Genomic DNA, 1,153,433 nt, shown 5'->3' with positions numbered 1-1,153,433 from the left:
TACTCAGGAGAAGTAGTATAATGTGTTTTGGGGTGTATTTTTACACATACCCATGCTGGGTGGGAGAAATATCTCTGTAAATGACAATTTTTAAATTTTTTTTACACACAATTGTCAATTTACAGAGATCTTTCTCCCACTCAGCATGGGTATGTGTAAAAATACACCCCAAAACACATTATACTACTTCTCCTGAGTACGGCGATACCACATGTGTGGCACTTTTTTGCACCCTAACTGCACTAAAGGGCCCAAAGTCCAATGAGTACCTTTAGGATTTCACAGGTCATTTTGAGAAATTTCGTTTCAAGACTACTCCTCACGGTTTAGGCAGTGCTGATCGTAATGGAAAAATCTACGCTTACGGGTCATTACGCGTAATTCTACGCAATTACGCATTACGCAATTACGGTTACGACGTACTACATTATCTACGGGTCATCTCTGTAATTACGCGTAAACTTACGCGGTTACGCGTAAGGCTACCGTAATGTATGCGCTTACGATATATTGTTACGTGTACTACGGTAATTACCACCTATGCGTACGTTTTGACGCATGCGGGCGAGCGTGTACGCAATAGCCGCCTATCACTATGGTAGCTATTGCGTAAATGCGTCAGTACGTACGCGTACGTATGCGCTCCGGGCACGCTCAGCTTCATAGGCTGTGATTGGCTAATGCGTAAAAATCAACAGGAAGCTGTAAAAAAAAGACAGAGACTCGTGGGAAAGACCTGGACACCACACAGACTTTGATTGCAGCCTGCAGGGAGTCCAGGGCACATCCAGAATGCCTCCAAAAAACCCACCCGAGTTGAAAAGGATGGTGATTGAGGTAAGCAATGTATTTTGAACAAAATGCATTTATTTGGTATTGTTTCTATGCATTTATTTATATTTTACTTTAAAAAGTGTATCATAGGTGTTGCAGAGGGTTTTTTATTTTATTTGTCACTGTAACTTTGCTTGTACCACTACTGTTAAAGGGACTGCGAGCTACGCGTCATGACGTGACAGTCCTGCGCATACGTGGGTTTACTGCGCATGCGCAGGACTGTCATGCCGGCCGCCGTCATGACGCGTATCGGCTGACGTAATGACGTGCCTCTTCCTATACCAGCAAGTGTGGGGGCGACGCTTGGCTGAGTGTCGCGGCTGAGTCCCTTTAATAGTAGAGACACATTCACACTGTATTTTGCTAAATGTTAGTGATATTATATTGTAATAGTACAGTAAACTTACGTTACACTCATTGCACGCCTGAACATTAAGTCTAGGAACCCACTAAAAATCGCAAAACGCTCCCGCAGACGCTAGCGTCTTGTTTTTTTTGGAGCATTTTGCAAGCGGTTGTTTAGCGGTTTACGTTAGCGTTTTTTGCACGGTTTGCGTTTTTTGTATGGGAGTTCCTAGTGTCTACATTGTTTTGTGATTATTGATTAGTGTTCTGAATTTTTTTTTTTTTTTTTTTTTCTGGACAAAAAATGCATTGTGGGAATCATAAATGCATTTTTTGTTCAGCGCTTTAAAAACGGTAAACGGTTTCAGCAGCACTCCAATATTTTCATCTGCTCATGAACGGACATTTTGTTAAAGTGAACCTTAAGTGAGGAAAAAAAATTGAGTTTTACTCACCTGGGGCTTACCTCAGCCCCCTGCAGCTGATCGGTGCCCACGACGAGTCGCTCTGATGCTCCGGGTCCCGCCGGCGGCCACTTCCGGTTTCGCCGTCAGGACCCGTCAGGCTGGGGAACGCGGCTCATGCTACGCGTTCCCAGCCAAAATAGCACCCCTATGCGGCCATATGTCCGCATAGGCACCCGTATGCGGACATATGGCCGCATAGGGGTGCTATTTTGGCTGGGAACGCGTAGCATGAGCCGCGTTCCCCAGCCTGACGGGTCCTGACGGCGAAACCGGAAGTGGCCGCCGGCGGGACCCGGAGCATCAGAGCGACTCGTCGTGGGCACCGATCAGCTGCAGGGGGCTGAGGTAAGCCCCAGGTGAGTAAAACTCAATTTTTTTTCCTCACTTAAGGTTCACTTTAAAGGACTTCCGAGGCCAAAAAGAAAAAAATGACACTATACCTTTTTATTATCTGAATCCATGGAGGATGTCCAGCGCGTCCTCCGCACCGTACCGCCGTCATTGCAGCCCTTTTCGTTCCCCCATGGCTCGGCCCGACCCCACTGAACGGGTGGCATGTATTCCACAAGTAAGATGGCCGCCTTGAGCCGCGGCTGCACAGTACGCTTTGCCGCGAGTGCGACTGCACAGCCTTTAGCCCGCCTCCCGTACCCAGTATGCGGTGGGAGGCGGGCTAAAGGCTGCGCAATCGCACTCGCGGCAAAGCGTACTGCGCAGCCGCGGCTCAAGGTGGTGGCCATCTTACTTGTGGAATACATGCGACCCGTTCAGTGGGGTCGGGCCGAGCCATGGGGGAACGAAAAGGGCTGCAATGACGGCGGTACGGTGCGGAGGACGCGCTGGACGTCCTCCGTGGATTCAGATATTAAAAAGGTATAGTGTAATTTTCTTCTTTTTGGCCTCGGAAGTCCTTTAACATGTTCATGAACACAAATTCACAATATTTACCAATCACATTGGCTATCATTCATAAGGCTGGTTTCACAGTGGGACGTTACAGGCGCACGTTAGAGCAGCCTGTAACGCAGCCCACTGCACAGTAATGAAAAATCAATGGGGCTGTTCACAGTGCGGACGTTGCGTTACATTGTAACGCTGCGTCACAAGACAACGTACTGCATGCAGTACTTTAGACGCGGCTAAGCCGCGTTAGACTGCTTGCACATGCTCAGTAATGTTGGGGAGGAGCGGAGAGCGTCCAGGCACATGGCTAATTAATATGCACTGCGCGTTGTGACGTGCAGTGTTTACTTCCTGGAGCATCCGCTCTGTGCGGCGATTGGCCGGCGGGACCACGTGATGCCGCATGCGCACAAGAGTGCGCATCACGGCATCACTGACGCCAGAGTGAGCTGCACAACGCGGCTCACTCTGACGTCCAGATCCAGCACCAGCACCACCAGGCGTTGAGTTAGGGGAACGTTATGCGACCTTAACGCCCCCTCTAACGCAACGTCCTGGTGTGAAATTAGCCTCAAGCATTCCTGCATGCGCAAATTCTGAAAACAGCTGACTTTACCGAGCACTTAGCAAAATGTGCATTCATATAAAGGCTGTTTCCGCATCAAAAGCTGTCATTCCCGAGCACAGCGATAAATTACCGCCTTGTGTGGTGATTATCTAAAAAAAGGTAACAAAATGTCAATTCATAAAGATTAGACCAAGCGTTATGCGGACGGGGATTATCGCTCCCTAGGAAGTAGCGATAAGCATGTGGAATACATGTAACTGAATGGGACACAGACCTCCCAAGCAGCAGCAGAGAGAGCAGCGCACGGAGGGACTCGGGCAGCTTCTCTGTTTCCGCAAGCCTACCACCAGGCTTTTTCGGGGAATCACCGCACTTACAGTATATCGCAACTGGCAACATTTGTATGAATGACCACCAGAAGTCTAAAATACCGAAAGCGGTACTTTCCCGCACGGATTTTGTTACCGACCACACTTTAATGAATGATAGCCTATGGGTGGAAATTACATTTGGCCAAAGGATGGGGGACCAGATAAAGTAGGGTGATACTTATATCATTTTTATAATGTTGAAACATTATGATTTAAGTAAAGTTAATCCTAATTAAAAAATGTATAATCCATACAGTGCTCATGAATACTGTCAATTTTTTTTCAGGAATTTACAAGAGGTCGATATGACCTGGTGGTGGGGAAGTACAAAAAGCGGGTGGTGAGGAAGGTCCAGTTACTGCTGAGGACCCAATTCAGCAGGAACTTGAGGGTGAAGCAGGTCCAGATGATGTGGAGCGACCTGAAAAGGAGGGACAAAGAGCTCGTCAAGAGCATTGAGGAAGCCCTGTCATGTAAGTCAGCAAACTACTAGTTTATGTATGTGTATCTTGGGTTTTTTATACGGTATCTAATTATACTATAAAAATACCTTGTGCAGTGAATATTATAATAGAGTTGTGTAGTACTATATACGGAAAAATTATCCGTTTAATATTCACAGATGAGCTCATCACTTTTTCCACATTTTGTTTTCGTTATGGAATAATTCTAAAATGGGTTACCTAAATTATTTTTTGTGCTCCTGCCTCCTGTGTGGGCATAGTGATGATATTTGTGCAGTATTTGCTGAGTGTTTTGTTTTTTTGGAGCATTTTGCAAGCGGTTGTTTAGCGGTTTGCGTTAGCGGTTTTTGCACGGTTTGCGGTTTTTGTATGGGAGTTCCTAGCGTCTACAGCGTTTTGCGATTATCGATTAGTGTTCTGTTTGGGTGTTTTTTTTTTTTTTTTAAATTATTTTCTGGACAAAAAAAGCATTGTGGGAATCATAAATGCATTTTTTGTCCAGCGCTTTAAAAAAGATAAACGGTTCCAGCAGCACTCCAACATTTTCTATTGGAAGCGGTAACGCACCCGAAATCGAACATAGAAAACTGCGACCGCTGTAGTGGAATTTGGGCCACCCATTAACATTACCAGAGCATTTTGCGGGATCGCAGGGCGGTGCACAAAACACTCAAAACGCGCATAAAAGCGCTCTAGTGGGTTTGAGCCCTAAGAGTATGGGCCCTTTCCACTGCAAAACACAAACGTAAACACGTTATTTGTGCAATGCATCTAGATATTTTGATGTAAATGCTTTAGTGAGTTTTTTATGTGTTTGCTTTGCTTTTTTACTGTGGCTGAAAAGTGTTGTATTGATTGAAAAAGAAAAAACACAAAACGCATCGTAATTGCGCAGACATGCACCTGCACTATTGAATTTGGAAAAACGCATGCGTTTTGCATTTTTACCAAAAACGCAGCTAGTGTAAAAAAGGGCCTTATATCATACTTTGTGGAATGCAACTTGATAACCACTGTTGATCACCTGGTATTTTTTACAAGGATTTGATAGGTGCTATCGTCCATCAGGCTCTTTGGTCCTCTCCATGACCTTGGCAACTGCCAAGGTTTGCCTTGTGGATGATCCGGCTGTGGTGCATAGCCATTTTAAGATCTCTTCAGAGTTATTAAATTTTATTGATGCCTATGCTCTTGCTTGGCCTCTCAACTCAAGGGCATACATACACAGAGTTGTCTCAAAGCCACTCCTTTGATATATTTGCTGTGTGCGCAGGGGCTTATTCCTACTAAAGATGAACCATTGCCCCAGTCTACGTTCAGGAGCGCTCTTTATATCCTATCCTATTTATATTTTACTGTATTTAAAGCGAATGGGTACCAGTTTTACAATAAAAAAGTCAGATACTCACCTAAGGAGAGGGAAGGCTCGGTCCTAATGAGCCTTCCCTCTCCTCTCCCGGTGCCCTCGGTGCTGTGCTGGCTCCCCCGTTCGCATCTGCCAACGCAGGGAATTCGGAGGTTTTCAGGAGTACTCCATACTCCATACTACGCATGCGCGAATGCGTCAGAGTGCGCATGCGTAGTATGGATTGGCCCATCTTCGGGAGCCCGATTGCTCCCGAAGGCTTCCGAAACCTCCCTTCGGCGGTGGAAGTGGCAGTATTTGACAGAACTGGTTCGAATACTGCTACGGGGGATCCTGCGCGGGACCGGGCACTGGGAGAGGAGAGGGAAGGCTCATTAGGACCGAGCCTTCCCTCTCCTTAGGTGAGTATCTGACTTTTTTATTTTTAAAGTGGTACCCATTCACTTTAAGAGTCATATTCTTTCATGTCCAATAAAGAAATAAACGGTATTAGAATTTTTCTTTTTTCTGTGTTTAAACACTTCACATCCAGACCTTGTTTCCCCCTTATGGACCAGTGCAATTATAGCCAGATGTGCCCTCTGGATTAGTGTGTGCACTCAGGATTAGTTCCCCCCCCCCCCATTATAGCCAGATCTGCACCCAGAATATTTTTTTTTTAAATCCAAAATGGGTATATGTATCCACATTATTTTATTAGTCACCCCAGCTGCACATTTTAACACCTCACCCCACCCCTCACCAGGGGTCCTTAATCCCCCAGTATGGATAGTCAGATATCCCACTCCCATTCAGGCAGCCCCCTTTGTGGGTAGATCGCAAGCCGTCTCTCTCACCTCACCTCGTTCCTGCGATCAGGCTGCAGCCTGAGCCTCCGTTCCCCGCTCTACACGCAGCCCGGTGATGCCCTTAACTGGGTCTGGGCTTGATGACATCATCAAGCCGAGATTCGGATATTCTGCATCACGGGGCTGGCTGCAGAGCGGGGAACGGAGGCTCGGGCTGCAGTCTGATCGCAGGGACGAGGTGATGTGAGAGAGACTGCCAGCAGTTGGATACACCAGCAATTAAAAAAAATAATGAGTTTGAGTAAAAACTTAATACTTTTTACCTATTTCATGACATATTTCGTTCTCATTATATTATTTATTATTCTTTATTACAGCTGGATCTGCTTCTCATCCCCCACCTGCACAGCAAGGCCCAGGACGTGCCCCCAGACAGGGCAGGACCCCACCGTCTGCTGCGCAGCCCCAGGACCTGCAGGAAGGAGATGCCCCTGGACCTAGCACCTCCCGGTCTTCCTCCCCAGGCCCCTCATATCGTGGCCAGGCGATTTGCTGGAAGCCTCCAAACTGGTAAAAATATTGCATTGTATAATTAATAGGTTTTGGATCAGGATGATACCATTTATTGGCTAACTTCAAAAAAATTAAAAGAGCATGCAAGCTTTCGACTGTAGACTAGAGCCTTCTTCGGGCTTAAATCCTGAATGCTTACAAACAGATGGAATGGACAGCTATATACATGCAACATCCCAAGGGGATACATAATTTTTTTTTACACACACATACATGTCATTAAGATGCCTTAGTTAGGACACGTGTCAAACTCCAGTCCTGGAGGGCCCGATCCATGCCAATGTTTAGGATGGACTGAGAAAGAGAGGAATGTGTTGTACCTGATGGAACACACCTATCCCGATGTAGACCCATCAATTTATTTGAGCTGTGCCAAAAATTTGTGAGGATCTCGGCCCTCGTAGGACCGGTTTGACATCCCTGCCCTAGGGGAAACAGAGCAGAGTTAGTTAGCTGAGAGTACTGTGTAAACAAATGTGTTATCTCAGCTAACTAACTCTGCTCTGTTTATCTCAGCTAACTAACTCTGCTCTGTTTAAAAAAATGTATCCCCTTGGGATGTTGCATGTATATAGCTGTCCATTCCATCTGTTTGTAAACATTCAGGATTTAAGCCCGAAGAAGGCTCTACAGTTGAAAGCTTGCATGCTCTTAGTCTTTTAAAGGCAACCTACACTGAGAGGGATATGGGTATTTACTTTTAAACCATACCAGTTGCCTGGCAGTCCTGCTGCAGCCAAAGAGATCAGTAGTGGCTGAATCACATACCTGAAACAAGCAGCTAATCCAGTCTGACTTCAGTCAGAGCACCTGATCTGCATGCTTGGTGAGGGGATGTGGCTGAAAGTATTAGAGACACAGGAGCAGCTGGAGAGCCAGGCAACTGGTATTATTTTAAAAGGAAACCTCCGTATCCTTCTCAGTTTAGGTTCCCTTTAAGTTAGCCAATAAATGGTATCATCCTGATCAAAAATGTCTTGCTTTTTTCTGATGGCTAACACGGTACAAAACTCTACTGCTTTCACTGTATAAGTAATATCTCATATTAGGTTAACTACAGTCAGGTCCATTTCCATTACATGTGGTACGATATGGCACACCGCGGGTGTCCTGAGACCATTGCACGGTAATGGTATAGTTTCTATTGCGTTCAGGTTCTGCGGAGCGGTGTAGACTGATCCAAGAATCTTCAGCATGCTGCAGATTCTCGCAGGGCTGCATCTGCGTCCCATCTCCTCTAATCACTTCTGCATTGGGAGATGCGGAAGTGATGCAGCGAGGTGGCCACCTTCGCATTACTTCTATGGTGGAACAGGGCCCTAAATGTTATTGTATAAGCTTTACATTACAGGTTTCTTTTCTTTTTTTTTTGTTTACATGTAAAATGTATAATCATTGTATCAATCAGGTTAACCTATTTTCCCTATTCTTTCCACAGTTCCACTTTCCACTCACTTACTAGTGAGACGGGAACTAAGGAGGCTGAAGGCAAGGGTGAGGAGGCATGAGACAGGAGTGCCGGTCCGGGAGTTCAATCTCCTACAGCAGCAGGTCCTGGAGCTGCGGGAAAAATCGGCCCGGCAGGACGAGATAAATGCCCAATTAATGGGCACCGGGGGCAGGCGTGATGCCTAATATTTTATACATAATTATTGTAAAAATGAAGCGCTTTTTTTATTACATTATTTTCACTGGAGTTCCTCTTTAATGACAGTATGTTTGTTTATGCTGAAGTTCCCCTTTAAAGTTTTTTGTTTTTTTTTCCATTATTTTTTTACTAAAAAAAAAAAAAAAAATTGCCAGTTGCAAAACAAAAAAAAAAATATATATATATATATATATATACACGTGACATGGCAAACCCAAAAAAATAAATGTTTTTCATAAACAAGTATACGTTTCTTCTCTTTTGTTGTACGATCTCTGACACTGACACATTGTGTTGGACTAAATAATCGCAAAAGAAATGCAATGACATTGTTAGTACAATGCATTTCTGAAACATATTTTTATGCAGAATGCTTAGTTGTATGTGTCACATTGCTTGTGATGCAATCCCTTCATTTTTTAGATCTTCAATGTCCAACACAGAGCACCAGTGTGAAAAATTTACAGTGTGAAGAGTATATGTAGCAATTATTCATTGCTTTTTAGTTCTCTTTTACAGCGCATGCGCCGGCTCAGTCTCCTCTAATTTCTTCCTCCCTTCTGCGTGGCCCGTGTCATAGTGCACGGAACTATGATGCGCTGCAGAGAGTCGTAAATAATTAGAGGAGACAAAGCCTGCGCATGCGCTGTAAGGACACGCAGACATCATTTTTCAGGTTGCAGCTCTACTTTCTGTAGGAGCTATGATTTCAATAGCATTGAGAGCGGGCATACCGGGATGGACAGGGATTAAGAGAGGGAGTGTATACTCTTCATATACACCTGGGTATACATTTTTTTTTGGGGGGGGGGGGGGGGTTGGACTGGTTTGCAGGCTTTAAAATACTTACCATGCCTCCAGCAACGTTTTGTAGCCTTTCTGAAGCTCCTAGCATGCTCCTAGTGGTTTTCCGACGTCCTCTGTGCACGGCAGCAGGCGTATCACTTGACTCTAGGCAGGTCAGGTAACGCGCCGGCTTCCATGCAAGGAGGATGGCAGAAAGCCACTAGGAGTTTCAGGAGGGCTGCAAGATGTTGATGGAGGTTCAGTGAGAATTTTGGAGTAGGTGTGTGTTCTTTCTGCTGGCGGTTCAAGCAACCGGTTCAAGCAACCGGTTCAAGCTGGCGGTTCAAGCAAAGGACATGAATACGGCATCAGGTGATCCCAGCTGGTGGGGGATATTGGGGATATATATATATATATATATATATATATATATATATATATATATATATATATATCTGATAATATATCTGTATGCATGTACAGTATATCTCATATGCATAGAAATACAGGGAGCCAGACCTCTCCCTCCAGTTAAATATACATAGCCAGACCTGCCCCCCTCTCTCCCAGTAATTCATAGGTAGCCAGACCTCTCCCCTTCCCCCAAGAAATTCATAGGTAACCATACCTGAAACCCTTCCACCCACCCCCCTGTAAATCATAGGTAACCATACCTGAACCCCTTCCCCCCCCCCCACTAATTCATAGGTAACCAGACCTGAACCCCTTCCACCCCCCCCCCCTGTAAATCATAGGTAACCATACCTGAACCCCTTCCACCCCCCCCCCCCCACTAATTCATAGGTAACCAGACCTGAACCCCTTCCACCCTCCCCCCAGAAATTCATAGATAACCAGACCTGAACCCCTTCCACCCTCCCCCCTGTAAATCATAGGTAACCATACCTGAACCCCTTCCACCCCCCCCCACTAATTCATAGGTAACCAGACCTGAACCCCTTCCACCCTCCCCCCAGAAATTCATAGGTAACCAGACCTGAACCCCTTCCACCCTCCCCCCAGTAAATCATAGGTAACCAGACCTGAACCCCTTCCACCCCCCCCCCCCCACTAATTCATAGGTAACCAGACCTGAACCCCTTCCACCCTCCCCCCAGAAATTCATAGGTAACCAGACCTGAACCCCTTCCACCCTCCCCCCAGTAAATCATAGGTAACCAGACCTGAACCGTTCCACCCTCCCCCCAGAAATTCATAGGTAACCAGACCTGAACCCCTTCCACCCTCCCCCCTGTAAATCATAGGTAACCATACCTGAACCCCTTCCACCCCCCCTCCCCCCCACTAATTCATAGGTAACCAGACCTGAACCCCTTCCACCCTCCCCCCAGTAAATAATAGGTAACCAGACCTGAACCCCTTCCACCCTCCCCCCAGAAATTCAGTTTCAGTTTATTTATTTTTTTTTGGGAGTGCTCCATGACAGTGGGAACACTGCTATCTATAATCAAAAGAAGGTGGTACATTATAATAAAAAGTGTGGAGCACCCTAACGGTGGGGACACCCAAGAAATTGAACAGGAACAGGTGATTTTTTTTTTTTTTTTTTTTGTGGAGTGCTCCCTGACAGTGGGAACACTGCTATCTATAATCAAAAGAAGGTGGTACATTATAATAAAAAGTGTGGAGTACCCTAACGGTGGGGACACCCAAGTAATTGAACTGGAACAGGTGATTTTTTTTTTTTTTTTTTTTTTGTGGAGTGCTCCCTGACAGTGGGAACACTGCTATCTATAATCAAAAGAAGGTGGTACATTATAATAAAAAGTGTGGAGTACCCTAACGGTGGGGACACCCAAGTAATTGAACTGGAACAGGTGATTTTTTTTTTTTTTTTTTTTTTTTTTTTTGTGGAGTGCTCCCTGACAGTGGGAACACTGCTATCTATAATCAAAAGAAGGTGGTACATTATAATAAAAAGTGTGGAGTACCCTAACGGTGGGGACACCCAAGTAATTGAACTGGAACAGGTGATTTTTTTTTTTTTTTTTTTTTTTTTTTTTTTTTGTGAAGTGCTCCCTGACAGTGGGAACACTGCTATCTATAATCAAAAGAAGGTGGTACATTATAATAAAAAGTGTGGAGTACCCTAACGGTGGGGACACCCAAGAAATTGAACAGGAACAGGTGATTTTTTTTTTTTTTTTTGTGGAGTGCTCCCTGACAGTGGGAACACTGCTATCTATAATCAAAAGAAGGTGGTACATTATAATAAAAAGTGTGGAGTACCCTAACGGTGGGGACACCCAAGAAATTGAACAGGAACAGGTGATTTTTTTTTTATTTTTTTTTTTGTGGAGTGCTCCCTGACAGTGGGAACACTGTTATCTATAATCAAAAGAAGGTGGTACATTATAATAAAAAGTGTGGAGTACCCTAACGGTGGGGACACCCAAAAAACTCAACAGGAACAGGTGAGTAGTAATGTATTTTTTTTCCGGTGTGCTCCCTGACAGTGGGAACACTACTATCTATAATCAAAAGAAGGTGGTAAATTAACGGTGTGGACATCAAGAAACTGAACAAGAAAAAGGTGAGTTTTTTTTTTTTAAGTCAGCAGAAGCCTTTTTGGTGGCAGGTAGTATGCAAAGTCCTAGCTTGTGGCCCTGAGAGGAGCAGCGGCTCAGTCATATAGTAAGTTGACCATCACCCTCAGTAAGCCCAAGCCATTTTGGTGGCAGGTAGTAGGCAAAGTCCTAGCTTGTGGCCCTGAGAGGAGCAGCGGCTCAGTCATATAGTAAGTTGACCATCACCCTCAGTAAGCCCAAGCCATTTTCATGGCAGGTAGTAGGCAAAGTCCTAGCTTGTGGCCCTGAGAGGAGCAGCGACTCAGTCATATAGTAAGTTGACCATCACCCTCAGTAAGACCAAGCCATTTTGGTGGCAGGTAGTAGGCAAAGTCCTAGCTTGTGGCCCTGAGAGGAGCAGCGGCTCAGTCATATAGTAAGTTGACCATCACCCTCAGTAAGCCCAAGCCATTTTGGTGGCAGGTAGTAGGCAAAGTCCTAGCTTGTGGCCCTGAGAGGAGCAGCGGCTCAGTCATATAGTAAGTTGACCATCACCCTCAGTAAGCCCAAGCCATTTTCATGGCAGGTAGTAGGCAAAGTCCTAGCTTGTGGCCCTGAGAGGAGCAGCGACTCAGTCATATAGTAAGTTGACCATCACCCTCAGTAAGACCAAGCCATTTTGGTGGCAGGTAGTAGGCAAAGTCCTAGCTTGTGGCCCTGAGAGGAGCAGCGGCTCAGTCATATAGTAAGTTGACCATCACCCTCAGTAAGCCCAAGCCATTTTGGTGGCAGGTAGTAGGCAAAGTCCTAGCTTGTGGCCCTGAGAGGAGCAGCGGCTCAGTCATATAGTAAGTTGACCATCACCCTCAGTAAGCCCAAGCCATTTTGGTGGCAGGTAGTAGCAGTGGCGGCTCCAGGAAATTTTTTTAGGGGGTGCTATGCAGGTGCTGGACCAATTTCCGGGGGAGCTGACGGCCGCGCCAAAAATGGGTGTGGCCACAACCTGCGGCGCGCGAAGCGCGCCGCGGCGAAAAAATGGGCGTGGTCATGACCGGATGAGGGCGGGGCTAACTGTAATTTAAAGTGAACCCAGGGTGAGAGTGATATGGTGGCTGCCATATTTATTTCCTTTTAAACAATACTAGTTGCCTGGCAGCCCTGCTGATCTATTTGGCTGTAGTAGTGAACTGAATTACACCAGAAACAAGCCATGCAGCTAATCTTGTCAGTTCTGACAATATTGTCAGAAACCCCTGACCTGCTGCATGCTTGTTCAGGGTCTATGGTTGAAAGAATAAGAGGCAGAGGACCAGCACGGCAGCCAGGCAACTGGTATTGCTTAAAGGGAGATAAATATGGCAGCCTCAATATTATTCTCACCTCGGGTTCCCTTTAAAAGTGCAACGCAAAGACAGAGGGCCCAAGTTTTGGTGACCCTTTTCCCAGAAAATTCACATAATTGTGCAGGTTTTCTCAAGAAAATACACGTAATGTGAGCAGATTTTAACAAAAAACACGTCCAATGACCCCAATATGCACAATCGTTATCAGATATGGCCCCAATATGCACAATCGTTATCAGATATGGCCCCAATATGCACAATCGTTATCAGATATGGCCCCAATATGCACAATCGTTATCAGATATAGCCCCAATATGCACAATCGTTATCAGATATAGCCCCAATATGCACAATCGGTAGCAGATATGACCCCAATATGCACAATCGTTAGCAGATATGACCCCAATATGCACAATCGTTATCAGATATGGCCCCAATATGCACAATCGTTATCAGATATGGCCCCAATATGCACAATCGGTAGCAGATATGGTCCCAATATGCACAATCGGTAGCAGATATGGTCCCAATATGCACAATCGGTAGCAGATATGGTCCCAATATGCACAATCGGTGGCAGATATGGTCCCAATATGCACAATCGGTGGCAGATATGGTCCCAATATGCACAATCGGTGGCAGATATGGTCCCAATATGCACAATCGGTGGCAGATATGGTCCCAATATGCACAATCGGTGGCAGATATGGTCCCAATATGCACAATCGGTGGCAGATATGGTCCCAATATGCACAATCGGTGGCAGATATGGTCCCAATATGCACAATCGGTGGCAGATATGGTCCCAATATGCACAATCGGTGGCAGATATGGTCCCAATATGCACAATCGGTGGCAGATATGGTCCCAATATGCACAATCGGTGGCAGATATGGTCCCAATATGCACAATCGGTGGCAGATATGGTCCCAATATGCACAATCGGTGGCAGATATGGTCCCAATATGCACAATCGGTGGCAGATATGGTCCCAATATGCACAATCGGTGGCAGATATGGTCCCAATATGCACAATCGGTGGCAGATATGGTCCCAATATGCACAATCGGTAGCAGATATGGCCCCAATATGCACAATCGGTAGCAGATATGACCCCAATATGCACAATCGGTAGCAGATATGACCCCAATATGCACAATCGGTAGCAGATATGACCCCAATATGCACAATCGGTAGCAGATATGACCCCAATATGCACAATCGGTAGCAGATATGACCCCAATATGCACAATCGGTAGCAGATATGACCCCAATATGCACAATCGGTAGCAGATATGACCCCAATATGCACAATCGGTAGCAGATATGACCCCAATATGCACAATCGGTAGCAGAAATGACCCCAATATGCACAATCGGTAGCAGAAATGACCCCAATATGCACAATCGGTAGCAGAAATGACCCCAATATGCACAATCGGTAGCAGAAATGACCCCAACATGCACAATCGGTAGCAGATATCGCCCCAATATGCACAATCCGTAGCAGATATGACCCCAATATGCACAATCCGTAGCAGATATGACCCCAATATGCACAATCCGTGGCAGATATGACCCCAATATGCACAATCCGTGGCAGATATGACCCCAATATGCACAATCCGTGGCAGATATGACCCCAATATGCACAATCCGTGGCAGATATGACCCCAATATGCACAATCGGATCCGTAGCAGATATGACCCCAATATGCACAATCCGCATCACCTGAAAAAGAAAAGAAAAACCCATTTACTCACCTACAGCCAGAAGACCTTCTTTCCCGACCTCCCGTCCCGAGTCCCGACCTCATTGTGGCGCGCAGCGCCCGCGCGCCCACGATCCTCTTCCTTCCCGACGTCACGACGAGACTTCCTGCCTGCATGCAGAGAGCAGGGCTACGGGAAAATGGCCGCCCGAAGTCTGCAGAACAGGGCTCCGGGCGGCCATCTTACCGTAGCCCTGCCTGCTGCTCCGTGCTGCCGGTGTGTGAACTGACTTGGCGTCTTTTAGACGCCTGAAGTCAGTTCACTCCAGGGGGTGCTTTGGGGGTGCTTGGACAATTCTAGGGGGTGCTCGAGCACCCCCAAGCACCCCCCTGGCGCCGCCACTGGGTAGTAGGCAAAGTCCTAGCTTGTGGCCCTGAGAGGAGCAGTGGCTCAGTCACACAGAAAGTTGACCATCACCCTCAGTCAGCCCAAGACATTTTGGTGGCAGGTAGTAGGCAAAGTCACCGGAAAGGTGGAAGACCAATAAACAAAACAGCAGCAACATCAGGGACACCAGTAAACATAGCAGGACATAGCAGTGCTCCATGAGGGTAGGAACACTGAAATACTTTTGCAGCAGGAGCAGAAAAAAATGAAATTGTGCAGTGCACTGTAACGGTGTGAGCAACGATATCAATAAAAGGTTTTTTTTTTTTTTTTTTTGGGGGGGGGGTTTAACCATAGAGCTCCATAAAAGTGGGAAGACTGCTGTACCTTTGAATCAAATTGTGCAGTGCACAATAATGTTGGGAACACAACTGAACATTAAATATTTAATGTTATCTTATAGACACATAGGTATATCAGAGGGATTTGAAAGCGATCTCATTCAGTTTCTGTCTCTGAGGGCAGGGGCTGAGTATTCACCATCAATCCAGGACTGATTCATTTTTAAGAAGGTCAGTCTGTTCACTGAATCTGTAGACAAACAGGATCGCTTTTCAGTAACCACCCCACCTGCCGCACTGAATGCACGCTCAGAAATGACGCTGGAAGCCGGGCATGCCAGAAGTTGAAGCGCATACTGCGCCAGCTCGGGACAGGTTTCCAGTCTGGCGGACCAAAATTCCATAGGGTCCTCTGTGCGCATACTGTCAGATGCACCAAGTGACCTCATGTAATCACTGACCATGCGGCTCACCCGCTGGTGAAAACTTCCTTCTACTGTTCTTGTTGTTATTGTTGGACGCTCAGAGAAGTAAAAGTTTCTCATTGCTCCAAAAAGGTCTCCAGGAAGAATGGGTCTGCTAGGCTTAGCTACTTGCTGGGTGCGATGAGTGGGGATAGCTGTGATCTCAGACTGTGGAAAGGCCTCCTGCACATGACGTATTAGGGCCTGCTGCAGCTCACGCATCCTCTCCTCCTGCCGGCTTGCTGGAATGAACTGACCCAGTTTCCCCTTGCATCGAGGGTCTAAAAGGGCGGCCAACCAGTAGTCATCCCTCTCCTTAATGTTTTGGATCCGGGGATCTCTGCGTAAGCATTTCAACATATGAACAGCCATGGGGAAGAGATGAGCCTGCGCCTCCAAATCATCCGGTCTGCTCAACACATCAAAATCCTCTGACTGCTGCTGCTGCTCGTCCTGCCTTCCAATGTCTACCCACCCATGAACCACAGATGCCGCACTGGCCTGCTCTCCCTCCTCACAATGGTCAGGCACCTCAAGTAAGTCCCGCGTGAAAGTAAGCTCCTCCTCCTCCTCCTCCTCATGTGCCTGAGTCTGGGTGGCTTGGAGCAAGCTTTGTTGTTCAAGCTCATCAAGCGCATCCTCCCCAGCTGCCATCAGGCTACTCAGACTCTCGTCCAGCATGTACACGAGAGGGATCACTTCGCTGATACAGACTTGTGCCCCACTTACGAATGTTGTAGCCTGATCGAATGGGGACAAGACACGGCAGACTTGATACATCAGTCGCCACTCTTCCTGGGTGAATCGGGCAGGTGCGCCCTGGGTGCCATGTCCTCCTCGGAGGTACTCTGCAACCGCCTTTTTCTGCTCGCACAACCTATTCAGCATGCGAAGTGTGGAGTTCCACCGTGTTGCACTGTCTGCAATGAGCCTATGGGGGGGCAGGCCATGTTTCTCCTGCAATTTAGACAGCGAATCTTTGGCATTTGAAGAATAACGTAACTTTGATACAACTCTTCTTGCATGCTGCACCACATCACTCAAACCTGGGTAGGTGCGTAAAAAGCGCTGCACCACCAGGTTGAGTATGTGGGCAAAACATGGCACATGGGGGATGTTGCCCTGATTCAGGGCGGCAATCAGATTTGCTGCGTTGTCACATACAACATGACCAGCCTGGAGTCTTCTTGGGGTCAGCCACTTCTGCACCTGTCCGTTGATAATGGCCAGGACATTTGGTGCAGTAAGTCTCTGCTGCTCAACGCTGACTAAACCCAGAACCGCCTGACAGCGTTGATGTACCACTCTGCTGTGGCCAGTCCCACGGGCACGCTTACTGGGGGCCTCAGCTGTAGCGGTTGCGACATGACTAGAGGCAAGTGTGGAACTGTTCCCCTTGACACCACGGGGCGGCGCAACCAGCTCATTGGCCGCCCCAGGACTGGAACCCTCCTGTTGACATTGGAGGGTGACCCAATGTGCCGTAAAGGACATATAACGTCCCTGGCCATGACTGCTGGTCCAGCAATCCGTCGTGAGATGTACCCTGTTGCCTACAGAATAGTCAAGGGACAGGGTCACATTATCCACAGTGTGGCGATACAGATCAGGTATTGCTGTCCTAGCAAAAAAATGGCGGCTGGGGATCCGCCATTCTGGTATGCCAAACCTCAGCAGCTCGCGAATGGCTGTACCCTCCTCTACAAGACTGTAGGGCAATAACTGCTGGACCATAGCCTGTGACAGCAGCCCATTCAACCTCCGGATCCTGCTGTGATGGGAAGGCAGTGGCTTTGTCGACCTTATCGACTCAGTAATTAAGGGCTGGGTGCTGTGAGCCACTGACGAGAAACGTGCAATTGAGGTAGCTGACATGTGGCCTCTACTGCCAGACTGTGTTGCGGAGTGAAGGCAGGGGGAAGGGGTGCCGATGTCAGAACCTGAATGGGAAGAAGGATGGGGCACTGTGCGGGGTATTTTACCCATTGCTTCCTGAACAAGCTGATTTTCTCTCTTATGCTTTTTTATGTGGGAGAGTGGTCCACCTGTGCCCGCTCTTGACAAGTCCTTCCCTAAACGCACTTTATGACCACAAATGTTGCATATGACAATGTGGGGATCAGATTCATCAACGGTAAAGTACTTCCAAACTGGGGCTTTCTTAGATGATTTTTTAACTGTTTTTTCAGTCTCAGGCACAACAATTTGGGAGAGGGTGCTTTCAGATGCAGGCTCAGGTTGTGGCTGCTGCCTCGTTTGAAAAAGCCTACCAGAGGAGCCACTGCTTCCACTAGGTCTCACGGTATGCTGATGCAGCCTCTGCGGCTCTGAATCATCTGAGCTGGCATCATCATGATGTTCAGGCGGGTCATAGTCCCTATCCAGATCATCGTCACTACATCCCTTATAAGAACCCAGCTCATCATCATCAGGATAATTGGGAGAAAGAAGGTTGGGAGAGCCCTCATCCTGGATGTTATGTTCTCCCATTGAGGACTGAGACTGATCGCGGGCATGGTACAAGTTGTCATCATGATCATCACCCGCCAATCCCTCATCGATAACATTCTGAGGTTCATTAAAAAAATTCTGGGCATCAGACTCTAGGTTTATGTCGGACTGCGAAAGAGCTTTGTCCACAAGGTCTGCAATATGTGCAGTATATGGAAGTGAAGGCTCATTTTGGATGTTGGTGGCAGATCTTTGAGCAGGCATGGGTGTGCTGCTGGTACTGCTGCTACTCTCCAGGGCCTGAAGATTGGGGGACTGAGAACCGCTATCTCTCGTCACAAACTCCACAATATCAGCAGCCTGGCTCTCCCTAATGGGGCGTCGTGGGCCCTTCATCATCATAGAATCGCGCGTAAGGTTGTAGACTTTTTTTGGAGTTACATCTTCACTCCTCACTGTGCCTGTTGAGGATTGGCCACTACCTCGCACTGATTGTCCACTACCAACTGACTGTCCCCTGCCAGTTTTGGACTGACCCCTGCCGGGTACAGTGCATCCCCTGCTTGGTGCAGAGCGTCCCCTTCCTGCTGTGAAATAGGGATGTACTTTTTGGGCTGCTGGTTCTTGATCACTGCCTGTCAAGGTGTCAAACAAACATCTTTTTGCAGTGGGTTCAATTCCTCGGCCACGGGCACGGCCTGCTCCACCTCTGCCAGACATTGTAGGGAATATGTTCAGCAAGTGCCAAACGTTATTGTTTTATTGAAATGTAGGGGAAAGTGACAAATGATAAACGTATAAAATAAAATAAAAATAAATCAAATTAAAATTTCAATGTAATGAGGGAGGAGAGGACTGGAGAGCTAGTCCAAATTATATATCAATTGCTTTTGGACAACGCACTTGAAATAAATCCCCCCACAAAAAAAATGAAAATAAAATTCAATCAAATCAAATAATCAAAATGATAAAAAAAAAAAACAATTCACTCTCAGCACACGATCCCTGAATCTAACTGATTTCACTCTATTACATATCACAGGCCCTCTCTTGTCTCTACAATCTACGCTTTCACTGTAAAATCACAAGCCCTATAATCAGTTTTCCCTGCCTCTAACACTAAACAACAGAATTCTAACCCTAAACAAAGCCCTAACTACAATAATCAACTTCCTAACACAGGCTTACAATCACACAGATCAAAGATCTAAGAAAATACAATAGAATTGCACTTAATATGGATGTGTAAAACTGTATCACTCTCTGTCTCACTCCTTCTCCTCAGAAAGTGAAAGCAACCCACAAAGAACACAGATCATGGCTGACAGCTTATATACTAAAGGGCGGGAGAAGATACTATTGGTTGCTTAGGATGTAGCTCCCAAACAAATTTGATAACTGATTGGCTACTCTTGGAGAAGGGGAGTTGTGCCTACGAAATTACGCGTAAAATTACGCGTAATTCACCGTAAAATTACGCATGCTACGCAATTACGGTAGGCGGCGTAATTACAATACCGCTTTACGGCTTACGCGTACATACTTACGCGTAAGCCGTAAATTACGCGTAGCTCTTACGCGTAAAAAAACGGTAAATTACGGTGCGTAATTACGCGCATGCGTAATTTCGGCCCAGCACTGGGTTTAGGGCCCCTAAAATGCCAGGGCAGTATAGGAACCCCACAAATGACCCCATTTTAGAAAGAAGACACCCCAAGGTATTCCGTTAGGAGTATGGTGAGTTCATAGAAGATTTTATTTTTTGTCACAAGTTAGCGGAAAATGACACTTTGTGAAAAAACACAATTAAAATCAATTTCCGCTAACTTGTGACAAAAAATAAAATCTTCTATGAACTCACTATACTACTAACGGAATACCTTGGGGTGTCTTCTTTCTAAAATGGGGTCATTTGTGGGGTTCCTATACTGCCCTGGCATTTTAGGGGCCCTAAACCGTGAGGAGTAGTCTTGAAACGAAATTTCTCAAAATGACCTGTGAAATCCTAAAGGTACTCATTGGACTTTGGACCCTTTAGTGCAGTTAGGGTGCAAAAAAGTGCCACACATGTGGTATCGCCCTACTCGGGAGAAGTAGTACAATGTGTTTTGGGGTGTATTTTTACACATACCAATGCTGGGTGGGAGAAATACCTCTGTAAATGGACAATTGTGTATAAAAAAATCAAAAGATTGTCATTTACAGAGGTATTTCTCCCACCCAGCATGGGTATGTGTAAAAATACACCCCAAAACACATTATACTACTTCTCCCGAGTACGGCGATACCACATGTGTGGCACTTTTTTGCACCCTAACTGCACTAAGGGGCCCAAAGTCCAATGAGTACCTTTAGGATTTCACAGGTCATTTTTGTTTCAAGACTACTCCTCACGGCTTAGGGCCCCTAAAATGCCAGGGCAGTATAGGAACCCCACAAATGACCCCATTTTAGAAAGAAGACACCCCAAGGTATTCCGTTAGGAGTATGGTGAGTTCATAGACGTTTTTATTTTTTTGTCACAAGTTAGCGGAAATTGATTTTAATTGTTTTTTTCCACAAAGTGTCATTTTCCGCTAACTTGTGACAAAAAATAAAATCTTCTATGAACTCACCATACTCCGTACGGAATACCTTTGGGTGTCTTCTTTCTAGAATGGGGTCATTTGTGGGGTTCCTATACTGCCCTGGCATTTTAGGGGCCCTAAACCGTGAGGAGTAGTCTTGAAACCAAATGTCGCAAAATGACCTGTGAAATCCTAAAGGTACTCATTGGACTTTGGGCCCCTTAGCGTACTTAGGGTGTAAAAAAGTGCCACACATGTGGTACCGCCGTACTCAGGAGAAGTAGTATAATGAGTTTTGGGGTGTATTTTTACACATACCCATGCTAAGTGGGAGAAATATCTCTGTAAATGACAATTGTTTGATTTTTTTTACACACAATTGTCCATTTACATAGAAATTTCTCCCACCCAGCATGGGTATGTGTAAAAATACACCCCAAAACACATTATACTACTTTTCCTGAGTACGGCGGTACCACATGTGTGACACTTTTTTGCAGCCCAGGTGCGCTAAGGGGCCCAACGTCCTATTCACAGGTCATTTTGAGGCATTTGTTTTCTAGACTACTCCTCGCGGTTTTAGGGCCCCTAAAATGCCAGGGCGGTATAGGAACCCCACAAGTGACCCCATTTTAGAAAGAAGACACCCCAAGGTATTCCATTAGGTGTATGGCGAGCTCATAGAAGATTTTATTTTTTGTCACAAGTTAGTGAAAAATGACACTTTGTGAAAAAAAACCAATAAAAATTAATTTCCGCTAACTTTTGACAAAAAATAAAATCTTCTATGAACTCGTCATACACCTAACGGAATACCTTGGGGTGTCTTTTTTTCTAAAATGGGGTCACTTGTGGGGTTCCTATACCGCCCTGGCATTTTACGGGCCCAAAACCGTGAGTAGTCTGGAAACCAAATGTCTCAAAATGACTGTTCAGGGCTATAAGCATCTGCAAATTTTGATGACAGGTGGTCTATGAGGGGGCGAATTTTGTGGAACCGGTCATAAGCAGGGTGGCCTTTTAGATGACAGGTTGTATTGGGCCTGATCTGATGGATAGGAGTGCTAGGGGGGTGACAGGAGGTGATTGATGGGTGTCTCAGGGGGTGGTTAGAGGGGAAAATAGATGCAATCAATGCACTGGGGAGGTGATCGGAAGGGGGTCTGAGGGGGATCTGAGGGTTTGGCCGAGTGATCAGGAGCCCACACGGGGCAAACTGGCGAGGTGATCAGGGCTGGGGTCTGAGGGCATCCTGAGGGTGTGGGCGGGAGATTGAGTGCCCTAGGGGCAGATAGGGGTCTAATCTCATAGGTAGCAGTGACAGGGGGTGATTGATGGGAAATTAGTGGGTGTTTAGGGTAGAGAACAGATGTAAACACTGCACTTGGGAGGTGATCGGACGTCGGATTTGCGGGCGATCTATTGGTGTGGGTGGGTGATCAGATTGCCCGCAAGGGGCAGGTTAGGGGCTGATTGATGGGTGGCAGTGACAGCGGGTGATTGATGGGTGGCAGTGACAGGGGGTGATTGATGGGTGGCAGTGACAGTGGGTGATTGATGGGTAATCAGTGGGTTATTACAGGGGAGAACAGATGTAAATATTGCACTGGCGAATTGATAAGGGGGGGTCTGAGGGCAATCTGAGCGTGTAGGCGGGTGATTGGGTGCCCGCAAGGGGCAGATTAGGGTCTGATCTGATGGGTAACAGTGACAGGTGGTGATAGGGGGTGATTGATGGGTAATTAGTGGGTGTTTAGGGTAGAGAATAGATGTAAACACTGCGCTTGGGAGGTGATCTGATGTCGGATCTGCGGGCGATCTATTGGTGTGGGTGGGTGATCAGTTTGCCCGCAAGGGGCAGGTTAGGGGCTGATTGATGGGTGGCAGTGACAGGGGGTGATTGATGGGTGGCAGTGACAGGGGGTGATTGATAGGTGATTGACAGGTGATCAGTGGGTTATTACAGGGAAGGACAGATGTAAATAATGCCCTGGCGAATTGATAAGGGGGGGTCTGAGGGCAATCTGAGCGTGTAGGCGGGTGATTGGGTGCCCGCAAGGGGCAGATTAGGGTCTGATCTGATGGGTAACAGTGACAGGTGGTGATAGGGGGTGATTGATGGGTGATTGATGGGTAATTAGTGGGTGTTTAGAGGAGAGAATAGATGTAAACACTGCGCTTGGGTGGTGATCTGATGTCGGATCTGCGGGCGATCTATTGGTGTGGGTGGGTGATCAGATTGCCCGCAAGATGCAGGTTAGGGGCTGATTGATGGGTGGCAGTGACAGGGGGTGATTGATGGGTGATTGATGGGTGATTGACAGGTGATTGGCAGGTGATCAGGGGGGATAGCTGCATACAGTACATGGGGGGGTCTGAGGAGAATCTGAGGGGTGGGGGGGTGATCAGCAGGGAGCAGGGGGGGGATAAAAAAAAATAGCGTTGACAGATAGTGACAGGGAGTGATTGATGGGTGATTAGGGGGGTGATTGGGTGCAAACAGGGGTCTGGGGGGTGGGCAGGGGGGGTCTGATGGGTGCTGTGGGCGATCTGGGGCAGGGGGGGGGAAATCAGTGTGCTTGGTGCAGACTAGGGTGGCTGCAGCCTGCCCTGGTGGTCCCTCGGACACTGGGACCACCAGGGCAGGAGGCAGCCTGTATAATACACTTTGTAAACATTACAAATTGTATTATACACTTTGTATGCGGCGATCGTCGGGTTAACATCCCGCCGGCGCTTCCGTATGGCCGGCGGGATGTTGCGGCGGGTGAGCGGCGCCAGGCGGAGGCGGAGGATCACGTCACTGATGACGCGATCGCTCCGCCCATGCCCCTACAAGGACCGCTGCCATTTGTCTATACGGCGGTCCTTGCGGGGTGCACTTCCCGGCCGCCATTTGTCAATACGGTGGTCGGGAATGGCAGTCAAGTGAGACAGAGGAGAAATCAAATTACAGTGGTGATTATTCATAGATGAGGGGGAATTAGACAGGCTAAACTTTCTAAATGCCTGCAGGGTCCATTTCGCTATGATTTCCTTCTGTTCTATGCAAGAGTTCAGGCACACTTTAATGAGGCAGCCAGGAGTGGGAGCAGCCAAAGTAGTGATAAGTCATTTATGAGAGGTTTTGTCTATTGACCCCCATGTGTCACCGGAAGGTTGTTCTCTATATGCAGCCCTGGTCCTGGAAAAAAAGAGGAGAAAGCAGCCGGCAGCATTTAGGCAGCCCAGGGTCCTTGCAGAAGAGCAGCGATGAAAGGCAGCCTCGGGTCCTTTCAAGCCTATCATGGGACCTGGCTGCTGGAACGGCGGTGGGGACAGTGTGATTTTCGGCAGCGGGACTTGCGACAGTGGGGAGAGCGTGTGACATTTGGCAGCGGGAAGAGCGGCAATGGGGAGAGTGCGTGACATTTGGCATCAGGGAGAGCTCAGCGGGGCTTTCGGCGGCGGATAAATCTACACAGGACTTGCGACAGTGTGGAGAGCCACAGCAGGGAAAGGTGAGCGACACTTCGGGATTTGGCCGGCCGCATATAGCCACAACGCGTTCTGGCCTGCCAAAGTCCGCAATTACAGTATATTTCTAACATTGGCCGCATCAGCCGGCCACTTCTTGTTTTGACTGGCCAGAACCCGAAGTGGCCAGACTTCTGGTTCTGGCCGTAACATATATATTTTCTGTATATATTTAGATAGTTAGTTAGTCAGGGTATTATATATATTTACCACTGCTTTCCCCGGGCTTTTGTATATATTGTGTGCTGTGCATGGGTTTGCATGATATTGCATTTACGTTTGCATGTATGCCTGCATTTGCAATAAAACATTATATTTGCACCATATTCCTTGGTTCAGTGTCTGTATACTGCAAACTGTGGTCAAAACGTTGTTCCTCCGTTCAGGCTTGTGACAGAACCTCAAGGTATGTAAATGTCTGTTCAGTCTGCAGGAAGCATCTACTAGCATCATGACTGACTTATCTCTGTTTATGCATAGCCTGGAGTAAGCTTGACTCATCAATTGTTTCTAGAGCTATATGCAGGGATCCCGCTGCATCTGCCAGATACAAGACAGTGTCGTCTTCATATAGACTGATTTTGTCCTCCGTATTTAATGTCTTGAAGCTTACAATGTCACTGCAAGCACAAATATGGCAGGTCAATGGCAATTCTGCCAACGCGTTTAAAAAGTGAAAAAGAGGTCAGCCCTGTTTGGTACCCCAGGCCAACTGAAACTGTTCAGATATCCACCCATTTGTACAGATATGGGCTATGGCAGAGCTACCTAATCCACTTACAAAAGTTGTCCCCAAGGTCAAGCCTGGCAAGAACCGCCATTAATTAGGGTCATTCCACAGAGTCAAATGCCTTGGCCATAAAAAGCAAGACATCCACACTCTTGCCTTCGTTCTGATGCTCACATTGCAGGGGCTACCTTGTTTAGGGTTTTTTTTGGTTTGAAGTTATGTATTTTTTTTTACATTTTAGCAAACATTTAAAAATGGGGAAAACTGACAAAAAAACCTCCCAAAACTTATTGATTTTAAAGTTAGCTCAAAGCAGAAAGAAATGCAACAGACAGCACATTTTTAACCACTTCCCGACCGCCGCATGTACAAATGGCGGCCGGGAAGTGGACCCCGCAAGGACCGCCGCAAGTACAAATGGCGGTGGTCTTTGTATGGGCATGGGCGGAGCGATCGCGTCATCCATGACCCCATTTTAGAAAGAAGACATACCAAGGTATTCCGTTAGGAGTATGGTGAGTTCATAGAAGATTTTATTTTTTTTCACAAGTTAGCGGAAATTGATTTGTATTGTTTTTTTCACAAAGTGTCACTTTCCGCTAACTTGTGACAAAAAATAAAATCTTCTATGAACTCACCATAGTCCTAACAGAATACCTTGGGGTGTCTTCTTTCTAAAATGGGGTCATTTGTGGGGTTCCTATACTGCCCTGGCATTTTAGGGGCCCTAAACCGTGAGGAGTAGTCTGGAAACCAAATGCCGCAAAATGACCTGTGAAATCCTAAAGGTACTCATTGGACTTTGGGCCCCTTAGCGCAGTTAGGCTGCAAAAAAGTGCCACACATGTGGTATTGCCGTACTCAGGAGAAGTAGTACAATGTGTTTTGGGGTGTATTTTTACACATACCCATGCTGGGTGGGAGAAATACCTCTGTAAATGACAATCTTTTGATTTTTTTACACACAATTGTCCATTTACAGAGATATTTCTCCCACCCAGCATGGGTATGTTGTAAAAATACACCCCAAAACACATTGTACTACTTCTCCCGAGTACGGCGATACCACATGTGTGGCACTTTTTTGCACCCTAACTGCGCTAAGGGGCCCAAAGTCCAATGAGTACCTTTAGGATTTCAAGGGTCATTTTGCGGCATTTGGTTTCCAGACTACTCCTCACGGTTTAGGGCCCCTAAAATGCCAGGGCAGTATAGGAACCCCACAAATGACCCCATTTTAGAAAGAAGACACCCCAAGGTATTCTGTTAGGACTATGGTGAGTTCATAGAAGATTTTATTTTTTGTCACAAGTTAGCGGAAAGTGACACTTTGTGAAAAAAAAACAATACAAATCAATTTCCGCTAACTTGTGACGAAAAATAAAATCTTCTATGAACTCACCATACTCCTAACGGAATACCTTGGTATGTCTTCTTTCTAAAATGGGGTCATTTGTGGGGATATTTCTCCCACCCAGCATGGGTATGTGTAAAAATACACCCCAAAACACATTATACTACTTCTCCTGAGTACGGCAATACCACATGTGTGGCACTTTTTTGCAGCCTAACTGCGCTAAGGGGTCCAAAGTCCAATGAGCACCTTTAGGCTTTACAGGGGTGCTTACAATTTAGCACCCCCCAAAATGTCAGGACAGTAAACACACCCCACAAATGACCCCATTTTGGAAAGTAGACACTTCAAGGTATTCAGAGAGGGGCATGGTGAGTCCGTGGAAGATTTCATTTTTTTTTGTCGCAAGTTAGAAGAAATGGAAACTTTTTTTTTTTTGTCACAAAGTGTCATTTTCCGCTTACTTGGGACAAAAAATAATATCTTCTATGAACTCACTATGCCTCTCAGTGAATACTTTGGGATGACTTCTTTCCAAAATGGGGTCATTTGGGTTTTTTTTATACTATCCTGAAATTCTAGCCCCTCATGAAACATGTCAAGTGGTCAGAAAAGTCAGAGATGCTGGAAACTGGGAAAATTCACTTTTTGCACCATAGTTTGTAAATGCTGCACCTTTTACCCAAACCTATAAATATAGGCTGAATGGGTTTTTTTTTATCAAAAACATGTTTGTCCACATTTTTCGTGCTGCATGTATACAGAAATTTTACTTTATTTGAAAAATGTCAGCACATAAAGTTAAAAAAATAATTTTTTTTGACAAAATTCATGTCTTTTTTGATGAATATAATAAAAAGTAAAAATCGCAGCAGCAATCCAATAGCACCAAAAGAAAGCTTTATTAGTGACAAGAAAAGGAGCCAAAATTCATTTAGATGGTAGGTTGTATGAGCGAGCAATAAACCGTGAAAGCTGCAGTGGTCTGAATGGGAAAAAAGTGCCTGGTCCTTAAGGGGGGTAAAGCCCACGGTCCTCAAGTGGTTAAATTGGATTGAATAGCAAAGAGGAAGCAACAAACAGAAGTTTCTTTAGGAAATCATGTCAATGTGTGATATAAAATGTATGCATCCTGAAAATTATGCTCACATGGGAATCTGCCAGGAGATAATCTAACTGCCTCGTCATTACTTACCAGCTGCTGCCATGTCAGAGGAGCACGGAATAGGAAGCAGGTGTGTGCACTGTTGGCTGCATGCGAGACAAATAATTGCCCATTTCTTGACCCCCAGTCAACATCCACCTACATGTGCCTTTGTGGATTTCCACTCCTGTTTAGACCGGGAGGCTCGGAGGCTGCAGAGGATTAGCAGCCTTATTGTCTCATCTCCCCTCCCTTATGCTTTTTGGGGGTTCTCCTTTCAGCCCTTCTTCATGTCTCGCTACATCAGAGGTGCCCACACTTTTTTGGCTTGTGAGCTACTTTGAAAAATTGGCATGTCAAAATGATTTTCCTACATACAATTTAGGAGCACAATTGTATATACATAATGGAAAATATAGTGCGGTCAGGATCTACCATGAAGCCCTTTGCAATATGCTGATGGATTGCGATCTACACAATGGGCACCCCTGCGCTACATCTATGACATCTTTGTGAAATAAGTATGGGGATGGCCCAGGTCATGCTTTTGGGGAACTCCTAATTAGGATTCCCATACTTCAAATCAAAGGACCAATGGAAAGCTCTGCTAAAAGATCCAAAAATATATTTTTCAAACTTGTTTCTTTTCAGTTTTAGCTTTTTTTTTTTCAAAATCGTAGTTAAAAAAATCTGGATTCTGCACAGAAATGAAAAATACCTGGGTATCTTCAAGTAAGAAAATGCGAGCACAGTTTTGACATTGTTATGTTGAAGTTGTGATATTATGAATGCTGTTTTGCCCCCACCCACCCCGATCCTGTGTTAGGGACAAGTGACATAGCACACTATTATCTATTACACCCTGAACGAAGGGAACAGCATTGCTCACTTTGTCAGGCTGATCCTGCAGCTAAATCCTAAATATTAAAATATGGTATTTTGCTAGCATTTTTTAAATAGTTGGGGTTGTTTATCCTAACCTTCATTTTTTTCCCTTCCTTGTTTTTAGCTTTAGGTAGGAGGAATGTGTATAGCAAGTCAAGCAATGTAGTTTATTATTGCACAAACAGAATCCTTCCCTTTGGGACATACCTGTTTGGCTAAGGTAGTAACAGCTTCCCAGTTGTATGTTGTAAGACTGCGTTCCTACTTGAAAAATAACCAACTCCTGGCAAACATGCTGATTGTTACAGGGGTGGAAATCAAGCCAAAAAGAAATACCGATCATTCAAACAGCTGAAAGGTATGATATAAATGTTGTGAATTTGTAGCAGCTCTGCAGTCTTTCCCTTCCTGAAAATGAAATGGAATTGTGGTCTATTTTGTGTGCTGTGAAGCATATTATAGGCTTATTTGTTTATGATGTGCTAGAATAATTTGCAGTTACGGTATTTCTCTTCCAGGCACACACAAACTAGTATTAGTCAGTACTAAGTGGGAATCTGTGCTTACATGGGAAGAATATACAAATGATGTGTCCTTAGGGCTTGTTCATGCTGTACGTAGTGCCAAACAATGTGTGTGCTTGACTCAGCTATCAAACCACCTGTGGCTGTGATGCTATGTAATGTACCAGTCAATATAACAAAAGCCTGCTGTTCAGTCTTTTATTTTTTATTACACCACATCATTCTGTTGGAACGGACACTGTAGACCTGAATCGGAAAGTCCAGCTAGGAAAAGATTGGAGGTGATGTCAACTACCATCCTTACGTTATAATATCAAAGGGCACATCTGTACTTTGTACATGTGTACAAGAGGTTTAGCACAGTAAATAAGAGTGCTAGTAACTAAAGACCCATACCCACCTTCATTTAGAATCGCGTGGCGATAATGACCGTCACGGCGGATCGGATCTGTAAGATCCCTTACGACTCCCACGCAAAGTACCGCGATCACTTGAAGTTTCGCCGCGCCCGTCGTGTAAGGCGTACCCACCGGCCGGAAGATGAAGCAAGATGGATTGAGGGAGCACTTGTTGTCAGGGAGATGTCACTGGATCCATCTCCCTGCATCGCTAGGTGAGTACATAGCTTAAAGAGAAACTCCGACCAAGAATTTAACTTTATCCCAATCAGTAGCTGATACCCCCTTTTACATGAGAAATATATTCCTTTTCACAACTAGACCATCAGGGGGCGCTGTATGACTGATATTATTATTATTATTATTTAGTATTTATATAGCGCCAACATATTCCGCAGCGCTGTACAGAGTATATATAGTCTTGTCACTAACTGTCCCTTGGAGGAGCTCACAATCTAGTCCCTACCATTATCATATGTCTATATTGTGTAGTGTATGTTTTGTAGTCTAGGCCCAATTTAGGGGGAAAGTCAATTAACTTATCTGTATGTTTTTGGGATGTGGGAGGAAACCGGGGTGCCCGGAGGAAACCCATGCAGACACGGGGAAAACATTCAAACTCCTTGCATATGTTGACCTGGCTGGGATTTGAACCCTGGACCCAGCAATGCAAGGCGAGAGCGATAACCACTACGCCACCGTGCTGCCTTTGTTGTGGTGAAACCCCTCCCACAAGAAGCTCTGAGTACCATGGTACTTCTGGCAGTTTCCTGTTTATGAACCTTTTTGCGTTGTGGGAAATAGCTGTTTACAGCTGTTTCCAACTGCCAAAAAGCATGCAGCAGCTACATCACCTGCCAACAGTAAAAATGTCACCATGTAATAAATGTCAGAATGTGAATCAGGGATTTAAAAGATTTTACAATGGGCAAACACTGACTAAATCATTTATACATAATTATTGTAAAAATGAAGCACTTTTTTTATTACATTATTTTCACTGGAGTTCCTCTTTAAGGCACCACTGCTGCCAATTAGCAGGTCTTGGGTCTTTACTCTCCCAGCAAGTGCTCAGGACCTGTTGAAAGCATACTGTATTACATACTTACTATAAGCATGAATCTGAGTTTATATAATGAGTTTATATAATTTCTGAGTTTATATTATATAATTCTGCTGAGTTTATATAATTTCATCAATCCATTTTGTCTTTTTAATTTCCATCGTCTATTTAAAGAGAAATTCCACCATTTTCCTTGAGCGAAAATTCAATTCAGTTCTAAATATTACAACGATTGATGATAATCCTTATTTCAACTTGGTTCTTTGTTTTGAAATGCAGGTGGGAATTTACCAGCACTCTGTACTACATATAGGGCCATATGCAATTCACTTTTTCACCTGAGTTTTCACCTAGGAGATCATTTTTCATCTTTAATATAAAATAACTTTCCAGCACCTTTCCACTAAAAAAGTACCAAAAAGTAAATGAAAAACTACCATCAAAATTATTTTGCGTATTTTCTTGCTTTCTGGTGGCTTAAAATGCATTTTATCGACACCTTTAAAAATATCACCTAGCAGATAACTCTAAAATTAATTGTATACGGGCCAAAGAATCATCATGTTGTAGTTACAGTGAAGTATCATTTGAGCATACTGTCTGTTCTGAAACGACAACTCAAAATAAATATGGGATTTTTTATAGTTTTATATAAAAAAGGAATTTCTCTTTAAAGTTTTGCCAGTATATGATTTTATATGACGTTTCACCACTTTTTGAACTTAAATTGAACAGACGTATGCAGTCTGTACTATTTTCCGCATCATAAATATTTAACCACTTGAGGACCTAGCCTTTACCCCCCCTTAAGGACTAGCGCTGTTTTTTCAGATCTGTGCTGGGTGGGCTCTACAGCCCCCAGCACAGATCAAGTGACAGGCAGAGTGACCAGATCGCCCCCCTTTTTTCCCCACTAGGGGGATGATGTGCTGGGGGGGGTCTGATCGCTCCTGCATGCTGTGGGTGGCGGGGGGGCACCTCAAAGCCCCCTCCACCGCAAGATTCCCCCTCTCCCTCTCCTCCCTCCCTGCCCGAGAGATCGGAGGCTGCACAGGAATGGATCTGTCCTGTGCAGCCTCTATCAGGCTCCCTGCTGTCATGTGACAGCGATCCCCGGCCGCTGATTGGCCGGGGATCGCTGATCTACTACAACGCTGCTACTGTAGCAGCGTTGTAAAAATGTAAACAAAGCTGATTATTTCCGCTTGTGTTTACATTTAGCCTGTGAGCCGCGATCGGCTGCCCGCAGGCTTTTCACGGAGCCCCCCGCCGTGAAATGACAGGAAACAGCCGCTCGTGCGAGCGGCTGTTTCCTGATTAATTAGCCTGCAGCCGGCAGCTGATGTAATGCTGGGCAAACACAGATCAATTTTTGCCCCTCAATTGTTCCGCCACTCGATTCTGCAGTCGATTCTCTTATCCTCCACTCGTTTTTCTTATCTTTTTCCATTCACTGCTATCACAAATCGAGCAGCTGCCACTTTGCCGACGCGCGTTATGAGTGTGCGGTCGGCAAGTGGTTAAATTCATTTTTTTTACGTTTTTAAATATCAAATGACTACACCTACAGTTATAATATTTGCCTGGGATGCACATCTTCCAGATGCCACTGCTTGAGTCCAGGGTCCATAAGAGTGAATGGGGCCATATGCAATTCACTTTTTCACCTGAGTTTTCTCCTAGGTGATAATTTTAAACTTGTCAATAAAATGCTTTTTAAGCCACCAGAAAGCAAGAACATACTCAAAATAAATTTGGCATTACTTTTTCACCTACTTTTTGGTACATTTTTAGTTGAAAATTACTGAAAAGTTATTTTAAATCGAAGATGAAAAATTATCTCCTAGGAGAAAAAACAGGTGAAAAAGTGAATTGCATATGGCCCAATGAGGGCAAGGTCACAATATCATTGTATAGTAACCCTAACCCCACAATTATTATTTTTCTTATTAAAAAAGTGTTTTTATTTTAAATATAATCTTTTATTGTTTTGGAAAGTAGTGAAGGGTTAGATCCTCTGTCATGTTACTGCTGTCTGTGCCCTCAGTTCCTCTTTTCTTTGACCCTGTAAGTGGGATAAGAAGTAAGGAGAACTTAACTCACTGATGGTTTCCACACTGCTAACAATGGTGTTTTCATTTTGGTTTGTCCTTATTAATGTTATTTCACATATTTTCCTGTTCTCTGTGATCCTGGTAGTTAGATTGACTTTCCACTAGGTTCCTGCAGGTGGTGGAAGCACCTTTTCATGTGCCTTTTTTTTGGACACCCCCATGTTCATAAGTGAGATGTTGCTCTCTATAGCCATGCATTACAATGTGTCCAGAAAAAAGCAAATTATCTCAGTTTTTACCCCATGCATTTGATGGAAACAGCTAGAGGCATATGGATCATCATAGCAGCCATGGGGCTTGAGCCATGGGATGGGGATCCAGTGCAATATTGGGGACTGCAGCTAGCCTCGTGGAATGCACGAATGCATGGAGGTAGCATACTTGGGGCACTACTTCTGGCTACTTATACTGGTGAGAGGGCCCCTTTGCTACCTAAAACTGGTGTGTGTGTGGGGCACAAAGGGCCCCGATAACATTTTTTTTTGGGGGGGGGGGGGGGCGCTGGGGTCCAACCAAAACTTTGCTATGAGGCCCCATGATCTCTAGCTATGCCCTTAGAAACAGCCATTGATTTTATATGGGTAGTCAGTTCTAATGGGTTGCTGAGCAATCATCTGCAATCAACTGTTGCTGAGCAATCATTGCCCGTGCATTGTATACTCTTTGACTGTAACCTCTACCGTTTATGTTTTTTTACTTATACTGTATTCATATGCATGTTGCACTACAAATTTCAATAAAAGTCTCTTAAAAAAAAGAGGAACCAAGATGAAGGCTTATTATTAGCCGAAAGCTTACTGTTTATTCATCTCTAAATTAGCCAATAAATGGTAGCATCCTGATTCAAACCTCCTTGCTTAAAAAGATGGAAAAACATTTTTTAGCTAGATAACCACTTTTTACCTTTTTATTGTTGTGTAGACAGTGTACTACAACATGAATGTATTTGTCCAGAGATCCACTTACGTATATAACTCGAAGCCTGGAGATAGTTGTTTTCTTTCTTCTATATGATCTTACATTGTTGTGGCAATCTCCATAAGATTTCTTTAAATCTGCATGATCCAATTAAGGGTTGATTGTGGTGTAAGACAAACAAACTCAACAATTTAATGATATATAATAGCATTCATATAACACCAACATAATCTGTCATATTCAAGCCTAAAGTGAAAAATACCATCGTTATTTCTTATGCGGTAATATAGAATTTTCCCAATCTGACAATTTATTGTTGAATCGTGTGACACCCAGATGTCTGTGTGCCAGAACTTCCCCTGATCTCCTGACCCAACTATCCTGAGGGGAAATTGTATTTGGCTTTGTTGGGTTTTCCTAGCCAGTTTTTTGTTACTTCCACCAAGATCAGGTTGTGAGGTGTTTGTCTATCTTATATATTTTCTTTACTTCCAAGAACACAACTTCTGAATAGGTGCTACTATTTTCAGAGATGATACGCATCCCTTGCATCCCTAATGCAATCCTTGCTGTCCTACTGACCAGCACCGGTGGGCATGTGTGTAATGCTGGGAATACACAGTTAGTTTCTGCCGTGCGTTTCTCCTCTCGATCGTTTTTGCCGCTCGATTCTGCAGTCGATTCTTTATCTTCTGCTCGTTTTTCTTATCTTTTTCCATTCACTTTTATCAGAAATCGAGCGTCGACAGAATCGAAAGGGAGATCAGACATGTTGGAAATGATCTATCAAACCATCTTATCACCTAAAAACGAATTGTGTATTCCCAGCATTACAGCAAAATCAATTCTGCTGCAAGGTTAACAATGCACACTGGAGCCAATAAATTAACAGAAAATTGGATTAGCTGAAAGGCAAATTAGGTAATGCCACTGAAATTGTACGCGATTATTCCACAGACACATTCCTGGTTTTGTTGTTGCATTTCACAGTTTTAGCAGCCTCTTAGAAAAGCAAAACCAGATGCCACCTATTAATAAATGCATGAGCTACTGAGTAGCTAAAGCTTCCTTACTATTCAACACAAAAAGATTATGTACAAGTTTAGCCTGTTCAGCCAGAGACAACAAAATAGTCATCAATTATTCAGTGGTCATTCGGGCTGATGTGAAAAAAAAAATAGAAAAGAAAAATCCCTGGCAAGGCAACCTGTTCACAGATACAAAAGCTTCAGGTCTAATATTCTTTCAGGGGATTTTAAGCAAAGATCAATCAAGGGTGTATGAAGGATGACAAGAAAAAAGACACCCACGCAGGATCAGAAACAACCTGATGGCTCTTTGTTTCTATTTTCGGGTAAAGTATTTAATTTTCCCAATCACTTTGTGTATCTGTGTGTGTGTGTGTGTGTGTGTGCTGGTGACTTTGATTACAACTTCCGATGGCATGACTACAGAAATCACAGAGGAACAGATTTTGATTTGATGACTGGCTAGAATTTGATGGCACAAACTGGCACAGTCCCAGTTGCAAAGAATTTCACAGCACCTTAATTGACTGACATTCTAATAGAGTACAGTGTTTTTCATCTTCAGCCCTCAAACACCCTCAAAAGGTCATGTTTTCAGGATTGTCTTTAGTTTCTGTGGGTGATTACACCAGTATTGTATCTCATTTCATGGAAGATCTCTAAGCATGAACCTTTAAAGGAACCAAAGGGTCATAGTTGAAAAACTGGAATATGTTTATAATGTATGGCTGTTATACCTAATGGTATCTGTGTGAAAATGTAGCCATGTTTGCGTATCAGTAAAAAGAAAAATGTGAGGAAAGCTAGTTTCATGGTTCTATTTAAGCAGTAGTTGAATTTGGGGTTTTACAACCAGTATTACTCCAAAAACTACTTTTTTTTAGCTTGGGCTGTTACTGCTGCTTTTTATTTAGAACATCTGATTGTAATGGTTCCCCTATATGGAACCAGCAACATAAACATTAATTCTAAACAATCTATTAATAGATTCAATCTGCAAAAATTGTATAAATAGCACCAGTCAATTCCACTATATTATATATACGGTATATCATCTTCTAATAATTATGATGATTAAAAAAAGGTTGGCTGGTGAATTAAAAGAAATGTTAATATCGTGTTAAATCACGAAATACGTTTTATTGTGTTTCTGCCAATTTGATCAATAAATGAATTGTTAATATTGATCATGTATTAGATTGTGTGTATGGCCACTATTAGAGTGAACTCAGAATCCGAACAGATAACATCTCACTTTAAAAGGGGTTATATGCTGTAAACAGCAATAAAAACAAATGTAATCTATATTAGCTGTAAATTCTTAAACAAAACTTATCTAGGCTTCACTAGAATGATTTCTATCGCCTACAACGGGGGAGTAGGTAGGATTCATTTATTAAATGTTATCTTATTTAGTCATAGAAGAGGAAGCAGTGGTATTATCATTAAATATTAATCTTCTAAAGATATGATTTTATATTAATCTGGCTTTTCAAGACATACCATTACAGCAAAAGTTCCAAGAAATACTCATTTTTCATAAACACCACTAACTATAGTGACTTCTATTTTCTTATAAAATAAAAATGTTTTAACTTGTTGAACGATCAGTTAAATACATTTCAGCATGCTTGCTTGTTTACAAGTGATACTACAGTATTTATTCCCCTACTAATCATATTTTCATTGTGCCATGTCCTATTCATTGCAAGTATTATTTTAACTTAGATACAACTCGAAGGAGCTATGTACAAATGGCTGTAACCCACACTAACCAGTCTATATTTTCTTTAGGATATATTGCATTAGTACATTAAAACATTATCTTTTGATATTATCCTTGTATATCTTTACTGTATTTGTCTCATAGTTTGTCACCAGCATGTCTGGTATTTGACTGAAAATGTACAGTCACATCAAATGACTAGCAGAAGTGTTACTATTACTCTTAGAAGGTAATTACATGCTACAACAATGACTTACTAAATGTAGCCGTGCATCTGTTAAATTTGATACTCACGTGTGAACAGAGGGTTATGTATATATGCATCTAATTATAAAGTTGTTTTATTAAGCAAGGGATATTTCCTTATTTCTATTTCCAATAAATACTATGAGTGTTGGACAACTTTACTCCTTAAAGTGGACATGAACTCTTTCACAGTACAGAAGGAAAACATATAGAAATGTACCTCATCTGTGACTAAGCACAAGTTGTAATTTGAGCCATCAGCTGTGTCATGACTGGCATGACAGAGAACTAATTTGTAAACACAGGATGTTAACAATATGTCTGCTTCCATGAAAGCAGAAAGCAGACAAACTGCAGATAGACAAACTGCACATACATTTTATAGATATTTAGTGAATATACCCCCATGTCTGATGTTCCTAGTAGTGTGGTGTTTATTACTGCATTTAATATAATGAAGAAGGTCAGTACATAGGACCACACACATCTGATTACAGTTAACTAATAATTAGATTCAGTTCATTGAAAACTGCCAGTGTTATAAAATCCTGTGGGCTTGGACTTGTATATTTACATCAAGTGTGTGCTGTGAGTGAGCCACAGCCTCTACTGACATATCTACTTCCAATAATCTTGTTCCTGGACTTGCTGGATCTAAAGTGCCCTCATTAACCCCTTCCGCCCCACTGGTATGTGTATCTACGCCCCTATAGACTTCACTTACCAACCAGGGTCATAGATACACATACACAGATACACACATGCGCACGACCCCCCAGGCAGAGTACTGATGGGTGAATGGGAACATGTGCTTCCAAAGGTGATCAAAGTGCCTATAATGAACCAAATATCATTCACAACATGAAAGTAAACACACTGTAATGCATTACTTCCTGTGTACTGTTCAGTATATAGGATAGTGTGGGGACATATAGTGGCCATAAAGTAAAATACATTAAAAAAAAAAATCCCCCATAAGTTTTTAACCCCTTCTTCCCCGCTCACCATAGTTATCAAAATAAAACACTTTACAAAAACATAGTTACTTTAGGGACTCAGCTTTTAATGTATATGTTATGAGGGCATAATACTGTTATTTTTGCAAATAAGGGCTTGTTATTATTGATATAGTATGAAGAAACATACACCTTTATTTCCAAATTTGCCATACAATGTACTAGAGACACAATTTAACCACTTGCCGACCGCGCACTCATACCGCGCGTCGGCAAAGTGGCAGCTGCAGGACCAGCGACGCAGTTCTGCGTCGCCGGCTGCAAGCTAATTAATCAGGAAGCAGCCGCTCGCGCGAGCGGCTGCTTCCTGTCAATTCACGGCGGGGGGCTCCGTGAATAGCCTGCGGGCCGCCGATCGCGGCTCGCAGGCTAAATGTAAACACAAGCGGAAATACTCCGCTTTGTTTACATCCGTACAACGCTGCTAACAGTAGCAGCGTTGTACCAGATCAGCGATCCCCGGCCAATCAGCGGCCGGAGATCGCTGTCACATGACAGGCAGGAGCCTGTTAGAGGCTGCACTCGACAGATCCGTTCCTGTGCAGCCTCGGATCTCCGAGGAAGGGAGGGAGGGGGGGAATTTTGCCGCGGAGGGGGGCTTTGAGGTGCCCCCCCCCGCAACACCCAGGCAGGCGCGATCAGACCCCCCCAGCACATCATCCCCCTAGTGGGGAAAAAAGGGGGGCGATCTGGTCGCTCTGCCTGCACCCTGATCTGTGCTGGGGGCTGTAGAGCCCACCCAGCACAGATCAGCTAAAACAGCGCTGGTCCTTAAGTGTAAAGGGTAAAGGGTGGGTCCTCAAGTTAAGAGTGTAATAAATGGGATAAATGGACAAATACAATGTGTGGGTTGTATTTATAGTACCACATTTTATTTTAAAACCATAATAGCTAAAAACTTAGTAAAAATTATTTTCCATTTTTTTCTTATTATTTGCTTTAAAATGCATATAAAAAATAAATAATTCTTAACATAAGTACCACTCAAAGAAAGCCTAATCTGTGGTGAAAAAATACAATGTATAGATCATTTAGCTGTAATGAGTAGCAATACAGTTTTTGGTGAATGAATGGTGAGAGTGAAATGTGAAATTTGCTCTGGTTTTTAAATGCCAAAAACCTGTGGTGGTGAACCCAAGCATGGTTGCTCCCTGTTAAGTCAGTCTCTCATCCTGTTTAAACCCCTCTCTGCTTGCTGGCAGTTGCTTGCTTATTGTGGACTTGTTTCTGATTACTCTGGTTCCCTATACCTGGATACATTGCTCTGTCTGTTCCTCTTTTTGGGTTCCTGATTTACATTAGCGGACTCTGCTTGTTTGATCTTGGGAAGCCAGTGGAGGGATTCACAGAGGGAAGCCGCCATAGTGTAACGATGGGAGGAGTGGATAATTATGGCTGCCGTATTCATGATAGACTGCAGTGGGGCAATTCTGGTCATAGGGAGACCAGACAGAAGGGCATTGCAGTAGTCAAGGTGGGAAATTACGACGGCATGGATGAGGAGTTTGATGGTGACAGAGGTCAGGAAAGGGCAGATCTTTCAGGTGTTACGGAGGTAGAAGTTGCAGGACTTTGTGAGGTTTTGGATGGGGGGGGGGGTGAAGCACCTCATCCCCCCAGAAGATCTGCCAACCTTAGTCCACGCCTTCATCACATCCCGACTGGACTACTGCAATGCTCTCTACACTGGTCTTCCAAAAAAGGCCTTGTACCGTCTACAGCTGATACAGAATACTGCTGCCAGACTGCTAACCAACCAACCCCATCACTGCCACATAACGCCAGTCCTGCACTCCCTTCACTGGCTACCTATAGAATGGAGGGTCCTATTCAAGATCGGCCTACTGACATTTAAATCCCTGAATAATCTGGGCCCTGGATACATGAAAGATATGTTGCAGCTACGTAGCAATCCCCGCGTTCTCAGATCAACAGGTTCTAATAATCTAGTCATACCCAGAGTCCACCTGGAAACGTTTGGTCCCAGAGCCTTCTGTCATGCTGCCCCTACGTTTTGGAACTCCTTACCTCAACAGATCAGGACAGCTCCATCCCTGGACGTGTTTAAATCCAGACTGAAAACCCACCTGTTCAATTTGGCATTTGCAGAAATATAACTTTTGTTGTGTGAATACTTCATCCTACTAATTACTGAATCTGAGAGAGCCTAAGCGCTTTGAGTCCTATGTGAGAAAAGTGCTATAGAAATGTTATTGTATTGTATTATTGTATTGTAAGTAGAGTGCGGAGTCCAGGGTGACACCCAGACAGCGGGCCTGAGAGGTAGGGCGAATGGTAGGGTGAATGGTAGTGTGGTTAACAGTGACATTCACATCTGCGAGGGTCAGGGATGGCTAGGGTGAGAAGATCATAAATTCTGTGTTGTCCAGGTTTAGTTTCAGGAACCTAATGGACATCCAGGAGGAGATGGCTGATAGGCAGGAGACCTTGTCCATGGTATTGGTGTATAGGTCGAGGGTGTGGAGGTAAATCTGGGTGTTATCTGCATACAGATGATAGTTAAAACCCATGGAGGAGATAACCTTGCCAATGGAGGAAGTGTATAGGGGGGACCATAGGGAGCCAAGGACTGAGCTGAGCAAGGACAAGAGGTGGTTGGGCATGGATGAGGACTCATTGAAGGAGGTTGTGAAGGAGCGGTTGGAGAGATAGCCACTACACAAAGAATTGAATGTGTGCATTAAACACCAAGTGAACACCTGGCTAAGCAAATTTGGCCTAATTGGCTATTCATGAGGCAATGCTCATGCAAATATGCATTCGCTTTCGCATGCCAACTTATGCAGGGTCAAAAACCAAAGCCGCAACGCGGTCGCCCTGCGGGAATTAGTTCATGCTGCAATAGCACTATCTAGGAGAGCCACGTGGAGGCTTCCCAATGCCCCCATACACCCGGGGGACCGCGGGGTACCAGGCGTTCTCAGTGCCTGGGAACCACAGCAGCACCCCGGAGGGGGAGGCTGGGTGGCACAGGTGCCCCCCCCCCAAGCGTGGCCAGCGCCGGGGAGAGCCGCCCGCACCCACCTCCCAATATTTAAAAACAGGCACTTACCTTAACGTCCATTGTGTTCTGATACTGAGCATAGCTTGGGTGCAACACATTTGAAAAGGAAAGGAATGAAGCATGGGTCGCACCGAGCTTTGGAGCTCAGGGCTGGCTCACACACATCACTCCAAGGGGGGGTGGGGGGGAGGACAGGCGCAGACAGCCCACTCCAGGGCTCACACCACCTGGAATGAGCCATCCACCACCCGCCTCCAAAGGGGGGATACAAAATGAACCACTACACAAAGAATTGAATGTGTGCATTAAACACCAAGTGAACACCTTACATATCTGGCTAAGCAAATTTGGCCTAATTGGCTATTCATGAGGCAATGCTCATGCAAATATGCATTCGCTTTCGCATGCCAACTTATGCAGGGTCAAAAACCAATGCCGCAACACGGTCGCCCCGCGGGAATTAGTTCATGCTGCAATAGCACTATCCAGGAGCGCCACAAGCGTGGCCAGCGCCGTTGGAGAGATAGGATGAGAGCCAGGCCAGGGTGAGGTCATGAATGCCCACGGACTGGAGGAGTAGGGGATGATCCACTGTGCCAAAAGCTGCTGAAAGGTCAAGGAGGAGGAGGATGGTGTATTTGCCTTCAGATTTTTTACTGGAGCCCTTATATTATATTGGAGTCTTACTGCCAACCACAGTATTTCTCAATTTTCTAAAACATCCTGCAGTAATGTCTCCCAATTTGTGTAGGGGCCCCTGTAATTTCTTCCCCACTTTCTTCTGTTCTACTGGGGAGTCTGGAGCCATGCTGCTGACAGAGGCTGGGAGACTGCACAGACTGAGTGTAACTGACTAGTGACTGCAGGAAGGGCTGATCTGTAGCTGACAGAGATAGGAGGTCACCTGTGGTTGCTGCAGATACAGTATTTTGTACAATTTCCTGCATACCACAGACACGCCAGTGATAATCAAATTCTAATGACATACAAATATTACTCCAGCCAATTGTCTCTTCTTCTTATTTCTTCTTCTTCTTCTTATTTTTTTTATTTTAGATAGAGTGAGAGAGGAGTGACATCCTATCTGTATTCTGAGTTAATTAGGGAAATTTCCATTGCACTTTACTCTCTCTGCAGAAGCAATGAGAACAGGAAGTAAGATGAAGTCTCTCCAGAGGGGATACAGACAGTACTGACAACTACATTTTCTTTTTCCACTCTATCCAAAAATGTAAATAGAGCTAATTTAGTTGAATGTTGTCATGTGCTTGGGACTCTTGTGCTGCTTTTAACGTGTTATTATTTCAACACCTAAACTGAACATGAGCTTGTATTATAAAAAGGCTTCCAACTATCACATGCAGCTTCATCAGGCCCAACTGTGACGGATAACAATATTAAAGGACAACTGACCTGAGATTGATATGGAGGCTGCCATATGTATTTCCTTACAGTATAAACAATGCAGAGTGCATGGCTGTTCTGCTGATCCCCTGCCTTTTATACTTTTAGCCATAGACCCTGAACAAGCATGCAGATCAGGTGTTTGACTTACGTTTGGCTGCATTTGCAGCATGCTTGTTTCAGGTGAGTCAGTCTGACACTGGAAGATCAGAAGGAAACTAGGTATCTGTATTGTTTAAAAAGAAATAAATATGTCAGCCTCCATATCCCTCTCAGGTCAGCTGTCCTTTAACCACTTTGTCCTTTGCTACAGTATATCTACGTCAGCTGTGGCTCTCTCCAAGCTACAGCGACGTAGATATACTGACCTGCTTGCAGCCCTGTTGTGCAGGAACAGGTGCGCTTCAGAGCGCACCTCCCGGCACTAACAGCTGCAATACTAATTGGTGAAAGGGAAAATGATTGATCACTGCTGTAGCAAACAGCGTGATCATTCATCTCTCCCCCTCCGTGGTCGGATCTGCTAAAAAAAAAATGATAAGAAAGCAGTCTGACTCACCTTTTCCTGTTCCAGCGATCCGCCTGCAGCCCGAGCCTCCGATCCCCGCTCTGCACACAGCCCTGTGATGCTGAATAGCCGGGTCCCGGCTTGATGACGTCATCAAGCCGGGACCCGGTAACCGGCATTACAGGGCTGCGTGCAGAGCGGCGATCGGAGGCTTGGGCTGCAGGCTGATCGCTGGAACGAGATAAGGTGAGTCAGGCTGCTTTCTTATAATTTTTTATAGCGATCTGGCCACCGAGGGGGGCTGCCTGGGGGGGGGGGGGGGGGCATCTGGCTGGGTCTTTTGGGGATGTGTGGACCCCTGGTGGGGGGTGGGGGGTAAAATGTGCAGCTGGGGGGGGGATAAAGTATGAGGGGCCACATATTTTTATTTCAAATGTATAATTTTATACTGGGTCAGATCTGGCTATAATGGGGAACCACTATTCCTGGGGACACATATGGACACATGAGGGGCAGCAATCCTGGGGATACATCTATCTATCTATGCTGGGAGGTGCCAAACACAGAGGACACATTGGGCTATACTGGGGGGACTGATATTGGGGACACATCCGGCTATAAGGAGGGGTCTGATACTTGGGACACATTTTGCTTTCAATACTGGGAGACATAATACTAGTGACATGTTTTTATCTCCTGTGGTACTTTTTATTTTTAAACTGGAATTGATAAAAACGGAGAAAAAATTCATTTTTTTGATTTCCCCCTCTTTTTCCCATTAAAATGCATAGAAAACTTTTTTGGTCTAGGGATAAAATACCCGCCAATGAAAGTCTAGTTTGTCCTGAAAAAAACGATACCTAGATCAGTTAGGTGTCATGAGTAAGGATAAAGTTATGGTTGATTAAAAAGGGACACCGCTAAAGTGTCAAAACTGCTCTGGTCAATAAGGGGAAAACAAGGTCTGGATGCGAAGTTGTTAAGTGTGTATAGGGAAATGCACACCCTTACCTTGAAGGGCTTGGGGAATGTAAAACTAGAGCTTTCTCACTCGATGTCTTAAATATGCAAACGTATATAATATCACAGTATTTGCGAACACATAATAAATAATGAAGTACAGAACTTAGGTTCATGCTTCCTACATTAACCACTTCAGGATGAGAGCAATTTTCACATATCAGTGTTCCTCCCATTCATTTGCCAATAACTTAATTACTACTTATCACAACTAAATGATCTATGTATTGTTTTTTTCAGGATAAATTAGGCTTTTAGTGAGTGATATTTTTGTTTAGTAATTACTATTTTCTATGCATTTTAAAGGGAAATTAAGGGAAAAATGGAAAAAACACACTATTTTTCCATTTAAATCCATTATAGCTTTACTAGAGATGGTCCGAACGGTTCGTCGGCGAATGGTTCCCGGCGAACTTCCAGGGGTTCGCGATCGCGGAGAACCGCAAACTTTTGCGGAAGTTCAGTTGACCCCCATAATGCACCATTAGGGTCAACTTTGACCCTCTACATCACAGTCAGCATGCACATTGTAGCCAATCAGGCTACACTCCCTCCTGGAGCCACTCCCCCCTTATAAAAGGCAGGCATCGCTGGCCATTTTACTCACTCGTGTGCCTGCAGTAAATAGACAAGGGACAGCTGCTGCTGCTGCAGACTCTCATAGGGAAAGATTAGTTAAGCTCTTGTAGGCTTGTTAGCTTGCTCCTTGCTGATTCTTATTGCTAAAATAGCACCCCACAACAGCTCTTTTGAGAGCTAATCTTGTTCTTGTGATCTATTTTTTTTTCTGTGTGTCCCACTGACACTTGTGTTGCATAGACAGCCTTGATAATTCATACTGTGTGTGTGCCACTGCCAGGCCCAGCACTTTCAGTGACTACCTGTGTGTGTGACAGGTGCACATTGTAATACCCAGTACTGCATATACCTACCTACCTGTTGTTCACAGTGCACCCATCTACCTACATGAGCTGAGCGCACGCAGTGTCACTGTGCCTGTTCGCTACCTGTCTGTGTGTGACAGGTGCACATTGTAATACCCATTACTGCATATACCTACCTACCTGTTGTACACAGTGCACCCATTTACCTACGTGAGCTGAGCGCATGCAGTGTCACTGTGCCTGTCCGCTACCTGTCTGTGTGTGACAGGTGCACATTGTAATACCCATTACTGCATATACCTACCTGATGTGTTCAGTGCACCCACCTCATCACTGCATATACCTACCTGTTGTGTTCAGTGCACCCACCTACCTACGTGAGTGCATGCAGTGTGATATACCACTCCGTGGTATGGACAAAACAAAAGGCAGAGGCAGGCTACCTGGCAGGTCTGTTCGAGGTCGCGCTGTCGTGGTGTCGTGCGGCCCTCGACCAAAGTACAGTGTTCAGAAGAAGACACGTGCCATCAACCCTCAATATTGTCAGGACGTAGTTGACTATTTAACACAGAACACCTCATCTTTCTCAGCTTCCGCACGGAATCGTGACATATCTTCCTCCTCCTGCTCTGATTCTGGCACACCACATTCAGTCAGCCGCCACCACCAAAGTGCCATCACCCCAGGGCTCAGCGTCAGTGGTGTGGAAATTTGTTTGTGTGTCTGCCTCAGATGAGAGCAATGTCATCTGTACTCTCTGCCACCGAAAATTGAGCCGTGGAAAGACCAAGACCCGCGTAGGGACAACTACCTTACGAAGGCACGTGATTACAAAGCACAAACTGCAATGGGATGACCACCTGAGGAAAAGCAGCACACAAAAGCAAAGCCACACACCGCTGTGGAAGATACCAGGTCACAATATTTTCTGAAAAAAGGCGATACCTAAACTGTACCGTGATGTTGAAAGGCAAGTGGTGACATCTCTGGCACACAGCTTTGGGTCAAGGGTCCATCTGACCACGGATGCCTTTTCTGCAAAGTATGCTCAGGCCTGCCCGAAGACTAAGTCAGTCCCCACACACAGCATCTCTGCCTGCCCCAAGAATAAATCGCTCCCCACACAGCATATCTGCCCGCAGGCCAATTGACTGCCTTCTCCGCCACCACCAACATGGTCCAGGACTCCAGGCGGATTCCTGAATGTTTAAGGCCGCTGCTAGCAGCGGCCACTATAATACATTTTCTGGTGCGTGTACATGCCTGCCTAATTTTTCTGGCTGCAGTGCAGCTGCAAGAACATAACAAAAGGCATGTATATGTGCCTATTCCCCTTCGTGATCATTACCTTTTCCGCGGTGAAGGGGCTTGCGTATCACAATGAAGCAATGACCGCCGGCTATATGAGTGTCTCGGGGGGTGGCACACCAAAGATAATAAGGTCGTTGCTTCATTGTGGACAGACCAAATTTCATCAACTGGATAGTCACTGTTGTTCTATCATTGAGCTACCACAGCCCGGCGACCACATGGGCTTGAAAACCACCAAAGCCTGCACTCTGGCTATGGTGCACACCAGTCCAGAATGGCCGTCACTACGCAAACAGTTGTTTGCGGTGCGTTACACAGTGAGTTTGGTGTGTCAGTGTGAAGCAGTACTCTATACATCAAAGGTCAGCGCAGGTTTAGAAAGTCATTGTATGTAGGGAATGGTAAATTCTTCACCACAATATATCAAATGCTCAGAGGTAGGTATCCGCCAAACATCAAAACTAGAAAAGGCTTACCAGCTCCCAACAACCCACATTATAAGGTTGTGAAATGGCTCAGGTCACAGATAACGTCCAGAGAACATCAGACGTCGTGAAGATCCAGTGGACATCCGTATGGAGGTAAAGTTTCAGGAATTTATATAGGAAAACAAAAACGGCATAGCAGTACTCTAATTACACTCCCTGAGTGATGTATACACATGCAAGATGTTTTAAAGCACTTTAGGCCTGCAATTTAGCATTCAATGTGATTTTTGCCATTAAAACGCCACTTTGCGCCTCAATTCGGATTTTTCCCGGGACTTTTGGCATGTATCCCACTCCGCCATGCTCCCCTCCAGGTGTTAGACCCCTTGAAACATCTTTTCCATCACTTTTGTGGCCAGCATAAATGTTTCTAGTTTTCAAAGTTCACCTCTCCATTGAAGTCTATTGTGGTTCGCAAAAGTTCGCGAACCGAACTTTTGCGGTAGGTTCGCGAACCGAAAATCGGAGGTTCGGGCCATCTCTAAGCTTTACAATAAACAGTGCTAACTATAAGTTAAACCCAATCATTGTATTTGCTTATTCACCCTGGTTAATACAGCATTGAGATTATGTTATTTTGCGTTCTCATTGTACGCTATCAATGATTACAAAACCTTATTTGCAAAAGTAACAGTAATATACCCTCATGGCATACATATTTATAAAGCCAAATTCATAAGGTGAAAATATAGTTATTTTCTTTTATATTCTGTCACTTTGTTTTCATTTTACAAGTCTTGGTTTTGGTACAAAATATACAAAATTTTTATTGCTTTTGATTCAGTTTGTTACTAAAAAAAATACACAAGACATAGCCCTTAACCCTAAAATCTATTCCACTAAGTATCATGGTTAAAATGTTATCCCATATGTCTTGTGTAGTTTTACTACTAATTTCCCAAATTTGATTATAATTTTGAAAATGAATTTTTAAGTTAGATTGAGTTTGTCCATACCGATTTCCTATGTGATGTGGGCCCAAGCTTTAAAACACACCAATATGTATTGTATTGAGTGATTACCATTCAACTGTGTTGGAATTTGCATGCCTGCTTTTATTAGGTGATGTTCATAGAAAAGCCTCATCCTTCTCTGATACCGTGCCCTGTCATAGCGTTCAGCTCTCTGCAGCTGTCGGCTGGGTCCCATGTTTTAATCGTGTATTACCTTGCCTTGCCTTGTATTGCTTTGTCTTGCTCCCTTGTGGACAGTTTCTGTACCTGCGTGGGCAAACTGCAAAGTCCTTCCAGACCTGTTAGTCCGGATGTAGCTTTCACTGTGTAGTGATTAGCTAGTGATTCTACTAGTTATGATCCTGTGGACGTGACTATAGCTGCGCTTGCTATTAGTTACGCTCCTTCCTGTTCTGTCTTGTTTGTGCTTGTGTGGAAGTTTGCTATCGCTGGGGCAGCGATTGGATTGGCAAACATTCCTTCCTGTCTGTCTGTTCTTGTCTATTCAGTGTGGTGGACATCAGATGCTCAGTACTGCGGTCGCACTGAGCAACTATTGTGTCTCGTTTATTATGGCGGTTATCGGAAGCTCAGAGCTGCGGTCGCACTGAGCAACCAATGTGTCTTGTTAGCTGGCAAGCATTCCGTCTGTCTGTCTGTTGTCTGTCTTTGTTACTCAGTGCGGTGGACATCAGATGCTCAGTGCTGCGGTGTCATTGAGCAAGCATTGTGTCTTGTTAGCTGGCAAGCATTCCGTCTGTCTGTCTGTTGTCTGTCTTTGTTACTCAGTGTTGTGGATATCAGATGCTCAGGGCTGCGGTCTCACTGAGCAACTATTGTTTCTCGTTTATTGTGGCGGTTATCGGAAGCTCAGAGCTGCGGTGCTCTGAACAATCTTGCTCTCTAGTCTGTAGCTCCTGTAGAGCTGACAGCTGCCTGCTCACTACCTTGCTGTATCATCATAGCTGTGATCTGTGTAGTCTCCTCCACTAGCGCATCCTGCACTACTACAGCCTCCTTGTTTTGCCTCGTGAGCTCTGGTAGTACTCATCTTCCCAGCATCAGTCTCTATACCTTGCACACTGAAGTCCTGTGGGGTAACCGTAGTCGGGTAGGTATACTGGCCTCCTGTTCACCCAGGGGCTTGGCGTATAGGTGAAGGGCTTGGTATTAGATTGGGGTATAGAGACTAGTGCTGATCGAACATCCAGATATTCGGGCTCGGGTCGGCTCGGCCGAACATGGTCCGGATGTTCGGGATATTCGGCCGAACACCGAGCCTAATAGAAGTCAATGGGGACCTGAGCATGCCTGCTTTGCAGGCCTGAAAAAACTTGCAAAATGAGGGAAACTTCTGCAAAATGGGTTGGAAAAAGTGTGTGTGTGTGTGTGTGTGGGGGGGGGAGGGGCATTTACACATAGATCTTAGGCTCTGAATAAAAGCAGGGACTCATGTTTGTAGAGCAGTGCTTGCACTGAAAGTACTGTTTTTTTCAACAATAAGCAACAGTAAAATTCAATAAACTGTGTTTTTTTATGGGCACAACTGTTCCCAGCTGGCATTGAAACTGGGACCAAATATGATGGTACAGTGGCTGCTGGCAGTGGTGAGGCAGGTGAACTGTGGCTGGCAACAAAAAAGATGGGCACGGTGGCTGCTGGGAGTGCCTGCCGGCAGTGGTGAGGCAGGTGCACTGTGGCTGGCCTGGCAACAAAAACAATGGGCACAGTGGCTGCTGGCAGTGGACTGGCAGTGCCTGCTGGCAGTGGTGAGGCAGGGGCACTGTGGCTGCTGCCAATGCCTGGCAGTGGTGAGGCAGGGGCTCTGTGGCTGCTGCTGGCAGTGGTGAGGCTGGGGCACTGTGGCTGCTGCTGGCAGTGGTGGTGAGGCTGGGGCACTGTGGCTGGCCTGGCTGGCAGTGCTGGCACATAACCGCTAGCTCTGTCTCCTACCTACCCCAAGCTAAACCCCCATGTGAATGGCAGAGCCAGCGCGCGTGCAGGTATTTATATACCCGAACCACGTGACCCACTCGGCCAATCACAACTATGGTCACAGCCAGCTAGGCTGTGTGACCATAGCTGTGGAAAAAGCATCGTCGCAGCTTATTGGCTGCCTGCAAAGGCGCCAATAAGCGAGGGGAGGAGACCGAACAGTGCGGCCGAGCACCAAGCGGTGCTCGGCTGTGCTCGACCTGAACCCGCCAATGTTCGGGGAATAACAAACAGTGCCGAGCACTGTTTGATCAACACTAATAGAGACTGAAGGAAGACAAGAGATCTGCCAGGCCCAACTTCGTAGCAACTCCTCTCAGTGTATTCTGGGAGACCAGGTATATTTTCTACTGTCTTCTGAGTTATCAGTAAACAAACATTCTGCAGAAATCACATGACAGGACTAAAGATGATGCCAGCTGTGATAACATTCATAATGTAAATCGGAGTGAGGAAAGATTTTACATTATTTGGATAAGCTCTGAGTAAATAATTAAAAAATAACTTTATTCATTATTCCATTTTCACTGTAGTTCCTCTTTAAACCTTAAAGTGAGAAAAAAATTGAACACAGCCAAGTTCTAAGTAGGACTGGGACTCTACATACACATGTGGAGTCCCAGTCATACATGTATCGCATGATGTCACATATCACTTCAGGTACCATGTCTGAATGCGGTCAAATAAATCAAATAATACTGCTTTCAGTTTAGGATGAAATCCACTAGCCAATAAATGTTATTAGAGTTTGTTCTTTTATTAGAACCTACAACTGTTCACAAACCACTGCCAAGCAACAACCAGTGGACAGAATAAGACTGTAATCACTGGAGAGACCTGAGAACTCTTCTAATCAAAAGCTCTGTTGAACTCTGCTGAAGACATGTAAATGCAATTGTGGGCTGCAACTGTTGTTACTGAGGCTGTGTTTTTTTCTCAGTTGTGCTATAGTATAGTGTATTTGATTTATGAATGAGGTGAGGCAGCATATGTGGAAAACTTCTGGAAATGATGTACATTGTAGATATACATCCAGACTGTAAAACAAGCTAGTTGACAGAGAGAGGCATTCTAACAGGTGACACATCTGGTAGCTTTAAGTATGGTCAATGAGAAGGTGGCTCTGAAGAGCCGAGTACCACTTTGATAACAATGTTTACCGCAATAGCATCACATGGTGGCATCCTATTGTGCCCACATCCCAGGCATGCCACTAATTTGCTAATATTGTATCAGCTTCATGATAAATGAGGTTTATTCACTACCTGTAAAATAGAGATCAGCTGACAAGGCCAGTTTACCAAACATGTCCAGGAACCATTTACAAAGGTATCTGATATACAAGCGTGCATCCATAGTATCAGTCCAATTAAAATTGCCTGAGTCCAGATTTTTAACTTCTCTTTCTATAACAGAGACTATAATTGAATCATGAATGCTGTTATGGGGACTATCATTATCTGAATATTTTGCCAGTCATATACCAGTCATCATCAATATAATGAGCATTATTCATTCTGCTGTCAGCTGTGCTGTGGTTTGTGCACTGAGCTGGGAAAGGCTGAGAGACTCTGGTGTAGCAGCACAACGGAAGCATAGAGGTAATGTGACATGATTCCTCTGACACAGCATGTAAGCCAGCTGTACAAGGAGCCACAGTCATCTCTTCCAGTCCATACTGTGCTCTTGAGACACTACGGCGTCCCAGTGGGATAGGGGTTTCTATAGAAACATGTCAGTGCCTGATGCAGAAGCACCCAGGTGATAGAATATGCTTTTCTCTACACAAGCATTAATTAGAGGCCTGTTACCTTCACAAGAGGCAAACTCTTTCGTGGAGCTAAAGCAGCTGATCTACTTTCCTCACTTACCTTCCTTTCAAGCATATTAATCTAGGCAGTTTAATGACATATAACACTTGGATAAATCCTTGGTGGTTGACATTTGGAGCTGATGACCAGGATTTGGACTTAGCAATCTGTCTGTGTTATATTCTCTGAGCTGATGGTAGTATTCCGAGAAGCAATGTGGATGTCGCCAGTAGCACACAGGCAGTCATTTAGCCTTCCTATCCAGACTAACCTACAGAGCAGCCACAGACGGTACATAAGGTGAGAGGTGCTTCTTCATACTGATTAACTTTTAATTTGCTTATAGCGGTCGACAATAAGTTTGGCAATAGATGGAAAACTATGTATAATACAGATGTCATGGAAATTTGCACTGACTACAGGAGGGACAGCCACTTGGCCTATCAAAGCTTGCAACTGTTGTTTAATTAACCAGCTACTGATTAATTGATCAGGAACCTCGGGATTTGATACTCTCAGTTTCTTTCACTTCTTTCTAATTTTTCATCTTCAGTTTAAAATACATTTTCAGCGGTCCGGAATTGAAAAAGTACAAAAAAAAAAGTCACTGCGAAAGTACTTTTCAAAATTTTGCTTAGCTGGTGGCTTAAAATGCATATTAATAAGATGTGAAATATCACTTAGGAGACAACATAGGAGAAAAAGTTAATTTGACCGGACCCTATGGCCTTTTTTTCGATTCACATTGGGCCCAATCCAATTCACTTTTTCTCCTAGAAGATAATTTTTCAATCTTCTGTTTAAAATAACTTTTTTTTTTAAAGCGGAATATAACCCTGCATTTCAACTTTGCTCTAAAACATTATTTACAGCATATTATATGCAAAAAGCATTTTTTTTTTACTAGACCAGCATTGGAAGGGTTAAACACAGAGGTTTTAAGTTCCGTGCAGACATTCAGATGGTTACATTCTATTTAGTTAGTGTGTAACTGTTTATCAATAGATACATCTCTTTGGCTGTCCTCCAAGCTCCTTCTCAGTCTGCATGGGGGACAAGGGGTTAAAAAGTTTCAGGAGGGGGGACCCAGAATAATTTAAAAAAAAAAAATTCCCACACTACTTTTTTCGTTCGAAATTTTCTCAAAAACTATAAGGTCTTTTTGAAAACTGTTTTTCCTCTTGTAGCCAGTGCCACTGGGGGCCCCTACAGGCTCTGGGGCCCTGGAGCAATTGCCTCCTTTGCCTCTATGGTAGCGCAGGCCCTGTAGTTAATATTAAATATACAGTATTAGGATTTGTGTTGTTTCACAGAATCATATTTTGTGGGCTATAGTTGATGTTTCATGAGTTGTTTATAGCCAAGCCATAAGGAAAGCTTGATGAAGCCATTGACCTGCCCCTTCATGTCTCCTCAATGACTCAGAGGCACAAGAACATGTTAGCAAATCTCAAGAAGGCCTCATTAGCACCACTCAGCAGTCTATAGACTATCAGCCCAGTCCTAAGCAAAGCTGGTATTGTTAAAGCTTTGAGCAGGGCCGGTTCTAGACTTTTTGCTGCCTGAGGCAAACTTGTGAGGATGCCTCCCCACCTCCTGATTTGGAATGATTGCACAATACCCGAATATTTACTCTGCTTCATTTAATTGTTCTCACGTGACATGCTGCCACTCAACACAATAGCACATTGGCTGGCTGTGAAAAAAAGAGCCCTTAAAAGAGCTTGGTCCTTAGATAGAGAACATTTACTTTATAGTAGAACGAGGGGGGACTGTAATTCCGAGGCACCCAGAAAGGGAGCTGTCCTTAGGATTCCCACACCCTACGGTAGCCACTGGGAATCTCTTAAAGAAATTTTGACAAGACACTGGCCAGTCTTGACGGCCTCAGAGGACATAAAAGCCCTAGTTGGCGAATACCCTCATTTGGCCGCTAAGAGAGCTGTGTCACTTAAGAACCAGTTGGTTCAAAGTGAGTTTAAACGGAGCACAACCATTACATGGCTTGGAAAAGCTACTCCCCACGGTATGTATCGATGTGGGCACTGCCAGGTGTGCCCCTTCGTAGACCGAACTGGAACCTTTCGTGATTCCCTTGGCCAGAGAACCTACAGGATTGATTCCTTCATAAACTGTGCCACTGAGGGGGTTGTTTATATGCTCACCTGTGCTTGCGGTATGCATTACATAGGGAAGACGACGCGCCCCTTGCGAGCTAGGATAGGTGAGCATATGCGCAATGCGAAGGATGAGGAATATACAACCCCCCTGGCGCAACATTATAAAGATTACATGGAGGCGATCTTGTGGGTTCAAAGGTCAAGGGAATCTATAAACTCAATATTTCCTCTCGCAGGGGAGACTTTGACAGGGTTCTTAAGCGGAAGGAGTGTGGCTGGATTTTTAGGCTTCGCACTTTGGCCCCGGTTGGGCACAATGCGGACTTTGGGCTTCAGTGTTTTTTGTAGAGGTCTGTGTTTTGCCTGTAAGCCACACTCCCCCTTTTACGCTGGGATGTGTCTTGTCTCCACTGCGTAAGAGAGGAACGTTTATGCAGGGGAACTTTGGTTCCCTGTACTACTTCTAAATGGGAGGGGAGTTTGTCTGCCGTGGGGTAAATTCAGTGTTTGGCTTGTGCGCCCGTTTATTCTTTGAGGCATGGAAATTATTGATGTGCGCTGGCCTGCTGACCCTCTTTTAGATTATTAAATTAAGAGCCTAGCCTTCCAATAACCTTTCTGCTACTCTTTGAAACTCCGTGACATTTGCTAACTTCTTGACAGGTCTAAACCGCCCCTAAGGCGGAGCTATAAGGTTGTGGGGATAAATACAACTGTTTGACATGGGTTGGCCACACCCTGAGGAAGCACGCATGCGCGAAACCGGTCCGTGGGCGGAGCTTGAGGATCTGATACGCTACCTATGGGAATCCGCTTGGCCACAGGTGTGGATGGTGATGTGCCCGCGAGATGAGATCTTGTATCCTCGCTGAGAGCTCAATCCCCTCCTAACGGACCAGCGTCCTTTTAGCTGGAACAGCAGTTGCCATCTGCCACAGAATACTTACATGCAAGCGAGGAAGATACGGAAAGGCTTGGAGTGGTCCGGACTTTGGCACGCAGCTTGGCTGGACTGAAAAATCCATGAGGCAGGTAATCAAACATACATGCGGACTTGCCCCTGCCTGTGGTGACATAACGCAGCTTCAGCTTATTACGCTTCATGCTATATGCTTCTGCCGACCCTCCTCTTTGCTTTGCTGTTGCACCCTGAATGACATCTCAGCGTGAGTCTGCGAGTGGGACTCACACCACATATTACACTGCAAGAATCCTTTTTGAATGAACTTGCTCGTTAAAGTTTTATGTCATGTGCCATTTATCTTCCCTGTGATACAATTGCTTGTGCCCGGACTTTTCCAGCTGGATTATTAAATTGGCCTTTTTCCCATTGTGTAGTTCTTTATTATAAGTGATCCTCGCTCCATGGACATTTGGGTTTTATTTGTGGGTGGGTGGGTTTTGTACTGAGCTTTCTGACATCCAATTTTGTATTTGTATTTTTATTCTTTTTTGCGATAATAAAGTGACGATTTTTCATGCCATTTACATCCTTGATTAACAACACACCTGATTTGGGAAGAATACACAATTATTACCCTCTCGGAGGAAAAATAGCAGTAAAATATAACTTTTAATTCATGTTTCTAAAAGGATCAAATACAAATACTACTAATAGTGAATACGTGTAACAATTGGGTTGGTAGGTACGGGTAGTTAGTCATATCGACAAGCCTGCTAATGCTGGGGAGGGGAAGTCAGTATGGGTCCTAGGTGGAGGGAGAGGTCCCTGTGGGTGCTAGGTTGAGAAAGAGGTCACTGAGAATGCTGGGGGGGGGGGGGAGAGGTCACTGCTGTCAGAGAGACACTATCTTACCTGCCCCCACACAGCTGTGGGGATGGTTACACTAGGATTCCTGTATGGTACCTCTTTACTCCAAAGTGCCCCAGATGGGGAGGAGCTTCCTGAGGGTGTGGGAAGGGGCAGAGCTCATCGTGGCCGGAGGCGGAGCTTAGTTTGTACAGCCAAAGGGGCCTTTTTATAGTAATTTAGAGGGGGGGTTGCTTGGGCACCCTGAGCCCCCCCCCCCCCCGCACGTGCCTGGGATTTGGACTGGTTAGGTAGGCCCAATAATACAAGAACGAGGCGGTCATTTGAAAGGAGCACATGATCATGTAGAATACACTAGGGAAGGGAGGACGCTGTCAAAGGCTTACAATTTAAGGGTGTACAGTAGCAATATGTATTAAGTACAACAGCTACCAATAAATACCAATTTGTAATTGCTGGATCCAGTCATTTTTAATTGAAGAATAAATAATCGCTTGCATTCGGCTGTGTTTTAAACACTGCCAGGTGATTGCTTTTGGAGAAAATTTAAAAGACATATTTTGACGACAAACGGCGATCTCAACCAAGGGATGCAGAGACTTGGAGGACAGGAAGGAGAATGGCTGCCGGCATCTGGATCCCTCAGGAGGTGAGTGAAAATGCCTGCTACACGCTATGCTCTGCACAGTCCTGACAGTGGTTTTTACGAGTCATGCTCGGGGTTACTACTCCTGGCTTGTTTTTCCACCCCGAGCCTGACTCATGACAACTGCCAAGGAGGTAAAACACGGTAAAAAGTTACAACAGTGTAAAAACAACCACCTGTGATGACAGCTGTTTCATGTGTTACCACAACTCCTCAGGACAATCAGGCTAACCCTTCCTATCCACATTCACCTATATACCTGGGAGGGGGGGAAAACCCTCCAAGGGTAGTGCTTTACACATCAACCTTTTAGGTCAGGGAAATACATACAAATACAATAAGGTAAAATCCACAAACATTATCATCTACAAAAAGTTGAAATTTAATTTCTATCATTAAACCCCTAATTGCCCAAAGCGTTAATCAAAGATTACGGCTGCCTCTTTCTGTAACAGCAATGCATCTTGTGAACCCCCTCTCTGTACCCCTATCATTTTCAGGAGGCCTGCTACTTGCAAACAATTAGCTTCTCCCCATGGCCCTCATTAACATGTTCAATCATGTGATGTCCACCCACGCCATTTATCCACCCTTTATGTTGTAGGAATCTGTCCTTAAGTGGCTGGGTGGTCTTCTTCCATGTAGAATCTCCCTTGTGAGATATGAGTAAACACATCCTCCCAGTATTTACTAAGGGATGGACATTGCCAGATCATGTGCCACTACTCTGCTGCATATAAATGACTCCTGGGGCAGGAGTCCATTGGGGTTTTGGGTTACATTATGGTGGTTATCCTTTGTATAATTGTATGTATTCATTGTCCAGCACTGCATAAGATGTTGGCGCTTTATAAATACAATCAATAATAATCAGACACCATCTTCACTATCCTGATAGCTAACATATGTCACTGTAAAGTGCAGACTAAGTCTGTATTTAATAAGAGTCTTATGTTTTATGTGATGAAATTACTCCATGATAAATTCAACTGTAAAGTTTCAGACCAGCTTCCACTTTCCTATACTCAAAGCCAGGGCTGGTTCTCTCGTGAAGCAAGGTGAAACATTTGCATCAGGCGCAGAGATTACAGGGGCAGCATATTTATACTGTATTTACATTTACAGCATGCAGTCAGAGTAGGAGGAGAAGCGAGAGGAGAGCGAGTGAGGTGAAGAGGTCATCATGCGGGAGAAGCAGCTTGTTGTGCTGTGTGAAGAGTCTGATAGTGAGTGAGGAGGGGGGAGGCAGGCGAGCAGCAGTGTTTCATTTGGTTTGCACAGCAGAAGGGAGAAGGTGGCACTGCTGTCCTGACTGAGGAGGAATGGAGGACGGCCGACTGGCTGAGGGTGAGCAGTTTGTTTGTCACAGACTCACAGCCAGCCAATGTGCTATTGTGTTGAGTGGCAGCATGTCACGTGAGAACATTAAATGAAGCAGAGTAAATATTCGGGTGCTGTGCAATCATTCCAAATCAGGAGGTGTGTGTGTGTGTGTGTGTGTGGGGGGGGGCATCCTCACAAGTTTGCCTCAGCCAGCAAAAAGTCTAGAACCGGCCCTGCTCAAAGCTTTAACCACTTGAGGACCCGCCCTTTACCCCCCCTTAAGGACCAGCGTTATTTTTTGTGATCTGTGCTGGGTGGGCTCTGCAGCCCCCAGCACAGATCAGCCGGCACACAGAGCGATCAGATCGCCCCCCCCCTTTTTTTCCCCCTATGGGGATGATGTGCAGGGGGGGTCTGATCGCTCCTCCTGTCTGGCATGTTGCGGGGGGGGCACCTCAAAGCCCCCCTCCGCGGCGAAATTCCCCCCTCCCTCTCCTATCTGCTCATTCCCGGTGATCGGGGCTGCACAGGACGCTATCCGTCCTGTGCAGCCAGTGACAGGCTGTCCCCTGTCACATGGCGGCGATCCCCGGCCGCTGATTGGCCGGGGATCGCCGATCTGCCTTACGGCGCTGCTGCGCAGCAGCGCCGTACAATGTAAACAAAGCGGATTATTTCCGCTTGTGTTTACATTTAGCCTGCGAGCCGCGATCGGCGGCCCGCAGGCTATTCACGGAGCCCCCCGCCGTGAATTGACAGGAAGCAGCCGCTCACGCGAGCGGCTGCTTCCTGATTAATCAGTCTGCTGATTAATCAGCCTGCTGCTGGCGACGCAATACTGCGTCGCTGGTCCTGCAGCTACCACTTTGCCGACGCGCGGTATGAGTGCGCGGTCGGCAAGTGGTTAACAATACCAGCTTTGCTTATGACTGGGTTGATAGTCTATAGACTGCTGAGTGGTGCTAATGAGGCCTTCTTGAGATTTGCTAACATGTTCTTGTTCATTGAGGAGACATGAAGGGGCAGGTCAATGGCTTCATCAAGGTTAAGCTTTCCTTATGGCCTGGCTATAAACAACTCATGAAACATCCACTAAAGCCCACAAAACATGATTCTGTGAAACAACACAAATCCTAATACTGTATATTTAATATTAACTATTACATTGACAATACATGAGCTGATCTGAGCTGATGCCTTTTAAGCCACCACCAAGCATGAAAAAATTTGGAATAATTTTGACAGTAGTTTTTCACCTACTTTTTCAATTGCAGAGTGCTGAACAGTTATTTTAAACAAAAGATGAAAGATTATGTCCTAGGGGAAAACTTAGGAGAAAAAGTGAATTGGATTGGACCCAGTGTCAGTATCCCGATTCAGGCCCTTACGCAATTCACTTTTTCTCCTAAGTTTTCTCCTAGGAAATAATTTTCATCTTTTTTTTTACAAGGAGATAATTTTTTATCTTATGTTTAAATTAACTTTTCAGCAGCCTGAATTAAAAAAAAAGTACCAAAAGTAGTACTGTTATTTTCTTGCTGGCTGATGGCTTAAAAGGCGTTTTATTGATAAGGGCGTCAATTCACCAGAGGTTACCAACCTATTTATCTCTTGGGAGGTAATTTACCTCCTGTGATATCTCCAAATAGCAATTCTCCAGAAGTATAGGGGAAAATATCGACAGAGAGAAATGCAAGAGATAAATGTGAGATAAGTATGAGATAAATAAGTGATAGTTAGTAGTTAGTTTTTCTCCAAATCACAATTCACCAGGGAAGAAAGGGGGTGTGGCCATTCGTTAATTTTTCATCTCTTTATCCCCTGAATGAACCTGGAGATATCATGGTTTTCACACAGCAGCTGCTGCTGTGGAAGATGGAGCCTTTTGAGCTTACTCTGTTAGGCCTGGTGCACACCAAAAACCGCTAGCAGATCCGCAAAATGCTAGCAGATTTTGAAACGCTTTTTCTTATTTTTCTGTAGCGTTTTAGCTAGCATTTTGCGGTTTTGTGAAGCGTTTTTGGTGTAGTAGATTTCCTGTATTGTTACAGTAAAGCTGTTACTGAACAGCTACTGTAACAAAAAACGCCTGGCAAACCGCTCTGAAGTGCCGTTTTTCAGAGCGGTTTGCGTTTTTCCTATACTTAACATTGAGGCAGAAACGCCTCCGCAATCCAAAATCTGCAGCAGCCCAGGAGTATGCGTTTCTGCAAAACGCCTCCCGCTCTGGTGTGCACCAGCCCATTGAAATACATTACCCAAGCGTATCCGCAGCCGCAAGCGGATCGCAAAACGCAGCCGAAATGCTCTGGTGTGCACTAGGCCTTAGAGCTTGCTTCTATTATGAGGAGACGAAGGCGCAGGAGGAGGGTCTGTTTAATCGCCCCTCGTATTTTTCGTGAGAGAACAGTTCTTGATAATTTTACTGAGACAGAGGTGGTGAAGAAGTTCAGACTCACTCGTGATATGATTTATGATATGATCCGGCAGTAAAAGGCAGGAATACTCTGGTCAGGTAGTGGTAAAACTCCGCCTCCTACCCACAATGCTTCACTTTCAAGCTTACAGAGAGGAAAAGTATCCCATGTAAATCATTAATACCGATTACCTAACTCTCTGCTTTCTCACACTTTCCTCATGCATATCTCTCCATTATCCCCTGCTATCGAACACTTTTCTCTCTGTCCTCTCACACTGGTGAATTGACTCCAGAGTGTTAAAATACCTCATGAGATAAACTACCTACCTTTTTTCTCTTAGTAAATCCTCTCTGGTGAATTGACGCCAAGGTGTGAAAATATAACTTGGTAATAAGGCCTGGTCCAATTCACTTTTTCCCTAAGTTTTCTCCTAGGTGATATTTTCACATCTTACCTATAAAATGCCTTTTAAGCACCGGGAAGCAAGGAAATACTAAGGAGAATTTTGACTTTACGTTTTCTCCTACATTTTGGTACTTTTTTGATTTAAAAAAAAAGTTATTTTAAACAGAAGATGAAAAATTATCTCCTAGGAGAAAAAGTGAATTGGATTGGGCCCAATGTAAATCGAATAAGGGCCATCGGGTCCGGTCAAATTAACTTTTTCTCCTATGTTGTCTCCTAAGTGATATTTCACATCTTATTAATATGCATTTTAAGCCACCAGCTATACAAAATTTTGAAAAGTACTTTTGCAGTGACCTTTTTTTTGTACTTTTTCAATTCCGGACTGCTAAAAATGTATTTTAAACTGAAGATGAAAAATTAGAAAGAAGTGAAAGAAACAGAGTATCAAATCCCGAGGTTCCTGATCAATTAATCAGTAGCTGGTTGATTAAACAACAGAATTACCCCATTATAGCCAGATGTACCCCCAGGATTAGCGCTGGCACCCCCCATTATAGCCAAATGTGCCCCAAGTATTTGGTTATTGCTCCCCCAGGTGCCCAGATGTGCCAAATTATTAAATTCCCCCTCCCCTTAGTTAAACAGATGTCCCCCAGTAAATATGTACCCCCCCCTTTTACATATCCTCCCCCTGCCCATAACTGATAGTCAGATCCCCCCCCCCCCCCCCCCATCAGGCAGCCCCCTCCTTGCACAAATCATAAAAAAAAAATCCTCCAGTAAGCAGCCTCAGTCACCTTACGTTGTTCCTGCAACTATCCTGAAGTCCGAGCCTCCAATCCCCGCTCTGCTCTCAGCCGCGTAATGCCAGTTACCCGGGTCCCAGCTTGATGACGTCATCAAGCCGGGACCCGGGTAGTCGGCAATACGCGGCTGAATGCAGAGCGGGGAACGGAGGCTCGAGCTTCAGGATAGTCGCAGGAACAAGGTAAGGTGAGTGAGGCTGCTTGCTGGAGGATTTTCTTTAATGATTTCTGCACGGAGAGGGACAGATGAATGATCGCTGCAGTTGACTACTGCAGCGATCGTTCATAGGAGGGGGGTGGACTACTTGGCTACAAAGGAACATGTTCCCTTTCACCAATTAGTAATGCAGCTGAAAGTGCTGGGGGGTGCACTCTGAAGCGCACCTGATCGTGCACAGCAGGGCTGCAAGCAAGTCAGTATATCTACGTCATGGTGGCTTGGAGGGTGCCACAGATGACATAGATATACTGTAGCAGTGGAAAAAGTGATTAATAAGGGGCTCAGTCCACACTAAGAAACACAACCCCAAACCGTTATTCCCTGACCTTTACATATGACATCCACCAAATATTTCTTCACCAAATCAGACTCCCAGATGGTGATGGCTGGTCATCATGATGATGATGATGGTGATGGCAGATCAGACTCCCAGATGGTGATGCCTGATTCTTTTGTCTACTCTTCCTGAGATCATTGGTAGCATATGTGACAACTCCCTAGATGACACTTGGCATTGCATAGTGTACGCAGCTTCAATAGCTCATGAAGAACAGGTCTTGTGCAAGTGTTATTTTCAATGACAGTTTACCACTCAGGATTGATGACATTTATTAGTAATGCGCATCAACATTTGGAAGTCCTGGTGTGTGAGCTTGGGTGGCCGCTTCATGATTGCTCTTAGACCTTTCCACTTTACAAAATAGATTTAACAGAAGACTTTGGTAAATCTAGCAGAGAGGACATTTGATGAACTGACCTCTTTTTGGAAAGGAAGGAATTTACAATAGAGCCAGGCTGAAAGTCACTAGGCTCTTCTGTATCACTCTTTCTAGTGCAAACATTTGTTTAGTGAAATTGTGAGTTTGTATGATTTTATGCTGTTACCGGATGGTTGCTGATAGCAACATCCACTGAGTATAAGAACTGGCCATTACTTTTTTCGGCATCTGTATGTCAATGTGGATTTCTAATTTGACATGCAGATGCTGGCTGAAACAAGAGGATGCCAGAGATCATGCATAAACCCGTTTACAACGGAAGGCCTATTCTTCATTATTGAATGTGTTAATGGTAGTAGTCATTGCGAGGAGGTGTGAATTTCCTTTAAAGAATTTATGATGATGTGGTAAATAAACACCCTGATCTCTGCTTAAGAAAATTACAGTATCTATATCCATAAAAGATTAACCAGTAAGATGACACATTTCATAGGAACCTCACAGCATGCAAACAGTGCTTGATACATGATAGCCAATGGGTAAACATAACACAAAGAATTATTTGCAAATTGTGACATAATAAGATAAACATGTGTATGTACAGTGCAAAATATTAATAACCAGGCTGTTTTACTTATTTTATTTTGCTGCCTGAAAGAGCTAATTTTTAGGCATGCAAGTGACAGCTTCTGTCTTGTTGGTACCTGTTCGGGAATATAGTAATCATCACTGATAAACAAATTACAGCCATAAAAGTTTTCCTGGCAGAATACAACTTCTGAGAACAGAGGGAGATAGAAAAAGGTCAATAGTTCATGTATTTTCATTTAGAGACACTTAATAGGATGCCACTGAGCAGAGACAACAACACAATCATTCTACTTTGTAAATATTTAAATATAAAATAAAACCATGGGCTATCTAAAAAAGTAATGTTTAGGATGTAGAAGGTTAAATACAATTGTTTATCTAATTAGTTTATTTTCATCTCAGGTTCACTTTCACAAATGCTATAAAGAGAAGGTCAACATTTGCCATTAAAACATTAATAAAGATGTTCAATTCAATACTAATTATTATTTTAACTGAATGCGACAGGTACACTGCAACAATTCTGTTACTATCCAAATCTTATCCACTGTAGATTCATCTATATGCATTTGTGTATATGTTTATAGGTTACCTCGGTATATGGAGCATTCTGCTACGTTAGTTTGCGTAGTCAGGATGCTTCAAGATGCTAAAGACTCTTGATCGAGTTATGCAACGTCTTTTACTCCTTTTTTAGTCTAGATCTGCTAAGGTCATAATTATATATTGGAGGGCCCATTCAGGGTCTACTGGATCTAATAGACTATCTATGTATAACCACTGTTCCACTTCCTTGTATGCCCATGGTCATGATAATGGGTATACATGGTCCCTTTTGTAGGTGATAAGTATCGTGGTTGTAACTCAACTCTTGTACTGCCTGACATACATTGTTCATTGCATGAGTTATAGGATTGTTATTTTCAGTGATCCACTGTGTTTATGTCTAACTAAACATACTCTTCCACCTTTTGTATACGGTGTACAGTTTTTTGTTTTATTTTATTTGTGATGGTGAAATTTATTTAAACAATTATTTAAAAATAAATAAATAATATTAATAAAATATAAAGTGTCCACTAGACATGTCACCCTCTTATTTTGGAAGCTACAATTATTTTTTCCTGACTAGAAACACCTTTTATGTTTTGCAGTTACATTTACTGTATTTACCACTCTTTTGGGTAATAAACTCCCGAAACAGAACAAATAGGCGACAGGAAATTTGAGTGCACCATGCGCCGCCATAGGCTGTAATGTGAATTGTGGCTATATCGGCGCTCAGAAGGTAATATGGATTGAATGGCAGAGTTTGTAACCACGTGTGTCAGTAGTTGCCACATGGTGCAGTTTCTGGGTAAAAGGAAGCCACCTCATGTAACGTCTAGTGCAGGGGTAGGGAACCTATGGCTTGGGAGCCAGATATGGCTCTTTTGATGGCTACATCTGGCTCACAGACAAATCAGTAGTGGTTGATTAACTAAGCTACACTGCTCAAGCAGCGCAGCTTAGTGTGGCAGCGCAAATACAATTTTCAAAGTAGGCATGCTACTGCTGTAGCATGCATTGCTAACTTTTTTGAAAGACTATCATGCACTACTAACTTACTCACTCTCCCCCCAAAACTAACAGCCGCTCCAATTGTCCCACTCTGGATCCTGTCAGGTACAGTAACTTTGTAGGACGAGATCACCGCACTCAATCTCGTCCTACAAAGTGAATCAACCCCCAAATCAGCTAGCTAATTGTACAAGCCGTTAGTCGGTATTTCTCCTGTCTGGGAAATTGCTCACGTTGCTAAAACTCAAGAGAAGCTGAAGACGTGGCTGACATTTCTGCTGCCCCGCGGATCCACTTATATACACAGCACCATGGCAAAAGGGATGTGAGCCCTCTGCTGTACATGTGCACTGTCCCAGTTTGAAACATATTGTATGGCTCTCACAGAATTACATTTGAAAATATGTGGCGTTTATGACTCTCTCAGCCAAAAAGGTTCCTGACCCCTGGCCTAGTGAGTGGTTGCTGCTTGCTCAGATGCTTATAAAGATAACGGCCCCCAATGCCATACTGAATGCTTGCAGCTGATTACAAGTGCTCCGTAGTTCTATGGGAGCAATAGTTAGGAAGTGTTATGCTCTACTGTCAACTGCTCATGTGAATTGGGCACAAGACCTCTCAGCAACCAGAGACAATGGCCACATGCAATTCACTTTTTCTCCTGACTTTTCACCTAGGTGGTATTTTTAAGCTTGTCAATAAAATGCCTTTTAATTTACCAGAAAGCAAGAAAATACTCAAAATAATTTTGATATTAGTTTACTTTTTGGTACTATTTTAGTTGAAAAGTGCTGGAAAGTTATTTTAAATCGAAGATGAAAAATAATCTCCCAGGAGAAAACTCAGGCGAAAAAGTGAATTGCATATGGTCCAATGTGCCTATTGCCAAATAAACTACAGCAGGACATCCTGGCTCAGTGTGCCACAGAATCACTACCCATAAAAGATGAAGGTCACATATCCCTGCACAGTATAGGGTGATGTTTCTTTTCTTACTGTACACTCTGCAGGTGCCTGCAAACTATTGCAAGACTAGTATTCCATATCAATGCATATCAAAAGAAAGAATAAAGCAACCGGCACTGCGGTCCCCAGCATCATTTTCTCAGAACACGTCAAGACATGATGGCGCTGAACCAGCAGCCTCGGCACATAGGTCCACTCTTTTGTCTCTGTTTTTGTCTTTATTTCTTTCTTTTTTTTTTGGTGTATCAAAGGTCTCTCATGCCTGTGATGCACACTAGACACGAGCACACAGCCTCCGCTTACATCTGACCACAGCGAGCCTGCACTGCCTGATACAGCTGCCTGCCACCGCCATCAACCTCTGGCCACCCACGTGGAGGACTGACTCCCGGGGCTCACATTCCTGGATCTCGGGACCAACACTGGGGATTACGTTCTCTCCCTGGAGCCTTGCTCTCACTGCTGCTTGCCTTGATCTCTGCGGTGACGACTGTCAAGGACCTCCGACACCACTGAGGAGACACATGCGGGAACACTGCCAGGGACACCCGAACCCCACAAGATGAGCCCTGCTGCTGTATCAGACCGCCGCCGCGAACAAAAAGGAGCCAACCTCTGCTACCAATAGTGGGCAGCCAGACCTACCCCTCCTGATGTGCCGACTACCTACAGCAGGCAGACAGCCTCCTGCAAGCCCCGCTCTGGCACGATAGGCCCCCCACTTGGCCTGGGGGAAACGGAGTTCACGCAAACCCCAGCTGTTTCACGGGGCTACCTCCTCTGCCCAACTCCACCGACACTGAAGTTCCTTCAGGGCTTAGGTCACTGCAGCTGCAGCTGAAGGCTGCAATAGGTCCAGATGCAGCCTGCCCCACACGGCAGCTGCCAGCACTCCACGGATCTCACTTGTTTTTTCACATCTGGCCTCACCATCCCAAAAGGGCCCCTGACTGAAGCTCACCTGGACCATCAGACTGCTGACCATCAAGGGTAAGGGCCTCACCTTCTCTTCCCCAACAGTGGGTCTACCTCCCTGCCACCCCCACCTGAACTTACGGTACATATGCAGGCCTCTGGGCCAATCCTGCTGCTCAAAATCTGTGTCATGCCATTTCTGCTGATGTGCCTAGCTTGCATGCACACCCCCTGCATCTTTGCTGCTCCTGTTTTGCCAACACTGCCACCAGCTGAATCTGAACCTTCTGTACTTTTGCACTACTCTGCTGACGGGTTTACCTGCCTGCTTGTGCCAAAACTGCCTGCTGCTCTTGCTTCACCAACTCCGTTTTCGGCTGAACTTTATTGTGTACTCTGCTGTACTCTTTCCTTTGCACTACTGTCCGACGACCGGTCTTGCCTGTCTGTTCTCTGCTGATCTTTGTGGGCTGAAATTTTTGATGCGACTCCAGTACGTGAATGGTACCGGTATGCCGTGCCCCTTGCCCTCACGCCTGGGGCCATGGTCTGTCCACGCCACTTCCTCCTGCGCGCACTACTAACACCAGAGCACAGCTTCTACGGTGGGAACTGCGCGGTCCCCCACCTCCTGAAGCCAAGTCCCTAACCAAAATGGTCTGGAATCACATCTGGCAAATCTTGGACCCAGCCCTGGGACGATGCGCAGGTCAGTGGCGGAGAGGATGTCGTGCAGGAGCCCGGGCAAGACTAAAAGGCTTATGTTCAGCCATCCCTTCGGTCCTCTTAGCTAATGTCCAATCCCTCCCTAACAAACTGGACAAACTGGGCCTCCTCTATAAAAGGAGAGACCTCGACAGATACACCCCAACCCTCTGCTTCACAGAAACATGGCTGCATGAGGACATCCCAGAGAATGCCCTCCTTCTCCAAGGCTTCAAACTCATCAGAGCAGACCGGGACCCTATCCTCTCGGGGGGAAAAAGAGGAGGTGGCATTTGTTTCTACATTAGCTCCTCATGGTGCCCAACCTCATCAGTACTCGCTAGGAAGTGCTCCCCAGACCTTGAACTCCTACTCATTAACTGCAGGCCATCATACTCACCACAGGAGTTTTCCTCCTACGTCCTTGTTGGAGTGTACATCCCTACTGATGCTGACATCAAATCTGCCCTACTGGACCTCAGCGAGACCATCTCACTGTGGGGGACATCTCTCTCGGACTCACTGTTCATTGTCGTGGGTGACTTCAATAAGGCCAACCTTCACCAGGAGATGCCATGCTACCACCAGCATGTTGCCTGTCCCAACCAGGGGCCCAAACACCCTCGACCACTGCTACACATCACTGAAGGATAAAGCAGTCCCCTGGCCAGCTCTTGGCTCTTTGGATCACTGTCTTATCCCCACCTACTGGAGGCGCCTGTAATTAGCAAAACCGATCCTCAAGTCCAAAGTGTGGTCAGACAAGGCCAAGCTGCAACTCCAAGCCTGCTTTGGCTGCACTGACTAGAAGTCTCTGGAAGCACCAAACCTGGACGATTGGGCAGATAACGTTGCCTCATACATCAGCTTCTCTGAGGTCTCTTGTGTTCCAACTAAATCTTTCAAGGTGTGTCCGAACAACAAACATTGGTTCATCAACAAGCTACGGCAACTGAGGAAACACAAGGAAGTCACACACAAGTCTGGTAACCAGGATAACTACAGAAAGGCAAGAAACAACCTTAAACGCGGACTGAGAGCTGCCAAAAACGAGAACGCTGAGAGGATGAAACACAATCTACGCTTACACGACCCACGTGCAGTATGGAAGGGGTAGAGATGACCCGAACCTCCGATTTTCGGTGCGCGAACTTTCGTGAACCGCAATAGACTTCAATGGGGAGGCGAACTCTGAAAACTAGAAACACTTATGCTGGCCACAAAAGTGATGGAAAAGATGTTTCATGGGGGTCTAACATCTGAGTTTTTGCATGGATGAGTGGGATAGATGCCAAAAGTCCCGGGGAAAAAAATCTGGATTTGACGCAAAGCAGCGTTTTAAGGGCAGAAATCACATTGAATGCTAAATTGCAGGCCTAAAGTGCTTTAAAACATCTTGCATGTGTATACATCATTTAGGGAGTGTAATTAGAGTACTGTTTCACACTGTCACACCAAACTCACTGTGTAACGCACCGCAAACAGCTGTTTGTGTTGTGACGGCCGTGCTGGACTGGTGCGCACCATGGCGAGATTGCTCTTCCTCAGTGATATCAGGTAATGTCTGACTGCCTTATCAACTTTCGATGGTTCTCTACCATCGTTAAAGCTTACATCTATTTTTTTTTTAAATTACATTTTCCGCTGGCTGTTCAGTACCTGTAACGAGAATCTGTTATGGAGGGCAAGTCTGCCATTGTGACCATGGGTAATGGCCCGGGAATCAGGGTTCGATTCCGGTCCGGAGTGGGAGCCTGAGAACCAGCTACCACCACCACACATCCAAGTAAGGACCCATTTGCTGTATAAGTAATGTACCTGCCCTGACTGTGCTTTGCAGACCAGGTATCTGTGGTCAGATGGACCCTTGACTCAGTGCAAGACGAACCAAATCGAAAGCATTTGCCAAGAATGTGTTATGAAGGGCAAGTCTGCCATTCATTAAGCTGTGTGAAACTTTCAATGGTACTTTCTCAGTACCATGGTGACCACGGGTAATGGCCGAGGTATCCTGGTTCGATTCCGGTACGAAGTGGGAGCCTAAGAAATGGCTACCACCACCACACATCCAAGGAAGGCAGCAGGCACGCTGTGGGCAAAGGAGCAGGAATGGCTACCACACATCCAAGGAAGGCAGCAGGCATGGTATGCACGCCCCGAGGTAGTGACCAAAAATAACAATACAGGAGGACTTTTGAGGCCCTGCTGTATATGAGCTGAATCAACTTTAAGGGCTCGTTTCCACTGTTGCGGTGCGGAATCGCCTGGATTCCACCGCGGACGAAATCGCATGCGGATGCGTTTCTGCATGCGGTTTTCCCCGCGATTTCGCATGGCTAAGAAGCAGGCGAATTTAACCATGTCACTGCCTGTGTACATTTTCCATACCATTACATGCGAAATCGCGGGGAAAACCACATGACAAAGCCTCATGCGATTTCCCTATTGAAAGCATTGTGGGCGATTCGTCCGCATTCCAGACGCATGCGAAATCTGATGGCTCTGCCGTGCAGATTTCCCCCGCACACCAAAACGCACCCGCACGACGCACAAGTGGAAACAATCCCATCCACTTGTATTGCCTATGCGAATCCGCATGCGGTGCCAGCATGTGGATTCGCTATAGTGGAAACGAGCCCTCAATCCTTTAATGAGAATCTGTTATGGAGGGCAAGTCTGCCATCCATTCAAGTGAAAAGTATGCACTGGCTGCCAGGTATAATACAATGTGCAGTCAAAGATGCAGTGAAAGGGATTCAGTGCCTGCAAACAGCTGTTTGTGTAGTGACAGCAGTGCTGGACTGGTGCGCACCATGACGAGAGTGCAGGTGATGGCGGCTTTCCAGCCCATATGGTCGCCGGGCTGAGGTAGCTGAATGACAGAACAGTGACTGTCTACAATGAAGCAACGACCTTATTATCTTGGGTGTGTTCCCCCCCCCCCCCCCCCGAGACACTCATATAGCCGTCGGTCATTGCTTCATTGTGATACGCAAGCCCCTTCACAGCAGCAAAGCAAATGATCACGAAGGGAATTGGCACATGTACATGCCTTTTGTTTTGTTACTGCATGCTGCAGTGCAGCCAGAAAAATTAGGCAGGCATGTACACGCACCAGAAAAATTATTATAACGGCCGCTGCTAGCAGCGCCCTTAAAAATTCAGGAATCCAGCTGGAGTCCTGGACCCTGTTGGCGGTGGCGAAGAAGGCAGTCAACCGGTCTGCGGGCAGAGATGCTGTATGGGGAGCGATTTAGTCTTGGGGCAGGCAGTCACACGGCGTGCAGGCAGAGATGCTGTGTGTGGGGACTGACTTAGTCTTCGGGCAGGCCTGAGCATGCTTTGCAGACCAGGCATCCGTGGTCAGATGGACCCTTGACCCAACGCTGTGTGATGTCACCACTTGCCTTTCAACATCATGGTACAGTTTAGGTATCGCCTTTTTTGAGAAAAAATTGCGGCCTGGTATCTTTCACTGCGGTGTGTGGCTTTGCTTTTGTGTGCTGCTTTTCCTCAGGTGGTCATCCCATTGCAGTTTGTGTTTAGTAATCATGTGCCTTCGTAAGGTAGTTGTCCCTACGCGGCTCTTGGTCTTTCCACGGCTCAATTTTCAGTGGCAGAGAATGTACAGATGGCATTGCTCTCATCTGAGGCAGACACACAAAAAAATGTCCACACCGCTGAGCCCTGGGGTGATGGTACTTTGGTGGTGGCGGCCGACTGAGTGTTAAGTGAAGTGCCAGAATCAGAGCAGGAGGAGGAAGATATGTCACGCTTCCATGCGGAAGCTGAGAAAGATGAGGTGTTCTGTGTTAAACAGTCAACTACGTCCTGATTGATGGCACTTCTTATGAACACTGTACTTTGGTCGAGGGCCGCACAAAATCATGACAGCGCGACCTCGAACAGACCTGCCAGGTGGCCTGCCTCTGCCTTTTGTTGTTTTGTCCATATTGGGGGAGGATGAAGTGAAAGGTATGCACTGACTTAACTAATATAATGTGCAGTCACACAGGTGCAGTTAACAGGTATGCACGGAGTGGTATATCACACTGCGTGCACTCAAGTAGGTAGCTGGGTGCACGGAACACAACAGGTAGGTATATGCAGTGATGGGTATTACAAATGTTCACCTGTCACACACACACATACCGTGAACAGGTACTGTGACTGGTGGTATTAAATATCACACTGTGTGCGCTCACGTAGGTAGGTGGGTGCACTGTACACAACAGGTAGGTATATGCAGTGATGGGTATTACAAATGTGCACCTGTCACACACACACACAGGTACCGCCATGAACAGGTGCAAGACTGGTGGTATTAACAATGCGTGCGCTCACGTAGGTAGGTAGGTAGGTGGGTGCATTGAACAGTGAACAGGCGCAGTGATTGGGATGGGGTTACAAATCTGAAGCTGTCTATCACACACACAGGTAGTCACTGAATGTGCTGGGCCTGGCAGGGGCACAGTAAGAATTACACCAAAGGCCAGCTGCGACTGACTGACAGGACTGTATATAATGCAAGTGGGCCACACACACACACAAAAAAAATAGATCACAAGAACAAGATTAGCTCTCAAAAGAGGTGCTTTTTTAGCAATAAGAATCAGCAAGGAGCAAGCTAACAAGCCTACAAGAGCCTAACTAAGCTTTCCCTATGAGAGTCTGCAGCAGCTCTCCCTTCTCTAATTACTGCAGGCACACGAGTAAGTCCAATGCCTGACGCTGCCTGACTTTTATAAGGGGGGGGGGGGATAGCTCCAGGAGAGAGTGTAGCCTGATTGCCTACAATGTGCCTGCTGACTGTGATGTAGAGGGTCAAAGTTGACCCTAATGATGCACTATGGGGCAAATCGAACGTCCGTCAAAGTTTGCGGTTCTCCGTGAATGCGAACCTCGGAAGTTCGCCGGGAACCGTTCGGGCCATCTCTAAGAAGGGGCTGAAGGCTGCCACTAATTACAAGCCCCCTCCTCAACATGCAGCACCAAGCCTGGAACTTGCTGAAGAACTTAGCAGATTCTACTGCAGGTTCGAGCGTCAGGAAGCACCAGGGCGGCACTTTGTATCGCCCACCTCCTCTCCATGCCATGTAAATATCACACCGAGCCCACTAACTCCTTCGGTGGTGAGCGAGGCAGAAGTCCTGCGCCTCCTACCAACACTAAATGCCGAGAAAGCTTCTGGTCCTGACGGCGTATCTCCAGCCTGCCTGAAAACCTCTCGGCAACTCGCTCTCATCCTCTCCGCCACCTTAACCAAATCACTGGAGGAAGGCAAGGTTCTCGATTGCTTCAAGTAGTCTATCATACCTGTCCCTAAAAAGCAGGGGGCCTCCAACCTTAACAACTTTAGCCCCGTAGCCCTGACGTCCGTTACGAAAACCCTGGAGTGGGTGGTCCTTTCCTTCCTTAAGCTCTCCACATAGTCTCTCCTGGACCCCTATGAGTTCGCCTACAGGGCAAACAGGGCAAACAGGTCCACTGACGATGCAATAAACATCTGCCTGGAACTCATGAACACCTCAACAGGCCGGAGGTGTACGCTAGGATGCTACTCCTAGACTTCAGCTCTGCCTTTAACACCATTTGTCCACGCATTCTCCAGGATGATCTAGCTGCACTTCACAGTCCATCCAGGCCTATGCCGCTGGATCACAGACTTTCTCACCAACAGGTCCCAAGTCGTTAGGCTGGGCGACATCCACTCAGAAGCTATGACCACAAACACAGGTGCTTCTCAAGGTTGTGTCCTGTCCCCACTGCTGTTCTCCCTCTATACAAATAACTGCAGATCCGGGGCAGACTCGGTCAAGGTCATCCTGTTTGTTGCTGCTATCTATACATGTCTTTTTCTTGAGCTATATGTACTGTGCCAAAACCAATTCCGGGCATAAATCAGCCATGCTTGGCAAAATAAAGGATTCTGATCAGAGGGAGGCACCTTTAAGTATAGGTTAATAGGATATTGCCTCTAGCGTGCTCAGAATGAATAAGCAAACATATCAAATATTTCAATACCAGAAGAAAAGAAACATCCAGCACTACTCCAAGGGCTTCTTCTCTATAAGTTTAATGTCAAAACGTTTGGTCACACAAATCCATACATTCCATATTTTCATACAGTATGTAATAAACTGACATACCCTAAATTGGTCCTTGCTGTGGGGCAATGTGGGAGCAGCGATCTGCCTGACGACCGTTTCGCGTTTCCTCGGAGCCTCAGAGGAAGCTCATGTGAGCGAAACGGTTGTCAGGCAGACAGACCGCTTCTCCCACATTGCCCCACAGCAAGGACCAATTTAGTGTATTTCAGTTTATTAAATATGAAAATATGGAATGTATGGATTTATGTGACCAAACGTTTTGACATTAAACTGATAGAGAAGAAGCCCTTGGAGTAGTGCCAGATGTTTCTTTTTGTTGCAAAGGTTAGTGAAAAAGGAAAGGTTTGCATATATAGCAGAATGCATTTGTGTTCAGGTGTATACACCTATAAATGTACATATGATAACGGGATTCTCTGCTATTTTAAGGGAAGCCTTTGCTCCAGTACCCAGCAGGGAGAAGAGAAAAGAGAGCGGCAGTGATGGGATGAAGACATCTGATAAGATGAAGAAGCAGGTATTCAACGCCGGGGAAGATAGGGCCATGCTGCTTGGCTTCACTATGATGGGCCTCTCTGTCATCATGTTCTTTTTACTTGGGATCACAATACTGAAGCCATTCATGCTCAAGTAAGTCATGCAAGAATAAAAGAAACTAAGGCCATGCTCATGATGGATACGTATGTTTGAAAACATGTTGTTGCAGCTTTATGAAGATATAATGGAGCAAAGCTAATTGGTGTATAGGGGTTTATAAAGCTGGCCTACAGGCTAAATTGTATGTATTGTCAGTGGTGCATACATTTGCATAATTCTGCAATAACTTGGAATTATTCACATCTTATTGAACAAAGATTGAGGAAGATTTTACCAAAGTTCTTTTTACAGTAAGACAGGGATCACACTTGGTAAAAACGCTCTCATTATTGTGCAATTTGATAACGTCCACTAACAGACCGATATGGGGCACCTACATTTTCAAAAGTCAACTGTGATTTTCATTTCATTATGTATTCTTCAGAACTTACAAAGAGTATTCAGTGGCAATCAATGTATGTCAATAGGATGAATTTATTTTGTGTTTTGTTCCTGCATTTTATTAGTTTTATGCAGATGAGGCCTGATGTTTTTCCTGCCTCCAGCTTCCTGTTATTTAACTTCTGTGCAAGGTGCAACAGAAAAACGCACATGAAAAATGCAGACAATCACAGAGAAAAAATGCACCCAATTAATACAAAATCATAAACATGCATTTCAAAACGGGCAAACACATTTTGCTGTTACAAGTGTGATCCATGACAGGAAGCTTCCAGTTTCCTCCCTCTAGTTTTTCTGTTTTAGTTCAGGCTGACTAGCAATTGTTTCCCGCCAAAAAGCATTATGCATCATTATGGAACCAACTGCAGTCTCTGTGGTGTGCAATGAAGAGGACTAGTCATTACAACTGGTCTTAAGCTCAGATTTTCACAATTAAAATGTACGTGAGCAGGTGGAGTCGTGGTGGCAGTGGAGACAGCAGGCAGGTGAGATATTTTAATGCACAGGCACCGGAGGACATGTGTAACATTTGGGGGCACAGTGAAAGAGGTGGCGTCACGAGGATAATTCCCAAAAGATTTCATGGACAGTAATGAACGGAGCTGAAATGGCTTTGTGGATAGTAGCTGTCTGGTCAGACATTGGGTCATGTGACCATGAATTTGAGGACCCTTATTGGTGATTTTGTAGAAGAGTAGAGGTACAGCAGTACTGTAGGTTAGCTTGAGACAAAGTTAAGATGGGGAAAATGTGGAAAGGGGATTTAAAATATGTTTCTACTATAAATGTCTTAAGATGGGCTCCTAACCAATCATGCAGTGCACATGTACAGTATTATTGACAGCCTTATTCTAAGATACTGGGATGCCTCCATCTCTGTATGGGCAGTAAAAGGAGGTGCTCTGTGCTGATTAGTAAATTAGCTTCAATGTAGGCTGATCCTTGCTTGAAAAGTATGTTTCTAAACTACAGTGCTTGTAAAGTGTTCCCTCACTCCTCCCCTGCTTGCAAATTGTCCTTCTGCATGAGGTGTGAGTGGCGTACATCAGAGTAATTGCTCACTTTTATTACGGACGATTACATGCTTGTAATAGGATTAAAATAATGTCTGCAAGTTTATTGCATCACTGTTCAAAACACAGGTGTTGATGTATTTTCACTAAACTTAAAGGGAACCTGAAGCGAGGAAAATTATTTAAAATAAACACATGAAGTAGCTGCAAAGGAATATTACATACTAACCTCATCGTCAGTTCCTCTCAGAGGCTCATCATTTTCTTCTTACAGTGATCCCTTCCAGTTCTGACAATATTTTTTCAGAACTGAAATATACCAGTTGCTGTCAGTTATATATCAGCAGCTGTCAGTTACAACTGAATGTGCAAGGTAATGTACACGTTTCCATATGGCTCAAGTGGGTGATATTACAGTTTAACAGTGCGCTGACGAGTACGCTGTTAAGGGGTAATGGCCATTTTTAAAATGGAGGACAGAGAAATCCATTGATCACAGTGGACAAATGAAACACAGGAGAGGTGAAAGAGATTGATGAGTAGACTACACAGGAGGTAAGTATGACCTGTGTATGGTTATTTTGACTTTTTATTTTCAGTTCAGGTTCTCTTTAAGGCCAAAGTTTAGCTTAGAATTCTCTTAACCCTATGCCTTTCCAACTGTCTATTAATTCTTCTACCTTCCATCTCTAACATCACCGTTTTTTCTTTTAAATATATTGTTGTTTATCAGTGTATGGAATGAAGAGTCCAACTGCACAATTATCCAGGCTGATATAATGGACGATTGGGTGGACTGTTCATTTACATGTGGCGTAGACTGCCATGGCCAATCCAAGTACCCTTGCCTTCAGATATTGGTGAATGTGTCTGCCTCTGGCCATGTTGCGGCCCTACACTATAATGAAGAAGCTGTCCAGGTAAACCCCAAGGTGAGTGCCATGATATTTATTGATTGGCTCACCGGTGCTACGGTCTGTGTGTATGCTTGTTTTGGCTGCAATGTGAGAAACAATACAACCTTGCCAGAAACATACTGACATGCTGACAAGTCTAGCTCCATTATATTCACTTTCTGATGCTGACTTCTAATCTCCATTACCAGTTTGTATGCAGAGCCATAATCCTTGTGTACTACCTGTGCCCACATTTCTAGCTTGTACCACTTCTTGTAAATTAAAAGTATAATTTTACCACTCAGGCAAATCAAATACACTGAATGAGTACAAATAAGTTATATTCATAGAAACACACCCTTAATTTGTGTTTGAAAATGTCAAAATTGTACACCAGTTATTTTCTGAAGTACTGGTACATCATTTAACCTGTCCCAGCAGTTGTTTGCCTTGGAGTAAAACTTGATTTAGATGCCTACTTCATTCCTCATATCCAATACATCTCCAAATCCTGCCACTCCCACCAAAGCAACATCTCTGAAAAAACATAAAATTCTATTTCTGGAGACCTCAAATGTCATGAGGTATTTCATATGTCTTGCCTAGACTACGTCAATGTCCATCTCTTAGGTCTTTGCCCTTACTAGACTTTTCTCTATCTGCCCTATTCAGTAGAATTCCTTTTCTTGTCCTATAAATTGAAAATGTACAAAACCTATGCCCAACCTGCCCTTAGCATCCAACAAATAGCATATAATGTCCCCCAACTCTTGGATAGTAAGTTTGATGGGGCAGGGTGTTCTATTCTGATGCCATACTTTTTTTCATGGTGGTTGATCTCATGTTTATAATCTACACCCTTACTAAATAATAATTGTTGAACGTTGTGTAGTATGTTGGTGCCTATTCAATAAAGCACCATAAAAATCAAGATCAATAAGTTCCAATGTTCTTAATATTTCTTTTTATTTCATCCAGTGCTTTTATGTTCCAAAGTGCCAACGAGACAAGAACGATTTGCTGGATGGTGTTCTAGATGTCAAGCAATACTTTGAACGGAAGAATGACACCCCATTTGCATGCTTTCATCAACCTGACAGCAAACCAGAAGATGTCATACTGATAAAGAAGTATGACCGATCTGTAGTGTTTCATTGCTTGTTTTGGCCAATTCTCATGCTTATTGGTGGAGCCTCTATAGTGGGCATGGTAAAACTCACCCAGCGCTTATCCATGATGTGTATGGTCTACTGCAGTCCAACAAGAGAGGAAGCTGGCAATGTGACACCACGACCAGACTCTCAGCAAAGCAGGACTAGAAAAGGTGAGAAGACTTTGAGATGGAGATTAAACTCCCAAAGTATGCCTGATACTTCATTCAGTTAGTTTAGAGCTGGAGAGTTACAAGATAACCATGGTTTAACTTGTCAGGTAGAAGTGTAGCACTGAGGTAAGGAAATCAATGAGTTGGTTGGGGCTAAAAACAGCGTTTCCAAATTTAATTTGGCGGTTCCTTGGAATATCAGAGAAAACTGACATTTTGGTAAGCTTGCCACCTGCTGTTCCTTATTGAAAATTCTCCAGAAGTAGGATCTCATATTGTAGATGCTAAAAAACGGGTATAGAGAATAGCAGTCAACTGCTAAAAATAAAGAAATAGTATTTAAATATTTTGTAGCTGTAAATTTATTTTTGTAGAGAAATGTAAAAAGTTTTGTGATGATGCTTTCATTAATAATTTTAACTGTTTACAATAAACTCAAAATGCCACATTGTTTAATGTAAATTTGTTGTTTGTGAATGTTCTCATTCATCCAGGTGATAGTATTACCAATAAGAGATTTTGTACTGCGTACCTATGTGTGTTCTAGGACAGTGTTTCAATGCTACTACAAGTCACTCCTTGATTAGAGAAAGAAATACCCAGACACTGATAAGTACACAATCATTTTTCTTCAGCCAGGAAAAAAAGCCAAACAAAATGCATTATGCAGATTTTAAACTTGAAGTGAGGTGAATATGGAGACTACCATCTTCTTTCCCTTGTACACAATTCCAGTTGCCTGGCTATCATGTTGAGCTTCTGGCTTTAGAATTGCCACAATCGTGCAGCCAGTGGAGTCAGACCAAAATCAAAGTATCTGATCTGCATTCTCTTTCTGAACCAGCGACTTAAAGTGGACCTGTACTCTTGCACAGGCCAGAAGGACGTCATAGAGAAATGCACCCTGACTGTATTTAGAGTTTAGCCTGTTTCCTCTCATTTGTGTCTAATCACAAGTTGTAATTTGATCCTCCCCTGTCACATGACTGCCTATGTCAGATAAGCCCATTTGAAAGCACAGGCTGTAAACAACATGTCTGCTTCCATAAATCAGGAAGTAGAAACTGTGCAAATGTATTTTAGAATTTGTATCAGCTGTAACAAATACATGTTTATTGTTTTACAGTTATTATGCTGTTGTGTATCTTTTAGAGCAGAAGAGTTCTGACTTCAGGTGCACTTTAAAGTATGTGAATCAGAGTATCTGCACATAAATCAGGCAACTGGCCCAGAAGACAGGGAAAAAAAGGCCCAATCTCTTATCTATTTATTAGGTAGTTTCCTTAACCACTTAGGCCCCGTTTACACTTATTTAGTTGGTATGCTTTTTTTTCCCTTCTCCATAGTAATGCATTGTGAAAAGATTTCAGTTAAAACACGTTAAAGAGGAACTCCAGTAAAAATATTGTAATAAAAAAGTGCTTAATTTTTACAATAATTAGGTACAAATGATTTAGTTAGTGTTTACCCTTTGTAAAATCTTTTAAATCCCTGATTTACATTCTGACATTTATCACATGACATTTTTACTGCTGGCAGGTGATGTAGCTGCTGCTTGCTTTTTTGGCAAAGTTATTCTTTCTGTAAACAGTTATTTCCCACAATGCAACAAGGTTCACAGACAGGAAACTGCCAGGACCATGGTCCTCACAGTTTCCTGGGGGAGGGGTTTCACCACAATATTAGTCATACAGAATCCCCTGATGATCCGTTTGTGAAAAGGAATAGATTTTTCATGTAAAAGGGGGTATCAGCTACTGATTGGGATGAAGTTCAATTCTTGGTCACGGTTTGATAGGTGCCATAGGATAACATGGGTATTACTTTGAAAATCCGTTGTCCTTTCAGTTATAACCGAGAGCAACTGATTAAGTGTAAACAGGGCCTTAAAAGGGAACCTGAACTGAGTATAATTATTTAAAATAAACACAAGGTAACTTCAAATGAACATTACATAGTTACCTTGCCATCAGTTCCTCTCAGAAGCTTACCATTTTCTTCTGACATTGATCCCTTCCAGTTCTGACAACATTGTGTCAGAACTGAAATATATCAGTTGCTATCAGTTATAGGACAACTGATGTGCCAGGTAATGTCCATGTTTCCCTATGGCTCAAGTGGGCGATGTTACAGTTTAACAGTGTGCTGACCAGGAAGCTGTTATGGGGTATTGGCCATTTCAAAATGGAGGACGGAGAATTTCCTTGATCGCAGTGGACAAACAGAACTCGGGACAGGTGAAAGATTGCGGAGTAGACTACACAGGAGGTAAGTATGACTTGTGTATGTTTATTTTGACTTTTAATTTTCAGTTCAGGTTTTCTTTAAAGAGGAACTGTAACGACAAAACGGCCCCTGGGGGGTACTCACCTCGGGTGGGGGAAGCCTCAGGATCCTAATGAGGCTTCCCACGCCGTCCTGCGTCCCTCGGGGGTCTCGCTGTAGCCCTCCGTACAGCCGTGACGCAATATTTACCTTCCTGGCTCCTGCGCAGGCGCTCTGATGGCTGTCGGCGCCAAAGTAGGCGGAAATACCCGATCGCTGTCGGGTCTGCTCTACTGCGCAGGCGCAAGTTTCCGGCGCCTGCGCAGTAGAGCGAACCCGACGGAGATCGGGTATTTCCATCTATTTCCGTGCCGAAAGTCGCCACAGCGCCCCCGCTGGAGCCAGCAAAGGTAAATATTGAACTGACAGTCGGCACAGTCGCCGGCTGTTCGGAGGGCTGCGGCGAGACCCCCGTGGGACAGAGGACGGCGGGGGAAGCCTCATTAGGATCCGGAGGCTTCCCCCACCCGAGGTGAGTACCCCCCAGGGGATCTTTTTGTTGTTACAGAGTCTCTTTAAGATCTTAGGACACAAGTCTCACATCCTAATTAGTTCTGTTGATTCCAGGACGTGAAATTCATTTCCAGCACTAAAAACTGTGCGTCTGCACCCATTCAATAGTGAATGATTGCTGGCATAGCAAATAGCAGCAATCATTCATTAATGTAAAAAAAAAATAATAATAATAATAATTTACAAAGTGTTTATTGAAAAGTGACAGTGTCACACTACATTTTTTCCCCCTGTAGCGTTAACAACTACCTAACTAATTAACCCTTTGTGTCACCTATACTTGACCTCAAGATTCATGGACAACTGTAATGGCTGCCGCCTGTAGTGATCAGATGCGACCACTTGGGTGACAGCTCAGGGACCTAGTAGTTCTCCCCCCCCCCCCCCCAAGGAAAAAAAACCATAAATCTATCACTTTGATGGCATAAGTAATACTAAAAAAAAGAAGCTATTGCTGTACCAATAACAACACAGCTGTAAATGCCAAAATTTTCAGAAATCTTTAGGGTGCATATACATCCAATTTTGATTGGCAAATCATTGACCAATTTTACCACTTCCCTGTGGTATGAGAGCTTACCTACACAATATGTACAGTCTGGTAAATCTGTTGGCCCTCAAGCTACAAGCAGGTGATAAAATTGGTCAGTGATTGGCAAGTCAAAATTGTATGTTTGTGTATATCCTATGGGTAAGAATGTATGTGACGTGGTTGAAGCTGAACAATTAAATAAAAAAACAAGGGGAGCAGGTATGTCTTAGATGCCGTCCTCATGCCAACCCCTCCCCCGTCCTCCTTTTTACCATAAATCCACTGCCGCAGCTCAGTCCAGGTCGCCAGAGTCGGTGGTAGTGTACAGGTGTTTGCGGCTAGAAGCACTCTGCGCGTATGCACAACGGCACAAATAAAATGTAAAACAAAAAGAAAAAAAAGTGCCTTTTTTATATCGTATGCATGCTTTGGACAGCTTGCAAGACTGCAACTTGCAAGGTGTCCATAAATATGCTTACAATAGAAAGAAATGCTTTAAAAAAAAAATGCACCACTTTTGGTACAAAAATTGCAGGGAAATTAAACGCCAGGGAGGTTGAAGAAACTTGTGTTTTTGGCATGGTCATCTCAGGAAGAAGAAGAACAAGACAAATGAGAGGCTTGCCAGAAGGCTGTAAAATGCATTATCCTTTATTCAGGAGGTTGAACCTGGAAAACCAGTATAGACACAATATACACATTATGAATGTAGATGTATTGTCATGTTAGCTAATGTAACAGAAAAATGCAGGCAGTTTCTTCATTATTTCAGTAACCAGCTTATTTCAAGTCAATTACATTTCCAACAACATTAAATAACAGAACAGATCAAAGAAACAAGATCATTAACCAAAATTAACAGATACAAAAGGTTCGTAATGTGAAAGTATGAGGTGGATTGTGATGCTAAAACGAAGGTTGTCAGAGTAGTAGAGTTTCAGATGCCCTGCCAAATGACAGAACTGCCAACAGTGTTTTGGCAACAGGAACTGGAGATACACAGCAGCAGGCCGCAAAAATATGCCTAAATGGTCTGGACTTCATGCCATTACCAACATTGCTGAAAAGAGTACAAAAAGGTCAGGCGTGTATTTTGAGCAAACACCACAAGTTTAGTGTTCACCACATTGGACCGCTGATATTAGGTATGCAACAGGCCTTATAAGTGTTTTCCTACACTTTAGTGGCAATGAACTCCAGACAAGCATGAACCTGCCCCTATTCTATTGTCTCTAAAGCTAACAATTGAGAATTAGAGGAAATCTGAAAACTCCCGAGAGGCTACACAAAAAGTGACTGCAAAGGTGTTTAGCATTCCCCAAACTGTTCAACTGGTAACTTTTAAAGCATAAAAAGAGGTATACATTACAAATTCATATTGAATTATTGAATTAAAACTTCATGGAGTTGTTTTTTTCAAAGAGAGTGATTTACAAAATGAGTTGTCATGGGAAGTTAATTGTGAACACTGCAAACATACTTGAGTGCAGAGTAATTAAAAGAAGTCGTTTGTTTGGAAGTACCCGTGTAAATTCCCCTTACTACCTTTTACAAGGGCAATACCAGGGTTCTGCTATAGGAAGATTGAAGGACAAAGCAATAGGTGGACAACACAAGCATATACATACTAAAACCAAACTTACAGAAAATTGATTGGGAACCATTCTGCCTCCACCTCAAAAAATCTTCTTGCATCAGTTCTCTTTACCTTGGACCAGCAGCCTCTTAGAAAAACCCAGCAGTGAATAAGTGGTCACAAAACAACAGAGCATCCATGAATACAATGCACAGCAGAGTGTTGTGAATGCTGTTCTCTTACCATTTACATTGAGATGAATGGACCCTTTACAATTAGCATGAGACATGGTAATCTGCTTTTTGATCATGTGACTACTTCTGCACTCGCTATCTCTCAATCACTACTGGATTTCTGCAGGAAGCTGGGATTTATCTAGTAATAACGGCCACTTTTTGGATGCCTGGACAGAAGGCAGGACACTGCAGCTTTAAGGTAGTAGGAGTAAGCTTCAAAGAGAGCAAATACAGGCTCAGCACCCAAGTTGGCCAGTTTAACAAACAGCAAATACACAGCCATTCATTTCTAGTCATTTGAAGTAATTCTCACATGCTGAGCCAATCAAGAGATATGCTTCTCTGTTTTCCATGTCGTCTATATACTCACAGCATAAAAAAAAGGAGTACAAAATTATTTTTTTACACAAAGAGGATACAAAAGACACAGAAAGCAAAAAAACAAACAAACTGCAAAAACATATAAAGGTGTCAACTGTCTGTTACTGCAAACTGGCAGAGACGTGAGAATTACAAGAATAGCTGAACAAAAATATTATTCTGCTGGCAATTGTATAAGATCTCTTAAAGAGAATCTGTATTGTTAAAATCGCACAAAAGTAAACATACCAGTGCGTTAGGGGACATCTCCTATTACCCTCTGACACAATTTCGCCGCTCCCCGCCGCATTAAAAGTGGTTAAAAACAGTTTTTAAAAGTTTGTTTATAAACAAACAAAATGGCCACCAAAACAGGAAGTAGGTTGATGTACAGTATGTCCACACATAGAAAATACATCCATACACAAGCAGGCTGTATACAGCCTTCCTTTTGAATCTCAAGAGATCATTTGTGTGTTTCTTTCCCCCTGTTCTCATGCACTGAAGTTTCAGGCTGCTCGTTTGTTCCTGCAAACAGCTTTGCCCTTGTCTGTAATTCTTCAGTATGTAAAAGCCCAGCCAGCTCAGAGGACGATTTATCCAGCTTGTAAGAGAGAAGAGAGAAGAGAGAAGCTGCTCTAATCCTACATAACACACAGGCAGTGTGCATAGAGGGGCCTGGAAGGGGGAGTTCATAGCAGAACCACAACACTGAAAAACTTGGCAGCCTTCCAGACACAGGCGACAAGTCTGACAGGGGAAAGATACATTGATTTATTACAGAGACAGTGATAGTATAAAGCGCTGCAGTAAGCCAGAACACATTAGAATAGCTTTTTGAACTTGTAGGATGATAAAAAACAGGATGCAATTTTTGTTACGGAGTCTCTTTAATGTATTTTACCCACGTACTGTGTAAAGCAGCCAAACCCATTCATAAGAACATATGTGTGATTTACCATGTGACAAAATAGTAAGTGCAAGCATTTATAGATACAAGAAAGGTCATACAATAGTAATGGCCACATAATTTGGGGCACAGTGCCAACTAATCTAGAATAGCCAGTGCAAATATTTATACTAGGGGTCTTAGTAAGACTTAGAAATACACATTTATAGACATAAGTGAAATATCCCATTCTTGAAGTACCAAGAAGTGCTTTTTCTTATGTGCTGCATTTCGTTTTTAGTTCTGAAAGTGCTTGACTGGTAGACATTTCTTACATAGCCAGGACCAGCCCTTTCATGAAGTCAGGCGTCAGTAGTTTTCAACATTTATTGATCGCAACATGATTGATGTGAAATAATTATATTAACTTATGAGAATGTCAATCGCCTAGCACTAAAGTTTGTGCCCTCCTGCACTTTTAGAACACTTGTTGCGATAAAAAAACCCCACTCGTTTTAGATCAATGTTGGACCAATAAAATGACTGAAACTGGATATTGCATAGTGTATGCTTACCTTAAAGGGGCACTACAACAAAAAACTGTAAAATTTAAAATATGTGCAAACATATACTGTACAAATAAGAAGTAAATTTTTTCCAGAGTAAAATGAGCCATAAATTACTTTTTTCCTATGTTGCTGTCACTTACAGTAGGTTGTAGAAATCTGACAGAAGTGACAGGTTTTGGACTAGTTTATCTCTTTATAGGGGATTCTCAGGGATATTTTTATTTTCAAAAGCACTTAGTGAATGGCAGTTGCTCTGTCCAACTGCCAAAAAAATTTGTAGGAAGCAGGAAAGCTGGAAGCAGGAGATTTGGGCGCATGAGACAAGTGGACAAAAAGGGCGCCCCATTGACTCCCATTATAAATATCGTTTAATGGGCGCCGAACAGGGAAAAAAGGGCGCCGGAGACTATTAACGTTTTACAAACGGCGCCTGGAGATTTTTAATGTTTTATAACTGTGCTTGTGATGATTTAACTTTACAAAATGAGCCCGTGACAAATAACGTTTATAAAAATACTAAACATATTTATCCTGTTTAATTAAAACATTATTTATAATTTTAACCCTTACTGTTTGTAGAACATTATTATTCACAAAATAAAGCGATCAGTACGTAACGTAAATTGCAATATATTTTTTACAATCACTATTTGTAAAACATTTCTAAAACATTATTATCCACCCAAATTTTTTTACATTTTTTTTATTTATAAATGTTTGTAAAACATTATTATCCATAGGGGGTCTTAGGTTTAGGCACCACCGGGGGGGGGGGTCTTAGGTTTAGGCACCCCCAGGGGTGGTCTTAGGTTTAGGCACCACCAGGGGGAGTCTTAGGTTTAGGCACCACCAGGGGGTCTAGGGGTTAGGGATAGGTACAGGGAGGGCTTTGGGGTGGTTAGTTTTAGGCACCACCAGTGGGTCTTAGGTTTAGGCACCGCCAGGGGGGTCTTAGGTTTAGGCACCACCAGGGGGGTCTTAGGTTTAGGCACCACCAGGGGGGTCTTAGGTTTAGGCACATCCAGGGGGTGTCTTAGGTTTAGGCACCGCCAGGGGGTCTAGGGGTTAGGGATAGGTACAGGGAGGGCTTTGGGGTGGTTAGTTTTAGGCACCACCAGTGGGTCTTAGGTTTAGGCACCACCAGGGGGGGTCTTAGGTTTAGGCACCACCAGGGAGGGGGGTCTTAGGTTTAGGCACCACCAGGGGGGGGTCTTAGGTTTAGGCACCACCGGGGGGGGGGGGGGTCTTAGGTTTAGGCACCACCAGGGGGTGGTTAGGTTTAGGCACCACCAGGGGGTCTAGGGGTTAGGGAAAGGTACAGGGAGGGTTCTGTGTGAGAGAAGGGTTAGGTATAGTTTTAGTACAATTTTAATACTACTAATCAACAGTTATTATGAATGTACTTATATTAATATCATTGTTATAAACAATATTTTCACATTTTATTATAATAATAAACGATAAATCAAGATTATTCATAACAATATATAATTATAATGTTTAAACAAATATTACTGTTTTTTTAACAAACGTAATTATAAGTTTCAGTTTACAAACAGGGAAGATTAACGTTTTAAGAATTGCCGATTTCATACACATTATTTAATGATTTATAAATTGTTAAAACACTATTTGTAAACGAAATTTTACACAATATTTTTATAAACGATAATACTGCTTATCGTTTACACCATGCGCCCTTTTTTCCCCCGACGCCCCTTTTTTGATGTACGCGGAAAGCTGGCCAGCATCATTGTTTAAATCCTTTTTAGGGAATATCTTTATAAAGAATAAAAGCCTTGCTGAGAATCCCCCATGAAGAGGTGGACTAGTCCAAAACCTGTCACTTCTGTCAGATTTCTACTGCCTACTGTAAGTGACAGCATTATAGGAGAAAAGTAATTTATGGCTTGTTTTACTCTGAAAGAAACAAACTTCTTATTTGTATGTTTGCACATATTTTAAAATGTTAGTTATTCGCTGTAGTGCCCCTTTAAGGGGCTGGATGCTGCTGTAAAAGGCATCTTCATCTAGACAACTAAGGGACAAATAATGACCAATAAACCTATTTGCTCTAAAATAGAACATGGTCTTATTTATAGGAGATGATTGCAATATTGGCATATACAGTAGGTCAGTCACTATATACGTATTGCATCCCCTTTCTATTGTGTAGATTTTGTTACCAGAACAATTTTTGTTGTAGGGAACTTTATAGTATTATTGCCAATGGAAAAACTGAAATTAGCATTTTGTACACATTTTCGTTCAGTATAGTTGTCTGAAGATGCAACAGTTCCGGCATACATCACATTCAGTTCCATGAACCAAGCTTTAAGTTGGCTCTGGAGTCCGCTAAATGTTTGCATGGGTTTTTCTCCACGCAGGGTGTGGTAATGGTTCCCCACCAAAATGACCCTTGGACTATGGTTGGAACAATAGATTGTGGTTATTTTAAGAACATCAGATTGGGAACCCCATTGAAGGAAAGCTAGTGACATGAGCAGTTTAATGTGGAGCACTGAGGAAAAGGATTCTGTGCAACTTTACAGCATAGTATACTCAAGCTTTCTAGTATTGGTGCTGTGCAGCCAGCTGTAGCATGTTAGTTATTTTAAGACATTTTCTAGATGGACCATAAATAAAGTTTATCAACGAGATGTCATTTTTTCCCAAAGTTAAAGTACTGGTACCGTAAAAATAGTTTAACTTACCACAGGACGTCTATGGGGGAGCGGTAGAAGCCCCGGGTAAGTTATTTTTTTATTTTATTTTTAGGATTACAGTACTCCTTTAATGCAATTAACAAAGGTTCTGTACACTTAGCTGCATCGTCAAGGATTTGAAACTCACCTTGATTGCCGATTCCTGAATCGCATCTCCCAGGCAACAGGGTGTCACATGACAGGACGTCGGAACGTGCCACCGTATTACATGGTGGTTGCCAGTGTGTAATAGGCTGGCACGCCCCGATGTCCATCATGTGACACCCTGTTGCCTTGGAGACGCGATGCAGGAATCAGCGATCAAAGTCAGTTTAAAATCCCCCGTCGCCCGCTCGTAACTTTGCAGGGAGGGAGGGGGTTAGAATTTTAGGAATGCGGCCCGCGCCGTTTAGATCATTAATTATGCCATCAGAATTTTAAACAGGCACTGTAGAGACATATAGTAGAATGCGGTATACTATTCAGGATGCCCCCTTTTATGGCAATTTTTCTGGTTTCAGTATCAGAAACTATTACTATACTACTTACTACTACGCCACTACTTACTAGTACTAATTATATATTGCATGAGGCCTCTCCCTCCCAGTGATGTTTAGGCTAGGCTCATTAGTTATGGCGAATCCTCCCTCCAGAGCATTCTGTGAGACCAGTATATTTTGTATTGTTTTAGAACTCTCAGCAAACAAACATTCCGCAGAGCTGCGCCTGACAGGACTTAAGATGTCACCACCTTTAATAAAAGTCAGAATATAAATCCGGGAGAGAAAAGATTTTATAATGGGTAACCACTGAATAAATTAGAAATTAACATTGTAAAAAAATAAGCAGTTTTATCCATTTTATTATTTTCACTACAGTTCCTCAGTTATATGAAAACTGTATTTTTCCTTCATTTTAAAAGGAAACAATCAGCTAGGAGTCAGGACTATGTTCAGGATATCTGGTGTGGCCTTTAACTCACAACATGGCTTGTATACCATTGATGAACTGTTGCTGCACTCTTGGTAAAGTGAAATGAAATATGTAGCAGCAACAGAGAGGAGTAAATGTAAAGGTCAAACCACTGCAAGCTCCAAAAGATTAGTGGGCAGGATCTACTGGTTTCAGCCCTCTCTATATATAAAAAAGCAAAACAATATGGGGGGGGGGGGGGGTTGTATTTTGGTGAGCTACTGAGAGGCCACTTGAATAATCTTTACATTAAAAATGACATTAAAAGAATCCTTTACATAGCATGCAAAGCAGTCATGTAAATGTAAAGTAAGCACTGCCAACAATTTTTTTTTCTTCAATTGACTTAGCATAAAAATATCAGTGAGAGACAGAGGACTGACTGGTTGCTATGGCAAAACAACAACATGGGGATACCGCTAGTTTTTTTTTAATGTACTGAGTCAACTTGTTTCTCTTGTCAGCTCAATTATTTGATCAATATTTTAAAGATCTGTGATTAAAAAACACAAAAAAGCACAATACAAAGATGTCCATGTCATTTTCAAGCAATTACAAAATTGTGATAGAAACACTACAGTTTAAACAGACAGGTGCATGTACATAACAATTAAAATAAGTCATCATATGCTATCCATTTTGTTCCAAGAAATCACATTAAAAAAGGACCCCCCCCCCCCCTCTCAGCACACTAGTTGGGCAAGTCCCTGATACACATCACTATACTACTTCTAACCACATAAGTGCCTACTGAATCCTGCATTTCAACATGCTGCCATTCAATAGCGGTTGTCAAGGTCACGGGGGAGGTCATATTTTATACATTATATTTGTAAAAAAAAAAAAAAAAAAAAAAAAAGAATTAGTTTATATGTTTGTCCCCCTTTCCAATTCCCTATTTATGTAGACCTCTGTTGGTGCTGGTACCAAACAGTTACTCTGAAAATATAGAGGCATTGTTAATTTTAACAGACCCACCCACAGTAATTGTAGACACAAAGAACAATCCTTCAGGATTAAACCGGACTTTATCTCATCCGAATCTCCTATGCAGTTTCAGAATCAGGAATGATGGGAACGGTGCGCTACACAAAACAACTGCCAATATGTTAGAGTTCAGCCCAGTTTGGGTGCAAGGAATTCTAGATCCAGTCTCTGCAAGGAAGCGCTCGAATGCAGCTGTCTCAATATCAGGCTGTCACATTGAGGTGATTAAAGGAGTACTGTAGGGGGGGAGGGAGAGAGAGAGAAAGAAAGAATAAAAAGAGGTGAACGTACCTGTGGCTTCTAATGGTCCCCCGCAGACATCCTGTGCCCGTGCAGCCACTCACCGATGCTCTGCCCCCCCCCCCCCCCCCCCCCCCCCCCGGTTCACTTCTGGAATTTCCGACTTTAAAGTCGGAAAACCTCTGCGCCTGCGGGGCCGTGCCCTCACTCCAGCTGACGTCACCAGGAGCGGACTGCACAGACACAGACCGTACTGGGCCTGACCAATACACTCCTGGTGACGTCAGCGGGAGGACAGGTGCAGTGGTTTTCCGTCCTTAAAGTTGCAAATTCCGGAAGTGAACCGGTGGCAGAGACTGGAGCATTGGTGAGTGGCTGCACGGGTACAGGACATCTGCAGGGTAGCATTAGAAGCCCCAGGTAAGTTCAACTCCCCCCCCCCCCCCCCCACACAGTACTTCTTTAAGTAAAGGAAGACAGTATTCAGTTTCTTTGAAGAGCCAATCACATTCAAGTATTAAAAAAGAAACAGCAGAACTGGATATTTTAAGAACATTAATTCACAATTTACTGTGTATCTCTCTTAGTAATTGCTCACATTTTGGAAGCATAGAAGTGTGCAGACTAGGTTTTAACAGTGGTGGATGAGCAGACTATAAATAATATTACTAACACAACACATTGGTCTCACCCATTTCTGTAAGTAAAAATTACAAGTGTTTTTGATGGAGTGATCGTGCATTACCTTGTCACCTAATATTTATATATTCTTACAATAAAAAACCATGAAAATATTGAGACAGAATGTACAAAAGTAACTTACTTTTGTTTTCAAAAGTAATGGGGTGAGAAAGGATGGGGCCTAATAAGTTGCTGCAATAAACCACAATAACCATCATAGCGAGCTACTAAACACTCAGAGTTTTTCATTGTATGCAGAGTTTATACTCAGACCCCTGATGTAAGTAATGGGGTTGTTACGTAGATTCACTTCAGACCTGCATTTTGTCACTCAGCAAGTGACCAATTACACCATTGCTGAAAAGGCAGTATAATTCACTAATCTACCATACCTCTGGTTATTTTGCAAAGAGTAAGCGCTTTTCTCTAAAAAAAAACAAACAAGAAAAAGTTTGTACACACAGTTCAACATTTAAAATGTCTCATTTTATTGGCAAGAATATTTACCGGTAACATGTATTGAGTGGGGTATTTTGTGTGCACTTTACACATGTACAAGATGCATTTATTGGTTCATTTACAGTGCTAGTTCATTCACTTTTCCTGTTAACCACTTGACTAAAGTAATGCAATGATAGAATGCTAAAAGTGCTCTGCCCTTCAAGAGGTTAAACAGGAAAACACAAGAGTAAGGCTACATTTTCACCGCAGCCAATGTGCAACGTTTCCCTGCGTGTGAATATGGATGCGGAATTGCGTCCTATTGAAATAAACAGACTGCTTCTAAATCACATGCTGGTGGGAAAATAAATTGTTTTTGCGGCAGTTTTCAACAGTGCATCTAAATTCCCATAGCTGTGCATGGGCACAGCTAGAGAGAATCGGATGCGAATTTGCATCAGCACGGGAGCCGTGTCCGATGGCACCCTAGTGGAATTGGGCCCTAATTATTTCAGCTTCTTTAGGTAGGTACTAACGCACTGCATACCCAAAACATCCATCATTTTGTAAATTATCCAACTAAATCACTCAAATCCTTACATTTCTCCTGCTTCTAAAACATCTTCAAGAACTGACGGATCACTTGCTGCCCAATAGCTTTCTTGCTAATGAGATGTATTAGTAATGAAATTACCAATTTAATTTGTAATGAGATAATCAATGTTCTTTAAGTGACTTTAAAGTACTCCTAAATCAGATGGGGGGGGGGGGGGGGGGTGGGGGGGGGGGGGGGGGGGGATTGACTGAAGCCCATAGTGGGCTAGATTACCTCAGCCTGAGTGTGCAAATGCTGCTTGTTGATTTTGGGGTCCCTCCTGTTCCCCACCCTCTAAGTATAAGATTGAATCCCTCAGTCAAACACTTTTCCGATAGTTCCCCACAAGCAGCACCATGCGATTCAGAGCTGCACAGGTGCGATTTGCTAACCACGTGTGTACAGGATAAGTAAGCACTCATCCACAAGTGCTTTCTTTTACTGATTATGTGCAGTTTGAAAGTCACTCATGCACAGTTCTGTACCGCTTGGATAAACGTCTGGGAGGCTGGGAAGAGAAGAGAGCCAGGCACGGGAATGGAGGAAACCAAGGACAACAAGCAACATCTAGAGCAGGCATGGGCAAACTTGGCCCTCCAGCTGTTAAGGAACTACAAGTCCCACAATGCATTGCAGGAGTCTGACAGCCACAGTCATGACACATAAAGGCAAATGCATTGTGGGACTTGTAGTTCCGAAAAAGCTGGAGGGGAGTTTGCCCATGCCTGATCTAGAGACTCAGGAGGAGATAATCTAGCCCACCATGGGCTTCACTCACTAATTTTTTCCTGATTGAGGGGTACCTTAACACAGTGGCTGACCAGTGTATTGGGGTATGCAGCCCAATCCATTCTCCTCTATGTGCCTCATTTGTGACAAGGTTCATGTTCTTTGATCAGCTCAGGAGTCTGATTCTTTAGTTTGTTGGAAAATTCTAGTGCAAGCCGGCACTAATCTTAAAAGCAAAGGAAATGCTAGCCATGCATGTGCTGCTACTACAGGTCTGCCAAACTGTACAAACATTGAGGGTTGCTGGAAGCAAACTAAAGGTGCCCATAGATCAGGAGATTATGGGCATATTCAACAAAGACAAATTTATCTCTAACTTTTTGCTTTTGAAAATATATTTAGGCTGCCAATAAAAAAATGTTGCCTAAATCAACAGTTAATTTTCTTCTTTTCTGCTAGCTATGGCTAATACAGTACTGAAAAGGTCTTCTAAAAAGGTCAAATACATTTTGGAGGGAAGCACAGCAAATACCAGAATCTGACGATGTACAAAATATACAAAGATATACTGTACAATAAAAAAAGAGCAATATCAAAAACATTTTTGATTAAGTTTAAATCCAGATCTGCAGTGCTAAAATGTTGTCATTTCCACTGAAGACTTCTAAATAGTAAGAAGAGTAGTACTAGTGTAAAAAGATACAAAGAATGACTGCAGGATTGATCAACTGAGAAAGTTTGAGGCTAGGAACATACCAGGCAGAAACACTAGCATTGTGGAAAATACTAGCATTTTTGCTGCTAATTAAAGTCTTTGGGCCACATGTAAAAATGTGTACAGTATATGTTCGCATTACATTGTGCGTTTTTGAAAACGCACAACTTTCTGCATACTTTTTAAAATGCATGTAAAACGCACATAATGTATCTCAATGGAGATGCAGAGGAATTTTACTGTATTTTACTCCATTGATTAGTAAATTAATGAAAAACTTTAAAAATGGCAAATGCGCAAAAAATGCATTAAAAACGCAACACAAGACACAATCGCAAACAAAAAAGCAGCAAAAAATAAAAACTCACAGTGCAGAAAACACTGGGTTTTCTGCACTGCCTAGTCTGCTCCCAGCCTGAAAGTAGCTATGGTAAATGAAATATTTTTTTCCTTTCATATCCACTTCAAAAATTGACCAGCTTACAGGAGTTCCAACAATTGGGAATGGTTTTCTTTTGAGCTTTATAATGCTTTATAATGTTACTTTGGGCTTTGGGCTTATAAACTTTGGGCTAAGAAATTGTTGCGTTCTGGCCGTGTTTGTCACAGTATATAAAAAATACAAAAGCAAACAAAAAAACCCCGGAGATTTAATTTCTGAACACAAGCAGGGAAATGCACAGGGACTGATTTAATTAAAAGCTCTAATTTATGCAGAGAATCAATTTGAATAATTTTCCTTGTATTTGTTTTTTTGTTTTTGGTTAAAGCTTAGGTAAATGATGCGACTGAATCTCTTTTACAAATATCCTTGTGATTTGAGATTTTCTAAATATGGTTTTGTGCATAATGAGCGGAACTGCCAAAGTTATGACAACTAGAGACTGCAAATTAAATTGTACTGCTTACTTCTGCAGTGGAGCAGAATTCTGAACAAATGTTGCTTAAAATGCATTTTGCCCATCTACTATACAGATATTCTGCAAAGTTTGTTAATAAATACAATTTTTAAGTTGCCACATTTTAAGCAGAACGTAGTATTAAGAGTCCACTGTATGTCATCAGTGGTTTATAATTTACATAGAAAAATTGGTGTGTCTAGAGCCTGTTCATTTCTGAAAGCCAGCTTGATTGTCAACTATGACTGGAGACACCCTCAAGCTCACTGACAGCAAGAGAATAAATCTGATTGGTAGCTGTAGTTTGCTTACATCATGTGACTGAGTTGCCAATCAAGATAAAACCATGCAGCTGACAAATAATTCAATCTTGAGATTGCTTGTCACTGAACACGAATGCTGGCCATACACTTATATATTGCAGCCAATATGGCTAAATGGCTAACTCCTCTCTGATTGGATTAATCCCTACCACACGCAGAACACTGATTTTTTTTTAATAGATTCCAGCAGGAAATATACTAAAAAGCAATTGAACTGCAGCATTGCACTGTTGGATGCAATGCAGTGCTATAGGCCGCCGATAAGACTACCACACTCCTCGCCTACCTCCAATTGACAATTTACTGAATGGCCAATATCACCTCAAAGCAACATGTATTCTGATAACCCTTCAAAAAAAAATAAAAAAATCAACTCCTGAGTAGTGTTACCATAATAGATTTTTCACATTAGCTCATCTAATATCTAATAGAATTTCAGAAAAATCATACTAAAACTGTTCAAAATGTATTGGTACTACTGCATTGCATTAAGTACCTGAAAAGCCTGGGACCCACTAGTAGAGCTTTTCTAAGCGCTTGTGATTTGAAAAGCTATTGCTAATGTAATGCTATAGATGTGATCCCACTTGAGGGGGAAAACAAATAACCCAAAAAATGCTGCATGTGGGTTCCAGGCCAAAAGCAGATTAAAATAAGTGCCACCACAGAAAGCCAGAAAGTTACCATGAACTAAAAATCTTTACATCTTTGTAGGGGGATATTCTACACCTTAATTTTCTCAAAAGGCAGGTTCATTCATTACCATATGTGAGAAAAATGGTCAAAGGGAGCATAATTATCCCATACTTATTTTCTTGAGTAACTTTGTGAAGTAGCTGGTATGCTCTGATGCCTTGCATCCCCTATGGAGACTGCAAGTATGGCTGTTGGAAGTAAATCAGGGTAAACAGTGGCAGTCTCCATAGGTTTATATTGCATAATGTAATAGAAGTCAACCAGTCCAAGGGCTAGATTCAGCCTTCCATCATCTGGTAACAGCAAATCTGTAAAAGCTTCCATACTTCAATAGCTATCCAGCTGCTACACAGCCTGCTGCAAAAATTAGATTGTGACAGTGCCTCTGGTCTGTACTGCATAATGAGAGAGATTTTAGTGGTCTCGAATCCTCACAGAAACCTTTTGAATGGACTCAGCGGGATTAAGCTGCGAAGTTAATAAAATGCAGGCTTAAAATTAAATGAAGCCAAGGTTTTTGAGGGGGAAAAAAAAAGTGCGAATTGAACCACATAAAAAAGGGCACCTGCGCTTTCAGCATCACGCCATGAAAATGAAGCTGGATCTCACATAAAGGTACAGAAAAAAAAGTAATCTGTCGATTTATTAAAGCATCAATGAATGAACAAATGAATGCATTTGTGTGCAAAAAAATGCATACATATATAAAGTCATGTACACACATACTTGCAAACATCAAATGACGTAAAATGCTAGATATTTAAACTCCGGTAATATAAAAAAAATAAAAATATATCATGCAGACACAATAAAGTGAATGCAAATTACACATAAAATATCTTAAACAAAAACTAAGATAGGAGTTAGATGCAAAGTACATTTTGCAAAATAAAACAAAAATCCTCATCATAGCCCAGGAAGACTATAAAAATAAGATTCTTTCAATAAGAGCAACATTCTTCAGTGCAATAAGCAGTTAACTTAAAACAATCCTAGTTCCATCTGGTCTCCTATACTGTAGTATTACAGGATAAAAAAAATACATACATATAATGCAGCAGTTAAGTAATGAAGGGTGTTATGATCAACACAAATATACTTAATGCACACTTACTGTGTGAATTTCTGGGACTTCTTTTAAAACTTCAGGAAAGTTTGAAATTGTGTTCTTACCAATGGTGCAACTTTCGCAAACTATAAACAAAGATATATTTATGTAGTTATATATATTTATATATTTATATGTGTAAAAAATTCAAAAAATGCTAGAGAAAGACAGCAATGAGACCCTCCTTCTCGTGAGACAATTTGCATCACATTAAAAGGAAAAAAAGAAAAACACAAAAAGGAAAAGAAAAAAATGGACAAAATGTTAGGCGCATCTAAAGTTGCATTGCAATTGAACAATACTGTGAGGCATTTATAAAGGGATTTTTTTGCCCTTCAGTCTGGTTTCTAATATATTACTGCACCAAGATTCAAAAGTCAGCATTCCAAAACACACATGGGAATCACAAAAATATTTATCTATGCCAAACTTCTATTTGTATCAAATAGACCATGACCATATACATTAGGTACTAAAATGCGGATAAGAGGATAGCCGCCTGTTTGACCTTAAGGCATAACTTTTGAAATCCAGACTGTAGCTCTTGAAATGTTTTCCTTAGTGTTGTAGTAGACCCTGTTAGTGTTAATGGTTCCGGTGCATTCATGTAGCTGCAGTTGTCATAGTAATGCTCTCTGTGGTTTGTGCAATTCCCATGCAGCCGGTCTTCTGCTGCCTGTCCCTATTAACAGTGCAGGGGCCCCACAATGTGGGTGGCAAGTCTGAAGTCTGCTCCAGGCTTTTTTAATCAGTTCAAAGCTCGCTGCTTTATTGTGTGGAAGATCCAGTCCACTTTTGTTGTCCATCCACCATGATGAGCATCATTCATTTGTTTCATGAAATATTCCAAAGCTTCCTGTTCTGATTTTTCCAAGGCCAGGGTCTTTCGGATGTACGCTATGTCGTCAAAAGACTGCAGTTCAGGCATTCCAGATCCAAGCATCATGGAAAACAAGTTGATGAAAAGACTGGCATGTTGTCGTATTGCCAAATAAGCTTTGTAACACATCTCTTGAAATCTAAGAAATGGCAATAGGAGGAGAAAAAAAAAGTATTAACAATGAAGTCATCTATTTGAACCAGTAAACTCATTTATAAAGGTTCTCCTGGGTGGGAGATACCAGAGGTCTTTGGAGGACATATGTGAACCAACAATCATGGTCTGAGTTGCTATAATGTTACTAGATCAGCGATTGTGTAACTGAACTTGTGTGTACACACACCTGTAGAGAGCTTTCATTTTGAAATAAATCCAGGGTGGGCGAGATTTATTTTACAACAAAAAGAAACACAGCCACTCATTGCAGGTGCACATCACTACAGTTACACAACCATTAATAAACATGTTTCAGAAAACCTTGTTATGGTCTAATATAACTCAAGCGAGGGTTAGAAACTTTCCACCTAACTGATTATAGTCAGATCAGATTTTCAGCGTCATCTATGTATCCAATAATATCCTACAGAACCTAGAAGCCTAATTTAAGGAACATTTTCTATTTTTATTGTGGAATGGGTTAGATATTTATTGCCATCCATCTTTTTCTTCTTATAGGATTTCCATGACGATTTGTAGATTTAATATGGGAACAGACAGTCCCAGGGATGGTAAAGAAAAAAAAACAACAACAATAATAACTAGCGGGTAATTCAAACCCTTCCCACTACCATTTTTTTGCTGTTTTTCCCCCTTTGAGAATATTTAATGGTAAAATGTCATGGATCGAAAACAGCAATAACAAAAAACATTTTCGTTCTATAGCCTCTCCACACCATCTAAAACTAATTTTGTTTTCCTGGAATTGGGCTTCAACATATTAAGACTACTTTGTGGCATTTTTTTATTGTTTATTTTACAAGTATGTAATACTGGTCATTAATACACCTGAGAGGCTGACTTGTTAATCATTAATGCAAGATATATACAGGTTACATGCTTGTTCCTTCCAGAAGCATACCCACACTCTAGTTTAAAAACTGCACACACGTATATACATTTTTACTAAAATGACTCCTGTTATAAAATAGAACTATGGGGGAAGCCATTGCCTACCTTCAGAAAAGATAGTTATCTGGTTGCAATGCTGATCCAGTAACTAAAACGCCTTTTGAAAAACATACTATAACCTTGTTCAAAGTGAGAGATACAGAAAAGATCTCCATCACTGCTATAAGACTAGCATTCTGTGGAATGTTACTTCTCTCCAGACAGCTGCAACTTAGATCCCAACTTTAATCCAAGCCTTGTATTCATTATTTTAATACAACAAATAAAAGCAGAGAAGACCATTTTCGTGTAATCCCCCATACAATCTCAGAGAACCAGCACTATGAGCCAACAAGGCTCAGTTCATTACACTGCACTGTCAACAACAATACTGATCAGAAGGAAAGCACATTTTCTTAACTAATTTTTTTTACTGTTTAGTTGCTGGCTTATTTCCATTCTGCTGAACAAACAGTATTTCTTAATAATGATGGAAAGAAATGAAGTCACTTGCATGTCTGAATGGTGGTATAGGTCACAGAAATGGTTACAGGATTACAAGACTTGAGCCAAGTAAAAACATTGGCTTAAACTTGACCAAGGCGGCTGTTAAGGACTGCCATGGCTGGGAATCTATAAAGTTTACAGGAGATAACCCCCCCCCCACCCCCCCATAGCACAGGAAGATTTGGAATCTTGGATCTTATGTGATGTCTGAAACCTTGCCAACTCTCAAGCACATTGATGCTCTATTCACCTTACTTGCTATAAACATCTCCATTGTGGGCTGTGTACTGTCCATCCTGTCCCCTCCATAGTAAAAGGTATTGATAGCCACTAGGCTTGTGATGCATTTGTACAGCACTCAGTCCCTAACCGTTCCCAGATAGTGTGTATGAGTCCTTACAGTAAACCATTTCACAGGTGTCTGGATTATGTGCAAAGATTCCTGTTAGGAGTCTGGACTGTACTTTTCATTTATTACTCAAGATTACAGTAGCAGACAATTCTCCTCTAGAAATATGGAGCAGCGCTAGGATCATGTGAACTCAGTCACGTAAGTAAATAGGAACGCAACTTGTGCTTTTTAAGATCATCTCTGAAATTCATAATTTACACTGGTAAGTATTTATAGGAAGCTGAGGGGAAACCATTGCTTTAATAGTGAGCATTCATCATTTTACAAATGCCACATAAACAAAGATTGCTTTTAAATAGCTTTACTCAGAGCTCAGCTACAAAGGACTTTTTCATTCAGCATCAATAAGTATGATTCATAATTCAAGAAATTTAAAATCAAAATGCTCTGTGCATTAGCTGCAATACTTTTTTTTTTTTAAACAACATACACATGCAGTGTTTTCTTTAAAGGACATCCGAGATGACATGTGACATAATGAGATAGACGTGTATGTACTGTGCCAAGCACACAAATAACTATGCTGCGTTCCTTTTTTCCTTTCTTTGCCTAAAAGAGTTAAACATTAGGTATGAAAGTGACAGTTTCTGTCCGGGTCGGGACAGGGTTGGACTATAGCATAACGCTCACTGATGAGGAATTACAGTCATAAAACTTTTTCCTGGCAGTAAATGGCTTCTGAGAGCAGGAAAGAGATAAAGGGTCAATAGTTCATAGATTTTAGCTCTGGCATACTAAAATGAATGTGTCATTGAGCAGAGACAATTAAACCGTAATAACTTAAAATAAAACTATGGGATGACTTAAAAATCATTTTTAGGAGGAGTAGGATAGATACAAGTGTTTATCTAGTAAGTTTATTTTCACTTTGGATGTCCTTGAAGAGATTGTTCCCCACTTATGGTGGCAACCCACGTAGTAATCTTTTGAATTAACTTTTGTGCTATTTAACTAATTCTATATGATAAGAGAACTTTTAATAAATCTATTACAGCATTCCATTTGTTACAAATTTGTGCGTATGAAGTGTATGAAAATGACTGAACACGCTACACATTATGTAGTATGAGCTCTTACAAGTGGGTAATGCAAAGCATATAGTTGAAAAACTAATTCTAATCCGAGCCAGATCATCCACATGGCAGTTCTAGGCAGCTGCCTAGGACCTGTAGAGAGTCTAGGGTCTCCCACTAAATCGAACTGAAAAAGGCAGGTGACCATCAGCGCTGGGCAAAAAGTGTCATCTTGCCAAGGGCCCCATTTCATCGTAATCATTTTATGATTCTAATAGATCACTTATTAGTGATCTTGGTCAACATTTTCAGAAATTGCCCAGATTGCCATGAGTATTTGGCCAGTGTAGCAGACAGAATTTTTTTCTTGGGCTTACCTTTCAAAGTCCCTGGTTTTAGTGCATTCTTGTATTCCTTTGCTGATGACAATTAAAAAGTCTTGCGTTAACACAAATGGTACTCGCTCCCGCTTGTACCCAAACTTTTTCTTTTTGTGATCCAGAAAGTGCCCAAAATCTATGTGGAACAGCTGACAGAAGAGCTAGCGTTAACATCTGAAAGTTGTAAGCTGAAATCTATGAATACATTAGATGCAAACTTACTTGCCCATTGTCTTTCACCATGATATTACTGTTGTGCCGATCACCAATTCCAAGAATGAAAGTGGCAACACAATAACCAGCACATGATCGTGTGAATAAATCAATAGCAGCATCGTACCTAAAGAAAGAAAAGGAAGTCGTTTTTAGAGCGACACACCTTTCTGTAGTAGTGGTGTTGCTTGGCATCTGAGTGCCATGCAACACCAAGAGACCACAAAAGTCCACAATTAGGTTAGCACACCAAAGTGGTTTCAATGCTGAAGTGTTTTAATTCTTCGCAACATTCATCAACACAAGGTTATGACAAGTGTTTTTGAGCCACATCGGTCCCTTTCATCAGATGATTGCAGACAAACGTCATAACCGTGTGCAGAAAAGAAATAAAGAAAGAAGGAAAGAAAGAAAAGGGGAAGGGGTGGGGGGACAAGGAAAAAAATGCATATTCTCTATATTATAAGCTAAACATAAAAACGTTTTTCTTTCTCAATATCTCTCAAGGAGGTTGATGCATGAAGCTGTGGTAATATGTTACTAGCAGATAGGTAACGCAGCAGGTTAATGTGAGTTACTCTATTAGCTCAACTCGCAGTACTAGAGTACCACAAGTGTGGCTACGGTAATGTGCTTTAGTAACACTGTTACAGTAGCAACACTTGCAGTACTAGAGTACTGCAGGTTGCGCTAATGGTGTAGCTCACGGTAACCTGTTGGTAGGCACAGTAAGGGCCCTTTTCCACTGAGAACGATTTGCTACTTGAACATAGGAAGCATAAAATGTATTTTTCACTACCGCGATTTGATTTTCTGTAAATTGAAATCGCTTTTTGAAGCGATTTTACCTGCGATTGTGCTTCATGTTAAAAGATAAACTCACAATCGCATAACAACACTGTGGAGTCGGTACAAAAAAAAAACTCCTCAGTTTATGAAACCACTGACTCCAACTCCAGGTACCCAAAATGGTTCCAACTCCCACTCCTCGACTCTTTAGTCTAATATTTACCAGGGCTGTGCATTTTGTACAAAAATCATCCAACTCTGGACTCCTCCGATTACGAAATCACCAACTCCAAGTACCCAAAATTGCATCGACAGACTCCACAGCCCTGGAAAAAGATAGCAATCGCTTGCGTCTGTGGTTTCCTTTTGCAATCGCTAGTGGAAAAGGCCCTTATATTGCCGTGCGCGGTTTGCACACAGCAATATTACCGCAGCTTTGTGCATCAACCCCATGGTCTCATAGGCAAACTAAGTAATTGTAGACATCAATAAGAAACACTAACAGCTACTGGTCACTAAATTGCAGGAATATCTTTTTAGCGTCAGGAAATTATTGCCCCTAGTTAGACACAAACCAAACCCAAACCACGTGCAAATACAAACGTGGACCTCTAGCATTCCCCATCCCTGCATAGAGAGATATATCCATTGAACTAAGTAACCAGGGATGAGCTCCGGATGAGTTCCAAATGGGTTTAATTTGGAATTCAACCGCATAATTAGTGCATCTGAGTGGGTGGGTGAGGGAGAGTTAAACGTACCCAGCTGCCGTCTGCTTTAATCCGTCCCACGCTGCGTTCCAAGCCGCGTCACGTGACTTACTATGCTTACTCCTTAACCCGGAAGGAGGAAGCGCGGTAGTCATGGGAACATGGCTTGGAACGTGGCGTGGGGTGGGTTAAAGAAGACTGCGTCAGGGAAAGTTTAACCACCCACCCCCACCCCCACCCCCTGGCCAGCCACATCAACTGCACTAATTATCTGGATGAAATCCAAATGAAACTCATTTGCATTTCATCCGGAGGTCATCACTGTAAATAACTACATATTTCCTACAAAGGAAATGTGATCTGAGCGCGCCCAGCCGGGCTGCAGCTCTCTTAAGCTGCTCCAGACCTTGTCTCAGATTTCTACACCTTTAAACCTATTTGTGCTGAAACTGGACTCAAAATACAGAGGAATTCCACCCACCACGACCAAGGCTACAACTACAACCAACCAGAACAATCGGATTACTTTGGATGGCAGAGATTTAAACTGGATTGAAATCCTCCATGAAGCTCACCTCTGCTGAACACACCAAGCCTTCTAACAGCTGACCTGAAACAAGACCTTCAACCTCTCTGGAAACTTGATTGCCTGTGATTGCCCTCACTCCACCCTGTGAGTAATCCTTTATACATTATCCAAGGCATATGCACCAAGTGACTATTTTCCACATTTATGTTATCATTTATCTTCTAAAACAAGGAACTTTACTTAAAATAAATCTATGATCCAACTCTGTGTAGGAATGAAAGGATTTTGCATAGACCCCCTTTGATCCCAGCAGGACTCCAGAAGTACAAGCTATCTGAACAAGTCTATTGTCTCTAATGTCAACATACAAATACTCATCAAAGGACCTTTTCTCTGCATGCCCTCCCAAGAATCAATTACAAATTAACACCTCTCTGGCTCTACTCTTAAAATCCTTTGGGATACTCAGGAAATGCAGAAGGGGGCGGAGAGGTAGTGGATCCAAGTATAAAAAACATATTTGCCCTCAGAAAAGCTTAATCACAGCTACACTCTGCAATGCCAGATCGATAAATAATAAGACTGCAACTATACATGACCTAATAGAGCTCTCTGATTTGACCTTTTTGACAGAGACCTGGCTTGGGAAGCATGCAGGCCCAACTCTTGAAGCAACCGTGCCGGCCAATTATTCAATCTTGCACTGTGAGAGACAAGTCGGCAAGGGTGGGGGGGTTGCCATATGCTTCAGATCCTCCTTGAACATAAGGCCCCTGCCCATAGGCCCCACTGAAACCTTTGAATGTATTGCAGCTCAACTGTCAGCAGAAGTAAACATCAACATATTGCTCATATACCGCCCCCCAAAAAATGGTCCAGCCTTTCTTAAGGAAATATCTGAACTCTTATCCTGCGTAACAGTGGAACACCCTAGATGGATCATCCTGGGAGACTTCAATGCATGGGTGGATGATCACGACTCCCAGCTAGGAAGTGAACTACTTCTCATAATGAATGAACTGGGTTTCTCTCAGGCTATCAACCTCCCCACCCATACGAAAGGGCACACCCTGGATCTTATATTTCATTCCGGACTTTTAATATCACACATGGATATAAACCCAGTGGTATGGTCAGACCACCACACCATCCACTTCTCTCTGACAGCACCAGCGATAAAACACAGAGGGAAAGAACTCATAAAATACCGTTCACTGAAAGATGTCTCACCCCAGCACGTTCAGAATATCCTCAACTTCGATGCATTAACCAATCATTGCGCAGACCCAGACTCCATGGTCCTGAATTACAACCATGCAGTGTCATCTGCCTATGACGCCCTCGCTCCAGTTCGCATCAAACGATCTACACCACTTCACCATGCGCGGTGGTTTGACAGCTCACTAAAGGACCTAAAGAAAGAAGTGCGCAGACTAGAAAGGAAGTGGCGAAAATCTCAGAATTCAAAAGATAAAACACACCCTTGTCTCTCACCGGGAAAGCTACCAAAATGCGATCACCAAGAAAAAATCCTCCTACCTATCACAGGAGATCGCAAAGGCCGCCAACAGACCAGCCCAACTATTCCGCACAGTTGATAGACTATGTAATCCATCCTGTCTAAAACCCACTATAACTCCCTCAAAGGAGCTATGTGAGAAATTTGCCTGCTACTTTGCTGACAAAGTATCTTCTATTCGGTCTCTCATTCAGTCCACAGCACCCAAGACTCATGCAACTAATGGAAATAGCTGCAAAAACAACCTAACACCCTGGACTGATTTCAAAAGTATTAGTGAGGAAGAGATCTCAGACACCCTCTGTCGTCTCCACCAGACAACCTGCGACCTGGACCCTGGACCAACTAAACATATGCTGAAATGCCCTGACCTGCTTGGTCCAGCATTTCACAAAATAGTAAATTGCTCTCTGCAAGCAGGGAGGTTTCCTACCTCTCTAAAAGAAGGAATCATCAAGCCCCTTCTCAAAAAACCTTCCATGGATCCAGATGCTATGAGCAGCTACAGACCTGTCTCCAACCTCCCCTTCTTAGGTAAAGTTATTGAAAAGGCTGTCTATCTGCAACTTGAAACCAGGCTGTCAGTAAACAACATCCTGGACCCTCTACAATCTGGCTTTAAGAAACACCACAGCTGTGAAACAGCCCTCATCCAAGTCTGCAACGATCTGCTCATGGCAAGGGACAGAGGGGAATGCTCCATCCTAATCCTGTTGGATCTCTCAGCTGCTTTTGATACAGTTGACCATGAAATCCTGCTTAACAGACTGCAGGAGTACTGTGGCATCAGTGGATCAGTCCTCCAGTGGTTCAGATCATTCCTGACTGACAGAACACAGAGAGTATCCCTAGGACCTATAATGTCCAAACCTGCACCTCTACAATTCGGAGTGCCACAAGGATCAATCCTATCCCCTCTGCTGTTTGCAATCTACATGTTGCCACTCGGTACACTTATCCAACGACATGGCCTGACGTACCACTGCTACGCCGATGACACACAGCTATACCTGTCCTTCAAACCTGGTGGAACAGACCCTACCCCAAAAATAAACTCTTGCTTAGCTGAGCTTCAGGCATGGATGAATGATAACTGGTTGAAACTGAATGCTGACAAAACTGAGGTCCTGTTTGTCCAAAGCCAGTGCTCGCCATCAAAACAGCTCTATCCTAAAGCAACACCAATCAGGATTGGGAATTCAGACATAAACAGCTCCAACCTTGTGCGCAGCCTTGGCGTACTAATCGATGGGGAATTGAGTTTCAGAAACCAAATTTCATCTGTAGTTAAATCTTCCTTCTTTCATCTGAAGAACATTGCAAAGATTAAACATCTGATTCCCCCAGAGGATCTTCAAACCCTAGTCCACGCCTTCATCACATCACGGCTGGACTACTGCAATGCCCTTTATGCTGGCCTCCCCAAAAAAGACTTGCGTCGCCTGCAATTAGTGCAGAATGCTGCTGCCAGATTGCTAACAAACCAGCCTCGCCACTGTCACATTACACCGATCCTTCGCTCACTGCACTGGCTACCAGTAGAATGGAGAATACTCTTCAAGATTGGACTGCTGACATTCAAATCCCTGCACAATCTGGGCCCTGGATACATGAAGGACTTGCTGAAGCTGCACCACACCTCTCACAACCTCAGATCAGCAAGTTCTATAAACTTGGTCACTCCCAGAGTGCACCTCAAAAAATCTGGAGACAGAGCCTTCTGTCATGCTGCCCCTACTCTTTGGAACTCCCTACCACACCCAGTAAAGACAGCACCATCCCTGGAGCTATTCAAATCCAGACTGAAAAGCCACCTGTTTAGCCTGGCATTTCCAGATTTATAAAATTCTTCCCCTGTACCACGATGGTCGGAGCCATGCTTATGCGCTTTGAGTCCCACGGGAGAAAAGCGCTTTACAAATGTTATTTGTTGTTGTTGTTGTTGTTATTCTAGAGCGTTGACCACTTAAATCAGTACACATGGCATTCCAAGAATTAGAGGATTTTACAGTGCAGTGGAAAGTTAATAATAAAAATAATGGGAAAAAAAAGCATTAAATGTTTAATGAATACAATTACTCACGTTTCTCCCTTGTTTTTGTCCTTTAGCCATTGGTGTAATGCATGGCTGTTGAACTGCAGGGCACCCTTCAGACCTCCCTTACACTGGATCTGCATAATAGTATGTGAGCATCTTACCACCTCAATCAGTCCCACACAATCTCCAATAGATAGGCATCCATATGGCAGCATTCTAAAACATTAGGACACACTGTTAGACACAAAAGTGTACCTAATCATCTTTCTATATTCAGATGTACTCAAGACCAAGTTTTTTTTAATTTTGGCAAAAATTGCATAGTAGAAAAAAAGAGAGTGTTAATGTGTAAATGCAAGATGCAGTTATCGATCAGAAACACAGGTCCATGTTTCTTATAACCAAAAGTCTTATATGCTGAATACAGGGAAACCCGACTTACGAACACCTACCGATACGAACTGCTGCGACTGTCCCCCAGTGTATTTTCCTCTGCCCCAGTTTATAACTATGAGAAGTGGTAGCTTGGCTCACCTAATCAATGGCTTCAGCTGCGATCACAGACCTTCAGTGTGCCTCTATTGCCGACTCCTACTGATGATGCGATCAGCCGAAGACGACACTAGAGTCGCAGTGAAGAAGAGGAGAGGTCTGTGATCGCAGCTGGAGCCGTTGATTAGGTGAGCCAAGCTGCCACTTCTCACAGTTATACATGGGGGCAGAGGAGGATACACTGGGAACAGAAGGGGACACATGGGAAACACAATAAATTGGGGAAGAACATCTACAAGATGCTCCTGGACCATGGACACACCAGGTTTAGTATATATATTTATCCCCCCTTTTTTCCCTCTCTAAACGTAGGTGCGTCTTATATTCTGGAGCATTTTATATGCCGAAAATGTAAGCATCACAAATTAGCTACATTATTATTGCACTTTTTTTTTTAAACGTATATAGCACCAACATCTTCTACAGTGCTGTACAAAGTTCAAAACATACGACAATGGGGAGTACAGATACATGAACAGTTCAACACACAGATACATATGATTGATGTGTAATTCGAAAAACATCACCAATACGGATTTTCATTTTATAAAATGCACAGAAACAGGACACAAAAGAGAGCAGTCCCTGCCCTTGTGAGCTTACAATCTACAGGGTAGTAGGGTGGAGAGACTGGGGGAGTAGATAGATGAGGTAGTGAGCTTTAAAAGGACAACTGTAATGAGAGGGAATATGGAGGCTGCCATATTTATTTCAGTTGCCTGGCAGTCCTGCTGATCCTCTGCCTCTAAAACTTTTAGTCATAGCCCCTAAACAAGCATGAAGCAGATCAGGTGTTTTTGACATTATTGTCAGATCTGACAAGATTAGCTGCATGCTTGTTTCTGGGGTTATTCAGACAATACTGCAGCCAAATAGATCAGCAAGGCTGTCAGGCAACTGGTATTGTTTAAAAGAAAATAAATATGTCAGCCTCCATATACCTCTCGCTTCAGTTGTCCTTGAAATTCTAGCTATTGCAAATATTAAGCTTGTCTGAATAGGCATCTTGAGGGCTTGGAACGGAAAGGCTGTGAGGAGAGAGTTCCAAAGAAGAGGGGACACTCTTGAAAAATCCTGGATGCAAGAGTTATGTGATATCTGGGGATTAATAACGGCTCTTTCATATTAGACAACGCGTGCTGGAGCCGTTCTCCTGCACGCGTTGTCTGCCTGCGGCGTCGTTGGGTATCTGCGGTGCGACGCAATCAGCGGCTGTAGCTGGTAATTAAACCAGACGGAAAACGCCGGCTCGCGGGTGCGTTGGATAAAAACTGCGCCCGGGTGCGTCGGAACCGCAATGCATGGAAACGCAGCGTCGGGTGTTAAAGGTAAAATGAAAGTCTATGGACTTTCATCTCACCTTGGTTAACGCAAACGTTAGCCGTTTGCGTTAACGCACAAAATCTGCCCTAATGTGAAAGAGCCCTAAAGAATGACACAGAGCCCGGTTGACACCAAGAGTCTGGCACTTGGCCCAGACTGAGACCTGCATTTGCCATATACTCCTACCCCATTGCCTGATAAAGCAGGGTCATACCTGTGAAATGCGTTAAAAAGAACCTTAAAAAATAAAATGTAAAAATGAAAATAAAATTAAAATGTTTTAAACGTTAATATGTTTTTGTGTCTATTTGGAGGAGGTAAGTCCGACACTGCCTTCCCCATGTTTTAAAGGTTTTATCTATTTTTACTCTTTTGGCGCCTCTGTTCACCTTGCACTAATATCTGGGGATTAATAAGGAAATGTATGGAGAGGATAGCCTATGTAGAGCTTTGAGAAATAGTGTTAGGAGTTTGAACTGGATCCTTTGGGTGTTGGGCAGGCAGTGGAGGGATTGGCAGAAAGGGGCAGCATCAGATGAGCAGGAGGAGAGGTGGATGAGACACGTTCGTGTAAGTCCAGACCTGTCAACTACTGAAATCATCTTGCACATTATGAAATAGAAATTACAAAAAGGAAACTGTTGAGCAGTTGTCTGTTTACAAGTGACACGTCAGCCATTGCCAAGACAACAAGGAGTGGGCCGGGGAGGAGTGTGCGGATGCTGTGCATAGAGCTTTCGCCTGCCCAGCAACATCATCTTGCCTGGCACTAAGAGGAGGGCCAACCAGGTAAGAGTATAAAAATGTCTGCAGGGTTTAAGAATCAAAAAATATGGGCGGCCAAAATATTTTCCTTACCGTAAGTCAAGCCCCTGATTTTGCCAAATGTTTTCCATTATTCTCAAAATTTGAAGAGTCAGCATATCTTGTCGCAAATCTGGGGTGAAGGGGGGGATAGTTTTAAAACAAATATAACTAGGAGGCAACAGGCAAAGTAATACATGAAACCAAGTTGAAAAAAAAAAATCTCAGAGAGATACACTTAAAACATTCCTAAATTTTGCGTATGGTCTGGTATTAGTCATGGAGAGAATCCAAAAACATAACAACAAAAGTTGTTTAGGAGTTATCTTTAATGACTAACTGTACAAGATTTAGAAAGTTTCTTCTTCAGGCATGTTTCTTCAGGTATCAACTGGATATGGTTCAGGGTATGGTTCTGATCCAGTTATGTAACATGCCTGAAGAAGAAAGCTTGCTGAGAAATCTTGTACAGTTAGTCATAAAAGGTATCACCTAAACAACTTTTTTATGTCTTTGGATACCAGATTTTGAAATTGTTAAAATGATACCAAACTTAAAAAACCAAACCATACGACCATATTGCACCCACAACCTTATAAATAGAAAATACAATAATACTACCTAGTTAAAAAAAAATTTGATAAATGGGCAGCTGCATAAAATTGAGGCCATCACCATCTGTAATGCATAATGCAATTTTTGTTTGTTTGCATTTGCGAATTCTGGAAGCCTGTGTGGTCATTGTCCCAGCATGAAACGTGATCTGGCATCGGCAGGGTGCCCTGTGGAAAGTGCTTCAACCATGAATTCGTTAAATTAAGGTTTATACCATTAAAATAAAAAAATAAAAAAATCACAATCTTACATTAAAATTGAATGTTAATTATTGGGCAAGCATAATCAGTTTTTAGTTTGGGTCCACTTTAACTTTAAACCATTAAGCATGACAGCAAAGCATATTGATGCAATCATTTTCTGTAATACACTATTCCATATTTTAGGTGAGCAAACAGAATAAACCAGTAGAAAAAAAAAAAGGAACAGGCGTTGGAGAACATCTCCAGGGAAAGACCTAAAAATGCAATGTAAAAGCTAAGTAATCAAGAGTGTTAAAATGTTAAGCATGAAATGAAGATTTTGCAGCTAAAAATCAGGTCTTAAAAACCTTCAAAAAAGTTCAAGCAGCCAATGTAATAGTGCCCATTAACAGAACAATTTTCTCATCAGATGCAATCTTTTCAATAATGCCCCAGAAGGCAAAAAAACTGCGCTCCACAGCACTCTTGATAGGACCTGTATAAATATACAACACAAATGTCACCAATTGTATAGGGGATCCGCAGACTTTACTTGAGTACACACTCTTCCGTTACAATCCAAATATAGTGCAATATTGTTTCCAATGAACCACCCCGTGATTCACTTCACACAGCTGTGCAAGAGATAACCTCCACCACAGAACAGAAGAAACAGGGGGGTATTATTTCACCCCCTTAGTGAGTCTCACTCACCGGAAAGTTTCTTGAGTTTCAGCGTATAAGCCCTCCAACCTGGGCAACAACTGTATGGAACCTTTTAAATATAAAAGAGCGGGACTCGCATAGTGTAAAAAATCTTCCACATTTATTGCTAAAATCCTTATAAAATATGCGTACCAGATTGAAGTTTTTCACAAGCGTTTTGTCTATGGTGCCAGCACCGCCGCGGTCGGATCTCCGCTGCGCGCCACGGTCCCGCCTGGATCACTCCGTCCCAGACTAGCGTGACTCCATGCCCCTGATGAGTCAAATGACGAAACGCGTAGGGCGGAGCTAAGGAGTCACGAGGGACGGAAGGAGGAAGTGATCCAGGCGGGACTGTGGCGTGCAGCGGAGATCCGACTGCGGCGGTGCTGGCACCATAGACAAAACGCTTGTGAAAAACTTCAATCTGGTACGCATATTTTATAAGGATTTTAGCAATAAATGTGGAAGATTTTTTACACTATGCGAGTCCCGCTCTTTTATATTTAAAAGGTTCCATACAGTTGTTGCCCAGGTTGGAGGGCTTATACGCTGAAACTCAAGAAACTTTCCGGTGAGTGAGACTCACTAAGGCCTCTTGCACACTGCATGCATTTCAGATTCCGATTCCGCTTTTTAATCTGTTTTTACATCCGATTCCGATTTTTAATCTTAACTGCATGCTGCGTTTTTTGATCCGTTTTTCTGTTGAATGTATTCAAGGAAAATCGGAAACGGAATCGGAATCGGAAACGGAATCGGAAAACGGATTTGCAGTGTGCAGGGAGCCTAAGGGGGTGAAATAATACCCCCGTTTCTTCTGTTCTGTGGTGGAGGTTATCTCTTGCACAGCTGTGTGAAGTGAATCACGGGGTGGTTCATTGGAAACAATATTGCACTATATTTGGATTCTTTGCAGGGAAATCCTATACTCATGCTGAGATCAGGATTGTGATCGCAACTTCTTTCTCTGGTTAGATGCAATCTTTTAATGCGATTTTTATGATTAAAATGTACAGAAAACTGTGCAGTGTGTGGCAAAAATCGTAAAACGATTCTATGGTCGACTTGAAGAAAAAATTTAATGGATCCGAATGTTGGATTGAATCGGAGGAGAGAAAATGCTCTAATCAACCAGTTTATAGAAACAATCGATAATTTCCTTCCGATTACTTTCAATCGTAAAAAATGCATCAAAAGATTGCATCGGATGAAAAAATTGTACCTTTAATTAGGGGCCTTTGGGCCCTTCGGGTGGGGCTGCCTCATTCTGAGTGGCATCATCTTGCTATTCAGACTGCAGAGGGGCATAGACTGAATCTGTTTGAGAATACTGTATAGTAATGTGAGTCTGTGGTACAGAAAGTGTTCAATGTCTGTGCTCCTGATCAATTCACAAGTAATTTGACATCAGCTAATCAAGGAGCTACACAAAAAAACAAGTTCTGTAACTGAATGCAACACAAGGAGTGGGGTTTTAACCCATTTTCCCTCCCAGCACTACGGCTGAGTTTCCACTATTGCGGTTTCGGTCTGTTTCCCGGCACGCAAATAGGCTGCATCCAAATGTGCATGCAGGAGGAAAAAAATGCATGCTGGCAGCTCCAGCTTGCGTGCTGCAGCTCTCCCCATTGTGCATCTGCCAGGGTAATTATGCAGCATGGTGCTGGATGGGAATCAAAGTGTCGGACTTTGTCTGGTGCTTTGATCCAAATAGGCTGACACTGTGTCGGACTGGAACCAGCAACTTGCCGATACTTTCATCTAAAGGAGCTGACGCCATGCCAGACTAGATCCAGCAACGGCTACCCTAGAGGCAGCCATGTTTTCCTATTTTGGACTCTGTTCAACATTGGTGCTGAACTGGAAAGTGCCATAGTCCGACGTAGGATTGGAAAGGGTTAAATACTATGCAGTATTAAAAGTCATTTAGAGCTTTATATAAATACATTAATGACAGCCATCACATGTGAATGTAGCATTCAGAAAAGTTAAAGGGTACTAAATAACATTTTATGCATATTAGTGCATTTTGGAACTCACCATCTCCATTTTTAAAGATGATCTCATTGTTCAGAAACAGCATCTCGGACATAATGTCTGGGTTTTCCCAGTTTAGCCACAACGGCCTTTTTGCAGAAGACATTATTCTGCACTCTTCAAGCCTAGGGTAGAGAGGAGATGCTATGACGATACTTTGTCATAATTAGCAGTATACTTACAAAACGTACGTGCGTAAGAAAGCCAAAATCAATATTTTGAGCAACTACAGACCTGTTTCCAACCTCCCCTTTCTGGGATAAGTTATTGAGAACAGGGGTGCTGCCAGGGTACAAGCAAGGTAAGCCCCTGCTTGGGGCCTCACTTTAGAGGCGGCCTTGCTGTCCCTGGCGGCTGCCTTGTGCTCCATGACCCCCGGCCCTTTCTGCCGTAACTCGCGTGCCCTGATCCAGCGCTAAATCCCACTGCTCTCCTCCCGCTTGGGGCCACAAAAACCTTAGCAGTACCCCTGATAGAGAAGGCTGCATACCTCCAACTTAAAGCTAAGCTCTCAACAAACAACATCTTTTACGCCCTACAATCTGACTTCAAGAAGCACCAAAGCTGTGAAACAGCACTTGTTGAGATCTGCAATGACCTGCTCATGGCCAGAGACAGAGGCGGGTGTCCCATCCTGATACTGCTTAATTTCTCAGCGGCTTTTGATACAGTTGACCATGAAATCTTGCTTAAAGTGAACCTCCAGACTAAAAATATACTCAGCACCACTGAAAAGGCTTGGTGTTTAACAGTTTCACAGCATCAGAACTTTGTTTTTCTTACCAAAACTTGATTTTTAGCTGCAAAGAAGCTAAGCTCCGTCCCACCAAAGAAAACTGCCCGGGCATTTTCCCCCTGATGCTGTGCAAAGCATGATTGGATTTCTAATGTTCTCGTTGCTTAGCAACTGGGAGGGGTGATCAGGACACAAGACAGTTGGAACTTTGTCTCACGCTCCCTGTCACCTCCTTTCAACCAAAAAGGCTGACCTCATGAAATCACAAACATTTGTCTGTTCTTTCAAAACAGGGTGGGTAAGAGATTATATTACCTATCTATTTTAATTAACATAACTAATATAACTTAATGACAGTATGTTTAGGCTTAAGTTCTTCTTTAACAGGCTGCAAAAGTATTGTGGCATTGATGGTTTAATCCTTCAATGGTTCTCCTCCTACCTGGTGCAGAAAACAAAGGGTAGCCTTGGGGTCTTTCCAGTCCAACCCTGTACTACGAAAATATGGTGTGTCCCAGGGTTCAATACTATCCCCTTTGTTTACCAAATACATTCTGCCACTGGGGAAAATCATCCAAAAACACAGTCTGACATACCACTGATATGCCATTGACACCAGCTATGCATGTCATTCAAACTCAACATGACAGACTCCATCCCAAAAATAAACACATGCTTAGCTGAGCTTTAGGAGTGGATGAATGAAAACTGGCTTAAAGAGAACCCGAGGTGGGGTTCTTCCATGCCAATCCTCATACAGAGGCTGGGTCTGCCTATAGAGCCCAGCCTCTGTTGCTATATAGCTTCCCCCAAAGACCCCCCTGCGCGCTGTCAGACTCCATAAAACACCACCGCGCAGGCGACACGCAGCGTGTCACAGCCGGCTGTGTTTATCTCACTAATGCCAGTCTTGCCGCTCCACCGCCTCCTGAATCGCTCCGGTCCCCGCCCACGTCCCTTCCCTCCCCACTGATTGAAGGAAAGGGACGCGGGCGGGGACCGGAGCGATTCAGGAGGCGGGGGAGCAGCCGAGACTGACGTTAGTGAGGTAAACACAGCCGCATAGCGCGGTGGTGTTTTATGGGGTCTCGCAGCGCGCAGGGGAGGCTTTGGGGGAAGCTATATAGCAACAGAGGCTGGGCTCTATAGGCAGACCCAGCCTCTGTATGGGGATTGCCATGGAAGAACCCCACCTCGGGCTCTCTAAGTTAAATGCTGACAAGGATGAGATTCTTGTCATCCGAGGCCAACGCCTAACAGCAATGCAGCTCCCCACACAGTCAACTCCACTGAGGTTAGGGAACTCAGACCGTACTAGCTCCAACACTGTGCGCAGCTTGGGTTTAAAAGACCTACACCGCCTGCAAGCTAGTACAGAATACTGCCGCAAGACTTAACAAGCCAATCCCGCCATTGCCACATAGCACCAATTCTTTGCTCACTACATTGGTTACCCATAAAATCGAGAATCCTTTTCAAAACTGGCATGCTAACATTTAAATCCCTACACAACCTAGGCCCAGGATACCTGAAGGATGAGTTGCAACTGCACAACACCTCTCACAACCTCAGATGAAAGGATCCAATAACTTAACCATCCCCAGAGTTTAACTAAAAACTTTTGGAACCAGAACTTTCTGTCATGCTGCTCCTACCCTGTGAAATGCCTTGCCAAACATAATCAAGACAACCCGACACATTTAAAGGGGCACTATGGAGAAAAATTGTAAAATTTAAAATGTGTAAACAAATAAGAACTATGTTTTTTTCAGAGTAAAATGAGCCATAAATTACTTTTCTCCTATGTTGCTGTCACTTACAGTAGGTAGTAGAAATCTGACAGAAGTGACAGGTTTTGGACTAGTCTATCTCTTTATGGGGGAATTCTCAGGGATTTACTTATTTTCAAAAGCACTTAGTGAATGGCAGTTGCTCTGTCCAACTGCCCAAACTGTGTAGTAAGCAGGGAAGCTGGCCAGCATCATTGTTTAAATCCTTTTTAGGGAATATCTTTATAAAGAATAAAAGCCTTGCTGAGAATCCCCTATGAAGAGATGGATTAGTCCAAAATCTGTCACTTCTATCAAATTTCTACTACGTACTGTAAGTGACAGCAACATAGGAGAAAAGTCATTTATGGCTCATTTTACTCTGGAAGAAACATGCTTCTTATTTGTCTATTTTTACACATATTTAAAATTTTACAATTTTTCGCCATAGTGCCCCTTTAAATCAAACCATAAAAGCCACCTGTTTAGCCTGGCATTTATGGTCACATAACATTTCCCTCTGTAAGCACCACTATGTACTGATCTGAGACAAGCTTATGCACTTTGGGTCCTAAGGGAAAAAAGCGCTTTACAAATGTGTCTGTTTTTGTTGATTATACCTTAGATTTCCTAGCTGGTGAGCTGGGTTGAGTGGTGAGGTAAACCCTTGTAATGCGTCCATGAAATCTGGCCTCTTCATCTGCTCAACTAGAAACTTCATCTGGACCTAAACAAATAAATGCTCTTATTGATACACAGAACAGCATTCTGATAATATATATTACAATGTCCAGTCATAGAAACTAATACTTTAAAAAGATTGATAATCTGCAAGACCTGAACTGACCTTGTGAGGTTCATCCTTCTTCTCCTGCTTGAGTATATCTGTGAGGTTGATGAGTTTTTCCATGGCCTCCACTTGTCTACTCAGGTGCTTCAGGTACATGCCACAGGCTCTGCAGTAGGATTCCAGCAAAAGACCAAACCTCTGGCTGACTGTTTTACTGTGCATTTCTGACCTAAAAAATATTTCACAGCCATTACAGATGTTAAGGTGGAATGTACTGCAACAATATAAGCAGGATAGGAAAAGCATGCTAATGCATTCAAAAGTGTACTACCAGTACCTAAATTACAGTAATTGTAGCAACTGATGAGAACTGCACCCTGTATGTATTCAGAGAGTTTAGCCTGTCTCATCCGTGACTAATCTCAAGTTGTAATTTCATCTCTTGGCCGTGTCAGCTGCCTGCGACGGCAGAGAAGCCAATTTGTAAACACAGGATGTTAATAATAGGTCTGCTTCCGTGAACGCAGGAAGTAGACACTACAGATTTATTGCTGGATTTGTATCAGCTGTAACACAGAAATGTTTTTCTTTAAAGGTTATTGTGCTGTTGCGTATCTTTTGGAGCAGAGAGGAAGTTCTGAGTTCAGGTCCACTTTACTTTTTTTTTAACTGCTGTTTATCTGTGATTTATAAAGCAAACCTGAAGGCATCTATCCATCCATATTTATTTATTTATAATAGATACTAACAACTTTAAAAGGGAAGCATCTGGATGTTGCACAGGCTTCCCCAATCCTCCACGACCCTTCCACACTGCCGGCTGGGACCCTTTTCTTTGCAACCGCGCTCCCCTCGGTGCACTAATGCGGCCGTACTGCACAGGCGTCAGTAGGGCTCGCGTCTGCGCAGTAGCACAAAGCCACTCGTGCATGTTTGTAAAAGATGGGCATGAGCAGCTCTGTACTTCTGCACAAGCCATACTATGCACCTGTGCAGTGCGGCCGCGCTCATACACAGATATGCCACAATACTGAACAGCAATGTCAAAAAAAAAAGTAATAATAATAAATATATCTATATCTATCTATCTTTCTATCTTTCTATCTATCTTTTTTTGGTCTTCCCAGATGAATAGAGAAGCAGATATCAGAAGCCCCTGGACTATCCAGAGGCTTCCCTCTAAGGCAAGTACTTTTTTTGCAGGGGAAGGGGGGGGGGGGGGGGGGGGTGGGGGTGTGTCTCTCTTTAGGTGCCCTTTAAGCACAAAACTCTAGGGAGTACTTAGGATAATGAGAAATGAAAAGCATTCAGTGAGTGGCAGTTCAGGGAATGGAAGTTGTACGTTGATGAGAAAAGTTAGAGCTAACAGAGAAGCTAATTTACCCTTCTACTACATAGATTTGGCAATATTGTAGAATCATTAATGGGCACCTTAAAGTGTACCAGAGACTAACTTATTTAAAAGGTTTATACATACCTGGGGCTTCCTCCAGCCCAATCCGCATGGATTGCTCCCATCCTGCCATCCTCAGTCTTCTCCCTCTTCTGCACCAGGTCCCATTAGTGTGGCCAGTCACAGCCAGTATGAGCCGTGCGCTTCCTCCCTCTCCCTCCGGCGGAGAACAGTACTGTGCCTGCGCAGTACTATTCTAGCACACTGCGCTTGTGTCAGACTGGCCACACTAATGGGACCTGGTGCAGGAGAGGGAGAAGACTGAGGAAGGCGGCGTGGGAGCAATCCGTGGGGATGGAGTTGAAGGAAGCCCCAGGTATGTATAAATCTTAAGTTAGTCTCTGGTTTCTGTTAAAGATGTGTTCACACATCCTATCTTGATTAGCCAAGTTTACCACTTCTATGTAGAATTAGAGATTACTTACAGAATCTGTTGAAAGTATTCAAACTCTGTTGGCCCTTATACTACATGGAAGTGGTAAAATTGGCCAAGCAAGACTGGATGTGCATACTGTACGCACCTTTAGTCTGGGGGTGGCTTTAATTACCAAAGCTTTGCACACCAGCTACATAGCCCTGAGGTAAGGCCACCTCTGCCAAGAATCTAACGTGTCTACAGCAGCCCTAATGCCCCTCTATGCATCGGCAAGCAATCCACTAGGTGGATTGACTCAGTTGAGCACTGTTTTCCTGCTTGCCCCACCCTCCTCCATCGTGCGCTGTACTGTCATTTCTCTCCACTGCATAGTAACAGAACATGTGGCTAGCCTAGAGGGGGCCACTGTACACACATCTAGCAGCTAGCAACATGTCTGTTTAGACACCGCTATAAACAGCCTTCTGGGTGACAGTCCTCATGTGTGTCTACGAGGCTGAAGATATATGTTAATTGTTATGTTTAGACTGATCCTCTTCTGCAATAAATTACATTTCAGGACAATGATTTGAGGACAATATAGGAATATATTAGCAAAGGAAAATTCATTCCTTTGAGTTCGACATGGGACAGCCAAATGTAAAATCCAGATAACCAAAGTCCTCATCTGGTTCACACTTGATTTAAGACATTCCAAAAGGAAAGAATCACTGATGAGTTTATAAATGCAGAGCAAATAAAATGATGCCTAATGAGAAATATACAGTGGAGAGGATGAAGAAATCTGTGTACTTACTTTAGATGCCAGAAAAAGAAGTGTCCTATTCTTTGATTAGTTAGTGCTTTTTTCAGTAGAAATCTCACTAGCAAATTGTCCAAGTATTGCTCATACTTTAGAACCTGCATAAAAAACAGACAAAAATAAAGTAATGCCTTTGTAGCTGCATTTTCATGAGAGATTGTCAATGGGATGCAAGTTGAAGGATTATGCAAATTTTGTATGCAAATTTCTGAAAATGGACCAATCAAATCCCTTAGACCATACCTAATTTTCATATTCAGGACAGCCATTGTGCCCCTCCAATGAAGAACACTCATAGCGGGTATATGTAGTATGTGCATTTCTTAAGGTACATACACATGTCGGATTTTTGCAAACGACCGGTCGTTTGGACGTCAAATCGGGCATGTGTACGGTTGGTCGTTCAGCTGATAAGACTGGATTTCAATGATCCGCTTGGCTCTTAAAGCTCTGCTCATAGACTCTGTCATTGCATACTGTGTGTACCCATTACACTTAATTCGGAATGTTCAGTTTTAATGACTTTGTAGATGAAAGATATTACCATTGTTACTTTTCTATAGGTAGATGAATAGGGAGATGAATGTAGATCAGATCCTACCAGCAGAAGAGAAAAAGTTACCTGTACAAGCTGAATTAAATACTGTGAGAGCTTGTCATCAGTCAAATACTTTTCAAGACAAGTAACTGCAAATGACCGCACTACCCTGTCTGGGTAATTGAAATCCAGCAGCTCCATTGCTTGTTCAGGTCTGATTGCAGGCCAGTCCTTCAGAAGACAATACATCTGCACAGAAAAAGAAAAATGGCCACTGCTAAATCTTATGGACGCAGACAATTTAATCAGAAAAGAATAATAGATCTGACAATAGCCACACACAGTGAATGTGAACATAGATACCAACATTAATCCTTCCAAAAGCAATTTATATACAAAGAGTGTGTGCGTGTATGTAGTGTGGGTGGTGTGTGCGTGGTGTGTGTGGGGTGTGTAACATAATGTAATTTACATAATTGTATAGCGCCAACATCTTCCATAGCAATGTATATAGCAGAAAAATAGTGTGTAGCATGGATATAGGGTATGTTCAACTCTCTGTACAATCAGGACATCCGGCAATACAAATACAGTACACTACACACATAGATGATATGTGGTTTGAGGCATCATCAATACTGGTACATGTTCTTATGATATATTACAGCAGAATAGGAAACATTAGGTAGAGGTCCACCCTTTGTAAGCTTTCATAAAGGGATATACGCTTGACAATGCTGTAAAAGATGCACGCTATCAAGTGTTAAGCCTAGTACACATTCAATTTTGATCGGGCAATTTTACCACCTCCATGTAGTATGAGGAAGAACAGATTTTGAATACTATGAAGAGATTGTGCAGGTAAGCCCTCAAACCATGGTGATGGTAAATTTGGTCAATCAAAATTGGATGTGTGTACCAGGCTTCACAAGTGAAAGTCTCCCAAGATCATTTTCTTCCTATAAATTAAGTTATAAGCCACATACATAGGAGGGAATGGGCCATTGTAAGCCAGCTAGGCCCATTCTTTACACCAGATACATATATTCACTTAGCTGCATATGCCAGTACAAGCGAAAGGCACAAACCTATAAACATATCATTCAAATAAGGCCCATTTACTTCGGGTCACTGGGTTAAATGTTTGAGTTTTGGGAGGGTTAATCTGTACTTTCCAATTCAAGGCAGTTGAACTACTACTTCAAAACATGGCATTTAAAACTGGTGACATGCAGAGGTTGCTTATCAAGTGCAAATGGCGTGACAAAAACTCAGACAAGAGAAAGTCTTCACAACATGCCTAAAATGCAACATATGCCAGGAGGCATTTCCATTCAAATGAAAATATACGGAGAGAAAAAAATATGCGAAATATCTGGTGCAGCAAGATTATTCTGCCGTACTATACCTGTGCAACGTCATCTCTGCAATTCCATTTCACAGCTAGAAGCAGCTTAGGGAGGATATCGGGGGTATTCAAACAATAATGCCTACAAAATTAAACATCTAAGATCAGTACATGGGAAAGAAACAATAAAATGTATATAAATATAAGCTGAAACTAAAGCCAGAAGAAATTAATACTTAGGGCCTGATTCACAAAGCGGTGCTAACCTAGTTAGCATGCCTAAAGAATTTGTTAGCACGCACCAAGCTAAGTTTCACGTTCGCACACTAAGTTTAGCGCTGCCCGGTTCTCGCGAAACGCCACACAGGGTGCGCCGAAAGCGTCGCATGGGGGCGCACCGGTTTCACTGCACCTAGTGCGACGTTTCGCGCGCACCGGGCAGCGCTAAACTTAGCACACGTGCGCAAAGTATGTTTAGGCGTGCTAAGGGACTTTTCACAAGCGTGCTAACAGTTAGCACCTCTTTGTGAATCAAGCCCCTAGTCTGGCAAATGCAAGAAACTATTGTGCTTGCCAGACTTTTTTAGGGATGTTCAAGACAAATGAGGCCTAATATGTTAGGGCTCTTCCACAATGTGTCCACTGCATTGAGTTAAGATGCAGCAGACAACTAATGCGCAGCAGGCACGCAGAACTTGACCAAGTTCTCTTGTGGGCACTTTCACACATGTAATGTAGGAGACAGCAATGCAATTGCCCACATGGCAGTGCACATTTCTCAGAAAGTGGAATGTGTTGCCATTCACTGAATGAACAGAACACCTCCAAACTGGACCTGCAACGCATACCTGCATCAACCCCCTCTACAGTTTCCCATCATTAACCCAGACCTGTTGCCTAACCATTCTCCCATTCTAACATTAACCCCTTTGAAACACCTAATGGTGTCCATACATGGTACAATTTTTTTCATCCAATCTTACAATTTAAATGTAGTATAAGGGTAAATTAAGTGGATATACTCAAAGGATAGTTTAGGCAATTCCCTTATATAACATAGAAATAGTAAGATTAGTTAAAAAATAAAATAAAAACTGTACCATGTATGGGCACCATCACTCTAGCCAATAAATCTAACCTCTGCCTACCCCAACACCAACTCCCCTAAACTGACTCTTAACCTCAATTCTAAGAAATCTCCCTCCCCCCTTCCCAGTACCAAATCCAAGAGCACTGAGGGATGAGCCAAAACCTTGATTATGTGTTTATATTGTGTAGCAAGGTCTATTAATGGCAGCAAAGATGGGCACACCCATTAAACATTGGTGGCCAAATGAACAGTGCCTTTTCTAGTGTATTCGAGCACTGGAGCCTCATTATGGAGAAAAGCCTGCGATACTCCGCTGGTAAGGCTGTAATGCTACTTTCTTTTACAGCAAACCACCCTGTGTTAGCTCCATAAAGTGAGGATGCAATTATGGGTCTCTTTGCACAGTACTTTCACCTGCTTTATGGGATTAGAAAAAAATACTTTGAAAAAAATCCTATTTATCTATGTTAAAAATAAAAGATTAAACTCAAATCTAGGGTTTCACATAAAAAATGTATTCTCTCAAAGTAAAAATGGCTAATTTTGAACACCCAAAGGCCCTGGAGGTAAAACCTATGACAAGTGCAACATCGGTGCTCAGAGGTGCTGTACTCTGCAATCCTTTGAACAGGACACAATATAAAGCTGACCATTTTGCAGGAAAAAGTCTTGGCACAATACAATACAAATCATCCCATCTCACTGCAGCAGGAGAATGTGAGGAGTGTCTCCTTTTGAGCCTCATGTACAAAATCTATATCAGTCAGGCCAAAAGGAAAAAAAAAAAAAAAAAAAAAAAAAAAAAGAAGAAGAAAAGGATACCTGTGGATCCAAAGGAATTCTTTTTCTTGCTCAGTGATTTCAGAAAGAGGGTCCCGAGCAGAAATGGCTTTCAGTTGCTCTTTATCATTTTCTCGGACTTCATTGTCTCTTGCTATTCTACTACCCTGCAATACAGAACACAAAAGCTGCACTCAGAAAGGACAGTGAGGAGATTTAGAACTCTCTTTACGACTGCAATCTGTCTTTGGCCAATCCGTTCTGCGTTTCCATTTCAGTTAACTACATACCAACTCAGTGCACAGTGGCATGAAAAAGTATTTACTTCCTTTCCTGCCCCATCAATGAATATTTGTCAAGCATAATGTCTGGTCTTGAAATGTACAATCTGATAAAACAAATCTGAACACACACACACCAAAGCTTTTAAACTATTTAAGGACCAAGTAATCCAATAGCTTTTCTCCCATGTGGAATTGTAGTCTCTCAGACTAAAAATATGGTTTTAGTGTAGTATAGAGATGCTTTGCTGCCTCAAGGCATGGAACACATATTGGAAGGAATCATAAATTATGCACTATCCTAGAGACTTTCGAGGAACATCAGGAACAGAAACTCTGAGTAAAGTTTGGACTGTGTTTTGACTATTGTCTTGTGGTACATGTAACCACAATGTGGCCACTAATGATACAATTCTCTGAAAGATCATTTGTTTCCGATCATCCAAATGATCAATCGAAAACGATCTTTCAGGTCCACTAACTGACAAAAATCCCCTAACCAATCCGACCAGATCGATGAGATCTATTCCATTAATCCGATCAGATTGGTAAGGAGATTTTGGTCCATTCATGGTCCTGAAAGATTGTTAGCGTCAATCATGCAAATTATCAGAAACAAACAAACAATCGTTCAAAGAATTGTATCATTAGTGGCCAACCTTAGGACTGATTGCGGTGAAAGCAATAGTCTTAGATCAGCCTAGGCAAAACCCCGACCCAGTAGGGATATAACCAGAAACGAGCATTTAATGCACAATAACATACTAATGAATGTCTCTGAAAAAAGCAATGCTGCAAAAGTAAAGTGGTAATGTATCAAAAATATTGTGAAAAAACGCTATTAAATTAAATTAGTTGAACTGGTTACTGGTTAAAGCAGGTGCAGGTAATACTTATTAAAGTAAACCAGATCTGAACGAAATTCAAAAATAGATACTTACCCGGGTTTCCTCCAGTAGCATAAGCCTGTCTGAGTACCTCGCTGTCCTCCCGCGGTCTGCCGTGATCAGCCCCAGTAATAGGCTCAGTTGGGTTTAGTCTTTGTCTTCTGTGCATGCGCAGACCTCCCGCGCCTGCGCAGTAGACCCGAACTGGCGCCACTGAGCCTATTACCGGGGCTGCTCGCGGCTGAACGGCAGACCGCGGGAGGACAGCGAGGTACTCAGACAGGCTTATGCTACTGGAAACCTCGGGTAAGTAACGATTTTTGAATTTTATTCAGCCCTGGTTTACTTAAATAGACGAGTAACTTTTTTTTTTTTACATGAGCTATATTATGGGAGCTAGACAACCTAGTGCCTTTTTTTTTCAGTCCAGCAACATATACTGTACTGCCAAAATGAATGCAAAACTTTTTTTTTCTTAAATGGTAAACTGGTCCCTGGATTTAGTCTCTATCCACTCCATTACTCCTTTATCAAGTTTCTAATGCTAGGTACACACCATACCACTTTGTTAGATTTTCTGTTAGATTTACCTGCCAACATGTTGGAAAAAAAAAAATCTATCTGGCAGTTAAGTTTAACAGAAAATTGGATGGTGTGTACCTAGCATGGGGCATCAAAGGCTGGTAGGTACACACCATAAAATGTTCTGTTAGATTTATCTGCCAGATAGATTTTTTCGAAACATGTAACAGAAAATTGTATGGTGTGTACCTAGAACACAATCTGCCAACTTGGGAGTGTTCATGCTGCTCCCAGTCACTAAATTATAGTAGGTGTGTAAACTTATTAACAAGATGTTCTGCTTTGTGCAGCTGATAACTAAGGCAGGGAAAAGAGATTTTATGATGAACTTATGAGTAAAAATAAGTGTAGTTTATGCTTAATGTCAGTTCTGCAAGTAGCTGGCGGAATATCAAAATAGAAATGTCATTTTAATAACATTAAAATTGTAAAAAAACAAAAACCGGGTAAGATGGAGTAGCAGGATCGGCACAAGTTGCTCAGATTGGGTACCTTCTGGGTAGGGTTGCTTGCCTGTGCCTTCGGATAGGAGTATAATCTGTAATAGCAAAAAGGAAGAAAGATCCGGCACCACGAAAGTTGCAATCAAGCTTCCACCTCTTCATTACATCCCACAGCAAACAAACACAAGGGGTGTGTTGGTGGTCTCTTTTAGATCTTGCCCGGATCTTTCTTCCTTTTTGCTATTAAAAAACAAAACAGTACAGCATTGATACATGTTTACAGCTAACTTTAAACAGGTGGAATGTCACCTTAAAAACTATATATTTACTTTAATATTACAATTTGTTTAAAGAGCTGACACCATCAAGGGACAAATACACAGTAATAGGAAATTGCATTTGGGAAGATCTAAAGAGTCCCAGATTTTTGTACAAAGCAGACTTGTGCAACAATACGCCTGCTCAAGTGTTCGTAGGTGATGTCACAGGAAACAGTTGCTTGCATGGGTTCCAATTACAATTTTAGCAGAGACAAAGCCTAACTGGAGCTGGCAGTGCAGCTGGTCTAAGAAACGAGTCACTGAATTATTGAGTCCCCCAGTCAATGTTCCAGCATACAAGCTGAAGCCACAGACAGGTCAGTCTCTCGAAAAGAACTGCAAATAAAAAGAAATGTGAAGAGAAGTAGAAAGAATGTGGTGTGAGGTTTGAGCCTATCTAAAATGCTTCAAAGTGAAATGTTTGTTCATATAAACAGCTACGCAATCTGAAAGAACGCAATCACAATTACCAGTCCAGCGTGGCTGTAGTTGTAACCCATTTCTCTTTCCAAAACCTTATTTGCATGATCTTCCATTGCTGCCATGTCAGGGAACTTTACAGGGCTGCTGAAGCAGTCAAATTCAAGTTCTAAGCATGGGGTTTCCTGAAATCCAACACAGGAAAAAAATGACTTTTCCATCTAATTAGTACATGGGAATTAAGAATTTTACAAATTTAAATATACCTTGTTCGGGTTGGATCCAGTCACACCAATAGGGTTAAGTAAATCTTCCAGTCCATGAGGCACAGGCCACAGGTTCAATGCCATTTTTCCAGAAACCAGAGTGTCTGTGTAATCGAACAAGTTTATATTGCCCCAAGCCAATGGACAGTGCTCCTACAATAACAAACATACAATGTGGTGTCATTTTTCGCAAAGATACAAAGTGTCACTTATGCATTACAGCAGCTTTTCAGTCACTTCATGTCTCTAGGAAGATTTCATTACCTGACCTAGATTCATGGAAATGAAACTACCATTTCGGTTCCTGATATTTACAAAGGAACAGCATAACTAATAACATTTTTTTTAACAATACCCATTTATAAATATAGTCAGTGTTTGCCCATTGTCATCATGACTCACTAAATCACTCACCTGTAATTCATTAGACAGATGAAGCTAGGCTGCCTAAAATTGGCAAGACAGCCATTGCCCTTTTCCGAAGCTCTGCCACCCCCACCTGCATTGCTGCGATTCACCCCCAGCTGGGCAGACACCAATTAGGCCATGGCTGACAAGCTAGGGGTGAGCTCCAGGTGTGGGTGACCAAAGCTTCAGAAGACTTTAGGGGAAAAAAAACTAAATCTAAATAACCACTTGAGGACTGCAGTCTTTTCACCCCTTAACCTATTTTGGTTCCTGGACGAACCATGCGCGCTACCGCGCACTCCCGGCCGCAGATTCGGTAGCCACGGAATCAATGTATCGGGCTATGGTGCCCGATCACTGATCCCTTTCCCCCGCTGAAAAAGCGACAGCTTCTCTCGGAAGCTGTGCTTTTTCTGGCCGTTGCCTCCCCCCTGCGTCACTCTAAGCGTGTGTTACGCTTAGAGTGCCGTCATGTAAACAAACTCACAAAAAGTAAAACTACAACTAAAAGTAAAAAAAAATTAAAAACACCACACAATTACATTATAAAACTATAGTTTACATCCCACCCTCCCAAAAATACCCAAATAAAATGTTTAATATAAAAAAACAAAACAAAAAACATTACAATAAAAAATAAAAAAAAAAAAACATGTAACTATTTACCTAAGGGTCTAAACTTTTTAAATATCAATGTAAAGATGAAATATTTCTATTTTTTTTTATTTTAAACTTGTAAATAGTGATAGATGCAGAATGGAAAAAATGCACCTTTATTTCCAAATAACATATTGTCGCCATACATTGTGATAGGGACATAATTTTAACGGTGTAATAGCCGGGACATATGGGCAAATACAATACGTGAGTTTTAAATTATGGAGGCATGTATTATTTTAAAACTATAATGGCTGAAAACTGAGAAATAATGATTTTTTCCGTTTTTTTCTTATTCTTCCTGTTAAAATGCATTTACAGTAAAGTGGCTCTTAGCAAAATGTACCCCCCAAAGAAAGCCTAATTGGTGGCGGAAAAAACAAGATATAGATCAGTTCATTGTGATAAGTAGTGATAAAGTTATAGGCTAATGAATGGGAGGTGAACATTTCTCAAGTGAAAACGACGGAACGCGAATGGGTTAAAGGAGTGTGGGGGGATGCCTACGGATAAAAACGGACACTTACCTGAGGCTTCTATCAGCCCCCTGCAGCGGTATTGTCCCACGCCGTCCTCCTCCGATCCGCCTTTCCCCGCTGCCAGCCCCGGTCTAGCGCAGCATGAAATCCAACTGCGGCTGCGGTGAAGTGACCGCGCACCCGCTCGCTTCCGCCCGCATCATCGGAAGCTTACTGCGCAGTACAAGAAAACTTTGTACTGCGCCTGCGCAGTAAGCTTCAGATTACGCAAGAAGGAACACGGCAGCGCGCATTATTCGTCTGTATAATAGACGAATAATAGCCCGGTGTCGGTGAACGGCGGATCAGAGGAGGACGGCGTGGGACATTACCGTTGCAGGGGGCTGATAGAAGCCCCAGGTAAGTGTCCATTTTTATCCGTAGGAAACCCCCACAGAACCCCTTTAAGGACCAGAGCCTTTTTTTCCATTCAGACCACAAGATGGCGCTGACCAGCTCCACACTTTTTCTTTCCTTTTGCTTTTATTCAGTTATTTTTTTTTCAGTTTTTTTCTGGTTCTTAGTTATTTAGATACCCAGTCTACCTTAGTTTACTGTAGTTGATCAGTTAGTCTAGCGAGTCCCCACGTACCCGCTCACCTCTGACCCAGCCTGTACCTGCATGGACTGAACGTATTCTGCTGTCGGCCGCATGACCCATCTCCCCGGATTCCACTGCCTGCTGCCCGACACTTCTCCGGCCACCCACGTGGATAGCCGAACCCACGGAACACAGACAAGTTCTGTCGGACTGCGGGGGGGCATCTTCTCCACCGCAGCCTCCAACCTCCTGCTCACGGAACGCCACTCATGCTGAGGCCGACTGAAACGCCTGGGGACGCGCCTGCCGACTTTCACCAGGACCGCCACCTCTAAGGCAGCTTCAGGCAGCACCACCAGGGACCATCCTGCAGACACGTCGGGCACCTGCTGCGGAAGCCAATCCGTGCTCTCCGTGCTCACCGCTAAGCTGGATCGCTCGGGCATGCTAGGCCCCCCCATGGAAAGGCTCACGCACGCTGCAGCTGACCTCCTGGGCTGCCTCTCCTGCAAGCCGACAGGGACCAAAACGCCACCAACTCCTGGAGCCACATCAGAGCTCTGACTCTGCAGCTGCGGCAGGACAAGAAGACCCCAGAACCACGTGGCACCCGCCCATCAGACCGCCACTGGTCAGGGATACATTAAAGGGAACCTGAAGTGAGGCCCCCGGTTGCGGAAGCGGACCCACAGAGCTGCCCATCTCGCAGCCAGACAATGCGACACTGCAGTTGAGGCTGGATAAGGAAGCACCCAGACCCACATGGCACCCGACCATCCAGGGGTAAGAACTTTTGCCTTTTCCACTCTGCCTGTCTGCTGCCTGACCCTCAGCTCTCCTGCCCCTCAACCTGCCTACCTGTCTGACGACCCGCTGCGGCCCTGCTCCTCTGCCCTACAACCAACCTTCCTTCCCGACTCGCAGCTTTCTCTGCCCTCCAGTCTGCCTGTCTGCTGACCCGCAGCAGTCCTGCTGTTGCACCACAACCCTCCTGCCTGTCTTCCCCACTCTACAACCACCTGCCGTCTGCTTGCTGACCTACAGCGCCCCTGCTATCGGTCTTCCATGCCTGCGTGCACTCCTGCTGACCCGCAGCGTTCCTGCTCCTTTGCCCCCCAAACCTGACAGGGACTATCTGGCGACTGCGTACATGCACTCCTGCTGAGCAAGCTGGAGCACCAATATGCCAAGCCCCACCACCCCACGCTTGCGTACCACCACCCCTAGCGCCAACTTCCATGGCCTGCCTAAAATGCCCCGAGCCACACGCACCACCTATACCAGGGAACAGCTTCTAGGGTGGGAGCCACGGGCCCCCCTCTTCCTGAAGCCAAGCTCCTGACCACCCTGGTCTGGGACCACATACAGCAGGTCCTAGACCCAGTCCTGAGACTCCGGCCAGGCAAGCGGCAGAGAGGATGCCGAGCTGGGGCCCGTGTGAGGCTATGGAAGAAGGGCCTACGCTCAGCCATCCCCTCAGTCCTCCTGGCGAATGTACAATCCCTCCCTAACAAAATGGACGAACTACGCCTCCTCTGCGACAGGAGAGACCTTGGCTGTTACACTCCGGCCCTCTGCTTCACGGAAACATGGCTACATGAGGTCATCCCCGATAACGCCCTCCTACTCCTGGGTTTCAGCATCATCCGAGCAGATCGGGACCCTGTCCTCTCGGGGGAAAAAAAAAGAGGAGGCGGCATCTGCTTCTACATCAGCTCCTCATGGTGCCCCACCTTGACGATACTCGACAGGAAGTGTTCTCCAGACCTGGAACTACTACTAATTAACTGCAGACCGCCATATTCACCACGGGAGTTCTCCTCTTATGTCTTTGCTGGCGTGTACATCCCCCCTGATGCCAACGTCAAATCTGCCCTACTGATCCTAAGTGAGACCATCTCGCAGTGGGAGACGTCCCTTCTGGACTCACTGTTCATCGTGGCGGGCGATTTCAACAGGGCCAACCTGCGCCAGGAGATGCCACGCTATCACCAGCATGTAGCTTGCCCCACCAGGGGCTCGAACACCCTAGACCACTGCTACACGCCACTGAAGGATGCATACAAAGCGGCTCCATGGGCAGCCCTGGGTTCCTCTGATCACTGTCTCATCCATCTTATCCCTACCTACAGGAGGTGCCTAGAATCAGCTAAACCGATTGTTAAAGGGAACCTTAACTGAACGGGGGGTAAAGAGTTTTACTTACCTGGGGCTATTACCAGCCCCCTGCAGCAGTCCTGTGCCCTCGGCGCCACTCTGGAATCCTCTGGTCCCCCTGTCACTTAGTTTCGTTTTTGACGACTCACCAGTCGCCGGCCGCCATGCGTATTATTGGACGCATTCACCAATGCAAGTAGCGCTATTGCGGACCGCAACGCGTACAAAAATACGTGTTGCCGCATTCCGCACGCGTAGATATGCGGCAACGCATATTTTTGTACGCGTTGCGGTCCGCAATAGCGCTAATTGCATTGGTGAATGCGTCCAATAATACGCATGGCGGCCGGCGACTGGTGAGGCGTCAAAAACGAAACTAAGTGACAGAGGGGGACCAGAGGATTCCAGAGCGGCGCCGAGGGCACAGGACTGCTGCAGGGGGTTGGTAATAGCCCCAGGTAAGTAAAACTCTTTACCCCCCATTCAGTTAAGGTTCCCTTTAAGTCTACTAAGGTGTGGTCAAATGAGGCCAAACTGGAACTTCAAGCCTGCTTTGAATGCACCGACTGGAGGTCCCTGGAAGTGGCAGACCTGGATGAATGGGCAGATAACGTCGCCTCATACATCAGTTTCTGCGAGGACTCGTGTGTACCAATGAAATCCTTCAAGGTGTACCCGAACAACAAGCCGTGGTTCACCAACAAGCTACGGCAACTGCGGAGGCAAAAGGAGGCTGCACACAAGTCCGGCAACCAGGAGGACTATAGGAAGGCAAGAAACGACCTTAAGCGAGAGCTTGGAGCGGGCAAGAACGAGTATGCTGAGAAAATCAAACTTAACCTGCGCTCAAACGACTCTCGCGCAGTATTTAAGGGGCTGAAGGCCGCCACAAACTACAAGCCCCAACCCCAGCATGCAACACCCAGCCCGATATTAGCAGAGGAACTCAGCAGATTCTACTGCAGGTTCGAGAATCAGGAAGTACCGGAGGAGAACCAGGTACTGGCTACCCAACCTCCACGCCCTGCTGACAACACCCTGAGACTGCCCTCTCCCACGGTGGTGAGTGAAGCCGAAGTCCTGCGCCTCCTATCAACCCTAAATGCCAGGAAAGCCCCCAGCCCCGACAGAGTGTCTCCAGCTTGCCTGAAAACCTGCTGTAGGCAACTTGCTCCCATCCTCTTTGCTATCTTCACCAAGTCCCTGGGGGAAGGCAAGGTCCCTGCATGCTTTAAGAGGTCCACCATCATACCTGTGCCGAAGAAACAAGGGGTCACCGAACTCAACAACTTTAGGCCCGTGGCCCTGACATCAGTCATCATGAAAACCATGGAGCGCGCGGTCCTGGCCTACCTCAAGCTCTCTACTTCGCCCCTCCTAGACCCCTTCCAGTTTGCATACAGAGCAAACAGGTCCACTGATGATGCAATCAATATCTGCCTAGAGCTCATCAACGATCACCTTGATAGGCCGGACACGTACGCTAGAATACTACTCCTGGACTTCAGCTCGGCCTTTAACACCATCTGCCCATGCATTCTCCAATGGGACCTAGCTGCACTTGGAGTCCACCCAAGCCTTCAACTCCGGATCACAGACTTTCTTTCCAATAGGTCCCAAGTCGTCAGACTGGGCGATATCCACTCAAGCTGCAGTCACGAACACAGGAGCACCACAAGGCTGCGTACTGTCACCACTGCTGTTCTCCCTCTACACAAACAATTGCAGGTCTGAGGCAGACTCTCTCAAGGTTATCAAATTCGCTGATGACACCACCGTCGTTGGCCTTGTCACCAAGGATAATGTTCAGGAGTACCGTCAGCAGGTGGAGAGAATTGGCATAGGGAGCAAGGAGAACAGGCTGGTGCTAAACACCGCAAAGACTGTTGAGTTAATCATGGACTTCAGGAAGTCTGCTCCCACCCCACCTCCAATCTACATTGGCGGCAATGAGGTAACCAGAGTGCCTGCGCCCGGCTTCTGGGTACTACCATCTCCGGTGACCTCAGCTGGAAGCCCAACATCACTGCCACCCAACGTAAAGCCCAACAGAGACTCTTCTTCCTCCGACAGCTGAGAAAGTTCTGCATGACTCAAGAAATTCTAACCAGTTTTTACTCCGCCACCATTGAGTCGATCCTTTGCTCTTCCATCTTGGTGTGGTATGCTGGCGCCACTGTCAACGACAGGGACAAACTACAGAGGGTCATCAGGTCAGCTGAGAGGATCATTGGGTGCCCCCTCCCCTCACAACAAAAGACTAAAAACCAGGGCATTGAGGATTGCAAATGATCCCCCACACCCAGGCCACCGCTACTTCAGCATTCTGCCCTTGGGACGGAGGCTACGAGCCATATCCACTAAAATCACAAGACAAAGGAACTCGTTCTTCCCCTCGGCAGTCAGCCTCCTAAACTCCCTCCACATTCTACCATCAAAGCAAGCTCCAACGAGCGACGAGGCCGGCGGCGCTACGGCCGACAAGCCCACAAGACTAACTATTAGATATCTCGGTGACACACTGGGAATGTGATGTGTTTTACAATGTAATGTTAATCTGATACCTGTTGTGTCTCTTTCTATGTACTCTTCCTCAGCTATTTCTATTGTGCCAAAAACAATTCCGGGCATGACCCCTCATGCTTGGCGAAATAAATGATTCTGATTCTGCAGCTTTAACGGTTTATTGCTCGGTCATACAACCTACTATATAAATTAATTTTACCTCCTTTTCTTGTCACTAATACAGCTTTCTTTTGGTGCTATTTGATTGCTGCTGCGATTTTTAGTTTTTATTATAGTCATCAAAAAAGACATGAATTGTCAAAAAAATTATTGTTTACTTACTTTTTACTTTCTGTGCTGACATTTTTCAAATAAAGTAAAATTTCTATATACATTTTTGTCAAAATTTATTGTGCTACATGTCTTTGATAAAAAACAAAACAAAACAAAACACAAAACATTCAGTGTATATTTATTGGTTTGGGTAAAAGTTATAGCGTTTACAAACTATGGTGCAAAAAGTGAATTTTCCCATTTTGAAGCATCTCTGACTTTTCTGAGCACCTGTCATGTTTCATTAAGTGCTAAAATTCCAGGATAGTATAAATACCCAGCAAATGACCCCATTTTGGAAAGAAGACATCCCAAAGTATTCACTAAGAGGCATGGTAAGTTCATAGATTTTATTTTTTGTCACAAGTTAGCGGAAAATGACACTTTGTGACCCCCCCCCCCCCAAAAAAAAAAAACATTTCTGCTAACTTGTGACCAAGTTAGCAGAAATTGTGTCTCTGAATACTTTGGGGTGTCTACTTTCCAAAATAGGGTCATGTGTGGGGTGTGTTTACTGTCCTGGCATTTTGGGGGGTGCTAAATTGTAAGCGCCCCTGTAAAGCCTAAAGGTGCTCATAGGACTTTGGGCCCCTTAGCGCACCTAGGCTGCAAAAAGGGGTCACACATGTGGTATCGCCGTACTCTACAAATAGTATAATGTGTTTTGGGGTGTATATTTACACATACCCATGCTGGGTGGGAGAAATATCTCTGTAAATGAGATTTTTTCACACACAATTGCCCATTTACAGAGAGATTTCTCCCACCCAGCATGGGTATGTGTAAAAATCAGGGCTGTGGAGTCGGAGCAATTTTGGGTGCCTGGGGTCAGGAAAAAATGCACCGACTCTGACTCCTAATGAATTTAAACTGTAATTAAAATAGAAAATATGATCAAATGTTTTATTTCTCAGATAACAGTCAAATAATTTATATATACAGTAATAGCTGTGCTTAGTCCACAAAAATGAAATAAACCAATCAAAATTAGTTACTTGTGCTGCTTCAATAAAGCATCCCCCGTATTTTTAAAGTCAGATATACATATCTGATTGTGACTGTACAGTATATACAGTATATATGTGTATACAGGAATCTCTTATATATACTAAATAACATCTATGCTGTAAGAATAAAGCCTGATGTGTAGCTGTGTCACTAATAGAGATGGTCAATGAGATGGAAATAATTGTGCGTTGATGCTGAATTATGCAAATGTATGTACTCTCTTTGCTTGTGAAATCAAATAATTTGATATGTTAAAATTTGGTTTGGGGACTTCAAGGGTACCTGTGACGGATGAAAAGAAAAAAAGTGTTATACATACCTGGGGCTTCCTCCAGCCCCCTTCAGCCAATCAGTCCCTCCCTGTCCTCCTCCGCCACCTGGATCTTCTGCTATGAGTCCCGGTAATTCAGCCAGTCAGCGCTGTCCGGCTATGTGCCGCTACTACAGCCAGGAGCATTCTGCACCTGCGCAATAGTGCTGCGCAGGTGTAGTACGCTCCCGGCGGCGGAGTGAGTGCATGCAAACTAAGCAAGACTGGCTCAAGTACCTGGACTCATAGCAGAAGATTCAGGTGACGGAGGAGGACAGCGAGGGACTGATTAGCCTGAAGGGGGCTGGAGGAAGCCCCAGGTATGTATAAAACTTTAATTTCATCTGTCTCGGGTTTACTTTGTTACACAGTAGTACTATACTCAACATATGCGCTCCTCACAGAGCTGCAGACAATCCACTGAGAATGTTGTGCACATTGAACACATAGGTGGTGCCTATCGCCCATAAACCTGGTTCAGAGTGTGCATGAAGAATGAGTAATAGAGGAAGAATCGCCTCATTCTCCTGCAGAGTACCTGCACATCACTCTTACATGTACCCACAGTTACATTGCCTAGGGCCTGATAGATGTTCTTTGTTCCGGTCTGTACCTTTTACAAGTACTCTTACGAAGCACTAGTTTTAGTCTATGACTAAAGGACATACATATGGCAGTCTACAGATCCTTCTCACTTCAGTTGTCTTCTAAAATTCCTAAGCATTGGCAGTTAAGAGATGAATTTTATGTTACATACTTTCAATCAACAAGATTGTAATATGCAAATTAGAGGAGTCGGAGTCGAGGAGTCGGTGGAATCCTAAACTGAGGAGTCGGAGTCGGTGGATTTTTGTACCGACTCCACAGCCCTGGTAAAAATACACCCCAAAACACATTATACTTCTTCTGAGTACGGCGATACCACATGTGTGACACTTTTTTTGCAGCCTAGGTGCGCTAAGGAGCCCAACATCCTAGGAGTACCTTTAGGATTTCACAGGTCATTTGGTTTCTAGACTACTCCTCACACTTTAGGGGCCCTAAAATGCCAGGGCAGTATAGGAACCCCACAAGTGACCCCATTTTATAAAGAAGACATCCCAAGGCATTCCGTTAGGAGTATGGTGAGTTCATAGAAGATTTTATTTTTTGTCACAAGTTAGCGGAAATTGATTTTTATTTTATTTTTTTTCACAAAGTGTCATTTTCCACTAACTTGTGACAAAAAATAAAATATTCTATGAACTCATCATACACCTAACGGAATACCTTGGGGTGTTTTCTTTGTAAAATGGGGTCACTTGGTGGGGTTCCTATACCTCCCTGGCATTTTAGGGGCCCAAAACTGTGAGGAGTAGTCTGGAAACCAAATGCCTCAAAATGCCTGTTCAGGGGTATAAGCATCTGCAAATTTTGATGACAGGTGGTCTATGAGGGGTCGAATTTTGTGGAATCTGTCATAAGCAGGGTGGCCTCTTAGATGACAGGTTGTATTGGCACTAATGTGCAGGAAGAGCAGCATGTTCTCAAATCGTGACCTGGACATGGCAGCAGAGAACATGGGCATGTGATGTATTGGGTGCGTAGACCAATAAGACCGCAATACATTCTTTTTGACTAGACCCATGTTAAGGAGAAGGCCCCAAAAAATGTTACGTTCGGAAACTTGGAGTGGTGTCCACCGAAAAGGCTGGGCATGGTAGCTTCTTGGATTGGCGGTTGCGTATTGTGTGGCATAACGGTTGGTCTCAGCCACAATTACGTCGTAGAGACCAGCAGTGATCAGAAAAAATTCTGTCACTGCGGTGGGGTGGGTGAGGGTTTGGCCGGGTGATCAGAAGCCAGCAGGGGCCAGATTAGGGCGTGATCTGATGGATAGGAGTGCTAGGGGGTGACAGGAGGTGATTGATAGTTGTCTAGAGGGGAGAATAGATGCAATCAATGCACTGGGGAGGTGAACGGAAGGGGGTTTGAGGGGGATCTGAGGGTTTGGCCGAGTGATCAGGAGCCCACATGGGGCAAATTAAGGCCTGTAGGTGTGCTAGAGGGTGACAGGTGGTGACAGGAGGTGATTGATGGGTGTCTCAAGGAGTGATTAGAGGGGGAAATAGATGCAAGCAATGCACTGAGGAGGTGATCGGGGGGGGGGGGGTTGGGGGGGGCGATTGGGTGCCCGCAAAGGGGCAGATGAGGGTCTGATCTGATGGGTATGATGGGTAGCAGTGACAGGGGGTGATTGATGGGTGATCAGTGGGTGATTAGAGGGGAGAACAGATGTAAATAATGCACTGGAGAGGTGTTCAGGCGGGGTCTGAGGGTGATCTGAGGGTGTGGGCGGGTGTTTGGGTGCCCGCAGGGGGCAGTTTAGGGTCTGATCTGATGGGTAGCAGTGACAGGTGGTGACGGGGTGATTGATAGGTGATCAGTAGGCGATTACAGGGGAGAATATATGCAAGCAATGCACTGGCGAGTTTATCAGAGGGGGTCTGGGGGGCTATTTGAGGGTGTGGGCGGGTGTGATTGGGTGCCCAAGGGGCAGATTAGGGTCTGATCTGATGGGTAGCAGTGACAGGTGGTGACAGGGGGTGATTGATGGGTGATTAGAGGGGAGAACAGATGTAAACAATGCACTTGAGAGGTGATCTGAGGGCGGGTCTGCGGGCGATCTGAGGGTGTGGGCGGGTGATCAGGTGCCCGCAAGGGGCAGGTTAGGGTCGGATCTGATGGGTGGCAGTGACAGGGGGTTATTGATGGGTGACTGACAGGTGATCAGTGGGTGATTACAGGGGAGGATAGATGTATACAGTACACAGGGGGGGGGGGGGGGGGGTCTGGGGAGGATCTGAGGGTGTGTGTGTGTGGGGGTGATCAGGAGCCCCCAGGGGGCAGTTTAGGACCTAAGCTAAAAAATAGCATTGACAGATAGTGACAGGGGGTGATTGATGGGTGATTAGGGGGTGATTGGGTACAAACAGGGGTCTGGGGGGGGTCTGAGGGGTGCTGTGGGCGATCAGAGGGCAGGGGGGAGGGGGGGAAGATCAGCGTGGTGTTGTGCTTACCAGGGGGGCTGCCTCCTGCCTTGGTAGTCCCTCGATCACTGGGACCACCAGGGCAGGAGGCAGCCTGTATAATACACTTTGTATACATTACAAAGCGTATTACACGCTTTCTATGCGGGAGATCGGGGGTTAACAACCCACCGGCGCTGCTAATTGGCCGGCGGGTTGACGTCGTGGCTGGGCAGAGCCTATTGCTGGCGGATGCGCGAGCATGTAGCGCGCGATTCCTGGCCAGATAGCGCAGAACGAGCCAACGCCAATGGGCGTTAGGTGTTCGTTCTGCACACCACTTTCCCGCCGCCGCCCATCGGCTATGGGTGGTCGGCAAGTGGTTAATTACAGACTAGCAGGTGAGTGAACAACTGAGGGACCTGCCAATCCTGGCAGCATTAAGGTCCTCTCATTGGAGGTATGCTTTAAAAATATGATTACTCTTATCCTTGTATGACTAGATACTTCCTACCCTAAGCAACAAACCATTAATATAAAGTTATGTAATTAAAAGCAATTTGAAACTGCAGACAACGATACAAATGAATTCCCATGGCCAAAGGAGCGTGCTGATAAAGCCACTTTAAATGGATCTGGGACAACTGAATAAGACTGATGTCCGAAAAATAAAATCTGTAATTGTTACTTATCGTTTTTCGTAGAAATAGTGGCATTATGCAGCTCAAAAAAAAAAAAAAAAGTTAAAAAGACATCTGTGGCAAATCGGGTGTTTGACCCAAACACCACTGTTTTCCAGTATGGTTATAGTGTTTATCCCCATTAACTTGGCAAATGCCATCTGGCAATATATAAAAATTGTTCATAAGGATAATCACCATTTCCTAAATATGTCGCTCATCACTGAAGAACCATGACTACACTGGAGCCACCCCCATCCTGTGGAACTCTCTCCCACTGCCCATCAGGCTTGTCTTTCCTTCAGCACCTTCAAACAGGCCCTCAAAACTAACCTCTTTAAGAAGGCCTACCCCACCTCATCTATTCCCTCAGGGCTTGTTTCCACGGTTGCGACGCGATTTCGGCCGCATTCCGACGCTTGTAAAAACGCATGCGGATGCGTTTCCACATGCGTTTTTACCCGCGATTTCGCATGCGATTTCGCATGGCAGGGTGCCATGCAAAATTAACCATGACACTGCCAGGGCTAAATAAAATTGAAAAAGGTGCGAAATCGCACGCGAAATCGCGGGTAAAAACGCATGTAACAAACGCATGCGTTTTTACTATTAAATACATTAGCGCCGATTCGCACGGATTCCCGACGCAGGCGAAATCGTTGGCTCTTTTGTGCGTTTTTTTCACGCTGAAAAAAACGCACCTCAACAACGCTACAGTGGAAACAGGCCCATCCACTTGTATTACATGTGCGGATCTGCATGCGTTGGACGCATGCAGATTCGCGATAGTGGAAACGAGCCCTCACTCTCTCTGCATAGAGCCTCTCGATGCCGCCCCCTTCTATTGTGTCACCCTTTAGATTAAAAGCCCTTAGCAGGGCCCTTCCTTCTTGTGTAGCCTACCTGATCGTGTATCTCGCTCATGGTACAAGGTGAACTTGTATTATTGGGACTACTATTCCAGTGTATGATCTGGCATTGGGCAAGATTCACAAAGCTTCTTCACCTGTTTTTCTCTGTTTTCACCTTATCTATGTTACATATTTAAGCTCCCAAAAAGTAAAAATATAATATAAGTAAGGTAAGAAAAGTTAAATTGAAATGAAGTTAATCAGGAACAACTTACTTTCAGTGATTATTTTGCTTGTAAATGTGCTGAAATTTAATATAAATAATTTAACTACTTTGGCCTCCTGGACGTACTAGCTACGCCCAGGAGGCCATCGCGCGCGTGCACGCTCGCTCCCGGACGCGGTTCGTTAGCCTGGCAATCAGTGAATCGGGCTATGGTGCCCGATCACTGATTCCTCTCCCCCGCAGAAAAAGCGACAGCTTCTCTCAGAAGCTTCGATTTTTCTGGCTGTTGCGTCCCCCATGCGTCTCTCTAAACGTATGTTACGCTTAGAGTGACGTTATGTCAACAAACTCATGGCCGCCATCTTGTGGCCAAAAAGTAAAACTACAACTAAAAGTAAAAAAAAAATAAAATAAAACTCAACACACATTTACACTCTAAGACTACTGTTTACATCCCACCCTCCCAAAAAATACCCAAATAAAATGTTTAATATAAAAAAAACAAAAAACCATGTAAATATTTACCTAAGGGTCTAAACTTTTTAAATATCAATGTAAAGATGAAATATTTTTATAATTTTTTTTATTTTAAACTTGTAAATAGTGATAGATGCAAAACTGAAAAAATGCACCTTTATTTCCAAATAAAATATTGTCGCCATACATTGTGATAGGGACATAATTTTAACGGTGTAATAACCGGGACATATGGGCAAATACAATACGCGAGTTTTAATTATGGAGGCATGTATTATTTTAAAACTATAATGGCTGAAAACTGAGAAATAATGAAGGTTTTCAGTTTTTTTCTTATTTTTCCTGTTACAATGCATTTACAGTAAAGTGGCTCTTAGCAAAATGTACCCCCCAAAGAAAGCCTAATTGGTGGCGGAAAAAACAAGATATAGATCAGTTCATTGTGATAAGTAGTGATAAAGTTATAGGCTAATGAATGGGAGGTGAAAATTGCTCGGATGCATAAAGTGAAAACGACTGAAGGCTGAAGTGGTTAAGCTAAATTACATTTTTAGTTCCAGCAGTTTGAAAAGAGACCTTCTTCAAACTGCAACAAAATTTACATCATCTCTTAAAATTAGCATTTCTTTGATCATCTCTATTAACCAGTCACTGTAAATCCCTAAACCTCCTTACCTTTCTCCAATATGTAATTTCTGAAGCACTCTGTGCTTATGTTTATGCATTAGATTCCATGTCACACTTTTATGTTTTGCATAAAACATTCGAATCAAGCAAATCCTGTTGTCCAGATATTTTCTACTTACTTGCCAAGAAAAGCAAATAAACAGGATGAGTAAAGGTGCACTTTAATGTCTCGGCTGTGCATTTATTCTCTGGTAAAGTTTTACGCTATACATGTCCGTACAAAAGTATGATTTTTACTAGTTCATTAAAATAAACAGTAATGGACAAATTACCTCTTTGGCGCCTTTCCTGCCCTTCACAGAACAGATAGACAAACAGAGTCGAGCTGCCCTGGGCAGGTCGGGAATGAACATATCGTATGGAAGCCATTCATTCCACCTAAAATGAAAGAGGTGTATATAAGTGTTAGTATAACATTTTAGTCCCTGGTCAGTACACTAGAAATATCTAAAAACATACATATACACTCAAACATATGTTCATGTGTTTTGTGCACCACAATTCCAACCCTTTCCTCAAGGCCCACCAACAGTACATGTTTTGCAGAAAAGCCCAAACATGCACAAATGAGGTAATTAGAGCCTCAACAGAGCTGATTAACTACCTCTGTGGATTTCCACAAAACATGCACTGTTAAGGTGCGTACACACATGCGACTATAGTAGTTTGTAACGATCGTTCCCCGATCTTTACCAACGACGATCGCTACAAAAAACGAACCACCGACTATTAAGGCAAACGACGAACGAGCCAAATCGCTACAAAAGAAAGTTCTGTCTCGGCGGATTTTAACCAACGACGATCGTTTGCAAAAGTAGTTCATCGTTGGAAACGGTCGTTCCTACTAGGCTTGACATGCGCATTTCACTATTTCTCCCTGAAACTTCTCATTTTTATGCGCAGGCGCAATAGTTGCTTTACCTGATGTAACGTTTGTTCTAACGATCAGATCGTTACACACATTTAAAAACTTACTTTACTCAGGTCGTTCTTTCATCAATTAAAAGCTCGTTCGTCGTTCTCAACGAACGATCGTTGTCGCATGTGTGTACGTAGCATTAGTGGGCCTTGAGGACAGGGTTGGAGAACACGGTTTACAGCATTTGATCTTTTGTATAGTATCAGACATTTCTCCCTCTGAATGCCATAATGCTCCTCGTACGTGCCACAATTGTCATGTCTTAACTACTGCAACTACCTTCTATGTTGCCTGCCCGCTAACAGTCTGGCTCTGTCCCAGTCTATTATGAACTCTGAGGCATGATGAATCCACCTCTCCTCTCGCTCCTCTAATGCTATCCAGCTTTGTCAGTCCTTCCACTGGATACCTATCACAAAAAGGATACAATTCAAGGTCCTAATGCTGGGGATACACGGTACGTTTCTGTACCGTGTATCGAGCCACTGATGCTCCCAGCTGATAATTTCCGACAGGTCCGATGACGCACCGGATCGATTCCCCGCTCGATCCCCGCGGGCGGAGAACAGCAGGAAGTCGAGTGGAAGATAAGGAAGCACCCGCGGGGACGAGCGGGAATCGATCCGGACGGCGGCGGGAGTCGATCTGGCGGCTAATCGAGCCGCCGGATCGCTCCGTATATGCCCAGCATAACCCTCAACTACAATGCTCTACAGTCTCACTGATCCCTACTTAAATACACTTTACTCCAGATAGCCCCCTACATGTAATCTACACTCTACTAACAATATTCTCTTCTCCTCCTCTCTAGTCACCACTTCTCAATCTCGCATAAAAGATTTCTCTTGTATCCCCCTACTCCTCTGGAACTCCCTTCCTTAATGTGTTCACCAATCACCCCTACTATCTTTAGACGGGACCTGAAAACTCACCTCTTCAGGCAAACATATACTCTTACCTATCCACCAACCACCTCCTTGTACACATCTCCTCCTACCTGTTGTTCTACCCTTTAGACTGTAAGAGCTCAGCCACACTATAAACTCTTTTCTGAGTACTTTCTGATCGATTAGCGCTTTGAGTGCTTTTAAAAAATAGCTCCCATTCACTGTCATTAGCATTGTGGTAAAAATCGCCGCGATTGCACGAATGCGGAAAAAAAATGCAGCAATTTGTACAGCGATTTTAATGAAAGTGAATGGGAGGGATTTTAAAAAAAGTGCTCACTAATCAACCACAAGCGCTCAGAAAAGTGCTTATAGTGTGGCTGAGCCCTCACCCTACTTTGTTCTTTCCCCTTATGTGTTGTTATTGCCATCTAACCGGTTACATATTTCCACGCTGTATGATGCATTGCTGACCCTTCCAATTGTCATTTATCTGTAGCCCATTGCCTTGTAACTGTATGCACTATGTAGTCTCTAATATAAAAGCACCACAGAGGATTGCTGGCCCTATATGAATCCAAAATCGTATATAATAATATCCCCGTGTCTCTGCGTCCCATGTCCCTGTGTCCGTGCTGAAAACCATCACACGTGCGCAGTTTAGCCGGCTCTAACAGCTCTGCGAACATCCCTGTGGTTGCTAGGGCAACAGGGAAGCAGTGCGCAGAGCTGGGAACATGATGAGGCTCTCTTGTGAAAAAAAAAAAAAAAAAAAAGACAGGGCCATCGAGGGCGGGCATGTGTGGGCTTTTGAGAGGAGAGCTAGTGCGGGGGGTCATGGCCAAAGCCTAGAGCCCATTTTTCAATAGCCCTTAGGCCTAGTAGTAATAATAAATGAATTTATTAGGGATACCATTTGAGGTAATGCCTCTGGAACCAAGTTAACTGCTCTTTAGAGAAACATTCTGTGCAGTGATGCGTACATTTGTGGAAAAGTAATTCAGTGGGTGGAGACTATTTTGTATTTAAAGGGGTTCTTTCGCGAAAAAAGTAGGCAGTTAAAAAAATGTGACAGATGACAGGTTTTGGGCCAGTCCATCTTTTTCAGGGGGATTCTCAGGGCTTTGTTTTCAACAGCATTTCCTGAACAAAAGTTGCAAAATCTAACTGACATAATAGTGTGCAAGTGATTAGGGAGGCCGGCTGGTATCTTGCTATTTTGGCAGTTAAACTGTTGTTCAGGAAATGCTGTTGAAAACAAAGAAAGCCCTGAGAATCCCCCTTAAAAAGATGGACTGGCCCAAAACCTGTCATCTGTCACATTTTTTAATTGCCTACTTTTTTCGCGAAAGAACCCCTTTAACATGGACCACAGTAGTCTTCTGATTTTGACATTTCTACTTACAGAAGTTGGTAACTTGTAAGCCAAATAAATTAAAAAGGAAGCAACAGTTCAATTCCAATAAAAATAATATTGTAATTCACTCTGAGGCGCTTCGGATCCCATTAATTTTTAATGAATGGGATTGCTGCGCAATTGCGGCAAAACGGGTGCAACCATGCTCTGCGATTCAGTAGTAAACCACAGCGCATGTATGGAAACATCAGACAGTGCAGTCTACGCGCTCTCTGATGCCCCTGTGATCATGTTTCCAAAAGCGCGACTAAATTCGTGCATATGGAAACGAGCACTTAAACTACTGCAATCCAAAATTTAGCTTTACAAAAAAAAAAAAAAAAAATCAGGTTAAAGAAGGTTTATTTTTAAGGATGTTTCATTGTAAAAGCAGGAACAATGAAGTGTTGCAGAGTTTAATGTAATTCCTAAAAATCTAGTACTGTAATTATAATGAAGGTAAACAATGCAGGGTAAAACAACGGAGTAACGTTCTTAGAAAACAAGAGCTCTAAAATGAACTCTTCTGATTCATACAAATTATAGAGTACTATAAAAACAAAGGCTGATCTACAAAACAAAAATGAAAACAAAAATGAAAACAAAAAACCTCAAGCTGGTCTACAAACTGCTTAGGTTTGTAGCCGTCACAATGTATTTGAAATTTATCTTCGCCAAAACGTATGTGAAACGGATCTTCCTCAATCTCGTTTTCCTAAAGTTAACCCGCAGCAAAAAACAAACAGATACTTGATCATCCGGGGACTTTTCATGTCCTCCTGGAGGCCACCACCATTGCCCAGGACTCTTGTAAGTGTGACCGTTCATGCACAAGCGCAGCAGTGCTGCACCCGCACAGGTACAGAAACACCTGCACAGTAGCACTGAGCTGCTCATAGATGAGTGCCTCTGGCTTACTGTGCAGGTGCGGCCATACTCATGCAGGTGCAGTGTGGGCTGCACTCATGCATGAAGAGAAGCGTGGCCATGTAACATATTCAACAAGCTCTTATTTGATAGGATCTACAGGTCCACGTGCAGAAACAGTGGGAGCCAGGAGAACGTGGGAGGCCTTTGCAGGATTCAGAACCTTCCCTCTTAAAGGGATACTGTAGGGGGGCGGGGGAAAATGAGTTGAACTTACTCAGGGCTTCTAATGGTCCCCCGCAGACATCCTGTGCCCGCGCAGGCACTCACTGATGCTCAGGCCCCGCCTCTGGTTCACTTCTGGAATTTCAGACTTTAAAGAGAACCCGAGGTGGGTTTGAAGAATATTATCTGCATACAGAGGCTGGATCTGCCTATACAGCCCAGCCTCTGTTGCTATCCCAAACCCCCCTAAGGTCCCCCTGCACTCTGCAATCCCTCATAAATCACAGCCACGCTGCTGACAAACAGCTTGTCAGAGCTGGCTGTGTTTATCTCTATAGTGTCAGTCTGCTGCTCTCCCCACCTCCTGCAGAACTCCAGTCCCCGCCTGCATCCTTTCCCTCCCTGCTGATTGGAGGGAAGGGACGGGGGCAGGGACCGGAGCTATGCAGGAGGCAGAGGAGCAGCTGAGACTGACACTACAGATGTAAACACAGCCTCACAGCACGGCTGTGATTTATGAGGGATTGCAGAGTGCAGGGGGACCTTAGTGGGGTTTGGGATAGCAACAGAGGCTGGGCTGTATAGGCAGATCCAGCCTCTGTATGCAGATAACATTCTTTAAACACACCTCGGGTTCTCTTTAAAGTCTGAAAACCACTGCGCCTGCGTTGCCATGTCCTCGATCCCGCTGATGTCACCAGGAGGATACTGAGCAGGCACAGACCTTACTGGGCTTGCACAGTATGCTCCTGGTGACATAAGCGGGATCTAGGACATGGCCACGCAGGAGCAGTGGTTTTCAGACTGTAAAGTCTGAAATTCCAGAAGTGAACCAGAGGCGGGGCTTGAGCATCGGTGAGTGGCTGCGCGGGCACAGGATGTCTGCGGGGGACCATTAGAAACCCCAAGTACGTTCAACTCATTTTCCCCCGACCCCCCCCTACAGTGTCCCTTTAAGCATCTGTGTTTTAGTTTTTTTTTCCCGCCTTCGGTACTCTTTGAAATTCATACCAAGAAAAAGCACTACAACAACAGGATTACAAACTTGAAAAACTTCTACGCAGAGTAAAATAGAGGAACATAAGATAAAATAAATTACCTTGGATTTGAACAGGGAACTCTCTGAGTGTTGACATTGTCACACAATGGCTCAACTCCATGATAAATGCCAGTTCGCACATAAATCTAGAATAGAAACAGTTGAGGTTTGCAGACATACTTTAATGATGACAGTTGGCAGAAACATACTATAAAAACAGAAGTGTACCTTGTCAATATCTCGGATGTTTACATTGACGTATGTTGCACAGAGAATTTTTATTCTGAGGTTACTGTTGATGGCCCACAAAGATTTAGCTGAGGCTTCACCATTCATGTAGGGTGTTGCTGTTGAAATGCGCCTCGAGTAAGAGGGCATTGTGAAGGTGTCAACTGGAATCTGGTTGTACAAGCTGTCTTTTGCCATTAACATTAAATTGGGCATCCGGCCAAGCATTATGCAGCTTCTGATATACTGTAACATAGTAGACATTTAAACAGATTATTTCTCAGCAAACTTGTAACATATGCTAAACAGAAATGAGAAGCAAAGTTCCAAATGATTAACAGATGCAGGCATGGGGGTGGTCAACCAACCCCCTGGAGGGAAAACAAACAGAAACAACGGGAGCCCCGATGGTGCACTAAGTCAGGACAAGAAAGAGAAGGCAAAAAAAAAACAAAATGTGTACTCACAAAGGAAGGTTGCAGAAGGGCAATCAACCGCTATAGGCAGGTAGAGATCTATAAACCCAACTCCACTCGGGTGTCCAGGCAAGCTGGGTATGGTCGCACTCTTCATGTAAAAACAGCTGGATGGGTTTAGAGGTGGCTAAGCCACAGAAGACCCAGGCAGTATACCCCTCAAAAGAAGGGTAAACGGCACAAGGGGAGTGAGGCACTCAGGGTATGGTAAACCCGAAGTTAAACCCAGCTAAAGAGAAAAGGATGAGGTGACTTACCTAAAATAAAGACATAATCATACAAATAAGGACTTTAAATGTGTACATTAAAAGTCATTTATCGTAGGACTGTGTCTTCATTAGAGGTAAGCCACCTCATCCTTTTCTTTTTACCTCCGCTTTAACATACCTTGGGTGCCTCTTTCCCCCTGTGAAATTATTAAAAGGTTTAAAGTGGATCCGAGATAAACTTTTAATCGTTGCATAATTGTGTTCCTTTCATATAGTTTATAGGGCATTCCTCAAGCCAAATACTTTTGTTTTGTTTTAATACTCTAATTCCCTATAAACTAAACAAGACTCACCCACAGCTCCTTTTGGCACTGTAGCAAGGGCTTATGGGTGCTCAGTCTGGGCAGGAGGAGGTGTTACTAGCCATTGATTTCAGAGGCGGAGGGGAGGAGGGAGGAAGAGAGGGGTCTGAATTTACACACAGGCAAGCTGATAGCATCTCCAGCCCTCAGCCTGTGACAATATGACAAACCAAACATGGCTGCCCTCATTGTATCACAGGAATAAATAATCAAACTTTTGAAGCTGTTTGCAGCTAGATTTGCTGTGTAAACTTTAGATAAGATATATAGACAAGTTACTTGTTATAGTTAGTTTTTCATCTCGGATCTGCTTTAACGTGCCAGCTTTATTGAAACAAACGTTGACATGGCGAATGATAATCACAGGACATCAAGCAAACAAATAAATACTGCACAGATGACACTTGCAGCAGCCAATATGCCAGACAGATACAGAATCAGAGAGAATACTGTATATACTCACATAGAAGCCTAATTTTTCAGCATCAAAAAATGTGCTAAAAAGTTACCCCCTCGGCTTATATGCTGGTCAGTGGAGCAGAATGGATAGTGGAGCAGGTTTTGTTACTGGCAGAGGAGTTTAAGGATTATGCACTAGTGATCCTACTCTTGCCAGCTAGCTCCCTGATGTGTCCGTGCCCCAGTCTCCTGCAACATGGTGTGCAGAGTGCACTGCCCAAGAGTATCTGTGTCCCCTGACGTGGAGCGGAGCGTGCAAGCAACATGTCAGCAGTGCAATGATCGGGTGTTCTTCCTTTGTGGCAATCACGGTCTCTCATATCTATGACGCCATCTAGTGGCATCTTAAGACACAGCTGTATCATCCTTGGGGCACATCTGGCTATAGGGAGAGGGGCTGACTTGCACTGGGGCACATCAGGCTACTGGGGAGGGGGCTATACTGGGTAGGGGGCTTATACGCAAACCACTTTTTCTGGTTTCTGGAGGGAAAAGTGGGTACCTCTGCTTATATGCGAGTATATACGGTATGCTACAACAAGCATTATTACAGTAAAATAAGAACCTCAGTAATATTTAGCCAAAAGGTAAGAAAGATCATAAAGCGGCATGCTAACAGTATCATATACAGCAGGATATTGCTTGTTTCCTTAACAATTATTATAAGAGAAACATATGGGGTGTAAACTGAACCCCTGGCCAGGCCAAAACGTCATAGGTTTATAGTTTGGATTACCGCTAGAGACTGCTTGCAGGGTTTGTAACTAGGGGCTACATAAAGCGCAATACAGTTAGTGTTAGGTATGAAGCGAGCGATCCTCCTGTCCCAGACTAACGTATGCTTATTTACTGCACTTCCACGTTGATAAATACCTTGAAATTATTAAAAGGTTTTTAGATACAGAGATGATTCCGGGTATGCTAATTTTCCAAAATTATGCTAATTTTGTTGGGACTTGTATGCAGCTTGGAATTAAACCAATAAGAAAGCAGTTGCTGCCAATCTGGATTGAATTCAACAAAATTTGCACCAACTAAAACAAACGAAACAAAAATTGTTTCATTGATGAGCTCTATTTAGATATTGCATGGTTTATAATTCACTATATTATAAGGGGTAAAGCAATAGTCTGTGCCCTAAATGGAAATTACTGTATTACTTGAAGTATTGTTATAATGCATTTATAATACTGACATCTTCCATAGCTCTGTAGAGTGTAGTCACATCACAACTGAATCCCTACCATATTGCCCTACATCCATGTCAAAATCTGAAGCCAATTTTAAGGAGAGACGGTAAGGCTTGAGCCTCACGGCAAAATCTTTCGCTGATAGAGATAAAGAAAATAGAATGGGGTTTTTCTTCAGGGGTGGGGCTATGTGCCAGAAGCCTGCGGATATGGGGCTTAAGGAGCAGATTCAAGGGAGAAGACACGGTAGGTAATGATAACTTACCATTACAAGAGGACCCATGAAATGCACAATTTTTACTGGATATCCACTTTAAGCTTACGGTAAGTTGTCTGTAAATGGTTCTGACCACTAGCAAATGAACAAAACACTCAAACCACTTGATACAGCAAACATGCACATTTAAGACTGTAAATGAAGGTTAAAAGACTACTGTAGGGGGGGGGAAAAAAAAAAAAAAAAAGTTGAACTTACATTGGGCTTCTAATGGTCCCCCACAGACGTCCTGTGCCCGTGCAGCCACTCACCGATGCTCCGGCCCCGCCTCCAGTTCACTTCTGGAATTTCCGAATTTAAAGTCGGAAAACCACTACTCCTGCACGGACGCTTCCTTGTTCCCGCTGACGTCACCGGGAGTGTACGGTGCAGGCCCAGTACGGTCTGCACCTACACAGTACACTCCTGGTGCCGTCAGCGTGAGCGAGGATACCGCCATGCAAGCGCAGTGGTTTTCCAACTTTGAAGTCGGAAATTCCAGAAGTGAACCGGAGCCGGGGCCAGAGCATCAGTGAGTGGCTGTACGGGCACAGGATGTCTGTGGGGGACCATTAGAAGCCCCAGGTAAGTTCAACTCTTTTTTTTTTCTTTTTCCCCCTACAGTACTCCTTTAATTATTGCTCACCGGGCAATACACCGTGAAAATAAAAAGGAGCTTACTTGCTTTAATATTAATTTATACACATACAAGGTGTTTCTCACCTTATACTGGCTGAGTGGATACTTTTCCAGCAAGTATTCATCACAACCACAAACTTTTAATATATATTTTCCCTGGTATTCAAGAACACAAAGCTTCAGCTGTTCAGTGGACAGTAACATACTTCTTGTTTTTTTCCTGATTGCTTCTGCTATTACATGTTCTGGTACGCAATCATGGTTTATCTTCAAAGAGTATTTCTGTTTCTCATTGTTAGGAGACACAATGACCCAAATAACCACAATTATTTGCCCTGTGGAAAAGAACAGTCAATAAAGATCATTCCAATTACAGAACAGAAATCGACCCTAAAATTTTACAGAGTAAAAATGAGACAAAGCATGAGGAAGTCCGAAGCTTAAAAATAAGCGTGTTTGTGTGTGCATACGGCACATTAGAGAACAAAACTGCTTCCCTTCATGTTTTCATATGTTCCTGCCTTATGACAAACTTGTTAAATTGTATCCCAGCCTTAAAGGACAACTGAAGTGAGAAGAATATGGATGATGCCATATTTATTTATTTTTAAACAACTGCCTGGTAGCCCTGCAGGTCTATTTGGCTAAGGTAGTATTTGAATAACACCAGAAACAAGCATACAGCTAATAGTCAGATCTGACAATGTCAGAAACCCCGGATCTGCTGTATGCTTGTCTACGGAGGTCTACAGATAAACATATTGGAGGCCAAAGATCAGCAGGATAGCCAGGCAACCAGTATTACTTAAAATATATACATGGCATACTCCATATCCTTCTCACTTCAGTTGTCCTTTAACACTGAATACTCCAATATGACAACTGTTAAAGTGGACCCAAATTAACTTCTTGCCGACCGCGTCACGCCGAAGGGCGTGGCCGCGGCGGCAGCCCCAGGGCCGCCTAACGCCAATTGGCGTAAAGTCCTGGGGCTCTGTTTTGCAGGAGATCACGCACAGGCTGCGCGCGCATCTCCTGCTTGGGGGGGCGGAGCTCCGCCCCGCCTTCAGTCTCTGAGCGGCTTTTGCCGCTCGGGAGACTAATAGACGGCGTGATCACCGTCTATTTGCATGTACAGCGCTGCGATCGGCTGCAGCGCTGTACTGGGGACAGCCGTGTCTCACGGCTGTCCCCCTGGGGGACAAGAGAGCGATCGGCTCTCATAGGCAGAAGCCTATGACAGCCGATCGCCATAATTGGCTGGCTGTGGGGAGGGAGGGAACATTTTTAAAGAAAAGGCTTTTTTTTTTATTTTTTAAGCTAATAATATTTATTTTTAAAAAAATAAACATGGGGGGAGCAATCAGACCCCACCAACAGAGAGCTCTGTTGGTGGGGAGAAAAGGGGGGGGGGGGAAATCACTTGTGTGATGTGTTGTGCGGCCCTGCAGCTTAGCCTTAAAGCTGCAGTGGGCTATTTTACTAAAAATGGCCTGGTCACTAGGGGAGTTTAGCACTGCGGTCCTCAAGAGGTTAAAAATACAAGATTTCAGAAATAAAATCTATTTTCTAAAATTACAATAATAAATAGCAGCCTTTTTTTTCAGCTGCATGATGACAAATATAAAATATTTTACATTTATTGGAGGAACCCCTCCCTTCCTTTCATATTGCCAGGACAGAATCCGGCAAACTGGTGGAGTAGGTGGTGTCTGGCAAAGGAGGAATTGCTAATGGCTGCCACCTGTGTAACCCTAGTTATGAAAACAGAAGGGTAAAAAGCATGCACTGAAATGCTCATAGGCTTGAAGGAGTGTCTATTTATCTTTGTATGTGTCAGAGTGCTGCAACTAAATATTTTGAAATAAAAAAATAAATAAATAAAAAAAGTTTGGTTTGGGTCCGCTTTAAGTTTGGATGGTCAGTCAGTTCTGGAGAGTTGAGTTTGTCACAACATTGTTCAATACCATTTTAAAATTTCAGTCATATTTATTATTATTTAAAGTACACATATGAGATTTGAAAAGAAAAAAAACAAACCTTTAGCATACTCCAAAGGCTCCCCCTGTCCTCATCTGCCAGGCTGTTCCAGAGCTGAGATCCCCGAAGCCCAGGGTCATGTGGCACCACTGCACCTGCGCAGTAGCTTGAATCCGCTCAGACTTTGGCAGTGAAAGCAGAGACCGATCAGGTCCATGCTACTGCGCTGCACAGATAGGTTGCACATGCCCAGAAGCACAAGCCGATAGGACTCAGCTTCTTTCACCCAAACACCATGCAGGTCTGTGTGAGCCATCAACAAGCCCTTGTCCATGTTTTTTTTTTTTTAGAAAAGTCAGCACTGAACGGGCTGGTGGGGGAGGACCCCGCTCTAAGGCGAATACCCCTTTGGGCTGCATTAAACGTCATCTCTTCTCCCTTGCCGTCCTCCGTTCTGGCTCTATGACTGCCGGTAATCCGGTCAGTCCCTGCCAGTTGAGGTCCTCTACGCATGCGCGGCTAAGCTGCGTGCACCTGCCACGTTCACATCCCCTAGAGCAGGGGTCTTAAACTCAATTTACCTGGGGGCCGGAGGAGGCAAAGTCAGGATGAGGCTGGGCTGCATAAGGAATTTCACAATCGCGGCGCATCGCCGCCTCTGCCCGTCCCTCTCACTCTTCCTTCACAAAGAGGGGCGGGGAGAGGCGGCGATCCGTGCGGCGATTGACGTAAGGAGGGCCAGAGCTGAAGCTGAAAGCTCTGGCCCTTCCAAGAAATGCCGCCGGATTGCCCCCCGGGCGATTTGGGGGCTCTGCAGCCCTCGTTTAGCGGCGGGGATGCGGCGGATTACTTGGGAGCACTGAAGCGAACTATAAGGAAGCTTTTGTCTGCGAGGGCCACAAAATATTGTATCGAGGGCCGCAAATGGCCCGCGAGTTTGAGATCCCTGCCCTAAAGCCTTCTGCAACTGAGCAGTTCTACTGTGCAGGCGCAGAATGCTCCAGTGGATAGGAGCGCGACTAAGGGTTTGCACACAGCCGTGCCGCTCAGAAGGCCGTGACTGCCAGGATTACCAGGGAGTCATAGCGGCTTAACGGAGGGGCCAAGGAAAACGGCAAGAGACTCAGCGCTGCTCATGAGGCTGGAGGAAGCCCAGAGTAAGTATAAATCAGCGCTAATGAACCATTCTCTGGGTTACTTTAACCATAGGATTTTGTTCAGGCTTGTGTCGACATGTTCCTTCCATCCATTGTATAGATGGAGCACAAACCCACTGCATGCTCTATATTTTGGACACTGGACACAAATTGGACATATAACAATGCTATTATGATAGGTCGTATGCAATAGACATAGTTAAATAGGTGTTCCAATCCATGGACAGTGGCAGCATATGCACAGTCACCACTCACAGCACTTGCTCTGTGTAGCAAGCATGGACCAAGCCATAAACATAATATCTTACAAGCTTCAATAAATAAAACTATTTCACATTGGTTTTATTTTTAACCATTCAAGCTGGTGGTAAAAAGCAACATCTGCCCCCTAAACTGGGAGAAATATCCTTGGAGTTGAGATAATCATAAGCATTTTATCCAAATTTCTTCAGTTTAAAGGACAACTGTAGTGAGCAAGATTTGGAGGCTGCCATATTCATTTCCTTTTAAGCAATACCAATTGCCTGGTTGTCCTGCTGATCCTCTGCCTCGAATACTTTTAGCCACAAACCCTGAAAAAGCATGAAGCAGATCAGGTGTTTCTGACATTATTGCTGCATGCTTGTTTCTGGTATTATTCAGACACTACTGCAGTCAAATAGATAAGCAGGGCTGCCAGGCAACTGGTATTGCTTAAAAGGAAATAAACATGGCAGCCTCCATAGTCTTCTTGCTACAGTTGTCCTTTAAGAATCATGGCTGCCATGCTGCTCTTGGGATCCTGCAATGCTTAAATGACAAGTGAAAAGAATATTGAGGCTGCCATATTTATTTCCTTTTTAAACGATAACCATTGCCTGGCAGCCCTGCTGATCTATTTGGCTTGAGTAGTGAGCGAATCACACCGGAAACAAGCATGCAGCTAATCTTGTCAGATCTGACAATGTCAGAAACACCTGATCTGCTACATACTTGTTCAGGGTCTATGGCTAAAAGTATTAGAGGCAGAGGATCAGCGATACTGCCAGGCAACTGGTAATGCTTATAGCAGTATCGTCACCATAAACATCAAATTTCAACAGCAACTGGTCTGAGTGTATTAAGTGATAAAGATGCTAATCCTGCATCCAAAACTTTTAAAAAGGTTTTCTGCTGTTATGATTTGGAGTTATCATATACCTGAAAAGCACTGGCTCTTTTGTAGTCGGTGCCAAAGAATTGCATGCTGGGGGTTCTTTTTATCTATAATATTATTCCTCTTCCCTTTATTTACCTGCCTGCTGCTTATCTGAAACCTGATCCCCTATGTGTTATGTAAGTAGATCAAGTATTTATCTACTTATGTGTTTTTTTCCCTGGCATAGTATGGCTGATCCTACTGCTTTAAACATAAATAAATATGGCAGCCTTCATATCACTCTCGTTACAGTCGTCCTTTAGGACTTTTTAGTAGACCTCCCCCAACCCATCTCTGTCTCAGCTCACTATTTTCTCCAAGTTGAATGGGCAAATTCTTCAACAAGACTCCTTTTCTACAGAAGCACATCAAAGTGGGTAATAGAATGGGAAACACCACTGTTACATTTCAACTGGCATAGCGCTAAATACTTCAATGCAATATTTAAAGAGGAACTCCAGTGAAAATAATGTAGTAAAAAAAGTGCTTCATTTTTTACCATAATTATGTATAAATTATTTAGTCAGTGTTTGCTCATTGTAAAATCTTTCCTCTCCCAGATTCACATTCTGACATGTATTACATGGTGACATTGTTACTGTGGGCAGGTTATGTAGCTGCTCCTAGCTGTTTTGGCTGTTAGAGACAGCTGTAAACAGCTAATTCCTGTCTGTGAACATTGTTACATTGTGGCAGTTTGCCCAGAGTACCGCGGTACTCAGAGCTTCTTGTGGGAGGGGTTTCAGCACAAAATCAGTCATACAGCGCCCCCTGATGGTCTGTTTGTGAAAATCATATTTCTCATGTAAAAGGGGGTATCAGCTACTGATTGGGATAAAGTTCAATTCTAGGTTGGAGTTTCTCTTTAAGTTTTTGGTCTTTTTAACCACTTAAGGACCACAGTCTTTTCGCCCCTTAAAGAGAAACTCCGACCAAGAATTGAACTTTATCCCAATCAGTAGCTGATACCCACTTTTACATGAGAAAAATAATGATTTTCACAAACAGACCATCAGGGGGCGCTGTATGACTGATTTTGTGCTGAAACCCCTCCCACAAGAGGCTCTGGTACCGTACGGTACTCTGGGCAAACTGCCACAATGTAACAATGTTCAGACAGGAAATAGCTGCTTACAGCTATCTGTTAAAGCCAGACTAGCTAGAAACAGCTACATAATTTGCCCACAGTAACAATGTCACCATGTAATACATGTCAGAATGTGAATCTGTGAGAGGAAAGATTTTACAATGAGCAAACACTGACTAAATCATGTATACATAATTATTGTAAAAATGAAGCACTTTTTTTATTACATTATTTTCACTGGAGTTCCTCTTTAAGGACCAGAGCCTTTTTTTCCATTCAGACCACTGTAGCTTTCACGGTTTATTGCTCGTTCATACAACCTAAAATCTAAATGAATTTTACCTCCTTTTCTCGTCACTAATACAGCTTTCTTTTGGTGCTATTTGATTGCTGCTGCGAGTTTTAGTTTTTATTATATTCATCAAAAAAGACATGAATTTTGTAAAAAAAATGATTTTTTTAACTTTCTGTGATAAAATTTGTCAAATAAAGTAAAATTTCTGTATACATTTTTGTCCAAATTTATTGTGCTACATTTCTTTGATAAAAAAAACAAAACAAAAAACAAAACATTCAGTGTATATTTATTGGTTTGGGTAAAAGTTATAGCGTTTACAAACTATGGTGCCAAAAGTGAATTTTCCCATTTTGAAGCATCACGGACTTTTCTGAGCACCGGTCAGGTTTCATGAGGTGCTAAAATTCCAGGATAGTATAAAGACCCCCCCAAATGACCCAATTTTGGAAAGAAGACATCCCAAAGTATTCACTGAGAGGCATGGTGAGTTCATAGAAGATTTTATTTTTTGTCACAAGTTAGCGGAAAATGACACTTTGTGAAAAAAACAAAAATCTATTTCTGCTAACTTGTGACAAAAAATAAAATCTTCTATGACGGGTGATTGACAGGTGATTACAGGGGAGAATATAGAATATATGTATGCAGTACACGGGGGGGGGGGGGGGGAGGGGGGGTCTGAGGTCGTTCTAAGGGTGTGGGCGGGTGATTGGGTGCCCTAGGGGCAGATAGGGCTCTGATCTGATGGGTAGCGGTGACAGGTGGTGACAGGAGGTGATTGATGTGTGATCGGTGGGTGATTAGATGGCAGAACAGATGTAAAGAATGCACTTTGGAGGTGATCTGAGCGTGGGTCTGCGGGCGATCTGATGGTGTGGGTGGGTGATCAGATGCCCGTAAGAGGCAGGTTAGGGTCTGATCTGATAGGTGACAGTGACAGGTGGTGATTGACGGGTAATTACAGGGGAGGATAGATGTATACAGTACAGGGGGGGGGGGGGGTCTGGGGAGGATCTGAGAATGTGGGGGGGGGGGTGATCAGGAGCCCCCAGGGGGCAGTTTAGGGCCAAATAAAAAAAATAGTGCTGACAGATAGTGACAGGGAGGGATTGATGGGTGATTAGGGGGGTGAATGGGTGTAAACAGGGGTCTGAGGGGTGGGCAGGGGGGGTCTGAGGGGTGCTGTGGGCGATCAGAGGGTATGGAGGGGGGGGGGGCAGATCAGTGTGCTTGGGTGCTTACCTGCATGGCTGCAGCCTGCCCTGGTGGTCCCTCGATCACTGGGACCACCAGGGCAGGAGGCAGCCTGTATAATATGCTTTGTATACATTACAAAGCGTATTATACACTTTGTAGCGGCGATCCGGTAGCTAGCAACCCGCCGGTGCTTCCGAACGGCCAGCAGTTTACTGCGCAAGGGGGCGGAGCCTGTCGCCATCACGAACGACACAATCGCCGCATAACCACCAATGGCCGTATTGCGGTCGTTTGGGCCCAGCCCTTGCCGCCGCCCATCGGCTGTGGGGGCGGTCGGCAGATGGTTAATCTGCAAAACTGCTTAAATATTGCTCTAACTTTGTCATTAAGGATATCAAATGTTGCCAAATGAGAAAAAAAAAAATGAATATAAAAGTGAACACACACACACACACACCTAAATTGAGGACAAAGTAGCAGAATTGTTAATATATACTTTACCTTTGTCAAGTTTGTTTTCTATGTGCTTGGGAAGCTCTGAGGAGGATTCTACATTAGGTGGGTAAACATAAAGTGCTCTGCTAATGGGGCCATTGGCATCACGAAGTTCAACAGCGTCTTTACATACGTTGAGGATATTTTTCCTGAAGTCTTGAACCTCTGGATCTTTCACCATGTCAAACTCGCAAACAGGCATTCCTATGGCAAAACCTAAAAAAGACAAAGTACGATTTAGTATTTTTCTTCAAAACAGATTTCTGTTAGAGCTAGATTTAGGATACAGAATGCCCTGTGCAAATTCTTAGTATGGTACTCCATGACCAACAGAGGTCATACAATGCAGCCTAAACATTTTATAAAATGCAGGATGCCAGCAGGAGTGCTGCGAGGGTACAAGCGAACCATGCAATTGCTTGGGACCCCAGAATCTGCAGGGGCCTTAGGCTGGGCTGCCCTGTTGCTCCCTTTTGCCATAACTCACATGGCCCCAATACAGCACAGAATCTCACCGCGCTCCTGCCGCTTAGTGTCCGGTCACCATGGTTACTTCTGGCTGACCAAAAGGGGACACAGGGAATGGAGGGGGACAAAAAAACGCAAGGGGAACAGAGGAGAAAAGAGGCGCAGGGTGAACAGAGGAGACACAAGAGGACAAAAAAAAAAAAGGCACAGGGGGAACTGAAGTGACACAGAGGAGGACAAAAAAGGCTCAGGAGTAAGGCTGCATTTCCACTAGTGCGGTGCGAATCGCCGCGGTAAAAATTCGCATGCGGGTGCGAAATTCGCATGCGGGTCCATGCGAATTTTCATGCGAATTCGCATGGATGACGATGTATCCAAATTTAACCATGGCAGTGCTGGTGTGCTTTTCCATTCTTTCTATGCAAATTCGCATGAAAATTCGCATACCTAAACCTCATGCGAATTTCCGATTAAATACATTGTATGCGATTCGCGTATGCGAATTCTGATGGCTCTGCCATGCGAATTTTTTCTGCACAGAAAAACGCAAAGGAATCCTGACAAGTGGAAACAGTCCCATTCACTTGTATTGCTATGCGAATTTGCATGCGAAAAACGAATTCGCGATAGTGGAAATGAGCTCTAATAGAGGTGACACAGATGGGGACAAAAGAGGCACAGGGAACAGAGAGACAAAAGAAGAACAGGGAACAGAGGTGACAGAAGCAGACAAAAGAGGCATGGGGGAACTGAAGAGACACAGATGGGTACAAAAGAGGCAGAGTGGAACAGAGGGGGACAAAAGAGGCACAGGGGGAAAATACAGTAGGTGACACAGTGGGACAAACAAGGCACAGGGGGAAAGGTGAACGGGGACAAAAGAGGCAAAGGGGGGAGCACAGGGGGCACACATGGTTTTTATGATTAGTTATCAGTGATAGCTAGGATTTCCCACACTGCTGAGAAACTGGGAGTTCACACAGTGTAGAGAAGCTGGGATTCATAGCCTTGCATTATTATCGATTTCCATTAATCACTGCCATTTTCCCTGGTAGCATGTGCGTTGATGTACCCTGCAAACTTCATGTGATTTAACTATGTGTGGGGAATTTGAGACTAAATTATGGTCACTCACTGAACTAATACACTTAGCCTCTGAAGAAGCAACTCTGCAATAGTCATGAAATGTGCTTCAGGTGGCAAATGAACATTCTTGAACTGTGACCGCTTTGTTTTGTTTTTTTAATTGATGGAATCCCTGTACATTGTTTATCTCGAATTTGTATTAAAAGTGAGTTTATAATGTCCTCTATGTACCTACACTGAAATCTCTAGTCTTTCATTGGTTTTATACAAGTCTGCTATAATGACTTGCCTGGGACCAATGCTGGAAAATGTAAAAAAAACAAAACGAAACTTATTCTTGGTCTAGCTCTTATTTATGAGACAATTAAAGGGGATGAATGGATGTCTAGGATTGACTTCCTGATCTGTGCAGCAAATCAGCCATAAAGGAAACTGAGAAAGAGAAAAGAGCATACTGTCGATATGGTCACAAGTGATATATGAACACCCTGGCAATTTTAAAGAGACTCCGTAACAAAAATTGCATCCTGTTTTTTATCATCCTACAAGTTCCAAAAGCTATTCTAATGTGTTCTGGCTAACTGCAGCACTTTATACTATCACTGTCTCTGTAATAAATCAATGTATCTTTCCCCTGTCAGACTTGTCGGCCTGTGTCTGGAAGGCTGCCAAGTTCTTCAGTGTTGTGGTTCTGCTATGAACTCCGCCTTCCAGGCCCCTCTCTGCACACTGCCTGTGTGTTATTTAGATTAGAGCAGCTTCTCTCTTATCTTTTACAAGCTGGATAAATCGTCCTCTGAGCTGGCTGGGCTTTCACATACTGAGGAATTACAACAAGGGCAAAGCTGTTTGCTGGAAGAAAAGAGCAGCCTGAAACTTCAGTGCATGGGGGAAAGAAACACACAAATGATCTCTTGAGATTCAAAAGGAATGCTGTATACAGCCTGCTTGTGTATGGATGTATTTTTCTATGTGTGGACATACTGTACATCAACCTACTTCCTGTTTTGGTGGCCATTTTGTTTACAAACAAACTTTTTAAAACTGTTTTTAACCACTTTTAATGCGGCGAGGAGCGGCAAAATTGTGACAGAGGGTAATAGGAGATGTCCCCTAACGCACTAGTATGTTTACTTTTGAGCGATTTTAACCATACAGATTCTCTTTAAAACCACACAGCCGATTTCTTTAGCTTTGTTGTGGCTATTGATCTTTTGGATGTGCAGTATGTTATACTACTATAAATAAAGCTTAATTGTGAGAAAAAAACCCAAAACAAAACAAAAAACACACAGCTGGCTCCATGTTGAAAACTGAAGGGTTTGTTTTAAAGATATTAAAATGTACAGATTAGCTTATGTAGGACATTAAATAGCATAAAGTTTAAAGTGATCTAGTATAATGACCAAACCAACAGTATCCCTGGAAAGAGTGGATGCAGTTTTTATTAGGGCATAAAGGGATACTTAAGTCTGGCCAAAAAGAGTTTAACTCACCTGGGGCTTCCCTCAGCCCCCTGCAGCTGATCAGTGCCCTCGCAGCTCCGCTCTGATGCTCCTGGACCCGCGGGCGACGACTTCCGTTTTTGCCGTCACCGACCGACAGGCATGGGAACGCGAGTGATTGTTCGCATTCCCAGCCACAATAGCACCCCCTAGGCTACTATTGCAGCAAGAAGGCCGCAATAGTAGTATAGGGGGTGCTATTGTGGCTGGGAATGCGAACAATCACTCGCGTTCCCATGCCTGTTGGCCGGTGACGGCGAAACCGGAAGTCGTCGCCGGCGGGTCCAGGAGCATTGGAGCGGAGCTGCGAGAGCACCGATCAGCTGCAGGGGGCTGAGGAAAGCCCCAGGTGAGTTAAACTCATTTTTTTGGCCAGACTTACGTATCCCTTTATGCTGGGTACACACGGTGCGTTCCCGCACTCGATTCCAGGCGATGCGCCACTCGATTTCCGTCGATTCCTTTATTTCCGACATGTCCGATTCGCGGGTCGATGGATCGTTAGGTCGATTTGCCATACTTTACATGGCATTCTGTGAGAAAACGCGGAAAAGCCGCCGCGTCTGCTGAAAGCAAGGCGGCTGATTCCGCGTCCAACGCGGCGGTTTGCACGCGTAGGCACACGTCTAATAGTGTGGTAGAACGCGGAAAAGCCGCCGCATGTTCTAATAGCAAAGCGGCTGTTTCCGCGTCCAAGGTGGCAGTTTGTACGCAGCAGCGTGCCTTTGGGGTGGCTGGGTCTGTTAGTCCACATAGATGGATGAAGAGCTACGCGCGCGCGGGCCAGAAGTCAGGACCTTTATACCAGCAGGGGGAAGTGCCAGCTGATCAGGACGATCAGCTGATTTCTGCTGGACTCATGATTGGCTGAGTGGCTCGGGCGGGGCAGCAGAGTTCAGCTACTATATGTTCTGCTTGCTTGTCAGTTGCTGGTTGTCTGCCATTGCAAACACTTTGTGGAAGCATTCAGACCATAGTCAGATCCTTACAGTGTGTTTGAACCAGGAGGACTTGGGAATTCACACTGAGCCAGATTACCTTGTACTGTTTATTTGTTAGACCAGTTCCAGGGTGTTGAGATCAAGGCCCTCACACCCCAGACTAGGAATACTGTGTATCTTCTGTGTATTTTCTAGCATAGTTCCAGGGTGTTGAGATCAAGGCCCTCACACCCAAGACTAGGGAACTGTATTGTCTTTGTGTTATATTCCAGACTAGTTCCAGGGTGTTGACGATCACGGACCTCACACCCAAGACTAGGGAATTGTATTATCATTTATGTTATGCTCCAGACTAGTTCCAGGGTGTTGTGACTACGGACCTCACACCCAGACTAGGATTGTCCTATTACTGTATTACATTAGCCCAGTCCAGGGCAATACCTTTCATATTAGCTGCAGGGCTTCCTGCAACCCAGCCTCGGTCCCTCGCCCAGGGGTCCACAGGCTACAGGAATATTACCCACAGTCAGGGGTGAATTCCTCAGGAGTCTTAGGCCGCCAGCTCCTCTGGTGGTCTCTACTCAGAGTTGTTACTGTTGCACCAAACACTCTCACTATTCTGGTGTCCAGAGGTTAGCAATACATCTGTATTATCGCTGATTCTGCAGATCATCGATAATCAGGCGTATATCTGTATTCTTGGTGGTACTGCAGATCGCCAAGAATCAGATTCTCTCTGCGTGCTGACATCGATCGTTACACATTCGACCTAAAAATCATCGAAAAGCGCTCGGAAACAATCGAATCGTCGAAAATCGAGCGGCGCATTCGATGCGGGAACGCACTGTGTGTACCCAGTATTCCTAATGAATTTAAACTGTAATTAAAATAGAAAATATGATAAAATGTTCTCTCAGATAATAGTCATCATAAACAATTTATATATACAGTAATAGCTGTGCTTAGTCCACAAAAATGAAATAAAACAATCAAAATTAGTTACTTGTGCTGCTTCAATAAAGCAGTCCTCATATTTTTAAAGTCAGATATACATGTCTGATTGTGACTGTATAGTATATATTATGTGTACAAAGGAATTTCTTATATATGATACAGCCAGAACCCGAAGTTTGGCCACTTCTAGTTCTGGCCGGCCACTTCTAGTTCTGGCCGGCCACTTTGGGTTCTGGCCGGCCAATGTGCGAAGTGGCTGCTGCGCTGCGGCCAATGTGAGAAATGCAATGATTCCTGTAACAATAATGTATCTTCTGGCCGCAGCGCAGCGGCCAAATGTATCGCAACGGAGTTAATTTCACAAAATGAAGCCGGCGGCAATGTAACAGATGAAGCCGCCGCCTTTTTCTCTGCCTCACTCTCCTCCCCCACGCCTCACTCTCCTTCTCTTAAGGGCAGCCGGCAGGGACACGTGTGTCCCCACAGAGTCGTTCGTCGCGGCAGGGAATCCTGTCGTTCTTGCAAAGCGGGTGCTGGCAGAAGCAATGTCTGCAACCTCCCCGCTCTGCTTTCCTGGCGCAAGGAACGACTCTGGAGGGGACATGTGTGTCCCCGCCGGCTGCCCATAAGAGAAGGAGAGAGAGGCGGGGGGAGGAGAGAAAGGCAGAGAAAAAGTCGGCAGCTTCATCTGTTACATTGCCATCGGCTTAATTTCATTAACATTAACTAAGTTGCGATACATTTGGCCACTGCGCTGGGGGCAGAAGATACATTAATGTTACAGGAATCATTCCATTTCTCACATTGGCTGCAGCGCAGCAGCCACTTCGCACATTGGCCGGCCAGAACTAGAAGTGGTCAAACTTCGGGTTCTGGCCGTAACATATATACTAAAGAACATCTATGCTGTAAGAATAAAGCCTGATGTGTAGCCGTGTCACTGTTATGGCCAAAACCAGAAATCGGCCAAAGTGGGAAGTGGCCGGCCATTTCTAGAGCTGGCCGATTTGACGTCGGCCAAAGTCCCAAAATGCTGGGAATTTCTGACATTGGCCGGCCAGTTTGCAAAATGGCCAAAGTCAATTGGCCAAAGTCCAAAATATACAAATTCCAGAACATCCCAAGTCCTGTCCATCAGCATGAAAGGCACTCAGAACTACCTCTCTCCTCTGAAAGATAGGAAACAGCATAATAACCTATAAAGAAAACCACTTCTTTACAGCTGATACAAATCCTGCATTAAATCTGCAGTTTGTATATCTTCTGCTTTCATGGAAGCAAACATGTTGTTAACATTCCTTGTTTACCATTTAGCTTCTCTGCCATGGCAGAGGAGATTCCCGAGCTGATCCAGCTTAGAAATCAAATTACATTGGTATTTAGTCACAGATTAGTGGGAAATAGATGGGCTACAATCTCTAAATACATATTGGGTGCATTCTCTGTATTGGCCTAGTATAATGCACGCAGGGCTATGTCTGGTGGGTGGAGGTCCAGCTGGTGAGCTCAGCAGCGAGATGGGAGCAAACCGGGAGGCAGCAGGCATGTAGCAACGGAAGCCTGCTGCATGTGGATGGCTAACCTTCGTTGGAGAAGGTCTCAGCACAGTGGCAGTCTGGCAGCAGCGGCGGCGTTGAATGGGTCCGGGGGCATGTTCTTCCACGGCTGAAAAGTTGGTGCAGCATGTGGGAGGCCAAATCTCGCATCATCAGCGGCGGTGGTCTCAGCCACGTGGTTTGACCGCATCGATGCAAAGCTCAGCGGTTGGTGGTGTGCCTGTTCCCCGACAGCAGAGGATGTGACCCAGTATTATCCAGCGGTGGGGGAACAGCGGGGTAGAAAAGGCAAGGAGCAGTAAGAGAGAAGGCAGCAGGGATTTCGGGAATTGGCCAGCCACATCTAGCCAGAATGCGTTCTGGCCGGCCAAAGTCCACAAAAAGTCCCCGTGTCGCACACTGGCCATGTCAGCCGGCCATTTCTAGCTTTGACCGGCCAGAACCCGAAGTGGCCAGACTTCGAGTTCTGGCCGTAACATCACTAATAGAGATGGTCAATGAGATGGAAATAATTCTGCGTTGATGCTGATTTATGCAAATGTATGCACTCTTTGCTCATTAAATCAAATAATTTGATATGTTAAAATTTGGTTTGGTGACTACGAATTAAAGGGTACCTGAGACGGATGAAAATAAAAGTTTTATACATACCTGGGGCTTCCTCCAGGCCAATCAGTCCCTCGCTGTCCTCCTCCGCCACCTGGATCTTCTGCTAGGAGTCCCGGTAATTCAGCCAGTCAGCGCAGTCGGGCCACATGCCGCTTCCACAGCCAGGAGCATTCTCCACCTGTACAACAGTGCTGCGCAGGTGTAGTACGCTCCCGGCGGCGGATTGCGTGCATGCGCACTACGCCCGCCTGGATCAAGTACCTGGACTCATAGCAGAAGAATCCAGGTGGCGGAGGAGGACAGCGAGGGACTGATTAGCCTGAAGGGGCTAGAGGAAGCCCCAGGTATGTATAAAACTTTAATTTTATCTGTCTCAGGTTTACTTTGTTACACAGTAGTACTATACTCTACATATGCACTCCCCACAGAGCTGCAGGGAATCCACTGAGAATGTTGTGCACATTAAACACAGAGGTGTTGTCCATCACCCATAAACCTGGTTCAGATTGTACATGAAGAATGTGTAATGGAGGTAAAATCTCCTCATTCCCCTGCAGAGTACCTGACATCACTCTTACATGTACCCACAGTTACATTGCCTAGGGCCTGATAGATGTTCTTTGTTACCATCTGTACCTTTTACAAGTACTCTTACCAAGGATTAATTTTAGTCTAAAGAGCATAAATATGGCAGTCTACATATCCTTCTCACTTCAGTTGTCATTTAAAATTCCTAAGTGTTAGCAGTTAAGAGATGAATTTCATGCTACATACTTTCAATCAACAAGATTGTAATATGCAAATTCGAGACGTCGGAGTTGAGGAGTTGGTGGAATCCTAAACCGAGGAGTCAGTGGATTTTTGTACAGACTCCACAGTCCTGGTTTTCATACTGCTGACCAGTATCATCATGGTCATCCAGATTTGTGATTGCAATGCTTATGTTAAAGAAAAAAAGTGTTAAAGCCAAACATTTGACAAGGGTTTAGGGCCGGTTTCCACTAAACAGCAGCCAAATTGCCAAGCCATGCACGGCTATAGTGATTTGGCTGTCTGTCTAGATTTGCACCGCAATCTGGACAGCACTCCATTATAGAGAGATAGGCAGCATTTCCCTGCACCTCTTGTAGGAGGGGAAATACTGCAGATTCTCCCGGATTCGGACTCAGTGTATATAGGCCCTAACACATACATGGGGTTTCCTCCAACCCCCTGAAGTCCCTCAGCTCCTCAGTGTCCACACGGTCCCCTTCGTTCTCCAGCAGTCTGCCCCAGTGAAGTCCCGTGGTTAGGAGCATTCCAAGCATGCACAGTCAGCCTGGGTTGTGCGTGGCCAGAACCACACATGGGCAGTGCTTCACGACCCGCTTGGATTGTGGACTCCACTACAGGAGAAGGGAGGAGACCGGTTCAGCACGGAGGGAGACAACAAGCTATAGGGGGCTGGAGGAAGCCCCAGGTAAGTATAAATCTTTTTCATAGGTTTGTTTCAGGTTTACTTTAACCACTATTTTACCCTTACCACCAAGAGCCATGTCCACCTGTCAGTGCTCCTCCCATTCATTTTACCATAACTTTATCACTGCTTAGTACACCAAAATGATCCATGCCTTTGGGGGAGGGGGGGTTGCCACAAATTAAGGCTTTTTGTGGGTCATACTTGTTCTCAGTAATTACTTTATTTGCTAAGCATTTTATTAGGGAAAAACGAAGAAAAAAAACACACCATTTCTCAAATTCCATCCTCTATAGATTTAAAATAAATCATTGCTTCTCTATATAAAACCCTCACAAATAAATAAAAATGTACCCATTTGTCCCAGCTATAGCATTTTAATTATTTTCCTAGTACAATGCATGGCGATATTATTTGAAAATAAAGGTGTATTTTCTCTTTTTTTTTTTTGCACCCCATCAATAATTACAAGTCCTTATCGCTAACATGATATACATATAGTACGTTTTTAAAGAGGAGCTGTTAGGTATTGGGTCTCAGAGAAAATAAACACATATATCAGTAGCTAAAGATTGGCTGTACTTACATTACATATGCATTTCACTGTCCACGTTTGGATTTCACAGAATTTGTATATAGTATATGCAGAGATAGATGCTCCTGACAGCTCATGGCAGGCTCCATGTTTGTGAAGCCAAATGTGTGGTCATGTCCTGCCTGCTTCTGATCACAGATAAGCTAGTTCTTGAACAACACGGTGTGCAGTGAATATTAATGAGCCATGTGGCTAGGAACAATAGCTGACTCCTGCAGTGTAGTCTGCCCGAGATTTATCAGTGTTATCACACTGGACTGATTAGAAGCTCCTGTACCGTCTCATTAGCAGCCGAGGGGAGGGCCCCAGAATGCTTTGCAGTTTAGCTGCGGCTTGCGTCTTTATGGGTCTATAACAGACTTAAGATAAGCACACATCAAAGGTAACTGAAATGTTTATCTTCACTAATGGCTTTTGAGCTTCCTTCTAAACTGTTTAACACAGGAGAATAGAGGTTTAAATTAGCTTCTGCAGCCTGACAGTTACTCTTTAATGTATTTTATTGTAATTTTACTGTTTGACCACAAGATGACGCTACACGAAAAAAAGGAAGTAACTGGGTCTCAACCTGGATTTTGCAGTTATAGCTTTGGCTTTATTAGCACCATAGTAGCAAACAGCACGACGTTTCGGCCCAACGGCCTTTATCAAGTGTTACCAAATACAAAAATCACTCATATATAAACATTAAAACACACCCATCAAGGGCGGGCACACACTTAGTAAGTTCAGAGAGACATTAGCAATTAAAGAGACAGTATCACAGAAAGCATTTGAGGCTAAAGTCCTCATTAAGTCCATTTGGTGTAAGCGTACTTAACTTATCCATCCACCTGCTTTCCAGGTTGAGACCCAGTTACTTCCTTTTTTTCGTGTATTGACTTCCCCCACCCTTGATGGATCAGGGTGCTACTGGTCGACTCCCTGGTACTTAAAGTTTGTGGTCGAGCCCGGAGACATTGCTTTTTCTTCAGGCACAAGATGACGCTACACACACTATCCTGGGCTACCACGAGGAAGTGTTCAAATTTTTTAACGTTCATTATTATTATTGAACATTGCTTCTGATTGAAGTCATGTTCATTCATATACAAGCACTTAGATTGGCTCAGGGAACAAATGTTCCTGTTCACCAACTTCCGAAGTGGAGCCTACAACAGCCAATCAAATATCAGCCATTCATTTTAAATGGGAACATTTAAACTCCCGCCACTTTTAGACTGTTGATGGCAGGATCCTCAAACCTGGGACAGTCGGTCATTGGGTGACAGGTTCAAACTCAAAAATGTGGCCAAAGCCACAAACAGATCAGATTTCTTTAATTGATTTAAGTGGCAAATTTTAAAATGCTGCCAGTCTCATATTTTTTATGTAAAAAACCGACATAAATTTAGTCATTGGGTGCTTGAACTTTAAAGCACCACCAACCAAATTTCAAACTCCCCCTCTTGCTGTCTATCAGATTGTCACACAGAGTCTGTGTAGCTGTTGTGTGCTTTCTCCTGTTGGTGGGCATGTCTGGTTCCACTGTGAATGAGCAGCGGAAGTGTGTGTGGATTCACCCCGCTGTTGATTAACAGGACATGCGGGTAAGTCCTTGTAACATTAGCGGTGCTCAGACTGGAGGTTTTTATGCATCCAGTTTGAGATAACAGGTTAAAGAGAACCCGAGGTGGGTTTGAAGATTATCTGCATACAGAGGATGGATCTGCCTATACAGCCCAGCCTCTGTTGCTATCCCAAACCCCCCTAAGGTCTGCCTGCACTCTGCAATCCCTCATAAATCACAGCCACGCTGCTGACCAACAGCTTGTCAGAGCTAGCTGTGTTTATCTCTATAGTGTCAGTCTGCTGCTCTCCCCGCCTCCTGTAGAACTCCGGTCCCCACCTGCATCCCTTCCCTCCCTGCTGATTGGAGGGAAGGGACAGGGGCAGGGACCGGAGCTATGCAGGAGGCGGGGGAGCAGCAGAGACTGACATTACAGATGTAAACACAGCCTCACAGCACGGCTGTGATTTATGAGGGATTGCAGAGTGCAGGGGGACCTTAGTGGGGTTTAGGATAGCAACAGAGGCTGGGCTGTATAGGCAGATCCAGCCTCTGTATGCAGATAACATTCTTAAACACACCTCGGGTTCTCTTTAAGGTGCATGCAGAAAGCTCAGGCCTTCCTCACACACAGCTGTAAACAATGCCAGTCGGTAAAAGACACGCGCTTTACCATTTTACTTATTTAACCTCTTGACGACCAGCTAACGCCGATTGGCGTACGTAAACTGGTTGTCTGTGGGTTTCCATGGAAAAGTTCCATGTCAGTTCACGGAGGGTGTTTCCGTGAACTGCCTGCGAGCCTCCGATCGCGGCTCGCAGGCGAAATGTAAACATGCGGGGAAGAAATCCCCAGTGTTTACACTGCACGGAGCTGCAGCTGCGCCGTAAAGGAGATCGGCGATCCCCGGACTCTGATAGGCCGGGGATCGCCACCGTCTGATAGGCTGAAGCCTATAGGAGGCGGTACAAGACGTATCGCCGTCCTGTACCGCCTACAGAGCCAAGGAGAGGGAGGGGGAATAGTGCTGCAGAGGGGGGCTTTGAGGAGCCCCCCCCCGCAAGGCACAGCAGAGCGGCGGCGATCAGACCCCCCCAGCAGGACATCCCCCTAGTGGGGAAAAAAAGGGGGGGGGGGGAGGGGGTTCAAGTCTGATCGCCCTGCCTGCAATACGTAAAGGTCAAGGGAAAGGGGGGGTTGGGAGGCATGTGTAATAAGTTCACTATAAACACAAGAATTATAAAAATACAAAACCTTTATTAATTATTGTCAAAAAACCCAGAGAGTTACCCCTAAAAACAGACCACACGTCAGCCGCTCGCCAGAACACACCGCACCACAACTCTCTTACATCACCACACACCACCACTCCTAGTTTGAACCACCTAATGTGGTTAGGGATCCCAAAAAAAGTTCAAAAATAACCGTATCAATCTAGCAAATGATTGGTGTCCTGCTCAGAGAAGGTTAGCATAAGCAAGGTTGTAAGTAGTGCCGTGGAGGCACCAAATGCAGAGTGTTAATTTGCCAGCCAGAAGATTCAGCAGATGACCAGATGCAGTTCAGGTCCAGGAATAGGTAAGGCTTAAGCAAGCAGGGTAGACTGTAGCGGCAGGTCCGCATATAGGTCAAACATAGAGTTAGTTCACAGGTGTATGGATTGCAAGAAAAGCCATATACTGTACCCACTCCGGGCGACGGCACTCTAGGATGGCTGCTTGTGCTCAAGGTTCCTCAACCCACCGCCAGGGCCCAAGGCTAGGGGAGGAACCAGGAAGGAGTCTCACCAAGATCAGATGTTGCTGATGCAGACACGGATTCCCAGGCGTGATTTCCCGCCACTGCTTGTAGTGGCTAGCACTGGACACAGCAGGATCGTGAGGTGGCTGTAGCGGACTGGCAGAGAGTAGCGGGGGGCAGGCCCGGCAGGGCGGCGGTGCGGTAGCCAAAGTCACGCCAGGTGCCCTGACATGTTTCGCCGGCCACTTCCGGCTTTCTCAAAGGGAGGCGTGACTCATCTCGTCATCATGCGCTGTCTAAATACGCACGACGCCGCCGTCAAAACGGCAGGCGTGCGCGTCATCCCCCTCCCGGACGGGCCAAGAACCAATCGAACACCAGGAGGAGTGGATACAAAGGTAAACAACTCCTGCGTGTAAAACATCACACGCTGATGGTTGGTGGTGAGGGATGGTAAAGGGCCACGGCTGGGGGGGGCCCAGACAGACATCACTCAAACACATAACACACACGATCTGCTCAGGTAATGATTATCACCCACATCACAGCGATACATGTAAATAGCAAAGAAAAAATTATTTTCTTAATTAAATGGAGCCGACGCATGGTCACACGAAGTTAATTGATAAATAATTATGGGACAAAAATGACCCAAACATTGAGTCAACAAGTCCCAAATCAAATAGTATTCACTGAACAAGGAAAAAATGTTGGTTATCCAAAAATTCAATTGCGTCATATGTAGCCATGCCGCAGAGGGAGAACCCAAACTAAAGCACGACAAGAGCAATACGCCCGCAGACACAGGGCGCACAGAACTAACCGGTAGGAACAGCACCGAGGGAGGGACCGGGATACAGGGAAGGGAGATGAATGTGGATAACCCACAATCAATATAAACCCAGGTTAAGTGGGTAAGAATGCTGAGAATCCGATTGAATCATTCAAACCTGGGGGGTCGGTGGCTCTTAATTCAAAAATCCATCGGGATTCTTTTTGAAGAAGCAACCGATCATAGTTGCCTCCCCTAATCGTTGTATGTATACGGTCAAGACCAATGACTCGTAAGCCACGGTAATCGCCCCCATGCATCGTTTTGAAGTGCCTGGCCACAGGTGTAGTGGATGTGATACTCCTAATGTTGGTAAGATGTTCACCAATCCTACTTTTCAAATCACGTCCCGTTTTGCCAATGTAGAAAGCCCCACACTGGCAAGAAAGGAGGTACACCACAAACAGGGTATTGCAATTGACAAAATGTTGCAATCGCCAACGATGTCCATTGGGGAGTACAACTTCCCTCCCAACAGATAGAAATCGACATATACCACATCCACCACAGCTGTATGTGCCAGTCACTCTGCAATGGGGACGTGTGGATTCAATCCCACGGAAATGACTCCTGACTGTAAGGTCCCGGAGGGATGGTGCCCTCTTAAAGGCAATTTTGGGTTCCGATGGCACCAGAGGATTGATTTTAGGATCGTTGATCAGAATGTACCAATGGCGTTCAAAAATACGCGCCATTTCTTTATGTTGAGCAGAATATTTGGTACAAAATCGTATATCCTCACTACCATCTCTCCGAGACCCGCCCCTCATAATCAAAGCCGTGCGATCAGCCGCAGTCGCCCGTTGATATGCCCTTCTCAGGAGATTGTCCGGATACCCTCGCTCCCTAAAACGGGAGCGTAGGTTTGCTGCCTCCATTTCAAAGGTAGAGGCTTCCGAACAATTTCTTTTCACACGGAGGTACTGGCCCACAGGGATACCCCGAATTGTATGTTCGGGGTGGAAGCTATCAGCTCGAAGAAGGGCGTTTGTAGCCGTGTCCTTCCTATAGAGACCCGTCGACAGGCGGCCCTGATCATCAATCAATATCCAGGTGTCCAAAAATGGAATTCTACTGAAATCATAAGTTAGCGTAAAATGTAAGTTCCTCGTGTTACGGTTAATAGCACCCACGAAAGAACGCAAATCACTCAAGGATCCCGTCCAAACGATAAAGATGTCATCGATGTACCTATGCCACATCAAAACGTGGCACAGGTACATCGAGAGACCATCGTCGGCAAAAATCGTGCGCTCCCACTCCCCCAGGTACAGGTTTGCGTAAGACGGGGCACAAGTAGTGCCCATCACCGCGCCCTGCACCTGGAGGTAGTGTGCCCCGTCAAAAACGAATATATTATTCAGCAACAAGAATCTTAACAGATCAAGTAAAAAAATATTATGTGCCGTCTGTCGCACGTCGAGCTCACCAAGGAAGGTACCCACAGCCGCCACCCCCAAATCATGGGGGATACTAGAGTATAGTGCCTCCACGTCCAAGGCCACCAGAATAGCGTCTGAGGGGACCTGAGTGCCCTCCAATACTTTAAGTAGGTGCATGGTATCCCTGACATAAGAGGGGAGGGCCTGCACATGAGGCTGAAGATGCCGATCAATGTACACACTCACCCTCTCCGTCAGGGACCCACGGCCTGAAACAATTGGTCGCCCAGGAGGGCGCTCCTTCTGCTTATGAATCTTGGGTAGGGCATAAAACGTAGGTGTTATGGGATATAACACTTTCAAAAATTGACTCACATCTTCCCCAATGATACTGCGCCGCAGCGCGTCATCGATAATGGTAAATAGCTGCTTTTGACATCTGGTGACCCTGGACACGGAGACACGAACATAACAATCCTGATTCTCAAGAATCTGCAAACACATGTCCCTGTAGGCCAGCACCCCCATCACAACCACATTCCCCCCTTTATCAGAGGGTTTAATCTCCCATCTCGTCTGCGACCCGAGCTCCTCAAGTGCGTCCAATTCCTCCGTCGTCAGATTCTGCCTGCAATACGATCTGTGCTGGGGGCTGAAGAGCCCACCCAGCACAGATCAATGGGAAATCACTTGGTCGGCGAGTGGTTAAAGGGGCACTATGGTGAAAAATAGTAAAATATAAAATATGTGCAAATATATACAAAGAAGAAGCATGTTTTTTCCAGCCATAAAATTACTTTTCTCCTATGTTGCAGTCACTTACAGCAGGTAGTAGAAATCTGACAGAAGCAACAGGTTTTGGACTAGTCCATCTCTTCAAAGGGGATTCTCAGGTATTTACTTTTAAAAAGCACTTAGTGAATGGCAGTTGCTCTGTCCAACTGCCAAAAAACTGTGTAGGGAGCAGGGAAGCTGACCAGCATCATTGTTTAAATCATTTTTAGGGAATATCTATATAAAGAATAAAAGGATTGCTGAGAATCCCCTATGAAGAGATGGACTAGTCCAAAACCTTTCGCTTCTGTCAGATTTCTACTACCTACTGTAAGTGACTTCTTATTTATCTATGTTTGCACATATTGTACATTTTAACATTTTTCGCCATAGTGCCCCTTTAAGCTATCCTCAGGGCTGCAAGTAAGCTTGCAACAAAAGTATTCCAACACCGGCTTAGAATTTGTTTTCCCATAACAAGAATGCAGAGAACATATTACTTTTCAAACACAAGGATCGCAAGGATGTGTTTTTGATTGTGTGTTGGTTGACAAATATACCATAAAAACAAAACTAACATTTTACAGTGATAGTATTATTTAGCAGCTTAGAAAAAAAATACACTGACTACCCAAAGCAGTAGGAAACATTTACTCAAAATTAACGTCCAGGTAACATTTACTTAAAACAGCATTGAATTATGCTTACCAATTTCTCGGTTGAGAATTTTCTCCTCCCTATTTCCTACTGGCTCAATAACTTTAAGAAAAGGTTGGAACAGCCGAAGATCACAAAGCCGACGAGTTTCATCAAAGAATTCCTCTCTTTCTGCCTCTTGTGTAACGCTGACAAAAATGTAAGAAGATTCATCCTGGAGTAAATGATGGAGAGGATGCTTCCGTGCTTCTTTAAATAATTCATGCTTAATGTTCACAAGAGTAGCCTCTCGAATGCATTCTAATGTCACCATCATTCCATTTGGTAATAAACAGTCCACCAGTATCCTGGGGGGCATCAAATGGATCCCCCATAATTCTCCAGACGAAGGCCTTGGTGGCATGGCTGCTGAACTTGTTTGTTATCTTCTTTCGAGACACCAGTGAATTAAGAATTTCCCCTGCATAAGGAACCTAACATGAAAGAAATACAAGTTAAATATTTCCCTGTTAAGAGCCCTAAAGCTAAACAACACTCAGCAATCTGTTCACACATCAGTGAACTTAGAATCTGAAGATTTCTCTGATTAATGACATCTTAATATTGGAGCTCTGTATTTAAGACAAACCTTTTTTTTTCTAAGTTTGCTATAGCAGGTTTACACAGTTTAGTAACACATCAGCCTAAATGCAGTCTTTTAATTCCTTAAAGAGGAGCTGTTAGGTATACGATCTCAGAGAAAAAAAAACAACATATCAGTAGCTAAATATTGGCTGTACTTACATTACATATGCATTTCACTGTTCACGTTTGGATTTCACAGAATTTTTATATAGTATTTGCAGAGAATGATGAATTACCTTGCTTCCTGATGATTCGACTCACAAAAGATCAGGATCAAAGAGCCTAATGGTTCATGATCCGGACAACACTACTGTGCAGTGAATATTAATTAGCCATGTGGCTAGGAACAACTCATGCAGTATACTCTAACGGAACAGGTGCCCTGTGAACAGCACATTGATTTTAGCTGGGCTGCAAGTTACAAGCTGCTGTAACATGAGCCTGTAACTTCTCACTGTGAAAGCAGCCTTAGGGCGGGATAGGGAAATGAAGGGTAGGACCAAGGTAGTGCAGTGGGGAGAAGAAGCAGCCCCAGAATGCTTTGCAGTATCTGTTATGCGTCCTGCCGGCCTCCTTAGGAGCTTGGGAATATAGAGCCTTGCTGTTCAGCAAAAATCAAAGTAAGAGAGATTTTTAACTTCAGTATTGCCTTTTTGGCTTCCTTCTAAACAGTTTAACACATGGGAATAGAGGTTTAAATTAGATTTTGCAGCCTGACAGTTACTCTTTAAGGCTGCTTTCACAGTGGGACGTTACAGGCGCACGTTAGAGCAGCCTGTAACGCAGCCCAACTCACAGCAATGAAAAATCAATGAGCTGTTCACAGTGCCCACATTGCATTACAGTGTAACGCTGCACGTTATTTCAAAGTGCAGCATGCTATGCGTTCTATGCGGCTTTAGCCGCGTTAGACTGTTTGCACATGCTCAGTATTGTGTGTTTTTTTTATTTTGAGCAGGAGAGGAGGAGGGGAGAGTCCGCTATTGTTAGCCATATGGCTAATTAATATTCACTGCACTGCACTGCAGTGTAGTGATGGGAAGTTCGGCTCGAATCATTGAAAAGAGCCGGACTTCCCATCACTAGGTTCAGTCCTGCTGCTCTGCCTCTGAATCGATTCTGAACAGTAGAGATAGGAAGTCCAGCTCTTTTCAATGAATCGGCCGCTGATTGGCTGGCGGGACCACGTGATGCGGAATGTTCCAATCACGTGGTCCCCGCAGAGTATCAGACAAAAAAGGCGCACCAACAGCCGCACAACGCGGCTCCCTCTGGCGTCCTCCTCCAACACCACCAGGTGTTGCGTTAGGGGTACGTTATGAGACCTTAACGACCCCTAAAACGCAACGTCTTGGTGTGAAAGAGGCCTAAAGTGACCCAATGGTGAGAAGGATATGGAGGCCGCCATACTTATTTCCTTTTTACAGTGGTCCTGAACTCTTGCACACGACAGAAGGAAAACAGAGAAATGCCTGTTTAATTCCCCTGTTTTGTGTTTAAACCAGGGCTGTGGACTCGGAGCAATTTTGGTTACCTGGAGTCTGAGGGTTCAATAAACTGAGGTGTTGAAGTCAGACGATTTTTTTTAACCAAATCCATAGCCTTTGTAAAAATTAGATTAAGAAGTGGGAGTCAGGGAGTCGGAACAATTTTGGGTACTTGGAGTCGGAGTAGGTGGTTTCATAAAATGAGGAGTCAGAGTCGGGTTGTACAGACTCCGCAGCCCTGGTCTAAACACAAGCTGTAATTTGATCTCTCCCTGTGTCACTTGACAGCCATGGCAGAGAAGGCAGATAAGTTCATGTGAAAGACAAGGCTGTTAACAGTATGTCTGCTTCCATGAATCAGGAAGTAGAAATAGTGCAGATTTTTTGTAGGATTTGTATTAAAAGTAAATGTTTGTTTAAACTTATTATGATTATTAAAAGTTATTATGCTGTTGTGTACCTTTTAGAGCAGATAGGATGTTCTGAGTTCAGGTCCGCTTTAAAAAAAGCCAGCTCTCTGGCCTCTCTGCTGATCATTTTAGCTTCAGCTGTGTCTGAATCACACTCTTAGTGTAGGCAAACTTCAGTCTAGAGTTGATCAATGGGATGGGATGCTTGCATACAAATTTAAAGTGAATCTGAGGTGGCATTAAACAAAAACAAAAAAAAATACCCTACCTAAGAAGAGAGAGGCCTCTGGGACCTACACAGGGATTCCCGTGTCCTCCTCCAGAGCACTGTTGTTGCCTGATGATCGTGTTCACGCTCCTCTTCATGCACGAGCATGGCCATCCTGCAGCTGCGCCTGTGAATAAGCACAGAGCAGCTAATAGACAAGCAGCTCCGGCTTACTGCGCAGGTGCAGTGCCGACACACTCATACATGAAGAGGAGTGTGGTCACATAACTCCAACAGGCACTTGTCGGATAGGTTCTGGGGCCCCGATTGCAGCAACAGATGGGGCCAGGAAGGAAGCCACTGCAGGATCCAGGGGCTGACCTCTTCTAAAGTATCCCTTTTTTTGTCAATACCGCCTCGGGTAAACTTTAATGCAAACTGGATGTTCAAACAAATGCATTTCCTGCCAATGCTGACTGCTCCAATTCTAAGCTATATCCCATTTGTGTTACATTTGCATGCAAGCTGGAAATATTAGCATCTCATTAACCAGCTCTACTTTGATCAGAGGACCTGAGCTATATAGTCATTATGGGTCAGTGACGTAAAGGGAGTCTGAAGTGGAAATTAAAAAGGATACTCTCCTAAAGACAGTGAAGGCTCTCAGTCCTAGAGAGCCTTCCTGTTCCTCCTATGGTCCCTGCATTCCATCGCTGGCACAGAGCGACTCCGTACTGTGTGAGTGCACGAGAATGCAGTGTCACTCAGGCTTCCGAAGCCTCCGGCAGCAGAAGAGAGAGCAGTCTCCGACCCATGGGCCGGAGACTGCTAATGGGGGAGCCAGTGGTGGCACAATGGTCATGTGATTGTAACCACACACCCTTTTAAAGATTGTGCCTCCTGCAAAATTATTCCCCAGTACCCCTGCTAATGTATAACTTTTATGCAGGGGTTCCTTGAGATCCGTACATTTGGAAGGGTTTATCCAGGTTGAAAAGTTGAGAGGCAGAAGTATAAAAGAACTCTGGGGGTTTATTTAAAAAAAAAAAAAAAAAAAGTTACCGTATTTATGTACACCAAGAAACAATTAGCTACTTTTATTTACTTGTAATCCATTGATATTTCAATTCCAATTTATTTCATCCCATCCAGTGAGAGATACAAAACATCAGGCAATAGGTCTAACAGCCATTTCGCAACCTCAATATAGATGTAAAAGCTGATACATCATACAGCAGTGTGTGATCAGTTCTTTGTCTTCTTGCCAGGAAAGTCTGGTGATATCTCCCTTCTGCTGACTCTGCTAAGGGATTGATTGACAATCTGCAAAATTGAACAGGAGGAAGGGAGGAGCAGATTTAGAGCCACACATACTGCTGTCACCAAACAACAAATTGAGCAGCAGGAAGTGGGAATATCTAATGGTCATCAAAAAAGAAGGAAAAAAAAAAAAGAAAAAAAAAAAAAAAAAAAAAAAAAAAAAAATCGGCACCAAATGCTGGAATGGTCAGACTCTTTGGAGGGTCCTTGGTATCGCCTCACTGTGCCTTCGGTTAAAAGGTATCCAATGTACATCAAAGAGAGAAGGAACCGGGCGCCGGCTGGGTTGCAAATACCAATTTATTTCATCCCATCCAGTGACAGATACAAAACATCAGGCAATAGGTCTAACAAACGTTTCCCAAGCTTAGATGCTTGCGTCCTCAGAGACCACTAAAGCCTAGTGACAAGCGGACATATATACACATAGACCATGACGTAAATCAAAGTTAGAAGGGGAGGGACTCACCAATGCTGTTTCCGGCTTGTTCCCAAGCGGCTGTCATGCTAGCGAAACCGCTCCGAGCCCCCGGCGCTCACAGCAAGAAGTATCCATCCCTTTCGGGGTTGGGACAATCAGGAGTTTCCTCCAATCGGCGCCACAGCTCCAAATCTCTGTGACGTCACAGAGTCTCGCGTGTCCCAGAAAGTGCACAAATCCCTGGACAACTCCCCTGGCCGCCCCATTGTGTCGGCACGGGGGTCTGTGACCGAACCTTTGTCAAAATATCTTGACCACCTGTTGAGATCACATTTAATTAAGATTCCCTCTTATTTGGCAGATATTCTGGCTGTCCTGAGATGGCTACCGGGGGTCGAATGGAGGAAGACGTGGTCTATGGGCTGAGACACACCAGAAAAGCTCCCCAAACGCTAGAGGTTTCAAAAGCTCTTCTCAATATAATGCTATGGAGTTTTTTTACAAAACCTCATCGCTCCAGTGTGCACAGGCACAAAGGATAACATTAGCAGGAGGTTTCAAAAACTCAAAACGCTCAGAAAAACTCCTCTGGTGTGCACCAGGCCAAAGTGTATATATGTCCGCTTGTCACTAGGCTTTAGTGGTCTCTGAGGACGCGAGCATCTAAGCTTGAGAAACGGCTGTTAGACCTATTGCCTGATGTTTTGTATCTGTCACTGGATGGGATGAAATATATTGGTATTTGCAACTCAGCCGATGCCCGGTTCCTTCTCTCTTTGATGTACATTGGATACCTTTAACCGAAGGCACAGAAAGGAGATACCAAGGACCCCCAAAGAGTCTGACCATTCCAGCATTTGGTGCCGATTTTTCTATTTTGATGACCATTAGATATTCCCACTTGCTGCTGCTCAATTTGTTGTTTGGTGACAGCAGTATGTGTGGCTCTAAAGCTGCTCCTCCCTTCCTCCTGTTCAATTTTGCAGATTGTCAATCAATCCCTTATCAGAGTCAGCAGAAGGGAGATATCACCAGACTTTCCTGGCAAGAAGACAAAGAACTGATCACACACTGCTGTAGGATGTGTCAGCTTTTACATCTATATTGAGGTTTCCTTTTGTAACTTTCCCATCATGTACGATTAAGCTTTAAAACCAGATTATTACACATTGGTCTTGGAAAGTTATGTACTAACACAACTGTCATCTTTGAAATGTGAGTCTTATCATGTGCATGTTGTGGAATGGTTCCTGCTGGACAAACAATATGCAAAAGAAAGTCAGGCAAATCAACAGTCATTCTCAAATTCATCAGGGAAGCCAAATGCAGATACAAATCCACTTAGTTACTAGGTAGAGAAACCAAAAATTTCAAAACAACTCAAATCTTTCAAGACTAGGTTTTGGGTTCAGCCTCCCCAAGTTCTAATTCATGTCAAAATTGGAATTTTAAAATTATTTTTTTATTACAATGACTTATTTGTAAATGCTCTGCTTCAGCAACCGACTATTCCTGACAGCATAAAATACCCTTACCCAATACATGCTCCCAAAACAGCATACAGATTTATTACTATTATGTGAAACATAATATCGAGATCAACAAGAAATTCATCTCAATCTGCAGCAGATACCCCTTTTCCATGAAAAATCTTTACCTTTACTCGAATAGATCATCAGGGGTGTCTGTATGGCTGATAGTGGAGAAACCCCTCCCACCATGTGATGTCAGGGCTTAAAGAGCAACCGTGACCAAGAATTGAACTTCATCCCAATCAGTAGCTGAGGCCCCTTTTTACATGAGAAATCTGTTCCTATTAACAGACCATCAGGGGGCGCTGTATTACTGATATTGTGGTGAAACCCCTCCCACAAGAAACTGAGGACCATGGTACTCCTGGCAGTTTCCTGTCTGTGAGCCTTGTTGCATTGTGGAAAGTAGCCGTTTACAGCTGTTTTCAACTGCCAAAAAAGCAAGCAGCAGCTACATCACCTCCCAGCAGTAGAAATGGCACCATGTGATAAATGTCAGAATGTAAATCGGGGAGAGGAAAGATTTTACAATGGGCAAACACTGATTAAATCATTTATACATAATTATTGTAAAAATGAAGCACTTTTTTTTTACATAATTTTCACTGGAGTTCTACTTTAAGTCCTGACATCACACTGTAGGAGCCTTGTTGCATTGTGAGAAATAATGGCTATTTGCAACTGCAAAGCAACTAGTATCTCCCTTTGTGCATATGTAGATCTAGAATTAAACACAACCTTTTAGGCTACCGCATTGTTAGGGGGTGTGGTTATAGATAATGGCAGTTGGTGCTTTCTGGCTTTTTGTCCCCCCCAAGTCTGGCTGGGGGTCACTTGGTCATCAAGATATCGAATGCAGTTACCACTGAGCACCCAATCAAGCTCTTGCAGACAAGATTTTCCGCCATTCCCGATCGATCTACACGGCCATGTTGTGGCACAGAACATGGAAGGAACCAGCAACAATATTGAGTATTTTACATGAAAATGAACTCTTCCCCCCGTTAATTGTCCATATACACTGAAAGAAGAACATACTTTTGGCAAAAAAAAAAATGTATGCGAGAGCAGAACACTGCAATTCTAACAAATTTTCAACAAGAGCAGAACACTGCAATTCTAACAAATTTTCAACAACAATAGTGTGAAGTGAGAAGCCAATTCAAAACATGACAATAGCTTTGCAAAAGGGTGGAGAAAAAGGACTAAAAATGTAAATGCAGAAAAGTTATTAGAAGAGACATTTGCACGAATCTTCCAGACTACTGATTGGCAAAGCCAGTGCAAAGCAGTCCACGCAGTGCAAAGATTTTCACTGCTGTAGAAGAATGTAGCTTGTTAATAAAAATGTGATAATACAAGTCTTTGCAGTTTTTGCCTGAATTTTTATAAATGACTCCTTACTGCCAACAGTTCTCATGATCACTCATGACACTTATGAGACAGGCCGCAAATATGCAAGAATTAACTGAGAGAAACCTAAAGCAAAATCAGGCAGCAAAAACAAGTACAGTAGAATCCCCTTATTGTAAACTGCAAGGGAACAAGAGAAGTAGTTTACTGCTGTGTTTCCCCGAAAATAAGACAGTGTCTTTTATTACCTTTTGCCCCACAAGATGTGCTAGGGCTTATTTTCAGGGGATGTCATATTACTGTGCTGTTCCTGCGCTATGTCCTCCTGCCTTCCCCACTGTGCCTCCTCTTCCTCGGCTAGATATGAAGGTATGCTATTGTTCTGTGATCAGGCACCTGCCCTGGCATTCTTGCACACAGCTGATAACCTTTATTGAGTGCTGGGTTGATAGTACCGTTGCCCGACCAGCACTGCACCACTGTGACCTCGCTTGCTGGTCTCTTACGCCTCTGTACGATAACTGCTACTAGGGCTTATTTTTGGGGGCGGGGCAGGGCTTATATATTGAACATGCTCTAAATTACAGCTAGAGCATATCTTAGGGGAAACTGGGTATATCAGATTTGGTCATACATTGTTTATCAATACAGACACATTTGCTGGGACCTGAGGACTGAGTTTACTATATCCAGAGGTTTACTATATTCGAATTTACTAGAACGAGATTCTACTGCATAACACAAAAACAGACATTGAGAAATTAACTTCAGTGAAAGTCAAAATAATCATTTGTCTGAGCATCTTTATTGTTGGTCAGTGAAGCTGAGTGACGGGAACTTTTCAACACACTGTAGACATGCTAGATTCTCGACTGCAACGGCCACCTCAGCCAAGCGTGCTCTGGTGTTTGTATAAAGGCTTTACAGTAAGTGCAAGGGGAGACAGTTTAGTACCAAAGTGGAACTGGAATTTCACTAACAAATGTTTATCATTAAATTACATGTCACTTCCGGTACCCTTTAGGGCTGGGACCCACTACAAGCACAGATCTGGAAAATGCCCATTCCAATACAAATGTCTGACTTGGGCCACTAAACTGGCCAAGGAGAATCTCTCTCTAGGACTGCAACTCGCTCGGGCAACCTTATTTCCAAAGCGAGCTTTTCGGGCAATCTTCTCTCCAAGCAGGCTTTTTCCCACCTAGTTGTATGCGTCTCCTTGTTTTCCTGTTAAGCAATGGATTCCACCTTGCAAACCTCCCATAGATATCATTTCTGACCAGTGTCTAATCATGACAATTGATATTGCGCAAGTGGGTGCCCATGCCCTCAAAAGCGTACTGTGCCTGAGCAGTACACTCCCAAGGACGTGGGTGCATTCACCCGCGCATGTGCAGAAGTGCCATACAGGTGGCCAGCGGGACACAGAGGAGGACCGGAGCTGTGGTGAGGGACCCAAATTACTTCTGGGGGCTGGAAGAAGCTCAGGTAAGTAAAGAAAGGTATAGCCTATTGCTTCAGGAGACCTTTAGGCCGTGTTCACAGTGGGACGTTGTGGTTTAATGTGACGTTAAAGTCGCAACGTGTCTGCGTTAAGAGGTAATGCACTGCAATCAGTGAGTTACCACACCGCAACATTTTTAATGGGACTTTAAATGGGACCTATGCTGCTATTGCGGCCAGGAGGAGGGCGCAATAGCAGCATGGGGGGGCGATATACAGGCTGGGAACGCGAACAATCACTCGCGTTCCCATGCCTGTCGGCCGGTGACGGCGAAACCGGAAGTCGTCGCCGGCGGGTCCAGAAGCATCGGACTAGAGCTGCGAGGGCACCGATCGTCTGCAGGGGGCTGAGGGAAGCCCCAGGTGAGTTAATCTCTTTTTTTTGTTGCCTTTAGGTTCACTTTAAGCGATATCAATATAGCAAAAACAGAAGCTGGTAATACCCTACAGTGAAATGGTAAACTTAACATAACTGATACCAAAACAGAGCGATAATCCTTGACAAAGTACAAACACATTTGCAGATGCAAACACTGACTCATTCTTGGGTACACTCACAAGAAAGGTGAATGAATTCCTATAAACAAGTATCTCCAGTGTGCAAACAACATAAGAGATTTTCTCCAGGCTCCCGTTTGCACTATTAGTAAACTGAACATGTGAAGCACACTTTATTCTAAAGTCTAGTTATCTTTAGCATGGGATTTGTAATAATCAGTTAATGCAGGATTGTCACCATAAAAATCAAATTTCAACACCAACTGGTCTGAGTGTTTTAAGTGATAAAGATGCTAATCCTGCATTCAAAACTTTTTCTACGGTTATGAATTGGAGTTATCACATACTTAAAGAGAACCCGAGGTGGGATTTAATGATGTTAGTGGGGCAGAGAGGCTGGTTGTGCACACTAACACCAGCTTCTGTTGCCCCATGGTGTGCCTCCAGGACCCCCCTGCACGCCGCTATACCCCCCGCAGTGCTAGCGACACACAGCGTGTCGCCAGCACAATGTTTACCTATGCCTGTCTGTTAGCGCCGCTCCCCCGCCTCCTCTGTATCAGCGCTACCCGCCCGCGTCCCTTCCCTCCCGCTGTTTGGCCCGATGGAGAGCAGCTATTTTTGCCTATCTCCGTGGGAAGAGCAGATACTGCGCCTGCGCTGGAGCCAAATGGTAATTATTTACATCGCCGTTGCTCCGGGAAGATTTTCTCCGCCACCATGGGACAGAGGAGGACGGGGGAAGCCTCAATAAGATCCGGAGGCTTTCCCCACCCGCGGTGAGTACCCCCCAGGGGAGTTTTTTCATTACAGATTTTCTTTAAGGGAAGATATGACATCAGGATTAAGCCTAAATTGTGGGCAAAAGGCATGGTTCCCACCAGGAACAGAATTATCTTCATTTCACTATATAACATTCACTGAAATCAAAACGTGGACAGTACAATATATGTGTGTTATGTAAGTAGATCAAGTATTTATCTACTTACAGTGGGTTGCAAAATTATTCTGCCCCCTTGACGTTTTCCACATTTTGTCATATTACTGCCACAAACATGAATCAATTTTATTGGAATTCCACATGAAATACCAACACAAAGTGGTGTACACATGAGAAGTGGAACGAAAAAATAATACATGATTCCAAACTTTTTTTTACAAATAAATAACTGCAAAGTGGTGTGTACATAATTATGTGTCCCCCTTTGATCTGAGTGCAGTCAGTTGCCTATAGACATTGCCTGATGAGTGCTAATGACTAAATAGAGTGCACCTGTGTGTAATCTAACGTCAGTACAAATACAGCTGCTCTGTGAGGGCCTCAGAGGTTGTCTAAGAGAATATTGGGAGCAACAACACCGTGAAGTCCAAAGAACACACAAGACAGGTCAGGGATCAAGTTATTGAGAAATTTAAAGCAGGCTTAGGCTACAAAAAGATTTCCAAAGCCTTGAACACCCCACGGAGCACTGTTCAAGCGATCATTCAGAAATGGAAAGAGTATGGCACAACTGTAAACCTACCAAGACAAGGCCATCCAACTAAACTCACAGGCCGAACAAGGAGAGCGCTGATCAGAAGTGCAGTCAAGAGGCCCATGGTGACTCTGGACGAGCTGCAGAGATCTACAGCTCAGGTGGGAGACTCTGTCCATAGGAAACTATTAGTCATGTACTGCACAAAATTGGCCTTTATGGAAGAGTGGCAAGAAGAAAGCCATTGTTAACGGAAAAGCATAAAAAGTCCCGTTTGCAGTTTGCCACAAGCCATGTGGGGGACACAGCAACTATGTGGAAGAAGGTGCTCTGGTCATATGAGACCAAAATGGAACTTTTTGGCCAAAATGCAAAACGTTATGTGTGGCGGAAAACTAACACTGCACATCACTCTGAACACACCATCCCCACTGTAAAATATGGTGGTGGCAGCATCATGCTCTGGGGGTGCTTCTCTTCAGCAGGGACAAGGAAGCTGTCCAGAGTTGATGGGAAGATGGATGGAGCCAAATACAGGGCAATCTTGGAAGAAAACCTCTTGGAGTCTGTAAAAGACGTGAGACTGGGGCAGAGGTTCACCTTCCAGCAGGACAATGACCCTAAACATAAAGCCAGGGCAACAATGGAATGGTTTAACCTCCTTGCCGGTCTAAAAAATCCGGCAAGGAGGCAGCGCCGCACATTTTTTTTAATTTTTTTTTTTTTTAAATCATGTAGCGAGCCAAGGGCTCGCTACATGATAGCCGCTAAGCGGCGGCATCCCCCCACCCACTCGATCGCCTTCGGCGATCAGAGTATGCAGGGAATCCCGTTGAGAACGGGATTTCCTGCAGGGCTTCCCCGGTCGCCATGGCGACGGGGCGGGATGACGTCACCGACGTCATGGACGTCGGGACGTCATAGGGAATCCCGATCCGCCCCTCAACGCTGCCTGGCACTGATTGGCCAGGCAGCGCAGGGCTCTGGGGCGGGGGGGAGCGACTCGGCGCGGCGGATTGCGGCGGATCGGCGGCGGCGATCGGAAGTTACAAGCAGCTAGCAAAGTGCTAGCTGCTTGTAACAAAAAAAAAAATTATGCAAATCGGCCCAGCGGGGCCTGAGATATCCTCCTGCGCAGGTTACCCCGAGCTGAGCTCGGGATAACCGGCAAGGAGGTTAAAACAAAACATATCCATGTGTTAGAATGGCCCAGTCAAAGTCCAGATCTAAATCCAATTGAGAATCTGTGGCAAGATCTGAAAACTGCTGTTCACAAATGCTGTCCATCTAATCTGACTGAGCTGGAGCTGTTTTGCAAAGAAGAATGGGCAAGGATTTCAGTCTCTAGATGTGCAAAGCTGGTAGAGACATACCCTAAAAGACTGGCAGCTGTAATTGCAGCAAAAAGGTGGTTCTACAAAGTATTGACTCAGGGGTCCGAATAATTACGCACACCCCACTTTGCAGTTATTTGTAAAAAATGTTTGGAATGATGTATGATTTTCGATCCACTTCTCACATGTACACCACTTTGTATTGGTCTTTCACGTGGAATTCCAATAAAATTGATGCATGTTTGTGACAGTAATGTGACAAAATGTGGAAAACTTCAAGGAGGCCAAATACTTTTGCAACCCACTGTATATAAGTGTTTTTCCCCCTGGCATAGTATGGTTAATCCTACTGCTTTAAAGTGAACCTTAAAGAGACACTGAAGTGAAAAAAAAAATGATGATATTATGATTTGTATGTGTAGTACAGCTAAGAAAAAAACCATTAAGATCATATACATCAGTGTAATTGTTTCCAGTACAGGAAGAGTTGAGAAACTCCAGTTGTTATCTCTATGCAAAAAAGCTATTAAGCTCTCCGACTAACTTAGTCGTGGAGAGGGCTGTTATCTGACTTTTATTATCTCAACTGTAATTGAACTGTTTACTTTTCCTCTGCTAGAGGAGAGTACATTACTTCACAGACTGCTCTGAAAGACTCATTTTGAATGCTGAGTGTTGTGTAATCTGCACATATTATAGAGTGATGCAATGTTAGAAAAAACACTATATACCTGAAAATAAAAATATGAGAATATTTTCTTTGCTGCTAATCTTCTAGTAATTATTCATAGTACACAGCCAATTCATTATATCATATATTTTTTTCGCTTCAGTGTCTCTTTAAGTCTATAAAAAAAAAAAAAGAAAAAGATTTACTCACCTGGGGCTTCCCTCGCCGGCGAACACTTCCGGTTTCGACATCACCGGCCGACAGCCAAACCGGAAGTGTTCGCCGGCGTCTCCTGGAGCATCGAAGCGGGGCTGCGAGGGCACCGATCAGTTGCAGGGGGCTGAGGGAAGCCCCAGGTCAGTAAATCTCATTTTTTTTAATTGACTTAAGAATCACTTTAAGGCTGCTTACACACTAAGACGTTACAGGCAATGTAATACAAGTGGGCTGTTCACACAGCCCACGTTGCGTTACATGTAACGCTGCACGTTCTGCCGAAAGTGCAGCATGCTACGGCGTTAGAGCGGCTATAGACTGTTTGCACATGCTCAGTGGGGGGGCGGAGAGGAGGCGGGGAGATGCAGCTACAGTAGCCGCGCACATGGCTACTTAATATTCACTGCACTGGCGGCCGCTGATTGGCCGGCGGGACCAGGTGATGCGGAGTGTCTCGCTCCGCATCACGTGGTCCCGCCGGCCAATCAGCGCCACTCTGGGAGACCTTATACGGATAGAGCCGCCTAACGCGGCTCACTCTACCGTCCTCTCCCGCACCACCATACATTGCATTAGGTGCACGTTATGCGACCTTAACGTATCACCTAACGCAACGTCTTGGTGTGCAAGTAGCCTAAGAGGTGAAGTAAATACCTGCAATACAGAGTTAAAAGACTAGTCAGTATGGTATTGTTTAAAGTTGAACTGCAAGGTTATTTGCAATTGTGTCTAATGCTGGGCATACACGGTGCGATAATGCGCCGGTATCGATGCCGGCTCGTTTGTGCGGATCAATTGCCGCGGATCGAGGCGGGGATCGATCCACACGGTTATCGGACACGTCGGAAATTATCAATCGAGCCATCAGCGGCTCGATTGATAAGGAGCAGTCGAGCCATGTATGCCCAGCATAATGCTGGGCATACACGGCACGTTTATGCGCCGGTATCAAGCCAGCGGCTCGATGCCGGCGCGTCACCGCTCGTCCACGCATATCGATTCCCGCTCGTCCCCGCAGGCACTTCCTTCTTAGCACTTATCAGCTCTTCGCTTTTGACTATTGTCCGCCCGCGAGGATCGAGCCGGGAATCACTCCCCCGCGTGATCAATTAAGGTATCCTTTATGAACAGTTCCATAGATAAGGAACTACCAAGAACAGTTTGCAAATTAACACACTGGGATGCATCAAACACATTCCAAAAGTTCATACAAAATCAAAAACCATATGGTCTACAGGTGCTGAAACTTAGCTTTTAAAAAAAAAAAAAATTTTTGTTAGAACTATGGGGGGACAAAAAGGATTTCAAAAAGAACAAAATACAAATTGTAGTAATTGATATAAATTATTTATTCTTGTCCTTAAAAAATAATTTTAAGCAAAAGGAAAAACATGGTTTTCTTTTTTTTTTTTGTCTAAAGCCGCAATATAACAATCTCCTTTAGGGACCTAAGTCAGTTGCGGAATGAGAGATAAAGGTTTAGAACTTTAGTTAGGCTTTTACTGCGGTGTGTCCCATTGTAGAAACTTTTCCTCTTTTATAAAAAGGAAGTGAGGTAAGCAATAACAATAAATAAAAAAATAAAAAAAAAATAAAAAAAAAAGGGAAAAAGAAAAATTGGCAATGAGAAATTTTCTGTGAGAGGTAAATAATTCTGAGCTGATGCAATATTTTTATTGTAATCTAATACAGCTTGAAAATTGACTAGTGAAATGCTACTGCTGCATCATTTTCATTTACATCCATTTTCACAAGAACAATCATAAAATGTGCATCAACTCAGCAACCACCAATTTATTTAAGAATTTATATAGCGCCGACATATTACGCAGCGCTGTACAGAGTATATTGTCTTGTTACTGTCCTTCAGAGGGGCTCACAATCTAGTCCCTACCATAGTCATATGTCTATGTATGTATTGTGTAGTGCATGTATCATAGTCTAGAGCCAATTTTAGGGGGAAGCCAATTAACTGTATGTTTTTGGGATGTGGGAGAAAACTCGATTGCCCAGAGAAAACACACGCAGACACGGGGCGAACAAACAATCTCCTTGCAGATGTTGACCTGGCTGGGATTTGAATTGGGGACCCAGCGCTGCAAGGCAAGACAGCTAACCACTACGCCACCGTGCTGCCCAATAATGGATATATTTTTTTTTCTTCATTGAGAACAAATTTTATACACAGTTTAGTACAGCGCTGCGGCATTCATGACACTCACGAGAATAAGGAAGGACACAGCCTGCGCAAGACATGCCTTACGAAGCTATTTTGAGAACATACCGTGATGCAGTCTGCTCCCACATATCCCATACCCCACAGCATCAAGGACAGGTAGGGCTAAGAAACACTAAAGACAGACAGTGAGGACCCACTGGCCACAAAAAAAATACAACATGGCTGAAGCAGCTTTCAATACCAATATATCTCACAGATTATCTGCATACCAGGTCGGCCAAGGATCCTATACATCAAAGAACCAGTCAGGGTGGTGTGAAAGGGAGTGGGTTATAATGACAATATATTTTTTATTAGAATGGGCAATACAAAGAACATTTATATTGCGCTTTTCTAGAGGCGCACTCAAAGCACTTCAGGGCTGCAGCCACTTAGGAAGCACCCCACTGGCGACCAGGATCAATAAGGAGCCTTGCCCAAAGATTCCCTACTATTTTATATCATGGCTCTGCCCAGTGCCACTTATGTGAATGGGATTGGAGTGGTAAGTAGCTCTGTCCCCCAACCAATTGCAAACTGAGGAGATGAGTGGGTGTGTACCATGACAATGGCAAAGCAGGCCTTCTCCAGGAATCAGATGTCTGCTAGAAGTTTATTCCTGATGTAGACTGCTGATAAATATCCTGTCTGTAGATCATATATTGGCTTATTTTGGTGCAGAAACTGGTAAAAGGGCTTATTTCAAGTACCAAACACTTAGAAACAGTATAGTACTGTAACCACAAATGACAAACAACTTTATAAAGACAACTGTGTTGGTTACCTGGACAAAAGTCCTTGAAGTGTACTTGCTCCTGTAAATTTTGTACCAAATGTTCTTGCTCTTATTACGGAAAAGACAGACCACTACTAGAGATCCCTTGAAACATACTAGATATTTTACTGTGCAAGTATGAATACATCTGTAGACAATACTGCCATCTAAGCTCCATAAATATCAGTGGAATATCCTCAGTTCCCTCTGTTTCCTCTCTTGCAGGAAATATGGGGGAAAAAAAGGATTCTACCTAAAGCAGGAGAAGACAAAAGCACATAAAAACAAACTCATCAAGCTAGGTAGCCATTTAAAAGAATAAGACTCAAAATGAAAGTTGATATGCACACAGAACAAGATGAATTTTCAGGGGCTCCATGGGTAATCATAAAAATAAAAAGTAATAGCAGCCACCTACTTTTATTGCCAACTACAGTATTTTTACTCTCCAATTGCACTGAAGGTTCACTGAACTTCAAAATGAAATGAACAAAAGTGAGCCTTTTTCACAAACGCAATCACTGCAGACCTTGCTTCTGTCGATAGAACATAAGCTGCAGCACTTTCATGCTGGCAGCTGAATACATAGCTATATGACTGTCCCACCGAGCCTTTGGGCTCCGAGCACTGTTGCCTTGTACTGCAACATTAAAAGAAAATATTTAAAGGATCCCCTTCACTCTTCCACACAATAAAAAGTTCTCAGATGTATTTGAAATGTTATAGGAAACAACAACAACATGCACAAAGCAAACAAGCTATGATACAGAGAATCTCAAATAAGGAGATTAGAAGTAAGTGAAGTAGTAGGCTGCACTGGATTGAAGGGCAGTAAGGCTACAGAGATGTAGAGTTCCTTACAGGCCACAACTATTTTCTGCCATGCCCATTGCTTTCATGTCTACGGTCCTTGTTAGTTGCATTTAAAGCCTGAACTCAGAACTCGTCTCTGCTCTAAAAGATACACAACTGCATAATAACCTTTAAAGGGAAGGTCCAAGCAAAAAAAAAAAATGAGTTTCACTTACCTGGGGCTTCTACCAGCCCCATGTAGCCATCATGTGCCCTCGTAGTCACTCACTGCTGCTCCAGTCCCCCGCTGGCAGCTTTCTGACCTCGGAGGTCAGGGCCGCATTGCATAAATTTTTACGCATTCCAGCTAATGCAGGAACAAAAATGTATGCGTTGCACCACTAACGCGTAAAAATGTATATGTTAATGTTCCTGCACTAGCGGGAATGCGTAAAAATGTACGCAATGCGGACCTGACCTCCGAGGTCAGAAAGCTGCCAGCGGGGGACCGGAGCAGCAGTGAGTGACTATGAGGGCACAGGATGGCTACATGGGGCTGGTAGAAGCCCCAGGTAAGTTAAACTCATTTTTTTTTTTTGCTTGGACCTTCCCTTTAAACAAACAAACATTTGTTACAGATTATACAAATCCTAAAATAAATGTGCACAGTTTCTACTTCCTCATTCATGGAAGCAGACATGGTTTACAGCCTGTACTTTCAAATGGGTTTATCTGCCATAGACAGTCATGTGACACAGGGGGGAATCCAATTACAACTAGTGATTAGACACACGAGGGGGAATTACACAGGCTAAGCTCTTAAAGGGATACTGTAGGATGGGGGTGTCGGGGGAAAATGAGTTGAACTTACCCGGGACTTCTAAAGGTCCCCCGCAGACGCCCTGTGCCCGCGCAATCACTCACCGATGCTCTGGCCCCGCCTCCGGTTCACTTCTGGAATTTCAGACTTTAAAGTCTGAAAACCACTGCGCCTGCGTTGCCATGTCCTCAATCCCGCTGATGTCACCAGGAGCGTACTGCGCAGACACAGACCATACTGGGCCTGCGCAGTATGCTCCTGGTGACATCAGCGGGCTCGAGGACACGGCAGCGCAGGCGCAGAGGTTTTCAGACTTTAAAATCTGAAATTCTAGAAGTGAACCGGATGCGGGGCCGGAGCATCGGTGAGTGATTGCGCGGGCACAGGATGCCTGCGGGGGACCATTAGAAGCCCCAGGTAACTTCAACTCATTTTCCCCTGACCCCCCTACAGTATCCCTTTAAAACATACAGGGTGCATTTCTGTTATGTTTTTCTTATGTCATGTGCAAGAGTTCAGGTCCACTTTAAGCTAGAAGTTACATTAAAAAAACCGAACCTCGCTTTATATTCACAGTATGCAGCGTATTCACAATACCCATGCTGCTGCGTTCTTTTGGAGCTCCCACAGAAAGGCCCCCTCTGATAATCACTAGGAGAATGCCACTGGAGTTACACCACCTCTCCCAACACCAGTTGATCTTCATGGGACAGGGTTTGAATAGCAGTTTAGTCACATCCATCTTCCATATTCTGATTGGGAGGGGTTGGGCTGCAGCTCTGCCATGCCCCTGCATCCCTAAATGCAAACTACAAAACAAAAACTTTTTTCACAAATCTGAGTTCATATTATATATGGGAAAAAGTGTCAGTGTAATATTAAATAGTTCTAGCTCTGTTTAGAAAGAGTTCTCATGTTTCAGCTGTTAACGTCTATCTCTATGCTGAAAGATGGGCGCTGCATCCTGGCCTCATGACAGAGCTCCACAAGCCGTGTGCACAGCCATGTCAAAGCAGGATAAATTCCTGACTAAAAAGGATGCTGCCCCATTTCCGGGAGTCCCAGGGCTGTCAAACGGAGATTGGTAGCCAAGTGATAACACGATCATAAAAGAAATCTGTGTTTAAAAGCTTTTCCTGTAAACCAGCAATGATGCTGGACTTTAAATGTAAGATTATTCATCAAAAATTTTCACAGCAATCTTCTATTTGCCAAATGCCCCAACAGTGAAAAATCTCTTAATGACAAAACGGGGGTTTCCACGGCACGCCTTCCAATTCCAACACTGTATTCTTAGAACACCAGTAAAATTCTTGAAGTGGTTCAACACGGTTTAAATATTTAAAGGCCATTAAAACAATAAAGTGTTCATGTAAAAACTTTCAATAAAGGCAAACTATTTTCAGGAGGTAAAAAAAAAAAAAAAAAAAGTTTTGAAACCAAAAATCTTATCCACACGATAGGGTGAACTCAAAGCCGATGTAGGCTTTTAGGACAGTCTCGACAGAGAACCTATAGCATGTATACAAGTGTCCCACAAGGTTGCTTAAAGTGAACAGACAGGCCGGAGATGAGTACTTCCAAAGGCTGCCAGAGGAGTAACAAACACAGGCAGCTGCAGAACTTCAATGGAGGGCAGCAATGGAACAAAAGGACAGACAATAGATAGGGAAGGCTCAATAGCATCCAGAGTCTTCCCTCTATATTGGTATCCATCAGGTTTGCTATATAAATCCAGCATGGCAAAAATCTAAAGCAAACCTGTGAGGAGAAAAACATTTTAATTAGATAGATACTTACCTCAGTAGAGTCCAAAAGCTTCCCGGATCCCCTCGGTGCCCATCACGAGACCCTCTTCCTGACTGCACCCTCATCCATGTACGAATGCGGGCACATAGCGCGAGTATGGTCCACACATGGTCAGTAGCATGAAGCCTCTCATGAACAGAGGAAAAAGGCAAGCCTGAGTGGCTTTGTGCTACTGGGCATTAGTGGACCGTTTTACCGCTCCTACACAGACTAGGGCTTGGCCATGAAGAGGAAGAAGGCCCAGAAAGCATCTGGACTATCCAGAGTCTTCTCTATACTGAGAAAAGTATCTAAAAATGTTCCTCACAAATTTTCTTTAAAAGCAGGAGGGACAGCCATTGTATCCCAGGAAAAAAAACACATATATAAGTAGATAACTACTTACATAACAGATGTCATGCAATGTCAACGTTTTAATTTCAGTGAATTTTATATAGTAAATAGAGAGGCTTCTGTTCCTGGCATTTTCCATCTTGATTCCCTGACTGAAGCCAATCCTGATGTAATTTTCTCCCTTCTTTTTTTTCCCCCTCATAGAAACTGCACTGTAATAGCTAGCTTGTTATGAAAAACACATGTGAGCACAGCATAGATCAGATTTCAGCAGCTCAGACTGCCCTCAGCCAATCTGTGAGAAGCAGGAATGTGGCAGGTGTGATAAGCACCCTTCTAGTTGGCAATGGCAAATTAGAGCCAGGATCACCAAGATAAGATTTATTACAGCAGAAACATTTCTGAATAGGATTGGAGCGTTTGCAATGCAGGGTAAGGTTGCAGGTGGAATATTAAACACAGAAAACAGTAAATAGAATTTGATTTTGTGGCTCTATGGCTGCATTTAACAGGTACACATGTTCAAAAATGCAAAAACAAGACCTATGCAAGGATGCACTTCCACAACATGACATAGTTGTGCAGCACACAATGTGCCCCTAGGAGTCAATAGAACCTTTTATCCCAATTTCCAACTATCTGCTCTAATGATATAGTAGTGTCAGTCAAACATACCCCCCTCCCTCCTTCTGATTTGATTTTAGAGAAGGGTGTGGAAACATAAGTGTCTAATTAAGCTGCTCAGCCATTCGTCATATTAGCAGCAACCCTTCAATCTAGAAACTGGCATGGAGCTTAAGAAATTTGGAAGGCCTTACATGCATACTTATACAGAGTAAAAGAAATGCTACAAGGACAGCATGAGAATACAGAAACTAGCAACTTCTACAGAGTTTCACTGAGTTATTTGCTGGTCTTTCCTCATACAATGTGAAGATTACATAGAACTCTGTGGTATGCCTTGCATCCGACTGAGAATCACAAGTCACATGACAGCGGGGAAAATCCATCTGTCAGGCTTTTATTGTTGTGTTTTTCTTAGGGAGATATGCACTCACTTCCTTGTTTTCTACAACACCTGTCAGCAGAACATCAACAGCAATAAAACCCGACAAATCCTTATTGGTGTGAAAAATGAAGGGAACATTTGGCATTCTGTTGAACAGTATATAGCTATTGTAGCACTAGTTATATGTAAGAGGTTGAAATCAAATTCTGCTGGAAATATTTATAAAAGTTGTTAACAATGAGTGTCACCCAGTCATCAGTTACATTAGCTGCTTTAGAATAGTTTTACCTTAATAATACAGGACTGGGTTAGGTTCATGCTGGAGATTACAATAGACCTTTTTCTGCAATGGAGACCAGCAGACATGTCATGGATCTATGTTATCTATGCCGCAGAGTTCCCTAATGCTGGGAATACACGATGCGTTTTTGCGTTCGTTTTCGCTTTCGATAGATTCTACTCTTGATTCACTGCTCGATTCCCCTCTCGATTCCTTATCAATTACATTCACTTGAATGAGGAGAATCGAAACGAAAGTAGAATCGACCAGATCCGACAGGTTGGAATTTATCTATCGAACCCATCTATCTAAAGTAAAAACTTAACGTGTATTCCCAGCATTACCCTTTCCTCAATGCCCACCACCAGTACGTGTTTTGCAGAAAACCACAAACATGCACAGTTGAGGTAATTAGTGTCTTAGCAGAGCTGATTAAATACCTCTGTGGATTTCCCAAAAAAATGCACTGTTGGTGAGCCTTGAGGGCAGGGGTGGGGAACACTGATATATAGGACCCGCTCAGACATCTCCATTTTGAACGTGTCCATTGTCTTAGCTGTGGTAGCGGAATGCAAACTCCTGTCTTGCATGACTCTTCTGGATGGGTCATCCATACCATCTATGTTGTGTACGTTACAATGGACACCACAATTAGAAGTACACAGTGAATTATACATCTGATGCATTGTTACCGTCCACTTATTGGATCCAGAGGTTGAACCTAGCCTTAGTAGTTCTTTCACGGCTTGCTGTTAATTTCATCTCCATAATGAGCACTGTACTCATAAAAGCGACGCAGTCCACTGAAAATACAGCAGGGTCATGCCAAGAACCGTCAAAATACAGTTATGTTATCACTGACAGATATACTAATGCTGGCTGGATAGTGTAATGGTTAAGGGCTCTGCCTCTGACACAGGAGACCTGGGTTCAAATCTCGGCTCTGCCTGTTCAGTAAGCCAGCACCTATTCAGTAGGAGACCTTGGGCAAGACTCCTTAACTCTGCTACTGCCTATAGAGCGCGTCCTAGTGGTTGCAGCTCTGGCGCTTTGAGTCCGCCAGGAGAAAAGCGCGATATAAATGTTCAGTGTTTGTTTGTTTGTTGTTTTGTAATGGACTTTCCTATCAGTCACATGACTGCTCCTCTGCTTCTGTATACAGAAATGATTTCTTTTAGAACCGAAATTTACAACTGTTTTCATACTCATACTCTCCCCTCCCCCCCCCCCCAAAAAAAAAACACTTAAATCTGCACATTACACTGCTGAAATCTCTCCCCAATGCCCTTCCCTTTTGTAGTCATGTGACACTACCATCTCCAAAGTAAATGGAGTCAAAGCCTCCCATAAGCAACTTTAACTCTGTTCACCTCCCCAAAACCTCAGTCAGTCATTCTCACATTGCCATGTCACATAGTCCCATACACTGTATGCACACCAGAGCAGTTTTTCTGAGCATTTTGAGTTTTTAAATCTGCTGCTAATGTTATCCCATGTGTCTGTGCATACTGGAGCAATGAGGTTTTGTAAAAAAAAAACCATAGCATTACATTGGGAAGAGCTTTTAGAGGTTTCAAAAGCTCTTCCCAATGTAATGCTATGGTTTTGTTTTTTTTACAAAACCTCATTGCTCCAGTGTGCACAGACACATAGGATAACATTAGCAGCAGATTTAAAAACTCAAAACACTCAGAAAATCTCCTCTGGTGTGCACCAGGCCTAAGAAAGATTCACAACGTTCACTCACGTTCATTCAGTGGCGAACGGATAGGGTGAGAGGCAAAAGTACCAGTCCTGTCCAGCTCCAGGACCCACATTGGACCTGGACAAAAGCCACAGCCTGGTGTAATTGCCAGAATTTCATTTTTGGAGTCCAGGTGCATATGCAGATTTAATGCAAAGTTAAACACATTGTTACTAGAACAATCAGGTGCAGGGGCTTAAAGTACAGCTGTAACGAGTGGGATGTGGAGGCTGCCATATTTATTTCCTTTGAAACAATACCAGTTACCTGGCTGTCCTACTGATCCTGTGTCTCAAGTACTTTTAGCCCTAGACTCTGAAAAAGCATATACGGAGCAGGCATTTCTGACATTGTCTGATGACAAGATTAGCAACATACTTGTTTCTGGTGTTATACAAACACTACTACAGCCAAATAGATCAGCAGGGCTGCCAGGCAACTGGTACTGTTTAAAACAGGGCTGTGGAGTCGGTCCAAAAATCCACCGACTCCGACTCCTCAGTTTAGGATTCCACCGACTCCGACTCCTCGACTCCGACTCCTCTAATTTGCATATTACAATTTTGTTGATCAAAAGTATGTAACATGAAATTCGTCTCTTAACTGCCAACGCTTAGGAATTTTACAAGACAACTGAAGTGAGAAGGATATGTAGACTACTATATTTATTCCCTTTAGACTAAAACTAGTCCTTGGTAAGAGTACTTGTAAAAGGTACAAACCGGAACAAAGAACATCTATCAGGCCCTAGGCAATGTAAGTGTGGGTACATGTAAGAATGATGTGCAGGTACTCTGCAGGGGAATGAGGAGATTATTCCTCTATTACACATTCTTCAAGGTTTATGGGTGACAGACAACACCTCTGTGTTCAATGTGCACAGCATTCTCAGTGGATTCCCTGCAGCTCTGTGGGGAGTGCATATGTAGAGTATAGTACTACTATGTAACAAAGTAAACCTGAGACAGATGAAATTAAAGTTTTATACATACCTGGGGCTTCCTCCAGCCGCCTTCAGGATAAACAGTCCCTCGTTGTCCTCCACCACCACCTGGATCTTCTGCTATGAGTCCAGGTACTTGAGCCAGTCGGGCGTACCGCGCATGCACACACATTTCGCCGCCAGGAGCATACTACACCTGTGCAGCGATATTGCGCAGGTGCAGAATGTTCCTGGCTGTGGGAGCGGCATGCGGCCGGACAGCGCTGACTGGCTGAATTACCAGGACTCATATCAGAAGATCCAGGTGGTGGAGGACAGCGAGGGACTGATTAGCCTGAAGGGGGCTGGAGGAAGCCCCAGGTATGTATAAAACTTTACTTTTCATCCGTCTCAGGTACTGTTTAATTTGTAGTCACCAAACCAAATTTTAACAACATATCAAATTATTTGATTTCATCAGCAAAGGGAGTGCATACATTTGCATAAATCAGCATCAATGCAGAATTATTTCCATCTCATTGACCATCTCTGTTAGTGACACAGCTACACATCAGGCTTTATTCTTACAGCATAGATGTTATTTAGTATATATAAGAGATTCCTGTGTACACATCATATATACAGTCACAATCAGATGTGTATATCTGACCTTAAAAATACGGGGACTGCTTTATTGAAGCAGCACAAGTAACTAATTTTGATTGGTTTATTTCATTTTTGTGGACTAAGCACAGCTATTGCTGTATATATACTGTATATATACATTATTTTAATGACTATTATCTGAGAAATAGAACATTTTATCATATTTTCTATTTTAATTACAGTTACAAATTCATTAGGAGTCGGAGTCGGAGCATTTTTCCCGACTCCGACTCCAGGCACCCAAAATTGCCCGACTCCACGACTCCGACTCTACAGCCCTGGTTTAAAAGTAAATACTTCCGTTGTCCTTTAAGATTTTAATTAGTTCTAATTCAAGCTGCCTGAATTTTAATAAAATTAACAAAATATGCATTAACTCAAAATTAGAAATGATTTATCCTGCTCAATTAAATTGTGCATGACACCAGTTGAATGGGCAAACAGTTGACTGATAATGTTACAAAAGCAGAAACCCCAACAGAACTTGCTGAGATCAAAAGATCAGATGACAAAGCCATAGTACACATTCCATGCAATTACATAAAAGAAAAATCAATAAACGCCATATAGTAAAGTATTACTTGCATTTTCGCATTGTGGCAAAACATCCGTGACTTCAAAAAGTGTAACCACAGTCTCAAAGAACCATCATAGCAAAAATGTTTAACTGTCTGCAACCTCTAGTTATTTATGCACTAGAAATGTTCACAGCACTTTGCAGAGTATATAGTCACTAGAGGCTGGTTTACACTAAACATGCTGTGTCAGTGTATACGTTGCTGTCTAGAGTCTGCACAGCAACAGATATGGTGACGCAGCGCAATCAGTAAAAAAAACCAAAAACAGTACTAACTGTCGCTCACAATCTGAAGCCCCTGCCAGAGTTTTAGAACATAACAGGTATGCAACAAAACGAAAAAGCCGCACCAAGCGTTATACAACCTTTAATTGGCATAGAAGTGAACACTACAGCCAATGAAAAGTATGCTGTAGCTTTGGTGGCTATGGAGTCATACACATCTGTGATAGTTTGGGGTGGGGATGCATTGTCACAGTGTGTAATACTGTCCTGATGTTTGTTTACTGGTCATTAGTGATCAGACATACTAAAAAAATGCAAGATTACTCTTTATTCTTCAGCACAGTTCTCTCCTTGTCCACCCAGGGAAAGGCAGCCTGAAATAACCAAAATGACTGTTTCAAGCACCCAATATTGCAGGCCAATACTGGACCTTAGGGAAAAAAAGGGGAGTCTCCATCACAAACCCTGGAAAAAACAAGGATCCCCCTGAGAATTTGCATTTTACATTTCTGAGCATGTTTTAATAGAAAGCACACTGAGGCTATCATTCTGCTGCTGTCTGGGGGCAGAATTCTTGTTGTAGCAGTCCATTTACAAAGAGCTCTATGTGTCTGACCATCAGGGATTATGCCTGTGATGGAGGGTACAGAAGGAAAGTGATACAATCTATTCCCGACTCGCTGCACACCGGCTTCGATATGGGTGCCTAGGCTGAGCAGACAAGCTTGTCACCAAGGGCTTGCTTACCTCTTTGCGTTCCAGACGCTCCTCTGTGCGGCGCCGGCTCCCTCCTCTCCGCTCCCCGGAGCCGTCACCGGGCACTGCCCATCCTCCCCGCGGCGGGGGAAGAGGCGGCTCCAGCCCAAGCGTCCAGCCACTTCTCGCCCGGTTCCGGCTCCCTAACCACCGCTAGTTTTCCTCTGTTTACCTCCCCCTCAGCGGCTCAGTTTCCGCTCCCGCTTCCGGCATCCGGAGACAGATCCGGTGACGTCAGCCGCGGTCTCACGCTCGCCTTTTTTCCTTTTCGTTGCTTTATTTAAAACACACAGACACAGTGTTGCTGCTGCAGAACAGGAGACCCGTGGCTGGAGTCTGCTTATCTAGCCGCCCCAGGCACAGGATTCCTTCAGGGAAGTTCAAACTCAATGCTTTCAAAATTCAGGCTGGTTGTACATATTCTGCATCTAGCGAGGATTATGGACAGGCATTACTGTTTCATCTTGGAAGAATCAACACAAAATCAAGGAGAAAAAATAAAATACCTATTATTGTTCTATCCATACCAAGTGGACCAAACTTCTGCTGGAATACACTGTACCGTAGATGAGAGTTTATTATTATTTACACTCGCCTAAGTAGGAACACCATACTAATACGGTGTTTGACCCCCTTTCGCCTTCAGAACTGCCTTAATTCTATGTGGCATTGATTCAACAAGGTGCTGAAAGCATTCTTTAGAAATGTTGGCCCATATTGATAGGATAGCATCTTGCAGTTAATGGACATTTGTGGGATGCACATCCTGGGCAAGAAGCTCCTGTTCCATCACATCCTAAAGATGCTTTATTGGGTTGAGATCTGGTGACTGTGGGGGCCAGTTTAGTACAGTGAACTCCTTGTCATGTTCAAGAAACCAATTTGAAATGATTTGAGTTTTGTGACATGGTGCATTATCCTGCTGGAAGTAGCCATCAGAGGATGGGTACATGGTGGTCATAAAGGGATGAACATGGTCAGAAACAATGCTCAGGTAGCCTGTGGCATTTAAATGATGCCCAATTGGCACTAAGGGGCCTAAAGTGTGCCAAGAAAACATTCTCCACACCATTACACCACCAACAAGTCATGATGGATCCATGTGTTCATTCTGTTTACGCCAAATTCTGACTCTTATCGAGACTCATCAGACCAGGAAACATTTTTCCAGTCTTCAACTGTCCAATTTTGGCGAGCTCCTGCAAATTGTAGCCTCTTTTTCCTATGTGTAGTGGAAATGAGTGGTACCCGGTGGGGTCTTCTGCTGTTGTAGCCCATTTGCCTCAAGGTTGTGCATGTTGTGGCTTCACAAATGCTTTGCTGCATACCTCGGTTGTAACGAGTGGTTACTTCAGTCAACGTTGCTCATCTATCAGCTTGAATCAGTCGACCCATTCTCCTCTGACCTCTAGCATCAACAAGGCATTTTTTCGCCCACAGGACTGCCGCATACTGGATGTTTTTCCTTTTTCACACCATTCTTTGTAAACCCTAGAAATGGTTGTGCGCGAAAATCACAGCAACTGAGCAGATTGTGAAATACTCAGACCGGCTCGCCTGGCACCAACAACCATGCCAAGCTCAAAATTGCTTAAATCGCCTTTCTTTACCATTCTGACATTTAGTTTGGAGTTCAGGAGATTGTCTTGACCAGGACCACACCCCTAAAAGCATTGAAGCAACTGCCATGTGATTGGTTGATTAGATAATTGTATTAATGAGAAATTGAACAGGTGTTCCTCATAATCCTGTCAGTGTATATAGCACCAACATCTTCCTCAGCACTTTACAGAGTATATATTATCTAGTCACTTAAAGTGAACCTGAGATTGGGCCACAGCATAAAAACAAAAATACCTGGGGCTTCCTCCAGCCCTCTCTGGCCTGATCACTCCCATGCCATCCTCTTCTGACTCCCCGTTCACCCGTAATTGGCCCCGGAAAGTCCTTCAGTCCATGGTTAACTGCGCATGCGTGCTCCCACCACATTTACATCGCCAGGGGCGCAGAACGCTCCCAGAAACGGGGAAGCCGGACTGCGCCTGTACCAACTGGCCCCAACTGATCATGGGGGCAATCATTCCAGAGGGGGCTGGAGGAAGCCCCAGGTATGTATGTTTGCATGCTGTGGTCACATCTCAGGTACACTTTAACTGTCCCTCAGAAGGGCTCACAATCTAATCCCTGCCATGTCTATATTGTCCAGTGTATGTATCATAGTCTAGGGCCGATTTAGGGGGAAGCCAATTAACTTACAGTGGGATGCGAAAGTTTGGGCAACCTTGTTAATCATCATGATTTTTCTTTATAAATCATTGGTTGTTACAATAAAAAAATGTCAGTTAAATATATCATATAGGAGACAGACACGGTGATATTTCAGAAGTTTATTGGATTTACAGAAAGTGTGCAATAATTGTTTAACCACTTCACCACTGAGGGGTTTTACCCCCTGACCACCAGAGCAATTTTCACCTTTCAGCGCTCCTTCCATTCATTCGTCTATAACTTTATCATTACTTATCGCAATGAAATGAACTATATCTTGTTTTTTCCGCCACCAATTAGGCTTTCTTTAGGTGGGACATTATGCCAAGAATTATTTTTTTCTAAATGTGTTTTAATGGGAAAATAGGAAAAATGTGGGGAAAAAAATAATTATTTTTCAGTTTTCGGCCATTATAGTTTTTAAATAATGCATGCTACTGTAATTAAAACCCATGAAACGTATTTGCCCTTTTGTCCCGGTTATAAAACCATTTAAATTATGTCCCTATCACAATGTTTGCCGCCAATATTTTAGTTGGAAATAAAGGTGCATTTTTTTCAGTTTTGCGTCCATCCCTAATTACAAGCCCATAGTTTATAAAGTAACAGTGTTATACCCTCTTGACATAAATATTTAAAAAGTTCAGTCCCTAAGGTAACTATTTATGTATTTTTTTTTTTTTTATCATAAAACTTTTTATTTAAGCAAAGGTCATATCATAGTACATACAATTAGCAATTAGCTGAAATGTTAAATCTTATATACAAACTTGAGGTACACAAAGGTTGCACTATGATAGATGGCTTCTAGCCTGTCAAATATGCTGGTAGAACAGTATAATATAACGAATGAGAATGCAATACACTCCAACTCAAGTTGTCTTTTATCAGTTGTTTTACATAACCTGGATCCGGTAACAACTGATTTTATCGACATTATCATAGGTATTAAAAGTGAGGGCTAGAAGAGCCCTTGATACCTGTGGTTTGAGTGTCTTACAGGAGGAGTGGAGCTTGTATATGTGCTTGATACACTTTGAAACTAGTGTATAAAAGAGGGGAAGGGGAAAAAGAACAAGTACTGACAGAACATATCTTCCAACCCTTCCAATGGGTTGGCGGGGCATGGGTATTCCCTCTCAGAGAGGTGAGTTGGTTTCTGGGATGGAAGTGGGGAAGAGTGACCCCCAGGCAGGGGAAGAGCGATTTAAGTGAGGAGTCTTGACCAAGATCCAGGTAGGTTATAATCCCTGTAATCATTAGTGTTCCTGGCCCTGATTTTACATTCCATTGACAAGTTTCTACTCACTATGGATATCAAATGGGATATACTGATCTGATTCGCTGATCTCCAGTTGGAGGTGATTAGATAGAGTGCGGAGAGTAGGACATGGCAGACCCGAGGTTGTGTGGGTTTTGGGAGGTTTTCCAAACCAATTAATAATAATGCTATTTTGGGAGATAATCGAAATTCTCTGAGTATGGAGCTTTTTATTAATTGTTCAATTTGGAGCCAGAAGTTATAAATTGCTGGGCATTCCCAGAACATATGTAGGAGAGTTCCCACAGAAGTGGAGCAATGCCAGCACATCTGGGTGGTGTCCGGTGAAAATGCTGCTAATCTTCTTGGGGTATAGTACCATCTGTATACTATTTTTCTAGATAGTTCCCAGTGTGAGTTATTCTTAGAGAATTTCATCACCTTTGAGGTTGCTTGTAGTAAGTGGAGTTCTGTTATATTGGTTTGGAGGTCGTTTGACCAAGCAAGAGCATATCTTTGGAGGGGGGATGGGTAATGGGAGATAGTGGCTTCATACCACGTCGAGATTCCTCCTGTTTGTAATTCTCTGTTATTTAAGGTCGTGAGCAGTTGACTGGGCAAGTTTGGGAGCTTAATTTTTTTTGATTGTATTAGGTCAAAAATTCTGTGGTAAGTAAAGAGTTGAGATTGGGGAAGGTTAAATTCTTTTTGGAGATCAGCGAATGTTTTCAGCTTGCCGGCATGGAAGAGTGAGTTCAAAGAGGTGATGTTCACTTTATTCCAGGGGAGGAGGTTAAGTTGTGAGGTGAAAGGGCTTAAAGCTGATAGTGGGATGATAGGGGTATGGGAGTCTCTAGAGTCTGGTGGATGTTTTATTAGCTGTTCCCAAGCTAAGAGTACTGCTTGGATAGTTGGGTACTCAGTTTTGGGAGCTTTTGCGCCCAAGAGTATACTCGACAGCGTTGATCTGAGATTTTTTTTTAGTTGGAAGTGTTCCATTCTGGTCCAGGGTTTGGCCATGGAGTCATTCCACCAGTGTTTTACTAGATCTAATAGTGAGGCAGAGTAATAGGCTTCCATGGAAGGAAGACCCATTCCTCCTAGTTTTCTGGGGAGAATCATGACTTTATATGGGACCCTTATTTTTTTTCCCTTCCAGACAAAGTAGTTGATACTTTTCCTTAGATCTTCCAGGTAGGATTTACGGAGGGGTATATTGACCGTTCTAAATACATACAAGATTTTTGGCAGGGTAAACATTTTGAAAGCTGCAATGCGTCCGGACCATGATAACCAAGATTTAGCCATTTCAGTGCATTCTTTTCTGACCTGGTTCAATAGTGGGACGTAATTGCTAATAAATAGATTTTCTGCTCTGGATGTGAGTTTAATGCCTAAGTATGTTACTTCAGAGCTGACCCATGGGAAATGGAAGTTATCTGAGATTTGTTTCTTAATTGGTGGGGAGATATTGAGGCCTAGAAGTACTGATTTATGTTGGTTAAGTTTATAAAATGAGACTTCAGAGAAGAGAGTTAGTTCTTTCATCACTTGTTCTAATGAGTGGAGTGGGTCGGTCAGGATCAATGCGACATCATCAGCAAAGAGGCTTATCACGTGGTGGGTATCACCAATATCTATTCCTTTTATTAGGCGGTTAGTTCTTATTTTTTGGGCAATAGTTTCCATTATTAGGACAAATATAATGGGAGACAGCGGGCAACCCTGTCTTGTCCCGTTGGAAATGTTGAAGGGCTCTGAGATGAACCCTGCCGCATTGACTCTGGCCGACGGGGAGGAGTACAGGGCCATAATTGCAGTAAGTATGGGTCCTTGAAAGCCGAACTTACATAGCGTGGATTTTAGGAACTGCCAGTGTACTCTGTCGAACGCCTTCTCCGCATCCAAAGTGAGGAGCAGAGAAGGCGTCCGACAGAGCTCAACCTGACGTAGTAAGTTCAACATCCTTCTCGTGCCATCATTTGCCTGCCTCCCCATTGTGAAGCCTACTTGGTCATAGTCCAATAGACTGGGTGTGATTTGCATAAGGCGATTTGCCAATAGTTTTGCGTATAGCTTTATGTCCGCATTCAGGAGGGAGATGGGTCTGTAATTGGCTGGGTTTGTCTGATCTTTACTTGACTTAGGAATGACAGAAATTGTTGCCTCTAAAAATTCTTTCGGAATTGGGGAGCCCTCTGCGAGGGAATTACATAGATCTGTTATGTAGGGGGCTACCGATTCTGCTAATATTTTAAGATACTCGTTTGCAAAGCCGTCTGGGCCTGGGGCTTTGTTGTTTTTTAGTTGTTTGATAGTGTTTTTGACCTCAGTAACAGTGAATGGGCTATTGAGCACCGATAGTTGAGAGGGGGAGATCTTGGGAAGTTTTATTGAGTCTAAAAAGGCGTTTATTGTGGATTCTGTGGGTTGGATAGTATGAGGGTCTTTTTCAATGTTGTAAAGTGTGGCATAATAGTCACTGAAAAGGTCAGCTATGTCTTTCGGATTTGAGACTGATCTTTTAGTGGTAGGATGTGTCAAAGAGTGGATCGTAGATTTGACTCTCCTGTGTGTGAGGAATCTAGCTAGGGGTTTGCCCGGTTTGTTACCTTGGTAGTAAAAGTTTAAGTTAGCTTTTTGCAATAAGTAGTCATAGTTGTGATTTAGGTGGATTTTTAATTGGTCGCGTAGGTGAAACAGTTCTTTTTCAAGGCTTGGAGCTCTATTTTGTTTAAAAAGTTGTTCTTTTAGTTGGATTTGGGCTAGTAGATCTTCATAAATTTTACTTCTTTTCTTTTTGATTAGGGCTCCCTGTCTGATAAGAATGCCTCTGGCAAAGGCTTTATGAGTTGCCCATAGAGTGGCCGGGCCAATTTCAGGTGTGGAGTTTATGTGAAAAAACTCTTGAATCTCCCTCCCGAATGCGGACAAAAAACTGTCATCTAATAATAATGAGGTATTTAGCCTCCAGAAGGGTGGCTTAGAAGTTTTAGGTCCATTTTTGATACAGATATGAACTGGGGCATGGTCGGATAGAGTTCTGTTCCCAATCGAGGTGGACAAGACCTCCTGCAGGAGCAGTTTATCTACTAAAAAGAAGTCGATCCGAGAGTGGGTCTTATGTACATTCGAGAAATGGGTAAAATCTCTTTCAGAACCGTGGGATATCCTCCATGGGTCATAGAGGGTATTCCATCTTGTTTGTTTGTCGATCATTATGGGCGCTTTAGCATTGACTGCGGAAGAGTCCATACGTGCATTTATTGCATTAAAGTCGCCGCCATAAAGGACAAGGCCTTGTTTAATTTTGTTTACTTTATCGCAAAGCTTCTGCAGGAAAGTCTTTTGTCCCTGATTCGGACTGTAGAGAGTAACCAGGGTTAACAACTGATTATTTATTTGGCCCACAAAGATGATGAACCTGCCTTTGTCATCTGAGATGACTTGATGGGGAGACACCTTTAGATCTTTGTGGAAGGCCAATAACACCCCTCTTTTTTTTTTGTGGAAGGTACTATGGTAGATAGTGGGAAATTTACTATTTTTGCATAGGTGTGTATCTTTTTCGATAAGGTGGGTCTCCTGGGCCATTATAATCTGTGATGAGAAAATTTGCATTTCTTTCCAGAACCAGTGCCTCTTAAATGCCGAATTTAGCCCTCTCACATTGAGGGAAGAGATTTTTAAAGACATAAGTGTATCCAAAGTGCTATAACCTGAAAGCTGGATAAGACATGTATCTTATTGTGGCCTGGTCTATTATCTACGTAGTGAGCCTGGAGGGGGTCATTCTTAAGCATTAACAACTTACAGTAACATAACTCTATAAGATTAAACCATAACAAAAAACACATAGCATCAACATCATCTCCGCATTGAAGCGGGCTTACGTGTGAACAAGGTATGTGGCATAGTTCTAGGTTCCACATACAGTGATGCAGGGGGTGAGGGTAGCAAACTAATGCTAGTAAAAGGCAAGAGTAGCTGAGGAATGACTCGGCCATTCAGAGAGGAGCCGGAGGGACTGGTTCGGTGTAGGAAACAAAGGTAAGAGCTCTCCAGCGTTCGGGCCTGCCTTTAACTTTACTTTTTGGTGCGCCAGTCCGGGGTGATCTTGTTAGATGCAGGGTGGCGGGGAGGTCTCTTTAATTCCTCCGGGACAGTGATTTGTAGCTGTTTAAAAAGCTTAAATCCTGAGTCAGAGGATGTGACAAAGTATTGCTTATTGTGGTAGGAGAAGATCAGCTTCGTGGGGAAGCCCCACTTATATTGGATCCCTATTGATTGCAGCGCCTTGGTGAATGGTTGTAACTCCCTTCTTTGTTGCAGAGTGAACGGGGAGAGGTCGTTGTAGACATGGATGTGGGAGAAAGGATCAGGGAGCGATCCGGCTTTTCTGATTGCAAAGGTTAAGTCCTCCTTTACTTGGTAAAATAGGAACCTAGCGATTACATCTCTGGTGGTGGAGTCGGGGAGATGTGCTGGTTTGGGGAGGCGGTGTGCCCGATCGATAGTCAGTTCAATATCAGAAGTTCCAGGTAGCGTAGCTTTAACTAGAGACTTTAGGAAAGGTTTTAGCTCTTTGGCAGGGACCTGCTCAGGTATGCCCCTGAATTTCAAATTGTTCCGCCTGTTCCTATCCTCCATGTTTGCTGCTTTAAATTTGAGCCAGTCTATATCCGAGGAATGTGCTTCAGAAAGATCAACCATTTTGTTGTGTTCATTAGTGAGATTGGCAATTTGTAATTCTGATCTGTGCACTCTTTCCCCTAGGGATGACATCTCTAGTTGTAGATTTGTGGTTAAGGTAGATATATCTGCCATCAGGGAGGATTTAAATGTGATCAGGATGTCCCTGATGTATGTCTGCGAGGCAGGCTGGTCTGAAGCAGGGTAGGCCTCTATGGGGAGTTGGGCCTGCGAGGGTAGAGTATTTATAGCAGCAGAGGTGCCTACCGTGTTGCTGTCTGCCTGTTCGGTCTCTCTCCGAGGTCGGGACTTCGCCGGGCTCTGGAATGGCGATGCTGTGTCCGGGGACGAGAGAAGAGCCTCTACCGCTGGTTGCGAGGCGGAATCCGCCGAAGCTGCGCTGCGGGCTGTGTCTGGTATTGAGATGCCGGCGCCATCTTGGCTGTGCCGCTCCGCCCGTGGGGCAAAGAAATCCGTAACTTTCTGCGGCTTCGGTGGGTGCTTTTTCCTCTTCTTTGAGGTGTCCAGTTCGAGGACCATCTCCTCTGGCTCTGGGGGGTTTGGTATACCCGGTTGGAGCATGCTGGGTGTCGCTTTAGGCAGGCTTCGGCAGGAGCTCAGCTAGAAGCCGTCCGTCTCTCTCTGCGTGCAGGCCACGCCCCCTATGTATTTTTTTTAATTGTAAATTTTTTATTTTTTTTTTAATTACAAAAAAAAAAAAAAATGGGGAGTGTGGGAGGTAATGAGTTAATTTTATGTGTAAAAGTCATTTATTTGTATGTGAAAAATGTGTAGGGTGTAGTTTACTATTTGGCCACAAGATGGCCACAGTAACTTTTTGTTTTAATGCGACCTCCAAGCTTCCTTCCGGAAGCTTGGAGGAAGTATAAGGAGGCTGGACACGTGAGTTTTTTCTCACAATGATCGCGCTGCCCATAGGAGAGCAGCTGATCATTGCGGGGCTTAGATCAACGAACGGGAATGGATTTTCCCGTTCATTGATCTCTGGGCGAGCGGGCGGCGGCGTGTTTACTAGCGGCGGGCGGCGTGTTTACGAGCGGGAGCGCGGGCAGCGTCGGGAACGCGGAAAGTACGTGTTTCTCCGTCCCTGGTTTTTAAAGGATGGAAAAAGGGGCGGAGAAATATGTACGCGCGGGGGTAAAGTGGTTAAACAAAATTAGGCAAGTGCATAAATTTGGGCACCACAAAAAAGAAATGAAATCAATATTTAGTAGATCCTCCTTTTGCATAAATTACAGCCTCTAAACGCTTTCTGTAGGTTCCAAACAGAGTCTGGATTCTGGTTGAAGGTATTTCGGACCATTCGTCTTTACAAAACATCTCTAGTTTATTCAGGTTTGATGGCTTCTGAGCATGGACAGCTCTCTTTAACTCACACCACAGATGTTCAATTATATTCAGGCGCTCTACCTGGTTCATGACCTGATTTTGCACCCTCCAAATAATCGTTTGCCTGAAGAAGCGGGACTGTTACCCGTGAAACGCGTTGCACTTTTGGAGTTACTAATAAATGTTACTTTAGACTGTAAGTAACCTGTCCATTGTCCGGCCCTTTTTTTCAGAAGGGAGGTGAGTCCACCCACTTCCCCCTTTTTAACAATTTTAACTAATTTTATTCTGCTTGGCGCCTCTGTTATAGTATTTCAATAAAGGCTTCCTCTGCACCACTCTCACATACAGCATCTCCTTGTGTAAAGTGTGCCGTATGGTTGAACGTTGCACATTGACTCCATCTGCAGCAAGATGATGTTGTAGGTCTTTGGTGCTGGTCTGTGGGTTGACTGACTGTTCTCACCATTCATCGCTTCTGTTTATCCGAGATTTTTCTTGGTCTGCCACTTTGAGCCTTAACTTGAACTGAGCCTGTGGTCTTCCATTTCCACAAAATGTTCCTAACTGTGGAAACAGACAGCTGAAATCTCTGAGACAGCTTTCTGTATGCTTCCCCTAAACCATGATGGTGAACCATCTTTGTCTTCAGGTCATTTGAGAGTTGTTTTGAGACCCCGATGTTGCTACTCTTTAGAGACATTTAAAAGAGGAGGGAAACTTACAATTGACCCCCTTAAATACTCTTTGTTATAATTGGATTTACCTGTGTATGTAGGTCAGGGGTCACTGAGCTTACCAAGCCAATTTGAGTTCCAATAATTAGTTCTAAAGGTTTTGGAATCAATAAAATGACAACAGTGCCCACATTTATGCACCTGCTTAATTTTATTTAAACAATTATTGCACACTTCATGTAAATCCAATAAACTTCATTTCACTTCTCAAATATCACTTTGTGTGTCTCCTATATGATATATTTAACTGACATTTTTTATCATAACAACCAACGATTTATACAGGAAAATCACAACGATTAACAAGGTTGCCCAAACGTTCTCATCCCACAGTATCTATGTTTTTGGGATGTGGGAGGAAACCCATGCAGACACGGGCAGAACATACAAACTCTGCAAATAGTTCCCTGGCTGGGATTCAAAACAGAGACCCATCACTTCAAGTCAAAAGGGCTATCCACTATGCCACAGTGCTGTTTTTTTTATTTTCCAGTAATTAAGCATTTTTGGGTACCTGGAGTCAAGAAAAAATGCTCAGATTCCTAATAAATTTCAAGTAAACCTGAGATGAATTAAAACTAAAAATTCATACATAACTGCGGCTTCCTCCAGCCCCCTTTGGCCAGATCAGTCCTTGCCACCATCCTACACTTCCTGTATCCTCCGCTTACTGTGCAAGTGCGGCCTGGCCAGGCTTCCATGATGCAGTCCTACTGCACAGGCGCAGAACACTTTCGGATGCAGGAGCGTGACAGGGGGCACACACAGTCTTGCTTCAGCTATACTGACTGGCCGAAGTTACTAGCAGAATTACGGAGGATCCAGGAGGCGGAGAAGGATGGCTAAGGAGCGATCAGGCAAAAAGGGGCTGCAGGAAGCCTCAGCTATGTATTAATTTTTACTTTTAATTTATCTCAGGTACACTTTAGGCTGGCTTCATACTGCAAATTGACAGTGCAGTGCAGCATCAAGCCGCACTGCCAAAAACAGGCCTTCAGGGATTACCGCGTTAGTACACGGTAATCCCCGACTGGCAGTCGGCCAAGCAGAAAGTGATGCTCACTTCCTGTGGCTGATGCGTGCGCGGAAGCATGTTGCAAAAAATATGCGCGATGTGTAAAACCTGCAGCGGGCTTTCACACTGACACGTGTCACCATAGACTTACATGAAATCCGGTCCGCCGCATGTCGAACGAGCGTCCGGTATGCGGCAAAAACATCTTTTCTGTTGCATCACGCCGTACCAAGTCAGTGTGAAAGTCTCTATAGACTTTCATTGCCCTGCGGTGAGGTGCGGTAAAATTATTGCAACGCACCAGTGTGAAAGGGCCCTCAAACTGTAATTAAAAGAGAAAATATTATAAAACGTTCTGTTTCTCAGATAATAGCTATCATAAATAGCTTGTATATACAGTAATAGTAGTGCCTGGTACACAAAAATTGTGTTTTTAATAATCCACCTATTCAGGGAAGGATCAAACTTGTGTAAGATTAAAACCAAGTGGTTTATTTTTCACAGTAGCCAATGATTTCCAATGAGGAATTCCATGCCTTGTAAGAAAAAGTAGTGCAGGTTTTTCATTTTTTTAAACACTATATACAATTGCTGAGACTTTCTGAAAATGCAGCAGGCCCATAAGAAAGCATAGCTTGTGTTTTCTCATGCGATTCCACATTGCGGCAAAATGTCTATGTTAACAAGTGTGATTCCTTCCTCAACAAAAGAAGGAATACATTATCAGATCTATTTTCCTTCACCTTTGAGTGGCCCACCACTTAGGCTGGATTTACACTGTGCACGTTGCATAACGCATGCTTTATAATGTCTGTGTGCTGCACTTGGCACTGTGCGATATTGTGGTAGTATTTCATTTTGCTCCACAATGCAAATAACCCCGGAGCACTTGCTAGCAACTAGCACAAAGAAACACATTAGCCATGTTCTTTTTGAAAGCGCTCAGAAGCATTCTAGGTGTGAACCAGCCCTAATTCTGCTTACAAAGGAGCAGGAAAGCCATCAAAAGTCAAATTTCCAACTAATTCACAGTACCCATATACGGTATGTTTAAATTCAAATACAAATATTGTTGTACCCTTTTTTTATCTGTCATTTAAAATTTTTGTTAATGTATTTAAAATTTCCCTGACAGAAGCTGTTGAGAAAATAAATATGGGACAGTTCCTGTTTTGGTATAACAATGGTAACAGGTTATTGTGCTTCCTTTGTCATGAGACAGTCCTAAGAACTACAAACCTGCACCAGCCAGCTATCAACATCTACGGTATATAGCAGCTACCAGAACCCATTCTAAGGAGGTAGTATGGGCTGATTTTTTGGAGGCTTCTCTTTGAAGTGGAAATTAACTGCCTATTTTTTGTCTCAACAGTAAGGGCTGGGATCCACTACAGGCGCTTTGTGGAAGAGCAAAGCTCCCGCATGTTGCATGATTGCGGAAGTGCCAAAGTGATTTGGCTACTGTAGCCTCTATTGCAATTGCAAATTGGCTACTGTAGCCACTGATGCAATTGCTCTGGGATCACTACCAAACTGCTGTATGCAGCATTTTGTGATCGCTCCGCAATCGCAACCCTGCTAGTGGGACCACCCTCATCAGGATCCACTGGCAAAGAGCTTTGCTTTTTGCCAGCAATTGGCAAGTGCTGCCAAAGCATGCTTAGTGGGTCCCAGCCTTCAAGTTGTACTGTAGCAACCTTACTGAGGTCCCCAAGCTACTCCCCTACCACTCACCTTCTCCCATGCTGTTCTATGGTCCTCTCAGTCCCTGGTGCATCTCTCATAATCATAGAATACACCAGGGGATCAGCTGGGTCTCCAAGCTGTTGTGGCAGTTCCCCTACAGACAGTGAGGTGGCACACGTGGGCTAGAATGAATAAAATATGATTACTGGCCATGGCTGAATGGCAGACCAGATATTTTTGCAGCAGTGTGGAAAATAGGGGCAGAGCAAAGCAGAAAATATGATTTGTACTAAGTAGGGATGTACAGTGGCTTGCAAAAGTATTTGGCCCCCTTGAAGTTTTCCACATTTTGTCACATTACTGCCACAAACATGAATCAATTTTATTGGAATTCCATGTGAAAGACCAATACAAAGTGGTGTACATGTGAGGAGTGGAACGAAAATCATACATGATTCCAAACATTTTTTACAAATAAATAACTGCAAAGTGGGGTGTGCGTAATTTTGTTCCACTTCTCACGTGTACACCACTATGTATTGGTCTTTCACGTGGAATTCCAATAAAATTGATTCATGTTTGAGGCAGTAATATGACAAAATGTGGAAAACTTCAAGGGGGCCGAATACTTTTGCAACCCACTGTATTTTTCACCTCAAACCTCTCCTCCCAGCACCACTGCCCAATTCTGGTACTGAGGATGCATTGTAAACAATGCCTACTTAATTCCACTTAAAAAAATAAATCCACAATTCATTTAAGTTATTTCTACAATTCAGTTTTAACCTTTATGGTGCCACACACAAGTTATCTCATAGACGATAACACAGTGCCGGGTCACTGCCACCAAGTATACTCGGAATGGCATGCGGTCATGTGATCGCGTAACTTTGGGCTATACAGCAATTGATAGCAGAAATAATATCAAATACTGATCAACAAGAAAAGATCCTTATTGCTGTCTCAGGAGAAAGGACAATTGAGTTTTATGGGAGAAAAGTACTTTACAAATCTTATTGTATGTATGTATGTATGCTCTGCTTCCTCTCCTGCCTTGCTACACTGCCATCTGGTGGATGATATACACTCCTATACCGCATACTACTCTATTACCACTGCCTCTGTATTTTAGCTTGATCCTAACAGTTGTACTATAATCACTGTACTATAATACCAGACATGACTGTGCACTATTGTGTTAGCTTTTCATTTTGTACCACAATGCAATGGTGTTTTTGTTCATATTTTACACTTTGATCTTTCATTTTCTTCATGTGATTTTGTAATCACTGCAAAATAGAAAAAAATTATCAATGTGGTATGTGAAAAAAAAAAGTAGAATGTTTTGTAATTTTCTTAACAGAAACACAAAGGAATGGAAACTAATTGCGACCCATCAACTTTTATTATACATGCGGCAGTGCAATTGTAACTATCTACCTGGTAGCAAGGAGATATAGCAAATAAGAAAATAAATCACCCCCGAGCACTTGTAAGCAACTAAATTGGTGGTTAAAAGGTTAAATACATTACGCCCTGCTTCTAATTTGCTTTGAAAGATCATTTATAACTGCTTCCTGTGCCCGTGAAAAGTTTCTGTGTCTTAGTATGAGTTTAAAATGCACTTCCAGAAGGAATGTATTCTGCTTTACAGAGATAAGCGAGTTCTCCCAGGCAGAGTCATGTTCTTAGGGCCAGTGCACACCAAAAACCTCTAGCAGACCTGCACAACGCTACAGGTTTTTGAAGCAGATTTCAGAGCGATTCTAGGCATGTTTAGAGACGTTTTCTAAACATGCATAGAGTTTTTTGGAGCGTTTTTGTGTAGCAGATTTCAAATATTGTTACAGTAAAGCTGTTACTGCTTCTGTAACAAAAATGCCTGGAAAACCGCACTGATCTAGCGTTTCTCAGAGCGGTTTTCCACTTTCCTATACTTTAACTCCTTTAAAGTGACCCTGCAGCAAAGAAAAATTATGATATAATGAATTGTATGTGTAGTACATATATTTAATAGAACATTAGTAGCAAAGAAAAGTCTCATATTTTTATTTTCCATTATAGAGCTTTTTTTTATTATAACACTGCATCATTCTGTCTGAAACATGAAACAGTGCAGAGCTAATCACCCTTTGAACTCTCAAAACCTTATCTGAAGCTGTAACTCACTGTTTCTTTGATGCATAAGTGCTTCAGAAAATAGCACTCTAGCTGACCCAAGTTGAGTTGTAGAGCTCAGAGAAGCTCTTTTGCATAAATAACTAGTGAAGTTTATTAACTCTTCCTGTACTGTAAACAACATGATACTTTTTTATTTGCTACTAATGTTCTATTTCTTAGCTGTACTACACATACAATTCATTATCTCACAAGTATATTTTCAGTTTAGATTCCCTTTAGGCTGCTTACACACCAAGACGTTACAGGCGCACGTTAGTGCGCCTGTAACGCTCCCCCAACGCACAGCAATGTAACACAAGTGGGCTGTTCACACAGCCCACGTTGCGTTACATGTAACGCTGCACGTTCTGTGCAAAGTGCAGCATGCTACGGCGTTGGAGCGGCTATAGCCGCGTTAGACTGTTTGCACATGCGCAGTGGGGGGCGGAGAGGAGGCGGGGAGAGCCAGCTACAGTAGCCGCACACATGGCTACTTAATATTCACTGCACTGGCGGGCGCTGATTGGCCGGCGGGACCACGTGATGCGGAGTGTCTCGCTCCGCATCACGTGGTCCCGCTGGCCAATCAGCGCCACTCTGGGAGACATTATAGGACTCGAGCCGCCTAACGCGGCTCACTCTACCGTCGGCTCTTGCAGCACCATACGTTGTGTTAGGTGCACGTTATGCGACCTTAACGTGCCACCTAATGCAACGTCTTGGTGTGCAAGAAGCCTTAAAGTGTGACTAAAGCAAAAAAACAAAAAAAAAACCTTATGATTTAAAGAGAGTCTGAAGCGAGAATAAATCTCGCTTCAGACCTCATAGTTAGCAGGGGCATGTGTGCCCCTGCTAAAACGCCGCTATCCCGCGGCTAAACGGGGGTCCCTGATCCCCCAAATCCCCTCGGTGCAGCGGGGGAGCGCTTCCTGGTTGGGGCAGGGCTAACCGCCGCACGCGTGTCTGTCAGACGCGTATCTCCGCCTCTCCCCCGCCCCTCTCAGTCTTCCTTCACTGAGAGGGACGGGGGAGAGGAGGCGATGCGCGTCTGATAGACGTGACTGGAGGCAGGGCTGCAGCCGTTAGCCCTGCCTCCAGGAAGAAGAAATTTCACGACCAACTTGCGACCAACTATTGCGGGGGTGGGTTTGGGGGTGAAGGGACCCCCGTTAGGCCGCGGGATAGCGGCGTTTTAGCAGGGGCACACATGTCCCTGCTAAGTATGAGCTCTGAAGTGAGATTTATTCTCACTTCAGAGTCTCTTTAATGAATTGTATGTGTAGTATGTATAATTAATGGAACATAGGTAGCAAAGAAAAGAAAGAGTCTCATATATTCTTTTCATTTATATAGCTTTTTTTCTATAACATTGCAGTATTCTCTAATATTTGCAGTTCACAAATTACACTGTATTTTAAATTATAAAACAGAGTAGAGCTAATGACACTTTGAACTTCCTGACAGTAAAACCTTAACAAACAAGAATCAGTGAGAGACAAGTTGAGATAAGTGCTTCAGAAAACAGCACTGTAGTGACCCAAGTTGAGTTGGAGAGCTCAGAGAAGCTCTTTTGCATAGATAACAACTGAAGTTTCTTAACTCTTCCTGTGCTGGAAACAATATGAGACTCAAATCTTTGCTAGTAATGTTCTATTTCTTAGCTGTACTACACATACAAATTATTATATCATAAGTTTATTTTCACTTCAGATTCCCTTTAAGTCAGAGTCTGAGGAATATACAGATGTTTGGCTGCTGATGTCATCTGAAAGACAAACTATTTTAATACGTATGAACTAATTCAGTGCACAATCCAGCAACACAATTCTCACTGAATTTAACAGATCCATGTGTGACCACATATAAAGCAATTGTTCTATTGAATGATCCTAGTTTTCCTACTTTTTCCTGGAGAGACATAATTAATTAAAATGTATTACCATCGATTAACAGAAATATTGCATTACATGGTTTGGCTAGTTGAATTGTTTTAGCAAAATACTGTAATACTTTATTAGCAAATAATCAGATAGCACTGTGAATAAAGAGATCTGGAAGTAAAGCTGAGAAACATAAAATGAGAACATGATGATAATGTGCATCATGATCAGAGGTTGCCTTCAACAGGGCAGTTTCTAGGCTAAATTGCACCCACTTCCCTCCCACCCCAGGTGGACTTGCAAACCCTTACTCTTTAGAGACAGTCACACAGCCACAGGCCTCAAGTAGATCTGCCTATTCACTGTGACCAGTCACTTATCCAGGAGGAAGCAGGGACCAGGAAAACACACAGGCTAAGAGAGCCCAGAAAGCCGACTCCTTCATGGGTGCCTCGCACTGACAGCCTGCAGTACCACTACAGGACATCAGGTGTCATCACACGGTGGTGGTGTGGTGATGACTTGATGTTAGACACAGGTAGCCCAGGAGGAGCCAGGAGGAGTCAAGGAAGGTGATCGCCCTGTTAATCTTCTTACTTCTTCCATTTGGCTGCACCGCACGTCACCAGCTCCCTAGCGGTTATGTCCTTCTGTCTGTGCCCCCTTCTTCAATTTGCCAGTCTGCGCCCAGGGCGGTTGCCCTGCCCCCGCACTGCCCAAGAAGCGGCCCTGGCCGTCAACAGATATGGTCTGGAGAATAATATACAAATAAGTTGCTAAGAGGAAGTGAAGTCCCACCCCTTTGACCTATTGATCAAGCCTGCCTGTGTAATGTGATTGATGGTTTCACCAATAAGATGCTAAAAGATTCATCTCCCAACTGGCTTTATTGCCTCAAATCTCTGGAATTAGTAAAAAAAAAAAAAAAAAAAAAAAAATAGATGTGTAGCTTTCACTGTGAGTATCCTTTGATTAAAGGGATACTGTAGGGGGGTCGGGGGAAAATGAGTTGAACTTACCCGGGGCTTCTAACGGTCCCCCGCAGACATCCTGTGGTGGCACAGCCACTCACCGATGCTCCGGCCCCGCCTCCGGTTCACTTCTGGAATTTCAGACTTTAAAGTCTGAAAACCACTGCACCTGCGTTGCCGTGTCCTCGATCCCGCTGATGTCATCAAGAGCGCACAGCGCAGGCCCAGTATGGTCTGTGTCTGCGCAGTACACTCCTGGTGACATCAACGGGAGCGAGGACACGGGCGTGCAGGCGCAGTGGTTTTCTGACTTTAAAGTCTGAAATTCCAGAAGTGAACTGGAGGCGGGGCCGGAGCATTGGGGAGTGGCTGCGCCAACACAGGATGTCTGCGGGGGACCATTAGAAGCCCCGGGTAAGTTCAGTTCATTTTCCCCCGACCCCCCCTACAGTATCCTTTTAAGTAGCTTCTCATCACAGACTCTGTTTCTGATATCTGGGGTTGCTTCAGGGTCTTATATACAAATCTAGATGAATAAATGATCTACTGTTGCTAAAGTGTACAGTGCCAAGAAGCCCCATAAACGTGAATAGCTCTCTCCACCTTGGTTCTCTGTCACAACCTGTCCAATGGTAATTCCCCATTTGCAGCAGCAATGTCCTCCATCATAGCATGTACAGCAGTAACATTCCACATCACAGTAAGTGCTGCAGTAATGTCCCCCATGCCAACACATGCAGAAGTGATCTCCTCCATCACAACAAGCACAACAATAATGGCCTCCATCACAGCATGTACTGCAGTAACATTCCACATCACAGTAAGTGCTGCAGTAATGTCCCCCATGCCAACACATGCAGCAGTGATCTCCTCCATCACAACAAGCACAACAATAATGGCCTCCATCACAGCATGTACAGCTGTAACATTCCCTATCACAGCCAGTGCTGCAGTAATGTCCCCCATGCCAACACATGCAGCAGTGATCTCCTCCATCACACCAATAATGGCCTCTTTTACAACACGTACAGCGGTAATGTTAATGTCTCCCATCACAACTGTGGTTTATACTTACATTATTATTTATACTTTTTCTGCTCCTAAGCCAACTTTTTTAGTGCCCTCCCTTCCATATGCAGCACGTGTCTCCCATTCCATGTGTAGCCTCCTCTTCCATGTGTAACATCCATGTACCTGCATTTCATGTACAGCTTCCATAGGCAGCAGCTCCAGTCTTTTATGTGTGGCTCCCCATCTGCTTCCATGTCCAGCCACCCCCTTGGGCTCCAGTCACCCTATGCCCAGGTATTTGCAGTCTTTCTAGAATTCCAGCCCTTATCCATACAAGCACAGCAATAATGTCCCTGTCCACCACAACGAGCGCCACAATAATGTTTCCCACTACAACATGTGCATCAGTAATGTCCACAATCATAACAAAGCATTAGTATCCCCTATTGCAACAAGTACAACAATAATGTCCCCCATCACAAGAAGCTTACTAATAATGTTCCCCATTACAAGTTCAGTATAAATGTTCCAAATCACAAGCTCAGCTGCAACGACCCCTATTATTATTATTATTTGGTATTTATATAGCAGTAATGTACAGAGTTTATGTTGTCTTGTCAACTGTCCCTCAGAGGGGCTCACAATCTAATCCCTACTATAGTCATATGTTTATGTATTAATTCTGTAGTGTATGTATCATAGTCTAGGGCCAATTTAGGGGGTAGTCAATGAACTTATATGTATGTTTTTGAGATGTGGGAGGAAACTGGAGTGCATGGAGGAAAACCACATAGACACGGAGAGAACATACAAATCCCCTATGAAACCAGGTACAGCATAAATCTTGCCCATCACAGCAATCAATAGTAGTGATAATGTCCTAAATAACAAGTGCAACAATAATGTCACCATCACAGCAAGGGCATTAGCTGCCTCTTACCACTCCTTCCTATCAAGATATGGAAGGGGGCTGTGCTGCCACTCCACCACTTTCCCCTAGAGGTCAGTAGCAAGGGTGATACGGCCAAAGGTAAAAGATGGGGGGGAGGGGGGGGTGCATGGTTTGGCTTTGGATGATGCAGCTCTCTGGGTTCTGAAATGAAGAGCTGTTCTGTTATTTCCTTACAGGAATGAGCACCACTGATGCCACAGCTTTCAAATCATTTTCAACATTTTATTCATGTCTTTAACCACTGGTAGAAGAAGGAGAGAGGCTACACGCCTAAAAAGGTTTCGCCTGGACAGAGGCTTTAATGCCAGTGTATTTGCAGCTTGAGCTCCTCATTTGTCATCAGCAAGGAATTTGATGTGACCTCATGCCTAAATGAGTTTCTCCAAAAGAGATATCTTGTGGCCAAGTGAGTAATGTAATGACTGAGCGGGAAATTGAAGGAACCAGAAGGGAATGTTTACAATGCAGAAACTATGCGGCGTGTTGTTCCCAGTGGACTCAGTACATCTGCTCAGAAACTCACAGACTGACTGGCTAACCCTTTTTCCTCATTAAAATTTTAGTTTTAAGTAGCCAAACAGTATAAAAATCACAAATTCTGTGAAATGTATTTTTTTTAGCTTCTTGTTGGGGATAACATCTTCAAAACTGGCACATAATAGTCTATCTACATTCAACATTTCATTTAACTGATATTGTTCTCTGTAGCTTTTGGGTTCATAGCAGATAAAGTGGTCTACTCTAATGTACCTTGAAAATGAAATGGAAGATTAAGAAGCCACTAATTGTGGTGTTATTGGATTTAGGCCACTTGCACGGTTGCCAGCCTCGTTGCACCGCATTACTTTTCCCTACTGCAAGGGCCATGCAAGTCTATGGATAATTGCACAGTTCCTGCGGCGAAGCGGTGCACCGGAAGTATCAAATTTGCCATCATTCCGACACAAAGTCTGCAGCGTGTTACCGTATGATCTGTGCCTACCACACGGATTACCGTATTTTTCGGAATATAAGATGCTACGGCATATAAGGCATAGAGATGGGCCGAACCTCCGATTTTAGGTTCGCGAACTTTCGCGTAACGTTCGGTTCGCGTTAAAGTTCGCGAACCGTAATAGACTTCAATGGGGATGCGAACTTTGAAAAAAAAATAATTATGCTGGCCACAAAACTGATGGAAAAGATGTTTCAAGGGGTCTAACACCTGGAGGGGGGCATGGCGGAGTGGGATACATGCCAAAAGTCCCGGGGAAAAATCTGGATTTGACGCAAAGCAGCGTTTTAAGAGCAGAAATCACATTGAATGCTAAATGACAGGCCTAAAGTGCTTTAAAACATCTTGCATGTGTATACATCAATCAGGTAGTGTAATTAAGGTACTGCTTCACACTGACACACCAAACTCACCGTGTAACGCACCGCAAACAGCTGTTTGTGTAGTGATGGCCGTGCTGGACTGGTGCGCACCATGGCGAGAGTGCAGGTTTTGGTGGCTTTACAGCCCATATGGTCGCCTGGCTGATGTAGCTGAATGACAGAACAGTGACTGTCCAGCTGATCAAAATTGGTCTGACCACAATGAAGCAACGACCTTATTATCTTTTGTGTGCCCCCCGAGACACTCATCTAGGCGCCGGTCATTGCTTCATTGTGATACGCAAGCCCCTTCACCACGGCAAGGTAATGATCACGAAGGGGAATGGGCGCATGTACATGCCTTTTCTTTTGTTGTTGCAGCTGCCCGCAGTGCAGCCAGAAAAATTAGGCAGTCATGTACACGCACCAGAAAAATTATTACAGCGGCCGCTGCTAGCAGCGGCCTAAAAAATTCAGCAATCCACCTGGAGTCCCGGACCCTGTTGGTGGTGGCGGAGAAGGTAGTCAAGCGGCCTGCAGGCAGACATGCTGTGTGGAGGGACTGGGAGCGACTTAGTCTTCTTGGGGCAGCCCAGGCAGCCAGTCACACGGCGTGCAGGCAGAGATGCTGTGTGTGCGGGGACTGACTTAGTCTTGGGGCGGGCAGCAGCCCTCCGGGATCCATGCCTCATTCATTTTGATAAAGGTGAGGTACTTAACACTTTTGTGATTTAGGCGACTTCTCTTCTCTGTGACAATGCCTCCAGCTGCGCTGAAGGTCCTTTCTGACAGGACGCTTGCGGCAGGGCAGGAGAGAAGTTGGATGGCAAATTGGGACAGCTCTGGCCACAGGTCAAGCCTGCGCACCCAGTAGTTCAAGGGTTCCTCATCGCTGTTCACAGCAGTGTCTACATCCACACTTAAGGCCAGGTAGTCGGCTACCTGCCGTTCCAGGCGTTGGTGGAGGGTGGATCCGGAAGGGCTACGGCGAGGCGTTGGACTAAAGAACGTCCGCATGTCCGACATCACCATGAGATCGCTGGAGCGTCCTGTCTTTGACTGCGTGGACACGGGAGGAGGATTAGTGGCAGTGGTACCTTGCTGGCGTTGTGCTGTCACATCACCCTTAAAGGCATTGTAAAGCATAGTTGACAGCTGGTTCTGCATGTGCTGCATCCTTTCCACCTTCCGGTGAGTTGGTAACAGGTCCGCCACTTTGTGCCTGTACCGAGGGTCTAGTAGTGTGGCCACCCAGTACAGCTCATTCCCCTTGAGGTTTTTTATACGGGGGTCCCTCAACAGGCAGGACAGCATAAAAGACGATATCTGCACAAAGTCGGATCCAGTACCCTCCATCTCCTCTTGCTCTTCCTCAGTGACGTCACGTAAGTCAACCTCCTCCCCCCAGCCGCGAACAATACCACGGGAAGGTTGAGCAGCACAAGCCCCCTGCGACGCCTGCTGCGGGTGTTCTCCTGCCGCCGTCCCCTCCTCCTCCTCCTCCCCCAAAGAAACACCTTGCTCATCATCCTCTGAGTCTGACTCGTCTTCTGCACACGACTTCTCTTCTTCCTCCTCCTCCCCCCTCTGTGCTGCCGCAGGTGTTGAGGAAACAGCTGGGTCTGATGAAAATTGGTCCCATGCCTGTTCCTGCCGTAATGGTTCCTGGTCACGCTCATTCACAGCTTCATCCGCCACTCTATGCACAGCACGCTCCAAGAAGTAAGCGTAGGGAATTAAGTCGCTGATGGTGCCCTCACTGCGGCTCACCAGGTTGGTCACCTCCTCAAACGGCCGCATGAGCCTGCATGCATTTTTCATCAGTGTCCAGTTGTCGGGCCAGAACATCCCCATCTTCCCAGACTGTTTCATTCTACTGTAGTTGTAGAGGTAGTGGGTGACGGCTTTCTTCTGTTCTAGCAGGCGGGAGAACATGAGCAGGGTCGAATTCCAGCGAGTCGGGCTATCGCAAATGAGGCGTCTCACCGGCATGTTGTTTTTCCGCTGAATTTCTGCAAATCATGCCATGGCTGTGTAAGACCGCCTCAAATGCCCACAGAACTTCCTGGCCTGCTTCAGGACATCCGCTAAGCCAGGGTACTTTGCCACAAATCTTTGAACAACTAGATTCATGACATGTGCCATGCAGGGTATGTGTGTCAGCTTCCCCATATGCAAAGCGGCAAGCAGATTGCTGCCGTTGTCGCACACCACGTTGCCTATCTCCAGGTGGTGCGGGGTCAGCCACTCATCCACCTGTTTCTTAAGAGCAGCCAGGAGAGCTGCTCCAGTGTGACTCTCCGCTTTGAGACAAGACATGTCTAAGATGGCGTGACAGCGTCGTACCTGGCATGCAGCATAGGCCCTGCGGAGCTGGGGCTGTGTAGCTGGAGAGGAGAACTGCCACTCAGCCAAGGAGGAGGAGGACAGCGAAGAGCATGTAGCAGGAGGAGAGGAGGTGGCAGGAGGCCTGCCTGCAAGCCGTGGAGGTGTCACAATTTGGTCCGCTGCGCCCTGCTTGCCATCGTTCACCACCAGGTTCACCCAATGGGCTGTGTACGTAATGTAGCGGCCCTGCCCGTGCTTGGCAGACCAGGCATCCGTGGTCAGGCGTACCCTTGACCCAACGCTCTTCGCAAGAGATGACACCACTTGCCTCTCAACTTCACGGTGCAGTTGGGGTATGGCCTTTCTCGAAAAATAAGTGCGGCCTGGCATCTTCCACTGCGGTGTTCCGATGGCCACAAATTTACGGAAGGCCTCAGAGTCCACCAGCTGGTATGGTAACAGCTGCCGAGCTAACAGTTCCGCCACGCCAGCTGTCAGACGCCGGGCAAGGGGGTGACTGGCCGAAATTGGGTTCTTCCGCTCAAACATTTCCTTCACGGACACCTGACTGCTGCTGTGGGCAGAGGAGCAGGAACCGCTCAAGGGCAGAGGCGGAGTGGAGGAGGGTGCCTGTGAAGGTGCAAGGGAGAAAGCGGCAGAAGCAGATGATGCACCTGAAGGAGGAAGAGGAGAAGGAGGGTGACTTTTCTTTTGTGTGCTGCTGCTGCTTTTGCTCAGGTGGCCATCCCATTGCTGTTTGTGCCTTTTCTCCAGGTGCCTTCGTAAGGCACTTGTCCCTACGTGAGTGTTGGCCTTTCCACGGCTCAATTTTTGTTGGCAGAGCGAACAGATGGCTTTGGTCCGATCTGAGGCACACACATTAAAAAATTTCCACACCGCTGAGCCACCCTGGGATGTGGGCACTATGGGGACCTCAGCAGCTGATGCTGAAGGGCAAGTTGGCTGGCTGTACATAGGTGGCGATACATGGTGCCGGACTCTGCCACCAGCTGTTTCTGACGAAGAGCTGCCCCAGCTTCTTTCAGCAACTTCTCTCCTCCTACTACTCTCTGACTCCCCCTCTGAACTGTCCCCCTCTTCATCTCCTCTATTGGGAACATACAGAGGATCCCTATCATCGTCAGCATCGTAATCATCCTGCCCAGCTTCGCTTGCCTCAGAAAAATCCAAACATGCACCATCAGTAGGTCCTTCATCCTCCTTACACGTTACATCCATAGTGTTGCCGCGTAACGCAGACATATGAGCTGGCGAAAAATCATCTGGCTGTAACAACAATGGCTGTGCATCAGTGATTTCACCACTAAATAATTCTTGTGAAGTGTCAAATGCAGCGGAAGTGGTGCTAGTAGTAGCGCTGGTGGCTGAGCAAGATGAGGTGTTCTGTGTCGCTAAATACTCAACCATGTCCTGACAATCTTGGGAGGTGATGGGACGTGCCTTCTTCCGAGCACTGTACTGTGGGCCAGGTCCACACGAAATTACATTTACACGACCTCGCCCAGACCTGCCGGGTGGCCTTCCTCTGGCTCTGGCACTACCTCTTCCTCTACCTGTTTTGTCCATATCGGGTATGCACGGAGTGGTATATCACACTGCGTGCACTCACGTAGGTAGGTGGGTTCACTGAACACAACAGGTATGCAGTGGCGGGTTCACTGAACACAACAGGTATGCAGTGGCGGGTTCACTGAACAGGTATGCAGTGGCGGGTTCACTGAACAGTACAGGTATACAGTGGCGGGTTCACTGAACACAACAGGTATGCAGTGGCGGGTTCACTGAACAAGTATACAGTGGCGGGTTCACTGAACAGAACAGGTATACAGTGGCGGGTTCACAGAACAGGTATGCAGTGGCAGGTTCACTGAACACAACAGGTATGCAGTGGTGGGTTCACTGAACAGGTATACAGTGGCGGGTCCACTGAACAGAACAGGTATGCAGTGGCGGGTTCACTGAACACAACAGGTATGCAGTGGTGGGTTCACTGAACAGGTATGCAGTGGTGGGTTCACTGAACACAACAGGTATGCAGTGGCGGGTTCACTGAACAGTACAGGTATACAGTGGCAGGTTCACTGAACAGAACAGGTATGCAGTGGCGGGTTCACTGAACAGTACAGGTATACAGTGGCAGGTTCACTGAACACAACAGGTATGCAGTGGCGGGTTCACTGAACACAACAGGTATGCAGTGGCGGGTTCACTGAACACAACAGGTATGCAGTGGCGGGTTCACTGAACAGGTATGCAGTGGCGGGTTCACTGAACAGTACAGGTATACAGTGACGGGTTCACTGAACACAACAGGTATGCAGTGGCGGGTTCACTGAACAGGTATACAGTGGCGGGTTCACTGAACAGAACAGGTATACAGTGGCGGGTTCACAGAACAGGTATGCAGTGGCAGGTTCACTGAACACAACAGGTATGCAGTGGCGGGTTCACTGAACAGAACAGGTATGCAGTGGCGGGTTCACTGAACACAACAGGTATGCAGTGGTGGGTTCACTGAACAGGTATGCAGTGGTGGGTTCACAGAACCGGTATGCAGTGGTGGGTTCACAGAACAGGTATGCAGTGGTGGGTTCACAGCACAGGTATGCAGTGGTGGGTTCACAGAACAGGTATGCAGTGGTGGGTTCACAGCACAGGTATGCAGTGGCAGGTTCACTGAACAGGTATGCAGTGATGGGTTCACAGCACAGGTATGCAGTGGCAGGTTCACTGAACAGGTATGCAGTGATGGGTTCACAACACAGGTATGCAGTGGTGGGTTCACAGAACAGGTATGCAGTGGTGGGTTCACAGCACAGGTATGCAGTGGCAGGTTCACTGAACAGGTATGCAGTGATGGGTTCACAGAACAGGTATGCAGTGGCAGGTTCACTGAACAGGTATGCAGTGGTGGGTTCACAGTACAGGTATGCAGTGGTGGGTTCACAGAACAGGTATGCAGCCAGCCAGGAACAAGTTAAGCCTAACTAATCTTTCCCTGAGAGACAGTCTGCAGCAGCTCGCCCTACTCTCACTAACGCAGGCAGCACACGAGTGACCGTAATGGCCGCCGCTGCCTGCCTTATATAAGGGGGGGTGGGGCTCCAGGGGCTAGTGTAGCCTAATTGGCTACACTGGGCCTGCTGACTGTGATGTAGAGGGTCAAAGTTGACCCTCAAGGTGCATTATGGGGCGAACCGAACTTCCGCAAAGGTTCGCCAGCGGGACGCAAACGCGAACCACCGAAGTTCTCGTGGAACTGTTCGCCGGCGAACCGTTCGGCCCATCTCTAATAAGGCATATAGTATTAGAGGTCAAAAATCAGGGAAAAAACAATAAACCAAACCTGGTTTGGTGGATCTATGGTGCAGGGGCGTCTTATGGACCTTTCTCCTCTAAACTGTATCTATCTAAGCTACACTGCCCATCTACATTAACCCCTGCTACACTACACTTTTAATACACCTGCTGGCCCCACCAACTATACTACACTAACCCCTGCTGCCACCACCAACTACACTACACTTCACTAACTAACCACTGCTGCCACCACCAACTACACTACACTTCACTAACTAACCCCTGCTGCTTTTGCCAAAACCAACTACACTACACTTCACTAACTAACCCCTACTGCCACTACCTACTTCACTGCACTTCACTAACTAACCCCTACAGCCAACCCAAACTACACTACACTTCACTGACTAAATCATTGCTGCATTTCACCTGATCCTGCCGCCACGCTCCTCTCCTACTCCATCTTGCGGTTACCCGAGGGCACCCCGTCATCCACTATCAAGCTCTTCTGGGTCCCAGCGGCTGGCTCCTCTTCGCTGCAGTCTCCGTATGCAGACTACAGCCTTGCGGTGTACATGTGCTGCTGCCACCGCCATCCTCCTTGGTTACAGCATCTACTTCCTGGTTACAGTGCCCCCTACTGTGTGACTTGCGTTGCACGTGTACCTGACGTCATGCGTGACCTCGGCCCACGTGCGCTGCAGGGTTACGCAAACAAGAGGCTTTAGTCAAGCTAGCATGGATAAAAATGGAAGGACCTGGAACTGGAAAAATAATACAAAGACTTTGAATAACATACAGAAGCATTCAACTTTGAGAGTTTGTTTACACTAAGGGCGTTTTGGACATTTTTTCAAGCGCAGGTGATTTTCAAAATCGCCTTTAAAACACTTGTGCAATGATTACCTATGAGAGAGTTCCCAGCTGGGTGGTTCGTTTGCAATCCGCTCAGCAAAGAGGTGCCTGTACCATTTTTGAGGCGATTTTGCCTCAATGGAAGGTATAGGAAAAAACGCAAAACGCTCACAAAATCGCTTTGTGCAGCGATTGCGTGAGTGTTTTTAAGAATAAATACATTTTATTTATTATTTCCCGGTCAAAGAGTTCACTTCCTGACTTGCGTTAGTGAGTGAATTACCAAACCGCTCTGGAAACCCCATTTTTTTTTCCTCTCTATCTCGAAATGTTTTATGTCTCAATATATGTTTTAATACTCATTGCAATTGTGAAAGTACTATGTTCTGCCTTTCCCCCGGCAGTGTTTGTACTCTATCCTTATTATCCAATAAACGTGATCTTGGGTTAAAAAAAACAAAACCGCTCTGGAAAAGTGCATAGAAAAGTGCTTTTACCAGAAACACAGCGTGCAGTGGAGCGCCGGGTGGGGAAACGCACCAAAACGCTTGCGTTTGCATTTTCGATTTTAGGTGTGAATGAGGCTTGCAGTATTTGATATTGTGTGGCATTTACTTTTTCATAATGGGTAAGGGGTCTTAGACAGGCCTTCCTGGCCAGTGAAGGCTGTTTGATCACTTCCACTGCCAAAACAATAATGACCTTAAGGGGGAGGGGCAGAGGGCTATTGTGGGCTGCTCCTAATCCCTCCCAACTTGCAGAGTAGCGCAGGTAGCAGTGTAATATTTACCTGTTTCAGCACTGCTTCGGGTCTCCACCAGGGGCGGACTGACCATTCGGGCACGGACCAAGGGCCCGTGGTCGGGGGGGGGAGGGGGGGCCCGCCGCCCGACAGAGAACCCTGAGCAGGAGGGGAGGCAGCCAGTAAAAGAGGGCGATGGGCATAGCAGCGGTAAAGTGGTGAAGTCTCCCCCCCTCCCTCACCTTGGGGCCCCCCTTCCTGGCTCTCCCCTCCGGAATGTTTAAGTGTTGCACAGCGGCTGACAGCGGGTGGAGACTTACCGCTGTTACAGCCACTGGAGGAGGCGCTGATCTGTGCGCCGCTAGTCTGGTCTTGAGTAGACCAGACTAGTGGCACACAAATCAGCGCTCCCTCCGGTGGCTGTAACAGCGGTAAGTCCCCACCCGCTGTCAACCGCTGTGCAACACTTGCACATTCCAGAGGGGAGAGCCAGGAAGGGGGGCCCCAAGGTGAGGGAAGGGGGGGAGACTTCCCCCCTTCTCCGCTGCTATGCCCATCGCCCTCTTTCACTGGCTGCCTCCCCTCCTGGGGACACCGATAGACCTAGCTACATATACTGGGGGCACTTATAGACCTAGCTACATATACTGAGGACACCTATAGACCTGGTTATACTGGGGACACCTATACACCTGGCTGCATGTACTGGGGACACCTATAGACCTGGCTATACTGGGGACACCTATACACCTGGCTCCATATACTGGGAACACCTATACAGCTGTATACATATACTGAGGACACCTATAGACCTAGCTACATATATTGGGGACACCTATCCACCTGGCTACATATACTGGGGACACCTATAGACCTGGCTATACTGGGAACACCTATACACCTGGCTACATATACTGGGGACACCTAAAGACCTGGCTATCTATACAGGAGACACCTATAGACCTGGATATCTGTACTGGAGACACCTATAGGCCTGGCTACCTATTCTGGAGACACTTGTAGACCTGGCTATCTATACTGGGGACACCCATAGACCTGGCTACCTATTCTGGGGACACCTAGAGTCCTGGCTACCTATTCTGGGGACACCTATAGACCTGGTTATCTATTCTTGGGACCCCTATAGACCTGGCTACTTATACTGGGGACACCTATAGACCTGGATACCTGCACTGGGAAAACCTATAGACCTGGTTACTTCCACTGGGGATACCTTTTGATCTGGTTACCTATACTGGGGGCACCTATTTTGGGGGAACTGCTGCCAGATTAACTATTTGTGGGGAACTGCTGCTGCCAGATTAAGTGTATTTTGGGAAACAGCTGCCAGATTATGTGTATTTTTGGGGAACCCCTGCCAGATTGTGTATAATGGGGTAACCGCTGCTTCCAGATTGTGTATTTTGGGGGAACCACTGCTGCTACATGTATTTTTGGTTATCCGCTGCCAGATTACGCATATTTTGGGGAGCCGCTGCCATATTATGTGTATTTAGGGGAACCGCTGCTGCCAGATAACGTCTATTTTGGGGGAACGACTACCATATTATCTGTATTTTGAAGCATCCTCTACCAAATTGCATGGATTTTTGGTGAAATGTTGTCAGATTACATGTATTTTGGGGGGAAACACTATGGCAGAGTTCAAACTCCCCCGGCAGACCTTTTACACCACTGCTAAGGTCATGTATATTTTGCCCCACCCATGACCACGCCCACATTCTGTTGCGTGACCACACCCATTTTTCGGCTTTTCTGAGCGTTTTGCGATTGATTAGCATTTTTAAAAATCAATCCCATTTGCTTTCATTAAAATCGCGGTAGAAATCGTGGAAAAATCGACGCGATTTTCATGTACGTGATTGCGAAATTGTGGAGATTTTTACAGCGATTTTAATGAAAGTGAATGGGAGTGATTTTAAAAAACGCTAATGAATCGCAAAACGCTCAGAAAAGCACTTCTATTGTTAATGGGCCCTCAGGGATCAGATTATAGCAGCAGCACCTCCAATTTGGTCAGCTGCAGTGTGGGAAAGAAGTGTGTGCCGCCGTAATTGGTGAGGGCACACTGCATAGCTCTGTAACTACATAACTACAGCATTGCAAGTGTTCTGTAGAAGTAGCTTTCTAGGAAGGCCTTATGAGCAGGAACACCTGCTCATAAGATAAAAAAAAAAGCTCCTAAATAGAGATGTCCCGAACGGTTCGCACGTGAACTTATTCGCGCGAACAACGCGGGTTCGCGTTTGCATCAGATTGCGAACTTTATGCGAGTTCAACCCGCCCCCTATACTACATCATTGCGCTAAACTTTGACCCTCTATATCACAGTCAGCAGACACATGGCAGCCAATCAGGCTGCACTCCCTCCTGGAGCCCCCCCCCCCCTTATATAAGGCAGCAGCATCGTCCATTTTCTCGCTCTGTGTGCTGCTGAAGTGCTGTTTTAGTGAGAGAAGGGAGAGAGGTTGTTGCAGAGATATGGATAGCTTAGTTAGGCTCTTGTTAGCTTGCTCCTTGCTGATATTTGTTGCTGAAAGGCACCACAAAAAACAGCTATTTTGAGAGCTAATGTTCCTGTGATGTGTTTTTTTTGTGTGTGGCCCACTGACACTGCATATACAGCCCTGTCTGTCGCAGCTGGCCCTTGCTAATTGCTATACTGTGCCAGGCCCAGCAGATTCAGTGCCTAGTGTGACTGCTGCACATTGTATTCTAATACCAGTCACTGCATACCTTTCACTGAACCTGTGTGACCGCACGCTGTTTTATATACCAGTCCATGCATACCTTTTCACTGCACCTGTGTGACCGCACGCTGTTTTATATACCAGTCCGTGCATACCTTTCACTGCACCTGTTTGACCGCATGCTGTTTTATATACCAGTCCGTGCATACCTTTTCACTGCACCTGTGCCACCATACGCTGTTTTACATACCAGTCCATGTATACCTTTCACTGCACCTGTGTGACCGGCCACACACTGTTTTATATACCACTGCGCGCATACCTTTCACTGCACCTGTGTGACCGCACGCTGTTTTATATACCAGTCCGTGCATACCTTTCACTGCACCTGTGTGACCGCACGCTGTTTTATATACCAGTCCATGCATACCTTTTCACTGCACCCGTGCGACCGTACGCTGTTTTACATACCAGTCCATGTATACCTTTCACTGCACCTGTGTGACCGGCCGCACGCTGTTTTATATACCACTCCGTGCATACCTTTCACTGCACCTGTGTGACTGCATATTGTATTATAGCAGCAGTCAGAGCATACCTTTCACTGCACCTGTGTGACTGCATATTGTATTATACCAGCAGTCAGTGTATACCTTTCACTGCATCTGTGTGACTGCACATTGTATTAGTCAAGTCAGTGCATACTTTTCACTTCATCCCCCCCAATATGGACAAAACAAAAGGCAGAGCCAGAGGCAGGCCATCCATCAGGTCTGTTCGAGGTCATGCTGATGTGATTTTGTGCGGCCCTGGACCAAAGTATAGTGTTCAGAAGGCACGTGCCATCAACCCCCAATATTGACAGGACGTAGTTGACCATTTAACACAGAACACCTCATCTTCCTCAGCTTCCACGCGGAAGCATGACATATCTTCCTCCTCCTGCTCTGATTCTGGCACCCCACTTAACACTCCATCGGCAGCCATCACCAAAGTGCCATCATCCCATCCTGGGGCTCAACGGTGTGGAATTTTTTTTAGTGTGTCTGCCTCAAATGAGAGCAATGCCATCTGTACTCTCTGCCACCGAAAATTGAGCCGTGGAAAGACCAAGACCGGCGTAGGGATAACTACCTTACGAAAGCATATGATGAAAAAGCACAAACTGCAATGGAATGACCACCTGAGAAAAAGCAGCACACAAAAGCAAAGCCACACACCGCAGTGGAAGATACCAGGCTGCAATTATTTCTCAAAAATGGTGATACCCAAACTGTACCGTGATGTTGAAAGGCAAGTGGTGTCATCTCTGGCAACAGCGTTGGGTCAAGGTTTGATCTGACCATGGATGCCTGGTCTGCAAAGCACAGTCAGGCCTGCCCGAAGACTAAGTCAGTCCCCACACACAGCATCTCTGCCTGCACGCCGTTTGCCTGCCTGCCCCAAGACTAAGTTGGTCCTCACACAGCATCTCTTCCTGCAGGCTGCTTGACTGCCTTCTCCGCCACCACCAACAGGGTCCAGGACTCCAGACGGATTCCTGAATTTTTAAGGCCACTGCTAGCAGCGGCCGCTATAATAATTTTTCTGGTGCGTGTACATGCCTGCCGAATTTTTCTGGTTGCACTACGGCTGCAACAACAAAACAAAAGGCATGTACATGTGTCAATTCCCCTTCGTGATCATTACCTTGCCGTGGTCAAGGGGCTTGCGTATCACAATGAAGCAATGACCGGCTATAGGAGTGTGTTGGGTGGCACACCTGACCCAAGAAGATAATAAGGTCATTGCTTCATTGTGGACAGACCAAATTCAATCAGCTGGACACTCAGTCACTGTTGTTCTGTCATTGAGCTACCTCTGCCCGACCATATGGGCTTGAAAACCACCACCGCCTGCACTCTCGCCATGGTGCGCACCAGTCCAGCACGGCCATCACTACATAAACAGCTGTTTGCGGTGCGTTACACAGTCAGTTTGGTCTGTCAGTGTGAAGCAGTACACTAATTACACTTCCTGATCCATGTATACACAGGCTACAAGATGTTTTCAAGCACTTTAGGCCTCCAATTTAGGAATGCAATGTGATTTCTGCCCTTTAGGGATTATAACCCTGCTGTGCGTCAAATCCGTAATTTTCCCCGGGACTTTTGGTGTGTATCCCACTCCGCCATGCCCCCCTCCAGGTGTTGGACCTCTTGAAACAACTTTTCCATCACTTTTGTGGCCAGAATTACTGTTTGTTGTTTTGAAAGTTCGCCTGCCCATTGATGTCTATTGCAGTTCGCAATGTTCGCCGGTTTGCGGAAGTTCGCGGTTCACGACCCAAAATCCGTGGGTTCACGACATCTCTACTGTACAGGATTTTAGGTTTAGTTTCTAGGGAAAAGTAGCTGTTCATTTATTGGGGGCGGATCTTGCAGACTGATAGGGTGAATGTTCTATGTGGGCGTCCAGTTAAAAATGGCGCAGGGTGAAAAATGGTGCACCATTCTGCCAATAAATGTATCATAAATTCTATTTACCATTTTAATGTGAATACATTAAAACGGTAAATAGTGTTTTATGATACATGTATCGGCGGAATGGTGCGCCATGAAAAAATGCAGGGGGCTAGTTTTAGGCAGCGGGGGTCCACGGGAGAGAGAGGCAGCGGGACACTGGAGGGAGTAGGATTAGCTGGAGGGAGGATGTGTGCATATGTATATATTACTTTGTGCTGGCCGGGACAAGGTAATGTATGCATATGCACACATCCTCCCTCCAGCTAATCCTACTCCCTCCAGTGTCCCGCTGCCTCTCTCCCCCATCGACCCCCGCTGCCTAAAACTAGCCCCTGCATTTTTTAAGACTTACTGTATTTGAAAAACAGGAACATTTCTGATGTGTGAACTTCATCACCAGAAATTATTTGAGTGTAGAACAGAGGCGCCAGCAGGATACAAATTCATAAAACCTTTAAAAATGCTTGGAGGAAGTGGTGGACTAGCCTCCCAAAAGCAAACAAGAAATCCTGTTTATGCAAGTTTAACACGTTTATTATACGGTACCCCAAAACAGAAATTCAATGCGTTTCGCAGGTCAAGCCCGCTTCATCAGGCAACATTGGGGACAACAGAAGATCAGTAGTAACAGGAATAGCGCCTCACTGAGGCGCTATTCCTGTTACTACTGATCTTCTGTTGTCCCCAATTTTGCCTGATGAAGCGGGCTTGACCTGCGAAACACGTTGCATTTCTGTTTTGGGGTACCGTATAATAAACGTGTTAGACGTGCATAAACAGGATTTCTTGTTTGCTTTTGGGAGGCTAGTCCACCACTTCCTCCAAGCATTTTTAAAGGTTTTATGAATTTTTATCTTGCTGGCGCCTCTGTTCTACACTCAAATACTTTGTGTCCACTCCTGGTGGAGGGGAGTGCTACCCCCTTTTCTCATTACTACAGAGAGCGACTTCTTAGTCCTGAGTGAGGACAGGCCTAATCTCCTCACCTGCCTATATAGTAGTTGCCTGATTGGTAACCCATGTTTGTGAGTATAATTTCTCGCACTTAATCATTTGATCAAATCACCATAACATACTACACCATATTGGGCTCTCGGTTCTCTCTTTTACTTATCACCAGAAATTAGACGGGCCCGAAAGGATATCGCTGTGACTCTTCTAGAACACAAAGGTAACATATTTTCCGCCATACAAGACACACCTAGGTTTAGAGGGGAAAAAAAACAGGGTAAAATATCTATCCTGGTGTGTCCATGTTCCTGGAGCGTCTTGTGGATGTTCTACCCAATTAGGCTGCTTTCACAGTGGGGCGTTACAGGCGCACGTTAGTGCAGCCTGTAACGCACCCTACCGCACAGCAATGAAAAATCAATGGGCTGTTCACAGTGCCACATCAATTGATGTGATTTTTATTTTTTTTCCTCATATGTTATGTTCACTTAGGCCCATAAATATTTAGACAGTGCTTTCTAAGTTAACAAAACTTTAAACCACTTCAGTGATCTCCCCAGAAATTTTTTCCAGCCGGGTGGCATGAAAAAGTAGGCGGGTGGAGATGAAGAATGCAGGGCAGGTGTTTCTCTGCCCAATTCTGCTTACAGCAGAGGTGGAGTTGAGCTGATGACAGCCGGGTGCTCACCATAACTTGCCGGGTGGAGCACCCGGCTAAAAGACCCTGGGGAGAACACTGCACTTGGATGCATTTGAACTTCTGACTTTCATCTTTAAAGTAGTGGGGGTGAACAAAATGTTTGCTTAAAAAGTGTCGGTCATCTAAATCCTTTTTTTAAACACAAACTCAACATTTGTAGGGCTCAAAAATAATTGGACAATAAAAAAAAAAATACAATAGGCTTGATTAACAAAGCGGCGCTAACTGTTAGCGCCGCTGTGATAAGCCTTTAGTGCCCCTTTAGTGCCCCTTAAGTAGCTCTGTGCGCACCAACGGCCATGCAGAGCTACTTCGCGCACAGCCCCGCTCAGTGCACGCACACTGCTGTGTGTCTGTATTAGTGCGCGGTGCAACGATAACGTCGCACCCGCTGTAACGGCGCATTGTGTGTGTGTGTGTGTGTGTGTGTGTGTGTGTGTGTGTGTGTGTGTGTGTGTGTGTAAATGTGAGAGGGTAAAAATGACCAATTTTTTTATTTTCCTTTTTTTTTTATTTGAAGGTGCCTTACAGTTTGAGACTTTTATTCATATTTTTGTTTACCTGTCTCTACAATAGGCAACAGCGAAGACTACTGTGTGTGGTGTAACAGTTTGGAAGTTGGTCCTGAAATAATAGAAATTGTAGGTGATCAGGAAGTTTCACACAAATTATAGGACAATACAATGTTCCACAGTATTAGATGGTTCTAGGAGTTGCCTGAAGATAGTTTTATTTATATGAGGCACAGTGCTAATGTGATGGAATTGTGGTAGTTTTATTAGTAGGTGTTGAGCTATTCAAATACAGTAGTACAGTGGAAATGCACATTACTCATGTGATAGAGAGATAATGGGCTTGATTCACAGATAGCATGGTCATGCTATGCATTGCGTGTGTTTTACCACGTGTAAATGGTTGCTTGCGCACGCTAACGCGAATTTTAGTGTGCAATCACCTTTACGCAAGCATAGAGCGACTGTGCTATCAGTTAGCACGGTTTTGTGAAGAGAGAGAGAGAGAAGCATACAGTAGATGACAAATATTTAACCCATTCATTTTACTTAAATACTGGACATGCATTGGATGGTGCATGCAGTTATTCCTCAAATTAAAAAGGGTTGCATACAGATAATTTTAAATTTAAAGGACAACTGTAGTGAGGGGGATATGGAGGCTTCCATATTTATTTCCTTTTTTAAACAATACTAGTTGTCTGGCAGTCCTGTGGATCTATTTGGCTGCAGTAGTGTCTGAATAACACCAGAAACAAGCATGCAGCTAATCTTGTCAGATTCCATGAGCTTGACACATCTCAATGTCTAACATCTGATCTGCTGCATGCTTGTTCAGGGTCTATGGCTAAAAGTATTAAAGGCAGAGGATCAGCAGTCTGCCAGGCAACTGGTATAGTTTAAAAGGAAATATGGCAGCCTCCATATTTCTATCGCTTCAGTTGTCTTTTAACAGAGTTAATGCAGAACAATCTAAAGTCACATAAGGCATTTTTACTTACTATGCTGTAAAAACATGATTTTTATAAACTGGATCAAGATTATTTAATCTACAATGGTAGAATAGGACATTAATAAAAATGTGTTTAATGCAATTAACTCTATAAATCATTTAGGTGCCCATACATCTATCAATGATGGGCAAATCTAACCAAGAGACAGCACTGTGATTAAGTTATCATAGAGCTTTTTGCCCAAACACTGCATGCTAATGCATAATTTTTTCGGGGAAATGCCATGTGACACCCCCTCCCCCATGCCCTACAACAGTTTTGTGCCCATGCATATATACTTGATGTTTCTCCGTCCCTCTGCGATTATACTTAATGTCCCTGTCCCACAAGTATCCGTTGTATGGCTGCATTGGTGCCCTATGTTGCTGCCAGTGTTATAGACTGTGGGACACATGACATATGCACTCCACATGCTATATGCATGGAGTGCCAATGCAGAAGTGCGGCTTACACAACAGAACCTCAGCTGGTGTGACAGGTAAAGTACTTAATACACAGGCGTCAGGGGGCACATAAAACATTTTGAGGACATTAGCCTGGAGTTTACATCATGCGCATCCATGTTTTTCACACTGTAACCTCCAAACACATGACTGAGCACTTCTGCCTGATTTCACAACCTGTCCAGTTGATACATTTGATCAATTTATGTTTCAAATGTTGAAGTTGTTCATGCATACTTTTTGCAGCATTTTTAATTTTATCTGATTGCATAATTATCAAATGGATGGTTGATCAGTCATCAAGTTGATATATGGACACCTTTTAGAGGGTAGAAGATATATGTTAACAAGAGTTGTGCATGAAATTCCCCATATAACAATATCAATTTGTATCTTTCAGGTGCAGTGTGACCGATGTGACAGATGGACACACAAGGAATGTGCTGAACCATTGAGGAGCCTTACAGACCCCTTTTTCTGCAAAAAAATTATTTTAAACAGTCGTAAAGATTAATGCAGAATATTCTCTCCTTCTGTATGTTGTAAATACTTCTATATGTTACTGCCATAGCAAAGTGTTCAGTTTTGGTCCTACCCACCAACTTCCTCTTCCTGCGCATTACAGTGCACCTGTACTCAGAACTTCCTCTCTGCTTTACACAGGGGAGAGATCAAATTAGAATTTGAGATTAGACACAGATGAGGGAGAATTAGACAGTCTAAACACTATAAATGCACACAGAGTGCATTTTTATGTTTTCCTTCTGTCCTGTGCAAGAGTTCTGGTCCACTTTAAAGTGTTGATCTGACAGGAAATTTATTCTTCACTTAGCATTAGTCAATCGTAAAAGGAGGGTGTGTTTAGTAAAGTTCTATCCATTTATAAATGCAAAAAAAAAGTTAATGTTAAAAGTTTGAGTCATGGCATATCTGTCAAAATGTGTGGCCAAGCACCTTTGTACATTTAAAAATAAGCTTATTATAAGTTCATAAAAATGGTTTACCCATGGCAATTTTTTTTTTTTTTTTTTTTTAGAAATTCCTCCCCCAAACTCCATAGTACTTCTCTAAGCAGTTACAAAGGTGTAAGGATTGACCACTAGACTTGGCAGTTAGTGACATTAAGATGGTATGCTTGTTTAAGGGCCCATTTCCACTATCACGAATTCGCATGCATTTGCCGCATGCGAATTCGCATAGCCAATACAAGCGGATGGGACTGTTTCCACTTGTCAGGATTTCTGAGCGTTTTCGTCCGCGTCAAAAATTTGCATGGAATCAATTGATAAGCACACAGGCACTGCCATGGTTAAATTCGCATGCAGCGTCATTCATGCGAATTCGCATGAAAATTCGCATACAAATGCATGCGAAATTTGCATCCGCATCCGCATAGGGGATTCTCAGCAAGGCTTTTATTCTTTATATAGATATTCCCGAAAAAAGGATTTAAACAATGATGCTGGCCAGCTTCCCTGCTCCCTACACAGCTTTTTGGCAGTTGGACAGAGCAACTGCCATTCACTAAGTGCTTTTGAAAATAAATATATCCCTGAGAATCCCCTATGAAGAGATTGGCTAGTCCAAAACCTGTCACTTCTGTCAGATTTCTACTACCTACTGTAAGTGACAGCAACATAGGAGAAAAGTAATTTATGGCTCATTTTACTCTGGAAAAAATGTACTTCTTATTTGTTTATGTTTGCACATATTTTAAATTTTTCAGTTTTTTGCTGTAGTGCCCCTTTAAGGCAGGTTGTAACTTGCCTGAAATAAAACAAAACAAAACAATGCTGTCACACATTAGTTGCGCTGAGGCAGAAATTATACAGCAATGGATTGTAAAGAATTTGTTGTGCAGTAGACCCTCTAACTGATATTATATTACCATACATACTCAAGCATAAGCTGAGTTTTGGGGGCTACAAAAGTGGCTCAAAAGTGGTGGTTAAGATTGAGTCACTAGCTGTGCCCTCTGCTAGAGCGGTATACAGTTATTACTTTTGGGTCCCCTTTGGCATGTTATGAAGCCTGAATCCCCCAGGAGTGTGTTCTGACAGATCTGTATGTGCAATCTTTTTGTTGTGGTAGTATGTGTACTCTCCATCCAGTGCAATATGCCCATGTTTGCGCCTAGTGTTCGCCAGCATTTGCAGAGTCTTGCGAAGCATTTACTCACCCGAATCAGCTACCAGGATTCATATTTAGCTTGTCTGTCGGTCTTAATTCTATGATGCCCTCAATTGGGGCCTTGGCCTCACTTTAAAGGGCAACTGAAGCAAGAGGGATATGGAGGCTGCCATATTTATTTCCTTTTAAACAATACCAGTTGCCTGGCTATCCTGCTGATCCTCTGCATCTAATTCTTTTAGCCATAGACCCTGAACAAGCATGCAGCAGATCGGATGTTTCTGACGTTATTGTCAGATTTGAAAGATTATCTGCATGCTTGTTTCTGGCATTATTCAGACACTATTGCATCCTATTAGACCAGCAGGGCTGCCAGGCAACTGGTATTTTATAAAAGGAAATAAATATGGCAGCTTCCATATATTTTTCACTTCAGTTGTCCTTTAAGTGCGCCTCCACCGGGGATAGTAGAGGCAAGAGTGTGGCGGGCAAGCTACAGATGAATCTTTGCGGTGGGAACTGGTGAGAAAAACTCAGCTCAAAAAGACTCTGCTTATGCCAGGGGATACTGCGCTGGAGGAAGACCGTACACATACCGCATGCTACTGGTCAGTGAACTCTCCACAACTCTGCATATGCCACGCACTCTTTGGGCAAACCTGCTCATACCACGGGAGAAACGGTGCACATACCATACTTGGTTAATACTGCATACTCCACCATGAAATAGAAAAAGGTTGCTCATACCAATATGTTGGAGGACACACCTGAGCAACTCAGATGTCACATGCCAGAGGTAACCCAGATGTTACGGTATAACACCCTGCCAAGTACACATTTGTACAAAAGTGAATCCTTAGGACTCATTGGGGTTGATTCATTAATCAGTATAACGAGCAGCAGCGCTTCTTAACCACTTAAGGACCACAGTCTTTTCGCCCCTTAAGGACCAGAGTCTTTTTTTACATTCAGACCACTGTAGCTTTAACAGTTTATTGCTCGGTCATACAACCTACCACCTAAATGAATTTTACCTCCTTTTCTTGTCACTAATACAGCTTTCTTTTGGTGCTATTTGATTGCTGCTGCAATTTTTAGTTTTTATTATATTCACCAAAAAATACATTAATTTTGTCAAAAAATATATATTTTTTTACTTTCTGTGATAAAATTTGTCAAATAAAGTAAAATTTCTGTATACATTTTTGTCCAAATTTATTGTGCTACATGTCTTTGATAAAAAAAAAAACATTCAGTGTATATTTATTGGTTTGGGTAAAAGTTATAGCGTTTACAAACTATGGTGCAAAAAGTGAATTTTCCCATTTTGAAGCATTTCTGACTTTTCTGACCACCTGTCATGTTTCATGAGGTGCTAGAATTCCAGGATAGTATAAATGACCCCATTTTAGAAAGAAGACATCCCAAAGTATTCACTAAGAGGCATGGTGAGTTCATAGATTTTATTTTTTGGCACAAGTTAGCGGAAAATGACCCGTTGTGGAAAAAACAAAAAAAAGTTTCCATTTCTGCTAACTTGTGACAAAAAAAAATGAAATCTGCCACAGACTCACCATGCCCCTCTCTGAATACCTTGGTGTCTACTTTCCAAAATGGGGTCATTTGTGGGGTGTGTTTACTGTCCTGGCATTTTGGGGGGTGCAAAATTGTAAGCACCCCTGTAAAGCCTAAAGGTGCTCATTGGACTTTGGGCCCCTTAGCGCAGTTAGGTTGCAAAAAAGTGTCACACATGTGGTATTGCCGTACTCAGGATAAGTAGTATAATGTGTTTTGGGGTGTATTTTTACACATATCCATGCTGGGTGGGAGAAATATCTCTGTAAATGACAATTTTTTGATTTTTTTTTGCACACAATTGTCCATTTACAGAGAGATTTCTCCCACCCAGCATGGGTATGTGTAAAAATACACCCCAAAACACATTATACTACTTTTCCTGAGTACGGCGATACCACATGTGTGACACTTTTTTGCAGCCTAACTGCGCTAAGGGGCCCAACGTCCTATGAGTACCTTTAGGATTTCACTGGTCATTTTGAGACATTTGGTTTAAAGACTACTCCTCTCGGTTTAGGGCCCGTAAAATGCCAGGGCAGCATAGGAACCCCACAAGTGACCCCATTTTAGAAAGAAGACACACCAAGGTATTCTGTTAGGAGTATGGTGAGTTCATAGAAGATTTTATTTTTTGTCACAAGTTAGCTGAAATTGATTTTTATTGTTTTTTTTCACAGTGTCATTTTCCGCTAACTTGTGACAAAAAAATAAAATCTTCTATTAACTCACCATACTCCTAACAGAATACCTTGGGGTGTCTTCTTTCTAAAACGGGGTCATTTGTGGGGTTCCTATATTGCTCTTGCATTTTAGGGGCCCTAAATCGTGAGGAGTAGTCTTGAAACCAAATGTCTCAAAATGACCTGTGCAATTCTAAAGGTACTCATTGGACTTTGGGCCCCTTAGTGCAGTTAGGGTGCAAAAAAGTGCCACACATGTGGTACCCCCGTACTCAGGAGAAGTATTATAATGTGTTTTGTGGTGTATTTTTACATATACCCATGCTGGGTGGGAGAAATATCTCTGTAAATTACAATTTATTTATTTTTTTACACACAATTGTCCATTTACTGAGATATTTCTCCCACCCAGCATGGGTATGTGTAAAAATACACCCCAAAACACATTATACTACTTCTCCTGAGTACGGCGATTTTTTGCACCCTAATTGCGCTAAGGGGCCCAACGTCCTATGAGTACCTTTAGGATTTCACTGGTCATTTTGAGGCATTTGGTTTCTAGACTACTCCTCACGCTTTAGGACCCCTAAAATGCCAGGGCAGTATAGAAACCCCACAAGTGACCCCATTTTAGAAAGAAGACAACCCAAGGTATTCCGATAGTAGTATGCTGAGTTCATAGAAGATTTTATTTTTTGTCACAAGTTAGCGGAAATTGATTTTTATTGTTTTTTTCACAAAGTGTCATTTTCTACTAACTTGTGACAAAAAAATAAAATCTTCTATGTACTCACCATACTACTAACGGAATACCTTGGGGTGTCTTCTTTCTAAAATGGGGTCACTTGTGGGGTTCCTATACTGCCCTGGCATTTTAGGGGCCCTAAACCGTGAGGAGTAGTCTAGAAACCAAATGCCTCAAAATGACCTGTGAATAGGACGTTTGGCCCCTTAGCGCACCTAGGCTGAAAAAAGTGTCACACATGTGGTATCGCCATACTCAGGAGAAGTAGTATAATGTGTTTTGGGGTGTATTTTTACACATACCCATGCTGGGTGGGAGAAATATCTCTGTAAATGGACAATTTTGAGTACAAAAAATTGTCATTTACAGAGATATTTCTCCCACCCAGGATGGGTATATGTAAAAATACACTCCAAAACACATTATACTACTTCTCCTGAGTACAGCGATACCACATGTGTGACACTTTTTTGCAGCCTAGATGCGCTAAGGGGCCCAACGTCCTATTCTCTGGTCATTTTGAGGCATTTGGTTTCTAGACTACTCACCGTTTAGGGCCCCTAAAATGCCAGGGCAGTATAGGAACCCCACAAGTGACCCCATTTTAGAAAGAAGACACACCAAGGTATTCTGTTAGGAGTATGGTGAGTTCATAGAAGATTTTATTTTTTGTCACAAGTTAGCTGAAATTGATTTTTATTGTTTTTTTTCACAGTGTCATTTTCCGCTAACTTGTGACAAAAAAATAAAATCTTCTATTAACTCACCATACTCCTAACAGAATACCTTGGGGTGTCTTCTTTCTAAAACGGGGTCATTTGTGGGGTTCCTATATTGCTCTTGCATTTTAGGGGCCCTAAATCGTGAGGAGTAGTCTTGAAACCAAATGTCTCAAAATGACCTGTGCAATTCTAAAGGTACTCATTGGACTTTGGGCCCCTTAGTGCAGTTAGGGTGCAAAAAAGTGCCACACATGTGGTACCCCCGTACTCAGGAGAAGTATTATAATGTGTTTTGTGGTGTATTTTTACATATACCCATGCTGGGTGGGAGAAATATCTCTGTAAATTACAATTTTTTTTTTTTTTTACACACAATTGTCCATTTACTGAGATATTTCTCCCACCCAGCATGGGTATGTGTAAAAATACACCCCAAAACACATTATACTACTTCTCCTGAGTACGGCGATTTTTTGCACCCTAATTGCGCTAAGGGGCCCAACGTCCTATGAGTACCTTTAGGATTTTACTGGTCATTTTGAGGCATTTGGTTTCTAGACTACTCCTCACGCTTTAGGACCCCTAAAATGCCAGGGCAGTATAGAAACCCCACAAGTGACCCCATTTTAGAAAGAAGACAACCCAAGGTATTCCGATAGTAGTATGCTGAGTTCATAGAAGATTTTATTTTTTGTCACAAGTTAGCGGAAATTGATTTTTATTGTTTTTTTCACAAAGTGTCATTTTCTACTAACTTGTGACAAAAAAATAAAATCTTCTATGTACTCACCATACTACTAACGGAATACCTTGGGGTGTCTTATTTCTAAAATGGGGTCACTTGTGGGGTTCCTATACTGCCCTGGCATTTTAGGGGCCCTAAACCGTGAGGAGTAGTCTAGAAACCAAATGCCTCAAAATGACCTGTGAATAGGACGTTTGGCCCCTTAGCGCACCTAGGCTGAAAAAAGTGTCACACATGTGGTATCGCCATACTCAGGAGAAGTAGTATAATGTGTTTTGGGGTGTATTTTTACACATACCCATGCTGGGTGGGAGAAATATCTCTGTAAATGGACAATTTTGAGTACAAAAAATTGTCATTTACAGAGATATTTCTCCCACCCAGGATGGGTATATGTAAAAATACACTCCAAAACACATTATACTACTTCTCCTGAGTACAGCGATACCACATGTGTGACACTTTTTTGCAGCCTAGATGCGCTAAGGGGCCCAACGTCCTATTCTCTGGTCATTTTGAGGCATTTGGTTTCTAGACTACTCACCGTTTAGGGCCCCTAAAATGCCAGGGCAGTATAGGAACCCCACAAGTGACCCCATTTTAGAAAGAAGACACCCCAAGGTATTCCGTTAGTAGTATGGTGAGTACATAGAAGATTTTATTTTTTTGTCACAAGTTAGTGGAAAATGACACTTTGTGAAAAAAACAATACAAATCAATTTCCGCTAACTTTTGACAAATAATAAAATCTTTATATCACTCAAAAAGGGCGGAGGGCGCTTGTTAGGGGTACCTTACTATATTTAGTTGACCCGCAGCTAACCTGTCATAGGAATATATTAATTGATATTAATTGATTTTATGTTAAGAATTCTGCCAATTATTGAATTATTGAAACGTTGATGCTTGTGTGGAATAAACTTCGTTTGTTTTTAAGCACATCCAATATTGATTATAATACTGTTTCGTATATACATCTTTACCCAGCGCAACCTAGTTTTGTTTTACAAATAATAAAATCTTCTATGAATTCATCATACACCTAACAGAATACCTTCGGGTGTCTTCTTTCTAAAATGGGGTCACTTGTGGGGTTCCTATACTGCCCTGGCATTTTAGGGGCCCTAAACCGTGAGGAGTAGTCTGGAAACCAAATGCCTCAAAATGACTGTTCAGGGCTATAAGCATCTGCAAATTTTGATGACAGGTGGTCTATGAGGGGGCAAATTTTGTGGAACTGGTCATAAGCAGGGTGGCCTCTTAGATGACAGGTTGTATTGGCACTGAAGTGCAGGAAGCGCAGGATGTTCTCAAATCGTGACCTGGACATGGCAGCAGATAACATGGGCATGTGATGTATTGGGTGCGTAGACCAATAAGACCGCAATACATTATTTTTGACTAGACCCATGTTAAGGAGAAGGCCCCAAAAAATGTTACGTTTGGAAACTTGGAGTGGTTTCCACTGAAAAGGCTGGGCATAGTAGCTTCTTGGATTGGCGGTTGCGTATTGTGTGGCATAACGGTTGGTCTCAGCCACAATTAGAAAAAAAAAATTAAATCAGAAAAAAAAAATTCTGTCACTGCGGTGGGGCAGGTGTGGGTTTGGCCGGGTGATCAGAAGCCCGCAGGGGGCAGATTAGGATCTGATCTTATGGGTAGCAGTGACAGGGGTGACGGGGTGATTGATGGGTGATCAGTAGGTGATTACAGGGGAGAATATATGCAAGCAATGCACTGGCGAGTTGATCAGAGGGGGTCTGGGGGGCTATCTGAGGGTGTGGATGGGTGTTTGGGTGCCCGCAGGGGGCAGTTTAGGGTCTGATCTGATGGGTAGCAGTGACAGGTGGTGACATGGGGTGACAGGGTGATTGATAGGTGATCAGGGTGTGATTAGAGGGGAGAATAGATGCAAGCAATGCACTGGCGAGGTGATCAGGGCTGGGGTCTGAGGGCGTTCTGAGGGTGTGGGCGGGTGATTGGGTGCCCAAGGGGCAGATTAGGGTGTGATCTGATGGGTAGCAGTGACAGGTGGTGACGGGGAGTGATTGATGGGTGATCAGTGAGTGATTAGACGGGAGAACAGATGTAAATATTGCACTGGGGAGGTGATAAGGGGTGGTCTGAGGGCAATCTCAGGGTGTGAGCGGGTGTTTGGGTTCCCGCAGGGGGCAGTTTAGGGTCTGATCTGATGGGTAGCAGTGACAGGTGGTGACAGGGGGTGACAGAGTGATTGATAGGTGATCAGGGTGTGATTAGTGGGGAGAATAGATGCAAGCAATGCACTGGCGAGATGATCAGGGCTGGGATCTGAGGGCATTCTGAGGGTGTGGGCGGGTGATTGGGTACCCAAGGGGCAGATTAGGGTGTGATCTGATGGGTAGCAGTGACTGGTGGTGACAGGGGGTGATTGATGGGTGATCAGTGAGTGATTAGAGGGGAGAACAGATGTAAATATTTGTTATGCTTGGTGGTGTATTCTCCACAGTCAGCATACAACACATAGGCTGACGTGAAGGAGGTACACACACCAGCACAAGGAATCAGGATATCCCCAGTTTAGTGGAGGAGAGGACTGACTCCAAAAGGAGATTGTGGCGCACAGAGCTGAACAGCCACAAACAATACTTTCGTGATAACGTCTCAGCGCAAAGTAGCGCTGAGCGCAAAAACCAGGACTGAGGAGATCAGGACAGGTAGACAGAATGAACGCTTGCTTAACCAGCCATTACTTAGTGACAGCAAGCGTCCACAACAAGACAGACTGGAATGAGGCAACCAATGCGTTGCAGCGATGGCATGCCACACAAGACAGGACAGGATAGTCAGGAAATAGGAGGATCAAGATAGATGAAAGTAACACAGACAAATATACAATAAGTATGTTTTCCTAGCATATTACAATTACAGCTATCAATGAAACTATTTGTAACGTCTGACTAACATATGTATATATCGGCAATGAATCGATATATGACATAAGCAGGAACACTGACTAGGACTGGAGCAATACAGGGAACAGGACTCAGAAGGATTCGCTATCTCTTCGCAGAGATGAACGCAATCCACAAACAGAACCAGGAGCAGGATAACTAACTCAGCACGGGTGATCACGATACGCGCAAACTACCAAAACGTGCTGGAAGCTGACTAACTGAACACAGGATATAAACAGTTTGTGTACGTATACATCAGCGACACTGATGTATCAACGTAACACGAATACAAGGAAAATAACAAAACGTGCAAGTATGCGTATATATTGGCGATGAACCAATATATGACACAAGACAAGCAAAGTAACAACTTCTAGAAACAAGAGCAGAACTAGGAGGACTTGCTGACCCCTTCGCAGGAGTCAGCGCAGTCCACACGGACAAGGAACGAGGTGGGAGCCGCACAGAGTAACAGACAGAATCTGAGACTATGGTAGCCCATGGAGCATTGCAGGAAGCAGTTCTTTATACTGAGGTCATCCAATGGGAGCAGACATGCAGATTCCCACACAAGTGAATGGTAATTAATCACAGGCTGACAGCAGCAAAAGGCAGACAATGATATGCAGCCTGCAGGAAAGGGATTGCCACTCCATTGCAGTAGACAATGTTTGTTTTCACAAAAGCATATTAAACTGTCATTAACTTCAGAGCGACTGCAGATGGAATCAGCAACTAGTTTAAGTGCAAACCAAACTATGCAAGCAAATGCATGTAATGACATCAGAACTGCTTGGGTTGCAATACCACTGCAGCCAGCAGTAAACGCTGCAGAAGCGATCGTGACAATATTGCACTGATAAGGAGTGGTCTGAGGGCAATCTGAGGGTGTGGGCGGATGGTTGGGTGCCCACAGGGGGCAGTTTAGGGTCTGATCTGATGGGTAGCAGTGACAGGTGGTGACAGGGGGTGACGGGGTGATTGATAGGTGATCAGGGTGTGGTTAGAGGGGAGAATAGATGCAAGCAATGCACTGGCGAGGTGATTAGGGCTGAGGTAAGCCGATCGGCTGACAGCGGTCGTTTAGGCCCAGTCATTGCGTCCGCCCATCGGCTGTGGGCGGGCGTTATGTGGTTAAACAATAAGCCACCGTGATAGATGCTACGCTCGCTCCTTGCAGCGTAGCGTCCCTTGTGTTATTAGCGTTACTTCCTTAGCAACATAAGCTCCTTGTAATAGCGGCCGCTGTTGTGAAGTATAGCGACAACGATACTTCACTAGCATGGATGCTACTTTGTTCATTTGCGTAGAAGCGGCCCTGCTAGGGAAGTATCATGGTCAGGATACTTCGCCGAGGCGGCCGCTACTAGGAGTGTGCGTTGCTAAGGAAGCAACGCACATAACACAAGGCACGCTATGCTGCAAGGAGCGAGCGTAGCATCTATCACGGCGGCTTAATATTTTTTAGACTGGTTAATGAATCAACCCCATTGTCACATACTGGGGGTGGTGAATGGCTGGTGGGTGCAGGACACTGCAGAAATGCTGGGAGCAGAATCCAATATTAGGGGTAAGAGACCCTCAGTAGGTGCTTTATTTCCTACCCTAGGCTTATACTATACAATCCTTTTTTTGTTTATTTGTTTGTTTTTGTTTACCTGCACAGTCAAATGGTAAGGTGTGCCCCAGCTTGTAGTGACTAAGGCTTGTTAGAGTGATGTAAGCAGATATACTGTCATGTGCTAGTGTTTTGCTACTGTAATTGCAGAAAAGTAAAAATCTGAGCATAAATCAAGCAATGACACTGGGGACCTGTGTGTAAATCAGTATTAATACAGTATCATTGTAACTTTATTGCAATAGACATGACCACGACAACTAACTTAACTACTGGTACTTGAACTGCAAAGAACTTTCGCATTTATTTTTATTTTTTGATTTTAATTTTCTTGTTTTGGAATATCTGAGTATGAACTACCTGTAACATAAAAAGTTTTGTTGTATAATGTGTACATTGAGAGGTTATTATTTAAAGCACTTTAACTAGAGTGTTATAAACTATTTGTATTGATAATATTTTCTATGCTGTTCAATATTTTCAATATTTTTTCTAAATTTTTCAATATTAAAATTGAAAATTACAAGCATCTACTCCTTTTTTTATTTAAAAGCTATACTTTTTACGTATTCTGATGGTTTGAAATAATACATGCAAATTTTGCCAAGCACTCTGTCTCTGCGTAATGCATGGCAATGTTCTTATTACCATATTTCCCTTTGGGGTATTGAAGCCATGGACCATAATGCAGAATCAAAAGATCTATGCGAGTTCTTCATGAGCTATTACCAAATTTTGCCAAGTTGCCCAGTCAGCAGGGTTTCCCAATTCCGGGAAAGTTCTTGGTGCCAGTCCACCTCATCAGAATTAGAGTTGGGCGAACTGTTAGCGCAACTGCAGCCGAACTGTTCGGCTGCCCAACATGTCATGTGGCTGTGGCTCTTACTACTTCCGGGTCGCAATGAACCGGAGTAGTACGTCTGCGCTGGCCCGGCGGAGCGCGTCCTAGATCGCGCTCCCGTTGCCGGGCACTCTCTGCGCATGTGTGTGACGTCATGAGTGACGTCACACACATGCGCAGAGAGTGCCCGGCAACGGGAGCGCGATCTAGGACGCGCTCCGCCGGGCCAGCGCAGACATACTACTCCGGGTCATTGCGACCCAGAAGTAGTAAGAGCCACAGCCACATGACAGGTTGGGCAGCCGAACAGTTCGGCTGCAGTTGCGCTAACAGTTCGCCCAACTCTAATCAGAATTTGCAACCTTGCCCAGAAGGTGCCCAGTCAGCAGGGTTGCACAATCCAGGACGGTTCTTGGTGCCAGTCAACCTCATCAGAATTTGCAACCATGCCCAGAAGGTGGCCTGTAAGCAGGGTTGCACAATCCGGGAAGGTTCTTGGTGCCAGTCCACCTCATCAGAATTTGCAACCTTGCCTAGAAGGTGCCCAGTCAGCAGAGTTGCACAATCTGGGAAGGTTCTTGGTGCCAGTCCACCTCATCAGAATTTGCAATCATGCCCAGAAGGTGCCTAAAGAGCAGGGTTACACAATCCGGGAAGGTTCTTGGTGCCAGTCCACCTCATCAGAATTTGCAACCATGCCCAGAAGGTGCCCAGGCAGCAGGGTTGCACAATCTGGGAAGGTTTTTGGTGCCAGTCCACCTCATCAGAATTTGCAACCATGCCCAGAAGGTGCCCAGTCAGCAGGGTTGCACAATCCGGGAAGGTTCTTGGTGCCAGTCCATCTCATCAGAATTTGCAACCATGCCCAGAAGGTGCACAGTCAGCAGGGTTGCACAATCCGGGAAGGTTCTTGGTGCCAGTCCACCTCATCAGAATTTGCAACCATGCCCTGAAGGTGCCCAGGCAGAAGGGTTGCAAAATCTGTAACTGTTTTAATACCTATAAGATTTTGCAACCATGGTTGCATATTCTGACAAGGATGCATTTATTTATACTGAAAGATATAAAACTTTGCAACTGTTGCAAAATCTTTCACTACACCGCCTGTGGTGAGATTAGCCTTTCAGCTTTGGCTATAATGCATTTATTAAACTACTTAATGAATTTGAAAGGACGAGTTATTTCTATAAACGACATCCTATGGAACTTATATATAGTGGTATTTGTCTATAGACACAGTTCACTACGTAAAGCCTATCTGACTGCGATCTTAGATGCTTTGCATACATTTTACTAGATGAGAGCATCTCTCCGTGAACCTGATAGCAAGCGGCAGCAGCAACAGATCACCTGTCTGATCTCTGCACTGCATGACAGGATGCTACAGGCACAGTGAAGTCAGTTGCAGCCGAGCAAGACTTATGTGGCAGGCAGCCAATGGGAGGGCTGGAAGCCCCGGAAGTTTACACACAGCCAGGGAGGAGGAAGGGACTCTGCGGCTTCTGCCTGGATCTACACTAGAGCAGCTGCAGAAGAGGAAAGCAGCCGGATAAATTCTAGGCCTGTGACAGCCTGATCCAAAGGATGATCCCGCATCTGTGTCTGTTCTGCCTTCAGTCAGAAGGGAAGCCTCTCTGAGAGGGAATAGTCCAGGCTGATCCTTGCAGCAGTGTGTGAGTATCCACATCCCCTTCATGCCCATCACTGGCCTGCCATAGCTTGCATTAGTCCTGATCTTAGCTAGATTCCAGTTGCACATCATTTGTCTGATCCCAGCAGCCAGCCATCGTCTGTCACGACTGGATCCTGAATGCAGCTGCTGATCTCACACTGCCAATAGTATCACCTACAGTGTATAGAACATGGAGTAGTGCTTACAGAATGGGTAGCTTCTTTTCAGTATAAACAGCATATATTTGAATGTTTACACTTTTGCAGATGCATTCTAGGAAGTTGTCTTAAACACTCCCAGAAGTGATGCTGCTTTTTTCCCATTCATTTTATATTCATGTAATAAACAGTATGCTTATAACCCATAAATTTGCAGTTGTAACATAACTACCTAGAATAATAGAATATTTGTGTCAAGAAATCCTTGCATCATCAATGTCTGACATGAGAATATGTGACATGGAATGATCAGATTGTGTGCTGACCTATGTTACTGCACTGAGTTTTTGATGGCTACAGCTACAAGCTGTTGAGCTTGGTATTCCAGACCTTTGATGGAATGTACGCTTCCTCTACATCCCCCACATACAGAACATGCAGTTTGTTTGTTTTTTTAACTACATTGTAGTGTATGGCAAAAGGATTGTGTCATCTGCTGCTTTATTTGTTGTTTAGCACAATGCTATATAAAGTCACTGGATAAACCAATCGGTTTTCATATTGATGTTAAAGGGTTATTTACCATGGCAAGAATTACTGATATGTGTCTGAGTTCCCAGGACTTCACGTCTGCCATGGCCATTAAGAGGAATCCCAATCATCCGATTTAATTTTTAATACATTTTTTTTCTTTTATGTTATGGAGAGTGTAGCTGAAAATAGGTGTAGCTCTGTAGATAAAATTAACTTTGGGACAAAAAAATGTATACTGTATATAACATTAGAGATGTAAATAGAAATTGAGCTGCTCTACTAATTTTTATGCTCTGGAATTATTGTGCACTGAACCATATCTTTGCAAAAAGATAATCTGATTTGGAAGGCATAAGGTACGTACACACACCTGCTGAAACTGCTGATAATGACTGCTTCAGCTGACGATCGTTCATTCGCCTAGGCCCTAGTGTGTGTACAACAGACAACCTACGTTGCTGAAGCAAGAGGTATTTGAAGGCTGCCATATTTATTTCCTGTTAAGCAATACTAGTTGCCTGGCTGTTGTGCTGATCCTCTGCCTCTAATACTTTAAGCCATAGACCCTGAAAAAGCATGCAGCAGATCAGGGGTTTCTGACATTATTGTCAGATCTGACAAGATTAACTGCATGCTTGTTTCTGGTGGGATTCAGACACCATTGCAGCCAAAAAGATCAGCAGGGCTGCCAGGCAACTGGTATTGCTTAAAAGGAGATAAATATGACAGCCTCTATATCCCTCTCATTACAGTTGTTCTTTAAAGGGAACCTAAACTGAACGTAAAAAAAATAGTTTAACTTTCCTGGGGCTTCTACGGCCCCCTGCAGCCGCCCTGTGCCCGCACTGTCACAGAACGATCCTCTGATCCCCTGCAGCAACTCCGTTTCATTTTCGGCAACTCAGCCAAGTGGATGGCCACTGCGCCTGCGCAGTCATGGCTTAACTCGTACTCCATCACACTTCCGCCGCCGGAAGCATCCTGCGCATGCCCAGTACGTGATAATCTCGCACTGGGCATCCGCAGGATGCTCCTAGTGATGGGAGCGTGATAGAGGACGCGCCAGCCAGGTAGGTGCAGTGGGCAAATTGGCTGAGTCACTGAAAACAAAGCTGCGCGGGACCAGGGGATCGTTAGATGATGGCTGCAGGGGGACAGTAGAAGCCCTGGATAAATTACACTTTTATTTTCGTTCAGTTTAGGTTCACTTTAAGGATCCGACATGTTGTCTCCTTAAAGGAGTTATCAGGCAAAAAAAAAAAAAAAGTTTCACTTACCTGGGGCTTCTACCAGCCCCATGCAGCCATCCTGTGCCCTCGTAGTCACTCACTGCTGCTCCAGTCCCCCGCCACCAGCTAGTTTTCTTTTTGCCGACCTCGGGGTCGGCAGGCCGCATTGCGTACATTTTTAAGCATTCCCGCTGGTGCAGGATCATTAACACATACTTTTTTACGCGTTAGTGTTTTTTTACGCATTGAACTACCGACGCATAAAAATGTATGTGTTAATGTTACTGCACCAGCGGGAATGCGTAAAAATGTACGCAATGCAGCCCACCGACCCCGAGGTTGGCAAAAACACAAAACTAGCTGGCGGTGGGGGACTGGAGCAGCAGCGAGTGACTACGAGGGCACAGGATGGCTGCATGGGGCTGGTAGAAGCCCCAAGTAAGTGAAACTTTTTTTTTTTTTTTTTTGCCTGATAATTCCTTTAAAAACCTCCCTAGTGGTATTGACAGATTATCCGTCCATACAAAACATGCTGTGAGCAGTATAAACGTACATACACATCAATACTCTCCTGCACAGTATACTAAACCCTTGCTTGACACATTTTGGCAAGTTACAGGAAAAAAAAGTTAGACAAATTAATTTTATCACTTTTTGCACAGAAATCCTGGGGAAATTGAACGCCAGGGAGGTTAATGACGCCCAAGCGTTCTCCTGAGCCCGTGGGAAGCCTTTCTGCTATGCATCACTCGTCGTCCCTTCATAGCAACAGGACGCATCACTAACCTGAAGGCTAGCAATGCCTTTGTACAGCATCAGTCTCCAAAATGATGCCTAAGGAATCGTTTCCTGGTTTCTGCCAGGCAACAATTATCACATGTGTGTACTTAGGGTTAAGGGTGCATACACACGTAAAATTTTGATTGGCCAATTTAACCAATCCAAGTAGCATGAGGGTCAATAAATGTTTAGAACATATTGTGTGGGTAAGCTCTCATACTACATAGAGGTGATAATATTGGCCAGTGATTGACTAATTGAAAATTGGATGTGTGTACCACACTTTAGATTCTTACAAATGTGCAATGGTTGTCCCTCGGGTTTCAATTTGGGCCCAAGTGCAAAACAGAAGCTTTGCTAGCCAAAAGGCTAGTGATGCATCCTATTGCTCTATGGAAAGGGGAGTAAGGAGGGTGATGTGACATAAGACGGAATGGGAGGCGTAAGGATGATAACAATGTCCTCAGCCTGCACTCTGACAAGATGATCTGGCATTACAGATATCTCACCAGTGCACGGGGCGCCCTAGATACTTGGCAGATTTGGCCCGATTGGCCAACTTGACTCAAAACATCCAGCATGTATACAAAGTCTTATTGTTGATGACCTAACAGCTTGATTAATTCAGGGCTGTGGAGTCGGAGTTGGAGTCGAGGAGTCGGAGCAATTTTGGCTAGCTGGAGTCGGTGGTTTCATACACTGAGGAGTCGGGAGTCAGGTAATTTTTGTACCAAATCCACATGCCTGGTAAGTATTAGACTAAGGAGTCGGAGTCGAGGAATCGGAGCCATTTTGGCTACCTGGAGTCGGAGTCAGAGTCGTGGTTTCATAAACTGAGGAGTCGGAGCTGGAGTCAGATGATTTGTGTACCGACTCCACAGCCCTGGATTAATTCGTCATCTGTCAAGTAAGTAGTTGTAGTTTTCTGAATCAGATTAGCCCTTTGCAATGATTTGATTCATTTCCCCTTAAAGGGAACCTAAAGCGAGGGGAATATAGACGCTGCCATATTTATTTCCTTTTGAACCATGCATATTGCCTGACTGCCCTGCTTTTCCTCTGCCTTTGAAGTGTACCCGAGCCAAAGCTTGGGTACAAAATGAGATACTTACCTTAAGAGAGGGAAGCCTTAGGATCGTATTGAGGCTTCCCTCACTGCTTTGATGTCCCTTGTCGCTGAGTGTGCCCTCCCCTCTCCCCCCAAAAATTAGTGACAAGGCATTGTTGCTAATCATATCGGGGCCAGCCATGCAGTAGCCGCGTGAGCATGCGCAGTGAGCCAGAGACTATGTGCTACTGCGCATGCACAGAAGGACTCGCGTGGCTACTGCATGGCCACGATGCAGCAAAAGGAGCTGTGCGGCCCTGATGTGGAGGCGGGCTTGGCTCAGCAACGGGGGGCTTCGGACCGGATCCCGAGATTTCCCTCTCTTCAGGGTAATGTCTTATTTTGAACCTGAGCTTCGGCTCGGAATTACTTTAATACTTTTAGCCATAGACCCTGAACAAGCATGCAGATCAGGTGCTCGGACTGGATTAGCCACATGCTTGTTTCAGGTGTGTGATTCAGACACTATTACAGCAAAAGAGATCAGCAGGGTGGCCAGGCAACTGGTATTGTTTAACTACTTCACCCCAAAGCGGTTTTTACCTTAACGGACAAGAGCGATTTTCACCTTTCAGTGCTCATCCCTTCCAGCACAGAAATCTGAACTGGACAGCCCTGTCTCCTGAGGAAGGTAAGTGGGCTAGTGAACTGCTACAGGGGTCTTAAAAGTCCCCAGAATTATCAGAATTGCTAACATCACAGTAAGAGGTATTTGTCCCTATTTTCAAAGACCAAAAATGAATGGACAAAGAAAAGTCTTCTTTAAAATGCTTATTGTCTGGATTGTGCCAATAAGGTAAGTAAAACTCAAAGTGCCTTCATGGTACCCTGGCTTCCATAGGGCTGTGCTTCATAAAGTCACCTTTTTAATATTTCAAGCATTTGATCACATATCACATGCAAAAATTATTTAAATAAATAGGATCAACCCTTCTCATGACTAGATGGTTGAAATAAACACATTTTCTTACTCTTCACTGATGATATTTTACTATACACACACCAAAACACGGGGCATCAGCAAAAAGACAGGAGAATTACAAGTGTGCAAGTTTAGGTAAATTTTGGTCATTTTCGAATTAAAGTGAATCTGAAGCAGGTTAGAAAAAAGGTTAGGTACTTAAAGGGATACTGTAGGGGGGTCAGGGGAAAATGTGTTGAACTTACCCGGGGCTTCTAACGGTCCCCCGCAGACATCCTGTGTTGGCGCAGCCACTCACCGATGCTCCGGCCCCGCCTCCGGTTCACTTCTGGAATTTCAGACTTTAAAGTCTGAAAACCACTGCGCCTGCGTTGCCGTGTCCTCGATCCCGCTGATGTCATCAAGAGCGCACAGCGCAGGCCCAGTATGGTCTGTGTCTGCGCAGTACACTCCTGGTGACATCAGCGGGAGCGAGGACACGGGCGTGCAGGCGCAGTGGTTTTCTGACTTTAAAGTCAGAAATTCCAGAAGTGAACTGGAGGCGGGGCCGGAGCATCGGTGAGTGGCTGCGCCAACACAGGATGTCTGCGGGGGACCATTAGAAGCCCCGGGTAAGTTCAGCTCATTTTCCCCCGACCCCCCCTACAGTATCCCTTTAAAGAACTTCCGAGGTGAAAGATGTAATCTATTTTTTACTCACCTGGGGCTTCTTCCAGCCCCTTACTGCCATCTCAGTCCCTCGCTGCAGCCCCGGGTCCTCGGTGTCCGCTGGCCGGCCATAATGATCGCTACCCACCCACGGGGTTGGCTCTTCTGTGTCTGTGCGGGCACTCGTGCCGTTGCGGCCACGTCATATGTCGCTTACTGCATCTGCGCAGTAGTTGCACCAGCAGGTCACGATCATTGCGGGCCTCCAGCGGGGACATGGAGAAGGACCGGGGCTGCAGCGAGGGACTGAGACGGCTGGAAGAAGGCCCAGGTGCGTAAAAATAGATTAGCTATTTCGCATCGGAATCGTCCTTTAACTATGTAGAGGGAAGGCTCGGAATACCATAGAGCCTTCCTGGTCTTCGCTCCGTCCTGTTGTTCCACTGCTGTATTGCGTTGAAGTTATCCAGCTTGCAGGTGCAACACCTCTTCAGCACTCCACGTGCAGGCTCACGCATGCGCGGTACAGATTCACCCGTCTTCTAAAGCACCCAGGGATGCAAGTACTTCTGAAGCCTGCTGAGGAATAACGAAGGAGTGTAAATTCAACAGGGGACAGTGCTGGAACAAGGGGACGGAGCTAATTGTTAGGACCTTTTCCCCTGGGCATGTGCAGTTGCCTTCTTGCAGACTCATACATACCGCAGACTGTTCTAAGCCAAAGAAACCGGTCAGGGATGTCCAGGATGAGAATCTAGAATGTGTACGGGTGTCCCTTGAGGTCTGCCAAGGTCGCTTAATGATCCAGTGTGCTGGATTTTTAGGCACACTCCTTACCCCGCCATCATGCACTGCGCATCATCCCGCTTCCCCATAGCAACAGATGCATCACTCACCTATAGCTAAGTGAGACATCTGTACATCGCCCTGCATTTCCATAGCAACAGATGCATGACTCGCCTACAGGCCCGGGACAAGGTTCTCTAGACGCACCACCACCACCCTAACCCACTTTAAAGATTCCATGCTGGATGAGAACCAACTCTGTTTGCTGACAGTTGCATATATACAGTATTTACTATGCATAAAGGAAGGAAAAACAATTTACCATCACCCCAGTATAATTAGTATGTCAAGCACCTGATTCTGGTGCATCTCGACCTGGTATACTCTGAAGGAGTGCAACAGGCAAAGTTTACAACAGCACCCCCGAGGGGGCCCAACTTTATCCCTCACTGTTCTCAGCCACACTGTGCCCCTGAGTGTATACCGCTGCAAGTATAGTGCATAGTGGGCAAAGTTTCCAGCACTTATTAAACTTCAAAGCCCCCCCCCCCTGACCTTCTCCTTTCCCCGTCGCAACCACACTGTGCCCGGTGTTTGTGACCCGCCTCCTGTCGCTGTTGTAAGTATAAAGCGCAGCAACGAAGATTACAGCCTCCACCTAGAGCCTGTACACACTGCTGTGCTTTTAAAATCGTATGCGGTTTTTAATCGCAAGGTCTTTTGAAATATCATGAAAATCGTGAAGACCTTTAAACACTAGTGCAATGCGATTTTTCTATTTTCATGAAGGTTTTGCTATAAAAAAATTTGCATACGTTTTTAAAATGCAGCGCAATTGCAGCAGTGTTTACAGGGCCCTACTTTGCTCCTCGGGGGATCCAAGCGCTAGAGCTCCAGTTGCTTGTCTCCTCTGTAATGTCACCGCTCGCTCTACTTCCGGAAGTAGGGGGCTGTAATCTTTGCCTGATGTGCTCTATACTTACAGCGGCGGCAGAGGGCAGGGCACAAACACCAGGGCACAGTGTGGTTGAGAAGAAGAAAGGAGAAAGTCAGGCACTCTACCTCTGCCCTGGCAGCCATGCGCCAAGAGGCATGGAGCCTATCCAGCCTCTGCCTCGGCTCGGCCCTGTTTGTCTATAGCTAATTGAGACATCTGTGCATCGCTCGGCCCCAATCTGTTGGCTGGGTCCCGATCTTTGCATGTGAAAAGCATTCTGTTTGTGTACACACTTGTGGCTTCTTGTGCAGAGTCTGTGTTTTTTCTGGGATTCTCTCGCCTTTCTTTTGCCTTGAATGGCTTTACCCATCTGGGAACAGTTATTATCAGGGCTGTAGAGTCGGTACAAAAATCTTCCGACTCCGACTCCTCTGATTCTGAATCCACGACTCCGACTCCAACTCTGACTCCGGGTACCAAAAATTGCTCAGACTCCGACTCCTCGACTCCGACTCCTTAGTCTAATACTGAACAGGGCTGTGGATTTTGTACAAAAATCATGTGACTCCCACTCCCGACTCCGACTCCTCAGTTTCTGAAACCACGACTCCGACTCCGGGTGCCCAAAATTGCTCCGACTCCTCGACTGCAACTCCGACTCCACAGCCCTGGTTATTATTGATGGTTCCACTTTTGCATTTTTTTTTGTATTTGATAAAGCGTTGGTAGAAGCCCAAAACAGACTACTGAATTGTCAAAATATATTGGAACATATATTGTTGTTTTTTTCTTACTTCTGGAGTATACCTCTTTATGAAGAGTTAAATTACAGACTTTTTTTTACCAAAAGCATTGGAGTTTTTGTTTACTGATTGGATAACCTGGTTGACTTTTGTATTTCCCATACATTTTTTGGCAGGTGTCTGACTTCAAACTGGAAAAATTTGCAAAACAAAACTGTGTTATCTTTCCCCTTGACAACCAATTAACATTAATTAGAAGCCGTCTAGCTTTTTGTTGCCCTTGGTCACAAAACAAAGAGGAAACAGGGTTGTTTATAATAAGGAGGAGAGGGCAGGGCTGCCTGAGGCCTGGGAAGACGACCGCTGTTCTTCAGGAAATTAACACTCAGGTGACCAGCTCAAACAAAAATCTAAAACAGGGATGAGCAGAAAACTGTTAAATACAAATTCTTAAAATGCCTGTAGGATCAGGCAAACCCCCTGTTATCAGTCACTCATCTAGTCCTTTGTCACACGTTCAAATGCCCAACTATCATCCAACAGACCAAGTTTGGATGATAGTTGGGCGGGGAAGTTGCACTTATGTACCAGCCTTTAGAGGCAGTTTAACATATGCAAATACATCCATTGGCACACCTATCCTTTGCCAGGTTTGCCCATTCCTCTTTGCAGCACCTCTCAAGCTCCATCAGGTTGGATGGGAAGCATCGGTGCACAGTCATTTAACCTCCCTGGCAGTATTGACGGTTATGCACGTCAATACAAAACACGCTGCAAACGGTATTGACATGCATACACGTTAATACTCTCCTGCACTGTATACTAGACCCTTGCTTGACACATTTTGGCAAGTTATAGGAAAAGAAAGGTTATGAAAATTAATAGGATCACTTTTTGCGCAGAAATATGGGGAAATTGAACGCTAGGGGAGGTTAAAGATCTCTCCAGAGATGTTCAATCAGATTCAAGTCTGGACACTCACAGAGTTGTCCTGAAGCCACTTCTTTGATATCTTGGCTGTGTGCTTATAGTCATTGTCCTGCTGAAAGATTAACCGTCGCCCCAGTCTGAGTTCAAGAGTGCTCTGGATTGGGTTTTCCAGCATGTACATTACTGCAGTCATCTTTCCCTTTATGCTTTCTAGTCTCCCTGTTCCTGCTGCTGAAAAACATCCACACAGCATGATGCTGCCCCCACTATGCTTCATTGTAGAGATGGTATTGGCCTGGTGATGAGCAGTGCCTGGTTTCCTCCAAACGTGAAGCCTGGCATTCATAGCAAAGAGTTCAATCTTTGTCTCATCAGACCAGAGAATTTTGTTTCTCATGGTCTGAGAGTCCTTCAGGTGCCTTTTGGCAAACCCCAGGCAGGCTGCCATGTGCCTTTTACTAAGGAGTGGCTTCTCTCTGGCCACTCTACCATACAGGCCTGATAGGTGGATTTCTGCAGAGATGGTTGTCCTTCTGTAAGGTCTCCTCTCTCCACAGAAGACCACTGGAGCTCTGACAGAGTGACCATGGGGTTTTTGGTTACCTCCCTGACTAAGGCCCTTCTCCCCATTTGCTCAGTTTAGGTGGCTGACGAGCACTAGAAGGCGTCCTGGGGGTTCTGAACTTCTTCCACTTGCGGATGATAGAGACCACTAAGTTAATTTGGACCTTTAAAGCAGCAGACGTTTTTCTGTAGCCTTCCCCAAATTTGTGCCTAGAGACAATCCTGTCTCAAAGGTCTACAGACAATTCCTTTGACTTTTTGTGCTCTGACATGAACTGTCAACTGTGGGAGTCGGGACCTTAATATAGACAGGCTTGTACCTTTCCAAATCATGCCCAATCAACTGAATTTTCCACAGGTGGACTCCAATTAAGCTGCAGAAACATCTCAAGGATGATCAGGGGAAACAGGATGCACCTGAGCTCAATTTTGAGCTTTATGGAAAAGGCTGTGAATACTTATGCACTTGTGCTTTCTTGTACTGGTTAGAGGCACCACCTTTGACATTGGAGACCAGGGTTGGAGCCTGGCTAGGATTAGTACCTATTCAGTAAGGAGTTCAAGGCAAGACTCCCTAACACTGCAGGGACGCCTCTTGAGCGCGTTCCAGTGGCTGCAGCTCTTGAGAGCTTTTAGTCCGAGAAGCGAAGGAGAAAATCGCTATACAAATGTTCAGATTATTATTATTATGTGGTGATGGTCACCGGTATGTTTGAGCACTGGGTAACTACAGTACACTCAGATTGTCTAATAACCCAATCTGCCGTACTACTGCAAGCGATGAGGTGTTTCTTTCTACTGTACCTTCCGGACTTCCGGAAGACAACCAGAAGACACCCACAGCTGTTGGCGATGCGAAAACCCAGATGCAGAAAGCATCCTGCTAGTGGAAACGGGCCCTAAACTCAGTGTTCTATTTTATGCAAGGCAGTCATTTGTCTCTAGCAATAATATATAACCTATATTTCATTTCAGGATAAACTGGTACTTGTGGTCTCACAGTAAAGCTTGAGGCAGTTGTGATATATTGGTATCTGTAGTTCCACAATAAAGCATAGGGATTCAGCTGCTTGGTTGGTCTCACACATGAGTATCCACATAGTGCTGCACATGTGTTGTAAAGAGGCCCACAGCGGGCTGGAATCCAACCTGCAATACCTGAAGAAACCCTTTGCATTCACAGATTCATGTGGCAGGTGGCCTTGCACCTCAAAGAGAAACTCCGACCAAGAATTGAACTTTATCCCAATCAGTAGCTAATACCCCCTTTTACATGAGAAATCTATTCCTTTTCACAAACAGACCATCAGGGGGCGCTGTATGGCTGATATTGTGGTGAAACCCCTCCCACAAGAAACAAGAAAAGTATGTACTTTGGCATTGTGGGAAATAGCTGTTTATAGCTGTTTCCAACTGCCAAAAAAACATGCAGCAGCTACATCACCTGCCAACAGTAAAAATGTCACCATGTAATAAATGTCAGAATGTAAATCAGGGATTTAAAAGATTTTACAATGGGCAAACACTGACTAAATCATTTATACATAATTATTGTAAAAGTGAAGCACTTTTTTTTTATTACATTATTTTCACTGGAGTTCCTCTTTAACTCTGTTACTATGGTGATGATGGACTTTGCAAATGCTGTCACATATCTAGGACGGCGTAATTATGTATAGAGAGATTCTGACAGGAGAAAAACCACGGATACACCGAATTGTTATTCCAAAATCTCTGTGTAACCCAGATAAGAGTGTCTAATGTGACATCAGTGTGCTCATTTCACTTCCTGATACTCATCTGATACTTATCTGATACCTTGTATCACTTCTGTGTGAGGATGGATGTTATGGGGGGATGGTGGATATCTTTACCTCACCTCCTCTATACTATGATAGCGGTGATATTTAACCTTATACCTCTTCACACAAAAAGTTTTAGTTTACCTTCACAAAAGGTTTTAGTTTATGAGTACAATAAAGTTAACGTTCTATTGCTAGGGGCAATAACTGTTTTTCCAGCTGTGTTGTTGTTTGTATAATTCTTTAAATAATTCCCAAGAGGTTTTTTTTTAATCTAATTCTAGCTTAGGCTTTGTGAAGGAGCAGGAGAGGGGGAGGAGCTGAGAGCAGGTGCAGCGGTTCCTGGTGTTGCTTATCTGAGGAGATACATCATTGGATTTTATAACCTGTCCAAATGAGTTTGCCTCCTGAGAGGAATTAGCTGCTAGTCAGTGTTTGCACTTTCACCAGTATTTCTGGAATATTTGATCACTTTATGAATCTGCCTGTTGACAGGTTTTTCACTGAAACTGTGATTGAGCACACCTGAAATTTTAATCAATGGGGCCCTCTGCCCCATTGAGGTGCAGTAGGGAATCAATGGCCGCATAGCTTTGCACAGCATCTGTCAGTAAAAGGTTAGTAAGTGTGGTGGTCTTCATCAAATTTCTGTTGTATATTGATGTGAGGTGGTAAAATTCTACCCCCCCAAACAAATAATTAAATATTTGTCAGATCATGCTGCTATCAGTTAGTGGATGGCCAACTATGGCCCTTAATCCTTTCCAAACCATTTTATCGATCACCCACGTCCCCCAGCACTTATTTTATTTTTCCCGCAGTGCGGGGAGGACGTGGATGATGGATGTATGCTGCCGCCGTGGGTGGCGCCAGGTGACATGCTGTAGCTCTGCCCCTATTACATGCGCGCCAGTGTACTTGCATAATAGCGAGGGGCTGATGCCATGCTGGTCTAGATCCAGCAACAGTACCCCTAGTTTCTATCCCAGATGCGCCCACGCAATATTTGAATGACGTGCAGTGGTGAAGGATGAGGCCTTGCAACAATGCACCAATAGTAAGGAAAAGGTGCACAAGACCACTTCACTCGGTCTCTCCGGAGTGCTCAAAGCCCAAAAAGCAGTTCCACCAAGCCAGACACTGTGTAGATAGAAGCTGCTGGGCACATCCAGTTAAAAGGACCTTTATTGTAAACAGGAGGAAGCACTCATTTGCAGAGTGCGAAACAGCTGTCGACTATCTTTTCATGCTAGTCCCTCTCTCTCCTGGCACACTTTTGCTGTTGATGTTATGCACTTTTTTAAAACTGTTTACAATAAAGGTCCTTTTAACTGGATGTGCCCAGCCGCTTCTATCTACACAGTGTCTGCCTTGCAACAATGCATGCCAATACCGGACATAGTCCAACATAGGATTGGAAAGGGTTAAGTCACGCATAAAAAACACTCAACTGGCAGCAAAATCATTTGGTAGTACCAAATAAAAAAAAATCTGCTCAAAAATTGTACTGACTTTTGGTTATGACCGTTAAAACAAACCTGTGAGGTTACCATAAAATCAGTTTACATACTTACCTCGGGAGGGTTTCTTCAGAGGCTTCCCCCGTCCTTTTCCACCTGGCCAATCCAGCACTGGGACCCCTGCAACGTGGCCACACTACGCCTTGCTCAGTAGCACAGACTCGTTCGGGCTTAAGCGGAAAAAGCTGAGCTTATTCTGGTTACGATACACTTGGTCCAGAACGGACAAACCCTATAGGTATAGAACTAGAGTACGGTTACTCATACATAAAAACCCACATGGGTGACAAAGAGTTCCATTTCAGTCACTCTTTAGCATTAGAAGCGGTATACTGTGCTGTAAGTGGAGGTCTTTGCTGATCCCCCACAAAGGCTATTTATCCAAAGTGGTGTAGCTATTCCACATAAAGAACCGCTTCTATAGCTTCAGAGACAGTTGCTGTGATCATGCAGAGTCAGATATTGTGGTATCTGTGACCTGCAATGATCCCAAGTCGGTATGCATCTGTCACTGACAACACTGGGGTGGTATAGAGACGTGCTTGAGTGCTATTTACAACGTGATTGTATATGGTAATCTGACATGTTTCACCCTAACGGCTTTCTCAAAGATTGCTGTACATATATACAATGAAAAAATATACAAGTGCACCCCCCACCAACAAAATTCCCCCCAGCAGCAATAGCCCCAGTCAGAGCTGAGGCACCCAGTTCGGTGCTAGTTTATATACTGATGAGGATGTGCTAACCGCCCTGTTGGGCGTGTCTGCCATGTCTAAGTCATACCTGTTCAGTGGTGGCACAGTGGGGAGCGGTACGCTCTATGGGTGGCGTGTATGTGCCCCCAAACCAGCGCTGTATCGGCCAGACGGCGAGATTAGTGACGTCGTCGCACTTCCGGTTGGCGGCGACGTCCCTTCCGGTAGCGGCGTTCCCATAGTAACTGGGAACGCCGGTCTTGTAAACAGAGTGTCCTACTCATAGGACAACAGGCGGGGAGATCGATCGCTCCCCTATTGTTGGGGGTTGTACCCATTGCTCTCGCCCACATGTGCCAGACAAAACGGGGCCCTAAGTGGGATGGCCTGTGAGGGGTTGATGGCACACTACGTGGGGCAAGAAGAAATCCCCCGCATGTCAGATTGCATATGTGCCCCACATAAGTCCATATACGCAGGGGGGGGGGATAGAAAAGATGCATTAGTATTGCTTCACTCTGCATCCATTCTCCTATTACATGAATTCTATGTGGATACAAGAACGGATGTTAATACTGTATTCAGTAATGAGCACGTGTAGGTGCATATATATGGGTGTATATGTTATGATCACTCTAACAGGACAATCTCCCCATATGCACCGCAAGCTGCTAACCCCAGCTGGAACCCCTGTTTCACTTATCATTCTGTATTGTAGAGTTACAAGCCACCATCCCACTATGCCCAAACTGTGTGTTCAGTACGTACAGGCATATAGACAAATAGTCATGTCAGCACATAGTATATAGTGTAGATAAACAGATATTTAAAGAAAACACGCCAGATTGAAGTCTTCGTTTAAACCGCCTGGAGCGATCGTATCCAAACGGTATATCCACTGGGACTCGATCTGCGTCAATTTTTTTTCCAGATTCCCACCCCTTGTACTTTTCTGCCAATGTTGTATCCCCCAGAAGACAATATCAAATCGCGATTGGGGGTGAACCTGATTCATATGTCTGGCCACAGCTGTATCATTTTTATGTTTAATATCCCCTATATGCTCCAGCACTCTCTCCTTTAATGCTCGGGTGGTCTTACCTACATACAGGAGGTCACATTTGCATCTGGCTGCGTAAACCACCGCCTTTGTATTGCAAGTGATAAATGACTTTATTTCAAAAGATCTGCCAACTCGCGGGGCTACAAATCTCTTCACTGTGGGCATGTACTTACACGCTTTGCACTTTCCACAGTGAAAGGACCCATTGGGTCTAGTAGGTAACCAGGTTTGAGCTGGTTTTGGAGTCTTAGAGAACGTGCTGTGGACCAGTATATCTCTCAGGTTAGGTGCCCTTCTATATGTAATGGACGGATTGGGGGTAAGAAATCTGGCCAGATCTTTGTCTTTTGTAAGGATTGGCCAATAATGCTTTACTATCTCGAACACTGTATGTGAGTGTTCGGTAAACGTACCCACAAGCCGTGGCGGTGTACGTTGTGATGCAACATCAATCTCAATGGAGCGTTTCGTAACTGAAGTGTTGATCAAGGTTTCTTGTCTTGGGGTGCGTTTGGCACGGTCGTAGGCATTTTTGATAACTGGCTTTGGAAAGCCCCTTTGCAAAAATCTCTCAGTTAGTAATGAACTTTCTTTCTCAAACGCTTGTTCGTTGGAACAGTTTCTGCGAGCCCGCAGGAACTGACCAATCGGGATACTTTTTCTGAGGGACCTTGGATGGGAGCTGTCCCATTTCAGTAGGGAGTTTGTTGCAGTGGGCTTGCGGAAGATACATGTCTCTATCTTCCCCTGTGAGTCTTTCTTAATAGTCAGATCCAAGAAATTGATCTGAATATCGCTCACTTCATATGTAAACCTCATCCCTATCTGATTGGTATTAAGTATGGTGACAAAATCAATGAACAGGTCGAGGGGGCCCTCCCAAAGGATCAAGATGTCGTCAATAAAACGCCCCCAATAGGTGACATGACTCGTATAAAATTCAAGGTCCTCAGTAAAGACGATGGTATCCTCCCACCAGCCCAGGAACAGATTCGCAAATGAGGGGGCACAGGCCGTCCCCATAGCACTGCCCCTGAGCTGATGGTATGTCTTCCCTCCAAACCAGAATATGTTGTGGGTTAGAATAAATGACAATAAACTGGTGATAGTAATATTGTGTTGTTCGAGATGGGTGCCTCTGGTGGACAAAAAATGTTGTACTGCCCTTAGCCCCAGGTCATGCTGAATACTGCTGTATAATGCCTCAACATCAATGCTGGCTAATAATGTATGTGGGGCCACCACTAGGTCTTGTAAATTAGTCAGGACATCCTTCGTGTCTCTGAGATAGGAGGGCAAGGACTCTACAAACGGACGGAGGAATTTATCTACATACTGACTGACTGCATCAGTCAGGCTGTCACGTCCTGAGACTATAGGCCTCCCTGGTGGTGGAGACCTATTTTTGTGTATCTTGGGGAGGGCATAAAATACAGCCATCACCGGATGCTCAATAGATTTTTTTAAACGTTCATAATCATCAATATCCAACCCTCCATTATCATATCTGTTTTTTAACAACTCCCTTAGCTCCTTCTGGTGGTCAAATAACGGGTTTTTAGATAATTTGTTATATTGTAATTGGTCACCAAGCAATTCCATGCACATATTTTCATATGATGTGACATCCATCACCACAATATTACCCCCTTTATCAGCAGGTTTAATCACTATTTGATCATTTTTTCTAAGATCATCTAGGGCCTGTCTTTCTTTCTTATCCAAATTGTCACGCATGGGGTGTCGGTACGTGTCAACCTCCAACTGTCTGAGTGCTCGCGTTACCATCTCAGTAAAAGTACTGATCTGAGGATATTGTGTTAAAGATGGACAAAATGTACTCTTTTTCTTGTCTCCACTTGGTGGTACAAGTTCAGTTGTCCCTTCATCATTTTCTTTGAGTAGCTGCTCTAAGGCCTCAAGGGCCTCCCTCTCACATTTTTTGCTCCTCTTATCTTTAGTTTCTTTTGATTCAAACACCTTAATGAGCTTATTCTGGTTACGGCTACTGTGCAGTTGCAGAAGACTTAGCATGGACCTGACTGGGCTTGGCTGTGTTCGCTGAAGCCCAAGGGGGTTGGTGTAACTGCTAATGTACAAGCCGTCAACAAGCCCTTGGTTTTCAGCCGGACCCAGTGGCGGATGGGCGAGGAGGAGCGGGGCGGGGGAAGTCTCTGGATTAACCAGAGGCTTCCATCTGCCTAGGTAAGTACCCAAATTGGGCACTTTTTTACCTAGAGGTTTCCTTTAAGTTTGAGTAAATCAGGTGACAAGCATACATTAAAAGTTTGAGTTAAAAGTTCCTTAACATACCAACAACTTTTAACGAGCAAGGCCAGAATTGTACTTTTTACAGCCCAAGGCCCCTATCACCAGCGGCCCCCTGACAAACAGCAATGCCCCGACCATACACATGCACTTTTATTGATCCCAGTAATCAATTTGTTTAACCACCCTGGCGTTCTGATTAAATCGCCAGGGTGGCTGCGGGAGGGTTTTTTTTAAATTAAAAAAAAACTATTTCATGCAGCCAACTGAAAGTTGGCTGCATGAAAGCCCACTAGAGGGCGCTCCGGAGGCGTTCTTCCGATCGCCTCCGGCGCCCAGAATAAACAAGGAAGGCCGCAATGAGCGGCCTTCCTTGTTTTGCTTACATCGTCGCCATAGCGACGAGCGGAGTGACGTCATCGACGTCAGCCGACGTCCTGACATCAGCCGCCTCCGATCCAGCCCTTAGCGCTGGCCGGAACTTTTTGTTCCGGCTACGCTGGGCTCAGGCGGCTGGGGGGACCCTCTTTCGCCGCTGCTCGCTGCGGATCGCCGCAGAGCGGCGGCGATCAGGTAGCACACGCGGCTGGCAAAGTGCCGGCTGCGTGTGCTGCTTTTTATTTGATGAAAATCGGCCCAGCAGGGCCTGAGCGGCAGCCTCCGGCGGTGTTGGACGAGCTGAGCTCGTCCAGACCGCTCAGGTGGTTAAAGATGCTTATTAACAATGACATTTTCCTGTATGATCAACCTTCTGATTAATTGGATTAGACAGTGTTGATGGTGCTAATTGACTACAAACGACGATTTGTCAATCGTTTTATCAATCTGTCTTGTGGATCGATTACATATGAAATGATCAGAATGGTTATCATTTTTATTCCATTTACGGGCCAAATGGATGCTTTCTGCTCTCAGAGCTGGGTGGAGGGCGGAGTTGGACTCCCAAGAGCGGCCGACGGTGATGATAAGTGACATCACAGGTCACAGACAATAAGCTGGCCAAATTAGCTGCCCTTTCATCCTAAATCCCAGACACTTGTCCAACTGCTGTAGTTCACGTGTTTTGGCAGCTTGACTGCATGAGTGTGCCAGCCCGCAGTCTGCCCCTTTCTTTCTGGTGCCCTAGGCCATGGCCTTTGTGGTCTTTCCTGAAATCCAGCCATGTTAATAAGTCAACACCAAAGTCATTTAAAGTTCATACACACTGTTCAGTAAACTCACACGATGCAACCTAGAGCAAGAGTCTAGTGTGTACGGTGGCCCCAATACATCCAGGCTTAAGGTGGGTACACACATCAGATAAAAGTCTTTGGAAAATGAAAGATCACTGACCAATTTTACCCCCTTTCATGTAGTATATGAGCCATACCTACACAGTCTATGCTATTGAGCTGAACTCCCCATCAGATAAAAATCTTTGCAAGATGCTAAAAACAAGGATGCTGTACTCATTCAACAGATCAGTATCTGCAAAAGATCAGTTCCTGCAAAATGCATTCATAGTCTATGATATCTGCAGATCTCATACACACCTTGTTTAAAGAGGAGCTGTTAGGTATAGGGTCTCAGAGAAAATAAACACATATATCAGTAGCTAAAGATTGGCTGTACTTACATTACATATGCATTTCACTGTCCACGTTTGGATTTCACAGAATTTGTATATAGTATATGCAGAGAATGATGCTCCTGACAGCTCATGGCAGGTTCCATGTTTGTGAAGCCAAATGTGTCGTCATGTCCTGCCTGCTTCTGATCACAGAACAGCTCATACTGAATAACACTAGTTTGCAGTGAATATTAATGAGCCATGTGGCTAGGAACAATAGCGGACTCCTGCAGTGTACGCTGCCCCGAGATTTATCTGTGCTGTGGCTGGACTGAGTTTTAGAAGCTGCTGAAACTTGATCCCGTCTTCTCCTTAGCAGCCGAGGGGAGGGCCCCAGAATGCTTTGCAGTATGTTATGCGGCTTGCGTCCTGCTTAGCTCTAAGCTTTGCTGATAAGCATACATCAAAGGTAAGAGAGATCTTTATCTTCAGTAATGTCTTTTTGGCTTCCTTCTAAACTGTTTAACACAGGAGACTAGAGGTTTAAATTAGCTTCTGCAGCCTGACAGTTACTCTTTAACGGACATTCATCTGCAGATCAGATCCACCAGGATGGATCTTCAGATCTGCAGATAATTGTCTGATCTGCAGGTGAATGTCAGTTAAACAAGGTGTGTATGAGGATCTGCAGATATCAGACTATGAATGCATTTTGCAGGAACTGATATTTTGCAGGAACTGACCTTTTGCAGATAATGATCTGTTGCATGTGTACAGCATCTGTGTGTGCAGCATCCTTGTTTTCAGCATCTTGCAAAGACTTTTATCTGATGGTGAGTTCAGCTCAATAGAATAGACTGTGTAGAGTATGCTCATATACTACATGGAAGGTGGTAAAATTGGTCAGTGATCTTTCATTTTCCAAAGACTTTTATCTGATGTGTGTACCCACCTTTAGACATCCTGAATGGTTGCCTAAGCTAAGTGTCAGCGTGTGTACCCAGCTTAGGGATTAAGCATCCCCTCACCAAGTACATGCTGTAAAATGCTGTGTAACAGAGAAAAACACATCTGAGTGCAGGAAACCGATACAAAGATCAAAATGTAAAGATTTACGGTATAATGGTATTCAGCTCCTACATAGACAAAGCCACCTTCATGTACCTGAGATAGTGAAAACTTTAAAGGGGAAACGGGCAATTTGGGTGTCCGTAAGTACCAGAAATGTTGGCGCCGCCGTAGGCATCTATATAAATAGCAGCTATGGGGAAAAATGTGGTTTGTATGGTTGTGGTTCAGGTTAGGTGGGGGGACGGTTAAGGTTGGCCATGCAGGGGGGTGGTTAAGGTTAGGTATTGCTAGAGGGAGGGTCCAGTGTGAGAATAGAGTTAGGTTCAGCTGTCTATAACCAATATTTTACTATCTTCATTAGCACTGCAAGAGTCAGATATTGGTAATTTATTTTCCCCCTTAAGATACAAAATATGACTGTGGGTTTCAAGTAAAGTCCTGTTTAGGATTAGGACTATAGATACAGATTGTTTATCTGAACTCTTGCAAAGGACAGAAGGAAAACAGAGAAATTAACCCTGTATGTATGTAGAGAGTTTAGCTTGTCTAATTCCATCTCATCTGTGACTAATCACCACTGTAATTTGTTCTCAGCTGTGTCAGTTGGGTGCCTCAGCTGAGCAGCTAGTTTGTAAACACAGGATGTTAACCCTATGTCTACTTCCAAGAAAGCAGGATGTAGGCACACTGCAGATTTATGTATCAGCGGTAACAAAGAAATGTTTTTCTTTAAAGCAGGGCTGTGGAGTCGAGGAGTTGGAGTCGGAGTCAGTGATTTCATGAACTGAGGAGTCGGATGATTTGTGTACAAAATCCACAGCCCTGGTAAGTATTAGACTAAGGAGTCGGAGTCGAGGAGTCAGAGCCATTTTGGGTACCCGGAGTCGGAATCGGTGGTTTTATAAACGTCGGAGTTGGAGTCGGAAGGTTTTTGTACTGACTCCACAGCCCTGCTTTAACCTCTTGAGGACTGCAGGGCTAAACCCCCCTAGTGACCAGGCAATTTTTAGTTTAAAAGGCCACTGCAGCTTTAAGGCCAAGCTGCAGGGCCGCACAACACAGCACACGAGTGATTCCCCGCCCCTTTTCTCCCCACCAACAGAGCTCTCTGTTGGTGGGGTCTGATCGCTCCCCCCATGTTTATTTTTTTTTTAATAAATATTTGTGTTGCCTTTTTAAAAAAAAAAAACCCTCTTCCTTTAACCCCCTTCCCTCCCTCGCTCCCTCCCTCCCCACAGCCGGCCAATTACGGCGATCGGCTGTCATAGGCTTCTGCCTATGAGAGCCGATCGCTCTCTTGTCCCCCAGGGGGACAGCCGTGTGACACTGATCGCAGCGCTGCACAGAGTAAATAGACGGCGATCACGCCGTCTAACAGTCTCCCGAGCGGCAATAGCCGCTCGGAGACTGAAGGCGGGGCGGAGCTCCGCCCCCCAAGCAGGAGATGCGCGCGCAGCCTGCGCGCGATCTCCTGCAAAACAGAGCCCCAGGACTTTACGCCAATTGGCGTTAGGCGGTCCTGGGGCTGCCGCCGCGGCCACGCCTACTGGCGTGACGCGGTCGGCAAGAGGTTAAAGGTTATTATGCTGTTGCTTATCTTTTAGAGCAGAGAGGAGGTTCTGAGTTCAGGTCTGGTTTAAAGTGTACCAGAGACGAATCATATTCAAAGTTTTATACATACCTGGGGCTTCCTCCAGCCCCATCCGCACGGATTGCTCCCACATCGCCGTCCTAAGCCTTCTCCAGCTCCGGGAACGGATCCCATAACTTTGGACAGTTGCGGTCAGTCTGAGCAAGTGTAGTGCGCTCTCTCCTGCAGAGAATAATACTGCGCAGGCGCAGTACTATTCTTCGCCAGAGTGAAACGGAGGGAGCGCACTGCGCATGTATCAAACTGGCCATGAAACCCGGTACTGGAGCTGGAGAAGGCCGAGGATGGCGGCGTGGGGGCAATCCGTGTGCATGGGGAACTGTCGCGAAAACCTTAACATTTAAAATGCATACAAATAAGAAGTATGTTTCTTTCTGAGTAAAATGAGCCATACATTAATTTTCTCCTATGTTGCCGTCACTTACAGTAGGTAGTAGAAATCTGACATTACCGACAGGTTTTGGGTTAGTACATCTCTTCATGGGGGATTCTCAGCATGGCCTTTATTCTTTATAAAGAAATTCCCTGAAAAAGAGTTATACAATGATGCTGGCCAGCCTCCCTGCTCACCGGACACTTTTTTGGCAGTTCACTAAGTGCTTTTAAAAATAATGAAAACCCTGAGAACCCCCTATGAGAAGATGGGCTAGTCCAAAATCTGTCGGTAATGTTAGATTTCTACTACTTACTGTAAGTGACAGCAACATAGGAGAAAAGTAATTTATGGCTCATTTTACTCTGGAAGAAACATACTTCTTCTTTGTATGTGTTTACATGTATTTTAAATTTTAAGATTTTTGCGACAGTGGTCCTTTTAAGGAACCATCTGCTAGGGCTACATTCTATTTGACTCATCTTCATTCAGATCAGTATTTTCCCACTGTAAGGCTTTTCAACACATGCCAACATTCCATCTGAGCTGTTCTCAGTTTTATAGAAATATCTTGTAGATGCAGTATATTTATGGTAGGGCAGCTGGCTGGTCAGAAGTGCCTGAGACGTCACCTGGCTTCACAAGCCCATTCTGGTGATGAGCTGATGTGCTCAGGGGGATGCTCACTTATGTCATGTGTTAAAATGAAGTTGACCTTAAGAATGGAAATAAAAATATGTGGTTTCTCTGCATCAGACACTCGCCATTGTAACCATGGCAACTGCTGAGCTCTTTGGAGACCTTGATACTGTATGTGAAAGCTGAGAGTGTAACTTTTCCGGATGAATAGAAAATCTAAATATGATTGCAATATTGCAACATTGCTAGTGGTCACAATGGTGTGGAGAAGTTTATTTCCTCTATTATTGCAGATGTTTCTGATATTCAAACAAAATGTAACCTAAAGTAAATGCATGCAATTCATGACTTAAGTCATTAAGCTCCCTACACACGTGTGACCACGGTCATCGGAAACGGACAATGGGTTGAGCGATAGCCAGCGTCTGTGTGGACCATCAGTCCTAGCACATTTGTTTGGACAATAATTGCTGCTAATAGTTCGTACGCACAATGACATAGATCGATCTATCCAGAATACTCGCATGTTGCAATGTTCGCACTACTAGATCCTCGTTTTCGTTTTCGTGCTTCGGGTAATGATTGGGAGACTGTTTTTGTGCCGCTAATTCAAATGCGACAACGTTGTTTGCTTGTGGGTATGGAACATTAAAGGATGTTTAGTTCTCAACACCAATATCACCTATGTGTATGTGCTCCCCAAACTCATCCCCCTTCTGATTGTTTAGGACATTTGGAAAATTGATTTTTTTTTCAGAGACGAAAAAGGAGAATGCTACCATCAGTACTGTGTTGTGCCAACAGTGAAGCACACGCAGACTATTAATGTGTGTGGTTGCTTCTCATTCAGGGGACTTTCTCATAATTCTGTCTGAGAACAACACTATGCAAACATCCTCCAAGAGCAACAATCCAAGCACAATTTGATGCTGACCTATGTATATTCCAGCATGAAGGATCCTCGTGTCATAAGGAAAACTGACTTAGAAAAAGTGGCAAAAAATAATTACATTTACAAGAAATTCCTCAGATCTGAATCCCTTCAAAAATCTGTGGTCTATTCTCAAAAATATCTAAAAATGCTTAAGTAGGAAAGTTTGCTAAACACAACTTTTTATTACTGTCAAAATCTTTGTCTATGACTGTACAAGTCGCTGTGACTTAGTCATCCATGTGACTCAGTCCTGACATCCCTAACCTACCTTCTGATCTTCTGCTAAGTCTAACATGGCAAACCGCACGACTTGATGTACGTACACACGCGCTAACCAACTAAACCAATTTATTTAAATACTGCATGCAACAACCTGTCTGCATTCAAAAACAACAAGTCGTTCAAACCACTTGTACACACGTGGCCAACCTGCATGATAGTTGGTCAGTTTATCCACCGGTTGGATTGGGCAAACCACCTCTTATCTTTTGCTGGTCTAGTCATGTTCGAGGTGTACACACACCCAACTAATCATCCAATGGACAAGTTTGGACGATAGCTGTGGCGAAAAAGTTGCACGTGTGTACGAACCTTTAGGGCGAGTATCTATCTTTGTTAGAATAACTGTGGAGTGATTGGGTCTTGTTTGCATATAAAAACTAGGTGTAATGTTTGATTGAAGATATCGCTTAGTGGCGTTTACACTTTCAGCGTCACACAAGTACAATCACTGAATTAAACTACAGCGTGGTGCATAAAAGACCAGCCCAGCTGCCTATTACCTGCGCAAGTATACAGGCAGATGCCAGACAGTTAGTTCCCGTGTGTGTGTGTGACTCCAGCTTAATGAAGCCTGTGCCGGTAATGCTCTCATATGAAAGCAATTGCAGGCAAAACAGAGACCACACGCACGCAGAGCAGGGATAGAATAGCAGGTGGACGGGGCAGTCGTTTGTGCGCCATCATGTATTCCATTTATGTAAAGAGTACAGTCTTTGGGCTCTTTTAGACTACAATTGATTCTAAACCAATTTTGATGCGATTTCGATTTTGGTGCGATTTTAAAAAGTCCTGCATGCCGTTTTGTTTTTCTCTTTGCAGTGAAAATTGCATTGGAATCACATTGCAATTTGCAGTGTAAAAAAAAAAAGCTTTATATTGATAAGCACCTTTTGGTCCTGATTTACTAAGGATCCTTAATGCTGGGATACATGATTCAGTAAACCTGGTCTTGATTCAATGAACTGTCTGTTAAACCTAGAACACACCACACAATTTCCATAGCTCCCAACTGTCCCCTCTTTGAGAACCAAATTCCACTGTCCCTCTTTCTATTTCATTTGTCCCTCTTTCTGGACTGATGGACAGATCTATGTAAATCTATGTATTTTATCTACTGAAAAATGTGTTTAATAGACTCTTAGGGGTTGATTCATTAACAGGAACATGCTGCAGCAGCGAGAGTTAAATGGCCTTACGTGCGCTAATTATACTAGCGCGACCTAATGCTCCCGTGGGCACACTGCTGACAGCATACATTCCTTAGCAACACCGGATACTTTAAAAGGCCGCGCAATAGTGCACTAATGTTAATGAAAGTAGTAGCGGTGGCAATAATCACTATAGCGCGGCCTTTCAAAGTATCTGGTGTTGCTAAGGAACGCATGCTACTCTGCCAGTAGCGTGTGCAGCGTGCCCGCGGGAGCATTAAGTCGTGCTAGGGTGATTAACACGCGTAAGGCCATTTACCTCACGCTGCTGCAGGGTGTTCTTGTTGATGAATCAACTCTATAATGTTATTTCTATTATTTAAATTGATATATTTCATATTTTCATCTGTTAAAATGTCCCTCTTTATTATCTCAAAATGTTGGGAGGTTTGAATTTCCTGCCAGATCGGCACAATCGATTTTCCATTCACTACTACAGAAAATCGATTGCGTTACCAATCGGGAGTTGATCCGACCAGTAAATTATCGACTCATCGATGTGATGTTAAATTGCATGGTGTGTACTGGGCTTTACTAACAAAAGTCTGCAATCTTTTTCCAGGGTCATTGCACATTACAGGAAGAATTGTACAGTAGGGAAGCAGCCATTCATGTCACTGCAGGTATATGGCTGCTATTTCACTAAACGTTTATCAATCCCACTATAGTTTACTTTAACACAGGTGAGGTTTTCATTTTTTTGACCCCCAATGCCAGACACCTAAAATAAGGCCTACCATATTGTAAAACTTATTTTTATACAATATTTGCCTATACACTGAGCATCTAGAAATCAGACTTTATGAATCACAGGTAGTGTTGCTTGTGTGTGGCAGAAATAAAGGAAAAGCATGTGATCAGTGTGATCAGGTGACGGGTAGATTTGTAAAGCTCTGTTTTTCTGTCATCACGTCCTGCTTTAGCCTACACAGGAAAAAGAAACAACACATAACCCTGATGAGCCAATCAAAACCTTGCAACTGTCTCACCTGATTAAACGGATCACATGCCTCTCCTTGAGTACTGCTACACAACAACACTAACCGTAAGTACTTACTGATGACGTGTTTCTTTTGTGTCTTAAAGGACTCTTCAGCACTTCGGAGTTGTCGGAGCTGTGTGAGCTGCTCTTTGCCTGCCCCTTCTGCCTTCGCACAGAACTGGGCAAATGATTGTTTTGCAACATGCCAGGCCATCACCTCACCCCGAACAGTCTGCTTTTCCTTCCGCCATTGGAATGGGTAAAAGACCTGTAGTACTTGCTGCACAGCCACCTTCTCCAAACAGAGCTGCCCTACTTTCCCCTGAGGTCACAAAGGATGAGGCTGTGGAGCAAGACCCTTCTTTGGAAGAACTGTGTAAGCCTCTCTCTTGTAAGCTATGTAATGTCACCCTGAATTCAGCCCAGCAAGCTCAGGCACACTATCAGGTGAGCAGTGCTGGCACCAACTCTTCCTTCTTGTTGATGTTGGGCGTGATAAATATGTTAAGAGGAGTCTGCGGAATGATTGCACTGACAGGAAATAGACTTGACTTAAAGAGACACTGAAGCGAAAAAAAAATGATGATATTATGATTTGTATGTGTAGCACAGCTAAGAAATAAAACATTAGGATCAGATACATCAGTGTAATTGTTTCCAGTACAGGAAGAGTTGAGAAACTCCAGTTGTTATCTCTATGCAAACAAGCCATTAAGCTCTCCGACTAAGTTAGTCGTGGAGAGGGCTGTTATCTGACTTTTATTATCTCAACTGTTCCTGGACTATTTACTTTTCCTCTGCTAGAGGAGAGGTCATTACTTCACAGACTGCTCTGAAAGACTCACTTTGAATGCTGAGTGTTGTGTAATCTGCACATATTATAGAATGATGCAATGTTAGAAAAAACACTATATACCTGAAAATAAAAGTATGAGAATATTTTCTTTGCTGCTAATCTTCTAGTAATTATTCATAGTACACAACCAATTCATTATATCATATATTTTTTTTCGCTTCAGTGTCTCTTTAACAGTGCATTGTCTCACTGGTATTTTAAAACTGATGACCTCATCAGAACCAATCATCACATGACATGAGGCGAATAGACTCTGAGTTGTGTTCTGGCAAATTTAGGATGTATAAAGGGGGAAAAAGGAATTACAAAATAAGTCTACTAAATCATACATGCCAAAAACTGGAAGCCAAGCTGTTAGATAATGTTTTGTTTTGTTGGGAAAGCTGTACAACAGTCCTGCATTTTTGCTGTGATTGCTTTGACATCTTATTTTATTTTTACAAAGGCAGAGCAACATATATCCAGCCAAAGTAGCTTTGATTTCTGCAGTAACATGCATTAAAGCAAACCTGTCACCACAAAAACGATAGGCAAGATTATATCTACATTCCACTCTCACTCAGTGTTGAGCAGTGCCCTTTGCGAGCCGCACAGTATATCCTGAGTGAAAGATGAAGCCTGAGGAAGAGAAATGCTGCGGGGGAGCAGCCATTTTTGGTTTATGGCAGTGATAGCTAACCTTGGCACTCCAGTTGTGACAAAACTACAAATCCCATCATGCCTCTGCCTCCCCGATTTATTCTTAGAGCTGAGGCATTGAGTATTGCAATGCCTCATGGGACTTGTAGTTCCACCACAACTGGACTGCCAAGGTTAGCCATCACTGTTATATGGGGTGGGCTCCATCTGTCTATCCAGGCCCGGATTTATCTCACAGGAGTCTATAGGCACAGTTTTCCTGGCACCTTAGACTTCTCCCTCCATAAACCGACAAACCCCCACCAATCTGCACCGCAAGTGTGCTGGCTGTCCCAGCTGTTACTTCTCCCTTACTTCCCTTGCCCATTATAGGTAGCTACAGGTGGCCCTTAGTATTAGGTAGCCAGAGGTACCCTCAATATTAAGTAGCTAGAGGTGCCCCAAGTATTAGGTAGCTAGACTAACCTCAGTATTAAATAGCTAGAGGTGACCCCGACTGAAGGGAGATCCCGTCAGTGGAATGACGAGAGCAGGGTGAGGAACCCCTCATTTACACTTTGATCAGGACTCTGCATAGGGAAGCAAGGGAGAGAGGTACTTGGGTAGGGTAGTGAACCGCCTTTCCATCATCAGGCGCTTGTAGACACATGCCTAGGGTGCTTTATGGTAAATCTGGTCCTGTGTCCATCTTGTAAGTGGGGGACTAAAACCTTGCACAGACACAGTAAGTGGGCACAGTGCCATCGGTTATTACAGCATCTTTAAAACATACTAACGGCAGTTAACAAAATGATTAGCCACAGTAACTGGATGTGATTGGCTAAAATCTTGCTGACAAGCAACATCTGTAATGCTGTGTGCACTGTAGAGATGTTGCGAACCTCCGATTTTCGGTTCGCGAACCCTGTTTGCGAACCTCCGCGAAAGGTTTGGTTCGCGAACCCTGTTCGCGAACCGCAATAGACTTCAATGGGGAGGCGAACTGTAAAAATTTGAAAAAATTCTATTGGCTGGAAAAATGATAGAAAACATGTTTCAAGGGCTCTAATACCTGGAGGCCCTCCCTCCTCCTCCCTCCTCCCTTTCTACCCTTCTACCTATTCCCTCCTACCGGAGGGAGGAGGGTCTCATCTGCCAGGGAATTATACTATTTCAAAAACCAGATTACATACCATAGCTGGGAATCGAACCCAGGTCTAACTGTGTGGTGGGCAAGCACCCTAACCGCTGTACCACAACAGTACTAACTGAAGCTGGCCTAGCATTTACTAATTATGCTCAATGCAATAGAAACATTAGGTTGCTTAAAGGGAACCTTAACTGAGAGTGATACGGATGTTTCCTGTAAACAATACCAGTTGCCTGGCAGTCCAGCTGATCTCTGTGACTGCAATAGTGGCTGAATCACACCCTGAAACAAGCATGCAGCTAATCCAGTCTGACTTCAGTCAGAGCACCTGATCTGCATGCTTGTTCAGGGGCTGTGGCTAAAAGTATTAGAGACACAGGATCAGCAGGCGATTCAGGCAACTGGTATTATTTTAAAAGAAAAAAATCCATAACCTTCTCCGTTTAGGTTCCCTTTAAGGATTTGTAGCATAAAAACCAACTCACATTGGCTGGGATTTGAACCCGGGTCTCACTGTGTGGTGGGCAAGCACCCTAACCGCTGTACCACAACAGTACTAACTGAAGCTGGCCTAGCATTTACCATTTATGCTCAATACAAGAGAAAAAGTAGACAGTAAGGCAGCACCTATTCAGTAGGAGACCTTAGGCAAGTCTTCCTAACACTGCTACTGCCTATAGAGCATGCCCTAGTGGCTGCAGCTCTGGTGCTTTGAGTCCGCCAGGAGAAAAGCGTGATATAAATGTTATTTGTCTTGTCTTGTGGGAGGAGGGAGGTGGAGGGAAGCAGCTGTCCCTTAACTAATTAGTGTAGGCAGACAAGTGAGTGAAATGGCATAAGGACCTTGCTTGGAGGAGGGAGAGGGGCGGGCCTCCAGCAGTGAGAGCAGTGTGTTTGGCAATAATCTGACTGTGATGGAGATAGAGGGTCAAAGTTTTGCTCAATAGAGTATTATGGGGCGAATCGAACTTCCGCAAAAGTTCGCCTGCTGCAGGCGAACGCGATCCCCCAAAGTTCGCCTGGAACCGTTCGCCGGCGAACAGTTCGCTACATCTCTAGTGCACAGCAGTTCCATAATAAATTAGCCAGGCTAACTAGGGCTTAGAAGGTTGCATGTGCATATAGACATCGGGTGGTTGGATGACCAAGTCTGATGTGTGGAATGTGATGATATGTACATCTACCTGAAGGGATATATACCATAGCAACAATCTGTCAGCTTTCCCAACCTTTAGGGCCCTTTTCCACTACACAGCTGAATCGCAAATCGATAGTGATTTTTAAATCACTAGGGTTGCTACTTTATCACAGAAATCATGAGAAGTATTTTTCACTATAGTGATTTGATTTGCAAATCGTAATTGCTTTCTGGAGAGATTTTAAGAGGGATAATGCAATGCAAATGAAAATTGCAATCGCATAACAAACTTAATGAAAAATCGCAGTCGCTGGGGTTTGTGATTGCGATTGCTAGTGGAAAAGGGCCCTATACCCTTTTGCACTGTATACAAAACTATAGCTCCAGTTCAATGTTTACCTTTGGTGCTCATTTCTATCTTTTGCCATGTGAATTAAGTTTATTTTAACAGTATCTGGCTATAGATTAATTTTAACAGTGCTTCAAGTATATCTTCAGGTATTACAGAACTCCTATGTTACTGAATTGGGAAGTGTCCATACCGGCAAAACAAATTTAATGAATTTTAATGTCCTCCTAAACCCAAATGGAAACAATGCAAATTCTAATGACAGTCAGGATAAGTGTATATAAACACTGTATAGAAGGAAGGTTCCTTTTTCACAGACGAAATGTGATTGACACACTGTGCTAAAGCTTACTTCCTCTTTTCTCTGGATTTTAGCCCTTGGGTGGGTCATTTGGGTGTGATCATGTGACAGCCGGAAGTAGGAAGAAGAATGGATGGGAGTCTTCTTTTTCCAGCATCTCAGCCTTACAATAGGAACTATATGACCTCTATGTAAAGAGGCAGACTTGTAGTTTACTGGGAAGTAGGTGGTGAGCAACTGTATGACTTCAGCCTGCTTACCTAGTACCTAGGTTCAAGAGGTCTTAAGTCTGTATTAATAGTAAGTTGCAGATAAGCACAGCTACGCAAAACGTTGTTTTTTAATTTTGACAGGTTCAGTTTCAAATCTAATACTTTTAGAGTTGGACTTTAAGGTAAGTACTGTTTTGTGTAATGCACAGATACATGCCTAAATATGTTTTGCATAATATTTTCTAGGGTAAAAACCACAGCAAGAAATTACGCAATTACTGTGCATCTAGTAGTTGCCCTGCTTCATCGAGACTGAGTCAGACAGTAGAGTCAACATCGCCAGGATCATCTTCACCAAATGTAAGAGCTTGACCATGAATATTCTTACACAAATTACGGTAACTGTTTTGAATGAAGATAGTATTTTCAATAACTCAAGAATGTTTTGAGAGTGGGGATGGAAGGGGGGGAGGGGCTGGAGTTTGAGGATGGGAGGGAGGAAGTAGCAGGTTTTAATGCATCTTTGCCAAAGTACTACCCACACGTTTTCTGCTGTATCTGACCTGAAAAAATTTGTAGCATGGCTGTCTCCGACTACATTATTTTGGGTAACTGACCTTGGACAAACATGTAGGCGGTAACACCATAAAATCAACATTGCATCAATCAAACAGACTAAAATGCTAATAGTTACAGTGTAGTTGAAATTGGAGCAATTCTTGGAATACTTAAAGTGCTGCAACAGTTGAACCCTATGAGAGTGGTCCACTGCATGCAGCATTTTTGGAGCAATCCCGGAGCAATCGCATTGAAGGAATGGCGAGTCAAATCACATACCTTCACGATTGCTCTGGGAACCGCGCACAAAATCTCTGTATTTTGCAATTCTGAAACTGTAAGCGATTTCCAAACGTGATAAACCGGGCATAGTGGGCCTTGGATCTAAAGGTTCAAACACATACACAGTGGGGCCTGGGTCTGCACAGATGCATTGCTAGGCTACACTGATCGTCTGGGCTGAAGCCTTTAGTTGATTTTTCTTTAATTTGATGGTTTTATCAACTACAATGCCCAGTCTATTGAAAACATTGCATAGTCTATCACTAGCTTAAGGCTATGGTAGGGACATCAGATTGTGAGCTTTTCTGAAAGACAGTTAATTACATGAATTGTTCAATGTACCTTGTGAAGCGCAGTGAAAATGTCAGCGTTAATAATTATAAAGTAATAACAATTTTAAGAAAGGGAAATTCTATTTTTTGTGTGTGTTCTTTACAGATGCATGGATTTAAGTACCCACAAGGGGGCACTAGTATGTTTTTTGTAATATAAGAATTGTTTTGTTTACTGCGAATGAAATATTCGCTGTTAACCAATTGCTTAGCAGCAGGGTATCAATGTTGACAAGAAATAAAATGTCAGACTTGTGTTTTATGTTGAATAAAATATCTGTGGGATGCTTTTTGAACTCCATCCTTACTAATGCTGATTATTATTTGTAAATGTACAACTTATTAAATTGTGCTGGGAAATGAATAATTTATAATAAGGGTGAAATTACCAATTTACATACCTAACACATATGACACTGGCACAAGCTTGAGTTGGGGACATAGGAGATTCATGGAGTAAAGATAGATGGGACTGCGGTTATTTAGTAATTAATTCCAACTTGCAGGCAGATGTAAAGCAAACTGTATGCCACTTGGAATTGTGCCAGTTAAAATTGTCATAAAGTACATTTAGTTGGCCCAGTTCCAAGATGCATTCAGTTTGCATTTATTTGCAGATTGCAAGCCTTAGAATTAAAATAAACGTTTTGACCTTCTTACCCATGTCCAGCATTTTATGAGCAGTCTACTATATATAAACATTACTATTAGTTGATATTAAATATGTATATAGATTTAGTCCATCTTAACCATACAGTATGTTGTTATACTTGGCCATTGCTCCTTTGTGCTGGTATGTGGCCTTATGAACTGGTAGCATGAAAGGAAGAAGTTCCGCACAAAATCCGCATGGACTAAACACCAGATGGGATTTAAATGTCATTACTTAAATGCTTCCGTTTGTTTTTTTCAGTTTTTTTGCCTGACTGCTCACTTTGTGTTCCTTTCCTCTCCTCTGGCTGTATTACTATTTATACATATACTCTTCTAATCAATTTTTGCATTTTGCTGTATCATGTGTTGTTTGTATCTTTTTCATATGCGTTTTATTGAGGGGAATACTACTGATTCCTCCTCTATTTTTTAGCCATACCTCCCTCCACTCTTGGGTGTGAGCCAAAGAGGGTGTGATTTGATTCACCTGTGTTGGGGGTGGGTTTTAGACCTTATATTCACTGTGTCTTTTTAACATGAACTTGTGCTATGATTAAGGACTTGTGAGTCCGAAACATGTCAGCTCCTTGGCTGTATGGCTTTTACCTGTATTAATAAAGTTGGGACTCGATTGAACGTAGGATTTTGTGCGGAACTTCTTACTTTCTTGCTGCATATTTGGGTCAAGTCGCCTGGTTCCAGCACTATCCTGGTGTCCGAGGTGTAGCGGAATTCACCTATTCGTTACCCCTTATGAACTGGTGTTACAGGATCCATCATTCTTATGCAGTTGTTACATGAAGTGGGTTTAATCCTGCTTTAGGTGAGAAATTAACATCCTAAGTGCATAATTGTAACGACCAATAACTTCATGTGTTTTCTTGACACTGTATCTGGAAGTATGCTGATAAGATGGTCACTTGGGACAGGATAACTTATGTCCTCATGGAGAAATCTATTAACCTGCAACCAATACTCATTATCCGTGGGGCAACACCTAATTCTGTGAAATAAGTTACTTTTTCTATAGCACCTTAGGGCAAGTGTCAGTAGTTCCTGGTGGAGTTTTAGCAAGCACCAGTGGGGTTAGATATGTTCTATGAACAACATAAAAACAGATTACCGTATATACTCGCAAGCAAGCCGACCCGCATATAAGCCGACCCAACGTCTACCAGAAAAAAACAGGAAAAAATGATTGACCCCCATATAAGGCGGGGATAGGAAATGCTGGCCGTGTGATCCCCCCAGTGTGTCCCAGTATAGCTAGTATAGTGCCCAGTATAGCTAGTATAGTGCCCAGTATAGCTAGTAAAGTGCCCAGTATGGGTAGGTAGTGCCCCAGTATAGCTAGTATAGTGCCCAGTATAGCTAGTATAGTGCCCAGTATAGGTAGTAAAGTGCCCAGTATGGGTAGGTAGTGCCCCAGTACAGTAGAGCTAGTATAGTGCCCAGTATAGCTAGTGAAGTGCCCAGTATGGATAGGTAGTGCCCCAGTATAGCTAGTATAGTGCCCAGTATAGCTAGTATAGTGCCCAGCATAGCTAGTAAAGTGCCCAGTATGGGTAGGTAGTGCCCCAGTATAGCTAGTATAGTGCCCAGAATAGCTAGGTAGTGCCCAGTATAGCGCCCCAGTATGGGTAAGTAGTGCCCCCCCCCCCCCCACGGCGCCGCTGCTATTACCTTAGCCGGCGCCACTTCCTCTATTCCCCTCTCCTGCTCATAACTAATTCACAGCAGCACTCTCCACGGCTGCTGTGATGATGAGGCAGGAAGCAGGAGAGAGCGCGGCTTCCTGTAGCGGCGATGTGTATCGCCGTTACTATGGGAACCGCTCTCTCTCCTGCTTCTGCCTCATCATCACAGCAGCCGTGGAGAGCACTGCTGTGTGAATTGATTACAAGCAGGAGAGGGGAATAGAGGAAGCGGCGCCAGCTAAGGTAATAGCGGCAGGGGGGCGCGGACCACATGACTCGCAAGCAAGCCGACCCCCCAACTTTTGGGCCACTTTTTGGGGGTCGAAAATTCGGCTTGCTTGCGAGTATATACGGTAGTCTAACTGCCAAGTTGGTAGGTTTGGTGAGACATCCTATGCTCAATCGGTTAAGCAGGCTAACGACTGTCTTAAACTAGAAACATGAGTACATTTACAAAGGGGCCATGCACATAGATTCGAAAAAAAATTGGAGTAAGTGGCTTGACTCTCAGGAGGTTGTGGATATGGAACTTGTGAGAGATAGACTTTTTTGGGGGAGTGGGGATTTGTAATGTATGGAAGTCACATACTATCAGTGTCCGCAGGACTAATATCTTATTCCACACTCTCTTGGATTGAAGGGGAGATTCCTTTTCCGTGTTTCATTTTTACATGTTATGTGAGTAACTGATGTAGTTTACCCATTTCTCCTTTATACCTTGTTCTTATTGTATACGCTTAAATTGTTCTTTTTGAACGTGTTACTGTAAATTTCTAAACGTCTGTTTGTAACCCATTTTATAGCATTACTTTTGTTGTATGTACTAACGTTTTTGTTCAATAAACCTTGTTTGAGAAAAAAAAGAAAGTATTTTTTAAATACAGGAGGAATGGCTGCAAGTTTAAAGGAGGGTGCAATAACTCAGTGCAAGTGGCAGGGTGGAAGCGTGGCCATAGTGTAAGTCAGAGGGGATTGGGTCAAATGCTCATGTGATGGAGGTAGATGATGATAGAAGAGATATGACTTTGCCTACTTTATAATGACAGGGTTGAAGAAGGTCAGGAAAGAATTAAATATACACTGGGGTATGGTGTGGGGTTAGCCTGGTGTAAGGCGATATTTTATTGAAATGTGTTGATTTCTTCCTTTACATTGGCTGGCTATATCTTGACTGGAGAAAGTACTAGTCGGGGAAGGGAGGGTTGGATTGAGGAATAAATCAAATGCATCGAAGAGGTGACCTGAAATGAGTGGGATAATAATTAAATTGATCATTTATTTTTGTTTTTCAGCAATAGATCCACACAGTACTTAATTAACAAAACAATAAATATCTGTTGTGGTTTCAGGTTACAGCTGGAAAGAGCGGGGGACGTGTGATTCTTGCTACAGAAAATGACTATTGCAAACTGTGTGATGCTTCATTCAGTTCCCCAGTGGTGGCCCAAGCACATTACCAAGGAAAGAACCATGCCAAGAGACTACGACTGGCAGAGGCCCCCGCCAGCTCCTCCATGTATGTTTGTATTATCCTCTGTGCAGAATTCCATTAGAGGACTACTGAAGCGAGAGGGATATGGAGGCTGCCATATTTATTTCCTTTTAAAGGATACCCGAAGTGATGTGTGACATGATGAGATAGACATGGGTATGTACAGTGCCTAACACACAAATAACTATGCCGTGTTCCTTTTTTTCTTCCTCTGCCTGAAAGATTTAAATATCAGGTATGTAAGTGGCTGACTCAGTCCTGACTCAGACAGGAAGTGACTACAATGTGACCCTCATTGATTAGAAATTCCAACTATAAAACACTTTCCTTGCAAAAAATGGCCCCTGAGAGCAAGAAAGAGATAAAAAGGGGAATTTCTTATCCTTGAGGGTCAAACTGTAGTCACTTTTTGTCTGAGTCAGGACTGAGTCAGCCACTTACATACCTGATATTTAACTCTTTCAGGCAGAGAAAGAAAAAAAGGAACACGGCATAGTTATTTGTGTGCTAGGTACTGTACATACCCATGTCTATCTCATCATGTCACATGTTACTTCGGGTATCCTTTAAGCAATGCCAGTTGCCTGGCTGTCCTGCTGATTCTCTGATTCTAATACTTTTAGTCATAGACCCTGATCGGGCATGCAGCAGATTAGGTGTTTTTTACGTTATTGTCAGATCTGACAAAAGCATGCTTGTTTCTGGTGTTATTCAGCCACTACTGAAGCCAAATAGACCAGCAGGACTGCCAGGCAACTGGCATTGTTTAAAAGTAAATAAATATGACAGCCTCCATATACTTCTCACGTCAGTTGTCCTTTAAGCATTATTATTATCCTGCTACCATTTCATCTTGTTCAGTTCTTCAAATTAGTCCTTTGCATGGCCATTACTTACCATCCTATCACAGATGATTAGATATTAGGCAGGATGGAGAATATCTTCGCCTTCACGTTGCTATATGAAAATGCCTTGTTTTGTTTTATTTTCTGTATGGCATTGTGGATATTGTTAAGGGAATTTTTTTTTTTTTGTAATGAGATCCCGTTACTGAGCTAAAATTGACTCTAACTGTTGCATGGAAAGTCCAGTTGTAAAATGTTAATTGGTTGTGCATGATTTCCCCATTAGTTATTAACTTGGTACTGAGAACTGTGATGGTGGGAGCTGCATATAAATTTCAGCATACAGCAGATAGTCACATTAATGGACAGAGATATTACTGTTTGGTTTCTTGGTACACTGAACTCTAATTTCTGCTCATTTTTTAAGCTCATACATCGATCAGCAAAAACATTATGACCACTGACAGGTGAAATTAATACAAATAATTATTATTATTATTATTATTACAATGGTACCTGTCAAGGGGTTGAATGTATACGGCAGCAAGGGAGCAGTCCGTTCTCAAAGGTAATGTGTTGGAAGCAGGAGAACAGGTAAGCATAAGACTCTGAGCAACTTAGAGCAGAGCCATAATGTGATGAATAGACAACTGGATACAGGGCTGTGGAGTCAGTATAAAAATCATCCGACTCCTCAGTTTATGAAACCACCAACTCTGACTCCAACTACGACTCCAGGTACCAAAAATGGTTCGGACTCCTTAGTATAATACTTACCAGGACTGTGGATTTGGTACAAAAATCAACCAACTCCCGAATCTGACTCCTCAGTTTATGAAACCTCCAACTCAGACTCCAGGTACCCAGAATTGCTCTGACTCCGACTCCACAGCCCTGACTGGATCAGAGAATCTGCAAAAATGTCAGGTTTTGTGGTGATTTATACCTATCAAACTTGTCCAAGGAAGGACAACTAGTTAACCACTGACAGGGTCATAAGTACCTTAGGCTCACTGATGCAGTCAGGGGAGTAAAGGTTAGCCTGTCTGGTCTGATCTCACAGAAGAGCCACTGTAGAACAAATAGTTGAAAAACACAATGCTGCCCATGAGAGGTGTCAAAGTACACAGTGTATTTCATCTTGCTAAATGTGAGGCTGCCTAGCACCAACCTAATTAAAATACCCCTCCTGAGCTTAGTCCACTGCCAAAAGTGCCCACAATGGGCACATGAGTGCCAGAACTGTACCATGGAGCAATCAAAGAAGGCAGCTCAGTTTGATGAATAATGTGTCCAAATTTCCCAGATGTCAATGCAATACAGGATCAGTGGGATGTGCTTGAAAAACAAGTCTGATCCATGGTCTCACTTCTTGACTTACATGGTTTGCTTTTAATTTCTTGGTGCTAGATACCACTGAACACCTTCACAGGTCTTGTGGAGTCTTATGTGTCAGAACTGGATTTGGGGCACAGGGAGCCTATGGCCAGAGGCAGCGACAAGGATAAGTTTAGTGCAGATTCTGTTCAGAAGAATTCAGAGCGAGGTTCCGAATTCAGAGAAGCCTAACACGACAACACTAGCTGATCAAATGCTGCTGGGTTCCATTGGCAATGTATGTAGTACTGGCATGGCTCATTAAGCACTGATGGTTGTCTTTCCTCCCGTCCTCACCAGCACTTCCAGGTGTGGCGTTCCTTGTCTGGTACGCTGAACTCACTGTAAGCCTGGTAGGTAGAAAAGACGCTTCTCTTCATGTGATACTTTTATTAAAGGGACAAATACTTGCTAAAAATGCAACGCAATGGCAGGCCACATAATATACAAAGCAAGATCTTCCAAATGCCACAAGTTGCCCTTTTGTAAGTACGTTTTTAACAGACCTTTATTCCTTTAAAGGAATACTTAAGTAAAAAAAAAAAGATTTTTACTCACCGTGGGCATCTCTCAGCCCCCTGAAGCTGTATGGTACCCTAGCAGCCTCGCTCCGATCCTCCTGTCCCCGCCGGCGGCTACTTCCGGGTTCGGCGACAGCCGCCGACAGGCTGGGAACACAAGTGATTCTCCGCGTTCCCAGCCACTATATCACCCTCTATGCTACTATAGCATATAACATATACGCTACAGCAGCATATAGGGTGATATAGCGGCTGGGAACGCGGAAAATCACTCGCGTTCCCAGCCTGTCAGCGGCTGTCGCCGAACCCGGAAGTAGCCGCCGCCAGGGACAGGAGGATCGGAGCGAGGCTGCGAGGGCACCATACAGCTTCTGGAGGCTGAGGGATGCCCCAGGTGAGTAAAAATCATTTTTTTTTTACTTAAGTATTCCTTTAAAGTATTACACAAAGCGTATCACACCAGACAAGGAATGCTGCTCCAGGAAGTGCTTGATCAGCCATGCCAGGGCTACATTCATGGCCAATGGATACTGACAGCTTGTACCCACAATGGCACGTTAAGTACCTGTGGAGGGTAAATATGCATACCAGGCGGATTTTGGCATTTAATATTGACATCCTGTCCTGGAAAGCTGCCGGTAGAAGAAATGTATGTTCAAAGTTCTCGATGTGTAAATCAGATTGTGGTCTCTCGCCCACCCCCCAATAATTCTAAGTTGCAATGTGATGAATCGGCACTGTATATTTTGTATAAAATATTACTTTTTTTAACAATAGTTTTATTGAAAAATTGAAACCACAGGAGAATAAATCGAATTATATATCGCATAAACATTGTGGTTCTAGGAGTGACCTATACAAACAGGTAAAAGTGTTGTAGGGATACAGTGCCTTCATCAGAAAGCTACTACTACAAAATTAAAGAGGAGTTGAAGGACATTGTTACTTAAAATAAAACTGCTATGAAAGTATCTTACGACCGTACATAAACTAAAGAAATAAAGGGAACACTTAAACAACACAATGTAACTAGGGCTGTGGAGTCGATACAAAAATCCACCGACTTCGACTCCTCAGGCTAGGCTTCAACTCCTTGACTCCGACTCTAATTTGCATATTACAACCTTGTTGATTGAAAGTATGTAACATGAAATGCAACTCTTAGCTGCCAACACAATTTTAAAAGACAACAGAAGTGAGAGGGATATGAAGGCAGCCATATTTATTCCCTTTTAAACAATACCAGTTACCTGGATATCCGGCGGATCTTCTACCTCTAATACTTTTAGTCATAGACTAAAACTAGTCCTTGGTAAGAGTACTTGTAGAAGGTATAGACAGGAACAAAGAACATCTATCAGGCACTAGGCAATGTTACTGTGGGTACATGTAAGAGTGATGTGCAGGTACACCTCTGTGTTCCATGTGCACAACATTTTCAGTGGATTCCCTGCAGCTTTGTGGGGAGTGCATATGTAGAGTATAGTACTACTGTGTAACAAAGTAAACCTGAGACAGATTAAATTAAAGTTTTATACATACCTGGGGCTTCCTCCAGCCCCCTTCAGACTAATCAGTCCCTCGCTGGCTGCGGGAGTGGCACGCAGCTGGACTGCGCTGACTGGCTGAATTACCGGGACTCATAGCAGAAGATCCAAGTGGCAGTGAAGGACAGCGAGGGACTGATTAGCCTGAAGGGGGCTGAAGGAAGCCCCAGGTATGTATAAAACTTTACTTTTCATCCATCTCAGGTACCCTTTAGTCATCAAACCAAATTTTAACAACATATCAAATTATTTGATTTCATGAGCAAAGGGAGTACATACATTTGCATAAACCAGCATCAACGCAGAATTATTTACATCTCATTGACCATCTCTATAAGTGACACAGCTACACATCAGGCTTTATTCTTATAGCATATATGTAATTTGGTATATATAAGAGATTCCTGTGTACACATCATATATGCAGTCACAATCAGATATGTATATCTGACTTTTTAAAATACGGAGACTGCTTTATTGAAGCAGCACAAGTAACGTTTTTGACTAAGCAGAGCTATTACTGTATATATAAATTATTTATGATGACTATTATCTGAGAAATAGAACATTTTATCATATTTTCTATTTTAATCACAGTTTAAATTAATTAGTAGTTGGAGTTGAAGCATTTTTTCCCGACTCCGGCTCCAGCTACCCAAAAATTGCTCCGACTCCACAGCCCTGAATGCAACTCCCAAGTCAATCACACTTTTGTGAAATCAAACTGTCCACTTAAGTAGCAACACTGATTGACAATCAATTTCACATACTGCTGTGCAAGTGGAATAGGCAATTAGCAAGGCATCCCCAATCAAGAAGTGGTTCTGCAGGTAGTGGCCACAGACCACTTCTCAGTTCCTGTGCTTTCTTGCTGATGTTTTGGTCACTTGAATGCCGACAGTGCTTTCACTCTAGTGGTAGCGTGAGACAGAGTATACAACCCACACAAATAGCTCAGGTAGTGCAGCTCATCCAGGATGGCACATCAATGCGAGCTGTGGCAAGAAGGTTTGCTGTATCTGTCAGCGTAGAGTCCAGAGCATGGAGGCGCTACCAGGAGACAGACCAGTACATCAGGAGATGTGGAGGAGGCCGTAGGAGGGCAACAACCCAGCAGCAGGACCGCTACGTCCGCATTTGTGCAAGGAGGGATAAAAGTAGCACTGCCAGAGCCCTGCAAAATAACCTCCAGTAGGCCACAAATGTGCATGTCTCTGCTCGAAACGGTCAGAAACAGACTCCATGAGGGTGGTATCAGGGCCACAGGTGGGGCTTGTGCTTACAGCCCAAAACCATGCAGGACGTTTGGCATTTGCCATAGAACACCAAGATTGGCAAAGCCCTGTGCTTTTCACAGATAAAAGCAGGTTCACACTCAACACGTGATTAATGTGACAGTCTGGAGATTTCGTGGAGAAGCTTCTGCTGCCTGCAACATCCTCCAGCATGACCGGTTTAGTAGTGGGTCAGGAATGGTGTGGGTGGCATTTCTTTGGGGGGCACACAGCCCTCCATGTGCTCACCAGAGGTAGCCTGACTGCCATTAGGTACCGAGATGAGATCCTCAGACCCCTTGTGAGACCATATGCTGGTAGGGTTGGCCCTGGGTTTCTCCTAATACAAGACCATGCTAGACCTCATGTGGCTGGAGTGTGTCAGCAGTTCCTGCAAGACAAAGCCATTGCTGCTATGGATTGGCCCTCCCGTTCCCCAGACCTGAATCTAATTGAGCACATCTGGGACATCATGTCTCGCTCCATCCACCAATACTACGTTGCACCACAGACTGTCCAGGAGTTGGTGGATGCTTTAGCCAAGGTATGGCAGAAAATCCCTCAGGAGACTATCTGCAAACTCATCATGAGCATGCCCAGGCATTGTAGGGAGGTCATACAGGCATCTGGAGGCCATAAACACTACTAATGCTTCATACACACTTGAGATAAAAGTCTTTGGAAAATGAAAGATCACAGACCAATCTTACCACCCTTCATGTAGTATGAGAGCCATACTCTACACAGTCTTTTCTATGGAGCTGCACTCCCCATCAGATAAAATCTTTGCAAGATGCTGCACACAAAGATGCCTGTACACACTCAAAAGATCATTATCTGCAAAAGATCTGTTCCTGCAAAAGATCCATTCCTGCAAAATGCATTCATAGTCTATGAGATCTGCAGATCCTCATACACACTTGGTTTAACAGACAATCATCTGCAGATCATCTGCAGATCAAATCCACCAGGATGGATCTTCAGATCTGCAGATGATTGCCAGATATGCAGATGAAGTCTGTTAAACCAAGTGTGTATGAGGATCTGCAGATCTCATAGACTATGAATGCATTTTGCAGGAATGGATTTTTTGCAGGAACAGATCTTTTGCAGATAATGATCTTTTGAGTGTGTACGGGCATCTTTGTGTGCAGCATCTTGCAAAGATTTTATCTGATGGGGAGTGCAGCTCCATAGAATAGACTGTGTAGAGTATGGCTCTCATACTACATGGAAGGGGGTAAAATTGGTCTGTGATCTTGCATTTTCCAAAGACTTTTATCTCAAGTGTGTATGAAGCATAAGCCTAATTTTGTTCTGTTTTAACCACTTGAGGACCACAGTCTTTTCGCCCCTTAAGGACCAGAGCCTTTTTTTCCATTCAGACCACTGCAGCTTTCACGGTTTATTGCTCGGTCATACAACCTACCACCTAAATGAATTTTACCTCCTTTTCTTGTCACTAATACAGCTTTCTTTTGGTGCTATTTGATTGCTGCTGCGAGTTTTAGTTTTTATTATATTCATCAAAAAAGACATGCATTTTGTCAAAAAAATGACTTTTTTAACTTTGTGCTGACATTTTTCAAATAAAGTAAAATTTCCTATACATTTGAGCGCGAAAGTTATTCTGCTACATGTCTTTGATGAAAAAAAACATTCGGTGTATATTTATTGGATTGGGTAAAAGTTATAGCGTTTACAATCTATGGTGCCAAAAGTGAATTTTCCCATTTGGAAGCATCTCTGACTTTTCTGACCACCTGTTATGTTTCTTGAGGTGCTAAAATTCCAGGATAGTATAAATACCCCCCAAATGACCCCATTTTGGAAAGAAGACATCCCAAAGTATTCAGGGAGAGGCATGGTGAGTTCATAGAAGATTTTATTTTTTGTCAGAAGTTAGCGGAAAATGACACTGTGACAAAAAAAAAAAAAAAAAGTTTCCATTTCTTCTAACTTGCGACAAAAAAAAAAAATGAAATCTGCCACGGACTCACTATGCTCCTCTCTGAATACCTTGAAGTGTCTACTTTCCAAAATGGGGTCATTTGTGGGGTGTGTTCACTGTCCTGGCATTTTGGGGGGTGCCTAATTGTAAGCACCCCTGTAAAGCCTAAAGATGCTCATTGGACTTTTGGCCCCTTAGCGCAGTTAGGCTGCAAAAAAGTGCCACACATGTGGTATTGCCATACTCAGGAGAAGTAGTATAATGTGTTTTGGGGTGTATTTTTACACATACCCATGCTGGGTGGGAGAAATATCTCCGTAAATGACAATTTTTGATTTTTTTTTACACACAATTGTCTATTTACAGAGATATTTCTCCCACTCAGCGTGGGTATGTGTAAAAATACACGCCAAAACACATTATACTACTTCTCCTGAGTATGGCGATACCACATGTGTGGCACTTTTTTGCACCCTAACTGCGCTAAGGGGCCCAAAGTCCAATGAGTACCTTTAGGATTTCACAGGTCATTTTGCGACATTTGGTTTCAAGACTACTCCTCACGGTTTAGGGCCCCTAAAATGCCAGGGCAGTATAGGAACCCCACAAATGACCCCATTTTAGAAAGAAGACACCCCAAGGTATTCCGTTAGGAGTATGGTGAGTTCATAGAAGATTCTTTTTGTCGCAAGTTAGCGGAAATTGATTTTAATTGTTTTTTTTTTCACAAAATGTCATTTTCTGCTAACTTGTGACAAAAAATAAAATCTTCTATGAACTCACCATACTCCTAACGGAATACCTTGGGGTATCTTCTTTCTAAAATGGGGTCATTTGTGGGGTTCCTATACTGCCCTGGCATTTTAGGGGCCCTAAACCGTGAGGAGTAGTCTTGAAACCAAATGTCGCAAAATGACCTGTGAAATCCTAAAGGTACTCATTGGACTTTGGGCCCCTTAGCGCACTTAAGGTGCAAAAAAATGCCACACATGTGGTACCACCGTACTCAGGAGAAGTAGTATAATGTGTTTTGTGGTGTATTTTTACACATACAGATGCTGGGTGGGAGAAATTATTTGATTTTTTTTACACACAATTGTCCATTTACAGAGATATTTCTCCTACCCAGCATGGGTATGTATAAAAATACACCCCAAAACACATTATACTACTTCTTCTGAGTACGGCGATACCACATGTGTGGCACTTTTTTGCACCCTAACTGCGCTAAGGGGCCTAACGTCCTATTCACAGGTCATTTTGAGGCATTTGGCTTCTAGACTACTCATCACGGTTTAGGGCCCCTAAAATGCCAGGGCAGTATAGGAACCCCACAAGTGACCCCATTTTAGAAAGAAGACACCCCAAGGTATCCTGTTAGGAGTATGGTGAGTTCATAGAAGATTTTTTTTTTGTCACAAGTTAGTGAAAAATGACACTTTGTGAAAAAAATAAATAATACAAATCAATTTCCGCTAACGTGACAAAAAATAAAATCTTCTATGAACTCATCATACACCTAACAGAATACCTTGGGGTGTCTTCTTTCTAAAATGGGGTCACTTGTGGGGTTCCTATACTGCCCTGGCATTTTAGGGGCCCTAAACCGTGAGGAGTAGTCTTGAACCCAAATGTCTCAAAATGACCTGTGAAATCCTAAAGGTACTCATTGGACTTTGGGCCCCTTAGCACAGTTAGGCTGCAAAAAAGTGTCACACTTGGTATCGCCGTACTCAAGAGAAGTAGTATAATGTGTTTTGTGGTGTATTTTTACATATAACCATGCTGGGTGGGAGAAATATCTCTGTAAATGACACATTTTTTATTTTTTTTTACACACAATTGTCCATTTACAGAGAGATTTCTCCCACCCAGCATGGGTATGTGTAAAAATACACCACAAAACACATTATACTACTTCTCCTGAGTACGGTGGTACCACATGTGTGACACTTTTTTGCAGCCTAGGTGCGCTAAGGGGCCCAACGTCCTATTCACAGGTCATTTTGAGGCATTTGTTTTCTAGACTACTCCTCACGGTTTAGGGCCCCTAAAATTCCAGGGCAGTATAGGAACCCCACAAGTGACTCCATTTTAGAAAGAAGACACCCCAAGGTATTCTGTTAGGTGTATGGTGAGTTCATAGAAGATTTTATTTTTTGTCACAAGTTAGTGAAAAATGACACTTTGTGAAAAAAACAATAAAAATCAATTTCCGCTAACTTTTGACAAAAAATAAAATCGTCTATGAACTCGTCATACACCTAACAGAATACCTTGGAGTGTCTTTTTTTCTATAATGGGGTCACTTGTGAGGTTCCTATACTGCCCTGGCATTTTACGGGCCCAAAACCATGAGTAGTCTGGAAACCAAATTTCTCAAAATGACTGTTCAGGGGTATAAGCATCTGCAAATTTTGATGACAGGTGGTCTATGAGGGGGCAAATTTTGTGGAACCATAAGCAGGGTGGCCTCTTAGATGACAGGTTGTATTGGGCCTGATCTGATAGATAGGAGTGCTAGGGGGGTGACAGGAGGTGATTGATGGGTGTCTCAGGGGGTGGTTAGAGGGGAAAATAGATGCAATCAATGCACTGGGGAGGTAATTGGAAGGGGGTCTGAGGGGGATCTGAGGGTTTGGCCGAGTGATTAGGAGCCCACACGGGGCAAATTAGGGCCTGATCTGATGGGTAGGTGTGCTAGGGGACAGGTGGTGACAGGAGGTGATTGATGGGTGTCTCAAGGTGTGATTAGAGGGGGGAAATAGATGCAAGCAATGCACTGGCGAGGTGATCAGGCCTGGGGTCTGAGGGCGTTCTGAGGGTGTGGGCGGGTGATTGGGTGCCCTAGGGGCAGATTAGGGTCTAATCTGATGGGTAACCGTGACAGGTGGTGATAGGGGGTGATTGATGGGTAATTAGTGGGTGTTTAGGGTAGAGAACAGATGTAAACACTGCACTTGGGAAGTGATCTGACGTCGGATCTGCGGGCGATCTATTGGTGTGGGTGGGTGATCAGATTGCCCGCAAGGGGCAGGTTAGGGGCTGATTGATGGGTGGCAGTGACAGGGGGTGATTGATGGGTGGCAGTGACAGGGGGTGATTGATGGGTGATTGACAAGTGATCAGTGGGTTATTACAGGGAAGAACAGATGTAAATAATGCACTGGCGAATTGATAAGGGGGGGTCTGAGGGCAATCTGAGCGTGTGGGCGGGTGATTAGGTGCCCGCACGGGGCAGATTAGGGTCTAATCTGATGGGTTACAGTGACAGGTGGTGATAGGGGGTGATTGATGGGTGATTGATGGGTAATTAGTGAGTGTTTAGAGGAGAGAACAGATGTAAACACTGCACTTGGGAGGTGATCTGATGTCGGATCTGCAGGCGATCTATTGGTGTGGGTGGGTGATCAGATTGCCCGCAAGGGGCAGGTTAGGGGCTGATTGATGGGTGGCAGTGACAGGGGGTGATTGATGGGTGATTGACAGGTGATCAGTGGGTTATTACAGGGGGGATAGAGGCATACAGTACACAGGGGGGGGGGGGGTCTGGGGAGAATCTGAGGGGTGGGGGGTGATCAGGAGGGAGCAGGGGGCAGTTTAGGGTTAAAAAAAAATAGCGTTGACAGATAGTGACAGGGAGTGATTGATGGGTGATTAGGGGGTGACTGGGTGCAAACAGTGGTCTGGGCGGTGGGCAGGGAAGGGGTCTGAGGGGTGCTGTGGGCGATCAGGGGGCAGGGGGGGAGAAATCAGTGTGCTTGGGTGCAGACTAGGGTGGCTGCAGCCTGCCCTGGTGGTCCCTCGGACACTGGGACCACCAGGGCAGGAGGCAGCCTGTATAATAGGCTTTGTATACATTACAAAGCCTATTATACATAGGGGCAGCGACGATCCGGGTGCTAGTAACTCGCCGGCGCTTCCGTACGGCCGGCGGGTTACAGCGCGAGGGGGGCGGAGCCAGTCGCCGGCGGCTGATCGCGTCACGAATGACACGATCGCCGCATAACCACGCCCGCAGCCGCCCCTGCCGATGGGCGTATTGCGGTCGTTTAGGCCCAGTCTTTGCCGCCGCCCATCGGCTGGGGGCGGTCCTCAAGTGGTTAAGGACATTACATCAAAGTTGAATCAGCCTGTAGTATTTATTTTCACTTTAATTTTGAGTGTGACTCCAAATCCAGACCTCCTTGGGTTGATAAATTTGATTTCCATTGATAATGTTTGTGTGATTTTCTTGTCACCACTTTCAACTATGTAAACAGTGAAGTATTTAATATAAATATTTCATTCATTCAGATCCAGGATATCTTATTTCTGTGTTCCCACAGTTAAAGTTCTGCCTTACTCTCTACCTGCTACCAAACAGCTACAGTATACAGTATGTGTGCAGGTAACATCAGAAAGAAATGTATAGGTTAGGCCAATAGACATCCATAGGTGTTGTAGGGTTCGGTTGATAGTCTACTAAAATATTTACATTTTATTTACTCTTCCTCACATAGTTAAATATTTGAGGCTACTGATAAACTAAGCACTGCTCAGTACAGATAATGTAATAATAATGTTTTGAAGTTTACATTGACTGTGGTACTGTATTAAATGGTGTGATTTGATGACAGGGACTCGGCAGAATGCAAGAAGAGAGCTCGGAAAGAAGGCAATGAGCATAAGATGATGCAAAATAGAAGAAATGTCTGCTCTCCTCAGAATAATACAGGTACTCTATTAAGATCCTTGCCTAGTTCAGTGCCAGGGGATACATCTCTGAGTAATGGCTTTGTGACACATACAACTGGGTACCTATACTCTTCAGTTCAGTGTTTGAATTTTGAATTGAATCTTATGAAGCACAGTTTATCCAGCTTTTAGTTATCAAACTTCTTAAAGCAGTTGTTAAGCAATCTATGCTGCCCCATGATATCCTTACCCGGGGCTTCCTCCAGCCCCTTGCAGCTGACCTGTCCCATGCAGCGTCTCCGTTCGCAGCCGCCAGCTCGGGGTCCCCGCCAGTGCAGAGGCCTTCCTCAAGGTCATCCTCTACTGCGCCTGCACGAGTGCTGCTGTCAATCAAGTCCGCAGCGTAGTGTGGACAACGTGGACTTGATTGACAGCGGCGCAGGCGCAGTAGAGGCGGTTGGCTTCTGCACTGGCGAGGATCCCGGGCCGGCGGCTGCAAGTGGAGATGCGACGTGGGACATGTCGGCTGCAGGGGGCTGGAGGAAGCCCCGCGTAAGTATATCATGGAGCTGCATAGATTGCTTGACAACTCTTTTAATGTGAATAGATTGTGCATGGAAGACATCATAATTATGCCATACATTCATTTTAATGTGTAAGAAATAGCCCATAAATTAATTAAAATGTGTCACAAACATGTCGTAAAAACATTGTAAAGCTTCATAACTTGAAAAGAATTTATTTTTTTCATGATAAATCTGTTCTGATTGCATAATTATCACTGAACCAAAGGAAGGTTTATTTTTCAGTGCCATATTTTTATGATTAATCATTGTTTGAATATAATGGGTTAATAGATTTTTTTTCCAATTAACATAACTGAAATAAACAGGAACTGAAAAGATTATCTCTCTTAATTAAACGTGTCTATAATGCTTGTGTAGAATGCCAGATTTTGTCAGTAATAGTTCTTAATCACAGTTATTTTAATGATATGGCAGACAAACCATATGGTAGACTCCTATTTCTTAATTGTTTGGAATGAAAAACAATTTATTTTATGCCTTTGTTTTAGTGTATTCTAAACTTGCTGAAGTGTAATCTTGTAATCCTGAGTCTGAAGTGTACTTTTCCAATTGGAATAAGAATACTTAGGAGAGCGTCAACATCTTTTACTGGAGTATTGTCTGTGATTACCATACACATAAACTGTTATTGCTAGGCCTGGAATCTGCTACGGAACCCTTGGTATGTGTAGAAAGGCCACCATTGTGTAGAAAGGGCACCTGAACTGACACTTAATCTTTAAAATACACATACCAGTGTATGTAGTATGGGTTGCTTATGTTTACTTGTCCTCCGGTTTGGATGGTCTTACCTCTGTTGTGCCACTCTCTGCCCCCTTTTCAAGGCTCTGATTGAAGCCATTTGCATGTAGGACTGGTTCACACTAGAGGGGATGGAAAACGGACATAGTTCACACATAAACCTGTACATTTATGGTCCAGTCTTGACAGTTTTGTATATGTTTGTATGGGTGTGTTCACACACAAAAGGTGTACATTTCCGGTCCAGTCAAGTAAAACTGATAGAAAACTGATGCAAAACTGACAGGACAGTACTGGACAAGACCGGAAATGTACAGATTTATGTGTGAACCAAACCTAAAGGCTTATCTTGCAGTGTATCTGTCTTCACATGTTGCTCCTTATGTTGTACTTCGAGACAGTGAGTAAAATGAAAATACCATATTAAGCAATTTTAATTACAGAGGCCCTGCTAGAAACTTGCCTGCATTTTTTAAAATTTAATTTAGTATTGCTCTAAAGCAGAAAAAAAAATAAGATTTGCAGCATTGAGCTGGGGTTACACAAGCAAGGTTAATCATTTGACAGCAAGGAATTTAAATTCCTTGTTAGCTGCCTCATTTAAAGTCCATGTATTGCAAATGGAGCTCACGCTGTAATGCGTACAGTTAAGTTGCTTAAAAGTTCAGTTTCAAATCTGATCTTTGCATTTTGAGCAGAAGCTGTAGGGCATCCAGCTAGTAGTGGCATGTCTGTACAACAATTGTTCCTAAACTTTCACCCTAAAATCAGGATCATTTTTCAGAATCAGAAGTGTTTATTTCGCCAAGTACAGCGTGAGTTATACCTGGAATTGATTTTGGCACAACAGGGTTGGTGGGTGTAGAATATACATTAGGTACAGTAGATCTATTCTACTGTATATACACACAGTACATACAAATACATACATTACATACATATAGTTGGTACAATGCATATACAAGACATAGAGCATTAAGCAGAGTAAAGGCATAGGTAGAACGATCCGTGAAGGTAGACCTAGGAAAAAGGACTCAGAAGTACTAGGAGGACATCCGCTGCCGTCTATGGCACCCAAACGCTTGTGCAGTGATCATTTGAATCAGATGCCCCCCAGTCTATCCTGGGGAAGAGAGAAGAAAGAAGGATAGTGAGAGAGAAGGTGTACAAGAGCAGTGGAAAGTGTTTCCCCCTAGGATTGCAGTGTAACCTGGCCAGTTTAGTGTCCTATACACAAACCTGATTTTTAATTTATTACACACAATTGATCCTATCAGAAGTTATTAAAATATAACCTTTATTAATTAATTATTTAAAAAAAATTTCTATTTGTTTTCATTTTATAATGCATTTACCAAGCCCAGATCAGGTCCCTAGTACTGTGTTGAGCATCTACACCAATTTCCAATTTTTAGTGATCCTGCTCAGAGACCAAATACTGGGTAAATTGCTTTTACTTGCTACATAAAAGTTAATAAACCCCCCACCAATCCGACATGTTTCGACCCCTTAATTGGGGTCGTCGTCAGGGAAAAAGTGCTTAGTGCAAAGAGTTGCTAGTGCATATAGAAAGAGAAAGCATTATATATACATTACAGTAAAGAAAACAAAGAAGAAGAGCGTGTGCTCTCCAGCTCTATCAGCATTGAAATGAATGTCTGCCTGTGCTGCCTTTATACTGGCCTGGGGGGTGGTTTCAATCATAGTCTATTCCACCCTTTTTTTTGTTTCTCCCATTGGTCAGGCTTCCTATCAATCATCATTCCTCCGTTTCCATTGGCCAATATATTCATTCCCATAGATCTTACTACAGCCACACATATGTATCTATAAACTCCAGACTACCTGGAGCATCTACTTACATATCCAACAAGAAATCCTCCAAATTTCAGGTTTCTATCGATGTCCTAAGTGTAAAAACGCCACACCGCGCAGTGTCTCCCATACAATAACACTGGAGAGTGCTGATTGGTAGGTTCACCCCCACATGATCATCACATGTTTTACTCATCCAATCACAGTTCTCCCTAGTGTTGCCATGGGTACAGAGGCTTTTCATTACGTTAAACTCCGACATAATGCGGAGTTTACGGTCACTCCCACTATCCTGCGTCATCACCCCACTCCTACGCTGCGCTTCGCAGCGTTGCCATAGATACCAGGGTACATCCCCAGTGTTTACTTGCGGCGGTTGAGCGTACAGATCCGCTCCGCCCCTCCGCTTCGCACTGGAGCGCATATTCCTCCTTCCTTCATCCTGTTTGCGTGTCACTGTCTTAAGGAAGTATCCTGACGCGCGAGCTGTCATCTTTTATTCCTCCTACCCACTGGCATTCTAGATTACAGTACAAATCCCATTTTTCATGTATTCCAACTCACTTCTATAGTTTCTTCACCTACTTAATCCATATACTTGATTTATATTATGTTATCACCTATAGTTTACCATATATATATTCCTGGCATAAAGGAGATTTATCATTATGGCTCACAGTTGTCCAGTCAAATATATTCATTACAAGGGATAAAAAATCAAGTTTTTATTTCTATAAATATCATTAAAAATAGAAGTAACATTGACATTGATGGGTTTACTGTTTTTTTATATATTAATAAATTCATTGCATGTGTGATCATTCAATCCACTGTCATTATATTGATGGGGTAACATGGTAATTCTCTTTATTAAAATTAGTAAGTTTTAGAGATCTAGATACATTGCATAGCCGTTTATATATTACTTTTTTTTACTTTTTAAATGAATGGGGTGTATGTAAAGCCTTCATTCAGACCACCTGGGTTCAAGGTACCCAGGCGGTAAATCCATTTTGCCTCCAGTTGACGCAATTTAAGGTCCAGGTTTCCCCCTCTAGGTCCCATTTTCCACTGTTGGATGACACAAAACTTGAGGCATGAGGTGTCCCCTCCATGAATTTCCCTGAAATGCCTCGATACCGGTGTATCTTTTGGATTCCGTATGTTACCAATGTGTTCCAAAATTCTTTGTTTTACTTGTCTAGTTGTCTCTCCTATGTATGTCAAATGGCATGGGCATTCTATTGCGTATATGACCCCTTCGGTTTCACAGTTAAAAAAATCAAGGATTTCATATACCTTCTTATTTTTAGGGGCCACAAACTCTTTACATACATTTACATTGGGACATGCCTTACAGTGGCCACATTTAAACATCCCCTTTAAAGGTCTATCAAGCCAGGTTTTTTTTATGTTCTTTTTTGAGACTGGTAGAAATGAGTGTACCAATTCATCTCCAATGTTTTTTCCTCTCCTGTATGTGAAATTAGGTGACCTCGGAAGTATCCCCTTTAACTGTGGATCCAACTGAAGAATCGACCAATGTCGACTCACAATTTTCTTAATTTCCTCTGATTGTGATGAGAACGTACTTTCGATTCGCATTTTATCTCTATTAGTATCAGTTTCCCTCTGTCTGGGGACCAATAGTTCCTCTCTTTCAGTTTCCTGTGCTCTTCTCTGTGCTTCCCTTATCACATAATCAGGATATCCTCTATCTTTAAATCTCTTCTGTAATGTGATACATTCTTCATTAAAACTCTGGTCACTTGAGCAATTTCTCCGTGCTCTAAAATACTGTCCTTTGGGAATTCCCCTTTTTAGGGGGACTGGATGGTGGCTATTCCAATCTAACAGAGAGTTTGTGGATGTTGATTTCCTAAATATCTTAGTTTCCAGTTTTCCACATACTGTTCTAGTAATCTCTACATCAAGGAAATTCAGGGAGTCTCTCTCAATCTCATATGTGAAAAACATCCCGATTTGGTTTCGATTCAAAAGCTGAACAAAGTCCACAAAAAGATCTCTGGGGCCGTTCCACAGAATGAACACATCATCTATGAAACGGCCCCAGAACAAGACATGAGATGTATAAAATGCCAAGTCCTCCGAAAACACGATGGTATCCTCCCACCAGCCCAGAAAAATATTTGCATAGGATGGGGCACATGATGTCCCCATCGCACATCCCTTCTTCTGTATATAGAACTTATTTTGAAACAGAAAGTAGTTATGAGTTAAGACAAAGTACAGAAGGTCTACAATTAATTGGGAATGTTCTTTAAGATGGATACTTCTAGTTCTTAGAAAGTATTCAACAGCTTCAACACCTATGTCATGTTTGATATTATTATAGAGGGACTCAACGTCTAGACTCGCCAGCCACACTTCATCCTGTATCGATATTCCCTGAAGTCTGTTGAGTAAATCCATCGTATCGCGAATATAAGAGGGGAGGGCCGTTACAAAGGGTCGTAAGAATTGATCCACATACTGACTCGTCCTTTCCGTTAAACATCCATTGCCAGAAACTATCGGTCGTCCTGGCGGCCTTTCCATTTTTTTATGTATCTTAGGCAATGAATAAAAGGTGGCTATTGTCGGATACTTTGTCAACATGTACATCTTATCCTTTTTACTCAGAATATTTTTCTCAACAGCCATATTGAGAAGTGTTTCCAGTTCTTTATAAAAAATTGTAGTTGGATTGCTGTCCAATCTTTCATAATTCTCTTTATTATTTAATATTTCCATACACATCTCAATGTATTGTTCTTTTCTCATCAAAACAACATTTCCACCCTTATCTGATTTTTTAAAAATCAAATCCTCATTTTTACTTAAATCTGCTAAGACCTTCTGTTCCTCCTCACTCAAAGTTTAGTGTCCTGTTTGGTTTGGTGCTGTAGTGGATCCGCGGCTGCTAGTCCGGAGGCTGTGAAGGATCCACGGCTGCTTGTCCGGCACTGTCTAGTAGGTGCCAGACCGAGGGGCTTCACAAGATCTGTGGCCGGCCCTGTGGGGACCAGACGGAGGGTGGCTGACTGGCGCAATGTAGCAGGTGGCTGCAAGAAGCTGTTTGTCTTGTCTTGGACAGATTGGTGAAGCAGGATCTGGCAGTTGAGAGGCCAGGAGGGTCTTAACAAGTTCTTCTGTGGAGGGCCTGGCTTTGGATGGTGGTCTGGCATCCTTGGGGACACCCCAGAGACATCAGGCTCATCTGAGTAGCAGAAGCAGTGCATGTCTGCTGGTGGCTGAAGTACCCGCGTCAGGGGTGAAAGCAGCTCCTGGGCCCGCAGCCCCAACCAAGTGGGTGGCAGCCGCTCAGCTGACCAGGCCCTGCTATGGTGGATGATCCTGCTCTGGATGGGAGTGAGCAATGCAGTGGAAGGCGGGCAAGCAACTGTAGACCAGAGGGACTGCAGCACTAACCTCTATGGTCCAGGCGTTGGAGCGGCCCTCCATGTCCAGAAATATGCAGAGAGGGAGTGGTGGTGGAGCAGCTGTGTCCTCACTCCATGCAGAGACCCGGTCTCTGGCGGCGGCCCTGGCTATCTCCGAGCGGCGGCAGCATCCGTAGAGGCGGTGGAGAGAGTACTGTTTAGGCGGTGCGGTGGATGTCCTGATGCCCCCTCCCCGCAGCAGAGCACGTGGGCGTGACTCGCAGCAGGGTAAAGCCACATGTCCTCAGCAGCATCTGGTTGCCCCCCTCTGTAGTGGCCGATCCTCCTCAGATAGTGGCAGTGAGACTTCCCGCTGACTATCATGGGCTGCAAAAGGCTTTGGGCAGGCAGTGGTTGAGAGAGGAGAGCATCCCCTTGCAGTGGTAAATGACCTGTTCCGGTCCAGCAGTCCGGGCTTGTGTGAGCACGTGGGCCTGATCAGCTAACCACACAGTCAGCTAGCAGTCTGAAGACCAGTAGCTGAAAATCATGCTCCCTTAAAGGACTTGCGAGGCCAAAATCCGGCCCCCAAATGTAAAAAAAGTTATCTACCTGTATGACTTTCTAAGGCACGGAGGACGCCGTCCGCGCCCTCCGTGCCGTTCCGCCGGGTCCCCGCCTCTCAATACGACCCCGAATGGCTCCCGACCCCACGGCCAGGGTCGGGCTCTGCTGCCTGTATAAAGATGGCCGCCGACCCTGGCCGCGGCTGCGCACTCCGCATGGCCGCTACTGCGGCTGCGCAGCACTAGGGCCAACCCCCCGATCCACGCAACAGGCTGTTTCCTGTAGCGTGGATCGGGGGGTTGGCCCTAGTGCTGCGCAGCCGCAGTAGCGGCCATGCGGAGTGCGCAGCCGCGGCCAGGGTCGGCGGCCATCTTTATACAGGCAGCAGAGCCCGACCCTGGCCGTGGGGTCGGGAGCCATTCGGGGTCGTATTGAGAGGCGGGGACCCGGCGGAACGGCACGGAGGGCGCGGACGGCGTCCTCCGTGCCTTAGAAAGTCATACAGGTAGATAACTTTTTTTTACATTTGGGGGCCGGATTTTGGCCTCGGAAGTCCTTTAATCAGCACATGTCTCTGCATCCTTCCCTGTAGATTAACAGGGATTAGGGGGTGAAAAAAGCAAAAAAAAAAGAAAGAAAAGAGAAAAAGAGGCCGGCGCCCTGTGGCCGTGGCTACCGGGGTGGCACCATCTTGCTGTCTGGATAAAAGATCATAAGCAAATGTTTTGGCTGACTGAAATTAAAAGTGTGTACGTAGCTTAATCAGGGATTTTACTGGTGACATGAATGAATGTTTGCCCCCTTGTCTGCCCATCTGCAGCAACCATTTACACGTGGCTATTACAGTTGGATTGTCCTTATACAGTGCATCCGTAAAGTATTCGCAGGGTATCATGTTTTCCACACTATTATGGTACAGCCTTATTCCAAAACAGATTACCATATTTTTCAGACTATAACATGGTCCTGACCATGAGAGGCACCTAAGTTTAGAGGACAAAAACCAGGGGAAAAAATATATACTAAACCTGGTGCATTGGCAGGAGTTCAGGAGTTCACAAGTCAGGAACTGCATGCATTTGGACTATAAGATGCAGTGACTTTTTTCCCCAGTTTTGGGGAGAAACAGTGAGTCTTATAGTTCAAAAAATACAGTAAATTCATTTTTATCTTTAGAATTCTACACACAACACCCCATTATCACTATGTAAAAAAGTTTACTTGAGATTTTGGCAAATTTATTAAAAATAAAAATGAGAAATCACATGTACGTAAGTATTCACATTGCTCAATACTTTGTTGATGCCCTTTTTAGGCAGCAATTACAGCCTCAAGTCTTTTTTTTTAAAGTAAACCAGAGATCTTGAAAAGTAAAGATTTGATACTTACCCAGGGCTTCCTCCAGCCCCATAAGCACGGGTGAGTCCCACCCCATCCTGCGGTCTGCCATTCAGCCGCGAACAGCCCCGGTAACTGGCTCAGTCGCGTCATTCCGGTTCTACTGCGCATGTGTGGGAGGTCGGAGGACGGCGTGGGACTCAAACATGTTTATGGGGCGGGATTGAACGCTTTGGTGTGAATGCCAAGTGTGACGCTTAGAGGAAACTAGGCACCGCTCATCACCATCCCAATACCTCCCTACAGTGAAGCATGGTGGTGGTAGGATCATGCTGTGGGGATGTTTTTCAGTGGCAGGAATTAGGATACTAGTCTGGATAAATGGAAAGATGACTGCAGCAATGTACAGAGACCTACTGGATGAAAACCTGATCTAGAACTCAGACTGGGGCGATGGTTCATCTTTTAGCAGGAAAACAACTCTAAGCACACAACCAAGATATCAAAGGAGTAGCTTCAGGACTACTCTGTGAATGTCCTTAAGTGGCCCAGCCAGAGCCCAGACTTGAATCCAATTGAACATCTCTGGAGAGATCTTAAAATGGCTGTGCACCAATACTTGATGGAGCTTGAGAGGTGCTGCAAAGAGGTATGGGAGAAACTGCCAAGGAGGTGTGCCAAGCTTGTGGCATCATATTTAAAGTGTACCAGAGATTTTAAATAGCAAGTTTCCGGGGCTGAACGGAGGAAGCCCCGGGTAAGGATCGATTCTTAACACTGAAACTTAAATTTCATCTATGTCTAATGGTGGCCATACATGGTACAATTTTTTCATTTTTTTCCATTAGATAAATTAGTTTGATTATCCCGTTAGATCGAAAAGCTCACATAGTTGTTTTCGAGGTACCATACACGAACATTTGATTAGGCCGAAAATCTGAGGTAAATGATTGAATATGCCGAAAATTCAAATTGACGAAAAAGATTGAGATAAAAAAATAAGTATTCGATCTAATCGTGACGTTTTTTTCAGCTCGAGCTGTATCTGACCTCAGATAGTTAATCCAGATTTCAGTTTTAGCTTGTAATAGATAGCGGAGATACCGCCATAGAGGCAAGCGGCATGGCGGCTATCTCCGCGTATAAGCCGGCGGCCTCTGCCGCGCAGTTACATGCTGCTGCTCTGCCTAGTCCTTCTATTGCACATAGATTGAGGGCTACGCGCACGCGCGCCAGGCGACAGGACCTTTATGCGAATAGAAAGGGAGTCAGCTGAACTGCCAAGTCAGCTGACTCCAACGGCACTTTGGATTGGCTGAGTGATGGGGGCGGCGCTGCGGGGCATCTGTATATATAGTACTAGTCTGTCAGTTGCCCCGTGTCTGCTGTTGCGAATGCTAATGTGTTATCGCTCAGACCCCAGTCAGATCCCAAAGTGTGCTAGAACCAGCTGGAGCTGGGGATCCACACTTAGCCAGATTCTGTTGATAGCTTAAAGTACTAATTGCATTGTATTATCTGTTATGACCTTCTGCTTCCTTTGACTATTCTCCTGCTTGTTGATTCTGTACCTCTGCCCATCTGATTCCAGTTGCCGACTCTGCCTGAACGTGACACTGAATCAGCCTTCTGTCTTTGTACTTTATCTGTCCGTACGTTGCCTACTCTGCTTGTCTGACCTACTGTCCTCACCGGTGGGCCTAGCCACTGGTGAGGGATCTCTAGTAGCTTTCACCTACTCCTCAGGGGAAGCTCAGGTGAGCACTGTATGTAACACCTGCTCCTCAGTTGTCCGCTAGCTGCAGTATAGTCTTAATCACCTGCTCCTCAGGTGATCAGCCTTTTCAGCACTGTCTGTAACACCTGCTCCTCAGGTGTCCACCAGCTGCAGTATAGTCTTAATCACCTGCTCCTCAGGTGATCAGCCTTAGCAGCACTGTCTGTAACACCTGCTCCTCAGGTGTCCACTAGTTGCAGTATAGTCTTAATCGCCTGCTCCTCAGGTGATCATCCTTTGCAGCACAGTCAGTGTTTCCTGTTTCTCAGGTATTCACTGGCTGCAGTATAGTCTGAATCACCTGCTCCTCAGGGGATCATTGGCTGCAGTACTTTCTGAGTCACCCGCTCCTCGGGAGATCTCCTCTTACTCATTACTGTTGCACCAAACACTATCTCACATTGGTTGTCCTGTGTCTGGCTATACTAGCATTATTGGTGATTCTGCAGATCACCACATAATCAGGTATAGCATCTGTATTATTGGTGATACTGCAGATCACCAATAATCAGAAAATCTGTTTTGCTGACACCAATCGTTACATAGCTGCAAGCGTCCATTGAGCTGTATTCTTCATGTTAACCACCCTGGCGTTCTGATTAAATCGCCAGGGTGGCTGCGGGAGGGTTTTTTTTAAATAAAAAAAAAACTATTTCATGCAGCCAACTGAAAGTTGGCTGCATGAAAGCCCACTAGAGGGCGCTCCGGAGGCGATCTTCCGATCGCCTCCGGCGCCCAGAATAAACAAGGAAGGCCGCAATGAGCGGCCTTCCTTGTTTTGCTTATATCGTCGCCATAGCGACGAGCGGAGTGACGTCATCGACGTCAGCCGACGTCCTGACGTCAGCCGCCTCCGATCCAGCCCTTAGCGCTGGCCGGAACTTTTTGTTCCGGCTACGCTGGGCTCAGGCGGCTGGGGGGACCCTCTTTCGCCGCTGCTCGCGGCGGATCGCCGCAGAGCGGCGGCGATCAGGCAGCACACGCGGCTGGCAAAGTGCCGGCTGCGTGTGCTGCTTTTTATTTGATGAAAATCGGCCCAGCAGGGCCTGAGCGGCGACCTCCGGCGGTGTTGGACGAGCTGAGCTCGTCCAGACCGCTCAGGTGGTTAATTGTTCGAATGTATTGATTCTGAAGGTATTTTACCTCAGAACCATTCTATAGCTGTGTTTTACCTCAAAAAAAAAATTTGGGGTAGTGTTGAGGGAATTTTTTTCCATAGAGCAATTACAAATGTCTCTATTAAGTAAAAGAAAAAAGACCAGAATTGCTTTTGCATTGTATCTATGGGCTCTCCTTGATGAGGAAAAGCCAAAAAGGATAGGTGCAAAAATTGGCTACTAGAGAAAGAGAAATATTCTAATGTGTCACTGCTAAGAGAATGATAGGAGAATAATCCAGAGGATTTTTATAATTATTTGCAAATGGATAATGGAACTTTTCAGTTGTTGTTGCAGAAGATTAAACCGATAATTGATCAAATAAAAACAAAAACACATAGTGGGAGCCATGCATCATGGCTAAAGTTTTGAGTCCTAGCCCATGGGCAATACTGGTCAGTGTATGCCACTACACAGAATGGTCCATTGTTGTAACCCTTTGCTCTGCAAACTTGTCACTCCAGCTGTTAAAGAGGAGCTGTTAGGTATAAGGTCTCAGAGAAAATAAACACATATATCAGTAGCTAAAGATTGGCTGTACTTACATTACATATGCATTTCACTGTCCACGTTTGGATTTCACAGAATTTGTATATAGTATATGCAGAGATAGATGCTCCTGACAGCTCATGGCAGGCTCCATGTTTTTCTGTCAAATGTGTCGTCATGTCCTGCCTGCTTCCTGATCACAGATAAGCTCCTACTTGAACAACGCAGTGTGCAGTGAATATTAATGAGCCATGTGGCTAGGAACAATAGCTGACTCCTGCAGAGTACTCTGCCCCGAGATTTATCAGTGCTACGCGCCGGACTGATTAGAAGCTTCTGTAACGTCTCATTAGCAGCCGAGGGGAGGGCCCCAGAATGCTTTGCAGTTTAGTATGCGGCTTGCGTCTTTATGGGTCTATAACAGACTTGCTGATAAGCACACATCAAAGGTAACTGAGATTTTTATCTTCACTAATGGCTTTTGAGCTTCCTTCTAAACTGTTTAACACAGGAGAATAGAGGTTTAAATTAGCTTCTGCAGCCTGACAGTTACTCTTTAAGGAACTACAAGTCCCACAATGCATTTGCCTTTATGAATCATGACTGTGGCAGTCAGACTCCTGCAATGCATTGTGGGACTAATAGATCATTAACAGCTGGAGAGTCAAGTTTGCAGTTCACTGTTGTAACCAAATTTGAACTACAACCAGGTTTACAAGTCCCTACATGTCAACTCTGACCTAGGGTGCTGACTGAGTAGAACTCCAACTGTTGCCCCTTTGAGCACAAGGACAGGAAAAGTATTGATTCAGAGCCACAGGCCAGAAAAAAAAATTGTAAGACACGGTAGCAAGGAAAAGGTTTCAGTCATAACCCAGACATTTTTTTATCGTAACAACCAACAATTTATACAGGAAAATCATGACAATTAACAACGTTGCCCAAACTTTCACATCCCACTTTGTATAATACATCACCACTTAGCTAAAACCATCCATCATAACATTCAACTACTTTAAAAAAAAGAAAAAATACACCTATAAAACAAAAAATTAATAATAAACACACTTTACATACAAAAAAATAAAAACAATTATATTAAACTACTTATTTTTACTATACTTCACAAAACATTCAATAGAAAAAAATAACAATACACATACTTCAATCGTTCATCTTTAATCTTGTTATGATCACAATACAAATAAAGATTATATTCTTTGAAACACTTGTTACAATCTGGATCTAAAAGATCTTTTCATACAATCCAACATACATGATACAACTACAACACATAATCATCAACATTTTTCCAGCATGTCCGATCAGATTTTTCTTGAAAAAATGGGATAATCGTTCGAATTTCTTGATAGAAAAAAAATCGACTTTCATTCGACTGATCGTTTAGATCGAAAAAAATGGGAAAATCCAACGTTTTTATTGTATCGTGTATGGCCACCATTGGTCATTAAACACAACGTAAAGCTTAGAGCTGACATGCCATCAGTTTCTGAGACACTGAAAGGGTTAATATTCAGAATTTTCACTTCACTTAGAAACAAATTAATATGATTGTCATTGTTTTACCAGAATTACCAGATTAACTTGATCTGTACTAAATTGTGTAAACAATGCAGAAAAATGTCTGCTGTACCAAGGCAGGAAACGGTGACCTTTCTCTCCTTTGTTTGCTTATTTCAAGTCAGTCTGATAATTTGTCATGAAACCAGCTATGTTATCAATTAGCTTCAGTGAAGTGTAAATATGCCTTCAATAGTCATTAGACCAGTCTTATACAGTTTCTTTTTTCACGGTGTATAGTATTTGACTACAAAAATGTAATTTGGAGATTCATTCTAACAAGAATGCATCCATATGTAGCAAGACTACACTGAAGGTTGAGGTTAGTCTGATAGAGCATCAAACACCTGTGGGAAAATAGATTCCCTTCTCACAAATATGTGATGTTCTTGCGTGCACAAATCCGCTCCTAACCGCCCTGTGAATGTATTATGCAAATTGGCTTGTTTTACGGTTAATATTACAGAACACCTGGGCATTAAATGTGGAAGAGGAGAAAACATTCCAGGATGAAACCTAATGGAGGCACGCCACCTGCCATAAATATTAATGTAACAGACGTACCTGGAAAGCCAAGAGGAAGCTATAATCTTGCCATATTTACTCCAACAAACACAAACAGTTTATCATTTCATAATAATCAGGAAAATGAAAGATTCTTAAATGGCACTGTCAGTGGAATATGAAAATGGCATGTCCACTATGTAACAGTTTAGCTACGGCAGGGGCAAACCCCAATGACAATACTGATAGGTTCTCATAGTTGGATGTAATGGGACTGCTAGGATGCTGTAGCTATGACATTTTTTTTTATTTTTTTTAACAAGGTGTTTACTTAAAGTGTTACTTTTTATTTTACCAACAATCAAGAATCAAAAGATTTTTGGTATGCACTTAATAAAAGTGTTAATAAATAAACACAATGTAATTAAAAGTTAAGATAAAATTACATAAATGGAATTACAACATATCTGACTCCAGGCAAAGCTACTTAAGGTAAGCACAGACCCCCATAATCACAGAAAGAAGCAAAAAGTAACAGAGCATCTATATTTTTTTCTAAAAAAAAAACTAAAATAAATTTTAAAATATGTTTTGGAAGGATTTCCTCTGGGTCTAATGAGCTAAAACCCTCTTGTCTCCAAAACAATCCCTACTGTACTAAATAACTGCTCTCATAACCAAGCAGATGGAATTGCAATAGATTTGAATTTGTTCATAAGATTATTAAACCTAAGTGAATGAAGATGAGTCTCACTGCCAAGAAAAGATGTCTGTCTGAGTTAATAGACCAGGCCATTCTCTTTGGCTTTGTAGCATGTCATGAAAATGAAAATACATTAGACTGCTGTTTCTTTCTAGAAGGTCACCCCACACATTCTGGCAAGGTTTATGTTGGTGTTACTAAAAATTGAAAAGCTCTCTATTTTTCTTTCCTCTTAGGTCCATATTTCAATCCCCGTTCTCGTCAGAGAATCCCTAGAGACCTTGCTATGTGCGTAACCCCAAGTGGACAGTTCTACTGTTCAATGTGCAATGTTGGAGCCATCGAGGAGCTTGAGTTCAGGCAACACCTGGAGACGAAACAACATAAGAGCAAAGTTTCAGAGCAACGCTACCGTAGTGAAATGGAGAACTTGGGTTATATGTAGGAAAACTACTATTACGTTTTTGTTCTGTGTCCGACTTATTTGTTTTTTGTTATTACTACAATACCTTGTAAACATTTCACAAGTTGGAAGCTTCTCAAGAACTTACCAACATGGTCTTTCCAGTACTGGAAACTAGATTTAGGCCTAACATGGTTTTAAGATGGAGATTACGATATCCATTATAATGGATGTCTGAATAGAAGAAGCTCTATCCTAACACATGGTCCTGACCAGTGATCTGTAACATCTGGTTGCAGAAAATGTCAGTGATTGAAAATTTTGTTTTTATTCCCTCCTGTTATTCTTATTTCTATATGCAGATAGCACTGCATTTCTAAAATAGATGGTAACCGACCAGTGGCTTGAGAACCATATCTCAGTTACCTTTGATATTGTCCATGGCAGCGTTTCAGCAGTTATTCCATATCCATTTCATTGAACACATAAAGCAATAGCCACTTCTCACACATGAAACCAATGATAGGTTTTTTTCATTTATTTCAAGGGATAGTTATACTTACACCACATCATTATTTATCTTTGTTCATTAAAATAAGCCATGCAGAGAAATACTGTGCATTACACACCAAGAACCCATTGCATTGCAGTCTGCAGCCTTTTATCTGTCCCTGTCTTCCTCAGTGTGGCACCTTTACATTTTATGTACTCTGTTTAGCAGCTTGAAATGTTTTTATTCTATTTTTAATGTATGAAAGGAGATCCCATAACAGTTAAAGGTTTCTCTGTTTATAAGCCTAATTAATAGAAAGTGTTCTAAAGAATTGTGTTCTTATGCCCATAGCAGTCGCTAATCTACACTTTACAGCTCAGGGTTGTAAATGAAAGAAAGTATTTGGTAGCTATGTGCAACATTTGGCTTTTTGAACACTCCATACTTGAGGCTCCAGGTTCAGGTTGATTATTGTTGCCTAACCTGACAGCATATGTGACATGTAGGCAACTAGATGTTCCTATGTGCTTGTTCAATTATGGTGAGGTCCAAAGTCTGAGATCACATCTAAAATCTGATTTAAAAAAAAAAAATTTAGAAAATATTTTAATATATTATAAAAATTATGATTTTCTAGGAAGATGTAATCCTCTAGAGGGTTCACATGCCCTCTTGGAGACCAGTGCTTTTGCCTGCGACCCTCTTTAAGATCAGAAAACATGCTCCCCATGCACGAGTGTGGCCATACTGTGCCTGCACAAGTATTGTCCGCTCCTGCGCAGCAGTTGAGTGCTGCCCGTAGACTAGTGGCTTCCGGCACTCACACAGGTGCAGTTTAGACATGCTCATACATGCCAGGAAGTGCGGCCATATGAACCTATTTGAAAATCTCTTGTCCAGTATTCTCTGGGTGTTAGCATGGGGCAATGCTGGGGGCCAATAGGACATAGGAAGCCTCTGGATCTCCTTTTCTTAGGTAACTATAGATTTTTTTTTTACTATTTCTAGGTCAAACTCAGCATAAGACACTGTGCATATTAATTCCTTTGTAGAAAAGATTAGAATACCTTGAGTCTTCTACCTTCCGTGGAAGCACATGTTCAGATGACGCTCCAACGGATTTAAACTATCCATCAGACGCTTGTTTAAGTTAATCAGCTTGCAGTCATTATTCACCCTGTACAAATATGTACAGGGTTACAGCAGAACATTATTTCTGACTAGCAATTTGACAGTAGGAAATAAAACACTCTTAATCAATTAAGGGCTTCCTCCGCATGAAAACATTTCTAGACCGAAAGTTTCTAAGAGCGAGCATGACGTTCTGAAACTGTTTGCAGTAACTGGATTGGTTGTGTCTAAATCACAATCAGGCAGACCAGAAATAACCACACAATCAGAAGACCAGTATGTAAAGCTTTGTTCACTCAGAGCAACTTTATGACATAATGTGCCTTATGTAAGAAGATAAAAAGGAATACTGACTCCACGGTGTATCAAAACTACAGAGAAAAACAAAGAACGGAAAACTGAGGTTAATTGTACTTACTCTGTTGTTGGATACCTGTACCTGAAACAGTTTCAAGGAAACGTACCACTGCATTCTCCACAAACGTGCTGAACCTTCTGCTTCGTATTTCTGTTTGAAAACGTTCACACTGCAGCAACCAAATGGCCCAAAATAAGTAACTTCTGCAGGAAGAACTTAAAGACCAAAGATGAGCAAGGAGGCCTGTCTGTCATTAACTTTCCTCTAAAATGACTCAAATTCAACACCATTAAATACCTATGGGGGCATAGTAGTAGAAGTAGACAAACACGGTAATATAATGAGATGCTCTTTTTAACATTTGAAAATCATACGTTGGCAACAAGTTTTATAAAGTTTTGCATAAAATTGTGAAGCCAGTGCCAGCCGAAGCTTTGCCTTGGTCATATGATTTCTAATTAAAAGAGATTGGAAGAAGGAAAACAAAGCCAAATTCAGTAATTTATGTTGTGCTCTCAGACTTGTGAACCTCACTGTAGTCGTCACTGTGTTTCTCACTGAAAACTCAACTTGCTCAAATTGTTAGTTAAGCCATGTTCTTTCTATGATTATCCTTGCCCCTTCTCATCCGTCCAGTTAGTATGTCTGCCCAGGTTAGACTAGCAAGTTGGAAGGCTTGAGAGGTGGAATAGGCCATTACTAATTGTGGAGTCGTGTGGTTTAACTAAACTTTTGAATTAATGGTTATTTCACGCCCCTGATTTGGGGCTTTCATGGGCACTGTACCAGTTATGGAAACATGCAGGTATGCCTATGCCAGGGCAGCGTATGTGATACGATGCTTAAGGTCTCCTCCAATCACTGTCCAAAGAAGGGGGGGAGCGATACCAACGTCTTATATTTGCCTTTTTCACGACGTGGCACTTTATCTTTTTGTAACATGCAGGGAAATTGTTGATTTAGAGGGAAGTAGTCTGGATTACATTATTTATTTATTTTTTGCTGAAATTTCATTGGTGCTGGAGTTTTTGGCTGTAGCATCAGAATCTGGATGTATGCAGGGCCCTTGGCATGAGAGAAGTAAAAACACTACATGCCTGGATTTGCACCAGCCTTGTACTGGAAGACTGGGCACTGTTCCTGGATAAATCCAAATTCTATAGAGATTACACCTTATCAAGAATATTTCTGCACACCTTCGTCTGTTTTTTTTATTTTTAATTATTATTTTTTCTAAAGCTAATGGGAACTTTTACCTAACGAGAGGGAAGGCTCTGGGTCCTATTGATCCTCCCCACTCCTCTCCCGGTCCCCTTGTATAAGAGCTGGCCCTTCATTTGAATCACCTGCCGGAGAAGACTTCAGAAGTCTTCGCGAACCCGAGAACTCCCGAAAATGTGCGACTCCATACTGCGCATGTGTGAGTGCGCAGGTGCAGTACGGAGCTGCCCGTCTTCGGGAGCACTCGGGCTCCCAAAGATTTTGAAAGCTGCCTTTGGCAGCAGAGAGCAGTATTTGAGCAATTGGTCAAATACTGCTATTGGGGGATCCAGCCCTGGAATGTGAGGAGCGGGAATGCTAGAACCCAGAGCCTTCCCTATCCTTAGGTAAGTATCTGGTTGATTTTTATTTTTTTAGGGTACCATTTACTTCAATGGAATGTGGATCATAAGCTGTTAAAGGTTAAAAATCTCCACTTTACACTGTGCGTTTGGTAGCTGACATTCCAAAGAACCCCTATTTTTGAAAAATAAAAGTGGTCTAAATGGAGATGTGTACTGGTTGCTAGTGGAATGCACACAAAGAACATTAGAGGTTGTACAGCATGTGCTTCTAAGCATGGTTCAGAATATGTGTGTATATAATGTTTTTTTTCCTGTGGAGCGCTCAAGAACTTACCACTGTGTTAACCAACAGGCATTAACAGATCACTTCTCTGAATAGTTTATTGCCGAACGGGCATTTAATTAATTACTGTGCAATGAGTCATAATTTTTTCTCTCAGTAGGTAGGTTTGTATTTTTCACTTTGCACTTAAATCTTTTTGCTGCTTTCAGTATAGTGAAGACAACTGAAAGGATTCTATGGGACTTTATGGCCAGTTGTTTAAGGATGAAGATCTTTTTGTTTTGTTTTATATACAATCATTGTTTTCTTGGGCATTATATTAAAAGATCCCTTTTTTTGAATTTCCTGTCTGAATTCTATGATCTTTTGTTCTTTATTGTTAAATCTCATTAAGATCTGTGTTGTGATTCAGGGCATCAATGGTCTGCCCTCTCCCCTCTGCTTCTACTGCCCCATCCATAATTCACATCTTCATTAAAGTTTGATTATTGCTGCTTTACTGACACAATTACCACACAACCTCTGCCAAACAAACGGTACTAAAACGTATAACTGGTAATGAAGCTTATTACTTCTGTCTCAGAGAAAGAAGGACTCTTTATGTGTTTCTGGTTTGTTTGTTTTTTCTTAAAGCTTTCCACACTGTTGATAGGTGCTACTGTATTTATATTTATTGAAAGTATAGTTTTACTGTTTCATGTATGTTAATATAATGATAGAAATTTCTCTATAATGTATGAAGCGCACAAAAAGTAAAACATTTCTTTGTACTTGCATTTATTATTTAGCCAGTGTCTTGCAGAAATTGGATTTCTTGCATTTGAATCGATCAATTGTCAGTGGATAAAACGGAAGCCTGATTTTTACACAAACATCCTGCACAGGGGAATAACAGTTGGCTGCATTGAAATTGCACGGTCTATGGCTGCTGCATTCCCCTCATGTGACAGGAAATGTTTGTCCCCAGTCCTTTTCCATAGAAGAGTAAGTAACCAAGTTGAGCTAAGCTATGGTGTCTGTACAACATCATTAACCACTAGAGGACCACAGGTTTACACCCCCCTAGTGACCAGGCCATTTTTACAATTCTGCTCTGCGCAGTAATTACAGTTTATTGCACAGCCATACAACTTAGCAGCCAAATGAAACTTACCTCCTTTTCTTGTCACAAACAGGGCTTCCTTCTGGTGGTCTCTGTGATCTTTAGTTTTTTTTTAATTATTTAAAAATAGATCTATTTACTTGAATCCCCCCTTCCTTCCCAAATTGTCCCTAGCCATCGGAACAGATCGCTATGCCTACATGGCATAAGTCTGTGGCAGGGATTAGATTGTGAGCACATCTGAGGGACAGTTAAGTGACAAGACTGTCACTTATACAGTGCTGCGGGAGATCCACAGCGCTGTTTACATTAATCTTCCCACCGTAGCTGAAATCAACAGCCTGCCAGCCGTAATCACCGGCTGATACGCTGATCACTGTGGCCTCCTGTGCCCCTCTGTAGGGAACGGCGCTTGAGCAAGCACTCATTCCTTGCTAATCTTGCGCATCGTGAGATGACGCAATTCCACTTAGGGGGTACTGAGGGATAGAGATGGCCCGAACGGTTCCAGGCGAACTTTGGGTGGTTCGCGTTCGCCAGCGAAGGCGGACTTTTGCGGAAGTTCGGTTTGCCCCCATAATGCTCCATTAGGGTCAACTTTGACCCTCTTCATCACAGTCAGCAGGCACATTGTCGCCAATCAGACTACACTCACTCCTGGAGCCCCACCCCCCCTTATAAAAGGCAAGGTTCTCCAGCCGTTTTACTCACTCGCCTGCCTACAGTAATTAGTGAAGGGACAGCTGCTGACAGACTCTGCTAGGGAAAGCTTAGTTAGGCTCTTGTTCGCTTGTTAGCTTGCTCCTGGCTGATTGTTATTCGTTAAAGGGGCACTATTGTTAATTTCATCTTTTTCAGACCCTTTAACATACAGTACATATGTCTTTTTGGAGTAATGTTATGGCACAGTATATAGTCTAATATAAATGTAATTGTTCACTGCCAATAATGATTTATAGCCAGGCAGTCACGTCAGTAGCTTTCCCTTTCCGACGCAAATGCAGACTATACCATTGTATAGTAGGAAGGCGTCTGTTATTGATCTGGCCAGCTCATTTACCTTTTTTTACCTCCTCCATACAGCGCCTCCATACAGCGCTGGCTGTGTGCGCTGTGTGTTGATTCTCTGCCCGGCCACCAAGGACTGCGCAGTTCAGAAGCCGGTCGGGTTGCCATAGAAACGGACAACAATAGGTGTCCGTTTCATTGCCAGCTTAGCGAAAGGGGTCCTTGGCGGCTGGGCAGCGTATCAACACACAGCGCACACAGCCAGCACTGTATGGAGGAGGCTGCGTCCTACACTTTACGGCGGCTGCTGTGAGCAGAGTAACTGCACGTTAGTGCAGTTACAAGGTGGAAAAAGGTAAATGAGCTGGCCAGAGGGGATTCAAATAATGGCAGCTCTACCACCAATAACAGATGCCTCCCTACTATACAATGGTATAGTCAGCATTGGCGTTGGAAAGGGAAAGCTACTGACGTGACTGCCTGTCTATGAATCATTATTGGCAGTGAACAATTACATTTATATTAGACTATATACTGTGCCATAACATTACTCCAAAAAGACATATGGATGTTAAAGGGTTTTGAAAAAGTTAAATTAACCTCCCTGGCGGTAAGCCTGTGCTGAGCACGGGCTATGCCGCCGGGAGGCACCGCTCAGGCCCCGCTGGGCCGATTTGCATAATTTTTTTTTTTGCTGCACGCAGCTAGCACTTTGCTAGCTGCGTGCAGTGCCCGATCGCCGCCGCTACCCGCCGATCCGCCGCTATACGCGTCGCCGCAGCCGCCCCCCCCCCCCAGACCCCGTGCGCTGCCTGGCCAATCAGTGCCAGGCAGGGCCGTGGGGTGGATCGGAGTCCCCTTTGACGTCACGACGTCGGTGACGTCATCCCGCTCCGTCGCCATGGCGACGGGGGAAGCCCTCCAAGAGATCCCGTTCTTTGAACGGGATCTCTTGATCTCCGATCCCCGGTGGCGATCGGAGGGGCTGGGGGGATGCCGCTGAGCAGCGGCTATCATGTAGCGAGACCTCGTCTCGCTACATGAAAAAAAAATTTTTTTTTTTAAAACGTATTTGCTGCCCCCTGGCGGATTTTGACAAACCACCAGGAGGGTTAAAATAATAGTACCCCTTTAAATAGCAACCCCAACATCTTCTCCCTTCCCTCCTCCCTTCCTCCCTCCTTCCCTCCAGAGGAGGAGGAGGATATTGTCTTCCAGGGACTTGTAGGATGTCAAAAGCACGCTCACATACATTGGCCAGGAATCGAACCCAGGTCAACTGCTTGGAGGGCAGCTATGCTCACCACCATACTACCAACACTATAGGCTGAAGTGAACATGGGCAGCAATAAGACAGTTTTCACACCATTTAGAACTAGAAACCTGAAACTGGGCTTTAATGTTAACCAAAAACTGGGCTTAATGTTTAACCACACTGTCCAAGACAATTGATGATCCAATTTTCGTACACATGCTTTACGATTTGTTATGGATGTTACGGACTGATGTGGGTGCAACCTCTTCTAAAAAAAAAACTCATTTTTTTCTTTGCTGTAGCATTGATCATTTGGCAATAATGCTTTGTTGCCTCTCCGATTCTTCAAATTGGGTATTCTAAAACTCTTCATCTGTAAAGTTGAGTGACCTTGAAAGCATTGTAGCCAGAGGATCAGCATTACAGACTGATAATTAGCATTTTTCTATTGAAGTCGGCAGTGTATGCTTCCATAAATGGATACATGCCAGGTGGGTACTTTGAGTCTATCACTCAACTGGTTGTTGATGATGTTCATTGTTGTCTCAAATTGCATTGTATAGGAGCATATCTCATCATTTGTATTATTGCACTATTTTTCTTGCACCTGTAAGAAAAAGAATAGCTTAAAATGATTAGCAGAAAGGTATTTTCAGTGGTACTTGGAACAGAAAATAAGCAAAACTTTACACTGTTGCCTTGGATGTCACACAGTTGATTAATGCTCATCACATGAACACAAGCCTTTGCAGATGTCACTTTATAGCATGCACATCATAGACCTAATTGCCTGTGTAAATGTATCTCATAAAGCTCTTACACACAGGGTCAGGTGCAAAAGTAAACAGCAGAAATCTTATGCATAAGACAAATAGCAACTCATCACTTAACTATGAAGCTGAACCTTGTAAGCCGGAAGTCATTCCTGATTTACGCAGTATCTGCACCACATATTTATTTGTTGTGTATTTTACCAGTGACATTACATTCTTAGCTACACATTTATGGCGTCATACATTTTTCTCTTTATCTCTTCTGTTTGGTTTATGCATATGTTTCTGAACCATTGAACACACACTGTACGGAAGGAATTAAATTATTTTAAAGTAATATCCTGTCTGATTTAAATCAATCGATAGCACTCATCTCAAACCTATAGGGCTAGTACTAAAACACTGGTGGAGGCGCCCTGACTAGCATATAACTGGTAGTTATTATGTAAATGAGAAGGGCCTGCAGCAATTCGGTCATACGCTAGGGCTCCTAATTTTAGATTTAGGCGCCCTAGCATATGTCCGAATTGCTACAGGCACTTGTTATTGTCCTGAAGAAGTGGGCTAAGACCCGTGAAACGCGTTGTCTTACGTACATGAATAAACATATATTTTTCCATTATTTATGGTTTGTACTTCTGAGAAGATAAGACGTTACACTTCTCATTTACATAATAACTACCAGTTATATACTAGTGAGGGTGCCTCCACCAATGTTTTAGTATTGCCTGTACCCTAAGGGGTCCCAGTAATGAGGACCTTGGTGTCCTCAGAACTTATCCAGGAGAGCGACCGACCAGCAACTGCACCAACAGACCTGGGCTACTGAGTGGGACGGTTATATTCCCCAGGCCCTGACCGTGGTTTTAAGTTTTTGCAACCCACCTTTGTGAGTATATTACCTAAGATCTTTACCAATTCACTTAATCCAATGTTACTACACTATTGGGCTCCTTGTCTCTCTCATCTCAAACATCCGATCTGCATTGCTTGTTCAGGGTATATGGATAAAAGTATTGGACACGGAGGATCAGCAGGACAGCCAGACAATTTGCACTGTTTAAAGGGATATTTCCAGAGGCTGCCATATATATTTATATGCCAGCCTCCGTATCACTCTCACTTCAGGTGTCATTAAGGAGTTGAATGCCTCCTTAAAGCGAACTTGAACTTCCTCTCTGCTCTAAAAGATAAGCAACAGTATAATAACCTTTAAACAAAAACAATCTTTGTTACAGCTAATACAACTCCTGCATTAAATATGCAGTTTGGCTACTTCCTGCTTCCATGTAAACAGACATATTGTTAACATCTCGTGTTTACAAATGAGCTCTTTGCTGTGGCAGTCTGCTGACACAGCTGAGGGATCAAATTACAACTTGTCTTTAGTCACAGATAAGGGGGAATCAGTCAGGCTAAAGTCTCTAAATACATACAGGGTGCATTTATCTCTGTTTTCCTTCTGTCCTGTGCAAGAGTTCAGGTCTTCTTTAACACACAGAGCAGTGTGCCAGTGCACAGGTGTGCATACAGTTGTAGATGAGAGCATGCTGACTTGTGACTATCCTCCTGCATAAAGACATGTACAGCCATGCAGGACAGTCCACCAGAGCTAAAACCTTTTGTCAGTACTGTGACAAGATGCTAAGCTGCACCACACTAGCATTACAGATCATAATCATTAATTAGCCTCTCTTGCCAAATTGCTCACTCTGACAGATTTCCAAAGTATTTGACCTAAAGCAGAAAGCATGATAGATCTGTAAATAATCTATATCATTCTCAGCATTTGGGAGAAATGTAATCACTCATAATAATGGAGGAATAGTTAGACCATTCTTCTAGCTGCCATGGGAACGTGAAAGCTGCATAAATAACACTTATTGGTATGCTTCTGTTTTTATGACTTTTTATTGATACCATGAATAAGCAGCAAACTATTGTGGCACAATTGACAATAAAATGAGCTTCAGATTTGGATAGCAGGAATCCTTATTGAAAAGCATTATGGTGTAGTAGATGGCACTTTCACTTAGCAGCAACGGAATCCTGGATTCAAATCCTAACTAGGACACTGCATGAAATGTATGTTTTCTCTGTGTTGGTATCACCTGGGGACTCCTCTCGCCTACAAAAAACGTGGGACTGTAAAGTCAGTAACAAAAGGTGAAAGGCCATTAAGTCCGAAACAGCTGTATGCATGTTGTATTGTTGTGGCTCTGTAAAAATGTATAAGTTACAGGCTCACTATACACCAGCAGACCTGGATGTGTGCCTGGCTTTCAAGGGTGTGAAGAGATGTTTTCCATAATCTGGAGTGAGGCATCATGGGAAACCATACTTGCTGAATTATTTAAAATACCTACTGTTTTAGAAAGGCAAAATTATAATTAGAATTGCTTTTTAGGAAGAGGGCTTTTGGGGCTTTTTTAGCCCCTTATACTTTCCTAGTGGTTCAAGGTCACCATGAGCCATCTGGGTACTCTGTAATACTGGTCCAAGCCCTATCCCACAGAACCATATCAATCTATGCCGTGCACTGATGAGGACAAGAAAATCTGAAACAGCTGTATGCATGTTGGATTGGTGTGGCTCTGTAAAATGTATTAGCTATAGACTCACCATACACCAGCGGTTCTGGGTGTGCAGCCTTGCTTTCAGAGGCATAAAGAGAGGATTTGCATATTTGGGGTTGACGCATCATGGGAAACCGTACTAGCTCACATAAAGGGGAAAACAAGTGTTATGTAACTAAGGCTTCTTCCAGCACCCAGTAGTCTTTTAGATCCCTCTGTGCTTTCTTGGTCCCCTCCGTTGTTTCATTGTCACCAAAAATAAAATCTGTGACTTCTCTGGGTCACAATTGCAAAATTTGAAGACAGTTTGCAGTCTTCATGAGTCAAACTCTGGAATGTTGAGAGAAATTGCAAAAAAAAAAACCCTCTACAGACCTTAGTTAAATATTGAAATTTATGAAAGTACAATTACAAGAAGGCTGAACAAGTACGGCCTTTTTGGAAGTGTTGCCAGGAAAAAGCCTCTTCTCTAAAAAGAACACCACAGCCCAGCTTAGCAAAACCACAACAACTCGGGCAGCATGCCCTTTGGATAGATGAGACTAATATGGAGATGCCTGGCTACAATGCACAGGAGGAAGAAGCACCAGGTAAGTAAATCTCACATTTTTTTCCCTTGCTTCAGGTATCTTACATTTTTTCCCTCTCCTCAGGTATCCTAAGTTTTGTTAGATTAATAATGACACAGTGGAATTTGTTGCTTGTTGTTTTACACCTGAGCTTAGATTTAAATAATTTTTATTGTCCTATGTACAGAATCACCTGGGAATCCAGAGTATACTTTTTTTTTAATTTATTATTCATTGAAAGAGGGTATACTTTGTATTCAGTATTCATTGAAAGAGGGTATACTTTTTATAACCTCATGTAAAACTAGATTTTCTAGACCTCTCCCAGCTAAAGCACATGAGCACAAAGGAACATTTATCTTCATTGGTTTTATGAATATAGTCTAAATTCACTCATGTTATGTCTTACTGTTCTATTTTAAGCTTGATGTCTTGTACCAGCTGCACACAGATAAGTGTCTGGGAAGTTAGAATGCCCTCATGCCCCAAAGCCACTGGTGTTACTATGGAAACACTTGATGCTGAGGATGAAGTAAATGACTTGTGAATTCTAAAAACATTTTTTCTGTGTAGCAAATGGAATGAGGAGCCCTCAGGTAACTCAGCATGAATTAGACAGCTTTGGGGGTAGTTTAATGAAGTCTGAAATGACCATTTTATTTGGCAAAATATCTTATTGACCGATTGAATCATTCAGATATGAATAGTACTGTTTAATTTTCCCTACATAAATTTCAGGGGAAATTACGTAAATGTTAAAATGAGGCAATGTTTGAAACCATAATAGTGTTATCGGACAGAAATACATTGACTGCTAGATCCTTTATTTAAAGTGGAACTAAACTGTCCTAAAAAAACGGGTAGTTCAGCTAGCAGCCATGCATGAGGGTGGTGAGAACAGCAGGACGCCACTGCTAACTGAATAACTGAACTACTCATGTAACCAGAGAGGCTAAGTTTTGTTTTATGCTTTCAACCAGTTTTATCCTGAACGTGCAGTTTTCTTCTTGCTTTTATGGTTTATCCACTTTCCTAGTTTGAGATGGTATAGCTATGCTTTTATGGTTTATCCACTTTCCTAGTTTGAGATGGTATATCTACGTCCCGCAGGACTTCAGTTCCTGCCAAGGAACAGATCTTCTTCTCCCGCCGCATTGCCACTGTGCTCTCTCCCGCATGTGTTCTCATCACTGCCCATTAGTACAGAGATTCGTGAATGGGAACACTGTCTAAGATGCCAGTGTCATTGACAAAAGAGAAAGTAACGCATACACGTATTACTTCCTCTGTGTACTGTTTAGTACACAAGATGAAGAAACCGGGGGGGGGGGGGAGGCATCTAGTGGCCACATAGAAAAAATTTACACCTCCATACAGTTATTAATTTAAGAAATACAAACATTTCCTATTAAAATTAACCCCTTACCTCCCCCACTGTACTTTAGTTGCCAAAATAAAAAATGCATATATAAAAGGAAAAAAATGACGTTTAAAAAAACATACATAAATATCATGGTTATCATAGGGATAACTATAGGAAATGCACCTTTATTTCCAAATGAAATATTGTCGCCATACATTGTACTAGGGACATAATTTAAATGTAATAACCGGGACAAATGGCCATATCAAATGTGTGGGTTTTATCCACAATAGCACGATTTATTTTAAAACTATAGTGGCCAGAAACTGAGAAATAATGATTTTTTTTCCATTTTTGTCTTATTATTCTCATTAAAATGCATTTACAATAAAATAATTCTGCGCAAAATGTACCACCCAAGGAAAGCCAAATTGGTGGCAAAAAAAACAAGATGAAATAATTTTGTTGTGATAAGTAGCTATTAAGTTATTTGCAAATGGGAGGAGCACTGACAGGTGAAAATTGCTTTGATCCAGAAGGGAAATAGTTAATAAACAGTCTGTACTATGCCTGTCCAAAGTTTTGTAATAAACTTTTTTTTATTGTGTAAATAACAAAAAGTATACAATCTGTTAGAAGTTTTAGCACAGGCTAGGTGCATGAGCTGATGAGAGGAGACCCTGGACTGGATTGGAATGGAGGAGCGATGTCGTGTATGTATTTGCCCAGAATGTAACAATCTAACCAGTGGTCATTTTCAGTAAGGTCACATCCACACTCATGGCAGTGTGGTAACGGGCAGAATACTACGTTATTTGCAGTTTTTGCTCCTTCAAATTGTGGTGAGAAACAGGATGGAGTAAGCTTTGAATGGTGTTTTGGACCTAGATGTGATCAGTACAGAGGAGAAAATCTGTTCATTGTACAAGCCCAGATTGTATCAATCTGCGGCCACGTCATAAGGGCACACTCATACGTGCAGAATATAAATGTGTTAACGGTACTATGCTACCGTGTTTCCCCTAAAGTAAGACACCCCCTGAGAATAAGCCCTAGCAGGAATTCCTAGCATGCTTGAAATATAAGCCCTCCCCGAATGTGAGCCCTACTAGGAGCAGCCCACATGACACCAGCAAGTCATGTTCAATACAAAGCCTGGATACATGAGAGCAGCAGAATAATGTGAGTTCTACAGTCCTCTATATGTGTCAGGCAATTTGTGGTTTTGTTGGAGCCAGCCCTCCTGATCTGTTGTGATAAGCATCAACAGCACTTCACCTCTTCCCAGGACACACTGCTTATCCTATCGTAACTCTGGGGAGCCTGACAGAGTTCTCTGCCTACAAGAAATAGACTCTTGATCAGCAGAATCAATTTCTTGTGTTTCAGCAGGGCATGCAGTATATACATTTTGTATAGGAAAACTACCAGTGTTTCCCCCAAAAATAAGACATCCTCTGAAAATAAGACCTAGCACATCTTTTGGAGCAATAATTAATATAAGACAGTGTCTTATTTTCGGGGAAACACAGTGTTTAGCTTCCTTTCTAAAGGTACACAGACCGCATGAGGATTAGCTGAAGCAGTGCTGAAGTTATTTATTGACTTGCATTGTTCATTTAGTAATTGAGAGGAATTTTCCAAAGGTACACATATGTGTGTTTGGCAAAAGTTGTGCACCATTCTTTTGAATATTTGGTGTGCATGTAATATACCCATGTGCCCCCTCATGCCCTCCCACCCTCCCTCCACCCATAGTGCTCCCCCTAATATAGCATCCACCATAGAATCCCCCTTCATCTGGCAGAGATTGCAGCCCAGTGTATATTTCCCTCTTCCTGTGCTCCTGTTTGATGCACAAGTCCCCACAGTATCCTCCCACATCTTGCTTCTCTTCTGCTCCTGGGGCAACATGATGAGGTGGAAGGAGGGGAAGCAAATAGTAGTACAGATACAGATCTGGCCACTGCGCTCCACATCGCATTCCAGCTTTTATTCCGTATTTTTGGACTATAAGACTCACTTTTTCTCCCCCAAAAGTGTGGAAAAAAGTCACTGCGTCTTATAGTCCAAATGCAGGGAGTTCCTGACTTGTGAACACCTGCCAATACGAACCTCCAACATGCCGCAATGTCTGGGACTCCCTGTACTGTGTCCAAGCAGAGGACCCGGGGACAAATGGAGGACACGGGGGACACAAAGGGACATAGAGGAGGACAGAGTCTGACACTTGGGGACACAGGAGGATACAGGGGGGACAGAGGAGGACAGAGAGTCACAAGAGGTACAAGGAGGCATGAGGTACAAAGGGGGCATAATCCACAAGATGCTCCTTCACCATGGATGCGCAAGGTATAGTACATTTTTTCCCCCTGGTTTTTGTCTTCTAAACCTTGGTGCGTCTTGTGGTCAGGAGCTTCTTATAGTCTGAAAAATACGGTACTTCCTTTTGAAAGAAGAAGTACGTGAGAGTTAGAATACATTGTGGAGGGCAGCATGCAGAGGTGTTGACAAGGGGAAGTTCACACCCTGCTGTAGTGTGCATGTACAAAGATTTAGGTTCTGATTTGAAGAATTCGGAATAAGGTTCCAAATTTGAATACTCTGAACACGACAACAATATTGATAAAAAGGAATATAATTAAATGAAAATCTCCATATCTGTATACAGGTGGGATTAAACTCACTGTATAAAACTTTTTCTTCCAACATACCTTATAAGAGCTGGCAAGGCTAGACCCAGTGTTTGGTCAGTTGACTATATATGTGGAAAGCTTTGTGCAGCTCCAGCCCTGTTCAGCATATCCTGGTATATAAACATGCTTGACGAGGAAAGTAAAACTATACTGCGCAAAACCGAAAAAAAACATAATTAATTTTAAAGGATACCAGAGCCGAACATTATACTAAATGGGGGGTGGGGGGGAGCATGTATTAGGTGCAGTCCTCATGCCCACCGCTCCCCCCGTTCTCCTCCGTCCCTGTCCTTTTATACTGAAATTCTTTCATGGAAGCTGAGCCCCAGTTGGCAGACTCGGACGGTAGTGCGCAGGCATGCGTGCGGCAAGAGTGCTCTGCGTGTGCACACAACAGCACAATGAGGTCATTATGCCGTAGTGCGTGTGCACAGTGTGCTTCTGGCTACGAGCTTTTGCGCACTACCGCCCTACTCCAGCGACCTGGACTCAGCTTCCACAAAGAATTACAGTATAAAGGAGATGGATAGAGGTGAACAGGGGGAGCGGTGGACTGCTGGGCATGAGGATTGCACCTTATACATGCCTGCTCCCCTCATTTTTAGTATAATGTTCGGCTCTGGTATCTTTTAAAGAGACTGTGAAGTCTCTTTTTTTCCTAGTTTTTCTCATATAATCCTGTTCAGCATGAATTTCTATGTGAAATCGCCGCATCCCCGCGGCAGATGGGTGATTTATTGCTGTGTTTCAGACCAGCAGGGTTCTACGACTTATGCATGCTACCCTGATATGCAGGGCTTCTCTTCCTGGAGAGGTTGAGCTTTGAGCTGTAGCTCAGCCTCTCCGCAATCAATCTCCACAAATCTCCGCCTCCTCCCCGCCCCTCTCAGTGAAAGAAGACTGAGAGGGGCGGGGAGAGGCGGCGATCCGTAGAGATTGATTGCGGAGGAGACAGAGCTACAGCTGAAAGCTCTGCCTCATTGAGGAAGTGAAGCCCTGCGAACCACGGAGCTCTGCAGGTCTAATCCTGTGTAATAAATTCACCCATCTGCCGCAGGGATGCGGCAATTTCACAGGGGCATTCATCCTGAACAGGATTATATGACAAAAGCAGGGGGAAAAAAAAGACTTCAGAGTCTCTTTAAATTATTTTTTGGTGGCAAATCTGTAGCTTTCAAAACAACTTTACCAATCTTGTAAGTAAAAGAAATGTACTGTTAGATGGTTAAACATTGTTAATGCGTAGTATCCAATTCCCTGGTACACTATTGTGAACAATGTAATATATTTTATATATCTGGGAGCCAACAGAATACTGTAAGGGGCCTGGGAAATGTCTCCATTGCTGCAAGGGAACATACAGTGAGAGGGATAGGGAGGCTGACGTTTATTTAATTTTAAATAATATATAGTGCCTGGCTGTTCTGGTGATCCTCTGCCTCTAATACTTGAAGCTACAGACCCTGAACATGCATGCAGATTAGATGTTTTTGACAAAAAAAAAAAAAAAAGATTAACTGATTTATACGTTTCAGGTGTGTGATTTAGACACTACCGAAGACAGTAAGATTGGCAGGGTAGCCAGGCGACTGGTATTGTTTAAAAGGAAATAAATATGGCAGCCTCCATAATCCCCTCAGTTCAGATTTCATTTTTTTTTAAAACTATGAACAGCAATTTCTAAGGCGCATTGCTATGTGATTTCTGAGAACTGCCCATTCTTTCTAATACACATAAACCCACATCAATCTTTTGTTTCTTTTATCTCTCTCTGAAAAGCGTTTTAATCTTATCATTGTCTAGCGGCTGCAAAAGCACACTTCTCATATATGATGCTGACTGCTTGAATCATCCTTTCCATCAGAATGACAGATGTACCCTGCCAACTGGCCACTCAGGAAATGACCACCAAGTGACCCTTTATCAGTGGCTTATGAGTCACATGGAGCTCCAAGCTTCAACTGATGTGGCTTGTAGCATCCTTTAAAGAGGAGCTGTCAGCCATAATATCTCAGGAAAAAAACATATATTAGTAGATAAATACTTGCTCTACTTACATAAACATGTATTGCACTATCCATGTTTTGATTTTAGTGATTTTTCTACAGTAAAAAAATACAAAATCTTTTTTATCATTTCCCATTTTAGCTTTGGCTATTTTAAAGCCAATCCTGATGTCATTTCCTCCTTTACTCTCCTCTGCCTGCTTTGCCCGCCCTTCACTATAGAAAGTCGATTGTCTCAGCATAAGAAATATTGGCCAATCGGAGAGGAACAGAGGTGTGGGAGGGGAAAACAGGAGGGAAAGAGGCTTCAGCCAGTCAGGCTGCATTAGTTAAAGGGGTTCTGTGTGTGTGTGTGTGTGTGTGTGTGTGTGGGGGGGGGGGGGGGGGGGTGTTGAATATAAAAACAGACACTTACCTGGGGCTTCTATCAGCCCCCTGTAGCAGCAATGTCCCACACCGTCCTCCTCCGATTCACCATTAACCTCCCTGGCGGTACGCATTTTAAGAGGCTGCGGCATCAGGAGGATTTTTTTAAAATAAAACTTGTGCTATATGCTTAAAGGACTTACGAGCCCAAATACGCTAAAAAAGAGAAGTACCTTGATCACTTTTAAATGCACGGAGGACGCCATCCGCGCCCTCCGTGCAGTTCCGCCGGGTCCCCGCAGTGTGATAGCCCCCCATGCCGCTCCCGACCCCACAGACAGGGTCGGCTCTCTTTCCTCTCCTAATATGGCCACCGGAGCTGGCTGCGGCTGCGCAGTCCGCATACACGTTAGTGCGGCTGCGCAGCTCTAGGGCCTCCCCCCACGATCCACGCACAGTAGCGTGGATTGTGGGGGGTGGCCCTAGAGCTGTGCAGCCGCACTAACGTGTATGCGGACTGTGCAGCCGCGGCCAGCTCCGGCAGCCATATTAGGAGAGATAAGAGAGCCCGACTCCGTCTGTGGGGTCGGGAGCGGCACAGGGGGCTATCACACTACGGGGACCCAGCGGAACTGCACGGAGGGCGCGGATGGCGTCCTCCGTGCATTTAAATGTGATCAAGGTACTTCTCTTTTTTAACGTATTTGGGCTCATAAGTCCTTTAAGCTAGCACTTCGCTATGCTAATTATGTCTCCCAAGCCCCCTGGCACCCAACTAAATCCCCTGATCGCCGCCGGCAATATTTACCCCTCTGCGATCCTGTGAGAGCAGCTTCACGATCCAGCTTCACTTGCTGCTATGGCGACGATCGGACATGACGTCATCGACGTCATGCACAGTCCCGATCCTCCCCATAGCGAAGCCTGGAGCTGATTGGGAGGCTGCTCCATCGCAGGATACCTGGGGGGTACGTATTACGGCGGTGATCGGGGGTGATCGGTGGGGACCGGAGGGACTTGGGGGACATAATTAGCTAGCGAAGTGCTAGCTTAAGCATATAGCGCAAGTTTTATTTTAAAAAATCCTCCCGGGGCCATGTGATCCCCTGCGGCGGCTAGCCCGACCCTAGGTCAGGCTTACCGCCAGGGAGGTTAACGTCGCACTGTGAATGTTACATAGGCTTAACATTACAGTGCGTTATCCTGCGTTATATTTACTTTATAACGCAGAACAATAACGTCCCACTGTGAATGCGACCTAAAGGTTATTATGCTGATGCTTATCTTTTAGAGCAGAGAGAAAGTTCTGAGTCCAGGTCCACTTTAAGCATGTTCTCATTGTGCAATCATGTCTTTCTTACAAAGTCAGGGTAAGACCGTCTCATGATGACAGTCTTCCTTCCAGTGTTATTAGTAAGGGTTTTGTGAGATACGTTCTTTACCTCGGGTGGTTAATTGCCGCTCGTTAGAAGGATCACAAGATCACTTGCACTGAATATTGGATCTTTACTAAAAGGAGACCTCTTCAGTACGAGCGAATCATTCTATTCAAACATCCAGGGACAAACTTGTAAGTGAGCAGTGGAGGCAGAATAAATGTTTTATTTCTTCTTCTATAGACCTGGCTTACTGATTTTCGCTGCATGAAGAGTTTGCTGCTGGACCTGGGATAATGTTCACAATGCTGGATGCTTTGCTGCACAAATGATTATAGAGCTTGTCTAATGCTGAATGCAACATTAGATTTAGAATGTCTTCTGATCACTTCCATGAGCACATTATTACAATGGAGCCACTAAACAATGCCGACTGTACAAGATATGCTGTATACTTAAAGCATTGTGCCAAGGACAAGAGAGCAACATATAATAAACCGTTCAGATAATATGCAGAAGAGAACAAATACAGAAACAATGCTCTTTCTAAAATGCTATGTGAAATATGTTACAGGCAGAGAAAAATAGAAGAAACACAACATAAAATGGAGTTTGTTGCTTAAAATAAGCCTGATTGAAATGCATGTTTCAAAATTGTACAAAATCTGCTTTTGGAACTACATTTTGTGCCTCCATGGGTGCTGAGATTTTTCTTCTGTTGTTGGCACAGCTAAATCAACAACTGGAGATGCCAAAAAATATATAAAATCAGTGGAGTATGGGAGATATGGGGTCCGTAACCAAGGGTAACCAATTTGGCAGGCCCCCTGAATTGCAGTAGTGAGCAGAGCACTAGAAGGAAGAGACATACCTTTGTGGGAAGTCTCCATTGCTGCTTTGTCTCCCCCTTTGTCATCCCCTGCATGGTCCCATAATAATTACTATGGAACTACAAAAAAAGGGCCACCAGACTCTGCATTTGTGCTGATCTGTTAAGGATTCCTATCTGCTGTTCTTATCTGCTATAGGTTCTCATCTGTTAAACTTGTGAAAGGTCTAATCTTATCTACTAAATGCAGCGACCCTCCAATCTCATCTGCTGAGTACAGTCTCTCCATTCATCTTTCTAGGCTTAAGCCATTTACACACGCTCAACAACAGTCTTTTATGCTTTCACAACTTTTGTTGTGAAACAAGTTGAAACACCTAAAAAAAGTATTTTGCAATTGTTCAAATTTGCTGATAAGACTGATAAGAAGTCAATACAACTGTTGGATTGACTTCTTATCAGCTCTTTGAACAATAGCAAAATACTTTTTTTAGGTGTTTCAACTTGTTTCACAACAAAAGTTGTGAAAGCATAAACGGCTGCTGTTAAATGTGTGTGTATGGGGCTTTACAATTTACCTAAAGTGAAAATAGTGTGATTAGATAAACAATTTGATCTACAGAAGTAATTTTAAAGGTACGTACACACGTCCAACTTTTTTAAACATCTTGGCGTCCGACTTGTCGTTTGAACAAGTTGGCCGTGTATCGAGCAACTGATATCAGCCGGTTTGCCCGATCCACTCATACGGATCCGTTGAACCAACTGTCGTTCAAATGACTATTAGGTCCGTACATGAGTACAAATGACTTGTAGCCGTTTGTCCAACTAATAGATGTTCAAACAACAAGTCGTTTGATCAGTCCTTTAATCTACTCCATTGTTCTATCCAGTACATTGTCCATTATCAAGTTGGTTAAACGACATGTAAATTAGGTAAATTAGCATATCAGCCACTTTGTTGGTCAGTGTGTACATGACATCTGAACGACTTGTTTGCACTTCAAGTCAATCAAATGACCAGTTTAAACGACAATCAGGCGGAAAGTTGGATGTGTGTATGCACCTTAAATAAGATTTCCTACTCAGGAATCCTATATTCTTACTTTGGTCTGAAGAGTTATAATAAATTTAGGTTTGAAGATACATCTCTTTAGCTTCCACTGCTTGTTTGTTATGTTTATTCAGCTTCTATACAAGGCTAGAGGACCTATTGAACCTATTCCTACATTCCTAGACCACCTATATTTAGGGGCTAATCTGGCTACCTACCGTATTTGTGGGAGCCTAATCTGGCTACCTCTACAGGGGGCACATTTGACTACCTATACTGGGGGTACCTCTAGCTACCTATACTCGTACTTCGTAATACTAGGACGTATCTCAAGTGGGGATGATCGGAAAGGGCGATTTCCGATTCCTCGGAAATTAAGAATTTAATCAGAACGAAATTCCGTAACCGTTACATTCCGGCGGTATTTCGCGGAATTCCGCAGAATTCCGTGTTCCGGCGGTACAATTTCAGTAATCTCTTTTGAAACCTCGTTTTTGAAACATCGTAGGCCATGGGACCTAGTGGCTGCTCCACCAGTCATTTTTTTTTGGAGCAGCAGGAGTTGTCGTAGGCCATGGGACCTAGAGGTGGTTCCACGGCAGTCATTACAATTTTTGTTTGGAGCAGCAGGAGTTGTCCTGGGTCATGGGACCTAGAGGTGGTTCCACGGCAGTCATTACAATTTTTGTTTGGAGCAGCAGGAGTTGGAGTAGGAGGAGTTGTTGTAGGCCATGGGACCTAGAGGGTGGTTCCATGGCAGTCATTATCATTTTTTTTGTAGCAGCAGGAGAAGTTGTAGGCCATGGGACCTAGAGGTGGTTTCACGGCAGTTATTATAATTTTTTTTTAAAGCAGCAGGAGTAGTCATTGGCCAAAAGCATAGGGTTAGTGATATTACGTCGGATTGCTGCAAAAACAGAATTTTTTTTATCTTAAAATGCAAAAATATGCGATGGTAGTGATAGGCAGCAGAGTTTGAGAGGGAGAGCCTTTGAGGCTTGAAAAACAGCACATTGTAATTTAGTCTAATCAATCATCATCATGAATCAGTGAGAGGGGCCTTGTAATTATCACTGATCCATGACTCGTTAATTTTTATGAACGTTAGTCTGTCCACATTGTCTGTGGACAGACAGGTCCGTTGGTCGGTGACCACCCTACCTGCAGCACCAAATACTCGCTCAGAAAGAACACTGTCGGCGGGCATGCCAGAACCTCCAGTGCATACTGAGCGAGTTCAGGCCAGGTATCCATTTGTTTTGTCCAATAGTCTATGGGGTCATCATTACTCTCCATATTGTCTGGAGCACTGGCCGACCCCAAGTAATCATTCATCATACGAGCCAGCCGCTGGCGGTGACTACTTTGTCCGCTGGTGGTGCTGCTGCTAGAAGGAGTATCTGGCATTGGCTGATAAAATTCCTTCAACATACTCAGCAGGTTTACAGATTGGCTATTGGTGCTGCTGCTGGGAGTGGGACCACCAGGCCTTTGCTGAGTATGATGAGGCTTGGAAGCTTGGGCCCGGGATACAGGTGCAGGAAATGCATCTTCTACCCAGCGAAGAAGGGCATCCCGGATCTGGCTCATCCTGGCGTCTGTTTGGGAGGGGGGTATGAACTGCCGCATTTTCCCCTTGCACCGGGGATCTAAGATGGTGGCCACCCACATGTCGAGCCTTGATTTTAGAGTTTTAATCCGGGAGTCCTTACGGAGGAACTGGAGCATATGCGCAGCCATAGGGAAGAGATGTCTGCCATTAATCACCTCTTCCTGGCTGTCAGAACTGTCATCATGCTCCAGCTCCACATCAGATCTTCTTCCCACCCCTGGACAATGGGCTCTTCCACTTCCACAAGCTCTGCCTCCTCATCCAGGACTTGAGCATGCTCACTCACTCCCCCACTTCACTGACCACTGTTCAGTAGGGCTTCCTCCCCCTGTTCGAGCAGTTTGTCAAGAGCCTTGTCCAGCATGAAGGCAAGGGGGAGCACTTCTGAAATGCTGCTGTGCTCCTCACTGGCCACTTTTGTTGCCTGCTCAAACGGCTCCAACACTTTGCACACCTGTCCAATCAGCTACCACTGGTCCCCAGTAATGTAGTCCATTGTTCCTGTTCTGGAGGAAGATGCCTGAGACAGGTATAGCCTGACCGCCATTCGCTGCTCCCACAACCTCTCCAACATGTGGAGGGTGGAGTTCCACCGCCTCGGACAATCGGAAATAAGCCTGTGCTGTGGCAGGCTATGGCCGCGCTGCAGCAGTGCAGAGCGACGGATGTGGGCTGACACTTATCGTGCTGAGGCCACAGCGTCCTTCAACCCATCAAAAGTGCATAGAAATTTCTGCACTACTAGGTTGAAGACGTGGGCCAACCAAGGTGAGTGTAGCCACCTTGCGAAATGGCGGCCAGCATGTTGGCACCATTATCACACACCACTACACCTGTCTCCAGTTTTCAGGGGGTCAGCCACTGCCGAATCTGATCCTGTAAGGCTGCAAAGATTACAGATCCGTGTTGCCTGTTCTCGTCCATGGATTCAACTTTCAGCACTGCTTGGCATCGATGGTGCTGCAGACCAGTGTAGGAGCGGGACCACTTGCTGGGAGGCTCAGCAATGGCGGACCGGCCTTGGACAGAACAGTTAGCAGAGGGAAGTAGAACAGGCCTCCCCTTCAACCCATGTGGTGGCACCACCAGCTGAGATGCCACAGGTCTTGCACCCTCCTCAGCAGCACCATGGAGGGTGACCCAATGGGGGGTAAAAGTTAGATTCTTTCCCTGCCCATGCCTGCTGCTCCAGCCATCCATAGTGAAGTGCACCTCGCCACCGACAGCGTGGCGGGATAGCATTCCTGGCAAAATAATGGCGGCTGGGGATCCGCCATTGTGGAGCAACACTGTTCAACAGTCTGCGGAAGGGGGCACAGTCCACAAACTGCTAGGGCAGCAGCTGTTGGCCCAACAGCCTTGCCAGGAGCGCATTATTTTTCACAAAATCACTTGCATGGAGCATCCGCTTCCTCTACAACATTTCTGGCACAGAGGCCAGACACTGGAACACTGGTGATATTTTAGAGGAAACCAACAAGGGTGATGACGAGGTGCTTGCCGAGGTCTGACTCTGGAGCCCTCTTCCAGCCTGGCATGCAGAGGGATTTGAAGTATAATGGGACTGAGCAGGTTGGATTGGGACAGGACTAGAAAAAGAAGGGGAGGGGCCTGTTGCTGCTGCTTTTCCTCCACCCATCTTATTGTAATTTTTTACATATTCAAACTCCCGTCTGTGGTGGTTGCGCAGATGGCTTATCAGCCCTAAAGTGCCAAACCCTCTGCCCGATTTGCCTCTGTTCACCGATTTACGGCACACAGAACAGACTGCCCTGGATTTATCCTCTGCAGGAACAGTAAAATAATTCCATGCAGGGGACGTGCGTGCACGTGGAGCAGTGGTGCGACCTGTTCTAGCATGTCCATGCTCAGCATTGGACTGGTGGGTACTGACAGACAAGAAAGTACTTGCAGGCTGCTGGCCAACCGTCTGCTCTGTTTCTCCAAGCTGCTCACGCCTGCTAGTGCCTAACCCACCAGATGGCGACCACGTTGGATCAGCTGCCTCATAATCCAAAATATCATCCAGTTCAACCAAAGCACTGGAACCCATAAGTGACTCTTCTGGACCCTCCACCTGGCCACCAAACACCTCTGTAGTTGACTGGTGGTGATGTTGACTGGTGACACTGGATGAATAAATCACAGGGGCCATTTCTGTCACCACATAACCCACAACTTCTTGGGAGCTTGGTCGCATGGTCTCCTCCAATGCCTCCTCCCAATCTTTCTCCACATCTCTCTCATCGACGTAGGTGTGCTTTACTTCTGGAGGAGAGTACTGGGAGGAAGCAACCTCGTCAAGAGGAGCAGCTGCGGTCGGGTTCTGGTCATGAGGAACCTGGCCACTAGTGGTGCTGCTGCAACTAGCTTCAAGTCCCTCAGACTGGGTAGAGGGTTCCTGATCTAAATAATCGACAACTCTCTTTGCCTGCTGCTCTGTCAAAATTTTCCTGCGTGCAAACACAGGGAAGACATCTCTGACCGGGGGGAACACTTCCTGCTGCTGCTGCCACCCTCAACCTGATCACGTACATGACCAAAAAAATTGAACTTAGAAAACAACAAAAAAAACTTGCACTACACTCAACTAATCAATCACCTAATTCACTCTCACTCTGTCAAACACTAAGCCTGCGGTCTGGCTGTCTCTGACTAACCCTCTCCACACAGCAACTACTAGCACACTACACTACAATCTATCACTCAAACTAACAATCTTCTGTCACTTTCTCACAAATACACCTAGCTACTACTACTAATATAGCTCACACCAATCTAATTCTCTCACAAAGTCTTTAAAAAGACTTTTGGTTTATATACAGTCTTTAAAAAGACTATTGTTTTATGTTGAAACAACTAATATTGGTCTGTCTCTCCCCTCTTTCAACACCAGACTGAAACCCACAAGCTTCGTGACTTTACACCTCTCTTATATACAAAATAGGTGGGATAGCTGATAATAGGTAGCTAGGGAGCTGGTTGCTAACGTAGGATTGGTTGGTTTTTGTTAAGACTCTAATTGGTACTGAAATTCCAATTTTCATGCAGAAATCCTGTTGTTTTCACTTTTAAGCTTCTGTCTAGGGTCTTCCTTCTGATTGGATGAAAAAATCCGCATTCCAACGGAATTCCGCATAGCAATTCCGGAATTACCATTTAGCGCTATAGCAATTCTGTTCCGATGCAACGGTCTGTCTCTCCCCTCTTTCAACACCAGACTGAAACCCACAAGCTTCGTGACTTTACACCTCTCTTATATACAAAATGGGTGGGATAGCTGATAATAGGTAGCTAGGGAGCTGGTTGCTAACGTAGGATTGGTTGGTTTTTGTTAAGACTCTAATTGGTGCTGAAATTCCAATTTTCATGCAGAAATCCTGTTGTTTTCACTTTTAAACTTCTGTCTAGGGTCTTCCTTCTGATTGGATGAAAAAATCCGCATTCCAACGGAATTCCGCATAGCAATTCCGGAATTACCATTTAGCGCTATAGCAATTCTGTTCCGATGCAACGGAACGGAATTGCCAATTTCCGATCGGAATCGCAGAAATCTGAATACCGCAGAATTTGGTGAGCATCCCTAATCTCAAGCTCCCCATATTGGGGGGCTACCTGGGGCACAAAGGTACCTTATATTTTTTTTGGGGGGGGGGGGGGGGCATTTAGAAATGGTGCTAGTCTGAGACATGTCAGAGGATTATGTTATTGGATACAGCAATGTGTGGAGAAGAGAGGGTTGCTGCATAGTTGGGAGCAGCCACACAAAGGAGCCATTTATCTGATACTCAGTTCTTGGCCAAACCACTGGCTTTAAATCATTAGCCACAACCTATTTCCTTACAGGAGAGCCTTAATCGTGTCCTTGGGCCAAATGCAATTCACTTTCTCACCTGAGTTTTCTCCTAGGTGATATTTTAAAACTTATCAGTAAAATGCCTTTTAAACCACCAGCAAGCAAAAAAATACATAAAATAATTTTGACAGTACTTTATACCCACATTGATACTTTTTTTTCCATTGCAAAATGCTAAAAAGTTATTTTAAATCAAAGATGACATTTTTTCTCCTAGGAGAAAACTCCTAGGTGAAAAAGTGAATTGCATATGGCCCCTTGTGTCTTACCATGATACTGTCATTGAAAACATCACCCTTTCAGCTAACACCCTGTTATCTTTTTAAAATACTAAATAAGAAGCAGGTTTGTACTAAAAATATTTTATAAGTAGCCAATTCCACAAATTATAGCTCCCTCTTTAAAATAACTGTTTGCCAATGCCAGTCAAGAGTGATTTAGAGGGAACCGGATGTAAGAGGGATATGGAGGCTCCCATACTTATTTCCTTGTAAACAATAACAGTTGCCTGGCAGCCCTGTTGATCTTCTGGCATAAGTAATGTCTGAGTCAAAACCCTGGAACAAGCATATGGCTAATCCAGTAAAACCTGTGAGCTGAGTCGGAGTACTGCTGCATGCTTGTTCAGGGTCTATGGGTAAAAGTATTTGAGACATCAAGAGGTCTGCCAGGCAACTGGTATTGTTTAAAAGGAAATAAATATGGCAGCCTCCATATTCCTCTCACCTCTGGTTCCCTTTAACCTCCCTAGCATTCAATTTCTGCAGGATTTCTGTGCAAAAAGTGGTTCAATTAATTTTCGTGAAATTTTTGCTTGCAACTTGCTAAAATCCATCAAGCAAGGGTCTAATATCCATTCTGAGTATAATAAAAGATTCAAAACAAAATCATGTCAAAAGATTAAATTAAAATTTCTAAAATAAACTTTCTAATCACAAATAGAAATATCCACCTCAAATATGAATGAAGATATAAATCTACAGATGCAGAAATAAATACCATACAGTGTTTACCTAAAACATCTCTCTTGTGTGGTACAACAACTAAGGGCCAGTTCAGACGCACACTTGCATGTCATTTACCGCTGTTTATGCAAAAGCAGCATTTTGATCTTTATTCTTTCCACTGTCTGGAAGCCTTACGGTCTGGTCGTTTTGGGATCCATTAGCGCCGCACTCCTGTGTCCCCCTGCGGGATGAAAAATGACGATCGCTGGGAATCGCCGCTGAAAGTCAACAAATGCTTTTCTGCACGCTTGCAGAAAAGCATTTGGACAAGACTCTGGGTGGGTGTTTGAGACATCCGCCTGAACCAGCCTTAAAGGTCCATACACACGCTGGTCTGAACTCTGAGTGGTGCACCATAACAACTGCCATGGCAAGGGTGGTCATTATGGTCAGACCAGCATGACTACATCAGGCACACTATGATTGCATGAAGATCCGGCGTGGTAAGATTTTTAATAATGCCCAAGCACAGCACATTAGCACTGTTCTTGCTGCTCCCACCACCAGAAACTTCTACATTACACACGCTCATCGTTACTCCACTCCTCCCTGCATAGAAAAAGACGCATCATGTGCAATGGCTGATGACACTTCTGTACAGTGTTGTTAGTGCACTGTCTCCTTTGGCTGAGGAGATGCACGGGGGGGGGGGGGGGGGGGGGGTTGGGGGCAAGGCACGACAAGCACATCTGGCTTAGCGGCTTCCAGTGTGTGGGGAGGAGCCAAGAACAATGCTGTTGGGTCATGCTTAGGCATTCAGGCATAGCTAAAGGTCCGACATGCCAGATCTTTAGGGATCGCCATTGGGCCACTGTACACACTCTGGTCTGCTGCACAACTCTTAGCCAAGGTGGTCATTATAGTCCGTCATGGCAGAGTTCAGACCAGTGTGGCAATGAGTGTCATTCTCTATACAATATTCAGTATGGTATTAGATTCCAGTAATGCTTCTGTAATTTTCTGTAATGCTGTAATATGTGCCTACTGCCAGTAGATGGTGCACATACACCATTATAACTCTTTACAGGCCAGTTTTCAGCGTGGACAAAGCTAACTCGTCTATACCGTTTGTAGCAAGTTTTTTTTAATGAGTCAGCCTCGTACTTACCACCAGGGAGGCTACCACTGGCTGTCTGTGCCACAGTCTAGTACATCTTACTGGCACTGAAAAATAAATTTCAGGCAGTAATCGGGGTGCCAATAACTACATTAACACCCATATTATAGTCAGTACTAGTGACCTTAGCCCGTTTAAAAACGGGCTAGGTCTGTTAACGCTTGCCGTCGCGCGCAAGCGCACACCCGCCACGCACTTGCGCGCCTGCTCCTGCCCGCTGCGCACAGGCCATGTGCACGCCCGCTTGCGCCCACCGCGTGCACGCACACACATGCCCGCCCCTTCTGGCCCCGCCCTCCCCAGCTCTCTTCAGTGTCTCTGCGTTTCTACCTGCACATGCACAGTACAAAAAAGCACTGACACACGGACAAGTGACGCAGGGACAATTTCTCTTTATTAGGTAGGATAGCATGGGTTGGTTAAGAATGTTAACATTCACCTTTTTTTCACCAGAGAAGCTAAGTCTAAGTTTGTTGCAGCTTTACTTGACAAATTCCACTGAAACAGGGAGATATGTAATTTTGCTGGCATCTCAGAACTGAAATGACAGATCAACTATATTTGGACAGCTTGATTCCAGACTTTTTTTTCTGCTTACTGTGTCAAAATAAAAAATGCTCTTGACCACTTTTTTGCATGTATTTCTGTCTAAGCTGCTGTCGCAGATCTGTTGCAGATGTTCATGAAGCCAAGACAGTAAACTCTGCCCACAGGGACTTCAAAGTTTGTGAAAAACCTGCACAAACCAGCTGATGCATAAGCAACTTCATTTCTGCTGGATCAGCAGCAAATTCGGACATGAACTAATTGCCTTCCAGAGTCTTCAAAATAACATTACACATTCTATTAGATTCTCTGAAGATGAGTAAGTGCTACTTGCCAAAAAAGTTAATAACACAAGAATCCTCTAATTAATGCTTTATATTTATTACCAATGCAGTATTAATTTCTACTAACTCACCTTAGTCAACCTTCTTCTAGGTAGAAAATTTACACCGGGTGATCAAGCATTATATTTAAAAAATGAAACAAATATACGTATTAGACCATTGACTAAGTGTAACTGCTTTGATCCCTGCAAAAAACACTAACAGCTGATCCAAACTTCCATCCTCTGCCTAATACTAACCTCCTCTCTGATCCCCAATGCTACCCTGTCCTCTCCTCTGCCTAATAGTTAGCTCCCGTCTCCTGTGTCCGAAACTAAACACTCTATCAGGGCCGGTTCTAGTTACAATGAGTATCCCCAAGCAAAATCAACTTCCCCACCCCCCCTTCCCACCAGAAACCCCAGGGCTCCCAAGCTGCCTGCCGTGCTCTTAAATGGGCAGGGCCGCAGCATGTAAATCTGTTCAACAAGCCCTTGTTCAATAGGTTAAGAGGATTACAGTGCTGGAACAGTGAGCTCAAGGAAGATGGTGGAGTCTGTAGATTATCCAATGGCTCCCCTCTACTGAGGCAAGTAACCAATTGGGACCCTTTTTTCTCTATTGGTACACTATAAAAACAGCTTGTTAATTTCAGTCTATTTCCTGTGAGAAAACGCGGAAAAGCCGCCGCGGGTGCTCAGAGCAAGGCGGCTGATTCCGCGTCCAACACGGCAGGTTGCGCGCGTGGGCCTGCATCTGCTAGCATGACTGAACGCGGAGAAACCGCCGCATGTCCTGAGAACAAGGCGGCGGATTCCGCGTCCGACGCGGCGGTTTGCACGCATAGGCCTACATCTGGCAGTATGGCTGAACGCGGAGGAACCGCCACATGCTTTGATAGCGGTGCGGCTGGTTCCGCGCTCAGCACAGCGGATGGTTTGCAGCACAGGTCTGGTGTGGCTGGGACTGATAGTCCACACAGGTTCAGAAGGACGCGCGCGCGCTGAGAGGCAGAGCTTTTATGACAGCCAGAAGGGAGTCAGCTGACCAAGCCGGTCAGCTGACAATTCCACCACTTCCCATTGGTCCAGCACTTAGGGGAGGCGCTGGAGAGCGCCTTGCTATATATACTGGGTGCTGGTCATTCTCTGGTTGTCTGCCGTTGCGATCACTACGTGGAAGCACTCAGACCTTTTTGTCAGATTCTGTGTTATTCTTTAGACCAGTTCCTGGGTGTTGATGACCAAGGACCTCACACCTCAGATTAGGAATACTGTATATTATCTGTGTTATTCTTCAGACTAGTTCCAGGGTGTTGATGACTATGGAGCTCACACCCAAGACTAGGAATTAGCTTTACCATCCTGTTATATCTTCAGACTAGTTCCAGGGTGTTGATGATCAAGGAGCTCACACCTTTAGACTAGACAATTGTTGATTATTTGTTATGAACTTCTGCTTTTCCTGACCTCCCTTCTGATCTCTGTTTTGGTACTTCGCCATATCTGATACTCCGTTGCCAAACCTTGCTTGCCTTAGGATTCCGTATCAGTCTCTTTCCTCTGTATCTGATCTGTCCGTCTGTTGCCGACCTGGCTTGTCCGACCTCGAGAACTATCTCCTCTGTTTAGAGATAGTTCACAGATCTGTCAGTGACACTCCACCATTGGTGTCACTCACACTCTGGTCCTTCCCACTCTCAGCCTGACTCCTCCCCTTGGGGAGCCTCAGGCCTTTGGAAGGAGCCTGTTCTTTGGGCAGTATCTCTTACTGCCTTGCACCCTCTATACGGAGGCTCTCCTCAAAGTATTACTGTTGCACCAAACACTCATATTACTCAGGTGTCCAGAGGTTAGAGATATATCTGATTATCGGTGATACTGCAGATCATCAATAATCGGGTATATATCTGTATTCTCGGTGATACTGCAGATCACCGGTAATCAGATCCTCTCTGTGTTACACCGATCGTTACAGAACGGCAGACCAAAAAAATGCAAATGGACGCTCTCACCGGCCGTCTGGGCACACTTACCACTTCGGTGGATAACATCAACCAAGTGCTGGGTAGTCACCGGGCGTTAATTAACGCATTGTCCGGGTCTATACAAACCCTCCAGACGGCTGTGGATGAAGTGCAATCTCCTCCTAGCACAGACATACGTATGCCTGTACCTGAAAAAATTTCCGGTCACAGATCTGACTTCCGAAATTTTAGGAGTAGAGTGTTATCATACTTTGAGTTGAGACCTAATTCTTCAGGAAGTATGGCCCAAAGGGTTACATTTATTAAAACTTTGTTATCAGGTGATTCTCAGACCTGGGCGTACAGTCTGCCCGACTTGGCCCTAACCTCTGTAGAGGAGTTTTTTAAAGCCATGGCTATAATTTATGATGATCCAGACATTGCCTCGACTTCTGAACGGAAGCTCAAGCTGTTACGTCAAGGCAAGAGTCCGGTTGAAGAGTATGCTGCTGAATTTAGGAGGTGGTCAGTATCAGCCAGGTGGGATACCCTTGCCCTTTTAGAGTGTTTCTTATCAGGGTTGTCTGATGAGGTCTCCGTTCTTATGTTAAGTCAGCCTGAACCTAATTCCATCGATGAGGCCATTTCATCGGCCATCAGAATAGATCGCCGGCTGCGCTATCAGAGACAGACCTGGGGTAGGAACTATGCGAGAATGGTATCCCACGCTGCGCCCCCTGTGACTCCACCTCCTCCCGTTTCGCCTCCACCTGAACCAATGCAGATTGGTCGGTCAAAATTGTCTCAAGTGGAGCGGAAACGCAGGATAGCAGAGCAGCTTTGTCTTTATTGTGCAGAGGGGGGTCATGGAGTACAGAATTGCCCTAAGAAATCGGGAAACGCTACTGCCTAGGAGTAGTTGGGGGTAATACCCTAGGCGTGCAATTTTTACCCCTAGATGATAAACGTTTGCTTCTTCCTTGTACTATTTCATGGGAAGATAAGTCTGAAGTCACTGAAGCCTTCATTGACTCGGGCTCAGCGGCTAATTTTATGGAATATGAATTTGCAAAAAAGTTGGGTATTCCGGTCACCAGGGTAAAACCTCCTATTCAAGTTACGGCAGTAGATTGAAAATTGCGCAAAAGGTGGATCAGCGCAACACCAGGCCGCCTCCGAATGGCCTCCAATCAGAGGTGCGCTGAGCCCCTCCAGAAACTACAAACGCACCTTGAACCCAAACAGAAGCTCTGCATATACACCAAAAGCATGGCTGTTTAGTGGGAGCAGCTGACCAAAAACGAAATAAATTAGTACATAGCAAGGAAATGAACAGCGCTACTTAAAAACAGGCAAGTGCCTACCTGCAAAAGAGTGCAAGCCCCACTTGTGGGATATAATACACACCGAGCATACACATGACCTGTCTACCACTGGAGGAGGATGTTAGTTTCCTGTAACTGCTTGCATGCAACCTATTAAGTACTCGTCCCTCCCACTACGAAGAAGTCGATCCTCCATGGGAGGGGCCTAACACTAACTAAATCCTAACCTATGTATATGCATAGCCTGGGTGCGGCTAATCAAAAAAAATTGAAAATTGCGCAAAAGGTGGATCAGCGCAACACCAGGCCGCCTCCGAATGGCCTCCAATCAGAGGTGCGCTGAGCCCCCTCAGAAACTACAAATGCACCTTGAACCCAAACAGAAGCTCTGCATATACACCAAAAGCATGGCTGTTAAGTGGGAGCAGCTGACCAAAAACGAAATAAATTGGTACATAGCAAGGAAATGAACAGTGCTACTTAAAAACAGGCAAGTGCCTACCTGCAAAAGAGTGCAAGCCCCACTTGTGGGATATAATACACACAGAGCATACACATGACCTGTCTACCACTGGAGGAGGATGTTAGTTTCCTGTAACAGCTTGCATGCAACCTATTAAGTACTCGTCCCTCCCACTACGAAGAAGTCGATCCTCCATGGGAGGGGACTAACACTAACTAAATCCTAACCTATGTATATGCATAGCCTGGGTGCGGCTAATCAAATAAAATCGAAAATTGAAAATTGCGCAAAAGGTGGATCAGCGCAACACCAGGCCGCCTCCGAATGGCCTCCAATCAGAGGTGCGCTGAGCCCCCCCAGAAACTACAAATGCACCTTGAACCCAAACAGAAGCTCTGCATATTATTATTTATTATTATTATTATTTAGTATTTATATAGCGCCGACATATTACGCAGCGCTGTACAGTGTATATATATATATATCTTGTCACTAACTGTCCCTCAAAGGAGCTCACAATCTAATCCCTACCATTGCCATATGTCTATATTATGTAGTGTAAGTACTGTAGTCTAGGGCCAATTTTAGGGGGAGCCAATTAACTTATCCGTATGTTTTTTGGAATGTGGGAGGAAACCGGAGTGCCCGGAGGAAACCCACGCAGACACAGAGAGAACATACAAACTCTTTGCAGATAGTGCCCTGGCTGGGATTCGAACCAGGGACCCAGCGCTGCAAGGCGAGAGAGCTAACCACTACGCCACCGTGCTGCCACCAAAAGCATGGCTGTTAAGTGGGAGCAGCTGACCAAAAACAAAATAAATTAGTACATAGCAAGGAAATGAACAGCGCTACTTAAAAACAGGCAAGTGCCTACCTGCAAAAGAGTGCAAGCCCCACTTGTGGGATATAATACACATCGAGCATACACATGATCTGTCTACCACTGGAGGAGGATGTTAGTTTCCTGTAATTAGCCGCACCCAGGCTATGCATATACATAGGTTAGGATTTAGTTAGTGTCAGGCCCCTCCCATGGAGGATCGACTTCTTTGTAGTGGGAGGGACGAGTACTTAATAGGTTGCATGCAAGCTGTTACAGGAAACTAACATCCTCCTCCAGTGGTAGACAGGTCATGTGTATGCTTGCGCAATTTTCAATTTTCGATTTTATTTGATTAGCCGCACCCAGGCTATGCATATACATAGGTTAGGATTTAGTTAGTGTTAGGCCCCTCCCATGGAGGATCGACTTCTTCGTAGTGGCAGAGACGAGTACTTAATAGGTTGCATGCAAGCTGTTACAGGAAACTAACATCCTCCTCCAGTGGTAGACAGGTCATGTGTATGCTCGGTGTGTATTATATCCCACAAGTGGGGCTTGCACTCTTTTGCAGGTAGGCACTTGCCTGTTTTTAAGTAGCGCTGTTCATTTCCTTGCTATGTACTAAGTTACGGCAGTAGATGATTCCCCTCTGCAGGGCAACAGTCCTCTGTCACAGACCCCTGAGGTGGGAGTCACTATCGGGGCGCTGCATAAGGAAAATTTGTTTTTTTTTGTGTTACACATGACAACCTCCACGTTCATTCTTGGCATGCCTTGGTTACAACTTCACTCCCCTCAGATAAATTGGGCCACTGGTCAGCTAACGAGCTGGTCGTCCCATTGCTTTCATCATTGTTTAGCGAAGGTAACCTTGGGCCAGACCAAGATTCACATGGAGGGAGTACCAGATCAGTATTCTGAATTCTCAGACGTGTTTTGTCCTAGATCAGCCGATAAACTTCCTCCACATCGCCCTTTCGATTGTCCCATCGATCTCCGGTCTGGTTGTATGCCCCCTAGAGGTCATCTCTACAATTTATCTGGGCCGGAGAAATTGGCCATGCAGGAATATATCCACGAAAACTTAGCTAAAGGGTTCGTTCGCCCTTCCTGGTCACCTGCTGGAGCAGGTTTCTTTTTTGTAAAGAAAAAAGACGGAGGCCTTCGACCATGCATTGATTATCGGGGTCTGAATAAAATCACAGTAAAAAATCGCTATCCATTACCTTTGATAGACGATTTATTTACTCAGGTCACCAATGCTAAGATTTTCTCAAAATTGGATTTGCGGGGTGCATACAACCTGGTACGGATCAGAGAGGGCGATGAGTGGAAGACGGCCTTTAACACACCCGATGGGCATTACGAGTACCTGGTGATGCCCTTCGGGTTGTGTAACGCTCCGGCCGTCTTTCAGGAACTCATCAATGAGGTGTTCAGGGAGGTTTTGGGTAAATTTGTCCTGGTATATCTAGATGATATACTAATCTTCTCAGCTAACCTCACAGAGCACAGGGCTCATGTCAGATTTGTGTTGCACAAGCTAAGACAAAACATGCTTTATGCTAAGTTGGAGAAATGCATTTTCGAGGTAACATCTGTCGCCTTTCTGGGGTATACAATTTCTACCTTGGGCCTTTCTATGGACCCCACCAAAGTCTCTGCTGTCCTGGAGTGGCCTCAGCCAGTGGTACTGAAGGCTCTCCAATAGATTCTTAGGGTTCGCAAATTACTATAGAAGGTTCATAAAGGGGTACTCCACAGTCATTGCACCCCTCACCAGTCTCACAAAGAAAGGGGCAGATACCAACCACTGGTCCCCCAAAGCTCTGGCTGCTTTCTCCACTGTGAAAGAATTGTTTTGTTCTGCACCCATTTTGAGACACGTCAACACCTCCTTTATCGTAGAGGTGGATGCCTCAGAGGTTGGGGTGGGGGCTGTGCTGTCTCAGCGTTCTGGGTTGCAGCGAAGATTACACCCGTGTGCCTATTTTTCGCTTAGGTTTTCACCAGTAGAGAAAAACTACGATATTGGCAACAGGGAGCTCCTGGCCATTAAATTTGCCTTTGAGGAATGGCGTCATTGGCTAGAAGGAGCAGAACATACGATTACAGTTTACACTGATCACAAAAATTTGGAATACATTGAGGGGGCTAAGAGATTGAGTCCCCGTCAGGCTCGGTGGTCACTGTTTTTCTCGAGATTCAGATTTGTAATTACGTATACTCCGGGTAGTAAAAACATTAAAGCAGATGCTTTATCCAGATGCTTTGAGCCAGAGACAGCACAGTCCTCAGACCCAGAGACTATTATTCCACAGAAAGTGGTATTGGCTGCCACAGAGACCTGGAAGAACTGGATGGAGGCTTTAAGTCCCTTCCAGCAGGATGTCCCTGAGGGTAAACCTGAAGGGGTCATGTTTGTACCATTGCCGTTTCGTCTCCAGATATTGCAGATGTTCCACTCCCACAAAAATGCTGGACATCCTGGGGCCTCCAGAACACAGGACCTTGTTGCTAGGTGTACTTGGTGGCCTTCTTTGGCAACTGACTGCAAGGAGTATGTGAGAGAATGTGCAGTATGTGCAAAAAGTAAACCCTCCCGTCTGGCACCTGTGGGAACATTGCAGCCTTTGCCCACCCCGAATGAACCATGGACGCACTTGTCCATGGATTTTGTGGGTGAGCTCCCGAGGTCTGAGGGCATGTCGGTCATTTGGGTGGTAGTCGACAGATTCAGTAAAATGGCCAATTTCGTGCCCCTGAAAGGACTCCCCTCGGCCCAGGAGTTGGCCGATCTTTTCATCATGCACATTTTCCGGCTAGATGGCATTCCGGAAAATATAGTGCCAGATCGGGGAGTCCAATTTGTTTCTAAATTTTGGAGGTCATTCTGTCATCTATTGGGCATGGAACTGTCGTTTTCGTCGGGCTACCACCCACAGATCAATGGTCAGACCGAGAGAATTAATCAGTCACTGGAACAGTTTCTTAGGTGTTATGTTGCGGATGCGCAAAATGATTGGGTCAAGTTCTTGCCGTTTGCAGAATTTGCACACAATAATTTGAAAAGTGCTTCCTCTGGATTCTCTCCATTTCAGGTGGTAACCGGAAAGTTGCCTAAGTTCTCCCCACTGCCAGTAGCTTCTACTCCATTTCCAGCTTTGGAGGCTTGGCAAAAGTCATTTAGGAACATTTGGGGAATCGTGAAAGAGAATCTAGAGAAGGCTTTTCAGAGTCAGAAAGGTCAAGCTGACAAGAAACGTTCCATTGAGTGGAAGTTCCGGCCAGGAGACTTGGTCTGGGTGTCCACTCGTCATTTGACTTTAAAACAACCTTCGCCCAAGTTAGGACCCAGATTTGTGGGTCCTTTCCCAGTTTGAAGTGGAGAAGATTTTAGACTCACGTATTGTACAGAACTCAGTACAGTATTTAGTTCACTGGAAGGGTTATGGCATTAAGGAGAGAACATGGGTACCTGATTGTCGCATGCATGCGGACAAATTAAAGAAGGAATTCCACGCCCTACATCCTGAGAAGCCGGGTAGGAGCTGTCCGGAGTCCACTCCTCAGGGGGGGGGGTACTGTGAGAAAACGTGGAAAAGCCGCCGCGGGTGCTCAGAGCAAGGTGGCTGATTCCGCGTCCAACACGGCAGGTTGCGCGCGTGGGCCTGCATCTGCTAGCATGACTGAACGCTGAGAAACCGCCACATGTCCTGAGAACAAGGCGGCGGATTCCGCGTCCGACGCGGCGGTTTGCACGCATAGGCCTACATCTGGCAGTATGGCTGAACGCGGAGGAACCGCCGCATGCTTTGATAGCGGTGCGGCTGGTTCCGCGCTCAGCACAGCGGATGGTTTGCAGCACAGGTCTGGTGTGGCTGGGACTGATAGTCCACACAGGTTCAGAAGGACGCGCGCGCGCTGAGAGGCAGAGCTTTTATGACAGCCAGAAGGGAGTCAGCTGACCAAGCCGGTCAGCTGACAATTCCACCACTTCCCATTGGTCCAGCACTTAGGGGAGGCGCTGGAGAGCGCCTTGCTAGATATACTGGGTGCTGGTCATTCTCTGGTTGTCTGCCGTTGCGATCACTACGTGGAAGCACTCAGACCTTTTTGTCAGATTCTGTGTTATTCTTTAGACCAGTTCCTGGGTGTTGATGACCAAGGACCTCACACCTCAGATTAGGAATTCTGTATATCATTTGTGTTATTCTCTAGACCAGTTCCAGGGTGTTGATGATCACGGACCTCACACCCCAGATTAGGAATACTGTATACTATCTGTGTTATTCTTCAGACTAGTTCCAGGGTGTTGATGACTATGGAGCTCACACCCAAGACTAGGAATTAGCTTTACCATCCTGTTATATCTTCAGACTGGTTCCAGGGTGTTAATGATCAAGGAGCTCACACCTTTAGACTAGACAATTGTTGATTATTTGTTATGACCTTCTGCTTTTCCTGACCTCTCTTCTGATCTCTGTTTTGGTACTTCGCTATATCTGATACTCCGTTGCCAAACCTTGCTTGCCTTAGGATTCCGTATCAGTCTCTTTCCTCTGTATCTGATCTGTCTGTCTGTTGCCGACCTGGCTTGTCCGACCTCGAGAACTATCTCCTCTGTTTAGAGATAGTTCACAGATCTGTCAGTGACACTCCACCATTGGTGTCACTCACACTCTGGTCCTTCCCACTCTCAGCCTGACTCCTCCCCTTGGGGAGCCTCAGGCCTTTGGAAGGAGCCTGTTCTTTGGGCAGTATTTCTTACTGCCTTGCACCCTCTATACGGAGGCTCTCCTCAAAGTATTACTGTTGCACCAAACACTCATATTACTCAGGTGTCCAGAGGTTAGAGATATATCTGATTATCGGTGATACTGCAGATCATCAATAATCGGGTATATATCTGTATTCTCGGTGATACTGCAGATCACCGGTAATCAGATCCTCTCTGTGTTACACCGATCGTTACAGTTCCTGAACAATAAATAGAAGCCAAAAGAGCTGGGAAAGAGTGAGGAAAGGCTTGTTATAAGGTTTTAATGCTGGAGAGTACAAATGGGCATTACTTCTGTTTGCTTTTCCATTGCCAAAGACAGATTTGTCACAGCAGCTGTATAGAATGAAGTCTTAAAATGAGGTTTTTAAACTGGCCATAAAAATATGAGACTCAGTCCTATGTTTAATTTACATTTAGTGAAACACCTACAATTAATCATCTCATGAGTTTATTTTCACTTCAGGTTTGAGTAAAATACACAAAACATGCATATAATTCATCACACCACCAAGGCTCATCAATCTTTCCATTCACACCATTTATAAAATACCAGTAGACCCAAGCCCATTTAAAACTGGGCTCTAGGTCTTTTTTTTACCGCCGCTGCCAGTCACTGCCCATGCATGCGCACCCGCCGCAAGCACGCAACTGCCTGCCCACCCACCTGGCTCCCTGGTCCCTCCAGCTGTCCGTTACTGCGCACATGCAGTAACAAAATAACAGGGGCAGCTGCTGGATGCAGCGACAGTAGGAGATTATTATAGAGGATGGCATCGGGAGAAGTGAGCAACTGCTTGCAGCCAGGCTATTGTGGCTTGAAGACAAATACAAACAAATGAAGCTGTGCTCAGTCTGGGGATCACAAAAAAGGCAAAAGAATGTGATGAAATGACACATAGCAATATTAAACTTGTGTGTTCCAAAATATATGCACACTACAACCTGTAAAACAGACAGCAATAAAAACAGAGAGAGCCTAATACAGCTTGATAAAGGAACCTTCCAAAATAGCATCTGTCACTGTCAATGGCTACCTCTCTGCTTTTATTGCAATAAAGAGCTTATAAGTACTGATGTGGTGCTGCTGGACTTCTTCGCTTCTTAGTGATAAAAAAAACACTGCATTTGTTAAAATAGATGTTTGCAAAAGAAAAAAAAACACAGTATTTTGTGTCCTAGCAGATCACCACAACACGGTTTCCTCCATTACAGTGATCCTGCTCCAACCCATGCAAGCAGACTCTTCATGCTTCAGAACTGTAACTGGATGTATATTGGATTTCTGTGCCTTTAAATTAAGGGAACACACAGAGTACATCAGAAGTACGGTAATTTTTCCAAGAAGTAACCAACGTTTTGTCTCATAACATGTATAAAAATGGTCTGTGGTGGCATAGAAACAATGTCACAAATTCCCCCCCCCCCCTCCTTCCCCCCTCCATTTATGAGGGGGATGTACTTTCGCCCTGTTATTTCCTTGCACATCCCGGGGTACTACAGGTACATGTATGTGATATCATGGGCTGGGTACCATAAATTAAAACAGTGCAATAGGTGCAGGAAAAAGAACAGGCACTTTGGTGGCTGAGGCAATATGTGTGCATTTTTTTATCCTAAACATTGCCCCCTCAGCTAATCACACCAATATTAGTGCTAAGAACACAAAACAGGTATAGGTTCGTTTTAAAAGGACATCAATGCTGTACGCAATAGCTGAGGTGTTACTGAACTATAGAAATATCTGTGCTTATTCAGGCACTGAGCATATGAACACTATTGCTGTGACTGTCCTATAAATAGCTTTATTAGTGGTCTCATGGTGGCAGCAGAAACACAGCAATGGAGAAACAGATTGAACCATACAACATGCTAGGACATGCCTAGCTAGCATTAACTGCAAGCAGGCCAAAACACAAGTAAAGTCCCAGACATAAGGTTCTGGATGACATTTTAAATCAGAATCTTTATTTTTGCCAAGTGTGGCCAAAGTTGTACCCGGAATTGGTTGTGGTTCACATCGTAGTGTGGCAATAGAGTAAGACTGAAATTGACAATAAGACGTTAACAATTAAATACAACAAAAGACAGGCAGGTAACACACAATGAAAACGGTGGATGCTGTGCAACATGCAGTTTATCTTCGTGAGCAGTCATGAACCTCCCCCGGGGTGTGGATTAGTGTTGCTCAGGGCATACGTAACTTCACTCAGCACCTTTAGCTGAGTTGTTCCTACAAGTGCATCAGGGTGATGGCTGGGTTATTAGCTGGCCCGGGCTCCAGTGTGCCTCAGCCAGGCGTATTTGAGCTGAGCGGGGCTAGAGTACCATCGAGGGGCTGGAGTTCAGCAGGAGGGCTGCTTGGGGAAAAAAGTGTCCCTTTGCCTGTTAGTTCTTGGGCAAATGGTCCTGTAGTGTCGGCCCAATGGCAGGACCATGAAGAAGCGGCAGCCTGGGTGGGAGGGGTCCTGGGAAATGCTGTTAGCCCTTGTCTTCATTCTAGCGATATAGAGAAGGGCTAGAGGTGCAGAGGAAAGCAGATGATCCTTTCTGCTGAGCTGATAACTCTTTGAAGCTTATACTTATCTCTGGCGGCTTCTCCTGCATGCCACACGATAATGGCAGGGCAGAGGGTAGTTTAAATAGTGGCAGTGTAGAAGCTGGACAGTAGCCTCTGTGGCATACTGAATTTTTTAATTGGTGTAGGAAAAATAGTCTCTGCTGAGCTTTCTTCTGGATTTTGGAGGTGTTCTGCCAAGGTTGCTAGTTAGTGTTTTTCCGAGGAACCTAACACTAGATACCCTGGAGAGTTTAGTCACTTTGATGAGGACTAGTTGTGGCGTGGGGGGTGTCTCCTGAAGTCCAAGATCAGTTCCACTGTTTTGGCTGCATTAAGGACAAGCTTGTTGGCATCGTACCATCTGCAGATTCTACAAATGCAGGAACATCTGGCATGTGAGTCTCCCATTTAAAGTGAACCCAAAGCGAATGAAAAAAGAAATGTGTACCTAGGTAGAAGGTATCCCCTGGATAGTCATTCCTGATAGTGTTAGGTCGTTTAGAGGCTAAAGTCACAGAGCTAAATAAGCATCTCACAACACTGAGATGCATACACAACATGGTGAAGAGCTTGGATCTCACGATCCAGACACTGGAGGAAACCGTGAAGATGAGGTAGGTGGAGTACAGCTGGAGCAAGAAGCAAAGGTAGCCTCTAATTGGGTCACAGTTAGAAGGGGGAAAAGTGACAGGGAGGCTAGTCCCGAGTTGTCCCTCCCTAATAAGTATGCTTGTTTGCGTAATATTGGGGAGGATGATTCTGGAGTATCAATGCTGCAGCAGGATGTGTCCTTTAGCAACCAAGGGGCAGACTGCTGCAATGAGAAAGGGAATAGGAGTGCAGCTAAGGCTAGACAAATACTGGTGGACGGGGATTCAATTATTAGGCACACAGATAGGGTAATCTGTCTAAGAAACCTTGAATGCCGTACAGTCTGTTGTCTCCCGGGTGCTCGGGTTCGGCATGTAGCAGAAAGAATTGACAGATTATTGGGTGGGGCTGGGGAAGACCCGGCTGTCATGGTACACATTGGCACCAATGACAAATTTAGTGGGAGATGCAAGGTCCTCAAAAATGATTTTCAGGTACTTGGAGATAAACTTAAAGCAAATACCTCCAAGGTGGTGTTTTCTGAAATACTGCCAGTGCCACGTGCTACATCTGAGAGACAGAGGGAGCTTAGGGAGTTAAATAAGTGGCTGAGAAATTGGTGTAGGAAGCAGGGGTTTTGGTTCCTGGAGAACTGGGCAGACTTTGCAGTCGGCTGCAGGTTCTACAGCAGGGATGGGCTGCACCTTAATGGGGAGGGTGCAGCTGCATTGGGGGAGAAGATGGCTGAACGGTTGGAGGAGATTTTAAACTAGGATCTGGGGTGAGGCGGGAGGGTAAAGTCTCAATATGTAGACAAGATAAGGTAAAATGACAGTGGGAGCCTAACATTATGGTGGGTGGAGAGGGGGGTAGGGGCAGTGTAAAGAGTAAGGAGGTTGGTAAAACTTCAAGCAGCCAATTTCATGTAACCAAAATTGGAAAATATGGTAGTAAAAACATAAAGTGCATGGTAACCAACGCTAGGAGCCTTGCGAATAAAAAAAACTTTAAAGGGGGCTTAGATGCTTTCCTTGCGTTGAAAGACATCCATGGCTACAATTATTAGGTAATGCCCAAAGATGTTGATCCAGGGATTTTATCTGATTGAAATCTGGAGTCGGGAAGGAATTTTTTCCCTTTTGGGGCTATTTGGACCATGCCTTGTAAGGGTTTTTCACCTTCCTCTGGATCAACAGGGATATGTGAGGGAGCAGGTTGGTGTTTTACTTTGTTCTCTGGTTGAACTCGATGCACGTATGTCTTTTTCAGCCTAAATAACTATGTAACTATGTCTTCCTTGCCATTAGAGACGGCTCGAACCTCCGATTTTTGGTTCGCGAACCTCGAACTTCCGCGACCCGCAATAGACTTCAATGGGGATGCGAACTTTGAAAACTAGAAACATTTATGCTGGCCACAAAAGTGATGGAAAATATGTTTCAAGGAGTCTAACACCTGGAGGGGGGCATGGCTGAGTGGGATAGATGCCAAATGTCCCGGGGAAAAATCTGGATTTGACGCAAAGCAGCATTTTAAGGGCAGAAATCAGATTGCATATTAAATTGGAGGCCTGAAGTGCTTTAAAACATCTTGCATCTGTATATGTTACGGCCAGAACCAGAAGTTTGGCCACTTCGCGTTGTGGCTGGCCACTTCGGGTTCTGGCCGGTCAATGTGCAAGTGGCTGTGGCGCTGCGGCCAATGTCCAAAATGAACCGAATCCTGGCAGCTCCGATCATTTTTCCCGGCGCTGGCTCCGCCCCCTGCCTCCCTGCTATCGGCTTTCAGTCAGCCGGAGACACACGAGCCCCCCCCCCCGTTCGTGGCTACAGGAAAGCAGAGCGGGGAGCACTGCAGACATTGCTTCTGTCAGCACCCACTCTGCAGGGACAAACAAATTCCTGCTTTCCTGCAGCCACGAAGGACTCTGGGGGGGATGCATGTGTCCCCCGGCTGTCAGAAGCCGATAGCAGGGAGGCAGGGGCAGTGGGGGGATGCATGTGTTCCCTGGCTGTCAGAAGCCGATAGCAGGGAGGCAGGGGGTGGAGCCAGCACCGGGGAAAATGATCGGAGCCGCCAGGATTCGGCTCATTTCGGACATTGGCCACAGCGCTGCGGCCACTTCGCACATTGGCCGGCCAGAACCTGAAGTGGCCAGCCACAACGCGAAGTGGCCAAACTTCGGGTTCTGGCCGTAACATATACATCAATCAAGGAGTGTAATTAGAGTACTGCTTCACACTGACATCCAACTCACTGTGTAACGCACCTCAAACAGCTGTTTGTGTAGTGACGGCCGTGTTGGACTGGTGCGCACCGTGGCCAGAGTGCAGGCAATAGCGATTTTCAAGCACATATGGTCGGCGGGCTGTGGTAGCTCAATGATAGAACAGCAGTGACTATCCAGCTGATCAAATTTGGTCTGTCCTCAATGAAGCAACAACCTTATTATCTTGGGTGTGCCCCCCCCCCCCCCCGAGACACTCATATAGCCGGCGGTCATCGCTTCATTGTGATACGCAAGCCCCTTCACCGCGGCAAGGTAACGATCACAGAGGGGAATTGGCACATGTACATGCCTTTTGTTTTGTTGTTGCAGCTGCAGTTCAACCAGAAAAATTAGTCAGGCATGTACACGCACCAGAAAAATTATTATAGCAGCTGCTGCTAGCAGCGGCCTTAAAAATTCAGGAATCCACCTGGAGTCCTGGTGGTGTCGGAGAAGGCAGTCAAGCGGCCTGCAGGCAGAGATGCTGTGTGGGGAGCGATTTAGTCTTGGGGCAGGCAGTCACAGGGCGTGCAGGCAGAGATGCTGTGTGTGGGGACTGACTTAGTCTTGGGGCGGGCAGTAGGTCTCCGGGATCCATGCCTCATTCATTTTGATAAAGGTGGAGTACTGAACACTTTTGTGACTTAGGCGACTTCTCTTCTCAGTGACAATGCCTCCAGCTGCGCTGAAGGTCCTTTCTGCCAGGACGCTTGAGGCAGGGCAAGACAGAAGTTGTATGGCAATTGGGACAGCTCTGGCCACAGGTCAAGCCTGCGCACCCAGTAGTCCAAGGGTTCATTGCTGCTCACAGTGTCTACATCCACACTTAAGGCCAGGTAGTCGGCTACCTGCCGGTCCAGGCGTTGATGGAGGGTGGATCCGGAAGGGCTAAGGCTAGGCATTGGACTAAAGAATGTCCGCATGTCTGACATCACCATGAGATCGCTGGAGCATCCTGTCCTTGCCTGCGTGGACATGGGAGAAGGATTACTGGCAGTGGTACCTTTATTGCGTTGTGCTGTGACATCACCCTTAAACACATTGTAAAGCATAGTTGCCAGCTTGTTCTGTAAGTGTTGCATCCTTTCTGCCTTCATGTGATTTGGAAACATCTCCACCACTTTGTGCCTATACCAAGGGTCTAGTAGCGTGGCCACCCAGTACAGCTCATTCCCCTTGAGTTTTTTTATATAGGGGTTCCTCAACAGGCTGGACAGCATGAAAGTTGCCATCTGCACAAATTTGGATCCAGACGTACTACCCATCTCCTCTTGCTCTTCCTCAGTGACGTCAGGTAAGTTCTCCTTCTCCCCCAGCCACAAACAATACCACGGGAACGTCGAGCAGCACAAGCTCCCTGTGACACCTGCTGCAGTTGTTCTTCTGCCGCCGCCTCCTCCTCCCCAAAAAACCCCCCCCACCTTCCTCATCATCCGAGTCTGACTCCTCTTCCCCACACGACACTTCCTCCTCCTCCCCCCTCTGTGCTGCTGCAGGTGTTGAGGAAACATCTTGTTCTGATGAGAATTGATCCCACAACTCTTCCTCCTGTTCCTGTTCATGCTCCTCCACAGCTTGATCCACCACTCTACTCACGGCACGCCCCAGGAAGAAAGCATACGGGATCAAGTCGCTGATGGCGCCTTCACTGCGACTCACCAGGTTGGTCACCTCCTCAAACGGCCGCATGAGCCTGCAGGCATTTCGCATGAGTGTCCAGTTCTTGAGCAAGAACATCCCCATTTCCCCAGAGTGTGTCCTTCTACTGTAGTTGTAAAGATACTAGGCGACAGCTTTCTCCTGTTGTAGCAAGCGAGAGAACATAAGGAGGGTCGAATTCCAGCGAGTCGGGCTATCGCAAATCAGGCGTCTCCCTGGCAAGTTGTTTCTCCGTTGAATATCGGCAAAGTATGTCATGGCCATGTAAGACCGCCTGAAATGCTCACACAACTTCCTGGCCTGCTTCAGGACGTCTTGTAAGCCTGGGTACTTTGACACAAATCTCTGAATGATGAGATTCAGCACATGTGCCATGCAGGGTACATGTGTCAGCTTTCCCAAATTCAAAACGGAAATGAGATTGCTGCCGTTGTCACACACCGCGGTGCCGATCTCCAGCTGGTGCGGGGTCAGCCACTGATCCACCTGTTTGTTAAGAACAGCCAGGAGAGCTGCTCCAGTGTGACTCTCCGCTTTGAGGCAAGACATGTCTAAGATGGCGTGACACCGGCATACCTGGCATGCAGCATAGGCCCTGTGGATCTTGGGCTGTGTAGCTGGAGAGGAGATTGCAGCACCAGTAGAGTTGCGCTGCCACTCAGCCAAGGAGGAGGAGGAGGATGACAGCGAAGATGTAACAGGAGGAGTAGGAGAAGAAGGAGAGGAGGTAGCAGCAGGCCTGCCTGCATGTCGTGGAGGTGTCACAAGTTAGTCTGCTGCACAGCCACGTACTCCCTGCTTGCCATCGGTCACCAGGTTGACCCAATGGGCTGTGTAAGTAATGTACCTGCCCTGACCGTGCTTGGCAGAACAGGCATCCGTGGTCAGACGGACCCTTGACCCAGCGCTGTGTGCCAGAGATGACACCACTTGCCTCTCAAATTCACGGTACAGTTTGGGTATCGCCTTTTTCGAGAAATAATTACGGCCTGGCATCTTCCACTGCGGTGTCCCAATGGCCACACATTTACAGAAGGCCTCAGAGTCCACCAGCTGGTATGGTAACAGCTGGCGAGCTAACAGTTCCGCCAAGCCAGCTGTCAGACGCCGGGCAAGGGGGTGACTGGCAGAAATTGTCTTCATCCACTCAAAGATTTCCCTCACGGACACCTGACTGCTGCTGTGGGCAGATGAGCAGGAACCGCTCAAGGTGAGAGGTGGAGTGGAGGAGGGTGGCTGTGATTGTGAAGGTGCAAGGGAGAAAGAGGCTGAAGATGATGCACCTGAAGGAGGAAGAGGAGGAGGGTGGCTTTTCTTTTGTGTGCTGCTTTTCCTCTGGTGCTCTTCCCATTGCTGTTTGTGCCTTTTCTTCATGTGCCTTCATAAGGCAGTTGTCCGTATGCAGCTGTTAGCCTTTCCACGGCTCAATTCTTGGAGGCAGAGAGAACAGATGGCATTGCTCTGATCTAAGGCAGACACACTAAAAAATTTCCAAACCGCTGAGCCCCCCTGGGGTGATAGCACTATGGTGGCATCAGCAGCTGACGTTGAAGGGCATGTTGGCTGGCTGTCCATAGGTGGCGATACATGGCGCCGGACACTGCCACCAGCTGTTTCTGACAACGAGCTCTCCCTGCTTCTTTCAGGAACTCGTCTCCTCCTACTCCTCTCTGACTCCCCCCTCTGAACCATTCCCTTGGTCATCTTGTCTCTTAGGATCCCACGTGACATCCGTATCATCGTCATCACCATAATCATCCTGCCCAGCTTCGCTTGCCTCAGACACCTCATAAACTGCACCAACAGCAGGTACTTCATCCTCCTCCTCCTCACAAGTTACGTCCATAGTGTCGCCTAACTCAGACATATGAGGTGGTGTAACTTGCTTAGCGCCTTCATCTTGTTGTAACAGTAGTGGCTATGAATCAGTTAATTTCACACCAAATAACTCCTGCGAAGTGTCAAATGGAACGGGTGTGGTGCTAGTAGTAGCACTGGTGGCTGCAGAAGATGAGGTGTTCTGTGTTAAATAGTCAACCACGTCCTGACGATCTTGGGAGTTAATGGGACGTGCCTTCTTCTGAGCACTGTACTTTGGTCCAGGGCCGCATGAAATAACATTAGCACGACCTCGAACAGACCTGCTGGGTGGCCTTCCTCTGGGTCTGCCTCTGCCTCTACCTGTTTTGTCCATATCGGGAGGGATGAAGTGAAAAGTATGCACTGACTTGACCAATACAATGTGCAGTCACACAGGTGCAGTTAACAGGTATGCACGGAGTGGTATATCACACTGCGTGCGCTCACGAAGGTAGGTGGGTGCACTAAACAACAGGTAGGTATATGCAGTGATGGGTATTACAAATGTGCACCTGTCACAAACACACATACCGTGAACAGGTACAGTGACTGGTGGTATTAAATATCACACTGCGTGCGCTCATGTAGGTAGGTGGGTGCACTGAACAACAGGTAGGTATATGCAATGATGGCCTCCAATCAGAGGTGTGCTGAGCCCCCCCCAGAAACTGCAAACGCACCTTGAACCCAAACAGAAGCTCTGCATATACACCAAAAGCAAAGCTGTTAAGTGGGAGCAGCTGACCAAAAATGAATTAAATTAGTACATGGCAAGGAAATGAACAGCGCTACTTAAAAACAGATAAGTGCCTACCTGCAAGAGAGTGCAAGCCCCACTTGTGGGATAAAATACACACCTAGCATACACATGACCTGTCTACCACTGGAGGATGTTGGTTTCCTGTAACAGCTTGCATGCAACTTGTTAAGTACTCGTGCCTCCCACTGCGGAGAAGTCATCCTTGATGGGAGGGGACCTAACACTAACTAAATCCTAACCTATGTATATGCATAGCCTGGGTGCGGCCAATCAAGTAAAATTGAAAATTGAAAATTGCACAAAAGGTCATGTGTATGCTAGGTGTGTATTTTATCTCACAAGTGGGGCTTGCACTCTCTTGCAGGTAGGCACTTATCTGTTTTCAAGTAGCGCTGTTCATTTCCTTGCCATGTACTAATTTAATTAATTTTTGGTCAGCTGCTCCCACTTAACAACTTTGCTTTTGGTGTATATGCAGAGCTTCTGTTTGGGTTCAAGGTGCGTTTGCAGTTTCTGGGGGGGTCAGCGCACCTCTGATTGGAGGCCATTCGGAGGCAGCCTGGTGATGCGCTGATCCACCTTTCGCGCAATTTTCAATTTTCGATTTTACTTGATTGGCTGCACCCAGACTATGCATATACATAGGTTAGGATTTAGTTAGTGTTAGGTCCCCTCCCATCAAGGATGACTTCTCCGCAGTGGGAGGGACGAGTACTTAACAAGTTGCATGCAAGCTGTTACAGGAAACCAACATCCGTCAGTGGTAGACAGGTCATGTGTATGCTAGGTGTGTATTTTATCCCACAAGTGGGGCTTGCACTCTCTTGCAGGTAGGCACTTATCTGTTTTTAAGTAGCGCTGTTCATTTCCTTGCCATATGCAGTGATGGGTATTACAAATGTGCACCTGTCACTCACACACAGGTACCGAACAGGCAAAGTGACACTGCGTGTGCTCACGTAGGTAGGTGGGTGCACTGAACAAAAGGTAGGTATATGCAGTGATGGGTACTAAAAATGTGCACCTGTCACAAACACAGGTACCGAACAGGCAAAGTGACACTGCGTGTGCTCACGTAGGTAGGTGGGTGCATTGAACAACAGGTAGGTATATGCAGTGATAGGTATTACAAATCTGCACCTGTCACACACACAGGTAGTCACTGAATGTGCTGGGCCTGGCAGTGGCACAGTAGGAATTACCACCAAGGGGCCAAAGGCCAGCTGCGACTGACTGACAGGGCTGTATATAATGCAAGTTGGCCACACACAAAAAAATGGATCACAAGAACAAGATTAGCTCTCAAAAGAGTTGTTGAGTTGTGCTTTTTTAGCAATAAGAATCAGCAAGGAGCAAGCTAACAAGCCTACAAGAGCCTAACTAAGCTTTCCCTATGTGAGTCTGCAGCAGCTCTCCCTTCTCTAATTACTGCAGGCACACGAGTGAGTAAAATGCCTGATGCTGCCTGCCTTTTATAAGGGGGGGGAGGGCCTAGAGGAGGGAGTGTAGCCTGACTGGCTACAATGTGCCTGCTGACTGTGATGTACAGGGTCAAAATTGACCCTAATGATGTAGTATAGGAGGTGAGTCGAACTGCCATAAAGTTCATGTTGGTTACATAGTTATATAGTTACATAGTTATTTTGGTTGAAAAAAGACATACGTCCATCAAGTTCAACCAGTATAAAGTACAACACCAGCCTGCTCCCTCACATATCCCTGTTGATCCAGAGGAAGGCGAAAAAACCCTTACAAGGCATGGTCCAATTAGCCCCTAAAGGGAAAAATTCCTTCCCGACTCCAGATGGCAATCAGATAAAATCCCTGGATCAACATCATTAGGCATTACCTAGCAATTGTAGCCATGGATGTCTTTCAACGCAAGGAAAGCATCTAAGCCCCCTTTAAATGCAGGTATAGAGTTTGCCATAACGACTTCCTGTGGCAATGCATTCCACATCTTAATCACTCTAACTGTAAAGAACCCTTTCCTAAATAAATGGCTAAAACGTTTTTCCTCCATGCGCAGCTCATGTCCTCTAGTCCTTTGAGAAGGCCTAGGGACAAAAAGCTCATCCGCCAAGGTATTATATTGCCCTCTGATGTATTTATACATGTTAATTAGATCCCCTCTAAGGCGTCTTTTCTCTAGACTAAATAAACCCAGTTTATCTAACCTTTCTCGATAAGTGAGACCTTCCATCCCATGCATCAATTTTGTTGCTCGTCTCTGCACCTGCTCTAAAACTGCAATATCTTTTTTGTAATGTGGTGCCCAGAACTGAATTCCATATTCCAGATGTGGCCTTACTAGAGAGTTAAACAGGGGCAATATTATGCTAGCATCTCGAGTTTTTATTTCCCTTTTAATGCATCCCAAAATTTTGTTAGCTTTAGCTGCAGCTGCTTGGCATTGAGTACGATTATTTAACTTGTTGTCAATGAGTACTCCTAAGTCCTTCTCCAAGTTTGATGTCCCCAACTGTATCCCATTTATTTTGTATGGTGCTAGACCATTAGTACGTCCAAAATGCATGACCTTACATTTGTCAACATTGAATTTCATCTGCCATGTATGTGCCCATATAGCCATCCTATCCAGATCCTGTTGCAATATGACACTATCTTCCTGAGAGTTTATGATTCTGCACAATTTTGTATCATCTGCAAAAATAGCAACATTGCTCACTACTGCATCTACTAGGTCATTAATAAATAAATTGAAGAGCACTGGACCCAGAACAGACCCATGTGGGACCCCACTGCTAACAGTCTCCCATTTAGAGTACGATCCATTGACCACAACTCTTTGTTTTCTGTCCATTAGCCAGTTCCCTATCCATGAACACAGACTCTTCCCCAGTCCTTGCATCCTCAACTTTTGCACCAGACTTTTGTGGGGAACAGTGTCGAAGGCCTTTGCAAAGTCCAAGTATATCACATCTACAGCATTCCCAATATCCATATTAGCATTCACTACCTCATAAAAGCTGAGCATGTTAGTCAAACAGGACCTGTCTTTAGTAAACCCATGTTGATGCTGAGAAATAAGATTATTTTCTACTATGAAGTCATGTATAGTATCTCTTAGTAACCCCTCAAATAGTTTGCATACAACTGATGTTAAACTTACAGGTCTATAATTTCCTGGATCAGATTTTTTGCCCTTCTTAAATAATGGGAAAACGTGGGCTGTACGCCAATCCACTGGGACTCTGCCAATTGCAAGAGAGTCACAAAAGATAAGATAAAGGGGTTTATCTATAACTGAACTTAATTCCCTTAGGACCCGAGGATGCATGCCATCCGGACCAGGTGCCTTGTCTATTTTTAATTTGGTGGTTCGCGAATGCGAACCACCAAAGTTCGCGCAAACTAGTTCGCGTTCGAAACCGTTCGGGCCATCTCTACTTGCCATCACTGTTGCTGCCCATGGACCCTCTGAACATACCTGACAAGAGTTCGGCAGATATGTTCTGGTGGCTGTGCTCCTCGAGCAGGTCTGTTGTATTGCACAGGTGTTGCAATAACCATGCAGACACAGTACGACCATGCTCGTGCATGAAGGGGAAACTTTCAGAGGCTCCTCGGCAGCAGTGGTTATCTGAAAGAGGAGGTGAGAAGCCTCTGGAAGGTCTAGAGACTTCCCTCTTCATAGTTAAGTATGTTTTAATTCACCTCTGACTCACTTTAAGTAAATGATTTGGATTTTACCTCATTACAGATGCTTAATTTCTATATGAATACCTTTGGGAGAGGCCAGCAATATTCTCTTATTTCCAGTAAATAAACTGATTTGAAGTGATTTGTGACCAACCCTGGCCTGCATTCATTATACACCTGAACTGAGAGGCTGCCATATTTATTTCCTTTTAAACAATACCAGTTGCCTGGCTGTTTTGTTGATCCTCTGCCTCAAATGCTTTTAGCTGTAGACCCTGAAGAAGCATGCAGGTCAGATGTTTCTGACTAAAGTCTGACTAGATTAGCTGCTTGCTTGTTTCAGGTGTGTGATTCAGATACTACTGATGCATGAAAGATCAGCAGGATGCCAGGCAACTGGTTTTGTTTACAAGGAAATAAAGATAGCTGCCTCCATGTCCCTCTAAGTTCAGGTGTCCTTTAAGCAGAAACTGTAAAATATTTCCAAGCCAAACTAGGTCAAGCCTAAAATTTCACACGTGACTTAAAAATGTAAAATTAAGATGTGCCATGTATGCCGGCATAGGAAGTCACATATATGTGCCACCGGGAATGACCATGGATTTCAGCAATGGTAAACAACACGTTTCCTCTTTTCTTTCTAATTCAGCTTTTGCCATCTGTTGATTTGCTTTGTTCTAAGTTAATAAAATCTTTATTTTAGATCAGACAAATGTCAGAATTGGAGTGCTTTGATGTTGTCCAGACAGGGTTGTGTGATGAACTGAAACGTACCAGCTCAACTGTGCAGTTCATGGAATAAGGTTTACTCTGTTATGTGAAAGTCAGTGGTTTTCAGTGTCGGTACTGGAAGGGTTCCTTTCAGGCACTATTTTTTCCAATCACTCCACTGTTCTGAAGTCCTCAGAGGCCATATTTTCTCCAGTGTTTAGGATGGACTGATAAATGGAGAAATGTGTTATACTTGATGACTCACTCCTTTCCTTTTTTGGTCCCATCAATTATTTTGAGCTGTGGCAAAAAAATGAGTGAGAACCTTAGCCCTTGAGGACTGGAGTTGTTGTACAGCACTGGACAGCACTGACCCTGAGGGTTCAGATTAGGGTCAGTTTTGGTTTATGGATATGGATTGGTGGTGTTCATGCAACATGATCACATTTCAGCAGTGAAGCGGATATTGTTTTGTTACACGGACTTGCCTTTGCTCCTTCAATCACAGGCCCAGCTTCACTGAGTTTCACTCTCTCATAAGACACTATCCTGCTTTGCCAGGCCCTGCTCTCTCCAGCTCCTGACCCACTTCACTGGGTCCTACCAGTCCCGGCCCTGCCTCACTGGTCTCTGCTCTCTAACCAGTCCCTGCTCCTCTGCATTGGGTCCTGCTCTCTCTCTCCAGCCCAATTCACTGGGCCTACTCTCTGTCTTTCTCTCTCCAGTCCTTTCTACATTTCAATGGGTTCTGCTCTCTCTCCAGCTCCTGCCCTGCTTCACTGGCTCATGATCCCTCCAGTCTTTGCCCCACTTCCCTGTTGCTCTTACCTGTTCCTGTCTCACTTCACTGAGCCCTGCTCTCTCTCCAGTCCCTGCCCTGCCTAACCAGGTCCTGCTCTCTTACTAAAACCCTGCCTTGCTTCACTAGATTCTGCTTTCCTACCTGACATCTCCAACTCCTGCTATCCCACCTCCATGCTTGTTCCTGGTTAAGCTGCCTCTGAAATTCCATGTTTTCTCCTGCTGTTTTCTGCAATTGACAACTAGTGTGTTTAAACCTATTCCCCACTGCTGGATCATGTATCTATGCTCCTCTGGACTTCACTTCACAACCAGTGGCATAGATACACGTATCAATGTGTTTATGAATGTGCGACCATCCACAGCAGTGTACTGATCTGTGAATGGGAGAATGTGTTACCATACCCAATCAAAGGGTCCGAACTGAATGACCACCTGCATCGGCAAAGTAAAAACACAAACATACACATTACTTTTCTGTATACTGTTCAGTACACAGGATAGTGTGGGGACATCTAGTGGCCAAAAAGTAAAAAGACATGTTAAATACGTTAAGACAAAAAAACCAACAATGAATAATCCATTAGTTATTAACTCCTTCTTCCCCACACCCCCAATAGTTATCAAATTAAAACACTCATAATAAATTAAAAGTGACAGTATTTTTCATTAAACATAAAAATACATAAATAGTTACCTTAGGAACTCAACTTTTTTTTATATGTATGTAATGAGGGCATATTACTGTTTTCTTTTTGCAAATAAAGGCTTGTAATTATTGATATAGTATAAAGAAACACAAAACAGAAAAAAATGCCCCTTTATTTGCAAATAAAATTCATTATTTCTTAGTTTTCAGCTATTATACAATGTATAATCGTATTAGGGACACAATTTAAATGTTATAATAACAAGGACAAATGGGCAAATAAAATGTGTGGGGCTTATCTATTGTTACATCTATTGTTTTTTTGTATACTATAATAGCTGAAAACTAATGAAATTATGATTTTTTTTTCTTTTTATTCCCTTTAAAATGCATATGAAAGAAAAAAGTTCTTGGCAAAAAGTACCACCCAAAGAAATCCTAATTTGAGGCAAAAAAAATGTACAGATCATTTAACTGTGATATTTAGCGATAAAGTTGGTGAATGAATGGGAAGAGCATGAAATGTGAACATTTGGTTTTTAAGAGAAAAATCTCTTGATTCCAAAGAGATTTAATGTTGGTGTAGAGTAGACCACTGGCTTACTGATATTAGAGCTTCTCTCCCAACCCATCCGAGACTACTCTGTGCACCAGACTGGTACCTGAGTAAAAGGATCTCCAATCTCTCTGTTTCCCAGGCTCCATATTAGGGCTGGTGCACACCAACAGCGCTTTTGAGCGCTTTTTAAAATGCAGTAAATGATGCAGTAAATGATGGTAAAGATGCAGTGCGCATACAGAGCATGGCAATTTTACCATTAATAATGCCAAAGTAGCCTGTTGATCCATCAGCACCATGCTCATTATTGGATTTAGCACAAGCCTAGAGGTGCCAACATTATGCGATGCAGCTATGACGGGTTTGCAAACCTTGGGTCACCATCCTAGAGCCGTGGTGATGTCACTGCCATCTGGAGCATAGAGAGTTGGATGGGCAGTTCCATCAAGCCTGTCCATCCAGCTCTCTATGCTACATGCATGGAGCCAAGCTGGTGACCGCTGAGAGAGCATAGAGATCTGGATGGGCAGTTCCATGCAGTCCGCCCATTCAGTTCTTGATGCTTCAGGGGATGTGAAATCACCACAGGTCCAGGACGGTGAGCATGGGCCCTCCGGGCAGGAATAGGAGGGGTGACTAACAGCTGTGTTGACCAGGGAATGGGGGCAGCCAGAACACTTATGGTGTGGTTCGGCAGGCAAGCCGCCATTCTCTTGGATTTTTGGGTTCACAAATTTGGTGGAAGGCAGAGATTAGGGCACCAGAACTTCTGTGCCTATAGGTTCCTGAGAAGTAAATCTGGCCCTAGGTTGATGTGAGCAATTTGAAGGCTAACCCAAATAACCAGGTAGGAGATATTAAGCCTTCATAGATAGTTACACAGCTGCAGAATGGGTTTCTCAATCTGGATAGTTAATATTTACATTGTTCACTTTCAAATTTGCCTGGTTCAGCTTTGGGTTTAGTTGGATGTTATTAGGCATGGTACACCAGGCCTGGGTTTAACTCACAGGAGCCTATAGGCAAAGATGTCCTGGTACCCTAGACTTCGCCCTCCGTGAACCTACAAACTGCTGCCGGTAGGTACTGCACAGGTGCCCCTTAGCATTAGGTATCCATAAGTACCCTCAATATTAAGTACTGTAGCTAGAGATGCCCCCAAGTATTAGATAGCTAGAGGAACCTCAGTATTAAGTAGCTAGAGGTACCTCTGACTGAAGGGAGATCTTGTCAGTTGAATGCCGAGAGCAGGGTGGATATTTGTAACCCCTCGTTTGCAATCTCATTAGGACTCTGCAAAGGGAATAAGGGAGGAAGGCACTAGGGGAGAAGAATAATCCGCCATTCCATTATCAGATGCCTGTAGGCACATGCCTACAGTGCCTTATGGTAAATCCAGCCGTGTGATGCACACAATGTGTACATAACAGAGGGAAGCAGTCCTGGTTGATTTTTAATTCAGAACCCAAGCTGGTTAAGCTGAACTTCCTTTAACTTTGTCTGCATTACTTATAGGCTTGATATATCGCAGTCTGTGAAACCTTGCGTTAGAAAATGAATGAATATTTCTAGCACCTTCCAGCATTCAGTATATGTGCATTTCAAAGGCCAGATCCATTACCCCATCAAGATAAAATATATCGCCCTGAAAGCTTGACTAAACATACGGTAGATTTGGGATGCAGAATTTTCAGAGGTTTTGAGCCCTGCCTTAAATTCAGAATGCAAGGGCCATCATTTATGGGAGACAGCAGGGACAAACACTTTTAATTAACTTTGTGGTCAATGAAGGGGGAAGTATTTTGCTGACATCTGCAAGGAGTCTTTACAGCACGCTATAGATATAAGCTATAGATATAAGCACTGATTCCTGCAAGGTTATGATGGCGTTTGGAGAATAGGTTATATGAGGCATAAAGACGTACAAAGCAAAGATGATAGCAGAGAGTTTTACTTAACTCTTTATCCAAACACAGAACAGCAGCAAGCACTAGCATACAAAAGAGTTATTGCTCCAGAAAAGTTTATTACTGTATTGATGAATTGAATACACTATATTTTATTTAAAGGAATACTATTTTGATAATGTTATCTTTGGACACTTTTTAATGTGCTTATAAGATGTCCAGAAAAATGAAAAGCTGTTTAGAAATGGTATTCATTTCACTTATTGTTCTGTTATACTGCTTTTTAATATCGGCAGTCCCCTTCTTACAAATGTCTTGAGTTACAATATTTTTATACATACAAGCAAAGTTCTCTCCATGTACAAAATATACTTTTTTTATTATGTATTTATGTTGTTACAGTAGTGTATAAACTGTTGTTTACAACAAATTAAAAGCTCCTTGAAAACAACCAAAAACGTTTGGATTGATTCATTAAGCAGCACAGCTTAAATTGAGCAATGCGAGCTAAAATCTGCACGTGTGTGCCAATCGCAGTAGCGCTGCGTAGCGTGCGCTGGTGACTTACGTGCACTCCTTTGAAATGCCGGACACTCCTTTAATCCAGCGTTATCCCTGCACTTTGATTGGCCTAATAGGCTGCCTGTCACGTTAATATACATTACTTCAGAACGTAACCTGTTTGTAAGTAGGAGCCTGTATATTCTTTGACCAAACAGGACTGTCTCTTGGACCAATTAGGAGTGCTCATGTTTTATTAATTAAAATTTTGTCTACAGTTGTCCATAGTTACCTTGGGCTGAATATATAATAGCTGCACAACTTGTTAATCCAATATGTAGTTCTTTCGTTTTTTTGTTAAATGTTGCATTCAAATAATGGACAAAACCAAAGAACCTTGTATGAAAGATGAAGAATCAGTATCAGTAGTTACTTAAAAACTTTTTGGCCCTTTTATATTTGGGTGTGCGTTTGTGGTGCAATGACCCCAGCGCATTGTACCGCGACACAAAATTACAAACATATGACCCTGGGGCAGAATACGCTTACAGGGTCATATGCATATCGCATGAAATTGATGGAGTAAGCCAACAGTATTGAAAAGCTAATTGGGCCTTAAGTGTGACATTATAAAAAAAAGAAATATGGTTATTTTGGTACTGATAATTTGTTGTAGTGTACTTTTAGGAGCCATGTGCAATTCTGTATAGTGTTTAAAAAATATACAGGGTGGGCCATTTATATGGATACACCTAAATAAAATGGGAATGGTTGGTGATATTAACTTCCTCTTTGTGGCACATTAGTATATGTGAGGGGGGGGGGGGGGGGGGGACTTTTCAAGATGGGTGGTGTCCATGGTGGCCATTTTGAAGTCGGCCATTTTAAATCCAACTTTTGTTTTTTCAATAGGAAGAGGGTCATGTGACACTTCAAACTTATTGGGAATTTTACAAGAAAAATAATGGTGTGCTTGGTTTTAACGTAACTTTATTCTTTTATGAGTTATTTACAAGTTTCTCATCACTTATAAAATGTGTTCAATGTGCTGCCCATTGTGTTGGATTGTCAATGCAACCCTCTTCTCCCACTCTTCACACACTGATAGCAACACTGCAGGAGAAATGCTAGCACAGGCTTCCAGTATCCATTGTTTCAGGTGCTGCACATCTCGTATCTTCACAGCATAGACAATTGCCTTCAGATGACCCCAAAGATAAAAGTCTAAGGGGGTCAGATCGGGAGACCTTGGGAGCCATTCAACTGGCCCACGATGACCAATCCACTTTCCAGGAAACTGTTCATCTAGGAATGCTCAGACCTGACACCCATAATGTGGTAATGCACCATCTTGCTGGAAAACTTAAGAAATGTTCCAGCTTCAGTGCATAAAGAGGGAAGCACATCATCATGTAGCAATTTCGCATATCCAGTAGCTTTGAGGTTTCCATTGATGAAGAATGGCTCCACTATCTTTGTACCCCATATACCACACTGTCATCTGAAGGCAATTGTCTATGCTGTGAAGATACAATATGTGCAGCACTACAGATACTGGAAGCCTGTGCTAGCATTTCTCCTGCGGTGTTGCTATCAGTGTGCGAAGAGTGGGAGAAGAAAGTTGCATTGACAATCCAACACAATGGGCATCACATTGAACACATTTTATAAGTGGTCAGAAACTTGTAAATAACTCACGAAAGAATAAGACCCTTTTCCTATTGAAAAAACAAAAGTTGGATTCAAAATGGCCGGCTTCAAAATGGCCGCCATGGTCACCAACCATCTTGAAAAGTTTCTCCCCTCACATATACTAATGTGCCACCATCAGGAAGTTAATATACCAACCGTTCTCATTTTCTTAAGGTGTATCCACATAAATAGCCCACCCTGTATATACAACCTGTAATACTTCTCTGCACAATCATGGGATTCCTCACTGAAAATAAGTGGCTACTGTTAAAAATAAAAACGTGTGTTAAAAATGCAGATAAATGCACACACAAGTGTGATCCCTCCCTGAGTGTGATTGCTGGTCCACGTTGTGTAACTTTCTGAGTGTGAGCTTCAGTATGGGAGGGTAAGCAGAAGGGATGAGAAGAGACAGGTGTGAATTTAAAGAGGTTGTGGACAGAAAATGTTAATAGAAAGTTCAAGAATTTAGACAGGGAAGGACAAGTGTAAGGCCAACAGCTTAATTTTTTGTGTTATTGGAGATGCTGAAATCCTCCAAGATGATTGTAGGAATATCAGTAGACAAGAAATGAATCAGCCAGGCAGAAAAATAGTATAGTAAGTTAGTCGATGGAACTAGGGTGGATACATATGAGAATTTGGATTGGGTTATGAAATATACATATTCTGAGTGAACTTTAAAGGATACCCGAACTGACATGTGACATGATGAGATAGACATGCATATGTACAGTGCCTAGCACACAAATAACTATGCTGTGCTCCTTTTTTTTCTTTCTCTGCCTGAAAGAGTTAAATATCAGGTATGTAAGTGGCTGACTCAGTCCTGACTCAGACAGGAAGTGACTACAGTGTGACCCTCACTGATAAGAAATTCCAACAATAAAACACTTTCCTAGCAGAAAATGGCTTCTGAGAGCAATAAAGAGATAAAAAGAGGAAAATCTTATCAGTGAGGGTCACACTGTAGTCACTTCCTGTCTGAGTCAGGACTGAGTCAGCCACTTACATACCTGATATTTAACTCTTTCAGGCAGAAAAAGGAAAAAAGAAACACAGCATAGTTGTGTGTGTGCTTGGCACTGTACATACACATGTCTATCTCATCATGTCACATGTCAGTTTGGGTATCCTTTAAATTATAAAAGGGAAAAGGCAGGTGTGTGTAGAAGCAATTTGGCTGAAAGAAAAGTGCTCAGAGATGAGGATGTGAGCTCCATCCCCTTATTTATTCTCTACTCTAGGAGTATGGCTGCACTGCAGGCTTCTGTACCACAGTTCTGCAGGAGAAGCAGGTACAAGTACAGACAGTCCCCTACTAACTCGAGTTACAGCCTTTCATACACAAAGTTGTCTTCATGTACAGAATGTACTGTACTGTTTTTGTTGTTACATATTTTTATTGTTAAATGTTACAGTCTTGTATAAACTGTAGTAAGTAGTTGAAAAACAAGTAAAAAGCACATTGAAAGCAACTAAAAACCCTGTCCTGATATCTATACATGTCCCAGCATAAATGTTTATCTTATTTTAGTAAATTGGTCCAATTTATCTACGGTTGTAGACTTAAATTGTATTTATGCCTTAAAGGACATCCAAAGTGAAAATAAACTGATGAGAAAAACAATTGTATCTATTATCAGTCTCCTAAAAAATACTTTTTTAGATATCCCACAGTTTTATTTTATATTTAAATCTAGTTTTTACTGTTTCATTGTTTCTGCTCAATAACACCTTCATTGCAGTATGTCAGAGCTCAAATCTATGAATTATTGATTTATTGGTTTATCTCTTTCCTGCTCTAAGAAGCCATTTACTGACAGGAAAGTGTTTTATGGCTGTAATTACTTATCATTGAGGGTTATACTATAGCAGTGGTCTTCAAACTAAGGCCCGCAGGCCGAATGCGGCCCCCTGAGGCTTTTTTACCGGTCCCCCACACACAAAATGTATTACTTATAGATGTGGTCTGCTCCATCTTTAAATATTGGTGGCCTGCATATAGAATAGCAGTTCTGGCACCAACCTTCCACATGGAAGCCAGAAAGCAGTCAATTGCTGGCTTCTGGGTTGTGCTGCAGGCTTTTGTAGGCCATTGGGTGACATTATGGCTCACATATGACTTGCTATGTTAGGGTCACGATATGTGCACTGTATTGGTGGTATAATAGCTGCACATGCTACATTGGAGGGCATACTATCTGCACATGCAGTGTTGGAGGGCATTCTATCTGCACATGCAGTGTTGGGGGGCATACTGTCTGCACATGCAGTGTTGGAGGGCATTCTATCTGCACATGCAGTGTTGGAGGGCATTCTATCTGCACTTGCTGTATTGGAGGTCATTCTATCTGCACATGCTGTGTTGGGGGCATACTATCTGCACATGCAGTGTTGGAGGGCATACTATCTGCACATGCAGTGTTGGGGGGCATTCTATCTGCACATGCAGTGTTGGGGGGCATACTGTCTGCAAATGCAGTGTTGGAGGGTATTCTATCTACACATGCAGTGTTGGGGGCATACTATCTGCACATGCAGTGTTGGAGGGCATTCTATCTGCACATGCAGTGTTGGGGGGCATACTGTCTGCACATGCAGTGTTGGAGGGCATTCTATCTGCACATGCAGTGTTGGGGGCATACTATCTGCGCGTGCAGTGTTGGAGGGCATCCTATCTGCACATGCAGTGTTAATGGCATAATATCTGTACTTGCTGAGTTGGGGGCTTAACATCTGCTTTGGTTAAATGGGAACCATGAGGGCTGCCCATGTTAATAGGTCTACAATACCTAGGCTCAATGTTATGTTTTTCTACATCATTTCATGTATACTCCGGCCCCCCAGCAGTCTGAAGTATGTTGACCCGGCCCTTAACCAAAAAAGTATGGGGACCCCTGTACTATTAGTCTGACCCAGTCTGACCCGGTCCCGGCAAGCCCTGAGCTTTGGCTTGTTACCATTGTGCTTGAACTCTACCTGCCTTGACCTTTGGCCTGTGATCTGACAAGGTTACTATTATTGATTTCTAAACTGCAGTGTCAACTGTTCTCCAAACTACTGTTAGGGTGTCCCTGGAGTGCCATCGACCCTTGCGAGTCGCTCTGGTGAAAAAACTGTGGCCACTTAGATTCTGCACTCTGAGAAGCCCTCACTTCAGTTGGAAGGTCAACAAAGACACTCATCGCTGTTACAATGTAGCTACACCAACTCACACCCCTCTCGTTCACTCTGACTGTGATCCGATATGATACAGGTAAGGATGTTCTAGAATCCTAACCAGCTACATTTTTTTAATGAATCTAATCCAGGTTTGCCAGCTCACATTTGCTATCCTCACTGTAGATGCTTTGACATCTCTCCAGCTGCCTTAGGCCTTGCATGTCACTTCTGTATTTGATGCTATGCCAATAAATGCAGTACACGAGTTGACCAATCATCTGATACTTGAGAGCTGAAAGCCAGCCAGTTGTCACTGCTCAGCTATGTGTAAGCAGCACAGGCAACTCAATCTGCTTTATTGGTTTTGGAATTTCATAAATAATTAAAAACAAATTTAACAGGTTTGATGAAAGATTCTATGCTGTCTGCCAGACTTTGGAATGAAATGAATTATTAGTGATTGATTGTACTCATTATCTTCTTACATGACTTTGTCTGTGAACATTACACTGAAGTCCTACCTCTCACTGCTCATGATAAATATAGCAGAGCAGTTATTGTATTTTGATTATGGTAGAATATGCTGTCTGACATAAGCTGCAGGATGTTATCTTATAAGTGTTACAACCAGCTAGTTATATGGGAAGTAAACACAACACGACATCTAATATGCTTTTGATTGCTTATGAGATTTCCAGGTATACTTGATAAATAAAAGCCATGTTTTCATTAAGATTTTTTTGGTAGCAGCTGTGATAAACATACAGTTCCTTCCTCTGCTTTGTAGCACTATGATTGATTGTTTTAGATTGTAATTGTCTAAGTTGTGAACAGACAGGACTTGTGTATGTGCATTTTAAATGCGCTAATGTGTTGGGGAAAATGCTCTTAAATCTTCACTAAAATCAATGAGATAACCTGAATGTGCCTTCTTAAACAAACACTCTACATACTGTCCGCAAGCGCAAAGGGGTAGATTTTATCTGGGAAATTTTGAATAGGAAGGAAGCAAGTTAAACAACATACATTGGAACTTGGCATGGACAGTCAGGTTTGGGGGGGGGGGGGGGTTGTTTAACCCATTATAAACCTATTAGCAGCTTCAATAGAGTTAACTCGTTTGAGAAAAGTGCACTGCTTTTGACTTCAGTTCAGTTGGCAGAACTCGTTGTGCTGTATATTCTTGGAATGCTTTGATGTCTCTCTGCAGATCATAGGATATAGAAACTGAAAGCAGAAGTCCTCTGTTATTGTCTCACACTGCCCCCTAGTGACAAGTGGCCATAAATACACATTATCGAAGTTCTAAGTAGAAGCAGGAAAATGTAACAAATAAGAAATAAAAAATGTGGTAAAATAAAATTGGTTTGGAGCACTTGCAAAACTCGAAATAAATTGGCTGCTAAAGGATTAATGTAATGTTATGGTAGGATAAGATTGTTGATACTTTTAAGAAAGGACAATGTGTCCCAGCTGGCTGTATTTTAGGTGATCAGTGCAGAGATCTAAGTTCAACTGGTAGGATAAATAGCATGTGAGTAGAGCACTGATCCAAATAAACCAAATTTCAATTCTAGTTCAGGTAAATGCAGAGGAGTTTTAACAGTAAAGCTGACCATACACTATACACATTTTTTAACCAATTAAACCTTAAATTTGACAAAAAATATCTAATTGGGCCAAAATTGTGGTTATCCACGGCACAACAGTTGCCACTTGTTCATCCCGCAGGCGACATTATGTGTTCACATTTTGTTCCATGATCAACCCGCTATATCCGTTGTAATGTTGATTACCGGTCATCCATGGATAGATCACTGCTGCGGATGAATAGTATATTGGTAGCTTAAAGCAAATAATGTTCGAGTCCTTTGTCAGAATGAGTGGCCATAACAAGAGGCGTAGGCTCTGTACTTATGCAGTTTAAGTGCTTGGTTGCCTTGTCCAACCAGTTGCTTGTAGCTATAAAGTGTGTTGCATTCCTTAGGTTATTACAGTTTCAGCAAGGCATTAGGGTTAGGCATAGGTAGAGGGAGGGTTCAGTATGAGAGTAGGAAGGCATAACTATACATTACCTGCTCCTGGCAAATGCGCCTTCTCCACTTCCTGGTTAGATTGTGGGTGTCCTACAGACAGCCAATCACCATGTGGATTCAGACCCCGCATGGTGAATGGAAGTGGAGGAGACGTCATGGACGGGAGCAGGTAATGTATAATAGTGCTAGAGCAGGATTAGGTTATAGTGAAATATTGGTAAAAATTACCAATATTTTACTATAGGAATTAAGTAGTAGAACATAAGTAATTTTACCAATGTTCTACTACCGGCAGTCTCTGGAGCTATTTTTTCCCTGCGCCATTTTTATGCGAAATATTAGCATCTCACTGACTATCTCTAGTTCGGATGAAGGGGACATTAAGACATTTTTGATTGCTTATAACAGCTGTATTTAAAATGCATTTACCAGTTATCATTCTTTATTGCAGTCATAAATAGATGAATTTGTTGTTTAGTAATGGCATGCACATAGCATTGGGTAATAGTTTTGCCTTCTATATTTAAATTGATTGCATTTAAAGGGGGAGGGGGGGGGTGAGGGGGGGGGGGGAGGAACAGAAGCAGAAAAGAACTTGGACATGCTGTTTTGTTCACAAACCATGTCCCAACAAGGGACCTAACCTATATGTACAAAATAAGTGACGTGAGGAGTCACTGGTCAATCAGCTGGATTGTAGTCTTGTAAACCAGTGATCAACAGGTCTCCAAATAACATATATACAAGTATGGGGAGAGACTTGACACAAGTGTCATAACTGTCAGTCTCACTTAAGTACTGATACACATATATATGCAAGAAAGAAATAAAAGTACGTTGCTGTGAGGTGCGAGGTCTTTGCTGATCCCCCCCAGTGCTGGCAATCAGTCAGAGGATACTGGGGTGTAGCTAGTCCCACCACGGCAAAGTACTGTTAAAAGTGATTGCAAAAGCACATGGCAGAATAGGAGTATGGTAACATTACTGTGATGGAGGTTAAGTGTGAGACTGCCATCAATCACAGAGAGACCTGTATGCTCCTACATAGTAGTATTATAGCCATGAAACAAATGCCTTCACAGAAGGTATAGAGCTGGGGTAGAGATGGGTGATATATACAATTTACAGTGCTAGTGTCATTCAACTAGGACTAGTTTCACTCTATAAAACAAGAGCTTCGTCAGGAAATAGAACACACAGTGTACAAATCATAAAAAGTAACCCCCCGCCACAAGAAATCCCACAGCAATATAGCCCAAGACCTTTTTATGATTTGTATACTGTGTGTTCTATTTCCTGACGAAGCTCTTGTTTTATAGAGTGAAACTAGTCCTAGTCGAATGACACTAGCACTGTAAATTGTATATATCACCCATTTCTACCCCAGCTCTATACCTTCTGTGAAGGCATTTGTTTCATGGCTATAATACTACTATGTAGGAGCATACAGGTCTCTCTGTGATTGATGGCAGTCTCACACTTAGCCTCCATCTATGTTACCATACTCCTATTCTGCCATGTGCGTTTGCAATCACTTTTAACAGTACTTTGCCGTGGTGGGACTAGCTACACCCCAGTATCCTCTGACTGATTGCCAGCACTGGGGGGGGATCAGCAAAGACCTCGCACCTCACAGCAACGTACTTTTATTTCTTTCTTGCATATATATGTGTATCAGTACTTAAGTGAGACTGACAGTTATGACACTTGTGTCAAGTCTCTCCCCATACTTGTATATATGTTATTTGGAGACCTGTTGATCACTGGTTTACAAGACTACAATCCAGCTGATTGACCAGTGACTCCTCACGTCACTTATTTTGTACATATAGGTTAGGTCCCTTGTTTGGACATAGTTTGTGAACAAATATTACCTGTACTCCCATTCGGTTTGTTTATGCTAGAGAACATGTTGTTTTGTAGTAGACTATGTGGCATCTGCCAAACAGCAGCTGCTCACAAGAATAAGAAAAAAAAGGAAAGAAACAAATGTAATGCAGGTATAATTCTTACTCTAAAGAGATAAATCACTTGTGAGACCAAATACAGAATAATGGATAGTGGAGCATGGTTTTGGGCAGTATAAAGAACACAATGGCCTCGATTCACAAAAGTGTGCTAACTTAGTTAGCACACCTAAAAGCTTTGGGCGGCCTAACTACAGTGCTAAGTAGTTAGCACGCCCACAGCTTTTACTCATTGTGTGCAAAGTTTAGCGCCGCGCATTGCTCGTGGAACGACGCACTGGATGCGACTATAACGTCGCACCGGGTGCGCGTGAATCGTCGCACCGTGCGCACTGCGTGGCCCTAAACTTTGCGCGCGATAACTTACCGTGCAAAGCTTAGCGCCATCTAAAGCCCTTAAGGCGTGCTAAAACCCTTTTCACAGGCGTGCTACCATGCTTTTGTGAATCGAGTCCAATACATTTGGTGAGTATTCAGAGTTAGTCAACTGAATTAATAAAGTGATAGCAATTATCTAAGAAAAGCTTAGTTTTGAAAAATGGTATTTATTTTATCCATGAACAAAATATGCCTTAGAAGTTATCTAATTGTGGCAATAAGTTTAAATATAACCAAGGTGAATACACAGACTCGGCAACCTAATTTGTCATTCCAATGACAGTGTAAAGGACATGGAGACTTGAGATAAATATGGAAGAAACACTGTGGGGTCACTTTATAAAAGTTTGTTGAATTCCGGCAGTTTATTCTACCTGCATTTAACAGCATTTATGCCACCTAGGGCCTGTTTCCACTACCAGGGTTTTGGGGTCCGAACCTGATCGCAAGTGGATCACAAAACGCTAGGCACAAAAAAACGAATAGAAACCGTGGCCACGGTCAGTGCGATTGTCATCCTGTGCCATTTTGTGTGCAATTCATCTCCTATAATTTGTATAGACAAAACCCCATGCATTTCACAAATGCAAAACACCCAACCGATCGCAATGAAATTGCAACATAATCGTGGTGGTGTAAATTGGAAAGAAATGCGATTGCGTTTACTAGTGGAAAAGAGCCCTTACTGGAAATATTTGTCAGTTTTTAGTTGAGCAGTGATTTTTACAGACAATTCATGCAGTGAATACATGGGTAGGTAGCGGAGAAATCTGCATCAGTTTTTGAGAAAAATAAGAGCAAGTCTTCAAAGAAATTACTATAAAGATCCACCCAGTCGGCATGATGGAACTGAGAGGATTTTTGGTGGATGTAATGTGTGTTGCTTTATAAACAACAGAACCACAATTGGCAGCTAATAGGAAAAGAAAAGAACAAATGCAGATGTTGGTAAATTGTTTTCAAACTTAAAAAGGAACTCCAGTGAAAATAATGTAATGAAAAAAGTGCTTCATTTTTACAATAATTATGTATAAATTATTTAGTCAGTGTTTGCCCATTGTAAGATCTTTCCTCTTCCTGATTTACATTCTGACATTTATCACATGGTGACAATTTTACTGCTGACAGGTGATGTCAGTGGAAGGAGTTGCTGATTGCTTTTTTTGGCAGTTGGAAACAGCTGTGAACAGCTGTTATTTCCCACAATGCAACAAGGCTCCCACAGTGTGATGTCAGAACCATGGTCGTGACATCACACTGTGGGAGGGGTTTCACTACAATATCAGCCATACAGAGCCCCCTGATGATCCGTTTGTTAAAAGGAAAAGATTTCTCATGGGAAAGGGAGTATCAGCTACCGATAGGGATGAAGTTCAATTCTTGGTTACGGTTTCTCTTTAACTTAAATAAGTTGCACTTCTCAGCAATGCATGATGATGCAATGGTGGAATTCAGCTTTTACCCTCTCATATACAGATTTGCAGTGTCATTGTATAAAGTATTGAAATGTTCACCTGTACAAGATAACGCTTCATAACATTTTAGGATGAGGAAGGTGGAGTGAGGGAGTGTGAGTTCAATAGCTGTGATCACTGGATCTCAGCTGGTGAAATCATTGCGCTTTGGTCTTAAGTAGCTCTTGGGTTTTTTCAACCTAATATTTTTCATTTACATTTTTCAAAGGAGTATAAACTCTTCTTGCTTAAAAACTGATTTTGTATGCAAAGTGGGTGTCTCTAGGATGAGGTCTGGTTGAATGAAGTCAGGCATGTGTTGGGAGAGAAATGGATGTATGCAAGATAAGTTGATGTCACATATAGCTCTTATCTGTTCGCAAGTCAAAACTGAGCTGATACTGTGTAAAGTGGCTTGAAGTAAGCATTTACATAGGTGAGTGTTAAACGTTATGCTTTAACTTCATGTGGCAAGGATAATCTTTGCATTATTTGGGATCTTTGTGCTCCTCTTTATACACAGGTTCTTTGGAAGGTATCCAATAAATTAATTAAAGTAAACCTGAGAGACGGAAGAAGATGTCCTTTACCTAACTGGGGCGTCTGACAACCCCACATAGTCTGCTAGGTCAATTGTTGTCTTCCAGGTTCCCTCCATTGTTCAGCTGTCAGTAAAGTCTGTGACGGCTACTGCACATGCACCCGGCCAGGCGCCTCTTTGATTGTGGTCCTAGTGGCCGGGAGCATTCTGCACATGCACAGTTACAAGCAGGGCCGGATTTGTACTTTTTACCGACCAAGGCCAATGTCACCAGCCGCCCTTCTTCAGTATAGGTAGCGAAATGACCCCTATCCCCTTCCCTCCAGTATAGGTAGCCAGATGAACCCTCCCCCCTTCCCTCTAGTATGCGTAACCTGATGACCCCCCTCCAAGATAGGTAGCCAGATGACCCCTCCCCTCTTTCCCTCCAGTATAGGTAGCCGGATGACTCCTCCCCTCTTTCCCTCCAGTATAGGTAGCCAGATGACTCCCTTAATACCTCTCTTTTCCACTCTCCCTCTTTCAGTACAGCTTGCCTCCACACCGCAGCAGCCATCAGTGTCACTCACTTCTCTGCTCATCTCCATTGCAGAAGCTTCCTCTTTCCCTCCGTCTCCAATGCTGCCCAAGTCCGTAGCTGCCTGCCACAACACAAAAGTGCAGAGAGCAAGGTGGCCACTGCACATGTAGCTGGCAGCAGGGAGATCAGGCGATTGCAAGCTTGCAAATGTTGTGCCAGTTTAGCCTGCTGCTTTGGTGCCTTTGCTTCTGGGGTGCCCTAGGTCATGGCCTAGGTGGCCTTGGTCTAAATCCGACCCTGGTTACAAGTCGTGGTCCCGGAATGGACAGCGCATAGGCAGTAGCCTGCAACTCAGTCTGCTTTACGGGGGCTGACAGCACAACAATGGAAGGGACCGGAAGGAAACCAAGGGACCTAACAAACTACGTGCGCTGGAATAAGCCCCATGTAAGTAAAGGCCAACTTTTTCCTTAGTCTCAGGTTTACTTAAAGCAAAGGAAGTTCACTACATTAACCTCCCTGGCGGTCTATTAAAACCGCCGGGGGCAGCACAACATTTTTTTTTTTTTTTAATCATGTAGCTAGCCTTGCGCTAGCTACATGATAGCCGCTGTGCAGCGGCATCCCCCTACCCCCTCCGATCGCCTCCGGCGATCAGCGCAAACAGGAAATCCCGTTCAGAATGGGATTTCCTGTTTGGCTTCCCCCGTCGCCATGGCGACGACCGTCATCAACGTCATCGGGAGTCCCGATCCACCCCTCAGCGCTGCCTGGCGCTGATAGGCCAGGCTGTGCAAGGGGTCTGGGGGGGGCGCGCGGCGTGGCGGGTAGCGGTGAATTGGCGCGGAGCGGCGGCAAACGGGAAGTACACGCAGCTAGCAAAGTGCTAACTGCGTGTACCAAAAAAAAAATTATACAAATCGGCCCAGCAGGGCCTGAGAAATCCTCCTGAGGTCGGGCTTACCGCCAGGGAGGGTAACAGACCAAATTCTTTATCAGTGGGGAGTCTGTACCAAAAACTACTGGGTGAGTCTTCCACAGAATGATGGTGTGGTGGTTGCTATAACTACAGATACAGCAGTGGGATGGCTGTAGGGGATGCAGAGGTTGCAACCGCACCAGGGCCCCTAGACCAGAGGGACCTATATGGGGTGCTCCTCCTGTTTCTGCATGAGCCCTTTATTGGTGTTGTGGTGGTAATTATTACCGCCATATGTGTTTTGAATAGTGGTAATCATTAACACCATTCCTTTCCCACTGCTGACGCTTCTCACACTCAATGGCTGTCATTGGAAATCCGATTTAGGGGGTCTGTATCGTGTGATTATTATACAAACAGCACAGAGAGGGCTAATGTTAAATCTGCACTGGAGCCCATGGCTATGAAGCTACACCATTGAGATACAGGTATATTTATATTCCCAGGTGTGACTGTTTGGTTCACTGAACTCACGCCACTAGCCACAGGCAAGTCAGCAGCTTGGAATAATTTTTGGAATGCTGCTGTTTCCGTGGAGGTTTATTAGAATAGTTTTTGATCATCTGTAGGAACTGACAACTAGCAGACTAGTTAAATGTAAATACCAATGCTGTTCTTTTTTTAATGATGTTTACTGAGACTATAATAATCCAGCTACGTTATTTTTATAATAGCCTAATGGTTTCTGTGCAGTCCTGCTGGAAACGCTCAGATGAACTAAAAAGAAAGCTCTGAATGCATGCATACTATATTAATTGGAAATTTAGCTTAAAAATAATAAATGGAAGACTTCATAAACTGATTTCATTGCTGCCGGGGAGAAAATTCAATGACGCTGGAAGTAGTTTATACTTCTTAGAAGCAAATTTGTTTAAAAGTAATAAGCAGTAAATAGGAGTGAAATAAGACATTTAGAGTGGAAAATACCAATTTAATTCTAGCAGATTGTTGAGATTTTTCATAGACGCGGTTTCAGTCACATGGCTTCTTTGACCAAACATTTATTTAAACAGATATTATTAATAGAATTGCCACTTTTTTTTTCTTTTTTTTACTACATGACCAATGTTACTATACTGGAGCTTAACTGGAGCTCACACATGACAATAGCAGCTGTGAGCAGCAGAGGCATAAACAGAATAAGCCAGGCCCTCCAGCAAAATTTGGCAGGTTGAGCACCCCAAATCCCTCCTTCCCCGTGCGCCTGTGTGGGCTAACTAAAGAAAGAAAAGAAACATTGCATTGTGTGCGCTGCCCCCAATCTCCTGCCTTCCTGTATGTACAGCTCCAGAATGGGAGGGTGGTTCCGAGCGGTTACAGGGGGAAATTGTGTGTGTGTGTGTGTGTGTGTGTGTGTGTGGGGGGGGGGGGGGGGGGTGTTACTTTTTCGGAGTTTCTTAACAATAACCAACTTAACGGGGAACTTCAGCCTAAACAAACATACTGTCATTAAGTTACATTAGTTATGTTAATTAGAATAGATAGATAATATAATTTTTTACCCACCCTGTTTTAAAAGAACAGGCAAATGTTTGTGATTCATGGGGGCTGCCATCTTTGTCATGGGGGCAGCCATCTTTTTGGTTGAAAGGAGATGACAAGGAGCAGGAGACACAGTTCTAACTGTCCTGTGTCCTGATAACCCCTCCCAGCTGCACACGCTAGGCTTCAAATGTCAAATTCAAAATGTAAAAAAAAAAAATGTATACCAAAACAGCAGAACGAGAGCAACAAAATCAGAAATCCCATCATGCTTTGCACAGCATCAGGGGAAAAAAGCCCAGGCAGCTTTCTTCTGTGCAGCTAAAAATGAGGCTTGTATAAGAGAAACAAAGTTCTGATGCTGTGATACTGTTAAAGAAACACCAGGCCTTTTCAGTGCTGCTGAGTCGATTTTTAGTCCGAAGGTTCACTTTAATCTTCATTTCACCATGAAAAAACATGCCACGAGGATCGATGATTTGGTTCTTACCTTGACCAAAGAAATGTGAGTGTTAGAGTGTGCCGTCGGGTGATGGGCATTACTTATTTACAGGTGGCTGCTCCTCTTGCGCCCCCCCCCCGTCTGTATGGGAACCAACATCTTTCCCAGAAAATACCACAGCTGCTGCATATAGTCAGTCTATGTGAGTAAAGATGTACTTAATTGGATGGACTACATCTCCCGTTATGCACTGTGGTGGCCAGGAGCATGCAACACTGCCAGAAGCTTGAAGCTGTGCTGATTCGGTCCCTCCCTACAGAATATGGAGAACCCCATACAGAAGGGCTAGAGAAGCACCATAGGTAAGTGTTGCCTACCACTCCAACCCCCCCAAGAGCACACTCTATCTCAAACCACTCTTATGGGAAGATTCAATTTATATTTTCTAATTTACAGGTGCTCGGGTACCTTTAAGTTATGGTTTTGTTTAAAGGAGCTGGTCTTCTCTGGATGCCATATGCCCATATCATTAGAATAACTACAGTGACTGCTATAAGTGCAATGGCAGTTAAGAGGTCATGCAACCATGTGTTGCCACTTCACCTCGGCTTCTCCTCACCTACAATATTTATTGCCTTTTGTTGAAACTCTCAGCAGAAGTGTCTACAGGAAAATAGTAGTAATTCAGAATGCAGGAGAGCCTCATTGTACTGAGAAGAAACACTCTCCTCCAGATATGAAGACTAGGTGAAATCCTCCTAATGACCTGTAAATACAAATTACCCCATGCTTCTGCCTGCTGCTAGCACTAAAGCTCTCACCCGATATCCATATGGTGTTGGCTGCTCCTACTGCTCCACTACATTGCCTGCCTGCTGTATACTCTGATAAAATAATGACTCATGTTTACCTTTTTCAATTAGCCGCAGTTGACATTGAAGCTTGTTTAGGCTCAGCACAATTCTAATTCCCTCTTATTTCCACATAAACCCATGGCATGCTTGTTTGTTTTATATTTAACTGATAAATTATATTTGTCCTCACACTGCCATGCGGTGAGATGTAAGCAGCTGGCCATGGAAGGCTTCTAATGAGATGCACACAGATCTATAGAGACCATAGAAATACAACCATTTCAGTAATGCATTACAGGGAAATTTCATACAAAATAAAAAAAAAAAAATGCCATGATGATTAATACAATATATGTCTCACCCATGTATACCCATGTTAGACTTTCTGTTTAACTTACACAATGATTTATTAAGGCATCTCCAAGCATGTCTTGGGGATGCCACACAATCTTTACGAGATTCAGCACATGTGGACTGCATTTAAAAAAAAGTTCCACTGCAGTTTTACATTTTTAAAAATGATCTTTCCATTTCAATCTGCAGTCAGCTAAGAATTTCCAAAAGTGACTGTAAGCTCAGGCTGTTTTTCATTACAGCCTTAGCAATAGTACTCTCTAGACTTTGTTGTTATGAGACTACCCAGAAACTCCCATTTTCCTGCTAGACTTATTAGTTGCAGAGGGCGACAAGAGGCTTTTTTACTTGAAGAGGACCTGAAGTGGCATGTGACATAATTAAATAAACATAGTTACATATACTAGTTCCTAGTAAGACATTTTCTCAAGTCCCTTTCTGTTTTCCAGTACAGCAAGTTGAAAAAAAACAAACCTTGAGTTGTTATCTATGCAAATGAGCTTGTCCAACAGCTTGTTGAATATAGTTTCCTGAAAAATACTGTCAATAAAAGGTAAAACCATCTTATCTGTGGGGATGGGAATCGTCTTCTGATAAGGCTTTAGTGCAGGAAAGTTCAAAGGGTCATTACTTCTGTTTTTTTTTCAGCTCAACAAGGCACAGTTTGGATTCTAAGTAGCAGCCATGACGGTCTGATGTAATCTTAAACACAAAGCCATTTAACTGAAAATAACAAAGAATCTTCTTTTGTTCTTTGTTTCTAATGTTTTATTTATCATCAAAACTACACATCAAATTAATTATCTCATAAGTTTATTTTCACTTCAGGCTTGCTTAAAGAGAAACTCCGACCAAGAATTGAACTTTATCCCAATCGGTAGCTGATACCCCCTTTTACATGAGAAATCTATTCCTTTTCATAAACAGACCATCAGGGGGGAGCTGTATGACTGATATTGTGGTGAAACCCCTCCCACAAGAAACTCTGAGTACCGTGGTACTCCTGGCAGTTTCCTGTCTGTGAACCTTGTTGCATTGTGGGAAATAGCAGCGGTTTCCAACTGCCAAAAAAACATGCAGCAGCTACATCACCTGCCAACAGTAAAAATGTCACCATGTAATAAATGTCAGAATGTAAAACAGGGATTCAAAAGATTTTACAATGGGCAAACACTGACTAAATCATTTATACATAATTATTGTAAAAATTAAGCACTTTTTTTATTACATTATTTTCACTGGAGTTCCTCTTTAAGATTGCAAAGTTAATCTCTGTTATATTGATTGATGAAACATAAATTAACAGTAGTGGTATTTTCGTCTGGCTGCAGTGCATTTATTGTTGTTTTTTTTAAAAAAGAGACATTTGCTGTAGATTCTGGATGTAGCCACAGTCACACCACCACTAATTCATAATCCTCTCAACAACTCTGGGTATGATGTAACGTAATCCTGGTGAGAGTTACACTCTCTAACCACATAACGGCAGTGGTTGTTAACCAGTTCAGGTTAGCTGAATCATTTGTTAGATCTGCCTGTGAAAATGTCTGTCTTAATTAATCAGACCTCTAGAGTCTCTAGAGTCTAACTAGTTACATAGTTTCATAATTAGTTTGGTTGAAAAAGACACTCGTCCATCAAAATCAACCAGAAAAACAAAAATAACTTCCAAAAAACAAAAAACCATCCTGATCTAGCACATATCCCAGTTGATGCAGGGGAAGGTAAAGGTATAGTACTGGTGCTATACTGTATAAACAGGTACAGATACTGGTGCTGTACTGTATGTGGTACCCAGTATACAACAACCTGCCAATCACAGCCAGTAATGTACCTTACCTGCGATTGGCTGGTTGTTGTATGCAAAGCCTGCTTGGATTCGCTAGCTATACCTGTCTCCAAGACTATCAGAGCTGTAGTGCAAACATGCCTCTTTCACCCTTCTGGCTCGCCCTTGTATACTATTACCTCCTTCTCTCTGCCTCTGAGATCTCACACATGCATGCCTGCGCCACTTAACTGCAGTCCTCAGGAGCGAGATCTGAGAGACAGAGAAGGAGGAATGGTAATAGGATACAAGGGTTGGCCAGACTGGTGAAAGAGAGGTGTTTTTCTGGGCACAGCGCCACTCTCTCTCTTTTTTCCATACCCCGGGCATCCCGGATGCCTGCAGCTTGCTCCACGCTTCACTTACACCTTCCCAGTGAGGTACCCCCTTACCTCGTTATCAGGACCGTGTTAAGTCACTTCTTTCCATGAATCCTGGTGAGTGGATTTTCTTCTAGCATACTTGTACGGCACCATCCTTGCTGCTTTCATACGGTCGCCTCATATGGTGGGGATGCAGGCATGGACATTTTTGAGCCCCCCCCCACCATGTGCGGCAACAGCAGATTCTCCAGTCTGGCTCGAAAGTTTCAGCACCCGCCCTAGAAGACAACACCCGGCGTAGAAGATGACCCCCGACTATTGAGAAGATTTTCCTGGGTTAAAAAAGTAGTCTTATACGCCAGAATATACAGTGATTTTATTGTATCCGGTGTGGAAACCTTTACAGTTATTATGGTGAATGATATAATCAGAATAATGTGCACCTGTATGGGGTGATTTACAAAAAACTTAAAAGGCCTGATCAAATTCACCTTTTCTACTTTTTAAGCCTCCAGCAAGTAAAAAAAAAAATACTCATAATAATGTTGACAGCACTTTTTCACATACTATTTAGTACTTTTTCAATTGCCCTGTCCTGAAAAGCTATTTTAAACAAAAGATGCAGAATTACCTCCTAAGAGAAATCTTAGGAGAGAATGTGAATTGGACTGGCCCAAAGTGACAGAAGAAATGATAATGTATGCTAAAAGGATAGAGAAAAGGACGGGAAGACACCGGGAGCCTAATCTGGTGTAGTATCTCACGGAGAGATATCGTAATTAGTAGGAAAAGATTATATATACTCACAAAGCTAGGTTGCACACAAGGCAACCAATCTGTCTCGCATGTGGGGAAGTACCGTCCCCACTCGGCCTTGTGAGGTAGGGTCGATGGTCGCAGCTCCTTCAAAACGATACCACCTGCCAAGGTGGTGGCCCCTGATCCCAGGGGAAATTTGCGGTACGGGAGGGTAGGAGGCGCCCTTAGAGGTACTATTGATCAGGCTTACATTGGAGTTTACCAATGGTTATACAGATTGTTGTGTGTAAAAGGAAACACACCAATCTTCGTAAGAAATCTATATATTGTTTTTGGGTAATGGACGTATTGATACTAGACAGTTGTTGATATAAGAAATTGGAATGATCCTACCTTAAAGAGTAGTCAAATCCATTAGTGTAAAATTTGAGAATTTATTGTAGCACTTAAAATGACAACGCGTTTCGCGGCTAAAACCGCTTCATCAGGTCGTATGTTGTGCCTTAGAAAAAGAAGAGGAGACAAGGCACTAAGACAGAGGAACATCACATAATATACTATTTGCATTAAAAGGTTTACGAAGTTCGTAACCAGTAAAAAAAAATTTTTAAATATGGTTTTACAATGAAATCTTAAAAACATGCATCCATCCAAGTGTATGCACCAATATATTCCACATTGCAGTGTGACATTAACATAATGCATCAATCAGAGTAAGGGCACCAGTATTCTACATATTCCACCTTGTGGTGTGACATGATGCAGCGGCCAGCCTCAACCAGAGTGTAAACACCAGTATTCTACATACTATGGAGAACATCAAGGCGGGGGGGGGGGGGGGGGGGGGAAGTGAAGGGAATGAGGGAAATGAGGAGAAAAGTATATGAGTGTGCCCAAATGTGGGTATGTCAAAGGAAATATTGTATGTACATACTCTAGTCCAAGTCTAATGGTGGAGGAGTGTTTTGAATAAAGAGTGGTGTATGGTATACTTAGATAAAATTGTAGACATTGCTAGGAGAAAATGCCCCGAATCGTCCCACTCCTGGTGGGTCTCAGTTGGGGTATAAGAGCATACATAGGAGGCTTACCTTTAATTAACACACCTCTGAGCTTGGGCGCCTTTATGCGCCGCCGTCCCTGCTCATACTTTAAAAGAAAAAGCATTTCCGCATTCGTGGACGGGCAGGGGAGGCGTGGTGAGCAGCGTCACCGCGCCTCTTGCGTACTAGACGGGCGTGACTCCTATGCGTAACCTCACCTCTCCGAGGGGAGGAGGCGTGGCCAGTGATGTTCTCTCGCTGCACATAATGTTTTGTTGTTACTGTACGTTCCTATGGCTTTATGGATATCCCCATTTATTTGGAATAAACATATATTGGGGCCGCATGTGTACTCCCTTGCCCCTACTGCTAAGGAGCTCTTGGCTCTTGGTGACGTACTATACAGATTGAACAATGCACAAGATTATATGAAAAGAAGTAAAATGAAATAAATATCACAGGATTATTTCTTTCCTGTATCCATCTAGGTGAGAGGGGGGGTAGGGGGTGAGAGGGGGGGGGGGGGGGGCTGGGGGGGGGGGAAAGAGGAGGGAATCGGGGAGGGAGGGATGGGGGGGGAAGAAGGGACGGGGCTGGGGGAAGGGGAGGAGGGGGGGGAGGGTCGGGAGGGGCTGGGTTGCTTATGTGGGCGGGGGACTCCCACCATCACGCTAGTAATCGCTAACTGTGTATTACTCCTTACTTTTTACACATATCTGTGTAAAAAGTAAGAAGTAATACACAGTTAGCGATTACTAGCGTGATGGTGGGAGTCCCCCGCCCACATAAGCAACCCAGCCCCTCCCGACCCTCCCCCCCCCCCCCTCCTCCCCTTCCCCCAGCCCCGTCCCCTCTTCCCCCCCCCCATCCCTCCCTCCCCGATTCCCTCCTCTTTCCCCTCCCCCCCCAGCCCCCCCTCCCCCCCCCTCTCACCCCCCTACCCCCCCTCTCACCTAGATGGATACAGGAAAGAAATAATCCTGTGATATTTATTTCATTTTACTTCTTTTCATATAATCTTGTGCATTGTTCAATCTGTATAGTACGTCACCAAGAGCCAAGAGCTCCTTAGCAGTAGGGGCAAGGGAGTACACATGCGGCCCCAATATATGTTTATTCCAAATAAATGGGGATATCCATACAGCCATAGGAACGTACTGTCTAGCGGTTCTAGAAACACAGCCAAATATACCGCTTAAATCTACCATGAGTCACCTCCATGGGTAGGAACATGGGATTCTCTATACATGTGCACATCTCTAATACATCTAAATAGGGGGTTTGTGCATATGTTTGCATATTTGTCCGTAGTAACTGTGATACACTGAGTCTTTTCTATACATATGCACATCTCTAATACATCTAAATATGGGGTTTGTGCATATCTTTGCGTATATGTTTGTGGTAACTGTGATACACTGAGTTTATTGATGTAATGTCTGTGGTAATTATGATACACTAAGTCTGTTGATATAGTGTTATTGGAATTTTTGCATTATGTTTACCAAATCTAGGTCTCCCCATATATGGGCTGCTCTACCCTGATCTAAAGCACCAGAAACAAAAAGCTTTTACAAGGAATATATGTGCATACAAATAGATTCAATATTCCTTTACATATACATGGCCGCCGAGCTGACGGGCTTCTAGAAAATGGCCGACACAGCTATAGGAGAGAGCCGCCCCCCCCCCCCGTTGCCTAGGGGACACAGTAACAACAAAACATTAGGTGCAGCGTGCTCTCGCTGAAAGCGAGAGAACATCACTGGCCACGCCTCCTCCCCTCGGAGAGGTGAGGTTACGCATAGGAGTCACGCCCGTCTAGTACGCAAGAGGCGCGGTGACGCTGCTCACCACGCCTCCCCTGCCCGTCCACGAATGCGGAAATGCTTTTTCTTTTAAAGTATGAGCGGGGACGGCGGCGCATAAAGGCGCCCAAGCTCAGAGGTGTGTTAATTAAAGGTAAGCCTCCTATGTATGCTCTTATACCCCAACTGAGACCCACCAGGAGTGGGACGATTCGGGGCATTTTCTCCTAGCAATGTCTACAATTTTATCTAAGTATACCATACACCACTCTTTATTCAAAACACTCCTCCACCATTAGACTTGGACTAGAGTATGTACATACAATATTTCCTTTGACATACCCACATTTGGGCACACTCATATACTTTTCTCCTCATTTCCCTCATTCCCTTAAATTCTCAAATTTTACACTAATGGATTTGACTACTCTTTAAGGTAGGATCATTCCAATTTCTTATATCAACAACTGTCTAGTATCAATACGTCCATTACCCAAAAACAATATATAGATTTCTTACGAAGATTGGTGTGTTTCCTTTTACACACAACAATCTGTATAACCATTGGTAAACTCCAATGTAAGCCTGATCAATAGTACCCCTAAGGGCGCCTCCTACCCTCCCGTACCGTACAAGAAATGATAATGTAACTTTGTTCAGTCTAAAATTATTACATGAACCAGAGGTGTAGCTATGGGTGGGCAAGGGGGGACATATGTCCCTGGGTGCAGCACTGTGAGGGAGCTCAGCACAGCTGCTGCACCCCCATGCACGTGAGAGGCAGCTTGCTGGCTGCCCGAAGTGCCCCTGCTTCTTTCCCTCCCTCTGCAGAGAAGTGCAGAAACGTTACAGCAGGAGAAAAAGTGGGCACATTTGTCTATATAAACAGGAGGAAGGGGAGAAAATCTGACTATATAAACAGGAGGAAGGGGGCACATTTGGCTATCTAAAGGGGGCACATCTGGTTATTTAAAGGGGGCATATCTGGCTATCTAAATGGGGGAAGGGGGCACATGTGGCTATCTAAACAGTATTTGTCCATCTGTCTCCACCCATGACCACGCCCACATACTGATGCGGATCCAATCCCATGCCCCTTTTGTCCAGGTGGGGGGGGGGGGGGGCGCAAAAACTGTCTTTGTCCCTGGGCGCTGCAAACCATAGCTACGCCTCTAGCCTCTGCCTCCCCTTATTATGTTTAGAGCTGTCAGAGTAGTATTGAAATGCCTCATGGGACTTGTAGTTCCACCACAACTGGAGTACCAAGGTTAGCCATCACTGTGCTAAAGTGAATCAGGTCAGACAACCATTGTGGTTTGCAGAGTCGTAGCTATGGTTTTCAGCGCTCGGGGACAAAGACAATTTTTGCGCCCCCTCCCGGACAAAATGGGCATCAGAACGTGGGCGTGGTCATGGGTGGAGACAGATGGACAAATGCTGTTTAGATAGCTACATGTGCCCCCTTCCCCATTTAGATAGCCAGATGTGCCCCCTTTAAATAGCCAGATGTGCCCCCCTTTAGATAGCCAAATGTGCCCCCTTCCCCCATTTAGATAGCCAGATATGCCCCCTTTAAATAACCAGATGTGTCCCCTTTAGATAGCCAAATGTGCCCCCTTCCTCCTGTTTATATAGTCAGATTTGCTCCCCTTCCTCCTGTTTATATAGACAGATGTGCCCACTTTTTCTCCTGCTGTAACCTTTCTGCCCTTCTCTGCAGAGGGAGGGAGAGAAGCAGGGGCACTTCGGGCAGCCAGCAAGCTGCCTCTCACTTGTATGGGGTTGCAGCAGCTGTGCGGAGCTCCCTCACAGTGCTGCGCCCAGGGACATACAGTATGTCCCCCCTTGCCCACCCCTACCTACACCTCTGGCAGAGGCATCATGGGATTTGTAGTTTTGTCACAGCTGGATTGCCAAGGTCAGCCATTACTGCTTTAGCACTTCATTGTTCTAATGCAGTAATGAATTAGCTATGTTGTATTTTGGTTTCAGTTTTCTGATGTCTGAACAGTCACACACGGTACCTTTTCTGATTGGCCCCTTAAGATATTTCCACTGAGGACATTGTTTTTTTCACTTACTTAGTAGGTATTGCACATCTATCTTTTTTAACTAGGATAAATTGAAGCAAGGTTACACATTTTTAAAGCAAAGTTTGCTCTCCAGGAAGGTAAATGACGTGGTTTAATGACGTTTTTACACAGCAAATCTGATGTATGTGTTTTATAATAACTATCTTTGAATTCCGTAGACACGGCTATGCAGTAAAGTAACCCAAGACACTGACTGTCAAAATAAGCCAGCTAATTACAGATTTCCTCTGATAAATCTTATTTCTGCTAGGAATTCCAACTACTGGCGATATCTGCATTCATCACCAACGGGTGAGCTGGAAATTAATTGCATTGATGTACATGTCATAACGGAATGACAGAGATATTATGCAGGCCAGCAGAAGAAAAGTCAGGCTTGGGAAATAAGGTTTAACTTTCCTGAAGGTCAACATAAATGTGAAAAATTTTAGAATCTTTCAGTGTTGGCAAGAGCGAGGATGTCCTAAAATAAGTACTTTGGAATAGACCTACTATTGTAAATGGTAAATGTTCAAAATGTTATGAAGATCTTAAGATATAGGATCATCTTTGTGGAAAATGAACTTAGCAGTATAATACAATACAGTAAAATGGTAAAGGTTCTAAATAGTATCTATTGATTGCCACTGAAAGAACTGGTGTCCTTCCACCTTGCTACCCTTGTACAACATTTCTTTGTTACTGTAGCTATTGCTGCCAATGTTGTCTCTGTGGGAGCAATAGAATGATGCAGAGTTGGGACTGATCTCTAAGGACTCTTCTCCATGGGCAGCTGAACTGCTTGCTTGTCTTGACCACATGGCCCTTTCGACTGCAATTACATAAAGGCAAATGGCAGCATTTGGTATTACCACACAGCCGTGTCTGAGGATAGCAACCGCCATGCTCAGATGCAACTCCATAGATCGGTCCACCCTCTGTGCTGAACGCTAGCAAGCACACGGTGAGTGAATGAGAACAGGTAGTAAATTCACCACCTTCAGCTGCATCTGGATAAGGGACCTCAAGCTGAATACTCCAAATATTTTTACAGTATAAAGTGTACCAGAGACCTAGATGAAGAAAAATGTGATACTTACCTGGGACTTCCTCCAGCCCCATAAGCACGTCTGAGTCCCTTTGCAAGCCTTCCGCGGTCTGCCGTCAGCCGTAAACAGCCCCGGTACCTGGTTCAGACGCGTCAGTCGGGGTCCCTGACTTACCGCCGATCTAAACGCTCTGCATCCGCCGCAATTCACTCACTCTGCCGTCTATAAGCAGGTTAGGAGCTGCTTTCATTGGCTCCTGATCACGTGATCCCACTGATAGACAGTGTCAGGAGCCAATGAAAGTGGCTCCTGACGGGCTGTCAGCACTCTGCCATCTCTATGAACTTGCAGCGATTGGGCAGCGTCGTGACCTGCGAGAGCGGTGGGTATGTGCTGTGATTCGTCAGGAAGTGGGATTTTACCATACCAGCAGTCTCTGGCCTTTAAGGGGGCAGAGACTGCTGGTACAGAAGTTGTTAAGATCAAAATTTGAAGTTCGCAATATTTATAAAAAATACTTTCAGTGGCAAATCTAGCTTTAGGTCCAGAACAGAACTAATAATTGGTGGTGCTGTTCTTCTGAATTAAATTCAGGATCTTTCTCACTCAGATCTTTTGAAGCCCTCCATTATTTATCCAGCTGTGAAAAAAAATCAAACTGCAGTTTTCTTTCTTTCTTTTTTTTTGGGGCTGTACAAAATGTCAACTTCTAGGATCAGGAATAATTCAGCATTTCAACAGAAGAGAAGCATGTTTAGCTTTATATAGCAATGCAAATGTTAATACTAAGGTAGTTTTTTTTCCCTACCCTGGTAATATTTTGTTAGTTTTTATTATTACTGTATTCTATTATGAAAATAATCTATAGTGGTATGAACAAAGGGATCCTTTTATCTACTCACAGATCCTTCTCCTGTTTGTAGGGACAAAGATTAAACATGATAGAGCTGCACTCCGAGAATTACTTAGGCCTTTCTCCCTCTGCTCACATTGGGTAATCAAAATTCTTGCCAGGTTGCAGACACACTGCATTATTATTATTTAGTATTTTTATAACGGCGACATCTTCCACGGCGCTGTACAGAGTATGTATATTCTGATCACTAACTGTCTCTCGGAGGAGCTCACAATCTAGTCCCTACCATAGTCATATGTCTATATTGTGTAGTGTATGTATTCTAGGGCCAAATTAGGGGGAAGCGACATAACTTATCGTTATGGTTTTTATCTGGGATATGGGAGGAAACCGGAGTGCCCAGAGGAAACCCACGCTGACACGGGGAGAACATACAAACTCTTTGCAGGATGTTGACCTGGCTCGGATTCAAACCGGGAACCAAGAACTGCAAGGCGAGAGTGCTAACCACTACGCCTCCATGCTGCCCAGTGCATTGCAATTTGGAATTTTTTGACTTAGTAAATCAGACCCAACATTTTTGGTGTGATTGCTTTTCTGTGCATTTCAGTAAAATTGAATGGGAATCTGAAAAAAACAAGTAAACTAGTCAGAACAAGGCTAAGTAGGTTGCACTCAGAGGTGAGTGGCCAGACAAGTACTTAGGATGTTGGCTTTAAGGTAGCCTTGCACTTAAAGAAGTGAGGCCAGATCGTGGGGTTGCCAGACGCAGGCCCCAGCACCCTCTGGGCTGCAGCAGGTTTCAAAAGATTGTGATGACTGGAATTTCCACAGCTGTCCACGGACATAGTGGTTCTTTCTGAAAGCCTCAGTCTTGTGCCCTTATTTGGACTTAGGGACCTTACTCATTGTGGATAAGAGACACCTCACCACCCCCTGGTTTCCTTGAAGAGAAACTGTCAGACTTAAAATCCCAAATCCCAAATCAATTCTCTGTTTGTATTGGTTAAATAAGTAAAAGGGATGCTAATCAGGCAATTCAAAAGTTCAAAATTAATATTTTCTTTTCCAATAGAATATCATTCCACAGATCCCCCGGCTCTTATTTGTATGGTTGCAGGGTGGCCCCTTGAGCATGTCCTTAGTGACTGCAGCTCTTGAGCGTTTTGAGTCCGCAGGAAAAAAGCGCTATACAAATGTTCAGATTACTGGTTTATTAGTTTTTTCCTCAGACGCAGCTAATTCAGCTTGATTGGCTGAAGCCTCTATCCCTCCCACGCCTCTGTTCCTCTCTGATTGGCCATTCCTGTTTTCCTGACTTATGTCGGTATTATGTCAGATCATGCTGACATAACACTGGTCGGATCTTGCAGACTGCTAGGGTGCAGGGAAGGGGGCAGCACCTGTCCTCTGTCCCTGGCCCCCCTCCTGTAGTGTGCCACCATCTGCCGTTTCGCCACAGCCCCCGCATCCCTTCTCCTCCCCGCAGCATTACAGAGCGCAGCGGGGAGGGATAAAGGCAGAGCACACAGACTCGCCTCCTCATGGTTCCAGGCGATGGAGTTCCCGTCTATGCTCTCTGCACTACCGCCGGAGGGCAACATCTGGGAGCCCCCCAGGAGCACAGGCCCAGTCACAGCAGTGACCATGGCCCCTTGCACCACTGCTAGTTCCCTGTTAGTCCTGCTGATCTATTTGGCTGTAGTAGTGTCTGAATCACAAGCATGCAGCTAATCTTCTCAAATCTGAAAATAATGTCATAAAAAATCTGATCTGCAAATGCTTGTTCAGGGTTTTTGGCTAAAAGTATTAGAGGCAGGGGATCAGAAAGCTAGCCAAGCAACTGGTATTGCTTATAAGGCAATACATATGGCAGCCTCTATATCCCTCCTGCCTCAGTTGTCCTTTAATGTCAGTAAGAAAAGTAGCATTTTTAAAAGGGATTCACCTTTGTTTCCTTTCATATTCCTCATCATTCTGCTATCCTTTTAAACTCCATAAAGGCAAATTACCCCAAGTCTGGGACACACACAATACCTTGCCCTTAATATGAAATAGTTCTCAGAAATAGCCTAAAATGTCCCAGCCATTCTGCTGTGACAGCAGCATATGAGAACAGGCTTAGCACTGTAATAGACACAGATATAATGATTCCCTTCAGATCAAACAATAACCAGATATAAAAGAGCAGATGGCTCTCTTTAGTCCTCATTGCCTTAGAAGAACATAAAGTCAAGGAAAATCAGCTCATGTGATGAAAACCACCCAGATGAATCACTTAAGAAGCACAACACATATTCAGGACCAGGAAAAGGAGTATAATGATCACTGACATGACGTTATGGGTGACAAATGCAAATGTCTTACAGAACAGTGTTCCCATTACTTGTCAGACATTGGGTGACTGCATCCGGAAATGGCCACACATGGGCCAACTCTCACAACACACAGATTCATTTGTGGCATGTGGAAATCAGTCACATGGTTAGAACATTTCAGACTGTTATAGAATGCAGTGAGGCACCTTCAGAATAACTGAAATATTTAAGGTTATCTTGCAACCAGAACAGGATCATCCACCAGGCAACCTAGGTTGGTGCCTGAGGCCTAGTGGGTGTTAGCGGGCCCACCAGACACCTTCTCTGACCTATCTCCTCTTCAGCTTACCAAAAAAAAAAAAAAAATCACAAGGGGCCCCAAATCTACTACCTTGCCTAAAAGTCCATTACATCTTCATTCATCTCTGCTTGCAACCAATCATAAACTACCTCCCTTTAGCTAAAATGGAGCCTTTCAATGCAATATGTACATAACACTACTAGGTGACAGCTCATGGGTAACTGTTGAGGTAGCCTTGCAATGACTAGGCTAGGGACTGTGCAGGCTGAAGAGGGTTGTGAGGAACAAAACTTAGTGATTTAGTGAATGTAAAATGTAGAGTGATGTCGAAGCTGTTGGGTTAAGAGGTGAACAAATCAAGTCCCCCTGAGAGGAAGCAGTTTGATTGATGAGGCAAGGCAAGATCAGAACGTACACTAGACACTGGACAGTGGGTAAGAGGCATTGGGGGACATTTATCAAGAGTGTCTGAGACAAAATATTGGTAGGTTTTTAGATATCCGTGCAGAACTGTCTCAGACACCTTAAGAAATAACTAGATAGTGCGGTTTCTGTCTAAAACTGTTGTAAAATAGGAGGAGGTAGGAAGGTTTCTCAGACAGTGTAGTGTGTGAGGGAAATTGCTGTTGCTGAGGTAACCAATACATCTGCTGTATTGATACGAGAAGGCTCTGAGGAGGAATTCAGCAAAGGGAAGAAGCCCTTCACAAATCAGGCCTAGCCTGCACTGCTGCACTATCTGTAGAACTGTTAAGCACTTCTTAATCCATGACAGTTTAGGGATGGATTTGCACTTTTCTTAACTGTAATGCAGCTCTAGAAATTCATGCTAAACTGCCACTATTACGTAGGATTTAAGAAGTTTCTTATTATCATGCAGAACTGTTTAGAGTTGGGCCGAACCTCCGATTTTAGGTTCGCGAACTTCCGCGGAAGGTTCGGTTCGCGTTAAAGTTCGCGAACCGCAATAGACTTCAATGGGGATGCGAACTTTGAAAAAAAAGTGATGGAAAAGATGTTTCAAGGGGTCTAACACCTGGAGGGGGGCATGGCGGAGTGGGATACATGCCAAAAGTCCCGGGGAAAAATCTGGATTTGACGCAAAGCAGCGTTTTAAGGGCAAAAATCACATTGAATGCTAAATGACAGGCCTAAAGTGCTTTCAAACATCTTGCATGTGTATACATCAATCAGGTAGTGTAATTAAGGTACTGCTTCACACTGACACACCAAACTCACCGTGTAAAGCACCGCAAACAGCTGTTTGTGTAGTGACGGCCGTGCTGGACTGGTGCGCACCATGGCGAGAGTGCAGGTTTTGGTGGCTTTACAGCCCATATGGTCGCCTGGCTGATGTAGCTGAATGACAGAACAGTGACTGTCCAGCTGATCAAATTTGGTCTGACCACAATGAGGCAACAACCTTATTATCGTGGGTGTGCCCCCCGAGACACTCATCTAGGCGCCGGTCATTGCTTCATTGTGATACGCAAGCCCCTTCACCATGGCAAGGTAATGATCACGAAGGGGAATGGGCGCATGTACATGCCTTTTCTTTTGTTGTTGCAGCTGCCCGCAGTGCAGCCAGAAAAATTAGGCAGTCATGTTCACGCACCAGAAAAATTATTACAGCGGCCACTGCTAGCAGCGGCCTAAAAAATTCAGCAATCCGCCTGGAGTCCCGGACCCTGTTGGTGGTGGCGGAAAAGGTAGTCAAGCGGCCTGCAGGCAGACATGCTGTGTGGAGGGACTGGGAGCGACTTAGTCTTCTTGGGGCAGGCCAGGCAGCCAGTCAAACGGCGTGCAGACAGAGATGCTGTGAGTGCGGGGACTGACTTAGTCTTGGGGCGGGCAGCAGCCATCCAGGTTCACTGAACACAAAAGGTATGCAGTGGCGGGTTCACTGAACAGGTATACAGTGGCGGGTCCACTGAACAGAACAGGTATGCAGTGGCGGGTTCACTAAACAGAACAGGTATACAGTGGCGGGTTCACAGAACAGGTATGCAGTGGCAGGTTCACTGAACACAACAGGTATGCAGTGGCGGGTTCACTGAACAGGTATACAGTGGCGGGTCCACTGAACAGAACAGGTATGCAGTGGCGGGTTCACTAAACAGAACAGGTATACAGTGGCGGGTTCACAGAACAGGTATGCAGTGGCAGGTTCACTGAACACAACAGGTATGCAGTGGCGGGTTCACTGAACAGGTATACAGTGGCGGGTCCACTGAACAGAACAGGTATGCAGTGGCGGGTTCACTAAACAGAACAGGTATACAGTGGCGGGTTCACAGAACAGGTATGCAGTGGCAGGTTCACTGAACACAACAGGTATGCAGTGGCAGGTTCACTGAACAGGTATACAGTGGCGGGTCCACTGAACAGAACAGGTATGCAGTGGCGGGTTCACTGAACAGGTATACAGTGGAGGGTCCACTGAACAGAACAGGTATGCAGTGGCGGGTTCACTGAACAGGTATGCAGTGGTGGGTTCACAGAACAGGTATGCAGTGGTGGGTTCACAGCACAGGTATGCAGTGGTGGGTTCAATGAACAGGTATACAGTGGCGGGTCCACTGAACAGAACAGGTATGCAGTGGCAGGTTCACTGAACAGGTATGCAGTGGTGGGTTCACAGCACAGGTATGCAGTGGTGGGTTCACAGAACAGGTATGCAGTGGTGGGTTCACAGCACAGGTATGCAGTGGTGGGTTCAATGAACAGGTATACAGTGGCGGGTCCACTGAACAGAACAGGTATGCAGTGGCAGGTTCACTGAACAGGTATGCAGTGGTGGGTTCACAGCACAGGTATGCAGTGGTGGGTTCACAGAACAGGTATGCAGTGGTGGGTTCACAGCACAGGTATGCAGTGGTGGGTTCAATGAACAGGTATACAGTGGCGGGTCCACTGAACAGAACAGGTATGCAGTGGCAGGTTCACTGAACAGGTATGCAGTGGTGGGTTCACAGCACAGGTATGCAGTGGTGGGTTCACTGAACAGGTATGCAGTGGTGGGTTCACAGCACAGGTATGCAGTGGTGGGTTCACAGCACAGGTATGCAGTGGTGGGTTCACAGCACAGGTATGCAGTGGTGGGTTCACAGCACAGGTATGCAGTGGTGGGTTCACAGAACAGGTATGCAGCCAGACAGGAACAAGTTAAGCCTAACTAATCTTTCCCTGAGAGACAGTCTGCAGCAGCTCGCCCTACTCTCACTAACGCAGGCAGCACACGAGTGACCGTAATGGCCGCCTCTGCCTGCCTTATATAAGGGGGGTGGGGCTCCAGGGGCTAGTGTAGCCTAATTGGCTACACTGGGCCTGCTGACTGTGATGTAGAGGGTCAAAGTTGACCCTCCATGTGCATTATGGGGCGAACCGAACTTCCGCAAAGGTTCGCCTGCGGGACGCGAACGCGAACCACCGAAGTTCACGTGGAACCGTTCGCAGGCGAACCCTTCGGCCCAACTCTAGAACTGTTCCCCTGCTGGTTAGAACGGTTTAAGAAGAAAAAAAACTGTTGGTACTGCTTTGATAAATCTGGCTCATTGGATCTGCTTTTTTTAAGGTACAGTGTAACAAGGTTCATAAGATATCAAAGGTGATCCTACAAAACTGGACTAGAGTTCTTAAAAAGTGTTTGCAATTTGAAGGCAGGGGTGGCTAAACTTTATTGGAGTCCTATCTTACAATAGTGAGGGTTCCTTAGAGGGTAAAAAGCAGCACTTCAATAGTCATCTGAAATCAGTCACATAGAGGAGTTTATTTTAGCAAACAGAGGACAGCCTTGGTTTATTTAAAATGCTCTAGCTGTGAATGTGCGTACATATGACTGCAATCACACACCTGTTAATTCCTGAGCATTCAGCAGGCCTTGATGTTTGATGCAGCCCAGGTGAACAAGAAGAAGATCACACTGCTTTGCCTCCAAGTAGGGACCAATTTTTAATGCTCTATGTTCAGAATAGTTTTGCAAGATAACTTATGACTGCAGTAATCTTCATCCTCACTTATGAGCTAGGAGGAAATAAAAATGCTGTGACACAACATACGTACGCGATAGAGCCGCAAGGTTGCATTTGATATGCAGTGCTAGGAAGTGGCATCAAAACATTACCAGTATTTTTACAAGGATTTGTAAGGGTGCTTATCTGCACATCTCTTTCTACTGTCATCTTTTTCCTCTAGCCTTAACTTCAACTTTTGTGTCCACCCCTCTAGATTCTGTACGTCTCTCTCCCAGGGATGGGAAAAGATACTGAGCAACAAAAAAGATGAGGGTATGGTGTCACCCCAACCCCCGCTGTTTAATTTGACATGTGCAAACCGACAGTTGTGCAAGTGTACAATACACATACCCCCGCACTCAGTTCTTCCACATACACTGCATCCATCCAAAGTCAGTGCAGTTACCTACAGAGCACATGCAACAGAAAATGCTCCCACACACTGCACACACATTGCTCCAACCTACGTACACTGCACACACGCACACACACATACACACACATACACACACGCATGCACGCACGCACGCACGCACACACACACACACACACACACAGCACCTGATCATATTCACTACCCAAATATACTGTACCTTACACACACACACACACACACACACACACACACACACACACACACACACACACACACACACACACACACACACACACACACACACACACACACACACACACACACACACACACACACACACACACACACACACACCACCTGATCATATTCACTACACGCACATACACATACTGTACCAACCCAAAAATACTGTACCTAACACACACCCACACACGCACTTCACCCTTCCTCCCACAGTGCACCAGCACACACAAATGGCTCCCAACGACACAGAGAACACCCACACACCACTGTGCACCCTAACACACATACCAAAGCTAACCCGACACATCGCATCCATCCACCCAAAATCTACAAAGGAAGGATTTCACAACAAGCAAACACTGACTAAAGAATTTATAAATGAATATTGTAAAAAAAATAAGTAATTTTATTTATTACATTATTTTCACTACAGTTCCTCTTAAGTAATGTAAGTTAGCCAAAATAGAAAGTGAGCAGTTCCAATATTTCTGTCTGCTGCATCGTAAACATATTGACGCATTCTCTGCCGCCCCCTACTTATTCTTTACAGGTGCAGAGAAGCAGCATACAAACTAGCACTTAAACCATTGGTTTGCATCCCACTCCCCATAATTGGACTCCTTTGCTACTTTTTTTTTTTTTTTTGCAGCCACAATATTTTCACAACCTTAGTGTCCACCTTGATTCTTCTTATTTCAGACACTTCACACTTAAATTCTACTTGAAGACACAGAGGTCTGTTTGCAAATATCATTTTTTTTAAACAATAAATTACTCCAAACTCCAAACAGACCCCTGAGACCGCTGAATCTTCAAGTAGAAGGTAAGTCCACTGCTACCTCCCCTTGAAACTGCGCCTCTGTGTACCAATTATCTGCTCTTATGTAAGTAAAGGCTTAGTGTGCACCATAAAACCCCTAATGTAGGGTCTTAGTTTCTGCAGCAGATCTGCAATGAGTCAGTGAAAGTAACAAGACCTACTGTGCACATAAATTATCAAAAATAAGAAAAGGCAGATTGAGGAGCGATGGTGAAGGCTCTCAGAGGGACAGTCATGAACACTAGCCTGGCTGTGGCAGAGTGTATACAGAAGCAGTCATAGGGAGGGCAGGGCAATAATTGACCATTGTTACCACTTCCATGTAGTATGAGAACTTACCTACAGTATCTGCTCATAGTATTTAAAATCTGTAGGCACTCATACCACATGGAGGTGATAAAATTGGTCAGTGATTGTCCAATCAAAATTGAATGTGTGTATGCACCCTTATGCTCAGATTTCTCTCTCTGTAACATGCAGATGTACAGTACATCTGCATAATGTGTATTATAGAGTCTATAGAGAAATAAGAGATCATGGGTTCAGGGTCAATAATGTGTAAGTAATAAAATTACACTTTTCCTTGTACTTCAGATATAGAAATTAGCATCCTCACATGAACATCTCCTGACACATTTGATGACCATTAAACTTGGGCTGAAATCAGTTGGTGGCTGTATAAATGACAGCATCAAGGACCTGTGTAGGGCAGCATAAGGGGACAATAGGTGCAAGGAGCCTGGCTGGCACTTTCAAGATCAAGTTTTGAAGGCAAGTACTGTATATATTTTCTTATACAGCTCGTAGCATTTGCACAACTACCAGGGCCGGGCCGAGGCATAGGCTGGAGAGGCTCCAGCCTCAGGGCGCAGTGTAGGAGGGGGGGCAGAATTCATTCAGCTGTCATTCCCAATTGTGTTTGAAGCAGAAAGAAATAAGAAAAGGGGATACATGACAGTGACTGCAAGCCAGATAACTAGAGATTAAGGTGTTGGGGAGGTTGGGGGCCCTGGGACACCTATTAGTCTAATAGCAATCAGTGTGTGAAGGCTGGGGTGGCAGGGATGGAGGGGCGCACTTTGTTGTCTCAGCCTTGGGTGCTAAAGGACCTTGTCCCGCCTCTGACAACTACTGAAATAAATTAGATAATTAGGTTTCTATGGTAAATGATGTAATGTTTCTTAAATCTTGTAGAACAAAAGTCAAATCTTTGTTTTAGAATTCAAATACTGCTACACTTAGCATGCAAATCTTTTGTATATTGTATTCCACTAAATTATTGAACATGTCTCGCAAATATGAAAGTTCAGTCAAATGTTCTTTTGTTTCTGCAGTCGATAAAAAACGACCTATTGAGTTTGTACAAAGTTGGTGTCCTCCAGACAAAATCAGATGAAGTATCATTTGTTATACAGACACCTTAGCCCTGTCTATTTAGCAAAGTACACTTTGCTAATCACAGAGCTGTTGGGGTGTTTATAATCTAATGTTAATGTTCTGTAGACTTTAATTCACAATTTTAGTTCTTGTGTGCCTGGAGGACAAAGTTCACAAGCAAGTCAGTAATACTGAAAAGTGAAAGAGACAGAGCCTTTGTTCAGAGTGTAATGCTATGCAGACATGCTGGAGAAACACCACCAAAGTGATTTTTTTAATGATTGCTTTGGGGGACAGTTTATCCACGATCAGTACTCAGATGTGCTGTCCAGCTCCATAGATGGGAGGAGGAAGAACAAGCAGAAGTTGTTGCACTGATTCTTGCAGTAGGAACTATAACAGTGGCCAGCTAAGGTTTTTTGTAAACCCGATGAGGAGTTAGCTGACATTTGGCGATACCTGTATACATGCTAGATATTCACCACTCACCAGCAATGACCATCAGTGATCATTTTGGGAAACAAAAATCTAGTATATACATAATTTAAGGGGCAGGTCTATCGGTACTGTCACCTGGTATAATCTCTGATAATGATGCTAAGTAATGTTAGATGTCACAGGTTGAAAATATTAGGTGTTGATTGTGTGGAGACCTTTTTCTGTGTACTTATATTATGCAGGGCTGGATTTGCGATAATGCACTGTAGGCATGTGCCTACAGTCGCCTGATGCTGAAAATGCAGCTCACTCCCCTCCCAGAGTGCCTTTGTCCCTCCTTCCCTTTGCAGAGTCCTAAGCAGAGCGTAAATGAGAGGTTACTCACCCAGGTGTCGGCATTCCACTAACAAGATATCCCTTTAGTCGCGGGCAACTTAATAATTAGGGTGCCTCTAAATACCTAATGCTTAAGTACTCCTGTAGCTACCTTTGACGGGCAGGGAAAGTAAGGGAGAAGTGACAGCTGGGCCAGCAAGCACATTTGCGGTGCAGTTTGGTGGAGCGTTTGTAGGTTAATGGAGGGTGAAGTCTAGGGTGGCAGGACATCTGTGCCTATAGGCTCCTGTGATGTAAATCCGGGCCTGATACGGGCACTACGATGTGGTCATTGAGTTTTTGTTTTGCTCAGCATTTTGTACATGCAATGTCCAATCAGTATGTGGGGTGGATGAATTATACACTTTAACCACTAGGCGACTACGTCACGCCGATGGGTGTGCACACGGCACCAGCACCAGGACCACCTAACGCGATCAACGTAAAGTCCTTGGGGCGTGGTTTGCAGGAGTTCGCACGCACCACTGCGTGCGCATCTCTGCCTGGATGACGGAGCTCCGCTCCGCCTTCAGTCTCCCAGTGGTGATTGCCGCTCGGAGACTGTTAGACGGCGAAACTGCCATCTATTACCACAGTACAGCGATGCGATCTAAGGCAATGCTGTCCCCCTGGGAGACATAACAGTGATCGGCTGTCATAGGCCGATGCCCATGACAGCTGATCACGGTGATTGGCTGGTGGGCTTTAAACAAATAAATAAAAAAAAAACAGTCAAATTTATTAGAAAAATAAATACATAAATATTAAAAAAAAAAAACATTGGGGGAGTGATCAGACCCCACCAACAGAGGGCTTTGTTGGTGGGCAGAAAAGGGATGAATCACTTATGTGCTGAGTTGTGCGGCCCTGCAGCGAGCCCTTAAAGCTGCAGTAGCCTAATCTATAAAAATGGCCTTGTCTTTAGGGGGAGTTTAAGCCCATGGTCCTTAAGAGGTTAAGTCTCATTACATTTCTAAATATAATTTTGCCTTCTTAAAACAGAAGGTGTTTGTGATAATTCAGCTTTAAGTGAGCAACTGTTGTTTCCCATAATGCATCATTCCCAAATTATTAAATCATCTCTTTATGCCCCTAAGGCCAGGCACACAGAAGTTATGCTAGTGTATAGTGAGCATATAGCTTACTGGTATATATTTTTTTAGAGCCTCATCAATTCATCAATTCAGCAAGCCTACAGCCTGTTTTGGACTTTCGTGGCCTCATCAGTGCATAGCATAGATATATATGGCTCTATGGGAGAGGGCTTGGACTAGCACATCAGACTATCCAGATAGCTCATGGTGACCCTAAACCACTAGGAAAGTAGAAGTGGCTAAAAAAGATAGAAAAGCCCTCTCATTGAAAAAGCAACCCTGAATATAATTTTGCCTTCTTATGACAACCTTTCTTCCTTCTTCTGTTTTACACTTCCCTTCTTTTTCGCTTTTAAAATGTTTCCTCCTTCATAGGGCCTAAAAATTCTGTAGGCCTCAGGCGCTGTGTCTGCTAGTGCCTCATGGGAAATCTCACTCTGGCAAAGGACGTGTCTGTGCTAGATCTGTCAGTATATGATGTCTTATTGCATTGAAGATCTTTTTTGCTTTTGACTGAGAGTTGAAAGTTTGTGAAAGAAACTGAATATTAACAAATCTGCAATAGGGTGAAATATGATGTAGAAGTGTACTGGTCTTGCATTTCCTACTCTATAGAGCAGGTTTGTTGTATGCATATAGGTGGTTGGACTTGGGTATTGGTAAGGGAATAGAGAGAGTGCAAGTCAGGTCCAGCTACACATATACATTGCTGCATAAGCCCTCAGTCCAACTTTTGGTTTGTTTCTATGGTAGTTTTTTTTTTGCATAATCCCCTCTTGGTTGGATAGGGAGGCTGCCCATCAGACTGATAGTGCTCTCATGAATCTTAGGAGGTGAAATGAGGGTTAGACACCAGGGGTTCTGGATGTAAGCCTGGCTTCAGGGGCATAAAGAGATAATTTGCATATTCAGTAGCGGTGCATTGTGGGTAACCACAGATGTTCACTTAAAGCTGAATTATCACAAATACCTTCTGTTTTAAGAAGGCAAACCACACCAACCAATCATACTGACAGATGTATAAATAAATCAGTTACATTTTACTGTCCATTTCTATCTCACTCTTCACACTAGTGGTGTTGATTGGTACTGCTGATCAGCACAACTCTCCAAGATAAGAAGCGTAGAAAAATTTGCATAGAAGTTTAAATACACAAACCTAATCATTTCATGCAAATGGTCTTTCCGTTTGATCAGGAATTGGTTGAATGCTATTGCCGGTCTTCACTGAGTTCAGATTCAAGGTCACTTAATGGAGAAGTAGTTATAGCTGTAGGAAGAGCAGGGTCATCCACCATGCAACCTCCTAGGCAGGTGCCTGGGGTCCAGTGAGTATTTAGGATCAGCCAGAGGTGTCTGAGCCATTAGGCAGCTATAAATTCTTGCCTAGGGCGACAGGAGGATGGAAGGGCGACAGGAGGAGGGAAGGGCTATGCTGAACTGAGTAGTGAGAGGAGAAATGCCTCTCAACTCACTCAGGTATCAGGTTACACAGCAGCAGCAGTGCCTGACTCATGACTGATTCATTCATTTCCTTCAGCTCAAAGATTCAAAGAACCACAGTATGAATAAGTCAGTGAGAGAAGGCACTCATCCTAGTCAGGGATCTGAGTACAGCATCAGCTCCTGAGATTCATTCAGTCCCTCTCTCTGCTACTGGTAACTGCGTGGAAGTAGAGACTGTAGCAGCCAGGCATTGACTGCCCCCCAGGCCGCCTTTCATTCAGTGATTTAGGGTTGGTCCTCTGTCTGCTGTATTCAGGTTTGTTGTTGTAAGGCAATGTAAAACACTTGGCTAGCTGATAAAAGTGCAATTAGATGGCAGGCAAGCTGGTAAACATACACAGCATGATGCAGAGGAGGGTTCCTGGGAAAAAAATATGTCTGGTCTTTCCCCATTGTTAAAATGACTGCATGTGCAGATGAGGTGTTAAACAGGTTGAAAAGTTTTGACAGTCCCTAGACTCCAGGAGGGCTGCTTTCTGACTTGTGTGGGAGACTGGCAGGGACAGCAGTCCTATTACCAGCAAGTAGCCTCTGTGTAATGTGGGACTGCAATACAGATAAGCTCTCTGCTCCATCTCAGGCTATTCTCAGTCTCACTCCACTCCTATCTCTGGGCTAGTGCACGACAAAATCACAATCGCTAGCAATTCGCAAATGCGACTTTGTGAAGCGATTTTTGAAAGAATCGCTCCAATAAATGCTACCTGCAGCATGTTTGCGATCACAACACTGCTGTGGGAACACCCTCATAGGGTAACATTAGCCAAGCGCTTTTTAAATTGCTGTAAATTTGAAAAACGCTCAGAAGCCCTCTTGGTGTGCACCAGCCCTCCCTCATTCACCTTTGTTTCCCTCTTCCCCTAGAGCTGGCTGTGTCTTCTTGTCATACAGGAAAGCTAAATAAAAGTGCAATCCTGGTGAGGCAAATATCTTCTTCCCCCTCTTTCAGCTTTTCTCTCCTCATTATTTCTCTGCATAAGGGATCAGACACACTATAAGGTAGTGAAAACCGGGATTAGTATAATAGTATAGTGTATTACTGTGTGCTGTGTATAGTGTGCTCTGTGTGTGCGTGTGTATAGTGTGTGTGTGTGTATTTGTGTGCGGTGTATGTGTTATGTGTGTGTACTGTGTGCGTGCGTATAGTGTGTACGTGTGTGTATAGTGTGTGCGTGTGTATATAGTGTGTGTGTGTGTGTGTATACTGTCTGTTGTGTGTGAGTGCATGCAGCAATAAGTATATTTTATGGTGAAACGCTCTGCTGCGTTACAACTATTTTCTGGTGAACCCATGCCACAATAAGTGTATTTTCTGGTGAAACGCTGCTGCATTATGATTTTCGGGGGTGGGGTTCACCACAGGAGTGGGGGGGGGTACGGGGCTGGGGGCAATAACGGGGAGGCGCCACAGGATTTCTCGCCTGGAGTGACAAAATGGCTAGAGACGCCCCTGGGATCAGCCACCTCTGACCTCTCTACAATTCAGCTTACCAAGAAGACTACAAGGGGGACCCAAATCTACTACCTTGCCTAGGTAATCCATCTCTGGCTGTAGGGCACTGCAGGGGGAAGAGCACCCGGTGTACTTACCACCTTCATCAGGTGGCTTTGAAGAAGATGATGTCATAACACTAGTGGAAGTGTGAAGTATATGCCTGAATCTGTAAAATCACTAGTTGATTACATATATGGCACTGATAACCCTTGGATACAGATACAGTATAAAAAGGAAGCAACTCTCAAAAATTATTTAGATGGACAAGTTTATATAATACAAGATATTTTATTATCAGAATAGAGAGTAGCCAATACCGAAGTTTGGAATAGGAAAACTATACACCTCGAGGACCGGTCATGTCAAACCCGGCACCCTTTAAAATTTGGAGTGCCAATCCTATCCCCTTTGCTGTTTGACATCTACATGCTACCACTTGGCACATTTATCCAACAACATGGCCTGACGTACCACTGCTATGCTGATGACACACAGCTATACTTGTCCTTCAACATGGTGGAACAGATCCTATTCCAAAAATAAATTCTTGCTTAGCTGAGCTACAAGAGTGGATGAATGACAACTGGTTGGAACTGAATGCTGGAAAATCTAAGGTCCTTGTTGTTCCTGGCATCAAAACAACTCTATACTAAATTAACACCAATCAGGATTAAGAATTTAGACATAAACAGCACACACCAACCTTGTGCACAGCCTTGGTGTGCTAATAGAAAGTGAATTGAGCTTCGGAAACCAAATCTCGGCTGTAGTCAAATTGTCCTACTTTCATCTGAGGAACATTGCAAAAATTAAACATCTCATTCCCCAAGAGCAGGGGTGTCAAACTCAAATACAAAGTAGGCCAAAACTGTACACTGGGACCTAGTGACAGGCCAACCTTAATGTCTACAGGTCACCTTCCTCCCTAATAAAGTTCCCAGGTGTCTAATAGCCCCATCCAACCCCTATACAGTTCCCTGGTGTCTAGTGGTTCTCCCTCCCCTATATAGTTCCCTGGTGTCTAGAGACCACCCACCCTCCCCTATACAGTTCCCTGGTGTCTAGAGGCCCTCCCCTCCCCTATACAGTTCCCTAGTGTTTAGTGCTTTCCCCCTACCTCCCTAATATGGCGTCCCTGGTGTTTTAGGGCTTCACCTCCAATATAGCTTCCCTGGTGGTCTAGAGTGGGTCAAACATAATGCAGAGTGGGAAAACCCCTTGAGGGCCAAATTTAATGGCTCTGAGGGCCAGATTTGGCCCGCGGGCCGGAGTTTGACATGTATGCCCTAGTGTATCTTCCAACCCTAGTTCACGCCTTAATCACCTCAAGACTTGAGTACTGCAATGCCCTCTTGCAGGCCTCCCAAACAAAGACCTTTATCTCCTGCAACTTTTACAGAATTCTGCTGCCAGATTACTAACAAACCAGCCTCGCCACTGTCACATTTCACCGATTCTTTGCTCACTGCACTGGGTACCTGTAAAATGGAGAATACTCTTCAAGATTGAACTGTTGACATTCAGATCCCTACACAATTTGGCCCTGGATACATGAAGGTCTTGGTGAAACTGCATCACACTCCTCACAACCTCAGATCAGCAGGATCCATTAACTTGATCACTCCCAAAGTGCAGCTAAAAACCTTTGCAGCCAGAGCTTTCTGTCATACTGCCCCTACCCTTTGGAATTCCCTGCCACACCCAGTAAAGACACCCCTATCCCTGTAGCTAATCAAATCCAGACTGGAAATCCACCTGTTTAGCCTGCCATTTTCAGACTTATAGAATTCTTACTCTGTATCACAATTTACCAATAAACTAATTACTGGTCCGAACTATGCTTATGCGTTTTAAGTCCAATGGGAGAAAAGTGCTTTACAAATGTTGTTGGTTGTTGTTGTACAGTGTATCTAAACTGAGATAGACATGTGTGCATGTAGTACCAAGCCTTCTTAGAGCTTGCCTGTGTACACATTCTATCCACGCAAATGAGGCAGTGAATGCAGCCACAGCTCTCCTGAAAAGTAAACAGAGTGCAAAACACATGTATCTGTCTGCACACAGACCCCTGATAAGGACTTAGTGCTGAAAACTTTATGAGGTTATTAAACCTCTCCTGGGAGCTGAATGAACCAGATTCTACCTTACACTATCCTGGCTGCTGTTTACACTTCACATTAATTCTGAAATATAGTTGCAGCTCTTAAAGGACTTCCTAGGCCAAAACAAAAAAAAAAATTAAATACCTGCATTGCATATGAAGGCATGGAGGACGCCGTCCGCGCCCTCCGTGCCGTACCGCCGGGTCCCTGCCGCTCAATAGCCCCCCGGGCCGGCTCCCGACCCCACGGCCCAGGCTGTGGGGTCGGGAGTCGGCCCGGGGGGCTATTGAGCGGCGCGGGCCAGGTATTTAACTTTTTTTTTTATTTGGCCTCGGCAGTCCTTTAAAGCGAAATATAACCCTGCATTTCAACTTTGCTCTAAAACATTATTTACAGCATTTTATATGCAAAAAGCATTTTTTTTTTACTAGACCAGCATTGGAAGGGTTAAACACAGAGATTTAAAGCTCCGTGGACAGATATGCAGAAGTTCAGATTGTTACATTCTATTTAGTTATATGTATCTATTGAGAAATGTTACACACTCTTTGGCTGTCCTCCAACTCCTTCTCAGTCAGAGAGATGAGTCGCATTCAACACTTATGTAAACAAAATGTATCTATGTCAGCTTCCGATGCGTCTGCAGAAATCTCCAGGAACTTTAAAGCACTGTGTAACCCTTCCAATGCTGGTCTAGTAAAAAAAAATGCTGGTTGCATATAATATACTGTAAATAATGTTTTAGAGCAAAGTTGAAATGCAGGGTTATATTCCGCTTTAATCTGAAAATAAGAATGTGAGAATCCAGAAATATGTTATTTACCCATCCTACTATAAATCATCCTACTATAAATACTCTTAATTATCTCATCAATGTATTTTGAGTTCAGTTGTTTTAAGACATCATCTTAAAAAATTGGTGTATGCACTCTCAGGGTGCAATGACTGATGGGAAAACTCTGCAGAGCAGAGTGTTTGCAGAGTAATTATCTGAATAGTGTTGGTGTCTGCACTGGCCACATTAATGTAGGAAACTGATGTTGAATTATGAGAAGCAGCAGGCACCTTCTTTTTACTACTTGACATACACATCACATATACCTACTTAAACTTGGAATATCAGGATTTTTTTATTAATAAAGAAAACTGTTGTATCCAAATGGACACTGCTGAGAAGCATTAAGTTGCTGCAGCGTGTAGGTAAATGGAAAAGACGTTTCCTGTCGCGCTTCCACTTTTTTTGCACATTTTCTGTATATAGGGAGCATTATCAAAAAAAATATTCAACTGGATTTGTACCTCGTATCCTGCATACTATTGATCTGTACACATATTCAGATGTTCTCTAACTCTATATGCGAATCTCTATCTTTCATATTCTCACTGCTCTTTAATATACCTGATTTTAAAATGAACCGGAGGTGAAAATAAACTGAAGAAATAAATATTTATACTCTTAAAAATGAGGGGTTTTTATATTTAAACATTTACAAAAGAGGTTGAATGTTTTATTGTCTGTAATTGGTGGCAGCCTATTAAGTTAGAAAAAGCTCAATAGTTCATGTATTTTATCTTTCCCTGTCCTCAGGAGTTGTATTCTGCCAGCAAAACATTTATGACTGTAATTAGCTAATCAGTGATATTCACTATATTCCCCACAAGACAGAAGCTGACACTTCCATGCCTAGAAATTAACTGTTTCAGACAGCAAAATAAATCAAGTAAAACAGCCTGGTTATTAATATGTTTTGTACTGTACATACACATGTTTATCTCGTCGTGTCACATTAAGCCTTGGGTACACTTTAAAGAGTAACTGTTACCCCCAAAATGGAAATTTAAATCTCTATAGTAATGTTTTATTTACTATCTAAGTGAGCCAAAAAGGCAATGCAGCAGTTAAAAATCAATCTAATTTTTTAAATATGTAGCCTTTTCCACAAGCTCGGGACGCAAAGCCGCATATCAGATACTGCTTAGCATGCAGAGCATGCCTATGTCTGCTCGACCCCCCTCTCCCCCCCAGGACCAGGTGCCAATATATTCTCACCACCAAACAGCTGACCGCTCTGACACGGAGAGAGAGCGGGAGCACTTACAGCGCCGCCACTGCAGAGCAGCCGCCGCCGAGTCACATGTGAGAGTGACTCGGCGGCGGCTGCTCTGCAGTGGCGGCGCTGTAAGTGCTCCCGCTCTCTCTCCGTGTCAGAGCGGTCAGCTGTTTGGTGGTGAGAATATATTGGCACCTGGTCCTGGGGGGGAGAGGGGGGTCGAGCAGACATAGGCATGCTCTGCATGCTAAGCAGTATCTGATATGCGGCTTTGCGTCCCGAGCTTGTGGAAAAGGCTACATATTTAAAAAATTAGATTGATTTTTAACTGCTGCATTGCCTTTTTGGCTCACTTAGATAGTAAATAAAACATTACTATAGAGATTTAAATTTCCATTTTGGGGGTAACAGTTACTCTTTAAGTATTCTGTCCCACTTACTGGTTTGGCGTATTATTATTATTATTTAGTATTTATATAGCGCCGACATATTACGCAGCGCTGTACAGTGTATATATATGTCTTGTCACTAACTGTCCCTCAAAGGAGCTCACAATCTAATCCCTACCATTGCCATATGTCTATATTATGTAGTGTAAGTACTGTAGTCTAGGGCCAATTTTAGGGGGAGCCAATTAACTTATCCATATGTTTTTGGAATGTGGGAGGAAACTGGAGTGCCCGGAGAAAACCCACGCAGACACGGAGAGAACATACAAACTCTTTGCAGATAGTGCCCTGGCTGGGATTCGAACCAGGGACCCAGCGCTGCAAGGCGAGAGAGCTAACCACTACGCCACCGTGCTGCCCTAGAATGTGTGTAAGATAGCAGGAGAGTCCATAACAATGGATAGAGTGAAAAGAGATGTAAGGTATTGTGTATATATACAGAGGTGTAACAATCGCACCTGCAAGGGATGCAGCCCACTCAGGGCCGTTTTTGGGGACAGGAGGGGAAACATTGACAGGGCATGAGAGTGGAGCAATGGCTATGCACAGCGGCGGGGATGGGGGCCCACTCCCCCCTCCCTCACCTCAGGTTCCCCCTTCAGCGATCCACTCTGCAGCAATAAGCGGGCAGGGAATGCCGGCATACTTCCATGTTCCATGCGATGGAGGTTATTCTCTGTAAGCTCCTGATGCTACTTCCCATTTATCAGGAAGTAGCGTGAGGCTCTTTTACAGAGAAGACCGGATCTCTGTCGTGTGGAATGCGGAAGAAGTATGTCCGCATTCACTGTTCCCTGCCCGCTTGCTGCTGCTGTCAGTGCTGGAGGGGAGAGCGCTGAAGGGGGAGCCTGAGATTAGAGAAGGGGGAGTGGCTCTCCCTCCCCACTGCACTGTGTGGTCATTGCTCCACCCTCATGCGATGCGTCCCTGGGTCACCTAACTGGCTACCTATACCTGGCTATATTATGGGCACCCATACCTGGCTATACTGTGGGCACCTATACCTGGCTATACTAAGGGCACCTATACCTGGCTATACTGTGGGCACCTATACCTAGCTATACTGGGGGCACCCATGCTTGGCTATACTGAGGGCACCCATGCCTGTTTATGCTGGGGGCACCTATATCTGGCTGTCTATACTATGGCACCTGTATACCTGGGGTGGGGGGTAGGGGGGCCCATTCAAAGTTTTGCAGGGAGCCCAGTGATTTCTACATCTATAGTAGTTATGCCCCAGTATATATATATATATATATATATATATGTTCCAGAAAATGTCTCTTTGGATGTGCAAGGGCAGCGTCAATGGGAATATAACAAATTTAACCACAAATGATATAACATAACATCAAAACAACCCTATGTATCCTAAACATGCACTTGCCAACATAAATCATGTAAAATACCAAAGAAAAGAGAATTGGCTCTTGGGTGCATGAGAAGGATGAAAAACCTTTTAATAACATGTATCAAAAATGAGCAAACACATTACAAATATACAAATGACAAAAATACAAAAACCCCACAAATACCCCATAAAATTCTCCTCACAAACCCTTCAAAAATGAGTTAGGGGCTGCAGTCCCCCATGTTGGAATACACTCAACAAAAGCTTGGTGGTGGTCCCACTGTAGTGAGCAACTGAGAGGGCCGCCAAGGTGAAAGTCCAGTAGGTAAAAGGCAATACAGAGCAGTCAGTATAAGCACAGCTTCTGATTAATGTTCCTGAGGTTGGTAACAAGCACAAATAAGCGAGTTTAAAGGCAGCATCCACAGCAAGGGCACAAGCAAGCTTGTAAGCTGGAAGTAAAAATGGCAACAAGCACATTGGTAGCACGCAGTGTGGTTAGTTGGCAAGCGATGAGCACATGCAAGCAAAACAGTCCCCCAATCGCAGGGCATGTAACAATGGGACACAAGACAAAAGTCTTTTCCCAAAGTAGACTCAGGGAATGACAGAAACACAAAATCACCCACTCGCAGGGCACATGAAATCTTCCAGCCACCTGTGAGCGTAAAAAGCAGTTCTCATATAGTTACCACACTGAAATGGTGAAATCCGGAGCCAGTGTGCGTGCCAGCAAAGTTTCTTTGTGTGGCCATGCAGTTGCCCCAAAGCCAAGAGGCTGGATGTCCGTGGGACCAGAAGAACCAGCAAATGTCAAATGGAGGAGGGATGGAGGAGAACATCCGCGCTGTCAGGAAAAGCCTGACATGTTTCGCCGCATCTTGCGGCCTTATCAAAGGCAAACAGCGTGGTAATAGTATGGACGCCATGACGGCGTCCATTAATACCGAATGCGCCCGTGCGGCCCGCCCCACCGCCCGCCCAGAGCCGTGCGCGTCCCCGCCACACGCCCACCGAACGGCCGGCGTATGGGCGGCCCCCATGTGGAGCGCGGATGCGCTCCAGCAATGCGTCACAGGCGGGCGCCGACCGGCGCCCATCAAATGACACACCTGGAAAACATCCAATGGGGAGGACGGGCAGGCCGGGCAGAGGGCAGGGCGGACCCCACAGGCGCACCCGGCAAATAACCATCAATGCATTATATAAAGAAGATAATAAACAAAAATATATATATATATATAAGTGAAAAGCAACAAACATATATATATGTGAAAAGTATAAAAAATAAAAAACAAACAAGGAGCAAATGCAGGGAGCAAGGCCCCTGTAGATGTAAATGAGAACACGCGACCCGTAGTCGTGAGCCCGGACGTCCCAGTCCAAGAAATTTGGGGCGCCGGGCATCAAAACACGGGGCACATATTCAACAGACACATGTATATGTATACATACTTATAAATCAAAAATAAATAAAAAAGGAAGAGGTGGAGAGAGACCCGCCCCAAATACTAATATAAAATAATACACAAGTGGGTATAATCGCACCCGCGTATGATAATTGACCCGCAAAAACAAAGAGCCACCTGTGGGAGGAGAGAAGTGAGCAGCAGGGGGGGAGGAGAGGTGTGGGACAAGGGACAGGAAAGGGGGAGGGAGGAAAGGGAGAGGGGGAGGGGGAGAAAAGGAGGGGGGGGGAAAGGGGGGGGCACCCCAGCGCGTGTCCCCGATGCATGCACGGGAAAAACCCAAACAGGCCAAGGGGAGGACAGGGGGAGGAAGAAAGGAACAAGGGGAGGAAGGGAAACAGGAAAGGAGAGGGGAGGGGGAGGAAGAGGGGGGACAAAGGAGGGAGAAGGAGGGGAGGGGGAAAAGAGAGGAGAAGGACCAGGACTCAGTCCTGCGACCCTAAACCGGCAGAAATACCCGGTAGTTAATGCTGTCATTTAAACCCTTCGGTTCAGTGGCTTTAAGATCAAAAATCCAACGGGACTCTAGTTGTAGAAGGGCTCTGTCAATGTCACCACCTCTAGGGTGGACATGGACCCTGTCCAGACCTATGAATCTAATAAAGCTGGGATCACCTCTATGCTCCAAATGGACGTGTCTGGAAATGGGGGATTTAAAGTTGCAATTTGCGACATCCCCCACATGATTTTTAATTCTTTCCTTAAAGGCTCTCGATGTTTTGCCGACATAAAAACTGCCGCATTTGCAGTACATCAGGTAAACAACCCCCACGGTGTTGCAATTAACAAAGTGTTTTAAATTCCATTGACGTCCATTGGGCAGAGTGATATTCTTACCTATCTGTAAATAGCGACAGTAGACGCACCCACCACAACTATAGGTCCCCGTGACAATACAATGTTTCTGGGGGCCATTTTGCCCCCAGAAATGGCTGGATGTGACATGATTTTGCAGAGTTCTACTGCGTTTAAAAGTCACCTGAGGGACCGGTGATACAAAGTCCCTTACCACTCTGTCATTTGTCAACACATGCCAGTGTCGGCGGAGTATCCTGTCAACCTCACTGTTTTGATCGCTGTATCGGGTTATTAAACGTGTATTGTTACTGCTTAGAGTGTCTTTGTCTTTTTTAGTAAGGAGAGTCGTACGATCCGACATCTTCGCCCGTTTGTAGGCTTTTTTTAGCCAACGATCCTTGTAGCCTCTTTCTCTAAAGCGAGAACGTAATAACTTAGCTTCCTTCTCAAAAGTGATTTCATCGCTGCAATTCCGGCGTGCCCTCAAGTATTGACCCATGGGAATCCCACGAATCGTATGGATAGGATGTGCACTATCGGCATGAAGGTATGCATTGGTCGCTGTAGGTTTGCGATACAGATTGGTTGACAGGAATCCATCCGACCCGACACTAATCATGAGATCCAAAAAGGCCACAGAGTGTTCATTGTATTCCATGGTAAATTTCAAATTCCAGTTATTGTCATTCAAAATGGCTACAAATTCATTCAGTAGCTCCACGCCACCCGTCCAAAACATAAGCACATCGTCTATGTACCTGTGCCACGTCACAATGTGGCACAGGTACACGACGAGGGCATCACTGCCAAAAAGATGGCGTTCCCAATCCCCCAGGTACAGGTTCGCCAATGAGGGGGCGCAGGTAGTCCCCATCGCGGCCCCCTGCACCTGGAGGTAGTGGACGCCATCAAACATGAACACATTGTTCTGTAAAATAAATGTCAAAAGATCAAGAATGAACAGGTTGTGGGGGATCTCACCCACATCCATTTCAGAGAGAAATTTACCCACAACCTCAACACCCCTCTCCTGTGGGATGCTGGAGTAGAGGGCCTCCACGTCCAGGGTCACCAGACAACACCCGGCCGGTACCTGCAAACCCTCAAGAATGCCTAGAAGGTGCAGGGTATCACGAACATATGAGGGTAGTCGATGAACATGTGGCTGTAGATGTTTATCCACATAAACACTTATCCGTTCAGTTAGTGACCCATTGCCGGAGACGATGGGTCGTCCCGGTGGTCTAGCGAGGTTCTTATGCACCTTAGGCAGGGCATAAAAAGTGGGTGTGGTTGGATTCTCCACTTTAAGAGTGGAACCGACCTCTGCCGTGATGACACCCCGGCCAATCGCGGCGTCAATAAGATCAAAAAGCATGCGCTGGTTGGTGATAACCCTGGACGCGGGGACCCTCCGATACCACTCCCTGTTCCTGAGGATCCTGTGGCACATAAGGACATATTGCTCAGCCCTCATCACCACCACGTTCCCTCCCTTATCCGAAGGTTTAATAATGATGTGTCTATTTTCGCGCAAGTCAACAAGAGCGCGGTATTCCTCATCAGAAAGATTGGGAGTTTGATTCTTTGCTATCCACAAATTACGAATGTCCCTCTCAACCAGTGAAACAAACGTATGTACACTGGGACATAAGGAAAAGGGAGGGAACGAGGCGGACAAAGGGGGACTTTATTCTCAGACAAATAATTTTTATTGAATTTAATATTCCACCAAATTCGGCTTTTCTGTTCGTAAAGTTTTTCCAGTCTCCTGAAACCTGAGTTAATCAACTGCTCCGCCCCTCTGGCCCCCCTCTCCCGTGCACATTCCTCCCCAACCTGCTGCACAATCTCGTCCCACTGTAGCATGGCCAAAAACAAAGGGAATGGGTAAAAAACACTCTCTCCACCTCTCCAAAAAAGGTCCCTTGAACGCTTGCCCAGGGGCTAAAACCCCCTATAAAAGTTCCAGAAAATGTCTCTTTGGATGTGCAAGGGCAGCGTCAATGGGAATATAACAAATTTAACCACAAATGATATAACATAACATCAAAACAACCCTATGTATCCTAAACATGCACTTGCCAACATAAATCATGTAAAATACCAAAGAAAAGAGAATTGGCTCTTGGGTGCATGAGAAGGATGAAAAACCTTTTAATAACATGTATCAAAGATGAGCAAACACATTACAAATATACAAATGACAAAAATACACACATAGAAAGAGTGATACCCCTCTCGGGGGTGCAATCACAGATTGGAAGGACTGGTCCAATCAGGATTATAGGGCACTAATGGACCTGATAAAATTGAGTGAGGAAACTGACCAGGGAGAAGAAACCGATCTCTTTGGTTTTACTGTTCCTGACAGAACCGTGAGTGAACAGATCAATCAGCAATTCAAGCCCAAGTCCGCCTCGTTCCCTCCCTTTTCCTTATGTCCCAGTGTACATACGTTTGTTTCACTGGTTGAGAGGGACATTCGTAATTTGTGGATAGCAAAGAATCAAACTCCCAATCTTTCTGATGAGGAATACCGCGCTCTTGTTGACTTGCGCGAAAATAGACACATCATTATTAAACCTTCGGATAAGGGAGGGAACGTGGTGGTGATGAGGGCTGAGCAATATGTCCTTATGTGCCACAGGATCCTCAGGAACAGGGAGTGGTATCGGAGGGTCCCCGCGTCCAGGGTTATCACCAACCAGCGCATGCTTTTTGATCTTATTGACGCCGCGATTGGCCGGGGTGTCATCACGGCAGAGGTCGGTTCCACTCTTAAAGTGGAGAATCCAACCACACCCACTTTTTATGCCCTGCCTAAGGTGCATAAGAACCTCGCTAGACCACCGGGACGACCCATCGTCTCCGGCAATGGGTCACTAACTGAACGGATAAGTGTTTATGTGGATAAACATCTACAGCCACATGTTCATCGACTACCCTCATATGTTCGTGATACCCTGCACCTTCTAGGCATTCTTGAGGGTTTGCAGGTACCGGCCGGGTGTTGTCTGGTGACCCTGGACGTGGAGGCCCTCTACTCCAGCATCCCACAGGAGAGGGGTGTTGAGGTTGTGGGTAAATTTCTCTCTGAAATGGATGTGGGTGAGATCCCCCACAACCTGTTCATTCTTGATCTTTTGACATTTATTTTACAGAACAATGTGTTCATGTTTGATGGCGTCCACTACCTCCAGGTGCAGGGGGCCGCGATGGGGACTACCTGCGCCCCCTCATTGGCGAACCTGTACCTGGGGGATTGGGAACGCCATCTTTTTGGCAGTGATGCCCTCGTCGTGTACCTGTGCCACATTGTGACGTGGCACAGGTACATAGACGATGTGCTTATGTTTTGGACGGGTGGCGTGGAGCTACTGAATGAATTTGTAGCCATTTTGAATGACAATAACTGGAATTTGAAATTTACCATGGAATACAATGAACACTCTGTGGCCTTTTTGGATCTCATGATTAGTGTCGGGTCGGATGGATTCCTGTCAACCAATCTGTATCGCAAACCTACAGCGACCAATGCATACCTTCATGCCGATAGTGCACATCCTATCCATACGATTCGTGGGATTCCCATGGGTCAATACTTGAGGGCACGCCGGAATTGCAGCGATGAAATCACTTTTGAGAAGGAAGCTAAGTTATTACGTTCTCGCTTTAGAGAAAGAGGCTACAAGGATCGTTGGCTAAAAAAAGCCTACAAACGGGCGAAGATGTCGGATCGTACGACTCTCCTTACTAAAAAAGACAAAGACACTCTAAGCAGTAACAATACACGTTTAATAACCCGATACAGCGATCAAAACAGTGAGGTTGACAGGATACTCCGCCGACACTGGCATGTGTTGACAAATGACAGAGTGGTAAGGGACTTTGTATCACCGGTCCCTCAGGTGACTTTTAAACGCAGTAGAACTCTGCAAAATCATGTCACATCCAGCCATTTCTGGGGGCAAAATGGCCCCCAGAAACATTGTATTGTCACGGGGACCTATAGTTGTGGTGGGTGCGTTTACTGTCGCTATTTACAGATAGGTAAGAATATCACTCTGCCCAATGGACGTCAATGGAATTTAAAACACTTTGTTAATTGCAACACCGTGGGGGTTGTTTACCTGATGTACTGCAAATGCGGCAGTTTTTATGTCGGCAAAACATCGAGAGCCTTTAAGGAAAGAATTAAAAATCATGTGGGGGATGTCGCAAATTGCAACTTTAAATCCCCCATTTCCAGACACGTCCATTTGGAGCATAGAGGTGATCCCAGCTTTATTAGATTCATAGGTCTGGACAGGGTCCATGTCCACCCTAGAGGTGGTGACATTGACAGAGCCCTTCTACAACTAGAGTCCCGTTGGATTTTTGATCTTAAAGCCACTGAACCGAAGGGTTTAAATGACAGCATTAACTACCGGGTATTTCTGCCGGTTTAGGGTCGCAGGACTGAGTCCTGGTCCTTCTCCTCTCTTTTCCCCCTCCCCTCCTTCTCCCTCCTTTGTCCCCCCTCTTCCTCCCCCTCCCCTCTCCTTTCCTGTTTCCCTTCCTCCCCTTGTTCCTTTCTTCCTCCCCCTGTCCTCCCCTTGGCCTGTTTGGGTTTTTCCCGTGCATGCATCGGGGACACGCGCTGGGGTGCCCCCCCCTTTCCCCCCCCCTCCTTTTCTCCCCCTCCCCCTCTCCCTTTCCTCCCTCCCCCTTTCCTGTCCCTTGTCCCACACCTCTCCTCCCCCCCTGCTGCTCACTTCTCTCCTCCCACAGGTGGCTCTTTGTTTTTGCGGGTCAATTATCATACGCGGGTGCGATTATACCCACTTGTGTATTATTTTATATTAGTATTTGGGGCGGGTCTCTCTCCACCTCTTCCTTTTTTATTTATTTTTGATTTATAAGTATGTATACATATACATGTGTCTGTTGAATATGTGCCCCGTGTTTTGATGCCCGGCGCCCCAAATTTCTTGGACTGGGACGTCCGGGCTCACGACTACGGGTCGCGTGTTCTCATTTACATCTACAGGGGCCTTGCTCCCTGCATTTGCTCCTTGTTTGTTTTTTATTTTTTATACTTTTCACATATATATATGTTTGTTGCTTTTCACTTATATATATATATATATTTTTGTTTATTATCTTCTTTATATAATGCATTGATGGTTATTTGCCGGGTGCGCCTGTGGGGTCCGCCCTGCCCTCTGCCCGGCCTGCCCGTCCTCCCCATTGGATGTTTTCCAGGTGTGTCATTTGATGGGCGCCGGTCGGCGCCCGCCTGTGACGCATTGCTGGAGCGCATCCGCGCTCCACATGGGGGCCGCCCATACGCCGGCCGTTCGGTGGGCGTGTGGCGGGGACGCGCACGGCTCTGGGCGGGCGGTGGGGCGGGCCGCACGGGCGCATTCGGTATTAATGGACGCCGTCATGGCGTCCATACTATTACCACGCTGTTTGCCTTTGATAAGGCCGCAAGATGCGGCGAAACATGTCAGGCTTTTCCTGACAGCGCGGATGTTCTCCTCCATCCCTCCTCCATTTGACATTTGCTGGTTCTTCTGGTCCCACGGACATCCAGCCTCTTGGCTTTGGGGCAACTGCATGGCCACACAAAGAAACTTTGCTGGCACGCACACTGGCTCCGGATTTCACCATTTCAGTGTGGTAACTATATGAGAACTGCTTTTTACGCTCACAGGTGGCTGGAAGATTTCATGTGCCCTGCGAGTGGGTGATTTTGTGTTTCTGTCATTCCCTGAGTCTACTTTGGGAAAAGACTTTTGTCTTGTGTCCCATTGTTACATGCCCTGCGATTGGGGGACTGTTTTGCTTGCATGTGCTCATCGCTTGCCAACTAACCACACTGCGTGCTACCAATGTGCTTGTTGCCATTTTTACTTCCAGCTTACAAGCTTGCTTGTGCCCTTGCTGTGGATGCTGCCTTTAAACTCGCTTATTTGTGCTTGTTACCAACCTCAGGAACATTAATCAGAAGCTGTGCTTATACTGACTGCTCTGTATTGCCTTTTACCTACTGGACTTTCACCTTGGCGGCCCTCTCAGTTGCTCACTACAGTGGGACCACCACCAAGCTTTTGTTGAGTGTATTCCAACATGGGGGACTGCAGCCCCTAACTCATTTTTGAAGGGTTTGTGAGGAGAATTTTATGGGGTATTTGTGGGGTTTTTGTATTTTTGTCATTTGTATATTTGTAATGTGTTTGCTCATTTTTGATACATGTTATTAAAAGGTTTTTCATCCTTCTCATGCACCCAAGAGCCAATTCTCTTTTCTTTGGTATTTTACATATATATATATATATATATATATATATATATATATATATATATATATATATATACTGTATATGTGGGCAGATGGTTTATAGTGTGAAGATTTTATGCAGAATTTAATAGGGCCATAATCTCTCATGTACCGAAACAGCCACAGCGTTGGGAGTAGCATTTTATAATTTCATCATGTTCAAAGTGTTGAAAAAGTCATTTTCTGTCTCCCCTATTAATATTCACAATATTTTATTTTTCCCTCAGCATGTTCTCACTGCTACTCACACTGTTACGTTTCTGAGGAGTGAAATATTTATTTCTGACAGTTAAATGGATTTTATGAGATGAGAAGTACAGAGTAAGGAAGTCTCAGGGAGACAAATGTGTATGCAAATTAATCATTTTTGCACCGCAGCAGCTATTTGTTTTTCCACATAAAATCGTACGTCTCAACCTGTACCATTTCTTAAGATATTTAAAATTCATAAATCTTGTGTGTGCCTGGTATTATTGACTAATACTATTACATAATCGGAACCAGTCATTCTTGTTCTATCTGTCTACTGGAAGGCTTAGTTTGCAGTTTTAATCCAATATTTTCCAGTACTTAAAGGGACTCTGAGCAGTGCAGTAACTATGGAAAGATGCATACCATTTTGAAGCTCTTTCCAATTATTTATAAACCGCACCCTACGCCTTTTAGTTTTCGTTATTTTTGCGATCGAAATCGCGGCTGCCATCTTGGATTCCTTATTCAAGATTGTATTATGCAGGACAACACTTTCCCCAGTGTCGGCAGCTCCCGGTGTCGGCAGCTCCATTCAGTGCAATGCAATGAAATACAAGGAACCCAGGGGGACACAATTACAAACATCATGCCAGTAGGTGTGAGGATATAATTAATTAGTTGTGGGTATGCTTAAAGGCATACCCACAGGCACTGCTCGGAGTCCCTTTAAATACTCACATCACCTCATGCTTTTCCAACGTAATCTCCAGTTCAGTAATATTTGATGACTTACATTGAGAGACTAATTTTCTAGGCAAGCAACAACATTTGACTTCTTTGTACTATTAGGTCATTGGGTTGAAAAAATACACATCTATATAGTATTTATATACTTTAACCTAAAAACAACAAAAAAAAAAAACAAAGAAAGAAACAAAAAACAACAGTTTTCACAATCTTTTTATCACGGAAGTTAATGTGAAAATGGCAGCAACTGATATATAGGGATGGCCCTGATTAGGAGAACTCATGGAGAAGCATGTGATCAGTTTGATCAGCTGATAGATTTGTAAGGTCCTGATTTGCTGTGATGACTTCCTGGGTTAGCACATGATCAGGACCAGCAAATCAGAACCTTACAAATCAGCTGATCAAACTGATCACATGCTTCTCCATGAGTTCTCCTAAGCAGGGCCATCCCTACTGATATATAACTGACAACAAATGATATATTTCAGTTCTGACAAAATCTTGTCAGAACTGGAAGGGATCGTTGTAAGAAGAAAATGGTGAGCTTCTGAGAGGAACTGACGGCGAGATAAATATGAAATATTCTTTTGCATGTACAACATGTGTTTATTATAAATAATTTTACTCCGTTTAGGACAACTGTAGTGAGAGGAATGTGAAGGCTGCCCTATTTATTTCCTTTTACGCAATACCAGTTTCCTGTCTGTCCTACTGATCCTCTGCCTCTAATACTTTTAGCCATAGACCCTGAACAAGCATGCAGCAGATCAGGTGTTTATGACATTGTTGTCAGATCTGATAAGATTATCTGCATGCTGGTTTCTGGTGTGATTCAGACACTACTACAGCCAAACAGATCAGCAGGGCTGCCAGGCAACTGTTATCGCTTAAAAGGAACCTTGCTTAGTCGCTCAGTTCATTTTGTTATTATCTCCTGTACAACATGCCTGTGGGATGAACGATGATTCTCACAGCCCATTTTCCACACTGTCAGTATTAACTATTCCATACAAGCACAGACAGTGATTACAGCTGCAGTCTTGTCTTTGTAAACATCATTAGTACTTTTATCAGTGTTTAGCACCAATCGCAGGCCTCTGCCATTAGAGCTGGTGGTGAGATCAGCATATCTACCCATGAATCAGACTGGCAATTTGCTGGAATTCTCAGGAGATGATTAAAGGATAGAGATGTGCCCTTACTCTAAGCTCCAAATCATTCTTCTTGACAATATAATAACACAAAGGTCATCTCATATTCCATTCATGTCAGGGTGATGCATGGTCACTAAAAACTCTGCCGCTGGATAGATGCATATTGTCCTAAAATAAATAACACTTTTGTGTTGGTTGGGAAACCTATAGGGTATTTTCAAGATTTATCCAAGATTTTATTGAGTGTTTTAAGAACCAATATTTACCTTATAAGTTGGTTCAATGCTACAATTGTTTTTAAAGTTTAAGGGCCATGTCACTGTCACACAATATATAGCTGCTGCTAGTAGTCACTAAGACGTTAGGCAGCCATCACTAATCATAGCCAGGACAGTTGGTAAGAACTATGTGAAACTAGAGCAGTTGTAACTAGTTGCTATTGTATGTCGTGGTTCATAACAAGTGTATTGGGTAGGGATGATCAGTGAGATGCAAATATTTCTGAATACATGCAGGATTATGCTCATTTTTATGCAAATTTATGCAGCTTGAAAATGGACCGATCAAGTCCAACGCAGTATTAAATTGATTGGTTCATTTTCAAGCTGCATATATTTGCATAAACATTAACATAAATCTACATGGACTAATAAATATATGCATCTCATTGATCATCCCTAATATTGGGGAACATGTGTAGAAGCTGCTTAGGATGTAAGTAGCTGCAACGAATAGCAGCAACAAAGCCTCTGTTTGCCCTCCTCTGTGCCTCTGTTTGCTCCCCATGTGCCTACATTTGTCCTCCCTTAGTGCCTTGGTTTGCCTTCCATGTGCCTCTGTTTGTCCCCCCACATGCCTCAATTTGTCCCCCCTGTGTCTCTGTCTCTCCCTCTGTTTACCCCATGTGCCTCTTTTTGCCCCCCCCCCCCCCGCTTAGTGCCCCTGTTTGCACCCTCTGTGCCTCTATTTGTCCCCTCTGTGCCTCTATTTGTCCCCCCATGTGCCACCATTTGTCCCCCCCCCCACTTAGTGCCTCTGTTTGTCCCATCTGTGCCTTTGTTTGCACCCCCATGTGCCTCAGTTTGTCCCACCTTAGTGCCTCGGTTCCCCCAAGTCCATGTCATGTGACATACAGGAAGGGATGCTGTACACAAGAGCCAAAAGGTGGTGGAGAAAGGAGGACAGCTGCCCCCCGCCGGAAATGATTTTATCCGCTAAACCCCTAAGTTCTGTTCTTTAACTGATGCCTAGACTTTGCAATTTACTGCAAAAGCATGGGAATGTGCAAAGTAATTTGTTCATAATTAAATGGGCAGCTGTGTCATCAGTGTAATCAGAATAAAGAAGATAAAGAATTATTGACTAGATTATGTGCATAAATTAAAGATCATTGTTAGGCGGAAGCATTAAGCAGCTCATCTATTTTCTGGAAGGCAGTGTGAGGTATACATAATCGACACTGAAAGACTGACACAAAATTCTTTTATCCATATTGTTGCCAAAAGTTTCCCCAGTAATAAGAAAAATGGTGACTTTATAATGTGCTTTCCACCAGAAACTTGCCTTCCACAAAAGGTCTCAGCTACACAAAGGAACATGCTGTGAATGAGAAGCTATTAATGCCTAAAGGCAGAGTTAAGGATATATTTACAAACTGGCTTTATCTGCAGATCCTTTTTTTAATTAATGCCTATCTATATGATTTTTTTTTTCTGCTGTCTTGCCTGACCCTCAACTGAGCCATCTCCACTCAAGTCTCCATTATATTCGCATAGACCTTTAAGTTCTACTGATGATGTTACTGTAACGATTGTGGAATTCTCTCCGTGATTAGCGCACAAGACGTGCGCTGACACTGCGGAAATCCTCCACAAGCGTATAATTTGAGGGAACCCAGCAAAAGGTGCACTGCACCTGTAGAGGGAAATTCCTGTCGACAGGTGGAGCTGTGGAGTGCAGAGGAACAGCTCTTCTGCCCTGCCACAGACGCCAGACAGGAATTGTACGAAGGGAAGAAACGCAGGGCCCTGAAAGAGAGAGATCAAAGCGACAGAGGGTATGTGTGTCCACCAATCTAGTCGCCACCCTGCGACGATGAACACACAACCATGAAGATAAAGTGAGAAGGCAATCGCCAGAGATGGCGATTGCTGACAGCGACACAAGACCGAATAAGCACAGATGAGGAATGTATGTATGTCTACCAATCTAGCCCCCAACCTGCGACGATGGACACACAGCAGCAGAAACCAAGTGAGAACGCAATCGCAAGAGAAGCGATTGCGGAAGAGAATGAGCACAGGGACAGAATGTATGTATGTGCCCCAATCTAGTCGCCAACCCGCGACGGTGCACATACAACAGCAGATATGAAGTAGGAACGCAATCGCGAGAGAGGCGATTGCCAGAGGTGACACAAAGCTACAGCAAGGCAGAGCACGAGAGTAGCAAAGGCACAGCAAATCATACAATGAGAAGATAAGGAAAATAACAAATGCTAACTAAACGCGAACACCGCACTCCTTTGTAACAGTGCACGCGTTCATGCGCGGTCTCCGCGTGTTAAGCACAACAGAGACAAGCACGCCTAACTAACCACCGACAGACAAACATGAAACAGAGGACGCGAGCGCTTGTTTAACGGTTACCTCACCGAGCCTCCAGCAAGCGTTCGTAGCAGACAAGACAGATACACGAAAACATGAATAAGTGAGAGATAGGATCCACAGCACTAGCGCAAGGCAAGTGCGATCCAGGCATAGAAACAGAGCAAGCTGGATCCACTGGTCTTTCCGCCAGAGCAAGTGCGATCCAAGTATAGAAAGAGAGATGGAGATCAGACGGATCCACAGCACTAGCGCAAGGCGAGTGCGATCCAGGCAAGACAGATCAGATGAGATAGCTGGTAGCAACCGATGCTCCAGCTATACTCCAAGAACAAAGATCAGAACGACTTCCTGTCGACCACCGCTGGGACAGGACAATCGCAACAGACAAACAAAACAGATATGCAATCCTAACTGCTCTAGGCTAATCTTCAAACAATGAGCAAGGCTGACACTCCAGGAGTGTTTCACAGGACAAACCCTTATGACCCGGCAAGTACTGTGGAATCACATGGTATATATAGAGCAAGCCTACAAAGAATGTGGCTAGGCAATTTGCATGACAAACGCATGCAAATTCCTCAACTGCAGCAAGCTGCAAAACTGACAAAAGGTCTCTCTTCCAGAGACCTGCAGAATGCAGCCCTGAACAGTGGTCAAAAAGCTGCCTGCCTGCGCAAGCAGCCGCGCGGATCATCACAGTAACCCCCCCCCCCTCTAGGGTCAGATTCCAGACGAGCCTCTAACCTGATATTTGCAAAAGACTCAAGACTGAAGACTCATGAAGGTCAGGACAGCCCGACAAGGCCCAATTCCAGAGTCAGCCCACCCGAAACCGACCTCGTCGGAAGGAGAAGCCACCGAAACATGCCCATCAGTACCACAAGTCTCAGTGTAACACCCATCAGGACTGTAAATGCCAGAGAAGAAGCCATCGACACCCACCGAGCCATGCCCACCTCCTTCCAGGGACCGTCCAAAAATACCAAACCTGCCACAATACCCATTCGAAGTGTCCCTTTCCACAAAGCACCCACTGCTGATCTCATCCAAGGTACCAGGAAATATTTCTCCCAGGATCTCCCAGAACACTTTGAAGCTCCGCAGAGATCCCAGGAGGGCAGAACGATCACCAGGCTCACACGGAGAACTATCAAGAACCCCTATGGAACCAATGACAATTCCGGATTCAGAATTACCAGGACAAGCATCAAGACCAGGGCCTTCAGGGACCACCTCTGGGCATGCAGGCAGGCAGGCAACATCAGAACAGGTTTCCACCAAAGAAGCATCTGAGCAGGCTGACAACCGAGACACACTTGGGCTTTCTGGGTCACAGAACACATCGGGGTACACTAGCCTAAGGGGAACCTTAGGACACGTCGAGGAACTGCCAACCTCAGAGTCCGTTACGAAAAGACCAAAACCAGAACCGGGCAGAGAATCATCACGAGCAGTGGGCTCAAGCACTGGACTTTCAAAAGAAGGCTTGGACTCAAACCTAGAAATCTCTGTGACAATAATATCATCATTGACTACATATGAGTGAAGCTCCACCAGAGCTGCAAAGGTAGTCAGCACAACAGCAATGCCTACTGAAGTGGGCAACACCTCTTTATTTGTGGTTGCTATGGGCAACGAATCTTTCGGCTGACAAGCCGAATCAGCAGATTGGCCTGCAAGCACCAACTCATTAACATATGGTAATGACAGAGAAATGTTGCATAACCTAATCTGATCAGCATCATGCACTGCAGGAAAAAACTCATAGAAATAACTTGGCATGCAAGTTCCAAGCTTACGAGAAAACACATGAGCCAGAAATCTGCGAGGGTTATGTCTCAGATTCTTGTGTCAGGCATACTCATCAGCCCACACGAACAGATCCCCTTGGAAAAGATTGTAAGCAATCTGACCACTCCAAGTGGAAATATTGGTGGCCTGAAATTCAGGATTTGCCAAGAATCTGGAACATTCTGATATGAACTCATCTCTGGTTTCAGAGTCCAGTATCTTAAACCTCTTAAAGACACAGGACCCATATTCGACCAAATCATACAAATCGGAAATTCCCTCTACACTGGGAATTTCAGTTTGGCTGGTCATACTGTAACGATTGTGGAATTCTCTCCGTGATCAGCGCACAAGACGTGCGCTGACACTGTGGAAATCCTCCACAAGCGTATAATTTGAGGGAACCCAGCAAAAGGTGCACTGCACCTGTAGAGGGAAATTCCTGTCGAAAGGTGGAGCTGTGGAGTGCAGAGGAACAGCTCCTCTGCCCTGCCACAGACGCCAGACAGGAATTGTACGAAGGGAAGAAACGCAGGGCAAGATAGCCCTGAAAGAGAGAGATCAAAGCGACAGAGGGTATGGTATTGCTGACAGCGACACAAGACCGAATAAGCACAGATGAGGAATGTATGTATGTCCACCAATCTAGCCGCCAACCTGCGACGGTGGACACACAACAGAAGAAACCAAGTGAGAACGCAATCGCAAGAGAAGCGATTGCGGAAGAGAATGAGCACAGGGACAGAATGTATGTATGTGCCCCAATTTAGTCGCCAACCCGCGACGGTGCACATACAACAGCAGATATGAAGTAGGAACGCAATCACGAGAGAGGCGATTGCCAGAGGTGACACAAGGATACAGCAAGGCAGAGCACGAGAGTAGCAAAGGCACAGCAAATCATACAATGAGAAGATAAGAAAAATAACAAACGCTAACTAAACGCGAACACCGCACTCCTTCGTAACAGTGCACGCGTTTATGTGCGGTCTCCGCATGTTAAGCACAACAGAGACAAGCACGCCTAACTAACCACCGACAGACAAACCTGAAACAGAGGACGCGAGCGCTTGTTTAATGGTTACCTCACCGAGCCTCCAGCAAGCGTTCGTAGCAGACAAGACAGATACACGAAAACAGGAATACGTGAGAGATAGGATCCACAGCACTAGCGCAAGGCAAGTGCGATCCAGGCATAGAAACAGAGCGAGCTGGATCCACTGGTCTTTCCGCCAGAGCAAGTGCGATCCAAGTATAGAAAGAGAGATGGAGATCAGACGGATCCACAGCACTAGCGCAAGGCGAGTGCGATCCAGGCAAGACAGATCAGATGAGATAGCTGGTAGCAACCGCTGCTCCAGCTATACTCCACGAACAAAGATCAGAACGACTTCCTGTCGACCACCGCTGGGACAGGACAATCGCAACAGACAAACAAAACAGATATGCAATCCTAACTGCACTAGGGAACCTGCCTAGTGCAGTCTCAGGAATTACTCTAGGCTAATCTTCAAACAATGAGCAAGGCTGAAACTCCAGGAGTGTTTCACATGACAAACCCTTATGACCCGCCAAGTACTGTGGGATCACATGGTATATATAGAGCAAGCCTACAAAGGATGTGGCTAGGCAATTTGCATGACAAACGCATGCAAATTCCTCAGCAGCAGCAAGCTGCAAAACTGACAAAAGGTCTCTCTTCCAGAGACCTGCAGAATGCAGACCTGAACAGTGGTCAAAAAGCTGCCTGCCTGCGCAGGCAGCCGAGCGGATCATCACAGTTACACTGGGACTTTGGCTTGGGACTTTAGTGGCTTATGAAGGAAGGCTTTTTTTGTAATACAGTTAGGAGCGAATCTGGGCAATATAGCTCCCATGGCAAACATTGAAATTTTAGCAGTATCAAGTAGTCCCTCATTTAGCAGTATTAGGTAGACAGACATGCCCCTCAAATAGTTTTAGGTAGCTAGAAGTACCCTCAAAGTATTGGGTAGAGAGGCCTACCAATACTAATAATTAGCCAGACATGCTTTCCAGAATTATGTAGCCAGAGGTGCCCCCAGTGTTAGGACAGAGGTGTCCCTACAGTATAGGTGTCCAGAGGTATCCTCCCCAGCATAGGTAGCCAGAGGTTCCCAGTATAAGTAGCCCCCCCCCCCCCGTTTAGGTAGTGAGGATAGTGTTCCCACTACCTCCCTGTGTAGGAAGTTACAGGTGTCCCCTATTCCTCCAATACTGTATCTCCATAGGAGAATGCTGGGAGCTGTGGTGCCTCTATGGAAGGAGATGAGCATGCTGGGAGCTGTGGTGCCTCTATTGAGAGAAGGAGCATGCTGGGAACTGTAGTGCCTCTATGGAAGGGAGGGACATACTGGATGCTGTAGTGCCTCTATGGGGGGGGGGGCGCATACTGGGAGCTGTTTGCAGTTTTCACCTATGGAAACAAGGGCCCTTGCTAGCCCCTCATTCTTACCGACCCCTGCCCTGGCTGACTTATTCACCCTGAACACCCCCTCAGTTCTGATTGCCCCCCTCTATCCCTTATTTCCTCACCCCAACCTGACTGATTTCTCCTCACTCTGACCACCTCTTCAGTTCTAACTGTCCTCCACCATCCTTACAACCCCGAACACCTGTTGACCTCGTCACCCTGACTGTCCCCTCAGTTCCAACTGTCCCTCTGCTTCATACATCTATGCTATACACACAGTTCCATTGCTGGGTCCCTCTGTGCTCCAATAGGTTTCTCCAGCAGGGCGATTGTATTTGTTCGCATATGCCCAGTAAAATGAAGTGATTGTGCATTGAGAAAAAGGATGTGCCTTAATTCTACTGGGCATGCGCAGACCGTACTTGTGCATGCCCAGTACATAAACACTTGCCCGTGGCCATGCTCGCTCAATGCAGAAACTTATTTGACCAGAGAGGGACTCAGTGCTGAAATGGTGGGCTGTAAGAAGACTTCTACAGTAGTAGAGTGGAAAGCAGTTCAGTGGGAATTCCACAAGTTTTCTGAAGTACAGTAGGTTGTAAAATTGTGCATCTCGTTGGTAATATGAGTTTATTTTATAAGAAAAGGGGACATGACTTAAAGAGAATCTGTATTGTTAAAATCGCACAAAAGTAAACATACCAGTGCGTTAGGGGACATCTCCTATTACCCTCTGTCATAATTTCGCCGCTCCAAGCCGCATTAAAAGTGGTTAAAAACTGTTTTTAAAAGTTTGTTTATAAACAAACAAAATGGCCACCAAAACAGGAAGTAGGTTGATGTACAATATGTCCACACATAGAAAATACATCCATACACAAGCAGGCTGTATACAGCTTTCCTTTTGAATCTCAAGAGATCATTTGTGTGTTTCTTTCCCCCCTGAGGCGGGAGTTCATAGCAGAACCACAACACTGAAGAACTTGGCAGCCTTCCAGACACAGGCTGACAAGTCTGACAGGGGAAAGATACATTGATTTATTACAGAGACTGTGATAGTACAAAGTGCTGCAGTAAGCCAGAACACATTAGAATAACTTTTGGAACGTGTAGGATGATAAAAAACAGGATGCAATATTTGTTACGGAGTCTCTTTAAGGGTTGTGACCTGTGTTAAGGGGTGGAGTTTGGGGCACCAAAACGTATGTGCCTATAGGCTTCTGAGCTGTAAATCCAGCCCTGATTGTGGAAGTCCTCTTTAGTAGAAGGATTGTGGATACAACTGTTTATTTTATCATTTTATTTTCAGCTCAGGTTTATTTTAGCATCACACTTTGTACTGAAAACTTACTTTCCAAGTTTGGGCTGAATTCGCTCTCAGGTAATTTTGTTAGATGTTTCACTGTTATCACTTTAAAGACTCAGCAGTATGTCAAAGTGGAAAATAAAATGATTGTCGCCCCTGATTCATCCCCAAAGGAAATCTTGTAATTTTGCCGTAATGTTAATAATAATAATTGGTCTAATTAATTACAGGACCAAAATGCATCACTCATAATGTTCTCAGTCATCATAGCAACCTGTTTAATTTGAGCATATTAAGAAGTGATGAATTTAATAAGCCAAATCCCTGGATTCACTGACAAAATTCTGATGCTTTTAACGCAAAGAAAACTGAGTACCGGTATTTAAATTATTTGTTCTTCTGAATAAGACAATAACTAAAACCATAAGCAACATTTACAAACTTCTTGTGACTCATAGTGGAAATTATTTGAGCGTGTTGCCCCAAGCAGCCAATCACATTCTTTTTTTTTTTTATTGGTGAATCATTACTGTAACAAGGGCCCTTATTTAATGCAGTTTTCCTCCTAAGTTTTCTCCTAGGAGATCATTTTTAATTCTTCTCATTAAAATATATTTTCAGCACTCTGCATCTGAAAAAGTATCATAAAGTAGGTGAATAAGCAGGGCCGGGCCGAGGCAGAGGCTGGAGAGGCTCCAGCCTCAGGGCGCAGTGTAGGAGGGGGCGCACAATTCATTCAGTTGTCATTCCCTATTGTGTTTGAAGAAGAAAGAAATAGGAAAAGGGGATACATGGCAGTGACTGCAAGTCAGATAACTAGAGATTAAGGTATTGGGGAGGTTTGGGGCCCTGGGGCGCCTCTTAGTCTAGTAGCAATCAGTGTGTGACGGCTGGGGGGGAGGGATGGAGGGGTGCACTTTGGTGTCTCAGCCTTGGGTGCTGAAGGACCTTGTCCCAGCTCTGTGAATAAGTACTGTCACCATTATTCTGAGTATTTTCTTGCTTGCTGGTGGTTTAAATGCATTATATTGATAAGATGTTAAAATATCTCTAAGGCCCGGTTCACATTATCGTTCGCTGTCCGGATTCGCCGGGCCAGATCCGGACCGTATACTGTACAAACAGAACGGACGTTCGGCATAGCAATGCAAAGTCGATGCGGCCGTACACACGCGTCCGTTCCGTACGGACCGGACCGGATCCGGACACTTTTCCAACATGCTCTATTTTTTAGGTCCAGATCATCCGGCCGACGCACCCGGACAGGAGCCTGACTGCACCATCCGGCAATAGAAACCAATGGGAAACGGAAAGCACAGAACGCACTGGCTATAAAAACAGGACGTTCTACCCCACTTCCTATGCGTTTTCTATAGTAATAGCGGCCATTTTGGATGGGGACACATGGGCCTAGCATTTCTGGAGTGGAGCAGCAGTGAGTTTGTGCTGGAGCTGTTTGGCAGTATGTCGGACGTGGAGGTAATAGGTGAACACCAAAAAGGAGACTATTCCAATGTAAAAAGTGTACAAATCCACTGGATCCATGGTCCAAACTGCAGTCTCTGTACCCAAGGATGGTCTGCACACGTCAAGCTCTCTCCAACAATGACCCCTGCGCTTCTGCTGACCTCCCAGACCCCAGGAATTTATATAGTGTGTATCTTTTTAAAAAAAATGGATCCGGATCGCAGCCGTATTCATACCTGATGAAAAACATATGCAAACGGATTGGATCCGGATAGGAACCGTACGGGTCCGGTCCGGTTCAGATCCGGTTCGGACATCTGGTCTGTTTTTCCCAAAAACGCAAGTGAACGGGGCCTTAGGAGAAATCGTAGGAGAAAATGAGATTTGAATAACGGCATCCTGCAGGCAACCATTTGGACAGTCCGGACAATTATTAAGAACGGTTATTGACTGATCATGTACAATACTTTTTCTGACAGATGCTTTGTTATAAATACATTCTCATAGGTTCCTGTATACAGTATATCAGCCAGCCCTGTACATGCTGCACTGTGTACTGATCAATATTTACCAGGACATCCGATAGTTCAATGGCTAAGGAAATGATAATTAATCAGTTATTTTTAAATAGGCTGCAGCATATTCCACTTCCAATCAATGCAATTGTTTTTATCAGATCATTTGTTGAATGGGAGTGACTATTGTGTTGCGTTTACCAGTCTTTAGTAAAACGAGAGACTTTTAAGGGCAACCAACAGTCTGACTATCATTTATTCACTAACCATAAATGCCTGTGAGAAAAAGTCTGCACTAATGTAGGGCTTAATGCATGCAGGGATTATTGCATAGATGAGATAAAAATCATGCATTAATATTGGCATTTGGTAATACCAAATGACTCATGTCAGCTTTTCAGCTGTTTGTGATGCTCGGCTTAAGTACTAATGTCCTGTATCCACCAGTGCCTTGATCAACAATCTGCCTGTCACATTGTCTCAATCAAGCACTGGTCAAAGGGCATTGTTTTCTGACTCACCCATATTCTGCAGGGTATGTGAGGCTTAAGTATATTGGTTAGATAAGATAAGACCTTTCTTTTGCAAACCTACAGTATGTTCATTTTGTGAAATAAAATTAATCTGACCTATATAAATTTTGTATAGCGTCTCTTAGGATATCTTCAAAAACATTACACATATTTAATGTCAGTCAGGCTTACAGAACATGAAAAACCAAGCGATTTTTCTTTTAGTGGGCTGGTGTGCATATGTAATTCAGCAGTGCATGGTTGAGGAATAGATGAGTTGCCTGCATCAAGCTGGGCCAAATGTTTTTCTTTGACTTCAAGGTTCCACCTCCTGCTGCTGACTGAAGTCGAGCCCAAGTACTTCTAGTCTTTGTTGTATGTCTGTTCCTGTTATATCATTATTTACCTTGATGGTTTATCCCTAGCTTAACTCTTGCAGAAATACTTGCTGAGCAGCAGTAAATTGGCTCTTCTCAAGATGTGCAAATCTCATACCTACACTGGACAATCTAAAGCCGCATCTACACACGTAGATGTGGCCGCGATGCTCCTTATCAATCGAGCCGCTGATGCGGCTCGATTGATAAGATCCGACAGGACGGATCTTAGCACCGCCGATTCCCTGCTCGCTCCCCGTGAGGGGACAATGGCAGGGAATCAAGCGACAGATAAGCGGCGTGGGGACGAGCGGGAATCGAGCGGGTATTGATTCCCGCGCATGCACGCCGAGCGGGGACGCGGCGGGCACGCGGAAGAGGCGATCCGGCGGCTAATAGAGACGCCGGATCGCCACAATCTCTCCCCATGTAGACGGAGCTTTAAGGTTGCTAATAGGCCTTTGTTGTCTGTCTGTCCATCCATGCAGGCCCCGGTGAGTTGTTCTCATTTCATACACTGCGGTCCTGATGTAAAAAAGCAAGTTCATTGAGTTCATTATTCAATATCAATGCTAATACATAATTTGCCAATATGTAATGTGAAGTGGAAAGTGAACCTGTTTCAAGTTCGGCACAGTGTCCGCTAAGGGGATAATGCTTAATTCTGTACACTTTTACCACCTTCCCTGAAGTTTTATTGAAAACAATCCTGTGGTAAGTTGTGCTAGGTCTTTCTATTGGCATTACAGACAGTCCCCTACTTACAAATGACTTGAGTTACAATGTTTCAGAGATACAAAGTTGTCTTAATGTACAAAATATACAATACTTTTTTTTTTTACTACCTACTTTTGTTGTTAAACGTCACAATATTGTATAAACTGTTAGAAGCCATTTAAAACACTTTAAAACACATTAAAAACAACCAAAAAACATAGTTTATACTTTAAAAATGTATTTATTTTTATATATAATAGTGTGCGTGGGTTTATTTTTACTTTTTGGCCACAAGATTTTGCCCCACTTAATTCCTGTGTACAGTATACAGGAAGTGTTGTGTATGGGTTCTTTACTTTCACTTTGTGAATGAATACCGGCATCTCGCCGATGTCGTCTTTCATTCATAACAGGCACTGTGGTAGGCTTTGGGAACACACATTCCCATTCACCGATCATGGACCCGCAGGACAGCAATGGAAAAAAAATGCGAGTGGACAGGTAAATAAACAAATACACATATCTATGCCACTGGTGCATAAGTAAAGTTTTAAGGGGTGTAGATATGCATGGCAGTGGTGGGGAAGAGTTTAAATATTATTTTCCTGCTATTCTGTTACAGCTTATGCTGCCTGTGCTAGCCGTGGGTTTTATTTTTACACCAGAGTTTCACTTTAAATACAACTCACATTTATTATATTTAAATGGAATATGCTTCTTTACAATATTGTGTATTTTCTTTCAAAGAAGCTAAAAATATCAGCATCCTTTTAAGGTTAATCAAATATTATACTAGAGCAATGACAATCCTGTCATACATAATATTAAATCACCGTTTGTTAGAGGCCAGTCCATGTATGACATAGACCACAAAATAAAAGCGGAAACAATGAAGGTATCAGATAAGTCACATAATGACATCCATGTCTGGACCTGGGGATGGATGGTTTGAGTGACAGTGTGGGAATGTCAATGGCTTGCATTGAAGTCCCTCATTCTAAAATGTGAAGGCTTTCTATGGCCACTTCTGTTGTACTAACGCTATTAGAAATGGGCATGCCTATTATAACTTATATATATATAATATGTATGTCAGCCAGGTTGAATGTAGACTGCAGGCTCCAGTTTCCTCCAGTGACAGCACTGCAGAAAATAATGTTATTGTAGTCATTTTGTGTCGGATCAGGAGAGACCCCCCCCCCTCTCAACCCCCCCCCACACACACACCACACACACACACACACACACACACACACGCACGCACGCACGCACGCACACACACACACACACACACACACATATATATATATATACATACACACATATATACATATTATGCTATATATGTATATTATGATCATGTCATAATTCCACATAAATGAATTAAAGAACATTGCTGAATGGCAGTGCTGCCTGTCTCCAGGCTACTCTGCTCACTTACACTGACCTGCCTCAGCCTGCGCTGTGCGTGCTCTCTAACTACTGAGCGAGGAGGGAGGGCGAGGGCCAATGATGTCAGCAGAAGCTGACGTGATGACGAAGACGGAACGGGGACACAGGAGCACGCTAATTCGCTCTCTCACTGAGGACTGGACTGGAGAGTGTCTGTTTGCCATGGCAACGGCGGTGCTCAGCCAGCCAGCCTCAGTATTTCTTCTGTAGGCAGAGTGGAGCGCCGGGAGCGGGCATGGCACCGGGCAGGGATAATTGTGCACTGACTCACTGGCTCAGCGCAGCATGCTGGTGATGGGGCCACTAATCTGATCCACATACAGCACGGCAGCCACAGCATTCTATGCGGCTCAGAGGGGGCCCTTTAGACACCAAATGGGGCCCCAATCAGGTGCTTGAGGTGCCTGGTTGATGGTCCGGCCCTGAACTCACCTGTCCTGGCATGCTGCTCACTCTGTGCTCTATCTTCAGTCCTACTGCCTGCCTCTTCTCCATGCAGCACATGTTATGTGTAAATAACCTGCGCTGGATCATGGAGAGGAGGCAGGCAGCAGGGATGAAGACAGAGCACGGACAGCACACGGATGGAGCAACGTGCAGGGACTGGTGAGTTATTACAACACATCATGCAGGTGCCCCAGGGATTCGGAAGCAGTCAGGGGGAGACCCCCTGGTGGGAAGGTCCAGCAGCACTGGGGCAATTTCCTAATTTGCCTTAATGGCTGTGCTGGCCCTGCTGGTAGACACATAGGGCCATATCCAGTAAACATCAGTAAGATTGCCATGCACAGGCAGTGCAGAACATGTCACCTCAGAAATAGTATAATGCACGTTACACAGGTAATGCGCATTGCCCTAATTGTGCAACGCACAGTACATAGTAAGCTTCAGTAATGGTAAAATTGCCACATGCTCCTTGCACACACCAATAGTTCTGATGTTAAATGAATATGGCCCATGTTGTTGTGTGTTCTAAAGCCCCAGTGATTGTACTGTCTGTCAAAGTTTCAACTAATGTACCAGAGTAACCACTGATGTACAGCCCTTGGCTCCTCCATCTTATTTTCAGAATGCTATCTGTCCTGGCCTGGTTTGTCCACTGTATGGCCTAAATACTAGATGACAGAAGTGTCCACCATATTGCCAGGCCTTACTTCAGTTCATCTACCATGTTCCCTCTTCATCGGTCTCCTTTGAGTCTTCCCCAATGTTCAGCCTATTGCTAGTAGTGGATGTGGATCCATCCTTGGGGGCATGAGCTTGGAGTCCTCAGCAGCAAAGAGTATGTTGCCTGATAAGTGTACAGGCCCATCATTCTTTGTATGGTACTTCGGTGAAGGCCCGGCACGTAAAATATTCTACGTACTGGGTGAGCTCATGTCACCCACTGCTGGTTGAACCATAACAGGGGTGCTATTAGACCTCTTTTGACCTTATGCCAAGCTGTGCAATCTATTTTAGTGCTATGCCTTCTCAATGGTGTTACGGAGACTATTTTGAGCCAACCTTTGTTTATTATTGTGATAGCTTGATGGAAATATTTGCTAAAAGGATCTATAGGTTCCCCTTTAAACAAGTTCAAATCAGTACTGTTCCATATTTATTAAAAGAGAAAAAACAATCATAAGTCTGTCATATTGAACCTCAGGACAAGAAAATTAGGAGTCATACAAATTTTGCACTCTAGGTTATATGTTAGTTTCTTTGTGCAATAATTGAACATTAAGCCCCAGGTATTCTCATTTTCAGTTGTATGTGCTATTCTCATTTTCAGCTCTATAATAACTGTTTTGCTTTCACTTCCCTTTTCTTATCAAATGAGCCATAGAAAGTACAATTAATATAAAAAACAGGCACAATGTCATTTGCCCATCAGACCATTTCAGTGACACCACATCACAAACACTAGTTAATTCCCTGCTAAGATGAAAAGCAGTATGACATAACAATGTATTCACATGGCTGGCTGTTGTAAAATGAGAGAGACACCCACGGTGCTATATCAGGGGACTGCACAAATCGCTGAGGTTTAATGATCCCTTTGTTACTCTCAAACAAACCACATACATCAATGTCAGAGCCCTTGAATTTTAACTTTATTGCTTTCTCCGATGGACTGTTGGCTTGCACAATTAATACACAGCACAATCATAAATTCAGAATTCATATTCATACAGTTTCAAGGTTATGGACTGTGATATGAGAACCGAACAGGTAATGTATCTTGTAGATCTTATTTGATGGGATAACTGTAACGATTGGTGGGCGCAGAGAGTATCTGATTACCGGTGATCTGCAGTATCACCGGAAATACAGATATATACCAGATTATAAGTGAACTGCAGTCTCACCGATAATCCGATATACAAACTAACCTCTGATCACCTGAATAGAGTGTAGTGTTTGGTGTAACTGTAACACTAAGAGGACAAGGCCTCAATGCAGTAAGGAGTACTGCACAGATTCCTTCCGCAGACCTGAGCTCTCCAAGATGGGAGGAGTCAGACTGACAGTAGGAAGGGATATCTGAAAGTGACCCTCAGGAGGAAGGATCGCTAACAGAGCGAGGAACCGCCTCTAACGGTAAGGTCGGTTCTCGAGGTCGGACAAGCCAGGTCGTACACACACGGACAGATAAAGTACAGGATCAGGAGGCAAAGGCAGAGTCAAAGTACAGGCAGGGTTCAGCAACGGGGTATCAGAAATATCGGGGTACAAAATCAGGAGGCAAAGGCAGAGTCAAAGTACAGGCAGGGTTCAGCAACGGGGTATCAGAAATATCGGGGTACAAAATCAGGAGGCAGAAGCAGAGTCAAAGTACGAGCCGGGGTTCGGCAACAGAGTATCAGAAATATCGAGGTGCAAGATCAGAGTTCAGGAGGATAGTCAAGGCAGGCAAAAGTCATAACAGATAATCACAATCAAACTAGTACTTTAGCTATCAACAGAATCTAGCTTAGTGTAGGATTACAGCTCCAGCTGGTCCCGGCACACTAACGGATCTAACTACGGATCTGGGTGCTCCCACATATGTGAACGCAACGCCAGACAAGGAGCAAGTGAACAACCAGCAGTATATATACTCTAGGACCTTTCCAGGACCTCCCTAATTGCTGGTCCAATGGGAGCAGTGGAATTTGTCAGCTGACCCAGCTGGTCAGCCGACACCCTTCTAACTGCTATTTAAATTCTGCCTCAGTGCTCGCGCGCGTGTAAGTCTGAATCTTGGTGGACTATCAGTCCCAGCCACACCAGTACTGTTTTGCAATGTATCTAATGCGGGGGTCGCCTCTGATGTGGATTCCGCCGTTACCAATGCGGATTCCGCCGCACTGCCCATGCGGCATGCAGCGTTTTTTCCGCGTTGTGACGCCATGCTGGACGCGGAAACAGCCGCCTCACCTCGAGAGACGGCGGCTTTTCCGCGTTTCCTCACAGTACCCCCCTCCCGAGGAGTGGACTCCGGACAACTCCCACCAGGTTTCTCGGGATGTACAGCATGAAATTCCTTCACTAACTCGTCCGCATGCATGCGGTTCCTAGGTACCCATTGCCTCTCCTCAATCCCGTACCCCTTCCAATGTACGAGGTACTGTACCGAGTTCTGTACAGTACGTGAATCTATGATCTTCTCCACTTCGTACTCGGGTTGGGCATCCACCAACACGGGAGGAGGAGGAGTGGGACCCACCTGGACTGCTGGTTTAAGAAGGGATACGTGGAAAGACCTCACCCCCCGCATGCTGGTGGGAAGGTCAATGGAATAAGTAACATTATTAATCTTCTTGGTCACGGAAAATGGGCCCACAAACCTGGGACCCAGTTTGGCAGATGGCTGCTTCAGGGTCAAGTGACGTGTGGACACCCAGACTAGATCCCCTGGCCGAAACTTCCATTCCACGGACCGTCTCTTATCTGCTTGACCCTTCTGCCTCTGGAACGCCTTCTGTAAATTCCCCTTAACAATTCCCCAATTGTCCCTGAGTGATCTCTGCCAATCTTCCAGTGCTGGAAATGGAGACGAGACAACTGGAAAAGGGGAAAATTTGGGTGACCTCCCTGTTACAATCTGAAATGGGGAAAACCCAGACGAGGAATTCTTTAAATTATTTTGAGCGAATTCCGCGAAGGGCAAAAATTTCACCCAGTCACTCTGCGCCTCAGCAACGTAGCATCTCAGGAATTGCTCCAGGGATTGGTTAATGCGTTCTGTCTGCCCATTGGTCTGTGGGTGGTAGCCTGACGAGAAAGACAATTTCATGCCCATTTGGTGGCAAAATGCCCTCCAGAATCCAGACACAAACTGGACTCCCCTATCAGACACGATGTCTTCCGGAATGCCATGCAGCCGGAAGATGTGAATGATAAACAATTCAGCCAGTTCTTGAGCCGAGGGGAGTCCTTTCAGGGGCACAAAATGGGCCATTTTGCTAAACCGATCGACTACCACCCAAATGACCGACATGCCTTCAGACCTGGGCAATTCCCCCACAAAATCCATGGACAAGTGGGTCCATGGCTCACTCGGGGTGGGCAAAGGCTGCAACCTTCCTACAGGTGCCAGCCGGGAGGGCTTACTCTGGGCGCACACCGCACACTCCCTAACATACTCCTTGCAATCTGTTGCCAAGGAAGGCCACCAAGCACACCTGGCAATCAGATCCTGCGTTCTGGCAGCTCCAGGATGACCAGCATTCTTATGGGCGTGAAAGAGTTGCAGAACCTGTAACCGGAATGGTAGTGGTATGAACAAGACCCCTTCGGGTTTCCCTTCAGGAACCTCCTGCTGAAAGGGACCCAAGATCTCTGTCCACTCTTCCCAAGACTCCGTGGCGGCTAACACCAGTTTCTGCGGAATGATGGATTCAGGAGTGGGGGGCTGTGCTGTCTCAGGTTCGAAACACCTGGAGAGGGCATCTGCCTTGATGTTTTTGCTACCTGGAGTGTATGTGATTATAAACCTGAATCTCGTAAAAAACAAGGACCACCGGGCCTGACGGGGACTAAGCCTCTTAGCCCCCTCGATGTACTCCAAGTTCTTGTGGTCGGTGTAAACAGTGATCATGTGCTCTGCCCCCTCCAACCAGTGGCGCCACTCCTCAAATGCCAATTTAATGGCCAGGAGCTCTCTGTTGCCTATATCGTAGTTTCTCTCCGCCGGAGAGAACCTACGGGAAAAGTACGCACAGGGATGTAGTCTTCCCTGTAACCCTGATCGCTGAGACAGCACAGCCCCTACCCCGACCTCCGAGGCATCGACCTCAACAATGAACGGATAAGCGGTGTCGACATGTCTCAGGATTGGTGCGGAACAAAACAATTTTTTCAGACTAGAAAATGCATTCTGAGCCTCCGGAGACCAGTGGGTAGTATCTGCCCCCTTTTTTGTAAGACTGGTAAGGGGTGCAATGATTGTGGAGTACCCTTTTATAAACCTCCTATAATAATTTGCAAAACCCAGGAATCTCTGGAGGGCTTTCAGACCCACAGGTTGCGGCCATTCTAGGACAGCTGTGACTTTAGCAGGGTCCATTGACAGACCTGAGGTAGAAATCACATACCCCAGAAACGTGACGGATGTCACCTCAAAAATACACTTTTCTAACTTGGCATAGAGTCTATTCTGTCTTAATTTGTTTAGGACAAATTTCACATGGACCCTGTGTTCGGGGAGGTTATTGGAATAAATTAATATATCATCGAGATATACCAGTACGAATTTACCCAATACCTCCCGGAATACCTCATTGATTAGTTCCTGGAAGACGGCGGGCGCATTGCACAACCCGAAGGGCATCACCAAGTATTCGTAATGCCCGTCGGGTGTGTTAAAGGCCGTCTTCCATTCATCGCCCCTTCTAATGCGGATTAGGTTGTATGCCCCCCTCAGATCTAACTTAGAAAAGATCTTTGCAGTAGTGACCTGCGTGAATAAGTCGTCTATCAATGGTAACGGATAGCGATTTTTCACCGTGATTTTATTGAGACCTCGGTAGTCGATACAAGGTCGAAGACCCCCGTCTTTTTTCTTAACGAAAAAGAAACCGGCCCCAGCAGGTGACCGAGAGGGCCGAATAAACCCCTTGGCCAGGTTGTCACGAATGTAATCCTGCATGGCCAACTTCTCGGGACCGGACAAGTTATACAGGTGACCCCTAGGGGGCATACAACCAGCACGGAGATCAATGGGGCAATCGAACGGGTGATGAGGAGGTAATTGATCAGCAGACTTGGGACAAAAGACATCAGAAAAATCGGAATACACCTCGGGAACACCCTCCACGTACACCTTGGTCTGACCCAATGTCACCTTTCCTAGACACTGTTGGTGACAACGATCAGACCATCTGGTTACCTGACCCGTGGCCCAGTCGATTTGTGGAGAGTGGGCCTGTAACCAAGGCATGCCTAAGATAATAGTGGAGGTTGACATGTTCAAAACGAAAAACTGTAGCTGTTCCCCATGCAATACCCCTATCGTAACCCTCACCTGCGGAGTCTGAGACAGGGGACGATCCCGTTGCAGCGGGGAATCGTCTACTGCCGTGACCTGAATGGGGGGACTTACTGGAGTGAGAGGAATACCCAACTCCCGAGCAAATTCAAGGTTCATAAAATTGGCCGCTGAGCCAGAGTCAATAAAAGCTTCAGTGTCCACAGACTTATCATCCCACGTAATAGTACAGGGGAGAAGTAACTTCTTCTCTTTTTGGGGTGAGAATGAAGTGCCTAGGGTGTCACCCCCCACTACTCCTAGGCAGACCCGTTTCCCGACTTGTTAGGGCAGTTTCGCACCCTGTGCCCTGCTTCTGCACAATACAGGCACAGTTGTTCTGTTATTCTCCGCCTACGTTCCACCTGGGTCAATCTTGATCGACCAATTTGCATGGGTTCGGGTGGTGGTGAGGCTGGAGAGGGTGACACCGGTGGAGATGCCGTTACTGCGGGTGTACCAGAAGGTGCCACATACGAAGTCACCCTGACCCGGTGACTGTCCCTAGTCTGCCTCTGATGGCGTAGTCGACGATCGACTCTGATGGCCGATGATATGGCCTCATCGACTGTTGCGGGCTCGGGTAAGGTTAGCATCAAATCAGAGACCTCCTCCGACAACCCAGATAGAAAATAATCCATCAGAGCAAAATTGTCGAATCTGGCGGTAACAGACCACCTACGAAATTCTGCTGCGTAATCCTCGACCGACCCTCTGCCTTGCCGCAAAAGTTTGAGCTTCCGCTCTGAAGTTGCCGCAAGGTCAGGGTCGTCGTATATTACGGCCATAGCCTTAAAAAATTCCTCGACTGAGGTCAGAGCTAAATTAGTGGGGGACAGGTTGTATGCCCAAGACTGGGAATCACCAGTTAACAGTGTTTTAATGAAAATGACCCATTGGGTCTCAGTCCCCGAGGATCGGGGTCTTAACTCGAAGTATGACAACACTCTACTCTTGAAATTCCGGAAGTCAGACTTGTGGCCGGAAAATGTATCAGGTACAGGCATACGTATGTCATCACTAGGAGGGGATCGCACTGAATCAACTGACGTCTGGAGGGTTTGTACAGAGCCTGAAAGGGCATCAATCAAAGCTTTGTGCTGGCCCAGTGCTTGATGGAGGTTATCCACCGAAGTGGCAAGCATACCCAGACGACCAGTGTTTGCGTCCATTTTGTTTTTTGGTCTGGCGTTCTGTAACGATTGGTGGGCGCAGAGAGTATCTGATTACCGGTGATCTGCAGTATCACCGGAAATACAGATATATACCAGATTATAAGTGAACTGCAGTCTCACCGATAATCCGATATACAAACTAACCTCTGATCACCTGAATAGAGTGTAGTGTTTGGTGTAACTGTAACACTAAGAGGACAAGGCCTCAATGCAGTAAGGAGTACTGCACAGATTCCTTCCGCAGACCTGAGCTCTCCAAGACGGGAGGAGTCAGACTGACAGTAGGAAGGGATATCTGAAAGTGACCCTCAGGAGGAAGGATCGCTAACAGAGCGAGGAACCGCCTCTAACGGTAAGGTCGGTTCTCGAGGTCGGACAAGCCAGGTCGTACACACACGGACAGATAAAGTACAGGATCAGGAGGCAAAGGCAGAGTCAAAGTACAGGCAGGGTTCAGCAACGGGGTATCAGAAATATCGGGGTACAAAATCAGGAGGCAAAGGCAGAGTCAAAGTACAGGCAGGGTTCAGCAACGGGGTATCAGAAATATCGGGGTACAAAATCAGGAGGCAGAAGCAGAGTCAAAGTACGAGCCGGGGTTCGGCAACAGAATATCAGAAATATCGAGGTGCAAGATCAGAGTTCAGGAGGATAGTCAAGGCAGGCAAAAGTCATAACAGATAATCACAATCAAACTAGTACTTTAGCTATCAACAGAATCTAGCTTAGTGTAGGATTACAGCTCCAGCTGGTCCCGGCACACTAACGGATCTAACTACGGATCTGGGTGCTCCCACATATGTGAACGCAACGCCAGACAAGGAGCAAGTGAACAACCAGCAGTATATATACTCTAGGACCTTTCCAGGACCTCCCTAATTGCTGGTCCAATGGGAGCAGTGGAATTTGTCAGCTGACCCAGCTGGTCAGCCGACACCCTTCTAACTGCTATTTAAATTCTGCCTCAGTGCTCGCGCGCGTGTAAGTCTGAATCTTGGTGGACTATCAGTCCCAGCCACACCAGTACTGTTTTGCAATGTATCTAATGCGGGGGTCGCCTCTGATGTGGATTCCGCCGTTACCAATGCGGATTCCGCCGCACTGCCCATGCGGCATGCAGCGTTTTTTCCGCGTTGTGACGCCATGCTGGAAACAGCTGCCTCACCTCGAGAGACGGCGGCTTTTCCGCGTTTCCTCACAATAACATACATACTATATTTTAGATACTATTTAGATACTATAAACATACTATTTTTTTAGATTTAAAAAAGACAAATGCCTCAATTCTGGTAGCTATGTGAGGTAAATATTTTTTTGTAGGTAAAATACCTCATGAGGTATTTTCCTCTTTTTCTAGCAATTCTGAAAGATTTTTCTCCATTTCCAAACATGAGGTAAAATATGAGGTAAAAAATGAGGTGAATGCATAAAGTGAGGTACAACATGAGGTATTTCCGTGGTAAGCAGGCACTAAATGAATAATAGTAGTCTTTATTTGTCTTCCATAAGTTAGGATAGTCTTTGGAAGATGTTTTTTTTTTTTGAGGGGAGGGGTATTTGATTATATAGCAACCTATAAAAAGTATATTCATAGCTATCCCTTACAAAAAAAATCCAGTAAATATTTGGAGTTTTATTTCTACTATTCTTTTCTATTACACAGCCTGAATAGGAATTACACTAAAACAGCAATAGGAACTACATTACAAATTGCAAAATGCATACAAATTGACTTTAGGGGGCATGTTAGCACATAATTTACCGTCAGTTTAATAACTGCCTGTACCTGGAGGTAAAGTTAATTTGTATGCATTTTGCAGTTTTTAGTGGAGTTCCTATTGCTGTTTTAGTGGAGTTCCTATCCAGGTTGTGCAATAGAATAGAATAGTAGAAATAAAAATCCAAATATTTACTGGATTTTTTTTTTAGATTTTTTTTTTTTTATAAAGGATGCCTATAAATATACTTTTCATAGGCTGCTACATAATCTAATACACCTTCCCCCTCAAAAAAAAATCTTCCAAAGACTATCCTAACTTATTGAAGACAATTAAAGACTACTATTATTTATTTACTGGATGCTAACTGCTGAAATACCTCATAATAAAATGTACAGTAGAGTCTTAGTTATCCGCCATCAGCGGGGATTGGCTGATGCCAGAGAAGTGTGCTTTCTGGTTGCTTGAGACTTAGCATTAGGAATAGACCCAGGGAGCTAAGCATCGGGATGCTCCATTTGTGGCCAAGCCTACTAGCGTGACCCACATCTTGGACCTCCTCCCACCGTGCTGATGCCCACAAATCTAATGTGCGCACTGCGGTATGGGGAATACGGATTGGCGTCAGCCCTAGCAATGTCATTGATGACATGGCTGCGCCGACCCGAATCCCCTGCCAATGGCCTCCCTTTCCCTCTCTGGAGGGGCGGGCACAAGCAAGACGGACGGAAATCTTGTCCTCACGTATTTATTGAGCTTTCTTCAACACTCAGTGTGCACCAGCCTCGGAAGAAGCTAGGAATCCCTCCGCGAAACGGTGGTTAGGTCGTGCACAACAGGCGCCAAGTTCACCCTCCACAATCCCAGCACAGCAGCATCTCATATGCACAAATAAGTGACAATTCTAAGTTTCACTTGTTTGACTTCATGCTGAACTTTGGCCTTAATGCTCGGCTGTATGCTGTCTGAACCACTGACATTAAATTGCATAGTGCCGGATCTCTGTTTCTGTTTTAAAAATAGACCCAGCTATAACGCAGTACTATACCCCACACTAAGCTATACATACCATGATGAACTATGTATTAAATAAAATTAGAGATGGCCCAAACCTCCTATTTTCGGTTCGCAAACCGCGTTCGCGAACCTCCGCAAACATTTGTGAACATGCAAACTTTTGCAAACCGCAATAGACTTCAATGCGGAGGTGAACTTCTAGAGGAATGGGGAGGTGAAAACTAGAAACATTTATGCTGGCCACAAAAATGATGGAAAAGATGTTTCAAGGGGTCTAACATCTGAGTTTTTGCATGGGGGAGTGGGATACACGCCAAAAGCACCGGGGAAAATCTGGATTTGACGCAAAGCCACGTTTTAAGGACAGAAATCACATTGCATGCTAAATTGGAGGCCTAAAGTGCTTTAAAACATCTTGCATGTGTATACATCAATCAGGGAGTGTACTTAGAGTACTGCTTCACACTGACAGACCAAACTCACTATATAACGCACCGCAAACAGCTGTTTGTGTTGTGACGGCCATGCTGGACTGATGCGCACCATGGCCAGAGTGCAGGCGATAGTGGTAGGTGGGTGCACTGAAGTGAACAACAACAGGTAGGTATATGCAGTAATGGGTATTACAATGTGCACCTGTCTCACACACACAGGTAGTGCTGGGCCTGGCTGGCAGTAGCACACACAGTAGGAATTACCAAGGCTATCTATGTAACACAAGTGTCAGTGAGACACACACACAAAAAAAAAAAATAGATCACAAGAAAAAGATTAGCTCTCAAAAGAGCTGTTGTGGGGTGCTTTTTTTTAGCAATAAGAATCAGCAAGGAGCAAGCTAAGAAGCCTAAAAGAGCCTAACTAAGCTTTCCCTATGAGAGTCTGCAGCAGCTTTCCCTCCTCTAATTAATGCAGGCACACGAGTGAGTGAAAAGTCTGACGCTGCCTGCCTTTTATAAGGGGGGAGTGGCTCCAGGAGGGAGTGTAGCCTGATCAGCTACAATGTGCCTGCTGACTGTGATGTAGAGGGTCAAAGTTGACCCTAATGGTGCACTATGGGGGTGAACCGAACTTCCGGTAAAGTTTGCGGTTCTCCGCGATCGCAAACCCTGGAAGTTCGCCGGGAACCGTTCGGGCCATCTCTAGTTGTCACACACCACGTTGCCGATTTTCAGTTGGTGGGGGTCAGCCACTGATCCACCTGTTTGTTCAGAGCAGCCACGAGAGCTGCTCCAGTGTGACTCTCCACTTTGAGGCAAGACATATCTAAGAGGGCATGACACCGTTGTACCTGGAATGCAGCATAGGCCCTGGGGAGCTGGGGCTGTGTAGCTGGAGAGGAGATCGCAGCACCAGTAGAGTTGAACTGCCACTCAGCCAAGGAGGAGGAGGATGACGACAACAAAGAGGATGTAGCAGGAGGAGAGGAGGTGGCAGCAGGCCTCCCTGCAAGCCGTGGAGGTGTCACTAGGCCCGCTGCACAGCCACGTACTCCCTGCTTGCCAGCGGTCACCAGGTTGACCCAGTGGGCTGTGTAAGTAATGTACCTACCCTGACCGTGCTTGGCAGACCAGGCATCCATGGTAAGATTGACGCTTGACCCAAAGCTGTGTGCCAGAGATGACACCACTTGCCTCTCATCTTTATGGTACAGTTTGGGTATCGCCTTTTTGGAGAAATAATTGTGGCCTGGTATCTTCCACTGCGGTGTCCCAATGGCCACAAATTTTTGGAAGGCTTCAGAGTCCACCAACTGGTATGGTAACAGCTGGCAGGATAACAGTTCCGCCATGCCAGCTGTCAGACGCAGCGCAAGGGGGTGACTGGCAGACATTGGCTTCTTCCGCTCAAAGATTTCCCTCACGGACACCTGGCTACTGCTGTGGGCAGAGAAGCAGGAGCCGCTCAAGGTGAGAGGCGGAGTCGCCGGAGTGGAGGAGGTTGGCTGTGATTGTGAAGGTGCAAGGGAAAAAGCGGCTGAAGAAGATGATGCCCCTGAAGGAGGAAGAGGAGAAGGAGGGTGGCTTTGCTTTTGTGTGCTGCTTTTGCTCAGGTGGTCTTCCCATTGCAGTTTGTGCCTTTTCAGCATGTGTCTTCGTAAGGCAGTTGTCCCTACGTGGGTGTTGTCCTTTCCATGGCTCAATTTTTGGTGGCAGAGAGTACAGATGGCATTGCTCTGATCTTTGGCATACACACTACAAAATGTCCACACTGCTGAGCCACCCTGGGGTGTGGGCACTATGGTGGCGTCAGCAGCTGACGTTGAAGGGCATGTTGGCTGGCTGTCCATAGGTGGCGATACATGGCGCCGGACACTGCCACAGCTGTTTCTGACGACGAACTCCCCCTGCTTCTTTTAGCAACTCGTCTCCTCCTACTCCTCTCTGACTCCCCCTTTGAACTGTACCCTTGTTCATTGCGTCTCTTAGGATCCCACGTGGCATCCATGGCAGTATCATCATCATAATCATCCTCCTAAGCTTCGCTTGTATCAGACACCTCCAAAACTGCACCAACAGCAGGTACTTCATCATCCTCCTCCTCACACCTTACGTCCATAGTGTCGCCTAACTCAGACATATGAGGTGGTGTAACTTGCTTAGCGCCTTCATCTTGTTGTAACAATAAAGGCTGTGAATCAGTGATTTCCCCACCAAATAACTCCTGCGAAGTGTCAAATGTAGCGGATGTGGTACTTAGAGTAGCGCTGGTGGATGCAGAAGATGAGGTGTTCTGTGTTAAATAGTCAACCACGTCCTGACAATCTTGGGAGTTGATGGGACGTGCCTTCTTCTGAACACTGTACTTTGGGCCAGGGCCGCACAAAATCACATCAGCATGACCTCGAACAGACCTGCCGGGTGGCCTGCCTCTGCCTGTTGTTTTGTCCATATCGGGGGGATGAAGTGAAAGGTATGCACTGACTTGACGAATACAATGTGCGGTCACACAGGTGCAGTGAACAGGTAGCAGTTCGGGCCATCTCTATTTAAGATACAGTTATTGGATATATATGAACCTTGGAGGAGGCATTAAATGTTAAGATACAGTTATTGGATATATATTAAGCTTGGAGGAGGCATGGAACTCAGCCTTTGAGCACAGCAGAACCCACAAACAACCTAATAAGTTAGCCTTCACCACTGTGAGTACTGCTGCGATTTGTACTGGTTGGTTGAGACTGCTGGTTATTTGAGTTCCAGATAACTGGGACTCTACTGTATTTTTACTTTCTTCTCTCAGTCAGGATTATACATCTATCTTCACTTTACTTTTGTGATTTTTCATTCTTGGGATTGCATCACTTCATCTGTACTCTTCTTTACCCTGTAGATTGTAAGCTCATCAGGGCAGGGACCTTCTCCTTTAGTTTCTTATTTTGCTGTAGTTTACCATATGAACGTGTACCAACTTTCGTTATATTTCAATCCACACATTAACTGTGTATACTGTATATGAATGTATGTAAGTATGTATGTATGTATGTATGTATGTATATAAGTATGTATGTATGTATTTGTACTTGTATTACTGGATGTCATGACTGTACAGTGTCTTGAACTTCTCATGTATATATGTTCCCCAATATTTGTTTGTACTATTGTACATCTGTACTCTTCTGTCTTCATGTTGATACTAGTCTTCAGCGACAAGATGCCACACAGGTCCTGTCATGTTTTAGTCATTGACTCACCATCAACAACAAGTGGTGCGAAGTCTTTTGATAACTAGTAATTTAAGCAAGACCATATTATCCCAAATCCTTTTTCAGGGACAAGAGCATGGGAAATAAACCCTCTCCACTCTTAACTAGGACAAAGTTGCTTTGTAAGGTATGGGAGGCCTTACTGACTTTCCCAGCAAGGCATTGCATTCCTGAATGCCATGCATATTAGTACAGCTTTGTAAGGAGTCCAGAGTCTTGTGAGCACCTTTCCTTGTTGGTTGCCAGCTTTGGGCCTGGATAGAGTTGGGATCTCTTCGGGGTTAGGACATGCCTTTGTGTTCTTTTGTCTTTTTTAATGTGCTATCACTTTAATTTTTAAACATCTAACTTGGGATGTATGTCTGTCTGATATCACTGGCCGTACATAATAATTTGAGGTAATTTTATGGTGAACAATAACATCTATCAGGGGTTACAGTATTGGAAGCTGAGTCTTGCCAAAGATGACAGACCTTTGAAGTATTCTAAACACTATGCTGAAAACATACAAAACACTATTACTGCTTGTTATAGAGAGCTACAGAGCTATATAAAACTTAACTTTTAATAAACAATAAAACTTCAGGTACTGAACTTCAGGTATTGTTTATGTGGATTAATTAACATGTGATATAAGAGGTAGAAATATGTCAGAACTCAGAACACTCTATTAGGCTTTTTATAGCCTCAGTATTAACAGGATGTCAACCCCTTTAAATCACATAAAATGGAATGCATATTCATACACAGCACCACCCTGCACCTAGCCTGACATGTTTCATCCCCATGCAGTAGTGCAAAACATGCAAAACATAAAATTAAAATACATTCATGTTATCAATGTAGGATAGCCTCACGGACATATATACAAGCCCAAGTACCTGAAGTTTTCATTATTTATTACAAGTTATGTTTTATAAACCTCTATAGCGCTCTCTATAATAAGCATAAATAGTGTTTTGTAAACCTTTGAAGTAAGAAGACAAGCTGGTTGGCTTCTTGGAACAGAAGACAGAAGAATAAATGCAGTAAATGGAGAACTGAACATTTAGACATGGTTTATATCAACACTGATGAATGTCTTTCTTAAACAGGTGTTTGCTCAATTAAGCAATTCTTTGTGAGTTTATTATTAATTTGGAGTGTTTATTTTAATAACAACTGAACAGAAAGTTAAATATAGGTGTATATCCACCAGCTACCGGTGATGAATCTTGTATAGAGTGCATGAAACACTTGTACAGAGTGCATGAAGCAGGTGACATTGATGATGACATCTATGGACTGACCCAGCACGGAACACAGATTTTCAAACAGGCTTGATTGATGGGAACTAGAATTGCAATAATTGTTTTGTGCCGAATTGAAGGAAGGTGAGCTGCATGTGCCTGCCTGTACCCAAAATGAAGAAACCCAAGAGGAGATGCAATTAGCAATAGTTATGTGAGCTCCTAACAGCATGTTTCATATATTCAGTGCATATAAACCCTTTACAAAAACATTTCTTCAGCAATCAGTGTTAAAAGGCTTTCACTCACTGCCAGTACCCCTGGCTAGAATGGATGCAAAGCTCCCAGTTCCCCATCCTGCCCAGGGCCGGTTCTCTCATTAGGTAAGGTGAAACATTTGCATCAGGGGCAGAAATTACAGGGGCATCATGTTTGTACTGTGTTTACACTAACAGCATGCAGTCACAGTAGGAGTAGAAGAGAGAGGTGAGCAAGGTGAAGAGTTCATCATTGGGGAAAAGCAGCTTGTTGTGCTGTGTGAGGAGTCTGATAATGAGTGAGGGGGGAGGCAGGAGAGCAGCAGTGTTTCATGTGACTTGCACAGCAGAAAGGAGGAGGTGGCACTGCTGTCCTGAGTGAGGGGGAATGGGGGACGGTCGACTGGCTGAGGGTGACGGACTCACAGCCAGCCAGTGTGCTATTATGTTGAGCTGCAGCATATCATATGAGAACATTAAATGAAGCAGTGTAAATTGTCGGGTGCTGTGCGAGCACTCCAAATCGGGAAGGGGGGGGCGCATCCTCACGAGTTTGTCTCAGACAGAAAAAAGTCTAGAACCGGCCCTGATCCTGCCTCTCGGTGCTGTAGCTAAGAAATTAGGGGCTTCGGTGTTTCATTTGAATTGCACAGCAGAAGGAAGGAAGTGGCACTGCTGTCCTGCACAGCGGATGGCTGACTGGCTGAGGGTGAACAGTTTGTTTGTCACAGACTCGCAGCCAGCCACTGTGCTATTGTGTTGAGCTGCAGCATTTCATATGAGAACATTAAATGAAGCAGAGTAAATTGTCGGGTGCTGTGCGATCATTCCAAATCGAGAAATGGGGGGCGCATCCTCACAAGTATGCATCAGGCAGCAAAAAGTCTAGAACCAGCCCTGATCCTGCCTCTCGGTGCTGTAGCTAAGGAGTTACGGGGCTTTAGTACACATTTTACATTGAGTCCCTCAAGGATTCTATACATGTATTTATTTATTTAACCTTCCTGGCGGTAACCCCGAACGTAGTTCGGGGTAAGCCGCGCAGGAGGTTTTCTCCGGCCCTGCTCGGCCGATTTCCTTAATTTTTTTTTTGCTGGACGCAGCTAGAACTTTGCTAGCTGCGCCAGCACACTGATCGCCGCCGCCCCGCGCCCGATCGCCGCTATCCGTTGCGGCGCGTGGGCCCCCCCAGACCCCGTGCGCTGCCTGGCCAATAAGTGCCAGGCAGCGCCGAGGGGTGGATCGGGACTCCCAATGACGTCACCACGTCGCTGACGTTGGTGACGTCATCCCGCCCCGTCGCCATGGCGACGGGGAAGCCCTCCAGGAAATCCCGTTCTTTGAATGGGATTTCCTAATCGGAGATCGCCGAAGGCGATCGAAGAGGGCGGGGGGATGCCGCTGAGCAGCGGCTATCATGTAGCGAGTCCTGGGCTCGCTACATGATTTAAAAAAAAAAAAACTGCCGCGCTGCCTTCTGGCGTAATTTTTCATACCGCTAGGAGGGTTAAGTATTTATATAGCACCAACATATTACGCAGCACTGTACAGAGTATATTGTCTTGCCACTAACTGTCCCTCAGAGGAGCTCACAATCTAGTAGCCCTACCATAGTCATATGTCTATGCATGTATCGTGTAGTGTATGTATCATAGTCTAGAGCCAATTTAGGGGGAAGCCAATTAACTTTTCAGTATGCTTTTGGGCTGAGGGAGGAAACCTGAGTGCCCAGAGGAAACCCACGCAGACACAGGAAGAACATACAAACTCCTTGCAGATGTTGACCTGGGTGGAATTCGAACCGGGGACCCATAACTGCAAGGCGAGAGCACTAACCACTACATTACCGTGCTGCCCACAATGGATATGGAGCGCCAAAACCTGCCAAGAACAGCCACAGCCATAGGGTCATAGAGGTGTAAGCAGTAAAACAAGCAGTTATTATTCAAAGGACATATATTATTGTCCGCTTATGTGACTTATTGCATTAGGCACCTCAATATAATATTTTTGAGTATAAGAGTTTGTTAGAATTGCTGTTGCAAAGGATGGGGTTTGAAGCAAATCACCAGGGCAGATTAGACTGTTGTCTGATTTTGTTAAGATGATTGGATTGTTGATAAAAGTCCTCATCTGGGGAAGATGGGGCAACCCATATGGTTGGGTGGCCAGAGGAGCAGCATCCTGTAGGTAAGTGATGATGATTACCCCAACATGATTACCACCCCCAATGCAGAACCAGATCATGCACTAGGCAACTTAGGCACTTGTATGCCTGATGGGTGTCTAGGGGTCCAGCTGACACCTTTTCTGTCCCGTTCTAAATCTTACAGTTTTAAAAGAAGCCAGGTTGCCAGCAGGGGGAACTGAATTTAGTATTTTGCTAAGGGCCCCATTTAATGTTAATCATTCTCTGCCCGAATGGCTCACTCTATTACGAACCTCCCTCATGGGGAGGTTCAGTTTATATATTTTCGGTTGCAGGTGCTCACTTGCCTTTAAGCCATGCTTTTTTATTTCACAGCTTAGTTATTTGTCAATAAAAGTTATCAAAAAAAAACAAAAAACAAAACATGTCTATGAAGCCCTTTATAAATAAAGTACTAGTGCTTTTACTTTTGTGTTTATGACTTTTTACAATGTGTGAACAGGTGAGAGGCCTGGAAAGATCCCTCTGATAACTCACTCCCTCTCACTCCCTCTCTGTAGACCTTGTTTTGAAGTGCACAGGGAGCAATAGCAGATGACTCTTTTATCAGTACTTCATGGTGTAGGAATATGACCACAAAAGTAACTATAGCAACAATCCTTCATCAGTGTACCTGACAATGCACCAGCCCTAATGCTGGAGCTAATGCTGGCTTATAATAAGGTGGGTTGATGGTGGATATTGTCATGCTCCCACGTCTCCATCTGTACCTAGCCATGTGGCTCTTAAGGTGCAAATTAATGGTACAATTTTTTCCCCAAATGCAATCTTTCGATGCGATTTTTATGATCAAATTGTATAGAAAATTTGCCGTTTATGAAGGTATTCGATAATGAACGATTCTTTGATCGATTGCTAAATAGGATAAAATCGATCCGAAAGTTGGATTTTATGATCACATTTACTGAACGCTTCTTTCTTCAAATTCGAACAATCAATAATTGCCTTCCAATTAGTTACCATTGTTCAAATCTCATCGAAAGATCGCATTTAGTGAAAAATTGTAACATTAATGGGCACCTTAAGAGGTTGGTAGGGGCAGAGCTTCATACTTCATACTGTGCACTTTGCTCTATCCACATAACTATTTACTTTGTTTCTGCAGAGGCTGGTCCATGGTAATGTGGTTGGGTGAGGAATGTGGCTAAATGCCTCCTGTACCAGGAACTACTGACAATACAAAAATCTGGTACATGTCTCTACTGGCTTGCATTTCAGTAAAAGTATTGTCTGGAGAGTGGTAATAATAATAATGCTATCATGTGTATAGTGATTTTCTGCTGTCAGACTCAAAGACCTTGAGAGCTGCAGCACTAATGCAGGGTTGTCGAGCTCCAGTCCTCAAGGGTCGAGGTCCTTACACATTTTTTGCAGGGTTCAAATTAATTGGAGGGACTGAATCAGGAAAGGTGTGTTGCATCAAGTAGAATGCATTTCTCCATCCGTCCTAAACACAGGCATGGATATGGCTCTCGAGGTCTGGAGTTTGACACCTGTGCACTAAGGGCACACTCAATAGACAATGCTGCAGTGTAAGGGAGTCTTGTTCATGGACCATTCACTAAATAGGTACTGGCTTGCTGAATAGCTACAGCCAAGATTCGAACCCTGGTCTCTTATCTCAGGGTCCTTAAAGAGCACTATAGCTAAATTGCAGGTTTTAAGTCACTTCAACATAAATACGTGTTAGTGGAGTAATGTTACAGAAAACTATAAAGGTTGATGAGAAGGTATTTTCACACTCCCAATACCCATTTTTAGCCAGGGAGTCGCGTCAGAAGATTGACCTTTCTGACGCCGATTCAGCCTAATCCATTATGTAGTAGGAGCCATCTGTATCTGCTCTTTGAGCTGCCGTTAGTTTTCACCTCTCTGGACAGCTCATCTAGGTTTGTTCCAACTTCTAACTGCACTATTGTGCAGTTATGGAGCACAGTGCAGCTGCCGTACAGCAAGCGCAGGACATCGCCTTCCGGCTCTATGTTTATACGCTGCCCGCCAAGGACCCGTAAGCGAAGCTGGCAAAGACACAGACACTTATTGTTGTCCATTGCCGTAGTAACCAGACTTCGGCTTTGCACAAGGCAGCTTTGCTTGGGGGTCATTAGTGGGCAGCGTATAAACATAGAGCCGTACGGCGCTTTCCTGTGCTCACTGTATGGCGGCTGCACTGTGCTCCGTAACTGCACAATAGTGCAGTTAGAAGTTGGAACAAACCTAGATGAGCTGACCAGGGGGATGAAAACTAATGGCAGCTCAAAGAGCAGATACAGATACCTCCTACTACGTAATGGATTAGGCTAAATCGCCGTCAGAAAGCTAAATCTTCTGATGTGACTCTGTGGCTAAAAATGGGTATTGGGAGCTTGAAAATACCTTTTGATCAACATTTATAGTTGTCAGTAAAATTACTCCACTAACACATATTTATGTTAAAGGGACTTAAAATCAGAAATTTAGCAATAGTGCCCCTTTAACCAGTACACTTCCAAACCACTGGTATGGCCCATTTCCACTGGCTAAATTTGCACTGCATTTGCATTTTTAAAAGTGCATTCTGGAGCAATTTCTCATTCACTTGAATGAGAATGGCAGGAATTAAAAAAAAAATAGTGGCAAAATCAATTGCATTGCTCCAGGATGTACTTTTAAAATTGTAAATGCAGTGCAAATGCAGCCAGTGGAAATGGGCCTTCTGAAAATGCTTTACCTTTAGTAGACACTGTGTCAAGCCTTGTAGAACTTTGTTTTAAAGAGAACCCAATGCTGTAAAATAACATTGAAAAACTCACACTACCTGATCTGGGGGGCTAGCCAGATAAGGTAGCATACCTTACTGCTGCTCCCCACAGCTCCTTCTCCCCGCTATCGCAGAGTTTCAGTTTGTTACAAACAAAAATAAGCATGACCCCAGGGTCATGACACTGCAGGTTCTGCTATGTGAGCCTCATCACAGAGCAGAGTGCAGGGAGGTGGGTGAGAGGCGGGGAATGGATGGAGGAGAGGCAGTGTAGGGCCATTGACAGCTAGGGAAATGCCAGTGGAGACATTTTGCAGGAGTGCCTCTCCTGCAAGGGAGACCCCTTCCCCCTGTTAGCTGCCGACAAGCTTCTTGTTGGCATTTCCTGGAGGTGACAATACAGCCTGGGGTGGGGCGGCAGGGCCGAGAGCGGAGTGAGGGGGACAGAGAGGCATGTCATGGAGCAGGGAACATGCCTCTGTGTCCCATCTTCCCCCCTTGCACCACCTCGGGTACACTTTAAAGGACACACGAGGTGAAAATAAACTAATGAAATAAACAATTGTACTTATCTTCCTTCTAAAAAAATGACTTTTTCCACAGTTTTTTTATGTTTAAATCTACTTTTTAAGTTTTAGCTGTTTTATTGTTTTTGCTCAATGGCACAACCATTCAAGTATGCCAGAGGCTAAAATCTATGAACTATTGACCCTTTTTATCTCTTCCTGCTCTCAGAAGCCATTTTCTGCTGGGAAAGTGATTTATAGTTGGAATTTGTTATCAGTGAGGGTCACACTGTAGTCACTTCCTGTCTGAGTCAGGACTGAGTAAGCCACTTACATACCTGATATTTAACTCTTTCAGGCAGAGAAAGAAAAACAGGAACACAGCATAGTTATTTCTGTGCTAGGCACTGTACATACCCATGTCTATCTCTCTATCTATTATGTCACATGTCACCTTGGGTATCCTTTAAGAATGATTATTTTTGTGATTGTTTTTTCAAATTAATATGATCAAATTATTGAATTTAAGCGCTTAAAAAGTTGGAGCGCATCAAGATGGCGCTAGAGGAAATCAGTCATTTCAAAACAATTCAATAATGTTTTTGGAGTCAATTACATTCCTGAAATCAATCACATCAAAACAGTTACAATAAAATCCTATTCATGTAGGGCTTGCAAATAAACTGCAGTAGTTAGTTCAGATTTCAGATAACTTCAGGACTGTTTTAAGACTTTATCTATCATTGTTATTTGTGTGCAGTCTTGAGTTAGTTGTTGTTTTGCATTATTTCCAGTCTAGTGGATTCATATGCACGTCCTTTTCATTTGAAATCTTATTTGGTAACCAGAAAATTCAGCTTACATAAATAATGATTAATATTCCATTACCAGATGTACAACCTGTTGTGCTAAATTACATATGCATACTCTTCACAGATTTTCTGGAACAGACCTTATTGCAAAGTATAATTTTATGCAGTGATTTGATTCAGCGTCGGCATAAACTAAAACAAACTGTGCCCAAGTACATATAGCTAGATTCCTCAATTAGTTTCAGTGGAAGCCTTAGTCACGAAGCCACTGGTACATTTAGTTTCTAGTGCTGTTCATCTCTGATGATTAACTCCATTAGAACAATGTGCCGGTTTCCATGTTCTGAATCGCCAAACAATAAAAGACACTTCGGACATGTCTGGTAAGCCAGAGATGAGTCTTCTGACATGGTCCCCTAAGTAATCCTGCAGAATAAGGACATTGGCCTCAATTCACTAAGCTTTATCAAACACTTTATCAAACGTTTGATAATTTACCTCATGGGTAAAATCTAATTTTGAATTTACTATGGTGTTATAGATTTATTGAACGTTTTATTGATAAAACATTCAATAAATATATAACACCTAAGTGAATTCAAAATTAGATTTTACCCATGAGGTAAATTATCAAACGTTTGATAAAGTGTTTGATAAAGCTTAGTGAATTGAGGCCATTGTCTACGTGTAAAAGACAAAATAATGAACTGAGATAAATGGTACAGGTCATATTTCAGCATCCTTTTTGATATATGTCTTAGGAAAGAGGAGCTAGAAAGTTGACCACATTATCTTACATGACACGCAGTGACATATTCTGTTACGTGATTGACGCCTTATTGGATCTATGCGCAAAACCAGATAAGGCCGTGATACTGGCCAATGAACTCTTTCTGTGTGTGAGCAATCCGTGTGCCAGCATAACTGTTTCCTCTACTAATTAGCTTATAGAATTCATTTTGTTTTTCAGCTTGTGTTCAATGGATTTATATTTATGTTTACAACCAAATTTCTTTTATTCCTGCTGATAGTTTGATAATTGCTTAGATTTTATGTAATATAATGGTTGAGTTGCTTTTATAATAACTATAACAAACAATATACTGTATATCGTACAGTCTGGGTAAATGTTTATCTCTATTATTGTAGTACTTTAGAAAAAAATGGTCATCTAGCCACTAAAACTCAGTAATAAGCTTTAGAAAATCAAGTTAGTGAACTCTAATACCAGCCTAACACAACAGGGTGCTCAAAGTACAGTATTACTCCTGTTGTTGGACTTGGAGATTTGCATGCAAATAAATATATCACAATTGTTTTATCAGTGGTGTGAGAAAACGCTGAAAAGCCGGCGGTTTGCACGCGTAGGCCTACATCTGCCAGTATGGCTAAACGCGGAGAAACCGCCGCATGCCCTGATAGCGGTGCAGCTGGTTCCGAGTCCAGCGCGTCTGGTGTGGCTGGGACTGATAGTCCACACAGGTTCAGAAGCACGCGCGCGCACGCTGAGAGGCAGAACTTTTATGACAGCCAGAAGGGAGTCAGCTGACCAAGCCGGTCAGCTGACGATGCAACCAGTTCCCATTAGCCCAGCACTTAGGGGAGGCGCTGGAGAGCGCTGTGCTATATATACCGGGTGCTGGTCATTCACTGGTTGTCTGCCGTTGCGATCACTACGTGGAAGCACTCAGACCTTTTTGTCAGAATCTTGTGTTATCATTCTGTTATACTTCAGATTAGTTCCAGGGTGTTGATGATCACGGACCTCACACCCAAGATTAGGGACTTGTGTTATCATTCTGTTATACTTCAGACTAGTTCCAGGGTGTTGATGATCACGGACCTCACACCCAAGATTAGGGACTTGTGTTATCATTCTGTTATACTTCAGACTAGTTCCAGGGTGTTGATGATCACGGACCTCACACCCAAGATTAGGGACTTGTGTTATCATTCTGTTATATGTCAGACTAGTTCCAGTGTGTTGATGATCCCGGAGCTCACACCCAAGACTAGGCATTGTTTATTATCTGTTATGACTTACTGCTTTCCTGACCACTCTTCTGTTCACTGATTCGGTACTTCGTTATATCTGATACTCTGTTGCCAAACCCTGCGTGTCTTAGGATTACCGAATCAGCCTTCTGTCTTTGTACTTTGTATGTCCGTGTGTTGCCGACCCGGCTTGCCCGACCTTGAGAACTATCTCCCCAGTTTAGAGATAGTTCACAGATCAGTCAGTGACATCCTCCTATTGGTGTCGCTCACGCTCTGGTCCTTCCTTCTGACTCCTCCCTGCGGGAGATTCTCAGGCTGCTGGAAGGTACTTGTTCTCTAGTGCAGTATTCCTTACTGCCTTTGTACCTGTCCTCCAGATATTGTCCTCAAAGTATTACTGTTGCACCAAACACTCATATCACTCAGGTGTCCAGAGGTTAGTAATATATCTGATTATCGGTGATACTGCAGATCATCAATAATCAGGTATATATCTGCATTTTTGGTGATACTGCAGATCACCAATAATCAGACCCTCTCTGTGTTACACCGATCGTTACAAGTGGATTATACTATATATACAATGAAAATTAGAACTGGGCGCAGCTTACAACAGCCTCCAATCAGCTCTAGTTTTAAATACGTTTTTTGAGAAAATGATAAGCTGTGGGCCTGTAAAAAGTAGTTGTGAGAAGGGGCAAGGAGAGAGAAACATACACAGCAAATAGGAAATGAGAAGAGAATGAAAGAGGAGGAGGAAGAAAGAAGACGAGAAACAGATTGAGGGCAGAAAGGGAGACAAAACTATAGGAAAGAGAGAGAAAGCACAAAACAGCAACGATGAACGGGTGGTTTAGTGGAGCTGTTCTTTATCAGACAAGCAGCAATGGTAATCAAAGCCTTGTCTAAACATCTGACATTATAAAAGGTAGTAATCTTTGGATGGTTGCCTGTTAGCTGTAAAATGAGTGACTTTAAAGGTGCTTAGTGGGACCATACTACCAGGGTATCAAAGACTAGATATGGCTTAAAGCTCCGATTTTAGGTTCTTGAACCTCAAACGCGAATTTCCGCAACATTTCGGGTTCACACGAACTTCGCAAACCGCAATAGACTTCAATGGGGAGGCGAACTTTGAAAATTACAAACATTTATGCTGGCCACAAAAGTGATGGAAAAGATGTTTCAAGGGGTCTAACACCTGGAGGGGGCATGGCGGAGTGGGACACACGCCAAAAGTACCGGGGAAACATCTGGGTTTTGTGCACAGCAAGTGGAGGCCTAAAGTGCTTTAAAACTGTAAAGGATTGCGGAGATGCCGCTGCGCGGTCTGGCGGCGGGGCGGCTGTCGTTCAGACTGGTGGTTTCCGCACAGCAGCATGCGTCTGGTTTGTCTGAGCCTTCTAGTGCACACAGATGGAGAGCTACGCGCACGCACGCTGGGAGGCAGGACCTTTATGCCAGGAGGAGAGGGATCAGCTGATCAGGTTGGTCAGCTGATCCCAGCGCAGACTGTCATTGGCTGAGTAGCGCTGGGTCGGGCTGAGGAGCGCTGCATTATATATAGCTCTCGCCGGTCAGTCTCAGGTTGTCTGCCATTGCGAATACATACATGTGAGCACTCAGACCATAGTCAGATCCCACAGTGTGTTAGAACCAGGTGGACCTGGGAATTCACACTTAGCTAGATTACGCTTGTGTCATTACTGTGTTATACTTTAGACCAGTTCCAGGGTGTTGTGACCAAGGACCTCACACCCAAGCTTAGGAATACGGTGTCATTGCTGTGTTATACTTTAGACCAGTTCCAGGGTGTTGTGACCAAGGACCTCACACCCAAGCTTAGGAATACTGTGTCATTGCTGTGTTATACTTTAGACCAGTTCCTGGGTTTTGAGACCACGGACCTCACACTCTAGACTAGGCCTCTGCTTTATCTGTTATGACCAATTGCTCTCTCGACCTCTCTCCTGCTTTCTGATTCGGTACCTATGCATATCTGTCTACCTGTTGCCAAACCCTGCCTGTACCTGGTTACCGAATCAGCCTTCTGTCTCTGTACCTTATCTGCTCGTGTGTTGCCGACCTGGCCTGGCCGACCCTTCTGGCTGTCACTCATACCGTGAGTGTTCAGTCTGTCTGTACTACCTGTGACACTACCCCGCCAAGTGTCAGGTAGCTGCAGAGACCTCCTGTTCCTCAGAGAGGCCTCTCTGCAGTCCAGTCAGGGGCTCTATTCCTTAGGAGTCCTTTGGCTGCAGTATAGTCTGATTCCCAGTATTGCAGGGAATCACTGGCTCGCATGTTATCTCTATCCCCTTTCCTAGGAGATAGCTCACACACAGCCAAGGGCCACCTGCTCCTCAGGTGGTCCATGCTCATTGTTATCTGCGTCTCCCGCCCCACGGGAGACAGCCTACTGTTGCACCAAAACACTTACACTTTATCAGGTGTCCAGAGGTTAGTCATACTTGTATTATTGGTGATTCTGCAGATCATCAATAATAGGGTATATATCTGTATTGTTGGTGATACTGCAGATCACCAATAATCAGATTCTCTCTGTGTGCTGACACCAATCATTACAAAAACATCTTGCATGTGTATACATCAATCAGGTAGTGTAATTAGTGTACTGCTTCACACTGACAGACTAAACTCACTGTGTAACGCACCGCAAACAGCTATTTGTGTAGTGACGGCTGTGCTGGACTGGCGAGAGTGCAGGCGATGGCGGTTTTGAAGACCATATGGTCGGGCTGAGGTAGCTGAATGACAGAACAACAGTGACTGAGTGTCCAGCTGATCGAATTTGGTATGTCCACAATGAAGCAACGACCTTATTATCTATCTTCTTGGGTCAGGTGTGCCCCCCAACCCCAACACACTCATTTAGCTGGTCATTGCTTAATTGTGATACGCAAGCGGCAAGGTAACGATCACGAAGGGGAATTGACACATGTACATGCCTTTTGTTCTGTTGTTGCAGCCGCAGTGCAGCCAGAAAAATTAGGCAGGCATGTACACGCACCAGAAAAATTATTATAGCTAGCAGCGGCCTTAAAAATTCAGGAATCCACCTGGAGTCCTGGACCCTGTTGGTGGTGGCGGAGAAGGCAGTCAAGCGGCCGGCAGGCAGAGATGCTGTGTGGGGAGCGACTTGGTCTTGGGCCACGCAGTCACATGGCGTGCAGACAGAGATGCTGTGTGTGGGGACTGACTTAGTCTTCGAGCAGGCCTGACCATGCTTTGCAGACCAGGCATCCGTGGTCAGATGGACCCTTGACCCAATGCTGTGTGCCAGAGATGACACCACTTGGCTTTCAACATCACGGTACAGTTTGGGTATCGCCTTTTTTGAGAAATAATTGCACCCTGGTATCACATCACGGTACAGTTTGGGTATCGCCTTTTTTGAGAAATAATTGCAGCCTGGTATCTTACACTGCGGTGTGTGTGGCTTTGCTTTTGTGTGCTGCTTTTCCACAGGTGGTCATCCCATTGCAGCTTGTGCTTTGTAATCATGTGCCTTCGTAAGGTAGTTGTCCCTAAGCAGGTCTTGGTCTTTCCACGGCTCAAATTTTGGTGGCAGAGAGTACAGATGGCATTGCTCTCATCTGAGGCAGACACACAAAAATTTTTCCACACCGCTGAGCCATGGGATGATGGTACTTTGGTGATGGCTGCCGACGGAGTGTTAAGTGGGGTGCCAGAATCAGAGCAGGAGGAGGAAGATATGTCACGCTTCCGTGCAGAAGCTGAGGAGGATGAGGTGTTCTGTGTTAAATAGTCAACTACGTCTTGAAAATATTGGCGGTTGATGGCACGTGCCTTCTTCTGAACACTGTACTTTGGTCGAGGGCCGCACGAAATCACGACAGCGCGACCTCGAACAGACCTGCCAGGTGGCCTGCCTCTGGCTCTGCCTCTTGTTTTGTCCATATTGGGGGGGATGAAGTGAAAGGTATGCACTAACTTGACTAATACAATGTGCGTTTACACAGGTGCAGTGAAAAGGTTGCAGTGACTGCTGGTACAACAATGTGTGGTTACACAGGTGCAGTTAACAGGTATGCATGGACTGGTATATAAAACAGTGTGCGGTCACACAGGTGCAGTGAATAGGTATGCAGTGACTGGTATTACAAATGTGCCACTGTCACACACACAGGTACCGTGAACAGGTATGCAGTGACTGGTATATAATATAACACTGCGTGCGGTCACGTAGGTGCACTGAACAGGTATGCAGTGACTAGTATCAATACAATGTGCAGCTGTCACACACACAGGTGCCGTGAACAGGTGCAGTGACTGGTATATAACACTGCGTGCTTCTGTCACGCAGGTGTAGTAAACACGAACAGGTATGTAGTGATTGGTATTACAAATGTGCAGCTGCCTGTCACACACATGCAGTGAAAAGGTAGGTACTGAATGTGCTGGGCCTGGCAGTAGCACAGTAGGAATTAGCAAGGGGCCAAGGGCCAGCTGCGACTGACTGACAGGGCTGTATATGCAAGTGTCAGTGGGACACACAAAAAACAAAACAAAAATAGATCACAAGAACAAGATTAGCTCTCAAAAGAGCTGTTGAGGGGTGCTTTTAAGCAATAAGTATCAGCAAGGAGCAAGCTTACAAGCCTAACAAGAGCCTAACTTAGCTTTCCCTATGTCTACAGCAGGTTCCTCTCCCTTCTCTAATAACTGCAGCCACACAAGTGAGGGAAATGGCCGACGCTGCCTGCCTTTTATAAGGGTGGGGGGGGGGGGGGGGCTCCAGGAGGGAGTGTAGCCTGATTGGCTACCATGTGTCTGCTGACTGTGATGTAGAGGGTCAAAGTTGAGCCTAATGATGTAGTATAGGGGGCGGGTCAAACTCGCATATAGTTCATGGTTCACCGCGAACGCGAACCACCGAAGTTTGCTTGAATCGGTTTGCGGTCGAACAGTTCAGGCCATCTCTATCAAAGACATCAATTAGGCCTGGTACACCCCAACCAATATTCACTCCCAAATGACAAATGATGTATGTAATCCAAATGATTGGGTCATCCATTGATCTGGAGTGAATTATTTCATGAACCAATTACAAATGACAGAGAAACTACCATTTCCTATGTTAAAAAAATTGGACACAATGGTAAATAATGACTGGTCCTGCAAATACTGGGCTTGATTCACTAAACTGTAATAACTCATATCACGGACGCCGTCGCGGTTTTTGTGGTTTTTGCGCAATCGAGAATTTTCATGTGCAATAGCGATTTTTTTTTAAGCGAATACACAAAAAAATTTCGCAATTGCGTGCGGAAACGTGAAAACGCGCACAAAGACGCTAGGGCTACCGTGCTATGAGTTATCACGGTTTAGTGAATCAAGCCCACTGACATAAGCTTGTGCATTACAGAGTGACATAGCAGCTGTGCTGTATTCATGTACTGCAGCCTGGCTGTACAGAAACTTGAAGGCAGACATTGCAGGACGGGAAGCCCAGGCACTGGGAGGGCTGCCAGAAGCAGGATGGGCTGATTCTGAGTAAAGGAAGAGAACAGGGAGCAGCCTTCCTCTACTAGGGAGCCTGAGAAGGTCCTACAGGTAGGGGAAGTTGCAGAGGATATGCAGGCAAGGGAGATTTCTGCTGGTCCAGCCACACATGGTCTGCGCTGCTGGGGACAAGACTTCAGTCAAATCACCTTACATATACAGTACATTGGTTTAGCATTTCACTTTATTGAGTGCTGTGCATTAGTGAATGCCATGAGATTTTTGGATGTCTCGACAGGCTGCCGATAGCTAGCGCTAAATGGACAGACTTGTTTTTATGTTGTATCCGCCTAATATTTTATGGTATTCCAACAAGAAAATAAAAGAATGCTTACCGTATATTTTATCTCCCGTCTTCTGTTTTCATGACTGTCTGATCCACATAAGGTATTTAGTGCTGCAGTGACAATGGGAATGAATACATTTATATAATTCATATCCGGCTTGATATTTATTGCAGTTGGGTCACCTAACCTTCCGCAGGGAGTTACATTTAGTAATAAATATTTCTTCAGTTCATTGAAATGCCATCACTTTCAATCCTTGAACGCAATAAAACTTTACAAAAATCATGAAGGTTCGGGAAGAGTTGCAGAGCTGGGATGATGTTTTCAGCATAATAATCTATTTAATATACTTGCCTAATTCAGCTGCACTTACTTCGAAAGACTTGTAAAGTCCCAAATCAGCCCCCATTTTAATAACATATTTGCTTTAAAGGAAACCTGAACTCAAAATAAACGTATGAGATAATTAAATGTGTTTTAATAATTGGTAAAGAGAACATTAGTTTTATTTTCAGTTTTAGGCTTTGTTCACAGTGGGGCGTTGCGGTGTGATGTAACAGCCGCATTGTAACGTGAGATGTCACACTGCAATGCTCCCCCTATGGTGACATCATGCCCCTGATTCATCAAACACCCCCCTTACCCCTTTCCCGGAGTCTAAATGAAGCCAAAGCATACAGTCTATTACAGCACATGAGGTGAGGAAATGGAGGGCTGTGATAATTATATTTTACTACTACAGCCCAAAACATGCTGTTGTTTCCTCATCAAAATTGGCCTGCCTCTCAGCTCCTCTAAGGTTAGTCAGTGATATGACTATGTACTTTGTAAAGTGCTGCAGAATATTTCTGTGCTATAGAAGTACATAATAATAACTCATGCATGTAATTAAGGCGCTGGGTAATTTGAGCGCAGGGCAAAGCCAAAAAATATCTCACCCTGCTCCTGCAAAAATCCCGGCGGTGTTAATTACTATACCCCTTCCAGGCCGCCCTGGACTCAGGGGAAAGACTTAATTCTGCTGCCAGCTATTGCTGGCGGACGAAATTATGCTGTTTTTATAATAACTTGGGCTCTGTTTTTTGCCGCCGCCCAAATTACTGTCTATAATGTAATTCACATTATGGCCTATGGTGGCGGATGGCACACCAAGATTTTCAGCACTGTTTTTGCCTGTCTCGAATAATAATATGGTAGGACATTAGACTATGTCTATGGAAGGGATTAGATTGTGAGCTCCTCTGAGGACAGTCAGTGGCGAGACTATGTACTCTGTAAAGAGCTGCAGAAGATGTCTGCGATAAATACATACCGTAATAATAATATGGTAGGACATTAGACTATGACTACAATAGGATTAGATTGTGAGCTCTTGATCGGATATATGCCTACATATCATGCGATTAGATCTTAGATTCTGGTTGGATGTTTATTTTTTTCGTGCAAATTGTTTTTGTTTCTTTTGTATGATTGAAATAAATACTGAAATAAATAAAATGAATACTTCTTTGAAAACAACAATAACAACAAAAATGCAGAAGATCTCAGTGCTACATAAATTCATAATAATAATATGGTTGAGACATTAAAATAGTTTGTGACATCAGTGGCGTAGCTAAGGAGCTTTGCTCCCCAGTGCCAATTATACATTGAGCCCCCCCAAGCTATACATAACAATTGATACGGTGTACCAAAACCTGCTAAGTACAACCACAGTTTCTGAGATGCAAGAGGTGCAAGAAGGGGATGGGGAACAATTTGTTAATGATTATTACTATTCAAAGCATCTGTAGAAGCAATTTTTACCAGCACAGAACCAATAAAGAGCAAAAACTGCGGTTGAGGGAAAGCCCCTCTGGCCCAAGGGCCCTGGTGCAGTTGCTACCTCTGCACCCATTGCTATGCTACTGAGTGACATGACTATATACTCTTAAAGTGCTGAAAAACATGTTCTCATAATAACAACAATACCCTTTGGTTCTAGCAGTGTCCATAATTTTTGTTCTCTCCATATAGACCCCCACCCTTCCCCTATTATAGGTCTCTTCTTACAGTGTCATCAAGTTATAATTCTTCCCTAATATTGCTCCTCACTAGGGATGAGCATACAAACCCGGTATATTGACACTGACACAGTCACACAGCAGTAGACAAGGGTGAGTTAACCCCCCCCCCCCCCCCCCCCGAGTTCCACAGAAGTACACATTTTCATTCTGTTCCAAATGCCTCTTGTTTATATGCTCATCCCTTCTCCCCACTAGTGTGCTCGTCTATAGTGCTCTCACGCTAGTGTGGTTCTAGGCTACTTTGCAGTGATACTGGAAGGAAGGAGACCTAAAGGTTGTGTACAATGATTAAAAACCGTTTAAAAGGCAAGAAAAACTTAACACAAGATGAGGCTGATATAAAATACAAAAGTAATTTATTTAAAAACACCGGACAATGCGTTTCATGGGCATCCACCAGCTTCCTCAGGTCGATAAAACAATGTTTACTATACTTTGCAGTGCTTCCCTATAGTGTTCCAAGTGAGAGGGAGAAAGGGAATGTTGTCACAGAGAGATCATTGTTACAAAAAGAATGAGGATTGTCAATTCTTTGGGCAATAGATCATCCCTGATTGGTCAGTTAGAAAACTGAAATCACTGTGCAAACACGTATAATGGCTTTCCAATCAATCTTTTGTTTCAATCAAGTTCCCTCAGGTTCCTGTACAGGTCAATCAATCTGCTGCACATGTATATGGTGCAACATATGCAGGACGGATTGATATTTCCCAGCCATGTCCCATTGCATTATTGCTAAGGGAACAATTGTTTAGCAGTTATTTCTGATCAGTCTACAGCAGACTTCACTACTGACCAAATCTGACCATTTTGAGTGGATCATTGGATAACATTGGCTTGTATGTACCAGCTTTTCATGCATAATTTGGACAGTGATTTACTAGAAGATCAAGTGTAAAAGTCTAGCAACCTGGTCTATGGTTCAACATATATTTATGTACAGAGGAGACTCATGAGAGTCACTTATTTTAACTTTTACTCAAGCTTTGAATCCTTGTCCACTGAAAAAGGTCACTTTTAATGAATCTCACCAGGACTTAACCAGATCAGATGCACCCCTGCTAGCACTCTGAAAGTGTGCAGATAAGCTTTCTTTCTAGGTATTGCATAGATTACCCAGAGGCTGCCTGCACAATGCGAGCAGCTGTGTTATACAAAGTACACATGCAGACTACAAAGAATTCTGCTAAATTTCACAAACATATTACTTTAAAGCACTGCTGCATGAGAAATAAACATTTTAGTTTTCGATAATGTGTATGGGAGTTTCTTTTCATTACGCTCAGTTCCTGTCCTTAAAGGATACCTAAGGTAAAAGTAATGCGCGCACTTTAACTTACCTGGGGCTTCTTCCAGTCCACCCCTGTAGTCCTTCTGGACCCTCACGGTCATTCCGCTCTGTTCCATTCAGCTGCTGTCCCCTCTGAAAGCTGTCTGACTGAGCCAGTTGCAGGTTATGGTACATGCTTTGTAACGGGCCCAGTTGCAATTGTTACAAACTGCAAAAGTGCAGAATGCTTCCAGTCACAGGAGCACAATCAAGGAGACGCACAGCCTTGGCCATGCTTGCAGCTTTCAGAGGGGACAGCTGCTGAACGGAACAGAGCGGAACAACGGTGAGGGACCAGAAGGACTACAGGGGACTGGAAGAACCTCCAGGTAAGTTAAACCGGACACTAGAGATGTAGCGAACGGTTCGCCGGCGAACGGTTCCAAGCGAACTTTGGGGGTTCGCGTTCGCCTGCGCCAGGCGAACTTTTGTGGAAGTTCGATTCGCCCCATAGACTTTAATGGTCGCCGACTTTAACGGTTAATAGCAAAGTCCCCTTACATAGTAAAAACACCAAAATTGTTGTGAATGTTAAGTGGAATAGTGGGAACAAGAGGAACATTTTTTTTCAAAAAGACCTTATACTTTTTGAGAAAATCAATTTTAAAGTTTCAAAGTAAAATGAGCCGATTCATAAAAAAACAACCGATTCATTAAAAAGAACCGGATGATTCAAGAACTGTTAGTATAGCAGAGAATGCGTCCTGAGCAGGACGTGAAGCTCCCGGCTCGCTGCTGTCTCTCCCCACCTGCCTGCACCTGTCCAGAGCCGGATTAAGGCTAAATGGGGCCCCAAGCAAAGTAACTGATTTGGGCCCCCCATCATGATGTAATAGAATCAGAAGATGCAGCTGCACAGCAACATGCCGCACACACTGGGGCAGCCGAGCTACTGGTTGCTATGGGCAATAGCCCGCTTTGCTCTGTGGGAGCACTATGCAGGGAATAGCAGCGGCAAAATGCAGAGTGAGAGATGAATGGTTGGGACATTTGCACTCAGGGGCTGGGGCACCCCTGTGAAGAGGGCGTCAGATATCACAGCAGCAGCAGCACTTCCCCCTGCATCTCCAGCCTGGCAATAGCAGAAAGCTCTGGACACCGCCACACCGGGAACCGTTCCCCAGACAGAATTACATAACCACCCCCACCACCGAACAACCGATTCCTCCCAAACTAGACAGCCATCATGCAGCCACCATCCCAGTGAATACGATAGTCCAGCAGAAAAGGCAGCCACAGCGGGGGAGAATGACAGCACCAGATGACTCACATTCACCTATTGCGATCCAAGCAATAGAGGTCCCGTCATCCGGAGCCCATCTGTCTCCTCTAGAGTGCTGCCGCTCTTTTACTACTACTATTACTACTTCCTACTTCCTGTTTGATCTGAAAATCAGGAAGTTCAGAGCGAGCGGCTGCACTGTAGAAGAGACAGATGGGTTTAAGATGACGGGATCTCTATCGCTTGGATCATGGATAGGTGAGTGAACGTTTGCCATCTGTTGCTATCATTGTTGCTGCAGCTGTGGTTCTCTGTGGGAGTGGGCAGCAGCAGAGCGCACAGTAGCAGGAGGGGGACCTAGGAGACGAGACTGGCTCTGAAGACAATCTGCAGCGCACGGCATCATTTGACAAGACAAGACAAATAACATGTATATCGCGATTTTCTCCTGGCGGACTCAAAGCGCCAGAGCTGCAGCCACTAGCACGCGCCCTATAGGCAGTAGCAGTGTTCGAGAGACTTGCCTAAGGTCTCCTACTGAATAGGTGCTGGCTTACTGAACAGGCAGAGCCGAGATTCGAACCCTGGTCTCCTGTGTCAGAGGCAAAGCCCTTAAAGGGACTCCGAGCAGTGCCTGTTGGTATGCCTATAAGCATACCCACAACTAATTAATTACATCCTCACACCTACCAGCATTATGTTTGTAATTATATCCCCCTGGGTTCCTTATATTTCATTGCATTGTGCTGAATCAAGCTGCCGACTTTGGAGAAGTCGTCCTGTGGCCGCGATTTCAATCGCGAACATAGCAAAAACTAAAAGGCATAGGGCGGCCGTTTATATATCATTGGAAAGAAGAGAAAGAGAGCTTTAAAATTATATGCATCTTTCCATAGTTACTGCACTGCTCAGAGTCCCTTTAACCATTATACCATCCAGCCACCGCTGACAGGATGGCGAGGGCTGGTTTATGTTCTGATGGGGCCCCTTTGACTCTGAATGGGGCCCCAAGCGACTGCTTTTGTTGCCTGGTCAGTAATCCGGCCCTGCACCTGTCACCCTCACCTAGCCTGGCACCCAGCGCACCAGGCTAGGTGAGAGTGAAAGGTGAGGAGGTGGGGAGAGACAGCAGGAGCCGGCAGCTATGCGTCCAAAAGGAGGCATTCTCTGCTATGTGGGAGGCGTCGGAGATCTTCAATCAACTTAATTGAAGATCGCAACATTATTATTATTATTATTATTTAGTATTTATATAGCGCCGACATTACGCAGCGCTGTACAGTGTATATATATATATATATATATATATATATATATATATATATATATATATATTGTCACTAACTGTCCCTCAAAGGAGCTCACAATCTAATCCCTACCATTGCCATATGTCTATATTATGTAGTGTAAGTACTGTAGTCTAGGGCCAGTTTTTTTAGGGGGAGCCAATTAACTTACCCGTATGTTTTTGGAATGTGGGAGGAAACCGGAGTGCCCGGAGGAAACCCACGCAGACACGGAGAGAACATACAAACTCTTTGCAGATAGTGCCCTGGCTGGGATTCGAACCAGGGACCCAGCGCTGCAAGGCGAGAGAGCTAACCACTACACCACCGTGCTGCCCGTGGGGGGCAACATAAGACGATATAGTTCGTTGGATCGTTTACCGTGGATATTGGCGTGGGAAAACTTTTAAAGGTACAGGTAAGTATTTATGGTTAATTTAGAATAATAAAATACTTTTCTCGTGGTTGTGTCTTTATTTCATTTAACCCTTTGTGGAAATGGGTAAAGGGTACTTTGTACCCCTATACTCATTTCTCTTGGGAGTGGGGTGGGCATCTGGGGTCCCCTTCTTAAAGGGGACTCCCAGATGCCACCATGAACCCCCCCCCAGGGAGCTGCCCCTCCCCCCCGGAGCCCCCCATACCATGGACCATGCAGGCTGGTATAGCTCAGGGTGCGAAGCCCCAGTCGGCCGGGGCTCCGCATTCTGGCTATCCCAGCCTGCATGGGGGCAAGGGGTTACAGAGGTTCGGGAGGGGGGACCCCACATCATTTTTTTTCATTTATTTCCCACACGCCGTAAAATCCCCCATAGGCTTTCATTGGCTCCCTATTTCACTTTCCAAAATCTCACACCTTTTCAAAGGGCAATTGCTCAGCAGTGGCAAGTTTTCTAGCATTGTAGGAACTGTTAGGGGGATCATAACTGGTGAGTTTAGGGCCCCTAGGCCGAAGAGGTCATAGCCTAGGGTCACAAAAACCTGTTTATTTGGGCAATTTCAATGGTAGTGATGCTGACGTACATAAATCGCAGCCATGGCCGTTAGCAACGTCTGAATTTCACGAAATGTCTCAGCAGTGGCAAATTTTCTAGCATTGTAGGAACTGTTAGGGGGAACATGACTGGTGAGTTTTGGGCCCCTAGGCCGAAGAGGTCATAGCCTAGGGTCACAAAAACCTGTTTATTTGGGCAATTTCAATGGTAGTGATGCTGACGTACATAAATCGCAGCCATGGCCGTTAGCAACGTCTGAATTTCACGAAATGTCTCATGCAGGTAGAAGACATATTGTTAGACTTGGATTCCAAAGATGGGGTCCCTACATCTCTGCAAACCAGAGTTACAGGGGTGCAAAATTAGTAAAATCCCCCATAGGCTTTCATTGGCTCCCTATTTCACTTTCCAAAATCTCACACCTTTTCAAAGAGCAATTGCTCAGCAGTGGCAAATTTTCTAGCATTGTAGGAACTGTTAGGGGGATCATAACTGGTGAGTTTCGGGCCCCTAGGCCGAAGAGGTCATAGCCTAGGGTCACAAAAACCTGTTTATTTGGGCAATTTCAATGGTAGTGATGCTGACGTACATAAATCGCAGCCATGGCCGTTAGCAACGTCTGAATTTCACGAAATGTCTCTACATCTCTGCAAACCAGAGTTACAGGGGTGCAAAATTGGTAAAAATCCTCCATAGGCTTTCATTGGGCCTCCTATTTACCGTTCCAAAATCTCACACCATTTCAAAGGGCAATGGCTCAGCAGTGGCAAAACTCACCAGTCATGATCCCCCTAAGAGTCCCTACAATGCTAGAAAATTTGGTACTGCTGAGCCATTGCCCTTTGAAAAGATGTGAGATTTTGGAAAGTGAAATAGGGAGCCAATGAAAGCCTATAGGGGTTTTTACTACATTTGCACCCCTGTAACTCTGGTTTGCAGAGATGTAGGGACCCCATCTTTGGAATCCAAGTCTAACAATATGTCTTCTACCTGCATGAGACATTTCGTGAAATTCAGACGTTGCTAACGGCCATGGCTGCGATTTATGTACGTCAGCATCACTACCATTGAAATTGCCCAAATAAACAGGTTTTTGTGACCCTAGGATATGACCTCTTCGGCCTAGGGGCCCGAAACTCACCAGTTATGATCCCCCTAACAGTTCCTACAATGCTAGAAAATTTGCCACTGCTGAGCAATTGCCCTTTGAAAAGGTGTGAGATTTTGGAAAGTGAAATAGGGAGCCAATGAAAGCCTATGGGGGATTTTACTAATTTTGCACCCCTGTAACTCTGGTTTGCAGAGATGTAGGGACCCCATCTTTGGAATCCAAGCCTAACAATATGTCTTCTACCTGCATGAGACATTTCGTGAAATTCAGACGTTGCTAACGGCCATGGCTGCGATTTATGTACGTCAGCATCACTACCATTGAAATTGCCCAAATAAACAGGTTTTTGTGACCCTAGGCTATGACCTCTACGGCCTAGGGGCCCGAAACTCACCAGTCATGTTCCCCCTAAGGGTCCCTACAATGCTAGAAAATTTGCCACTGCTGAGCAATTGCCCTTTGAAAAGATGTGAGATTTTGGAAAGTGAAATAGGAAGCCTAATGGAAGCCTTAGCAGAATTCAGCACTTTTGCACCCCTATAATTCTGGTTGGTTATCATCACCCGCCGACTTTAGCAGTTAATAGCAAAGGCCCCTTACATCCTAGCAACACCAAATTTGCAGGATATGTTAAAAAGATAGCAGGAAACAATATTTAACGGACTTCCTAGGCCACAAATGTGAAAAAAAGTTTAATACCGTTTCATAATCCAGATCCATGGAGGACGCCATCCGCGCCCTCCCGTTCATTCCCCCATGGCTCCCGCAGTAATACCGGCCCCAGTCGGGTCCCGACTCCCGACCCCTCCGAACAGGTCGGGTTCTCATTCCCTTCTCAATATGGCCGCCACAGATTGCCGCGGCTGCGCAGTCCGCACAGACGCGATTGCACCTGCGCAGCTCTAGGGCCTCCTCCTGCCGCGTCATCAATATGCGTGCATACATCAGACGCATCGGGAGGAGGACCTAGAGCTGTGCAGCCGCAATTGCATCTATGCGGACTGCGCAGCAGCGGCAATCTGTGGCGGCCATATTGAGGGGGGATTTTTTATTTTTATTTTATTTTATTATTTTATGTGCTGAGTGTGGGAAATCTGAAAAAAAATGACGTGGGGTCCCCCCTCCCGAGCCTCTGTAACCCCTTGTCCCCCATGCAGGCTGGGATAGCCAGAATGCGGAGCCCCGGGCAACTGGGGCTTTGCACCCTGAGCTATACCAGCCCGCATGGTCCATGGTATGGGGGGCTCCGGGGGGGGGGGGGGAGGGGCGCCCAAGCCCCAGGTGCCCCAGGAGGAGGTGGGGGCGATGACTCCCCGGTGGGGTTCATGGTATCATCTGGGAGTCCCCTTTAAGAAGGGGACCCCAGATGCCCACCCCCTCCCAGGAGAAATGAGTATAGAGGTACAAAGTACCCTTTACCCATTTCCACAAAGGGTTAAATGAAATAAAAACACAACCACGAAAAAAGTCCTTTAATTTTCTTAATTAACCAGAAATACTTACCTGTACCTTTGAAAAAAAATTCCCACGCCAATATCCACGGTAATTGATCCAACGAACTGTATCCTCTTATGTTGCGATCTTCTATTAAGTTGATTGAAGATCTCCGAAGCCCCCCATCCACATAGCAGAGAATGCGTCCTTTCGGATGCATAGCTGCTAGCTCCCGCTGTCTCTCCCCACCTGCCTGCCTGCACCTGTCAACCCCCACCTAGGCTGGCACTCAGTGCACCCATGGGTGCGCTGGGTGCCAGCCTAGGTCGTGGTTGACAGGTGCAGGCAGGTGGGGAGAGACAGCAGCGGGAGCCAGCAGCTTCACGTCCTTCCGAGGACGCATTCTCTGCTATACTAACGGCTCATGAATGAGCCAGATCTTTTTAATGAATCGGTTCTTTTTTATGAATCGACTCTTTTTTTTTTTACTTTAAAATCGATTTTCTCAAAAACTATAAGGTCTTTTTGAAAAAAAATGTTTTCCTCTTGTTCCCACTGTTCTTCTTAACATTCCTAGTAATTTTGGTGTTGCTAGCTTTTAAAGGGGCTTTGCAATTAACCATTAAAGTCGGCGGGGGTATATTTTCCCACGGTAAGAAGGAGAATTTACATTGAAACTTTAAAATTGATTTTCTCAAAAACTATAAGGTCTTTTTGAAAAATAAAATTTCCTCTTATTCCCACTGTTCTTCTTAACATTTTCTGCAAGTTTGGGGTTTCTAGCTTTTAAAGCGGCTTTGCTATTAACTGCTAAAGTCGGCGGGCGCTTAATTTTCCCACGGTCAGAAGGAGTTACTTTAAAATTGATTTCCTCAAAAACTATAAGGTATTTTTGAATCCCCCCCCCCCCCTCTTGTAGTCACTGAAAGATCTCAGGTGTTAGACACCTTGAAACATCTTTTCCATCACTTTTCTGGCCAGCATAAATGTTTCTAGTTTTCAAAGTTTGCCTCCCCATTGAAGTCTATTGCGGTTCGCGAACTTTTATGCGAACCGAACCTTCCGTGAAGGTTCGCGAACCGTAAATCGGAGGTTTGCGACATCTCTACCGGACACATTATTTTCAGTTTAGGCTTCCATTAAAGAACAAGCGACACCTATGCTAACCTAGAAATAAAAAACACATATATAAGAAGATAAATACTAGTTCTACTTACATAACAGATGTATTGCACTGCCCACATTATGATTCCTGTGAATTTTATAAAGGAAAAGCAAAGAATCCTATTCTAGACTGGTTCCATATTGGTTACCTTTAAATGAAGCTAATCCTGACATAATTTCCTCCCTCACTTGCTAATACTCCCACTGAGGTCTATACTAGGAAGTGCACTGTCTTATGTCATTAGAAGGAGGGGGAAATAAAGGGAAGAGGAGGAATATATTATAGATAAAAAGACCCTCCCAGCATGCAACTGTTTTCCCAGCCGATGGCAATGGCAACCATAACAACAGAAAAAGTTTTGAAAGTTTTGAATGCAGGATTAGCATCTTCATCACTTCATACACTCAGACCAGTTGCTGTTGAAATTAGATTTTTATGGTGACAATCCCGCTTTAAATGATATTTGAAGTTAGGGAAATATGGAGGCTGAAACATTTATTTCCTTTAAAACAATGCAAATTGCCTGGCTCTCCTGCTGATAAACGACTGCCTCCAATACTTTTACCCATAGACCCGGAACAAGATCGTATGTACTGTATCTGACTCTAGTCTTCTTAGATTAGTTGCAAGCTTGTTTCAGGTGTGTGATTCAGACACTACTGATGCTTAGAATGTCAGCGGGACTGTCAGGCAGCTGGTATTGTTAAAGAAACTCTGAAGCCAAATTAAAAATCTCGTTTTTACCTTCCTTGCATGTTAAGAAGTATCAGTAGACCAAAAAAACGCTGCATTCCCGCGACAGAATGAGGGGTTTAGACCTCCCAAATCCTCCTGGCAAATTTCAGGCAGCGCTTCCTTTTTGAGGCAGAGCCTAGAGCTGAAGCTCTGCTTCTACTGTAGTCAATCTGCACCCTTCGCCGCCTCTCCCCGCCCCCTCAGTCTTCCTTCACAGAGAGGGACGGGAGAGGCAGAGATCCGCGGGCAGATTGACTTCAGTGAGGCAGAGCTACAGCTCAAAGCTCTGCCTCCCTGGGCAGGAAAATCCACGACCAAAGTCGTGGATGTTTGCCCTGGGATTTGGGGGGTATCAAACCCCTTGTTCTGCCCCGGGAATGCTGCGTTTTAGGTCTACTGATATTTCTTAACAGACATGGAAGGTAAAAACGAGATTTTAAATTGGCTTCAGAGTTTCTTTAAAAAGAAATAATTATGGCAGCCTCCATATAGCTCTCACTTCAGCTTACCTTTAAAGAGGCAGTTGACTTTCATAGCTTTATTAGGGCCTGAGCTCAGCTAACAGGAAAAAAGGGCGCCGGCAGCTAGTGGACAAAAAGGGCGCCGCCATTCACTCCCATAATAAATTTTGTTTAATGGGCGCCGAACAGGAAAAATGGACGCTGGAGATTATTAACGTTTTACAAACGGCACCCGGAGATTTTTAATGTTTTATAACTGTGCTTGTGATGATTTAAGGTTAGAAAATGCGCCCGTGACGAATAACGTTTATAAAAATACTAAACATATTTATCACATTGTTTAAAATTGTATCCCTTACTGTTTGTAAAACATTATTATTCACAAAATAAAGCGATCAGTAAGGGGGGTTGTTAGGGTTAGGCACCACCAGGGGGGTGCTTAGGGTTAGGCACCACCAGGGGGGTCTTAGGGTTAGGCATCACCAGGGGGGTCTAGGGGTTAGGGATAGGTACAGGGAGGATTCTGTGTGAGAGTAGGGTTAGGTATAGTTACAGTACAATATACACCACCAGGGGGTGGTTAGGGTTAGGCACCACCAGGGGGGTCTTAGGTTTAGGCACCACCAGGGGGGTGGTTAGGGTTAGGCACCACCAGGGGGGGTCTTAGGTTTAGGGATAGGTACAGGGAGGGTTCTGTGTGAGAGTAGGATTAGGTTTAGTTTTAGTAAAATTTTAGTAATAAATGTTTTATAACACTTATTACGAATGTAGTTATATTTATATCATCGTTATAAACAATATTTTCAGATTTTATTATAAGAAGAAACGATAAATGAAGGTTATTCACAATAATATACAATTATAACGATTAAACATATATTATCGTTTTTTTAACAAACGGAATTATAAGTTTCACTCTTGAAAGAGGGAAGATTAACGTTTTCACAATTTGCGATTTCATACACAGTATTTAAAACATTATGTAAAACATTATTTGTAAACAAAATACAACACAATATTTTTATAAACGGTATTACCGCTTATCGTTTACACCCTGCGCCCTTTTTCCCGCCGCCCTTTTTTGATGTACGCCTAAGCTCACGAATGCAGTTGTGTCCGCTTGTGTCCGCTTTTCAGCATCTGTAACATGGATGTGTAACTGAAAAGCGGACACAACTGCGTCAGTGGGCTCAGGCCCTTAAGATCCCTGGTGGTTTCATGCACAGAAAGTAAGAGACAGCAACACAATTATGACATATATACTCATTTTTTTAGAGCAAGATCTAAGCTGCTTCTGTCTCTGTTCCTGTTGAAACATTTACCTACCTACTGTTGGATTTTAATTTCATAATGCTTAGTTTACCTTTTAGACACGCTTATAGGAGGTTTAGTGAGGTTGCTTGCAAAGCTGTATAATATTGATCATTTACTGGGTTATCAGGACATTTAAGTAACGATATGTTGGCACTTTATAAATACAATAAATAAATAAATAAATAAGGATATACTTTTCATCATAGCCTTGGGTCTATGGTTGCTTCATTTCTTTCAGTTACTTACAGTCTGAGAAATAATTATTTGATTCCCTGCTACATTTGCCTTCTTACACAGAAATAAACAGTTTGCCATGTTTATGGTACTTTTATGTTAATGTAGAGAGACAGAATATCAACAAAAAAATCCTACAAAAAACACATTACATAAAAGCCATTTTGTTTAGCATGAAAAGGTGTTGGAATTTCTTAGGGTTTTATTGCTGTCTGTGGAAAATCCCTCATTTCCTGTGCTACATGAGCTGATTTGGCAACCTATACAACTTTTTTGTAGTGTGAGGTGCAGAGTCGTGATGTCAGTAAAGTTTTCATTGCTTTCCTCATTTCCTGTTTTCTAGACAGACAGGTTTCATTAAAGCCATGGAGGCCCGAGGGATAAGATGTAAAAGAAAATGTCTCCAATTGCCACTAAGACAGCAGTAAAAGAGGCCCTTGCCCTTTCACACTATAATGAAAACTGAAATACATTTCCCTCCAGTGAGAAGCTGCAGTCTGCTCAGACTTGTGATTGTAGCACAGAGTAATAAATAACCAAGACGAACATAAACAGGTTGCCAAATGCACAAACACCAGGACCACAATAGAGAAAGCCACAGGATCTACATTAACATATTTTTTTTCTTTACAGTTGTCTCACACCAGTTTATAACCTACCAGGTCCAGGACAAGCTCACAGGGTATGGCAATTAACAAGCACAGTATTAAAGAGATCCCTGTCTTAGTAATACCAGGTCTGAAAACCTGCTCTATATAGCCTTCTGTAGTCATAGAAACTGAGCCAGAGAAGCATAAATACAGATACCTGTAAGCTCCAGTTCAGGCAGTTTATATTTGCATGTATTCATTGATTTTTTTAAAAGTGTACCTGAGTCACAAGTCACAAAAGTACAGAGGACCAGGTTTATCAAATATACGTAACTATATTGCGCGGCCGAGGGGAGGAAGGATTTAGAGGAGAAAGAGCCAGCAAGCCTGCGCATGTACTGTACGGATCTGCAAACTTCCTTTTCCAGGTCCCAGCGTGACTGCCGGTGGTCGCTATTTACATAGAAAGGATGCCGGGACCCAAAGTTATTAACAGAGGGGACAGTAAGTATATACACATTCCCTAATAGAAGTGGGTATGCTTAAAAGCATACCCAGTGTCTCAGCTCAGGGTCCCTTTAAGAAGAAAAAACTGTTGGTAATGCTTTGATAAATCTTTTGTGACTTTGTGACATCTCGGGTACACTTAAAAAAATAAATAAATAATGAACACATGCAGATATAAACTGCCTGAACCGGAGCTTACAGGGTATCTGTATTTGTGCTTCTCTAGCTCAGTTTCTATGACTACAGTAGGCTATATAGAGCGGGTTTGCAGACCTGGTATTACTAAGACAGGGATCTCATTTATGCTGTGCTTGTTAATTGCCATACTCTGTAAGCTTGTCCTGGTAGGTTCTAAACTTACATACCCAGCGTCTTAGGTCAGGGTCCCTTTAAACAGTTCTAACCAGCAGGGGAACAGTTCTGCATGATAATCAGAAAATTCTTAAATCCTAGCTGAATAGCGGCAGTTTAGCGTGAATTTCTAGAACTGCACTGCAGTTAAGAAAAGTGCAAATCCATTCCTAAACTGTCGCAGATGCTTAATAGAACTTCTACAACTTGTGCAGCAGTGCAGGCTAGACATGATTTGTGAAGAACTCCTCTCCCCTGCTGAATCCTGGGAAGCTGTTCTGTGCTTTACCCTTCCAGTGCTGAGCATTGATGCAATACAGCAGATGTATTGAATACCTCAGCCAGCAACAGCGATTTCCCTTACACACTGCAGGCACTGCCTGAGAAACCTTCCAAACTTCTCCTATTTAAGAACAGTTTTATAAGGAATCTGCACTATTCAGTGATTTCTTAATATGTCTCAGACAGTTCTGCACAGATTTCTAAAAACGTACCAATATTTTGTCTCATGATAAATGTCCGTCAGAGACTTTCCACGCCATCCTCTGGTCCTTCGTCACCAAGAGAGTATGGGCCCCTAGAAGATTACCGACAATGGTTTGCCGGTAATCAAATCCTCTTCAGGCAGAAGCGTGGCCGTACTGCACCTGGGTTGAGTATGGCTGTATCTGCGCAGTAAGCCAAAGCCACTTATGAACAAGTAGCTCCATGATTTTGTGCAGGCGCAGCTGTGCTTGTGTGGGTGCATCATGGCTACAATCGTGCATTTTATTCTGGATCAAAATGTACATTTCGTACATATGTATACACTGCAGCAGTCACAAAATGGCGCATGAGGAGTGCTGGTAAAAATGGTGCTGCCATAAGCTGCAATACTAAAAGCTGCAATTAGCACCCGATGAATAGTAGGCACTGGGCGCCTGATATTATTGTTCATTGCCACCAATTGTGGCTTTTATGGCCTATGGCAGGGTTGTTTACAGTTAAGGTTAGGCATGGGGGGTTGGTTAAGCTTAGGCACCAGGGAAGTGGTTGAGGTTAGCATCAGGAGGGAGGTGTTGGTTATGGTTAGGCACCAGGGGGGAGTGGTTATGGTTAGGCATCGGGGGTGGTGGTTAAGGTTAGGCAGCACCAGCATGGGTCTTAGGTTTAAGCATAGGCAGAGGGAAGGTTTTGTGTGAGAGTAGGGTTAGGTTTGGTCATAGTAAATACTAGTAAAGATTACTATAGGAATTAAATAGAATATCAATAATTTTGCCGATATTCTACTAGCCGCGGTCTCCGGCGCTATTTTTAGCTGGAACATTTTTATAGAAATGTTGTATACACATTTATTTTACATTTTTCATAATAAATGTTTGCAGATTTTCAGTCTCAATTGCGGTAGGTTTGGATTTCCATTGGTTAGATGTATTAATTAGTCTTTATAGCTGCAGATAGAACAGGTGGATCTGATAATAGTTTGCACGTTATATAATATTTGTAAAAAAAAAAAAACTACACACACACAGACAATATCATAATTGCAAAATGTATAGAGGGTTTATTGATGATGTTTACAAGTTTAAATACATTGAAGCCCTCATAACATCTTGGGTATTGTCTTGCTAGAGAAAGTCGAGAAGCCATCCATTGTGCTACAGTCCAAACTTCTTTAATCTTTCCAAAGCTACAAAATACAGTTCCACTTGGCAAAGTCTAGCTAGTAATACAGTTTTTCAAGACACTTCATTGTAAGTGCAAGTGATCTCCAGTATATCAAGGAGATTGTTCCAACACCATAAGGTGGCTAAAAACTTCCAGATTGTCTATGAATATATATATATATATATATATATATATATATATATATATATATATATATATGTATGTATATATATATATATATATATGTTATACATATGTAACCACTTTTTATGTTTGGTGGGATGGAAACCCACTTAATTTTACATCATATTCCTGTTTGTTACTAGATTTAGTATTACATCATTTGTCTTGACTTGCTACAAATTCACACTGGCCATTGATCACATATGTTGAAAGTTCAGAACTTGTTTTTAATAATGATGTTTTCTAACAATGCAACAGTTCAATGTAGCACTGCAGACACAATTTTCAATCACTTGTCACGACAATACTGACCTTGATTTGATTGAAAATACAACACGTAGGTCAACCTACAGCTATGTGCTGATTAGAGCATTGAAACATGTTACCAATAAGTTCAAATTATGCAAAAAAATATATATAGATACTTACGTTAGCAAAGTAACAAAAAAATGTCAAGCATTAAAATCCATAAAGGTAAATTACATATTTCAGTCCACAGTTACTGCAGATAGCGTCTAAATGCAGTTACTGCCAAAACCTTTAGAGATGTCTAGGTCGTTGCAAACTTTCCAAGGTTTCTTGTATATTCAGATTCAAAGCTTTCATCCAACCTTCAGTCTGAGCACTTCCCTTATATAGCTTCTCATGAAGCCGAAAGTCATATTTGTTTTTTATTTTTATTTTTTATTTAAAGAAAACGATTGAATATTACAATACACTAGATATACTATATATTTTTTATCCAGTAAAAAATAGATAATAATTGCAAGTAAAAATTAACAAAATAGCTGACAGTGTTTTCTTTACAGTGATATGGTAGCAGGACAAGACGATTGCCAACCTAACTCTTCCCAGAGTTGGAGGCCACCCTTATAACTGAAATGATGCAGAAACATGTCTGGTCCCGTTTAACACAAAGGGCTCCGTATAACTAAAATATTTTTGGCTACAGCTGTAATATATAATAAACAATATAAAATCATGTTTTGTGTAGATGTAATAATTGTGAAATGTAGCTTCTAATTTATCATAGGACATTGAAACGATATCTACAGGGAAACACTTTATACATAGCTTACATCTTACTTTCAGTGGGTGTAACTTAAATATGTTGCCTGCGGTATTCCCCAGTATGTTTTCTTATGGATTGAAAATTGACACTTTCCAAAGCAAAGGGGCACCAAGACTGTGTCCTGAAAGAAAATTTGTGGATCACTAAGTTATTATTTGTATTATTCTTTCTAACCACTGGGCCTGATATACGAAGGCATGCTTAGGCCAGAGACCATCAGAGCAACTTGCCTGTTATTAATAAGTATCTGTCATTGGTTTACAAGGAGTTACAAACTTTGCCTTGGTCATATGAGGGTTGCTGAGAGATAAGTGAATTAGCCATGTGGTATTGCAGCTGTGCGCACATGCCCAAAGCAAGGGTTTTTATTTTTATAAATTGAGACCCGTTTATGGGACCAAACTAAATAAATTACGTAAATTGTGTTCTGACAGCACGGGCCTCAGAAGAAAGGTACACTATTTGTTGTGGATTATTTTTTTTTAAAAAGGTTTGAGCACCTCTTATACAAGTAGCATGGCTGTAAAGCCCAGCTCTGGGCAAGAAGATTGCAGTAGCCCCATTACCTTAGTCTTAAAACCTTGTCAGGATGTTAAAATTAGGCTGCAACTTACATTAACAAGAAATACTGTCCAGTTACTGTTACTGAACCAGATCCTACTAGGGCATTGAACAGCCATGATGTGGAGAAACTGCAGACTGCTGTCAAATTATAATTGGAGGTAACTTTCAACTTGACTTGAAAAGTCAGTCCTTCTCCGCCTTGCAAAGCACCCTTGTCCTAGTTTTTAAGCTATAGAAGCTCATACTCATATTCACTGACCAGGAGGAGGATGGAGTAAGAGTGTTGTCATCTCCTTATAGCCACCCCCACCCAAGCAAGTAAAAAGTCATTTTCCTGTAATTCCTCAATCTTGATTGCAAATGCTGCCTCTACCATGCACTACTGTTGGTTCCTCACCTAACCCTATCAGGATCCCCCGCAGCAGCATACTTGCTAGGAATAAAGCATTGAGATTTCTTTGCAACAAATTCAAATATGCCTTTATCAGATATTCAAATAACCAAATTTCTTACTGAGGAACTAACTGCTGATATTTATCTCAATTAATAGCTGTGGATTTCCATTGTTCCAGACCAATGGATCAATGGAGAGTCTCAATGGAAAATTCAGACATGCTGATGCTGATGGTGTTTGTCAATAAAAAGATGAGAGTGGATGGTGGGGGCATCCTCCAGCAAGCAAGATAGAAGAATTACTCATAAAGAACCAAAGAAAAGGACAAAAATATTAGAAAATAGACTTGGATTATTGGATTATGATGATTAATTTTAATACAAAAACATGTTGACATGTTAGCATTTTTCTACTTTATGACCTTTATAGTAAATAACTAACTAAGCAGTTATAATTTACTCCTTTCACTTACTTATTTTCATGGGGCAGCTTTATGGTTGTCCCTTTCCTGGGGGGTGGGGGTTAAATATTTTCACCCTAAGACCCCTTCATACTGTTATTTCAACCTATAACTGAATAGCAAATGTTGGGATAAGCCCTTGTCCCTAAAATTTGGGCACAAATGCATTGGTACTTTGGAAGGCTGGGAATACTTTTCCACCCCACTTTGCAAGGCAACCCCGCAATGTTAAAAACCATTGGTAATGAAGACAGGGCCCTACATTTGCAAGCTTTAAGGCCTGTTTCCACTACATGCAGATTGGATGCAGAAAAACTGACTCCAATGAATGCCTATGGGAAAATCTGCATCAAAAAAATCGCATTTAGTGGAAACAGGCCCATAGGCATTCATTGGAGTCAGTTTTTCTGCATCCATTCTGCATCCAATCTGCGTGTAGTGGAAACAGGCCCTACTGTTCTATCCACCCAACCTACGTCGTGACTGAGGAGCTAATTAGCCTGGGGGAACACTGCATATAAAAAATAGTTTACAAAAATATCAGTACTCATTTGACCTTTCAGCGATGTGTTATTTGTCAGACATTTTTCTCAGTGAAAATGTTTGTAAAAAAGATACTTGCATGCTTTCACATATGGAAAAAACATAATCGCCAGCTATACAGTTGGTGATTATAGCCTTTATTGTTGGGATCATAGTGATGGCTGGGAATCATGCAGTAAATTCTCAATCTGCCATCATGGGCTGTTCTCAAGCTGTTTTAATACTATGATAATTATTTTGTTTCCTATTAGCAAACTAGGATGATCTCAATAAATCAGGCCCACTGTGAGCATGTTGGTTCTAGGACTTTCTGATGAATTAGTCACTAAGTTCTCCTATAAGTAAAATCGCAGGCATGCAACTCCCATGGGTGTTTTAAACTAAGGTAATATTCACTTGTATTCACTTCAAACATATTTTAAATAGAGTAGTTGCTATTTTTAAACCTCTGCAGGTGATATAGAATTTGAAGTGAACATAGATTCAGTTCAATGCTCTTCACTGTAAACATTCTTGCAGTACACCTGTCAATAATTATGCTTAAGGGTTCTTTATAGAGTAGCTTTTTAGCAACTTGGGCTAGCTAGAGATGTGTATTTAAGAAACTCTTCCACTCCACTGATTTGGGGAATAGCGCTTCCTTTTCAAATTTCTGAGACAGCTGTTTTTGGTTTCCAATATAGTCTTTTTTAAGGCAAACCTGAAGCCAAAATAAACTTATGAGCTAATGAATTGTATGTGTAGTACAGCTTGGACATAGAACACTTGTAGCAAAGAAAAGAGTCTCATATTGTTTTCAAGAAGAGTTAAAAAACTTCAGTTGTTATCTATGCAAAAGAGCTTCACTGAGCTATTTGACTCAACCTGGCCGAATACAGTCCTGTTTTCTGAAGCACTTAAACAACCAAGAAACAGTAAGAGACAGCTTGAGATAATGTTTTACTGCAGGAAAGTCGAAGGGTCATTATTTCTGCTTTGTTCTACAGCTTAAAAGACAGAATGTAGTTTTAAAACTGCAACTGTGACATTATGATGCAATGTTATATAAAAAAAAAAGCTATATAACTTAAAATAAGAATATGAGACTCTTATTTTTGCTACTAATGTTCTATTCATTATCTGTACTACACATACAATTTATTATCTCATACTTTTTTTTTCGCTTCAGGTTTGCTTTAAGAGAAAAAAAATGGATGTGAAGAAGTGATCACAAGGTTGGTGTGTCTTTATTAAATCACTTCTGCAGGTATGATTTTAGTATCTTTACCATAAGATAATATCAGTAAATGATAGAAAAATAAACGCAATATTACGATATAACAAATCTTTCAAATGTAAAAGTGTACACCACAAAACCATTCTATAATGTGCAAATAAGCAATTCTTGATTTACAGAGAAACACAATCACATACGCTTATCTTCAAAAAGTCTACATCAATACTTTGCTTTAAAAAAAAAATAAAAAAATAAAAACATAGGAAATGTAACATTTGTCAGTCTTGCCTATTTATACAGCTGCTCTGGGCAGTGTGCTCATATTTGTTCTGTTTCAGGAAAGGTAAGAATAGCCAGTGAAATCCATTATGTGAATAGATTATTTTCATTGAAGAGAATGTGATGAAAGGGCTTTGCTTAAATTGACTCTTTCAGGCTCTCACATACAATAAAGTAAAGTCAGATATGTGAAATTACAGATTTATTTCTTAGGCTTGCTATACTTCCTACATGAATACATTCCCTAATTGTCTACATAAAGGGCTGTGTTGACACGTTGGAACTGAGAAGAATGAATACAAATAAAAAACCCTACATCTATATTTAGTACAACAAACATTTTCTCTGCCTTAAAGTGGCAATGCATGGGTTAATCGTGGTAGTAGTGTGCCACTTCATCTTGATTAACCTGCAGCAGAAATCAGAATCAATAAACCATTGCCTTTGTTAACATTTGCCAATCTTTCAACTGATAAAATGATTGAGATCAATAGGAAGTTTATCCGTGGCTAATCTTTGAGTCAGCAGATTGGTGGCAAATTCAAAGTTACCAATTTAGCTATCGATATTAATTCTTGTCTAACTATCGTACATTACACAGACCAGATGAGCCAGAGAAAAATGTTTCTTTCCGTTATCATTCCTATGCTTTGGGCCATACCATCTCTAGTTGTCTTCAAAACCCTCTATCTATATAAAGGCAGAGTGGTGTATTATATAAAAAGCTGTTACGCTAAATAAAAAATATCAAGATGGGCCTGGTTCAGTACACATCATTGGTAACAAAAGAAAAAGTCAATCTTTACTCGACTAAAAAAAGAAAAAAACAAACAAAACATTATGACGCATAAAAAATATTCATGTTCATGTACCAAGTGTAAAAAAAATCGCTCTAAAGAAAATAACAGTAATAGGTGACCTTTTCAATAATTCAGCTATTGATTTCAGAAGCTGGAGGCATGTTTTAATTGCAAAAACAAGTGAAAATGAAACAAGTGCTGCTCAGTCTAGATGACAAAATGCCTCTTTCATCTCAGAATGGAGCCTTGGCATTATTACATACATATATTATGGCTGATTAAGTTAGTAAACCTTTAGTTTTAGTTACACTTTTGCTGCCGTAAACCAAAGTTACAAGCAGGGGCGTAGCTACAAATCACACCTCCTCCATTACCTCCGCTTTGGTGACCCTCACAACCTGGGGGCCATCCTGATCTTCACACCCATAACAAGTGTAGCCACAAAACACCTGAAATGAAGGATGGAGCTCTTTATTGGAGGAAGGGAAGGGTAGGGAAGTAGTTGGGGCTGCCTCACAGACCTGGGCCCCTCCTGCAGTAGCAAGGGCTGCTCCCCTGTACTTACGGCCCTGGTTTCTCCAAGGTCTGAGCACTCTTAGCTACATATATACATATGAAGGGCTTGATTCGTTAAGCTGCACTGCTAATCAGCACAGCTTAAAGGAATACTGTAGGGGGATCGGGGGAAAATGAGTTGAACTTACCCGGGGCTTCTAATGGTCCCCCGCAGACATCCTGTGCCTGCGCAGCCACTCACTGATGCTCCGGTCCCGCCTCCGGTTCACTTCTGGAATTTTAGACTTTAAAGTCTGAAAACCACTGTGCCTGCATTGCCGTGTCCTCGCTCCCGCTGACATCACCAGAAGTGTATTGTGCAGGCCCAGTATGGTCTGTGCCTGCGTAGTACGCTCCTGGTGACATCAGCGAGAGTGAGGACACAGTAATGCAGGCGCAGTGGTTTTCAGACTTTGAAGTCTGAAATTCCAGAAGTTAATTGGAGGCGGGGCCGGAGCATCAGTGAGTGGCTGTGCGGGCACAGGATGTCTGCGGGGTACCGTTAGAAGCCCCGGGTAAGTTCAACTCATTTCCCCCGACCCCCCTACAGTATTCCTTTAAATTGAGCAGTGCAAGTTAAAATGTCAGCACGAAAGCTACGCATGGTAGTGCTGCATAGTGTGCGCTGGTAATTTATGCAAGCTCCTTTTACATGATGTCCGCTCCTTTAAACCTGCCCTGAGCCCCGCCGAGTCGAGTGGCTTTCTAGGACATGATCGATGCACTTTGATTGGCCCAATAGGCTGCCTGTCACTTGCGGATATCACAACCTAGAAAGCCACTAGACTCAATGGGGCTCAGGGTAGGATAAAAGGAGCATTATTTAAAAGGAGTGTGTATAAGCTACCAGCGCACGCTACGCAGAACCACCATGCATAGTGAGCTAGCTGATATTTTAACTCGAGCTACTCTTCTAAGCAGCACAGCTTAATGAATCAAGGCCTGTGTGTTCAGTTACAAATGCTTGATAATGAACGCTGAGGCTACTTTCACAGTGGGTGTTGCTATCCCTGTAAGGCAGGAATACAATGCAATGGGATGTAAAAGTGGCGTTGCACATTATTTGCACATTGCATCGCATACAGTGAAGCATACAGTCAATGAAAAGTATGCCTTGGGATGCTGCATGCTGTTAGAGCACCCTGCACTGGCTGCACTGTGACAGATGTTGAATTGCAGTGCAACATTCCGCGTTACAATGTGGCCATTGCATCACATTGCAATGGACAACTGTGAATGTAGCTTTAATACTGTATCAGGGTCCGGGCCTACTTCTCAACATCTCATTCCTCTCATGTCTTCATAATTTCTGCGGTTCCTGTCAGACACTATAGAATGTGTCTTGAAAACCCACAGAAATTTTGGAGAGAATTTTGCCAACCCTTTAGGTAACCATTGGAGTCTCATCATTTAGGGTCATTTTATACTATGATGTTGCAGTAAGCTTTTTTTACCCCAAGGTGCTGCTAAGTCAATAAAAGTGCATAGAGGCTTTCATACTTAATTTGACATGATGCGGTGCAACGGAAGAATTCAAAATCACCACAATCCCATTGCAAAGTCAACAGTGCGTTACCGCATGATAGGTGCCTACCACATGGATTATGCAGTAATGTAAGTCTATGGCGATGCATTCAAGTTGAAATTATGGAGCTTGGTGTGGAATGCATTTCTGGACCGCAGGGAATCCCAGTGACATACTTCCTGTCCAGCAGGGAGTGCGCCACTGAATGGACTATTCATATGAAACTGTCAGGGCACTCTGCCCCAGGGTTATTTGAAATTCTGATTTTTGCGGTAATCCCGTGGCAGGCTGTAAAAGCAACCTCAAAATGAATTGTGCATTGGAAAGTACAACACATTTCCAAATAATAAAGTTTGCAGGCATTCGGATAAATGCATTTTCACCAATATTTTGAAAGTAATACTTACAGGCCATAAAATTACATATTCACATTATCATCACTGATCATACATAATAATCGTGACTAACCACAAGTATGAGAAATTGCCTACTAATATGCCTACACAGTTTTTAAGCATGAGTCAATTCTTTTAACATAAAAATGTGTATCGCATAGGGTGGGAATTTTTTTTTTTGTTTAATATTGAATCAGGCCTCTTATTTCACAGATCTGTATTTACTTTATTATGTGAGAAAGGGTCTCTTATTTATTCCAAAGAATTTGTTTTGTTTATGGCAAAGTGTATTCACCCTCTTTAAATCACATTTCTACAACATAACTATTCCTGTCTAGCTTTCATGAACTGCATGATAAACAAGGAAAGATTAAAGCACAACTGAACTGAGTAGTCCAAAATGCCAATAAATGTAGGATTGTTACAGCCTTATGTACAAATAAGGCACACCCCTTGCTGATATCTTACTTTAGCCTCTTAACCACTTAACGACCAGCTAACGCCCATAGGAGTCAGCAGGTCTTAAGTGGGTTACCATGGAAACGGATCGAGCGGCCTTTCCATGTCAGTTCATGGAGGGTGTCTCCGTGAACAGCCGGAGAGCCGCCGAATGCTCGCCGGCAAAATGTAAACACGCGGGGAAGAAATCACAGCTGTTTACATCATACGGCGCTGCTGCGCAGCAGCGCCGTAAGGCAGATCGGCGATCCCCGACCTCTGATTGGCCGGGGATCGCCGGAATCTGATAGGCGGAAGCCTATCCTTTAATGCGCAGGACGGAATTCCGTCCTGCGCATTACGTAGGAAGAGGGAGAGGGAGGTAAGGAATGTGAGGGCGGAAATGGCTGCGGAGGGGGGCTTTGAGGAGCCCCCCCCCGCAAAACGCAGATGGCCGGCGGCGATCAGCCCCCCCCCCCCCGGCAGGACATCCCCCTAGTGGGGAAAAAAGGGGGGAAGTCTGGTCGCCCTGGCTTCAAAGTGATCTGTGCTGTGGGCTGGAGAGCCCACGCAGCACAGATCAGACCAGCATAGGCTGGTCCTTAAGTGGTTAAGCAATGCAGGAGTGGTAAAGGGGGGACAGCATCTACCAATTCCATCAGTACAGAGGAATAGCAGCGATGTTAATTAATGTGTACATGTAATGTAACAGCATATGTTGCCAGGGTTGCCGACAGGTAGAATATCTGATATTTTCTGTTACCATTAATCTGCTATCACCTTGCATGATGCCTAACCCTAACCACCCACTCCCAAAGCAAACCCCTACCTAAACACCTATTCTTTACTCCCCTCCCATAGCAAACCCCCTACCCAAAAGCCTAACTCTCCTTCCCAAAGTGATCTCATCCCTAAACACCTAACCTTAACCTCCTCTCCCTGACTATTAACTCTATCCCCCCCTTACCCTGTCCTCTAAAAAGTGTACCAGAGACCAAATTATAAAAGAATCGATACTTACCCGGGGTTTACTCCAGCCCCATAAGTACGTCTGAGTCCCTCGCCGTCCTTCCACAGTCTGCTGTTGAGCCGCAATCAGCCCCAGTAACTGGTTCAGTTGCGTCAGCTGTAGTCCACACATGCACAGAAGACCCCCACTGACGTGAATTAACCAGTTGCTGGGGCTAATTGCGGCTGAACAGCAGACCGTGGGAGAATGGCGAGGGACTCAGAAGTGCTTATGTAGCTGAAGGAAGCCCCGGGTAAGTATTGATTCTTTCTATTATTTGGTCTCTGGTTTACTTTAACCTATAACCTTATCAGAGTATTCAGAGTTATATAAGAGCCAAGCCCCAGCACCTGTTAAAATATCCAAAACCGTTATCTGAAAATTACCTGATTCTGATACCTGGAGCATGGCTTTACAATAGCTGATCCCTGTCTCCACTGCCGCAAATTAATATCACTAGCAGCCACCCAATTTATCTGATTTGGTGCATAAAGTTATTTAATAGCTGACAGCTTATTGGAACACTTAGTTCAGGTACAAGTTAATTGCCAGATATGATGAAGATTGAGAAGAAAACAAAAAGCTAATTTGTTTACTGTTTTTATAAGAAGGCTTATCAACTCTCATATGCAAACAATTCTTAGCTTAATTTAGAACTCTGGACGAAAAGTTTATCACACATTTAAAAAGGTATGCTCAAACACTAGTGAAATGCCTCTATCCTCTTTCCAGCAACTTCTTTCATTCCTTATTCTCGCTCTTTGATCACTTTTACAATTGCTACTTTTACAATTTGCTACAACAAAAAAAGAAACTGTAAGTTCACCTGAAGTGCAAAAAACAAAATTAGATACTTATCTTAGTAGTAGAGGGAGGCCTCTGGATGGTCCATAGTCTTCTTGTGTCTTCCAACAGACAACCGTTCCAGCACAGGGTCCCGCTATACCTATTTCACTCAGCAGGCGTTAAATATATGTCTCTGTTGACTGCAAGCAGCCATGGGCAAGCACATCTGGACGAGGCATGTGCAAGCCCAGCTGAAGGAAATGCTTGTGCACATAGTATAAATGTACATGAGTGTCCTTCATGAGCATGCCCAGTCCAGATGCCCTTGTCCGAGAGCACGGCCGGAACGGCGGGCTGTTGCAGGATCCGAGAAGCCTCTGAACCAGAGGCTTCGGAAAATACAGAGGTGAATATCTTACTTTTTCCCTGTCCCTGCTTCAGGTGTACTTAAATCATATTTTAAAAGTTTCCTCTGTAGCTGTTTTTGCTCCTTCTTGGTTGGACAACTGATAGGTTGACTTGAATGATTCCTTGTATTAGGAGAATGTTCTACATATCCATTGCAAAAATGCCCAAGAATAGGAGGGACTTGTGCTCAATGTCAAGTTATTCAACAAGTTTCCAATTTACCTCAATAGCTCTCATAATCTATAAGTATTACAAACTTGTAATTGCAAAAAAAATGTGCCACTAAAAAAGTACCCTTCATATCGTTATAAATATCAGGAAACGTTTTGCATTTAAGGTGAAAGATTACATTTTGTATTTTCATTGCAGTTTTATAAATAGGTCCCTCAATGTAAAAGACTGCTCTGTAGGAGGCTATTACTGCCAGGGACACCACAACACTGTAAGCGCATGCTGAAAGTAATCCAACACTGACTGTAGCACCAGAACCTGGCATTGATATAGCACTAATCAGTTTATATAAATCCATCAAATGATTTCTGATGCTTGTAATGTAACTTTGGAACCTCCCCATCCTTAATCCATGGCAAATGTTCATGGAAACTCTTCAATGGATTTGTACCACTTGCGCACTCATAAAAACTGGTAACAGCACTTTGTGTTTTGGTGCAGTGAATGATAAGATTTCTGAATTGAGCTGGCCAGTGATAGTAAGCCTCTCTTACACGGCTTCAGTCTTGCGCTTCGTTTTATGTGTCCATCTTCAATTTCAAAAATAATTAACAAGGAACACATTTCCAATTAGGCATCGTAGGCACTTGCCTACATGTGCCACTATTGACAGCTCTACCATTGACTTGCCACTTTGGAAGCATACCCTTCCTGCATCATTTCACCACTAAGTTTAGCCACATGTCACCCAGCATGGCATGTGGCTGAGCATAGCCTCTTTTGTGTTCGGAGAGCATGCAGCCATGCGGTTCCCTGGATGAATGGTGAACATGCACAGGACTAATAGCGAATGTTCAAATCCTGATGTGAACGCATATTCACGAATGTATGTTCTCAAGCACCCAACTGACCTCAACCCTGATTACCCCAAAAAGCTGACCTTATTTGAAAGGGCATGCTGGGCATGGGAAAAAAAGTTTGCCGCTGGTGAACATGGGCAACAGTGTGCATTCGCCAACAAACACAAAGTGCTATACCCAATACAAAAGCATTCACATGTGGATTCACCATCACTAATAACCTATAGCTCCTCTTCACGATCTATATGTCTCCTCTTCACTAAGCCACCCAACCCACTATGCGTTACCTTTTGTTGTTTGTTGCACCCTTTAGTTCCCCCTCTTTGTCACCCTTCTACTTTCCATGTATTTGTTGTCCAGTTTGCTAGCGGCATAACAGGAACATGTCTTGAGACATAACATGCCATAAAAATCATGTGATGAGAAAGGTCATGTGATCTTCATTTGAAATGAATTTTGATTTTTAAAGTGCTTTCTAAGGCAACTATACATTTTAATCCTTAAACAAATGATGTTGTGGTGTTTTGCTCTCTGTACATGTTCATGGATTCCTGCCCAGAGTTCAGTTTTAACACATCCAAATGCACATATTCAATGCACTGTCTTTATTACCAGTTTCACATTTGTTAGGCACACATACTGGGGCATAATCAATATCTTTCAGGGAGAAGGGTTAATTGTAGCCTTCTGATGTCTGGCACTGTGTGGGAGAAAAAAACAAAATCACATTTTCCTTTTGAGTACAATTATTTTCTGTGGTATTTGTAAACAGCTGTGCAAGTGAAAAAAAACGTAAGACAAGAAGAGAAAAACAAAATTGGAATAACTACGTACAAGATCATTACAGTCTGAAATGAGCCATAGGATCAATATAATATTATGGCACGTTGTAAAGGTCTGCAAGGACCAAAAATCCCATAAGCTTCAACTCTATATGGAATTTAATGAAGGCAGTATCAATTTCATACATACTTCATTTTGTAAAGCATTGCAATGTGCAGTCTATCAAAGGAATAGGCATCACCGGTCTTACTGGTGTTTGTTCCTTCAACCATAGTTCCTTATAAACAGTGCAGATGTAGTAGCAATAATAACATTTTTTTTCAATTCTGGCGGATGTCAGTTCTTTAATTGTGGCACTTCATATACTACAAAGATAGATTGCTATATGGGAGTGGCATAAACATGTTAAGGCTTGGACACGTAGACAAAATTGATCTGCGTTAACATGAGAATCAAGCATTTTGACGATTGGCAAGAAGGATGCAAGCCTTAAAGTGGGATTACACTCAAAATTACATTTTTGCTTTAAAACACAGTAAAAAAACAAAACAAATATAAAGCACTATAAGACTGGTCTGATGTCATTTGAATGCATATTTACACCTTACTAAAGCTGACTGAAACCATTGCAGACTGCAAGACAAATTACCAGATTGACACCAAATAAAACAGCAAAATAAAGAAGATACATTTATCTGCTTCCCCCAGGATACAGCAGGAAATGTTCTACCTTGTTTACATGGTGTAGTACACTTCAAACACAATGTGATCACACTGGTGGGCAAAGACAGTTAAATAAAGTGAAAAGCTTGAGTGTTAATCCTTCGAGTACCCCTGAAACCACTCAAATGGTTTTAGCTGTTAATTTTATGCAAGGTTTAATGCTTTAGACCATATATGAAATTTGAGTGTAATCCCACCTCAGGGGCAACAATTTCCTTGCTGCCTTGGTAAGTTTAGGTGGAGAGATCACAAGTGAAGGGTCCCATCATCTTGTGAAAACAGATCAGTATTGCCTGTTGATGTATGAGCTACCAGTGGGCTTTTATTGGTTTGATTGTAAAACCTTTAAAGTGGGACCCAACCCTTGTTTTACCTTTAAACTGGTAAAGTATACAAAATACTTCACGTTTTTATTGATAATCCAAAGACATCGCTAATACAATCCAACACTTAAAGTGAACCCGAGGTGAAAATAAACTGATGAGATAAACTGTCTCAATTACACAGTTTTTAAAGTATTCCATAGCAAAAATCTATGAACGATTCAGAAGCTGTTCTCTTCCAGGGAAAAGTTTTTTATGGCTGTAATTCCTTATCAGAGAAGGTTAGTCTATAGTCTGACTAGGTCCCGACTGGAGAGAAACCGTTACTTGTATACCTGAATGTTAACACTTTCAGATAGAGAAAGATGTAAAGGAACACAGCCTAGTTATTTGAATTATTGGCACTGTACATGCACATGTCTAATCTATCATGTTACATGTAACCTTGGGTATCTTTTCAGTAATATTCTTATTTCTTTAAGTTGTAATAGACACATAGAAGTTGAATGTGAATTGCAATATGAAAAACACAATAGTCTATCTTTTATTGATTGTGTTGGCAATCTCTTTGGATTTGGATTGGTATACACTGGCACCATCCACTAATTAGCCACAGCACCCATTTGAGCTCCATATTAAGAGTTTTGCTGTTTCCTACACACCTTTAAGGTTTTTATGGCTCTCTCTATTCCCATTGAGAACATTTTCCTTTACAATGTATGCATCTTGTTGCCCCTTTCATTGGAACAGAGACACAGAGAGCAATAAAAACCTCCCATGTCCTAACACTTTTACAGAGTATTTAGTTGTTGTCAGTGTTCCCAGTGAAGATATTTTGCCCTACTCCCAGGTGACACTGGACACAAAGTGATGGGAAGACATTCCAACTAGAGCATAAGTTTAAACCTTTACAAATTATATTCAAACTATGATTAAAAAATTCAGTGATACCCAAATGTTTGGGTGGCCCGACCCAATTATTATTATTAAGGAAAATTAGTAAATACTACTGCAGGAAACATTATGCCAAAAAAACACATTTGCAAAAGTGAATGTATAATTGTTTTCTTATTTATGAACTGAACAGCAGGAAAAAAATAAAATAGTAAAGATGGCATGTGTAAAAGTTTGGACATCCTTCCACTCCTCTAAAGATAGACTTTTTTTCTGCAAGGTCTCTGATAGTTATTTATCTTATTAGGTCATAACAGCCATAAGGCGTTCCTTAATTCTTAATTTTGCAAACTTTGTGCTGTCTCTTAGCAACCATGGATTCTTCTATGCAACTGAAAGAGGATCTAAAATTGATGTCATCTAAGGGTACAAGGAAATGGGAGGCTATAAAAAGATAGCAAAATAATTCCTGCTTACAATTTCAACTTTCTTTCATATCATTAAAATGGCAAAGTGAGCTGTACAAGTCAAATCTGGAAGACTTACGAGATTTTTTTTTTTTTTTTTTTTTTTAGAGAAAACGGCTTCTGTGCTGGACAAAGAACCTACAGGAAGATTTGGCTTGCACAGGAGTGCAATTCCCTGTGGTGTAGTTTGATGTTACGTATATCATCTGATATCATCTGAATGGAAAAATCATCAGGAGGAAAACTGTAACTTCACCAAAACAACATCAAGACAGTTGTTTGTCTTTCTAGAAACTTCTGTGGATTGATGAAGGGAAAATTAGCCTACAAACACTAAACATTGTATTGGAAAAGGAATTCAACATTTGATAACAAAGCACCTTGCCATCTATCAAACACATTGGTGGATCCGGTACTCTTTGAGGTCCAGCGAACATTGTATTGGTAGAGGAAGAATGGATTCTCTCAGATATTAGTAAACTCTGGATGTCTATGCTAAACAGTTATGAAGCTGACTCTGGAAGGATGATTGCTTCAACAACAAGATAATATACCTTATTAACCTCAAAATTGCTATACGTTACTTGAAAAAAGAAAGCTGAAGGTTTTGGAGTAGCCCACCTTTAACAACAGTGAAACTATGTGGCTAGATTTTGAACATGCTGGCCCACAAAATAAATCAGGATTAGAGGTGTTCCCTACAACGAGGACTGAAGCACTCTTACCTGGACACTAGAGTTGTTTATCAGGTAAGCTATGTCCCAAATAGGGTGCTACTTGACTTGCAGGGATGCCCAAACCTTTCTATGTGTCATCAACACTGTCCCTGTGTTTTAAAGATCACTACTTAAAACTGTGCTTAAATCTGCAGATATATTGCCTATATGTTTTTGAAAGCATATTATTTCCTGCAGTAGCTGTTTGCAATTTTTTGATTACCAAATTAATTTACGGTAGTCAGGGATGCCTATACATTTGTATACATCCTCTTCATCCTCTTGTTGACAGCAGCCACAATTAAAACCAAAAGATTACAAATGAAGAAGTTGTCAACGTGGTGTTAGATTTGAAGTTAATAATACATGATATCATTGTCACTGATAGCCAGAGCTTTAGTCCTGTGATGAAATGGCCTAGGTAGTTTGGAGAGTGCATTTACATATAACGTGGAAAAGACAAAGTGCTTTTTTGTGTCATCGGGATATGTGGCCATGACCCTTCCATCAGAGTCGTCTGGAAGCCCTAAAAATCAATCAAAATGATTTGCTAATACATGGTAGAATGGAAATGAAAACAGGTAAAAGTCTCTTTGCTGTGTGATTTCAAAATACCATAGGGCAAACCACCCTTAGCCTCCTGCCTGTGAGATATGATTCTTTGTAGATTTAAGGGGAAAATATCATTAGATATGCCAAAACTCTGAATGAAAAGCCACAATGATACATTTATAGGCTGGATATTAATGTGAAGACAATATTTAACATATAAACAGTTTAATCGTGGTCTGTATCTACACTGTGCATGGCATTTATCCTCAATATGGTCAAATAAGAGCTACCTCTCTATGCTGAATACATCCTCAGCACTGTGCATAAAGGAGGCTGATATTTTTAAAATGCTGGTTACATTGATGAAAAATACCATTAAAAAAATGAAATCATCTGTTTTAAAGCAAACCTGTGCCATTGTGAAGACAAAAATGTACTTATTTACCTCAGTAGAGGGAAGTCATCAGAATCTCCACCTCATCATTCCAAAGCTGGGACCCCCTGAAGCTTGCGGGTGCACTCCCATACATGAACAAGCATGACCACACACTGTGCAGGAAGAGGATTGCTGGCGCCTGTGCAGTAGCACTTTTTTTCCTCCTTCAATTACACTTTACACTTTACATTTTATTTTCACTTATTTATTAAATATTTTGTGAACTATAATAGATGCACATGTAGGTGTGGATGCTTCACTGTAAAATGAGGTATTTTCTAGAGGTGAGTGTGAATTCTGACTTTAGGGCGAATTTTTGCTCCACACGAAGCAGAAGTCACCTGAACCAGAACTTTGCATGGGACTAAGCAGATTCAAAAGGCTGATAATTTCTTACCCTGCAGCTCATCATGATCAATTAATGAAGCTCTCAGTTATCAATCATTAAACTTTTGAATCTGATTAGCCCTGTCTGTGCAATGTTCTGCTTCAGCCCACAGAAGTTTCACTCAGTGTAGAGGAAATGCACGTTACATCTCCAGCCTTAACATTTATCTACAAATATTATGGTTTTTTTATCTGTTGAACAAATATGCAAACAATTTTATTTATATATCTGAACTAAAAAAAAACCCCCACTAATTAATATTTGAAAAAAATCCTAAGATTTATCATTCATCGCTGCCTTGGTCAAAACATGGGAGAAGCCATAGGGGTCAGGCAATGAGGTACCATGCACTAAATACTTCTAGTCCTGATCACTGAAAATCTTATTGGTTTAATGTCACTTCAAAAACTGCAAGTGATGCCTTTATACTGTGAAAAATTAGTGTGGAGATGCAGAGAACATTCAACCTCATTCTCACTGGATACAACCTCTAGTTACCTTCACCTTTTAGCCAGTAAGAGTAGTTTTTTGTTGTTGTCCTAATTCCAAGCTGCTCTGATTGGCCAGTATGTCGAAGCTGATTTTCTTGCTGTGTTTGCACCTTGTTCTACATCAGCAAATTCAGTTTTTAAAATGCTATAAAATTAATAAAATAATAATTTAGTTATTTAGGCTGGCTATAATTTTCCTCCCTTATCTCTATCTGTCACGGCAGCCCCAAGTGCACTGAACTGTGTGTAACTGCACATCAGCTGGCGAGATGAATTTGGCTTTATGACATACCTCTAGATGTAAATAGCACCCGCCTATAGGGTTAAAACCCTCACTACAAAGTGAAATGTAGATCTAAAAGATAGTTTGGCAAGTTTAGGTAAGTGTAAATAGCAATGGATCGAACTGAAAAGGCAATTTTGTTTAAAAAATAATTTGAGCATCAGTTCAATATGCAGGAGTCTTTTTTTGCAATGAAAGTGAAGTTATACTTTAAATGTCTTCATCGTAAATATATATTTTATATACAGCAAGTACTAAAAATATGCTCTGTCCACAGTATTGTTTAACTAATTATGATATATTTCCCTAAACACTGCATGTCACCGGCTTTGTGTGTATGTTTTCTTACAAATATGCCTCAGGACCTCAAAGCCAGTAAATGCTACGTGAAGCAGAAGCAATTGTATTTTGCATCAATTTCAATTTAAGTCATTCATTGATGTGGGTTGTTAAAATCAAATAATTAATTGTTCTTTACATTTCAACAATCATTTTCAAAGGCAAAATATCAAGATAATTTCCCCTTAAATGAGCCCTATTGTGACTGTAAATAAAAGCGTAGAAGAAAACGAAATACTTAAATAACCACAGTTTCCTTGTTTTCCATTATGACATCTTGTTTGCATAAAGAACATATTTTGCATTATTGCTCTACTTATAAGAATAGATTAAGGAACTTATAAACAGACTGGCACATTACAAACTTAAGGTTCTTTGGTGAAGAATGAAAAAAAAACAGTATTTTGTTGAAAAATAACTTCAGAACTTGGTTTTATCTGTTGATCCTTTGGACTCTCTCGCATAGAAGGGAGAGATACTGTGTAAGCTTCACCATGGCAACAATGGCGATTCCTCCAATCATCATACACGTCGGCCAAAATAATGAATGAAATAATACATTTGAACTGTAGAGTTTGGTCAAAATGACATTCTTTTGATTTCCCTCAGGGTCATAAAAACACGAGAATCGCTGATGTCTACGAAAGTTCTCCATAATGGTATTAACAAGCGACATTGAGTCTTCATAATTTTTTCCACAACGTGGTATGTATGAACACTAGAAAGAGATGAAAAAACAAATTAAAGGCTTGATCCCTAAATAAATCATACATATGCATGCTCAAAGTGGAACAGGGGAACACAAATGTCTGTGGGATCTAAATGTTTTATTCCCTGCTGTAAAAACAAAAATGTTCTACAGAACACTCTGTAAAGTGCAAGAATAAATAAATGATCATTTCGTTTAAGATATCATGTGGCTTCTTGTTTGGGGCTGTGCCATGGAGAAACAGATTTTAGATGTTTTCCATAGAATCAGCTACAGACTTCCTACTGTGCCATGATCATGCTCTTATAAATAATAAATTAGCTTCAGAAATTACAGTGAAATGAAGTGCACTTCAAAGATGCACTGTAGCTAATTTCACACTATTGAAATGAAACATTTTAACCCTTGCTAGATAAGAAAAAAAGAAAAAAGAGATGAACCTGTGTAAACTCATTAAAATTTGTAATGATGCGTGCTTTGAAAAAGTTTTCTTTTTACTGAATGACTTCTATACTAGACATTTGTGTGAATGTAATAAATGTTAATAACACCCCTATAACTTTAGTTCCCAAAACACGGTGCTTAGGGGTATTATTTGATTAGTCTCCCTCTTTTATCCCTCACATTTACTCCCTAACCAGCTCCTGTCATCTCCAACTCAAAAACATATCTCGCATCCAAGCTTTTCTCACTCAGGATACAACTAAAATGTTAATAAATGCTCTTATAATATCTTGTCTGGACTACTTTAACATACTACTTTGTGGACTACCAACTAACAGACTGGCACCGCTCCAATCTGTACTGAACTAAGCTGTTTGTCTCCTTAATTTTCCTTCTCGCTCTTCCCCTGCTGCTCCTCTCTGCCAAGCTCTTCATTGGCTACCAATTAAGCAGAGGATCCAGGTCAAACTCTTAGAAAGCTCTCCACAATCTCTCTCTTTTGTACATCTGCTCACTAGTTTCCAGATAGCAACCCAACCTCAATCTCAGATCTGCACATAAACTTCTTTTGACTTCTTCTAGAATCACCTCCTCGCATTCACGTAAACAACATTTTGCACATGCTTCACCCCACCTCTGAAATCCCCTGCCACAACACATCCGTCACTCTCCAACCTTTGATATCTTTAAATGTGCCTTCCTTCAAAACTCACTTTTTCCATCAAGCATATGCACTACCTTAGACCAGTTCACCTTTGACCTCTGGCCAAGTTGTACTCCTACTAGATAACATAAAACATACTACCTCTAGGTATGAATATTGTATACTACCCCACCTCTTACTCCCCCTAATTCCTTTAGATTGTAAGCTCACAAGGGCAGGGCTCTTTCACCATTTTTTGTCTTTGAATTTGTTATACATTTTATTCATATTACTTTTGTCACCGTAATTACCAATTCTCTATTTTACACCAATTCTGTATTTTGTACCAACTCTGAATTTTGTATATTGTTATATATATTTGTATACCACTGTCTCTATTATTTTGTACCCCATGTTTGTTCTTTACTTTGCTTAATGCCACAGAATATGTTGGTGCTTTATAAATCAATAATACATTTTTTTTTTCATTTTTCAGTTTTTTATGTTGTAGCTCCTTATAAAGTGCCGACTGCATCGTTGAATGAACTGATTGACTACCAAATTTTACATTTTCTGCACCTGTTTTACCTAAGTATATCTCTCTCTTATTTGTCACCCAAGGATAGGTATGGCATTACATCAATATCTTATGAAATAGTGTTACCACAGTGACCTCTCTTGATACCTGAAAAAATGGGCGTGGTCAAGCATAACGTGAGCGTGGTCAAGCATAACGTGGGCGTGGTCGAGCATAACATGGGCATGGTCATGGGTGGGGCAAAATATACATGACCTTAGCAGTGATGTAAAAGGTCTGCCGAGGAAGTTTGAGCTCTGCCGTAGTGTATCCCCCAAAAATAGATGTAATCTGACAGCATTTCACCAAAAAGACACATAATCTGGTAGAAGTTCCTCCAAAATACAGATAATATGGAAGTGGTTCCCCCAAAATAGACAATGTGGCAGCAGCAGTTCCCCCAACATACACATCATTTGGAAGCAGTTCCCCAAAATACGCGAAACCTGGCAGCGGATCACCCAAAATACACGTAACACCCAAAAGACATATAATCTGGCAGTAGTGGTCCCCCAAACATACACAATCTGGCAGCAGTTCCCCAAAATACACGTAATCTGGCAGCAGCCGTTCCCCTAACATACACATAATCTGGCAGCTGTTCCCCAAAATACATAACAGCGGTTCCACAAAAATGCAGATAATCTGTCAGCAGTTCCCCCAAAATAGGTACCCCCAGCCTAGGTAGCCAGGTCTATAGGTGTCCCCAGTATAAGTAGCCATGAGTATAGTAGTCCCCAGTATATGTAGCCAGAGGTATAGTTGCCTAGTATATGTAGCCAGGGGTATATGTGCCCAGTATATGTAGCCAGGGGTATATGTGCCCAGTATATATAGCCAGGGGTATATGTGCCCAGTATATGTAGCTAGAGGTATATGTGCCCAGTATATGTAGGCAGGTGTATATGTGCCCAATATATGTAGCTAGAGGTATATGTGCCCAGTATATATAGCCAGGGGTATATGTGCCCAGTATATATAGCCAGGGGTATATGTGCCCAGTATATATAGCCAGGGGTATATGTGCCCAGTATATATAGCCAGTGGGATATGTGCCCAGTATATATAGCCAGTTGGATATGTGCCCAGTATATATAGCCAGTTGGATATGTGCCCAGTATATATAGACAGAGGTATATGTGCCCAGTATATGTAGCCAGTGGGATATGGCCCCAGTATATGTAGGCAGGGGTATATGTGCCCAGTATATATAGCCAGGGGTATATGTGCCCAGTATATATAGCCAGGGGTATATGTGCCCAGTATATATATAGGCAGGGGTATATGTGCCCAGTATATATAGCCAGTGGGCTATGTGCCCAGTATATATAGCCAGTGGGATATGTGCCCAGTATATATAGGCAGAGGTATATGTGCTCAGTATATGTAGCCAGTGGGATATGTCCCCAGTATATGTAGCCAGTGGGATATGTCCCCAGAATATGTAGGCAGGGGTATATGTGCCCAGTATATATAGCCAGGGGTATATGTGCCCAGTATATATAGCCAGGGGTGTATGTGCCCAGTATATATAGGCAGGGGTATATGTGCCCAGTATATATAGCCAGTGGGATATGTGCCCAGTATATATAGCCAGTGGGATATGTGCCCAGTATATATAGCCAGTGGGATATGTGCCCTGTATATACAGCCAGTGGGATATGTCCCCAGTATATGTAGGCAGAGGTATATGTGCCCAATATATGTAGCCAGTGGGATATGTCCCCAGTATATGTAGGCAGGGGTATATGTGCCCAGGTAGCCAGGTGTGCCCCCAGCAGGAGGGGAGCAGCGCAGAGAAGGAGAGCTTCTTTTTTTGCAGTACTAAACTTAAATAAACAAAGCACAAATCAGCGGTCGAGTCCTGCGTGGACGCAGGTGGATGGCGTCCACCTGCTTTTTTCAGAGAGTAGACACCGTCCACCCTGGCTTGTGTGGAGGGGAGCAGCGCAGAGAAGGAGAGCTATGGGGACAGCGGGGAAGGGCGGACGTCTCCCCCCCTTCCCTCACCTTCGTGCTCCCAATCCTGCCTCTCCCCTCCGGTGTTTTCAAATGTAGGGCTGGCGGCTAAAATGAGTGGAGACTTACCGCGTTCTTCCAGCCGCAAGGGACGCTTCGCTCTGTGTGCGGCTAGAAGACCAGACTAGCCGAACACAGAGCAGAGCATCCCTTGCGGCTAGAAAAACGCGGTAAGTCTCTCCCCATTTTAGCCGCCGGCCCGACATTTGAAAACACCGGAGGGGAGAGGCAGGAAGGGGAGCACGAAGGTGAGGGAAGGGGGGGAGGAGACGTCCGCCCTCCCCCGCTGTCCCCATAGCTCTCCTTCTCTGCGCTGCTCCCCTCCACACAAGCCAGGGTGGACGGCGTCTACTCTCTGAAAAAAGCAGGTGGACGCCATCCACCTGCGTCCACGCAGGACTCGACCGCTGATTTGTGCTTTGTTTATTTAAGTTTAGTACTGCAAAAAAATGTTTTAAGTATTTTAATATAAAAATAATAAACCACATATTAAAAAAATCACTGTCATCATCTTAGCTCCATCTGCTGGCTACACTGTGAAGCCTTGTTTTCTGCAATGAACAAAACAAGATTGCCCTATGGAGTACAACAGAGCCTAGCTGTAACACTTTACATTTTTGTTTCTGGAAAAGACAATTTGTAATTATTTTTGGTAGGATTTTAAATTTTCATTGATTGATCAAGGTTGACAATCTTTGGCTTATGCTATTACTGTTTCCTCAGTGAGGCTCATCTTCTGCTCTCCATAAAACAGAGTAGGTTGCATGTTACAAAGCAACGCGTCTACATCATTATTATACCAAATCCTAAACTGTCACCCAAAATGATCGGTAATGATTCCTTTTTGGCAGTAATTATTCAAGGTATATATGAAACTTTATTCACTGAGTCTTTACTATTGTAACATTAGAAACTAATTTAATGAAGTAGAGAAACATCACTCTCTGCATCTTACAAAACATTTCCAGTCAAACTTGCATGTAATAGAAAAAATGTTATTTGTAATTTTGCATATGCTCATAATAATCCTAAAATAATATATAATGGGAAAACTAATTATGGTTGCAGAAATCATAGCTGAATTGCTAAAATACATTTCTGAAAAACAGTCTTTTTTTAATAACTTCTTTAGTTCTCCTCCCTCAGGACGAGTATCTACATCCCCAAGAACTTCACTTTAGCTCCCAGGGACGTAGATATTTGTGTCTCTGTGTGCACAAATTAGTGAATAGGAACATGTGTTCTCAAAGCCAATCAAAGTGTCTAATGAATGAACAATCACATGTTCCAGTCAGGAACAGTGATCCTTCAATGTAAACAAAAGAAACCTTCACTTACTGCTATTCAGAATGCTGTGATTTAGCATTATAAGTAGTCAGGAATAGTATGGGACATCTAGTGGTAAAAATATACACAAAAAAAAATATTACAAAATAAATTAACTATATCAACAATATGCCCATTAACCCTTCAGCCCACTATGACAACCGCAAATAACACACCTGTAAGAAATAGCCAAAGTGAAGACCTTTAAAAGACAATACATCAATTGTTGCCTTGGGGACTTTTATGCAAAGATCGTGTATTACTGCTATTTTTGCAAATAAGGTTTTGTAATTAATGTTAAAATTCAATGAGAAAACCAAAAACACAAAACAAAAAACATACACCTTTATTTCCACATAAAATATCGTCGCCATATATTGTACGAGAGACACAATTCAAACATTGTAATAAACAAAACAAATGGGCAAATAAAATATGTGGGTTTTATCTACAGCAGCACATTTCATTTTAAAACTATAATGGCTAAAAACTGAGAAATAATAACTAAAAAAAAAAAAATCCTTAGTCCCTTTAAATGCATATAAAATAAAAATTCTTAGCAAAAGAACACCACCCAAAGAAAGCCTAATTTGTGGGCAAAAAAATAAATAAAAACATTATATATATATATATATATATATATATATATATATATATATACTGTATATATGTATGTATATATATATATATATATATATATATATATATATATAGCCCATTTAGGTGTTACACATAGTGATAAAGTTATTGCCCAATTAATGAAAGCAGTGCTGAAATATGAAATTTGCTCTATACAATTAAGAAGTATGTTTCTTCAAGAGTAAAATGAGCCATAAATTACTTTTCTCTTATGTTGCTGTCACTTACAGTAGGTAGTAGAAATCTGACAGAACCGACAGGTTTTGGACTAGCCCATCTCCGTATGGGGGTTCACAGGGATTTCTTTATTTTTAAAATGCACTTAATGAATGGCAGTTGCTCTGTCCAACTGCCAAAAATGTGTACGGTGAGCGGGTAGGCTGGCCAGCATCTTTGTATAAATATTTTTCAGGTAGTGTCTTTATAAAGAATAAAGGCCATGCTAAAAATCCCCTATGATGGACTAGCCGGTAATGTCAGATTTCTACTACTTACTGATAATGACAGCACAACATAGGAGAGAAGTAATTTATGACTCATTTTACTCTGGAAGAAACGTACTTCTTATTTGTGTGTGTTTAAAAATGTAATATTTTCGTGACAGTTCCTCTTTAATAAGAGGTTTACGTTACAAGATTGATCATGTTCTTTATATTTTTGTTTGCCTCTCTATGATCTGTAGATTGTAAGCTTACAAGGGCAGGGTCCTCCTTGTGCTTCTTATCTCTGCAATATTTTTTTTCAAATGAACATGCACTAGTATTGCTGGATATTTTCATATCATGCATCATACATATGTATTTTATACTTGTGTTTGTATGTTTTGACTGTACTGTGTATGACCTATGTGCGGTATGGATTAATGGTACCCACTATCATTGATTTCATTCTCTGTACAGATTGATTGACAGACTACTTGTGAGAGAACGTGGAAAAGCAGCCGCGTGTGCTGCTGAGAAGGCGGCTGATTCCGCGTCCAATGCGGCGGTTTGCACGCGGAAGCGTGCGTCTGGTAACAGGGCAGAACGCGGAAAAGCCGCCGCATGTAACAACAGTAAGGCGGCTGGTTCCGCGTCCAGCGCGGCGGTTTGCACGCGGCAGCATGTGTCTGGTGTGGCTGAGCCTGTTAGTGCACACAGGCTTAGGAATACACGTACGCGCGCTGAGAGGCAGAACTCTTATACTGGGCAAGGAGAGGTCAGCTGATCACGCCGATCAGCTGACTCCAGAGCAGCTTACTATTGGTTGATCAATTAGGGGTGGTGCCGGAGAGCACTACTCCATATATAGTTACTGCTAGCCAGTCTCAAGTTGTCTGCCGTTGCGAACACTACCTGGAAGCACTCAGACCTTAGTCAGATCCTACAGTAATACAATACAATACAATAACATTTGTAAAGCGCTTTTCTCCCATAGGACTCAAAGCGCATAGCTGTGTCTCAGATTAATACAGGGTTGCAGGCTGGGTTGTGTTACAGAGGAGATAGTCAGATGTTCATGAATGCCAAACTGAAGAGGTAGGTTTTCAGTTTAGACTTAAATGCTTCCAGGGATGGAGCTGTCCTGATTGGGTGTGGCAGGGAGTTCCAAAGTGTAGGGGCAGCATGACAAAAGGCTCTGTCTCCAAAGGTTTTGAGGTGGACTCTGGGGGTGACCAAGGTGTTACGTCCTTTTGATCTAAGATTGTGGGGGGTGTGATGTAGTTGCAACAAGTCCTTCAGGTATCCAGGGCCCAGATTGTGCAAGGATTTGAATGTCAGTGTGTTTGAACCAGGTGGACATGGGAATTCACACAGAGCCAGATTACTTGTACTGTTATTCTGTTTATGCTTAGACTAGTTCTAGGGTGTAGAGACCACGGACCTCACACCCAGACTAGGGAACTTGTGTTATCTATCTGTTATACTTCAGACTAGTTCCAGGGTGTAGAGACCACGGACCTCACACTCAGACTAGGGAACTTGCGTTATCAATCTGTTATACTTCAGACTAGTTCCAGGGTGTAGAGACCACGGACCTCACACCAGACTAGGGAACTTGTGTTATCTATCTGTTATTCATCAGACTAGTTCCAGGGTGTAGAGACCAAGGACCTCACACCCAGACTAGGCATTGTTGATATCTGTTATGACTTACTGCTTTCCTGACTATCCCTTTGATCTCTGATTCGGTACCTCGCATATCTGATATTCCGTTGCCAGACCCTGCTTGCCTAGGATACCGAATCAGCCTTCTGTCTTTGTACTTAATCTGTCCGTGTGTTGCCGACCAGGCGTGCCCGACCTCGAGAGCTATCTCTCCTCTTAAGAGATAGTCTCCAGATCAGATAGTGACATCCACCTTCAGATGTCACTCACTCTCTGGTCCTTCCTATCTCCAGCCTGACTCCACCCCTTGGAGAGTCTCAGGCTGTTGGAAGGTTCCTGTGCCCTCAAGAGCAGTATTCCTTTACTGCCTATCAGAGGCGTAGCTAGGGTTTTCAGCGCCCGGGGACAAAGACTATTAATGCGCCCCCTAAGGTGAAGGGTCGTGACCAAATGTGGGCGTGGTTATGGGTGCTCCACATTTGGTCACGCCCCTTCAAATGTACATGGAGGTTAGCAGGCTCACGCTCACCCACCCTCCCTTAGTATGTACCTTCCAGCATGTTCCAAGACAAATTCAGCAATCATGAGCCCCCCCATCAAGGCCCCCAACATGACCAACTCAGCAATCATGAGGCCTCCAACAAGACAAATTTAGCAATCCTGAGGCCCCCAACAAGACAAATTCAGCAATCATGAGGCCCCTAACAAGACAAATTCAGCAATCATGAGGCCCCTAACAAGACAAATTCAGTGATCTTGAGGCCCCCAACAAATTATGAGGCCCCCAACAAGACAAATTCAGTAACCATGAGGCCCCCAACAAGACAAATTCAGCAGTCATGAGGCACATAAATAGACAGCATTTCACATAAATAGGCAGAATGCCCCCTTAATATGGTAGACACCTCTCACCTGGCAGCAGTTACCCAAAATACACTCAATCTGACAGCAGTGCTTCCCCAAAAATAGGTAGCCCCAGGTCTATAGGTGTCCCCAGAATAGGTGGCCAGCAGTATAGATGTCCCCAGAACAGGTAGCCAGGGGTATATGTGCCCAGTATATGTAGCCAGGGGTATATGTGCCCAGTATATATAGTCAGGGGTATATGTGCCCAGTATATGTAGCCAGGGGTATATGTGCCCAGTATATGTAGTCAGGGTTATATGTGCCCAGTATATGTAGCCAGGGGTATAATATGTGCCCAGTATATATAGTCAGGGGTATATGTGCCCAGTATATGTAGCCAGGGGTATATATGCCCAGTATATGTAGCCAGGGGTATATGTGCCCAGTATATGTAGCCAGGGGTATATATGCCCAATATATGTAGCCAGGGGTATATCTACCCAGTATATGTAGTTAGGGGTATATGTGCCCAGTATATGTAGGCAGGGGTATGTGTGCCCAGAGTAGGTAGCCAGGGGTATATGTGCCCAGAGTAGGTAGCCAGGGGTATATGCCCAGTATATGTAGTTAGGGGTATATGTGCCCAATATATGTAGGCAGGGGTATATGTGCCCAGAGTAGGTAGCCAGGGGTATATGTGCCCAGAGTAGGTAGCCAGGGGTATATGTGCCCAGAGTAGGTAGCCAGGGGTATATGCACAGTATATGTAGTTAGGGGTATATGTGCCCAATATATGTAGGCAGGGGTATATGTGCCCAGAGTAGGTAGCCAGGGGTATATGTGCCCAGAGTAGGTAGCCAGGGGTATATGTGCCCAGAGTAGGTAGCCAGGTCAGGTGTCCCCCTCCCCAGCAGGAGGGGAGCAGTGCAGAGAGGAGGAAGAGCTGCTCTCCCTTCCTCGCTGTCCCCTCCAATGTCCGGGTGGCTGGCAGCGGCGGGCGGAACTTACCTCCGTCTCTCGCAGCGGCGGATGGATCTGCCGCTACTCCGGTCTGGTTCAGACCAGAGCAGCGGCTGCGCACCCGAACTTCCGGCCGGCGCTGGAGCGAGACGGAGGTGAGTTCCGCCCGCCGCTGCCAGCCACCCGGACATTGGAGGGGACAGCGAGGGAGGGAGAGCACCTAAGGTGAGGGAAGGAGGGGGGAGATGGCCCCCCTTCCCCACCGACCGCACAGCTCTCCCTCTTCTCTGCGCTGCTCCCCTCACCCGCCGCAATAAAAAAAAAATTAAAAGAAAAACCCCGATGCTCAGCTGGGCGCCCTTGGGGACCAGGCGCCCCGGGGCACTTGTCCTACCCCGACCCCCCCTAGCTCCGCGCCTGCTGCCTATCACCTGCTCAGCAGGGGCATTACTCAAAGTACTACTGTTACACCAAACACCCACATACGTATAGGTGTCCAGAGGTTAGCAATATATCTGTATTATCAGTGATTCTGCAGATCATCAATAATCAGGTATATATCTGTATTCTTGGTGATACTACAGATCACCAATAATCAGATTCTCTCTGCGTGCTGACACCAATCGTTACACTACTATTAATAACAATAACCACATAAAAATCTTTTTTTTATTTATTAAATATTGTATACTATATCATTTTTAAATATAAAAGGGAATTTACATCTTTACTGACCAAAGAAGCACCCCCCCCCCCCCCCACACACACACACACACACAATACATATAAACCAGCATTTAAAAAAAAAGTATTTGTTCATGAAATAAAATTCCATTTTCTTTCAAACCGATTTTTGAGACTTGGATTACTAATACTGTGTGGCTTACGATATCTGCTTTCCAAATTTTGCCAAGTGTCAGAAAGCTGCTGCCAGCCTCATTTCAAATTCCCTCTGCTCCTTTCTTGTTTGCCTCTTCACACGTCTTTGAACTTCTGAGCTACAGCTTCCTCTGAGCACAACAGCTCATATGTCTTTGTTTTAAGTTGTTCAATTGTAAAATCATTTATCTCAAATACAACACATTTCACAATAGCTCAGTCCACTATCTTCTTCAGCAGTAATCACCTCACATTCCCAATTCACCTGGAGATTCCTTCAGTGCCCTGACTGATCTTCAGTCCTCCGCTTTTATTACTCTCTGCATATTTTCCATGTAACAATCAGGTGAACTGCATTCCATAAACTGTGTTCCTCACGTTTTATTGATCCAGAGCAATAGGTTGTTGCTCTGTATATCTCTGAGCCACTACAATCTAGTATTAAAGTAAACCTTTAGTAGAAAACAGGGTTACAGAAGCAGGAATAGCTTGGGGGGGATTGAAAAGAAAATCGTGAGTGAGGTCTCATTACTAAATATATGTAAATGAAAGGAAATGAATGTACTTATACAGATAAATCTGTAGTGTAACATGTTTACTTGCAGCATTCTGGGAGTTAAAAGTCAAATGTAAAGCCCTGTACACCCGCTAGATTAAAGTTGGCTGAGGCGGCCGATAATGACTGCCTTAGCCAAAAATCCAGCATGTGTACAGCAACCCCCCACCCACAACCACCACCCACCCAGCAATCTGCCAGATTGATCACATTGACCAGGTCCCAATCACAATCAGGCGAGATAAATCCAGCTTGACAAGTGGGCTATCTTGCAGTGGCTGGATAGTGTACTGGTTGAGGACTCTGCCTCTGACACAGGAGAACAGGGTTAAAATCTTGGCTCATCCTTTTCAGTAAGACAGCACCTATTCAGTAGGAGACCTTCGGCAAGCCTCCCTAACACTGCTACTGCCTGTAGAGCGCGTCCTAGTGGCTGCTGCTCTGGCGCTTTGAGTCCGCCAGCAGAAAAGCGTAATATAAATGTTCTGTGTCTGTACTGCATCTGTCTATCTATCTATCAAATGTATATAAATGTGTCCAAGCAAATTTTCAAAGCTTTCAGCTCCACCCACCTATAATATTCATTACCAGATGCCTCACACTTATCACTAGATTCTTAATTCAAATCCCTAAACTTTGATAGGGATACTTTACAGTTTCTCTAGGCCATTAGTTTAATATGAAAGGTGAACCTATGTTAAAAGTGAACCCAAGGTGAGAGTTATATGGAGGCTGCCATATTTATTTCCTTTAAAGCAATACCAGTTCCCAGGCTGTCCTGTTGATCCTCTGTCTCTAATACTTTAGCCATAGACCGCGAGCAAGCATAGGCAGATCAGATGTTTCTGACAATATTGTCAGATCTGACAAGATTAGCTAAATGCTTGTTTCTGGTGTGATTCAGACACTATTGCAGCCAAATAGATCAGCAGGGCTGCCAGGCAACTGGTATTGTTTAAAAGGAAACAAATATGACACTCAGATATGGCACTCTCACCTCTGGTTCACTTTAAACAAGTTATTAACCTTCCTGGCGGTAACCCCGAACTACGCACAGGAGGTTTTCTCAGGCCCTGCTGTGCCGATTTGCTTAATTTTTTTTTGCTGAACGCAGCTAGCACTTTGCTAGCTGTGTCAGCACACCGTTCGCCGCCGGCCCGCGCTCGATCGCCGCTATCCGCTCCGCCGCGCCGCCCCCCCAGACCCCGTGCGCTGCCTGGCCAATCAGTGCCAGGCAGCGCTGAGGGGTGGAGCGGGACCCTCAAAGACGTCACGACGTCGCTGACGTCGGTGACGTCATCCCGCCCCGTCGCCATGGCGACGGGGGAAGCCCTCCAGGAAATCCCGTTCTTTGAATGGGATTTCCTGATCGGAGATCGCTGAAGGCGATCGAAGCGGGCGGGGGGATGCCGCTGAGCAGCAGCTATCATGTAGCGAGCCTTCGGCTCGCTACATGATTTAAAAAAACAAAAAAAAAAAAAAACTGCTGCGCTGCCTCCTGGCGGAAAACATTAGACCGCCAGGAGGGTTAAGACCCAGAACCTCGAGATGCTAGCATAAACTCGAGATGCTAGCATAATATTGCCCCTGTTTAACTCTCTTGTAAGGCCACATCTGGAATATGGAATTCAGTTCTGGGCACCACATTACAAAAAAGATATTGCAGTTTTAGAGCAGGTGCAGAGAAGAGCAACAAAATTGATACGTGGGATGGAAGGTCTCACTTATCAAGAAAGGTTAGATAAGCTGGGTTTATTTAGTCTAGAGAAAAGACGCCTTAGAGGGGATCTAATTAACATGTATAAATACATCAGAGGGCAATATAATAGCTTGGCGGATGAGCTTTTTGTCCCTAGGCCTTCTCTAAGTACTAGAGGACATGATCTGCGCATGGAGGAAAAACGTTTTAGCCATTTATTTAGGAAAGGGTTCTTTACAGTAAGAGTGATTAAGATGTGGAATGCATTGCCACAGGAAGTCGTTATGGCAAACTCTATACCTGCATTTAAAGGGGGCTTAGATGCTTTCCTTGCATTGAAAGACATCCATGGCTACAATTACTAGGTAATGCCTAATGATGTTGATCCAGGGATTTTATCTGATTGCCATTTGGAGTCGGGAAGGAATTTTTCCCTTTAGGGGCTAATTGGACCATGCCTTGTAAGGGGTTTTTCGCCTTCCTCTGGATCAACAGGGATATGTGAGGGAGCAGGCTGGTGTTGTACTTTATACTGGTTGAACTCGATGGACGTATGTCTTTTTTCAACCAAAATAACTATGTAACTATGTAACCACCTGGAAGGTGTAAAGCAGGGCTTCCTAACCCTGTCCTCAAATACCACCAACAGTACTTGTTTTGCAGTAAACTACAACCATTCACAGGTGAGGTAATTTGTTTCTCAGTAGAGCTGATTAACTACCTCTGTAGATTTCTTCAAAACATACACTGTTGGTAGTACTTGAGGAAAGAGTTGGGAAGCCCTGGTATAAAGGTCTAAAAGAGACCAAGAATCCCTCTATCAAAAAGCAAAGCTAAATGTAATTTTGCATTTTTAAAACCTAAGTTATTTGCGATAACTTAGTCTTAAAGGGTTCCTAAAGTGTAAAAAAAAAAAGAAATACTTAAACTTTCCTGGGGCTTTTTGGAGTCCCCTGGAGTCATCCTATGCCTGCGCTGTCTTTATAAGTCCCTCTGGCCAGCAGCCGGGACCCTGCAAAGCTGGTTGGTTTGCGCCAGTTGGTGGCTACTGCGCATGCATGGCCCAAAGCCACACCCTGACTATCATACTACATGAAGGTGGTAAAATAGGCCAAAATAAATTGAAGGTGTGTACCAAGCTTAAAGCGGATAGGTGATGGTTAGGGTTTGGCATCATGGGGGGAGGGGGTAGTTAGGGTTAGACATTGTTGGGGGTCAGTTAGGGTTTGGCATCAGTGGAGGGATCAGTTAGGATTAGGCATTGGTGTGAAGGGGGTTGGTTAGGGTTAGGCATAAGGAGAAGGGGGGCTTTGTGTGAGGATAGGGTCAGGTATAGCGATAGTAAAATATCTGTAAAATTTTCCAATCAGAATTAACACTGTATGATGGAAGAATATCAGTAATTTTACCAATATTCTACTTGTGGCTATTTCCAGCACCCAAATTTATGCGGTACCCATTTTGCTTGTCCTGTTATTGGTCACCTATGAGCATTTCTGCCCAGAAAACAGCAGGCTTAATGGTCAGCTGTTTAAAGCAATTTCACAAGAAACGTCTGTATACTCCCGATAACAGCAGAAGTTCTAAACCTTTTTATCAACATGTTACCAAGCATGTTCCTTGTCACATGCAATGTTCACAGCTTGCAGTGTTCATATTAAAATAGCACATTACCTGCATGGCTGTTTCCGGGCTGTTTATAATTCATCATTTTGGAACAGATGGGGGAGGTTTGCTTCTAAAGATATTCTAGCTAGGTAATGAATATGTTTTAACTGTACTGATAGTTAGTTTATTTAAACCCAGTTGTGAGTCAAAAAGTTATTGTTTGTAGATAAAATGGTGATTTTTGATTCACAGAACCACCATTACAGATGAAAGTTCTGATTTCAGCAGCTCCATTTTTATTTGATGTTTCACTCCTGAAACTTCTATACCTGTCAGCAGAGAGTTGTGTTTTCTCTTCCTGAGCAAACTGCTCTAGCTGTGTCAGGATATAGGATGGCTTCTCCACACTGCATGTCTCAGTTCTGTGATGGAGAACAAGCTTACTTACACTACTTTCCACTTCAGTCTTGAGAGTTCATTATTTCTTGCACAGACTTGAAGCACCGTGGCGTACTCAGCAGAGCAGCTCCAAAAGCCTAATGCAACCTCCTCCATGCTCTATAAGCACTTTGGCTTATCAATACGCATTTTAGCAAATTCTAGTCTGGCTTTTTATGTTTTCCTTTTAGCAGTAGAGTCTTGTTTCTTCTTCTTATGAGCACCCATCACTAAAAAAAGTGATTGATGATGTGATAAGACAGTAATGGACCTTGACCTTAGAGCTCCGCTTGTATCTCTTTTTGTCTACTGTTCTCACATTCATTTTTCCCTTTTGCAGCTGCATCCATGTAGGCTGCCTACACTTTCAAAAACTCTTTATTAATATTTGTAACTGCTGCTTGGACATGGTTTTTGTGTATTTTACAGAATATCCGCTAAGCTCATGGTGACCTGTAACCTCTAGGTAGGCTTTCTCAACCAGTGTTCCCTGGAACCTCGGGGTTCCTTGAGTACTCTGCAGGGGTTCCTTGACATTTTCCCCCATCGTGGAGGAATTATGATAGAGCACACTATAATAGGTGTTACTGTAAAAAGAAGCACTAAATCAGGGGTCAGAATAATAATGAGTGCATTATTAAAGAGCACTAGAATAAGCAGACAGTATAATAAGGGGCACTGTAATAGGGGGTAGTAAAATAAAAAGCTACTTTTAAAGTCCATGCCTCCTCCAAAATAAATGCAGGGGTTTCTTGAGATCCAAAAATTATTTGCAGGGTTCCTCCAGGCTAAAAAGGTTGAGAAAGGCAGCTCTAGGAGATGGTAACGGACCAAAAGGAACCAAAAAACTTTTGCTTTAACATGCTTGTTTATAGTTTTATTTCATATCTCCTTAGACAACTTTTTACTTTTCTTTCTCTGGTGCATATTAAAGGGACACTGTAATGAGAAGGATATAGAGGCTAACATGTTTATTTTACTTTAAAGAATACCAATCGCCTGGTAGTCTTGCTGATCCTTTGACTGGAGTAGTGCCGCATACCTGCAACAAGCATGTGTCTAATATGGCCTGACTTTAATCACAGCACCTGATGTTCATACTCATTCTGAGTCTGTGGCTGAAAGCATTAGGGCCCGTTTCCACTATCCGGCGTGTGTCACTTCCTTCCTGTGCGAGGACGCAGCCAAATCTCGGAAGCTGTGCCATGCACGGCTGTGAGATTGGCTGCTTCCCACACGAGAAAATGCTGCAATGTTGGCTGAATCGTTAAGGCAAGCATTATCCCCATGGCAGAGTTTTTCCCACGGGATTTGCTTAGGAACTCTGCCCGATTTCCACAGACACAGGATCTGCAGGGAAATTTGCATAGTTTAAAAGGAAAAAAAAATGCAGCCTTCACATCCGTCTCACTACAGTTTCTCTGTTAGTGTGAGACAGACGACAATACCAACTAGCAGAGTGACTATTTTTTTTCCATTGAAATAGACTTGATGACCACATGCACAGCAGGAAACATGGGATAGTATTTTGTATCTGGGCCATTTGAAATATCTTGATAGGATGAGTAATCCTTATGCTAGGTACACACGATGCGTTTTTTCGGTAGATTTTCGATTTTCAATTTCATTTTTCGGTCGATTTTTCCGCTCAATTCTCTTATCTTTTCTTATCGATTTCCATTCACTTCTATGAGAAATCGACCAGAAAAATGATTAAAAATAATATCAGACATGATGGAAATGATCTATCGAACCATCTATCTAACACAAAATTGTATGGTGTGTACCTACCATTAACCTGTTCTCACACATTTATTGGTGTCTAACAATAAAAATCCCAAAGGGAACCCAAGGTAGGATGTAAATGGAGGCTGACATGTTTATTTCCTTTTAAATTATGCACATTGCCTGGCTGTCCTGCTGATCCTCTGCCTCTAATACTTTAAGCCATAGACCCTGAACAAGCATGCAGCAGATCAGATGTCTGGAAAAAATCTGACAAGATTAGCTGCGTGCTTGTTTCAGGTGTGTGATTTACACCCTACTGACTAGAAAGATCAGCAGGACTGCCAGGCAACTGGTATTGTTTAAAAGGAAATACATATAGTAGCTTCCATAGGTCTCACACCTTGGGTTCATTTTAACCTTTTATCACAAGGTAAGACTGTTCCTATTACTTACTCACTACATATTGTACTACAACTGGTTTCCTTTGTTCAATGGCAAAACCAACTCACAAAGTACATGTGGAACATTTGTTTGTCATTTAATTACTTTTACAGCAGTATAAAGCAATGTTTCAATGAGCTGTAAGGATAGCATCCGATTTTCCCATGTCTGTATATTCATAATATGTAGAGGCAGAGCATTTACGATTTGTGTAGAGAGGGCTGGCGGTAAATAAAAGGTATGAACAGATGAAAAATGCAAATGCCTTTTTTAGACAACTCGGAAAATCCTTACCAAGCCTAACCCAGCTGCAAACAAGAGTAATTACTGGATAATATGAAAAGCCATTTTGCACAAGACAAAGACATTAAACAAATCTGAAAATCATCCACGGATATCCAAGCAGAATAATATGCTGCGTAAAAACAAATATGTATTTTTCTCTTTCAAATGGTCAACTGCATTTTATGTAAAAAGATGAAAATTATACTACAAAGAAAGAAGCAATGAAACCCCCAGTGCTGCAGGAGCGAAATTATCTTTCTTCTACACATAAATACATAGGAAAGCTTGGCGTTGACAAAAAAAATATTTTTTTCCTAATAAATTGTGTAATAAAGCCACCTAACAATACAATTCCATATCTTCCAACTGTCAGCTGAATGCTTTGCATCTGTAAAGCCAGTATGTTCTATATTTAGGTTAACAGAAAAAAACTCACTGGCCAAAATTGGCAATCAGATATTTTATTTGGGCCTAAACAAAGTAACTGAAGAAGAAAATGTGCACAAAACTGTGTGTGTAAGGACCAGTAGATCCACCACCTTATATCAGTCCTTATACCCTAATCTACCTCCTCAATCTTCACCTTGTGTGACGTGTCCCCCTTGAAAGGGAGACAAATACGGTCTACCCAACTTTGGTTTCACACAGGTCTTAATGTGCAAGTAATAGGGACTGAAGGCTGTAAGACAATGTCACTACCAGTTCCCACTAAGCAATGGTTCAGGCAACAAGTGTAGTCAAACAGTTTTGAGCCGTACACAAATATCAGATGACAGTCAATAACAATTCTAGGCATTCTCAAAATCAGCAAACCAGGGATCATACACATATATTAGACAGAGCAGGAGTAGAAAAGAGAGTGGTCAGGCAGGCGAGGGTTGATCCAGGCAGCAGGCAATAGAATAGTCGAGGTATAGGTAAATATTCAGACAAGTAACAGGTAAATAATAGGAGGCAATAGCAAGGAAAACTCAGCAGATAGCTCTAGCGACTTAATGCTATCACAGGCCCTGAACTACTGCAGCATCCAACCTTAAATACTCCAGGCCTTCAATTAGGAAGCCTCAATATAGTAGCCAGCCAATAGACTCTAGACCCACCTACAGTGACTAACTTAGGATAGCCAGTCACTTCCTGGTTCATGGATGGTGCTGGGGAGTGTATGCCGATCATCCTTGTTGCCTGGCAACCACAATGGAGATCCATCCACGTGAACCCATAGGAGAGACACCACTCACCCGCCATGAGCCGCTTGTCCTTCTGCGCTGGCTCCTGGAAGCAGCCTGACCCACTGCTGGAACCATGATGAGATCATAACACAGTGTCTGTCTGAGGTGTAATGATGGTGAGAAATGATGGTAGTGGTTCTATGAATAGTCCCAGGGCTCAAGCATTCACCGGTGCTGCTCACACAAAGCAAGGGATGTGTTTGTAAAAGCTGAAAGACAAAAGAAAGAGGAGCCCTCCTTTGGTATATTACCCTTTTTTATATTTATGTGCATGTAAGAAATGTATGTACAAGATTTAAAACTGTAAAAGATCATCTTATCAATTGAAGGAAGCCTTCCCAACTCAAAAATCATTCATGGTAATGCAAATGAGGAACCACACGGTAACACCACCCCATTGGTCACAAATGATTTCAGAGTTGGGAGAACTTCCCTCAATTGATCAGATAAGCTTTTACAGTTTTAAATCTTGTACATATAATTCTTACACGCACATGCAGTAGATCTACATTACAAAAGGGTGATACACCAAAGGGGTGCTCCCCTTTCATTTGTCTTTCAGTTTCATCTGCCATAACTTTCATACACGTAGTACAATACAACACGGATAAAGCATTATGTATGTGACACTTTACAGTGCTCTGGCTAAAGTTTAAACATAAGACTCCAGTGCTGCAATGCGAGAGACTAAACTGTCATCCAGGCAAAGAGAGACCTTCTGAAGGTGGCCACTAGTTGCCACTAACGCTACAATTTGCAAAATGATCATTTGGGACCACTAATGGACAACTAATCTGATCAGATTATTGAAAGGAGATTTTTAGTCCATTAGTGGTCCCAATTGATAATTTTCAATTGTTCAGACGAAGAATCATTCGTAAATGATTGTTCGGCAAATAGTATCATTAGTGACGACCTTTAGAAAATGCTGGTTTATAGAGAAGACACTGCATTATAAGACTCAACATGTAGGTAAGTCTTTGTAGATGAATAACTTCTTTCTCACTGTGGTACAGATGGGAGGAATGGGAGGGGAGTGAGATTATAATAATAGCTAAGTAGGTTTACTACATTTTCTTTACTTTAGAAATGCCTGGAATATTGCTTTGCATTTTACAATTGTTTGTAGTTTTATGATACAACTGACTGCACTACAAATAATATTATACATACTATGACCCCAGAGGGGGTATGGGGTACTTCTATGATTAAATGTCAAAGCTGTAGCTCTACAACTGTCTGTAGGCATACTTCCATGATTAAACTTGGAAGATTTCGCTGGACAACAATTTATCATTGTGCTTCAGATCACGATCAAAGATGACCAATGTTTCTGTGCTGTGTGACCTTTTATCATATGATGCATTTACCACTGTACACAAACTATAGGTGTTAAATTGAAATATCTACACAATATAGATCCACTTATTAACCACTACTATCTCAAAGGTCATAACAGGCGGAGAATATAATTCTACACTTAATTTAACCTAAAGGAAAAAAAAAACAAAATACTATGTGTGGCTATCTTTTATCTGGAGCTGAAGTAACACTAAACAGTGGCCCGGGTTAATCCAGGTTTTTCCCAGTGGCGTAGCAATAGGGGATGCAGAGGTTGCGACCGCACCGGGGGTCCTTGAGCCAGAGGGGCCCACTAGGGGCCCTGCTTCATCCATCTTATTAGCTTTTTATTAGTGCTATGCTGATTATGAACACCTCTATATGTGCATTGCATAGTGGTAATCCTTAAAAAACGGTTTCCTTTCTCTTATAAACCTCTCTGGCACAGAAACTGTCCTTGGTAGGTTTTGGTGCTCCATATCAATAGAGTGCTTGGGGCCCCATGTAAGACTCGCATCAGGGCCCCAAGCTCTTTAGTTATGCCACTGGTTTTCTGAATTGTGTCATACAGTGTTACATTACAGGAAATACATCAGGGTTTTAGAATGGGTTCAAAAAAGGCCAACTAAATTAGTAAAGAGGATGCAATGTTTTTCTTAGAAAGAAGGGTTACGCTTCTTACACAGGTATGAGGTATTCCATCAGAGAGGGATTGGGACTTGATGCCTCGGGCAACAGTGGGGAACCAAAGCTGCACAGTCACATCACTAATCTCAAAGCTAGTGATTGGTTCTGTTGCTATGTTGGGAGGAGGACTGACAGAGTAGCTTGTGAGCATTACATAGGGGCGGGGTGAGTGAGGAGAACAAGGTACTTGGCCAGCGCTCACCCAAGTCGCTTTCCCAGGCAAATCACTGGAAGAGTGTTATACAAGCACACGATTCTCGGCAGAGGTGGTGGCAATTACCCAGCTTGGTTCAAGATTTTTCTAATGTGCATACAGAGCTTTACACACACTGGTCTAGTTTAGTTTGGAAATGAGATGACTTAGAAGTTATGTAATACATTGTAGGAATACAGTACATCCAAGGGTAATATAAAAGTGTGGTAAAATATTTTTTTAGCCCTTGGTCTGGAACTAGGACTAGATGCCAATAACTGTGTATGCAAAAAGGATATTTTACCACTTGTTTAGAAAGAGCTTGTTCACAGTAAGATTAGCTGAGATGTGTAATATCTTCCCAGAGGAAGCAGTTATGCCTCATTCTAAGCCAGCATTTAAAGGATTTTTTTTGAACCTTTCCTTGCATTAAAAAGCAACAGCAGCAATAACTACTATTACTAATAGGATGGTAATACCTTGACCCAGAGAGCAGGAACATGTTGCACTTGTAGCTTTTTGGCTCTGGATTAAATTTCAAAGAGGTTGAAGATGAGGAACTTGATGGGAGATTGTCTTTTTTTAAGTCTAAACTGTACCCCTTGTGTTATTTGTACCGTATTCAGAATACCTAGTGCATGGGGAGCTCACTTGGTGCACACTGTAAACAGTTACAAGGTTAAAAACACAAGTATGCAAATGATCATCTGTAGAGTGTTACAATACGGCTGGGAAACTGTATACAAAAATATGAAGGAAGCGCTCTTTGTGTTTAAAAGTATAAAATAGATCCTTGCCTCTCTATACAGGGAACGGCTCATCTTATTAGATGGATGAAAATGGCAATATTGACAGTTCAGCATACAAGCTTGCAATTTGTGGATAAACCACTGTTGATCTGTCCTCAATTGCCCTGTCTGTGTGTAAGCACTATCCAGGGATCCAATATGTAACCTGTTGAAACTCTCCAGATGAGTCCTCGGCCGGTCAGGATAGTAGTAAATCACAGCTTATTTGTGCCAATAGGTAAGTAACAAACATTTTTTGGACAGAAAAATATGAATAAAATGCATGCAGTGGCCTGTATGCTGAACTGTCAATACTGGCATTTTCATCTCTGCATAGAGATTCGAGGATCTATTTTTAAACACAAAGAGGGCTTTCTTCTTATCTTTTTTACATATTCAGAATAGGCACTAGCCAGACTGTTCTTTTAGGTAAGAAAAGACAAAAACAACGCACAAAAAACATAAACACAAAAAAACCCCAAAATAAACAGCAAATGGCAACTCTTCTTACACCAGTAAATACTCTAATATCAGCTTCCCTTATTGGAAAAAACAGCGATTCCTGATCTAAAGTTAATAATGGTTTAATATTACTCTCCATAGACAAGCTATTAAAAAAGATTTTTAGAAGTGCCTGTAGGCAGTGCGAAATCTTTGCCTATGATCTATGAACACATCAGGTAGTAGTTTCAGCTTTTAGCACTTTTTTTTGTTTCGTCCATTCAATTTTCACCAGCCTTTACTTATTTACGGTGGCTTTCAACATATCTGAAAAGCACAGTAAATACAGAAAGGCTTGAGGGGAATCAAGGTTTCAGCACAGAGGTCTACAGGATGATGGCTGCTGTGGTAAGCCTAATACTTCAGCACACACACAACACCTAGTGTAAATTTTCGAGGGCTTAATGTGTTTTTTTTAAATCTTTCTAGGAGAACAAACACTAAGAATAATATTAAGAATGCCCTTTTTTCAGTTCTTCCATCTGTTGTCTTCTTAAAGGATTAACAACAGGATGATATTTGGCATCAATTATCTTTGGCCGTTTGAATGCTAGAGAGAAGTCAACCATCTTGGCTGATAATGAAATGAAATAGTAGATGAGATTTAGTGTTCAGTAAACAACAGACTGCTTTCACAGATCACTGCTCCACTTGTAGTTTCTGTGGAGCTCATTGGCCTGGCAGATAAAAAAAAAAAAATATATATATATATATATATATAAAAATGCAACTTTCCACTGAGAGCTGTCAGTGCCATCAAGATTCACTGAGCACAGCTGTATGATCCTGGATCTTAACAATGCCTAGGGAAGGTACAGGGAATAAAGACAACCAGGTGCAGGATTAAAAGGCAGCAGCCACAGCTTGTTAAATGTAGTATAAGGTCAGCATACTAAAGTAGGAATTAAAGTAGAACAAACACACATCCACTGTGTAAAATGCTACAGGGGCGGAACAATACGACGTTTCTAGGGTGAACTAAAATTTGAATAATGCTTCTGACCCCTCTGAGTAGGTGTATAGAGGATTCAATTTCCTCTATCCAGCAATACCACTTATAGGTTATAGACGATTTAGCTTCCTAAGTACTCGCAAGGCATTTCTCAGCCATACAGTTCCCTACAAAGTAAAGCTTAATGTTTAAAGTAAAAGAGAAATGAAAAAACAAAAACAAAAAATGCATTAAAAGGATATATATTTTTTTAACTTTAAAAAGTCAGATTATCTTTTTTTTTAATTAATCTAAAGAGTCAACTACATCCATTCTGGAGATAAAGATTCTAAATTAACTGTATATGTTATATATTTCAGAACTATTTTCAAATTAAAAAAAAAACATTAGGGGAGTGAGCCAAAATGAAACAGGAAGTCATGACTACAAATTAGATCATGCAGTATTTTTTTGTTCTGTTTAGAAAATAAAGGCATGGATGTGTAATGTGCGTGATGCCATGCAATACCTCATCTGCAGTAATCTGCAGAACAGCTTTCAATCTTGAATGTCTTTGGTGAGTACTCTCCATGGTGCTGAAATGTGTACTTAGGAAATGAATTACCTTACGGAATTAGCTCAACAGCTAGCAACCTGAACAAATGAAGCCTAGAATCCACAATTATTACAAAGTAATAATGTCTGCACATATTTCATTTACAAATAAATGACTTTTTATTCTCAGTGCTGATGTTATTTTTACAGATTTTCAGCCCTCTGCAAACTAATGGTGTAGAATGATATAACATGATCTTGTTTGCATCTAAAATGTAATACCCACAACTGTGAAACAACAAATAATGACTTACTAAGAAGATAGAATTAACTAAGAACATACACAAGAATTGTATGTGCCTATACTTAAAATATGTGCATTATGATGTATATGGCCTTGGGTCATGTGAAACCCAATTTCACACTAAACTTTTATTTTCATTTCAGATAGAGTCTACTTTGCTATGCTGATTTCCTCAGTTGGTTGAACTCTTCCACATATCCTGTCCAAATGACATTCTTCACTTGTGACACCATGGTCTAAAATTAAGGTCTTAGGCTCAACACACACCATACAATCTTGGTTGTTCAATCTTACCACTTTCATGTAGTAGAAGAGCTTATCCAATCAATCATTCAAGGTATTTTCAATCTGTTGGCCCTTTTACTACATAGATTTGGTAAATCTGTACAACCAAGATTGTATGGTGTGTGTTGAGCTTTAGTGTCACTGCAACACGAAGGGTGAGACAACAGAGTCATATATAGCAGCAACAACCCAGTAAAGGAGGTTATTCCTAATCCATCCAAATGTAAAAAAAAATGGTTAGACTTGGGCTTTTATAACAACACACAAGAAGAGTGTAGATTTAAGCTCTTCTAAAGTTGTGTAGTACAAATTGAATCAGATGTTAGCAAAACAGTGCATAGATATAAAATGCTTGTAAACTGAAGGGGTGTAAGTAATTTTATAAAAAAAGTACTCTCTTACACATAATTTTTTTTATCAGTGTATTATAATAGTATGTAAATGCTTTCTCAAAATTCCTGTACGCTTTTAGTTAAGTACACAAGTATAGCTGGGCTTGATTATATGCAATTAATTATTTGTTTGTATCGGATTTGATTGTGCTATTCAAGTTGCTATGAAATTGTCATATTTCTTCAGTGCTCTGTTATGTCAACACATGACTTGTCCTGCTTCAATGTATAAACATTCATATTGTTCCAGCTTGTTGTATTACCAAAGAGCCTTAGTAAAACAATATTCTCCAGCAAAGCTGATGCTGGGTTGTCACACAATCTGTTTAGTCCCAATGGACAACTGGATCTGTAAATATAGCAGAAAAATATGCAGCGTCAGAAACTGAAACAGACTACCAAAAGAGCACGAGGCCTGAATTCCAGTCTCCTGCTACTACACTACTACATTGTCTTCATAGCTTTTGGTCATTTATGTAGCTAGATTACCCATGCATTCACCCTTTTTCTGTAACGAGAAAATGTTGGGTTTAAGAAGGCTTTTATATAACTATAGGCATCTCTATAGAGACAAACACTTATGGATGAAACTGAAGGCTCAAGTATGAGCTGGATAATCCATTAAGCCAGACTGGGGAGTACTAATCAACGTCTAGGCCACTGAGCAGCCCACAGAATACTTAGCTGAATGAGCTCGGTGTGGGGCTCATGGAGCCAAAAGGATTAGGAAAAACAGACATGGACTTAAATGTAAGGTTTACACTAAACTTTACTCTGCTTCAACTTTCTATAAAACAAACAAACATAACACACACCAGGAAACCCAAGCAACAAAGCACACCTTAATTAAAATAAGCTTAGTAAACTGAATGCATGCAAATATATAATAAATGAGAATGTACTCTATTATTTGTTTTCCCGAGGTGCCAACTAATGATACAATCTTGATTGTACAATCTTATCACATCTATTTAGTAGAAAGTGGATATAGCACTTTAGGTAGTCCCTCATATTACATAGAAGTGGTAAGATTGTACAATCAAGATGATATCATTAGTGGTAATATATAATTTTGTTATGAATACAACGTTCATGTCTCAGATGGAAATAAGAAGTCTGTGGCTCTGGGCCTGAATTTGCCTTTTTCAGAACATATCAAAATAATTGTTGTGTCTCTTAATGTGGCCACACACAAGACAAAATTATCCAATTTTACTGCAATTCATTAAAAACTCTAAATTTATATCCAAGTCAGGGCAGGTTCTAGCTACAATGGGGCCCTGGGCAAAAATTACATGAGGCCCCCTAACCCACTCCTCCATAAGCCACATTAGGTGGTCCCTTTGTTTCTGAGCTGCCCCCATGTTCCCTCAGGACCCCATAGACTTCTAGTGGATCCCTTCAGGTCTCCCTCCAAGAAAGTTGTGGTTCCAGGGAGCCCTGCAGATTGAACAGTGGCAGAGTGAACTCACCTGTCTGGCCGGTGTGCTCGTACATCAGTCTGCGTGCTTTCATCTTTATCCTTGCCTCTTCTCAGTTTCCTGGCACATTTTATGTACTCACGGGAGATGGGAGCACACAAACTGAAGGAGGAGCATGTCGGTTGGATAAGTGAGTTTGCTCTGCAGCCAAGTACTCCTCCAGCGGACCACAATTCACTTGGAGGAGTGGGGGACCTGGGGTACTGAGAGCCAGATGGGAGGCCCTGGATAACTGCCTAGTTTTCCATTATGAAAGTACCGGCCCTGATCTAAGCCTCATATTGACTCATTAACCACCTCTTGACACGTACCGTACATCTCAAAAAATACTGCAGGGCATGAATATAGTCCTTCCTCACACAAGATGCTACTAAAATGCTTGTGCATGCCTTGGTCATATCCTAAACTGACTATTTCAACACCATCCTCTATGACTTACCTAATGACTAGCTCTTCAGCACTCCATTCTGAACTCCTCTGCTTGCCTGATTAATTTCTCTTAAAGAGGAACTGTAATCAAGGATTGAACCTCATCCCAATCAGTAGCTGATACCCCCTTTCAAACCAGAAATTGTTACCTTTTCGCGAATAGGTAATCAGTGGGGTCTGTATGGCTGATATTGTGTGAAACCCATCCCACAGTGTGATGTCAGCGCCTAGGTCCAGACAGTTTGTTGTCTGTGAACCTTATTGCATTGTGAGAAATAACAGCTATTTACAACTGTCAAGCAACCAATATTTCCCTCTGTGCATATGTATATCTATAAAAAACAAACAATCAACCTTTTTCTAGAGTTATCACCATGGTGATAAGGCATGTCGTATTCAGGAAACATTTTACCTCAGGCAAACCAAAAGTTAACTCTTCTGTCTTTAAGTTAACTCTTCAATCCTTAAAATAACTCCAGAATTAACAGATAGGCTGTTAATTAACTGCACGTGAAAATAACTACAGAGGAGGTAACTTAACTACAGAGGAGGTAACTTAAGGAATGAAGAGATAAGATAACTCTCTTGCTGTGCCGTGGCAAGTTTTCTCTTGCCTTAATATCTTCAGCATGATCTTAGCAGAGGCGGACATAGGCCCGTGCAGACCATGCAGCTGCACAGGGGCCCCATGTCCTCTAGGGCCCATGCCATTGGACCAGTTAGGGACGGATTATCCTCTAAGCTTTTCTCCATGTATTTATCTCTGAAACTTAAGAGAAACAGTGATCATAACTTGTACACCAGCATAGGCGGACTGGCCCGGGGGGACGGGTGGCATTCTCCCCCCGGGCCGCCGCCACCTCAAACAATCTGGGCCGGTGCGGTGGTGAATTACTTTAAAAATCAGCAGCTCCGCAGCCACTGGATTCAGCCCCGCCCCCAGCTGTTCTCATGTGCTCAACTCAGCTCCGTGTGTCGGGCCAGGGAGCAGGGCATTGGCTGAGAGCTCCTGCTCCTCCCGGCTTCCTCTCTGCTGCACTGTGTGTGTATGTGTGTAGGCTCCGCCCCCCTCGGCCTGTGGAGACCACGCTGGGACAGACTGCATGCCAGGCTGCTGTATGCACACATGGGGAGAAGCAGCCAAGGCTCTCAGTGCAGCCAGTTCCCCAGTGCAGAAAAGAGGATCAGGTGCCTGGCTGGGAATTCCTTCTGCTGCATGCCTGTGAGTTTACAATACAATACAATAACATTTGTAAAGCGCTTTTCTCCCATAGGACTCAAAGCGCATAGCTGTGTCTCAGATTAATACAGGGTTTCAGGCTGGGTTGTGTTACAGAGGAGATAGTCAGATGTTTATGAATGCCAGACTGAAAAGGTAGGTTTTCAGTTTAGACTTAAATGCTTCCAGGGATGGGGCTGTCCTGATTGGGTGTGGCAGGGAGTTCCAAAGTGTAGGGGCAGCATGACAAAAGGCTCTGTCTCCAAAGGTTTTGAGGTGGACTCTGGGGGTGACCAAGGTGTTACGTCCTTTTGATCTAAGATTGTGGGGGGTGTGATGTAGTTGCAACAAGTCCTTCAGGTATCCAGGGCCCAGATTGTGCAAGGATTTGAATGTCAGTAAGCCAATCTTAAACAGAATTCTCCATTTTATCGGTAGCCAGTGGAGTGAGCTCAGGGTTGTTGTTATGTGGCAATGGCGGGGTTGGCTCGTTAACAGCCTTGCGGCGGCATTCTGTACTAATTGCAGGCGGCGTAAGTCTTTCTTATGCAGGCCTGTGTAGAGGACGTTGCAGTAGTCTAACCTTGATGTGACGAAGGCATGAACTAGGGTTGGAAGACCCTCTGAAGGAATTAGGTGTTTAATCCTTGCAATATTCCTTAGATGAAAGAAGGAATGTTTCATAACAGCTGAGATTTGATTCCTGAAGCTTAATTTCCCATCAATCAGTACTCCCAGGCTGCGCACACAGTCTGAGTTGTTCAGGTCTGAGCTTCCTATCCTTAGTGGTGTTGGTTGAGACTGGAGCTGCTTTGCTGTTGAGCCCTGGCCCTCGATAACAAGAACCTCAGTTTTGTCAGCATTAAGTTTTAGCCAATTATTATTCATCCACTCCTGAAGCTCAGCTAAGCATGCGTTTATTTGTGGAGTAGGGTCTGTGACATCAGGTTTGAATGACAAATATAGCTGGGTGTCATCAGCATAGCAATGATATGTCAGGCCATGTTTTTGTATGATTTCTCCAAGTGGCAGCATGTATATGGTGAACAGTAAAGGCACCCCTCCCCAACTCCACAGCATTAGGTAACCCGTTTTGCCCTCCCTCTCTATAGAGTGAGACCCAGCAGGTCTCCTTCTCCAATAGAAGCACTATAGCTGCCAGCATGCCCTCTTCCTCTATAGTGGCACAGCTGCTCCCAGCATGTCCTTCCCCTCCATAGAGGTACCACAAGTCTAAGCATGCCCCTTTCCCTCAATAGATGCACCAAAGCTCCCAGGAAGAAAGCTGCCAGCATGCCCTTCTCCATAGAGGCACTTCTGCTCCGATCATGCCCCTCCCCCCTTCTATAGAGTCACCACAGCCCCAGCAAGTCTTCCCCCTAAGAGCCACTACTGTTCCCAGCAGGCCCTTCTTCTCCATAGAGGAATTCCTGTTCCCAGCATGCCATCCCCCTCCATAGAGACACCATAGCCCCAACAAGGTCCCGCCCTCCCCTATAGAGACACTAAAGCTACAAGCATGCCCTTCTCCACCATAGAGGCACTACTGCTCCCAGCATGCCCATCCCTCTACATAGAGGCACCACAGCCCCAGCATGCCCCTTTCCCTCAATAGAGGGACCACAGCTCCCAGCAAGCCCCTCCCTAGAAGCACCATGGCTCCCATTGTGCTCCCTTCCTTCCAAAGAGGCACCACAAGTCCCAGCATACCGCATCTCCATATATTGTTGGGTTGTCCCCAGGGGCTCACAGCTGGTTGCTTGGCCCCCTTGGTCTCCCCAAATTGAATAGTGGACCCCCGGAGCCTCTGCAGTGTATTCATAGCGGAGCGCACTCACTGGTCCAGCTGGCGCGCTCATCTGTGTGCTAACGTCTCCATCCTCACAGGCGTCTCATCTCAGTGATCCAGCGGCACATGGGTGTGTACATGTCACCAGGTCACGGAGATGAGGTGCCTATGAGGATGTAGCACACGGATAGAGGAAGGACAGGTGAGTGCGCTACACTGAAAATACAGAGGCACCAGGGGACCATTTATTCACATTGAAAAAAGCCTGGGGAGCCCTGGGGGACAATCTAATACTATATGGAGGAAGAGAAGCATACTGGAAGCTGTGGCACTGCTATGGAAGGGGAGGAGCATGATGGCAGCTGTAGTGCCTCTATGGTGTGGAAGAAGCATGCTAGGAGCTGTAGTGCCTCTAGAGAAGGGGATGGGCATGCTGGCATCTGTAGTGCCTCTATACAGAGCATGGGGGGCATGCTAGAAGCTGTTCGCAGTTTGCCCCTATGGTAACACTGGCCGTAGCTAGTCTGGTGTTGGGTCTGTCTTTGGTTGAATAGGTTCCTTCAGTATATGAGCATGATGTGGGTGAGTGTATCTGTGCATGCGCAAGTAACATCCACACAAGCCCAGTCAAATGAAGTGCTTTTGCATGAAGGAAAAGAGCCATGCACAAGTGCCTTAGTTCTACTGGGCATGTGTGGATCTCATTTGCCCATTCCCAGTATGGACATGCTTGCCCACAGTCAAGCTTGCACACTGAAGAAACCTTTTTGACCATTTTCCTGTACTATTATTGCGGTCAGATGGGGTACTGTGAAATACTGAAGGAAGGCGACAGACAGTGTGGCTGCATTAAGGCTGGTACACACAATGCTATTTCCCATCAGATCCACAGGTCGAATTAATAATTTCTGGCATGTCTGATCTGCTCCCAATCGATTTTTTTGATCGGGAAGAGATCAGACATGGCGTAAATTATCGATTTGACCCATCAATTTGACGGGTGACCACTAAAGGAGCGAAATGAGGATAGGGGACCACTAAACAACCAAATCAGGGCTTTCTGTAATTGGGAGGGGGGACCACAAGATCACTAGGGAAAGCTATATGGAGATTGAGGGACCATAAGACCACCTGGGAATACTTTAAGGAAGATTCTTTTTAGTATTTATAAAGTGTCATCATTTTTTGCAGCACCCTTCTACAGAGTACATATTCACGTCACCGACTGCCCTCAGAGGAGCTCACAATCTAATCCTACCACAGTCATACTCAAATATCCTACCATATTATATAATGCATTTATACAGCACTGACATCTTCTGCAGCACTTTATAGAGTACATAGTCATGTTCCTGACTGTCCTCAGAGGGGCTCACAGTGTAATCCCTACCATAGCCTGTCTATTGTCCTCTCGTATTATTATTATGTATTTATATAGCACTGACATCTTCTGCAGCACTTTACAGAGTACATAGTTGTATCAGTGACTCTCCTCAGAGGAGCTCACAATCTAATCCTACCATAGTCATAGTATAATGTCCTACCATATTATTATTATGTGTTTATATAGAACAGACATCTTCTGCAGCACATTATAGAGTACATAGTCATGTCACTGACTGTCCTCAGAGGAGCTCACAAGCTAATACCTACCATAGACATATGTCCATTGTAGTCTAGAGACAGTTTAGGGGTAAGCCTTTTAACTTATCTGTATTTTTTTTGTAATGTGGGAGGAAATTGAAGTGCCCAGATGAAACCAACATAGACAAAGGGAGAACATACAAACTTAATACAGATTGTACCCTCAAAGGCCCAAAGTGCAGTTGGCTGATGGTGTAATGGTTAAGGGCTCTGCCTCTGACACAGGAGACCTGGGTTCGAATCTCGGCTCTGCCTGTTCAGTAAGCCAGCACTAATTCATTAGGAGACCTTTGGCAAGTCTCCCTTACACTGCTACTGCCAATAGAGCGCGCCCTAGTGGCTGCTGCTCTGCTCTGGCGCTTTGAGTCCGCAAGGAGAAAAGCGCAATATAAATGTTATTTGTCTTGTCTTGTCAAAGTGCACCAAATAAATGTCCCCCACGCAATTACACCCCCAGCCTAAAATGCTTAACACAACTGCAAAATGTATCGTTGCTTTAAACTACCATTAAAAACATATCTTTATTGCATGCAAATGTATTTGGGCTGGGGATTCTGTGACCGGGCCTCTAGGTTGGGATTTCCCCCCAGGCCGAATCGTCCCAGTCCTCCCCTGTACACCAGTAATATACAAGTTTAAAATGTGTGCTACATTAATACAGCGCCTAGAGAATGTGACCTAGGTTCATGTACCTTTATCTTATCGGCATTGCTTGGATCCAAACATGATCTGTTATGACCACACCCACTCACACGGGGCCCAATTTATTTATTTTTGCACAGGGGCCCATTGTTGGCTTTGTCCGCCACTGGATCTTAGTGAATTGAGGCCATTGTTAGCGGGCATGGTTATGGATTATGGTAGTTCGTGCTGTCTAGTTTTTTTTATATTTGCCTGTAGTAAAGATGATGACATGCAGGCTGATTGTGGATCAAACAACATGAACAAATAACATGGTAAATATCAATAATTTCTTGATCTTTCTTATATTCTTTACACTTTGCAATGTATTGATGTATTTTTCCCCCTTTTTGCTACAGTTCATCTTTAACATTTCCTCTGATGCTGCCCCTCTCTTCCTATCCTTATTCTGGCTACCATTAACTCTTATTCTGGCTACCATTTTGCAAACTGATAACTCTCACTTTCAAAGCCACACACAGCCTGTCCCTCCATACATTCAATGGCTATTTGGCTACATATCAAAACAATCTTTCTTCCTACAGAAATGTCAGCAGAAGAAGGTTGGAGAATAAATTCTATAGCAAATCACAGTTAATCTATGACAAGTAAGTAAGCAGTAAGGAAAGGAAACAATTATCTCTCTGATAAAATAAAACAAAGCAGGATTCTCTGGTAGCGAGGCACATCTCATTCATGAGATTAACACCAGGTACTCTGCTCCTATCCATGGGACATAATGCCCTTCACTGGTGCCCAGAGGCAAAATAAATGATTACTGTAATCAAATGCTTACAGTGAGAATTTATTCAGATGCTTATTCTTTCCCTCACACTGAGGAATCATTAACATCACTGGATAATCTCCAATATATTCTTCTACTTGTATGTGGCCAGAAGCTACTGTCACCATGACATTAAAGTGGAACTGAGATCAAAGCCATTTCAGGTAACATACTTACCTGGGGCATCCGTAAGCCTCCTTGATGCCACTCAGTTCTCGCTGTCTCCCCGAGTGGCTCCTTTTACCCGCAATACTGCCTGAAAGCGCTTCATCACACATGCGCGGCCCGGCCAGGAACAGAACGCTCCCAGGGATGGGAGCATGACGGGGGAGCGTTCCTGGCTGGGCTGCACATGAAGCGCGATTCGGCCAGGCTTTCAGGCAGTATTGCACTCAGCCCCGGTAATTTGCTCAGTCGCGTCACTCCGGATCTACTGTGTAGGTAAGTATAGAACCTGAGATGGCTTTCATCTCAGGTTCACTTTAAGAAGAGACTTGTTTGTTACATCCTTGGGACTGTACAAAATGAAATGAATACCTTTTGGCTTTGCTTTAGTGACTTTTCTGAGAGGTATGGATTATTGCCTCTGAGACTACAACTTTCAGCATCTTATTAACTTAGTGACATTACTATGTATTCCCTTACTTTTGAAGGTCATTTGAGTCATCTGCAGTTCTCATTTTTCACGAGATTATTCAACATGGTCTTTAGTCTGAAAAATACCACCTGTTCAAACCATCTGTTGCATTTTTGGAATACTTCATTTTCAAAAAAGGATTAATCCGTATCCTGAAAAAATTCAGCTATATAGAAATGGAATGTACTTCCATGGACCATTACTAATGTAATTTTTTTTGGTTTTTTTTATGCGTGGCCATTTTCCATTTAAGATTTATTCCACTTTTTGCACAGCATGTTGACCATTGAATATGATTCTTAAAGAAAACCTGAACTGAAAATTAAAAGTCAAAATAAACATACTCAAGTCATACTTACCTTCCGTGTAGTCTGCTCATCAATCTCTTTCTCCTCTCCTATTTCCTGTTTGTCCTCTGTGATCAAAGGAATTTTCCATCCGCCATTTTGAAAATGGCCATTACCCCATAACAGCTTCCTGGTCAGCACACTGTTAAACTGTAACAACGCCCACTTGAGCCATAGGGAAACATGGACATTAACTGGCACATCAGTTGTCCTCTCAGCTATAAGTGACAGCAACTGATATATTTCAGTTCTGACAAAATGTTGTCAGAACTGGAAGGGATTATTGTCAGAAGAAAATGGTGAGCTTCTGAGAGGAACTTGTGTCAAGGTAACTATGTAATGTTCATTTGAAGTTACCTCATGTGTTTATTTTAAATAATTGTACTCAGTTCAGGTTCCCTTTAACCACTCCATGCCATGGGCTGATAAGCAGGACTTTTAAAAACATCCTATTTACACTTAAGGTGCATGAATAGGATGTATCTACGTTATATGTCCATTTTGCAGGAACTGGTTAAAAAAGAAAAACACAAACAGGAATGCAGACTACACCAACCAAAGTAATCTGAGTTCCTAAACCAATCTGTCTCTTCCTCACTGATTTTAAATTTCTTGAATTTTGTTGATGTCAATTTAATTTTTAAAATGTACACTTACTAACTACAATTCTTTCCATTAAAATGACTGGCAGTGGCCTGAGTAATCACAGAAAAGCTTGTGACTACCTGTGTGGAGCTTAACAGAATTCAAAGACAGCAATCCAGTGATTTACAGTTTCTTCAGAGTGTTAAACTAGGAGCCTTCTTTTCTCCATGCTCATTGTGGTAACACACACAACAACAAAAAACCAGACAACAAGAAACGAGTCAACATTTCTCCATACCAAACGGTTGCTAGTGGGAATTTCCACATTGCACCAGCACCTTTTAAAGGACACCTGAGGCGAAAATAAACTAATGAAACAAACAATTGTATCTAATCTTCCTTCTCCTAAAAATGACTTTTTGAGATATTCCACGGTTTTATTTTATGTTTTAATCTACTTTTTAAGTTTTCACTGTTTTATTGTTTTTTTCTCAATGACCCATTCATTGGAGTATGCCAGAGCTAAAATCAATTTTCTGCTAGGAACGTGATTTATAGTTGGAATTTCTTATCAGTGAGGGTCACACTGTAGTCACTTCCTGTCTGAGTCAGGACGGAGTCAGCCACTTACATACCTGATATTTAACTCTTTCAAGCAGAGAAAGAAAAAAAGGAACACGGCATACAGTGGGTTGCAAAAGTATTCGGCCCCCTTGAAGTTTTCCACATTTTGTCACATTACTGCCACAAACATGCATCAATTTTATTCGAATTCCACGTGAAAGACCAATACAAAGTGTTGTACACGTGAGAAGTGGAACAAAAATCATTCATGATTCCAAACATTTTTTACAAATAAATAACTGCAAAGTGGGGTGTGCATGATTATTCGGCCCCCTGAGTCAATACTTTGTAGAACCACCTTTTGCTGCAATTACAGCTGCCAGTCTTTTAGGGTATGTCTCTACCAGCTTTGCACATCTAGAGACTGAAATCCTTGCCCATTCTTCTTTGCAAAACAGCTCCAGCTCAGTCAGATTAGATGGACAGCGTTTGTGAACAGCAGTTTTCAGATCTTGCCACAGATTCTGGATTGGATTTAGATTTGGACTTTGGCTGGGCCATTCTAATACATGGATATGTTTTGTTTTAAACCATTCCATTGTTGCCCTGGCTTTATGTTTAGGGTTGTTGTCCTGCTGGAAGGTGAACCTCTGCCCCAGTCTCAAGTCTTTTGCAGTCTCCAAGAGGTTTTCTTCCAAGTTTGCCCTGTATTTGGCTCCATCCATCTTCCCATCAACTCTGACCAGCTTCCCTGTCCCTGCTGAAGAGATGCACCCCCCGAACAGGATGCTGCCACCACCATATTTGACAGTGGGGATGGTGTGTTCAGAGTGATGTGCAGTGTTAGTTTTCTGCCACACATAGCGTTTTGCATTTTGGCCAAAAAGTTCCATTTTGGTCTCATCTGACCAGAGCACCTTCTTCCACATGGTTGCTGTGTCCCCCACATGGCTTGTGGCAAACAACAAATGGGACTTCTTATGCTTTCTGTTAACAATGCCTTTCTTCTTGCCACTCTTCCATAAAGGCCAACTTTGTACAGTGCATGACTAATAGTTGTCCTATAGACAGAGTCTCCCACCTTAGCTGTAGATCTCTGCAGTTCGTCCAGAGTCACCATGGGCCTCTTGACTGCATTTCTGATCAGCACTCTCCTTGTTCGGCCTGTGAGTTTAGGTGGATGGCCTTGTCTTGGTAGGTTTACAGTACATACTCCTTCCATTTCTGAATGATCGCTTAAACAGTGCTCCTTGGGATGTTCAAGGCTTTGGAAATCTTTTTGTAGCCTAAGCCTGCTTTAAATTTCTCAATAACTTGATACCTGACCTGTCTTGGACCTGTCTTGTGTGTTCTTTGGACTTCACGGTGTTGTTGCTCCCAATATTCTCTTAGACAACCTCTGAGGCCCTCACAGAGCAGCTGTATTTGTACTGAGATTAGATTACACACAGGTGCACTCTATTTAGTCATTAGCACTCATCAGACAATATCTATAGGCAACTGACTGCACTCAGATCAAAGGGGGCCGAATAATTATGCACACACCACTTTGCAGTTATTTATTTGTAAAAAAAAATGTTTTGAATCATGTATGATTTTCGTTCCACTTCTCATGTGTACACCACTTTGTGTTGGTCTTTCATTTGGAATTCCAATAAAATTGATTCATGTTTGTGGCAGTAATATGACAAAATGTGCAACACTTCAAGGGGGCTGAATACTTTTGCAACCCACTGTAGTTGTTTGTGTGCTAGGCACTGTACATACCTATCTCTATCTCATCATGTCACATGTCACCTCAGGTATCCTTTAATTGCTACAGGTGAATTAAACAATAAAGGAGCATCCCATGCATGAAACACAATTATTTTGTACAATTCTCGGCTTCTGTGTGTTCTTCCATCACAATACCAAAGCTTTTGTAACTTCAACAATTCTCAGAGAGATTTGGTGTGTTTTTTGACACAAATGAAAGGGTGCCAATATTTTTTTGGGGTTGCAAAGTAGCCGAATTCTTGTATCTAGAGGCATACATTCTACTTCGTTCTGATATCTTTGTGCACACAGCTGCTTAAAGTGAACCTCCGGACTAAAAATCTAATCAGCAGAACGGAAAAGGCTTGGGGCTTGATTCACAAAGCGGTGCTAACCTACTTAGCACGTCTAAAGTCTTTAGACGCGCTAACCAGGGTGCTAAGTAGGTTAGCACCGGATCTCTCAATCAGATCACGCGCTAACTTTGCGCGCGTAAAGTTTTACGCGCGCAAAGTTTTACGCGCGCTAAGTCCCATAGGCTTTAATGGGCACTTCACGCGGTGCGCCCTGCGCTCTGTGCAGTACGCGCGTAAAGTTTTACGCGCATAAAGTTTTGCGCGCGTAAAGTTTTATGCGCGAAAAGCTTGTTTAGACGTGCTAAGGGGGTTTTCACAGGCATGCTAACAGTTAGCACCGCTTTGTGAATCAAGCCCTTGGTGTTTCTTTAACAGTTTCACAGCATCTGAACTTTGTTTTTCTTACCAAAGCATCATTTTAAGCTGCATTTTTATCTAAGCTCCACCCATCAAAGAAAAAAAGCCCGGGCTTTTATTCCCTGATGCTGTGCAGAGCATGATAGGATTTCCTATGTTGTTATTCACATTGCCTAGCAACTGGGAGAGGTGCTCAGGACACAGGACAGTTGGAACTGTGTCTCATGCTCCCTGTCACCTCCTTTCAACCAAAAAGATGGCTGCCATCATGAAATCAAACATTTGCCTGTTCTTTTAAAACAGGGTGAGTAAGAGATTATATTACCTATATATTTTAATTAACATAACTAATGTAACTTAATGACAGTATGTTTGTTTAGGCTGGAGCTCCTCTTTAAGTATGATATTTACAGGCACATGGCTGTCAATTCTGATGTCTGGGGGTCACATGACTAATCCTGATATTGAGGGCACATTGACACTTATTTCTGATATCTGAGGGTACACATCTATCTAATTGTGAATGTAGTTGTAAATAAAAGCCAGTCCATCTCTGTCAGTGGTGTCAAAGCCATTACTTTGCCTAGGGCCCTGCCTGGTCTTAATCTGTCTGTGGTAGAGAAGCTAATAGAGGGTAAGCAAGTGGAAGAGTGAAGGAAAAAAGACAGTTCGGTTTCTAGTCAGTCATGTAATGTGGAGGGGCAACAGACATGACTTGTACAGAACATAAACTTTTCAGATCTCTAAAAAAGACCTTCTCAGTAACTGCAATAAGCAAGTGCATACCCGAAGTATTAGCTCTTTCTTCTGTTCCTGGGAGCAAAACTAGTGTTTCTTAATTTCAACAACTTTAAATGCTGTTTGCATTGGCTACTGTTGCTCATCTCATCCAGCAATAGCACTTCCCAATAATAGATATTGGATGAAACTGAGAGGACTGTTGTCTTCAGAAACTGCTAATGGATCTGACGTGAACATAATTATCTCTGCACACTTTATAGCAATGCTACTTTGCAGCATAACAGTTATTGGATGCTGCTGAGAGAACTGTTTTCTTTAGAAACTGTTAATGGATCTCCCAGCTCTGTGTGAAAAACCTCATCTTCCAATGTTTAATTAATTGTTAGCAAAAAATACGTAGCACTGGTTTGTGCCATTTTCATTATTCTAGACAAAGTGATTAGCGTTGAGTGGTGGTGTCCAATATTTATATTATTCTACAACTGGATGATACTTGGGGGAAATATCCCCAAATGAAAACTGGGGGAAAAAATCATACAGAATGCAACCCCAAATTGTATGAATCACAACAACAATGCAACAGGGCAACACTTCAGATTCTTACACACTTGAGACTTTTGTCGTTCAAATCTATATTTGAAGATTTTTGGGGGCAGCAGTTGTGAAATGATTGCTGCACAGACATGCAGCTCAGATTCCAGCTGAGCAGTATAAACTGCTCTATGGAGAGGATGGTGGGATAGGATTCACAAAAGGCACTATGCTAGCATTGCTTTGAGGTTCCTGGAACAACAATAGGTGTAGGGTGAAAGTGATCTACCCATTGGATTGCTGGAGGAGAGCCCAAGGATGCCAAACTAGGACTAAGCAGGTCATTTGGGCCCATGGCTCGGCAGGCATCTAATTGACACCAATGCCGAGTATCGCCCTGGCGGTAAGTTGGGCGCCTGATGCAAGAGTAGTAACCAATTGGCTACATGAGTGGCCAATCTTATACAATATAGGCTTGCAGTAGCCGATTGGCTATAAATAGCGGGTGCCGGAGGGGGAGGAAGGTTTAAGCATTAAAAGGGGGTATTCGTTTTAAGCATTAGACAGAGATTTAGTTTTAAGCATTAGGCAGAGATTTAGTTTTAGGTATTAGGTGGGGGTTTAGTTTTAGGCATTAGGTGGGGGTTTAGTTTTAGGCATTAGGCAGGGGTTTAGTTTAAGGCATTAGGCGGGGGTTTAGTTTTAGGCATTAGGCGTGGGTTTCGTTTTAGGCATTCGGCAGGGGTTTAGTTTTAGGCATTAGGTGGGGGTTTAGTTTTAGGCATTAGGCAGGGGTTTAGTTTAAGGCATTAGGCGGGGGTTTAGTTTTAGGCATTAGGCGGGGTTTAGTTTTAGGCATTATGTGGGGGTTTAGTTTTAGGCATTATGTGGGGGCTTAGTTTTAGGCATTAGGCGGGGGTTTCGTTTTAGGCATTAGGTTGGGGTTTAGTTTTAGGCATTAGGCAGGGGTTTAGTTTTAGGCATTATGTGGGGGTTTAGTTTTAGGCATTATGTGGGGGTTTAGTTTTAGGCATTAGGCGGGGGTTTAGTTTTAGGCATTAGGTGGGGGTTTAGTTTTAGGCATTAGGTGGGGGTTTAGTTTTAGGCATTAGGTTGGGGTTTAGTTTTAGGCATTAGGCAGGGGTTTCGTTTTAGGCTTTATGTGGGGGTTTAGTTTTAGGAATTAGGCGGGGGTTTAGTTTTAGGCATTAGGTGGGGGTTTAGTTTTAGGCATTAGGTGGGGGTTTAGTTTTAGGCATTAGGCGTGGGTTTCGTTTTAGGCATTAGGTGGGGGTTTAGTTTTAGGCATTAGGTGGGGGTTTAGTTTTAGGCATTAGGTGGGGGTTGAGTTTTAGGCATTAGGCAGGGGTCTAATTTTAGGCATAAGGCGGGGGTTTCGTTTTAGGCATTAGATGGGGGTTTAGATTTAGGCATTAGGCAGGGGTTTCGTTTTAGGCATTAGGCAGGGGTTTCGTTTTAGGCACTGGGAGAAGGAATAAGCTTTAGACATAAGGTAGGAGGGTTTATTTTAGTTACTAGGGAGAGAAATGAGCACTGGGTTTGTCTATAGTAAAATATTTCTAATTTAAATGACTGATATTTTTACTATAGGAAACTCCTGTGTGCCCAGCTCATGCAGCAGTGGGGCTATACGTACAGTATATGATCATGATCAGTTGTATTACTGAGAAAGGTCTAAAGTGCGTAATTAGCTTAATGCAGGGAAATAATGATATAAAAGTAATGGATAAGCAAACAATCCTACAAAGCTGCAATCAGTGAATTGCATTCTGTACCCCAACAGGAAACCAATGATCTAATGTGACTTGCAGCATGGAATGAGAATGTGATGTTGTGTGTAGGGTCAGCAAAAACTCCTGGGAAGGTTCTTACTCTCTGATCAGGGATCACCTTCATAGGCCAATGAATTAATGTGGGTGATAACATGTTAGTGCACCAATCCAGCAACTCTAAAGGTGGCCATTAACAATTCAGCCAAATGTTTGATTTTTCTATTTTTTCCATAAAAATAATCGATCGCATAGAAAAATATTTTTTTCTGATGACAAAAGTTGATCAGACTTCCTGCATTTTGAATATTTTTATCAGTTGACCTTGGAGGAAAACTCTGGTCAACTTTATGATATAATTGTGAATAGTGGGTAGTGGATTGTTTTGATTTTTAAGAAATACAATCTATAGATCAATCAAAATAATTCATTGAATTGATTTAAAGAAAAAAAAAATTGCAGTGTCTGGCCACCTTAGAAGAGAGCGAGATGATCAGTTCCTGTATTTGAAATAATGAACCCTGCAGTTAGTGTGAAAGTGAGATAGCAGACATGCTAGAAGTCTTTTGAGCGCATTACTGTATTACAAATTCCAGTTTTTCTTTGAAAATGCAGCGTACAGCTACCATTCAGAATACTAACTATAGGGAGAAAAAACATACCCACTACCTTAATAAAGTCCCTGCTTGTCCCTGTCCCTTTGTTCTTTATTGTCTTTCCTGGTACAGCTATGAAGCAAGTGTCCCTTTCCCACATAATCTATCCTCCTTGTTATTTCCAAGTATGCAAATGCTAAGTGGCTTGTGATTCTCACAGTCAATGCCGCTTCCCTTACCTGCCCACAGCACTTGTTACCTTCAGGGGCGGGACATGGTGCCCATCTTATGAGCTGCAGCTGGAATATTTTACCACTGTCCTTGCACTGCTAGCTTAGAAGTCACCAGGAAAGTAACGATGGGCATGGGACCTGCAGGAGTCTTTCAGGAGAGCTAACTATGTGCTTTTCTCCCTGCAGGGTCTATTCACTAAATAAGTATTAAAATTTACAAACACAGACAGCACACATACATTTTGACAGGCTTTACCTGAACTATGTAATACAAGTTACGTAGTTTGCATAACTCCCTTCTAACACACAACACGTACTTTGCTAGTATAATGCATGTTATGCTATTTGCAACACAGTACATGGGGGGGGGGGGGGGGCAATAATCCCTGCAATCTCCAGCCTTGTGGTGGGCCTGGGGACCAGGGCTGCCCTCTTTTGTCTGTAATGGAGAGCAGCAGCGGAGCATTATACATTACCTCCTTCCAGGGCAGGACAGGTCCTCTTCACTCCTTTTCAGCGTATGACGCTTGTACACTGAAGAGAAGTGAAGAAAACATGTCCAGCCTCTGGAATTTTACTGCAGATGGAGTTCTGTCTTAAATACACATATCTCTGTGTCAGGAATTATCTATGTAACTATCCAAATCCTTTCTTGTGTCATTAGGGAGCGTTTATCAAGCTTGGAACCCCATTAGAAGGAGGCTTTAGTTTCTTAAGTGGTGCTTTTTCCCTCCACTTGTGCTACTCACAAACCAGAATCAGGACTTCAGCAGTGATCTCATCTGATTGTGAAGGGTTGGGACACGCCCCCAAAGTCACAAATGATAGCTTCCATGCAGTGTGACATTGACATTTACAAAGGTTCCAGCCTGAGCACAAACAACAGGATGTGATACATAAATATTGTCCCGTACCTGCAGTCAAGAATCAAATTCAGTTTGTAAATTCTGAGAACCCCCGAGAGGTTCACTTTAGGCAGGCAAGCTTCTTATGTACATTACTTCCTTACATTAACATTCAGTGAAAGATTTCTGTTCCTAAGCAATACAGAGTCATCCCCTCCCCATGTTGTTTTAATTACCTCAGAATTTACTTTCATTGTTTCCTCATTGTGGTATAGAAGAACCTTCTGTCCTGATAAGGTCAGGTTTACATGGACCTGAAGACAGGGGTACTGGGAGATTTTCCAACAGTCTGGACCACAGCTGAACGAGCAGTTGAAGGTTTCTGTTATAGAAGCATTCAGCAGTGTGCATTGGGTCTCTTCTGTCCATACACTGAGAGAGACAAAAGAAAGGGTCATTAATACTTTATGGAGTCTTGGAAGTGTGAATATTCGGCAGTATAGAAATGGAGTCGTAATTGAACCAAGTAAACGTAAACATAGATAAACATTCAGTTACTTTATAACTATTAATTTGTTGGATTTCATATTTATGGTCACTCGTTTTGTTTTGTTACTTTTCACCTTTAGTGCAAAGGTATATCAAAATGTAATGGAACTAATACAGTAGGTCACTGCAGCATTAGCAAGTGTCCTGTTACCTCCAGTCTCTCTCCCTTACAGCCTAAACTCTCTTCCTTCAAATTGAAAGCGTTCCTTTAACCTTCTCCTATATTGAATGCTTTCTTACTTCTCTCTGTCCCCACTAGTGTCCTTTTTAACTCTGTATTGTAAGTTCTATTTCCATTTGGGTGCCACGTCCGTTACTGAATCGGATGCGCCACACCTGCTTAAGGCACGATTTATACTTTTTCTGCCCCTAGGCCAAGTATGTTGGGGTTCCCCTTCTATAGACTCATTCCACTTGTAGCCCCCTTTCCATGCGTAACATCCTTGTACTGCAGCCCCTTTCTGTCATGTATAGCTCCCTTGGGCATCAGCTTCCCTTTTTCACGAGTCACTCCCCATTTGCAGCCTCCTCTTTCATATATAGCACCCCCTATTTCACGTCCAGTTCCCCCCTTGGGTTGCGGCTGCTCAAGGCCAGGGCCTTTGTGGCCTTTCCAGAAATACGGTCCTAAACCTGCTGCTACAAAGCCGCAGCCAAATCGCTCTAACTATGCCATGCATGGCTTTAGGGATTCAGATGCATGCTGTGGTAAACTGTAGCATGCCATTCAAATCACACCGGAATGTGATTTGGATGGAAAACCTACTGAAAAAATAGATAATTTTGCACAAACTCAACCACGTGTATTGCACCTACTAACTGCACAAGGCCGGAGTGATGTCAACATGCAGAAAGTACTCAATGGGCAAAAAAAGTGCCATCACTCAAAGGTATGCAAAAAATTGTAGGCAATCTTAATTGGGAAATTTGTAGAAAAGTACTTCCAAAAAACATATAAAACCATTTAAAAGATACAGTGGAGCGCTCCATTCCAAGAAACACACAGCTGACGCTCACACAATCACCCTCACGCTGGTACCGGCAAACACACAAACTCCGGTTTCTTCATGGCGGCAGGGGGAGATAGGCACATCAGCTATGGGATGGCTGCGGTAAAATAGACTTGCTGACAAACAACACAACTGTGGCAATTCTCACCGGACCTCCGGGTACTAGCAGGGAACTTGCAGCAGCATCAGACTTCACCTGTGAAAGACAGGCACAACTAGCGCTCAAGCCTCACCCATCTCAGTTGATGCACAACCGTTACCATCTATAGACTTCGGAAGCCGTCAGCATGCATGCTGTCCACGGAAGTGAAGGGTCAGCTGACCGCAGTAAGGGAGCACTTCACCAAACTTCACGGGATATAGCCCCCATGAAGTTTAGGCTTGAGAGCTAGTTGTGCCTGTCTTTCACAGGTGAAGTCTGATGCTGCTGCAAGTTCCCTGCTAGTACCTGGAGGTCTGGTAAGAATTGCCACAGTTGTGTTGTTTGTCAGCAAGTCCATTGTACAGCAGGCATCCCATAGCTGATATGCCTTGGACATATTTTTCTACAAATTTCCCAATAAAGATTGCCTACATTTTTTTGTATACCCTTTGAGTGATGGCACTTTTTTGCCCATGGAAAACCTACTGCCAGAACAGGCAGCGTTTCCATGTCCGACTTACTAGTGCAAACGGGCTTTTAGTGCTTCTCAACCCCCACTTCCCCATAATGACTGCCTGTCCATTCCCTCTTGCGCAACCTGTGCTCCCATGCTGTTCTGCCACCCTTACATACCTCCCAGAGTTAACATACTACACTCCTTAGTGTACTGCTATTATACCACCAGCTAAAAAATTCCAACCTGGCCAATAGACTTCTGCACTAATCTAGAAACTGATAGATAGTCAAGAGGAAATGTAATAATCATTGCTCCTGTTCACTAAAACCAGGAAGAAACGGCAATGAAGTTCAGCAATAGCAGCAGAATATACAGTGGATTTTTCACAGCATAACATACACATCTAGTAGTAACCATGTCTATTTTTAGCATATAAATGGTAATTAAATGGAACAGTCTTAATGGAATTGCTTCAGTAGCACAGAAAATGAAACCTAATAAAGTAGTCATATTTGTCACCTGCAACTTTAGTTGAAAATGATTAATTTGCTTAGAAGTAACACTAATAACATTGAAGCATTACTCAATACACAACCTGCATAAAAAAACTCAAAACATAATGAATATCTTGCGGGTAGTGAGACAACTTTCAATAGCATTCAAGTTTCTAAGCAAAATTAATAATAAAAAAGTCAGCCTGCATGCTGTCTGGAATTAGTAATTACTTCAATTTACATGGCTGATTGCTAGAAAACGGCTATTACTCAAGCCCTTTTCCAATTGCAAGACAATGGCAAGATTATACATCTCCTGCTAAGGAGGGGTCATTCATTTAACTGTTATTGGACAGTGAATGGAAAGAAAGTATAAACATTTATCAAGTTTGGTGAATAAGTACAGATACTAAATAGATTTATTAACTTACAGACACAAACTTTTTGGAACCCTTAACCCTTTCCATACCATGTAAGGAGAAATCTATGCATTGTTTGCGCATGCCAGTTTCTGACAGGACGTAGATTTCACCTGTTCACGTCACGCGCCCTCGCCACAATTGCCACTCTGTCACCACTGCACTTCTCTTACCCAGCTATCTAATGCCTTATGCTGGGTACACACGATGCGTTATTTTGGTCAATTTTCCGTCCGATCGATTTCCGATTCGATTTTCTGATCAATTTCCGATTCGATTCTGTTATCTTTTCTTATCTATTTCCATTCACTTCTGTGAGAAATTGATTAGAAAAACGATCGAAAATAAGATCGGACATGTCCGAAATTATCTGTCAAACCATCTATCTGACACAAAATTGTATGGTGTGTACCTAGCATAATACACACAAGATTTTCTAGCAGATTTCTTGCCAGAGTGATTATTTCCAGCATGTCCAATTTGATTTCCGATAGATTTTCTGATCGATCTTCCAATCACTTCTATGGGAAATCAATCAGAAAATCGATTTGAAATCAGATCGGACATGCTGGAAATAATCAATCTGCCAAGAAATATGCCAGAAAATATCATTGTGTGTAGTAGACATAATGAAATCTGAGCTCCGTACACCAACAGTAAAGGCACTTAATTAGAAAAAAGGACCAGAGCCTACCGGTTCCGAATGGATTAAAGTGACACGGAAGCAAAAAAAAAAAACCATTATGATACAATTAATTGTATGTCTAGTACAGATAATTTATGGAATATTAGTAGCAAAGAAAAGAGTCTCATATTTTTATTTTCATTTACATAGCTTTTTTTTTATAACATTGCATCATTTTGTCATATTTGCAATTGCAAATCTATGAAACAGAGCAGAGCTAAAGGCCCTTTGAACTCACCTGCAGTAAAACCTTATCAGAAGCTGCCTCTCACTGTTTCTTTGATGTATAAGTGCTTCAGAAAATAGGACTGTCTCAAGTTGTCCCAAGTTGGGTCAGAGAACTCAGAGCAGCTCTTTTGCATAGATAACAACTGAAGTGTCTTAGCTCTTCCTGTACTGGAAACAATATGAGACTCTTTGCTACTAATGTTCTATTTCTTATCCGTACTACACATACAATGCATTATATCATAAGTTTATTTTCACTTCAGATTCTCTTTAAAGGAATACTATCGATTGAAACAGTTTTTTTTAAATACTCTATATTAGTGTACACATTACCACTAGTGCTAGGGGCACTTTATTTATTCACCCAGGTCTCTCTCTCACTATCCCTGCTTAAAAATTAATTTCTCACACAGCTCATAGTAGTTTGGGTCACCCTGAGCTGCTTGATTACTCTGTCACACAGCTCACAAATATATTTCACTGTGTCACTCACAGCATGCAGGAGACATGAGGAGAAACAGGCTGATCTGAGGCTGTAATATTGCTGGAATATAATTAGCTATAACAGTAGTCTGTGTTTACACTCAGACTGGCTGCCTGCTTGAGGTGATTCACTCCAGGCTGCATCTACTTTACAAGCTGCTGAGAGGGGCAGACCACTGTCTACAATTAGCATTAGTATCTTTATCAGTCAAGAGAAGCAAAGATAATAAACACACATTGCTAGAATCTTTAACCCCTTACCACCATATCAGCAAGATTCTTTCAGCAAGGTGATAATTAAACTATAAACTGAAGAGTTGATAGCAACTCCCCTGTGCAAAGACGTGGTCTAGCCCTCTGAAGGCCCAGTATTTAGATACATTTTGTATCCAACACTGACGCCAAAACTGATGGAGGATTTTACAGTTGAGAGGAACAGCTGTGTGAGGAATCAAATTGCTCCTACCGGTAGTACTTGTCCTAATGTGTGCTACAACATACAGCATTTCAAAATAAATGCATACATCGATAGTATTCCTTTAAGCTGTGTATGCACATTAGATTAAAATCATTCAAAACAGTTATCAGTGATTAAAAAGGTTGCTAAACGACTTGAAAATAATAACATGCAATGACATTTCTCGGGCACCATAAGTGATCCTACTTGCCAGAATCATTCACACAATTATCATTCATATGGGATCTGCATGTACAAACATAGTTAGGTCATGAACCATTTTTGTACAAGTATGTATGTTTAGCAGACTGAGTATGTTAACAGCATTACATCATGAATGAACACTGACGTTAGTACACATGTACAGCTTCTATATATTAATGATTGCATAGTTGTGTTTGTATTTGTATGTATAGGATTGCTAAGTGTCGTTTCATTGGTAAATGTTCATTCTTACAGTTTTATCACGTGTATTTTTCTCTATAGATCAATGAAAAGAAGTGCTTTATGACCAAGTGTACTACTATAGTATTGAGAATATGGCGAGATTTGATCTCATTTGGGATGCATGGAAAACATATAGGTGAGTTTAGTTCCCTTGGACATCTGTGTGTTTGGCTTCCACTTGGCTCTGTGTATCCTATGATATTTGGGACTCTTGTGCTTTGAAGGGATCATTTGTTATTTTTCTTTTTGTTTTTTAATTTTTCTTTTCTTTTCTTTTTCTTTCTTTTTTCCGTTTGTAATAGGGAGAGCTATATTATGATATAGTATGGACTTGAGGGATGGACTGATCCCTCAGCTGGAGGTGCTTGTTGCTCCACTTCCCAGGTCGAACGGTCCGGTTGACTGGACCCCGCTCTCCAAGCCTTTTTTTTTTCTCTTTTTTTATTTTTATTTACCTTTGTGTTCTTTTTCTTATGTGTGTTGGTTATTTACTCGTGTTGAGTTTTTGGGATGGCTATTGCCATTTGTGTGCAAAATATTATTTCTTGCTATGTTCAGCATTTTGTATTTGTTATCTGCTCAATAAAGCTTTTAATAACAAAAAGAAGTGCTTTATAACTTGATTAATCGAAAATAAATTATCCTATGTATACCCCCATGCTGTTATATATGATCAAGTAAGACAGACCAAGCATGAACATAGACAATGAACTGCTTATTCTACATAGATATTCTAAAATGGCCCAGACACATTTCCTTGTATTCTTAAAAAAGATTACAAATAACTGGATTAATCTGGCTAAACACACTTTCATTTTTGACTGATTTGATCATTTTGATCGAATTTGCTTGTAATCCATTTCTCCAACATATCCAATCAGTTCAGTTTAGCAGTATGTAGTTCATCAGTTGAAAATCTGTACAGAATCAATTCTAGTCGGCCAAACAAGTATTCACACAAGGAATTTGACTTGGCAGTTGCTTGATAGACAATACAGGATAGACATAGATAGTACAAGTCAAGGACAGTATAGAAGTAAAAGTGGTAGTAAAACCAGACAGGACTAAGATACTTTGTGTGAGTTGGAGGGGCAGGAGCTGCGAGGGAGGAATATCCTATAGAATTTCACTGCACTGAGTGGTACAATGCTTCTGGTTCAAGTGATGCTCAATAAACTTCTGCTGAGATCTATCAAAATTTAGTTTTCTGTGTAGAGTAGGAATCAATCTCTATCCAATCAGATTCCAGCTGGATAGGGATCGATCAGGTTGGCATTTTGGGTCAAAATTTCCCATGTATGGCCAACTTTTTTATATGGTCTACTTCCATTTTACAGACAATATTTTGATCATCAAGCTACTCTCACAATGAGATTCCCTTTCTGGATACCACCATATAACTTCAGGTATTACAGTTTTTATCCAAAACACATAAAGATCTCCATAATTTACAGGCATGCTATAAGGTACAGCCGATTGTGTTCTGTCATGATGGACAGAAACAACTTCCTGGACTGGAATTCCTTATTTATACTTACCTGGGGCTTCCTCCAGCCCCATGAGCACCATGGCTTCCCTCGCTGTCCTCCTTAACCCCTCTGTTCTGGTGCCACGACTCCCGGTAATCCGGGGGCTTCTGCGCACATGAGGGTTGGCTGCATGTGCACCCCCCCCCCCCCCGCCGTGCTCCTGTCCCCTGGAGCATTCTGCGCCTGCGAAGTACTACTCAAAAAAGGGTGCAAGGTAATTTGGGCCCCCAATTTCGGCTTTTAGAATATTGGTAACATTTACTTATATTTTAAATTTCAAAAATGTCGTAGCAAAATATCGTAAAAGAATATGTTTTACTAGTACAACTTAACCTTTCGCTATTTTCACTCAGAACACTCCCTTACCGATGCCCAACCTTAACCCCCCCCCTCCATGCCTAACACTTAAAAATACCCCCCATGCCGAACCTTAACTGCCCCCCCACGCTTAACCCTTAAAAGTAAAAAACACTCTCCACGCCTACCTTTAAAGCCCCCCAATCCTAACCTTAACTGTCTTCCCCCACACCTATCCCTTAAAAATGTCCACCTTAACCATCCCCCATGCCTGAACATTAAAAACACCCCCCTCCACATCTAACCTTAACCCCTCCCCCCACACTTAACCTTAACTGACCCCTGCTACCAATCCACCGCTATTATGATAACGCTGGGGCGCTGCCATAGGCACCATCATAAATAGCTGCTATAGTGTGAAATTTGTTATTTATGGTGCGCTCTTAGTGTGAACTTGCTGTTTATTGTGCGCCAAAATTTCACACTATAGTCGCTATTTATAATGGTGTCTATGGAAATACCCAAGTTTCTTATGATATTGGGGCCCCCATATTTCCCGCTCCACTGAGCACCTCGTTCAAGTTCTATTTGGCCTAAACTAATGGAAGATCAAAGCAATATTGTGGCTAATTCACTAACTGCAGGAATTAATGTACACCAGTGGCTCGAGGTGTACTGGTTAAGGGCTCTGCCTCTGACATGGGAGACCTGGGTTCGAATCTCGGCTCTGCCTGTTCAGTAAGCCAGTAATTCAGTAAGGAGTTTATTGGGCAAGACTCCCTAACACTGCTACTGCCTACTGAGTGCGCTCTAGTGGCTGCCTCGCAAGCGCTTTGAGTCCGACAGGAGAAAGGCGCTATACAAATACTGCCATTATTATTATTATAATGTAAATTATTGCCCATAATGGGCATTGTGCAAATAGCGCAACTCATGTTCTGTCCGTAACGTGCATGTTGCTTACATATTCCACAGTTTGGGTGGTAAGGAAGGTGAAGCCAGTGAACAAGAAGCTTCTACCCTGAGTCATGCCAATCCTCATGGCATTTAACCTCCATAGCGGTAATCCCGAGGCTCAGGATGGAAATCCACAGCTCTGAGTGGTAATCCCATGCCTAAGTGAGTTATATGCAGGAGCTGCTACAGATCTTTATTTCTGCAGGCTCTGCCTTCATGGTCTACCTAACTTCACTGATCATTGTCTAGCACAGCCATAATAAAATGAGGCCATGGTGGAGTGTGGTAAGCTGCACCACACATACCGTGCAATTTGCATGGACATCAGACATTGCATAGGAAGCAATGTCTGGCATTTTCACTGCTGCACTTCATTACCATGTTTGCATTGTGTGTGCTGTATAGTGCAACCACACCTATTGTAGTGATTTGGGTCAATGCTATACTAGATATTATTAAGGTGGCTGTGCTTGTACCACTACCCACTTCTAGCGTATGCAAGCCCTGATCTTTTCCGGGTGCATTCATTTCTCTAGAGCCTTAGCCTCCTGATCTGTGGATTGCAACCCTAAAGTGTTTCAACATCTCTACCAACTCTGTTCTACAATCTTTCTGCACATACCACACAGTACAAATGAAAGTTGTCTTCTTCTGGCTCTTGTGACCTCATAGCAAACAAACTGGGCATTCCTAATGTCACAGACTCCTAGTAATCTTGATCTGGCCATTTTACCATGAAAATAAAGCCTGGCTAACAGGAGTCCAGTTTGTAAATGAATCAAGAGGCATCACTACTGCTGATTCTGTAAAAAACGACTTCTGATTTTTGAAAAGCTGATTGTAATTGTTTAAAATAAAACACTGTATAATATGTAAATGTTTATTTTACAGCTAACTTTACTTTATACATTTTAACCCATCAGCAGCTTCAAGGAAATTATAAGTGCACTGCTTTTGACCTCAGTGAGCTGAATTTGTTGTGCTGTAAATTCTTGGTATGCTTTGATGCCTCTCTGCTAGCAGAGGATGTAAAAACTATAAGAAGAAGTCCTCTGTAATTGTCTCACACTGCTCCCTAGTGACAAATGGCCATAAATACATATTACTGAAGTACTAATTAGTAGCTAGGAAATGTAACAAATAAGAAATAAGAAAATGTGCTACAATAAATTGGACTGGAGCACTTGCAAGCCTCTTGCCACTTGCAAATAAAATGGTTACTAAAGGGCTGATATTATAACTCTGGTAAATTGGGCATGATTGGTTTTGGAAAATATAAATTATTTACTTTGGTAAGCATGTGAGATGGTGTTTTTACCAACCAGGGGGCAATGGAGCTAGATGATTTAGGATGCCGCTTTTTGTCACCAGTCGCTATGATGAAGAGTATCTCTGAAAGCCTGAAAGGATCTGTTACTTTTACATAATCTATTATTGGTCTGAGGACATCCAGTGCATGCAATGTAATTGATTAAATCTAAAACAAGCAGGCAGGGTCAACTTCTGATTGAAGTGAAATTACAGTATGTGTCTACTTTGGGCATGACATGCTATTTGGGTCTGACTACTGCTCTATCTACAAAGAATTGGAGGTGTAGGGTACCTTACGACCAAGCACCATATTTCGAAAACACTTTCTGTGGAGGAGTTTGCCTCTAGAAAGGCTGTCTTAAGTGTTATATGCAAGATGGAGCACTTTTTTAAGGGGTTCAGAGGGTGGGCCAGTAAGTGGATCCAACACTGAAGATACATCCCCCACTAGTAATACTGAATTTTTTCAGAGCTCAGAATTTTACTAGAGTATTGATAAACATTATAATCAGAGGTTGAAACTCAATGATGCTTTGTTAATACAGAGATGACCGATACTTGTACCCTGCTGGCACTAAGATCTAGGTTTTTTTCAATGTAATTTTGTTGTGGAAGATTTTTTTTTTACCGTAAGTAAGCAGCTTGAAATGTCAAATGAATTTGTGGAAGTAAACTAAATAAACTTAATCTGGAATTCACCATTCTAAAACAGAAGAAATTTGCAAGTATTCAGCTTCTGATCTGCAAGAAGTAATTTCCTTGCTGGTAGGCTTTTTGGTTTGAATACGGGTAGCAAATAACGAGCTGAACAGCCTAGTGTTTAGCGGTCCTACCCTTCAACTTCTAGACCATCAAACTGAAAATAGCAGGTTTCGCGTGTCGAAAACTTTCTTGTGTAGAAAACTTTTAAACAAATTTTGATGGATTACCTCTAAGTTTTCTACCCTCACACCAGATCCTGACCTTGTCTACTTTGAGGCCCTTCTGCCACGATCACATACAAAGTGCTGCCACCATGACTTCACCACAACAGTCCAGTTACCATAACATCTTTAACCCCACTTAGCATTGACCATGTCACCTCCATGTGTGTTCTTCAATTAGGAGATAAATAAGACAAACATTTAAAAATCGGACATATAATTAAGCACAATGTAACTATAATGTAACTAGTTTTTTTTTTTTTTTTTGAGGGGGGAGGGTTGTTTTGTAGAAAATGATGCAGATCGGTACATCAGATCAAAAAGAGTGAGATTAAAATCACAGTCACATTTTTTATCACACCTCCAGTCTGGCAAGCCATGAGACTTAATGAACTCCATGGGCCTGATTCACAAAGCGGTGCTAACAGTTAGCATGCTGGTGAAAAGCCCTTTATCATGCCTAAACTCAGTTTAGGCATGATAAGTTTAGGTGTGATAAGTTTAGGTGTGATAAGTTTAGGCATGTTAAGTTTAAGTGTGATAAGTTTAGGCATGATAAGTTTAAGCACCAACTGGGTTAGCACCGCAGTGCACAGCTGATCAAAAGTTTTGCGCTAGCAAAGTCTGGTGCACTTCGCATAGAATTTAATGGCGCTGCTTTGCGTGAGGGACTTTGCGTGCGATCTAAACTTATCTAAACTTAGCATGCCTAAACTTATCATGCCTAAACTTATCACACCTAAACTTATCACGCCTAAACTGGCTTTTCACCAGCAATGGTTATCACGCCTAAAGTCTCTAACTGGTTTAGCACCGCTTTGTGAATCGAGCCCCATATGTCCACTTTTGAAATCACTGCAGTCCCTTTTTTCATCATGAATCATCTTTTATATATATATATATATATATATATATTTTTTTTTTAATTATCTTTTTATATTGTTTCAATATCAAGAAGGGACATACGATTTAACGCAATTAACCTTGTTAATAGATACATTCATTTACTGAATTTATACAATACAGGTATGTGGATCAGGTCAAAAACACAAACATTAATAAAGCAAAGAGAGACAAAGGGATTTGCTCCCAAAAGAGAGACAGTTGTGAGTTTTGCCAGCCCACTGCTACCTTCAGGCTTTGGTGATCAGTACTACTATTTTATTTTATTTTGAATCTGAAATTAAAACGCGTTTTCCTGGTCAGAAATTGATAGCCGTATTTTCCTACCATTTCTGTTTGTCTAGCTGTTCAGTTTATCAGGGCTATCACTTCCTTTTTGCTTCCAGTTACAGTATATTTACACTACGATAAAACATTACTGAAACAGCAACTATACAAACACAGAAGAAAAACACCCATGAGAGCCAGAGACTAAGAAGGGGACAGAGTGCTGGGTTTGAAGGTTTCACTGCAACACAATCCTTTCTTAATTTTGTACCACAGCTGCAGCTAAACCAAGGAAGTAATATTAACCCCTTCTAAAGCAGGCCTCAGACAATTACGACATCTGGATGTCCTACATGCAATCTAACTATTCTTAGTCCTTTTTGTGGAAGATCAGAGTAAAAACAGGCAAGCGTGGCTCAAAATGTACATTTCCCTATGGAGATGAGAGTATGGAGATGAGAGAGAGGAGCAGGAGACCTTCTGTTTTAGAATAATGCCCAGCTGAGAAAATCTAACCCTTTGGATTGCCCCTGAGCATTATTGAGCATTTGAAGTTGAGGTGAAACGTGGAGGAGTGAATTCAATTCTTCCTGAAGTCTGATATGAATGTAATTGCATAAATCTTGTAACAAATATACATATATTTCCAGGTAGTTTACTGCCTCTTCAAACTCTTCTATAGGGGTAGATCTAATGCCTGCTCCCCCCTCCAAGTGCCCCCTCTCTCCATATGCTGCTGGGAGATTACAGATTGCTGCTGCCTGCATGAAGGTGTCTGTGTCCCCGCCAACGGGTCCATACCTGCATGAATGCCCCCGGCTACTTGTATCTACAGGAGCGCAGCATACAGTCATGATATCAGCGCCAGGGTTTCCTATCCAGCCTGTTTGACACTGTTCCAGGGCCGGATTTACAGCTCAGGAGCCTATAGGCACAGAAGTTTTGGTGCCATAAGACCCGTCCCAAAGCTCAGATCACACCCCCAAGACACGCCTCCACTTTTTAGGAAATAAAACCACGCACAAGGAAATTATACTAATAACAAAAAAATGGTGATGGTTTCTAATCACGAGCAGGTATAAAAGATAGCTTGAGGCCTAGACAAGAAACCCCCCCCACCCATAAAACCTAACGCTACGTATGCACATGCCGTAAACATTGGCAAAAACAGATGATAACAACCATTTCAGCCAATGATTGTGATGTGTATACAGGGGGTGCCAATCAATATTGCTCGGGTAGGACAGATCCTTAACGGCCACCGGATGCCTGGGAATGACCAATCGCAATGCTTTTTGCAATTGGAACATACTATTTGGGCGCAGCGGCTCCTGTATGATTTGGGTGTCATAATTAACTCTAAAAAAATTGCCTAGCGTACGGTAAATAATGTATACCCCGGACCAACCAGTCATACCTGTAACTTCCGACTACAACACTAATGCTGCTTGTCAGTGCCTGTGCTGGTAAATAACTTCCTATATAAACAATACGTTAAATATTGATTGCAGTGAAACATTAGGGAGCTGCAGTTATTTTGTATATATGCATGTCAAAATATGCAGATCATCAGGGTATTGCTGTAAATATTGTCTACAACACCGATTGACTGGTGTATTAGTGTTAGTGTACATTATATAACACACACCTGGGACCAACCAAACATAGTATATTTCAGCTACAAACAGTAATGCAGCATATAGTACCAGTACCGGTAAATAATGTACTAGACAAGCAACACGCTAAATATCGACTGCAGTGAACCATTAGGGCACAGTGATTATTTACATATATTTGCATGATGGTAAATAAACTACATGGACTACCCATGCGCAGCTTTAACCACTTCGGCCCTCAGTCGTGTTTCACTTTATGCATCCGAGCAATTTTGACCTCCCATTCATTCGCCTATAACTTTATCACTACTAATCACAATGAACTGATCTATATCTTGTTTTTTCCATCACCAATTAGGCTTTCTTTGGGTGGTACATTTTGCTAAGAGCTACTTTACTGTAAATGCATTTTAACAGGAAGAATAAGAAAAAAACGGAAAAAAAATCATTATTTCTCAGTTTTTTACCATTATAGTTTTAAAATAATACATGCCTCATAATTAAAACCCATGTATTGTATTTGCCTAATAGTCCCAGGTATTACACCATTTAAATTATGTCCCTATCACAATGCATGGCGATAATATTTTATATGGAAATAAAAGTGCATTTTTTCAGGTTTTTTTGTGTAAATGTGTTTATTTATTTTTTTTACATGTAGATGTAGTTTTACTATTTGGCCACAAGATGACAACCATGAGTTTATTTACATTACGTCACTCTAAGCATAACATGTGTGCTTAGATAGAGGGACGTAGCGGGGACGTAACAGGCAGAAAGAGCAAGGCTTCCGAGAGAAGCCGTCACTTTTTCTGCCGGGGAAAGGGATCAATGATTGGGCACCATGTCCCGCTTCATTGATCCCTGTGTTAACGAACGCACATGCGGCCTTTTGGACGTAGCCTATACGTCCAAAAGGCTTAAATGGTTAAATTGGGTAGCACAGTGGCATAGTGGTTAGCACTCTCGCCTTGCAGCATTGGATTCCCAGTTTGAATCCCAGCCAGGGTGCTTCATGCAAGCAGTTTATATATTCTCCCCATGTCTGTGTGGGTTTCTTCTGAGTACTCTGGTTTCTTCCTACATCTCAAAAACATACAGATGTTAGTTGGCACTAGACTACGATACATACACTACACAATACATAAATAGACATATGCCTGCGGTAGAGATTCAACTGTGAGCCCCTCTAGTTAAGTGACAAGACAATATATTCTGTACAGCGCTGTTGAAGATGTCGGCACCATATAAATACTAAGTAATAATAATTTTGTGTACAACAGCGATTGCCTAGTATACAGGAAATAATGCACGCTGTTGACCAAACAATCCTAGCAATAAATTTCAGCTAAAACACTACTGGCTAGTTTGACTGTGGAATTGCGATCCTGTGATTTTCATCTATTTCTATGAAGAGAAATATCTCCCAAGATAGCTGTAAACTTCCCAAGAGTTTTCTAAGCCCTTTTCACACTATTGTAAATTAGAGCTGCATTCACACTATTTTCCAGGTTTTGCGTGTTGTTTCTGGCACATACCCACACACACACTTGTATGCTTGGCAGCAAAACGATATTTTTCAGTGTAAGCTGCATGTGGAATGATGGAGAACGCTGTGAGATCTAATGTGTTGTCATATACAGGTAAATGTGCACTGTGTAAATATGTACATTTAAGAATATTGGCAGGTGTGCTTGTGTGTGTCCAGAATGAATATGCATTCCATATTTCAATATGCTGTTCTTTAGAAATCCTCCATAGCAAAGAAAGCTTTACAAGTTCTCTAAGCCAATGAAATGCAGAGTTCCGTGTTAAACCTAAATCTGTGTGTCTTCCCTTCTGTTTCTGAGTTCTTTGATGAATTCCACCCACTGCTAAAACCAGTGCACTTTTATTTCACAAAGACATCTGCTGTCATTTTTGAACGTTTCTGTACCTAGCTACAAAGCAGTAGAACGGAAATGTGTTCAGAATATAAAGCTCCGATTTTCTGCTCTTATCGCTCTGGTACTAAACCATCGAAAAATCCTCCCAGTGCCTTCAAACTGATTAAGGGTGTACTTGGAGATAAAGCAAATAACACCATAAAGGCAATTAGGCCATATATATTCAAGTCGGTGGTGACAGAGAAAATTACCTCAGCATGTATGAACGTAGTAGAGTTATTCCTAGTAGAAAATACATCATAATAGAACAGACCATCATAGTAAGACCCAGCAGGATGGCTCTGTCTTCTCCAGCTTTCAGAGCTGTCACAGTTTTCCTTTTGTCCAGAAGATCATGGTCCTTGATTTTTTGGTAAAAGTTTCTGAAATAGAAAGGTAAGTATGTAAGTTATTAATATAGACGAAAAACATGCAAATAATAAAAATTAAATGCCTTTAAAATAAACCAATTAAATAAAAATAAGATTTTAGTGGAAAATCCGGTCTTTACATATCTCCTGTCTCAAGGTTCCTGGTGCAGGTGGTGGGAACCTGCAACCATAGCACTGGAAATGGTCCACAAGCAGAGTGAGGTCAATGCCAACGTTTGTTTCTTTATTATTCAAAAATACACAATATCGGTGACAGAATAGCATGCTTCAGGCCTAAAGCTAACCCTTAGTCATAGCTTGCTGTAAATACTTATATATGCTAAGCTCCTCCCCTAACCATCAAGTGAGGTGTTCAAGTAATCAATTATGTAACACCATTAGAACACAGACACACATAGTTACATAAATGAAGAAATGGAGTGCAAAAAGGCATCTGAAGGGTTAAATCACAATGTCAACGAGCAAAGGCAAACGCAGGGGGGATTACAGCTGCCCAGAATCCCTCCTCAGACCAGGGCCAGTGCAGTGTCTGGGGACAGAAACAAGTTGAGACACCAGAATATCTGCAGGCATCCTGAAGCTCAAAGCACCACCCCCTTTCTTTCTCGGCTAGGATGTAGCAGCAGCGTGTGTACAGAGCATGGAGCAGCAGCGTGTGTACAGAGCATGGAGCAGCAGCGTGTGTACAAAGCATGGAGCAGCAGCGTATGTACAGAGCATGGAGCAGCAGCGTGTGTACAGAGCATGGAGAAGCAGCGTGTGTACAGAGCATGGAGCAGCAGTGTGTGTACAGAGCATGGAGCAGCAGCGTGTGTACAGAGCATGGAGCAGCAGCATGTGTACAGAGCATGGAGCAGCAGCGTATGTACAGAGCATGGAGCAGCAGCATGTGTACAGAGCATGGAGCAGCAGCGTGTGTACAGAGCATTGAGCAGCAGCGTGTGTACAGAGCATGGAGCAGCACTGTGTGTACAGAGCATGGAGCAGTACTGGGGAACTTAACAGAGTCAGGTATAAGCACAGCCCTATGCCCTGCTGTGTGAATGCTTCACTTTCCCCTTCATTAGCAATGTCATCTGTCCTCATTATTATCTGTATCCAAACTGCTCCTGATCGATCCCGTTGTTGATCAGGAGCAGATCAGACATTTATGAAATAATTGGCAGATCCTGTCAGTCATACGGGAAATTGCATTATGTGTACCCAGCATGATGGCCTACCATATTATTATACTGTACTGTGCGTGGCTGAGGGAGACCTTTCAGGAATCTCCCCTTGAAGATCCAGGGTTTGCCCCTGAAGAGGGATCCATGAGTGCAATGAATATGCATCAATTAAATACATTAAAATCCCACCTTGCATGAAGTTCATCAGATACTCAAGCATTAAGCATAAATATCCATTTTACTTTCTTTTTAAAAATAAGCCTCTGCAAATCCCCCCTCCTCGTTTTGACAAGTAAATCCTTGCCAAGGCTTGAAACCTTTCATATCACCTTTATGTACAGATAGAAAGTGTTTAGCTACTTTGGCAATATTGGTGGTTAGTCAACCCGCCCCCTCCCCCCCATAATGTTCAGCAATTGTTTGTCTCAGTGGGTGGGTTGTGCATCCCACATACTGTTTCTAGAACATGTTGCAATTAACTACATAAATAAAGTTTTTGTGTCACAATTCATGTACCGTTTTAAATAAAAAATCTTGCCACTAGAGTAAGAAATGACAGACTTTGCATTCACATGTAAATGGCAATATTTGCATGTGGGAAACACACATCTGTAGGAACACACATGTCTCAGCCAAGACTGTTTAAATGTACCAGGAGCTGTCCCAAACAAACTCGGTAACAGAAATTAACCTAAGTTAGGCGTTTTTCTTCCAGAGAATTTGCAACCCTGATGCCAATTAACGAGAGGATCCATTTCAAACTCTTAACCCTAACCTACAAAGCTCACAATCTATGTCCCCTGTACAACTCCTCACTAGTTTCCAGATACCAACCCTGCAATCTGCAATCTCAGATTTTTTGTCCTTCTCTAGAATCACCTTGTCACATTCACATATACAAGATTTCTCACGTGCCTCACACCGCTTCTGGAATACTCTTAACCAACACATCTCTCACTCTCCAACCTTTAAAATCTTTAAATGCTCCCTAAAAACTCACTTTTTCCAACAAGCATACAATCTAACTTAGGCCATTTCCTCTTCGACCTTTGTCCTAGTTATACTCCTTACTAGATAACTTAAAAACACTAATTACTCATGCAGGAAAGTGTGAACCTTTGGACACGCAATTGTACTCCTAATAGAATACATAAAGTAATGTTGCTATGGCTACAAATGAGGGCAATCTGAAAGAAGCAGCAAGTCATTAAAGAGAACCGGTATTGAGATGAATACGGAAGCTGCCCTCTTCATTTCCTTATAAACAAGTCCAGTTTCATGGCTACATGTGGACAGGGGAGTAACAATAGGGGATGCAGCCCCTGCACTCGCAATGGGGGGCGGGGGGGCAGTGCTCAGGGGCATTTGGGGGGGCAGGAGGGGTCATAGCATGCGGAGAGAGCATGGCCGCACATCGGCAGGGAGGGGGGACAGTCCCCCCTCACTCACTTTGGGCTCTCCCCTTAGTGAGCTCCCCTCCTGCAATTATCAGTGGCAGCAGCGGTGGGCAGAGAGGAACACATACCTCCATGCATTCCACGCGCCAGAAGTTCCGCTCTCTAAGTGTCTGTCGCTACTTCCTGTTTACACAGGAAGTAGCGTGAGGCACTTAGAGATCAGACCTCCGCGGTGGATGGAGGTATGTGTTCCTGCCGCCGCTGCTGCCACTGATAATTGCAGGATGGAAGTGTGCTGAGGGAGAGCCCGAGGTGAGGGGGGGGGCGGTTCCCCATCCCCCGCCAATGTGCGGCCATGCTCTCTCCTCATGCTGTGACCCCTCTTGCTCCCCAAAACAGCCCTGAAGGGGGGTGATTTTTTTATTCTGCAGGGGAGCCCGGTGATTTCTAGTTACACCCCTGCATGTTGAGTTTCTGGTTCTAGCTGTATTTGAGTCGTCACACACCTGCAACAAGCATGCAACCAGTGGAGTTAGTCAGAGTCAAAGCTTCTAATCTGCTTGCTCATTTTGGGTCAGCAACATAAAGTATTAGAGGCGGAGAATCAGCACAGAAGTCAGGCAACTGGCATTGTTTATTAGAGGATGAAGATAGCAGCCTCTGTATTCCTCTCACTTCAAGTTCCCTTTAAATGTATGGCATCAACAGAAAAACATACTTGTCCCCAAGATGCCATTTCAGGAGTGGCAAAGTAGACTGCATAACAAAACAACAAATGTTGGTCAATGCAACACATGTAAAAATGCTGTTGTCTTGCATAGAGTTAAACCTCTATGACTTAAGGTGGCCACACACGATACAATAAAATGATCCGATTTTACAGTAATTCGATAAAAACGATCGTATCTCTCGAAAAAATTGAATTTTTTTTTCATTCGACTGAAAAATACGATCGGATTTCCCGTTTTTTTCTATTTAAATCGATCCGGAATGCCAGATATTTCTCTTCAATCTCTACTAAAGATTGTATGGTGTGTGTTGGATTGTTAATGTAGTAATATACACACGCTAGCAATTCTCTCTGAGTTTCCAATCATTTTTATCATAATTGAGGAAAAAATTGAACATATGTATGTGGTACATTGGTCATATTTTTGAAATGTTACAATCAGTCAGAAAAATTGATTGCAATTCTTAAATTGAACAGATATTTAAAAAATTGTACGGTGTGTGGCCACCCTTAAGCGGACTTTTGCTTGAGGCATATGTCAAATAAAAAGTGACATAATCTGCCTATTGCAGCAAAGGATATGCTTACCATAGCTATCTGCCATTACTTCTTTCCCATAGCTATGTGCCTCCCTATACAACTATTGTGTATACACCAGGGAAAGTTCACTGCAATTTAATGTGTCCTGTGCTTTGTGTCACCTCATTACTGTATATCAGCAAAAAGAGTTATGTGAGAAGAAGAATTAGTTTGTTGTCACTACTTTGTTTAACCACTTCACCACTGAGGGGTTTTACCCCCTGAGCACCAGAGCAATTTTCACCTTTCAGCGCTCCTTCCATTCATTCGTCTATAACTTTATCGTTACTTATCACAATGAAATGAACTATATCTTGTTTTTTCCGCCACCAATTAGGCTTTCTTTAGGTGGGACATTATGCCAAGAATTATTTTATTCTAAATGTGTTTTAATGGGAAAATAGGAAAAATGTGGGAAAAAATTAATTATTTTTCAGTTTTCAGCCATTATAGTTTTTAAATAATGCATGCTACTGTAATTAAAACCCATGAAATTTATTTGCCCTTTTGCCCGGTTATAAAACCGTTTACATTATGTCCCTATCACAATGTTTGGCGCCAATATTTTATTTGGAAATAAAGGTGCATTTTTTTCAGTTTTGCGTCCATCCCTAATTACAAGCCCATAGTTTATAAAGTAACAGTGTTGTACCCTCCTGACATAAATATTTAAAAAATTCAGTCCCTAAGGTAACTATTTATGTATTTTTTTTAATTGTAAATTTTTTTTTAAAATTTTAATTACAAAAAAAATGGGGACTGTGGGAGGTAATGAGTTAATTTTTTGTGTATAAGTAATTCATTTGTATGTGAAAAATGTTTAGGGTGTAGTTTTACTATTTGGCCACAAGATGGCAACAGTAACTTTTTGTTTAATGCGACCTCCAAGCGTCCTTCCGGAGGCTTGGAGGAAGTACAAGGAGGCTGGTAATGTGTTTTTTTTTCACAATGATCGCGCTGCTCATCGGAGAGCAGCGGATCATTGCGGGGCTTAGATCAACGAACGGGAATGGATTTTCCCGTTCATTGATCTCCGGGCGAGCGGGCGACGGCGTGTTTACGAGCGGCCGGCGGCGGGTTTACGAGCGGGAGCGCAGCAGCGGCGGGAGCGCGGAAAGTACGGATTTCTCCGTCCCTGGGGGTTAAAGGATGGAAAAAGGGATGGAGAAATTCGTACGGGTGGGGATAAAGTGGTTAAGGTTTTGTTTAAAGTGATCCTGATTCTGTCTTATTGTAAACAGGAAGTAGCCATAAAACTGATAGAACATTTGTGTTTTTAACAGGAAATACTGGTAGTGTCCACTGGATAAAATTATTAAACACGGTTAAAAAGGAGTATAATGCCTTACCTCACGGAAGAATTACAAGGTCATGTAGCAATGCAATTTGTTTTGCTTTATGAATATGTCCTTTGGGTGCCTTAAGTGTTTCCCTGCCCATAAGTGACCTAGATTGTAGTTGGCTTTCAGTATTGGACTTAAACTTTCCTTTTGGAAGAGCAATATCCTTGGATTTTAGACAATCTTACCCAATGGCCACCTGACCTGGGTTGATTACATGATAAACCAAGAGTATATTTTCTATCTAATATTTTTTTTTATAATACTACACTTGTAGTGGTTTCCCTGGTCATATCTAAATGTTTGAGGGACATTCCTGACCACTCTCCAATACTATATGTGTATTCAATATGCTGTATTATTGTAATGGTTTTAGCATACATAATTAACTTTAAAGCTGACCTTCAAGCGATCATTAATTCTGTACTAGCAAACAGTATATAGACCTTTCCTGGCATTTCATATTATTACTTTCATGTGAAATGTGCACAGTAGCCACGTCAGTGTGCAGTAAAACCTGGTTCATTCAGCTTCCAACAAAAATAAATATTTAACTTTGCAGCCTGGGAGCACTTTCTTACTATCAGCATTGTTTGCCCAGTCAGATAAAAGTGATTCTGTTTTTACTTTTCAGGAGGAGAAATTAGTTTTGCCTGACTCCACAGTCCTTTAAAAATGTCATTATTACAAATTACTCCGCAGTGTTTCATAAATATAATTTGAACACTAGATATATGCAAAACTGGCAACGTTTAACAGATACAGTTTGGGCACAGGGCATAATAATAACTTCTTTATCTATTTAAAAATTGGGGTGTTTTTGTTGAGCTTATTTTTCCATGTTATTGTTATATATGATGTAATAGGTGATGATTAATTTCACCCAATTTTTAGTACCGTAAAGTAGACTTACAGCCAAATTATTTCCAATCACATGTAAAATAAGTGAAATATGTGTTAGTTAACTAATGTCTTGGGAAGGACAATAAAAAATATTATTTGTGTAACCATCTTGCTTCCTTTATGCCCCTCTTCATGAATATGGGCCAGGCAAATCCCAAACATGATCACTACAGGCTGTAAGCAGGCACTATCTCTAGTGGAGGGAATTGGATTATATGTCATGATCTCCCACAATCCTCCACACACTTGGTAAGGAGAAAAGGCCAAGGTCCTTTTCTTGAGGAGGTGGAGCAATGACTGGGCAAGATGGAAATATGAGACACAGACAAACCTTATGAAAAATACAAAAACACACCAACAGCAATATACTGTAGCTAAAATTTCAGTGCAGAAATATACTACTGATTTTACACACCAGAAATTAGCTCTAAAACCACAAAGTATGCACAGAGAAGCAACGTCTACCTTCCTTACTTAAATTCTATCCATATTAGCCAGAGAAAAGCATTTTTTTCATGTCTTTGGTTGTGTATCATATATTTGAGATTTCCAAACAGAGTATTTTTCAAGATCCTTCGTGGATTGTGTCATCTGAATATATGAGGGTTCCATTGACCAAGCACATTTTTCTTACATACATCAAAAAGATGACACAGGACATCTGTTATCTGTAGATGACAAATTTTAATATCTGCGCTGTTTCAAGTGCTTTCTTCTAGGAACACCTACTTTGTATTCAACAATTAAGCCATGCACTTACCCATTAGCAGATTGTCATCTTCGGGGATTAAAAGTGCCATTTGCATTTGGTATGCCACGGCAAGGAAAGCAATTAGCATAAATGTTGTAGAGAGTGAAGAAGCTCAGCAAAGGTTGTATCATCCCTGACATTTGGGTCTGGAAGGCCTATCAATCCTCCGAGCAAGAACCAGTTGGGCAATGCTCTGGAGTATTCAAGCAGAAAAAGGAATTACAAGCACTCTGCACCCAGGGATCACAGATGTGTTAATATACACAGAAAATCCTGCAGATCTGCTTCAATGGAGACCTGCAGACAGGTGATATTTATGCTTAGTGCCTGTTTTCTTATCTCGGCTGTTAGATACAGCCTGGAATTCAGAAGTCAGTAAACTAATAAGTAATATAAAACATAACATAAATAACATGCTATTAACGGGTATGTTAAGTCCTACCATCATGACCATATATCTGACCGTGGATATCAGTGGTCTAATCCCCCCCCCCCACACCACCACCACCACCTTAAAAAAAAACACATCTAATTGTAAATGGAACTGTCATTTTCCCCCACACCAAGTGGTACACAAAGTGGGTCACCATATGTGATGTTGGACTGAAAATTCTAAATAAAGGCAGGTGAGTAAGGTTCTTTTCACATGAAAATCACATATTTGCAATGCAGTTGGACTGCAAAGCATGCAATTGCTTTTTGCGATTCCCATTTAATTGGATTCAGGACGGTTTCACACCTAGCCAGTGTGTAAAAACCTCATTCATATGACCCTGTGGCAGAGCGTACCGACAGGGTCACATGCATAGCACCGCCATCCTGCAAGCCCCTCGCAGCCCCTCGTCTAAAGACATACCCTCTGTTGGACAGGAAGTACGTCACTGGGATTCCTGGGTTTCACCATCGTATTTCCATCATTCCGCACATGTAGCCACCCCGCCACCCCCCAAAATATTTAAAATGACTGCATTGCCCGTTGACTTACATTACTTCCAATGGTAATGCGCTGTTGACTTTGCGGGGCCGACTGGCAACGTGGTAAGTGTGCTAGGCCCCTTGCCTTGCATTGCCGTTGTGTTACCCTGTGGTAAAAGACAGGGCGGAATTCCAATGCACTTGTAAAAGGGACCTCAATTTGCAAATTCAAGAAAAATGCAGTGCCGTGATCAGCAAAATGCACGTGTTCTGAAAATTGGATTAAAATATTGTCAGTTTGAACAGGCTCTAAGAGCACTTTTTCCACTAGCACCAATCGGATCAAAATTGCAAAGCGCATGGGACCTGTGCTCGCGTAAGTAGGCATTGCATAATAGAGATGGCAGAATGCTCTTCCAATTGCAATTGCACTTTTGCTAGCCCTTCACATGCATTTGCGTTTTGCGATTTACAATGGAAAAGAACCTTTAAGTTTCTGCCGTGTTGTTGTTGATTTTTTCTTAACACTTTGCAGGAGTAGATCACATGTACTCATTCCTCTGGGAGGGGTAAGATATCCTTCAAGCATATTAGTAACTGGTTTGGGACCACCAACTGTTAAAACTACGCAGCACTTGAGGCAGCCTAAGCCTGATGCAGCGTAGTGTTAATGCTGGAGGCTCCCAAGCACGTGACACAATAGCTGCCAGCACAGCATCTCCAGTCTTCAGACAATACGTTCGTCAGGAGCCTTTTTCATTGACTTCTGACCTCATGATCACTGTGAGCCAATCACAGTAATCAGGAAGCACAAAACTGAAAAAAAGGCTTTGGTCCTTAAAGGGGCCAGAACATTCCATCCACAAGGAGTTAAGAGGGCTTTCAAATTCCACAAGCCCCCACAGGTCTTCCGAAGGAAGGGGAAAAATCCTTACTCCTGAGCATTTGTAAATGGCTATGTTGCAAGGTGGGGATTTTTCACTCCCCTACCCCCTCCTTCCAGCAAGGTATCTTGCACTACTCCCACTTAATATTAAAAGATATTTGGTCTACTATTGATCACAAAATACAAATCTATGTTACTAAATATAGCTCAGATCCTGAAATTGTCAAAAGAACAGTAAATATTGGCTCTTGATAAAATTTGATTCGTTTGTGAAGAATGTCTTAACTAGGAGATATTTAGGCACCACATAATATAGGACAAGCACCATCAATTATATGTAAGGCTCATAAGTATCAATAATAATCACAAATTGTGTGCAGAAAGGCCAATGAGTACAGCAATAGACCAAAAAGAGACAAGGCATCGGCCCCCAATGACCACACCACAAAAATGTACAAATATAAACAAGCCTTTATTAAATCCATATAAATATTAAAACCATAAAAACAATGGCACAATTTATTAAAGCCCCACAATATGCACTACATACAAAATCCATATGAATGATATCAGTTATCAAAAGTCACTATGCAGAGTCCTCCCATAAGTAAGAAGTGTGATTGCAAGTCACTGACAAACAATGACAAGTGTACACTCACCCTGCATGTAATATGCAGGGGTGGAGAGAAGTGAAGTAGGATCCAGTGAAAAAAAGGGTGTATGATAGTGAAAGGAGATAGACAAGACAAGACAAATAACATTTATATCGCGCTTTTCTCCTGGTGGACTCAAGATAGTGCTTCGCACCAGTAGTAAGAACCCCCAGAGAATGAAGGAATAGTGGATGAGTATGCACAGCGTTTAGGGGTGAGGACTAGTGAGCAAGGAGGACAGACCAAGGTGAAATGACCACTGCGTAAAGAGCTCTGGTGGAGTGAAGCTTACTGAGAGAGGTCCCAGCAAGGGGCTTGGGCGTGCCGTGCCGTCGCTGCTGTGCCGTCGCGATTCGCCGCAAACAGCGGCTTCTTCTGGGCAGAAGACCAGAGCTCTTTACGCAGTGGTCATTTCACCTCAGGCTGTCCTCCTTGCTCACTACTCCTTACCCCTAAAAGCTGTGCATACTCATCCACTATTCCTTCATTCTCTAGGGGGTCTTACTACTGGTGCGAGGCTCTAGCTCCTTTCACTATCATACACCCTTTTTTTCACTGGGTCCTACTTCACTTCTCTCCACCCGTGCATATTACATGCAGGTTGAGTGTACACTTGCCATTGTTTGTCAGTGACCTGCAATCACACTTCTTACTTATGGGAGGACTCTGCATAGTGACTTGATAACTGATATCATTCATATGGATTTTGTATGTATTGCATATTGTGGGGCTTTAATGAATTGTGCCATTGTTTTTATGGTTTTAATATTTATATGGATTTAATAAAGGCTTGTTTGTATTTGTACATTCTTGTGGTGCGGTCATTGGGGGCCATCCCTTGTCTCTTTTTGGTCCTTAACTAAGAGATAGATTGAGTTGCATCTTTAAAAGGTACAACATTAAAAAAATATTGTACCTCTTAGGAAACTGAAATTATAAACCTAATTAGGGATTTTGGTACTTTGTTTTTTCTTTTACCTCTCTACAGTCAGGCAATTTAAAATATGATTGTAAAAAAAAGAAAAAAAAAGAAAATGCAACTCTGACATTACTACAACAACAACAGCATATCTGATCAAACAACACACCATATAAGATAGCACTGACATTATTTATCAGTACATAGGTCACACCAGTCAAATAATAAAGTGCAGACTCAGCCAACACTGTCAAAAATAAATAATAAATATCCACCGCACAGCGTATGTCGCTGTTCCACAAAGGCAATCCAAACCTTATGAACATCACTTTCTTTGACAAAATTATAAAAAATAATGTATCCAGCATCTAAAAGGTTGTGAATCTTATTGGGTCTTTACACTTAGAAGCCTCCAGGCAGAAGGGCTATACAAGAAGACTGAATGAGGGTATTGTCACACTATTTATGTTGTGTTGCGCCAGTGATCTGCAATCGCTGTGCAATTGCCCCCAGTGTGATTCTTAGTGTGTACAAATCACAGTGTCAACTGTTCACATCTGTATACAGTAATGGCCGTCTCAGTGTCCTGAAGCTACTTTATATGGTCAAGTGTGGTTGATGCCAGTGTGGGCCTTCAGTGGCATAAAGTGATGGGCAAACTTCCAACCTTGAGGTTCACTGTGCGAATGGCAAGCACACACAGGCATATTTCCAAATGAGAAAATCCTGAACATAGTCGGAAAAAAGCAGCTGAAACTTTGCAACCACCAGTGGGAATGAATGCTTGTCATATATGCCACTATTGTTATCACTAGTGGCGCATTGGACACTGGGCACTATTTTCAGAAAGAGCTTTTAGTAAAGTGAATGTGGATGGGCTCTGCCAATGTTAAGCTAAATGTTTGTATAGCTTTATTGAAGTACTAAAAGGCAATACTGATTATCTTAGTCTTCGTTCTGCCTGCTCACATAAATTAAAAAGGTCAAATGTACATTAATGGCTCTCCGGGTCTTGGAAACTAAGTGTCCATGCTCTTCTTAGTCTATTTGCCTTGCAAATTGACATTTTACGAATAGTAATGGATGTCCTGTTGGGACTACGTGACACATAGCACATCTAAAATTGTGCAAGAACACGGACGGAATGATAACTCAGTTATGGTATGTAGAAGGAACAGCATGCTCAATCATAAACTGTGGAACACATGCATTTGTTTGTGACATTTACAAGCATTGATACCCAGAGTATAGTTGTTTTATTACCCTTTCTCAGATACAATTTTCATTTAAAGTTATATTGCAAAAACAGCTATATATGCACTGCTGACAACTTGCTGTTTCCTGACAATATTGTTGCTTTTCTCTCTTGTTTTCCCTCCATCAGAGACTCACCTTTCTACAGCAGTTAACACCATAGGGAGCTTAACCAATGGTGGTGGCTGTGGCAGCCACACCCACCTCCCTAGTGAATAGATAATAGATAGGCTGACAGTCACCAAGAAGGCAAGGCTGTGGCAGGGATCACAATTGCTTCCACCCCCATGGCATAGTACTCATCATTGTCCATGGTTGGTCCTTCTCTGGGATACGGGAGAGGAAGGAACAATGAACATAGCGTGAAGCAGGTTGTTTCATTGCATGGTGCTCAGCACTGATCGGCTGCACAACCTTCATCTGGGTTGAAGGAGGAAGCACAGGAGTGACGTGGAACACAACGTTTAACGCTGGTGGAGGGCATCAGCTAAGGCGGCGGCATGGGTAAGTTAACCCCCTCTCTGCCGCGGGCAGCGATGTCTAATTTAAATTTCGACTACGAGTAGCTACATACTATAGGACAGGTAACTCCACAAAAGAGATAGTATGTCTCAACTGCATCTTGTTTCAACTTGCACAGCGTCTTTATTGAATTTTATTGATGCACAACAGCACTTATCTTTTACATTCAGAAATGTACTTCCCTTCTGACTGTAAATTGCCTCTACTGCAGAACTACAGAGGGACTACTTAACACAGCCAGCCGTGTATTTATTCATAGCTGCCTGTAGTGGTCTGTGATTAAGGATTCACTGCTTAGCCTTGTAAGAGCATCAAACAAAAGTGTCAGACCCTCTCAAGGTCTATGGATGTTTATTCCACCTGTATGACTCCAGGTTAATTTACTATGCATTGTTTTGATCCCTTGTGTGTTGTGCAGATTCTTCACTAATGAAAGCTTTTGGTCGCAGGGCCAAGAGTAGAATTTTCTATGGGGTAATAAATATAGTCATTTTTGATTAGGATATATTCATCATTGAACAATGAACACTAAGAGAAACTACAGATATAAAATGTGTAATCCTGAGAATGATTTCCTTTCATTAGGGAATGTGAGCTCTTGTATAGAAAAATCAGCCACAAACTATCTAATAAATTATTATTAACTAGACCTTAGGCCTGTTACAATAACGGGCACTAGGCCTTGGCCTACTATGCCCCTCACAACCACCTCCCCCCGCCACCTCTGCCAACGCAACATTGCCTGCATGGTTGGCATGCATGAGCACGTCCGCTATGCATACACATTCGCACAACACAATGGCCGCAATGCGCACACATGCTGCAACACGTGCGCACATGCCCGCCCCTGCACCCGTCCTCCTGCGCTGTCTAAAGTCCGCCCATGCGCGCTGGCCTAAACGCACGGGCACAGGAACACAGGAAGATGCAGGGACACCGGCAGATTATTATATAGGAAGTTAATAGTGTTTGCCTCTTAGAGTGCAGCAAACAATTACTTACCAGTGAGTAATAGTCATAGAAAAAGCACTAGCATGATTTACTGAGCATTTTACATGATATTATTACACCAGGAGGCCCAGCACACTATCAGGTATGGGAAAGCTTAGTACAAAAACCAACTACACAAAAGTGTACATGCTAATGTGTGCAAACCAGGTGGGTACACGCACTGGTCAAAAAACTAGAAACAAAAAACAAAAACACTACCAGTATATGCTGTTAAACCACCTGATATTTATTAAGGATCAAAAATTCTTTCACCTAGGTTATTCATTATAAGGTCTATAAAGAAGAATTACCTATTGCACACAATTATAATGCACAAATTCTCATTATGCGGGGTGTTCCCCAAATATGTCTCAACAGAAAGTCTCAGACGACCGTACACAGACCAGATTGTAACAAAATTAACCATGTCACTCCCACACATGAGGAGAGGCGGACACGGACACCTACAATGCCAAGAGATTAAAGCATCTAATATGCCAATTGCCTGTCCAAATTGTCCGCATCACCCCACGTGCCGACAGTATGGTGGTCAACAGCAATAAAAAATGTGCCACCCCAAAAGCTTAGAAACTTACAGTTAGATTCCATAATGGAAACCAATCATGTAAACTTCATATTCCTTAGAGAAAGACCTAATGCTAGGACTGATTAGTGGCAAAAGCCAACACGGCCACCAGAGAATACTTTGGCTTGACACCATCAAAGCTGACACAGGATTGAGTTTTGAGGCAACTGGCAGAAATGGTACAAGATCGGACAGCATGGAGAGAGCTAACCCATAGGATCACCAAGAGTCGGATACGATTGAATGGATAACATTATCATCAGACTTCATATAGGTGTATGTAGCATAGAGACAGATACACAAAATGTTGGTAATATTTACGTATACACAGCGCACAAAAAGACATAACAAGCGTCATGGTGGCATAGTGGTTACCACTCTCGCCTTGCAGTGCTGGTTCCCTGGTTTGAATCCTGCCTATCTGCACAGAGTCTACATTTTCTCCCTCTGTCTGTGTGGGTTTCAACCAGGCATTTCAATTTTCTCCCAATTCCAAAAACATACAGGTTTTTAATTGGCTTACCCCTAAAATTGGCCCTAGACTACGATGGAAAAGATGGACATGTGACTATGGTAGGGATTTGACTATGGGCCCCTTTGGAGGGACAGTTAGTGACAAGACTATATACACTCTGTAAAAGCAATGCAGAAGGCGTGCGTGAAAAAAGGGCGCCAGGAAAAAAGGGCCCGGCTGGATAACGAAATGGAGCTAGTGGGTAACAAAATCTTAATAATGATAAATATAGTTGTCAAATTTGGTTAACGATAAATACAGTTCTAAGAACAGATGGAAGATAATAATGAAAAGATATCAATGTTAAAAATCATTACGTAATTCAACAATACAACTTAACCCAACCCTTCTCTCGCACAGAACCCTCCCCTGGTGGTGTCGCCCAACCCTAACCACCCCCTGGTGGTGCCTAACCCTAACCACCCTCCCCTCCGGTGTTGCCTAAAACTAACTGTTTGACTAACATGCTCAGCTTTTATGAGGTAGTGAATGCTAATATGGATATTGGGAATGCTGTAGATGTGATATACTTGGACTTTGCAAAGGCCTTCGACACTGTTCCCCACAAAAGTCTGGTGCAAAAGATGAGGATGCAAGGACTGGGGAAGAGTCTGTGTGCATGGATAGGGAACTGGCTAATGGACAGAGAACAAAGAGTTATGGTCAATGGATCGTACTCAAAATGGGAGGCTGTTAGCAGTGGGGTCCCACAGGGGGTCTGTACTGGGTCCAGTGCTCTTCAATTTATTTATTAATGACCTAGTAGATGCAGTAGTGAGCAATGTTGCTATTTTTGCAGATGATACAAAATTGTGCAGAATCATCAACTCTCAGGAAGATAGTGTCATATTGCAACAGGATCTGGATAGGATGGCTATATGGGCACATAAATGGCAGATGAAATTCAATGTTGAAAAATGTAAAGTCATGCATTTTGGTCGTACCAATGGTCTAGCACCATACAAAATAAATGGGATACAGTTGGGGACATCAAACTTGGAGAAGGACTTAGGAGTACTCATCAACAACAAGTTAAATAATCGTACTCAATGCTAAACCGCTGCAGCTAAAGCTAACAAAATTTTGGGATGCATTAAAAGGGAAATAAAAACTCGAGATGCTAGCATAATATTGCCCCTGTTTAACTCTCTAGTAAGGCCACATCTGGAATATGGAATTCAGTTCTGGGCACCACATTACAAAAAAGATATTGCAGTTTTAGAGCAGGTGCAGAGACGAGCAACAAAATTGATACGTGGGATGGAAGGTCTCGCTTACCAAGAAAGGTTAGATAAACTGGGTTTATTTAGTCTAGAGAAAAGACACCTTAGAGGAGATCTAATTAACATGTATAAATACATCAGAGGGCAATATAATAGCTTGGCGGATGAGCTTTTTGTCCCTAGGCCTTCTCAAAGGACTAGAGGACATGAGCTGCGCATGGAGGAAAAACGTTTTAGCCATTTATTTAGGAAAGGGTTCTTTACAGTAAGAGTGATTAAGATGTGGAATGCATTGCCACAGGAAGTCGTTATGGCAAACTCTATACCTGCATTTAAAGGGGGCTTAGATGCTTTCCTTGCGTTGAAAGACATCCATGGCTACAATTACTAGGTAATGCCTAATGATGTTGATCCAGGGTTTTTTATCTGATTGCCATCTGGAGTCAGGAAGGAATTTTTCCCTTTTGGGGCTAATTGGACAATGCCTTGTAAGGGTTTTTTCTCCTTCCTGTGGATAAACAGGGATATGTGAGGGAGCAGGCTGGAGTTGTACTTTGTACTGGTTGAACTCGATGGACGTATGTCTTTTTTCAACCATAATAACTATTGTTGCAAAGAAAGAAATGCTAAAACGATGGCACTGCAGACAACAAACTTCTATTGGGATGGAGGGAGAGGGGGAGGCAGCTCATACCACACAGTCAGGTACAGTCTGGTGACACCATGCGTGCTCAGGCATCAGAGAGTCCGTATGTAGAAGGAGAGGGATGAAGCGCCGGCACTGCTGTAAGTCACGTTTTATTTAGGTCAGCAAAACATCAAAGTGCGTATACATGCAGGCATGAAGACATAATTGTGAAGACACGTACCCCTTGGTGGATGATGGTGGCGTGCTGGTGGGTGCAGAGGGAGGAAGAGCCTGACGGCCGTTTCGCGCTATGCGCTTCTACGGAAGCCTCCGTAGAAGCGCATAGCGCGAAACGGCCGTCAGGCTCTTCCTCCCTCTGCACCCACCAGCACGCCACCATCATCCACCAAGGGGTACGTGTCTTCACAATTATGTCTTCATGCCTGCATGTATACGCACTTTGATGTTTTGCTGACCTAAATAAAACGTGACTTACAGCAGTGCCGGCGCTTCATCCCTCTCCTTCTACCATAATAACTATGTAACTATGTAACTATGTAACTGCCGCCTGGGTGGTGCCTAACCCTGACCACTCCCTATGGTGGTGCCTAACCCTAACCACTCCCTCTGCAGAAATACCCTTTTACACATAGAAACGATTATATCTTTGAAAAATGTAAAATCTGTACATACAAACAAAATAATATGACAAAAACTATAACATTGGAAGCTTCTAAAACAATAAGATACTTCAAAAACAGTAATGTTCTTGTAATGCCTGGGTACTAGACACTAGACAGCATTAAAAATATACATATATCGAGAAGTGGGGGATAGCCAAAGGTCATACACGTATCAGAAACTGAGGTACCAAGAGTTACGCAGAGACAGAGTCGTTAACAGGCCGAGGTCAGAACCGAGTGTCAGATGACTGCAGAACAGGTAGGTTGAGGCAGAGACAAAGTCGTTATCAGGCCGAGGTCAAAACTGAGTGTCAGATGACTGCAGTACAAGTAGGTTGAGGCAGAGACAAAGTGAGGGGCACGCCGGGTCATACACAGGTAAAGTTGCAGAAGAATATACAATATACAATATTGATCTAACTAGAGTATATATCGGCAGTGTCTGCATATATATATAGCTCTGAAAATCTCGCTTGACTAGGCACAGCAGAGAGGCAAGGTCCAGCGCTCAGTGAACTGATAGCTATAACGGACACTGGACAACTGACAAGTCAGGACTTGTACCGAGGTAAAATGCAAAACCATGCCCCCGGAACCTCCAGCCAATCAGCAGCGCTCCTGCGGGAGTCAGTGTCAGCTGAACCCAACATCAGCTGACTCATCTCACACCCGCCTCCTTAGCCTATAAAGGCTGTTCTGAACTGCGCACGCCCACCCAGAGATGCATCCGGAATCGCCGCGCTGACTCACACCCACAGGGGAGCTGGGGATGCCGCCAGAGGAGGATGAAGTAAGCGGCTTCCGCTGCTGCCCGGAAACTCTAGCGGAGCCGCTGGCCGGAGCGTCAGATAAGTTTGTGACAGTTCTAATGTTATTAAAGATATTTATCGGGCACCCTTTTTTCTGCTTTTTTTCGCCGTATTAACGATAATTGCATTAGACTCTATGGCGGCGCCCTTTTCCTCCACCCTCAGCCGGTGCCCTTTTTTCCTGATCCCATGCAGAAGATCTAGGAAACATATAAATACTAAATAATAATGATGCACTTTACGCAATTTGTGTAATGTGAATTGGACAAGCAATGTGAGCATTATATACATAAATGCGAGTTGTGTTATTTGTGCAACATCCATAATGTAGTTTGCCTAAATGCCAGAAACTTTACATGCTCTTTGTACTGACAAATTCCATATTTTACAGCCATAAGTTACCACTGTTTTTTCTATGGTATTATAAATCTTAAGCATTGATTGCTGATCAAGTAATCTGCTTTTCATAAGAATGGTAGCATTTAATACCACTATGGATTTTAGTTTTTATCTCTTCTGTGAAATTATTTTTTGTTGATTTTACAACCAAGAAATGTAAAACTACATACCTGGTCAAAAGTATCATTTCAACTGTCAATTGACTGGACAATATTCTTCATGTTGTACATTACATATATTTTGTTTTGACTCCCTTAACTTTCTCTTCCATAGCTACTTTTGTCCTTTTTATAATCACCATGTTATCTGCAAAAGTACACAGATGGGTAGTCCTCATGTTGCTTGTGAATACTGATGATCATGTCTAGGAGAACACATGGAGAAGGGTGTGACTCGTTTGGTCAGGTGATAGATATGTACAAGCTTGTCCTCAGCTCAAGCAAAAACTGTTGAACTGACTATCGATTCTAGGAAAAATGCCCAGAACTCCCCTCGGTTCTCACTGAGGGCTCCGAGGTCACCAGATACGAGGCCCGCAGTATGAATTTAGGCATCAGAAAATAAAGTCTGGTAAGGGTGGTTAAGCAACAATCAGTGGGAGAGTGACTAATGAAAATAGTGTCACATTGCCAAGACAAAAAGGAAAACGGTATAGCTGATAACCAACACTGAATTCATTGGTACTCTCACTTTCTGTCTGAATGACTCATCACTGTGACCAGTCTTGAGGCAAAATCTTACTAGCTGTGACATAGGCAAAAATTAAAACAGCAATACAAATCTGAGAGACTCTCACTCTCTAGCAGTGTAGAGTTTCACGGTAAGAGCCAGCTCTATGCAGTGACCTGTGTCAACAAGCCTGATTATTAGGTGAGAGAATTGTCTGTAATGCTTGCTTCCATGAAAGCTCTTATGCCCTTCTCAGTTCCCAGTCAGTCTTTGTCATTTTTTTGTGTTTGTTCCTGCAGTCACCTTGCAATGTACACAGGCACAATGTACACAGTACACATCCATTTACTCCAGACTGTGTTAGATGGCTTTAGAACTGTTGTTTAGAGGACTGTGCTCTGAATCCAGTACATTTATGTTGTTTTTGACATTCATACAAATCTTTTTCCATAAAAGCTGTGATGATGCTGTGCAAAATATAGATAGAAGCAGAATGCAATGATTTGAAAATTGTGCAAACCCATCTATATTTTAAAACATTGTAAAGAAAAAGGCACATTTGGAAACTAAAGGGTTTTTCCCCCCGTAATTTTGTTTTAAATATATTTATCATGTATTTAATATTTCGAAACATGTGGGGATGGGACTAGTGATGAGCAGAAATTACTAATTAATTTTGTATGTAATTGTAAGCATTGGTAATTACGCATGAATTTACATGAAAATTACACGTAATGTCATTTTTCTGAGTTTTTCTTTGCATTTCTAAAATCTATTTTCTGAAAAACTACAAGGTCTTTTTGAAAACTTGTACCCACTATTCTGCCAAAGTCGTCACGAAATAACGTGTAAATTCATGTGTAATTGTGAATGATTATTCAAAGTTAATTGAATTAACAATTTGTAATTGCGTGTAGGCTTAGTTGCGAAAATGTACACAAAATTCCGCATAAATGTAATTAGCTGATTACGATCATCACTAGCTGGGACAGCTCCTGGAGCTTACCAACCAAGCGCTGGGAATCGCTGAACATATTAGATATTGTTTATTATTGTTGAATAATGTTCTTGTGGACGCGCTCCTGTCCGTATACAAGGGTGGCTGCCCTGTGCAGGCACAACTATGTCTCTCATCTGCTCTGTAGCATGGAGTAGAGCGGGTGGCGAGTGGCATTGTGCTACTGTGCAGGCAATACTCGTACTGATGGTAACACAGCCTTGAAGAAGAAGGGGGTCCTGGTGAGCATTGGTGGGGTCACTGGGGTAGATGATGATTGGAGAAGTCTCAGAATCATCCACTGACTTCTCTCTACTGAGGTAAGTATCTAACTTTATTTTTCCCCTCAAAGGTTTGGGTCCAGAGAGAGGGTTACAGGGGCCCTTATTTAATTCCCTTTTTCTTCTAGGTGATAATGTAATCTTTTGTTTATAATAACTTATAAGCACTCTGTAATTTAACAAATCTGAGTATTTTATTACGTGTTATGGGCTTAAACAGTATTTTATTGATAAGTGAATTGCATATGGCCCAGTGTGTGTCTACGTGTCAATTTTATAGTCTCCTCTTTGCACAGTAGAGTTCTTTTGCACTTGTGGGTGCAAAGGCCTCAATTCACGGAGCATTATCAAACGTTTATCAAACACTTTATCAAATGTTTGATAATTTACCTCATGGGTAAAATCTCATTTTAAATTCACTAAGGTGTTATATATTTATCGAATGTTTTACCGATAAAACGTTCAACAAATATATAACACCTTAGTGAGATTTTACCCATGAGGTAAATTATCAAACGTTTGATAAAGTGTTTGATAAATGTTTGATAATGCTCCGTGAATTGAGGCCAAAAACAAATTGTTTCTGAAAGTGTTTCTGAGCCCACTTACCACTCCAGAATTGCATCTGTTTTAATCAACTGAGGGTGCAAAGGTCATGGTGATCCAATATTGGTTTATGACATTATTAATTATATTTATGTTTCGCTTCCAGTCTTTTTGCTCTGTCCCAACGTGCTGCTGACAATAAACACAACATGAGCGTATATGAGTATTGTATTGTTCATAAAGAAAAAACAACAACAAAAACATTTGTTGTGTTGTCTTTGTACTATTTTTAATTAAATATATGGGTTAAATGATATGCAAATCATCACACTTGGTTTTTATTTGCATTTTACACAGCATCCCAACTGTTTTTGAAACTGTTATATCCTAAATTGGTAAAATGAACTTACAATGCTTTCTGCAATAACTGTAAAGCTTACCATTCTGACAAAATGGCCATTTATTTTAACATTAATGTACAGTTTGCAGCTGAAGTGAATCAAATACTTGCAATACAGCTCATCCTCCAAGGCTATGCCTTATTTTCTATACAGTAGTCACAACCCTATATGCAGCCAGTCTCTGTACCAGGCCTTGGCACTTCTCAAAGGAGGCATCTGCTTTGCATTTCCTTATTAACACGAAGCTCACTGATTCATAAGAAGCATTTGCATACGGTAAGTCATCACTCCTAATGCAGACTCTTAGCTCTAATTAGATTAAATATGCACTCGAAATGAATAATTTCCAACATGCATGCTTTCCAGCCATGCTGAGCTCAGCAGAGATCATTTTATGCTGTATAAATACACAGTGGATATGTTATACATAATGTTTTACCTCTTTTTTTACCCAGCTATACTAGTCAATAGGAAATTGCATTTAGCCATTAATGTCCTTTATTGGACAACAGAGAATTGGAAAAAAAGGCACACACACACAAAAAAAATAAAAAATAAATAAAAAGTAAAAAAAGTGTCGCTGTGTTCATATATTATTACTATTATTATTGATTTACAAAGCGCCAACATATTCTGTGCAAATATGCCTTTATATGTTTACTTTGTACAGCGCCACGGAATATGTTGGCGCTTTATAATCAATAAATCAATAATAATAATAATAATAATATGTTTAGATGATGCCATATGGTTTTCCTCTCGAAGCAACACATTTTGCAGAAGGTCCATTACTTGTTGTAAGTCTTCACTAGAAATCTCAGCCCTGATTTTCGTTATTTAAAGCAATAAATAATGTGCGGTGAATAGTGGCAAAACAGAATTAACTAATAGATATACCACATTCTATATGAAACAAACTGTCAATAGCTGTCAGCCTAAAGAATTGTAAAGTGCCCATTTAAACTACATACGATCAATACTGTGAAATGATAAATATGCTAAGCTGACAGGAGACTCTGGATATTGTGAACATTATGAAATCGGAGAAGGGAAGCTGTCTACACTGGGAGGAACTGATACAGGTCTGTAAACTGCTTGGTGATCTATAGTTTTTTAATCACAAATAAAAGGACAATGTTTAATACTTGCACAAAACTGTGCTTATCAATAGTAATTGTGCAATATATGTCAGGAGGCCTGCATCTCCTAACATGAAAGCTGCAGATACTTCCGTTTATTACCCCTGGAAGTAGCAGTAGTTTCCCCCTGACTCCCTTTGCCTCCCAGATCCATGGGGGGAGGCTCACATCATCAGACACTGCAGCAAAACCAACTTAGGGCTATGTCACCTATGAAGATATCTGCAGTTACAAGATATCAGTAGCACAGGGGTTGATAATGTTTCAATGGAGTTAATGTTACAACTATGTCACTCCAGCTGCATCTTGAGGCTTTATAGACATGCATCATAGCAGTGTCCTTCTCTGCTTTTTAGCAACAGATTGACTGTGGTAGGAGCATATTGTTGTTTCTAAAGTAACTGTTCCTGAAGTTATTGCCTCCGGCACATGCATAGGCGTAGGTGGGAATAAGCTCCCTGTCCATGACCTCAGATAAAGGTGGTGTGTGTGTTTGTTGTGTGTGTTTGTGTGGTTGAGGAATACGCTTACATATGGGATGAGGAGGAGATGAACCCTACATTGCTCTTATCTTTGAATGTGTGCTATCAATTAAAATCTTAAAAAGTTTCACCAGTTGATTCAAGGGGAAAAAAATGATTGTAGATAACACAGAAATGCTAATTATAGGTATAAAAAAAAACACTGCAAAGCCACCTGCATTGCCAAAATGTGAACTTGAATTCTCAAATTTAAAAGTGTCCCTAACTGCCACAGATAATGCGGTGACAATAACACGTCTGTGGGCTTTGTAATTAATTTTGGAAAGGAAACTGAAATGAATGCCTACAGATGTCAGTGCAAAATATTCAGAATAAAAAGAGCTAAAAGTGGTAACAAGCATTAAGGGGAAAAATGCATAACACGAACAGTTCAGACTTCAGGAACTCATGACAGATCCCACATCCCACTCATGATAGATAGCAGATGCATGATTAAATCAACACACATAGGTAGAAAAGAATGTGACTGGACATACAAGACAAATAACATTTATATTGCGCTTTTCTCTTGGTGGACTTAAAGTGTTACACATTGGGCCCTATGCACTAAGGGCAGTTCGGTAAAATCTCTTTGGTCAGTAAAATACCGCATTCGGTATCTTACACTTTTTTTTCCAAATTTACTAAAGATCTTCCACATGAAGCAGAAGTTCGGTAATCTACCAAACAAACATGCCTCAATTCACTAAGCCCTACTCATTAAGTGTCACTTACCAGCCATGTAGCAGGTCAGTGGTGAGGCAGGGAGCTGCGTGTATGAATCGGGGTTTTCTGTCCAGTGCATCTCTGACATCCCTTTTAATTGTGCTGCAGCCACCAGGGGAGCTCTTCTGCTTGTCAGAATACAAATGTTCACATCTAAAGGGATGCAGAAAAGCCTCAAAAAATGCCACCTTACCTTGCTCTGTGAGAGTGAAGACCCACCCGATACCCTGTTGCATCAAATCAGCATGAGAAGCAGGGCTGTGTGGCTCTCCCTATTGGCCACCTGGTTCTCCCTAAAGACTGTCTGTCAAATCTACCACACATAGATAGCATGGAAAGAGTGAGTTATTGGCTGGTAAGAGCTGGAGAAAAATACCAAACACTTTTGCCCTGTTTACCGAATGCGGAAATCTTTGTGAATTTCAATTTCTTGACATTTCCTGAGGCATTTACTGCACTAGTCGGTAATTTACCTCACTAGTCGGGGATATTAATTTTCTGTGTTCAGGTTCAGTGAATTGTAATTTGGGAATGCGATAGGTAAAATCAGCTGTTTTCAGCATTACTGAATGTGGCAATGCTTAGTGAAAAGAGCCCAATAATGGCAATGACATATAAAAAAATCATAATTTATAGAAAATCCTAATATCCTCAAAATACATTTGGTATAAGAGTTGATAAAAGTTATTTGGTACATATAAAGAGGGAGGTGAATGGAGGCATATATCTAAAAAGGCATCTGGCAATTTGGGCGTCGGATCTGATAGTTACAATAATGGTAATGTTATTTATATATTCTACTATCACCTTCACCAACCTATCGGATCTGATAGTTACAATAATGGTAATGTTATTTATATATTCTACTATCGCCTTCACCAACCTATATCTCACACTAAATCTCTACCTACGCCTAACTAGGGATGTTCATTCGGATTTCGCATTTACAATCGGAACTCGGAAATTGGATTTCTGCATTAAGGCAATCGCAGAACTCAGGCGCAATGGACAAATCAGAGAATGCAGAGTCAACTGGGAAGTATTTGGCCAATCAGAGAATGCAAAAAATGACCAGAAAAAGACTCCTCGAAAATGGGAAAATGAAAATCTGATTTCTGCAGAAATACTGCAATACCACAAGTCGGTAATTTTAGCCCAATCACAGAACTCGGAAGCATTGGACCAATCGGAGAATGCAACTTGTCAACTTGAAAGTCAGAGAAGGCAAAAAATTACAAAAAAAAAGACTCCTCAGAAATAGGAAAATAGAAATTGGCATTTGCCGTTTCTGACCATCCCTACACCTAACACTAACTGATAGCGAGTGCTTTTATGCAGCCAATGCGGAGTTCGTCTTTTTTTCGGTTTTTGGCTGCGAACCCCGGGCAGCTGATTACTCACCCCTCCACTGAGGCCTTGTCCTTGCACCTGTCTAGATTGCACTCTCACCACTGGGAGCATTCTGTGCATGTGCAATTATGAAAATAATGAAATGCACATGCACAAAACTCTCCCGGCAGCGGGAGCGTGATCAAGACGGGTGCGCAGAGGGGGCTTTGCATGCTTAGTCACTGGAACTGCTGTTCGGGTGCTTCATCTAACAGCCGGAGAATGGAGGGGGCCTAGAGGACTCTGAGGGACAAAACGAACTATGGGGAGGGGGATGGGGTTACTTTAAACAATGCACATTGCCTGCCTGTCCTGCTGATCCTCTGCCTCTAATACTGTTAGCCCTAGACCCTGAACAAGCATGCAGATCAGTTGTTTGTGAAAAAATATGACAAAATTAGCTACATGCTTGATTCAAGTGTGTGTCAGACACTATTGGCCAGAAGGGAAATAAATATGACAGCCACCATATGTCTCTCACCTCAAATTCCTTTTAATAGCTGAACTCCAGCTCCCGAATTATTCAGCTGGTGCAGCCAATTTACATTCAACATGATAGCTGAATTCCATACGCTTATGCTTACTGTGCATCCCCGCTAGCTCGAGTCTAAGAATAACAGTTTCCAGCTTTAGACAGATTTCCTTCACGTGATTTCCCCGTTTAATAATAAAATACTGATCCCCTTAGTCCAAATCTATACATCATAAGGGATTTTGCAACCATTTCAAACTAAAAACAAAGGTTAATAACACTTACAAAAATGCATTGTCATCCTCTGATATACATCTCAGCAATTCTTTTTCTTTTAAGTGGTGAAAATTCAGTTTAAAGCACAACTATCAAAAACAAAACAAAACATAACAGCTATGTGTCTATAATCAAACACACACAAACATACTGATTTTCTTCCTAACCGCTGTGTTAGCAGTGCCAGTGTACCTTGCATTTGTTCTCTTATGTTATCTGTAAGAAGCAACGTTGTGCAAGATATTGGAAATGTAAATAAACTGTGTGCAATCACTGTGACCAAAAGCCTCTGCAGAGCAAAATCTCATTCTGGGTAGTCATTAACTGCTAGAGCACTTCAGTGACAGTAATGTTTTCTTGCATAGAGCTGTTTCCAACTATGAGGTAACGTAGGAGACACAACAGTAAGGCTTCTGGCCTTTCCACTTCCTCTCTTACATTTAGATGAGCTCCCAGACTAACAGTAGCAGCTACAAAACCTTCTGTGGTGAGGAGGCAGAGGCAGCATATGAATCATGAGTAAAGGTTTACACTTATCTACCTGTCTCTTCCTATCTTTAACACACACACACACACACACACACACACACACACACACACACACACACAGACACGCAAACAGACACACACACACACACACAGACACACACACACACACACACACACACACACACACACACACACACACACACACACACACACACACACACACACACACCTACCTTATAATAAAGTCACAGACTTTTAACAAGTCTTTAGAGCGACAGCTAAAAGGAGCAAAAATAGTACAATCCAAACCACCTATGCCAATATGCAATCTACCTTCACAGTGACGCCATCAGTAATTACAAAGTGCTTAACAGGGAGCCATACCGTACAGTATATTGCTCTTGCTTATCAGTTACATCCATTCTAATGTTCTCTTAAGTCACTTTCTAACATTTTCCATTAATACACGGGTTGGGGACTGTACAGAAAGTACACAAAGGGTTTATCTCTCTCTTTTATAGTCGTCCTTTAGATGCGATCATTTTCTAGCAATTGCTTTTAATGATTATTGGATTGTGCAGTAAAAGTGGATTGGCAAGAACATGGTGCAGATGTCAATAAATTGATGAAATAAAAATGTGCTGAGTTTCAGATTTAAGCGCTACATTTGACAGTTCCAACAACAGAAGCTTGACAGTTTTAAACTGCATGTTGTGAACACGAGCTTCGCTGCCCTGGCATATCCTGGATCTAGGCCACGTAATAGAGCCACCAAGGTCACCTTAGGCGACATGACACAATAAGAAATATTTTCAAAGAAAGGATAAGGTAGCTGGAACTGGACACCCCTTTGTGTTCTAGACGAGAGGATGTTTTATCATTCTTACTAAGCAAATTTTTCAGTTCTAATGCTAGGAAATACCCAGGTGCTTCTAAAGACCTGTGTACATGCTCAATCAATGTTGCTTGACAGGGATCAGGACCCGATCACTCAGGTATCATTGCAGGGCCAAAGCTGTACAGACATGCTGCTCATTTGAAAGGGTGGGTGGGTGGGGGGGGGGGGGGGACGGTGTGTCGCAGGAGTAATGCCACGCAGTAGGCAGGGTAAGTGGGATGAACAATGCTGTCCAGCGTCGGTCAGTCAAAGTGATCTGCCAGGATGGATTGGCTGAGAGTGGTCTGGGGTTGTTGGATTCTCAACATAGGGAGTTGTTATTGGACACCTTGTCTGAGTTTCATATGGCTTGTGTAAGGAGCTTAAATCCAAGTAATCCACTTACTCTAGGCAACAATCTAGATAATTTCATGATGTTCATTGTTTTAAGGGACCTGTATTAAATGGAATTATATGACTCCACAGTTCAGGGCCGGGCCGAGACAGAGGCGAGAGAGGCTCTAGCCTCAGGGCGCTGTGTAGGAGACTTTTCTTACGTGAAGCCAGTTGCATGTGGTCCGGTATTAGTCATGGAGATAATCCAAAGACATAACAACAGGTAATGCCTTTAATGAATAACTGTACAAGTTTTCTTTGCAAGCTTTCAAAACTTTAAGTTTCTTCTTCAGGCATGTTTTAGAACTGGATCCGAACTATACGATGTGGTCCTCCTGATCCAGTTCTGAAATAGGCCTGAAGAAGAAACTTAAAGTTTCGAAAGCTTGCAAAGAATTTTTGTACAGTTAGTCATTCAAAAGGTACTGTCGCGAAAATCTTTAAATTTAAAACACATACACATAAGAAGTACGTTTCTTCCACAGTAAAATGAGCCATAAATTACTTTTCTCCTATGCTGCTGTCACTTACAGTAAGTAGTAGAAATCTAACATTACCGACAGGTTTTGGGCCAGTCCATCTCTTCATGGGGGATTCTCAGCATGGGCTTTATTCTTAATAAAGACACTCCCTGAAAAAGATTTATACAAGCAAACTGGCTAGCCTCCCTGCTTGCTGCGCACTTCTTTGGCAGTTGAACGGGGCAACTGCCATTCACTAAGTGCTTTTAACAATAAAGAAAACCCCGAGAACCCCCCATGAGAAGATGGACTGGTCCAAAATCTGTCGGTAATGTAAAATTTCTACTACTTACTGTAAGTGACAGCAACACAGAAGAAAGGTAATTTATGGCTCATTTTCATCAGGAAGAAATGTACTTCTTATTTGTATGTGTTTACATGTATTTTACATTTTAAGTTTTGCGCGACAGGGAACAACTTTTGCTGTTAGTCATCAGAAGGGAGGGGTTAGGAGTAATCACATGGGAGACAACAGTAGTCAGGTTAGATTAAGCTAAAATAGGCTGTTGAAAGGCCAATTTCACTGCACTTTTGAAGTGGCTGTACAGTAAAGAGATTATCAGGGTAAGAAACCGACACTGGGGTTTTGTTCAAAAAAACCTCATCTTTCAAGATTCACGTGCATGGACTTCTTACATGGTAAATTTAACCTCCCTGGCGGTTTATTTATTTTGCCAGGGAGGCTGCAATGTGGTTTTTTTTTAATTAAAAAAAAAATATTTCATGCAGCCAACTGAAAGTTGGCTGCATGAAAGCCCACTAGAGGGCGCTCCGGAAGCGTACTTTCGATCGCCTCCGGCAATCGAAAGTAACAAGATAGGCCGCAATGAGCGGCCTATCTTGTTTCGCTTTCCTCGTCGCCATGGCGACGAGCGGAGTGACGTCATGGACGTCAGTCGACGTCCTGACGTCAGAGCCGCCCGATCCAGCCCCTAGCGCCGGCCGGAACTGTTTGTTCCGGCTGCGCTGGGCTCGGGTGGCTGGGGGGACCCTCTTTCACCGCTGCACGTGGCGGATCGCCGCGGAGCGGCGACGATCGGGCAGCACACGCGGCTGGCAAAGTGCCGGCTGCGTGTGCTGCTTTTTTCAGAACGTAAATCGGCCCAGCAGGGCCTGAGCGGCGACCTCCGGTGGCATACCCCGAGCTCAGCTCGGGATTACCGCCAAGGAGGTTAAAGCAGAACTTAACTGAGAATAAACTAATGATATGTGTAGTACTAATGATAAATAGAACATCATTAGCATAAAACAATGTCTCACATTTTATGTTCAGTTTAAGGGCTGTGAGTTTGAATGTATGTCTCCAACTGTACATACAGTGTATGGTAATTTTTGAAAGCATCGGTGTGCTGCAAGCTAACTTTATGATGCACAGAAAGCAATAATAGAAGCAAACACTTCCCATATAGTTGTACTTTATCATTCTTTCTTTTAATTACGCACAGTGCATGTTTGTTTGCTCCTGTTGTTGCTTGTTCTTTAGATTATTATTACAGCTCAAGCCCCAGGAATATATTTACAGAAAAACCTATAAAGAAAATATGTTTAAGAGATTGATTGTTGGTGTAAATAATTTAAGTTGAGTACAAACTCAGTTTTACTACCAGTGATATAAAATGTTTCTGTGTTACATTCTGAAATTATTGTTATATTATACTTTGTTATATAATCGCTGTACAGCTAACAGCACTGCAGAAGATGTTGGCGCTATATAAATACTAAATAATAATAATACTTTGCTTAACCTGCAAAACTAAAGCGATCTTCTGTTTGCAGCTGTGGAGGTCAAAGGATTAAAAACCAGAAATGAAGCATTTGCTAATGACCAGTTAAGTATCAGCTGGCTCCATAATTCATCTTCATTGCTGCATTGTCATCACACACCCTCCTTGAGACCAACAGGACAGGCAGAGCATTTCAATGTTACAGTTCAGCCATAAAAGAGACTTAACACTCCCTCCTTTCATTGTACAGGCAGGTGGCATCCTGTGTAGCAGCTAAGAATAATGATAGTGATATTAACACACACAGAAGTGCCTTGTGTGTGGTAGGGAGGATGGGAGAGGGAAAAGCCTAACTTCCCCTTAGATTCAATGAAAATACACTCACTTGCCACTTTATTAGGTACACCTGTTCAAGCGTTTGTTAGCGCAAAGGGGGTCCAACCCCTAGCAAGGTGTACCTAATTAAGAAGCCAGAGAGTGTATGTTAATTGTCATAGATACTACCAGTGGCAAAGCAATAAGGGATGCAGAGATTGTGACTGCGCTAGGGAACCTAGGGACCAGCATTGCCCCTTCTCCAGTTGCTGCATTATGTGCTTTGAATAGTGGTGATCATTAGCAATTTGTTACAGGACTACTATCGCGAATATCATAAAATTTAAAATACATGTAAACATATACAAATAAGAAGTACGTTCTTCCAGAGTAAAATGAGCTATAAATTACTTTTCTCCTATGTTGCTGTCACTTACAGTAGGTAGTAGAAATCTGACAGAACCAACAGGTTTTGAACTAGTCCATCTCTTCATTGCTTTTTTTTTTTACCAAGGCATTTCTTCATTATAAAGACACTCCCTGAAAAAGATTTATACAATGATGCTGGCCAGCCTCCGTGCCACTGCACACTTTTTTTGGCAGTTGGACGGAGCAGCTGCCATTCGCGAAGTGCTTTTGAAACTAAAGAAACCATGAGAATCCCCCATAAGGAGATAAGATAGTCCAAAACATGTCGGTTCTGTCAGATTTCTACTACATACTGTAAGTGACAGCAACATAGCAGACACGTAATTTATGGCTCATTGTACTCTGGAAGAAACATACTTCTTATTTGTATGTGTTTACATGCATTTTAAATTTTACAATTTTCCCTATAGTGGTCCTTTAAAAGGAAACCTGTTATTATTGATGAATCCAGCCTTATGTCATGTCTGCAAGCAAGGACAGCTCTCTATTTAATATTTTGGCCACCTACGGTTTTCACCTTCTCACTATCTTCCAATGCTGCTCACTCTGCCACTCACTTTCATTATCTTAAAAAAAAATATTGCAATGGCTTTCAGATGGGGAAATAATTCCATTATAAAGAAGCAAATGGGATATTGAGGAGTAAAAGAAATAGCTGAATTTGTATGGGAACACAACCCATATTCTCCTGGTGGTGGGCAGTTAGAGTGTAGAACAACCAAAGTTTGATATAAAGTGTTCTACTATTCACGGCTGGTTCTAGCTAACAACAGGGTTCTAGGCAAAACTTATTTGGACGAGTTTCTTCCTGGCACTCCTGTTCCCCCCCCCTTTCCTCCCCCCCCCCTCCCAAAAAAATACAGATAAGTTATTTAGTTCCCCCTAAAATTGTCTTCAGTCTACAACAAAGGGACTATGACTATAGTAGGTATTGTGAGCTTATGTTCAGTGCAGTTAGTGACATGACTGTGAATTCTGTAAAGTGCTGCTAAAGATGTCAGCAGTGCTGGTCGTAATGGAAAAATCTACGCTTACGGATCATTACGCGTAATTTTACGCTATTACGCATTACGCAATTACGGTTACGGCATAGGAAATTATCTACGGTACATCACTGTAATTACGCGTAAACTTACGCAATTACGCGTAAGGATACCGTAATGAAGGCGCTTACACTACAATGTTACGCGTAGTGCCGTAATGCCCATTAATGCGTATTTTTTTACGCATGCGGACGATATGTACGCAATAGCCGTCAATGTGACAGTTATTGCGTACATATCATTCGTATGCGTCAAAACGTACGCTTATACTGAAGGGCAGGAGAAGATACCATTGGTTGCTTAGGATGTTGACTGATTGGCTACTCTTAGAAAATGGGAGATTTTACGTTAGTAATTACGCGTAAAATTACGCGTAAGTGTTCGTAAAATTACGCATGCTTAGCAATTACGGTAGACAGTGTAATTACGATACCACTTACGGTCTTACGCGTAAATAATTACGCGTAAGACCGTAAGTTACGCATAACGCTTACGCGTAAATTTACATTGAATTACGATGCGTAATTACGCTAATGCGTAATTTCGGCCCAGCACTGGATGTCAGCACTGTATAAACACACAATAATATTAGATAAGTTCTCTAATTTATATGTAATATTCAACAGGATATTAGAACTAGCAGGAAATTAGATATTAGAACTAATTGTTAATTTTGTATTTTTCATACCATAAGATGTACTTTTTCTCCCTAAAAACGGGGGGGAAATCAGTGCATCTTATGGTCCAAAGGTGTCGGCTGTAAGTGCCCCCACTATCCTCCATTGCTGCCCTGTGTCTTTGGTGTCCCCTCTGTCTGGTGTCCTATCTGCAGATGACCCCCCTGTGTTCCCAGTGTCCTCCTTTGTCTCATGCACGTGCCCTTCTAATAAGGTATATACTTGTCACCGATAAAGATCTCCCAGGTGTTTTCATCATTGACATCTGTGTCCTGGTTAGCTCGCTACGAGTGCAGTGATTGGCCCAATGATGGAGCAATGGTCCAGCCTCCAAGACATCATATCCAGTCAGAACACCAGGCGGCAATGATTGGCTAGCAGCGCTTATTGTCTTATGGTCCACAAAATACAGTAATTTATTTATGTGGTCTACATAAACTTAAAATTAACCTGAGGTGAAAATAAACTGATCAGATAAACAATTGGATCTGTCCTTAAAAACTTTTTTAACCCTTTTCAGAGTTGGAGAGAGCCCATGGTAATGAGGGGGGGGGGGGGGGGGGGGGCTGTCCCCCCTCCCCGTCAATGTAGGTGGCCACGCTTTCCCCTCATGCTGCGACCCTCTCCGGCCCCCCAAAACAGCCCTGAGTGGGCCCGGAGGAGGAGGGGTTCCGATCCAAACTTTTGCAGGGGGGCCCGGTGATTTCTAGTTATGCCCCTGCTCAAGGCTAATTTATTTTAGCACATATTTTGTTTATTTGTTACATTTCTTTGCTAATAATTAGTACTGCTGTAATGTGTATTTATGGCCACTTGTCACTAGGGGGCAGTGTGAGACAATAACAGAGGACTTCTGCTTTCAGTTTCTATATTTTCTGCTAGAAGAGAGAAAGCAGTGCACTTATCTCAAATAAGATAATTCCTTTGAAGCTGCTAATGGGTTAATAGCTGTTTAAGCATGTTCCTACCTTTCATGTTAAAAATCGAAGCCAAAATCTGTATTTTCTTTGTGCAGGTTTTAGTTGCATCTAATAGCAATGGTGATTCTTTTTTATTTGAAATGTAACATCACAGCCATTGGAAAAGACTCTTTGTGTAAAAATCCTGCCTTGGTGTCAGTTTTCATGAACAATTAGTAGAAAATGTTTACCAGCAGATAAGAGATACATTTCCTTCTGCTTAGCACTGCACATCAGTTCTCAGACAATGCTATCCCTGAAAGCCCCAAGTTATCTGGACAACTCATTCACAAATAGAAAACCGGCAGCTAGTGAGACCTGTCACCTGTAAAATCTAGAGACTACACACAGGGTTAACAGATGTACAGAAAGGGATTCCCCCTCCCCTCATAATTCACTGATAGTAAACCAGTCCCAGACACCCAATCTGTGAAACACTTTTATACCATGAAAGGAAGAGATAAACAGGGAATCATTTACAGCAGTACTGAGGAACACCTAGACAAGATATTCACATCTAACTTTAAAAAGCATCTTTATTGATAGTTGTCCTTTAAAGTGGATCCGAGATAAACTTTAACTCATTGCATAATAGTGCCCCTTACATATTGATCATAGGGCATTTTTCAAGCCAAATACTTTTCTTTTTGTATTAATACCCCAATTCCAGCGCCTAGGCATTCTGAGTCCCATGTAGCATGTGCTCATGGGAGCTCAGACTGGGGAGGAGGTGTTTTTTTCCCGAAGGAAGAGCAGGAGGCATTACCAGCCAGAGGTTTCAGAGGCAAGGGGGCAGAGAGGTGAGTATATGCAGAGCAGCTTGCCTGTGTGTAATGATCACAATCAGAATATGGCTGCTCTCGTATCACAGGAAGAAATAATCATATAATGTTGAATCTGTTTGCAGCTAGATTTGCTGTGTAAACTATCTAAACTTTAGATTAGGTATATAAACAAGTTACTTGTTATAGTTAGTTTTTCATCTCGGATCCACTTTAAGCACCATATACACTTAAACTGGACTCAAATCAAAAATGGTTTATGCCTTGCAGAATAATAAGCATTACATTTGAATACAAAATCCAGATTTTTTTTTAAATATAACCAATCATTTAGCTAATTGAAGCCACTAACCCACTCAGGCATCCTGCCGAAGCTGGATCGAGTTGCATACTGGGATTGTGTTTTCATGCGCTTGAATTTTAAAAATAATGGTAGCCTTAATTTACAATGGTGGTGGCGTAGCTAGGTAATATTGTGGCATTTCCTATTTATAATGCTATGGGTGCATTTTGATGCAGAAATGCTATGCATATATGGTAGGCATGATTAATCGCTTGACATTATGGTGAGAGGTAGTCAGAAACATGGTACAAGTTGTTTTTTTTTTTGTGCCTTTAGGCTTCTGGAAAGTAAATTAAAAAAAAAATTGTTTTATTTTTTTTACTTAGTACTGTAATTTGCCTCTAGCTACAAAGTTGTGGTTCTAGGTGGTTAAAATACATCTAAGTCTAGATATAAAACACTAGCTATTTGCAACAGAAACAAGTATTAATCTCAAGGGTTGCAGGAGAGTTGCTGACACAAAGCACTGAAGAAGATTTCACTTGCTTGAAGACTCAGCAGACAGAACGTTAGCAATTTAGCAAATAACTGACTACATTAAAATTCATTACGAATGTCACATGATATAATTGCTGTGACTTGGGAAATGACAAGTTGTTGCCTCCTAGTCATCTGTGTGACATGGGAAATACATACAAAGGTGGCTGAAAGAAAATAAGAAGACCAACAATAAAGGGCTTCGTGTTCAGAACTGCTGAAGAGTGTGAAGTTATACTTCAGCTTCTGAAAGAATAGGAGGAAAGCAACATTTCAATAAAAGCCGAAGGATGCTCAGCTGCAGAACAGAAATCATTGTAATTGCTGACTGTAAGCATAGGAGTATACACAATAGTTCTGTAATAATTTCAAAAGTATGCTTGTTTTTTTTTTTTTTTTTTAAAGCTGCCTCATCTACAACACATAAAAATTTGATTGGCTGCTTCGCCATTGTTTCCAATGAGTGCTGAAAGTTGAAGGTGAACTGCAAATCTTTCATCATTATTTGAAAACTAGTAAAAAAAACCTAGTAACAGGCTTTTTTACTAGTTTAGTAACAGGCGCTAGGCAACTGGTCGTGACCCCACACAAAGCGTGCACAGCCCGTCAGTGACCGCTGCCGGAAACACGCCACATCCGCGTGCCACACTTGTGCGCCAGGCACAATGGTCACACGTACAAGGGGTCACAGGAGGATGCAGGGACAGGGATATTATATAGGACTGCCAAGGGGCGTTTGTAATATTTCAGCATTGATAGTAAGTGTTGAAACGTGGAATTATGTGCTTTATTTTTGCTGTATGATAGAAACTTAAGCTCTTTATTGTCAACTTTATTGAAACGGGTTCACTCTGGGCCTCCTCTATCCTTCTTCTTCTCTCCTTTCTGATATCTCTTTTCTTTTTCTTATAAAGAGTTATAATAATAATAATAATAATAATAATATTTGAAGCGTATATTTGGAACTCCATTCTTGCCATTGAAAAGTACTTATCACAAAACTCAGCATCCTATAGGGGCTTCACAGCTTTTACTATCTATAGATGTCAAACCCACTAATGACATGACCTCCGAACCCAGGATCTCAATAGTTGTGCACCTAACAGTTAATATTCTTGGCCATCGGCCGATACCGGACTTATGTATCTTCTGTAGTGTGCTATATGCTTGCAATATGTTTGATACTGTACTGAGCAACTACAGAATAAAGCTCTGTACACACCCTAGACTAAACCCTGCCAAGACAGGCATTAAAGCATTTAGAGTGTGCACAGGAGCCCCCCAAAGCCTTCTAAAGATCTGGCATGCAGGATCATTGATGTTCAACACTTGACCAGCCCCTGAGCCCATTGTCCTTCTACTCACCCCATCTACTGGAAGCTGCTCTGTAGTGTACTTCAAGTCATTCCCCCCCCCCCCCCTCTATAGCAACTGAAGGGTTAAGCCTTTAGCCCAGCAATGTGTCTGTTCACATTCGGCCCCAAACTGTCAACTTGTCAACTGAGGGGATGAGTCCTGACAATACTTATGGGTGTGTATGTGGCTTATGTTATGGTTTTAAAGTCAATGCATTTATTAATATAACTTTACTCTGCTATACCATTTTAAAACTGAACTATTTAACTGCTTTGCTTGTGGAAGAACGTACGTTTTTATCAATCAAGGTCAGCCTGGAATCATTAGGGTCTCCCTACAGCTGTATGCATGTAAATTGGTCAAATAAATGATAATTTACCAGTGTGTCAGTAACCCCAGCTAGAACAACTAGGTTGCAACCCTTTACAATCCTTTTTCCACGCATGTCCCTAACACCATCTATTTTTTTACAGGGTGCTTGAGGGGAAGTGGGTGATCCAGAAAAAGGATTGGGACCAGGGCTCTGGAGGAGCCACGCCTGGCATCAGCAGGGTAAAGTGGGGCATCATCAGGGGAGGGGCCAGCACATACACTGTAGCTTCACCCCCTTCCTTGAGCACCAGCTTAATATCGTTATTACGCAGTGCTGCATGTTAATGGAGGGAATGGTGGACATGGTGCTGGATCAGATTCAACGGCGGTGGAGCCCCGACAATGGGAGAAAATGCAGCGGAGTAGCGTTGGAGATGGTGGGAGCAGCGGTGACAGAAATGGCTGGCAAGGATCAGAGTATCGGACATAGTCAAACACTCTGATCTACACTGAATGGAGCTGTGCCAGATTTTATCAGCAACAAAGCCATCTAATGGCAGCCACTTTTTTTTATGCCGGACTATGTCCCACATTGAGCCTATAGAGGAATAGGCCAATGTCACACATAGTCCAACATAGGATTGTAAAGGGTTAATGATTCATTTGCTGTGAGCACTCTTGTCCTGGCTTTTTGTTATTACTCAAACTTTTTTTTCCATTTGCATTTACTCGAATGTTTCTTACCGAAAATTTGCGTTGGTCACTTTAACATTGATGTCAATCCCCCCCGGTGTCAGCCAGCTCTGAGGCCCTGGGAAATTGCTGCCTCACACAAGTTTATAAAGACATGAAACAACTGCAACAAACATAGTATTGCTGGTATATCATATTGGATGAAACGGATCTCATCTGAGAGTCTGAACATTTGTTTCCAAATTACTAAATCCCTCCACATATGGCTAGTTCTGCCTACTATCCAAAAGAACACATCAGCTTTGATCAAATGATTTACACCACTGAACAGAAAATTTGAAGGCATGGTTAAAAAAAAAGGTATTTACAAAAGTATATGTGTGTGTGTGTGTGTTAATAAAGTTTTACATATGCATGTAAAAGGAAGCAAATTATAAAAACTAAATGTAATGTTTATGCATTTAAAGAGATACTGTAGTGACACGTAGTAGACTGTAGTAAATTTTTTAGGATACCCAATGTTACATGAATTTTCCTGGTTTCAGTTTTAGAAACACTTTTTATATCTCTATATTGCTGTATATTGCGATGTAGTCTTTATGTTTGTTTCATATAATGGCATTGCCAGCTTGTGCTAAGAGCCCTTTTCCACTAGCAATTACAGTCCCAATTGCTAACCGCCAGCGATTGCAATTCTTCATTCATTTAGTTAAGCGATTGCGATTTTACATCCGCAATGCAATTGCATTGCAAAATTGCTCTCAGAATCACTCCAGAAAGCGATTGCACTTTGTGAAAAATTAAATCACGGTAGTGGAAAATACCTACCGTGATTGCTATGCTAAAGTAGCAACCGTAGCGATTTAAAAATCCCTAGTGTTTTGCGATTTTGCTGACTCGCAGTGCAGTGGAAAAGGGCTGCAGTGGGAAAGGGCCCTTGTTTTATACAAGAGGCATGCTTCCTTGTATCTGCTCTTCCAAGGTTGTGTGTAAAATCTGTTGAATGCCATCTTAGCTAGCTTTAGCATGTTGGAAGTTTATCATTTTTATTTAGCATAAACTATTTTTCACTTCTAGGAAACACTGGTGGGGCAAAGAAAGGACTTAAAGTGAACCTCCAGACTAAAAATCTACTCAGCAGCACTGAAAAGGCTTGATGTTTCTTTAACAGTTTCACAGCATCAGAACTTTGTTTTTCTTACCAAAGCCTAATTTTTAGCTGCACAGAAGCTAAGCTCCACCCCATCAAAGAAAATATTGCCTGGGCAATGAAGAATGATTGGATTTCTGATGTTATTCTTGTTGCTTAGCAATTGGGAGGTGTGATCAGGACACAGGACAGTTGGAACTGTGTCTCATGCTCCCTGTCACCTCTTTTCATCAAATTTTTGCTGGGGGGCCCCATGATTTGTAGCACCACCTGGCACCACCCATTACACCACTAGCGCCACTCACGTTACCAAGATAACGTGGGGCAATGCATGTAGCGGTAGTAGTAGTGGTGCTCCTCTAGCGTTCATAGCGGTAAAATGGCCGTGAGCTGCATGTGCACTGCAATTTCATCAGCCTTTCAGGCATCAGGCCCAAAGTGTGCAAGAACTGAGTTTTGAATGTGTCATTCACCAAACTGAGTCAGGTGTCATGGCAACAAGTAAGCATATTTTGAACCCACCATGCCATATTTGGAAAACCATAATTGTCCATAGAGCGAAATGTAAAAGTTCATTGTTAACAACATTCATTTAGGAAATTGCATGTGTAAAGGTGCCCATTAACCTATTTTGGTTTCTGGACGTAGAAACTACGTCCAGAAACCATGTGCGCTACCGCGCGCCCCCGCGGCCGATCGCGCGCGTGCACGCGCACTCCCGGCCGCGGATTCGGTAGTCAGGGAATCAATGTATCGGACTATGAAGTCCGATCACTGATTCCTCTCCCCCGCTGAAAAAGCGACAGCTTCTCTCGGAAGCTGCGCCTTTTCTGGCCATTCACTGCCTGATGCGCCACTCTAAGCGTGTGTTACGCTTAGAGTGACGTCATGTAAACAAACTCATGGCCGCCATCTTGTGGCCAAAAAGTAATACTACACCTGAAAATAAAAATGAATTAAAATCAACACACATTTACATTATAAATCTATTGTTTACCCCCCACCCTCCCAAAACTACCCAAATAAAATGTTTACTATAAATAAAAAAAAAACATGTAAATAAAAAAAAAACATGTAAATATTTACCTAAGGGTCTAAACTTTTTAAATATCAATGTAAAGATGAAATATTTCTATATTTTTTTTATTTTAAACTTGTTAATAGTGATGGATGCAAAATGGAAAAAATGCACCTTTATTTCCAAATAAAATATTGTCGCCATACATTGTGATAGGGACATAATTTTAACGGTGTAATAACCGGGACATATGGGCATATACAATACGTGAGTTTTAATTATGTAGGCATGTATTATTTTAAAACTATAATGGCTGAAAACTGAGAAATAATGAATTTTTCCATTTTTTTCTTATTCTTCCTGTTAAAATGCGTTTACAGTAAAGTGGCTCTTAGCAAAATGTACTCCCCAAAGAAAGCCTAATTGGTGGCGGAAAAAACAAGATATAGATCAGTTCATTGTGATAAGTAGTGATAAAGTTATAGGCTAATGAATGGGAGGTGAACATTTCTCTCGTGAAAACCACGGAACCTGAATGGGTTAATGATAACATTTTTTCACCAAATCATGATCTTTCAATGCCATTTTTATGATTGAATTATATAGAAAATTTGCCGTTTATGAAGGCAATCGATAAGGAACAATTCTTTGGTCGATTGCTAAATAGGATAAAATCGATCCGAAAGTTGGATTTTATGATTGAATTTGAAGAAAGAATCATTCAGTAAATGTGAACAAACGATAATTGCCTTCTGATTAGTTACGATTGTTCAAATCGCATCGAAAGATCGCATTTAGTGAAAAATTGTACCGTTAATGGGCATCCTAACATTGACGTTATATAGGTTTACGACAGAGTGTTGTGGAAGTATATCAACAGACCAAACCTGCTGCAGACTAGGCACGGTCAGAATTGCCGAATCTGGCAAAATTCTGAAATGTTGCAAAGATTTCTGAATGAATTCTGTTTGCATGTCAAAATTGTGACATTATAACTGATAGTGAATATATTTGAGTACTATTTGTAAAATTAATTATGGTTATTGTGCATTTGTGAAAATATGTTCACTATAGGCTACAATTTTGCTTTTACTCTTTGCTTATAATATTCACTTTTATGTCCCTTAACCTCCTTAGCGGTAACCCCGTGCTAGACACGGGGTAAGCCGCCGGAGGGTGCCGCTCAGGCCCTGCTGGGCCGATTTAAATAATTTTCTTTTTGCTGGACGCAGCTAGCACTTTTCTAGCTGCGCCAGCACCCCGATCGCCGCCGCCGCGTGCCCGATCGCCGCTATCCGGTTCGGCGCGCGCCCCCCCCCCCCAGACCCCGTGCGCTGCCTGGCCAATCAGTGCCAGGCAGCGCCGAGGGGTGGCCCGGGACTCCCAATGACGTCCCGACGTCAGTGACGTCGGTGACGTCATCCCGCCCCGTCGCCATGGCGACGGGGGAAGCCCTCCAGGAAATCCCGTTCTTTGAACGGGATTTCCTGATCGGAGATCGCCGAAGGCGATCGAAGAGGGCAGGGGGATGCCGTTGAGCAGCGGCTATCATGTAGCGAGCCCTCGGCTCGCTACATGATTTTACAAATAAAAAAAGAAAAAAAAACTGCTGCGCTTCCCCCTGGCGGTATTTTTCATACCGCCAAGGGGGTTAAGCATGCTAAGCTGACATTGTTCACCATTTATGCAAAAACATCATTTTGCATAACTTTCAAAAATTTCGACTTTGAAATTGAAATTGCACACTTCCCACACAAAAGGCGTAATTCTGCAAAACCCGCACGGACATGCTTCCTTTCCTGCACTCATTCCTACACTGAAATTCAAAGATTTGACTAAATTTAAAATCTTTCAGACCCCAAATAAAACAACAGCTAAGACTATAATGCTACTCATTTATTAGAGATGGTCAATGAGATTTTAATAATTCTGCCTTGCATGCAAAAGTAATGCAAATTGTATGAAGCTTGGAACTGGTGCAATCAAATGTACTTCCAGGAAATTAGGGAATGTGGCACTGCCATTCTATTACCACAATCAGTGGAGAGCCAAGGAACCAATATAGATATGACATCAGTAGATTGGGAGGACACAACACACGTTCGATTTACAACCTTGCAGTGAGTGTTGTCATTGGCTGGTAAGCTTAGTGTGTTTCTGTCTGCCTGAATACCAATATAAGAACTGGAGTGATTAAACCAAGAAAGCCAGCACTGAGATTCACAGCACTGAAATTATGCAGAAATTATTAGCATCTTATTGACCATCTCTACCAATTATATTTTTACATACATTTCATTTGCAAGCAAACAAAGTTCAGTTAAAACATTAGTTGAGGGAGATTTTTATTTGCTTACGGCCCTTTCGCACTATAGCCCATATGCAATATAACTTTTTCTCCTGCCATTAGAATACTTTATAAACCACCAGCATGCAAGAAAATACTCAAAATAATTTCCATAGTACTTTTTCACCGGCTTTTTGGTACTTATTCAGTTACAAAGTGCTGAAAGGTTATTTTAAAGAGACAATGAAAAATTATCTCCCAGGAGAAAACGCAGGAGAAAAGGTTAATTGAATAAGGGTCTATATGCTGCACTGTCAGTTTTGAAGAAATGCACATATGGGGCCATATGCAATTCATTTTTTCACCTGAGTTTTCTCCTAGGTGATTATTTTAAACTTGTCAATAAAATGCCTCTTGAATGAATCTGTATTGGTAAAATCGCACAAAAGTAAACATACCAGTGTGTTAGGGGACATCTCCTATTACCCTCTGTCACAATTTTGCTGCTCCCCGCCGCATCAAAAACAGTTTTAAAAAGTTTGTTTGTAAACAAACAAAATGGCCACCAAAACAGGAAGTAGGTTGATGTACAGTATGTCCACACATAGAAAATACATCCATACACAATCAGGCTGTATACAGCCTTCCTTTTGAATCTCAAGAGATCATTTGTGTGTTTCTTTCCCCCTGCAGCTCACTGAAGAGTTACAAGCTGATTGTTTCTTCTTGCAGAGAGCTCTGCCCGGTTGTCTGTAATTCTGCAGTATGTGACTCATCAGTATGTGAACAGAGGATTTATCCAGCTTCTAAAAGATAAGAGAGCAGAGCAAAGCTGGCTAATGTAAATAACATACACACACACAGGGGAGTGTGCACAGAGGGGGTCTGCAGGGGGGCATGCATAGCAGATCACACTGAAGAGTTGGCAGCCTTCCAGACACAGGACGACAAGTCCGACAGGGGAAAGATAGGCTGATTTATTACAGAGATAGGCCTCAATTCACTAAGCTTATCTCCTGTCTTTAATAACTCTTCTAGAGTTGTTACCATGGTGATAAGGCATGTAGTATTCAGGAAACATTTTACCTCAGGCAAACCTAAAGTTAACTCTTCTGTCTTTAAGTTAACTCTTTAATCCTTAAAATAACTCCAGCGTTAAAGACAGGCTGTTTATTAACTGCATGTGAAAATAACTACAGAGGAGGTAAATTAACTACAGAGGAGGTAAAATAACTACAGAGGAGGTAACTTAAGGAATGAAGAGATAAGATAACTCTCTCTTATGTGGAGGTAAGTTTTCTCTTGCCTTATTATCTCCAGCATGATCTTAGTGAATTGAGGCCATAGTGATAGTAGAAAGTGCTGGAGTAAGCCAGATCACATTATAATAGGTTTAGGAACCTGTAGGATGGTAGAAAACACAATGACATTTTTGTAACAGAGTCCCTTTAAGCCACCAGCAAGCAAGAAAATACTCAAAATAATTTTGACAGTACTTTTTCACCTACTTTTTGGTAATTTGTTAGTTGAAAAGTGCTGGAAAGTTATTTTAAATAGAAGATGAAAAATTATCTCCTAGGAGAAAACTCAACTGAAAAAGTGAATTGCATATGCAAGCAGCACGGTGGCGTAGCGGTTAGCTCTCTTGCCTTGCAGCGCTGGGTCCCTGGTTCGAATCCCAGCCAGGGCACTATCTGCAAAGAGTTTGTATGTTCTCTCTGTGTCTGCGTGGGTTTCCTCCGGGCACTCCGGTTTCCTCCCACATTCCAAAAACATACAGATAAGTTAATTGGCTCCTACTAAAAATTGGCCCTAGACTACAGTACTTACACTACATAATATAGATATATGGCAATGGTAGGGATTAGATTGTGAGCTCCTTTGAGGGACAGTTAGTGACAAGACAATATATAAATATATACACTGCACAGCGCTGCGTAATATGTCGGCGCTATATAAATACTAAATAATAATAATAATAGTAATATGGGCCATAGTGTGCAATCTGAATGATAACATGAAAGTACATAGACTTTCATGTTACCGTTCATAGTAGAGCTATCCATTCCCGTGTGTTGCGATGTAATGCTGTCAGGAACATTGTATTGGAAAATGCCCGCATCTTCCCATTAGGTATTATTGTGGGAGGTAGTATGGTTGAGCGAGAAAGTCCATAAGGAATAGTTCTCCAATCACAGCAATGTCTACAACCTAAAGCGTTCTAAATGACCGAATACAGCTTATCTCAAAGCTAGCAGGTTAAGAGTCCACCCAGTCACGTTAGTGGAATTTCCCTATGGACTTTCTCTCTGGGTCACCTCAACCATACTAGCTCCTAACTGTGCTGTGGTTGCCGACATCCATGCTATAACGCACAGCAATGCGCATGTCGTACGTTGGGAACACCTACACGAAATCACATTTGTACATGCTCTGTGTAGTGTGAAAGAGCCGTTAGCAAGTATCAGCTGAACAATTCCATACCCCCAAATACTGTGCAATAAGATTAATAGAGAAGAAGCACATACCTTCTTTCATCTGGTCTGTATGATGAGGAGGACCGGCCACTGGTCCAAATAAACATCTTAGAGTGTTGTCCAACGTTGCCCTTCCCGACAGCGGTGGACTTGGCAGACTGATGTAGAGACCTGAGAGAGGGATACTTTGAGTCACTTATTTGAAGAACATGTTGACAATCAGTACCCATTGCCTAAAGGCTTAACAATGTTACTTTTATCTTCCTGTGATGGTTTTTTTAAAAGGAGAGGAAGAATCCTTGATTAATCATTGAGATACGTAAAATAATGGAGCTCCTCCTTTCTTTGCAGTTTTAATTGAAAAAGCTAATTCTTGCTTTGATTTCCACACATTCTCTTCGGTCAGAGTGAGATAAGGCACCGTTTATTCTTGTTCTGGTAGATTTGCTGTTAAAACTGAGGAGACAACAGTGACCTAGCAGCCGTAAAGTCATAATCCTCTAGGCTTTCCGTAAATTGTAGTTTTGGATGCTATAGTTTTGTGCTTTATTTAATCCGCCTGTATTTCTTCTAATTCTCTTTTTTTGCGGAACAGAAATGTATCCAATGCAATTATATCAGTCTGTGATGCATTCAGTCCACATTGATCTGCTACCAAACCTCTAGTTAATTCTCAGGGCAGTTTAAAGCACAGTGCACTGAACTCACACAGCTCAAAAGAATCTTAGCAACCTGGCCAGGTGCTGCTGTTCCATGATGTCTGATGACCAGTGATGCAAACAGAGGGCCTTTTAAGGTCTGTTTCCTTTTACTGCCTACAGTATTTACTTTTCCTTGTTAACCTGTTGTGTTGTGCCTGGCACACACCATGAAATTTCCAGTGAGATGGATGGGTCCATTTGAATATTTCCGAAATGATTTCCGATTGTTTTTCTTATTGATTTTCTGATCACTTCTATGCAAAATCGATAAAAAAAAAGATTGGAGATAATATCGAACCTGTCAGAAATAATCGATTCGACCCGTCTATCTGACAGGCAATTGCATGGTGTGTACCAGGCATTAATAACCAGTTTATGCAAGACCCTAAAGTGTGCAGCTTGCTAAAGAGGGGGCATTTCTATAAAGTTTTCCAAACATATTTATATTTATATTATATATTTCTCACTGACCTATAATATGATTCTGATTGTTAAGCTTATGGGTGGGAAGAAAATATTGTTGGGTGCATTCAGAATCTAAACCTTTTCAAAGGTTAAAGTGGACCTGAAGTGAGAGGGATATGGAGGTTGACATATTTTTTCCCTTTCAAACAATACAAATTTCCTGGCTATCCTTTTGACCCTTTGCCTCTAATAGTTTTAGCCATAACCCCTTAGAGATGCCCCGAAGGGTTCGCCAGCGAACGGTTCCAGGCGAACGTCTGGGGGTCGCGATCGCGGAGAACCGCGAACATTACCGGAAGTTCGATTCGCCCCCATAGTGCACCATTAGGGTCAACTTTGACCCTCTTCATCACAGTCAGCAGGCACATTGTAGCCAATCAGGCTACACTCCTTCCTGGAGCCACTCCCCCCCTTATAAAAGGCAGGCAGCGTCGGCCATTTTACTCACTTGTGTGCCTGCAGTAAATAGAGAAGGGACAGCTGCTGCAGACTCTCATAAGGAAAGATTAGTTAGGATTTTGTAGGCTTCTTAGCTTGCTCCTTGCTGATTCTTATTGCTAAAATAGCACCCCACAACAGCTCCTTTGATAGCTAATCTTGTTCTTGTGATCTATTTTTTTTTCTGTGTGTCCCACTGACACTTGTGTTGCATAGACAGCCTTGATAATTCATACTGTGTGTGCCACTGCCAGGCCCAGCACATTCAGTGACTACCTGTGTGTGTGACAGGTGCACATTGTAATACCCATTACTGCATATACCTACCTGTTGTTCACAGTGCACCCACCTACCTACGGGAGTTGAGCGCACGCAGTGTCACTGTGTCTGTCCACTACCTGTCTGTGTGTGGCAGGTGCAAATTGTAATACCCACTGCATATACCTACCTGTTGTTCACTGTGCACCCACTCACCTACGTGAGCACATGCAGTACCACTGTGCCTGTCCGGTACCTGTCTGTGTGTGACAGGTGCACATTGTAATACCCATTACTGCATATACCTACCTGTTGTTTACTGTGCACCCACCCACCCACCTACGTGCGCTCACACAGTGCCACTGTGCCTGTCCGGTACCTGTCTGTGTGTGACAGGTGCACATTGTAATACCCATTACTGCATATACCTACCTGTTGTTCACAGTGCACCCACCTACCTACGGGAGTTGAGCGCACGCAGTGTCACTGTGTCTGTCCACTACCTGTCTGTGTGTGGCAGGTGCAAATTGTAATACCCACTGCATATACCTACCTGTTGTTCACTGTGCACCCACTCACCTACGTGAGCACATGCAGTACCACTGTGCCTGTCCGGTACCTGTCTGTGTGTGACAGGTGCACATTGTAATACCCATTACTGCATATACCTACCTGTTGTTTACTGTGCACCCACCCACCCACCTACGTGCGCTCACACAGTGCCACTGTGCCTGTCCGGTACCTGTCTGTGTGTGACAGGTGCACATTGTAAATGTAATACCCATCACTGCATATACCTACCTGTTGTGTTCAGTGCACCCACCTACCTACGTGAGTGCACTGCAGTGTGATATACCACTCCGTGCATACTTGTTAACTGCACCTGTGTGACTGCACATTGTATTAGTCAAGTCAGTGCATACCTTTCACTTCATCCCCCAATATGGACAAAACAAAAGGCAGAGGCAGGCCACCTGGCAGGTCTGTTCGAGGTCGCGCTGTCTTTGCTTCATTGTGGCCAGACCAAATTTGATCAGCTGGACATTCACTGTTCTGTCATTCAGCTACCTCAGCCCGGTGACCATATGGGCTGGAAAGCCGCCATCACCTGCACTCTCGTCATGGTGCGCACCAGTCCAGCATGGCCGTCACCACACAAACAGCTGTTTGCAGTCACTGCATACCTTTCACTGCATCTTTGACTGCACATTGTATTATACCTGGCAGTCAGTGCATACCTTTCACTGGAATGGATGGCAGACTTGCCATCCATAACAGATTCTCGTTAAAGGATTTAAAGTTGATTCATCTCATATACAGCAGGGCCTCGAAAGTCCTCCTGTATTGTTATTTTTGGTCACTACCTCGGGACGTGCATGCCATGCCTGCTGCCTTCCTTCGATGTGTGGTAGCCGTTCCTGCTCCTTTGTCCACAGCGTGCCTGCTGCCTTCCTTTGATGTGTGGTGGTGGTAGCCATTTCTTAGGCTCCCACTCTGGACCAGAATCGAACCCTGATTCCCCGGCCATTACCCGTGGTCACTCACAATGGCAGACTTGCCCTCCCTAACAGATTCTCATTACAGGTGCTGAACAGCCAGCAGAAAAAGTAATTTAAAAAAAAATAGATTTCAGCTTTAACAATGGTAGAGAAAGAACCATCGAAAGTTGATACAGTCAGACATTACCTGATATCACTGAGGAAGAGCAATCTCACCATGGTGCGCACCAGTCCAGCACAGCTGTCACAACACAAACAGCTGTTTGCGGTGCGTTACACAGTGAGTTTGGTGTGTCAGTGTGAAGCAGTACTCTAATTATACACATGCAAGATGTTTTAAAGCACTTCAGGCCTTTAATTTAGCATTCAATGTGATTTCTGCCCCTAAAACGCTGCTTTGCGTCCAATCCAGATTTTTCCCCGGGAATTTTGGCATTTATCCCACTCCGCCATACCCCCCTCCAGGTGTTAGACCCCTTGAAACATCTTTTCCATCACTTTTGTGGCCAGCATAAATGTTTCTAGTTTTCAAAGTTCGCCTCCCCATTGAAGTCTATTGTGGTTCGCGAAAGTTTGCGCGAATCGAACGTATGGCGAGGGTTCGCGAACCAAAAATCAGAGGTTCGGGCTATCTCTATAGCCTCTAAACAAGCATGCATATTTACTGCTTACTTGTTTAAGGTGTTTGATTGTACACTGCTGATGCAAGGTGACTGGTATTGTTTAAAAGGAAATAAATATGTCAGACTCCATATACCTCTCACTTCAGATTGCCTGTAATTGTGCATCTGTTCTTCTTGATTCTGCACATGGTAAATAGTGCATATTTATCAGAATCAGAATCAGAATGAGAATTAGAATCAACTTTAATAAAGCTAAAATACCTGTTTTCCCCTCCAAAACTTTGGTCATGCACTCTTCCTCTCTTTCAGACTTCTGTTGTGGGGTATAATTCCCTCTCCCTGCAACTGTGTTATCTCAATTATGTGGGTGCTGAGTAAGGCCTCCTTCAGATGGGTGACTGAACTGCCCCCTTTGCAGAGTAGTTTAGCTTCCCATCTTCTGCCCATGATTCTATTTGGGTGCAATTAAAAAGCAGATGAATAGCAGCATTTGTAACACCATATGTGTCAGTGCTTGACACAGAGTGGTGTTACCTGGCTGCCGCTCTCAGATTTGACTCCATGGTATGGTAGCCTGTCCAGTGCCTGTACCGAGCACTAACAAGCACCCGTCCGGTAAAGCATGATTTCACCCAGTGTTGGACTGGGATGTGGCAAAGCTGAGGAAATCCACTTGCTGGCCAAGCAGCAGTAATCAGGTGTTGCTGCTCGCAGTGAAGACTTGCTACAGGTTTCTATTGGGAGTGATAACAGATGGTTTCTGCTGCTTGGCCAGCAGGTGGATTTCCTCAATTTTTCCACCTCCCAGGCCGACACTGAATTCACCGCCTGTCAGCTGCCTGTCTGAAAGAGGCCTAAACTAGAGGAGGCGAAATCGAACTCACTTCGCTCCGTTATGGGATTAACACAATGAGACACTAGTTGTCAGTTTAAAAGCTATATACAAGTCCTTTCTGTGATTGAAGTGATGCTTTAACCACTTTACCCCCAGCGGTACGAATTTCTCCGCCCCTTTTTTCCCTCCTAAAAAACCAGGGACGGAGAAATCCGTACCTTCCGCGCTACCGCCGCTGTCCGCGCTCCCGCCGCTCGTGCGCGCGCACCCGCCGCTCGTGCACGCCGATGCCCGCTCGCCCGGAGATCAATGAACGGGAAAATCCATTCCCGTTCGTTGATCTAGCCCCCGCAATGATCTGCTGCTTCTTTCAGATACAGCGAGATCATTGTGCGTCTCCCAGCCTCCTACTGCTTCCTGTAAGCGTCCTTCCGGACGCTTACAGGTCGCATGTAAACAACCACTCTGTGGCCATCTTGTGGCCAAATAGTAAACTACACCCTAAAAGCATTTTACATATACAAACATTACATTTACACAATAAATTAACTCATTACCTCCCACACTCCCCAATTTTTATTTTTTTTTTGTAATTAAAAAAAAAAAAAATACAATAAAAAAAAACAAATAGTTACCTTAGGGACTGAACTTTTTAAATATTTATGTCAAGAGGGTATAACACTGTTACTTTATAAACTGCGGGCTTGTAATTAGGGATGGATGCAAAACTGAAAAAAATGCACCTTTATTTCCAAATAAAATATTGTCGCCAAACATTGTGATAGGGACATAATTTAAATGGTTTTATAACCGGGACAAATAGGTTAATACATTTCATGGGTTTTAATTACAGTAGCATGCTTTATTTAAAAACTATAATGGCGAAAACTGAAAAATAATAATTTTTTCCCACATTTTTTCCTATTTCCCCATTAAAACACATTTAGAATAAAATAATTCTTGGCATAATGTCCCACCTAAAGAAAGCCTAATTGGTGGCAAAAAAAACAAGATATAGTTCATTTCATTGGGATAAGTAATAATAAAGTTATAGACGAATGAATGGAAGGAGCGCTGAAAGGTGAAAATTGCTCTGGTGGTCAGGGTAAAACCCCTCAGTGGTGAAGTGGTTAAACATTATTTGTTGGATGATGTTTTTTTTAATGAAAACAACAATGAAACAAAAATCAATGTATTCGCTCATATCTAATGGGGTGCGTCCATCAGAAGTTTTGTGAGCGGCACACAGCAGGGCACTGACAGAGAGTCTGCAGCATTGTGTATTACAGATGCAGGGTGCCGCAGCAGCCCAGCTCTCTCCTATGAGTGTGGAAGAAAAGCTTCTGCCCTCCGTAATAAAAACCAAAAAGAAAACACAGTTCATCTGTTGATTCCCATCTCTAGTTTTTACAATGATTCTTATTAAACATTTATAAAACAATAGCACTAAAACATTCTCTCTAGTACATCGAAGAGTCCATGGGACAGCTCATATCCCTCACCTGGACCTGGAGTTCTTACCACACTCTAAGGCCACGTGTTTATAAATTGTGCAGCATGCAGGTAGAAAAAAACAAAGTCTTGCAAAAGTAATACCTTTTTAAATTGTGTAGCATAATGGTATTTTTTGCATTTTGGGAGGAAACCCAAAATAAATTTGTGCAAATATGGGTAGGAAATGCATGAGTACTTTTCTTTGTTTAGTACTGTAAATTCTGAATGCTCTGTAACTTAACACTTTCTGCAAGGCCTTGGACCCATTGGCAGCATTTTAAAGATGTTTTAAAGATCATTGTGCTTTGCCAGTGACCGGGAAACCCTATCAGGGTGGTTCCTCTGCAGCGCTTGTGCCTAGTGATCAGGCTGCAGCATTTTTGGAGCAATTCCATTGATGGGATGCAGGCCCAAATTGCAATCACTCCGGGAATTGCAATGCAATTGTGGCACTTAAATGATTTCGGCAAATTGCAGATGCTTTGCGATTTTCTGCAAAGCATCCATAGCGGGTCCCATGCCTTAGGCCACTTTTAGATGGGAGGCTGAACTGCACCACTTGTCGTTGTCAGACAGCTCAGCTTCCCATCTGCTGCACGAGCACCATTTGGGTGCAATTAAAATGCAGCCAAATAGCAGCTTTTGTAACACACACGAAAGTCCATGACACACGGTGGCATTACTTGGTGCCCCAAAACCACAGCATGTTGCATACACAAATGTGACTCAATGAGGGGGTGCCTGGTCAGTGCAAGAGAGCAGCTGACAGGCATTAAATTCACTGCCTATCAGCTGCCCGAATGAAAGAGCCCTTAATTGTGGTGGTGGTTGGGGAACACGGACAGAGTTTGGTAATTTTGCCCAAAGAAACTGTTAAAGGACAACTGTAACGAGAGGGATATGGAGGATGCCATATTAATTTCCTTTTAAACAATACCAGTTGCCCGGCAGCCCTGCTGATCCATTTGGCAGTAGTGCCTGAGTCACACCAGAAACAAGAATTCAGATAATCTTGTCAGAAACACCTGATCTGCTGCATGCTTGTTCAGGGTCTATGGCTAAAAGTATTAGATGCAGAGGATCAGCAGGATAGCCAGGCAACTGGTATTGTTTAAAAGGAAATAAATATGGCAGCCTCCATATCCCTCTTATTACATTTGTCCTTTAAGCACAGTTTGGCTCCCAGTTGAGCAGTATGTGCAGCTCTCTGGGGAGGGGAGGAAGGCAGAAGTGTGAGCAGTATCATACTGTAAGAACTTCCTTTGAAGTTCCTGCAATAAAAATAGCCATTGGGTGAGAGTATCCCACCTAGTGAATTGCTGAATTCCGGTATATACTGTACTTGCTTGCTACAGTTTAACCACTTGCCGACCGCACACTCATAACGTGCGTCGGCAAAGTGGCAGCTGCAGGACCAGCGACGCAGTACTGCGTCGCCAGCTGCAGCCTAATTAATCAGGAAGCAGCCGCTCGTACGAGCGGCTGCTTCCTGTCAAATCACGGCGGGGGGCTCCGTGAATAGCCTGCGGGCCGCCGATGGCGGCTCGCAGGCTAGATGTAAACACAAGCGGAAATAATCCGCTTTGTTTACATTTGTACGGCGCTGCTGCGCAGCAGCGCCGTAAGGCAGATCGGCGATCCCCGGCCAATCAGCGGCCGGGGATCGCCGCCATGTGACAGGAGACAGCCTGTCACTGGCTGCACAGGACGGATAGCGTCCTGTGCAGCCCGGCTTACCAAAGGGGGCCAGGTAGGAGAGGGAGGGGGAGCATTTCGCCGCGGAGGGGGGCTTTGAGGTGCCCCCCCCCGCCAGCCACTCGCAGGCAGCAGAGATCAGACCCCCCCAGCACATCATCCCCATAGGGGGGAAAAAAGGGGGGCAATCTGATCTCCCTGCCTGCACCCTGATCTGTGCTGGGGGCTGCAGAGCCCACCCAGCACAGATCAATCAAACTAGCGCTGGTCCTTAAGGGGGGGTAAAGGGTGGGTCCTCAAGTGGTTAAGAAAATCTTCAATGTGTACATAGCTTCAGCTCCTATTATTCACTGCATTAAAACACTGAAGCTATAGTGTGATTGTTTCCTGTGCAGTACTTTCCAGTGTTGTAAATCACTCCCAGCAGTTAGTTGATGTTTGTTATTCTACAAATCTCAGAAATGGGTAGAAGATGAATTTTATGAGCTAATTCAACCTTTGCTACTCCCATTTCAACAATAAACACATTTATTTCAAGTGTATATGGTGTTTGCTATGATAATAATAATGAAATGTGAAAATTGATAAATTTGTCATCTGGACACCTAAGCTAATTATTTATTCTATACAAGTACAACTCATTTTAGAAAAAGCCACATCTAAAATGTATGTGTGAGCGTTCCTTAGGAACATGCACAGGAATCTATAAATATTTAAATCTGCAGTTCGGGGACCTTCTTCTGAATGCATTTATGGCTGTGTCTTTATTTTTTTTTAAATAAAATTGGTGCACAATTTCATTGATGCTAAGCTCCTTGCTACCATGTCCATGTCCATATCCCCCCCCCCCCCCCCCGTCTGAGTTTCTGCAGTCTGCAGTGACATAAAGTGGAACAAAACTCAGAATTTCCTCACTGCTCTAAAAGTCTAGCCACAGCGTGATAACCTTTATGGACAAAAAATGTCTTCATTATAATTTATGGAAAGCCGGGAGCTCTAAGGGTTAAGCCTCTGTGTTGGCATGGTAGTGCTCCTGCAGTCTATACACAGCTGTTGATAAGACACTGATTTAGACACTTTGATCTGAGACAAAGAAACACAGAGCAATGGATTTCTGCAGCAACTGTATGTGGAATACAGACTTTTCACTGTGGGCAGTGCAAGAGTTTGGGTTCGCTCTAAATGGCTTGGTTCTGAAGTTCTAAGTAGTCTTAGACAATGGAGGGAGAAGGAAACTTATTTCCTATATTTCAGTCTCTGTCAGAACTACAGTATGTACAAGCTGATATAAGGTTTTCCATTAATCCTTGCAATGTAGTTGAACTGAAGGGATTGCTTTTTTTTTTTTTTTTTTTTTTAGCAGTAGTGCTATTTTCACTTTAATAGTGGTTTTGCGATATGCCCAGCAGCTTGCTTGTCTTGATTTTTGTTTCTTTAGGGCTCTTCCACACAAGAATGTTGCGTTTGATGCAACGTTATGGTCGCACAACGTGCCCCTAACGCAACGCATGTCACTTTTGAAGTGTGATGTTAAATTGCCCTGCGTTATGTGTCTCGCGGTGCGCCGTTTGCGTTGCATACTGATAGAACGAAAACGGCATATGCGTCACGCTTAAAAAAAAAAAAATCAAAAACATTACTGAGCATGTGCAAACAGTCCAACGTAGCTAATAACGCAGAGAACGCACAGCATGCAGCACTTTCTAAATATTTCTACACGTTACACACAACGCAACATGAGCTCTGTGAATGTCACACATCCTTTGTGTTGCTGTGCGTTAGTCTGCGTTATTACTTTTTATAATGTGCGACCTTAACATCGCACTGTGAAAGAGCACTTATTATGTTTAACTGCTAATCTAAGCATTATTTTAACTGAGACCCTGTCACTATCTCACACATAATAATGTAAATTCATGTTTATTTAAGAAGGCATAGTTGTTTAGGCTTCCAGAACTTTTCATGGCAATCTATTTTGGCCTTCCCAGATGAAAGGACGTGAACAAATCCTAGGTTATTGTTATTCATATAAAGTCTAAAACCTTAAACATTCATACAAGGTCACAGGGATCAGAAATCAGTCCCTCACACCACTGTTTATGGGCAATTGCTGTACAGACATGTGGCTAGCCTGTAGACTAGTGACATGTTCTGTTGCCATGGAAGGAAGCGGGTGGATAAAGCCTGGTGCACAACAGAGCAGGGGGAGGAGAGCAATGCTGATGGCCTGCACTTGGCTGAGATCATGTAGCGTGTCATATGTTTTGGTGATGTATCAGTGCCACCATACTCATCCTAGATTCTCGGCAGAGGCAGCCACCCCAACAGGCTGCCTTGGCCAAGAACCATCTAGTGTGTGTATGAACCCAAAGAGAGATGGCAATATTTGTTTGCATCCTTCCTGATGGCAAGGATGCAAAACGTACTCTCTGTCTGTATCAGTAAAAACAAATTGCTTTGACATGAGTTGTACAGCCAAAGTAAGCTAAAATCTTTTGTACAATAATTGCTACACCCATTCTTAGCTTTTTCCTCAGCTAAAATGATCATTCATGAATATCTTGGTTGATAAGCTAAAATATGAAGAGGGGTTCCCCAACATCATCAACCTTGACTTTTGTGATTTGGTTGGACACATCACCATTCTCTGACCACTTCCCTCTCGATAAGGCCACATATCCACACAATGTGATTACCTCCGTTTTGTGAATTGCAATCAGCTTGGAATTGGACTAATCAAGATCTACAGAACGTTTGCATTTGATTCACCCAATTCCAAGCTGTGCACAATTTGCATTGAATTTTCATGTAAGCTGAAACTATTAGCATCTTATTGACTGCCTCAATGGCATACCTTCAATTTTTCGGGCCCCCCAGCAAAATTTGATGTCCCCCAAATCTTCACACCCGTTCCTTTGCTTGCCCTTGGTGCCCTTCATGGCCCTGGGTCCATTTCACAATGGTCATAAAACAAGTGTGGCCATCATGAACTTTAAACCCATTAGAATTGAACACCTAGTCTGAAGTTAAAGAGGAACTCCAGTGAAAATAATCTAATAAAAAAGTGCTTGATTTTTACAATAATTATGTATAAATGATTTAGTCAGTGTTTGCCCATTGTAAAATCTTTTAAATCCCTGATTTACATTCTGGCATTCATTACATGGTGACATTTTTACTGTTGGCAGGTGATGTAGCTGCTGCACGTTTTTTTGACAGTTGGAAACAGCTGTAAACAGCTATTTCCCACAATGCAGCAAGGTTCACAGACAGGAAACTGCCAAGAGTACGTACTCAGAATTTCTTTGGGGGAGGGGTTTCACCACAATATCAGCCATACAGCGCCCCCTGATGATCCGTTTGTGAAAAGGAATAGATTTCTCATGTAAAAGGGGGTATCAGCTACTGATTGGGATAAAGTTCAATTCTTGGTCGGAGTTTCTCTTTAAGTCCCCTGTATGGAAGGAAGGGAAAGTTAGTAGTTGAGGACCTCCACAGCTCTGGGTCCCCCTGTGATCGCAGGTACTGCTCCCCTCTAGTTACATCCCTGGGCTACCTCTATGTTGTCATACACCTCTCTTGGCTTACCATGCATTCTGTCTAGCTTAATACAGCTCATTCATGTGCAAGTCACACATCTATATGCAAGTGAGTATCAACAAATACTGCAAATTAAACAATATTTGCCTGCAAAGCAGTCTGCGCTTCTGCGCTGTTCCTCTGTAAACATGACATGAGATGCCTTTTCCAAGAGTAAATGACACAGCTTTGGTTCTGGATTACTTCCTGTATCTACTACTAATAATTACTGTATCTTGTGAGCACAGCAAGTTAGTATTTGTCAACTTCTATTTAACTGGCAAACATGGCTGTGATATGCCCCCCTGCGCTATCCCCAGCTGCCATAGAAACAGGTATTACAGAGAGAACTTGCGAATATTAATGTCAACTACTCCACAGCATGCACAATGTTTTTTTGCCTGAGAGCTATGAGAGTTATGATTTGCATACGTTTGTTTTTCGTTTGTTTGAAAACAGCATTAATCATCCGCTGTTATGTGCCCACACATGTGGCAATTTTCAGGCAATTTCAATCATTATCAATAACGACAGCTGAAAAAGATTGAAGGATTAGTAGTAGAACATACATACAAACAAGGTATTATGACCCACTATTACTGAAAAATGTCTGCTCTCTCTGACCGTTTCCCTTTTGACAGCCGATTACAATAAACCTACTACGGTCAGGCACAACATTAAATCCAGTGACAGGCAAAGAAAACAACATTGATTATTTCATTACAATGGCGTCTTTGAATGGGGGGGGGGGGGGGGGGGGATACATAAATGGCAGCAATTGAACATCCAGTTCATGAGCCATATCGATCATTTTATAAACCCCTGTAATCAACTTTGCCCCTAGGATCACTGTTTTGCAACACAGATATAACTTTAAAGAACTCCTTTCTATAGGGTAAACTGACTCAGTAGACTGCATACACAGAACTCCAGATTAGCATTCATGAGGGTTTTGTAAAGTAGTGATACAGTCATCTCCTGTTTGAACAAAGTTTTCTCGAAAGTATGAAATTAGTGAAATCTGGTTTCGGAGTAAGTCCCAGGTTTCTGAGCAAAATTCCATCCAACATTTTGACTTTCAGCTTTTAAGGCCAAAATGCATTGATGCCTGCAGCACCATTTTTTTTACTTAAAGAGAACCTGTACTGAGTAAAAATATTTAAAATAAACACATGAGGTAACTCCAAACGAACATTACAGAGTTACCTTGCCATCAGTTCCTCTCAGAAGCTCACCATTTTCTTCTGACAATAATCCTTTCCAGTTCTGACAATATTTTGTCAGATCTGAAATATATCAGTTGCTGTCAGTTATAGCTGAGAGGAAAACTGATGTACCAGGTAATGTTCATGTTTCCCTATGGCTCAAGTGGGCGATGTTACAGATTAACAGTGTGCTGAACAGAAAGCTGTTATGGGTAATGGCTATTTTCAAAATGGAGGAGGGAAAATTCCCTTGATCACAGTGAACAAACAGGATGCGGGACAGGAGAAAGACACTGAGGAGTAGAGTACATGGAAGGTAAGTATGACTTGTGTATGCTTATTTTTACTTTTAATTTTCAGTTCAGGTTTTCTTTAAAGGGGCACTATGGCGAAAAATTGTAAAATTTAAAATATGTGCAAACATAGAAGTAGTACGTTTTTTTTCCAGAGTAAAATGAGCCATAAATTACTTTTCTCCTATGTTGCTGTCACTTACAGTAGGTAGTAGAAATCTGACAGAAAAAACAGGTTTTGGATTAGTCCATCTCTTCATAGGGGATTCTTAGAAAGGCTTTTATTCTTTATAAAGATATTCCCGAAAAAGGATTTAAAGAGAAATTTCGACCAAAAATTGAACTTTATCCCAATCAGTAACTGATACCCCCTTTTACATGAGAAATCTATTCCTTTTCACAAACAGACCATCAGGGGGCGTTGTATGACTGATATTGTGGTGAAACCCCTTCCACAAGTAACCCCTCCCACAAGAAAAGTTCGAACTTTTGGCAGTTTCCTGTCTGTGAACCTTGTTGCATTGTAGGGAAATAGCTTTTTACAGCTGTTTCCAACTGCCAAAAACCATGCAGCAGCTACATCACCTGCCAACAGTAAAATGTTCACTGGAGTTCCTCTTTAAACAATGATGCTGGCCAGCTTCCCTGCTTGCTACACAGTTTTTTGGCAGTTGGACAGAGCAACTGCCATTCACTAAGTGCTTTTGAAAATAAATAAATCCCTGAGAATCCCCTATAAACAGATGGACTAGTCCAAAACCTGTCGCTTCTGTCAGATTTCTACTACCTACTGTAAGTGACAGCAACATAGGAGAAAATTAATTTATGGCTCATTTTACTCTGGAAAAAATGTACTTCTTATTTGCATATGTTTGCACAGCTATTACATTTTAATTTTTTTTTGCCATAGTGCCCCTTTAATTACATATCCCTCAAACATGCTATCATCACTAAATTTGCAATGGCGTAAAAGGTCACTTGTGGGACAGGGTTTGTCAACATGCTTCAAAATGCTTCTTATTCACTTGCCAACCCACATTGCATGATGCAAACCCAGAAACATGCTATTATCACCAGATTTGTTATAGAGGTCAAGGTCACTGGTGGAGACATGACATAATACAAAAATACAAAACATCTTTAGGTTATCACAAAATTTCATTTTATATTTTGCAAAATCAAAAAGTCAAGAAGGAGTTCTTAGGCAAACATGTGTCTGGCTCTAATAAGCAGAAGGGAAGTGTAGGCAAAATCCGCTTCAATATGACACTGCACTAGTTTAAAATCTTGTTTTCCGTCCTACATTTTAAAGTTGATTTCTCTCAAAAACTATGCTGTATTTTAGATTTTTTTTAAATGTTCCATAGGTTACCGTTGATAAACATACCAAATTTGGTGTCGATATCATGTATTGGGGCTTTGCATTCAACCTTCTAAATTTGGTCCTAATGTAAATTCCGGAAATGGTAAAAATGTATTTGAAAATTGTTGTAATTTTGTGAATTTTTTGTGTGCAAAATTTGGTTTGGGCAAGTTTGCTTATTCCTGTTGACCAGAGTTTGAGGGTGAAAACCATTACAATTTATGAGTTGTAAAAAAAATATTACTTAACAATGTTTGTGTGTGAACTGTATCCCAGTATGTCTATTATAAGGCACTGGCACTGACTAGCGTGCATGGCTGGCAATCAAAGAAAACCCACAATGAACAATGGCAGTGTATTAGCAGAGAAACATAAGAAATTGAAGAATATGGCCAAGTTCTTCCCAATTTCATTTTTAGTTAAGCTGACCATATGTGACATCATTAATTTTTTATGCACCATTAACTGGCTGTTCCATGCCAACTATAGCTATTTGCCACACTATTACATGCCTAATCTTGTATAAAATTGTAAATTAATGACGTTGTAGATTTTACTTCAAAGGTCACTCTGTAAGTAACAAAATGTGTTTATTTCACATATTTAAGGTCAGACAAAATGATGTGTTAATATTCACAAGCATCTTAGATTTAATCCTCCAACATAATGTTTTATAGAAAATTAAATGTTAGCTTTCTATTGATCTGTTACAGTTCAAGTCCTTATTTTACAGCATGCGATTGTCTTTATTGTGTGGTTACGCTTATATGGTTGGTTTCTGCTCATTCATCTCATGATTTGACAGCGTTGGCTACTTAGTCACAAATGTTTCTGATTACCTGAAGTGTTAAAGGAAATTTAAAGTTAAAAAATGTGCAGTTTAACTTACCTGGGGCCTCTTCTAGCCCCCTATAGGCTTTCTAGTCCCTTGCTGTCATTCCGCTCTAATTTATGCAGCAGATGTGCTCCTCCAAAACAAAAATCAAGTAACCATTGTGCTCCTAGGCAAAATAATAAAATAGGCATGTGCCCCTATAAATAAGCAGCAAGGTTTCCCCCAGAAATAAACATTTTGTAGTCATGTGGCTTTAGACACAAGATTAACCACTTCAGCCTTCAGTCGTTTTCACTTTATGCATCCGAGCAATTTTCACCTCCCATTCATTCGCCTATAACTTTATCACTACTTATCACAATGAACTGATATATATCTTGTTTTTTCCACCACCAATTAGGCTTTCTTTGGGGGGTACATTTTGCTAAGAGCCACTTCACTGTAAATGCATTTTAACAGGAAGAATAAGAAAAAAAACGGAAAAAATTCATTATTTCTTAGTTTTCAGCCATTATAGTATTAAAATAATACATGCCTCCATAATTAAAACTCACGTATTGTATTTGCCCATATGTCGCGGTTATTACACCGTTAAAATTATGTCCCTATCACAATGTATGGCGACAATATTTTATTTGGAAATAAAGGTGCATTTTTTCCGTTTTGCATCTATCACTATTTTCAAGTTTAAAATAAAAAAAATATAGAAATATTTCATCTTCACATTGATATTTAAAAAGTTTAGACCCTTAGGTAAATATTTACATTTTTTTTTATTGCAATGTTTTTTTTTAATTTTTTATATTAAACATTTTATTTGGGTAGTTTTGGGAGGGTGGGATGTAAACTATAGGTTTATAATGTAAATGTGTGTTGATTTTTATTTTTTTTTAGTTTTAGTTGTAGTATTACCTTTTGGCCACTAGATGGTGGCCATGAGTTTGTTTAAATGACGTCACTCTAAGCGTAACATATGCTTAGAGAGACACATGGGGGACGCAACAGCCAGAAAAAGCGAAGCTTCTGAGAGAAGCTGTCGCTTTTTCTGCGGGGGAGAGGAATCAGTGATAAGGCACCATAGCCCGATTCACTGATTGCCAGGCTAACGAACCACGGCCGGGAGCGCGTGTGCACGCGCGCGATCGGCCGCGGGAGCAGGCGGACGCACACATGGCCTCCTGGGCGTAGCTAGTACGTCCAGGAGGCCAAAGTAGTTAAGGTATCTATGTTCCCTAGATAAAATAATTAAGTAACCAATGGCCCAGGATACAGAAATTAAGTAGCCATGTGCCCAAGATTGCCACGTGTGCCAGTTTTACGCCTGATTATTCTATTTTTTTTCTTTTTACCTAAAAAGTTATTTTTTGGTTATCACTTATTAAATAGTTTTGTGTCTAATTTAATATGCCTCACCTTTTTTGATACAGATGCACTTTCTAACATTTTCTTTCTGGGATTCTCCAAACATACTTTTCCAAAATTTCCAAATATACTTCTCCTATTCTTTTCTTAATCTCCTATGCTTTTCTAGATATTGTCTCTTTCCTCTATACAGTTAGACAAAGATAAGACAAATAACATTTATATCGCACTTTTCTCCTGGCGGACTCAAAGCGCCAGAGCTGCAGCCACTAGGACGTGCTCTATAGGCAGTAGCAGTGTTAGGGAGACTTGCCAAAGGTCTCCTACTGAATAGGTGCTGGCTTACTGAACAGGCAGAGCCGAGATTCAAACCCTGGTCTCCTGTGTCAGAGGCAGAGCCCTTAACCATTACACCATCCAGCCACCAATTAATATTTTTTAAATCCTCCAAGCCAATAAGAAACTTATTTTTGGCTTGAAGTTTTCCCCCTTCATTTTAATTTTGCATTCCCCCTTTTATTCTGTCATCAAAGAACTTCAGGATAATGTTTATGTTCAGTTTTTATTTTGTTTTTGAGTACTTTCGTTCAGTTATTTTTTTCTAGCATTCCCAACTGAATTTTTTTCTCCTGTAGTTATTAATTTCATGACTTTTATGTGACTTTTATGCCACACTCTATGCATTCTGGTAGCAGTCTCTGTGCATGTGAATGGAGAATAACACTAAGAGACTCTAAGGCTCCTTAAATTATTTCTTTATTTATACATCTTTGTAAACTGACGATATCCTATTTCACTCTTATATCTATGTCAGTGCACCCCTCCTGTCCTTTGCTGGCTGATGTTCCATACACAACTAATCATGCAAGGTCTGGTGCAGACAAATGGAACCAAGGTGACTCATCTCTATTTTTCTCTGTAGAGATGTATAACTTACGCTGGGTTTGGTGCAAATATTTAGCCCATAGCCCTTACACAATTACCTTTTTTCTCAAAATCATTTAGATAGTACTTTTTCACCTACTTTTTTGTACTTTTTAATTTGCAAAGTGCTGAAAAATTAATTTAAAGCGGAGATTAAAAATTATCTCCTAGGATAAAAGGGCCATAGTGAATTGTGCCTATTTAGCCCCAAACTTGGAAATGGAAGTAGTTCTACTTTATTACTGAAAGTGTACCCAACATATTCCACTCAAGTGAATGATTTCTAGTTGTTAGGTGGGTTCCATATGTGTCTAGGAGAAGGAAAATTATATTTACTGGACCATCAGAAGAAGTGAGATCATTCAAGACCTTCATTGCCTTATAGTCACTGTCAGGTGATAATAGCTTATTTTTAGTGGAATCTGACACAAATGGATTCCATATGATTTCTTATCAGTTTATGTTTGCCACTAAGCAGTAAGCATTGGAGTTTTCAGCATGTTTGTCATCCATATACTTGAAAATCAAAGTCTGTGCTACAGATTTATGTTTATGGATGAAATTTGGGATTCATCTAACCGCTAATAAATATATTTTATATATTTTTGCCACTATATGAGTTCAGTCTGCTGTTAGGCTAAGAACACACTTAGCAGAAATGCTAACGTTGTGGAAAACGTTGTTGTTTTTGCCACTAATGCAATTCAATTAAAAACATTAGTTTTGTTGCATAATTTTCAAAAACGCATCAAAAATGCAAATAATGCAAGTCAATGGTTAATGCAATTTATTGCATTTTGTATGCGGTTTTTATTTGTTTTGTGATGTGTTTCCACTTCCTGTTGTCTTCCTAGTGATTTGCATAAAATGTAATGTAAAAATGCATGGAAAACGCATACAAAACGCATATGCGTTTTGTATATGCAAACCGCAAATGCATAAAAATGCATGCAAAATGCTAGAAAAATGTATATGCAAGGGAAAAAAAGCTAAAATGAATGCACTGAAAACGCACTAAGAATTCACACACACAAAAAACGCACACGACCTAAAACTCAACCTTTCATACACAGCGTTATTGTTTTTCATAATTTTCACTGTATGGAAGTACTTGCACCATGTTGTGATTTTGGGAATGGTACCCAGTTTTTACTAGTGTTGGGCGAACAGTGTTCGCCACTGTTCGGGTTCTGCAGAACATCACCCTGTTCGGGTGATGTTCGAGTTCGGCCGAACACCTGACGGTGCTCGGCCAAACCGTTCGGCCACATGGCCGAACTAAGAGCGCATGGCCGAACGTTCCCCGAACGTTCGGCTAGCGCTGTGATTGGCCGAACGGGTCACGTGGTTCGGGCCCGAACGCGCTCTGATTGGCCGAACGGTCACGTGGTTCGGGTAAATAAATACCCGAACCACGTCATATCTCCGCCATTTGTCTGTGGGTTTAGCTTTGGGTAGGCAGGCAGGGTAGTTCGCTCTCCAGCCACGCTAGCCAGGGTCCCCCCCAGTCATTGTGTGTCGCTGCTGGGAACAGTAGTACACCGCTCGCTCAGCCACACTATATATATAGCATTGTTTACTGCCACTGTGTACCTCACTCAGCCACGCTATATATAGCATTGTGTTTTCTGACACTCTGTGTACACGGCTTAGCCTGACTATATAGCATTGTGTGTACTGCCACTGTGCACCTCGCTCAGCCACGCTATATATAGCATTGTGTTTACTGCCACTCTGTGTACACCGCTCAGCCAGACTATATACCATTGTTTACTGACACTCTGTGTACACCGCTCAGCCAGACTATATACCATTGTTTACTGACACTCTGTGTACACGGCTCAGCCTGACTATATAGCATTGTGTGTACTGCCACTGTGCACCTCGCTCAGCCACGCTATATATAGCATTGTGTTTTCTGACACTCTGTGTACACGGCTCAGACAGACTATATAGCATTGTGTGTACTGCCACTCTGTGTACACGGCTCAGCCAGACTATATATCATTGTGTGTACTGCCACTCTGTGTACACCGCTCAGCCAGACTATATAGCATTGTGTGTACTGCCACTCTGTGTACACCGCTCAGCCAGACTATATAGCATTGTGTGTACTGCCACTCTGTGTACACCGCTCAGCCAGACTATATAGCATTGTGTGTACTGCCACTCTGTGTACACCGCTCAGCCAGACTATATAGCATTGTGTGTACTGCCACTCTGTGTACACCGCTCAGCCAGACTATATACCATTGTTTACTGCCACTCTGTGTACACCGCTCAGCCAGACTATATACCATTGTTTACTGACACTCTGTGTACACCGCTCAGCCAGACTATATACCATTGTTTACTGACACTGTGTGTACACCGCTCAGCCAGACTATATAGCATTGTGTGTACTGCCACTGTGTACCTCGCTCAGCCACGCTATATATAGCATTGTTTACTGACACTCTGTGTACACGCCTCAGCCAGACTATATAGCATTGTGTGTACTGCCACTCTGTGTACACCGCTCAGCCAGACTTTATAGCATTGTGTGTACTGCCACTCTGTGTACACCGCTCAGCCAGACTATATAGCATTGTGTTTACTTCCACTCTGTGTCTGCTGGGCCTGGGAACAGTAGTACACCGCTCACCCGCCACTGTATAGCATTGTGCTCTGTGTCGCTGCTGGGAATAGTGGTACACCGCTCACCCGCCACTGTATAGCATTGTGCTCTGTGTCGCTGCTGGGAATAGTGGTACTGTATAGCATTTCTGTACTGCCACTGTACTGCTGCCAGTCAGCGTGTACTGTAAGGATAAGTGAAATGAGGAAGAAATCCGGTGAAAGAGGAAGGGGCAAGGGAAGAGGTGTTTCCCCTGACGGTTCACGTACAGGCCACAGGGGAGCACCCAAGAAAACCCACTCAATACCGCCCATGTTGTCCAGGACAACAACCCTCACAGATCCAAAAGAACAGGACCAGATAATTACTTGGATGACCTCTCAAGCGTCCAGCAGTGGGTTAAGCAGCACCAGCACATCACGCACGAGGTCCGAGTCCTCAGCCAGTTACAAGGAGCCAGTGGGCACAAAGCTGACACAACCGGCAGCGACACCACGCACACAACTGCCAGATAACCAGTCCGATGAATTACCTCAGGACACAATGGGGTATTCGCAGGAGCTATTCCCAGCCCAACAAACTTCCACCTTTCAAAGGTCAATGGAGGAACAGCCAGAAATGTTCTGCCCGGATTCACAACCATTAACTGTGGGAAATGCACCGCGCACTGAAATACAAGGCGAGTCCGAGGAGGACTCGGAAACCCAAATCCCAGAGCAAGTTGGGCAGGAGGGGTTGCAATTGCAGGAGGTCGGCCGACAAGATCTGGAAGACGACGTTGGAGTGAGCTGCGCAGAGGTTGTTCTGGGGAGCTCTACTCCACGGCGGCGGCCCCCCACAATGACATATGACGAGTTTGAGGAGTTGGAAGAGGAGGGTATGGACAATGTGGACAGAGACCCAGATTTTGTTTGTGAACGAGAACATCGCCGTCGTAGCAGCAGCACAGATGAGTCTGTTGAAGAACCCACTGCTGCACGAGTTTGCCTTGTGCCACAAGGTAGGCGGCGCGCAATTTCAGGCACCACAAGCGTGGAAGTTCAAGTGAGAGGCAAAAGAGGAGCAAACAGAAATCGCCAGCAAGGAGGCAGGTGCTCCAAAGTCTGGGCTTTCTTTGAAGACTGCACTGAGGATGTTACCATGGTGATTTGCAAGGTGTGCAAGACCCGCCTGAGCAGGGGGAAAAGTATTAACAACCTCTCCACCACCAGCATGAGCCGCCACATGCTATCCAAACATCCCACTCTGTGGGCAAATGCGGCAGGACAGGGTACCAGCAACACTGCCTCCCTTGGGTTCACCAGACTCACCACCAGACCCGCCTCAGCAGCAGCAGTAGCCCAGCCATTGCGTGGTTCACAACATTCACAAACATCAGACGACGCTGACACTGTCACTTTCCGGAGTAGTGCTCTTGAGGTCTCCCAGTGTTCATCAAACACAACAACCAACAGCCCTTCCGTGTGCAGCGCTACGGTTCAGTTGTCTGTGTCGGAGATGTTTGAGCGCAAGAGGAAATTGCCAGCAAATGACCCCCGGGCCGTAGCAGTAACAGCCAGCATAGCCAAGCTTCTGGCCTGCGAAATGCTGCCATATCGAGTGGTGGAGACAAACAGCTTCAAGGGCATGATGTCAGTGGCCATCCCACGTTACGTGGTTCCCAGCCGCTACCACTTTGCGCGCTCTGCAGTGCCTGAGTTGCATGAGCACGTGGTCAGCAAAATAACCCGAAGCTTGAAGAATGCCGTTGCCTGCAAGGTTCACCTCACCACTGACACTTGGACGAGTGCGTTCAGACAGGGTCGATACATCTCCCTTACCGCGCACTGGGTGAACCTTGTGGAGCCTGGCAGCGATTCCTCACCTGCTACGGCGCGGGTGTTGCCCACGCCGCAAACAGCTGCACCGCCGTCCCTCCCACTGGATAACAACAGCAGCACCTACCTCTCTGACTCCTTCTCCTCCAACGCATCTCAAAGCTGTACCTCATCCGGAAACGCTAACCCAGCAGCAGTAAGATCGTGGAAGCAGTGCAGCACAGCTGTTGGCATGCGTCAGCAAGCGTTGCTGAAGCTGATCTGCCTTGGGGATAAGCAGCACACAGGGGAGGAAATTTGGAAGGGAATAAAGGAACAGACGGATTTGTGGCTGGCACCGCTGGACTTGAAACCGGGCATGGTTGTGTGTGATAATGGGAGTAATCTCATTCGCGCTTTAAGGTTGGCTAAGCTGACACACATCCCTTGCCTGGCGCACGTGATGAACCTAGTAGTTCAGCGGTTCCTGAGGACATACCCAGGCATGGCCGATCTTCTGTTGAAGGTGCGTCGAGTGGCCAAACATTGTAGAAATTCCAGTACTGCTTCGGGGGCACTCGCCAAGATGCAGGAGCGCTTCAATCTCCCCCACCATCGCTTGCTGTGTGATGTCCCTACGCGCTGGAATTCTACGCTGCACATGCTAGCACGCTTTTGTGAGCAGAAGAGTGCAGTGGTCCAGTACATGACGGCTCAGTACCGAGGCACATCCGGACAGCTGCCAAGCTTCTGTGGATCCGATTGGGCCAACATGTTGGACCTCTGCCAAGTCCTCCAAAATTTTGAGCAATCCACGTTGCTTGTGAGCAGTGACAACTCTTCAGTCAGCATTACCATACCACTGCTGTGTTTACTGAAGAGGTCAATGTTGAAAATCAAGGAAACAGCTGTCATGATGCAACTGGGGGAATCTGAAGGAGAAAACGATCAGCGTGATGGTACCAACATCAGGCCATCCGCCTCAGGGAACGCTGGCCCCAGCAGCTATGACGAAGAAGAGGAGGAGGAACAGCTGGAGTTGGAGCAGGAATTTCATGCCACCACTGACGAGGGCCAGAGCGGTGCACGTTGGACTTCCACAATTCAGCGCAAATGGTCAGCAGAAGCAGACCAGGAGGAAGGTGACGACTATGATGCATCACAACAACTATCACAACGCTCACAAGAGGATGATGAGGATTCTGGTAGGACTCTTGCACACATGGCTCAATTCATGCTAGACTGCATTGAACGTGACCCACGCATTGTGCGCATTCTGGACAACACCAATTACTGGGTTTATACCCTTCTGGAACCACGGTACAAACACAATGTTCCAAAACTGCTTGAAGAAAGAGTCAGACAGGTCAAAATGGAAGAATACCAGCAGGCCCTTGTGGAGACTTTAGAGAGGAGATTGACATCCTCCCCCTCCTCTAGCCAGTTGTACGCCGACAGACTGACTTCCGCAAACCCAGGACGACCAGGAGGGCAGCAAACAACGCAAGCTGCAGCTAGTGCCCAAAAGGGAATGGTATCGGCAGTGTCCTTGGAGTGGGAAAATTTTCTGACACCCATGCAGCAGCAGCCCACTGAACAGGAAGCGTGCAGATCCACCTCCAACACCGATCGCCTGGAGAAGATGGTCAAGGACTACATGTCAGATGACGTAGCTGTGTCGAACAATCCATCTGCACCCTTCAACTATTGGGTATCGAAGCTAGACACCTGGCACGAACTGGCAATGTACGCAATAGAGGTGCTGGCTTGCCCGGCAGCCAGCGTTATGTCGGAACGCTGTTTCAGTGCTGCCGGAGGCATCGTCACAGATCGGCGTATCCGCCTCTCCACAGAAAATGCAGACCGTCTGACTCAAATTAAAATGAATCAATCCTGGATTGGAAACGACTACGCAACACTCCAGGACCCCAACCAAGTAACATGACCAATGAACATCTGGGATGGTGTAGCGTTTCCGGTCCCTGTTTATTGAACCTCTCATCTGTATTACATTTATGACTGCATGGCGGCAAAAAGCATTGCTGCTATATCCGCACGCTTTTTGTCCTCATGCAAGGCCTGGGTTGTTGTGTCTCAAAAAGCATGGCCTTCTCCTCCTGCGCCTGCTCCTGTTCCATCACGTGTGCTGCTGCTGCTGCTGGGTTAGCGTTGCCGGTCCTTGTTTATGGAACCTCTTATCTTTATTACATTTATGACTGCATGGCGGTACAAAGCATGCTATCCGCACGCTTCTTGTCCTCATGCAAGGCCTGGGTTGTTGTGTCTCACAAAGCGTGGCCTTCTCCTCCTGCGCCTCCTCCTGTTCCATCACGTCTGCTGCTGCTAGGTTAGCGTTGCCGCGTGGTCCCTGTTTATTGAACCACTTATCTTTATTACATTTATGACTGCATGGCGGTACCTCATGCAAGGCCTGGGTTGTTGTGTCTCACAAAGCGTGGATTTCTCCTCCTGCGCCTCCTCCTGTTCCATCACGTCTGCTGCTGCTGGGTTAGCGTTGCCGCGTGGTCCCTGTTTATTGAACCACTTATCTTTATTACATTTATGACTGCATGGCGGTACCTCATGCAAGGCCTGGGTTGTTGTGTCTCACAAAGCGTGGCCTTCTCCTCCTGCGCCTGCTCCTGTTCCATCACGTGTGCTGCTGCTGCTGCTGGGTTAGCGTTGCCGGTCCCTGTTTATGGAACCTCTTATCTTTATTACATTTATGACTGCATGGCGGTACAAAGCATGCTATCCGCACGCTTCTTGTCCTCATGCAAGGCCTGGGTTGTTGTGTCTCACAAAGCGTGGCCTTCTCCTCCTGCGCCTCCTCCTGTTCCATCACGTCTGCTGCTGCTGGGTTAGCGTTGCCGCGTGGTCCCTGTTTATTGAACCACTTATCTTTATTACATTTATGACTGCATGGCGGTACAAAGCATGCTATCCGTAAGCTTCTTGTCCTCATGCAAGGCCTGGGTTGTTGTGTCTCACAAAGTGTGGCCTTCTCCTCCTGCGCCTCCTCCTGTTCCATCACGTCTGCTGCTGCTGGGTTAGCGTTGCCGCGTGGTCCCTGTTTATTGAACCACTTATCTTTATTACATTTATGACTGCATGGCGGTACAAAGCATGCTATCCGCACGCTTCTTGTCCTCATGCAAGGCCTGGGTTGTTGTGTCTCACAAAGCGTGGCCTTCTCCTCCTGCGCCACCCTCCTCCTGTTCCATCACGTGTGCTGCTGCTGGGTTAGCGTTACCGGTCCCTTTTCCTGGAACCTCTTATATGTATTACATTTATGACTGCATGCCGACAAAAAGCATGTTACCTGTGCAAAGAAAACAGACATTTCCCGCATTTAAAAGACAGTTTTCCCTTTGAAACTTTAAAATCGATTTTCTCAAAAACTATAACCTCTTTTTGCTATTTTTTTTTCCTCTTGTACCCACTCCCAAGGTGCACATACCCTGTAAATTTGGGGTATGTAGCATGTAAGGAGGCTTTACAAAGCACAAAAGTTCGGGTCCCCATTGACTTCCATTATGTTCGGAGTTCGGGTCGAACACCCGAACATCGCGGCCATTTTCGGCCTGTTCGGCCCGAACCCGAACATCTAGATGTTCGCCCAACACTAGTTTTTACCACTTTTTTTTTAAAGTTTTATAATATGCCTGATCACTGCTTTAATTGAGGTGGGTCATATTACACACCCATGATTGTGTTTAATAATATAACTGAAGTCTTCCAGATTTATATTACATATAATTTGTATATGGTCCAACCCATGTTATGAAATGGCACTGCACTAAGTGCTAAATGGGCACCAATTTATTTACTCTGACTACTACTACACGTAGGGCTATTTGTACTTATTTACAGCTTCCTCTTTTACATTTATGAAAGGTTTTATACAATGGGGTCATGCCCTTTTTCTTGCCTCAGAGCATACAGTATATGCAAGTTTTATACCAGCGTCTCTAAACAAAAATCATTCTGGTCTAAATTGAATGGCATCAGTCTACAGTCAGCCTTTTAAGTGGTGTTACATATGGAAGGTAAATACAAATTTACACTATTCAGTAAACTTTTCTCCCAGGATTTTTTTTTGTAAACCTAGAAAATTATTTTTTTTAGCACGTCACAAGTGACAGTCTTGAAACTAATTCCTGTGAATTACAAAGTCTCAGTTCCTTCTGCAGACTTTAGGATTGCTTTTGTAATCCTGGAATTCTGGGAAATGTACTTTTGCGTATCTTAGTCTTCCTACTTTTAGTGTCAGACTGTTTACACCCGGCTATGCACTAGTCACTAAAATAACCCCAAAATAAAGATTTTACAAAGTTACATTTATGTAAAGTAGTATAAACAGTGCAGTGACAAATGATTGATGTTCATCAATTAAAACTACAGGTATATATTTTGGATAGTCTGTGCAATGAACTTCTGTTCATTTGCATTGGAAGTTTGATGTGAATAATAAAAATTATCAGTAAAACACTTTAGAATGATTTATGTTACTATCTATGAATTTACCAGTCTTTATAAAGCATGCTAGTGTCATTTAACCCTAAAGGTACAGAACAGGAAAAAAGGGCACAGGATTGCTCGTAGATTTTATTTCATTCTGTCATGAAGGCCAACACCGTCTGATGGAAAGTACCGTTGTTTGACTCACAATATCAAAAGCATCATCATTACAGTAACACTTAGCCAGTGTGTCAATCAGGGCTGGTTTAAGGAGCCCCGGGGTGCCATTGCTGGCTACTTGAAATGGGCCATTACTGATGGAAGGGAGCAGTGGAAGATTCAGATAATACTGAAGCCAACAGATTTTTTTACAGGGAAGAAAGTTGGCAGCTTAGCTTACATATATAGCACATTATTAACACATAAACCTTACTTAAAGTTACTTTTAGGTAAGGGCGAAGGGAATTGCCCATAGTAGTAATAGTCAGAAAAATTACAGATAGTCTACTACTTAATTCCAATAGTGAAATATCAGTAATTTGTATCAGTAATTTTACGATGTCCTAACCTAACCCTACTCTCACACAGAACTCTCCCTCTACTGATGCCTATCCCTAAGACCTCCCTCTACCCCTCTACAGATGCCTAACCCTAATACCTCTCTCTACCAATGCCTAACCCTAATACCTCTCTCTACTAATGCCTAATCCTAAGACCTCTCTCTACCAATGCCTAACCCTAAGCTCTCCCTCTACTGAGGTAGATACCAAAAGATAAGAATTAAACATAACCAGAAATGCAGATGAATGATTATTATTGCATTAAGCTCTGAGCACACACTAAGGGCCCTCCTCCATTAGCTATGATTCTATATGAAAATGGGAATGATTTATGAATTTGAACAGTACCACAATTTACATGTAATTCATGGTGCTGTTTTTCCATTAATAACAATAACAATAATATTTATATAGCGCTTTTCTCCCTGGGGACTCAAAGCGCTGTGCCCTTGCATTATGCAGTCTCAAAGGCTAGGGAAAAGAGGTGAGTTTTTAGCCTTTTTTTAAAGCTGTCCAGAGAAGGAGCCTCTCGTACTGATTGTGGAAGTGAGTTCCATAGAGTAGGGGCTGCATAGGAAAAGGCCCGAGCACCAAATGATAAGTGTATCCTAGGAATAACCAGCTTCATCTTGTTGGCAGAGCGCAGGGTGCGTGGAGGGGCATAATGTTCCAATAGATCCGCTATGTATTTGGGTCCCATGTGGTGTAGAGCCTTGAATGTCAGCAGGCAGATCTTAAAATTGATTCTCCATTTTACTGGCAACCAGTGAAGAGTTTGCAGTACCGGGGTGATGTTGGAGCTGCGGGGGGCATTGGCTAGGAGTCTGGCTGCAGCATTCTGTACTAGCTGTAAGGGGCGCAGAACCTTATCTGTAGATCTGATGAACAGGGCGTTGCAGTAGTCTAGGCGGGAGGATACAAATGCATGAACCAGGGTAGGTAGGTCTTCAGCTGGGATAAGGTGTTTGATTTTCGCTATATTTCTTAGATGGAAGAAGGAAGACTTGACGACAGCTGATACCTGCTGTCTGAGTTTTAGATTTCCATCCAGGATCACCCCAAGGTTTCGCACAGAGTCTTTATAATGTACAGTATCTCCCCCAATTGCTAGTTTGAGGTGGTAAGCATTTTGAACTTTATCCATCATGTGTGGACGACCTACCACCAACACCTCTGTTTTGTCAGAGTTCAGCCTCAGCCAGCTGGTGTTCATCCAATTTTGTAAATCCACTAGACACGCATTTATGGATGCTGATGGGTCTTGGGTGCCAGGCTTGAAGGACAGATACAGTTGTGTGTCATCTTCATAACAATGGTATCCTAGGCCATAGTTCTGGATTATTTTGCCCAGTGGGAGCATGTAGACTGTAAAGAGTAATGGTGATAGTACAGAACACTGTGGAACTCCATAGGCAAGTGGCACTGGATTAGAGTAGTGTGTGCCCAGACATACTTGCTGTGTCCTGCCAGATAGGAAGGTCTGAAACCAGCTAAGAACAGTACCCCTTAGGCCACAGTAATTCTTCAGTCGCTGGATTAGTATTTCATGATCCACAGTATCAAATGCTGCAGACACTTCAAGAAGAATCAGAATTGAGCAATCACCCTTGTCCCTTGCAGTAAGTAGATCATTCATTACTCGGACTAATGCCGTTTCAGTGATGTGCCTTTTCCTGAATCCTGACTGCAAAGTATCAAAGATGTTGTTATCTGTAAGCCTGGCTTCTAGCTGGTTGGCGACTGCTTTCTCGATAACTTTTGATAGGAATGGTAAGTTCACCACAGGTCTGTAGTTGGTTACAGAATCAGGATCTAGTGATGGTTTCTTCAAGAGGGGTTTTATGATTGCTTTCTTTAGTTCTTCTGGGAAAAGTCAACTTTGCAAGGAGCACCGAGTGATTTTGTGAAGTGCTGGCCTGATCAGCTCTGGGAACTGCAATAAGGATCCAGTTGGGCCAGGATCCAGGTCGCAGGTAGTGGGGCGGAGACTTTGAATGAGAATTCCAAAATCTTCTTCACTCAGAGTGTCAAAGACTTGCCATGGTGTTACGGTAGTAGGCATATGCAAAGTCCAGTGGTCAATTGATGTTGTTGGTGTAATGCTGGCACGGATGTCAGACACCTTGTTTGTGAAGAAGGCAGATAATTCTTCACACCTTTCCCTGAAGAATGTGGTTGGGGCTTTTAGGCAGGAAGGATTGCAGAGTGATTCCACTGTGTGGAAGAGTTGAGCAGCTCTGTTGTTGGCTGTAGATATTTTGTGCAAGATAAAGTCTGATTTTTTCTTGGTTATTGCTTGTTGGTATTGTCTGAGGTGTTGAACTAGGCTAGATTTGTGCTCCTCAGACCCTGATTTATGCCACTGTCTTTCTAGTCTGCACCCTTTCTTTTTTAGATCCATGATGGTTTTGTCAAACCAATTAGCTTTCTGCTTTTTGGTTGCTGATTTGGTGCGCCATGGGGCAATACTGTCAAGTGTTTCATATATCGTGTTGTTGTACTCGGTTACTAGAGTGTTTGGGTCCATTTGACTGTGGAGCAGATTTGTAAAATCCAGGTTGGCAGTTATCCTCTCCAGTGTTAATTTATTCAGGGGACGGATTTTGATTGTTTCTTTAGGGAAATGCTTGATAGTGGGATTAGTTTTTTCCCAGAATTGCAATCGCCAGCCTTCTGCCTTTTGATGCGTTTGAACTTCTATACAAAGTATAGGAATACAGTAAAATGGCATAGCAATAGCGCCGCTCTGCAATTTTCCCATTTAAAATTAGTTTTTCAGTAGAGTTTTTTTCCTCCTGTTGGAAATCACAAATTCAAATGTGCCGCAATTGTGCCCTATACCCAACACATAGTGGCAAAATCACGTTAGTGGAAATCGAAAGAAACCCAATCGCAATTGCATTTCTTAGTGGAAAAGGGCCCAAATGTATTCTTCATAAGTAAGAACAATACAAAAAAAATCTCACTCTGTTTTGTTTATTATACTAGAAATATAGATAACAGTTCTTATAAAGGATATAATTTCTGTATGAGCTGAGGGCATTTTGGAAGACACCAATAAACAGACTTGTATATTCTTCACCCAAAATGGTAATAAACGCGTCCAATGGAAACGGTTCCTAGAGCAACTACTCATTTCTAAGAGAATTCCCAATTTAGTAACTCCCCGAGGAAAGATCAATAAAAGGGCAGTAAGAGACTAGCTCATTCTGACACTCAGCTGTGTTTGAGCAGGCATTACTCTCAGTCTTGACCTTTTAAAGGTTCCTTGAGGACCAGCCTGATGGACCCTTTGCTTTCATTCTTTACTTGAGTGAATTGCATGCTGGGATTCAGTACTGCATGACCATAAATATGTAGCTACCACCATCCATCATTGCAGAGCTATCACCTTTTTCTTTATGGATTTTAATAACATTAGTGGTTGGATGTGAATAGCCCAGGAAAGTCCCAGGGCACTTCCTTCACCGACTCTATGAATTCAGCTAATGCGGGTGATTCATTTTACATTTGCCTACTAGCATTTCATTGAAACAAAGCCTGAAGCACTTTCCTACTTACCACACAAAACAGGCTAGCAAAGAAAAACTGCAGCAAGGAATTTAAGCTTCTTCTTAGAATTACCTTTATGGCATATCTCTGGAATGGAAACCCTGCTACAACAATATGTAAATTCTCACATTTCAATAAAAAAAAGTCAAAATAAGTCAGCATTATTTTTAATTATACATGTTGGAGCAACATCCTGTCAGGATGGATGAGATAAAACTAGTAAATAAAGTGGAAGATAAAGTGGAAAGTGTTTGTGCAGGCAGAACAAGGGTTTAAGTTAAAGAACAACTGTAGTGAGAGGTATATGGAGGCTGCCATGTTTATTTCCTTTTAAGCAATACCAGTTGCCTGGCTATCCTGCTGATCCTGCCTCTAATAATTTTAGCCATAGACCCTGAACAAGCATGAAGCAGATCAGGTGTTTCTGACATTTTTGTCAGATCAGACAAGATTAGCTGCATGTTTGTTTCTGGTGTTATTCAGACACTACTGCAACCAAATAGACCAGCAGTATATAGATGTATAGATACAGTAACGGTCCCCAGAACCACAGTCTTGGGGATATGCCAGTGCCAGGTCTCGACCAGATTGCTCTGACCGTCCCAAACAACCAAAATTAAAAGAAAGAGGCAGCACACCACTGGCTGCAAATGGATGCTTGTATTGTGGAACAGACACTACATGTTACACACCATACAGGCCCTTCCTCAGGTGTATACCACCTGAGGAAGGGCCTGTATGGTCCGTAACATATAGTGTGTGTGGGCCTGTATGGTGTGTAACATGTAGTGTCTGTTCTTATAAATGATATAATTTCTGTATGAGCTGAGGGCATTTTGGAAGACACCAATAAACTGACTTGTATATTCTTCACCTAAAATGGTAATAAATGTGTCCAATGGAAATGGTTCCAAGAGCAACTACTCATTTCTAAGAGAATTCTCAATTTAGTAACTCCCCGAGGAAAGATCAATAAAAGGACAGTTTGCTCATTCTGACACTCAGCTGTGTTTGAGCAGGCATTACTCTCAGTCTTGACCTTTTAAAGATTCCTTGAGGACCAGCCTGATGGACCCTTTGCTTTCATTCTTTACTTGGGTGAATTGCAATTTAAATAGACCAGCAGTGTCTGCCACTCCTGGATCAGACACTGCATTTGAATATTATACCGCCCAAAGTAACAGAAACGATTTAATAATCACATGTAAATGGCTGAAACTGCTGATGATGGGAACTACTATAATTTAGGAATCAAAAGGATGAGGTGCACATCCAGCAACTAACACGATGGAGACAGTTATTTTGGGGAGCTAATACTGTGTTTCATAGTGTATACTGGACACTGGCATTATAAGCACAGTGAAAAAGAAATATACTTACATAGACATTACATTCCAGCTGAACCAGAATTTAAATTAGTAATTTTATTTTTGTTAATCGCTGGTCGCAAAACTGAAAAAATGCACCTTTATTTCCAAATAAAATATTGGCGCCATACATTGTACTAGGGAAATATTTTAAATGTTGCAATAATCGGGATAAATGGGCAAATAAAATGTGAAATAATGATTTTGTTTCAATTTTCTCTTATTATTCCAATCAAAATGCATTTAGAATAAAATAATTCTTAGCATAATGTAACACCTAAAGAAAGCCTAATTGGTGGTGAAAAACAAGATATAGATAATTTCTTTATGGTCATTAGTGATTAAGTTATTGGCGAAAGAATGGGAGAAGTGCTGACAGGTGAAAATTGCTCTGGTCCTCAAGTGGTAAAAGTGGTCAAGTGGTTAAACGGTTTAAACGGACCAATCCTATAAATTAATTATGAATCTCAATAAAATAATGTTGAGGTGCAAGGGCCTCTTCTCCACTGCCGAAAGGCGAAGAGGAGTAAGTAAAATGGGAAAATGGTACTGGTTGGCTGCCATACTATAGACACTAAGATCCGTTTATATGCATCTAACACTATGAGTGGGCCATCAGAGCTAAACAAGTTTCCAACTGGCCACCTTAATGTCATCAAAGACAATCATCATCCAGCAAAGCCCATCAGTGATGAATGTAATCAGCTAATTACGATTATGCGAAATTACGCGTACATTTTCACATTTGCACCAATACGTAGTTATGAATTGTTAATTCAATTGACTTTGTAAAAACTTTTCGTAATTACGCATGAATTTACACATAATTTCATGCCGACTTTGGTGGTGAATACTAAAACCCCTTTACATGCTATTGCTACCAAAATTGCTACATATTTTAAGGAGGATCGTGGGTACAAGTCAAGTCAAGCAGACAAGTAACACTGCAAAGAAAAATGGTTTTTAAACTCCAAAAAATGAATGAATCAATTTTCTCAAAAACTACAAACTTTTTTTGATTAGTCCCCACTATCCTCCTTAACATATGTAGTAATTTTGACAGCAATAGCATGTATGGGGGCTTTGCTATTCACCGCACAAAATTACATGCAAATATCACATACACTCATGCGTAATTACGATTGCCGGCAATTACATACTAAATTAATTAAGGTTTTCCCAGAAATTTCGCATTATGATTACGATGCGTCAATGGGAATTTTTACGATGCGTAATTACACATAGGCGTAATTTTTGCTCATCCCTAAAGCCAATTAATGGCTTAGATGTCAATAAGGTGGCCAATCACATGCTTTACTTTCCCGTGAACGCCCACCCCTATAGTTGTGTGAATTACGTATGGCTGTGTTTGAGCAATACCAATGCTCATTAGCTGGCTTTTCACTGATCATTTCCCCTACACACTACATGATATTAGAAGCTCTGACTGGGTATCCATTATAGATGATTAATCTAATTATCAAATTGATTTTGACGATAACAAACAATGAGACACAAGAAGTAGAAAAAACTTGCAAAAACTTGCAATGCTTCGATAGATAATTTCTGACAGGTCCGATCTTATTTTCAATCATGTTTGTGATCGATTTCTCATAGAAGTGAATGGAAATTGATAAGAAAAAACGATCAGAAAATCAATCGGAGGATCGATCGGAAAATCGATTGGACAGTAAATCTACTGAAAAGTCTCATTGTGTATTCCCAGCATAAGTCATATCCTCTAAAAGGTCAAACAAACACTCAGGGCCGTTGCTAGCCCCAAAGATCAGTGGCACATGCCCCAGATCTATTCTGGGGTGCCCTGGATGTCCTCCAGGCTGAGTCAGCTGTGGTGCCTCAATGGTGGGCATGCTGGGAGCTGTGGTGCATCAATTAGGGGTAGGCTGGGTTCAGTGGTGTCTCTATGTAGGAATACTGGGTGCTGGGGAGCCATGCTAGGTGCTGTGATGCCTTTATGGGGGCAAGCAGAGAGCTGTGGCTCTTCTATGGGGGCATGCTGGGAGTTGTGGTGCCTGAATGGGAGTCCCATGGGAGCATGGGAGAGGGGTCTACTAGAAGGACAGGGAATGCTGTGGGGAAACATACAGATAACCAAGGGCGTAGCAATAGGGGGTGCAGAGGTTGCGAATGCATCAGGCCCTTGGGCCTGAGGGGCCCCATGGGGTTCTCCCTCAATTGCAGTATTAGCTCTCTATTGGTCCTGTGCTCATAATAATTACTACTATAGATACTGTGAATAGTGGTAATCATTAACAAACTATTCCCCATCCCCTTCTTGCAGGTTTTGGTTCGCCATATCAATTGTTATGTATAGAGTGCTTGGGGGGCCCCAATGTAAAACTTGCATCGGGGTCCACAGCTCCTTAGCTACGCCACTGCAGATAACCTGGTAGCAGGCCAGCTCGCTCAGCAGAAAGCCAGACCAGCCGGCACAGAAGCCAGGTAAATCTGCCTAGTTATGTTTAAGTGACACTGCCTATTTACTGTATGTCATATGCTGCAATTTTGCTGGGCAGGCCTACTTAGACCACTGTTAAGTTCATATCAATTTGGCTCCACCCATGAACACACCCACATTATGGTGCATGGCAACACCCATTTTCCGTCTGGAGTGCCCAAAAGTGCCCTGGATCTCTTAGGACCCTAGCAACACCCCTGCAAACACAATTTCCTTATGAACAAAACTAGTGACCTTAGCCCTTTTAAAAATGGGCTCTAGTTATCGCCGCCACATGCCAGCGCGCATCCGCCCGCCACACGCGCGCACCCACCACCATGTGCGCGCACACACCCACCCACCTGGCCGGCCCCCTGGACCATCTCCTGGCCCAGGCTGTCCATGCTGCGCACATGCGTAGTAGTAAAAACACACGGACACACGGACACTGATGATGCAGGGACACCTGCGGTTTTATTATATAGGATAATTAAAATAAAAATGTTAAATCAGTGGATGAAGCATGTCATATCTATAGCAAATTCAATATCATACAAAGTGACTCACTCAACTCTAATAATAAAAATATTCTAGTATTAGCAGCAGTATTATTTGAACGTAAGAGTTTTAAATGTAGTATAAATATAAACTTTCATTCCAAACTTTGGTGTTGTAATATCGTGTGAAACTTATGATGGATCCAGCTATCACCAATAACTAACTAAACATGATTTGTGGCTCTGGTATGAGATTTACATCAATAATCCCCCCTGAACCTAGCCAAAGGGGATCATAATCTGTCATTCTACAGAGAACGAGAAAAGAAATGCACTGAGAAATGCGTAAGGGCCACATTGTAGAATTGGATTTCACTTCAACGATTAAGTAATTTCAGGTCAGCTGCTGCTGAGAATCATTATCTTTCTTACAATGGCTAAATTGAAAGAGTCTTAAGTATTCTGAAAATGAAAAACACTGCGTGATGCATATTGAAGTTCATGTCTACATTTTAACCCTTATTTAGTGTACAAAGCTGGAAATGTCTAGCAGATTTCAGTGTCACTTTTTCCAAGGGAATATTTAGAGATGCATTAAAGGACAATATTGCAAACATTGTAACATTTTAAATGCATACTTATAAGTTGTACATTTCTTCCTTAGTAAAATGCACTATACATTATGATGAAAAATGAATGTTTTCCTGTGTTGCTGTTACTTACAGTAGATAGTTAGGAGCTGTCAGATCTGACAAATTTTTGACTAGCCCATCTCCTCATGGAAATTCTCAGTATTACCGTACCTTTATTATGTACAAAAGCACTGCCTCGAAAAGGATCTATACAGACATGACAGCCTCCATGCTTGCACACTTTTTTGGGCAGTTGGACTGAGCAATTGCCTTCCAGTAAATGCTTTTGTAAATATAGAAATCCCCATGAGGAGATGGACTAGTCCAAAACCTGTCAGAGTTTCACTATAGGAAAAAAAGGACATTTATAGTGCATTTTACTCTGGGAGAAATCTATATATTATATGTGTGTATTTTAACATTTACAATTTTTCATGACAGTTGTCCTTTTTAAGTATAAGTGTAAGGAAATATCAAACATCATAGAGTAGCCACATGCAAAGTGATTGGACAGCCATTTAACTCTAAATGTCTTGTTCATTTCTTCTTTCTATGGGGCAAAAGGACTGCTGCTCAGGATATATATTCTTCAGCATAAAGGTGCCACTATATATGTCAAAATCAAACATGTGTGTGGTACAGGTCACCATATGTGGTCAGCATAAACATATTTATGGGCTTGTATAAAGGAGTTACCATCATCAGGAGTAAAATAAGGGCTACTTACCAGGGGCTTCGTCCAGCCCCAAGCTCTCAGCATGTCCCTCGCCGCAGCTCTCCCCGCAGCCGTTCGCCTCCTCTCCTACCCGGTTCACGGTGATGACGCCAGGCTGACCTGGAGGTCGGCCTGTACTGTGCCTGTGCGAGCGGCGCTGTCAATCACCACCATGTGGACCGGAGTGTAATGCACAGGCGCAGCAGTTCTGGGCCTGCGCAGTATGCTTCGGTCCACGTGGCGGTGATTGACAGCCCCGCTTGTGCAGGCACAGTACAGGCCGACCTCCAGGTCAGCCTGACGTCATCACCGCGGACCGGGAAGGAGAGGAGGCGAACGGCTGCAGGGAGAGCTGCGGCGAGGGACATGCTGGGAGCTTGGGGCTGGATGAAGCCCCGGGTAAGTAGCCCTTATTTTACGCCTGATAACTCCTTTAAGATTTGTAGGTCCACAATAGACATAAGAGAAGTCAGATCTATAGTAAGAGCAGGATTAAGACCATATAGAGCCCCAAAAAGCGTAATAAATTGACCCCCCCCCCCCCCCGCTCCCTTCAGCTCCAACTCCCTGTTTGATGGTTGCACAGACATGATGGAAAATCTCAGTTCAGCATCAGCAGCAATTGGAGACTACAATCTATGTTTGGCCATATATGCAGTCTGGCTTTTATTTACGTTACAGTAATGAGGCAGCTGTGTGCTCTCAAATACCAAAATTAAGAAACTTGGTACCCAGACACCAGACTTAGGGCTGGTTCACACGGGCTTCTGCTGAGCTTTCGCTCGGCGCCACGTTTACACCCCGGCATTTAAATGCCAGCATTTAGATGCTAGATTTTGAAGGCTTTTAGGAAGCGTTCAAGGCTAGCAATTCTGGTCTCTGCTATTGTTTCCTGGCGTTTACCACCTCTGAAAGCAACATGTTGCTTTCGAGACTAGATGCAACGCTGAGCACTACCGCCAGGCTTTCATGAAAGCCTGCAAAAGCCAGCTCTAAACACTCCCATTCACTTGAATGGGACGGCAATAGATCCCAAAATACGCAGCATCTGAAACGCTGCATTAAACGCCACAAAAAACACCCGTGTGAACCAGCCCTTAAGTAGTCAGGCGCCCCCCCCCCCGCCAGATACTACAATTGAGCAGCCATTGTGCCCCCAGATATGTAAATTATTTAGTGATCATGTGCCTTCAGATTCAAACGTTATTTAGCCACATGCCTACAGATACAACAGTCAAGAAGCCTAGATAAAAGAAGAAAGTAGCCATGTTCCCTCAGATTCAAAATTTAAGTAGCCATATGCCTCCAGACCCAACAATTAAGAGACCTTGACCAAGTAGGCATGCACCCCAGATAAAAATAAGTAGCCAAGTGGTCCCTAGAGTAAAAAAATAATAGTAGCCAAGTGCCTCCAGATAAAAAAGTAAGTAGCCATGGGTCTCTAGCTCAACAATTAAGTAGCCACGTGCCCCAGATAAAGGAATTAAGTACCCATGAGGCTCCAGAGTTCCCAGATAAAAAATAAGTAGTTAAGTGCCTCCAGATACAAGCTACCGCCACATGCAAGAATTAAGTAACCATGGCCTCGATTCATCATTCTCTTTGAGATAACTTTTTCCAGTTTGTTAAATTACCGAATTCGAAGTTTAGCGATTTCTAGTTGTATTCATCAAGGTTTTTCGGCATTCGGTGTGAATCCGATAACAATTCGGTAACCATTCGGTAACGTGTCGATATTTCCATTTTACAGCGGTAATTTAACACAAGGCCATAAGATTCCCATGGAATTGTGGGTAAAAGGCAGTCCTTTGAACACTACGTAGCAACATTCTGAATAGGGCTTAACACCTGGACCAGGATTCTGTAAGTGGTTGGGACAATCCCACAATTTGATAGGAGCCTTTTCTAAAAAAATTATAGTGCAGCTAGCAAATTAGTTAACCCTGGCACTGCCTGTGTTCTCTTACAAGATGATTCAAGAGAAATGCAGATGTCGTGTTATAGCAAATAAATCTATTCTCTTACAAATTTATATGGTTGCAGACCTTATTCTTGCCCTTCTGCGCCTTTGAATCACTCTCAGCTGATACATAACCACTTCAAATGGCTCTATCTTCTCTGTCAGCAATGATCTGACAGGAATAACGACAGAGCAGTGAAGGAGATAACTAATCCTAAATGTAACGCTAAACCACGCCCACTTTCTTTTTCATGAATTGCACTTTATTCCGTTTTAGCGAATCGTTACCGAATCGTTACCGAATGTTCGCTAACAGCTGTAGATAACTTTGATGAATCCTGAAATGAAGTTAACAAATTCGGTATTTTACCAAACTGTTGTTAACAAATTTGCTAAGTGTTGATGAATCGAGGCCCATGTGTTTTCGAATACAAGAATGATAGTAGCCATAGGCTTACTCCCTCCTATAGAAGAACTCGGATGTCATGTGCCCTCAAATAAAATAACACGTAATCAGGTGCCTTCCAGATACAAATATTAACCAGTTCACCCCCAAGGGTTTTTATCCTAAAGGACCAGAGCAATTTTCAGTTGTCAGTGCTCCTCCCTTTTATTCCCTAATAACTTTATTACTACTTATCACAAGAAAATGATCTATACCTCGTTTTTTTCGCCACCAATTAGGCTTTCTGTGGATAGTACATTTTGCTAAGAATTTTTTTATTCTAAATGAGTTTTTAATGAGAAAAACAGAAAAAAAAAGAAAAAAAATCATTATTTCTCAGTTTTAAGCCATTATAGTTTTAAAATTAAACATTCTCCTGTGGATAAAACAAACACGTTTTATTTGCCCAGTTTTCCCGATTATTAAACCGTTTAAATTATGTCCCTATCACAATGTATGGCGACAGTATATTATTTTGAAATATAAGTGTTATTTTTCTGTTCTGTTTTTTTTTGTTCTGGCCATAATTACAAGCCCCTATGTAATACATTAAAATAAATTTTCCCCCATAAAATATAGATTAAAAAAGCTGAGTCCCCAAGGTAACAATTTTTTCTGTTAAGCTGATTTTTTTTTGGGGGGGGGGGGGGGGGGGGGTGGAAGTGTAATTTTATTAATGAAGTGTATGTACTTGAAAATGTATGTATTTTGTAGATGTAATATACTTTTTGGCCACAAGATGGCGCTAGTGAACACTCGTTATAGGAAGTGTTCACTTTTTCTTTTTTACATACTTTATTTGATTGTTACATTTCCTGTTCATGTGAAAGGACGTAGCCGCTGTTCGCGGTCACGTCCATTCACTCCAGGCACTGCGATTGGGTAGAGGACCATTCGGTCCTCTTCCCCAATCACTCAGCATGGGATCCCGACGGAAACAGCGGCGGTAGCGGCGCGCACACGGCGGTAGCAGCGGGGGGAATGCGCGACGTATTAAAACGTCATGTTGCTGTTAATAGAGGTAAGCATGACATTTTTTTTTTTTTATAAATGTTTTATTGAACATTTTTAGAAATAGTTTGACATACTATGTAAGGTGTGCCAGTTGCCCCACTCTTAGGCGACACAGCCCTACATTACTTTCTGTACAACAACATATAAGAACAAGAACGAGATTGGTTACAACAGTGTAAAACTTGGATAGGTTTCATAAGTAGCGCCAATCTCTCCCCCCCCCCCCCTCCCATCCCCGCCCTAACCCTCCCTTGGTCTCTCAGCCCTACCACCAGAGGAAAATGGGAATATAAACCATATATCACTGCTTCTTATGTAATAAAATAGGTTGATAGTTTGAGAGTACTGCCTTGGATCTAAGAGGTTGTCTCTTGGATTCCTAGCCCGTCCGAGATCTGAAGCTTTCCTAATGTGCCTAGTAGCTGTTGATTGCAATACCATGAGGAGTATTTGAAGTTTTCCATGAGAGCATCTATTTCCTGTTGGTTAAAGTTTAATTGGATAAAACGTCTCCATATTTTGAAGAACTTGTTAGATCTTTTTTCTTTGCTTTGTAGAGTATGTAGTTTCTCCAATAAGAATAGTTTGAGAAGTTCTTCCTTGACGTTAGTGATCGTAGGTGGATGTGGGTTAATCCATTGTTGAAAGATGGCTCTCTTCGCTACTATTAGTATTAGATGGTATAAGTCTGATGGAATTGACTTAGGGATTGTATCCTTAGGTTCAAAATGATTAAAAACGCACAAGTCTTTATGCTTGGTGATGTCCTTGTTGCACACTTTGTTGGCATACCTGCATACTTTTTCCCAGAAATGGCTTATGTACGGGCATTGCCATAAACAGTCCATCATGTTAGCTTCCGGCTCTCTACATTTAGGGCACCAAGGACTGTAATGAGGCGGTGGAGTCTTATATTTTATGTTATATGCGTATTTAGCCTTGTGGATTAGTAGGAGATTTGCAGTCCTCCAGGTTTCAGCTGTGATTAGCGAGCAGAATTTTTCATGGCCCCTCAGTAATGTCTCTGCTGGGTTGTCTCCCGGCCATTCCTTTCTCCAAGGTTTGCATAGTAATTCCTTTGCGTTTGAGGTTGTGTAGGCCTTGAGTCCTCTATAGATATCAGATAATGATCTCGGCGGGGTGCAAGGGCCAATAATTCGGTCTAGGGCATTGGGGGTGGCTATTTTTGATTTATCGGATACTAGGGCCCCAGTCATGGATTTTATTTGCAGGTAGGCTAAGAAGTCACGTTTAGAGATTCCAAATTTATGCTGTAATTCAGGAAATGTTAACCAGGTTCCCCTATCTAAATGAAACATTCCCCCTAGGTTTGATAGGCCTTTGCTATCCCAGGCATGGAAAGTCTCCTGTTGTATACTCGGAGGGTAGTTTGGGTTCCCCCATATGGGCATGTACTTTGATACTAGGCATGGCAATTTAAATAGTTTTCTGACAGCTCTCCATGTTTGTATTGTGTCCCTGAAAATAATGTTCTGTTTGAGGCGTGTTGGAATGGTATTGAACTTTGAGTGAAGCAACCCCATCGGGCTCCATGGTAAAGCCATCTCTGCTTCAAGGGCATAATTTGAGAAAGCGTGCGTTTGGAAAATCCAGTCTTGGACATGACGTAGCAGAGCGGCTAGATTGTATAGTCTTATGTCAGGTAAGTTTAGTCCTCCCAATTCCTTATCCACTTTTAGTTTTTGTAATGATACCCTATTCTTTTTGTTTTTCCAAATAAATTTTCGAAAGGCTGAATTTATGTCTTGTACATCTTTGTGTTTGAGGAGAATCGGAAGTGTTTGTAGTGGGTACAATAACCTACCCATCGAAAACATTTTAACTAAAGCCGCTCTGCCAGCCAGTCCCAGCGGAAGATTATTCCATCTGTTTAGTTGAGCAAGGACGTCTTTGATAAGCGGAGTAAAGTTTGCTTTATATATTAATGTGGGATCTCTAGTTATGGTAATGCCAAGGTATTTGAAGCTGGTTTTATTTATATTGATCCCCAGGGACTCCCAGTTTTTGGTATCTGCTATTTTTGATAGTGGCATCAGAATACTTTTATCTATATTTACTTTGAACCCTGACCAATAGCCTATGTCCTGGATTGTTTTAAAGATCTTAGGTACCTGGGTTATGGGATCTGAGAGAAAGATTATGATGTCGTCTGCAAAGAGACATTGCTGCACCCTCTTTTCACCCACTGCTATTCCAGGAATTTCTTTTCTCAGTACTCTGGCTAGGGGCTCTATCGCTAAATTAAAAAGGAGCGGGGAAAGAGGGCACCCCTGCCTTGTTCCTTTTTTAAGTGAGATGGAGTCAGAGATATGATTTTGACCTAATATTTGGGCCCTGGGGGAGTCATATATGGCTTTAATGGCATTTAAAAAAGGCCCCTGGAACCCTTGATTCTGCAGGAGCATGTCAAGCCAATCCCACTCTACATTGTCAAAAGCTTTTTCAGCATCCAATGAGAGTACAGCTGCATTTTTATTGGACTTGGGGTAGGCTCGAACATGCTCCAGCAGAACCATCACTTTTCTAATGTTCATGACTGCTGCCCTTCCTTTGATAAAGCCAACTTGATTGGGATGAATTAGTGTAGGGAGTGTTGTAGCCAGCCTCTCTGCCAGAATTTTTGAGAAAATTTTTGCGTCTTGGTTTAACAGAGAGATAGGTCTATAGGATGAAGGTTCCGTAGGCTCCTTACCCTCTTTAGGTATAAGTCTGATGTAGGCTAGGGTACCCGTGGGTAGATATTGTTTGTTTGATAGGATTCTATTGAAGACCCCAGTTAAAGATTGGCAAATCTCACCTTTGAGGATTTTAAAAAAATTCCGCAGTATACCCATCAGGTCCCGGTGATTTAAAGTTTTTTAGATTTTTGATAGTATTTAGGACTTCCCCCTCTGTGATGGGGGCATTTAAAAGGTCTCTATCAGACTGATTAATTTTGGGGAGGTTCATTTTTTTTAGAAAAGCATCCAGGCCTTCGGAGGTCTGTCTCGTTTTTGAGTATATTTTCTGAAAATAGGTTGAGAATATCTCTAAGACTTCCTTGGGGTTCATTGTTGTCTGGCCTTGGGCATTTTTAAGTATAATTGGCTTTCGATTCCTGCTGTCTTGGGCTTTTGCTATGTTAGCTAGTATTTTTCCACTCTTTTTCCCATGCCTAAACCATTTGAGTTCCATATAGGACCTATTGATATCCGCTTTTGCTTTGAACCACATGTCCGCTATCAATTTTTCCTTTAGCCATAGCTTTCTATTTACCTCAGTCGGGGATTTCGAGAATTGTAGGTAGGCTGATCTTGCTTTTAAGATCATATCATGATAATTTTTATTTAATGTTTTCTTCTTAGTGGCTTGATAGGCCGTGATTCAGCCTCTAAGCACTGCTTTGGCAGTTTCCCAGAAGAGAAAGGGGTTATCTTTATGCTGCCTATTGTCGTATGCATATTCTTGCCACCAATTAAGTATTGATGCTTCAAAGGCTTCATCTCCATAGAGTTGAGACGGGAAGCGCCATAAAATTTGCGAGGCTTTGGGCCTTGAATCTGTGATTGTTAGGGAGATTGGTGCGTGGTCTGATATCAATATGTCCTCTATAGATGTTTCTTCTATTTTGTTTACTAGGGACTCGTGGACTAAGAATAGGTCTATGCGTGAAAAGGATTTTGTGGGCGGAGAGTAGAAACTAAACTGTCGGTCTAACGGGTGGAAGTGTTTCCATATGTCAACTAAAGCTGTGGCTTCCAGTACAGGTACAAGTCTAGTGTCTGAACGTCTGGGATGTAAAATGGCTGGCTTTCTGTCTTCTACGGTGTTTATCACTGAATTCATGTCACCAGCCACTATTAATGAATTTGAGGATTCTTTGTTAATTTGCTCAAGTAATGAGTCAAAAAAAGATCTATTTTCCCCATTTGGGCCATATATGTTGTAAATCACCAATTTTTCTCCCATCACCTGGATTTCCATCCTGATCCATCTGCCATCCTGATCACATTCAGTCGACACAACTTGATGCTGTATTTGTTTCCCGATTAAAATTAGGACCCCAGCTTTCCTATGGACTGCAGGAGAGCCATAAACTGCCCCCACCCACCGTTTTTTCATGTATTGGAATTGGTCCGAGGACAAATGCGTTTCCTGAAGCAGGCCAATGTCTGCACCTAATTTTTGTAGATGTTTTAATACTCTAGATCGTTTATTGGGTGACCTTAGTCCCTTTACATTCCACGATATTATTTTCATGTTATTCTATCAACTGTGATCAGATAGCATCTGGATAGCAGGATATTACATACAAAATATGCAGAAAATGTTTCCCTTTTCCATAGAGCCGAGAGACCAAACAACCCTTCCCAACTATTTAAACCCCATACCCCATAACCAATTGTCCCATCCCCCATCCTCAGATCCCCTGAACTTACGTATAAGACTTCACTTCTTCCCCGTACCTTCATCTCCTTAATCTCCGATAGCCACAAGACCCACTACCACTGAGCTAACCTTTTTTATCTGGCAAAGGTGTAAAAAACATTTTTAACTGCTGAAATAACATTGGCTCTCTCCAAAACATAGAAAAACAGTCACCTTTATGTCTTTTAGTTAAATGCACAGTCCTCATTTTTCATATATATTAAAGCTTGGTGGATTTAACCCTTCAATCATTTTGTGAAAGTCTATCCTCATTTTCATCTGCAGTTAAAGATTTCACAAATAAGAGTGCTTGATCCGGGGCACGGAATGTGTGTGTTTTGTTATTCATATCTGTGACTCTGAGTATTGCAGGATATGCCAGTGTAAATTTGAGCTTTTTGTTGAAAAGTGCGCTGCAGACTTTGCTAAAGGCTTGTCTTTTGCGTGATACTTCTGCAGAGTAATCATTAAACAGCGTGATGGGGTAAGATTGCAGAATTAGATCTTGTTTTAGCAATCTGTAAGCTGTCATAATGGCCGCCTTATCTGCAAAGTCTAAGTATTTTGCCATGATCATGCGAGGCATCTTTGCTTGCTGTTTAGGTTTCAAGGGGCCGACTCTATGTGCCCTCTCTACTTTCATTGGGGTGGTAATGCCTAGCAGAGCAGGAATCTCTGTTGTGCAGATATCGTGAAGTTGGGCCTGAGTGAAATCCTCAGGGAGACCCACAATGCGAATGTTGCTGCGTCTCGATCTGTTTTCCAGATCCTCAATTCTGTCATATGCTTCTACATTTTCTTTAGTGAGATTCTCAATGCGGTCATTAGCAGTGTCCAGTGCTTGTTCGCACTCTGTGATTCTCTTTTCTGCCTCAGATATTCTTTTGCCCTGGGCTTGCTGCTCTTTATGTATTCTCTTAAGAGAGATGGTAATGGCTTCCTGTATAGTTTCATTTATGTCTGGGAGCAGCACACGTTTCATTTCAGCTGCTAGTTTTTTGTAGTTTATTTCTGGGCTACATGTCTTACCCTCTGCCGACTGGCTGTCGTCATCAGACTCGCATTCTGGTTCTGGTGGCCGCTGCCCCTGGCTGCGCTTGTCTGGCTTGGAGGAGCCGTCAGGCCTATTCTTTGTGTTGCCGCCCGCCATCTTGGACACCGCGCTTCCCGCTGTGCGACTGTCAGGGCGAGTGAGGAAGCGGTCCATTCAGCAGCGCTGAAGCGTGTCTTAGCTTCCCGGTGTTCCGGGGGTGCGTTCCGGGTTTCTGGTCGGGCGTTTGGTGTGATGTAGCGGCTTGTGTGGGTCTCGGCCGGCCGGAGCTCTTTCTCCTAGCTCCTCATGCACGGGCGCCGGAACCGGAAGTCAGCATGACATTTTAATACGTTAGGATGGCGGTAAATGGTTAAGAAGCTGTTTGCATCTAGATACCAGAACTACTAGCCATATGCCTCCAGACACTCTAACACTTGAGTGATCAGTATATGTGCCTTCTCAATAACAGTACATTGGTCCTCTAAGAAGAGGGTCATGGGCCATGGAATGCACTGGGAAAATCTAGGGCAAACTTTTTTGCCCCCCTTTTATCTGGCTTCCAGATATATGCAGTATGAATGTTTCTAAATGTTGTTTTAAGTAAGTGTACAGTATTGCAAGCCCCCATAAGGACCTTTTTAAGTTGTTAATGTTTCTGTAATAAACAGTGAATTAACATAACAGGTATGAATTATGTGTTTATTTCATATAGTTTCATTAGATAACGGTTTACAACGTTCTATCCCATTGGACTTACTAACTGCACTTCTTTAACACGCTATCCATGAGTGTGCAGCTGTGACTCTATGCCTAGTTGCCTACTTGCCTTTTTTTTCTAGCCTAGTAGTGGCCTATCGGTGCTTTGAGCGTTCAAAACCATCCCACTACTAAGACTCATTCTCATTCTAAAATAACAAAGCAAAAGGACAATATGCATGCTTGCCGGGAATCTGCTACAATATGTATATTATTGTCATCCAAGAGTACAGAAAAGGTAAAAAGTCAACATTTGCATATTAATTGTGAAGCCTGTGTCTTTGAAAATACTAATTATTTTGCCAGAGAATGCTGAAGGAAAGTCCTAATTATTATTTCAAAGTTACAGTGCTTTTTTATATGGCACAGTGAACATTTGCAGTATATCTACTATTTATTATCAACCCCATACAACCTTAGTGATAGCTCATACAAAACTTTATTCGCACACAAACTATTAGCATTGTGTGAGATGTAGCGGCTTTAGGAACTTTGTGTGCCTGTCAAAATAAAAACGTATTTGACAGGTTATTATTATGGTTTTATTAGCTGGTTTTTATGCACTGTCAAGAAAAAAAGACTTGTTACTGTCCTCAAAATAAACCCATCATAAGTGAACAGTTCAAACTCTATATAATTTCAATGAACCTATTACAGTTGGTTTGTACTTTATTATTGCAAACATGGTTAATTTTTGGCACAATTAAATAACTATGCTGAAGGAACACTAAACATATATTAAGTATTTTTTTCTGGGCTGGATCATCCACATGGCAATCAAAGTTACCTGGGACCTCGTGGGCCTATCAGGTGGTCACTGGGCCCACCACGGGTTACCATGAGGCCCATGTCTGGAAATGCAGACCTCCAAATGGAGTGTGCTAGAGGTAAATCATATGTCCCGCAGTGCAGGGGCACACAGGTTGTGCAGCATGGAGGCCATACTTGCTATAATGCAGACACTGGGGGTCACAATAAAATGAGAGGCATTAAAGCCATGGTTGTACATAGGGAATAGCTTGTTTTATGGGGTAAGGATGGCTGCATTTGCTATTGGGGGGTGGCAATATTTTCTGCATTTACATATAAAGTAACAGTGGCTGCATTTTGTTATTTGGAGTGCAATCATTGCAAATAGAAGCTTAATATGCTGTTCAAAAGCAATTGATTTACACCAAAATACTGACAGTTTCTCCAAAACTGGAAAGGAATCAAAAGCTTGAATTCATGAAAATAAGAATGTGCTTAAACAATAAGGAGTTTCTCTCATAGTACATGGTAATGTTGGCATCTTTCAAGGACGAGCCTGATACGCGGAGATGAGTGGTATAGCAGGTTTCAAACTGACAATGATTTTTCTTGAGATGCCTTCCACAGAGAGCTGCAGTCTCAAGCAGCCATCAGCCTCTGTGGTCAGACCACGCCCCTTTTCTTGAGAAAGCACTTGCACTGTGTATAATGTAAATGAGGGAAATGCCCATTTGGACCTCCATGAAAAATCTGACACTCTCTGTGAAAACATTTGGGACTGGTGCCACTTTAAAAGTAACACCTGTTTTAGAAATAATGAAATTAATTAAAAAAAAAAACTTGAATTGTATATGTATATATGTATGTATATGTATATACAATGGACAGGGCTGGCGCAGCCATAGGAGCATTGCTGAGACTCCCCAAGTCTCTCCCTGACTTGTGCTCTTGTACTACCTGGGACCCCTGCAAAGTTTATGGCTGCATAGCAACTAACCTGTCCCAGTGTGCTGTTCCGTTAATCTGTGACCACATCTTCTCTGCGACCTAGCACATGCCCTGGGTCACTAAGTAGAGGCACCCATGCAAGAATGAAGGGGGGAGCATGGACTAAAAGAGCAGTGTGCCAACTGCCAAGACAGGTGAGTTGACAAAAATGGTGTGGGAGCCCTGGGGAGCACAAGTCAGGGGGAGACATGGAGCCCCTGAGGGTGAATTTTCTGCCTGGGGGGAGAGTTCAGGGAAGCCCCCAGGTTAGTTTTGCCACGAGACTCCATTGTAGCTTTAACCAGCCCTGTTTTGAGACCCAGTATTATTGTCATGAAAAGCCTGTTACCTTGTAACTACTCCACCTCCCCTAGGTCACACTTAGAAAGGTGGGCATGCAAAGAATTTGTCTTAGCCTATCTAGCCAGCTGTTAGTTATTCAAGAGCTCATTGATATATTAGTGCTTTCAGGGGTGAGGCTAAGGGGAGCTTACAAGGTAAGAGTTAGTGCATTGAGCTTCAGAGCACCAGCTAAATTGGGAAAGTAAATATTCAAACACATTCACTTTGTGCAAAATACATATGTCAATGCTAACTGAAAACTCAGGGATATAAAGCAGCACTATTTGTTGCAACTGTTACCCATTTCCTACCGATCTGCTTCAGGAGGACACTGAAAGAGAGAGCTTCCTTCAGTGCATTTTCAAATGAAAAATGTCTCATCTTTTGCTAAACCATGGTGGGATCTCTATATGAGCTTTTCCAACATTTTTTTCATGTAATGTGGTTTCAACAAGCCCTGAGAATTCCCAAGAGAACCATTCGTTTTCTCCTTCGGATACCCGTGATTTATGTCTTTTACCTTGATAATTGGACATCTTGTGAGGTACAACTGAAAATGTTAAAAAGAAACAAAATGGAAATTCACAAGCTGGACCAGAAATGTATTTCTTTGCAGCTGTGAGCGTCACACCGTCACAATAGACAATTGCTCATCTTCGGTGGCAGACAATCTATGCATGACGGAATGTTTGCCTTGGGAACCTTGGCGGACAAATGACAATGGAATGAGGTTTATCATCATAAAACATGCGCTGTCCACCTATTTAAGCTCTATATACAAAACAGACATTTACATAAGCATGAACCATCCTTGCCAGCCACACATATGCTTAATATGCCGTAGCGGCTCTCCATAGTATACCCAGTGCCAGATTCCATCGGATGGTTGAACAAATGCACATTTCTGATTTGAAGTGATTGAGCAGAAGCATTTCCTGCCTCTATTTTGCATTTGCATTTTGCTTTAAAATAGTTCCTACAGAGGCTTCAGTGTGAGCAGAGACTATTTTAGCTGTATATGTCGTGACTGATATTGGCAACTGTATAAAGAACAAACAAGAGCCAATGCTGACCTCACAATCAGCATCTATAAATGTTGTGTTTATTTATGGATTAGTGAAAAGGTTTTCCCTGGGAAAGAAAGCACTCAATCTTTCCGTGGCTTTTATGTAAAAAGCAATTCACATTCAGTTTCCATTAGTAAGCACCTTTTCTTGGATTGTTTTCCAATTGAAAGCCACTGTAAAATCTACTTGTATAAGTATGGGCGGTATATCACGGCCCACGCATTTTCGCTAAAATGTACCCTGCCACCAATGTACAGTAGAGGCACTGATTTCCAGTGTTTAACTTTAATGGGAACCCGATAGTTTGCGTAGCATGGGGAGTCCACTGTTTTCTTAGTGTATGAATAGTGTGCATTCTCTAAAACAAGGGCTCGCTCTACAGAATTGCAGCCTTAGCTAATTAGGAGAAAAAGTAAGGCTAAACTGCAGGTAGCAAGCTCAATACTCAGCTACATGTTTTCAGTAGTGTTCTTATGAGAGATATTATAGAAATGATAATGTCATAACCACTTAATATACATTATACACTGAGACTCAGAAGCTACATTACTATTATTATATAGAGCCATCAACTTTCTGTAGAAAGTGCAATATGCACTATACAAACAAGAGGCGCCCCTTCACCTTGCTGCAAGGCACTGTGTATTGACCTGAGGAGGCGGGCTTTTACCCGTGAAACGCATTGCCTATTTTGTGCTTTGAATACAAACTTTTACAGTACTACTGGTGTTTTTTGTCGTCAGAAGGGGTAAGAGATTACCACTCATTCTTATTTTTACTATTAGAAGTTTATTTATATTTTTACATTTGGGCGTCTCCATCCTTACGAGTATCCAGATAAACCTCCTTTGGAGGTAATAGTTTTTTTCCTCTAAAAACTACAAACACAGAAGAGCGAACATCCAGCTTCAGACAAGACCTGGAAAACCGAGCGGGGATGGTTAATTTCCTGCTAGCTAGCTTATATGGTGGTTTCAGGGATCTCCAACCCACTCTTGCGAGTAAAGCTGTATATACTTACAACTTCCCATTTATTAATGACACTACATTATTGGGCACCTAGTCTCCCTGTTGACCTATGTATTCTTGAGTACAAGGGTACTACAAGGATAACCTTGTAGTAAAGCACAGAAGCCAACAGCACACAATGATGTAGTAAAATCCAGGAACTTTATTTAGCACATCCAAAAAACAGAAGGCAGCTGACACATTTCAGACACACAGGTCATAGTGGCCATACACAAATGGGAAATTACATATACACAAAAAGACTCTGTCCACTAAGGGCTGGACCACACTCCCGATAGGTAACAAAATAGACCAATACCTAAAGATCCATAGAAACAATGGACCGGAGTAATCATTAAACACATATATTTAATATATTATCATGTTAATATAAAAGATTATGATCCCACATTGCATATACATGGTCTGGCACCCTAGTACCCAGATTAAGATACATTTAGATTCACATAATAAAAGAATGTGATAGCGATCATTCCCTCTCAATGGATGCATTCATTTCTCAATTCCCTTAAAGGAAAACGATCTCATATCGCCACCATGTACTTGCACAAAATATTTGGCAACGTTGGAGATATTGCCGGTATACCAAGAGGGTCCACAATACTGCTCCTAAATGCAGCGACAGAGTGGTCTGGTGGTGCAGCCCACATATTGTACCCAACATAATGTACACGAAACAACCTATACTACATATTTGCTATTACAATTAATAAACTGTTGGATCACATATGTGCTCCTATTGAAAAAGGGCACCACCTGTCTCCCCCTCTCATGTACATGACAATAACAGCACATTGTAACACTGCAGTGGGAAGATCCTATCGTCAAAAGAGCCAATGACGTGAGCCAAAGCTAGAGGATATAAAGAAGCTAGGAGAAAGTCAATCGCAAAGCAAATCTGTAGCCAAAACCTGGTGAATTCTGTCATCTGCGCACAGTACTGAAATATAGTATAGTCTGTGCTATAAGCAGTGACAAAAGTCTGTACAGGCTTGGAATTCTTAGAAATATGTGTATTCTTCAACATCTAAGTCCCATCTCTAGATGAGGCTGTATGTCAGGCACATTTAAGAGCCCAATCAGGGCATCCCCTCTTCAGAGGGTGATAGTAATATATCAGTAAAATTACCAATATTGTACTATAAAGGATAGCAGAATATTGGTAAAATAGGATACCTACCACCTCTAACCTGGTTAACAAAAAATCTGACTCCTGCTGCTGATTAGTGGAACAAAGCATCATGGGACAGCTCCAACTGATCGATCTTAACTGAATGACTGATATTTGAGAAGAATGTTATGTTAAACCGTATCCAATCACCAACAGTAAGGATGATCATCACTACTTAAATTAACTGTGCAGATAGCTTTCAATGAATACAGTTTTTTTGAACAGATGGGCTTATTCTGCAGAGACACTATAAAAGTCAGATGAATGAAGCTTCCACTTTTATGAGGGTGGCAAGCAGGGGGCCACTTTTCAATTGTAATTGGAAATCCCCTTAAATTATGAATAATGATACTGCTCCCTGGATACGAAGAACATGCACATTGGGGAACACTCAATGTGGGCTACAGCGGTAACTAAAACTGCATGTTCCAAGGCAAGGCAGAGCCTCGCATAGTGATATGCTAGCAGCATGCAGCCAACAGCAGAACAACAAGACAATCTGTAAGTATTTCCTTCACATTAACCTTCTTTGAAGTTCTGTAACAGCATGGAAACAGGCTTCTTCCTCTGCAGCTGCACGTGACAGCCTACAGATTGCACTGAGAGTATGTTTTGCTATAAAACACTGCGAGAGACTAATGCTTTGTGAAATATGGATGTAGTGCACTTCATTTATAACAGTGGGATAAGCAGGAAGGACAAGACAGAAGGAACATTGACAGTGAATGACAGCTCATGCTACTGAATTGAATATAAATGTATAGGATCTGATTTTTTTTAAAGGAACTTTTCCAGGATTTACATATGATCGTGTAGTATATAACAGGCAGCAAAAATGTAAATAATTAGTTATAAAAATTAAATTAGCCTGAAATTTATAGCAATACTGAAGTGAAGCTGAAAAAAGTTACTCACCCATGGAGAAGGGTCCTCTGTCCATGCCCTTGGTCCACCACCGTCCCCATGGGAAAGTTATTCAACCCACTGGACAAATATGCCTTTGGGAGTCCCCGTGAAGGCTTGAGAAGTACTCGTGTCCTTGAGTACATCCAAAGATGAGAGGGCCCGTACTGTGCACACTCGAGTGCAGGCCTGCGCATGTTTAGAGACACTCCTCCTTCCAGAAAACATAGACTTTCATGGGGGGCAGCAGTGAATGAAAGGCATAGAGAGAGAGAGCGGACCAGGAAGGCTCTATGAGATCCAGAGCCTTCCCTCTTCATAGGTGAGTATCTAACTTTTTGTTTACAAGTTCACTTCAGTATTGCTTTAAGTGTTTTCCAGCCTGTGGCCAAAATGAACATTCATGGACCACATCTATGGAAATCATACCCGTGTATAAGGCAAGTATTATAAGAACAACGCCATATGGCACCCTTACATCATATCCAAAGTGTGTGTGTGTGTTATGTGTGTGTGTGGTATGTGTGTGTGTGTGTGTGTGTGTGTGTGTGTGTGTGTGTGTGTGTGTGTGTGTGTGTGTGTGTGTGTGTATGTGTACCTGTGTGTGTGCATGTGTGTGTGGTATGTATGTGCGTGTGCGTGTGTGTGCGTGTGTGTGTGTGTGTGTGGTATGTGTGTGTGTGGTATGTATGTGCGTGTGTGTGTGTGTGGCATGTGTGTGTGTGTGTGCGTGTGTGTGGTATGTGTGTGTGTGGTATGTAAGTGCGTGCATGTGTGGTATGTATATGCGTGTGTGTGTGTGTGATATGTGTGTGTGTGGTATGTAAGTGCGTGCATGTGTGGTATGTATATGCGTGTGTGTGTGTGTGTGTGTGTGTGTGATATGTGTGTGTGTGGTATGTAAGTGCGTGCATGTGTGGTATGTATATGCGTGTGTGTGTGTGGTATGTGTGTGTGCGGTATGTATGTGCACGTGTGTGTGTGTGGCATGTGCGTGTGTGTGGTATGTGTGTGTGTGGTATGTATATGCGTGTGTGGTATGTGTGTGTGTGTGGGGGGGGGGGGGAGGGATGTTGTTCTTGTAGATCAGTCATCATTTTTCACACAGTAAAATGCAAGTGGTATCTTTTAAAAGGAAATAAATATGGTAGCCTTCATAGCCTCTCGTTACAGTTGTCCTTGTGGAGCATAACAATAACAATAGAAACTCTGGTAATTGTTCGGAAGCCAGGGAGCATAGAGGTCATCATTGTAATTAATGCTATGATTGCACTTTAAATGAATGTCATTAGGGATTGTTTTGGGAGAACAAGTGTTGTACAGACACACTGTCAGACCCATGACCAAGCAGCATGTTCTGTTCCTGAGGATGGTGGAATAAGCAAATGCAAGTGGAAGCAACAAGAGGTCTGTAGAGAGCTATCTATCCAACTGAATAATTGGAGGGATGGCTAGCAATGTTAGAGGACAGCTTCATACATTCCCAAGCTGTTCAGAAATGTTCTTTCTATCCTAGGAATATCTAAAGTGTATATGCAATTTAACCTGCCCACTTCCCTTTTTTATTTACATTGTGTTCCTTCTCCCTTTGGACAGCAAACACTTTCAAGTAGATTGAATGTTGAAGCTCAAGAAGAGAATGTGGGAAACTGTTGACTATTTCCAGTATTAGTGACTCCCAACTGAACACTCTGTCTGAAGTTACACATCAGAAGTTACAAGACCCTACAGGAGAAATACAGGCATTCAAACCTGGCGTCACAGACCCTACTCCACAAATAAACGCATGCTTAGCTGAGCTTCAGGAGTGGATGAATAATAATTGGCTAAAACTTAATGCTGACAAAACTGAGGTTCTTGTTATCGAGGGCCAGGGCTCAACAGCAAAGCAGCCCCAGTCTCAACCAACACCGCGAAGGATAGGGAGCTCATACCTGAACAACTCAGACTGTGTGCGCAGCCTGAGAGTACTGACTGATGGGAAATTAAGCTTCAGGAATCAAATCTCAGCTGTTGTGAAACATTCCTTCCTTCATCTAAAGAATATTGCAAAGATTAAACAACTAATTCCTTCAGAGGATCTTCCAACCCTAGTTCATGCCTTCGTCACATCAAGGTTAGACTACTGCAATGTCCTCTACACAGGCCTGCATAAGAAAGACTTACGCCGCCTGCAATCAGTAAAGAATGCCGCCGCAAGGCTGTTAACGAGCCAACCCCGCCATTTCCACATAACACCAACCCTGTGCTCACTCCAGTGGCTACCGATAAAATTCAGAATTCTGTTTAAGATTGGCTTACTGACATTCAAATCCTTGCACAATCTGTGCCCTGGATACCTGAAGGACTTGTTGCAACTGCATCACCCCCCCCCCCCCACAATCTTAGATAAAAAGGACATAACACCTTGGTCACCCCCAGAGTCCACCTCAAAACCTTTGGAGACAGAGCCTTTTGTCATGCTGCTCCTACACTTTGGAACTCCCTGCCACAACTAATCAGGACCGCTCCATCCCTGGAAGCATTTAAGTCTAAACTGAAAACCTACCTCTTTAGTCTGGCATTCATGAACATCTGACTATCTCCTCTGTAACACAACCCAGCCTGCAACCCTGTATTAATCTGAGACACAACTATGTGCTTTGAGTCCTATGGGAGAAAAGCGCTTTACAACTGTTATTGTATTGTATTGTAACTGTGTAGTTGCCCTGAACAGCTTTCCTTCAGACTATACATGTGTGTAAATGTGGTAAGGATGGGGTTGGTAGGGTTGGTATTAGTGGTGCTCAGCAGAGCTCGAATATTCGAGTAGCTCGAATATTCGAGCTCTTTTTCAGCTATCCGAGCTCGGTATTCGAGCTCCGAATAGCTGTAGCTATTCGAATGGGCTATCCGAGTACACTCGAATAGCCCATTCACTATTCGAGCTATTCGAGCAAACGGCGCTATTCGAGCTCGGTACCGAGCTCGAATAGCGTCATAGCCCAGATTGATGTCCTTAGAGCCAATCAGAGGGCTCCCAGGCCCTCTGACGGCAGCCAATCACAGAGGGGGACCCTGGCCAGCCCCTACCCTATAAATAGCGGCCGCCATGTTCCGTTTCTCCATGCTTGCCTGAGACTTGTACAGAGAGAGAGTTGCTCCTTTGTGCTTTGGCTTAGCAAGTGCTCTATTGTGATCATTTACCTAGCGTTTTTGCTCACCTACACCTGCCATATACACCTATATTGTTGTTAGTTAGATAGACATTGTATTTTAGTTAGTAGCTTGTGTGTTACATTAGAGACAGGCAGCTGCTGCAAGCTTACAGGTTTAGGCCTCAGGGGGGCCTTGCCTCTGTGGGCAGCTGTCCTCTGTTTATTTCTCTCATCTATACCAGTATTTCTGCTGTCCTTTACTAATAGTATTGTAGTTATACTGTACTAGGAGTAGGACACTCACTGACTGTCACTGTTTATAGGCTACTAGCTAGCTCCTGCGTGTGTGCACTCACTCACTGTGTGTACATACTACACACACTCTATTTCCTTCTGATTACTGATAGATTATTGTTAGTTAGTTGTACTTACTGTTACTACTTACTCTTACTGTACTAGGAGTCTAGGACACTCAGTCAGACAGTCACTGTGTTCATAGGCTACTAGCTCCTGCGTGCGGTCACTCACTGTCTGAGTGTACACACACCACCCACACTCCATTTCCTTCTGATCGCTGATTGATTATTGTAATTAGTTAGTTCTACTTACTGTTACTACTTACTCTTACTGTACTAGGAGTCTAGGACACTCAGTCACTGTGTGTTCATAGGCTACTAGCTCCTGCGTGCGGTCACTCACTGTCTGAGTGTACACACACCACCCACACTGCATTTCCTTCTGATCGCTGATTGATTATTGTAATTAGTTAGTTCTACTTACTGTTACTACTTACTCTTACTGTACTAGGAGTCTAGGACACTCAGTCACTGTGTTCATAGGCTACTAGCTCCTGCGTGCGGTCACTCACTGTCTGAGTGTACACACACCACCCACACTCCATTTCCTTCTGATCGCTGATTGATTATTGTAATTAGTTAGTTCTACTTACTGTTACTACTTACTCTTACTGTACTAGGAGTCTAGGACACTCAGTCACTGTGTGTTCATAGGCTACTAGCTCCTGCGTGCGGTCACTCACTGTCTGAGTGTACACACACCACCCACACTCCATTTCCTTCTGATCGCTGATTGATTATTGTAATTAGTTAGTTCTACTTACTGTTACTACTTACTCTTACTGTACTAGGAGTCTAGGACACTCAGTCACTGTGTTCATAGGCTACTAGCTCCTGCGTGCGGGCACTCACTGTCTGAGTGTACACACACCACCCACACTCCATTTCCTTCTGATCGCTGATTGATTATTGTAATTAGTTAGTTCTACTTACTGTTACTACTTACTCTTACTGTACTAGGAGTCTAGGACACTCAGTCACTGTGTGTTCATAGGCTACTAGCTCCTGCGTGCGGTCACTCACTGTCTGAGTGTACACACACCACCCACACTCCATTTCCTTCTGATCGCTGATTGATTATTGTAATTAGTTAGTTCTACTTACTGTTACTACTTACTCTTACTGTACTAGGAGTCTAGGACACTCAGTCACTGTGTTCATAGGCTACTAGCTCCTGCGTGCGGTCACTCACTGTCTGAGTGTACACACACCACCCACACTCCATTTCCTTCTGATCGCTGATTGATTATTGTAATTAGTTAGTTCTACTTACTGTTACTACTTACTCTTACTGTACTAGGAGTCTAGGACACTCAGTCACTGTGTTCATAGGCTACTAGCTCCTGCGTGCGGGCACTCACTGTCTGAGTGTACACACACCACCCACACTCCATTTCCTTCTGATCGCTGATTGATTATTGTAATTAGTTAGTTCTACTTACTGTTACTACTTACTCTTACTGTACTAGGAGTCTAGGACACTCAGTCACTGTGTGTTCATAGGCTACTAGCTCCTGCGTGCGGTCACTCACTGTCTGAGTGTACACACACCACCCACACTCCATTTCCTTCTGATCGCTGATTGATTATTGTAATTAGTTAGTTCTACTTACTGTTACTACTTACTCTTACTGTACTAGGAGTCTAGGACACTCAGTCACTGTGTTCATAGGCTACTAGCTCCTGCGTGCGGGCACTCACTGTCTGAGTGTACACACACCACCCACACTCCATTTCCTTCTGATCGCTGATTGATTATTGTAATTAGTTAGTTCTACTTACTGTTACTACTTACTCTTACTGTACTAGGAGTCTAGGACACTCAGTCACTGTGTGTTCATAGGCTACTAGCTCCTGCGTGCGGTCACTCACTGTCTGAGTGTACACACACCACCCACACTCCATTTCCTTCTGATCGCTGATTGATTATTGTAATTAGTTAGTTCTACTTACTGTTACTACTTACTCTTACTGTACTAGGAGTCTAGGACACTCAGTCACTGTGTTCATAGGCTACTAGCTCCTGCGTGCGGGCACTCACTGTCTGAGTGTACACACACCACCCACACTCCATTTCCTTCTGATCGCTGATTGATTATTGTAATTAGTTAGTTCTACTTACTGTTACTACTTACTCTTACTGTACTAGGAGTCTAGGACACTCAGTCACTGTGTGTTCATAGGCTACTAGCTCCTGCGTGCGGGCACTCACTGTCTGAGTGTACACACACTAAATTTACTTGTGATTACTACTGATTATTGTAACTGCTAGTTGTACTTCCTGACTGTTACTACTTACTTACTGTACTAGGGGACACTCACTCAGTCACCTCACCAACCAACCCACTCCATTAAAGTACCCCACTTTTCACCCGCCCTTTTAAAAAACTTTTGTCTATACGCCCAAAACATTGAAGATGTCTGGAAGTGGCAGCCAGCGCGGTTTGGGCAAGGGGAAGGGCAGCAAGGGAATCAGGAGGAGAGGGAGCAGCATTGTGGCAAGCCGCGGCCGCGGGCGCGCCACCATGCACAGTTCCGCAGCAGCAGCAGCAGCGTCAGTGGCTAACATTCCTCCCATAGCCACTGGCCGTGGACGCCTTGGGCGCCGCCCAGCAGGAGCATCTGCAACTCACGCTGCAGAGACACAGCAGCAGCAGCGTGTAGCACCTGCTCCCATTTTCCTCCAGCCGGGTCGGAAACGTCCCATTGAGGAAAAGGATGCAGACACTGTGGTGCAACTCATGACGGAGGATGAGCAGCCCGCCATCAGCTCTGCATCCGAGGCCTCCACCCTCACCACCACCACCACCCCTGTTCGCAGCAGCCGCCCAGCAGGGTCTGGGGAGGAGGCCAGTTCACCGTCACTCGCTGACCTGTCATTCAGCAGTCTTTTGACCCCAGGCATCATGAGTAAATTGTCTGCTGTTGTTGGCGATCTTGAGGAGGAGATGCTGATGGGCACTTTGGGGGATGAGGGATTGGACAGCAAGACTGTGGCGACAGTCAAGCAGCCCATCCATGCATCAGGAGTGGAGTTTGGGGGGTCCTCATCCCAGCAGGACATGTTTCAGGAGGGGGAGGATGATGATGACCCGGTGACAGACAGAGACTGGGTGCCACCACCTCCAGGGGATGTCGTCCTCAGCAGCTCTGAGGAGGAGGAGGAGGATGCGCTTGTGGGCCTTGCAAGGAGGCGCATCATTGCAAGCATTGGCAGCGTCCCACACCCTGCTGGTGTCTCAGGCTCAGCAGCAGCAGCATCAGCCAGTACCACCACCAGCCGCACCCAAGCCCCCCCCCCAACCACCACAGGGAGACAGGCAGCAGCGCTTCCATGCCGTAGGGGGATGTTTAAGTCACCAATCTGGCGATATTTCACCATGCCCACTGTGTACAGCAAGTACGCCACTTGCAACCACTGTCAGCGGAAGTTGAGCAGAGGTGCAGACCCCTTAAAGTTCTGCACCAGCTCGCTCATCAACCACCTTGCGGCTAAACATTTCCACCAGCATGAGGAGTTCCAGAGGCTGAAGGCATCTGGTGCTGGCAGTGGCACCACACCCATCACTGCACAGCCTTCAGCAGCAGCAGCAGCAACAGCAGCCACCCGCCCTCCTGCTCCTCCAGCAGCACCAGCAGGAGTGCGGAAACGCACTGCTCCTCCCCCCTCTGCAACTCCTGCCGCCGACACTGAGGCCTGTTCTGGCAGCCAGTCCTCAGTGGCCTCCTCTGCTGTGTCTGCTGATTCCCGTGTCAGCAAAAGGCCACGCCAGAGCCTTTTGAGCGAGTCCTTCCAGGGGGTGGTTAGGGCTCTGCCTCCCAGCAGCCGTCGCGTGCGGCAGCTGAACGGCTTGCTGGCACGGGCCATGTGCTCCCAACTCCTGCCGTACACGCTCGTGCAGGAGGGGAGCGACATTCGTGCGCTGCTTGCTTGCGCAGCCCCAGACTGGCAGCTCCCCAGCAGACACTTTTTCTCCCGCAAGGCCATTCCTGCACTGCACCGCTTTGTGATGGCCAATGTGGAGCGAGGGCTGGAGCACGCGGTTGGTGAAAGGGTCCACGTCACCATGGACTCCTGGAGCAGCCGCTTCGGGACAGGCCGCTACCTGTCCTTCACTGTCCACTGGGTCAGCTTGGTGGAAGGGGGTGAGGATGGGAGAGCAGCAGCGGGCACAGCAGCAGCAGCAACACAGTGGGTGGTGCCACCCCGCAGGCTCAGGGGAACTGCAGCAGGTTCCTCCGATCCTCTGCCATCCTCCGGCACACCTGGCCAAACCCCCCGCCTCAGCAGCAGCGTGAAGGCCCGCCACTGCCAAGCGCTGCTGCACTTGGTCAGCCTTGGGAAGACCAAGCTGACGGCAACCCATGTGTTGGCCAAACTCCAGGAGCAGGAGAGGATTTGGCTGACCCCCAGAGGCCTCAGAGTCGGAGAGGTGGTGGCCGACAATGGGGCCAATCTGGTTGCCGCAATACACAGGGGAAACCTGACCCACATCCCCTGTCTTGCCCACGTGCTGAACCTGGTGGTGCAGAAGTTCCTGCGCACCTACCAGGGGATGGGCGAACTGCTGGAAACGGCAAGGAATGTTGTGCGTCACTTCCGGCGCTCGGCTGCAGCCTGTGCGAGCCTGGAAGACGTGCAAAAGGAGCTGGATCTGCCACGCCATCGGCTGATCCTTGACGTTCCGACTCGCTGGAACTCCACCCTGGCGATGTTGGAGCGTCTGGTTGAACAGAGGCACGCTGTCAAACAGTACCTTGCCCTGGCCACTGTTTCCGCAGCTCTGAGAAGGGACAAGACCAGCAACTTCCCGTCCATCGTCCCCGATGATGACTGGAGGCACATGCAGCAGGTGTGCTTAGTGCTGGCTCCCTTCCTGCAGGCCACAAACATGGTGAGCAGGGACCATGCTATGGTCTGCGAGTGGGTGCCCCTGGTTTCTCTGCTGAACAGGGCCCTCGATGCTTTGCTGGAACAGGGAGCGGCAGCCTTGGACCAGCAGGAGCGGCAACCAGCTGCGCAGTCCACCTCTGAGGGGGAGGAGGAGGAGGACTTGGTGGAGGTCCCTGACCTGGCTGCTGATGAGGGGGATAAGCACAGCGCAGCTGAGTTGGTGCGGGGGTGGAGAGAGGATGAGGCAGCAGAGGAGGAGGATGAGGACAGCACTGACGTCGATGTGCCAGCAGACGTGGCCCGCCTCTTCCCAATGGCAGCGCACATGCTGACGTGCCTGCGCAGGGACCCCAGGGTGATCCAGATGAAGCAGAGGGAGGACATCTGGATCAGCATGATGTTGGACCCACGCCTCAAGGGGAAGTTGAGCCAGTTCCTGCCGCCTGCAGGAGGAGACCCAGCGCAACAAATAAGGAGCTTGCAGCAGGCCCTTGTTGAGCGCTTGGAGGAAGCCTTCCCCCAGCCTTCCACCCCCACTGTCCAGCAGCCAGCACAGAGGCAGCAGCAGGTGCCTGCATCCAGCAGCAGCAAGCGCCCCACAGACCTGCTGTCTCTCAGCCACGAGCTCTACAGGACTGTAGAGGCTCCGGCAGCAGTGACTAGAGAGGAGATGCATGCAGCAGCATCCTCCTCCGGTCACAGCCAGCGCCTGACCCGCATGGTGGCTGACTACATGGGGTCGTACAGCGGGCTTGACAGCGATGCCCCTGTTGATCCCATGGAGTATTGGGTCAAGCGCATGGAGATCTGGAGCGAGCTGGCGCAGTACGCCCTGGAAGTGCTGTCCTGCCCCCCTTCCAGCGTGCTGTCCGAGCGCTGCTTCAGTGCAGCTGGTGGCGTGGTCACCGAGAAACGCTCACGTCTGTCTCACAAGTCTGTGGACAGACTGACGTTTCTCAAGATGAACCAGGCGTGGGTGGAAGGCGAGTTCCTGGCCCCTGTTGTCGGCGAGAGGGGGACATGAACTGGCTGCCGGAACCATCGTTAATGTGCCTTACCACCCTTTACCACCTCCTGGCTCCTGCTCACTAAGCCAGCCTGGTTCACTTTGACTATTACGTCGCCTGCAGCCACACATTTTACACCTACAGTGGGCTGCTGTGTACTGCCCTTCTGCTGTCTGTCTGTGTTTCCCACTGCCAGGGTACACAGATGATTTACCTTCTGCTGCCACTCTGCCACCAGCTATTACGTCAAACAATAGCTATATTGGTTGCAAAACCAAAAACCAAAAAACCATAAAAAAAAAAAAAAGGTTTAATTTTTCTGAGGTGCCCGGGTTGAAAACTGTGTTGTCCCAGTTGTGTATTGGACACAATGTGGGCTGCACGACCGCTGTCTGGGACCTCCTGTTGTGTTTATTTACAGCCCTGGTATCACCGCTAGGTACCAGGGCTATTATGTCACGCTGCCTACCTGCTGCCACACTCACACTGCTCCTCCATACCTCCTCCTGCTGCTGCTGCTGCTGTCTGTCTGTGTTTCCCACTGCCAGGGTACACAGATGATTTACCTTCTGCTGCCACTCTGCCACCAGCTATTACGTCAAACAATAGCTATATTGGTTGCAAAACCAAAAACCAAAAAACCATAAAAAAAAAAAAAAGGTTTAATTTTTCTGAGGTGCCCGGGTTGAAAACTGTGTTGTCCCAGTTGTGTATTGGACACAATGTGGGCTGCACGACCGCTGTCTGGGACCTCCTGTTGTGTTTATTTACAGCCCTGGTATCACCGCTAGGTACCAGGGCTATTATGTCACGCTGCCTACCTGCTGCCACACTCACACTGCTCCTCCATACCTCCTCCTGCTGCTGCTGCTGCTGTCTGTCTGTGTTTCCCACTGCCAGGGTACACAGATGATTTACCTTCTGCTGCCACTCTGCCACCAGCTATTACGTCAAACAATAGCTGCTCGCCTACTCCTCCATTCCTCCTCCTGCTGCTGCTGTCTGTCTGTGTTTCCCACTGCCAGGGTACACAGATGATTTACCTTCTGCTGCCACTCTGCCACCAGCTATTACGTCAAACAATAGCTATATTGGTTGCAAAACCAAAAACCAAAAAACCATAAAAAAAAAAAAAGGTTTAATTTTTCTGAGGTGCCCGGGTTGAAAACTGTGTTGTCCCAGTTGTGTATTGGACACAATGTGGGCTGCACGACCGCTGTCTGGGACCTCCTGTTGTGTTTATTTACAGCCCTGGTATCACCGCTAGGTACCAGGGCTATTATGTCACGGCGAGCTGCCTGCCTCATTGACTGCCTGCTGCCACACACTCATCCTCCTCCTCCTGCTGCTGAATTTACCTCCTGCTGTCTTTGTGTTTCCACTGCCAGGGAGCACATACAATGGCGCTTCCAACATGCGTGCGCCCACCAGCTATTTGTTACGCTCAAAAATAGATGCATTTCTTTAAAAAAAAATTGAAAAGAGAAATACGTGAAGAAGAATAAGACTATATTGAAAAGGAAGGAGAAGAAGAAGAAGAAGAAGAAGAAGAAGAAGAAGAAGAAGAAGAAGAAGAAGAAGAAGAAGAAGAAGAAGAAGAAGAAGAAGAAGAAGAAGAAGAAGAAGAAGACGATATAGAAGAAGACGATATAGAAGAAGACGATATAGAAGAAGACGATATAGAAGAAGAAGAAGAAAGATAAAGAAGAAGAAGAACAAGTATATACAGTAACACTACTGAACAAAATTAAGGACACAACTTCTCTTTCCACATTTTTTTTTAAAGGAACATCCCCACATAATCACTTGCTGTTGTTACTTGGAAAAAAAGAGGTTTCTTGCATCATTCACCCTCAAAACAAGTGTTGGAAGCTATTTAAGGCCAATTCGAATAGTCAGCTCGAATAGTTAGCTCGAATACCGACTCGAATAGTGAGCTCGAAGTCCGAGGTCGAATCGAATAGTAAAAATTATTCGACTCGAATATTCGAATGACCTCGAATAATTTACTATTCGAATTCGACCAAACTCGAATTTTAAAAAGGGGTATTTGAGCACCACTGGTTGGTATTCATCTGTGTCCATACATTGTATATTGTATGTGACAAAATGTTGTGACGTCTACTCGTGAGGAGGAGGAAGTGTTTATACTTTATATATTATTACAAGTTTAAAACACTTCTAAATGCCATATTTCTTGGAACAAATATCAGTCACATGACCATTTCTCAAGTATTTCTTGTGGCCTAGAACTTACGCTCCCAGCGCAGCAGTTGGTGTGGTGGTCCGTGGCTCACGTCAATGACGTCAATAATGATGAATGTGTGTCATGTTCGTGTAGCACATCTCCCAAATTATCTAGAGGATTTCTTTATGAACTCAACGCAACCCTGAGGTGAAAAACATTCCATAGAGCCTTGCCTTTCCTCTCTCTGTGCCCTCTTCCTACTGCTTTCTCCCATTCAAATAATTTGATCTACGGGTCGAATACATCTTCGGCTCTCCTCGGGCATCCTTTGGAAGAACTCCTGCCCCTGAATACTTCCAAAGAAGGGCTAATCCGTACTGCACACAGGTGAGCCTGGGCTCACGTATGCACAATACAGATATGCCAGTCTTTAGAAGCACTCTGGGATGCAAGTGCTTCCAAAGCCTTCTGAGAACTCTTAAAGACGTGAAATTTGAACCGGGCACAGCGGGGGAATGAGGGAACATAGTGAGAACTAGGGAGGCTCTATGGGATCCAGGGCCCTCCCTCTCTCATAGTTTACTGGTTGCAGGGTTACTTTAAGTCCATATAATTATATGAGAAAGGTAATGATATATTCCAGGAAAAAAAGAGGTTTGCCCGTATCTCTCCTTTAGAAACACAAATTAGTTAATAATAATCAAAGTTTACTCAGAAGTGGAGCAACATGTTATGCATTCCACAGATCGCATAGATCACTAGAAAGGCTGTCTGCTTTGGTCATTTAACATGTAAAAATGACATTTGTGTACAGTATGGTAAAATCTACAACCTGCAGCACTAGGATTGCACATGCATTTACCACAAACTCTAACCTTCTAGTCACGTCAAATAAATATTCAGCATATACAGTGGCAAATAACTACCGGCTCACGATTTCTGATATTATGCAAACTTTATCAAGCAATAAAAGTGTCTTTGCTTTAGAAGCTAAGCAGTAATTCTGCTCATCGTTGAGAATATTGGGCAATATTATTAAAACTTTAAAGATTACCAGTTATGATTTGTTTTACTTACGCAACGTTTTATATTCTAAAATAAGTCTTAGAACAACATGGTAACATAACAAGCATAGCAATAACATTATACAGCACTGTTTTCCTCGGAGGCTTAAGCAGTTAAAATGTTACAGTTTTACATCTCAGAAAGCCACATAAGATATTCTTACAATTTATAAAATGTTGTTTGTGCAGCAGAGCAGCAAACGGTCATGTTCTGCGTAATTACAAGAGTTTATATGATATGCGTAACTGACAAAGGTGCCTCTCCCTGGGGCCATACGGAAGAGTGGACCTCAGCCCTGGGCTTATCGATGAGGCTACTCAACTGCATTAATATTGAAAGTGGATTCAGCCACATGATGGGAATCTAGAGCAGGACATTTAATCATTTTAGTTAGTCTCTTGAGAAATGCTATTAACTAATATGAATTATTAACATACACATTATAGGCACTGAATATTCATTATTTTGCATGCTTACTAATAGACCAATTCATGACATGCTGGAGATAAGCTAAACGTAAAACCAAAAAGACCTCAAGGCTAATACAATGTTGAGTTTTTCTACTGATTTCTGGAGGTCAAATATAAATCCTGTTTTTCACATAACAGGTGGAATAAAATGTACATGTACATAATTTCTGCCTGTCAGGCTCCACATCCATATAAAACAGGGTTTATCAGGATTTTGTCCATCTTTGGTAGAAATGTTGCTGTATAAAGGATCTGTACATAAACTTTGTCTACTAAAATAAATCTGTTCACAATGTGCACAAGCCCATGATGCCCGTGGGTATAGGAAATCTGCATTGGTGCTGTGTACACTAAGAATAGAAGATAAAGCTTTTGTTTAACTGAAAAACTATCCACCCACATACTAGTTCTACAGGTGAGGTCAGATATATGTTGACATCTTTCTGTTCTAAGAATTGGTTCACTAAACAAAAGGCTATACTGTAATTATTAAGTCATTTCCATTGGTGTTGATCCAGGGATTTTATCTACTGGTAATTGCCATCTGGAGTCGGAAAGGTTTTTTTTTACTTTTAAGGCTAATTGGCCCAAGCCGGTGGCCATACAATTATAGATGTAGTCGTGAGGCTACGACTCTTTGATTTTTTGTTATTCTGAATAATGATGCACTTTACTGTACAGCAGTGAAAGAACCTATGCACCTTGCTATGTGTATCCCAGACGAAGACCCTTTTTTATATGCTGTGAAACATGTTGGGTTGTGGTAGGGTGATATTTTTGCACTTGTGAAACATTATTCTGATCTTAGTTATGTTACGTGAGAGCTCTGTGATTTGGCACTAACAATGGCTGGGGCAACTACCCAGACCTCCCAAGATGCCTGTGAGCTGTGCATGCCTGGTCTCCAGCATTAGAGGGACACAGCTCAAACACTGGTTACCCATATGTGCTTCACAAGCAATGCGGACCATGTGAGACCTTTCGTGTTAGGGGCAGGCTAACAAGCCCACTATTCACACAATTTCAGAGTACACTCCCATTATGTTGATTCTACAGATTCCTCTGCACCTAATAGAGCTGCACCTAATAGTCACCCTCTAATCACTTTCTAGGGCACTGTCTTGAAGCTACTACAGTACTATACATTTATAGATTGCCACCCAATGTGGCAAAACAATGAATTCCTCTCAGAGGGTAGAGTCGAATCTTACCACACACAACACATCAAATTGTAATAGATTCCAGCAGGAAATCTATTGAAAATCAATAGAAACACCGTGTTGCCCTGTACGATGCAGTGCAACGCTATGGGCCCACCAATTTACTGCTGCTTCTAGCCCTCAATAGATGCAAATCTGCTGACCTTCCAATCGATAGAATGGACCTGTTTTAGGTAAAAATCATTCAACAATCAATCGGATATGTTCAGCCAACAGAATTCTGATAGGTTTAGTCAAAGTGACTGCAGCGGCCAGGAATCAAACAGGACCATCAATAAGCATATAGCCACCTTAACATTTTTTTTTTGCCTTCCTCTGGATTTATGATATGTGATGGTGCAGGCTAATGTTGTACCAGTTTTTCTGGTTGAACTTGATAGACAGATGTCCTTTTCAACCAAAATTACGACGTTACTATGTAAATATCCCAACACACAGACTAGTTAGCACCAAGGTATTTCTACACAACAGGTAGAAAAGGACAGATTAGTGATGGTCTGGGTGCTCCTGCCCAGCCCAGGGTCCCACAGCAATGCTATGACAATAGTCATGTTTGAAAATTACACCTTAACGCTGCTATTTTATGGGTACATGTAAACTGCCCTTGCAGATGCGTTGCTTGGGACACCAATAATGGCTCCACCATAATGAGCTAGCCAAAGATGACACAGGTATTTTAGGGAGAATACAAATAAATAATACAGCCCCTCCCCTCCCCAAAAAAAGAGAGAGAAAGAATAAACTTTCTATGTTCTTACAGGAAATCAGCAAAAGGCTTTTAGAAATAGCAGCAAGGGTAAAGGCTGTAATACACTGGTCGATTGACACCAGATCGACTAGCAGATAGATCCCTCTGTGATCGAATCTGATCAAAGAGGGATCTAGTGGCTGCCTACACTGTCCTGGAGCCCAGCACGGAGAAGAGACAGCGGGGACACGCGCCGGTGGAACAGGTAATGTATTACCACTAGCGTCGGTCGTCGGACATTCGAATGCCGCTATCGACGCGCTCCCGACCCGCCGACGATTGAGCGAAATCTTCTGCGCGGACAGTTCGATGGGAACGATCAATTTCGGACAGAAATCGATCGTTCGGTCAGCGTTTGCGCAACGATTTCATAGCAGATTCGATCACTGTGTATATCGTGGGAAATAGTATAAATGTATGGGCCCCTTAAGATAGCTTTTAGTGGACAGATTAAACAGCAGCTGCCCAGAGATATCAGGTGGAAACAATAGAAGACCAACAATGCCTCTTGTTTAGTAGAGCAACAGTAAAAGCATACCTCTCAACTTTCTGAGATGAAAAAGAGGGACACTTTAAGACATGCCCCTGCCACATCCCCTCTAACCACGCCCCCACCACACCCCTCGTCATGCATATCACACAAAATTCAGAATCAAAAGATGTCTTTTTATAATTCAAACCACACTGGTCCTTTCTATCATCAGTCGTTTTTGTTCATTTTAACATGTTTAATTTAATTGATGGGAGTAAAATTTAAAGTCATTTAAACACATTTGTCTGTTGAAAAATACATATATTTACACAGATCTGTACAGCAGACCCAAAAGAGGGACAATGAGGAAGAAGGAGGTACAGAGGGACTTGGTTCCCATAGAGGGACTGTCCCTCCAAACTCCAAAAGAGGGACAGTTGGGAGCTATGGTAAAAGCCTTTTAAGCCAGGGCACCGGGGAGAGACAGAACTACGTTCAGAAGCAGGAGGCAGTGACAGCAATGGGCATGCACTCCAATAGGTCTATACATCATTTATAAAACAACAATGCCATTTTATGAAGTAGGAATTAAAACATTGATAGTACTGAAACTTTTCTCTATGCTAATCTCCTTTCCTTTTTTTATTTTAGTGCTGGATAAATGATTATCCAGGAAGTATAAGATCTACAGTCAGTGTAGGTTTTCTAGTGAGTTTTTAGTAAGTTACACCAAAGACCCTCATTTATTCTTTTGTCAGGGAAAATTAAACACAGCGGAGCTTATTCTGTAGACCTATTGGATACACAAGAAAGGAAAGTAGCTCTTCAAGCACCACACTGGACCAGAGTGTAAGAATATATCAAAAAAGTTCATCTTTATTTCAACATCATGAAAATATTAAAAACATGTAAAAACAAGGCCGTGGGTCTGGGGTCCCCCAAAAAATGTGTGAACAAGTGGATACTAGCACTGATGAAAATAATAGGCAAAAGTAGCACAGCAGTGCTTAATACAATACAAATAAACTCTCCTAAGAGCCCAATAATGGTGAGCACCATAGAAATAGGGTGACCTCTGTGTTCCAAAATGTCAATAAATATAGTAAATATATGTCATAATAACAATAAAGTGCAATACATGATACCAAAAATGGTAAATGACAAGGTGACGACGTGCAATAGGAAATATAATAGGTAAATGCTCTGTGCATAAACAACAAAATAATGAAGACGAAAATGCAGTAAAAATAAACAATATGCAAGTAAATAGAGGGAACAACAAATGAGGAGGACACAAAGTACTCACATGGAATAGCACAAAGGAGAGGGAGAGAAAGGGAACCCCAGGCGAACGGAACGCCTTAGTGCACCTCGCGGGAAACCGCCCGCTTCTGAGGAGGCTAATGCTGGAGGCATATGAGCTGCCCTTTAACCTAGCGAAGGAGGATGTGACGTGGGCGCAAAAATCCAGGACGTGACGCGGCCGCGTCATAACGCCAGCTGCGCTGGGTCGCCATAGCAACCCAGACGCAGCGGCGCCGTCAATGGGAGCCGATTGGAGAGGGGATATTACTGGGGCATGCGCATGTTGTAATGAAAGGGGCAGAGTAAATGATGAAAGCAATAAAGATGAAAATAGTAACAAAATAAGAATGCTTAACGAAATACAAACAAAAAATAGTATATATAAAAAAGGCAATGATGTACAATCCATATATCTATACAAGACTCAATACATTGTTCTGCTTAAAAGCTGCAAAGCTGACATCTAGTGGAGGGTTTATAAAACAGCTATGGTTATCTTCTGCATAGACACATATATGTATATGAATATGTGAGCCCCTGATCCTAAAAGTTCTTTGGTCTTCTCCTTCTTTCATAAGAAGTCCACATCGGAATCACTATGTAAGAAAAAAATCAGAGAAAAAAGAAAATTTAAAAATTAGAAGTTAGTAATTATATGAATTTCATCAGATATATAAATGATCTAAGTTGATGGACCAGCATAGGGGTGGAACCGATAGGAGGAGGTAATGCCAAGACCTAAAAAATGGGCTCTATAAAGAAAATATATACAGACCCCATCAGAATGGAGAGGAGAACAAAGTAAGCAACCACAAACCACCAGATCACAATATGGAGAAGAGGAAAAGGAGGAAAAAGAGGAAAAAGATCAAAAGGAGAGGAAGAAGGTGTATTGGGGATAGTGATTGGGGGAAGGGGACAAAAATGTATACATATATATATATATATATGTATGAATGTATTCACATATACATGAGAAAATATAATATAATCAAGCAAGGGACTATGTATTCAGCGTATGTGATGCATGGAGGTGTATACATATATATACATATCTAGATGTAAAAATCCTGCGCACTCACAAAACGCGGAACACACGACCAAAAAAGGTGGAACGCTCAAAGAACACACAAAAAGGGATGGATAAAGGACAAGGACCTAATAATACGTCCAAAGGATCTATATGGTGGATTAATGAAGAAAGCTACTAAACGAAAAATCCTCGTTTAGGCCTCCAGGTATCTGTGTACCCATTTCAAAAATCCACCTAGTCTCTGCTCTAAGCAGAGATTGAGTGATGTCCCCTCCTCGTATAGGGGCATGAATCCTTTGTAGGCCAGTCACCTTCCAACCAACTGTGCTACTGTTATGATACAAGAGGGCATGTAACGCTACTGGGGTGATCTGTTTGCCCTCTAGATGATCTTTGGCTGAGAGTCTAATGGTAGAGAAATGCTTTTGTATACGTAGTTTGAGCATGTTTTTTGTTTGGCCAATATACTTGAGGCCACAAGGGCATTCCAGAAGATAGATAACACCAGGAGTAAGACAGTTGACAAATTGCTTCAAATTGAAGTATCTCGTATGTGAAGCGTTCCATACTTGTTTGGTGGGTCTCATTGCTAAACAGATATTACAGCTGTTGCAAGGATAGCTGCCCCTTACTTTAAATGTGCTCTTCTGTTGTCTACTATAGTGACTCCTACAAATCATATTTCTTAAAGTAGGTGCTCTTTTTGCCGTGAGTGAAGCATGTTGTGTGATATACTCACTCATTATGGGGTCGCTATTAATTATAGCCCAATGTTTTCTCAATATGTTCTGTATCTGGGTCCATCGATTATTGTACATCGTACAGAATCTGACCAATTCCTCTTTTTTCTTTACCTTAGGCTGCAATAGATCCACTCTGTTGCTAGATCTTGCTCTAAATAGCGCCTTCTTAATGGAATTCTTAGGATAGCCTCTGTCTAGGAAACGTTGTGACAGCTGGTTTGCTTCTTTCTCAAAGTCGGATATGTTTGTACAATTTCGTCTTAAACGAAGAAATTGGCCCACTGGAATATTCCTTTTCAGTGTGTCTGTGTGAAAAGAGTCGAAATGTAAGAGGCTGTTGACGGCAGTTTCTTTACGATATAGTGAGGTATGGATAGCTCCCTGCTCATTTAATGTTATTTTTAGATCCAAAAAGCTAACCTCGGTTTGGGAGTAGTTGGCAGTAAGGAAGATGTTGTGATCATTAGTATTTAATTCTGAAACAAATGTTTGTGCCTTCTCCATATTCCCATTCCATAATATAAGTATGTCATCCACATACCTAAAATAGCCCAAGATGTTATCATGATAATCTGTCATCTTTGGGGACCATACAATTTCTCTTTCCCACCAACCTAAAAATAGGTTAGCGATTGAGGGGGCACACTTGGCCCCCATAGAAACGCCATGAGTTTGTAAATAATATTTACCATTGAATGTGAAGAAATTGTGTTTCAGCACGTAGTCTAATAATTGGAGGAGAAAGATGTTGAAGTCATCTCTCACGGTTGAGGTGGTCCTGAGAAAGTATCTGACAGATGATAGGGCATCTCTGTGGTCGATATTCGTGTAGAGGGATTCGACGTCACAAGTAATAAGCAATGAATCTGATGGTAAGACAACATCATCCAGTTTAGTAATGAGATCAGATGAGTCCCTAACATATGAATCTAAACTCGTCACGTGATCCTGCAGAAAAAAATCAATAAATGAGCAACAGCGTTCCAACAAACTGCCTATACCCGCCACTATGGGTCTACCAGGTGGTGCCTCCCTATTTTTGTGCACCTTGGGTAGCAGATAAAGGGTGGGCGTGACCGGATTTTTTACTGTCAGGAATTGCCATTCTCTCAGTGAAATGAGCCCCATTTGTTTGGCATCCTTTAGGATAGAATCTAACTTATCCTTAAATAGAGTAGTCGGATTATCTTGAAGTTTACGATAGAATCTGTTGTTATTGAGTTGTTTATTGGCCTCTTTTTCATAAAGAACGGTTGGCCAGATCACTATATTGCCCCCCTTATCCGCTTCTTTTATGACTATATCTGTCCGTGTTTTTAATACCTGTAGCGCTTCTTTTTCATTCTTTGATAAGTTATTCTGTGTGTTCGGGATTCTCTGGATCTTCTTAAAGTCCTGCAGCATCATGTCAAAGAAAACTTTTACCTGTGGGCACAGTGCAAGAGAAGGCATAAAGAAAGAAGGAGACCTAAAACTCGTCTGAGGCCGATCCTCTTGTGAGGAATCGTTTTCGCTTACCAAGTCAAGTAGATCTTGCAGGACCTGTCGATCAATTGCTTCTGGAAGAAACAAAGCTCCCTGTAGTTGTTGAGAGGTCTGTTTCTTGTTGTGATATGCAAATTTCAGAGTAAGTTTTCGACAAAACAGGTAAAGATCCTTGACTAATTCAAATAAGTCAAATTCTTTAGTTGGAGAGAAAGATAGGCCTCTACTCAAGACTTTAACTTCAATGGACGTGAGGGGTACATCAGAAAGATTAATGATTTGTAATCCCTCTGCTACCGTTGTGCTTCCGGGCTCCCCAGAAGTCTTTTCTTTTTGTTCGGGGATTGTACATAACTGGTTAGTCTTCTTCTGATATCTCCTACCACCCCTTCGCTTTCGCTTCCTGTGTCTAAAAAATCAGATGTATCAGAAGATTGGTTACTATGTGGCCTGACAGGTTGTTCACCTCCAATAGCTCCTTCTTTTGGCCTATTTTTAGGGAATTTTTTGGGGTTTTTTCTATACCTACGCCCCCTACGGTTGCCTCTATGTTTCCATAGATATGCTTTGTTCTGATTATAATCTTCTCTGTCACGCTGCAACTTTTTCTTTTTGGCATCTATGGTGTCATGTTCTACTTTAGCAACATCTTTCTGTAATTGGGTTAGAAAAGGTTGGACAAGAGTAAGGGAATCAAATTTATCTAAATCCTGAAGGAGGCTGTTTATTCGATTTTTAAGCATTGGTAGCAGTTTTCTATCATGGGCCAATAACATTTGTATGATAATGACAGAACATCTCGCCAACCCTGCTTCCCAATCTTCCCTTTCCTTAAGATCAACTTCCCATGAAGGAAAAATTTGGATACGTAGGCCTCTAGGATAAATGCCTTCTCTACAGTAGTGTTCCAAACTGTGAATGTTCCACCACAGTTTGATGTAATCAGCATGTGCATCTTTAATTTCCACACATAATTTCCTAAATTCTGGTGAAATTGGAGTTCTGGAATTGTCTCTATTCTCCGATGCAGCAAAAACCGAGCTCAATTGGGAGCTCCATGTCTGTTCCATACGATTAAGGACTTGTGAGTGCGCAGGATTTTTACATCTAGATATGTATATATATGTATACACCTCCATGCATCACATACGCTGAATACATAGTCCCTTGCTTGATTATATTATATTTTCTCATGTATATGTGAATACATTCATACATATATATATATATATATGTATACATTTTTGTCCCCTTCCCCCAATCACTATCCCCAATACACCTTCTTCCTCTCCTTTTGATCTTTTTCCTCTTTTTCCTCCTTTTCCTCTTCTCCATATTGTGATCTGGTGGTTTGTGGTTGCTTACTTTGTTCTCCTCTCCATTCTGATGGGGTCTGTATATATTTTCTTTATAGAGCCCATTTTTTAGGTCTTGGCATTACCTCCTCCTATCGGTTCCACCCCTATGCTGGTCCATCAACTTAGATCATTTATATATCTGATGAAATTCATATAATTACTAACTTCTAATTTTTAAATTTTCTTTTTTCTCTGATTTTTTTCTTACATAGTGATTCCGATGTGGACTTCTTATGAAAGAAGGAGAAGACCAAAGAACTTTTAGGATCAGGGGCTCACATATTCATATACATATATGTGTCTATGCAGAAGATAACCATAGCTGTTTTATAAACCCTCCACTAGATGTCAGCTTTGCAGCTTTTAAGCAGAACAATGTATTGAGTCTTGTATAGATATATGGATTGTACATCATTGCCTTTTTTATATATACTATTTTTTGTTTGTATTTCGTTAAGCATTCTTATTTTGTTACTATTTTCATCTTTATTGCTTTCATCATTTACTCTGCCCCTTTCATTACAACATGCGCATGCCCCAGTAATATCCCCTCTCCAATCGGCTCCCATTGACGGCGCCGCTGCGTCTGGGTTGCTATGGCGACCCAGCGCAGCTGGCGTTATGACGCGGCCGCGTCACGTCCTGGATTTTTGCGCCCACGTCACATCCTCCTTCGCTAGGTTAAAGGGCAGCTCATATGCCTCCAGCATTAGCCTCCTCAGAAGCGGGCGGTTTCCCGCGAGGTGCACTAAGGCGTTCCGTTCGCCTGGGGTTCCCTTTCTCTCCCTCTCCTTTGTGCTATTCCATGTGAGTACTTTGTGTCCTCCTCATTTGTTGTTCCCTCTATTTACTTGCATATTGTTTATTTTTACTGCATTTTCGTCTTCATTATTTTGTTGTTTATGCACAGAGCATTTACCTATTATATTTCCTATTGCACGTCGTCACCTTGTCATTTACCATTTTTGGTATCATGTATTGCACTTTATTGTTATTATGACATATATTTACTATATTTATTGACATTTTGGAACACAGAGGTCACCCTATTTCTATGGTGCTCACCATTATTGGGCTCTTAGGAGAGTTTATTTGTATTGTATTAAGCACTGCTGTGCTACTTTTGCCTATTATTTTCATCAGTGCTAGTATCCACTTGTTCACACATTTTTTGGGGGACCCCAGACCCACGGCCTTGTTTTTACATGTTTTTAATATTTTCATGATGTTGAAATAAAGATGAACTTTTTTGATATATTCTTACACTCTGGTCCAGTGTGGTGCTTGAAGAGCTACTTTCCTTTCTTGTGTATCCAATATGTTTATATAGCTCATAGCACGCCTAGACCCCACATTTTGTAATTACCATTATATATATTTTCTTGGTGGTGCTTGTTCCGTCTCTTATGTAGCCTTATTCTGTAGACCTTCAGCCTTCAAAAAATGAATAATTTATAAACCCTTCCATATGGATTTATGACTTGTGTGGGATAAACCAATATTCACCTTAGCAGTTCAGAAGGAAAAAGTGACATGTCTGCAATATGACATATAATCCATTAAGAAATGTTATTGATAGCAGGTGGTCCATCTAGTGTCAGGTGAACCGCTATATATATATATATATATATATATATATATATATATATATATATATATATATATATATATATATGTATGTATATATATATATATATATATATATATATATATATATATATATATATATATATATAAATATAAAGTGACACAGGCCACATTGGAATTGTCCCAATGTCAGTGCTGCTTACGGGGACCCTGCTATTATCCAGGACCACACAGCTAACATGGCGATACCATCATGGGAAAGGAGCAACAAGGCATTTTGACTGCTGTGGGCACAAACCAGACTTATATTGATGGGAATTGCCTTTACATTTTTTACACGTTCCTCATCAGTACATTTCAGTTCTCATCAGGGTAATTACTCATGCTCTTAACTCCTCTGTGGCTTCTGGCCAACACTATTGATTGTGGCTTATCATCAATCACCCAAGTCAGATACAACTACAAATACAGAATGACACTGGACAGCCAGGTAAGACATAACAATTTTCACTCTGAAAATGTCACTCTGAAAGCATCACACAATAAGCGAAAAGCCGTCCCAACTTAAATGTTGCCTAGATACAAACACAGCAATGGAGGCCCTCTATACACGTTAACCATACATTAAAGGCTTAAGTGGATAAAGTACGTGATTAGACAACGCTCTATATAATATAACATTTACTTGTTTCTTCAGGTTAAGAATATAACACTAATTTCCAGTTCTCGATTATGAATTCCTTTAAATATACTTTATGCACCGAGAGGCATATTCACATTCCTTCCTTGCAATGCCTGACAGACGTTTTACTGCTCCCAGGCCGCTTCATCAGAGGCATACATTTTAAGTAATACATTGGAAGCATTCAAAAGCAAAGATTGACTAGACCAGTGATGGCAAAGCTTTTAGAAGCCGAGAGCCCAAACTGTGACTCACAGAGTGCCAACACAGCAAATGGTGCTGAATATTGTGGTATGAAATGCATTAATTATCCTCATATATAAAATAAAGAAGTAACCCCCACATATAAAAAACCATTACCCCGCATTTATGTATTAGTCAACCCCACAAATGAAATGCAGCAAATACCTCACATTTAAATTGAATCAATCACTCCCACAAATGAAATGCAGCAATTACCCAGCATTTAACATGCATCAATCACCCCCACAAATGATTTTCAGAAATAATCCCACATTTAAAGTACATTAATCACTGCTACAAATAAAATACAGCAATTACTCCAAATTTAAATGCATCAATCACCCCCACAAATGAGATACAACAATCACCCCACATTTAGAATGCATCAATCATCCCCACAAATGAAATGCAGCAATTATCCTACACGTAAAGGGCATCAGACACCCCCACAAAGGAAATTCATCAGTTACCCCCACAAATGAAATTCAGCAATTATCCCACATTTAAAGTGTATAAATCACTGCCACAAATGAGCAGCAATTACCCCACCTTAGCAGCCAATTCCTCCACCATATGAATACCACCCTGGTTGAACCTCTTTGTCATCTCAGAACATAGGTAGCTGCAGTCGGTTTGGAGGATAGGTAGGGAGGGCTGTGGCTGGAGGGGAGGAAGTGTAGGTAGGTAGGAAGGATTGGTAGCTGATCCTGGTCACCCGTGGAGCATGCCCTAAGTGGCTGCAGCCTTGAAGCACTTTGAGTCTGCCAGGAGAAAAGTGCAATATACTGTAATTGTTCTGTGTCTTGTCTTCTAATTTCTCCACAACATAGCTTATGTAGGACACAATGTAGAGCAATGACCAAGGATCAGTAATGGTATGCCAGATTGTGGCAGGAAACACTGGGAACCAGTAAAGACAGAACAAAACATAGGCAGGAGGCAGCAGGCATCAGTCAGACGGGTGACAACTATAAACAGGGGCCAGTGGGGATAAATGTAGACACAGCTAGATAATACTGAAGACAACTGATAGGAGAGGAAGTGGGAATCAATGAAAGCTTTGTTGCTTAGGCTCATAGTATCCTTCCCCGTATTCATTTTACTCAGTCCCAGGTGTTATATTCCTACATGTTCCTAGTCAAACACTGTAAACTGATAAATCATGGTTTACATTTAATAAGAGAGCACCTACAATTCTCAATGGATAAAACACCTGGTTGTGAAGCTGGTACAGAGATGCCAGTCAATTATCAGTACACTACTCTGTTCTGTATAGAGACTCTGTTACAATTTGAAATCAAATCAAATAAAACTTTGAAGTTTGGCCTTCACTTGGGATCTTTTCTGCAAAGCTCCCATGAGACTTATTATTTACTATACTCAGACCTAATGTGCTGTATATCTACAGCAACATTCCACAGCCTGTTCTACAATGCTTGGAAGATACCTTTCCTTTGGTCTTAAAAGAACTCAGAGCTTGTTTACATAAAAGGATTTATACATACCTGGGGCTTCCTCCAGCCCCATATGCTTCGATCGCTCCCACTTCGCAGTCTTCAGTCTTCTGCAGCGCCGGTACTGGGTTCCCGCACTTCAGTCGGAGCCAGTCGTAAGAGAAGTGCACCCTCTACAGATCTCTCCAGCAGCTGCTGGAGAGATATGCAAAGAGCGCACTTCTCCTGCGTAGACTGGAGCCAACTGATGCAAGTGCGGGGACCCGCTACTGGCGCTGCAGAAGACTGAGGACAGCGGCGTGGGAGCGATCGAAGCATATGGGGCTGGAGGAAGCCCCAGGGATGTATAAAACTTTTTATTTTGAAGAGCACTGAGTCCCTTTAAGATGAAATACCAGGTATATGCCACAAAAGGGACTGCACATTGCTTCTACTATTATACTAATAATTGTTATGTTGTGTACTGTGTATGCAGATAGGGTCATTGAGATGAAAATTACTCTGGCATACACTACAAGTTGTACACATCTTGATATTGGGCTAATCAAATGTACTTCCTAAATATTTTATTGGCCCATTTCTAAGCACCTTACTACCACACAAGAGACTTCCACTTCCATAAGAACCTTCCACTTTAATGCTAACTTTACATTTTTCCCTTTATAAACAGGCTGGAGGCTTGCTGCACACCATTTCAATATGCTACATCACAGGCTGAACATAGGACTGAAATTTAGCTTAAAGTCTGTAGTCTTTCTGTTTTATTCATGCTGTTTGTACTCTAATTAATAAAAAAACAAGAACATATATCATCCCTGAAATAATTTGATACAGTCTTACTGATTATTGGGAGAAATAGCTCTAAATTACTTTGCTTCTTTTTTTTTTTAGACTGGCTCCCTGGTATGCTGTCAATAACCATAAATTCCTGCTTTTGCATGAACTTGGAAAGCATTCACATGATCCAGCTACAAACAATAAGGAAATGCAGTAGCACAAAAGCAATCGATATGTCTCTGAGCATTTCATCAGTACAACGCCAATGTGAGTGCAAGTTCAGCTATATCACTGTACCACTCGATCACTTAACTTCTCCGGCCCTAAACATATTTGACAGAGACAAACAATCTCTTATAATCCCCTCATGCACCAATTGTTTCAGACTGTTCTTCAGAGTGTTAAAAATGTCCTTTACCATCTACTGTATTCACCTTTCTATGGAACATTCAGCATCTTAGAAGAGAACAAAGCAGTTCAAGTGCTTTTCGGGTACCACTATTTCCAGTGATTATCCCACAGATCACTTCATGCACACTTACTTAGAATGTTTTAAAGGCAAACATCCCCAGGACACTTTTTAGAAGACAGTTTTATTAATTAAAAAAAACAATAAAATTAATAAAAATAAAAAATGCAGCAGCAATCAGATGTGACTAGAAAAGGGGGCAAGATTCACTTGTGTGCTAAGTTATATGGCCCTGCAATAAACTGTTAAAGCTGCAGAGTGCAGAATTGTAAAATATGGCCTGGTCACTAGGGGGGGGGGGGCGTAAGCCTGTGGTCCTCAAGCTGTTAATAGTGCAATCCATCTTTAGGGATAGGCTGCATCACCTAGATCAGGGGTCCCCAAACTTTTTCGGTCAAGGGCCGGGTCAACATACTTCAGACTGCTGGGGGGGGGGGGACATACATAAAATGATGTTGAGAAACATTACATTGAATCTAGGTATTGATTCCCCCCAATCATGCCCGTAGGAGACCTCCCAGCAGCAGCCATTCAGTCATGCGGCGCCTGAAAAATGGCTTTGTGCACCGGACAGTGAAGCATATTCAGGTGACAACCTGCCGTCCAGTTGGACAGCAATGTCACCTAATGCAGAATTGGATTTGAAAGCCAGCGAATGACTGGCTTCTACAGTGTGTGGATGGGTGATTCCAGCACTGCTATTCTATATGCGAGACACCAAGATGTCGTGGACCGCATCTATAAGTACATTTTGTGAGTGGGGGCCGATAAAAAAATAAGGGGGAGGGCGGCAATTGGCCCGTAGGCCGTAGGTTGAGGACCACTGACCTAGATCTTTGTATTGGGTATTTGTCTGAATCATAGATTGGAAAAAAGAAAAGAACTCTATACTTAGTACCTTTACTACCCTAAAAAGAACAGAGAAGGAAAAAGAAAAAAACAAACAAAAAAAATCAAAATCAAATGTAGCTACTTTATTCACTCCTTAATTCACTACCCGTTCATCTCTAATCCTGATATCTTTATCAACATGGTTGCTCCCCAACCACCTATACATTGGTCATAACTTTCTTCCAAGTGTATTGCTATTCTGTTAATTTCGGTGAGCTGTTCTTCCCACATTTCTTTTCAATGTAGCTTGACATTTCTTACAGCAAGTCTGAAAGTAGGATAGACTGTGTTTTGCCAGTTTTTGGCAATGTGCTTTCTAGCTAGTAGAAGGTCAGTTGTAATTAATGCTCCACAATGCTCTGTAATTCCAAACAGTGCTTGCAGGGATGTACGATGGGGATCTATACATTTCTGGCGAGAAAGTTCTATTTCTCTCCAACATCTATTGATGACTTGGCATTTCCAGCACATGTGGTTATCTGTGCTCTCTGCTTTCCAATATCTACAGCAGCCAATCCATTGTGCTTTGGGAATATTTGCTAATCCCAAATGGGTAATATGCCATCTGGAAATCAATTTACATTGGATAAGTTGCAGATTTCTACTAGAATTATACCAAATTTTAAAGAAAAGCCACGGTCAGGTCTCAGTACTGAAGGAAAGATTCAAATCTGCTTCTCATGTTTGACAAAATTGCAACAGTCAAGCAAACTCACAGGTTTCTATAAATTTGTGTAGATGAGATAGTAGTTTTGGCAGGCTTTAAAAAATTCACTTTTTAAATGCATTCGCGTAGAGCCTTAGATTATGGCTTACTTTTTCAATACAATTTAGATAGCTTGTAACTTGTATTGCCCACAATGGGGTGTTACTCCCCAAATCAGACTTATTTCCAGGTACCCCTATCTTTATATTACAAAGTAAATGTAATAAATTAGCATGGGCACAGAGCATGAAGCAGGGGACTGCCTGTGCTGGGGGGAGAAATTGGCATTATCTCTTGAAGTACTCAGAGGGGATAATCCTGTATGTCTTCGGCAAGTGGTCACTATCTAGTAAAGTAATCTGCAAGTGTGCAGAAAAGCATTTGGCAGCTTTTGGTGGCATCCAGTCTTTTTTAAAGGATACCCGAGGTGACATTTCACATGATGAGATAGACATGGGCATGTACAATGCCTAGCACACAAATAACTAGGCTGTGTTCCTTTTTTTCTTTCTCTGCCTGAAAGAGTTAAATATCAGATATGTAAGTGGCTGACTCAGTCCTGACTCAGACAGGAAGTGACTACAGTGTGACCCTCACTGATAAGAAATTCCCCTTTTTATCTCTTTCTTCCTCTCAGAAGCTATTTTCTGCTATGGAAATGTTTTATAGTTGGAATTTCTCATCAGTGAGGGTCACACTGTAGTCCCTTCCTGTCTGAGTCAGGACTGAGTCTGCCACTTACATACCTGATATTTAACTCTTTCAGGCAGAGAAAGAAAAAAAAAAGGAACGCAGCCTAGTTATGTGTGTTCTAGGCACTGTACATACACATGTCTATCTCATCATGTCACATGTCACTTCGGGTATCGTTTAAACCCGCGGAGGCACAGCGTTTAGCGGTCCTGGAAGTGCATACTGCATCCAGGATAGCCTGAAATGATGTGAAATATTGGAATCAGAATGCAGTGCATGTGCCTTCAATAAAGTTTGGCTTTTGTAAAAGAAAAAATGTATGTTTATAAGTTTCTGACTTTTCCTGATAGAATTAATTGGGTGAGAGAGGGTTAACACAATATCAATGCCAAAATGTTTATGTCCTCCTCTCCAATGTTAAGGCCCTAAATAGATTTCTCACTCTGAATAGATTTAATCAGGGCTTTTATACATGAGTTGAACAAGAGAGTATAACCCTACCTAGCCCTGTTTAGGCTTCTGAAGTCTTTAGAGAACTGGACATTTCCTTTAACCTCTTTGCAACCACCTAACGCGGGATGGTGGCCGCAGAGTGTCTCTCTTGTTCCTCAGAGTCAACTCACAAGGAACGAGTTTTGCAAGGAACGAGCGCTCGCTGTAGTGCGCATTCCCTGCAGTTAACACAGGGGGGCAGCCACGATCAGCCTGCCAGCCCATGATCGGAGCTAGCAGGCTGTTATTACCTCTAAAGTGATCAATAAAGTGGACAACGCTGCGATCTAGTGCTGCGCTGTACAAAGAACAGCCTTGTCACTTAACTGTCCCTCGGAGTGGCACACAATCTAATCCCTATCATAGGCATATGCCTATGTATGTAAAGTATAGTGACATGACATAACATGACATAACATGATCAAGGGCTAATTTATGGGGGAGGGGGGATAGGGTATTTTTATATAAATAATAATAATAAAAATTTCAGCAGCAATCAGAGACCACCAAAATAAAGTTCTATTTGTGAAAAGAAAAGGGGGTAAAATTCATTTGGGAGCTAAGTTGTATAACAATAACCCATTAAAGTTGTGAAGTACCGGATTGTAAAAATGACCTGGTCACTAGGGTAGTATAAACCTCTGGTCTTCACAGGATGTTTGATTGATGTACAATTTTTCTGATTCTTTCTATGTATAAATCGCCTAAACCAGATATAACCAATACAAAAGTTTCTTGATAGGTAGTCAAACTCCTTTTCAGCATCTGGTGCAATACTGCTTCTTAAGTCCTAATTTTCCATTCATGTATAAAGTTAATTGCCATTTGTTTTCCTGAAGTCTATTTATTGGTTTCTAGCATTGGTATTCAAATATGACATAGTCAATTTAGAACACCCCAATACTCCCGACTGCCACTGTTTAGCACCAAACAAGCGAACAGGGTCCAGAGAAGTTTACTGTCGTGTGTTGTGTTGCATTCCATGGAACGGGACTCCGTGCTTCCTCCCTCCAAACTGGACGGAGGAAGTACCAGAGTCATGTGAAATGAAACTTGACCAGTGTACCTCCACTGACCCGGTCTTCTTTTTCAGTGCTGAACAGCAGTAGTTGGGGTGTCCTGAATCGACTCGAATTTGAACACCAACACTTCTAGTTTCCTAGTAATAAGTCAAATTTCCTACTATGGTTGCTAACATTTTCGTGTAAATTTTCACATCTGTATTGATTACTGAAATGGGACTGATGTGACTCACTGGAGCTAATGGTATAAAAAATCAGTCGAAATCATTTGCAAAGTAGTGAAAACATGATTTGCATGTTATAATGTAGAGTTTGTGCTGCCCTTTCCCTGCATTGCAGTGTGGCTGACTGTTACATAAAACACATAGTGTGAACTTAGCTGTGTCAGAACTCTATATTGATGTGGAAAAGATGTGTGCATTTCCAGATTTTAATTACAGATCCTAAAGGCCTTTTAAATTAAATCACTTGATGGAAAGATAGACATTAGTGCAGTTAATACGACAAACAGCCATGCAGTAATTCATAACAACAAATTGGTATTCATCTCTGAAGAGTCATCAGTTTTCCTAAAAAAAATAACCAATATCATCTCTTTGTAATGAAGCTACAAGCTGGACTGAGATAACATCAAATAAAAGGTTTTGTCCACCCGAGTTTCCAGGTGTTTGCAGAAAAGTCTCTCGTCACAGCCGGCTGTATAGCCAACTATTTTATAAAATTTTATAAAAGCAGAGAAAAATTCATTTGAGCAGCAGCTGTGGACTCATGTCTGACCAAATGGTCTAATTCTGTGCTGCAGGCTTACTTTCCACCGACTAAATAGAATATTTCCCTGTTCACTGGGGATTGAAGCTCTTATATATACAGTATACACACACACTATTATAATATACAGGTCCTTCTCAAAAAATTACCATAGTGTGATAAAGTTCATTATTTTCTGTAATGTACTGATAAACATTAGACTTTCATATATTTTAGATTCATTACACACAACTGAAGTAGTTCAAGCCTTTTATTGTTCTAATATTGATGATTTTGGCATGCAGCTCATGAAAACCCCAAATTCCTATCTCAAAAAATTAGTATATCAGGAAATGTTCTCTGAACGAGCTATTAACCTAATCATCTGAATCAACTAATTAACTCTAAAAACCTCCAAAAGATTCCTGAGGCTTTTAAAAACTCCCAGCCTGGTTCATTACTCAAAAATGCAATCATGGGTAAGACTGCCGACCTGACTGCTGTCCAGAAGGCCATCATTGACACCCTCAAGCAAGAGGGTAAGACAGAGAAAGAAATTTCTGAACGAATAGGCTGTTCCCAGAGTGCTGTATCAAGGCACCTCAGTAGGAAGTCTGTGGGAAGGAAAAAGTGTGGCAGAAAACGCTGCACAACGAGAAGAGGTGACCGGACCCTGAGGAAGATTGTGGAGATGGACCAATTCCAGACCTTGGGGGACCTGCGGAAGCAGTGGACTGAGTCTGGAGTAGAAACATCCAGAGCCACCGTGTACAGGCGTGTGCAGGAAATGGGCTACAGGTGCAGCATTCCCCAGGTCAAGCCACTTTTGAACCAGAAACAGAGGCAGAAGCGCTTGACCTGGGCTACAGAGAAGCAGCACTGGACTGTTGCTCAGTGGTCCAAAGTACTTTTTTCGGATGAAAGCAACTTTTTCATGTCATTCAGAAATCAAGGTGCCAGAGTCTGGAGGAAGACTGGGGAGAGGGAAATGCCAAAATGCCTGAAGTCCAGTGTCAAGTACCCACAGTCAGTGATGGTCTGGGGTGCTATGTCAGCTGCTGGTGTTGGTCCACTGTGTTTTATCAAGGGCAGGGTCAATGCAGCTAGCTATCAGGAGATTTTGGAGCACTTCATGCTTCCATCTGCTGAAAAGCTTTATGGAGATGAAGATTTCATTTTTCAGCACGACCTGGCACCTGCTCACAATGCCAAAACTCACTGGTAAATGGTTTACTGACCATGGTATTACTGTGCTCAATTGGCCTGCCAACTCTCCTGACCTGAACCCCATAGAGAATCTGTGGGATATTGTGAAGAGAAAGTTGAGAGATGCAAGACTCACCACTCTGGATGAGCTTAAGGCCGCTATCGAAGCATCCTGGGCCTCCATAACACCTGAGCAGTGCCACAGGATGATTACCTCCATGCCACGCCGCATTGAAGCAGTCATTTATGCAAAAGGATTCCCGACCAAGTATTGAGTGAATAACTGAACATAATTATTTGAAGGTTGACCTTTTTTGTTTTAAAAACACTTTTCTTTTATTGGTCGGATGAAATATGCTAATTTTTTGAGATAGGAATTTTGGGTTTTCATGAGCTGTATGCCAAAATCATCAATATTAAAACAATAAAAGGCTTGAAATACTTCAGTTGTGTGTAATGAATCTAAAATATATGAAAGTTTAATGTTTATCAGTACATTACAGAAAATAATGAACTTTATCATAATATGCTAATTTTTTGAGAAGGACCTGTATATATTAAAGACTCCTGTTAAAAAAGACACCAGATAAATATTCAAGTTATCATTTAGTAAAATGGATCCTGGGATATGCTGTGAAATATCATTTATATATTTATAATACTATTAATACTATTCCCCACTGTAACCTTTATTTTTATGTATAGTAAAATGGGCACCAATAAAAGTGCTAAAATATCTATGAAACATAGTAAAATATCTTTAATATTAACCAATATTTTACTATAACCTATCCTTTTTCTAATCTCACACAGAACTCTCCCCAGTTGGTGTCTAACTTTAACCCCCCTTGGTGGTGCCTGCCTGACCTTAACCCCCATTCTGGTGCTTAACCTTAGCCCCCCTCATGATGCCTAGCCTTAAACCCCTCCCCCCCTCAGTGGTGTTTAAACTTTGAGAAATAATGGCCCATACGCAATTAACTTTTTCACCTGAGATATCTCCTAGGAGACAATTTTCAACTTCTCTTTAAATTAATTTTTCAGAATTTTACAATTGAATAAGTACTTAAAAGTTACTGAAAAAGTACTATCAAAATTATTTGGAGTATTTTCTTGCTTGCTGGTTGCTTAAAAGGCATTTTATTACAAATTAACACATAAGAAAATATCACCTATGAGAAAACCCAGGAGAAAAAAAGTGAATTACATATGAGCCAGTGGCCCATATGCAGTTGATTTTTTCACCTGAGTTATCTCCTTGGAGATAATTTTCACCTTCTGTTTAAACTAACTTTTCGGCATTTTACAATTGAAAAAGTACACAAGAGTTGTTGAAAACGTAATATCAAATTTATTTTGAGTAATTTCTTGCTTTCTGGTGGCTTAAAGGGCATTTTATGACAAGATGTGAAAATATCACCTAGGAGAGAACATCCAGGTTACTCCTGGATGACATTAACCCCCTTGGTGGTATGATTCTTTCTGGATTTTAGGGTCTAAAAGTGGTACATTTTTTTTGCACTCTTTCGGACCCTAAAACCTGGAAAAAATCATGCTGCCATGGAGATCTGCACAGCCCCAGTAATCACTCAACTCCCTGGGCTCCCGCGCTGCAGTTATACCTCCATCCTCCGGGTGGTGCTGTAACTCTAAAGTGAGATTGCCGGCTCTGTCATCATGACGACAGCCAGCGATCTCACCAGGAGGAAGCAGAGCCCCGGAGAGGAAGAAGAATGGTGGCCGACGTCGGGATCCCTGGGAGTTATCTAGAAACGCTCCCACTGTGCGCTATACTCTGCATAGAGCCTCTGGCGGCTACCCCGAGCAGAGGTCGGGATTACCACTCTAGCTGCGGTTTTCCACCCCAACCCTAGCTCGGGGGTTACCGCCAAGGAGGTTAAAGATCTTAAACAGCTTAAAGTTTAATGAAATGTGTAACTTGCAGGCTGCATACACTTACAGTATTTGGATAAACTAGTCATTGGAACATTTCATAAAGTATTTCCCTTTCCATTGCCTTGCCTTACTATAGACCAATGAGCCCTCATAATAAAGACTTGACTTTAGTGTGTCTTGGGAGATGGGATGGGGTAGGGTAATTTCTTTGTTAAAGATAATAACACTTTATTAGAGTTTTTTAGAGAGATTTTTAAGATTTTATTTTTTTCATTAAAAATATATAAAGTAGGCACAAGTTGTACTTGACGCCTTTCACAACGATTGTTTGTGTAAGTGCAGCTGGCCTAGGTCTAATGACCATGGCCAGATGTGTAGGTACCCTAGGGCATAATGGCATTGGGTTCCATGTGCGCATATGCAGAATCAGGCAAGAGTGTTTGTGCATGCATGGAGGATCACAAAAAGTTGTGCCAAGCCAGTAAATCTTTGCCTATGAAGGCCACCTTCACTCAGTGCTGATTGCTCTGTCACCTGTGGTTAGCCTGACCACCTAGTCTACTGTCTCTAGGTCTGCATGTACCTGTTGAGCTTCCATTATTGACTCTGGCTTGTGACCTTATTTCTGCTTGGTAACTGCTTGTCCCTTACCTTGGCTTGTGACCCAACTATGCTTGATCTTGGCCTGTCCTTTGACCTTGGTCAATGCCTACCACTGGTCGTAGAGTCAGCAAAGTCTGATCCTGAACTATAACAGCACAACAAAATCATTTGTACCTGATTCTTGTATAAAAAGTCTTCTTTCTTAAGGCTCCATATGTATTGAAGAGCACTGAAAACTTCTCAAAACACAGCAACAATACATTGAGGTCACAAAATCCCCTGGTGGTCCCTAACCAGGCATTGGTTTTGTGAGTAATGTTATGTTGTTCTTTTCCAAGGAAGAACACATTTATCTGTGAACAAAGTGCGAATGGAAAACACATAAATAAGCCATCATCTGTCAGGTTTCTAATTTTCATTTGTTGTTCATTTTTATGCGCAGACAAAGAAACATGCTATGATGAGCCAGCAGCAATTACTGTAGGGTTTTATACATAACTAGGAATGAAGTTAAACTATTCATATAATTAAGTGTTGAATTCTACAGTTGAATTCTTATAATTATGTATTAGCTGGTATTTCATGAAAAATAACTGTTGAAGTAAAATTAAAATTAACATTATTCTCTACCCATATTTATGCACGGTTTTGCAATGTTTAAGGTATGAAGACTGGAGATGGTTAGTGACATGCTAAAAATTCTGTCTTGTTTACAAATGTGATGCAAATTGTATGCAGCCTGGAATTTGGCCAATCAAAGTGAGCAGGAAATGCATTTGATTGTCTTAATTCCGAGCTGCATACGGTGTGCGTTAAATTTGCATGCAAACCAGAATTATTAGCATGTCGTTGACCATTTGTAATGTGGACCTGATCAAGTGTCTTTTCCTGCTTTCTGGCGGCGGTGATTGAAATCTAAGCTCTGTTTGGAGGTTGTTACTCCTGCCAGGGCTTAGATTTCACTCATTGGCTCCTGACCCTGTCATCAATGTGAGCAAATCCCATTCCCATTGGAGTACATTGATCACCGAACAATGAGGGAAAAGAAGCGTCCAGGGGTTTATAAAACTGAGTTAAAAAAACAGTAAAAATAATAAATGAGGTGGCTTACCTCAATAAGGACATTCTCATAGGAAAAAAGAGACGTTTATTTTTACAATAACAATAACAATAACAATAATATTTATATAGCGCTTTTCTCCCTGGGGACTCAAAGCGCTGTGACCCTGCATTATGCAGTCTCAAAGGCTCGGGAAAAGAGGTGAGTTTTTAGCCTTTTTTTAAAGCTGTCCAGAGAAGGAGCCTCTCGTACTGATTGTGGAAGTGATTTCCATAGAGTAGGGGCTGCATAGGAAAAGGCCCAAGCACCAAATGTTAAGTGTATCCTGGGAATAACCAGCTTCATCTTGTTGGCAGAGTGGAGGGTGCGTGGAGGGGCATAAAGTTCCAATAGATCCGCTATGTATTTGGGTCCCATGTGGTGTAGAGCCTTGAATGTCAGCAGGCAGATCTTAAAATTGATTCTCCATTTTACTGGCAACCAGTGAAGAGTTTGCAGTACTGGGGTGATGTGTGAGCTGCGGGGGGCATTGGCTAGGAGTCTGGCTGCAGCATTCTGTACTAGCTGTAAGGGGCGCAGAACCTTATCTGTAGATCCGATTAACAGGGCGTTGCAGTAGTCTAGGCGGGAGGATACAAATGCGTGAACCAGGGCAGGTAGGTCTTCAGCTGGGATAAGGTGTTTTATTTTCGCTATATTTCTTAGATGGAAGAAGGAAGACTTGACGACAGCTGATACCTGCTGTCTGAGTTTTAGATTTCCATCCAGGATCACCCCAAGGTTTCGCACAGAGTCTTTATACTGTACAGTATCTCCCCCAATTGCTAGTTTGAGGTGGTGAGCGTTTTGAACTTTATCCATCATGTGTGGACCACCTACCACCAACACCTCTGTTTTGTCAGAGTTCAGCCTCAGCCAGCTGGTGTTCATCCAATTTTGTAAATCCACTAGACACGCATTTATGGATGCTGATGGGTCTTGGGTGCCAGGCTTGAAGGACAGATACAGTTGTGTGTCATCTGCATAACAATGGTATCCTAAACCATAGTTCTGGATTATTTTGCCCAGTGGGAGCATGTAGACTGCAAAGAGTAATGGTGATAGTACTGAACCCTGTGGAACTCCATAGGCAAGTGGCACTGGATTAGAGTAGTGTGTGCCCAGACATACTTGCTGTGTCCTGCCAGATAGGAAGGTCTGAAACCAGCTAAGAACAGTACCCCTTAGGCCACAGTAATTCTTCAGTCGCTGGATTAGTATTTCATGGTCCACAGTATCAAATGCTGCTGACAAGTCAAGAAGAATCAGAATTGAGCAATCACCCTTGTCCCTTGCAGTAAGTAGATCATTCATTACTCGGACTAATGCTGTTTCAGTGCTGTGCCTTTTCCTGAATCCTGACTGAAAAGTATCAAAGATGTTGTTATCTGTAAGCCTGGCTTCTAGCTGGTTGGCGACTGCTTTCTCGATAACTTTTGATAGGAATGGTAAGTTCGCCACAGGTCTGTAGTTGGTTACAGAATCAGGATCTAGTGATGGTTTCTTCAGGAGGGGTTTTATGATTGCTTTCTTTAGTTCTTCTGGGAAAAGTCCACTTTGCAAGGAGCACTGAGTGATTTTGTGAAGTGCTGGCCTGATCAGCTCTGGGCACTGCATTAAGGACCCAGTTGGGCCAGGATCCAGGTCGCAGGTAGTGGGGCGGAGACTTTGAATGAGAATTCCAAAATCTTCTACACTCAGAGTGTCAAAGACTTGCCATGGTGGTACGGTAGTAGGCATATGCAACGTCCAGTGGTCAATTGATGTTGTTGGTGTAATGCTGGCACGGATGGTAGACACCTTGTTTGTGAAGAAGGCAGAGAATTCTTCACACCTTTTTTTGCATAGGCAATGCGTTTCACAGGTCCAAGCCCGCTTCCTCAGACCAATAAGAGTGCCAGAATTTGTCTCCTGAATGGCTCACAGAGCTCTGCTGTCATAGAGATGGCAGAGAGAGGGACCTGCGGTGATAGGTGTGTGGGGTGAATAGCGGTAGCGGTAATTTATTTCAGCGATTCCTTGGTATGCGCTGGTTTCTGGTACCAGCAGTCTCTGTTCCTTAAAGAGGAGCTGTCAGATATACACTCTCAAAAAAAAACCAACACATACAGTATATAAGTCAATTGCTCTACATACATAACATATGTATTGCACTGTCCATGTTTTGATTTCAGGGAGTTTAATATAGTAAATAAAGAGAAAACTGTTTCAGGCATTTGCCATTTTTGAATCCCTGTGCCTGAAGCCAATCCTGATGTCATTTCCTCCCTCACTCTGGGAAAAGGGCAGCCAATGCAAACTCAGACAGCTTTCAGACACTCCCAAACAGCTCTGCAATTGAAAGTGCATTGTCCTTGTGTGACTCTGTAGCTTGAGAAGCATGAGAAATATTGGCCAATCAGAAAGGAACAGAGGTGTGAAAGGGAAAAACAGGAAGGAAAGAGGCTTCAGTTATTCAGGCTGCATTAGTTAAGTCTGAGAGGAGAGTAAAGAAGCAAAAAAAGAAAACCAAGCAAGCCCTGCAACTTCCTTTGTGCAGCAATGTACCAAATAAGAGTTAAAGTAGCTTTGAACCCATATTTATTAATGTAATAAAAAATGGTTATAATAGACTACAATAGGAACATAAAGTAATGACAAACTATGGTAGGCATTAGCTTGTGAGCTCATCAGTGGGACAGTTAGTGACATCATTATATACTCCATGTAAAAGCACCTTGGAAGATGCCAGTTCTATATAAATACATAATTATGAGCATAATGATAATGTACTCATACAGCACACTGTTCACACTACTGTAGCAATGGAAACGTACTGGAGAAATTATAATGCCAGTCTTTGGATACCAATTTGTGAGATTCTCGCAATCCAACCAGAAGTGCAACAAAAATCTCACAAACCTACCAGCAATTTCACTCATCCCTAACCAATAATATAAATTTAGTGCACTCATCAATTAAGGATATACAAACACATAGATGAAATGATATTCAAAAAATTAAAAAACCCACTTCCCAAATATAGGACATTATATAAGAAAATTAGACAGGTGCCTATTTATTATGACCCAGAGTGTAAACTTTGAATCTTTTGTGCTGATTTCACATACTTTACATATTTAAAAGTACTTATGGGCATCCATATAGTTGAATGAAAATGTTAAAGAACAGTTTGTATTGTACTAATAGCATTAAATAACATTGCAATAGAAGGCAAAATACAACTGTAAAAAGTCTATACAAATGCAGAGATAATACCAGCACTAGTAATCAAGGGTGATGATCAGTAAGTGTAAGAAGGAAAGAGGGTTTATTTTGACAACTCTAATGGTCCCCAAAGAAACTCCATTCCAGCTAAATACCTGCACACAAATGAAGATGTGCTCCTTCCCTCAGGGACACAACAAAACAATCTTAGCTAGATGACCCACTGTGTTCCCGATGTGCATCAATCCAGTTTCTTCCAGAAAGATTATTAGGCAGTGGCAGTAACAAAATCCTCTTTATCGCATAAACAAACAAAACATCCAGTGTTTTTGCTTGTAAACTGCCTTTGATGGGGCATCTGGGAGACCAGGTATATTTTGTACCGGCTTCAAAATTCTTAGTAACCAAACATTCTGCAGAGATCACCGGCCAGCACTAAAGATGTCACTGTCTGGGAATAATTTCAGAATGTAAGTCAGGGTGAAGACAGATTTCACAATGAGTAAGCACTGCCTAAGTAATTTAGAAATTAATGTTGTTAAAAAATAAGCAATTTTATTCATTACATTATTTTCACTACAGTTCCTCTTTAAAAAGAACCTGAACTGAAAATAAAAAGTCAAAATAACCATGCACAGGTCATACTTACCTCCCGTGTAGTCTACTCTCCAATCTCTTTCTCCTCTCCTGCGTTTTATTTGTCCACTGTGATCAATGGATGTCTCCGTCCAACATTTTAAAAATAGCCATTACCCCCTAACAGCTTCCTGGTCAGCATTCTGTTAAACTGTAATATCGCCCACTTGAGCCATATGGAAACATGGACATTACCGGGCACATCAGTTGCAATTGACAGCTGCTGATATATAACTGACAGCAACTGGTATGTTTCAGTTCTGACAAAATATTGTCAGAACTGGAAGGGATCATTGTAAGAAGAACATGGTGAGCTAAGTTCTGACGGGAAATGACGGCGAGGTTAATATGTAATATTCATTTGCAACGATGTCATGTGTTTATTTTAAATAATTTTCCTCGCTTCAGGTCCCCTTTAAGCATTTTTGTCTTCATTGAAGGCCATCAATATGAGTAAAAAAACACAACAAAAAGACTACAAAGAAATTCACTAAGATCATGCTAGAGATAATAAAGCAAGAGAAAACTTACCTGCACACGTGAGAGAGTTATCTTACCTCTTCATTCCTTAAGTTACCTCTCCTGTAGTTAATTTACCTCCTCTGTAGTTAATTTACCTCCTCTGTAGTTATTTTCACACGCAGTTAATTAACAGCCTGTCTTTAACTCTGGAGTTATTTTAAGGATTGGAGAGTTAATTTAAAGACAGAAGAGTTAACTTTAGGCTTGCCTGAGGTAAAATGTTTCCTGAATACTACATGCCTTATCACCATGGTAACAACTCTTGAAGAGTTATTAAAGACAGGAGATAAGCTTAGTGAATTGAGGCCTTTATTTCTTAATTTTACCTAAAATGAAGTGCAATGTTGGTTAATATATTTTATACCAGGTAGCAAGGACGTGTTTGCATGTATTTTTATTGTTTTACTTTTTTTTTGGCTAAATACGTTAACCTGGTTTACATATTTACTATATTTACTTTATGTGTAATTTTCATTTCTAAGCTCTGTTTTATTAGGTTGGTAGACATCAGATGTATGTGATATTTAACGTGTGTACACAGTTTCTCAGACTTCTGCTGCTCTTTCCCTCCCTCACTCCAAAAACCAAGTATTATATATTTGAGATCTAATTTTTGTTTGGGTGCCCCAAAATCACAGCTACATAATCTGAGCAAAGCAAACATTTGTTTGGGATTGTACCTTTCCACTACTCCGTGCACCATTTATTGCGGCTTTTTTCTAGTTTTGGTAAGCTGAAAGAACATGCGACAGGCATGGCAGATAAGATGCAGAAAAAAAGTTTTAGACACTGGAAAAAACTCAGAGCCATATCTAACAGTACAGCCCTTGGACTCCTTTTTAAAAAGAGCAAAGGCAGACGTTAATATCAGGCAGGAGGACACAGGACATTCAACAGCATTGTGAGGTTCAAAGTTTGAGGATATAATAAAAAAATGTCTGTTAATAATCATTTGTAGCTTCCAGTCGACTCACAAATTATATAATGGGTGTTAAACACAGTGGCATAGCAATAGGGGATGCAGAGGTTGCAACTGCCCAGGGGCCCTTAAATCACTAGAGGCCCTCTCTCAACCACAGTTCTAGCGCTTCAATGGTGGCCCAAGGGCGTTCCTAGGGTCCTTGGAGATCGGGGGCACCTGCGGGCACTAGGCGGGGGGGTCTATGCGGCGCGCGCAGTGCGCTGGGGGAAAATGGGCGTGGCCATGCAGTGAGTGGGTGTGACCATGGGCGTGGCCAAATGTTCATGAACTTAGTAGCGATGTAAGCTACAGATAACGGGCCTGCCCATCAAAATATTGGATGGAGCCCCCTGTCCTATATTTAGATAATTTACAATCAGTATAGGCATAGATCAAAGATGTTTACGCAAATACAATTTTGATTGGTTAATCACTGACCAATTTTACCACCCCCATGCAGTTAGTGGGCCAACACACAATGCACTTGATGAACAGAGCTAAAATTGGCTAATCAAAATTGTATGTGTGTACCAGGCTTTACAGCTAATACTGTACATACTGAAAGTAGCAGGGATCAGCATACAATACAGCTGGTTTAAAATCAGTAAAGGCACAGAGTAACACCTTATACTGTGCACACTGGAGGTAGATCAGCACACAGTGCAGGCACTAGAGAACAGTTTATACTGTACATACTGTAGGCAGCAGAGATCAGCACACTGCAGCCAGCGCGCCCAAAAACATGAGGGTTACGTTGTGCGGTGCGCTTAGCCCGCCCGACGAAAATTGGGGCTGGCCATGGACCAGAATGTGGGTGTGGTCACGGGTGCAGACAAATGTACATGAACCTAGCAATGGTGGGACATTAGATTAGGACAGTGGTGGCGAACCTTTTGGAGGCTGAGTGCCCAAACTGCAACCCAAAAGTCACTTATCTATCGCAAAGTGGCAACAGAAATTTAAACTAAATACTGTCCAAACGTTTTAACTCATACATGAACATTATGGAAAATCCAAGTTGAAAATAAACTGTGAAGATAAACAATTTTATCCATCCTACTCCTGAAAAAATGTATTGATTTTTTTAGAACCTGCCAGTTTTATTTACTGTTTTAAAAAGCTAAAAAAGTAGGTTTAATGCTATTGTCTCACAGTTAGTCTCGCAGTTAGCAATCATGTGACCCCTATCAAGACAAATTCAGCAATCATGAAGCCCCCAACAAGACAAATTCAGCAATCATGAGGCCCCCAACAAGACAAATTCAGCAATCGTGAGGCCCCCCCAACAAGACAAATTCAGCAATCATGAGGCCCCCAACAAATCATGAGGCCCCCAACAAGACAAATTCAGCAATCATGAGGCCCCCAACAAGACAAATTCAGCAATCGTGAGGCCCCCCAACAAGACAAATTCAGCAATCATGAGGCCCCCAACAAATCTTGAGGCCCCCAACAAGACAAATTCAGCAATCATGAGGCATATAAATAGACAGCATTTCACATAAATAGGCAGAATGCCCCCTTGATATGGTAGACACCTCTCACCTGGCTTCTGAATTCTCCTCTACTGGCTGCTGTGCCTGGCAATACTGTTTTTGGCTGGATTGGGGATGATGTGCGAGCTGAAAGGCCTGGCAGTGATGCTGTGGCCTGGCTGGCAGTGATGCTGTAGCCAGGTTGGCTAGCGGTGATGCTGTGGCCGATGCTGTGGCTGGGTTGGCTGGCGGTGATGCTGTGACCTGGCTGGCGGTAATGCTGGGCTGTGCTTGGCTGGTTGAAGTAAATGCTGGCCTGACTGGTGGTGATGCTGTGGCCTTTTTGACAGTGATTCTGGGCTGGTTGGCTGGTGGTGATGCTGGGCTGGCTGGCCTGGATAGTTTAGGTAGTGACAGGTGCCCCCTAGTTAAGGTAGCGCCAGGAGTCCCCCAGTTTAGGTAGTGACAGGACCCCCCCAGTTCAGGCAGCGACAAAAGCCCCCCAGCTCATTTAGTGACAGGAGCCCCCGAGGTGTATGTAGTGACAGGTGCCCCCCAGTTCAGGTAGTGACAGGGACCTGCAAGTGTATGTAGTGACTGGAGCCCCCAGTTTAGGTAGAGACAGGAGCCCCCAGTTTAGGTAGTGAGTGACAGAGACCCCCAGGTTAGGTAGTGATTGACAGGGACCCCCAAGTTAGGTAGTGAGTGACAGGGGCCCCCCAGGTTAGGTAGTCAGTGACAGGAGCCCCCAGGTTAGATAGTGACAGGGACCCCCAGTTAGGGGGACCCCCAGTTCCACGGATGTTCCTCTCTCTAGCTTTTGACGCAACTTCCTGTATAAACAGGAGGTAGCGTCAGACACTAGAGGGAGAAACATCCACGCTGGAACGCAAGCAAGGTATGTATCTGCCGCTGCCCCGCCGCCTGCATACCCACTATTCAATGCTGGAGGGGAGCGCAGAGGGGAGAGCGTGAGGTGAGGGAGGGGGAGGCCATTCCTCCCCACTGACGTGCCACCAAGGTTTCCCCTCATGCTGCGACCCCTCCTAGCGGTGTGGAACCCCTGTAAATAGATTGGGGGAACCCCAGGACATGTTGGGGGCATGGGCCCCCGTAAAATAGGGCTAGCGATGCCCATGAATGGTGCTATGCTGGCAATGATCACTTCTATATGTGCTTTGAATAGTGGTAATCATTAACAAACTTGTTCCCCTCCTCTGCTTACACCTCTCATCATAAACTGGATGCTGCTTGTGTAGCCTGCTTCTATTGTATCTGTATATCTATGTCCCAATGTCATTCATCAAATACGGCAATTAAAACACTGTGCATTATGTTAAAATTAAATGCAACCCAGAAGTATACGGTCAATAAAGCCGTAGATGAGATGAAAGTTTGTTAAAATATCCTTCCTACATATTAATACTTTATTGGAGTATGTTTTCTGGCACTATCACACTGACCAGATCTGTCAGGTATATTATACTGCTGAGGCTGAGTAGGCTGAAACACTACAGTCCACAGATCAATGTCCAAGTCTAAGTTAGGAGTGTAAAATAATAAAAAAAAATAAAAAGTAATGCATTTTACACCAAGCCTGCCAAGCATTTTCCCAGATGTCTGTACTTTTGGAGTGGTTCATCTGCATACATTTCCAAAGGAATATTACCCAAGAACATAAAAATGGCACTTAGTACTCCAGCAAAGTTCATTTTAAGCCTGGTTCTCATTTTGTTATGCTATCGACAAAGCCTTCCAGGTCCCCTGTCATTGTTATGCAGAGCTTTTAATACAATCATTTTACAAAGTGCAATGCTAAAAAAAGGAAAGAAAGAGTACAGGAATAAAGAGTGGAGTATCTCTAAGCTTGAGCTTTATATAAAGTGGAGATGGTTGACAACCTGTCACATTTTTACAAATAGCTCCAAACACCCGATGATACACACAGCTTAAATGTTGCATGCTCAGCTTACCTAGTACCTGCTCACTGAATAAAACTCAGAGGAGGAAAAACACCCCACCAGACTGCCAGATTGTATTTAACTCAAGGTTTTCTCTTTAATCATTTACAGTCATTAATTACAGCTTTTACATTAACACCATTTGTTGTGTAAATTTACAAGAAATCAAAATAATAAATTAATAATTAATATGACATACATATTAAGTTACTTTCAAATGCGGCTGTCATCTGAACTTTGAAAAGATCAATCTTGTGTACTTAACTAAAAGCACATTGTAGTGTTGGAACAACTTTTCAAAAATGATTTTGTCAGTCTGGAGACTGCTTTGTTTGGAACCAGTGTTCCCAACTTCCCACAGTAAAAACGGCATGTCTGACATTTCTAGATGACTGTCTGGACAGGAGAGCTTCTTTTCTCCAGGTTTAATAGTTACTATGTGACACATGATCTACTGCATACCCACCTGTAACTAAAATGGCTGTTCCCACACAAGGCTTGTGGAATCTCAATATATGTACAAGGGAGTCACCCTGGTTCAGGTATAAATGATCTTGCCTCTTACATGATCTACATTTATACAAGGTCAGTTCAATAGGGACATTATGAGACAGTGGCATGGAAAGTCATCATAAGGCAAACCTCTAGCAAGTATCTAATTTGCAGAAGTTCAGTGCTAATTTTAGCACTCTATGGGGTGCATGCACTAAACTGCATTAAGCAGGGGCGTAACTAGACATCATTGGGCCCCCCCGCAAAACTTTGGATGCCCCCCCCGCAAAACTTTGGATGCCCTCCCCCCATGAAGCTTTGGATGAAGTCCCCCACCCCCCTCGCTTTCTGCACAGGAAAACTGAGGACCAATGTGTTTTCCCCATGCAGATAAAAACACTTAGGCCTCTTGCACACTGCAAGCAATTCAGATTCAGATTCCGCTTTTTAATCTGTTTTTACTTCCGATTCAGATTCAGATTTGCAGTTTGCTCCTTGCACACTGCAAATCTGAATCTGAATCGGAGGTAAAAACTGATTAAAAAGCGGAATCTGAATCTGAATTGCTTGCAGTGTGCAAGAGGCCTTAGACTTAATGGAAACGTCAGGCAATCTATGCTACCCCCAGATCTGCTTACCTGGGGCTTCCTCCAGACCCTTTGCAGCCAACAAGTCCCTCGTTGCAGCTCTGTCCCAGTACACACATACACACACAGCCATATTATTTTACTACATGAGAGCACCTGCTATATGGAGGAACAACAATGACATGCTGAACGTAAGATATAGTATTCTCTGTAACTTTGGCAAAACATTCAGAATGTCACTGATTGATACTGTTATTACAGGATCTTGGACTCAGTGAGACAACAAGCTCTCAATGAAGCAACAACAGCAAAGACATCAATCTCCACTCTGCTGTGTTGTAAAAGTAATTAGAGGCCATAAGGTCATTAGCCTGTGTGATAAGAATCTAGGATTCCTTTCAGAGTGAATAAGGGAAAGTCTAAGTTTTTTTTAAAAATGGGACTCGGTTCTTTGTTAGGTTGTACATGCAGTCATCAGATCTTTGCAGCAGTGAGAGACAGATGTTTTTTACGAACCCTAGGGAGCAGGGACAGTGTACAAATTCCAGAGTGTATATGAGTCCTTATCTGTGTGGTGGACACATGCAGTCAATATAACAATGGTGAGAGCAGAATACGTTTTTTTCTCTCCTGCCCTTAGCTGTCAGTCTCTCAAACGTTTCCCCCCACGGGCCCCCTGTGGCTTCTGGGCCCCCCTGCGGAGGCATCCCTTGCAGGAACTATTGTTATGCACCTGGCATTAAGCATAATAATGTGTGTAAAGTCTTACCACACAATGAGTAGAGCAGAATGCAATACATTACATTCAATATATCATGCTCTATGCACATAATTCTACTTAAGGCCTGGGAGTCACGAGCAGTGCTTTTCAAAGTGCTTGTGATTTGATAAGCTCTTGCTAATGTAATGCTATGGGTGAGATCCCACTTGAGGGATGTGATTTTTAAAAACATCCCCATTGTATTACATTAGCAAGAGCTTTTTAAATCACAAGCGCTTAGAAAAGTGTTGCTAGTGGATCCCAGGCCTAACACAGTTTTGTGCATACGCCCCTATGTCACAAATCCCATTTTATGTTAGTGGTCAGTGATAGCGTCGTAGTGTTTCAGGACAACAGTGCATGACTGCCTATTCTTTAGGTGGTCAGCATAAACTGTTAACTATAAACCAGACATGTTTTTAAAAACTTGTCATGATAGATAGATGATAGATAGATAGATAGATAGATAGATAGATAGATAGATATTTTTTTTCCATTTCATTGTACAATTTGTTTTTGTGGCACGAACTTTCACATTGTCCAGATATATTTCAATTCACATCCAGTAAGGACTTTATTCTCAAATCATCTGAAATGAGATGATGCACAATTGTTCATTTTGTTCACATGACCATCTGTTTAGATCTATTGACAGATTTTATTATTATCTCTGCATGGTTTTCTATTATGATGTAGTTATAAAATCTTCCATTCTTAGTTTGGAAGACTCATCTGCATACATTACAGCAAATTGTTATAAAACTAATCAGCAGTAATGTACATCTCATATTTCACAGCACTTCTACATGCATGCATTCAGGTGTTGTCAGTGTTGTTACTTAAAGTAAATCTGAAGTGAATATAAAAAAAACAAACAAAAAGGATACTCACCTAAGTAAAGGGAAGGCTCTGAGTCATAATATGCATTCTTGTTCCTCTCACTGTCACTGCATTCCAGTGCTGGATTCCTGGTTCCAATCTCCCGCCGTCGAAAGCTCTAGAAGTTTTCAGGAATCTGAGTGCTCTTGAAGAAGGGCAGCTCCATGCAGCACGTGAGACAGCGTGCTCACGCATGCGCAGTACGGAGTGGCCCATCCTCAAGAGCACCCGTACTCCTGAAGACTTCCGAGCCTTGGGCAGTGGCAGAGAGCAGTCTTCCACCTATCAGTTGGAAACTGTTAACAGGGGAGCCCACGCAGGAATGACGGGACCAAGAGAGGAATGGTAAGACTCTCTGAGACCCAGAGCCTTCCTTCTCCATAGGTGAGTTCTGTCACAGAGAACCATGAAGAAACGCAATCATTTTTTGGGGGGATTTCTGATTGTGATTCCAGATACAATCCAGATTACACATCTAGGAATAGAACAGAGCAAAAACTTGGGGTCTTTCATTCAAGCTAGATAACACAGATTCCATGCAGGAAACCTTGTGGCATCTCTGTTCTGGGAAATAGCTCCCTTACCAAGCTAACAACTAAGTGTGAACTTTAGTGTGAAAATAATCTTCCTTTTTAGCAGGCACCTCACAGTTAGATGTGAGCACCAGCTGAAAAGAACCATTTAGTTTGCTACTGCCAGAGAGAGCCTCTAACCCAGCAGGAGACCAGACACTGAGGGGACACTATGGCCAGGTTTAAAATAACTGTATTGTATGGTTTTACCATTTTAAGAGATATTGTACTTATAATCTATATGAGTATTATACAATTTGATTGTTAAGGTCCTGCTGAGTATCCTCATATTTTATTTATGAAGCTGGCATAACCAGAAACCGAGTATTAAACTTCTCAGGAAAGGAATGTCACACAATATTTATGTCTGGTATTAATGTAAACCATATTCTTTGAGGTTGCAGAATTTGCTACTATTATTTGTGTGCAATGAACCTGGTCTGAGATATGGAAATGTAACAAATTTTAGACTTTAGATTCCCACCAAAAATAAAATATTGCCTAAACCCCAGCCCAGGAGCTGGCTCTTAGTTCCACCCTCAGAGCAGGTTTGTATAAAATAAACACAGCAATTTCAGCAAGGAGTCCTCCATTTTGAAGCACCACTAAAGCTAGCAGAGGACCATGAGGCTGGCTTCATGAATTCTGAAACAAAGGAACTTTGAATTTCTTGGATTTCTACTCAAAAGACATACCTCTTCCAAAACTTTAAGTGTTCCTTTTCTTTGGTTTTGACCCTTTAATTTTAACTGTGGCTACTGTCTATATAATTGTTACATTTAATAATTTTCTGTGTACAGTATATTAATTATTTATATTGCATTTACAATAAAAGACTTAAAGGGAAGGTCCGAGGTATTTAAAAATAAAAAATCCACTTACCTGGGGCTTCTTCCAGCCCCTGGCATCCATCCTGTGTCCTCGCTGCAGGTCCGGTGGCTCCCAGTCCCCTCTGGTGGAGAAGCCGACCTCCACAGGTTGGCTTCTGCGAGACCCACTCATGCAGACACAGTAGGAATCCTGCACTGGAGGGGACCCAGGACCACCAGTGGTGAGCAGAACTGCGGCCTGGTCACAGAACGGTTGGCAGCGGCTGAAGGAAGCCCCAGGTAAGTGTTTTTTTTTTAAATGGTTCGTTTGTGTCTTAAGGTCATTTTTCAGCTATCCACCTGCTTTAAGCACTGCAGAAATAATCTTAGCCTTTCTGAAAATTCGCTACCTGAAGCATTGTCTTGTTTTAGTCAGACCAGAGTGTTTTTAACAATTTCATTCACAGGATGAGAATAGTCAGCACAGAGATAGTGGCAGCCCTGTACTTGAAATATTGTGTAGGAAAGTGTTTGTGTCGCTCAAACACTCCCTCCTGGCCTGTCTGCTGCCCAAGTCCAGCAGTTTCAACACATCGATTGCATCCATGAGGTTGGATGGTGTGTGGATTGAAATCGATTGTAAGGCATTGAGTGGTCCGGCAACTAGGGGGCGTGTGACAAGTATCTGTATTTTTTTATATTCACTTCAGACTCCCTTTAAGTATCAGGATGTACTTAAACAAATCCCTGGCTACTAAGTATCCTTGGGTAGGGTACTATTGTAATGCCAGCTATGCATATTTTTGAGCAATACACCTTTAAATGTCTTATAAGCTCACCTATGGGGCACACCCTTAGGGGTATGTCATAGAGTTTAACTACCTTGTTGGATACTTTGAAATCTGGTTTATGACTAAGGACACACAGCCTAAAACACGTTACCCATTTTTTATGCTGTACCTGTTTCCTGAACAAAGCTTTTGTATTTTCATACACTAGAGTGTGCGGACTTTTATTTTGGAATACTCTTAAAGAGAATCTGTACTCTAAAGGAGGAAAGAAGATTAGATTATATAACAGAGATAATACAGCCACTGTGCAAATAGGAAAGGCTGCAGCAAGCCAGACCACATTGGGAAGCCTCCCCGTGGTGCTCCTGGATAGTGCTACATAGCATGAACTAATTCCCGCAGGGCAACCGCTTTGCGGTATTAGTTTTTGACCCTGCAAAGTTTGGCATGCGAAAGCAGATGCATTTTTGCATGAGTATGCCTCATGATAAGCCATTTTAGCCAGATTTGCACAGCCAGACTTGTAAGGGTTAAGCTTGGTGTAGAGCACGCATACATTTTCTTGTGGTTTACCAGACCACATTAGAACAGGTATAGGAACTTATAGGATAGAAGAAATAAGGCTGAAAATTTTGTTACAGAGTCTCTTTAAATAAGTTCAATGTGTGCTGGTTGGTCTGAAGCTGGAAAGTAATCAGCACAGAACTAAACATGAACAATTCTCACATTGCTTACTGCCACTATACTTATAATGTCCTTAACTTGTAATATTCACACTGTCTGTCCTTGTATTGTTTTTGTTTGTGTTTGTTAAGCAACTGCCAAGACAAATTCCTTGTAGGTGCAAACTTACTTGGCGAAAATAAATTGATTCTGATTCTGATTCTGATTCAGTGTGGCAATTTGATAAAATAAATGCAAAAACTGGAGAACAAACATAACACTTGTGCGACTCTATATTTCTTCACCTGCAGATGTCCAAGTCCAAAGTATTCTGTTTCATACAAATAAGGTGGCGCTTAAGGGCAACTTCAGAAGTAAAAAGCCTGCTACTCTTTGATGAAGATATTGAAGACCTCGGCATTTGGGCCAAGACCTTTGACTTTATGGATGTAGGGAGATAGAGCACTCCTGTACTAAATCTCTTCCAGACACCTGGAGACAGAGTTTGGAGAATATCAAGGTTTTGGGCAGTGTTGCCAACTCATTCCTTTAATTACTGACACATATGAATTATACAGGTTTCGTGGCTATGTAGATGCAGTTAAGACACTGATTATGTGTAAGCTGCCCCAGAGCCTGTATAACTAAGATATGTCAGTAATTAAAGGGATGAGTTGGCAACACTGGTTTTGGGTCACAGATGAAATACCATAAAACATAATAGTAATTTATTTTTTATAATATTGGTATTAGCTCTACTGATCCTGATATAGTGTGGGCTATGACTAATGGCCATGATAAGAGGTTTACACCTCTAAGGACTCGTACACATTCACAACTAATGTCGCCCGTTGGAGATCAGGACTTCATCCCCTTAAGCGACATCGCTGAGCCCTGCTACAGCTGTGTAGCTGACAACACACTGTGTTGCTAGGTGTAGGGGGGGGGGGGGATGATGGAGGGATGATGAGGAGGGCATGCATGACATCACACGATGGGTGTGGGAGCGGAGTGAACAATAGGATCGACAGGGGGATCGGTGCTGCTGGGTAGATCTGTCTGGAGAATCGCTCGTGGGTTATGCGCCGGGGGTTGTCAGGTACTGTACACATGCCTGATTGTTGTCTGAGGCGGTTGTTATCGATCACCTCAACTGACTTAAGTCAGGCGTGTGTACGTAGCTTAAGATAGCATCCTGTAAAAAAGAAGCTCAGACAATCGAGCAGCATCTCAGAATAAAGCCTCTAAATGGACCACGATTAGGTCTGTAAAGATAAAACCCATGCCTACACAAATTGTAATTGATCCTGAAAGAATGATCTAGAAAATATGTTTATGTAAGGCTTGGTGGTGTATTCTCCACAGTCAGCATGCAACGCATGAGCTGGCGTGGAGGAGGTACACACACTAGCACCAGGAAACAGGCTATCCCTAGTATAGTGGAGGGGAGGACTGACTCCAATAGGAGATTGTGGCGCACAGGGCCGGTGCAGATCTGACAGCCACAAACAATGCTTTCGTTATAACGTCTCAGCGCAAAGTAGCGCTGAGCGCACAAACCAGAACTGAGGAGATCAGGACAGGTAGACAGAATGAACGCTTGCTAGCTAGCGGCTACTTAGCGACAGCAAGCGTCCAAAACCAGACAGGCTGGAATGAGGCAGCCAATGCGCTGCGGCGATGGCGTGCCTCACAAAGACAGGACAGGATAGTCAGAAAATAGCAGGATTAAGATAGATGAACGTAACACAGATAAACATACAATAAGTATGTTTTCCTAGCGTATTACAATTACAGCTATCAATGAAACTATTTGTAACGTCTGACTAACATATGTATATATCGGCAATGAACCGATATATGACATAAGCAGGAACGCTGACTAGGAATGGAGTAACACAGGGAACAGGACTCAGAAGGATTCGCTATCTCTTCGCAGAGATGAACGCAATCCACAAACGGTAACGGAACAGGATTCAGAAGGATTCGTTATCTCTTCGCAGAGATGAACGCAATCCACAAACAGTAACAGAACAGGATTCAGAAGGATTCGTTATCTCTTCGCAGAGATGAACGCAATCCACAAACAGAACCAGGAGCAGGGTAACTACCTCAGCACGGGTGGTCACGGTACGCGCAACCTACCAAAACGTGCTGGAAAGCTGACTAACTGCACACAGGATATAAACAGTTCGTGTACGTATACATCAGCGACACTGATGTATCAACGTAACACAAATACAAGGAAAATAATAAACGTGCTGGTATGCATATATATTGGCAATGAACCAATATATGATGCAAAGACCAGCAAAGTATCTTTATAACCAGAAACACGATCGGGGGCTAAAGCGACAGCAAGACGGGCTTGGGCTGAAGCTATGAAAACCCAAGGAAACCCTGCAGGAAGCAGATCTTTATACTGAGGTCATCCAATGGGAGCAGACATGCAGATTCCCACACAGGTGAATGATAATCAGTCACAAGCTGACAGCAGGGAAGGACAGACAAAGCTATGCAGCTTGCATGGAAATAGATCAGAACTGCCTGAGCTGCAGCACTACTACTTCCAGCAATAGCTGCTGCAGCAGCGATCATTACAGTTTAGTTGACCAAAAAGCACTACAGGCTCAATTACAAAGATTTACAAACATGGTGATAAAAATGAGAAACTGCTGGCATGGCAAGTATCTCCTTCATCTTTATTGCATTTGAGGAAAAGATAGTAGACCTGTTCCAAATAAATTAAGTACTTTCATCTTAATAATATACTTTGTATTCAATTAACATCAATTACTCAGTGAACAATTTTGAGCGACTTCTGGATAGGGTCGTTTTCCAAGTCTCACCATCTGCCTATGAATCGGCCGCTGGGAGATTTGGGTGCAGGGTAAAGCTGATAAACGGCGTTAATTACTATTCCCCCTCCAGTCCGCCATGGATAGTAGGGGGTAATTCGGCTAGCAGCTATTGCTGGTGGCTGAATTACAGTGTTTTTGTAGTCATTTGTGCTATGTCTTTTGATGGTATCCAAATTACTCACTGAGTGCCGATATAGCCGTACCTATTAAGACCTATGTAAGCGCCGGCTGTGCCCAAATCTCCTGCTCTGTTTTTACAGCGCTCGATTTCACCTTGAAACACACACACACATATACAGAACACAAACACTGCCCCTGGCTACTTATGCAGGATTTGGGAAACGCAAGGATTTAAAGTTTGGCCTTAAAAAAATCTATGCACTTTTACTTTAAAAAAAATAGGAAATAAAACATACTCCATATTATATCTACTCACCAGGCATTACTTAGACTTTACTGTCACCTGTATTACTTCCAATATCGTTTAGGTAAATGTTTGATTGGATGTTAAGTCACCATAACACAATAACATCACATAAGATATACAGTATACAGAAAGCTTGTCTCTGGAAATCTTAGCAAGTAGAGCAGAGCCTGCAGAATAGACTGTTCTTGGGCTCTTAATAGCCCATTTTTCTTTTCACATTGGAATGAGCAAAGGCAAAGCATAGTGCTTCCACTTTATTTATTTCTTTGGTTGAAGATCATATTAGGCCTAAGCAGCAATAGCAGTACATTACACTGCAAAGTGAGATCACACAGAGTCACAAAGGGAACGCCAGACTCAGAGAGGTTGGGAAATACAGAGTGACAGACCATTTATCTCTCAGTGGTTATCTTTGTTCTTTGTGGTCAAATAAATGTAGGCCACCCTAACACACTGAGGCTCAGTTTCAGTGTACTGTAGTCAGTGAGACAGAAAAGGAGCATGCACTGTAGCAGTAAAAATGCTTATCATTTAGACTTGTATTTAATTAGTTTGTAACAGAATTGCACAGTTTGCATATCTCAATAAATGGAAACATGCAAGACTTAAACAAGCAGTAATTCACCTTGCCAGCAGTAAAGCTGCCAGAATCACTTGTACATTTAAAGTGGATCCGAGGTGAACTTTTACTCATTGCATAATCGTGTTCCTTTCCTATTGTTTATAGGGCATTCCTCAAGCCAAATACTTTTTTGTTTTTGTTTTAATACTCTAATTCCCTATAAACTAAATAAACCACGCCCACAGGTTTTCAGAGAGCCAAGGCAGTAGCAAGGGCTCATGGGAGCTCAGTCTGGGCAGGAGGAGGAGGAGGTGTTACTAGCCATTGATTTCAGAGGCAGAGGGGAGGAGCGAGGAGGGGGGATTAGGTTTTTTCACAGGCTTAGTGATCAAGATACAGATAAGCCTGCCTCTGTGTAATGTTTACAAACAACATGGCTGCTGTCACTGTATCACAGGAAGAAATAATAATTTTTTATTAAAGCTGTTTGCAGCTATATTTGAGTGTAAACTATCTAAACTTTAGATAAGATTTATAGACAAGTTACTTGTTATAGTTAGTTTTTCATCTCAAATCCACTTTAAGAATGTAACACAGGGTGAGGTATGACATTACAATGGAAAAACATAGACAAAAACCTTCATAAATGAGTATTGAAAAAAATCAGCCAGATACTTACCTAAGGAGAGGGAAGGCTCTGGGTCCTATAGAGCCTTCTCACGCCTCTAGTGGTCCCCTCGTCCCCTCGTTTAAGCAGCAGCTCCTCCGTTTGAATACCTTGCCGCAAGAGACTTCGGAAGTCTTAGGGAGCCGAGTCCTCCTGAAGACAGGGGCGCGAGTGTGCGAGAGAAGGTGCACAGTTTGAAGCGGCCCGTCTTCAGGAGCACTTGGGCTCCCGAAGACTTCCAAAGCCTCCTTCGGTGGTGGAAAGAAGTATTTGACCAATTTGGTTGAATACTACTATCAGGGGAGCCAGCACTGGAACACGGGACCGCAAGAGGAGCAGGAAGGCTCGATAGGGCCCAAAGCCTTCCTTCTTCTTAGGTAAGTGTCTGGCTGATTTGTTTTCAGTTTCCATTCACTTTTAGTAAAGTACAGCAAGGTTCTTTTTTAAGTATGGTTTGATGCAGCTACACAGCTTTCTTCCTAATGAAGATTGTTAAATTTGTGATGCACTTTGTGATAGACTGCAAGATTTTTGTCATTTTTAAAATGAAAAGTTCTTCTTCATTGTTTTAAGGTTTAAATTGCCATAAAACTAACATAATATAGTATGCAGAAAGGCTTAGTCAACAATCTTAATACGAAATAGGATCAGCAAGGTCAGTAGATGGGATCATGTGCTGAACAAAGGACTAGAGAAGAGGGGCTTGCTTGAATTGTTATTATATTACTTGCCTAACACATGCAGATATTTTATATCACATGACACTTAACCCTCCTGGCGGTCTATTAAAAACCGCCAGGGGGCAGCGCAGCTGTCTTTTTGTAATTTTTTTTTAAAATCATGTTGCGAGCCTAGGGCTCGCTAGATGATAGCCGCTGTGCAGCGGCATCCCCCTACCCTCTTTGATCGCCTCTGGCGATCGGCGATCAGGAAATCCCGTTCAAAGAACGGCATTTCCTGGAAGGCTTCCTCCGTCGCCATGGCATCGGGAGTCCAGATCCACCCTCAGCGCTGCCTGGCGCTGATAGGCCAGGCTGCGCAAGGGGTCTAGGGGGGGGCGGCGCGGGGAGGCGCGGCGAATCGGCGCAGAGCGGCGGCGATCGGTGTGCTCACGCAGCTAGCAAAGTGCTAGCTGCATGCAGCAAAAAAAAAAAAATTGTGCAAATCGGCCCAGCAGATCCTGAGAAATCCTCCTGCTCGGCTTACCCCATATTACAGATTTAAAATACTGAAAATATATATTATTCACAATTTGTTTTTGTTGATTAACTGCATCTATTTTTTTTGACTAAATGTTTTTATAAGTAGTAAGAGTAATCTCAGGCCTCTGAGAAAGTGGCATAAGGGCTGTGAAAGATATTTTTCATTTTGCTGTAATTTTGTGCAAATATTTGGGCTGTATCTATTGAAACAGGCATTATTGCAGAAGTCAATGTGTGAAAGATGTAGATTTTATATGTACAAAATGTTATTAAGACTGTATTTAATTATAAGTTTTGTACCAAAGTTTGAGATGATGTCATACCTGTACTTGTTAGAAAAATAATATAATACCGCAAGTAACCCCCTTTTCTCTCTTCCCTACTACAGTCAAATGGCCTTTTTCCTTTTGCTTTTGTGTGTCTTTATTTACAATGTGCAATACGTGACCTATACATCTAAGACATGTTTTTTTAGCCTTTTCAATCACATTAGGCTGTTGGTAGCCAAAAAACAAATGCAAATAAATAAAACAAAAACTGCAACAAAACCTGATTTATTGGCATTGCAGTGCTTACAAAACAAATAGGTTTGGGTTTAACAGCGTTGTGCCTTCACACACTGGTCCTATGACCAAAAAAGGAAACCAAGAAGTTCTGAAGGTAGATCAGATTAAAACAAAGTCATTACCTGAGTAAAACAAATTAAAAACTCTAATTATAATATTTAGTTTAATAAACTATATTGAAGTGATAATTATAAACATTAAGCCATGAGTGATTTGATTTCCTCTGTAGTTTTAAAGGATATTTCAATTAGGACTGCAAAGTATAATTTCAGAAACCAAACGGCTTCTGTTAATATAATGTTAAAATAAAGTTTTCAATTTATCACTTTTTTACAAAGTAAACGGGAGCAATCTTCAGTGGTAGTTTTTGCCCCAGGTTTGTACCAGGCGCTTTACAAAACATCCCTATGAAACAACAGGGAATGGAACACTTTGATACCTCATTTCGTGTACACAGGTTCATGGTTGTCCTCAGGGAATTCAGTCCCATTCAATCAAGCCAGCTCTTTGATTTTCACACTTTTGAGCTGTTGCTCTTTCTTTTATTTTATTTTTGACATCCATGCCCTACTTCTATCTGAAAGGGCACTTGGGAAAACTATTTCATTTATTAGATGTTCATGTCTATAAAGATTTCATGAAGAGAGAATGCCACCACATCACTATTACCGATATATCCACCATTTCACTGAATGTGGTTTGCATGAAATGTCACTGACATCATTTACAAGAGCTTAACCCTCCTGGCGGTTTGCTAAAAAATCGCCAGGGGGCAGCAAATCTTTTTTTTTTTATTTTTATTTTTTCATGTAGCGAGACAAAGTCTTGCTACATGATAGCCGCATCCCCCCAGCCCCTCCGATTGCCGCCGGCGATCGGCGATCAGGAGATCCCGTTCAAAGAACGGGATCTCCTGGAGGGCTTCCCCGTTGCCATGGCGACGGTGCGGGATGACGTCACCGACGTCGTGACGTCAAAGGGGATTCCTATCCACCCCATAGAGCTGCCTGGCACTGATTGGCCAGGCAGCGCACAGGGTCTGGGGGGGGGGGGGGGCGGCTGCAGCGCGACGGATAGCGGCGGATCGGCGGGTAGCGGCGGCGATCGGGCACTGCACGCAGCTAGCAAAGTGCTAGCTGCGTGCAGCAAAAAAAAAATTATGCAAATCGGCCCAGCGGGGCCTGAGCGGTGCCTTCCGGCGGCATAGCCCGAGCTCAGCTCGGGCTTACCGCCAGGAAGGTTAATGTTTGGACCAAATCTTTTCAAGGCTAGACCATCAACAAAGTAAAATGTATATATCTAAATTTCTATATATAGTTTTCTTACCCAGGGTGTTCAAATCAGACTTGTTGCAATGTTTGGGGATCTAGCCTGTCTTCCATGACAACCATATACATAATGATATGATGAGTTACTAGGTATGAATGGAATTGCTTTAGTTGGCTTCAGCTGAGTTCCAATTGGAATAATAGAGTTTTTGTAGAAATGCAAAAAATAAAGCAGCATACCAATAAAAAATTAAATATTAGTGTTGTTTTTGTTTTTGCAAAATGGTTGTGAATTGCCATAATATAGTGAAGGAAGCTCACCATAGCAATACTGGACCAAATATTGTGTAAAAACAAAAAGTGCAACATATATTATTATTATTATTAATAATATTCATTGTATTTATAAAGCGCCAACATATTATGCAGCGCTGAACAAAAAATAGTGATACATACATTGCAACAAGGGATGACAGACAGAGAGGTAGCAAACGGTTAAACAACATAACACAAGGTTATACATACAATCAGGGTATAAAATGCATTTTACAGAGACCCGGCAAAACAAGTACGAGTTAGTCCATGAGAAGGGTGTCATGGCTGGGGTAGTAAAATTAAGAAGGACACACTAAGGGAGGGGGGAGGCCCTGCCAAGGCTTACAATCTAAAGGGTGTGTGTGTGTGTGTGTGTGTGGGGGGGGGGCACATAACATATGGTAGGACTGTGGAAAAGGTGGTTGACTGAGAGAGTCGGGCTGGTTCAGATGGACGTTTGGAAGCGTCGCGTTCGTGGGCTTTCAGCAGCGTTCGTGTTGCGTTTGGGTGCAGTCGCGTTTTTTCTTCCCCTAGGGGGACATTAGCCGTCGCGGTTAACCGCCCCTGGAAGCTACATGTAGCTTCCAGGGGCTCCTTGAATGCCAGGGGAAAATCGGGACCCAAACGCCACGTTCGTGTAAACGCCCTTTAAAGCTCGGTACAAACGCTTCCATTCACTTGAATGGAAGCGTTTAACACCAAGCCCCGAACGCTGGCTGTAAACGCTCTGCAAGCGTCCGTCTGAACCAGCCCTTAGAGTGTGGTAGATGTTGGGGTAGGCCATTTTAAAGAAATGTGTTTTGAGGGCTTCCTTGAAATTGCCACTAGACTACAGGCTTGAAATTGCCACTGCCTGTTACGGAAGGTGTTTTCACCAGATGGGCCAAAGTTCAATGGAAGTGTGCAATGAGGATTGAGGAAGGCAAAATTAGGGTGGTTTTGAGAGGCTTTGAAGGATGCAGTAGGATTAACATTATCTCTGATAGTTATCAAAGTTCCTTGCTACTCTACTGGACCTAATCTTTTTTTTTTCCGAAAAGGTAATGTCATTTAAGTTGCAATGCAAGCTGAGATATCAGTGCATAGTGCAGACATATTTTGAAAACATGGAATGCATTATATAAAACAGTGGCAAAGTGTAGTAAGTGTCACACTGATATATATTTGCAGCTTTTGAGGACTCACCTGATCCAGCAAGTAAGCTCTATCACTATATCTCATTGCTACCAATTTCTGATCAATATGAGAAACATACAATGTAGTCACAATGCCAGGACAGCCTTCCACATCATTTTTCAGACATCCATAAGCAACTGGTTCCTATTAGGTACAACTTCAAAGATCCTGCAGCCACCACTATTAAACAACTGCATCTCACCACCTCACTAATAGGGACAAAAATGCAGTAAAATCATATAGGTTTTAATCCCTCTTGAAAGACTGCATACAAATGTGCATAAAGAAATGGAACAAGATCCTAAAATCAAGACATTTACAGATAACAGACGCACAAAAAAAATATCTAAACTCTGCAGAGCAACAGAAAGTCCGGCTGTAACAGTCAGATCATATTTTCATTACAAAAGACAAGTATCACACCAGATATGTATCATTAGCCAGATGACTAATATTACCATCAGTAATCTGACATGGCAGTCTCTATACTACTGTAACAGTAAGTACACTTCAAAAATAGTTGATAAGTAATAGAGAGACAATCACTGAATATACTGTGTATAAACATAAAACTGTTGCACTTAAAAGAGGAACTTTAACCCAGGATTGAACGTCATCCCAATCAGCAACTGATACCGCTTTTCCCATGAGAAATCTTCGCCTTTCCTACTGTTCTTCTAATAGATCATAAAAAGTAATCTGTGTGGCTGTAACCCCTCCTACAGTGCGATTCCAGGGACATGGCCATGAGAGTTTCCTGATTGTGAACCTTGTTGCAATGTGGTAAATAATGTCTGTTTCTAACTGTCGAACAATCAGTATCTCCCTCTCTGTATATATACTGTATCAGTATATATATATATATATACTGTATGTATATATTTTACCCCAGCTTTCTAACCTATCATATAGATAGTGGGTGTATTCATAGATAATGACAGTTGGTGCTGTCCGTTCTTTTCATGTCTGCCAGTAGTATAAATTATAACCCACAGGCTCACAGAGGATCAAACAGCATGAAAGACTTACACAATGAATATCAATCATTTCTTGATCTATCTTCTGCTTTTTAACTTCTCACTTTGCAATGTATTGATTTTTTTCTCCCTGTTACAATCTTTTGGCAAAGTTCTTCTTTAAAGTCTATGACCAAGGAATTATTCTAAGCCAGGCCAGATGCCAAGGGACACATACACGAAAGTTATTCACATTATTATTTATACACTGCTCACATACGCCGCTTTATGGGGTATACATTCATGTCACTAACTGTCCTCCTGAGGAACTCACAATATAATGCACTTCTTGCCATGCAAATGTATATAGCTATTAATTTACAGATAAACATAGCCAATATTTAATTACAGTGAGGAACATAAGTATTTGAACATCCTACAATTTTGCAAGTTCTCCAACTTAGAAATCATGGAGGGGTCTGGATGTCACATTGTAGGTGCATTCCCACTGTGAGCAACAGCATTTCAGAAAAAAAATCAGGAAATCACATTGTATGATTTTTGAAGAATGTATTTGTATTGTACTGCTGCACATAAGTATTTGAACACCTGGCAATCAGCAAGAATTCTGGCTCTCAAATACCTGTAAAGGTGGCCATACACTGATCAATTTGCCATCAGATTCGACCAACAGAGAGATCCCTCTCTGATCGAATCTGATCAGAGAGGGATCATATGGCCACCTTTGCTGCAAACAGATTGTGAATCGATTTCAGCCTGAAACCGATCACAATCTGTGGAGTTGCCGCTGCTGCCCCCCCCCCCCCCCCCCCTGCATATATTACCTGTTCCGGCCGGCTCAAGTCCCCTGGTTCCCGCTGTCTTCTTCTCCGCTCCGGGCTCCAGACCGTTCCTGCAGCTACTGAACTTTCTGTCCAGGGGAAGTTTAAACAGTAGAGGGCGCTCTACTGTTTAAACTTCCTGCCGGGACAGGAAGTTCTGTGTAGCTGCAGCCGGTCCGGAACCCAGCGCGGAAAGAAGACAGCGGGGACCAGGGGACCCGCGCAGCCGGAACAGGTAATGTATCTCCACTGTATTGCGTCCGTCGTCAGGTATTCGAACGCCGCTATCGACGCACTCCCGACCCGCCAGCGATCAAGAAAAATCTTCCGCACGGACGGATCGACAGGAATCGACGGGAACGATCGATTTCGGACGGAAATCGATCGTTCTGTCAGCGGTGTGCGCAGCAATTTCACAGCCGATTCGATCACTGTGATCGAATCGGCCATACATCGGCGGGAAAATCGTTAGGTGTATGAGCCCCTTTACTCTGCCTTTAAAAAGAGCACCTCGACTCCACTAAATCATTAAAATTAGTAGCACCTGTCTGCAGAGGAGGATCATCCACCAGACAACATAGGCAGATGCTTGGGGCATACATCTCTGCCTGTCTGAGCTCTTTAAAGACAACTGTCCACCCCACAGTCAATCAGACTCTAACTACTACCATGGGCAAGACCAAAGAGCTGTCAAAAGACACCAGAGACAAAACTGTGGCCCCCTGCACAAGGCTGGAAAAGGCTACGGGGCTATTGCCACTTGCTAGGCATTTTAGTGAAAATAGATCAACTGTTGGAGCAATTGTTAGAAAATGTATATGATATAAGGCACTAACATTTTTCTTATCATCAAAATCATATATTTTTGTTCCATATAGTGACTGTTTCCTTTTTATCATTTAAAGCCTAGGTTCTCAACATGTGGTACGCGTACCCCAGGGGGTACTTCTGATGGTTCCAGGGGGTACTCGGGCTTGATATACCTATTTATTGTCCAGCGCTGCGTAATATGTTGGCGCTTTATAAATACAATAAATAAATAAGAATAACAAATTTTAGAGTTTTAGAAAATTATAAATCTTATTTAAACAAAGCCAAATTAGTATTTTAGCTAATTAAAAGCCATAGTAAATGTTTGTAAATTGTTTAGAACCAATTATCATGTACTACGATTCAATATACCGGTATATTTGTCAAGGGGTACTTGTGAGAATGTTTACTATGCTAGGGGGTACTTGGTGAGTTCAAGGTTTCAAAAGGGGTACATACCAATAAAATGTTGAGAAACACTGATTTAAAGAACAGACAGGATGTGTAATGTGACCACATATGCATGTCATAGCTTATGACTGGGAGTCACATTGTACAAGTCTGCAGCACACCACTGGTCCCTGGGAAGCACTGGCAGAAGGCAGTATGTCGATACAGTAAGGTGAAGAGCTGAATTGTTATCAGTTACTACACTTCAAGGTGGAATAATAAATGTACAGAATAGTATATGTTACATAGGTGTGCTTTTAAACACTCATTTATGCAGAGGCTAACAATCATATTATTGCTACAGTGTTTGTTTTTTTCATATAGAACTGTTCATTCTTCAATCATTCACTTATTATTTTCATAGCGCTGTGTGCATCCTGCCTGAGCCGATAAAAAATAACCGTGTCAAAGTGACATTTGTGCATTGCGAGGCCAGTATGAAATTCTGAAATGTGTAAAATCCCGCAAGCTGTACAGAAGGGGACGTCTTTTGATTTAGCAGGTGTGGATTTTAATAAAAACTGATAAACAGGACTTGCCGGTAATTATGCCATGACAGAACCTTCCCCTCTCCAGTGGTGTGTGCAGGTGTTTCCTGCGATTCCTGTAGAGAAGTACATCAAGCAGATGGCAAGCAGAGGGAGACAGGGGGAGTGGAGAAAGTATTCAATGATATCTTAAATGCTGTAAAAGCTGATAGGGAAATCTATTAGGGATAGAGTGTAAGAAAAGGGCAGGTGGGCTAATGTGATTCCAGCAGCTGGAAACTGGACCAAGGCAAAGGTGGGGTGGAGCAGAGACAGCTGCTTCACTGCTCCTACTAGCGGAATTAGCTTCCTATTAGCAAAAGGGAATTTCTATAAATCCTGTCCTGGCAAATGACATAAAGTTGGCAGCCAGCGAACCTCATAAGATTTCAACTGCCTTCCAGCCCTTGTCTGATCGGCCAGTTTTACCGTTTAACTGGAATAATTTAAAAATGATACATTGGTGTTTTTGGTTTGGCTCCCACAGACCGTTCTCCTGTCATTTCCCTTACGACAAGCAGTGAGTCCTACTATAGTCCGTTCAGTAGCAATGCCAAATTACATTGAAGGCTGTAGCATGAGCGTGCACAATGTACAAGATAATTGCTTTGATTTCAGAAAGTCTCTTGTATGTATTCCCAGGCAGGAACTAAGGACCCGTGGATTTATAAGGATGAGAGGATGTGAGCTTGACGAAACCAAGGTATTACTGAAGAAAGAGTTTTCATATAGGTATTGGCCAAACTGATGTTTTTACACATAAAAATAGTGCTTATACATTATGATGGAGACAAATTTCTCAGTTCATTTTTCAAGGCTTGTGAAAGAGATCAGAAGGGGGATGTTGCCCAGTGCCCACGGAAACGGCAGAAAGATGCTTGTAGATATTATTCTAGTGCAGGTTAGAAGATTAAAGAGACTCTGAAGCGAGAATAAATCTCGCTTCAGAGCTCATAAATAGCAGGGGCACGTGTGCCCCTGCTAAAACGCCGCTATCCCGCGGCTAAACGGGGGTCCCTTCACCCCCAACCCACCCCCCGCAAAAGAGTGTCGTAGAAAGGTCGCAGATTTATTGCTTCCTGGAGGCAGGGCTAACGGCTGCAGCCCTGCCTCCAGTCGCGTCTGTCAGCGGCGCATCGCCGCCTCTCCCCCGCCCCTCTCAGTGAAGGAAGACTGAGAGGGGCGGGGGAGAGGCGGAGATACGCGCTGACAGACGCGCGTGGGGCAGGGCTGCGGCGGTTAGCCCTGCCCCAACCAGGAAGCGCTCCCCCGCTGCACCGAGGGGGATTTAGGGGTGAAGGGACCCCCGTTAAGCCGCGCTATAGCGGCGTTTTAGCAGGGGCACACGTGCCCCTGCTATTTATGAGGTCTGAAGCGAGATTTATTCTCGCTTCAGACTCTCTTTAATGGAAGCATCTGTCTGTGTTGGCATCACAACAGTTTTTATATAAATGATCCCTTATGTGGAGCAGCGCATAACATTGTGGTGAAAAAATTCAGCAACAACACTTTTGCTTATTGCAATTACACATTGCCAGCAGTACTAAAAGAACATTTATTTATTTATTGATTGTAAAGAAAAAGTTATTATCCTTTTCAATGATTATCTGGCTGTGTAAGTCAATATGGTTGCTAGCTTCAAATCTCAGTAGTAAAGGACATCTGACCTGCCCCTATCATTGTTAAACTACATGTGACATTGTGTTATGGAGTCCCAATTCTGTATTATGGAGTCCTAATTCTTATAGGTCTGCCCCCTGTTCATGGCTTCAACTAGAGCCAGTCAAACAGATGAACAAAGAGAAGAACAGATTCCTGGAAGATTCAATCAGGAATTGAAGGGGAAATTAAATTGTGGCTAAAAACTGATGTCTAAAGTACCCCTGAACTAAGAGCGTTATGGTGGCTGCCGTATTTATTTCCTTTTCAACAATACCAGTTGCCTGTCATAAATCCTGTTGATCTTGTTGGCTGCAGTAGTGTCTGAATTACACACCTGAAAAATAAGCTGTGGCTAGTCCAGGCAGACTTCATTCAGAAACACCTGATATATTTGTCAGGGTCTATTGATAAAAGTATTAGAAACAGAGGCTCAGCAGGACAGCCATGTCAGCCTCCATATCCCTCCCAGTTCAGGTTTACTTTAAAATACAGAAGAAGACAGTGATGTAGCTAAGGAGCTTTTGGCCCCAGTGCAAGTTTTACATTAGCCCCCCCCCCAAGCAACCTATATTTTGCAATCGATACAGTTCAACGACAACCCGTGTCAGAGTTGTAAGAAGGGTGTGGGGAAACAGCTTGTTAATTATTACTTCTCTTCAGAGCATCTATAGAAGTGATTATTACCAGAACAGGATCAATAAAGGGCTAATTCTGTGGTTGAGGGAAGGCCCCTCTGGCCCAAGGGCCCCAAAGCGGTTCGCAACCTCTGCTTTCCCTATTGACACGCCACTGGAAGAAGATGTGTAGGTAAGTTTGAAAAGGAAGTTAAAAAGGTAGGAGCAAACCTAACAAGTCAAGGAATTGAATTCCAAAGAGTGGGGGCAACCCTAGAGAAGTCTTGGTTAGAAGTTATGCATGAGGAATTCATCAGTTGGTCATTAGAGGAGGGAATATGGTGTTTAGCAGCATATTTATGGAAGGGTGGGAATTCCCATGGATTTGGCAAGTATGCAGAACTGGGTCCCAAGTAAACACACATTACAAACAACCATGTCCCTAAATATTAATATTTGTAGTGTTCATTTGGATTCTACAGCCAGCTGTGGCAGGATTGGCTTCCATTATAGGAGTGATCTGGCAGCACCTGCTATGTTCTGGCATGCTTATCTGCTTATCAGCAATGCATGTCCTTCCAGTAAGGACACTACCTAGTGATAGGACCATGGGTAATTCAAAGCAGGCTTGTTTGTGCCTCCATGGCTTAAACATACATTGTAATCATGTGACAAATGCCTGTGCTTTTAATGATAATTAAAGATAGGAATTGTTGCAGCCAGCTGAGGATGTCCTGGTTTGTGTATGTGTGTTTGTGTTCCAAGAAACCAGATGTTAATAGGTTGGAGCAGAATTTCAGGATTATAACAGATTACATTAGTACCCTCTGTGCCTCCTCTACTGCTATGAAACAGTTCTGGGGGCATAACACCATCCATTGCATCTCTAGAGACTGCTTTGAGGTCAAGAAGCAGATTTGGGGCCCAGTTTGTCCCTAACCCCCCTTTTTTCTTTCATATTTTGTGTTTCTTATCCCTATCACCGCAAAACATTTGTATTTTAAAAAAAAGTATGGAGCTCAGGGAGGTTTTATAGGGTGCACACATCTTGCAGGGATTAACAGGCTCATTGATTATACCTAATTCATTATCTACAAATGCAGAGTCTGAAAGGTTGGGAAATAACTATACACATAGTGTCCCCTATCTGTATTCAGTGTCACATGACTGTGTGTTACCATATCCTTCTGTACCCATTGGGTAGGGGAGAATGATGATGTCAATCCTCAAGTATGTCCACGGCCGAGGACCCCATTGCAAGTTGGCCCCATGACTTGCAGCACTACCCCTGGTGATGTTTTCCTCATCTCTCTCTCCCTCACTTCTGGTGCAATTGGGCAGGTATGGTGTCCAGGGCTAATGATTTAGTCCAACCTAGAGGTCTGTGGAAAATGGTTGTGATCTGGATTGAAAGTGCTTTAATGGTATCAGACTTGGTTGTCAGAGAGAACATAGTGAAGAGATGCTCAGTCTCATATTTATGAAAGCATAGCCTTGTTCCAAGTATAGTGATTTTTGTTTTACTATAGTCATCTATAAATTATTCAGCCAGTGTTTTCCCATTGTAGAATCTTTACTCTCCCCAATTTGTGTATTGTATACCTAATGTATCACAGGCGGCAACATCTGAGTCAACATTAGTCCTGTCAGGTGATCTCTCTGGAGTGTTTGTTTACTGAGAGTTCCGGTTCAAAAGCAAATAATACCTGGTCTCCCAGAATGCTCGGGGGGAGATTTCCACATTGCTAAACAGCCTAGGCTATGACATCACTGGAAGGCCAGGCTATATGTCTATATATAGAGCAAAATATAGATATAGGAAGTGTTTCTGATGCAGAAAGTTAGAAAACAGAAAAAAATGGCTGTAAAAGTGGGTGTCTATTTACTTCATTCTACTATATGTCTGTACAGTGACTTTTTAAGTGATGGATACTTTAGGGCAGGGCAAAGTAATGTAATCTGCAAACTGTGTGTTGGGATTCCTTTGTAATGAACTGGCAAAGGACTGCTGCTGAGTGATTTGTTCCCCTGGTAGTAGGCCACCTAATCTGAGGCAATTTTCCTTTATCTTGAACCAAGCATGTCCACAGTGAGTTCAGAACAACCAATCCACTCAACAGTAACTATTTTTAAAACTTGTCCATACTAGAACCATCCACAAGCCCCCATAGCAGTTGTTCTCCCAAATTAATTTAATCTTCCTTCCAAATGCTATTTTTGTGAACAGATTGCAAACTTGATTAAAACACTTTTTTCAGCATGATGAATTACTTCTGCTAACAATTTCACAAATTTTCATTAGTGCAATTGTTACAGTTTAGACCCTAATTATACGTAAAGTGACAGAGACTGAGGCCTCCGGCTGTCGTGCGGACCAGTGTTTGTGATTTTAAATTTCTTTTTTGCAACTTCCAGGATGCAGTTGACAGGTGAGTGGTTAGGGAGGGGGCCGCGTGGGAGATGTGCCTACACTCTTCCTACTACACTATAAAATTTGTTAGTGTGTTGAAATTTTTAAATAGAATCTAAATGTGAAATTTTCAAACAGGTCTTTAAAGGGACCTTGAGGAGTGCCTTAAAAAGGAAATCTGGACTTACCTGGGGCTTCCTCCAACCCCCGTAGCCCATGCCGCGAGCTCCCCTGGCATCCTCTCTGTTCCTTCTGTGGTCCCGCTGAAGGGATTACCAGGGCCTGGTAAGCTGGGGACTGAAGTCGTGCATGCTCACCCCCACCGTGCACCTGGTGCTTCATCACGCCAGTCGCTGTAAGGGTCCTGTGCATGCGCGTTTCAGTCTTTATAGAGCCGCGCATGCGCTGGACCCTCATGGCGACTGGTGCGATGTCGCTCTGGGGGCACACACACGAGACTTCAGCCAAAATCTCCAGATTATCGTAGGCGCCAGCGGGGCCACGGAAGGGATGAAGAGGATGCCAGGGGATGTAGCGGGTTACGGGGGGGGGGGGGGGGGTGGAGGAAGCCCCAGGTAAGTCCAGATTTCCTTTTTATGACACTGTTCTGGTAATCTTTAAGCCAACCTTCTCATGAAGCCAAATCCGATTCCTGTTTGATGAATAATGTTGAAAGGTGTTAGGATTTTTTTTACATTTTATACAGCTATAGTTGTGTCCCCTTCACTTCCTGTCCCTGGAACTTCTAAATTCCTCTCTGACTTTAATATCACCCCTGGTGGTCCTAGGGAGAGAAGATGGGGGCTACAAGAAAAATTCATTAGCACTGTACAAAACAGTTTTTTCTGTTACTGTCTGTCCCTGTTGACAAGATTAACCTACTTCTTGTCAGGGTAGGAAGTTCTCCAAAATGGGACCACCTTTCTACATTATCCAAAACTATCTTCCTGGAGTTGGACTTTAACAGATTAACAGACCTTCTTCCTCTCTACCCAAATACATCATCTATCAACCAACTCTCATCATCTCTAGCAATGGCCATTTTAGTTGCCTACTTTATCTATTTCCTCACGGCTTATAAGCATGCACATGTGACAGCGTGTCCTAACCATTTGTAATAATGGCAGTTAATAATATCATTGTAGCAAACTAGCTACATACAGTAAAAAGTTGGTAGAATATTAAACATGTGGATTCCGCTGTGTGTGGGCTCTATTAGATTGTCAGCTCTTTTGTGAACAGTTCTCTTCTCCAAACAGTGCCATGTTTTGACTGTTATTCTCAAGATTGTATCTCTGAACTTGTCCACAGACAAACACCAGGCCGCCCCCTCCAGTCCTCCAATGACATGCTCCTTAAAGGGACACTTAAGTCAAAGAAAAAAAAAAGAGTTTTACTCACCTGGGGCTTCCAATAGCCCCCTGCAGCAGTCCGGTGCCCTCGCCGTCTCCCTCCGATCCTCCTGGCCCCGCCGGCAGCCACTTCCTGTTTCGGTGACAGGAGCTGACAGGCTGGGGACGGGAGTGATTCTTCACATTCCCAGACACATTAGCACCCTCTATGCTGCTATATGGTATATGATATATGCTATAGCAGCATAGATGGCGCTATCTGTTAAAGTCAGCTCCTGTCACCGAAACAGGAAGTGGCTGACGGCGGGGCCAGGAGGATCGGAGGGAGACGGCGAGGGTACCGAACAGCTGCAGGGGGGTATTGGAAGCCCTAGGTGAGTAAAACTCGTTTTTTTTGTTTGACTTAAGTGTCCCTTTAATTCTTCTTCCATGGGAGACTGCAGGGCTTCTCAAGAGATGCCCCTACTCTCTGCAATTCCCTTCCACAACCTATCAGAGTTGCCACATCCTTGAACACCTTCAAATGAGCCATCAAACACACCTCTTCAAGATTGTCTTCCCTACATAAATGCTATAGCTGGTGCTGATGCTTAGCACATATTATGCAACCCATACCTAATGTGTCTCTACCCCCTGCCTTTAGATTGTAAGCCTTTGGCAGGGCCCTTCACCTACTGTATCCAACTTGATCATGCACCCCCTTCATTGGCTACCCTTCCTGTGGACTAACTTGGACTTAAACTACTGTATGTGGTCTCTAAAACTTAAACTCAGTTACATGATCTTTTATCTTGTACCTTCTTGTCTGTCTCCCTATTTATATATTTTTTGGTGCTGCTTAATATTTTAGTACTTTATATATACAATAAATAATAATAATACAATAATAATAGTAATAATAATCAAGTTTGCCTAGTAGACAGTTGATGATTTGATCACTCCTTTTGGCTAGAGAGGGTGAGGGCTAAGTATGCCAGACTCCTGCTCAGACCTAGGTCTCCCAGGTATAATGGAAAGGTTGACCACTACAGTCCACAGACAGAGACAGTGCTGGACCAAAGGCAGCCAGACCCAACCAAAGTACAGAAGAAGATGATGAGGTCCGCACTTGTCTCTATATATTAATTTATTAGGGACATATCCCAAAACAGCACAGTGACCACACAGCTAACATGTTTCGGACCTAGCCTGGTCCTTAATCATAGCAGCATCTCCCAGTCCCAGGTATATAGGCCTTACAGGATTTACTGTCCCCCCCAGCAGAAAGGAACAAAACCTGAGACTATCCCTAGAAGTCAAACACTGTTAATTATGCAGTGAAATCTTTGTCACAATCACACCTCACACACAAGTGTATGAAAACATGACCTGTATGAAGTCATACATCACAAAGAAGTCACTTGCCTTAGATCAGTTGGTATGTATAGCAGGTACCGTGTGCTGCTGTGTGCAGCAAATGAGGAGCACAAATAAACATACCTTGTTAAGGTCGTAAGCGACAAAGAGCCACAAGCAGCCATACTAAAAGATCTCTCCCTTGTCTAAACTGATGAACACATATCAAAACATGTAATATTAAAGGTACTGTGGGGATAATTAGCAGAGTGTTCTCTTGAGACAGAGCCACACACAGTGTAAATAAAAGCCACCCATTGCTTCCCTTCCCAACTGGAGGACAAACATCTTCAAAAATGTCCTGTGGGATTACTGGCTCAGCACCAAAACCGACAGCTTGCATAAGTCACAGATATTATCACAATGAATGCCGAACAAAGAGCACACAGATGGGTACAGATCATCAACAAAAACAATTCTTTCTATACAAACACACACGTAATACAAAGATAGTTGCATTGCTTATGAAAGTTAAACAATAAAAAAAACAAAAAACAGATTACATTTGATGTGTGGTTATGACATTTTAAATGGACATCAGTTTTGTTTTCAACTACTTAACATTTAGCAGACATATTCATCTGCTTAATTAAAAACAAGCCAACCACCTGCTTTAAATTTTTTTTCAACTTAGTTATAATTTAACAACAATAACAACAATAACAATAATATTTATATAGCGCTTTTCTCCCTGGGGACTCAAAGCGCTGTGACCCTGCATTATGCAGTCTCAAAGGCTCGGGAAAAGAGGTGAGTTTTAAGCCTTTTTTTAAAGCTGTCCAGAGAAGGAGCCTCTCGTACTGATTGTGGAAGTGAGTTCCATAGAGTAGGGGCTGCGTAGGAAAATGCCCGAGCACCAAATGTTAAGTGTATCCTGGGAATAACCAGCTTCATCTTGTTGGCAGAGCGGAGGGTGCGTGAAGGGGCATAAAGTTCCAATAGATCCGCTATGTATTTGGGTCCCATGTGGTGTAGAGCCTTGAATGTCAGCAGGGAGATCTTAAAATTGATTCTCCATTTTACTGGCAACCAGTGAAGAGTTTGCAGTACTGGGGTGATGTGTGAGCTGCGGGGGGCATTGGCTAGGAGTCTGGCTGCAGCATTCTGTACTAGCTGTAAGGGGCGCAGAGCCTTATCTGTAGATCCGATGAACAGGGCGTTGCAGTAGTCTAGGCGGGAGGATACAAATGCGTGAACCAGGGCAGGTAGGTCTTCAGCTGGGATAAGGTGTTTGATTTTCGCTATATTTCTTAGATGGAAGAAGGAAGACTTGACGACAGCTGATACCTGCTGTCTGAGTTTTAGATTTCCATCCAGGATCACCCCAAGGTTTCGCACAGAGTTTTTATACTGTACAGTATCTCCCCCAATTGCTAGTTTGAGGTGGTGAGCGTTTTGAACTTTATCCATCATGTGTTGACCACCTACCACCAACACCTCTGTTTTGTCAGAGTTCAGCCTCAGCCAGCTGGTGTTCATCCAATTTTGTAAATCCACTAGACACGCATTTATGGATGCTGATGGGTCTTGGGTGCCAGGCTTGAAGGACAGATACAGTTGTGTGTCATCTGCATAACAATGGTATCCTAGGCCATAGTTCTGGATTATTTTGCCCAGTGGGAGCATATAGGCTGCAAAGAGTAATGGTGATAGTACAGAACCCTGTGGAACTCCATAGGCAAGTGGCACTGGATTAGAGTAGTGTGTGCCCAGACATACTTGCTGTGTCCTGCCAGATAGGAAGGTCTGAAACCATCTAAGAACAGTACCCCTTAGGCCACAGTAATTCTTCAGTCGCTGGATAAGAATTTCATGATCCACAGTATCAAATGCTGCTGACAAGTCAAGAAGAATCAGAATTGAGCAATCACCCTTGTCCCTTGCAGTAAGTAGATCATTCATTACTCGGACTAATGCTGTTTCAGTGCTGTGCCTTTTCCTGAATCCTGACTGAAAAGTATCAAAGATGTTGTTATCTGTAAGCCTGGCTTCTAGCTGGTTGGCGACTGCTTTCTCGATAACTTTTGATAGGAATGGTAAGTTCGCCACAGGTCTGTAGTTGGTTACAGAATCAGGATCTAGTGATGGTTTCTTCAGAAGGGGTTTTATGATTGCTTTCTTTAGTTCTTCTGGGAAAAGACCACTTTGCAAGGAGCACTGAGTGATTTTGTGAAGTGCTGGCCTGATCAGCTCTGGGCACTGCATTAAGGATCCAGTTGGGCCAGGATCCAGGTCGCAGGTAGTGGGGCGGAGACTTTGAATGAGAATTCCAAAATCTTCTACACTCAGAGTGTCAAAGACTTGCCATGGTGGTACGGTAGTAGGCATATGCAACGTCCAGTGGTCAATTGATGTAGTTGGTGTAATGCTGGCACGGATGGTAGACACCTTGTTTGTGAAGAAGGCAGAGAATTCTTCACACCTTTCCCTGGAGTATGTGGTTGGGGCTTTTAGGCAGGAAGGATTGCAGAGTGATTCCACTGTGTGGAAGAGTTGAGCAGCTCTGTTGTTGGCTGTAGATATTTTGTGCGAGATAAAGTCTGATTTTTTCTTGGTTATTGCTTGTTGGTATTGTCTGAGGTGTTGAACTAGGCTAGATTTGTGCTCCTCAGTCCCTGATTTACGCCACTGTCTTTCTAGTCTGCGCCCTTTCTTTTTTAGATCCATGATGGTTTTGTCAAACCAATTTAACAGTAGATGTAACATTACACACAATATGAGAGTTGCTCACTTGGACTTATAACAGTTAGGCCAGTGACAAACACTAGGACAGATTGACCAAAATGCGTGCAAGGAGAATAGGAGCAAATCTAGTGCAAAACAGGTGCAGAAGGGGAGCAGTTATTCAGAATTGGCATCCTTAATCTGCTCCATTTTGTCATCAATTCTGCTATATATTGCCTTGCTCTGATTTTGATAAATCTGCCCAAATGCAGCTTTGAGTAACAAGAAACCTTTCTGGCCCCAATTTGTTTGACATGTAATAGTCTTGTTCCCCCTTTTGGCCAAAACCACAAACTGTCATCTGTTGTTTGTAGCCAGCTTCAGTTGCCAAGTCCTCACAGCCTGGGCAGAGGTCCTGCAGCCACACTTCACATGTTGCCTCCCCCCACCCTTTTGTCCTTCTACTCGCTTAGGTATGTAATGGGAAAGCTCATATGAGCCATATTACACAGTTATCTAGTTAGTTTGGCTGAATATGGCAACAGTGCATTTACAATGAAAAAAATTTGACAATGATAACAATTTCTAAGAAGAACTGTAATGTACAGTATATTAAATTGAAAATAAGAATAGGTGAGGTTGTACCAGGTACAAGATGCCACATCAAGATAATCACCATTGGTCCAGGAAGGGGGAATAGGACCATTCCTCCTGGGATGCAGTGTTGTTTGGTTAAGGACTCTTATGTGGTTATTCCCCTAAAAAGATTGTCAAATTCCAGAGCCTCTTTTGAAATGCTCTAGGTGTTTCATATAATGGATCTGGCATGGAGGAGACAAATAATCCTAAAATATAAGGGTCAGATAGATTTGTAAAAAATAAATGTTATAGAGGAAGAGTTGATCAGCACCATTTGTAAGGCAAACCTCCTGGGGGATTTTTGGTGACTCACTGTGCCTCCAGACCAAGTAGTATTGACAATTGTGCAAAAGGAAGTTTTCTGGGCACCAGATGAGTTGCATTCTTGGGGCAAGCAGATCCAACGTATGCCGGCTACAGTATCAGTAAGATTCTAGGGAAGTTTTCATGAACATAGGATTTGTCTTTAAGAACATTCCGTATTTACCTCCTTCTCCTCCCACCCCGACCACACCTTCCTCGTTTAAGATTGTCCCTATTTTTACTGGAGACACTGGAAATCATTGTGGCAAGGAGTCCACAAGTTCATGGGTCATATATTTGGGGTGTGGGCTTGTAGTCTGCAGAATGTTAAGCAAGTTTTTAATTTTTTCTTTATTTAAGTCTTAAAGAGAACCCGAGGTGTGTTTAAAGAATGTTATCTGCATACAGAGGCTGGATCTGCCTATACAGCCCAGCCTCTGTTGCTATCCCAAACCCCCCTAAAGTCCCCCTGCACTCTGCAATCCCCATAAATCACAGCCGTGCTGTGATTCTGTGTTTACATCTGTAGTGTCAGTCTCGGCTGCTCCCCCGCCTCCTGCATAGCTCCGGTCCCTGCCCCCATCCCTTCCCTCCAATCAGCAGGGAGGGAAGGGATGCAGGCGGGGACCGGAGTTCTGCAGGAGGTGGGGAGAGCAGCAGACTGACACTATAGAGATAAACACAGCCAGCTCTGACAAGCTGTTTGTCAGCAGCGTGGCTGTGATTTATGAGGGATTGCAGAGTGCAGGGGGACCTTAGGGGGGTTTGGGATAGCAACAGAGGCTGGGCTGTATAGGCAGATCCAGCCTCTGTATGCAGATAACATTCTTCAAACCCACCTCGGGTTCTCTTTAAAAAATAAATCAAAGAAAGGAAAAACCTTATGTTGGATTGGACAGCATTGTTCTAATTGGAAAGGTTCATACATGGACTATTAGTGTTGCTCATTAGCATTGCGCTTTATCCTTCAGGCAACGTTGTGGCAACAAGAGCTATACAGGCACGTTTCTCAGGTGCTCAGGTGTACCCAAACTGTATGTATGTTATTATGGAAAGGTGAGGAGGGATGATGGGGTTGCACTCCACGAAGAAGCCTCTGGCTGGCAGGGTAAGTAAGAGAACAATAAGCTCACCCGTTAATGTAATTCAGAGGTTTGAATTCTGGATCTATAAGCAACCTCAGAGGACACCTATATGTGACCACCCTGGCCGAGTTCCTTCTAGCCTCTGTACAAGGCTTTAGCCTTCCATCCTGTGTTACTAAATCTGAAAAATGTACAGATTACTGTATATACATATGAACATCAAACGGAAGCACAGAAATTGTTTTGTTAACACAGACCTATGTCATCAAGTTGATACAAAGTTATTTACAACAGTCTGACAAAGTCCTCTTGACAAATTCTCACAAACTTAGGAAGTTTTATTTAGGTATTTATTTAGACTAATTTAGGCTAATTTGCACAGTTGGCTGGGAAGTGCTACAGTCACTGCTTGTCAGTTACTCATTATTGGGTGTTTGTGGGCTGCTACGGCATTCACAACTAATGATGGGTTGTGTGCAAATACATTTTACTATCCATAAGGAACTACATGCAGCATCCATCTTCTGCTCACCAACTGCATCATATTTGAAACTCTGGCTCAAAGTTAATTTGATGCATATGCCTTCATTTGGTTGCATTGTACAGCAACTGAATTATGATTGGATTTTGGTAGATCAACAGCAGATCAGTAGTTAAAGGACTACTATTGCGAAAAATGGTAAAATTTAAAATACATGTAAAAACATACAAATAAGAAGGACGTTTCTTCCAGAGTAAAATGAGCCATAAATTACTTTTCTCACTTACAGTAGGTAGTAGGAATCTGACAGAACCAACAGGTTTTGGACTAGTCCATCTCTTCATGGGGGATTCTCAGCATGGCTTTTATTCTTTATAAAGACACTCCTTGAAAAGGATTTAAACTAAGATGCTGGCCAGCCTACCTGTTCTCTGCACGCTTTTTAGCAGTTGGATGGGGCAACTGCTATTCACCAAGTGTTTTTAAGAAAAAAAAAACTCTGAGAATCTCCCATGAGAAGATGGGCTAGTCCAAACCTTTTGGTTCTTTCAGTACTACGTACTGTAAGTGACAGCAACATAAGAGAAAAGTAATGTATGGTTCATTTTACTCTGGAAGAAATGTTTTCCTTATTTGTATGTTTATACATGTATTTAAATTGTACGATTTCCGTGATAGTGGTTCTTTAACAGAGTAGTCACTGTTTGGCAACTACAAACTTAGCTGTCCATGTGAGCTATTCTCTTAGTAGACAGTGCAAACAGCCAATCTGTAGTGCCCATTAAGGATACTCATTCAGATTCCGCAGAATTTAAACTTCTGCATTTCCGATCAGAATTCTGAAATTGGAAACCGGAATTCCACACAAATCTGATTAACAGCACCTCGGTAAATTTAGCGCAAACACAGAACTTGGAAGCAATGGACCAATCAGAGACTGCAGAATTTTTCCACAAAAATCGTATTGCCGTGGTAATTTTAGACCAATCACAAAATTCTGTTTTTCCACCGATGCAAAAAAATACTCCTCAGGAAATTGGAAAAATGGAAATCAGGAAAACGGAAAATCGGAAATTGGAAAAACAGAAATTGGCATTGGCGGAAATCAGAATTTCTGTGGAATCGGAAATGGGCATTTCCAACCATCCCTAGTGCCAGTATACAGTAACCTGTTCTCATACATTTTATTTGTGACTTCTGGCAGATTGCTGATAGGTGGACTTTGAACAGCTGCCGTATGTAACTGCACCTTTGCTTTAAACCTGAAAGGCTTATGAAGTGCTATGAAGTCATTTGAAGCAGCTGTATTAATGTCCATAAACACCTGAATCTGAAGCCGCTTTTAAGATTTCCTTAACTGACAGTATGTTCTGAATGAATACTGATAGGTTGAAGTCTTCTACAGATAATTGTCTATTTCAGCTTCACACAGATGCATTCTCCGAGCTTCACACTAGATGATGCCTGCTCCAGCTGCAGCTCCCTCTGGGATGAAGCAGGCCATGCTCCAGCTGATCCCTCCAAGTTGCCTAGAGACCTACACTGGGCTCATCCATGCAATTATACTTCAAGCTGAAATCTCCGTTCCAGAATACAAATCTCTGTAACTCACACAATCTTCACATGCAGAGAACGTATGAGAAATATGAGATAACACATCACTACAGCAAACACTGGCTCAATTGTGTTAAGTGAACTTCTTATAGTGTACTGCACTTCCACTATTCTCCTGTGATGGCATGCTTAAACTGGACTAACTGCCAGCAGAGAAGAATTGTAGAAACGTTTCTATGTCTTTCCAATGCCTATTTCAGAGTGCTTGCTGACCCATATTATACTACTAAATAGGACAGAAAAACAATGGCTCAAAAATGCAGAATGCAGTGCATTTTACCATCCACAATGCACCCCGACGCATTAAAGGGATCAACGTTTTATGCACCCTTCTGCACGTGCATGCGCGCTCCTCCGTCACAGATGTTCATGTACTTGACCATGCATGCTTGTGCACTAACCTGTGCATGCTCATGCACTCATTCAAAAGCGAAGGATTGCTGCTATAGAAAATAACAGCAATCACTCAAGAAAAGTTATGAAAAAAAAGTTGAATTTTTTTTGGAAAGTTTATTTGTTAAAGAGGACCCCTAGATTCCACCATGGAACCCCCCCCCCCAGTGCCTACACCCACAGGCCTGGGGGTAGTTACTCTCACCTTCTTCTGGGCACCGGAGGTGAGGGTAATCCCCTTGTCCATGGCATGGACAAGGGCTTTGGGGGAGGCTTTGCCGCTCCTCTCTTCCAGAGCGCCCCACCTTGGACCATGTAAAATGGTCTAGCTTAGGGTTCAGAGCCCAATGTGGTCAAGGTTTTGAATTCTGGTTATATCAGCCTGCATGGGTGACAAAGGGTTAAAGAAGCTGTGAAGAAAGGAGCCCCACATACTTTTTCTCCCATTTCTTTTAATGCAAATAACAGTTCTATTTCCCAGGGAGCCTTGCACAGCAGTAGTGGGGCTGTACAGCGATCCCCAGCATAAAAGTTGCAACTTCCCCGGGGGGGAGGGGGGGGGGTGTTACTGTTGGTCAGTCTATTGTCACTATACTGACCAGCAGGAAAGAGTGGAATGAAAAACAGGAAATTCACTGCTGTTTCTGAGGATATATATATAATTTTTCAATACCGATGGGCAGGCATGGGCTTAACTTTGGATTTGGGTGATCCAGATAGTTGCTATCCGGATTCACCCAGTAATGCTGTGCGGGCTGGGCGGGAGTGAGGGGAGTCAAGCTTACCCTTCTGACGTCTTCTCTGTCCGTCCCTTGTCACCTCCCACAATGCGTTCCACTCGGCGTTCACGTGACTACAAACACTTCCTCCTTCCGGGTTGAAGGAGGAAGTGTTTGTAGTCACGTGAGCGCCGAGTGGAATGCATCGTGGGAGGCGACGAGGGACGGACAGAGAAGACGTCAGAAGGGTAAGCTTGACTCCCCTCACTCCCGCCCAGCCCGCACAGCATTACTGGGTGAATCCGGATAGCAACTATCTGGATCACCCGAATCCGAAATTAAGCCCATGCCTGCCGATGGGTAGATACATTATCTGTAATTTAACTGCATTTACAACCCATTTTTCCTAACGCAACTTTAAAGCTAATTTTCTCAAAAACGACAAGGTCTGTTTGAAAATGATTTTCCCTGGCTCCCACTATTCATTTAACATACCTAGCAAATTTGGTGATTATATGGGGCATTGCTATTAACAACACAAATCCTGGAAAATTAATTCGGATTCACCAACCTAAAGAATTTTGACCAATTTGATGGAATGACCAGCGAATCGAACAGGAACCTATTTTACCAACGCTACATGGCAGCAGGGATGCTCATCCAGATTCCGGATATCCGAACTACCCAGATAATCCAAACTTTTTCCACTATCCAAACTTTGAATAGCAATTCGGATATTTTTTTAAAATCCAAATTGACTATCCGAGCAAACTTGGATTTCCCATTTGAAATTTGAAATCCGGGCGGATAGTTAGTTCAGATATCCGAGCAAAACCAAAAATCACCTTCAATAGCAAAAATCCCTTTCGAAGGCACAGAGAGAGAGAGAGAGAGAGAGAGAGAGAGAGAGAGAGAGACCTCCGAACGGGTTTTTTGCCATTTTCAGGTCACTTCTGGTGTTCTATCCGGATATCTGAATCCGACCGGATACTGTTGTCGGATATCTGATTCAGATTGGAATATTTTAAACTCAGATATCCGACCCGGATCGGATAGAGGGGTATCCGGATCCGAATTAGATCCAGATATTGAAAAGTGGCATCCGAGCAGCACTGCATGGCAGTATTCTAAAGACACTGATAGTGACGTTGGAGAAAATTCCCATTTCAAATTGCTGCAGCTGCTGCGACTGGTACTTCTACATCTGCTCAGTAAAAGCTGTATGGTAAATAAGGTGCAGAGAGTAGATTGTGAATGAATTCACTGAGCCTCTGTTTTCAGAAGCCTTGAAACATTGTCTCAGTTTGCTTTTATAATAAGGATCCTGAAACATGGATACTCAGTAGTTACCGCTCTGCTAAACGGCTGGTTCACATGGGCAATTGCGGGTCATTTCCTGCTTGTCGTTTCCCCTTTCAAGTGAATGAGCAGCTCCTGCACCGTAGTTTACTATCATTTGGGCAAACTCTGCATTCTGATCCCAATTTTTCCTGTTGTTTCAGCTGACCCTGGGCCAGGGTTATTTACTGCTGCAACTCCGTGTCCCCCAGCCGAGGTGAAAAACGCTGAAAGCTTGCAGAAAAGCATTGACTGACACGCTGGCAGACACACACACACCCGTGTGAACCGGGCCTTACACTGATTCAGCAATAAAAAAAGCCTGTAGTTTACCATTTTACCACCCGCTCTAGACTAAACACACAACTGCCTTGTCCATAATGGCACCCTTTATTGTGAACATTGTTATGGACATTGGTGGCAAGTGACTCATTAGGTAAAAAGCAGCTTCAGTGATATTGCTTCTACTCAGCAGTCAGCATCCTTTCGTGAAGCCTTCCTATAGAAATCAGCACAATGTAATTTTTTTATGCTGCAGGTTTCCCTACTGTTGTATCTGTAACAGCATCTTTACATCAGACAGACCTTATCAGTGGACACTGGATAAACTTAAAGAAGCATACTTATCTTTCACAGCTCATAGATCTAGAATTGACAGAGAAAACCTTTAAAGGCAAAGAGATAATTTTATGCCAGGGGATCTGCTAACATGGGCTTAGCCCAGAGCTGGATCATCCACAAGACCATTCTACGCAGCTACCTAGAGCCTGGAAAGAGTCTAGAGGCCTGGTGAATGCTGCCCCCCCCCCCCAATCTAATTAAAAAAGTGAGGTGACTCTCAGCGCTGGGCAAAAAGTGCTATTTTGCTTTCAAACTTATTTTATCTAATCTTTTTCTGCCTATCTATACTCAAATCCTTTGCCAGTAGAAAATAGTTTTTAGAACCCCCCCCCCCTTCATTTCTGATATAAGCCATACAAAGAGCATCCCAAGTGCAGTGCTTGAAGTTCAAGCATTGACTAGATCATCCATATTATGACGGTGATGAGAGAAATGCCAGTGGGCAATAAACTGCAGACCAGGCACTCAACTGCTATGTGGATTCTGTCAGTCAGATGCTTAAAAACACTCAACTCATGCAAGTCCAATACAGCGCACTCCTTTATGCACACTGTATATGGACATCTACTAAATAAGGATGACAAAAATTAGGAGAACTCATGGAGAAGGATGTGATCCGTTTGATTAGCTAATTGATTTGTAAGGTTCTGATTTGCTGTGATGACTTCCTGCTTTAGCAATAGCACATGACCATGACCAGCAAATCAGTGTCTTACAAATCTTATCAGCTGATCAAACTGGTCACATGCTTCTCCATGAGTTCTTCTAAGCATTGCCATCCCTACTAATGAAGCTACACAGATAACAAGGAGATTTTCATTTAGTTGTTTATGTACAGCTTCTCAAAATCAGCTTCTACTAGGGCTCCTCTAGAATCAGTTTGCACACCCATAGTGTGTAAAGTAATTTACTGGATGGGGGCTGCCAACTTTATTCCCTTAAAATAATGTTTTTCCCCATCCTGCTGACCAATATCCCTAATATTCATGCGCCAATGCAAATAAAATATTGAAAAATGTTTAATAAAATATACCTGTTAAAATATATCGCTCACTTAAATATACAGGACAATGATTGGCGTTCAATCTAGCAATCTCCCTCACAGTATCGTCACTTCTTACTGTCACAGAAAGGGTTATATCCCCACCTGCAGCAGTTCCAAACTACCGTTACAAGAAATGCTTCCTAACCGCATTTAAAACGCCTCACTTCAATGTGCAAAGTTCTTTAGCTTATGAGATCCTCTTCGTAGCTACATTAAACATTTATCTTCAATCACAGTTTTCATAGAAATTCATACAAGGTCCTTCCAACGAGGAAAAGAATATAAAACATCCAATGTCATAAAATGCCAGTTGAGCACGTTTCTTAAAATCTTACTGGCCAGTAAAGTCCATGCGTTTATACCGCGGTTCAAATGTATTGCATCCCTGGATTTCAAATTAATTAGTGAATGGCTCCGTGACTTAATAGCAATATACAGTTCATTACTGATTGGCAGCACGATGTACCGCTGCACCGTCAAACTCACGTATCCTGGAGAGTGATACAGATAGTCCTACTCTTGGAGCCCTCAACTCCACTGGTCCACAGGCAGCTCGAGTCCCGGCCGGTGACTCCTGGATGGTAGTTTGCCGCTTGTCTCCGCGAAAGTAGGTTAGTAGCGTGTCCGGCACTTCCTTGTTGGAACGGGAGGCCAATCGCCTACGCGTTTCGGTAGGTACCGCCTACCTTCATCGGACGCCCTGATGAAGGTAGGCGGTACCTACTGAAACGCGTAGGCGATTGGCTATTTCGTGGTGACGTCACCTCTGGACTTCCTCCCGCTCCAACTAGGAAGTGCCGGACACGCTACTAACCTACTTTCGCGGAGACAAGCGGCAAACTACCATCCAGGAGTCACCGGCCGGGACTCGAGCTGCCTGTGGACCAGTGGAGTTGAGGGCTCCAAGAGTAGGACTATCTGTATCACTCTCCAGGATACGTGAGTTTGACGGTGCAGCGGTACATCGTGCTGCCAATCAGTAATGTACTGTATATTGCTATTAAGTCACGGAGCCATTCACTAATTAATTTGAAATCCAGGGATGCAATACATTTGAACCGCGGTATAAACGCATGGACTTTACTGGCCAGTAAGATTTTAAGAAACGTGCTCAATTGGCATTTTATGACATTGGATGTTTTATATTCTTTTCCTCATTGGAAGGACCTTGTATGAATTTCTATGAAAACTGTGATTGAAGATAAATGTTTAATGTAGCTACGAAGAGGATCTCATAAGCTAAAGAACTTTGCACATTGAAGTGAGGCGTTTTAAGTGCGGTTAGGAAGCATTTCTTGTAACGGTAGTTTGGAACTGCTGCAGGTGGGGATATAACCCTTTCTGTGACAGTAAGAAGTGACGATACTGTGAGGGAGATTGCTAGATTGAACGCCAATCATTGTCCTGTATATTTAAGTGAGAGATATATTTTAACAGGTATATTTTATTAAACATTTTGCAATATTTTATTTGCATTCGCGCTGGAGTTATTTTGAATGGTACTTTAGAGTGTAAGGTGGTGGTTTTCCTTGCTAACTCTGTGCTGCCAACCAATACTGCACAAATAAGCGCTACAACATTAATCTTGGTTTGTCATTATCCCTAATAATTTATGGGTCACTTACGCAGAACTCTGGATTTCTGGTTCAAGTCAGACGTTGTTGACGCCTGTTTTAGATATCTGATTCAGACAATACTGAAGCCAAAGGATGAGCATGCAGTCAGGCAAATTACATTTTGTTATAAATAGAATGGATGAAATGAGAACGGGATGGAAGCAATCATTTTCCATTAAGTACAGGTTTCCTTTAGTTTAATGTGTTTGTGAAATCTGTGTGATTAATACTGATTATTCACAGGAGTTGACTTCATTGCAGTCAGAACACATATGCAAAACATGTAATGTAATACTGAAATTGTATAAGTATAGGATAACGAAGACAATGATGATGAAGATTATAGGAATACAAATAACAAAATAATAACAAAATATATTTTGTTTGCTGCTGAAAATAATCTACCCCTATTACTGACAATGTGATGGTGCACTCTAGTGGACAAATGATGTTATGACCCATGATGTTAGCACAAGTTGCTTCTAAAAACTGCAGTTGATTGTGTTGGTCAGCTGCCTACAGTGGCTAGCTAGTTACACAAACCTTTCCACTAAAAACAAATAAAAGCAGGTTTCTAAATGTGGGAAACTTCTAACCAGTGTTCTGGCATGAAATCAGGGTTGCTATAGTGATTCAGTTCAGGGGCATGACTACAACCTACCGAGCCCGCCAGAAAACACCTTCGGGGGGCCCAAGACTAAAGGGGGGTGGTTAGTCAGAAAATGCAGAGGAGCATTATACGTAACCTATAATTGGCAATGAGACAGGGCTTCTACGCTTCTCTCATCACTGTAGCTCCATACTGTGCAGCCAATCACCATGCGTCAGGCATCGTGAGCCCCATGATGATTGGCTGCCACCTGCCAGGCATGCTGCTACACAGAATGGGAGTGAGGAGGAGGACCGCCAATAGCATGAGGTTATGGGAGGGCTATTGTTATGCCCTTGGCTCAGCTTTAGTTACTTTAGAATGTAAGCTCAAATTTATTTATTTCTTTATTTATTTATTTAAGTATTTATATAGCTGGGCAGGGCTGTTTTTCCCCTTATGTGTTTTTACTGCTGTAGAGTAGGTATATATTTTCCACTTATACATACAATGCATTAGTTGTGTAAATTGGGTATATATTTTTCACCCCTATAGACAATACATTAGCTGAACGACTGTATATGATTGATTTGTATCATCTACTGCCTGTAGCATCTATTGTACAGCACCATGGTAGATGCCAAAACTACAAAAATCCAAAATAATAACAGTTCATTTTCACACTGAGCTTACAGATTCAACATGTAAATCCAATGAGATTTTCTTTTGTGAGTAAGAAAAGAATATATTTACTGTAAACAAATATATACTGTAATTAAGGTTCGAGTAATCTGGAGGAACCAAAGATATACTGTAGCACGAGGGCAGAGTAACAGAATCCTAGGAATTGCAGTTCAGTTATAATAAGCAAGGACATTATTATGCAAGCTGATATGTGTTTATGGGTCTGCGTAGAAAGCCTGGCACTGTAATAATAAATAAAAAAACACTAGTATATTGAGGTGATTTGCTTACTCTGTGTATATTCATGCACTCCCTGCTTATTATGCAAGCCACATTAAACCAACTCAGCAAGTTATATTTTGCTGTGAACTTTCCCAAGAAGACTTGTTTATTATATTTGTTTTAATTGCATGAGCTACAGAAATATATGGCATGTCTAGGTACATTAAAAAAATGAAGGTTGTGTTGGGACAAGCCTAGATTAGCTCTCAGTATCTCTGCTTTTAAAGCAAACCTGATGCGGAAAATAAGGTATGATATAATGAATTGTATGTGTCGTACGGATAATGAATAGAACATTAGTACCAAAGAAAAGAGTCTCATATTTTTATTTTCAGTTATATGTTTTTTTTAATTTCTGTTTTATTTAACATTGTATCAGACTGTCACAGTTGCAGTTTTAACCTCTATAGTACCGCATCATGCCGATGGGCGTGACCGTGGTGGCAGCCTCAGGACCTCCTAACGCTGATCGGCGTAAAGTCCTGGGACTTCAGTTTGCAAGAGATCGCGTGCAGGCTGCGCACATCTCCTGCTTGGTCGGCGGATTGCCACTCGGAGACTGTTAATTATCCGTACAGCCGTCTAATAACCCGTACAGTGCTGAAATCTGAGGCAGCGCTGTACTGGGGACAGCCGTATGACACAGCTGTCCCCTCTGTGGGCTCGGAGGTGATCGGCTGTCATAGGCTGAAACCTATGACAGCTGATCACATCGCTGATTGGCTGGCGAGGGGAGGGATGGTTTAGTGTAAAAAAAAAAAACAAGGACATTTATTTAAAAAATAAATAAATAAAAATATTTACAAAAACAAACAAACATTGGGAGAGCGCTCAGACCCCACCAGCAGAGAGCTCTGTTGGTGGGGAGAAAAGGGGGGGGGGGAATCACTTGTGTGCTGTGTTGTGCGGCCCTGCAGCTTGGCCTTAACCTTCTTGGCGGTAACCCCGAACGTAGTTCGGGGTAAGCCGCCGGAGGGTGCCGCTCAGGCCCTGCTGGGCCGATTTGTTTAATTTTTTTTTTGCTAGACGCAGCTAGCACTTTGCTAGCTGCGCCAGCACCCCGATCGCCGCCGCCGCGCGCCCGATCGCCGCTATACGGTGCGGCGCGCGCCCCCCCCCCCAGACCCCGTGCGCTGCCTGGCCAATCAGTGCCAGGCAGCGCCGAGGGGTGGCCCGGGACTCCCAATGACGTCCCGACGTCAGTGACGTCGGTGACGTCATCCCGCCCGTCGCCATGGCGACGGGGGAAGCCCTCCAGGAAATCCCGTTCTTTGAACGGGATTTCCTGATCGGAGATCGCCGAAGGCGATCGAAGAGGGCGGGGGGATGCCGCTGAGCAGCGGCTATCATGTAGCAAGCCCTGGGCTCGCTACATGATATAGAAAAAAAAAAATAAAAAAAAAACTGCCGCGCTGCCTCCTGGCGTATTTTTTTATACCGCCAGGAGGGTTAAAGCTGCAGTGGCCTATTTGACAAAAAACGGACTGGTCTTTAGGTGGGGTAAAGCCTGTGGTCCTGAAGTGGTTAAAACCACTCTTTCCTTTCTGCTATTACACAAAGCCGGAATAATGACCCTTTGAACTTTCCAGCAGTAAAACCTTATCTAAGCGGTCTCTCGCTGTTTCTCGGCTGTTTAAGTGCCTCAGAAAACAGAACTGTATTCAACCCAGTGGGTCGAATAGCTCAGCAAAGCGGTTGTGCATAGATAACTGATGGTTTTTTTTACTCTTCCTGTATTGGAAAATAATATGAGACACTTTTCTTTGCTACTAATGTTCTATTTCTTAGCTGTACTACACATACAATTCATTATCTCATAAGTTTTTTTTCCCTTCAGGTTTGCTTTAAAGTGGAACCTTACCAAAGATAGTAGTAGATAGTCTTTACTGCTGGCAGACTAGGAAAACACAGATAGTACTAAATATACCCACTAACAATGTGATAGGCCAAAAGGTTGTTGGCAGATTGGTAAACTGTCACGGCTATGGCCCTGGGTTCATTAATCTAAACCTCAGATACCCAAACAAGACCCTTTGCTGCTGCTATACAAAATACAAATAAAACCATTTTGACCACTTTTGCTTCACCCTTATTCAGGTTCAGGGGATGGTCTATTGGTTTGCTATGTTGTTATCTTGTGGTGGAGTACACCATTTTGTTATGCAGAGCATGGAGAGAAGAGAGGTCTTGCTTACTCTAACCAGTTATGAAGGTGAATTGTTTACAGTGTGCACAGACGCCAAGTACCTGGGACAAATTTTCTAAAGACTAAACTTAGGATAGCAACAGAAGTCATAAAATTGGAGCACACTTGAAGTGAGAGGAATATGACATTATATGACATTTTATAAAAATGCACATAGCTTGGTTGTCCTGCTGATCCTCTTCCTCTAGTTTTAGCCATAGACCCTAAACAAGCATGCAGAGCAGATGTTTCTAACTGAAGTCTGACTGGATTAGCTACAGGTGTGTGACGCTACTACTGCCAAACACGTAGTGTAAATACATATGGAAGCCACCATGAGCTTCTAAAGGTACTTTAAAGGTTAGGCTATAAGTTGGGAAAGTCCAATTTTTATGTTTTTTGTATAGCCCACACTTTTTTTTTAGGTACTTACAGGGAGTAAAACATATCTATAGTACAGACAGCTAATAATCCTGTAAATGTTTACTAGAATTAACAAAATAGAGTGACCTTCTCTATAAATTGTATACATATCCTATAAAAGACCCATATGCAATGAACTTTTTCTCCTGAGTTTTCTCTTACCGTAGGTGATCCTTTTTCACCTTGTCAATATAAGGCCGTTCAAACCTCCAGCATGCAAGAAAATATTGAAAATTATTTGGATAGTAATTTTTCACTTACTTTTTGATATTTTCATTTGCAAAATGTTGAAGAATGATTGTAAAGAGAAGATGAAAATGCAGGAGTAAACTCAGGAAAGAAAGTAAATTGCATATGGGCCTCACTGTCTCTGGAAGCATACATGCAAAAAGCATTTACGCATTATAATTCTGAAAACAAGGTCAATACAAAAAGCGACATATTTGTAACATAATTAGCCTCAAAATGAAAATGTATGCATTATATTTCTGAAAACAAATTTTAAAACGATAAAATAAGTTAGAATGAAATTTTACGCATTATACTTCTGTAAACATATTTTAAAAACGATAAAATAAGTTAAAGCGGTTTAGAACTCTGACAAAATATTCAACAAAAATGTGTTTTCCTACTTTTTATAACCCATACAATTATCATATTTGCTTTTGTGCACAAGTATTATTATTCATTTAGACACTATATCTTCCCAAAGTTCAGTTAATTTATTTTTAAAGCTGCTGGTGCATTTTATTCATAACTGTTGTAATTCTGTTGTGAATGCTGCCACCAGTGATTTCTGACCTGTGTTTCACCCCAGGACTCATCAGCTGAAGTCCTGCACAGCCAGAGAATGTTTACATAAATGTATCAAGTATAGAATGTGTACACAACATAAGCTTAACAGCAGTTCGGATGCGGGTTCTCCCTGCAGAAGAAAGAGTCAGCCCTGTGATGTAACCCTTTGAATGCTGTTTTACTAAAAAAAACATTGTGTTAGTATATTATATGCTGTAAATAATCTTTTAGAGCAAAGAAGAAATTCTGGGTTATATTCCGCTTTAAAACGAAAGTCAAAACAATATTTGTCACAAATCTTATTCGGTAAACAAAATATTTTTTTTCACGGTCCCAACACCCGCTCTTTATCGGGCACCCTAATTTCTTCTTTGGAGCCCAATAGCCAAAATTTCACTTTGCAGCCTATTGTGCGCCCTTTTAGTCCATTAGCCACATGCGCCCTTTTTTCCTGTTCCCTTCTGGAAATCATGCTGGCATATACAGGACAGAGATGGGTTTCTGTTCCACCAACAGAGAACAGTAAAGAGAAGCCAGACATTTGTAACTTGGAGCTAGTTTTGCTACGCTAGGTTTGCACATGATTGCACTGGAATTAGCCGTCTCATGTGGCTGTGTCATTTTACAACTGATTTCATTTTGCTGTTGTCCAAAATTTGGTGCCTGAAGTGACTGCTTCTGATTGTCTCATTACAGGCACATCCCATACACAGTGGTTAGGAGATCTTACTGCTTTGTCCATTGTACGAGCCGTTCCGCTCTGCTGTACGTTTCATACAATGGTGCATTGAATGTTATTGCTTATCCACCCAGTGGAATCAATGTACTTTAACACTGCCAACAAATACTAGAAAAAATATATTGTGCTACTGAAAATATATTTTTTGTTCTGCTTTTGTGAACATTTCATTTGCAGATATAAATTTTCTAAGAAAAACTTGAGCTTTAATAGAACACTTGGCACATTTATAATATAATTACCATTCTAGTTCAGTATGTTTTTCATAACTGTATTTCATTAAAACGCAGTCATAACGAAGAGTGTTACAAATACTGCGTATTGAAAAAATACTTCATGTGGTAACGGTGGGGACTGCTTTGGGGCCGACTACAATTCCTCACTTCCACAAATCTGAAGTGAAAATAAACTTATAAGATAATAAATTGTATGTGTAGTACAGATAACAAACATTAGTAGCAAAGAAGTTGAATTGTGTTTTCCAGTACAAGAAGAGTTAAAACACTTCACTTGTTATCTATGCAAAAGAGCTTCTCTGAGCTCTCCGACCCAACTTGGTCAAACTCAAGGCTCTTTAATACTACGTGTTTCAGATTTTTGATGCAATAAAAAAAAAAAGTCCTGCAGGCTGCATTTTTCTCCTGCATTTTACGTCTTGTGTTGCTAGCATCCAGTGAAAATCGCAAATCGGAATTGCATATCAAAATTGGAAAATGGAATTGCAGTTTGCAATGTAAAAGAAGCATCAGTCTTGTTTTTTCAAATAGCTTAAACAGCCCCCCCCCAAAAAAAAAAACCTGTGAGAGACACCTTGAGAGAAGGTTTTACTGCAGGAAAGTTCAAAGGGTCATTAACTCTGCTCTGTTTTACAGCTTAAAATACAGAGTGTGGTTTCTGAACTGCAAATATGACAGAATGATGCAATGTTATAAATAAAGCTGTATAACTGAAAATAAAAATATGAGACTCGTTTCTTTGCTACTTATGTTCTGTTAATTATCCATACTACACATACAATTCATTATCTCATAAGTTTAAATTTCGCTTCAGTGGTGTTGGCTTGGATAGAGCTAAAGATTTTGGAAGTATTAAGTTCCCCTTTGGAGAAAGTACATGAGATACAGCAAAGGCTTTTTCAAAATATTGTATTCCTTTGGAAGCACCACCTATTAGCTAGACTATCATTTCCAATTGAAGAGTCTCTTTCAGAAAATGTATTTCCCATTTTATAGATGTCTCGGATGACTGTTCATGCTCGTTGTTGTCTACCACTAAATGATTGCTTTTCTTCTATTAGTGAATGTGAAGTCATGTCCCTCACTGTATGAAACATAATGTAAGTCAGGCTACTATTGTGTGCTTTCTCTGTTGTGTGCTCATCTTTGTGCTTTCGGGGGTAACTTTTAACTGCAAAACAGACTTGCAAATAAAGATGTCATTAAAGTCCAGCTAAAATCAATATTGGTAAATTCTGAAAGCACACAGCGTCTGCTGTAAATTATAAGTATTTCCTTTGCCACTGAATGTTCTACTTTTGTTAGGGCTGGTTATCACTGAGCCCGCATGCATCTTGCAGGACGCACGCCGGCACTAGTAGTGATGAAAGTATGCATCCGAATCACCAAACTGCAACAAGCCATCTAGAATTGCACCACAGTGCAATTTGGACGGGAAACCATTGCAGGTGTAGGCAGTGTTTCCCTGCCCAGCTCGCCTGCGGAGAAACCCTGCAGATTTTGGCTGCATTTGGCCCTATTAATAATAGGTCCTTAATCAGTGTTATCAGGGGTGTAACTGGCTGGAGCAGCCTCTGCGACTGCAGGGGGGGCCGAGAGGCATGGGGGGGGGGGGGGCACAGCTACTAACCTTCCCTTCCTCCGATACAGAGGACTATACTTCAGATCCAATGTTTTCGTAGCAACACGTTAAGGGTTTGAAGATCCTGATGGCCACACTTGTTTCATGACCCTTGTCTGATGGACCCCCATGTTGTGAGGGTCACCAAGGAGAGGCAAAGGAAGGGTTGTGAACATTAATCACTTAAGTACCAGCAGTCTCTGTCCCCTTAAGGACCAGAGACAGCTGGTACCATAAATGGCGGAATACGGATGAATTGCCACACATACACACAGTAACCCCATCCACGCCGCATGCAGGGAACCCAGGCCACCCACTCTGCCATCTCTATAATGGCAGAGTTCCTGTGAGGCGGTCAGGAGTTTCTTTCATTGACTCCTAACCCTGTCTATCAATGTAAGCCAATTAGGACTTGCTTACATTGATAGACAGGATAAGGAGCCAATGAAATCTGTTCCTGACCAGCTCACAGGGCTCTGCCTTTATAGAGATGGCAGGGTGAGTGAGCTGCAGCGAGCAGAGAGCGTCGGGAGTGACAAGAGCGCGGGGCGGTGGTGAGCTGAAATCTACGCCATGGCAGCCACAACAGATTCGAAACAGAGTGTAGATTCCAACTAGCGTCATACTTAGCTGGTTAAGGGGCCTCATCAACGTTTTGCTGGGGGCTCCCATGATTTGTAAGTACGCCTCTGGTGGGAGGATTAAATGAGCCTGGAGGTTTAGCACTAACCTTCCTCCCTTACAAATGTCCTAGCACAAACCTTCAATTCTGCTTTTGGCTAGACACTTAAACTTCCTTCATAACTCCTAAAATTCGACTTTTCCTATTCTTGCACAGACCATCCCTTCAGCTACAGTACTCAGTCATCTCAGTGCAACATGAAAAGGACCTGCACAGGGAGATATGATGTGCACTCTAATTATGCTTTTATAGAGCCTGACATTTGTACCATACATACAGTCACACAAGTTGTATTACCGCCATTGTTTTGGGGTCTGTCTGTATTATTGCTTGAAAAGGTTAAGCATATGGAAGTCAAAATGAATACACCCATAATTTATAAGCAGCAAATTTTCATATCAGCACAACAAATTAGATCATTACTTAATGTTTGCCTTCCTGGAAGCTGCCAATGAAGATATAATTTTAATTTTAAAACATTTGCAGGCAGACTGCGTTTTAATTTGTTCTCCGTTCGCATGGTAACGACGGCAGTTAAAACACAGCACAAGTCGCGTTCCAATGTGATAAATCTCAATTACTCATCAATAGGAATCACAAGACACAATGAAATCATCAATAGTCATTTAGAGTTGTGTACATTAGCATGCCATGCGCTCAGCCAAGATACGACCGGTTGGCTGTGAAGGATATCGCATTGAAGCCTATTCAGAACAAATAGAATACTGTATGCCTGGCACCAAGATAGAACACAGTATCTGCATAGAGCGGGGAGAAATGATGCAATAATTAGGTACTGCTGCTTACCTAAGCACTAGCTTAACAGAAGGTGGGAGGGGTGTTACAAGTTACAAAGAATCTGCTAAAAAAAGGATTTAAAACAAAGTGCTCACACTGCAATTTCTGCTTCAAAGCAATGTTAGTGTTCCTTATCCAAGCTTAAATTGGCCTAGCAGATGCTGGGTGGAATTGAATGCCTTGGTAATTCCAATTAAAGAATTCAACTTAAATGGTAAAGCTTAATCTCTCCGTTTCAAGGAAACTTTCTTTGTAGTTTACAATGGAAATTGATAATGAAAATTTTCATACCAAGCTCGGAAAATTAGAAAGAAAAAAAAATCGTACCATTAAGTGTGGGCAAGCTAATTTGTGTTTACCAAATGTTGCTTCAATTTTTTCTTTCTAATGAACGTGTGTCATTACTAGCAATCCTGGCAAGCACCTTTTGCTGCCTGACATACCCTGGATAATCTTCTTTGTGCCTATCCCTTACTGCAGCCTCTAAAGCTTGAAATCTATGTTAGACCATACTTGATATGACATGATGAGCTAAACATAGCTACACTTGGGGGGCTTATGGATGCTGGGGCCCTGGGGAAATTGCCCCCTTTGCCCAAATGGTAGTGCCAACCCTTACGTCACTTGGACTTTTGCAGGAGATGGGTGAGTCTTTTTTTGGGGCTTTACCCCGCACCCAAATTTCCTGGTCCTTTAATAACATGTACACCTCTCTTTTGCTTTCACAACACCCTTGCTAATCATGGGCTTGAGATGGCCACTAACGGTCCAATTTCTTGCGAAAAATTGTTCGAGCGATCAGAAATTCTGCTCAGATTGGTTGTAAATAATCTCCATTGATAGGCACAATCAAAAATCCAAACAGTCCGATTGGATTTTGGTTGAACCAAAATTTCAATTTTCTTGTTGGTTGTGATAGATAGGAAGCAAAGATTGGTTCGCTGATGGTGGAGTGAACGATTTCATTTCCGATCAGAATATCTGATAGCTCGAACGATTTTTTGCTAGAAATTGGATCATTAGTGGCCACCTTTAGTTTTCATGAGGTGACCAATTAGTGTGGTTATTTACATTTTAAATCTCATATATAGAGGTAGGGGTATATGAAAGGAGTTCTTGGAATCCAAGATGGTAGTTGTACAAGAGGGACTACTGTCGATCCTCTAAACACAATGCCTGTGTAAAAAATTAAAAGCAAATATCACCTTTTTTTGCAAGTGCAAATTGAGTTTACGTTCTGTCTGATTTCCTGCGTGGCTTACAAAAATTGCTCAAAATTCAACAACTACATTATATAGCACAGAAACAAAGCTGTGACCGCATGGTTCTTTGAGTTTAGAGACAGTAGAGACAACATTTTAATACTAATAAGTTAGTCACTGTTACTATTACCGTAATCCTTACTTATGCCAATAACTGCTGCTTTGGGTAGTTATTTTAGTGTTTCTCTAGCCTTACAGCATCTGGTGAGAATCATGGCCACACAGGACACTATCCCTATGAAATTTGTATGTGTTAAAGTGATTCTGAAGTGTCATCTAAAATAAAAAACAGATACTAAAGGAAAGATACTAAAGGAATGGGAAGGCTCTGGGTCCTACAGAGCCTTCCTGTTCTCCTGCTGGTGTCCTCGTTCCCCCACAGGCTGATCTGTTTGTATCTCCCACCGTGGGAGACTTTGGCAATCTTCGGAAGCACTCAGGCTTCCGCAGATCAGCGGCTCTGTTCTGCGCACGTGCGAGTCGGCAAGAGAGGGCGCTCTCATGTGCGAAGTACAGAGCGGACGGTCTTCGGACTGACAAAGTGTTCCTCAACCCGGAAGAGAGCTCCACAACCAATTTGGTCGTGGACTGCTAATGGGGGAGCCTGCAGGGGAAAGCAGACACCGGGAGAACAGGAAGGCTCTATAGGACCCAGAGCCTTCCCTTTTCTTAGGTAAGTATCTGTTTTATATTTTAAAAAAGGCTTCAGACTCCCTTTAAGTATAATTGGCTCTGACTCATGCAAGGCTGCTAAAATTTACAGGCACACACAGCGCAAGTGAATTTTACTGGCATTTACTCTAGTGATGTATTGGACCCGATTCAATCCACTTTTCCTCTTAAAGCGGTATAAATCCCTGACATAATGTTCAATAAAAACATGTTTTCCTACTTTTTATATGCCATACGGTTATCATATTTGCATTTGTGCATAAGTATTTGTATTAATTTAGAAATTACAATCACAAAACAATTGAGATGCGCAAATGTATATAATCAAATCAGGCAGTGCGCCAATATTTTTATAGACAGTTCAATGTTTGGTTTGATATTAAGCGCTACACAGTCCTGCTCCTGAAGGAGGGAAATCCTCTCTATCATAAAAGTTCTTTTGTGTTTGCCAAAATGGTTCTCACCACCACCACACCAAATATTGGAAAGGGACTCACCCTTTTCTAAGACCCCCAATTAGGTCTTAGTCTCGCCTTGGGGTTATTCCCAGGTCACCCCCGACCTTATCGAACTGTGTCTTTAGTGGGCTAGGCCAATCCACAAGTGCTGACAGATAACCTCCAAATAAAAAATCTCACATAGCGTAATACTGTATGGTTTTAAAAGCCTTAAAAATTTATTGCACTTACAATTTCCTCCAAGTAAAAGACAGCATGAGTTTTTCAACGGGCTCTCCCCCGTATTGGTGGCCTCCAAAGGGCTCCCCAAATGTTGCTACTCGGTCTAGCTGCCGCGCGGTCAGCCTTCCGTGTAGTTTCTGCGTTTGCCCCGCTGTTAGCTCTGCTGTTAGCTCTGCGGGACCTGAGACGGCGTGGAGTGCAGAGCTAACAGCGGGGCAAACGCGGAAACTACACGGAAGGCTGACCGCGCGGCAGCTAGACCGAGAAGCAACATTTGGGGAGCCCTTCGGAGGCCACCAATACGGGGGAGAGCCCGTTGAAAAACTCATGCTGTCTTTTACTTGGAGGAAATTGTAAGTGCAATAAATTTTTAAGGCTTTTAAAACCATACAGTATTACGCTATGTGAGATTTTTTATTTGGAGGTTATCTGTCAGCACTTGTGGATTGGCCTAGCCCACTAAAGACACAGTTCGATAAGGTCGGGGGTGACCTGGGAATAACCCCAAGGCGAGACTAAGACCTAATTGGGGGTCTTAGAAAAGGGTGAGTCCCTTTCCAATATTTGGTGTGGTGGTGGTGAGAACCATTTTGGCAAACACAAAAGAACTTTTATGATAGAGAGGATTTCCCTCCTTCAGGAGCAGGACTGTGTAGCGCTTAATATCAAACCCAACTTAGAAATTACAAGTTCCCAAAAGTACAGTTTTTTTGCTTTGAGAGCTGACTTTGCATTTTATTCATAACTGGTTTTATTCATTATGCATTGAAGGCAGAAATGCTTTGAGTGTTTGTCTGTGTCCAGGAGCTTTTGCACAGTCAGAGAATGTGTCACATTCCCCACTTGATACAATTAAGTAAACACAAGATAACATTATCTACACTTCGGATGTGTCCAGATTTTTCTGCACTGTCCTGTGTGTAACCCTTTGAATGCTGTTCTAGTAAAAAAAATGCTGGTTGTATATAATATGCTGTAAATAAAAATTTTTAGAGCAAAGAAGAAATGCTGGGTTTCATTCCGCTTTAAGTTTTCTCCTAGGAGATAATTTTCATCTTCTGTTTAAAGAATTTTCTTGCTTGCTGGTGGCCTAGAAGGGTATTTTATTTCTAATGTAAAAATATCACCTAAAAGAAAACTTAAGTGAAAAAGTGAAAATAATTGGGCCCAATGTGCATGTAATGATCTGCTCTGCTGTCTGCACAGGCAGACAGCTTTTTAACAATTTTTTACGTCTGAATGCTGCAGGTCTCTGGAAAAGAGACCTGCCTTCACTCTGCGAGTTGCAGAGCTGCTCTTCTGGTGAGGAATTTGCATTCACTTGTCATGCAAATTGCTTAGCTGCTTCCTTTGATGGCTTGCAGTATAAATACCATTTCCTCCCAGAATTCCTTGCTGGTCATGATGGTTTGTTCCTGCTAACTTGCCTGAAAGTTTCAGCCCTCTGCTCATAGTAGGCTATTATTGCTAGCTTAGAGTAGTTACCCTTTGGGAGTGCTCCTTGCACTCCTATTTAGCGTAGTCAGGTTGTATTATCTGTTTTGCCTTGTGCTGTCTATCTGTTGTGATTGTCTTGTCGCCAGCGGCGGTCGACAGGAAATTGTTCTGTCTGTTGGGATCGCATTCGCCCTAGCGGTAGTGGCGGTGGTTCCTTCTGTATTCTGTCTTAGGGGTGCAAGCCAGAGCAGCGGTTGCTACTGGTTGCTCCATCTGTCTGTCTGTCTAGATCGCGTTCGTTCTAGTGGTAGTGGAGGTGGTTCCTTCTGTACTCTGTCTGGGAGTGTAGGCCAGAGCTGCGGTTGCTACTGGTTGCTCCTTCTGCCTGTCTTGTCTGGAACGAACGCTTGCTGTAGGCTCGGTGAGGTAACCGTTTAGCAAGCGTTCGCGTTCTCTATTCATTTTCGTGTTTCATGGGTTAGTTAGGGTTGGCGCGTTTTGTCTCTGTTGCGCTTCTCGTGCGGAGACCACGCCATTAGCGTGCTTTGTCGCTGTTGCGCTTTTTGTGTGGCGACCGCGCTTAGCGAGTGCATTTGTTATTTTCTTTGGCATTCTGATCATTGTTATTTGCTGTGTCTTTCTTGCTACACTTGTGCTCTGTCTTTACTCGGTATTGTGTCACTATTGGCAATCGCCACTCTTGCGATTGCGTTCCCACTTGTTTTCCGCTGTTGTGTGTTCACCGTCGCCGGGTGGCGACTAGATTGGTGGACACACATACATTCTGTCCCTGTGCTCTCTCTCTCTAAGGGCTATCTTGCCCTGCATTGCTTCAACTCGTACAATTCCCACCTGGCATCTGTGGCAGTGTGGAGGCTGTGTTCCTCTGCACTCCACAGCTCCATCTGCTGGTGGGAATTCCCCTCTACAGGTGGATTGCACCACAGCTGGGTTCTGTTATTTTATATGCTTGTGGGGGATTTCCGCAGTGTCAGCGCGCATCTTGTGTGCTGACTACGGAAATAATTCCACAATCGTTACCGTGCATTGTGCAAATAGACAAATAGAGCAATACATGTTATGTACACATCTTGCACACGTGTGTTTACATAATGTGATTTGCGCACTGATATTTTACCAGCCTTTTCCTGAATTAGGGCCATTGTGTGGGTTTCCCCTGGGTGTTCTAGTGCGTACATCAAAAAAAGGGACCTCAGAAAAGCGGCTAAAATTACAGATATTTTACTATAGCTAATTCTAAGTCTATTCTCACACTGAACCCTCCCACTACCGATGCCCAACCTTAACCATCCCCCACGGCTAACCTTTAACTTTACTGTCCCTGCCTCCACAAAAAAATCTGCAAAAATTTTAATTCTCAGGTGCCACTATAGGGTTTCCTATGGCAGCATCCAAACTACTGCCACTAACAGTCACCCAGATTTCCTGTTTCCATTCTAGTGTCCTCTCAAAAACAAACTGCAAAGGAATTGGCGCCCAAAAATATGAATCCTAGACCATGGCAGGGAAACTGGATTGTGAGTCCTGCTAAGAGACTGTAAGTGATGTAAACTGTTCCATATACCAAAAATGGACAATTTGGGCACGAGTGGTGCAAGAGGAATTTGAGTGCACCATAGGCGCCTATGAAAATACCAGCTACAGCAAATTTGGGTGTGGCAGCTGGGCAGCAGAGTTCCACTACAGTATAGTAGAAACCTGCAAGAGAAAAACAGTGGAAGAACTTTGCAAGAAATGTGATGGGCATGTTGGGAACAGTAGTACACCAGAGTTTACACTGTAGCCAAACTCCAGTGCAAAATAGTGGGATGGCTAGTGTGAGGAGTAGATGAAGGGTGGTAAAATTACCGATATTCTCCCATAGCTGCTAAAATATTGGGAAAATAATTTTGCATCCATTTTTCCTCACGCTTTTTTTTTGCATAGATGCTCTATATGTAATTTCACAAAGTGCTGTATTAAAAACGCACCAGTACTATAGCAGTGCATGTTAATAATAATAATGAATAATAATAATAACAATATGCCATCTTCAGTGACTGCCTGGCTACACTATAAATGGATGCTGCAGCTCCAAGATAAATATTACGGTAATAAATTAAACAAGTACTATGGCAACACCCCAACAAACATTTCTTCTTTTAATATTTTCACGTGATCCATACATAAACACTGGATACACATTCAGATATTACACAAACTTATAGAAGAGAACTTACTGAGGATAACATTTTTGTGCAGCCTTTCTAAAAAAAAACATCTACAGTTAATATAATGAAAGGCAGGGAAAATGTGTGAATCATGAGGGTTATGCACTCCTGGGCTTGCCGGGATGACCTGGACAAATCATCAGGACGGGGATTTGAAGCAGTTTCCTTATCTCTGCGTATTATGCAGTGGATGCAGAATTGTGAGAGGCAGGCAGAAAGACAGAGCAGATGGGCTAATGGGCTGGCAAATGAGCTACACTTGATCTTTTCTGGAAAACTGGGACATGTAAAACCAAGATCCTTTCCTCTATCTTTGTCTGACGTTAAGATGTTTTTGTATATAAGGCTCTTTTCTATGGGGGATGCTGGAATCACTTACCACTTATAAATATTAACCATGAATATACTCGTCCATTCGCGCCAAGTGCTTGTTGTAAATGATCCTGGCTATTAAAGAGTGAAGAAAAGGTGCGTCTTTCACTCATGTCCTACAAAGAGCCAGGAGAAACTGCAGAGATGCTTATACTATACTCAGCTGTGTGTTTCCAACTCCCCCCTTTACTGCAAAGTCCTAGTGCAATGCAGGTTAATTAACGTGTATCTCCTCCCGTCATAGAAATGGGACAGAATTGCTTTCCATGCAGCCAGGCTGGAATCCAATAGCCTATTATTATTATTATTATTAGAAGTTATTTTCAATATGTGCTGAAATTCTGATTCACAAATTGCTGTATAAGCGTCCTTTCACTGCCTACCTACCTTTCACCAAAACCAGAATCAGAGCAATGCCTCTCTACTAGTGTTGGGCGAACATCTAGATGTTCGGGTTCGGGCCGAACAGGCCGAACATGGCCGCGATGTTCGGGTGTTCGACCCGAACTCCGAACATAATGGAAGTCAATGGGGACCCGAACTTTTGTGGTTTGTAAAGCCTCCTTACATGCTACATACCCCAAATTTACAGGGTATGTGCACCTTGGGAGTGGGTACAAGAGGAAAAAAAATTTAGCAAAAAGAGCTTATAGTTTTTGAGAAAATCGATTTTAAAGTTTCAAAGGGAAAACTGTCTTTTAAATGCGGGAAATGTCTGTTTTCTTTGCACAGGTAACATGCTTTTTGTCGGCATGCAGTCATAAATGTAATACATATAAGAGGTTCCAGGAAAAGGGACCGGTAATGCTAACCCAGCAGCAGCACACGTGATGGAACAGGAGGAGGGTGGCGCAGGAGGAGAAGGCCACGCTTTGAGACACAACAACCCAGGCCTTGCATGAGGACAAGAAGCGTGCGGATAGCATGCTTTGTACCACCATGCAGTCATAAATGTAATAAAGATAAGTGGTTCAATAAACAGGGACCACGCGGCAACGCTAACCCAGCAGCAGCACACGTGATGGAACAGGAGGAGGCGCAGGAGGAGAAGGCCACGCTTTGTGAGACACAACAACCCAGGCCTTGCATGAGGACAAAAAGCGTGCGGATAGCATGCTTTGTACCGCCATGTAGTCATAAATGTAATAAAGATAAGAGGTTCAATAAACAGGGACCACGCGGCAACGCTAACCCAGCAGCAGCAGCAGCAGCAGCACACGTGATGGAACAGGAGGAGGCGCAGGAGGAGAAGGCCACGCTTTGTGAGACACAACAACCCAGGCCTTGCATGAGGACAAAAAGCGTGCGGATAGCATGCTTTGTACCGCCATGTAGTCATAAATGTAATAAAGATAAGAGGTTCCATAAACAGGGACCGGCAACGGTAACCCAGCAGCAGCAGCAGCAGCAGCAGCAGCACACGTGATGGAACAGGAGGAGGCGCAGGAGGAGAAGGCCACGCTTTGTGAGACACAACAACCCAGGCCTTGCATGAGGACAAAAAGCGTGCGGATAGCATGCTTTGTACCGCCATGTAGTCATAAATGTAATAAAGATAAGAGGTTCCATAAACAGGGACCGGCAACGGTAACCCAGCAGCAGCAGCAGCAGCAGCAGCACACGTGATGGAACAGGAGGAGGCGCAGGAGGAGAAGGCCACGCTTTGTGAGACACAACAACCCAGGCCTTGCATGAGGACAAAAAGCGTGCGGATAGCATGCTTTGTACCGCCATGTAGTCATAAATGTAATAAAGATAAGAGGTTCCATAAACAGGGACCGGCAACGGTAACCCAGCAGCAGCAGCAGCAGCAGCAGCACACGTGATGGAACAGGAGGAGGCGCAGGAGGAGAAGGCCACGCTTTGTGAGACACAACAACCCAGGCCTTGCATGAGGACAAAAAGCGTGCGGATATAGCAGCAATGCTTTCTGCCGCCATGCAGTCATAAATGTAATACAGATGAGAGGTTCAATAAACAGGGACCGGAAACGCTAAACCATCCCAGATGTTCATCGGTCATGTTACTTGGTTGGGGTCCAGGAGTGTTGCGTAGTCGTTTCCAATCCAGGATTGATTCATTTTAATTTGAGTCAGACGGTCTGCATTTTCTGTGGAGAGGCGGATACGCCGATCTGTGATGATGCCTCCGGCAGCACTGAAACAGCGTTCCGACATAACGCTGGCTGCCGGGCAAGCCAGCACCTCTATTGCGTACATTGCCAGTTCGTGCCAGGTGTCTAGCTTCATGCCCGGTTTCAGGTCCAGCGGTGCCAGCCACAAATCCGTCTGTTCCTTTATTCCCCTCCAAATTTCCTCCCCTGTGTGCTGCTTATCCCCAAGGCAGATCAGCTTCAGCAACGCTTGCTGACGCATGCCAACAGCTGTGCTGCACTGCTTCCACGATCCTACTGCTGCTGGTGCTGGGTTAGCATTTCCGGATGAGGTACAGCTTTGAGATGCGTTGGAGGAGAAGGAGTCAGAGAGGTAGGTGCTGCTGTTGTTATCCAGCTGTTTGCGGCGTGGGCAACACCCGCGCCGTAGCAGGTGAGGAATCGCTGCCAGGCTCCACAAGGTTCACCCAGTGCGCGGTAAGGGAGATGTATCGACCCTGGCCGAACGCACTCGTCCAGGTGTCAGTGGTGAGGTGAACCTTGCAGGCAACGGCATTCTTCAAGCTTCGGGTTATTTAGCTGACCACGTGCTCATGCAACTCAGGCACTGCAGAGCGCGCAAAGTGGTAGCGGCTGGGAACCACGTAACGTGGGATGGCCACTGACATCATGCCCTTGAAGCTGTTTGTCTCCACCACTCGATATGGCAGCATTTCGCAGGCCAGAAGCTTGGCTATGCTGGCTGGCTGTTACTGCCACGGCCCGGGGGTCATTTGCTGGCAATTTCCTCTTGTGCTCAAACATCTCAGAGACAGACAACTCAACCGTAGCGCTGCACACCGAAGGGCTGTTGGTTGTTGTGTTTGATGAACACTGGGAGACCTCAAGAGCACTAGTCCGGAAAGTGACAGTGTCAGCATCGTCTGATGTTTGTGAATGTTGTGAACCACGCAATGGCTGGGCTACTGCTGCTGCTGAGGCGGGTCTGGTGGTGAGTCTGGTGAACCCAAGGGAGGCAGTGTTGCTGGTGGTACCCTGTCCTGCCGCGTTTGCCCACAGAGTGGGATGTTTGGATAGAATGTGGCGGCTCATGCTGGTGGTGGAGAGGTTGTTAATACTTTTCCCCCTGCTCAGGCGGGTCTTGCACACCTTGCAAATCGCCATGGTAACATCCTCAGTGCAGTCTTCAAAGAAAGCCCAGACTTTAACTGGCTGAGGACTCGGACCTCGTGCGTGATGTGCTGGTGCTGCTTAACCCACTGCTGGACGCTTGAGAGGTCATCCAAGTAATTATCTGGTCCTGTTCTTTTGGATCTGTGAGGGTTGTTGTCCTGGACAACATGGGCAGTATTGAGTGGGTTTTCTTGGGTGCTCCCCTGTGGCCTGTACGTGAACCGTCAGGGGAAACACCTCTTCCCTTGCCCCTCCCTCTTTCACCGGATTTCTTCCTCATTTCACTTATCCTTAAAGTACACGCTGACTGGCAGCAGTACAGTGGCAGTACAGAAATGCTATACAGTGGTGGGTGAGCGGTGTACCACTATTGTCAGCAGTGACACAGAGCACAATGCTATACAGTGGCGGGTGAGCGGTGTACTACTGTTCCCAGCAGACACAGAGTGGAAGTAAACACAATGCTATATAGTGTGGCTGAGCCGTGTACACAGAGTGGCATTAAACACAATGCTATATAGTCTGCTATATAGTCACCCCGAACAGGGTGATGTTCTGCAGAACCCAAACAGTGGCAAACACTGTTCGCCCAACACTACTGGGAGGGAACGCAGATTTTAGTACCTAAACACACGATACAACATGTTTTCCGGGGTCGGACTCTGAGGCACATACAGATGGTCCCGATCATCATCCTCATCATACAACTCTTCTCCTGAGTCTGACCCACCCACCACCTCTGCCACCCCAACATCCCCAGACACAGACCCCTCATCGTCCTCAACATTAACTTGGGATGCTGGCCTGAGCCAGACCTCCTCCTCCACATCAGGCCCCATCATCTCCTCAATGGCAGCCCTCATTAATCGCTCTGGCGACGGACTGATGGACACAACGTTCTCCTCCGGGGAGGGCTGCTGCTGACCACTGGCTGCTGGGGTGGATGTTATAGCTTGCGTGGGGCGTTGGCTGTTGCTGTTGTTGGGAGTGCTGCTCACAGCGGAGGTCTCTGGGGAACTCATGTTGAGCTCATATAGTGGTTGACGGTGAGTGGAGTATTACTGATCCCAGCAATATACACACTGACTGGCAGAGTACGCAATGCTATATAGTGTGGCTGAGCGGTGTACACAGAGTGGCAGTAAACACAATGCTATATAGTCTGGCTGAGCGAGCGGTGTACTACTGTTCCCAGCAGAATCAGAGTGGCAGTAAACAATGGTATATAGTCTGGCTGAGCGGTGTACACAGAGTGTCAGTAAACAATGGTATATAGTCTGGCTGAGCGAGCGGTGTACTACTGTTCCCAGCAGAATCAGAGTGGCAGTAAACAATGGTATATAGTCTGGCTGAGCGAGCGGTGTACTACTGTTCCCAGCAGAATCAGAGTGGCAGTAAACAATGGTATATAGTCTGGCTGAGCGGTGTACACAGAGTGTCAGTAAACAATGGTATATAGTCTGGCTGAGCGAGCGGTGTACTACTGTTCCCAGCAGAATCAGAGTGGCAGTAAACAATGGTATATAGTCTGGCTGAGCGGTGTACACAGAGTGTCAGTAAACAATGGTATATAGTCTGGCTGAGCGGTGTACACACAATGCTATATAGTCTGCTATATAGTGTCAGTAAACAATGGTATATAGTCTGGCTGAGCGAGCGGTGTACTACTGTTCCCAGCAGAATCAGAGTGGCAGTAAACAATGGTATATAGTCTGGCTGAGCGGTGTACACAGAGTTTCAGTAAACAATGGTATATAGTCTGGCTGAGCGGTGTACACAGAGTGTCAGTAAACAATGGTATATAGTCTGGCTGAGCGGTGTACACAGAGTGGCAGTAAACACAATGCTATATAGTCTGGCTGAGCGAGCGGTGTACTACTGTTCCCAGCAGAATCAGAGTGGCAGTAAACAATGGTATATAGTCTGGCTGAGCGGTGTACACAGAGTGTCAGTAAACAATGGTATATAGTCTGGCTGAGCGGTGTACACAGAGTGTCAGTAAACAATGGTATATAGTCTGGCTGAGCGGTGTACACAGAGTGGCAGTAAACACAATGCTATATACTCTGGCTGAGCGAGCGGTGTACTACTGTTCCCAGCAGACACAGAACAGTAAACAGAATGCTATATAGTGTGGCTGAGCGAGCGGTGTACCACTATTCCCAGCAGACACAGAACAGTAAACAGAATGCTATATAGTGTGGCTGAGCGAGCGGTGTACCACTATTCCCAGCAGACACAGAACAGTAAACAGAATGCTATATAGTGTGGCTGAGCGAGCGGTGTACCACTATTCCAAACAGACACAGAACAGTGAACAGAATGCTATATAGTGTGGCTGAGCGAGCGGTGTACCACTATTCCCAGCAGACACAGAGTGGCAGTAAACAGAATGCTATATAGTGTGGCTGAGCGAGGTACACAGAGTGGCAGTAAACAGAATGCTATATAGTGTGGCTGAGCAAGCGGTGTACTACTATTCCCAGCAGACACAGAGTGGCAGTAAACAGAATGCTATATAGTGTGGCTGAGCGAGGTACACAGAGTGGCAGTAAACAGAATGCTATATAGTGTGGCTGAGCAAGCGGTGTACTACTGTTCCCAGCAGTGACACAATGACAGGGGGGACCCTGGCTAGCGTGGCTGGAGCGCGAACTACCCTGCCTGCCTACCCAAAGCTAAACCCACAGACAAATGGCGGAGATATGACGTGGTTCGGGTATTTATTTACCCGAACCACGTGACCGTTCGGCCAATCAGAGCGCGTTCGGGTCCGAACCACGTGACCCGTTCGGCCAATCACAGCGCTAGCCGAACGTTCGGGGAACGTTCGGCCATGCGCTCTTAGTTCGGCCATGTGGCCGAACGGTTTGGCCGAGCACCGTCAGGTGTTCGGCCGAACTCGAACATCACCCGAACAGGGTGATGTTCTGCAGAACCCGAACAGTGGCGAACACTGTTCGCCCAACACTACTCTCTACATTCACCTGAGTATCATCGTTTGTCTACACCAGAGGTGCCCACACTTTTTTGGCTTGTGAGCTACTTTTAAAAATTAGCAAGTCAAAGTGATCTACCTATGTACAATTTTAGGAGCATACTTGCATATACAGAATGGAAAATGTAGTGGGGTCGGGATCTACCATGAAGGCCTTCGCGATCTACCGGTAGATCGCGATCTACCTAATGGGCACCCGTGGTCTACACAGTCCTCCTGTCTGTTCATTACCTGCTGTGTGCCTGATAGATCCTCAGAGATCGCTCACTTATAATAATGCCCACAGCTCAGGCACCTTTTATTCAGACAATTCATTAGAGAAAAAAATTAAAGCATGGAAATGGCAAGAAAATAGCATAGCACTGCATTTAATATGCCGTTTTCTCCCACCGACTGTGACCCAAGCCCAATCACCATGTGTCTTCAGTCCCTGCATGATAATTGGCTGGCTCCACTGCACTGGCTTACTAACCAGGAGGTAATTAGGATCTCAGCAGTGCTAAATAACTACCACTGTGGATTTTTGCAAAACATGCACTGTTGGGGTTTCTTGAGAGCAGGTTTGGGGAACACTGCTCTGTAGTAACATTGTACAATTTAAAGTACATACCTATAGGATGTGCACTTGTCTCAGAGTTAAATGCGCTACACTTAACTTTTTTCCCCCTATGTCGCTGTTACTTACAGTAGGTTGTAAAATGTGACAGCCCTGACAGGTTTTGGACTAGTCTGTTTCCCCATGGGGGATTGTCAGGGTTCTCTTTGTCTTCAAAAGCACTTACTGAATGACAGCTGCATAATCCAACTGCCAAAATAGCATGTGGTGAGTAGGGAAGATGTTTGGCATATTTGTATAGCTCCTTTACTAGGAGTGTTTTTGTAAAGAATAAAGTATATATTGAAAATCTTCCAAGAGGAGATGGACTTGTCCAAAACCAGATTTTTACTACATAGGAAAGAAGTCATTTATAGAGCATGTGTGTCTTTGATGTGTATGTTTACATTTACTTTAAATTTTACCTGACAGTGTTTTTTTTTTTTTTAAAGGTGGTCCAGACCAGAATAGCTACACTGATAACCAATGTTTAGCATAGTCCCTTCACCAAAGATCCTCAAATTTTACTTTTAGGCCACAAATAGTGATGTTGTGAACACAAACTTGCCGTAAACATTTGCAAACCGGAAAACTGCACTAACCTCCATAGACTTTAATAGGCAAACGAATTCTGAAACCTGGAGGGACTATTTCTGGCCACAAAAGCGATAGAAAAGTTGTTTAAAAGGGCCTAACACCTGGACCGTGGCATGCCACAGGGGGATCCATGGCAAAAGTCACTTCAAAAATTATGTAGTTGACTCAGAGTCATGTTTTAATCTCTAAAGGGCAGAAATCACATTACATTCCTAAATTTGTGGAATAAAGTACTTTAAAACATCCGTTGTGTGTGCACATCGATCAAGTAGTGTAAGGGTTAGGCCAGGTTCACACTGACAGACGAAACACCACATTTACCGCAACGCAAACAACAACCGCAAAGAGCTTTAGTGATAACGTCAGGTGAACGAACTATTGTTTTTAATAGTTGACACCTCCAGGATGTAAATGTTAGTCCTCTCGGCGGCAATCTTTGTGTAGTGGTGATGATCGCCGTGCTTGTGCGCACGTTCGTGGAAGTGCAGGCAATCGTGGTTTTCCAGCCCCTATGCTCGGATTGTAGTTCAATGACGTTGTGCCCATATCAGAGGAGGATGAGGATGTTGCGGCAAGGTTCCTAGCAGAAGTGGTAGAAGGTGAGGTGTGCTGCTGTGTAAGCCAGTCAGCTACATCTGTGGCATTTTGTGAATTCAAGGTATGTGGCCTCTGAACACTGGGCAACATGCTAGGTCCACAAAAAATCATAGCAGCATGACCCCTGTGGTGTGGCCTGCCCTGTCTGTCTTTTTTTCCCCACAATATTACAATATAAAAAAAAAGTCTGTGCACTACTAGGACCAGCAGACATGTCTCCAACAACATACTTGTGCACTGCACACAGAATAGCAATACAATAGCAAGAAAAACAATGTACCAGCCCTATGAAGGGCTATTAGCTGTTCAGGACACTGTGGTAACAACAAGAGTCTGCACTGAGGACACAGAACACAGGCCTAACTAACACTATCCCTGTCAGCAGTACACTCTCCTTCATCTGCCTAGCACAGAAGCCAAACAAAGACTGCAAAATGGCTGCTGTGCTGGCTTTCTGATAGGTGGTGGTGGGGGGTGGTCCAGGTTGGAGGGATAGCTGATTGGCTGCTATGTGTCTGCTGACTCCTGGGTGAGGGGTCAATTTTTGGCTCCATTATATTGTATATATGGGGCGGGTTGAAGACACCATATGTTCGCAAACAGATGTGAACAGCCGATATTTGCCGGGACCTTTCCGCGGGCTAACAGTTTGGGCCATCTCTAACCACAAACTCAATTCAATTAAACATGTTGTCCATAAATGAATCCAATATATACCGTAGTATCTTCTGCTGAGCTATATATTGCTTCACAATGGAAGCAGCAAGATTTACATTTTAATACCATTTTGGCCAAGACTGACAAATAAAATGGAACGTATACATGTTAGCGTTCAGGATACTGTGCATCACTCTGAAAGAGTCTGGAGGCCTTGAACAGACTATAGAGGAGGAGGAGTACCTATGTATGACATACTGAACAGCTGACATCCTCACATGTTTCCTCTTTCCTCATATCGGGTTTATACCTAAAATAATAAACAGCATACTATGTTAGCTTTACTTATGATTATCTACATGTTACCAATCATTGTGATATCTATGTTGCTATTATTACGTCATCAAATGTTATTGTACCCCCCCCCCCCCGTACCTGATATTGAGGTTTGTCAAAACCTACTGTTTATTCGCTCGTCTCAGTTTGAGGCATACACTTGTCTGTTGTTTATAAAATATTTCACTGCTCACCAGATGACTGGTAAAGTTGTCATTAGTGCTGATTTGACATATTATTAACTTACTGCTGCTACTGGTGCAAATGTCTGCAGTAAACTTTGCTGCAATATTGCCATAGTAGTATTACATTAGCATAGAAGGCCCACTGGCTCTCACAGAAGTTCATAAATAGCTGCTCTGAAACCATCAACATGAAATATCCTGTAAAAAGCATTACAGATAAGGGTGGGCAGCGATCCATGCTCGCGAAAAGCTTCCTATTTCTCATAGCCGCTCGGTATTCTGCATGAGCTGGGCAACGTAAATAACCTGTTTAAAAGCTTATTTTACCTTGATTTATTTTCCATTTTTCTAAATCCGCAGCACTAACTAACTGTAGCTGTTTAACGTAATTGTTATTATGCAGTTCATATGCTTTTATGTTCACTTTTTCTAGATAATGGCTGATGAGGTTGTTTATCACACTTATTCAGGCTCAACTTACAGTACTAAAGAAAATGGTATAGTAATAATAAACAGTGCATTGATGTACCACACACTAATGCATTCTTAGCCATTAATATATTTATGAAATAATTCAGAGGAGGTTACCATACATGGGCATATGTTTTATCTCATACAGTACTGCAAACAATTGCTAAATACCGGAAAGGGATGAAACATATGGCAAATTGGCAATTTAATATTTCTTCCAACCTCAGGAGGCCTGGATTTACATCACAGGAGCCTATAGGTAAGGTTGTCCTGGCACCCTAGACTTTGCCTCCCATGAACCTATAAGCCCCCACCAAACCGCACCAAAAGTATGCTGGCTGACCCAGCTGTCACTTCTACCTTTCTTTCCTTGCCGTCATAACTACAGGTGTCCCTTAGCATTAGGTAGCCAAAGGTACCCTCAGTATTAAGTAGCTAGTGGTGCCCCCAACTGAAGCGAGATCTCATCAGTGCAATGCCTAGAGCTGGATGAGTAACCTCTCTTTTACGTTCTGCTCAGGACTCTGCATAGGGAATGAGAGAGGGAGTTTCTAGGGGACGGAAGTGAGCCATCTTTCCATCATCAGGTGCCTGTAGGCACAAGCCTACAGTGCCTTATGGTAAATCCGGCCCTAGGTATCACAATTTTGTATAGTTGTTATCTTGCATGACAGCCACTCAGTAGTCTGTTAAGTAAAATTATGTTAGTAAATGTTTAGCTTTCTACCTGCTCTTTTATGTTTTTTTTGTTCCATACTGTATTTGCAAAGAGGATTATGTACAGCCAGTACAGCCCGCTAGTCAGCGGGGTCTGCGCAGGCACATTATGTCCGTGGGAGTACACGCACACTCCCACACGGCCACCAGGTACACAACTGGACATACTGCACATGCGTGTGCAGTATCTCCGGGTCAGGTGATCCTGCGCAGCTGGATAAGTCTTCCCGCTGGAGTTTGCAGTGACCCCGCTGACCAGGGGGCCGGTTACAGCTGAATGGAGATGGACAACAGACCACAGTAGGTGCTGTAAGCCTATGCACAGCTCGCCACACACACAGGGCGTCCATTTCCGATTTGATTTAGGACTAAGGTATCCTTTAAAGTCACTAGCGATGAACTGAAATTTCACATATGCATAATTTTGCATCGTAATTTGCAATTTCCATGCAAAATCGTAATTTAAAATTTTTCGCAAAGTAATATTTAATTTTGCCATAATTTGTAATGTTGCATCATAATTTTGTGTTTGATTTCATGTTACCTCATAATTTATAGCAAAATTGCATAATTATTATGAATTTCTGCATAATTAATATATTTTACACAAAAATATACATAATCAATTGTAATTATGCAAACATTGGTAGTAATTACGTGAAATTGTGTATAATTACCCATGTACTCATAATCACGTGAAATATCACATACTGTAATATTTCGCAATTCTGATTTTTCTATTACAATCATTTTCATAATTACAAAAATTACAAAAAAACTAAAGTTCCCTTAAGATCATAACTAAAAAGCACCATCAGCTTTGTCACCAAATGGTCAAGTAATAGCAAGAACACCTTTCAAGCTGGGTTCACAGTGGTCAGTTGCATAATGCATGTGTTATAATGAATGTAAACTGCATTGCAGACTGGACATAGGCTTTAAAGGGGCACTATGGCAAAAAATTGTAAAATTTAAAAAATGTGCAAACATAAACAAATAGAAAGAAGTACGTTTTTTCCAGAGTAAAATGAGCCATAAATTAATTTTCTCCTATGTTGCTGTCACTTACAGTAGGTAGTAGAAATCTGACAGAAGCAACAGGTTTTGGACTAGTCCATCTCTTTGTGGGGGGATTCTCAGGGATTTATTTTCAAAGGCACTAAGTGAATGGCAGTTGCTCCGTCCAACTGCCAAAATACTGTGTAGCGAGCAGGGAAGCTGACCAGCATCATTGTTTAAATGCTTTTTAAGGAATATCTTTATAAAGAATAAAAGCCTTGCTGAGAATCCCCTATGAAGGGATGGACAAGTCCAAAACCTGTCACTTCTGTCAGATTTGTACTACGTACTGTAAGTGACAGCAACCTAGGAGAAAAGTAATTTATGGCTCATTTTACTCTACACAAAACATACTTCTTAACTGTCTATGTTTGCACATATTTTTCGCCATAGCACCCCTTTAATAAAAAGTCTGCATGCAGCAAGTTAGAATAACTCACTCCCTTACAGCGCTGTACAGGCCCATAGAGTTGTATGTGAACAGGCCCCTAGAATTGTATGGGCAGTGAGTTGACATGCAGAATTATTCTGAAATGCAGCTGACCACTGTGAACAGGTCCTCTGAGAATTTCCCTCTTGTATCAAGGAGAGTGCAGAATGGTTTGTTTTGAATGAAGCAGAAAACCTAAACAAATAAGTGTGACTTCAAAAAGCTGATTTTTTTCCATTATATATAAGGAAATGCCAGGGTTACATTACATTATTACAATTCTCACAAAGACTGTGTCCTTTTTAGGCCTTGTTCACATCATTTAGCGCAGATGGCTGTGTGATTGGAACGTAACGCGTCTGATCGTACGCCATCTGCGCAACTATGCGCTGCACTAGAGATCCCATTAATTACAGTGAATGGGATCTGCGCTGCGATTCCTAAAAATGCAGCAGCAGCGCGATAGCGCATCATGCTGCTGTGCAGCGCATATAACCGGAACGGTAGAAGGGTTGTCTATGCCCTTCTACTGTTCTTGCGTGTCACACACCATGCGCGCTGCCAAAATACGCACGGCAGCGCGCATAGTCTGAGCGAGCCCTTACTGATTCTGTGTTTATGCTTTTGTGCTCAAGCGGACAGCATCAGTAATGTGAATGCTATTATACTGCTTCAAAAGAATGTCTGCCTTCACGTACTGCCAAAGTATCATAAAAAGAGAACTGTGCTGTTAATTTACTATCAGCTCACAACATTTGCAGATAGAGAATAGATGCCAGAGGCATAGTCATTTATTCATTGCATTCGCAGGTGAATGTTGTGTGCGGGTATGTTTTTAGGCATATGGATACAGAGACTGAAAAATAAAATAGTGCAGATGTGTTATAAATATCTTAGCAGGATTTGTCCTAGATAGACACCTGGCTATAGGGACTTAGAACTGAAGCCTGTATAAAAGTACAAACAAAGAAGAAACTGCAGATTTGTGCTAACTAACTAGTCCAGCACTGCCCTGAACCTTTTACCACCTTCTCCCTTCCACCCCAAATACTCATGGTCATTTCTGGTAGATCTCATGGAGAAGCACGTGATCAGTTTGGTCAGGTGATAGATATGTGAGTCTCTGATTTGCTATTTGCTAGATCATGTGATAAAGAAGGATGGGATCAGAGCAAATCAGGGTATTGCAAATCTATCAGCTGATCAAACAAATCACATGCTTCTCCATGAGTTCATCAAAACATGACAATCACTACGCACAAACCCTAGCATAAGTGGATAGGAGCTAGGACCAGGCGAAGTTGGAATAAAGGCATACTCCTAGCTCATTGGTTCCTGCATGAGTTGTGTTAAAGAATTTGCATGAGAATTTGCATGTGAGTGTGCAGAGGGTTATTTGACTTTGCTATTGTATTTGCCACACAGCCTCTACCAGCACCCTATAATAAAATATATAAATGTCCTGTCTTGAGGTGAGGAGTCGGTGTTTTTTTCTTGCATTTAATCCTCTCCCTCTTCCCCCTTGTCAGTGACCATTGTCAACATACACACAACAATGCTGGTGTGTGCATGGTACATATGGATGCATTTTGTTGGCTTCCTTGGGGGATTAGTTTGATGCAATAGCTGTCCCAGGAGATGACGGTAGGATATGTGCTCCTAATCCCTAGATAGGCTTGGTGCGCTGAATGCTTGCATGTTTGTTCTCTGCATGTTATAGGACCAGATTTAGTACACACACTGACACGGGGGACCTCTATGCAGTGTATGTGACTATGCAAGAAACCTTATTCTTATAACAAAGACCCCGGCTTTTAAAGAGAAACTCCGACCAAGAATTGAACGTTATCCCAATCAGTAGCTGAAACCACCTTTTACATAAGAAAATCTATTCCTTTTCACAAACAGACCATCAGGGGGCGCTGTATGGCCCATATGCAATTCATTTTTTCACCCGAGTTTTCTCCTAAGTGATATTTTCACAACTTGTCATAAAATGTCTTTTAAGCCACCAGCAAGCAAGAAAATACTCAAAATAAAATTTATAGAGCTTTTTCACTAACTTTTGGGTACTTTTTCAATTGAAAAATGCTGAAAATTTAGTTTAAAGAGAAGATGAAAATGATCTCCTAGGAGATAACTCAGGTGAAAAAATTAATTGCATATGGGCCTATGACTGATATTGTGGTGAAAACCCTCCCACAAGAAACTCTGAGGACCATGGCACTCCTGGCAGTTTCCTGTCTGTGAACCTTGTTGCATTGTGGGAAATAGCTGTTTACTGCTGTTTCCAACAGCCACAAAAGCATGCAGCAGCTACATCACCTGCCAACAGTAAAAATGTCACCATGTAATAAATGTCAGAATGTAAATCAGGGATTTAAAAGATTTTACAATGGGCAAACACTGACTAAATCATTTATACATAATTATTGTAAAAATGAAGCACTTTTTTATTACATTATTTTCACTGGAGTTCCTCTTTAAGTTAGCTGTAGGGATAGCATTGGTTCCTGCATGAGTTGTGTGAAAGAATTTGCATGTGAATGTGCAGAGGGTTAATTGACTATACTCCTAGCTCCAACATGAGAGACAGCAGGCTGTACACACTCAACTGAATGAAAAATTCTGGGGAGAATATAGTGTACAATACTTGTTTCCTTTGCTTCCCTACAAATAGCGTTATATATTGTGGTAAAGTACATGAAGCATTTGTTACATGTATTTACAGTATGTATGGTACACTTATTATATATATTTATTATGGAGAGTATATGGGATATGTTTTAGATATTGTGAGAAAGCACAAGGATCACTTATTAAATATGTTTATTAATGGGCAGCATAAGGATTACATATTATATATGACAGGGGAGCACGTGGAGCCTGTTATATATAACTATCATGAAGGAAAATATCAGGCTTGGCTCTCTGTATTATATGCCATATATGACTATACTCCATCCAGGAGGATAAAGCTGCAGTGTTGATCCAGTGTGGGTGGTCCATTCTTTATCATTTTCTTTAGTTCTCTGTTGTTTCCAACATGTCCTTACTACAAGCTACTTAGTTTCCCTCTTTAGGGCAAAAAAAGCGATTACATTTCATATCATTATGCTAAAAACACAGTTGGCTTTGGAAAATACCTCTGTATTATTTCTGTTTGTATATCTAGAGCAATCTTTTCATCTGCTCCCGACAACTCATTTTTACTTTGTATGAGTCCAAGTGACCCAGATGTGTTAAACTGTAAGATATAAAAGTGGTTTCCATGGCAACAAGAGCTGCAAGATAAAAATCCAGAACCTCTCACCCCTGATGCTCTTTTTAACTTTAAGATTCCTGCAGCCCGCTTCAGATGCTAAAGCTGCTCTTTGAAGTGTTTAAACAGCCATGCCCTTTACTTGGCAACATTTAGTTAAGTTGTCATTAATGTAGATAGTGAAGTAAGGCACATCTTGCAGCAGCTATTTGGTCTTCTTACAAAGTCAGGGGATGTTTTCCAACTTTTGACAGTCAGTGCATTACTTTCATGCCTACTTTGCTTGAGTTGTAAAGAAACAGAGTTTTATAGCCGTTAGAAAAACTCAGAGGGTTTATCTTTTAGTGGCATTTCATTATCGCTGTCATTCATTTTATTCACCTGGCACACAGGCCTATATGTACGCTCAGAAAGGAATGCTGAAATGTAGTTCTTGGCATGTAGATCTTTACAATTCACAGACTCGAAACCTTAATACCAAAATCTTCATCCAGTGATATTGCCCAACAATTTCTAGCGGATTATTGCACTAATCTGTTCAAATAGCAAGTACTGGATTATCACAAATATATCAGCGGGCAATATATGTATAAATACATCAGAGGGCAATACAAAAGCTTGGCAGATGAGCTTTTTGTCCCTAGGGTTGTACAATAGACAAGGGGACATGATCTGCGTATGGAGGAAAAAAGGTTTTGCCATCTTTTTTATAAAGGGGTCCTTCACAGTGAGAGTGGTTAAAATCTGGAATATGTTACCTCAGAACTCTATATCTGCATTTAAAGAGGGCTTGGATGCTTTCCTTGCATTGAAGGGCACCCACAGCTATAATTACTAGGTAATTCCCGGGACAGTTGATCCAGGGATTTATCTGACTGGAGTGGGGAAGGACTTTTTACCTTCTTAGGCTAACTGGCCAAGGCCTTATAAGGTTTGTCTCCTTCCCCTGGATCAACTGGGATATGTGCAGGTTCAGGATGGTGTTTTTTTTTTTTTGTTCGTTTTTATTTAATTTATTTATTTTTCTGGTTAGACTTGATGTATGGATGTCTTTTTTCAACCAAACTATGTAACTATGTATAAAGAAGTCCTTGGCTCAGCTGTGAGCAGGGTCAAACCCATGCAGTGAATACGATTGCTGGGAACAAAGACATTTCTGTTCTTAAACCAAATGTTTCCCCAGGTAGCTTTAAGTTTAAAAATACCTATTTTATGTATAAAAAAGAAACGTCATCATTGATTGAATGATAGCTGTCAACTGATCTACTAGTTCCTGAACACAGAAATCTCAGCGGGATGGAGAGACTGGGTTTCTGTGCTTTCTCATCTATCTGAAGGATACGTTTAAAAAAAAGCTTCATGGATGAAGGAATACACTAATGGAACGGTTATTACAAACTACAATAACGATGATTGTGTTGCCACTTTTTCTATTTGCTATGGATTTGGCCCTGCTTACAGTCGTGCCCTGGGCTTATTTATTGAGATTCTTTGCTGTACTCTTACCATAGTTGCTATTCTCCAGGCACATTTGGCTATGTGACTTTTATAACCAACACCCATATATTATGACTTGCTTTGGACAAAGCACTGAATTATTGGCAACTTCTTTTTTTTATAGGCGCCATAAAGTTAGCTTGGCAACTTACATAACGTGTTCTTTAACTGAACACACTACTAGATAATGGGTATTAAAGAATATAAAATTGCTTTTAAGCAGGGATGAGCAGAAACTACGCCAGTGCGAATTTACGCATCATAGTTTGCATCTACGCATTGTAGTTTGTAGGTGAAGTTTCAAAACTACGCTTACGAATTTACGCGTAGCGAAGTACCGTTACGCGGAGCTTACGCTCACTATGCGTAATTAACAAGTGTAGTGCGTAGTGAACTACGAATGCGTTACTCGCGTCTAATTTTCCGCGTGCTATTGTATGCTTACAAATTTACGCATCGGAAAGGGGAATGTATGCATAGAAGAGTTACCCGTATAATCATTTAAAGAGGAATTAATGCATACAATTTTCTGCATACGGGCATAAGCATCCGCATACATTACGCTTCGCACTACGTGTAATTGCGTATTTTAACGCGTAGTCTACGACATGCATATGTAGCGAATATTTGATTTCGAAGCCATAGTTTGGCGAAGCGTAATTGCGTAAAACTATGCGTAGTTCCAGCGTAGCGAAGTTGGCTGACTACGACCATCCCTACTTTCAAGTACCTTTGGTTGAGGTCTAGATTCTACTCTGTGCAGCTTGGGGTGGAACAGTTGATTTGGGTGGCTGTTAGCAGTGACTAAATTGAGCTATTTAGTTGAGCTGACTGGTTATATTACATAGCCAATATTTCAAGAGGTTTGAGCTGGGATGGTAGTTAGGGTTAAGCACCAGGAAGTTAGTGTAAGTGGCTACAAAGGAGGAGGAGAGGGTTGTGATGGTTAGGCAATGCATTAGGCATTAGGTAGTAGAAGGGCTTTGTTTAGATGTGGGATTGGTCAAAAACTGGGCCGAAACTGGACACTCTCATTATATAAATTCATTGAAGATGTAGTCAGTCATACTGTAGAATCATCTCATGTGTATGGCACTCTTGGCCAACATTTGTCACTGGGGAAATAATAAATGTAGGATTGCTAGGAGTAGGAAATATGGCTCATGGATGTTAGTTGTTCTATATCATAAGCAAAATGGTTACAAAGACAAAACAGGTAAATTTATTACCACTGTTTCTGCATAAAATCCTTTTTGCAGAGTTACCTAATCCTTTCCATCAGATCAATTTGTTTTCCTCTATAAGGTTAGTAGGGAAATAGGGTTAAAGTGAACCAGAGGAACCAGAGACCCCTTTCCCATTAATGTAGTTGCGCTGATGACATAATTTTTAGCAAATGTTTGCAATTTTACATGCAACTTTGGTGCATCTTTAATGCATTTTTATGCAGTTTGCATGAAAACAACGGTACTGTACATACATGCAGTTTATATTGAGGAACACAGAAACAACATGTACTGTAAGATTTAGGATTAGGAATAAGACTAAGGGCTTGATTCACAAAAGAGTGCTAACTGATAGCATGGCCGTTTTTGCATACATTTTTGCGTTTCACGTGATCGCGAATTTTCACGTGAAACGATAACGTTTTTGCATGCAAACTTTATAGTTTTGCACGAAAATTCGCGATCGCGCCAACCGCGAACATTCGCGTGAAAATGGTTGTGCTATCAGTTAGCACTATTTTGTGAATCAAGCCCCAAAACTTAACCTTCAAGTGAACCCGAGGTGAGAGTGATATGGAGGCTGCCATATTTATTTCCTTTTGAACAATATCAGTTGTCTGGTAGCCCTACTGATCTATTTGGCTGCAGTAGTGTTTGAATCGCACCAGAAACAAGCATGCAGCTAATCTTGTCAATTCTGACAATACTGTCAGAAACACCTGATCTGCATATGCTTCTTCAGGGTCTATGGCTGAAAGTATTAAACGCAGAAGATCAACACGGCCGCCAGGCAACTGGTATTGCTTAAAAGGAAATAAATATGGCAGCCTCTATATCACTCTCACCTCGGGTTCACATGAAGGTTAAGTTTTGGTTTTATTCCTAATCCTAAATCTTACAGTACATGTTGTTTCTGTGTTCCTCAATATAAACTGCATGTATGTACAGTACCATTGTTTTCATGCAAACTGCATAAAAATGCATTAAAGATGCACCAAAGTTGCATGTAAAATTGCAAACATTTGCTAAAAAGCATGTAATCTGCACAACTGCATTACAGAGAATGGGGTCTAAAGCCTCACACACATGTATAAAGACTGTCGCCTGCAAGGTTTAGGAGTACATTCCTCAGGCGACAGTTCAGGGCAGAGTGCTGTACAGATGTGTCACTAGCCTGCTGGCTGTTGCTATGTAGGTGGTGATGGCATGGTGCACTAAAGAGTGTGCAGGGTGAGTAGAAGAACAGTGGCTTTCGTCTTGTGCTCACCTAGATGATCCAGCAGTCCAGGTCATCTAGGTGAGCATCTGGGCCACCGTACACAGGCTAGATTCTAGGCAGACAATTAAAGAGTGAATGTGTGTGTTAATTTTATGATGCGGAGGACAGTTATTATATGGCTAATTGAGGTGTAGGGACATAGCGATAGCCATCAAAGCCGCTATAAAGCCCTGAAGCAGAGGGTGCCCACTGGTAATTGATGTATTCAGTATTACCTTTCTTGTGTTCATTTACCCCCTGACTTTGTCTCAGTGCCCATGAACTACACACAGTGTAGATTGCATGAGAATGTAAATTACCCCACTAACTCATATCCATAGGGTAGGGGCAGGTGGCATTGCTCAAGAGTGCCTACATCTCATTGCCCCATTCAAGTTTTGCTATGGGGTTCCATAATAGCTAGCTATGCCAGTGTTGAGGTGTAACAAGTTTTTAACATACATTACACTGAAACCAGATTAGCTATCCAAAGGAAATACAGCATATACCTCATATACAGTTATGGAATTCATGAATTCTACAAACAACTGTCCTTTAGATCTCAAACCACAAACATTTTCTCGAGTTATGTGAAAGCTGCTTATATTATCAGTGAAAAGAAAGGGGAATGACTGTGGATTGGTTGCCAGGATTTCAGGAACATCTGAAATCTCTGAGGTCATTGAACATGAATGACTCAATACCTGAACATTTGCGCGGCCATGATTATTATCTCTATATAGCTACTATTAAGCTATTTTCAGCTCTACTGTACTTTTGGTAATGAAAAGCTGATGGAATGCACAATGTTCCCATTCAGTCAACAAAAGAGGCACAGGAGTGCTGAATTTCATGCCAGCTAGTGTTGATGGTCATATCTAAGACATCACATCGTAAATGTGAGCATGTAACGCATCAATGCTCACCATTATCTTTCATTTTTACTCTCCGGCTAAATGTAAGGGATTTTTTTTTTTAGAATTAAATCAAATTCTTCAGAAGAGGAGGATTATGCCTGCTGCCTAATGATCTGCTTAACAGATTTAGGCCCCGGGGCTACTTTCTCAATATCTTAAAAAAGGCCACTAACAGCAGACATAAAATTAACTGCGATATAATCTTGTACATTAAAACACAGCAGTGTAATCTAATAGAGAGGCTCATTTCATTACAACTTATTGCACACAACTTAACTTGTCTGAATAATAGTGCCAGCGCTCTGATATTTTTAAACTGATGACAGCCTGCGTAATGGTAATTAGAGGGAGTGCATTATAATCATGAAAAGTAAAAACATTAGCATATTGCTCCAACACAAATGTGGCCATTCACAATGTACAGTGTAGTGTGTGGACTATGGGCATCATTCAAAGACATGCAACGGGGCTGTTCTACACTACATGTGATTTTGCTGTGTTTTGCAAATTGCGAAATGCAAAAACATCCACAAACCAATGAGAATCAGGCCTTGGTCACGGTGGGACATTGCGTTGTGTTCCCTGTAACAGGAACACAATGCAATGGAATGAAAAATGTGTTCCACGCGTTAAGGCCATGCTGGGTACAGAGAAACATACAGTCAATGAAAAGTATGCTTCACCACCACGGTTAAATTACGCATTTATCGGTATTGCTATGCCACTGATAGTGTCACATGTATTATAGGAAATATGAATTGAGTGGAATATAAAAGCGGTCATTGCTGAATCTCTTCTGAACATGCCCAGCTATTTGTACTGATCACCTGTCTATAATACATTCTAAGTCACTGACACAGAATCAGTATGCAGATTTTATCAGCGCACTCAGGTTCCCCTTGTTGCAGGGTATAACTAAAAGTACTAACCAAACAAGGTCAGAAGGACAACCAGGTATACTGTCTTTTTAAAATAAATAAATACAATAAAAAATGTCACTATCCCTCTCAATTTAGGAGTTATTTAAAGTGAACTTGTATCCAACTGTCTATGAAATGAACAAGCCTACCATTTCTTTCACACTTTCTCCTATTGGCAACAAGGAGCAAAACTGTTACCAACTCATCCTGTCATCCATATCACATAACTAGAGGTGGTGATAGTTGGGCTGTGGCAGTAGCTTTAGTGAGGGAGGCACTGGTGGGAACAACTGAGCACAATTTAGCCCCACTCTGTAAACAGTTTAACACAAGTTCTTTTTAAATAATAGACTGATTTAAATATTTGACTTTCAATTTCCAGAGTACATTTTTTTCTTAAAACATAAGTTATTTGCAAAATTATTATTATTATTTTTTATTTTTATAGCGCCTGCATCTTCTGTGGCGCTGTACAATAGCATATAAGGTATAACAATACAGAGTATACAATACAACACTTGATACAAGAAAAGAGGGTATAACAGCTAATACAGTGAACAAATTAACTACGTTTTACAAAAGGTGGGGGTATATACACCCATTACAGAGCAATGTGAGACAAAAGGGGAAGAGATCCCTGGCCCAAAGGCCTAAAGCTGGCCATACACTGGCCCGATTTGCCGCCGTTTCGACAGCAGATTCGATCACTGGGATCGAATCTGCTTCCAATCGTTCGCGCTACACGCCGAACTTCGATCCATTTCGTCCGATCTCGTCGATCGCTCCGTGCGGAAAATTACCGTCGATCGCCCGCGGGTAGGGAGCACGTCGCTAGTGGCGTTCGAATACCCGATGACCGACGCAATAGAGCCCGCATACATTACCTGCTCCGCTGGCGCGACTGCCCCCGCTGTCACCGCTGCTCCGTGTCCGCGCTGGTCTCCGGCATGCTTCAGTTCCTCCTGCCCGGCAGGAAGTTTAAACAGTAGAGGGCGCTCTACTTTTTAATTTCCTGCCGGGCAGGAAGAAGTAAAGCATGCTGGACCTGGAGACCAGAGCGGAGAAGACAGCGGAGACCTGGGGGCTGGAGTCGCGCCGGCAGAGCAGGTAATGTATGCGTGTATGCAGGCGGGGGAGCGGCGGCAGCACCACCACCACCACAACAGATTGTGAACGGTTTCAGGCTGAAATCGGTTCACAATCTGTTTGCAGTAAAGGTAGCCATACGATCCCTCTCTGATCAGATTCGATCAGAGAGGGATCTATCTGTTGGTCGAATCTGATGGCAAATCGACCAGTATATGGCCACCTTTACAGTCTAAACATTTAAGGTATAAGACAGTAGGTAAAGGGAAGCCGTGTGTGGAGTGGTAGAAATGGTGGTTAGTGGGCAGGGTCCTAGGTAATGTTTAGCATTGCCTTTTTAGTTTTTTTGTAGTGATTTTCTATCTCCTTTAGCCCCTCACACTTTCCTAGTGGTTCTGGGTCACCATGACCTATCTGGGTACTCTGTCATCTGTGCATGCAGATAAATAGACGTATATATGGAGAATGACACAGGTGCCCTTTACTTCAGTTATGTGATATTTTCCTCACTTGTTGTTCATACTAGCTGTCATTGACTTTCTCTTTGTGTGTGAGACAGCTTGGGATTCATTCAGATGCATCCACAGTGGCACATCCTGTACTCTGAAACAGCCGGTTATTGCTTTGATATGAGGGAAAATGTAAAAATACGGTCTTCTTGATTAGTAATATATACAGTATATAGTAAATAGAAGCCTGACAAATAGCAGCGTTGCTGGCCTCACATGTCTCTCAGCACCTCCACATATTGCCATTTGAATCAGAACAGGTTAACACTTAGGGACAGATTTCTAAAGCCGCAGGCTCCGTTTCCATCAGTAATTTGCAAGGAATTCATCATTCCCATTGAATTTTGAAGCTCGCTGTTCACATAATAGCGTAAATGTGCTTGTATTCCGTAGGTCACTTTGATCCAACTGCAGTTCCACAGCTGTTTGATGGTGGACTTTCTATTTCCTTTTACAGGGCTGGACAGCTGCAGATGGTGATCTCATGGCGAACTCTGGAGAGCAGCATATTCCAGAATTTACCACATCTGTTTAAGTAGTTCTTATAGAGATTATTGTTCTACATGAAATAATGGAGCACTGCAAAGTATATTAAAAAAGGACAGATAAAGGGAAGCCTTATCTCTTCTATTTGCATCCCAATGTCCTTTTTATACAAGGTGTTCCGTGCACAAAGCTGTACTGAAGAGATCAATATTCCCCATGTGAGCCTGTAATGCCATCCATCTCTGTCCTACATCTCCGCTCATTCTAAAGCAAAATCTTAGTGAAAGTGGAGGAAACACTGTTAAACTCATTCATTCTTATTATACAGTGTGTTTGAGCTATTTTCTTACAATACATGTTTATATGCATGAGAATAGTTATATCCAGCATGAGCTTCCAATTACACAAATGCTCCATTCAGCAGAGAAGTATTTATGGTGTTGTTACATTAATGACAGGACATTTTTGGGCTGGAGGCACCGCAGGGATTTGGGTGAACCATAGACACCCATGTAATTATTGGTAATTGAGGGAATTTATTGTAGGGTTAGGCATTAGTGGGGGGTCAATTAGGATTAGGACTAGTTCACACTTGTGGTAAAAAATGGTAAGTTCGCGGATCAGAACAGAATGGAGCCTAAGGGATGCAAATGGAGTCAATGTTAACCTATGGATCCGTTCACATCCGTCCGTTCAAACAGATCTGTTCTGTGCAATCTGCTGAACAGAATGCAAGTTTCCTGCTGCAGCTATTTTTCTGGACCGCTGAGCCCAGCAGAATGGAAACAGAAGCTGAAGCGCTGCATTGGGGGCAATGAGAAAATAGAACGTTTCTTCACACTAGTGAAGAAATGGACAGTTCTAAGCAGCAAAATACACTTTGGGTTGGGGGTCTGGGGGTTAAAGGAAACTAAATGGAAGCAGCGGAACGGAAATGGAGTGGCAACGGAGTGAAAATGGATCTGATCGACCGGTGATCAGATCCGTTTTTACGGATCCATTTGCCACTGTAAGGCAAGTGTGAACCAGGCCTTAGGCATCTGTGAGGGGGTCAGTTAGAATTAGGCATCTGTGGGAGAATCAGTTAAAATTAGACATCGTGGGGGGTAAATTAGAATTAGGCATCATTGGAGGTCAGTTAGGATTAGACTTATGTGGGAAATCAATTAGGGTTAGGTGTTGGTAGGGGGATCGTTTAGAATTAGGCATCATTGGAGGTCAGTTAGGATTAGACTTCTGTGGGAAATCAATTAGGGTTAGGTGTTGGTAGGGGGATCGTTTAGAATTAGGCATCAGTTAAGGGAGGGCTTGTGTGAGATTAGGGTTAGGTTTAGAGATGGTAAAATATCAATAACTTTTACCAATATTGTACTATCGTAATTAACACTGCACAAAAGTAGAATATCGGTAATTTTGTGAATATTCTACTAGCGGATATTTCCGGTGCCCAAATTTCCCCAGCACCCATTTTGCATGTACTAGACTATAATATTGTTTATCATAAAGTCCTACAAAACCAGGAGCAGGGGTCTTCTCTTCTAGGCCTAATAAGAATTTGAAAATGTGTTTCCTCATGCGCATAGACCTTCATGTGTTTGGTAAAAATTGGTTTTCTTTTGCCCATATATTATTATTATTATTATTTATTGTATTTATAAAGCGCCAACATATTACGCAGCGCTGCACAATAGATAAATGGGTTAACATACAGGTAGAACATACGGAAACTCACAACAAAACAAGATCATGCAAATGATTTGATAACAATACAGTGTCATAGGTCAAGATAGAGACTGTTCGAGTCTACAAGAAGGGTGGTTGTGAGTAAGATTGCATAATCAAGATGGATACATTAGGGAGGAGGGCCCTGCCAGAGGCTTACAATCTAAAGGGTGGGGTGGAGACAATAGGTGCGTCTTTTGAGAGGGGGTCTAACAGAACATATTATGATACTGGTGTAGGGGGGTATGCGAGCGTGAAGAGGTGAGTCTTGAGAGCTTGTTTGAAGGTATTAAAGGTGGGGGCGAGTCTGACGGCTGGTGGGAGAGAGTTCCAGAGAGTAGGGGCAGCCCTGGTGAAGTCCTGCAATCGTGCGTGTGACTGAGTTATGCGTGGTGCGACTAGGCGCAGGTCATTGGAGGATCGGAGGGGGCGGGCTGGTATGTGCCTGTGGACCAGATCAGAGATGTAGGTCGGGCAGGTCTTGTGCACTGATTTGTAGGCCAAGCACAGGATTTTGAAATTGATCCTAAAGCTGATGGGGAGCCAGTGTAGTGCTTTACAGAGCGGAGTTGTAGAGGCACTGCGGTGAGAAGAATGTATCAGTCTGGCTGCCGCATTCATTACCAATTTAAGTGGGTCAGTACGGTTAGAGGGGAGGCCAGATAAAAGAGAATTGCAGTAGTCTAGGCGGGAGATGACAAGGGCATGGATAAGGAGTTTAGTGGTGTCAAGTGACAGGTAGGAGCGGATCTTGGAGATGTTGCGGAGGTGGAAGTTGCAGGATCTGACAATACCTTGGATGTGGGCTGTAAAGGAAAGTTCAGAGTCCAGAGTAACGCCTAGACAGCGGGCATGGGAGGTAGGGTGGATAGTAGTATTTTCAATAGTGACGTGCAGATCTGGGAGGGGTGCAGCTGTGCGGGGTGGGAATATTAGAAGCTCAGTCTTGTCCAAATTAAGCTTCAGGTACCTGGCAGCCATCCAGGAGGAAATGGATGTGAGGCAGGCAGAGACTTTGTCCATGGTAGAGGAGGAGAGATCTGGGGTGTGGAGATATATCTGGGTGTCGTCGGCATACAGGTGATAATTGAAACCCATGGAGGAGATGATTTTACCAATTGAGGCAGTATAGAGTGAGAACAGGAGTGGTCCTAGGACGGAACCTTGAGGAACACCAACTGAGAGGGGTGTAGGAGCGGATGAGGAGCCATTGAAAAATGTTGTGAAGGAGCGGTTGGAGAGGTAGGAGGAGATCCAGGCTAAGGCTAGGTCCTGAATGCCCATTAGCTGCAGGGAGTGGAGGAGGAGGGAGTGGTCGACAGTGTCAAATGCCGAGGAGAGGTCCAGGAGGAGCAGGATGGAGTATTTACCTTCGGCTTTGGCAAGGGCAAGGTCGTTTACCACTTTGGTGAGGGCTGTTTCTGTAGAATGGGCTGTGCGAAAACCAGACTGCAGGGGATCGAGAAGGGAGTTGGAGTTAAGGAAGTTGGTCAGGCGTTGTTGTGCCAGGCGTTCAAGAATTTTTGAGGCAAAAGGGAGGAGAGAGATTGGACGGTAGTTGGATGGCAGAGCAGGGTCAAGTGAAGATTTCTTTAGCAGGGGAAGCACAGTGGCCTGTTTGAATATGGAGGGGAAGATGCCGGTGGAGAAGGAGAGGTTGAACAGATGGGTGAGGACAGGGGCCAGATCAGAAAAATGTGGGCGCAGAGAATCAGATGGGACCGGATCTAGGGGGCAGGAAGTGGCAGGTGAAGTTGCCAGCAGCTGGTTGACTTCCTCCACCGTGACAGGATTGAAGGAGGTAAGGGAGGTATAGTTTTGCAAATATTCCCGTTTGTGTAAAAATTTGATATTTTTGCAAAAATTATGGCAAAACTTTGAAAGAAACCTATGTTGTGTAGGAGGCTGCCACCTATCTTTAGTCCCTTTTAGGAAATGCCACTTGTGTGGCTGTCATGTCTACCCTCTGTTTCTAATATTTCCTGAGACACTGACCCAGAACGCGCATGCAGACCAGGACTCCAGACGCAAGTCTGATGCCACCTATGTTGTTTAATTCAGGTATGTGATTCAGATGTGACTGAAACAAACCAATTAACATGACACCTAGCCATATGACATGTTTTTAAGTATAATTTCTGATGGGAATTGTCCCCTGCCCCTTCTCTTCTCAGCAATCAGAAGGCAGAAGAGGCAAAAACAACCAGGAACAACATGATGGGTATTGCACTCAAAGGTTCTTGGCATACTTAAAATAAAACTTTACTAAGGGCTCTTTCACATCAGACAACGCGTGCAGGAGACGTTCTCCTGCACGCATTGATAGCCTGCGGCATGTCTTCGGGTATCTGCGGTGCGACGCAATCAGCGGCAGTAGCTATTAATTGAACCCGATGGAAAACGCCGGCTCCCGGGTGCGTTGGACGAAAAACTGCACCTGAGTGAGTTGGAACCGCAACGTACTGAAATGCAGCGTCGGTTGTGAAAGGTAAAATGAAAGTCTATGGACTTTCATTTTTCCTTGGTTAATGCAAACTTTAGCGTTGGGTCAAAACGCTCAAAGTTTGCGCAGATGTGAAAGAGCCCTGAACAGACACCAACTTTACACAGACAATGAATAAGCATACTTTTTTTTTAAACGCTGCCACCTGTGGACATAACTGTTATTGCAACATAAGAATATAAGATACATTGCTTCCTATTTTTCTACCGCTGTTTCTTTTTCTCCCATGTAAGGTATATGAACTATATTTCTAGGAAAGGTTTGAGATTACTAAAATAAAAAAATGGTGTATATAAAATCCAAATAAGTATGTTTAGCTAATGTAAGGTGTACAGTAATATTTGCAAAGTATTTATATCTATGTATAAAGTATTGCTAACAATTATACTGTATAAGTATAAAGGGGCACATGTGATGATGTTTTCATCAATGAGGTACACTTGGCAAATGCTGCCTTATATCTTGTTATACTATTGAAAAATGCAGTCCTAGCAGGCCGAGCTTTACAGCATCTTTGTCTCTGAGTCTCAGAAAGTGACGTGTCCATCATTACACCATTGTGTTCTGCTACAGACTTTCTAAGCCAACACAATGAAGAGCTACAGCCTGACAGTAGAGCTTCTATTATTCCTTATGACCAACAGGCTCTGAGATTGTGTCATTAACTCCCATTCTAAGAACACACAATTAAGAATTCTACAGTGAAGAATTCTACAGCGCGCTATATGACATCATTAATTCACTGTTTCTATATTTACTTTACAGGGTGATCTGTTAATAGCCGCAAGTAAATCTGAATAATAATTCATATTTAACAGCCTTGGCTGTGGAATTTCTTTATCTGCCCTTCTCTCGTATTCTTTACTTATATGTTTTAATAAATATTAATAAATGAATAAGCCATAGGCATAATGCACACTAGCAGCTGTACATGTATACCTGGCTTTTCAGGGACATAAAGAAATGTTTTTCATATTTTTTTTTTTTGTCTATAGCACCGACATCCTCTGTAGCCATATACTGAGCACAAAACAGACAATAGTGTGTAGCACAGTTACGGTACATAGTATTTCGGCACACAGTACAAAAAAAAAAAAATCAAGCAACACAAGTACAAAATACATACATAGTTGGTGTGTGTTTATTAATGTACAGAAGAGACTTGATTAACAAGTGGAGGACCCTTCCCTTGCAGGCTTACAACCTGGAGGGTAGCGGGGTGGAGACACTAGGGGAAAGAATACAGGGGCCTAGTGAAGCAGTGAGCCTCAACATCTTGCTATGACAAATTATAAGCTTTTCTGAAAAGGTACGGTTGAAGGTTTACAGCCTTGGAGCATGACAGACAAACTGTGGGATTTAACTCTAAAGCAGAGGTGACACTTGTAAGAAGTCCTGGATGTGAGAGGGAAAGGAAGTGACCAAGCTAGAGGACAGAATGGTTTAATGGGAGGAGAGTAGGGTGTTGCAGCAATCGAGGCACAAATGGTTAGGACATGCAACATTTTAGTAGCCCCTTGTATAAGGAAGGGGTAAAAAAAAATTAAGATGAAAGTAGCAAGAGGATCATTCACTAACCTGATATAATGCATTTTAGGTGTACCTTCTCGCTATGTAAAGCTGAAGAAATACTTCTGTTTAAAAAAAGGCAAAATTATATTTGACAGAGCTTTTTTAGTGGAAGGTTTTTTAGGTTCCTTTACACCTCTTGTACAATCCTAGTGGTTCTGGTTCACCATGACTTAAAGAGGAACTTAACCGAAAGATAGTAGGAGAAGGAAAAAAAATAATCAAGATATTTCAAAGTGAGAAGTTAAAAAAATAGAAGATCAAAAAATGATTGATACTCGCTGTGTAATTTGTTCATGTGAGCCTGCAGGCCAGAGTCTTTATTGCTGGCACTGGCAGCTCTTTACTGCTGGAAGTATGAAAAAAACAGCAACAACTGCCCTTATCTATAAACACACGCGCACACGCGCACACACGCACACACACACACACATGCACACGCACACAGATACACACACTCTCTCACACACACACACACACACACTCTCTCTCACACTCACACACTCTGTCTCACACACACATTCTCTCACACTCACACACTCTCACACACACACACACACACACACACACACACACACACACACACACACACGCGCACACACACACAGAGACACACACACACACACACACACACACACTCTCACACACACACACGAGCGCGCGCACACACGCGCGTGCTCACACACGCACGCACACACACACACACACGGCGATAGTGCTTACTTGACAGCTGACAACAGCCATTATCTCCCACAATGCAGGAAACTGTCATGGCCATGGCAATGAACTCACACCGTGGGAAGGGCTTCACAGATATCCCAGCTGATCTATCTAAGAAAAGGTAAAGATTTCTCAGGGTAAAGGGTGTATCGGCTACTGATTGGTATAAAGCTCAATTTTGCATTAAAGTTCCTCTTACCACACCTCCGATAGGGTGCTCTCATGATTTAATTCAATATAGGCATGGTGTGAAGACTACACTTCTACTATTATTATGGTATACTAGCTGCATCAGTTGTATTCATAGCAAAATGAAGGTCCTACTTGCTCAGCTTAGATTATTTTTTTTTTGCAGTATATACACCAATCCATGTGCTTTGAGTCTTATCAGAGAAAAGCGCTTTACACATTTTATTGTTCTGTTGTTATGATTTTTACCCTTGGGCAAGACAATGAAAACATTAGAAATGGTGCTTCTGTTGTTCTTTTATGTGGGTCAGTATTAGTAGATTTTATTGAAGTAATATTTGTTTCCTTGGAATCCCAGTCCACTCTGTACTAGTGGTATATGTTCCTCCTGTTATATTACCTAAAGGTTCAGAGGGTAGATCTGCTTGTAAGCCTGCTAAACAATATCAGGGGAGCAATATCTACCTGATATCAATCACTAACTGTCTGATGCAGTATGAACCTACCATGTTTGGCAGTACAGCTATGTGAGGCTCTAAGCTAATTATCTGAGGTAAAACTTAGCACTGTGGATGGAGGCACATGTCTGTCAGGTTTCTAGAAACACTTATGGGGGCTCATTTAATAAGGCTACAAACAGTGGAGATACTTTTGTACCTTTTAGCCCTGTATTGATGTTGGAGAGTCAACTGAAGCAAATCAAAGCTCCTTAAAATGTGTGACTTCAATCAGGGCTGCCTCTAGACATTTTGTCACTCCAGGTGAGAAAACCTGTGCTTCCCCCCACACCCGTGGTGCCCCTCCCCCGATGAAAATAATCGTAATGCGGCAGTATTCACCAGAAAATAATCATAATGCGGAATCGGTTTACAAGAAAATAATCGTAATTCGGCAACGTTTCCCCATAAAATACACATATTGCAGAAGTGTTTCACCAGAAAATAATCTCGATGCGGTAATGTTTCGCTAGAAAATAATCATAATGCAGCAACGTTTCCCCTGAAAATACACGTATTGCGGAAGCATTTCACTAGAAAATAATTCTAATGCGGCAATGTTTCACCAGAAAATAATCAGAATGTGGCAGCGTTTCACCAGAAAATAATCATAATGCGACAGTGTTTCACCAGAAAATAATCGAAATGCATCAGCATTTCACCTCAAAATAATCGTAATGTGGCGGCGTTTCACACAAAAAAAAACAATCATAATGTGGCAGCGTTTCACCAGAAAATAATAGTAATGTGGCAGCATTTCACCAGAAAATACACTTTTTGCGGCAGCGTTTCAGGAAATTATGCATGTAGGCTCATCTTTTTTGTCCCTCCCCCTTCATATATACTGTCTGTATATAGCTATAATGACCCTAGTGCTAGTGAGGCTGAGGCACCTCTAAAGAAAAACATTTACTTACCTGACAGAAGAATCCTCTCCAGGCCTTTGGTGTGTAGCTACCAGATGATCTTCAGTGCAGCAAGTCCTGCTGCACAACTCCCGTGCTGCCAGGAGGAGCAGGGCTATGGGAAAATGGCACCTAAAGCCTTGCACTGGAGAGACAAATAGTCTCCAGTGCAGGGCTTTGGACGCCATTTTCCAGTTGCCCTAATCTGCCTGTCAGAAACCACCGACTCCTGCAGGCTGGAGGTGAGCTGTGGGCTGCGTCTATTAGATGCCACAAGCCAGTTCACCACCTGGGGGGACACACAATCTGGCGGGGGGATGGCTGCAGTCCCCCTCCACCCCCTTCCCCCATACAGCGTTCCAGGGTGCACCAGGCGCCACTGACTTCAATACAACAAAGTACCCTAGCAGAAACCGAAAGGCCCTCCTACTAAAAAGCAATGCTTAGTGTGGTGTTTGTCTTAAACTGAAGGTATTTGCGATAATTCAGCTTTAAGTGTGTAACTGTGGTTACCTACAATGCATCACTGCAGAATATGCAAATTATGTCTTTATGCCCTTGAAGCCAGGCTTATATCCAGAACCTCTGGTGTATAGCAAACCTGTAGCTAATACATTTTACAGAGACAGTTGGGATATGGCTCTGTAAAATGTATTAGCATTAATGAACTGCTTGCTATACACCAGCAGTTCTGGATGTGTCTAGCTTCAGAGGCATAAAGAAATAATCTGCATATTCAGCAGTGGTGCATTGTGGTTAACCACAGTTACACACCTAAAGCTGAACTATCGCAAATACCTTCTGTTTTAAGACAGCAAACCACACCATTCAATACAACAGGAATTTCCCTAGAGGTTGTTGATAAATCAAACTAATATAGGCATCTGGAATCTAAGTGTGTGTTGGAATTTTGTACAAGTAACTTGCTAGCTAGTCTCCAACAGACTAAGAATAGACTAGCTGGATGAGGATTCCCACAACTCTACTTGATAGGAAGGATCAACCTTCTAAAAATCAAAATCTTACCCAGTTTGTTCTGAATCTTTCACAATGCCCCAATCTAAATACTCTTAGCTAAATTCTACTCTGTTGAATACATTTTTTATTCTCATCCAAATTCTACTCATTTGAATATTGTACTGAACAATAAAGTTCATAGATTTAGCCAAAAGAAACTTCAGAGAAATTGGACTAAGGAAGGGCTGACATTCACAAATCTGTTTCAATATTTTTAGTTTGTAACTGCACACTTGTGGTTTAAGTTAGATAAATGTAACTATCGTTGAAGTCACTTACATTGGTTCCCATGAGGTACTACATTAGCTGTTGTATACACAGTACACAAAGACCCAATATCCACTTACTATCAGCATGAAGGTGGTTATTAAAGCTATCACCAGGGGAATAACAATATACCCTGCAAGGCATGCAGCTGCAGGGGGGCCCAGAAGCCACAGAAGACCCCTTGGGGGAGAAGTTTATTTTCCCTGTCCTAAGAGACTGACAGCTAATGCCTAGTACACACCATACAATTTTCTGTAAGATTTGCCTGCCAGATAGATAATTTCCAACATGTTGGAAATTATCTAACTAACCATCTATCTGCCTAGCAATTAAGCATTGTTCTACTCAGCAGGAGATAACCAGAAGACAATGCACTAGAGATAATGACCAGTTTCCACCAGTACTTTACAGAAAATAATCTAATTACAGAAAATCTTACAGAAAATCTAACAGAAAAATCTAACAGAAAATTGTATGGTGTGTACTAGGCATAAGGGCATGGAGAGAAAAAAACTTTCTGCTCTCTGCACAATTGTTCAAATGACTGCATCTGCTCAGCCACTGATAAAGAATCATACAAAGTTTTGCAAACAAGAATTGTAGACTGTCCCTATTCAGTGTTCAGTAGGTTCTCGTGTACAATGCCCGGTCCCCAACCTCTCCAGCCCCTCCCCAAGTGCTGTGTACTGTAGCTATGCAGCCAGCGGAGTCCATAGAGCCAGTTCTTGCCCACCAGAGATAAACAGAGTGAGTGTAATCAGAAGCTGAGGCTGGGAGCACACTTGTCTGTCTGTTTTCTGTATGCATCTTGTACACCATGTGCATCTGTATGTGTGAAAACATGCACATTTTATCACAGAAGCTAATGTAATTGATAGAGAAAATGCATGCAGTGCAGTACTTGTTGTCTGTTTTTATCTGCATAGGGTAAACACATTCAAGTGTGCACTAGCAAATCAAACAACGTTGGTTCTCAGTGTACCTGTGCAAAAATCAGTGATTTTCATTGAAAGTTTCACAGGGAGGGGGGGGGGGGCAGTGATGTCTAGTTCTGCCTCTGACTATCATTGAAGAAAATATCATCCAATGTTCCCTTTTGATCCAGATCTGTATCATGCTTCAAGGAGACATTTAAAGTTTGGAAAGCTTGCAAGCAAACTATGTACAGTTGGTCATTAAAAGTATTACCTGAATCAAAATGTGCTGGTTTGTGTTTGGTAGAGAACATAAGTTATCCAGCAAATAGTTTTAATAACTTTTAAGCATCAAAACGAACTGGTTGATGTTGGCTTCAAAGGAATTTTATTGATAAGATGTGAAATATCAACTAGGAGAAAACTTAGGAGAAAAAGTGAATTGGGTTGGGCGCATAAAATTCTACATGCACTGCACCCTTTCTTTACATTAGTCTTAAAAATCTCCAGACAAAACCAAATGCTGAATATTATAGGAAACGAGAGATGCATGGAAGGCATCAGAGGGCCATATGCATTACAAACGGTTTATCTATGAATATTACTCAAACACATTTGCATACATGATCTTGTAATTTAGGTTCAGCAAAACTACAAAATCAATAGGCTTTTATTTTTCAGCTGATGACTTTAGCGGCATCTTGGGAAACACAGGTCATCTCATTTATGATGATAACCTTGCTTGCATTATTAGAATGATTACTTCAGTATTACAGCATAATTGCAACAAGAAAAGGTCTCTGCATACAGTGTTTAGATGTATTTGTTTAGAGCAATGCATTCATGCTGGGCACGCCATTAAGCTATTTTAAATGTAATTACTAACAGGAAGGAAAGATTAGTTTATAATGCAAGGCAATCACCAGTCCATTTAGATGACCAAACACTTGAGAAATTTCAACAGCGAGATGGCCTTAGAAAAACAACATACTAAAAAGAAGTACTTTTCACAAGGTTAGTGCTGCTAGAACTACTTAAAACGTACTATCAATCTATTTTTACTCAAAAGACAGCAAGCAATGGGCAGCGCTCACAGGCTGCAAGTGAAGTGAAAGCTCCAGAGATATGCCCAGCCCCTTGGGGCTAAATACATACCTTGAATACAAATCAGATGCAAATTATGTGCTAACACTAATCTAAATTCTAAAATTTGAATGCAAGCTGACACCCCTGGAGGCAGCTAGCCTGAAGTATACTTAAGTTTTGTACAGCAGAAGGAAATGGCAGCGCTTCCAAACTGACGCTGCACCTGAATTGACTACCTGCACAAGTATGCAGAGCTCGACTAACGGGCAGGTTACACACCTTGCATTCAAAACAGGTACAGTAAAGGGGGCGTTAGCTTCAGCATAAGTTGTGCACAAATTATCCCTAATAGACTCTCCTACGGCGGTGACGTGCCCCAACAGGAGAGAAACTAACCACTAATCTAGCAGTGAAACATATAAAAAAGTGAAACATGCTTCACTTTTTTATATGTTTCACTGCTAGATTAGTGGTTAGTTTCTCTCCTGTTGGGGCACGTCACCGCCGTAGGAGAGTCTATTAGGGATAATTTGTGCACAACTTATGCTGAAGCTAACGCCCCCTTTACTGTACCTGTTTTGAATGCAAGGTGTGTAACCTGCCTGTTAGTCGAGCTCTGCATACTTGTGCAGGTAGTCAATTCAGGTGCAGCGTCTGTTTGGAAGCGCTGCCATTTCCTTCTGCTGTACAATCTATTTTTACTATTGTAATTATTGTGTATGTATGTAGAGCTGACATCTTCTGCAGCACTTTACAGAGTATAGTCATATCCCTAATGGCCCCTCAGGCCCCATCCACACTTACAAAACGCAAAACGCTAGCGTTTTTGCTAGTGTTTTGCTCTAGCGTTTTGCTCTGGCGTTTTTTGGCGATTACCGCCCAAAAAAATCACCATTCACACCTGGCGATTTTTTAGCGATTGCGTTTTGCGCTTCTATAGCACTAAAACGCGATCGCCGGGAAATCGCCTGAAAATGGTACAGGCTACGCGTTTGCGTTTAGCATTTTTGGGCGATTTGCGGCGATTAGCGCAAATCACCCAAATGAAAATGGGCCCATAGACTTTTATTAACCTAGCGCTTTGAAAAGCGCTAACGTTTGAGTGTTTTGCCGAAATCACCGGAAAAACGCTCAAGTGTGAATGGGCCCTCAGAGGAGTGCACATACTAATTGTTACCAATGTTGCTTTAACCCTTTTCTTTTTAAGCAATTCCCGATTTCCCACCCAGCACTTACTTTTTTATCAGCTGTGTGTGTGGAGGGGAGGGGGGTGTTACGTGGATGATATCTGTGTGCTGTGATGGGGGAGCCGCTGTGCTCTCTACCTCTTTGTACTTTTCAGAAGGGGTACGTAGATGCTGATCGAGTGCTCTAGTTCTACCTGGTTGTGCACGAGTGCACAAGTGCTTTCCTCTGCTGGGCTTGCTCCCATGGTTTAATTAGTATAGAGCACAAGTGTCGTAACTCTTGTCCTCAAGGTCCATATCTTTGCCGGTGTTTAGGATGGAGTGAGAAATGTAGATATGTGTTCTGCTTAATGCTCTGCACACCGAGCCGCTTTTTCAGCGTGGATTCGCTTGGTCAATGTATCTCAATGGGGTGGTTCACACCAGAGCAGGAGGCGTTTTGCAGAAAAGAAAAATGCCGGGGTGAGGCATTTTTTGGATTGCGGGTGCGTTTCTGCCTCAATGTTAAGTATAGGAAAAACGCAAACCGCTCTAAAAAACGCCTGTTCAGAGCGGTTTTGCCGGCGTTTTTGTTACAGAAGCTGTTCAGTAACAGCTTTACTGTAACAATATATGAAATCTTCTATACTTCTATACTGAAATCCGCTGCAGCAATCCGCAAAACGCTAGCAAAACGCCATAGAAAAATAACAAAAAGCGTTTCAAAATCTGCTAGCATTTTGCGGATCTGCTAGCGGTTTTTGGTGTGCACCAGGCCTCAATTACATCAATTAATTTGAGCTGTGCCAAAAATGTGTTAGGAGCTCAGCCCTTGAGGACTGGAGTCTGATATCTCCGGTATAGAGAAATCCAGCACTGGATTGGTAGGCTGGAGAAACTTCTCAATGCAGAAGCTTCCCAATAATGAGGTAAGTAACTTTTATAACCACTAATAAAGTACAGTATATCTTTTTTATACTTTCTTTACTCCTCAGGATTTTTCTTGTTTGTTTTTGCTGTTCGGAATGTGGAAAGTATCCAAGCTAAAGCATTTCCTGAGATTGTTTCAAAACTCCTCCATGAGCAATAATGCAAATTGTTTGGATTGTTGATTTTCTCCATTTAACTGTTTTCTTGGGTTAGTGATAGGGTCACAATATCGTACATATAAAAATGACAGAATTGCAGTTAAGAATCACTGTCTCCATCTTCCTGACACTAAACTGCGATAAGCAGGCAGGAAGATCTGAAAAATAAAATATATATTTAAAAAGGATTGAAATTGTACATCTAAAATTTATTGCGCTTTTACAAATGTGCTTAAAGGTGCTGCGGAAGTTAGACAGGCAAAAATGGCACAGGAAATTTGGACGCACCATGTGCTGTCATAGGCTGTAATGTGAATTACGGCTATAGTGACACTCAGACAGTAATTTGGGCTCTGTTAAGAGACGGTGCCCAAATTACTTTAAAAACAGCGTAATTCGGCCACCAGTAATAGCAAGATGTCTTCCTGTTCAATTACCGTAGTGCTGAAAGGAACTTATATTGCAAAGATGCATGTGTACAGGTAAGTAGAAGAGTGCGCTGGTCTGGTACTGTGAAAGATTGCATCCTGCTAAGTCTCTGGGTTACAACTAGCAGCTGCTAACTTCTCAGTTTAAACCAGAGACTTTTTGCCTAACTATTTTAAAAGGTATTTCCTCATTATTATTGTGTATTAATATAATGCTGACATCTTCAGATTTTTCATTGCATTTAAAGTCATGTCAGTAGCTGTCCCTCAAAAACAAGAATGAGAAGAAATGAAGAGCTCACAATCTAATCCCTACCATAGTCAATCACTGTCCTATGTTCCTACTGAAGTCTGGGGCCATTTTTGAGGGGAGCTAATTAACCTATCTATATGTTTTGGGGGGATGTGGGAGGAAACCAGAGTTCCATAAGAAACCAACACAAACACTGGGAGAACATTTAAACTCCATGCAGATAATGTAATGGCCAAGATTTGAATCAGAACCCTAGTGTAACGTAGTTAAAAGTGCTATTCACCACTACACCACCATTTTCATTGTTCCTATTTGCACAGAAATTGTAGCTTCCCCAAGACCAAAGCAAACGTGGGCTGAGATCTAAATGTACATAGTTCATTTGAACCAATCATTGTTATAGCACTAGTATTACATTTATTCTAAATTAGCTGACACTAGATGGATAAATGTACATTAACACATTTCCGCTATGAGCAGTTGGTAGAGTTTCATTGCCTGAGGCTATTATTTTTGATCATCTTGTCTGAAAATCCAACATTCTTCGAGTTCCTTTAGGCCGGATCGGTGTTGCTATTTCCAAAGCGGGGTTCTTCCTGTTCTCCCTTTCCCTCCCCTCTTCATAGAGACAGTGAGCATTTCTTCAGCTGCCACTCAAAATTATTCAAAATGATTTTAACAGTCTTTTTGGGTGACACTTACAGAGCATCTATATGAGCGTTTAGTGTCCCAGAGTAACAACATCAGAGATAATACTGTGAAATGTCTAACATTCTACATGAAGAAGACTATTATTAAAATACTGGGGTAGTGTGAAGCAATCCCTGACTGACTGAGTTGACTGACTACGACCATCCCGGTCGTAGTCAGTCAACTTTGCTACGCTGGAACTACGCATAGTTTTACGCAATCACGCTTCACTAAACTACGGCTTCAAAATCAAATATTCGCTTCAGATGCATTTAGTAGACTACGCATTAAAATACGCAATTACGCGTAGTGCGAAGCGTAGTGTATGCGGATGCTTATGCCCGCATGTAGAAAATTTTACGCATTTATTTCTCTTTAATTGCTTATATCGGGAACTCTTCTATGCGTATATCCCCCTTTCCAACGCGTAAATTTGTAAGCATACAATCGCACACGAAAAATTAGACACGAGTAACGCATTCGTAGTTCACTACGCAATACACATGTTAACTACGCATAGTGGGTGTAAGCTACACGTAGAGGTACTTCGCTACGCATAAATTCGTAAGCGTAGTTTTGAAACTTCACCTACGAACTACGATGCGTAGATGCGAACTACAATGCGTAGATGTGAACTACGATGCATAAATTCGCACTGGCGTAGTTTCTGCTCATCCCTGGTGTGAAGTTTAATGAATAGGACACCTGACGCAAGCAGTAAAATAATTCTGCTAAGTCATATACGATGTCAGACTGATAGACAATTACTTCATCTGAACTATCATATCTCTCTAGACAATGTAACTTGCAACTTCATGTACAAGTGAAGCACCCAAGGGAGACCGCTCTATGAATTAAGAACAGAACTGAGTTAACGATCCTAGATATAACACTTTGGTGCATAAAAATCCCATCATCACAGTTCCATTACATTTAATGGTGATGATGTAAGTATGCTTTCTAAGCCTACATTTGTAACTTTACTTTCTACACCAATAAAACAAGGTGGTCTGTTTAAAACATGTAATTTATGAACTTAAAAAGGATCTATAGTGTCTCATCCCAAGCAAATAATATAGTTGGATGTTTTCAGTGTATATATGTTACGGCCAGAACCCGAAGTCTGGCCACTTTGGGTTCTTGCCGGTCAAAACGCGAAGTGGCCGTGCACCTGTGGCCAATGTTAGAAATAATTTTTGAAATTTAGAAATAAAAAGATTCCTGTAACAGTCATACATTTTGTGGCCGTCTTGCTGAGGCCAAATGTATCCAACGGAGGTTAATTTAATTAATTCCTCTGGCAGCAATGTCATAGATGAAGCCGCCTCTTCGGCTCTACCTCCTCTCTTCCCCCTGCCCCTCTCCTAGGCAAGTTATGGCAGCCGGGGAACACGCCTGTCCCAGATCATTCGTAACGGCAGGGAAGTAGAGCGGGAAGGCAGCAGACATTGCTTCTGCCAGCACCCGCTCTGCAGGAATGAACAGCAGGATTCCCTGCCACTACGAACGACCCTGGGGGACATGTGTGTCCCCGGCTGCCATAACTTGCATAGGAGAGGGGCAGGGGGAGGAGAGGAGGTAGAGCCGAAGAGCCGGCTTCATCTATGACATTGCTGCAAGAGGAATTCATTAAATTAACCTCCGTTGGATACATTTGGCCTCAGCAAGACGGCCACAAAATGCATGACTGTTACGGGAATCTTTTTATTTCTAACATTGGCCGCAGGTGCACGGCCACTTTGCGTTTTGGCCAGCCAGAACCCGAAGTGGACAGACTTTGGGTTCTGGCCGTAACATATATATCATTTCTAGGCAGTGGATTTGTAGTGATATCAGATACTTTTCCTGCCATAAGCATGTTCTGATCAGAGTAATGAGAGGGACCAGATCTGAAAAAAATGACAGTGACTATGTAAGTGGGAGTTCTGCAGAGAATTGTCAATCTTTTTATAGGATTTAAAAATAGTAATACTTTTTTTTTTATTCTAAAAAGAGTTATAAGGTTGTGTTACTCTTTGACTACAAGATAAGAACGCATTTGACCTTTGCTCCCATCAGACTGTTTAAAGTTCTTAAAGAGACTCCATAACAAAAATTGCATCCTGTTTTTTATCATCCTACAAGTTCCAAAAGCTATTCTAATGTGTTCTGGCTTACTGCAGCACGTTCTACTATCACCATCTCTGTAATAAATCAACTTATCTTTCTCTTGTCAGACTTGTCGGCCTGTGTCTGGAAGGCTGCCAAGTTCTTCAGTGTTGTGGTTCTGTGATGCATCTCCCCCCTCCAGGCCCCTCTCTGCACACTGCCTGTGTATTATTTAGATTAGGGCAGCTTCTCTCTTCTCTCTTATATTTACAAGCTGGATAAATCCTCCTCTGAGCTGGCTGGGCTTTCACATACTGAGGAATTACATACAGGCAGAGCTGTCTGCACTCTGCAGGAAGAAACAGCCTGACACTTCAGTGGAAGATAGCTGCAGGGGGAAAGAAACACAGAAATGATCTCTTGAGATTCAAAAGGAAGGGTGTATACAGCCTGCTTGTGTATGAATGTATTTTCTATGTGTGGATATACTGTACATCAACCTACTTCCTGTTTTGGTGGCCATTTTGTTTGTTTATAAACAAACTTTTAAAAACTGTTTTTAACCACTTTTAATGCGGTGAGGAGCGGCGAAATTGTGACAGAGGGTAATAGGAGATGTCCCCTAACGCACTGGCATGTTTACTTTTGTGCGATTTTAACAATACAGATTCTCTTTAAATACAATTTTCCACTGAAGCAGGTGGGCAAAGCCATTGACTATAGCACTGCTGAGAACTTGTAATTGGACAAAAGGGCAGCTGCAGACCTATCTGCCCCAGTCTACCACACTTCTGTTACATTTGCAAAACTGTCAATAAGTAGAAGCTGAAGAGAACATGCTAGGGACTAAGATTCTGCAAGCCTTGTACTTACAGCAAGGCATAGACCATAATTTCAAAGGCTACAGCAGTGAAGTAGCAGAGCAGTAAAGAGCCTGTGAGATCAATGAACATGGGCTGTTTTTTTTTGTAATTGCCGGCTGTTAGGTGTCAATAGCCTGCAATCCTCACCTGGTCCTATGAGATCATGTTAAGAACATTATGATATAAATGAATGTAGGTTTTCCAAGTGCCTGCAATTGCATTACTGCTATTTTACTAACCTTTTAAAGATTATCTGTTATGACACATGTAAATATTTTGCAACTTAAAGGAGTACTATTGATTGAAACGACTTTTTTTTAATACTCTATATTAGTGTACACATTACCACTAGTGCTAGGGGCACTTTATTTATTCACCCAGGTCTCTCTCTCACTATCCCTGCTTAAAAATTCATTTCTCACACAGCTCATAGTAGTTTGGGTCACCCTGAGCTGCTTGGTTACTCTGTCACACAGCTCACAAATATATTTCACTGTGTCACTCACAGCATGCAGGAGACATGAGGAGAAATAGGCTGATCTGAGGTGGTAACAGGTAACTAAATGAGCTGCAATATTGCTGGAATATAACTAGCTATTGTGTTTACACTCAGACTGCTTGCCTGGCTGTCTGCTTGAGGTGATACACTCCAGGCTGCATCCACTTTACAAGCTGCTGAGAGGGGCAGATCACTGTTTACAATTAGCATTATTAGTATCTTTATCAGTCAAGAGAAGCAAAGATAATAAACACACATTGCTAGAATCTTTAACCCCTTACCACCATATCAACAAGATTCTTTCAGCAAGGTGATAATTAAACTATAAACTGAGGAGTTGATAGCAACTCCCCTGTGCAGACATGGTCTAGCCCTCTGGGAGCAGTCAGTATTAGATACATTTTGTATCCAACACTGACGCCAAAACTGACGGATGATTTTACAGCTGAGAGGAACAGCTGTGTGAGGAATCAAATTGCTTCTAGTACTTGCCCTGATGTGTGCTACAACATACAGCATTTAAAAATAAATGCATACATCGATAGTATTCCTTTAATAGCTTTAATAGCAGAAACTTTTGAAAATAATCAATCTTTTGAAAAGTTTGTTAGATCACACAGACTTTCTACTCCTCTTCAGCTTTTTTTGCTTGTAAGTGCTTTTATGTTCTTCTCCATTGAGCAATGATAAAATCAGTACAAATGAATTGCATTCCTGCCACAGGGGGTTGACAAACACCATGTCCCCCATTATTTATATAATCAATGCCAATAACAGAATTTAATGGACACATTCTATTTCTTAATTATACCGTATGGCTCATATGCAATTAACTTTTTCTCCTGAGTTTTATTCTGGGAGAGAATTTTTCATATTTCCTTTAAAATAACTTTTCAGCACTTTGTAATTGAAAAAGTATCAAAAAGTAGTCACAAAAGTACTATCAAAAAGATTTTGAGTATTTTCTTGCTAGAGTGCAAAGGCAAATTATAGCACTATTACTATCCCTCAGGTGATACTGCCAGGCCAAGGCTGTCCAGACAAGTCAGACTAGCAACGACACATACAGTTGCTATGCAGTGGGGATGGAGTGGCACATGTTGCGGCACACTTTGCAACTGAAAAAGTACCAAAAAGTAGGTGTAAAAGTACTGTCACTCAATGATACTCAATTTCTTGTTTGCTGGTGGTTTAAAAAGAGCATTATATTGACAAAGTCTGAAAACTCAAGAGAAAAAGTTAAAGGACTTTTGATATGGAAGAACTTTGCTGATGTGTCATTTCTTGAATATGATTCAATAGCTAAGGACTAGGGTGCAAGTATTTGTGAGTCTGACACCTTTCAAGGTTAAAGGGTTCAACATTTAGACTTAGCATCAAAAAGAAAAAAAAGACTGTTGGATCAGGCACTGCAGTTAATTCTGTTTTAATAGTGTTGTCAGTGTGAAAAAAATCACCACTTGTAAAATTTCTTGCATTCAAAATGGCAGGTACAAAAAGTCATGTGCAAACAAATTGTGCATTAAACAACTGCATGAGGAGACTGTCCTACCATATCAGACGGTGGTCGGTGCAGCACAAAAACAGTAGCCTAACAGCCGTTTCGCACGGCAGTGCTTCTTCCGAGGCCAGTGGATCAGCCGCGGAAGAAGCACAGCCGTGCGAAATGGCCGTTAGGCTACCGTTTTTGCCCTGCACCCACCACTGCCACCCTCTGATATGGTAGGACATTCTCCTCATGCAGTTGTTTAATGCACAATTTGTTTGCACAGTACTTTTTGTACCTGCCATTTTGAATGCAAGAAATTTTTATACAAGTGGTGATTTTTTTCACACTGAAAATACTATTGAAACAGAATTAACTGCAGTGCCTGATCCAACAGTCTTTTTTTCTTTTTGATGCTGATCCTTAAAGCTTTATTTCGCTAATTAATCATGAGCACGCAGTGTCTGTAATATTGTCAAGGTGGCGTTTTAAAATCTGTCGATCCTCACCCCCAGTGATATGGCTGTGAATCCCGGAGTGCCGGCAGCCATTCACTTCCAGATTTGATCAAAATTTAGACTTAGCCAATGGGTTTTACGCTACTTTCAAGTTCTCTGGAAGTTTGTCAAAGACAAAATCATTGACTTATTGATGGCCCTTTGGGCTATGAGAATTCTTTGTAGGTTTTTGATTAGTAGGTTACAAGGTCACTGTGCTTCCTGTGGAACATTGATGGCAACTGGTACTGAAAAAGCACATGCAGAAAAAGTTGCCATGATTATGAGCTTCATAATCATAAACAGATCAGCTCTTGTGAGAGCTTCTACAAATACCACATGCTATTTATTTATGGTTTACAGAAAATGTTTTACATAATATATTTAAAATTGAAGTCCAGCCCTAACTGTCTGTGTTTTGGATAAAGAAAGGAGGAGTTAGAGCACCTGCTCATTTTTTAATGTCAATCTGTGTCCTTGTTTGGGGAGATTCCCTGATTTCTGGTACTTTGTAACCCTGTGACTGACACAGGAAATTGAGAAGAAGCTTCTCAGTAGGGATGGCAATGCTTAGGAGAACTAATGGAGAAGCATATTTGATCAGTTTGATCAGCTGATAGATGTGTAAGGCTCTGATTTGCTGGTCATGGTCATGTAATAAACCAGGAAGTCATCACAGCAAATCAGAATCTTACAAATTTATCAGCCGATCAAACTGATCACATGCTTCTCCATGAGTTCTCCTAAGAAATGCCATCCCTACTTCACAGTGTGGGCACAGCCATTCAGCCAATAGTAAAAATCTCACTTAATTTCATGTACTTTTATAGCCTTTTAGATGTAGTGCGCTATATCCGCACATTTCCTCTGGAGATGTTGTGCCCAGATTCCACAGTTCCTGATGACCCCATCAGTGGGATATCTCAAGAGCTGGAACTATGAGAGAAATAAAAACCAAGAAGACATTCCAATTTCTCCCACTCTATTCAAAATTTAAAGTCCAAAAATTAATTTGCAAGGGCTAGTGCTGTAAGTACATCACTGCCCTGTCTAACCTGCCAAAACAACTGGTTCTGATGGCGCTGTTCTACATAGATAACAGACAAAATGTCATTGACAAGGTCGATTATTATCTAATGACCCTTTAAAGTTTTAGCTAATAGCCAAGACATGGATAATAATGGCAGAAGATACTGGATACAATTAAATGTTTTTCACCACAAATCCTGCATGTGTATTCATCGTGCATGCAGAATAAAACCAATGTCAGGGAATCCTTTGAAATAGATATTTAGTTCATAAGTAGAGAATGTTTTAATTTGTAATCACTAATTTGATGTTCTGTGAATAATTGTGACACTAACTGTTAGGTGAGCTCAGATGGACAAAGAATCCAGCTCGCTCACATCATTATTTTGTTAGGTTCACTTCCTTCAATAATTATCACAGTGAGCATTCTGCAGATTTGAGTGAACTGGTGACATTGGAAACAAACTCTATTATCTTTTGCTTTTATATCAGGATTAACACCAATTACCTTAGTACCTGTATGCTAAAATAGTTCTGACTAAACTAACAGGCCAATTCTATAACACAGAGCAAAAAAGCAGGCTCTAATACATAATGCAGTACACAGAAAACAGAAAATGATCTATGTATAAGTAAAAAAAAAATGTGTACATTGATAGAAACACTGCCACATGGATGATCACCTTGCACTTTTTTTTTTAAATGTTATCCAAACTATAGAGCTGGTGGTACAGGATTTTTAAAAGACAACAGAAGTAAGAGGTATATGGAGATGGACATATTTATTTACTTTTGAACAATACTAGTTGCCTGGCATCCTGCTGATTTTTCATGCATTAGTAGGGTCTGAATCACTCACATGAAACAAGCATGCTGCAAATGCAGTCAAACTGAAGTCAAACATCCGATTGGCATGCTATTTCAGGGTCTGTGACTAAGGGTGTTGGAGGTAGAGGATTAGGGGAACAGCCAAGGAATTTGCATTGTTTAAAAGGAAATAAATATGGAAGCCTCCACATCCCTCTCACTTCAGGTGTCTTTTAAGGAACTGCATACATGTTTCCAGGTGTGCACCACCTCAGAATTTTGAATAATTAACCATTTCAGCCTGCGGGTATTTTTCACCTTATGGACGAGAGGAATTTTCCCATTTCAGCGCTCCTCCCATTCATTCCCCAATAACTTTATCACTACTTGTCACAAATAAATGATCTATGCCTTGTTCTTTCCACCACCAATTAGGCTTTCTTTGGGTGTTACATTATGCTAAGAATTATTTTATTCTAAATGCATTGTAACGGGAACAATTAAGAAAAAAATGGATATCATTATTTCTCAGTTTTCGGCCATTATAGTTTTAAAATACTACATGCTACCCTAATTAAAATCCACACATTTTATTTGCCCATTTGTCCTGGTTATTGCAACGTTAAAATTATATTCCTAGTATAATTTATGGTGACAATATTTTATTTGGAAATAAAGGTACATTTTTTCAGTTTTACATCTATCGCTAATTTTTAGCCCATACATTTATAATAATATGCCTTCTTGACATACATATTATTATATATTTGTTCCCTAAAGTCAGTAGATGTCATTTTACATTTGCATTTACATTTTTCAGCCCTAACACTGCTCTGTCATTTTTAAACAAACCAAAAACGTACCTTCTTAAAACAGAAGGCATTTGCGATTATTCAGATTGGAGTGAGAATATGATGTCTACCATCATCCCTTGTTGTCCCTGTAAGCTAACCACACCTCCAGAACCAGTGGAATGCAATGATGTGTCAGCTTGGTAATTGTACAGAGCCACAATAATCCAACATGCATACAGTTTTGGATTGGTTGATCCTCATCCTCATCAGAGTATGGCATGGATTAATGTGGCTCTATAGCAGGGATGTCAAACAAGTCCTTTGAGGGCCGAGGTCCCCACACATTTTTGACACAGCTCAAATTAATTGGTGGGTCTGAATCAGGAAAGGTGTGGTCCATCAGGTAGAACACATTCCTCTGATTCTCCGTCCATCCTAAACACTGGCATGGATCTGGCCCTCCAGGCCTGGATTTCGATACCTGTGCTCTATGGGGTAGGACTTGAAACACCCAGAGTTACAGACTACCCAACAAGCTTATGGTGAACCAGAACTCCTTGGAGTGTGTAAGGGGCTACAAGTCCTATAAGTAGTGATGAGCAAAAATTTTACATAATTGTTATTTTGCATTGTAATTCCCAATGCGAGGTCGTAATGCAACATTTTGGGTAAAATCATTTAATCATCATTTTAATCAATTAATTTTGTTTGTAAATGTAATCAGGAACTGTAATTTTTCAATTTCCTGTAATTTTCACTGAATTTTGTGCTGAAAAATAATGGTATGTATGCTAAAGGGAATAGTGGGAATGAGGCAAAAAATATTTTTTCAAAAAGACTGTGTAGTTTTTGAGACTATCACATTTTTAAATGCAAAGAAAAAAATGTTTTTTAAACTGTAATTTTAGTTTTAATTAATTTAATTAATTTTAATAATAGAGTTTAGAAAACGCTTTTCCTTTGCAATTTTAATATCGATTTTCACCCAAAACTACGAGGTCTTTTTGCAAGAACTATTTTTTGTTCCCACCCTTTCCCTTAACATACTATACGTTGTTCCCAATTTTGGTAACAATAGCATGTATGGGGGATTTGCTATTGACCACTAAAGTCGGCACACAATTACATGAAAATTACACAAAATTATGAATGCATTACAAGAAATCAACCGAATGTCCAAATCATAATAACGTAAAGCCATAATTGAGAAAAATTCATGAAATTTTGCGTAACTGTAATTAGCAGATACTATCATCACTAGACAGAAGTCCTGTAAACAGATCTACCGGCCATTGGTTCCTGCTAAAGGATGATGGGACAACATGGCTGCTACCTGATGCCCACTTCCTGGGATTCCCTTTGTCTTTGGGCACCCAGCTTTGTTTCCCAACTTCATGCAACTGTGTGCACTTGCCCTTCACATAGCTTTGCTGGTCCATAGCATAAGCCCATGTTGCTTGATCCACACCTCCTACCACTATTTGTCTTGCAGAAATATAATAAAAAGTAGCAGCGCCAATCGCCCTTGTTACTTTGTCACTGGAGAAAAATAATATATATTGCCTTATAAAAATGTTGTGATTTAAAGAAATATTTTTTTTAGCAGCAATAACAGAGTGACAAAGAACACTGCAAGCAATGTCATAGTGTCACTTTGTAATTGGAGAGAATCCGCTGAAAAATGGAAGGCAAGTGTGTAGTTTAGTTTTTCTAAAATTACAGTAAGAACAACTCCAAGGTCAGTATGTTTTTCTAAACACTACAAAGAACGTAATCGTTTTAGCAAGGTTCGAAAACAATCTGTAAAATCTAGCAGCCCAACTTCATGTCTGGTTTAAAACAGCAGAACTGTAGTTGAAAAAGTATCACAGCAGTCCAAATAAACAAACTGCAATGATACAATGGCAGTGGATATAAAACAAAATGGCGAAAATAAACATTGTCTAAACAATTTCTAAGTCTAATATGGTTTGAATGCAGTGTAATAAGTCTCAGACAACAATAACATGGCGGAACGGAATGTTGATTTAATTTATACAGGTTTGCAGCATGTGTCACGGGTCTTTAGCAGTCCTCTCTCCTGGTATAGTATGATTGAAATGCAGATTGCAGAATCAACACACTGCAGTTACATGATGACAGTGGATGCTGAATGAATCCATACAGATCTGCAATAGTCAGTCCCTTCCTGCGTACAGTTATAGTACATGATGACGAGTCCATGCAAAAAGGGCATCGGGGAAAAAGGGCGCGTGGTGTAAACGATACGCGGTAATAGCGTTTATAACAATATTGTGTTGTATTTCGTTTACAATAATGTTTTACAAATTGAAAACCTTTAATAATGTCTATGAAATCGCTAATTGTGTAAACCATAATCTTCCCTGTTTTGAAAGTGAGACTTATAATTACATTTGTTAAAAAATGATAATATATGTATACTCGTTATAAATGTATAATATTGTGTACAGCCTTCACTTATCATTTCTTCATGTAATAAAATCTGAAAATATTGTTTATAACAATGAAAAAAAATATAAGTATGTTCGTAATAACTGTAGTAAAACATTAGTAAATATTACTAACATTTTACTACAACTAAACCTAACCCTACTCTCACACTGAACCCTCCCTCTACCTATCCCTAACCCTTAGACCCCCCTGGTGGTGCCTAACCCTAAGTCCCCCCTGGTGGTGCCTATCCCTAAGACCCCCCTGGAGGTGTCTATCCCTAAGACCACCTGGTGGTGCCTAACCCTAAGACCCCCCTGGGGGTTCCTAACCCTAAACCCCCCTTGGTGGTGCCTAACCCTAAATCTCCCCTGGTGGTGCCTAACCCTAAGACCCCCCCTTAGTGATCGCTTTATTGTGTGGATAATAATGTTTTACAAATAATGACTGTAAAAAATATATTACAATTTACTTACTGATCACTTTATTATGTGGATAATAATGTTTTACAAACAGTAAGTGATACAATTTTAAATAACATTTTAGTTAAATACTATAGATAGTTCAGTTACAACTCAGTACTGTGAACAGGCCCATAGAATTATATGGGCAGTGAGCTGACATGTAGAATTATTCTGCAACGCATTTGAGCACTGTGAACAATGCTTTAGGCTGTGTGCACACATAACATAAGGTGAAAGGCTGCGTTTTATATCATGTTTTATGTTAAAGAGGAACACCAGCCTAAACAAACATACTGTCATTAAGTTACATTAGTTATGTTAATTAAAATAGATAGGTAATATAATCTCTTACCCACACTGTTTTAAAAGAACAGGCAAATGTTTGATTTCATGATATCAGCCATCTTTTTGGTTGAAAGGAGGTGACAGGGAGCATGAGACACAGTTCCAACTGTCCTGTGTCCTGAGCACCTCTCCCAGTTGCTAGGCAACATGAATAACAACATAGGAAATCCTGTCATGCTCTGCACAGCATCAGGGAATAAAAGCCTGGGCTTTTTTTCTTTGATGGGTGGAGCTTAGGTAAAAATGCAGCTAAAAATGATGCTTTGGTAAGAAAAACAAAGTTCTGATGCTGTGAAACTGTTAAAGAAACACCAAGCCTTTTCAGTTCTGCTGAGTAGATTTTTAGTCCGGAGGTTCACTTTAAGGTTGTGTGTTTTTTTGTGCGTTTGCGAAGCGTTTTTCATGCGTTTTGTGTGCATTTTAATGCGTTTGCGGTTTGCATATACAAAAAGTATATGCGTTTTGTATGCGTTTTGTATGCGTTTTCATGCGTTTTTAAATTTTCATTTATGCAAATCACTAGGAAGACAACAGGAAGCAGAAATACAGCAAAACACAATTTTTTGGGAAAAAACGCATATAAAAACACATGGCAAACACATTAAAAATGCATACCATTGCGTTTTCATTGACTTTCATTATGTGTGTTGTTTGATGCATCTATGAACATTATGCAACAAAACCAGCGTTTTTAAAAATGCAGGTTTGAAAACGCATATGTGTTTTTTATATGTGTTTTTTCCTGCGGCCCATAGACTTCCATTAGTGGCAAAAATGCAACGTTTTGCGCAATGCTAGTGTTTCTGCTATGTGTGCACCCAGCCTTACACAAATATAAACAGTAAGATTAGTCAATACAGATCCTTTTTGCAGCTGCAGATTAAACCCCTTTCGTCTCAAATGGTACCCTTGAAATGTATGCAATGGCCGGTGAGTGAACAGCTTTTCACTTAATTCTGTATGTAGTCTATTTATTTATGTATTCATACATGGTGATAATATCCATTCTTAACTGCTTCCGGACCAGCACGGTTGAAATCATCATCCTGCTTGTGACTGTGCGGCTCTGACAGGATGTAGATTTCAACAATCGTCCCCACGCGGTCCTGCTGCTGCTCTGTCCTCACCGCAACCCACTCACCCAACCTGCGGAGATGCAAGAGCGGCGTGACCGGCGGATCATTGCTGTGATTCGGATTCGGCGGTAAACGTTTCTAATACCAGCCTCAATACCACTTATAAATAGTAAAGGACTTAAGGTGGCCATACACTGGTCGATTTGCCATCAGATCGATCCAACATATAGATCCCTCTCTGATCTAATCTGATCAGAGAGGGATCATATGGCTGCCTATACTGCCAAACAGATTGTGAATCGATTTCAGCATGACACTGATCACAATCTGTGGAGCTGCCGCCGCCGCCCTCATACATTACCTGATCCGGCTGGCGCGAGTCCCCCGGTCTCCGCTGTCTTCTTCTCTGCGCTCGGCTCCAGCTTCACTGAACTTCCTGTCCGGGGAAGTTTAAACAGTAGAGGGAGCTCTACTGTTTAAACTTCCTGCCGGGACAGGAAGAAGTGAAGCCTGCCGGACTCCATTGAAATATCCTATATAATAAAACCCTAACTGTAACAGCATCCTCCTGTCCGTGTGTGTGTTTTTTTGCTACTGCGCATGTGCACAGCACGGACAGCCGTTGGGACAGTAGGCCAGGGAGGCGGGCGGACGGATGAGCGTGCGCGGGCGGCAGACGGGTACGGGTAGAATACCTGCTTTTATGGTATTTTTCCCGGTATCAGCATCAGAAACTCTTCCTATATCTATATATTGCTGTATATTGATATGTAGCCCCTCCCTCCCTCTGATGCTAAGCCTAGGCTGTTTAGCCATGTGGAATTCTCCTCATCGAGCATTATGGAAATCAGGGATTATTTTTACTAGCATCAAAATTCTCAGAAACAAACATTCTGGGGAGCTGCACCTGACAGGACTAAAGATATTGCCATCTGTGATAAATTTCAGAATGTTAATCAGGTAGAGGAAAGACTTTACAATGGGCAGACACTGACTAAATTTCTAAGATTATATGAATATTGTAAAAAAATAAGAAATTATATTCATTAAAGTTCATCTTTAAACCTACAGGTCTATAGTCACTAGCTTTGACCTCTTTATAAATATTGGTACCTCATTTCCTGTATGACTGGCACCCTGCCAGATACTTTTAATGCTAGCATTATTCTTATTAAATGAACTTATTTTTTTTGTAGACAGGATGTGATTAAGCGGAGCTTTCTAAAGTGAATTAAGCTTTTACGATCTTAAAAGTAATGATACAGGAATGGCATAATACATTTCTAATGTAGTTCACTTTTATTGCTTATAACATATGTCTGGTAATACAAATTTGATGGAGAAGCACTGAAGCATACTTCAGTACATTGTTAATTTTAATGTCCGCTCATGATTTGTGGAAAATAGATATATGATAATAGTTAATTTCTTTAGTCGATAATTACATGCATGTAACCATTATTTGGAAAGCCGTTGTCTGTAACACTGATCCCGTTCTTCTGTCCTATTTATCATCACTGAGAGCTATGAATATCTCTCAAATTATCTCTATGGTGCAAGGAAGAACTAGTGTCAGTTTAACATAGCTTCTTCAGGAAACTTCTGGAATTCTAAAAATACAATAGTTCCTACATATGACTTGGATGACTGGAGTGAACTCAGGTTTATTGTCCTGAACGTCACTTAAAGAGAACACGAGGTGGGGATCGTAAAAAAGAAATCTATACACAGAGGCTGGGTCTGGCTATAGTGCCCAGCCTCTGTTGCTAGTTGAATCCCCCCTAAGTGCCCCCTGCGCTCCGCTCTCCCCCTAAATCACGGCCGCGCTCTCGGGCAATGTTTACCTTACTAATGTCGCTCACACTTTTTCCCCCGCCTCCTGCAGAGCGCCGGTCCCCGCCCGAGTCCCTTCCCTCCAATCAGCGGCGAGGGAAGGGACGTGGGCGGAGACCGGCGCTCTGCAGGAGGCGTGGGAGCGCCGTGAGTGACACTAGTGAGGTAAATACAGCCCGCTGCGACACGCTGCGTGTCGCCAGCGCGGCTGTAATTTATGGGGGTGAGCGGAGCGCAGGGGAGACTTAGCGGGGATTCAACTAGCAACAGAGGCTGGGCACTATAGCCAGACCCAGCCTCTGTGTATAGATTTCTTTGTACGATCCCCACCTCGGGTTCTCTTTAAACTGATATTCTCATTTTGTTGATTAAATATCAAATTCCCTTGCTACAGGTCTATCCATTAAAAGGAACATTGCAAACCTTGACCTATATTCAATTCACTACTTGTTCTCCCAAGTTTTCTTCAAGATCATTTTTCATCTTCTGTTTAAAATAACTTTTCAACACTCTGCAATTGAAAAATTACCAAAAAGTAGGTGGAAATGTACTGTCAAAATTATTTGTATTTTTATCTTCTTACTGGTGGCTTAAAATGCATTTTATTGACAAAATTTGAAAATATTACCTAAGCGAAATCTTAGGAGAAAAGGTGAATTGAATAAGAGCCATTATTTCAGATTTTTTACTTTTCTTGTATCTTCAGAGAAAGCTACAGTCTTTCCACAGTCTTAGCAAAGATACAATAGCTAGCATGCTGATTACTGCAGGTGATTTATCATCCTGAGTTGCTATGCTTTCTGCTTTGTGCATAGAGGAATATGGGAGTTACTAAGTGTTAATGAGAAAGACATATATTAGACAAAACACAACAAAATACTTAAAGAAAAGCTGAAGTGAGAAGGATATGGAGATTGCCTGCCTTTTCTGCTGATCCTCTGCCTCTAATATTTTTAGTCACATACCCTGAACAAGCATGCAGATCAGATGTTTATGTTAAAAATCTGACTAAATTGGCTGAATGCTTTTATCAGGTGTGTGATTCAGACACTACTGATGTCAGAATAATCAGCAGGATTGCCAGGCAACTAGTATTGTGCAAAATGAAATAAATATAGCAACCTCCATATCCCTCTCATTTCAGGATCACTTTAAAGCGGACCTGAACTCAGAACGTCCTCTATGCTCTAACAGATAAGCAACAGCATAATAACCATTTGTTTGTTACAGATGCTGATACAAATCCTCAAATAAATCCGCACTGTTTCTACTTCCTGATTCATGGGAACAGACATATTGTTAACCTCCTGTGCTTTCAAATGAGCTTATCTGCCATCTCTGCCATGGCAGTCATATGACACAGTGGAGAGATCAAATTTATGATTAGACACAAATGAGGGGGAATTAAACAGGCTAAACTCTCTAAATACATACAGGGTGCATTTCTCTATGTTTTCCTTCTGTCCTATGCAAGAGTTCAGGTCCACTTTAATCTGTGACTTAGGTGTGACCCAGATGAGACAGTTAGGGAAGCTTCTTTCAACTGTACTGGACCTATTACTGTGTCAAAAAGTGCTGTAGTAAAAAGCAAGAGGGCAGTGTTGGACACTGTTATTTAACCCCCTTCCGACCGCCTAACGGTGGGAGGGTGCAGCCCCAGGACTAGCTAACGCTGAAAAGCGTCAAGTCCTGGGGTGGGGCTTTACAAAGAATTGCACATGCTGATGTGCACGCATTCCCGCTTGACTGATGGAGCTCGAGCATCATCACTTTACCAGGGGTGATCGTCGCTAGCAGACAGATGGTGAAACCGCCGTCTATATACATTGTACAGCGCTGTGATCTACTGCTGCGCTGTACTGGGGACACTCGGCTGATGCCTATGAGAGAGGATCGCTGTGGTTGGCTGGCGGGCGGAGGGAGAGGGAAAAAAATAAATATAAAAAATGACCATTTTATAAAAAAAATACAAATAAATTAATTTAAAAAAAATAAACGTGACACCAGCGATCAGAGCCCACCAACCGAAAGCTCTGTTGGTGGGCAGAAAAGGGGGGGGGGGTGATTCACTTGTGTGCTAAGTTGTATGGCTCTGCAGCAAGCTATTAAAGCTGCAGAGCGCTAAATTGTAAAAAATAGCCTGGTCACTAGGAGGGTGTAAGCCTATGGTCCTGAAGTGGTTAAGCTAATCCCATGTCGGGCCTTGGTCCCCATTCAGTAAACGTTTCCTCTAAGGTTTCTCTCATGGAGTGTTTTCTCATCATATTGACAAATTATCCTTTTAACATCCTGCAAGTAAGAAAGTACTAAAAACTAGGTAAGAAAAGCAATATCAATTTAAATATATTTAAGATTTAAAGACAAGATAAATTGGGACAACATGTCAACATGAATACTTTTTGTAAAAGACAGACAGAAATGGCTCTTAAAATTTGGGTGCACCATGTGCCTCCATTGGCCGTAATGTGAATTGCGGCTATAGTGGTGCTCAGACAATAATTTAAGTGCCATCAAAAAACGGAGTCCAAATTACTATAAAAACAGCATAATTCGGCCGCCAGTAAAAGCTGGAAGCCGAATGACGTATTTCCTCCATCTGGCTGTATGTAATTGCAACTGAACAACATTTGTGGCTAGTAGCAGTTCAGCCATCCATGGAAAAGAGGCCTTAGAGTGACACTGATCTGTCATGCATATGCAGCGTACACTAAAGGTGCATTCACACTAAGGCCTTTTGCTGTGTTGTTACATGTGAATGCACTAATGTATCATTGGGGGGCTTGTTCATATCTCTGCATAATAGGTCACATTATCCAAACATACTACTTATAGTGCATTTCTGCATAATGTGTGCACTAACTTGCATGTTACTATAGCATTCTTCATGCTATGAAAATTAACATACAGAGTGGACATTGCGTTATGCCCAGGTTGCAGTGCAGGCATTATGCAAGGCACATAATTTGAACTTAGCCTCAGCCCAGGGCCGGTTTAAGAGGCTCCGGGGCCCTGGGGCAAACTGGATTGGAGCCCCCTGCCCGAACCGCCCCCCCCCACACCCCCCGCGCATGGAAATTACCTCTCCTCTCTGCTCCCCGGGGCCCCCGTGTGACAAGCCGCAGCAGTAATTATTCACCTGTCCCAGCGGGTGGCGGCGTCACAGTCCAGACACTTTCTACGTTGTTATCTTCCTGAAAGAAGGAAGACGACTGCATGGAAAGAGTGCCCGGACTGTGCCGCCGCCACCCACCGGGAGGTGAATAATTACTGCTGCGGTTTGTTACACAAGGGCCCCAGGGAGCAGGGGGGGGGGGGGGGGAAGCAGGCAGAATTCAGCGGGGTCAGTGGTGCGGGGCCCCTGCAGAGGTCAGGGGCCCTGGAACAATTGCCCCCTTTGCCTCTATGGCAGCTCCGGCCCTGCCTCAGCCTAATGTTATCGTAACCTTAACTCCTCCACTAACATAAGACAACCATCACCTTTAACCTTACACTCACCTCAACCCTACCCAAATGCTAAACTCAACCAAGATAAGTAACACCATAACTAACACGCTTTCCCAAAAGCATTAGGACTTTTCATGACAAGGTCATACAGCGTGGAATTCTGTATGCTGCATTTATCAGCATAGTCACTAAATGAAGATATTATAAACACAAGTCTGATTTTCAATCAGGCCATGTCCAGTGAGCCAATAAAAAGGCAGACACCCATTGTACATGGCTTATAGGTCAAATGCAGCTAACTTGGCAAATAGTAGCCATACAGGCAGGGGCGTGACTACTAATCATGGGGCTCCCCAGCAAAACTTTGATAAGGCCCCCTCAATGCTCACACCCCTTCCCTTGCCTACCCCCAGTGACCCTCACAGCCAGGGGCCTCATCTGAAAAGGATCATAAAACAAGTGTGGCCATCATAATCTTCACACCCAAGTGGAACCACAAAAACACCTGATCTGAAGGATGGACCCCTTATTCAGTGGAAGAGAAGTAGTAGTTGGCCCCTCTGCAGTCGCAGGGACTGCTTCCTCCTAGTTACACCCTTGCATACTGCACAGAAGGTTCCTACGAGAATGTCATCATTCAAGAGAATACCACAGGATACAGGAGAATACCTAGAGAATACCACAGGATACACAGGATACACAGCCATCGTAGTCCTGAGTGACACAATCTGCTGTATGATGAAGTGCTCATGTGTGAAATGTGTCAGTGTTGTGAGGCCATGTAACTTCCTATAAAAAAATAGTACTTTGGAAGCAAGCTATCCAGACATATTGCTATCACTTCTACAATGGATCTAGCTTTGAACCGTTTTCATGACCTTCTGTTCATTTAGCTAAACTCTCGTTCTTTTGCTGATAGGTGTGTTAGAGTTTAGGACTCTCTGATGTAGATAAGTGCACTGCACAAAAATAAACCTAGTGGCTTTAGGCTACAGGTCTGTGTGTACTAGATTCCTTTAAGTTGTGCGACTCTCTGACCTGACTTTATGAATGAGAACACAGACAGCACTCACAGAGTAAACCTTCAAATGTGCATAGGACATATTGGATACTGCGGAAGAGGTCTCAGCCCTGGTTTGCAGAGTTTCTTATAACCCTGCTGTGATCAGTGGCCTGGGAAAACAGAAAAACTAGGCTTCATCATTGTTTGATGCATGTTGCATATACATAGAAACTCTCACACAAGTACACTGTACAAATACACACATCCTCACACATGCAAACACACACACAAACACACACACACAGACATGTGCATGCACTCACATGCATGTACACATATATAGTATACCTGCATATACTTAAATATTTGCTCACACACAGTACAAGTATATGCATGCAAATGCACATAAATGGTATATACGCATGCAATTCACACACACACACACACACACACACACGCACGCACGCACGCACGCACGCACGCACGCACGCACACACGCACTACATGTGTATGCATCCACATGCTTATACACATGGTATATTGGCATGCACTTGCACATTTGCTCACACACACACACCCTCAGAGTACACATGCCTGCACCCATATACACATACACGCATGCGCCCTCATGGTATACATGCTTTCGCACACACACGCATGCTACCCACATATACATACACACATACATGCACACAGTATACTTGCATGCACTTGCACATATACAGAGTACACATGTATGCACTCATATGCACACACAAGGATGGTACACATGCATCTATACACACACATACACAAAGATGGTACACATGCATCCATACACACACACACATACACACACACAAAGATGGTACACATGCATCCATACACACACACACACATACACACACAAAGATGGTACACATGCATACACACACACACACACACACACACACACACACACACACACACACACACACACACACACACACACACACACACACACAAAGATGGTACACATGCATTCAGACACACACTCACACAAACACACACACAATATTTTTAATGCGTCAATGTGTAGCCCAACGCACAGGCCTAAATTCATCTAGTACCCAATGACAAGGATTGTTATAAAGGTCACTTTCTCATCCCATTTCCAATTATATATTCAGTTTATTATGCACAAATCAATACGTGCGACAGAAGTATGAAAGAGCTGAATGGGAAAATGAATGTGCAAAACATCAGACAACACAATTAATGAGTCTGTCCTGAGGTTGTACTTGTAAAAGATCCAAAGGATATGAAATCATGCAACTCATGCAAATACACACCAATACAATCCTTATCAGAGCCAAGCTGAGAATGTTAGTAAGAAAACAGTCAGCCTACCTTTATTCTACAATGCCCTGACTTCGGCATGTTTGAAAGCTTCTTTGCTTCTGTTGTCACTGATCTTTGTATCTCCTTTGTAGACTGGCGTATAAATCTGCTCCATGGAAAGAATAATTCCCCTCATCCGCACAAGCCTTACAGTAGTTTTGTGTTGGGTAAGTAACTTTTGTATCCTGTCAGAAAAATGTGAGTGTCATCAGACAATTCACATCAAAAGTCCTCAGTGCTTTTACTATCAAACAAATCTGCTAAAGGTATTAAGTTCCAGATAGACTCTTCTCAAAGCATATGACATGTAAATAGAGATCCTTTCTTTTTAGTTGAACAAGGAAATAGTGCCAGCAGCATGCAGAAGTTTTTGGCTAACCAAAAGTCTGGTCATCCATAAGGAAATCAGAATTTTCAGACATCCATGACTTAAACACAAATCCCATACACTGCAGCAGAAAGCAAAAATCAGGCATTTCACACCCTCTCCAGTCTCTGCATATTGTTAGTGATATCCATATTAAACATCAATAATCTCATTTCCCATCTTAGTCTGCTCCAGCTAAACTACCATGTCCTTGGAACGGATTTCTTTCTTGTGCAGTCAAGTTCGATCCAGAGAAATCTCATCGCTACAATCTGTCTCTCTTCTTTTCACACACTGAAACGAGGGTTTTCTGTCCCTGATCCTTTCCCACAATCAATTCACATGAACAAGCCTTCCCCACACAAATAAGGTTACAGCCCTGTTTGTCAGCAATAAGCCATCTCTGTGGATGCCTCGAACACGGTCTAACCAGCCGCTGGATAAAATGTGAGCTCCCCGGAATTAGAGAGATAGAGAATGTGTAGCTCTGGTACCAGTCCGTCTCTCTGATTCATCAGGGAGTCTCCTTGGTAACTAGCTGTTCCTCTCTGATGATTCCTATTATATCAAAGCTCCCTCAATTTAAAGGTAAAAGAGAATCTGTTGAGAAACAAACCAATGTAGGCAGAGTGTATTAAGAGAAGTCTTCCTGCTTGTTGTACAATACAGCCTAGTGAGTCATATTTATAAAGAATGGAGGTATACTAATGGAAAGGGTATATACACACACAGGTAGTCATCACATGCTGTGCATGCATTACTATGGCTGCATATGTATGGTATGTGTGTGGGTCAGCCTGTCACTATTTGCATTTTACCTATTTCAGACTTTAAAGAGGAACACCATTGAAAATAATGTATTAAAAAGTGCTTCATTTTTACAATAATTATGTATAAATGACTTAGTCAGTGTTTGCCCATTGTAAAATCTTTCCTCTCCCTAATTTACATTCAGACATTTATCACATGGTGACATTTTTACTGCTGGCAGGTGATGTCACTGGAAGGAGTTGCTGCTTACTTTTTTGATAGCTGTTATTTCCCACGATGCAACAAGGCCACCACAGTGTGATGTGAATACCATGGTCCTGACATCACACTGTGGGAGGGGTTTCACCACAATATCAGCCATACAGAGCCCCCTGATGATCCGTTTGTGAAAAGGAAAAACATTCTCATGGGAAAGGGGGCAACAGCTACTGATTGGGATGAAGTTCAATTCTTGGTTACAGTTTCTCTTTAAGGTGGAAATACAGTTTTATTAATTAGGAGGGATGAGTTGATGTTTTGAGTGAAATAAGCAAGGTAGCCTGATGAACTGCCGTGACTCTATTTTCAAGTAACTTGGATAACCTATTTTAATCAATTAAACTTTGAGGAGATGAGGTAGGTAGGTAGGAAATGTGATGCTGGATATAAAGATAAATGGAGACAATCTAGAACATTTAAGCTAACTACACACTTTCAATTATAATTGGCCAATCACTTACAAAGTTTACCATCTCCATGTAGTATGAGGGTTTACCTACACAACCTGCTTATAGTGTTCAATATCTGTTGACCTTTGTACTAAATGGACGTGGTAAAAATGGCTAATTGCTGACCAATTTTACCATTTTCGTGTAGTATGTGGTCAAAAGATATTGAATACTATGAGCTGATTGTGTAGGTAAACCCTCATACTACATGGAGATGGTAAAATTGGTCAGTGATTGGCCAATCATAATTAATGCTGTGTACCAGGCTTTAAACACATCTGATTTTGATTGACCAACAACTGGGCAATTTTGCCACTTCCATGTTATATGAGATCTTACCTACACAATCTGTTCACAATATTGAAAGTCTGCTTACCATTACATGGGAGTGGTAAGATTGGCCAATCAAAATCGGATGTGTGTATGCACCCTATGTTAGTCTGAATTGTCTCCTTCACTTCTGCTCCAGTTTTATTTGAACCAGTCTTGACAAATAAGAACTTAGGTCTTGTGCAGGTTTATCCTGGCTGTAGGACTTTCTGAATGTCTTAGCTGTAAGGTAGTAAATGTTTCTATACCAGACATTGACATTGCTACGGAACAAAACATGCCCATGATTTTGAAAAATAGACTTATGAATTCTATTTTTTTTTTCTCATTTTTAATTATTAACAGCTTAACAGGAGCACACAAAAATGAAACAATATACAGAACACACAATAGCAAATTACATTTTTTCAGGACTTCACAAAATCAACAGTGAAGGCACACAAATGACATTCTGCATTGCAGTTGTATGACTGTGGGATTATAGCAAAGGAATGTGAATGTACAATTTCAGAAAACACAGAGATACAAAAGAATAAGAGGGTGCTGCACTATACTGACTATTTTACGCATATCAGAGGGAAACTCTTACCCAATCAGGTGGACAGAAACCACTTCTGAGGACACCTTAACTAGTACACTTAAGGCAGGAACTCTAGTCCTCAAGAGACGAGGGCCTCGCACATTTTTTAGCACAGCTCAAATTATTTTATGGGACTGAATCAGGAAAGGTGTGGTTCATCAAGTGGAACAGATTTATCCATTTCTCAGTCCATCCTAAACAATGGCATGGATATGGCCCCAGAGGACTGGAGTTTGATACCGGTGATGTAAGGCCTTCACTACTTTTTTCTACTTTTCTCACTATCCTCATATGGTCGAACCATTCAAAGCCACAGATTAGTGCAGGAGCCAAGGAGGTAAGTAAAGTATTTTCATTGGTGGATCATCTTCATTCCCATTGTTGGCTTTGAGTTTGCTACCAAATATAGGTATTTTCCAGTTCTCTTTTTTGGTTACAGACATTTCTTCATAAAAATATATGCAGTGCAGTGCTGCATGCATAATATAGGAAAAATGCATAGAAAGTAGCTTGGCACAAATTATGGGGCCAAGTGGAGGATTCATAAAAGAGAAAAAATACAAAATAAAAGATGCTCTGGTCACAGATGGTATCACGGTAAAACACTTCTTTCAAATTGATTTACAGAACAATTTTTCTGTACTGGTATAAAAAAACATGTGTCATTGCACTGTGGCTGCAAGTTTTACAGAGGAATTCCGCGTCTGAGTCACGACAGAGTGTGTTTAATATACCATAAAGACTGTTAACCACATAGTAAACAGGCAAGGTCAACATCCATATGATAAGATGTGAGATCCAAAGCAGTGCCAGGACATCACATCTACCAGACATCAGCCTTGGCCTTATTGATATGAGTAGAGGTTCAATCAAGAGGCGTGTCCTGTGGCTTTTATGTTGTTTAAATGTTGCTAGAAGTACCAGAAGTGATGTTGTTAAATGTTCAACCAATAGCAGGCCAATACTTTTATAGAAATATTTCTTCACAATATATTGAAAGCATTGCATTGCAGGGTTTTCAACTGAAACACAATCTCCTGTTTTAATTTTCTAGCTGTGGTGCAGTGGCCATTGTATTTTATACCGAAACAAAGTGAACAGTTATCAGCGTGAAGGAAGTAGTTTACCATCCACTATTGAAGTATGTTTTATAAACCTCACTCTTAGTACTTTCTATCTTTTCCTACTCTTTATATGAGTAAAACTAGTGGAAGACCAGGCGTTGCCCAGGTATGTATTTGGCTGTTGTTGGCTCCACCCACTTTTCTAACCTTAACACACAGACACTTAGTGACCTAGTTTGTGAGCTTTTGGGTTCCTCTGCATCAATAATTTAAATTTTCCCACAGAAATTAGACAAATGTGATTGGCTGTTTGTGGCTCCGCCTCATTTCTGAATTTGAACACCAGTCACCCAATGACCGACTGTAGCAGGTGTGAGGCCTCTACTATTAACAATGTAAAAATGGCAACAATTTAAATACCCCCCTTGAAAAACAATAGGTGAATTCTGATAGCTTATTGTAGGCTCCACCCATCTTCCTGAATATTAATCCCAGTTACCAAATGACCACCTGTTCAAAGTTTAAGAACCTTGCCATTAAAAGTGTAAGAATAGCTGACATTTACATTTTCACAATGAAATATTTTTTGTGCTCCGCCCACTTTTTGTAGCATTGACACACAGTCACTCAATGACCAAGTTTGGGTTCCTGGCATGACAAATGTGTGAATAGAAGCAGTTTATCCAGCAAAGAAATCTGATTGGCTGTTTGTAGCTCCATCCCTTTCGTGAATTTGAACTCCAGTCACTCAATGATTGACTGTACCAGTTTTGAGGCTTCTGTAATTAACAGTGTAAGAATGGCAGAAGTTTAAATATTACTCCTGAAAACCAATAGGTGAATTTTGATTGGCTATTGTAGGCTCCACCCACTTTCCTGAACATTAATCCCAGTCACCTGGGATGACTGGAATTAATTTTGAAAGTTTGAAAACCCTGCAATTAATAGTCTAAGAATGGCTGCAGTTTACATTTTGCCATTGAAAACAAATTGCTGAAATGTTATTGACTGTTTTATGCTCCACCCACTTTTCCCCATTTTTTTTGCCTCGGTCAGCAAGTGACCAACTGTGCCAAGTTTGGGGACTTTGGCTTTATTGCTGTGAGAATGGCAGCCTTTTATATTTTTTCCCATTGACATAAATGGGTGAAATATGATTGGCTGTTTGTGGTTCCACTCAGGTGTGCAAGGGGGACACAAGACCCTGCAGAAATATCTTCCCATTGTAAGGGATCTGTATACCAAGTTTTGCTGAAATCGGTCAATGCGTTTTCGAGTGAAGGCGGCACATGTATATACACTTACATACACACACATCCTATTTTATATACATAGATTATAAGACTTGTAGTACTATTGCTATAGTAGCATTTACTGAACAATGTCATGATTTGTTTAAGTTGTATGTGTTATTACAATATACAGTAACATACAATGGGTTGATTGACAAAGTCTCAGCAGATACCACAACCCAAGGAATTAACTGTAGAGGAGCAAACCCTGCGACTGCAGGGCCCAGAGGGGGAGGGAGAACCTACTAACTTTCCCTAAGATACAGAGGTCCATCCTGTAGATTTGGTGTATGTGTGGCTACACTTATGGGTGTGAAGATCACCATGGCCACATTTTGTGTTATAACCCTTGCAAGATTGTCTCCCAGGCTGTGAGAGTAATCAAGGGGAAGCACCCTGAGGGCCCGTTTCCACTTGCGAATGGGAGTTGATGCAGCTATGCATCACTTCCGCTCCCATTTGCGTCACTTCCGCATATCCCGATGCATACGTGTATTGGAGGAGACAGCGGGTGGATGCGGCTGTGCGAGAATCTTCAGCATGCTACTGAAACTTTTTTTCCTCTCCTCGCATTTGCTCTGTCATAGCTGCTTGCTCTGTAAACATGTGAGCACAATCATGTATCAGGTTTCAGCAGCTTCACACTGAACTGCCCTCAGCCATTCAGTGAGGAGCAGGAGTATTGGAGGGATGACAAGCTTCCTTCTCATCTGCAATGTACCAAATAGAGCCAGGCTGACTGAAATAAGATTTATTACAGCAGAAACATTTCTGAATAGATTGGAGTGCTTGCAATGCAGGTAAGACTGCAGGATGCATAATAAACACATAATAAACACAGAGCAGTGGGGACATGGGAAACCTGGATAATTCTGTTCAACACCGTTCAGCACCATTACAAACAGAGAGAGTCAATAGGTTGTGTATGACGTGACTCCAATGCTACTTCCTTCCCAATTGGAAGGAGCAAAGTTCAGCGTCACATGAAGCACAATGTGTAACGAAACGAGGCTCTTTCCACTCATATTGGTGCTACACAGCTGTATATTATTTTCAAATAAGGAAACCTAGATTCCAACAACAACTCCATTGTTAACACTGCAAATTGACAAAATGCCATTACAAATGCTGAGCAATTTTGTAGCATTTTTTTTATGCAATTTTGCAGATGCTTGTGATTTTTGCAGAATTTCAATACTTTTATCAAAAAAATGCTGCAGGTACTGCATTTGAGAATTAAAAAAAAAACAATGTTCCCCTATAGAATTACGTTAGTAAAGTGCTTTTCCAATCAACTGTGATTCGGAAAGCACTCAAAAGCACTTGTAATGTGAACCACACATAAGTGCCTGCTGTGTTCAGGTCTTAACCTGGTCCCTAAACCACGCATGGGAGATGACTGAAGAGTTTAGGTGAATTACTCAGTACTTAAAAAAATATTAATTTACTTGCAGATTACACCGATATATTAATTTAAGCACATAATTAGACACAAAATGAATGCAAACCTTGGTTCATGGTTGTTAAAGGACAACTGAAGTGAGAGGGATATGGAGGCTGCCATATTTCTTTCCTTTTAAGCAATACCAGTTGCCTGGCTGTCCTGCTGATCCTCTGCCTCTTAATACATGTAGCCATACACCCTGAACAAGCATGCAGCAGATCAGGTGTTTCTGACAATATTGTCACTCACAAGATTAGCCGCTAGGAATGGTCAGAAATGTTGATTTCTGATACTGTAGAAATAACGATTTCTGCCCATGCTGATGACCAATTCTGTGGATTTCCGATTTCTGTTTTCTGATTTCCAAGGTGTCTTTTTTGGTCATTTGTTTCATTCTCTGATTGGCCAGATACTTCTGAGTTAACTCTACATTCTCTGATTGGTCCAATGCTTCCGAAATTCCCTGATCGGGCTAAAATTAGAGTTGTGGTAAAGTGGTATATCCGCAGAAATCCAATCTCCAATTGGAAATGTGGTTATTTCAATTCTGCAAACTCCAAATGAGCATCCCTATTAGCAGCATGCTTGTTTCTGGCGTTATTCAGACACTACTGCAGCTGATTAGATCAGCAGGGCTATCAGGCAACTGGTATTGTTTAAAAGGAAATAAATATGGCAGCCTCCATATACCTATTGCTTCAGTTGTCCTTTAACCACTTGAGGACCAGTGACCAGGCCATTTCAGCAATTCTGCACTTCACAACTTTAACGGTTTATTGCTCGGTCATACAACTTCACACCCAAGTGAATTTTACCTCCTTTTCTTCCCACTAATAGAGCTTTCTTTGGGTGGGATTTGTTTGCTGCTGCTATTAGTATTTTTTTTTTTATTTAAAAAAAAAACCCTACATTTTGGCATTCATACTAGCGCGAGCTCCAGTCAAATTTCGCTCCAGGTGAGATGACACCATATGGCGTCCTGGAGGAACAAGGAAGCTGCCGGTCGGCATTAGGCATTAGGTTACATTTTTTTTTTATTTGGAAATAAGATCTTGAAAATAGGTGTTAAAATATGATTTAGGGGCACCAGGGAAGTTTGTTGAAGTTGAATTATTTCCAATATTGTAGGAAAGTTATAAAATTAAATTAAATTAAATAAAAAAAAATTACATTACATGTAAACATAATTGATGACTATGGGGAGGGCAGGCAAATTCTTGCTTGTTAGCATTAAACTCAGTAATGTTGAGCTAAAAGGATTGCAAATACTTGCCCATCATGGAGACTTTTCAACCTATTCTGAGGACAAGAAAACCTATAAAGCAGCAATGATCTGTTAATCCAACATCTTTTGTTTGTAGGAAACAGATCTGGCTCCCCCAAAGCTACATTACACAAGATATATTATTATCCGTGTCGCTTTATTCAGCCACAAAAAAAGCTGATTGAGCCAGGTTTTCAGTACAAGATGAGAGGACAAGATCAAACAAAGGTTTCCTGATAGCTAAAATAGCTGTGGCAGGTCGGGTTCACTGATTATGCATTCTACAAGACTGAATCTTGTCAGTACATAACACAGCAGGGAAAATTCTAGGGAAGCAATGTTGCAAGGTAAACTAAACCGGAAAATAATATGTCTGCTAAGAGACATAATTACTGGCAAGTATACACTTCAGTTACTTAATACTCTCAAGGAAAAACTACAACTTTTCCATTGCCAAGGCCGGTGATTGAAAAGAACTATATTTATTTGTGAAATAATGAAAGCTGGATTATAATTGCACCAAGTAAGCAATCTTCTTATGAGTGCCAGGTGGAAAATACTGTATAATGTATTTTCTCCAATAGCAAGTTAAAGTCCATTAGAAGTCATATCTAGTTAAATACAGAGCCTGTGACTGCATAGAAAATAGATACTAAATACATTATTTTGCATAATTTTATTCCATCTGATAGAGGCTGAAAATAGTGTGATTTGTGCTTGATTCTTGCAGGCACAGATGAGAACTCACTACTTGAATAATTTCTCAGTTAAGTCATTGGGAATAAAAAATAAAATAAAATCCCCTCTCGCATGAATAATTCCAGGATTTGTAAATAACAGATGTTCGTGTGACCATGGCCAGAGGGGCTTTATGACCCGGGGTGTAGACTGAGGGTAACTGAAAGACAAACGTCGCAGATGCTAAGGACTTGAAGGCTTGTTCCTATGCATGGGCCAGGAGAATAGAGAATGAGTCTCTGTGGTCTAGGGAAAACTGCTTGATAACTGTAACACACACAGATCCAGCAAGCAGAGCCCTAGAGCACTACTGTGCGGTTATCTGGCACAGTCCCTGAACATAAGGCTGCAGTAATGACAAGAAGAGTAACAGGTGTGTGTAATTCAAACATGAACTGTAGCCATGCAAGGCAGCGGTGTGGTGTAGGGTCTTATAATTAAACATCTGTACAGTATTGGCAGCTTTACTCAGTGGGTTAAAGATTTAGATATGTTCACCATTGTGGATTTTGTTCATTAATTGTTTAGGATGCTTTAGCATCCACCGTTAGTGTAAAGACGCTAGAATGGGAATACTCTTGAGGCCTAGAACCCACTGGGAGCACTCTTCTAAGCGCTTGTGATTTGAAAGCTCTTGCTAATGTATTGCTTCAGTATAGGTAGCCTACAGTATAGGTAGCCAGGTATAGGTACCCCCAGTATAAATAGCCTGGTATAGGTTCTCCCAATATAGGTGTTCAGTCACCTGCTCCTGCCACGTATGCCTCCATGGTGAGCAATCTCCTCTCTTCCTTGCTGCTTTCTCCTAGTGCTGATGTCACGTAATGACACAATCAGTTAAAGCTGGTATTAGGGGGGAAGCAGCAAAGGAGAAAGAAGAACGTTCGTCATCATGGAGGTGCCTGCGTTGGGAGTAACCATGGTGACAAGAGGGTACTTAGCTGCCACTTAGTATCCAGTCACCATGGTTACTCCCATTGCTGTACGAGGAGAGCAGTGAGATTCACTGTTGAATTGCAGACAGGTAGGTGAGTAACGCAGAAGGTGGGGCTCGGAGCACCGGGCAGCCCAGCCCGTCTGATGCCCCTCTTTTTGCTTGTAGCTAGCGGCGGCTCTGCTCCCTGAATTTGTGGCCTATACAACCCCACTTACTTTTCCTTAACTGAATTTCTATTGGTAGTTGGTTCATGTTTTTCCACATTTCTTAATTTGTCACTTTCTCTGGCCATTTAATCAGATCAGATGTTTCTGACAAAAAACTGACAAGATGGCTGCATGCATGTGTCAGGTGTGTGATTCAGACACTACTGATGCCAGAATGATCAGCAGGACTGTTAGGAAACTGTTATCATTTAAAAGGAAAATAAATATGGCAGCCTCCACATACCTCTCACTTCAGGCTCCCTTTAAAGGATACCCGAATGTGACATGTGACGTGATGAGATAGGCATGTGTATGTACAGTGCCTAGCACACAAATAACTATGCTGTGTTCCTTTTTTTCTTTCTCTGCCTGAAAGAGTTAAATATCAGGTATGTAAGTGGCTGACTCAGTCCTGACTCAGACAGGAAGTGACTACAGTGTGACCCTCACTGATAAGAAATTTCCCTTTTCATCTCTTTTTTGCTCTCAGAAGCCATTTTCTGCTAGGAAAGTGTTTTATAGTTTGATTTTGTTTTATCAGTGAGGGCCACACTGTAGTCACTTCCTGTCTGAGTCAGGACTGAGTCAGCCACTTACACACTCTTTCAGGCAGAGAAAGAAAAAAAGGAACACAGCATAGTTATTTGTGTGCTAGGCACCGTACATACACGTCTAACTCATCATGTCACATGCCACTTTGGGTATCCTTTAAGACATCTTTGCAAGGTTTGCAGGATCATTTACATTCAGGGCCGGATTTGTACTTTTTACCGCCCAAGGCCCACTTTCACCAGCTGCCTCCGACCAGCAGCATCCTAACCCCCCCAATATGGCAGAGATTAGATGGTAGGCTCCTCTGTTGACAGTTAGTGAAGTGATGGCAAGGATAACATTATAAGCGCCTCTGAGGACAGTTAGTGACATGATGGCAGGAATTATATTGTATGATTCTTGGTGGGCAGCACATTTGATGGTGAGTGACAGGCAGCTCAGAGATCGATGTGTCTGTTCTCTGGCCCTTCCTCCCCCAAGTGCAAGATCCGGCTGTTACTTAGTAGTCACCCACCGCTATGTGCAAACTCAGTGTAGGAGAATGAATGTTCAGCAGGCTAACTGCTATAACCATCCCGTTGCATACAGCCCGCCCCTAGCTTTCCTGGTGCCCTAGACCATGGCCTAAGAGGCCTTGCCTGAAATCCGGCCATGTTTACATTCCACAGTGTTCTCTATCCTTGGTGATTGTAGGTAAATCAGTTACAGACATTTCAAAAAGAGATCATCTAGAGCAGTGTTTCTCAACATTTTATAAGTGTGTACCCCTTGTAAAACCCTGTACTCATCGAGTACCCCCTAGCATAGTAAACATGATCACAAGTACCCCTTAACAAATATATATTTAATCGTAGTACATGATAGTTGGTTCTAAACAATGTGCAAGCATTTATTATTGCTTTTGATTTGCTAACATACTAATTTGGTGTTGTTTAAATAAGAATTCTAATTTTCTAAATCTCTAAATTTGTTATTCTTGGTTAAGTATATCAAGCCCAAGTACCCCCTGGACCCATCAGAAGTACCCCCTGGGGTACGCGTACCACATGTTGAGAACCTAGGATCTAGAGAGCCAAGCAACTGTCATTTTTTAAAGTGGGTAAAGATGACTGCCCCATCCTCTTCTCATGTTAAAGAGAATCTGTATTGTTAAAATCGCACAAAAGTAAACATACCAGTGCGTTAAGGGACATCTCCTATTACCCTCTGTCACAATTTCGCCGCTCCCCGACGCATTAAAAGTGGTTAAAAACAGTTTTAAAAAGTTTGTTTATAAACAAACAAAATGGCCACCAAAACAGGAAGTAGGTTGATGTACAGTATGTCCATACATAGAAAATACATCCATACACAAGCAGGCTGTATACAGCATTCCTTTTGAATCTCAAGAGATCATTTGTGTGTTTCTTTCCCCCCTGAGGGGGGAGTGCATAGCAGAACCACAACACTGAAGAACTTGGCAGCCTTCCAGACACAGGCTGACAAGTCTGACAAGGGAAAGATACATTGATTTATTACAGAGACTGTGATAGTACAAAGTGCTGCAGTAAGCCAGAACACATTAGAATAGCTTTTGGAACTTGTAGGATGATAAAAAACAGGATGCAATTTTTGTTACAGAGTCTCTTTAAAGCAGCCTTTCTCAACCTTTTTACCTTGGAGGAACCCTGTAAATAACTTTTGGATCTCAAGGAACCCCTGCAAACAATGTTTTGGTCTCGAGGAACCCCTACATTTATTTTTCAGGAGGCATGGTCTTTAAAAGTAGGTTAGGCTGCTAATTTCACTATCTCCTATTACACTGCCACTCATTATACTGTCTCCTGAACCCCTAATTTAGTGCTTCTTGGTACAGTACCACCTATTATAGTGTGCTCTATTATATTTCCCTCACGATGGGGTAAAATGCCAAGGAACCCCTGCAGAGTCCTCTCAAGGAACCCTGGGGTTCCAGGAAACCCTGGTTGAGAACGCCTGTGTTAAAGTGTCACTGAGATAAATCAAGTGTCAGTATTTATACTTACCTGGGGCTTTCTCCAGCCCCCTTGAGGCTATTTGGTCCCTCACTGTCTCACTGGGCTGCTCCAGTCTCCTGCTGGAAGGCCCGTCACACTGGCAGAGTTGTGCTTCATTGCTCATGCGCAGCCCAGCCAAACACATGGCCCTATCATGCTGACTTGTCTGGGAATGTTCTGTGCCTTCCCAGTGGCCCAGGTGGGGCGGCAAGGGACCTGAAACTTGATTTGAGTTTAGTGCTTCCAGGCTAAATTAGTACATTTAAAAGACAACTTAAGAGTAAGAAGATAAGAATATGGAGGCTGCCATATTTATTTTCTTTTAAACAATACCATTTGCCCGGCAGCCTGCTGATCTATTTGGCTGCAGCAGTGTCTGAATAACACCAGAAACAAGCATGCAGCTAATCTTGTCAGATCTGACAATAATGTTAGAAACACCTGATCTGCTGCATACTTGTTCAGGGTCTATGGTTAAAAGTATTAGACGCAGAGTATCAACAGGATAGCCAGGAAACTGGTATTGCTTAATGGGAAATAAATATGACAGCCTCCATATTACTCTTACTTCATTTGTCCTCTAAAGTGAACCCGAGGTGAGGGGGATACGGATGCTGACTTTTATTTCCTTTTAAGCAATGGAAATTGCCTGGCTGTCCTGATGATCCTCTGTCTCTAATGCTTTTAACCATAGACCCTGAACAAGTTACAGACACTGCTGAAGCCAGATGTTACTAGGACTGCCAGACAACTGCTATTGTTTAAAGGGAAATACATTTTGCAGTCTCCAGGGCAGTTTCTAGGCTAAATTGCACCCAGGGCGAGGGTGTAAAAAATGTGCCCCCCCCCTCCCACCCCCATGGACTCACAAACCCTGACTATTTAGGGACAGTCACACAGCCACAGGTCACAAGTAGATCTGCCTACTTACTAGTGACCAGCTGCTCATCCAGGAGGAAGCAGGGACCAGGAAAACACACAGGCGAAGACAGCCTGGAAAGCCGGCTCCTCCATGGGCGCCGCGCACTGGCAGCCTACAGTGCTGCTACAGGACATCAGATGTCATCACACGGTGGTGACGTGATGATGACTTGATGTCGGATGCAGGTAGCCCAGGAGGAGTCAAGGAAGGTGATCGCCCTGGCAATCTTCTTTCTTCTTCCATTTGTCTGTACCATGCATCGCCAGCTCCCTAGCGGTTATGTCCTTCTGCCTGCGCCTCCCCTTATTCTACTTGCAGGTCTGCATCCAGGGCAGTCGCCCTGGCCGCCTGCCCAAGAAACGGCCCTGGCAGCCTCCATATACTTCTCACTTCAAGTTCCATTTAACCCCCCTGGCGGTATGACTCCCGCGGCTGCGCGGCCGCGGGAGGGTTTTTTTCACTTTTTTTTAGCATGTAGCTAGCCAAGCGCTAGCTACATGCTTCCCCCCTCCCTGTGGCGTCCCCTGATTGCGTCCGATCGCCGCCGGCGCCGCTTGCCCATAAGGAAATCCCGTTCTGAACGGGACTTCCTTGAGGGCTTCCCCCGTCGCCATGGCAATGATCAGAGTGACGTCATCTATGCCGCTGACGTCGTGACGTCACGGGGAATCCCGATCCACCCCATAGCACAGCCTGGCGCCGATTGGCCAGGCTGCGCAAGGGGTATGCGGGGGGGGGCCCTGTATCGGGTAGCGGCGCATCGGCGGCGGGCGGCGGCGATCAGACCAAACACACAGCTAGAAAAGTTCTAGCTGCGTGTTTGAAAAAAAAAATTATGTAAATCGGCCCAGCAGGGCCTGAGCGGCACCCTCCAGCGGCTTACCCCGTGTCACACACGGCGTTACCGCCAAGGAGGTTAAAGTGGTCTTAAACTCAGCGTTTGCTCTAAAAGATTATTTACAGCCTTAAACCTACTATCACAAAAAAAAAAAATTGTAGCAGAACAGCATTCATTTAAGCACAGCACTTCATTCTGCAGTGGAAAGCTCCGTCAGTTTATGATCTGCATAAGAAGAGGAGATAACATTAACTTTTTGTTTACATTCCTTTTCTGTTATGATTAGTTACAGCCAGCCACAGAGGTGTACTGAGCTGACAAGCAGAGACGGATGATAAATTTCCACTAGATAGCTGCTATATTGATATTTATATAATATTGATTATTAAAATCTATGAATAAAATGCACTGTCAGCTTTCAGAGAAGATAAACTGAACTTTTGGACCTTGTACCGTAATTTGTAACAGACAATATTACTTGTGCACAAAAGCAAATATGGTAACTGAATGGGTAATAAAAAGTAGCAAAACACATTTTTATTGAATGTTATGTCAGAGTTTTATGCCACTTTAAGGCACTGAAGCCACTTTACATTAGAGGAAGTACATTTTAGTATGCAGATCACAGTCCAACAAAATGTCTGAGTTTGCAAATAGGTTGGAACACTGTATACAACATTTTAGTCATGTATACCAAATTCAACAGCTGTTAATTAAATGGAAATGCAAAGAAGCAGTATCATATTTTAATTGTTCAGTAGGCAGTAGGTTTATCCCCGGTTATTGCTAATTGGTTGACATCACTTGCAGCACATTTCCGCTTTATCTGGTAATTTTTCTGCAATACAGTTTCTTAGCTTCTGTAGAGAAATAGAATTTTTATTTTAGCAAATAGTAATAAAGAGAAAAGGAAAATGATGCATAATTTTGCATACTTCACAGGCGTCTCACCCGACGCTCAGTGAATAACCCAAACAGTACATGTGAATAATAAGCATGAGTGTACCGTATATTAATCAGGACCTGTCTCTCACTGATTAGTTCATTTATTTCAGGCCAGGTTACAAGATCAGTAACGCACTGGAGCAGTCAGCACCGGCAGTTATTTGCATAAACTACACTGCCAAAAAGAAAAAAGATTGAAACTGCAAAGCATTTAAACTCCAGTTCACCTTTGCTGTAACTAAGGATTTGTTGAAAAATCCCTGGCTCCTTTTTTAGGTTGTATTAGGCCAAGTACAATTCTGCTTCCTTAAAAACAGAAGGTATGTGGTATTATGTAACGCAGAAGACCTTGACACAAAAACCTTAATCTAATTCAGCAGGAAAAATATTCACTGTGCAGCAGGCCTGTGTAAATTGAAAAAAAGCATGTTGCTGTACTTAAAGATCAACACAAAAATGAGCTGGAATGGCACTGAGTAAATATGATTTAATCTTTTTGTTTAAGTTTTTGTATACAAATATATTACAGCATTATCTTCTCAGAACAGAAGGTGCTATACTTTGCAGTACTTCCAGCAGGGTTTTTTTTCTTAATCCACTACACAAATTCCTGGGCATTATCCATAACTTGTCTGGGAATTCTGTATCATTAAGGTGTTAGGCTTGGTTCATACTGAGTCTATAGCCCAGAGACATATTAAGATGCAATGAGGTTCTAGGCAAGGTAATAGATTTGAGGCCACTTTGTGATCCTTTTGATAAGCTGAAGTAGAGAGAGGGCAGACAAGGTGGCAGGTGGGCCCTTTGACACGCACTGGGCCCAAGGTGCCTGACTAGGTTTCCTGGTAGATGAACCTGCTTTGCTATAGTCGGACTGTTTCTGACAGTGGATGGCAGTGGACTAATGGACACGTTGCAAGGGCTGCCCTTGCGTGCTATGCATCCATTTGTAAGAAGCTGCCAGGTTCTTGCAATACATATCACTCATTTACTTTGCAGAACCCCTGTTTCAGCAAGAAGACTATATTCAGAGTTCTCCCTTAAAGAGGAACTCCAGTGAAAATAATGTATAAATGATTTAGTCAGTGTTTGCCCATTGTAAGATCTTTTAAATCCCTGATTTACATTCTGACATTTATTACATGGTGACATTTTTTACTTTTGGCAGGTGATGTAGCTGCTGCATGCTTTTTTGGCAGTTGGAAACAGCTGTAAACAACTATTTCCCACAATGCAACAAGGTTCACAGACAGGAAACTGCCAGGAGTACCACAGTCCTCAGAGTTTCTTGTGGGAGGGGTTTCACCCCAATATCAGTCATACAGCGCCCCCTGATGGTCTGTCTGTGAAAAGGAATAGATTTCTCATGTAAAAGGGGGTATCAGCTACTGATTGGGATAAAGTTCAATTCTTGGTCGGACTTTCTCTTTAAGCTATTCTAGAGAAACATAATTATGATTTTTTCAATGGTACATCTGTGCTTGGTAGGGAAGCAAGGCCAGTTAGTGTTATCTCACTTCTGTCCCAGATTCCCAGGCACTAGCAGGGTAAACTGTGTTTTGTTTCATATTTCTTGAAACAGGATACAGTTTGGTAGTCTGGAAGAAACCAAATATGGCTTGGAACATCTGGAGCTGCATAGTAGGTATGCGCTACATCCCATGCTTATGGAAGCCAATAGAAAGCTCCTAATGTGATGGACAGCTGGGCTATGCCCACAGTTTGAAGTCATGAGGTAACCCTTGGTAGACTGGAAGTTTCTCTGTATGTAAGAGAAAATTCTCCTTTCTTGGGGACGCTCGCTCTTTCTTTCCATCTTAACGTAACTTTCTTCTTTGCTTTACGTAGCCTAGATACAGTTTCCTAAGGCCGAGCCTAGCTCAGTTTCATAGTGCTGACTTATGATTGCAATGTAACGCCAAGATCTGCTATGATCTTCACATTCTTGCTTTGCTGATGTAATGAAGAATGCTGATGATATGCACCTTTTATCTCTGATTGAAGCCACTATATTTCTTTAACTGCATGAAAACATCTATGGTCCATCTCTGTATCTGCTACCGCTGTGCGAATGTCAAGCTGCTAAGTGTCATCTGACTGCTGGTACCGAATAGAGATGTGGCGAACTGTTCGCCCAGCGAACATCTCTGTAGGTTTTACTACTTCCGGGTGGCTCTGACCCGGAGTAGTATGCCTGCGCTGCCCGGCGGAGCGCGTCCTCGATCGCGCTCCTGTTGCCGGGCACTCTCTGCGCATGAGTGTGACGTCGTTCATGACGTCACGCACATGCTCAGAAAGTGCCCGGCAACAGGAGCGTGATCGAGGACGCGCTCTGCCGGGCAGCGCAGACGTACTACTCTGGGTCAGAGCGACCCGGAAGTAGTAAACCCCCCATGGATTCAGAGATGCTCGCCGGCGAACGGTTCGGGAACCGTTCGCCACATGTCTAGTACCAAACGGTAGTTACCAAGGGCAACCACTTAAATCACATTCTTTCACCATTCATACATGTTTGCTTTAATAGTTTTGTCTGCAGCATTACTACAATGGACAAACCTGATAAGTACAATTTATTTGTAGAGCAGATGGATTATTATTCAGGCGTGCATGAGCACTGCACCAGTCTAGCATATTAATACTGTCTGCATATGCTACCACTTTAGCAAGTCCTCACTAATGTTATCTCCTTCCTGAATCCTTCCTAACCCAAACTTTCTCAAAATAAAAAGTATAACTTACCCCATCTTTTTAAATTTATGGCAAACCTTACCAATAATACATCAGGCAGGAATCAACAATGGCTAAATATTGCCAAGAACATGTACCCAGTCCAACAATCCTAGCTTGAAAAGTGGCAAATCGATTATGGGATGCTGCAGTCCAAAATTATGCAGGACCAAGGAGTCAACAGGTCACCACCCCCTGCATACATTGAAGATGCAGCTCCAACACAAGAAAAGAAAGGCTGGGTGTCGACCAGTGGCGTACCTACCTACCACAAGGCTGCAGGTGCTCACAGCACCGGGTGTAGCCATGGCTAGGGGTGCCACTGTAGTGTTCTGTTCAGGCACTGTGTTCTTCCACCTGAGACCTTTTTTCATAGTTTGGGCAACATTTGGGAAAATAGCAGCAGGCTGTGCATGGGACTGTACTACTTCCTGCACTAGATGTAGCACCTCTCCCTCTTCCTGTCCCATGGGCAATGTGTCTCCTCGCTCTCTACACACAGCCTGCAGTGAGAGAACGTGCAGAGCAGCAGGGTGAGTAGAGAGAATGATTGCCGTGCTGCAGCTGGGACATTCGCAGGGAGAGGTGTCAGGATGTGTTTAGTGCTTCAGAAGTTGCCTGTCATTAGTTGCCATGTGCACTGGCTGCTGTAATACCAGAGTTCCCTGGACTATTGATGATTTATCCTGATCAGAGTAATTAATCAATAATGCAGGGTAGTCTGTTGTTGCAGAAGTCAGTGATACAAGTGCTGACAGCCGACTAATGAATTGAGCAAAGATGCAAGCTCCAGGCAATCTAGATTAGCTTGATTGCAGGTAATCTTATCTATTTTCCCAGCTCCCCCTCCCACCCTGTTGTCTTCCCCATGACCCTTTCCTCTTTTCAGATCTCAGTGGCTTCTTTTAACAGCATGTCCCTGCCAAAGAGCACTGGTAAAGTCTGCAGTCCTGATGAGAGTCCTCTCCCACCACCACCAGACTGTCTTGGGCCTCTACTACTTTATATCCCCCTTCCCTCCTATGCATCGATTCTTTCGTATTTCTCCCTTTTCTGACTGTCCTCAGAGGAGCTTACACTCTAATTGTACCATAGTCATAGTCTTATGTCCTACCATATTATTATTGTGATTTATATAGCACTGACATCTTCTGCAGCACTGTATTGGATACAGAATTGAATAACGGTTAGCTCCATCCACCTGCTGAAAACTTCTTTCCCCCAAAATCACCTAAAATTTGCAGCAACATGCTCGGCGCCCCAACCCGTCAACCCTTCCATTATTTTTTTCCCGGGGGGGGGGGGGCATGCCACTGTGGCACTTGCAATAAATCAGCCGTTTGGCCTAAATCCAGGCTGAGTTCCAGCCTTTCTGTGAAAAGTGTCAAGGTGAGCAAGGTGATTATCTGTAATTGAATCCCTTCACTAAGACTAGGCACCTGATACTCCTACCCATCCCCCATTAAGTGCTATATTGTAAGCATGCATTATTATTTTACAGGGGCAGCGCCAGGGGGTGCAAGGGAGTGCTCAAGCACCCCCTAGAATTGTCCAAGCATCCCCAAAGCACCCCCTGTCGTGAACTGACTTCAGGCGTCTAAGAGAAATAAATATGGCAGCCTCCATATCACTCTCACCCCGTGTTCACTTTAAATTACAGTTAGCCCCGCCCTCATCCGGTCATGACCATGCCCATTTTTTGCCACAACGCGCTTCGTGCGCCACAGGTTGTAGCCACACCCATTTTTTGCTGTGACGCGCGAAGCATCATCATCAGCTACCCCGGAAATTTGTCCAGCACCTGCACCTGCATAGCACCCCCTAAAAAAATTCCTGGATCCGCCACTGTTATTTTACCCTCTTTATATGCAGTATAGTCTTGTACACTGTGCTTATAGTAAACAAGCTACAAAATGTGCTGATTTCTGTTTGAACTGTTTAAACATCTAACAGGTGGTCGCTGCATTTTCAGATGCAGGTCAATGGGCACAGAATCATATCACTATCCAATGTCTCCTGGACTACAGTCAATATGAATTAAATGTTTAATTGACTTCTTTCTTTTTCAAAAAGATTTATTGAAAAAGATTAAATACAATTAGCATGTTATTAGATTTCAATATTTTTAATGGATGATATATTTTTTTCTATGAGTAATACTGTATTGGTGGCCTTAAGTGGTAGTCATGAATTGATCTAAGGTGATATTTATATTATGCTATTGTACATGAAATTCCACCTTTGCTGAGCAATGAGCAACTCCTTCAGGTCAGCTCCGCAACCTGCTAGAACTGGTGCCACTCATTATGTCAAACTGAGTACCTGGCTTGATTGTGGGTACATAATTACCCATCCTTCCATAAATCTTCTACAAATGTTGCAAACAGTTTGCTGGCAGACAGCTGCTGGCAAACATGGGCTGTTTGCCATTTGTGTTTAACACAATTTTTTTTTTAAATTTGCATTGGCATTTTTACATTGAAGTCAGTGGCCACCGGTTAATAGCAATGCCCCCTTACATGTTAGAAACACCAAATTTGCAGGGTACATAGAGGAGGACAGTGGGTACAAGAGGAAAAAAAAAACAAAAAATCTTATAGTTTTTGAGAAAATCGATTTTGAAGTTTTAGTGTTGAGTGTGGGAAATGTTTCAGAGTGTGGGAAATTTTAAAATTTAGTTGGGGTCCCCTCTTCCAAGCCTCTGTAACCCCTTGTCCCCAATGCTGAATGGGATAGCCAGAATGTGGAGCCCCGGCTACGCGGGGCTTCACAAACCGAGCTATACCAGCCTGCAGGGTCCATGGTATGGGGGGGGGCTCTGTGGGAGTGGGGCAGCCAAGCCTTCTTCTCCCCCGAGAGCCCTTGTCCAATCCATGGACAAGGGGTTTTCCCCACCTCCAGTGCCCCAAGAGGAGGTGGGCGCCGCCGACGTCCTGGAGGGGGTTTCATTGTGGCATCTGGGAGTCCCCTTTAACAAGGGGACCCCCCAATATAAGCCCCCTCCCCAGGAGAAATTAGTATAGGGGTACATAGTACCCCTTTACCCATTTCCTAAAATGGTTCAATGAAATAAAAATACAACAATACAAAAAGTCCTTTATTAATCTTAATTAACCAAAAATTCTTACCTGTACCTTTTAAAACATGTTCCCATACCAATATCCTCGGAAATGATCCCATGCCAATATCCTCTAACTTGGAATCTTGATTGAATATCTCTTGCCACCCGCCGCCACACACCGCTTCACCGTCTGTTATTAGACCAATGAAGGGCCCTGGAGCCAAAATTTAAAGATGCTTTTGTGCTCTAGCTATACTAGGTATAGCTAGAGCAGCTCCGTCTCCTGCATGGCTCTCGACTCTCCTCCCCATACTCCCCATATATAACACCTATAGGGCTCACCCACAGCACACTGATATCACCCTGATATTTTTTTTCCTCTGGTTCCCACTGCCCTACTTAACATATACTGAAAATGTGTCGTTTCTAGTGCTTAAGGGGCTTTGCTATTAACTGCTAAAGCCGGCGGTCACTGAAACATTTCTCACACTCTTTTTTTTACATTTTTCCCCCCTCTTGTGCCCACTCCCACTGTCCTCTTTCACGTACCCAGCAAATTTGGTGTTTCTAGCACATAAGGGGGCTTTTCTACTAACTGCTAAAGTTGGCGGCCGTTCGCCTGTCATCTAAGTCTATGGAGCACGCTGCGAACAGTCGGATTTGCGGTAAATTCACATTAGTGAACAAAAATTGTTATGTTCGCTATATCACTAAAATCTTCCTCGTAGTCCTACCTCCTTAAAGAGACTCCGTAACAAAAATTGCATCCTGTTTTTTATCATCCTACAAGTTCCAAAAGCTATTTTAATGTGTTCTGGCTAACTGCAGCACTTTCTACTATGACAGTCTCTGTAATAAATCAATGTATCTTTCCCCTGTCAGACTTGTCAGCCTGTGTCTGGAAGGCTGCCAAGTTCTTCAGTGTTGTGGTTCTGCTATGAACTCACCCTTCCTGGCCCCTCTATGCACACTGCCTGTGTGTTATTTAGATAGGAGAGAAGAGAGAAGCTGCTCTAATCAGCTGGATAAATCGTCCTCTGAGCTGGCTGGGCTTTCACATACTGAGGAATTACAAACAAGGGCAAAGCTGTTTGCAGGAAGAAAAGAGCAGCCTGAAACTTCAGTGCATGGGGGAAAGAAACACACAAATGATCTCTTGAGATTCAAAAGGAAGGGTATATACAGCCTGCTTGTGTATGGATGTATTTTCTATGTGTGGACATACTGTACATCAACCTACTTCCTGTTTTGGTGGCCATTTTGTTTGTTTACAAACAAACTTTTTAAAACTGTTTTTAACCACTTTTAATGCGGCGGGGAGCGGCGAAATTGTGACAGAGGGTAATAGGAGATGTCCTCTAACGCACTGGTATGTTTACTTTTGAGCGATTTTAACAATACAGATTCTCTTTAAAGTGTTTCCAATTTTGAAATCTCCAAGCTGCTTCCAGCCATGTCAATAGTGCAAAAGTTGAAAAATGCTTTTTAACCACTTGCCGACCTTACACTCATAACGCGCGTCGGCAAAGTGGTAGCTGCAGGACCAGCGACGCACATCTGTGTCGCCAGCTGCAGGTTAATTAATTAGGAGGCTGCTTCCTGTCAATTCACGGCGGGGGGCTCCGTGAATAGCCTGCGGGCCGCCGAACGCGGCTCGCAGGCTAAATGTAAACACAAGCGGAAATAATCCGCGTTGTTTACATTTGTACAACGCTGCTAACAGTAGCAGCGTTGTACCAGATCAGAGATCCCTGGCCAATCAGCGGCCGGGGATCGCTGTCACATGACAGGCAAGAGCCTGTTAGAGGCCTCCGATCTCCGGGCAGGGAGGGAGGAGAGGGAGAGGGGGAATCCTGCGGTGGAGGGGGCTTTGAGGTGCCCCCCCCCCTGCCAGCCACACGCAGGCAGGAGCGATCAGACCCCCCCAGCACATCATCCCCCTAGTGGGGAAAAAAGGGGGGCGATCTGGTCGCTCTGCCTAATGTTTGATCTGTGCTGGGGCTGTAGAGCCCACCCAGCACAGATCTCAGTAATCAGCGCTGGTCCTTAAGGGGGGGTAAAGGCTGGGTCCTCAAGTGGTTAACCTCCCTGGCGGTATGATTATTTCTGGATTTTAGGGTCTTTTCAGCACATTTCAGACCCTAAAATCAGAAAAAAAAAATCATGATGCCAGAATGCCTGCAGCAGCTTCAACGCTTACTCACCTTCCTGGAATCCAGCGCTGCAATTTTCCCTCCGTCCTCCGGTCGGCGATCCCATTAGGGTGATTCAGAGTCTCCGAGGATAGGAAAGAGAATGCCTGCCGGTATCTGGATCTCCTGGGAGGCGAGTAAAAACGCCCACTATGTGCCATTGCTCTGCATTGAGCTCCACCAGGGTATTACTATTATTGTCCCAGTATAAAACTCTTCTACATTCTCCTATTAGCTCGATAATGGTTGCTCCTACCAAGAAGTCAGAACAAGGTAGTTTTCACTGTATAAAAGTTATATCATTTATAATTTAAATTAGCAGGTTGACATATCACACACTCTGCTTTCTTTTATCGCAAACGTAAGTCAGACCGATATTGCATTATTTAATCTTTTGAAAAAGTTGTTTATTCATATTTGCCTGGTAATTGATGTGGCCAAAACAAATGCAAGTACAAAGCTAATGCACCTCTGCATGTCACTGTATAAATTTACATTAGAGATCAGTGCAGATGTATTTATATTGATATTATGAACATGAAATATTCATTTTTTATCTTGTTATTTTGTATTCATAAATGCATTCTAATAATACATATTTAGATTTCTGAGCTCATGTAACACTGAAATAGCTAATTAATTCAAGATATCCTTATGAACATAGACAGCTGCCAAATTAGCATCTCTGTGCATATAGCAGCTTAATAGAAAAACGCCTTTCTGAAAACTGATGCAAGACAAAAAAAAAAGGCAAAAAACAGTGTTACCAATAGCATAGCAAACAGACAAAAAAATGTTGTATGCAGAATGCAAGTTAAAGAGGCTCCTAAGTTCTCCGCAAGTGCTCTAATTACACAAGGTATGCAGTAGACCAGAGGTATCAAGAAAGGAAGGGCCAAAAAATCCTAAACTGTGAAAATGAGATTATCTACAGTGTATACTCGGATACAAATTGACTCCAATATTTGATTGACCCCCATAAGCTGGAATTTTTTAATCACTTATGTATAAGTCTATCCAGAAAAGTTAATGGCTGCACTTGGGGCCGAGGAGGGGTTAATGGCTGCACTGTATAAAGTATTGTTGTCATTAACCCTTCCTGGCCCCAAATAACTCCTCCAGGACACACATTCAGCCTTTAACCCTCTGCCTCCCACTCACCATCACCCAAACGCATGCTGCCTGTAACTCCCCCCTGCCCCCAAACGCTTGCTTTCTGTAATTCTCAGCTCTCTCGCAAATACAAGTGAACTTGTAGAGAAACAGACCTTGTAGAGAATCAGACTTTCCAATATGTCAAAACAACAGCAGCTATTATTTGAAAAATCCTCATAAACAATATCAACAAGAGTTGAACCTTAAAAAGCAATCTGCCCAACTTGTGAGGTGGAGACAGATCAGATACCGGGAGCTGAGAGTTGAGCTGAAATTTTCGTAATTTCGCATTACTAAAATTACGCATGCGAAATTTGCGATTACGATGCGAAATTACGGTAGCGTAATTGCCTTTAAAATCGTAATTGAAAATACCGTAAGCGTAATTTTCAACGCATAATTTCGCGTTTCGTTCATGCCGTAATTTCGCATTAAACGCTACCGTAATTTCGCGTTAAACCGTAACGCTCCGTATAATATAAAAAAGCCGCCGACTTTAAGGGTTAATAGCAAAGCCCCCTTAAATGCTAAGAGCCTCAAATTTGGAGAATATATTAAGGAGATCAGGAGGAATAAGAGGAAATTTTTTTTTTTCAAAAAGACCTTATAGTTTTTGAGAAAATCGATGTTAAAGTTTCAAAGGAAAAATGTAAACATTTAAAAACCCGCCAACTTTAACGGTTAATAGCAAAGCCTGCTTAAAGTTTAGGAACACCATATTCCCAGGGTATATTAAGGGGATCAGTGGGAATAAGAGGAAATTTTTTTTTTTCAAAAACACCTTATAGTTTTTGAGAAAATCGATTTTTAAGTTTCAAGGGCGAAAATGTCTTTTAAATGCAGAAAATGTCAGTTTTTTTTGCACAGGTAACAATAGTGTATTATTTTCATAGATTCCCCTAAGTGGGAAGAGTTTTACTTACTTCGTTCTGAGTGTGGGAAATATTAAAAAAAAACGACGTGGGGTCCCCCCTCCCAGACCTCTTTAACCCCATGTCCCCCATGCAGGCTGGGATAGCCAGAATGCGGAGCACCGGCCGCGTGGGGCTCCGCACCCTGACTATACCAGCCCGCATGGTCCATGGATTGGGGGTTCTCGGAAGGGGAGGGGCAGCCAAGCTTTCCCCTCCCCCTCCGAGCCCTTGTCCAATCCAAGGACAAGGGGCTCTTCTCCACCTCCGATGGGCGGTGGAGGTGGAGGCCGCGATTTCCTGGGGGGGGTTCATGGTGGAATCTGGGAGTCCCCTTTAAAAAGGGGTCCCCCAGATGCCCACCCCCCCTCCCAGGAGAAATGAGTATAGAGGTACTTGTACCCCTTACCCATTTCCTTTAAGAGTTAAAAGTAAATAAGCACACAAACACTTAGAAAAAGTATTTTAATTGAACAAAAAACATAACCACGAAAAAAGTCCTTTAATATTCTTAATTAACCATTAATACTTACCTGTCCCTTTAAATAAATGATCCCTCGAAATAGCCTCGGAAATGTTCTATCAGTTACAATGTAACAAAGTTATTACAATGTAACAACTTTGTTACATTGTAACTACGCCGCACCCGACGTCACTCGCCGCCGCCGCATACGCGTCTGCGCTGCACAGACCCGACAGAGCTCTGAGCTATATAGCTCAGAGCTCTCTAAAGCATCTTTGTATTTGGGCTCCAAGGAGCCCCATTGGTCCTTAGCAGACCAATGGGGTTCCTTCAAATCAGAAGGAACCCCATTGGTCTGCTAAGGACCAATGGGGCTCCTTGGAGCCCAAATACAAAGATGGTTTAGAGAGCTCTGAGCTATATAGCTCAGAGCTCTGTCGGGTCCGTGCAGGATGCTAAGTCCCCGCAGCTCCCGCTGCCCTCCCCGCCTCTCCCACATGTCACCCACATGTCACCCACATGTGGGTGACAGATGTGGGCGGGGTGGACAGCGGGAGCCGGCGGGCACTTAGCGTCCTGAACGGACGCGTAAGTGTATGCTGCGGCGGCTGAGCGGCAAATGACGTCGGGTGCGGCGTAGTTACAATGTAACAAAGTTGTTACATTGTAATAACTTTGTTACATTGTAACTGATAGAACATTTCCGAGGCTATTTCGAGGGATCATTTATTTAAAGGGACAGGTAAGTATTAATGGTTAATTAAGAATATTAAAGGACTTTTTTCGTGGTTATGTTTTTTGTTCAATTAAAATACTTTTTCTAAGTGTTTGTGTGCTTATTTACTTTTAACTCTTAAAGGAAATGGGTAAGGGGTACAAGTACCTCTATACTCATTTCTCCTGGGAGGGTGGTGGGCATCTGGGGGACCCCTTTTTAAAGGGGACTCCCAGATTCCACCATGAACCCCCCCCCCAGGAAATCGCGGCCTCCACCTCCACCGCCCATCGGAGGTGGAGAAGAGCCCCTTGTCCTTGGATTGGACAAGGGCTCGGAGGGGGAGAGGAAAGCTTGGCTGCCCCTCCCCTTCTGAGACCCCCCAATCCATGGACCATGTGGGCTGGTATAGTCAGGGTGCGGAGCCCCACGCGGCCGGTGCTCCGCATTCTGGCTATCCCAGCCTGCATGGGGGACAAGGGGTTAAAGAGGTCTGGGAGGGGGGACCCCACGTCGTTTTTTTTTATATTTCCCACACTCAGAACGAAGTAAGTAAAACTCTTCCCACTTGGGGGAATCTATGAAAATAATACACTATTGTTACCTGTGCAAAAAAACTGACATTTTCCGCATTTAAAAGACATTTTCGCCCTTGAAACTTAAAAATTCATTTTTCTCAAAAACTATAAGGTCTTTTTGAAAAAAAAAATGTTCCTCTTATTCCCACTGATCCCCTTAATATACCCTGGGAATTTGGTGTTCCTAAACTTTAAGCAGGCTTTGCTATTAACCGTTAAAGTCGGTGGGTTTTTAAATGTTTACATTTTTCCTTTGAAACTTTAACATCGATTTTCTCAAAAACTATAAGGTCTTTTTGAAAAAAAAATGTTTCCTCTTATTCCTTCTGATCTCCTAAATATATTCTCCAAATTTGAGGCTCTTAGCATTTAAGGGGGCTTTGCTATTAACCCTTAAAGTCGGCGGCTACCTAACATTGATCCATGCGTCAACTTTTCCGCTTTGGGAGCATGGCCATACGCATTAATTTCGTAATACCCGTTGCAATGCGAAAATTACGCGAAAATTACGCTTACGCGAAATTTCGCGAAATCCTTCTTCATTACGATTATGTACTTACGGCCATAAACGTAATTACACTAATTACGCGAAATTTCGCGAAATCTTAATTACGCCATTACGCTCATCTCTACGGGAGCTAAAGGCATGTGGCTCTGACTAGCTAAAAATGCATGTACAAGTTATTCAGTTATTTATATATAGAGCACCTGAAACAATTGTTAGAATTAATAAAGCACACTGCTAAAATGAAAAATGCTTTATTGCAGTAATTTGTTATAAGCGACTAGAATGAATTGGTAGTAAGTAAGTGAAGCCTGTTTGAGAGCTCATTTTTAACCACTTGAGGACCACAGTCTTTTCGCCCCTTAAGGACCAGAGCCTTTTTTTTCCATTCAGACCACTGCAGCTTTCACGGTTTATTGCTCAGTCATACAACCTACCACCTAAATGAATTTTACCTCCTTTTCTTGTCACTAATACTGCTTTCTGTTGGTGCTATTTGATTGCTGCTGTGAGTTTTAGTTTTTATTATATTCATCAAAAAAGACATGAATTTTGTCAAAAAAATGACTTTTTTAACTTTCTGTGCTGACATTTTTCAAATAAAGTAAAATTTCCTATACATTTGAGCGTGAAAGTTATTCTGCTACATGTCTTTGATAAAAAAAAAATTCAGTGTATATTTATTGGATTGGGTAAAAGTTATAGCGTTTACAAACTATGGTGCCAAAAGTGAATTTTCCCATTTGGAAGCATCTCTGACTTTTCTGACACCCTGTCATGTTTCTTGAGGTGCTAAAATTCCAGGATATTATAAATACCCCTAAATGACCCCATTTTGGAAAGAAGACATCCCAAAGTATTCACTAAGACTCAAGGTGAGTTCATAGAAGATTTTATTTTTTGTCACAAGTTAGCGGAAAATGACACTTTGTGACAAAAAAAAAAAAGTTTCCATTTCTTCTAACTTGCGACAAAACAAAAATGAAATCTGCCACGGACTCACTATGCTCCTCTCTGAATACCTTGAAGCGCCTTCTTTCCAAAATGGGGTCATTTGTGGGGTGTGTTCACTGTCCTGGCATTTTGAAGGGTGCCTAATTGTAAGCACCCCTGTAAAGCCTAAAGATGCTCATTGGACTTTGGGCCCCTTAGCGCAGTTAGGCTGCAAAAAAGTGCCACACATGTGGTATTGCCATACTCAGGAGAAGTAGTATAATGTGTTTTGGGGTGTATTTTTACACATACCCATGCTGGTTGGGAGAAATATCTCTGTAAATGACAATTTTTTGTTTTTTTTTTACACACAATTGTCCATTTACAGAGAGATTTCTCCCACCCAGCATGGGCATGTGTAAAAATACACCCCAAAACACATTATACTACTTCTTCTGAGTATGGCGATACCACATGTGTGACACTTTTTTGCAACCTAGGTGCGCTAAGGGGCCTAACGTCCTATTCACAGGTCATTTTGAGGCATTTGGATTCTAGACTACTCATCACGGTTTAGGGCCCCTAAAATGCCAGGGCAGTATAGGAACCCCACAAGTGACCCCATTTTAGAAAGAAGACAACGCAAGGTATTCTGTTAGGAGTATGTTGAGTTCATGGAAGATTTTTTTTATCACAAGTTAGCAGAAAATGACACTTTGTGAAAAAAAAAGCAATACAAATCAATTTCCACTAACTTGTGACAAAAAATAAAATCTTCTATGAACTCATCATACACCTAACAGAATACCTTAGGGTGTCTTCTTTCTAAAATGGGGTCACTTGTGGGGTTCCTATACTGCCCTGGCATTTTAGGGGCCCTAAACCGTGAGGAATAGTCTTGAACCCAAATGTCTCAAAATGACCTGTGAAATCCTAAAGGTACTCATTGGACTTTGGGCCCCTTAGCACAGTTAGGCTGTAAAAAAGTGTCACACATGTGGTATCGCCGTACTCAGGAGCAGTAGTATAATGTGTTTTGGGTTGTATTTTTACATATAACCATGCTGGGTGGGAGAAATATCTCTGTAAATGACACATTTTTGATTTTTTTTTACACACAATTGTCCATTTACAGAGAGATTTCTCCCACCCAGCATGGGTATGTGTAAAAATACACTACAAAACACATTATACTACTTCTCCTGAGCACGGCGATACCACATGTGTGACACTTTTTTGCAGCCTAGGTGCACTAAGGGGCCCAACGTCCTTTTCACAGGTCATTTTGAGGCATTTGTTTTCTAGACTACTCCTCACGGTTTAGGGCCCCTAAAATGCCAGGGCAGTATAGGAACCCCACAAGTGACCCCATTTTAGAAAGAAGACACCCCAAGGTATTCTGTTAGGTGTATGGTGAGTTCATAGAAGATTTTATTTTGTGTCACAAGTTAGTGAAAATGACACTTTGTGAAAAAAAACAATAAAAATCAATTTCCGCTAACTTGTGACAAAAAAAAATCTTCTATGAACTCGTCATACACCTAAAAGAATACCTTGGGTGTCTTTTTTCTAAAATGGGGTCACTTGTGGGGTTCCTATACTGCCCTGGCATTTTACGTGCCCAAAACCATGAGTAGTCTGGAAACCAAATTTCTCAAAATGACTGTTCAGGGGTATAAGCATCTGCAAATTTTGATGACAGGTGGTCTATGAGGGGACAAATTTTGTGGAACCGGTCATAAGTAGGGTGGCCTCTTAGATGACAGGTTGTATTGGGCCATCTGATGGATAGGAGTGCTAGGGGGTGACAGGAGGTTTGATGGGTGTCTCAGGGGGTGGTTAGAGGGGAAAATAGATGCAATCAATGCACTGGGGATGTGATCGGAAGGGGGTCAGAGGGGGATCTGAGGGTTTGGCCGAGTGATCAGGAGCCCACATGGGGCAAATTAGGGCCTGATCTGATGGGTAGGTGTGCTAGGGGGTGACAGGTGGTGACAGGAGGTGATTGATGGGTGTCTCAAGGTGTGATTAGAGGGGGGAAATAGATGCAAGCAATGCACTGGCGAGGTGATCAGGGCTGAGGTCTGAGGGCGTTCTGAGGGTGTGGGCGGGTGATTGGCTGCCCTAGGGGCAGATTAGGGTCTAATCTGATGGGTAACAGTGACAGGTAGTGATAGGGGGTGATTGATGGGTGATTGATGGGTAATTAGTAGTTCAGGGTAGAGAACAGATGTTAACACTGCACTTGGGAGGTGATCTGACTTCGGATCTGCGGGCGATCTATTGGTGTGGGTGGGTGATCAGATTGCCCGCAAGGGGCAGGTTAGGGGCTGATTGATGGGTGGCAGTGACAGGGGGTGATTGATGGGTGATTGACAGGTGATCATTGGGTTATTACAGGGAATAACAGATGTAAATAATGCACTGGCGAATTGATAAGGTAGGGGGGGGGGGTCTGAGGACAATCTGAGCGTGTGGACGGGTGATTGGGTGCCCGCAAGGGGCAGATTAGGGTCTAATCTGATGGGTAACAGTGACAGGTGGTGATAGGGGGTGATTGATGGGTAATTAGTGGGTGTTTAGAGGAGAGAACAGATGTAAACACTGCACTTGGGAGGTGATCTGATGTCGGATCTGCGGGCGATCTATTAGTGTGGGTGGGTGATCAGATTGCCCGCAAGGGGCAGGTTAGGGGCTGATTGATGGGTGGCAGTGACAGGGGGTAATTGATCGGTGGCAGTGACAGGGGGTGATTGATGGGTGATTGATAGGTGATTGACAGGTGATCAGTGGGTTATTACAGGGAAGAACAGACGTAAATGCACTGGCAAATTGATAAGGGGGGGTCTGAGGGCAATCTGAGCATGTGGGCGGGTGATTGGGTGCCCGCAAGGGGCAGATTAGGGTCTAATCTGATGGGTAACAGTGACAGGTGGTGATAGGGGGTGATTGATGGGTAATTAGTGGGTGTTTAGAGGAGAGAACAGATGTAAACACTGCACTTGGGAGGTGATCTGATGTTGGATCTGCGGGCGATCTATTGGTGTGGGTGGGTGATCAGATTGCCCGCAAGGGGCAGGTTAGGGGCTGATTGATGGGTGGCAGTGACAGGGGGTGATTGACGGGTGATTGACAGGTGATTGACAGGTGATTGACAGGTGATCAGTGGGTTATTACAAAGGGGGATAGAGGAACACAGTACACAGGGGGGGAGGGGGGTGGCTGGGGAGAATCTGAGGGGTGGGGGGGTGATCAGGAGTCCCCAGGGGGCAGTTTAGGGACTAAAAAAATAGCGTTGACAGATAGTGACAGGGAGTGATTGATGGGTGATTAGGGGGGTGACAGGGTGCAAACAGTGGTCTGGGGGGTGGGCAGGGGGGATCTGAGGGGTGCTGTGGGCGATCAGGGGGCAGGGGGGGAAATCAGTGTGCTTGGGTGCAGACTAGGGTGGCTGCAGCCTGCCCTGGTGGTCTCTCGGACACTGGAACCACCAGGGCAGGAGGCAGCCTGTATAATAGGCTTTGTATACATTACAAAGCCTATTATACGTTAGTCATGCGGCGATCCGGGTGCTAGTAACCCGCCGGCGCTTCCGAACGGCCGGCGGGTTACAGCGCGAGGGGGCGGAGCCAGTCACCGGCGGCTGATCGCGTCACGAATGACGCGATCGCCGCATAACCACGCCCGCAGCCGCCCCTGCCGATGGGCGTATTGCGGTCGTTTAGGCCCAGTCTTTGCCACCGCCCATCGGCTGGGGGCGGTCCTCAAGTGGTTAATCTTAGCTGTATGCTGTGGCCCTTGTAATTTATATATTACTAGATGGGGATTATTTACACACTGACTGGCCCATATGCAATTAACTTTTTCTCCCAAGTTTTCTCCTAGGAGATATTTTTTCATCTTCTATTTCAAATAACTTTTCAGCATTTTCAACTGAAAAAGTATGAAAAAGTATGTGAAAAAATACCATCAAAATAATTGTGATTATTTTCTCGCTTTCTTGTGGCTTTTAAAGGACTTCCGAGGCCAGAGAGTCAAAAAATAGATAAGTACCTGTGTGCTTCTTAAATCTATAGAGGGCGCCATCCGTTTCATTTCGCCGCCATTATTTCCTCATTACTGGTCCCGGGTTGGGTCCCAACCCCACCGCATGGGTCGTTTTGTTATTTCACTGCTAAGATGGCTGCCGAGCTGAGCCATGAGTGTGGTCGAGCTGAGCCATGAGTGTGGCCGAGCCGAGCCATGAGTGTGACCGAGCTGAGCCACGAGTGTGGCCGAGCTGAGCCATGAGTGTGGCCGAGCTGAGCCATGAGTGTGGCCGAGCTGAGCCACGAGTGTGGCTGCGCAAGGGGCAGGTTAGGGGCTGATTGATGGGTGGCAGTGACAGGGGGTAATTGATCGGTGGCAGTGACAGGGGGTGATTGATGGGTGATTGATAGGTGATTGACAGGTGATCAGTGGGTTATTACAGGGAAGAACAGACGTAAATGCACTGGCAAATTGATAAGGGGGGGTCTGAGGGCAATCTGAGCATGTGGGCGGGTGATTGGGTGCCCGCAAGGGGCAGATTAGGGTCTAATCTGATGGGTAACAGTGACAGGTGGTGATAGGGGGTGATTGATGGGTAATTAGTGGGTGTTTAGAGGAGAGAACAGATGTAAACACTGCACTTGGGAGGTGATCTGATGTTGGATCTGCGGGCGATCTATTGGTGTGGGTGGGTGATCAGATTGCCCGCAAGGGGCAGGTTAGGGGCTGATTGATGGGTGGCAGTGACAGGGGGTGATTGACGGGTGATTGACAGGTGATTGACAGGTGATTGACAGGTGATCAGTGGGTTATTACAAAGGGGGATAGAGGCACACAGTACACAGGGGGGGAGGGGGGTGGCTGGGGAGAATCTGAGGGGTGGGGGGGTGATCAGGAGTCCCCAGGGGGCAGTTTAGGGACTAAAAAAATAGCGTTGACAGATAGTGACAGGGAGTGATTGATGGGTGATTAGGGGGGTGACAGGGTGCAAACAGTGGTCTGGGGGGTGGGCAGGGGGGATCTGAGGGGTGCTGTGGGCGATCAGGGGGCAGGGGGGGAAATCAGTGTGCTTGGGTGCAGACTAGGGTGGCTGCAGCCTGCCCTGGTGGTCTCTCGGACACTGGAACCACCAGGGCAGGAGGCAGCCTGTATAATAGGCTTTGTATACATTACAAAGCCTATTATACGTTAGTCATGCGGCGATCCGGGTGCTAGTAACCCGCCGGCGCTTCCGAACGGCCGGCGGGTTACAGCGCGAGGGGGCGGAGCCAGTCACCGGCGGCTGATCGCGTCACGAATGACGCGATCGCCGCATAACCACGCCCGCAGCCGCCCCTGCCGATGGGCGTATTGCGGTCGTTTAGGCCCAGTCTTTGCCACCGCCCATCGGCTGGGGGCGGTCCTCAAGTGGTTAATCTTAGCTGTATGCTGTGGCCCTTGTAATTTATATATTACTAGATGGGGATTATTTACACACTGACTGGCCCATATGCAATTAACTTTTTCTCCCAAGTTTTCTCCTAGGAGATATTTTTTCATCTTCTATTTCAAATAACTTTTCAGCATTTTCAACTGAAAAAGTATGAAAAAGTATGTGAAAAAATACCATCAAAATAATTGTGATTATTTTCTCGCTTTCTTGTGGCTTTTAAAGGACTTCCGAGGCCAGAGAGTCAAAAAATAGATAAGTACCTGTGTGCTTCTTAAATCTATAGAGGGCGCCATCCGTTTCATTTCGCCGCCATTATTTCCTCATTACTGGTCCCGGGTTGGGTCCCAACCCCACCGCATGGGTCGTTTTGTTATTTCACTGCTAAGATGGCTGCCGAGCTGAGCCATGAGTGTGGTCGAGCTGAGCCATGAGTGTGGCCGAGCCGAGCCATGAGTGTGACCGAGCTGAGCCATGAGTGTGGCCGAGCTGAGCCATGAGTGTGGCCGAGCTGAGCCACAAGTGTGGCTGAGCTGAGCCACGAGTGTGGCCGAGCTGAGCCACGAGTGTGGCCGAGCTGAGCCATGAGTGTGGCCGAGCTGAGCCATGAGTGTGGCCGAGCTGAGCCACGAGTGTGGCTGCGCAGCTCTCAGCCCTCCTTCAGCCACATCCTCTCTCCCCACATCCTCTGTGCGACGCACAGGAGGATGCACTGTATTTAATTGTTGTGTGTACTACAAATAATTCCGGGTGCGGCACCTGTCCCACTTGGCGATTAAAGTTGATTCTGATTCTGATATAGGACATATTGCTGCTTTAGTGTATCGAGTGAATTGATTTTTAAGTAGCGTAATAAAGGTAAAGCTTTATGGTAAGTGCTCTTGTTTTTGAGTGCTCCATCTGTTCTGATTTTCCTCTGTAAATAAATATGAGTATGGTCTCTGCATTCTTAACCACCCTTGCATTTTGATTCTTTGCGGCGCTCGGCCGCGAGTGGGTTTTTTTCACCTATTTTTTTTTTTATCATGTAGCTAGCCTAGCGCTAGCTACATGATTCCCCCATCCCTGCACTATCCCTCCCACCCCTCCGATCGCCGCCGGTGATCATACCTAACAGGAAATCTGAACAGGATTTCCTGTTTGGACTTTAACCTCCCTGGCGGTATGATAATTTCTGGATTTTAGGGTCTTTTCAGCACATTTCAGACCCTAACATCAGGAAAAAAAAACTAAAATCAGGAAAATCAATTATAAAGTTTTCGTGCTGAGTGTGAGAAATGTTTCAGTGACCGCCGACTTTAGCAGTTAATAGCAAAGCCCCTTAAGTGCTAGAAACAACACATTTTCAGTATATGTTAAGTAGGGCAGTGGGAACTAGAGGAAAAAAATATCAGGGTGATATCAGTGTGCTGTGGGTGAGCGCTATAGGTGCGATATACGGGGAGTATGGGGAGGAGAGCGGAGAGCCATGCAGGAGACGGAGCTGCTCTAGCTATACCTAGTAGCTATACCTAGTAGCTGGGTGTGGAGCGACAAGAGGAAGTAACGGGACCCGGTACAGGGGGCGGAGAAGACTGAGGACGGTGGCGTGGGAGTGATCCGGGTGCATGGGGCTGGAGGAAGCCCCAGGTATGTATAAAACTTTTTTTCCCTTAGCTCGGGTACACTTTAAAGATTTTAAAGGCTGGAGAGTGACAGATGTGTTTTGGAAGGGGATTCTACAGGATCTTCTCAAAAAATTAGCATATTGTGATAAAGTTCATTATTTTCTGTAATGTACTGATAAACTTTAGACTTTGATATATTTTAGATTCATTACACACAACTGAAGTAGTTCAAAGCCTTTTATTGTTTTAATATTGATGATTTTGGCATACAGCTCATGAAAACCCAAAATTCCTATCTCAAAAAATTAGCATATCACGAAAAGGTTCTCTAAACGAGCTATTAACCTAATCATCTGAATCAACTAATTAACTCTAAACACCTGCAAAAGATTCCTGAGGCTTTTAAAACTCCCAGCCTGGTTCATTACTCAAAACTGCAATCATGGGTAAGACTGCCGACCTGACTGCTGTCCAGAAGGCCATCATTAACACCCTCAAGCAAGAGGGTAAGACACAGAAAGAAATTTCTGAATGAATAGGCTGTTCCCAGAGTGCTGTATCAAGGCACCTCAGTGAGAAGTCTGTGGGAAGGAAAAAATGTGGCAGAAAACGCTGCACAACAAAAAGTGGTGACCGGACTCTCAGGAAGATTGCAGAGATAGACCGATTCCAGACCTTGGGGGACCTGTGGAAGCAGTGGACTGAGTCTGGAGTAGAAACATCCCGAGCCACCGTGTACAGGCATGTACAGGAAATGGGCTACAGGTGCCGCATTCCCCAGATAAAGCCACTTTTGAATGAGAAACAGCGGCAGAAGCGCCTGCCCTGTACTTGACACTGGACTTCAGACATTTTGGCATTTCCCTCTCCCCAGTCTTCCTCCAGACTCTGGCACCTTGATTTCCGAATGACGTGCAAATGTTGCTTTCATCCGAAAAGTACTTTGGACCACTGAGCAACAGTTCAGTGCTGCTTCTCTGTAGCCCAGGTCAGGCACTTCTGCCACTTGTCTGGTTCAAAAGTGGCTTGACCTGGGGAATGCGGCACCTGTAGCCCATTTCCTGCACACACCTGTACACGGTGGCTCAGGATGTTTCTACTCCAGACTCAGTCCACTGCTTCCGCAGGTCCCCCAAGGTCTGGAATCGGTCCTTCTCCACAATCTTCCTCAGGGTCCGATCACCTCTTCTCGTTGTGCAGCGTTTTCTGCCACACTTTTTCCTTCCCACAGACTTCCCACTGAGGTGCCTTGATACAGCACTCTGGGAACAGCCTATTCGTTCAGAAATTTCTTTCTGTGTCTTACCCTCTTGCTTGAGGGTGTCAATGATGGCCTTCTGGACAGCAGTCAGGTCGGCAGTCTTACCCATGATTGCGGTTTTGAGTAATGAACCAGGCTGGGAGTTTTAAAAGCCTCAGGAATCTTTTGCAGGTGTTTAGAGTTAATTAGTTGATTCAGATGATTAGGTTAATAGCTCGCTTAGAGAACCTTTTTGTGATATGCTAATTTTTTGAGATAGGAATGTTGGGTTTTCATGAGCTGTATGCCAAAATCATCAATATTAAAACAATAAAAGGCTTTGAACTACTTCAGTTGTGTGTAATGAATCTAAAATATATCAAAGTCTAAAGTTTATCAGTACATTACAGAAAATAGTGAACTTTATCACAATATGCTAATTTTTTGAGAAGATCCTGTAGAGGAGAACTGAGGCATGTGAGAAATCTTGTATATGTGCATGCAAGGAGGGGATTCTAGAATATACTGCAGAGGTGTTCTGTAAACTCTTTACCTGAAAAATGCATGTTTGAACAGTGGAAACTCTGCAGCCATTGCCTGGAACATAACTGATGGCTGAGAATTACATAGTAAGTTACCAATGTGCCAACAACCCATGGCCTGTTTTAATAAGTGAGTCTGCAAGTGGCTTTTTTTCCCGATCGAGAATTAAAATTCTGCATACCACACTATTAGTAGATCACTCTCAATACTTTTAGACCTATTCAGACTGATGCTCTCAGTACTGTACAGTCATACTTTATAATAATGAGGATTTGTGCTACACAAGATATGTATACCTGTTCTGACTATTGCTGTTAAGTTGCAGTACATCAACACTAGCGTTTATTTTTCTTTGCTAACACAGTACCAATCTCTCTCACCGTGCAACATTTTAACAAGACAGCATTCGTTATACCCAAGTAAACCCTCAGGACATCATAAACATTGTTCAGGAGCTTTCTAAGGACAGATGCAGCTACCATTTCTTTTACAATGTGTATTGTTCAAGCTACTTAGAAATGGTACAGAAATGAACTAATGACAATAGTTGCAGGGTCATTAACTCCCCGGAGAAGAAGTTGTATCTTTAGTTGCTTAGCTTTTATTTCACTACACTGACAAAGTTTGTAAATATCATCAGGATAACAATGTCATATAAAAGGGAAATAGAATATCACAAAAATAGTATGGCAAAATCAATCGCTACTAAGGGGTAAAGGGGAGTTATTTATCTGGAATGTGAAGGCTAGTTCCAAGGCTAGTTATGCTTAACCCCTTCTCAGCATTTGGTTCTTAAATACTGAATGACCAGGGAATGGAAGTTTCTGAAAATAAACTTTCCCTTTGATCCTCGTGATTGGCTGATCATGGTGAATGTGGTGGTCACGTGATTATAGGCCACACTGGCTGATGATGACAGTGTAGTGTAATAACCTGCGCTTCAGCATAATTGGATGAATATAATTAAGACAAGACAAGACAAATAACATTTATATTGCGCTTTTCTCCTTGCGGACTCAAAGCGCCAGAGCAGAGCAGCAGCCACTAGGGCGCGCTCTATTGGCAGTAGCAGTGTAAGGGAGACTTGCCAAAGGTCTCCTACTGAATTAGTGCTGGCTTACTGAACAGGCAGAGCCGAGATTCGAACCCAGGTCTCCTGTGTCAGAGGCAGAGCCCTTAACCATTACACCATCAGCCAACTGCTCCAACAGGATCAATTCTTAGGCAGCAAGCAAGCACATTTCCAAAAACTGTGGGTAAATTTGCACACAAAATTTGCACAATTCCGCATCAACTCAAAACTATAATAATTTTGATTTGATGCGGAATTGTTCAAATTTTGTGTGCAAATTTATGCAGCTTGAAAATGAACCAATCAAATCCTGCTGAGGTAAAATTTGATTGGCCCGTTTTCAAACTGCATAAATTTGCATACAAAATGGGTATAATCCTGCATCAACTCAAAATTATTTGCATTTCATTGACCATCCCTAAAGATGGGAATCTAAGCAAGAGAGGGAGCAAGGAGCGCACGTGTGTTAACTGTTTTTTTTTGTTAAATTCATAAAACAATATTGCACTAACTAGATAATAAAAAGTTTCAGGCATATATTAAAACCAAGGGCTTCACAACATAAATGCCTAGGAGTGAAATCCAGAGCCGGAACAAGGTCCTCCAGCACCCAAGGCTGAGACACCAAAGTGCGCCCCTCCATCCCTCCCACCCCAGCCATCACACACCGATTGCTATTAGAGTCTCCGCTTGTCCCCTGCTGGCTTCCGGGATTTCTCCACTGCATACTTGCGCGGGCCACGTAGTTTTCTAGTAAGGGCGCATGTGTGACGTCACATGAGTGCCCTTACTAGCAAACCACGTTCGGTGTGCGTGTATGGAGAGGAGAATGCACCTGGAGAAGTGGAGGGACAATCCGAGGCCATCGACAGGTTAATGTATACTTTACATGGGGCACACTTACATGGGGGGGCACAGCATTGGGGGTTTTGTCGATCGTCGGGAAATTGCATGCTGTTCCCGCAAGCGCACCCGATCGAGCAGGTCGGCCCAACATCTTGCAGCATGCGCGATCAAGAATGCGACCAAATTTTGGCCCGAAATTGGTCGCATTGTAGATCGGGCATGCACTTGGCGACACTGATATTCATCCAATTGGATTATAATAATCAAATCAGATGGTCGGCTGCCAAGTCGCCTGATGTGTGGCCACCTTTAGAGTGACTTGAGTTGCATTGAGCTGTGCAAACAATGCAGAAAAGCATCTGTACTGTTTACACATCTCAGTACAGAAAACTTTCTCTACTTTGTTTGCACAGCAGTTACTTCATTAAAATAAAATCTGATAAACTGTCCTGCAATGTTATCAGCTTCAGTGATGTATAAGTATTCCCTCAAGTTTTGCGGCATTTAATGTTTTAGAGCAAAAATGTAATTTTGAATTTCATACCACTTTAAGTCACCATAAAATAATGCAGTTCAAGGCATCCCCAATCCCATTCCTGTAATATTTCAGAAGAAGAATGTTTATACACAAAGATGTTAGAGAGCAGCACTGTGTCTGTATCCATCACTTTCGCTGTTACAAATTGTAGATGAGATCTCAAGAATGCAGGTGTTTTACACAGTCCAAATCATTCTGATGCAATCACAACTCAATCTGATCTGATGTGATTGCTCTCACTCCAGGTGGATACCCTCAGAGATAGGTGGAATAGGAAGTGTTTGCCAGTGCGTCTTTAACTGTAAGTTTTTCAGATGTCAGTCTTCTGACCTCTGGGTACACAAACTCACGTAAGACCGCAAGACACGGCTACTGTAATGACAGCTCTGAAATAACCTCAGAGTCTGAACTTTATTAGGAGTGAAATATCTAGTTAAAGGTGACAACGGAGGAAAGAAGATCTAAAAGTGTCAGACTGTCGATATTTATGCCTTGTAACAATATACTTTGCATTTGTTTCCTCTGGATGAAGTTGAGTCTTGGCTATCTTGGCTGCTAAGCCTACATTTTATGCTTCTCCCTATCATCCTGTCGGTCCTCTGCTTTATGTGGAAGCTCTAGTCTGCTGGCAGCTATATTTGAGAAATAGGCATCAATGACAGCAGTAAAAGTCAGCACAGTGTATTAGAGGAAAAGCTCACAAATTATGATTGTAGATGAACTTTTCCAGACTAAGCTTTTATGCAAACGTCATAACACATCTGTAAGCAGGAGATGAGTCATCTTGATGTAGTGCTTCTGCTGGTGCAATGCATAAACAATATGGTTTTCTGTCCCGAAAACAAGTGTTAGCTTACAAGAAACGTATCTGGGTAGCTACAACTACTGGGGAAGCAGCACCTGCAGCTGCAGAGGGCCCTGGGGCAGTGTGGGGACCCCAATCTCTTACTCTCCTTCTTATACAGGGCAGATGGTGTAGTGACCACGGATGTTAAGAGGTGAATCGTGGTGTCTGCACTGTTATGGGGTAGTTATTGTGGCCCAAAAGTGTCACTATAGAGGGAAGGGGTGTGAACAAAGGAGGAAATCCTATTTAAAGTGAACCTGTGAATAAAATCAATAACTTACCTCAGTAAAGGAAAGCCTCTGGATCCTTCAAAGGCTTCCCCTCTTCTCTTCCAGCAGGCAGTTCCAGCATTGGGACTCCTAAAGCTTGCAGCCGTGCTCCTGTTTGAGAACAAGCACAGCGCACTGCGCAGCCACAGGACGACTTGCACCTGCACAGTACAGAGGTGCTGCCTGAGCTAAGAGGGAAAATCTGAGCCCATTCGGCTTCATACTAGTGCACAGGCATAAACCGTGTCTGCGCCAGTGCAATGCGGCTGAGCTCAGTTCACAAGCCTTTGTCAATGGGCTTCAGAGGGCCTCGGCACTGGAATGGTGAGGAGGAGGAAGATGAGGAAGCCTTTGGATTATCCAAAGGCTTACCTCTTGCTAGGTGAGTACCTATTTTGTGCACTTTTTTCAATGCAGGTACACTTTAAGTTGTGCTCAATGCAGGTACACTTTAAGTTGTGCTCAATACAGGTACACTTTAAGTTGTGCTCAATGCAGGTACACTTTAAGTTGTGCTCAATGCAGGTACACTTTAAGTTGTGCTGTGTGGGACATCTCAATTTGTATTTATAACTCTGACTTCAATGCAACAGCACAACATCATTCAGTTAAACAGCAAATAGACATTATAATCGGTGCTAGATCTGTTGATTCTTGTAGTGCAGTATAGTGATAGAGGATATCTGTGGTTTATATTTTGTCAAAAATAAAATTTCTCATGAAAATACATTTGAGCTTTCATTGAAATGACCGGAAGTCAATAAGCCAATGCCTGTTTATGAAAATAACTTTCCATGGCACCCCACAGGCGTTTAGCATGGTTATACTACACATGCATTGTGATTTTCTGTTTAGTATTGTTTGATGAAAGCTCTACACATACGTGACCTTCACAGATCAATATCGGCAGCAGTTTTGAAATGATTGCTGAACTGATGCGCTGAGTTAAACCAGTAAGACCAAGGAATGACCATTACTTCAGTGGTAAATACCACAAATATGGATCTTTTCCACTTACAACTGAATACACATAACCACAAAGAAACCACTTGAATGTAAGGTATACAATTGTGTAAATATCCATAACACCACAGCAATTACCATATTCAATGGGAAGTAATGTTGGCAGGTGTGCACTATTCAGCATAGAGGCTCAAGTAAAGCCCCAGAGAAGTTCTAAGCCTGTACCCTCACTTTAAAAGTAGAATAAAAGCCTTGGCTCTGGGGAATCACTATATGGCAAGCAGCCCAAGCAGCCCCCGAAACCATAGGAAGGAGAGGAGGCAGAGCATGGGATGGGGGGGAGGGGTGGTGGCAACTACTTATTTTCCCTCTATTCAATGCAGGGGTCCATCCTCCAAATCAAGAGATGTCTCGACCAAACTAGTTATTAAAGGTGAGATCATGATGGTCACACATGATATATGACCCCTGGCAAATTGGGCCTACCGAAGTGACAGGGAAAATTATGTTTTAATCATAATTTTTTTGGGGGAGGGTGGCATGATTTGCCAGACATAAAAATACCAGAGTTAACAGAAATAGTGTTGCTCGGATACCCCCGATCACAGATACGAATAAATCCATGCACAACAGTCCCAAAATCTGGATAAGCCGTAATTATGATCCGGATTTGAAACTGACTAATGAATTCGACTCAGACTTTATCCGTGATTGCCTGTAAAATCCGTGATCACGCGTTCGTGATCCATGTTTGACTTTAACGTTAATAGCAAAGCTCCCATACATGCTACATTCACCAAAATTGCGTGGATTATAAAGGTGATCAGTGGCTACAACTTAAAAAAAAGATTTTCAAAAAGACCTTATAGGTTTTGGAGAAAATCGGAATTTAAAGTTTCCAATAAAAAGGTATTGGTGATTAAATACCGCCAAAACCCGCCGACTTTAGCGGTTAATAGCAAAGCCCCCTTACATGCTACAAACACCACATTTGCAGGATATGTTAAGTAGAACAGTGGGAACAAGGAACATTTTTTTAATCATTGCAAAGGAGATTTCAAAGGAAAAAAGCGGTAAATACATTCACTGTCATTAACCGCATTTAAATGTACACTATTTTCCTTTGAACCTGTAAAAGCCATTATTTTAAAAATCATAAGGTCTTTTTGAAAAAAAAATGTCCCCTTGTTCCCACTGTTCTAGTTAATGCTGGGAATACACGGCTCGATTCTAAGCCATTAGGATGGCTCGATAGATAATTTCCAACATGTCCGATCACCGTTCGATAGTTTTGCCGCACCATTCACCATTGAAGTTAATTGAAAAAAGATAAGAAAAACGAGCAAAGAGAACATTGAATGCCAGGCAAGAGTGAACTTGAATGGCTTGCTGAGTCAATCGTTGGCAGATGCCAAGCATGTTCGCTCAAAACTCTAGGGGGTAAAAAAAAACCTGACTTGTGTCATCACCACCACTACCACAAGCAGATAAGAGCACAAGTCGATTATTGTGAGCAATATTCAATTTACAGCCTTTGTTGGTGGCTATGGTATGAAGTAGATTTATCCAGGCATAAGACCCCCCACCACCACCACCACCACCTTGTCCTAGAGTTGTGCATTGTCCTAGGAAATGTGCAAAACCTGGTGCTAAAAAAGAGCTTTTTATTCCCTGTTTCCCAGTAGACTACTGGTAGTGGTGTGCTGCTTATGAGCTGAAACAGGGGCCCCTATGCAATTCACTTTTCTCCCAGGAGATACATTTTCATCTTATGAACAATATAATTTGTTAGCACCTAACACTTGAAAAAGTACTAAAAAAGTAGGTAAAAATGATATCAAACTTAATTCAAGAATTATTGCTTAAAGGAATACTATCGATACCCAAGTGTTCTAAAATAAAAGTGTGCAAATAATATCTAAGTAGCTGTGTAAACATTTTCCTACTTTTCAAGTTAAATATCAGAGGCAAAAGCTGTAATTTATTGAGGTTAGGATTTAGCTATATTGGGACAAATCAATTGCAGAAGGGGTGTCTGCTTCAATGCACAGCCAGAGTTGCATATCAGACTACAGAAAGCAAATATCAAACATATCAAACTCTGAAAGCAAAAAAAATATGAAAAAGATGTGAGAATTAGTTACATTTCCTCTGCTCTCTTCAGACACGTCAGTCAGAAACACAGGACACAGGAGCTGCAGCTGTTGGGAGCTCTCTCTCTCAGTCACACACAGAGCTACACATAGAGTTAACTGATCAAGTGTGAGGGGAATTTCCCCTCTCCTCATGGCTCAGTCAGCCGTCAGTTTTGGCGTCAGTAAACTTTGAATGTATTTTGCCAACAGTAAACAAAGAAGTTGCTACTAAAATGTATACACCAGTACTTAGCAACACTTCCCAAACAATTCCTGTGTCAATTGAAAAAAATATGTGAATCGATAGTATTCCTTTAAAAGATGTTTTATTGATGATGTGTGAAAACATCTCCTGTTAGAAAACTCAGAAGGTGATTTAATTGGTGAGTGACCAGAATATTATTATTATTATTTATTGTATTTATAAAGCGCCAAAATATTACGCAGCACTGAACATTAATTTAGGTTACAGACAATATTTAGGGGTGACATACAGCAATATGACGATACAGGAATACAAGAAAACCAGATCACACAGCACAGTATGAGTACCAGGTAATGCTTAGTCAGTCACTGGATGAAGTATGGAGATTAGGCAAGTTAGGTTCACTCAGATGCATAGCATGGGATCACAGTAATGGAGGTGCATGATCAGGTAGGACACAAAAGGAGGAGGACCCAGCCCAAAGGCTTACAATCTAGCGGGAGAGGTAAAGACACGAACGGTAGGGGACCAGAGTTTAGCTGTAGGTTTAGAGCACTTGTGAGGGGTAGTAGGCCAGAGTGAAAAGGTGAGTTTTGAGGGCTTTCTTGAAGATGTTGAAGGAGGGGGCTGCCCTAATGGGTGGAGGTAGGGAGTTCCATAGTATTGGAGCAGCTCTTGAGAAGTCCTGGTGGTGTGCATGGGACTGGGTGATGCGGGGGGCGGTTAGGCGAAGTTCATTGGAAGAGCGGAGTGAGCGGCTAGGTGTGTTCCTCTGAGTAAGATTGGAAATGTAGATTGGACAGGTTTTGTGGACAGATTTGTAGGTCAGACACAGTATCTTGAATCTGATTCTGGACTGGATAGGAAGCCAGTGGAGGGATTCTAGGAGGGGATCTGCCGTGGTGGAGCGATGGGAGCAGTGGATAATTCTGGCTGCCGCATTCATGATGGACTGTAGTGGGGCTGTTCGGGACATAGGGAGACCAGACAGCAGGGCATTGCAGTAGTCAAGGTGGGAAATTATGAGGGCATGGATGAGGAGTTTGGTGGTGGCAGAGGTCAGGAAAGGGATTTCCCACACACAGCTGATTGGCACACTTATGTTACTATCTCTATTAAATATATACCTCAAGCCCAAACAAAGCGGTTGGAAATACTTTTTTTTAATACACCAACCAATGTAATGGATAAGAAACTGAGGTGTAGTGAGATACTTTACACAGTTTCTCTTTTGCGAATGCCAGCACACTAGTAGTGCTCGCATTAATAGTCTCTAATCTAAATTTCCCTGACATGGATGCAGCCCTGTCTGTCCCAACCCCTCTCTACCCCCTTACACCCCCCCCCCCCCCCCCCAAGCCAGGGCTGGATTTCTGGAAAAGCCCCGAAGGCCTGGACCTTGGATGGCTGCAGTTTAAAGGGGGCACCTGAATGTGAAATAAGGGTTGCTACGCATGAAAGAAAAGGCTGACAATGGAAAGCAACACATGAAAAAGGGAAGTTGATTCCCACGTGAGCTGTGCATGGAAGAAAGGCATGCAGTACATGAACGCTACACATGGAAGAGGGGCTACACGTGGAATGGGAAGGGTGCTTCTGCAAATGGAAGGGAGCCTCAACATACTGGACCTAAGGGCATAAAAAGTATAAATCTGGCCTCGCTCCTAGCAGCATGATGTTGCAAAACAGAATGGGAAAACCCTCCCCCCTTCCACCTTATATAGGCCTGTGGTGTGATCTCCAAGGTTGTGCATTGAGGGAAGCCATTACTGGCAGAGCAGAAAGTTTCCCACATTTCCAGCCCCATCCCTGCCGCCTGACCGGCTTCCTGTGCTACCTATCCTCGTCCATAGTGCACTTGGCTGCCAGGTTCATGAGAATTTTGGATTAGAGCCTATTCACTCGCTTATCACTAAATGGATTACGGCTTGAGTATTAAGCAGAATCATGGTGCTGTACATCTACTGTAACTATTCTAGAATAAAGGAACTTCTTCATTTGAATATGGTGTGGTCAGCTCCAGGACTCTCTCAGTCTTCATATATTGTTAAAATGTGTATTATATGCCAACATTGCAATATGGTATAGTCATTACTTTATTACAGATACTTTATCCAAAACTGCTGGTGCCCTAGGAGTGCAAAGCAAAATACAATACTCCAGGTATCTTCTTCCATCTATTTATGTACTAATCAAATCCATGTCCTATCTAACTATAGCATTTATCACTTCTCTCCAAACAAGTAAAATTTCATATATTCATTTTCTTTCTGCCCTATAAATTGTATAATAGAGTACCGATAAAGAACACCGCTACTATAATGGAACGCGGAAAAGCCACCGCGTGTACTGACAGCAAAATGGCTGATTCCGCATCCAGCGCGGCGGTTTGCACGCAGCAACGTGCGTCTGGTGTGGTTGGGTCTGTTGGTTCACACAGATTGAGAAATATGCGCGCGCGCACTGAGAGGCAGAACCTTTATGACAGCCAAACAGGGATCAGCAGACCAGGTTGGTCAGCTGACCTCAGAGCAAGTGACTATTGGTCAATCACTGATGGGTGGCGCCGGAGAGCGCTGCTCTATATATAGTCACTGCTGGTCAGTCTCAGGTTGTCTGCCGTTGCGAACACTTACGTGGAAGCACTCAGACCTTAGTCAGATCCTACAGTGTGTTAGAACCAGGAGGACCTGGGAATTCACACTGAGCCAGATTACTTCTGTTTATCATTGTGTTATACTTCAGACTAGTTCCAGGGTGTCGAGATCATGGACCTCACACCCAAGATTAGAGACTTTGTGTTATCATTGTGTTATACTTCAGACTAGTTCCAGGGTGTCGAGACCACGGACCCCACACCCAATATTAGGGACTTTGTGTTATCATTCTGTTATACTTCAGACTAGTTCCAGGGTGTCGAGACCACGGACCTCACACCCAAGACTAGGGATACTGTACCATCATATTATACTCCAGACTAATTCCAGGGTGTAGAGACCATGGACTTCACACCCAAGACTAGGCATTGTTTGATATCTGTTATGACCTATTGCTTTTCTGACTATCCCTCTGCTTTCTGATTCGGTACCTACGCATCTCTGATTCTCTGTTGCCAACCCTGCCTGCCTTTGAATACCGAATCAGCCTTCTGTCTCTGTACCTTGTCTGTCCGTGTGTTGCCGACCTGGCTTGCCCGACCTTGAGAGCTATCTCTCTCCTTAAGAGATAGCCTCCAGACCTGCTAGTGACATCCACCTTCAGGTGTCACTCACTCACAGGTCCTTTCTACTTTCAGCCAGGGACTCCACCACTTTGGAGGTCTCAGGCTGCTGGAGGGTTTTTGCACTTCTCAGAAGGCAGTATCGCACATACTGCCAAAGACCACCGGCTCCTCGGGTGGTCTTACTCAAAGTCATTACTGTTGCACCAAACACTCACACTATATAGGTGTCCAGAGGTTAGTTATACTTGGATTATCGGTGATTCTGCAGATCATCAATAATAAGGTATATATCTGTATTCTTGGTGATACTGCAGATCATCAATAATCAGATTCTCTCTGTGTGCTGACACCGATCGTTACAGCTACTATGAATCACAGCCTTTGGGAAGACAGTTTTGTATTACCCTGTTTTGTGAAGGATAAGTCCATTGGGAATTATAAATTACCAAGAAAACCGTTAAATTATTTGTTGCAGCACACATTGATAGCACTCTTTTCAGATACATCAACCACCCCAAGAGATAATTTTTACATGCTACGGAATTAGGAAAATATATAGGTGTAATTACTGCAGAACACAAAACTAAGAGAACTAAGACTGCATTTTCTAATGAAGCCTAATTACGTCTTACATTTTGCAATGTTATTGCCTTGTCATGGGCGGGTAAGCGAAAATATTGTTTACAAACGGATTTGTTTCTTCTGCAAACACTAATATGTCGTTTGCCACGACATTTTATTTTTCCGGCTGGAATAATAACAACGCAGTAAATATAAAGTTCATTTCAGGATCTTACAAAATGCTGATGACAGCCATAGACTGGCTGATCCTGACATCTGGTGGGTGTTCCGGGCTGCAGAGTACAGGTGGAAGACTAAATCTAACCAATCCACCCTCAAAAGGTTGCCTGGATTAACTGATCCTCTCCAGAGAACTATTTATCATATGTAAATATCCAGTATTGGTGGGGATTTTCCAGCAGCCTGTACCAACATAATAATTCTCTTTCTGCTTTGATTCTGTCAGTCCTGATGCCCTGTTCAGTGGATTCAGCAATGCATTTATTGCAGTTTGTATATAAAACTTAAAGCAAACCTGTATTGTGAAAAAAGAAAGATTTAGATACTTACCACCGAAGAGTAAAGCCTCAGGATGCTCCAGAGGCTTTTCCAATTCTCCACGACCCCTCCACTGCCAGCCAGGACCCTCTTTGGCTTCACAGCCATGTGCAGAGAAATAAGCCATGCATGAGCGGCTCCTTGCTACTGCAAAGGTGCTAGCCATCCTTCTCGTCTGTGCAGTGTAGCCGTGCTCACACACCGAGGGAACCGCGCCGTAGGAAATATTCAACATTATTGTTGATTATTGTTTAGGAGGTCCCAGTTTAGGAAAGGAGGGGCTTATGAAGATTGGTGAGGACTATTCAGAGGCTTTCCCCTACGGAGGTAAGTAGCTAACTTTTTCCACTGAGTACAGTTACCAACTTACCATTTAAATCCTGCCCTTGATTTGGGGGCAGGATATTGGCACAGGACAGTAGTGATTTAAAGGTGACACAGTTATGTTTAGCACTCTAGTTTTGCAATGTTAGAGTCTCAGGTTCATATCCTGGCCATAACACTATATGTAGGAAGTTTGAATAGGTCATAGGTGAGTAACTGAGTAACTGAGTAATTGTGGCTTAGAAAAAGTCTCCAGTCCAGAGCCAACACCAGCCAAATACATGCCTGGGCAATGCCGGGCCATCAGTTAGTGATTGAATAAATTGCAGAAAAATATTCCAACACCTCTGCTTACTTGAACACTGGGAAAGAAAGCAGCGGTCCTCCGATAATTTTTGTGTTTTGCTCTAGTTTTCCATTTATAATGCACCAGGGCACAATTACCACCTCTCCTTTGTGATCATATCTGTCTCAAACCTTAGTGGTCTAGTCAATTGAAGGAGATGCAGTTATTGTTCTTGTTAGTTTATGTTGTTATATTATTGTACTCTGTCTCGTGATACAGTAGGTGTAGTTATTAGAGTAATTCACTTTTCTAAAATGCAAATTAAGTAAGAATTTAGCTCTCTATACCAAAGTCGTTTTGGTACATTTAGTGTCAGTACCAACATTCCTTTGACTATAATGGGTTTCAAGAAGCAATCATTGGTTGCAACCTACATGGAGCCATATACAATTCACTTTTTCACCTCAGTTTTCTCCTAGGTGATATTTTCACCTTGTAAATAAAATGTCTTTTAAACCACCGGGAAGCAAACAAATACTCATAATTATCTTGACAGTAATTTTTCACCAACTTTTTGGTACTTTTTCCATTGAAAAGTGCTGAAAAGGTATTTTAAACCTAAGATGAATAATAATCTCATAGGAGAAAACGTAAGAGAAAAAGTGAATTGCATATGGCTCATGGGCCCATATGCAATTATTTTTTTCTCCTGAGTTTTCTCCTAAGTGATATATTCACAACTTGTCATAAAATGCCTTTTAAGCCACCAAGCAAGAAATTACTCAAAATCATTTTGATGGTACTTTTTCACCAACTTCTGGGTACTTTTTCAATTGTAAAATGTTGAAAAGTTACTTTAAGGAGAAGATGAAAATTATCTCCTAGGAGAAAATGTAGGAGAAAAAGTTAATTGCATATATAAGGTCCTGGGCCCATATGCAATTACGCTTTTCTCCTGACTCTTCTCCTAGGTGATATTTTCAAACTTGTCAATAAAATGCCTTTTACACCACTAGCAAGCAAAAAAACACTCAAAATAATTTTGATGGTACTTTTTCACCTACTTTTTCCTTTGCAAAGTGCTGAAAAGTTATTCTAAATAGAAGATGAATAATTATCTCTACAAGAAAGCATATGTAATAAAATCTTTCTCATGAGTTTCCTCCTAGGTGATGTTTTCAAACATTTCTATAAAAAAAAAAAATTTTTAAACACCAGCAAGCAAGACAATACTCAAAATAATTTTGATATTACTTGTTCACCTACTTCTGGTACGTTTTCATTTGCAAAGTGCTGAAAAGTTAATTTAAAAAGAAGTTGAAAAATTGAATTGCATATGGACCCTGGTGGTTTAACATGCTTATATTGAAACGTTGGCCTGTATGCAATTGACTTTTTCTCCTGAGTTATATTCTTGGAGATAATGTTCATCTTCTCTTTAAATTAACTCTTCAGTATTTTACAATTGAAAAAGTACCCAAAAGTTGGTGAAAAGTACTTAAAACTATTTTGAGTATTTTTTTTTTTTTGCTTACTGGTGGTTTAAAATGTATTTTAAAGGTGTGAAAATATCATCTAGGAGAAAACTCAGGAGAAAAGGTTAATTGCACGTGGACCACTGTATGCTACATATTTTGTACCTTGTACTCTGTATAGACATGAAGGCAAATAATGCAATTCACTTTTTCTCCTTAGTTTTCTCTTGGGTGATATTTTTACAACTTGTAAATAAAATGCCTTTTAAGCCACCAGCAAGCAAGAAAATACTCAAAATAATTTTGACAGTACTTTTTCACCAACCTTTTGGTACTTTCTCTATTGCAAAATGGTAAAAAGTTCATTTAAATTGAAGATGAAAAAATATCTGTTAGGAGAAAACGCAGGAGAAAAAGTGAATTGCATATAGCCTTATGGGCCATATGCAATTAACTTTTTCTCCTGAGTTTTCTCCTTGGAGATTATTTTTCATCTTCGATTTGGATTAAGTTTTCAGCACTTTGCAATGGAGAAAGTACCAAAAAGTAGTAAAAAAATACAATCAAAATTATTTTGAGTACTTTTTGGCTTGTCAGTGGTTTGAAAGGCATTTTATGAACAAGTTTGAAAATATTACATAGTAGAAAACTCAGGAGAAAAAGTGATGTACTTTAATGCGGTCATCTTAACTGACCATTGTTAAATAATCTTAAGAAAATATGAAGTCATTCAGCTGGTTTAAAAATTACCAAGATAATTCAGTCTGAGCAAAGTTTCCTGGCTCTCCCATTCGACAAAATTACCACAACAAAGAAAAACTATTTAAATTAATTAATTGTCCCTAAGTGTACAGGTCAATTTGAAAAGATGCAATTTGATTGAGCTTAAAGGGACACTTAAGTCAAACAAAAAAAATTAGTTTTACTCACCTAGGGCTTCCAATAGCCCCCTGTAGCTGTCCGGTGCCCTCGCCGTGTCCCTCCGATCCTCCTGGCCCCGCCGGCAGCCACTTCCTGTTTCGGTGACAGGAGCTGACAGGCTGGGGACGCGAGTGATTCTTCGCGTTCCTGGCCACAATAGCACCATCTATGCTGCTATAGCATATATCATGTACCACATAGCAGCATAGATGGCGCTAATGTTTCTGGGAACGCGAAGAATCACTCGCATCCCCAGCCTGTCAGCTCCTGTCACCGAAACAGGAAGTGGCTGCCGGCGGGGACAGGAGGATCGGAGGGAGACGGCGTGGGCACCGGACAGCTGCAGGGGGCTATTGGAAGCCCTAGGTGAGTAAAACTCATTTTTTTTGTTTGACTTAAGTGTCCCTTTAAAGAAGAGCTGTCAGCCATACTATCTCAGAAAAATAAACCACATACAGTGGGTTGCAAAAGTATTCGGCCCCCTTGAAGTTTTCCACATTTTGTCATATTATTGCTACAAACATGAATCAATTTTATTGGAATTCCACGTGAAAGACCAATACAAAGTGTTGTACACGTGAGAAGTGGAACGAAAATCATACATGATTCCAAACATTTTTTACAAATCAATAACTGCAAAGTGGGGTGTGCGTAACTATTCAGCCCCCTGAATCAATACTTTATAGAGCCACCTTTTGCTGCAATTACAGCTGCCAGTCTTTTAGGGTATGTCTCTACCAGCTTTGCACATCTGGCTTTATGTTTAGGGTTGTTATCCTGCTGGAAGGTGAACCAGTCTCAAGTCTTTTGCAAACTCCAAGAGGTTTTCTTCCAAGATTGCCCTGCATTTGGCTCCATCCATCAAAGCAAAAATACCACAACGTGGGTGCATTTGTCAGTTCAGTGGAAAAAAAAATGCATCTTCTAGGAATAAGTTAAGTACACATATTTGTGGTAGATGTAAGTGAGTGACACTGCAGTGTGTTATCCTTAATTAAACATAATTCTCAAGTGTCAAATCAGGTTCAGTGATTTTTTTTTTATTTTTTATAGTGTCAAATCAGGTTCAGGGATTTTTGAGCCTGAGCCTAGCTGTAATTAAAGCAAACATAGATAAGAAAACAAGTTCCACTTTTACAGTATCACAGATTGCCCAGCAAGCTCATGGTGAGCCAGAACTCCTAGGAGTATGATGAGGATCAACCAGTCCGAGACAGGCTGTGTGCATGTTGAATTGGTATGGCTCTGTAATGCGCTTTGAGTCCTATGGGAGAAAAGCGCTTTACAAATGTTATTGTATTGTATTGTATTGTATTGTATCTTCCCATCAACTCTGACCAGCTTCTCTGTCCCTGCTGAAGAGAAGCACCCCCAGAGCATGATGCTGCCACCACCATATTTGACAGTGGGGATGGAGTGTTCAGAGTGATGTGCAGTGTTAGCTTTCCGCCACACATAGCGTTTTGCATTTTGGACAAAAAGTTCCATTTTGGTCTCATCTGACCAGAGCACCTTCTTCCACATGTTTGCCGTGTCCCCCACTTGGCTTGTGGCGAACTGCAAATGGGACTTCTTATGTTTTTCTGTTAACAGTGGCTTTCTTCTTGCCACTCTTCCATAAAGGCCAACTTTGTGCAGTGCACGACTAATAGTTGTCCTATGGACAGATTCCCCCACCTGAGCTGTAGATCTCTGCAGCTCGTCCAGAGTCACCATGGGCCTCTTGACTGCATTTCTGATCAGCGCTCTCCGTGTTCGAGCAGTTCTGGAGATGCGTTTGGCTATCAGGGACAACAAATGGACAATTGCACATTCACCAGTGATGCATTGTGGAAGACATCATATACTCACTCCAACCTAAATAATCGTGAATACCTTTTGTTTAAGGAAGGCACAATTCTGTTTTACAGAATCAGCTCTATAAACGTATCCAACAGATAAGTACCTTTAGATTTGTTTACATTACATGAATTTGAAACGACAAACTCTGCCCCTCGGTAATGTTTACTTACATAAGCAGTTGAAATTGATACAAGTTATGTAGGTGTTTTGGATAATGCTGTAATATGGGGAAGAGCGATTATATTACACAAATGCATGATGGTATTGCCTTTCCTGAACTTGCTTTTCTTACTTTCGCGCTCTCAGAAACTCACTGAGATTTGCAGGAATCTGATCTTTGGTTGGACCTGTGTTTACAACAAATACAGGCCGTCTCCTTATCATCTGATCTGCAATGTGATCTGTGCTGGCACACATAGCTAAGCTCCTGTAAGCAGGTCTTTTATTTCAGATGGATGAGAAACACATAAACATAGACATGTCCATTCACTGTCATGTACGTATTTGCTTAAACTAAGGTCATTTTGAATTATAAATTAATTTCTAGAGCACAGCGCTTTTCTCAACTGAGAAATCTGTACTAATAGCTGGATGTTCCCCTCTTTTATTCCCCCATATCAGCTGCTAAAGAGGTGAAAAGGTACATATGTAACACAACTCCGGCAGTCACGCTGGCTTATCATTGATTTTGTTTTGCATGATTTATGCAATATTTTATGTACATGAGGTCTTCTTGGGAAACTACCCTATCATAAATTGAGGATCCTCTGTATAAAGAGATTTTTTTGCTGTACAAAGTGTTATGACCCATTTCAACCAATCACATTTAGTACAGAAGTAAACCCAGGATTTTTGAGTGGGGAATTCCTGAAAGGTCTCTCTCAGCCACGCACAAAGTAATAATATGGTAGGATGTTAGACTATGACTATAGTAGGATTAGATTGTGAGCTCCTCTGAGGAAAGTCAGTGACATGACTATGTACTCTGTAAAGTGCCGCGGAAGATGTCAGTGCTGTACAAATATATAATAATATGGTAGGACATTAGACTATGTCTACGGTAGTGATATAGCGAACATGACATTTTTGGAACGCTGACGCAAATTTTCTGCAAAAGTTTGCGAACAGGCAAATCTGGTGAACCACCATAGACTTTATTGGGCAGACAAATTTTAAAACCTGCAAAAACTGTTTCTGGCCACAAAAGTGACAGAAACATTTTTTCAAGGGTCCTAACACCCAGACCGTGGCAGAGAGGGATACATGGCAAAAATTACTTGGTTGATGCAAAGTTGTGTTTTAATCGCTAAAGGGAAGAAATCACAGTACATTCCTAAATTTGTGGAATTAAGTGCTTTAAAACATCCGGAGTATGCACACGGCGATAAGGTAGTGTAAGGGCTATGCCCGGTTCACACGGACAGAAGAAAGGCCACGTTTAACGCACTGCAAACAACCGCAAAGAGCTCTAGTGATAACATCAGGTGAGCGAATCATTGTTTTTGCTTGTTCACACCTCCAGGACATAAATGTTAGTCCTCTCGGTGGCAGTCTTTTTGTAGTGGTGTGTAGTGGCTGCCGTGCTTGTGCGCAGGTGATTGTTGTTTTTTGCCCCTACAGTCGGGATGAGGTAGTTCAATGACAGTTAAGTGACAAATAAAAACACTGATTCAGCACTGAAGCTTTATACAGGGGGCAGTAGTATATACTAGATGCCAGTAGTGGTGGGGAAGGATTATTGGGTTATGGTCGGTGCACTACTAGGACCAGCAGACCTGTCTCCAACAGTTAACATGTGCACTGGACACACTGAATTGCAATTTAACAATAGCACGAAAAAGAAAAAACAACCCTCAGAAGGGTGAACTACTGTAGCACTAAGCACTGACTGCACCTGTCTGCAACAGCTAAAGTGCACTGTGTGGACACACTGAACAGCAATATCACAAGATCAAAACAGAGCCTTTAGAAGGCTCTGGGGTTATGTAGATTCTGAATTGGTATTGTAGCAGCAAGAAACTCCACAGGGGACACAGAACACAGGCCTAACTAACGCTTTCCCTATCTGCAGAACACGCTCCCTTATCTGCCTAGCACAGAAGCCAAACACAGACTGCAAAATGACTGCTGTGCTGGCTTTCTGATGGGGGTGTGGTCCAGGTAGGAGGAATAGCTGATTAGCTGCCATGTGCCTGCTGACTCTGGGGTGAGGGGTCAAACTTTGGCTCCATTATATTGTATAGGGGCGGGTCAAACACACCATGTGTTCACTTGTGGGGGCGACCGTGAACACACATTGTTCGCCACAAACTATTCGCCTTCAGAACAGTTCAGGCCATTTCTAGTCTACGGTAGGAATAGATTGTGAGCTCCTCTGAGGAAAGTCAGTGACATGACTATGTACTCTGTAAAGCACTGCGTAAGATGTCAGTGCTATATAAATACATAATAGACATTATTGAATTTTGTATTTTTTAGGGGGTAGAACGGTGGAAGAGAGATGGTGAGACAGAGAGGTAGAGAGAGGAAATCGAGAGTCAGTAAAGGGAAAGAGACATGAGTGAATGGGGGAGACAGAGAGAAAAACACCGGTCAGATGTGGGGGGGACGGGGGATCGGATTCTGTGCACCAATAAGCCCCTAAACTTGCCTATGCTGTATATGCACTGCAAGCTGATAAAGAGATAGGGGCGCTATTAGGATGAACTCACAGGAAGAAGATGACTGTAGATCACTTGTCACGAACCCTTTAGGCGGTAATTAGATCTTTTCTTTGAACTTTACAATAAATGTAGACATGACCTATTATGAAGTATTGCGGAAAATTGGACAATATACAATGTGAAGGGTAGCCATTTACAATAGGAATCACGGTGACGTAGTGGTGGTTAGCGCTCTTGCCTTGCAGGGCTGGATTCCAGGTTCGAATCCCAGCCTGGGTTTCCTCTGGGCACTCTGGTTTCCTCCCACATCCCAAAAACATATAGATAAGTTAATTGGATTCCCCCTAAATTGGCCCTAGACTATGATACATGTACTACACGATATAGACATATGACTATGGTAGGGATTAGATTGTGAGCCCTTCTGAGGGACAGTTAGTGACATGACAATATACTCTGTACAGTGCTGCGTAATATGTTGACACTATATATAAATAATTAAATAAATAAATATTATTCATCTGACAGTTCCAATAGCTTTTGCACTAGTACTCTGGGCGTGTCAAAGTTTCCTTTATTCCTTTCAAAAGGACTCCCTGAAAAGGACTCATAAAAAGTAGCTAACAAGTGACATATACACATGCAATCTATTCTGACAGTGGGATTGAGCCACTACTATCCACAGAGTTTTGTTTAAAAAATAAAGGAATTCCCCATGAAGAGTTGGACTAATCCAAAACCTGTCTGTTAGAGCTGTCAGCTTATTACTACCTACTGTAAGCGACAGTGACATAAAAAAAATAATGCCTTAGAACAGTACACGAGTCGGGGCTTCATAACTTTACACTGTATCAAACAAAACAAAGAACAACACTGGGCAAGATTTCAGCTGACATCCTGTCAAATATCAGCTGGTTCAAGCTGGACAAAAGGTAAACAATCTGCATCACGTAGATATGGACTGTTTGCCTGGTCTACCACTTATCAATCAGCGTATGCCAAGAATTGCATTCTTACATCTAAATTACAGTTTGTAAATATTCTTTGTATGTGTTCCACAAACACAATTCTTGAAAATTAGGATTATATATTTTTACCTCATTAGCTTGTTGAACAAGGCGATATTTCTTCTTGTCATTATAAAGTTTTGAAATTTACACCTAACTTTTCGAAATGCCACATGAAAAATAACAGGAACAAAGGGCAAAGAACTGGAAAAGACAGAGCTGAAGTGTTATATGTCAGCTAAGCAGCAGAGAAATGTTATGTTGAAGATACACAAGTAAAGTGAATAAAAGCATGCTATGACCACTTTTCTGGAGAACCAAACTACATTTTAGCTTTTGCAAAAACTGTACAAGAATAATATTCTCTAAACGTATAGAAGATAATGGCTGCAGACAGGGATGGGCAATTTTTTGGTGCACACAGAGATAACCTAGGACACACAGTACAGTCACACAGGTGTTAAAGTGGCCCGGTAACAGTACACGTTGATCACACAGCAGGCATTGCAGTGACCAGTCAATGGAGTATTGGCACAAATCATTTTTTTTTGGGGGGGGGGGGGGGGGGGTTACACAGAGATCACCTTGAAAACACAGTATGGTCACTGAGATGTTCAAGTGACATGGTGACAGTCAGTACATGTTGACTATACAGCAGGCAGTGACCTGCAAAGTGGTATTGTTACAAATTTCTGTCACACTGGGTCTCCGAGAGAAGTAACCAGTGTGCAAATGTAGGACATAAAGTTTCCTGCTTCCCCCTGGATACAGCATACATTTTTCTGCCTTAATTACAGAGTGTATACACTTCCAGCTCGATCTGATAATTCTGCCTGGCAAAAGCAGGCGTATCAATTAGCAACTAAATTAAGTGTAAAGCTTGAGTTTAAAACCCTTGAAAATCAGCAAGATGGTTTTAAATGTTAATTTTATACTGTTTTAATGTTCTGGACTATAGGTAAAATTTGATGACAATACCACTTTAAGTCACCTGTATGGCTGATATTGTGGTGAAACCCCTCCCACGGTGTGATGTCAGGACCATAGTTCTGACATCACACTGTGGGAGCCTTGTTGCATTGTGGGAAATAACAGCTACTGACATCATCTGCCAGCAGTAAATATGTCACCATGTGATAAATGTCAGAATGTAAACCAGGGAGAGGACAGATTTTACAATGAGCAAACACTGACTAAATCATTTTTTACATAATTATTGTAAAAATGAAGCACGTATTACATTATTTTCACTGGAGTTCCTCTTTAAATTTGCAGATAAAATGATTGAAATGTAGTTTAGCATGCAAAAGCTCATGCTAAATAAACACTATTTAAAAACCACTAATCTACAGGAGCAACATTTTTCCACCAAAAAATTAAGCTGGATGGTATTATGAAGTTTTCAGAACTACACCTTTTGGAGCCACATTCCTCCAGGCATTAGATTTCTATATATAAAACTTCAGCAGAATGTTGCCTTTCTTCTCTACCTTTATGAGCTGGCGATGATGCATCAGTTGGTGATAGTGAGCAATCGCTGGCATTTGTCCATGCCTCAGTGTTATAGACTCATAATTCACAGTCAAATAAAATCAATAGCAGCTGACACTGAAAATATTTAACATATTCTTAACCATTCCCTATTTTTGTTTCAGTGATATTTAAGAGGTTTACCAAAATACATTGGAAGCAATAACAATCACTGTATAGTAGTGTCAAGGCAATAGTTATACTGTTTACAAATTTTAAGAGAGAACAAAAGAAAAAATTTGTGTTCTTCTCAATAATTTTTTTAAAAAGGGCAAATTTAATTTTGCAATGATATTCACCACTCACTGTCATTATCCTATCCTAAGCTGAATTTCTCTGAGCCCGCTTCTAGTCCTGATTAGGGATGGCAAAATCATTCCCCTGTCAGTAATATAAAATGTTTTCAATTAAATTATGTAACATGTAATACGTTTGCCTGTTACACCAGGCTTAAAGAGAACCTGTAACAAAAAAAGTTCCCCTGGTACTCACCTCGGGAGGGGGAAGCCTCAGGGTCCCAATGAGGCTTCCCCCTCCCCTGTAGCTGCAGGCAATCCAGCGCTGGCTCCCCCGAAGTCTCCTGCAATCCACGCTCGACAAGCCTGATAAGGCTTGCTATATTTACCTTCCCTGGCTCCAGCGGGGGCGCTGTTGCGGCTCTCAGCACGGAGATAGGCGAAAATAGCCAATCTCTGTCGGGTCCGCTCTACTGTGCAGGCGGCTTGCTCTGCCTTCCCCAGCCGCTGCGATCTGAGAGATCTGATAGCAGAGAGCTGGCACACTGCCGAGGGAGGCAGAGAACCTGTCAAAATTATATCCGGGGCACCATGGCAACAGGTTCATGGGTGGTGCCCCAGATAAAAACCCCTAGCGACGCCTCTGTCTTCCGTACAACCTATGAGCAAGAATAATGCATAGCTCCGGAAGTGTAGAGTACTGATGTTACAGAATAAACATATACTGATTGGACCTACTCTTTAAAGTGGAGCTGTCAGCCATACTATCTCAGGTAAAAAAACACATATATAAGTATATAAATACGTGCTCTACTTACATAGCATATGTATTGCACTGTTCACATTTTGATTTTAGTGATTTTTCCATAGTAAAAAAAGAAAAAAAATCCTTCTTAGGATTTTCCATTTTGTCTGTGTCTATCTTGAAGCCAATCCTGATGAAACTCCTTCCTTATGCTGGGCATAGACGGGTCAATAAGGCGGCCGATTTAGCCGCCGGATGGACTCCAGCCGCGTCCCCGCCGCGTCCCCGCTCGTCCGCTCACCCCCGCCGGCTCGATTTCCGCTCACCCCCGCCGGCACTTCCTTATCAGCGCTCGATTTCCTGCCATTGTCCGCCAGCGGGAATCGAGCGGGCGCGGGTCGAGCGGCTTGATCGGGCCAGCTGAATCTTATCAGCTGGCCGGATTAGCTGGTCGATACACGGTACAGAAACGTACCGTGTATCCCCAGCATTAGGATCTGTTTACACTTAATCAGTTGCTCTCAGTTATAGCTGAAAGAAAACTGATTTTCAAAGTAATGCCCATGTTTTCTTATGGCACCTTTCACACTTAACGTGTTTTAACTGAAATTTTTTTTGCACTGCTATGGAAAAACGCGTATTAACGCGTACCAACACGTTCTAACGCACACTAACACACACCAACTGATTAAAGCGGAATATAACCCAGAATTTCTTCTTTGCTCTAATAGATTATTCACAGCATATTATATACAACCAGCATTTTTTTTTTTTACTAGAACATCATTCAAAGAGTTAACACAGGCTTTAGAAGCTTCAATGCCTTCAGAGCTGGCCGCTTCCGAAAGTTAAACAATGTAATCTTTCGTTTACTTAAATGTATCAAGTGTGGAATGTGACACATTCTCTCCCAGACACAGAGAGAGAGTCAAACCATGTCTGCCTGAATGAATGAATGAATAAAAGCAGTTATTAATAAAATGCAAAGTCAGCTCATAAAGCAAAAAACTGTACTTTTGGGAAGCTATAACTTATAAATGAATAATAATACTTATGCACAAATGCAAATATGATAGCCGTATGGCATATACAAAATAGGAAAACATGTTTTTATTGAATACTATGTCCGGGTTTAAAACTGCTTTAAGTGTAAATGGGCAGTTACTCTGTCTGTGTATCATTTCCCGCCCACGTCCCAGTCTTCAGGCACTCCCACCCAGCTCTGCAGTAAAAAGTGCATGTCTCAGCATGAGAAATATATTCTAATTAGCGAAGCACAGAGGTGTGGGAAGGGAAAGCGGGAGGAAAAGAGGCTTCAGCCAATCAGGCTGCATTAGTTAAGTTTGAGGGGAAAGTAAAGAGGAATAAAAAGAAATCTCAGCATGCCCTGCAACTTCCTTTGTGAGGAAGATGTGCCAAATAAGAGTCAGGGAAACTGGGGAATGATGTTTACGAAGAAGAAAAATAAGAGTAATTTTTAGCTTTTGGATTGCCTGGTTAGCATCCTTATTGCTTATTTACTAGATAAAAATAAAAAAAAAGATTTTTTTTAATGTTATGTCGACAGTTACTCTTTAAACAAAGTCTCATTATTTACTAATTATCCTTCATGGACCTTTGAAGAACTGAGATCCAATTTTTGCATACACTTTAATTTCAAGATCATGCATTTCTGTATGTAGTAATGAAATGTAATCTTACTGATGTAACCACTAACCATGTTTATTTGTTAAGCTATTGCCAGCTTATGTTTCCTAGGTTATGATAGACTCTATTTTAAATTGGAAGCCAAGTTACATTTGAAATGCTGCAATTCCTTTCCTCCATCTTTAAAACATTTAGAGCCATTTTTTCTTGTCCTGCTATTCTATTGCCATCTTGTAAACATCACAACAATTATTAAACATTATAACAAATAAAAAGTATTTGTCCAAACACTTTTATGTTAAATTTTGCCCAGTGGTCACATAACGGGTGCTGGGTGCTTACTTTCCAACACCATCAGGCTCTCTCCTCTAATCTCTAAGAGGCTGACAGTGAGGTGCCACTTCCTGTGTATTTCTATTGAGGGGTTGGTATTCTGGACCATGGCCCCTGTGTTGAACTTTGTACAGGAGAGGATGAGTGGCAGTCTATACCCGCCCCTTCCACAGTGTGGTTTTGTGTCATTGATCTGGGAAGCAGATCCCTACCTCTGGAGGTGAGGTAAAGAGGAAGAATATTCAAATATTTTTAATTTTTTTCATTTTTAATTAATATTTTTTTAATTTATAATGTATTATTACAAGTCTCTTAGTAATTCCCATGTATTCAACAAGGTATCCATTTGTTGAATTTGTGATATTAAGTGTTTACTGTTAGTAGAAGAGGTATTAAAATTGTTATTGGTTTAAATCCTAACTGTAAATAATTTTTTTTTATCAAGAAACATGCTTATCCCAATAATGAAAGCTTTTCAGTATAGTTGTTTGAGAACTGGATGCACGATGTCTCAGTAGACATGCCTTAGACTGTAAATCAGTGCCTCCTGTTATACCCAGGATAGAAAAGGCCACATACAATGGTTCTGCCATCTACAGTATAAAATAGAGCACACACAGATTACAGGGACTCCATGAATGACAATCCATCTATGTCTCAAAAAAGGTCATACATACAGAATGCTCATTCCATGTTCTTCATCTCTGTGATATTTTAGCTCAGAGATAAATTGCAAGTCAAGCAAAGATACACAGACTGAGATAATTAAATGAAGCTCCTGATGTATAATAATTTCCTAGATAACACTTTCCACAATAGCAATTGGTATTGAATTCATTGCAGTGAAGGAGTGAGATCCTTTCTCCTCTGTCTGTCAAATCAAAGTCAAATAATCCCTGAATTCTAAACAGATCGCTGTGCGCGTCTTATATTTATACTTCTCAGGGTCACGTTATATTAGAAAAAGAAACATAGCCAGCAACAACAGTTAACTCCTTAAAAGACAAGTGTAAATGTGATGGGATTACAGAGTGCTTCTAGCCTTATTATCATTATTAGTGTTAGGCTTTCATACTTAGGAGCTTTATCGTTGCAGAATGCATATAGATATGTCTTCTGACACTGGTTATAATCACAGCTATGTTTCTGATATGTAGTTAGACCTATAACAAAAGTATTCATATGACCTTGCCATGCCTCTGATAGTACAGAGTTCTTTATATTCTAACCCTCGATGTTCTGAAGATATTAATCATCTGAATGCTTAAAGTTATCAGAATACACAAGACCTTCTGACACTGAAGGAGGGTTTATCAAGACCGATGTAAAGTTATTGGAACAAATGTGGAGCCATTGGGCAGGTTACCTCTGTTTAACCTCCCAGGGAGCACATGTAGTAAAATCTACGCTACACTTGTGGCTGCTTAAAGAGAATCTGTACTCTTTCTTAAATTCTTACAATAAAAAGCACACCATTCTATTCATTATGTTCTCCTGGGCCCCTGTGTGCTGTTTCTGCCACTCCCTGCTGCAATCTTGGCTTGTAATTGCCAGTTTTAGGCAGTGTTTACAAACAAAAGACATAGCATGTGATAGGCTGAGAGGAGCTCAGTCTGTGACTCATACAGAGCCTGCAGGGGCGTGTAGAGGGTGTGTATAGCTTCTATCCTATCACAAGCAGAGCTGCTTATTCCAGCCTGAGTGCCTGAGCCCGACAAAGCCGTCAAAGGAAAGAAGTTTAGATTATATAACAGAGATAATACAGCCACTGTGCAACTAGGAAAGGCTGCAGTAAGACAGACCACATTAGAACAGGTATAGGAACTTATAGGATGGAAGAAATAAGGCTGAAAATTTTGTTACAGTCTCTTTAAGCCTGAGATAGTGTATATTTTACTATACATTGGCTCCTGCAAAGGGATGGTCGGAAATGCCGATTTACTATTCAGTGGAAATTCCAATTTTCCATTTTTTGTTTTCCGATTTTCTGATTTCCCGCTTTTGATTTCCCATTTTCTGATTCCCAAATTACCAGTTTTCCGATTCTGTTTTTCTGATTTTTGAGGAATGTTTAATTTATAATTTTTTTGCAAAGGAGAATGCAAGAAGTGAAAAAAAATGGAAATCGAAAAAATGGAAATCGGAAAAACAGAAATCAGTATTGTAATTGCTCTAAAGTTAACATGTTCCCCAAAAATTCTGCATTCTCTGATTGGTCCAAGTTCTCTGATTGCTTCCAAGTTCTGTGATTGGGCTAAAATTACAGAGATCTCAACGAAATTCCATTTTTTGATTTCCGTTTCCGATTTCTGTTTTTGATTTCCGAATTCTGATCGGAAATTTGGATTTAAGATCAGAAATTCGGAAAATTCAATTCCGCAGAATCTGAATGAGCATCTCTACTCCTGCATTCCTGATTCCACTCCTGCCACCATTAATCTCGTCCAATGACATGCACCATTTAGGAGTCAATTTCATGTGTATGCACCTTTAGCCACTACACTTGGTCTTCCAGTTAAGAAGAAAATGGATTTCTTTTGGTATTTGATCTTATGATTTGCCAAAACTGGCTTCTGAAGTCTCTCTCAAATGTCCGTCGTGTTCATGCTCAATGCAATAAATGAAACTCTCAGAATGGGCTTGATTCACCAACAGCAGGTAAAATTGTGATGCACAGACATCACATGGCAATTTTATCAGTACAGTATTTCTTTTTTTGATACATGTACTGTATGTGGTATGTAGTACCTGCAATTTTATATTTTTAGCAGGGTCTGATGTTATGACATTGCTAGGCATTCTGATTGGTTTGTTTCTGTTATGGCTTGTATGTACCGTATACATGTGCTGTTGTTGGTGATTTCACTACACAGCCTTGAGACTGGAGTCCTCATGTGACCACAGAAGATTGTGTTACAGCAGGGGTGTAGCTGTTGTTCATTTATGGATGACTAAACAGAATGTTCAATTTAAAGGCGGGAGTGTTGGCAATACTTTGAATCTGAGCACTGTACATCACATTGGGATAATGTGCAGAATTTTCTTTTTGCCATGCCTTGCAATTACCTCAGCATGTCGAGCAAAAAAGAAAAATGTCAGAAAGAAACATATTTAGTAGTTTTTTTTATGTATGTAGGCTTAAAATATGTCTTTATGTATTTTGTGTACAGAGGAAGTGCCAATAAATAAAATAGCTAGTAATTTCTGAAAAGGACCTACACCATTGTAATTATGGACTTGTGTGTGATCAGTGTGCTCTCATAGTTCATAAAAAATATATATATGGTGCAAAGGGTTTTTTCAAGCATTGTTAAATATATGCATGATTTCTGCTACCTGTTTTGCTTGCATTGGTGCTCCCATATTGTGTTCACCCTGAGCACGTCAGGTTCAGAATTCTTAGGGGTGCTGGTTGCTAAGCAACAGAAGTTGGGCATTGTCCTATACCTGGATACCCTGGAGACATCACAGGTCTAATTAGACTTACAATGCTAACATAAAGAGCACCTGTTACACATACTGCCATACTGGAGCAAGCCTTTCAATAGAAACAGAAGAAAAACAAACAAACAAACAAAACACAAAGAGACAAAGAATAAAATAAAAGTTAATAAAATAATAAACAAACACCTAATAAATCAAAAAATCTTGTCAAACACTTGACAGCCCATATTAAATATTTGAACCTGTGAGTTGTCAGTTAGGGCTATGTCCGACACAGAGGTCTCAATACAATTATAACAATCCCCCGCATTAAGGACAGATAATTGTTTGACTCATGAGAACAATCATTTGCAGATCACAAAGCCCAGAATTTGCTTGAATGTCTTTTATCATTCCAATGTTCTTTTCTTCTAATTAAATTAGTAGTTTTAGATGTGAAAACTGTTGTCTAATATAAAAAAAAAATATTAGGGCAGACAAGCACTGCATCTATCATCAGGCAATAACACATCAAGTTCAGAAATGAGCATCTTTGCAACAAATTATTATTATTTAATTGTTGTTTCACTCTTTTTTTAAAATATTTTTAGCAAAATGTGAAAAAAATAGTCTCTGGTAATGCCAGTCTCCTTTCACCTATTGTCCCTCATGCAGGCTGGAAATACCAGAGCAGCTGCGGCGGCCAGTGTGGGACATGAATACCAGCTGCCCGCATGGTCCACAACACTGGTATGGTACTCTGCAAGAGGGGACCAAGATCTTTCCCCCTCTTAAAATGCCCCCTTATCCATATCAAGGATAAGAGGCCCACCCTCGCCTTGTGTTCAGGGAGGTGGAGTAACAGCTGCTACACCTATAATGATAAACACCAGGGGGGGGGGGGGGTAAAGGGTGTCTTATGATGGAATGCTACCTTCTCACACCTAGAAAAGCCCAAAACTCATGCTAGGCCTAGGATGCTCTTCATTGACTACAGAACAGCATTTAACACCATCATACCTAGCCAGCTGATCAACAAACTCCTATGCACTAGGTTTTGCTCCCTCTATTTGTAGCCGGTTATTGTACTTGCCTACAAATCACCCTCAAGCTGTCAAGTTAAGAAAACAAACATCCTCCTCCCTAATGGCCCATACTCATGAGGGACAAAAGTGGCCTGTCGCCAGCGCACGTGAGCGTGTGCGCGACAGGCCGGCAACAGCTCGTCACCAGGTCCCTCCGCATACATACGGCGGAGGGACCTGGCAACTGATGCGGCGGAAGCTGTCGCTGTTGCGCCTCCCCCCGCCAGAAGCCCAATGGATTACTTATCTTGTTGCTGTCGCTAGTCCACATACTCACGCGGACTAACGACAGTTGCGGCGGAGTTGCGGCGACAACTGTCGCCAGGCGATTGAGCGGTTCAATCGCCCGGCGACATCAGCGACGAGTGACGGTTTGGGGTGCGCGCCCGTGCAACGCCGCATACTCACGGGCGACCTGTCGCTGTAACACGTGCGGCGACATTTGTAGCCCGTGAGTATGGGCCATTACCCTAAGCACTGGCAGGGCAGGGCTTAGGGCAGTGTACTAAGTCCTCTCCTCTACACTCTTTTCCCCCATGACTGCCATCCTATCCATAACTCAAACATAATTGTTACATTTTGTAGATGATACTACTGTCAATGGGTCTATATCAGACAATGAGGAAGCTGCATACAGGGAAGAAGTTGGGAACAATTGATGTGCATTTTAAACTTTTAATTTTTAATTTTTTACATCTTCAATATATATGGAGAGTGGTTTGGGGAAAATATATGTATTTGATTGGAATATAATGGATCCATTTAGTTCAAATGACTCACGGACAAAACAGGAAGAGGAGGAGTACAAAGAGTATTTAAAGATGGAGTTTTCCAGTAACAATCCAGGTACTGATTCTGATGAAGACAATAGGATTTGTCGAAACATGTCAATCTGAGGTCTGGAGGGGCGCCCCAAAGACTTTTAAAAGTACCTAGATTGTAATCTGGAATCACCGTTCATCATCTTGCATAAACTTATTGCGTACAGGACTTTGGAAGAATCAGGAAGGACTCTGGAATCAAGGTGGAACGCATAACCAATCCACTTCCTCCCTCCGTGAGAAGGACTGTAACGCAAGTGACCTAGAACTATCGCGAGAGCGAGTGACGTCACACCAGGAAGAACTAGCTGGAACGTGAGTTGAAGCGCTCGTCCGGGCGTACGCGCCGACTGTATTACAACCTGTTTACTGGCGGGGATCACTACGGGGACAGTGTGAGGCCAGTACGGTAGATCGAAGAACTACACGAAGGAAGTAGGTAATGTGGAGCGGCATTGGAGGGATTATTACCCACAAGTCTAGATATTAATCATCCACTTGCCTGAAGTATACTGGCTATAGTGGTCTCTGACCTCTCATATATACAGCTCAAGTATATTCCTCCAGGAAAAGTGACAGTGCACCTGTATTTGACCATCTTATACAGGATCATTTTATGCAAGTTCTATTTGCAACTGTCTACATATATGCGCAATACGTATACATATATATATATATATATTTTTTTTTTATGAGAATATTTTATTGCTGACATTTTTTCTTCAGAGCACCGCACAGCTCCCATGTATGTATGTGTTGTGTGGTTTGGATGTGGGAAGGAGTTTTGAAGTATCAGTGTCTTTGGAAGAATAACTTTTTCATATGTAAGTTGAAAAATCAATCTATTAGACAATAAAGTCCAACTCTAAGATTTTATTACCTGCGCTCTTTTACTTTTTTAAGGTATAGAAGTTGGGAACCTGACTGCATGGTGTGACATTAACAGCTTGTTATTAAATATAAAAATGACCAAAGAAGTTATTCTGGACTTTAGGACCACCAAAAAGCCCAATCACATAGCAATAATGATCATACAGAGGCCGTGGAGAGAGCTTTAAGTTTCTGGAAGTCACCATTGCAGAGGACTTGTCCTTCCTTGGCTAACAATGCTTTAGCTGTAACTGGCAAAGTACAACAACACCTCTCCTTTTTGAGAAAAGTGCTAACCTTCCACAGAAGCTGCTGGTCAATTTCTACAGATGCAGTATAGAAAGCATCTTGACCAACTGCATGACAGCCTATTACAAAAGCTTCACCAAGGCTTGTAGAAAAGCTCTTCAGTGAGTTGTTAAAACAGCAGAAGTCATTATCCGCATTGAACTACCATCATTTCACTACATCATAAGACTTGCTGCATGAGAAGAGCCAAAAACATTTTTAAGGAGAACAATCACCCTGAAACACCTTGTTTGAGCTCCTTCCATCAGGTATACTTGTAGATAAATCCGTATAAACACAGACTGAAAATCAGCTTTCCCCATCTGACTTTATTGTTCTACAACATTAAACCATGTCTAATTACTTGTCCCAATCATTGTAATCCGCAAGGGGTTTCTTTAAGGGGAAAGTCCGAGCACCGTAAAAATATAAAATCCACTTACCTGAGGCTTCCTCCAGCCCCCTGTATCCATCCTGTGTCCTCGCCGCAGCTCCGGTGGCTACCGGTCCCTCTGGTGCAGATGCCGATCACGCCAGTTCGGCTTCCAGGTCGCCTTCTCCTACGCTCTAGTATGTGGCTAACGTCATCCAGACTGTACTGTGCCGGCGCAGAACTACTGCGTCTGCGCAGTACAATCCGGATGATGGCAGTGCGACTCTGAGAACCGATTGCACAGGCATAGTGGGGATCTTGCGCCAGAGGGGACCTGGGCTGCTGGCAGTGAGCTGAGCTGCAGCGAGGGCACAGGACGGCTGGCAGGGGCTAGAGGAAGCCCCAGGTAAGTGGATTTTTTTTATTTTTTACATGCTCGGCTGAGTCCTTTAAATTTCAATTGAAAAACCCTCTGATGACCAACCAACTGCCTCACTGTGGCATAATACTGAAAAAAGAGGCATAAGCATGCTTAAATCTCTTGCTGAAGCCACGGAAGAAAATTGTATGATTTTTTTTTTTTTTTTGGTACAGGTCTCTCTTTTGTTAACTCCTTGCCATGGATGGTCGGAAATGCAGAATTCTGATTCAGGCAGTTTTCCTGATTTAAGCCAACGCTGATTACAGACTCAACAGATTTCTAATTTCCAATACCAATACCAATATCTGAGGAAATTATCTTTTTTTGTCATTTTTGTTAATAAAGAGTTAATTATAATTTTTTGACATTTTGACTCAAAAGTATTGGACCAATCAGAGAATTCACAGCAAAACCATGGCAATTAGAATAGCATGGAAATTTTAGACCAATCACAAGACTTGGAAATACTCGGTAGTATCCGAATGTTGTTATTAGTCTAAACTTACTGCAGAGATCCGATTTTCACAAAAAAATTATAATATAAAATATAAAAAAAGCTGTCATCCTCGCCCCCTAATAAAGGGTCTCCCCAAAAGCCAATTTATTAGAGCCAGGCGCATCACATCTGATGATGAGGCCTATCATACACAGGCAGATTGATTGGCTGAAAATTTTGTTGCAAGGGGTTATGAAAGAAAAGAAGTAGTAAATACAGTGTTAACGGTGGCAAAAATGGATAGAAGGATTATGAGACAGAGACAGCAGAAAGAAAAAATGCAGGGGGATGTACAGTTCATATCGACATTTGATAATCATTCCCAGTTGGTAAGAAAAAGTATACTTGACAACTGGTCATTGATAGAGGATGACCCATTATTGTCTAAAGTATTTCATTTTCCCTCTAGATTTGTATACAGAAAAGGTAAAAGTATCCGCGATATGCTGGTCCGTGCGGACATAAAAAAGAATTCGAAACAGACATTGGTGTTTTTACCTAAGAAAAACGGTACATTCCCATGCCTAAGTTGTCAAAGTTGTGGGAGCATCGTTAGAGGGGACCACATAGCTCATCCTACAAAGGGCACGCCCATTAAGGTTAATAGACATGTTTCCTGTCTAACTCCAAATGTTATTTATTTTCTGTGTCCATGTGGGATGGGCTATGTTGGACAAACATCCAGACCCATCAGAGTAAGGATCAATGAGCATAGAAGTGACATAAGATTGTACAGGAAGTACATCAATGGCCCTGAAAAAATGTTTTATTCTCGCGTAGGTAAACATTTTTATGATTGCAACCACATGGTGAGCGATTTGAGATGGTGTGTATTGGAGAAGGTCAAAGCGGGAGAAGGAATGGACAATGAAACAACCCTTACTAAGAAGGGAGAGTAGATGGATCAGTAGGTTAAACACTTTGGTCCCAGATGGACTGAATGAGGATTGGAATTTAAGATGTTTTTTGTAACCTACTTTATTCCATGTGCTGTTGCTTTAAATCTCTCTAATTATGCAGGTGCCAGCCCTTAGGGGTGTGTTTTAAGACACAATTTGTGATTTATATGTGAGTTTTTACTCAGTGTGTGTAACACTTGATAAAGGCCGCAGGCTGAAACGTTGTGTGTTTTTTCTAATACTATGGTACAATAAACCAGCATTTTTGCACAAATCCAGGTGGAGACCCAGTCGTTTTGTCTTTGCTGATGTGAATGTTACACATCTAAAAGTGGCCATACACTGGTCGATTTGCCATCAGGTTCGACCAACAGAAAGATCCCTCCCTGATCGAATCTGATCAGAGAGGGATCGTATGGCTGCCTTTACTGCAAACAGATTGTGAAACGATTTCAGCATGAAACCAATCACAATCTGTGAAGCTGCCGCTGCCGCCGCCCCCCCCCCCCCCCCCTTCCCGCATACATTACCTGCTCCGGCCGGCGTGAGTCCCCGCTGTCACCGATGTCTTCTTCTCCGCTGGGTTCCACGTTCCGGTCCGGCTGGCTTCATTGCTTTCTGTCCGTGGAAGTTTAAACAGTAGAGGGCGCTGGACAGGAAGTGAAGCCAGCCGGACCAGAAACGCAGAACTCAGCGGAGAAGAAGACATCGGTGACAGCGGTGACACACGTATTGCTGCTATATTGCGTTGGTCGTCGGGCATTCGAGCGCCGCTATCGACGCACTCCTGACCCGCCGGCAATCACGAAAAATCTTCCGCACGGATGGATCGAAGAGAATCAATGGCAACGATTGATTTTGGATGGAAATTGATCGTTCTGTCAGCGTTTGCGCAACGATTTCACAGCAGATTCGATCACAGTGATCGAATCTACTGTATATCTGCGGGAAAATCGTTAGGTGTATGGGCCCCTTAAGAGGGATCCAGGTGTGGACTGGTTGACTCCCTGGTATATTCATTACCTTGCAGTACAGCTGTGGGAACACTTTTCTTGCTGTGTACCTAGCATAGGACAATGTCTTTCCTTCTAGGACTTTTTGCACACACTGATGAGACTGTAATCAACAGGACAGCAGCCAGACTGCAATTTAGTGGTCAAGATAGGGGTCTAACAAAAAAACATTACTTTTTAATTTGATTTTAATTAGTTAGAAAAAACAAACAAAAAAAGTCCACCCCTTGGGAAGGTTTACTTTAAAAAAGTTATGTGTGATTTATGCAAATATTTGTGTTATTTTATGCATATAATTAGGAGCTAAAACAATCTAAAACTTTTTCATGGCTATTAGTTAATTCAGAATTCTGAAGTCAGCTAAATCCTTCAATAGATTAGATAAAACAGCTGTTCCTGGCTCTAAGGAAGTTTTAATGAATTTATCCGATTTCACATGTGCATCAGCCTGAAGTCTATGTGTAACGATTGTGGAATTCTCTCCGTGATCAGCGCACAAGACGTGCGCTGACACTGCGGAAATCCTCCACAAGCGTATAATTTGAGGGAACCCAGCAAAAGGTGCAATGCACCTGAAGAGGGAAATTCCTGTCGACAGGTGGAGCTGTGGAGTGCAGAGGAACAGCTCCTCTACCCTGCCACAGACGCCAGACAGGAATTGTACGAAGGGAAGAAGTGCAGGGCAAGATAGCCCTGAAAGAGAGAGATCAAAGCGACAGAGGGTATGTGTGTCCACCAAACTAGTCGCCACCCTGCGACGATGAACACACAACCATGAAGATAAAGTGAGAAGGCAATCGCCAGAGATGGTGATTGCTAACAGTGACACAAGACCGAATAAGCACAGATGAGGAATGTATGTATGTCCACCAATCTAGCCGCCAACCTGCGAAGGTGGACACACAACAGAAGAAATCAAGTGAGAACGGAATCGCAAGAGAAGCGATTGCGGAAGAGAATGAGCACAGGGACAGATTGTATGTGTGTGCACCAAACTAGTCGCCAACCCGCGACGGTGTACACACAACAGCAGATATGAAGTAGGAACGCAATCGCGAGAGAGGCGATTGCCAGAGGTGACACAAGGCTACAGCAAGGCAGAGCACGAGAGTAGCAAAGGCACAGCAAATAATACAATGAGGAGATAAGGAAAATAACAAACCCTAACTAAATGTGAACACCGAACTCATTCACAACAGTGCACGCGTTTATGCGTGGTCCCCGCGTAATAAGCACAACAGAGACAAGCACGCCTAACTAACCACCAATAGACAGACATGAAACAGAGGACGCGAGCGCTTACTTAACGGTTACCTCACCGAGCCTCCAGCAAGCGTTCGTAGCAGACAAGACAGATACATGAAAACAGGAATAAGTGAGAGATAACAGCAAGAGAGATGAAGATCAGATGGATCCACAGCACTAGCACTAGGCGAGTGCGATCCAGGCAAGACAGATAGAGGAGATAGCTGGTAGCAACCGCTGCTCCAGCTATACTCTAAGAACAACGATCAGAACGACTTCCTGTCGACCACCGCTGGGACAGAACAATCACAACAGACAAACAAAACAGATAAGCAATCCTAACTGCACTAGGGAATATGCCTAGTGCAGTCCCAGGAATATTATAAGCTAATCTTCAAACAATGAGCAAGGCTGACACTCCCAGAGTGTTTCACAGGACTAACCCTTATGACCAGCAAAGGACTCTGGGAAACATAGCTCTTTATACTGCCAGTCATCAAAGGAGGCAGGTAGGGGATTTGCATAACGAGTGTATGCAAATTTCTCAGCAGCAGAACAGACCAGAAACTTGTAATGGAAAGACAGGTCTCTCTTTCAGAGACCTGCAGCCCACAGACTAGAGGAATGGTCAAACAGCTGTCTGCCAGTGCATCCAGCTGAGCGGATCATTACACTATGACTTCAAACGTAGATAGCACGCTACACTGCAACAGTGGCAGGACTGCCTCTATGAAGCACTAGATAATTTTCAGTCTTTGGAGAATCAAGTTACTATTACTAGTGTGACATAGCAGAAAGTGTCTTGGATAACACTGATATCTGTGCAAGAGATTTATTAGAGATACGTCACCGCTGCAGATCATGGAAATGTTCCCAGAAGAAGTAAAGGTGTGTACACACACATTTGTGGCACAAAGGCATCAGGACTTGATGCCTTAGACAACAGCCAGTGACATAACTTGATTCTCTCAACCCCCCTGAAGCTGCCAGTCAGGCCCCAGTGCAATACCTCCCACGGGAGCCACAGGGAGATGGACTCTACAACAGATACAGTGAAGAGAGGAGTATGGACATGTTGCTCCCCTGGATGAAGGTAAATTATGCTGATGCGGCTCTGCTCTCCACCTTGTCACAGGACAGGCCCCCCCTTAGTCCCCAAGCCCCCCTCCTGCGATGGCAGGGGTCTCAGGGGTTATTGTTTCTCCCCGGCAGCAACTAACCAATGTATAAATGCCAAATGTTTGTTGCTATAAATGGGGGAGGAGGAACAAAACACAGCACACAATGGTGTGGGCTCTGGCAGGATGAATAAGGATAAAGATGTGGTTCAAAGATCCGTCATTCCAGATCTTTCAACAAGCTCAGGGGACAACTATACACATGCTAAATTTTTCGAATCAGTTCATCTCGGCGGGGCTCTGAGAGCCGAGCGCCGAAGCTGGGTGCCGTCATAGCAGCAATGCTATGATGCGCACCCCGCTTATCACTAATTAGGGGCTCTGGTGGCTGCTGCTGGACCCCAAATTACATCTCCCTCCGAGTTGCGACAACTCGAAGGGGGAATTGTATTTAACGCCGCCTCGGAGTTTAGCGGCAGCAGGAAGAGCCATCATTCGGTTCTCCCCGCACCGAACTGAGCGGAGCCGAAATAATATGTGCTCCAATTTTTGGCCAAGGTGGCCATATATGGCACGGCATTTGTATGCATTGCACTCCACATCTCTTAAATGTTCATAAATTTGGGAAGGATGTTGTGAATGCTATAGGCAGAAGTTTTCAGAATCCTGAATACACATACATACAAGAGGACACAACATTATTTGTGTGGGGGAACAATGGTTTTATTGGTTTATCAAGAAATGTAATGGAAAGACGATTTATGTTGCATTACAAAGTATTGTGTGAGTAGTAGCATTACAACAAAGAAAATACTTCAGCTAGCATTGACTTTGTATGTACATTGACAAAGCCTAAGAGACATGTTGTTTAACCTTTAAAGGCTTAAGTCAACATTCACAGAAAGGAGAAAAAGAGAACTGTTCAGTATCAGCAACATACTATTGTCAGTGTTGGTATTATGACATGAGATAGGTTCTCGAAGAGGAAATGTAAAGATTTCAACCTTTGTAGAGAAAAAATAGGGTTAGTACAAAGTTGTATTATTATAAGGGTCCTTTATCTGTACAAAGGTGGAACACATGGCTTAACTGTTCGTTTATTCTTCAGGTAAGCTTAGACATCTTGTTATTAGAGTCAAAGACGTAAAATTAATCTATATTAGATTCTCTATAGAAATATTTCTAAAGTAATTAGATTCCCTCTTATGGCTAAATCAATGTAAAGACAAATTACCGTATATTGCAGATCTTATGTACGTATTTAAAGATTCTGATATTATGCTTAGAGTGTACAGAAAGTTGGAGGGCTGCTCTCAATTTTTGTTTAGTAGTTAATAGCTGAGATATTTTCATCTTGGACCACATTAGAGATGATCGCTATCAATGCAAAGAAGAGATAGGTGAGGTGATAAACAATTCAGATGTTTGGTTAATTTTTATACAAAAGTATTTATAGCAGACTACATAATTCTGATCTTTGGCAGTTCCATAACATGGTGTAGTGTTCTTGTTTGACCACACTCTTGGGGACATTCAGAGGATGTGCTGGGGTTAAAGTTTGCTAGTTTGTGTGGGTTAAGATACTTTTGCCATGCCATGTTTTTCTGCAATTTGAGCACATATGGTAATATACCCTAATAAACTTTATGTGTGCAGGCAGCACAGGTAAAGGCTTACTGGACTTTCAGAAATAACGTAATACATTACTTGCGCTATACATACAACACAATGAGTTCACTATACTCCAATGCCCTTTACAGTCACTAGATTATATCCAGTAGAGCATCTCTGGAATGTGGTAGAATAGGAAATTTGCACCATGGATGCCAAGCCAACAAATCTGAAGCAGCTGTGTGAGTCAATTAGGACCAAAATCTCAGATAAATAATTTTACAACTTTGTCACACAAAGATGAGAATATTTGGGAAAATAAATGTGCATGAGAAAACTAATTTTCACACAGATAATGTTTTAAGAAATGCATGAGCTTGACAAAACACATTTTTGCCAAGTGCATTGAAGTTAATGAGCATGAGAAAAAAAAAACTTTTTTTTTTTTAAATATGAGCAAATATGAAAATGTCATTGTGAAAATGACTATGGAAACATTTGAGCTCATTCCTAATAATGGACATATATACATATCAAACTATATAGGGTTTAAGCAAGGAAATGAGCAGCGCTACTTAAAAACAGACTAGTGCCTACCTGCAAAAGAGTGCAAGCCCCACTTGTGGGGTCGAATACACACCGAGCATACACATGACCTGTCTACCACTAGAGGAGGATGTTGGTTTCCATTAACAGCTTGCATGCAACCTATTAAGTACTCGTCCCTCCCACTGCGAAGAAGTCAATCCTCCATGGGAGGGGCCTAACACTAACTAAATCCTAACCTATGTATATGCATAGCCTGGGTGCGGCTAATCAAATAAAATCGAAAATTGAAAATTGCGCAAAAGGTGGATCAGCGCAACACCAGGCCGCCTCCGAATGGCCTCCATCAGAGATGCGCTGAGCCCCCCCAGGAACTACAAACGCACCTTGAACCCAAACAGAAGCTCTGCATATACACCAAAAGCATGGCTGTTAAGTGGGAGCAGCTGACCAAAACGAATTACATTAGTACATAGCAAGGAAATGAGCAGCGCTACTTAAAACAGACTAGTGCCTACCTGCAAAAGAGTGCAAGCCCCACTTGTGGGGTCGAATACACACCGAGCATACACATGACCTGTCTACCACTAGAGGAGGATGTTGGTTTCCATTAACAGCTTGCATGCAACCTATTAAGTACTCGTCCCTCCCACTGCGAAGAAGTCAATCCTCCATGGGAGGGGCCTAACACTAACTAAATCCTAACCTATGTATATGCATAGCCTGGGTGCGGCTAATCAAATAAAATCGAAAATTGAAAATTGCGCAAAAGGTGGATCAGCGCAACACCAGGCCGCCTCCGAATGGCCTCCATCAGAGATGCGCTGAGCCCCCCCAGGAACTACAAACGCACCTTGAACCCAAACAGAAGCTCTGCATATACACCAAAAGCATGGCTGTTAAGTGGGAGCAGCTGACCAAAACGAATTACATTAGTACATAGCAAGGAAATGAGCAGCGCTACTTAAAAACAGACTAGTGCCTACCTGCAAAAGAGTGCAAGCCCCACTTGTGGGGTCGAATACACACCGAGCATACACATGACCTGTCTACCACTAGAGGAGGATGTTGGTTTCCATTAACAGCTTGCATGCAACCTATTAAGTACTCGTCCCTCCCACTGCGAAGAAGTCAATCCTCCATGGGAGGGGCCTAACACTAACTAAATCCTAACCTATGTATATGCATAGCCTGGGTGCGGCTAATCAAATAAAATCGAAAATTGAAAATTACGCAAAAGGTGGATCAGCGCAACACCAGGCCGCCTCCGAATGGCCTCCATCAGAGATGCGCTGAGCCCCCCCAGGAACTACAAACGCACCTTGAACCCAAACAGAAGGAGGCCATTCGGAGGCGCATATACATAGGTTAGGATTTAGTTAGTGTTAGGCCCCTCCCATGGAGGATTGACTTCTTCGCAGTGGGAGGGACGAGTACTTAATAGGTTGCATGCAAGCTGTTAATGGAAACCAACATCCTCCTCTAGTGGTAGACAGGTCATGTGTATGCTCGGTGTGTATTCGACCCCACAAGTGGGGCTTGCACTCTTTTGCAGGTAGGCACTAGTCTGTTTTTAAGTAGCGCTGCTCATTTCCTTGCTATGTACTAATGTAATTCGTTTTGGTCAGCTGCTCCCACTTAACAGCCATGCTTTTGGTGTATATGCAGAGCTTCTGTTTGGGTTCAAGGTGCGTTTGTAGTTCCTGGGGGGGCTCAGCGCATCTCTGATGGAGGCCATTCGGAGGCGGCCTGGTGTTGCGCTGATCCACCTTTTGCGCAATTTTCAATTTTCAATTTTATTTGATTAGCCGCACCCAGGCTATGCATATACATAGGTTAGGATTTAGTTAGTGTTAGGCCCCTCCCATGGAGGATTGACTTCTTCGCAGTGGGAGGGACGAGTACTTAATAGGTTGCATGCAAGCTGTTAATGGAAACCAACATCCTCCTCTAGTGGTAGACAGGTCATGTGTATGCTCGGTGTGTATTCGACCCCACAAGTGGGGCTTGCACTCTTTTGCAGGTAGGCACTAGTCTGTTTTTAAGTAGCGCTGCTCATTTCCTTGCTATGTACTAATGTAATTCGTTTTGGTCAGCTGCTCCCACTTAACAGCCATGCTTTTGGTGTATATGCAGGGCTTCTGTTTGGGTTCAAGGTGCGTTTGTAGTTCCTGGGGGGGCTCAGCGCATCTCTGATGGAGGCCATTCGGAGGCGGCCTGGTGTTGCGCTGATCCACCTTTTGCGCAATTTTCAATTTTCGATTTTATCTGATTAGCCGCACCCAGGCTATGCATATACATAGGTTAGGATTTAGTTAGTGTTAGGCCCCTCCCATGGAGGATTGACTTCTTCGCAGTGGGAGGGACGAGTACTTAATAGGTTGCATGCAAGCTGTTAATGGAAACCAACATCCTCCTCTAGTGGTAGACAGGTCATGTGTATGCTCGGTGTGTATTCGACCCCACAAGTGGGGCTTGCACTCTTTTGCAGGTAGGCACTAGTCTGTTTTTAAAGGAGTTCTTTCGCGAAAAAAGTAGGCAGTTAAAAAATGTGACAGATGACAGGTTTTGGGCCAGTCCATCTTTTTAAGGGGGATTCTCAGGGCTTTGTTTTCAACAGCATTTCCTGAACACAGTTGCAAAATTTAACTGACATAATAGTGTGCAAGTGATTAGGGAGGCCGGCTGGTATCTTGCTATTTTGGCAGTTAAACTGTTGTTCAGGAAATGCTGTTGAAAACAAAGAAAGCCCTGAGAATCCCCCTTAAAAAGATGGACTTGCCCAAAACCTGTCATCTGTCACATTTTTTAACTGCCTTCTTTTTTCGCGAAAGAACCCCTTTAAGTAGCGCTGCTCATTTCCTTGCTATGTACTAATGTAATTCGTTTTGGTCAGCTGCTCCCACTTAACAGCCATGCTTTTGGTGTATATGCAGAGCTTCTGTTTGGGTTCAAGGTGCGTTTGTAGTTCCTGGGGGGGCTCAGCGCATCTCTGATGGAGGCCATTCGGAGGCGGCCTGGTGTTGCGCTGATCCACCTTTTGCGCAATTTTCAATTTTCGATTTTATTTGATTAGCCGCACCCAGGCTATGCATATACATAGGTTAGGATTTAGTTAGTGTTAGGCCCCTCCCATGGAGGATTGACTTCTTCGCAGTGGGAGGGACGAGTACTTAATAGGTTGCATGCAAGCTGTTAATGGAAACCAACATCCTCCTCTAGTGGTAGACAGGTCATGTGTATGCTCGGTGTGTATTCGACCCCACAAGTGGGGCTTGCACTCTTTTGCAGGTAGGCAGTAGTCTGTTTTTAAGTAGCGCTGCTCATTTCCTTGCTATGTACTAATGTAATTCGTTTTGGTCAGCTGCTCCCACTTAACAGCCATGCTTTTGGTGTATATGCAGAGCTTCTTTTTGGGTTCAAGGTGCGTTTGTAGTTCCTGGGGGGGCTCAGCGCATCTCTGATGGAGGCCATTCGGAGGCGGCCTGGTGTTGCGCTGATCCACCTTTTGCGCAATTTATATAGGGTTTAAAATTACACATAACATAGTCAAGAGAAATTAGGGCAGATAATACCAAAAATTAGAATCAAAAGGAAACTGTTTTGTTTACATAGGCCCAGGGCCGGCCCGCTCATGAGGCGGGGTGAAACTTTTGCCTCAGGCGGCAAATTTCCAGGGGCGGCACCCGCCCGTCCGTGGGTGCGGGGAGCCGGCCCGCCGAGCTGGAGGGGTAGCTGGCAGGACGGGGGTATTGGGCCAGCGGCGGGGAGGGGGGTCGGACCCCCCCCCTCCCTCGCCTGGGTCCCCCGTCCTCCACTCCCCTCCAGCCTAAATAGAAGCAGCCGTATGTGTAAGAGGCACGGGCGGGGAGACACTCACCTCCTCCTCGCTCCAGCGTGCGCTCCACTGACGTCACTTCCTGCAGGACGCTGCAGGAAGTGATGTCAGTGGAGCGCACGCTGGGAAGAGGTGAGTGTCCTCCCCGCCCGTGCCTCTTACACATACGGCTGCTTCTATTTAGGCTGGAGGGGAGCGGAGGACGGGGGACCCAGGCGAGGGAGGGGGGGGGTCCGACCCCCCTCCCCGCCGCTGGCCCAATACCCCCGTCCTGCCAGCTACCCCTCCAGCTCGGCGGCCCCCCAGAGCGGCCCCCTCGAGGGGGGGGGAGGGGCGGCGGTGACAATTTTTTAAAAATTTGCCTCAGGCGGCAAAAAGTCTAGGGCCGGCCCTGCATAGGCCCCTTCCCCACTTATACACTGCTTGCAACATAGGTAGCCATAGCAATATACAGCACTTGCATTGCTCTCTGATTTCCTTGGATGCAGGCACCAGCATTTGCACACAATTGCATGTATCCCCCATAACCAACCAACTGATGCCAAACTGCCTCCCCCCAACTAACTCTTATTGAACCCCAAAACTATGCCTAACCCTAACTAAACTGGGGCTACAAATAGCGATACTTTGGGTGCCGCCATAGGCTCTCATGTCATCAGCTTCAGTAAGCATGAGAGCCTTTGGCGGGGCCCAAAATATTGCTATGGAGCCGTGGACTCCCATGCTACTTGCAGCTGTTAACATGGGACTGTACGGTTATGCACAAATTACCTGTTTAGGTCTAACGCACCCTTAATGTTATGTGTGTCTCTCATAGATTAGCACAGTCAAAATGACAAAGATTTCAACCCTTTGGCAACATAGTATGAATGAAATAAGCAACAGACAGAATACATGGCATTTAACTGAAATTATATTATTGAGATTTCTGGTTTGCCCTTGTCTGCCTCTTATCCATATGATGAGGAAGAGGAACAACTCACTTCAAAAGAAATGCCGATAAACTTTTGTTAGGACATCAAGTCTATCAAAGGCAATCTGTCTTGTTGCTGCTGGATTCCAAACTACAGATACTGAGTCAGCTGCTAGATTTATATTTCTATTTTCTCAGCATGGTTGGTGTGAAGGGAGAATGGTAACTAACGCATACTGTGGAAAAAGAGAGTTTTATTTGTGCTGCTTGAATTAAAAAAAAATGCAATAAGCTTAGAATTTCAGATCATCCTGCTGGTATAAATACGGCATATTAAACGGGAAAGGGATAGGTAAAATAGCTGTTTAATTGGGGTTAAAGTATCTGCCTGTAAAGTACTTGAAATTCTACTAACTCATTATCTCTACTGAAAAACTTGGCACCCAGACAGGAAAGAGAATAGATTTCACTTTTATAAAAATTACTTATATTTGAACTCCAAGCAGTTAGCTAAATACACAGCTGAAATACAGTGTTTGCAAAATGTCTCATTCGGCAAAAGATTTTATGTGATTTAGATACTTCAGCAGTACACAAATGGCCAGTATCGCAGTTCTGTGCCCTTCTGTTTCCTCCTCTCTGTAGCTGAGCAACATGGGCACAGATCTTATCTCAGCCTGCTGACTAGACTGCGCAAATGAGTATGGATGAGTAGATGGGTAGGCCTAAATACCTGACAGTTTTATTTTATTTGTTTAGCTGTTTAACTGTATCTCAGAGGTTTTTTGTCATTCTTATATACTTTTCTAGATCTCCCTCTTAATTTATCATCCACATGTTCTTTCACTGGCATTTTCCCCAGTCTACACACTCAATGTGTGTTGCCCTTATCCTCCCTGGCAGTATGATTCCTTCCTGATTTTAGGGTCTAAAAGTGGTACAATTTTTCATGTGCTACATGAGGGCCTGGAGCAGCCCCTGCACTTACTCACCTCCCTGGAATCCAGTGCTGCAGTTCTCCCTCTGGGTGGCATTGCAACCCTATAGTGAGATTGCCGGCTGTTGTCATGACGACAGTTGTCAATCTCACCAGGGGGTTGCAGAGCCTCAGTGGACAGGAAGAGGAATGGTAGCCAGCATCTGGATCACCGGGAAGGTGAGTGAAAATGCCTGCTACACGCAGTGCTCTGTAAGGGACTACCAGTGGGTACCACGAGTGTAGCTCTTGGGTTACCGCTCTGAGCTGTGGTTTCCCACCCCGAGATTAGTTTGTGGTTATCGCTAAGGAGGTTAAAGTGTACCTAATACGAAAGGGTGTAAACGTTTTATACATGCCTAAGGCTTCCTCCAGACCCCTTCACACAGGTCACTCCCTCACAGCCGTCCTGTTATCTTTACCCAGATGGTGCAGGCGCAGTTCGCCTGCACACGCTCCCCCATCGTGCTCCTGCAGCTGGGACCATTCTGCTCCTGCACAGTAGTACTGCGCAGGTGCAGAAGACCCCCAGCAATGAGCACAGCCAGGCCATGCAAGCGCACTACGTCACGACTGGCGTAGCTAAAGGGTCATCTATTGGAGCATTCAGGAGGTAGAGAAGGGTGGTGAGGGAGCAATTTGTGTGAAGGGTGCTGGAGGAAGCCCCAGGTATGTATAAGCCCTATTACACCCTTTGTCTCATGTTTACTTTAATGTTCTCAGTCGACACTGCTGGGCACAAGCACTGTACAGGCACACTGCTCAGCTATAGTTGAGATTTGTGTACTATTCAAATAGAGGAGAGGAGGAACGAGCACTAGCATGCTGGCAGATGCGGTGGGTGAAAATACATTGTGCCCCTCACCAGGGACATTTTGAGATTCACCGTGCCAGAGAAGTGTTTTTTTTATCAGTAAAGAGACTCTATTTTTTTTAAACCGTGTTGATATTAAGTTTTGATGTCAAAAAGAGGGTATTATTCAGGAAGGGAAAGTTAAAATTAGCCATCAGCAAGGGCAGTATTCAATTAAGAATAGGAAGCTAATAATAGGTGTCATGAGCAGAGTTTTCATTAGGAAAATGGACATGTAAGGTAGGGTGATAAGTCAAGGTTAAACAAATGAAAGGGGAAAAAACATTAAAATTCTCAACAAAAACAGCAGCTTTTAAGTTATAAAATGATCAGCAATTGTGTAGCCAAAATCTGGCACCAGTGTGCAAGTTTTTCAGGCTAGGTACACACTCCTGTATAGCCTTGTCTTGAGCTACTGTGACAACTGTGCTTTGAAAAGCACGACTGAACCAATTAGATTTTCTTGGTATGTTCCTATTATTTTTGCTTCCCCACTTTTCTGTCATTCCTCTAATGCACACAGCATAAGGCTCAAAGGTTGGCAGTTCTCTGTGTTGTTTCCCAAGGATTGGCTGAATGGCCTACAATTGCTCTAATACAGAGTTAAATCATTCTTACTGATAGCTTGCCTTTATCACAGATATACTACAATAGACTCCATCCATCCAAAGAAAGCCATTTAAGTTCCAATAAAATAAAATAGCAATAAACAGCCATGAATAGAATTGTGAATAACAGGAAGTATGAAAAATAAATGCGTTTTCCTATTAAAAAAATAAAATAAATGATTACCAACATGCTTTATGGAACATGATTTTTAATTATTTCTCTTTGTAATTGTGACAGACTGGCATCAGATACAATCAGCATGCCTTTCCTTCCACTGCTACTATCTATTCAAATTGAAAAGCATTCAAAGGAATGTAAAAAAAGACATTATCATAGCGCTTAACGGGCTAATTTGGACTGTACTTGAATTTTAATGGACACATGAAACGAAAGGGAAGTGTGCTGTGCTAGAGATAAATGTTACAATTTTGGGAACAGATCAGAAGAAGAGGTAACGCCAAGGCAGAAATGCCTAAATCTGTTATCTCTGTGAGATGAGCAGGATACAGAGACAACTACAGAGTGTCATAATGAGGACCTGCAAGACAGGATTCCACACTGCATTAATGATTCAACTAATGTATGCACTAGGAGTAGAAAAAGTTTGCTAAATGAAGTTTTCTTGTTGCTGAATGAAATCAGTTGGACTCTCAATGCCAGTTTTCACAGAGAGTGATGGAATTTAATTAAGGTATTTGGTTGCTATGGAAAACAAGAAACATCTAAATAGGCCACACATACATCGATATTTTACTGTCAGTTACCGGCAGATTTTATCACTCTGAAGGACTCATGGCTACGTGCCTGGGATACAGGAGACCGATGAGCTGAGGGCAGCAACCCTTGCGACTTACCAACTGGAACCCCTGAAGTGGAGACAGGGATGACCAGTGAGCAAGAGGCAGGAGCGCTCGCAAAACCAGCAGTGTGATAATCAAGCATGTGACCAGGTTAGTAGTGCGGCATTCCCACAGGCTGTGTCTGGTACTGCAATGACTCAGTGACCTGGTGAGTCCAGGAATGGACACCAGTTTTGGCGTGTAAGGCAGGGCTTCAAACAGGCAGAAGTCGGCAATTGATTAGGTACACAGACTATAGTTTGGCGACAGGTCAGGGTCCTCAGGCAAGCAGAAGTCACGTCAGTAACAGATTGGGTAGTCGTACATAGCAGAAGGCAGCAGCAGATTGAGTAGTCAGGCAGACCAAGGTCAACATCCAGGAACAAACATGGGCAGAGCTTAAAGAGGTTCTGTTGACATTTAAAAAAAAAAACTGCCACTTACCTGGGGCTTCTATCGGTCCCCTGCAGCTGGAATGTCCCACGCCGTCCTCTTCCGATGCGCCGTTCCCCGCCACCGACATCCGTGTAATTATTCGTCTAACTAGACGAATAGAAGTGCGGCTGCGCAGCCATGGCCATGGCTCCCACGCGCATCAATGGGAGCTTACTGCGCAGGCACAGTATGAGGTTTTCCTGTACTGCACCTGCGCAGTAAGCTCCCACTGATGCACGCAGGAGCAAGCTCACATGCAGCCACGGCCGCACAGCTGCACTTCTATTCGACTAGTTTGAGGAATAATTACACCGATGCTGTCGGCGGGGAATGCCGTATTGGAAGAGGACGGTGCGGGACATTCCAGCTGCAGGGAGCCAATAGATGCCGTTTGTGTTTTTTTAAAACATCAACAGAACCCGTTTAAGTCACTCACGGGAGTACCCCTCTGCAATGTACTGCATAGTCTGCGGCGCCTCTGCATCATCGGAAGCATTTCTGTTGCATTGTATTGCACCGCGGGTATTGTGTCCATCCCTTAGAGACTACTACCCACTGCGATGAGCTGCGGCGGGTAAGAGTACCGCAATGCACTAAAACATGGTAAAGCAGGGGTCCTCAAACTTTTTTGGTCAAGGACCGGGTCAACATACTTTGAATGTTGGGGGGGCCATAACGTTCATAAAATTATGTTGAAAGACATTACATTGAATTTAGATATTGATTCCCCCTAATCATGCCCAGAGAAGAACTCCCAGCAGCAGCCATTGAGTCATGCGGCGCTCGAAGAACATCTTTCTGCACCAGACAGTGACGCATACCCAGGTGACAACTTGCCATCCAGTTGGACAGCAGCGTCACCTGATGCAGAATTGGATTGGCAGCCAGCAAATTACTGCTCGCTGGCTTCTACAGTATGAGGATGGGTGGTGCCAGCACTGCTATGCTATATGTGGGCTGCCGATATTTAAAGGTGCAGTGAGCCACATCTATAAGTTATACATTTTTCAGTTTGGGGGCCAGTGAAAAAGCCTCAGGGGGCCGCATTTGGCCTGTGGGCCGTAGTTTGAGGACCAAAGTGGTAAAGTGTGAAATGGGCCTATAGGGGCAAAAATATGCCATTTTAAGTAATACTTCAAAGCAGGTTATAAGCAAAGGAAAAAGTTGTTAAGAAATAAATAGTAAAACTGATATAATTTGGGAGATACTTACTATATTAAAAGCATTATGGAGTAATTAATTAACCACCTATGATCTGTGCAAATCTCACATTAGGTTTTGAGTAGAATCTGATAGATAATGAGAAAACATTCCCTGTCCATTGCTGGGAAAAAATTCTTTACAGGTGTTCATTTTGTCATTTAATTTCAGGTTCTCTTAAAGGACCACTATCACTGAAAATTGTAAAATGTAAAATACTGTAATAGCAGCCGCGGCGAGCGGTGCCACCGCTGCAGCTGCCTCCACGGAGGTGACCTGGGGGACGTCGGCTGCGGCGAACGCTTCCGCCGCCGCAGCCGTCTCTGTGCCCCTGCCCGTCTCCTCGGCATGTAGGACGCCAAGGATGGGGCTTTCTTCCGCACACAGGGTCGCTGTCTTGCGCGGGCGCGCGCACAGAGAGGACCTTTATTCTGGAAGGAGAGGCGTCAGCTGACCGGCTGGTCGGCTGACGTCAGGGGAGTCCCATGGCGCCCAGGATTGGCTGATCCTGGAGGGGTGTGCCAGTGGGGTCTCCTCTGCTTCATAAGCCTCCGGGCTTCATTATAGAATTGTCTGTTGTCGTGAATACTTGCGTGTTAGCGCGCAGACCTTAGGCTAGTTCCCTGGTGTTGATGCTAAGGATTTCATACCTAGTCTAGGATATTGCTGATTTGCTATTGTTGTTGTAGGCTAGTTCCCGGGTGTTGATGCTACGGATTTCACACACAGACTAGGATATTACTACTGTATTGATCTCCTGTGTATGACTCTTAGCTATTACCTCTGACTCTGATCCTGCCTTCTGATCCTGTACTTTCGCCTATCTGCCTACCTGTTGCTGAACCTCTGCCTGATTACTGATTACTCTCTTGTCTCACGATCTTGTACCGATACTTACTTCTCTGTTGCCGAACCTTGCCTGCCTGACCATTCTACTCACCTGTGGGCCCTCGCCACTGGTGAGGTATGACTACGCCAGCTCCTCTGGTCTTATAATTCTGCTAGGCTGTATCCAGCCTTAATTACCTGCTCTGTAGGGTATCTGTCATTGTAGTATTGTTGTGTGTTGCCTGCACTATATTCTGAATCACCCGCTCCTCGGGAGATTCAGCCTCTTCCTTTGTACTCTCCAGCCTGCTGGAGCTTGTACGCTAGTGCTCGCCTAGTGTATTGATAATACCTCACTAGCCCCTCTGGTGAGGTCTCTTCAAACTATTAAAGTTACGGTTGCACCCAAACACTTACACTTTATTAGGTGTCCAGAGGTTAGCCATATTTGTATTATTGGTGATTCTGCAGATCACTAATAATCAGTTATACATCTGTATTGTTGGTGATACTGCAGGTCATCAATAATCAGATACTCTCTGTGTGCTGACACCATTCATTACAGAACAACAGACCAGTAAAGTATTATGGAGGCACTCCCAACTGCCACCGTTAATGAACTCATTAAAACGGTGAACGCTCATCAGACTCAGATTGACCAACTAGCTGAGTCAGTTAACCGTTTATTAGACCCTAACACTCGAGTGTCTCCCCCTTCTGTGATCGAGCCGAGGGTACCCCCACCTGAAAAATTCTCGGGGCATCGCTCAGATTTTAGTAATTTTAAGCATAGATGCTTGTCATATTTTAAATTACGACCTGTTTCTTCCGGCACGGAAGCTCAACGGGTCACATTTATTAAAACTTTGTTGGCAGGAGATTCCCAATCCTGGGCATACAATCTACCTGTGGGACATGAGGCCTTGGTCTCAGTGGAGGAGTTCTTTCAGGCCTTGGCCGTAATTTACGACGACCCTGATTTGGCAGTGACTTCTGAGAGGAAGTTAAAAACCCTCAGGCAGGGTTATAGTTCCGTAGAGGTTTATGCCGCCGAATTCAGGAGATGGGCAGTGTCAGCCAGGTGGGGGCAATACGCGCTCTTAGACTGTTTTTTGGCAGGGTTGTCCGACACGGTGTCTAATCTGATGTTGGGTCATCCAGAACCCACGACTCTGGATGAGGCCATTTCCTTGGCCATCAAAATTGATAGGCGAGTTTGCTATCAAAAGCAAACTCAGGCTAGATCCCCAGGAAGGTTTGCTGCTGGTACCTGTGCAGCCCTTATGCCTTCCTCTCCACACACTGACGAGCCAATACAGATCGGACACGCCAGACTCTCAGAGGCCGAGAGACACCGAAGGCATGTTGAGAAACTATGTCTATATTGCGCTGACAAAGGGCATATGATTTCCGGCTGTCCCAATAAGACGGAACTCTATCGCTTGGGAGTAGCTGGAAGTACTTCCTTAGGCGATCCAGAGTCACCTCTGGGTTGCGATCTGGAGAGACCTAAGGGCTCTGCTTCCCTGACAGAGTCAGGGGTGGCGAATGCAGACTCTCCATAGGAAACTGATGCGATGTACCGCACTTTGGTGGTAGGTAGTACCACAGTAGATGGTTCAGCCGTCCCTTTAGTGGAGGACAGATCTATCATGTCAGATCGGGGCTCTCCACAAGGAGAACATCCAGTTCTTTGTGATCAAGATGATCACCACCTCAGTACTTTTGGGGATGCCGTGGCTTGAGAAGCACTCTCCTCGATTGGACTGGGCTTCTGGGCAATTATTGAGTTGGTCCCCTTATTGCCAGGATTATTGTTTAGCCAAGGTCACACTTGCTACCACCAAAGTTCAAGTTGAGGGTTTACCCAGTCCATATTCTGATTTTGAGGATGTATTTTGCCCCTGGACAGCCGACAAGCTGCCACCACATCGAAGCTTCGATTGCCCCATAGATTTGAGATCGGGTTGCATGCCTCCTAGGGGTCATTTATATAATTTGTCAGGAGCAGAGAAACTGGCTATGAAGGAGTATATTGCAGATAATTTGGCAAAAGGCTTTATCAGACCATCCAGGTCCCCGGCTGGGGCTGGTTTCTTTTTTGTTAAAAAGAAAGACGGTGGTCTCAGACCCTGTATCGATTATAGGGGATTGAATAAGATTACAGTAAAAAAAAACGTTATCCTTTGCCCTTAATCGATGATCTATTTTCTCAAGTTACGGAAGCGGGTGTGTTCACCAAACTTGATCTTAGGGGGCTTACAACTTGATACGTATAAGAGAAGGTGACGAATAGAAGACGGCGTTTAACACGCCCAACGGGCATTACGAATATCTCGCGATGCCCTTCGGGTTGTGCAATGCCCCATCCGTCTTCCAGGAACTGATTAATGAGGTTTTCAGGGAGGTCTTAGGACAATTCGTCTTGGTTTACTTGGACGACATCCTCATTTTTTCCCGAACCTTGTCTGAACACAGGGACCATGTAAAATTTGTCCTGGACAAACTACGCCAGAATTCCCTATTCGCCAAGATTGAGAAATGTCTCTTTGAGGTCTCCTGGGTTCCCTTTCTTGGTTATATTATCTCCACTGAAGGTTTAGAGATGTACCCCGGTAAGCTATCTGCTGTTTTGGAGTGGCCTCGTCCTGTCGGCTTGAAGGCACTCCAACAGTTCCTGGGCTTTGCCAATTACTATAGACGGTTCATCAAGGGGTTTTCTTCCATGGTGGCGCCTCTCACGGATCTGACCAAGAAGGGGATGGACACCCACAACTGGTCATTAGAGGCACTGACCGCATTTGCCTCACTTAAACAGTTGTTTTGTTCTGCTCCCATCTTGAAGCATGTTGATGTGTCCCTCCCTTTTGTGGTAGAGGTAGATGCTTCAGAGATTGGGGTGGGGGCCGTACTGTCCCAACATTCCAGTTTACAGGGCAAGTTGCATCCATGTGCATACTTTTCCAGGAAGTTCTCCCCAGCGGAAAGAAACTATGATATAGGGAATCGGGCGTTATTGGCTATTAAACTTGCATTTGAGGAGTGGCGCCACTGGCTTGAGGGGGCTCAGCACACTGTCACAGTTTTTACAGATCACAAAAACTTGCAGTATATTGAAAGTGCTAAGCGGCTCACACCTAGACCGACCCGGTGGTCCCTCTTTTTTACTCGCTTTGATTTTATTATTACGTTTAGACCAGGCAGCAAGAGTATTAAAGAAGATGCTCTCTCGAGATGCTTTGAGACAGAATCGGTGCAATATTTTACCCCTGTGGGCATCCTCCCAGAAAGTCTAGTTGTTGCTACTATGGGACTACAGGGTGATCAAGTTGCCAGCACAGGGGTCCCCTTAATGCATGGTGAAGAACAGGTGGTGAATTGGAAAGTTATTCCGGCAGACAGAGTTTGGGCTCTCCCAATCAGGTCCAGGAGATTGAGGTCCTTCTCGCAGGGATATTCCCCTCCCTTCCACCCTATGATGGTTGGGGTAAACAGAAAAGGAGCAACTCAGGAAGCGTGTCTGGAGTCCACGCCTAGAGGGGGGGGGTACTGTAATAGCAGCCGCGGCGATCGGTGCCGCCGCTGCAGCTGCCTCCACGGAGGTGACCTGGGGGACGTCGGCTGCGGCGAACGCTTCCGCCGCCGCAGCCGTCTCTGTGCCCCTGCCCATCTACTCGGCGTGTAGGACGCAAAGGACGGGGCTTTCTTCCGCACACAGGGTCGCTGTCTTGCGCGGGCGCACGCACAGACAGGACTTTTATTCTGGGAGGAGAGGCGTCAGCTGACTGGCTGGTCGGCTGACGTCAGGGGAGTCCCACGGCGCCCAGGATTGTCTGATCCTGGAGGGGTGTGCCAGTGGGGTCTCCTCTGCTTCATAAGCCTCCGGGCTTCATTATAGAATTGTCTGTTGTCGTGAATATTTGCGTGTTAGCGCGCAGACCTTAGGCTAGTTCCCTGGTGTTGATGCTAAGGATTTCACACCTAGTCTAGGATATTGCTGATTTGCTATTGTTGTTGTAGACTAGTTCCCAGGTGTTGATGCCACGGATTTCACACCCAGACTAGGATATTACTACTGTATTGATCTCCTGTGTAGGACTCTTAGCTATTACCTCTGACTCTGATCCTGCCTTCTGATCCTGTACTTTCGCCTATCTGCCTACCTGTTGCTGAACCTCTGCCTGATTACTGATTACTCTCTTGTCTCACGATCTTGTACCGATACTTACCTCTCTGTTGCCGAACCTTGCCTGCCTGACCATTCTACTCACCTGTGGGCCCTCGTCACTGGTGAGGTATGATTACGCCAGCTCCTCTGGTCTTATAATTCTGCTAGGCTGTATCCAGCCTTAATTACCTGCTCTGTAGGGTATCTGTCATTGTAGTATTGTTGTGTCTTGCCTGCATTACATTCTAAATCACCCACTCCTCGGGAGATTCAGCCTCTTCCTTTGTACTCTCCAGCCTGCTGGAGCTTGTACGCTAGTGCTCGCCTAGTGTATTGATAATACCTCACTAGCCCCTCTGGTGAGGTCTCTTCAAACTATTAAAGTTACGGTTGCACCCAAACACTTACACTTTATTAGGTGTCCAGAGGTTAGCCATACTTGTATTATTGGTGATTCTGCAGATCACTAATAATCAGGTATACATCTGTATTGTTGGTGATACTGCAGATCATCAATAATCAGATACTCTCTGTGTGCTGATACCATTCATTACAAATACACATGTATGCATGCATTTGAGATGTATATTTGGTCTAAGAGTGAAATACAGTATACATTACTTTTTCCTTTGTCACAATTCACTCCGCTCGCACACTGTTTTGGTAGTTGGAGTGCTTATGAAAATACAGCAAACCCTTAAATCCAAGAAGAGATGGGCTAGTCCAAAACCTATTAGAACTGCTGGATTTCTACAACTTACTGTAAGTGACAGCAAGACAAGAAAAAAATACCGTAATTCATAGTCTATTTCGCTCACAGACAAATGTACTTTTTATATGTATACACATACATTTTACATTTTTCACTATAGTTGTCCTATAAGGTCTCTTTGACATTGTAATTTTTTTTGACTAAGTAAAGTTAGCATATGAAGCTCTACAATATTCTGATTTATGAAAAGAATAAATGCCACAATGTGGAATGATTTCTCTTCATTCACCACAGTCCAATAGTATAAATAATAGTCCAAAAGTATTAAAAATGAGAACTTATAGTTGCTGTTTGGAGACATAATTACAGACAAGAGGCAGATAGCCACAGTAGTGTAAAAAAAAAAAACAGATGATAAAGCTTTATCTCTAATAAGCTCACCAGAGATTGTCAGCTACATGAGCAGATTGTCACTAAAAGCTGAGAAATATGCACACTCTATTGTTGTCTATCAGGAAATACGTAATTCATGAGCTCTGGCAGGTCTTGACTCCAGACTTTCGGACAGTAGCTTTCCAATAAGCTACAGGGAATTCCTATAATGCCAGCATGAGAAGCCTATGTGACAGGGGCTAAATGTTCAGCTTTTCACTACTCTATATTTTGAATTACATTCTTCTTAAAGCAGTAGGACATAACACATGTATTGTACTGTCCACATTTTGATTTCAGTGAATCTTGTATAGTAAATTAAGAGAATTCTGTTCTTGGTGGGAACCATGTCTTTTGCCCACAGTTTAGGCTAAATCCTGATGTCATTTCTGCCCTTTACTTTTTTTTATTTTCTCCTCCAATCGCTGAGTCACCTCAGCCTTGCTTGTAAACACAAGTGAGCAGGGGATTGTGTTTCAGATAGGCAGATAGGCAGCTAGGCAGGGAAATAAATGGAAGAGGAGGAATATATTATAGATAAAAAGAACCCCCAGTATGCAACTGCTTGGCATTGACTATTAAAGGACCAGTGCTGCTTAAATATGTGATAACTCCAAATCATAACAGCAGAAATTTTTTTGAAAGTTTTGAATGCAGGATTAGCATCTTTATCACTTAATACACTCAGACCAGTTGCTGTTGAAATTTGATTTTTATGGTGACAATCCCACTTTAACCACTTGAGGACTGTAGTGTTAAACCCCCCTAAAGACCAGGCCATTTTTCCACAAATGGGCCACTGCAGCTTTAAGGCAAAGCTGTGGGGCCGCACAATTCAGGACACAAGTGATCCCCCCGCCTTTTCTCCCCACCAACAGAGCTTTCTGTTGGTGAGGTCTGATCACCCCTCAGATGTTTATTTTTTTTGTAAATATTTATTACTTTATTTTAATATAAATTTCGCTATTTTTTTTAACCCCGCCCTCCCTCCCCCACCAGCCATTCACTGTGATCGGCTGTCATAGGCTTTCCATCTATGACAGCTGATCACTCCTGACACAATGGAGGGGACAGCCGTGTCACACGGCTGTCCCCAGTACAGCGCTGCTGCTGATTGCAGTGCTGTATATGGTAATTAGATGGCCGTACAGCAGTCTCCCGAGCGGCGATCACCGCTCAGAGACTGCAGGCGAGGCAGAGCTCCAGGGGGGTTCTCAGAGTTTTCTTTATTTTTAAAAGCTCTTAGTGAATGGCAGTTGCTCTGTCCAACTGTCAAAAAATGTGTGCAGCGAGCATGGAGGCTGGCCAGCATCTTTGTATACATTTTTTCAGGGAATGTCTTTATAAAGAATAAAGGCCATGCTAAGAATCCCCCATGAGGAGATGGACTAACCCAAAACATGTCGGTTCTGTTAGTTTTCTACTACCTACTGTAAGTGATAGCAACGTAGGAGAAAAGCAATGTATGGCTCATTTTACTCTGGAAGAAATGTACTTCTTATTTGTATGTGTTTTAAATTTTAAGATTTTCGTGACAGTTCCTCTTTAAAGGAAACATCAGGCAAAAAAAGGTAAAATCAGCTTTACTCACCTGGGGCTTTCTCCAGCCCCTTGCAGCCAAATGTCCCACACTGTTCGCTCTGCTCTCCCCTGCCGTCCCAGCCTCCCAGCACGCTGTTCAGGCCGACCTCTTGGTCTTCCTTACTGCGGCTGCGTGAAGCACCACTGTCAATCATGCCACGTTGTCCACAGCGTACTGCGCAGAACTACTGCGCCTGAAGTCGGCTGCAAGGGACTGGAGAAAGCCCCAGGTGAGTAAAGCCGATTTTACCTTTTTTGCCTGATGTTTCCTTTAACCTTAATGTATCAGGCCCCTTTCCCACTTTGCTCATTGAGTTCCATTGCAATGGACAATGCAAATATTTTTGAAGTATGCTCACATAGGTGCATCAGCAGTGAAGTGGGGCAGGTTCAGATGGGATTGTGTTTACCAGACAACGTGTGGGTATATAGGGGCAGTAAAGCATACTTTCAATGTACTGTATAGTATCTTAACTGTATGCGTTGCATCGCCTTGCTACCATGCAATGTAACTTTTGCCACCGTTGTGATCCTATCACAATGCAACATGCAAAGTGAGAAATTACTCTCAAGGAGGACTTCTAGAGGCAATTCTTCTTCACGGTTTTCATCTGACCATTATCTCTTTCTGCAGCTAATACTGGCAATAACATTTGGCTAGGACTATGTAAAAAACAAGCCGTTCATTTGTCATACATACAAATGCATCACAAAAACAAGAGACACAACATTAAGGTCTTTCCATGTATTCTTCAATCAAGGGCTTAATTCACTAAGACAAATAGCACGAAAGTTAGCACGCCTTATCAAAGTTAACACACCTTATCAAAGTTAACGTGCCTTATCAGAGTAGCATAGCGAGTACTACGAACTCGCATGGGGCTCAGGGCAGGACGAGTGGAGCTCTCGTCATTGCCAATTAGTAGGCATAAGTTCGCTATGCTACTCTGATAAGATGTGTTAACTTTGATAAGGCGTGCTATTTGTCTTAGTGAATCAAGCCCAAGGTTACAGTGATCTGAGCTTTTATAATCGGTTTAGTACCCATAGAGGCCAACTTGATGATCCTTTGGTACAATGGGTAGAGTTGAATATATGAAAATAAAATTATTGCTCCGAATAACGCCTTGTTGCACATATTTTCCTGAGATGTCACAGGTGAATCCATTCACAAAACTATCACACTACATGGAGGTGGAAAAATTGGTCAGTGATTGGCCAAAGTTGAAGATGTGTATCAGGCTAAAGTGTCTTCCTACATTTGCGTTCCTCAGTACAGTGTACATAAGGGTTTCATTCCACTCACTCCTTGATTATTAATATAATCCATCAATGATTCTGGATATACTATTAAACTCTAATCACATACATTCAGGAAATACACAAGAGCAGTTTCTGACCCAAATTAAGAATCCACAGAACCTATCAAAAAAGAAAATGAAAAGAAAACCATCAGCAAACATATGCATATTATCTTTGCAGCAGTAGCTGGTAGAACTATGCGCATCATGTACCAGGAGTGCATGGGGGAAATGCTCTTAGTCAAGCCTCCAAGGACAGTTTCTGTGAATTCATTGCTTGAAAAAAAGACCTTGGTTATCTCCAAATGTTGCTTTTGAATGAATAAATTAAGTAGAGTGCCAACTCTACATGTTTGTTTTTGCTTTATAAGTGTGGAGATTGTTTTATAATTAACATATATAGTGTATCTTGGGAAACTGGTTGCTCCTTATAAAAATGGATATCCATTTATATGAAAATTACTACACTTTTGTGGTTATCTACAGATTGCCATCTTCATAAATAGGTCCCTTTTTGTCTCCAATCAGAAGATGCTGAACAGTATTATGAACAAGGTTTGTAGAACACTATAATTTTATGTAGGATTTTTACAGAAAAATAGTAGTGAGGGGAAAAAATAAATCAATACATCTCAAAGTGAGAAGATAAAAAATAGAAACAAGAACAAGAAATTAATGATATTTGCCATATAATTTCTTTATTTTGTTTGATCCACAATGAGCCAGCACACCATTATCTTTACTACATGCAAACTAGTTGGACACAGCCGTTATCTCCCTCAATGCAACAAGGTTTACAGAAAAAAAACCTGTCATGATGATGATCATGACATCACACTGTGGGAGGGGTTCCACCACAATATCAGCCACACAGACCCTACTGAGGATTTATTTGAGAAAAAGTAAAGATAAGTAAAGAGTAAAAAGTAAAGCTGTGTCAGAGAGAATTCAAAGATCATGGGAAGTGTAGTCCTCAGTCATAAAGAAAATTGATGCAGGTGACAATATCAACTTTTCCTAATACCCCTGCTCTTAGGAGAGCATAGCAGGCAGGCCCAGATTTACATCACAGGAGACCATAGGCATCAATGTCTTGGCACCATAGACTTCGCCCCCCATGAACCCCATCAAACTACACTGCAAGTGTCCTGGCTGTCCCAGCCGTCACTTCTCCCTTACTTCTCTTGACAGTCATAGGTAGCTAAAGGTGTCCCTTAGCATTAGATAGCCATTAGCCAGAGGTATCCTCAGTATTAAGTAGCTAGTGGTGCCCCCGACTGAAGTGAAGTCAGTGGAATGCCAAGAGCTGGGTGCATAACTTCTCATCTATGCTTTGCTCGGGACTCTGCATAAGGAAGGAGTGAGGGAGGCACTAGGGGAGGAGAGTGAGCCATCATTCCATCATCAGGTACCTGTAGGCACAAGCCTACAGTGCCTTATTGTAAATCCAACCCTGATAGCAGGGTTGGAATAATTGTATTATCAGGAGATTCAAAACTAATTTTAAAGGGAACCAGAGATGTAGCACCCTCATGTATTTTACCATATTACATTAGAGAAAACACCTACCTTGCTTTCTGTTTCATTCTGCACTGCACAGCTTGCTTCTAATCAGTCCTGATAAAATCCCCGACTGAGCATTCAGTCTGGCTTTGCTGATGAATATTTATAGCTCAGTCTGTGTTCTCTCATGTCTTTTCAAGTCCAAGTCTGCTCCCTGCTGGCTCTGCTCAGGAATCATTATAGCTGAGTCATTATAGCAAAGCCTGACTGAATGCTCAGTCAGGGATTTTATCAGGTCTGATAAGAAACAAGCCGTGCAGTGCAGAATGAAACAGAAAGCATGGTAGGTGTTTTCTCTAATGTTCCCACTGATCTATATGGTAAAATACATGAGGGTGCTTCATCTCTGGTTCACTTTAAGTATCTACAAGGTTTCATTTTTTTAAAGTTTAAAAGTAAACCGAATCAGAGTAGGGGGAGAAATATGTATGAAACATTTTGTAGAAGCCCAGACCTTTTCTTTAAGGACACAACTTATTCACTATAAAATATAATCAAATTCTGATCTATTCACCCTACTTACTTTCACCAAATGCAGTCCTGTGCAGTGACACCTGCATTGCAGATAAACTGTAGGTCTAGTTACTTGATGTACAGTTTCTTTACAGCTTGCAGTCCTTAAGAGAAAAGAAGCAGACTCTTCTATGATTAGTTGCTTTCGTGTGTCTGCATGTACCTGTCATTGTGTGTCCTGGAGATGTTCATGCCTCACAGAATGATCACTCACATAAAAGCCTTCTGCCTCACCAGACCACTCTGCACTGCTGCACATTATGGCATTGACAGGCGTATTTGCAAACCTTGCTAATAACCTTCACTCTTGAGGACTTCACTGCTTTGAAGAAACCACAGTACTCAAGAGTGACAACTGCAAGGTGATAACATCACAACAACTACAATATTGATACAAGGGTCTCTTATCAAGTTACAGTTAACCCTCCTGTACAATGCACAGACTGTTCTATTTGTTGTTCAGCCTGTGACTCCTCTCATCCTCTCATCTTAGGAGCAGCACCTGACAAAGGGGCCTTGACATATTCCGCTGAGCTGTTTATGAGCAACCACTGCTGACTTTGAACAAGATGTGAAAAATATATGACCTTGACTCTGGATATCCGCTAAGGCATGAAAAATATATGGAATTTTCAAAGCTACAAATCCATTCCAAACGCCATACATTCATTGACATTATGGATTGAAACAGAACGTGCACAAGTAAATGTTTAATAAATGTGTTCTTTTTCTTCATAATAGTTATTTAACCTGTTTTATGTTATGCATCCCGCACATCCAGAAAACATTAGGATTATAGAAGACTGAATCAATACAGCTATGCACATGTAAAACCCAGTAAATTAGTGCTAGAAAATAAAATGCCGTTGACACAGTTTACTGCTCGTGTGTAAGTTTTTGTCTCCCATTCTCTGCCTTAGTTCATTTCAGTAGCACTGATATTATCTTCTCTATGATATATGTTACATGTTCCCTAATCCCTATCCCCTGTCTCTCTCTTTCTGAGTACTGCAGAGCTGATGAAAAGAAAGGAACTTACATCCCTCAATCATGTGCAGCTAAAACACAGTTTTAAGATAAGCTTCTTGTGATGTCACTATTTCACTCAACCAACCTCTGAATAATGAGGGATGGCCCTGATTAGGAGAACTCATGGAGAAGCATGTGATCAATTTGATCAGCTGATAGATTAGTAAGGTCCTGATTTGCTGTGATGATTTCCTGATTTAACACATGATCAGGACCAGCAAATCAGAACCTTACAAATCTATCAGCTGATCAAACTGATCACATGCTTCTACATGAGTTCTCCTAAGCAGGGCCATCCCTACCCCTGAATTCTTCCTCATCTAAAACAGCCAAGCATGATTATATCACTACAGGGTTAGCATCCTGGACATAAATTAGTAGCACATGCCTCTAAAGCTTGGGTGTCAAACTTAAATACAAATTGTACACTGGGGCCTAGTCGCGTGGCAACCTTAATGTCTACTAGTCACCTTCCTCTCCTATACAGTTCCCTGGTGTATAGAGACCCCCACCCTCCCCTATACAGTTCACCAAAGGTTTAGTACTTTTCCCCTACCTCCCCCATATGGCTTCCCTGGTGTTCTAGGGCTTCACCTCCAACATAGCTACCCTAGTGGTCTAGAGTGGGCCAAACATAATGCATAGTGTGGAAACCACTTGAGGGCCAAATGTAATGGCTTTGAGGGCCAAATTTGGTTTGACATGTGTGCTCTAAAGGAAATCCATAGCTCAGTAAAGAAAACACTAGTAGTCTCCCATAGCAGATGATAGGGAGTAACTAGCTTCTTAGTTGAAACAAGAAACTGAATTCATTTAGACAAACAAGATTTTTATTTGGCAAAACCTATATTAGGGTAAGTACTAATATGTCTAACTAGTTAAACTTAACTTTTGGAAAAATGGATATTTCATATTTATTATTTGCAAACATGATGGGTTACTGCTGATTTCCCATTCAAACCAACATACTGTACACACCAGGACATATGGACCCAGACCCATGTCCACCCAATTATACCTGAAATAACACATGGGCTGCAAACTGGATTCAACGGGCCAAAGCAGCCAATTTATTACAAACGTATTAAACAATCATATAAACAATATGAGTCAACAAGACTGAACAACCAGAAGAAGGGAGAGGGTGCGGGGGGGAGGGTCTGTGGTCCAGAGGTCACCCAACCACAACGCTACACAGTAAATAAGTAAGCTGCACCTGATAGGTTCAAATAGTCCAATACTATGGGTCTGCAGATATGAAAATTTCAGAAAGGGGAATTATGAGTCGATATTCCATCTGCGCTCTCCAGTGCTATAAACATAGAAAAAAGCATAAACTGACATAGCGTGATCCTGTATTGTACTAGTGAAGTCAGATTTCACACAAACATCAAAAGTGCAGCCGTCCTTCCAGATCACCACTGAGTGCTGTGTGTACAAAAACACACACCCCCACCGACAGTGAAAGGGCTCACCGGGTGCGTGCCATCCAGCAGGGAGTCAGGGACCAGTCTAATTAGACAGAGCGGGATGCCGCTACAAAACAGAACAAGCTTTAAGGGCAAGTGGGTGGGAGACACAATCGTCTGCACTAAAAAGTGAGCTTCAAATTTAATTGCGCTGCCCCAGATGCCTGTGGCAGGTGTGGCTCCCCACGGGGCTGTTTTCTTTCATATAGTATGGGTCTGCCCACTGATTAAGGGCTTCTGCGGAGAGGTGGATGCCTGGGTCCAAAAAGATTTTCCCATGTAACATTGTCCCAATGGGCTTGGTTCACAAAGTGGTGCTAACCTAGTTAGCACGCCTAAAGAGTTTTGGGCGTGATAAGCATTGCACTAAGTAGGTTAGCACCTCTTTGAAGGAAAAACTTGCGTGCAAAGTTTTGCACACAAAGTCCGGTGCACGCGAAACATCGCATAGGGTTTAATGGCATTGCGCACGTAAACTTTGCGCGTGTAAAACTTTACGCGCAAAACTTTGTGCGCGAGTTTATTTTATCACGCCTAAACTGAGTTTAGGCGTGATAATGGGCTTTTCACCAGCGTGCTAACAGTTAGCACGGCTTTGTGAATCAAGCCCAATGTCAGCAAAACTTAAGCACTTGGGTTTAATTGATTACTTTATTAAAAGGGGACCTAAAATTATGCTTTTCGCAACCTTATGCATTACGCTAAAAAAGTTATAGTTTTCCGTTGGAACAAAGCTGGCTTGAGTTACTTCGGAATGACGTATGTATGACAATCAGTGATGCTCATCCGGATTCCGGATATCCAGGTAACCTGGATATCCGACCGTTTTTACTCTATCCAGCTGGATCCGGATCCCGGATACCTGGGCTCAAATCCGCATAGCTCTATGCGGATATTTGGACGCATACCCGGATATCCACGGATATCTGGAGGATATCTGGATCCGAATACTGTAGCTAAGGAGATGACGTCCTGGAGCCAATCAGAGGGCTCCCAGCATAAGCCCTAGCAACCAATCACAGAAGGGAACCCTGGCCAGCCCCACCTGACCTCATTGAGCCAATCAGAGGCCTCCCAGCCTAAGCCCTGGCACCCAATCACAGAAAGGAACACTGGCCAGCCCCCCTGTATGCCATGATGAGACATATAATCCCTAGCTTGCTGAATGCTCAAAGAGAGACATGCTGCAGTGCTGCTGGGCTGGCCTAGTGCTTACACAGTGATAAACATAAAGCTGTTCAGTGATTAACCCCTTCACTATCACACTACACTATTTGTAATTCATTAATTAGCTTGATGCCATTGTCTGACCGTCAGAGTGGCAGGCAGCTGCTATGTGTCTGTCTGTGTGTGTGCTGTCTGTGCACAGACCAGGCCAGCTGCTGCCTGCTGGCCAACTTTTAGCCTTACGTAATAGGTATAGGTTAGGTTAGGGATTAGGGAATAGGATTACTGTGTTATTGTGAGTTAGTACTGTAGTACTGCAGACATTGTTAGTACTAGTAGTTGTTAGAGTAGTAGTAGTACTGTGTTAGCTTTCTACAGAAGTGCTGTGCTGTGAGCAGTGGCAGTGTGCACTAGTGTCTTCTTCTCTGCTGCTTGACTGTCACTCGGCACTTGGCACATGTCACTTGCCACGTGTCACATGGCACTTGACACGTGTTACGTGCATGTGTCACGTGACACATGTCACGTGGCACTTGACACGTGTCACGTGGCACCAGACACGTGTCACGTTGCACTTGACACATGTCACGTGGCACTTGGCAGGTGGCACTTGCCACGTGACATGTGGCAAGTGTCACGTGGCAAGTGAAACGTGGCAAGTACCACGTGACACGTGGCAAGTTACACCTGACAAGTGCCAATTGCCACGTCCGGCATGCTCCTGGCACACGTTACACCTGCTGCTGCTGGATTGCCCTGATCCTGCTGCCTGTGCAGCTCCCACAGCCAGGCGAGGGTGCCACAGGCCACTGATACCACCTATATTTAACCCAAAACACAATTGCTGCATAATTTTGTGGAGGTGTCTGGGCTGAAAACTGTCTCAGTTGTGCGGTTGGACTTTGGACACAATGTGGGCTGCACGACCGCTGTCTGGAACCTAGTCCTGATGTTAATTGACAGCCTTTTTTGGGGGGAGGGGGGGTATTTTAAGTCCCCAGATCATCAATTAGTGTTGATACATGCCTCATATTCCCTAAAAAAAGTTTTTAAAGCAATTTAAAGGGCACTTCCGATTTGGATATCCGAATCGGATAGCCTGGATAATGCATTCGGATATCCGCATGAACGCAGATACCTATGCGTTCGGATGCGGATAGTGGATCCGAATGTGGATATCTGGGTATCCGGATCCGGATCAATTCGGATTTTAAAAAGGGGTATCTGAGCACCCCTGATGACAAATGCAATGCCCCCAACTGATTCTCCAAAGTCTGATCTAAATGGCTGGAGGCTACTGGTATTGATCTAGATTGACCCTTTTTGAGCCTTAGGTCTTTATGGGAGTCGTGTATCTGACTACTATTAACTGCTAGCGCTGGGGGTCGTCTGCTGTGCAACACAAGTATGTTTTGTTTTGTACGTTCATGTGTGTGTTGTGTTTAATCTGTTAACTGCTTCAGCAGTGTTGTATAACTGAAAATTTCCATACATTTTGCCTGAAAAAAAAGAGCTCCTCCTCTTCCTACTTGTCCAACTCATCCTCTTCTTCCTAAGAGCCACCAATCCAATACAGAGCAGCATGCTTCCTGGAAACCCCCTCTCCTCCCAGCCCTTCATCATTAAGGGTAACCCCTTACTACTTATTCTACTACCTATCCTATCATGGTAGCTCTTTCTAAACTCTGTGGGATCATATGGGCCTATTTGGAAATAAAGCTCCAGAATAAACAGACTGATTTTTTGACCTCATACACTATCCTATTCAATTAAAATATTGTTGACAATTGTTCAGTGTTCAGAGCTGTTCATAGTCAGCTAGCAACTCTCTTTTAAGGAAAGTTATGATAGTTTTTAAATTGCAATAACATTCAATACATTTTAAAACTGAATTTAAAATACAAAAGGAAAATGCAAAATGGTCAATCAACTCATTCACACTTTTTTTTTAAATGTTAATAAAATGATTGGCATTACTTCCCTTTAGGTATGTAAGGGTTTGGGGGCCCCAGTGAGTGAGAGAGACCTGGGGCCCCTGGGCTGTCATGTGGACCGGTGTTTGTGATTTTAAATTTTATTTTTTGCAGCTTCTACGATGCGGTTGACAGGTGAGTGGTTAGGGAGGGGACCGTGTGGGAGATGTGCCTACACGGGGCGTCCCTGTTAAACGACGCAATTCACGATTGCGTCCAACCGAAGCCTCCCACCTGAATGCTAATCTATGTAATTCCTGCTAGGTATGGTACAGCAGGCAAAGGGTGTATGACAGTGCACCTGATTGGCTGACAAGCGTCTGCTGGCCAGATAGAGGCAGGATATTGCTCTGACTGGAAGTTAGCAATTGTGTTTGTTGCAGTTGGCATTCAGTTTAGAGGTGGTGGGGTGAGTTCCCTGGAGGTGAGAGGTCCAGGGCTTGCCCGCACTTCCCTCTAGGTGTCGCATGGTGGTTTGGGGGCCCCAGTGAGTGAGAGAGACCTGGGGCCCCTGGGCTGTCATGTGGACCAGTGTTTGTGATTTTAAATTTTATTTTTTGCAGCTTCTACGATGCGGTTGACAGGTGAGTGGTTAGGGAGGGGACCGTGTGGGAGATGTGCCTACACGGGGCGTCCCTGTTAAACGACGCAATTCACGATTGCGTCCAACCGAAGCCTCCCACCTGAATGCTAATCTATGTAATTCCTGCTAGGTATGGTACAGCAGGCAAAGGGTGTATGACAGTGCACCTGATTGGCTGACAAGCGTCTGCTGGCCAGATAGAGGCAGGATATTGCTCTGACTGGAAGTTAGCAATTGTGTTTGTTGCAGCTGGCATTCAGTTTAGAGGTGGTGGGGTGAGTTCCCTGGAGGTGAGAGGTCCAGGGCTTGCCCGCACTTCCCTCTAGGTGTCGCATGGTGGTTTGGGGGCCCCAGTGAGTGAGAGAGACCTGGGGCCCCTGGGCTGTCATGTGGACCAGTGTTTGTGATTTTAAATTTTATTTTTTGCAGCTTCTACGATGCGGTTGACAGGTGAGTGGTTAGGGAGGGGACCGTGTGGGAAATGTGCCTACACGGGGCGTCCCTGTTAAACGACGCAATTCACGATTGCGTCCAACCGAAGCCTCCCACCTGAATGCTAATCTATGTAATTCCTGCTAGGTATGGTACAGCAGGCAAAGGGTGTATGACAGTGCACCTGATTGGCTGACAAGCGTCTGCTGGCCAGATAGAGGCAGGATATTGCTCTGACTGGAAGTTAGCAATTGTGTTTGTTGCAGCTGGCATTCAGTTTAGAGGTGGTGGGGTGAGTTCCCTGGAGGTGAGAGGTCCAGGGCTTGCCCGCACTTCCCTCTAGGTGTCGCATGGTGGTTTGGGGGCCCCAGTGAGTGAGAGAGACCTGGGGCCCCTGGGCTGTCATGTGGACCAGTGTTTGTGATTTTAAATTTTATTTTTTGCAGCTTCTACGATGCGGTTGACAGGTGAGTGGTTAGGGAGGGGACCGTGTGGGAGATGTGCCTACACGGGGCGTCCCTGTTAAACGACGCAATTCACGATTGCGTCCAACCGAAGCCTCCCACCTGAATGCTAATCTATGTAATTCCTGCTAGGTATGGTACAGCAGGCAAAGGGTGTATGACAGTGCACCTGATTGGCTGACAAGCGTCTGCTGGCCAGATAGAGGCAGGATATTGCTCTGACTGGAAGTTAGCAATTGTGTTTGTTGCAGCTGGCATTCAGTTTAGAGGTGGTGGGGTGAGTTCCCTGGAGGTGAGAGGTCCAGGGCTTGCCCGCACTTCCCTCTAGGTGTCGCATGGTGGTTTGGGGGCCCCAGTGAGTGAGAGAGACCTGGGGCCCCTGGGCTGTCATGTGGACCAGTGTTTGTGATTTTAAATTTTATTTTTTGCAGCTTCTACGATGCGGTTGACAGGTGAGTGGTTAGGGAGGGGACCGTGTGGGAGATGTGCCTACACGGGGCGTCCCTGTTAAACGACGCAATTCACGATTGCGTCCAACCGAAGCCTCCCACCTGAATGCTAATCTATGTAATTCCTGCTAGGTATGGTACAGCAGGCAAAGGGTGTATGACAGTGCACCTGATTGGCTGACAAGCGTCTGCTGGCCAGATAGAGGCAGGATATTGCTCTGACTGGAAGTTAGCAATTGTGTTTGTTGCAGTTGGCATTCAGTTTAGAGGTGGTGGGGTGAGTTCCCTGGAGGTGAGAGGTCCAGGGCTTGCCCGCACTTCCCTCTAGGTGTCGCATGGTGGTTTGGGGGCCCCAGTGAGTGAGAGAGACCTGGGGCCCCTGGGCTGTCATGTGGACCAGTGTTTGTGATTTTAAATTTTATTTTTTGCAGCTTCTACGATGCGGTTGACAGGTGAGTGGTTAGGGAGGGGACCGTGTGGGAGATGTGCCTACACGGGGCGTCCCTGTTAAACGACGCAATTCACGATTGCGTCCAACCGAAGCCTCCCACCTGAATGCTAATCTATGTAATTCCTGCTAGGTATGGTACAGCAGGCAAAGGGTGTATGACAGTGCACCTGATTGGCTGACAAGCGTCTGCTGGCCAGATAGAGGCAGGATATTGCTCTGACTGGAAGTTAGCAATTGTGTTTGTTGCAGTTGGCATTCAGTTTAGAGGTGGTGGGGTGAGTTTCCTGGAGGTGAGAGGTCCAGGGCTTGCCCGCACTTCCCTCTAGGTGTCGCATGGTGGTTTGGGGGCGCCAGTGAGTGAGAGAGACCTGGGGCCCCTGGGCTGTCATGTGGACCAGTGTTTGTGATTTTAAATTTTATTTTTTGCAGCTTCTACGATGCGGTTGACAGGTGAGTGGTTAGGGAGGGGACCGTGTGGGAGATGTGCCTACACGGGGCGTCCCTGTTAAACGACGCAATTCACGATTGCGTCCAACCGAAGCCTCCCACCTGAATGCTAATCTATGTAATTCCTGCTAGGTATGGTACAGCAGGCAAAGGGTGTATGACAGTGCACCTGATTGGCTGACAAGCGTCTGCTGGCCAGATAGAGGCAGGATATTGCTCTGACTGGAAGTTAGCAATTGTGTTTGTTGCAGTTGGCATTCAGTTTAGAGGTGGTGGGGTGAGTTCCCTGGAGGTGAGAGGTCCAGGGCTTGCCCGCACTTCCCTCTAGGTGTCGCATGGTGGTTTGGAGGCCCCAGTGAGTGAGAGAGACCTGGGGCCCCTGGGCTGTCATGTGGACCAGTGTTTGTGATTTTAAATTTTATTTTTTGCAGCTTCTACGATGCGGTTGACAGGTGAGTGGTTAGGGAGGGGACCGTGTGGGAGATGTGCCTACACGGGGCGTCCCTGGTAAACGACGCAATTCACGATTGCGTCCAACCGAAGCCTCCCACCTGAATGCTAATCTATGTAATTCCTGCTAGGTATGGTACAGCAGGCAAAGGGTGTATGACAGTGCACCTGATTGGCTGACAAGCGTCTGCTGGCCAGATAGAGGCAGGATATTGCTCTGACTGGAAGTTAGCAATTGTGTTTGTTGCAGTAAACCCCCTCTCCTCCCAGCCCTTCATCATTAAGGGTAACCCCTTACTACTTATTCTACTACCTATCCTATCATGGTAGCTCTTTCTAAACTCTGTGGGATCATATGGGCCTATTTGGAAATAAAGCTCCAGAATAAACAGACTGATTTTTTGACCTCATACACTATCCTATTCAATTAAAATATTGTTGACAATTGTTCAGTGTTCAGAGCTGTTCATAGTCAGCTAGCAACTCTCTTTTAAGGAAAGTTATGATAGTTTTTAAATTGCAATAACATGCAATACATTTTAAAACTGAATTTAAAATACAAAAGGAAAATGCAAAATGGTCAATCAACTCATTCACACTTTTTTTTTAAATGTTAATAAAATGATTGGCATTACTTCCCTTTAGGTATGTAAGGGTTAAACAAATAAAGAGTCTCATCTATTTGTCATGAATACCTCACAATCCTGGCAAGAACTGTTTTGATGTCCTGCTGTAATTAATGCATGTGAATGATACTTAAAGAGAATCTGTATTGTTAAAATCGCACAAAAGTAAACATACCAGTGCGTTAGGGGACATCTCCTATTACCCTCTGACACAATTTCGCCGCTCCTCGCCACATTAAAAGTGGTTAAAAACAGTTTTAAAAAGTTTGTTTATAAACAAACAAAATGGCCACCAAAACAGGAAGTAGGTTGATGTACAGTATGTCCACACATAGAAAATACATCCATACACAAGCAGGCTGTATACAGCATTCCTTTTGTATCTCAAGAGATCATTGTGTGTTTCTTTCCCCCTGCAGTTCTCATGCACTGAAGTTTCAGGCTGCTTGTTTTTCTCCTGCAAATAGCTTTGCCCTTGTCTGTAATTCTTCAGTATGTGAAAGCCCAGCCAGCTCAGAGGACGATTTATCCAGCTTGTAAAAGATAAGAGAGAAGAGAGAAGCTGCTCTAATCTAAATAATACACAGGCAGTGTGCACAGAGGGGCCTGGAAGGGGGAGTTCATAGCAGAACCACAACACTGAATAACTTGGCAGCCTTCCAGACACAGGCCGACAAGTCTGACAGGGGAAAGATACATTGATTTATTACAGAGATAGTGATAGCAGAAAGTGCTGCAGTAAAGCAGAACACATTAGAATAGCTTTTGGAACTAGTAGGATGATAAAAAACAGGATGCAATTTTTGTTACGGAGTCTCTTTAAGTATTTACATTTGAAAAAATATCTATATACCTCTTCTGATATCTATAAGCTGTGTGCTCTAACATCTTTATCAGCATACAGGAATAGAGTCTGATAAAGGCTTATTAGCTGAAAGCTCACTCTTTTTCTTTTAAGTTAGCCAATAATTGGTATCATCCCGATTTAAAACCTTGTGCTAGTACTGACGGCTTACACGGTACAATACTGAAAATAAAGTTATTAGAGACTAAGATTTGTTCATACGCTGTGAACACTTCCACATCTATCGACGATTGTTATATCTTTATTCACACATCAAGATCACAGTCCTAAACCCAGCCTAAGATATCAATGGTCACAGCAAGACAACCATTCCTAAATTCATATCTGTAAGCCGAAGAATGTTATGTTATATCTTCTATCAGAGGAAGGCAATTACCAAGAAGCTCAGGAAGGGCCATTAAAAAGGTTAGGCATATTGAAATTTACAGCAGATGCAAAAATATATTGCGGCTCTGAGTTTTCTGAACACTTATGCCTGAAGTAAGTATGTATGGACAATACATTTTATCTTTCTAACTGCTAATGCTCCAGGATGAGATTCATCTTGTTAGATTTTCTTAAGAAGAAAAACAAACTCATGTTTGTTTCAAGCCTCTTATGAAATGTGCATATCTACAAGTACCAGTGAGAAAACTAAACCATCTGGAGTGCAGCCAGTACACAGATATTAGCATAATTATTCGATTACTGTACATATTTAAACAGTTTGTGATTTTTTTTTATTCTTCTGAAAGGTAAGAAACAATTTTTATTATCTTGTATTTATATGGCACTGACATCCACAACAGTGCAGAGTCTAAAAAGTCTATAGTGATGTCCCTTTGAGAGTCTCACAATCAAAACCCTGCAACAGGCTTAGTCTAATCTCCCTATCATAGTCTAAGGGGTAAATAACTGACCACACAGAACATCCAAGTAGAATATTACAGATTGGGCATCTCAAACCTTTTTGATCATGATTTGTGAAGCAATGTTTTGCATAATGTGAAACTCAAAATTGTGTGTGTGTATGTTGGATGAATGAAGCAGTGGTGGTGGTGTGTGTGTGTGTGTGTGTGTGTGTGTGTGTGTGTGTGTGTGTGTGTGTGTGTAGGGGGGGGGGGCAAGAGAGGGGTACCGAGGAAGGGATTGTGCTAGCTATAGGAAAAGTAAAAGCAGAAATATTTCTGGGCCCTTAGTAATGACTGCAATGTTTTTCATGTTCACTCTATCATCCCAAACAGTTATATTTATGGCACTTGTAATCCATCATGTGTTATAAGTGATCTTTCTGCTCAGACATCATTGCGCAAGTGGCTAAATGGAGCTCCATGCCCACCAACAAGACGTCATAAAGATGGCTCTTTGACAAACATTGCTGTAAATTTGCTTTCATTTTTGTTGTATTTACTTAGTTTGCAGTTATATCGTGATGACAAGATTCCCAAAATTTTGCAGCTTATGTCTTTTTTAACAAGGTTTTGTTTGCTCGGCCTGCTTTTTTTCTTTGGGTCTATTTTCATTCATCAATTTACATTTCCCAATACCATTTTAACAAGCACCAGCTGAATAAAGGTAGTTTACGGTGCATCCTAAACAGGTCCTCAGTGACCAATGGCCTTAAAAATCCTTTTGCAATAGTTCAACATACTAATTAGACTTCCTGGGGATACTTAATCAAGCTATATATGTAATTGTAGTCGGAAAACAGCAATGTCAGATTATAAAATATACTATTTATTCCAGCATATAAAAAACTTGCACCATAGGTGTCTCTTTAACCACTTGCCGACCGCCCACAGCCCATGGCCTTCAGGCGGCGCGTCCTTTAGGCATGCCGGGGGAGCGATCGCGTCATTGATGACGCGCGCTTCCCCCGGCAACTGGCTCCGCCCACCCGCCGTAACATCCCGCCGGCCATACGGAAGCGCCGGCGGGATGTTAACCCCGCGATCGCCGCTACAAAGTGTATAATACACTTTGTAATGTATACAAAGTGTATTATACAGGCTGCCTCCTGCCCTGGTGGTCCCAGTGTCCGAGGGACCACCAGGGCAGGCTGCAGCCACCCTAGTCTGCACCCAAACACACTGATCTGCCCCCCCCACCCACTGATCGCCCACAGCACCCCTCAGACCCCCCCCTGCCCACCCCCCAGACCCCTGTTTGCACCCAATCACCCCCCTAATAACCCATCAATCACTCCCTGTCACTATCTGTCAACGCTATTTTTTTTTTTATCCCCCCCTGCCCCCCCGCCCCCTCCTGATCACCCCCCCACCCCTCAGATTCTCCCCAGACCCCCCCCCAGACCCCCCCCCCTGTGTACTGTATGCATCTATCTTCCCTGATAACCTGTCAATCACCCGTCAATCACCCATCAATCACCCATCAATCACCCATCAATCACCCCCTGTCACTGCCACCCAACAATCAGCCCCTAACCTGCCCCTTGCGGGCAATCTGATCACCCACCCACACCAATAGATCGCCCGCAGATCCGACATCAGATCACCTCCCAAATCCATTGTTTACATCTATTCTCTCCTCTAAACACCCACTAATTACCCATCAATCACCCATCAATCACCCCCTATCACCACCTGTCACTTTTACCTATCAGATCAGACCCTAATCTGCCCCTTGCGGGCACCCAATCACCCGCCAACACGCTCAGATTGCCCTCTGACCCCCCTTATCAATTCGCCAGTGCATTAATTACATCTGTTCTTCCCTGTAATAACCCACTGATCACCTGTCAATCACCTGCCAATCACCTATCACCCATCAATCACCCCCTGTCACCCCCTGTCACTGCCACCCATCAATCAGCCCCTAACCTGCCCCTTGCGGGCAATCTGATCACCCACCCACACCATTAGATCGCCCGCAAACCCGCCGTCAGATTACCTCCCAAATGTATTGTTTACATCTGTTATCTTCTCTAAACACCCACTAATTACCCATCAATCACCCCCTATCACCACCTGTCACTGTTACCTATCAGATCAGACCCTAAGCTGCCCCTTGCGGGCACCCAATCACCCGCCCACACGCTCAGATTGCCCTCAGACCCCCCCTTATCAATTCACCAGCGCATTAATTACATCTGTCCTTCCCTGTAATAACCCACTGATCACCTGTCAATCACCTGCCAATCACCTATCACCCATCAATCACCCCCTGTCACTGCCACCCAACAATCAGCCCCTAACCTGCCCCTTGCGGGCAAACTGATCACCCACCCACACCAATAGATCGCCCGCAGATCCGACATCAGATCACCACCCAAGCGCAGTGTTTCCATCTATTCTCTCCTCTAAACACTCACTAATTACCCATCAATCACCCATCAATCACCCCCTATTGCCACCTGTCACTGTTACCCATCAGATCAGACCCTAATCTGCCCCTTGCGGGCACCCAATCACCCGCCTACACGCTCAGATTGCCCTCAGACCCCCCCTTATCAATTCGCCAGGGCATTATTTACATCTGTCCTTCCCTGTAATAACCCACTGATCACCTGTCAATCACCTGTCAATCACCCATCAATCACCCCCTGTCACTGCCACCCATCAATCACCCCTGTCACTGCCACCCATCAATCAGCCCCTAACCTGCCCCTTGCGGGCAAACTGATCACCCACCCACACCAATAGATCGCCCGCAGATCCGACATCAGATCACCACCCAAGCGCAGTGTTTCCATCTATTCTCTCCTCTAAACACCCACTAATTACCCATCAATCACCCCCTATCACCACCTGTCACTGTTACCCATCAGATCAGACCCTAATCTGCCCCTTGCGGGCACCCAATCACCCGCCTACACGCTCAGATTGCCCTCAGACCCCCCCTTATCAATTCGCCAGGGCATTATTTACATCTGTCCTTCCCTGTAATAACCCACTGATCACCTGTCAATCACCTGTCAATCACCCATCAATCACCCCCTGTCACTGCCACCCATCAATCACCCCTGTCACTGCCACCCATCAATCAGCCCCTAACCTGCCCCTTGCGGGCAAACTGATCACCCACCCACACCAATAGATCGCCCGCAGATCCGACGTCCGATCACCTCCCAAGTGCAGTGTTCACATCTGTTCTCTACCCTAAACACCCACTAATTACCCATCAATCACCCCCTGTCACTGCTACCTATCAGATTAGACCCCTATCTGCCCCTAGGGCACTCAATCACCCGCCCACACCCTCAGAATGCCCTCAGACCCCAGCCCTGATCACCTCGCCAGTGCATTGCTTGCATCTATTCCCCCCTCTAATCACACCTTGAGACACCCATCAATCACCTCCTGTCACCCCCTAGCACACCTTCCCATCAGATCAGGCCCTAATTTGCCCCGTGTGGGCTCCTGATCACTCGGCCAAACCCTCAGATCCCCCTCAGACCCCCTTCCGATCACCTCCCCAGTGCATTGATTGCATCTATTTTCCCCTCTAACCACCCCCTGAGACACCCATCAATCACCTCCTGTCACCCCCCTAGCACTCCTATCCATCAGATCAGGCCCAATACAACCTGTCATCTAAAAGGCCACCCTGCTTATGACCGGTTCCACAAAATTCGCCCCCTCATAGACCACCTGTCATCAAAATTTGCAGATGCTTATACCCCTGAACAGTCATTTTGAGACATTTGGTTTCCAGACTACTCACGGTTTTGGGCCCGTAAAATGCCAGGGCGGTATAGGAACCCCACAAGTGACCCCATTTTAGAAAAAAAGACACCCCAAGGTATTCTGTTAGGTGTATGACGAGTTCATAGAAGATTTTATTTTTTGTCAAAAGTTAGCGGAAATTGATTTTTATTGGGTTTTTTTCACAAAGTGTCATTTTTCACTAACTTGTGACAAAAAATAAAATCTTCTATGAACTCGCCATACACCTAACGGAATACCTTGGGGTGTCTTCTTTCTAAAATGGGGTCACTTGTGGGGTTCCTATACTGCCCTGGCATTTTAGGGGCCCTAAACCGCAAGGAGTAGTCTAGAAAACAAATGTCTCAAAATGACCCGTGAATAGGACGTTGGGCCCCTTAGCGCACCTAGGCTGCAAAAAAGTGTCACACATGTGGTACCGCCGTACTCAGGAAAAGTAGTATAATGTGTTTTGGGGTGTATTTTTACACATATCCATGCTGGGTGGGAGAAATTTCTATGTAAATGGTCAATTGTGTGTAAAACAAATCAAACAATTGTCATTTACAGAGATATTTCTCCCACTTAGCATGGGTATGTGTAAAAATACACCCCAAAACACATTATACTACTTCTCCTGAGTACGGCGGTACCACATGTGCGGCACTTTTTTACACCCTAAGTACGCTAAGGGGCCCAAAGTCCAATGAGTACCTTTAGGATTTCACAGGTCATTTTGCGACATTTGGTTTCAAGACTACTCCTCACGGTTTAGGGCCCCTAAAATGCCAGGGCAGTATAGTAACCCCACAAATGACCCCATTCTAGAAAGAAGACACCCAAAGGTATTCCGTTAGGAGTATGGTGAGTTCATAGAAGATTTTATTTTTTGTCAAAAGTTAGCGGAAAATTGATTTTTATTGTTTTTTTCACAAAGTGTCATTTTCCACTAACTTGTGACAAAAAATAAAATCTTCTATGAACTCACCATACTCCTAACGGAATACCTTGGGGTGTCTTCTTTCTAAAATGGGGTCATTTGTGGGGTTCCTATACTGAACTGGCATTTTAGGGGCCCTAAACCGTGAGGAGTAGTCTGGAAATCAAATTTCGCAAAATGACCTGTGAAATCCTAAAGGTACTCATTGGACTTTGGGCCCTTTAGCGCAGTTAGGGTGCAAAAAAGTGCCACACATGTGGTATTGCCATACTCGGGAGAAGTAGTACAATGTGTTTTGGGGTGTATTTTTACACATACCCATGCTGGGTGGGAGAAATACCTCTGTAAATGACAATCTTTTGATTTTTTAACACACAATTGTCCATTTACAGAGTTATTTCTCCCACCCAGCATGGGTATGTGTAAAAATACACCCCAAAACACATTGTACTACTTCTCCCGAGTACGGCGATACCACATGTGTGGCACTTTTTTGCACCCTAACTGCGCTAAAGGGCCCAAAGTCCAATGAGTACCTTTAGGATTTCACAGGTCATTTTGCGGAATTTGATTTCCAGACTACTCCTCACGGTTTAGGGCCCCTAAATTGCCAGGGCAGTATAGGAACCCCACAAATGACCTCATTTTAGAAAGAAGACACCTCAAGGTATTCCGTTAGGAGTATGGTGAGTTCATATAAGATTTTATTTTTTGTCACAAGTTAGTGGAAAATGACACTTTGTGAAAAAAACAATAAAAATCAATTTTCCGCTAACTTTTGACAAAAAATAAAATCTTCTATGAACTCACCATACTCCTAACGGAATACCTTGGGGTGTCTTCTTTCTAAAATGGGGTCATTTGTGGGGTTCCTATACTGCCCTGGCATTTTAGGGGCCCTAAACCGTGAGGAGTAGTCTGGAAATCAAATTCCGCAAAATGACTTGTGAAATCCTAAAGGTACTCATTGGACTTTGGGCCCTTTAGCGCAGTTAGGGTGCAAAAAAGTGCCACACATGTGGTATCGCCGTACTCGGGAGAAGTAGTACAATGTGTTTTGGGGTGTATTTTTACACATACCCATGCTGGGTGGGAGAAATAACTCTGTAAATGGACAATTGTGTGTAAAAAAAATGAAAAAATTGTCATTTACAGAGATATTTCTCCCACCCAGCATGGGTATGTGTAAAAATACACCCCAAAACACATTCTACTACTTCTCTTGAGTACGGCAATACCACATGTGTGGCACTTTTTTGCAGCCTAACTGCGCTAAGGGGCCCAAAGTCCAATGAGCACCTTTAGGCTTTACGGGGTGCTTACAAATTAGCACCCCCCAAAATGCGAGGACAGTAAACACACCCCACAAATGACCCCATTTTGGAAAGTAGACACTTCAAGGTATTCAGAGAGGGGCATGGTGAGTCCGTGGCAGATTTCATTTTTTTTTGTCGCAAGTTAGAAGAAATGGATTCTTTTTTTTTTCTTTTTTTTTGTCACAAAGTGTCATTTTCCGCTTACTTGTGACAAAAAATAATATCTTCTATGAACTCACTATGCCTCTCAATGAATACTTTGGGATGTCTTCTTTCCAAAATGGGGTCATTTGGGGGGTATTTATACTATCCTGGAATTCTAGCCCCTCATGAAACATGACAGGGGGTCAGAAAAGTCATAGATGCTTGAAAATGGCAAAATTCACTTTTTGCACCATAGTTTGTAAACGCTATAACTTTTACCCAAACCAATAAATATACACTGAATGGTTTTTTTTTTATCAAAAACATGTTTGTCCACATTTTTCGCGCTGCATGTATACAGAAATTTTACTTTATTTGAAAATTGTCAGCACAGAAAGTTAAAAAAATCATTTTTTTGCCAAAATTCATGTCTTTTTTGATGAATATAATAAAAAGTAAAAATCGCAGGAGCAATCAAATAGCACCAAAAGAAAGCTTTATTAGTGACAAGAAAAGGAGCCAAAATTCATTTAGGTGGTAGGTTGTATGAGCGAGCAATAAACCGTGAAAGCTGCAGTGGTCTGAATGGAAAAAAAGTGGCCGGTCCTTAAGGGGTAGAAAGACTGTGGTCCTCAAGTGGTTAAAACTGTTTATTTCCACAATACCAAAAAAAGAGTCCAAATCATGTGCACACATTATATATCAGTTGCGAGATCTGGAAAAAATGCATAACTCTCCAAAAATAGTCAAGGAAAATATGTTGCACCTATCTGATTATAGCTTTTTGTTATCCATTCAATTGTTTAATTGATCACAACTTCAGCAGCTGCTGCCATCAACACTATATAGAAGATAATAGAGTTAATACAAGGGGGACCAGTTAACCTCACAATATCAATTCCAAGTCACTATGGAAATTGCCATAATTAATGATAGGCATGCAGGATCAAACAGTCGCCATGCCGCATCTGTGAGGTCTGCCAAATGATACTCCGCACAAGGTCACGGCATATAAGAAGCTTAAACAATTTCTACAAGGAAATAGGTGGTAGTGAAGACATCACTCCTTCTCTCTTACTGTAACGATTGGTGTAACACAGAGAGGATCTGATTATTGGTGATCTGCAGTATCACCAAAAATACAGATATATACCTGATTATTGATGATCTGCAGTATCACCGATAATCAGATATATTACTAACCTCTGGACACCTGAGAGATATGAGTGTTTGGTGCAACAGTAATACTTTAAGAACAATACCAGGAGGACAGGTACAAGGCAGTAAGGAATACTGCTAGAGTAAGTACCTTACAGCAGCCTGAGACTCTCCCACAGGGAGGAGTCAGACTGGGAGAGGGAAGGAGCAGAGCGTGAGTGCCGCCAATAGGAGGATGTCACTGACTGATCTGTGAACTATCTCTTAACTGGGGAGATAGCTCTCAAGGTCGGACAAGCCAGGTCGGCAACACACGGACATACAAAGTACAAAGACAGGAGGCTGATTTGGTAATCCTAAGGCAAGCAGGGTTTGGCAACAGAGTATCAGATATAGCGAAGTACCAAATCAGTGAACAGAAGAGTGGTCAAGAAAGCAGAAAGTCATAACAGATAATAAACAATTCCTAGTCTTGGGTGTGAGCTCCTTGATCTTCAACACCCTGGAACTAGTCTGAAGTATAACAGAATGATAACACAGATTCCTAATCTTGGGTGTGAGGTCCTTGATCATCAACACCCTGGAACTAGTCTGAAGTATAACAGAATGATAATACAGATTCCTAATCTTGGGTGTGAGGTCCTTGATCATCAACACCCTGGAACTAGTCTGAAGTATAACAGAATGATAACACAGATTCCTAATCTTGGGTGTAAGGTCCTTGATCATCAACACCCTGGAACTAGTCTGAAGTATAACAGAATGATAACACAGATTCCTAATCTTGGGTGTGAGGTCCTTGATCATCAACACCCTGGAACTAGTCTGAAGTATAACAGAGTAATAACAAAGATTCTGACAATAAGGTCTGAGTGCTGCCACGTAGTGATCGCAACGGCAGACAACCAGCGAATGACCCGCACCCAGTATATATAGCCCAGCACTCTCCAGCGCCTCCCCTAAGTGCTGGACCTATAGGAACTGGTACAATCGTCAGCTGACCGGCTTGGTCAGCTGACTCCCTTCTGGCTGTCATAAAAGTTCTGCCTCTCAGCGCGCGTGCGTGTCCTTCTAAACCTGTGTGGACTATCAGTCCCAGCCACACCAGACATGTCTTGCGTACCACCCGCTGCGCTGGACGCGGAGCCAGCCGCACCGCTATCCAGGCATGCGTCGGTTTCTCCGCGTTCAGCCACACTGTCAGATGTAGGCCTATGCGTGCAAACCGCCGCATTGGATGCGGAATCAGCCACCTTGTTCTGAGCGCACGCGGCGGCTTTTCCGCGTTTTCTCACACTTACCATCTTCTCTTTTCTCTTGCCATGAATTATTTGTATTTCTCTTGCCCTCCTCAGCATTACTTAAAGTGGACCTGAACTCAGGACATCCTCTCTGCTCTAGAAGATACACAACACCATAATAAGCTTTAAACAAAAAACTTTTTTTTGTTAACGCTGATACAAATACTAAAATAAGTCTGCACGGTTTCTACATCCTGATTCATGGAAGCAGACATATTGTTAACAGCCTGTGCTTTCAAATGTGCTTATCTGCCTTGGCAGTCAAGTGACACAGGGGAGAGATCAAATTACAGTTGTGATTAGACACAAATTAGAGGGAATTAACCACTTCCCTTCCCCGAGGCCGAGTAACTACGTCCCTGCATTTCCCCATATCTTCTTGCAGGCATGTAGCTATTACGTCCCCCCTGCCATGCACTCCCGCTCGCCCCCTCCCTGCGTGGAGTTATCCGGGAGTTCATTGATCTAAGTCCCCGCGTAAATGAACGCCGCCGTCTATGAGAAGGTGCTGTCATTCACAAAACCCAATAGTTACACATCCATGCATTGCTTCCTCTTTGCATAGTAAATGTAATATGCATAGGGAAGTTTTGCGCGAGGACATCTTGTGGCCAAAAAGTAAAATTATTTCTAAAAACATTTTTTTTAATAAAAATGCCTATTTTTACATTTTAAATGAACCACTTAACTGCCACACTCCCCAATAGTTAACCAATTTTTTGTTGTAAAATGTACTATAAAAAAATACATAAAAACTTACCTTAGGGACTGAACTTTTTTAATTTGTATGTCAAGAGGGTATATTACTGTTACTTTATAAATTGTGGGCTTGTAATTAGGAATGGATGGAAAACTGAAAAATTGCACCTTTATTTACAAATAAAATATTAGTGCCATACATTGTACTAGGGAAAAATTTTAAACGTTGCAATAACCGGGACAAATGGGCAAATAAAATGTGTGGGTTTTAAATACAGCAGCATGTATTATTTTAAAACTATAATGGACGAAAATTGAAAAATAATGATTTCTTTCCTTTTTTATCTTATTTTTCCTATTAAAACACATTTAGAATACAATAATTCTTAGCAAAAAGGACCCCCCAAAGAAAGCCTAATTGGTGGCGAAAAAACAAGGTATAGATCATTTTGTTGTGATAAGTAGTAATAAACTTAAAGTCGGATGAATGAAAGGAGCGCTGACAGGTGAAAATTGCTCTGTTTTTTTTAAAGTGAAGCTATCAGCTATACTATCTCAGGAACCCCCCCCCCCCCCCACATATATAAGTAGATAAATACTTGTTCTACTTACATAACATATGTATTGCACTGCCCACATTTTTATTTTAGTGATTTTTCTATTGTAAAAAATAGAAAATCCTTCTTAAGATTTTCCATTTTGTCTGTGTCTATCTTGAAGCCAATCCTGACATCATTTCCTCCCTTAATCTGTCTGCATATCATTGCCTGCCCCCTCCCAGTCTTCAGACATTCCCACCCAGGTCTGCAGTAGAAAGTGCATTGAGAAATATTGGCAAATTACAGAGGAACAGATTTGTGAGAGGGGAAAACAGGAGGGAAAGGGGCTTCAGCCAATCAGACTGAGTGGAAAGCAAAGAAGAAAAAAAGAAAACCCAGCATGCCCTGCTACTTCCTTTGTACGGCAGATGTACTAAATAAGAGCCAGGGAAACTGGGGAATGATGTTTTATGGAGAAGAAAAATAAGAGTGATTTTTAACTTTTGGATTTCCTGGTTAGTATACCTATTACTTGCTTACCAGATAAAAATAAAGAATTGATTTTTTTATGTTATGCCCAACAGTTACTCTTTAAAAGGAAAAATCCTTGTAAGTGAAGTGGTTAAATAGGCTAAACTCTCTAAATACATACAGGGTGCATTTCTCTATTTTCCTTTTGTCCTGTGCAAGAGTTCAGGTCCACTTTAAGCGAACTCTGTCACATACAAATCCTGTCTTCACCTTTCTTATCTCTGCCTATTTGTAAGGAATAGCGGAGATGCCGCCGCGGAGACAAGCGGCATGGCGGCGATCTCCGCATATCAGCCGGCGGCCTCTTGCCGCGCGGTTAAATGCTCAAGTTATGCCTGGTCCTTCCATTGCTCACAGGTTAAGGGCTACGCGCGCGAGAGCAGAGCGACAGGACCTTTATGCAGCTAAGAGGGGGGTCAGCTGACCCTGCGGTCAGCTGACTCCAGCCGGCATCTGGATTGGCTGAGGGATTGGGGCGGCGCTGTGGAGCTTGCTGGGTATATATAGAGCAGGCCTGTCAGTAGCTACGCGTCTGCTAATGCGAAAGCTATATTGTGTTAGCGCTCAGACCCCAGTCAGTTCCCAAAGTGTGTTAGAACCAGCTGGAGCTGGGAATTCACAATTTAGCTAGATTCTGTTGATAGCTTAAAGTACTAGTGCATTGTTTATTTGTTATGACCTATTGCTTCCTCTGACTATTCTTCCGTTTGTCGATTCTGTACCTCAGTCTATCTGATTCACGTTGCCGACCCTGCCTGTCCCTTACGTTGAATCAGTCTTTCGATTCTGTACTTTGTCTGTCCGCTCGTTGCCAACTCTGCCTGTCTGACCACTCTACCCGCACTGGTGGGCCCTGCCACTAGTGAGGGAAATCACTTTCCTGCACCAGTCTCCTAGGTGTAGGATACTGCCTTCTAGTCGGGATACCTGCTCCTCAGGTATCCTAGGCTGCAGTACTATCTGTGTCACTTGCCTTTAGGCTGCAGTATTATCTGTGTCACTTGCCTTTAGGCTGCAGTACTATCTGTGTCACTTGCCTTTAGGCTGCAGTACTATCTGTGTCACTTGCCATTAGGCTGCAGTACTATCTGTGTCACTTGCTATTAGGCTGCAGTAACGCCTGAATCTATTTGAGCTACAGCACCAATTGTATCAACTACTCCTAGGCTGCAAAACAGTCAGCTCCACCTGTTCTTCAGGGGAGCCTGACTTCAGCACTACTGTGGGTCTCTCCTTATACTGTGCACCAAAACACTACCGGGCTACAGTACACTCTGAATCACTTGCTCCACAGGTGATCAGTTATTCAGCATTATTGTATTCCACATTAGTCCTCTTGCCTGCAGTACTGTCTGACTCACCCTGCCATTAGGTGAGCATCAGCTGCAGGCCGAGTCACCCGCTCCCCGGGTAAGCTCTCTCATCTAAATTACTGTTACACCCAAACACGATTCTCCACTGGTTGTCACGTGTCTAGCTATGCTAGTATTATTGGTGATTCTGCAGATCACCATATAATCAGGTATAGCATCTGTATTATTGGTGATACTGCAGATCACCAATAATTAGAGATCTCTGTGTGCTGACACCGATCGTTACACTATTACCTTGCTGCAAGGCCCTCTCCCAGATGTCCTAGCACTCTTGTGACCTCCTCTACACCTTGCACTGACCCCTTTACTTTCCCTTACACACTAACACTACTAAGCTAACTAACCTAACCTCCCATATATGGAGCCCTCAGCAACACCTGTTTAGTAGCTAACAAAGTGACCCACATCCATGATCTGTTCATTTCCTTCACCTTCCTGGGACTCGCTGAGACATGGCTAACTCCATGTGATACTGTGTCTCCACCAACTGTCTCATACAGTGGACTTACATTTATCCACACTGCAGCTAAGTTTAGAACGGAGCCCGTTGATACAGAGTTACATAATAATAATAATAATAATACGAATAATAATAATAATAATAATTGTAACAAGTTTTCTTAAATGTGTTTAATCAATCATCAATTAAGTGTTATAAATCTCTTTACAAGCTATAGTTAGGTTTGTTTGTTGACTTTCAGTTATGTTTAAAATCACAAGGCCCCTTTTCTTCTTGCTGTTTTGCTCTCTGCTGAAGCATAACAAACTCTTAATAAGCTGTGTGGGTCTTTACACAGTGATTGGTTAATGGCTACCTAGATGTGTATACCGTTTCTCATTCACAGATCTGTTGTATGTTCACTCGCAAGCAGTACAGGGTAGCTGTATACATGATGTAATGTGTCTTGCTTTTACAAAAGTTTGTGATAATTGTTTTCTTTCTGGTTTTTTTTTAAATCTCTTTGATAAATAAAGAATCTTAAAAAATAAATAAATAAATAAACACAGTGATAAAACTTCTCCTCGATCGATGTTTGGAAGTAATCTGATTCACTGATGTGGGCGAAAAATGTCTTTAAAGGACTTACGAGGCGAACACACAAAAAAAAAAGTTAATTACCTCACTGCCATTGCAGTGCTCCTAGCAGACTATCAGCGCCTGGCCTGAGTGTCTGGCCCTCTGTTAGCATTATCCAAGCTGCAGTGCAGGCCCCGACCCTGCCCAGGGTCGCCCTATCAATTTGCGATTAAAAACGCCGCTTTAAAAAAATCCTGTGTCTGCGCAGTTCTTAGCCGCTAGTGCGGCTGCGCAATTTCTCTGTCCTGTCCCCGGTCCGTCCTCGCTCCCTTCACTCAGCTCTGTACGTCATGTGGGCGTGCCCACACGACCGCCCACATGACTGATTGAGGGAAAAGTCAGCCTCCCCCTCAGCCGAGACAAGCAGCGCTGAGCGTGGGGAGACGTGACTTGTCCCTCAATCAGTCATGTGGGCGGCCGTGCGGGCACGCCCACATGACGTACAGAGCTGAGTGAAGGGAGCGAGGACGGCCGGGGACAGGACAGAGAACCTGCGCAGCCGCACTAGTGGCTAAGAACTGCGCAGACGCAGGATTTTTTTTAAAGCTGCGTTTTTAATTGCAAATTGATAGAGCGACCCTGGGCAGGGTCGGGGCCTGCACTACAGCTTGGATAATGCTAACAGAGGGCCGGACAGTGACAGGCCAGGCGCTGATAGTCTGCTAGGAGCACTGCAATGGCCAGGACAATATTTTAACCTGAATATTTTAATTAGCAAAACATTAGTTTACATTTCAATTAAAAAAAAAGTGTTTATGTGGAAAAGTGTACATTGTAAACATCATTTGCAAGAGGCAGATGTTGTTTATTAATGGGCAATTACCCCTCTTTTTTTGCCTAGTTGGTAATGACTTACTTGGCACCATATGTTGACTCCCAAGGCAGGACTAGAATGACTACAAATGTAATAAAGGATAGAGGCATAAGGACAAATGAACCCCTGCCTTCTTCCACACTAAATTAGGGAGATTTAGCAAGAGAATTGTATTCTTTACCTTAACTTATTGTATAAAATTCTACACAAGATAAAGATACATACGAACATAACATTAGGTGAAACACAAGTTGAAACTGACATGCAAGCAAGTAAACTTTTGCCTTACATTGCACACAGTTTAAATATAAACCCAATTGTCCAATTAACTCCTGAGATTACTGAGTGGTTTCTGATTTGCCTGAGCACTAGGATGCTGTATGTAAGTGTCCTGATGGATGATTTCTAGTGTTTGGTTGAGCTTTTTTCAACACTACTCATCACTTATCCTCTGCTTTACTATTTCTAGATCAGTTTATGTTTTTATTTTTTTTTACAAAATAATAATAATAATAATTCCACCTCCTCCACGGGTCTTTTTAATACTCCTTCCCCCATACATGCTGCCTGAACAGTACCACTCTACATGGTCCTTGACATGTAGGGTGCTCCTCAAAAGATGTAAGAGAAATATTCACCTTTCCTTCTAGGGGCCAACATTTAACCACATAACGACCGCCCCCAGCCGATGGGCGGCGGCAAAGTCTGGGCCCAAACGACCGCAATACGCCCATCGGCGGGGGCGGCTGCGGGAGTGGCTATGCGGCGATCGCGTCATTCGTGACGCGATCAGCCGCCGGGGACTGGCTCCGCCCCCCGTTCGCCGTAACCCGCCGGCCGTTCGGAAGCGCCGGCGGGTTACTGGCATCCGGATCGCCGCTGCAACAGTGTATAATAGGCTTTGTAATGTATACAAAGCCTATTATACTGGCTGCCTCCTGCCCTGGTGGTCCCAGTGTCCGAGGGACCACCAGGGCAGGCTGCAGCCACCCTAGTCTGCACCCAAGCACACTGATTTCCCCCCCCCCTGCCCCCTGATCGCCCACAGCACCCCTCAGACCCCCCCCTGCCCACCCCCCAGACCACTGTTTGCACCCAGTCACCCTCCTAATCACCCATCAATCACTCCCTGTCACTATCTGTCAACGCTATTTTTTTTTAAGTCCCTAATCTGCCCCCTACTCCCTCCTGATCACCCCCCCACCCCTCAGATTCTCCCCAGACCCCCCCCAGACCCCCCCCCCCCCCCGTGTACTGTATGCATCTATCCCCCCTGATCACCTGTCAATCACCTGTCAATCACCTGTCAATCACCTGTCAATCACCCGTCAATCACCCCCTGTCACTGCCACCCATCAATCAGCCCCTGATCTGCCCCTTGCGGGCAATCTGATCACCCCCCCACACCAATAGATCGCCCGCAGATCCGACATCAGATCACCTCCCAAATCCATTGTTTACATCTATTCTCTCCTCTAAACACCCACTAATTACCCATCAATCACCCCCTATCACCACCTGTCACTGTTACCCATCAGATTAGACCCTAATCTGCCCCTTGCGGGCACCCAATCACCTGCCCACACGCTCAGATTGCCCTCAGACCCCCCCCTTATCAATTCGCCCGTGCAATATTTACATCTGTTCTCCCCTGTAATAACCCACTGATTACCTGTCAATCACCCATCAATCACCCCCTGTCACTGCCACCCATCAATCACCCCCTGTCACTGCCACCCATCAATCAGCCCCTAACCTGCCCCTTGCGGGCAATCTGATCACCCACCCACACCAATAGATCGCCCGCAGATCCGACATCAGATCACCTCCCAAATCCATTGTTTACATCTATTCTCTCCTCTAAACACCCACTAATTACCCATCAATCACCCCCTATCACCACCTGTCACTGTTACCCATCAGATTAGACCCTAATCTGCCCCTTGCGGGCACCCAATCACCTGCCCACACGCTCAGATTGCCCTCAGACCCCCCCCTTATCAATTCGCCCGTGCAATATTTACATCTGTTCTCCCCTGTAATAACCCACTGATTACCTGTCAATCACCCATCAATCACCCCCTGTCACTGCCACCCATCAATCACCCCCTGTCACTGCCACCCATCAATCAGCCCCTAACCTGCCCCTTGCGGGCAATCTGATCACCCACCCACACCAATAGATCGCCCGCAGATCCGACATCAGATCACCTCCCAAATCCATTGTTTACATCTATTCTCTCCTCTAAACACCCACTAATTACCCATCAATCACCCCCTATCACCACCTGTCACTGTTACCCATCAGATTAGACCCTAATCTGCCCCTTGCGGGCATCCAATCACCCGCCCACACCTCAGAACGCCCTCAGACCCCAGCCCTGATCACCTCGCCAGTGCATTGCTTGCATCTATTTCCCCCCTCTAATCACACCTTGAGACACCCATCAATCACCTCCTGTCACCCCCTAGCACACCTACCCATCAGATCAGGCCCTAATTTGCCCCGTGTGGGCTCCTGATCACTCGGCCAAACCCTCAGATCCCCCTCAGACCCCCTTCCGATCACCTCCCCAGTGCATTGATTGCATCTATTTTCCCCTCTAACCGCCCCCTGAGACACCCATCAATCACCTCCTGTCACCCCCCTAGCACTCCTATCCATCAGATCAGGCCCAATACATCCTGTCATCTAAGAGGCCACCCTGCTTATGACCGATTCCACAAAATTTGCCCCCTCATAGACCACCTGTCATCAAAATTTGCAGATGCTTATACCCCTGAACAGTCATTTTGAGAAATTTGGTTTCCAGACTACTCACAGTTTTGGGCCCGTAAAATGCCAGGGCAGTATAGGAACCCCACAAGTGACCCCATTTTAGAAAGAAGACACCCCAAGGTATTCTGTTAGGTGTATGATGAGTTCATAGAATATTTTATTTTTTGTCAAAAGTTAGCGGAAATTGGATTGTTATTGTTTTTTTCACAAAGTGTCATTTTTCACTAACTTGTGAGAAAAAATAAAATCTTCTATGAACTCACCATACCCCTAACGGAGTACCTTGGGGTGTCTTCTTTCTAAAATGGGGTCACTTGTGGGGTTCCTATACTGCCCTGGCATTTTAGGGGCCCTAAACCGTGAGGAGTAGTCTAGAAAACAAATGCCTCAAAATGACCTGTGAATAGGACGTTGGGCCCCTTAGCGCACCTAGGCTGCAAAAAAGTGTCACACATGTGGTATCGCCATACTCAGGAGAAGTAGTATAATGTGTTTTGTGGTGTATTTTTACACATACCCATGCTGGGTGGGAGAAATCTCTCTGTAAATGGACAATTGTGTGTAAAAAAAATCAAAAATGTGTCATTTACAGAGATATTTCTCCCACCCAGCATGGTTATATGTAAAAATACACCACAAAACACATTATACTACTTCTTCTGAGTACGGCGATACCACATGTGTGACACTTTTTTGCAGCCTAACTGTGCTAAGGGGCCCAAAGTCCAATGAGTACCTTTAGGATTTCACAGGTCATTTTGAGACATTTGGGTTCAAGACTACTCCTCACGGTTTAGGGCCCCTAAAATGCCAGGGCAGTATAGGAACCCCACAAGTGACCCCATTTTAGAAAGAAGACACCCCAAGGTATTCTTTTAGGTGTATGATGAGTTCATAGAAGATTTTATTTTTTGTCACAAGTTAGCGGAAATTGATATGTATTGTTTTTTTTTTCACAAAGTGTCATTTTCCGCTAACTTGTGACAAAAAAAAAATCTTCTATGAACTCACCATACTCCTAACAGAATACCTTGGGGTGTCTTCTTTCTAAAATGGGGTCACTTGTGGGGTTCCTATACTGCCCTGGCATTTTAGGGGCCCTAAACCGTGAGGAGTAGTCTAGAATCCAAATGCCTCAAAATGACCTGTGAATAGGACGTTAGGCCCCTTAGCGCACCTAGGTTGCAAAAAAGTGTCACACATGTGGTATCGCCGTACTCAGAAGAAGTAGTATAATGTGTTTTGGGGTGTATTTTTATACATACCCATGCTGGGTGGGAGAAATCTCTCTGTAAATGGACAATTGTGTGTAAAAAAAATCAAATAATTGTCATTTACAGAGATATTTCTCCCACCCAGCATGGGTATGTGTAAAAATACACCCCAAAACACATTATACTACTTCTCCTGAGTACGGCGGTACCACATGTGTGGCACTTTTTTGCACCCTAAGTGCGCTAAGGGGCCCAAAGTCCAATGAGTACCTTTAGGATTTCACAGGTCATTTTGCCACATTTGGTTTCAAGACTACTCCTCACGGTTTAGGGCCCCTAAAATGCCAGGGCAGTATAGGAACCCCACAAATGACTCCATTTTAGAAAGAAGACACCCCAAGGTATTCCGTTAGGAGAATGGCGAGTTCATAGAAGATTTTATTTTTTGTCACAAGTTAGCGGAAAATGACACTTTGTGAAAAAAAACAATTACAATCAATTTCCGCTAACTTGTGACAAAAAAAAAAAATCTTCTATGAACTCACCATACATCTAACGGAATACCTTGGGGTGTCTTCTTTCTAAAATGGGGTAATTTGTGGGGTTCCTATACTGTCCTGGCATTTTAGGGGCCCTAAACCGTGAGGAGTAGTCTTGAAACGAAATTTCTCAAAATGACCTGTGAAATCCTAAAGGTACTCATTGGACTTTGGGCCCCTTAGCGCAGTTAGGGTGCAAAAAAGTGCCACACATGTGGTATCGCCGTACTCAGGAGAAGTAGTATAATGTGTTTTGGGGTGTATTTTTCCACATACCCATGCTGAGTGGGAGAAATATCTCTATAAATAGACAATTGTGTGTAAAAAAAATAAAAAAATTGTCATTTACGGAGATATTTCTCCCACCCAGCATGTGTATGTGTAAAAATACACCCCAAAACACATTATACTACTTTTCCTGAGTACGGCAATACCACATGTGTGGCACTTTTTTGCGGCCTAACTGCGCTAAGGGGCCCAAAGTCCAATGAGCATCTTTAGGCTTTACAGGGGTGCTTACAATTAGGCACCCCCCAAATGCCAGGACAGTAAACACACCCCACAAATGACCCCATTCTGGAAAGTAGACACTTCAAGGTATTCAGAGAGGAGCATAGTGAGTCCGTGGCAGATTTCATTTTTTTTTGTCGCAAGTTAGAAGAAATGGAAACTTTTTTTTTTTTTTTTTTTTGTCACAAACTGTCATTTTCCGCTAACTTGTGACAAAAAATAAAATCTTCTATGAACTCACCATGCCTCTCACTGAATACTTTGGGATGTCTTCTTTCCAAAATGGGGTCATTTGGGGGGTATTTGTACTATCCTGGAATTTTAGCCCCTCATGAAACATGACAGGTGCGCAGAAAAGTCAGAGATGCTTGAAAATGGGAAAATTCACTTTTGGCACCATAGTTTGTAAACGCTATAACTTTTACCCAATCCAATAAATATACACTGAATGTTTTTTTTTTTATCAAAGACATGTAGCAGAATAACTTTCGCGCTCAAATGTATAGGAAATTTTACTTTATTTGAAAAATGTCAGCACAGAAAGTTAAAAAAGTCATTTTTTTGACAAAATTCATGTCTTTTTTGATGAATATAATAAAAAGTAAAACTCGCAGCAGCAATCAAATAGCATCAAAAGAAAGCTGTATTAGTGACAAGAAAAGGAGGTAAAATTCATTTAGGTGGTAGGTTGTATGACCGAGCAATAAACCGTGAAAGCTGCAGTGGTCTGAATGGAGAAAAAGGCTCTGGTCCTTAAGGGGCGAAAAGACTGTGGTCCCGAAGTGGTTAACTTCAATGCACAGGAGATGATGCGGGTATTTACCACCAAATCTGTGGGGATAGACCAGTGATCTGCAACTTGGCTCTCCAGCTGTTAAGGAACTACAAGTCTCACAATGCATTTGCCTTTATGAATCATGACTGTGGCTGTCAGAGTCCTGCAGTGTATTGTGGGACTTGTAGTTCCTTAACAGCTGGAGATCACTGGGATAGACCTCGAAGGTGAGATTTATGATGGAACCTAGACATGAGACATATCATAAAGTATCTTTGATTTATTTAATTTTCCTCAGGGGGCATTATAAGTGGTCCAGATTAGTGAACTAATAGGAAGTCTTGGAAAAATGATTATAAAGTGGACCTGAACTCGGAACTTCCTCTCTGCTCTAAAAGAGAAGCATCAGCATAACAACTTTTAGAGAAACATTTCTTTGTTACAGCTTACATAACTCTTGCAATACATCTGGAGTGTTTCTACTCGCTGCTTTCATGAAATCAGACAAAGGGTTTGCATCCTGTGTTTACATACAGTATTAGCTGAGTCTGCCGAGGACTTCCAAATCTCTGTGCTGACGTGATTGAGAGATCAAATTATACTTGTGATTACTTGAAGATGAGGGGGCAATCAGGCAGCCTCATCTCTCTAAAAACACATAGGATGCATTTATCACCTTTTCCCTTGTGTCCTGTGCAAGAGTTCAGGTCTACTTAAAGAGACTCTGTAACAAAAAATTCATCCTGTTTTCTACCATCCTACAAGTTCCTAAACCTATTCTAATGTGCTCTGGCTTACTGCAGCACTTTCTACTATCACCGTCTCTGTAATAAATCAATGTATCTTTCCCCTGTCTGACTTGTTGCCCTGTGTCTGGAAGGCTGCCAACTCTTCAGTGTTTATCTGCTATGCACGCCCCCCTCCAAGCCCCTCTATGTACACTCCCGTGTGTGTGTGTTATTATCTTTTACAAGCTGGATAAACCCTCTGTTGTGAAAGGAGTCACATGCTGAGGAATTACAGACACAGGCAAAGCTGTCTGCAGGAAGAAACAATCAGCCTGTAACTCTTCAGTGGGTGAGAGCTGCAGGGGAAAGAAACACACAAATGATCTCTTGAGATTCAATAGGAAAGCTGTATACAGCCTGCTTGAGTATGGATGTATTTTCTATGTGTGGACATAATGTACATCAACCTACTTCCTGTTTTGGTAGCCATTTTGTTTGTTTATAAACAAACTTTTTAAAACTGCTTGTGACTACTTTTAATGCGGCGGGGAGCAGCGAAATTGTGACAGAGGGGAATAGGAGATGTTCCCAAACGCACTGGTATGTTTACTTTTGTGCGATTTTAACAATACTCTCAATATTCTCTTTAAAGATTTTTTTGCCAGGCTTCCCTTCAGTAAAATATTGCAGAGTATGGTCATAGTGAGGTCTTCAGTGAGTAACTTAAAAGGACACAAGAGAGTTACAATGTTTGGGACAATTAATTAGATCTGGATTAAGGTGAGGGATATTAAAGGGGTTCTTCCGCGAATGAGGAAAAAAAATCAAAATGGTTTATGCATGTTCTATTGCACAGCACTTCATCATAGCCCTGCATTACAGCAATGAAAACTAGGTAGGGAGCAGCTTGTGAAATGACAGTAACAAAAAAAACACCCCTAACAAATGGATTAGCCTCACAGTCACCTCAGCCGTCACTGTATACATTACATGTTGTATTGGTGAAACCATTCATTTTTTTAAAAAACTTTTCACACTATTTTAGAAGGATTTTTAATAGATTATGCATAAACCATTTTGATTTTTTTTCCTCATTCGCGGAAGAACCCCTTTAAATATTTCCTTAAAATAAAGGAATGTTATGGTGTCTGTGGTTTTTCTACTGTTTTTGTGTGTTTTTTTTACATTTAACTACTGTACTCGAGGGAATGGGTAAGAGGTACTATTACCATGGCCAATCCCAATGTCCTTCTGGACACCAGAAGTGAGGATGTGCCCTTTGTCCTTGACATTGCTTTTCAAGGGTGGGGAGGAATTCTACCCACATCTTGCAGACAACTCTCCCTGTTAAAGGGGAACTGAAGAGAGAGGTATATGGAGGTGATCATGTTTATTTCCTTTTAATCAATACCAGTTGCCTGGCAGCCCTGCTGGTCTATTTCTCTGCAGTAGTATCTGATTAAAACCAGAAACAAGCATGCAGCTAGTCTTGTCTGATCAGACTTTTAAGTCTGAACCACTGAAACACCTGATCTGCTGCATGCTTGTTCAGGGGCTATGGCTAATAGTATTAGAGGCAGAGGATCAGCAGGGCTGCCAGGAAACTGGTATTGTCTAAAAGGAAATAAACATGACAGCCTCCATATACCTCTCTCTTCAGTTCCCCTTTAAAGATCACGTTGGTTAGTATTGTTAAGGCAATGAAGCCACATGCTGGTCAGCTCAGTAATTCTGGCAACACCAGCCTGCTTTGGGGACAAGGGGTTAAAAGGCTTGGCTTGGATTCCAACAAATAAAGATACAAAAAAAGATGTAAAAGAAAAACACAGTTTAGTGCAAAAAATAAATAAATTATAATATTTACTTTGCTGAGTGAAATGATTTTAAATGCTTTTAAATCAGGGTCTGGCAAAATAATAAATCTACCTTAATTTTGAACATTAAAGAATGTCATACAATGCATTTAAAATCATTAAGTGAAAAGAACATTGGGTCAATAAAAAAATCATTAATCTCTCATTAGCAAGTTTTTCTTCTCTGTAGCCAGATGAGGTGGCCACTTTTTGCCTAATTGAATCATGTGAATATGAATTTGCATACATTAGACTATTTCTTGCTCATGGTTAGTGTAAGTGAATCAGGCCAAGTGTCCTTTCTCATCTAGCTACAGTTTATCTGAAATGAAAACAAAAACATATCTCAAATGTTTTGCAGGTTATGATTGGTTATAATTGGTGACATTTTTTAATGAGATGGTCTGTTTTCCACATGGGCTGTTTTTGCAGACCGGAATACATTCGGTGTTTTGCAGCCATCACTAAACTGCAGAGCACAACATTAAAGCCAACTATCATGAAAAATTGTTGCTGTTGCTAACAGTAGGAAGTGAAAATCTGAATCTGTTGTTGATAACATTGAAGCAGAAATTCCCAATTTTTTATTGGATTGAACAAGAATAACATAATGTCAAGTTTGTATTCTTAAAAACTTGGTCTATTGTTTTCTAAAAGCATCTCTGTGAGTTGTCTGGATGGCTACCCAGGGGGATTCCTGCTCTCCTAAATTGTCTGACTGACAGCTTCAGACACAGTAAAGTGGGTGGATTCCTGCTTGGCTGAGAGCTTTAGATAAAAGCAAGGAGAGGTCCTGCCTGGATGAAATTGCTTATCAGGAATACAACAGTTGTTAGTAATAGCAAAGCCCAGGCCAGGCCCAGCTATACAGGAAAACTGACTCCTTCATGGAGACACATTTGGGAATATACTGTATACAAAAAATATTTGCATCTAAAAACATTTAAAGGACAACATAAAATTAGTAAATAAATTTGTACATGCTATTCCGCTATTCTTATTCAATGACCAGTGCAGTGAATCTGAAAATATTTCTTCTTAAAGCACAACTGAATTGAGAGAGATATTATTAATTTTTAGTATGTACCGTATTTTTCGCCGTATAAGACACACTTTTTCTTCCCCAAAATTGTTGGGGAAAAGTGGGTGCGTCTTATGCGGCGAAGGTACAGATTTTGGAATGCAGAGGTGCGCAGGGAAGCGGTATATACATTACCTGCTCCTGCCGCCGCGCTCCTGGCTCCAGTCCTGCTTCGCGATCCTCTTCTGCCATCCACCGATGTTGCAGCCGCCGAACATCGCTGGCCGGTGAGTCCTAATTAGCCGCACGGTGATTACGCAATCAGTACACGTGCGCTGGGGTCATGCATGCGTGACCCCGGCGCATGTGTGCTGATTGCGTAATCACCGCGCGGCTAATTAGGACTCACCGGCCAGCGATGTTCGGCGGCTGCAACAGCGGTAGATGGGAGAAGAGGATCCCGAAGCAGGACTGGAGCCAGGAGCGCGGCGGCAGGAGCAGCAGGCATCGGTGGATGGCAGAAGAGGATCGCGAAGCAGGACTGGAGCCAGGAGCGCGGCGGCAGGAGCAGCAGGCATTGGTGGATGGCAGAAGAGGATCGCGAAGCAGGACTGGAGCCAGGAGCGCGGCGGCAGGAGCAGGTAACGTATATACTGTATTTACGCTGCTGGCACAGGGGGATATGGACAGGGGGGACATGGCCGGCACAGCGGGACACGGACGGCACAGGGGGACACTGACAGGGGGAAATGGCTGGCAGGAGGACAGTAACAGGGGGACATGGCTGGCACAGGGACACAGACAGGGGGGCATGGCTGGCACAGGGACACAGACAGGGGGGCATGGCTGGCACAGGGACACAGACAGGGGGGCATGGCTGGCACAGGGACACAGACAGGGGGGCATGGCTGGCACAGGGACACAGACAGGGGGGCATGGCTGGCACAGGGACACAGACAGGGGGACATGGCTGCCACAGGGACACAGACAGGGGGACATGGCTGCCACAGGGACACTGACAGGGGGACATGGCTGCCACAGGGACACTGACAGGGGGACATGGCTGCCACAGGGACACTGACAGGGGGACATGGCTGCCACAGGGACACAGACAGGGGGACATGGCTGGCACAGGGACACTGACAGGGGGGCATGGCTGCCACAGGGATACTGACAGGGGGACATGGCTGGCACAGGGACACTGACAGGGGGGCATGGCTGCCACAGGGATACTGACAGGGGGACATGGCTGGCACAGGGACACTGACAGGGGGACATGGCTGGCACAGGGGGACACTGACAGGGGGACATGCCTGGCACAGGGACACTGACAGGGGGATTGGCTTGCACAGGGAGAGACTGACAGGGGGACATGGCTGTCACAGGGGGACATGACTGGCAGAGAAGGGCATGGTTGGCACAAGAGGACATGACAGGCACAGAGGGAAACAGCAGGCACAGGGGGACACAGGAACAGCCAATCCCTACACTGACCACATAGGGGAACACAGGCTGGCAACATGGGAATAGGCAATCATTACACTGTCCCCTTATGTGGTCAGTGTAATAGTATGTAGAGTAACTGGGAGGTGAAAAGTCCATAAGACGCCCCTGCATCATAGACGCACCAAGGTTTAGTTTTTTCTTTTTTTCCTGATTTTTGCCTTCTAAATCTGGGTGCGTCTTATATGCCGGAGCGTCTTATACGGCGAAAAATACGGTATATAGTGCCGACATCTTCTTCAGCACTGTACAGAGTATATTGTCTTGCTACTTAACTGTCCCTTAAAGGGGCTCACAATCTAAGCCCTAGTATAGTCATATGTCTATGTATGTACCGTGTAGTGTATGTATCGTAGTCTAGGGCCAATTTAGGGGAAAGCCAATTACCCAGAGTGCCCGGAGGAAACCCACACAGACACAGGGAGAACATGCAAACTCTGTGCAGATAGTACCCTGGCTGGGATTCGAACTGGGGACCCAGTGCTGCAAGGATATGGAGGCTGACATATTTATTTTCTTTTGAACAATGCAAATTGCCTGGCTATCCTGCTAACCCTCTGCCGTTCCAATACTTTTAGCTATAGACCCTGAACAAGCAGGCAGGTCAATGTTTCTGACTAAAGTGGGACTAGATTGGCTGCATGCTTTACTGCAAGCCTGAACAGAAAATTAAAAGTAAAAATAATCATACACAGGTCATACTTACCTCCCACATAGTCTACTCATCAATCTCTCTTTCCTCTCCGGTGTCCTGTTTATCCCCTGTGATCAGTGGAATTCTCCATCCTCCATTTTAAAAATGGCCATTACCCCCTAGCAGCTTGCTGGTCAGCACACTGTTGAACTGTAATATCGCCCACTTGGGCAATAGAGAAACATGGACATTACCGTGCTCATCAGTTGTCCTTTCAGTGATACCTGACAAAAACTGAAATATAACTGACAAAAACAGATATATTTCAGTTCTGACAAAATCTTGGCAGAACTGGAAGGGATCATTGTAAGAAGAAAATGGTGAGCTTCTGAGAGGAACTGATGGTGAGGTAAGTATGTGATATTCATTTGCAGGTACATCATGTGTTTATTTTACTTAATATTACTCGCTTTAGGTTCCATTTAACAGGCGTGTAATTCAGACACTATTGCAGCCAAAGAAATCAATAGGACTGCCAGACAACTGGTATTGTTTAAAAGTAAAGAAATATGGCAGCCTACATATACGTATAACTTTAAAGTTATACAATGACAAGCAGCAATTATATATTTTTCATTACACATGTTCATTTTTCAATAATTAAATGATGTGTATAGTGATTTGTTTCCATGTTATGTTAGTCATTTATGCAAATCATTAATACAAAATAAAAAATCTTATAAATCAGTGTTTTGTTTTTTTAGCATCCACTCGTCTGATTGTACAGGTTTGTACATTTCAGTGGTTGTGAAAATGGTCAGGTTACGTTTCTCTGAAATCGAGCACCCAGGCCCAAATATACCCCTGGCACCGCCATAGCTGATAATAACATTGTGGGTGTTGGCGGCTCTCAAATTAACAGGCTCGCTTTGCGCCATTTTTACGTGAATCCGTGTGAACGTACCCTAAGGATATGAGAGGTATAATAGTTTATAAATTTTACAGAGCCACATCAATCCAACATGCAGACAGCCTGTTCAGACTTTTTGGTCCTCACCAGAAAGTCTGTAGCAGGCTGTCTGCATGTTGGGTTGATGTGGTTTTGTTAAATTGTTAAATGTATAAGCAATAGGTTTGCTATACACCAGCTGCTCTGCATGTGAGTCAGGCTTCAGGAGCATAAAGAGATAATTTAAATATTCAGGAGTGATGTATCATGGGAAACCACAGTTGCTCACTTAAAGCTGAATTATTGCAATTACCTTCTATTTTAATCACTTCAGCCTTCAGTGTCTTTTTCATCTTATGCATGCAAGCAATTTTCACCTCCTATTCATTTGTCAATAACTTTATCACTGCTTTTCACAATGAAATGATCTATATCTTGTTTTTTCTGCCACCAATTAGGCGTTCATCAGGTGGTACATTTTGCTAAGAATTATTTTTTTTCTAAATGCATTTTAACAGAAATATTAAGAAAAAAAAAAGGAAAAAAAATCATTATTTCTCACTTTTCAGCCATTATAGCTTTAAAATAATACATGCTACCATAATTAAAACCCACATATTTTATTTGCCCATTCTTCCCAGTTATTACACCATTTACCGTATTTGTCGCCGTATAAGACGCACTTTTTCTCCCCCAAAAATGGGGAGAAAAAGTCCCTGCGTCTTATACGGCAAAGGCAGGGAATTCCCAACTTCCGAACGCCCACCGATATGAAGCGCCGACCCGCTGCCATGTTGGGAATTCCCTGCCTTTTTGTCCGCTTCCCCCTTGCGTCTCCTGGTCCCCCCCTGTGCAATAATGTATAGCGGGAGGCCTCCGCGCTACCCCCCGCTAGCCTCCTCTCCCCCCCTCATCTTTCCTGGCCCCCCCTGTGCAGTAATGTATAGCGGCAGCTTACCTTCCAAGCGCCCGCGGTGGATGCAGACATCGGTCTCCACGCTACTTCTCGCTCTTGTGTCCGGCTTGTACTGACATCATCAGTACAAGCCGGACACAAGAGTGAGAAGTAGCGTGGAGACCGATGTCTGCATCCACCGCGGGCGCTTGGAAGGTAAGCTGCCGCTATACAAGCTGGGCACACATGGGGCAGACACGCTGGGCACACATGGGGCAGACACGCTGGACACACATGGGGCAGACACGCTGGACACACATGGGGCAGACACGCTGGACACACATGGGGCAGACACGCTGGGCACACATGGGGCAGACACGCTGGGCACACATGGGGCAGACACGCTGGGCACACATGGGGCAGACATGCTGGACACACATGGGGCAGACATGGGTTACACAGGAGCACACATCAGGACACATGAGGATACACGAGGACACCATTTGGGCTAGAACATGTACAAGACGCTCCTGGAACATGGACGCACCAGGTTTAGTATATATATATTTTTTTGCCCTCTAAACCTGGGAGCGTCTTATATTCCGGAGCGTCTTATATGGCGCGAAATATGGTAAATTATGTCCTTATCACAATGTAGGGCGCCAATATTTTATCTGGAAATAAAAGTGCATTTTTTCAGTTTTGCGTCCATCACTATTTACAAGCTTATAATTTAAAAAATAACAGTAATATACCCTCTTGACATGCATATTAAAAAAGTTCAGCCTCTTAGGTAACTATTTATTTTTGTGTGTTAATTGCAATTTTTTTTATTTAATCAAAAATTGCATTTGGGTATTTTTTGGAGAGTGTGGGAGGTAAACACTTAACTTTAAATGTAATTGTGTTTCTGTTTATTAAAAAAAAAAGTATGTAGATGTAGTTTTACTATTTGGCCACAAGATGGCCTCAGTAATTTTTTTTATACGTCCTGCAAGCATAACATGTACGCTTACAGGAAGTGCAGAGGGGACGTAGTATTTAGAATGATCGTGGCTTCTCATAGAAGCCATTGGTCTTTCTAATGGGGACTTAGACCAATGAATGGGAAATGCTAATGGGCGGCGGCATGGGAGCAAGTAGGAGCGCACGTGATCAGCCACGGGAGAGTGCAGCAGCGTGGCAGCAGCCTTTTGGATATAGCAGCTACATCCAAAAGGCTTAAATGGTTAAGAAGGCAAATTATACTTAGTGTTGCTTTTAAGTAAGAGGACTTTTTGGTCTCTTTTAGCCCCCCTATACCTTCCTAGTGATTCTGGGTCACAATGTGCACTCTGGGTATACTGTGATAATAAGTAGTGGGATTAAATTTGCCAGCAAGTCATGCGATCTGGCATCTGTAACTTGATCATTACAGCAATATCCTCACCATATAGTCATAGATTGTGTGACTATACCATCATTTTCCTATGCGGAAGAAGTGGGCACATCTATATTTTATGCTTCTATTAAAATTGATGTGTAGTCAGTATAAAAGTCATTTGGGAAACAGAAATAGTTTCTGTAATACGTACGCTTGGTATAATTGCCATTTCTGTCTCTTTTTTCCATGTATACTTATTTATGTACACATGTATTTATGGCTCCTCTTGAGCTGAGCTGTTTGTTATCATTTATACATCACGCTTTGCTAAGGAGGTCTCCTTCATGCTGCAGAAACAATATAAATGGACTGAGCTAGTGTAAAGAGATGGCAGCTGTGGTGACTCACCACTACATGCCTCATAATATGATAATGTGTCTGCTCGGGAATGTCATTTCACATGCCTAGCATCTGCTGTATGGCACGCGAAGAATCATTGCCCTCATTGATAACCTGCTGAACTCTCCATATAGGGAAATGGAAATCTGCTTGTCCGGCATTCTGAACACGTCCATCAGCATATTCTGTCCCAGCATGCAGTCAAATGCTCCTGTCATACAAATGTGCATTAGGCTTTATGAGATTGGCGCTTTTAACAAATCTCTGTCTTAATCTCGTTAACATTTTGCTTTGGCGCACACAAGGAAGCAAAGGAAAACGGGAAGGTTAATCGTAGGAAACCAAAAAACAATATAAGGAATAAACAACTGTGTTCCCAAGAAAGTTGGTAACTTGTTTAGTATGTGAATTAAAACAGAAAGTCATGCAATGTTTATACCATGTATCTGTCTGAAAATAGTACACAGAGCACATGTCAAATGAGGTGAGCAATATACATCAAAATATAGGCAAAAGTGACTTGGACAGTTGAGCAATGATAAACAGAAAAAAGTAGACATCTCAAAGCTAATTAGGTTAATTGGCAACAGGTCCATAATGTGATTGCATATATAATCAGATAGGCTGGGTATTTCAGAAGTAAATATGGGGAGTGTACTATACCACATGACTGTGTGAAACACTGCATAGGTAAACAGTTCAACAAAATAAGAATAACAGTCTATAATCTAAAACTTTCATCATCTACAGTACAAAATATCATTAAATGATTAATCTTTTAAACCATGGTCAAACCTAGCTATGCCTGCCTTTAACCCTACTCTCACGTAGCAATAGCTGCTGCAAGGAATGCAGGTGCAGAGGGGCCTCTGGCCTGGTGGGGCCACCCAGGGCAGTTTTCAGTGGCAGGAGGGGGGTGCAGCACAGTATAGGGGGCAGTGTGCACACAGTGGTGGGGAGGGGGGGAACTCCCCCTTCTCTCACCTCGGGCCACCCCTTCAACACTTCCGGCTCTCCCCTCAAGAAATTATGGCAGTGGGCGGGGACAGTGGGCAGGTAACTCATCTCTGACTTCCGCATTCCAGGCAGCGATGGTGCCTACGTCTTCTATGTCTCCAACGCCGCTGCCTCTACTTCCTGTCAGTGGTGTTTGAGAATTACAAGACGCAGGCATGCAGAGGGGTGGGGGGCATACAAAGTTTTGTAGGGGCGCCAGTGATTTCTAGTTACACCCCTGCTCGTGAACTATGAGACTAATACAAAACATTCTGCACGCCAACTGACAGTATATTGGATGCCAAAATATAATAGTACTTCAGTCTCAAACGCTGAGTACAGTCAGATATTACCTGTAGCACCCCATTAACTACAATTAAAGTTCACCATTCTCTAAACTGATTCAAGTAAAAAAGAAAACTATTTGGCTTCAACAGGTCAGTGCACACTGTCATACCATTTTACATTGCTATACTAAATAACTAAAAGTGTTTGTTTAAGTCAGCGTCAATAATACATTGATCCTGTGACTACATTAGATTAAAGTAAACAGAATGTCGAAGAAGACATTTCATTATTTTATTAAGACAGCCCCTTAGAGCTTTTACTCAAAAGGAAATTTGTAGAACGTAATTTATTCCCAGCAGATCATAATCTTGCTTATTGTAATGCTTTTTTAAAACTAGTGTTATAATTATGAAAGTCCAATAATGTGCGATTGTAGATTGTAATATGTAATTACCTACAGCCCAGCAGGACATCACCATTTCTGCATGATAAACTTCCAGAATACTTCCATGTTTAAATAAAAAAATGTCATATTTTTGATGTAGTGTCTGGAAGAATAAGTAATTGCTCATTAAGACAACTTCCCGACTATGAATGACACTGTCTTGACATCTGCTTTTTCATTTTTCTACCCACCATCTCTGTGTGTGTTCATTTATAAACAGACACCACAGCAGCAGTATGAAACCAGATTATAGATACTTTTAAAAGTGTGAAAAGAGGAAAAATAATTTTAATTGAACTCTCTAAAAAGTTATATATTTTTACTAAAAGTTGGTCAAGTAAGGGCATGCTAGCAGATGGTTACAGTCTGAGGATTGTGAACTATTTCAGATACTTCCTGAGTTTGAAAACAATTTGCAGACTTTACCAGTCAGTAGACTACTAATCTCTGCCAGAATAAAAGTTATTAAGTAGTTTGGCACAAAGAAAAAACCTTTCAAAATGCAAAGTTCAAGAGATACATGTGTAGTGTTTTTCTCCTATAGGACTCAAAGCACAAAGGCTTGTCTCAGATTAGTACATAGTTTCTGGATGGTTTAATGGTTACGGGCTCTGCCTCTGACACAGGAGACCAGGGTTTTAATCTTGGCTCTGCCTGTTCAGTAAGCCAGCACCTATTCAGTGGGAGACCTTAGGCAAGTTTTCCTAACACTGCTACTGCCTATAGAGTGTATCCTAGTGGCTGCAGCTCTGGCGCTTTGAGTCCTTCAGGAGAAAAGCGCGATATAAATGTTATTTGTCTTTGTCTAGTTTCGGTTTGTGATGAGTTGCAGGGAAAAAAGTTATGTGATCATAAATGCCAGACTAAACAGGTGCCTTTTCAGTTTAGATTTTCAGGGTAAAAGCTGTCTTGCATGGGTGTAGCAAGGCGTTTCAAAGGGTAGGGGCAGCATCAGGGGTGCAGCTAAGGTTTTTGTGGCCCCAAGCGGACTGCAGGCCGAGGCCCACAACCTGCGGCATGTGGGTGGAGCCAGGGTGTGGCCATGACATGTGGGTGGAGCCAACTGCATGATGCTTACATGTCAATATGGACCAGAAAAACAAAACAAACATTTCAATGTAGAAAGCGGTAGACTTTACCCCCCCCCCCCCCCCTAAAAAATAAAAAAAAATACATAAACAACAAATACATAAGTAGGACATTAGACTATGGTAGGGATTAGATGGTGAGCTCCTCTGAGAGCAGTCAGTGACATGGCTATGTACTTTGTAAAGTGCTGCACAAGAGGTCACGGCGGTAGTAATGCACTAGCACAGAACGCTGTGATATGCAGGAGCAAACACGGCCAAGCATGCACAACAGAGCACACAGCCAGCCCGGTACACCAGCCCCAAGCCTGATCGCAGCCAACAGTATAGGTGCCAAGGTACGCAGGGCCGGCCTTTGCTATGAGCGAGCTGTGCGGTCGCTCAGGGCGCCATGCTATCAAGGGCGCATGCGCCCTGTCGCCCCTTGCCGCCCGCTGTCTCCCTCTCCGTCTATATTTAGAGCAGGACTACAAGAAAATGGCCACCGATGTCCACAAATGCAGACAAACGGTGGCCATTTTCTTGTATCCTGCTCTAACTACAGATGGAGCGGAGGCGGGGAGAGAAGAGTGACGTCGGCGCTGGAGCTGGATGTCAGGTGAGTCAGTCTCAGCCCGGCCCGCTGCCACATAAAGGGGGGGGGGGGGTTTGCCTGGGGCAAACTACCTACACCGGTGGCAAACTACCTACACTGGGAGCAAACTACCTACACTGGGGGAAAACTACCTACACTGGGGGCATACTGGGGGCAAACTACCTACACTGGTGGCAAACTACCTACACTGGGGGCAAACTACCTACACTGGGGGCAAACTGCCTACACTGGGGGCAAACTACCTACACTGGGGGCATACTACCTACACTGGGGGCAAACTACCTACACTGGGAGCATACTGGGGCATACTACCTACACTGGGGGCATACTGGGGTAAACTACCTACACTGGGGGCATACTGGGGTAAACTACCTACACTGGGGGCATACTACCTACACTGGGGGCATACTACCTACACTGGGGGCAACCATGCTACTACACTGGGGGAAACTGTACTAGCTACACTGAGGGCAGCAATGCTACCTATATGGGGCAACTATACTACCTACACTGGGGGCAACTATGCTACCTATATAGGGACAACTATGCTACTTATGGGGGGCAACAAAATCCGGTTTCGCTCAGGGCGCTGTGAAACCTAAGGCCGGCCCTGAAGGTACGTCAGTGCGGCGCCACTGCAAAGAAATGGGCATGGTCATGACATCATGTGAGCGGGGCTAACATAGGTAACGCATAACAGTGAGGCGGCAGGCCAGAGTTTCCTCCCACAACAGTTAGGCAAAGTTACTCTAATGCTGGGTACACACTGAGATTTTCTGGTCGATTTACTGTCAGATGGATTATTTCCAACATGTTCGATTTGCTTTCCGATCGTTTTCCGAGCATTTTCCGATCGATTTCATATTAAAGTGCACGGAAATCGATCGGAAAATGCTCGGAAAACAATCGAAAAGCAAATCGGACATGTTGGAAATAATCCATCTGACAGTAAATCGACCAGAAAATCTCATAGTGTGTACCCAGCATAAGGCTCCCTGCACACTGCAAATCCGATTTGCGATTCCAATTTTCCCTGAATGCTAGCAACAGAATAACGCAGAAAAAACAGCATGCAGTAACGATTAAAAATCGGAATCACATGCAGTGTGCAGGGAGCCTAAGAGTAATTAGACATGCCACAAACTATAAGGAAGCAGTGTTTCTGCCATGATGTGGTAAGAAAGAAGATTTGCATCATGGATGCGCAAATGAGAAATCAGCAGAAACTGCTATTTATTAGCGTACCATTTAGTAATCATGAGATGACAAAAGAATGTCAAATGCTGCAACAATGATCCCAAAGCAGCAAATGTAGCCAACTATGACCATCAAGTAATAAATGCAGCAACCATTACCTCTGACATATAAACTGCAACAACCGTTACCTCCGACACATCAAATGCAAGAACCATTACCTCTGACACATGATATGCAACAACCAGGGCTGTGGAGTCGGTACAAAAATCTTCCGATTCAGACTCCTCAGTTTATGAAACCACGACTCCCGACTCCAACTCTGACTCCGGGTACCCAAAATGGCTCTGACTCCTCGACTCTGACTCCTTAGTCTAATACTTAACAGGGCTGTGGATTTTGTACAAAAATCATCCGACTCCTGACTCCGACTCCTCAGTTTATGAAATCAACGACTCCAACTCCAGGTGCCCAAAATTGCCCAGACTCCGACTCCATAGCCCTGGCAACAACCCCTACTTCTCACACATGATATGCAAAAACCTTACTTCCGACACATAATAAGCAACAACTATTACCTCCAATACATGAAATGCAAGAACCATTACATCTGAAACATGATATCCAACAACCCCAACTTCCGACAAATGAATGCAGCAAATGATTTCCCTAACACATGGAATACAGCAAACTTTACTTTTGACATATGAAATGCATCAAATCGGAAATTAGGAAAATATTACCTCCCACACGTTAAAATTCAGTAAGCATTATCCACCCACACATGAAAAATACACATATAAAAATGCAGCAAATGTTACCTTAGACATAATTTAATTAAATGTTCTGGCCCACTGGGTGCTGGCAGGATGGAGCTGCTGAGTAGGGTGGGATAGTGAAACTGGATGCGGCTGAGAGGGCGACACTGGGCGGAAGGAGGGTGACATTGCCTGGAAGGGGAGGAGGATGACACTAGTTGGGGAGGAGGATGACACTAGGTGGGGAGGAGGATAACACTGGGTGGGGAGAGGGTAACACTGGGTGGGGAGAGGGTGACACTGACTGGGTTGGGAGGTGGGTGATACTAATGGGGTGTGGAGGAGGGTGACAGACACTAAGTGGGGAGGAGTGTAATAGGTAGGTGTCCCAGTAAAGGTAGCTAGGCGTAAATAGGCGCCCCCGTAGGTAGCTAGGCGTAGGTAGGTGCCCCTATAGGTAGCTAGGCGTAGGTAGGTGCCCCATAGGTAGCTAGGCGTAGGTAGGTGCCCCCTGTAGGTAGCTAGGCATAGGTAGGTGCCCCCATAGGTAGCTAGGTGCCCCTATAGGTAGCTAGGTGTAGCTAGGTGCCCCTATAGGTAGCTAGGCATAGGTAGGTTCCCCCATAGGTAGGTAGGTGCCCCATAGGTAGGTGCTCCATAGGCAGCTAGGCGTAGGTAGGTGCCCCATAGGTAGCTAGGCGTCGGTAGGTGCCCCCTGTAGGTAGCTAGGCGTAGGGAGGTGCCCCATAGGTAGCTAGGTGTAGGTAGGTTCCCCCATAGGTAGGTAGGTGCCCCATAGGTAGCTAGTCATAGGTAGGTGCCCCCTGTAGGTAGCTAGGCGTAGGTAGGTGCTCCATAGGTAGGTAGGTAGGAGTCCCAGTATAGGTAGCTAGGTGCTACTATAGGTAGCTAGGCGTAGGTAGGTGCCCCATAGGTAGCTAGGCATAGGTAGGTGCCCCATAGGTAGCTAGGTGTGGGTAGGTGCCCCATAGGTAGCTAGGCATAGCTAGGTGCCCCTATAGGTAGCTAGGCGTAGGTAGGTGCCCCCATAGGCAGCTAGGCGTAGGTAGGTGCCCCATAGGTAGCTAGGCATCAGTAGGTGCCCCCTGTAGGTAGCTAGGCATAGGTAGGTGCCCCCATAGGTAGCTAGGTGTAGCTAGGTGCCCCCATAGGTATCTAGGTGTAGCTAGGTGCCCCTATAGGTAGCTAGGTATAGGTAGGTTCCCCTATAGGTAGGTAGGTGCCCCATAGGTAGGTGCTCCATAGGCAGCTAGGTATAGGTAGGTGCCCCATAGGTAGCTAGGCGTCGGTAGGTGCCCCCTGTAGGTAGCTAGGCGTAGGGAGGTGCCCCATAGGTAGCTAGGCGTAGGTAGGTTCCCCCATAGGTAGGTAGGTGCCCCATAGGTAGCTAGGCATAGGTAGGTGCCCCCTGTAGGTAGCTAGGTGTAGGTAGGTGCTCCATAGGTAGGTAGGAGTCCCAGTATAGGTAGCTAGGTGCCACTATAGGTAGCTAGGTGTAGGTAGGTGCCCCATAGGTAGCTAGGCGTAGGTAGGTGCCCCATAGGTAGATAGGTGTAGGTAGGTGCCCCATAGGTAGCTAGGTGTAGGTAGGTGCCCCATAGATAGCTAGGCATAGCTAGGTGCCCCCATAGGTAGATAGCTAGGCATAAGTAGGTGCCCCCATAGATAGCGAGCGGGCAGGGAGCAGGGGTAGAAGGCAGACAGGCGGCAAGGAGATTGGTGGCTTTGCCGGGAGTCATGCACCATTTGTACTTCCGGTTCCTGCAGTCCATGTGGAACGCAGAACCGGAAGTATGCGGCGCATACACCCGGCTTCAGGGAGGGTGGGCAGAGCAGTGGGCGGGGGCGGAACTAAAGCGGCCAAGCAGCTGCTCTATTGGTGGGTGGGCAGGGACAGAGCCTTCCCCTCGCCGGAGTCTGCCCGCCCCCTGAGCCCGTACCAAGAAGCCGCTGCGGCAGGACGGTGACGGTGTGACGTCATAACGACGTCACGGAGACTCCGAGGCCCCTAAAAACATGAGGCCCCAAGCAGCCGCTTGGTCTGCTTGGTGCCTGGCGGCGCCCCTGGGCAGCATGACAGAAGGCTCTGGCTCCAAAGGTTTTGAATTGGACTCTGGGGGTGGTTACGTTATTAGATCTTGCTAATCTGAGGTTGTGGAAGGTGTGCAAAAAGTCCTTCAGGTATCCGAGGCCTAGGTCGTGTAAAGATTTGAATGTTATGCTAAATTTAAAGACGATTCTCCAAAGTTTTGGTGTTATGTGGCAATGGTGGAGTTTGCTGGTAACAGCCCTGTAGCAGCATTCTGTCCTAGCTGCAGGCAGTGTAGGTCTTTCTTTGGAAGGCATTGCAATAAACACATACACAACCAATTGTAAAGACAATTACTGCATATAACTTTATGAATAAATACACAATTTTTAATAATAAATTATTCAATCAATGTTGGCCCATTACAAAATCTTACCTCACCTTGATTTGCATTCTGTAATATGTTGGAGAAGATTCTAGCATCTTTACTTCTTGCAAGACAAATCACTATAGAATGTTTTTGTCCACCTCTGTGAAGTGAGCAGGAACATCACATGATCTCCCAGAGTGCTCTGGGCAATAGGCTGTATTACTTACCAATAAGCAGCAATTTATGGGTATCAGAACTCAGAAGCATTTCCGACTCTGAAATCAGGATTATTATGGTAAAAACTGGTATGCTGAATAATGTATATACTTCTATATGTTCTTACAGTTCCTCTTCAAAGTATACCTATCCCTAGACTGTAGTAAGTAAATTAATTATGGGTTACTTTCAGATGCAAAGTGAACCTTTTTCACTTCACTTAGAAGTTGCATTCCAGATTTTTGCTTTGCATTGGAGCACAAGGTAACCTAAGAGTCCCTCTATCTATACTGTATGCCGATTGTCAGGTTTTACTCTCAAGAGAGATACAATACTCATATTTTCACTGCAAAGCAAAACTCAGCATTACAAGCTTAGGCTGAAGTGAAATTGATTTCATAGATAGTTATCTTATCTTACTGTGCTTCATTTGGCATAAATGCTCAGATCCAGCAATGGAATATACCTGTCACTAGTTTAAACCAAAGATAATTTTACTGATTTTTTAACATTATTTATTTTATTTATTTATTTGTTGTATTTATAAAGCGCCAACATATTACTCAGCGCTGGACATTAATTTAGGTTACAGACAATATTTAGGGGTGACATACAGCAATATGACAATACAGGAATACAAGAAAACCAGATCACGCAGCACAGTATGAGTACAAGGTAATGCTTAGTCAGTCACTGGATGGGAGCATGGAGTTAGGCAAGTTAGGTTCACTCAAATGCATAGCATGGGTGCACCGTAATAGAGGTGCATGATCAGGTAGGACACAAAAGGAGTGAGGACGTCAATGGTGTAGTAGAGGCGCCTCACGTTATATCAGCTGGTATTCTTTAAACAAGGATACACACTGCAGCCACTGTAGAGGTAAATCCCCAGCCTCCAAAGCAATAGATATGTCAAAAAAGCAGCAGCGCTGTATGATACACCCTTAGATGAAGTAGTTCCACCTCCAGAGATCCCAATGATGGATTCTTCTTCTCCTAAAGGTGCAGCTCAGTGCACAAAGAAAGGAGATATGGATTCTCTCAGTGGAATGATAAAATCACAAATTTTTATTGGAATATATGGATAAAAACAAATACGTTATGACTCACATCTAGAGGGTCCTACTCCAGTAGGAACCCTCTTGGCAACAACCGCTTCCCACTCCGTGTGGTACTCCAAATAACAGCGATCAGTGTAGTATTGCCCGCTCTCGTCCCGACTAGTTTCGGCCTTCCGCCGTCATCAGGGGATACGAGAGCGGGCGGGCAAACCACAAATATATATACCTAAGTAGCCATAATTACCTCTCTCTAGGTCAGCATAGTTGCGAGTGGCATCCGCCGCCCGTAGTGGGCACTTCCGATTACCGCGGATAGTACTTCCGGTTCAGGCAAGTGAACCCGACCGTCACTGGAGCGCATATGCGCTCCACCATCATACAGAGCCGAACGCCAGAATCCAATCGTCACCTGAACGCGCTTAGCGTCCTAACACGCCTGCGTTCCATCACAGTGAGCGGCCAAAGAAGCCGCGCATTCCGACTCCACACGTATATCCACTTGCATATAGATATGTCCTTCTATATGCACCATTGCATATAGAAGGACATATCTATATGCAAGTGGATATACGTGTGCGCGTTCAGGTGACGATTGGATTCTGGCGTTCGGCTCTGTATGATGGTGGAGCGCATATGCGCTCCAGTGACGGTCGGGTTCACTTGCCTGAACCGGAAGTACTATCCGCGGTAATCGGAAATGCCCACTACGGGCGGCGGATGCCACTCGCAACTATGCTGACCTAGAGAGAGGTAATTATGGCTACTTAGGTATATATATTTGTGGTTTGCCCGCCCGCTCTCGTATCCCCTGATGACGGCGGAAGTCCGAAACTAGTCGGGACGAGAGCGGGCAATACTACACTGATCGCTGTTATTTGGAGTACCACACGGAGTGGGAAGCGGTTGTTGCCAAGAGGGTTCCTACTGGAGTAGGACCCTCTAGATGTGAGTCATAACGTATTTGTTTTTATCCATATATTCCAATAAAAATTTGTGATTTTATCATTCCACTGAGAGAATCCATATCTCCTCTCTTTGTGCACTGAGCTGCACCTTTAGGAGAAGAAGAATCCATCATTGGGATCTCTGGAGGTGGAACTACTTCATCTAAGGGTGTATCATACAGCGCTGCTGCTTTTTTGACACAAAAGGAGTGAGGACCCTGCCCAAAGGCTTACAATCTAGAGGGAGAGGTAGGGACACGAGAGGTAGGGGACCAGAGTTCGGCATTATCAAACAATATATAATCCACTTTGCTCAAAACTCTTTGGATTACAAATTAGTGTTCACCTAACCACAGTCTTATAAAGTAAGTCTTATAAATTTGTATAATCCTTCCTTGAATGCCACCAATGTTGTGTATTACTCAAAAACAGAGAGCTATGGGCCATAGGGCAGTATGTCAGTTCTCCCAGTGCTAGCTGCCGCCTGCACCCAAACTGGCTAATTTTGTGAGTAGTGTGTGAACAGGTCACTGCCTCTGCATCTGTACAACTATGCCACTGCCATGCATTTACCAACACCCTACAGGCAGTAAATCACACAGAAAATGTGTACAGGTATAAAGCAGCCGTCTTCCACCACCTTAGCACTCTAAGCCCTCACCAGATTAGGAATCCACGGGCTCTCCCTCTCTACTGACCTTGGCAGAGTATGGTAAAACAGTAATCCTTAGTCCTTTAAAACTCAAGGAGATGCTAAAAGTGTAAAACCCGAGTTTTATGTAATGCATAAAAGAATGCTGCACTCACATTTGAATAGATAAAAATGCACATTTAAAAATCTAATCAGCCGCATCACACTTTCTCTTCTCACTGTCAGCTTTAGTCCACCTCCAAGGCTCTTCAGGGACTCATTTTTGGGTCACTAAAGATAACTTAGCCGTGATGTTTTTGGTAAATACACGCTGTTTACCTTATGCCTTGAGGGGGCAGATGCCCCGATCAGTGAGTAGTGGAGTAAAGGATGTTGTAAGCCATACTGTATGTGTACTAGTTCAATCTTGTTCTTTTCAGTCGCAAATCTCTTTCATTCTCTAACTACAATAAGAAGTAAAAATGCCCTACAAAACTGTACATGTAATTTACAGAGCATCAGGTTATATCAGGTATAGAGAATTCTGCTAATTTGATTAAAGGGAGTTTTGTTTCTTTTTGTATTTCTTATTATTTGTACTCCTCTAGATCAGTGTTTCTCAATATTATTACAGTATGCTGCCTTTTATTAAGCATGGTGTTTTTATACAAGATTTTCTCATTTCTTTTAAATACAAACCCAACTCATTGTAATAGACTGACTATGACAAGTATTCCTTGAACTCAACCAAAAGTAACATTGGGTTATGCGTACCATGTGTTAAGAACCTAGACTCTAGACCAGTGGTTCTTAACCTTCTTGGAAATACAGAACTTAGTAAATTTTATATGTGCATTCACAAAAAACAAAAATGAATACATAGCTCAATAAATATTTAGTAGATGGAACGGACCCACACACATCTGTGAGATTGACTCACTGAACCCTTGGGGTTCAATCAAACACTGAGCCCCCCCTCCCCTTATGTGTATCTCTGCTGTTCTTATTTTATCAAAAAAACATGTACCTGTTATGCTGGATGTTTTATACCATACATGAGCTTGGTTTGTTTTTTGTACTTGTGCTGCTGAATGTCTGATAGTTCTGTGAGTGAATTATTTATGTGTCTAGAGTCACCGCCATTGCCTGCTTTGTACTCTGTACAAAACTGAGCATTGGGAGGCGTTAGTGCTAAATAAGTACATATATTATTATTATCAGTAGTAGTAGTATTATTGTTAAAGAGACGCTGAAGCAAAAAAAAACCCTCATGATATAATGAATTGGTTGTTTAATACGGATAATTAATAGAACATTAGTAGCAAAGAAAATAGTGTCATATTTTTATTTTCATATACCTAGCTTTTTTTTTATAACATTGCATCATACTCTAATAATTGCAGTTTCCACAATACACTCAGCACTTTAAAGAGACTCTGTAACAAATTTTTCAGCCTTAGTTCTTCTATCCTATAAATTCCTATGCCTGTTCTAATCTGCACTGGCTTACTGCAGTCTTTCCTAACTGCACTGTCTCTGTAATAAATCAATGTATCTTTCCTCTGTCCTGTTTGTCGGGCTAAAGCTTGATTGTGTGGAATGTGCAGGGCTGCTTGTGATTGGTAGAAGCGATACACACCCTCTGCAGGCCCCCTGCATACTCTGAATGACTCACACTCTATGCTTAGCTGAGCCTATTAGAAGCTGGTTAGTTTGTTTGTAAACACTGCCTAAAACTGTTAATTACAAGCCAGGATTGCAGCAGAGAGTGGCAGAAACAGCACAGAGGGGCCCAGGAGAAAATAATGAATAGAATGGTATGCTTTTTATTGTAAGAATATTAGATACAGATTCTCTTTAAAGTGGATCCGAGATGAACTTTTACTCATTGCATAATTGTGTACCTTTCCTATTGTTTATAGGGCATTCCTCAAGCCAAATACTTTTTTGTTTTTGTTTTAATACTCTAATTCATTATAAACTAAATAAACCACGCCCACAGGTTTTCAGAGAGCCTTGGCAGTAGTAAGGGCTCATGGGAGCTCAGTCTGGGCAGGAGGAGGTGTTACTAGCCATTGATTTCAGAGGCAGAGGGGAGGAGGGAGGGGGGGGGATTAGGTTTTTTTTCACAGGCTTAGGGCCCTTTCACATGAGAGGCTAGTTTCGGCGTTTTACAGCCAAGACCATAGTTGGCGTTTTCCAAGGTTACCTTTCACACCTAAAGCAGCTTTTTTGGGAGTTGCGTTTTGAAGCTCCCCGGAGCTTTTTCAGGGCTGTGTACAGCCGAAGTTGGCTGTTGGCGTTTCAATGATAGTCAATGGAAAACGCCAACTTCAGCGTTTTCAAAGCGTTTTCAAAGCGTTTTACAGTTGACTTGTTCACTTATTTTTATAGAAAAAAAAAAGGACGTTTTCATATGAGCTATAGAACGCTTTGAAAACGCTATGTATTGGCGTTAAGCAAAAGTCTGAGTTTCAGCCTTTTCTACCGTGGCCTCTAGTGTGAAAGAGCCCTTAGTGATCAAGATACAGATAAGCCTGCCTCTGTGTAATGTTTACAAACAACATGGCTGCTGTCATTGTATCACAGGAAGAAATAATCATTTTCTATTAATCTGTTTGCAGCTAGATTTGCTGTGTAAACTATCTAAACTTAAGATAAGATATATAGACAAGTTACTTGTTATAGTTAGTTTTTCATCTCAGATCCGCTTTAAATGATTTCACAGAACTTTTCTCTGCAGAAAAACCATAAACAAAGAAGAATCAATGAGAGACAGGTGAGATAAGAAGATAGTGCTGTCCATGACTTAACAAAGTTGCAGAGCTCAAAGAAGCTCATTTGCATAGATAACAACTGGAGTTTCTTAACTCTTCCTGTACTGGAAACAATATGAGACTCATCTCTGTGCTAATAATGTTTTATTTCTTAACTGTACTACACATACAAATCATTATATCATAAGTTTATTTTTACTTCAGATTCCCTTTAAAAGATTTATTCTACATGTGTGTGCATGTGTCTAAGTCCTTCATGGCACAGTGCCTCATCACTTCTGCCAGTAATTGTTCGAGTCAGTAGTGAGACTGGAAGCAAAAATAATGGTTGTCTAACAAACCACATAGTAGACTGAATGGTGCACGTGGCTAAATCGCTTCAGCTTGGTATAGCAGTTAATAAACATGTCTTACATATGCTAACTATCTTCGCATGGTACAAGCAGCAGCCTTTACAAAGAAAACTAGCAGTGTAAGAGCGTACCTATCACTGTCTAAGTCTACCTTCACAGTGGTGTGTTGTGGTGCGGTATAACAGCTAATATGACTCGCCACACGGCAATGTACCACCTGTAGTGATATTCTCAGCGCAGCAAATGCATAGCGGTATAAAAGCGTGCGGCCTCGTAACACACTGCATGTTGTGTGTTACCACAAAAAAGTGCACATTAATAAAAGTGAAGCATACTTTCTATTGACTGTATGCTTCACTGTATCTGATGCAACATCCAGGTAACGTGTGGTGCTGTTTTCCTGTTCTGTTGCACTTTAACAGGGAACAAAATGCAACAGCCACTGTTCACGTAACCTTACAGTAACATTTTACCAGCAATGACCATGTGAAATGTTGGTATAAAGAACAACACACCGGCTGTTCCTATTTAGAAATGATTTCCACATAAACAGACTATTGTTATCACAAGTGCCATTCATCCCGAAATAGTACGCAGCTTCAATCTTAAGACAACACACAGAAATATTACCTAATTAGTTGACTGAAGTATCAAATGTCAGGGGCCGTAGTCTCAGTATCTGTAATATTATCCTAATACAGCTATAACAGCTCTGGCTAATGTCAGGAAGGAACAAGTTAAGGAAGCTCATAATCAAGATTCAAAGTACACTGCCAATTTGCAATTGTACAAGCGAAATACGTCATTAAATATTCCCAGCAAGCCCAAAGTTTGTAATTAAGTAGGAGAATGAAGCCTAACCAGGCTGGGGAATATTTGTGAAGTGTGATCAAACAGGCAACAGGTAAATGAAAAACAAGAGTAAATGTTAGGGAGAAAGGTAGTTCCAACTGATTACACAAACACTTCAACTCCCAGGTGGTCATCAGAGCCACCACTGAGTAAAGAACTGAAAACCTCACTCCCAAGCAGAATATTATACTCCAGTACGGCTGCTCACATTACACTCCATTTAGATTTTATCTACTAGAATGAAAGAAGCAGTCCCTGTATTGTGTAACATACTATGGCACCTTACTTGATTCACATTTTCTCCTAGGTTTTCTCACAGGGTATAAGCCACCAGCAAGCTAGCACATTATTTTGACAGTACTTTTTCATCTACTTTTTGGTACTTTTTCAATTGCAGAGTAATGACATTTAAAGGACGTCTGAGGTAAAAAAATCTATTTTTACTCACCTGGAGCTTCTCCCAGCCCCTCGCAGCCATCTCAGTCCTTCTCCGTAGCCCCGGTCCTCCTCTGTGTCCCCACTGTGTGGCAGCAATGATGGTGACCCAGCAGTGGGACGGCTCTTCATGCGCTTTCACAGGCACTTGTGGCCTGGCAGTATGAGCCAGACGATGGGGACATGCGGCAGGTGCAGAAGAGCCAATCCCGCCGGCAGGTCGTGATCTTTATGCCCGGCCAGCGGGGACACCAAGGAGGACCGGTGCTGCGGCGAGGGACTGAGATGGCTGCGAGGGGCTGGAAGAAGCTGAGGTGAGTAAAAAATAGATTACATCTTTCACCTCAGAAGTCCTTTAAGGTGTGTTCTAAAATCAGTCTCTGAGTAATGAAGCACACAGTCTACATTTACATTATTGGTTGTGCCTTTTCTCTCTTTTTTTGCGCAGTGGTAGTACTAGTGGCCTTTACTTTGTAACTGGCAATTAGAATTGAAACTGGTACTGCTGAGAATCTGCTGGTACAGAAGTGGTTAAATCTGTCTGTCACCTGATCAGGATAATCACATGCTTCTCCCTAAGTTCTCATAGACCTGAGCATTACTGTTGATAAGTCATTACATAATGTACACGTAAGTCTAGAAATCTCACTCAGCTGTCATTCCAATCAAACCTCTTACAATAATAATGATCATCCAAATTTAAGAAGCCAAAAATAATTGTTCTATTTAAAAGATTTTTAGTACCATACAAATTATATGACGTTTGGCACAGGGACAGTTGAAAAGGATAAAAAAGCAAACACATTCTGCATTTATTTTCTTTGCTTTAACTATAAAATATTTTTTCCTAAATTACATCTTTCTTTGTGGGTGGTTATTAGATGAAAGAGATACAATCAAATAATAATAGAGAAGAGAATGTCAGTAATTGTAATTTTTGATTTGCTGATTGCATTACATTACATTTGAGCTCAGCAGGAATATGAAAGCTGTTTTATGACTCACCCTGGCCAAAAAAGAAAAATGCAGAGAAATGAGAAATTCAGTTGGTCTAGAGATGTATAATTGTAATGTACAATAACAGCATAAGAAATTGTCATCATTTTAACACCAAACAGAAGGGTGTTTCTCACATTATTCCATTCTTAGAAAATCATTTTACATTCCTATATGTAAAATACCCTTAGGGGAACAGCATCCATCAGTATGGCTGGCCATATAAGACCTTACTAGTGACTGGTGGAGAGATCTCAGCCTGTCCTCAATCATTTTCAGATCACTGCACTGAAGCTTTCAACCTGTCTGACGGAGAAATGGTGCATGCATGCGAAAAGTACTAAAGTACATTTGTGACTAGAGTTAAAGTGCACCCGAGGTGAAAATAAAACAATGAGATAAACAATTGTATTTATCCTCTTACTCCTAAAAATAACATTTTAGGTAACCCATGGTTTTATTTTATATTTAAATATTTACAAAGTAGATTCAAAGTTTTGTTCCCTCTTAGAAAAAGGTCAATAGTTCATGTATTGTATCTCCCTCTGCTCTCAGAAGTTGTTTTATGCCAGCAAAACTTTTATGGCTGTAATTTGTTTATCATTGAGGTTTACTATATCAGGCACCAAAATAAAACAAGTAAATGAGCCTGGTTATTAATATATTTTGCACTGTACATACGCGTGTTTATCTCATCATGTCACATGTCTCCTCCGGTACACTTTAAGGCTTGAAGTACACCTTGCATTAGAGAATCATGGACGCTACCATTTTACCTGCTTCCAAAAAATGTCAGTGGCTGTAATGCTAATTGCTGAGCCTCTGTTTACTGCATTTTAGTTATTCTCCTGAAGCAACCATGCAGTTCAGTCCAATATGAAAGTCTGTACCCCTTGTCTATAGAGATGGTCACTAATAATTTTAACTTGCATACAAATTTAAAAGCAGTCCAAGATGGCATTCTCCAAAACTTTTTAAAACAAGATGTACTCTAAGGGTCCTTTCACACTGTGAAAGGACCTTTGGCATCTCAACGCAATGGTGTAGAAAAGAAAAGAAAAGTCCTGCGATGTGTCTATTATGTGTGGTTTTGGAGGTAATGCTGCCATATTACATGTGGTTTTAAAGATAAAATTATCATGTTACAATGTAGGATTGGGGGTAACCCTGCCATATTACATGTGGTTCTGGTGGTAATGCTGCCATATCACGTGTGGTTCTGGTAGTAATGCTGCATTACATGTGGTTCTGGTGGTAATGCTGCTATATTACATGTGGTAATGTTGCCAAATTACATGTAGTTTTGGAGGTAATGCTGCCATATTACATGTAGTTTTGGGGGTAATGCTGCCATATTACATGTAGTTTGGGGGTTATGCTGCCATATTACATGTAGTTTTGGGGGTAATTCTGCCATATTATATGTGGTTCTCGAGGTAATGATACCATATTACGTGTGGTTTGCATGCATGTGCCCTGACTTGCACGTGCATAGTATGAATCCGCTCATCTTTGGAAGTACTCAGGGATGAAAGTACTGCTGAAGACTGCCCGAGTTGATATGAAGATATATTTGTCCAAGTTGGTCAAAGAACTTCACCAGAGCCCTGGAATGAGGTGAGAGAGAGAGGACCAAAAGGATGTATGGGAGCCAGAGCCTTTGCTGTCCATAGGTAAGTATTTTTTTTCTTTTCGCTTCAGGCTACTTTTAAGTGAGTTAGGAGACAATCAGACAACATTCCATCTTCTTTGCAGTGCATAATGACATATGTGACAAAGTTGATCCTCGTCTCCACTATGCAATGATTATTTGCATAACATGGCACATAATGTTGTCTATTTACGTAATAGAAAGTTGTTTTACTAGTTAAACTACTGTTTCTAGTGTAGCAAAGGTCATTTGGGGGCTGTGAGAGCTACTATAAGAGAGGAAGGACTAAGGCCCGGTTCACACTTGCGGTTTTGCAAAAACCGCACCGGATGTCCGGACCGCACCGGAGCCGGATCGGACCTGAACCGTACGGTTCCTGTCCGGATCCGGTCCGGTTGCATACGGTTTCCGTGCGGTATGAACACGGTTGCGGTCCGGATCCGGATTCTAAAAGAGATAACAACCTGTATAAAAACAAAAAAAAATGTTGGGGTCTGGGAGGTCAGCAGAAGGGGGACCTGTGGAATCAGGCCCTCCGCTGTTTAGCACTCACCTCCACCTCCAACATGCTGCCAACATCTCCAGCTCGTGCTGCTCCACTCCAAAATGGTTGCCCATGTGTCCCCGATACAATATCGCCGCAACAATCCTCATAGGAAGTGGGGTAGAACATCCGGATTTTTTGCCAGTGTGTTGTGCGCTCTCCGGTTCTCATTGGTTTCCATTGGCCGGATGGTGCAGTCCGGCTCCGCCCCGGATACGGCTGCCGGAGGAGCCGGACCAAAAAATAGCGCATGTTGGAACGGACACCGGAGTCCGGATCCGGTCCGGCTCCGGTCCGGACGAAACGGACACATGTGAACCCTGGCATAGACTTACATTGCTATGCCGTGCGTCCGTTTCGTCCGGCCAGCATGCGGTGCGGCTCCGGCACGGCTATTCCGGATAGCCACCGCTAATGTGAACCGGGCCTAAGGGCTTAACTGGAAGACATACATGCTAGGGAGAAGTTATTAGAATCTGCTGTACTGAATCGTATTACCCGGATATAAATCAGCACAGAGGGAAAAAATCAGTAAGATGTCAGCAGCTGAAAAGAGTTTAATTGCTTCTGTAGGTCCAAAAGTATCTTTAATAGGTACACTAGAGGATGCGATACCCGGCACCCGACAATGGGGGACGGATGGTAATTCCTGCAGCTTGAAAAAATAGTGTTTTCACCACTTCTTCACTTTAACACCCCTTTTTATAGGTCTGTGCCATCAGCGTTGGGGCATGCATCCGGTAAATATTGCGGAAAACATACCTAATCATATTCGTGCATAGATAGACCAGGCACTGCCACTTTAACCGCTTTAATGTTTGTGCTCAGACCAAATCTGTAGACAACATTCAGATTTACATACAGTCTGTACAAGATACATCAAACCTGCATCAGTAGACGGTGGTGGAGTGAGTGAGAGGCCGGTGACCAGGGGTGGACGGGGCGGCACAAGTATCTTTAATACAATTTTAAAAAATGACTTCTGTACAAACAGTGGAGTAAGCAGTAAAGTGGAATGTGGCAGAAAAAGCAGCAGCCACCCAATAGAGATTCAGCAAACTTCTGATAACTCACACCTCCAGTACTGTAATCCAAATATACCACAGTTGTGACAAAGAGCTTTCAAATTCCCATTTAGGCTGTTAAACAGTTATTAGACTGCTGGGCTCTCTTTCGTCCCAGCCTCCTTCCAGCACTGAAGAAGGGGTGTTGCATGCCAGGCTAATAGAGCAATGTGCCATAATCTCTTAAACAGCTTAAACAATTTATCCACAACCCCCCCCCCCCCCCCCCCCCTTTGAAACTACATATCACTGCTAAACCACAACTGTATGCCAGTTGGCTGTCAGAATGTGAAATGCAATTGAACAAATTATTGTAGAACAACTGCAGACACCCAAACACTGTTATTTTCAGCACTTAGTTTCAGCAAACAGACAATGAAAACTTCAGTCTTCCTGGTGACACCACTTTAGGTAATCAAACTTAATGATGGAAGACTTCAGTTCACCCAGGCAATCTCACTGTGAAAGTTGGCAGCCCCAGTTCCCTATTGCAACACACTTATGGCAATCCAAAATATACAACAAGGGCTGGTTGTTTCAATAGAGGGTCTATCAAGAATTTTGAGATCTGTGGACTTGATTTCTGCTTGATCTTCAGACCCAAATAAAGATAAGACTTCAGTTTCCCCTAGTCAGATAACACTTATTATGATATAATAAATTGGTTGTGTAGTACGGATAACTACTAGAACATTAGTAGCAAAGAAAATAGTCTCATTTTTTTATTTTCAGTTATATAGTGTTTTTATAAGATTGCATCATTCTCTAATATTTGCAGTTTACACACTACTCAGCATTGTAAATGATTGTACAGAGCAGGCCAGTGAAATTTTGACCTGTCCTCAAAAAAGAAAATTGTGATGATTTGCTCAGCTGCCTGTGCAGGCAGGCAGTTTTTTGACCATTGTTTTGATTTGCATGCTGCAGGACTCTAGAAAGAAGAGCTTCTGTCAGTTTTGCAGCTTGTGCTTGCAGAGGAATTTGCATACGTTGTCATGGCCACATTCATTGGAGGCGTGTACTATAAGTACTATGTCTTTCCCACAATGCTTCGCTGTTCATAAGGATTTCGTCCTATGTAACACTCCTAGGGGGGGGGTTTGACCTTGCTCTCTGTTTGAACATCAGCTTAGAGTAATTCCTGAATCTGCTCTAGGCAGATTTCCCTAGTGCAGTTAGGATTGTATTATCTGTATTGCCTGTTCTGTCTTGTCTTGCCTGTTGCCATTGTCCTGTCCCTATGGTGGTCGACAGGAAATGGTTCTGATCTCTGTTCTTGGAGTATAGCTGGTGCAGCGGTTGCTACCAGCTATCTCTTCTGTTCTGTCTCCTGGGATCGCGCTAGCTACTTTTCGCTAGCGCTGGGGATCCTTCTGTTCTGTCTCCTGGGATCGCGCTAGTCACTTTTCGCTAGCGCTGGGGATCCTTCTGTTCTGTCTTCTGGGATCGCGCTAGCCACTTTTCGCTAGCGCTGGGGATCCTTCTGTTCTGCTACTCTGTACTTGGATCGCGCTAGCCACTTTTCGCTAGTGCTGTGGATCCTATCTCTCGCTTGTCCCTGTTTTTGTGTGTCTGTCTTGTCTGCTACGCTTGCTGGAGGCTCGGTGAGGTAACCGTTAAGCAAGCGCTCGCGTCCTCTGTTTCATGTTTGTCTGTTAATGGTTAGTTAGGCGTGCTTGTCTCTATTGTGCTTATCACGTGGAGACCGCGCATAACCGCGTGTACTGTTGCGAATGAGTGCGGTGTTCGCGGTTAGCTAGCGTTTGTTATTTTCCGTATCTCCTCATTGTATTATTTGCTGTGCCTTTGCTAACCTCGTATTCTGTCCTGATCTGCCTTGTGTCTCGTCTGGCGATCGCACTTCTCGCGATCGCGTTCCTATTTCATATCTGCTGTTGTGTGTGTGCGGTCGCGGGGTGGCGACTGGATTGGCGCACACACATACAACCTGTCCCTTTGCTCGTTCTCATTCGCAATCACCTCTCTTGCGATTGCGTTCTGCGCTTCGTACAATTCCTGTCTGGCATTTGTGGAGGTATAGAGGATTGGTTCCTCTGCACTCCCCAGCGCCATCTGCCGACAGGAATTTCCCTCTACAGGTGCGTAGCACCTTCTGATGGGTGCCTGCAATTACACGCTTGTGGAGGATTTCCGCCGTGTCAGCGCACGCGTTGTGCGCTGATCACGGAGAAAGTTCCACAATCGTTACAAAAATACAGTGATTGAAAGTTGAGATGACAAGCTTCAGAAGACAGAGCTCTCTGCAACTTTGAAAGTCTTGGAGCTCAATGGCTCTTTTGCATAGATAGCAACTGGAGTTTCTTAACTCTTCCTGTACTGGAAACAATATTAGATTTATGTCTCTGCTCCTAATGTTTTATTTATTAGCTGTACTACACATACAAATCATTATATCATATTTTTTTTTTTGCTTCTGTGTCTCTTTAAATAGGTTTCACCTTTAGATAGACTTGTAAGCAGTTAGCTGTCAAGCCACAGCAGTCAATGAAAGGCGGTGATGATTGGTGCCTCCCACCAGTCATCCAAGAGCCAGAGTACCTCTAAAGAGGCCTCCACCCCAGTGGGCTGCTGGCTTGGCATTTCAGACCACACAGCAAAGAGAGGAGAAGCAGCCAAGATGCTTCAACATGCAAACAGTATTGTATAAAATATCACTTTCTAGTGCACAGGTGTAAAAATCAAGGCCCGTGGGCTGAATGCAGCATATACTGGGAAAGATAATGCAGAGACCCAAGATTTCACTTCCCATGACAAGGCCTCAAACTCAAAAATTTTAAACCTGAAATCAAAAGCTAAAGTCTGGTACACACACTGGATGGCTTACCTGGTCTGATCCTCCCCGTTACATCGCAAAGAGACCATGAGCGCAAGATCATCTTAGCCCAGTACAGGTTGAGAGCATTGCTCTCCTCCTTTATCCACCTGCTCCGTTGTGTGTAATGCATTATACTTCCTCCTTGCTCAATAGCAACAGAATGCACCTCTATATCAGAAAAAGAGGAGAGAAGAAAGTGCCTCTATGGTGCAATACCTTTGATTCAGCTTGCAAATTGCAAAAGAAATGTACGTACGAGATTTCAAAAATGTTCAAGCGTATCTCACATGCCCAATGTTCTACTCTTTGGACATCAAGCATGGCCAGATGGTAAACCTGACTTAACACTGGTGTGTCAAATAGCGTCATCATTATCACCCGATACAGAGCTTGCCTGGACTCTAGACCTAGTACCACGTACCCTTGTCGATGTCCCGCACTGGCCATGATCAACATCCAAGAAGTGTTTGCAAATTTGTATACAGTCCATATATAGTCCACCCTTGGTGGAGGGGTGTATCCCCATTTCTTCCTATCTACAGAGAGCGACTTCTTAAACCTGAGTTGGATCAGGTTATAATTCTTCCCACCTGCTCGGTCAGTGGTTGCCTGTGCGGTAACCCGTGTTTGTGAGTATAACTACTAATATTCTCATTTTGATCTACACGATTGACTTAAATACTACACTATATTGGGGCTCTCGGGTCTTTCTTTGTTTTAAACATCCAAGGAGTGGAACATTGGGCATGTAAGATACACTTGCAAATTTTTGCGATCTTGTACGTGAATTTCTTTTGCAATTTGCAAACTGAATTAAAGGTATTGAAACCAGGCTGTCAGTAAACAACATCCTGGGCCCTCTACAATCTTGCTTTAAGAAACACCACAGCTGTGAAACAGCCCGCATCCAAGTCTGCAACGATCTGCTCATGGCAAGGGACAGAGGGGAATGCTCCATCCTAATCCTGTTGGATCTCTCAGCGGTTTTTTATACAATTGACCATGAAATCCTGCTTAACAGACTGCAGGAGTACTGTGGCATCAGTGGATCAGTCCTCCAGTGGTTCAGATCATTCCTGACTGACAGAACACAGAGAGTATCCCTAGGACCTATAATGTCCAAACCTGCACCTCTACAATTCGGAGTGCCACAAGGATCAATCCTATCCCCTCTGCTGTTTGTAATCTACATGTTGCCACTCGGTACACTTATCCAATGACATGGCCTGACGTACCACTGCTACGCCGATGACACACAGCTATACCTGTCCTTCAAACCTGGTGGAACAGACCCTACTCCAAAAATAAACTCTTGCTTAGCTGAGCTACAGGCATGGATGAATGATAACTGGTTGAAACTGAATGCTGACAAAACTGAGGTCCTTTTTGTACAAAGCCAGCGCTCGCCATCAAAACAGCTCTATCCTAAAGCAACACCAATCAGGATTGGGAATTCAGACATAAACAGCTCCAACCTTGTGCGCAGCCTTGGCGTACTAATCGATGGGGAATTGAGTTTCAGAAACCATATTTCTTCTGTAGTTAAATATTCCTACTTTCATCTGAAGAACATTGCAAAGATTAAACATCTGATTCCCCCAGAGGATCTTCCAACTCTATTTCAGGCCTTCATCACATCACGGCTGGACTACTGCAATGCCCTTTATGCTGGCCTCCCCAAAAAGGACCTGCGTCACCTGCAATTAGTGCAGAATGCTGCTGCCAGATTGCTAACAAACCAGCCTCGCCACTGTCACATTACACCGATCCTTCTCTCATTGCACTGGCTACCAGTAGAATGGAGAATACTCTTCAAGATTGGACTGCTGACATTCAAATTCCTGCACATTCTGGGCCCTGGATACATGAAGGACTTGCTGAAGCTGCACCACACCTCTCACAACCTCAGATCAGCAAGTTCTATAAACTTGGTCACTCCCAGAGTGCACCTCAAAAAATCTGGAGATAGAGCCTTCTGTCATGCTGCCCCTACTCTTTGGCACTCCCGGCCACACCCAGTAAAGACAGCACCATCCCTGGAGCTATTCAAATCCAGACTGAAAAGCCACCTGTTTAGCCTGGCATTTCCGGACGTATAAAATTCTTCCGCTGTACCACGATGGTCTGAGCCATGCTTATGCGCTTTGAGTCCTACGGGAGAAAAGCGCTTTACAAATGTTATTTGTTGTTGTTATTGCACAATAGAGGCACTCTCTCCTCTTTTTCCTGTCAAATCCCACCACTGAGAGAGCTGCTCTGGATGCTACCTTTCCTCTTTTCATTGTCTGTCTGTGGAATTAGAGAACTTATACACTTTGGACATAATATTCTTTAGTCCTGGTTGTAACACAAAGCGTGCATATATTTGTTTAGAATGTATCTCTAGCCTGAAGGCTAACATGGCGCCTTTACATCACTCAACCACAAAGTGTCAGCCAAAGATTGGAGTACTGATCCCTGCATGCAACAGTAATTGTGAGTTGAGGGAGTTGTAAAACATTAAACAGACGGGTTGAAAAGTCTTACTGACCCTCATCATATCTGTATATACCATTACATAATGAGACACATTTTTACACCGGTTCATTTTAAGGATAGCACAGAATATAGAGTGAGAATTGAAGACCGCCTTTCTGCTGATTGTTCCCCTGGCAAGTACAAAGCTTACATTGAATAGAAATTGCTCATTCAGGGAAAAGGAAGAATCAATGACCAGAAATTATTGTAACAAGGTCATTGGACATTTTAGCACCGAAAGCATAAAGCGCAGGTCACATAAAATAAAATGAGCAATGCTTGGCCAGACTAAGACCTGAGTGTCAGACTTGTAATTGTACAGCTCAGGAAAGATATCTGAGATACACTATAGTATAACCACGGAACATAATGAGTTTTCTGCTAATAGTTCTGACAAAATACAGCCAGGCCTAACAGCTGCTACATACCGTATATTAATGTCAAAATGAGTAGCTCCAAATCTTCTCTGTTACAATTTCTAGGTATTCCATTCTGCTACAGCACTGGAGGCTTTATACCTAATAGTTTCATCTGTAGTTTTTTTTTTGTCAGTGATTTTGCTGTGGCATATTATGTGATGTGGAATTACTAGCTGTCTGCTGATCCGTATCTTATGGATATTGTGAACGGATCCTAAAAAAACCTAAAGGATCCGTCAACTGTACTTTGTGGTAAAATGAACAAGTTTTCTGCTATAGTTGGAACAGAGATTTAGGACACTTAATACATTAAAATGCGCTAGTACACTTTTTTTTTTCCTCCATAGCAGTGCATTATAAAAAAGCTTTCAAATAAAGCGTGTATTATGGGAACTGAGCCATAGGAAAACATGGACATTACTTTGAAAATCAGTTGTCCTTTCAGTTAAAACTGAGAGCAACGGATTAAGTGTACAAGGACCCTAAAGCCCTATCTACACAATACAATTTTTTGTGCGATTCAAAAAACAATGGCAAATTGAATCGAATCGAATCCCGATCGGACATGTCGGACTGAATCGAATCGAATCAATGAATTGAATCGCACAAAAAATTGTTTTGTGTGGATGGGGCTTAATGGTGCCCATACACGGTGCAATACAATTTCCAGTTTATTCAACCAAAACGATCAAATTGGAAGAATGTCAAAAATAATCTTTTTTTCCAATCAAGAAAAATGAACGATTATCCTTTTTTTAAAATAAAAATCCAATCGGACATGTTGGAAAAATCTTAATATTCGATTGAATGTAATAATCAAACGAAATTATCTAATCGAAAAAAATGAAAGGAAAACATTGTACTACGTATGGGCACCATAAGACAGTTTACACTGCGTCTGTTGCTTTCAGTTATAACTGAAAGGACAACGATGTGCAAGTTAATGTCCATGTTTCCCAATGGCCTCTTTCACACTGTACGCTGAAAAACTGACTTTTTTTCACATTGCACTGCTATGGAACAACTGATCAGTTAAAACGCATCAGTATTTCAGCATTCAGTGTGAAAGAGCCCTATAAGGAGCCTTTTTGTAAAATTAATGGTCTGCAGATTACAAGAAAAGTGTTGTTATTTCTGCCAAAACAATGTTACTTCCAGACGCTGTGCATATTATTGACATATTTATAAAAGTAGCAATCAGCTTAAATGATCACAGCTTTCTTCCAGGATTGCCATTTACTGCGATTGTCATTGTTGCTTTTAATAATTGACAAAATTAATCATCACATTTTCAAAGGGAGAAACAGATGATTATTACCTTACAGACTGGCCAGGCCCATTCATCACTTTGACAGAGGAGAATGCCAGAGGCTTCAGCTAAGTGCAAGGGTGGTTTTTAAATATCCTGTTTATCAGGTTGTGGGTAACTGACACTCTTGTGGTGATCCACTGCTTCATTATAAGTGAATGGCTCACTTTGTTTTGGCAAACAATTTGCTCATCATATAAAATCAGTAGCTCTGTAATGCAGCTGCAACCCACAAGCAATCCGTCTGGCGGATCAACTCACCCCCAGCGACGGTCGATGTTCATGCCGCTTCCCCACCAGCCGCATGGCGTCATGCACACGCCACTCCATTGTCCCTCCGTCTCTCCACATAGTAACATATTGAGTCATCAGCTACATGGCTGGCACATGTCTGTGCAGCCCAGGCAGGGGATCGGGTCCCAATTCTCAAAGGGCGATATACATCAAAGGCAGTGGCAGACAAAGCCAACAGTGGGTCCTGGTGCAGAATAAATGAAGGGGTCCCCATGCAAGTGGCCATGATCAGAACAGATCATGGTTGGATCCAAATAATGTTGGTAACGTACACGTACATGAACCTAGGTTACATTCTGTAGGCACTGTATTAACCTAGCACACATTTGATACTTGTGTATGACTGGTCAACAAGCAATTATCACTGTTCCTCATGCGTTACAGGGAGAAATACATAGAAGGGATGCTACATGGGCCCTTGGAGGACATGGGGCCCCTGTGCGGCTGCACCACCTGCACAGGCCTATGTCCGCCTCTGGTCAAAGGTGTGTATGCACATTAACACTAATCTCCCTCCCAAAGCATTCCCCTATCTGTACACCTAAAGGTAGACATGCATCTAGTGATTTGGCTGTACTATTGACTATTCAATTCGATTATTTTATAGAAACGAGAGTAAATTGAGTGTGTTCCAGAGTTCTCAATCAATGAAAAGTGGCTTAGTCGATCGAGCAGGATGCAAAATATCGGTCAATTACATAGGAATCAGCTACTGTTCACATGTCACTCGATCAACTCTGAATCAATGTTTGCATTCTGAGCATGGAGACACAACATGAGCATGGAGACACAACATGAGCATGGAGACACAATGGTCAAAACGAATTTGAAGGTGAATCACATAAGATATTGTTTCTAGTGTGTAGGTTACTAGTCAATCGACTTCCGATCAACTATAATGCAGTCAATTCCTTAAAGGGAAGGTTCAGGGACGCCTTGAAAAAAAATAAAAATCCATATCCACTTACCTGGGGCTTCCTCCAGCCCGTGGCAGGCAGGAGGTGCCCTCGCCGCCGCTCCAGAGGCTCCCGGTTGTCTTCGGTGGCCGACCCGACCTGGCCAGGCCGGCTGCCAGGTCGGGCTCTTCTGCGCTCCAAGGACGGGCTCTTCTGTGTCCCACGCGGGCGCGCTGACGTCATCGGACGTCCTCCGGGCTGTACTGCGCAGTACTGGGCTGTACTACGGCCTGGCCAGGTCGGGTCGGCCACCGAAGACGACCGGGAGCCTCTGGAGCGGCGGCTAGGGTACCTCCTGCCTGCCACGGGCTGGAGGAAGCCCCAGGTAAGTGGATATGGATTTTTATTTTTTTCAAGGCGTCCCTGAACCTTCCCTTTAATAAAGTCAATTGCTTTGTCGCCTGAATCAGAATCACTTGATTTATGACTACCTTAACACTAACCGCCCTCCGAAAGCAAACTCCTATTAGCCTAACACTAACCCCTTCCAAAACGCCTAACCTTCACCTCCTCTCCCTGACTGACTATTATCGCTATCCTCCTCTCCCTACCCTATCACCTAATATTAACTTACCTAACATTACCTTTCCTTCTATATCATAGCCAAGCCCTGGTGTCTATATCCGGAGCTCAGCTATTAGTAGTAAAGCTCAAGCGCTGCATAGGTGACAACCAGTGCTGCATAACCGATATCTGGAGCTCAGCTATATTGTAGCCAAGCTCTGAGGCAACATAAGTGGCTATTTCTAGCATCTGAATTTTGCACCCATATTAACTGCTTTGATAAACAGGCCCCCTAATACTAGCCACCAACTTTAGATGATGGTTGGTTGCAAATCATTTGTATGAGCTTCACTCATTTTCTGGCACCAATACTATTCAGACCACTGGGGATCCAATGTGCTGCATTATGCAATTCTTTTAGTATTATATTCCCTCACACCCTCTCCCTCTCTCCACGGGGCACAACATCCATGCTTGGCCAAACCATGCTGCCTGACTGTTCATACACTTCTCTTTAATTTCTGCATCATCCTTTGTATGTGTGGCTGTGGCTGAACTGTCTGTACAAACATTTAAACAGGTCTAAGGAGTAATGTCTTGTATGTGCACTGCATACATTACTATGGATGAGAAGTGTCTTGCTCTTCCATGTTATCCTTCCATAGCAATGAATAGTTATGCCTGATTGACTAGAGCATGCACATTCATTCATAGCACAGATTCTCCTGTGAACACAAGATCAGTGAAATGGCGATGAGCCAATAGATTCATATCTATGAATAACATTGTAAGAGATCAGGGCGGAGTCACAGATGCATACTGTGTCGAGTTACTTTTCGAATAAGGTTTCACTCGATTCTATGTTAATGCATTCTAAAACACCAAGCAATTAATCCTAGTCAGTTTATGGACTGGAAGGAGCCTTAAAGCGGGATTATCACCATAAAAATTTAAACAGCAACTGGTCTGAGTGTATCAAGTGATAAAGATGCTAATCCTGCATTCAAAACTTTTTCTGCTGTTATGGTTTGGAGTTACAACATACCTAAGGAGCACTGGCCTTTTAATTGCCATTGCCAAACAGTTGCATGGTGGGTGGTTTTTTATCTACAATGTATTCCCCCTCTTCCCTTTATTTCCTCTTTCTAATGACATAAGACAGTGCACTTCCTAGTATAGACCTCAGTGGGAGTGTCTGAAGATTCTGGGAGGAGGGCGGGTAACGAATACACAATTAGCAAGAGGAGAAAAACAGAGTGAGGGCTGGTGCACACCGAGCGGCTTTTTGGGCGTTTTCAGATCCGCTTGCGGCTGCGGATCTGCTTGGTCAATGTATTTCAATGGGGTGGTGCACACCAGAGCGGCAGGCGTTTTGCAGAAACGAAAAATGCCTGGGTGAGGCATTTTTTGGATTTCGGATGCGTTTCTGCCTCAATGTTAAGTATAGGAAAAACGCAAACCGCTCTGAAAAACGCCTGTTCAGAGCGGTTTTGCAGGCGTTTTTGTTACAGAAGCTGTTCAGTAACAGCTTTACTGTAACAATATATGAAATCTACTATACTGAAAACCGCAGCAGCAATCCGCAAAACGCTAGCAAAACGCCATAGAAAAATAAAAAAAAGCGTTTAAAAATCTGCTAGCATTTTGCGGATCTGCTAGCGGTTTTTGGTGTGCACCAGCCCTCAGGGAGGAAATGATGTCAGGATTAGCTTCATTCAAAGGTAACTAAGATGGAAACTATCTAGAATAGGATTCTCTGCTTTTCCTTTATAAAATTCACAGGAATCATAACATGGACAGTGCAATACATCTGTTATGTAAGTAGAAGTAGTATTTATCTACTTATATATATGTATTTTATTTCTAGGTTAGCATGGGTGTCACTTCTCTAATGCACACTTTGCACAAAGGAAAGTGAAGCCCTGGTTGCACAACAGAAATATTTTCAATTAAGAGTGTGCACTTAATACACATATGTCCCATCTCATAAGAGAAGTCCCTGTCTTGATGAGCAGGGACACAAGTGTTTTTTTTAACCTGCCCTCAGTGTTGCACATTATAACATAATATTGGGCATGCTCATGTGCTCCAGTTTGGGCCCTGTACGTATAGATGACAGCTAACTACTAATGTTTGAAAATTCCGACATATTGGATGCTCTTTGCTGCAGACTTTTGTCATTCAATATTCTGTTTAACAGACACCGGGCACACATTTTCATGAATGGCTGCAAGATTACTTTGATAAGATCATTTGTGCCAAACAACTTTTATAGCAATATCATAAAGGGAACCTAAAGCAAGGATTAAATATTTATTTCCTTTTAAAGGGATACTGTAGGGGGTCGGGGGAAAATGAGCTGAACTTACCCGGGGCTTCTAATGGTCCCCCGCAGACATTCTGTGTTGGCGCAGCCACTCCCCAATGCTCCGGCCCCGCCTCCGGTTCACTTCTGGAATTTCTGACTTTAAAGTCAAAAAACCACTGCGCCTGCACGCCCGTGTCCTCGCTCCCGCTGATGTCACCAGGAGTGTACTGCGCAGACACAGACCATACTGGGCCTGCGCTGTGCGCTCTTGATGACATCAGCGGGATCGAGGACACGGCAACGCAGGCGCAGTGGTTTTCTGACTTTAAAGTCAGAAATTCCAGAAGTGAACCGGAGGCGGGGCCGGAGCATCGGTGAGCGGCTGCGCGGGCACAGGATGTCTGCGGGGGACCATTAGAAGCCCCAGGTAAGTTCAGCTCATTTTCCCCCGACCCCCCTACAGTATCCCTTTAAGCAATGCCAGTTGCCTGGCTGTCCTGCTGATTTCTTCAATTCACTGCAATAGTGTCTGAATCACACACCTGAAACAAGCATGTGACTAGTCCAGTCAGACTTGAGTCAGAACACCTGATCTGCATGCTTGTTCAGAGTCTATGGCTACAAGTATTAAAGACAGAGGATTAGCAGGACAGCAAGGTGATATGCATTGTTTGAAAGGAAATAAATATGGCAGTCTCCAGGACCACTATCGCAAAAAAAAAAGAAGAAAAAACATTTAAAATACATATATCTAAGAAGTACAATTCTCCCAGATAAAATGCTCCATAAATGATGCTTCTCCTATGTTGCTTTCACTTACAGTAGGTAGTACAAATCTGACAGATCTAACAGATTTGGACTAATCCATATGCTCACTAGGAATTTTGCAGTATTTCCTTTTTTCTTTACAAAAGGACTCAATAGAAATGATCTCTATAATGATGCTGGCCGGCCTGGCCTCCCTACTCACTTGCACACTATTTTGGCAGTTGGACTGAGCAACAGTAAGTGCTTTTGAAAATAAAGAAAACCATGAGAATCCCCCATGAAGAGATGGACTATTTCAAAACCTGTCAGGTCTTTCACATTTTTACTGTCTTTTGTAAGTGACAGCGAGATAAGAAAAAAGTAATTTATATTACACTTTATTCTGAAACAAATGCACATTTTATACATATGCATACACCTGGATTTTAAATATTATAATTTTCCATGATAGTCCTCCCTTTCCCTTAACCTCCTTGCCGGTTTTCCCGACCTGAGCTCGGGGTAGAAAAAACAAGCAGGGCTCTTTCACATCACAGGGTGCGTTGAGAAAAGCTGAAAGTCTCCTTTTTGCTGTTTGCGTTTTACTACTTTTTGTTGTGCGTTTTGCTGCGTTTTCAACGCAAGTGAATGCATTTTAGTGCGTTTTCAATGCGTTAACGCAAGTATGAAAACGCAGCGTTTTTTTTTTTTTTACTATTTTGAATAGTGTGAAATGCAAATTAAAGAGAAATGATTGGTTGTTTGAATATCATTCAGTGTATGGTGCCTAGAAACACTAGCCTGGCAGTGATTGGTTTAAAAAATAAACAAATCTTGGTTTGTTTTTTTAACTTTAACAAATGCATTTTCTGGTGACATGATTGGTTAATTATTTTGAATGCCAGTGATTGGTTGTAGAGAAGTGTATATAAAGCAGAGTTACTTGCCTAGTCATTTGTGGGTTTGTAGTAGAGGAGTAATCAGTTCTTTCAGCTGTGTTAGTTTGTACTTTCTGATAATGTATGCTGAAGTTGGTTTAGCTTTAATCCTTATAATTGCTATTATGCAATTAAGAAGAAAAGCTCAAAGGAGGAGGTACTGGGTGCATCCATTGTTGATGGAGCGACAACAGAAGGGTGCTTTCAGAGTGCTGTATGCTGACCTCAGGAGCCATCCAGAAAAATTTTTCAACTATACCAGGATGACAATACCCAGGTAAGCCTAATGTCATAAAATGTAATGTGCCTGTGTGCGTGTGCGTGTGTGTGTGTGTGTGTGTGTGTGTGTAGTGTGTTAAAAAGGTTTATATAATTTTTGTAATTTCATTTTATATTACAGTTTTGATGCACTTCTGGATATGTGCCACAGTGACCTATTAAAGCAGACTACTACATTCCGGAACCCAATATCACCGGTTGAGAGATTAGTCATCACATTGCGGTGAGTATGTAATGTGTTATTGTATGTTAAAGTGAACCTAAAGTCTGGCCCAAAAAAATGAGATGAACTCACACGGGGCTTCCCTCAGCCCCCTGCAGCCGATTGTTGTCCTCGCAGCCCCGCTCCTATGGTCCAGGACCCGCCAGGAGGCCGCAATAGCAGCATATGCGGCGATATACAGGCTGGGAACGCGAACACTCACTCGCTTTCCAATTTCTGTCTGCTGGTGACGGCCAAACCGGAAGTGTTCGCCGGCGGGTCCATGGCCATCGGAGCGGGGCTGCGAGGGCAACGATCGGCTGGGGGGGGGGCTGAGGGAAGCCCCGGGTGAGTTCATCTCTTTTTTTTTGGCCAGACCTTAGGTTCACTTTAAGCAAGTGTTCATTTCCATACATGTACATGGTATTGTTTTTTTTTTTGCTTCAAACCATTGAACTGTGTGTGTGTGTGTATTAGTAGTGCTCCAGTGTTTTGTACTATGGATAGCACAGCTGTGGTCGGCAGTGCTCTACATAGTACATAACCCTTGTGGGTGTGTTGTATTTTTGATTTTGGTTACTTACCTTCAACCCATACAACCGTTATGTACTATGTATAGCACCTAACTGTGGTTAGCAGTGCTCTACATAGTACATGACATTTGTGGGTGTGTTGTATTTTTGATTGTTTTTTTACTTACCTTCAACCCATAGAACCGTGTGTTAGGAGTGCTCCAGTGTTATGTACTGTGGATAGCACAGCTGTGGTCGGCAGTGCTCTACATAGTACATAACCCTTGTGGGTGTGTTGTATTTTTGATTTTGGTTACTTACCTTCAACCCATACAACCGTTATGTACTATGTATAGCACCTAACTGTGGTTAGCAGTGCTCTACATAGTACATGACATTTGTGGGTGTGTTGTATTTTTGATTGTTTTTTTACTTACCTTCAACCCATAGAACCGTGTGTTAGGAGTGCTCCAGTGTTATGTACTGTGGATAGCACAGCTGTGGTCGGCAGTGCTCTACATAGTACATAACCCTTGTGGGTGTGTTGTATTTTTGATTTTGGTTACTTACCTTCAACCCATACAACCGTTATGTACTATGTATAGCACCTAACTGTGGTTAGCAGTGCTCTACATAGTACATGACATTTGTGGGTGTGTTGTATTTTTGATTGTTTTTTTACTTACCTTCAACCCATAGAACCGTGTGTTAGGAGTGCTCCAGTGTTATGTACTGTGGATAGCACAGCTGTGGTCGGCAGTGCTCTACATAGTACATAACCCTTGTGGGTGTGTTGTATTTTTGATTTTGGTTACTTACCTTCAACCCATACAACCGTTATGTACTATGTATAGCACATAACTGTGGTTAGCAGTGCTCTACATAGTACATGACAGTAAACTTTAGTATTGGTAACATTTGTTTTTGGGCAATTGGAGTTGATTTGTATTTTAATTTCATTTTTAGATTCTTGGCAACTGGCAACAGCTACACCTCTTTGCACTATCAATTTAGATTGGGGATTTCAACTATTCAAGGCATTGTGAATTCCACCTGTCGTATAATTTGGGCAGTCTTACAACCAAGGCACTTGAAATTCCCGTCTAGTCAAAAGTGGCAAGAAATTGCCGATAACTTCTGGCTTAAACACGGCTTCCCAAATTGCATTGGGGCAATCGATGGGAAGCATGTCCGGTTGATTTGCCCCCCTTGCAGTGGTAGTAAGTACCATAATTACAAAAAATACTTTTCGATAACACTGCTTGCTGTCGTAGATGCAGACTACCGCTTTACATATATAGATGTTGGAAACTACGGCAGCAGCAATGATGCAAGCATATTTGAAAGATGTAAACTGGGTGTACGTCTGAATGACGGAAAGTTGGACCTTCCGCCAGCGAGACCTTGGCCCGGAAGAACCGAACCGAAGCCTTTCACTTTTGTTGCTGACGAAGGATTTGGGTTGAGTGTGAATGTCATGCGGCCATATTCTCAAAAAAAAATGAACTTGCACAAGACTGCTTTCAATAACAGACTGACCCATGCACGTCGTGTTGTCGAGTGCACTTTTGGTATACTCTCCAATAAATGGCGTGTATTTCACACCAGCATGCAGTTACATCCTGAGAACGCTGTGCATGTTGTCAAAGCTGCATGTGTGCTGCACAACTACTTGCGGGACATGGAAGGTGGGATTGTGCCTGAGATTATTGAACATCCGTTGGTACAAATTGCAGGACCAATCCCCAGAGGATCATCTTCAGCACTGAACTTGAGGGATGAGCTGTTATTCTATTTCATCAATGATGACCCACGTAGTTGGCAGTACAAGGACTAAAAACTGACAAGTTCAGGAAACGTTTACATGGGTTTTTTTGCAATAAAAAAATAAATTTCTGGTTATTATATGAAATAAAAGAAGTTACATTTATTTTTCTGTACTTTTCCTCCTTACTTACTACCAACAACATGTATGAAAAAGTTGTACATATGTGTGATATTGTATTTTTATGCTGCGCACACACGTTGATTTTCCCCGCTACATTCGCGTGAACAAATGAGTCAATTGGATTATTTCAAGCATGCTCGATTTTATTTCTAACGGTCCTGCCGTCGATTTTGCATGATAAGTATACAAAAGCAACGTCAGGAATGATAGAAATCCAATTAAGCATGTTTTAAATAATCGACTTATCCATTCGATAATGCGAATCGAGTGGGGAAATCGAAACGTGTGTACACAGCATTATGCTGGGTACACACTAGGAGATTTTCTGGTCTATTCACTGTCATATCGATTATTTTCAACATGTCCAATTTGCTTTGCGATCTTTTTCTGAGCATTTTCCGATAGATTTCCGTGCACTGTAATAGGAAATCGATCCGAAAATGCTCGGAAAACGATCGAAAAGGAAATCTAACATGTTGTTCTCCAATTTGTAAGTAAACAATTGGATATAAAAAAACAATACACTTGGGTAAACATAACCTTTCTTTATTTGCTTGTTAAAATTTGCAAATTTTTTTTTTTATTTAGAGAAATAAACACTGAAATAGTGTCTGCAACAGTGCAAAAGTGTACAGTAACGTACTGTAAGGTATCGAACATTATTAAAATGCAAACATCAACTGCAAAAAACAGCACAATAACAAAAATAACACCACAATGTCAAATTAGCATAACGCCAAAAAATTTTGGGAGAAAGTGCTACATATACACATTTTTCAGTATTCAAGGTAGGCATTTTTATTGAGTACCCTCTACCTTTTAAATGAAAAGAGCAATAAAAGCATACCAATACCACAAATTAACATAAATATAGCTATAGTGTGTGTTGGGGGGGGGGGGGTCTCTTAAATTACATAGCGACACATCCTCCTGCTCCTTCCTTTGCTGTTTGTGTCATATTCATGTCGGCGTTCCAGCAACTTGATTGGACCTTGACCCGGACAAAATACACCCTGCGTGCGAAGTACGTCCTTCCCTCTTCACTTCTGGCAGGCAAATAGTGATCGGCTCCGGGGCACGCTGACCCCTCTGACTAATCCGTGATTCGTGTCCGCTCCAGTTCATCAAGCCTCACATGACAATCAATTGACGTTTGGTGTAATGGAGCGCACACAAAGCGCAGATAAGGCACCGTGCTTCTGAGACAATCGCTACATGCCATCCAAAAGTGAAGAGGGAAGGACATACTACGCACACAGGCCGTGGAGGTACAAGCAAGTTACCGGTACATCTGCAAGAATATGAAGCAAATGGCGGACGGTGAAGGGGTTGCTATGTAGTTTTAAACCACAACACACTGCAGCTATGTTTATTATCAACCGACATGTGTGATTCTAACATTGCTGTATCCAAATGCACTGAAAAACAAAAAAAAAACCACTACAGGTTTGAAAGACCAGGTAAGGTGTTATCATGACCTGTCTAAAATATCTTTGCTACGGCAAGGCCCAGTTCACATTTGCAGTTTTTAAATAGTAAGTGTTTTCAACAAATGGATCTATTCACAAAAAACCATTGTTAGAGACAGGGGCGCCGCGAGGCATAAAGCGAACCAAGCGGTCGCTTGGGGCCTCACAATCTTAGGGGCCTCGGCGGCTCCGTGACGTCGGCGTGACGTCACTTTTTCCCCGCAGCCCCGCCGGGCTGGCAGAGCAGAGCAGGGCTACAGGAAGATGGCCGCCGCCGAAGCCCTGCTCTGGAGACTATGTCTCCAGTACAGGGCTTCGGGTGGCCATCTTCCCGACCCGTAGCCCTGCATGAATCAGCGCGGGAGATTGGAGGAGGAAGCCAGGGAGGGAGCTCCGTGGGAACTGCGCGCCTGAGAAGCCGGCCGGGAGAGGAGACCAGGGAGAGAAGACTTCTGCCAGTGCCAGCCTGCCAGGTGAGTAAATTCTTTTCTTTTTGCAGCCGCAGCCCTAATTGCGAATTTGCGATTGATTTCTGCTGAACTGTGCCCTAATTGCATTTGATATCTGCTGAAAATGTGGCCCTAATTGCGATTGATTTCTGCTGAACTGTGCCCTAATTGCGTTTGATATCTGCTGAAAATGTGGCCCTAATTGCGATTGATTTCTGCTGAACTGTGCCCTAAATGCGTTTGATATCTGCTGAAAATGTGGCCCTAATTGCGATTGATTTCTGCTGAACTGTGCCCTAAATGCGTTTGATATCTGCTGAAAATGTGGCCCTAATTGCGATTGATTTCTGCTGAACTGTGCCCTAAATGCGTTTGATATCTGCTGAAAATGTGGCCCTAATTGCGATTGATTTCTGCTGAACTGTGCCCTAAATGCGTTTGATATCTGCTGAAAATGTGGCCCTAATTGCGATTGATTTCTGCTGAACTGTGCCCTAAATGCGTTTGATATCTGCTGAAAATGTGGCCCTAATTGCGATTGATTTCTGCTGAACTGTGCCCTAAATGCGTTTGATATCTGCTGAAAATGTGGCCCTAATTGCGATTGATTTCTGCTGAACTGTGCCCTAAATGCGTTTGATATCTGCTGAAAATGTGGCCCTAATTGCGATTGATTTCTGCTGAACTGTGCCCTAAATGCGTTTGATATCTGCTGAAAATGTGGCCCTAATTGCGATTGATTTCTGCTGAACTGTGCCCTAATTGCGTTTGATATCTGCTGAAAATGTGGCCCTAATTGCGATTGATTTCTGCTGAACTGTGCCCTAAATGCGTTTGATATCTGCTGAAAATGTGGCCCTAATTGCGATTGATTTCTGCTGAACTGTGCCCTAAATGCGTTTGATTTCTGCTGAAAATGTGCCCTAATTGCGTTTGATTTCGGCTGAAAATGTGCCCTAATTGCGTTTGATTTCTGCTGAAAATGTGCCCTAATTGCGTTTGATTTCTGCTGAAATGTGGCCCAAATTGCGTTTTTATTTTCTGGTGTCTGGGGTAACTGTTGCTGCATTTATTATTTAATGGTCATAGTTGGCTATATTTGCTGTGCTACGGTTAAGCTTCGCCCATACAATGTCATGGCCGCGCCAATCTTTCGGCGCGCTACGCGCGCCTCAATCACCCCAACATCCATTTTTTCCCCGCAAACAGCCCCGCCCCAATCCGCCCTCCTGCTCCACCCACATGTCATGGCCACGCCCACTTATGCGGGATAGCCACACCCATTTTTCGCCGCGGCGCGCTTGGCGCGCCGCAGGATAGGGCCTCTTGCTACAGTCCGCTTGGGGCCACAAAAACCTTAGCTGCACCCCTGGTTAGAGATATGTTCTAGTCCCCCAAATCCTGAAACTGCTACAGTCCCTATTTTTCACATACCATGCGCTTTGTTCTCTCTGTGTAAGACGAGGAAGCATCTTCCGTTGCCTGTTGTACAATTAACGATATGAATTTGTCTACTGAAAACGGATGCAATCATTGAATGATCTGCTCAGTTTTCAGTATGTGAACAGGCCACATACCATCCGGATCAAGTTAATCCAAAACCACATTCACTGACATAAAACGCAAATGTGAACTGGATCTTACTGCCTACATAGAGTTTTGAACAGTTTGGGGGACTGTGAAGCCACCTAACTTCAGAAGCATACCGCTTGGGTAGAGAACGGGAGACATTAGTCTCTGCCACATGTAACAAAAAAAAGTGGAATGTTGGATACACACGTTGTGGTTTCCCGTGCGAATCGCAGTATCTATTCCATCGATTCGATTATTTCGAACATATTCAAGCGTGTTTCGATAGATAAAGTCGTCGATTAAGCATACTTCATATGTAAAATCGACGGCTGTATCCATCGAAACACGGTCGAACATGTTGGAATTAATCGAATCAACGGAATAGATACTGCGATTCGCACGGCACAGCGCAACGTGTGTATCCAGGATAACGCTCACATAAATGCAGGACAGTGCTGGTCTTTTTTACCTCAACGTACTAAATATATCTTTCCATATGTGTAAAAACACAAAACCTCAGCATACATAACTGTACAGTGACACACCAAAAAATAGGGATGGACGATGTACATAACAGCAATATAGGTGATCTAGTGTAAAGGGAAACAGGTGAAGTAAAGAAAAGCTCTTGTATATATATTGTGCTTCCACTTGCCTCATACACGCGGATGGCTCACACGCCACCAACCACCACTGCCTGCATCTACGAGAACCGGCTATCGTCACAAACGTCATTGGAGGCAGAGTAGGCTTGGTAAGTGTGCCCTCTATTTCTTCAGCCGCTGCTGTTGAGATACGTAAATAGCTCACTTCTCTTACACTACAGTGCCTCAGACTGATGGAAGAGCAGTGAACCGGTTCTCGTACATGCGGGCACTGGTGGATGGTGGCATGGAAGTGATCCGGGTGTATGTGGCTGGAGGAAGGTCAACGTATGAACAAAAGTTTTTCACAACTACAGCTCTCCGGATACACAAACACTAGATGTATGTATAAGTTCCAAGAACAAATTATCATGTTATCGGGGTGTACATGAAAAGTAGGTATTTATCAATAAGTTGAAATTGGTGCACATACCACTAACAACTTTTTTAACATATTCTAACTCTCCACTGTAGGTAAAATGAACAAAAGTTAGTCAACCCCTAAAACATTTGAAATTTTAAAGATCAGTGAAATAATAGCCTTCTGAGGCACTACTGTCACCCGCATTGCTGTCTTGTTGTTGAAAACCCTGTTGGGCCTGGGTGTAATCAGTTGGGGGGGTTGTGTTTCTTTGAACACTTCGATTTGGTAAATTTTGTGGACTTGGGCAGCCAGACCTTAGCTCTTGCAGAAATGAAGGCATATTAGTATCAGACTCATATGTTTGGGGACGTTCAATAATATCAGGGAAAGAATATGAACTGCTCATGTACTGAAAATTTGAATCCCCACTTTGACTATCACTACGTCGGGGTGGAAAGGATTGAGGACGCACTGTACCACTTTGTGGTTGTTTTTTAAGCTGGGTCTGCTGTGGGTTGTTATCTGAAGACTGTAGATGATATTGCTGATAGGTACGTTGTACCTCAGCATGTGTAGGCACATTTGGATGAGCTGGTTTCAAAGAATACTTTTGTAAATACTGAGCATGCATAGACTGACCAACATTGCCACTATGTGGCACTGCATGTTGTATAGGAGTACTTGAACGTACTACAGGTTGCTCACGATAAATAATAGTAGGAGGAGGTAAACAGGCAGTAGAGGGAACTTCAGCAACATGATGAACACCACCAGAGGCAGAAGGGATGTGTGCATAAATTGCATCTAACAATGCATGTCTTACACCAAACATATTCGAAGCGGGCACTCTTTCAAGTAGAGGTATCAAACTTTGTGCTAAAGATTGTGCTTCCGACATGGGCTGTTCCTTGCCCTTAATTACAGTCATGCATGTTTTCAGCGACGTCATGAGATCTTCCTCTTTGCTTTTTTTGGTCATTTTTTTACCCCTGCTGTCTGTAGTTTTTCTGGATGTTTTCCTACCAGCACTATCCGAGGTGCCTTCAGTGTCCTCTATAAGTTCCTGTGTTAAATCAACTTCAGTATCCAATTCTTCGGTACGCCTACTTTTCTCCGATGTATCCATAGATAGGATGGAATCATCATCAGAAGAGAATGTAATGTTATCCTGTGTGCTATAAATAAAAGAAAATAAAACATTTAAGGATTGTTTAATAAAAACTGGGGAACAAAAAAAAAATTGGTATACACTTACAGCCTCATTTCCAGACAAGGCCTGAGGAAAGCCATAATTGCTGTGTGTTTATACGGTTGTCGTTTGGAACGACCGGAGCCACTACGCTGCTCTTTTCGCTCAAGTTTGACCTCTTTTGCAAAATTATCGCGCACATGTCGCCACTTATTCTTCATCTCTGCAACTGCAAAAAAAAATAATAGATATATATATATAAATATAAAATGTAGGTGTTCAACAACATTATGATCATTCAATGATAATTCAATTTGTTAAGAGTTATCAGACATTTTCTAGTAAAATAGGCACTGCAAGCTCCCAGCATGTCCCTCGCCGCAGCTCTCCCCGCAGCCGTTAACCGCAGCTCCGACCTGCTCCCCGGCAATGACGTCAGGGATACCTCTGGATTGCCCTGTATTGTGCCTGCGCAAATGGCGCTGTCAATGACATCACGTGGGTCGGACCTGGCTGTGCAGGTGCATTACTTCAGTGCCTGTGCAGTCTGTGTCGGAGATGCGGTAACGGCTGCGGGGACATCTGCGGCAAGGGACATGCAGGGAGCTTGGGGTTGAAGGAAGCCCAAGTAAGTAGTGCCGATTTTAATACAAAATGTCTGATAACTTATTTGAGTGTACTTTTAAAATGCTACACTACAAATGCCCCACCATCATTCTGCTAACACTAAAGCTAGCCATACACCAGTAGATTTGCCATCACAAACGGATAGATCCCTCTGATTGAATCAGATTGAAGATGGAACATATTTTACTGAACACAAGATTGTGAATCGATTTCAGCATGAAACCAATCACAATCTGTGGTAGTTGTGGTACTGCTGCTGCTGCCAAACACCCCCCCCCCCCCCACCCACAAACACACACTACCTGCTTTCGGCCAATACAAGATCCCCCCGACCTTCGCTGTGTAGGGACGTCATCGGGTCTGCACTGAGCAAGCGCAAACCTGTTCAGATGACATCACTACACCACGTGACCCCCGCTGTGGAGTGCAGATGATCCCGAGAAAAGTGGGGAAAGATTGGGGAACATTACTGGGAACCAACTGCAACATATGGAGCATCACAGTTCCATTTCACATGTGGGCATGCAGTATATGGTCAGTGTACAAATCTGCATAATCACTTTCAATTACATCTATCTTTAATCTACCTGACACGCCCAAACAGAACATACAAATCTACTGATAAAAAAAGACATTACAGACTGTAGTAACAGTGACAAACCTGTGTCCTCCTTCTGTTCCTCTGACCAAAGTGGCCAATCTTCAACGAACAGCTCCATGCTGATTACTCTCCAGATTTTGTTCTTTTTATTGGTCTTTTTATAGTCCTCGTTGGCCTTGTCATACAGTGCAGGATGCTCCTGCACCTTTACAATAAGGTCCTCGATGTCTATGTTGATTTTGGGGCCCATTTCTTTTTCTGCTGCGACACAGCTCCTGCTCACGTCCATCCACGCTCCTATCTGGCCCTAGAAAGGAAGTGACAAAGCGGAAGTTGCCTCTTTGCCTTCTGGGACTGATTTTCTGCGTTGAAAACGGATTAAAAACGCACATAGTGTGCGTTTTACATTGACTAACATTGCAACGCATAAAGCTAGCGTCGGCCAAAAAACTGCGCCTGGGTGCAGTGCAACGCAACGCACAAAAACGCTGCGTTATATGTGAAAGCTAAAATGAAAGTCTATGGACTTTCATTTTACCTTGGTTAACGCAAACTTTATCCCTTGCGTTGAAACGCAGAAAATCTGCCCTAATGTGAAAGAGCCTTTAGCGGTGATCCCGAGCTCAGGTCGGGGTATGCATTGCAGAGCCTTACTTGTGGTTGTGGAGTCCCGCGCGCGATCTCGCTGCACAGCGGGACTCCAGCCTCTCTCCCCGGCAGTGTGGGGTCTTTCCCTGGCCGCCGGGATCCCCCATGTCCCCGCTATTCTTCCGGGGACCCGGCAGCCAGTTGGAGCAGCGCAGCCGTGGTGGTGGCAGCAGAGCGGTGGTGGCAGCGTGACGTCATCGGGGGCGGGGCTAATATTGAAAACGAACTTCTCTATATTAGAGAAATTCGTTTATATGTATATTAGCGCCATCTTGTGGACAAAGAGAAAACTGCAGCACAGGAGCCCAGGAAGGTACAATTTTTTTTTATTTTGCTGCAGATCTCACTGCCAGAATGATTTTTTTCAGGTTTTAGGGTCTGAAAGAGTGAAAAAAAAATTGCACCGCTTTTAGACCCTAAAATCTGGAAAGAATCAGACCGCCAAGGAGGTTAATAAAGAAACAAAGATTCTTTGCATGTGTATAAGGCTGCATATATAGCGAGAGGGTGTCTACAAAAATTTGAGAAAACATGGAAGCCATAGACTAGTACTAAAGATACTTCTTAAAGTATAGGAGGTTAAGGTATTGTAATAGAATGCAGTTTGATATAAAGAACTGATGATATAATTACATGTAAGAAACACATTTTGATTATCATATGTAATCTGCTATTTCAGCGTTTTTCAAGCGCTGTTCCACGACACACTAGTGTGCCGCGGGATGTTGCCTGGTGTGCCGCAGGACTGTCCTCTCATCTCCCGGCTGCTGTGTGTGATGCGACAGGAAGCAGGGCTCGGTTCCCATAGTAACGGCGATACACATCGCCTCTACAGGAAGCCGATGCCCTGCTTCCTGTCGCATCACACACACAGCAGCCGGGAGATACGCTGCTGGAAAGTACACGTGCCGGAGAGGGGAGAGGGGCCGCTGCTATGGTAATAACAGCGGCGGGGACGGGCGGGGGGCACCACCTACCTATACTGGCCACTATACTAGACACTATACTAGCTATACTGGGGCACTATACTGGCTATACTGGGGCACTATACTGGCTGTACTGGGGCACTATACTGGCTGTACTGGGGCACTATACTGGCTATACTGGGCACTATACTAGCTATACTGAGCACTATACTGGCTATACTGGGGAACTATACTGGGTCACTGTACTGGCTATACTGGGCACTATACTAGCTATACTGGGCACTACCTACCTATACTGAGCACTATTCTAGCTATACTGGGCACTATTCTAGCCATACTGGGCACTATACTAGCTATACTGGGCACTATACACCTATACTGGGCACTATTCTAGCCATACTGGGGCACTATACTAGCTATACTGGGCACTATACTAGCTATACTGAGGACTATTCTAGCCATACTGGGCACTATTCTAGCCATACTGGGCACTATTCTAGCCATATTGGGCACTATACTAGCTATACTGAGCACTATACTGGCTATACTGGTGCACTATACTAGCTATACTCGGCACTATACTGGAGCACTATACTGGCTATACTGGGGAACTATACTGACTATACTGGGCACTATACTAGCTATACTGCGCACTACCTACCTATACTGAGCCCTATTCTAGCTATACTGGGGCACTATACTAGCTATACTGGGGCACTATACTGGGGTAACTATACTAGCCATACTGGAGCAACTTAACTCCCTATACTGGGGCAACTATGCTAGCTATGCAGCCGCACCCCAGACCCCCCCCCCCCCCCATAGCCTGCTGCGCACGGCACTGTCCACTAGGTTGCGCAAACACCCCCCCCCCCACCATTCCCTGGAGAAAAATGTGGTCAGAAAGTGTTCCCCGGGCCAGAAAAGGTTGGGAACCACTGCGCTATTTGAACAATGGTCTTCTTTTGTCTAATTGGATGGTGGTGGTGGTGGTGGTGGGGGGGGGGGGTTGGGTCGGTACTAAAAAGAGATGTATTGTTTAGGGTGTATGCCTATAACGGTCGAGTGACCGTGACATCACAAATGACACTACTAACTGCCCTAAGATGCAGGGGTAGTAGAAAGTCGGGGTTCCCTGGGAGAGTAAACAGAATAAAGTAAGGTACGGGAGTCAGGCCGTAAGCACTTGCACCTTTAATGTAGCAACAATGATACAGAGAGATAGTTAGATTTCACGTCAGGTCATACACAGGTAATCAAATACAGGTTTGTAGGATAAGGCAAACGGATTGTCTAAGTTCAAGCCAGGTCATACACAGGTAATCAGATACAGGTTTGTGGGATAAGGCAGACGGATTGTCTAAGTTCAAGCCAGGTCATAAACAGGTAATCAGATACAGGTTTGTGGGATAAGGCAGACAGATTGTCTAAGTTCAAGCCAGGTAATACACAGGTAATCAAATACAGGTAACAGTATTGAACAGTAACTTTGCTAGGAGCAATCTAACTGACAGCCTAGTAGCTGCGATACACACGCTATAACAGCCGTGCAGCCGCGTACCGGAAGTGTTTATATACCCACTGGCCGCGTCACTTCCGGTACGCCTGCCTCCTGGTTGCATAGGGAGGACGCGTGCTCTGACGCATCTGTCCCGTGCACGGTCTGTTATAATGTAACGGTTGAGTGACCATGACGTCACAAATGACACTACTAACTGCTCTAGGATGCAGGGGTAGTAGAAAGTCGGGGTTCCCCGGGAGAGTAAACAGAATAAAGTAAGGTACGGCACTAAGGCCGTAAGCACTTGCACCTTTAGTGTAGCAACAATGATACAGAGAGATAGTTAGATTTCACGCCAGGTCATACACAGGTTTGTAGGATAAAAGGTCCGTACACACGCCGGACTGGAGGCAACGACGGGTCCGTCGTTGCCTCCCGCTGGGTGGGCATGCCAACGACAGTCCGGCGTGTGTACGCACTGTCGGCGGACTGATACGGCTGTTTCTGAGCGATCCGCCGGGCGGATCACTCAGAAACAGCCGTATCAGTCCGCCGACAGTGCGTACACACGCCGGACTGTCGTTGGCACGCCCACCCAGCGGGAGGCAACGACGGACCCGTCGTTGCCTCCAGTCCGGTGTGTGTACGGACCTTAAGGCAGACGGATTGTCTAAGTTCAAGCCAGGTCATACACAGGTAATCAGATACAGGTTTGTGGGATAAGGCAGACGGATTGTCTAAGTTCAAGCCAGGTTATACACAGGTAATCACATACAGGTAACAGTATTGAACAGTAACTTTGCTATGAGCAATCTAACTGACAGCCTAGTAGCTGCGATACACACGCTATAACAGGCCTGCAGCCGCGTACTGGAAGTGTTTATATACCCACTAGCCGCGTCACTTCTGGTACGCCTGCCGCCTGGTCGCATAGGGAGGACGCATGCTCTGACGCATCCGTCCCGTGCGCCCCTTGGAACACACACGCCTGCTCAGTGCTGTTGGAGGAGAGGTCGTGGGACGCAAGCCGGCAGCGCCCGGATCGTCGCAGGCGCGCGGACCAGGTAATATCATTACAATGCCATGTGTATGTTTTTTTATGTACTTCTTTGTTCTTTTATACACTCACCTGCCAATGAGTCAATCTTTGATTAAAGTTGTTTTATTTAAAATAAAAACCACAATAAAAAAATAATTTTTAATAATAAATAAACACAGGCCAATACCAACTGAAATGGGAACTCTCTGAGATCTCTGTGTACATTTAACACTTGTTCTACCCATCTGCATTTCTAGGATTGTTGCTGAGAACAGGAAGAGGAAGCAGTGTAAATTCTTTGTTTTGTTCCATTTCTTTTATTGCACTGTATCACTTGCAACTGGCACAGCCATTGTAAGAAAACAATATGTAATTAAAGTGCTTATCTAGTGATATAGATCGATCGGCTTCTGTTTTCTAGAACTTAGCAAATAAAGCGTGCATGTCTTTAGCTGCTTTACAAAAGGACAATGGCAGTAAACAAAGAAGCTACTATAAATAAGATGATAAAATGCTGTCTTGCCTAATAGATAGCTGCTGCACAACATAAGCCCTTGTATCAAGAACAAGGGTGAGATTATGTTTTGCTGATTTCGGGCTGATTCATATGAGCACTTTGGCACTTGTTTCCCATTGAGAAACCTTCAGTTTACCAGCAGGAAAATGAATGCCCTAGCAATCAATGGGACCTCTGGAATCAGTTCACTCAGGTGTTTGGTAGCAGCATTTGTACTGCCTACTAGATGCCATTAAGGGGGTCTGCCCAGTGTTTGGTAGGTGGTTTTCCAACATTCACTGTTAGTTCTAGCAATTGCCTCGTGTTATTGTCCACCGGGTAAACACTGGACAAGGGAAGCAGGAAAAAGGGGCTAGTGGACGAAAAGGGTGCAGCAATAGACCCTAATGCAATTATCGTTAATGCGGCGAAAAAAGCAGAATAGGGGTGCCCGATAAATATCATTAACAACATTACAACATTAAAGTTTTTGAAGTAAGTTATCATTTTAGAAGCTTGCAACGTTTTATAGTTTTTGTCATGTTATTTTGTTTGTATGTACAGATTTTACGTTATAAAATGTATCATCATTTCTATGTGTAAAAGGGTGTTTCTGCAGGGGGAGTGGTTAGGGTTAGGCAACACGGGGGGGAGGGGTTAGGGTTAGGCACCACCAGAGGGTGGTTAGGGTTAAGCACCACTAGGGGAGTGGTTAGATTTAGGTACCACCAAGGGAGGGTTCTGTGTAAGAGTAGGGTTGGGTTCAGCTGTATTGTAATTAAGTAATGATTTTTCACATTAGTACATTTTCGTTATCAGCTCCCATTTGTTTTAAAAACAGTATTTATCGTTGACAAATTTTGTTAACTATGTTTATCGTTATTGAGATTTTGTTATCCACCGCTGCCATTTCATTATCCATCATTATCCAGACGGACTCTTTTCACCTGGCACCCTTTTTTCATGAACGCCTGGACAAGACATAGTTACAGTGCAGTACATAGTGGCAGAACACCAATGATATAATTGCCCATCATTTGCATTTGTATACGCAAGACCTTGAATTCTTTCACAGCTCGACATATTAGAATTTTGATATGTTTTCAAGTAGTTAAAGAGTAACCAGTAAGCTCATGGTGAACCAGAACTCCTAGGCGTGTGTAAGGGGCTACAAATTGTCACTGTGTCCATCCACTGGTGCTTCAATGAGTTAAAGGACAACTGTAGTGAGAAGAATATGTAGGCTGCCATTTTTATTTCCTTTTAAGCAATACCAGTTGCCTGGCATCCCTGCTAATCTATTTGGCTGCAGTAGTGTCTGAATAACACCAGAAACAAGCATGCATCTAATCTAGTCAGATCTGACAATAATGTCAGAAACACCTGATCTGCTCCATGCTTGTTCAGGGTTAATGGCTAAAAGTACAAGAGGCAGAGGATCAGCAGGATTGCCAGGCAACTAGTATTGCTGCTTAAAAGGAAATAAATATGGCAGCCTCCATGTCTCTTTTCTTTAGTTGTCCTTAATTTCCCTTAGCACCAACAAGAGAAACTCCCTTAAAGGACCACTATTGTGACAAATTGTAAGATTTAAAATACATGTGTACACATACTTATAAGAAGTACATTTCTTCCTGATTAAAATTTGCTACATATCCTTTTTCTTCTATGACAGTAAAGGACAGTAAGCAGTAAGTCAAAATATGACAAAACGGACACGTTTAGGAATAGTCCATCACTTCACCTACTTAAAAAAAGAAAAATAATAAAATTCAAAGTTCATCACTAGCTGCTATTATTGGGGATACATGACTTCAAAATAATTGTAACTAATATATTAGCAAGAACCTATACCACAACTAAGGGCGGAACTACAAAGCACCCCCCCACCAGCAAAACTTATGGTGCACCCCAATATTCACACCCTTTCCCTTGCCAACCCCTAGTTGCCCTCACAACCTGGGGCCCATCTTGCAAGGGTCATAGAACAACAGACATTGTAACCTTCACACCCATAACAAGTAGCCAGAAAAACACCTGACCTGAGGGAAGGACACCTTTATTGGAGGGAGTGGAGTAGTAGTTGGGGCGGCTTCCTTACAGCTCTGGGCCCCCCTGCACTCGCAGAGACTGCTCCCCTTAAGTTACGCCGCTGACCACAGCAGGCAGAATAACAAATACATTGCTAGACATCTGTGTTATTCAGTTTTTGTTTGATTTTCAGTAAAGCATCTTTCTTTGTGTATATGTTGCTGTGTTACAGATACTACAAATGTGCTCCAGAAAAGCGCTACATTAAAAATCTATAATCGGTGGTGAATGGCAACCACCATGCCTGTGATTGAGACTGAGCGCTGTGTAAAGTAGTACAAGATCTAAAAGCGTGATTTTTCCCTTAATTATGGAATAAAGCCGGGAGCCAATTTCACAACATTATTTTTTCCCTTTATTTTTTTTAGTTCCAGTGAAGTATGCTACATGTTTGTCACTTCTCAAAGGCAGATGTAATTTTCTATTATTATGTTATATAGCAGAATGCATTCACACTTAAGAAGCAATGATTTCTCCTGTCAAGTTAATAATATCTATTCAGTGTATTATAATCATTATGATAAGTCTATGGCGAACCTGTGTGTAGTGTAAAAGTGTATATATAATTAGCAGGCCTTTCAAATGCACATAGAAAGACACAGCAAAGTAGAACACATGATCCAGCCAACAGTTGGTAAATCTTCTACATTGAAAAACATTCCTACTGTGGAAACCAGTTTTCTTAAAGGGCCACTAAAGCCAGGAATAAAAAAATCAGTTTTACTTGCCTTAGGTGCAACTTCTCTCCTCCAATAAACTTTGCCTGACTGCACCCGCATCACCTAATCCCATGCACGCCTCCAGGACTTCTCAAGAACTGCTCCAACACTATGGAACTGCCTATCTCCCCCCATTAGGGTCCCCCCCCTTCAACATCTTCAAGAAGGCCCTCAAAACTCACCTTTTTACTCTGGTCCACTCCCCCTCACTAGTGCTTTAAACACGCAGCTGAACTGGTCCCATACCTTTTGTGTCCCCACCTCTCCCTCTAGATTGTAAGCCTTCGGGCAGGGTCCTCCTACTTATGTCTCTTACCTGTTTACGCATTTCCATTACTGTACACCCATCCTATGGATCTGAGTGAACTCTTGAGTGAACTCGACTTGCCTAATCTCCATGCTCCCATCCAGTGACTGACTAAGCATTACCTTGTGCTCATAGTGTGCTGCATGATCTGGTTTTCAAGTATTCCTGTATTGTCTTATCTCTGTATGTCACCCCTAAATATTGTCTATAACCTTAACTAATGTACATCACTGCATAATATGTTGGTGCTTTATAAATACAATAAATAAAATAAACTACGTGCAGCGGAATGGTAGTGTTTGTAAGCCCACGTCTGACATTGTCAGCATGCGGTAGTGTTGCCCTGCAGCAAATAACTGCAACATGTCTCGTCTGAGCTGCGATCAGATGTAACCCAATGTGTGTGTGCGTGTAAGTGTGTGTTTGGGAGGGGAGGGCGGTTGTCGGCCTCTTCATCACCCAGACCAGGCCAGTTACCAGCAAGCACCTGGCTGATGCATGGAAGCAACTGAAAGGAGGTGAATTCACTGCATACAGCGGCTCATGTGAAAGAGGCCTTAATAAAAATAACTTAAAGACTGGCAGAAACTATAGCACATAGTGTAGGGCTCAGATGTGGTGGCTTTTACTGGATGCATTTTGTGCAATGAACAAAGTTAGTTTCCTTTGATGGTGCACTTATTGCTCGACTACAAAGTCTTTAAAGAGTAAGGTCACTTCTGCTGCTCAAGAACTACAGAAATGCATTGTTGACTTCATTAACATTCATGCCTCAATCCTGATATATCTTAGTCTGCTATATGATGAATGACATATAAATAGATACTATTTATAACTTTCTTTGATTCAGTTATCATGTGAATGAGCTTAAGATAAAGGAAAGCTTCTTGAAGTTCCTGTAACCGTGCATAACCTTCAGTAAAATTAGATCTGTTTTCTCCTCCTATTCTTTCTCCTCCTGTCTTCCTAAATCACCATATGGAATAGGAGAGATGAAGGCCCGATTAATGAAATGTTTATCATGTGTTTCCTATGTTAAGTAAATAGCACTTTTGCTGCAAGCAAACAAAAAAGTACTAAATCTAGGTTGCCATGTCGCCCACCAGTGATAAATTTCAAAAAGTAGTACCAACTAGCGTTGCTTGCAAAAGGGCAAAAAAATAATAATTTTTACAGCAAAAACGCTAAAAATAATTTTCAATGGCAATTTCGCTCGAAGGTCAAATTCAACATTATTTTCGTAAAAATGAATGCGAAAAGAATATCGGTATTTTCGCCCATCACTGGTACCAACCTTCAGTTTGTCACTTACAGATTATTATGTGAGACAAGGCGGTAGAAATATGTACTTTCCCAAGGAAACGTTAATGAATCAAATCTAAAGAGGGTTAGAAATTATTGTCTAAAATCAATGCATGCTTGTCACAGTCAAAATTATAAATTACGGGGTCCTAGCATAGTTTTCATTGGGCGTGTCCCCTGGCTCTATAAACCACTGAAGAACTGCAGCCTCCCTCCATTCCCCCATGGATATAAGTGGACAAAGGTAAATGTATTTATTTATTGTATTTATAAAGTGCCAACATATTACGCAGCTCTGGACAATACTTAAGGTTACAGACAATATTTAGGGGTGACATCATACAGCAATAAGAAAATACAGGAATACATGCAAACTAGATCACGCAGCACAGTATGAGTACAAGGTAATGCTTAGTCAGTCACTGGATAGGATGGGAGCGTTGGAGATTAGGCAAGTCGATTTCACTTAAAGTGGACCCAAATTAAAAATACAAGATTTCAGAAATAAAATCTATTTTCTAAATTATAATAATAAATAGCAGCCTTTTTTCAGCTGCATGATGACAAATATAAAATATTTTACATTTATTGGAGTAATTCCTCCCTTCCTTTCATATTACCGGGACAGAATCCGGCAAACTGGTGGAGTAGGTGGTGTCCAGCAAAAGAGGAATTGCTAATGGCAGCCACCTGTATAAACCTAGTAATGAAAAGAGAAGGGTGAAAAGCATGTACTGAAATGCTCACAGGCTTGAAGGAGTGTTTATTTATCTTTGTATGTGTCAGAGTGGTGCAACTAAATATTTTGAAAAAAACAAAACTGTTTGCTTTGGGTCCCCTTTAAGAGTTCAATCAGATCGGGATGGTTATACAGAAATGAAGGTGAACAGGTAGGAGACATAAGAAGGAGGACCCTACCCGAAGGCTTTCAATCTAGAGGGAGAGGTAGGGACACAAAATGTAGGAGGTCAGCTGCTGGTTTAGGGGAGGTAGGCCAGAGTGAAAAGGTGAGTTTTGAGGGCCTTCTAAATACTTTAGTTCACGCAGCTTATTCACACACACACACACACACACACACACGCACACACACACGCACGCACACACACACACGCACGCACGCACGCACACACACACACACACACACACACCTGTTTAACTGTAATGTTTAGAAAGAATGTCAGATAATACTAACGCAGCTTCCCTCCAGGTTCTGCATCTGTGTTTACCTATTCATATGAAAATAAACACCACAATTTAGCAGCCAGTATGCTTGCCCTGTGCTTTGCAGCAGACATACTTGCTTGAATTGACAGAGTCCAGGTGATGAGTACTTGTGCAGTTACTGCACTTTAAGTTTCCCAACTGAACCATTTAAACAGTTGGCTACTAGGGATGGTTGGAAATGCTAATTTCCAAATCTGGAGAGTCTTTTTTGGGGGTCTGTTTTTGCATTCTCTGATTGGCCAAATGTTTCTGAGTTGACTCTGCATCCGACTTCTGTGATTGGGCTAAAATTACTTTTTAATTGTAGTTGCAGTAATGTGGTATTTCTGCAGAAATCTAATTTCCGTTTCCCGATTTCCGAGGAGTCTTTTTTGGGGGTAATTTTTTTCATTGTCTGATTAGCCAAATACTTTCGAGTTGATTCTGCATTCTCTGACTGGTCCAATACTTCAGAGTTCTATGAAGTTGCTAAAATTACCTTGTTGCGGTAATGTGATTCCAAATCCGATTTTCTGACTTCTGATCAGAAATGCAGGAATTTTAATTCCATGAAATCTGGATGAATATCCCTCTGGGAGTCTGTAGCTGATTGACTTAGCAGTTTCACGAGCCTACACACTGCGCCCCTGTCAACATGTAAGCATTTTTATGTGAACCAAGGTCTCTTTGTGAGAGGAAGAGATGGTTAGTTGTTTTCAGCCCTTGATGTTTCTGGTACTGCCGATGTAGTTGCACATGCTGTACCTATACATATAGATGGCCCGAACTGTTCGCTGGCGAACCTTTCCGGTAGTTCGATTCGCCCCCATAGTGCATAATTAGGGTCAACTTTGACCCTCTTCATCACAGTCAGCAGGCACATTGTAGCCAATCAGGCTACACTCCCTCCTGAAGCCCCACCCCCCTTATAAAAAGCAGGCAGCGTCATGCATTGGACTCACTCGTGTGCCTGCAGTAATTAGAGAAGGGAGAGCTGCTGCTGCAGAGAGCTATAGGGAAAGCTTAGTTAGGCTCTTGTAGGCTTGTTAGCTTGCTCCTTGCTGATTCTTATTGCTAAAAAAGCACCCCTCAACAGCTCTTTTTAGAGCTAATCTTGTTCTTGTGATCTATTTTTTTTTTGTGTGTGTGTGGCCCACTTGCATTATATAAAGTCCTGTCAGTCAGTCGCAGCTGGCCTTTGGCCCCTTAATTTCTACTGTGCCACTGCCAGGCCCAGCACATTTAGTGGCTACCTGTGTGTGTGACAGGCAGCTGCATATTTGTAATCCCTAACACTGCACCTGTTCACTGTTTAGTCCACCTACCTACCTACCTACCTACCTACGTGAGCGCACGCATTGTTAATACCACCAGTCATTGCATATGTTCACGGTATGTGTGTGTGTGTGAGACAGGTGCACATTTGTAATACCCAGCAGTACTGCATATACCTACCTGTTGTTCAGTGCACCCACCTACCTATGTGAGCACACGCAGTGTGATATTTAATACCGCCAGTCACTGTACCTGTTCACGGTACGTGTGTGAGACAGCTGCACATTTGTAATACCCCGCAGCACTGCATATACCTACCTACCTGTTGTTCAATGCACCCACCTACCCACGTGAGCCTTAGCCCTTCTGGATCTACCCTCCACGAACGCCTCGACTGTCAGAAAGGACCTTCAGCGCAGCTGGAGGCATTGTCACTGAGAAGAGAAGTCGCCTAAGTCAAAAAAGTGTTCAGTACCTCACCTTTATCAAAATGAATGAGGCATGGATCCCGGAGGGCTACTGCCCGCCCGAAGACTAAGTCAGTCCCTGCACACTGCATCTCTGCCTGTACACTGTGTGACTGCCTTCTCCGCCACCACCAACCAGGACTCCAGGCGGATTTCTGAATTTTTAAGGCCGCTGCTAGCAGCTGCCCCTATAATAATTTTTCTGGTGCGTGTACATGCCTACCTAATTTTTCTGGCTGCACTGGGGCAGCAACAACAAAACAAAAGGCATGTACATGTGTCAATTCCCCTTGGTGATCGTTACCTTGCCACGGTGAAGGGGCTTGCGTATCACAATGAAGCAATGACCGACGGCTATATGAGTGTCTCGGGGGTGGCACACTAAAGATAATAAGGTTGTTGCTTCATTGTGGACAGACCAAATTCGATCAGCTGGACAGTCACTGTTGTTCTGTCATTGAGCTACCTCAGCCCGGCGACTATATGGGCTTGAAAACCGCTATCGCCTGCACTGTCGCCATGGTGCGCACCAGTCCAGCATGCCAGTCTCAACACAAACAGCTGTTTGCGGTGCATTACACAGTGAGTTTGGTGTGTCAGTGTGAAGAAGTACTGTAATTACACTCCCTGATTGATGTATACACATGCAAGATGTTTTAAAGCACTTTAGGCCTCCAATTTAGCATGCGATGTGATTTCTGCCCTTAAAACGCGGCTTTGCGTCAAATCCAGATTTTTCCCCGGGACTTTTGGCGTCTATCCCACTCATCCATGCAAAAATTCAGATGTTAGACCCCTTGAAACATCTTTTCCATCACTTTTGTGGCCAGCATAAATGTTTCTAGCTTTCAAAGTTTGCCTCCCCATTGAAGTCTATTGCGGTTCACAAAAGTTTGCATGTTCGCGAACGTTTGCGGAGGTTCGCGAACGCGGTTCGTGAACCAAAAATCTGAGTTTCGGGCCATCTCTACCTATACATTTGGGAAGCTTTTCCTGCAGCCATTTACAAGCCTTGTGCTGCTTATTTATGAGCACTTACCATCCTACTTGTTTGTGACACCCTGTTCTTCATATAAATTAAAGAAGGATGATGGCTCAAAGCCACGGCTTACATTTGCCAATATCGAACCATTTAGCATTACCGTACTCATATGCTATAGTTTTCTATCCTGTGTACAGAATCTCATCAACTCTGACAGATATCCTGGGATTCCCAGTAGTCTTTAAAACTTCCAAGGTTTTTATGTTCTACACGATCAAAGACCTCATAACACACAGACTAGATTTTGGTACTGTATTTTTTTTGTTTCCTTAATTAAGTACAGGTAGTCCACAAAGGAGGTACAGGGGGCAGAGATGGCACAATGCTCTGACTTAAGAACAGATTCAGATTGAGAACAAACCTACAGTTCCTATCTCGTTCATTAACCGGGGGGACTACCTGTACTGCAGTGCAAAACACAATTTGGGAGCTTGGTCTATGCTTAGACTATGCATATTCCAGGCTCAAGGAAACAGCATGACCTAGTGTACCCATGTATACATCTTGGAAGTGGCAATTTTATGCAAGTGCTATTTTTTAGAATTTACTAGGAATTGTAATGGTTGGACTGCATATTTTATGTGCTCCGATTATTAAATGTGCAACAGGTATGACTGCTGTTTCTACTATTAGTTGTGTGTATAGTGCCACTGACACCTGCTTATCAGTTTTATGATTGCTGTTTCTTACACCATTAAAAATCCGAGTAACCTCATTTAAGTCTGGTTTTTTTTTTGCAGTTGATTGAGCATCACCCCCTCTTTAATACATTAGATATAATGGGGTATATTCACAAAAGTTTGTTGCACCCAACAAACAGTGCAGTGGAATTCAAACAACATTGTTCCTGATGCCAAAAATTACGCTATTTCCAACTAATTTAAAACATTATTAATAGGAAGTGATGGTGAGGCAGTGGGCAAACAAAACTGGAACCTGGAGATGGGCTTTAACATAACAAAGACCCTAAGGAGTAAGAAAGCACATGCATAAATTCTGTAGGATGTCTTAGCACACATTACACCTGCCTGATTGAGAACATGATCGCATGTCAGACTATATGCTTACATTTCATGCTTTCAGGGTCACAGTGAACCATGAATAGAGATGAGATGGCACAACTTCATGGTGAAATAATGTAGAATACAGCAGGAAGCAGAAATGTCTGGCTTTCCCATGTCATAATGGCCATGGACTAATTTGTCGGTACCCTTACAGGAACAAGAATTTAAAGATATTTCTTTTTAATTTTTGCACAATCCAGCCTATAGTTTTATCCGGTTTACTTTATTTGTATTACCCTATTTAGCTCTATTTTAATTATTTTCACCTGCATAAGATTCCTTACTCTCTGTATTCTCTTCTTGTATGCAGCTGTCCTTTTCCATGTATCCTGGTACTCGGAGGGGAGGTTGGTTGGCATAGGTAAGGAACCCTTGGAAACCAGACGTTATGTCACAGCTCTACAATACTCATTGAAGTACACTGCTAATGCCATAGGGCCAGGCTGACTATACTTATAAAAGGGTAGATTACACCAACCAAGCATTGCTAATTGCTGATTTGAATCCTCAGTACCATTTACCACCTGTCAGTATCCAAGGTCCTTTATATTTTATTTTGTATCTGTGATGCTTTATATATGATAGTATTCTGTACCTGTCATACATACAGTATATTCTTATAGAAGCATCAATGTGATTTACTTATAGTTATTTTTATGTTTTTTAACACCTGACATTCATCTCTCACTACATTATTTGCCTCTTGTGTTCAATATATTTTTTCATTGCTTAGATAAACATCGCACATTGAACTGCTATTTACGGTATATCATATACAGCATGTATATCTGCATGTCTGCCTAGTATACGTGTTTATGTGCTGCTGATACTGATTGGTACTGCTGATTTCTACTTCTAACGCTATGTTGCATATCAGACCCTTGTACTGTTATTACTGAGTGTGTATACTGTATATTCACCTATATTTACTGTAACTGTTTTGTTTCCTTTTGCTTAATATTCTGTAGATATCCTGAAATGGCCCATGCACATTTGTTGGTTCCCCTAGAAAGTCTTACAAAAAATAAATGTTTTTTTTATTTTTATTTTTTGTTATAGCTATTTTCTTAGTTAAAGTAAACCTATAAGAAAAAAAAATCAAAAGTGGGATACTTACCTCAGTAACGGCAACCCTCTGGATGATCCAGGGTCTTCTCCAATCCTCCTCCCCGAACTGCTGCTCACCAGGATCCTCTTTTTCTTCACCAGGGATGGGTCAGTGGGGTGAAGGAGGATGGGGAAAGTCTGTGAGCTATCACAGGGCCTTCCCTCTACTGAGGTAAGTTTCATTTTTACATTTTATTTCTCACAGGTACAGTTTAATTTTACTCATGTCGCCAGCCATGCAATCACCCATTCATCCTGTTTATGTACATAAATGTTTTATTCTGCTGTTTGGTATCTCTGACTGAGCATGGGCCAGAGAGATGCCTGAGGAGATCAGAAAGAAAATGACAAGCATGTAAAGGGCAAAGGGTTGAAAACTATCTCCAAGCAACCAGATGTTCCAACAGCAGTTGCAAATGTAATTATATAGATAAAGGTCTATAGCTCTGTAGCCAACCTTCATGCAAATGTGTTTGTAAGAGCAAAAACTGACCCAAGAATGGGCAGTCTTATAGTGAGAATGATAAACAAAGCCAAGAAAAACTTTCAAGAAGATACAAGCTACAATTAAAGGTCAAGGTCCATGACTGTCTGATTCCAACTTCCATCAGTTTTTGAGTGACATTGTGTTCAATTGAATCAAAACCCAGGAAGACTCCACTGCTGTGAGAAAAACATAAAAAAGCCAGACTGGGATTTCTAAAATGTGCACTGACAAGTCACAATGCTTCTGGGAGAATGCACTTTAGACAGAAGAGATAAACTAATGCTTTTAGGTCACAGCAGCTTGGTGTCCACAAATGAAAAAGTAAAGCTTTCAAAAATAAATAAATACGTACAATATACCTGTTGTGAAACAGGAAGGGGACTTGGTGATGTTTTGGGGCCACATTGCTTCATCTGTATCCATGTGCCTTGAGGACTTTAAAGAACTGGTCTTTTAGACTAATTGGAAGCATCAACATGAAAAACAGTACACTAGGGAGGTCAATCTTTTTTAAGCTTGCAATTCCGCCCAACCATGATACCTCAAGCTTTGCCCATCTAACTAGGTCTGTTCTAATTTCTTCTGTCAATGGTTGAAAATGTAAATGGTAAATATCAGGTGTATTACGGTGATCAGAATCCTAAGATATTTTATAGCGGTGGACTTGCATACAAATCGAAAGTTCTGCTGCACCAACATGAACCTTTTTCTTTCCAATGTCACATTCATAGCTTCAGACTTGGAGGAGTTTTTAAAATTTGACAGTTCGCCATATTTCTCAAATTCTCTGACTCAATTTAGAAGTGAGGTTACAGGTTCCTCCCTTCCTGGTACCGTTGGGCAGTGAGAAGGCATCCTACAGGGGCCCTTTGGCTTTTATCTGGGTGACTGGAGAAGAATAGAGTGCCACAACCCATCAATTTTATATGGTAAAATAAAACACCTAGATTGTCCTACCCAATTTTAATGAAACCTAAAGGGTTGTCACTACCATATCTTAAGACTTATTATCAAGCAATAGCTTTAAATAGACTGGTGGACTGGTCATTTAATGGATGAGGGAAAAAAAGCAGGGTATACCTAGAATGGACTCTGGCAGAAAATAATTTGGTTGGGGCTATCTGACTCCCAAGAGGGATGAGAGGTCTTGCAGGAAAGATACTGAGTTGGACTAAAGGTCCCCTTGGATTGTAAGATGTTACTAGGCCCAAATATCAATGGTTCCCGGGATCTCATCTCTTGCACTTCTAGAGGGTTTCCCCTTTCTTCACCCTAGTATTTGGAGTTTCTTTTTGGAACCTGAAAAATGGTCCTGTTATTAGGATGTTCCATCTTGTGAACGAGGGAGAGTTGAAGTCTTTGCAGACTCTTAGAAGTAACAATGGACAATTCCCTTTAGATTTCTGGTGATATACACAACTTTGTGATTTCTATAAACATTATAAACAACTAGCAAAATTCAGACTTGTTTGAATTTGAATTCATGTTTTACAAAGCATGCTCCACCTGTACATATAATTAATCTCTAGTTATTATCAGATGATTCTTTGGTATTCCTCTTGTAGTTTCCCATATTTCGTGTCTGCTTGGGAGGAGGATTTGGGGATACCATTAACAGGACCATAACATTTTTTTTAAATAAAAGATACAGTATAAAACTTCTATTAGCTCTAGATATAGAGAATTAAATTATATCATTATTTCCAGGTGGTATAGGACCCCAGTCAGGGTGGCCCAGATGTTCCCTCACATGGGCGGTAAATATTGGAAGGGTTGTGGTGGGTAAGGATCTCTAGACCACCTTTTCTGGGGATGTTCTAGAATAGTTGATTTCTGGGATCACAGATCATGTGCAGCTGTTGATTAGTAGGTTATCATCAGTGAATGTCCTCAAGAACCCATGGGCCAGTCTCTTTTATTTGATAAATATGCCTACCAATAAGTATAAAAATACTATTATCCTGCATTTATTAAATAAGATTAAAGGTTAAATTCCCCTGAAATTTAAGCAGAGTCACCCCCCTCCCCCCTTCCATAAAAGAGTGGCTAGCAAGAGTCAACCACATAAAGAAACAGTGTAGAGATGAGAACAAACTATCAGGGTGTATTCTTGGCGTACGTTAAAAAAGGGCGCCGGGAAAAAAGGGCGCAGGGTTTTAAAAGATAATTATGAATAACGTTTAAAAAAAAATTGTGTTATATTTCGTTTAAAAATAATGTTTTATAAAGTTATAAATCATTAAATAATGTGTATAAAATCGGCAATTTTAAAAACGTTAATCTTCCCTGTTTAAAAATTGAAATTTATAATAACGTTTTATAAAACATTAATAAGAATTTTACTAAAGCTATACCTAACTCTACTCTCACACAGAACCCTCCCTGTACCTATCCCTAACCCCTAGACCCCCCTGTTGGTGCCTAACCCTAAGACCCCCCTGTTGGTGCCTAAACCTAAGACCCCCCTGTTGGTGCCTAACCCTAAGACCCCCCTGTTGGTGCCTAAACCTAAGACCCCCCTGTTGGTGCCTAAACCTAAGACCCCCCTGTTGGTGCCTAAACCTAAGACCCCCTGTTGGTGCCTAAACCTAAGACCCCCCTGTTGGTGCCTAACCCTAAAACCCCCATGTTGGTGCCTAAACCTAAGACCCCCCTGTGATAAGCATTAATAACGTTTAAAAAAAATGTGGTGCGGTTTTTCGTTTAAAAATGTGAAAAAAAAAATGTAAGTACGGTTTTTCGTTTAAAAGTAATGTTTTAAAAAAATATTGTACTGTTTTTCGTTTAAAAATAATGTTTAAAAAATTATAAATCATTAAATAATGTGTAAGCATGAGAAACAGTTATAAAACATTAAAAGTCTCCGGGCGCCGCTTTTAAAACGTTATTTTTCTCCGGCGCCCTTTTTTCCTGTTGGGCGCCGATTAACCAGCTGAGCGGTCTGGACGAGCTCAGCTCGTCCAACACCGCCAGAGGCTGCCGCTCAGGCCCTGCTGGGCCGATTTTCACCAAATAAAAAGCAGCACACGCAGCCGGCACTTTGCCAGCCGCGTGTGCTGCCTGATCGCCGCTGCAGCGCGGCGATCCGCCGCGTGCAGCGGCGAAAGAGGGTCCCCCCAGCCGCCCGAGCCCAGCGTAGCCGGAACAAACAGTTCCGGCCAGCGCTAAGGGCTGGATCGGAGGAGGCTGGCGTCAGGACGTCGGCTGACGTCCATGACGTCACTCCGCTCGTCGCCATGGCGACGAGGTAAGCGGAACACGGAAGGCCGCTTATTGCGGCCTTCCGTGTTACTTCTGGCCGCCGGAGGCGATCGGAAGAACGCCTCCGGAGCGCCCTCTAGTGGGCTTTCATGCAGCCAACTTTCAGTTGGCTGCATGAAATAGTTTTTTTTTTATTTAAAAAAAACCCTCCCGCAGCCACCCTGGCAATTTAATCAGAACGCCAGGGTGGTTAAACGATATTTATTATGGGAGTGAATGGCGGCGCCCTTTTTGTCCACCTGCCTCATGCGCCCAAATTTCCTGCTTCCGTATTCTTGTAAGTGGACCAGAAGCATATTATTTTATGATTTATGTGTTGTCATGATGTTAATAGGTTGTGCAAATTTGTGTTGAATTTTGCATTGAATTATTGGAGAATTCTGGATTAGAGGACTTTCTTTTATAGACAGCTAGGGCAAATGTCTAATCAGGAAGCCTCCTAAGAGAGTGAATTACAACATTAAGCAGCAGTGGGTGGTCTGATGTCTAAAAATGCAAATCATTCAGGGTGTAAGGCTAACAGACCCTGTTTGAAGTTACACATAAGGCTACAGCCTTGTGACACATTATGGTGTTATGGAGTGGGAAGAGGGATGACAGTGCAGTGCGCAATGAAGCAACTTTGAGTGGAAGAAGATCAATGCACTTGGCCGAGAGGATCTGGCACTTCATATATTTTGGCGATGTACCGGTGCCATTGTACACATACTAGATTCTTGGCAAAGCCCACCCCAACCGGCCACCTCAGCCAAGAACCACCTAGCGTGTATACAAGGCTTACGGTTAAATGCTAATACTGTGAGAAAGATCTTGGAACATTGGTGAAATAAATTCTATTTATTTATTTCCTCTTTCTTTCTTTAGCTTAACATAAATAACAACAAGCTATCACGTAATCTTACATTAAAGTTTTAGTAAATCTTTTTGCTACAAATAAGCTCCCTCAAGGGAACACAAAATACAGCAAACCTTTTAAAAATGTCAGAAGTTAATTACAAAACGCCAATAGCTATGTGCTCTTCTCCAACAGAAGTACCTTTCTATTTTTTGGGGAAATTCAGTGTTCAAATAGAGAGCCAAACAGCTAAAATCTGCTGTGAAAATTGTGTACCTATAAATTCCCTGGGTGCCTGAATGTTTCAGAGCTTCTGGCAAAGAATATTGATTTATTTTTCTTTCAGGCAACCTTTTATTTTAATTATCTGAGAAAAATTATAAAACACAAGAACTCTGTTGCTTGCATTCATTCGAAAAGGGTGCCTGCAAAAAAAGGCCTGGATATAGCTGAGATACATAAATTCGGTTATAAATGGGTGCTGGATATAGCCGAGAAAAGTGCATTCGGTTATTAAAGGGTAGCGGATACAGCTGAGAAAAGTGAAAGGGTGCCAGATACAGTCAGAAAAAAAATTACTTTGTTTATAAAACGGATATGGCCAGGGGCGTAACTAGAAATCACTGGGCCCCCCTGTGAAACTTTGGATGGGGCCCCCTCCCCTCGCTTTCTGCACAGGTAAACTGAGAACCAATGTTATTCAGTCGGCTAGTGCACACCTGAATTGGTTTCCCCCAAACAGACAGCAGTGAAGCACTGCTCACATTTTCTCTATAAATTACATTAGCTTCCGTGATAAAACATGCTTGTTTTCACAGATACAGACACACGGTATGCAGAAAACATACAGAAAAACGTAAGACAAGTGTGCTCCCAGCCTCAGCTTATTACACTCACTCTGTCCACCTCTGATGGAGCAGAACTGGCTTTGCAGACTCCTTCAACATTACTACAGTACACAGCACATGGGGAGGGGTAGAGAGGCTGGGTGCAGGGCATAATACACAAGAGCCTGTTGCACACTGAATTGGGATTGTCTACAAATCTTTGTCTACAAAACTTTGTATGATTCCTTACCAGTGGCTGAGCAGATGCAGTCATTAAGGACAGGGAATATAAACTTCTCCTTCCACGGGCCCCCTGTGGCTACTGGGCCCCCCTGCAGCTGCATCCCTTACAAGGTCTATTGTTACGCCCCTGGATATGGCAGAGAAAAGTGATAAAGATCCTGGTGGTGCCTGACCCTAAGATCCAACCCTCTGGTGGCGCTTAGCCCTAACACCCCCAAAGGTGCCTAATCCTGACACGCCTGGTGGTGCCTAAACCTGAGACTCCTAAACTCAAGACCCCCTTGGTGGTACCTGACCCTAAGACCCCCTTGGTGGTGCCTAACTCCAAGACCCCCCCATTGATGCCTAACGCTCAGACCCCCCTGGTGGTACCTAACTATGATTACCCCTCCCCCTTGTGATGCCTAACCCTAACACACCCTCTCCTCTCAGTAGTGCCTAACCTTAATCCCCCATGGTGGTGCCTAACCTTCACCACATTTCATGTCAAAAATATATACGTTATTTTGAACTGGTATAACCAAATTTATTATCATTGTAGCTAACCAAATTTGTGACCTACTGATATAACGGATTTTTAGATGTCCTCCTTGTAACTGCATTTATATAGCTGGTCAAAAATGGTCTAGATCTCTCCACAGATGCATCAATGTCAGACTTGTGAGTATAATTTTGTACTGTATCACATCCACAGTCATGCATACTACACTATACGGGCTCCTGGCATTCATTTTTGTTTCCATTTCTGGAAGGCACATTGTGACCTCCAGAACCTCCAGAATCTTTGGCTTTGGCTTTGGCTTAAAAGACTGTGCTACATCTAATAAAAGTACTCATGTCTGCCTTGTGGAGTTATTGTTCAAAGGGTATTTACGTATTATACCTTCCACTGAATTTGGCTGCTTCTTGTTTGGAAGATATTTACTCACCTTTGGAAATCTATATACTGTTGGGAAGCCAAAAGTCTGGGCATTCATTTTCACTATTGCTCCGTGTCTGTGTGCTGCACTGTTCCTGAGTTAGGGGGTCTTGAAAAAGTGATGTCCACTCCTTTTAAAGTAATATTCCTGCTTTTAATGGAATCATTATTCCCTTGACCGCTTGCTTCACTCGCTACTCTGCAGGCTCGGTCCTCACTTCACTCGGACACCGTTTTATCCTAACTCTAAATTCACTTATATAGGGGACATTGCACACCAGGACCATCCACCGCCCGCTTCAGTCGCTGGACTGTAGGCTGGAAACTTGGGTTTCCAGGTTAGTGCTGCTGGCAGCACGGCACAGTGGACACCCCCTTTTCAAGACCCCCTAACATAGGAACTGTGCATTGCAAGGATGCGAGGCATAATGCAAATGAAAGCCAAAAGGATATGTGGATTTCCAAAGGGGGAGTAAATATCTTTCAAAAAGGGGGCAGTCAAAATTGGTAGACCTTATAATTTGTATAATATATAAGTACCGTTCAAAATAATGTGCCTACAACCGCAAATTCTGAATTTATGTTCCCTTTTCAGATGTCTCTGACACCCTGTTACATTATCAGCAGCACGTGCCCCGGTTCTAAATTGGAGTGCCTTAATCCTTCCGCAGGGTCTAAATAGTCCTACCTGGCAGTGTGCAATGGGTCCCGACATCACTGAGGAGCCCGATCTAGCTGCGAGAATCCTCCCTCAAGGACCCCCTCCCCCAAGCTTTTATCACTCTCCCCACTGAAGCAGCATCAGGCGGCAGGTGAGGGGGCACCATTTTCTCACCAGTCTGCTGTGCTTGAATACTTCCCTGGCGGTGCAGTGCTTTTCAACACAGGCAGATTTGGGCGCAGCCGGCGCCACCACAGACTGTAATAGGAATTACAGCTATAGCTGCGCTGAGTGAGTAACATCGACGCCGTCAGAAGACGGAGCTGAAGTTGCTTTTAAAACAATAATTCAGCCTCCAGCAATCGCTGGAAGCCGAATTATATCATTCCTCGCCATCCATGGCGGCCTTGAGGGGGAATAGTAATTAATGTGGACCGGACTTGTGCAGAAGCAGGATTAGCCATATACCGGCTGTATCCTGCGCCGAAGTCTACCGGCGCTGATTTCAAATGTATGCCTTCCCTGCCCAGTCCGACAATAAATCTGTGGTTCTGGCCAGGGAGAAAGAGCTGCAGGTGGTGCTGCTGAGCACAGATAAGTTGCTTCTGCTGCTGAGGAAGAGGAGCAGACTGTGATGTGGACTGAGATCTCTGCCGGCTTGCCGGTAAGTATGAGAGAAAGGAGGGTTGGGGGGTGGGTTGGGTCCGCCGCTGCTGCATGTTATTGCAGAGAGTGGGCTCTGGGAACCCAGGCACCACCATTTTTATTTTTAATAGATATGGCCTTTGCTATGCTTAGTAAGCTCTGCCTCCAGATACGATAAGCTTCGCCTGCAACCCGAGTAGCCCCACCCCAGCCACGAGTTGCTCCGTCCACAACCACATGTATCTCTGCCCTGGCCATGAGTAGCTCCGCCCCTGTCCATGAGAAGCTACCCCACCAGTATGCACAGTGACCAGTAGCTTCTCTTTCTCACATAGGCATCACAGTCACCTTTTCCTCCTCCAGCACCCCCAACTAGGGCAGGATTTGTGGGAAGTCCAGGTGCCTAGGGTGCTGGGATGGCTGGAGCGATTTTGCAGGTGTTGCAGGTGTATGGCTTGCTCACCTGCGCTGTCTATTTGCCACCATCTGCCCACCTGCTTGTATCCATTATCTTTAGGTTACGTGGCTGCTAAGTTCACATACATTTGATCCACTCATTGCCACCCGACTCTCTACATGCCACACCAATTTTGCCACAGTGCTCTACACACGCCACAGGTTTTCCCCGCCTGGCGCTCATGGATGCCCCGGATCTCCTAGGATCCTAACAACGCTGCTGATCATCATTTAGTGAATTTATACTTTCTCATTAAATTCTTGTTTCAGCCTCAGACAAAAAAGAAAGGTGGTGGTGTGTTGATACAAGTCACCGTACTTCCTTTCTCTATTTGTTCTTTCCCAGCCCAGACTTATGTACATATGTAGCTTTTCAATCAGTCAGTACTTGACTATGCCGAATTCCATACTCTATAACAATGGATCCAGTGAGAAAATTCTAGTTGTATAAATAACACAATAAATATTTTAAATTGCAGTCTCTTCGGTAGCAAAGTCTAGCTTACACTGAGCTAGACGCCTGGCAATTTACCTTCTCAAGGCAACATCAATGAGAGTGGAAGGAACAATCTTCTAGGCTATTCATTAATCCACTAAATGTTTTCCCTTTCTCCTTTTGTTAAAGCAAATAGAAAATGTATGTGGATTGCCTAAAGAGTGAGAGAGTATCGGCAAAATGAAATATCACCTGGGGAAAGAGACCCAGTGCAAGCAAATAGTATGTAAATGCTATATGCTCTTGCATGGAAAGATTAAAGTCGCTTGTAATGGACAAACAGTCAATGAGAAAGGATAACATTTATTGGGCAACCACTGAAAAATTGCAGCTCTATTTGTGATTAGTGTCTAGTCATACTATGGACTTTGGAAAGATTGCATTGTGTTTACTGGTAGTAAATAAATGAATAGTGGCGTATCCTCTCTACATTTTCTCCATGACATAGGTACATGAGTAATCTTAAATAGACTCAGCAAAGTATTGAATAAGTCTCTGGCTGGTCATTAACAAGACAGCACATTTTATTTTATTTTTTTTAAAAAAGCTTATTTATTCTAGTAGAAAATGGACTCAAGAAAGCTCGTTACTGTGCCAACTGATGCAACAGTTTTTCAGTTTATTTTTCAAAAATGATCCTGTACTGATAAAGATGTTGTTATTGTCCCAATGCAGTGGAATTCATTTTAATTACATTTGGAGAAGAAAAATGGAAAAGGAAATCTATACAGATCTGGGCAACTGAACAAAATAATTACTTAAGAAAAGCAAAAAATGTTAGGTTAATGAGGATCAGTTCTCCTAAGCGGATGAACCTTGTTAAGGATAACAAGTATAAGGTATCTAATAAGATATAAATTAATATAGAAAGAAGAGTCAATAGTAATCTTAATGCACCACTTATAAGAGTTGCCTGGAAAGAAAATCAAGCGTGTTTTAGCAGTGTTTGCTTAAACGTTAAATGACATTTCAAAAAATGATTTACCTTACAATTGAATTGAATAGGTTAGGGCGCGTTTGATCTATACCCACTGCCCTGCATTTTGACAGACCGGACAGCAGACTCAAAATGGACAGGTCAAAGACTACATTGATTTTCTATGGACTGGATCAAATGTCCCGACCATATTTTTCCATTGCAGAAAATTCATGCAGCAAAGTTGTCTTAGATATTGGGACACAATGGAATATAATATGGGGGATAGCATTTCATTTCCATTTTAATGAAAGCACAGATAGCGAAGTTATGAATTTCCTGTTCTCTTGGATGCCTTTCACAATGAGGGGAAAAACAGAGGTTGGATATCAAATAGCATTTTGTAAGATGCCCCCCAGGCAACATTTTAATATTGAAAACCTAATAATCAGGATCCAGGAACTCCAAAGAGTGAACACTGTTCACATATTCATTACTCAACCCTAACAGGAGTTTGTAATTAAAACAGTCATCTTCAATCATTTAAATAGACAGATTGCGCTGCAAACATCATCAATAGAGGGCCAAAACGGAAACCAATGGATTACAAAGTACATGTGGTAATGCTCTGGCATAGTGTGAAACCAGCCTTAAAGTGGGATAGCAAGAATAATCCAGTATATTTGCATTGTTATTAATTCTGACATCATCAGTAGATACCATGATAGGAGCAGCATAGGGCATACATAGCATGCATGCATGATCAGTAGAGCATTGCAATAATAACTATACTGCCGTCTCTACCTAGTCCCAGCCCTCGGGCACAGTGGTAGGGAGGTGTTTAGATGATACAGCAGAACCCAAGTGGAACGCTGCTAGTGTGCCTGCCTAGGCCACTGTTTTTATTATTATGATTGTTCAGGGGGAGCCAGCGCTGGACTGGCCTAGCTGAGGAGGGTGGGGGATGCCTCATTAGGATCCAGAAGCTTCCCCCTCCCAAGGGAAGTGTCTGTTTCTTTATTTGTTAAAAGTTACAGATTCCCTTTAAGTAGCTTTGCCTCGGGTCAGGTATCCTTTAGGATTTTTGAGCTTTTCCTGTGTACACTTGAGTCAAACAGTTCATTTTTGAATTACGCATTCTAATTGTAAACTTTATTTAAAGATCATTACATATTCATACAATTATTATAAGTAAATATTGCAAAAAGGAAAGTGAATGCAATAGTGCTTTAATTAGATGGTGGGGTTAGTAAGTGCAGCTCTGTTTTCTAAACAATAAGGAATTAACTTTTAATCCAGGATGGTAGGAATATTGCCAGGAGTCATAATGAGACTGCCATAAGAGCTACATTTGAATCACATCTCTCACCGCATATACAGATAGTCAAATGCTCCACCTCAAGCATCTAAGCATGACATAAATATCACACCAAGTGCCTTAGAATATATTTAGAACTTGTTTTCCAAAAGTTTTATTGTGGTGAAGATACATACAGGTGTGAAATCAATTACCAACGGTAATGCATTGGTAACACATTTTGCTATATCTCTTGTAACCACTTTATTTTCACTATAACTCGTAGTGCTATACTTGAGTAAGACATATTGAGTTATTGACATCAACATCATAGTAACCATAAAAGTTTACAATCAAGGTGAACCAGTAGCTTCGTGACCAGGTCCATAGCATAGGCCAAGATAAAACGAAAGAAAAAAAAAACATAAACTTATTAACCACATTAAAAGAAAAGGTTAATATTTGATATTTGATACACCAAATTATATTAATACCAGATGGTTATCTTACTCAATGCATCAAACACGAAGCACTATGTTACAAGCTTCTACTAAGGTGGTTTTACACCCCAAAAAAATTGGCCCTGGTATCCAACACCCACTCAGATAAGTGTTGGAGAAAGTGCTCCAAAAAAGGGTCATTATATCATATCAGGTGGAACTGTCCAAACATTAAAAACTTATGGCACCAAACCTTCTCATTTATATTTAGAATTTGGAACACTTGGTTCTCAACAGATCCTCCAGGTCTTCCAAACCCTGTCCTTTAGTACCACCAATAAGGGCCGGTCCACACTTGAGCAGATGCAGAATGGAAACGGTAAGCGCATCTGCGAGGCAGGTGCATTTTGTCTGTTCTGCAACCGCATGTAACAATTACACCCATCCGTTCTGTGTCCACAAGTCCGCTCCTGTGTTGATCACATCCAATCATATGCATCGATGCTCACCTGTCCCACTTTCACTGCTCAGTCCCTTTTAAACAGCCCAGAGGCCAGCAGAAGCATGGGGCACTCCATAGGCTTCAGCAGGCCAATTCTCCCTTGCTATGTAATAATGTTGAGAAACACTGTTTTAGAGGAAGTACAGAATAGGTGTCATTTTACCTTTTATTTTCATTTATTCCATGAAAATGTTGGCTGTATTTCACAAATTATTTAGAATGATTAGTTTTATACTATTTATATTTCACTTTGGTGTCTGAAATCCATCTTTAAAACTAATATTAAGAAGCAGTAGGTCCATTTGCGAGGTCAAGGTCAGACAATGTACATAGAAGAGCGCACATCTAACTTCAGGGAAAGTAAATTGCAACCCGTGAAACTGTCATCTTGTTGGGTAAGCATATTTGCGCGTTGCATGTTGAGATGGGATGTTCAGAAATATGCAGTAATTATGTGTAGCTGCATAAATAAGATGTGTCTGTCAAGGCTGCTATCTTCCAATCGTTTCATGGGTTTGTGTTTCTGATAGGTTATTTTTTTAATCTGTGTAGCTCTGCAGTACATGTGGATGCCAACACATCAGTATAATTATTAATAAACCAGAATAAAGAATTGTTTTCTGCAGTGTTAGCGTTAGAAAACTAGTAGAAGAATATTCTGAGTATATATGGAATCCTACCACCACTTAACATAAAATACATAAAAAAGATCTAACCCTAATATTGGATGTTAATATACCAATAATTATGTAATAATAATGTATACTAATCAAAGTCAATTGCATGTGGTGTCAGACACAATTTACTTTATTTTACTTTCTGTTTTCAAAGTTAACAACCCAATTAAAAAAAAAAATTGTAGCTGGAGTCCCAATCATGTAATCATATCTCATCCTCTATAACTTACAGCAGCATTTTAGGAGTGATATCAGAAGCAGGTTCGTTATCACAGAGCTTACCTTGTCATTGGACCCTTCAGAAACAAAGTCTTTGGTTTACTAACACATGATCCAGAATACCTGGACTAGACCTGGGTAAGATCAAATCATAGTAATGATTGCTCAGAGTTTTGTGAATTTGACATTGTGGGATTGCAATCAGAGCATTCACAGCAATATTTTTTTCATAAGCAAGAGAAAAGCAGTCTGCGGGGCCAAATTTACCATAAGGCACTGTAAGCACGTGCCTACAGGTAACACACAATTGCTCACTACTGGTTCAAGCAATTTCCTACCTCTATCTGGTCAGCAGGCGCCAGTCAGCCAATCAGGTGTACGATCATACACCCTTGGCCTGCCATACCAAATCTAGCAGGAATTGCATAAATTAGCATTCAGGTGGGAGGCTTCAGTTGGACGTAATCGTTGTTTACATCCTTTTACAGGGACCGCCGTGTGCAGCTTCCAGGATGCGGATGACAGGTGAGTGGTTTGGGAGAGGACTGTGTGGGAGATGCCTACACGCGGTGGTCCCCGTACAAAGATGTAATCAACGATTACGTCCAACCGAAGCCTCCCACCTGAATGCTAATTTATGCAATTCCTGCTAGATTTGGTATGGCAGGCAAAGGGTGTATGAACGTACACCTGATTGGCTGACTGGCGCCTGCTGACCAGATAAAGGTAGGAAATTGCTTAAACTGGTAATGAGCAATTGTGTGTGTTGCAGTTAGCATTCAGTTTAGAGGCAATGGGGGTGAAGTCCCTGGAAGTGAGAGATCCAGGGCTCGCCCGCATTTCCCTCTAGGTATCGCATGGTGGTTTAGGGACCCCCGGCCAGTGAGAGAGACTGGGGCCCCTGGCTGCGGTGCGGACCAGTGTTTATGACGTGCCTACAGGTGCCTGATGATGGAAAGGGGGCTTACTCCCCTCCACAAGCGCCTCCTTACCTATGTATGTGTCCTGATAAGAATGTAAATACTCTTGGCATTCCACTGAGGAGATCTCCCTTCAGTCAAGGGCACCTCTAGCTACTTAATGCTGAGGGTACCTCTGGCTCTGGCAACTTAATGCTAAAGGGCACCTGTAATTACCTATGAGGGGCAAAGGAAGTAAGGGAGAAGACAGTGGGGCAAGACAGCACACTCGCAGTGCAGTTTGACGGTTGTTTTGTTGGTTCATGGAGGGTGAAGTCTAGGGTGCCAGGACATCTGTGCCTAGAGGCTCCTGTGTTGTAAATCCGGGCCTGGCAGTCTGGGTTTATTAAACCGAAACAACAAACATATTGTGAAGAAATCAGATTAACCCTTCACACTACACTTTGTCTTAGTATCCAGCTGCCTCTGAATAAACACAGGAAATAATAATTAAAAAAAAACGAGGATGGCCTAAGCCAGGGGTGTCAAACTCAAGTACACAGTAGGTCAAAATTTAAAACTGGGACCAAGTTGTGGGCCCACCTCAATGTCATCTCCCTCCGTTATACAGTTCCCTGGTGTCTAATTGCCTTCTCCCTCCCCTGTACAGTTCTCTGGTGTCTAGTGGCCCTCCTCCCCTCTATAGTTCCCTGATGTCTTGTGATCACCACTTTCTCCCTCCCCTATTAATTTCCTACTGTCTAGTGGTCCTCCATTACAGGTTTCTGATGTATCGTGGATCTCCCTCCCTCCCGTATACAGTTCCCTGCTGTCTAGTGATCTTCTCTCCCCTATACAACACCCTGGTGTCTAGTGGTCCCCCTCTCTCCTCCATATGCTTAAAACATGGATTATTGGTATTAGCTAAAGAGCTAGCTCTATAAAAAAAAATGGTATCTGCATACAATAAAGGGACTGTCTAAACATGTCTGTTCAAAAACAGTGATTCTTAGTTATGTTAAAGCAGTAACCACACACGTTCACCAATGGTCAACAGTGTGACCCTATCTTCCTGGCAATAACTTGTGCACTGTACCATGCTCATAAGAGGCTACTAATTTCAGCTGGGGCCAGGGCCCTTGCTGCCATTAAGGTGAAGGAAGCAATTGTCCCAGAGCCTCTGACCACTGTCAGTCCACCTGCGTTGCTGGACCCCACCAAGGTGGTCTCCCTTGACAGCTCCCGAGTTCCCTGGGACTGTGCACGATGTGTGGCTGCATTGTAATAACTTACCTGTCCCAGCACAATGCTCTATCCATGCTCTGTCTTTTTCCCCGCTGCCTCCATGACCTGCTACCCCCAGGTTACCTTTCTCCAGGGCCCCTGTGCCACTTAAACCAGCCCTGGATGGGGCATATTAAAATGTTGGGTTAGCTTCAAGATTTGGTCTGGCTACTGCACCCGTCAAAATACAAAACTAAGGACAAATAGACTGCATTCACACCATTCAACAATGATATTACTGATAGAAGTCCTGGAAGAGGTTTGAACTTGTTGAATTCCAACAAGCAAATCAAATTAGCCCTTCACACTCCACTATACCACATTTTTTAGATAAGAGCTACTCTCCTCCAGGCAGAAACTTGTGAAGACAGCAAGACAAACAGCAAAGCAGAAACATTTGTAAACTTTGAGCTGTGAAACTTTGATATTCTGACTTCTTTGGTGATGTGGCATGTTGTTTGCTCTCAATTCTGTAAACAAAATGCTACAAATGAAAGATATGTGCATTGATGTGGCTTTTTGTCACATGAAAATGTTGGTGAAATATTTGCAAAAAGTACAGAAAAAATTGTTTCCCATCTATTACCACTATTGCAATAGAGCTGGCAGTGGAAGTGAATGGTACGTCGGCATTTTAGAGTCACCATGCTCAGAGTCAGTAAAGACATTGGGAAGCATGAGCACATGAGCATAGAAGCTTGTCAGAGGAGACTACGCCTTGAGCACTGGTGACCATGAAATGTAACCACTAAACTGTATTTTGAACAGTGTGGTTTATTTTTAGTTTATTGTTTCATTTACAAAAATTGGGACCATCTGAAGAAAGACACATGGAAACATTGGTTTGATCATCCCCCTTCCATGGACTTACACCCCACCAACCCTTATATGTCCCTCCCCCCTCTCCCTAGATTGTCTGGGCTCTCCTCCTCCCCTTGTGCTCTTCTCTACACCATATGGACTCAGTTACTTGTCTACTAAATGTTTGTCTAGTCTACATTGTTACACCAAGCTTTTGTGAATATTGTTGAATGCTATAATGTCCCTGTGTTACATTGTTTAATGTTGTAATAGTGTATCTCCCCTATCTATAGTACAGTGCTGCATAATACGTTAGCTTTTTATAAATTCAATTTATAATTCAGCAGTTTTTATTTGAATTAACCAAAAAACGAATTTACAACATAGATGCTGAACTTGTCAAAGTAATATACATATAGTCCATAACCTACAATAGTTTTAGACATTCTAGACAAAGCATTGCTTCTAAATGATATCATAAATAGCATGATTAACAAATTTAGTTTAGCGGATATGCATCAGCAATAAAGAACAAAAAGAACTAGGCCAAAACTATAGGCCTAAATAGTACATTAACATAGAAGGTATATGAAAAAAAAAAACTTAAGCAGCTAAAACTTTCGTTTAGAGCGCTGTGAAACCTAAGGACGGCCTTGTATAGCATCCAGTCACTACAGATACACAGACTGGCGATAAGGGTTCGCTATATGCCCAATTAGTGATGAAATATGGTGTGTATGGTATCATTTATAGGGACAAGCCATATAATATATTATATTGTTTAGGTCATGTGAAAATTAGGAAGTATAAAACATGAAAAAATGTGTAATTTTTGGGTCTTTGTATTGATAATGGTACATCAAAAGACTCACAATTGTTTTCTCAAAATTCAGTCAATATGCAGTCCCATACTATATGGTAAATGGTGCCAATATGGCTTTTGCATCTCCAGCAGAGCGGAGATTGATTGGGGTTGAAGGTCGCCAGCTTCCTTGGTAATAGATACCCGTTTAAAAGTATTTTAAAGAAGGTTTCCAAGTGCACTGTACAATGAGAGAACTAGGAAAGTTTTTCGCTAGCTTTGAGGACATGGTCAATCCCAATATTTGCTTGTAACAATCTATTCCAAAAATGGATATACTGTACCTATGGAGCAAGTTAGTATGTTACCATATTATTTTAGTTGACCAGCACAATATGCCCTTAGGTAAAAAGGATGGTGCTTTAAGAAAAGATGCGAAGAGTCTTGGTAATGCTGGTATGCTGATTTCTTTACATCTAAGAAAATTGCTAATTTGTAGCTTCATAAATTAAGTTTAACAATAATAATAATATAAAAGTACCTTGAGAGAATCTACTGAATGAGGTGCAAAGGCCCTTGAGAGTCTTAATTGTGTGAGGCAGCTGAATGCTTTTCTAAATGCTGCAATAATCTACATAATTTAGCTAACTTTACTCGTCAAGGTTATGCTGGAGAAAATAAATTGAAAATTATCGTCTTTCTGAGGAGCTTAGTGGTCCCTTCAAATGGGGTGCTTGTGGGAAATACTGTGCAGTGTCAGGGTCTAGATGTCAGATGTCAGGCATCCCTGAAGAAATAGCTTATAGGTAGTGTGAATCCATTCTCCAGGACAAAAGTGACAAATCAGCGGTGGACAGATAAAGGCAGGTATCATACATCTATGAGAAATGTACAAAAACATAATGGAAAAGTGGTTTTGAATTCTTATGAACTGATGACCAATCCAAAAAGTAGGTAAATGGGAATAGCAAAAGAAAGTTTGTTTAAATTATGACATCGGTCATGAATCCCATTGTTTGTTAAATGTTTAGGGCTCTTTTCCACTGGCATTTTGCATTGCATGCTGCATTTTGCGATCTGATTATGTAAGCTAAGGGATAGCAAAACGCAGGCTACAGTAAAGCTAATGGAAATTAGTGTGATTTGATTGCACTGCGATTTTCTCCTCAGTACCGTCATCATCTTGACACATTTTGTGTGCCAATGAGCTCCTACCGAGTATAGTAGTTCTATCGCATTAGTGGAGATTTGTTTGAAACACAATTGCAGTGCAATTTTGAATGTATGTGCCTATACATGCATGGATGAGTAATAAAATATATGTATGCTTTTACGTAACAAATGATCTTATGATTCAAATGACCTATTTTTTTTTTGGGGGGGGGGGGGGGGGGTTACGCTGTAGTTTTGGTATTGTTCTATATGATAGAGTGGGTTGTGGGGAGGTCTTTTATGACCATTTATTGTCTAACAATAAGATATGTATAGCTTTAAAGCAGTTATAGTATAAGGTGGTTTGGGGTCTTTTGAAATAAGTAACTGAATTAGATTTTTGAAATTACACATGCTGGGAGAGTAATTCTTCAGCTGTACAGGTTTCCTGACTCTTTTTATCTTTTTCTTCATAATGGATTCTGAACAGAAGTATCGTGATTTTGTGATGAAGGGGGCTGCAGGCTGTCTGGCATCCACAGAAGGCTACAGAATGTTTACGGAGATGACACAGTTGACAAGAGCAATGATGAATGAAGAAGTTTAAAGGAAGGAAAACAAGCACTGAAGACAAACCATCAACTGACCAACCCTCCATCAGGAACTCCATGATGGCATGTTGCTTCTGCTTAGAATCCAGTACTCACCTGTACCGAAGACAAAGATTCTGTAAAGCTTATACACAGGGAGAGTCACTCTTCCATCAAGTGCTAGTTCAACTACCTATATGCTTCTACTTACATTCCTCCTTGAACATCCCTCCTACAAATGACACTGTAAGTTAATATAAAATGTAAGCTTACTAATAGAGAAGGAGTAAAGAGGCAAAAATACTAGTCAAGTACTGAAGATAAATAGGATACATAATAGTGTGGAGAAAAATGAAGACAGGTACTTAGAAGGGTGTTTATGAGAAAAAAGACAGAGAAAACCAGTGCAAGCATGACTTTTCTCGCCAATAGTCTCCAGTTGGTGGTTGTGTTTTTTTGTTTTGTTTTTTTAGAAAGCAAGAGTATACTAAACTGCACTTTGTGATAATAGTTAAAAGTGTAACTGCGATGAGTGGGGGTAAATTAGTTTTATTTACCTGGGGTTTCTTCTAGCCCCCTGTAGTCTGGCAGCTCCTTGGTGTCTGTTCAGTGCCTTCTGTTCTCCCCCAGTCAGGCCCAGTAAAGTCCCCAAACTGAGCCCATCGTGACCTACTGTGCATGTGTGGCCCTGGCTGCGGTCCCATGGTGGGAGGGCTCTGCGCCTGCGTATTTACAAGCCTTAACTAACTGTGCAGGTGCAGAACAACCCAGAAACCAAGGAGGCACGCAGCCAGGGCTGTGCATGTGCAGTAGTCAGCAACTAGTCAGTTGACAGCAGGAAAACGGAGGGGACCGGACACACACCAAGAGGCGGTAAGTATAAATCCTCTTGCTCTCCTCTTTACTTTTTTCCTTTACTCTGACAAAGTGGACAGTGTAACAGAATACTTGTATTCTTTTATAAATCCTATCATTACAGTAAAGGAAGAAACATATACATACATATATGTGTGTGTTCATTTTACGTGTCATATTAACCTTAACCAAGTTTGCTGCTTTCCACCCTCAAGTAAATTAGCTGTAGTATATGTTTGCTGTATGTCAGTGTCCTTGTTAAAATAGTATGTCTAATAATGCTACATGATGTCAGATAATGCGAGAAGAGAGCAATATATGTACATAATTAAGCCCAACATGTGTTTTAAGGACAGAAGATGTGACAAGATTCTGGGGGCGGATAATAAAAGCAGAGCACACAGGTTTTATAATTGTATGTTTGCGGTTTAGTAGGAATAACTGTAATTAGGAAAGTATGTTGACAGCCCCGTCATTCTCAGGGGTTCACAGTTTAAGATAACTATGCATTATGTGTAGTTAAGAAAATAAGGGGCTCTGCCAAGTGCATCTGTGTTACATGGCATTGCTGGAATATAACTGAAAAATCAGGATCGATTTTTAACTAAGTGCAGGCCAAATTATTGGACCTTTACTCAAAGGGTATCAAAGGTGACGCTGGTAAAATAAGTCTAGAAAAATCCTAATTCGCTGGTGGTCATGTGGATTTCAGTAGCAAATGTAGTTAGGAGGATCAGCACACCACAAGCAACATCACCAGCAACAGAGTGTCAATATCTGCAGACTGCAGTCAAACCAGGAAACTGGTTTTGAGCCTTGCAAGATCCCCTTCCTCAAGGTATGCAGATACCATGGCTTCTATTCTATTCCTGAACTCGCTAGTGTTAAGCGCTACATTTGCTGCTGAAGTCCTGGTGACAGCCTATCACCAGGGTAAGCCCCCCCTAATTACTTCTGGAAGAACTGATGATGGTGTGCCAGATTCCAACTAACTGCTAAGTCATGCAGATCTTGCCACTATACTAGTTTGAGTCAAATGCCTGTAACAAGCATTCAGGGTTAGGCAGTGTGGAGTCACAACATGTGATCTACATACTTCTTCTGGGTCAGTGATACATAGTGTCCCAGCCATAAACTCACAATAACAGTCAGGCAGCTCACTTTTTTTTTGAATTAGATAAAACATATCAGCTTTAAAGTGGACCTGAACTCTTGCACAGGACACAAGGAAAACACAGATTAATCCACCCTTTATGCAAGTGCATAACTAGAGGGCTCAGGGCAGCAGTACCTGCGACTGCAGGGGGTCCAGAGCTGTGGGGGGAACCAACTACTAACCTCCCCTTCCTCCAATACAGGAGACTATACTTCAGATCAGGAGTTTTTGTGGGTATAATTTTCATGGGCCTGAAGATCATGATGACCATAGTTGCTTTATGACCCTTGCAAGATGGGTCCCAAGGCCATAAAGGACACCAAGTAGGGGCGCTTTTAGGCATAGGCAGTACAGCCCATTGCCTAGAGTGTCATTGGTCCTGGGGGTGCCATGTTGCTGGATTAAGCCCCACCTCCTTTGTGCATCCTTCTTTTCCCTTTTGTGCCCCCTACTGTCTCCCTATCCCTCCTTTTGCCCTCCTTTGTGCTTTTTTCTGTCCTCCATTGTGCCTCCTTCTGCCCCCTTTGTACCTCCTTCTGCCCCGTGTGCCTCTTTTTCTCCTGTGCCTCCTTTTGTCCCCCTTTGTGCCTCAATCTATCCCCCTTTGTGCCTCAATCTATCCCCCATTGTGCCTCCTTCTGTCACCTATTAGGCCTCCTTCTGCCCCACTGTGTGCCTCCTTCAGTCCCCCTGTGCCTCCTTCAGTTCTCTTTTGTGGCTCCTTCTGGCCCTCGTGTCTTCTTCTGTCCCCCTGTACCTCCTGCTGCCCTTCTGTGTACCTCCTTCTGTCCTCAGGTGCCTCCTCCTGTCCTCCTTTGTGTCTGTCTCCCCCATTGTGCCTTCTTTTGTCCCCCATTGTGCCTCCTTCTGTCCTCCTTTGTAACTTCTTCTGACCCTTGTGCCTCCTTCTGTCCCCCTGTGCCTTCCTATGTTCCTTCTGTCCGCCTTTGTGCCTCATGAAAGTGGAGCCCTGCCTATGTGTATTTTCTGGTAAACCGCTGCCAACATTACATGTATTTTTTGGTGGTATGCTGCCCGCATTGCGTATTTTCTGATGAAACGCTACCACATTTAAGTGTATTTTTCTGGGGAAATGCTGCCACTATAAGTGTAGTTTCTGGTGAAACGTTGCCGCATTATGATTATTTTCTGGTGAAACATTGCTGTATTAAGATTATTTTCAGGTGAAACGCTGCTGCATTATGATTATTTTCTGATGAAACGCTGCTGCATTATGTGATTATTTTCCGGTGAAACGCTTCCACAATATATTTATTTTCTGGTGAAACACTGCCGCATTACGATTATTTTCTGGTGAAACGCCTGCTGCATTACGACTATTTTCTGGTGAAACACTGTTGCATTATGATTATTTTTATGGGCAGGAGGGGTGGCGCCACAGGTTTTCTCACCAGGAGTAACAAAATGGCTAGAGATTCCCCTGACCATGGGCATAGCAATCACCCCTTCGACCCCTGCCATCATAGGGGGGCCCAGAGACTTTGGGGGCATCTCCTCCTCCCTCTCCCCAACTGCAAGTGCAGTCAATTAGCAAAAACAAACCTCCCTGTTTGCTCACAAAAACCCGTCCTTGCTACCTCTTCCCGCCATACAGAGTAGCTAGTAGCGGGAGCATGTGTAATTTTTTTCTGCATCCAGGTGCTATTTCACAGCAGAACACTCCCTGCTGCCATTCGCCGGCTACTAATCACATGATTCTCATGGAGTTCAGGGGCAAAGGTGCCCCATGCACCTTGGCCCCCGAACTTCATGAGAATCATGTGATTAGTAGCCGGCCGATGGCCGGCATGACAGATCTGCACATGCGCAGAAAGCTTGCGCATGCACAGACTTGTCACGCCAGCCACCGTGATGACGCGAATCAGCCAGCGTGATGACGCATTGCGTCATTAACCAGGAAGAGCTGGCCCGAGTGTCGCCAGGTGACGCCGGTAACGGGGGCCAGTGGAGGCTGCAGGAGAGGAGCCAGGAGGACGCCGCGGGACCTCGTCGCCCACAGTGAGCTGGAAGAAGCCCCAGGTAAGTGTATTCTTTTAAATTTGGGCACGCCTCAGAGTCCCTGTAATTCCCCCTCATCTGTGACTAATCACAAATTTAATTTGCTGTGCCTCAGCTGTGTCAACACAGAAATCTCAACATTCCTCAGCAGAGCAGCTAATTTGTAAACACAGGATATTAACCCTATGTCTGCTTCCATGAATTCAGGAAGTAGACACACTGCAGCTTTATTGCAGAATTTCTATAAGCTGCAACAAATAAATGTTTTTCTGTAAAGGGTATTATGCTGTTGCGTATCTTTTAGAGCAAAGAGGAAGTACTGAGTTCAGATCTGCTTTAAACCTGTCCTATACAAGGCGAGCAAAATAAGACAACTCAGAGGAATTTTTTGCTTTCTATAATAATGCTACTATTGCAAAAATTCAGTATAACTTTTATTCTTGCATTTCTCATAAAGTCTGAGAAACATAGGATTTAAGACAAGAGCTTAAGCTGTGTTAATTTATATAGTGCATAATTCCTGGATGAGGAGCCACTCTGCAGTCTGGGATGTTGCTGGCACATACTGAATTTTGTGTAAAGAAAAAAATAATTCTTAATTTACAGGAAGTGTAGTGTGACATATTTCCCATATCAAACACCTTCATAGAAACAAGGTTTCAAGTGTTCTGTTTTTCAAACTCTCCCTTAGCATATAATGTGGTTGCCACCCATCACACATACAGAGCCTGAAGGCCCAACAGCAAGAGCTTTGCTAACGAAGAAATGCAAATAAACCTAGAGGAAGCACATATGGAAGCTGAGAGAAAGTACAAATTACCAAGCAACAAGCTTGTATGGTGGCAGAAGGGATGTAAAAAGAAGCTTTACTGGGTATAGGTATAGCATGTCTGGAAATGACTGAGAGAAGAAGCAAAATCCTTAAAGCAAACCGGAAGTGAATTTTGTAATCAAAATGGAGCACAGGGTTATGCACTCATGACATCCACATACCCCTGTGTCTCCTTGGACCTGTTCTCAAACTCCTCTGGTAGTCCTATTTCCCTTTTGTAACGTCTGACAAACGACTTGTCGGATTCTTGAAACAGGAAGGGGTCATTAGCTGCAAAGGGATGTCCAAAACACACCCATTTCAGCATTTAACATGCCCCATTCCCACCTACAGCAGCCGCACTACCAACCAGTGTACTTTCACACCAATATTAGTAAGTGCACGAGAGGACAAACTGAGCATGAACAGAACTCAGGTCCTCTTGAGCACGGCACCTGGATAATGTGCATGAATAATGTACATGAGCGAAAACCCGGAAGTAGTTCCAGGATTGTGGCCATCTTGGCAGAAAAAAAATATGCGCTCCCAAGATTCCATGCAATGGACTTTAAAGAGAACATTCCAGCCCAGGCAGAAAGACAACCTCTTTAAAAGGAATCTTAAGGGCCCGTTCACACTTAAAATCGCAGAACGCCGGCGATTACCGGGAGTGATTTTCCCGCGATTAGCGCGGAAAAATCACTGGATACTGCGGCAGTTTTGGAGTGATCGCGGAACGCTCGTCGCCAGCAAACCGCTGCATGCAGAGAACACTGCCACGCGCTACATTGTGTAGCGGTTCTTGCAGAACCGCTAGCGGTTTGCCGTGAGCGGGAATCGCTCGATTCCCGCTCAAGTGAGAACGGGCCCTAACTGAGAGGGATATGGATGTTTCCTTTTAAACAATACCAGTTGCTTGTCAGTCCTGCTGATCTCTTTGACTGAATCACACACCTGAAACAAGCATGCAGCTAATCCAGTCTGACTTCAGTCAGAGCACCTGATCTGCATGCTTGTTGAAGGACTGTGGCTAAAAGTATTATGGCCCATACTCACGGGCGGCAAAAGTGACCTGTCGCCAGCACACGTGAGCGTGTGGGCGACAGGCCGGCAACAGCTCCTCGCCAGGTCCCTCCACATACACACGCAGAAGAGGGACCAGCGGCGCGACGGAAGCTGTCGCCGACGTTCCTCCTCCCCCCGCCGGAAGCTCTGCATACCTCAATGGAGGTTGCTGTCGCTAGTCCGCGTACTCACGCGGACTAGCGACAGCTGCGGCAGAGTTGCGGCGGCGACTGTCGCCAGGCGATTGAATATTTCAATCGCCTGACGACATCAGTGACAGGCGACAGTTCGGGGTGCGCTCCCGTTCAATGGCCCATACTCACGGGCGGCAATTGTAGCCCGTGAGTATGGGCCATTAGAGACACACGATCAGCAGGAGAGTCAGGCAACTGGTATTATTTTAAAATGAAAAATCCACATCCTTCTCAGTTTAGGTTCACTTTAAGAAGGAAGGTATCCAGACCTTAATTTAGAAGTCACTTGATCAAGCTGTTTACACAACTTTCTACTCCAAAAATACTAAAATGTTCATGCAGCAGCAGAACTCGAACACGCTAAAAATGCCATGAATGAATTACAGGCAAGAACACTTATGTTTCTTTTAAACAATGTGTACAGAGAATGACTTCTTGATGAAAGTGGACTACTTCGAACTGGAGGCTAGTGGTCCCTCCCTGATTGTCTCAATAATGTGTAACTATTTCATCTAGTTAAGTATTAGGGACAGCTATTAACAAACGGTAATATTTGATCTGAGCAGAATCATCTTTATTTGTGAACATTTGATTTAATTAAATGTACAGAGGTGTAACTAATTACTGGGAAGCAGCTCCTGCTGCTGCAGCGCCAGTTTAAGGGGCATGGGGGCCCCAGGGCAAAGATGACCTGGGGGCCGCTTACCCCCCCAGCAAAGTCAGCTCCCGGGGGCCTAAGCTGGCTCCTGCACTCACCCCCCTTACCCTGTGGTCTTCCCATGTACTTTCCACTTCCAGTATGCTGCTCCATCTGTGTCCTGAGCCCTGGTGAGCAGGAGGCACAATGCAGAAACTGGAACACTGTGGGGGTTGCTGGGTTGGTGGAACAAGCTTTAGGTAGCATCAAACCATTGGGAGACTCTGGGAAAAGTTGTACCAGGTTCTGTAATGCCAGTATTGTTTGGCCATGCCACACCCAATTAAATATTTACAAAGTTATAGAACACAAATATTTCACAAAATACTTATTTGATAATGAAGAATCTTGTTTACATCATTCTCAAGACAACTTGTGCCCTGGCTATTTCAGGAGTAAAACTTCACAACCAAGAACGGAAAGAAAGGCTGAAACAAGCAACAGCTGAGATAAAGTGACAACGTTTGATGTCATTAATCTTATAGACAAGCATGGTATACTTTCATGGCTGATTTCTCAGCTGTCATCAGTTCCAGACCCCTGACTCCAGTGTCAAATGACCCAAAGTATTCTTTCATGTTTATTCGCACAGCTCTTATTACTTGAAAAATATTCAACTGACAAAGCTTCTCGAGAGTTCCACACCACGCTTGCACAAATGCCACTGGGAACAAGTGCAAAATTCTGGACAGATAAAAAAGCACATCTTCATTTTACCCGTATTGAACGGGCAATAAAATCACCAAACCAATATTTTAGAACCTGGCAACATTACTCTGTTCAGTGCCTACCTCATCACAAAGAATGAGTGCTCTTCAGGTCTTATTGTCGGAACTTTCCTGGGTGAAGATGAAGGCCCATATGCAATTCACTTTTATTTTTGAGTTTTCTCCTTGGAGATAATTTTCATTGTCCCTTTAAAGGAATCATCAGGCGAATTAAACAAAAAAAAGCTTTACTCACCTGGGGCTTTCTCCAGCCCCTAGCAGCCGACTGTCCCACGCTGTCACCTCCACTCCCTGCCGCTGTCCCAGTCTCCGTTCTCGGTCCGGAAGCTGACCCCGAGGTCGTCCGCACTGCGCATGTGCGAACCACGGCTGTCAATCAAGCCCACATTGTACGGGGCTTACTGCGCAGGCGCAGAACTACACAACGTGGTCTTGATTGACAGCAGCGGTTCGCACATGCGCAGTGCGGACGACCTCGGGGTCGGCTTCCGGACTGAGAACAGAGACCGGGACAGCGGCGGGGAGCGGAGGTGACAGCGTGGGACAGTCGGCTGCTAGGGGCTGGAGAAAGCCCCAGTGAGTAAAGCTTTTTTTTTGTTAAATTCACCTGATGATTCCTTTTAACTAAGTTTTCAGCATATTATGATTGAAAAAGTACCCAAAAGTTAGGGAAGAAGTACTATCAAATTTATTTTGAGTATTCTCATGCTTGCTGGTGGTTTAAAAGGCAATTTATGATAAGGTGTGAAAAGATCACCTAGGTGAAAACTCAGGAGAAAAAGTGAATTGCATATGGGCCGAAATATCCACAACATTCAGATCAAGAAATGAGCTCAAGACCATGGGGCTGATTTATCATCACAATTTTTATCAAGTGTTTAAGAAAAAGAAAATCCCACTGGGGCTTCTTTGAATTGATGCTGCGGATTCACATTGGTTGAGGTGAATGTACTACAGCAGTGTGAATCACCTTAGCAGGAAATGCATATTTCCTGATACTACTATGTTTCCAAGCCAGCTGGTGGCAGTGAAATGATGGCAGTGATGAAAAGAGAAAAATGCATGAGTGCATTATTCCTCATTCCATTTTAGTTGAGTCAAATGCAATTTTTTAAGTTCTTTAAATGGCATTTTATGTATAATGAAAATATCACCGAGAGTATAACTTGGGAGAAAAAGTGAATTGGATTGGGCCCAATATCGCACCTTTCTATTGTGAATACCTGCATCCACCGTGATTGCACCTTGTGCAGGAGGAAAACCACAGGGACGTGCAAGGGGCCTTGACTGCCAGCAGTGACCTGAATAGATTTATTTTTTTAATTTATGTGCCATAAGTATAACTAAAACATATATTATTTTTGGGTAAGTTTGTGCAAACAACAGCCAGTCTCCGCACTGAAATTATTATCTAGCTCTTTCCATTGAAATGAATATAAGCACATGCATTTTTCATATTAGTGCATACACACTGCCAGTGTCATCACTGTGTGTGCAATGGGTCTATTTATTGAAATACTTAGTTCCAGTAATTGCTAAGCACACACATTTTCAATTGTATGTACATGTATGCACTTTTACACTTGTACAGAAGCCTGATATTTCTTATGGTTTCAAGCTGATAATTTTTAGCACAGTGACAATGTTAAATAATTTAATCTTTTGCTAGATTTATTCAGCTCATAAGCTTCAGACCTAGTTCATAGTGCATTGCAGAATTCTGCATGTCAACTCGCTGCCCAAACAATTCTATGGGCCTTTTCATAGTACAGCGTTGTAACTGATTGTGTTATTGTAACACCCTGCATGCAGGCTTTGTATTAAAGTCTATGGGGTTGATTCACAAAGGTGAATCTTAACTGTAAGGAGTGCTATTGCATGAGATTAACAAATAAGGAGAGATAATTAAGGAGATAAATAGATACGGAGAGCTAAACCATGAGTTATGTCAAATAAGGAGAGCTAAACCGTGAGTTATGTCGAATAAGGAGAGCTAAACCATGAGTTATGTCAAATAAGGAGAGCTAAACCGTGAGTTATGTCAAATAAGGAGAACTAAACCATGAGTTATGTCAAATAAGGAGAGCTAAACCGTGAGTTATGTCACATAAGGAGAGCTAAACCATGAGTTATGTCAAATAAGGAGAGCTACACCATGAGTTAAGTTAAATAAGGAGCAGTGTAACCGGTTTTGACTCTTTTCCTACCCGACTGAAAGGAATCCACCAGACACTGACGTAAATGAAATATCAAAATATTTGTTTGTGATCAGAACAACTGGTCAACAAGATGGGTATCCAACCAAAGAAATTAATTCACAATATATCTATTTCTTACACCTTAACCTTCCTGGCGGTAACCTCAAGCTAAACTCGGGGTAGCCACCGCAGAGGATTTATCTGGGATTTTTTGAATAAAAGTTGTTTTAGCCTTTGTAGCTAGCACTTCGCTAACTACCATTGTCCACCAAGTCCCTCCACTCCTTATTGATCACCCTCGATCGCCGCAGTTATACGTACCCCCCCACCCGGATCCCGCGATGGCGCAACCTCTCCAATCAGCTCCAGGCTTCGCTATGGGGAGGATCGGGATTGTGCATGTCATGACACGATGACATCAGACGTCATGTCCGATCGTCGCCATGGCAACGACTGAAACTCATTGGGGAGGCTGCGGCTCTTACGGGATCGCTGATAGGTAACATATAGCGGCGGTGATCGGGGGGATCAGAAGGGTGCGGGGGGACAATGGTAGCTAGCCTAGTGCTAGCTACTAAGGCTTAAACAACTTTAATTCAAAAAATCCCTCCCACGGACGCAGCCTGGAGGGTTAAACATATTTCTTAACTCTTCTGTTTTTCACAGCCGGTGCACCGGTAAAGCTGAGGAGGAAAGTTCGGTTAAGTAAATTTCACAAGTAAGTACCTTACATTGGGTTCAACACTAGTGCTATATTAGGTAATTGATAATCAATATATCTATACCATAACTCTATATTCTTTCAACTGAAGATAGAGGCCAAGGTAGGTCTACTGAGCAATTCAGTTTTAATTAGTTTCTGTCCCTTGCTACCAAGTCCAAGCTATATTGCTCAGCAAAACCTTTTCTAGTAACTCATCTATGGTATTTAAGCAACTTTTCTTCCATGTTAAATAATATCTCAGACTCCTCCTAAGGCAGCTGTATTCCTATTTTGGAGATTCTCCAGAAGTTAGTAACATAAAAAATAAAAAAACAAAATAAATAATAAATAAATTAAGTAAAATAAATAAATAAAATAAAATAAATTAGGGATCAATTATATCACTTCTCGGGTGACTAAGGGGTCCATCTCTCTTTCCTTAGATTCAACATAACATGGAGTTCCACAGATGTGAATATGATAACTGGGTTTAAACAAATAGTTGACTTTTTCTCTTGTTAGATGCTAGTCTCCATTAGCTGTACTCCCTTTTCTTCCACAGGTTCCAAAGTAACTCAGCTACACAATCTCTCTACATGGTAAGTAACGAACACTGTTGTGTCTCACTGATAAGTTTCTTTGTATTTAACTTTCTCCCTCTCTTTTCTTCTTTTACAGGAGTTTCTTTTTGGCGGAGCATCTATGGTAAGTATGTCAGCTTTAGGCCCGGTTCACATTAGCGTTTTTTTACGGAACCGTACATAAAAATCAGGCCAGCTGGATCCGGTGAAAACGGTCCGTTTTTGTGAGAAAACGCGGAAGAGCCGCCGCAAATACTCAGAGTGAGGCGGCTGATTCCGCGTCTAGCATGGCATCTGGAGTGTTTAGGCATGCATCCACTAGCGGGACGGAACGCGGAGAAACTGCCGCATGCCCAGCGGTCAGGGCGGCGGAGTCCGCGTCCGACGTGGCAGTCGGTACGCATAGGCCTACTACTAACACAGTGGCTGAGCGCGGGGAAACCGCCGCATGCTCGGTTGGCTCTGCGGTTGCCCGCGCGCTCGAACAGGCTGACACATTACAAACATGTCTGGTGTGGCTGGGACTGATAGTCCACACTGACTCAGGAGGACGCGCGCGCGCGCAGGGAGGCGGGGCCTTTATGACAGTCAGAAGGGAGTCAGCTGACCAAGCCGGTCAGCTGACAATTTCAGCAACTTCCATTGGTCCGGCACTTAGGGGAGGCGCTAGTGAGCGCTGGTGTATATATACTGGATGCTGGTCATTTCTCTGGTGTCTGGCGTTGCGATCACTACGTGGTAGCACTCAGACCTTGTCAGTATCTGTGTTATTAGACAGTTTCCAAGGTGTCGATGGCCAAGGATCTCACACCTTAGTCTAGGAAGTCTGTTATTATCTGTATTATATTCTAGATCAGCTTCCAAGGTGTTGACGGCCAAGGAAATCACACCTTAGCTTAGGCATTGTTGATTATTTGTTATGACCTTCTGCTTTCCTGACCATTCTTCTGATCTCTTATTTTGTACCGTTATCATTCTGATACTCTGTTGCCAAATCTCGGCTAGTCTCTGGATTCTGTACCTGCCTCCTGTCTCTGTACCTTATCTGTCCGTGTGTTTACGACCTGGCTTGTCCGACCTCGAGAACTATCTCTCCTGTTAGGAGATAGCTCGCAGATCTGTCAGTGACACTTCTCCACTGGTGTCACTCACGCTCTGTCCTTCCCACTGTCAGTCTGACTCCTCCCCGTGGAGAGTCCAGACTACGGAAGGAACCAGTTGCCGAGCAGTATTCCTATCTACTCTTGCACCTGTCTTCCAGGTGCGATCCTCAAAGTATTACTGTTGTACCAAAACACTCTTATCACTCAGGTGTCCAGAGGTTAGAGATATATCTGCATTCTCGGTGATACTGCAGATCACCGGTAATCAGATCCTCTCTGTGTTACACCGATCATTACAGTTTTACAGCCAGTGTGCTGTAAAACATCCGTTTTCATTGGTTCCTATATGCTGCAAAACCTTCCGATTCCGTTCCGCTGAGCGAAACTGTCTGGAAAATTGGGTCTTGCAGCATTTTTTCGGCCGCTCAGCGGAACGGACCACGGAACCGTACGGCCGGTTCAGTTGGCAAATGCTAATGTAAAACGGGCCTTACTGACTAGCTAAAACTAGTATGGGATTGATAATATAACATTGTTTGACAGAAAAAATGTCCAGGCAACAAAATAACAGTTGGCACTGCAGCTAAGCTACACATCAATGGGTGTTTCAAGGAAGGCAATATACATTCTGGCAACATAGTTCAAGATAGACTGGGATGTAACTTGGACACTCTTAGCTTATCAAGCAATTAGAGTGCTAGAATGTAGAATTCAACCATTCAGTATTTTCAGAGGTTACTGTCCCCTTTAGTGTATATTAGACAGGCAGATCCTGAGTTGCCATTTTAGTCAGTGGAATATTATCAATTATTCTTGATGTTCAGCTGTCACTTTCTTCTGGTTATTAACACTGCATTTTTTCTCTCTTTATCTGTCTTTCTATTGCTCTTAATACGGACTGTGGCACTTTGATCAGCAACACTTATACTCATCTGTCATTTCTGACTTTTTGCTGCACATATGGGTCTGGCTTCCTTATCTCTGCTCTATCTTCCAACTGCTGTTTGTGTTGTTCCCTTTTATTTGCAGAGTCCTCCCTTCCCCTGGATAGCTGCTGGGATGCCTGGCCACTCTGACTGGATTCCCTCTGCTATCCTGAAGTGATTGCTGCTGCTGCGCTGGGTGCCTCCTCTCCCCTTGCTCTCCGCCCCCTAACTGCGCAGTTTCTGTGAGGAGAACTGGTTATAATCAGCCCTCCTTTGCTCCTGTCGCGCGCTGTCCCCCTCGTGCTGCCGCTCGCGCTATCGCTCACGCTCCCTCTGGAAATGTCTCCGCTCTGCGTTTCCTGATTGCTATGCGACCGTCAAGAGTGCATGCGACTATAAGTTCGCATGTACTCTCCTATGCTTCCATCTGGATCTGCCTGTTTGTTCCGTCCTGTGTCAGCAGCATCCATAATCATTGCTGCTGACCAGGACATCATTAAATACTCATGTAAGTAAAAAAAACACTTGTCCCTGCCCTGAAAGGGGTTACAGCAGTAAATCATGAGTTAAGTCATTTAAGGAGAGATAAATAGGGAGTTAATGAATAAGGTGAGGTAATTAACAGAAAAGCTTTGTGAATCAGGCCTTATGTCTAGTCTCCATTGCAGTTCACACTCATTATAACACGTGCCTTATGCAACTGGCCACTGTGAATCTAGCCTTAAATTCACAAATCTACACCATAATAAAGAATAATAATAAAAATGGAATTATTAAAAATCATCCCACATATAAAAATTATAAGGTTAAAGAAAAATGTAAAGCTGATGTGTGCATAAGGAAAGGACATTTCGTTTCAAAAAAATGTTTTATTTGGACAAAAATTAGGAAACATTACAGGTAATATACTTGCAAGAATAAAACAGTATTCACGTTTCCCAAAACTACTGAAAGGCAACAATGTTTTAAAGGCACTTTTTAGCAGAAAGAACAAGATATGCACATTTCACCTTATAGTCTATGCTATTTCAATGCTTAATGAATCACATAATTATTTGTAATCATTTTGCATACAATATTCCAGAGTTCGTCTTTACCAAGAGCAAAATAACAGTTCCCTCTATTTACTATCAACATTCAGGTAACACACTCCACCCACCAAAACCCTTCCCCCCCCCCCTCTGTCCACTGCATCCCCAGGGCCGAGCCTCGCCCCAGCTCCATAAGTTGGATTTATCTACACTCCCCACCACTTTGCCCCAATATTATCAGGGCTCAGGGAGAATTACTCAAAAAGGGAACCCCCCAAGGTACTTTCCCTTATCAGGTATGTCTCTCATCTCTACTTAATTCCCAAGCATCAGTGTTTTATACATTTCAGTATCTTTAAAGTCTATCCATTGGGCCCATGTTACATAGAATTTGTGGGATCTGTCTAGCTTCACCGCTCTGAGTTCTTCCATAGTGTGAATGTATTCCACTTTCTGGAACCATTCCTTCCTGGATGGTACCCTCGACGTTTTCCAATACCTCGGAATTAGCACCTTAGCTGCATTGAGGAGATGAATCAAAAGGGAGTTTTTTGTAGGATTTCACCGTTAGGTCATTATGGTGTAAAAGTAGGGCCATTTTGTTAAATGGTACCGAGAATGAGGAGATTTTTATGGACCATTTGTGGACCATCTTCCAGTAAGCAACTATGCATGGGCATTCCCACCAGATATGATCATATGTTGCAGGAGTATTGTTACATCTCCAGCAATTTGCCGGATAGTCTGGGAAAATCTTATGCAAAGATTCTGGAGTCTTATGCCATCTAATTAATATTTTATAGTTTGCTTCTTGGATGGAGGAATTTACTGAACACTTATGGGTAAGTATAAAGATATTTTCCCAGTCTATTTCCTCACCTGTGGGCTCCAATGATTTTTCCCATTTATCGGTGAAAGGTAATTTTGTTTCAGGTTTCAGGTTTTCCATGCATTTATACATTAAAGAGACCGTGTGGGGTACTGGCTCACCATTTTGACACATCTCCTCAAACCCTGTCAGAGTTCTGTTTAAGTTTACCTTGTGGTTTGTACTAGCAAGGTATGAGCAGATCTGTCTACGAGGCCATGAGGGTATCTTCTCTCCCATATAATAGTTTACTAACCTGTTCCCTGTTCTGAATTGGAATGCTTTAAATTCTGCGTTGGGGCAGGCTATCTTGAGAAAGGGGCCTTTCTGTCCTGGACCGAAATCATTATTAAAGATCAGACTAGTGAGAGGGCTCACTGTGGATGAAATTTTAAAAAGTTTGCATGCCTTATGGAAGGTCTGCAGTGCATTCTGTATAAGGCTAAAGTCTCGGATTGTATGTTTTGCAACTGGGTTAGGGATCCACGGAATAGCCCGCACAGGTTGGCCTAAAATCTGCTCATCTAGGCTAGTCCACAGTTTATCCTCTCCATGGCAGGACCAGTCCACAATTCTAGTGAGTATGCAGGCCATTTGATATCTCTCAAAGTCGGGGATGGCCGCCCCACCTCTTTGTTTGGGCAGTGAGAGAATATGTTTGTTTATTCTAGGGACAGAATTGTTCCATATGAACTGTCCTATCTTGCTTTGTAAACCCCGAAGATATTGTATAGGGATGTGGACCGGTACTGCCTGGAAAAGATACAGAATACGAGGCAACACATTCATCTTGATTATTGCAATACGCCCAGACCAGGACATTGTCAAACCCTCCCAACGTTTCAGATCAGTGAGTAAAGTGCTTTGTATTGGAATAAAGTTCAGGTCAAAAAGCATCCCAGTGTCCCTTGAGAGTTTTACCCCCAGGTAGGTAATCACGCCATCACTCCACTTGAATGGTAGAGTTTGCTTCAGTTCTGTGACTACTAATGTTGATAGCGTAATGTTGAGAATTTCAGATTTTGTTACATTCATTTTGAAATTGGATAGAGATCAGTACTCGTTAAAAGCGTCTATTATAGCCCTCATTGAACTTTTGGGGTTGGAAATAAATAGCAGGATATCGTCCGCAAACGCTGACATTTTTACATGTAGATTTCCTACCTGGATTCCCTGAATACCCTCATGCAAATTAATAGTGCGTATGAACGGTTCCAAGGTCAGAATAAACACCAAGGGCGATAGTGGGCAACCTTGGCGTGTGCTGTTACAGAGGGGGAAGGATCTGGAGAGACATCCATTAATTTTAATCTGAGCTGTCGGGCAATTATACAGGGCCAAGATTTTATGTAACATAGTGGGTCCCACGTTAATATAGGACAATACTTCCTTCATATAGTCCCATGCTACTCTGTCGAAGGCCTTCTCCGCATCCACTGAGAGGAGAAGGCCCTCGACATTTCGCTTTGTCATATATTCAATCATGGTGATAGCTTTTGTGGTGTTGTCCCTGGCCTCTCGGCCAGGCACAAAACCAGCTTGATCATTTCCTATCAATGTAGGTATTACCTGCACAAGTCTATTGGCTAGCACCTAGCTGAAAGGTTTAGTATCCACGTTGAGCAGAGATATGGGTCTATAGTTGGCGCAGACTGTATCGTCTTTGCCTTTCTTAGGTATAATTGTTATGTGAGCTGCTTGCATCTCCTTTTGCAGTTGGTGGTCAGCAGATACTTCATTAAACATAGAAGTGATATGTGGGACTAGAATATTTTTAAATGCCTTGTAGTATGCCCCTGAGTAGCCATCTGGGCCTGGACTCTTATTTGGTTTAACTGATTTAATTGCAGCTATAATTTCATCCTCATGAAACTCCTCCCCCCATTCCTCCAGCGTTTGTGGGCTAATTCTAGGCATGCCTGATTTATTGAGAAATTCTCAAATTTTCTGGACATGTGAGGAGGTGGGCTCCCCAGTGTTAGTGTCCGCCTTCAAAGAGTATAGTTCAGAATAGAATTCTACAAACCTCTGAGCAATTTCAGAGGTTTTTTGTAGCATTGATCCTGTTTTATTCCTAATTGCTTTGATGTCTCCCCCAATCTGTTTCTCCCTCAGGGCCCTCACCAAGTATTTGCCAGGTTTGTTACCTGATTCATAAAGGATACCAGTCCTAAGCATAAATTCCGACTGGAATCTTCTATCCAAGGCTTTACCAATTTGCATCCGAATATCTTTCAATCTATCCAATTGGGTTTGCGAGGTATTCCTTTTATTAAGCAATTCTAATTGGCGTAATTCCTCCATGAGGGTATCAACTCTGGCCCTCTTTTCTTTTCTTAGCCTAGATTGTTCTCCTAGCAGGATTCCCCTGATAGTACATTTATGCGCCAGCCAAACAGATGACCTGCTGACATCCGGGGTATCATTATTTGTATAAAAAGCCTCTAACTCCTCTTTGAGTTTGAATTGAACTCCTGGTTCCGTTAAGATTTGGGCCGGGAATCTTCAAATAAAGTCCCTCTCCTGTCTTTCCCCTAATGCCAGGGTGAGTGTGATAGGCGCATGATCTGATCTTGTGCGTAGGTCTATTTGGGCCGACACCAACTTTGGGAGGTCTTGCTGGGTAAGAAAAAAGTAATCAATTCTGGTTGATTTGTCATGTAATGCTGACCAGAATGTGAAGTCTTGTTCAGCCTGGTGGCTAGTCCTCCATGTATCAATAAGTCTAAGAAGTGCCAGGTTGTGTTTAATTCTATTCAACACTTTGTATCTTATGGAGGATCTGCCATCGGATGTGTCCAGGGAAGGGTTCATTGCTACATTAAAGTCCCCCCCCCAAAATCAGCATGCCTTGTGCAAATGTCAGCAGGTGATCTGTTATAGCCGCCAAAAAAGTGGCCTGGCCTGAATTTGGCGCATACACATTTCCAATTGTAACCGGTACATTATTTAATGTCCCTTTGAGGAAGATGAATCTACCTTCATCATCTATCTGGCTATCTTTGAGGACCCAGGAGACTTTCTTCGAGATGAGAATAGAGACCCCTTTTATTTTCCCGGATGGGGCTGTAGCATGGTATACTAGCTGAAATTTCCTATCTCGGAATGTGGGTGTATTGCCCCTGAGAAAATGAGACTCTTGAATCAGTAGTATATCGCATTTAAGTCTGTGTGCCTCAGTAAAGATCCACTTTCTCTTATATGGGGAGTTTAAGCCCTGTGCATTCAAGGACATGAAGGTGACTTTGTCCATGTTTGCCCTCTATATGTGTTCCTGGGGTTACTTTGCACTCACAAGGAGTGAGCGGGGGGGTGGTGGGGGGGGGGCGGTGGCTACCAGTCAACATATTACGCAGCGCTGTACAGTGTATATAAATATCTTGTCACTAACTGTCCCTCAAAGGAGCTCACAATCTAATCCCTACCATTGCCATATGTCTATATTATGTAGTGTAAGTACTGTAGTCTAGGGCCAAATTTCGAGGGAGCCAATTAACTTATCTGTATGTTTTTGGAATGTGGGAGGAAACCGGAGTGCCCGGAGGAAACCCACGCAGACACGGAGAGAACATACAAACTCTTTGCAGATAGTGCCCTGGCTGGGTTTCGAACCAGGGACCCAGTGCTGCAAGGCGAGAGAGCTAACCACTACGCCACCGTGCTGCCCGTATTATTATTATTATTGAACAGTGATTGAAGTGCGTCTATGATTTGAGCTGGAGCGATCGTGTCCGGAATTCCCCGGACCCTCAAATTGTTTCTTCTCCCACGGTTGTCCAGGTCTTCTATAATCCGAAATGCCTGTTGCATCTGGCGATCTTGCTTCGTATTGCATTCTTTCAAGCATTGAATGTCTTTGGCCTGCGTTTTGGCCGAGGTAGAGATAGCTTCTACCTTTGACGAAAGGCCTTGGATGTCTCCTCTAAGAGAGGTCACAGCCGCTTGAAACGCGTTTTTAAGATCCCCCGCAACTGCGTTTAGGTCTGCCAGTGTCAGTACCTTCACTGTGGGTTGAGGCGCATTCTGTCTCATCTGCGCAACATCTCCCTGGCCGAGCGAAGCCATGGGTTGAGGCCCGCCTTCCGCCGCCATCTTGCTTCTTGTCCCTACTCCCGGGATAGCTTTCTGGAACTTAAAAATTTCCGGGATTCCTCGCTGGACTGGCGCCGTAGACTCGTCTCTCTGTCTCCCAGGATGTTTCGCCTGCTTGTCCTTCTCCTTCACCATCTCCTAAGGTGGGAACACAGTCTAAAAAAATGCCTTTAGCAGCCGTCTCCCCGGAGCTCCTCGCTTAAGCGTGTGGCTGCATCGGCTTCCGGTCACGCCCCCAGGAAAGGGCATTTCTAATGCAGAAATCAGGATAATTAACATAAAGGTGGGTATCCTGAATGATTTACTACATTCCATTACATGTCACTAGAGTTCCTCTTCAAAGCGGACCAGAACTCAGAACTTCCTCTCTGCTCTACAAGATACGCAACAGCATAATAACCATTAAAGAAAAAACATTTCTTTGTTACACCCGATACAAATCCTTCAGTAAATCTGCAGTGTGTCTACTTCCTGCTCTCATGGAATCAGACATATTGTTAACATCCTGTGTTTACCAATTAGCTGCTCTGCCGAGGCAGTCGGATGACACACCTGAGAGATCAAATTACAACTTGTGATTAGTCACAGATGAGAAAGAATTAGACGCTAAACTCACTAAATACGTACAGGGTGTGTTTCTCTCTGTTTTCCTTCTGCCCTGTGCAAGAGTTCAGGTCCACTTTACTTAAATGAAGCCCATACCCTTGATTACTGTAGGATCAGAAAGCCCATCAGACTGCACAGTACCTGCAAGGTACTACAGCCATGAGACAGCTCAGAGTAATGACACATAATGGCTTATTTACTTTATCATAAATAGTTGAGCTTGACAATACGGTATATATTGAGAGTGTGATTTCAGGGTAAAACAACTAATTTAATAAAATGAAAACATCTATGCAAAAAAAAGAACTGCACATCTAATAACGATTGATCAACTATATGAATGAATTGATTTGATCATAACGTTTTAAAAATGGTTGATTGCTTTAGATTCATTTGCATAGGTTTTTAAATTGCTTGTTTATACACTGTACTGTATAAAATGTGTGTTTTACCTGGAAGCAATTATATGCACTGTTACCATAATTGTTTTGCACAAAACACAGGTTAAGACATGTAAATACATTCAAATGCATGCCAGCTCAATTAAATGTGCTACTCACTTTGCAAAACTTGCATATTTATAGGTAACACAATTAAAACAGGATGAAACTGGAGCACAAAACAACTTTATTCCTCTAATATATTTTACACATCCTGAGGAAAGTCCCTTTCCTGTGAAAGAACCTTTCAGTAGTAGTACACATACAACTAACTAAGGTAATTCAAATTGAGCAAGTCAGCACAGCAGGACATAGTAAGAGGTTTATACAAAGTGAAAACTGCATTGAAACACTCTCAACTAGGGCCAGATTTTCCATAAAGCACTACAGCCACCTTATGTTGGAGAGGCGGACCCTTCTCCTCAGATCACTGACCTCAGGAGCTTACAGTCTAATCCTTGTCTCAGTGTCAATTGCAAACTGTAGAAAGGACAACGTGGGCACCAGTGCAAAGGAGCTTTCATTTAATCCAGTTGAGTTTCAGTTGTTAAATAGCAGTGTACAGATGGTTAATCATTAATACATAACCCGTCCAGGGCTGCTGCCAGTCACAGGGACAAGTAGTCAGTTGACAGTTGTTTCACGCTAACACGCTTTTTCAAAGACTCTGCTCCATGGTGGGGAGAAAGCATACCACCTTCTATGACAGCACGGCATTTTAAAAACCGCAGAGCCGTCCTCCATTGGCCTGCCCCACCCTCCACACCATGCTGCAACCGGAAGTGCATCAGCAGTCCACTGTGGAGGACACTACATCGCCTCCGCAACCACACCTCCTTTGTCTCATGTCACTAAGGATGGTATGAGACAATGATTAGAGTATAAGAATCTAAGGATGGTTAGTGACATAAGGAAGGGATTAGAATTCAAAATATTTTTATTTGGGGGTGGCCTGTGTTCAGGGGAATAGTTTAGGGCACCAGAACATCTGTGTCTATGGGCCTTTGAGTTGTAAATCCTGCTCTTAACTTCCAGAGATTAGTGATAGCCATGTCTAGGAGAACTCATGGAGAAGCATGTGATAAGTTTGGTCAGGTGATATATATATATATGTAAGTCTCTGATTTGCTAGTTATGATCATGTGCTAAAGCATGATACAGTGGGGGTGTTTTGGCACCCTAGAGAAAAGGACACACAAAGCAGAAAAACAGGAGCCCAATAGTGTGATATGTTTGGATGCAAATGTAATAATAGGTAAGTAAATTACTACTCACAAAGGTACGTTGCAGAGGGGCAACCGACCACAGGAAGCAGGTGGAGACTACAAATCTAACTCCACTGGGGGTGGCCCAGCCAGACCTGGATGCGGTCACTCTCCTGAGAAAAGATGACAGATATCTACCGAGGTACAAACCAAGTGTGGTTTGTCACAAGCCCTCCAACAGTTTGTGTAGGGGGTGTATAAGCACAAATAAAGGGAAATTGAGGCTCCCTATGCTTATGTAGTTTTTTCACTTGGCACGGTTATTGGCCTGAGGAAGTGGGCTTAGACCCACGAAATGCGTTGCCTGTGCTAAATAAAATCTTTTGTTATTACAAGGATTTCGTCTTTGAGGTAAGCCACCTCGTTTTTATCCAGATTTTAAACTGCTTTTAAAAGCCTTCATATACATAAGGGCGCCTCTTTCCCTTTATATGTGCTAAAGCAGGATGTGATCACAGCAAATCTGACCTTTGCAAATTATCAGCTAATCAAAAAAATCACATTCTTCTCCATGAGTTTTCCTAGACATGATCATCACTACCAGAGATTTAGACTGCTGAAGGAACAGATAGATGTTGACTTTTTCCTGTAAAAATCAAACTTGGATACTTAACTCTGCCGTTTCCATCTTCAAAGCCCTCCTCTTTTAGCCCTGAAACATAAGTGACGTCGCAGAACAACAGCAAAGCATAAGCTATTTGGGAATTCGGTGAGGTTGTTTTAAGAAGTGCTTTCACACACACCAGGCCTTGAGACCTACATTAACATTTTCCATGATACACAATATACATAACGCGACCTTCAAGGTTTGTTTGTCAGAAACAGACGAATTTCACTTCAACTCTTATATAATTCACAAAGAGGTTCCTTTAAAATTGAAATTAATTTTGACTGAGCTTCGGCAAGGGAGAATATGCTTTCTCCATCTGGGATGTTAGCCATGCCTGTCTTTGATTTATCCCATTTGTCATTTGTGAATCTTCACATCTTCAGACCTGACCCTAATTCCAGAAAGCTATCTCAAATGCACTTTTTTATTATTTATCCCCCAAATTAAAGTGACTCACTTTAGAAAGTGTTTAACTATTTCTTTGCAGCAAAACCATGTTTTAAACCCTTCTACAGTCATGCAAGTACACTACTCCCTCCTGCACACAATATGGAGGTGACACAAAGGTTTGACTCAGAGGTTTACAATCAAGAATGAGTAACACTTCCACTCTGATAGATAACCATATCTCAAAGCTAGCTATGGTGATCCTTCAACACATACATCATTTATTTGTATTATAAAAGTGTTGAAATTGTGTTTGTATATTGGTTTAGTGGTATCTGAAGACTGAAGTACAGATACCATAAAGGAAATGTGCACTCATAAATAATAATGTACTTATAAAGTATTTATGATTCTATTAAACACAAATTGGGAAAAATAGATGTAATATACTTGGACCTTGCAGATGACTGAAACACTTGGCCTAACAGTGCGGAGCAGTGCTTTTCAGCGCTGCTAGATTTGGGCGCAGCCGCAGCCTCCATAGACTTCAATAGGAATCATTCCTATTGAAGCGCTCAGTGAGTAACGTCGGCTCTGTCAGAAGACGGAGCCGAAGTTGCTTAAAAACATAATAATTCGGCCTCCAGCAATCGCTGGAAGCCGAATTATTTCATTCCCTCACTATCCATGTCGGCCTGGAGGGGGAACAGTAATTAAATCGGCCCGGACTTGTGCAGAAGCAGGATCAGCTGTATCCTGCGCCCAAGTCTACCGGCGCCGATTTCAAATGTACTCTAACAGTGGCATACTATAGAAGGAATATGACATGACTACATGGGCGGCATATGGGAGATGAAATGTATTCACTGTAAAGTTCTGAATCTCGGACATGCCAATGGCAAAATGTTATAAAAACAAAATAAGATACAGCCAGAAATATCAACCTTGAAGACATGGCCCCTAATGCTGCTGTGAGGGGAACAGGTTTGTTAGGGGGTCTGACAGAGGGTCCAGAGTTGATTTTACCCAAGGGCCTCATTGGAATTTAAACCGGCCCTGGAAGTAAGTAGCTACCCCCTCCCAGCCGCCTTTCAATCTCAAATGTACCGGTCTGTCTGTAATATTGATCAGTTCTGTACAAAAATCAATTGAAATTATGCTCAAGTGGCCATGTTGGAGCATCAGTCGTCAACAGATTCGATCACAGTGATTGATTCTGCCAAGGGAGATCGCATAGTGTATGGGCACCTGTAGCAATAATGACAGAAACAGCTATGAACAGTGACTGGGAACTATATTGTAAAGTTTCAGCATTGTGAGTGCTGTCTAGACTGCTGGTGAAGGAGTTGTGCCTGTACAAATTAGTTGTGGAGGAGGCTCAAATCTTTTCTGTTGGGAGTGGGGGGGGGGGGGGGGCAGTTGCATTATTGCTAAGGGTCAATTTTGAAATAATGTAATATTCATGTTATGAGTTCACTGATCCCTAAAGGGTTTTATAGGCTTCTGACAAACTAACAGATAGTGACGGTTGAACTTAAATGACAGATGTAACGGTTTATTTTTCTCCTACTGCTTACATAGTTATGCCCATTGGCATTTTAGTGGCAAACACGTACTGTAAGCTACAAGGTCAGCCTTATTCCTGCACAGACAATTTCAAACACAAACCTTCACACAGAATTTTTTTATCTGGTCAATAGAGTTTTCAGGAGTAGTGTCACACAAATGTCTTCTTTACCTGTGTTTGTGTCTGTGTATCTGTGTGTGTCTCTACGTATGTATGTGTGTGTGTGTCTGTGTGTGAGAGTTGTGTGTGTGTGTGTGTGTGTGTGTGTGTTTGTGTGTGTGTGTGTGTGTGTGTGTGTGTGTGTGTGTGTGTGTGTGTGTGTTTGTGTGCCTGTGGGTGTTTTTTCATGTTTTCACCTAAATCGCAATACTCCAAAAATGGGTTATTGTGCATTGAAGATATGTTTGCGTACTCCTGTTGATAATAATAATAATAATAAAAATAGCCTATGGCAGAGTGCAGACAATATTATTTCTCATTATCATCTCCTGACAAAATGACACATGCCTCCTGGATAGTCATTTGTAAACTGAACTTATTTTGTTCTGTACCTTATTTAGAGGGACTGGCAAACATTTTGTTCTTCATTCCATTTTCATCGAAGGAAGCAATGAGCCTTTTCATGGCAATAAATGTTTGCTTATTTTTAGCCTGTAAAAAGTTTAAACTTCCAAACATCTTATTGAGTAATAGCTTCCCATTTTCTCCGAAAACGTATTTCAAGAATGTGATCAGCACCATTAGTTGCAAATTATAGCTCTTAAATAATAGGTCGTTAAAAGGAACTTTGCACAAAATTTTAAAACTTCTTCTAACGGAGGTTCAATAATTGTGTTGGCTTTCCGAGGAGCAGCAGGCATTTACTTACCTATGGGGAGCGGCTCAGTAGCCCCCGTCTATATGAAGGCCTCCAGTTTCTATGTCCCTGTGCCACAGAATGTCAGGTTGAAGATCCTGTGGTGATGTCCTGCAGCCCTGGCCACTGCAATGCATGCTGGGGATGTGCAATGCATGCCGAGAGATGTAGTTTCCATTGATGTGATTACATAGAAGATAGAGGCTATGGAAAAGCCCCCCATAGATAATTAAATACATGATGCTCTCCAAAAGCTCACACAAATGATGAACTTCCCTTAACGGGAGACTTTTCTGCACTTAGGAGCACCCAGGTGCTCAGTATACTTTAATAGCAAGTTACATGTTAATATTTTAAAAAAAAAGGGCCATAGCCCACCACATTATAGAACAATAGTACCTTTCTCAAGATTTGGATCCCTTCTGACCATTTGAGCAAATGACCCACCAACCAACATATTTAGAGAAGGAACAGACACAAAGGAGAACAGTCATACTGAATTATTAACCTATAGGATGTTGTACACAAGATATTAACAAAATGTTACTTATTTGTATCACATGGCAGTGTAAACCACCTTCTTAGGCTATCTGTGCCTGATCCCAATTGAATAGGGTGAACCACAGCCCCATACTCACCGGCTACAATTGTCGCAGCAACCACGTGGCATGCGCGTGTTGCGGTGACAGGTCGCCCGTGAGTATGGCGCGTGCACCCCGAACCGTCGTTCGTCGCTGCTGTCGCCAGGCGATTGGCGTGGATAATCGCCTGGCGACAGTTGCCGCCGCAACTTCGCCGCAACTGTCGCTAGTCTGTGTATGCGGACTAGCGACAGCAACCAATAGGCAGTGCACAGAGTTTCCGGCGGGGGGGAGGGACGTCGACGACAGCTTCCGTCGCACCACTAATCCCTCTTCCCCAGTGTGTATGCGGAGGGACCCGGCAACGAGCTGTCGCCGATCTGTCTCGCACACGCTCCCGTGTGCTAGCGACCAGCTACATTTGTAGCTCATGAGTATGGGCCATTATGGAGAACAAAGACAAGCTAAAACTAACAGAAGAAGGGAACAGAAAAGTGTGTAAAAGCAGTGCTGCTTCTGAGCTGGTACTGCCCAGACCACTATCCCATCATCAACCCACTTCTCCATGGCCATGTTTTAGTGCCATATAACACAACTAGTAGCTCTAACTAGACTTTGATACAATTTGATGAAGTTTCCAGCAATATCAACTAGTTGCTAGTCTCATCAAATAGTCTCTAGAGAAACTAATAATGATTATTATTTACTCAGTGTCAGCAACATTAGTGCCTTAACTCCAGAGAGTATATCTGCATGTAGACGAATAAACATATTATGACTTCAAAGAGGGGAATCTTATAAAGGCAAAAATATGGAGAGCACTGGCAAAAAAATAAACATTCTACACGTAACAGAAATAAATGCTGCTCTTAAGGTCATAATCCAAACGCTCTCAGTATAATAATCTACCATCTCTAATAGCCTCTTACGTTTCCTAAGGACCAATTCAAGTATCAGAAATCTAAGCTGAGCAACATTATGTTTCTCAACAGTAAAGTGATATGCCAATATTTGGTCTGTTAAATGATTTCTAATCACATATTTGTAGGCGGAAATCCTTTCCGTGATATTCTTATGGTCTTTTTTGTGTAAAGAACATCACACGGGCTGACTCAGCATAAACTACATAGAACGGATCACTTGTCCTGTATATACATTTTTAAACATGGGTGAACTATACTATCTCCCTGTTGAACATTAGTACTGTGTGCATGATGTAAACAAGGGAAAGTATCAGTTCTGTTTGCTGTCATACTGGTTTGACTTTTGGCTTGAAATGTTATCTCCTAGATTTGGATAAAATGAAAGTGGTCTTTAAATGGCTATTATTGGACATGGGCATTAATTGGACATATTGAAATTATTCCACAAGTGGCAATCCTGCTTGCAATATCTTCAACCAGAATGGATATGAGCTCAAACTATTTTACTTAAAATGGTATAAATAAAGGTCTCTTGGATCTTTTGCTTCCATATGGGCTTAAAAGACTCTGAAATTATTTTAAAATATAATCTGGGTATTTATGATACCTGAATGGATTAGTCATCTCTCTACAATCCAACTTACTGCTGATCTTCATCTTGTAAAATATGGGAAATACAGGATACAGACTTTTTTTTATATTATCTTTTTATTCGATTTGATACAGACTTTTTGAATTGATTGTAGGATTAATATTGTGAATAGTAAATTGACACCATAACATGGCTGCAAAGCATGCTGATTGCAGAGCGGCATCTAGGTGCTGTTTTTGTAGTTGTAAAGGCAGGTCTGGGAATTATGGAGGTGGGTGAACTACAACCGATGCAGCAGGTATTTTGGCCACCAGGGAAGTTTGAACACCATCATTGGTGCACATATTAGTAGCTGGGATTAGTGGCTATAACTGGAAATTTGGGCACCTATAATTTCCAGTTATTGCAGGTAATCACTGCTATCAACATGAGAGCCTATTAGTGCCCAAACTGCCCCGGAACCTCCAGTTCCTGATCAATTTCTTTGCACAGATCCTGCGGCTATTTAACAGTGAGGATTTAATTTGAATTGACAAGGAGGCGGTTAGGTTAGGGTCAGGCATCACTTGAGGGGTTGATTAGGGTTAGGCATCAGTTGAAGGGGCAGTTAGGTTTAGGGATTGGTTGCAGGGTTCAGTTAGGGATCGGTTGGGGGGGTTGGTGTGGGTTGGACAGTGGTGGTGGTGTGGGGGGGTTAAGGTTGGGCATCAACAGAGGGAGAATTCAATTAAGAATGGGGTTAGACCGAGGAAGGGGGGGGGGAAGGAAGTTTTTTGCACTGTGGGCCACAGTTCTCTAGGGGCCCAAATGCCTTTCTTCCCTTTTTCCATGCAGAGTTGCGAGTGGTAGATTATGATAGTTTTAATTCACACAATTGTGTGAATTGATTGTTTAATTCACACAATTGTATCTTCCAGAGCTGATCTTCGTGGCCACATAGATGTCATGTAACACGCTGGCACATACTGATGCGGAGTCACATGGCGCTGCTGTGGCCATGGAGATTGGCACTGGAAGGTCCAAATGGGTGAGTTAAGGAAAGGAATCTTGCCCTCTATGTGCAGGCTGGATTCAGAACAACAAAGGGCTAGATAGGACCTATGGGCCAAAGTTAGCCCAGCCCTGGGTTATTTTACTATTATAATTACATAGAGCCTAATAGCAGAATATGGTAGGTTTACCAATATTCTACTGGTGGCTATCATCGGCGCCCATTTTACGTGCACACCTTGGTGCTAATGAGGCTAATGTAAGAGGCAGCGGCATCACTGGTTCCATTGTTGTTGCTAAAGGAAAGTCAGTGTTGGAACTGGAGCTGGAGGCAGGGCCACGGCTTCAGGAGGCTGTAGTGCAATTGGTGCTCAAGGCAGGGTTGAGGATAATGCTGGAGGAGCAGCAGCCAATACTGTAAGTACAGTTGTGACTTATGCAGATGACTAGATAATGGTGGCAGCTGTACAATAGACAAACTGCAGATACTGTACATAAGCTGTTGGAACGCCTCCTGTAGCAAGCAACACTCACGAAATTGGCAAATAAGGTACAATCAGAGTAATGCTGTACAGCCGTGCATAATAATCAAACCGTCCATAAGAAATGTCAGTACTCTTTGCCTAAGTCTAAAACAAATACCACACTGTGGAAAATCTGCTGGGACACTACAGTGAAAGTTAGCTTTTAAAACCAAATGAGTTAGCAATGCATGCTGGGAAACTCCATCTTCAGCAAAATGTATTTGCAGAATTTTACTGGTCAGGCACCAAATGACATTCTCCCGCAGAGGCTTATGCACTTATTACCTTTTTATGCATACCTTAATGGCCATTTATAGAAAAGGTATTCTATAAAAAAAAAAAAAACAGAAAATACTGAATACAACATCTTTTGCAAATTAACCAGCAAAAGTATTTTGCTTTATAATGTTAGTGCAGGCACTGGCATGTGATAATGTGGTTTTCAGCGATTATGTAACTTTCCAACTGTATATTAAAGGAAACCTATTTGATGGCCCCAATAAAGTAGCTAATAAAGGTACGATAGCAACACAAGACACATTTCTATTCACTAAGCTTTAGAAGAGGTAAAAAACAACTCAACCCCATTTTCATTACAATAATGGACATTTGATTTCTCATCTAGCATTAAATCAAAGTTTTACAAAATGAAAGGCGACGCTTTAGTGCACTAGCTGCTGCAGTTTTCATAACAATTTGCATTTAAATATCTTTGATTGGACTCTGCCCCCTACTTAGAAGATGATGTTCAGTAAATAGAGCATAGAATTCTTCATAATTATTGTCAGAACAAAGACTGTTTTCTGGAAATACAGTTTTCCAGGAGGCCAGAGCTCCAGCTGTGGTTTCCAGTGAATCTTTGAGGCTTTTTATTTAAAGCTGTAATCTTTGTTATCTATTGTTTCTCTCTCTCTCTCTCTCTCTCTCTCTCTCTCTCTCTCTCTCTCTCTCTCTCTCTCTCTCTCTCTCTCTCTCTCTCTCTCTCTCTCTCTCTCTCTCTCTCTCTCATACCATAGCTGGGATTTGAACCCAGGATGCAGTGTGTAGTAGCTAGTAGGTATCTGTCTTAACCTCTAGACCATGAACCACACTACATGGTAAAGCTGTCCTAGCATAAACCATACTACCATTATGATCAATTCAATACAAAAAGTAGCATGATTAAGGATTGGTACTTTTTGAAAAGCATGCTTATATACCATAGCATATCTATTGAATTGATCATAATGGTAGTATGGTACATGCTAGGCCAGCTTTAGCATGTAGAGGTGGGACAAGGTCCTTCAGCATCCAAGGCTGAGACAGCAAAGTGCGCCCCCCATCCCTCCCACCCCAGCCATCACACACTGATTGCTATTACACTAAGAGGTGCCCCAGGGCCCCCAACCCCCCCAACACCTTAATCGCTACTTATCTGGCTTGCAGTCGCTGCCATGTATCACCTTTTCTTATTTCTTTCTGCTTCAAACACAATTGGGAATGACAGCTGAATGAATTGTGCACCCCCTCCTACACTGCGCCCTGAGGCTGCCCGGCCCTAAGTGTGGTTGATGGTCTAGGGGGTAAGACAGATACCTACTACCATGTAGTGTGGTTCATGGTTTAGAGGATAAGACAGATACACACTGTGTCCTGGGTTCAAATCCCAGCTATGGTATATAAGCATGCTTTTCAAAAAGCACCAATCCTTAATCATGCTACTTTTTCTATTGAATTGATCATAATGGTAGTATGGTTTATGCTAGGACAGCTTTACCACGCAGTGTGGTTCATGGTCTAAAGGTTAAGACAGATACCTACTACACACTGCATCCTGGGTTCAAATCCCAGCTATGGTATATAAGCTGTTTTGAAAATCTGCAATTCCCTACTGGATGATATAAGAGGATGGATGGATGGAGGAGGAGGAGGAGGAAGATAGAGAGAGAGATTTTCTGACGGAATTCCGTATATCTCGGAATTCCGCGGAACAGCTCAGGAATTCCGTCGGAATGAAACGGTAGCGGAATTTCGGTAGTGGCGGTATGCGGAATTACCACGGAATCGGAAATTGGCTCTTCCGACCATGCCTGCTCGATTCCCGTCAATTCGTTTATTTCCGACATGCCCGATTCGCGTTTCGATGGATCATTAGGTCGATTTGCCATACTTTACATGGCAATTGACCTAAAAATCATTGAAATGCGCTCGGAAATGTTCGTCGGGAATCGAGCGGCGCATTCGATGCGGGAACGAACCGTGTGTATTCATCATTAGAAAGGACTGGGGCAGTATAAAATCCCTTCACAATTGTGAGGATCCACGTGGCTGCCTGCGCAGGCAGGCAGCCTTTTGACCACTGTTCAGGTCTGCATTCTGCAGGTCTCTGGAAGAGAGACCTTTTGTCAGTTGTGCAGCTTGCTGCTGAGGAATTTGCATATGTTTGTCATGCAGATTGCCTAGCCACATCCTTTGTGGGCTTGCTCTATAAAGAGCTATGTTTCCCACAGTAAGTTGCTGGTCATAAGGATTCTTCCTGTGAAACACTCTGGAGAGTGTCAGCCTTGCTCATTGTTTGAAAGATTAGCTTAAGAGTAATTCTTGGGACTGCACTCGCCAGGTTCCCTTGTGCAGTTAGGATTGCATATCTGTTTTGTTTGTCTGTCGCGATTGTCCTGTCCCCAGGTTCCCTTGTGCAGTTAGGATTGCATATCTGTTTTGTTTGTCTGTCGCGATTGTCCTGTCCCTGCGGTGGTCGACAGGAGGTCGTTCTGATCTTTGTTCTTGGAGTATAGCTGGAGCAGCGGTTGCTACCAGCTATCTCCTCTATCTGTCTTGCCTGGATCACACTCGCCTAGCGCTAGTGCTGTGGATCCATCTAATCTCCATCTCTCTGTCTCCCTGGATCGCACTGGCCTCTTTTCACTAGTGTTGTGGATCCTATCTCTCGCTTGTCCCTGTTTTCGTGTGTCTGTCTTGTCTGCTACGAACGCTTGCTGGAGGCTCGGTGAGGTAACCGTTAAGCAAGCGCTCGCGTCCTCTGTTTCATGTTTGTCTGTCGGTGGTTAGTTAGGCGTGCTTGTCTCTATTGTGCTTATCACGTGGAGACCGCGCATGAACGTGTGCACTGTTGCGAATGAGTGCGGTGTTCGCGTTCAGTTAGCGTTTGTTATTTTCCTTATCTCCTCAATGTATGATTTGCTGTGCCTTTGCTACTCTCGTGCTCCGCCTTGCTGTAGCCTTGTGTCACGTCTGGCGATCGCACCTCTCGCGATCGCATTCCTACTTCGTATCTGCTGTGGTGTGTGCACCGTCGCGGGTTGGCGACTAGTTTGGTGCATACACATACAATCTGTCTCTGTGCTCATTCTCAATCGCCTCTCTTGCGATTGCGTTTCTTCCCTTCATACAATTCCTGTCTGGCGTGTGTGGCAGGGCAGAGGAGCTGTTCCTCTGCACTCCACAGCTCCACCTGCGGACAGGAATTTCCCTCTACAGGTGCATTGCACCTTCTGCTGGGTTCCCGCAAATTATACGCTTGTGGAGGATTTCCACAGTGTCAGCGCACAGCGCATGTGGCCACTTCTAGTTCTGGCCGGCCACTTCGGGTTCTGGCCGGCCAATGCGCGAAGTGGCCGCAGCGCAGCGGCCAATGTTAGAAATGGAATGTTTCCTTTTATTATGAATGTAGTTTTCCGGCCGTCTCTGGCCAAAATGTAGCAAAACAGTTCATTCATTAAATGAAATGAAGCTGGCGGCAATGTAGAAGGATGAAGCCACCCGGCTTCTGCTCCGCCTCCTCTCCTCCGCCCCTGCCTCTCTCTCTTCTCCCCGATACTGGCAGCGGGGGACATGCGTGTCCCCCCAGAGTCGTTAGTCGCGGCAGGCAATCCTGTCATTCGTCCCTGCAGAGCGGGTGCTGGCAGAAGCAATGTCTGCAGCCTCCCCCCTCTGCTTTCCTGGCGCCACGAACGACTCTCGGGGACACGCTTGTCCCCGCCGGCTGCCCGAAGAAGAGAGAGAGAGAGAGAGAGAAGAGGCAGGGGCGGAGGAGAGGAGGCGGAGCCGCCAGCTTCATTTCATTCAATGAACAAACTGTTTTGCTACATTTTGGCCAGAGACGGCCGGAAAACTATATTTATATTAAAAGGAAACATTCCATTTCTAACATTGGCCGCTGCGCTGCGGCCACTTCGCACATTGGCCGGCCAGAACCCGAAGTGGCCGGCCAGAACTAGAAGTGGCCACACTTCGGGTTCTGGCCGTAACATATATACTAAACGAAATATGTATACCAGACTAAAAATTTTGACACCTGCAATATATTTCAGAATGTAAATAAGGATAAGGAAATATTTAACAATAGGTAAGCACTGATTAAACATTAATTAAATAATTTATAAATGATTATTTTTAAAAAATTGTATTCCCTGAAGGAAGAATAAGTGACCTGCCCCCTTAGCTTGGGATGAGGGGCGGCGTATTCTGGAGTATAGCATATATCTATATTGGCTGTGTGGGAAGCAAGGGGGGGGGGGTTGCTGCTATGTTGGAATCTATTGAGTGTGGAAAAATCAGTGATAATGATTCACTTGATGCAAAATATGTTATGATTTCTTCTTTAAAAATGGTAATATATATCCCAGGCCTGCCCTGATTACACAGCAGCTCCAATGTTAAATAATGGGGAAAAGTTTCCCAATCTGTGATTGTCAGGAATGTCAGCTTTAGAGGAAACACTGATAGAACAAGAGGTCTAGGCAGGAGCCCCTTTGTGCAGTCGCCGGACTCCACACGTAATCCCTAATGGCAGCTTCTTAATAGAGTTTCTTATCCTCCACTCTCCTGCAGTTGGAGTGTCTTTTCCCATAAACATGCTGAAACCAACACTAGATTGTCTCATGAGAAAGCCTCTAATAGTGCTATAAGCTTCTTAGACTAGGGATTCTTACAGCCGGAAGAGAATGAACAGCTCTAGTAACAACATAAGCTAGGCATACACGAGCTAGATGTGATAAACAGTTCATATCTACCTGATATTGATCATTTACCACCTTGCCAGTTGCATATAGCCATATAAATTATCAGCTCACATCTCATATAATATCCCTGTCCCTTAAGTCTGGTACACACTATCAATTATGATTGGCCAATCACTGACCAATTTTACCAACTCCACGTAGTATGAAGGTCAACAAATATTGAATATATGAGAAGATTGTGAAGGTAAACCTCACACTACATGATGGAGGTGGTAAAATTGGTCAGCGATTGACAAATCATATTTGAATGTGTGCACAAGCCTGGTACACACCTTCAATTTTGATTTGCTAATGACTGACCAATATGACAGTCAACAGATTTTACATAGTACAAAGAGGTCGTAAACTAGGTCAGTGATTGGGCGGCCAATCTAAATTGACAGTATATACCAGGCCTGCTATACACATCCAACTTCTATTGGCCAATCATTGTCCTATTTTACCACGTCTATGTAGGATGAGAGTTTATCTGCTTAATCCATTCTGGTCATAATGTTCAATATCTGGTGTCCTTCATACTAAATGGATGTGGTAAAATTGACCATTGACTGGCCAATCAAAATTTGATGTGTGTTTAAGCCTGGTACACACTTTCAATTATGATTGGACAATCACTGACCAATTTAACCACCTCCATGTAGTATGAGGGTCAACAGATATTGAACATTATGACCAGATTGTGAAGGTAAACCCCCATACTACATGGAGGTGGTAAAATTGGTCAGTGATTGGCCAATGATAATTGAAATGTGTACAAGGCTTTAGTTCTCTGGCTCTGATTGGGGGCCTCCTTTTTCATTAATACATCTAGCATTTGGTATATTTAAAATATTGGGCAGGTATGAGAATGGGGGCTGGGGAAGGGTGGACACATGTAAGGATGATCATCATAACAGAAGTAATGCAGCAGCAGCATGGAGTCCATAAGGGTCCCTCAGGTACAAGGGCCCAGGTATGGTCACAGACTGTATTCCCTGCTGCAATGCCACAGGCTCTAAGTGATGCTGGATCCACACCATACCATTTTTTGGCAATTGAATATTTTTAGCATGTCCGATCTGAGAATCAAACAAATTTTTTAGCGATTTTATAACCGATTTACGTTCATTTCTAAGGAAATCGGTCACAAAATCGCTCAAAAAAACAGTTCGATTCACAGATTAGACATGCTGGAAATAATCGATCGGGCAGGCAAATCTGCCAAAAAATTGTATGGTGTGGATCTAGCATGACAGATGCTGGTGTGTTATTGCAGAGTGTGCTGCACCCTTGTTTAAATGGTATGTTGCTGAATTATGCAATCACATCTTTAAAGTACAACTGTAATGAAAGGGATATGGAGGCTGCCATATTTATTTCCTTTTAAACAATACCAGTTGCCAGGCTACACTGCTGATCCTTTGCTTCTAACACCTTCAGCCATAGACCCTGAACAAGCATGCAGCAGATTTGGTGTTTCTGACATTATTGTCAGATCTGACAAGATTAGCTGCATGCTTGTTTCTGGTGTTATTCAAACACTGCTACAGCCAAATAGATCAGCAGGGCTGCCAAGCAACTGGTATTGTTTAAAAGGAAAAAAATATGCCAGCTTCCATATTCCTCTTGTTACAATTGTCCTTTAACCACCCTGGAGTTCTATTAAGATCGCCAGGGCGGCTGCGGGAGGGTTTTTTTTTTATAAAAAAAAATCTATTTCATGCAGCCAACTAAAAGTTGGCTGCATGAAAGCTCACTAGAGGGCGCTCCTGCCGCATACTTCTGATCGCCTCCGGCGATCAGAAGTAACAAGAAGGGCCGCGGTGAGCGGCCCTCCTTGTTTTGCTTTTCTCGTCGCCATGGCGACGAGCGGAGTGACGTCATGGACGTCAGCCGACGTCCTGACGTCAGCCGCCTTTGATCCAGCCCTTAGCGCTGGCCGGAACTGATTGGTCCGGCTGCGCTGGGCTTGGGCGGCTGGGGGGCAGGGACGGATCTAGGGGGGGGGCAAGCGGGTCTCTTGCCCCAGGTGCAAATTGTTGAATTCTTAAAAAGGCAGCAAAATTTGGATGGGGAATGGCAGTTTAGGCGCCAAAACCTGACCTTGCCCCACGCGCAACTTGGGGCAACTTGGTCTAGATCCGTCCCTGCTAGAGGGACCCTCTTTCGCCGCTGCTCGCGGCGGATTGCCGCAGAGGGGCGGCGATCAGGTAGCACACGCGGCTGGCAAAGTGCCGGCTGCGTGTGCTGCTTTTTATTTGGCGCAAATCGGCCCAGCAGGGCCTGAGCGGCACCCTCCGGTGGTAATGGACGAGCTGAGCTCGTCCATACCGCTAAAGAGGTTAAGGGGTTGCATCCACCTTCTGAATGTCACACTGTTGAAAAAAGGCTTAAATGTAGAGTTTAGGAAGATATTTGAGTGGATGAGGATGATGATGTTGGTAAGCATTGTTTTGTAGATAATCCCACACATGACCCTGTGAAATATAGGTGAGGCGTATAAAGACACTGGTGTACACATTACCCTGTTGTGAATGTTGTTTAATACATACATCACTATGTCTGTGGCTTACAATCTGCTTTCAGCCCTCCAAATTTAGCAGAGAACAGTCTATAAAATGTCTTGTATCATTAAATAAGCAATGTGGAAATGCTGAATAAATGAACCTGAATTTACATAGAAACACCAGATAAGAGCTACTTAATCAGGGCTTTGCTGCTATACCGACAGCTGTGATTAGAGATGTGAGAGGAGGGACCACTTCACTTGTAATCCTGAATATCATTTGTATAATTTGAAATTCACCTACTGGGCCAATTGCCACTTAAACTAAAAGATAAAATTCACCCTTTTTATACTTGGAAACAGCTTGGGCAGACTGGCATTGTCCTCCAAGTATTTTAAAGGGCAGTGACAGTGTGCAGACTTCGTTTCTCATCCCCTGATGATTTCATGAAAATTTCAGAAGTTAAATTGCCTCATCTCCTCCAAATGGTACTTAGTTCTAATACATGTATATTTTTCATAAAATGGTATTCTGTTAGCTATGTCCACAGTGGGGCATTGCGATTCGGTGTAACGTCCACCTTGTAATGTGGTTTGCCGCACTGCAATGCACCACCTATTCACAGTGTGGCGGGTGAATTAACGGTATAAGGGTGTGCAGCATCATAACACACTGCATGCAGTGCATTATCACAAAACCGTTAAGTGAAACATACATTTCATTGACTGTATGCTTCACTGTACACTACGCAACGTAATGTGTAGTACCACTTTCCCATTCCATTGCATTGCGTTCCAGCTGGTATTATTAACCATGTTTCAGTGACAGAATTAGTAATTGCATTTTAAGCTAAACTAAATAAAAATTGGAATGTTATCAGAAGATTATGGTTATTATTACAATTATTACTGATTTATAGACACTAGTATCTCTGTGGCAGTGTATAAAATATTTTACAAAGTAGCCGCACAGATGTACAAAGGCTATATAGATAAAAACACTTGTTTTGTATATCTTGTATTAATTATACGTAGAGGTGACAGAAAAATGCAGCAATACCAATATACAATAGGAGAAAAGTCCCTGCCCATTTGAGAGTACAATCTAAATGACTAAGAGGTGGAGAGGGCAGTAGTCAGATATATGTTGGAGCTGTGTGCTTTATGCATTGCTAAGATGAAAGCGGTTCGATTTGCCTCCTATACTACTTCATTAGGGTCAACTTTGACCCTCTACATCACAGTCAGCAGGCACATTGTAGCCAATCAGGCTACACTCCCTCCTGGAGGCCCTCCCCCCCTTATAAAAGGCAGGCAGTGTCAGGCATTGGACTCACTCGTGTGCTTGCAGTAATTAGAGAAGGGATAGCTGCTGTGCAGAAACCTATAGGGAAAGCTTAGTTAGGCTTTTGTAGGCTTCTTAGCTTGCTCCTTGCTGATTCTTATTGCTAAAAAAGCACCCCTCAACAGCTCTTCTGAGAGCTAATTTTGTTCTTGTGATCTATTTTTTTTTTGTGTGTGTGGTCCACTTGCATTATAAACAGCCCTGTCCGTCAGTCGCAGCTGGCCTTTGGCTCCTTGGTGGTATAATTACTACTGTGCCCGGTGCACATTGTAATACCCATCACTGCATATACCTACCTGTTGTTCACAGTGCACCCACCTACCTACGTGAGCGCACGCAGTGTCACTGTGCCTGACCGGTACCTGTCTGTGTGTGACAGGTGCACATTGTAATACCCATCACTGCATATACCTACATGTTGTTCACAGTGCTCCCACCTACCTACGTGAGCGCACGCAGTGTGATATACCAATCCGTGCATACCTGTTAACTGCACCTGTGTGACTGACTGCACATTGTATTAGTGAAGTCAGTGCATACCTTTCACTTCATCTCCCCAATATGGACAAAACAAAAGGTAGAGGCAGGCCGCCTGGCAGGTCTGTTCGAGGTCGCGCTGTCTTGATTTTGTGCGGCCCTTGACCAAAGTACAGTGTTCAGAAGAAGGCACGTGCCATCAACCCCCAATATTGTCAGGACGTAGTTGACTATTTGACACAGAACACCTCATCTTTTTCAGCTTCCACACGGAAGCGTGACATTTCTTCCTCCTCCTGCTCTGATTCTGGCACCCCACTTAACACTCAGTTGGCCGCCACCACCAAAGTGCCATCACCCTAGGGCTCTGCGGTGTGTGGAAATTTTTGTGTCTGTCTGTCTCAGACGAGAGCAATGCCATCTGTACTCTCTGCCACCAAAAATTGAGCCATGGAAAGACCAAGACCCGCGTAGGGACAACTACCTTACGAAAACACATGATTACAAAGCACAAACTGCAATGGGATGACCAACTGAGGAAAAGCAGCACACAAAAGCAAAGCCAAACACTGCAGTGGAAGATACCAGACCGCAATTTTTTCTCAAAAAAAGGCGATGCCTAAACTGTACCGTGATGTTGGAAGGCAAGTGGTGACATCTCTGGCACACAACGTTGGGTCAAGGGTCCATCTGTCCACGGATGCCTGGTCTGCAAAGCACGCTCAGGCCTGCCCGAAGACTAAGTCAGTCCCCACACACAGCATCTCTTCCTGCACGCCGTGTGACTGCCTGCCCCAAGACTAAGTCGCTCCCCACACAGCACCTCTGCCCGCAGGCCGATTGACTGCCTTCTCCGCCACCATCAACAGGGTCCAGGACTCCAGGTGGATTCCTGAATTTTGAAGGCCGCTGCTTTTTCTGGTGCGTGTACATGCCTGTCTAATTTTTCTGACTGCACTGCAGCTGCAACAACAAAACAAAAGTCATGTACATGTGCCAATTCCCCTTTGTGATCATTACCTTACCACGGTGAAGGGGCTTGGGTATCACAATGCAGCAATGAACGACGGCTATATGAATGTATTCGGGGGGGGGGGGGGCACGCCCAAGATAATAAGGTCGTTGCTTCGTTGTGGACAGACCAAATTTGATCAGCTGGACAGTCACTGATGTTCTATCATTGAGCTACCACAACCAGGCGACCATATGGGCTTGAAAACCGACACGACCTGCACTCTGGCCATGGTGTGCACCAGTCCAGCATGGCCGTCACTACACAAACAGCTGTTTACGGTGCGTTACACAGTGAGTTTGGTGTGTCAGTGTGAAGCAGTGCTCTAATTACACTCCCTGATTGATGTACACACATGCAAGATGTTTTAAAGCACTTTAGGCCTGTAATTTAGCATTCAATGTGATTTCTGCCCATAAAATGCTGCTTTGCGTCAAATCCAGATTTTTCCCCAGGACTTTTGGCATCTATCCCACTCATCCATGCCCCCTCCAGGTGTTAGACCCCTTGAAAAATCTTTTCCATCACTTTTGTGGCCAGCATAAGTGTTTCTAGTTTCCAAAGTTCGCCTCCCCATTGATGTCTATTGCGGTTCGCGAAAGTCTGCGCAAACCGAACTTTTGCGGAAGTTCGCGAACTGAAAATCGGAGGTTCGGGCCATCTCTATTGGAGAGTGCCACCTGATTTAGGAATGGACTCCCAGTGAAAGGGAGAGACACATGAGAAATCAATTAATGTGTTAAAACTTATGTTCAGTACTAAACACACAACATATTAGAAAACAGTATATATTGCATTTCCCCTCCCTTTATACTTAAGTTGCCCATAAGCCTAAAATGGAAGGTATCTATTAAGTAATTGCAGTAGAAGATGTACCGTTAACAAGTCTTTGGGGAAATTATGTCTAGTTGGAATACTTTCCCCTGATGTAGGAGGAGCATAGGTGTCTGTCCTCTGCTATCCTATCCCTCCTTCCTCAGCATACTAAACATTTATGCGTCTCTGAGCATGTTTATGGGGATAGCTGGTCGAAAAAAGTATTTTATGGCTTTAATTACTTATCAGTAACGGGTATTCTATAGTCTGACCCAGTCTGACCCAGTCCTGATCTGGATAGAAACTGTCACTTGCATACCTGATGTTTAACTCTTTCAGGCAGAGAAAGAAAAAAAGAACACAGCCTAGTTATGTGTGTGCTTGCCACTGTACATACACATGTCTATCTCATCATGTCACATGTCGCCTCAATTGTCCTTTAAAAAATGTTGCTGCTAATGAGTCTTTCACCAATTCAATGCTTTCACAATTGAAGGAATCTCAGACAGTCATTGAAGAAGGGATCCGTTCCTAGATAATCCCTGATCACTCTAACAAACTGACCGATTTTAGATAGACAGAGAAAGATAAATCAATGGTATTTCCTGCCTTTTCATAAAATATGGTACCTATCTAGTACTGTGCTAGATATATGTATTTTCACTATATTTCTTGTATTATGAACTACTGTTCAGGAAAGTGTATGTCGGGTACCAGAGGAGCAAAAATGGTTATACATCCCTATTACACAGTTTTGTAGTTTTGTAGAAGGATGAGCAATTGTGTTTTGAAAAGTTGTACAATATATGCTAAAGATTAGGCTCAGTTCCCACTTGCAACGTTCGATTCAGGTCAGAGCAGAGCGGATGCATTTCCACCATAGTTCTCTATAGGAAATGCATCCGCTATCCAAGAAAAAGGCTGCAGGTCGGACTTTATACTGCATTTACTGCAACACAACAAATGGATCAATTGAAAACAGCAAGGGGAAGCACAAGCGAGTTTTAACATTAGATCTGTTTGCATGGTCGTCGCTGCACAGCAGGGCTGGCTACAATGGGGCCAGCGGCGGCTCCAGCTTCAGAATTTTGGGGGGGCTCAAAAGGGGCACAATGGCTGGCTGGCGGGGCTCAAGGGGGGGGGGGGAACTTGCCATCATGTGGGCGGGGCTAACTGTAATGTAGTTGTACCAGCTAATGTAGTTACATTAAAAAAAATGAAGTAAATGCACGTAATGACAGACAGCCTTTCAATAATAAATGCGCGTAATGACAGACAGCCTTTCACCAGTAAATGCATGTAATGAGAGACAGCCTTCCAATAGAAAATGCATGTAATGAGAGATAGTGTTTCACCAGTAAATGCACATAATGAGAGACAGCGTTTCCCCACTAAATGCACATAAGAGACAGCCTTTCACCAGTAAATGCACATAATGAGAGACAGCATTTCCCCACTAAATGCACATAAGAGACAGCCTTTCACCAGTAAATGCATGTAATGAGAGACAGCCTTTCACCAGTAAATGCACATAAGAGACAGCTTTTCACCAGTAAATGCACGTAATGAGAGACAGCGTTTCACCACTAAATGCACATAAGAGACAGCCTTTAACCAGTAAATGCACATAATGACAGACAGCGTTTCCCTAGTAAAAGCATGTAATGAGAGACAGCCTTTCACCAGTAAATGCATATAATGAGAGACAGCCTTTCACCAGTAAATGCATGTAATGAGAGACAGCGTTTCACCACTAAATGCACATAAGAGACAGCCTTTAACCAGTAAATGCACGTAATGAGAGACAGCCTTTCACCACTAAATGCACATAAGAGACAGCCTTTCACCAGTAAATGCACGTAATGAGAGATAGCGTTTCACCACAAAATGCATGTAATGAGAGACAGTGTTTCACCAGTTAATGCACATAATGACAGACAGCCTTTCACCAGTAAATGCATGTAATGATATAGATGTCCCCAGTATATGTAGCCATGGGTATGTGTGCCCAGTATATATACTCAGTATATGTAGCCAGGGGTATATGTGCCCAGTATATGTAGCCAGGGGTATGTGTGCCCAGTATATGTAGCCAGGGGTATGTGTGCCCAGTATATGTAGCCAGGGGTAGGTGTGCCCAGTATATGTAGCCAGGGGTATGTGTGCCCAGTATATGTAGCCAGGGGTATGTGTGTCCAGTATATGTAGCCAGGGGTATATGTGCCCAGTATATGTAGCCAGGGGTATATGTCCCAGTATATGTAGGCAGGGGTATATGTGCCCAGTATATATAGCCAGGGGTATATGTCCCAGTATATGTAGCCAGGGGTATATGTGCCCAGTATATGTAGCCAGGGGTATATGTACCCAGTATATGTAGCCAGGGGTATATGTACCCAGTATATGTAGCCAGGGGTATATGTGCCCAGTGTATGTAGCCAGGGGTATATGTGCCCAGTATATGTAGCCAGGGGTATATGTGTCCAGTATATGTAGCCAGGGGTATATGTGCCCAGTATATGTAGCCAGGGGTATATGTGCCCAGTATATGTAGCCAGGGGTATATGTGCCCAGTATATGTAGCCAGGGGTATATGTGCCCAGTATATGTAGCCAGGGGTATATGTGCCCAGTATATGTAGCCAGGGGTATATGTGCCCAGTATATGTAGCCAGGGGTATAGTTGTTCCCAGTATAGGTAGGTAGGACTTACCATGTGTATAGGTGTCCCCAGGCTAGGAGGGGTGGAAGCGGAGAGAAGAGGAAGCTGTGTGGACAGCGGGGGAGAAGGGGGCCATCTCCCCCCTTCCCTCACCTTGGGGCTCCCACTCTCTGCCTCGCTCCCCCCTCAGATATCAGCGGCTGGCGTCAGAAGACTTCCTCTCTTCCCAGCGCGGGAGAGAGAGATCGATCTGTGCGCCGCTACTCTGGTCTAGACTAGACCAGAGCAGCGCAGAGATCAGCAACGCTGGGAAGAGAGTGAGTCTTCTGACGCCAGCCGCTGATATCTGAGGGGGGAGCGAGGCAGAGAGTGGGAGCCCCAAGGTGAGGGAAGGGGGGGACGGCCCCCTTTTCCGCCGCTGTCCACACGGCTTCCTGTTCTCTCCACTTCCACCCCTCCTGCTGCTTGGCAACCCTGCGGAGGGGGGGCTTTTGCAGGGGCTGACAGCTTGTCAGCTGGGGCTTAAGCCTGGGTAAGCCCCAGTGTAGCGCCGCCACTGAATGGGGCCCCGTGCAATAGTAAATTGGGGCCCCGCAAGCCCTCCGAGCTGACTCTCTGGACCCATCCCACCACACTCCCAGCCACATAAAACCATTAGGTGTCCATCATATGTCCCCAAAAGCATTGTTGGCACCACATTATTCCCCTCCTCCTTTCCTTTACAAATCCAGAGTGTACACACATTGGGATCTTACCTAATCCAGGCAGGACACAGGAGGGAGCACCATGCTCTACATTCCAGACTTCTCCCCACGGCGCCTCTCTTCCTCATTCCTTGCAGGCATGTATGGGGTCACCATAGCTGGAGGGGAGGGGACACTCACCGTAGGGGCCCCTACAGGCTGTGGGGCCCTGGGGCAATTGCTCCCTTTGCCTCTATGGAAGCGCCAGCCCTGCTGCACTGCAGAAAACGTTCTGAACGGATACATTATCTTAATAAACGGGAACCGAGCCTTATTTCATTGAATATTTTATGGATGAAATGGGTATCTCTCCCCATAATTTTGATTAATTGAATCGCACCATATTTTTATTTAATTCGAGTCTCAGCAATAGTCATTACTTTTAAATGCTCAGTTTCAGTCTGTGTTCAATTCGCTGTCTCCAAGACATTTATATTGCCACACATTAAAGGACTTGTTACATATGAATGGATAATAACTGCTCTCCCATTGCGATTAGACACAAGATAAATTTGTTTGTATTTAATGTTGACATACGTAATGGAGAGCCAGAAAGTGTTTGTATTCAGCTGATTTGGTGTCTATAATGCAATATTTGAAATACAATACAATATATTTTGCTCTTGAATAAAATGAGAGGCATGAACATTTGCTGTATACCGTATTTCAACATATTTTTTAGCATTTCATTACATTACTAGTTGTTATAAGCTAGTACTATTCAACTTTAGGTATCATATAAATTGTAATGCCTATAAAACAATGTACATTAATTTGTTGTTCGAAGTTAAAAGAGAAAGACTAGCATGCCATGCTTTGTATCTTATACAGTATTACATAACCTAAACAATTAAATCACGTAATAGCAAGCTGCCTGTGGTACATGGTCTAATATTTGTCACAAGAGTAGTACATCCCCATGAAAAACTGATGTTCTAAAAGTCATGACAGGACAAAAAAACATTTTATATTTCTTTTTCTCCTGGTAGACTCAAAGCACCAGAGCTGCAGTCACTAGGGAGTGCTCTATAAGCGATAGCAGTGTTAGAGAGTCTTGCCCAAGGTCTCCTCACTGAATAGGTGCTGGCTTACTGAGCAGGAAGAACCGGGACTCGAAACCCTGGCCTCCTATCCAACCATTGTACTGGTCCCATATGCAACCTAAATTCATGTCAAACAACCATGATGCCAGTGATGACAATATTTCATTTGTTTTTTTCAGCTACATACATTGACACACTCAAGCTCAATGTAGCTCTTTGCTTATGTTATGTCCTCTTCAATCATCTTTTTTCAAAGACAAGCCTTTTAGCACATTGTAAATTTGCTGAGCACTACTTTATATTCCCTTTGATGTAGAAAACAAACTTGTTCAAGAGTCCACTGTGTAGTAATAATGCACACATATAAAATGAAAACCATTCAATCTGATTGTTTTCATCCATATGGTGTCATGTCTAGAAAAATGGAGAATGATTGTTCACCACTGGTCTACAGTGCTTAATCACTGGAAGCGTTAGAATACCCAAAGCCAGGAACACATTTAGAACTGTTTGTGTATAGTGATGAGCCTACAACGTATACATTTTGCAGAGCCAAAATAACTTTCAGGTCCTAATTAGTGCATGGCATAAACTAATATGGCTTTATGGGATAGGGTTGGGACCAGTACTACAGAATATGGATTAACCAGAAAGCTCATGGTGAACCAGAACCACTACGAAAGTATAAAGGGGTAAAAGAGACCAAAAAGACCTCTTACTAAAAAGCAACACTGTATATTATTTTGCCTTCTTAAAACAGAAGGTATCTGGAATAATTCAGCTATCAGGGCATAAATCAATGATTTGGGAGAGTAATCCACAACAGTGAGCTATTTGTTAATGTACTCTTGTGGTAAAATGTTTTTATTATTATTACTAATTATAGTAGAAGTAGAAGTAGAAGTAGTGGTTTTTTTTCTGCAGCTCTTTACAAAAAACATGAAATTAGATATATCACTCACTATCCCTCATTGGCACTTGTAATCTCATGTCCCTACTATAGTCTATGGCAGGGTTGTCAAACTCAAATACAAAGTGGTCCAAAATTGAACACTGGGACCAAATCACAAGCCAAACTCAATGTCTAGTGGCCACCTCACTCCTTTATAAAGTCCCTTAGTGTCTAATGGCTCCCCTTCCTCCCCATTACAGTTCCCTAGTGTCTAGTGGACCCCCTTCCTCCCCTCTACAGGTCCTTGGTGTCTAGTGGACCTCCATCCCCTATACAGTTCCCTGATGTCTAGCAGCCCCCCCCCCTTCCTCCTCTAAACAGTTCCCTGATGTCTAGTGACCTCCCCCTTCCCTCCCCTATACAGTTCCCTAGTGTCTAGTGCTTTCCCCCTCCTTCTCTCATATGGCTTCCCTTGTGATCAAGGGCTTCACCTTCAATATATATTCCCTGGTGGGCCAAACATAATGCAAAGTGGAGAAAGATTTAGCCCGTGGGCCGGAATTTGACATGTATGCTCTATGGAAATGTTTTCAGCCTACCAATATGTTTGGGCTCTAGGAATAATAAACCGAAAAGGAAACCTATGCAAACATTGGGGAAAACAGACATACTACTCTACAAAGTCCAAATCTGGATGTTTAACGTAAAAGGTAAATTAGTATTATTATTATTTAGTATTTAGTATTTATGGTGCTGACATCTTCCCAGGTCTTCCAAATCAACTCTCTAATAGAGATGGCCCGAACCTCCGATTTTCAGTTTGCGAACCGGGTTCGCAAACTTCCGCAAAAGTTTGGTTCGTGTGAACTTTCGCAAACCGCAATAGACTTCAATGGGGAGGCGAACTTTGAAAACTAAAAATACTTAAGCTGGCCACAAAAGTGATGGAAAAGATGTTTCAAGGGGTCTAACATCTGAGTTTTTACATGGATGAGTGGGATAGACGCCAAAAGTCCCGGGGAAAAATCTGGATTTGACGCAAAGCAGCGTTTTATGGGCAGAAATCACATTGAATGCTAAATTGGAGGCCTAAAGTGCTTTAAAACATCTTTCATGTGTATACATCAATCAGGGAGTGCAATTAGAGTACTGCTTCACACTGACACACCAAACTCACTGTGTAACGATCCGCAAACAGCTGTTTGTGTAGTAACGGCCGTGCTGGACTGGTTTGCACCATGGCCAGAGTGAAGGCCGTGGCGGTTTTCAAGCCCATATGGTCGCCGGGCTGTGGTAGCTCAATGATAGAACAACAGTGACTGTCCAGCTGATCAAATGATCAAATTTGGTCTGTCCACAATGAAGCAACGACCTTATTATCTTGGGGGTGCCCCCCCCCCCCCTCCCGAGACACTCATATAGCCGTCGGTCATTGCTGCATTGTGATACGCAAGCCCCTTCACCGTGGCAAGGTAATGATCAGGAAGGGGAATTAGCATATGTACATGCCTTTTGTTTTGTTGTTGCAGCTGCAGTGCAGCCAGAAAAATTAGACAGGCATGTACACGCACCAGAAAAAGTAGTATAGCGGCCTTAAAAATTCAGGAATTCACCTGGAGTCCTGGTGGTGGAGAAGGCAGTCAAGCGGCCTGCGAGCAGAGGTGCTGTGTGAGGAGCGACTTAGTCTTGGGGCAGGCAGTCCCACAGCGTGCAGACAGAGATGCTGTGTGTGGGGACTGACTTAGTCTTCGGGCAGGCCTGAGCGTGCTTTGCAGACCAGGCATCCGTGGTCAGATGGACCCTTGACCCAATGCTGTGTGCCAGAGATGTCACTACTTGCCTTTCAACATCACGATACAGTTTAAGTATCGCCTTTTTTGAGAAAAAATTGCGGCCTGGTATCTTCCACTGCAGTGTGTGGCTTTGCTTTTGTGTGCTGCTTTTCCTCAGGTGGTCATCCCATTGCAGTTTGTGCTTTGCAATCATATGCCTTCGTAAGGTAGTTGTCCCTAAGCAGGTCTTGGTCTTTCCACAGCTCATTTTTCGGTGGCAGAGAGTACAGTTGGCATTGCTCTCATCTGAGGCAGACACACCAAAAAATTTCCACACCGCTGAGCCCTTGGGTGATGGCTGAGCCCTTGGGTGATGGCACTTTGGTAGTGGCGGCCGACTGAGTGTTAAGTGGGGTGCCAGAATCAGAGCAGGAGGAGGAAGATATGTCACGCTTCCGTGCGGAAGCTAAGAAAGATGAGGTGTTCTGTGTTAAATAGTCAACTACGTCCTGACAATATTGGGGGTTGATGGCACGTGCCTTCTTCTGAACACTGTACTTTGGTCGAGGGCTGCACAAAATCACAACCTCGAACAGACCTGCCAGGTGGCCTGCCTCTGCTTTTTGTTTAGTCCATATTAGGGGGATGAAGTGAAAGGTATGCACTGACTTGACTAATACAATGTGCAGTCAGTCACACAGGTGCAGTTAACAGGAATGCACGGAGTGGTATATCACACTGTGTGCACTCACTTAGGTAGGTGGGTACACCATGAACAACAGGTATATGCAGTGATGGGTATTACAATGTGCACCTGTCACACACAGACAGGTACTGGACAGGCACAGTGACACTGTGTGCGCTCATGTAGGTAGGTGGGTGCACTCTGAACAACAGATAGGTATATGCAGTGATGGGTATTACAATGTGCACTTGTCACACACAGACAGGTACCGGATAGATACAGTGACACTGCATGAGCTCACGTAGGTAGGTGGGTGCACTGAAGTGAACAACAGGTAGGCATATGCAGTGATGGGTATTACAATGTGCACCTGGCACAGTAGTAATTATACCACTAAGGGGCCAAAGGCCAGCTGCGACTGACTGATAGGGCTGTATATAATGCAAGTGGGCCACACATTAAAAAAAAAAAAAAAAAAGATCACAAGAACAAGATTAGCTCTCAAAAGAGCTGTTGAGGGGTGCTTTTTTTAGCAATAAGAATCAGCAAGGAGCAAGCTAAGAAGCCTACAAGAGCCTAACTAAGCTTTCCCTATAGGTCTCTGCACAGCAGCTCTCCCTTCTCTAATTACTGCAGGCACACGAGTGAATCCAATGCCTGACGCTGCCTGCCTTTTATAAGGGGGGAGGGCCTCCAGGAGGGAGTGTAGCCTGATTGGCTACAATGTGCCTTCTGACTGTGATGTAGAGGGTCAAAGTGGACCCTAATGATGTAGTATAGGAGGAGAATCGAACCGCCATAAAGTTCGCGGGCGAACGTGAACCACCGAAATTCGCCGGGAACCGTTTCGCCAGCGAACTGTTCGGGCCATCTCTACTCTCTAAATACTGACTATGCAGGTTCTGGGGCTACTTACACATAATTAGTAGACCTATATAATTTATCTGTGTCAGAGATGATTTGGCAACACTGCATTTTCTGCAGCGCTTTTGCACATAGTCTTGTCACAAACTGTCCCTCAGAGTGGCTGCCAATCTAATCACTATCATAGTCTTATGTCCATTGTAGTCTATGGTTAATTTAGGGGGATGTATGTTTTTGGAATGTAGGAAGACAATTAAGTGCACAGAGGAAACCCATGCAGACACCAGGAGAACATACATACTCGGTGTAGATAGTGCCCATGCTGGTATTCGAACCATGGACCCAGCGCTGCTAGGTATTGCTGCCACTACAGAAAAAATAAATGATATTCTGAAGGGAAATAAATTGCAGAGTAGAATTTAGAGCAATAGTCAATTCTGACAATGAGGTGGCTTTAAGTTATTGATTCCAATGGAATTCAAAATGAGCAGAATTTAAAATGACATTGTAACAAAGTTAGTGGATTAATTTCAAGCCTTGTCAACCAGCATTGAATTCATGAACTGCTATTTGTACAAAGACAGCAGGAAACTGTCCAAATCAAAGCAAAATATTTAAAATGTTCAGTTTATCTAGAAGTTATATACACTGTGCTATGAAGCATGGAGATGAGAGCATGGAGATTATATTAACATGAAACTGAATTGTAAGCTTTTAAGATAATTCTATATGTAGTATGGATGATAAATAGAACATGTAAAAGAGTCTCATATAGATATTTGGCATAAATAAAAACTCTAGTTTTTTACTATTGCTGTACTGGAAAACAAAAGGGACTTCAGAGAATTTCGTTCTAGGGCTAGTAATATATATATATATATATATATATATATATATATATATATATATATATATATATATCTCTATATATATATATATATATATATACACAGTGGGTTGGTGGGTTACAAAAGTATTCGACCCCCTTGAAGTTTTCCACATTTTGTCACATTACTGCCACAAACATGCATCAATTTTATTGGAATTCCACGTGAAAGACCAATACAAAGTGGTGTACACGTGAGAAGTGGATCGAAAATCATACATCATTCCAAACATTTTTTACACATAAATAACTGCAAAGTGGGATGTGCGTAATTATTTGGCCCCCTGAATCAATACTTTGTAGAACCACCTTTTGCTGCAATTACAGCTGCCAGTCTTTTAGAGTATGTCTCTACCAGCTTTGCACATCTAGAGACTGTAATCCTTGCCCATTCTTCTTTGCAAAACAGCTCCAGCTCAGTCAGATTAGATGGACAGCGTTTGTACACAGCAGTTTTCAGATCTTGCCACAGATTCTCGATTGGATTTAGATCTGGACTTTGACTGGGCCATTCTAACACATAGATATGTTTTGTGTTAAACCATTCCATTGTTGCCCTGGCTTTATGTTTAGGGTCATTGTCCTGCTGGAAGGTGAACCTCCGCCCAAGTCTCAAGTCTTTTGCAGTCTCCAAGAGGTTTTCTTCCAAGTTTGCCCTGTATTTGGCTCCATCCATCTTCCCATCAACTCTGACCAGGTTCCCTGTCTCTGCTGAAGAGATGCACCCCCCAAGCATGATGCTGCCACCACCATATTTGACTGTGGGGATGGTGTGTTCAGAGTGATGTGCAGTGTTAGTTTTCTGCGAGACATAGCGTTTTGCATTTTGGCCAAAAAGTTCCATTTTGGTCTCATCTGACCAGAGCACCTTCTTCCACATGGTTGCGGTGTCCCCCACATGGATTGTGGCAAACCGCAAACGGGACTTCTTATGCTTTCTGTTAACAATGCCTTTCTTCTTGCCACTCTTCCATAAAGGCCAACTTTGTACAGTGCATGACTAGTAGTTGTCCTATGGACAGAGTCTCCCACTTGAGCTGTAGATCTCTGCAGCTCATCCAGAGTCACCATGGGCCTCTTGACTGCATTTCTGATCAGCGCTCTCCTTGTTCAGCCTGTGAGTTTAGGTGGATGGCCTTGTCTTGGTAGGTTTACAGTTGTGCCATACTCCTTCCATTTCTGAATGATCGCTTGAACAGTGCTCTTTGGGATGTTCAAGGCTTTGGAAATCTTTTTGTAGCCTAAGTCTGCTTTAAATTTCTCAATAACTTGATCCCTGACCTGTCTTGGACCTGTCTTGTGTGTTCTTTGGACTTCCCGTTGTTGTTCCGAGGCCATCACAGAGCAGCTGTATTTGTACTGACATTAGCTTACACACAGGTGCACTCTATTTAGTCATTAGCACTCATCAGGCAATGTCTACAGGCAACTGACTGCACTCAGATCAAAGGGGGCCGAATAATTATGCACACACCACTTTGCAGTTATTTATTTGTAAAAAATGTTTGGAATCAAGTATGATTTTCATTCCACTTCTCATGTGTACACCACTTTGTGTTGGTCTTTCATGTGGAATTCCAATAAAATTGATTCATGTTTGTGGCAGTAATATGACAAAATGTGGAAAACTTCAAGGGGGCCAAATACTTTTGCAACCCACTGTATATATATATATATATATATATATATATATATATATATATATATATATATATATATATATATATCATAATAAATATATGTATATTGCACTAATATGGTGACACCTACATGTATTTTGGCTCAGGAAGACAATATAATGTTAATGTGTATTGTGCATCAGTCCGTAAGCATAATTTATAAAAGATTATCCATTTTTAGTCAATACCTCATCTTGTTAAGCTGTTATGTTCATTGGAACGTGTAGATCAGTTATTATCTTGGTAGGATCTCAAAATTCAAACCTGTTAAGCTAGTAAACAGCTTTAGATTGCAGCAGGGAGTGATAGAATATGTGATTTCACTTTGCCGCTTATAAAGTTCTTTGAACTAAAAAAAAAAGTCCCGTGTCATAAATGTGGACTATAATCCTATCTCATAAACAGTCATTCCTCCTACCTCTGAAGATATCATTCTCATTGCTGCAGGGTATATTTTTTCTTAGGTTCACTTGTATGTATTTAGACAATGTTGCTTTTTTTATGAAACATGGTATAAAAAAACTGAGACAAATATACTCACATTCACACTACCCTCCCATTCACACTGATCAACAGTGCACTGTATATGAAAAAAGGCTGTATATACTGTATATGCATAGATCCTGGGCAGAAATCCTATATTTGTTGCAAAAGGATCTCTTTATCTTCTAAAAGTGCCAGTGCAGGCCATATGAGGTAGGTAACAATGAATCTCAGCACTCAAAATAAAATGTACTTGTTAAGGGTAAATCCCAAGAAGTTCAATTTTCATAAAAGATTAAAAAAAAAAAGCATACGACCTGATTGATGTAATGTCCAATAGGGCAACTCGACCACATGCAGTTCAGCATAGTTCAGAGGTATGCATGTATAGTAACAGATCCTCTCCGAACCACTTTATCATAATTAGCTGATTTGCTGTAATACCCGTTTCAGGAAGCCCAAGTATAAATACTTGTAGTTAGAAAGTCTCAGCTTTCCTTTAAAAAGGCATGCATTATGGGGGGAGGGGAGTATGGAATGATTTTGCGCAGGCCGCAGTCTGCCTGAGGTGAGGGTATTGTCTTGGCCAGGGCTTGGCGTCCCTAAAAGGGCCTTAGTGGTAAATCAGGGAGGGGGGCCATAGGAAGTGAGCGTTATGGGGGGGGGGGGGTTCTTGTCTAGGCTGCAAGCAGACTTTATACAGGGACTGTCCCTTCTACCTGCCATGAGCACGAGTTTACATGCAGATGCTGGCTGGTCCCCTTGTGCCTCTTGCTCAGTCCCTGCTTCTCTAACACATTTGCAAATACACATATACTGTATCCGTTCTATAGCTAAATTTATCTGGTGTGTCAGATTTTAACGTTTGTTTATTGACCAACATATCTAAGTGTGATTTGAAGGAAGTACAATGAAGGTAACTATTTTAGGTTGATTTTAATTGCATACATCTTAAGAAAGGTTCACACTCCTAAATGGTCCAGTTTTTTTTTTTTAAACAAAAAAAGGTTTTATTGATCAATAAAAGGAATGTCATGGTATACAAAGTACATTGTTCATATAACAGGTTATTAACAAAGTGAATTATTGTTGATAGGCATTACAATCAATAACGGATACTCTACAAACATGGGTTACATAGCTGTAGGATGAAAACAACATACAGCATGCACATTTTAGTTAGGCGGGTGAATTTCCATAACACAATTAAGGATATAAGTACATGCGCATGCTGAAAGTGTGTAAAGCTGGGGAAGTCCACACATGTCGGATAATATGACTTATAGGTGTAAAAAAATATACTTATACATCTGCAGCTACTAACAAATGTGTTTAAATTCAAGACCTGTCCTTCCACCTATCCCAAATTAAGTGAAATTGCTTCAGGCGATCCCGGTACTGATACACCAGTTTTTTATAAGGAAGACTCATGCTTAGCCTTTTCCGCCACCGAGTAAGAGAGAGGGATGTAGATGCTAACCAGTCTAGTGCAATTTCTTGTCTGGCTGCGAATAAAGTTTCGTGGATAAATGTCTTGACGTTGGGTTGTAAACCCTCGTCAGAAATAATACTCAACACGCATATAGTGGGATCCAACGTTACTGGGCAGCCCATTTTATCATGTAGAAAGTCACTACTTGTAGCCAGAAGGCTTGAATGGGAGGACATTGCCAAATCAAATGGAAAAATGTGGGTGACTGAGAGCCACATTTAGGGCAGCTGTCTGAGGCGTCTCTTTTGTATTTCAGTTTGGTCCAGTTTAAAGCGTAATTATCAGCCACAAAATCAAATTCCATTTACCCACTGCTCTGTGTTTATTATGTGGTCTACATGCAGTCTGCATTGCAATCATTTCAATATAATCATAAATGTTTCTGCTTGTAATGAATCTATCTCAGTCAGCCTTGCTCTATTCTAGTACATTGCTGGGTAGAAGGAAGCTTGTTATCTCCCTCTCACATTCCTGCTCCTCACTGATTGGCTAAGGCAGCTCAGTGTGACAGGAGCTGAGAAGGGAAATACACCTATGATCGATGCTGTGCTCACATGTGTTTACAAAGCAAGCTTGATATGACAGTGCTGTTTCTACAAGAAAAAAGAGTAAGGGAGGAAATCACATCAGTATTGGCTTCAGTCAGACACAGTAAAGATGAAAAATTCCTGGAACAGTTTTCTCTTTATTTACTATATACAATTCACTGAAAACATAGTACAGAACAAAACATATGTAATGTAAGTAGTAAGTAGTAGTATTTATCTACTTATATATGTGTTTATTTTCCTGGGATAGTATGGATATCCCTGCTATTTTATCTGCCATTTGCAATCTATGTGAGCAACTAGAAATAAAAATATAGAAACAAAGAATTTTAGTAGTGCTCATGAATATCTAAGCTGTCTCATTAATTCTGCTGTCTTCCATTCTCTGTTGACATCCAAAGGATTTCACGCGAAGGTCCTCATGAATAGTGTCAGCCAAAGATTTCCTTTATAAGAAAAACACATTGATAGCGCCTGTAGAACAGAGACATTCATCACTTCTTATCAGTCAGCAAGGAGTTGAGATGATGAGTAAGAGAAATTTTATTGTTCGACAGATTGTGCGTTTCACAGCCATCGAGTTAACATATATTTTAAAAGGATTTACATTTTAATGGCCTTGGCAAAATTTCCGCTAGAGGTTGCACATTAGCCTTTGCTTTGCTGACATTTAATTGCTATGTTAAAAAATGATTAAATTATTAACTGTTTAAGATCTTGAAGTCTCTAAAACAAAACACCATGAATCATTATTTATAGCTATGCCAGCAATACTTTGGGGAATAAAATAGCAATAACTATAAACTGACGGTTATGATGTGCATTCTGTATAGCTCTAGCCTTAATCTGTGCACACAGATATGGACACTCTAAAAGGTAGGCATGCTCTACACAAATAGGTTAGTCAACTAACCCACAACGCGTTTCACACACATGTGCACACTTCTTCAGGGTGTGACATCTGTGCAGACCAAGCTTGCATTTATCAAATTAGTTAAAAAGGACGCACAGCACACCAGTTGATTTAGGCGCCGCCACAGCCTACAATGTAATTACTGGCTATGGCGCCATCAGGCGGGTAATTTGGGTGCCTGATATCTGCCCCGCTCTGTACGTACTTATTTTTATGTTTTTACATGTATTTAAAATATTAGGATTCTTGCAATGGTGGTCCTTTATGTGACTACAGGGGACATCTGTACCTATGCTAGATTTTTTGGGCAAGGTAGGAGTGTAGCCTGTGTTCAATACTCTAGGCTGTATGTGTTACACCATGGCTTTGGAATCAAAGTGAAGCACAAGTTTATTTATTTATTGTTGGAAAAAGTCAAGACGGTTTATAGCAGTGTCACATTTTATGAAATTTACTGTTACTTCTTGCCATGTAGTATAGATTCTATGCATTAAATGTTGTCCAGTGAGCATTGAGATTTCCCCTCATTTCCTACCCCGTGGCAACCTTTCACTAGCACAGGAAGTGCAGATAACCCATCAGAAGTGTGACATAAACAGTAATAAAATTACAGAGCTTCAAAGCCTTCTGTACACAACTCAAAAATAAAAATAGTTTACATTCTATTTCAGTCTAAGCACCATTACATTGAAGCTCCTCTTCAATGCTGCTGACTCATCATAAGCAATCAAAATTGGTTTAAACTTCTGATCAGTTGAAAATATTGCACATCAGTAGGATTAGATTTTGAAAAGATGTGAAAATCTTTTTTGAACACAACTGAGAAAATTATACCTTACCCACGTAAGGAAGACTACAGTATATCACTATGGATTATTTGCACGAATGAGCATCAGCCAATGGGTATACTGGAAACAGGAAGACTATTCGTTTAAAGTGGTCTGATTTCTTTTTAAATCATTATCCACTTCAGGTCCAGGTGGTTCACAACAAAACACACTTGAAATTGATGTTATTAATACTGTAATGACATGTTGTTTAAAGCACTATTAGACTGGTATAGAGAACTTTAAAAAGAAAAAAAGATATGCGGTTTTGTTTTGTATTCTTTATAAGGATAGAACTGTTTCTATCATTTTATTTGTAGAAAAAAAATAACTTAATACAGTACATGGTTGCGATAGGACATACCTAAGGGAGTAACAGGAGAAGACAGAAGAATGCAGCAAGTAAACTTTACTTTCTAGTAAACATTATGATGTCATGGCTGTAAAATGTAATTTACTATGCAACTATAGGCTATACTCACTTAACATCAGTAAAGTTCCCTGCTCAGGGGGCATAGAACAATTTTACCACTTCTTACGCTGACACATAGAGCGCATTGTGCAACTATTGTGAACTGAGTTACCTGAGTTACCTAGCTAACTAGCTAACAGGAGTGGTGTTGGAAATGCTATGCTATGCATATGGCCTTGTGTTACTATTATGGACTGAATATAATCTCAGTGTGTCAATTAAAACATGTCCGTGAATATGACTGTTAACAGTTACACGCAAGGATAGTTGGGGCAATACTTACAGCAGGGATGTCAAACTCAAATACAAAGTAGGACGAAATTGAACACTGGGACCTAGTCACGGGCCAACATCAATGTCTAGTGGTCACTTTCCACCCTTATAAAGTGCACATGTGTCTAACCCCTCACCCCTTTACAGTTCCCTGGTGTGTAGTTGCCCTCCCTCCCCTATACAGTTCCCTAGTGTCTAAAGGCCCCCACTCTCCCCTATACTGTTTCCTAGTGTCTAAAGGCCCTCACTCTCCCCATACAGTTTCCTTTATTTTTAGAGCTTTCCTACCTCCCCCATATGGCTTTGCTGGTATTCTAAGGCTTCATCTCCCGCATAGCTTCCCTGGTGGTCTAGAGTGGGCCAAAAATAATGCAAAGTGGGGAAACCACTTGAGGGCCAAATTTAATGGCTCTGAGGGCCAGATTGGGTCCACGGGCCGGAGTTTGACATGTTTGATTTATAGGTAGAGTTTAGCTCTTTTTGGAAAAAAACAACACATTTCTGCATAAGCTTCTTTTCCCCTAAACTACACTTATCATTTCACTTTTAGGCTATGTTCACAGTGTTCATTTCGTTGTGTTGTCTGTGAAAGCACACCACTATGACAGTGGCCTTATATGACAGAAGCCCTTCTCTAGATGCCTGGGTATTTCTTCTTCCCACTCTTGCCACTTAAGGCCCGTACTCACGGGCTGCAAAACTCGCCTGTCGCCAGCACACGTGAGCGTGTGGGCGACAGGCCGGCGACAGCTTCTCGCCAGGTCCCTCCGCGTACACATGCGGAAGAGGGACCAGCGGCAAGGCGGAAGCTGTCGCTGACGTTCCTCCTCCCCCCGCCGGAAGGTCTGTGAACCTCAATGGAGGTTGCTGTCGCTAGTCCGCGTACTCACGCGGACTAGCGACAGTTGCGGCGGGGGGGCAGCGGCGACTGTCGCCATGCGATTGAAAGTTTCAATTGCATGGCGACATAGCGACGGGCGACAGTTCGGGGGCGCGCGGGCGTGCGACGGCCCATACTCACGGGCGACCTGTCGCCGCAACACGCGCGCGCCGCGTGTTGAGGCGACAAAAGTCCCTCGTGAGTATGGGCCATTATTAGACTTTGAGTTAATCAATCCCTGGCGACAATAAAAAAAATTGTTCTCTCCCTTTGCCCTGCTGTGTGCTGATAAACCCCAGTACACTTTCCTTTTGACAATCCTTTCACTAACACAAAATGTATTGGACGTAAAATGTGTCCTGTAGTGTCTCAGATTTGAGTTTGGGTTCTCTCTTCTATATTCAGTTATAAACCATTACATGACCATGAACAATGTGATGTGTTACAAACTGTGCAGACATGAGCTTTAAAATGAATGAAAAGTACAATAAAACTGACCTCTCCTACAGCTTTGTCTATGGTAGAGTCAAAGCATCTTCTGAGTCCAGCCATATCGAGCAATGTCAATTTCAATCATACTCCTGGATGAAATCTTGTCCCCATTTAATGCAACTATTACTTGCAGACAGTTACAGCTGAATTATACATAACAGCTTTTACTGTTTGGGTACAAGTTGTAAACATGTATATACAGATTTCTTGTGTTATGTACATTATATTCAGCATATAGACATGTATAAGCATATGCAGCTTAAAGTGAACCTTAAGTCTGAAAAAAAATGAGTTTTACTCACCTGGGGGTTTCCTCAGCCCCCTGCAGCTGATCGGTGCCCTCGCTGTGTCCCTCCGGCCTTCCTTGCCGCAATAGCAGCATAGGGGGCGATATTGTGGCTGGGAACGCAAAGAATCACTCGCGTTCCCAGCCTGTCGGCCGGTGACGGCGAAACCGTAAGTAGCCGCTGGTGGGGACAGGAAGGTCAGAGGGACACGGCTCAAACTGGATATTTATGTGCGTCCAATTTGAGCTAACTAATTAAGGTCCGTACCCACGGTGTGATTTTGGCGGAGATTTTTTCCGCGACGGACAACTTTTTTCACGGCAAACTGAGGTCCTCTGAGAGACAGTACATAATTTGTTGTATGCACTGCAGAAAATATCAGTGCTACATAAATACACAATAACAACAGTAATGTTGGCATGTTCATGTTTGCAACCAAACACATTATTTTAACATTAAATGCTAATGTACGCATTTTGCAGTGAATGCAGCTGTGTATACTGTAATTACATATGTTGAACATGGTTTCGGATGATAGTTTTCATTTCCAGCCATATAGAATATGTGTTTCATGCTCTGTGTTCATTAAAACTACTATTCTGAGTCATGTAAATGTTTAATTGGTTTGGAACTCCTGTCTGTGCAGCTCCACTGATTTCTATAGAGCTTTGCTTATCACTCAGCCTCTTCTCCAGGTAATATTGCTTGCTCTATTGCTCTGCCACAGACTCCATGAGCTAAATACAAAGCAATTGGCTAATTAGCAATCCTACATGGAGTCAGGGTTGGGTGGTATTGTTGGAGGAACCTTAAGAGCAGACTCAAAAAAATATATGTTGATATCTGTAGAAATGGTCTGACCTTATACATGAGGAAATGTTATGAGGTCACGTATATAGAGGCAGTAGAGAATATGATCTAATTAACCTCAGGGCATTTAAATGAATGACTGCTCCATTAACTGAAATGCTGCGCTCATCCAAGTGTTTGCATTTATGTTAATGTGCAGGAGAATAGCTATCTCTGGGGAAACAATAATGACAGGAGCAGGTATTGTAGCTACTGTTTTTAATAATAATAACAATATTGATAATTTATATAGTACCATTATCCATGGGGTTGTACAAAATAAGATACATAAATAGACAAATAACATTTATATTGCGCTTTTCTCTTGGAGGACTCAAAGCCCTTTAAAGGGACCCTGAGCAGTGATTTAAATTGGTCAAATGGACTTACCTGGGGCTTTCTCCAGCCCCTCATAGCCGTTGAGGTCCATCGCCGTCCACCGCACTCCCTCCAATCCTCCCATGTCAGCTCCGTTAGAGCGGCGACTTAGGCCAAAGTAGTGGGCAACTGCACATGTGTGGCCCCTTCGTGCACCCATTGGCCTAAGCATTCTGCACACACGTGCAGAACCATGCATGCACAGAAATCTCACAGCTACGGGTGCGCGAAGGGGTCATGCATGTGCAGTTGCACATGATTTCAGCCAGAGTTGCTGCTTTAGGGTCACTTTAAAGCTGCAGCCACTTAGGGCATGCTCCACGGGTAACCAGGAGCATTAGGGAGCCTCACCCAAAGACTCCTTACTGTTTTTCATACTGGCTTGAGCTGGGATTTGAACCCTGGTCAAAGGCTCAAACCCTACATGAAAGGCAACACCCTTAACTAGTACACTATCCAGCTGCAGTAATAATACAAAATATTTTTCAAAAGCCGGATATCCAGCAAAACATACAAAGGTCATGAGACAATACTTGAGTGTAGGCTTACAATCTAGGACACAGGAAGAGACAAGAGGTAAGGCAATGAATACATGATGTAACAGGTTGCTGGGAGTTCTTGGGTCAGATTCTGCAGCAAGCACAGCTTGCTCATTGACTGGCGTGATATCTTAAGTTAGAATATACTGTATGCTTCCTAGAAAGAAAATAAAATGGAGACACCGAGAGCCCAATATAGTGTAGTATGTACTGGTAAATGGATAAGACAGGTAAGTATGTATTTATACTCACAAATGTGAGAGGCAATGAGTTTTGTACCAGACCTGTTTGAGTTTTATGCTCCTTTTATATTCCCTGATAAAGCGGGAGATGCCAGCTAAATGCTTTGCACTTGCACTTTCTGGAGTATATGAATAAATCTTTTGTTGTTTGAATATACACAACATTCGTGTGTGTCTGCTTGGAGGAGGTAAGTCCACCACTACCTCCTCTCGTTTGAACAATTTTAGCATATTTTATCCTTCTGGTGCCTCTGTCTGCTTGTACAGTTCCTCGAAAGGTTTAGTTTTAGGGATGTCCTTAAATGAGCTCTAGAAATTCCTTGTGCACATTGCACAGGTAACTTGTACCTTATACCTTTTTAAATATGAATGGTTGTCCATCAGCTCATTGAAAGTGAATACTGGTAAGACAGATACATTTGTAATTGCTACTTTAAAGAAGAAGAAGATTGCATACTAAACTAACTAAAAGTGGGTAGGTTTATTCATTAGAAAGATAATTACAAAGATATCCCTGACAGGGTGTTTGCCAAGTTCTGTTATTATAACAATAAAACAAAAGCACCCAGATACAGCGCTCATATATAATGGATAAATGAATTTTAGCATAAAAATGCTCATATAAAATGAATCAATGAATTCACTACTAAAAATGAAGCTAGCGAGCAGTGTCATACACCAAACACAGTCCGTTAATTAACAGTCCTAGGTGGAGCGCTATTCCACGATGCGTGCACCATCAAACAAATAACAGATAGTAAGTTGGTGGGCGCTTCAGGCAGTGCTTGCTCTATATATCACAGTCCACACAGTGGGTGTCCCCCATTTTTGTAAGAACTCACCAGATGTTGAGGCCGTTAGGGCCCGTGTATGCTTCTGGGGCATTGGCCACACCACTGCCTCTCTGGCAATACACTCCCGCCACCTCCATGGCTGTGTACAATAAAAATAACTCATCATCGTGTAAAAGTGTAAGATTTATTCATAAAAAATATATATTAAAAAGCCGTAATACAAATGTTAAAGCATACCAGCATCTCCAGTCCTATTGCATATACAGTAATGCGCTAAACACGCGTGCACGGGGATTGCAGTGGGCAAACCTGCACATAGCCAACATATGCGGGTAGCCGGCGATGGCCTGGTCTAGCTTTACACCGCACAGTGTGGTCGCCTGCTGGTAGCAAAAAGCAAAAACTTCCGCGGTAACAGTACGGCCGTGTCCGACCTCTGTGACATCACTCCATAACTCCGCCCAATGTTGCGTTGCCCTAGCAACTCATCAGGGGCCCCTTGCCTGGTATCAGGCACCGTAGGGAAGGTAATGTCACTGCAAATAGCTATAAGGAGTCATCAAAAGGTTGGGGCAGCCACTTCTATTTCCCCTTAGTTTTTAAGGGAGAAGAGGCCTTTGGTTTACAGAGGAGGTACTGCGACCATCATAAGCTTCAGAGAAAGTGAGTATGATGTCTGTACACGTTTATATATATATTTTTATATATATATTTTATTTATGCTTGCTTGCATGAAGATTCAGGTTAAATATTTAATGTTTTTATGATGTTTCGAACAGTTCGAGCCATCTCTACATCCAACGCTATCAGTCTGCCGACAGCTATGAGCCCAGACCCCAGCCCAAGTGGGAAATAAGCATGACTGCTGGCAACCCATACTGGTTCTCCAGCATCACTTAATATGTGAGACCTTATTCGTCCTCCACATATCACTATTGGTTACAGAGTGTGCTTCCTTTTCTTGTCACGGTCACATATCTCCTATTATCCACACTTAGCAACACCTATCAATACAATACATACTCACAGATCGTGTTTAGTGGTCCTCGACCCTAGAACTCCTCCCAATAACATCATGTGCAAAAGTACACATACCACTTATCAAGGTATCTGAATGGATGTACAGAGGCGCCAATAGGGTTGATTCTGGCAATAATAATTATTTATTCACAAATACTCCAATAGGTAACTAGCCTGTTACCTATTGGAGTATTTGTGAATAAATAATTATTATTGCCAGAATCGACAAGCATCGTGTCTGCTTCTAGTAGCTGGTCCACCACCGCCTACAGAACATTTTAACAATTTTAGTCCTTTTTACCCTATTGGCGCCTCTGTACATGCATTCTGATCCATTCATCCACCCTTGGTGGAAGGGTGATACACCCTTTTTCTTCTATCTACAGAGAGCGACATCTTATTCCTGAGTGGGGATAGGTCTAATCTCCCCACCTGCCTATACAGTGGTTGCCTTTGTGGTGACCCAGGTTTGTAAGTATAATACTTACTTTTCATTTTATCCCATCATCCAGTACATACTACACTATATTGGGCTCTCGGTTTTTCTGCTTTGTACACTTAGGAAGGTAAACTGTGGTCAATAATATGAGCCAAAGAAAAACAGGGAAATAGAGGAGGAGGTAATATTAGGGACTGGAGCCTATAGAAACCAAGGAAACTAAGAATAGAGCAGGAAGGATCCAATGCCAAATTTGCCGAAGAGTGGGAAGATGTGGAGGAAGGAAATGAGGCAGTCAGATATATTAAAAAAAAAAAGGGAAGGGTAGTTGAAAAAAAAAATGCCAAATAAATATTTTGAGAGACAGCAGGAAACTAAAGACATAGGTAGAGAGAAAAGAAAGGGTGGGAGAGAGAGAGGAAAGGAATAAACATAAAGGGGAGAAGGAGGAGATAGAGGAATGGGATAGAAATTGATAGAAAGGTTGCAGTGATTAACAGAGAAACAGAAGATGGTACAAAGAATGTACAAAGTATATGGACAAGAATACGAATGAGAAAACAAAACAAACAGTGGGAAGAACAGTTAAGAAACATGCATGTAGTTGTATGTGAAGATCTGAAAATGATTTAATAAGAGATAAAAAGTAAAAAAAAAGTGATAATAGAAAAACCAACGGGTAAATAAAAACAAGAAGCCACCAAATGGAGTAATAACAACAAAATAAATACCGCCGCATCTTCAGCTAGTTAAAACGGAACTAAAAGGTCCTCAAACTTGATTGCAATCTTAAGTCAATATGTGAGTGAAGGTTGAAGTGACATGATGAAAAGTGAATGAATATAAGTGCAGTCAGGAACCTGCGATCCCTCTAATAACTGCAGTGACAATGTGAAATGACATTTGTGATGAGGATAATTAAAGCGTTTGAATGGCGCCATACAGTAAATACTAAAGACAATGAACTGTTAAACAGTGTAAAGAATTTTATATACCAAACCAATTAAGTGTTTAATGGCATGAAACATGATTGTGGCATACTGAATGCCAGTGTCAGAGTGCTACTGTGTACACCCGGAAAATATAGTAAATTAAAGTGATCCTTTGTATTAAAAAGATACCTGAAATAATAATTCTCAAGTATTTTTTTTTACATTGAATGCAATGTTTATCTCTTGATATAAATGAGTCCATGGGTTGTTTCTACTTGTCTATTCCTCCTTCACCTTCACTCTTCTCCCTTAATGTTCTTTTTCCTTTGTTAGCTTCCTCTCATATCTCACACATGTTCAACGCTTGTGCAGGAAGAATAGCTTTTAAGGAGCAGCACGGTGGCGTAGTGGTTAGCTCTCTCGCCTTGCAGCGCTGGGTCCCTGGTTCGAATCCCAGCCAGGGCACTATCTGCAAAGAGTTTGTATGTTCTCTCCGTGTCTGCGTGGGTTTCCTCCGGGCACTCCGGTTTCCTCCCACATTCCAAAAACATGCGGATAAGTTAATTGGCTCCACCTAAAATTGGCCCTAGACTACAGTACTTACACTACATAATATAGACATATGGCAATGGTAGGGATTAGATTGTGAGCTCCTTTGAGGGACAGTTAGTGACAAGATATATATATATATATATATATATATATATATATATATACACTGTACAGTGCTGCGTAATATGTCGGCGCTATATAAATACTAAATAATAATAAATAATAATGGTAACATATTTTGGATGTGATAGAAGTCTTCATGCTTGATCTATGTCATCTGCAGCTCGCAGACACGTCATTTATGGATACTCTAAGGGGTGGTTCAAACAGGCAGCAGGTCGGATGGCTTGTGGAGGCTTATTTAGCTAATGCTATCAAGCAGAAAAGCGCTCGCATTGGTGCCTGGCTTTTCATCATCAAATTCCATTTTTAGCCCTAGGGTGATACAGAAGAGTGCAAATGCGCTCGGAGCTGGACACTATATGTAGCATCCAAGACAAGATGAAACAACAGGATCTACTGCAACATTTAAATTAAGCCAACTGCCGCCAACTTCATTTTAAAACCAGAAAGATTTTTTGCAAACGACGCTTACGTAGGCTGCTAAAACCGTGGCATTTACTGCCCTTGGCCATGCTCCCAATCAGTGACTAAACATTATCTTGTACTCATACTGTGCAGCGGGATCTGGTTTTCATGTACTCCTGTGTTGTCTTATTGCTGTATGTCACCCCTAAATATTGCCTGTAACCTTAAAGAGAATCTGTACTCTAAAATTCTTACAATAAAAAGCATACCATTCTATTCATTATGTTCTCCTAAGTCCCTCTGTGCTGTTTCTGCCACTCCCTGCTGCGATCCTGGCTTGTAATTGCCAGTTTTAGGCAGTGTTTACAAACAAAAGACATGGCTGCTAACCAGAGAGTGATAGGCTGAGAGAAGTTCAGTCTGTGACTCGCACAGTGCCTGCACGGGGCGTGAAGAGGGTGTGTATAGCTCCTATCCTAACACAGCAGAGCAGCACATTCCTGCCTGAGCCGACAAAGCCGTCAGAGGAAAGAAGAATAGATTATATAACAGAGATAATACAGCCACTGTGCAACTAGGAAAGGCTGCAGTAAGACAGACCACATTAGAACAGGTAGAGGAACTTATAGGATAGAAGAAATAAGGCTAAAAATGTTGTTACAGAGTCTCTTTAACTAATGTCCACTGCTGCGTAATATGTTGGCACTTTATAAATACAATAAATAAATAAATAAGCCATTCGAGCAGGGAAATTCTGCCTATTCTGCCAATAGCTTTACCGCCAGAATTGCATGCCAGCATGGTTTGGACAGCATGCTGCATTTGACCGCAGCGCACATCCAAATCCCTATAGCCGTGCAAGGCACAGCTAAAAGGTTTCAGGTGCATACAAGTGCATGTGCATCTTGGAAGACGCACGCTGGCTGAGTGACTGGCCCTGATTGTTATCATTCACATGTCAACCTAGGAAGGTGCCTGGGGCCTAGTGGTGTCAGGGGACCAACTGCCACTTTCTAGGACCCCTTTTTCAGCTCAGATTCCCAAAAGAACGCTAAGGGGAAGCCAAAGCTTCTAACGTGCCTGTGACCCCATTTTATCTTAACCTCCTGAGCGTTACGCCGCTCAGGAGGTTTTGCCGGTTTGTGTCCCCCAGTATTATTAATTTGATCCCATGCCTGTAAAACTTTAGCAAGCAGTAGGCTAGCAAGTACAAGCGTCCGGCACCACCCAATCCCGGCTGCTCCCCCGTTTATACATTACCCAGCCTGGATCCAGTGATCTTCACTATAGGGAGGATCACACATGATGTCATGATGTCGCCGACGTCATGATGTCATGCGCAAACTGGGACCGGCGGTGGTGCACGGAAAAGAGCCACTAGAATGCCGGGGACCTCGCGGCCTGCGGTGGGTTGGAGGAAGCCCCAGGTAAGTGTAGTCTTTTAAAAGCGGGCACACCTCAGTGTCTCTTTAAGTGTAAAAGGACCCTAAGGGTCTGGGACTCGATCCCTCAGGTGACAGTTTGGGGCTAAGTGCTGTACAAACATGTTGTGAGATTAAAGATTGCAGCAAATTCTGTTGCAATTGAAGAAGAAGGAGGAGGAGGAGGGGGGGGGGGTGGCGCAGCACACAACAGAATGACTTGCAGTAGGAGGAGTAAGGAGAAAAATGATGCGCTCGACACTCTGAATCTCTCAGCCATGTATTGGGGAGGCTGCACACAAGCTAGATTCTTGGCAGAGATGGCCCCAACCGCCTTAGTGGGGCACCCTGCAGGCTGCAGCATGTATACAATAGTGATGAGCGAAAATGTTGCATTCATCTTGGCAAAAATAATGTTACATTTGACTTTCAAGCAAAAATGCTTTCAAAAAACATTTTGTAATAAGTTTGTGATTTTTCGCATTTTTCACACTAAATATAAAAATGTTTTTGTTAAAAAAAAAAAAAAGATTTTTCACATTTTTGCCCTATTGTGAAAATACAATATGTTTTAGCGAAAATGTTTGATGTGAAAATTCACAAGCAACACAGGTGTACAAGGCTGTAGTATTGGCTTTAACAGTGCTTGGTGCAGGATGGATGAGATAAAGGTAGGCTTTCTGATGTGCCTGCAAGTAACAATAAGGCTCTGTATTTCCTTATATAATGCATAAAGATAGTTAGTCTCTAAGTATTTCCTTATATAATACATAAAGATAGTTTAGTAATCTGCTGATTGGGGGTATTTTAATGTGGTCCGTGGGTAAAGTATTACAAATTCTAATTGATATAATGTAGATCTGACATAGACAGTATATCTATTAAGGCCCGGTTCACACTGGCAATTTAGTGGCAAACGGATGTGTGAAAATAGATCTGATTACCGGTCAATCGGATCAGTTATCACTCCATTGCCACTCAGCTGCTTCTGTTCCGTTTCCCCACATCCCGACCCCTGTCCCCAAAGTGGATTTTCTCCTAATAATGGTCGGTTTCTTCACTAGAGTGAAGAAATGTTCTGTTTTTTCCATTGCCCCCAATGCAGTGCTGAGCTCAGCAGTCCAGAAAAATTGCTGCAGGAGGAAACTTGCCATTCGTTCAGTGGATCGTGCGCAGCAGTTTTGTTTGAACAGACGAATGTCAATGGATCCATAGGTAAACATTGAATTTGTTCCGAACCCATTCCGATTTGTTCCCTTCTCATCCAGGAACGCACCGTTTTGTATTGCTAATGTGAATCAGGGCTAACTGAATGTTTTGTGTATAACATAAACTATGTGATAAAAAGTACCAGTATGTCTATTTTAGCCAGCCACATCCACAAATTATGGTGCAAACATCAATTTTACATTCGGTATACTTCGTAGTCAAACATTTGCATGCAGAGTGGATCATCCCATCTTTCCATTTTCATTGGGAGGCATCTGTCAGATCAAATCAGATTTCTGTCCTTTTCCATCCAACTTTTAGGCCAGAAACCCACTAGGAGCGATTTTCTGAGCGATTTGCAATTTGAAAACTCTTGCTAATGAAATGCTATGGGTGTGGTCCCACTTGAGCGATGTGATTTTATAAAAATTCCCCATAGCGTTGCATTAGCAAGAGCTTTTTGAAATTACTAGCGATTCGAAATCGCTCCTAGTGGGTTTCTGGCCTTACTTGTGTTATTATGAAGTGATAAAATGAGGAAGTAGTAGTGGCTCAAGCATGAAAAACACAACACTAAAGTACTGGATCTCAGAGTACTGAAGCATAATACATGTACAGTAGTCTGTGTTCAGTTTAAACGTTTATGTTGCCTCCTCAGCAGTCTATCTCTGCGGATCGCCACCTCTCCCCACCCCTCTCAGTCTTCTTTCCCTGAGAGGGGAGGAGAGGAGGCGGAGACCCGCAGTGATTGATTGCGGAGAGGCAGAGCTACAGCTCAAAGCTCAGCCTCTCCAGGAAGAAAAGCCCTGCAAGCCAGGGCAGCATGATCTGTGGCCTGCAAAGCCGTAGAACTTTGCAGGTCACTTTCTCTATAATAAATCCGCCATCTGCCACGGGGATGCAGCGATTTCACTTAGGCATTAACACTTAACAGCACTATATGAGCAAATCAGGGAAAATCAGGGTCTCTTTAATGTGAGATTCACCCCATGTGTAAAAATGGCCGAAATGCACTCAGCACTGATCTTTAATTGATGCTGCTGATCATGCAGCCATCTGACCCTGTCAGGTCTATAACTACAGAGCTTAAACTATCCATGGTGCTCAACATGCTCATTTGATAGTTTGTTTATTGGGTTTGTTTACTGTGTTCAATCCCATACAGCCTTTCCTTCCCCATCCTCTTTTATCCATCATTCATCCTGCTTCTTTGTTCCCTCCCTTTCTCCTGGTGTTTCTGCTATTTACCTTTATCATCCTTCCTCACTTTCCCCCTTCTCTCTTCCACCTTCCATCCATTTTCCCCTGCACACACTTTCCAGTTCACCATCTACATCTCCTTTGCAGGGGTGCCTCTAGCCATTTTGTCACTCCAGGCGAGAAATCCTGTGCCCCCCCTCCCCCTGTGATTGCCCCCCACCCCCAAAACCCCTAAAAATAATCATAATGCAGCAGCGTTTCACCAGAAAATCAGAAAATACACTTATTGCGGCATGGGTTCACCAGAAAATAGTTGTAATGCAGCAGAGCGTTTCACCATAAAATATACTTATTGCGGCATGCACTCACACACACCACACACAGTATACACACACACACACACACTATACACGCACGCACACACGCGCACACACACACACACACACACACACACACTATACACACACACCACACACACTATACACACACACACGCGCACACACACTATACACACACGCACACACACTATACATACACACACACTATACACATGCGCACACTACACACACACTATACACATGCACACACTATACAAACACACAAACACTATACATACACACACACACACTATTTATTATTTATTTGTGGTATTTATAAAGCACCAACATATTACGCAGCACTATACACACGTACACACACAGTACACACTATATACACACTATACACATGCACAGTACACACACACTATACACATGCACGCACACTGCACTCTACACTATACACACACACACACACACACACCTACCTATGTCCTCCCCTTCACCACCATCTCTACTAATCCCTGCTTTCGCTACCTTATAGTGTGTCTGAGCCCTTATGCAGAGAAATAATGAGGAGAGAAAAGCTGAAAGAGAGGGAAGAAGAAGTTTGTCTCACCAGGATTGCACTTTTATTTAGCTTTCCTGTATGACAAGAAGACACAGCCAGCCAGCACTAGGGAAAGAGGGAAACAAAGGTGAATGAAGGAGGCTGGTGCACACCAAGAGTGCTTCTGAGCGCTTTTCAAATCGACAGTGATTTGAAAAGCGCTGGGCTATTGTTACCCTATGACGGTGTTCCCACAGCAGCGTTGGGATTTTTTCTAATTTTTTGGAGCGATTCTTTCAAAAATCGCTTCACAAAGTCACATTCGCAAACTGCTAGCGATTGCTATTGCGATTTTGTCGTGCAGTAGCCCAGAGAGAGGCGGAGTGGAGAAACTTAGAATAGCCTGAGATGGAGCAGAGAGCTTATCTGTATTGCAGTCCTACATTACACAGAGACTACTTACCTGTAATAGGATTCCTGTCCCTGCCGGTCTCTCACACAAGTCAGAAAGCAGCCCTCCTGGAGTGTAGGGACTGTCAACATTTTTCCACTTGTTTAACACCTTATCTGCACATGCAGTCATTTTAACAATGGTGAGAGACCAGACAGATGTTTTCCCACAGACCCTCCAGGCAAGCTCTGCATTATGTTGTGTATATTTACCAGCTTGCCTGCCCTCTAATTGCACTTTTATCTGCTAGCCTTATGTTTGACATTGCCTTACAACAACAAACCTGAATACACCAGGCACTGGACCAGCCCTAAATCACTGAATGAAAGGCGACCTGGGGGGCAGTCCATGCCTGGCTGCTACACTAAGTCTCTCTAAATCCACGGAGTTATTACCAGTAGCAGAAAGAGAGAGAGAGAGAGAGAGAGAGGAACTGACTTAATCAGTCAGGACTCAGAAGCTGATGCTGTACTCCGATTGATCCCTGACTGAGTGAGCTGGAACTGAGTGAGCTGGGACCAGTGCCTTCTCTCACTGACTCATTCATTACTGTGGTTCTTTGAATCATTGAGCTGAAGGAACTGAATTAATCAGCTATGAGTGGAGTCAGGCGCTGCTTTTAGCTGCTGTTGTAATCTGACCCCTGAGTGAGCCGAGAGGCATTTCTTATCTCACTACTCAGTGCAACAGCGCTCTTCCCTCCTCCTGTCACCCTAGGCAAAAATTTATAGCTGCCTAATGGCTGAGACGGCTGTGCCTTTCTCCCACTCTTTTCCTCTCCTCCCAAAACTTTCTTCCCTAGTCCTACCATCCCTAAACCATGCTCTCTCACTCCCCACTCCCACACTTCCTCGTGTGCCATCCTGTCACCCAGAGGTGGCCTTAGAGTACGCGGGGCCTGGGGCGAGTGTCATATGCGGGGCCTAGAGACATTTGCTGTGGATACACATTGTGGAAGCACACACTGTATAGGTGAGATAGGTAGGTGCCTCTAGTATAGGTTAGATAGGTAGGTGCCCTGCAGTATAGATTAGATAGATAGGTGCCTGCAGTATAGATTAGACAGGTAGGTGCCCTGCAGTACAGATTAGATAGGTAGGTAGGTACCCTGCAGTATAGATTAGATAGGTGCCTGCAGTATAGATTAGTCAGGTAGGTGCCCCGCAGTATATATTAGATAGGTGCCTGCAGTATAGATTAGATAGGGTGGTGACCTGCAGTACAGATTAGATAGGTGTCTGCAGTATGGATTAGATAGGTGCACTGCAGTATAGATTAGATAGGTGCTTGCAGTATAGATTAGACAGGTAGGTGCCCTGCAATACAGATTAGATAGGTAGGTAGGTGCCCTGCAGTACAGCTTAGATAGGAAGGTGCCTGCAGTATAGATTAGTTAGGTAGGTACCCCACAGTATATATTAGATAGGTGCCTGCAGTATTGATTAGGTAGGGTGGTGCCCTGCAGCACAGATTAGATAGGTGCCCTGCAGTATAGATTAGATAGGTGCCAGCCTGCAGTATAGATTAGATAGGTGCCAGCCTGCAGTATAAATTAGATAGGTGCCTGCAGTATAGATTAGAAAGGTACCTGCAGTATAGATTAGATAGGTGCCAGCCTGCAGTATAGATTAGATAGGAAGGTGGCTGCAGTATAGATTAGATAGGTGCCTGCAGTATAGATTAGACGGGTGCCCGCAGTATAGATTAGATAGGTGCCAGCCTGCAGTATAGATTAGATAGGAAGGTGCCTGCAGTATAGATTAGATAGGTGCCAGCCTGAAGTATAGGTTAGATAGGTGCCTGCAGTATAGATTAGATAGGTGCCAGCCTGCAGTATAGGTTAGATAGGTACGTGCCCCGCAGTACTGATTATATAGGTAGGTGCCCTGCAGTATAGATTATATAGGTAGAAGCCCTGCAGTATAGATTAGATAGGTAAGTGCCCCGCAGTACAGGTTAGAGATGAAGGTGGCTGAAGTGCTGGGGAGAGCGGGCATAGTTGTTAAAACTCACGTGTCTTCACCGATGCTCACACAGCTACCATCTAGTTCCTCTCCCAGCATCTGTGTATTGGTAACAGTGCCCCCCTGTGGTGACATGCGGTTACGTCATTCCAGGGGGCGCTGTTACCAATACACAGATGCTGGGAGAGGAAATAGATGGTGGCTGTGAGCATCGGTGAAGACACGTGAGTTTTAACAACTATGCCCGCGCTCCCCAGCCCTGCAGAGGGTGCGGGGCCTCCTCAGGCACGGGGCCTGGGGCGATTGCCCCACTTGCCACCCCCAAAGGCCGGCTCTGCTGTCACCATCCACTCTCTTACCAGCTCCACCAATTCTGTTTACCCTAGCAACTTTTTCCACTCACTTCACACTGCACCAACATCGTACACCTCTAAGCATCCATATTCCCTTCCCTTTCACTGCATCACCTTCTCCATTTCTCAGCTCTTTACAATCCCTCAACCACCTTCACCCCCACCACCACTACCACCACCAACTCTCTCACTCTCTCTCACACACACACTCACACTCACACTCACACACACTCACACACACTCACACTCTCTCTCTCTCTCTCTCTTTTCCTTCTCTTTCTGTTCTCTTTTCCACCTTAAAAGCAGTATACCCGCCTTGGAAGCAGTATACCAGGTATGTATGACCCTTTGTACACTTTGTACATGTACACTTTGGCGGTGCTCAGTCTCGACCGGATTGCCCAAGCGGTCGCTGGTTCCCCATAAACGAAAGAGCCGGCACACAGTTGGCTGCAAAAACTGTTGCTGTGTATTATGGAGCAAAGCACTGCATTACTTGTTACGGACTTCTGTCCTTCCTCAGATGCATCTGAGGAAGGACTGAAGTCCGTAACATGTAATGCAGTGCTTTGCTCCATAATACACAGCATTGCAGCAACAGTTTTTGCAGCCAATTGTGTGCCGTCTCTTTAGTTTATGGTAACCCACCCAAATACCCTCATTCCCCCCTCCATTCCCCTACCTCCTCTTTCACTCTCCTATTCTTCCTCCAACCCTTTCCCTGACTTTCTTACCGTCTTATGTCCATACTCATCTCTGAGTATATGTTCCCCAATTTTTCATTAGTTGATTTTTTTTCAGGTATGTTTTTGACTATTAAAGCCTTCTGAAGAACAATGTGTCTTATAAAATGCATTGTATATCAAGATGTTTTGTGCGTTTCAAGCTCAAGTGGAATAATTGGAAGATACAGATTGTTTTTACACTTCAACAGTTACTGTTTTTTTTATTGTTGTTTCCCGATTATCCCGTCACACAACTGATTTGTCTTCTTAGGCGCAGATAAAACGCTGAGGAAGTGGGATGTCATCTGTTTCTTTGACACATGTATGTGCTGTTTACAACTCTGTACTATGTGATTAATGATTATAAAGTCTTTCTCATCCTTGATTGGGTCTGTTGTAGTGATTGTGTTTATTAATGATCTAGGATAATTACGTATGCTGAAAAGCTAATTTATCCCAGTATAAAGGCCCCCTCCTTTGTGTCTATAATAGGAGGGGGCAACATCACTAAAACTATTTAGTGATCTTGCGGATTTACCAATTTTACTAAATCTATTTTAACTGAAGTTCGCCATTTTCTCTGGCACCCACAGACCTATTTTCGTCCATATTATAAAAGTTGTACTCATATTTTTAAAATTCTAGATTAAGCACTTCAACCTTCAGGGTTGTTGTCACCTTATGGATGTAAAGCAATTTTTACAGCACTCCACCCATTTATTTGCCAATAACTTTATCACACCTAAATTATCTAGATCTTGTATCCTTCCCCACAAATGTGTTTTTAGCAATTATTTTATTCTCTGTCCATTTTGATAGAAAAAAAAATGAAAAAAATACACTTTCTCAATTTCCAAAAATAAATAATGTTATCATAGATAAAACCCCCACATTTTATTTATCCCGGTTATCCCAACATTTAAATTATGTCTCTATCCCAACGTATTGGGCTAATGTATTATTTGTAAATAAAGGTGTATTTTTTCTATGTTGTGTTTTTTGTTCTCGCATTGTACCCTAGCAATAATTGCAAGCCCTTATTTGCAAGCATAACAGTAATATACCCTCATAACATAGATATTTTATTTGCGTCCCTAAGGTAACAAGTTATGTATTCTACAAGCTTTTTATTTTGGTACAGAGTATATTAAAATAAAAATGTATTGCTTTTCACTCAGTTTGTCAACAAGACATAGGCTTAAACCCTAAAACCCCTGAAAAGCTATTCTATAACTTATCATGTTTAAAATATTAATACATATCTCTCATTTGATAGCTAGTTGGGTGTCTAGCAGGCCATTATCCCTGAAGTGTTCATGTGGCTTTGAACACTTTTTTCCAAAAGAATTTTAGCACCATACTTTGTTTGCGTAGCCAAAGAAGAGTCTAAACAGCAGAAAAAGGCCACCAATGTCACTATTAAGGAAATCTAACAACCAGGTCTATCCAAAAGTGGGTGTTTTGTAAGCTACAAAATTAATGATCTAACTTGGAAAAGTTTCGCAAAATGACATAAGTAGGTACTTATTGTCATTTTGCTAAACTTTTCCAAGTTTGATCATAAATTTTGAAAATTACCTAATTTTTTTTTTTTTTTTTTTTATGGATTGATTTTGTCACTACCTTTTTCTAGGTGACAAGGGTGCAAGTTATGAGACACATCAAAATGTATTCTACAAGTCATTATGATTAAAATTAGGTCACATACTGTATATGTCATTTGATAACAAACTTGATGCACAGAAATCCATTATTCTCAATGTGTGCCTATGGCTTTTTTGCAGTTCATTTAGATACAGGCTGGTCTGTGTTAGGAGTAGGTGGTGGGTGTTTATGTTTAGGAGTCGCTGAGGGGTTGTTAGGGTTAGGCATAGAAAGCAGAGGGTTCTGGCGAGAGTTAGGGTATCGTGGTTAATATAAGAAAATCAGTTAAATTACCTATATTCTACTATTATGGATAATAGAATAATCAGTAAAATGGCCAATACTCTATTACTGTTATTTTGCACTCATTTTCCGCTGCAACGCTACGCTATTATAGGTATGCCCTATCTATGCCTACCACTAACCCTCCCCTATCTAAGTCTAGCCCTAGCCACCCCCCCCCCCCCGACTTGTAACTCTAATCATCCATAATCTATACTATACCTAACAATAATGGTCACTGCCATAGACGCCCATGTAAATCATTGCTAACCCCATTCCTAACTGTAACAATGATCACTGAGTGACTCGGGGACCACTGATTGGTCAAGGACCTTGGACCGATCACTGCAGCCACAGGGGTCAAGGGATCACATGATCCCTTTGAATACTCAAAGCTGCAGTACAGGGCAGACACAATCGCTACCAGGAAGTAATAAACTTCCTGTGTGCATTTTTCAATGATCACTGTTACTCACTGTAACAGTGATCATAGTGGGTCACTGCAGACCCAATCGGGTTCAGGGATCACATTGTCCCTTGCACCATTCAGTGTTGCAGCAGGGGCAGGCACAATTGACAGCTGTGACTTTCTTCTTGGATGTAGGTCCTGAGTGGTTAAAAAAAGTGATCTAAATTCAGAACCCCAGATCAGATCACAACTCTTTATACGTAGACTGCACAAAAAAAATACTAAAAGTACCTGCACAAATGTGCACAAGCCAGTTCAAATGTGATCGCCCGCAGCCAGGATGTGGCCAGAAGTTGAAGAGAAACCCTGCACGGGAATGGTGGGCTGTTGGAGGATCTGGAAAGCCTCGGAATCATTCAGAGGCTTCCAGCTACTGAAGTAAGTTTCTAACTATTGTATTTCTAATCACTTCAGGGGTTCTTTAAAAAGGAACCACAATGACATATAATAGTATGAATTATTCAGGATACTCATTTTACCTTTATTACCCTGCTTTCAACATCAGAAATGCTTAGTATATTGCTGTATATTGGTATGTAATCCCACACTCCCAGTGATATTAAGCCAGGGCTAAGGTGTCATGCGGCCTTCTTCCCCAGGGCACTCTGAGAGATTAGGTAATGTTACTGCTCATTTTGCATAAGGATTGAGAAAAAAAAACCCACAGGGATTCACCTTGCCAATAGTAAAGATTCCAGCATCACTGATACATTTGTCATTGTAAATCAGCGTGAGGTAAGATTTTACAATGGACAAACCTCCATACTGTAAAAATAAGCAATTTTATGCATTAAAGAGAATCTGTACTCTAAAATTCTTACAATAAAAAGCATACCATTCTATTCATTATGTTCTCCTGGGCCCCTCTGTGCTGTTTCTGCTTCCCCCTGCTGCAATCCTGGCTTGTAATTGCCATTTGTATCCAGTGTTTACAAACAAAAGACATAGCAAGCAATAGGCTGAGAGTTCTTACAAGTGTGAGTCATACAGAGTGTGCAGGGGGCCTGGAGAGGGTGTGTATAGCTAATAGCCAATCACAAGCAGCACAGCACATTCCAGCCTGACTGCCTCAGCCTGACAGAGGAGAGAAGATAAGATCATATAACAGAGATAACACAGCCACTGTGCAAATAGGAAAGGCTGCAGTTAGACAGAGCACATTAGAACAGCTATAGGAACTTATAGGATAGAAGAAATAAGGATGAACATTTTGTTACAGAGTCTCTTTAAGTAAGTAAAGTTTCTCCACAGGTAAGTTTGAATGTATGTCCCTTTATTACAAAATAGGAAAACTTGTAGGAGTAGGTGGTTTTCTGCTGTGGTGCAAGTATAAGTCTTCTCATCCACATCCACCTTTTATTATTATTGTTTTTAATTATATAGTGCCAACATCTTCCGTAGCGCTGTACATAGTGCTTTACCCCATATTTGTATAAAAACAGCGTATATTGCCATTGACAAATAAACAGGAGATGAAAACCAGTCATCAATGCTGAAGAAGCCCTTGTGGGGAAAGTATATTAAAAATATGGGCAGAAAATGAAATGTATGGGGGCTTTGAGAGTGAGATATCACTGCATCTAATAATGCCACATCCAACATCCTTCTTGTAAACAAACCATTCCATGATTAACAACAACTATTCCCTAAAGTGCAAATAACTGGTGAGTTGTTAAATTGACCATGGTAAGTAAATACAAAGCAGGAGCTGTTGGAATATCATTAACATGCCTGTCAAGTTATGGTTCATTTATAGCAAAGGCAGATATTCCCACTCTTCATTACTTTGGAAACATGACTGAATAGACGTATGGCATTGTCAAGGCTCTTATGAAGTTCTAATGCATGCAAAGTACACGGCATATATCATAGCAGAAGTGGAGGCAGCCTGGAAATATGTGGGAGGAAGGCAGCAGGATAAACCCTAGCAGCAAGAAATCATTGCTCAGCAGAGCACACACAAGGGGCGAAACAGAGAAAAGGGTCAAAGCACTTGACTTAATAAATGAAAGCAGCAACTGCTTGCAGTCAAATGTATGTGCTAAAAGGTGGCAAAAGGTCATCTTTTTTTTAACCCTTTCCAAGAGTGGCAGAAAGTCTATAAGATTTGCTTTGTTACATACAAAGATAGTTAAAATAGAATAAAAATCCATATTTCTTGCCGTATATTTACGCAATAAAGTAAGTGCATTTTCCACTGAGCTCAGAGCTTCACTTCACAGTTAATTCATGTTTTGCAAACCAGAGTTTGTAATTTTGAGAGTGAAGTATTCAGAAATGCTGAGTTAGTGGTTATAGAGCAGTATTGTAAGTGTGGGAAATAGTGTCATACCCGATTGCTGCACAATGCCAAATTGGTCCATTGTGGGTTAATGTGGGCTACATGACCTAGACCTATCACAGTGGCTGGCAGTGCATGCATGGCTTATAAGAAGTGGAACAGGATGCTATTGCCTCATTTCTACTCTTCCTGATCCTAGCATACATGGGAAGATCTCCTTGATGCATTTGATTGTGGGGCAGGTAGTTCCATTGCCAGCACTCAACTTTGCCACTTGCTTCAGCTGTGCAGATGAGAAAAAGTGAACATAAGGTAGGATTAGGCCTCATACACACACACACATACTAGATGGTTCTAAGCTGTAGCGGCCACTTGGGGCCATCTCTACCAAGAATCTGGCATATATACCGCCTACCCTGATCCTCCATGGTGCATCACTGAGAGATCTGCAGTGCTGGATTGACAAGCTCACAGTTCTCCTCCTTAGCCCTCCCACTGGAAGCCACTCCATAGTGCACCATGCCATAATCCCTACTGCCCCCTCCATAGCAACAGAAAGTGTTGCTAGGTGTCTGTACAGCTTTGAACTTGAACTGTCACCTGAGGGACCAAGTACTGATCCTAGGCAACACTTTCCGTGTGTGTATGCATCTTTAGGAGAAGGAGAGGCATAGGGTAGGGAAGTTTAGTTTGATTGGTTAGGGTTGCAAAATAATGTCAAGGGAAGGCTGGGTTTATGATAAGGGAGGGTTTTGTTTCTAAGAGGATTTTCATTAAAATAATAATTTTGCATTAGCAACTACATTTTCATAAAGAAAGGTAAGGGTTAGGCATCAGAAAAGGGATTTATGCTAGGGGTAGAGGCAGGGCCGGACTGGGACACTGGGGGCCCACCAAAGAAATTTCAACCTGGGGCCCACACATCCCATGACTGCGGTGAAAAAAGGGCGTGACCATGCACCGGAAGGTGGGCGTGGCCATGATGTATTATGGACAGGGCCAAATGTACATGATCTTAGCAGCATTGTAATTCAGAGACACTGCTGCCCAGCAAAACTTTGCAGAGAGTCCCCTCCTTCAATATAAAGTAATGTCCTACTTTGCAGAGGTTGCGACCGCAGAGGTTGCAACCACATCGGGGCCCTCGGGCCAAAGGGGCCCCGAAAGGCCCTCCCTCAACTACAGTATTACCTTTCTATTGGTCCTTTACTAATAATAATCACATCTATAGATACTTTGAAAAGTGGTAATCATTAACAAGCTGTTTCCCATCCCATTCTTGCACCTCTGACTCTGTAGTTGCCATTGGCAGGTTTTGGTGCATTGTATCAATTGTTATGTATAGAGTGCTTGGGGGGCCCCATTGTAAAACTTGCATCGGGGCCCACAGCTCCTTAGCTACGCCACTGCTCTTAGCATGAGTGATTACAGCACTGAGAGGAGAATTTTTGTGCTGCAGGCAGCAATTGGAGCTCTGTCAGACAAGGAGGGGGGGCCCACCAGAGACCTGGAGGTGGGGCCCACCGAGGGAAAAAACTGTACTACTGTGGCCCAGTCCGACACTGGGTAGAGGTTAAGGTTTAGCTTCAGGAAGATAATTTTCATTAAGGAGGGAAAGTAGGGTTAGACAGACATCAGGAATGACAGTTTTGTGAAGAAGATGGTAGGTCAGAGATAAATAAATGGTTGGGTTAGTTACAGCTACCCTAAAACATAAACAGAATAATGTAGTCTACAGGGATGTAATGCCTTATTACTATAAACAGAGAGTCATTCAAGTAAGTAAGACTATCTGGATCTCCTAAGACGACCATGAAGTGGGAGGAGCTACAGTTGCTGCTCACATGGAGCTTAATAATACATCAGTATGTGTCCACAGGTTCCATCCTCCATTTTGGTATTCTGGCAGAATCTATATAATACACACATTTCTTAATTTAATAAATCTTGAACCAGCTTAGTATTGTAGGGGGCAAGATCTAAACCCACCCACTTCAGGAGAGTATGAACATCTGCATCTAGATAAGAGAATATGTAATACATTTTGCAATATACTCAAAATATATTTATCTTAACTGACCAGAATAAAGAGGAAATGGTGTATAAATAACATAATGAATAAAATTGCTTAATTTTCTAAATATTCATTAATAAATTAGTCAGTATTTGCATATTTTAAAATCTTTCCTAGCTCTGATTTACATTCTGAAATGTATCACAGGTGGTGACGTCTTAACTGGTGATCTCTGCGGAATGTTCTTTACTCAGAGTTCCAAAGCCAGTAGAAAATATACCCCATCTCCCACAATGCTCTGAAGGGGAGGGGATAATTCTGCATGTTTAATCAGGCCTAAGCAAAGCATCACTGGGAGTACGTGGCTAAATATCAGTATATAGATATACAGTGTATAGATATAGGAAGTGTTTCTGATGCTGAAACCAGGAAAATTCACATAAAAAGGATATCCTGAATAATCCATTGCTATACGTCATTAAAAACAACAAAACAAAAGTTTGCTTTCTTAAAACAGAAAGAATTTGCGATAATTCAGGTTCGAGTGAGCTTGAGATGTCTCCCAGAGCACCACTGCTGAATATATGAAAATTAACCATTGTACCCTTAGAAGCTAAACACACCTCCAGAACCGCTGGAATGCAATGATGAGTCAGCTTGTTAATTTGTACAGAGCCATAAATATCCAACATGCATACAGACTGTTTCGGATTGTTTGATCCTCATCAGTGCATGGCATGGATTAATTTGGCTCTATGCAGTAGGGCTTGTAAAACCGAGAGGTACAGACTAACCAGCTAGCTCATGGTGACCCAGAACTCATTGGAGTGTGTAACGGACTACAATGGTCCTAAAAGCGCGTACGTACAAAAAGGGCGCCTGGACAAAAAGGGCGCGGGGTGTAAACTCTAAATAATAATTAATCATTAATAGGGTTTATAAATATAGTGTGCTATATTTCGTTTACAAATAATGTTTAACAAAATTATAAATCATTAAATAATGTTTATGAAATCGGAAATTGTGAAAACGTTAATCTTCCCTGTTTCAAAAGTTAAACTTATAATTACGTTTATAAAAAAACCAATAATATATGTTTAATTGTTATAATTGTATATTATTGTGAATAACCGTCATTTATGGTTTGTTGTTATAATAAAATTTGAAAATATTGTTTATAAAGATGATATAAATATAACTACGTTCGTAATAAATGTTGTAATACATTAGTAATTATTACTAAAATTTTACTAAAACTATACCTAAGCCTACTCTTACACAGAACCCTACCTGTACCTATCCCTAACCCCTAGACTCCCCTGTTGGTGCCTAAACCTAAGACCCCCCTGTTGGTGCCTAAACCTAAGACCCCCCTGTTGGTGCCTAAACCTAAGACCCCCCTGTTGGTGCCTAAACCTAAGACCCCCCTGTTGGTGCCTAAACCTAAGACCCCCCTGTTGGTGCCTAAACCTAAGACCCCCCTGTTGGTGCCTAAACCTAAGACCCCCCTGTTGGTGCCTAAACCTAAGACCCCCCTGTTGGTGCCTAAGTAACCCTCCCTGTACCTACCCCTAACCCCTAGACCCCCCTCTTGGTGCCTAAACCTAAGACCCCCCTGTTAATGCCTAAACCTAAGACCCCCCCTGTTAATGCCTAAACCTAAGACCCCCCTGTTGGTGCCTAAACCTAAGACCCCCCTGTTAATGCCTAAACCTAAGACCCCCCTGTTGGTGCCTAAACCTAAGACCCCCCTGTTGGTGCCTAAACCTAAGACCCCCCTTTATTATGTGGATAATTATGTTTTACTAATTGTGGATTAAAAAAATATTTTGCAATTTACGTTACGTACTGATCGCTTTATTTTGTGAATAATAATGTTTTACAAACAGTAAGGGATAAAACTTTAAATAATGTTTTAATTATTTAAATAAGATAAATATGTTTAGTATTTTCATAAACGTTATTCGGCACGGGTGCATTTTATAAACGTAAATCACCACAAGTTCAGTTATAAATCATTAAACAGCTCCGGGCGCCGTTTGTAAACTTTATTTAGCTCCTGGCGCCGTTTATAAACTTTATTTAGCTCCGGCGCCCTTTTTTCCTACCCGGCGCCCATTAAACGCTATTTATTATGGGAGTGAATGGCGGCGCCCTTTTTGTCCACTAGCGGCATGCGCCCTTTTTTCCCAGCTCCCCTAAAAGCCCCCTTACTAAGATGTTAAGAAAAACAAAAGTTTGCTTTCTTAAAACAGAAAGAATTTGCGATAATTCAGGTTGGAGTGAGCTTGAGATGTCTCCCAGTGCATCACTGCTGAATATATGCAAATTAACCATTGTTACCCTTAGAAGCTAAACACACCTCCAGAACCGCTGGAATGCAATGATGTGTCAGCTTGTTAATTTGTACAAAGCCAAAATAATCCAACATGCATGCAGACTGTTTCGGATTGTTTGATCCTCATCAGTACATGGCATGGATTAATTTGGCTCTATGGAGTAGGGCTTGTAACACCGGGAGGTACAGACTAACCAGCAAGCTCATGGTGAACCAGAACTCATTGGAGTGTGTAAGGGACTACAATGGTCCTAAAAGCCCCTTTACTAAGATGCTAAGAAAAACAAAAGTTTGCTTTCTTAAAACAGAAAGAATTTGCGATAATTCAGATTGGAGTGAGCTTGAGATGTCTCCCAGTGCAACACTGCTGAATATATACAAATTAACCATTGTTACCCTTAGAAGCTAAACACACCTCCAGAACCGCTGGAATGCGATGATGTGTCAGCTTGTTAATTTGTACAGAGCCAGGACAATCCAACATGCATGCAGACTGTTTCAGATTGTTTGATCCTCATCAGTGCATGGAATGGATTAATTTGGCTCTATTACAGATACAATCTCATTACAGATACAATCTCATTACAGATACAATATTATTCTAAAGTTTGTTTATGCAGCTAGATGGATATTAAAAGTACGGTAGGTCACCATTTCTTTATCTAAAATAAAAGATTAGATACTTCCCTAAAAGACAGAGAATTAGCATGTTAATGTAATCAGGCTGCAGGTGGTTATTACTGTAAGGACTGATTTAGTATTACAACAGCAAAGAAGCAGCTTTCATTTCACACAGATGGGATTTTAATTCCTTTTTAAATAATCTCTAGATTGGAAAACAATGAGTAATACGTCTTTTCTAGAGTTAAAGGGAAGCTGAAGTTTGCAGAATACCCTGAAGGACCTCATTGTATTGTCTCTTTGAACGTTTTCCGAGTAGGTGAGGAAGGCTGGGTGAGATAATAATGGACTCACAGGTAATGTGGTCAATCAGGATTATCAGTTTATGAAAAGCTTCCCAATAATTCATTTAAAGTTGTTTCTGCAAGAGTTAGCTGCAGGCACAGCGATGCGCGGAGAGCAAAGAGGGAGAAAATATAAAATATTGAAAAAATTGCTTTGATTGATAAACTAGCCTCTAATCCTTTTATATATACAGCATGATGGGAAGAGAGCGCTATCTATCTATATGTAAAATAGGACGTGTGTGTGTGTGTATATGTGTATGTGCCGCCATCACTGGAAAATATGTTGACTGATTTCAGAAAAACTTGATATACAGATTCCATGCCTCCACTGCACACCTGGGTGAAACCACAAACAGCCAATCAGATTTCACCCATGCACATCAATGGGAAGATTTACATCAATGGGAACATTTAAAAGGCTGACATTCTCACAGTAATAAAGCCTGAGTCCTCAAACTTTGCACAGTTGGTCATGTGGTGACCGAGGTTAAAAAGTGGGCAGAGGACAAAACAGCCAATCAAATTGCAGCCATTCGTTTTACATGGGAAAATGTAAACTGCAGCCATTCTTAGACTTTTAATTGCAGGGTTCTCAAACTTGGCACAGTTTCTCACCAGATGATTAATATTCAGGAAAGTAGGTGGCGCCTACAACAGCCTACAACAGACAAACAAAATTTACTTATTGATTTTCGAGTGGAATATTTAAATTGCTGACATTCTTCCACTGTTAATGGCAGAGGCCTCAAACCTGCTACAGTTGGTAACTGGGTGACTGGGATACACATTCAGAAACTGGGATGGAGTGACAAACAGCCAGATTTGTTTGATATATTTCAATTGGAAAATTCAAACTGCTTCCATTCTCACAATATTGATGCTAAAGACTCCAAAGCTCACAAACCTGGCCATTGAGTGACTGTATGTCAAGGTTACGAAAAGTGGCTGGACCCAGGCAGGAACAACCAAATACATACCAGAGCAATGCTGGGTCTTCAGCTGTTAGACTTATACCCAGGTTTATCGAGAGTATTTTCTCTGCTGGCAATGATTTCTTCTGCACAATTATATTTTCTCCTTGGGAGTAAAATACCACATTTCTTTCAGCACAAATTACTAGGTTAATGCACCATGGGGCTTTGTCAATTTATCAGAGTGTCCATCCCACTCCAGGCTATATAGCTCATTGAACATTTATTCTGGGGCAATTTACTATGTTGCATTTTATATATAAATAACATTTATGGCCAATCAATAAATGTTAACCCTAGAGAGGTGTCCAGAAATCCACTGTAATATCTCCACAGAGCTTAAAGTATTAATAATAATACACATAGTATACTGTAGTTCAATAAATGGTGACCAATCTGGTGTAAAAGCCAGGGAATACCAAGCTGTCAGATAGTAGTTAGAGCCGTTGCTGGAGCTGGGCATTAAAGGAAACCCAAGGTGAAAATAAAATGATGAGATAAACAATTGTATGTATCCTTATAATCTGGAAAATTACTATTTTAGAATCCTGGAGTTTTCTTTTCAAAAGCCCAAAAATCGGGTTAAATTTTGTATCGTCTCATATGGCTGATACAGTCTTTCAGTGACCCAGAAAAATATATGAACTAGTGACCTAATCTCTGCCCTACACTCAGAAGCTGTTCTCTTACAGGCAAGATTTTTATAGCTGTATTTCCTTATAAATGAGAATTATGTTCCCAACTGGAGAGAAACTGTCACTTGCATACCTGAATGTTTAACTGATTCAGACAACGGGAACACAGACTAGTTACTTGCATGCTTGACACTGCATCCACATGTCTATCTCATTGTGTCACTTGTCACCTTGGACACACTTTAAGTACTCTTAAATACTTTGTACAGTAAAATAATTTCTTCTGAAAAGATAGAAGCTTGGTAATAAAGATAATTAAATAATGATCTTTTCTGCTTGTAATAGGCAGCAACCAATTTGCACTCCAGTACCTTCTAATATTAATATCATCTTCTTACTTAGTATTTAGAGAAACATCTTAAAGGGGACCTAAACTGAGAGGAATATATATGGATGTTTCCTTTTAAACAATACCAGTTGCCTGGCAGTCCTGCTGATCTCTTTAGCTGCAGTAGTGGCTGAATCACAGACCTTAAAGGGAAGGTTCAGGGACTGTTTAAAAAAATAAAAATCTGCATCCACTTACCTGGGGCTTCCTCCAGCCCGTGGCAGGCAGGAGGTGCCCTCGGCGCCGCTCCGCAGGCTGCCGGTGGTCTCCGGTGGCCGCCCCGACCTGGCCAGGCCGGCGGCCAGGTCGGGCTCCTTCTGCGTTCCAAAATGCGCCTCACGGCGGCGCTCTGACGTCATTGGACGTCCTCCGGGCTTTACTGCGCAGGCTCAGAACTACTGAGCCTGCGCAGTAAAGCCCGGAGGACGTCCGATGATGTCTGCGCGCCGCCGTGAGGCGCATTTTGGAACGCGGAAGGAGCCCGACCTTGCCGCCGGCCTGGCCAGGTCGGGTCGGCCACCGGAGACCACCGGCAGCCTGCGGAGCGGCGCCGAAGGCACCTCCTGCCTGCCACGGGCTGGAGGAAGCCCCAGGTAAGTGGATGCGGATTTTTATTTTTTTTAAACAGTCCCTGAACCATTCCCTTTAAACAAGCATGCAGCTAATCCAGTCTGACTTCAGTCAGAGCATCTGATCTGCATGCTTGTTCAGGGGCTGTGGCTAAAAGTATTAGAGACACAGGATCAGTATGAGAGTGAGTCAGGCAACTGGTATTATTTTAAAAGGAGAAATACAAATCCTTCTCAGTTTAGGTTCCCTTTAAGAGGTAAGCTCTCAGTTTGACTCAGGTTTGATAACCCATTGCATGTTGACATGTAGGGATAGGCTAGCTATTCATAGGAAATTATTTTCCCAGTGCATGGCAATGCTTTGTTTACACTTTTTATTTACAAAATGTGCACTTTTGCAAATTCTCTTGATAACGAGAACAATACATGGATCTGATTTTTCTAGTGGTGCATAGCTAACTGCCTCCAAACATTTGAACTTTTCCATAGGTCCTCAAAACTGCCAAATGGCTTGGATAACATTGCCCAAAACAATCTTTTCACATCACTTTCAGAAAAATAGTTTCCCAAAATGGCTCTTTCTGTCCTTTGAAGATGGAAAAAGTGGAGTGTGGAGTGCAGATCATGACAGGAAGTACAGTGGTTGGCTGAGTTAACATTAACGGATACCTGTAATCACACTGTATTTTCAGCTGAAATGGTTGTAAGAGAGTGGTGTGTGCATGTACCTTAGTAACTGACTATCAGGGAGGAAGGGTGTTCTTTTCTGAAGTTCCTGTATAGCTCTTTTTCTTGGCACATCATCATTGCATAATTATGCAATCAAAGAAACCTTAATAGTTATCCACATTAAAGTGAACCTGTCCTGAACTATTACACAGGACACAGGGAAAACAGAGAGAAATGCACTTTGTGTGTTTTTGTAGAAAAAAGAGCCTGTACTATTTTCCATCCTTTTCAAGTAATCACAAGTGTAATTTGATCTCTCAGCTGTGTCGTCTCAGAAATTCGGCAGTCCCCCGTAGACACAGCTAATATGTAAACACAGGCTCTTTTTATCTGCTTCCATGAAAGCAAGAAGTAGACCCACTGCAGATTTATTGCAAGAGTTCCATAAGCTGTAACAAATAAATGTTTTTCTTTGAAGGTTATTATGCTGTTGCTTATCTTTTAGAGCAGAAAAGAAGTTCTGAGTTCAGGTCCACTTTAAGTCTTAGAAACAGATTTTATCTTGTGGCCAGTTCTTAAAATGGCTCACCCAGCACCTTCCAGCTGCAGTTTAATGGAGACCTTGCAATTGGACTTGATAACACTTGGAGCATTACAATACTTGGACAGTCTATGATGTAGTTTACTGTGGCGCTCAAATTAATAAGAAGAATAGGATTGCAGCTGTGTATGGATTAATCCTTGCATCCAAGTTGTCAACAATGTTATAGTAATTCACAGCGCAGATGTATTCTTCTATCCGATGTATGTCCTTCCACTCCACCACCTGTATATGCACTCATGTGCAAATAAAGCAAAACAGGGATGCTCTCAGTGGATAGTAGATTTCAATTTATTTTCTGGATAAAAAGGCAGTACAGGCGATACTAGGTAACACTTACTTCTAGAAGGCCCTAATCCACTTAGGACCCTCTCTAGGTATGTAGCGCTTCCCACCCAGTGTGGTACTATGAACCTCAGTATACAACCCTGCTGCGTGCTGCCTGCTCTTGTCCCGACTAGTTTCGTCTATCTGTAGCGATAAGTAGCGATAAAGTTATTGGCGAATGAATGGAAGATGAACATTGCTCGAACACTGTAGGCTGAAGTGGTTAAAAGGAACCTGAAGAGAGTAACATTATTTAAAATAGACACATGACGTAGCTGCAAATGAATATTACATACTAACCTCACCGTCAGTTCCTCTCAGAAGCTCACCATTTTCTTCTTACAGTGATCCCTTCCAGTTCTGACAATATTTTGTCAGAACTGAAATATACCAGTTGCTGTCAGTTATATATCAGCAGCTGTCAGTTACAACTGAATGTGCAAGGTAATGTCCATGTTTCCCTATTGCTCAAGTGGGTGATATTACAGTTTAACAGTGTGCTGACCAGGAAGCTGTTATGGGGGTTTTAAAATGGAAGACGGAGAAATCCATTGATCACAGTGGGCAAATGGGACGCAGGAAAGGAGAAAGAAATTGAGGAGTAGACTACACAGGCGGTAAGTATGCCCTGTGTATGGTTATTTTGACTTTTTATTTTCAGTTCAGGTTCTCTTTAAGCATACTCTCCCAAGCATCATATTTGCAGTCACAGTGTATCAGTAAGTCTGATACCAAAAGTACTTGAAGTTGGTATGATGAGTTGTAGACATAAGGAGCTGCAATTCTATTTTTAAGGTTTTTTATTAAATAATGAAAAAGAATAAACATTACACTCCTGGATCCTGATCAAACATCATATCATGTGATCGGATGTGATCAGGACCCTGAAGACCTGTCGGAAGTTCAGAGCTGTGGGTGGAGGAAGAGAAGAAGCCGTCTGGAACAGGTAAATATAACTTCTCCCTGCCACTTGGCCGGTTGGCGGGCCGGCGCCCTAGTGCCTAGATTTGTCGGTGTAATGTCTGATTGCACTGCCCGGAAGCTACCTTCCACACTGAGTAGCACGCATGCTCAGTGTGAAGTTAATGATGCTGCTGGAGATAAAATACGAAATATCTCTGCTCCCACACCTCTTACACTCCCCAAATTTTCAGGGTAGGGAGGGGACCCCCCGAACGACCTCTATGCCAAATTGCAACCCCCGAGACCCGCTGGTTCAGGAGATAGATTAAAGAAATCTATCTCTGTAACCAGCGGGTCTCGGGGGCTGCAATTTGGCATAGAGGTCGTTCGGGGGGTCCCCTCCCTACCCTGAAAATTTGGGGAGTGTAAGAGGTGTGGGAGCAGAGATATTTCGTATTTTACCTCCAGCAGCATCATTCTATAGGAAATGTGGCAGCACAGTCTCCTGCTGCGCATGCGGGGCAGCGCAAATCCACAGGCAGCGTAATCAGACACAACACCGGCAAAGGTTTAGAGTCCACCAGAAGTTTCAAACAAAATATTTCATTTGAAACAGCAGTTCTGGTTAAACAATGCACAGTAGTCATAAATGTAGTAACCACTTTCAATTGATGAAAAGTAAGATAGCATGATTAGATTGCCAAGTGTATGCTCTTTTTAAGGCGGGAATGTAGGTTGAATTGAACATTATCAATGGACAATGGGGCGTTACAGAAACGTAACATTCTTTTGACAAAATGCGTTTTGAGTATATTGCTACGTTGAACATTTTGATCATGGATGAGAATAAACTAGAAATTTGTAAATTATAGTTAAATTGTGTTTTTTATCTCTGCCATAAGATCAAATGAATAAAACCATCTGCACACTTTTGGAGCAATTTATTCCTAAATAGCCTTGCCTACACAAAGCTATTTATAGCAAATTAAATCTAGTCAGATTAGGCACATGAAAACCTTGTGACTGAAAAAGAAGAAAAGAAAAAGAAAAAAGAAAAAAGGAGAGTATGCTTATTACAGTTACAACATCACATTAGCAATGAGGACAGTTTTTTTCAAGTTCAAGTTCAAGAAGAGCAATCCATCTGATGAGACCGTTTGTCACTCTTGTTTTTACTCTTCCTGGTATCAGTGCACCAAGCAAGAAGCTGCAGCTTCTGTTGGTATTAAGACAAATTCTACTCATCATTCACTATATAAGAATAATATTCACACATTAAGTATTGTATAAAGTATTACAAATCTGCAATAAATGGCTCCAATAAGGCATATGATGACAAATCTCGCCTGATGTACTTTTTTGCTGTGGGAACTTCCTTTGAAGTTTCCACAGTAGGGTACCAATCACATCAACGGCAGCTCATGTGGATTGGCTGGGATCTAAGCTGCATGTCTGTACAGTACTCATACTTAAACTATCCCAAAACAACCCAAAAAGGAGAGGTCTGCAACACACCATGAAATGCCCCCCAAAAATCTTTTATCTACAAATTGCAAACATCAGTGACAGGAAGGCCAGAGTTTCAGGCCAGAGTCCGCCCCTTAGTCATAGCCTGTTCAATATCTGTTTATTGAAGGGCTTAAATAGTACACCTTTTTTTACAGGCCTCATTCACCAGACATACTTTGATCAAACTTTAGTGGTTGACGTCAGAATGAACACTACAAAAAAATCAATTGTATTGTTTTTAACAGGCACTTTCCTGGCATGACGATGCATGTTTTTGTAGCTAATGAGAGCAAGCCCAATTTTGAACCTGTGCAGGTTCATTTGTGGCCACAAGGTTTCAATTTTTCCTCTGCTTTAAGTCCTGTGGGGCATCTCATATTCAATTAGAGTACTGTAACGATTGTGGAATTCTCTCCGTGATCAGCGCACAAGACGTGCGCTGACACTATGGAAATCCTCCCCAAGCGCATCATTTGCAGGAACCCAGCAAAAGGTGCAATGCATCTGTAGAGGGAAATTCCTGTCGACAGGGGGAGCTGTGGAGTGCAGAGGAACAGCTCCTCTGCCCTGTCACACACGCCAGACAGGAATTGCACGAAGGGAAGAAACGCAGGGCAAGATAGCCCTGAAAGAGAGTGAGCAAAGGGACAGATTGTATGTGTGTGCACCAAACTAGTCGCCAACCCGTGATGGTGCATACACAACAGCAGATATGAAGTAGGAACGCAATCGCGGGAGAGGCGATTGCCAGAGGTGACACAAGGCTACAGCAAGGCAGAGCACGAGAGTAGCAAAGGCACAGCAAATCATACAATGAGAAGATAAGGAAAATAACAAACGCTAGCTAAACGCGAACACCGCACTCATCCGCAACAGTGCACGCGTTTATGCGCGGTCCCCGCGTGATAAGCACAACAGAGACAAGCATGCCTAACTAACCACCGACAGACAAACATGAAACAGAGGACGCGAGCGCTTGCTTAACGGTTACCTCACCGAGCCTCCAGCAAGCGTTAGTAGCCGACAAGACAGACACACGAACACAGGAGAAAGCGAGAGATAGGATCCACAGCACCAGCAAAAGAGGCTAGTGCGATCCAGGGAGACAGGACAGAAGGATCCACAGCACTAGCGCAAGGCGAGTGCGATCCAGGCAGACAGAACAGAAGGATCCACAGCACTAGCGCAAGAGGCTAGTGCGATCCAGGAAGACAGATCAGAAGGGGCTACCAGTAACAACCGCTGTTCAGGTTAGCACCCAGACACACAGAACGATTTCCTGTCGACCACCGCTGTGACAGGACAATCGCAACAGACAAACAAAACAGATAAGCAATCCTAACTGCACTAGGGAAACCTGCCTAGTGCAGTCCCCGGAATTACTCCAAGCTAATCTTCAAACAAAGAGCAAGGCTGATACTCCAGGCGTGTTACACAGGACTAAATCCTTATGACAAGCAAAGGACTCTGGGAAACATAGCTCTTTATACTGCCAGTCATCAAAGGAGGCAGGTAAGGGATTTGCATAACGAGTGTATGCAAATTCCTCAGCAGCAGAACAGACCAGAAACTTGTAATGGAAAAACAGGTCTCTCTTGCAGAGACCTGCAGCCCACAGACTAGAGGAATGGTCAAACAGCTGTCTGCCAGTGCATCCAGCTGAGCGGATCATTACAGTACCCCTCCCCTCTAGGGTCGGATTCCAGATGACCCTCCAAACTGATATCAACAAAAGACTCTAACTGAAGACTCATGAAGGTCAGGACAGCCCGACAAGGCCCAATTCCAGAGTCAGTCCAGCCGAAACCGACCTCATCGGAAGCAAACGCCACCGAAACATGTCCATCAGTACTACCAGTCTCAGTATAACACCCATCAGGACTGTGAACACCAGAGAAGAAGCCATCGACACCCTCCAGACAATACCCACCACCTTCCAAGGAGCGTCCGAAAATACCAAACCTGCCACAATACCTGTTCGAAGTGTCCCTTACAACACAAAAGCCACTGTTGATCTTATCCAGGGTACCAAGCCAAATTTCTCCCGGAATCTCCCAGAACCTTTTGAAGCTCCACAGAGATCCCAAGAGGGCAGAACAACCACCAGGTTCACATGGAGAACTATCAAGCCCTCCTATGGAACCAATGACTATTCTGGATTCAGAATTACGAGGACACCCATCAAGATCAAGACTTTCAGGGATCACTTCTAGGCATGCAAGCAGGCAGGCCATATCAGAGCATGTCTCCACCGAAGAAGCATCTGAGCATGCTGGTAACCGAGGCACACTTGGGCTTTCTGGGTCACAGAGCACATTGGGGTACACCAGCACAGGAGAAACCTCAGAACATGTTGGGGAACTGCCAAACTCAGAGTCCGGCACGACAGGACCAAAACCAGTACCGGCCAGAGGATCATCATGAGCAGTGGTCTCAAGCACTGGACTTTCAAAAAAAAACTCGGACTCAGGCTTAGAAGTCTCAGTGACTGTAATGGTATCTGACAAAAACTCATCATTGACTATGCATAACTGAAGCTCCACCAGAGCTGAAAAAGTAGCCAGCAAGGCAGCAATGCCTACTGAAGTGGGCAACACCTCAGAAGGACTTGGGGTGCAAGAGACATCTCCTACAAGTTCTGCACCCTTTGGGAGGAACTCGGAGGTCTCCAGGACATAAGGCAAGACCTCATGAACATCATTTTTCAAGTTTTCTAAGAAGGATTCTGAACTATCCATGTTACAGGGCAAAACTGGAACTTTATTTTGTGGACAGGGCAGATGTCCCAGGGAAGGTTCCACCAACAACTGAGACTGAATTTCATCATCATGAGCGGAATGTACAGGAATATTTACTGGAACACACACTGACTGCTTAACTTTAATCTCACTGCACCCAGAATTCTGCGTAACAGTCAAACTAGCTTGCAACTCCAAAACTGCAGAAAAACAGGTGAGTATAGTAGCAATACCTAGACGAGCCTCTAGGGACACTGCAGGAGACTCTAAACAAGGCCATATTAACTCATCCAGAGTACAGGGTGCAGAATCAGCATTTTCCTCAGAACAAAAAAGGGACTCACAAATGTCAGTGTGATTGGACATCATATTGTTATTCATGGTACAGGGCAGGCTCAGAGAAACTTTCTCTGGACCCAGCAAAGATGCTTCAGAGTCAGATTCGCAAAACCGAAGCGCTGTCTCACTCTTAGATTCGGCTAACAATGTCAAATCCGAGGAGTCAGAACGCAAAACTTGCAAATCAAAAATCGCTTCAGGTTGTGAAACTGACGCTTCCATAGCACAAACCTCCGCGATCTGCGGGGCAGACTGTAAGGCGTTCAGGACAGAAACACTGGAGCAACTGTCACCAGGCAACGGGCCCTTACAGGTGTGAACAGGGTGAGACAAAGACGCATCAGCAGTAGAAATAGCGATAACATCAGAAAAAACTTTATTAGACATATTAATTTTACTTTTGATGCTGCATAATTTAGGAATTTTCCCCATAGCAGGATCACAGATGGAAGATCTTAAAGATCTGTCTCTAAATGACAAGGGGTCCCACACATCCTTGAGAAAACTGGCACATTCATGCCGATCACAATCTGCAGGAACATCAGAGAAACAGGCATCAGATCGCACAGATTCAAACTGCACGCAGTCAGGAGAGAATCCTCCAGGATTCGCACAGGAATCAACCACAGTGGCACACCCACTCACTTTAGATCGCACAATGTCACGACTCACATGCTTTACCCCAGAAAGGCAGGAACAATCATCCGACAAGAATGTCTCTTTATTGGAATCAATTGATTGGTGTGTGTGCAACTCATCCAAAATCGTCTGCCACACATACAACACTGGATCCACAAAACACCTGTCACACTCATCAGAATCTATCAAAGTGTACATGGAATTGAGACAATCATTATCATACTGAATGGTTTTGCATGAAAGGGAAAGATCAGCTGACTTATCAGCAGCTACACATTCAATTAGAGCAGGTGGTGAGCCAGGCAGTTTAAACCAGTGAGAGAATATCACTGCAAGAAACTGATACAGATTATCATTCCAAGAATTGTTTTTTAGCACATCATACGCCCAGGTGAACAAATTGCCTTTTAAGAGCACATAGGCGAACTGAAGAGCCGACGTGGATGGATCAGTAATCTGAAAGGTGGGATTCAGGCAACCTCACACATTCAGAGAGAAAATCCGCTTTGGTCTCTGAGTTTAGCCTTTTAAAGCTCTTAAAGACACAGGACCCATACTCGACAAAATCGTACAAATCAGAAATTCCCTCTACACTGGGAATTTTGGTTTGGCTGGTCATACTGTAACGATTGTGGAATTCTCTCCGTGATCAGCGCACAAGACGTGCGCTGACACTGCAGAAATCCTCCACAAGCGTATAATTTGCGGGAACCCAGCAAAAGGTGCAATGCACCTGTAGAGGGAAATTCCTGTCGACAGGGGGAGCTGTGGAGTGCAGAGGAACAGCTCCTCTGCCCTGCCACACACGCTAGACAGGAATTGCACGAAGGGAAGAAACGCAGGGCAAGATAGCCCTGAAAGAGAGTGAGCAAAGGGACAGATTGTATGTGTGTGCACCAAACTAGTCGCCAACCCGCGACGGTGCATACACAACGGCAGATATGAAGTAGGAACGCATTCGCGGGAGAGGCGATTGCCAGAGGTGACACAAGGCTACAGCAAGGCAGAGCACGAGAGTAGCAAAGGCACAGCAAATCATACAATGAGAAGATAAGGAAAATAACAAATGCTAGCTAAACGCGAACACCACACTCATTCGCAACAGTGCACGCGTTTATGCGCGGTCCCCGCGTGACAAGCACAACAGAGACAAGCACGCCTAACTAACCACCGACAGACAAACATGAAACAGAGGACGCGAGCGCTTGCTTAACGGTTACCTCACCGAACCTCCAGCAAGCGTTCGTAGCCGACAAGACAGACACACAAACACAGGAGCAAGCGAGAGATAGGATCCACAGCACCAGCGAAAGAGGCTAGTGCGATCCAGGGAGACAGGACAGAAGGATCCACAGCACTAGCGCAAGGCGAGTGCGATGCAGGCAGACAGAACAGAAGGATCCACAGCACTAGCGCAAGAGGCTAGTGCGATCCAGGAAGACAGATCAGAAGGGGCTACCAGTAACAACCACTGTTCAAGTTAGCACCCAGACAAACAGAACGATTTCCTGTCGACCACCGCTGGGACAGGACAATCGCAACAGACAAACAAAACAGATAAGCAATCCTAACTGCACTAGGGAAACCTGCCTAGTGCAGTCCCCGGAATTACTCCAAGCTAATCTTCAAACAAAGAGCAAGGCTGATACTCCAGGCGTGTTACACAGGACTAAATCCTTATGACCAGCAAAGGACTCTGGGAAACATAGCTCTTTATACTGCCAGTCATCAAAGGAGGCAGGTAAGGGATTTGCATAACGAGTGTATGCAAATTCCTCAGCAGCAGAACAGACCAGAAACTTGTAATGGAAAAACAGGTCTCTCTTGCAGAGACCTGCAGCCCACAGACTAAAGGAATGGTCAAACAGCTGTCTGTCAGTGCATCCAGCTAAGTGGATCATTACAAGTACATTTACACTGCATTAATTATTCTGCTAACTCACTGTCAATATGATTCTGTGGGCCTATTTACAGTACATCTCTCTGTTTTAACAGATTGCATTATTCTAACTCACTGCATGCAGGCTTTATCTGTACAGTACTCATATTTTACTCACCTGGGGTTTCCTCCAGTCTCTAGAAGTCTCTGTGACCCCTCCATAGTGGCTGCTGACCTGGCCGGGTTGGCGGCCTCTGTACAAGTGCAGCCAGGTGCATGCACACACCGCTCGCGGTCGCAATTCCATAACCGGGAGCATTCTGCACAGGCGCAGTAGCACTGCTGAAGTGTTTTCTTTTAGATCTTATGTATCCTGTGTAAGTGCGTGATTTAGAAAGTACTGTACTAATGCCAGAAATATCAGCAGGATGCCAGGCAGCAGGTATTGTTTAACAGGAAATATATATGACAGGCTCCATATGCCTGTCCATTCAGGTTCCTGTTAGGTTCCTTTCACACTGTGCATGTTGGGTTGTGATAACATTGCAATGCAACCTAGCTGTAAAGTTGCATCGGGCTGTATCAATGTGGTTCAACCGTACAGGGAGCTGTACAGTACAATAAAAGTAGCGGTATGCCTACTGCCACTGTAAACATGCACATTGGCCTGTAAATGCACTGCATGCTGTACGTTATCTCAATGGAATGTGCCACCCTGTAAACAATGTGATAGCCCCATAGGAATATCATTGCATTGCGTTTGAAAGAAGCCTAAAGTATTCTTATATTGTAGGGCAATGAAAAGAGCAATGATGTTGTGCCCCTTCTAAGTAAGTACTGCATTATCAGCTGTCACTCATTTATCTTTGGTAATGTTCATATTTCTGGCAACACCTGTGAATAGCTTTATCAATAATAATTTAAAAGTAATTGCAAATTCACATTTTTAAGACATTTTTCAAGGAACTAGATAAAAGTCTGGATTAACAATCTCGCAGGTCTGACATTTGCCAATATAGACAGATACTGCAGTCTGTCACAGAGCCTGACTGAGCACTTCTCAACGTCAACTATACATATGGCTGTTTATACGTATCTCTATGTGTAAATATATATTTATCTTTGTCTAGGCTCCTGCACATCTGGCCCTACACAAATAAACAATTCAGCTTGTATGGCACGCCAGTACGATGATTGGATTAAGTTGTTTTTCTCAGGATATACACAAAACAGGAAATGCTGGAGGAAATAGTGTGAGTGTGGAAATGCTGTCCCTTTATACTATTAATAGTTCCTCCATTGTAGTGCTCCTTCATCACAGTTCTCACTAATGTCTTCAGAAATGATATATTTCCTTTAATACACAATACTTCTGGCAAATCATTTCATGAAAACATTCTAAAAAAAAGGAAAAAGCTCAACTACCAAAATGTCAGCTTATCAGCCAGGTTGTTTAAATAGCACTGAGGAGATCACTTACTCGTATATGAGAGCAAAACAAATAAACTGTTGTCAATCTACTTTCATAAATGTCAGAGCTTTGTGCCCTCTGCATGCTGGACCAATGGAGAAAATCATTTAGAACTTCAGAGTAAAGGAAGTCATGCAGGGATTGAATAGATAAATGATCAATATTTCCTTGTTATCAATTGTTTACCTGCACCACAACTTGCCTCACTCGATACTAGGTGACATTCCAGCAGAAAGATAATCTAATTTACACTGTGCCACCAGCACTGCTAGCTTTGTTATATCCCATGCAGTACAGGGCTAAAGCCGCATCTACACGCGTAGATGCGGCCGCGATGCTCCTTATCAATCGAGCCGCTAATGCGGCTCGATTGATAAGATCCGACAGGACGGATCTTGCTTCCGGCGATTCCCTGCTCGCTCCCCGCTAGGGGACAATGGCAGGAAATCGAGCGGAAGATAAGCGGCGCGGTGCTCGGAGGAGCGGGAATCGAGCGGGTATTGATGCCGGTGCACGCGCGGCGAGCGGGGACGCGGCGGGCACGCGGAAGAGGCGATCCGGTGGCTAATTGAGCCGCCGGATCGCTGCAATGTCCCATCGTGTAGATGGGGCTTAAGGGCCATTGGTTGGTGTCTCCTGACCATATAAAGTCATATAAAGAATGGATTTTATTAATCAAGGTTCTGCTGATAAAACACACCATACCATTTTTTTTTAAATATCTGTTTAATTCAAGAATTGCAATCAATTTTTCTCACTGATTGTAACATTTCAAAAATATGACCAGTGTAACACACACACATACTGTATATTCAATTTCTCCCCAGTTATAATAAAAAATTATTGGAAACTCTGTGAAAATTTCTAGGGTTTGTATATTAATAAATTGACAATCTAACACACACCATACAATCTTTAGAGAAATTGTAGAAAAATTTCCAGCATTCCGGATCGATTAAAAAAAAAAAAAAGGGGAAATCCAATCAGATTTTTCAGCCGAATGAAAAAAAGCTTTCAATTTTTTAGGGAGATCTGATCACATTTTTTTGAATTGCCGTAAAACTGGATCATTTTATTGTGTCATGTGTGGCCACCTTTATTGTATTAACACCTTAACCACTTCCAATCCATTTTCACGATCACCTAAGTTCCCAATTTTTCTCCCATCACTTGAGGATCTTACACACGCTCAATGTTATCTGGGATCGGGACCCAATCTCTATGCGACAACATAAGGCCAAGGCTGTGCAGATGCGTCACTTGCTTGCTCTATGCAGAGTAATTGATGGAGAACTATGCTATTTCCCGTCATTTGACCAAAGTGATCCACCAGGATGGATCAGCGGCCGAGAGGTTGGGGTTCATCGGGGCCCCAGTACACATGCTGGGTTCTCAGCAGATGCGGTTGTTATTGGCCACCTTATGTATTGGCCTCTACCTTTTTCTAGTGTGCAGGGAGACGTGGTAATCGCAGGAGTGCTGCTGCAGGGGGATCTGGCTGGGTCTCTCACCTCTCACTAGAGCGAAGAGGTGACACGGCACCTATGTCCAACATTGGGCGTATACTGGAAAAATGGCCTTAGGGCCCCTTTCCACTGGGAGCGTTTGCGATGCTGAATTGCAAAATCGAAAATTGCTAGCGATTTCTAAATCGCTAGGATTTGGTAAATAACATAGGAATTGCGGTAGGTATTTTCCACTGCCGCAATTCGATTTCTACCAAAGCGATAGTGCTGCGGAGCGATTTTTACCGCAATTTTGCTATGCAATGCAATGCATAGCAAAATCGCGATAGCAAAATCATGATAGCAATCGCGGAAAAAAATTAGGGACTTGCTGAATCACAATCGGTAGCGTTTAGCGTATGTGCTAACAATTGCTAGTGGAAAAGGGCCCTTACTTACTAAAAATTGCAAAGATTTAGGCTTAATGGCCAGAAATGGCTGTTAGACTAACTCCACACCCTTATCTGCTTATGTCACATATGTGTTAGGTGAAATTTCTTCTAATTTGGATTGCCAAGACCTGCTTTTCTGATGATTGTGAGACTTCTGGTTGACCAGAGAGCTGATTCCTACGCCTGGATCCCCTCAATTATCTGACAATCCAACCTGTTCTTGCTCCTTAAGAAAAAAATGAATGATGCAAAACTATGTCCTTTGCAAAACGTTGGCTCCACACAATATACATATGGGGCTTGATTCACTAACCGGCGCTAAGCCGGTTAGTGAGCCTTAACACTTTGTGGGCGCAAACCAGGGCACTAGGGGCTTGATTCATTAAGACAAATTCACTAAGACAAATAGCGTGCCTTATTAGAGTTAAGGGGCCATATCAGAGTTAGCGTGCCTTATCAGAATAGCATATTCTGATAAGGCACACTAACTCTGATAAGGCCTCTTAACTATGATAAGGCACCGATAAGGCCCCTTATCTCTGTAAGGCACACTAACTCTGATAAGGCCCCTTAACTCTAGTAAGGCACACTAAGTGGCTTTTCACTCCGCCGCGAACACTTAGCGCTGGTTAGTGAATCAAGCCCATGATCTGTTCCACACAGAGATGGATTAAGATCAAATGGGGCCCTAGGCAAGGTAGTAGATTTGAGGCCCCTTGTAGTCCTTTTCAATAATCTGAAGTGAAGAAAGATCGAAGAAGGTGGCAGGCAGGTCGGCCCCTTGACACCCACTAGGCCCCAGGCACCTCCCTAGGTTTCCTGGTGGATAATCCTGCTCTGGTTCCACACAATATTCACTTAGAAACCTTAGGCAAAAATATGGCTTTAATAGTCCGTACATTGGTTATAATTTAGACTGGAATTCCTATTTAAAGAAGTACTGAAGAACAACATTTGTCTCTAGTTGTAATCATTTGCCTTTTCCCCCAATCAGCTGAGAGTAAAATGAAACGAGAATGAGGAAATACAATTTGAGAGTAGTAAAATTCAGTTGATTACATTTAGAGAAGGATTGACTGGAACAAGTGGCATGACTGGTCAATCCACAGTCTCACGGTGCATTAATCAAGCTGTCAAGAGTAACTCCTGCCTGCCAGCACTGATGAACAAGGACTGGGTGCTGATACTGTAATATTGTCTTACAAGACAACCACACTGGGGCTATGGAAGCCTCCTAGAGCAGCTCCATGCTTAGTCATACTGCAGAAGTCCGGCATGTATTTTTACTGACAGGCTATTAATCTACACAAAATAATTACAATGTTTAATACAGAAATACTATAAAATAATGCTTCAATATTTCATCGTAATAGTATGCGTCAATGTTTCATAGAGACATGTTGCTATCTACATCCTTGAGCTCCCTAACAATATAAACAAACAGTGTGGTCTTGCTGCTCAAACTGCAAGGTCAGTCCACCAGGGAGTCAACCAGTCCACACCAGTGATGATCCTAATCAGCTAATTGCAATTACGCAAAATTACGCGTACATTTTTGCATTTAAGCATATACATAATTAGGAATTGTTAATTCAATAGGGGCAGCACGGTGGCGTAGTGGTTAGCTCTCTCGCCTTGCAGCGCTGGGTCCCTGGTTCGAATCCCGGCCAGGGCACTATCTGCAAAGAGTTTGTATGTTCTCTCCGTGTCTGCGTGGGTTTCCTCCGGGCACTCCGGTTTCCTCCCACATTCCAAAAACATACAGATAAGTTAATTGGCTCCCCCTAAAATTGGCCCTAGACTACAGTACTTACACTACATAATATAGACATATGGCAATGGTAGGGATTAGATTGTGAGCTCCTTTGAGGGACAGTTAGTGACAAGATATATATATATATACACTGTACAGCGCTGCGTAATATGTCGGCGCTATATAAATACTAAATAATAATAATAAATAATAATAATCTACTCTGTATAAGAAATGGTGATCATAATCAGCTAATTATTATTACAGGAATTTACGCTTAAATTTACGGATATACAAAATACATAATTATGAATTGTTAGTTCAATTTACTGTGTATAAGCATTCGTAATTATGCATGCATTTACGCGTAATTTACGCATAATTTTGTGCTGACATTGGTGGTGAATAGCAAATCTCTCCTACATAAGGAGATTAGTCGGTACAAGTCACAAAAATAATTTTTCAAAAAGACCTTGTAGTTTTTGAGATAATCGATTTTAAAAATGCAAAGAAAAATGTTTTTTAGACTGAAAGAAAATGACAGTTTAAAAAACATTTTTCTTTGTATATTTAAAATCGATTTACTCAAAAACTACAAGGTCTTTTTGAAAAATTCTTTTTTTGACTTGTACCGACTTAATTACGTGTAAATGCATGCGTAATTACGAATGCCAACAATTGCATTTGAAATTAATTAGGCTTTTCCCCGAAATTTTGCATAACGATTATGATGGGTAAATGTGAATTACGATGCGTAATTACGCATAGGAGTAATGTTTTCTCATCATCACTAGTCCACACCCAGATCCTCAAGGGGTATGTAAGAGCACAGCCCAAATAGAAGAAAGACTGGGTCTCTACCTGGATTTATGCAAAATTTGCGGATTTATTAACTACTTGCGGACTGCTTCCGCGCAATTGGCTTGAGCAGTGCTGCAGCCCCAGAATCGCTCCATGCCGGTTGGTGTAAATGGCTGTCTATGGGGCTAGCAGGAGAACGCGCACAGGCTGCGCGCGCATCTCCTGCTTGGAAGGCTCCACTGCACCTTCAGTCTCACAGCGGAGATTGCCGCTCAGAGACTGTGTGACACGGCTGTCCCCTCTGGAGATGCGGAAGTGATCTGCTGTCATAGGCTGAAGCCTATGACAGCTGATCACGCTGATTGGCTAGTAGGGGGAGGGAGGGAGGGAAGTAAAAATAAAAAAAGCTACATTTTATTTAAAAATAATAGAAATAAATATTTATAAAAAAACAAACAAACATTGGGGGAGCGATCAGACCCCACCAACAGAGAGCTCTGTTGGGGGGGAGAAAAGCAGAGGGAATCACTTGTGTGCTGAGTTGTACGGCCCTGCAGCTTGGCCTGAAAGATGCAGTGGCCAATTTCAAGAAAAAGGGCCTGGTCTTTAGGGGGGGGGGGGGGGTCAACATTGCAGTCCCCAAGTGGTTAAAGTAGCATAACTACTAAAAACACAACCTTTTGGACAGAGGCCTTTCTTAACTAATGATCCAATCTTTTTCATCCAATCTTACCAAATCTATGTAGTAGAAGAATAAACTGAGTAAATATACTTGAACAGATACTATAGGCAGTCCCTTATATTACATAGAAATGGTAAGATTGGATGAAAAAGATTGGATCGTTAGTGGCCACCATAAGTCTTGCAGCTCCAGCCAAGGCAAGAGGTTATCCATGAAGAAAAGACTAGTGCATGATATGGCAACAGCTCTACACAGAAGTAGATTATTCCTTCAATGGGAAGGATTCAATTCATCAATTCTCAATTGAGAAATATATGTTGTAGTGAAGCTCATATGAATATTTTATGAAGCACAGTTAGTTTGAGAAGTTCCCAGCTGGCTAAAGATTTTCACGCAGCAATTATTTTCTCTAGGAGAAAAAATGTGCTGTAGTAAAACTTTTTGCAGACTTGTGACTCTTTATTTCTGCCGTAACATTATGGTTGAATGGATAGCCAAAGGTTATGCTGTATGTTTTCTACCAGTGCGTTCTGTTCTAATTAACTCTGCAGAGACCCTTGTCTAGGTCAGTCCCAAATAATGAGATATGTTTGGTTTGTTTTAATGATGTGTGTGACCAAGCAAGATACATACGATGTGTATAGGAAAGGCAAAGGAGAAAAGGAGAAGAAAAAGAAAAAGCAATCTGAGAGTAATGGAGTTAAGGAAAAAACATGATGATGCGAAGGAAAGTGGAAGGGGGAAACATGTCTGCAGCAGCACCAGGTTTCTTTATTGCACATGGCCTCTTCAGCCTCGCTTTGGGTTTCCTTGAAATTGCATCTTGTCTCTGAGAGTTTTAAAAATAAAAATAAAAAAAATTCAAGGAAAGAAAATAACTAAAACATTTCCAAACTGTTTTTTTTGTACTACTTTTACAGGAGCCTGATACATCTGCTCTGCATGGTTCTGATACTGCCCCATATGCAATTAACTTTTTCACCTGAGTTATCTCCTAGGAGATACTTTTCATCTTCTCTTTAAACTAACTTGTCAGCAATTTAAAATTGAAAAAGTACCCAACAGTTGATGAAAATGTACTATTAAATGTATTTTGACTATTTCCTTGCTTGCTAGTGGTTTAAAAGACATTTTAGGACAAGCTGTGAAAATATCACCTATGAGAAAACTCAGGAGGAAAAGTGAATTGCAAATGGACCACTGTGTTTTATAAAATCAGCATTTTGGTGGTTTAAACCCACAACATGCATACAACTAACGAAGAGAGATCACCTGATCTGCATACTCATTCCAGGACAGGTACTCAGAAAATATTAGTGGTAGACAATCAGTAAAAGAACCAAGGAAAAAAAGCATTTCTTAGAAGGAAATTGGCTTTCATACATTCGACATTCCTGTCATTTTCGATTCATATTCCTTTCCTATGAATCATTTTGTATTAGAATACTTAAAAATTGCTTGGGGCTCTACTTTCCCGTGGTAATGGCCTGGTACAGCAATCTGGCATCCCAAGGGTAGTTCCCCACACCTTGCTTGATAACTAATATGGCTGGAGATGTGATGAGAAGGCCGATCATCAGTCATGTTGTGCCCTTGCAGCCATTCCCTGCTTGGTCCTTCTCTAATCATCCGGCCAAATGCCAGAAAGGTAAAAATGGGAGCCTGTTACTGAAGCAGGTAAATTGGGCTTATAGCCCGACTGGTAATTTGAGCACCAGCATAGACTGCTCGCTAAGTTCATTGTGGCTATAGCAGCACCGAGTGTATAATTTGGGCAGTGAAGGTACCAGAGTTTTGCTATTATATAGCCAGACTCTGGCTAACGTCATGGGTAGGAAGCATCGGTGTATGGAGATACGGCTACTATGTATCAGGGATGAGCAGAAACTACGCCAGTGCGAATTTACGCATCGTAGTTCGCATCTACGCATCGTAGTTCACAGGCGAAGTTTCAAAACTACGCTTACGAATTTACGCGTAGCGAAGTACCGCTACGCGTAGCTTACGCCCACTATGTGTATTGCGTAGTGAACTACGAATGCGTTACTCGCGTCTAATTTTCCGCATGCCAATGTATGCATACAAATTACGCATTGGAAAGGGGAATGTACGCATAGAAGGGTTCCCAATATAGGCATTTATAAAGAAATGAATGCGTACAATTTTCTGCATACGGGCATAAGTATCCGCATACACTACGCTTCGCACTACGCGTAATTGCGTATTTTAACGCGTATTCTACGAAATGCATACAAAGCGAATATTTGTTTTCGAAGCCGTAGTTTGGCGAAGCGTAATTGCGTAAAACTACGCGTATTTCCAGCGTAGCGAAGTTGGCTGACTACGACCATCCCTGCTATGTATCTGAACTTCAGATAGCTGTGAGGATAGTGGTGGTTATGCAGTTAAGGTGTTCGTTTACAGTAGCAAATAGCAACAAAGGGGTTTAAATGGTGGCAGGAATTTGGCTATCAATTCTGATTTCAGCAGAGAGAGTCAAAAAGGGGCGCTGAGCGTTTGATTACTATGTAGCCAAACTCCAGATACAGCACCTTGGGTTCAACTATTATGTAGCCGAACCCCACATTGACTAACTGTTAGTGTTAGGTATAAGTGAGGGGGTCAGTATTAGGGATAAGTAGTGGGTAGTTCAGCAGAATCTGCTGCAATGTGATCACTAATGTGCTGACATGTATTTACAAAGCAAGCTAGATATGACAGTGCAGTTTCTAGGAGAAAAAATAGCAAGGGAGGAAATGACATTGGGATTGGCTTCAGTCAGAGGCAGTAATGATGGAAAATGACTGGGAACAGTTTTCTCTTTACTTACTATATACATTTCACTGAAATCAAAACGTGGACATTACAATACATATGTTATGAAAGTAAAACAAGTATTTATCTATGTAATAAACAGAGGTACCAGAAGAATAAAACAAATCTTAAAAAATTTAAAATTGCTTTGGAGGCAGTGGTGGTCTATAAGCAGACACTAGTAACTGTCAATTTAAAAAACATAATTTATTGGCATACTCCACAATAGGTTACAACGCGTTTTGCAGGCAATATCCTGCTTCCTTAGGCAATTGAGGGTAGGGGAGCATACAACAGTATTTGGTCCGAGCTACGCCAGGCGCCTCTGTCACCAGATTGATTTGCATCCACCCTTGGTGAAGGTGAATTCCCCCCTACTTTTTCCTATCTACAGAGAGCAACTTCTTAATCTTGAGTGGGGACAAGACAATCTCCCCACCTGCCTACACAGTGGTTGCCTTCGATGTAACCCTGGTTTGTGAGTATATACATTTTGTACTCTTCTACATTTTCCATATTTTATAACGTACTACACTATATTGGGCTCTCGGTGTCATCTCTCTACATAAGTATTTATCTACTTGTATATGTGGTGTTTTTCCTAGGATAGTATGGCTGACCCTGATACTTTAAAAACCAACAAGAAAGAAGATAAAGAATTTCAAGTCCTGTGTATGTTTACCAAGAAAGGGATAAGTCTCAGGCTCTAGTGATTCTGGAGAGGTGCTCAATTCTGGGACACGTTTCTCAATTCATAAAAAATGAATAAGTAAAAAACATTTCCAGTTCACATTTCTGGGGACGCTTTTAATAAAAAGTAAAAACAAGCACTATAACATAATACCTGCTAAATAATGGATCCACATATTTGTATGGAGGAAAATCATTGCAAAATTAGATGTAATGTACATTTTTATAAACTTAAGGAATATTCCACTTTTGCTGAGAAAAACTTCTTTTTAGTTTTGCTTTCAGTCTGACTCTATTGCAAGGATTAATGGCATCCATTTTTCCAGCTTGATTACTTTTTTATGTGCATATAAATCACAAGCATTCCACAGTGCTTCTAACAGAAACTGGTAGATAGGAGTGTCAATATTTGCTGTCACTCAATGGATTAGTTCACATGTTGAAAATGAATAAGAAAACCTTTAGCCCTGTGCAGCTAATTACGTACTCCTGCTGCAGGGTGTGAATTTCTGGAAAACCTCACAGCGGCTGTATTCCTACCACCAGCGTACATATAATCAGGGCTGGCGCTACCATAGAGGCAAAGGGGGCATTTGCCCCGGGGGCCCCGACCTCAGCTGAGGCCCCAGCAGCGCCGACCCTGCTATATTTTCTCCAAACCCCTCCCCCCGGCTCACACTGCTCCCCGGGGGCCCTGCTGCAAGTATATTAGCAGCCATAATTACCTTAGTCCCGGCGGGTGAACGGATGGGTAGCGGCTGCACTCGGAGACACGCTGTCTCCCTCCTTCTCTATGACCCGGCGTGTGTTTACACATGACGCACCGGGTCACAGAGGAGGGAGACAGAGTGTCCCTGAGTGCAGCCGCTGCCCGTCCACTCACCCGCCGGGACTAAAGGTGGCCATACACTCGTCAGATTAGCAACAGATAGATCATCAGATAGATTTCTTATCTATCTGATGTGTTTAAAAACATTTTTTACTAGGATTAGAATTCCAATAGATTTCAGTTTGAAATCTATTGAAAATCGATCTGATGGCATTTTTTTGCCATCAGATTTCCATTAGGGACAATGCAAAATGATAAGTAATCTCAACAGATCGACCTGGATTTTCCACCCTGCCAGATCGATTGAAATCAATCAAAATCGGTCGAAATCGGCTGCCAATCGATCGATCGGTCAACCGATTTGCAATCAATCAATCGATCCATCAATTTTGCTGAGTGTATGGGGGGGGGGTGCAGGGGCCCAACGCTGAAGTTTGCCCCAGAGCCACTGGGCCCCTTGAACATAGAGTACTGCTGCTGAGGCTAAGCAATTTGAGCCTGCTGTCAGTTTTCAAAATTCTCAGCTGGCTTTAATAACATTAAACTGCAAAAAGCCTTGTGCAGCCCTGATTGGGGCTAGGCTCACAGTGGGTGCTGTGTTCTCTGTAACAGCCGGAACACAACGCAACAGGAAAGTCACGCAGCATGTTTCCCCATGTTGCATTGCATACAGTGAAGCATACAGTCAATGTAAAGTATGCTTCACTGTAATGATAATGCAGGCATTATGCGATAAACACACTGCATGCCGTGCCTTGAGAATGAGATACCCCACTCCACAAAACCGCATCACCAATGCCGCACTGTGAACATCACATTGGTTTTCCATTGCAGTGTGATGTTATGCATTATGATGCAGCCATTACGATGAACTGCAACACTGTTAGCATAGCTCTCAACTGTACCGTTGTCAGAGGAACAGTCCCTCTTTGGGAACCATTTCCCTTGCCCCTCTTTCTTCCTGATTTGTCTCTCTTTCAGAACTTATGTACAGATATAAGTAAATGTATGATTTTTGTCCTGAAAAATGTTTTAAATGGACTCTAAACTTTATTCTTATCCCTTAAAGAGAGCCCGAGGCTACATGATCGGGGGGTGGGGGGGGGGGGGCTGGACGGATCAGGTAGCCGCCATCCCCGCCGCTTTGGTTTCACTTTTGTGACCTCTTGGGTCACAATGCTGTAAGGAGAGAGAGATGCAGCATACAGGGAGGAAGGGGAGCAGCAGGGCAATGGAGAGCTGCCCAATGGCAGCTGGGGAAAGCCTGTAGCAAAGCCCCTAATGAGCATGCAGAATGAGAATGAGCCCAGACTGAGCATGCAGATCAGATGCTTTGACTCTGGTGTGCCTCTGTTGGCTGCATGCTTGTTGCAGGTGTGTGAAAAACCTACAGCCAAAAGTTTAGCATGACCAACCAGACAACATGCATTGTTTATAAGGGAATAAAGATAGAAGTCTTGGGATATCTTTCACTTCAGATTACCTTTAAACAGCTTTAAGACATAAATATAGAATGCAAAAATAATTCTACCATATAATACATTTTTATTCCCATTATAGTTCTATAATAGCTAAATCCATGGTGATTAAGCTTGCCAGATACACAGCAACAGGCCTCCAAACAGGAAAACACTTTTCATGGAGACAGCTGAGTACTTTCATTCCATAACAACATCTTAAGAATTTAAGCTTTTATGCTTAAATGAGATGACGGAAATGGTGCAATTGAGCATGGTGTTTGCGCATATATATGATGGTAAATGATTGTGCCAGTAGTTGTCCATTCACTTGAATGGACAGCTCTTAAACAATGAGCATTGCAGCCATAGTTTACCAACACAAAAACATCACTGCGAACCGGCCCTAAAACCGTCCTCAGAGCTATACAGAGAACAACCTGTTGCAGAATTCTAACCTTATTTTGGGATTTTCAGGTCACTTGACAGCACACTTTCGTAAAAAAGCACGAATCAAGAAATATTTATAAAAAGCATGACCCTTCCAGTACCTGTCCTAATGGTAAGATAATGGACTGACTTTGATTGACGGGGCCACGAGTTCACTTACCATTGCCATTGAGGTGAATGGACAATGGAAGACTGGCCTATCTACTATCCTGCCATTCCAGATGATGGGTGAAAAGGAAAGGATGAAAGTGTTAGGAAAAAGAAAAGGGGGAATATAGGCCTGGTTCACATTAGTGGTGAGGGGAACGGAAGCGGAACATGTACTGTACAAACGGACCGGTATGCGAACGGATCCATTGTTAAACCAATGGATCCGTTCACATCCATCTGCTCAATGGACAAAAAATGCAGCAGGACCTAATTTCCCAGACCGTTTTGTCCAGCGGACCGGAAACTGAAAGTTTTGCAGCTACAAAGGAACAAATAGAAAACGAAAATTTTACCGCACACTGGCTGTAAAAACTGACAGTTTTCACCTGATCCTAATGGCCGGATCCATATGGCTGACCGGTTCCGTAAAAAAAAAGCAAATGTGAACCGGGCCTAAGGAAGCTTAGACCTGGGGACAAGGATAATTTAAGATCAGATTGGAGACAAGGGTTAGGACAGGTCAGGAGAACAGCACAAACTTTAAAATATTATTATAATTCATTTTTTATTCTTAGTCTCCTTTGCATAGATCACCGGGTGTTGAATAGGGCTGTTGTTAAAATTTGGGCCCCAAACACATGCATTCCGCAACATGTCAGCCCCGAACAGCATGGTTCTGAAATAGTGCTGAATGTGGGTTCTGAACCACGAGGTCCCAAATTCAAACAACAGAACTACTATTGAGATAACAATAGGGCCAATGTAAAGTATAAGTCTTACTTTGTTCAGTGCCAAGGAATATGTTGGAGCTTTATTAAGCCAATAAAATCCTTCCAATGCCTAAATACAGTATATCTCATACCTCCCAACTTTTTGAGATGAGAAAGAGGGACAATTAAGCCACGCCCCTACCACACCCCTGATCACACTTCGTCACACCCCTAGTCACACATACCATAAAGATGTAATAAGAAAAATATGTTGTTTTATAATTCAAACCACACTGGTCCTTTCTATCCTGGTTCATTTTCCTTCATATTAACATTTGAAAATTAGTAATATATCAATTTAAAGGATGAGAATAAAGCTTAGAGTCAATCAAACCCATTGCTTTAGTAGATAAATATATATATTTACATAGAAAGAGGGGCAAAGTCCTGAAAGAGGGACAAATGAGCAGGAAAGAGGGACAGAGAGACAGGGCTCCCAAAAAGGGACTGTCCCTCTGAAAGAGGGACAGTTGGGAGCCATGATATCTTATCATATTGTTAGGAAAAATAGACATGCCAGTCTGCTTCAGCCAACCAGGTATATTATCAACATCACATTTGAACAAAATGACTATAATTTGTAACTGAATAGCATGCAATATCCTTGCAGAAATGCTTGCAGTGTTGATACAGAACAGATGAAAGGAGAGGCAATCATGTTAAATGACGACAGCTTCCCTGTATCCCTTTGTATGCCTGTAAACTTTGTCCATCTCCAGTAATTCAGAGGAGACCACACCCACCAATGTCACCATCACCACCAGGCACAGCCACCTGTTGATCATGATAATAGGAAACACACTGTGGCAAGTCTACTTTTAGCAGCTGCTTATTTCAAAACAGAGAAAAATATCCTTTCACAATATGCAGCAAGATGTTAAAATGCAGCCCACTGTGTAATAATAGCAATTATTCTTTCCTTATGTATTAATATTTCTATACATCCTGAAGCATGTTTCACTTAGGCAAGCACAGAAGGTACAGTTAATGAAAATATATTTACTAAAGAACTGTGACAAAAATAGGCGTCTGGGTGAGAAATGACAATCATGAATAAAACTAATGGCAATGTTTAACACCTCCAGACTCCTATTAGAAAATAAGGCTTAGCTGTGATGTTCATTATTAGCCTGTTCAGGGGTTACAATACCCTCTAACACTAAATAATGAGGCAAGCAATCACAGGGACTTCTTGACATCCATTTTATAGGTCATTAATGACATCTCTTCATTTTCATAAAAATTCATAATCTATGCTAATCTATCGCTCCACAACATGGCCATCGCCGAAACTTAGAACCTAGCCAATTAACTTCTGCTTAGAATATTGTATTTCATAATAATGATTTGCCTACAGCAAGACTGGAATGAAAGCAGAGGGGAAATTACTCATACTGAATCGTCCTTTGTTTACAATGTGAATATTTAACACGCTTCAGTGGCATTTTGTATTTTGTCTCCGCTTAACTCCTGTGTGACCAATGTCAGCAACAGCCTGATCTACGTAATAGTCTGCTGCTGGCAACTGTGAAGGCGTCTTCCCATCCTCTGCTTCTATTCCATATCTCTGGGCAGCAAACCTATCAAAATGTTAATGTTAGCAATAACAGCGACAGGCTGTTTCTCTAAACATGAAGGATGATCAAAATACATGATCTGCTTAGCTATGGACAGATCCCATAGAAGCCAGTTTCATGAGCATGATTACAGTGTGCATGCATGCCAGCAACATCGGCGTCCTTATCGACAGGTTTCAGAGCTGGCAGCCTCAGCCTCACGCTGTTCCAAGATTTCCACTTTCACACAACACACCCCATCTTCGCTTCCAACTAGCCAGCTGACACAGACGGCAAGAGCCAAGTGTTTTCCCTGTGACCTCTTTGCATCCTGTAAATCAGGAGGACTGTGTGCTTGTTTGCCCTAAGATATTCCTGCTAGGAGAGCATCGCATTCCAAATAAAATTATTATATTAGACTGTAAGCAGACATCTTCTTTCTTTCTCTCTGTCTCTCTCATAATTGCCTGTTCACTTGCTCACACATGCCTGCCTCTGCTAGCAAGACATCCATCCAGGCAGACGAAACAGCAATAAGCAACAGATTCTTTTGTGTTTGCATGCAATTCTTACCTGTGTTGAGATATCACATCTTCTTCCGTCACAAAAGCCAATTTTATAGCAGAGATTCCAAGTAATCCTCCAAACTGCCCCTGGCAGTGATAGTACTGTGTGCAGGGTTCATTAAATCTTCTATTCAAGCCTTTTTTCGGGGGTCTATTAATGTCACAACCACAGCTAAGTCATGGCTTTATGCTCCATGCTCAAAATGTCTGAAATAGTTTAGAAGGACAAGGAGGATGTAAGGCATGCTAGACAACCATGCTTAAAATTAGTTGTCAGAAGCGCTGTTAAGGTAGCATCATGTGTTCCAACATGTGCTAGTTGGAGTCTAAATGCCTCTGATTGACACTACCTCTATTTTTAATAAATATTTCAAAAGGCTGCCTTGCCTGTGTACAGTGATCCAGAAATCCACATGGGATGATCCTTTTTAAAAGTGGGTGGGAAAATGCATTTTTTCAGTTCGGTGAAATCATCCCTGCAAGGAGGTCTGATGATAAATGGAGAAAATTCATGAAATTGTTCAGCTGTGTTTGAGTGGCAAGGATGATAAAAAAAGACCTAACGGAGAAAGACCTGCCCCTCATTCCTCTCCCAACCCACATACTGTGTGCTCCAGAGCCTCACACAGGAGAAAAAACACTTGCTCAGACTGAAAACTTCTAAACATTTAATTAGGAAGAGATACGCTTACAACCAAGGCAAATATCATGTTTACTTCCTATGTACAATTCTCCAGTTTGCAGGTTTCTTTAATGAATCAGGAAATAATGTAATCCTTCTCATAGCTGTTCTCAGTTATCATCCGTCAATTAGTAAACAGACAGAGGAAGCATTCATTCTGCAATAACAGGTCATTAGGCTGACGGTCTATATATATCCTAAAAGGACTGTTTGCTGGCAAAATGTTATTGATCCCTTTCTGAATTACAGAGCAGTGATGTGTCAGTTGTTGTATACCGTAATAGGTGAGATGTGTGCTGTCACTGCAACAATGAATATTTCCTGTGGAAAATAAAATGCGAGTTTATTTTTTTTCTTTCTGGAAAAACATGTGAGATATTGCTGTAACATCTTTCCTCAAGAAACCTCAAGTCTCACTAAGTGATGGTTATACCGTTAATATAATAATAACATCGATAGTGCTGTAACCTTTTTCCTCTAGAATCCTCAAGTCTCACTAACTGATGAATATACCATTAATATAATAATAACATCCACCAGGCGCTCCCATATGCGTTTTGTTTGATCCAGCTCAAGTACTTTGCATTTCTTGCTGATGCCTTTAATATTCTGATTAGACTACAAGCTCATCCCTGTAGATGCTTCGCAAATATTGCTGGCTGATTGCTGCTGGTGGGGGGTCCATCAGACAGGATGGGAAACCAGGACTGATCATTACCGTCCTCCCCTGTGATGTTGGCGGTGACGGTGTTTGTACATTACTGCTTTCTCATCCTACATAGCTTGAACGGGGAGAGGCAGATGAGAAGACAGTACGGTAGATGTTTCATGAACTATCAGTCGATGAAAAGCATAGAAAGCAGTCAGGTTGTGCCTGTGTGTGCAACCATCCTTGAAAATGTGTAGGAGAGGTACAAAATAGGACACCTGAAGGAAAAAATTAGCCAAAATAAACATGCTGTAAAGCTGATCACAGGTAAAGTAGTGAAAACATAACATTTTCATGGTACTTGTAGCAGGTCTACATGCCTGCTGTGTGCCCCTCTGGCAACTCCAGCTTTAACCATCTTCCCAGGCCCGGATTTACCTCAGAGGAGCCTATAGGTACAGATGTCCTGGCGCCTTAGACTCTGCCCTCTAGGAATCTACAAACCCCGCTGAACTGCTCCATGAGTGTGCTGGCTGTCCCAGCTGTCCCTTCTCCCTTACTTCACTTGCCCATTATAGGTAGCTATATTTGCTACTTAGTTTTGGGTAGCCAGACATACCCTCAACATTAAATAGCTAGAGTCCCTCCCCCCAAGTATTACGTAGCTAAAGGAACCTCAATATTAAGTAGCTAGAGGTATACCCAAGTATTAGGTAGCTAGAGGTGCCCCTGACTGAAGGGAGATCTCATCAGTTGAATGCTGAGGGCAGGTCAAGTAATCTCTTATTTACTATCTCATCAGGACTCTGCATAGGGAAGAAGGGAGGGAGGCACTCGGGGAGAGGAGTGGGCCACCTTTCCATCATCAGGCACCTGTAGACACGTGCCTACAGTGCCTTATGGTAAACCCAGCCCTACATTTTCCCTACTTTTGCTACCATCAGCCACGCTGCTTCAGTTCAAACAACATCCCAATGTTCTCAGTTTAAATCTGTGTCAGGTAGATTGAAGAGGTAATGCCTTGTTTACGCTTACAATACAGTATGAAGTCATCCATGTCCAGAAAGTGGCTGATGATTCATCCACCCATAACCAGTCATTGTGATTCTGTGGCTGAGTGGATTCAAGCCTGTGCAGCAGAGGGGACAGTGCATCACCTCGGCATATGCCGCATCTGATGACCATGTGTGCTATATATCTTGAGGTAGATGCCACTCTTGTCATCCACTACCTCACTGAGCTCTTGAGTCCTGATGACTTTGTATACCATCAGGCATCCAGATCCATGATGATGTACTGAGGTTTTCTTGTAATTATTCCAGGCTTTCCTCAGGTCAGTTTGTCTAGATCTGAGCCTCAGGCAACTGGTATAGTTATGAGCAACTGGTACTTCAAAGTACCACTGAAAAATAAGATTGGTCCTGAAGAGACATATGATGGTGAAGTCTTAAAACCAGAAGAATGTAAACCAGTGCCAAACAAAGTTGGAATGGTTTGGGGAAATCATGGTTTTGGAAGGACATACGTGTACATCAGTAATATGGCTCATAAATATCAGCTGCTCAAAGAATATCTGAGGTAACATCAGGCATGGATGGAAGACCAACCTGAGAAAGTGTAACAGGAAGACAAGACCATGCATGGGGTGTACCATGAACAGACAGATAATGTGGCTGACACTGGACAATCCTGTCAGTGGTTGGACAGATCTGGAGTGCAAAAATAGCATTTAGGCAGTAATAATAGCATTTGCAGAACATAGGTGCTAAATCCTTCCAAGTCCAAGTAGGAGATTTCACTGAAGCTTATATAGAATAACATGGCTAACATTTAGTAAAATTTCCAGATCCAGGTAGACAGACTGGTACATGGCAATTGAACAGTCATTGTGGTGGTACAGAAGTCCAGAAGAGAGCAGTGATGATGGTGGTGAGTGTGCCAAGTTAGCACTAACTGAATTGCAGACAATGTTCAAAGTGACCCTGTGCTAAATTGAGCAATATGAACTGAAAAAATGTTTATATGAAGTACATAATCAGAGGCTGCCTTCATTGAAAACTGCATGACAAATCTATTCCAGACATGGCAGTTTGAAGGTGAGTTTGAAAACCCAGGTTCAGATTGACATTTGTGGTTTACGAACCCCGGCCTGTAAACGCTCGATATGAGGTTCACAATTTGCCCACTGAATTACACTGCACAGCGTTTGCCCCATTCCAGGTCACAATCCCACACCATCACCTCTCTCCCATTCCCCTGGCTCACCATCCTGTACCCTAATCTCAGCTGCACTTTATCTTATTAGATCTGCTGCAATCTCTGGGAATACAGAAAAAAGATACTCAAGTTCACTGTAGGCAGCTTCTGATTCTATACTTTCTCATTACAGACTTTTCTGTTACCAGACTTTCCTTCAGGATAAGGCTCGCTTCACACTAGGGCATTGCATTGCGTTATAATGTACACATAAGGCAACCAACAACAACATTTGTGGTGACATGCAATGTAACATACGCAAAGAAGCAACTGACCAACGTGCACCTTTATTGACTAACATTATGCTTGTCAACATGTGAGGTTCTAGCAATGTATTGCATGTTCTGCATTATCAAAACAGAATCCCCTGCATCGCAGTGTAACTGATGAGGCTTTAACAATTCATAGACTTTGAATTGCACCAAATTACAGTGTGCAAAATGTTTATTACAATGCAATACGTGTTAGTGTGAAAGTACCCTAATTTAAGCGTTGTGTGCCCATGTGTGCATAGCCACTTGGCAAGGGGTATAACTACAGGAGAGCAGCCTCTGCAACCACAGAAGGTCCCAGAGCTGTAGGGGGCTCCAACTGCTACTTCATTCTCTCCGATAAAGCGGTCCATCCTCCAGATCATCTGTTTTTGTGGCTACACTTGTTATGGGCATGACGATTATGATGTCCACACTTGTTTAATGACCCTCACAGGGTGGGACCTCAAGCTGTGAGGGTCTCTGAGGGTAGACAAGGGAAAGGGTGTGAACATTGGGGAGGGGCTCATGACTTGTAGTTATGCCCCTGGTAAAGTGCATGCAAGTATTAAAAACCGAAGCAATCAGTTAACATTAAGCTCAGATGGATGCATGTGCAAGCCCAGACTCAAGCATTGTGCGGTACGGATCCAATCATTTTCAGAAGTACTTGGGGACTGTGAGTACTTCCTGAGCCTTCCAAGGAGTCCTGAAGCTGTATTCCAACATTCCAATTGGATAACTGGGGGCCTGACGGTGGAACAAGGTGACAGGGAGTAGCCCGGGAGGCTCTATGGGATCCAGAACCTTGCCTCTTCTTAGGTGAGTATTTTCTTCTTGATCCATCAATTGAAATGGAGTATAAGACACACTAAAACTCCCTGCACACTGCAATTCTGATTTGCAATTCCAATTTTCCCTGAATACAATCAACAGAAAAATGGAGGATAAAAATGCAGCATGCAGGAACGATTAAAAATCGGAATTGGATGTAAAAAAACTATTAAAAATCGGAATCGGAATCGCATGCAGTGTGCAGGGAGCCTAAGCCTGATTTTTTTTTTAACCTGAGAGAATTAAATTTGAAATCCTTTGGCTGAGTCTATGGTGGCTGCACATTTTAAACAAATGCAGAAAAAGTTTTCACTACAAACAGGGCTGAATTTACCGTAAGGCACTATAGGCACGTGCCTACAGGCGCCTGATGATGGAAAGGCAGCTCATTCCCCTCCCCAAGTGCTTCCCTCCCTCCTTCCCTATGCAGAGTCCTGATGAGAGTGAGAGGTTACTCGACCTGCTCTCTGCATTTCACTAACAAGATCTCCCTTCAGTAAGGAGCAACTTAATATTGAGGGTATCTCTGTCTACCTACTGCTAAGGGACACCTGTAGCTACCTATGACTGGCAAGGGAACGAAGGGAGAAGTGACAGCTGAGACAGCCAGCATTCTTGTGGTGAGGTTCGGCAGGGGTTTGTAGGTTAATGGAGAGCAAAGTTTAGGATGCCAGTACATCTGTGGCTATAGGCTCCTGTGATGTAAATCCGGGCCTGACTAGAAACAAATATTTGTAACCCAGCAGTAGAAAGTTTTCAATAAAACCAGGTGAGTTTTACAGGATCAATTAAAATTGCACATAAAAATCTATTTTGACATTCCTTAGTAAATCAAGAGTAATGTGGAGACATAGAGTTTACAACAAAGCGGTACAAAACCTTGGGAAAAGACAAATAAAGGGAATGTAAAGTGAAAGACATATGGAGACTGCCATATTTATTTGCTTTTAAACAACACCAGTTGCCTGGCTGTCCTGCTGATCCATTGCCTCTAATACGCTTAGCCATAGACTCTGAACAAGCTTTCAGCTCAGAGGTTTCTGACAAAAATATGACAAGATTAGATGCATGCTTGTTTCTGGTGTGTGATTCAGACAATACTGACCACAAAGATCAGCAGGACGGCCAGGCAACTAGTATTGTTTAAAAGGAAATAAATACGGCAGCCTCCATATATCTCTCACCTTGGGTTTCATTAAAATGTATACATCTGGTACTCAGGAGACAATAAATAAATAATGCAGAGGCGGGACAAGGTCCTCCAGCACCCAAGGCTGAGACACCAAAGTGCGCCCCTCCATCCCTCCCACCCCAGCCGTCACACACTGATTGCTATTAGACTAAGAGGCACCACAGGGCCCACAACCTCCCCAACACCTTAATATCTAGTTATCTGGCTTGCAGTCACTGACATGTATCCCCTTTTATTCTTTCTTTCTGCTTCAAACACAATTAAGAATGACAGCTGAATGAATTCTGCGTCCCCTCTTACACTGCGCCCTGAGGCTGGAGCCTCTCCAGCCTATGCCTCGGCCCGGCCCTGAATGCAGTGCCTAAATAAGAAAGTAAGAACCATAAACAGGCAATATTTGATAAGAATTATGCCACGACATGCCATAAAACAAAACGTTTTTAACTAAGGATACTACTATTTTTGGCTAGCTCAATACACTGAAAAAAAACAAGCTTTGGAAACCCTATAGATTGCCAGTAAATAATGTTATGCTTGCTCAAAACTTTTTTGCATTAACTTATGCCTAACATGGTCCAATTGCAGCATGACATAAGGTAGCGGATTATGTCATTCTTCATAGTAGTGAGCAGCTTAGGAACCTCTGGAGATTTCCCATAGCTAAGTGGGGGTCTTTTATACAGTATCAAATGCTGCAATTCAGCACTAGCTCGTGGCATATGTAAAGCACTGACACACAAGGTTACCATGTAATTGTATTTCCCAGAGGTATATTTTTCTGAATAGGATTTGCTCTTTCAACGTTTAGTACGATGGTGTACTTTACAGATCTTCATATTTCTTTTCAAGTTTACAGTGAGGATATTCTGTAACATTAAACACACTCAGCTATATTTGTATCTTGACATTTTTGATCAGGCACCAAACGACCTGAACTGAATTAAAAAAAAAAAAAAAAACAGTCCCCACGATAAGTTGCCTGCTCTGATGAATACTCATTCTCCAATGTCACCATTTCAGGAGCCTCTGGATTTTCTAGCAAGTATTTATTTATTTTTATATTTACATATGCCCCCAAGCTTGGGCCAAGCAATTGGTTGGTTTGACACCTTGTGTAAGAACATGGGTGAGGGCCACTCTGTACTTAACCAGAAAGCTCAAAAGATTGGGGGGTCCATGTAGCAGTGATACCAGCGCAGGGACCAGAGGTCTTGCTATGTACTTTTGGGGCACTCAATATAAATTGTCTGTAAGTAACTTAGAGGGAGTCCGTAATGACTTATTACAGATCTTAAAAAATTATACAGGACACCCATGTTTACATTATTTATCCCAATTTCAGCATTACAATCTATACGTTTCACTTTATATGCCTGTGAATTTGTATGTGAACCCTCCCTCTCAGTGATGCTTAGCCAGGGCTATGATGTCAAGCAACCCTCTGTCCCAGAGCACTCTGGGACCTGAAATGATTTCCCTGTTAACTTCTCACAGTGGTTCGTCTTGCCAAGTTTCCAGTAAACCTGATACATTTAAAATTGTAAATCATAGTTATCATGATCTCACCTCACCCTGGTTCCAGTGGCAAGTCAGGCTGCTCCCAAGAGCTGGTGCAGATGGACAAGTGGCTCATGGCAGGGAAGCTGCATCTCTCCCGAGGGCTCATGTGGTTGGACTTCCACTGTTGTTGCCTGACGACAGGAAGGATCGCGTATGCTTCCCAGTGCCATCCGTGAACCAGGGAGTGAATGACTATCCTGAGTCTGAGTGTTCATTGGTTGCCTACTGCACTGAGGTCTTTTATATGGAGGCCTGGAGTATTTAAGGATGAAGGCAGCAGTAGCTCATTTCCTGTTTTAGCTTTAAGAGGCTAGAGCTAGCTGCTGGGGGTTCCTTGCTTTAGCTTCCTGTTACGTGTCTGTAACATTGTCAGTAACTTGGCCTGTGTACTGACTATCCTATTGTCTGCTGCCTGGACCAACTCTTGCCTGCCTGCAGGGATGAATCTCTTGGGTGGTTGCAGCCCAAGGGGGTACCTGGATGTGAAATAAGAGGTGTTATATATGAAAGAGAAGGCTCCAAATGGGGAGCAACACATGAAAATGTAAGCTGATGCCCAAGGGAAGCTGTACATGAAAGAGAGGGGCAGCGGTACATTGATGTTACACATGGAAGAGGGGGCTGTACATGGAATAGGAGGGGCACATGGAAGGGGAGTCCTAACATACTTGGCCTAGGGGTAGAAAAAGTATAAATCTGACCTTGCCTGCCGACTATTCCCTTGCTTCATCCTTGGGCAGCACGGTGGTTAGAACTATCACCTTTCAGCTGTGGGTCCCCGGTTTGAATCCCAGATAAGGCACTATCTGCATGGAGATTGCATGTTCTCCCCGTGTCTGCGTGGGTTTCCTTTAGGCTCTCTAGTTTCCTCCCACATCCCCAAAGCATACAGGTAAGTTAATTTGCTGTGGATACCATGTATGAGAAGGTTGCATAGCACTAGCGCTCTAAGTGCAACTATGTTGTATTACATAGTGGGGCAATCTCCTCCCTCCTGACAGTGTGATGCCGCTGCCAGCGCATGTTACCACATATTTGTACAATACTTAATTTTATTTTGACAACATCATCCATGCAAATGTATTGTCATGAACTATAGCTGCCGAGTCTTGCCTCTCTCCCATTACGCTCGCCGCTGACCCACTCACCATTCTCCGATTGGTCTGCCTGGAGTTCTGAGGTGGCGTTTGCTTTGGGAAGGGCACGCTTCTGTGTCTGGGTCGACCGTCTGGGACGCATGGTACATCACTGCATAGCTGCCAATGGTTGTGCGCACTGGCTGGGCCCTGTGGTTAAGGAGGAGGTGTGCGTCGGGCGGCGTGGTGAGCGGCGCATACCGGGCACGAGTTTAAATGGCGGTATTCAACTATTGACACATTGCGAACATACCTTTTGATGTCTGCTCCTGATTGAGGCCGACCAAGTCGGCCAAACACGTCGAGTATTCTATAGACATCCACCATTGACCAGCAGAGACTGTGTGGATTCACCTATCCATATCATGGAGGGACCATGGATCCAGCTTTGACAACCAACCTTCTTCGGATGGGTAACATTACCATCTATGTCCTACTGCCCATAAATTGCTACTCCATTCTGCTGCTTATTGCTTCATGAACAATCCTATTACTGCAACGATTCTGCGACTGGGAATCATTAATGCAACACATGCAACACATGCAGCAACTATAGGAACTGTTATTATCATTGCTATGCATATTGTACTGGAGGTCACATATCTGGACATTCTTGCATATACATTGGATTGCCTTATGGAAAAATACTAGTGACTTCATACACTCCCAAACAGGCAATTTGGGAACAAGTGGAAGTAATTTGCATGCATGCAGCTTTTCAACATACTTGATGGCCTTCCTGGTTGGTTGCAGGAAGCAGTAAATGTGGGCGCATGAGACAAGTTGACAAAAAGGGCGTCGCCATTCACTCTCATAATAAATATCATTTGATGGGCGCTGAACAGGTTCAAACGGCGCCCGGAGATTTTTAATGTTTTCTAATGGCGCATGTGTGATTTAAGTTTACAAAATGCGCCCGTGACGAATAACATTTACAAATACACTAAATATATGTACCGTATTTAACTAAAACATTATTTAAAATGTTATCCCTTACTGTTTGTAAAACATTACTATTCACAAAATAAAGCGATCAGTACGGAAGGTAAATTGTAATATATTTTTTACAGTCATTATTTGGAAAACATTATTCTGCAGCTCGAATGATAAGATCCAACAGGTCGGATCTTCGCACCGCCGATTCCCTGCTCGTTCCCCACGAGAGGACAATGGCAGGGAATCGAGTGGAAGATAAGCGGCGCCGGGCGGGGACGAGGGCGGATCGAATCTGACGCACGCACTACGAGCGGGTATGTGCGGGGATCCGGAAGAGGCGATCCGGCGGCTAATCGAGCCTCCGGATCGCTGCATGTAGATGAGGCTTTAGGGTTAGGCACCACCAGGGGGGTCTTAGGGTTAAGCACAACCAGGGGGTCTAAGGGTCAGGGATAGGTACAGGGAGGTTCTGTGTGAGAGTAGGGTTAGGTTTAGTTGTAGTGAAATGTTAGTAATATTGACTAATTTTACAATAGTAATTACGAACACACTTATATTTTTTTTCATCGTTATAAACAATATTTTCAGGTTTTATCATATGAAGAAATGATAAATGAAGGTTATTCACAATAATATGCAATTATAACGATTATACATATATTATCTTTTTTTAACAAAGTAATTATAAGTTTCACTTTTAAAACAGGGAAGATTATCGTTTTCAGAATTTGCAAATTCATACACATTATTAAATGTTTTTTAATTTGGAAAACATTATTTGTAAACGAAATACAACACAATATTTTTATAAACACTATTACCGCTTATCCTTTACACCCCGCGCCCTTTTTCCGACACCCTTTTTGCATGTACACTGGTTACGAACTCTTTTTCTAGCCTGATCAAATGGTTTTTAGTGAATGTTATGTGAGAATTGATATACATATTCATGATTTTTATGGGGGTTTTGTATTATGTTTATGTGATAAATAAAGCTTTTTCTGGGATTCACTTGCACCCAAGAGTCAATCTTTTTTTAGTAATTATTTGTAAGTAAATTTGCATCCCTCTAAATTGGCCCTAGACTACACAATGCATACATAGACATATGACTATGGTCATATGCTACTATGCTTACTGTGATATTGAATAAAATTGTGGTTGACAGTTATCTGATATCTGTAAACCTGGAACTGTTTGACAACTTTACTTGCCTGTATCATTGCTTAGTGGGTACTGGTGGTACCACTGCCTTACAGCCTCCATTCCATATGACTTGCGCATTAAGGCGTGGGTGTAACAGAAGTCACGTAGATGCTACTCTGTCTCCTGCTCACGCAGGGACGCGCCACACAAGGTGAAGATTGCGGAGTTAGATTGGGGTATAGAGACTGACATAAGGTGGTGGATCTGCTGCTGCTTGCAATGGTGAGGTAAGATTTACAATGGACAAAAATGTTCTAAATCATTTGTAAGGGCTTGTTGACACCTAGGGCGTTTTCGCCTTTTTTTAATCACCAGAAATTTTCAAAATCGCCCTAAAAGTGCTTGTGCAATGATTTTCTGTGAGAGTGTTCACATCTGAGCGGTTCGATTCCGATCCGGAAGTGCTGCCTGTACCATTTTTGGGGCGATTTGCCTCAATGGAAGGTATAGGGAAATTGCAAAACGCTTGAGAAAGCGCTTTGTATAGCGATTTCCCGAGTGCTTTTAAGAATAAATACATTGTATTTATTCTTTTCCGGGTCAAAGAGTTCACTTCCTGACTTGCGTCAGGAAGTGAACAAACAAATAGCTCTGCAAAAGTGCTTAGAAAAGCACTTTACAAAAAATTGTAGCATGCAGGTAAGCGCCGGGAGGCCCTAAAAAAAATCACTCACAAAATCGCAAAACGCTGGCCTCAGCCATTGCGATTTTAGATGTGAACAATGCCTAAATGAATGTTGCAAAAAAGCAATTTTATTCATTAAATTATATTCAGTAAAACTCCTCTTTAAATTTGATATTACTTTTTGCCTTATTTTTTATACTTTTATTGCTTGGTGGGTGATAAAGAATATATGTAAAAGGGAAACTGTAGAGATGCAAAAAAAATGCTATACTTACCTGGGACTCCAATAGCTTGCGACTTGGCCGGGAGACATGCACAGCTCTAGAAAGAATGAACCGCACATGCGTAGAACATTTGCAGCGACGGATGAGCAAGATGGGTGAGCAGACAGGCCGCATATACTGTATGCACAACCCTCAGCCAAATCGCATGCTAACAGTGCCGCAGCCCACATGCAGAAGAACAGCAGGAGCCCAGAGGACACCAAGGGACATGACGGACTGTGGGGGGCTGGAGGAAGCCCCAGGTAAGTTCAGTATGGCAATTTTTCCATCTGTTCAAGGTCCCTTTAAAGATGATGGGAAAACCAAATCCTGTAAGATAATTTTGAGTTAAATTTAGTAAGCCCCAATAATTCTTATGTTTGTGTGGATGTACTGATGATCTGCTACTCATTTTACATTGATCACATTCTATTTGAATGTTGTAGCAATACCTTTTTTCCCCCTTTCTTTGCTTTTGTCTTTATTTTTCACAGGCATGACCAGTAGGTGTTATCTGGAATTTACATCCTTTCAAAATGAACCATTTATAAGTCTATAAACTTGACAAACAACGTGGTGGTCAAGTGAGTTAAGACAACAGACCTCTGCCATGCAGCTTGTTAAATGTGAACTTCTGTGTACGTAGCAGATGAGTGACTGCTGAATAGTTGGACTCTTAATTGTTACAATTGTAAATTGTTGCACTAATTTCCAGACACTGTCAATGTCAAGTATTTAATGGGCTGACAACAAGGAACGAAAGCATGACATCCGCCCATTACTCGCGGCTACAAATGGAAAGCTTTATCTGATTGCTTAGCTATCACTTTGCGAGTCCTTCAGAAAGACACGTAGCAGAAAGGCTGAAGTGATATTTCTTGTTAGCAACAAGTATTCCCAGTTACATTCTTCTTTCTGCAACTGTGCTATGGAAAAGTTTTTCATTATTAAACAGATACAATATTACACTGTCAAAATGTAATCTGAGGATGAAAAGTTAGGTTATTACGATGATATGCCCTGTAAAACATAAGTGCACGTTTAAAATTCATAAGTGTGGCTAAAACTGCTTTTCAGGATAATTCCTGGATGACGGCGTGGTCTTCCTGCCCCAGCCTAACACATATCAAGTGTATTTTCATAAAAAAAAAAAACTTGGAAACACCTCGATTTTGAGTTTCACTATATGGTTGCTTGATTGATACACTGCTGTCCTCACTTTCATCTTAATGTGGGACCCTGCATAATCACAGCTGCTCTGTAGGAGGTTGGCCATATACTACCACTGTCCCTTACTTTTGCAGTACCCAGGGGGATTAGGAAAGGGCTTAAATCAAACCTTAATATGATATATGGAGGTAGGTTGAGTCCCAGACAACAAGGCTCCCTCTTGCACTCCCTCAGTGCTTTCCTGTCTGGTACACAACAGGCACTCTCTCACACTCTTTTGGTGTTTGGCTGTCTAGGACACTCTAGGCTCCCTCTTGTTCTCTCAGCAGGACAACTAGGCAACTGGTATAGTTTAAAAAGAATTAAATATGGCAGCCTCAATGTGCCTCTTCCAATTCCCTTTAATAGACCATATCAAATTGAAAAAATGAAGTTGAAAAATTCAACGCAAAACTTGGATGCCTCAATCAATTTATGGTTGAAATATTAACTAATCATTCATCAGAAATGTAAGGTGTCCCCAGTATAGTTAGTAAAGTGCCCCCAGTATAGTTAGCAAGGTGTCCCTGGTATGCGTAGGTAGTAAGGTGCCCCAGTACAGGTAGTAAGGTGCCCCCAGTATAGGTAATAAGGTGTCCCCACTATACTGTAGGTATCAAGGTTCCCCCAGTGTAGGTAGTAAGGTGTCCCCAGTATAGGTACTAAGGTGCCCCCAGTGCAGGTAGTAAGGTGTCCCAAGTATAGGTAGTAAAACTTAAATGCCCCAATTTTTGGTTGAAATATCAACCGATCATTCAACAGGAACATAAGGTGTCCCCAGTATAGGTAGTAAGGTACCCCCAGTATAGTTAGTAAGGTGTCCCCAGTAAAGGTAGTAAGGTTCCCCCAGTATAGGTAGTAAGGTGCCCCCAGTATAGGTAGTAAGGTACCCCCAGAACAGGTAGTAAGGTGTCCCAAGTATAGGTAGTAAAGTGTCCCCATTATAGTAGCTTCTCCATCAGGTAGGCAAAGGTGTCCCCCTTTCCCTCATCCCCCAACACACCACTCACCTTGACTCTCAGACCTTCAAATCAGCATAGTGACAAACAGACCTGCAGATTAGTGTGGGAACTGAGGGCAGAATAGCGCACAGTAACTGCCCAAATCACTTAAAATGCAGAAATTGATGTAACGTTCACATATGAAGTCCTTGGTTACTGTGCGCTGCTTTGCCCTTGGGTCCCATGCTGATCTGAAGGTCTGAACGGGGCAAGAGGGGGGGGCGGTAGGACTGGCTGAGGTGAGAACAGTGCCAGTGTCATGGCAATGGGCGCTGACGCCATGTAAAAGCATAAACAAATGCAGCAAAGTTAGATTTGTTCACATGCATTGGGGTCAGGCATGGCACTTGTGGCCCTATGACACCTATGGCATAAACTATGCCTGCATCCCTGTAGATATGCCACTGGAAAGGGGCCAAAGAATAGTGTTGCTGTGCAAACACTATCTAGGAACTGCATAAAGTGTTTCCTCTTGTCCTTTTGGTTTATTGTTGTGCACATTTGTAATTTCACAATATTAAATTTGTAAAATTTTGAATTTGTGATATCAAATTCTAAGTTCAATAAATTTCTAACTTTTAAATCAGCTTGGGCCTGCTATAATATACAGATGCTCAATGCCATAGCTAGAGGCACATATGTCAGATTGGGCTATCCCAGGCATGGGCAAACTCGGCTATCCAGTTGTTACGGAACTACAAGTCCCACAATGCATTTGCCTTTATGAGTCATGACTGTGGCTGTCAGACTCCTGCAATGCATTGTGGGACTTGTAGTTCCTTAACAGCTGGAGGGCCAAGTTTGCCCATGCCTGGGCTATCCTCACTTCTGGCTATAGCTTCTGCAGGTTGGTTTTTCCACAGCTAAAGCCCACCATAAACTGTAAAATGTTATCAGAAGAATATATGTTACATTTAATAAAATTAGTTATTTTAATGACATTTTTTGGAAATCAAAAAAGGAGATTTTTTTTTTGGCAGACTGACACAGCCTTGAACGTAGGGGAGGGGCCCTAGCTATATGCCTCCCTCGAGCAACCTTCCTATAGATTTATACTACAATGAACTATAAAAAGTTGGTGGCAAAGGGGCTCAAATCAACATTGCATCAGTAGTAAGTAAAGATGATGTAATATTAGGTGGCATGGTGGTATTAAGGTAAAAAAAAATCAATATTAGTCACTCAGACATCGATTGTTTACCTTTCAAGAGGCCACATCTAAAAATGCATGGTAGCCTTAAAGTGAACCTCCAGACTAAAAATCTACTCAGCAACACTGAAAAGCCTTGATGTTTGTTTAACAGTTTCACAGCATCAGAACTTTGTTTTTCTTACCCAAGCCTCATTTTTAGCTGCAAAGAAGAAAACTGCCTGGGCATTTTTTCCCTGCAAAAGCATGATGGGATTTCTGATGTTGTTGTTTTCCTTCTGCTGTTTTGGGGCAAATAAAAAAAAAATAATTTTAGACTTGAAGCCTAGTGCCAGTAGCGCGTGCAGCTGGAAGGGGTGCTCAGGACACAGGACAGTTGGAACTGTGTCTCATGCTCCCTGTCAGCTCCTTTCAACCAAAAAGATGGCTGCCCCCATGAAATCACAAACATTTGCATGTTCTTTTAAAACAAAGTGGGTAAAATATTATATTACCTATCTATTTAATTAACATAACTAATGTAACTCAATGACAGTATATTTGTTTAGGCTGAAGTTACCCTTTAAAGCAAGCCAGTGTGATTGTAAGGGCAAAAAATAGATACTTACATTGGTATAGGGAAGCCTCTGGTTCCTCCAGATCCATCTCGCCATTTCAGAAGTTCGAGGCCACGCTCCCGTATGAGAACGAGCGCTGCAACACTGCACAAGTGTATGAAGACTCACATCTGCACAGTAGCATGGAGCCACCACTCGGTCTCAGTGGTAAAAGTTGAGCCAGTTTGGCTCCGTTATAGTTCACAGCGCTGAGCCTTCTTCAACATGTGGCCTTGTTGATGGGCTTTGAGGGGTCCCAGCACTGGAACGGCTAGGAGGATGGTAAGTAGGGAAGCCTATGGAGGATCCACAGGTTTCCCTCTACTGAGGTAAGTACTCAAATTGGGTACTTTTTGTCCCTACAAGTACACTTTAACCTCCCTGGTGGTATTGACTGACTGTTATGCACGTCAATACAAAACATGCTGAGAGCGGTATTGACGTGCATACATGTCAATACTCTCCTGCACTGTATACTAGACCCTTGCTTGACACATTTTGGCAAGTTACAGGGAAAAAAAAGGTTATGAAAATGAATTGGATCACTTTTTGCACAGAAATCCTGAGAAAAGTGAATGCCAGGGAGGTTAAGGTGATCATACATGCTTAGACTCCATCCATTGTGCCAAACAGATCACTCCCTCCCTGATCTAAATAATATCTCACACAGCTGCTTCTCTATATGTGATCAATAAGAGAGGAGTTTTGGTAACACATGGCTCATTTCACAAAACAAGGTAATATTTGAATATTATGACCAATAAACAACTATATGGCATTTTTAGATCTGTGCCTGGAGATGGACTTTAAGCTGATAAACTATCTTGGGGACATTAGTGCTTGACCACTGAACAAAAATCACTGGTGCAGCCCTGTTTCACAAGTAATACACAGTGGTGGTGAAAAGTAGTATACGTCTGTTTTCTGGCAATAGATTTATATCTTGTTCAGAATCACTCCTTGTTTATTATTTAGGAAGAAAGAGAATGTATAACTAGTCCAAGGCAAGCGTTACAGACAGTTCCCTTTGACTCATTAATAAAAAATACTAATTTATTAGAAATGTTTTGACTTCAGCGTAAAACACACTGAAATATTAATACCAAAACAGAATATCTGAAGAAGAGAAAATAATCCATTCCTTTAGGAACATGGATACATCATTTAATCAAGGGCAACATGCATTCTGGGCAATGTAAATGTAACTATAAACAGAATAAACTATAGCGCTTAACAGTCTATGTAGATTGGTATCACCAATCCTCAATGTCAGGAGGTAGTGAATCCACATTAAGCTTCCACAGTTCCACAGGCACTGCTTGCAGCCAGGTCAACATCTGAGTGTTTTATTGTACAGTGATTCTTTATGCTCTCCTTGATATTAAGGAACTACTCAGAAACAAGCAGAGAATAGAAATATAGCGTAGTATGACTGTATTACAGTGGCTGTCAGCTACGCCATAAAAACCCTGCCATTCAGTAGACTCCTTCCAAAGACTCATACATCAACAAGTGACTCAGCAAGTCCATGCTCACCCACAATCACAGAAGCAGTAGCATCTACTGTAGATATTTACAGTGTGCAAATATAAACCAACACTGATCACTGAGGTTAATACCCAAGGTCAGATGGATCGGTTGTGGCATGATCAGTCATGACGATTGTTAAATAAATACAAATGATCGTCACGGGTAGTCATCCATCGTTAACAGGGCAGTTTCTAGTCTAAATTGCACCCAGGGCGAGGGTGTAAAAATTGCACCCCTTTTCTCATGGACTCGCGAACGCTTACTCTTTATTGACAGTCACACTGCCACAGGTCACAAGTAGATCCGCCTACTTACTAGTGACCAGACGCTCATTCAGGAGGAAGCAGGGACCAGGAAAACACACAGGCTAAGAGAGCCTGGAAAGTCGACTCCTCCATGTATGTCACGTACTGACAACCTGCAGTACTGCTACAGGACATCAGGTGTCATCACGCGGTGGTGACATGATGATGACGTCAGATGCAGGCAACCCAGGAGGAGTCGAAGAAGGGGATTGAGCTGGTCATATTCTTTCTTCTTCCATTTGGCTGCACCGCATGTCACCAGCTCCCTAGCGTTTATGTCCTTCTGCCTGCTCCCCTCTTCTTCTACTTGCCGGTCCGTGCCCAGGGCTTTCACCCTGTCCGCACTGCCCAAGAAATGGCCCTGATCGTTAAACATTGTTAAATGAACGGAAAAATTGCCTGGTGGATATAGGCCTTAACAGGCAGGCACTTTATCTCCTCACCAGAAACATTTGTTGTTCCATCACAGATCAGCTAAATTTACTCTGATGTAATAACTGGTAATCTCTCACACTGGCCCTGGCAGGGTTCATCAGATAAAGCTCTTGCCAACAAGGATGGGGTTCCTAAGGCCCTTTAGACTCAAATAAATGCTGGTAAAATGTACAACCCATGTAGAGAGAAATAAAACACATTGCACTCACATTTGAATGTGCATATAAGATATAACGCTGCTGCGTCAAGCTCCTCCTTCCACATTCTGTCAGCACAAGTCCATCTCCCAGGCTCCGCGGGTTGACTGTTGAGCGCTATAGTTTGTTCTGTTTATATTTGTGTACCCAATTTTACTAAGAGCGCACTAGTCTGTTTTTTGTGTAAAATTACTACATATTGAGGAATTTAAGAGGTAGGGCATTGAAATCTCTTCGATATATGTAAATTTAAAGAGAATCTGTATTGTTAAAAATCGCACAAAAGTAAACATACTAGTGCGTTAGGGGACATCTCCTATTACCCTCTGTCACAATTTCGCCGCTCCCCGCCGCATTAAAAGTGGTTAAAAACTGTTTTAAAAAGTTTGTTTATAAACAAACAAAATGGCCACCAAAACAGGAAGTAGGTTGATGTACAGTATGTCCACACATAGAAAATACATCCATACACAAGCAGGCTGTATACACCCTTCCTTTTGAATCTCAAGAGATCATTTGTGTGTTTCTTTCCCCCTGTTCTCATGCACTGAAGTTTCAGGCTGCTTGTTTCTTCCTGCAAACAGCTTTGCCCTTGTCTGTAATTCCTCACTATGTGAAAGCCCAGCCAGCTCAGAGGATGATTTATACAGCTTGTAAAAAAAAAGAGAGAAGCTGCTCTAATCCTAAATAACACACAGGCAGTGTGCATAGAGGGGCCTGGAAGGGGGAGTTCATAGCAGAACCACAACACTGAAGAACTTGGCAGCCTTCCAGACACAGGCCGACAAGTCTGACAGGGGAAAGATACATTGATTTATTACAGAGACAGTGATAGCAGAAAGTGCTGCAGTAAGCCAGAACACATTAGAATAGCTTTTGGAACTTGTAGGATGATAAAAAACAGGATGCAATTTTTGTTACGGAGTCTCTTTAACACAATGTAACATTTCCTTAGGGAGTGAACACTTTTGCCAGTCTGTTTCCCCCATGATTACCAGGTTTCCGGCGTTCTGCATTTGTGATTGCGTTTTCCGGCATGCGATATTCCATGCTCATTTCACTATTTTTTGGATGATATGGAATACATTGTAATTGCAATTAGGCAGGGAACACACTTGACAATACCGGAGTTTCTGTTGGGTTTCTGACATTCTGCATTCACATTTGTGATGTCCCGTATGCGATTGTCCTCATTTTGTGATTTTTTTTTATCTAGCGGAATACATTATAATTTTACATGAACGCACAGTGCAAAAACAAAAAACAAAAACAAAATGCCGTTTGATTTCACAATTGCTGGGAAACACGTGAACGCAAAAATGCGAACGAACATGAAGGGATGTGCAAATCCCCAAATACACACAAATCTACATGTGTGTTCTCTGCCTTAAAGTCTTTTTGGATCAGTGTGAGAAAACGCGGAAAAGCCGCCGCGTGTACTGACAGCAAGGTGGCTGATTCCGCGTCCAACGCGGCGGTCTGCACGCGGAAGCGTGCTTCTAGTGACATGGCAGAACGTGGAAAAGCTGCCGCATGTAACGACAGTAAGGCAGCTGGTTCCGCGTCCAGCGTGGCGGTTTGCACGCAGGAGCGTGCAGCTAGTGTGGCTGAGCCTGTTAGTTCACACATGTTTAGGAATACGTGCACGCGCGCTGAAAGGCAGAACTTTTATGATGGCCAAGGAGGGACCAGCTGACCAGGCGGGTCATCTGACCTCAGAGCTGGTAGCCATTGGTTGATCACTTCAGGGTGGCGCCAGGGAGCAGTGCACTATATATGTTTGCTGCTGCCCACTCTCTTGTTGTCTGCCGTTGCGAACACTACGTGGAAGCACTCAGACCTTAGTCAGATCCAACAGTGTGTTTGAACCAGGAGGATCTGGGAATTCACACTGAGCTAGA

General features: G+C 43.2%; 4 protein-coding genes and 2 long non-coding RNA genes across 14 annotated transcripts; 3 read left to right on the top strand and 3 right to left on the bottom strand.

Annotated features, from left to right (window-relative positions):
* Positions 1-34,895: 34,895 nt before the first annotated feature.
* Positions 34,896-78,741, top strand: KCNMB3 (potassium calcium-activated channel subfamily M regulatory beta subunit 3). 5 transcript variants are annotated; one of them, XM_068279299.1, is made up of 5 exons: positions 50,987-51,271; positions 72,681-72,881; positions 75,036-75,234; positions 76,177-76,522; positions 78,664-78,741. In XM_068279299.1, exons 1-5 carry the CDS (start codon positions 51,165-51,167, stop codon positions 78,669-78,671), a joined length of 861 nt encoding a protein of 286 aa, XP_068135400.1. In that variant the 5' UTR covers positions 50,987-51,164; the 3' UTR covers positions 78,672-78,741. The 5 variants fall into 5 exon arrangements, with proteins under 5 accessions (XP_068135402.1, XP_068135400.1, XP_068135399.1 ...); XM_068279301.1 differs by lacking the exons at positions 50,987-51,271; positions 78,664-78,741 and adding an exon at positions 34,896-34,910 and having other exon boundaries at positions 72,686-72,881; positions 76,177-76,893; XM_068279298.1 differs by lacking the exon at positions 78,664-78,741 and having other exon boundaries at positions 76,177-76,893.
* Positions 78,742-94,270: 15,529 nt separating this feature from the next.
* On the bottom strand, positions 94,271-197,006 carry PIK3CA (phosphatidylinositol-4,5-bisphosphate 3-kinase catalytic subunit alpha). The gene is made up of 21 exons (XM_068281058.1): positions 196,795-197,006; positions 170,878-171,299; positions 154,728-154,937; positions 147,415-147,665; positions 143,740-143,985; positions 143,572-143,657; positions 138,451-138,556; positions 123,813-123,965; positions 123,597-123,731; positions 120,656-120,780; positions 118,804-118,885; positions 117,480-117,644; positions 116,852-116,955; positions 114,284-114,455; positions 114,057-114,163; positions 110,935-111,056; positions 107,444-107,522; positions 104,756-104,926; positions 99,135-99,252; positions 98,910-99,061; positions 94,271-95,632 (listed from the first exon to the last, which is right to left on the bottom strand). Exons 2-21 carry the CDS (start codon positions 171,227-171,229, stop codon positions 95,362-95,364), a joined length of 3,207 nt encoding a protein of 1,068 aa, XP_068137159.1. The 5' UTR covers positions 171,230-171,299; positions 196,795-197,006; the 3' UTR covers positions 94,271-95,361.
* Positions 197,007-247,680: 50,674 nt separating this feature from the next.
* ZMAT3 (zinc finger matrin-type 3) lies at positions 247,681-314,315 on the top strand. 2 transcript variants are annotated; one of them, XM_068281056.1, is made up of 7 exons: positions 247,681-247,890; positions 272,849-272,909; positions 273,373-273,715; positions 278,139-278,252; positions 282,765-282,931; positions 295,042-295,139; positions 309,978-314,315. In XM_068281056.1, the coding sequence occupies exons 3-7, from the start codon at positions 273,455-273,457 to the stop codon at positions 310,184-310,186; spliced, it is 849 nt and encodes a 282-aa protein (XP_068137157.1). In that variant the 5' UTR covers positions 247,681-247,890; positions 272,849-272,909; positions 273,373-273,454; the 3' UTR covers positions 310,187-314,315. The 2 variants fall into 2 exon arrangements, with proteins under 2 accessions (XP_068137157.1, XP_068137156.1); XM_068281055.1 differs by lacking the exon at positions 272,849-272,909.
* Positions 314,316-501,429: 187,114 nt separating this feature from the next.
* KCNMB2 (potassium calcium-activated channel subfamily M regulatory beta subunit 2) lies at positions 501,430-1,133,992 on the bottom strand. 3 transcript variants are annotated; one of them, XM_068281052.1, is made up of 6 exons: positions 1,133,527-1,133,992; positions 811,654-811,829; positions 602,815-602,934; positions 558,995-559,165; positions 543,920-544,115; positions 501,430-501,947 (listed from the first exon to the last, which is right to left on the bottom strand). In XM_068281052.1, exons 3-6 carry the CDS (start codon positions 602,868-602,870, stop codon positions 501,663-501,665), a joined length of 708 nt encoding a protein of 235 aa, XP_068137153.1. In that variant the 5' UTR covers positions 602,871-602,934; positions 811,654-811,829; positions 1,133,527-1,133,992; the 3' UTR covers positions 501,430-501,662. The 3 variants fall into 3 exon arrangements, with proteins under 3 accessions (XP_068137153.1, XP_068137154.1, XP_068137155.1); XM_068281053.1 differs by lacking the exons at positions 811,654-811,829; positions 1,133,527-1,133,992 and adding an exon at positions 802,937-803,009; XM_068281054.1 differs by lacking the exons at positions 602,815-602,934; positions 811,654-811,829; positions 1,133,527-1,133,992 and adding an exon at positions 577,192-577,229.
* Positions 672,130-675,448, bottom strand: LOC137570601 (uncharacterized). 2 transcript variants are annotated; one of them, XR_011031105.1, is made up of 5 exons: positions 675,029-675,448; positions 674,834-674,935; positions 674,200-674,376; positions 673,622-673,815; positions 672,130-672,330 (listed from the first exon to the last, which is right to left on the bottom strand). It is a non-coding gene; the product is annotated as an uncharacterized lncRNA (long non-coding RNA). The 2 variants fall into 2 exon arrangements; XR_011031104.1 differs by having other exon boundaries at positions 674,834-675,448.
* LOC137570600 (uncharacterized) lies at positions 980,205-982,731 on the top strand. Its single transcript, XR_011031103.1, has 3 exons — positions 980,205-980,416; positions 980,540-980,641; positions 982,099-982,731. It is a non-coding gene; the product is annotated as an uncharacterized lncRNA (long non-coding RNA).
* Positions 1,133,993-1,153,433: the final 19,441 nt, after the last annotated feature.

The sequence above is a fragment of the Hyperolius riggenbachi genome, chromosome 4 (assembly GCF_040937935.1).
Source record: "Hyperolius riggenbachi isolate aHypRig1 chromosome 4, aHypRig1.pri, whole genome shotgun sequence".
Classification (NCBI taxonomy): Eukaryota; Metazoa; Chordata; class Amphibia; order Anura; family Hyperoliidae; genus Hyperolius; species Hyperolius riggenbachi.
Note: the sequence above shows the minus strand (reverse complement) of the source record. Positions and strands in the feature narration are given on the sequence as shown.

Coding starts and splice junctions, on each gene's coding strand:
- KCNMB3 (XM_068279298.1), top strand. CDS start 51,165: ATGGTAGTATTCCGAGAAGCAATGTGGATGTCGCCAGTAGCACACAGG. Junction 72,882..75,035: donor CTGAAGCCATTCATGCTCAA/GTAAGTCATGCA, acceptor GTTGTTTATCAG/TGTATGGAATGAAGAGTCCA. Junction 75,235..76,176: donor CTGTCCAGGTAAACCCCAAG/GTGAGTGCCATG, acceptor TATTTCATCCAG/TGCTTTTATGTTCCAAAGTG.
- PIK3CA (XM_068281058.1), bottom strand. CDS start 171,229: ATGCCACCAAGGCCTTCGTCTGGAGAATTATGGGGGATCCATTTGATG. Junction 123,732..123,812: donor CTGGATCCAACCCGAACAAG/GTATATTTAAAT, acceptor GTTGGATTTCAG/GAAACCCCATGCTTAGAACT. Junction 99,062..99,134: donor TGGTGAAAGACAATGGGCAA/GTAAGTTTGCAT, acceptor CTCTTCTGTCAG/CTGTTCCACATAGATTTTGG.
- ZMAT3 (XM_068281055.1), top strand. CDS start 273,455: ATGATTGTTTTGCAACATGCCAGGCCATCACCTCACCCCGAACAGTCT. Junction 278,253..282,764: donor CAGGATCATCTTCACCAAAT/GTAAGAGCTTGA, acceptor TTGTGGTTTCAG/GTTACAGCTGGAAAGAGCGG. Junction 295,140..309,977: donor CTCTCCTCAGAATAATACAG/GTACTCTATTAA, acceptor CTTTCCTCTTAG/GTCCATATTTCAATCCCCGT.
- KCNMB2 (XM_068281052.1), bottom strand. CDS start 602,870: ATGTTTATTTGGACCAGTGGCCGGTCCTCCTCATCATACAGACCAGAT. Junction 559,166..602,814: donor TACAGACCAGATGAAAGAAG/GTATGTGCTTCT, acceptor TTTCTATTTCAG/AAACTTTTACCAAAAAATCA. Junction 501,948..543,919: donor CAATGAAAGTAAATTCTGAG/GTAATTAAAACA, acceptor ATCTCTTTCTAG/TGTTCATACATACCACGTTG.